We start from the raw sequence: 1,153,433 nt of genomic DNA, 5'->3' as shown, positions 1-1,153,433 counted from the left end.
CATTGTTCTTGGGCTTCTGCCTCTCAATATTTCTGTGAGCCTCCTGACAGCCCCCCCCCAAACTATTGTTTTCAATACTTAGTAGTATTGCCCTCATCATTCATTAACAATTTTTGATACCTTTTTAACAAATCCCTTTCCCGCCAGCACACATTCATCATTTGTTACTTATAGCTATCGTCCCCAAATGACACAGAAACCTGCCAACTAGGTGACCTCAGGCAAGACGCTGAACCTCTCTGGCCTTGGTTTCTTTATGCAACATCTACCTCATGAGTTTTGGGGACAGCGAATGAGGTAAGGTGTAAAGTTTGGAGACAGAGCTTGGCATCTAAAAGACACTTAGTGGGGTGCCTGGGTGGCTCAGTTAGCCGACCGACTTCGGCTCAGGTCATGATGTCACGGCTGTGAGGTCGAGCCCCGCGTCGGGCTCCGGCCGACAGCTTGGAGCCCCGAGCCTGCTTCGGATTCTGCGTCTCCCTCTCTCTCTGCCCCTCCCTGCTCATGCCCCCCCCTCAAAAATAAACATTAAAGAAATTATAACAAATAAAAAATACTTAATAAATGGGAGGGAAAGGAGGAGAATGGAAAAATTCCTATGTCCTGCATCGAGAAGTTAAGATCTCAGAATGGTCGAAGGCATTCAGAAGCAAATTGGCACACGGAAGCTGGAACACAGCATGTCATCTGTAAGTTTTTGTGCATTTTCAAAAGCACAAAGTGCCATTCAGAGGTTACATATAAGCCCACGCTCTAAAGACAATTGACTGAGACACAATTGTAAAGATAAGGCCGAATCAATTGAGACGTAATGGAAAAGGTCAAACCAACAGGTTATTATCATGTTCACAAAGAGTCTGCAGAAAGCGAGCCGGATTTCTGTCTCTTTGGGGACCGCAGAGCGGATAATCTAGAGGACTAGTCCCAAGGTAGGCACAACTTCCCACATACCTCCCTCACACGTGCCAGCACCATCTTGAAAGATAAATGGTTCACACCCTTGAAAGTGACTCAGATATGAGCTCTTGGCTCTGACCGATGCACACGGTCAAATAACGTGACGTCGGGAAGTCTCCTTTGAGATGGCCTCTTCTACGTTATATTATGTTATGTTATTTATTTTTTATTATTTTTAACACTTTTTATTTATTTTTGAGAGGCAGAGAGAGACAGAGCACGAGCAGGGGGTGGGGGACAGAGAGAAAGGGAGGCACAGAATCCGAAGCGGGCTCCAGGCTCCGAGCCATCAGCACAGAGCCCGACGTGGGGCTGGAAGCCACGAACCGCGAGATCATGACCCGAGCCGAGGTCGGACGCTCAACCGACGGAGCCACCCAGGCACCACCGAGATGGCATCTTCTCAAATGGCTGACTGGTAGAAGGAATTGGTTCCATTGGTTGATCACTCAACAGCACTGCCTCCTCTCCTCCAAGCACACAGCAAGGGTAGCGATATCTGCTGTAGCTAATGTTTATTGGGTAACTTCCCAGGTTCCAAGTCTGGACTCCAATCTTCACCCATATTGTCTTAATGGTGGTTCTTCTAGGCAGGCGCTGTTGGTGATAGGCAGTCTCTGGAAGCAGATGGTCCGAGGACGGAAGGGATGTAGGTTTACTGGGAGTAACATCCCTGAATGGGAAGGTGGAAGGAAGCTGGATTGGTCAGAGGGGAGCTGTTGGGCCAACGCAGAACTCGCCAAGTCTCTGCCAGCCCCGTGGGGAGTTTGAGAGCACAGACTGCCCTCTGGAGGAGTCTTTCATGAGGCGGAAATGACCTGGCCTGAGTCCCACTTCTCCATTCAGCCACCGGCCAGGGGACTCCTTGAGGCCCGTGTGACCACCACACCCTAAGCTGAGGCCTACCCCAAAGGCATTAAAACCTAGAGGTGTCGGCTAAACCTCTACATCCTTCACTGCTTCCCTGAGTCTGGCGGGTGAGGTCAGGGAAGCCTGGACCAGGAGAGACACTTGCCTGCAGTGTTCAGCCAGGAGGAACAGACCCCGAAGGTCGAACCCCCCGGGTCCCTAACCACCTGCTGTACAACGGAGGCCTCTCACGGAAATCTCCCAGAGACCTCACAGAGATTAAGTGCACTTGAAGGCAGTTGAAGTTTCTTTGAAAAGAATAAAGGTCCATAAATGTCCAAAGGATTTGACAAATGGGTATTAAAAAACAATAAGCAATATCCCATTTATTAATTTTCCTCAATTTTCCCTGCCTGCTGTTTGAGACATTTTGTTCCAGTTCCCAGAGAGGCATTAAGGAAGACTTTTCACAGCATATGAGAAGTATTAATAATTTGGGATGGTCTTAATTCATTTCATGATTCAGTTCTGCCAAATCTCCGGAGACCGCTTCTAGCCTAGTAATTATAAAAGGTGCTTCCAAATCAGTTCTGACTTGATCTCACGCTATTTGATCATTTTATTATTCCGTTTTACTTTATTATTCGGTTTGATTTGGTTCTGTTAAGAAACCTAAGGCTACATAAACTGTATATTTTATGTCGTTAAAAGTTCTGTTGAGATACATTCTTATATAAAAAGGCCCTAATGATAAATCGATGTCATCTATTTTTAAATCCTCGACACCGCTCACAGGCGCACGCACGGACACTGTGGGTACAGTGGGTATGACTCGATTTGAGCTGCTCTGTCTTCACGCTTTATTTTTTATTTTTATTTATTTATTTTATTTATTTATTTATTTTTATTTATTTTGGGGACAGAGAGAGACAGAGCACGAATGGGGGAGGGGCAGAGGGAGAGGGAGACACAGAATCGGAAACAGGCTCCAGGCTCTGAGCCACCAACCCAGAGCCCGACGCGGGACTCGAACTCACGGACCGCGAGATCGTGACCTGGCTGAAGTCGGGCGCTCAACCGACGGCGCCACCCAGGCGCCCCTGTCTTCACGCTTTAAACACGCAGGTTACTTTGTGCCCATGCCAGATACGCTACGATAGGATTTTATTTTACAGCTGGTGAGTTTGCTGTAATCGCAAAAGTCAAGAGGGGACTTCTAAGGTTCGTGAAGGCAGGGAGGGTGGCGGGTCTTATTCCTCTGCCTTCCGCATGGGGCTTTGCGCGTAGAAAACAGTCAACAAATAACTATGAAGTGAGCCAATGGAAAGCTATGGAATCATACAGGCCTAGGCTCAAACCCTCAGCATGGTGCTTTCTAGTTAGGACAACGATAAAACTCACGTTGAGTTCCACACTCCTTGGTTTGCCAGTAACCTGAGGTGAAGAATCTTTCCTTTCAGGGCTGTGGGGAGGACTGAAGACTGCACAGGAATGGAACCTTCCTTATCCTTCTGTTGCCAACGCCAGTGGCCCCATATCCATTAGTTGAAATCCTAACTCCCCCAAAACGAGGGTGTTAGGTGGGCCTTTGGGAAGTGCTTCGGCCGCGAGGGAGGAGCCCTCCTGAATGGGAGTATTCCTTAAAAAAGAGGTTCCAGAGAGATCCCTAGCCCCTTCCTGTGTGTGAAGACACGGGAAGAAGGTGCCGGCTGTGAACCTGGAAGAGGCCGTCACCTGACCATGCTGGTGCCTTGATCTTGGACTTCCAGCCTCCAAAACTCAAAGCAATCACTTCCTGTCATTTATAAGCCACCCGGTCTGTGGTATTTTGATGAAGACACCAGCACGTGGGAGCTTTCAACAAATGACACTGTGCACAATCCGACCCACCCCATTCTATCCTCCCTTTCCCTGTCCCTGTGGGATGAAAGGCTTTAGCAGAACTGACGGGTCGTGATCCCGACCTGAGTGAGTCTTCGTGGAACATCGGTTTGGTTTCTTTGGATGGGATGTACATCCTACCAATCACTCTGGTGCTTTGTCGAGATTCGACGGCTTGGGTTAGCATTAGCCGGGAGCATATCGTTTTACGTACACGCACACTTCGCGAGCATGCGTGCGATGCTGGGTTCTTGCTGCTGCCGGTACAGATGGGAGTCACACGGGGTGACCTGGTACCGGGGCTGTCCTAAGCTCCATCCTCTCCTGCCTTTGATGAGTAAAGATACCCCGAGAGGTGTTTTGTAGAAATTAAAGTCAAACCATTAGCCTGAAGGCTCAAATAACTTAAAAAAATTTTTTTTTCAACGTTTATTTATTTTTGAGACAGAGAGAGACAGAGCATGAACGGGGGAGGGGCAGAGAGAGAGGGAGACACAGAACCGGAAGCAGGCTCCAGGCTCTGAGCCATCAGCCCAGAGCCCGACGCGGGGCTCGAACTCACGGACCGCGAGATCGTGACCTGGCTGAAGTCGGACGCTTAACCGACTGCGCCACCCAGGCGCCCCTCAAATAACTTTTTTAAACCAATTCACGAAGTCATCCAGTTCTTTTATTTTTATTTTTATTTTTATTTTTATTTTAGAGAGAGAGAGAGAGAGAGAGAGAGAGAGAGAGAATCTTAAGGAGGCTCCATGCTCAGCACGGGCCCAATGCAGGCCTTGACCCCACGATCCGAGGATCGTGACCTGTGCGGAAATCAAGAGTCAGACGCTCAACTGACTGAGCCACCCCGGGTGCCACTGCATCGTCCAGTTCTATTGGAAGTGGGTAGACATAATTCTTTTTATTCTAAAGTAAGTAATACCTTTGGCTTGGAGGCTCGTGCACAGAACACACACACACACACACACACACACACGCATCATCATCATCAATCTTCATCGTCATAGGAGCCCAGGTAGCCCTGGTTCATCTGGGAGTTGCATGTGACCCATTCACTCCATCTGTCATGCGTTCATCCAACAAACAGGTCTTGAGTTTATCCAGTGCACAAAATATGATGCTAAGTACTGTAGGGCACAGAGGTAGGTAAGACCTGTTCCCTGTTTGTAAGGAGGTTATTAACAAACTAATAGGGGCGCCTGGATGGCCCAGTCGGTGGAGTGTCCTACTTCGGCTCAGGTCATGATCTCATGGTTTGTGGGTTCTAGCCCCACGTCGGGCTCTGGGCTGACAGCTCGGAGCCTGGAACCTGCTCCGGATTCTGTGTCTCCCTCTCTCTCTGTCCCTCCCCCCGCTCATGCTTTCTCTCTGTCTCAAAAATAAATAAACATTGAAAAAAATTAAAAAACAAACAAATAGATCACTCAATCAGTTTTACATTTTGATATCTTTCTTTCCCTCCAATCACGGTCTATCTCGTTTAGCATTTCACAGATGAAGTCCACTCAGTTCAAAACAGCAGGAGTCAGGTAGGCCCACTAGGGAAAGTCACCATTTGAATTACATAATTCTATTGAGTGACTTTAGACAAATGGCAGGTCAGTTAAAGTCCGATCGGTGACCAGGCTGGGTTGGTGCAGTCGAAGGCAGAGGGAACGGCAGAAAGGCTGATGTTTATGAAATGCTTGCGAAAGCTATTTGACAATGGGCACACTGGCTTTCTGATTGCTCTGGGTTTGAAGAAGCCTTTGTTCGGATAACAAAGGAAGTTCTGATATCGTGACGGGAAGAAAAGCTGCCTGTCCTGAGTTCTGTATTGCCCTGGATGTGTGTGGCTACTTGCTCAAGCACCTGTACTCCTGGGAATATACCACTAATATTTGATCATACACTGACAGTAAGGGTCCCTTTTTTTATGAATCAGCATTTTCTTTCTTTTTTAAAAAAAATTAATTTATTTATTCGGAGAGAGAGAGAGAGAGAATGAGAGTGCGAGCAAAGGAGGGGCAGAGAGACAGGGAGAGAGAGAATCCCCAGAAGGCATCCACACTGCCGGCGCAGCGCCCGGTGCAGGACTCGAACTTAAAAACCGTGAGATCGTGACCTGAGCCGGAGTCGGACGCACGACTGACTGAGCCACGCAGGTGCCCCCGGATCGCTGTTTTCATCTTCATAATCGAAGCACTACCGAATGGGATTCAGAGCAACTATCACCGCCCGTGTCCGGGGCAGAGGGCGCTAGCCAGCTTGGCACTCTTCTCCCGCGAATCTAGATGCATCCTTCAGAAGCCCTCTCAGCATGGGGGGCCAGGCAGCCCCTGAGCCAGGACGGCGCTGCGTCCCTGAGCCATTCCTGAAAGTGTTCAAGCAGAGGCTGGCCGCCCACCCGTCACTTAATGAGGGCATTTGCGCGTTGAATCAGAGGTTCAGGATATCAGTGGCTTGCAAGCATGCTTATACCACAGAACCTTCTGGTGGCCTTCAGACAGGTGTTCACTTGCTAATTTTTAGCTGAGACGGCTGAGGTCCAGCCAAGACCTGTTGAACCCCCGAGGCTGTGACCCCGGGAGGCCGTCATTCACACATTGTCCTGAGCTGATGAGGATGCTTGGGAACGGGATCACATGACCTCTAAGGTCACCTCTGAATTCGAAATCTGGATTTCATGACTTAGCCCAGCCCGGCGCTGGGGACTCGGTGCATCATGCGGACGGCATCAAGGGCGTGGAGTTTCTACATCACCCGGAACACAATTAGCCAGAACAGGTAAGACCACCAACTGGCCTGCCATCCTCGTATTAGGGCCAAATTAGACTCCCCACGTTAGCCGTGTTCTCAGCGATATTAGTGTTCCAAGCCCTAATGTATTGTATTTTATACTTTGGAGAGCTGGAAGAGAGTACTAATTACATGCAAGTTTCCCCAGATTTCAGCTGGGAGTATTTCACATGAAAGTTAATTGTTCTTTGGGGGTTTTACCACTGGTTTATCCAATTAACGCAGAGTTTGCCCATATATCATGGTTCTGCGTACAGAAGGGAAACCTTATTATTCACTTGGATAAAACGGGGCTTGTTCCGAGGGTGTCGTGGAGCCGGGCCGGACTGCTTCTGGAACATGCGCACAACTGTCTTCACCTGCTGTCTTCTGAGCTGGAATGAGGTCTGTTCTGTGGGAGAGCAGCAGACATTGCTGACGAAACCCAGTGATTTAAAAAAAAAAACCAGGGGCGCCTGGGTGGCGCAGTCGGTTAAGCGTCCGACTTCAGCCAGGTCACGATCTCGCGGTCCGTGAGTTCGAGCCCCGCGTCAGGCTCTGGGCTGATGGCTCAGAGCCTGGAGCCTGTTTCCGATTCTGTGTCTCCCTCTCTCTCTGCCCTTCCCCCGTTCATGCTCTGTCCCTCTCTGTCCCAAAAATAAATAAACGTTGAAAAAAAAAAAATTAAAAAAAAAAAAAACAAAAAACCAAAACAACCAAAAAGGCCAAGCAGGTTTGCTTCCAGGGCTTTCTGCTTACAGTCGTCCCCAGAAACTTGGAAATGGCCTTAGATCAAGGGCAGGAATCGTGCCAACCATCCTCCCGTTGGCATTATGCACAGGTGTGGGGTGATGAGGGACCGCAAGGCAAGTTCAGGGCGGAGCACAAGCTAGCACCACCCCCTCCCCAGGAGGGACGTGTGTGACCTTCCTCCAGCACACCTGGCCTCCCGCCCCCGAGGACAAAGGAAAGGACCAAAAACAAATGGTTAAACTGCTCCAGTCTCCATCGGTTTACAAATACCTTAGTAAATTACAAGAAAAAGGCAGTCCTATCAGTCGTCTAATCTCCAGAAACCTGTCGACTCAATTTCCTGGAGCCCCAACATCACCCTCCCTTCCATAGTGATGTGGGGAACAAAGGCCAGAGGAAATGGCAGATAAAATTGAATTTCTTTGTAACCTGCAGCCCATTGGCAAATACTCGGGGCTGGCAGGGTAGTTTCTCCGGGAAATCCCTACTGTCTTAATGTTAATGGCTTTGCCGGAGGAGGGAAAAAACCACCTTGGCTAGACCACCGCTAGGCCTCCAGTCATCTGTGAGCCCTTAGCATATGGAAGATCCCTTTAAGAAACTTCCTCTGGATTTTACCTCCCCAATGTCCTAGGATACAACCAGTCAGTCTGCACAACCCCAGGGTAGCTCTTTCCGCCCACGGGTCCTGTCCCTGTGCTTTAATAGCCTCACCTTTCTGCACCAAAGACGTCTTCGAGAATTCTCTCTTGGCTGTCAGCTCCGAACCCCACCATGGCCCCAAACACTCACCACGGGGTACTCGGTATTTCTCTCCGTCCTCGTAGATTTGGCCTATACTCTTTAGCTAACTCCAAACGGTGTCTGGTATTGTTTTCTGATGGGCCCTATTGTTTTCCAGAGAGAGTAATGGCCTTGAGGTTAAGCTTACCAGTCTCACCAATACCATTTCTGCCGAGCCCTGGTCAGAGCTCTGCTTCTGCCCCAGTTCCTTCCCTCCTTGGAAGCTCTTGAGATCAACATGGTGTTCACCAAGAGCTGTGGGCCTGCTCTCTCCAAAAAAAAAAAAAAAAGAGGGGCGCCTATGTGGCTCAGTGGGTTAAGCGTCCAACTTCAGCTCAGGTCATGAGCTCACAGTTCATGGGTTCGAACCCCGCCTTGGGCTCTGTGCTCACGGCTCGGAGCCCGGAGCCTGCTTCGGATTCTGTGTCTCCCTCTCTCTCTGCACCTCCCCAGCTCGTGCTCTGTCTCTCTTTCTCTCAAATATACATAAACATGAAAACAGTTAAAAAAGGGGCACCGGGGTGGCTCCGACGATTAAGTGTCCGACTTCTGCTCAGGTCATGATCGCACGGTTTGTGGGTTCGAGCCCCGTGTTGGGCTCCGTGATGACAGCTCAGAGCCTGGAGCCTGCTTCAGAGTCTGTGTCTCCCTCTCTTTCTGCCCCTGTCCTGCTCATGCTCTCTCTCTCTCTCTCTCAAAAATAAATAAACATTAAGAAGAAAAGAAAAGGAAAACAAAACAGGACAAGAAAGGGGAAACCCAGATATCACGAAAGGTTAATTTTTCTTTTGAAGATTGTTTTGTCCTTATTCGACGAAGAAAGGATCCGAACGGCTGGTGTTAGTTACTTCTAGAGTCTGGTTAATGGAGGACTCCAGGCAGAAGAGGACTGTTTGCTGTCATTTGCTATTTTAGAAGTCCCCACTAAGAACTTGGTGATTGCCAACAGGGGCCGGCTGTTCATTATCAGACTGACTGAAAGCCAACTCTCACTTTGTGACTGCCAGCGGGAGGGACAGACAGAGACAGCCAAAGAGAGGGGCAGAGGGAGAAAGGGGGCTTCCTCCTCCCTCCTCAGAGAGGTTTTCTTCGCTTTTTGCCAGGGGAAGGGCCTCAGGTGGGTGAGCCAGCCCTGGATACACTTTTTGTTGTGGCCGTGACTCATTCCTAACCTTGGAATGATTCTAACTCCCGACTCCAGGGAATTGCCTGGAAACTGCCAGCTACGGATGGAAGTTGGGCTCTTCTGTCCTTGCCCCAGCCAAGGCAGTCTGACCAGCGTGCTTCTTACAGATCCCCACTTGCCCTCACGAAACCAGTTCACTTCAAAGACCTCTGTTGAGCTCCCTTTCCGGTAGACGGGGATGCTTTGCAAGACAAAGTGGTTTCTCCAGCAGAAATGACCAACTGGGCTCCGTGGCATCTCTGCTCTCGCGTCGGCAAGATGCATCTCGGTGCTTTGAGGCACCTTCCAAAGAGGTGGGGCTCATGGTCACGTGATCTCAAGGTGGGGAGTTGGGTAGGGACACATAAAATCCAAATTAAAAAAAAAAATTAGTTTTGAGTGAGAGAGAGACAGAGCATGAGCAGGGGAGGGGCAGAGAGAGGGAGACACAGAATCTGAAACAGGTTCTAGGCTCTGAGCCATCAGCACAGAGCCTGAGGCAGGGCTCGAACCCACGAGCCGTGAGCTCATGACCTGAGCTGAAGTCGGCCGCTCAACCGACTGAGCCACCCGGGTGCCCTGGAAGCATACAATTTTAGAACAAGGGGAATGCTAATCTAGTCCCTTCACTAGGGAATGTGTGCTTAAATCTAGAAATGAAGGGGAGGGAGTGCTTCGAAGTGATAGCCATTATCATTATTCTTATTCTAAATCTAAAAAAACCACGGGACCTGGAATTAGCTGACATTTTAATAGCATGCATTGTTTCTTCTTATGATGAAAACCGTTTTCCATTGTTAGACATTTTGAGGACAAAGGAATGATTAAAACGTTCCCTGGAATTTTTATCGTGAAGAGATGCACACGTCCTTCTTTCCACTGTCAGGCCCTAACCTAAGGGGGAGGGGGCAATATCAGAATTTTACAGAGGGCTTGTGTGAGATCTCAAAGGGCAAGGACCTCCAGAGAGTAAATCGTGGGATGAAGGCAAGAAACCGGGTCTCCTGGGTCCCCGTCTGGTATTCTTTCTGCTCTGCCGTGCTGCGTAGAGGCTAGTTCAGACTGTCCCTCGAGGGGCGCCTGGGTGGCTCGGGCCGTTCAGCCTCCGACTCTTGGTGGCAGTTAAGGTCGTGATCTCAAGGTTTGTGAGTTCAAGCCCCACGTTGGGCTCCGTGCTGACGGTGCGGAGCCTGCTAGGGATTCGCTCTCTCTCCCTCTCTCTCTCTCTCTCTGTCCCTCCCCCCCTCTTTCTCTCTCTCTCTCTCTGTCAAGAATAAATAAGTAAACTTAAAAAAAAAAAAAAAGACCGTCCCTCAAAGCAACAGGCCTCAGGACCTGCAGGGTGGGCCTAGAAAAGGAGTTTCAAGGAGGCCCACATACCCTCGGGAGGATGCCAGCCCCGCAGGGTGACACAGCTTTGCAAACTTCTGTGAAGGTCAGCGTGCCCCCTCCCTTGCTGGTGCTTGTGCCTCGACGTTATTTCAGGCCCCGGGCCAGGCCCCCGGGGCGAGCTGGGCTCACAAACCAGACCCAGTTCCGCCATTTATAGAGCTAACGTTGAAGGGGGCAGAGCTCACGTAGAAGTGTGTGTGTGTGTGTGTGAGATGCCTGATTCTTCTGGCACCTTCCATTCCCTTTCTTGTGACCTACCTATGGCCTGCGTGCCTGAGAGAACACAGCAGGTTCAGGATCTTTCGTGAAGGGAGCCGGGTAGAGCGTTCGTGCGACGCCTTGGCCTTTTCTCTTCCATCCCTGGTTGCGATGATAAAAAGGAGCGTCCAGGGAAAGTTTGAAGCCACCGGGGTTGTTGGGATGATGATTCGGGTCAACGCCATTGTTTCACCCCCGGGAAAACCAAAGCCCACAGACCCGCCCCTAAGTGACTTACCTAGAGAGAGACCGGCAGCGAGGATGCTCCTAGAACGTGAGGCTTTCGGACTTTCTCGCAATGCTTTTAATCAAGGGAAGCAAATAGGTCACAACTGTGCCCTCCTCAGCGAGGTTGGCGAATAATAACAGATAGCGTGTATGGAGGGGGTCCTGGGCGGCAAACGCCGCTCTCAAGGTGTTCTATGAGATAATTCATTTAGTCACGATACGAGGTGGGTACACTACTGTCTTCATTTTGCAGACTTAGGACGCGGCGCATGGAGGGTTAAATCAGTCATACAGGTCAGGAGCGGGAGGGTCAGAGGTGGAGCCCAGGGACCTGTGCTCAACCAAGACAGGGGGCTGACTTTCTGAAGGACAGCTCCCTGGAAGCAGAGGGCAGTCTTGGAGCACTGCTTCTAGAGCAGATGGAACCTAGTTCCAGGGACCCTTGGCTTGCACCGTGGCTTTAATGCATCCTCCGCTTCTGGCTGGTGGCTGGGGACGGGGAGCCACGTGGGCAGGGAGGGACTCTCCCCCCACCCCCAAGGTCCCAGCGATATCACCATCCGATGGCTCCAGGTCACACGGACTCCTCCAGAATAATAAGAAAAAGACGGTTCAAAGGACAAATAGAGACTTCATCTGGAACTTTGTAAAAGGCCCCTTCATCCAAGGGGCCGGCAAACAGATGAAAAAGGCGCTCCCGCTTATCGGTAAGCAGAGAAATGCAAATTAGCACCATCATGTGATCTTACCACACATCCCCCGGAAAGGCGAAAATGTAGAGGCAACTACAAAATCCCATATGTTGCTGGCGGGGGGATGTACATTGGTTGAAGCATGTTGGGCGTCTGTTTGCCAGGGTTTACTGATCTGATGCCGGATATACGCGCACTTAGCCATTCAGACCTTCCGTGCCTCGGTATATACCCGGCGGAAATGCGTCCATATATTCACCTGTACACGAAAGAAAGCAGAGCCATGCCCCAAAGTCAAGCAGACGGGGAGGCGGGTGGTTTGCTGATGAACGGAGTCGCAGTGGGCATTTGAAAACAGTGGGGGAGAGCCAGACGTGAAGGCGTCCTATCGGAGCTAAGTGACAGGGTGCAGAGTCGGAAGATGAGGGCCTTGAGCAAGGGCTGGGGAAGTCAGCGGGGGAGGAGGGGAGCCTTGGCTCCCCCAGAGAAGGGGAGGAGGAAGGAGGAAGTAGGAAGGGAAAGCCATACCCTGTGGCGGGTCGTGGGCAGGCACAGGGGAGAAAGAAAGCCCGTTAACTGAAGACCAGGAAACTAAGAGGGAGACAGCCAAAGGGGCCAAATTGGTGCTCCTAACTCTCTCTTTGGAAGTACACTACACCCTTACGGCTGTTTCCTAGGTATGAAGCTAAAAGATGCGTGATAGAAGCCGGGCGAAGGGTTTGAAGAAAGGGAAGAGGACGGAGGCCAACAGCAGACTGGGTGAAAGAAAGGAGGAGGCCTTGCCAGTGACATGGAGACATTGCTCATGGCGGCGTCAGGCCTTCCGAAGGCATCATCTCTGGTTCTCAGGGTTAGCCTTCGGCCCTAGGAGAGAGACTAAAACAAACACCCCCCCCCCCCCTGACCCAGAAATTTTGGAAGTAACATTTACGTTTGGTTCCCCCCCCCCCCCCCCAAATAAGAAGGAACCGATATTGTTGAAAAGTAGAGCTTGTCCCGTCGAACATTTTAATTCATGCTTGGTAGACCAAGCTAATCATGGCGGTCGGCTCTTTCCCTGGTCGTCCGTCCCCAGTAAGACTTTGTCGTGTACCGGGGCGCCTGGGTGGCTCAGTCCGTTAAGCGTCCAACTCTTGGTTTCAGCTCAGGTCGCCATCTCCCGGTTTATGAGTTCGAGCCCCGCATCGGGCTCCTCGCCGAAGGCGCGGAGCCTGCTTGGGCTTCTCTCTCTTTTCCTTTCTCTCTGTCCCTCCTGTGTTCTCTCTCTCTCTCCTCTTTCTCTCAAAACAAAAAAATAAACTTAAAAAAAAAAGAAAGACTTTGTATACCTTGCTGCTAAGAGATCCCTGTGGCCTTTGGTCTCCAGCGGTGAGTGGAATTTGCAAGAACATGGTTAGCTCCTAGGCTCCGACCACAGAAGAGTGATAAGATGGCCGCGATTGCCATTGTGGGCTCAACAGTGAATATTTCATCCGAAAAGGAATAACTTGAATGTGCTCCTTGGGCACGTTAGCGCACTGGGCAATGAGACTGCTAGAATTAGGCTAAAATCTAAGAATTAGATGGAAGGCCTGTCTGTTTTTCTTCCACGACCTTCCACCCTGTGCCTCGCAACCGGAAGCAGCCCCAACCATAAGCGTGCGTTTGGCAACGTACAAATGTGCCCACGTGTGTGTGAGTCACAATGACCGGGTGGGGGGGGGGGCATCACTGACATTTCTTACGGGAGGCCAGAGATGCCAAATGATCCGCAATTCTCTGTAGAGTCCAGGAAAACAATTGTTTTGTCTCAAACGCCTGTTGAGAACGCCGGACACATACCCCAAGATGTAGATGTAACGCTGAAAGGAGGCACAGCCTCCATTCGTGCTTGCCTGAGAAGCCCGTAAGTCAGCGGACCGTGACTCAGGGGGCAGCGCTCCCAATTTTTTGCAATTTCTCTGCTGAAATCTACTTGGGGGCTGAGACCATGCCTCAGTTACCTTTGCGTATCCACAGGGCTTGGCGGAGTGTCTCCAACTCAGCAGGTGCTCCTTAAGTAGTTCCCAAAGCATCGGATAGATACATACGTTCGTCAAGGCATCTCCAGTCTGTCTGGACAGGAGGGCCAGAAGTTTGGTACGAGAACAGCTTTTAAAGACCGGATGAATCTGAACCACACAGAGGAGAAGTGGCAACCGTGAATAAGGTGCAAATGAATGGAAGGGACTTTGTGGTGTTTCTCTCAGAACCTTCAGGATTTCATGTCGTATTGGGCAAAAGAGTGGTTTTGATCCCAGGACGTGCATGTCCTAATCCCCGGAACCTGTGGATATGTTTCTACGCACGGCAAAAGGAACCTGTTGGTATGATTTGAGTTGGCCATTTTGAGGTGGGAGATTATCCGGGATTATTTAGGAGGGTCTGACGTAATCACGATCGTCCTTACAAGAGGGAGGAGGAGAGTCAGAATCAGAGAGAGCCTGAAGATGCCGTGCTATTGTTTTTGAAGATGGAGAAAGGGGCCGTCGGCCGAAGACAGAGAAGGAAGCAGATTGTCTCCTAGAAGCTCTGAAAGAACGCTGCCTTACCAATCCATTTCGACATCTGAGCTCTGGAACTGTAAGAGAATACATTTGCATTGTTTTAAGCCAGTACGTTGTGGTAATTTGTTACAGCAGCGATAGGGCTCTAATACATACCAAAAGAAAAAACCCCAAAAAACAGAAAACAAAAAAAAAAAGCAAAACAAAACAAACAAACAAAACAGGAGTTCAGGAGTAGATGTGTTGCTCAAGGTCACAGAAGGGGTTAATGCCCAAATCGGCCAAAACCCAGGTCTGCCGATCATGCCTGGAAGCTATCATTTCTCAGAGCTCTGCTCTCCCATCGGATGCTGTTATGTGAACTTGGAGTTGGGACATGGGTCACAGCCAACCAATGCCCAACCTGGGTGTGTGGGGGTATTTAAGCCGAGGTCTGGGGGAAAATACCTGCTTGTGTTATTTTGAGGCTCCTTTGGAGGGAGCCTCCAAAATTCCCTTGAATGAGGAAATTCCAGTTAAGTGCCTTCTCTCTACCTGAAATTTCTCGTTGTTTTCCCCAAACAGCAGCAGTGGCCATGAGCAGCGGATCCTGAGAGCTTGGTCCTTGGTAACATCAGCAAGCCAAACCCTTGGGACCGTGTGGCTCACCCCTGTAGCCATCAAACCATATCTGGACCTCAAAGGAACAGGAGTTTGGAGGGCGTCATAGCATTTAGCCCTGCCTGAGCCCTGTGGGCCACCGCTCAGGTCTGTAGGGAGGGTTCTTGGTAGAATTTGACTTTTAGAATAGTTTGTGTGTGTATGCACGGCCTGGGGGTGCAGAGAGAGAGATCTCTCAGAGGATAAAAGTGAAAGCATCTTCGTATGGCTCATCTGAACCTTCTCTGTTTCCCCATCTCTGGCCTCAAAAGCTTCATTGGGGTGATCCAATATGGAAGCAACAATGGCTTCCAATATGGAAGCAACAATGGCTTCATCACAAAGGAATCTGTTCCTTCCTTTTTCTCCCCCCAAGAAATGGAAGCAAGAAAGTAGACAGTCTTGGGGTAGCCGGGAGCTTATCACACCTCCGGGAACCTGGGTTCCTTCTTTGCTTCTTTCCTACCATCCTTAGGGCATGATTCCTATCTTCAAAATCATCTCAAGACCCCAGGAAGCATCTGGAGATCCAGCCACCCCCGGGCTGAGGCAGGAAGGAAAGCAGATGAACCAACATGGACCCCCACGGTCTGTCCTGATCTTAGCGACACCCCTGGGTATCCTGCTCGGTGGTTTCTATGTGCTTTTAGTGATCAGGGCTTAGCCAGGCCTCGCTGGAAGCCAAGCGGATATACTGGGGTCCTGTTACTCAGGAGAAAGAATCAGTATTGTCTAGGCCACCAGGATTCTGTCACCCCTTTTGTGACCACATCCGCGCCGTGTGCTTTTAGATCCCCAACTCTCCCAGAAGCTATATGGCTCCCACTCCCCCATATAGAGAAGGTTAAAGTCACCCTCTTTGCCCCTTTGTGTTCTGGAAAACGGCTCACTGCAGAGACCCACCCTTGCCCATATGCCTTAGAGAAGGACTCACAGATGCCTGCTTTGTTTACCCAGACACAGACCTTCCAGATTCCCATTCTTTGCCTCAGGAGTGATTAGCTGAACTGTTTAGTCCCCACCTGCCGGATTGGCGCAAAATACTTGTCACCCAAACTGGGGGTAAGTAAGCCTCTCTTTTTCCGCCCACGGCCCTGACCTCTGGCCCACCCCCTCCAGAGGGAGCCGTGGGGCCCCTTCGAGAATAGGCTGGCCTCAGGTTAGATGACATTCTCTAACTCACTACCCAGTCGTGCGGTCTCTTCATCTCCCTTCCCCACATCCGGTTCTTTCTTAGCTTGAAAAGAAAACCCCTTCCTGCCTAACCCTGGGTGGCTTTGTAGATTTTGTGATCAGAGAGTGTATTGCAATGGATAATCCTTTTGAATAACAGTCTCTGTCTCCTAAGTCCGGATTCGATTTTATTCGACAGCCCACAGTATTGGGGCACCGGGCGGGCACGAGGACACTTGTGGATGACAAGGCCGGGGCATGTTGGCAGGCAAATCTGAATCCCTGTTCTGCCATACCGCTTGTGTCCTCCTGTGCACCTGCTGTCCCTTGACGACTCGGAGGAGGGGGCGGGGAAGTCAGCCTAAGGGCCTTGGAAGAGCCTCTATAGTTACTAGTAGCTATAACCATACAGCAGGTAGTTCCACAGAGATGTTACTGCCTGGTATAAAGGGTAGGGAAGGTTCTATTGTCGAACAAATCCCGGGAGCTCCCGGGTTCAGCAGGATAAGCAGGTCCCCCCCCCCCCGGGAAAGGAGGGGGTGGCGGGGCGGGGGAGGGGTGGTTTCACAGCTACCTTGCAGAGCCTCTGGAGAATAAGGTCTAGTATACTTGGCTTCCCCCAATTATGTGACCATGAAATGCTTTCACGAACCAAACACCTAGGAACATCATGGGGGACAGTTTGGGAGATGCGTTTCAAAGCCTCCCCCACCTTCTTCCGCAGTCGCCTGATGCACCAGGCGGAAGACAAACTTCCCTTTGAGCTATTGTGGGGACAGGGGACTGATGTGCCGGTGGCCAGTGCCGCAGGCTGGCTGGCAGTTCCTTTCTTGAAGCAGGAGGTGGGGTTGGTAGCCTCTGTCCCGGGGAAAACGCGCTAAATGGGTCAGATTTCCCAACAGGAAGATGCTCTGTTCCAGACACACGTGATTTACGACAGCTTTTGCTGTGACCTTGGCCTTCCCGTTTGCGAGCAGTGTCACCAGGGTATCGGACTAATGCACGGTTGTGAATTTTTCATGGCAAGGCACGTATCTGTGCTATTGGCCTCCTGGGCAAGGGAAAGAATGCGTGGCATGTTGAGAGCAACATGAATTGTTAGGTAAATCTTTATTCCCCCCAGACCTCCCTGCAAAGACCCATTATTCGTGCCCCACTCAACCGTTCACTCATTTACAAACATTGATCGAGCAACTTCCATTTCTCAGTACTGTGGGGGCTACAAAGATGTACAAACCAGAGTGGGGACATAAGTGCTGGGGTGGCAGGTGTGAACGTGGAGAGGAGCGAAAAAAAGGCTTCAAGTGGGGTTCCCTCTTTAGAGGGAGTCTGTCGCAGCCTCAAGAGCCTGCAATAAACACGCTCATCTTGTAAACATAAGTGTTCCCCATCCTCTAGGGGCCCCCCGAGGGATCAAATACCAGGTGTCTTGTCAGGTTCAAATCCCAGCTCTGTGATCTTAAGCAAGTGTCGGACTGAATCCCCTTTTCTGTAAACGAGGGGATGGAAACATAGTTTTGAGGGTTTTTTTTGAAGTTTTATTTATTTTGAGAAAGAGAGCACGAGCAGGGGAGAGGCAGAGAGAGACAGAGAGAGAAGCTCAAGCAGGGTCCGTGCGGTGAGCGCAGAGCCCGACGCAGGGCTCGAAGTCACGACCCGTGAGATCATGACCCGAGCCGAAATTAAGAGTCAGAGAGATGCTTCACCGACTGAGCCACCCAGGCGCCCCGAGACAGTTCTTGAAGTTTTTCTTTTTCAGCCCCAAACAGGATAGAGATGAAAATACACACACATCAACACCAGAATGGACAGACGTGATAGAATGTTCACGCACGTCCGCACGCACACGTATATGCAAATACGCGCTACTCAAAATGGGCACAGTAGGGGCTAGATTGCCTTCAGCTCGATGTGAGGGGAGACGTGGGGTCTTTCTCTGTTACATGAGCTTTGAAAGAGGCCTGAGCGTCAGAGTTGGAGGGGTGGGAGCCCGGGGTGGCGCATTCACGGCGAAACGCCGGGTCCATTGCCCAGTCTGTTGCGGGAGATGTCAGGGCGCCTGGGGGGCTGGAGCCCAGTGTGGGTCGCCTGACTCTGGCTTCGGCCCCATCCCGTCTCTCCGGCGAGATGGCTGTGTATTTGCACCTGCTTTTCTCTGCCTGACTTGCTCTTCCCCACCTCCTTGGGCGCCTCCTCTGCAGGCTTCAGATTCCCCCCTCTCCCCGCCGGAGCTCCTCAGAGCCTGTCCGATGTCCCCCACTCGCCCTGTGTCTCATTATCCGGTTTATTTTCCTGCAGAGCGCTTCTTACCATTCACAGGAACATACCTACCGTGCTTGTCTCTCAGCCGTCCCTGGCCATAAACGTCGTTTGAATGAATGAATGAGCTGGAATTCATTGATGCAATGAAGTTCCGGGGAAACCTCGACTGTGTGTTTCTCAAGTGCACAGAGCCTGTATGAAAGTTCACGTCGTCCCCCGCCCTACCCAGTGGCCAACATACAGACATACGCATGGGCCACCCACAAACACGCCGAGATTTTTTAACCAAGTAAAGACGTCCGGTTCCCCTGCTTTCCGGGGTTTGGCAAAAACTTCCCTCGATGCCAGGAGTGGGGTGGGGGGTAAAGCTGCACAAACGCTGGGCTCTCATTCTCCCAGAGCCACGCCTTCGTCCCCAGGCCAGCAGGACCTCAGTGCCTATCTTGGCACTGTTCCCCCCGACGGCTGCCTTTGCTAAGACTACCCCCCAACGCTGCCCTCTGTGACTCTGGCCCCCCACTACCCGCCCAGTGCTTCCCACCCTGGCACTGTTCCTGCCCCCACTACCCTCTTTGGCCCTGCCTCCCCTCCCCACACCCCTGCCCCCCAAGGCTACCCTGTCCACCCCTACCCCCCCTCCCTGTATCCCTGCCCTGCTCTCCCTGCTGCTGCCTCTAGAGAGTCTCCCTCCCAAAGTTGGATACCGATTCTGGGCCCTGACAAGGCACCAAGGTCGCCTGGGAAATGGGGAGCTGCGATCTCCTGCCAGGAGCTGCTTTCCCTGCGGGGCCCATGACCCCCTTCCCTGCCTGCGCCTTCTTCTCTTTCTCCTTCTTCTAGGTTGCACCTAGTTAGCGGGTCACGGCCCTCAGGCCCTGCCCGGATCTGAGCTCAAGCAGCCTTTACCTTGACAGCTTCTGCCCGGGCAGCTGGTTCCCACTTTGTGCCAAAGCTCCGGAACTGGTTTCCAGAGAGGGCCGAGGCCCAGCTGAGAGTTTGCACAGGTGTCACCCAAATCCCCTAAACTACGAGGATCGGACTCAACCGAGTGAGACATGTCTTGCATCATTTAAGGATGAATGTTGGCCTCTTAAGTGAAGATTGTGGCAATAAGCAAACGAACAAAAACGAAGGCACAAAACGAAACAAAAAACAAACGAAACACGGTGGCCTGAGTTTGAGCACTTGAACTCTCAGCAGTAATTGGCAAAAGATACTCCTAAGCTAATAATAATAATAATAATAAAGAAAGAATAGAGTTGAATGATATTAATGTAAACCTTTAAGAGGTTATACAATACTTCCGTTTCTAGTAAGGTCTCTTCTGGATCCTGAGAGCAGGACTTCATCATCCCAGGATGTGGCCTGGAGGGTGGCTGGCCTGATGTGGTTCAGCCCGGGAGCAGCGAAGGGTGGAAGTCAGCCCACGACGTCCTCGAAATTCTCATGCGCTTAAAAACGTCTCTGCCTTCCTCTTCCGTGGGATCTCCTTGTGTGGGGAGGCTTGGGTGAGAGCCAGGTGGGGCTGAGAAGACCTGAGAAAAATCATCAGGTAGGACCTCTTGTCGGTTTTTCTAAGGAAGAAAAAGAAGGAAGTCCTGGGAGGGAGGAGGCAGAGCCCCACTTCTGCTGAGAGCAGGAGTGAACTCATCAGGGCCCTTCTTTAACGTCACTTAACCTCATCATCAGCGTCAGATGGAAATGACTTTGGGTGACATCCCGAGGCCCAGATCTTAACAGGGCCTTGAAGCCTCTGCTTTCGTGCTTTGGAATACTGAGATCATCCGGCTCTGAGAAAGCCCAGAGACTCCTGAAGGATGAGAGACCGGCAGGAGAAGGGAGGCAGCCCAGCCAAGAGCTAGCAGTAGCTGTGCGTGAGGCCATCTTGGATTTGTCGGCCGGCCATCCAGCCAGCGGAGCGCATCTGCGGGGCGGGAGAGGGGTCCAGGGGGGAGACCAGCCAAGGGACAGCATGACCAAGCTCGCTGTGATTCTGTGAAGTTCTGGGAAAAGAAGGAATTGTTGGCGTCTTAGGCTGCTAGGGTTGGGAAACCAGAACTGAGGCAGAAATGGAATGCGGCCAGAACCAGAACCTAAAATATGTGGGATCGACTTTGGGACCAGTGGGCGTCTGGAAGCCGCAGCCCGTGGAGGAGGCTATTAATGAGGCTGGGAGAAAGGGCAGCCCCTGGCACGTAGCCAGACTGAATCCTGAGGGATCTAGGGAGCTCGGAACTTGAGAACTTGGGATCCTGGCTGAGGCGATTTCCAACGGCGGTCTTGAAGCGGCCAAGTTGCTTCCATAACGTAATTTATTTTATCTGCCTGTAGGAAGAGATAGGAAGAGAGAGAGGAACCGAGGAAGGACCGCTTTTGTTTTATTTTATTTTCAGAGGAAATCGGGAAGGCCCAGCGCGCGCTGGGTTGAAACGAAACTTAGTGTCATCCGTGATGGGTCCCAGCCAAAGATTCTCCGAGTCAGAAGCGTCCTCAGACCAAATCAAGGGAGTGGCCGTGAGACCCTTAATTAATCGTTCAGATCGGGTGGCTCAGTCCGTTGAGCGTCTGACTCCGGCTCCGGTCATGATCTTGCAGTCCATGAGTTCAAGCCCCACATCGGGCCCGCTGCCGTCCCCTCAGAGCCCGCTGCAGCTCCTGTCTGCCCCTCCCCTGCTTGCACACGCTCAAAAATAAATAAGATATTAAAGAAGAGAAGAGTTGAGATTTGCAGCAGGTCCTGCTAGAACCTTTTGGTCTCACAAGGGCGCTTCTGAGACTCTGAAGGGCATGGCCTTGAAGCAGCCTCCCCTGTGGCCCAGAGGTGAGCAAAATAAGCTTGGATGTGGCTTGTGTCGCGGGGGGTCAACCGCCATCGGTTCGTGGGAACGACAGAGTTTTCCAGATAGCTGGCAGTGAATTGGGATGGGAAACAAGTTTTCTTCTATAAAACAGCTGTAAAAAAAAAAATAGCTAATATATACTAAGTGCTTGCCATATGCTGGGGCCTCACCACCGCATTGCTGGGAGACAGGGGCCGTTCGTTGTGCCTTCTCCTCGAGAGACAGTAGGTTCCGAGAGGTGATCTGCCCAAGCCCACGACACACAGCCAGGAATCCCCTGCGCTCTCTGCCTCCTATGCGACCAAGGTGATGACTTGGCTCGTTCACCCTGCCATTCGACTCCACCAACCACACATGGAGGAAGATTAAGATGTACTCCCTCCCCCACCATCAGTCAGCAGAGTGACAAGTGCCTGCTGGTCCCCCCCCTGTGCCATTGTCCCTGTCACCCTGGGGGAGGCTCTCCAACTCCCCAGAGGAATTTCAGAGGGATTTCTCTGCCGGCTTCTAGGCTGGGAAAGTAGAGTCTTGGCCGGGTTACAGCAAGCACCCCGTTCAGACCTGATAACCGTCTCCTGGCCCTAACCAGCCCCTGCCGATAATAGTTGGTGGGATCCCCGGGGGGTGAAAGACCCTCACACCCTGTTGTCCGAGAGGATAATCCCTCCCCGGGAAAACGGCACGCTCCCCGCCCCCACCCCTGTCCCAGGGTTTCTGCCTCAAACTGCGCGTCTCAAAACAAAATGTTTATTCTCTTTCCATACTGAGGCCCTGGTGCATGTGCTTGTTCTCCGCCCCCCCTTCCCTCAGGAACAGAAACTTGAATTGCTGGGTAGAGAAAACCAAATTATTGAAATATAGCAAAAAAAAAACCAAAAAAACGGTGGCCGGGGGGAGAGAGAGATCTTTCTTTTTCGACTCCTTCAGGATGAACACAGATGCACAGCTTGTGGTCTAATGCATCGATTTGAGTAGTAAATACAGAAAACAGAAATGATATTTGTAGAGAGGAAAGGAATGAAGATATCACATGACCGCAGAGAACAGCAAACGCGACGAAGGCGGGCTGGGTTATGAGACTGACAAGGGTGAAACCCCGGGACAAGGCCGGTCCTGCGCAGCGACGTGGCAGGTGGATTTCCACACGCTAGGAATGGCGACTGGATTTGCCTATGCCGTCAAGCACTCAGATGCTTCAGTGCATGGAATTCAGCTCTAGAAAAGTCACTTCTTTGGACAAGGGTGGCCACTTATTAAAAAAAAAAAAAAGCGAATAGCAGTACCTAAAGTTATCTAACACTTGTGACCTAAGGAATTTGCATGTATTTAATCTGGATTTTCATAGTTTTTTAAATTTTTATTTGAGAGAGAGAGAGAGAGAGAGAGAGTGAGCGTGAGTGGGAGAGAAGGGCAGAAAGAGAGTATCTGAAGCACGGCGGGGAGCCCGATGGGGGGCTTGATCCCACAACCCTGGGATCAGGACTTGAGCTGAGACCAAGAGTCAGACAACTGACTGAACCATTCAGGCAGCCCCTAATCTACTCTTTATAACAAACTTATGAATTGGGTACTCTTATTATCATCACTGTTTTATTGATGGAAAATGCAGAGAAGTCAAGTAACTTGTCTGAGGACACACAGCAAAGAAGGCCATAACCACAATGCTGTGTTGTCTCTCCTTATTTCTGGTGGCGGGGGGGCGGGGGGGGGGGAGTGTCATTCGGGTCTATCTCTGGCTTCTTTTGTTTCTTTCATTTTTTTTAACGTTTATTTATTTTTGAGAGACAGAGAGACAGAGCGTGAGTGGGGGAGGAGCAGAGAGAGGGAGACACAGAGTCCGAAGCGGGCTCCAGGCTCCGAGCTGTCAGCACAGAGCCTGACGTGGGGTTCGAACTCACGGACAGCAGATCGTGACCTGAGCTGAAGTCAGACTCCCAACCAACGGAGCCACCCGGGTGCCCCTCTCTCTGGCTTCTTACAGGCACGTGCTTAGGAGAGACAGGAGGGACATCTCCATGGGTGTTGGGGGTGCAGGGTCCCTGAATCCTACAGGAAAGTGATTATGAGAGCCACCGTGAACTCGCTTCTCCAAGTTTACCACATTGGCCAGGGTTGACTGGGTTTAGATACCAGGCCCAGGTAGAAGTTGATTTTTGAAGACACTTGGGAGGACCCACAGCTGATTTCCTAAATCACGGCGACGGAGGACCGCACCCCGACCACTGCGTGTCGGGGACTGACGGCCTCTGAGTAGGCAGGGATGTGTTGCCTTTTGAAGCCGGGTTCCCTGCTGGCCATGAAAGGAAGGGAAGAGCACTTCTGGGACTTCAGTGGGAATGCTTGTCCTTGGGTCTCGGGCTCTGGGAAGGAAAGGGCTACAAGTCCCTGTTGGCTGTAAGAACCTGTCATCGCACTCGGGGAACTTGCCTCGGCAGGAAGCCCCGGAGGGCAGGGGGCAGAGGCCGCCATCACCAGGTGGGTGGGCTTCTCCCGTGTTCTCGTGCTGACTCTCACCAGCTGCTGTATTCAGGAGCCTGTTGCCTTGACCTTCAAACGGCGGATTGCTCGAGCCCAGGGGGAAGGGGGACGACTCACCTCCTTCCCTCCCCGGATGGCGCCTCGTCGAGCTCCGTCCAGATGCCCCGTGCTGTCTTCCAGACCCTTCTCTCCCCACATGGAGCGAACTACTCTGTACCACGTGCCCTTGGGGGAATTGTGCCTGGGCTCTCCAAGCGGACACTCTCTAAACAAAACCAAAAACGGTCTCTGGTGAGAGAACAGGCCTCCGGATGACTCTACAGTGGCCTTCTGGACGCACCGTGGGCTTTGTCCAACATCTCGCGTGGATTAGGAGGAGTTTGGGGTCTTGGAGGAAGCGGGGGGGGGGTCCTCCGCCCAGCTACGCATCGCTCATGCACCTGCAGAGCGTCGATGCCGTGGTTAGCGGCTGAGTTTGGTCATCAGGTTTTGAACTCCTTGAAGGGGAAGAGTAGGTCTTCCGGTCTCTGCTGGGTAGAGGAAACACAGTGTCTTGCCCAGAGCACGTGTTCAATGAGATAATTTAATGTCAGTGTTTCATAAACGTGTAGAATATCAGCCAGCAATGAAAGGGCAGCAAGTCCACGGCTGGGCCCGGGGAAGCACGTGGCAACGTGTTCCCGAGGAAGGGGCCGGGCCACGCACAGCCCCGAAGGGGGAGGAGGAGCCAGGAAGGTCAAGGCACCGTGAAGGGCGGTGAGGGCTGAGCGGACCAGCTTGGCTGGAGCAGGAGTTTTCGAAGGGGAAATACGTTTAACCATATAGTTTGGGGCTAGATGTTTTTTTCATGTTTATTTATTTTGTGAGAGACAGAGAGAGAGAGAGAGAGCAAGCAGGGGAGGGGCAGAGAGAGGGGGAGACAGAGGATCCAAAGCCGGCTCTGCGCTGACAGCAGAGGTCCTGGGGTGGGGCTCACACTCGTGAACTGCGAGATCACGATCTGAGCCGACGTCAGACCCTTACCCGACCGACCGAGCCACCCAGGCGCCCCTGGGGCTGGATTTTTCAGGCCTTTTAGTTTAAGCTTGTCTTACAGACGATAAGTGCTTACAAATTCTAAGTACGGAAGTGATAGAAACAGTATTTTTTAGGAAGTCTGGAGGACACATGGATAAATAAACGGATAGCCTCTATTTTTTCCAGACCACAGCCTTCTCTTGAAAAATCGCCAGCCCACATGCCTCTCTGTCTCTGTCTGTCTGTCTCTGGAAAGGAAACTTCAACCCATACGGGGTGTATTGAACGAAACCAAGTGATAGAGCCGCGGCCCTTGGGGAATCTGAGCCCTCCGGGGGTCTGTCATCAGAAGCCTTCCCCTGGGAACCCCGTGAGGTTGCTTCTGAACTTGGTCCTTCACGGGTCATGTGATGCTGCTGGTCATCTGGGGTGATAACCCTGTAGCCTCCCACTTACCGAGGAAGACAATTTGATCCCGACTCCTCAGGAGACACAGACTTCCCATTTTTTTGGCGGGGGGGAAGGGGGGTCGCAGAGTCTGTAATCAGGAAGTGACACCTGCTGGGGCAGGCTGTCTGGTAACATCAGCCCAGGGAGACACCCAGCCTGGCCGTGGTTGCCCTCGGCCTTGACGGTATTGGGACAGGCAGCCGTTCCCACACGTGGCGTATCTATAGTTTGAAGCAAAAGTCAGGATGGCTATTCCGGAAGCCTCTTCGGCTTGAGAAATGAGCACCTGTTTCAGGTTGGGCCAGCCCAGGTTGGATGCTACGAGTCCTGTTGAGGAAACCCTTCCTGTCTCTTTTCTGAAATTCAGGTAACAATGAAATCCACCTGATTGGGGACGGGGGGTGGGTTAGGGTTAGGGTTAGGGAGGGTGAACCCATGGAAGGAAGGAATATATCTGAAGTTCTTACAGCAGTGCCTGGCACATAGTAAGTGTTCAATACACGTCAGTCGCTATCATGATCGTCGTTTCTATGGAGTCGACCGGCAAGAGGCCGACATCATTTTCAGCAACTCTGTGCTTTATTTTTGAAATAAAAAAAATAATAATATGTATATCGTTATTCTTTAAAATGCTGGTTTCATTTGTCACTGAGAAGAAAACCCGATCTGATTTTCGGTTTGACGTCGACCTTCCAGTGTGTTCTGGTGGCCCGGTGTTGTTGGCACCAGAGTCGCGTGGTGGGGTGACGCGCGGCGTTCGAAGAACCGAGAGCTGTGCACACGATGTCCCGTGTGACAGTTGGCCGCAAAACACCCGATATGCTATCCTGTGCATTTCTAGCCTGGGGGATACTGTGTTATATTATTACGCGCTGCGTATGTTATACTGTATACATGCTATGTTATATTACTGTATCATTCTAGGTGGTGACTGGGGCTCACAGGTAGTGAGGGCACAGGCCATGTGCTACACTTGCGGTGTGTCTTTTCATGCCTTCAACATCATCGGTATCGCACTATCACAGTGCAGCTGAGGAAACTGAGGCACGAGACGTTCAATAATTCCCCTAAGGTCACACAGCTGGCAGAGGGGCACATCCAAGTCTAAACGCCTTATTTGCTACACCACTGCTTTTAGGTCCCCATCCTTACAAATGACACATAAGAACTCATATCCTAAAAGGCAGCACGGGGCTCCCTTGCTCCCTTTCCATCCCTTCCCAGGGCTGGGGGTCGGGGGACGGCAGACCCAGGGCAGAGGGCGGGTCATTCTTTACTGCCTTAGACGTGCGCTCAGGCGTCCATCTTCCGGTCTGTACTCACGCTATTTTTGGGCCTGGACGCCCTGCCCCGATACCTGCGATGACCTGGCTTTGGAAGTCACCACCTCCATAGAGCCCTCCGTGATACCTCCCGAGTGAAATCACCCGCTGTCTCTTCTGGGATCTTCACCTTTCATTGATATTTTCATTATTCCCTCCGGTCACGCTCTGCGAGACCTCCAGCTTTGCGAGAGCACGGATGGCGTTTTAGACGAAGGACGGCCCTTTGACGTAGCTGATTTGACGCGGCGGTCTTGAGGCGTGTGCGTGGCTCTTCTCGTGTTAATCGGGCATGGACACCCCTAATGATAGTGAAATTTCTAAATCACGCGTGCATCCGGGCGATCGTCATCGCTTTATCTCGATTGAGTGCTTATCCTGTTCTAAGCACTGTGCTAAGCACCTCACGCGTAGGATCATGTTTATTTCTCCTGCTCTCGCATTGGGCCTGTTATCACCTTTACGGTGGGAACCGGGGCTCAGGACACAAGGCCGGCAAGTGGCAAAGCCTGGACTTGAACTCCGATCTCGCAGTGAAGCTGGGCCGTCCTAACTCCATCCAACCCTGACCACGACCACCCCTCACCCCCCCCTCGACTGTTCCTGTTCTTGACTCCCACTCAGCCCCTTGTCCCCCCTTCGTGACCCCCCCAGCGCATCCCTGAGTCTAGGACAGCCCTGGAGGGGCTGGTAAGTTCAAGTGTAGCGTGAAAGATACTGGCATGCACAGATCATAGAAAAAAAATAAATGAATCGTAAAACCCTTGCAGTGTTCATGACATCTGGTTCCCACGGCATCAGTCACCGAGGCATGATGGCAGAAGCAAAGCAGTGCCTCCGCGGTAGCTGAGGGCCTCATGGTGGAGGTGTCCGTGTGTGTGTGTGTGTGTGTGTGTAAGATGCTTAGGAACATGGGCCCAAGGAATTTCTGCTGCGTTCTTTTTCATTATGAAGTGATTTGATCCCTTTGTGCCCGAAGAGCTGCGGTTCTGTAATCGCTAAAGCATCAGTTAAAATAGAAACACGGGACTTGGAAGGGCCTTTACAATCCAACCAACTCGACCACCGCGTTTCACGGCTGAGGCTCAGAGAACAACAAACTGATGGTCTCGTCGGTCATGTGTGCGGAGCCCGGCTCTGGGGCCAGAAACCCCTTTTTTATCTGTGGGCTCGCCATCTGGCTGTCCCAATACGGTATGATTAATCTGAGCCGCCAGGGAGAAGAGAGAGGGCTCGAACCGCGGCAAGTGACAACAGGAGGACTGTCGCGTCACCCGTGCCAGTGATGTGACGATTCAGATGTGAATGAAGCCGTGCCCCGGGGCCCGCCGACAGAGGCATACCTATGCCCAGCCGGCCTTGGCATTCGGGCGCGATCCCAATTCGAGAACCCTTTGCTAGGGAAACCGCGGCTGGCTTTCGAAGCAGTCCTCGGGGTCTAAAGTGAGTCATTGCTTAAGAACTGAGAAATGAGGATGTCTTCTGAGCGTTAAACTTTCATCTGGATACATAATAGATCAGAGCGTTGCCCTGCAAAGTCACCTTAAAGAGACAGGAGGGATAGACGGCCACCTCATTACGGCTACTCACGTCCTCAAAGAGACACCTTGGCAATCAGGAGAGCCCCCGCAGGACAGGAAACGCAGGGGACCTCGGGGGCGGGGGCGCGGGACCCCGGGCAAAGGTCTTGAAGCAGTTGGGGCACACAGAATCCATGGCTAACCAGCCCCAACTGTTTGGGTCCCCTTGCTAAGGTCCACTCTGCTTGATTTTTGAGCCTCTCAGACGTCAGTCCAGCCAACATACTCTCATTCGAATCATGTGCTTCTCCAGCACTCTCGGTTTTTGTCTCTCTTACGTGGCAGCTGTCAGTGTTGTCACTATAAATCGGGAAACTGCTGCATCTCGTTATAGACATCAGGCCTGCAAGTTTGGTTACCATGAGTCTTCCGCTGAGCAAGGAATCTGCCGTAGGTGAGCCAGTAACGTCACACTTGTGGGCAGCGGGGAGCGAGGGCAGAGGCAAAGTCCTGGATGGTGGTATGTGAGCTAAGATCGGACGGGGCCACATCTGGAGGGCCCTTCGCGGAGGAGAACCATCCTGGCTTCCCGGGGCGTGGAACGTATTCCGATTTCATAACGTCGAGGCAAAGAACGAAACATCGTTTCCCTTTCAGGGCCGCGGCCTGATAGAAATATGCCCACAGATATTCCTTGAAGGGTCATCTGTGATGAAACGTGAATAAAAATGCTAAATAACACGGACCGATGTGCGGGCTTGAGTTAAGACGGCTCGGCGCAGGGCGCCTGGGTGGCTCAGTCGGTTAAGCGTCGGACTCTTGACTCTAGCTCAGGTTACGACCCCCCGGTTGGTGAGTTCGAGCCCTGAGTCGGGCTCCGCGCTGACAGCGTGGAGCCTGCTTGGGATTCTCTGTCTCCCTCTCTCTCTCTGCCCCTCCCTTGCTTGCTCTCTCTCAAGGGAGGGGGGGGCAAAAAAAGACCACTTGACACAGTCTGGGGGTGGATGAAGTCAGACTCAAGAAACAGGGTCCAGGCTGCAAACACAGAGAGAATTTTCATCCTGGACCCATGTATCAGTTCCTAGAGGCAGACAAGAGAGATCTAAAGGTAAAAATCGCCAAGCCTCAAATTCTTGGGCTCTGTGGTTCCATTCGGAGGCAAACGGGGAAAAGCCAATGCCAAACAATAATCCTTATCATCATTAATAATCGTATTCATTGCTGTACACTAGACCGGAATAAACGGGTCCTTTGTGTTACACTGTCGGCTCTCCCCACAACCTTCTGCGTGTTCAGCGGCCGCTTCGGCTCCCCAGGATCCCCACCATGGTTGCATGGAATCTTCAAGAACCAAGTATTTTTGCTTAGCTGTGTTTCGTATGGGATTGCCCTCTACGGTTTCGATACAGCCCTTGCGTGTCCCCTTCCCAACCTACTTTCCGGGCCGTGTTCCAAGTAGGAAAAAGGCAGACGGGTGCGAGGAGCTGCTGTGTTCCAGCTGAGCGAGCCCCTGGAACTTTCCAGAAAGTTCCATTCAACACTTACATCTCGTAAGCTGGCTGTGTGGCGTCACACGGTTACCTTTCTCTGCAACAAAGTCCGGGGAGGGTATTTCTTTCTTTACGGATGAACGCGACGTAGCTGGGTTTCTGACGGACGTGACGGAGGAGACAATGATGGAGAGGTGGTAGGTTGGCGACCGGCAGTCTCTGCCATGGCTACCAAGCCAGAGACCTGGGACCTCCCCCTGGACTCCTCCCTCACCGTCTAGGCCTCCAAAGATTTCTACCAACACACCAATATTTCACCGACTGGTCTCCCCTCCTATCCCTTCCTGCCGTACTTAACCTTCATTCAGGCGCCATTATGTTTCCATTGTAGTGTCAGAATTTCGACTGGCTCCCCTTCACTCAGACTCCTGTTCAGATGAGCACTCTTCTGCTCTAGGCTCCTCGGTGGCTCCCCATTGCCCTCACAGTGAAAAGCAAATGTCTCATGTCCAGGTTTCCTCATGCCCTGTATGTACTTTTTCTCTCCAGCTTCACATCCTTCCTTTCCTCTACTTTGCTACCGGTCTTTCCACAGCACCGAAGAAGATTGCGTGCTCGGGACCATCTTAGAGTTCTCGCTTTCTCTCACACCCCGTATCAGGTCCCTCCGTATGTTCTCCGCCTTCAAAACATTTGCAGAATAGCGGGGCGCCTGGGTGGCTCAGTCGGTTAAGCATCCGACTCTTGGTTTCGGCTCAGGTCGTGATCTTGCGGTTTCGTGAGTTCGAGCCCCTCATCGGGCTCTGTGCTGGCAGCTCAGAGCCTGCTTGGGATTTTCTCTCTCCCTCCCTCTGACCCTCCCCATTCACACTGTCTCTATTTCTCTCTCTCTCTCTCTCTCTCTCTCAAAAAAAAAAATATATATATATATATATGAATGGGATCCCTTCTTGGTAACAATTATTGAACAATGAGTGAGTAAATGCTCACAATAATGTTTTGGCAGACTGTTTTTTTCCTGTGGTTTGGTATTTTCTCTAGAAACAGCCAAAGCCTTGGCGAATACCAGAAGTTTAAGACTTGGAAAGGAGACGGGTGCCTGGGCGGCTCGGTTGGTTAAGGGCCTGACATGATCTTGCGGTTCTGCGAGTTTGAACCCCACATCGCACTCTATGCTGTCGACATAGAGCCTGCTTCGGATCCTCTGTCCCCTCTCTCTGCCCTTCTCTCCCTCACGTGTGGGCTCTCTTTCTCTCAAAAATAAATGAACATTAAAAACTTGTTTAAAAAAAGACTTGGAAAGGAGACAAGGGTAATTGTCTCCAATAAGGATAATGTCTGGATGCTTCTTTTGGGGTTATTTGTTTTGTTCCGGTCCCCGAAGGAGACAGGATAGCACAATAATTATGCCAGTGAAACACTGGAGCTGAGCTGTCAGGTTTCAGCTCCTGGTCCTAGTTTTGTGATGTTACACATCTGCCTTAGCTTTGTCTGTGCCTCAGTTTCCTCAAATGCAAGGCGATGGGGACAATAGTGCCTCTATCCTAGGGTGGCCGTGAGGGCAAAATTGTAAGTGCTTCAGAAACCCTTGGCAGTGGGGGTCCAGCAATCACTGGGTTCTGACAAGGTTTTTCTAGGTGATTCTGATGCACATTGATGTCTTAGAACCACTGAGCTGAGGTTTCATCATGCCAGACGTGGGTGCTCCATCATGACCCAGGAACTTGTTAAAAATGCAAAATCCCAGGGGCGCCTGGGTGGCTCAGTCGGTTGGGCGTCTGACTTCGGCTCAGGTCCTGATCTCGGGGTCCGTGAGTTCGAGCCCTGCGTCGGGCTCTATGCCGACAGCTCAGAGCCTGGAGCCTGCTTCGGATTCTGTGTCTCCCTCTCTCTCTGCCCCTCCCCCGCTCAATCTCTGTCTCTGTCTCTCTCAAAAATAAATACACATTTAAAAAAATTAACAAAACCAAATGCGAAATGCCAGGCTCTTTCCCAGACTGACTGAACGAGAAGTCCTCGTAAGTATCTGGAGCTGACTCATGGGGACATTCACGTTTGAAACCATCGATCTTGGGTGCTCGTTCTCAAACTTGGTTGAAACTTGGGATTGCCTGTAGAGCTTGGAAATATAGTGGCAGCTAGGACAATCGCTCCCAGAGTCTGGTGCATTGATCTGGGGACCAGCCTAGGTAATGGGATGTTTTTAACCTCCCCTCCCCCACGCCCCCATGGCATAACTCTAATATGTAGCAAAGTTTGACAACCCCTGATGTGGGGCAGAGTTCCCAAAGTGTGGTCCCTGGCCCAAGAGCACAAGTCCCACTGGGGAACTTGTGAGAAGTGTAAATTCCTGGGGACCGTGGGTGGCTCAGTCGGTTAAGCATTGGACTTCGGCTCAGGTCACGATCTAACGGTTCATGGCTTTGAGCCCTGCATCAGATCCTCTCTGCCCCCCACCCCTGTCCCTCCTCCACTGGTGCTCGTGCACACACTCTCTCTCAAAAATAAATAAACATTAAAAAAAAAAAAAGAGGGGCACCTGGGTGACTCAGTTGGTTACGTGTCCGACTCCAGCTCAGGTCATGATCTCGCCGTTCGTGAGTTTGAGCCCCGCGTCGGGCTCTGTGCTGACAGCTCAGAGCCTGGAGCCTGCTTCGGAGTCTGTGTCTCCCTCTCTCTCTGCCCCTCCCCTGCTCTTGCTCTCTCTCTCTCTCTCTTTCTCAAAATAAATGAACATTAAAAAAAAAAAAAGCAAAAGCAAATTCCTGAACCCCACCTCAGACCTATTGAATCAGAAACCAAAGGTCTGGAGCCTAGCACTCCGTGACTTAACAATGCCTCTACACGATGCAGGCTGAAGCCTTGGGAACCACGGATCTCGGGCCCCAAAATTCCGTCTACGGCTGGCCGGTGACCGTGGGGGTCACGAGGCTGATTAACCACTCCAATTTGCCAGGGACTGAAAGATTCCCCGGGACACAGGGCTAACCTCGGGACAGTCCTGGCCAAATCGGGGTGGTTGGTCAACCTAGATCAAGGAGGTTTCCATTTTTTATGGAGCCGCACGGAGTCCACTGTGCTGGCCCAAAGCGCCCACGGAGGCTGACAGATGTGGTCCGGCCGTGTGCCCACGAGCATGAGGAACGTATCTTGGTGACGAGCTGACTAGTCTCTGCCAGTTCTTGGATTGTGACATCGGCATCTGGTCTTAGCAGTTCAACAGGAAGGGGGGAAAAAAAAACACAAAAAAAACAAAAACCAAAGCTCCCCCGGCAAGCCTGTCCCGCGTTTACAGGAGGCTGCAGCTGGGATGTGATGGAGTGAGCATATGGCTTTAGGGAGGCCCATTTGGTTCACTTAGCAGAGTTCCATGGCCTGTGAATGTTCAACACATTTTAACATTGAAGTCGTCAGGCAGCTGGCCCCATTCCTGCCTCCCCGCGCTGCCTCTGAGGCCGGCTGTGCGGAAACAGAGGCGTGGGGGCAGATGATCTCCAGCGAGGCTGATGGAAGGGAACAGAGCAAGGGGCTTTCTGAATGCATCACCTGCTCCAGGGCGGCTCAATTCAGGCTTTATGCAAATGTCACGTCATCTGCCGAGGCTGGGAGGTTGTGTTCCTGTCAATAGGAGGACCGGCCCCCTTCGGTCAGGGGGCTTCTTTGAGGCAGAGAGAAATTAGGACACATGCCAGGCAAGCCTTGGCTGGCGATGAGGGGGGGGGAAAGACACGCTCTGGAATACGTTCCGAGCCGGATTTGCAAATGGGAATAAAGTGGGGGGCTCTCCGGTTGGCAAGGTTTTAGTCGGGGTCATTTTTTTTTCTCCCTGGACAGAGCCCGAGACACCCTGATCTTTCGGACCCGCAGACCGGGAGGCATCGCGTGTGGTGGACGGGGCACTGGAGGACGACCTAGAAGACGGACTGTAGCTTTGTCCCACCTGCAGCTCAGGGTTGTACCACGGAGGACCGGATCCTGCACGTGATGAGTTTACCGGGGCTCTGCCACTCTCTTTGGCCTCTTGGTGGCCACCTGGATGGACCCTTTCTAGTGGCGGCAACATCCCCTCGTGGCCATCGATGCCAGTCCTTTGCTTATTGGCTCTCGGCACCGTCACCAGCTTTCTCTGTAACGTGCAACGAAACTACAGTTCCCAGGCTCCTTTGCACCTGGCTGCTGGCTGGGCTCCGCCAGTAGGGGGAGCCCGCGGGCGATTGGAGGGCAGAGGAAGGAGCACCCTGGAAGCTACAATTGCCCTCCCATCGTCAGTCCCGCTCAGACCCACTGTGGTTCACGTTTCTGTGGGATGGACCTCACAGCTCCTCGGTGCTAGCCACCCCACCTCTTCCCTTTGTCTCCAGCCCCGGGTGGGGGTGACGGGTGGGGGTGGCAGCTTCCTGCTGGGCCAATATCTCAGTTACCTTACTCTTCCTTCTTTGATGTCCTCGTTCTTCTGTCCCCTTCGCCATCAATCCCCTCTCTATAAAAGGTCCTCTTTTTCGATGACCGGCAGTGGCTTCTGTTTTGCTGTCTGGACCCTGACTAAATCAAGGTCCACTCAGCTTCTAGGTTGTCTCTCCCGCGGACCCCTAGGTACCAGCCCGCAAGGTTTAGAACTGAACCCACGAGGCCACCCTTCTCATTTTGGAACACAAAATCATCCTTGTCCGTTTCCTCGGGCCGTTAATTTTCTCTGTAGATTTGGGGCAAAAAAAAAAAAAAATAGCTGTGTTTTTTTATACGAAGACACGGATGCATTGTAGTGGAGAAGATTTTAAGGAGACACGGAATCCGGAGTGGGCTCCTGGCTTCGAGCTGTCAGCACAGAGCCCGACGACGCAGGGCTCGAACTCACGGTGTGAGATCGTGACCTGGGTTGACGCTGGAGGCTTAACCGACTGAGCCACCCAGGTGCCACTCTTTTTGCATTTGTAAGCAGCCAGTGAACACCCTCTTCCTTTCAAAGTGCCTTAGAGAAAAGGTATTAAATGCACTGCCTTAGATCATGGATGGGTAAACTTTTTCTGTAAAGGGCCAGATCGTATTTTATGCCTTGCAAGCCGAGTGAAATCTGCTGTAACCGCTCAGCTTGGGCGCTGAAGCTAAAGCAGCCTTAGACCCTATGCCAAAGGATGACAAGAGCCACATGCCAATAAAACTTCATTACGGGGGCGCCCGGGTTTCTCGCTGCGCCAGTCACGAACTCCCAGCGGAGACCGTTTCGTTTTCTCCTCCTCGCCATGGACTTGGGGAGCCCTCGGGCCATGGTTACCCCATTCTCTTCCCCTTGGCTCCTGCAACGTTCGCCAGGACCGCCTCCCTCCGTCGCCTCATTGTGTCCTCTGGGACACTGCGTAGAGTCAAGCTGGGCCCTGAGCCAGTGACCTTCCTTCCGCTCACTTGATGGAGTGACTCAGGGCCTCTCCCTCCGTTTGCAAGGCCCGCCACATGCCGCACGCGGCATCCCCGAATGAATACAGCTAATCAGTATTTGCAAAGTGACTCCGGTGGCTGAGGCGAGAGCCACCCAGAGGGGCCAGGTATAATCACTGTTATATCTGTGGCTTACCTAATTCCTGGTCCACCCCGGGGTGATTTTTTTTTTTTTTAAGCGTTGGTAATTGGCGAATTACAATGTAGGTGCTGAAAGCCAGCTGTGGTTGTAAGTGGCGGGTACGTTTCTGTAGGTGGCACCGGGGCTGGGCAGACTGTTGACAGACGGGTTAGGGAAATTATAGCTCAGGTTCCCGTGCAGCTGCTTTGAGAGAACGTCGGACAACGGACATCCCTGAGCAGATGCGCCATTAGCAATCAGATGATTTGAAAGAGCCGTCTGATCGATATTTGTGGCTGGATGGAGAAAAGATGCTTATCGGACTTCTGCGATCTGAGAGAGAGCAGAATGCCAATCCGGACGGCCCATCATCTCTGGGGCTAGAAGCCAAAGAAAGGATCCAAGAGGAACAAACCAGAAGTCACATGCCTTGCACCTGGTAGGGGCCTTAATAAGAGTTTGTGAACGAATGCATGCATGCATGAATGAATGATACAACTCGGCCCCTATCTATTCCCAAGTTCTCTTATTTGCGAAAGAATGGGTCACTGAGGATTATTAGACACCAAGGAGGCTCCTTCACTGACCGGGTGCTCCCGGATTTCCTTCTGCAACAACCCGGTGCCAAGGTTGTTTTTACCGAGACTGGTTTTCCACCTCCGTCTTTCCCGGCCGGCCCTGAAGGTATCTGAGCTTGCACCTCCCATGCCATCGTTGGAGGACGGCTATCCTCATCCGCCCCTTTCTCCTGCTTCTCTGGGAGGCCCAAGTGTCCCAACGGCAGCACGAGCGGTGGGCAGGAGCCTCAACTGTCCACGCTCTGTACTTGCAAGAGAAAAATGATCGCCCCTCAAATTCAGTGGGGGCGGTGATCAATCCAGGGTGTCACAGGGGCCGCAGTGCCAAGATATCCGTGGATGCCAGAAAGAAATCCTTTGTCCGAGGAGGGCGGGCCAATCGAGGAGTGGACTGGAGAGGGGGGAGGTGGGGGCCAGGAACCCAACAGGGTGAGGGATGTTGATGGATGTGACGTGAAAAGAAAAGGAGAGGCAAGGTGCCAGACAGCTGGGGGGCCGACGGCGCGTCCGTCGCCCTCTCCGTCAGCCCTCTGCCAGCGCGGGGACGTGGGTCCCCTGAACTCTGACAGGTGCAGGGGAACTCTGACGTACCTCCCATGAATGAGGCAGGCTGACGCTTCTCAGGGCACCAAAGGCCATTCATGGGCTCGCGCTGTTTGAAAGGAGCCGTCAAGAGGAAGCAGAGGGTGATGGGAACAAGCGGGCAGTGTGACCGGCGTGTGATCTGGGCCTCTAGTCTCGTCCTCCCCCCCCAAAAGGGGGGCCCGGCCTGCCCGTTTACCTGCATCAGCCTAGAAGAAAGCCATTGTCGAGATAATCAGCTTTGTTCTCTATGCAGACATTCTGGCTTAGGGCTGAACAGGGACTAATGCCCCTGGCGGGGGCGGAACAATGATGACATTCATGAGTCAGCATTAGGTCAGTACTGCTGCTGTCACGGCTCATTATTTGTCGCTTTTAAGGGAGATGCTTTTTTGCCTGCAGCTAAGCCGCCGAACCGCCTCGGGCGAAGGGAAATGCATGTGACTCCGCCCTGGTGTGTGCGAATATTTACATCCAGACCAGGCCATCCGACGACCGGGGGAGGACCCCACCACAAAGCAGCCATCTGCAGGCGAGGTAGGTGCCGAGCCCTGCCTTGGTCTGTCGATTACACCTTCCCTGGTCTGTCGATTACACCTTCCAGTACACCTTCCCGTTCTCTCCCAGCCACGCGGAGGGGGCTGCTCCGACCTGGGGCAGGGAGCAACCGTGGCTCGGGGTCCACACGGCTCTTGGTGCTGAGAGGAGCCTTCGAGGAACCATCCAGCAGCACCAACAGGGAGAATCATTCTTGTCCGGGTCAAAGAGCGTTGTTATGGGTGTGGTGTCTCTAAATCGCCTCTGCGAAACGTGTCAGACGCGTCTACAGTGTCGGGACGGCTTGGATCGTTCCGTCTTAGGTCTCTGCAGCAGAACAAAGTCGAGCTCCTTCGGAGGAGTGATGGGGTGGGGAGCAGAGGCTGGATGAGACTCAGGGCCCTTCTGGGCAGATCCGTCCTCTTGCTTCCTACCACAGGCTGCTGTTGGTGGCTCAGCCAACCCTTGGACGGGGGTACAGGGCAAGGACTTCCTTTAGCAAATAACATTGTTACGGAACGAGGCTGGAACGCTGGCGGAAAAACCAAGCGGCACTCGGCACTCGGAGATCTTGGCGGATCGGAGATTTTTTTAACACCGGCGGGCTCACAGGAGAACTTTTCTCCAAAGATCTGAGCACCGAATGCAAGCGGGAAGGGTAATTTATAGTTGCTAGCCTCCCTATTTGGGGGGGGTTTCACGCCAAATCAGGGCAAGAAGAACCCAGAAGAGGGGTTTCTCAGCCAGAGACCAGACTTGTTTTAGTCCCGTCGGCCGTCTTATGGTGTAAAACTTCATTCATTTTCCTGACAATCTCAATAATCGTCCTCGTGGGGCTTCAAAGGGGAGTCTACCGGTTTGATTTTTATAAGCCTTCTTCCTGGTTAGGGACGACCTCTGGCATGAAACTCGCACGTCCGACGGATGGAGTAAGACACGTGTTCATCAAAACCGCTTTTTTTCCTTTTTCAGAATTCTGTCCCAGCTAGAAAAAAACCCCAAACCCACGGCCAAACTCAATATAGCTCATTCGGATTCCACGCATGACCCCCAAACAGCACGTTCATCGGGGAGTGTGCATACAGGCGGCTTTGTTCTCCAGCGTGTCCCTTTTGCAGAGCGAAACGCCGAGGCGGAAAAGTGCCTTTCCAGGGCAAGGAAAAGAACACCGGCCTCGCACTGAGGTCAAGGCCTCCTCGGCTCCGGCTCCTGGCAAACAGCTGTGTGTCAGGTCTTTACACGCCACGGGGTCTGGAGAAACGTGGGCAATTAAAAACAAAAGGCTTCTCTATCCGTCCATAGCATTACCCGAGCCTAGCTGGGTTTGCAGCTTGTAATGTGTTATTTATTTTTGGTTTTAATTGCAGGCAGTCCCAGAAACATTAGTGTTATATATAGTGCTAGGCTCAGCAGGAGTAATTAAAAGGCGGGGGCCCTCGTGGTCGGTAGTAAAATATACCAAGTGCTAGCTGTTTAAGAAAAATGTACCATTGATTTGCCATCAGCAGAACACAGGGTGTTAGGAAAGAACAGAGGAGAGACGCCAGGCAGAAAACACTCGCGGAACCGAAAAGGTTTATGCCCGGGGCCCATGCATGTGTGCTGAGTTCTAGAGACAAGACAACGGATTTGGATGAGCCTTTTGAAGAGTGCCATGTGACCCTTTCCAGGCTGGAATGGATGGATATTCTTCTCAGTCTTCATGACATACGGGGCAACACCGGAGTCTAGACGGTTCTACCTTGTTAAAAAAGAATATGGCGCGGTATTTTTCCTGGCCCTTTCTGGGAGCAGATCAGGGGCGCATTTTTTTTAAAATTTTTTTTTTTCTAACGTTTATTTATTTTTGAGACAGAGAGAGACAGAGCATGAACAGGGGAGGGTCAGAGAGAGAGAGGGAGATACAGAATCGGAAACAGGCTCCAGGCTCTGAGCAGTCAGCACAGAGCCCGAGGCGGGGCTCGAACTCACGAACCGCGAGATCATGACCTGAGTCGACGTCGGACGCTTAACCGACTGAGCCACCCAGGCGCCCCCAGGGGTGGATTTTTATTATGACCCGTTTTTGCTTTGATGCTTTGGGGACGGAGGGGCAGAGGGAAGGGAAGCAAGATGGTGAGGGTGACTGAGGAACAGGAGTTTGTGTAAAGATGTAGAAAGAAGAGGGGCACCTGGGTGGCTCCGTCGGTTACGGGCCTGACTCTTGACCTCCGGCTCAGGTCGTGATCTCACGGGTCGTGGGATCGAGCCCCGCGCGCGTCAGGCTCTGTGTTGACAGGGTGGAGCCTGCTGGGGATTCTCTCTCTCCCTCTCTCTGCCCCTCCCCTACCCCCTCTCTCTTTTTCTCTCAGAATAAAGAAATAAAACTTTAAAAAACCGATTTTAGAAAGAAGAAGGGGAGAAACTGGTAGGCTCACTAAATGTATCGTCCCATGTAACTATGGCTCCTTTGATAAATACGGAGCATAAGGCTCAGCGAGTTTAAAGAAAGCTTTCCATAAAGATCCCGTGTGGCTCAGCCGGTTAAGCATCTGACTCTTGATGTCGGCTCAGGTCAGGATCTCTCAGTTCAAGGGTTCCAGCCCTGCGTTGGGCTCTGAGCTGATAGCTTGGAACCTGCTTGGGATTCTCTCTCTCTCTCTCTCTCTCTCTCTCTCTCTCTGTGCCCCGTCCCCTCTCATGATGTCTCTCCATCTCTCTCTCTCAAAATAAATAAATAAAACCTTAAAAAAAAGAAGCTTCCCATAGCACATGAAATATGGTCGCATTTATGTGTTCGTAATACGTACATTAGCATACACACGGATGTCGGGGGCGTGTCCATGCGTGACTCCCCTCCCGGCGCTGGGGCAAAGTAGAAAGGGCAGACTTTCTTTTGAACAATTTTCAACCCCACGGCAATATTGAGGGCACAGAGGAGAGCAGTTTGGGCTGTAAGTATCTCTTATTACAAAACATCTTTCATTCGATAAACAAAATAATAGCGATAGTTAATGCTCGGCGCACTGACGGGTTCTCACTATTGCCTTCTAGGGGAGGTGGCGAGGCGCAAATGCTTAAGAAACGGGCTCAAGCTTCTGCAACCAAGAAAGGAAGGAGCACGAATCCCAACATAGACAGCTTGGCTACAGGGCAAGGTTCTTGACCACTGCACTGCATTGGTTCTGAACAATTATTAACAGTCTTTCCAGGAGCCTGAAGATTAGCATCTCAGGGGGCTGGAAGCAAGGCCCCATGAGGGGTTCGCTCCAGGGCGACGATGTTCTTTAGGGAGGTCCAGACAGGCATGCCCCAGGAAAGGCAATGGCCTACTGATGAGTAGAGGCCCGGGGTCCTTTTGGAGACCAGACGCATCCTGCCAATGGACTTCGCGGGAGAAAGCCCCAGGAAAGGGTTTAGGAAGGAGCCAAGAAGGGCAGCCATTCCCTGAAACAGGACCGCAGGTGATACCACAGTCGTGACCTGTATGAGGACGCTTGACTGAGGGGTGGGTAGAGCTGGGGTCCGGTACAGGTTTGCTTGCCAACACACGCACTTGTGTGTCTATCCCGAGGAAGTCCAAAGAGCCAGAGGCGGCCAAGCTGTGGACCTTTGGAACCCCCTCTGCCCCGAGAGGCACCAGTCTAATTTACAAGTGGAATTTTACAGGTTAGCCCTGAGCTCAGATGTACCAGAGTGGGGGGGGGGTGTCCCCCTGGAACCCACAGAGATGCCCAAGACACAGGAATTCTCTTTCCTTGATCTTGGCTCTTTGGCTCAGTCTATCTCTATGGGTGGCTTCAGCGGCTGTTCTGGGGCCGGTGATGGGTTCCTAACTACAGCTGTTGAAAAAAAAAAAAGGGAGACAGAGAGGAAAAAGAGACTTAAACTTTGCCTGGAATTTAAAAATCTCTCTCTAGCCTATGCTGGGTCTCTCTAGATGGTGATGACCTGTGGAAAAGCCCGTATGGCAAGTTCAGAGTCTACTCTGCCCAGGTTCAACTGATGCCAAGATATAGAAGGACGTGAGACACTGGCACCAACTTGTCACATGTGTGCAGGCTGTCACATGTCAGGGAACAGGCGTCCCTGAGAAGCTCTGGAAATACCTGGGGGTCCCTACTGATAGTCAGGGCAGGTGTAGGGGTGGAGGAGGGAGAATGAAGCCTCCAAGGTCAGAGTCCTGCGTCTCAAAGGCCAATCTTCCAAAGAACTTGGGAGAGCGGGAACCGGGTTTGAGAAGGCTCGGGGTACCACTTACCCCCGGCCCGGGAGTTCTGGGTCTGTTTCATTTCTGCGTCGTTTTCTCCTCTTCTTTCTCCAGCCGGTGGTTGGTACCGTGCCTGGCACAGACAGGCCCCTCTTGCCGTTTGCTGCCTGGGCCGCCTGTGGATTGTCGGTCTGGAGCAGCTCTGAAGGGTCCCGTTGTGCTTGGACCTTTCTGGTGCCAGCCCCAGCAGATGAGGCGATTGAACACAAAGGGCATTGGCCACAATTGAGTGTTTGAGGCTTGTCTATCTGGGGCCCTTAACAACCCAGTGGGGAAAAGCAAATGTAATTTCTTCTCTTGGTTTTGCCTCAAATGCATCACAAATTAGAATCACTTCATGTCCGAAGGCTCATTAGAAAATGTTCCTGAAAGGCAACGCAGCCCATTAAGGCTCATTCTGAAGAGTGATTTTTATGTTCTTCACATTTGTGTCTATATTTGTTAAAGATCAAGTTCAATTTTTGAAATTTCCAGATGTCTCGGCTCAGCTACAGATCTGAGTCAGAACTCTTGGGGGATACCCCACTTGGTAATAATAAAGTTTCCCACCCCTTCAAAAAGCCCAACGTTTTAGCCAAGGGAATCATTATTGCTGCTTAAAACCCAGAATTGCAGATTGAACTCGTTTCATGAAAGTCATTTTCTGGAAAAGGGCTGATCTCAAGTTTCCGTGCAGATAACTGATCTCAGCTGCCTCACTGGGTACCCACGGTAAAGGGCAACTTTCTGGATGTGGTCATTCTGGAGTCCTCACCTGCCTGCCTCTTCTTCATCACTCTGAGTCACTGGCATTGGAATCTGGAGTTGTCAACTTTAGAGATTTAATCTTTAAACCAAACGAACATGGTGTATCGTGATCTCCGCTTGTCTGCGAAGAAACAAATGCAAAGTTACGAAACGAGACCCAGGTCTTTTGATGTCAGGTGACTCCACACCTCTCTTGTAATGGGCCAGGTCGGATGCCAGGTGGTATCTTGGGGGATGAAGTTGGGGTAGGCGGGGGGCGGGGGGGGGGGTGCGGCTCCTTGGAGTGGCCAGAAGCAAATGAAGCTGAGAGGACAAGTGGAAATTGTATTCGAGAAGGCATCCCGAGGTCAGAAAGAGAGAACCTCGTGTATGCTCAGGGCCAATGGAAGGGCCTGGGGAGGGATTACTGAGCCAAGATATTCCAGAAAAAAAGCCCAGGAAGGAGGAGGGGTACTAAGAACGATGTTGCTGTCCGAGGGCAGATGTTGGGGTCCACTTGTAAGAGAGTGTTTCTGGCTCTTTCCTGAGTCCTGGCCCGGCCGACAGGCCTGCCTGGTTTAAATGCTCTTGCTAGATGGGGTGGCATCACCATTATATAGGTTTTATCATTAGAAACGGGACTTGTAGGCCCTTAGTTTTGGATCAGCCACAGGATACGTTAGGTATCACTTGTTCTCCAGTATTTCTTGGTTTCGGCTCAGGTCATGATCTCACAGTCCGTGGGATCAAGCCCCGAGTCGATTCTGTGCCGATGGCACTGAGCCTGCTTGGGATTCTCTTCTTTCTCTCCCAAAATCAATTAAAAAAGAATCTAAAAAAAATATACCTTAAAGAGGCTTCTGGGTGGCTCCGTTGGTTAAGGGTTGGACTTCGGCTCAGGTCACGATCTCACGGTTCGTGGGTTCGAGCCCACGTCGGACTCTGTGCTGACAGCTCAGAGCCTGGATCTGCCTCAGATTCTGTGTCTCCCTCTCTCTCTCTCTCTCTCTCTCTCTCTGCCCATCCTCTGCTCATGCTCTGTCTGTCTCTCTCTCTCTCAAAAATAAACATTAACAAAAAATATATCTTAAAAAAAGAAATAAACCAATAAACTTAAAGAAGAAGGCTCATCTACATCATTGCTCCCTTCTTTCAAGTTTTGATCTGGTGCTGAAATTCTCGCCTCACAGTTAACTAAAGCAGGAAGGGCACAGTGGTTAACGGTCTTGGGAGACAGCTATTTCCGGAACTGAAACGCGGCGGGCCTTTCGCTACGTACACGAACCGCGAGCAATTCTCTTAACCTTTCCGTCACTGCAAAACAAGGTAACCGTGTCCACATTTTAGGGGTTTGGGAGAGATTTCAATGTAAAACATGAAAGTCCTCAGCACCGTTTCTATATAAGAGTTTAGTTTAATGTAGTCCCTGTTCTTATTTGTTCACTGGGGAAATTTAAATTTAGTGAGGATCTCAAAAAATTGCCTCAAAGCGGTTTCCTGAAGACAAGGACACAGCAGCACCTCATTTGTTCATGACTTTTGCCGCCTGCCTAGCTTTACGCAGATTTCCTGTTCTGTCTGAAACTCCGCTTTCTCATCTGTGGAATAAGGAAGAAACTTCCCCCAGGTGTTGAAAAATTTCAGGAAAGTCAGTGCTTATCCTCTGGATATTCAAAAGTCCCCCTCCCTCTCCTGCCTCTTGAAACTCCTAAAATAACTCCCCAAGTGATTGGTTTTTTTCTTTATGGTCTTGAAAGATCCCCTCCAAGAAACTTGTCTTTCTCTCTCCCCCGTACACGAGTGACTCCAGGACGACCCCATTGGTTCGCCTCATGACCCTTTGCGTTCTGGGCAGGACTGGCTGGTTCTCTGGTCTGGTCCAGAAGGGAGAGGCCCTCAGAAAGTGTCGCCATCCCACCACTGAATGGGGTTTGGCTGTGGACCCTACGTAGAAGGCTGTCACACCACCAGCCTACTGGGCACATGGCACGTACAATCTCATGGAGCCTAGAAAGGGCATCTGGCTCTGCAGATGCTGTCTTGAAATTCTTGACAAGGGGCACCTGGGTGGCTCAGTTGGCTAATGGTCCAACTTCGGCTCAGGTCACGATCTCATGGTTCATGAGTTCGAACCCCGAGTTGGGCTCTGTGCTCACACCTCAGAGCCTGGAGCCTGCTTCCGATTCTGTGTCTTCCCCTCTCCCTGCCCCTCCCCACTTACGCTCTGTCTTTCTCTCTCTCAAAACCAAATAAACATTTTAAAGTTTTTTTTAAAAAAGAAAAGAAAAGGAATTCTTAACAATTTTCAATTTGTCTGAAACTCTTAGTACTTTTCAAGCAGGGGGCCCCACATTTTCGTGATGCGCTGGGCCCCTCAAGTTACTTAGCCAGTCCTGGTGGGGGTGAATCTATCGATCTCTCCTTGATTGAACGAGCCAAGCACAGGGAAGGGATTTGTTGGGGTGGGGGACACAGACTGGAGAGCCGGAATGCTCTGGAAACTCTAGTGGACACCACACCTTGGTAGCCATAGTGCGGAACACTTTAGGGCAGAGACTCATGAGATCAGAGTTCTTCTTAGAAAGGTTTGTGGAGAACAGGGAAGGAGGCAGATCCCCCAGTCCCCAGGACAGCCAGGTGTTTACAACACCCGATCCCCTGTTCTTTGGAACAATGTGAAAGATTTCCCTTAATACTTGAGTGAGCCCAAAGAGCTTCTTGGATTGGGGCCCCCACAGTCCTGAGCCTGGACGGGTTGCAGAGCTAACACTTATCACAGAAGCCAAGAGAGGTTGGCCATTTGAACAGGAGGGAGGCTCATTGATGCTGATGGGGCTCTAGAAGTCTCGGCATATCATGGCCCCTCATACTCCACGTTGCCATTGTTTATGGGTCTCTGTGAGCCTGGGAGGACTCCCTGGGCCCATTGGGCACATCAAGGACCATCGAGTAATCTCTGAGAGCCTGACTTTATTGAATACTCCCTGCTAGAATGGCCCAAGGAGACCACAGGCTCAACACGGCAGCTACTGGGAAGCAGTCCCTTCTTTCTCGAAGCGATGTGTATACCATCGATCTCAACAAACTGTCTGCGGTCAAACGATGCGTCTTTCCCTCCTGTTTAGGATTCTTGGTTTCTGGAACAGGCTGATGGTACCAGAGAGGCACTGTGGAGGTGGGTCTACATGTCTGAAAGCCTGGTGTACGTAAGTGCCCACAACTCTACCAAGCAGATGGATCTCTCAAGTCAGATTTGCTGGGGAGGGGCATGTGCGTGACAGAGGATGTTCACTTGACAGGTGGATTTTGTGAAATGTCTTTCTTGAGTTATTTTGCCGGGTGGATGTAAAATATAGTTTCGTTTGCAAGAAAAATGAATTTATATCCCCTTCCTTGAGAAACCTTGTGTTACTGCATGGGATAAAAGCTGCGTATAGCAGGGGCGCCTGGGTGGCTCGGTCGGTTGAGCGTCCGACTTCGGCTCAGGTCACGATCTCACGGTTCGTGAGTTCGAGCCCCGCGTCGGGGTCTGGGCTGACAGCTTGGAGCCTGGAGCCTGCCTCCGATTCTGTGTCTCCCTCTCTCTCTGCCCCTCGCCGCCCCTCGCCTGCTCACGCTCTGTCTCTGTCTTTCTCAAAAATAAACATAAAAAAAAAAACCTGTGTATAGCCAAATGCCAAGACAAAGGGGCCTTTCCCGGGATTTCTTACTGACTGGGCTTCAAAATGAGGTGGGAATGAAAAACATAATACTAATTATACAAGTAGGCCACAGACGGATTTTTTTGCGGGAAATCGTCAAACTACACGGAACGCACCGAGTGAAGCAGTTTGGACTGTATCCTTTTAGACCGTGGCCATGCATTTTCCCGTCTCGTGGGCATAAATCTAGCCACACGAAGTCAGATGTTCAAGAAATATCATGCTTTTCATTTTCCATAACTCACTGTGCTATCTGATTTCAACCCCTCGCTCTGTCAAGCTGACAGAAAATTTAACTGTAGACACGTTGGAGTTCTGCCATCGCATGGGTGCGGCCAAGTGGCGGGTCTTAGGCAGTGCTAAAGCCTGGAGGTGCCTGTGGGGATTTGGTCGCTGGTCCTCACAGGTTATTCCTCAGATGTCCCTTGTCCCCGCCCTAATGGTCTTCCTAAATTATGGCTCTCTGCTTCCCCTTACTGGGGAACAGTCCCCAAAGGCTGCAGACCCACAGCCTGAGGACGAGTCCACCCTCCTGCCTCTAGAAGTTTCTGCTGCATCCTTAGCAGGACAAGAGTGGCACCCGGTTCCCAATCTGGAAACCTCAGACTCCTCCTTCCTGCTCACGGGGAAGGTGTCCTTTCTCGAGCTCTCTGTCCCCAAGTGGCTTATCTTGTTCCCCTGCTCGAAGCGCCCACCCCATTCCCTCAGTGGAGTCTTTTACAGAAGAATTCTTGGGCTTGCAGTCTACTTGTTTCTGCCCTACTCAGATCCCCGGCTCTGGGAATGACCGAGCTTAGCTACCAGTCTGTGATGCAATTGGAGAAACGCATCTAAGTTATCCACACGCTGCGTTCTCGTTTTATATACCCATATTCTCCCCTAAACCTGTTCCTGCAGTAGCTTTTTCCAACTCCTTTAAATGGCCACCTCTTTCCTTCCTTCCTTCTTTCTTTCTTTCTTTCTTTCTTTCTTCCTTCTTTCTTTTTAAAAGTAAATACCATCCTGCCTTCTAATGGCATAGATTAGTTTTTCTTGTGTTTTTTTTTTTTAATGTTTATTTATTTTTGAGAGAGGAAAAGCAACCAAGAGCAGGGGAGGAGCAGAGAGAGAGGGAGACAGAGGATCCGCAGCAGGCTCCTCACTGACAGCAGAGAGCCTAATGTGGGGCTCGAACCCACCAACCGTGAGATCGTGACCTGAGACAAAGTTGGACGCTTCACGGACTGAGCCATCTGGGGGGGGGGGGTCCCTCTTTCTTTCATTTGCTTTGTCACGTTCGTTTGCTCCGCCGCTTCCACCTCCAAAACGCAACAGGAACTCGAGCGCTTCTCCCCAGTGTCCCCTGCTCTTCCTTTGGTCATCCTGGTCCAAGTCGCCAGCTTCTCCTCATCTCAGGAGCCTCCTAAATGACGCCCCTGCTTCTACTCCTGGCCCCTGGACCATCTCCTCTCAGCACAGCAGCCAGGGTGGCGCGGGCGACACAGAACTCGGGTGATGTCAGGGGCGTGTCCGAGACGCCATGTGGCTTGTGTCCCCTTCAGGGTAAAAGCTGGAGTCTTCAACATGGCCTCCGGAGCCCTCTATAAAGTGGCCCTTACTACCTCGCTAGTAATCCTGGTACCAAGCCCCCTTCCTTTACTCCTTCTGCCCCACCCTGGATGCTGGACTCTTGCACTGGCCCATCCCTTTGTCTGGAAAGCTCTGTCTCCACGTATTTACACCACACTCACCTCCTTCGGTCTCTGCTCTTTCTGTCACCCTATTCAAATAGGACAGTCCCCTCCCGGCACTCGCTCACGCTGCCTTATTTTTCTCCCTGCCACTCACTGTCATCTGATGCGTGGCATATGATACTTGCTTATCTGCTTCGTGTCCGTCTCAACCCGCCGGAGGAGGAACTTGGAAGCTCAAAGGAAGTTTGCTCTTTTGTTTTTCATCGCGGATTCTCTAACCACCAGGACACTGCCTGGCACATGATAGGACCCCAAAAGATAACTGTGGAGTGAGTGAATGAATGTATGAATGAATAATTGGATAGAGAAACAGTATTTTCTGCCTCCATGTTTTATATAAATGCATTCATATTATAGCGATGTTTCTACCCCGCTCTTGTTTTCCTTTTAATAATAGATTGTGATGGTCTTTCCGTGACAGTCCGTAAAGAAAAAACACACCGTTGTCTCTTAACGGCTGCAAAAACGGTGTGACTCTCTACTAAAATGTGCCCAACCGGCGTCCTACGGGTGGACTCGTTTGCAATTGCTCTCCATCACGAACGACCCTGACTCTTGGCGCATTCAGATTCCCGGAGGATAAACGTCCAGAAGGGGACGTACGCGGTGAAAAGGGTGAAGCCCATTTGGCCAACCTCGTGTGCGTTTCTGCTCTGTTTCCCCTCCTAGGTGAGCGTGTTTCCAAGCCGGTGTTTTCGTCCCCCTCCCTGATTTTCTTCCCGCTTACCCTTGCTGGGGAGAAGTTTTCAATGATTTGCCGGTGGTGGTACAATTGGAGAGCGCGTCCTATTTTCAGCTGCTGGGGACATGTGAGCCATGAGTTGGAGTTTCTGCAGATTCAGCTATGATGGATTTTCTCCTTCCCTCAACTCCTTTGGCATTGAAAATCTGTACTGCCCAAATTGGGGCTTGATTGTACATTCTCTCAAACCGTTTCGTGGAATTAATCTTACTCCTCAGCCAGACGATTAACTCTTTGATGGCGGAAGCAGTGTCTGTTCGTCCCGTGGATTTTTGCATTGCCCTCTGGATCCAACCTAGTGGTCGTCAGGCTGATCGTGTTCACTGGACACGTAAACCGTTGTGTGTTGAGTGCAAATAAATCGGTGCTTTATGGCATAGTGGGTGGTTTCAGAGTGATCACAGCGGTCGGGCAGAGCCTTGGGGGAACGGTTGGAGGTTTCCAGATAGACAAATCAGGGGAGAATGTTCCAGGCAGAAGAGAAAGAATACACATGGTGGACAGGCATGGGGGGGGGTGTTGAGGAACCCACAGTGATTCTCCATGATGAGAGTCCGGGGGGAAGATAAGGGACTGGTCTGAAACAAGCTGGGAAGATTAGACCAAGGCCACCTTCTGAAGAATCGTGCCACCGTGACGTATTAGTGAGGATACCCGTGATCCCGTGTGTCACCAGTGCCGTGTGCCCGGCTGCAGTGATCTGAAGTTACTTGCTCCTGTCATCTGGAATGGCTGGAGAATAACTGGGATCTGTGGATGCTGGGGGGTCCTCCAGGTGACCTAAGCCCTCTCTCCGTCTCATATCCATCTCTCAGCTTTATTATCATCAGATTAAACCCCTGCCTCTTCTCAGATTTGGGCACACGAATCCCTGGGCAAGAATTGACCTTGAAGGGCCTTGGGTGGCTCTGGTTTGACACCTAAGTCTTGATCTCATGGTGGTGAGATCAAGCCCTGGATTGGGCTCTGCACCAGGCATGAAGCCTACTCAAAAAAAAAAAAATGACCTTGGACTGCTCCCTTTGGCCATCGTCAGAGGATGGGGGTCATGAGGCTTTTATTTGAGTGCTGCATTTTGTTGGAGAAAGAAGTTCCTTAAGTTACAACCAACCAACCAAACAAACAAACAACGACAACAAAAACCCAACAAATAACGCAATCCACGTAGCACCCTGATTTTGCATTTGCTACGATTGATTAAAAGGTCTGGCTTTCCTTCAATGTTTGGAAATGAAAACGCAGAAGGTCCTGAGTTCTTATGGTTCCCTGGTGGGCCCAAACAGCCCTAGACACCAGTCGTTGGCAGCAATAAAGCAATTCATTAAAGACAAGCTCCTCACTTTCCAAATCACGAAAATTAAAACCCATTCCACGTGATTTTAGAATTATGGAGAACTCTCTCTGCCTCCAAGATGTGGCTTCCACGTTTTCTCCTTCACGAAGGTCCCGGAGCAACTCTCCTGCTCCAGAGCATGCCATTTCTTACGGAAAAGCGTGATAACTTTGTCTCCTGAGGAAGCTGCGTGACGGGCAGAATTTGTGCTCTTTATTTCTCTGGTCTCCTCTCTCTGGCACCTCGTTTTGTAAATGCGAGGATGATTGAATGCCTGTCTTTGTAAAAACATGGGACTGCTCCTGTGAAAGATGGCAGGGTGGCCTCATTCTTGATTGCTTGATGTTGAGATGTGAAAAACTAGTATGCTGACCAGGAATACTGAAATCACCCTTCAGTATTCAATATAATCTTGTAGGGTTGGCAAGAACATTATAGCGCGTGGAGATCTTTGAGTGCGGGAAGCCGAGAAGCTCCTGTCCACATTCCGTAGATAAGTTGGCACCTGAGAATGGTTTGTCACCTTGGAGATCATTTGGTTCCGTCGTTTCTCCTTTGCATCTGACCTGCTCCAAAGCTAACGAAATGCCCCCCAAATGTCACAGTTGCCTACTGGCAAAATCAGTGCAGGAACCCAGGTCCCTGCCCCCACATCCAGGGCATTGCCTCACAGAACACCACCTCCTTGCCGATGTCTTGAGAGCTGGAAGTCAATAGATAAGGGAAGACCCTGGGCTCTGGTGGCACAGAGGGACACAAAAGGGCAGGAGCGGGGGGTGAGGGGGAGGGAAGAAGTTTGCAACACAGCTGCCCGCCGCTGAGTTAGAATAAAAATCAAAGATGAAATAAGAGAAGTGACAGCGGAGAACATAATGCAGTATATAAACCTGGGTAAAGCGGGACAATGGGTAATAAAAAGTGAAATAGGGTGGAGGGGGTGAGTGGATGGCAATCACATCTATCACTGGTGCTTTGAGCGGAGGAGACAGCAAGGGAGGCCAGAGGAACAAGCGGCGACTTCTTGCCGTCCCCATTAAAGAAATTTCCAAGGGCTCTTGGAGGAAGCCCAACTCTGGCTTGGTATGTTGGCCTTTCTGCTGTTCTCACAAGGCTTTTGGTGCCCTCAGACCTGGGACTAACACCCGATTTCACACTAAGCGTTGCACAGATACGACTCCATGTCAAGGCTCCTGCCAACGTGTCTGAGCTCGCTGAGCCGCCCCCCGCGCGAACTTCATGGTGCCACCCACCCCAGGCCTGCCTGGAACCCCAGGCGTTTCCTGTGACCTTCATAATCACCAGCAACACCGGGTTTGAATTTCTTGGACGCTTCCAATTGGGTACCATGCAAAGTTCAACCGAAGGGCCATTTCTCAATAGTTATTTTTAAACGGTTTTTTGGGGGGAAATAATCTTTAACTGGGAGACAAAGAGCTTGCCCATAAATCTTCCTAAGCAAACCCGCGTAAAGTACTGATGCACTTTATAAGCTGTAAACTAGGCTTTTATTAGCCATTTATGAGCCATTTTTTATGATGCAAGTTTAATATTAAACTATAAAGTTCGCAATGCACTTATAAAGACAGATAGACTCATTCACTTTACAATTCTTGACTTGGATGCCTGGCAAAAGCCAACCGTATCATGTCATTTCAGCAAACTGGCCCAGTTGGGACGCTGGAAACTGGTGTGGGATTAGGTCTGGGAATTGACAGGCACTGGGGTATGTTGCAGGCAGGAGTGAGAGGGAACAATCCGCTGCAGCCATAAAAATAAATGCACAAGCTGGGAGGTTATTTTTCTTCTGACTTTTCTGGAGCGTGGGGTCTTTATAGCCATTTAGAAAAGGAGTATTCTCTAGAGTAGCAATTCTCTTTTAGAGCAGCAGCAATATATTGCCATTTGATTTTGTGCAACCTACCTTCTTCCTAATAGATCAGCGTGGCTGGTACTCTTTTATTCAGTGTGATGAAAATTAAGTTTGTTTTGAGAGCTCGAGGCCATGTAACTACAATAATAAGAGATAACTAGGAGAGGGATCAATTTAGGATGGCTGATTTGGTTTTTCCTAGGAAAGAAATCCTTGGCATATGGAAAGCGGCTGGCCCTTAGTGGACCTGATGCTGAATAAATGAATTGTCAGCGGAGGATTATTCTAATCACAAGCTGCACGCTGTGTGACACCTCAAGCTTTCTGTCTTTGAACCACACTTTTGAATGCTGGAAGTTTTTTTGGGTGTTTTGGAAGGATCAAAGACTCAATATAACACCAAATGAATCAAGAGTAGTCACAACCCTTTCACTGCTAGGTGAACCACCCTCTCCCCCTGGGCTGTACAAGCATCCACAGTTGCCCCACAGTACACTAGGTGGCCTGTCCCCACTGGGTGACTTTGTGACAAGGGTTTGCTCCTCCAACTTCTCTCTTGAGGCCAAGTACCCCCGTGATCTTTTCCACCCATTAATTTGTTCATTCTTACGCCGCTAATAAGTGCCTGACTCTTTTCTGGGCACTGGAGCTCTACTGAAGAGCTTCGATTTCGTCTTTGTCGCCATTTGCTAGAAGCCTTGACTCATATGAGGGTGTGCTCCACTCTGCCCAGTGTCCAACTGCACCATCGATTCCACTTTCCCTCTGAAAGATTCCTCTCATGGCTTCACACTTCCTGAAGAGTTCTCTGGAACCACATTCGAGTAGAGGCTGTGTTCTCCTGTATCCTGTGCAGGGCCAGTTGTGTCTCCCTTTCCCTGTGTTGCTACCCCCACACCATTTCTGCTGGGAAGCTTCTGAAATCTGATCAGACTGCTGCCAGCCAAGCTCTACTCACTATCTCCACCCTCCTTCCCTCTTGACCCATGATTCTTGATGATCTAATTCACTGTGCTCCCCTCACTCTTTTCCTTGACCTTGTTATTGGGGCCTCAATACACCCCTGGATGGAGGGTGGTCTAACTACTTGGAAACTTGCGATCTGAATATCTTACCCACAAGGACCCTTTCCCAACCACCATGGGGCCTCTCCCCCCGCCCCCCATATTTCTTCCCTTTTCAGTACTAACACACCACCTCTGAATCTCAATCCTTTGATCCTCACTTCCTATCTTCCATTTTATTTGCTTTACTCACTACAGTAACTATCGCATTGAGCATGCCGGTTCATGAGTTCTATAACTTGCTTTCCACTCACTCTCTGCTCCCTGGAATCTTTACTTCTCTACAGACCAAGCCTACATTCTATAATCTGGCAAATACCCTCACACATCTTACCTGGTTCTCTCTCTTGCTTGGGCTTAACTCATTGAACCCTATAGTTGGTTAAGCTCAATGATCTATATATATCCTCCTTATTTGCTCCTGAGAACTAGGTGGGGGGGAGGGGGGAATCACTCTCCAGCTCTCAAACCATTATTTTCTGCTCTCCTGCACAGTAAAACCTTCTAAAATATTATCTGTGTTGTATATCACCTCCTTAACTCACCTGCTCTCCTCATTCACTCCATTGAAACCACCATTGTCAAGGTTTCCATCAACACCCCCATTGCCAAGTCCAGGAGCCACACTTTTGTCCTCATATACTTAATTCCTCAGAAGCATTGATACTGATGACTGTTTCCTCCCCCTTGATGTGCCTTCCTCTCTTGGCTGGCTTGAGGTTTTCTTCCCATTTCTCTGGCCATTATTCACACTCTCCTAAATCTTAAATTACCCAAGGCTTTGCCCTAAGACCTTCACTAAATCCATACATAGAATTTTTATCATCTCATCAAATTCCATAGCTAAAGATATTATCTGCTGGCACATGACTGCATCCCATATTAGTTTATTCACCCTCAAGTTCTCCCATGAACTTCAGTCATGCCATTGTCTCACGTATCCACTAAGATATCAAATAAGGCCACTACAACCTGGCACACCCAATCTGTACTCTAGATTTGTCCCATTCACAGATGTGCCTTCGCTCTAGTCTTCCTTCATGCATGAAATGGTGCCACTCAGTTACTCAACTAAAACAAACAAAACAAATAAACAAAAACATGTAACTCCCAGACCATCTTTTTTTTTTTTTTTTTTTTTTTTGCTATTCCTTCAAAATAAATTCTGAATCTGGGCTGGCTTCTTCTCTGACCAATTGGTCTGATATACTTCTCAACGTTTATTTATTTTTGGGACAGGGAGAGACAGAGCATGAACGGGGGAGGGGCAGAGAGAGAGGGAGACACAGAATCGGAAACAGGCTCCAGGCTCTGAGCCATCAGCCCAGAGCCTGACGCGGGGCTCGAACTCACGGACGGCGAGATCGTGACCTGGCTGAAGTCGGAGGCTTAACCGACTGCGCCACCCAGGCGCCCCTGGTCTGATATACTTCTCAAAAGTCCATTGACTTTACCATTTTACTCCATTTAATTGTCCCTATGGATTTTATTATTATGAAATTGTTGGTTGGTATGTTGGGTGGTTGACTGATTGATCGAAACAGGTCTTTATCCTTCATGAGTATAAATTTTAAGAGGGTATGGACATTTCCTGATTCCTTCTCCGGTGTTTCTCCAGAACCCAACCCACTACTGGCACATGGTAGACTGTTTTTTGTTTTTGTTTTCAAATTACCCTTTCTACTCTAAAATAATTGTTGATTCACATAATAAAGAGTGATTCTACACACCTTTTACCTAGTTTTCCCCAATGGTAAAACCATGCTGAACGATCGTAGAACATCACAACCAGCAGATTCACATAGATACAATCCATTGCCTTTATTTAGATGCTCCAAGTTTTACTTGCTGGTGTGTGTGTGTGTGTGTGTGTGTGTGTGTGTGTACTGAGTTCTGTGTAGGTCTGTGTATCCACCACCAGAGTCAAGAGTAGCTGTATTATTTTACGTTCCCACAGCAACGTATGAAGGCTCCCATTTGTCTGAATCCTCATCAGCATTCGGTGTTGTCACTATTTTTATTTTATTTTAGCTATTATGATAGATGTACGTTGATCTCTACTAATGCTGTTGGTTTGCACTTCGCTGATGGATAATGATGTTGGGCTCCTTTCCATATGCTCCCTTGCCATCTTTGGTGAAATGTCTCTTTGTGTCTTTTGCCCGTTTTCAAATTGCACTGCTGGATTTTTTGGAGTTCTGAGAGTGCTTTAGCTTAACCCTTTGTCAGATATGTGGCTTGAAAGTATTTCCTCCCAGGCTGTAGCTTCTTCTTCTTTTTTTTTAATTTTTAAAAATCTTTATTTATTTTGAGAGAGAGAGAGACAGAGCATGAGCAGGGGAGGGGCAGAGAGAGAGGGAGACACAGAATCGGAAGCAGGCTCCAAGCTCCGAGCTGGCAGCACAGAGCCCGATGTGGGGCTCGAGCTCACGGACCGCGAGATCATGACCTGAGCGGAAGCCAGACTCTTAACCGACTGAGCCACCCAGGCGCCCCTGTAGCTTTTCGTTTTATCCTCTTACCAGGATCTTTTGCAGAGCAGAAAACTTTAATTTTACGATATTCAATTTATTATTATATTTTTCTTTTATTGCCTGTGCTCTGGTGTCGAGTCTGAGAATTCTTTGCCTACCTTTAGGTCCCTAATATTTTCCCATATGACTTTTCTGAAAACTTTATAGTTTTACATTTAAACCCATGATTCAATTTTAGTTAATTTTTGTATAATACAGCGTGGCTTTTGAGTAGCCTTTGTTGAATGAGTCATTAAATAAAACAATGATACACAGTACCCTGAGAACCATCATCTAATGAAACCAAACTTAGCAAGTTACACCCCAGCAATCGTGTCTTAATTTTTACATCAGTAATGAATCTTGAGTACAGCAGGGTGAATCAACCTTGAATTTTAACTTAAGACGTGATATAAGGCTGTATAAACTCTAGGCATTTGGGCTTGTGGGTCCCTCTTTGGTCGCGGAAGTTTCAGCGTGCAAATCTTTGTAATCGTGAAATCTGCCTCAAAGCCATGGTGACAAGTAGAGTCCCATTCATCATGGGGAAATACTCGAGGAGCCAGAAACCTGGGAGTCCCCAGGATCTCCGATTGCTCCTATGCTTCCAGCCTGAAAAGTATCATAGACATTGGATTATATTCTAGGAGGAAAAAAAATCAGACTTTGGGCTCAATTTTTACAATCAGCCTTTTTCTACCCTCCCTGTTTTGAGTGTCTGATTTCTCCCCAAACAGACAAGGTGGGGGAGAAAATATTAAGACCCAGAGATGGAGGGTGAACCCCTCCTGAAGCTGTCTGATAACTATTCCAGGGTCAGAGCCTCTGGTCACTCTGCCTGCATCTAGTAAGAATGTTAAGGCAACGTTCCCCCTCCGAGTGGGATCCTGCTGCAAAGCCGAGGCGCCACGATATGTTTGATATGAGTATCAGATAACACACCCACTCAGGGCTGGGTTCTTTAGATTCAGAGATTTGAGGGAGATGAATCAGACAAGATAACTACTTGCCAGGGCATCAGAGTTTACAAAGGACTCAGACATGTACTCCCGTTTCTGAAATACTAGGCAGATTCCAATGATCGTCACGATCGGGACGATAAAACCGTGCAGGATACCGGAGAAATGCGAGAAATTGATGTCAGATTCTTTATTGTCAATCAATTGTATCTAGGCTCCAAATGAGTCCAGTTAGATTCTGCTTGATTTTTTTTAAATTTTTTTTTTAACATTTATTTTTGAGACAGAGAGAGACAGAGCATGAACGGGGGAGGGGCAGAGAGAGAGGGAGACACAGAATCTGAAACAGGCTCCAGGCTCTGAGCAGTCAGCACAGAGCCCAACGCGGGGCTCGAACTCATGGACTGCGAGATCGTGACCTGAACTGAAGTCGGACGCCCCAATTCTGCTTGATTTTTAAAAACAGCTTTATGAAGATGTAATTCATGGACCATGCAATGCATTGTTTTCAAGTGTACAATCCAAAGGTTTCATTGGATTCAACGTTTCGTGCAACCATCACCAAAAATCCATTTTGGAACTTTTTAATCTTCTCCAGAAGAAATCCTAAACTCCTCTGCTGTCTCTCTCACTTCTACTCCAAGTCCCCCAGCCCCTGGCAACCACCAGTCTATTTTCTGGCTCTATGGATTTGCCTACTCCGGAAATTCTATGAATGCCATCATAAAATGCGTGGGTAGTTTTGCGATTGGTTTTGTCACTTAGCATAGTGTACTCAAGGTTCATCCATGTCGAAGCAGGGGCTAGTTCTTCACTCCTTGTTATGGCTGAATTATATTCCATCGTATGGATCTACCACAGTTAATATACCTGTTCATCAAATGATGGGCATTTGGGTTGTTCCCACTTTTTTAATTTTTTTGATTTTATTTAAAAAAAATTTTTTTAATGTTTTATTTATTTTTGACAGAGAGAGAGAGAGAGACAGAGCATGAGCGGGGGAGGGTCAGAGAGAGAGGGAGATACAGAATCCGAAGCAGGCTCCAGGCTCTGAGCCATCAGCACAGAGCCCGATGCGGGGCTTGAACTCACAGACCGCGAGATCGTGACCTGAGCCAAAGTCAGACGCTCAACCAACTGAGCCACTCAGGCGCCCCGGGTGTTTCCACTTTTTGACTTGTATTGTGAATAATGCTGGAACGCACATTCGTGCACATGTTTTTATATGGACGTATGTTCTTGTTTCTTTTGAGTGTGCACCTGGGAGTAGTCATATGGTAACACGATGCTTACACTTTGGAGAAACTACCAGACTGCTTCCCAGTGCCTGCATTTTTTTACATTCCCACCATCAACATTTCATCAAACACCAACTCCGATTTCACCGCATCCTCACCCACACTTGCTATTCTCTGTGTTTTTGATCATAGCCTGCCTAGTGGGTATGGACTGGTACCTCCCTGTGATTTTGATTTGCATTTCCTTGACGGTGAATGATCGTTACGTATCCCTTCATGCACCTATTGGCTGTTTTGCATCTGCTCTGAAGAAACGTTTCTGCAAGTTTTTGCCCATTTTTCATTTGGACTGTTTGCTTCATTAGTATTGAGTTGTGGGCGTTCTTTAGATATTCCAGGTACAAGTTCCTTATCAGACATACAATTTGCAAATATTTCTCACATTTACAGTTTGTTTTCACTTTCTTTTTAAATATAACTTACTGTCGAGTTAGCTAAAGTACGGTGTATACAGGTTGCTCTTGGCTTTGGGGGTAGATTCCCATGATTTGTCACTTACATATGACACCCAATGTTCATCCCAACGAGTGCCCTCCTCAATGCCCATCACCCATTTTCCCCTCCCCCGCCCTCTCCCATCAATCCTCAGTTTGTTCTCTGTATTTAAGAGGCTCTTACGGTTTGCCTCTCTCTCTGTTTGTAACTATTTTTTTCCCTTCCCTTCCTCCATGGTCTTTTGTTACGTTTCTCATATTCCACAAATGGGTGAACACATAAGAGCAAAGTCACAGGATATAAAATCAGTGTACAGAAATCGGTTGCATTTCTACACACCAATAATGAAGCAACAGAAAAAGATATTAAAGAATCGATCCCAGGTACAATTGCAAGAACCATAAAATACCAAGGAATAAACCTAACCAAAGAGGTAAAAGATTTGTCCTCACTCTCTTGATGGAATCCTTTGTAGCACATAAGGTTTACTTCTGATGATGTCCCCCTGGGTTGTGTTGTACAATCATTTTAGTACAACGTGAGAGGATTTTTGTCGAGGAGTTTCTTCTTTCCTATTCTACTTTTTGAAAGAGCCTGTGAGGGATTGGTATTAATTCTTCTTTAAATATTTGGTAGACTCCACCAGGGAATTTCGACTTTCTTTCTGGAAAGTTGGTTACTCAATTACCTTTACTTGTTCTAAGACTGTTAAGATTTTCTTTTATCCTTGAGAGTTTTGTTAGTTTGTGTCTTTCTAGACATTCCCCCTTGCCCCCACCATTTCATCTAGGATATCTCATTTTGGGGGCCACACACAAATTCACATTTTATTTCTGTAAAGTAAGTAGTTACGACTTCTCCTTCATTCCTCATTTCATTCTTCATTTTTGTCTGCTCATTTTTTTCTCGGTCACTCTTTAAAGACTTCAATTTTGTTGATCTTTTAAGAGTCAGTGTTTGGTTTTATTTCTTTCCTTTCTTCTGCTTGCATTGATTGGGTTTAGTTTAGTTTAGTTTAGTAGGTTTTTTTTTTTTTCGGTCCAGTGTCATATTTTAGATCTGGTTATTTATTTGAGAATTTTAGTCTTCTGCAATGTACACATTTATAGCTCTCCATCTCTTTCTAACTGAGCACTGCTTTGTCTTCATCCAATAAATATTGGTACATTGTGTCTTTATTTTCATTCATCTCAAAGTATTCTGTAATTTTTCTTATGATTTCTTCTTTGACCCATTTAGAGAGTGTTGTTTAATTCGCACATGTTTATAAACTCCTCCGATTTCTTAAGGTTGTTAATTTCTAATTCAATTTTGATTGGAGGACATACTTGAGACAATTTGAATCCTTCTAAATTGATTGAGGGCTTGATTTGTGGCCCAGCATATATGGTCTATCTTGGAGCATGTTCCATGTACACTGATAAAGAATGTGTATTCTTCGGTTGACAGATAGAATGTTCTACACGTCTGTTAGGTCTAGTTGGTTTATAGTGTTGCTCAAGTCTTTCTATTTTCTTGTTGGTCTTCTGCCTAGTTGTTGTAGCCAATACTGAAAATGGGACTATTGATGTATCCAACTATTAATGTTGAATTGTCTATCTCTCCCTTCAACTCTGTCAGCTTTACTTCAAGTATTTGGGGGCTCAGTCGTTTGGCGCATATGTATTTATAATCGTTATATCTTCCCGATGGGTTCACGTTTGTCTGCTATTCTAATAGCTCCTCCAGCTATCTATGACTGTTGTTCGAATGATGTATCTTTTATTCTGTACCTTAACTTGTAACCTTTTTGTATCTTTGAATCTAAAGCGTGTAGCCTATAGGCCGCATATTGTTGGATCTCATTTGTTTAGTCGCTCTGACAATCTCTGCATTTACATTGGGTTATTTAACTCAGTTATGTTTAGTGTTATTAATAATACAGTTTGATTTATGTCTTCCCCTGTAGCTTTTGCTTTCTATATGTCTTATGTTTCTTCTTCATTTATCTCTTCTTCAGGGCTTTCATTTCCATTAAGTGAATATTTCCTAGAGTTCCATTCAACTTCCTTTGATAATTTTTAAAATCTTTTTTAACGTTTTTTTTAATTTATTTATTTTTGAGACAGAGAGAGACAGAGCATGAAGGGGGGAGGGGCAGAGAGAGAAGGAGACACAGAATCGGAAGCAGGCTCCAGGCTCTGAGCCATCAGCCCAGAGCCCGACGTGGGGCTCGAACTCATGGACCGCGAGATCGTGACCTGAGCTGAAGTCGGACGCTTAACCGACTGCGCCACCCAGGCGCCCCCCCTTTGATAATTTTTAAATGACACTTGTTTAATGGCTGTTCAAAGTCCAGCAGTATACTTTTTAACTTATCAGAATGTGCTTCATATTTATATTAACAATTCCAGTGCTTTGTAGAAATGTTACGCCCCCGTAGCTCTATCTGCTCGTCTGTTTTTTTACTATGACAGTAAAAAGTCAAGATTTTCTCTTTGTTTTTGTCTTTCAGCATTTTTACTGTGATATGAGTGCAGATCACTTGGGTGTCATCCTACTTAGAGCTCACTGAGTTGTTTGTGTAGAATAATGGCTTCCTTCAAATGTTGTAAGTCTTCATCCATTACTTCTTTAAGTCTTTTTTCTATTTCTTTATTGATATTTTTGTTTGATGAGCTACTGTCATCATGCCTTCCTTTACCCATTTAAGCATGGTTTCCTTCAGTTCTTTGAACATATTTATAACAGCTGCTTTAAATCTTTGCCTGTTAACCCAATATCTGGGACCTCTCAAAGGCTAATTCTGTTACCTGCTTTCCCCACCCCCAATGTATGGGTCACGCTTTCCTTTTTCTTTGCAAGTCTCATAATGTTTTTTAATCAAAGCTGGATGCTTTAGATACCATATTATAGCCACAAATACAAATACAAATATCCTCACCTCCTTTTCAGGGTTCGCTAGTTTTGTTCTTTGTGTGTTTATTGTTTTTGTGACATGACCGGACTACTTTGGTGAAATCTAGTCCCTTCATGGCGTGCAACCTCTGATCTAGTCTCAGTTGCTAAAAATTTGTGAAATAAGTGAGTGCATAAACTGTGTTTTCCAATTTCCTACTTTTAACCACTTTTTAGAACGGACATCTCTTCTAGATTGTGTGGATTTTCTTTTTACCGAGTTGGAGAGGTTTTTTCGTGTGTCCTATGAATTAACTATTATTATTATTATTTTTTAATGTTTATTTATTTTTGAGACAGAGGGAGACAGAGCATGAATGGGGGGGCGGGGTCAGAGAGAGAAGGAGACACAGAATCTGAAACAGGCTTCGGGCTCTGAGCTGTCAGCCCAGAGCCCGACGCGGGGCTCGAACTCACGGACCGCGAGATCGTGACCTGAGCCGAAGTCAGACGTTCAACCGACTGAGCCACCCAGGCGCCCCAAATTAACTATTATTTTGAAGATACAGAGGCACTGTGGGAAAGCTAAGAGATGGAATAAATGACACCACTATGTCCTGCTCCCCTTCTAATAGCATCTGTCTTCCATTTAACATTAAGTTTTCATTAAGCATTTCCTTTCCTCAAGGTACACATGGTTCAGCTTTTTTCAAAGCATTATACCACCAGATGGAAAACCTGCTTTAAATGCTTTCTCTTGAATTCATAGTGTGCCTGGGGCACCCGTTGATTTATCAGCAACGCAGGCACAATAATATTTTCCCCTCTTGCCTTAAAAGAATTTTAGGTGTTAAAAATGATGGCATAAGTGTATCTGGAAAGTGTTACAAAGATGTTCCCGTGTAAGGGCCTGTTGCTGATGTTATTATTAATTAGGAAGGGTTAGATGCTAAAACGGGGGCAAACATGCTCTTGGATCCAAATGTAAACAAACATGCTTTGGAGGAAATATCTGTCAGGAAAGGTCATGACTTCCATCTGCAACTGGAATTCACGCCCATGCTTTTCCAGGACGCACACAAGCCATCCTTTAGGTATTAGTGTTTCCTCCGATAGTCACCTTTTGCAAGGTGACCCAGATGTGAGAAAGTGTAGTGGACGAACACCTGGGGTGAGATTAGTAATTTGAAACTGAGTCCTAATCCTGCCTATTTCTTCTGTCTAATCGTGCCCAGATCTGCTTATTCTCCAAGAATCTCAGTTTCATCCCCAGCTCAATGGGCATCTACCACGGTATCGCGGGAGGGGTTACGTGAAAAAAAAAAAAAAGACCATCATCACCATCCTGGGACATGGTCTGAGCTCAGTGTTAATAATAGTACTCATCTCCTGAGCATGGACCCTGGTCCTTCCTCATGAGATGATGCCTCCATTTCATTTTCAGGGTCTCCGGGGCTCCTGGCATAGTTTGAATAACAACAGTGGAGGAAGGACATGTGATCTCAGAGACTGGCTGGATTTTATGGCGTCCTCCTGATATCTTCCTGGTGTTTATCAGATTAACTAGCAGGGCACAGGACTTTAAGGATGTGGCACTCTAGAATGGTAAGTACCGAAGAGAGAAATGTATGCAGAGGCGGCAACAATCAGGTCTCCTCGGCCATTGGAAATGACCTGGCCACATCGGGCACTTAGAAATAAATTAGGGACCCACAAGAAGAATGGGGCCCTAAGGGAGCAAGATCAGGATACAGGGAAACTCTTTTGGAAACAAGAGAATTTTCTGATGTATTGTCCCGGCACGAAACGTGAGCACGGAGATCTGTACCAGCGGTCCATCAAGAACACTGTTTTGTGATTTTCCGCTGCAGAAATCATGTCTCGAAAACGTTTATCTCCCAAGAACAGTCCACTTAAGTAATTTATTAAGTAATTTATTTTCTCATTCTGACTCCTCCAAGATATATCCATCTGCCAAAGAGAATTTCTGCTTTTCAGGAGATAAAAAGCAAATGACTTCTCCCCAAATTCTCCCTTCTTTTCTCCCTCCCTCCTGTACCCGCCCCTCTCCTGGTTTTGAGACCCCCCCCCTTTAATTGATTCCCACCGAGGCCGTATTTACACACACGCAGGGCCAGTGCCAGGCATTAAATTCCATTTTATCCTACTTGTCTGCCATGGGTGAGTGTGGGGGGTCTGTATCCACAGCGCAGTCAATCAGCTGTGTTACTGTGCCCATGAGGCTTGCATTGTGCGTCAGGGGATTACTTCCTGTTGGCTTCTCAACGAAGGCGACGCGTTCTACCCGCATCAAATAATTATCGACGCTGCCATCCAAATGGCAATTTTGTGCTGTTCTGAGAAGAAAAATAGCGCATATGGGTTTGGAGAACGGCGCGTCTCCTTTCGTTATGTTGGAAGGTACAGCTCCTGTAAGTAGAAGTTGCAGTTTCTTCTCCAACCTTCCAAAGGAAGAGGAGGGAGAGAGAATCCCAAGCTCTGCATGGATCCTGACGCGGGACTCACTCCCACGACCGTGAGATCACGACCTGAGCTGAAATGGGGGGTCAGATGCTTAATTGACTGAGCCACCCGGATGCCCCCATCGCTGCATAATTCTTGTGATTCGGAGTAACAACGGTAATAGGCATCACAGAGCGATTAAATAATTCAGTGTGGTTCCTATGGGTAGGCAAAGGAAGGGCTGAAAGTAATCCAAAGTCGGCCTGATTTCAAAACCCATTTGCTACCTCTTCTACTCTATACCGTCTCCACTCTTCTCTCCTCGGCCTTAGTTTCCTGTCATTACAAGTGTCTCGAGCCTGCTGCCCTACCTCCTTGCCCGCTCAGCTGGGCCGTTAATGCTCAAAGTCACGGCTGGAAGTGCATCCCCACTCTTCCCTGGACCCGGATCGTGGCTGGCCTGGCTAGTAATTGCTTGTACACACACGGTGATAGCCATCCGTGGTTAACTGGATACCAACTCTATGCGGTGTAATACCAGGCATCCACTACCTGACCCCTTTTCTTTGGCAAAGCACTCCTTCTTCATTCCCTCGGGTCCCGGTAGACCAGTTGGCCGTGATCCTCCACTCGTGTGGCCAAGGGTTTGGCAAGGGGTCAGGTGAGGCCGGTCAGGTTCTCCTGGGACTAGACCTCGGGAGGTGGAGTGGTGTCTGGATATACCTGAATTGAAGCATTGCCATGGTATCACCCAGCATCGATAAGAGATCCCATCACGAAATCCCCCGAAACGCTATGATTCTGGCCTTTCCTCAGGCCCGGTTTATCTGCTGTTTGATTTTGCGACGCCCAACCACTCCAATTCTTCTCCCTGAATCCCTTTATCACCTACATTCACCAGAGTGGATTTGAGTCCATGATACCGTGGTTTCTTCACTAAGGGATCCAGAAGCAGGCCGCGGCTTTAGAAGTTTGGCTCGCGACAGGACTTGGCGAGGGTGGCCTGGCAGTCTTTGAGCCTGAGGAGACTGCCATCTTGGAGAAGATATTGAACGCCTCCCCCTTCCCGGGTGTGCAGCATCTTTTTGGCTGAGGTGTGAACAACATTTGCAAAGAGTTATTTTCACGTTCTGAACATGAGTCCCTGCACAGGAACCAGAGCGCATTTGTTTGCTTGTGGTTCTGGGTAGAGAATGAGAGGACCCAAGTGATCTGAAAATTCAAGAGCGTGAAGCTCAGAAATAAAAGCCTTCAAGGGTACAGGGTCTCCTCCTGGAGTGATGAAAATATTCTGGAACTCTGTGGCCATGATGATTCACAACAAGGAACCTACTAAATGCCACTGAGCTTTATACTTAAAATGCTCAGATGATAAAGGGGGGGGGGAAATGCCATTTTTTTAAATATATGAAATTTATTGTCAAATTGGTTTCCATACAACACCCAGTGCTCATCCCAAAAAGAAAATGCCGTTTTGAATCAAACCCTTTTTTAAGCCCTACTTTAGTCAGTTTCATTGGGAATTCATGTCATAGTAGAACACGTGTTCACGTTCTAGCGCCTGTAGACAATGACAGTAATCGCTCAGGACACTTGGGTAAACTGGAGGGATGTGAGGATGCCCATAGGTGGCTAAGAAAAAAAATTCATTTTATTTTCCTTACATTAAATGTGATTAAGAGAAAAAGGAGGAAATATTAGGGAAGATATTAACTATCAAATTTGTATGAAACTTTTAAACACAGTCTTGCCACATTTTTTCATGAGAAACTTGAGCAAGCTTCTGTCCACATAACTTCCCGCATCATCCCTGGCTTTATTGAGACGTAATTTATACACAGTAAAAGTCACCTATTTTGAATGAACAGGGATGCGTTTTAGCGATTGCCTACGCAACCAAAACAATCCAGGCGTCGAACGTTTCTTTCGGGTCCAAAAGCGTGGTACAGAGCTCTCCCATTCATTTGCGGTTGATTCCCTAATCTGACTCCTGGCACGAGTCAACCGCTGATGGGGTTTCTGTCACTAGAGTATTGTCTTTACCAGACTTCCGTGTAAATTGTATCATATAGTGGCATTTTGTCTTTTTCTTTTTTTTTAATTTTTTTGAAATTTTATTTAATTTTTCTTAGAGAGGGAGGGACAGAAGGAGAGAGAGAGAATCTTAAGCAGGCTTCAGGCTCACCATGGAGCCCAACGCAGGGCTTGATCCCATGACCCTGGCTCGGATCATGACCTGAGCCAAAATCAAGAGTCGGACGCTCAACTGACTGAGCCACCCAAGCACCCCAATTGTTTGACTTTCTCTTATAATGTTCTTAATATTGTTCCATGGCACTATGTATTTCACTCCTTTTTATCACTCAGTAGTATTCCATTGTACAGATAGGTAATAATTTGTTTATGTATCGTTGGTGACGTGTTGGGTGTTTCAAATAGCTGACTCTTATCAACAAAGCTGCGATGAACATCCACGTCAAGCCTTTGGGTGGACATTCTGGTTTTATTTATTTGAGTCGTCCTTCATTTTCCGGTGGTTTTGCTTAGAGATGGTAAGTTTATGTTCAGCTTTATATGAAGCCACTTGACTGTTGTCCAAAGTGGCTGCAGCATTTCACTTGCTTACCAGAACTGGAGGAAGATTCCAGTTACTCCACATTCTTACCAACTTTTAGCGTAGCTAATAGTTTTTAACATTAGCCATCTTAGTAGACGAGTAGTGGAATCTCCTATTAGTTTTAGTTGGCATTTCCCTAATGAGCGGTGATGGTGAGCATCTTTTCATGCATGACCTTTGTTGCTATTCGTATATTCTGTTTTGTAAAGAGTCTGTTTAAAAAATGTGAATGTTTTTTCTTGGACTTGATTAACTTGTAAGACTTATTTTTAATAATTTGGATATATGATCTTTGCCGTGTGTGTGTGTGTGTGTGTGTGTATTTTTATAAAGATGTATATGTATTAAAGATGTAGGGGAGACTGGGTGGCCCAGTCCATTGAGCGTCTGACTTCGGCTCAGGTCCTGATCTTGTGGGTTGTGAGTTCAAGCTCGCATCAGGCTCTGTGGTGACAGCTCAGAGCCTGGAGCCTACTTCAGATTCTGTGTCTCCCTCTGTCTCTACTCCTCCCCTGCTCACACTCTGTCTGTCTCTCTCTCAAAAATAAATCAATGTTAAAACCTTTTTAAGCTGTAGATATATAAAGATGTATATATAAAAATGTTTGTGTATATATATATGTATATATATATGCAGACATACACACACACATATATATGAGTAAGGATAGATAGATACAGAGATATGTCTTTGTCAGATATATTAAATCTCTGGTATGTTAGATATGGTAAATATGTATCTTTGTGCTTTTAACTGTGTCTTTTTAAAGAGCAAATGTTCTTAATTGTGATGGTGGCCATTTTATCAGTTTTCCCATGCTTTTGAATCTTTTTAAAGAGATTTTTGCTCAACCCAGTGTCATAAAAATTTCATATTGTGTTTTCCTCCTAGAAATTATTGTTTTGTGTCTAATGTTTTGGTTTGTGATCCAGTTTGAATCAAGTTATTTGTATGATGTGTGGTAGGTTCATTTTTTTAATGCTATTATCCAGTTATTCTAGCAACATTTATTGAAAATTCTAAATATTCCCCACTGAATGATCTTAGTACCTTCATTAGAAATCAACTGACCATATCCATGTGGGTCTTCTTGACTCCGCCCTATTGATCTTGAGGTCTACCCCCTTGCTAGTTCTCTACGCTTATGATGACAGTTGTAATAAGTATTAAAATTAGGAAATGTAAGTCAAATTCTTTTTTTTTAATGTGTTTGTTTATTTAGGTAATCTCACACCCAACACAAGGGTTCGAACTCATGACCCCAAGATCAAGAGTCACATGCTCTTTGAACTGAGCCAGCCAGGTGCCCCATGTAAGCCAAATTCTTTGGACAACTGCAAGCCTTTAGACCTCCCATATACATTTTTGAATCACCTTGTCAATTCTTCAAAAGAGTCTGTTATTTTGATGAAGATTATTTTGAATATACAGACTCATCTGGGAAGAATCGTGATATCAACAATGTTTGAACTCTTGAAGCCCTCCGTGTCATATGCTTTTCCATTATTTAGATTACTTAGGCTTTCTTTAATTCGCCTCAACAATTGTTTTGAACGTCTTAGTATAAATGTCTGCACACTTTCCGTAACATTTATTCATAAGTATCTGATTTATCGTTTGCCTCTCATTGTACATTGACTTTTATTTCACGTTTCAATCATTCATTGACGGTATATAGAAACACAATTTTTATATTTTTATCTTGGAAACTTTGTAAAGTCATGTATTCGTTCTTAGCGGCTTTTTGTCGATCGTTTTAAGATTTTTAAGGCACGTGGTCATGTCATGTCCCATACAGATTTGCTTCTTTCTTTCCAAGTTGAGTGCTTAACAAATGCTTTCCTGGCCAACCTCAGTGGTTCATTTAACACGATGCAGTATAGAAGTGATGGTAATGCGCATCCTTGCCTCGTTCCTGCTTTTTAAGTAGAAAGTGTTCGGTTCTTCACCAGAGGATGATGCTAGCTCTGAGTTTTTCATAGATGCCCTTTACCAGATGGAGGGAATTTCCACGTATTTCAAGCTTTCTCAAAGTTTTCGTTTCTTTTTTGAGCATTTTCTCTGCATCCATTGTGTCTTTTCCTCCTTTGTTCTACTGATAACTGATATTTTCAGCTGTCACGCCAACCTTACATTCTGGTATAAACCCTTCTTGGTCAACACTTATTATCCTTTCAGAGGTCCCCGGGTAGCTCAGTCGGTTGAGCGTACAACTCTTGATGTCAGCTCAGACCGTGATCCCACAGTTGTGGAATGGGGCCCCGTGTAGGGCTCCACACTGAGCATGGGGCTTCCCTGGAATTCTCTCTCTCTCCGTCTCTCTCTCTCTCTCTCTCTCTCTCTCTCCCTCCCTCTGCCCCTCTCCCCTGCTCACACGTTCCCTCTCTCCCTCTCTAATATAAACAAACAAATAAATACAATTTATTATCCTTTTATATATTGCTAGACCCTATGTGCTAAAATTTTGTGGGGTTTTTAGTGTTTTGACAGATGTATGTAGATGTATATTGTCTCCTTATGATATATTCGTCTGGTTTTGTTAGCGTAACACCGGCTCCCAAAATGAGTTGAGACGTAATGCCACTATTTTCTGAAAGATTTTGAATAGAATTGCAAACATTTCTTTGGTATATATTTGCTAGGGAACACGTTCCTCCGTGAACACATCTGGACCTGGAGGTTTCCTTGCCAAAAGCTCTTAGTTAGGAAGTACATTTCAAAAATATGTATAAAATGCTAGTCAAGTTCACAAACTCTTTCAGGGTCAGTTTTGGGAATTCGTATTTATCAAGGGATTTGTCTACTTTACCTAAGTTGTTGAATTCGTTGACACAAAGTTGTTCATAATGTTTATTTTTCTTTTTATGTTGCAGGATCTGTAGTGACATCTGTCTCGTTTACGACATTAATAATTTGTGTTCTCTCTCCATTTCTCTCTCTTTTAACAGTCAGGTAGAAGCTTTTCAATTTTATCAAAAAAATTTTTTAAAGGGTCAGCTTTGGCTTTCATCGATTTCTTTGTTGTTTGTCCCTTAAAAATGTTACTGATTTCTTCTTGCCCATCTTTATTAATTCTTTCCATCTACTTATCTGGGGTATTATTTTCTGGGGTTTTTTGGTCTGTTTTTGTTTTTGTTTTGTTTTTGTTTTACATTAGAAGCTTAGAGAACTGAATTTAGACCTTCTTCTCTACGAATTTGAAGTTACACAATTCCCCCTAAACACAACTTTACCTCTATCTCCCAAATTTTTCGTATGTTGAATTAGTATTTAGCTCCAAACACTTCTCTTTTCTTTTTAAGTTTTATGAGACATAGATTATTTAGGAGTATTTTGTTTGGTTTTTCTAATATTTGGAGCTCTCTAGATACTTTATTGTTATGACTTTAATTCCATTTTAATTAAACAACCTATCTGTATGATTTCAGCATTTTAAAATTTATTTTTTTAATGTTTGTTTATTTTTGAAAGACACACAAAGAGAGAGAGAGCATGGACAGAGGAGGGACAGAGAGAAAGGGAGACACAGAATCCAAAGCTGGCTCCAGGCTCTGAGCTGTCATCACAGAGCCCTACATGGGGCTTGAACTCAGAACAGTGAGATCATGACCTGAGGTGCCCCAAGGATTTCAACAGTTTAAAAGTTGTTTAGGCTTGTCTTGTGGCCCAGTGTGTGGTCTGGAAAGTGAGCCATATGCCTTGGAAAGACTTCTTTGTTGTTGTTGGGTATGGTGCCCTGTTAATCAAAGTCTGTTGATAGTCAACAAAGTCAAAAGTCAAAGTAACTGATGATGTTGACTTAATTATTGATATCCTTGGGTATGGGTTTGCCAATTTAGTTTCAGTTTTTTGTTTCCTTTGATTTTTTGTTTGTTTATTATTGCCTTCCTCTCTTTTGGGGGGAGGAGTATCACTTGGTTATTTTTAGAAATCCATTTTTTTTGGCTTCTAACTTTCCTTCTTGCATTACATTGCAGTGGTCCATTTAGAGGTCGCAATGTAAATTCTTAAGTTCTGCCATTTATTTATGGTTAATATTGTACCATTTCATGAAAAAATATATCAACGGTGCCACAGAGACTTTGAAAATTTCAGGTATTGTATTTGTTCATTTACAGACTTTCATCTTGACAGAATAAACTGAGGGTTGATGGGGGGGTGGTGGGAGGGAGGGGGCGGTGGGGGACGGACATTGAGGAGGGCACCTGTTGGGAGGAGCACCGGGTGCTGCGTGGAAACCAATTTGACAACCAATTTCATCTTCAAAGCAAATAATAAACGAATAAATAAATAAATAAATAAATAAATAAATAATAAAGACTTCCATTGTTTTCATCTCCGTGTTCTTTTTATTATTTCTATGTGTGTGCTGTCACCTCCTGTGTTTGTTGTTGTTGCTCACGACTGGCGTGGATCACTTCACCGAGCATAGTAGTTATAACGGCTCTTGTAAACTCCAGTTTTGCTGATCCTAACATCTGGGTTATGTTGGAACTGACGACAGTCCACTTTCTCTTGCGAGCGTCTTCCATCTTCCTGTTTCTTTGTATTTCAGATGCACTTGTTATTATGTCTTCAGCATTATGAATATGCAGATGCAGAGCTAGCGGATTTTTACATCTTTCTCTGATGAGTGTTGGTTTGGTTTGGCGGGCGATCCGCGTGGACGTGAACCTCCTGTTCATCGCTTTTTCTTGGTGGGTAACTCCCATTTCAATTCAGATCTTGGTGTTTTACTGAGTCGGTGTGATTCGTTTCCATGCCCTTCGTGGTGTAGAGGTTAGCCAGGGCTACGGAAGGACAGAATTTCCGGATGGCATCTCTGGTATTTTGCCCCTCTCTCTCCAGCGGCTACAGTTGACCCAGATTTAATTGGTCTCTTGGACAGAAAGCGACACCTAGATGGTTCCATGCTTCGCGCCAACTGTGTTTGGCCTCAGGCTAAAAATTGTGAAAATAAGGACTTCGTGTTACTCTCCTGGGGGAGGGGAGTCTCCAATGGGACGTGCCTGCTTCTGTCCACTGTCCAGGGCCTTCAGGTCACAATTTGTTTTGTGTGACAGCCACAGTTGATAGTTATTACCTGCAGGTGGGTTGGCCTGGTTGGCTCTTCCTCAGCTATGACCCTTCATGAACATAATCGTTCACATCAGGTTTATGCTTGACAAGTCTACCCTCACTTCCTGATACTGACCTTTGGAAGACGATCTTCTCAAATTTCTGAGACTCATCATTGGCAGGAACGTTTATTCACCCTGGTAGGTGGTAAAAAATTTAGAATCACTTTTACAGCTCTTCAAAATTTGCAGTTGTTCAAAGTGTAGTTAGAGGAGAAATTTTTTTGTGATAAGGCGAATGGGTTTCAGATCCAACAGAATGTTTTCATATCAAGTATCTCAAAATAAGGATGATGCGCTAATTAGTGGAAAATACATGCATTGTTAGAGCAGTCACCCTGCAGCTAGCCTGGTTGCCACTGAAAGGGCCTATTAGCTGCAAAAATGTGTGAAGGCAGAGGTTCAGAGCCCCCCGGAGCTTGTCTTCCAGGAACACCTGCTGATAACTCAGCCTCCACGATTCCAACACTTGTTCCTTCGCCTGCGCCCCTGACTGCTTAGGTATTTGGAACACAAACTACACTAGCAGGTCGGTGGGACTGTTGTTGACCGCGGCACCACACAGCTGGGGTTCAGGACATATGGAAACTCCCAGCAGCCCTTAGAGAATTGTGGCAAGTCATGGGTATTGTTTCCCGTGCCCCACGCTTGCTGAGGGATTAGGATCCACTGTCGGGCCCACCTCTGCTCAGCTCCCCTTCTTAGGAACCCTAGATGAAGCTATTCATGCTTCCGTGTGTGGGCTTTGGGTCTCCAAGCTCCAGTTGGATGCCAAGGAGGCGGAGAAGCTGGGGTCAAGACATAACTCACTTGTAACCCATTCACTTTCGTCCACTGCGAGACCCATCTTTACTTGGTAAGTACTTACAACGATTATTGTGGTTGAAAAATAACATACTTTCATCGGAGATGGTCCAAAGCCATGATTTTGCTCACCCAGCATTCTACCCCTACTCTGACTCCCCAGCTCCTCCCTGGGACCTTTCCTCACCTTCCTCCTTCTGCGTGATGATGACTCATACAATTTGAGTTGTTAAGGCCTGCAGCGTCTCTCAGCTTTGCTGTGCATTGTAATTCCTTGAAAGCTGGTTACAGGGCAGATTCTGATGGGGGGAGTTGGATGGAGGTAGGTGGAGAGCAGATTCGGCACTTTTACGAGCTCCTAGGAATGTTGCAACTGCTTGTCTGTGGGCCATACTGAGGAAGAGGGATGTATTTTGACTACCACCTCTGTATTATTATAGGGCATCAATGAGAAAGTTCTGTGGTTACGAGGGTGGGAAACGGGATTTGACTGCCCTAAGTTCAAATCTTAGCTCATCTGGTAACTAGCTTTGTAATACCCTGCAAGCTATGAAAACCCTCTGGGCCTCAGTATCTTCAGCAGTAAGTGAAGCTAAGGGAACATCTCTCCTAACGAGGTTGCTGCCATGTTTAATGGCACAATATGGGTAAGAGTTTAGAACAGTGCACACACCTAATAAGGTCTCAGTAAATATCAGCTACTGTTACTGTGTCTCCCCTCAAGTGGCTTACAAATTTATTGTAGCCAGACACACAATTTCCCAATCAAGGGAAAACACGAACATCTCATCTGAGAAGCTTAATCAAATCCCAAAGTGTCCAGTAGAGCAGATGTGTTTTATTGACGTCAGGAAATTTTCTTAAAAGAGGTAGCCCTTGAAAGTCAAATGGGATTTAGATGGAGGGGAGATTCGCCCACATGGCACAGAGCCTTCAATGTGGATGCTGTCCTTGAACTTGATCTAATAAATCATAAGCAGAGTCCATGGACTCCTAGGGAGGAGAGAAACGTGATTGTTCTAGTCATGGACGTGTTGGTGGTAGGAAAAATGGGGCTCACGCAAATTAACACAGGGATAGGAGGTGTATTTATAGGATCCTCCTGCAGGGAATCTTAGGAAAAGATGGAGAAATAATGTGGATTCAGGGAAGCACAGAAATAAAGGTCATTCTGGATGGAACGTTGTCTCATTTCCATTCATTTTCCTTGTTTCTTTGTTTCCCACTCTCCTTCCCGACGAGTTATTAGGTTGCTCGTATAATTAAATCGACTAATATCTGTGGACTTCCTGGCATATACTGGCCACTGTTCTAGACGTTGGCATTAGATATATCTGCAAACCAAAAAGATACCATCCCTTCCCTTGTGCGGCTTATATTTTAGCAAGGGAGAAAGATAATAAGCAGTGGCCATGATAAACAACTGCATTGTATAGCCCAGAGGCCCACGGCGGCAGATTGGAGTCAGAACTGGGAGAACGATGGAGAAAGAGGGCAGACGGGTGTGGTGATGCCTGTTAAGCAGACGCTGGAGGGACTTTGGCTCTTCTTCTCGTGAAATGGGAGCCACTGGGGAGTATGAATCCAAGTATGAACATGGTGGGCTAGACTTTTGAAAAGGATACTTCTAGCTCGGTTTGGAACATAAAATGAAGGGGCAAGGTTGGAAGCAGGGAGGCCAGTTACAATACAGAGACGATGATGTCTCAGACCAGGTGGTGAGAAAGGGTCAGATTCCAGACACAACGAAGAGGAAGATCCAGGGGGATCTGCAGATGGACTGGTGATGGGATGGGAGAAAAATCCAGTATGTGAATGCTATCAACTGATATGGGGAACACCTGCAGGCAGAGAAGTCGGAAGGCCCGAGTGAACACGTGAACACGTCCGAGTGGAAATGTTGGGTAACAGCGGCGTGTACACGTATGGAGTGCCGGGGAGAGGTTTAGTCTAGAGGTATGGACTTTGGAGTCGGCAGATGGATGGCAGTTAAAACTTTGAGGTCTGGAAGAACCGTAGGCGAAGGGACCGAGGCCTGAGACCCGGGCACTCCAATGATAAGAGTGTGGGGAAGAAGGGGAATCCAACAAAGGAAGCAGAAAGGCAAGCCATGAGGAAACCTAGAGAGTCTTGGTTTTTGGAAGCCAAGTGAAGAAAGTACATCTGATGGAGAGGAAGTGAGTAACCATTGGTAAGTGCTATGGGCTCGTGACGTATGATGTGGGCTAAGGATGCGCCACGGCATTCAGCAACATGGCGGCTGTGAATGACTCTGACGGGAGCAGTTCCTGCAGACCAGGAGAGGTGACCACTCAACCGAAGTAAACAGAAAGAAAGAACGGGGGGCTGGGAAGTTGGAGACAGGGAGTGTATTCAGCTTGTTAGAGGACAATCTGGGGGAGAGAGCTGTATGGTTGTGTGCATAAGCCTTGGGGGCCAGGAGGGGGTTGCTTCTCTCTCCCTGGCTTTCCTGGGTCACACCTGGCCCCCTGGGGCCAAGGTCTTGTAGCTGTTCCTGCTCTGGGATCTTGCTATCAATGCGGAATAGAAACCCTTCTGAAGAAGGAGGAGTCATACTACACAGAAGGAGGCTTGAAGAATTGTGATTGTTCAGACAGCAAGCACATAGCTGTCTAAGTAAATAGCAGCCTGCTGTGTAAATTTCTGCCCTGACCCCCTGTGGCCGACGGATCTTGGACAAACCCATTAGGAATCAGCGTTGATTCCACCACCCAATGTATCACCATCCTTCTGAAAACTATTTTATGTATTTGTTCCAGACAGCTTTTCAGAGAAACAAGTTTCATCTGTTTATTATTGACCATAAAAAAAAAAAAAAACTCGATTTTTGTTTTTTATCCTAAGATTATCTCGCTCACTTTCGAAAATGGGAAGAAGGAGTGGGGATAGCTGATTTTACACTCAAGTGAACGTCTGGGCACTGAACGCGGTGAAGCAGAGATACGGAGGTTGTGGGAAGCCCCCTGCTCTTTGTTCTAGGGTGCGTTGTTGTGGAAACTTTGCTTTCTTCCAAAAGAACACGCCTGCATCTTGGTCTGTCTGTTTCCACTCTGTCTTCGGAGACAGGTCACACAAGAACAGGGTCGCGAGACATCGGTTTTCCTGATACAACAAATGAGGTTCGTGACAAATGCCGCGATCTCAGTCGATTTGCTAGGATCGGTGCTTCTGGTTTTGTTCTTTCGCTTTCCATTGTGAGATGATGTCGTACCGACACCCATTCCCTGTGATGGCAAAGGAAACTGCCAAACAGCAGACCCGCTGATTTGGTCGTGGTGCCATCAGAGTTTGCAGTTGCCCTGGCTCTGTTCTTTGTATGTTTCTGAGTCCGGATACATTTTACGGGGATCACTGGTCGGTATTTCAGTCTTGCCTCTGCGCTCCCTCAGCTCAGGGCCACGGTTCCACTGAGGGCTGATGCTTCGTTCTGGGGTCTGTCTCCAATGTCGGTGAACTCTGGGAGGCCAAGGTCAAGGAGTTCATTTTTCCTTATGGTGTGCGGCACGTTGTCCCCACGAGGCTCAAGCCTTTCACCGTGCTGACAAATAAATGATAATAGCAGTGATTCCCTTATTAGGGACAGGTGAGAGACTTCTACAAGAATAAAATGAATGTCCAGATGGATATTCCAAGTGTTCGGTTTAGCACGATGTCATCTTTTGTATGCCACATGCTGTCCATGGATTCAGAATATTCATGGGGACTTTTGACAAGGTCTGTGTAGGGTTCATCTGAAAAAAAAAAAAAAGAGTTTCTGGGAGGAGGGTTGGGGATGCTGGTTGATTTGGGAGTTGCAGAGAGATGGTAAGGTATTGGGGAGGTCATCCGAAGGGGAGGGGGGAAGCCCAGCCAAAACTCCAGCTCTCACTGTGGGCAACGAAAGCTGAAGCCTGCAGGGAATCTTCAGGAAATGCTATAAAACACACACTTCAGAATGATCCGAACCAAGGAGCGAAGGAGCTGGGGTATTTATATTCCCATCGGTTAAGGGATGTGAACATCCTGGAAAGACGCAAATCCCCAGTTCCTTCTATCCCACCTTACACACAGGCTGAGTGGGTTCTGGCAGCCCAAGGCCGGCCAGCCAACAGCGATGCTGTTCCTGGCTCTTTCAGGTCTGACAGGTGGGCACAGACGTGGTAACGGAATCTGACGGGGTTTGGGCCCGGCCCAGACAGGGGCCTTCCACCCCGAAGTGCTAGTTAGTAAGCCGTAGTTTTCTTTGTTTCTCCCTTTTACCCCCAGGATCAATCTCTGTTAATGAAGGAAAATGCCTTTTAACGTAGACGATAACGCACGGGAAGGCACATCTTGGAATGCATTTTCTGAATGGTGACGTGTGGTCCGCGTGTCTCGTGATCCTTCTGGCAAAGCCGCTGTTGCCTCCAGCTTGATGGTAGTTATCAGCACCTGAGAGTGTTAGTAGACCGCATTTCTGAGAATCAAAGTGATGTGCGAAACTGCAACACAATTCCAGTTACGCGTAATCGATAATCGTCCAGACCAAGGCCCCGTGCCTTGCTTGAATAAATTCGGAAATGAAAGGAGAAAGATCATTCCGACAGCTGTTGATTATTTCTCTCCTGGGGAACAGCGGCCAGTGAGATCTTCACCAGGGGCTTATACATATATAAAATATTTTAAATGGTGTATGTTTGGGGAAGAGGCTGTTTGATCCGGGTCTGGCCTCTGGCTCTCTTACTTCTTTGATGTTAAAAGTGCCTGGTCCTGCCTTGATATTTAATCTTATTTGAACCCAACCACGGACTTCTGAGGCCACAGGGTTGGCTTCTACTTAATGTTTTATACGACTGCTGTCCAGGATCATGCCTTCTTTTTTTGTTTGTTTGTTTTGGCCCAGTCCCCCTTGAATCAGGCCATTCGGTTTGGATTCATTTATCTTTCATGTGTGACATTTAGTGACTTAAACAAGCCAGTATCCACCTCTGGAAAGTTCCACCTACACGGTGTCCCCAGAGCTACCACCCCGTTGCCCTCAACTTGTTCTCAGCTCTCCACTGGGAACTCCCGGAACGCCTTCCTGCTGGGGCTACCCGCCATGATGGTTCCTCCGGGTGTAGAAGAAATAAATGCAGGGTGAAAGAGAGGCAGGGGTGGGTATGGAAGCCATGTGGGTGACGGAATTATCAGGAGTCGTGACTGATTGGACGTGGATGTGAGGGGGAGGGGTCCCAGATGATGGATTACGTGAATGTTGGTGCCTTCCGTGGAGAAAGGACATACGAGAACAGAGCAGGCCTGACTAGAAAGGTCCATGGATATCGATAGATCTTCCTTCCCATTGAGTAAAATGCAGCCAACATCGGTTGTGGGTGAAGGCAAACCTTACTGTTAAACTGTTAAAGTTGATTAACAGCACAGTAAAGGACGAGACATGATTATTTTCTTCGTCATGTTGCTAATGATAGAGCTTAAATTTAGTAACATTCAAATAACGAACAGACTACATTTCCTGTCGATAACACGTCTAGAGTCTTAAGAGGCTTTCTCGTTTGGTGAGAGGCACGGGAGAACCTCTTTCTGGTTGTGAATCGATGCTATTTAATTAGAAATAATAAAACTTCATTGTACTTGACCGGGAAGTTACCCGGACGTGTAAGGTTGGGTGTAATCCAGTCTCATTTTCAGGAGTTGAGCCAGGAGACCTGGGGAAGGATGTCTGGGGGTGTAAACTTTCTGTACTAATGGGGCTGGCATTGCTGAGTCAATTAGATTTAATTTGGTTTCTTGTTTGATCTTCTGGCTGGCCCATAACTGAAAACCTGAGTATATTCTCCTATTACTATTGTCCTCAGACAAAGACCTCTCGAATTCACACAGCAATCTCTAATGTAGCTCTCTATTTTCATCTGCTCTGTGTGCAACCTTAACTGATAGCTATTCAGACATTTATTTCAGATAGCAGTGCCTGTCATGAACTGAGGGTCCTTTGAATCTGGGCTTTTGAGATCCAAATTGGTAGCCTTGGAAATTTCTTCTTCGACAAAGGTCTGCCGAGGGCTCTTCTCATCTGGGAGAAGAAGGAGAAGAAAAACAGAGAGGCTCACAAAACCTTCACCACCCTCTTTTATCTACAGAATTACCAAAAATATTCTTGGAAGAATGGTCCACGCAGACCTACCTGACGTCTCACGAGGATAAGTATTTCCTGATTATTTCTAGTTTCTCTGTTTGAATCTGGGTGTGATCCAACAGACCCATTTTCCACGGAGTGGATATGATGTGATTTCAAATGAGAGAACCAAAGGGGAAAATGAACACATCAGCTAAGTACTACAAGGAAGGACCAGTTCTCGGTTTTGGGGAATGCAGCCCAAGAGGAGAGCGCTGTCCGCGCTGGAGCCATCTGGAGATATAAATGGCCAGAAAACTTTATCCGTCAGAGCTTGGAGACTAATAGCAAGTGTTGAATATTCACAGAGGCATTAATTTGTGTCGGACACTGTCTTAAGCACCCTTTCTATATTGTACGTTTAACGATTTAGGTCCTAAATCGGACCTAAACGGTCCGGTCCAAAGTTCTAGAAAGTGAACTAGCTGGGCTTCTTCAGAGAAATGAAACTCATAGTTAGCACTCTCCAGGGAAACAAAACCTTACATATTATAAGGAACATAAAAAAGAAAATCCCAAGATCTACAGTCGGCAAGGCGGAGACTCAGGAGAGCTGATTGTCTGTGTCCAGTCTGAGTCTGAGTCCGAAGGCAGAAGACTGATGTCTCAGCTTGAAAACAGTCAGACGGAAGAGGGGTGAATTCTCCCTTCCTCAGCCTTTTTTTTCTATGCAGGGAAGCCTTCAACTGATTGGATGAGGCCCACCCAGATGGGGAAGGACCAGGTGCTTTACTCAGTCTACCAATTCAAACGTTAGTTTTATCCAGAAACATCCTGATTGATACACCCAGAATAATGTAATATCTGGCACTCCGTGGCCCAGCCACACTGACACATAAAATTGACCACTGCAGATAGGGAAACTGAGGCACAGGGAGATAAATAACTTGACTAAGGTCACACAGCAAGCACAGAACCAAGACTTTTGGCTGGAGGACCAGGTCTGTAACCGCTATGGGACATTGTCTCTCTATGCCGTGGTCTAGGACGCATGTCAGAGGTACATCACATGGTCCTGTCACCTTAACCTTGTAAAGGGAAGTCTCCTTGAATGCAGGGCATGGAATTGGATAAAAAAAGCATCTAGCAAAAATAAAGGGGGTTTTATTAATGCCACAAAAACGTGAAATGTAAACACAGGGAAAACTTAATCTGTTTTTAACCATGGTGAAGTGTTTAATCAATGTTGGTTGAAGTAATCAATAGTTTTTGAGTGAGTGGATTTAATTATTGGTCATTTGCTGAAGTTTATCGTGAACATGTCCAGCTTCCACAAATGGATGATAATGGACCCATGGGCCAGAAACGTATCTTGTACATGTCTCTATTTACCACAAGGTCTTACGTGGCTTGTGGGATCACGGGAGGCGCTTGATAAGTATTAGTTGATATGGTTTGATTGGTAACTAAAGATATAATTAATATACTTATTAGTATTAATAATTAATTATGAATAATTATATAATTATATTCGTAATGAATTATTAATATTCATTAATTAAATGAATTAATCATTACATATGCTGATAAGTATATGTACATATATAGTTGTACATATATATGTGCATATACATATACACATGTACCTATACAGTTGACCCTTGAACAATGTGGGTGTTAGGGACGCTGACTCCCTGTGGAGTTAAAACTCCATGTATAACTTTGGACTCCCCTCACCCTTAACTACCAATAGCCCAGTGTTGACCAGAAGCCTTACCAATAACACAGATACTCGATTAACACATATTTTGTATATTACATGCATTATATACTGTATTCTCACAATGCAGTAAGTTAGAGAAAAGAAAGTGTTTTTAAGAAAATCACAAGGAAGGGGTGCCTGGGTAGCTCAGCTGATTAAGCATCTGACTCTTGATTTTGGCTCAGGTCATGATCTCACTGTTTGCAGGTTTGAGTCCCGTGTTTGGCTCTGTGCTGATGGCGTAGAACCTGCTTGAGATTCTCTCCCTCCTCTCTCCCTCTCCCTCTCTCTCTCTCTCTCTCTCTCTCTCTGCCCCTCCTCCTGCTCTCCCTCTCAAAAACAAATAAATAAACATTAAATAAAAAGAAAACCATAAGGAAAATACATTTACAGTACGATACTGTATTTATTGAAAAAAATCTGTGCATAAGTGGACCCACACGGTTTAAGTCTGTGCTGTTCGAGGGTCAACTGCACATCCCTTTTCAAGAAGAGGAGAGTATAGAAAAGTTGTTCAATAAATACTGTGATTGAATCCAATTTAAATATTTTGCAGTGGGAAAAATTCTTCCTTTTTTTTTCCAGCAGAAAAATAAAGAGGAAAAGGAAAAGTTTTTGTTCAATTTCATCCTGACGACGGAGATGGGGGGTGGGCACAGCCAAAGCAGATTGTAATGAGCCGAATGACTTAAATAGTGGAATGGTCGGCTCTTGTCTACAGGTTTACAGAAATGAAATTAAACTTGGGCTTTCTATTGCAAAACAATAAGCAAATTGAAGGCCAATTATACCAGCTCATCAAAAAAGGCAGGCGGACTGGAGAGGATTTTGCATTTCTGAGTAGAGCGACTTTTCAGATGAAAGAATTTATTACAAGAAATTGAGAACATCTGGGCCATCAAAGACAGAATGCAGTGAATAATTGGACAATCATAGACTGGCATCCATTTGAATGAGATGCACTTCCTCGGTTCCCAGTAGGGAAAGTGTTCAAAACTCCTCATCTAGGGGGAAATGAAGCTCGGCATTTAAAACATGATTCTCCTACCTGGTTGTTATTTGGTTATGAAAGAAATCTAATTGGGGAACCTCAGTTCCGCAACGTGACGCTTGTGACCAAAACTAGGTATAAAATAGAGAAGTGGTTGGCTCTACCCTCTGTATTTTAAGCACTGGGTTAAGTCTTACCCGTGATTCGTTTCGGATCCCAGCAACCATTACATTCACACCCAGCCATAACGACTCTGCTTCTCCCCATCCTTTGCTTCTCTCTTCTTTGACGTCTCGAGAATGAGGGGCCACCCTGCTGACATCTTGCAGGTGCCAGACGGATGCTCATAGCCATTGAAGCCATTGAACCCGATGGGATGGGCCTTTGGGTGGTCCACGTGAGCAGGGCTGACCTAACCTCGTCTTCACTTCACTCAGGGCTGGGCATCCGCCTTGTCTGTGATCATGATCGTATCCAACATCATGCCCTACTTTAGGTTAAACACTGAGCCGGACAGTTTACACCCATACGTTATTTTCAGTCACTCCAGTAGTCCCTCTAGGTGGTAGTGATGACCCCGTTTCACAGTCAAGGACCCGAGGATCAGAGACGAGATGATCAGTCAGACGACGCAGCCCAGAGGACACTGCGTAATTAAGTCAATGCTCAGTGACTTAAAACCACAAACTTCTGATGAGTGATGTATGCAAGTGTTGAATCACTCTATTGTACACCCGAAACGAATATAATGCCGTATGTTAACTATACTGGAATTATAATTAAAAAAAAATAAAACCACAAACGTTCATTTCTCATTCAGGCTACACGTCTACCAGGGGTGGCATGAGGTTCTGCTCATTGTAGTCACCTGGGGGCGCAGCCGGACGGAGCGGCCGCCATCTTAAATTATGCCAGTCTCAGTGGTTGAGGGAAAGGAAAGTTCTGGAGGAGCGTCAACTTTAAAATATGGCCCTAGACTTTTTCCATCATCTTCCAGGGAGAGGTGAGGTCTGTGTTCTCTCCTCTTGAATCTGGATGGGCCCATGACTACTGTGACCCGTGCAGTACAATGGAGGTGACATTGTGTCCCCTCAATGCTAGACCAAGAAGCTTCTTTGCTGAAGCATTCCTCTTGGGTCCCTGAGCCACCACGGGCTCCCCTGAGGTCACCATGCTGTGAGGAAACCCAAGCACGTGAGAGGTCATATGTGGACCCCAACCTGTTGGGGTCATCCCAGACCAGGCACCTTCAGATATTAGTGAAGAGCCTCCAGATGATTCCAGCCTCCAGATGTCACCCCCAGCCACCTACGTCTTCCCACCTGAGGCCCTGGTCATCATGGAGGAGACACAAACCATTCCCACTATGCCTTGCTGTACTTACAGAATCCATGAGGCCCAGACAATGGTTATTTTATACTACTAGATTTCGGCATGGGCCATCATCGAGCAATAGAAAGCCGGAAACATGAGATGAGGGGAAAGAGAATCATAGGCAAACATCAGGATCTGTGCTAGACGTAAGCCTGGATATTTACTGGCTCCTAATGACACGCTTTCCTGGAGAAAATGGGTCCATTTAAAGGGCTTTGGATTTGCTCACCAGAATCGGGCTTGCATAGACAACGTGCTCTGATTTGCCGCCTCCCATCTTGCCAGCTTCCTTCATAGACCTGACCGTACCTATGCCCCTCTCTTCCTGCGGAGACCTGATTTTGACATCTTGCCCAGCTTCTGGTCACCCTCTGGTTTCAGCTTTTGGTGGTCTTACTGTGCTAACTTGACAGAGATAACTTAGCTGCTCTCTCCTCCTCCTCCTTCTCCTCCTCTCCCCTCTTCCATTTTCTTCTTAGTTTGGGGTTGGTCTGAGACTAGTGCTGGCCACTCACAAAGCACACACTGAGCTTTCTCAAAGATGCCTCCGTTTCTGACAGCTCAGATCCCTGTTGGAAAACTTACGGAAGCCTCCCTTTCAGGCTTACTCAAACCTGACCAGCAGAGAGGAGGGTCCTTCTCCTGCTGTCTGGAACCACGTCTCTTCTCCCACACCATCTGGAAGCCCCCTCTCCTGGCTCACGGACCAGGCACGTGTCCCAGAGGATGTGGGTAGCCCGCCACAGAGGCACGGCACTCTTCTCGCAAGTCCTTCTCGGAAAATAAAGGGCTACTTTTCTAACCCCCATTTTGCGGGAGGAAAAAGTCCGGATCTCAATGTCACAGCACTATGTTCTTTTCCTCCAACTGTCCCCCGGATGAGGTTTGGTTGTCGAAAGACTCGAGGCTTTTCCAAAAGCTGAGGTTTCCAAGGATGTGTCCATTTGAAACGGGCTTCTTGGTAAATTTACAATTTTACCACTAATTTCACCTCCCTTTTCTGGAAGCTTTCAAGTAACCTTGACTGTCTGGCATCCCCTGAGACACTCGGAAAGCCTGAAACTTGTATTCCGAGCACTGAAGTTTCGGCTGTCACTTTGGGGGGAGGTTGAAACAAGGGTGTGACATCAGTCTAGGTCTGTTTTCCAAGACTGATAGAAAAATGACCCGGGTGAGCACCCGGAATGTAGGTCAGGAGACACTTTCACATCCCCCTTCCTGTTGATGGGGCCCCTGTCAACCTTGTGAGAGGCTCCGGTTTAGGTAGTGTCACCAGATTTATCAGGGGCACGTTGGAGGCTCGTGGGAATCAGCAGTTTTGCTTCACTAGGATTTTCTAGAAGAGCTTGCTTTTGCCTCGTTTCATCTGAGTTCACCGGAACGGAATAATTTCAAGGAAACAGCAATTTAGACACTCGAGTTTCTCATGGCCCTCGGACTAAATCATAAATCAACTCCTGCTCACTCGGAATGGAGCCCCCGCCTGGATCTTCCAGAAACTTCCAAAGACGATCGTGGGCATTTCCGTTAGGCCTGTGGAAACTGCCAGACAGCCAGTTCGTTTTCTGCTTCTCTTTTCTCCTTCAATCCATGCTCGTCAGGGCTGAGAATAACAAGGCTTGTAATATATATTTGCATGTCAGAGATGGGGAAACTGAGGCTTAGGGAAATGAAATAACTCACTGAAAATTTAAAAAACCTGTTAGTGCAGTTGAGCGGACCACAACGCAGATGCCATTTCTATCCCAGGGCCTTGCCTTCGCACCTTGCTGTGTTTCCATTCTCCCAGTGAATATTTATTGTTGCAATTCCCGTAGGGATATAAGACCTTGACGTGGATTTCTACGGAAGGAGAAACTAGACTCTAAAAGTGCGCATAGAGATATGATTAAGTAATCCACATTGGATCAAATTGCAGAGTCAAAACCGGACGAACGATTTTCAAGTTGTCTGGTCAAGCCGGTTGTGTTTAGGCAATGGGGACTTCTGGAAGGAAGGCGGGAAGGAAATGGCGCTGCGGGGTCGATCGGGTGCGTACCAATGGCATAGCATGCATAATGGCTTTCGTGAGGAATGCTGACAATCTTAATGTCAGGGAATTATGATAATCTTAATGTTTCTTTCGGGGAAGGTGATAATCAGCCAGTGTGATTGATAGTTGCTGCCCTGACTAAGTGCCTTTCTGTTACTACGGTTCCTCCCCTGGATCACCTACAAGTTGCCTTGCCTCTAGCAGCGACGAGGTTAACGTCTGGCATGGGAGGAAACTTCCGGGGCCCCTTTCTGTGCTAAGCCCAGCATCTGATCTGAATATTATATTTTAGTTGATTATTTTAATATAGGTGTTTTTATGCTGTTTCCAGTCCCTTGCCAAATGGGGTTGTATATTAATAAATGAAGAAAAAAAATTCACTGTTTGTCCAATTATTTCAAAGAAATATATATTATATTCCTTAGTGTAAAATAAAGACACATTAAAGCCAATGATAACCATCATCATGTCAAAAGATGAAGAAAAAGATTCCCGTTACACCAGTTTGGCATTTAGTTACTGTTCCTTTACCAGCGACTGGTAATTGAACAGCTAATCACCCTACCTTCTGCCAGTTCCCTCATTTAACTAATACTAAGGACCCAAAGACTCAGAAATATTCATCGTGTAGATTAGACCCCAGATACCGTCTATGCATGAAAAGTAATGTGATTTCAGAAGAGAACATCAGAGGGCCACTTGGGTGGCTCAGTCAGTTAAACGTCTGACCCTTGACATCAGCTCAGCTCTTGATGTCTGGGTTGTGAGTTCAAGCCCCGCACTGGGCCCCACTTTGGGTGTGGAGTCTACTTAAAAAAAAGGAGGCGGAGGAGGAGAGGAAGAGGAAGAAGAAGAAGAAAAAACAGAAACTTTGCATCACAGAGTCCATGTATCCATTATCAAAGTCTTTGCACATTTTTTTCAGGGAACCTGCGACGTTTAAGAGGATAAAACCAACAGCTTACTTTGTGGCTCTCAGACTGGAGCGGGCGTCAGAATCACCCGGAGGGCTTGTTACAACCCGGGCTGGTGCTTTTCACCCCGAGGGTCTGATTCAGTAGGGCTGATTCGGAATTGCAGAAGCTGCTGGTCCTGGGAGCACACGCTGAGAACCACAGGCTCGCAGCTGTATGGGTGCCGGGCCAGTGCCTTGATGGGAAGTCTGAAGACCTTTGGGTCTTTGGGAAGAAAAGTATCGTGGGAGGGTCTGAAGATGTTTTTCCTGAGGTTGTGGCCGAAGAGCAAAGTTCAGAGAAGTGACAGGACCGGAGGATGTCAGGCCAATCTTGGGACAAGTGCAATGGACTTTAGCAAAGGGAACCCTGGAAATCCGAACGGCCCTCGGGGGTGACATTTGAGAAGTGGTTCTCTGTGCAGCTTGTCGGGATTGCAGACACTTAGCCCTCCCTGTTGACCACCACCACAATCTTCTGGTTCCTCCCATTACGCCTGGAACATTGCCTTCTCCGTCTTGTTTTGGAATTCACTCCTTTCTACCCCTCCCTTAAATGTGTTTCCATGGTTTAAATGGTCAGTCTCTCTGGGTCACCTTGTTTACGTCCGTGATTTCAATGATCATCTACCAGTAACCTCGTTCTGGAACTTTGGAACTGCCTTCTCTAAATTTTTCAGATACATATCCCACAGGCACCAAAAATGCAGCGTGGGGCGCCTGGGTGGCTCAGTCGGTGAAGCGTCCGACCGGCTCAGGTCACTGTCTTGTGGTTCATGAGTTCGAGCCTCGCGTCGGGCTCTGCGCTGACAGCTCGGAGCCTGGAGCCCGCTTCGGATTCTCTGTCTCCCCCTCTCTGCCCCTCCCCTGCTCATGCTCTGTCTCTGTCTCCAAAATAAATAAAAACATTTAAAAATTTGTTTTAAAATGCCGTGCAACCAATATTAAAAATGCTGGACCCACAAGGAACCCACAACGTGTCTTAGTTAATGGTGGTTTCCTACACCAAATCGCCCAAGCAAAAACCCTAGATAACCTTATGGATTCTCCTTTCTCCCTTCTGCCCCATCTACCAGTCCTGCAGACATTGACAACTCTACACCCCGACCGCCTCTTGCCTCTCTCTCCTCTTCTCCGTGTCCATAACCACATGTGGCACTGGGGTCCTCATTAGCACCTTCTGAGGTTATTGAACTTTTCAGCTTCCCGAGTCGCCCTGCCACTCCGCCTTCTGTAAGTGCCACACGCTTTCTACTCTGACCACAAAAACGTCACGGTAATTTTTCCAGCGCAAAAAATTTAAATCGTTCCGTATCTCCTTCACCATAAATCCCAAGGCATCTCGTGACATAAACCCAAACGACTTTAGCAGCCTTCTCTTCCTCTTCTGGCTCACGTGTCCCTACATTTCAATTCTGAGCTAACACTATTGCTGAACTTGCCATGTTCTTTAACTCTCTTGGCCTTGACTAGTTGCTTTTTCTGCATGGAATATGTTTCCTACCCTTATCTGCCCCATCAGTCTTAGTTTCCCTTTGATACCCTGCTGGCTTATCATTTCCTCTGTGAAGGCTTCCACAACTGGGTCATGTTGAGTTTGTTGTTCTTCCCTCCGTGGTTTCTTGGCAAATCGGAAGAGACCCGATGATAGCACACAACACATCGTAATCGTCGTTGTATGTCTGTGTCCTTCATGAATACCTCTAGGGCAGTGTCCACAGCTGCCCTGTCCCCGTCATCTAGCAAGCTATCTGGCACAAAGTGGATGTCAATACATGTTTGTTATACGAATGCTCTTGATTTCACGCCCCAAGAAATACGACCCAAAGGGACGTCAATACTATGCCATGGTACTTCTTTGTGTGAGTAGGAGACAATCCAATGTACAATTTTCACATTTTTCAATAGCATAAAATAAGCAATGTTTGGGCATTACCTAGGAAATGTATTCAATTTTCTTCTTGTCTGGATCGTTTCCAGCATGTATTCATGTCAACTAGTCCTCTTGTCTGTAATCCTTCTCTTGGAATGAGATGTTCATTTCATACTTTTATTGCCTTGCTTATCACGAGTTGTAACCGCTGTAAAAGAAGCTCCCTGCATTTATCATAAAACTGGAAGCTGTAATTAGGAAATGCACAAACGCACTGGGATTGACTCCAGACAAGTGACTACCACCGAGAGGCAAACTAAGAACCTGAGAGCCTTTTCATCTGAAAGGGACAAGGGTATTTGCCTCTTGCGGGTGGGGAGAGGGTAGATCCTAGCAAAGAAGGGTCACCACGAACAGCTGTGGGAACACCCGGTCTGGAACCTAGTGTTTCTGTACTCATCTATAGGTAGACTTCCCGCTTGGTGTATGACCTCTCACAAGGCAAAGACATTCTTCACACCATCCAAAAGTCGAACTCTCGCAGGCGTCAGAAGCCTGTTACCGAATACTTGAAAGGTGGTCAAGTAAAAGAGGGAGTGAAGTCATTTACGACCATCTGTTGACCCAGAAGTCAACGTTAGAACGGTGAATGGAATGTAGAGAGAGGCAAGATTTTGCATTAAATTAGGAAGTTGTTTTTTTTTTGAAAACGAAATCAGTTACCCTCTGCTTGGTGAGTAAAGGGACTCCCATGATAGAAAGACAGTCTGGATGGTGATTTGCCCTGGGTAATATAAAGATGACTTATGTTTGGGAAGGAAGTGGTCTGGGGGTGACCCGGGATTCTTTGAGGAAATCATTCCATAGAACCCTGATCTCCTTGCCTCCAGAGAAAATGTTGCTACCTGAAGAAACTGGATGGTTGATGGCCGTTCTTTGGATAACCGCCATCTTGAATCATGAGCCACGATATTAAGTCTTTCCCCAGTTCGCTCCCTTCTGCAAGGCTTTGAGTGGGTGTTAAAGGGATGAGCCTCCTGTAAGAATTCTCTAGGCAGAGATTGGAGGGAGGCGGATTCAAATGGCAGCAGAAATGCTCAGTTTTGTCCTGATTTTCATGGCTTGTTACACAGCCATTCACATGTTTCTTTGTATGAGCGATATAATCACAAGCTTTCAAAAGGACAGACAGCATAATGAATGGATTGTAAAACATGCTCATAAAAACAGTAGAGTGTGTCTAGAAGTGTGTGTTATCTGCTTTTGATTTACTGTGTACCCTGTTTTGCATTTGCCCGTCATTTGCAAGTTTTCTATTAAAAATAAGCACTTAATGGGCATGCAATTAATTTTAATTTTTCTTTTTTCCCCCCGCAAGGTGATAAAAAAAGTGTGGGGTGGGTGGGGGTGGGGGGCATTTTCCAGTCCTGACAGAACATTGATATTATAGCCATAGAGTTCATTACAGCGTAATTAATGCATGCTAAGTATCTTGTAAATATTATGTGGTGCAAGCTCTAAATAAATACACACTCCAGCTGGAAAGATCCGCTCCACCCCTGCTTGTTTGCTCCTAACCACTTCCGCACAGTCCCCAGGGACTCTCTCTTTCTACAAATGTGTTCCCATCCCAACGTGTCCACCTCTGACTCCTACGCTGTTCAAGGATGTCAGCATTTGCGGATGGGCTTAGCTGGATAGAGTGAGTTCTCAAAGGGGCTGGAAAAGTCTTCCTCTCCTACCTTTGAGACGATACCTCCCCTCAGCCTCTCATCTGCTATCTGTACTTCCTAAAGGAAACAACAACAACAACAACAAAACCCCCCAAGCCTTAACACCCTCAGTGAGAGAGGTGGTTCCAAACGCAAACCGCTGGGGTTGGGGTCCACCTCAGGTAAATGCTCATCTAGAATAGATCCTCTGGTTGGAATGGAACTGTCGTGGGATCACGAGGTCTTGAGACTCCTGGGAAGAAGAATACCTAGAAGAGGGGACAGGGTCCCACGAGTGTGGCCGAAGGGTCCGGAGAAAAACTTGACCCACTTCGAGTTAAGGAAGTCCAAGTGTATACTATGACACCTTGGTCCTAATGTTCACTTTCCTGGAGATACCAACAAGACAACGTGTGAACGTCCTGAGCACCGATATCAATAGGCAAACCAGCTGAGGGTCTTGAGCTCATGATGTCAATTGCACGCAGGGACTATTAAAAGTCTGGGTGCAGGGGAGCCTGAGGTGGCTCAGCTGGTTAAGCCTCTGACTCTTGGTTTTGGTTCAGGTCACGATCTCACGGTTCATGGCTTCTTGCCCCGTGTGGGGTTCTGCACCCCACAGGTGAGGAGCCTGCTTGGGAGTCTCTCCTCTCTTTCTGCCCCTCCCCTGCTCACTCTCCCTGCCCCCCTCTCTCAAAATAAATAAATAAACATTAAAAAAAAACCAACCCTGTTTGAACAAAAAAGGATGGGGCAGGGAGATAATCCTCGTAAAATACTAAGGGCAGAGGCTGGTGAGACGGAACCTTCAGCACATGCTGGTGTTGTTCATTGTTAAGGCACGTGGTCTCTTCTCCTGGCATGGTCGTGACGCTAGAGAAATTCAGGCCTCTAGTTCTGGTGGAGGTAGAAAGGGGACCTCATGGAGCTAGTTTACGGCTGATTTTTTAAAATTCTCATTCTCACGGCTGGGATGTACGAAAGGATACAAAGTGAAAGCAGCAAGGGGAAAAGGCACATGGGACAAACTCTGAAGGAAACCAGGCACCGGCTCCCAAGGCTTAAATCCTCTAAGCATGGGCTTGCAACAACATGGGTAAAATGTTGTCTACCCGGAAAGTTCCCTAGAGACTCAGGGCCCGTGGGCTTTAGTGGAAGCTGGTCACATAGGCACCCTTCCCTAGCGCGTGCCCCAATTCTGGGCCCCTGATGTCCAACATAAACTGCAGTGGACCTTTAAGCACCATGGGTTTGAACCGCGAGGGTCCACTTACACATAGACTCTTTGTTCGATTAAATATTGTGCAGCACCGGTAACGTATTTCCTAGTCCTTACGACTTTCTTTTTAACACTGTTTTGTTATTTAAGGAGAGTTGACGAACAACGCGAGATTAGTGGCAGGCGCACGACGTAGTGATTCGACAATTGTGTACGTGATGCTGTGCTCCTCGCAGTGAGTGCAGCTGCCGTCTGTCACCACGCAACGTTACGACAATATCGTTGACTGTATTCCCTACACTGTGCTTTTCATCGCCATGGTTTACTTATTTTATAACTGGAAGTTTGCCTCTCTCACTCCTAAGGGCCGATCTTCTTGAGTATCATTGAAGAAAACAATCATCCTGATGCCTATATAAAACATCAAGGAAGATTTTATTCAAAACTATTGCAAATACGAGAGAAAGATGGAACCCAATTCCAAATGTAATAGGGACAGATGAGAACGAACAGGTAATGGGCTGGGTGGGGACGTGGGTGGAACATTAAGTTGGTGGAGAGAATTTAATTGGCTGACAAGGGTGGAGGATTTTTTTTTTTTTTTTAGTATTTATGTAATTTTGAGAGAGAGACAGACAGACAGGCAGTGGGAGAGGGGCAGAGGAGGAGAGGGAGAGAATCCCAAGTAGGCAGCCCAGAGCCCAGTGTAGGGTTCGTACCCAAGACCCGTGAGATCATGACCTGAGCTGAAATCAAAAGCCAGATGCTCAACTGACTGAGCTACCCAGGTGTCCCAGGCGTGGAGGAAATTCTTGAAAAACTGGCTCAGCAGGCCAGGGACCGGGACTGACTAAACTTTAGTCAAGGAGAGAAGACAATCCCTTCTCTCCTTTAAGGAAAGAAGAGTCATTAGTCTTTCCTCTGGAAGATATAAGTCCCTTTCTTACTTGGTCATCTTTTGTTTGCAAAGAACCAGGTGAATCTTCTGTTGAGACTTAGTCCTAGAGGGTACTTCCTGGAGGGTGTGAGCCACCAAACATCTTAAGAGGACCTACTTTTTAAAAATACTTGGCTCCATTTTGTGAAGGTGGGAATTTGTTCTTAGAAGGACAATGGATTGACATCACACACACACACATACACACACACACACAAAGAGGGTATATCAATCGGGATTCAACCCGAGAAACTTAACCAGTAGGGTGGATATGTGTTCATGCATTTATTGCAAGGTTTATGTGACGGTGGGGGCTGGCTATGTCCAAAATCCATCAGGGTATAACACTGTGAAGGGTAGATCCCACACGGGCTGGAGCTGGGGGTTGCAGGAGGAATTTTTCCCCTCCCAGGGAAGTCCCAGCCCTGCTTTTAAGGTTTTCCGATGGATTGAATCAGGTCCACCCAAATTATCCAAAATAATCTCCCTTACTTAAAGTCAACTGATTAAGAACACCTAGGTGAGTATTTGATTGAATAAATGGGGACTGTAGATGAGCCAGTGCAGGGTGGGGCAGGGTGGGGGGCGAAGGGGGACACCACCACCACCAAAGCTAATGAAGCCTTGCTTTAAAAAATGCAAACCTGGGGCGCCTGGGTGGCGCAGTCGGTTAAGCGTCCGACTTCAGCCAGGTCACGATCTCGCGGTCCGTGAGTTCGAGCCCCGCGTCGGGCTCTGGGCTGATGGCTCGGAGCCTGGAGCCTGTTTCCCATTCTGTGTCTCCCTCTCTCTCTGCCCCTCCCCCATTCATGCTCTGTCTCTCTCTGTCCCAAAAATAAATAAACTTTGAAAAAAAAATTTAAAAAAAATGCAAACCTGGAAATAAGGCAAAAGAGATAATAGTGTGACCCTCTAATGCCACGTCAGAGCGTTTTCTCATATGTCCTCAAGAGGATCGTCGGACTCTTTCAGGACTATAACTGGGTTTGACCAACAACCGATTCGGACGCAAACATTTCACGGTCCTGTAAAGCTATGGACAAACGTGTGGAGAACTGGTGATGTGTGACGATGTTTTCTTTCCTTCTGCTTGGGAAAGAAATAACCCCGAAGGCTTTATTGCCCTGCAGGACCTCTCCCTGGTTTTGTATCTAACGTGGCGGTCTTACCTTCGCATTGGTCCATGCGTTATAGAAATCCTAGTGTCTCCTCCTCCAGAAAACCACTTCTGTCATTCTGCTGGCTTCCCCGGGAAAGACTTAAATGAAACTCTGACATGCAGTCATTATCTATTTGTTTGAAAATGATGTTTTTAACAATTTGACAATGACGCTCCGACAGGCCCGGAAGGGGGGTGTAGTCACGGATGGGTGGTTGGGTAGGAAAGAGACCTTGGAGAGAGAGAGAGAAGGGGGTAGCTGTTTGTGTATGAAGGGGTAAGTTTCAGTCCAAATGAGGTAGAACAGGTCTCACTGGCTGGCTGGAGACAGACCCGTGGGATTTAGTTCTTCAGAGGATAAGGACAGACTTTGCTAAGCATCTGAGGGGGCTGAACTAACCAGCAACAATTTTCCATAAGCATGCCCTTCCTTCCTACCAACCCCAAACCGGAGAGCGTGAGAGAACATTCTCACACAGCTTCTGTGTAAACCAAACAAGGAGCCCTCCACAGTGGTACCGTGACCGTGGTTGAATTGAAGGTCAAAGGCAAGCGATACTCGGGACGGTCTCATCCAGTGCCTTTTAGGTTCTGAAATTTCCACCACCGGTTGTTCCTTGGGCTTCAGGCTTTGACAGACGTGATTCAAAGCAAGGGGTTATCAATCCTTCCCAAAGGCTTCTTCTTAATTGCTTTTATCATGTAAATGGATCCCATATTAGGACATGGGGTGTAAAATACAGGTAACCAAATTTACTCTTGGAGCCATTTTAAAGTGTGTAATTCAGTGGCATTAGGTGCCTTTGCAGCGTGGTGCTACCCTTGCTGCTGACTAGTTCCCGAACATTTTCATTACCCCAGAAGGAAAGAAACCCTCTACCCATGAGAGAGTCCCTCCCCCCCTTTCCCCTTCTTGTAGCCCCTGGCGACGACTTGCTTTTTGTCTCTATGCCTTGTACACTGCTTTATTATGTTCCTCAACACTCACATGTTGAACCCTAACCCCCGGGGGGATTAGGAGGTGAGACCTTCGGCATGTGATTAAGTTTAGATGAGGTCATGAGGTTGGGACTCCATGATGGGATTAGGGTCCTTAGAGAGATTGGAGGGTCCTAGGAGAGATTGGAGCTCTCTGCCCTCTCTGCCGTGTGGGGACACAGCCAGAAGGCAGCTATCCACAAGCTAGGAAGTGGGTTCTCACCACGTGTTGAATCTGCAGACACCTTGACCTTGGACTTCCAGTCTCCAGAACTGTGGGAAGTAAGCGTCTACTGTTGTTAACAGCAGCCTGAACTAAGACTACGGATTTGCCTATTCTGGAGACCTCATACATCCATGGCCTTTTGTGCAGTATGAGTTTTTTTTACATTTTTTATTTATTTTAGAGAGAGAGAGAGAGAGAGAGAATCCCAAGCAGGTTCCATGCTCACCACTGAGCCCGATGTGGGGCTCCATCCCACAACCCTGGGATCATGAGCTGAAATCAAGAGTCGGGCACTCAGCTGACGGAGCCACCCACGCGCCCCCATGGTACAAGCATTTTTGATGAAAGGGAAGGGAATGACTGGAAAGCCCAAGTCCACAGAGGAGAAAGAACAGAGAGTGAGACTCGCGAGCATGGGATACGGTCAGAGGCCGCCTTAGAGCCCCTCTGCAGGTCAGGAAGGAGAGGCATGGTGGCAGAGTCCCCGTGAACTGCGTTGACTTCGTTGGCCCATCTCTGTACATGGCTTCCAAAACGAGTTACAAAGGGCCAGGGTGAGCGTCTTACGGTGCAGGTGTGACTTTTATGAAGACCAAATAAAAGTGGCCCTAGTCCCCGAGCCTCCTGGGAGAGCATCGTTCAGAGAGGTGGGCAGGCACCTGCCAGGGCGGGTCCGTACCCAGGCTCTGTGCTCTGTGACCCCACCTTCTCCCCCGCGAATCTCTCTTCCCTCTGTCTGGCCCACCCAACGGCAGCATGGCATTCCACAGGGTGAATTTGCACCCCCCACCCACAGCTACTCAAACCCACAGCGGAACTTCCGGGCAATCTGAAGCCCTGCTTGTTTGCCACCATCCAGGCAAAGCACATGGGAGCCCTTTCGGGATCCAAGCATGTTACAATCAAGCCACTCCAGGCGCGGGCCTCTAATAGTACAGTAATCAGTGGTAATCACCCCTACAGTTTATGTACAGGAGGGCCTAATAGGATGCATGCCTCTGTGGTGAATACATTTTCATTTATAGGACTAAACGCAGGCATACATTACCTGTTTAATTAAAAACAAAATTCTCCAGCCAACAATTTGCTCCCTCTCCTGGGTGCATGCTACATACATTAGCGATGTTTCCTTTAAATCTACTGATTACGTATTCCTCAAGTAACTTGTCATTGTGTGTGACCGCCTGCAGCGTCTGAAGGGAAACCCTTGCTCCTGGCTTCTCTGTGCTGAGAAATGAGGGTCCCCGCGTGTTGCTTGAGTGCAAATATGGGACCCAAGTGCAGATAGATAGATGGGTGACGGTCCCCATTAAGCAGGGTGCCAGAGGGCAGTGGCCGTCCGGTCCGGACAAGGGAAAAGCACTGGGAGCTCACTCTTTTTTTTAATGATTTTTCCAAATGTTCATTTATTATTTTGACGGGGGGAGGAGCAGAGAGAGAGAATCCCAAGCAGGCTCCGTGCTGTCAGCACAGAGCCCGACGCGGGGCTCGATCTCACAGACCATGTGATCATGACCTGAGCAGAAATCAGGGGTCAGACGCTTAAACAGCTGAGCCACCCAGGCGCCCCTGGCAGCTCACTACTTCCGGGAGTTTTAAATACTTCTCGCGTATTTGCCAGATTCTCTTCTCCTTGGCCCCTATCTTGGATGTAACCAGACGCCATGTGTGCAGGTTTGGGATGGTTTTCTCATTGAAGGAAAACAGGTGTCTCCAACACATAGATGACGTATTGACAGTCTTGCTGAGCCCCATGCGTGAAAAGTTGGACGGGGGTTGAAAGGACTGAAGAAGGTGGCATCGCCAGCTGTCGCCCAGCCTTGAAAACGTCCAGGTGCGCTCCTCCGTGGTGTCCGTGTTTTCGGATGCCCTGTGCTTCTGACCGCGAATCCTTCCCTTCCACAAATGCATGCATTTACAGAAAAACCATGGATTGCAAGTAACTTATTTGGCGAGTTTTCTGCAAGACGAGCAAACATTTCTAATACCTCTCGAGTCGATAAACAAGGGGTGTCTTGCAATACGAGTTGTACGTGATGCCGAACGTCACATGATCACAACTGAGCCAATGGTTCTCAAAATTCGCTGTGATATATGAGTTCTTTGGATTACAAGCATGTTTCTGGAATCAATCATGCTCACAGACCAAGGTTTTACCACGCTTACGTGATGAGCATGAAGAACAGAAGAGTTCCATCTTCAAAGAGCTCAAGGGTTGGGGTGGGAAGGAGAGGACTCAAAAGAATAGTCCAGTAACTTTGTGTCTTTTCCACCGCTGTTCACGAAACAAGAGTGGAGGTTATTTGAAAGAATGATTCAACGGGCTTCCATTTATGGAAAGACGAAGTCCTGGGGATGAAAGGCACAACATAGGGAATAAGGTCAATGGTGTGGCGATTGTGCTGTGTCATGACAGAGGGTAGCCACACTTTTGAGCACAGCATAATGTGCAGACTTGTCAAATCACTGTGCTGTATTCCTGAAGCTAATGTAACATTGTGTGTCAGCTGTACTCAAATGTGAAAAATAATACTGATAAAAATAACAAGGATAATAAAAGTTGAAAAATAAAAGGATGATTGAAGAACAAGATAATACCGTTAATGCAGGATGAAACAGGGGTATACGGGGTGGGGGGAGGGGTAAAAATGGCGGACTCAAAATGGAGGCAGGAAGGGAGAATATGAAGGAATATGGACTTTGGATTCACACAGGCCCAGATGGAAAACTAAGGTTCACGGCTTTATAGGCAGTTCTTGAACTTCTCCTAGCTTCTGTTTGCTTATCTATAGATAAGCAAGAGTAACCAAGAGTATATAAACCAAGAGTAACAAGTCTGGCAGGATAATATCTGGATGTGTTGACAGAAGCATATTCCCTGTCTTTCCTCCCTCCCGGCTCACCCCCTTCAATTTACTGCACTCCTGGCCCTTCCTCATGTAGTTGGTGTGCAGAAAAGAGTTAACATTATAGGCCTAAATGCTCAACTTGGAAAGACCTGCTTGGGAGGTGGACCCTTGGCTGTCATCTGGAAACTTGGATTCGACCTTGATTGTTGCTGTATTGAACGGGCATGAGGGAATGGAGAGGCTCCGGGTTCATTTTCTGAATTGTGATTCGAACGCTCAACCGCATGGGTGAGGTGGTTGTTGACGAGGATGGGAGACCTAGGATCTGGTGTGGGGGAAAGACAATGAGTTCAACAGCTGTGATACTGAGTTTCAGCAACCTCTGGGATGTGGTGAGGTCTGTATGTGGTCTGGAATTCAAGGGGGTGGTCCGGGATGGGAGATATAGAAATGGAAGTAGTCAGAGTATACCTGGAGAGTCAGTATTACCAATGGCTAAGAGCTGCCGGGTCCCTGAACCCACATTGACCAGAAGTGATTCTTGATTTACCACTTAACTCACTTCTTGGCCTTGGGCAAGGTATTAGCCTCTCTGTGTTTCAGCTTACTCACTTAGATCATGAGATATTGACGGTCCATACCTACTTCTCAGGCGGCTGTGAACATTACAAGTGTTAGTGCGCACAAAGCTCCTGGAAGAGTCCCTTGCATATCGGCAAACCTAAGGAAAGAAAGAGAAGAGAAAGATCCAATATGGAACCCTGCCATCCACTTGATCCTTAACATGTGGGTGAAGGAAGGGCCCAGCCTAGCTTGTGGGCAAGATGCCATCAATGTGATGGTGAGAACCTAGGAGAAGTTATCACAGAAGCTAAGGGGCGAGAGAGTAAGAAGTCACTAAAGGAAACAGAAACCAGCATCAGATGTCTCAGACGTCCAGTAAGTTAAAGACTGAATAAGCACTTGCTTATGTACTCACGTGACAAATATTTTTTTCATGTTTATTTATTTTTGATAGAGAGAGGGCGAGACAGAGAGAATGTGTGAGCCAGGGAGGGGTGGAGAGAGAGAGAGGAGGGGGACTGAGGATCTGAAGCGAGCTCCACACTGACAGCCGAGAGCCCGACGCGGGGCTCAAAACCATGAACACTGAGATCACGACCTGAGCCAGAGTCAGACGCTTAACCTCCAGAGCCCCCTGGGCAGCCCATCACTTGACAAATATTAACATGTTTGCTTGGACCCAAGCAACAAAAAATCCCAGCTCTCATGGAGCTCACATTCTCACCGGAGGATGCGGACGTGGTCAGAAAAGAGAAGTGAATTGCGTGTTTTGGCAGAAGTCCCATGGAGACAAATAAATCAAGGAAAAGACACGGGAATGCCCGGGAGGGGACGCATTGCTATTTTCTATTGGAGCAGGTCGGTATTGTAAATTGATGGATTTAGAGAAGGTCGCACAGAAAAGGGGGCATTTGAACAGACTATTAGTGACCTTAGGTTGTAGCTGTTTGTGGAGTAAATGAGAGATAAGGAAATGGAAGCAGAAAGCATGAAGTGCTATTTCAAAAACTGGACCTTGGAAAAAGAAGGAGTGATATCGGATATAGCTGGAGAGGGGCTCAAGGTCAAAGGAGAATGCGTATTTCAAAATGAAAAGACTTTGGCCTATTCATGATGACCCCCATTTTAGAGATGAACAAATTAGGGGGGAGAAGCAAAGCCTTGCTCAAATGTCCACCGCGCCGGAAAGTGACAGGGCCAGAATGCAAAGCCAGGGGGGCTAGGATGCCGAGAGCCCGCAGGATCCCGGTGTAGATGGCTTTCGCACACAGCCTCATCGACAGATGTCTAAGAACGTGCTGCCTGCCACCTCAGCCAAGGTGTGAATGTCATTCGACATCTTTCTCGGTGTCTGTCCAGCTATGTCCCTCATTCCCCACTGGGGATGGTCAACATCCGTACCTCTTTCTCTAAAACCACTTGTCTGCTGCTGGAACGCAGGCAGGCAGGGTTAAGGGATTAGAATATATTGTCAAGAAAGTGCTTAAGGTAAGGGGCCCTTGAGTTTGGGCGGGATAGAGACAGAATCATGCCCAGGAACATAGGGAGAGAGCCCAGGTCTCACATGCAATCAAGCTGATCAAGGGCCAGGAAGTGTAGGTGGGATGTTTCTGGAAGGTGATTAGACAGGCCTTTGCACTGGGGGAAAGCTTTAAGCAAAGGGTGCAGAGTTATTAAAACCTAAATTGCAGCTTAAACTATGTACAAAGCTATTCCCATAGTTTGCATTTCTTTGAAGTTTCTCTAAAGCTTTTAAATCTTCCATTCCTCATTTTGCTACACCTCCACCTTGGGCATCTTTTTGTTTTTAATTTTTTTTCTTTAACGTTTGTTCATTTTTGAGAGACAGAGAGAGACAGAATGCAAGCAGGGGAGGGGCAGAGAGAGAGAGGGAGACACAGAATCGGAAGCAGGCTCCAGGCTCCGGGCTGTCAGCACAGAGCCCGACGTGGGGCTCGAACTTACAAACCTTGTGATCATGACCTGAGCCAACGCCAGACGCTCAACCAACTGAGCCACGGAGGCGCCCCCGTCTTTGGCGTCTTTAATCTCTTTTTGATCCCCCACTGAAGACCTGAACCTTCTCTCCTACACCTCACCTAGCCCACAGCTTGACATGTGAGGGAATTTCTATTTCTGCCCTCCAGCTTTGGGCAGAACCAGTAAGAAGCGGTCTCAGAACTCTACTGGAATAGAAGACACAGTTGACCCTCCCTGTGTCCCTTGCATCACATATGCAGATATAACTTCTGTTCATCTAAATACATCTTCCTTTATCCTAAAAGGGAAATACCGGAAAAAAACAAAAAACAAAAAACAAAAAAAACCTTCATTAGTCTAACCTAAAAGGACTGGTATGGAATTTGTATTTTTTTTCCTTCATTATTATTTGTTTTAAATGAAAGTCTTCCTAATTTCTTCTATTTTTTTAATTTTAATTTAAGTTTTTATTTTAGAGACAGAGCGCGTGAGCAGGGGAGAGGGAGAAAGAGAGAGAATCTTTTTTTTTTAATTATTTTTTTTAACGTTTATTCATTTTTGAGAGACAGCATGAGCGGAGAAGGGGCAGAAAGAGGGAGACACAGAATCTGAAACAGGCTTCAGGCTCTGAGCTGTCAGCAAAGAGCCCGACGCGGGGCTCGAACTCACAAACCGTGAGATCCTGACCTGGGCTGAAGTTGGACGCTCACCCGACTGAGCCATCCAGGCGCCCCAAAAGAGAGAGAGTCTTTAGGAGGATCCATGCCCCTCACAGAGCCCAATGTGGGGCCCGATCCCACAACCCGGCGATCATGACCTGAGCCGAAATCAAGTCAGGCACTTAAGAGACTGAGCCACCCAGGTGCCCCAATGATACAAAATTCTAAGTTGTCATGGTTTATAACATTTTCAGATGTTTTATACTTGGTCCCATGGCAAATTGGATTCAGTGCTTCATTCTAGTATCGTGGCCAACCTTTCATCATGGTTCACTTCTTGGCTTAAGTTTATTCTTTGGTGGTTTATTTAAGAAAGGTTCATGGGGACGTTATTACGTAAGGCCTTGGAAGACCAAAGATGTTCGTGCTTTATACTTGAGTGACAGCTTGGCTGGGTACGAATTCCTTAAATTACACTCTGTTGATATTGCTCAAGTGGTTTTTGTCTTGTTTTGCTTTGGTTTTAGTAATGAACTTGGTATAGAACGATAGGAGCCCATTTGGGGTTTTCTTTCTCTCTATGTAGAAGAAATTTGCTATTTTTTGCTTGTCTTCGCTTTTGCCTTCTTTCTTTATCTTTGAAGCCTGTTAAGTCCACACAGGCACACTGAGTGTTAGCTACTGTTCTTTTTATCAATGCTGCGTGATTCCATATCAATCATTTCTTTTCTAATCCAGTGGTGAACACTTCAGACCTCAGTCCAAAGCTGGGGGTTAGTTAACAGGATGTCCGTTAACTTGGTGGCCCCTGAATTGGACCCTGATAGATTAATTCTTTTATTTTTTTTGTCCGATATGAATTGCTAAAAAGTTCTTTTTATATATGCTCCCCAAATATCCATCCTATAATTGTCAAACATCCTTTCCAGTTTCCAACCAATCAAAAAAGGTATTGGGTGTCTACTCTGGGCCTCTAGTTACGTTAAGTCCTGCTAAAAGATAAACTGAGGCATATTCAGATTTTCTAGAGTTTATGTGAGCAAAAAGGGATTCAACTTGAATCAAGCTGTATCCCATCTAGCGGGTAGGAAAGGTGTTCCAAGGAGCCATACAAAATGAAAAACTTTATAGGCGGGAGGGAGCTGGAGCAAGGAGAAAAGGCAGGGTGGTTATTGGGAGGTCATGTTCCTTTAGGGGATCATCTATTGGGCAGATTATCTTCATGGTGCTAATCAGGTGATTCCTGACAGACTGATCTAAGATTCCATTCCTGGGAGAACTGAAATTGTGGGTAAGTCGGTTTGGTGACATAGTACTTAGCATAAGTGACTCCATTTTGGACTGGTTGTCTTGTTTTTTGTTTTTTTTAACAGCATTAAAGGGGATAAATGTTATTTTTTTTTTAATGTTTATTTATTTATTTTCAAGAGAGAGAGAGCACAAATGGGGTAAGAGCAGAGGCAGGGAGACGCAGAATCCGAAGCAGGCTCCGGGCTCCGAGCTGTCAGCACAGAGTCTGACGTGGGGCTCGAACCCACGAACCAGGAGATCATGACCTACCTGAGCCAAAGTCGGGCGCTCAGCCAACTGAGCCGCCCAGGTGCCCCAAGGGGATAGATACTCTTAAGAGATCCGAAAACTTGTGGGGACATAGAAAGCAATTTTAAGTTTTATTTCAGATTTTGTTGCTACTTACTGTAATTACGAGAGCTTAGTTGAGGAGACAAAGGTGAGGCAGTTTTGTGCAAGCGGTAAATTTTGAATTGGAAGATGCGTGGGTAATATTTGGATGAGTGAATGCAGAGAGACAGGACATCCCAGGTAAGTCATGGTGAGGACAGTAAAAACACTTTTTATAGTAATTCAGAATCGGCACATAGTAAGGACACTAGCAGGAGACTGGGTTCGCTTCAGGAAGACCAAGGTATAAGACAGGAGGCTCCACATACTATGCAAACGAGGTGGGCCAATGGTGGCTGGTCTTTACTGGCAGACCCAGGGCGAGGCAAACCTTTTGGGGCATCGCAGACGACGGAAATAAATGATGGCGAGTTCCAGATGTTGAGTCAGTCCAGCAGGAGTGGTTCCTCACGTTGCTTCGGATCATGAACAAAAGGAAGGGAGAAGCATCCTGAGCACAGCACGGAAAAGTGAGCTTAGTGCTAAGTGCTGAGGCCAGGATGGAAGGGGATAGACAGCTCTTGTCATTTGAGGTCTGCGTTTGTAAGGATCGGGTTTTTGTTTTTTGTTTTTTGTTTTTTGTTTTGAGATGGGCAGCCTGAGATGATGACTTCACGTAATTGAGGCAATATTTCAAGTGATATACACATGTTCCTGCTGGATAGATCTTCTTCTCTAACTAGCCATCGTCCTATTTTATAATGTTATCATATTTTTAATTATAGTCTACATACTTGTTTATGGCTATTTGCCGTACATCCAGGGTGACATTATGATAAATTAGTTTTTAGCCATTGTCTCTGACTGCTCTTGGCTACAAACTGGGCCATAAATATGGCACCTGAGAACGCTTGTTCGGATTATTTATCACGCTGGTGGGTGACCTCCATAGCAATGGCCCGAGGCAGAATGGCCTGACTTACAGGAACCCTTGGAGGGGGAACGTCTGCATCCACACTACGAGGCTCTCACATTAAAACGTGTCTGGGAGCGGTGTCGACTGCTTGCGCGACCGAATATTTAGGGAAGGGTGTGGTACCGGGGCTCCTGCCTCTCCCCTGATGGCTGTGGCTGTTGGGCCACATAGAGTGAAAGGTGGTTGGTAAACCAAGAAGAAGGAAAGAGAAAAAGCACCTGGAACTGTGGCGTGTACATAGGAAGTTTCAGGAAATGATAGCGTCTCTTCTCCCTTCTGCCCGGGCAGAGGGAAACGGACCAGAAATGGACAACAGCAGCTTACTGAGAGGCCTCATGTTGGCTACCTCCGAGTGCAGCCAGAGTCCATACGAAACATCCAGCCGGGCAGGAGTCTCATGGTGTTTCTCTTACTTGTCCAGCTGTGGCTTGCCTGTGTTAGGAACGGGGCTCCTGCTCTGTTCCACTTGGGCCAAATCCCATTTACGGTATCGGTTGTAAGAGCTGCTTGAATTTGTTGAGCGTGTGTCATAATGTGCCAAGTGCTTTCTACGAACCGTATCACGGAATCCTCATATAGGCACATGAAGACGAGACACAGAAGCGTGGAGCCTTTTTGCTCGAGGTCACCGTGTAGGCAGGCCTGTGGAGCCTGGGTGAGAGTCCACGTTGGCACGACTCCAAATCCCATGCCTCTCACCATCTATTTCTCTTCCGGCTCTGGCTTTGTTCTCATGGAATAGAGTATCGGCCCCGGGAGCCCAGGTCCCCAGCGATCGGTTTTCCTATCCCTCTGCAACAGTATTTCATTTCTGTGTCATCAATATCTGTGGCTCCGCCCTCAACCCTTCCACTTGCTTTGCTTCCCGGGCCTCCACGAAATGTCACTCTATGGCTGCCATTTGGGAAAGAGACACAAGAAAAGAGGTGTCTTGGGCTTCAGTGGTGCCAACCGCCCACGTACGATGGAGAGACGTTTAGTGGCTACCTCGTGAGAGCCAGATGCACTGGGATGATACAACCAGGAAAAGGAAGAGGAACAGAGATTATAGCGATAATGGCATGGGTGTATGGAGGCCATCACCGGAGAAGTGCAGATACCAGTTCCTGTCTTGGAAGAAAAAGGCAGAACTAAGGGGCAAAGTTATGTCTAGCGAAGGATGCCGAAAGCCAAGTAAGTCCTTGCCGTCAATAGGGTCAGTAACTGGGAAGTCGGGGGACGTATCGGAAACAAATAAAGGGCAGCCTATCGACTACTGGTGGGTAATGAGCCTCTGGCTTGGGCTTCATTTATAGGATTAAGTGTCTTCCTACTTGCGAGCTTGGCAAGTTTAGGGACCCTCTTAGCAGTCGAAAATTACCTCCATAAGCACTTGAACTTACATAGCCAGAGATCTGGATTATTGCCTCTTCTTGTTCCAAAGCTTAAGAACAAGATTGATGCCCCATGGCCCACCACGGAGCTTGGAACCACCCTACTTGCATAGTCAGTGTTTAATAAATAACGCTGTTGACCTCTGTGGATAAAGAAAAGCACCAATTTCATGCCCTACCCCCCACGTCCCTCAGAGGAAAATTGTAATGTTGCACATGGGAGCAAAAAGGGCACCAAAGGGATGTTTGACATTTTAAGAGCCGATTTCAGATGCTCAGAGACACCTAGCGAGGCATTGCATTTCTGCCCTAGCAGCATCTATGATATATTCACAGCAGGCAGCATCCAACAAAACCCTGCCATCGCACGGGGTTAGCTATTTGAGGGAGGCAGGTCAGAATTCCAACAAAAGTTTTGGCAACAGAGAAGCGTGGGACACAGAATCCCTTGCTGACTGAACCAAATCCCTGGACACAGAGAGAGAACAACTGAAGGGAGGCTCTGATGAAATAAACCAGCAATCGCGCTCGGAGAGCCAGACGGCTGGAAAGAGCACTGCCCCCACCCTTACAAAACAAAGCAAGAAATCTAGACACGTTGAAAATGTATTGCTTTTCTTGAGTGCATCAAAAAACCCCAGCCAAGGTGGGAGAGAGATGGCAGGAGAGAGATGGGTGTTTGCAGGGAGGAATGGGATCTTAGCTTCGGGTTACCTGGGCCCGTGTCACTTGATGTCTCATAAATGGGTAAGCAGATTCGGCTGGGACTGTTTCCATATTGCCGAAACTTGTTAGTGCAGGCTGGTGTGCGAGTCGGGCATCCTTGGAAACTGCAGACATGGGCAAGTTCATGCTATAGCGCTCTCTGGAGGGGGGGGGGGGACTCAAAGCCAAGTGGGTGACCTCATGCTACATAGGAAAAATCATAGGGAAAAATAGGGATCATAGGGAAAAATCATGTGGCAGATTAACCCACATCCTATACACAGGAGGCTGCTAGAGGAATCCAAAACTCCCGACGTGCTGAGCATACCCAGAGCGAGGACCAAAACCCAGGCCAGCTGGGTTGGCATTCAGCTAACCCCCTCCTAACTAGGCGAACAAAAATCTCCACGCTAACAGCTTAGCAGATAGAAAGGCATCATCTCCAAGCACGAAAAATATTTCTCTCAGTACTGACGGTCCCACCTAACATACGTGGTCTTCCGCAGTTATGGGGCATATAAAAAGGGAAGAGAAAACACGGTCTGAAAATACGAAGCAACCCTCCAGAACCGGGCTCAGACACGAGGGTGCTGGAACTCCCAGACAGGGAATTTTCAACACCTGTGACTCGTATGTGAAAGATTCTGAAGGAGAAGAGGATTTTGAGGAAAGAAAAGAAATGGTTAGATTTATGTATAAAAGAACCACTCTGGTCATGATACCAAGACTAGATTATTAGCAGCGGGAGCAGGGAGATCAGTAAGGGGAAACCCCTCAGGCAGCCAGAGTCCCAGCGTGGGAGAAAGAGGCAGTAGCCTGGCTTTACCGTTAACTGGCTGAGTGATTTGGGGAAAATCATGGCATTTTTTGGTTTCACTTTTCTTACCTGCAGACACATCAAATACGGGAAGAGAGAAAAGTCACTGTCTTTCAAGTTGACAAATTACCAAAAGATAACTGTTAGTTGCTTGTCCTTTCCCATAAAAAGTGATGCAACTAATCACAGGGTTTTTAGGATTTCCAGGCTTGACAGGCTGAGCTGATCCAGAGAGGGAGAGTTAGGGCCAAAATTAGAGACCCAGACTTAGGCAGAGGTGGTCCCAAGCACACGTTGAACTGAAAGTCGGGGTAGAGCAGAAGCACAGAACCATGATTCCCCCAGGAGAAGATAATCAGAGATGTACACCCCCCCCCCAAAGCAGCTTTGTTGCCTTCTAGAAGAAAAAGATAAAATATGTTTATCTCAGTCACTTTTAAAATTAAGAACAGGGGGGGCGCCTGGGTGGCTCAGTCAGTTGAGCATCCGACTTCAGCTCAGGTCATGATGTCATGGTCCATGAGTTCGAGCCCCACGTCGGGCTCTGGGCTGATGGCTCAGAGCCTGGAGCCTGCTTCTGGTTCTGCGTCTCCCTCTCTCTCTGCCCCTCCCCCATTCATAAATAAATAAAACGTTAAAAAAAACACATTTAAAAAAAATTAAGAACAGGGGATTATTATCCCCTGGGGATTAAACTTCTGATCCTATTTTGTGACCAATTAACAGGGGATAGTGGTAGAAATAAAAAAGGAGAATGTGAGGGTTAATTTTATGTATCAACTTGACTGGGCCATGGGGTGCCCACAAAAAACATTTTCCTGGGTTTCTTTCTCTCTCTGTCTCTGTCTCTCTCTCTCTCTCTCCCTCCTATTGGTTCTGTTTCTCTGGAGATCCCTGAGTGATCTGGAAGGTCTGAGAAGGGGCTCAAAGAGTCTGGTGAAACTAGGGCAAAGGAGATGATGCGACCACAGAAGCAAAACAAGAAAGAGAAACAAAGATACAAGAGAAGTGTTAGAAGCCAGAAGGACAGGCAGGCACCTGTGGAAAGGGAGGGGGGAATGTGTTGAGGGAGGACACGAGGGACTCTTGGGAGGCTGGTAGTGATCTATTTCCAGATCTGGGTGCTGGTTTTTGCTTTGAGATGATGCCCTGAGTCGTGGGTTTATGTTTTGAGCATTTTTGCCTGTTTGTGTTTTATTTTACAAAAATAAAGTTCTCAAAGAAAAAAGAAAGAAGGAAAGAAACAAAGGGAATGAGAGAGAGAGAATGATAGATATGGAGACATGTGGACGGGGAAAGATATAACTCAGCAGGTTTTGAGGAAGCTTATCGAGGGTCCACTGACTTGTTCCTTAGGTTGAGGTATCCAGAGCATTCTCCCACGGCCCAGTACTCCCCCTGCACGACGGCAGCTTTCTGTCCTTCCAGCAGCCTGTCCTTCTCTCCCTCTCCACTTTCTTTTTTGCCTGCATGGAGACATTTCCTGATTGCATCTCCCAATGCCACTGATGCCAGCCCCGAGCCCCTGGAGCCCTTGCTTCTTTCTCTGACCAGCCTGGACCACGACATCCATCATGCCAATTCTCCTGCTTGACCTGCTCACTCCCAGGATCCTCTGTAAGACGAACGCCTTTCACCAACCTGCAATCTTTGATCCAACCTCCAGTCTTACCTCTCCTGTCCCTCCCACAGACACCACTTCCGCAGACATTTATCGAAGGCCTATTTTGCTGTGCTGTTCCTCCGAGCTGAGCCCACAATTCGGTTTCGTGCTTCTAAGTTCCCAAACAATGCAGGTCCTTCCTTTTCAATGATCTCTTTCTCCCTTGTCTGTCAAACTCCTGCTCGTCTCTTAAGACTATGTGGAGACGGTATATCCCTTCTTCACAAGCAACTGCTATCTTACCCTTCCAACTTCGGGCTATTATTACGGGTTGGATTGCACCCCCCAAAAGGATATGTTGAGGTATTATCTTCCAGCACTCTGAATGTGAACTTTTTTGGAAATAGTCTATTTATTTCGAGAGAGACACAGAGAGAGAGAGCAGAAGGGGAGGGGCAGAGAGAGGAAGACAGAGAATCCCGAGCAGGCTCTGAGCTGTCAGTGCAGAGCCCGACGTGAGGCTCGATCCCAGGAAGTATGAGATCATGACCTAAGCCGAAATCAAGAGTAGGATGCCTAACTGACTGAGCCACCCAGGCGCCCCTGGAAATAGTCTTTGTAGAAGTAAAGAAAATAAGATGCGGTGATTAGGGTGGACCCTAATCCAATATGACTTGTGTTCTTATCGGAAGAGAAGAGATGTGCACAGAAGAAAGAGACAGAGAATGGAGTTCTGCCATTAGAAGCCCAGGGACACCAAGGGTTGCTGGTAAACCAGGAGCTAAGAGAAAGCAGCAGATTCTCCCCTAGAGCCTCGAGAAAGCACGGCCCTGATTACCCCTGACCCCAGATTTCCGGCCTCCAGAACAGTGTGAGTTACAGTGCCTGGAAAATCGCCATTTTCAGAATAAAAACTTTCCTTAATGCATGGATAACGAAATGTCTTTGACTAGGGATACGTCGTGTATGCGCTTTGCCTATGTGGGACCTTTGTTTTGTCCCTGTATGCCTCAGAACCCCATTCATTGGCAGGGAATGGGCATTCAAAGAACATTGAGTTAGTCATTGTTTACAAGTCTTCAGCTGCTCTCATCTATGAACCTGTAAAGCAAACTTGTTCGGAGATGCGGGACCCGAGGCCCATTTCGCACCCTCAGCCACGCGTGCCTCGGGAATACTTGAGCAGAGTCTCAGTGGAATGTTCTGTCATGGTTACACAAAGCCGAGACCTTGAAGGGCACGAGAAACAACCGCATGATGCTTGATGGCTAGTTTACAGTTTTGCTCTGAGCTGTTAAGTTTCACTGATTTGGTAATTTTCACCGAACGGAAGGCTCTTCTGAGAGCCACTTTGCGACGAGTAGAAAAGCTGAAACCTTGCCAGAACTCTGGTAGGCTACAGGCCACATCTGGATCCGTATATGTTGTCCACACCAGACATTGACCTAGTAGGCTAGATTAACTTAAGGGCCCTTTTTGCTGGGGGACCATGATGCTCCTTTGTTCTTTTAACTTCTTGGTCTATGCTCCACACCCCTTGCCCACCGCACCACCTAGAGCTCTGACCCTCCTCCAGAAGGGAAGCTAAGTGGAGGGAGATGGGAGACTCTTCTGCCCCTTGGCATCTCTTTTTAGAATCCTGGCTTGTCCTTCCCCCTCACCACCGCCCTTCCTCTCCAGCTCCAGCTCCCGCACACTGTGCGGAACAAGTATATAACAAAAGTTTGTTGAATGAGTGTTAAACACCCACATAAGCCCACTGGCCCAGGCACACAGAGGCCACAGTTGCAAAGACTCTCCCGTCAATTGGTTTCGCCATACGGAAGTGCGTGTGCCGTTTGGCGGACGCGGCCAAGTGCCTGCGTGTGGTGAGCTTAGCGCTGCTGTGAAGGTTTGTTTATGTAGCACCCATTTTTACACATTATCTTATGCATAACTTCGCTATCAAAACGAATAAAGAGTTGGAACAGCTCCTCCCCCAAAGGAGAGGGGGTTTTTCCTTCTTCCTGCACATTCAGGAAGCATCTGAAATATCATCTTACCGTCAGGCTGACCCTCACCTGGAGTTAGTTGGCTTCTCGTTGCCCTGACAGACAGCCTCTGCCAGGTGAAAAGGCTCGGGCTCTTGGTCACTACTGGGCAATTGACGACACGGCAGTCTGAAGCTTTTGTCTCGCTTACCTGGGGACGGACGAGCCACCGCCGTCATTTAGCTCATGGACGTGGTGGCTCATCAGCGCTCAAGACTCAAAGTTGCCAGCGTTGCTTGAAATATTAACGTTGTAGGGCTGTTTCAGGAAGCCCCATCCCTGTTCCGAGCTTGCGACATTCTCTAGGAAGCCCACTTCTTTTTACCATTGAATGCTACACACCTTTCTTGTCGCAGTGACCATCCTCTTTAACATTGACGAACTATCCCAGTTGGAACCTTTCCTTGGGGACTGTGGGGCAACAGAAGCAGCAATATCTTCCTTACTGAGTAGCAGTGGCTGCTTTGAACTCTGCCTGAATCATACTCAAGCTTGGAGCTGGATCCATGGAAAGGAGAGGGGGGGCCAGCTACATTGAAAGAGCCACTGCATTGGACCCCTCATGCCTATGGCCAAAGACATAAGCGTGAATATGAGTGTGGCAGATGGCCCTCATGTCCATCTTCACCCTTCCCTCTATCCATGCCTTATGCCATGAGACTGTCCAGCTCCTCCCACGAAGAGGCAGAATCTATTCCTGGACCCGTGATTCCAGGTTTAGCCCTTTGAGCCTCGCTTTGGCCAATGGGATGGTAGCACACACAACACAAAACAGGAGGCCTTGCAAAATGCCTGCATGATTGTCCTTGGCCATGCCCCTGAGAAGGACATGCCTGGGCCAGTCTACTGGCCCCAGGATGAATGAGGTTCATGGGAGCAGAGCCAAGTTGCTCTATTTAAGCTTGACTAGTTTAGCCACACATGCACAGAAGCCTCAGACTATATAATGAGCCGACCCCCACAATGGCCAACAGATTAGTGAGAACAAAGGATTGTTTCAAGTCGCTCTGTTTTGGGGTAGTTGGCTACCTTAGCCTTATTGTGACTGGCTCTAGACTGAATGTTTCTGTCCCCCCAAAATTCACATGTGAAATCCTCATCCCCGATGTGATGATTTTCAAATGTGGGGACTCTGGGATGATTAGGTCTTGAGGGTAGAGCCCCCATGAGTGGGATTAGAGATCTTATGAAAGAGACCCCAGAGAACTCCCTGGACCCTTCCGCCATGTGAGGAAACAGTGAGAAGACGACCGTCCATGAGCCAGAAAGTGGACTCTCACCAGATTCCGAAGCTGATGGTGCCTCGACCTTGGACTTCCCGGCCTCCAGAACTGTGAGAAGTAAATGTTTGTGCTTCATGAGGCACCTGGTTTAGGGTATTGTGTTACAGCAGCCTGAATGGGCCACACATAGCCTAGTTAACTGATACTATGGGAAATTTCAGAGAAAATAAGTGGCCGGAATTGCTCTGGAATTGTAGTCTGAAGTCTGTGAATAGCCTTAGTTGTAGGCCTTTCCAAGATGCTCTCAGTCTGACTACTCTGCACCAGTTCCCGTCTCTATGCTGGTCCAAGCCACCATCATCCCTCACCTGGGTTTCTACAAGACCCTCCTACCAACTTAATTGCTTCCACACTTGCCCTCTTACGATATGCTTGCCACACAACTGCCTACATACACATTTAAAATCTAAAACAGATCATGAACCTTCTCTGTTTAAAAATGAATGAATGAAATCCAAACTCCTATATAAACTAGCCTCCTTCCCCTAATGTTCACGTACCCGGTTGGTTCCCTTTGTCCCCTCTGCTGCAGGTGCTTGGCTTTCTACTACTTCCCACCTCCTCTTCTCCCACACCCAAAGTTGATTCTTCTCCCGGGGGCTTGACCCCTGCTAGTCCCTCTCCTTGGAATACTCTTCCTCCTAGATTTCCGCATTGTCAACCCTCCTTCAACATCAGCAATAAGGTCTTTGCCTGTAAATGTGCTCCCCTAAACTCATCACATAATACCTTTCCAACAACTAGTTACTCACTATCTTCTATTCTGCTTTTCATGCTTCCTCTCAGTCATGACTCTCTGGAAGTCTTTCTACTTGCTTCTTATCTGTTTCTCCATCTGGACTATGTGCTCCTGGAAAGGAAGGATCTTGTCTAGCTTGTTTGTTGATGTATCTCCAGGGCCTGGAAGAGTAGGAGATGATCAAAATGTGTCAATTGAATGCATACATGAAGGAAGAAAGAAAAGGAACAAGAGAGCAGACTTAGAATTAGGTGTTGGTCTGTGGGTCTAACTATGGACATTGATGGATCAAACATCTTTGCCTGGGATTAAATCTGGACCTGTGTCCCCAGGTTAAACAAAAGTCAAAGTTGGAGTGGGACATAAAAGTTAGGTTAAAAACAGAATAAACTGAGGGTTGATGGGGGGTGGGAAGGAGGGGAGGGTGGGTGATGGGCATTGAGGAGGGCACCTGTTGGGATGGGCACTGGGTGTTGCATGGAAACCAATTTGACAATAAATTTCATATTTAAAAAAATGTTAGGTATTAACAAGCATTCCAAGCTCCCTGAAGAATTTGGACCATGGTGTGTGTGTGTGTGCATGTGTGTGTTTAAATTAAAGTATAACTTACCTAAAATATAATGCACGGGTCTTCAATGTTGAGTTGGGTTAAATTTGGCAATTGTCTGCCACCCCAAACAAGACGCATAACATTTTCATCATGACCGAAAGCTCATCCGAGCCCCGTTCTGGTCTGTTGCTTACCCCTCACCGTGCCCTTCCCCATATGCTGATTCCTATCAACAGATTTCTTTTTCCTGTTAAATAGACTTCACAGAAAGTCATAAATACACCGTAAAGACATCCTGTGTTCCTTTTAATACTCAGTATAACGAAGTCTAAATTCATCCAGGTTGTTGTTTGGATCAATTGTTCATTGTTTATGGCTGAGTAGTATTCCAAAATTTATCATTTAACTGCTGGTGGTGAGTACTTTTTTTTTTTTTTCCAGTTTGAAGCCATTACGAATAATGAGAAGGCTGCGAAGAGCATTGTGGCAGAAGTCCTTTTGTGGTCATATGTTTTCATTTCTTTTGGGTAAAAACCTAAGAGTGGGATTGCTTGAGTCACAGCTGATGAATGCACAACTTTTATATGAGAATCGGGCAAAGGGATTCTACTATTTTATGACAATTCCACCTCACATTTCCAGTTGCTTGATAGCTTCAGCAACACTGATATGGGCCATCATTTGAAATATTGTAGCCACTCTAGCAAGTGTGAGGGAGCTCTTGTCATTTCCCTAATGACAGATAGACTTCCTAGTCATTCATAGATCTTTCCTTATAAAGTATCGATTCTAGTTTCTGCCCATCTTGTATTGGATTGTTTTCCTGCTTTGTTGATTTGTATTCTAGACAGGAGTCCTTTGTCAGATATACATATTGCAAATATTTTCTCCCCATCAGTAGCTTGGTTTTTTTGTTTGTTTGTTTCTGTTTTTGTTTTTTACTTTCTTCACTTCTTTTGATGACCTTAATTTTTTTTTTAATTTTGGTAAACTCTAATTTATCAACATTTTCTATTGTATTGTTTTGTGATCCATCTAAGACATCTTTGCCCAGCTCATGAAGATTTTCTCATACCTTTTCTTCTTGTAATATTATGGTAGAGATCATTCTTATGTGTGGGTCTAAGAACCAGCTTGGATTAAGTTTTGTGTGTGGAGTGAGATAGGCTTTGAGATCTCATTTTTATTCACACGCCTCTCCAGTTTGGTCCAGCACGGTGTGTTAAAAAGATGTTCCTTTTCCCGTTGGATTGACGTGGTACTTTTGCTAGAAACTGATTGATTATTCAATTGACTATTCAAGTACCATTTGCTGAAAAGTTTATCTTTTCCCCATTCGGTTGCCTTAACACTTGTGTCAAAAATCGATTGGTCATATATGTGTGGGTACACGTCTGGGTTCTATTGTCTGTTCCGTTCATCTATACCCCAATACCACACTGTCTTCAGAGCTGTAATTGTATAGTAAGTCTTGAAATTAGGTCATATACATCCTCCAACTTGTTCTCCTTTTTCAGAACTGTTTTGGGTATTCTAAGCCATTCACGTTTCCATAGAAATTTTAGATTTGCTTTGTCAGTTTCTACACCATTCTGCTGATGTGTTGATTGGGATTGCACTGAATCTATGGATTAATTTGGAGAGAATTGATATCTTAATAATATTGAGTCTTCCAATCCATGAAAAAGATGTATCTCTCCATTTATTTGTCTTCTTTAATGTCTCAGAAATACTTACGGCATTAGTATATAGATCTAACACATACTTTGTTACATATTTCTACAAGTTTTGAGTTTGATTGCACATCATGGAGTTTTTTAAAAGTTTCATTTTCCAGCTGTTGCTAGCATATCGGAATATAACTTATTTTTTGTATATTTACTTTTTGGCTATAGTAGCCTTTGCGTATAATCTTCATGATTTTCTGCATACGCAGTCATGTCATCTGCAAATAAAAATAATTTTATTTCTTCCTTCCCAAACCGGATGCTTCTTTTATTTTATTTTTTCTTTTTATACTCCCGGATAGGACTTCCAGGGCAATGTTGAATAGAAGCAGTGGAAATGGGTATCCTTGCCTTGTTCCTGAGGGTAGTGAAGAAAGCATTAGCCACTCACCATTAAACATGATATTACTTTTAAGTTTTGCATAAATATCCTTTATCAGATTGAGAAAGCTCCCTTCTACTCCTACTCTGACGAGAGTTTTTACCATGAATGAATGTTGACTTTTCTCAAAGGATTTTTCTTCATCTTGAGATTATCATATAATCTTAACCAACTGAGCTCAGACAACTGAGCCACCCAGGCACCCCAACATTCACCATGCTAAAGCAAACAATGAAGTAGCATTTAGTGCATTCCATATGTTGTGCAACCATCACCTCTATTTAATTCCAAAACATTTTTATCACCCAAAGGAAACCCCGCACCCATTAAACAATTGTTCCCCCTTCTCTCCTGCCTACAAGTCTCTGGCAAACACCAATCTGCATTCTCTGTCTATGGATTTATCTATTCTGGATATTTCATGTCAGTGAATCGCTGACATCTCTTCAGAGTAGGAGATTCAGAAAGTATAGTCCACAGCCAACGGTGGATACAGATATATCTGTTTCCAGCAGCATGGCAGATTTTCTAGCCCTTCTTTTTATTTACTAATTTTTGAATATGAAATTTATTGTCAAATTGGTTTCCATATAACACCCAGTGCTCATCCCAACAGGTGCCCTCCTCAATACCCATCACGCACCCACCCCTCCCTCCTACCCCCCATCAACCCTCAGTTTGTCCTTAGTTTTTAAGAGTCTCTTATGATTTGGCTCCTTCCCTCTCTTTTTTTTTTTCCTTCCCCTCCACCATGGTCTTCTGTTAAGTTTCTCAGGATCCACATAAGAGTGAAAACATATGGTAAATGTCTTTCTCTGTAGGACTTATTTCACTTAGCGTAACACTCTCCAGTTCCATCCACGTTGCTACAAAAGGCCAGATTTCATTCTTTCTCATTGCCAAGTAGTATTCCATTGTGTATATAAACCACAATTTCTTTATCTATTCGTCAGTGGGTGGACATTTAGGCTCTTTCCATAATTTGGCTATTGTTGAAAGTGCTGCTGTCCACATTGGGGTACGAGTGCCCCTCTGCACCAGCATTCCTGGATCCTTTGGGAAAATTCCTAGCAGTGCTATTCCTGGGCCATAGGGTAGATCTATTTTTACTTTTTTGAGGAACCTCCACACTGTTTTCCAGAGCGGCTGCACCAATTTGCATTCCCACCAACAGTGCAAGAGGGTTCCCGTTTCTCCACATCCTCGCCAGCATCTATAGTCTCCTGATTTGTTCATTTTAGCCACTCTGACTGGCGTGAAGTGTGGTATAACCCTTCTTTTTAAAACAACTAAAAATATTTTGTTGAAAATATTGAGAAAAGCCTTTCTGAGCTGGCAAGAAATTAAGGAAATCTCAGGATTTAAGGGAATCTCAGTTTCATTCCAACAAAATGAAAGTTGGAATTTAAGGGCACCCGGGTGGCTCTGTCGGCTGAGCATCCGACTTTGGCTCAGATCAAGATCTTGGAGCTCGTGAGTTCGAGGCCCGCGTTAGGCTCAGTGTTGTCAGCGTGGAGCCTGCTTCGGATCCTCGCCCGCCCTCCACCCAATCACTCTCTCTTAAAAATAAATAAACACTTTTTAAGAAGAAGGTTGGACTTCAGAAGGGAAAAGAGCTTGGATGGTGGCTTTGGCCTTGGTAATACCACCAGAAATGGCTGATATCCCATTGGTGTCATTGGTTGGTGTCATTGAGTGGCTGATTCGATGGGGTGGCTAATAGGAGAACCCCACAAGGACGGTGACCTCTTAAGTCTCATTAAGACTTCAGTCTTAAGTATCATGGTACAAATAAATGAGACATATACTTTCTCCACATCTCTCTTTGTTCTGGGCCGATAAAACAGATACATCTGCCTTTGAATGTTCAATTACAAATTGGCCTTCATATAGGGTTGTAGCCCTGAATCATCCTACCTGGTTAGCCTGAAATACTTCAAGCTGAGAATTTATCGTAAAGCGATCCTATGTGGGTAGTGTCACCTAGACTTTCAGTGGAAACCCAAGCAATACGTGTTAGAACATATTGAGCCTTCAATAGATGTCGGCATCTTCAAAAGAGGCCCCAAAGAACATTCACAGATGGCATTTCATGGGAAGATGACTCATATTCAGTTTGTCATAAAGCACACAAAAGTGCCATCGTCTGAGCCAGCAGGGCCACAGACAAAAGAATCAGATGCCTCATTATTCAAATGCCAGGATTATCAAACACATAATGTTCAATGACTATGATTAATACCTTTGAGGAAATAAAAGAGAGATGGAGACTGTGGGTACAGAAATGCCCAAGTAGATCAGAAAAGTGAACAACCAGGACTTCTAGATGGCAGGGTGTCTCCTGGAGCAGACTGTGCCATGTTGCCCCATGACTGGGACCCCCCTCCCCCCTTTGAGGTGAAGCTGTGCCAGGAAAAAAAAAAAGACAGGTTTGCTCCCAAAGAAGGTTTGCTCCTAATTAGATCACTTCTTCACGTGTCATCTCCCCTCTATGACCTGCCTACTTTTGGTTACTTTACAGAATCTTTGGGAGTTCCTTTTCGTGTCTTCTCTAGAATTCAGAGTTGTAATTAGCTGGATGGGTGAGCCATAAGAGTATCTCACCATCATGGAACCCAAACCCTACCACAGTATAATGATTAAAAATACCAAATTAACAGGGGCGCCTGGGTGGCTCAGTCGGTTGGGTGTCCGACTTCGGCTCAGGTCATTATCTCGCGGTTTGTGAGTTCGAGCCCTGCGTCCGGCCCTGTGCCGACAGCTCGGAGCCTGGAGCCCGCTTCGGATTCTGTGTCTCTCCTTCTCTCTGCCCCTCCCATGCTCATGCTCTGTCTCTCTCTGTCTCTCAATAATAAATAAACGCTAAAAAATATACTAAATTAACATTGAAATATTAACCCATCCTTAGACTTCATTCAAATTTCTTCAGTGACCCAACTGATATCTTCTTTCTGGTCTAGGACCCAAACCGGGATCACACATTGAATTGAGTCACAACTCTCTAGCCTCTAACAATCTAGGACAGTGTCTTGGTCTTTCTTTGGCTCTGCGTTGGCTCATGGCTCCCTTTCATCTGGAAAGCTAATAATGGTGGGTTGCGTCTTTCCCATACCACATAGCCTGTCTTGGTTGCCATTTTCACATCTCTTTCTCTGATTTTAACTCTTCAGACCTCCTCTTTAACTTTTAAGGACTCTTGTGATTACATTGCTCCATCTGGACACTCCAAATCTAAATCCCCCTTTGCCCTGTGGCCTAATATATGTACAGGTTCCAGGGATTAGGGCGTGAACCTCCTTGGGAGGCCACCGTTCTGCCTACCATATGTGTGCTATAGTTGAAAATCATCTTCACCTTCTTTTCCAACTCTCATGTCAAAATGTCACCCACAGTCATGGTTCTCCTTTGTCTAGAGGGCTCTAGTACTTGGGGACTTCTGTCCTTCACCCTTAGCCAGCCCCTGGTGGTGCATTCCCTCACTTTTTTCTTTACTGGAGAGAGAGAGAACATGAGCAGGGGAGGGGCGGAGAGTGAGCAGGAGAGAGAGAATCTCAAGCAGACTCACCATGGAGCCCAAGGCGAGGCTGGATCCCATGACCTTGGGATCATGACCTGAGCTGAAATCAAGAGTTGGACACTCAACCGACTGAGCCATCCAGGTGCCCTGACTGTCATGCATTCTCTATTGGAAATATCCCTCAAGTGTCAAGGATCAAATTATTGACGCAATCTGTTGGTCCAATAGCCTGACACCGAGTGACACTCCCGCCTATTGCCCTGAAGTTGCTCCCTCTTAATCCCTGGAAGTAGAATGACATTTTACTTAGTGCTGACTATTCTGGATTTTGGAGCTTGCCTCTGGACTTGGTTTGTATCCCCCTCCCCTGTGTCCCTGGGGTTCCTCTTGGTGTCTGTCATCCGTGGGTCTCAGTTTCTTCCCCTACACTGGGGATTCCCTAACATGATTCAAAGAACAGTAGTATTCCAGGATGCACTCCACCATGTGTGTGCACAACACATTTCATAAAAGGAGTTGTCTGTCATGCTCCTCAGGGAATTCCTTTCAATGTCTGAGGGCTTATTCTGTAATAAATACTCTCAAAACCCATTCCGGTTGAAGCCACAGAGGATGAGAGACAACAAAGAGCCTCCTTGAAAAAAACACTAAGAATAACACAGTCAAGGTGCATAGTGGGTTGACTTGTGTCCCCCCCCCCCCAAATATATATCCAGTCCTAATCTGTGGTACCCAAATGTGACCTTATGTGGAAATGGGGTCTTTGCAAAGGTAGTCAAACTAAGATGAGATCATACTGGATCAGGACAAGCTGTAAATCCAATGACTTGTGTCTTTATAAGAAGAGGAGAGGACTCTCAGATGCAGAGAAACAGGGAGAGACAACTCCATAGATACTTTGGAGGGAGAGACTGTCGTTTTGAGTGCTGGAAGCTACCAGAAACTAAGAAGAAGCGAAGAAGGATTCTTCCCCACAAGCCTTCAGAAATAACATAGTCCTGTTGACACGTTGGTTTCAGACTTTCAGCTTCTAGAACTGTGAAAAAAATAAATGTCTGTTGGTTGAAGCCACTAAGTATGTGGTAATCTATTATGGCAACCCAAGGAAACTAATACAAGGTGGTACCTCTCAGAGAGCAGAACTAGAGCTGAAATCACAACTTCTATTATATACAAATTTGTACTTTAATTTTTTTTAATGTTTTATTTTTGAGAGAGAGACAGAGCATGAGCAGGGGAGGGGCAGAGAGAGAGGGAGACACAGACTCCGAAGCAGGTTCCAGGCTCCGAGCTGTCAGCACAGAGCCCGATGTGGGACTCAAACTCGGGAACAGTGAGATCATGACCTAACTGAAGTCAGATGCTCAACCAAGTAAGCCACCCACGTGCCCCTACACTCCCCTTATTTTTGATGACAGATGTTAGTATTATGAAAGAGAATAAAATGTGGCAAACTATAGTCCCTGAACCAAATCCAGCTGGCTGTCCAATTCTGTAAGGTCCTAAAGCTAAGAATAGTTTCTGTTTCTAAGGCTTTATAATTATTTAAACACACATATTTATATATAAATATAAATAGATATTTATAATATATTTAAATATAAGTAGTATATTTATATTATACAAATTATATAAATGTATATATTATATATATAATTATATAAATATATAAATACTATATTATATACAAATATTATATTTACTATAAACACTATATCATTATAAGTAATATATTTATATAAAATATACTTATATAATTATATATTATATAATTACTAGAGTATTATATAAATATAATTATAAGTAACATATTTATATATAAAATATATAATTATATATTATATATATTATATATTAATATTATTATATATTTATATATAATTATATATTTTATATATAAATATATTACTTATATTATATTTATTATATTATTATTTATTTTATTTTTTATTTTTATTATTTATTTATTTTTATTTATTATTATTTATTTATTGTATATTTATGATATTATATATTATTATATATAATATTTATTATATTATATAAATTTATTACTTATATTAATTATATATTTTATATATAAATATATTACTTATAATTATATAGTATTTATAGTAAATATAATATTTGTATATAATATAGTATTTATTTACATTTGCATTTGCATTTGTAGGTTTTTTAAAGAAAAACCTTTAAAGAAAATTTAAAGAAAAATTTTGCTTACTCCCAAGCAGAGGAAAGAGCACACACTCAGTAGGTACTGGGTTCTGTATGCACTGACTTAGGTTACTGTTGCCTCAGTTTCCCCATATGTAACATGAACTACAAAATCCCTGAGATCCCTTCAGTCCTAAGATTTTACATGAACGATACGAGATAGTCCTATTAAAATAGACTCATGCTGATGATATCAGGACCCTCACATCTGTGTAAACGATGGCAAGCAATCATTACAAAGATGAGATTTAAAAGGGCTCCTGTAACAGGTCCCCAGAGAAGCCACAATGTGAGCAGTAAGCTGGGAAGTGGGGGTGTCAGGGAGGCAACGGGTGCCTGGAGAGAACAATGGGCACTGGGTTCCTACCCTGCATTCATTAGCCCTGGTCTCTGCCTAAGGGAGCTTTGTGACTCAGATTACAAATTTCTCATCTACGACTAACTAGCAAAAAAAAAAAAAAAAGGAAAACACCCATGGGGTGTGTGTGTGTGTGTGTGTGTGCATGCAACATCTGATTTGACTACAGCAGCAAGAAATTGGTCTTTTGTGAATTGATGTGATTTAGAGACGCCTACAAAAATAAAAGTATGGTACTCCAGGAAGAGATGACTAAAATACCAGTGTTTTATTGGAAGGATGCTGTGCAGCTAAAAAATTGTGGCGTTCTGGAAATGGAGAAATTGCATCTTTCAGAGCGCCAGCATGCGAGAGTGCACGGGGAAGTGTGCTATTTGGCTGCACTTCAGCTACCATTAAGCATACCTGATATTTTCCTGCCTTCTCGGAGCTGCTGTGCTGACTTGGAAAGGTGGGTGGGGAACGTGTTCCCCAGTCGAGCACATTCTGTTCTCTCCTTGATGGGATTCCTAACCCGTGACTCCTGTCCTCTCTTCCAGGGAGGGGAAACTCAATCCGTTTTCATACTGGGTGAAAATGTTGAGTGGTGGCCGTGCTAGCACAGATCCTTTCCAACCAGCATTTTATGTGAAGAAAGTCTGCTTGGAAAGTTTCTGCGCCGAGTTTCGAAGGGAAGAAATGCTGCGTTTCTGGCGAGCGGAAGTTTTTCTTTGGGAGAAGGTGAATTAATATAGGGATCCTTAACGAGGCCAACGCGTGTTTCCTTTCCCTGAGTGTAGAGCTCAGAGTGAAAGTCTTCTCTTCTTTTTTTGGTATCTTACATGTGTACTCGAAATAACCAAAGTGTGGAGTTCCATATCAAGCCCGCGTGGCAACTAAACTTCTAGAGTAGAAATTCCTCACCTAAAGACTCAGTTTTTAGCAAAAGATCTCTTTTCTACCCAGCTGTCTAGCCCGGTCCATGTTCTGTCTCGTTCTGAAGGAATAACATGTCAGAGTTACCCAACTGATCCCGGAATTGTGTTAGTTTATGTGGCTAGAAGGTGAAGTCCTTCTAGTCCGGAATGATATTAATTAGTGGTCAGGAATCAGAACGTAGCTTTCTGCGATACACAATGGCAAGATATAATGATTGCTTGGGTTTACCTGACCTAGGATCTTTGCACAACTAAGCGACTGACGGGATGGACCAGCGTGAGGAATCCGAGAAATCCCATGTTTTCGGGGGCAGGATGGCCGCTTCTAACAATAGAGAATGACAAGCTCAAGTCCCCAAATCCTTGGCTCAGGGCATGATAAACAAAGACTCCCTAATGGCTGGTTTAAAGAAAAAGCAGAAACAACAACAACAACATAGTGAAACTCTAAATTTCTGCAGCTATAGATCTGAGGTAGCCAGAAATTACATAAAGAGATTAATTCTTTGGTTACCGAAGGTCAGTGACAGTCGAATCAATGTCTCGGTAGGTCTCTTATATGAAGGTTCAGGCATTGATCGAGAAAGACTGACATGCCAAAAGCTAGAACAGGTGTATGGGAAGATTCAGAGGACTCCGGGGATATGCAAACTCCAAACCCACCCTCAGTGTCCCCCACCAGCCACAGAGGAAGAAAAGCTCTTCTGATGCTCTTACTGAGAACTCTCAGTTCTTACTGAGATGTTCTTCCCCCAGTGTTTGAAGAGGTTGTTTATCCTTTATCGATGACTCTGTAATTCCTTCAAACTCTCAGTTTCCAGAACTAGCGTCAGATCCCGCCGTGCCCGAAGGTACTATGAGAATGGGGGCATGATGAAAGAACGACAGGAACTTGCTATTTTATAAGAGGAAAGGAAGTTGGGTAACGTATGTGCCAGTAGAACATAAGCAAGCTTGACCTAGGACCGTCGCCCACAATATTAGAGCCATCTGAATTTACTGACATGGGTAAACTCGTCAGAGATTCTGGATGCAATGTGCTACTCCGAAACGAGTTTTCCTTCTAATTTTTTGTTCTTGTTGTTGGTAGACTGAAACGGAGGCTGAGCGAGGTTCAGATATGAGAAACTACTTGATATAACATAAAGGTCTTCAGGGCAGAGGGATTTTGCAGTGGGTTTATCATAGGGCTTCCAACCACCTCCCTAATAGTATCAAAAGCCAGAGAAAGAGACATAGCCTTTCACAAAGGGACTTGTAACCATTTACAGGCATAAAGGTACTGGCTTTCTGGGTATGATTAAATAGTGGCTCTGAGTCAGTGCTAATTCTGGGGACCTAGAATGTCATTGTCGTTGAGCGGTTAGAGTGGGGTGTGAACCCAAACCCACCTCACAAGTGCCCGGTGGGCTCCTAAAACTTTCCTGAAGTTGGTTTTTCCAGTTCTTATGGGTTGGAATAATTATCTTGTGCCCTTGGAAGAACGGGCCGTACAGATGTCCTTGGAGTTCCTCTCACTTAACTAAAGAGCAAATCATTTCTGAAAAACCCCAAAGAATGGCATTGCTATCAGTAACACGGAAAGGTAGATGTTTGGTATATGTCAGCGGTGGCCAGGTTTCAGAGTTTGGGATGGATCATTGTATATCGAATCAGATGGTCATTCCGATTGGGGCTGCTGGCCCCGATATCATTTTCTTAGTGGATTGGTCCCTGGTCTGGCAAATTTTTTTTTTTTTGCCTCTGTCTCAGTAAGAACATCAGAAGCACTTTTCTTCCTCCCCATAGGGTCATCAGTGGCGATTACATCGGCGTAATCTTACTTCAGGTTTGAATCATTAATCTGAATCTATGCTCTACAATTTCTTCTTGCTCAGTTAAGACCGATAAAAGCAGAAGACTAAAACTTTCAACTCATGAAGGCAGTAAAAGAAAAGTCATGGGCAGGGGGTTCTAATATCTTTGAGATGCTTGATAGCGAGTGCTCCCTGGAGGCCAGGGTGGACGGTAGGGAAACAGGACTTCTCGGCATGAACAGGGATGATGGGATTGTGGGAAGATAGAAGGAGTTGGCATCAGAGGCAAGGCTGATATAATTGCCGTGATGGGCGGGAAGGCTAAAGCAGCAATTCAGGTGACATTTTCTGCAGGTATCTTTCATGATGGTTAATGGTGATGTTCCTAAAGGGGAAGCTGGGTCCCCGAAAGAGAAGGATCTGCAATATCGCTAAACATAAATGGATAGAGGAGAGAGAGAGAGAGAGAGGGAGAGAGAGAGAGATTTCCTCAAATCCTTCCTAAAATGAAGCTTTATCTTTTGGTCAGGGTAACTGAACCCTAGGAAAAGGAGGATGCCAAGAATTTTTGAGGTCTATTGGACACAAAGTGAAATTGATTCCAGGGAATCTGATAAAGCCAACCTTGTTCCATAGTTAGAGTCAGAGCTTAGGCTAAAAATCAACTACCCTAGGGGCGCCCGGGTGGCTCGGTCGAGCATCCGACTTGCGGCTCAGGTCATGATCTCGCGGTCCGTGAGTTCGAGCCCCGTGTCGGGCTCTGTGCTGACAGCTTGGAGCCTGGAGCCGGCTTCAGATTCTGTGTCTCCCTCTCTCTCTGCCCATCCCCCGCTTGTGCTCTGTCTCTCTCTCTCTGTCTCTCAAAAACAAATAAATAAATGTAAAAAAAATTAAGAAAAAAATCAACTAGCCTACAATCCATCAATTGCACCTAGGTGTTTACTCAAAGGATACACAAATGCTAAAACAAAGGGATACGTGCACCCCGGTGTTTATGGCAGCATTATCAACCATAGCCAAATTATGGCAGGAGCCCAAGTGCCCATCGACTGATCAATGGATCAAGAAGATGTGGTGATGTATGTATTTATAACGTATAAATATAAATACAAATGTATATACATAAACATATGTCTACACACACACAGTGGAATATTACTCAGCCATAAAGAGGATGAGATCTCGCCATTTGCAATGACATGGATGGAACTAGAGAATATGATGTTAAGTAAAATAAGTCAGGCAGAGAAAGACACATACCGTTTGATTTCACTCATGCATGGAGTTTAAGAAACAAAACAAGCGACCATAGCGGGGAGGGGGGAAAAGAGAGACAGAGAGAGGAACACCAAGAAACAGACTCTTAACTACAGGGAGCAAACTGATGGCTCCCGGAGGGGAGATGGGTGGGGGATGGGGCGAGATAGGGGATGGGGATCAAGGAGGGCACCTGTCACGATGAGCACCGGGTGCTGTTTGGAAGCCTTGAATCACCCTGTTGTATGCCTGAAACGACTATTACATTGTATGTTAAACGGAGTTTCAATAAAAACTTTTAGAAAGAGCTTATTGAGAGCAGTGAGGTTTGGGCCCAAATCAAATTGCTTTCATTAGGCCCTCAGATCTACACGTGGTTATTTCATCCGTTTCCCAACGTATAACTGCAACTGATGTGTTTAGCAAGTGGGAGATTTCTCAATTTTATCTTTTCACTGTAACGATCACGGCTCGTGATGTTAAGAAAAGCCAAACGGAGCCTCTGGGACTTACTCAGAACTGGTCATTCCCAGCGCCGATATCAAATGCTTGAATGATGCCAGGGTGGCCGTTCTAACCCCATCTCCTTTCGATGAGCCCTTCTGGTCTCTGCAAACACCAGGCGGGTCTTTCCAAATGACAATGAACTCTATAAACTTCACAAGGTGACAACCCCGAATACAGCTGTTGTGCCAAATGTGTTACATTTACCGGGCAATCAACACAGGCTCTGGACCTTGGTGTGTGGCGGTCAGTTCAGTGAATGCTGTCTGCTTGGGACTCATTAGTCCGAGACTCAAAAGCGGTAAGTATTTGCATAGCAAAGACAGCATTACCCCCTCTCCGTGGATCTTGGGGCCGCAAAAACCTGCCCGTTTCCCGTCAGAGTGCAAGCTAGGGATGTGGATCATCTTGAGATTCCGTAAGAGATTACCCTGGCCCGAGATACTTTTGACATCAATCCATATTAAACCGGGTTAGTGGTTAGTGGCAAGCACTAGAATATTCTGACAGGCATACGCATGCCCAATGAGGACATAATCCCCGTGAAGATGAAATGATATAGGTGTCGAAGTGCAGCTTTCTTCTAAGATAAGAGACAAGCCGCTGTACCTTGTACTTATCACTAAGAAAGAGACAAAAAGAAAGAGACATCACTAAGAAAAAGGTTTGGTGGGCCTCTGGAGTTTAGAGGCAGCATATGCCACATTGTAAATGGTGCTCCAACCCATTTATTTTGGGACCTAACACATTGCCAGTTTTGAGTGGGACGCAGAACAAGAGAAGGTCGCGATTGGAGTTCAACCTGACGTGCCCCTGGACCATTTTGATAGTCCTTGGATAAATAAGGATCACGCAGGGCACCTGGGTGGCTCAGTCGGTTAAGTGTCTGACTTCAGCTCAGGTCATGATCTCACCGTTCATGAGTTTGAACCCCACGTCAGGCTCTGTGCTGATGGCTCAGAGCCTGCTTTGGATTCTGTGTCTCCCCCTCTCTCTGCCCCTCCCCTGCTCGTGCTTTGTCTCTCAAAAATAAATAAACATTGAAAAAAGTTTTTTTTTTTTTTTAAATAAGGATCACGCAAGAAGCTTCTGGAAAGTCCCCAAAGGGAAGTTTTGTCACAGACCCTTAGAGTTCTAGGAGAAAACCATGACTTTCAGAGCCGAGAACCACCTTTATCTGGGTCGCCTCTTTAGATCCTCTTAATATCATATGGCCTTAGCCATTTGCTTGTCTGGAGCTGTCCCCACAGAGATGAACTTCAGTGGGCTCACAGATTCCTAGGACCCTGAACGGTGCCTCACTCTATGCGTCCTCCAGAAATCTCCCCAGAGACTAAAGCATCGGGCAGTATTTCTTACCATCCAATCTGGAAAATGATTTGTCAAGGAGATTTAGGACCCGATGAGGGCAAGACTAGAATATTTATGTCTAGGAGTTTAGGGGAAGTCGTGCCAATGGATTTCCCAGAATGGGCCCAGAATGTAAAAAATATTGGTACCCCGGTGAAAGCCCACAAAAGGTCTTTACTGAAAATCTCGCTGTAATTAGGAATATGCCAGTCAAGGTGCTTGCTTAATGAGTTCAGGAACTGAATGTTTACAGAGGCAGCAATACAGGTATACGTTGATTAGGAACTTGGATTTAACCTCTTCTGATCTGACCTGGCTTCTCATTAGTCAGCGACCAACACTGAGTCCCGGTATACCAATATACCTAGCGATGGACAGCAGCCAATAACATGCGGGTCTAGTGATCTCATTGGACTTTAATTCATCCCAGAGTGGGATACAATCTCTGTTCACTGAGGAGACCCTTATTTTGGATTATTTTTCCCCCTTGTCTTCTGTGCTTTTGCAAGTGTGCAAAAGTTTGCATGTGCGGGCCCCCTCGATGTCATCTACACTGACACGGCGGCTCAATCAACATGTGGTCCGCAGTGAAAGACGCATGATAATGGATTATACCAGTGGCGTTCTTCGGTCTTATCGTGCACTCCAAAGTAGCAAGTCGTATGGAACAGTGGAGTAGCGTCTCAAAGATTCATTTATGACACTATCTGGGAGACAGTTCTTTGCCATAATAAGGTGACGGAACCCAGTTCCCCGAGAACAATCGGGTTGTTGCTGGGGGCAGGGAGAAGCATGGATAAAACGTTGTGTGTTCTTCATACACCTACTGTCTCCTGCATCTCCACGTGGGCAGGATGACCAGGTGTCTTAGGACCGAGGCTTTAGATCCACCCACAGAGAAGAAAATTACAATTTTCCAGCTCCACTTGTTCTCCAAAAGTGATGAAAGTTCTGGGTGTCACAGTGACTGACAGCGATGATTTTGCCTGTAAAGGGCAACTTGACTTCGGATCTTCCATAACGAAGCTGGATGATGTAACTAGCAAGACTTTGGCTCCCCGCCGTTGGCGGGTATACGGTGCAGACGTGGACGTATGTGGAATACGTGAGACCTAGTTCCAGTGATTAGGCAGCACATCCGTTTGTAATGGATGCACGGTAAGAGGAAGAACTATAAATGCTATGGAGGTGTCATATGAACAAGACCGTGGCCCCTGCTATACCTCTGGTCATTCGTCGGCGAAGTTCTTCCTTTCAGGTTCTTCCTCACTCTGAAAATGCAGGGCGATAGATAGTCCCTCGCCCCAGTTTCCAGAAGGTAGGCTGTGGGCTCTACCCGAAGCTACGACAGTCAGATGATACACCCCACTGGTTTAAATCTTGAAGGCGTGAGGTAGACACATACACAGGAAAATGACAGAATTCTCCAGGTGCTGGCCAGAGGAAAGCTACAGGGACGGGTGTCCAGCATTGGAGACCCAACTCGCTCTAATCAGACCACTGGGTCGTGCCGTGTTCTCACCTCCTGTCTTCCCAGCTTGATGCCCCAAGTCATTCCCCTTCCTGCTGAAGCCATCCAGCGTTGGTGTCTGCTGGGACCAAGAACCCCGGCAGAGAGACAATTCCAAGTCTGCGTGAGTAAGGGGACATCACTTACGAAGTCAGGAGGAAACAGCCATTCTTACTGGTACAAAGAAGGAGGCTCCTCCTCGATCGTGATAGGTACGTTAGGACAATGGGAGAGTTACACACGAGGCTGAATTTGGAACCGCAGTCCCTGTGTGGTGATTTTATTCTTTAAAAGAATTTTTTTTTTACATTTGTATTTATCTTTGAGAGACAGAGAGAGACAGAGCGCGAGAGGGGAAGGGGCAGAGAGAGAGGGAGACACAGAATCCGAAGCGGGCTCCAGGCTCCGAGCTGTCAGCGCAGGGCCCGATGCGGGGCTCGAACCCACGGACCGTGAGATCATGCCCTGAGCATGAGGTCTGACGCTTAACCGACTGGGCCACCCAGGCACCCCTGGGGTGATTTTATTCTTAAGCCCCTGACCTGAAGCAATGGTTGGGGGAAGGGGAAAAATAGATTAGCTACATAGCTCTCATATGTATTTTTATTGAAATCCTAAGTGGCTGTTTGTGTATCGGGTTTATTTCAATAGGTTTTATGCAAAGCCTAAGCTTTAAGACGTGAAGATTTTTTTTTTTTTTTTTTGACTTAAAGGATTTGAAATGAAAGGCTGGCTCTTTTCTAACCATGGCTGAGACTTTTGTGATTTATGCTAATGGGTGGCAGATGATGTGTGCAAAGATGTTCATCACGGTGCTGTTTGGCGGAGAAAACTTGGATAGAGACTATTGTGTCAAACAATAGACGATGAGGAAAATACGGCAGAGTATACGAACTCACCAAGCCTCCTATTTACGGAGATTTTAATGATTTCACAAAATACTTGCGATCCAATATTTGGGATATGGTGTTCGCTGAGAAAAATAAAGTTGTGCACAGTATGATTACAAGCCTGCAAACACACTCATGCGTTCCTGCCCATAAAACCTTCTAAAGGGAAATACGTGATCGCATTTTATTCATTTTTCATTTTATTCATTCATTCATTCATTCATTCATTTGTTTATTTAAGTAGTCTCGACACCCAACCCGGGGCTCGAATTCAGGACCCTGCGTCACAGGGTCCTGACTGAGTCAGCCAGGTGCCCTGCCATTTTATATTTCAATACATTTTCATAGGGGCGCCTGGGTGGCTCAGTCGCTTAGGCGTCTGACTTCAGTTCAGGTCATGATCTCACGGTTTGTGAGTTTGAGCCCCGCATCAGGCTGTCTGCTGTCAGCACAGAGCCTGCTTGGGATCCTCTGTTCCCCTCGCTCTTGGCCCCTCCCATGCTTGCGCGCGCGCTCTCTCTCTCTCTCTCTCTCTCAATAAACTTTAAATAAGTAAATAAATAATTTTTTTGTGATTTTCCAGAGTTCTACAAAGGGCATGGACAGTTTCTACCATAAGATAAATATTATAGATGACAGTCATTTTAGTTACGAATGCCAGACTAGAACATAATGGTTGTAAAAGATATTAATGGGACAAAAGCAACATTTGAGTAATACTTATCGATAACACAGTAGTATCAGTATGCAGCAAGGGTAAATTCCCTGATTTTGATTACTATGCTGTGGCTACGCAAGCACATGTCCTTGTTCTTAGGGAAGGAACATGTGCCCTGTTGTATTTGGGAGTAAAGGGACACGATGTCCTACAAGTTATTTTCAAGCGAGAGGAGGTTGGCGGGGAGGGTGGGGGGGAAGGAGAGAGAGAAGAAAAGCAAGTGTGGTGAAGTGGTAAAAATCGGTCAATCTACGTGAAAAAGATGCGGTATTCACTCTCTGATTCTTCCAACTTTTCTCTAAGTTTGAAAATTTTTTTTTTTTTTTTAATTAAAGGCATGTGTCCTTCGATGGTATTATCACCCATTAGCTACCTGACTTCCTGGCCGGGGGCAGTTCCTTTTCTGTTCTAAGGCTGATCGTGTGTCCCAAAGATTGTGTAGGCTTTGGGGCGAGACACATCTGGCAAAATCCTGTTTTTTAGTGACTGCATGACCACTGGCAGTTTATTCACTCTCTAGAGACTCAGTGTCCTCATCCGGGAAAAGGGGGATATTAATATTCCCTTTGGGAAGATCCAAATGTGGGTGAATTGCCCAACATACCATTTCATCGCGGCTGTGCAAAAAATTGCAAATGGCTTTTATTTTATTTTTTTCAACGTTTATTTATTTATTTTTTTGGGACAGAGAGAGACAGAGCATGAACGGGGGAGGGGCAGAGAGAGAGGGAGACACAGAATCGGAAACAGGCTCCAGGCTCCGAGCCATCAGTCCAGAGCCCGACGCGGGGCTCGAACTCACGGACCGCGAGATCGTGACCTAGCTGAAGTCGGACGCTCAACCGACTGCGCCACCCAGGCGCCCCTGCAAAGGGCTTTTAGCCGGTAAGTCCTACCTTCTCCGAAAGCGCGAATCAGCATTGCCTCGATTATTTATGAAGCTCCGAATCTTTCATTCGTCTTCGCGCTTGGAATAGGCCGACCTCTGCGGGTCTCCCTCAAGCACAAAGCAGAGAGAAGGACTCTGAATATTTAGGCAATGAAAAAAAAAAAAAATCTATTTACCACTCCCTGATCATTTATAATTCTGGGCCAGGTACCGTACGAAGGGTTTTTTGTTTGCTTGCTCGCTTGTTTTTAAACGGACCATTCACTGAATCTTTACCACGAGGCTATGAGATAGGAGAGGTACCAAACCCTGTGAGAGTGATTTTAGGAAGGAGGGAGGCAGGAAGGGGCTCGGAAACTTGTCTCAGCTGGCGGTGTCACGTGTAAACTGAGATGCCTGCGCTCTTGAGCCCATGCTGGTCCTTCGCTGTCCTGCCCTCCGCTTCTCAAACTTCATATGAAGCTGAATTACCCGGAGATCTTGGTAAAAAATGCAGATTGGGATTCGGGTGTCGGTTAAAGTGGAGATCCGCGCGCTATGCGCTCCCACGGTTCTGACGAGCTTCTGGATGGTCTGGGTGGTGGTGGCCCGGGGGTGGGGGTGGGGTGGGGGGGGGTGGATCACACTGATGAGGGAGGGGATCTAGAAGATGAAACCCAGCTCGTATTTGTTGCCTGGGTTCGGGTGACCCAGGTTGGCTCCCCGCTTCCAAGCCTGCCGTTTCTTGTTACCCAGCACCCCATGTGGGTTGTAATCCACAACCAGTTCAGGCCGACGCGAGGCTGGGCTCTAGCCCGTCGCTGTTATGTACTCTCATGGGTCTATGCCTTTACTCTGCCCCTTCCGCATGAAAGGGTCTCCTTCCTCGGGATGTCACAGCGGTAAATGCTTTCCCGACCTTTTTCAATTCAGTGTCAGCTGTCGCTTCCTCTTAGAGTGCCATGAACACGCTCTCGTTTTCAGCCCTTAGGTTTAGGGCTGTACTTGGTCTGAACTTCTGGATCTCCCTCCAGACGGTGGGCTAGTCAAGGGCTATTGCGGTGCTCTGTTTGTCTGCATACCCTTAACACCCAGCAAGTGCTCGTCCCATACGGGGTCCTCAATCCGTGTTTGTAGAGCGATGGGTAAATGACAAGTGATTGGCGAGGGGCACCTGGGTGGCTCAGTCGGGTAGGCATCTGACTCTTGGTTTCGGCTCAGGTCGTGATCTCAGGGCTGGTGGGTTGGGGCCCCACCGGTACTGACAGGGAGGAGCCTGCCTAGGATTCTTTCTCTCTCCCTTTTTCCCTGCCCCTCCCCCATTCACACTCTAGAGCACTTTCTCTGTGTCAAAATAAATAAATAAACTAAAAAAAATAGGATGGGCTATAGGAGTGAACAGAGAAGGCAAAGATGCGAGGCCACGCTTTTTAGGCGATAACAGTAATCTGCAAACTCTTTGGATTTTTAGAAGGGGAGCTCCCTTGTAAACATTTGGGCATGAATCATACGCATACGTGTGTAACACATCTTATTATATCTTACATACACTTTATTTTATTTTATTGTGTTGTATTTTAAGTTTTTTTTTTTTTTAATTCATTTTGAGAAAAAGCTAGAGAGCATGAGCCGGGGAGGGACAGCGAGAAAGAGAGAGAGAATCCCAAGCAAGCGTCTTAATGTCCGCGCAGAGCTGACCCGGGGCTCAAACTCACGAATCGTGAGATCATGACCCGCGCCGAAATCGAGAGTAGGACCCTCAACCAACAGTGTCCCTTACGTACATTTTAAAACAAACATAGGGTCGCCTGGGTAGTTCAGGCCGGTTAAGCGTCCGACTTCGACTCAGGTCATGATCTCACAGTTCGTGGGTTTGAGCCCCGCGTCGGGCTCTTTGCTGACGGCTCAGAGCCTGGAGCCTGCTTTTGTTTCTGTGTGTGTGTGTGTGTGTGTGTGTGTGTGTGTGTGTTTCTCTCTCTGCCAATCCCCCACTCACGCTCTCTCACTCTCTCCCTCTCTCAAAAATAAATACACATTAAAAAGTTTTTTAAAAAATAAAACAAATATGTTAAGCCAGGATGATTTAAAAATAAAAGAAATAAAACGTTTAATAGTTTATTAGCGCCCAACAGTGGAAGAAGGTCTTGTAGGCTCTAGGGTAAGGAGTGTGCACCCACCTCAGAGACCCCCGCGGCCAGATGGTAAGTGAAGTCACTACATTTACTAAGGGGTAGAACGCACTTTAATGGTGCACCCATGAGTATGAATCAGATGAAATAAATCGGGAGAGAAGAAGCAGGTCCAGGTAAGTATAGGATCCCCAGGGCCCGGGCCTTTCCATTCCTCTGGAGACAGAGCCAAAAATTATACAGGGTGACCTCAAACCCAACCCAAGAAATCCCTGCGGTTTGATAACAACGTGCCTCCTCCGCTCTGGGCCGGTGACTGGATCGTGACACTAAAACTGGAGGGATGCGAGGCCCCGGGGGCCCAAGAGGATAATTCAAGACTCGCCCCCAATACACGCTGGCTGAAAATTAAAACACTTTATTTAGCATCAGATAATTTGAAACCGGAGTTTAATGGTCTTCGATAGGGAGAAAGAGGTCCCTTGCTCATTTCACTTTGTTACTGAAATTAAACATTTAAGCCTTCAAGGCACTCATGTCCTTGTTGGAGGAGGAGGAAAGCCTATCCAGGGCAAGGGGCCACCCAAGAGTAGAGGCGGGAGCATGTGATTAGGCTGCTGAGGATGCGAGGCCAGGGTGTGCGGACCCACGCCCTTTGCGCACAGCTCCTGCTGGGATGGTACCTACTTAACTCCCGGCAAGCCACAGCTCAGTCTGGCAAGGCTGTAACTCTCTGTGGAGGGTCTGTGGGTGTCGATGCCCTTGGAGGTTAACTATGGCCTCCGAGAAGCTCTATGATATAGACACCATACGTGGGACTCCAGCCTCCACATTTACACCTTGATTTGAATGTGGGTCACTGCAAGAATCTTCCCAGAGGTGCCCCAGGGGTTAGTCTCCACTCACTGCCCCTCCTGTACTGTGGTGTCATTGATCCTTAGCTCTCGCCTGATGAGAGCCTTCTGAAACAGATCAGAAGCTGCTAGAACTCTGGTGGTTCAGCCGTAAGAGTCCCTCTTGAACCCGCTCCACACCTTGTCCCCACTCACCTGGAAGAGCTGTGCCAGGCGGGTCTGAGGCTCAGGTATCATTTTCTCTGTCTCTCTTCTCTCTCACCAGCTATGTTGCAGACATTGGACACCGTCCTTCACGTTACCCCCTTTCTCTTCCCAACTCCTAACTGTCAATTAAAAAAAAAAATTTATATATATGTATATGTATATGTGTATATATATATATATAATATTGAAATATATATCATTGAGAAATCATTGAAAAAATTATATACTATTGTAAAATATATATATCATTGAGAACTATATACAAGATATGCCAATAGTTTATATATACATATATATATAATATTGAAATATATATCATTGAGAAATCATTGTAAAAATTATATACTATTGTAAAATATATACATTGAGAACTATATACGAGATATGCCAATAGTTTATATATACATATATATAATATTGAAATATATATCATTGAGAAATCATTGTAAAAATTGTATACTATTGTAAAATATATACATCATTGAGAACTATATACGAGATATGCCAATAGTTTATATATACATATATATATAATATTGAAATATATATCATTGAGAAATCATTGAAAAAATTGTATACTATTGTAAAATATATACATCATTGAGAACTATATACGAGATATGCCAATAGTTTATATATACATATATATAATATTGAAATATATATCATTGAGAAATCATTGTAAAAATTGTATACTATTGTAAAATATATACATCATTGAGAACTATATACGAGATATGCCAATAGTTTATATATACATATATATAATATTGAAATATATATCATTGAGAAATCATTGTAAAAATTATATACTATTGTAAAATATATACATCATTGAGAACTATATACGAGATATGCCAATAGTTTATATATACATATATATAATATTGAAATATATATCATTGAGAAATCATTGTAAAAATTATATACTATTGTAAAATATATACATCATTGAGAACTATATACGAGATATGCCAATAGTTTATATATACATATATATATAATATTGAAATATGTATCATTGAGAAATCATTGAAAAAATTATATACTATTGTAAAATATATATATCATGGAGAACTATATACGAGATATGCCAATAGTTTATATACATATGTATATATAATATCGTAATATATATCATTGAGAAATCATTGTAAAAATTATATACTATTGTAAAATATATATATCATGGAGAACTATATACGAGATATGCCAATAGTTTATATATACATATATATAATATTGAAATATATATCATTGAGAAATCATTGTAAAAATGATATATTATTGTAAAATATATATATCATTGAGAACTATATACGAGATATGCCAATAGTTTATATATATATATATATATATATATATACATACACGTATGTGTGTATATTTGTCAATGAGGATGTCTTCAGAACTCTACAAAGGAGGTTTTGAGTTGTAATTAGATATAGTTCATTGTGCCAGTTAACTCTTGCTGGTTTTCCCTTTCTCACTCAAGTTGACACCTCCTCTCTAGCTTAGATGCCCCACTTCTGAGCCCCAACAGTCCCTCCACAGACTGTGTTGCTACCAGCTGAGTGAGTGTTTGATTAAGATAAAGAAGCCTCATGCCAGATGGCGTGGGGCCAGATTCTGCCCAAGCTGTGCACCTTTGGGCGAACTACCTGACTGCCTCTTCTACTTTTGGCCTCAGTTTTTTTTTCATCTGTAAAATGGGGATAATAAAAATGTCTTCCTTCCAAAACTATTGCAAGGATCAAACTCGGTACGTATTTAAGGTGCTCAGAACAGTACCCGATAGGGCGTAAGCACTATAGGAAATGTTGGCTAATGTTATAATGATTGATTTGCTTTGTTGCCTCTCTGATCCGATCTGCCCGTCAGTTTTTAAGGTAGGGTCTGTATCTTATATATCTTTGTGTTTCCGGTTTGTGCTCAGCACTGGCATAGGAGAGATTTATGAGAAATGTTTGTGGAATGGATCAGTGAAACCACAGATGGTTTAGGAAAGGAGCCTGAAACAAAATCTTATTCTTTCCTTGTAGAGTGAAAGATACGCTATAAGTAAATTTGATGTACTTACCTGCCAGCCCCTTACACAATTCTGATGGGTAATCAATACTGCTCCCCCCTATATTTCTAACATCTATCTCATTACAGATTGTACAAGCTCACTTCGCTGATGAGGTGTCAATAAATCCCGTCTAAGCGGTAGAACGGTTTTTTTGAGAGAGGGCAGGGGGGAGGGGCCGAGGGAGAGGGAAAGAGAGAATCTTACGCAGGCTCCACGCCCCGCGCAGAGCTCGACGTGGGGCTCGACCTCACCACTGGGAGGTCCTGACAGCCGACATCAGGAGTCAGATACTTAACCGGCAGATCCACCCAGGCGCCCTCTGTAGAACATTTTAGATGGAACCCCCGTGAGTGATTCTTAAAGCAAAAGCGAAATGCCCGCCTTCCTGTCTCTACAGCATCCCCTTATTCGGACCCTCATCTGGTAGCTGGGTTCAATTCTTCAGATTCCTGCAGGCTCTTGTCCTGCTGTGGGGGGGGGGGGGGGGGGGAGGTTGGGAACACGTGGCTGTGCCACAGACCTGCTCGTCTACGTTTCCTTTCCGGCTTACTTGTTTTGCTTCCACTTTCCGTGTGTCTCTGTTATCCATGGCTGGTAATGTTTCCTCTAATGTCTTCACGCTTTCCCCACTTCTTATTTAAAACGAAAGGTGCCGAACAGCCTGGCCAAGTCTGTAAGCTAGAGAGCTGCCTGGGCCCCATTTTCCTGGAAGATTATACGTTTAGTGCCTCAGAGGCCGTAAAAGTCTACGACGGTGTGAGAAAAACCTTCGGTCTGCCAAGAGTCCCTCCCAAAGGAAAAAAAAAAAAAATTAACGCTTAGAGTTTATTTTTTATTGTAAAGTTTGGTGACAGTGATATTTTGTATCAATGAACTCCAAGTTAAATTACTTATGCACAATCTATCAAATGGAAAGGTTCATCGTCTGAGCGAAAAAGTCAGTTCATTGTGATTATCTAATTCTGCTTAAAGAACATGATTAGGTACATTTTAATAGCAGTATCCAGAGGCCTGACTATAAGCTTATATTTCTCATTAACAAAGCTTCATGCTTGGCTAGCAGGCCTTGCGCTGGGATCAGCTGCCGTAAGAAAACACTGCTTTTGGATCTGTTAAATCATCAAGACAGCACAATCTTAATTAGACATTTAAGCTAAAATGAGTGTTTGAACATTGAGGCTTCCTTTAACTCTTTCTTAATTTTTCCCCCCCCCATAAAACACAGACGTGTCATTTCCTGCCGGAGTCAACACAAAAAGGCTTTGAGACAGGAGCTGGGGGTGGGGTAATTTCACTCCTTCAACCTGCCTGCTATCTGCAAAACCACTGATCGAAAGCAACAGATTGAATCGACTATTAGCACCTGATGGCTCGCCGAGCAGGTTTCCATCTTGTCCATCCATCCACCGACCGTCTCTCTTTTCTGTCTGGTTCTACGGTTGTAGCCCACTGCTTAAGGCACCCTGGAAGATGGCCCAGGCACAGTTTTAAAGACAAAACAGACCCCACGGACTGCATGAAAGCCTCGCTCCTTTTCGTCCGTTCAGTAAATGTCCTAAGTCGTCACAGAACTCGTTGATCCAATAGCAAGCCATCTCTCCTTTTCATTTTGCTCTGATAGAGACAAGTGACACAAACATGGGGACATACTCCAAACCAGATTTCTTTTCTCAGTATTTCAGATGGGCTTTAACAGCTACACGGCATTCCCAAATCTAGAAAAATTTATGGATGCACGGCTTTGCCAAATGTCTCCAAGAAGAAGAGATATTCGATTTAACGACTATCTCAGCCAAATGCTTAAATAATGGGTCTCTACGAAACTGTATGCATGTGGGGGGGGAAATGGCAGAGGTTGGAAAGAGATACGTGGTTCTCTGATCACAATTGTACAAGATGTGAAAACAGTGAAGGTGGAGCTTACACTCTTTTTTTTTAATGTTTGTTTATTTATGTAGAGAGTGGAAGCAAAAGAGGGGCACGGAGGGAAAGAGGGAGAGAGAGAGAATCCCAAGCAGCCTTCCCGTTGTCAGCACAGAGCCCGACGCGGGGCTCAAACTCACGGACTGTGAGATCATGACCTGAGACTAGATCAAGAGTCAGGCGCCGAACCCACTGAGCCACCCAGGCACCCAAAAGCCTATATTCATGCCGAAGGGGACACTTGTGAGGATCAAGACAGAGACCTATAAAAGCAAGCCAATTATTTCTAATGTACCCCACGAAGGCTTGTAATTTGAAGTCACTAGGTGCCTTCTGCCCCCCCCCACCCACCCACCCACCCAGTGTGCTGGGAGAGAATCATCCTCCCCACACTGCAGACAGCAGAACCATATTCCCCGGAGAAACTAAGCTAGAGACGTTCCAGCATTGGAAGCATCTGTTACAGAGGCCAGCATCTGGAGAATTAAGTAAACCTCTTCAAATAAATCCAGTCGTTATCTTTCAACAGTCTTCAGGATGCTGGCAGCCAGGCATCCTGGCTCCACACGGCAGAATAGAAGCTCTTTCTCCAGAGAAATTTAATCTCCTCAGAGAAAAGATATACAAATACCAATATGGCAGTGGGGGGGCGTTTCCAGCAAAAGTATCAGCTGGCCACTCAATAGTAAAGTCGACCCGTCGAAAAGCCTCATCTGTGCTTGCAGAAATTCCGATTCACTCTCCAATGCCTCCTTAAATATGAACAGATGGTCAAGGAGCAATCGACTTTTAGGGGAAAGTTTCATATATGCAAAGGGGCGAACTTGAAAAAATAAAGCGTTGGGCGAAAAAAACGCAGGAAGCAGACGTGAACTCCAAAATGAGTATACCTGATATCACCTATGAGTGACTGAGCCACTCAGGTGCCCCGCGTGTCCCCTCTCTTAATGATCCCATGTGTGGCCAGTAAGAGTCCAGAGTCCAAGATAAGTACCCTTGAAACTATGTAATGATGATCTAAAAAGGAACCTTTAGACAATCGAGAATAAGCTCTTGGAAATTAAACATACAGATAAAGACTTGGGTGGGAAACAAAATATGAGAGAATGAGATAACCAGTTAGGAGAGAGAACATTCGAGGAGGTCAAGGAACATAGAACAAAGGAAAACGTGCCAAGGGAACGATCAAGGAAATAATGTAGAAACATTTCCAGACTGGAAGGACACATAAGGCAAATCATCATGAGAATTCAGGACAAAGGGACTCAAAGGAATCTTGTGAAAAGCTTTCCAGAAAGCAAATCAAAGGACCAAGAATAAACAAAGGCATCCAACTTCAAACGTGGAACACTGGAAATTCAAAGACAACGGCACTGTGCCTTCACAAACAGCATCGAAAAGTATATTCTAACCTAGAATTCTACATGCAGCCAAATTATTATCATTCAACTATGAATAACAAGGTCTTTAACACAAGAGAGCCCTAAAGGATTTCCAGGACAGCCAAGGTTAAGTCCATAAAGACAGTGGTACAGGAGGTCTAAAGAGAAGTCAGTTCAGCGTGGAGCTGGAGGGGGCTCCAGAGGGGCCATCCCCAGAAGACGAATGAAAACAGAGAGATCGTCAGATGGTAAAGACTTGTTTTGAGAGACATGTCTCAGAGGGGAGGCGTGGTAAGAGCTTAGGCTCCTGAGTTTGATCTCGCGGTTTGTGAGTTCGAGCCCCGCGTCGGGCTCTGTGCTGTCACCTCGGAGCCTGGAGCCCGCTTCGGATTCTGTGTCTCCCTCTCTCTCTGCCCCTCCCCTGCTCATGCTCTGTCTCTCTCTGTCTCTCAAAAATAAATAAATGTAAAAAAAAAAATTAGAAAATATAGGTCAAAGTGCTGGAAAACGGTTGCTTCCATGGGATGGGAGAGGGATCTGATATCTTTAAGGAAGGTCTTTTAGTTTTATGTGACTTTAAGGCCATGCATTATTTTTTTTTTAGAATATTTTGAAAATCTGAAAATAACAGCAAATGAGGGGTATATCTCATCGAATTTGGCAGGCCAAATTGGTGCTTCAAGAACATTGGCCACATTCACTCTGCAGTTTCAGCCTCCTGCCTCCCACGTGACCAGATACACTTGGGGTCTATGTACCCGAAATTAAGAAGCGTGGACTAGGCTTGGTCATGATGGGAAAAGATACAGTTTCCATTAGGTTTTCTCCACTCTCGTCTTCTGAGACCCTCCCTCCATGCTTAGATGGTTTCATGTCCCCAATCTCTCTCTCTCTCTCTCTTTTTTAAATGTTTGCTTATTTATTTTGAGACAGAGTACAGGCGGGGGAGGGGGAGAGAGAGAGAGAGAGAGAGAGAGAGAGAGAGAATCCCAAGCAGGCTCCACAATGTGGGGAGCCCGATGCGGGGCTCCCACTCACAAACCGCGAGATCGCGACCTGAGCCGAAGTCAAGAGTAGGACCCTCGGCCGCCTGAGCCCCTCATGTCCCCTCTCTTAATGATTCCACGTGTGGCCAGTAAGAGTCCAGAGGCCAGAGACCTTTGTCAGTACTGACCGTGAAAGCAAGGCTCAGGGACCGTCAGCGATTTGCTGATGTCCCACAGCAATGGTTTCGCGACGGTTTCCAAGCTGGCCATTTGGGCCGGTTGCTATGATGCTTTGTTATACTCCAAGCCGGAGAGAGGTAGGTCTATTTATATGTCCTTTCAATTTTTTCTCAGCTAGACGCTGAGCCCACGGAGAGGCTATTGAGCACCAGCTGTCTACGGTTTATATTGTTAATTCATTCCACTCCATGCCTTATCCTCTCCGGAAATCACCGCCATCCCGCTCACCGGCAAACAATAACTCTGGGGCGCTTGGTGCGGCGGTGGCTAACAATATCAATTACCCAGTTTTCTGCCAATTCCTATTAGACTTTTTCTAACTGGAAAATTTACACCGTGTTATTGATTTAAAAACAGCGGAAGGCTTTGGGGAATTTCAACTAATTAGCCGGCGTTTGTAAACCCCTTTGTTGAAGATAATTTGTTTACATGGCGGAGGCCAACCTTTTCACCATGGGGGTCTGCACGGGCCACGGAAGGTGCCACGGTGGCCACACTTGGCTGGGCACGGCGAGGCCAACGTGGCGAAACTCATTTTTCTTTGTGACGAGGTGGGATGCCCCAGCTCACTGGCACCTATCCTGGCATCTTAGCATGTTGATAATTACACGTGGGAGAAGCTTTGGGCTTCCCAGGCTCCCGGCTGTGCCTTTTTCCAAGCAATTTCTCATCCGTGTCAGCAGGGCAGCTCCGCATGACTATTTTACCGATTCTCCACCTTTTCGTAAGCTTGTCCCCGCCCCCCCCCCACCCCTCTTCCCCGCCGTTGACTCCTCTTAGACCTCTTTGTCTTTCAGAAGTCATGATCGGGTTTTTCAGCGCTAAGACACTCTACTGGTGATACCACGTATGGCCCATAATCGTTCATTATCCGACCTGTGGGTACTCGTCACGTTAATAACTGCACGGCTCCGGGGAAATACAGCTGAATTTGCCCTGGTAAAGGGGAATGGAGAAGACCGACGTCCCTTTTGGCGACAGCGGACCTGCTGGTGTGGTTCTCTCTAATGAAGACTGAGAAAGGAACTGGGTCAAAATGTAAATTGTGATCCTTTGTGGTCTTTTGACACAGGCCACTTAAATGCAGCTTTCTTGACGAGGGCGGTCGGCACACCGCGTATTTTCTAAGAGTGATGCGAAGAAATAATATCCGTTCTTGGGATAGCCGTACGTATTTTAACGAACTGAGTACTTTAGTTCAGATTTAAGGACCGGCTTGCCAAATAACCTCAGCAAGGGCAGAAAAGTGTAACCGGCACGAAGTTATTTCCTGAGCTGATGCCTGCTCAGATGTTTTAAATCCGAAAGAAAAGGTGGGTTGATAAATAATTGAATGTGTGGATGAAATTTTTAATCCCTTCTCCTTTCTAGGTCCGATGAGTAAATTGTCACCTTGGAGTTACAAATTAATATCCATGGCAAGTATTTTAATTTTTTTTTTTTTTTTTGAGAGACAGACAGACAGAGCGTGAGTGGAAGGGGCAGAGAGAGAGGGAGACAGAATCCAAAGCAGGCTCTGGTCTCTGAACGGTCAGCACAGAGCTCGACGCGGGGCTCGAACCCACGAACCGCGAGCTCGTGACCTGAGCCAAAGTCGGACACTTAACTGACTGAGCCACCCAGGCGCCTCGTGGCAAGTATTTTAAAGCACTGTGCTCATATTTACAGGTATGTTGTCGGGCATGCACTTAGAGGTTGCTCTTCGTATTACCTTCTAAGGCAGCATCTGAAGTAAAAGAGGCCATCCCTCCCTCATGGTATTTCTACCCCGCGTTCTTTGTTCTGTGCGGAAGGTAATTAAAGTCTCCCTTGGCCTTCTGTAAAATGGTGGGGCGGGCAGGACTTGGAGGTCTTTAGTTAAAATTCAAGGAAGGTTCTCACTTCCTCCTGATTGTGTCCAGTGAGGATATTTTTCACTTAATTTCCACGTATTTGTGCTGATGTGCAAAGAAGTGCTCTCACCGAGGCTCGCGTCGATGGCCTGCTTTCTAGGCATTACATCACGGAATTCTGCATCATCCCTAATGGGCAGTGCGGCAGGATTTCTTTCTGCTGAAAGGGACAAAACACAACTCGAAGTGATTGGAGTAAAAAGGCATTTATGGCTCCCAGAGTAGAAAAGTCTAGATTTGGCTTCATACTTGCTAGAATCAGGTGCTCAAAGGGATTTGCCTCACTGCAAATCTCAGCTGTACTTTCCTTGGTGTTGGCCGGATTTCACGTAGGATTTCCTCGAAGGGGCAAATAACCCACAGGCACACAGAACGTGGCCCGAATCCTCCCCTGAGCTGAGGTTTTGTCTGCGGTGTGTTTTGCAATCTCTTCAGAACTTGGGACCGTGCTTGGCACATAGTAGATACTCAAAAATACTTATTAAATGAATGAAAAATGGTCCTCCTTGGTTCTCATGCGCAATCTTAGAGACTGGGGTTGGAGTCAGCTCTAGCTGATTCATGTGGCTAAATGAGGAGCGGGTGGTTCAGTTGGTTGGCTCAGGTCATGATCTCACGGTTTGTGAGTTCGGGCCCCACATCGGGCTCTGTGCTGACAGCTTAGAGCTTGGAACCTGCATTGGATTCTGTGTCTCCCCGTCTCTCTGCCCCTCCCATGCTCATGCTCTGTCTCTCTCTGTCTCTCAATAATAAAAAAACGTTAAAAATTTTTTTAAAAAGGGGTGCTATAAGCTGAATGATGGTGTTTCCCCAAAATTCATATGTTGAAATGTATTCCTCCATTGTGATGGGATGTGAAGGTGGGGCCCTTGGGAGGTGACTAGTTTCATGAATTAATCTCAGGAGTGGGATTAGTGTCCTTATAAAGGAGGCCTCAGAGAGCTCCCTTCCACCATGTGAGGGGGGCTAACAGGCAAAAGGTGGCCATTTATGGACCAGGAAGCGGGTCCTCATCAGTCAGTGAATCTGCCAGCACCCTGACCCTGGACTTCCCAACCTCCAGAACCGCGAGAAATAGATGCCTGTCGTTCGTAAGCCACCTAGTCTATGGCCTTTTGTTAGAGCAGCCGTGTCACGTTGGCCAAAACTGGACTCACATCATGAGAGTGCATGTTTCCCCAGGAACTGTTGCCAGAATAGAGGAAAATAAATGCTGAACTGGAAAAACCTACTAGATGGCCACGTCACCGTGGCCAACAATAGCGTTCCATATGGAACGGTGAGAGAGTGATGTAATAACTGGTCGCATGGGATCCTGGGACTTCATTTGCTTTTGCATATACATTGCTAGGTAAAGGAGGGACGGTGCCTCACAGGATGCTTAAGATGCCGTTGCCAAAGAAAGTGGAAAAGAGACAGTGAGGCGAAACAACAACGCCACTCCAGAGAACATCACCAGGAGGGCCAATAGATTTAATTCAGGGGGCGCAGAGCTGAAGGGCGACCAAGTGATTGGGGCGGTAACTGGATGAAAAGCAATCTCTCCTCGTGAATCGGGAAAGTTGTGAGTATTTGGCAACGTGACAGGCGTCATCTTCGGTTCCTGTGCGGGGAGCACAACGCAATGAAGGCACAGGAGGAAGCACGAATGCCCACCCAGAGCCTCTGGGCGTGCCGCCACATTTCCTGGTCTTCCTTGCGATTGGACGGGTCACGTGACTCATTCTGGCCAACAGAATATGAGTGTGTGGTGCAAGGCCAAGATGGGTCCATGATTGGTCGGTCTTCTTTAAGCGCTCTGGTCTAATGTCGTCCCACCTGCCTATGGTAGGATGCCAGGGAGAACGTGGGGTCACAAAATAGAGCCACCAGGTGAAAACAACCGAGCGCCTAAATCAGTACTTCAGAGACCACCATATTCTTTTCGTGAGACCGAGATACGGGTGAGAAATAAAACGTGTTTGTGTTCGGCCACAGAGAATTTGGGGATCCTTCGAGTCAGCGGCTAGCCACAGGTCTTGAATAATCTGCGGCATAAAGGCAGAAGCAGCGAGACAGGGTTTGAGGAGCTTCTGCAATCACGCAGACTGGAGGCGAGGGTGGCTTGGAACAAGATGGCAGCAGACGCGATTGGAAGAATGGGTGGATTTTGAGTATGTTATGAAGACCGAGCACAAGGACTTGACGGAGGATTCGATGCGGGGGTGGGGGGAGTATAAGAGAAAGAGAAGCCTCGGTGATCACTTGAAGATTGTTAGCCTGAACAATACCAAGGATGGAGTTGACATTTACTTAACTGGAGAAAACTGTGAGGAAAGCAAGGCCATGGGAGGAAGGAAACAAAGACATCATGGGTTCTGTTGCAGACATCAAGTTTTGTGATATATTCAGCTGGGCATTGAAGTAGGGAGATCAAGGGGACAGATGGACAAACGTCTGGAGTTCGGAGATGTCTGGGCCGGAGATACTCATGAGTTGTCAGTGATTGGAGGTATTTTCTGCCCCAAGAGCAGATGAGATCACCACGGAAACGATCACACCTAGAGAAGGAAAGCAGGTATTAGGAATGAACTCTGACTGTGGACATGTGCAGATGGAGAAAAGTGAGGAGCAACAAGCATGGGGGACCTAGAAGTTGGAGCTAAAATGGGTAGAAGCTAACTAGACATTCTAGAATGTTCTAGAAGCATGCGTGACTGAGAAGTTGGAGCTAAAACCAGATAGAAACAGACTTGTGAGAGAACGTTCTCGAAGCATGAGCCACTCGGAAGTTGGAGCTACAACGGGTGGCAGCAGACTCATGAGAGAACGTTCTAGAAGCCAAAAGGAGGAAGTAAAGATTCATGTCAGATGCTGCTGATAGGTCAGGTGAGAAAGGGAATGAGCGCTGACCCCTGGACCCAGCAACTGTGGAGACCATGAATGTCCCAAACAAGAGCCGGTCCAGTGACAATGGGGGGGGTGGGGAGGGGACAAAAGCCTTGTGTTGACTGCATTAAAGAGAAAACGCTTGGGGAGGAGAGAATTCAGAAAGGATGTACATAAACAATTTTTCTCAAGGACTCAGCTGGCCAATGAAGTGCCCCCTGATTTTATTTGGTGGGAAGAGGCAATGATTCTTTCCTTTTGCTACGGACATCCCTGTCTACACCTCTGTTGTGTGTCTCTGGATGAGCACCTCTCCCCCACCCTGGGCCCCGTCCCAGCCCCTGCATCTCCTCCTTTATCCCTTCACCGTCTTCATTAGCGCCCATGCTAATTGCTCATTAATGACTCCATTCGGTCCTACACCACCGGCCTGCAGAGGACCTCTTACCTGTCAGACACCGTGCTGCATCCGGGCCCACCGTGGCAGGTGAAACAGCCTACAGACCAGAACAGGGTCCTTAAACCTTTCTGCTGGTGACTCCCCTGAGACAATTTTGGAAAAAAAAAAAAAAAAAAAAAACTGCGATGCCTCTTTCACCCAGACTTCAAATTTAAAACGAGATGTGTGTGTTCTCAGCGTCTTCCGGAGGAAGGAAGGAGAGAGGGGGCTCAGCAAACACCTTCTGGGGGACCACCATACCCCACGTCCAAATACATTAAACCCACAGGCTTTTTGTTACACACAAGGAGTTTGTCATGGTCCTCAGGGAGGAGGGGCCTTCCGGAACCAAAGCCAGGGACAGGAGACCTTGCAATAGGGCAGCACAGCCGGAGCGGACCAGCCTGGTGGTTCTGATTCAGCAAACTTCAAAAAGACCAGTTGAAAGGAATGCGGATTCGAAAACCTCCCCAGCGAGAGCCGCTTCGGATTAATCCGGGTGGGGAGACTTTCACTTTCTAAACTCTCTTCAATTATTGACCTGCCCTACTGACTTATTGTGGATAAGCTGTTTCTTTATCATCTTTGGCCCATGTTTAAATTCATATCTAAATATTTTCATCACGAGTATACCCGAGTGCAAAAGGCATTATTTCCAGTGAATGGTAAACATTTCATTTAGAAAATAAAACCATTACGGGGCACCTGGCCGCTTAGCCAGGGGAGCATGTGACTCTTGATCTCAGGGTCAGGCCCCACCCTGGGCATGGAGCCTACTTAAAAAAAATAATAATAAGTAAATAAAATACAACAACCACTACCTTCTTTTAAAAGTATCCAATAGATGGGATGCCCGGGTGGCTCCATCGGTGAAGCATCTGATTCTTGGTTTCTGCTCAGGTCATGATCTCACGGTTTGTGAGTTTGAGCCCTGCATCGGGCTCTGCACTGACAGTTCAGAGCCTGCTTGGGATTCCCTCCCTCTCCTTCTCTCTCTGCCTCTCTGTCTCTCTTTCCCAAAATAAATAAAGAAACTTAAAAAAATAAACATAGAATGAAAGTATCCAGTGGAATCTACATATCGTAACACTGAAACATGACATCATCTATTTTTTTTTTTTAATGTTTATTTTTGAGAGAGACAGAGACAGAGGCGGAACATGAACAGGGGAGGGGCAGAGAGAGAGAGGGAGGCACCGAATCCGAAGCAGGCTCCAGGCTCCGAGCTGTCAGCACACAGCCCGACGCAGGGCTCGAACCCACAGACCGTGAGATCATGACCTGAGACGAAGTCGGACGCTCAACCGACTTAAGCCGCCCAGGTGCCCCTGCATCATCTATTTTTAAAACGTGCAAACAAACCCTCCTTTAGCGGTGAGGACATTTAAGATTTCCCTTACTAAGCCTGTATTTCCAATCTGATCTCTATCCCCCACACAGGATTTTATCCTAATATAATAGTTTGGGCTTGAAAGACTTTTATTAGTTCTCTTACCATCTTTCACTGCAGCAAAAATTCGTACTGTAAAGGCCCTCCAGCCAAAGGCCAATCAGAACGTGCCTGTAATTGAACAAACCCGGTTTATTCATTGAAACGAGGGAGAGCACACACCACGGGGAACCATTGGACATCTGAGGACGAGGGTGCTTGATAGGGTTTATTACACGACTTGAACTTTAAGTAATTGGGGGAACGCTTAGGGTAGCTTGGCTTCACTCTGGATTGGATGCTCTCGGAAGTGGGGGCAATTTTATGATGGGTTATCTTAATTTTATGTGGATGGTGGTGTGCAGGGTAAAGGCTTCTAATGGTACGGAATCTTCTTACCTGGGACTTTGTGCTTTCTTGGCCCCTTCTTTTAGGCAAGGACAGAGGAAGTCAGACCGCAGGATATCAATTTACGACGTGAGATTCTGCTGCTCGCCGTCAAGAGGGTGTCTCCTGAACCTTGTCTGTAGTCAGACTAGGGTCAGTCCATTTTCTCTGTTGTAAAATGAGTTGTTGAACCCTCTGATGGGCCGGTGGCTGCCCAGGAACATTTAGGACTCTGGACCCGACACCTCGGCCAACTGTAACCCAGGCAGTTCCCGGAAAGCACGTGATTATTAGTCCTTGTAACAGGTCTCAAAGCAAGAGGCCTAGACCGTAAACCCCAGGCAAGGAAAACATATCCCAGCATCCAGCAGGGCCCATGTTTAGAGACTCAGGCGGTTTCTTCTTTTCGCCCGGTCTTGAAACTTGCCCTGTAGTATTTACACAGGAGCCTCAAGCTTCGAGGAAATCAGATGCTACGTGATTGTCCATGGTAGGTCTGGCTAATGAATTTAGACTCATTTATTGGGTACCCGGGGAAGATGCTGTGTTATTTACGACGTCTGCTGGGGTCCATGACAAGTTTCAGATCACTGTGGGAACTGCAATCAGGAGGGTCTGCATGAAGAGGGCATCAGTCTGGCCTCCCGGAGTGCCCTGTGTTTACCTCATGCTGGAGGTTCCTGAGAGGGGTGGTTGTTTTAAATATCTCGTAGTCTCCGGTAATTACCCCCAAACTCATAGGTACATGAGAGTGAAGCAGGCAGGTATGAGCCTGATAATTGCTTCCGAAGTACAGTCCCAGTGGGGCACCCACTCTTTTGGGAATATAAGTATCATTTATCACAACAGGAACGAATCAATTCGGTGTCCATTTCCCAAGGGTTCCCGTTGTGCTCAGGAAATCCTTGTGGGTTTTAAATCATTTAAGTCAAGGATTAACCCAAACCATTCACCTCTTATGATATGTGTATATACCATATATATATACATATATATGGTATATACCCCATATATATATTACATATATATATGGTGTATACACCATATAAATATATATATAGATGTATATATATATACATATATACATATATACACATATACACATATATACATATATGTATATATGTATATATATATATACACATATATATGTGTATACACCATATCAATATATATATATATATATTTGTTCTTTTATCATTTTCAAGTTAGTAGGTTTCACTAAGGGCAGTTAACATAGGCATCTACACTGATCTAATTTCTGTGTGAGGCCTAAATGTCAATGGCAAATTCAGCTCTGTAGAGCAGAATGTCTTGGCAATTTCTAGTTGTTGTTTTTTTTTAAAGCATGATCCATCAATAAATAGATATACATCAGAAACACAAAAAAGTCTCTAGAAGGTTCGAAAAAGGCATGAATACTTCCCCAAAGAGGTTTCCTTACTCCAGACAAAAGAGAAAACTAGAAAATCAGGAACTGTCTCTTTTTAAATAAACGAGCACTCCCATCACATCGTTTTAATAATTTTGGTTTTTTTTTTAATTTTTTTTAATGTTTATTTATTTTGGGGACAGAGAGAGACAGAGCATGAATGGGGGAGGGGCAGAGAGAGAGGGAGACACAGAATCGGAAGCAGGCTCCAGGCTCTGAGCCATCAGCCCAGAGCCTGACGTGGGGCTCGAACTCACGGACCACGAGATCGTGACCTGAGCTGATGTCAGACTCTCAACCGACTGGGCCACCCAGGCGCCCCTATAATTTTGATAACAAAAAATAAATGAATAAAGAAATGTAAATATATAATATCATCGAAAGGCAATTGCTATAAAACTGTTACAATTGCTCAACAAAAACAATTTGGTAATCTACTGTCATTTAAGAGGTCAGGATAAATCATGTTTAATGACCAGTGTTTTTGGGGGGGGCCTGGGTGGCTCAGTCGGTTGAGTGTCCCGCTTCCGCTCAGGTCACGATCTCACACTCGTGGGTTCGAGCCCCACATCGGGTTCTGTGCTGACAGCTCAGGGCCTGGACCCTGCTGCAGATTCTGTGTCTCCTTCTCTCTCTGCCCCTCCCCCGCTCGCGCTCTGTCTCTCAAAAATAAATAAAATATATAAAAGAAACCTTAATGACCAGTATTTTGTACTTGTTTCTTAATTAAAAACTGCCCTGGCATCCAAAGATTGTTAATTAATTCAAAGATTTGTCTAAAGTCTTAAAATTAGTTATGGTTCTGAAAAATATAACTTGGCTCATACACTAAGTCCTTATGATTTGTGGTATTGCGAGAGTTGCATAAAATTAAACCCTTTAAAGTCACATCCATCATCATCATTTCATTTTTACGAACGTAATTTGATGTGTATAAATTTTTAATTTTAAACAAGCTATGGAGACAGTGGTAACTGAAGTAACTCGTAAAACCAACGTAGGCAGTTTAGAAAGTTGAAATAGGAGACATTTAATTCTGTACTTACGCCAGTAAAATTTTGCGCTGGAAGGTATTTTTACAGGGTCAACTCATGTTTGAAGACTGACTCATGCCCCAAAGTCTTGTTTTATCTTAGAGCTAAAGCCATTTTTCCCCTAACCTCATAGCTGTAATAGTATATTTATATAAATATAAATATATATATAAATATATATATATATAAATATAAATATATAAATATAAATATATTATATAAATAGTATATTTATATAAATATACTTTGGGGGGGGTCCACAAAGAAAAACACCGCATAATCACTTCTTTCTTTTTAGACATTGTTGGGTGTTTATCTGGACTAGATATTCCTGGAGTGCTGACTTAGCAACTGAGCAGTGTTTTGTTTTAAATCTTTAACCTCTCTTTCCCCAAGAGAGAGAGGGAAAGAAAGAGAGAGAGAGAGAGAGAGAGAGAGAGAGACGTACAGTGAGAGAGAAAGAGAGACAGAGAGAGAGAGAAAGAGATAGAAACAGAGAGGGACAGAGACAAAGAGAGACAGAGAGACAGACACCAACAAGAGGAAGCAAGCTCCAGGCAAATACAAAGTTATCATTATAAAAGGCTAATCATGTCTTCTCTACAGAGGGAGGACAGTAAGTCTAGATGCAAAAGAAAACCCGGAGTTTGCCATGTGTGTTCAGAGAGGGTGGCATGCATCTGGGTTTGATGTAACTTCTGGGCACGGGACAGTTTTCTCAGCCCAAGCAATCAGCCAGTCGGCAGTCACGAAGTCCCAAGTGCTGAAATGGCGGAGGCATGACTTCTGGGTTAAACAAAACGCTCCCTGTTTTAGACAATCAAGACAGGTAATCCCCTCTCGAGGATTTCTTGTTCCAAGCTACCTTCCAAATGAATACTCTTCTTCCCGCCCAAAGCTCCCCAAAGTGGCCACTGCCATGTTGAGCGGTCCCTGGTGAAATGGCACAGTTAACGACAGAGCCACACAAGTTAGCGTTACAGCGAGAAAGCGAGAGGAAGTGGGTTTGGTCTGGGAGAGGCATGGTGTAGACTGGAGAGAGAGAGAGAGACACAGTGTGGATGGGAGGGAGGCACAGAATAGACAGGGGTGAGGCACAGTGGACAGAGAGGAGAGGTAACAGTGTAGATGGGAGAAAGACACAGTGTAGACAGAGCAGGGCGCCATGTAGACGCAAGGAGGCACAGTGTAGGTGGGAAAAAAACAGGGTGTAGATGGGAGAGAGACATAACATAGACAGTGGGGAAGCAGAGTGTAGATATAGGGGAGATAACAGTGTAAATGAGGTAGGGGTGCAGTGTAGATGGAGGAGAGCCTCAGAGCTTCTGGAATCCATCAGAAGGGGCTGATTTAGCTTTGTGGCTCTGGGTCCTGGCCAAAGGCAGTCCTCACCCAGCCATCATCAGGAAGCAGACCAAAACTCCTGATTCTCAGAAGATGAAAATAAACACAGTTCTCAGAAGCACCAACACAGACCTGAAGGAATGTCCTTATCTGGTTTGAGAATGGTGATCCAGATCAAAGTTGGTCTGAAACAAGATGCCAAGTGCCAGGGAACACAGTGAAGTCCTCAGTCCCCAGGCCCAGCCTGGGGACAGATTGATCAGCCCCCTTCCCAACTTTTGCCCGGGATGGCCAATGCCGTGCCTCAATCCGGCCAGGCCACAACCCAGTCTCTGGTTATTCGGTCGAACGTTAACCTGGATATTGCTATGAACAGGTTTTGTGGATACGATCCCAGCCCATAATCAGTCGTTTTAAGTGAAGGAGGTTATTCGCCATAATCTGAATGGGCCCGATTCAAGCCGTTGAAGAGTCTCAAAAACAGAGCTGAGGCTTCTCCGAAGAAGAATTTTCTGTGGATACAAGCTTCAGCATGTGCTGAGAGTTCCAGCCTGCTTCCTGATGGCCTGCACTCCGGACTTCGGACTTGCCTCACTGATTCATTGCCATAAATCTACTATAGACAGGTCCTACTTGTTCTATTTCTGGTCGAACCCTCACTAATACATCTCCCGGTAGCCATTTCCCGTTAGAGACAAACAAGACTCTCTAAGACTCTAGGCAAGCAGACAGACCAGGAGCAGGTGTTAGAAGACTGGAGAACAATTTCATCAAAGTGCAGGGTAAATATGATCAAATACACAAGCTAAACCCCGGAAAGCTGGGATATTTAACAAAATATCAGAGCTCGATGTGGCATGAACTTATCTCTCGGTCACGTACGCGGGGGCGGGGGGGGCACCTCAAACACGTTAGAGACGCAGCAGGTCTCGGATGTGAATGCCAGCACCGGGTCCACGGTTTCCATCCAGGACAGTGAGGACTGGGGCTGGATGTTGGGGGCACCTCCTTTTCTGTCAGTGCCCCCCCAGCCGAACACCACAGGGGTACGCTTATAGGTCTGGCTCGTTGCGACAAGGGAGAATGTACCCCATGGGGAAGCATTGGGTGCCTCCATAAGATGGTGGAAAGGATTTAATACGGGATTTGGACTCCGGTTAGGTAATGGGCGGGAGCTGTGCCAAGCAGACTTCCCTCTAGCTCAAATGCTGTCGGGAAGTGGGGCCAAGTCCGTGATTGGCCGTCTTCATAGTTCTTCTCTGGAAGTCTCCTTTTATGGAAACCTCACCTAGAAGAGAAGAGCGGGGCTAAAGTAATAATCAGAAAAGAGGCACCCGTCACTCCTATTAGCTGGGAGAGGGTGATGTGTGGTGTTATCATCGTGTCCACGATAACTTTGGGCTATCGACCCTGTCCCCCAAAAGTCTTAATTCCCAATGTGATGGTATGGGAAGGCGAGGTCTCTGGGAGGTGATTAGGTCGTGCGGGTGGAGCCCTCCTGAATGGGATCTGTGCCTTTCTAGAAGCGCCTCCACGGAGCTCCCTAGCCCCTTCTGCCACGTGAGGACAAGGTGAGAAGATAGTCCTCGCGGAGCCCGGAAGCGGGTCCCCACCAGACACTGGATCTGCCGGCGCCTTGATCTTGAGCTTACCAGAATCCAGAACTGTGAGATGGGAAAAGGATGTTTGCCATTTAAGCCACCCATTCTGCAGTATTTTCAGTCTAGTGGCTTGAACTAAGACACTTTGGTTTCGTCTGTGCTTAGATACGATTCCGAAATCTTTGTGTTTTGTTTGTTTGTTGTGGCTGTTTCGTCTCCCTGCGTCACAGTCACAGAGCACAGAGCATCAGACGCCAGTCGGATGCTGGCTGATGTCTGTGGATTGCTGATGTCCCCCAGGAGGACACCGTGGTCTGGCTGTGAGCTCCGGGACGGTCCTTGGACCGGTTCTCGCACAACGCCAAGGTCTGTTCCTAGACGAGGTCGGAAGCTTCCCTTTTCCTTTGGTGTACGAATGGAAATTGGTTTTGATTTTTCATGGTCCAAGATTTATCTTGTCTAATGTGAACTGAGCTACAAATAGTGTAATTATTATTATATCCTATTTACCCAGACAATAGAAATACATCGCATATTGTGATCATTTCCAAACATAAAGATTTTAATGGAAATCACATCTTGATGAGATAGAAAGGAAAGTTTCCATGTAGGTTGTGTATTTATGAATAAATATTGCTTATTCCTTCAACGAAAATAGTTTGATACATTATTTATTCACTTTCAATATTTATTTATTGAGATGCTGAGAAAACTCATGTCCTTAAATGAGTCCATGGGGGCAGAATTTTAAAAACAACAACAAAAAAGGACAACTCAATTTTTTCGGGTTCTCTGCAAAGCATGCATTTTGATATACTATCAAAAACTAATTTTAATGATCTGCCTGTTCACAATGTAATGGAGTCCTCAAATTGAAAGAAAAGAATCAGCAACTACAGAATTTGCAAACGGACTTGTTTTTCCGTTGTTAGAGCTTGTCCTTTTCCAACCTCGAGACCAACGTTTTAAATTCTCCTTTGTTCAAACCCCCAGAAGTTTCCCCACCCACCCGCCCCCCCCCCATGAAGAAATGCAATTTTGTGGGAAGGGTGATGGGTGAGACGTGTGTCTGTCTTTTGCACAATGTGAGCAAGGTGACTTTTTAGGGGAAAGTGAGGACAGAAACCACGTCACCTCCACTGCAGGTGAATTCCCAGTTAAAAGAGTTTGTTGTTGTTGTTGTTGTTGTTGTTTTAACAAAGAATATAAATGTATGATGAGAATCTGGATGTTGATTCTCTGAAGCTATGCGAGCTAAACACCCGTTGGCAAGTCTATCGCTGTCCTCAAGATGACCTGTGTTTGACTTTGAAGACTCATCAGTGACCCATACATTGCCTTCCTGGGAAGGTCTGCACCAATACGATAGGATTGTTATGGACCAGGGTCATTTTATTGTTTGGCAACGTTACCCTCATGCCTTGGATAGCCCCTAAAACACTGTCTCTACACATAGGAGTTTCTCTGCAAATATTAGCTATAGTGGAAGAATCCATTGTATTGTTTTAGGTGAGGAAACCCAATTAAAAATGGCGGCCATCGTATACCATGGAGTACCAGTCCTTTTCCAAGAGGTGGCCAACAATTATCAAGTGAATAATACCATTTATCATTCATGGAATACGTATACGGGCCTGGCACTTAACATACCTGTGTGTCCGGATACATGCACACATCACCTTACAAGATACATATCGTTATCTCCATTTAATAAGTGTCCCGAAAGAAGTTTCTCAAGCCATAGAACTAATAGATGGTCGTGCAAATGTTCTAATTCCGTTCCAAAGCGCCTGTTGTTTTCCTTACCTCTTCGTCATGCCTGGACTTACATCCTGGTTCTCCTGGAGAACACAACAATTTCTTTAACCAAAAAAAAAAAAAAAGCATCTCTGTTTCCTAACTTTGAAAAGGAGGAAGAAGGAGCACCTGGGTGGCTCAGTCAGATGAGCATCTGACTCTTGGTTTCCACTCGGGTCATGACCCCAGGGTCGAGGGATTGAGCCCCACATCAGGGACCCTGCTAAGCGTGAAGACTACTTAAGATTCTCTCTCTCCCCCCCCACCCCTCCCCCAGATATGTGCATGCGCGCACGCTCTCTCCCTCTCTCTCAAATAATAATAATAATAATAAATATTTTTTAAAAAAGGAGGAAGAGAAGGTCTCTCTTGCACTTGTGAGATGAATGTGCAAAATACCAACATGCATAGAACACTTGGCATATTTAATAAATGCTGCTCTCCTCTCCATCTGAAGGGAGATTTGGAAGGAAATAGAAATAAATCCGTCGAACTCAGAACTGATACATTTGGCTTTTGACTGGACTGGGTGACATTTTTTGGTGCACCAAAACATTTTCCAATTGACCAAGTCTCAACCCAACCTCACCAGCTACTTGGCTATTTGGAAAGCCCTTCTTAATGCAAGACTACTTTAACACAATTCATGAAAGATGGATTCAATCCAAGCTGCAAAGATTAGAAACACTCCACAATTTTCTATCATTTTAAGAAGGAGAACACAACCTGAAAATGGAATATAATTGGGGCTTAGAAGCATCTCTGGGCTGCCTGTTTTAGTCTCATTTCCTCGGGAAGTATTCATATTTGATCTCTCAGTGCACGAATGGGAATTAGAACCACTCACTTTGCCTTTGAAACAGGCAAAGGGTATCAGCGTGGATGTCGGGCACGCTGTTGAACCACATCAAACCACTGATCTGATCTTTAACAGCGAGCAGCCCCCGGTCTGTTTAAAGGCAGAGGAAATTCTGCAACATGAAGACAAAAACGAAGGCAAGCTGATTCCGTTCTCTGAAGAATTTCTTGCCTCCAGATTCAGTCCTCGTGGATCTGTTACTTTTATTTCCTCTTGTTGTACATTTGGTGAAACAGTATTGAAACTCTGGGAATTTATATATCCCAATGTATACAAACAGATCTTAAAGCAAAAGCGAACACAGGGAGGAAAAAAGGCAGCGGGGGGGGTGGGGGGGGTGGGGAAGGGGGGGACGGTGCCTGGGTGGTTCAGTCTGTTAAGCATCTGACTTTTGGCTCAGGTCACGATCTCATAGTTTGTGAGTTCGAGCCCCACATTGGGCTCTGCGCTGACCGTGCAGAGCCTGCCCGGGATGCTCTCTCTCTCTCTCTCTCTGCCTCTCTGTCTCTCTCTCTCATTCAAAATAAATTAAAAAAGAAAAAAAAAAAAGCAAACACAGGATCTCAGAGGCGGTAGGCATCCAATGAGGCAAGTTGGCGTTACATGGAAGTCTGGACCTCAGAAGGATTAGGGAAAAGTCTTTTCCCTTTTCCCTCCCTACCCAAGTGTTGAAAAGCTGTTAGGAGGCAGAGGGACAATCCCGGAGAACCTCCAAAGTCTTCTGTTAGCTTAGCCACCTGCAGGGTTTTGTTCTTTGCCAGGGTGTGGCAGAGTCCCCTCCCAAAGGAATTTGAAAAAAAAAGGAATGTCCCCTCCCTAAGGAATGTTAACACAAACAAACAAGCAAACAAACAGAACAAACCCTCAAGGCAACCTGGCTATAACCTTTGCTAGACATTGCTCAGGACCTTGTAACTTCAGACCCTTTCATCAGCCTGCATGTTTGTGTGTTACCCTATATGGGAGACAAAAAATATCTCTATATATCTGACGTGGTGTTCAGGTCTCAGTTCTTCAGGTAGGAACCCACCTGAACCGTGCCAGTGCCCCCAGGAATAAAGTTGCTTCCTGGAAAGAAAAGCCTCAGGGTCATGACCCTCTGTGCGAGAATCCTGCTACACTGGGAAGGGTTAAAAGACGCAGCAGTGGTGACAGGGGGGAAAAAAATAGAATAGGTATGTATTCCTCTTCTGGGTCTTGGCTGGCGTTCAATTCCAAGTTCCTCTTTGGAGGTTGCATACGGGCCCTGTGTGTCCTACAGGAGGGAAAGGTACCAGGAATGCAATGCCATGAGCAGCACAGACTTTCTGTTGTGGAAACACTTAGATGGCTTCCTGGATGGTGCCCCCACCGCACCGCAGGATTTTTGAGTCTCTTCCCATTGAACACCATTGTGGATGGAGCTGGCTTCCTCATGCTGTCATCAGGGCAGATGTCTTTCTGCCACGTGAAATCCCAACTCTAAATCCTCCTGATGACTCACAGACAACAAGTGACCAAAGCGTCGTGGCCATCAGCAGTCATGGGGCCTATATGCCATAATCGTTTCCTACCACTGCTCTAGCAAATTATCACAGATTATCTTAAGGCGTCTCCGGGCAGATTTATTCTCTTCCAGTTCTGGAAGCCAGAAAGTTAAAACGGGTCGGCAGGGCTGGTTCCTTCTGCAGACTTAAGAGGAGGAGAATGCATTTCTTTGCCATTCTCAGCTTCTAGAAACTAGCCACATTGCGCGGGCCAAGGAGGCAAAACGCAAGATCACTCCAACCAAATACCTAACCAATCGAACAGAAAGAAACAAAGATGGCATGTTACAAGGCCAATATTGAGTCAGTGCCGAAGGAGCTGCCAGGGGCCAGAGAGGCTATTGAATTAAAACTTAAAGTATAACAAACACCTAGAGTTCAGGCTAATGTAAATGCATAGAATGAGGAAGGAAGGAAGGAAGGAAGGAAGGAAGGAAGGAAGGGAAGGAGGGAGGGAGGGAGGGAGGAAGGAAGGAAGGAAGGAAGGGACAGGAAGGAAGGAAGAAAGGAAAGAAGGGAGGGAGGAAGGAAGGAAGGAAGGAAGGAAAGACGGAAGGAAGGAAGGAAGGAAGGAAGGAAGGGAAGGAAAGAAGGAAGGGAGGGAAGGAGGGAGGGAGGAAGGAAGGAAGGAAGGAAGGAAAGATGGAAGGAAGGAAGGAAGGAAGGAAGGAAGGAAGGGAAGGAAAGAAGGAAGGGAGGGAGGGAAGGAGGGAGGGAGGAAGGAAGGAAGGAAGGAAGGAAAGATGGAAGGAAGGAAGGAAAGAAGGAAGGAAGGGAAGGAAAGAAGGAAGGGAGGGAAGGAGGGAGGGAGGAAGGAAGGAAGGAAGGAAGGAAGGGACAGGAAGGAAGGAAGGAAGGAAGGAAGGAAGGGAGGGAGGGAAGGAGGGAGGGAGGAAGGAAGGAAGGAAGGAAGGAAGGAAAGACGGAAGGAAGGAAGGAAGGAAGGAAGGAAGGAAGGGAAGGAAAGAAGGGAGGGAGGGAAGGAGGGAGGGAGGAAGGAAGGAAGGAAGGAAGGAAGGGACAGGAAGGAAGGAAGGAAGGAAGGGAGGGAGGGAAGGAGGGAGGGAGGAAGGAAGGAAGGAAGGAAGGAAAGACGGAAGGAAGGAAGGAAGGAAGGAAGAGATAACTCTTCATTGCAGAATAATTCCAAATAACAAATGTGGAAGGAAATAGAATGAGGGAAATAGAAAATCACCATTAGAACACCTCAGTAATAATGACTCCAAGCAAAATTATTATAAATTGTAATTGCACTGTTTTTCCTCTGATAGTTTGGCATATGTACAGGATACGTATAGAACAACAACAAAATGACCCATGTTCATGGCAGCATTATTTACAATAGTCAAGAAGTGGAAACAACCTAAGTACCCATAGACAGATGAATGGATAAGGAAAATGTGAGATACATACATATCTCCAATATATGTATATGTATTTATATATATTGGAATAATACTCAGTCATAAAAAAAAAGAAACCCTGCCTTTTGCAATAACATGGGTGGACCCTGAGGGCACGATGCTAAGTGAAATAAGGCAGAGAAAGAGAAATACTGTATGATCCTGCTTATAGGTGGAAGCTAGAAAAGAAAAAAATAAATAACTCAGAGATACAGAGAACAGATTGGTGGTTGCTGGAGGCAGGGGGGTAGGAGTGGTTGGGTGTAATGGCTGAAAGGGGGTCACAAGGTGCAAATTTCCAGTTATAAAAATAAATGCGTCCTGATGATGTAAGGTACATGGTGACTATCATTTGCAATACCGTACTGCGTATTTAAAAGATGTTAAGAGAACAGATCCTAAAAATTCTCATCACAAGAAGCAAAGTAACTAGGTATGGTAACTAGCTAAACATATGGTGGTGATCATTGCACAATATATGCATATATCAAACCATTTTGTTGCACACCTAAAACCAATACAATGTCATATATCAATTCTATCTCAATTAAAAAAAAGATTCACTGAATGATGGGCGAAATCACTGGATGAAAGTGTAAGGAGAGACATGATATTTGCATAGTCTCAAAGTATGCATGATATTTGCACAGTCGTCCTCAAAAGTAGTGCTTATGGATTGGTAGGATCCATATTTCTGGAGAAATCCCTCAGGCAGCATCTTAAACAAGTGACCAAGCTGAGAACCGATTGCTATAAAATGCGGCAACATCAGGTACTCCTGGGTGTGATGCACCGAGAACTCAGAACACATCGCCTCGGTAAAATCCCTCCTGATAATTCACAACCTCAGTCCAATCACGGGAAAGCAGGCAAATCCAATCTGAAGTGCTGTCTATGAAATAACGGAGTCTCAAGGTCACGAAAGGCAGGAGAGGCTCATCACAGTTGGGAGGAGGCTAAGGAGACGTGAAAACCAAATGCCACGTGGGAGTCTGGATTAGAACCTGGGACAGAAAAAGGACATTGGTGCAAAACCTGGGGGAGTGCTGATTAAAGTTTGTAGCTTCGTTAGTAACATTGTGTTCATGTTAGTTTCTCAGTTTTGGTAGTTTCACGAAGGTTATGCAGAATGCTACCAGGGCCGGGGCCAGCCTCAGTCTAAACTTACCTTAAGATGAAAAGTCAAAGTGAAACCAGAGCAGGAGGTAGTGTTGGCAGCTTTCCGCGTGAATGCTTTCTTCTGGATGCTCACGTTGCTATTGTCCCACGGCTGAAGGCATGACCTGGTAAAGAGTAAGGAGTCCCTGCCTTTGCTTGGCAGTTAGAGTTCCGGGAATGTTTCACAATGGTTTTCCCACTTGAGCCTCTCAGCAATGTGCGTGATAGGTATAGAGTGATGCTCTTTGTGTGTGTGTGTATATATATGTGTGTGTGTGTGTGTGTGTGTGTGTGTATATGTATATATATGTATATATATATATCTATCTGTTTTCTGATATAGATAAGATATGTATATATATGTATATATATATATCTATCTGTTTTCTGATATAGATAAGATACATATATATATACCTATGATATATATTTAAGATATCTATGATATATATAAGATATACATATAAGATATATATGATATATAAGATTATATAAGATATATATGATTATATATAAGATATATATGTAAGATATATATAATATATATGAGATATATATGTTATATATACGTTATATATGAGATATATAAGATATATATATGAGATCTATCTCATATATAAGATATATATATGATATATATAAGATATACATATATAAGAGATATATATCCTATATATAAGATATATATCATATATATGATATATATAAGACATATATCATATATAGGATATATATAAGACATATATCACATATATGATATATATGTATCATATATATGAGATATATCAGATATATCTCATATATATGATATATATATAAGATATATCTCATATATATGACATATATATGTCTCATATATATGACATATTGACATATATAAGATATATCTCATATATATGACATATATAAGATATATCCTATATATATGTATATATATATATGATATATATAAGATATATATCTTATATATAGGATATATATATATATCACATATATATATGAAGATATAAGGCTATATATGAAATATTTTCTTTAGGGATAGTACAGGTCCTACTAGACACGTCTACAGAGTTTCTCTCCCTGATAACTTTTCAGTATTCAGAAAGGGTGAGGGTTGAAGCCTTTCCTTACTCTGATACTCTTTTAAAGAGCTCCCAACGATCTGCAAGTCTGACAGCCTCATTTGCATGTACCTACAAAGTTCTGGCTCGCTCTCGTGGCTCAACCTGATCATCTAACAGCCACCGCACGACAGAGTCGATTCAAGTTTTGAATTTATGGATGAGTCAGCGTTTCTAAATTTCAAAAGCACCTTTGAGGATGGCAGGATGGGTGAGCGCGGGATGTGGGCACTGGGAGTGATAAGAGTTTCCGTGGGCTGGAGCTCAGACACCCACTATTCACGCCGGTGTTTTGATGTGGTGATTTCACCTGTCACTACCCCCGGGGTGAATTTAGGGCCGGAAGCGAGTCTATTGGCAGTTGGGGTTAAAAACAAACGCAAATACATTCTGCCACGCTACAGAGCCCGTCCTTCCCTTTCACAAAGCACCCCTAAGCAATGGAGGAGGACGGCAACTGCCTCAGTCGGCTTGGGGCTGCCATAACAAAGTACCATAGATGTCGGGGTGACTTAAACAAAAGGCATCTATTTACTCACAAGGCTAGATAGAAATCTGAGCTCAGAGGTCAGCAGGGTTGTTTGTTTCCTGTTTCCCCTGAGGCTTCTCTCCTTGACGTCTAGGTAGCCAGCTGACTTCCCCTGCCCCGTGAGTGTCTACATCCACATTCCCTCTTCTTCTAAGGACTATAGGATCTAATCTATAGGCTTGGAAGACATCCTAATGATCTCATTTGAACTGAACTCTTGAAGGACGCTGTCTCCCAATGCAGTCACCTTCTGAGGTGCTGGGTAGATTAGGACCCCCACCTATGAATTTTAGGGGGACACCGTTCAGCCCAGAGCAACATCTTTGTTACAAACACGCGGGCTCCATAGTGATCGTCAGCCGTCCCCAGCTCAGTTCTGGCTCTTTATTCCACTTAGGGGGGCTTTCAGATTGCGGTAGCTACAACCACAACCTGGGTCCACCGTGAAACTGCCCAGACGGGGTCATCTTAGCGCCATCGAGTATCCTATAACATCCCTCTCATTTCTTCCCCATGCCGTAGCCTGATGGTTTCTTCAGCATATGGCCGTGAGGGAGATCGCACCCAAGACGTGTTTTCTCCCTCTCTTTCCTTGTGGTGCATCTGATGCCTCAGCCCGCTATTTATCTCAGGCTGTCAGTTTCTGAGAGGTCACAGTTTTCAGAGAAGGTCGTAGTACATTGTCCAGGGCTTGGACCAGAGGACAAGTGGCCATTTGAAAATGGAGGCTTTATGGGGCGCCTGGGTGGCTCGGTCGGTTGAGCTTCTGGCTTCGGCTCAGGTCATGATCTCGCGGTCCGTGGGTTCGAGCCCCGCGTCGGGCTCTGTGCTGACAGCTCGGAGCCTGGAACCTGCTTCGGATTCTGTGTCCGCCCCCTCCCCCTTTGCCCCTCCCCCGCTCATGCTTTGTCTCTGTCTCAGAAATAAACATTAAAAAAAATTAAAAAAAAAAAGGAAAATGGAGGCTTTATTATCATTCAGGTGTGTTGAAGCCGACACATCAGCAGACAGTTGCCAGTGAAAACTGTTTGTTTCTCACAGTTCCCAAGAGGGGACATGCCATCCCATGCAGGCCACATGGGGAAGCACCAGGGTCGGTCGGGAGCCACAGGGAGATACAGGCAAGAGCTTTTATGGTGGTTTCCATGGGAAGGTACATATGAGTTAGGGTCAGCGGGCTTAGGATTGGCTAGTGAGGATAATTTCTGCAGTCTCTGGGGTATAAGGGCTTTTATTTTTTTTTTTTAATTAATGTTTATTTTTCAGAGAGGGGGAGAGAGAGAGAGAGAGATAGTGGGTGAGGGGCAGAGAGAGAGGGAGACCCAGAGTCCGAAGCAGGCTCCAGGCTCCGAGCAGTCAACACAGAGCCCGACGCAACTCATGAACCCCGAGATCATGACCTGATCCGAAGTCGGTTATCGGATGCTTAACCAACTGTGGCACCCAGGCGTCCCTGGGGTGTAAGGACTGTTTTAAGTTGCCTTGTACCTGCCCCTGGGGTGATTAAGGCAGGCGACTATTGGCCTGGAGGACGAGAGCCCAACAGGGGAGGTGGTGGGGTGTAGGCTCTGAATTGGATGGTGTGCACGTGACAGATAGGGCCGTAGGACAGTCATTTACCATCTGTAAGAACTGGCTCCCCCTGAGAAGGGCAGTCTCCTTGGGGTCAGTAAGGCCCCAGATGCTGAACGTCAGAATACAGAGAAGTGCTTAATAGGGGCGCCTGGGTGATTCAGTCGGTTAAGTGTCCAACTCTTGGTTTCAGCTCAGGTCACGATCTCATGGTTCACGAGTTGAAGCTCCACATCGGGCTCCACGCTGTCAGTGCAGAACCAGCTTTGGATTCTCTCTCTCCCTCTCTCTCTGGCCCTCCCCTGCTTGCTCTCTCTCTCTCTCTCTCTCTCCCTCCCTCAAAATAAATACATAACCTTAAAAAAACAAACAAACAAAGATGTGCTTAATATAGTGGCCCCTACAATCGTCCCACTCCGGGAACCATTGGTTAATGTCCTGAACTGGGCTGAGACACCTGTACCCCACCTGCCCTCCGTTGACTCAGACCCTCTGTCCAGAGAGCAGGGGAGACAGGCCGTCAGGATGTGAGGCATCCAGCCTACTTTGCTTGGCCAATAGAAAACAGTAGCCCCTGTCAGAGTTCTTGGGTTCTGCCAGGTTGCTCTTCCGAAAGGTGGCCATGTGCCCTCGCTCGCTTCCCACTCTTGGGGAGCCCCACATTTGGCTGGCAGTCACTGCCACGTGGTGGTGCGTGTTGGCCAGAAGGAAAGGGAGCCGAAGCTTCCAGAGGAGGAGCCGTGACATTGGCAGAGACTTGGGGCGACGAAATCATCGTCCGAGCTGGACAGAGGGCAAGGAAGTGGCGAGACGGCAGGCAAGGCAGGGGTCGAAGCAATCCCATCCCACGTCTTGGCACGGGCGTGGCAAACATTGGACTTCTGGGTCCCCCACACACGGGGTAGCGAGGCAAGAGGACCGCGCTTCCTGGGAAGGGCCGAGTGGCAACCGAAGACGCGCTCTCTCATCCCGTCAACCCCCAAACTCATCTGAAAATTAGACGAAGCCGGTGCAGGGTGGGCGGTGAGGAGTCCGGGAACCCTGGGGCAAGGAGCTGGCCAGGAAAGGCCCCTGCTGATAAGGCCCTTAGGCAGGCTTCCTCTGGTGTGATACCCTGGGGTGGATGGAGAGAGTTGGGGACACAGTGAGCTGTGTGAAAGAGAGATAGCCTGGACACCACAGGAAGCATCCAGAGGTGTGGTTGCGAGGGTCGTCATGCCGTTGTTCCGTTGTAAATATCCGTGAACACTTACTATATCCTGGGTACTAGACCCTGGGATTATAGTGATGAGCCCACCACACGTGGTCCCTGCCTGGTGCTTAGATGGCTTTCACGGCCCAGCTCTGGTCTGCAGCCCTCCAGCAGAGAGCTTTCTAGCATCCTCAAATACCACCAGCTTGCAGGTGACCACTCTTTATGTCCTGACCACCTCTTTGGGTCTGGGAGCCCCATCTAGAACATTCCATCGCAATGCTCTACCCTTCGTGACTCCCAAGATACCTACCCCGAGCCAGTCACTGTACAGTAAAACCTTGGATTGCGGGTAACTTGTTCTGCAACGTTTCCGCAAGAGGGAGCAAATATTTCTAACAAATTTTAACTCCATAAAGGAGCGATGTCTTCCAGTAAGAGCGGTACACGATGCCGAATGCCACACGATCACCCCTGAGCCAACGGTTCCTGAAATTCGCTTTGATATACGAGTGCTTTGGATTGCAAGCATGCTTCTGGAACGAATTATGCTCACAAACCAAGGTTGTGCCGTGCCCTTTCTATGAGGTAAGATTATAATCCCTTCTTATGGATGTAGGCATTGGCTCAAGAATGGTGGGCCAAGTAGCCAAAGGCCACTCGGAAGAAAATCGATTGAAAGAAACCCAGCTCCCTCTGACTCTATAAAACCAGTGTTCTTTCCAAATCGTCAGGCGTAGATGAATCTGAATTGTTAGCCTGATTAAATCATCCCATTTGCTAATAGGTATTACATCTATTTCTAGGTGTGGGGATCCATGCTTCTTAGTAGCATTTTGATTCCTAGTTAATTAAGTGATATGGGTATACCCAAAAGATGAGTGGATAATTTACGGGTTATTTAAAAAATTTTTAATGAATAAATAACAACGCTTTCTTTGTTTATCTAGTTTAAAATGTTAATGAATAGCGACCCTTCTAATTGCAAAGCTGAGTATTTAAGGGAACCTGACACTTCATAAATATCAAACTGTGAGGTTTCATGTGTTGGTTTTATATAAACATAGGAATTGAGTAATTACCACCCTTGCTGTTCATTAAAATTCAAAATTAGATAAACAATAAGCAGGAATGTTTTTGTTCATTATTATTCATATCGAGTACTTTGCTTCAAATATCCCCCTGCTTCTTTTCATGATTTCTTTTGGGCACGGCCCTTTCTCTTTGAACACAAAAAAAGGACCCATTGGGTGGAAAACGCTGCTTTTCCTTTGGGCTGTCTTTTGGATTTTTTGTTTGTTTGTTTGTTTTTCTCCCCCCTCCCAACTAAGTCATCATTTCATTTGGAAAGAGTGGCAGCAACGGAGAGAGACAGGTCCAGGCTGAGGGTTGCATGATGCTCAGTGCTGGTCTTAGCTCTGTCTCTAACCTGTGGTGGGTTCCCCAAATCACACACTGACCACCACTGGGCTTGGGTTTCTTCATCTTCAGGATGAGGACACTGGATGGTCATTCATTCATTCATTTCCTTTCCCTTAAAGTATTTGTGTGTGTGTGTGTGTGTGTGTGTGTGTGTGTGTGTTCTAGAGGTGAAGAAGAAACAATTGAAGTTTCTTGCCCTGATGGAGCTTTATCAAATAAGGACACAAACGATTGATTCTAAGGGTCAGGTACAAGAGTCTGTCTTCACCCTAAGAGCGATGGTGGTGGTTGAATCGTGTTCCTTCGCAAGTGGTCTTGTCAGATGCAAGTTAGGTCTGTCTATTCTGTGTTTTGTTTTGTTTTGTTCTCCCTCCTCCTTTCCTTAGATCTTGCGAGCCTCCTGAGTGGTTTCGCTTGCAAAGCCCTCTTAGGGATGCGGGATCCGAGGACAGTTTGTGAGCTTATGGGGACGTACCAGGTCACAGGTGGGGGAGGATGGCAGACCTCAGGGCCAAGATGCTCGCACCCCTGTCCCTGGCCTGCTGCTACGGGATTTCTGCCTCTTTGCCGAAACACAGCCCCGCACAGTTAAGGAACCGTCCAAACCCACTCTTGGGAAAACAGCTTGATGAACCTCAGCTTTGAACTTCCACCCGAAACAGTCCTCCGGCTCTCGAATTTCACATCCGCTAATCTGATTCCCCCAGAAACTGACGAAGGTTCTAAGCACGCACAATTTCTTGCTTGTACGTACAACGATCTACGATTCCTATTGCAAGGGACTTTGCTTGCTATAATAATCTACTTGTGATTTTGGTTTTATTTGTTTAAAAGGAAAAAGAGACACGGCAGAGACACGGTCCCGGCAGGTTCCCCCGGGGGAAATACCGCTTCTATCTGGAAGAAGGCTGTGCCGCGAAGCTTCATACCAGCCTTGGACCACAGAGGCCACTTTTCGTACCCTGGGCCGCCGCGTGAGGGTTGGCTTAGTGCCAGGACCTGTGTTGAAGCTGGCCGCAGAAATCTCTCCAGACCCAAACGTTACTGGGGTCGGAGACAAAACCCAGGACTATGCTGGAAGCAATGCATGTCTGTGTGAAATGAGCTGAGCCGGGAGGGGACACAGCAGAATCTCCGGGAAGCCTTTTAAGAACCCAGATACACGCATCTCTGCCAGGAGACCTAAGGACCTGTGGAGAAATCAGACTGCTCATCACAACTGAGAGGCTGTCCCCACCCCCCTCCCAGAGCCCAGCCCTGTTTCTTCTTTAAAATACTTTGTTGTTGTTTTTTTTTTAGGAACCCCTGGGTGGCTCAGTCGGTTAAGCGTCCGACTTTGGCTCAGGTCGTGATCTCGCAGTTTGTGAGTTTGAGCCCCGCGTCGGGCTCTGCGCTGACCAGCACAGAGCCTGCTATTCTCTCTGTCTCTCTCTGCCCCTCTCTCTCTCGCTCAAAATAAATAAATACACTTTAAAATTTAATTTTCTTAAAAAATTCAGGTATAATGAACATACAGTGTGGTATTAGGTTCCGGGGTACAATGTAGTGATTCAACAATTCTATAGATTACTCAGTGCTCATCAAGGTAAGTGTATTCTTGATCCCTTTTATCTATTTCACCCATCCTCCCACCCACCAGTTTGTTCTTTGTATTTAAGAGTCTGTTTATTTTAGTTTGTCTCCTTTTTTCCTTTGGTCATTTTTGCTTTGTTTCTGAATTCCCACATATGAGTGAGATCATATGGTATTTGTCTTTCTCTGACTTAGTTCACATAGTGTTACAAAAGCTTCTAGATCCACCCATGTTGTTGCAAATGGCAAGGTTTCATTCTTTTATGTGGCTGAATAGTATCCCATATACGCACATGCACACACAACCCACCTCTTCTTTATCCATTCATCTATGGATGGACACTTGTTTACTATTTTTTTTTAAAGATTTTCCTATTTAAAAAAAAATTTAATGTTTATTTATTTTGAGAGAGAGAGAGAGAGAGAGAGAGAGACACAGAATCCGAAGCAGGCTTCCGGCTCCGAGCTGTCAGCACAGAGCCCGACGCGGGGCTCGAACCCACAAACTGTGAGATGATAACCTGAGCCGAAGTCCGACCGACGGAGCCACCCAGGCTGTGAGACCGTGACCTGGGTCGAAGTCAGACGCTCAACCGACTGAGCCACCCAGACGCCCCAGATTTTTTCTATTTTTAAGTAATCTCGACACCCAACATGGGGCTTGAACCCACAGCCCCGAGATCAAGAGTCACACACTCCACCGACTGAGCCAGTGGGCGCCTTGAGCCTAAACAACACTTCTAATCCCATCCAGAGAAAGTGGTGAATGGGCTGTCCCCCTGGGAGATGCTGTCCCCACATGACATGCCTCTGAGGGCAGCACTGGAACCTTCCATATCAGACCCACTTGTGCCAGATTCCATATTGGCCTCGTCCACCCCCATTATTTTGTTCTCAGCTTTATCGAGGTACGACTTACAAACGACAAAATGCACGCATACTGAGCCTACAGTTTGGTGAGTTCTGGCAAGTTCATGGCCTGTGAAACCACCACCACCGTCAGGATGGAGAACATTGCCACAGTCACCCCAGAAGTACCCTCGCGGCCCCTGACAGCCGCCCCTCATCCACACACAACCCCAGACCCATGCCGATCTGCTTTCTGTCACCATAGACGCGTTTGCTTTCTCTAGAACTTGATCTATACGGCACACTCAGTTCATATTCTTTTGTGTCTGGGTGTTTCCCCCCCCCCCCCTTTTTCACCGGATGTGTTTTCAAAATGCATCCACACTTTCTGTGCATGGGTATTGTGTTCTTTGCTGGGGCTGAATAGCTTTGGGCTCGATGGACGCCACACAATTGGCTTCTTCGTTCGCTTGTCGACGGATGCCTAGGTTCATTTCTGGCTCCAAAGCTGCTGTGAGCAGCTCAAGCACAAATCTTTGAGTGGACCTGTTTGTATTTCGTCGGGGTAACTAACCAAGAGTGGAATTCTGGGTCGCGTCGCAAGGATATGTCTCACTCTCAAAGACATGGCCCCAATGGCTTCCAGAATGGCTGGACCATTTTGCATCCCCACAGGCAACGCAGGAAAGCCCCATTTGCTTTGCCCCTTCACCAATACTTGGTATTGTCCACCTTTTTCTTTCTGCCACTCTTTTGGTTTACCTCTTTTTATTATTTTTATTTATTTGTTTTAGTTTTCTTTGCAACGATTATTTATTTTTGAGAGACTCAGAGAGACAGAGCATGGGGGGTGGGGGGAAGGGTGCAGAGAGAGAGGGAGACGCAGGATCCGAAGCAGGCTCCAAGCTCTGAGCTGTCGGCATAGAGCCCGACACGGGGCTCGAACCCACGGACTGTGAGATCATGACCTGAGCAGAAGTCGGACGCTTAACCGACTGAGCCACCCAGGCGCCCCGTTTCTGCCATTCTAAGTGGATATGGAGTGGTAGGAACAAATTGCTTTTTTTTTTTTTTTTTTTTAATTTTTTTTTTCAACGTTTATTTATTTTTGGGACAGAGAGAGACAGAGCATGAACGGGGGAGGGGCAGAGAGAGAGGGAGACACAGAATCGGAAACAGGCTCCAGGCTCTGAGCCATCAGCCCAGAGCCCGACGCGGGGGCTCGAACTCACGGACCGCGAGATCGTGACCTGGCTGAAGTCGGACGCTTAACCAACTGCGCCACCCAGGCGCCCCACAAATTGCTTTTTTTAAAAAAATTTTTAACGTTTATTTTTTATTTTTGAGAGAGAGAGAGAGAGAGAGAGAGCACAAGCCAAGGAAGGGCAGAGAGAGAAGGAGACACAGAATCCGAAGCAGGCTTCAGGCTCTGAGCTGTGAGCACAGAGCCCCATACGGGGCTCGAACCCACAAACTGTGAGATGATAACCTGAGCCGAAGTCCGATCCACGGAGCCACCCAGGCGCCCCTGAGCAAATCGCTTTGAATTTCCTTACACTCGCCTGCCCTCAGTCCTTCCAAAAGGAAATGCTTCCCGAAGAGCTTTTTTTATAGATGACACGAGAAAGCGTATCGTGGGTCGGGCCTGGCATACAATAGATGCTCAATAAATATCAGCCCCACTTCTCCTGGCCGCAGTTCGCAAGCCAGCTGCACATCCCCTCCACCGGGAGCTTTTAGAAGGTTTCACAGCCCATCAGCCAAATTAGAATCTCTGGGGAGGCCTGAGACGGGCCGCTGTGCGGGGAACAAAGCCTTGTCGGCCCCGGCACCGGGCCCGGCCTGGGTCCGGCCACTCGTAAGTAGCAGCTGGTGACCGCCGCGACCCCGAGTGTTTGGGGTTTGCATGTGTGCGAGCGAGTGAACTAGCGGTTGGAGCCTGCCCAGCCGCCGCAGTGGCCTTCGCAGGCAGGCTGGCCAGAGACAGGCATGTTTGCAATTTCCGAGGAATCTGCAGGGTGGAGAGGGAATGTGCTAGAAGAACGTCTCCAGCCCAGCAGGCCGTGGCAGCAGGCGGAGTGGGGATCACGGGCAATCAGGCACAGCCGCCTGGAGAGGCAGCCGTAACCCACTCTGTCGCTCCTTAGGCCGGCTTTGTGTGGTTTAACAAGGCTTTTCCAGTCTCTCCTCCGCAGCCAGCTGGCAAAGCCGTGGGATCAGCCAGAGGGTGCTGCCGAGGTGCCCTTGTGAGGACGGCAGGTATGCCCAGAGCCCCTCGGCTGTCCTGAGAGCGTGATGCACAGGGAGGGGGCAGCCTCCCCGGCCCCCTCCAAAATAAGAGACCTCTGCTTCCAACACGCCCCGAAAGCAGAAGAGGCCCCGGCCTCCCTGTGGCTGTAGTTTCTGGAAGGGCTTTCCTGTCTGTCATTCTCAACAGCTGAGTCATTTTCCAGAGAGTTAGAGCAGGGAGAAGGACTCTTCCCCAGACGGGAGGTCATACACAGTCTTTGTCTCAGCCTCGTCTTTCCTCCCACACCAGACCGCCTGTTTACTGGCTGCCGGGTGCCTGGTCGGTGACTAGAACTAGGCTGAAGCCAGAATTTCACACTCAGGGGCTGAACGGAGCCCACGGCACCAGAATACGGGGAGAGGACCCCCCTCCCTCCGTTCCAACGCACCACGGCTGTGAAGGCGACCACCCCGAATGCAGTGACGCAAAATCACAGCCTCTCACTGTGCTAACAGATTCCGTGGGGCGGGAATTTGGACAGATACGGCGAGGACGGCTTGTTTCTCTACTTCATGAGGTCTAGGACCGCAGCAGAGAAGTTGTCAATGGCTGAGGGGGGACTGCAGAGGTCGAGGACCGGAGTCTTCTAGAAGCTTCTATACTCATCAGGCTGGTGCCTGGGGTAGGACGACTCGGAAGCTGGGCCCAGTGGAGACCATCAACCAGAGCATACGGCCTACGGGTGGCCTCTCTATGTGACTTGGGTTCCCTTACACGTGGTGGCCTCGTGGCGGTCAGGCTTCTTACATGGAGTCAGAGTCCTAGGAGGAAGTCAAGAGCATCAGAAGACACGTCAGGTCACCTTTGTCATACGTTATGAGTCAAAGCAATCATTAGTCCTCGTAGATTCAAAGCGGAGGGACGTTTATCCCACCTGCCAACAGAAAGGAGCCTCATGTATTCTGTGTGAGAGTAATCTGTGCTTTGATTTGAAATATTTTTTTGATGTTTATTTATTTATTTATTTATTTATTTATTTTGAGAGAGAGAGAGAGAGAGAGGGCGTGAGCAAACAGGGAAGGGGCAGAGAGAAAGAATTCTAAGCAGGCTCTGAGCTGTCAGTCGAGAGCCTGATGTGGGGTTTGACCCTCGAACCGTGAGAACATGACCTGAGTTGAAATCAAGAGTCGGACGCTGGGGGCGCCGGGGTGGCTCCATCGGTTAAGCATCCGACTTCGGACCGAGTCATGATCTCATCGCTCATGAGTTCAAGCCCGTGTAGGGCTCCGTGCTGACAGCTCGGAGCCCGGAGCCTGCTTCGGATTCTGTGTCTCCCTCTCTCTCTGCCCCTCCCCTGCTCATGCTCCATCTCTGTCTCTCTCTGGGAAGCCGAGGAGGGCTGGGATGGAGAAGGAGCAACTCCAGGCTCCCGTGAGTCACTCTGATCCCTTCTGGACGCCTCCCCGGGATCCCTCACGGGCGGCTCCCACTTCCTGTGCTGCTGGATTTCAAGGGGAGGCAAACAGTTGGGCCTCAAATCCTACCCTGAAGGCTTTTCAGTTTGCTCCTCTCCTTGGCCCCTGGAAGGGCCTCACGGGGCCAGCTCTCAGGAGAACACTGTTCCAGGAGGATCAGAAAGGTGGCTGCGAGCTGGGTGGAAAGGAGAGGGGACCTGTGGGCGGGGCGACCCACGAGGCGATCCGGCTAAGGCTGCACAGAGGGGAGAGGAGGGCCATATCTCCGAGACCAACGAGCAAGATTTGGGAGGAAGGGGAGGGGGCCCTGGCCACTTTCCAGAAAGACATCCGCTAGATCAAACACACGGCCACGCTCCGCGTCAGGCTACTGAGTACGCGCAGATACGGTTCCTCCCCGCCGAATGGCTTTGAGTGACTCTAGCATCCCAGGCCCGTAGAAATCACATCAAAAACTGAGTCAGCTCTTCCGAGCTTCCTATTCCTCATGAGCCCCCCGAGTGTGGGTGCGGGTGTCGGGGGGATGGGGGTTCCTCGCCCCTCCGCCTTCGTTGCACAGGAAACGTATGAATTTTTAAACCTGCAGGGAGCACATTGTTTGTGATTACCCTAGACCTTGAAAAGGAAGCGCGACCATAAATTTTGAGATGAACGGCCGAGTGCTGGAAGCCTGCCTCTCTGCTTGACTTCAATAACTTATCTCAATGAATCCCCAGCAGAAAGCATCTTCTACACTTCAGTTCTCGAGAAGATGAGACGTGAGTGCTGGGGAATTATAAGACAGAGGGGCTTTATTGCAACAGTGAACAAGCTGAAAATTACAAGGTAATGGAATCTCAGTAGGAGGTCCCCGTACCCTGCCATTAGCTAACTCAGACAATGATTGCGGCAGAATAGGCGGAAGGGTCTAGAAGCCCCGCACGGGCTTCTGCACTTTGCAGCCCGGATGGAGTCGCGCTTGAAGGCCCAGAGGGTACACCTGGCTGCCGGGGGCTTTGACCCCGGCAAAGGTTTTGCTTTCAGTCCCCGGCGGGGAGAGCACACGGGGTCAAAGCTCCCTTCCGGTCTCCAGGATCACCTGCCTTGAGAAGCCTTCCTCCTGTCGGAGATGGGTTGGCTCGGAGCCCCGGGGATGCGCGGAGGCTTAAAGAGTGTTCGGAAGAGGTAAAGCTTCTGGGCCAGACCTAGAGGAGATACTGATCTCCGGGGACATAGCTCTCCAGGTGCTACCTCCCGCGCCTCTTGTGGGCTCACTGAACCACGGGACAGCCCGAGAAGGGACCCCGGTCCAGAGCCACGAAGGCTCCAAGGCTGTGACGGAAATACGGGGGCCAAGGTGTGTGCCCTGATGGTGGGGCGGTGAGAATGCGATCACACCGGATGGAATTTGTATACCAGGTGCCGGGCTGGTGTTCGACACACCTTTCCTCTGACCCTTGCCACGACCCCTCGGATCTTACCCCCATTCCACACGAGAGAGAGACGTTTGTCCTCTTAGCGCACCACAAATTTGGATAGCTTCATCCCAGGAAATACTGTTTACCAAAAGGTGGCTCTTTGGGGATCATCTTTATGACTTCAGCCCTATCCGTGTATTTCGGCTCAGTGTGCCCAGCTTGCCCACGCTTAGCTTAGGTGAATGCAGCAGAGGGGTGGGGCGCAGCCTGGGAAGAGCCAGGCACTGCAACAGGCCGCATCCCACTCGCCTGACCCAGCGAGGAAAAGTAGCAGGTGCAGTGGCGGGCCGCAGCTTCTGGAATCCAACAGGAGGCGGGAGAAGGCGGCAGACCTCACAGAAGGGGGAGGGAGGGAGGAGGGAGGGACACAGCCTGGGCAGTGGGGCATTCTGCGGGCGTCCTGCAGGGGGCTGGGGTGGGGAGGGGGGAGTAACCCACAGGAATTGACACCCTCGGCTGCGACGTGTCACTGGGGACTTCCGGTCCCTGGGAGGGGCTGCTGACCAGAGCCCAGCAAGGGCACGCTCAGGGAGTCCGGGCTGGTAGCACAGAGCGAGGGTTAGACTGTTTCTAGAGCTGAAACCGAGGCAGAGAAATGAGGCTGGAGCTCTCTACAAACGCCCCATGTGTGGGGGCTGGAGGGCAGGCTCCCGACTGCAGAGCCAGCATGCCTGCAGGCGGGCTGGAGGGACCGGTGGACGTCCGTCTGTCTGCCTGTCCGCCTGTCCGCAGCCCCAGCGGCAGGGAGAGGAAGGCCGGGGGGTGGGGGCTGCGCACCGCGCCTAGCGAGCCCCGCCCCCAGGGCAAGCAGCCGGTGCTTTATGTTAAGACGACAAAGGTTTGCTTTCAGTCCCAGCGGGGAAAGCACGCAGGTCAAGTGTCTGCACAAATGAGCCAACAGCGCCGCTGAACAGCCTCCGTTGAGCCCCACCTTTGTCTGAAACTCCTGAGTGCATGCTAATGAGAACCGTTTCCAGCTTGGGTTTGTAAGCGCCTGCAAACAAGGGCCCGGCTTGTCATCCCCAGTCAGAGGTAAAAATGCGGCTAATTATGTAAAATGAGATGGAGCGCTAAGCCTAGAACCACCGAAGGGGGAAGAGAGGAGGAGGGGGTGGCTTGACGTTGGGGAAGGCTCTCTGCAACTTGGGGCCTTTGGTGTTCCTTTTTCACTTTGTTCCGAGAAGGCTTTTGGCTGATGCCCCGGGTGTGGCATTCAGTTCAGTTCACCCACCGTTACCTAGGAGACGTGTACCTTGGAAGAAAACAAGAAGAAAGGAAGGAAGGAAGGAAGGAAAAGGGAGAGAGGGAGGAAGGATGGAAGGAAGGAAACATGGAAGGAAGGAAGGGAAGGAAAGAAGGAGGGAGGGGAGAAGGGAAGGAGGGAGGGAAGGAAGGAAGGAGGGAGGAGAGAAGGAAGGAAGGAAGGAGGGAGGGAAGGAAGGAAGGGAGGGAGGGAGGGAAGGAAGAAAGGAGGGAAGGAGGGAGAGAAGGAAGGAGGAAGGAAGGAAGGAAGGAAGGAAGGAGGGAGGGAAGGAGGGAGGGAGGGAGGGAAGGAAGGAGGAAGGAAGGAAGGAGGGAGGGAAGGAAGGAAGGGAGGGAGGGAAGGAAGGAAGGGACGGAGGGAGGGAAGGAAGAAAGGAGGGAAGGAGGGAGAGAAGGAAGGAGGAAGGAAGGAAGGAAGGAAGGAGGGAGGGAAGGAGGGAGGGAGGGAGGGAAGGAAGGAAGGAAGGAGGAGGGAGGGAAGGAAGGAAGGGAGGGAGGGAGGGAAGGAAGAAAGGAGGAAGGAGGGAGAGAAGGAAGGAGGGAAGGAAGGAAGGAAGGAAGGAGGGAGGGAAGGAGGGAGGGAGGGAGGGAAGGAAGGAAGGAAGGAAGGAAGGGACCCAAACAAGCAAACCCCCCAAACAGACATTCTCCTGCTAGTTTGGATATCATGCTCTGCACACACTTTGTTTTCTGAGTGTACCTGCCTAGTCACCAGGACGGAGTGACCTGTGTTCCAGTGTGTGCTGTGAGTGATCTAGAAAGAAGTGTCCCTCCTCCCATTAAAATAATAATAATAATAATAATAATAATGAAGACTGCCTATTCAGAGCCGGGAACTGTAACAGAGTTTGTCGTGTGTCACCTTGTTTGGCTCTGGAATCACACAGGAGGAGCTATGCCGGCCCTGCGGTCATTTCCAGAACTCACGGCAAGTGCACTTCCTGCTCAGATTACCCGCTCACTGCGTCCGCAGGTGCTTCTTGTGGGACCCATGCTGGCGGAACAGTCGCGATCTTGCCCGTCCCTGGTGGCCGTTCTAGATAGAAAGGAAGCTCTGGAGAGCCCACCCCAGCAAGAGGGCTCTTGTCTGAAAGCGAGGGACGCTCTGGTTCCGTTCGCAGCTCCTTCCATGGTGGTCGCACGGCCCCATCCTGCCCCAGGAGCACCGGGACGCACGATCCCACCTTGTGCCCAGAAGGCAGAGCGTGGGAGATTCTCGGTCAAAAGCACCAATGGACACCAGTGGCCCCACGGTGCTGAAATAATACCTGACTCACGGCATCGGCGGGATCATCCTTCATTCTATGGATGAGGTTTCCAAAGCTGGGACAGCTTGATTCGCTGAGCCAAAATCAAGGGTTTTCATGGCTTCCTATGGTTTTGCTTTAGTATCCGTGACTCTGTTGCCTGGAAAAAAGCCAACCTGTGGGTAGATCGACAAAACTGAGCGTCCCAACCTGAAAGCTGGTTGCCTTGTGGGGTCTTGCCCACGTGGCTGGCCACTTCACTGGCCTCTTTCCTGTGAATGTCTTTTTACGACGCCGTTCCAACCAGCATGAGTTTCCCAGACAAGGGTCCCATAGAATGTTAGTTCCGTTCGATACCAAAAAGCGTCCCACTGGGGCGCCTGGGTGGCTCGGTGACTAGCAAATGATATTTACCAATAGCTTGAAGGCAGAGCCCGTAGCTGTGTGAGTCTCTCCACCTGCCGTACCGAGAATATAGCACAAACTCGGTGTGTGATATAATGAATACCACCATCCCGGAATTTTCCTGTGCCAGAGCCACTGCGGGACAGGAGTTCATGGTCTGTATCTCTTAAAATGCAGTAAATATCAGTGCCACTCATTAACGTCTTGGTCCCGTGTGTCCCTGTTAAGATAGCATCCAGAAAACCAAAGCCAGTAGGTTTATGGCACGTCGTGTGCCTATCAAATGCCGTTTGGTAATCACAAGGAGATTTTGGAGAATCTGTTTTGGAGAATCACAAGGCCTGTTGGCAGATTCAAGCCTTGAATGGAATGCTTTTTTTTTTTTTGAGTTTATTTATTAATTTTGAGATAGAGACAGGGCGAGTGGGGGAGAGGCGGAGGGACAGAAAGAATCCCAAGCAGCCTTCAGGCTGCCGGAGCCCGACGCAGGGCTCAAACCCCTGAACGGTGAGATCATGACCTGAGCCGAAATCAAGAGGAAGACGCCTAACTCACTGAGCCCCCCAGGTGCCCAGGAAGGCAGTTTTTAAATCTCTATGCCAGTCTGACCAGATAGTTCTCATCTTCATTTTCTAGATAGCTTAGAGTCAGATTAGCCTGCCTGGTCAAGATCACAATGCCGGTACGAGACTGAGCCTGGATCCCCACCTGGGCTCTTTCAGTCCACTGCTTGGCTTCTCTCTGCAAGATGCCCTGCAGGGACCGAAATAGACCTCACAGGAGCATCATGGGCACAGGCTTGCAAAGCTCAGGGTAGCCATAGTTTCACTCTTTTTTTTTTTTCTTAACGTTTACTTATTTTGAGACAGAGAGAGACGCAGCATGAACGGGGGAGGGGCAGAGAGAGAGGGAGACACAGAATCGGAAGCAGGCTCCAGGTTCTGAGCCATCAGCCCAGAGCCCGGACCCGGGACTCGAACTCGCGGACCGCGAGATCGTGACCTGAGCTGAAGTCGGACGCTCAACCGACTGAGCCACCCAGGCGCCCCCATAGTTTCACTCTTAAATGGGGCTTCCACAGCTTTCTGTCCACGCGTTCTATGCACGGAGGTCAGTGGTGCCCAACCTTGACCGGACGGCAGCAACACCCGCAGAATGTCATAGAATGCCCCTGTCAGTCTGTGCCCCCACCCCAGTGAGATCAGAACTTCTGGGGTGGGTGCCCGGTATTCGGGTTTTTTCTTTGAAACCCCCCAGTGATTCCAATGTGGAGTCGAGATTCCGAACCAGCGGCATAGGGCACTTGCTTGGCCTGTGGGAAGGACCCGCTTCGCTCTGAGAAACTGTAGCCCTCACCTTCGCCTTGGAGCGTGAGATCACACCTTAAATATATGTATTTAAGGATTCAAATCCTTCGGCAGGGGCCAGAACTTTGGGTTTGGACTATCCAACGTTCTGCCCTTACGGCTGTCCAGCCTGGGGGACGACTGCATCTCTGGTCTGCAGTGTTGTTTGTTTTGCTTCGTTTTTTGTAATTGCGTCTATAATCATGCCCTCTGCACAGGCTGGTGCGCGGAGGAAGGGGAAGGAAATGGACACACCTCCCTTGTTCAGTACTTGCTGTATAGCAGGTACTCAAACACGACGCTGTCCCTTTCTCTTCCTTCACAGGTCCCTCTTCTCCCCTAGGCCTAATTTAAAATGAGTCAATAATCTTAAGAATATTACGAATTCCACGGCTGTGTTTAAAACTAAGGTTGGTGGAAATCCCGTGTTGGGACCAGGGAAGACCTAGAGTCAAGTGACGGCTTGTACCATTTTCCGTTGGCTCGGGCAACGTTATTACTGGTGGTACCATTACAATGGCCTTTGTTTAACTGGAGGAATCGGAGTCAAGTGTTCACTTAAATCAGTGAGGTTCAATGGAGACAAATATGTGTGTAGAGTCTCCATTCATAGATGTGCTAATTGCTGGCCCGACTCACTAAATTCTAATTAAAACCATCCCACCAGATGATTTTATTTTATTCCTTTCAACTTGCAATTAAAGCATTTGCTGGCCAACTATCCGGAAGAAATGAGGAAAATCTGCTTAGGTGTTTGCAGAAGAAAATGGGATGAAGGCCCCTGAGGTGGTGACGGGTGCCTTTGTAGTTGAACAAGATGGACTCCTCGTTGGTTGGGTACGACTCTGGGGGGGAGGAGTTGGCTGCGCTCTGGGATATCGAGTTAGCTGGATGCCAGCTTAGTTTGAGAATTTGGTTCTTCACGGATGTATTGACTGCGGGTCCGTGCCCGGGAGCAGAACCCTGATGTGAATCACCAGTCTCGGAACATGTGAATGGCAAACCCAAGCACGGGTGGGGACCCACACTCTCAGGATTTTCTCAGGATGCTGTACCGTGGCCTTTCCCCCTTTGCTCTCATTCTCCTGGTTGGGTTGGTTCCAATTTCCTTGTTGTGTTAATGATCCCCCACTTAATGACTGTAATCAAATGGGCACCCCCCCCCCCCCAGAATTCTCTCAGATTCTATTTGCCCCGCACTTAGTGGCCCTCTCTTGTATCCTCCTAGATACCTGGGGGTAGGACTTAGCCAGATACTCACCTAGCGCTAGGTTAGCTATTACACAGACTATGGAAGTCACCATCCTTAATGCAGAGACCGCAGTTACAAACCTATAAGAAGAACGCTGAGGCCCCAGTAGATAAACAAAGACATAAATCCTTAACAACATGAAAATACGAAAGTCTCAGAAACAAAACAAATGAACAGAATAAAGAAGAAACCGACCAAAACGCCAGACTCAAATACAAAGAACAAACTCCCAGTTCCCCCGAACGGGGGTGGGGGAGGGGAAGGGGATTAAGAATGAGGAGCGCTGAGTCGAGTATAGACCTGTTGAATTATGGTGTATTCATCGTATTATGTTGTATACCTGAAACTAATATAACATATCAACTCAACTGTACTTTAATTAAAAAAAAAAGCAAATGTCAACGATATGAATGACCAAACATGTTTAAAATACAGACGAAAACAAGCATGAGATACTATTTTTCACCTATTTAACAGCGGGATCATCATAGTTCAGAATGTTGGTGAATGGGCACGTTCAGATGGGCCGATAAGAGTAGATATGGATATCAGCCCTCCACCAACAAGCTCAGGGCCCAGAACAAGGGTCCAACTGGAGGCCCACATGTCATGTGTCTACACAGGTCAAAGTCACAAACAAAGCTAATGAACTATTAAATATTTTCAGTCTTTCCACCTTGACAAATAACGCCTTCCCAATGAGTTGGATGAACTTTAACTCCTGGATTCCCAAGACTTCTTTCAGGAACTTTGGATAGGAAGAGTGAGCCCTAGGCCCCCAGCCCTTGGCCTGTCCTCCATATTTTTCCCACCCCAGCTCCGTCTGCATTGTGAGGGGTTTTGTGCGTGTGTATGTGGACACCCTAAAAGCACCTTCAAGATCTTTCCAGGTGCCTACCCACCCCACAGACAGCAGGGCTAGGGGTATGGACATGGCAGTTGAGGTCTGCTCTTGAGAAAATGGCCCCAGGGAAGAGACGCTGGAGCCCTGGAAGCAGGCGTGAGAAACTGAGACAGGCATTTCTAGGACTCCTAGGAAGAGTCTAGGAGTCAAGGGTCATGATTCCCAATGCATTATCTCCTTGGCCCATGGAACCCTTAGTCAATGGGAAATACCATGACCCGAGGAAGGTCAAAGAAGGGCCCAGGAAAGTGTGGGACCAGGACAGGGACTCTTCTCGCCAGGGTCAATAGTGATGGTATTATCTCTCTAGGAAACAACTAAACAATATGCTTCCACAAATTAAAAATGTGAATAGTCTTTGATCCAGACACCCAATCTTTAATTAGAACTCTATACAGAACACTAAACAAAAAAGTGAATTAATACCTATATCTAAAATATTGTTTGGTAGTGTGATGTATCATTACCCCTCAGCCCCCAAAAGAACCCCACAGCCTAAATGTCTAACCATAAGTCGGTTACTAAGTTATTCATGGTACCATCCAAATAAGTCCGACGATGTTCAGTGTCAAAAATAACAATAAGTTATTTAATACATAATATCAGGTGACAGATTTAAGTGAAGTGTTTTTGTACGTAATGGAGAGCGGTAATTAAAAAAAAATAGATCGAGATGTGAAATTTTCCATATATCACTGGAGGTATAGAAAAAATACGTATTTTTTTAAGTTTATTTACTTTGAGAGAGAGAGTGAATGCACGTGAGCCAGCGGGGGAGGGCATAGAGAGAGGAGGAGAGAGAGAGAATCCCAAGCAGGCTCCGTGCTGTCAGCGCTTTGCCCAGTGTGGGGCTCAAACCCATGAACCCTGAGATCATGACCGGAGCTGAAATCAAGAGTCAGATGCTCAACTGACTGAGCCCCCCAGGCGCCCCCAAAAAACATTTAAATGTGAATTCGCCCGACTAGAATATTAACTGCTGTTGATGAAGTAGGTAAGGGTGAGGGAATGAATTATAGGTAATATTTTTCTCTTAATGTTGGCCTTTGTTTGGAGAATGTTCTAAATAACAGCTTATTAATTTTGCTCTCAAAAAAAAAGAATGTACAAATTATTTTCTATGTCTGGAAGTGGCGCTGAAAAACGCAAGAGAATCTAGATTTTGGCTTGGGGATGGGTTCATAGGTGCTTACGACATTGTTAAAAATAAATAAGTTAATCTACAAACAAAGTAAGCAAGGACTTACTTGCGGGGAGCAATGGTCAAGGTGTGTCGTAAGCCAGAATTATGATGAATCTATTCCTGGACAGCTGAGGTCCATGTAAATCCACACAAAATTTCATAAACTAAGGATAGAAATAGAAATGCAGGGCCAAAAACAAAGGAGAAGCGAAGATTCGCTGCCTAGAAGGTAAACGCCGTTGATCTGAGGTTGTTCTCCCGAGCCTACTGGCAGGCACAACAAGGAAAGGCCACAACGGGCACTTCTTTCTGTTTGTAGCCAGCACCTACTGAGGTATGTCACTTCGCACGATGCTGTGTTCGTCTGTCGCTTGCGGGCGCACTGCCTTTCTAGAAGGCGTCCTAGTCTCTCGATTTCTGGTTCGGTTTCTGAGAGTGGCACAATAAAAAACAGGTGGGACTGAGCTCTTTCTGACATTTACTGTACCTGCGTGTAAGCTGTTGAATCGAGACATTTCTCTGTCCTCCCAGGTCCCAGGGAGGCTCAGCGTTGCCCCGAACGGGCACTTTGCAGCAACCAGGGAGGAAAAAAATGTTTGTCCCTGCTCTGAAGGTGGGTACGGAGAATAACTGACGGGACAGCCTGAATGGCAAAAATCGAGAAGACGTAGGATATCTGTGGGGCAGTTCGTGGGAGGAAATTTTCTGAACACAGGGCAGGAGACAGCGCTGCGTTCATGAGTCCCCAAGATGGCCATTACTTGTGACCTGGAAGGCAAGTTCAGGGTCCCCCAAGTCCACCCTAAGATTTGACCATTTGCTAGAAGGACTCATAGAGTCACTGACAGTCGCTAGATGCGATGTTACAGTTTATTATGGTAAAAAGATGACGATTAAAATCAGCCCGAGTGGCGGAGCATTCCACACGTGGGGCTTCCGGTCATCACCTTCCGGTGGAATCCCAGCAGCACTGCCTTCTCCCAGTGACAATGTGTGACAATGCGCTTGGAGTATTGCCAACCAGGAAAGCTCACCCGAACCCTGAAGTCCAGAGTTTTCATCAGGGCTTCAGCACGTGGACATGTGTGACCACCCACGTGGCTTGACCACGGTCTGGGGCCCCTCTAGAGTTTGACCTCATGCTGCCTGGCCCAAGGCCCTGCCCGTGAATCACATACAGTGACAGTGTGGCTCAAGGCCCCCACGTAAACAAAGATGCAGGTCATTCTAAGGTTTTAGAGATTACCTCCCCTATAGGGATTAGAGAAAAGGCCAGATCTCTCTTTGGGTAAAGTTAATTCTTTTTTTTTTTTTAATGTGTATTTATTTTTGAGAGAGACAGAGTGCAAGTGAGGAAGGGGCAGAGAGAGAGAGAGGGAGACACAGAATCCAAAACAGGCTCCAGGCTCTGAGCCATCAGCACAGAGCCCGAGGCGGGACTTGAACTCACAAACCCAGAGATCGTGACCTGAGCGGAAGATGGGTGCTCAACCGACTGAGCCACCCAGGCATCCTGTTAATTCCTTTTTTTTTTTTTTACGTTTATTGACTTATTTTTTGAGCGAAAGAGAGAGGCAGAGAGGGAGAGAGAGAAATCCCAAGCGGGCAGAGCCTGACGCGGGGCTCAAACTCACGAACTGTGAGATCGTGACCTGAGCCGAAACCCAAGAGTCGGACGCTTAACCAGCTGAGCCCCCCGGGTGCCCCTGGGTGAAGTTAATTCTTGACTACACAGACAGACGTACTCAGATGCTCTACGTGCTGTCATTGGGTATGAAGGGATCGTTTGGACTGTTGCATATTCAGGGACTCTACACGGCTGTCCCCCTTTCCCACCCGAACAATCCAGACCCGAAAACAACACAGGCCTCGTGAAAGCAGCGTTTCGAAATAGTAGTGTTGCAAGCAGAGCTCCCCGGAGAGGAATTTCTGGAATGGAGTCAGATGTGCGCCATATTTATTAGGGGGTACCTGTGGGCAGGAGACTGTTAGCCCCACAAATGCCTACCTTAAGATCCCTGTAACCTGTGAATGTGTTACCTTGCACGGTAAAGGGGCTTCGCAGCTGTGAATAAGCCAGGGATCTTGAGATGGGGAGGTTAGCCTGGATTATCTGGACGCGTCCGATACAATCACAAGGGCTCACACAGCAGGGAGGGTCAGAAGTCAGGAGGGGTGGGAAAACAAGAAGGAAGTATAAGAGTAGAAGCAGAGGTCTTCAAGGGGGGGGGGGGTCTGAAGACGTTTGCGAAGTTGCCGGCTTTGAAGAGGAAGGAAGAAGCCAGGAGCCAACCAAGAAACCCGTCTCAAGAAGCCAGAAAAAGCATAGATTCTCCCATAGAGCCTTCGGAAGGCCCACAGCCCCGCCGGCATCTTAATTTTAGCCCAGGGAAGCTTCCAGAGCTATGTGTGCTGTTCGAAACCACCGCGTTGGTGGTCTTGGGCGACAACAGCCGTTGGAAACCAATGCAGTGCCCTGGGGAGGGCGAGGAAGCAGGTGTGGGGCGAGAGGCAAGTCCCGCAGTGATACTCAGGTCTCAAGGGCGGCCTTGACCGACTGTCCGGGGAACCCTGTAGTGAGCAAACCCTCCAGGGCTGTCTGTGATCAGGCCCGGCCTTCATACCCCTGTCTCCCCCAGCCAATGCTGCCTCAGGGGCAATGGCCCCCCGGTAAGGCCTGCCCGCCGGCTATGACCCCGGCTTACCGGAAGGGGCATCTGTGCGTTACAGCCCACAGGGCACTCAAGTTGGCATGAGAACCCCGTCCCACCCCCCGCTTGGGTCAGAAGGAACCGAAAGGAGACCTGTCCCCTTGTTCTCTTTTGGGGGCAAAAGCATGTTCGGGAAGGTTCCGGCAGACGTGAAGCCTTGCATTGGTGCAGACAGAGAAGAGGAAGGCTGTGGGGGAGGGCGGGGGGGGGGGGGCCTGTTGAAGCTTATGCCAAATTTGTGGCTCCTCGGTCTTTACATTTGCATAAAGGGGCTGGGGCGGTGCCAGGATACAACCCTCAGAACAAGTCAGGGCAGTGGCTACAAGATGCTAAAATGCGAATAGTCTAAAATGCGAATAGTCGAAGCCCCCACCTCGTTGTTGATTACCGAGACCCCTTCTGAGGCTTTAGGGTTTTGCCACCCGGAGGGTGGGCTGCCCTCTACGCCCCTTGGGAGCTCATCAGAAATGCGGACCCTCAGGCTTCACCCCAGACCCCCCCCAGGAAAGCCCATCTTAACGAGATCCCCAGGTACTTTACAAGCTCATTAAGGTTTGCAACGTACCGCCTTCCATATATTCACCCTTGACATTCTCACCGAAAGCCCTAGGAGGGAGGGGCCGTTGTTATTCCAGTTTTACAGATGATGACATTCGGGCACAGAGAGGTTACGTGATTTGTGGAAGGTCCCACAGCTGGGAGGGGGTGACCGGTTTTGTTGCAGCGTCTGAGCTCTTTTTTTTTTTTTAAGTTTATTTATCCATTCTGAGAGGGAGAGAGGAGATCCCAAGCAGGTTCCACACTGACACAGGGCTCAAGCTCCCGAACCGTGAGGTCATGACCTGAGCCGAAATCAAGAGGCAGATGCTTAAGTGACTGGGCCACCCAGGCACCCCCAGAATCTGAGCTTTTAAGCGTTCCTGCTCCTGAAAAAAAAAAAGTGACTTTGGAGCTGTGCAGAGCCGAGTTCATGTATCAGCTCCTTCTTCGTGGCTGTGTGCCTCCGGACAGGTTGAGGAACCTCTCTGAGCTGCTGTTCCCTCATCAGGAAAGGGGCTCAGGAATCGCACGTACTTCATAGAGCTTTTGTGGGCAGGATAAGAGAAGGCTTGTGAGGCATTTAGCAGTCAGGGTTCGTTTCTGTTCTGTCCCCATCTTGGCCACGAAGCCATCCTTGTTAATCATCACCCTCGTCATTGCCATCGTCGGCATCGGATTGCCAGGGTGAGGACCCAGGGTCACGGGGGACAGGACCTGCAGGAACTGAGCAGAAAGTCACCCGGGGTGGAGCGGCCACACAGGTGCTGACAGCCGCCTCGGGGCGCTGACCACAGAACCTGTTTCCTCAACCTCCCCTAAGCCCCGGCGAGGTTTGTGACTCGTGTTCTGGACCCTTTGCTGCCCACCCAGAGTTGCGAGCCCGGACTGAGTATCTTCCTGGGATGGTGAACTGGAAGGCGGTGTTCTCCCCAAGCGGCGGTTGCTGTGGCAACAGGTGCCCCCCGGGGACCAGGACAATGCTGGCAGAGGCTTGACTCCTCATCTCCTAGAAAATAACTGTCCACTTCTGCCTGGGCCTGTTATTCCCGGGGGACGTTTGCCAAAAAGGCACACGCCGTCTGGCCCGCATCCTCACCATCACCTCTTGGCTCTACGGCTGTCGGAAGGGGCGTGTCCTCTGGCTTGTATCTGTGTCCTTCCGGTCGGTGCTCGCGGGCTGGGTTACTAGCGGCGCGACTCTTTGAGGGTCGCTTTTTATCGATCTAGCCCTGCGCTTCCTCGCCGCTCCTTGCCAACACCCCCTTATTTTCTGGGCCTCCTCGAATGCGCACTGCCACCCTTATTTAAGAGAGAGCCAGAGCGTCCGAGGCTTTATTTAGCCCGGGAAGGAAACTCTCAGGGAAGGGAACAACGTGGGTCCAGATGGCTCTGTTTCCTGATGTTTGCCCTCCTTGCTGGTGGAGGGGTTCTGTTTGGATTCCTGCTGTTTCCACCACCCTTCCTTCCCGAGGGCGTTCGCATCTTTTTTTAATCCATTGATGTGCGTGTGTGTGCGCGTGTGTGCACACGCACAGGGAAACAACCTTCCCTTGTTTTCCTTAGCACAGCCAGAAAGGTTAAAAAGAACTTCACAAAACAGCGAGGAAAAGCAAAAGAGAAACAAAGAAAGTTATAGAAGCAGAGAACCCGTCCAGAGCTCCGGGACAGGTGCTTAACGCTCTCATCCCAGAGTTCTGGCTCCTTCTCTGGGTCCTTTCCCCCTTCAGGGTCAGGCTTCCTCCCTCTGCTATGACCTCATCGCAAGGAGCTGGTTTCCTGGGGAAGTCTTGATTGAGGCAGAGGCCAAGAGGAAGGGTTCTAACCCCGTTCTCCCCAGCCAACTCCCCCAAAAGAAAGAGACCATTCTGGAAGAGAGCAGGACATAAGAGGAAATGTAGTGTCCAAGCCATCCTGGACCCAGAGGCCCCCTCTGAAATACTTCTACAGATGGGACTGTGCTTTGTGGTGAGTTGAGGTGAGCCATTGTCATGTCGTCTGGAATTTCTCCTGCTTCGAAATTAGCCAGACTTCCCCCGTCCCTCTCTCTTTCCCTTTCTTCCTTCTTTGCTTCCATTTATCCGTACAATAAGTACTGAGTTTCAACTGTGTGTGAGGTGCCTTGGTACGGGGCCTTGATTGGAAAATGTCTGTTTAGGGGGCACCTGGGGGGGGGGGGTTCAGTAGATTAAGCATCTGACTCTTGATTTCGGCTCAGGCCACGATCTCACGTTTCGTGAGATCGAGCCCCGTATCGGGATTCCCCCCTGTTGTGGAGCCTGCTTGGAATTCTCGGTCTTCCTCGCTCTCTGCCCCTCCCCCACTCGCACGCCCGTTTTCTCTCTCTCTCTCTCTCTCTCTCTCTCTCTCTCAATAACCACAGAAACTGGAAAAAAACGTTTACTTACAACACGTTCCTTTTTGTTTAGGCTCAATAACACTGTACCTCGCACACACTGAAACATCTCTCCCTTTCTCGAGGACGTGACCTTCTGCAACTCCGCACACGGATGCAGTCTGTGTCTCGCGGTCTGTGCGCCTCCGCGGGCTTGTGTTTGGGGAGACACACGCGCCAGAGGGCGTGTGCACGCACGTGCCTGTGTTTGGAATCCACTTCTCTGTCCGCGTGCGCTTTAGGTCCACTGGCCCGCATGCTCTTTGGAGGCAGACTGGCCGAGCCTTCAGCAACTCAGTACCTGACCCACCCTGCCCGCTCGACACGCCCTGTGCCATCACCCTGCGGGGAAGCTTATACAGTTCTTAGGGGCCCCGGGAAAAGGATACCTCAGGAGGGTGGAGCACAGCTGTTTCTCACGATTCAAGTTCCAGAACAATCCGTGCACCGCGGGGAGCCCTCTCTCCACTAGGTAACCAGGGAGGGAGGTGGCAGATGGCATCTCTGTTTCTCCGCTGAACCCTCCCCCACACTAGAGCCCCACGTAGGCCAGCTTCTCATCTCCACTCACCGTTCTGGGGACTCTGTTCATATCAAACAAAGCTCTCCGCCGGGTTTCCCTTCCGAGCAGGCGGGGGCTCTCAATCAAGCAACCACCAGAAAACGGTCAGTCTGCTCTCTCCGTTCCCCAGCAGCCCACGTCGCCTCCCTGCATCCTTCTCCTTAACTGCTCTCCCAGGCGACATCCATCCCAGACATCTGCGACATCTACGGCACGAGCTGCCTGGATGCCAGGAGCGAAGAGCCCACGGGATAATGAGAACCATTTGCCTTTATGGAGTGCTTTTCTTTCGAGGATCTCCAAGTACCTTTCAGACACTTAAATGTTATCGTTGCAAATGGGGAAACTGAGGACTAAGTAAATTAAGCCTTTTCCTCCGAGACACATGGCTGAGGACGTGAAGAATCCAGCCCACCTGCTCCTCTCCTCGCAATCCTTCCGAAAGAATGCAATTTACAGGCTGGGAAGTGAGGCTATCACAAAACCCCGGAGCTCATTTTCTTCTTCTCTCCGTGACTGCCCTTCTTCCCGTACCAGCTTCTCCTCCTCCTCCCAAGGGTCTGCATGCACTGAGCGTCCAAGGGTCCTGCCCTCGTGCAATTCCGGCGGAGAGCTGGGCTCCAGGAAAACAGGGGCAGGAAGGTCATTGTAGAGGCCAGGCAGGAAATGGCCTCCCCGAGATTTGTTCCTACCTTAGCTTCATCCATCCATCTTGCGTGTGTGTGCATGCTTGTTGGGACACATGAAACATCTTCCGTGGGTCTGACCCTACGGATACCACAGAAGACAACACACACGTGGCTTCTGTCCCCTGGAGCTGGCAGCAAGTCCCATGCTAATACCGTGCCCACCTCCATCTGTATACTGACACGGCCAGAGGGGTCTCATTTTCTCTCTTGTAAACCAAAGCATTTAGTTACCACTTCCGCCCACAGGAAAGGTGCGAGCCAAAGGGCCAGTAAGTTCCTGGGATTATAAAGAGCATTCTGTTTATGAAAAATACCTTTTTTGGGACAAGAAAGACCATTACAATCTTGATACATTTTTTTCTAATAATGAGTCTACATAATAATAGTAATAAGTATTGAAGAAAATAGCCACTATTTTTATATATATGGGGTAAGTACTCAGTATTGAGCTACATTCTAAGCCCTGTATACACATGATCTCATTTACTCCTCATATCATTTTTCTGAGCCAGGACCTACTGTTATCCCCTTACATAGATGAGGAAACTGAGGCATGGAAGTGTTAAAAAGTTCTCCCGGGGAATTTCACCAGCTATGAGCTTAGGATTTTAAGTAATCTATCACAAATTCATTCTGCAACTCTGAGAGGTACTCAGCTTTCCATGATGAAAGGCAGGTTTAGGAAATTAAGCCCTTGTGAAGGCACACGGGTTGCGAGGAGACAACATAGGTGGAATCATGGCTGGCTGTCCCCACAGCTATGACTGTTAATACCAGTGTCCCCTCTGGACATCGAGAGGCCGCCTTTATGCTACAGTCCATGCAGTGCCTAGCATGGTGTTAACCCACAATACACATTCCATAAGCACCTGCTCATTTAAAAAAAATTTTGTTTAACATTTATTTATTTTAGAGAGACAGAGACGGAGCGTGAGTGGGGGAGGGGCAGAGAGAGAGGGGGAGACACAGAATCCAAAGCAGGCTCCAGACTCTGAGCTGTCAGCACAGAGCCCAACGCAGGGCCCGAACCCACAACCGTGAGATCATGACCTGAGCTGAAGTCCGATGCTCAACCGACTGAGCCACCCAGGGGCCCCCTCATTCTTTTTTATTGCGTTAGTAGATCCTAAATTAAATCCGGATTTCAAATTCCGTTATCCACATTCTTGGGAGTAATAACATGGGTAATTCAAAGGAGTGTATAGTTACTTAATCCTGGATGCCTTGCTTTAAAAATGCGTTTGTCGGGCGCCTGGGTGGCTCAGTTGGTTAAGCTTCCGACTTCGGCTCAGGTCATGATCTCATAGTTGGTGAGTTCGAGCCCCACGTCGGGCTCTGTGCTGACAGCTCAGAGCCTGGAGCCTGCTTTGGAGTCTGTGTCTCCCTCTCTCCTTTCTCCTCCCCCACTCATGTGTCTCTATCTATCCCCAAAATAAATAAACATCTAAAAAATGCATTTGTGTATTTATGTTTGAGTATGGATTTGTTATTTATGGGGTTCATGTCACTTCTTACAAAATAAGGAAGCTATTGCCTGATGGTCTGACTCAGGAGAAGCCGGGAGCAACTGTATCACTCCCTCCCCAGTGTCTTTCTGTTTCCAGCTCCCATGGGGGCACAAATGTCATCTCATACACTGAAGTCACAGATTGGCCATCCTGGCTGTCCTTAGCTTGTGAAGGGCTTCTGTTGACTTACAGGGTGAGTCTGCTAAGTGATTTTCTTCTTCCTTCCTTCCTTCCTTCCTCCCTCCCACCCTCCCCTCTGTCCTTCCCTCCCTTCCTCCCTTCTCTCCCTCCCTCCCTCCCTCCCTCCCTTTCTTTCTACGGCTTTCATTATCCTTGTCAACATTTCAAAAATGAGGAGATTATGTCTAGATGTCTGGTGTCTCCTGAAAAACTCTAATATCCGCCAACGTAAGCCCCACACTTGCACTTGGCGGTTAGCTGGAGCTAATTAGGGAACGGCTTCTCTCCTAGACGGGCCCGTGCCCTCCACGTGATCTCAATCTTCACCACACACTCTATCGCCTCCCCGACACCAAGGCTGAGTGTCAGTTACTACCCATCCTCACGTCTATGTGGTTGTTTTCCTGGCTCCTGGGCAGCGCCTCTCAGTCCTGTTATAGATCCAGCAGCAGAGGCGTCTGGGTGTGTGAGCCCCGTCTCCGATGATGCGGACCACCCAGGGCGGGAGGAAGAACGCGCGAGACGTCACTCCAGCCCACCCCCATGGTTCACCTGCCTTGTGCCTTCTCCCTGCCGGGGCACCAGTGAGCGCAGCATGAGATGGAAAGGCTCTGGGTCCCCTGTCAAGGCCATGGAACTTTCCAGCTTCTCTCAAGCAACCCAGGAAGAAGAAAAATATTAACCTTGAAAGTTAACTGCCACAGGAGTCCCCTGTATGTTGAAACTTCTCAGGGGCGCTTGGGTGGCTCGGCTGGTTAAACGTCTGACTTCAGCTCAGGTCATGATCTCACCGTTTCTGAGTTCGAGCCCTGCGTCGGGCTCTGTGCTGACCGCTCGGAGCCTGGAGCCTGCTTTGGATTCTGTGTCTCCCTCTGTCTCTGCCCCTCCCTTGCTCACGCTCTGTGTGTCTCTCTCTCCCTCAAAAATAAATAAACATTTAAGTTAGTAAGTAAATCACTCAATCAAACTTTTCAACTCAAATAACACCCTTTCTATTAAACCACTTAGGAGGGAGCCAGTAGTCCTCATCCAAATAATGTACTGAGCTTTTTTTTTTTTTTTTTTTTTTAACTCCGGTGTGCTTGCTAAGTGACTTATTCCTCTCCGCGAGAGCAGTGAGTGACGTTTGGTTGGAGAAGAGAAGAATCCCATGCCTTACTGCATGCCGATGGTGTGTAAATGGGGTCACTGGTACCACTGGTAAAGAACCGGAGATCGTTCTGTCTTGCCAAAGTGGCCACAAGTCAGCAGATCGGTCAAGTTGTGTCGAGACACCGACGGACGTTTCTGTCACGTTTGGCAGAAGTTGGCTGCTTGTGTGGGTTTTTTTTTTGTGTGGGAGGTTGAATTAGCCTTCCCAACTCTTCATTCTCAGAAGAGAATTTCTGTCTCCGTGCCTCTTTCCCTAGGACTTTGAAATACATTCCACTAGAGTCCGGGGAGTCTATGCCTCCAGCCAACTTTGGACTCGACCGTGCAATTCGCTTTCATAAGGTGCTAAGGGTTAAAGAAGTTAGCAAATTTCCACCAGCCCTACTGAGCATCTGCCCTCTGTAGCGAGCAAAATAGATAGACATAGACCCCCGGAAGCTGTTGGTCCTTCAGCCTGGGTCTCGGGATGAACGTGCGGGGAACAAGCTCGGATCTAAGGCAGCCCCACCGAGCCCAGCTAAGATCGGCCGAACCACAGCCAAACCTCAACCCCTAAGCTTGAAACAAATATCTGTTGCTGCGAGGCCCTGAGATTTGGTTGGTGGTTTACAACAGCTCACAGAAAAACAAAAACAAACACAAAACGAAACAAACAAAAAACCCCAAGAACACCTAGATAATACAGCTAGTAAATGGGGCGGGGGACGAGGTTACTGGTTCGACTCTGCAAATCATTGAGCATTTTGATTATGCCACACAGTGTGTGGCTACAATTTTATCATTTACTCCACAAGTGCACTTTTCCTAAGATTTTCTTTTGTTTTGTCCTGCCGTTTTCAGGATGTTGCTGTGATGGCACGTGCTCTTCACTGTGCGTTCCACTACACCGATACGTCTCCTGCGATAAGTGAAGGCGTCCTCCTCCGTGGAATCTCTTGACAGGAACCGCAAGTTTACCAGAAAGACGAGGAAGTGTGGCGGGACCCAGGAGAAAGAGTGGGTTGCGCAGGCATTTCGTAAGTTGTCCCGGGTAAGGTAAGCCCCTGATTTTTCTCACTAAGAGAACCCAAGGTGTTCCAATCCACCTAGCTTCACCAGCTCTGTTTTTCCGTCTACCTAATTCCGTCAGCCCCCATTATCTTCATTCCATGGGCAGCTTCGAGAACGAGTCTCTGTGGTCCTCTTATCTGTTCATTTACAGTCATCTTGTTGGGGTCACAGATAAGTACCCAACTCATTAGGCGCTGACCCCTACTGGAGTAATCACCATAAACCACCTCCCAGTTCAATTGATGTGTAAACTATTTAAGGACAAGATGAAATGGACAGGAAAGATTTTCTGGTTTAGTTTAATTGCTTCTCAGGTGGCCTCTCATTTACCAAGCTCCGCTACAAGTATGAACCAGAACTACCCTAGTGAAACTAATATAAAAGACCCAAGTACTTCGGGGAATACAGCTTGATTCAACACGGCCCGGGGAACCTGCCTTTGCCAGATTGAAAGAAGGACTTTTTCAGCCTCCTTGGTTATGCCGGTGGTGGTAATTCTCTCCTCCGCGCGGGCATGACACAAAATTGCATTCTCTTTGCATTTGATGAGCGGATTATGCTGCCCACAAATCCCTTGATCTTTCAACTATATATATAACACAAAAACAGATGGTGATGTTAAGCACGAGTCAGGTTGCCTCTTCTGGGATGTCTTCGCTGGGATGCAGTTGAGGCATCGAGGAAAAAATGATCTAAAAATATTGCCACGAGCAGGAAACAAGATTGGCAGAACTCTGATGGTTGCTGATGCAACATGGTGCTTCCGTGAATGGTTGCCTCTGCCTTTGTGTGTGTGTGTGTGTGTGTGTGTGTGAAGTTTTTCCTAATAAAGATGAAACGTTTGTAAGTCTGTGGTCATATCACCTCAGATTTGAACCCAATCTTATTTGGGGACTTACCCTGTGTCTCTTTGGGAGGCTTTTTTTTTGTTTTTTGTTTTTTTTTTCTTGAACGAAAGAATGGCTGTTAGGAGACACCGTTTCACAAAGAACATTGGACCCTGGTGTTCTTACACTTTTGCTACTTTGTCAAGCCGTGGAAACAACCGTTTCAGGGTGTGACTATCATGTATGGGCAAGTGAAATGCTCTTGCCTTTTAATCTTTGCTGTCGTCTTCCAATTGGTGGTTTTTTGTGGGGGAGGGGAGGCAGGATGGGTGCAGGGGGTCAAAAGGTACAAGCTTCCAGTTATAAAAGAAGTAAGTCGTGGGGCGCCTGGGTGGCTCAGTCCATTGAGCGTCCGACTTCAGCTCAGGTCATGATCTCACAGTTTGTGGGTTCGAGCCCCGCATCGGGCTCTGTGCCGATGGCTCAGAGCCTGGAGCCTGCTTCGGATTCTACCTCTGTCTCTCTGCCCCCACCCCTACTCTCTCTCTCTCTCTGCCTCTCTGTCTCTCTCTCAAATATAAAAAATAAAACATAAAATTTTTTTTAAATAAGTAAGTCATGAGGATGTAAGGTAGAGTGGGGTGATTACAGTTAATATTAATGGTATTGCCATGTTTAAAAGTTGCTAAGAGAGTAGATCTTGAAAGTCCTCATCAGAAGAAAAACAACAAAAAAAATCCTTTTGCAACTACGTTTGGTGACAGATGTTAAACAGACTTGTTATGGTGATCATTTTGCAACGCATACAAATATCCGATCATTATGTCGTGCACTTGAAACTAGTATACCTCAAAAATGAAAATTAAGTTTTAGAAGGTGAAAAGCAGGGATCACGATATCAACTTGGTAGGGTTGACATGAAGACTAGATCAATTATACGTAAAATGCATAACATGGTGAAACAGGTGAAGTGTGATGGGGCGCCTGGGTGGCTCAGTCGGTGGAGAGTCCGACTTCAGCTCAGGTCATGATCTCACGGTCCGTGAGTTCGAGCCCCGTGTCAGGCTCTGTGCTGACCGCTCAGAGCCTGGAGCCTGCTTCCGATTCTGTGTCTCCCTCTCTCTCTGCCCCTCCCCTGCTCATGCTCTCTCTCTCTCTCTGTCTCAAAAAAATAAATAAAAACATTAAAAAAATTTTAAAAATAGGTGAAGTGTGGAGTGATCCAAAGTGTTGATGGCCTCACACTGCCCAGGTGACCATCAACATGGAAGAAGGGTCCAGAGCCCAAGGGCCTTGCCCCCATCCATCATGGAAAGTGTCAAGGGCCATTTCCCCATGAGAAAATAGTCTAAGCTTTTGGATCGTTTTCAGGACAAGGTTGGGGGGGGTCCACTGAATCTGAAAATGCTATGCACGGTTTTGCCCGTGTGCCTCTGTGCATTTTTTCTGGAAAGATAGTCCATAGCTTTTATCAGATACTCAAATGAGTCTGTCTTCTTTCATTCATTCATTCACTCATTCATTCAACAAATACTCTGAGTGTTTATTCGGGTCTAGGTGTAAAAAGTATACTAGTGAATAAAACAAGACAAAACATCTGCCTTTGTGGAGTCGAATTTCCAGTGGACCTGAAAAATTTTAAGAATCACTGATCTAAGCAAACCAGAAAGCCCACAGAATGGGGTTTCAATTTGCTAATAGCTCTCTTTTGGATGCATTGAGTTACAGACTCGAAACACCTGTCCGACTGGGTCAGCTATGGTTTCCACAGCCATATATATTCAATATTGTGGACACCCCGGGAAAGAATTAATGAAAATTTACTGATTATATTTGAAGCCAGCAAGTTTCCTCTGAGTACCCCACTGTGGAACTACAGGAATAAAGGAAGGTATTAAATACGTCGTCAAGCAAAAAACAACAACACAAACAAATGAAAGATGTGGGTGTTTGGGGATCAGAGGAGCCCGTGTTCAGATCTTCAGCTCCGTAACTACGAAAGATTGGACAAGATACACAAATTCTTAGGGAAACGACATCCCCTTGAATCAGAAATATTAATCGTGCAGGGCTGTCGTGCATATGAAATAACAAGACTGGTAGTCAGTAAACATTAATTCTCTAAGTCTAAGGTAATGATTTCCATAACGTTGGAATCACTGGCCCATAAGTGAAACACACACACACACACACGCACGCACGTGCACGCATGCACATGTCTTTTAATGTTTATTTATTGTTGAGGGAGAAAGAGGGGCGGGCATGAGAAGGGGAGGGACAGAGGGAAAGGGGGACAGAAGATCCTAAGGTGGCTCTGTGTTGACAGCAGAGAGCCCGATGTGGGGCTCAAACTCACAAACCATGAAGTCATGAGATCAGGACCTGAAGCTTAACAGACTGAGCCACTCATGCAACCCCACATGTGCTTTTGATATTGACAAGCACGTGACAGACTTTTTTCCAAGTCAAAGGATTTATAAAACTCCAATGAAACCACATACGAACACACGGCTATCGATTACCTTCTTTAACTTAATCAAGGGATTTTAATGTTTATTTACTTTTGAGAGAGACAGAGACAGAATGCGAGTGGGTTAGGGGCAGAAAGAGAGGGAGACGTGGAATCCGAAGCAGGCTCCAGGCTCTGAGCCGTCAGCCCAGAGCCCGATGCGGGGCTCGAACACACAAGCCGTGAGATCATGACCTGAGCCAAAGTCGAACACTTAACCGACTAAGCCACCCAGGCGCCCTTTTAATCAAAGGATTTTAAAAACAAAACAGTAAAAAAGTTTTAGTGTCACCATAAAACTTCTTGAAATGGAATAAATTTTGCTTAAAAACATATATTAAAAACTCAATGTGTTAGAACTTACATAAATAAATGTATTACTTACAGAACAATATATAATCACAGGAACTTAGAGAGTTAAAAACTCAATATATTTTCTTTACTTTGCCAATTCTTTTTTTTATGTAATCTTTTAAAGTTTATTTATTCATTTAGAGAGAGAGGGAGAGAGCAAGCAGGGGGGAAGGCAGAGAGAGAGAGAATCCCAAGCAGGCTCTGCACAGTCAGCACAGAGCCCAGTGTGGGGCTCGAACTCACGACCCGTGAGATCATGACCGGAGTCGAGATCGGGAGTCAGACGCTTCACCGGCTGAGCCCCCCAGACGCCCCTTTATTTCCGCATTTAACTTGCTTCATCTCTGATGCTCACAGCCCTGGAAGAAGGGCAGGAAAGGGCTTTGGCTGCAATTTTCGGGAGCAGATCTGAGACTGGGAATGGGGCAGCGACCAGTCTCCTGTCCCTTTCCAGCCTTGCCACGGGTCCTGGAAAGCAGGGACCTGCAGTCATCACCCACTAATCCTGTTTCCTCTGGGTCAGCGGGAGAGAGGTTACAGCAGGCAGATCTTTGTAGACAGACAAAGCTGAGCCTCCCTGTGACTGCCGGAGCCTCGTAGCCGAAGCTGGATGGCCACCGGAGGGTATCTGCACCCCCTTTTCAAAAGCATCTCTGAAGACTTGAGGCTCAGACCTGCCAGCCCTTCCTTTTTCCCTGGAAAGAGATTGCCCAAGCCCTCCAGTTGGACTCACATTCCATGGTGAATCAGAAGAGAGGATGAGACTGATTGATTCATTCATTCATTCATTCATTCGTTCATTCATTTATCTTAAAAATTATTTTACTTAAAATGTAAATAGCAAATATTCTGTCACAATACATATAATTCTCCAAAAAAAATTATTTGACTTAAGTAATCTCTACCCCCAACGTGGGGCTCGAACTCACAACCCCAAGATCAGGCGTCTCATGCTCTTCCGACTGAGCCAGCCAGGCGCCCCTAGCGGTTGGAATTTCGAATCAGATAGTCCTGGATTCGAACCCCAGCTGAATCTACCTGTATATGAACATAGCGCTTACTCCCTCCCAGCCATCTGCATGTGAGAAATGGAGACAGTGATTAAAACCTCCGAGCGTGTTGAGCATTAAGGGGGGTAACATGGGTAAGTGAAGTTCCTGATGTCTTTCTCCCAGGGCTGCCGTGTACGGTTGTACAGGTTGGGCCTTGCTCAAAAAGGCTATTCCAGGGGGCCAAGTGGGGATGGAAATCCAGCCAGTGCCTGGATCCTGAGTCTCGTGCTCTGACGGGGGCTGCAGCCAGGGCCGGAGAAGCATCTCGCAGTAATTGGTACACTCAGAATGAACACCTCTTCCTGTCTTCGAAAGGCTCTGAACGCCGTAGGTGGGTCCTGCTTTCTTTTGCGTCCCCTCCTTTTGATTATTTCCCCCTTAATGAACACGGGGCATAAAATCTACTACTCTGAGCCACTGACAATGTTCCAGGGGCTGCTCCGCCCCCATGCACTGGACGGCACCTGCTTCTAAGCAAATGAGAGGAAGAAGATTTCTTGTTACCTCCAGGGCCCTGATCAGGATTGGTTCTGTCTCCAAATGAAATACCCTTTAAATGGCCCTTAAATTGCATTGCTTGTCTCCGTTAAGTGGAATCCTATGGACAATAAATCTGACTTGAGGGGCCTCAGTATAATTTGACTGAGATGCTACAAAGGGTTTACTAAAATGTAAAGCATTTGTCTGTGGAAAATCGATGATGGCCCCCAATCCAGCTCACTCCTCACTTTCGGATAGCACGCGTGCGCACGCGCACACACACACACACACACACACGCACTTCGGGTGCGGTGGCCAGGGTCTCGCGTTGCAAGGACTCCATGGGCGTTGGGTGTGGCTTTTGTTGACGAATGATAAGCAAGTTCTCAACCGCAGCGATGCTAGCATCTTTCACGCGCTGTTTCTAGAATGCCAGCTCCTTCCAAGCCAGCCGCTGACCTGGAGAAAAGAGCCAGGATTGTGCTCGAACCCGTGACCCTGAGATCAAGAGTCGCATGCTCTTCCCCTGGGGGAACTAAAGCTCTGAACGAACAGAAGGAAGCAAACCCGAGACCACGGCATGAATGGCCGGCTCGGAACATCCAATGGCCCGAAGGGCCAGTTGCCCCCTCACGTGGCTCCCTTCCTCTGGGGTCACAGCCTTGTTCCTCCAGGCAGGGAGACAGCAGGGGATCCTTAAGACAATAGAGAAGCAGAAGAAAAAGTCTGGAAGTAAATACTATAGATATCACTCGGTTCAAAGAAATCACTGGGAAACCAGAAGGTCCGAAGGGATGGTGGAGAGCCGGGAACGTGGCTCTGTCCTCCCAATGCCACCAGACAGCCAGGACTCAGGCTGCACAACACAGTCCAAGAACTAGCAGGGACCTATTTGACAGGGGACACAGGCGATGGCTCTTTCTATGTGGCTCAGGATCCTGTACTCCTGTAATCTCCCAAGCCCTCCACGTCCCCTCTTAAGAGCCCCCCACCCCCCCCCCCAGAGCCCCCCGGTACTCTGGAAAGATCAAAGGACAGAAATGAGGAGAGGGCAGTCCCCGCCGAGGCTGCGGGGAGGTTTGACTGCCATAGTGTTTGCCACATTAAAGGAGAGGGTTTTTAATGGCATGAAAATGTCTTTAATCACAGGAGCTAAACTGTGCTCAGTGCAGGTTCAAGGTGATAGAGATGTTCTTGTTCTACAACTGCATTTTCATCTCACTTAGATTAATTCATATTTTAATTGCTTCTCTCCCTGATTGAAGTGCGCAGAAAGGAGCCCTCTGATTCCTTTGATCTCACTGTTCTCCCTGCAAGGCCAAGGTCAGGCAGGGGCGCTGGAGCAGAGCAGGAGGATTTCCAAGAAGGGCTCCCAGAGGCGGGCGCCGCCTTGTGAGCAGGGGCACGCTCCAGGGGGAGAAAAGGCTGGTGGGGACGGGACAGGGGCAGGGCTGGCCCCACCAGGCTAAAGCCGGGAGCACTGCGGCTTTTTCAACCAGCGAGGGGCAGCGGGCAAGAACAAATATGGTGACTTTGCCAAACTGAACCGTTGCTCAACACATTGCCCTGAGCCCTGTGGTTTGGACCCCTGCTTTGGGTTTGTCTTCAGGCCACGACATTAATAAGAACGTAGCTCACGCTAAACATCACCTGGCAGGGTCCCCGGGTCTTCTGGTCCCAATGTGTCACCTTGCCCTCTAGTAGGAAAATGCAAAACACCCCACCTGCAAAAGCTCTGGGGTTCTGGAGGGGCTGCATGTCTGTGTCTTGTGGCCCCTCTTGTTCTGATGTCCTGTCCCTGCTCCCATCTCAGGGTGGTGGCAGTAAAAAAAACTTCCCAGGCCCTCCCCACCAGCAGGGACTGCCCAAAGGCCAGCAGCCCTCCTGGTTCCCCAGCCATGTGTGCCCCCGTCTGGGCAGATCATTTCCTGTCTTCCTGCCTTCTTTTCCTATGTTTGCCTCTCAGGGATGTTGGAACAAAGTGCCACGAACTGGGTGGCTTAAACAACAGAAATCTATTGTCTGTGCAAGTCCGAGATCAAACTGTTCGCAGGGCCATGTTCCCTCTAAAACCTGCAGGGGAGAATCCCTCCTTGCCTCTGTCTAGCTTCGGGGGTGGCCGTCCTTCTTTGGGGTCTCCTGGGCTTGTGGCTGCCACTCCAATCCAATGCCTCTGTCGTCACATGTCCACTGTGTGCCTCCTCCGGCTTCACATGCCCATCTTTCCTCTGTGTGTGTCTGTGCCCCCCAATTTCCTTTGTCTTCTCAGGACGCGAGTCATGGGACTAGTTCCCACCTTCATCCCACGTGACTTCATTTTGACTTGATTACATCTGCAAAGACCCCATTTCCAAATACGGGCACATCCATCTGTATTGGGGGTTCATACCCACACCTATTTTTTTTGAGGGTGCAACATTTCCTCTCTTCTGGAAGACTTTAAATCCTTCCTTCCTCATTGGGCCGAGAAGTTTAGTTTTGCATGTTTGTGCTCCAAGCCACTGGGGCCGAGTGGACTATGTGATGGGGGTTGGGGGGGGATTAAAGAAGGCAGGTGGCAGGACACGGGACACCCAAAAAAACCCTCCAGTATTTTCCCAAAGAAAATCTCTTCCCTCCCTAGGATGGGAATCTTGCTTAAAATAAGTTCAGTTTCCCACTTATCGATAGTCATTACTCTTTAATGAGCACCCACCATGGGTCTGTTTTCTTTTCTCTTTCTGACTCTCGTATTTGTCACCGCAATGCTGAAAATGGGACATTATCATTTTCTTTTTTTTTTTTCATTTTATTTTTTCTTAATGTTTATTTATTTTTGAGATGGAGAGAGAGAGAGAGAGAGAGAGAGAGAGAGCGTGCACAGAAGCCAGAGAGAGGCAGAGAGGCAGAGGGAGACACAGAATCCAAAGCAGGCTCTGGGGTCCAAGCTGTCAGCACAGAACCCGATGCAGGGCTCGAACCCTCAAGTGTGAAATCCTGACCCAAGCCAAAGTTGGACGCTCAACCGACTGAGCCACCCAGGCGCCCGGGACATTATTATTTTCAAAGCTCGGGGGCTAAGGCTCCGGGATGCCTAGCAATGAGCAGGTGGAAAGTGACAAAGCCAGGGTAGAACTCACTGCTGTTCAGTGCCAGGGCCAGTCCCTGTAAGGTGCGATTGATTCCGGCTCCCTCACCCACTGGCGGACCGTGCCGTCCATCTCCCCTTCCCCTTCCCCTTCCCCATCCCTGGGCCCTGCAGTGACCGCCTATGTTAGCTTCCTGTGGCTGCTGTACCAAATCACCATATACTGGGTGGTTTAAGGCAATGCACGTTTGTTCTCTCACCGTTCTGGGTGCCAAATTCCGAAATCAGTTTCACCGTGCCAAAGTCAAGATGTCGGGAGGGCTGTGCTCCCACTGGAGGCTCTAAGGAAGGATGGGTCCCTGGCTTCTTCCAGCTCCTAGTTGCCAAGGCTCCTTGGCTTGTGGTCACATCGTTCTAATATCTGCCTCTGTGGCTTTCCCTCTGTGTGTGTGTGTGTGTGTGTGTGTGTGTGCGCCCAGTATCTCTGCTTCCCTCTTATAAGGATACACATGATCACATTTAGGGCCCACCAAGATGATCCAAGAAAACTTCCCCATGTCTGCCTCCTTAGCTTAGCAAAGATCATTTTGTAGGAAACATTCATGGGTTCCGGGGATCAAGACGTAGACTGAGCTTCGGGGCCCATGATCTAGGGTACCCCCCTGTCCTTTACGGCTCTCTCCTGACTGCTTTGTGGCTTGTAGGCACTGGGTTTCTTGCCCTCCTGGCCCCTTCCAGCAGTGGGAGGTGGGGGACGGGGGTGGGGGGGAGGAAGGGAGAGGTTCTAGTGTGTGGCTTGCACCACAAAGAGGCATCAGGGAGCTCTCTCTGTCTGGGTTTTATAAAATGGTTGTAATAATGCTTGTTTGAAAAAGGGCCGGAGATCATGTCCTGAGGATGAACGTACAGGCTGTTTTGGACGGTAGATTGCTGCTTTGAGCCTCCAAGATCTCATAAAATGGGGGTCTCGCAGAGCCGAGACGAGGAAATTATTGTCCTGCTGGGGAAAAGCGTTCTTCGGAGTGAGAAGGGGGCCGGAAGATGCCTGCACGGGGACCAGTGACGAGGCTGATGGTGGCCGCTACCGGAGGACAGACAGGCGGCGCCTCCCCACTTGCCACCTTAAGGACGACAGCCATCGTTGCAGATTGGTCACCAGGGCTTGGGTTAAGAAATCCCCACACGTTCCTCCAGCTTTTCCGCAGGAATACCCGATGTGGCAACCTTTCTGTCACTTTTCTGTTTTAAACGTGTTTACCCTAAGCTGATGGCACATCCCCAGTGGTCTCAAAGCATAAAGCTTTTTTGGCTGGAGGTGTTTTGGGATGTTGTGGTGCCCTGAGGCTCGCAGCCCGGTGGCCAATGCCAGCTCTCTAAAGATGGGGCTCTGGATGAACGAATTTGGGGCCCTTGATTTGAGATAAATCAGTGGCTGTCTAACTGCTCGGCAGGTGCATCTCTTGGTCAAATGAGGCGGGCTGGGTGTGACTGGCTTCAGCTGAGAAAACAATAAAGAAAAAATGGGAAAGTGCCTTCACGGTAGAGACAGGATGTGCCCACTCTTCTGAGTCCCTGAGAACGTTGACTGGGAATGGGCGAACATATTATTTCTGATCCATGCTGTGGTGCTTTTGAAAGTAGAGGAGACGTTTCTCATAATTCAGTTGGAATCCCAGGCATCTGTCCAGACTGTCTCCATTTGCTGTCTGTGAGGAGCGTGCGCTTCTGCACAGCTGGCCTTGGGCAAAGCCGGGAGGTAGATTTGCTTACATTATTTTCTTGCCGCTCGCTCTGTTCTCCTCTGCCTGGTATTCCGAAAGCCATCCTTCTGGAACTTGACGGAAACCGTTTCTCACATCTCATTTTACAATCCAGGAGGCTAAGAACCCAGGAGATGGCGACTTGTGGTTCCACGGTTAACATGGAGGTGGGGTTAGGACTTGTCTCCTCAATCCGGAGGAGAAAACAGGTGCTCTTTCTGGCCGTGACCGGCCAGGGTCCGGCACTGCCTGCCCCGCGGAGCCCAGCTCAGTTCACTCGCTCGGCTTCGGTCCTCTGGCCTCCAAACTTTGGTGCTCAGGTGAGGTGACTGACGGGCAGCTGATGAATTAGCGCATGCTATTATGACATTGCCCTTTGGGGACGACAGCACATTTTCTCTAAAGGGCTTCCGTAGCGTGTCTCCGTGCAAAAGAATGTGGGCATTTCACCTCCTGGTGGCAGATTTAGCCAAGAGAACTTCAGATATGGGAGGATTTGGGGGGACGCACATACATAATTTCTGGTATTCGTGCGCAGAAGGAGACAGCAGGAGAGAGCCCAAGAGTGTATCCATGGTGGGGAGAAGGGAGGAAGGGTAGGGCGTGTGAGATCATGACCTGAGCCGAAGTCGGCCGTTCAACCGACTGAGCCACCCGGGCGCCCCCAGTTGCATTTTTGATCCTCCTTTGATACTGATTTCTTGCCCTCAGATTTCACTCAGATTTGTTATTCCTAGTTTAACTTCTTTCAGTTTCTATCCCACATGCCAAGTTGACCTGCTAAGACACCCTACGCTAGGCAGTAACTTCCCAGGATTCCTTTTGCCCTGACTCTATTCCTTATCCTCGCATGTATGGTCCCTCTTGCGTTCATGTTGACAGATACAGAATTCGGAATGCATTCCCGTGTCTTTCTTCTCCTTCTATGTCCCAAAGCCTGGCGCAAGTTCAATCAATATTCATCGAAATATACATATACACATATATTTGTATTATATATATACACACACACACACGTATACACATATATATGTATTATATATGTGTATGTATTATTTTGTATGTGTATATGCACACATATATGCACATATACGTGCATATACATATACATATATATGATTTATATATATACTATTTGCATATATTAGTGTGTGTATATACGTACATATATATGTATTATGTATATGTGTATGATTATATATATACACGCATACATATATACACATGTATGTATTATATATGTATGTATTATTTTGTATATGTATATGCACACATACATACACATTTACGCACATATACATATATACGATTTACATATATACTATTTGTATATATTAGTGTATATATATACATGCATATATATGTATTATGTATATGTGTATTATTATGTATACACATACATATATACACACATATATGTATTACATATGTATTAGTCTATGTGTATATGCACACGTATATACACATATACACACATATGTATTCACATACATATACATACACACATGTGTATTCACACACATACACATACACACACACATATATATAATATACATATACATATATACATATGTATATATACAATATACATATACATATATACAATATACATATACATATACACAATATACATATGAATACATATATATTCAACATACATATATGAATCAATGGATTTCAGAGGGTCCATTTGTGGTGACTCTATTGCTTTTAGGTGTGGTGACAAGGTTTGACAAGCCCCATGTCAACATGGACGTTCCGGTCAATAAAAGTGCTTTCATTGGGAAAACAAGGCATGATTCTTGACACGAGGACTGCCTCGTACACTGAGGATGCAGGACTATAATTTTAAAGATAATCTTTCCTGTCGTGACCCGCCCCCCACCTCACCCCACCCCAGCTTGTCCAGCTTTAGATACATTTGCACATCCTGCCTTGATTTGATTAGCGACAGATGCTATTATCTGAGGAAATCTAAATTGCCTCTTCCTGCGCTAATGAACTACTGTACCAAGTACGTGGGGGATTTGAGAACGAGATAGATTTATTAATGAGCACCTAATTAAAGGGACAGTTACAGAGTTCAGGTGGGGGGGGTCGGAGGTGTGGGGGGGGAGCGTTTCTATTTCTTATAAAGATTGGCACTTTCCATGGCAGAATTACAATGCTCTACACCTAGTTTAAGGTTTTCAGTGTCGCAACTTAGAAACCGAATGTAGAGTGAAGTTTAATTAAATGCGGTAGAACGTGACACCGTCCTTCTGGCTGGGGGTCAGGTCTATAGGACCTGGGAGCCTCTACACCTGCTACCGACCGTCCGCATCCCTGGGAGGCCTGCCATGGTGCCCATCGTAGGCCCGTGATGACAAAGTGGAACGGGCACTGCTTTTTGAGGCATCTGAGAGGGAAGCCAAAGCCCGGACAGGCTTGACCTCCATGAAGGTCACTAGAAGTTACTCCAGTGCCAAGAAGAAGGAGCACCACAGAAAGGTCGGTTAGCACGGGGCAGTGGGCTGCAGGAGAGAAGCAAAAGGCAAATGAGGCCGGAGAAAAAGCAGATGTCTTCAATGAAGATGATCCATCCATTTAAAAAAGTCATTCCCTGAATTATCTTTCATATCCCAGCTGCACGGAAAAGGGGTCCTGCGTTCTCTTCGCGCCTCCAGCCAGGAGGCAGACAGAGAGGCTGGGCGAGAGAAGCTAGTCCTTTAGTTCTGTTAACCAAAGATACTGTTTTTTGTTTTTTTTTTTTTAATTTTTTTTCTTTTCTTTTTTTTTTTTTTTTAATTTAATTTTTTTTTTTCAACGTTTATTTATTTTTTGGGACAGAGAGAAACAGAGCATGAACGGGGGAGGGGCAGAGAGAGAGGGAGACACAGAATCGGAAACAGGCTCCAGGCTCTGAGCCATCAGCCCAGAGCCTGACGCGGGGCTCGAACTCACGGACCGCGAGATCGTGACCTGGCTGAAGTCGGACGCTTAACCGACTGCGCCACCCAGGCGCCCCCAAAGATACTGTTTAAAAGGACTGGTTCACAGGGCGCCTGGGGGGCTCAGTTGGTCGAGCGTCCGACTTCGGCTCAGGTCATGATCTCACGGTTCATGGGTTCAAGCTCCGCATCGGGCCCTGTGCTGCCAGCTCGGAGCCTGGCGCCCGCTTCGGATTCTGTGTCTCCCTCTCTCTCTGCCCCTCTCCCGCTCATGCTCCGCCTCTCTGTGTCTCAAAAATAAATAACACATAAAAAAAAAAAAAACCTTAAAATGACTGGTTCACCTGCAGAGGCCCTAGAGTTCAATGTCCCTAGAAATATTTTCTTATTCTTCGAAGACTCACACAAGGATTTCTCAGAGAATGTTGTGGCTTGGGTTACGGTGTTTGTAACAGACGCAGAGAACAGGAGAGGCATGTTTTCCAGCCCTGTATGCATGAGAATAATCTCATCCATTTATATAATGAATAGTAGTCTATTCCACGAGATTTCCCCAGTCGGTCCGCTATGTCTTATTTTATGAAATAAATAGAGGTGCACGGTGAAATCATCAGCTCCTTCGTTGCAGAAGCCGGTGGAGGTTTAAAATTGGTCTCCCCTGGTAAGAAATCATGCCTTCTTACGCAGCTACAGCGGAGAAGTTACATAGCCGAGAGATGCCATATTTCTCCCGGGCTTACAAATAGCAACTACAACATCAGCATTCTGGGTTTAAAAAGAAGGGGAATAGATTGGCCCCAACCTAGCCAACAGGTTCCCCAGAGAGAGGGACCAACAGTCCACATGCGTGGTTTTAGCTCAGGCTCGTAAGAAACAGTGTCTGTTGTAGTTGGTGGGCCTTTGCGACAGGGTCCTCTGTGCCTGGCAGCTATTTGGGGTGATGTCACGCAAGAGGCAGCATCTGCTTTGGACCAATAGGCACGACCGGGGGTCCAGGAAATAGTCTCACACCTGCTGGGGAGAAGGCCTGGTTAGAGGTGCCAGAAAATTGGGGTTCAGATCTGGGCGCGTCACGGTGGGAGACGTCCGCAAAACCCTCCCGGAAAGAGGGAAACAGATGGGGACCAACTGCCCAGTGGACTAGAGTCTGGGAACCAAGCTTGGGGGGGTGAGAGTAGCTGGCCTGCCCATTCCACAGAGGGGTCAAGGGAGACTGAAAAGATAGTATCCGAAGGTGATTCTGGAGTTGAGATGCAACCAGACTAAACTGACCAAAGTCTTGGTTAGGGAGGAAAACCATTTCATGCAAGTCAATGGGAAAGCACAGATCCCTAACCTTCGGTGGGGTCAGTGCGGAGCCCTATCGTCAGAGGAGATAAACTCCGTCAAGCCTACTTTGAGAACCACTGCTCCAGGGATGTTTGTTCTGGGGAGGTCGGGGATACAAGTGTCCAAAGGTACTCTGGGGGATTTTGAGATGGCGTGGGATGGCTTCTCCAGAAAGAGCAGATTTCAGGCAGTCCTACGTGCCGACATCCCACAGATCCCCGACGTGCCAGGGCAGGACATACGACATCTCCTTGCCACCAAAGACACCGTGTCTCTACTAAGCTGCTGATTAGAGTTAAGAAACGCAAATCTCTCTTGGGGTGCTTAGGTGGCCCAGTTGGTTAGGCCTGATTTCAGCTCAGATCGTGATTCCAAGATCATGGGATCGAGCCCCATGTTGGGCTCCACACTGAGCGTGAAGCCTGCTGAAGATTCTCTCTCCCTCTGCCCCTCCCCCACTCTCTCCTCTCTGTCTCTCTCTCTCGCAAATTAAAAACAAATGCACTAAAAAAAGAAACGCAAACCTCTCTCCGTTCACGGAGGCGAAGAGTCAGATCTTAGAATTCAGGTCTGCCAGAGGACGAGGGCTTTTCAACTCCGCTCTTGCAAAAGGGAGACCAGAGAGAGAAACTTATTTTCCTGGGAGGACCCGGTAGTGAGTGGAGGACGTGGGTTCAAATTCAATCTCTTAACACCCTGACTCTCAGTGAAAAAAAATTTCTTAAGAGAAAGGGTGTACCATGTCATGGCACATCCATCAAGAGCTCTATACATTCGCCAAAGGAGGAAGGTGAAATAACAGGGTGGAATTTCCATGCCTGGATCCCGCGATCTGTCACTTCTCCACAGGATCCTAGATTTTCCTTTCTTTACGTCAAGATGAAATGACTGCCTTTCAACTTGGGCGTCCCAAGAAGGAGGCTTTCTGGTCTCACTCTTTTACCGGAAGCTGAGCACAGGGTCCTCTTCACGTCAAGCTGGAGTCAAGGTTCCAGGGCCAGCCCTTGAGTAACTGTCGCTTCCCTGTCATTGGAGGATGCATTGCCAGGAGAGGCAGAATCAAAGAAAACTATCGCTTCTTCCACAACCACCCTCTGTTGTCATACTCTGCTCCTGAGTCAGGAACATAAGAGGACAAGGACGTAAAAGAACAAATTCTAACAGAAATCCAGAGGACTGGGGGGACTAATAACACCCCACCAGCCCCCCCCCCCCGGCACACGGTACTACTTAAATCACGGATGGAATGATAAAATTCTAACAGGAAAAAATGGGTAGATATGTCTTCATATAGGTCCTCCCCAGTCTAGATGGAGAAGAGTTGTGTCTTAATAACTCATCTGAAAAGTGTTTTTTAAAATATTTTTTTTTCAACGTTTATTTATTTTTGGGACAGAGAGAGACAGAGCATGAACGGGGGACGGGCAGAGAGAGAGGGAGACACAGAATCGGAAACAGGCTCCAGGCTCTGAGCCATCAGCCCAGAGCCTGACGCGGGGCTCGAACTCACGGACCTGGCTGAAGTCGGACGCTTAACCGACTGCGCCACCCAGGCGCCCCCATCTGAAAAGTGTTTTATCAGGAAGGGGGAGGACAGGACTCTAGCTAGGGCCCCCAAACCTCACCTCACTGGACAGTTCCCCACTGCTCTTTTCTATGGTTGTCCTTTTTGCATGGGGAAGATCTGACTGGAAATGCTTCAGGAAGAGCATCTTTCACATGTAGGACCCAGGTCACTTCCGCCCCCATGGAGTGTGTTCTCCATGGACTGGACTCCACCCAACACATGGGCTTGGTAAAAAGAGTGGCCCCTTCCTGAACTAAAGTTCCGGGTTCTTATTTTATATGGCCAGATTGGCCAGAGTTTTAATGAACTGGGTGGAGGGATGTGATGGTGGTGGGTGTGGGTTGGAGGCTTGAATCAGATCATTACAAAGAAATGTCGTTATCACAGATTTTCAGCATCACCATTATGATGAAATTGATTAATCATTTAGACAGCTCGTATTTATTGAGCCATTGAGCTGACTACAAATATGGCTGGTCCCTACACTCTTGGACTATTACAGACTCCCTGGGAGACAGAGAAGAGACCAATATCATACTTAAATTGTGATGCACCGGGATGAGTGCCACACGGAAGAACGCCATGGTTCTCCAAGAGCATGGTGACGTGAAGCCAGCATATGGGTTGTCCAAGAGCATGGGTATGAATCCAGTCTATGCAGGAACCGGACAAGACTTTCTGCCTCACTGTTTTTCACTGCTCTTCTAAATGAGCTGATTACTCAACCCAAGCTTTGAACCCTAACAGTATTTTGGTTTTGCAGAGTATGTGTGCCTGGGATGGCATCACTTTTACCACATACTTGTCATTAGTGAAGGGATGGGGGTTCCAGTGACTGAGGGCAAGACCTTAGAGGTACAGTGTCTGCTTCTTCCCAGAGCAGGAGACTATAGTTAACGGTTAAGTTTAGTGCCATTCAACTGAGACCTGTATTAGGCAGGCTTTCCAGAAAAACAGAACCAATGGGATATATGTAATTATATAATTCCTTATATGATATTATAATATAGATATAATGATATATTAATATTATAATTATGTTATAAAATAAAATATTGTGTAATGTTGATAAATATTAATAGTTGAATATGTATTAATATACAGAGTTGTTAATTATAAATAATTATAATTAACAATAAGAAATATATTTATATATATAATATACAGAGAGACAGAGAGAGAGAAAGAGATTGATTTTAAAGAATTGGCTCATGCTATTATGGAGACTGGCAAGTCCAAAATCTGCAGGAGAGACCCAGGTAAGAGAAAACATTGTAGTTCAAGTCCAAAGACCACGTGCCTCGGAATTCCCTCTTGTTCGAGGGCAATCGGTCTTGGTTGTATTCAGACCTTCAACTGATTGGATGAGGCCCACCCACGTGAGGAAGGGCAATCTGCTTTCCAAAATCTGCTTTCCAAAGTTCACAGATTTAAATGTTAATCTCATCCAAAAAAACATCCTCACAGAAATATCCAGGGTAACGTTTGACCACATATCTGGGCACGGTGGCCCATCCAGGTGGACACATAAAATTAACGAACGCAACCCCCTTCAAATAAGCTCAAATATTGGGTGAAGAGGGAAAAGTCGAGGGGCTCTGTGGTGCTTGGAGAAGCTCTTGGAGGAGACGGGAGTGAAGCTGAGTGTCATTAGAACAGGAAGAATTAAGGAGGAAAGCAGTGAACACGGTGAAGACAGAATGCTCATTTTCCAGCGTTTCTTAAATCAAGAACATCTGGCACGGAGACTAAGACACAATCAACACGTTCACTACAAACCATAACCCTGGGGCAGGAGTGGGTGTGGGAGGGAATACAGGGCCCTGGAATATTCCTTACTGACCCCCTCCCACCTCCTGAACCTTCAAAGCTCTTTGCGAGTGGAATAAGGAACAGCGAAAAACACTGGTCGTGTCTCAGGGCTCTTATATGTCTGCCAGAATATAGGGAAAATCGTGACACTTCTCAGAATATAGTCCCAGTTTCTGTTCGCCTGTCTCATAACACACACATTAGTGGTTTAAACCCTCCTGGCCCCAAACCCTGCCTTACTTACCCCTGTGCTTCCAAAGCCCAGCACGGTCATGTCCTGGTTATGTGACAGATGGGCGTGTCCCCTCGGGAAGAAAAGAAGGGCTGAAAAAGTGGGTGGTCGTCCCCCCAAACTCACCCACTTAGGTTCCCCACGATCATTTCCCATTTCCCCAAGTCCAGCAGGAAAAGAATCCCTCACTTTCTCTCCCGTCCCCAGCCTCCCACCAGCTACTCCAGCGACGTGCAGATCAGTATTGAATTCCTACCATCCTGCGGAACCCTGCCGCGGAATTCTGCTTTATTTGATGTCATAAAACGCGGCAACCTTGCATTTCAGCGCGCCAACCGAAGAGACCCTTACGCAAATGGGTATGTTTCCACAGACCCCACACAATAGGCCTAATTGCGTGGGTTTGCGGTGTAAGTGGAGGTCGTTTGATTACTAGCTGTTTTGTACCAGGAAAGTGCACATTAATTATTTAAAAGATGGACTTATAATTATTGTGAGCCTTAAGTAATTACCTATAATTTTGGCAAGGGTTAGAAAAACGGAGAGTCTGGCAAATTCAGGTTTTAGTCGTTAGTACGATCATAATTACATTTAAATTGCAAAATGAAAATTATGCAATTTATCTCCCCAATAATGCATAAACATTACAGTGATTGTAGGTTTTAATGGACTATAAAAACTAGAGCAGCAATGGGCAGTCAGGGGCACTCTCAGACCCTTGTTACTATTTTATATTTTAACTGCTTCCTCCACACCCCTGCGCTGTCCTCTCCTTGGGTTAGCAGCATGGCGCTCCAGAATGTCTTTCGACACGAACGCAGGGAGCACTTTGCAGGAGACGAAGGACGCGAGGCTCTTTTTGATAAATCTGAAAAGAACACTGGAGTGATTGCACCAGAGCGAAGGAAAGGAGGAAACTACTTAGGGTCTATCCCAGAGCCACAAAATCCTTTCAAACTTGAATTTGCATTGGAATGGGCTTATCACACCTGTTTTGCAGGTGGGGCCACTCAGGCTCAGCGAGGGGAGGAGCCGAGCCATTCTGGCAGCTGTATGGCCTGGGACCAGAGCCTCAAATGTCATGTCGATGCGATGCGTTGTGGCTGGCTGTCACTCGCTCCTATGTGCCCTCTTCAGGGTCAGGACCCATTCAGTTGCACGTAAGGCATTAGATGGGCTGGTTTTGCTGGGCGAACACAGCCATGCTCTACTGAGGCATAAAATCATGACATTTTCGCCCGACACCCTTTGCCTGAAGTCTCTTCTCCGCTGGGCGGCCAGTGCACCTGCCAAACGAAGCTCAGATACCGCCTCCTGCGTGAAGCGTTTGCTGGAGCAGAAGCCCTCACCCCCTTGCTTTGTTCCCATATTGACCTGATCAATGTCGGCCTGATAAATGTCTCCGTCGCAATTCGCATTCATGAACGACAAGCTGCAGTACAATACGACCGTCTCCCTCGCTGCGCTGAGAGCCTTCAAGAAATCATCCTAGTTTGTGTATCGTTGGCAGCCAGCGGAAGCTGAGGAAACGTTTATTAACTGAGTCAATCAACTAATCAATCACGTATTATTTGTCCAGTCTGCTTATTGTCTTCCGTTCCAGGCAGTGCTGGTTTTCACGGAAGGGAATGACAGGATCTCGAGATACCGCAATCCAGCAAAGAGAAACAAACAGCGGATGACAGGCAAAACGACAATGCCGACATATTTATCGTCACTGAGCAAGCGGCGCTAGCGTTGGAAGTGTTTGCTTAGATCAGTTATCAATTTTTCCTCTGCCGGAAGGCCACAGGAGTTGCCCAGACACCTATCTGCCTTGCTTAATCAGGTTCAGTTTTACCTCGATGCAAGAAGGTAAATATTTCCCGTTGTCATCATCTAATTACGGGATGATACCAACAATAAATATTGACTGAGAACCTAATCTGTGCCAGGCTCCATGCTGGGAAGTAGGGCGCCAAAAAGAACGGGCTCCAGCCTGTGCGTTACTCGGGGAGACAGACTCGGGCAGCGCAAATGAAAAGCGAAACAGATGTATGCTTTTCATCAGTAAGCGCTACAAGAGTGGGGAGTGGGGGTACGTGGAGGGGTGGGTGAGGGTGAAATGCCCCAGGTGGTGGGGACAGAGAGAGAGAGCCTAAGGGAGACGTGGGTTTTGAGACCACCCCGAAAGATAGGAACGAGTTCAGTAGTCCAGGAAGAAGGATTGGAACGGTCATTCCAAGACTAGGTAACACGACAGCTCAAGGCGTGAGCTGCAGAGCTCCTGGGGGGGCTCAGTAAGTTAAGCATCTGAGTCTTGATTTCAGCTCAGGTCGTGATCTCATGGTCATGAGATCGAGCCCCGCATTGGGCTCTGTGCTGACAGAGCTCATAGCCTGCCTGGGAATCCCTCTCTCTCTCTCTCCCCCACTCTGGCTGACCCTCTCCCACACTCGCGGTCACGTGCTTTCTCTCTCTCACAATAAATAGACATTTAAAAAATAAAATTAAATTAAATTAAATAAATAAAAGCATGAGCTGTGTTCAAACTGCACCGCCGATGTTCCAAAGCTTGCAATCTTGATGAGCTCTTAGGGTAGCAACTCCTATAGATTCCTGATTCTCGTTTCCCTATCCTAGGCTGATCCTATGCTCTGATCCTGGCTCAAACTTTCCTGAGGGTTACTATTTGGACGGCCAACTGCCACCATCATCCCATCATCATAGTGGCTCAAAATGAAGGGAAGTCCCCTTAGGTAACGGTGCTTTGCGGAAATGGTATGTTTGCATGCCTGTTTTATTTTTTTTTAAGTTTATTTATTTTGAGAGAGACGGAGCCAGCGTGAGTTGGGGAGGAGCAGAGAGAGTGGGAGACAGAGAATCCTAAATAGGATCCACCCTGTCAGCATGGAGCCTGATATGGGGCTTGAACTCAGGCAACCGTGAGCTGGAGACCTGACCCGAAACCAAGAATCAGACGCCTCACCCACTGAGCCAGCCAGGCGCCCTTTCATATCTGTTTTGAGCAAAGAGAGTCTGTAGGTCAAGTGGTCTTGGGGTGGGCAAAGTTCTGGGAGCTTGAAACTCACGCTTAGAACACAGTGTTGTCGGAGGGAATTTGCTTGATTAGGAAATGCAACTGCTTCCAGAACTCGGCTCCCAGGCCCGGAAGAATCAGACGTAGATACGACTCAAAAAGAAAAGAAAAGAAAAGAAAAGAAAAGGAAAGAAAGCTAAGGGAGTATTTCTTCTCACGTGACTGTCCAGTGCTGAATATTATGAGGACTAGCAAACCAATGGTCACACAATCTCTGCCCTCAGGGAACTTTGCAACTAATGGAAGATAAGGGGGTGGGGGGGATCAGACAAGTACATACATGGCTTTATTATATGGGAGGTTATAATGGCCATGAAGATATGGTAAGTATAGTAGGGCAGGGAGAGTGTGGTTGCTTCAGCTGAGAATATCAGCTGCCATTTTTTAAATTTTTTTTTTCCAACGTTTATTTCTGGGACAGAGAGAGACAGAGCATGAACGGGGGAGGGGCAGAGAGAGAGGGAGACACAGAATTGGGAACAGGCTCCAGGCTCTGAGCCATCAGCCCAGAGCCCGACGCGGGGCTCGAACTCACGGACCGCGAGATCGTGACCTGGCTGAAGTCGGACGCTTAACCGACTGCGCCACCCAGGCGCCCCTCAGCTGCCATTTTTGATTAAGGTTTTGGCGTTTAAACTTGGTGTTGAAAGAAAGGTAGGCTTCTGTGTGTTAGAGATAAGGGAATGTGGATTCGCAGAGGAAGCAGCACCTACGGAGGCAGGCGGATGGGCGAAAAAGCACCTATCACCTGTGCTCGTTGGGATTATGTTGGGTGCAAGTGACTGAAAAATCCACTTGCCACAGCTCAGGTAAAATGGAGATTAACAGTGAGGCTCACAAAGTTGTGAGACTGGCAGGGGAATAGCTGGTCACAGGGGCAAATGGGACAAGGGGCCTGAAAATCACCAGGACTCACTGTGACCACCTCCGTCTGGGATTCTCTCAGCGTGTCATTTGTATTCTTCTAGACTCTCCGTCTCCTCCTGGTGGGAACCCTGGTGCCACTCTCCCGTTAGCATACCCACCGGATTCTGGTTCAAGCTCTAAAATCCTGTGAGAGAGGCCAGTTCAGGTTGAACGTCCACTCCCATACCAATCGTGAGGGCCGTGAAGGGGGTAAGGGGTCATATGAAAACACGGAATTTGTAAGAATAAGGATATCACTTCAGAATCTGCCTTCCGGACTTGGGAAAGAACATTTGTGCTAGGAAGCGGAGGGGTGGGGATAAAATATGAAGCCGATTTCCCAGAAGAAAATAAGAAAAGTGCGGACCTAGAAAGTAAGAGGTGCCTCAAAATACAAAATATGAGTACGGAAGTCATGGTTGGAAACGTTGGGCCAGAGACGGATCACAGCGCACGTTGAACGGTGGGCGTCGACGTACGATCTCTGGGCTTGAGACAATATTTAGCACTGGTGAGTTTTGAGTTGACGCTTTTTTATCATATCGTTTCACCTGGCTTTTCGCTAGCTCCCCATTAAATCAGGCCACTGATGGATTAGACTGAAAGGCAGCTTATCGGATAGAAAAAAAAGTTGAGATTTTATCACAAAGACTAGGCAGATAAACCAGGCAGGGTAGAGATAATAATATAAGGCGTCCATTTGAAAGCGTTTTATGTACAAGATAATGGCTAATTTTAATCGTGAGTGCCTGTGATGAGTGGGCATCCAGGAAGCTGAGATGGTCACGTCCCCTGGGGTCAGTTTCCCGGAACTATGCCCTGCTGGTCTCCTGACCCCACAGGGCTGGCTCATCAGACCCACCTCGGAGAACTGGAGCTTCCGAGCCTGTAGATCCACGCAGCTGACAGCCAACTTCTAGACCTCGTTTAATAGAATACACCCGCTGCGGAGAGTATGAAAGATGTTGACCCCGTGGGGACTTGAATTGTAGTTTTCTTTTGGAGAATGAACACAAGGTCTTCTTTCCAAAGACATGGGGCTTCCCCACGCATTAGGCTGGAGGGCCTTGTGGGATTTCTGAACCATCCTGGCCAAAGAGAAAGCGTTATTTAGACGATCTCCCACGGACTAAGTGTTCCTAAGCTCTGCCCTGCCCTTCTTCCATTAGTTTTATTTGAGCTGGACGTACTTACGAGGGAACCGGACGACTGTGTTTCTTCCATTGAAAAGTAGCTTCCTTTCTTGTGTGGGGTGGAGTTTTCTGCATTCGGGCAAGCAGTAACAAGGCCAGCGCTGAAACGCTAACTTCTCAAGAAACGATGGCAGGTGGACTGAGTGGGGAGTTTGACTGCAACAAATGAGTCAGTTATCCTTGCCGAAGGCTGGCTTCCGATGTCCCGGCCGGAGGGTGGATAGTCCCCATTCCAGGCACGGTGAAAGCTGTCTCCTTCTTGGGCAGGGATTAGGTCTGGGATTGCTTAGAAATGATCCCCCCACCCCCACCCCCCTGAAATCTTGGAGGGCTGGCTGCTCTGTGTTCATCCACGGAACAGGAGATCCATGGATTGTCCGTGCCTGGGGTCAATACCGAAGACCAGGCTGGATCAGATTGTGTGCCCATCGTCCTGCACACCCCTTACTCGTTCTCCCCAGATCTTGACACGTATCCGTAAAGATTCACGGGTGCACGCGGCATGCCTGGGATGGGGGGCCACGGAGGGTCAGGAGGGAAGAGGGGCGGCCAAGATTGATCACCAGGCCGCCCTCGGAAGTCACAGAGGCTGAGCCGACGTCAGAAGTGTGCCCCAGACGCTGTGACACGGTGTTTAAAGGCGATGGCGGGCTCAGCTGCGGTTGAGCCGGCATCTGTACGGGTAACACCTGTACCAGCTTCCGCGAGAGGGGGCATGATGTACACGGAAGGCCAGGTTCTTTTGTCCCAAGTGCCACTGGGCACTGAGACCGAGGCCGCTGAGGGGCATTCTGGCTCCATCAGACCCAGAGCTACCTTAGCTTCCCCTGCGGTGTCCCTCAGAACACCAGGTGGTTGGGGCTGAGGAACACCAGCACAGGGAGGTGACTGTGGGCCTGACCCTGTCATGGAGACATTTTCTAATTAGCTCCAGAAGGCTAGTAACGGCAAAAGACAATTCACCTGGCTCTGGCCTACTGGAGTTTCCTTTGGAAGGATCCTCATCTGTCACAGGTGCTACAAGAGGATTCTTGACGACCTAAAATGTCACTTCCAAGTCCAAGACTATCATTTCCTTATTCCATTCTACCAAAGGCCTTCGGTGTGTAGTTACAGTAGCTCCTTGTTTTGTCTTACGAATGTAATACACGCAGATCCATGGAACTTGTAGAAAAATGTTAATCAAAAAAAGCAACATTTTCGGAAGATGACTACAGTCTCGGAAGGATAAAGAGCTAAAATTGGCGAGTGAAGTAAGACCTTAAAACTCTCATGGTTATTTTTTCCCTGGGGTATTGGTGCCGTTTGGCCATCGCTTATGGATATGCAGAGGTGATCTTTCCATTAACGCATGCAAGACAGGCAAGCGAGGGCACAGAGGATACAAAATGGGAGAAGCCAAAAAAAACCTCTCCTTTTTGATTTTTACATGCATTTTCATGCTTCCATTTGAGCGGAGACTTGTCTGGTGTATTTGAAAATTCACTTCAAAGGAAATAATAAAATCTCGGTGTAAGAGAAATTGAGACGCTTTCCAATTTCCCGACTTCAATAAAATGCTCCCCAGCACGTCTCCGAAAGTCACTCTGCACAGGAAATTGACAACCATGGTTCATTTCCAAGGTGATGAGGGAGGGAACAGGGAGGACAGCACAGGGACAGGGAGACACTGGCCTCACCAGCCTTCGGTGCCAAGCTTTCAAGACTTCACCTGCAAAGAACATGGCCAGTGGTGGTCTAGGTGCAGTCTTGAAAGATCTGAGGAAGGGGTATGTGGCTGCTGAAGCTTATGGTGGGCGGTCAAAATGATAGACCCAGGAGAACCACTCCAGTGGAGACAATGGGGGTTTATTGTGTCTGGGCGCTTAAATGGATCCAGATTATCCATGTGACTCAGTATAGAGAGAACAAGACCAGCTGAGAGCAACACGTCCCTTCCCCCTCTGGCATGTATCTTCATTGCCCTCCCATGAGCCCATCGTCCTGCACACCCCTTACTCATTCTCCCTGGATCTTGAGTCCTTCGGCCATTCTTGGGCTTCTGCTACTGACCTCAGACTTACTTTGCTTTCATGAGAGTCTGGATTTCATAGCTGTCAGGATATTTGTCTGCCCAGCCTGACTCTTTCCAGGTATAAGCTTCGATTCCACGTCTCCATTCACTCTGATCCTTGGAGACCCTTCCAAGAATGCGAACCCCAATAAAGAACAACAATCAAGGTTTAATCCTCTGTTGGTTGGATGGAAAAGCTTTATTGGAATTAGGTCAAAAGGACAAGACCACAGCCAACAAGACTGGATTCAGGTCTGAGAGCTCTGTCCATTGGGAAAATGAAGGCTAAATCCATTCCAGAGAGAAAGGCAAGGCTCCACACACAGACCACAGTCGGTAGGTTGGACTCCTGCGAGAGCCCACCTGAATATTTTGTGGTCTGTGAAGTCGGTGGTTAATTTAACTACCACCCACCCAGCCTACATGCCATGTGAGGCAAACAAAAGAGGAAAGAGAAAGGAAATTGTTTAAAATACAAAAATGCATATATGACATCAGTCATGCACCTTATCTGTACGCACCGTATCGATCTCCAATTATAGGTTCTGTACGTCTGCCTTTCGGTGTCCAAAGTGACTCTTGATCTGTCCCCACAACCTGCACAATTTTTCTATTTTTGTGGGTCTGGCCAGAAGCCTTGGGGACATCCTTGACCTCCTCTTTTTCTCATTCTATATCACTCTGTCTGTAAGTCTCACTGGTTTTACTTTCAAAAATACATATGGAATCCGTGGGGCGCCTGGGTGGCTCAGTCGGTTAAGCGTCCAACTCTGGGTTTCGGCTCAGGTCATGATCTTGAGGTTCATGGGTTCGAGCCCCACATGGGCCTCCTTGAGATTCTCTCTCTCTCTCTCTCTCTCTCTCTCTCTGCCTCTCCCCTGCTCACAGTTTTTCTCTCCCTCAAAAATAAACAAATAAACTTTAAAAAATACATGTATGGAATCCAAGCACTCCACCTCCTTTCCCTGTTACAAAATCCTGTTTCAAACATCACCGGCTCTTGCTAGGTTTACTGCCACAGCCTCCTGACTAGCCTGCCTCTTCCTCTTCTTGCCCTGCTCTCGTCTATTCTTTTTTTTAAAATTTTTTTTTGTCAACGTTTATTTATTTTTGGGACAGAGAGAGACAGAGCATGAACGGGGGAGGGGCAGAGAGAGAGGGAGACACAGCATCGGAAGCAGGCTCCAGGCTCCGAGCCGTCAGCCCAGCGCCCGACACGGGGCTCGAACTCCCGGGCCGCGAGATCGTGACCTGGCTGAAGTCGGACGCCCAACCGACTGCGCCACCCAGGCGCCCCATCTCTCGTCTATTCTTAACACAGCGGCCAGGGTGAACTTGTTGAAAGGTTGTCAGATCAACATCCACCATCTTGCCCTAACGCCCGGTGGCCTCTAGTATGCTCCACAAGAAACCAGACTCCTCAGCATGCCTGAGGAGTCCATGATCTGGACATCCATGATCTGGACCCCATGACTCCCTGGCCTCGTGGCCCGATCCCTCACACTTACCCTATTCCAACCACCCTGGCCTCTTCAGTCCTCCCCCAATATGGCTGGCTCGTCCCCACCACAGCACGCGTGCACCTGGCAGCCCTCCTACTTGGAAATCTCCACACGCGGCTTGGTCATCTGCAAGCCCTTGGTGTCCTTACTCAAGTGTCACCTTTTCAGGGAGGCCGGCCCTGACCCCAAGGCCTACGTCCTCCTCCAAAGTGCGGTTCGGTTTCTCTGTGTCTATTTGCCTGTGTATTTCTTATCACCTTCTAGCATGATACACATTTCGTTTCTTTATGGGATTTGTCACCTACACGGACTCCATGAAGAAAGGGAATTTTGTCTGCTTCATTTGTTACTTTGCCCGTTGGCCCAGACAGTGCTCGGCACATAGGAGATGCTCAATAAACGCTTGTGGAATGAATGGATGAATGAACGAACGAACGAATGTTTGAACTGCTCATGGGGCAGTAGCTGATGTCCCGCCAATCTATAATGCCTCCCTCTTCTAGAACCCATTCTACTTTCCCTCCCCTTTTCCCAGGACCTCGGCCAACGGGGAGCCTTTGACAGGTTACAAAGACCCAACTCTGCGTCCTGACGGCTCTTAGCCTGTGGTGTATCTGCCTGTGCAGAGTTATTGCCATTTCCCGTGAACCTTTGCCCCAGGTCAGAGAGGTGTGACCGTCCCAGACAGAGCTACTTTGCCTCCTCGCCACTGGTACCAGCAGCCCCATTTCCCTTTACTACTCTAGTTGATCGTCCCCGCCAACGGGGTGACCACTTTCGTCCCAGTAAAATGAGCAGCAGGAAATAGCTGGGTGGGCAGTCTCTGCTTCCAATTCCACTCTCTGTCCTAAGAGAGTCAGAATCAAGGATATCGGAAGAAACACATTTACAGACGGGTCTTCAGGTACGTCTGGGCGGGGTGCTCTTGGCGCTTTCCCCTCCGCATTCCTGGGCTCGTGCGCTCTAGACGCCATGTTCTGGACCCTGCTGCCCGACCTGCGGAAAGACGGCCTCCCACTTAGAAGGTATTGTCTTCCAGCCGGCACTGTAATTGAGCCATCCGGGAGCCTTTCCACCAAGCTGTAAAGTCAGATGCTTCTGGGTGATAGGATTCATGATAAGAGTGGGTCGCATAGGCATCAGCTCATTGCCTTTCTTCTCTGCCCCGGGAGTACATTCTTTGGTCAGAAGCGATGTTGTGTGAGACAGTGAATAATGTATTCGGTGACTTGACAGATGACAGGGCTGGCAGAGGCCTGACAGGCCAGGAAGAAGAAACAAAATCAAACCCGGAATGAAAGTCCGTTCCATCAGGACAAATTGCAGAGGCCCCGGTGACAGGAGTGGCTCGGTGTAATTAACCTGCCACCAGGTAGCTGGATGACCTCCTCGAGGCATTTTATCATATTGATGTCCCTCATGTCTACGGTTGGTTACAAATATCAGCACCCCGGTCAGTCTAGAGTGGCAGCAGGTGACAAGAGAGCTCTGGTGAGAGGAAGTCCATACCGCTGAGCCTTTTCCTCCCCTCCATCCCTAGTCCCGTAGCTGCCACTTTGGCCACCGGCTTTTCTCATTGGTACTTGGCTATTTGCAGAGGAGGGGGATTGATACTGAGTCCATCGGTCCATCCTCAGTGAAAGGGGCTTTTCGGTGAGCGTTTACACTGGCTACAAATACTCTCAGGCCCGTGGGAAAGTCCCCCAACCGCTTTGTCCTCAATGCCCCGGTCCTTCCAAGGCTCCTTCCAAGCCCCTGTTCGTCGTAGCCACCCTAGCCTCCCGTCCTTGACTTCTTTGTACGCTTTATAGTGTCTGTATTAGCAGCCAGCCTGATTGGCCCACGGGGATTGTGAGATTCCAGATGATCGTGGACAACAGCATCATAAGCTGCTTTAGCTTATTGTTTATGGCGATTTGGAGGAAGGAGAGCTCCAAGAAGTGAAGGGAATATTGAAGAGTGAGGACCAAGGGCACTCGAGGGTCTAGGTAGCATGGATTTTGCCAGTCCCACCAGAGCCCAGCTGCTGGGGTAACCGAGCGGGTATCATCTTCACGCCCACCGTCACTGCTCAGGACTCACGTTCTATTGCGAAGCGTCTGATTGATCCGGCTCAGATGCGCGTCCCTGCTTCGTGGCCGTCTCGCGGGAGGGAAGCGGTTTCCCCAAAGGAAACCAAGACGCCATATCAAAAGAGCCCCAAACTCCACAAATGTCCGCTATGCCGGACTCCCTGGTCTAAAGATCTTCAAGAGGTTCGAGGGTCTTTTAGTGGCGATGGTTGTGGCAATCAGGCGGGGAGGGAGTGACCAGTATCCGTAAGCTGATTTGGAGAGCTGATGGGTGATACATGCTAGATTCTTCTTCCCACCCAAGTCTCTCTTTCCGCTGTTCATCCCCGAGCCGTCCCCCCCCCTTCCCCCCACCCCTGTCCACAGTCTAAACTCATGCTTTTCTTGTTAGATATATGATCACCAGCCACAATCATCTCAGAGATGACCTTTGCCCTGGTGACCTGTGTTCCATCTTTTTTTTTGTTTGAAGTTTATTTTATTTTGAGAGAGAGAGAGAGAGCACGAGTTGGGGAGGGGCAGAGAGAGAAAGAATCCCAAGCAGGCTCTGTCAGCACACAGCCCGACGTGGGGCTCGAACCCATAAACCTAGAGATCGTGACCTGAGCCAACATCAGTCGCTTAGCCCGCTGGGCCACCCAGGCGTCCCAGCGTGCTCTTTTTAAGGACCGCCCCAATCTCACGCAGGTACGTCAGACCGCACAGCCCACTGGTGGCTGCAGCCGCCCCGGCCTGCTGGCCCCAGCCTCCGCCCCTGGACTTTCCGGACATAGGATCCCATAAAAGGCTGCCACAAAGGAAAGAGAAAAGCAGCTCATGAGCGCCTGCGCTCAGCCTCACGACAGGTTTTCTTTAGCTCTCGATGACGTTTGGGCCAGCAGTCCCCGAGGACCCCCAGAAGAGGCACGCCATTCCTGCACTCAGGTGTCAGATCCAGAACGAAGGCTTGGGCTGGGGACGAGGAAGGACCGTGGGGAGAGCGGCGGAGGTGTTCTAGAGCGCTGCCCCCGTCCGACCCCCTCCCGGCGTGGTTCTCTGCCCAACCCCAACCTCCTGACAGGGCTCCCAGAGAAGGAACCCGGGCACCTCCAGGTCTGGCAGCCTGCGGGCGTTGTCGCTGGCGCATGTCCCCTCCGGGCCTCCGTTTCCCCTTTCCGGGGAGCGCGGGGAGGAACCGCGTCTGGATCAGCGTGGGCGCGCCCGCGCCTGTAGATTTCTCCCTCGCGCAAGCGCGCTGCACCCAGCGATGCATTTTCTCTCCGCGGTTTTCCTTCAGAGCCGCGTCTCGTCTTTGGGCTCGAATGCTACCAAACGGTATTGTCTCGACGAGAAAGCTGGCTCACGGAAGGAATTCATTTCGAGACGCTCTGGCATCAGAATCAGCCGGGCAAGATGAGACCCGAATACCTGCGCTGCCTCTCTACCTACGCGGTGAGCATCTGGGGCGGAGCGGCCACTCCATAATCATCGCTGCGCTGTTTGAGCATATGCTCCGTGTCCGGGCCCATGAGTGTAGACGGCTCCACGCACGCGGGCCTAGCTGCCATGAGCAATATTTCAGCAGTGCTAGCCGCCGAGAGCATTTTCATATGCTAATAGGAATTAATAATTCATGCTCCGTAATCTGCCCGCTGTTTTTTTTTTTTTTTTTTCCATCCTCGCGTCTCACCGGGGCGCCCAAAGCGGACCAGACACGATGCCTCCTGGAGAGAGGGCCAGGCTGTCTGCAGAGCGAGCTCCTTGGAGGGCGAGGTGGGCCTGGGTCTCTTCTGCTGACGGTAGGGAAATGACTGAGGAGGGGGGATTAGAGGAGAGGCCAGTCTTTCCTTTAGGGACCCCTTCGTGCTCCGTGCTGGCAGCCGGGGAGCCGCAGGGAGCGGCCTCCGCCTGCCCTGGGAATGCTCTCTGCTCCCGAGCATTGCTACATTTTCTGACTCTTGGCAGCGATCGCTTTAAATTAGGTGCCCTGTGACTTTCTGGACTTTGTGGAGCCCCAGTAAACCCTCCTTGGAAAGCAGGCCTAGCAGGCCACGAGGGCTTTTCCTATTTAGGCTAATGTCTGTGTCACCCTCAAGCTTGGAGGAATTTTCCAAGCCGCTAATTTGTACTTTGCCAGGAGACAAGAGTGATGAGTGGTATTATTTTAGGCTTTCTAAATTGGAGCAGCGCTTCTGGGTACTAGATGTTCTCAATTTCGTATTTCCTTCAACTCCGAGATCTGCCAGGTTTTGTTGTGTTCTTTCAAAGGGCAGTCAGGTTTTTCAGAGAAGTATTTCTGGCTCCTTTCCTCGGTGTGCTAAATGATCGCTTTTGGTTCTGCAATTGAATTCAACAAATATTTATCGTGTGCTTATTAGATGCCGGGCTCAGAGCTAAGTGCTACAGAGGGTGTAAAGATTGATGACCCCTGTGTTTAGTCGTGCATTTGTCGGGTCATTCATACAACGTTTTTGAGTATCTGCTATTGACCAGTTACTGGCAGGTGCAGAACTGGAGCTTTATGTCAATTAAGACTGGTTACTGGTTCCAGTAACAACAAACCTAACAAAAGTGCCTTGAATAAACAAGGGCTTTTTTTTTTTCCTTATATATCAAGAAGCCCGGAGTCAGATACTTACGGTATTAGCTAATAGGCTGTATGATGTTTGGGCTGATACGTCTGCTATCACTAAGCCTCTTCCTCACGCTCTCAAGGTGGCTGCTGCACTTCCAGCCATCACTTCTCCTTCAAGGCAGGAAGAAGGAAAGGCCAAGCGTTTCTTTTCCTCAAGAAAGCATAAACTTCCCCACGTCACTTTCTCTCAGCCAAATTCCCTTTATGTCTCATTGGCCAAGACATAAAGGGCCTGGTCGGGCCTGAAGGTACAAGGGGACCCGGACAGGGGACAGAGCTACCGTGATCGGCTCTGTCATGATACGTTGTGGAGCGCCCTCTTGGGCTTCTGTTCGTAAGGAAGAAAGATTGGATGCACAATGGTATTTGCAAAAGTCCTAAATGAAAGAGTCAGGGTACTTGCCTTCAGGAATTTGTCGTCTAGAGGCAGAGGCAGAGGGAGGGGGGTGGGGGGGACACTGGTGGAGGGAAACACCACGGTCGCAAAGCACCTCACGTGCAGGGGTTACGTTTGGTTCTTAATATAAACCTGTGATGTGGGCAGGACAGAAATCATTAGTCTCACTTTATAGATATCCCTGTCTATGACATAAAGACACCAAGGATGCTTTTGGGGGCCCCAGGGTAAGGTACCGTATTTCAGGGAACAAACTGTAGGTCTGCTGACTCTTATCGGTGCTCCCATCATATCCTTTTTTTTTAATTGTTTATGTCTTTATCTTTGGGGGGGGGGCGGAGAGAAAGAGGGTGTAAGCAGGGGAGGGGCAGAGAGAGAGAGAGGCAAACAGAGAATCCCAAGCAGGCTCCTCGCTGACCGTGGTGCAGATCTCGACGCGGGGCTCGATCCCAGGAACCGTGGGATCGTGACCTGAGCCGAAGTCGGACGCTCAGCCGACTGAGCCACCCAGGCGCCCCGGAAGTCAAATATTTTTAAAGGGAACACAAACCAGACGGCCACAGGCCGGTTCCAATCGCTTTTTCTTTATGCTCACACTCCTTTGGATGTCCTGCACAAATCCCACGGTGCTGGCTCTCCTATTCAGAAATGAAAGGTCTCAAGTTAACTTGCCCAAGAAAGCCAGCCGGATGGGGAAGCATAGTCCCCAAATGCCTGGCTGGGGCTAAACATTTCGCAGTTTACCCTAGAAGTGTCGCTATCTCCGTATAACAGATAAGGACCTTCCAGCCCAGAAAAGGTAAGCAACTTGGCCCAGGGTCACACAGCTAATATGAGCGGGACAGAGTCGCAATTTCAACTCAGGCTCGCCTGATTCCCAACATTTGCTCTTAAGCCCTGGACAAAATACAAATCTCGGCTGCGGTCCTCACTAGGACTTTCCAGCGGCCCTTTTTGTGACGGTGGGCATATTCTACGCCTGTGCCATCTCGTTCGGTAACCACCAGCCACTTAAAATGCAGCTGGGGCAGCGGAGGAAATGGATTTTTAATTTCATTACGTTTTGATTAATTTAAATAGCCACGCGAGGCCAGTGGCTACTCTGTTGGACAGCAAGGCTCTAGAACATTTGCAAAACCGAGGCCAGATGAAATGACTGATGTCCCCCCCCCCCCCCCCCCCCCCCCGTGGCAGACCTGAAGGGCTCCTGGCGCGCAACACAAGGGACTAAGTACTTAGGAATGAAAAGTGCACGGAAACGGTTGACCCCAAATTCGCTACTTGGAAATAAATGTGTACATTTCAGGCTTGCGGCTCGTTGGCGTTGGTCAGGCAATCAAAAAACTGCTGTCGGTATTTTAGGCAGGATGGCACTCAACTCAGGAAGTTCATCCGGAACCCCACCCCAGCCTCACCGCTAGAGTTGCCGATGAATTTGATATTGATAACGCCGACTCCGCCTTTTGTAAATGCGAGAGAATCGCGAGCAGACACGCTTTGGCGGGGGATGGGGGGGACGGGTAACGAAAAGATCATCTGGTGTGGGGTTACCGATTCTCCTCCGCGGCACATTGTAGGCAAGCGGTCACTGTTCATGTTCAATTCATGATTATTTAAGAGTCTAAGAATAGAGGAAGCAGAGGGTGGCAGAGAGCACTGAGAAGAGACGTTTTTGAGAAACAAAGGGGTCTCATTGCTGTCGCGTGAGCGGATAAGTAGGGAGAATTGGGGGCAGTCAGGCCAATGGGTCCTATCAAACTTGGGAGGGCGGGGCCAGGGCGGAGCTGAAGATACTGACACGCCAGGACCCTGGGGCGGGAGCCTGCAGTCACTTCCCTGGAAGCCTTCCAGGTTAGGCCAACCTTATTCCCTATGCTTCCGAAGTTAAAGCACCTAGGGGCACCTGGGTGGCTCAGTGGGTTGGGCGTCCGGCTTCGACTCAGGTCATGATCTCATGGCTCGTGGGTTGGAGCCCCGCATCAGGCTCTGTGCTGACAGCTCGGAGCCTGGAACCTGCTTCCGATTCTGTGCCTCCCTCTGTCCCTGCCCTTACACCACCCCCCCCCACACTCTGTGTCTCTCTCGCAAAAATAAATAAACATTAAAATCAAAAACAAAACAAGCTACCTAGACCCTCTTTTGCCTCAGCCGTTCTAGCTCCTTTCTCGTGTATGAATTCCCTGTAGACCCTGGGTTGACTTGCCCCAGAAACCCAAGGCTGGCATTGCTGAAGGAGAATGGATAGCGTTCTCTGCAGTCTTCCAGCCAGGAGGCAAGACATTAATCTGATGGAATCAGGGCGCCACCCTTACGACCTCATTCAACCTTAATTACTTCCTCAAAAGCCCCTTTTCCAAAAAAACAGCCTCACTGACGGCTTCAGCATATGAATGGAGGATCACAAACATTCAATCCTTAACAATAGGCTTCTCGTTCCTTCTAGGAAGGCAAGAGCTCAAAGCCTTATTCTCTATGTTTGCCATGAAAGATTGTAAGAGTCTCATAAAGGGACAGACCAGACAGCATACAGGCGGTGTTCGTGTCTATCCATGAAAATAGTCTTCCCCGCCACTTTGCGAGCACACGTACTTCAAGCACGGAGGTGGTCCTAAATGTTTATTACTAAATGAATATATGGCATTCAGCCCATAACATTGTCCGGATTGTCAAGGCACAAATGAGTGGTAAATAAACTCGGATTTTTTGGTGATACAACCCCAGAGCCTGGACAGAATTGACAGTCAATTGAGAAGTGTTTCGCATCACGCGCCTTATCAAGGTTTAGCCAGGGGAGACATTCTCCATACCCACCTGCACTTTGCACATTTGAAAAGGGGGCGATCGTTTTCTGACTAAACGAGGAAGGATGTGCAAGGCAGAGTAGTTGTCTCCAATTCATGTTGATTTTATAATCGTATCTGTGATTGAGAACATGGGTCCCTTGTCAGTAACTGTGAGCATCCGATTAAAATGTAAAATACACAAATTGTTCTTTCCTAACATCAAAACCTGACTTCTTCAATCCCCCCCATTATTAAAGACTAATAAGGGAATATGGATTCATCGAGAAGGATTCAGCTGTCCGAAGCAGCAGTGAGGTCATTGTGGGAAACTTTGTATTGAACCACCATTCCATCATTTGCTATTTTCACGACTCTGGCCAAGGAATTTAATTTCTATGAGACTCGTTTCGTAAAAGCTACTGCCCCGCTGGGTTGTGGTAAGGATCGAATCAGATCACATTTCTACAGTACTTAGCATCATGTCTGGGACTTCATAAGCAACCTGTAAATGTGTGCCTTATCTGAATATGTAATAACACACATCATTTGAACATGCTTTTCAAAACCTGACCGTCAACGTGGAGCAAATGGAAATGATAACAGAGGAATTTGCATCTCAGACGCTCAGTGGGAACATTTGTCCCCAAATGTCTTCTTTCCAAACAAATCAGTTAATGTCAGTCCAAGCGATATGGTCAGATATGATATGGGTGTGCTGGTGTGATTTTAGGCAGAGACACGGAAACCACTCCAGATATTGTCAGGAAGGGATTGAATGCAGGGAATTGGGTGCTGAAGAGTAAAAACGCAGTCCTTCCTCCTGCGTGTCCCTTTATTCTCATGTCACTGCCACACCTACGGCCCTTCTGACCCCAGATGTGCGGAGCTGTCCTCTACCGGGCAATTCTCTGAAACACCAGCTGGGTGTCCTTTGATTTCCCTCGACTCTGACACCATCTATCTGAAGGTAGTGTCGGATTCCTCATGTTAAGGGCTCCGTCCTCCAAGACCAGCCTCCCCTTCAGAAGTCAGTTTCATGTCCCGGTTGTTACCTGTCCTGACTGATGGGCTCTAGGTCACAGGTTCCCGGGACCCCCTCCTCAGATTCGATTCATTTGCTAGAGTGGCTCATGGAACTCATGAGAAGTTACTTATGTTTAGCCGTTCATTAAAGGAAATGAGGAGTGGCATAGGGCAGGCTCTGGGAGCGTCCCAAGCACAGGAGGGTCTGTCCCTACTGGCGTGGATGTGGTCGTTGACCTAGAAGCTCTCAGAACCCAGCACTATTGGGATTTTCACAGAGGCACGATCGATTATTAATTCCATTTCCAGCTCGTCTCCCCTCCCTGGAGAATGGAAGGTGGGGCTGAAAATTCCAAGCTTGGACCCCTGGCTTGGTCTTTCCGGGGACCAGCCCCCATCCCAGAGCTCACCCAGAGCCACCGCGTTAGAATGAAAGATGCCCCTCGCGTTCTTATCACTTAGGACTTGACCAAAGTTTTCAGGAGCTCTGTGTCAGGGATGAAATCAAATATATATTTTATTATAAATCACAATATCACAGGTGCTCCAGAGAACTTGCGGCGAAGCGGGAGCTACGCACATCAGGGGGAATCGTCAGTGGTGCCCATCAGCAGGATATCGGGCCGTTGGAGGAATTGTAAGCAACTGTCACCCAAGGCAGGTGATTCACAGGAAAATGGAACCACAGGAAATTGGCAAGCTTCATAAAACGTCACACAGCCTTCTGCTGAAACCCACACACCTGCCCACCTACGTCCAAGGATTATAACTGTCCCTGCTTCTCTCCCACCTTCCACATCCGATGCGAGTTCCTGCCTCTGGCGGAATCGAAATAATAATCCGGCGGACGAGGAAGCCTGCAAAATATCGTTCTCGGGCTCCTTACAGCCAACGGACAGAGGAAAGCTTAGAAGCAGGAAGGTGCCAGCGGTCCCACTGGTCCTCACGGACCGTGGATTCTGTATTTGCAAATTCACCCACTCACTCTCTAAAATGTATTTGTAACCCCCAGGGCAGTATTCAAAGTACATTCACGGTCACTTGCTGGTGTGTGCAGAGAAGCAAAAACGTTGGTTCCCCCAATGTACAGCTCAGGCTGTGTATTCACCCAGTGTCCCAGCTCCGGCTGAACAAGGGGACACTCCGCCTCCTTGTTTCAGACCTCAGGCCATTTTTCAGGGTCTGTTGAGTGCCATTTTTTTTTCATCGCGTTTTTGGTTTGTTTTTTTTTTGTTGGTGGTGGTGGTGGTAATTTTGTTACTTAAAATGGTTCCCGAGCACAGTGTCAGGGAGCCGTCTAGAAGAAGGTTGTGATGTGTTAGACAGCCTTGGTGAAGGCAGGAGTTATAGCACTGTTCAGTGGTAGTGAATAAACAATATAGACCAACCGAGGTGTCTTTAAACAGAAACACGCATAAAACAAACTTATGCATTGGTCAGTTGCTAGACCTGTATCCAGAGGCTCACAGAAACCTAACCGTGTGTATTCTAATATTTTTTTAACGTTTGTTTATTTTTGAGAGACAGAGACCGAGCATGAGCAGGGGAGGGGCAGAGGGAGAGGGAGACACAGAATCGGAAGCAGGCTCCAGGCTCTGAGCCATTAGCTCGAACTCACGAATTCACGAACTCACAAACCGTGAGATCATGACCTGAGCCGAAGTCGGACGCTTAACCGACTGAGCCACCCAGGCGCCCCAGACTCTGTATGTATTTTTTGTAGAAGCAGTGATCTAGGATTGGCTAATTCAGTGTTTACTGCCACTTAATGGCATGTAACTCCTTTGAATGGGGAGAATTAACTGTAACATTTAGTACAGGATCAGAGACGCTGCAAATGCATCTGTGATACGTTTCTTAGCTTCTGGTCCTCGTCCCTGAGAGGTGGGGACAAGAGGCTCATGCTTTGATATCTCGGGATCTCTGTGTGAGGATATCCACTAAAGAAGAGACGTGGTTCAGCACGCTCTGACATACTCAAGGTCACCCCCAAGGTCACAAGCAGGAGCCGGCTTTAAAATCGGGACTCTAGGAATTCCGGGTTTTCCGGAATTGGTTTTTCCAAGTCCGTGCATCTTCTTTTGTAGATTTGGTGTGTGTGTGCGTGCGTGTGTGTGTGTGTGTGTGTGTGTGTGAGAGAGAGAGAGAGAGAGAGATGATTTATAAGATAAGTAACCTCTGTTCTGAACCTCGAATGTTCTTCAAACTTTATAAGGAGGAACTTACAAGAATTCATGCTGTTACCTTGGTGAGGGAGGGGAGATTTCGGGTTGAGCCCACTGTCCTCAGGCAGTTTTCTCTTGTTTTACATATAAAACACCTGAAACCCACAAAGTTTAAGAGGTTAGCCTGAGGCCACCATGAGGTCAGAAAACCTGCCTCCGACTTGACTCTCCTTGCTTTTTTTGCTTGGTTGCATTCAGATGCAATCCGATTGCTTATAGAATGAGGAATTTGAACTAGCTGATCTCTGAGGTCCCTTGCAAATCCAAAGTCCCACGACTTTGGCGCCTGGGTGGCTCCGACTTCAGGCGTGGTCTCCAGGTTTGTGAGTTAGAGCCCCGCATCAGGTTCTGTGCTGACAGCTCAGAGCCTGGAGCCAGCTTCACGGTCTGTGTTTCCATCCCTCTCTGCCTCTCCGCCGCTCTCACGCCCTCTCTCTCTCAAACATAAATAAGACATTAAAATAAACAAATAAAATTCCATGCCTGTGACTCTCATTCATTGAAGGCTTAAGACCATATAGCACTATGCTGGAGGCTGGAGGTAGGCTGGTGAGGAAAGATACAAGAGAACACACTGAATATTCCACAGAGAGGTTATATGTGTGAAACAGATCACAGAGACGTAAAAATGTGTATAATGGTACATGGTACCCTTCGTGCCTTTGATCAAATGACACCTCCCTCGGGAAGCCAGCCTTGATTACGTGTGTAAGAGTATCACACTGTGGCTTTAATTTTCATTTCCCCGATGACTGGTATGTTGAACATATTTTCACATGCTTCCTTGCCAGCCTTACATATTCTTTGAAGTGTCTGTTCAGAACTTTTGCCAATTTTTTGTTTGTTTTCGTTTAATTGAATGTCAAGAGTTCTCTCCATATTCTGGATGCACGCACTTTATCGTGTCTGTGTTTGGCAAATATTTCCTCCCGGTCTGTGCCTTTTCTTAACAGCACCTTTTGACGAGCAGGACTTTTTAATTTTGATCAAAGCCAATGTATTTAATTTGTTCTTTTATAGGTGGTGCTTTTGGTATCATCCCCGAGAAGTCTTTGGGTAACCCGAGCTCATTGCAGTGAATTTCTCTGATGTTTTCGTCGAGATCTTACACAGTTTGGCGTTTAGTTGCACGATCCCCTTTGAGTTGTTTTTCTATACATTGAAAAGGATGGATAGACATCTGTGCATGTGCGTGTATGTGTGTGTGGTTATGAACTTGTTCCATCATCGTCTGTTGAAAAGACTGTCATTTTCCCACTGGATTGCTTGGCACCCTGTTGAAAACCACTTTTCCATATAAATGTGGGTCAGTTACTGGATTCTCGTGTACCATTGATCTAGTTGCCCGTTCTGACACAAATACCGTACTATCTTGATTACCGTAGCTTTCAAAGAAGTCTCGAAATCAAGTAATGCTTTCTAGTTCTTTTTCATCGTGGTTCTGCCGTTCTAGGCGCTTTGCTTTAACATACGAATTTCAGAATCTGTCAGTTTCTACACATGGCTCACGGAGGTTTCAATTGGGATCGTATTGAACGCACATAGATAGATCAGTTTGGGAACGGGCGTCTTAACCGTATGGAGTCTTCTGACCCACGAACACAGCAGTTCCTCCATGTATTTAATTCTGTGATGCTTCTCAGTGTTTTGTACTCTTGGTCTATGGGTCTTTTCTTTTGTCATATGTTCTCTGAGGACTTAGCATTTTTTTCATGCGTGGTAAAAGGTATTTTAATTTCAAGTTACCATTGCTCAATTACGGCACATAATATTACGATGATTTTTGTAAATTGATCTCGTATCCTGCCACCATGTGATCTCACTTATTAAGTTTTTGGAGATTTTATCCTCTTTTCTACATCATTCATTGTAGGGGAGGGAAAGGTTTTCCTCTACCTCCTTAGGTTCGGTACGCGGGGGCAGTGAATTAAACTGATAAAAGAAAGATTAATAGGGGAAAAAATGAATACAAATTTAATTACGTTGTTAATTCTGCATGCAAGGAGGATACACAGAAGAGAAGTAAAAACCCAAAGAGGCACTTGGACTCAAAAGCTTATGTACCGTTTTAACAAAATGTGATAAGTAGGTGGACAAAGCAAAGGGGAGTGTGGGCTTCCGGGGGCAGTGAATTGTGGGAAGGCAAACCTGTGGGGAAACTAAAGGAAGAGAAAGGTTACTTTAGTAAGGCTTGTTTGTACAGACTCATCGCAATGCCCATTTTGTGTCTTCTTCATGGCCATACACGTCTCCTGGAGAGGGGATTTCTAGCAGCTTCCTTTCTCAGAAGTTTCTGGTTTTAGTCAGACAAGGGAAGCTTCAGGAAGGCTCCTTTATGCATCTGTCGGTTCTAAGTTGCCTTCAGCTCAAAATAACCTGTACGCCAAAGTGACATACTTTTGGGTCGCCTACTCTGATCTCCTTTACTGTCACGTCATCTGTAATTAGGGCAATTTTACTTCATTCTTTCCAATCTGAATGTCTTCTCTCTCTCTGCTTTTTCCTTCCTTCCTTCCTTCCTTCCTTCCTTCCTTCTTCCTTCTTTCTTTCCTTCCTTCCTTCCTTGCTTCCTTCCTTCCTTCCTTTCTCCTTCCTTCCTTCCTTTCTTCTTTCTTTCTTTCTTTCTTTCTTTCTTTCTTTCTTGCTTCCTTTCTTTCTTCCTTTCTTTCTTCTCCCCCCAACACCCCCCCCCCCATCTCTTGCCAATCTCTTTCTTGTCCTGTCCCTAATCCCAGGGGGAGAATATTCAGCTTTTCACCATTCAGAATGATGATAGCTACAGGTTTTGCTTAAATGTCCTTACCAAGTTAAGGAAATTTCCCTCTATTCTTAAGTTGTTGAGAGTTTTTATCCACGGTGGATGTTGGGTTTTGCTAAACGCTTTCTCTGCATCTATTGGGATGTTTGTGTGGTTTCTCTTGTGGAGTTTGTTACTATGGTAAATACATCGATTGATTTGCTAGTGTTAGAGCCCAGGAAAGACTTCCCTCAAAAGTCCGTGTGTGTTACCAAGACAGGGAATCGTCTCTTCCTTCCATTTCCCGAGGAGGGAGGAGGAATGTGAATCAGAGCAAGTGTGGGTGGTCTGAAAGGTGAAAAACAGGCCCACTTCACCCGTCAGTCCTGAGACTGCACGGAGACAATTCAAAGAAGTTGATTTTTTTTTTTTTTAATTTTTTTTTTCAACATTTATTTATTTTGGGGACAGAGAGAGACAGAGCATGAACGGGGGAGGGGCAGAGAGAGAGGGAGACACAGAATCGGAAACAGGCTCCGGGCTCTGAGCCATCAGCCCAGAGCCCGACGCGGGGCTCGAACTCACGGAGCGCGAGATCGTGACCTGGCTGAAGTCGGACGCTTAACCGACTGCGCCACCCAGGCGCCCCCAAAGAAGTTGATTGATGGAGTTCGACTGGAGGGTACAAAGATCTCCGAGGAGAGCTTCGTGGCTTTTGGAGAAGACACAGGAGAAGCCTCTGAGCGATGGACAGAGGTGGGGCTCTGGGCACTTTAGTGACACTTTTCGCAGGCCATTGCCATTTCACTTATCGATGGAAGGGAAAATACAGCTGAAAAGTGAGAACTTCCCTCCTACTACAAGGATTCCACCGGCCCTTAGCACATGACACATCACCTCCTTTTAGCTCTTTGCTCCAACTGCTACCTGAGGGATTAGCTTAAATATCCAAATATGGCCATGTCTCTAACCGGACTATAAAACGTCTATCCCATTAGCATGACTTACAAGGCCCTTTACATTCTCCCCCCCGACCCCTGCCCCCCCATCCCCGACTTCTTCCACTGCCCTCCAGGCACACTCAATGCAGCAGAAGGGCCAACATTTCTGACATTCAGGAAGCAACACACTTCCTCTCTCCCAAGCCCCATCCCCTTTGTCCGAAATGCCTTTCCTCAATTTTCAGTCTGTTTCTGCCTCTCTCCTTTTATGGGATCAGGTTCAGAGGGATGTTAATCTCGGTTTTATTTTTGTTGTTTTTCTTTCAAAGTAAATAAATAAGGGCATGTATTTACTTTGACAGTGAAAGGGCGCGCGTTGGGGAGGGGCGGAGGGAGGGGGGAGAGAATCCCAAGCAGGCTCCGTGCTGTCAGCACACGGCTCACTTATCCCCGATCCCACGACCGTGAGATCGCGACCGGAGCCAAAGATCAAGAGTCGGACGCAACCGACTGAGCCACCCTGGTGCCCCTTCATCAGTCTTAGTTCCTTGCACACTATCATCTGTCCACGGGGTTACCTCTGACCCCCAGAACCCAAATAATGCCGCAGCGGAGTTGTATGAGAATTTCCCTGGGAGACAGACGCTCAGAAGTACAAGTCCTTGCTGGAGAGCATTCGCGTATCTAATTTCACTAAATATTGAGAGATTGTTCTGCAGAACGATCTACATCCTCTGAGGTTCAGGAACACTTGGCATCATCCAGCTTTCTAGATTTCGCTGATAGGAATTAATTACCATGCTTTTGAACATATCATCATGTTCTTGGCTTTGACATTGTGATCTGTCAATTTCCCATTTGTATCCTTTGCCCCCCTTTGCTGCTGCCTTTTGCTTCCTTCTTCACGTAAGAGTCCCTTCTATAGTCCTCGTGTGGGACCCAGTTCAAACACCACTACGTCTCTGAAATCTTTCCAGACAGATTTGAAATGTCCCCCTTCTGGGTGTCTATGGCACTTTGCTTATATCACGTACAGATGGTCCCCAACTTAGGATGCACATTTCAACTTACGAGTTTTTGACTTTACCATGGCGTGAAAGCCATATGCAGTCAGTAGAAACTCGATTTCCGATCTTGAATTTGGGGCTTTGTAGGGGCTGGTGACAATGCAATACAACCCTCTCTCGTGATGCCGGGCCCTGAGCAAGCCACAGCCCCCCCCCCCCCCCCCCGCCCCGTCAGCTACGCCATCATGGAGCTACATAACCAATACACTTAATAACCCTTCTGTACCCACACAACCATTCTGGTTTTTCGCGGCCAGTAAAGTTGTCACCACATTCCATGAGGCATTCAACACTGTAGCATAAAATGGGTTTTGTGGCAGATGGTGGTGCCCAAATGTAGGCCAATGGAAGCGCTCTGGGCACGTTTAAGAGTTGTTAGGCTAAGCGATTATGTTTGGTAGGTTAGATGTATTACATGCATTTGTGACTTACCATATTTTCAACCTACCATGGGTTTATTAGGATGTAACGGCACCCTAAGTAGAGGAAGATCTCTCTCTCTATATCGTAAGATGCTGTCAGCATTCACTTCCTGTTTTGTTTTCTCTACTAGAAAACGAAACAGACATAGATAATAACACTCTTTCTTTATCACCAGATGTAACACAGGGCTTGGCACAAAGCTGGATCCCAGTCACGTTTGACGAGACGAAAGGGAGAATTGCACATATTTTCCATGGGCAACAGGATTAAAAGTAGTCCTAGGAGGGGCGCCTGGGTGGCCCAGTCGGTTGAGCGTCCATCCTCAGCTCCGGTCACGATCTCATGGTCTGTGGGTTCGAGCCCCGCGTCGGGCTCCGTGCTGACAGCTCGGAGCCTGGAGCCTGCTTCGGATTCTGTGTCTCCCTCTCTCTCTGCCCCTCCTCTGCTCATGCTCACTCGCTCTCTCTCTCTCTGCCTCAAAAAGAAATAAACTTAAAAAAATTTTTTTTTCAATAGTCATAGGATAAGTCAATCTATGAAATCGAAGAGAACGCAACATAGAAATACAGGTTCTCCAACAGCATGACACACGTTGGAAAGAGGGCAGTTCCCTTCGGAGGACAATCCCATGTCTAATTCTTAATGCAAACATCCGTTTCTTTCAATCGACGTCTTAACAAGCTGGGCAAACTCACTGCTCTAACAACCACATGCATTCGCAGTGTTTTGTTGACACTGGGCCAAAAGGCATCACACTGAATTCAGATGATTGGAAGGACAGATGTGTTAACTCAGCCTCTCAAGACACTGCCAGGCACATTCACATCAATTTGCAAAGCTCCCGTCGCAGTTAGAGGCGTCATCTTGAGGGGTCGCACTCGGAGCCCCGGAACTGTTCAAAACGAAACGAACACGGGGCTTAAATGCCACGGGGTGGCAAAGGCAAGTGGGCTTTGGCTGGCAAAGAGGAAAGATGTTTCTATTCCCAACACCCAGTGAGTATGGTCGGGGTCGTCCGTCGAGCTGCATCAATAAGGATAAAACTAAGCTTCAGGGTTTGTAGGAGAGGAGTCCTAGTTTCTACGGTTGGACAGGCCTGCCCAGAAGACATAAATACGGTCTGCTGTTTCGCAACCCTGGGGTGGTGAGGGCTCTAGACCCTGAGATTGGCCAGGTCTTCCCAGGGTGATTCTGAGGCGTGGCCGCCACACCAGGGCTGGAGTGTGCAAGTTGGGGCATCCCTACCCCAGCTGCTGCCTAAGGTTTGAGGAGGTAGCATTTGAATGAGCAGATCACCACCGTTGAGCGGGCAGCCAGCAACTTCTGCTGACATGACGTTTGTTTAGGTTTGTCCGTGGGAGATGCCACGACGGTGACAAAAGGAGCAGAAATAGGGACGCAAGGGAGTCACTCACCCAGTGAGTATTAAGTACGGGTCTACTGTGTGACGATCCCTTTGAAGCCTTCGGAGATATGTCAGAGAATGGGACAAAATGGGTCCCTGAATGCTTCAAGTGCACACACCTAGTTATCAAAGCTCCTCTGTCGTTAGAGCCATGACGAAGTCCCTGAAAGAGAAAAGAACGACAGCCTGGGAGGGTATAGGACAGGGATTCCAGGCCAGGCCAGCAGAGGTAATGAGCTTGTCCTGGAAGGAATGGCCTCTCTGGGGAAGAAACGGTTCAGCTGAGATCAGATGAGCCAAGGCAGGTGGGGAGGTTTTGAAGAGCATTGAAGGCTGGGGGCACAGCATGTGCCAGGGCCCCGAGGGATAAGAACTCTGCACATTGAAAGAACGGAAGGGCTGGTGTTGTGGCTGCGTGTGTAGGACAGGGAGAGAGAGATCGCTGTCAGCCAGACCCCGCAAGGGCATGGAATCTGTACTGAGAATGTTCCGTTGGCCCTCCGGCCAACGGGAGGATGTTAAGGAACAATCGAGAAGGGGATGGCATTATCTAATCCGTGTTTATAAAAGCTCGCTCCGGAGAATGGGTGATGGCGGCCGGAGGCCATTGCAATGGTCCAGTTGAGAGATGTGCGTGGCTTGGATGGGGGTGAAGGTAGGAGTGATGGTCGCAAGCGAATACATTCCAGATGGGGCGGGACAAGGGACAAATAAAAAGACAAAGGGGAATGGACCCCCAAGAAGGTAAGAGCGGGTGTGTTTAGTCGTCTGCCTGCAGGGCGGTGCTCAGGAGTAAATGGTGGTCAAGGTGGGCAGGTCCTGGCATCTCCTGTGACTGTCACCTCCCCGTGGCTCGTCTTGTCACTCTTGCGACTGCTGCCATGGTGACTGGTAGATGGGTGCTCTGGGGATATCAGTGGGAGGCGACCAGCCAGAGAGACGGCCGGGAGCAGAGCAGACCTGGTTGGAGAATGGAGCTGCCAATCCAGATCTCTCTTCAGTGGTAGAACTTCATTTCGGGTCACCTCGTAAGGGGCAAACAACATATCCACTCCCCCGCCCCACCCCAGGCCGCCGTGGACAAGGCAGTGTTCTTTGGAGGAGAGAAGAGGAGAGGTAGAGAAGATCTACAGCCCCCATCGCCACCCAGGAGTAACGTCCACCTCTTCTCCCCGGGCTCGAATACCTCCATTTATTAAATCAAAAAGTAGAGAAGTATTTCTTTGTTTTAATTTTTGTAATGTTTCTATTTATTTTTGAGAAAGAGAGAGAGAGAGAGAGAGAGCGCAGGGGAGGAGCAGAGAGAGAGGGAGACATAGAATCCGAACCAGGCTCCAGGCTCTGAGCTGTCAGCCCAGAGCCCGACGCCGGGCTCGAACCCACGAACCGCGAGATCCTGACCTGAGCTGAAGTCGGGCGCTTAGCCGAGTGAGTCACCCAGGCGCCCCGAGAAGTATCTCTTTGGCTGCTACCGTGATAGCTACAGAAATCATCGTCATCCTTGTCCAGAGTGAGAGCAAGAGAAGCCATCAGGCAGTTATTCTTTGAAAAGTAGCAAAAACAGGAACGTGGGTGTGTTTAGGATTGCCCCGTTCCCAGGATCCTGTTTATTTCATTTTTCCAGGGATTCTGGGAGGAGTAGCGCTTGGAAGACAAGGGCACTGGGACTGGGGGTTTGTGTCACCTGCCTCAACGTCACTTCGAGGAGAAATGGTGGATCCAGGGTTTCCCTCCCGCTCTTCCAAATCAAGCAAGCTTCATGGTTGACTGTCCTCTCCAGCAAAAGTCCTTGAGGCTCAGAGTGTCAGCCCCATGATTCTGTGACTGCAGCATGTGGGGTCGGTGGGTCCGCAGCTGAGGGCACAGCCGGAGAGCTTTGTGCGTGTCTGGAGCCCCGGGCGCCCCAGCTCTCACCCCCTCGTGCTCCCAGGGAGAAGATTCTGGAAAGCGTCTTCTCTCCTTTAGAGGAACTGAAGCAACAGCCCCGCCACCCCGCTTCTGCCCCCCACACACTCACACACACGCGGGGAGGAAGACGGGGGACGTTTCCTCACTGCGTCCTTGTGCAGGAAGAAGGTCCTCTGAGCTGTTAATAGATCCTGTCTCACTGGGGCTCTAATGAGCCCAGCGGGGGACGGTGTGTGCTGCACGGGGCCCCCGGCTGTCCTCTCACCGGTTACCTGATGTCACCTGATGTTTCAGCTTCAGTATTCAGGAGTCCCTGAGGGCTCCGACTGTCCAGGCTGCTTCCCAGACACAGGGCGGAACCGCTGGGCAAGCACCCACCTGTCCGTGCCGGGGAGAGAGGATTGCAACGGGCTGGGGTCAGGTTTCTATTATGTGACAGACCCTTCCTACCATGTGACGCCCAGCTCTTGGTCCCTCCGGGACCTCAGAGCCTGCCTCGGCTTCCCTGACCTGCATTATCCGTGGGGCCCCGGACTGCAGCCTGCAGTCTCCCAGGCTTTATCTGGGTCCAGCCAGGGGGGTGGGGGCGGAATCGGTGCGAAGCTGAAGGCAGGGCGTTTGCAGAAACCGGAATACGGCTCTGCTCCCACCGGACCCCGGCTGCCTCTCTAACATCAGCTTCCTCCCCTGCTCTGGCCCTGGCTCTGGCTCTCCCTTCCCCTCTCCCCCTCTTTCTCACCCTTCCCCTTCTATTTATGGAAAACCTGACTATTTCACCCGCAGGGCCACCAACAAAATGTGGCCACTTCACAAGGCTTACTTTGCTTATTTGGCAAGCAAGCACGTTCCTGGTTTTGCCAGATCCCTTAGAGATCACTCTCTGTGTCATTCAAGGCTCTGTCCCATTTGGGGATGGTGTTGGCCTGTGCTGGGCCTTCTTAGTCAGACTAATTAATAACGTGCCATGCTTGGGGCGTTGGGCCGGCAAAGCAATGGTTTCCTTCGCAAACTCGGGGACGCTGGATATTCCAGCCTAACACCTCGCTGTGAAATGAGCCCAGGTTTTGAACCGACGGGCTTGTCCCGAGGGCCTTGCGATTCCTTCGGACTCCAGATGCAACCCCGAAGTACTCTCAGGAAGTGGGTTTTTATTGTTGTTGCTGTTCTGCTTGCCCGTTGGCTTGTTTTCCTTCCGGGACCCAACACTCGCGGACCTCCGCTCAAGATTGTCCGCTGATAATACCCACTGTGCTGTGACATCCACCTTGAACGCACGTGTACAACGGGGAGCTCCTTGTCCAGAAGCCATTTCTAGGGTCAAAAAGAAACCACAGAAAATCTACGTGCACGATTCAAAACCTGTAGGGAAGAAATGGAGTATTTATCCCTGAAAACGCTCTGATTTGGAAGAACGGGGTTTTGTGGCCAATGTGGGATTCCGTAGGACGCTCGATGGCTTGCTGCGCACCTGCTGGGCGTCCGTCAGCGTGGTGGGTGCTGGAATCCAGCCTTTCCTGAGCCTCAGCTTGTCCCTCAAGCGTGTCGCGACGGAGGGGGCCGGGGAAAGCAGTAGACACACAGTTGAAATACACGTGAAAGCTTTTGCTGCCGAATCACGAGCTCAGACTTAGCAAGCCGAGGAGGGGGGGCGTCACAGAAGGGAATGAGGCGGGAGACAGACCTGGCTCAAGGGACATCCTTGGCCATGGTCGTTGACTGAATACTATCACTCTGCTATTCAGACGTGGAACATTTTTTTTTTTATTTTGTTTTCACATCTATTCATTTTTGAGAGACAGAGTGACAGAGCATGAGCAGGGGAGTGGCAGAGAGAGAGGGAGACACAGAATCCGAAGCAGGTTCCGGGCTCCGAGCTGTCCGCACAGAGACTCGAACCCACGAACTCTGAGGTCGCTCAACCGACTGAGCCACCCAGGCGCCCCTGGAGCGTTTGATTCAACACCAGAAGCACCTTTCTTTCCTTCCTCCCTTCACTTGGCGCGAAGGCACTTACGGAAGGCGCCCCTGTGCCTTCTGCTGTCCTAGGCCCTGGATGTAAAATAGTTTGTACTCACCGAGAGCCAGTTCTCATGGGGGAGCCAGTAGAGGAAATCAACAGTTACGAAGAATGTGCTAAGAGCTGTCCCTGCATGAGGGCTCTGAGCACAGACTCTGCCCAGGATGTGAGGGCTAAGAAATTCCACAGGGAGGCGGGGGTCCTACGGAAGGTAAAATTCTCGCTCGCTTGTTACGTTCACAATTGAGAAAAAAGCGTGTGTGTGTGTGTGTGTGTGTGTGTGTGTGTGTTCTGCTAATAAGAGGTAGAATGAACAAAAAATACATTTCACCTATGGCTTTTGAAATCAACCCTGAGCCATGCTGCGCCCCCCTCCGAACCCGGAGACCCCAAAGATGTCAAAGTAACAGTAATATGGGAATTTCTTTGGGGGATGCTGTGGGAGGAGGAGAGGAAAGGTTAGTTCTGAAAACAGGTAGTGGAAGAATTTGACATGTGGCGAACACAGTAGAGCTGTTCCGTGGAGTGTGCGTATGCTTTTGTTCTAAAATATATCGCCTTTTCTTCGGCAGCGGCCTGAGGGATCAGAAGCAAGGGGTTGATTTGAAAATAAAGGTTATGAAAAATGGTAAGGCCCTGGAGGCCCTGGAGACACTTTACATGAATTTCCAAAGCCAAGAGATTGTCAGCTGGGGCCGTGGGGTCGGTATTGGCCTTCCAGGGAGAAACGTGCTCATTTTTTTGTTTTTTTTGTTTTTTTTGTTTTTGTGGGTTTTTTTTTTTTGGCCAAGTAGAACCGGGAGTTGCATTCTATTTCCTGAGATGAAGCAGTTCAAGTCACGGGTGAGATCTCATTTGCCCATCAAGTCCTGGTGGCCGGCTGTGAAAATGTGAAAACCAGAATAAAGACAGCTCTGTTTGTGGAGGGCCAAGGAACGGAGCCTGGCTTTCCTGCCAACTAAAATCCAAAAGTTCGCCGCGCTTCTGTGGACTGAGTTTCCTTTGTTGTCCCCAGATTTCAGATGTTGAAACCCTAACTCCCATTGTGGTGGTCTGTAGATGGGGCCTTTGGGGGGTAATTAGGGAGTCATGAGGGTAGAGCCATAATGGGATTCATACCCTTGAGCTTCCTGTCTGTCTCCTCCCCTCCGCCATTTACAAAGGAAAGGAAAAGCCGTGTGAGGACCCAGCAAGAGGGCAGATGTCTACAAGACAGAAGTCTCACCAGGAAACCAATCTGCCAGCTCCTTGATCGTGGACGTCCCAGCCTCCAGAACTATGAGAGATACATGTCTGTTGTTCAAGCTGCCTCGTCTCTGGCACTGTTGTTACCACAGGCTGAGCTGCCTCAGACACAACCTAAATGTTTCAAAACGTGCCCCAAACTCAGTGTGACCAGCTTGCTTCCTTTATCACCTCTCGTCCTCGTCTTTCTTCGGGGACAGAATCACCCACTTACTTGCCCAGCCTAGAGACCGCTGAGTTACACGTGGCCTTTCCTCATCAGACACGTTTCTCCGGGACCAGGTCCAAGAGACGTCGGCTCCATCCGGGCACCCCATGAGTGCAGCTTCCAACCAGGCTCATCCTCACTTTGGTTTTCCTCCCCAAGCCATTTTCCCATAGCACTTTATCACAGGGAGCCTTTAAAAACAACCTTGAACTTGAAGACTATTTGTTTCCTCTTTGTCTACGGTCACCAGTCAAAGATCCTCAGCACGGCCTAGAAGACCCTTCCCCATTTGGTTACAGCCCACACTTCTTGGCTTATCTTCTGCTCCCCTCCCCTCACCCTCCTACGTTCCTGAAAGGACTCACTTCTTTCTTCTTCTCTAGCTACACCTGCTTTCGTGTTCCTGGTCCTCGGAGCACGTTGCTCTGAAGGCTTAGAAGAGTTTATCCGTCCCTCTTTGCTTGTAATGTATGACCAGCACTCAAGGCCAGGACCAAGGCAAAGCAAGCGAGGCAGCTATGGCTCAACCACAAGGTTACGTGACTGTCGAGGTCACATAAATGTGTGAGAACAAGGGCCACCTTCTTTCTCTTCCCTAGACCTTCAGTCTCCTTCCCACTTGTCCCAGCCCCATCCATCTCCTCATTATGCTGGTGGGCTTTGCACCCAAGTCTGGTCCAACAGGTAGTCGATTGGATCCATTGGGCATTTACTGAGGATTTGCCATGTTGTATGAATAAACTCAGAACGCTTTGGCCATTTTGCTTTTACTCGTGAAACCTCCCGCTGCAGCTTCTTGGATCGAGTGCGGAGTGCTGATGAGTACGATACCCACATCGGTGTAGGTTTCTTAATCCAATGGCATCAGACTTGGTCTCTGCATCTGTGACAATCGCGTTGTAGAGGAAGAGCAAGATCCTGAAACACAGACAATACTAATTTTGCAAGTCCCTGAAAACTCATTCTTTCATCACCGGGTGAAGAGACACGAGAGAGTCAACTATTCAGAAGGTAATGTACGAAGATTTGGGGATAATCTCCCTTTCTAATCATACAAATTATTGGTTATGCCAAGTCCCCCGAAACATCAATGATAGGCAAGTAGGGAGCTCCTTGAAATGCGCCTGGCTCTAGGCTCCGTGTATGTAAATCGTGGGGGAAGAGGATTAATATTCCTATATGTCATCCCATAGCCATGGACATGGAATAAATAATCTGGAGGAAAAGGTAGAGAATTCTTCTAAGGGGAGCAGCTGAGAGGGAGCAGCGGACGGTTGAGAGCACACCCTCGGGGGCCTACTAACATGTCATGTGGAAATTAGAGGGCACAGTGTTTTCGTGAACAATATCCATCAATTGTGAAGAGTTGAAAGCAACTCTCTATATCATTTCTGGTGTATGAGTTTGCAAGGATTTTCATGGTTGAAGAAAATGGGTCAGAAATTAGAAACAAACTCATTTCGCAGATACATCTTATTTGAACCAATAGGGGGGATTATTTGGAAAACAAATTGGCTTGCTACTTAGGTTAATTAGGGCTCTTTTGGCTGAAAATAACTAACCAAAAAAGCGTTCTTTTTTTTTAAATTTTGCTTTATTTTTCTCTGAATGATTAAAAGGACAGAGTGTATATGGCTACAGGCATGTCTGAATCCAGATGGATAAAATAATGACATCAGAAACACATCTAGACCTTTCAGTTCTGCTTTTTCTGTGTTGCTCTCACCATTAAATAGGCAAGGATGGCCACTGGTAGACACAGGTGCACATTTTTTCACCTTCGAAACTTGTGAGAAAAGGGCTTCTCTTCTCCAGCATTCTAGCAAAAGTATTGTCTCTGACTCGTATTAGTAGAGTTTGGGTAATATGTTTCTTTTTTTTTATGTTTTTTATTTTTGAGACAGAGAGAGACAGAGCATGAGTGGGAGAGGGGCAGAGAGAGAGGGAGACACGGAATCCAAGGCAGGCTCCAGGCTCCGAGCTGTCCGCACAGAGCCTGACACGGGGCTCGAACTCACGGACCGTGAGATCATGACCTGAGCCGAAGTCAGGCACTTAAGCGACTGAGCCACCCAGGCGCCGCTGGGTAATATGTTTCTTAATCAGTCACTGTAGTGAGGGATAAACTGTGCTCTGACTGCCCATATTTGGGTAACGTGCCCCGTTTTGGAGCCAGAAGTGGGGTCATGCTCACCATCACACTGTGTGAACTGAAAATGGCGGATGGTAGTTCTTTAAATGGTTTCCAGTAAGGACAAAGTATTCACTAAGCCCATTGATCCATTTTTCTGAGATGGTTGGTTCATTCGTTTATTTGCTCATTCATCCTGTTTTTAAATCCTGTCCGATATTCATTAGTTATCAATCTGAGGATTTTGTTTATTTACATTTAGTGTATTCATTGATCTATGGTTATATTTAGGTCAGTTATGTCACTGTTTTATATTTGTCCCATCTGGTTTTAGTTCCCTCTCTCCTGACCTCTTTGAATTGACCAAATATTCTTGATATTCCATTTAAATTCACTAATAGCCTCTTAAGCTAGTTCTTTTTTCATATCAGTCTTCTAGTGGGTACTCTAAGGATTATAACATGCAACCTTATTATATTCTACTTAGATTTAATATTATATCACTTCACATAAAATGCAAGAACACGCCAACAGTACAATATCATTCTGTTCACTGTTTCCCTATGTACCGTATTTTACATCTACTTATTTTATAGAGCCACAAAACAGTATTAACATTCTTGCACTAAATAGTCATGTGTCTTTAAAGAAGCTAACAAGAAATGATTGATGACTCCACCCATATACAGCTGATACTCCATTATTCGTGGTAATATTCTGTCAAGCTGCTATCGAGTGAGTGAGTGAATACTGAGCTTTCGTTCCTACGGCAGATACGGGGTTAGGTTCCTGCGAGACTCTGGTCACAACATTTTCGTCCAGTCATCAATAGCTAACCTTGTTTTATGTGGGTTTATGTTTAAAGGCACCTTAGTTCATACATATTGTTGATTCGTGAACATTGACTATGGCCAACAGTGCTGTGACTCATGCCTGAACAGAGCTTACCCCCACACATATTTTCTCATGGCATAGCCCGCTTACACTTAGGAACACTGGACAGCTCTTGAGTGCTACGCTTAAGGGGCCATTTGAAATGGCAAAATCCCCGAGAAAAAGCAAAGACGTGAAAAACGTGGCGGTAAATAAAACGTTCAAAGATCGTTTGTTTGTACGTTGAGAGCTGAAACAAGAAAGCAGAGAGTCACCACAGCTGGGAACATGCATATCAGGCAACTCACACTTTCTGCCACTCTGCACATGTCCCTGAAGGACTGCAAAGGAGCCGCGAGGGTTTGTTTTTGGATCACATGTAAATTTTAGTGAATGGGTCAATTCACATGCATGAATTCTATGAATAGTAAGGACTGACTCGACTTACCATTTCTGGTGTTCTTTGTTCCTTTCTATACTATTTAGTTTCTATCTGGTTTCCCTTATTTTTCGGCTGAAGAAACTTCTTTAACATTCTTTTAAAATACAGCTGTTTTGACTAGGAATTCTCTCATATTTTGTTTACCTGAAATGTCTTTCTTTTGCCTTCACATTCAAAGGATATTTTTACTAGATGCAGAGTTCTAGGTAGACATTCCTTTGTCTCCTGATCCCTATTGTTCCAAAAGAGAAGTCATTTATAAATAGTATCATTGTTCCCCTGTATATCTTGTGTCACATCTCTCTGACTGCCTTGAAGACATTTTTTTTTTATTCTGTTTGGTTTCCAGAAGTGGAACTATGATGACCTACTTATGGTTTTCTTTTTTTTTTAATTTTTAATGTTTATTTATTTTTGAGAGAGACGCAGTGTGAGCACAGGAGAGGCAGAGAGAGAGGGAGACACAGAATCCGAGGCAGGCTCCAGGCTGTCAGCATAGAACCTGACGTGGGGCTTGAACTCACCAACTGTGAGATTGTGACCTGAGCTGAAGTTGGACATTTACCAACTGAACCACCCAGGTGCCCCTGGTTTTCTTTATATTTAGCCTACTAAAGGTTCATGGAGTTTCTTGGATGTGTAAGTTAATGGTTTTCACCAAAAATTATAAAGTCAACAATTACTTCATATATTTTTTCCAGTCCTTTTTTTAAAAATCCCCTTTAGGGGTGGCAATTACACGTATTTTCAAGTATTTTCTATTTTCCCATATGTTTCTGAGAACTTCTTGAGTTTTTCCCCAATTTTTTTTCTGTTTCAAGTTTCTAGCGACTTTCCTGTATGTTTCTAATCTGCTACTTAGTCCGTCCAGTAAGTTTTTCATTTCATAGGTTATTTTTAAAGTTCTAGAATTTAATTTTGGCTCTTTTCTTATGGTTCCTGTTTTTCCGTTGGTATTCCTCTTCCATTCACCAATTATAACTATCTTTTACTTTACATTCCTGACCATATATGTGATTACTGCTTCAAAGTCTGTGTTTGTTAATAACAACATAGTTATGTATGGTCTTAGTCTATTGATTGAGTTTTCTCCTGACTATGAATCACACTGCATTGCCCTTCCCCTGTCCAGTAATTGTTTATTGTGTACGGGACATTGTAGATGTTGCAGAAACTCTGGATTCTGGTATATTCCTTGGATGAGTTGATTTTTGCTCTACCAGGTGATCTAATTTCTTACTAATTTACTTGAACTTGTGGATGTTTTGTTTTATCCTTTGTTAGTGTGGGTCACTTTTAGTTTTTCTTTTAGTCTTTGGATGGAGCCTTAGTTCTGGGAAATCGTCGTTTAAAGCATTGCCCTTAGAAATCAGCAGAAATCTGAGATGTTTACCAATCCTCTGTAACTTGATGGGATTCAAACTCTGAACTCCACTGCTCCTCAGGTAGGTCACAGCTGAAATCTCTGCTCAAGTTTTTCAGGTTTCCATCCTTTGCTTTCTCTTGAGGGTCTTGGCAATACCACTCCCCCCTCACATGTACGTAATTCAGACGACATTAGGCTTTGGGGGGAGTTTACATGTAAATTGGGGCACTCCTCTTTCTGTAGATCCTTCCTTGTAAACATTCTCCTCTCCCTAAATTTGTAGCTACTCTGGAAGCCCCCAAATCCTTCCCTCTGATACTTCAGGCTGAAAGGCTGGATATTTTTGTTTGAGTTCTAGGCAACCTACATTGAGCATACTGGGGTAGTCCTCAGGGGAAAAACTATATAAACATAGCTCTCAACCAGCGCATTTTCTTTCATTCAAGGGTTGACTCCATTCCAATTTCTGCCTGCTTTTGATCATTCTCCGGTGCCAACAGAAACATCATCCGTTGCCTTTTCGTTTTGTTTTGTTCTGTTTGTCCCAGTTTCATCATTGTTTTCTGCGTGAAATTTAATCAGATAAAAGCCATTTCACAGTTCAAGAATTGAAACTTGCATCAATTCTGCCTTTAATCCATTTGTTTAATGAAAGACTTCCAACCTGTGGTCTGAGTCTGCCAACGTGGTATGGGCAGCCCCGTGGAGAAATGAGGGAGTGGAATGTTTGGAGACCCTCCATAGATGGCTGGAGAAGGCATTTTCTGAACAGGAATGCAAATTGAGTAGCAAATATTCAAGGAGAGAACCAAGATTTCCTCTTGGCAAAGTGCGCATGTGAAGTTGTTCCGTGAGACAGCAAAATGATTCTGCATAACTCTGGGGTGACCGGTGTGGGTCCTGGTGGGGTGTAAGTTTGATGAAAGTCTACAGATTGGTTTGTTTTCTCCCTCTCATCTTGGTTTTGAGCAGCGTTGGTGTGGAGAAAATGGGGGTTGGAATAACAAAATCAAGCTTACTTCAGTGGTTCGATGGTCTCTGAAACTCTTCCCATTCTATGTGTTGTTTCTCTCACCTGAGAAACTGACATCAAGTTATGTGCAATTTGAGCTATCTGCCGTCGCCCGGGTTCCCCCAGGAGCATACCTGGAGACGGGATTTGGATACGTACGGTTTGTTTGCAAGGTGATCCCAGGAAGCGGTGGTAAAGACAAGAAGTGGAAATACGAGGCGGGGAAGAGAGGGAAGGGAATATGGGCACACTCATGAGTTTTGAACTGGGCACAACTCACAGTGGTTAATCCCACTGGAGACCCTGGCGAGCCTCTCTGGAACATCCTAACCCAAGGGATGAGGAAGCTGGTGTCCTGACTCTCCAACTCCCATTTGTCATTTAGCTGTTGCCAGTGCTCTGCACTCTGGCCTACTGGGTGCTCAGATTCCCGTAGAGAATCACTGGAGACCACAGTAGAAAGTGGTAGGTCCCGACATGATGAGCGTCAAGATCCAGACAGAGCGCCAAAGCATCTGTTACTCTACCAACTACGAACTGGCTATTCACTGGCCCACCACCTTAGGGTATGCACAGCAACCATCTCCCATCAAGTTGGAGCGTTATGAAACAGCTCCGGGTTAAGCAGGTCCGAAAGGGAGGTAAGTTGAGTGAACAGGAGGCCCAGATTCCTGTGTCATCGATTCCCGCTGCAGAGACTACTTTCTCTCGATGTACATCTATGGCCTCCAAGATGACTGGTTTACTGAAAACAAAACAAAACAAAACAAAAATGTCTGGATCCAGGTCACAGATTTCTCTGCACAGTGTGCTGCCACCAATGTGAAATGAACGGCTGTGGTGTGCCAGCTGTGATCAGGAATGTTCTGGAAAGATACCCGATAAAGGCCAATCTTCCGCAACGGCAAAGCTTGAGGCAGTTGTCCGTCCGCTTTGATTGGACCGAGCGATCGGCAATTTGGATACATCCTGATTCACGTGCAGTAGAGAAGTGTCTGGCCGGCTGGTCAGGAATCAGAAGGTTTAGAATCGGAAGACTGGCAACAAAACGTCTGGGGAAAAGGTATTAGGTGAGTACAGTGTGGAAACATATTTTTGTTGCATGTGCCTGCAAAGCAAAGGCCGTGCACCGCAGGGAAGGCTCTCAATAATCCCGTGGGCAAGATGACACATTCTACAATGACAGTCAGATGTACAAAGTGCCCGTGAGGACACAGACAAAGGCTGTGTATTGGCTCATCAATATGGTCTGAGGACTTAAGCTTCCAACGGCAAAGGCCAATGTTGAGCCCTGCTTTGGTGCCTTTCTCCCGGGTGACCAGATAGCCACTTGGTGACAGACCATCTGCACTGATCTCCTTCCAGTAGGAAGAAGGCGGTGATTTGTCCACACTAGGATAGTTACACATGTGCCTTCTCTTCTGTCAATGCTTGTGCCAAAACCCATGGGCTTGTTAAATGCCTTATTCTCAGTCACTGTGTGCCACACAGCGTTGCTGCCGAAGGAAGAACCTATTTCACGGCAAGATAAGTGTGCCCATGGATTCACACCCGTGGAATTTATGAGTCTTACCATGTATCACATTACACGGAAGCCGTTGGTCAGATAGATGGGGAACTGGCTTGCTGAAGAGTTGATTATACCTCCAGTTGGGAGAGAGAACTCTGAAAACCTGACGTTAAAGACACTTTCAAGAAACGACCGATGTCTGGTGCCATTACTCTCATAGCCTGAATGCAGGGGTCTGTGAATTAACACCCCAGATGATCAACTTGCAGATATTTGTTTCCATCCTTGACACTTGATGCTTAATTCCCAGCAGAGGAATGCTTCCCACAAGGTGCACAGCTATGGTTCCGTTAAGTAGCAAGTTTAGTCCACCGCCTGGCCATTTGGGGCTCCTCATGCCATTGAATGAATGGACAACGAAGGCTGCTATTCTGTCCGCTGAAGTGACAGATCTTGATTTTTTTTAGGGTTGCAGCTACATAAAAGTGACATTCCAGGTCATGCTTCACCCTTGGGATTCTCTGGAGAAGCCACTTCTCAGTTTCACGCTCAGTAGAAAACTCTACCAATCGAATAAGGGCAGGGCCACTCCATATTCAGACCCTTCAGGAACAAAGGCTCACAGCATCACATGAGGTCGGTTTGGGATCTGACTGAAGACAGAGGGAGCGTGGAATGGTAGTGAAGAGGAAAGTTATAAACATCAACAGTGACTAGTTACAGAAATGTACCTGCTTTCCTGCCTGGACAGAAGTAATACATCCATGAAGAAACAGATATGGGCTTTTTAGCCATGTGTACGTTTTGCATAAACTTCTAACAATCTCTACCAGGCTTTCTAGGGACAATGGGTCTTATCTTCCTTAATGATCACGGTGGACGTGAATTTGAGCATGGCTCCTTCCAAAATCAGCATCGCTTGGCTTTAAGACATGTTTTGACGCCTACCACAGACCGAGGCACCTGCGACGTTCTGGGATTTCCTTTCCTCTCCAGATAGGGAGATATGGCTCCAGTGTCGCTAGAAACGTGTCTCAGCTTATGTTCTGCTCCCTGGTCAATAGCCATGCCTCTCCTGAAACCAGAGTACAAGCAATCTATGATTCTAAGTCCTTCAAAATGGCAACGAACATGGTCCCTACAGTCCCCAGCCATGCCCTCCCCCATTTTCTGAGAGCAACAACAAGAGTTGAAAACTTGGGTTTTGTGAAGTTTTCCAGCATTCTGTAGAATGCAGAGAGCTGGAAGTCGAGTGCCTGCGGAGGGACAGAGCAGAGTCCGGCAGAAGATAAGAAAGGACAGGGGACACCGCTGTCAGTAAGCTTAAAACCATGACTTACCACTTGAACCTGTAGTGGAATATGGAAGCTGCTGATTCAGGAGCAGCCACTGATGCATCACACCCAGGCCCCCGGCCATGGGATGTTTTTTGGGGGGGGAGGCAGTTATTATCTGTCGGGGAGATGATCTTACTTGGGGTGAACAAAAGACAACACGAAGGCACGGCGTGCCGCCCTGGGCTGGAGCCTCCGGGCTGAGCCATGCCGCTAAGAGCTGCAGCTAGATGGAGGTCACGGCTAAATCTTTGGGCCTGAAATGGCAAACCGTGGCCTTTTCTCTCCCTCTGAATGACCACCTTGAAGGCAAATCAACAGGAGTGACGGGGGGGGGGGGGGGGGGGGGGGGCGGAGGTGGGGGGGGGGAGAGAGAGCCCCGCAGCTGAGCTGTCCGCCCGCCAGAAGGGAGAATTCAATAGTGCTCCCCTCCGAACTGAGCCCCGAGTCAGCCCTTCTGAAATCCAAGTGACATTTCTGCCCGTGAGTGAATGGAAGCACACGCCTTTCATTCCGGAGTCGAGCGGTGGCGTTTTGTCTGCGGTCTCCTTGCTCTCCTGGCCTGATTGTTTGCTAAGGGGGGGAGGGGGGTGGTGGGGGGAAACAATTAAATCTTCCATTCAATTATGGCCTGTTTGGGTCTGAAGAGCTGTTTAAAACCAGAGAGCCTTATCATATTAATGAGCACTGCTGCATAGATGAATACCTGAGAAAGAGATTCCCTGGGGAACCAAGGAACAGCGCTGAGAATATTAGGATGTTATGATCTGCCCTTGATGGAAAACTACTGATAAAATGGCACATTACCCCCAGAGATAGAGACTTTTGTGTTAAATAGGCATGACAGTGAACATATACATTTCGCAGAGCCTGATAGACAGCACAAACTTGGATGAGACACACACACACACACACACACACACACACACACACAACTAATTATCTGCCTAATATCGTGGGGGACCTGGCGCTGGCGATGTCTATGGGGGAAGGGTCAGAATCGGGAAAGTGGGAGTAAGAGGGGCAGAGGGGTAAGCCGGCTCAGACTGGTCAAGGTCTGCTTGCGTCAAATTCAAGGGCAAAAGCAAAGTTCAAGCCCCCGAGTCAGGCTCTGTGCTGACAGCTCGGAGCCTGGAGCCCGCTTTGGATTCTGTGTCTCCCGCTCTCTCTGCCCCTCTCCCACGCATGCTCTGTCTGTCTGTCTGTCTCTCTCTCTCACAAATAGACATTTTTTAAAAACCCACTCATTAGCTCAAAATGGAATGTGGTCAGTGCTTCACAAGCATGGAATGACTGTGGAGAATGCAAGTTGATTGGTGTGATGTTTTAATTTGGGGGTATCTTGACCCGCGTTTCATCTGCCGTCATTCACTCGGTACAATTATTTTCATTTCTTCGTGACGGTGCCTTTATCAGTAGCTCGTTCCTGTTGATTGCTGCTTAGTACTTCACTGTAAGGACATAACTACCTTCTGTGTATCCGCTCACCTCTGAGTGCGCATTGGGGTTGTTTCCAGGGTTGAACTCTTACAAATGAGGCTGCTCGGAATATCCACGTGTACGTCTTTGAAAGGACACGGGCTCTTACTTCTTTGGGGGAAATACTTGGGAGAGGAATGACTGGCTCGTATGGCAAGTGTATGTTTGACTTTTAAAGAAACTGCCAAACTGGGGCGCCTGGGTGGCTCAGTCGTTTGGGCGTCCGACTTCGGCTCAGGTCGTTGATCTCACGGTTCGTGGGTTCGAGCCCTATGTCGGGCTCTGTGCTGACAGCTCAGAGCCTGGAGCCTGTTTCAGATTCTGTGTCTCCCTCTCTCTGCCCCTTCTCTGCTCATGCTCTGTCTCTGTCTCTCAAAGATGAATAAACGTTAAAAAAAATTTTTTTTTTTTTAAAGAAACTGCCAACTGCTTTCCAAAGCAGTTGTTCTGTTTCAGGTGCCTGCAAGCAGGGTATGCGAGTTCCAGGGGCTGAACATGTCCACTGGCATTGACATTGTCAGTATTTTTTATGTTCACCAATGTAATGAGCATCTCTTCATGGCTTAATTTATATTTTGTGAATGGCTAATGCTATTTAACACGTTTTCCTATTTATGCGTATTTCCGGTTTATCTTACATATATATCTGTTTTTATTATATTATATTGTATTATATTATATTATATATTATATACTATGTAATGATATTATATATTATAATTAATTATATATTATATATACTTATATATTTTGTTTATATTTAATTATATATTTATTATATATTATGTTATGTATTATATATTTTATTATTATAATCCACTATATATAATATATGTATTATATAATATATATTATATTAATTCAATATAAATTTATATTTATATACAAATAAATATACATGATATAAATATTACATATTTGGTTAGAAAAATATTTTCTCCTAGTTCATGGCTTGTTGATTTTATTTTCACTTTTTTCTTAATGTTTATTTATTTTTGAGAGGGAAAGAGACAGAGTGAGATCAAGGGAGGTGCAGAGAGTGAGGGAGGGAGGTATAGAGAGAAAGTAAAGGCACACAGAATCTGAAGCGGGCTCCAGGCTCTGAGCTGACAGCACAGAGCCCGAGGCAGAGCTCGAATGCACAGACGGCGAGATCATGACCTGAACCGAACCAACTGGGCCACCCAGGGGCCCCTTTCATTGGTGTCTTTTGAAGAGCAAAATGTTTCAGTTTGTATGAACTCCGATTTATCCATTTCCTTTTCTTTTAACGGACCATGCTTTTAGAGTCCTATCTAAGATATGGGGTGCAAAATTAAAAATATTTTATCTTACGTTTCGTTCTAAAAACTTAAGAGCTTTAAATTTTTTACGATATAACTTTCCATTTACCTATTTCTTTTTTAAATTCTCTTGGTGCTTCTCCGAGAAAACAGCAAATGGCAGATGATGCCAGTGGGCCCGGGGACCCTGGAATGGGAGGCCTCGGCAGCTTCCGCGGAGGCTTCCGTAGAGGCATCCTGGGCCGGGGCTGTGGCTGGGGTCAGGGCAGGGGCCGGGACCAGGGCCCGGGACCTCGAGGAGGCAAGGCCGAGGACAAAGAGTCGATGCCCAACACCAAGCTGGGCCGCCTGGTCGAGGACATGAATATCAAGTCCCTGGAGGAGATCGATCTCTTCTCCCTGCCCATCAAGGAATCTGAGATCATCGACTTTTTCCTGGGGGCGTCCCTCAAGGACGAGGTTTCGAAGATGATGCCTGTGCAAAACCAAACCCGCGCTGGCCAGCTGACCAGGTTCAAGGCATTTGCTGCCATTGGAGATGACAATGGGCATGTCGGTCTGGGTGTTAAGTGCTCCATGGAGGTAGCCACTGCCATCCGTGGGGCCGTGATCCTGGCCAAGCTTTCCGTCTTCCCCGTGCGGTGAGGCTACTGGGGGATCAAGATTGGCAAGACCCCATGCTGTCCCGTGCAAGGTAACCGGCCACTGTGGCTCTGTCCTGGTGTGCCTCATCCCTGCCCCCGGAGGCACTGGCATTGCCTGAACCCCTGTGCCTGAGAAGCTACTGATGTTGGCTGGTATTGACGATGTCTGCACCACAGCCAGGGGGGCTGTACTGCCCGCCCCCCCCCCCCCAGGGAAACTTCACCAAAGCCACTTTGATACTGTTTCCAAGACCTACAGCTCTCTCACCCCTGATCTTCAGAAAGAGACTGTTCACCAAGTCTCCCCATCGGGAAATCATACCAGAGTGTCCATGCAGAGGACCCAGGCTCCAGCTGTGGCCATCCCATAGGTTTGCACCGGAAAAATAAAGTGCATTAAAGCTTGTTTAAAAAAGATAGTAATACGTAAAAGAATAAAATAAAATAAATTCTCTGGGCAATATTTGGTGGCTGTCAATGTACAAGCCTCCCACACTTTTTGTCCTACGTTTTCCTAAATAATTCGTACTTTGATGCTATTTTATTTTTATTTATTTATTTATTTATTTATTTTAATTTTTTTTTTCAACATTTATTTATTTTTTGGGACAGAGAGAGACAGAGCATGAACGGGGGAGGGGCAGAGAGAGAGGGAGACACAGAATCGGAAACAGGCTCCAGGCTCTGAGCCATCAGCCCAGAGCCCGACGCGGGGCTCGAACTCCCGGACCGCGAGATCGTGACCTGGCTGAAGTCGGACGCTTAACCGACTGCGCCACCCAGGTGCCCCTGATGCTATTTTAAATGGTATTGCTTCTTTCATTTCAGTGTTATGATTGCTCATATAGAAATATGATGTATCGTCATATATCGACCTTAGATTCCGCAATTTTTCACTTTTTAGATCTAGAAGCATCTTTTGTAGATTCCATTGGATTTTCCACATAGGCTATCATGTGGTCGGAGAATAAATACTATCATACCTTCTTTCTTTACAATCTGGATGCATTTTAATTCTTTTTTTTTTTCTCCCTGATTGCACCTGCTACAACCCAAAAGCCAATGTGGTGTGGAAATGATGAGAGAAGTTACCTTTGTCTGTTCCTCCTCTTAGAAGCAAAGTTTTTAGCCTTTTACCAGCAAGTAAGGTGATATCTGCAGGGTTTTTTGGTACCTGTTTTTATTTGGTTGAGGAAGTTCCCTTCTATTCCTGTTGAGAGGTGTATTTTAAATGTAGAGTAGATACTGTTATTTTAATGCTTTTTTGCCTATTTAGATGTTCAGATGACTTTCTTTTTTTTTCTTTATTATACAGTGAATTGATCTTGATTGCCTTGCTAATGTTAAACCAAAATCGTACTATTGAGATCAACTTCACTTGCTCCTGAGGTCTTATTTTTATTTTTACATTTAATTTGCTAAAATTTGGCTTTGAATTTTTGCATCAGTGTTCACAACGGACATTGGTACGTACTTTTCCTTTCTGGCAATATCCGTATCTGGTTTTGAAGTAAGTATAATACGAGCCTCATTGAATGAGTCAGGAGGTAATCCCTCCTCCTCAATTTTCTAGAGGAGTTTGTGTTGCGTTGGAATTAGTTCCTCCTTAAATGTTTGGTAGAATTTCCACTGCAGTAATCTGGGCCTGGAGTTTTCTTTGCGGGGAGGACTTAAACTACAAATTCCATTTCTTTTTTTTTTTTTTATGTTTTATTTATTTTTGAGAGAGAGAGAGACAGAGCACGAGCAAGGGAGGGACAGAGAGAGGGAGACACAGAATCCAAAGCGGGCTCCAAGCTCCGAGCTGTCAGCACAGAGCCCGACGCGAGGCTCGAACCCAAAAACCGTGAGGTCATGACCTGAGGCGAAGTCGGACGCTCAACCGTCCGAGCCACCCAGGCACCCCTACAAATTTCGTGTCTATAATAGATACAGGACTCTTCAGATTATCTATTCTTGAGTACCTTTTGGAGAATTGGCCCTTGTTACTCACGTTGCTGAAACTATTGACCTACCCTTTTATTATCTGTAGAATCTGGAATGATATCACCTCTTTCATTCATGGCGTGGATAATTTGTCTTCTCTCTCTCTCTCTCTCTCTCTCTTCCCTTCTTTCTTCTTTCCTCTGCTCTCTTCATCCTTCCTTCCCTCTTTCTTTCTTTCTCTCTCTGTCTTTGTATCTCTCTGAGTCTGTCTAGAGGTTTATCAATTATATTGATCAATTATATTGATCCATCTTATTGTTTTGTTTATTTTCCCCATTGTTTTCCTGTTTTTTTTGTTCTTGTTTTTGTTTTTACTTTACCAATTTCCTCCTTGGTCTGTATTATTTCCTTTCTTGTGTGCAACGTAGGTTTAATTCGCTCCTCTTTTTCCAGTTTCTTAAGGTAGAAGTTAAGGGTATTGATGGCAGATCTTTCTCCTCTTCTAAAATAGAAGTTTAATGCTATTAAGTTCCCTGTGAGTACCGTTTTTTGTATCATCTTATATCTTCTGATATGTGTTTTTATTCTCATTCACTTCAATAATGCTTTGATTTCCTTTTTTTTCCCTTTTCTTTCCTTTTGTTGTTTCGTTTTGATTTTATTTGTTCGTTTATTTTTTGGAGTCCTAAGTAATTTAGAATGGTGTGGTTAGTTTCCAAATATTTGGGGAATTTTTTGAAGTTCTTTTAGCTGTGGATTTCTAACTTAATCTCACTGTGGTCAGAGAACATGGTTTGTATCACTTGACTCCTTCTAAATTTATTAAGACCTGCTTTGTGGCCCATAATATGGTCTATTTTGTTGACTGTATTGTGTGCACTTAAAAAGAATGTGTATTCTGCTGTTATTGGGTGAAGCCTTCTGTAAATGTTAATTAGGTCGAGATGTTTGACTGTACTGTTCACGTTTTCTATATCCTTACTGTTCTTAGTTGTTTGTTTCATCAATTATGGAGAGAAGGGAATTGAAATATCTGCCTATAATTGTGGATTTGTATATTTCTCCTTGCAACTAGGTCAGCTTTTGTAATCATGTACTTTGAAGGTGTACTATTAAGGGCAAAAATATTTGCCCTGTGTCTTCTCAATGAATTGACCTCATGTATCACTATTCAATAAGTTTCTTTATCCACGATAATATTTTTTGCTCGAAATTTACTACATAGGTAAATATAGCTATGTTAACTTTCTGTGTTTATTTTTTTAATGTTTATTATATTTATTTTTAATGTTTTTTTTAATTTTTGAGAGAGAGAGAGAGACAGAGCATGAGCTGGGAAGGGTTAGAGAGAGGGAGACACAGAATCTGAAGCAGGCTCCAGGCTCTGAGCTGTCAGCACAGAGCCTGACACGGGGCTTGAACTCATGGACCGTGAGATCGTGACCTGAACCAAAGCGAGACATTTACCTGACTGAGCCACCCAGGTGCCCCCTATTATATTTATTTTTGAAAGAGACAGAACAAGAGTGGGGGAGAGGCAGAGAGAGAGGGAGACAGAATCTGAAGCAGGCTCCAGGCTCCGAACTGTCAGCACAGAGCCTGATGTGGGGCTCGAACCTACAAACCACGAGATCATGGCCTGAGCCAAAATCAGACTCTTAACCAAGCAAGCCACCCAGGTGCCCCTAGCTATGGTAGCTTTCTTCTGATCAGCTTTCTCTTGATTTTACCATGTTATGTCACTTTTCCTTTTTATTTATGCCTTTTTTACTTAAAGTGAGTCTCTTGTAGGCAATTTACAGTTGGATCTGGCTCCCCCAAACCCAAATCTAATAATCTTTGTCTTTTAATCATATTTAGACCATTTACATTTAATGTGATCATTGGTAACTAGTTTAAACCCATCATGTCACCATTTTTTCTTTCTGTGTTTCCTATCTGTTCTTTACTTCCTTCTCCCTCTTTTTTTCTGTCGTCTTTGGGACAGAACTAAAATTTTTTTATGATTTGTTTTCATCTTCTTTGTTCACATTCTTTTCAAGTGAACATAGGACATTTGCCATGACAGACAATAGTCTGGACCACAAAATAAGTATCAATAAATTTACAAAGTGTCAAGTCATACAAGGTATGTTGCTAGAGTTTGATCTCTGATTATATTGGTATGTGTTTGTATAGTGCTATCTTAGAGCATCATAATTGGATTCCCATGGTCCATTCAATGCCATTAACATTTACGCATAGAGCAGATGCCTGGAGTCCCTTTGACCTAGATATAGAAATGGGAAACAACCAGAAGGCAGAGGGGATTAGGAAGGGTGACTGAAAGGAGACATTAGCAGATCTGGGTTTCTTTGATCCCCTGAAACACTAGTCCTGGAATGATTTTCTGCCAGTTAAGAATCAAGCTTTCAGGGAAGAATACAGAGCAGATTAGAACTAGATGGAAAAGCCAAAGGAAACCTCATGATTCAAGTCTACAAAATCCCCACGGACATGAGAAGGATTGCTTGGATTGCCCACCAGACCCCTGAAAACTAGAACTATTTCTGCACTCTGCCTGTCTTTTAAATATAAATACTGCAAAATAATAAGTTAGAACAAATAAGATGAGGCTTAGATTTCTATTTCACTCAGTATGAAGTTGCAGCTTTTTTGAATAAGTGGATGGATGGAAAGACGTCTTGCCAGGAAGAAATTCTAGCACAGATCCAAAGCCTAGACTCGACTATGGAGTGACTCATGAAGTTAAGGGTGATTAATATACACAGATTCTGAGCTGGATGTCCACTGATGTGACCTAATGAGACAGCCCTGATGGAAAGACAGACCATGTGATTCCGTGCATGATTTTGGAGCTCGTTCAGAAATCTTTGTGGCCAGTCTGCCTCAAGGGGAGGCGGATGTAACCCGTGAACACTTTTGATTTCAGTGACTAAATTAGGTTTAGTCGCTTAGTGGAAGCAAAGGAGATACAAATATCGCTCCTGGGAAGGTGGTAATACCACACGCCCCACTCCCTTGGCTTTATGTAGACGACACTACTTGAAATAGGTGGGTGACATAACTGCCAAGCACAGAGACATGCCCGCTCCTTTTGCCGGTGTCTTGGCTCTCTGTCCCAGCTCCTAAGAGGTCTAGAGCACGACGACAGGGAGGCAACCACCTTTTGTGTGGCTGACAGCAAGAGGACACTTCATACAAGTCCTACGAGTTTCAGTTCAGTGGGGACCTACTCTCAGTAGCTTTGGATTCTTTTCCATAGTTCATTGCTTTCTAATCAGTCACGCCCCTTGTCAGAAAGAGCTCCTCTTAGACTCCCAGAGTAGAACAAATCCATAAGTCAGACACAATGAAATGTTGTTATTGTTTTCTCTTTGGTTTTTTTTTTCTCCCCCCTCCTATCCGCACATCTCCGTTGGCTCAGAGAACAGACACGATGTAGTGTCCAGGATAGCACAAAACACATGTCTGGAAACATTTTTAACTACTGTTATGGACAAGCCTTGGGCCCAGAGAATTCTGCCCTTTCACTGCACTCCGTTATCTTATTTATTTTTGGGCAAACTCTCACGGATATTTTATCAACCAGGCCTTCGACCACACCGTAAAGCCAGGCATCAGAGGCCGGTTGCATAACATAGACATAGAAGCTATGGAACATAGGATTTCTGAGTCTGATACATGCAGCCTGTCTCCTCTCATTAGCATCCCTTTTTCCAGATGAAGCCGATTGGCCTACAAAAAAAAAAAAAGTGTTTCTCAGCAAATTAATTATATAAACACAAACCCCAGGAGAATGATTAAACTACTTAGGAAAAAACCCAACTCTTCGTGCTCTCCAGAAGTGCCTTCTTCTTCTCATTCCTGTTTTAAAGTCATGCTTATCACAGACGTGTTACCTACTCATTAAAGCAGGTCCCCGAAGGGTTTTTGTTGGACAATGTTGTGCTGACCCAACTTTAATTACTCTATGCATTTGGAAGAAACAAAATTACATTTATTTTGAGACAGTCTGTCATCCATAGGCCCAGAATACTGATTTTCTTGCGTTGGTTTCGACATTATAGCCTCAACTTTTATTGAGAGATGCTATTGAGAAATAGCTTTATTATTTCCCGTCAAGATTTTGTTCCAAGCATCATCTACTTATTTCTCATTGTCGCAGCGATGATCAATTTATTTTAGAATTAATTGATGGCAAAAACTTAGCTCCCCTAAGAGATTTATGTGAAATGTCCTTAGCGACAATGGAAGGTATATAGCTGGCACGCTTTCCTTTTTGCTCTGTTCACAGGTAATTTGAAAACCAATTTCACAGCTAAACTTTCTAGCTAAACAGGCCCTCCAGGTGATTCTGATTCATGCTAAAGTTTGAGAAAGCCGTGCTCCGCATTATTTCCAACGTATTGCTCTTCCTGGGGTAGTTTCTTTACTCCTCTTGGGGGAAATAACTTGGCAATTCAAATCTCGTGCACTCACGCCATTATTTTCCGATTCTCCATGCGATGGGATTGATGACTGTGACCCCCTACAACGTGTACGTTAAAACCCTAGCCCTGTGCGGGGGCCGTCTTTGGAGATGGGGCCTCTGAGGAAGTAACTAAGGTCCCCTGAGGTCCTAAGGCTGGAACCCCGATCTTGGAAGATTAGAATTAGTGTCATTTTTAGAACAGAACACAGAGAGCACACTGTCTTCTGCTCCCTTCCTCTGCCCTTCCCTCCCTCTCTCTGTCTTTCTCCCTTTCTCTCTGCGTATGCACAAAGAAGACATCACAGGACCACACTGTGAAATGGTGGTCACCGACCGGCTAAGAGAAGAAGCCTCAGGCTGCGACTTACCTCGAGGGCTCCTGGCTCTCGATCGCTCAACCTCCAGAACCGTAAGAAATACATTTCTGCTGCTTACGTCTCTCAGTCTGTGGGTTTTTCGGTCCCGGCGGCCCGAGCTGATGAATGGCAGTACAGTACTTTAACTCCATTCCACCCTGGACAGTAACAAGGTGAGTGTTAGCGTATGAGGATTTTCTTTTTAGTTCAATTACTACCTTGCTGTTTAACCTGAGACCCATTTTTCCACCTCACTCCCCACAGTGATTTGCACGATATCCGAATGAGACAATAACTTTAATGAGCCTCCTCTCTTTCGAGTCTGCGGATTCTTCAGGGTTGGAGGAGAGCTTAGTAATCATCCGGTGAGAAACGTTTTATTTTATAAATGAGAAAATGCAAGTCCAGAGAGCTCGTTGGTCTTAGGACCAAAATGAAAGCCAATATCCCTGGATCCTCAATTGTGTTGATTGTTTCCGGAGGCCAACACATGGCACCAACTCCAAGTTCCTGATTGCCTGTAAGCCAGCTGGTTGGAATACAGCTCTCTTGATCCCCATTTTGTCATTCAGCGTAACTTGTCTTACGGGGAAAGCTAGCCACAGTGAAATTACACTCTGATTTATATTTTTCAAAGACACTGGAAGCCACACAGACTTACGTTCAAATTTGGCATTGCCCCATGCTAACAGCGTGACCAGGGCAAGTGCCTAACTTCTAACGAAGCTCAGTTTCTGACCCGTAATGGAGAGAACACGACACCTTTGTCATGAGCCGCTCGTGGGAAGTCAGTGGATCGTTCATATGGAACACCCAGCATAGTGTCTGGAATGTGCCATAGATGTAGGTTCTCTGGACTTTGTATATTCTTCTCCCATACGATCGACCACTTGCAAGGGGTAAATTTTTACTTGAGATCCCAGCTGGCTTCCTTCTTTGCCATCAGTGTAGTTTTGAAGGCACTACCCGATAGGTCCCAGGAGAAGTAAAAGTTAAGACCGAGAATACAAGATGGCCCCGCCAATGACCGTAGCAGATAAGAATGGCCAGTAGGGGACAATCACAGGGAGCAGGAAGGAGGGGAATTGACAGGCAGAATGGGAAACTTCTGGGCAACATGAACTCATATGGTGTCTGAAGGTCGGCAGCTTACATGGAAAAAGAACAGTCACAGGAAGATGAATTTCTCTGAAGTGATGGATTCTAGGTACGCTTTATGAGTGAGATGAGACAGAGGGTTATTTGAGAAGCTATCTGCAGCGTGCCTTAGACCTTCAATGAAGACGTCTCCAGAAAAACACATGACTCATACATGCTAGGAGTAAAGCATGACAGTCACTGCTGCGTTTTTCCGAATTTACACAAATTCGAGCCACGTGCAAAATTTTAAGACTCACATTTGGTCGGAAGCACATCAATCTGTCATCTTGAGGAGATTCACAATTTCCCAGGAGAAAATGTAATTCTTGAACTTTTTTTTCATTTGCCAGGAGGATCTTTGAATTTTTTTTCATGCAGATTTTAATCACATTAGTAGATGCCTATGTAAAAAAAAATCAGAGGTCAAAAGTTCTTTAGCGAAAAAGTAACCGCCTTCTCCTTCTGATCCCCATTCTCAGCCACAGAAGCTAGAACTTTCGAGTCCTTCTGTTTTTCTCTCGCTTCCAGATAACATGCTTATGGCAGTGTTTCATAATTTATTGTTTGTAAAGCATATATACTGACTGATAACGTAAAAGAGGAACTTACCCTGCTCCCAGGGTCACGGTATTTACGCGACGTAGAATACAGCAAGAACCTCTTCAGTCCTGAATTTTTATATTCAGAATATTTTATATTCAGAATATTTATATGATTTGTATTTATATGATCTGAATTTTTATATTCAGAATATTTTATATTCAGAATATTTATATGATTTGGATTTTTTCCCCGCGGTGATGCTCACAGTTTTATTTTATTTTATTTTATTTTATTCTATTCTATTCTATTCTATTCTATTCTATCCTATTCTATTCTATTATTATTTTGAGAGAGAGGTCACAAGTGAGCGAAGGGCAGTGAGAGAGAGAGATGGGGAAAGAGAGAGAGAATCCCACAAGGGGCAGAGAGAGAGAAGCGGGGCTCACCCAAAGCGGGCCTGGTGCTCACCCGACGCAGGGTTTGAACTCACCCACCGTGAGATCATGACCTGAGCCGAAGTCTGATGCTTAACCGACTGAGCCATCCAGATGCCCCAATGCTTACCATTTTAAATAGTATATTTAAACTTCTGATGCTTCTTGAATAAACATTAGCAGATGCCTGACTTCACGCCATCGAAGTGGAGTCTTTTACTCATGTTGGCCTTTTCACCGCTTCCTCCCCTTCCCGCCTCCCTGCCTCCATTCTCCCACCTGTCAGCTTAACATCACTTGTATGAGATCGAGACTGAAAATGCAGTCATGGTGTTCCACAACCCAAATGAGGGCTTGTTAACTTTTCCTATAGATTCATTCTAAAACTTGAAAAAACAATTCACCCTAACGTAACTATGTGAAATTTTTGGTCTGCAGAGCCATGGTGGATACCAGGATTATCTTGTCTTCTTGGGAATAATACCCACTCCAGAGAAAAGATTTCTAACATGTAGATTGAGTAGAATTTCTCTCTCTCTTTTTTTGAATACTCTGTTAATGACTCAGAAACATTTCCATTTTATTTTGCTTTATATTTGGATCCTGAGTTTCTTTCCCCCAATTGGAGGTCCTTCCTTCCTTCTTCTCCTTCTTTCCTTCCTTCCTTCCTTCCTCTTCCTTCTTTCCTTCCTTCCTTCTTCTCCTTCCTTCCTACTTTCCTTTCCTTCCTTCCCCCATCCCCCTCTCCCTCCCTCCCTCCCTCCTTCCCTCTTGTCTGCTGATAAAACAATACTGTGTCTTCCCCACGTCCTCAAAACTTGCACAGTCTGTCCACGATTCCACTTATAAAAGCACCCGGTTTCTTTACTGCAAACACACTTCCTGGATCCTCCCAAACTGCCTTTTCTATCTCAATCCAGCTGCTTCTTGGCTTCTGTGCCAGGACATCTCGCAGTTCTCCGTTCCGTTCCATAAGGACGGGCGTCGAGGGAAGGGTTAACGGCCTAGCTGTTCTGAGGACAAACAACTGTTCAGTGAAGTTCTTTGCCTCTGCTCCCTCTGTTTCTGCCCGCCTCTATTCTCCCAGACCTCTGGTCTAGAGTCTGTCCCAAACTCTTCTCAGAAGACCAGCTTCTCCACCATTGTATCCCTTCCTTAGCCTATTCTGAGCTAAGGGCCTTCCCTTTTATCCATCAACACACCTTCATCGGGCTTTTGTCTTCTTTCAGTGTCTTGCAATCTCTCGACCACCAATGACAGTGACCCCCTCCCATGTTCCTTCCCTCTGTTTCAGCGGCCATTCTTTTTATTTCATTCGGATTCCTCTGGGGTTTCATGGGCAAGACTTGGTGATGGCCAGTTTGTTCCCCTGACGAGGAGAAAGCAGAAGCCTTTGGCTTGTGTGGAGCAGAAGTGAACGAGCCCAGCAGATGAGAATCTGGTAGCATCCTGCTTCTTCCATGGATTCCGAGTTCTCTTGCTGTTTCTGTCTTGTCCCCAGGCCCCCACTGGCCACTTTTCTACTCACTTGGTCACGAAGCGGATGGAACAGGAAGGGAGAAAAACTTGGGGAACCCCATCTTCCATGGTTGTTCTTATTCTGTCCTGTCTTCAAAGTTAACAGTCCACTGAAGACGGTGACTGATAAAAACCATGCCTGCCTTGCGAGAGTAGTTAAACATTTGTCATAATTTAGCCACTCAGAGACCCTTGAAAAAGCGGGTCTTTTTGTCACTTTGCATGGCAATGCATAGAGCGTGGGTTTAGAGACACCCAACAACAAGCGTCACCCAACGCTTGTTGATATCACCCAATAACAAGCGTCAATGTATATGAAGGTCATACACAGGAGGGAGAAGGGAGAGGTGGGCGGGCTGACCAGGGCTGCTTGGCTGTGCTGACTCCTGAGAATCCCACGGAAGATTTGCCTGTGGTGGAGACACCAAGAGAACCGTAAGGAAGAGGTCCATAGTGAGAAATACAGGCGTCCCAGGTAGGGGTTTGTGTGGCTCCCTCCCATGAGCCTATTCAAAAACATAGGAGTCCATGCACAACAATAAATTCCAAGGTCCTGGGGCCACTGACTAGGTTTTGTTCTTTGGTCCCTTCCTGCCTCACTATGCCTTGTATTCCCTCTTGACAAAGTAAGGAGGGAACATCTTACAGGGAACAGAATAATTCAGGCTTTGGACACTTGACCTTTGTTAGCTGCCTCCATCTTGGGCAACTTACATACATTCTCTGTGCCTCAGGTCCCTCCTCTGTGGCACAAGAGATAGGGAGGAAATGTTGACAAATGGGGGGCAGATGCTCACCATTAAAAATGGCAGCCGCCACTCAAGAAGTGTCTTGTTAGAGGGGCGCCCGGGCGGCTCAGTCAGCTGAGCGTCTTACTCTTCATTTTGGTTCAGGTCACAATCCCAGGGTCGTTGGATTGAGCCCCACGTCAAGCTCTGTGCTGAGCATGGAGCCTGATTAAGATTCTCTCCCTCTTTCTGTCTCTGTCTCTGCCTCTCTTCCCCACTCATGCTCTCTTTCTCTCTCTCTCTCTCTCTCTCTCAAATAAAATAAAATAAAGTAAAATAAAATAAAATAAAATAAAACAAAGTAAAAATTAAATTAAAACATTTAAAAAAAGGATTTTGTTAGAGTAGGGGAAGAAAAATAAAGAGAAAAGAAAAATACGGTCTACATTCAAAGGGGGAGAAAAACACTCCGCAAGTTGCTCCGCAGCTCAGTTTTTAAGAGTGACCTTCTTGTCACCTCTGGCCTGCCTTTCCCCACTTGGTTTGGGAATCCGTGAGGCCGGGTTGGCTGTAGGCAGTAGATCGGAACTTGCCCTCTGGAATTCTCTTCTTGAGCCATTAGCTAGCGTGAGACGGTCTTTGTTCAGCCCTACCTTCAGGACGATGGAGTCACATCATGCCGACCGCCGGCCTTTCTGTCTCTCCCTCACGTGGCCCTCAGCCGTGGGAGGCATACGGGGGACAAAGCATGAGGAGGCGCTCATTCAGAGAGTCCCACCCTAGTCCAGGTCCATGTGGCCCTACTGGGGTCCCCAGATCCCCTCCTCATCAGCACACGCAAATATGACCCAGGATACTGACGTCGAACATCAGTGCACGGCGCTCACAAACACGCAGAACTGCCTGTATTACGATCCCACCTCCCGTTTTATTTTTTTTAAGCTTATTTATTTGTCTTGAGACAGAGAGAGGCAGAAAGAGAGAGAGAGCACGCTCATGAGTGGTGGAGGGGCACAGAGGAAGAGAGAGAACCCCATGCTCGGAGCGGAGCCCCACGTGGGGCTCCATCCAACAGCTCTGAGATCATGACCTGAACCGAAACCAAGAACCAGACGCTCAACTGACTGAGCCACCCAGGTGCCCTCAACCTCCCATTTTAGAGCTAGGTTTTTAATCCGGACACGTACAATTAGCAGGTGACTTCCTGTGACCTCACGGAGAACAAACTGCACAGCAGAGGAGGGAGGGCAATGGCATTCTTGCCCAGACGCCGTGTCACACGGAGTATCTGGAGGCTTCCTTGCGCCATTTTGTTTCCTCCTCACAAGCGGTCAGCCTGACCCTTCTGATGAGGAGCTCAGGTTTTAAGAAGTGATCCGGACCTTCGAGACCTCAGTTCACAGAGCCAGAGGCACAGATGGCTGAGGAACCAGCCAGGGTCGCGAGGGCCTACCCATGTGTTTGGTTGTGCCGGCCGGACCGATTCCTGGGTCACATATTGGAAACTGGACCATTGAATGAGCCTGGGGAGCAGCAATTCTGGTTAGAGGGATGAGGGAAAATATCTCCCAACTTTGCCATTAAGGGACATCCGCTTTTGCAGACCATATGGTCCAGGATGGATGGCCTCTTTCCTACAGGACCGAGGCAAGCTCTACGTGCAAATCAGACATTTGTGTGCACAACTGTGTGTGCGTGTGTGTGTGTGTGTGTGAGAGAGAGAGAGGGGGGGAGGGAGGGAGGGAGGGACGGAGAGGTGAGTCATTAAAGAAGCAGTTCAGCTAAATAAAGGATCTCATTATGTGAGCTATTTTTATTCCTCGAATGTCTGCCTTCCTCTCCCCCCCTCCTTGAGGTTCCTACTGAAATCTGACAATCAGGGTTGAACTTCACTGTCAGCTTCCATTAGGCAAATCAAGCAGGAAAAAAGGGAGCGTGCGTCTGGCCTTGGCGGGGAGCTGAGTCAGCAGTGATAATCTGCTCGAGCTGGTGGGGGCCAGCTACCAAAGGCTTTAATTAGTCAGCCGAGGTGTTGTCGCCACCCCCCCGCCCGCCCCCCTTCCTGTCCCCTCACCCGCCAGGCTCTGAGATGAGTCCCTTCCCCTGCCTTCTCTGCCTCTAATTCCTGGGAACGCAGCTGGAACGGCGCATACCCAGGGCCGGGCCCCTTGAGCACGCTGCCCCTGTCAAGGGCATTTCCTCCCTGTCGAACTGATGTGCCCCGATGCACCTGCCCTGGCCGTGTCGCCCCCTCCCTCTCTTGGCTCACCCACTGTGAGCAAGCCTGGACCCCTCCTGGGAAAATGAGGCCAAAGCCTCATCGATTTCTTTCCCAGAGGACTCAAAAGCACCCCATCTCCCTCCCTGACCCAGCCTCCCTCTCGCCTTTATCACGCATGCAGCCATTCATTCAAAACAAGATCACCCTATGGGCTCAGGCTGGGTGGATTCGGAGAGGAGGTCTCTTGATCTAAAAAGAGATGTTCAATGTAAAGGGGACAGAGGGACACAAGACAGGTGGCTGTGGTCTAGAAAAATTAATTGGGGCAAATGGACCACAGCCAGCCAAAGTACAGGACGGAAGATATTATGCACAATAAGGTTAAGAGCTCTGGGAGCTCCAGGAGTTCAGAGGATGACCCATTTCTAGAAAAGAATGCTTCAGGGAGTGTCCTTGGAGCTGGGTTTTAAAGGTTGAATATGGTATAGGGACGCTGGGGTGGCGTCTGACTCTTTTTTTAAAAAACATTTTTCAATGTTTACTTATTTTTGAGAGAAAGACAGAGTATAAGCGGGGTAGGGGCAGAGAGAGAGGGAGACACAGAATCTGAAGCAGGTTCTGTGCTGTCAGCACAGAGCCTGACGCGGGGCTCGAACTTACGGACCGTGAGACCATGACCTGAGCTAAAGTTGGACGCTCGACCGACCGAGCCACCCAGGCGCCCCAAGTGTACTTACTCTTGATCTGGGCTCAGGTGGTTCATGAGTTCAAGCCCCACATCGGGCCCTGTGATGACACTGAGGAGCCTGCTTGGGATTCTGTCTCTCCCTCTCTCTGCCCCTTCCCCTCTAACACTCTCTCTCAATAAATAAATAAATCAGCTTTCTAAAAAAAAGTTTGAGTAAGATATAATCAAGTAAGAGAGGGGACCTGCTGGTCTCCAGTGGGTGGGGGTCCCTCGGGCATCATCTGAGAAGGCCCCCCACTCCATCCTGCTCTTCGGGACTCAGTCCTGCCTCCTGTTCCATGGACTGCTCCAGTGTCACAGCTGGACACTGCCATCATGGCTCTCGTCTCGCCACCCTTGCCCACGCTGAGTCACATGAGGGCTGCTACCACCACGGAGGCGAAACTGATGTCACTTCCGCATGCTTCTGGCAGCTTTTCCATGCCAACTGTCCACACTGGGGTTGAGTACGGCCCTCTCTACGGGGTTGAGTATGGGCCTCTCTATGGGGTTGAGTACGGGCCTCTCTGTGGAGTTGAGTATGGCCTCTCTGTGGGGTTGAGTATGGCCTCTCTGTGGAGTTGAGTATGGCCTCTCTGTGGGGTTGAGTATGGCCTCTCTGTGGGGTTGAGTATGGCCTCTCTATGGGGTTGAGTATGGGCCTCTCTGTGGAGTTGAGTATGGCCTCTCTGTGGGGTTGAGTATGGCCTCTCTGTGGAGCTGAGTATGGCCTCTCTGTGGGGTTGAGTACGGGCCTCTCTGTGGGGTTGAGTATGGCCTCTCTGTGGAGTTGAGTATGGCCTCTCTGTGGGGTTGAGTATGGCCTCTCTGTGGGGTTGAGTATGGCCTCTCTGTGGGGTTGAGTATGGCCTCTCTGTGGGGTTGAGTATGGCCTCTCTGTGGAGCTGAGTATGGCCTCTCTGTGGGGTTGAATATGGACTCTCTGTGGAGCTGAGTATGGCCTCTCTGTGGGGTTGAGTACGGGCCTCTCTGTGGGGTTGAGTATGGCCTCTCTGTGGAGTTGAGTATGGCCTCTCTGTGGGATTGAGTATGGCCTCTCTGTGGGGTTGAGTATGGCCTCTCTGTGGAGTTGAGTATGGCCTCTCTGTGGGGTTGAGTATGGCCTCTCTGTGGAGTTGAGTATGGCCTCTCTGTGGGGTTGAGTATGGCCTCTCTGTGGGGTTGAGTATGGCCTCTCTGTGGGGTTGAGTATGGCCTCTCTGTGGGGTTGAGTATGGCCTCTCTGTGGAGCTGAGTATGGCCTCTCTGTGGGGTTGAGTATGGCCTCTCTGTGGAGCTGAGTATGGCCTCTCTGTGGGGTTGAGTACGGGCCTCTCTGTGGGGTTGAGTATGGCCTCTCTGTGGAGTTGAGTATGGCCTCTCTGTGGGGTTGAGTATGGCCTCTCTGTGGGGTTGAGTATGGCCTCTCTGTGGGGTTGAGTATGGCCTCTCTGTGGGGTTGAGTATGGCCTCTCTGTGGAGCTGAGTATGGCCTCTCTGTGGGGTTGAATATGGACTCTCTGTGGAGCTGAGTATGGCCTCTCTGTGGGGTTGAGTACGGGCCTCTCTGTGGGGTTGAGTATGGCCTCTCTGTGGAGTTGAGTATGGCCTCTCTGTGGGATTGAGTATGGCCTCTCTGTGGGGTTGAGTATGGCCTCTCTGTGGAGTTGAGTATGGCCTCTCTGTGGGGTTGAGTATGGCCTCTCTGTGGGGTTGAGTACGGGCCTCTCTGTGGGGTTGAATATGGACTCTCTGTGGAGCTGAGTATGGCCTCTCTGTGGGGTTGAGTACGGGCCTCTCTGTGGGGTTGAGTATGGCCTCTCTGTGGAGTTGAGTATGGCCTCTCTGTGGGATTGAGTATGGCCTCTCTGTGGGGTTGAGTATGGCCTCTCTGTGGAGTTGAGTATGGCCTCTCTGTGGGGTTGAGTATGGCCTCTCTGTGGGGTTGAGTACGGGCCTCTCTGTGGGGTTGAATATGGACTCTCTGTGGGGTTGAGTATGGCCTCTCTGTGGGGTTGAGTATGGCCTCTCTGTGGGGTTGAGTATGGCCTCTCTGTGGGGTTGAGTGTGACCATGGCTAGGCCATGTCTCCTTTTAGCCATTGGCCCTTGATGGTTCTGTTTACTCAGTTTCTTGGAATACCAAGGTTTCCAGAGTCTGGCAGTCACTTTCTTTAGGATCTTGGATGGATTCCCTTAAGACGAGGCTCAAAGATGGTAAGTGTGGCACCAGCTTAAATGCTTCCACCTTGCTACCAACAACCGTCCACCCAGCTCTGTGCCCCATACCTAGTACCTTTATTATGTGGTCCAGGGGAGCAAGGGGGCCAAGGTGCTGCTCCCCAATGGGTTTGGGAATCTCAGTCTTGGGCGATCATCATTCCGTGGACTTTCCTCACACTGAGTCGATGACACCGTCAGACAAATAGCACCTTTGGTAGCCAGTCGCTTTGTCGGGCACTCTGGTTCTCACAATACGCCCTGATCAGGGCTCCTGTCTCTGTATTTAACTGAATCTAACTGAGCTAGAGGGTGACTCAATTCATCAGAGACCCATTCAGAGGCTGGATTGTCTTACTCCTCGTATGCTTTCTGGAAAACACACACACACACACACACACACACACACACACATGCACCCACACGTGCACGTAAAACAAGGCTGCTATTTCCCCCTCTTGGCAATATTCAGATTTTCAAAGGCAACAGTCATTGCTTTCCAGTTCTGCCTCCTCAATCCCAAGCCACACATTCGAATTCCTGCTGGGTGAAGTCATGAGCCCGTGCACGCAGGTGGGAGGGTGGGGTACCTCGACGCCCCTCCGTTCTTCCAGATCTCTTCCCTACGGAGCCACGCTGCTGGCTTGTTCTCTGCGGGGCTCAGTCCCTGTCTCCAGAAGCTGGGGATACTGACCTAGCCCTGCAGTTCTTCTAGTCGTGAGCATTGAGATATATCATGGAGAGTTCCGGAAACCCAAAACTCTAACACCCGTGAGGCTTTGGTGTCCCATTAGAAACTTGGCACTCTTCCGGAGGGAGGGTTCCTCCAAGAGATTTCGACCTCAGAAAACCAGGACCGTGCCTTTGAGTGGATTTTGACCCCGAGTTCGTCCTGTCACTAGCAATGCAGAGGGAAGAGCCTGGCCTTGGGCAGAATGCCATCCATGCCGCTGGCATCGATGTCCCTGTCCGTAAACTCGGGACAAGGGGACCACCTTCCAGGGTGCTTCGTGAGGCGCTTCAAGGAAGAGATGGGTGAACACGCCTGGCACAGAGCAATTGAGTGACTGCCAGGCTGTACTGGAGAATGAGCTCTGTTCTCAGCAGCCCGACGACGAAGGGGAGGGAGAGGACAAAACCCCACATACAGCCCTGCCCGTGCTCCCCGAGTGACCGCTGAACCCAGGGCGCCAATCAGGCGAGCAAGGCTCTGGTAGATCTTTCGTCTCAAATAAGAGGCTGAGACATAAGGATGCCGTTATCACGCGGTGTTTCGTGGGTAAATATAACAGATCTCGATGAGCGTGTCTCAGAGGAGGACGCCCCAGCAGCACAGGCAGTGTAGATGAGGCAGGAGAAGCGGGTCACTCGATGCAGCCGCCTGCACCTGGGCCGAGGCGGCCAGACCTTCCCATTTGCTTTCCCTGCACGAGCCCAGATTTGGGCCGCCCCGGGCAAGCGTGCAGGGCCGGGGACAGAGGGGCCAGATGGGCTAGCGGGAGCGGGGGACGTTTGTACCCTTCTGTCCCATCCTCTGCTCTGGCTGCACAAAATGAGGGTGCATTACGGAGGCCCGCTGAGCCTTTGATTTCCCCCAGCGGCCAGCCCGAAGGCCACTTTCCTGGAAATGGAGTGTAGGTTTCAGCTGTTGGCAGAGGGGAGAAGGGTTCCACGTTCACCGGGCGCCGTGCCGCCGGTGGTCCGTCCCGTTCTCCCCTACCCTGTCCCCAGTTTCCCCAGCAGCCCCTTCAAAGGCTGCCCACCTCCCTCCGCAGGAAACTGGCCAGGATCCGAAGCCTTCCAGTTAGAGATACTGCATCTCGCAGCACCTCGGTGGAAGAAAGCAGTCAGGGGGGAGGCTGTGTATTTGTCCCACAATACACCTGCTCTCCATCCTTCCTCCCCTTCCCTCTCTCCCTTCCTCCCCCCTCCCGCCCCTTTTTTGTTGCAAAATGAAACAAAACAAAAACACAACCCAACAAAATCAGAAGACTTCCCCCCCCCCCCCCCAACAAAGTGATCTCAAGAAAGCGACTCTTCTGGAATTGAAACGTGCGGAGGAAGCACCCGGGGGATCTCGGTGAAATGCAGATTCAGATTCAGTGTCTCTGGGGTCTGACCTCAGCTTCTCTGGCTCTTGCAAACGCTCAGGTAACACCGATGTTGCGTGAACCACCTGGTCCATGGACCAAACTTTGGAGTGGCAAGTGTCTAATGGCCAACACATCGGGTCACGCCCCCTCTCGAAACCTCAGGTGGCTCCCTGTTGCCTCTGCAGTAAACTTGAGACTCTGGAAATCACACAAGAACTTTCAGCTTCTGGTCATTCATCCATTCATTCCTTCAGTTCATCAGCAAATGTTCATCAAGTGCTTCCTAATGGCTAGAGCCCTACTGTTCCTTTCCAGATGCATCTCTTACCACCCCCTTCCACGGCAGCTCGGAGCCTGGAAGCTGCTTCGGATTCTGTGTCTCCCTCTCTCTCTCTCTCTGCCCCTCCTCCGCCCACACTCTGTCTCAGTTAGTTTTGTGACATCAACTTTTACTTTGGAAAAGTTGCAGATTTACAGAAAAGTTATAAAGATAGCACCAGAGCATTCCCAAGTTTTCCTATGTCCTCTAGAACTGTCATCCTATATTGGGATGGTACCTTGGTGGGAAGCCTGGGTGGCTCAGTCAGTTAAGCGACTGACTCTTGGTTTCAGCTCATGTCATTACCCCACGGATCATGAGATTGAGCCCCACATCGGGCTCTGCACTGGCAGCACAGAGCCTGCTTGGGATTCTCTCCCCTCCTCTCTCTCTGCCCCTCCCTGTGCTCTCTCTTTCTCTCTCAAAATAAATAAACTTAAGAAAAAAAGGATGCTAGTTTTTCCTAATTCATGAATGAATATTGCTACGTTGTGATGCCTTAAATTCTATGCTTTATTCAGATTTCCTTACTTTTTTTTTCATTTCTTTTCTTTAACATTTATTCATTCCTGAGAGTGAGAGAGACAGAGCATGAGCAGGGGAGGGGCAGAGAGAGAGGGAGACACAGAATCCGAAGCAGGCTCCAGGCTCTGAGCTGTCAGCCCAGAGCCCGACACGGGGCTCGAACTCACGGACTGAGAGATCATGACCTGAGCCGAAGTCAGACGCTCAACTGACTGAGCCACCCAGGCACCCCAAGATTTCCTTACTTTTTGCCTAACGCCCTTTTCTTTCTTTGTTGCTTCAGGATCCCATCGTAATGATCAACCTTGATCACCCGTAGTTGACTATTTGACGTCTTGGAGTCATGAGTCAGAATCCTTACCGCGCCCGGGGGTTGTAGGCACACAGAAGTCACATTTCACCCCTTCCAACCGCAGATCCCAACATCCGTGCTTTGCTTCCTGCCCCACAGGGAACGTCGGTGACTGAAAACTTGCCACCGCTCCAGAGGGAAGACTCCTGTCAGCGATTCCCTCTCACTCCGGCTCTGACCGACCCTGGTGCCTCCTCTTGTGGCCCCTGTGTGACGTGACGTCCCCCCTCCTCTTGTGAATGGTAAGTGGTAAACTCTTCTCTCAAGGCAGTCATCTCCGTGTCTGTCGTCTTATCATACCTGATGAGAGCAAACCCCAGGTACGTTTCAAAATGATTGGTGTGGCAAGCTGGGTGGCTCGGTGACGGACTGTGATGACGTGCCTCTCCACTGCTCTTGGCTTACTAATCGAATTCAAAGAATGCCATGCATGGCCTGGAAAGGCACCATGGGCTGTTGACCCGCTTACACTCAGCTGCCACTGCCTTCTGCTCAGCTCTACCTTGGTTTGCTGCCCTAAGTAATTGTGGGACCTGAAGGAGAAATCCCTACATAGCTTGGGGTAGCCATGTCTGGACGACAGTCCCCAGTTTACATATCCCACGGATGCTTAAGACATGTCTAGTGTCTGGGCAAAGGGCGCAGGAGACACCAAGGGTAATTGGCTAACTTATAAGGCTAAGGCTGGAAAGGCTTCCTAAAGGTTAAGGGGGGTGAATGTGACCTATAGTCTGAGCAGCACCTGGGCGCCCCCATGGAAATTCTAGAGGCTGGGCTTTGTGTCTACTCTTTTTCAAACTGTCTTAGGTTAGCGTCTCCCCTCCCCATCCTCCTTATTGGGGTTGCCTCACACATCTGTAATTTAGAGGGCTTTGGGGGGTCACATTCTGTGTTCCATCCTGGGATCCCCCAAATTCCCACCTGACTCCTTTTATTTGCCCGCATGAAGCTTCGCCCTTTGTGTTGTAAAGCTCTATGGCTTTTAACCAGTATCGAGCGTGTGTCATGTATCTGCCATCACAGGATCACACAGATTGCTTTGGCCACCTTCCAAAACCCCACGTGCCTCCTCTCTTCAGCCCCCACTCCCTTCCCTGAATCCCGTGGCAACCACTGATCTGTCTGCAATCTCTATAGTTTGGTCTATTCTAGAACATCATAGGGAGGGCATCGTTCATATGTAGCCCTTTCAGACTGGCTTCTTTCACCTAGCGATGTGTGTTTAAGATGCATCCGTGTCTTTTTGTGGCTTGCCCATTTGCTCCTGTTGATCGTTGCGTAGTATTTTCCTGTATGGACATACCACAGTTTATTTATTCACCTGTAGAAGAGCATCGCAGCTGCCTCCAGTTTTTAGTGATTACAAATAAAGCTGCCACGAACATTTGCATGTCGGGTTTTGCGTGCATGCAAGTTTTCCAATTCCTTGTATATCAGACTTAATGCTACCCAATGAACATTTAGCGGGGAAGGGATCAACATTTAAACAATTTCCTTGGAGCTGCTCTTAGGGGGTTGTGTAAGTGAACAGAATCCCAAATCACCTTGTCGCCACATCCCCCCAAGAGTGAAATGATAGATCCAACAGTTGTCCCAGGAGGGAGAACTCAGTTACATACGTTATGTGGGAGAGCTTGGTGTCGAAGGCCAAGGTGAACACTACAGTTTAATTCAGCAATCACCTATAATACGGCTCCTTGCTGCCTGTCTGATTTCCTCTACAGCCGGGCTTCTCCGCGTCCTGTGAATACAGCCCTCCCTTCCGAGTATTCGTCCACCTGCTGTGTATGCTCTTCTCTTCCCTCACAAATCCAAATCTGACTGAATCCTTTGGGATTCGGTCCCCACCCCCGACTTTCAGTCATCAAATCATCTTAGGCGGTCTTATTCCCAACGTCTCCACTTTACCTCCCGCCGAGGTTGGCCCTTCTGTCGAATAATTAATGGAATACTTAAACACGTATTCAGAATCCACTCTACCCCCGACTTTTTGCTCGGCTTTAGTTGATGGGGAATGTTTTCCAAAGGGGCCTGTGCTCACTTTCACTCTTCACCCCTGTTCCCTTGCACTTTAATCTTCTCCAATGAAATAATAGGATATTCCCACGGGTAAGGATGTCTTTTTCTCCTGCATCCTTAAAAATACCCCTAACGGGGGGTGCCTGGGTGGCGCAGTCGGTTAAGCGTCCGACTTCAGCCAGGTCACGATCTCGCGGTCCGTGAGTTCGAGCCCCGCGTCAGGCTCTGGGCTGATGGCTCGGAGCCTGGAGCCTGTTTCCGATTCTGTGTCTCCCTCTCCCTCTGCCCCTCCCCGATTCATGCTCTGTCTCTCTCTGTCCCAAAATAAATAAAAAACGTTGAAAAAAAATTAAAAAAAAAAAATACCCCTAACGGGAATGGGTGCGTTACAATAATGGCTACCGTTGACGAAGCGCTTACGAGGCGTTGACGTCGTTCTCAGTGCTTTGCTGATGGCCGTCCGGAGATGTCTTCATACCCTCTCGGGACTGGCTCCACAGGTTAGGAGCCTAAGGCAGACACAGTTAGGTTGTTTGGCCCAGCCATTAAATGGCATGACCAGGATTGGAGCTGCAGGAGGAGGACGCAGGGCATTTGCTGGCCCCCATTCCCACCCCCATCTGCACATACACAAACTGCTTTAACCACTGTGCCCTCCCGTCTCTCTAGTAAGCAAGTGCTCAAAGACTTGATGCTTTTTTAATTTACGCTTCTTCACGGAATGAGCCAGGCACCAGCCCCCTTGTGACTTGCACCCAACAACTCAAGAAAATAACATGCTCAAGAGACTGAGAAGACAAGCCACAGGCTGGAAGAAAATACTGGCAAAAGACACAACTGTGAAGAGCCTGGTACCCAAAATATACCAAGAACGCTGACAGGCCAACGGTAAAGAAAACAGCTCAATTAAAAAATAGGCTAGGGGCACCCGGGTGGCTCAGTCGGTTGAGTGGCTGGCTTCAGCGCAGGTCACGATCTCACAGTTGGTGAGTTCGAGCCCCGCGTCGGGCTCACTGCTGTCAGCTCAGAACCCGCTTCGGATCCTCTGTCCCCCTCTCTCTCTGCCCCTCTCCCGCTCATGCTCTCACTGTAAAAAAAAAAAATGAATAAACATTAAAAAAAAAAAAGTAGGCCAAAGACCTTAACAGACAGCTCACCAATGAAGATCCACATACGGCAAATGCACATATGGAAATATGCTCCACGTCATATGCCATCAGGAAGATGCAAGTCAAAACAGCTATGAGAAAGCCCCGCTCATCTATAAGAAGGGCCAAAATCCAACGCAATAACAACACCAAATGCTGGTGAGCATTGGAGAACAACGGGACGTCTCGTTCGCTGCTGGTGGGAATGCAAAAGGGAGCAGCCACTTTGGAAGACAGGCTGACAGTTTCTTAGCACATAATCTAACCATCGCACTCCGGTTTTTGAAAGGAGTTGAAAACCGTGTCCTCACAAGAGCCAGAACACGGGTGTTTATAGCCGCGGTACCCATAATCGTCAAAACTCGGACGCAACTAAGATGTCCTTCGGCAAGTGAATGGATAAACAAAACTGGCACATCCAGACGATGGAATATTATTCTGCGCTAAAAAGAAATGAGCTATCGAGCCGTGACAAGTCACGGAGGAAACTTAAATGCGTGTTACTGAGGGAAAGCAGCCTTTTGAAAGGGCTGCATGCTGTATGATTTCAACCATACGACAGTCTCGAGAAGGCAAACCTGCAGAGACAGGAAAACGATCGTGGGATGCCAGGGGTAGGAGGGGAGGATGGGATGAATACACAGAGCGCAGAGGGCAGTGAAATTTTTTCCCTGATACTCTAACGGTGGTTAGCCGTCTTTCATTCTTTTGTCACCCCCCCCCCCCGCCAGAATGTGCAACCCCAGGAGTGAACCCTAAAGGAAACTGTGGACTTTGGGCGACTGTGACGTGTCCACGTAGGCTTGTCAATTGCAACAAACGTAACGCTCCGGAGGTGGATGTCGGTAAATGGGGGGGAGGCTGTGCATGTGTGGGGACGGGGGGGGGGGGGGGAGGGGGTGGGGATTCTCTTACCTTCCTCTTAACTTTGCTGTAACCCTAAAACAGCTCTAAAACAGCCTCTTAAAAAATAAACAAGGTATCCATTGGATTTCAAAGTCTCCCCCCAACGGGTCCTACCTCCTCTCCTTGAGATGTGCTTGACTCTAGCACAGATGGGTGGGTGTCCCACTTTACCGTGCCCCCGGAAGGATTTTTTCTGCAGCTTTGGGGTAATTCTCAAGCCTTTCTTAGAACTTTCCCCCAGAGAATATTCCATGTCCAGGGTGCCGGAGTGGGCGGACACGCATGCCTTTATTTATCGATTCAAACATGCCCGATTTACTTAAGTTGTAGGGACTGTCCTGTGGCCTCGGGGAATGTGAGTAATTTTCAGAGGCCGTGTTGAAACCAAATCCAACTGACAAATGTATCTTTAAGTAACAACTTACAGATCTTATAGCCAAGGAAGGCTGCCCTGAACAGAGATGGCTGTACATCTATTATTCTAAGTATCCTTTGTCCTGACACAATTTTTCCCTAAAGCCTTTGAAATGTTAAATTTCTGGCAGGCAAGCCCACGTGAATTCCAACAACTGGCTTGATGGATTTTTTTTTTTTTTTCAGTTTTTTCCGTGAATCATGTCACATGCCAGAAATACCCTGTGACAAGCAGGCCGCTGATACGGTGAGCCTTGCTAAGCCAGGTAGCGCGAACCCCAGACTCTGAGGATAGCGTGAGGTCTAGCTTGATGTGGGACAGCCAAGGTTAGGCGGTGGGAGAGTCTAGTATGAGTATTGATAGGGGGTGGGGTGGGGTTATTGTGTTCTTCCGCTCAGAGGTGCCTACCTGTGGTACAAAAACATCTTTCGGAGCCTATGTAGGGAACAAGCCAGAAGAGCTGGTAGTTATATCAGAAGCGCTGTCCGGTTGTGGGCCATCACAATGCGGAGCTCAGCAAGGTCGTTAAGCGATTCTCCTGGCATTCACAGTTGAACCTCTCTCCTAGCAGGCCACAAGGGAAAATCAGGAACAGAGGTCAAAGACGTCACGATGGGGATGAGGTAGGGAGGCCATCAGCCTTCTTAATCTTGTCCAGAGCTGACACCAGGTTAGGGAGGGCTGGTCTAATGCCAGAAGCCAGCCAACCAGAGCGGGGGGTCTGTCTGTCTACACAGGCATTGTTCCAGCACGGATCCTGCAGGTGGAACGGAAGGGGAGGGCCTCAGCATCCAGAGGAGCAGCCAGAACTGGCAGAAATAAGCCACAGCTTTGGTTTCAAGGAGGTTTCAACTCATGCTCTCATGGAAGGAAAGGCATATGACAGAGATCTCTTGGAAATTCGTCTCTTAGTAGTCGGCATCTGAAGATTCACACCGAGAACTGGTATTCCCAGAAGATCAGAGGCTTCTTTGTGAGATTAGTTATTGGGATTTCCCAAACCCCACGTGTGAGCTGGGCTCAGTAAGGGCTGTTCCCCTGCTCTGAATAGTGTGGCATAGAAGAAGGCCACCACCTGGCCTCCAGTGCCCACTAGACAGTAAGAGCCAATGACTGCCATGTTTTACCCTCAGCTTTGCCCACCCTTCTTCACCCAACATGGCGGGGGGAGCTTTTCCCAAGTGGCGGTACCAGACGACTCTCCCACTAGCAGACTAGGAAAATTCTAGTGCTCCAAGTTCTCACCAGTGTGTGGCGTTGCCAGTTTTTTCCCTTGACTTTAACCATGCTCATTTTGTGTGTTTGTAATGGTATCTTATCGTTCTAATAGCAAAACCTTGGGTTGAGAGCACAGTTCATTCCGGAAACATGCTTCTAGTCCAAAGCACCGTATTACCAAGCGAATTTCGAGAATCGTTGGCTCGGTGGTGATCACGTGACGCTTGGTGTCACATCCTACTCATACCCCAAGACATCACTCGTTTATTAAGTGATTTATTAGATTAATAAAATTTATTAGAGAATTTTGACACCTTTACAGAACAAGTTACTCACACGCCAGGGTTTAACTGCATACATCTCCCCGTCAACCAGTAACGTTGAGCAACTTTTCATTTCTTTACTGGCCATTTGGGCATCCTCTTTTATAAAGTGCCATATCCAGACTTTTGCAATGGCAGTTGGTAGGGCATGTGACTCTTGATCACGGGGTCGTGAGTCTGAGCCCCACGTTAGGCCTCGAGATTACTTTTTAAAAAATTAACATTTGTATAAAAAAAAGAATTTTGCAATATCCCATTTGTCATATATCAAGCAACAAATGCGTGTGGTACTCCATCGATCTGGTTTGGGTCGAACCTTGGGCCCGAAACCAAGTGTATTCTTTAAGGGAGATACAATCGACATACAGTATTATATAAGTTTAAGATATACAAAGTATTGATTTGATACATTGATATGTTGTGATTTGATGACCATTATAGCTTTGGCCAGCACCTCTAACGCGTCACATAATTCTCATTTCCTTTTTTGTGGTGAGAACACTTGGGATCTGGTGGCTTAGCAACCTTGGAGCGTATAGTACAGTACTGCTGACTGTTATCACTATTTGCTGTGCATTAGATTTCTAGAACTTACTCATCTTCCCGGTGCCAGCCTCTCCCCTGTAATGACACATCCCCAGCTGTCCTCACCACTGGGAGCCACCCTTCTTCTCTCTTTCTCTACGAGATTTGGATTTTGCAGATTGAGAACTAGCACACAAAAAATTCAGTTTTCTGACATACCCTTTCCAGTATTCTTTTCTTAACACTTTGCTGCATAATTGTGCTTCTATACGGACCCATGTAATACCTGCTCACACAACTCTTTCTAGAAAAAAATGTCTTTAGTGAACATTTGCTGGGTACAAATTTTGTCAACCTTTGCTTGTCTGAAAATGTCTTTATATCACTTTTCCTATGAAAGAATATTCTCATTGAGTATATGATTCTTGCGTTAGAAATAATTTGGGGTGGCACTTTGGTAGGCACATTTTATCGTTTTCTGACTCACATAATTTCTGTAGGAAAATATATCTCTTACACTTTTAAAAATAATAATCGTTGTTGTTGTGCCTTTGAAGACAATGTGTCCTTTTTTTTTTTGATGACTTCTTTCAAGAGTTTCTGTATGGCTTTCGAGATTTTTATTATGATGTGCCTTTGTAGGACATTCTCTGTATTTAAGCGTTTTGAATGTGTGCCTTTGTGTACTTTATCAGTTTGGGGAATTTTTCAGCCCATGTCCTGAAAATAGTATTTCTGTCTCATTCCAGCTTTTCCTCCTTCTAGGAATCTAATTCTAAGTATGTTAGCCTCCTGACTATGCCTTAGATGTCCTACATGTTCTATTCTATAATTTTCCTTGTTATTTCTCTGTGCCCATTATATATATATATATATATATATATATATCCATTTATTATTGAGAGAGAGAGAGAGAGAGACAGAGCATGAGCATGAGAGGGAGAGAGAGAGAGGGAGACACAGAATCCAAAGCAGGCTCCGGGCTCTGAGCTGTCAGCACAGAGCCCAACGCGGGGCTCGAACTCACAAACCGGGAGATCGTGACCTGAGCCAAAGTCGGATGTTTGACCGACTGAGCCACCCAGGTGCCCCAATCACTCTGAATATTTTTGTATAAGCTACTTTCCAGTGTATGAATCCCTTTCTCTGCTATGTCTAAGCTACTATTAAACCATTAATTTTTCACTTTAGCCATTACTATTATTCTTTTGGTCTGGGATTTCCATTTGGTTATTTTTATAGACACTAATTCTTTGTTGAAATTTTCCACCTTAGCTACTTTCTTAAACATCTTAATCCTGGTTAAAGTTAATATGTGTATCACCTGCAGGTCTGTTTCTTTCTTCTGTTTTACTTTTTCTCTTGGCCTTTGGGCACTTACCCCCAACTCCTGGCATGCAGGGTAATTTTTTATTGAATGCCAGACATTTTGTATGAAAAGTGGTTGGGTAATGGATAATTTCATGTTCTTCCAGAGAAGACTTAAAGCTTTTCTGGCTCTCCGGTACATTCGTCATCTAATAAGGGGCTGAAATGATTGAGGACCAGATTTAAGGTTCCCCAGGGGCTTGTCTATTTTTTGGTCCATCCTTACTCCTGGCGCATAGCCCGTTACGGGTCTCAGTTAAACTCACCCATGAGTGCTTAACCAACTTCTTGGCTCTTTCTGAAGTTCAGTTTTGTTTCCTTAGCACCACAAGATGGCTAAAAGCTCTGATTATAGATTTTTCCCCCCACGTTGGCTATATTATGCTTTGCTTATCAGCTTTTTGTCCAGCTCAGCTATGGGTTCAGCAAATGCCATGAGGGAAAAAGTGGCAGGAGAATGTCTCTGCAGGCTCTTTTCTCCAGGATCTTGACTTCTCAAATCCTGGAAGCCTTTGAAGCCCTGAACTCTCATTTCTATCCCATCCCCACGGTAGTTCTGAAAACTGTAGTCTGACACTGTCTCTGATGGCCATCTAGGCTTTAGGCTGGGACTCAGCAAATGCCCGGAGGCAGGAAGGCACTGCTCACATGGCTTCCCAAGACTTGGTTGCCTTGGTTACGCCGTGATGACGTCAAACGACTTTCAAAATTTTCTTGTTTCTGTATTTCATCAAGAATTCGTCGTGGCTTTCAATGAGATGACAGTTCTAAGAGAAGATGCCCGTTATTACTAGAAGCAGAAGCCGTCGATGATTTAGATTTCAGCCACAGAAGTGAGGATCGGAAATAACTCTGTAGTGTGGAGGGTAGCTTAAGTTATAAGCAGTGGTATCCCGGCCAATACGTACCAAGAGGCTCTCACTTGCGGTGCTTGCCCATTGCGATGGTATGCGCCCTCTAGTGTGGGAAATTTCAGGCCACCAACCTGACGTCCTTTACACAGGGTTGGAAAAGACGTGCACAAGTGACTACTGGTAGCTGGTGTGACCGGGCTCTCGCATACCACTGCCAATAGGGCACTCTTCTTCAATGAGTCCAACGGCCCACTGTTGGCAACCCAACTACACTGGGCCCCCTGCATCCATGAAGGCCAGCAATTCATCCTTACAGGGCTATGTATCTGACCAGCAGTGAGTTTTGTGTATTTGTTTTCCCCCCACAGAGCCTACACATGCCTGATCCGTACCTACAGAATCTCATACAACGTAGCCTTCAGCCAAGGCCCACCTGATAGTACAATTTGAGCATGGGCATATCGTCCACCGCGGTCAAGTGATAACACTACGCCATCCGGAAATAAATGGCCCCCCAAATGCTTACGTAGCCTTCTAAATGTACAGCTGAACTATCATCTTGAAGGCGATACCCTGAAAGTATAGAATGACCTCCTTCAAGATGCAGCATATAGTTTAAATCAGAGACCTTTATCTGATACTGTGCCCATTATAGGAAGACCCCATATAGGGTCTTGGAACAGTGGGGTGAAGGCAGGTTCATCCCTAATTATCATCACAACCAATGAGCCCTACCCCCCCCCCCACCCCCACCCCGGGAGACTTTGTATTTTCTATTCCTGAAATCCTGGGTTCCATTGGTGGACCCCAAAGGGGATATGCTTACTAGAAGACACAACAGGGTCCCATCAAACTACAAGCTATAAGTGCTTCAAGACACTTTGACCTCTCCTTGTGTCCAGCATCAGCAGAGAAGTCAGGGAGTTACCAGCTTGGCTGCAGGTGAGAAGAGGGGTCTCTAACTTGGCACCAGAAATGGTCTGGAGTCCACATTGTATGGCTGATGAAAGATACCTCCCTGGATGCAGCCTCCTGGACGGAGCTCAGCACACAAGGAGATTATCAGGGAGTGCTCTCGGAAAAGAGGAAGCAGGGAGTGACAGTGGAAAGAAGGAGAGAAGCAACGCTGGGCAGAAGGAGACGTTGAAACTGTGATGCAGTCTTTGCAGAAACCTCGCCCAGCCTCTGGGGATGTCTCAAGAGGGCATGACCCTTCAGAGCTGCCCAAGTTGGGGTGAGAAGACCCAGATTTCACTCCCCCATGCCCATCCGTTACTGATGTGGGTCATTCCAGGAAGCGGCTGGGTGCTAGGGCTCTCTGATGTTAAAGCCATACCCAGAGGTAGCTGAGAGCTGCTGACGGTCTACGGACAGCACTCCCAGCAGCGGGGTCAAGAAGTACTCTGTTTGGGGATCGCAACATCCACTACAGATCTAAAACTCAGAGGAGACCCAAGAAAGTGGAGGGTCACTTCCTTCTCTGGATTCAAGAGGGACAGTGTTGTATTTAGTTACCAGAACTGGTTCCCTAGGAGGGGTCCAGGGTGATGTCCATAGGATCCTGGATGATCTTGAGAGCCTTGTTGAAGCAGAATGTCAATCGTCTCCTGAGAGTGGAGACTGGGACACAAGTGGGACATTGCCGCCCTGGGGACAACAGGCAGGGCTTCACATCGCACCCATAGCATCCTGATGACCCCCTAAACCAACCCACCCATTGTACAGATGAGGACACTTGAGCTCAAAGAAGTTGGATGAGTTGTCTCACCCAACATATGGCTAATCCCTGTAGGTCAAGAACCAGCATCAAAACTCCCCACTCGCTCCGGCGCTCTCCTGCTCTCTACAGCACCAGGGAACCTCTACGCTGTCCCATTCACCCTTTTAACCTTGCAGTCCAGAAGCCCAGAGTTTTAATACAAATCGCAACTGACTCACATGGAAACTGGTGAGTCATACGTCGTACAGCCCCTAATGAGTGTGAACCAATTAAAGTATTATGTTGAAATAATTTATGGGCTGTGTCAAGGCAAAAAAATGAGAAATTCGATTTGCTTACAGCACTATTGATTAGCATGCTGTATCATCACTCGGAACGCCATTCAGGATGGCGTTCAAGGAATCCTGAGATGAGAGAGAGAGACACACACACACGGTGCACAGAACGTCTCTATTTGTGAGCCAAGTAAACCGTATCACCAACCCCAGCTGCCTCGGTCACCCCTCCCTGTTCCCCCAGCACTACAGCACTGACAGATCTAAATACGAACAAGAAAAATGTCTCCGGCAGGCTGTTATTTTTCTGCCTGAATCGTGTCAGGGAAGTGTAAATATAATCACATTTTATCCGCCAATCTGAAATGGATTTCAGAGGAAGGGATCACAATGTTAGGAGAAATCTTTTTCGTTGGAGCACGCTTTGAGTGAAAATAACTCCCTTGTTACCATCAGTAATGTGTTCAAGGTAGAAGAAAGCAGTGCAGTTCATGACAGAATTACTAGGCAATTCAATCAAACCCCCATGCCTTGCTTTTCAGGTTATAAGGGAGACAGGTAAGCCCAAGATTTGCCTCAAGAGTACATCGATCGTTCCGAAAATCTTCACGGAAACATCTGTATCTCCAGTGGGTATACTGACGACCACTGTGGAAACACTGGCCTCTCCCAATGCGGCCATTCAGTCTGTTGGCTTGGCCAGTCCTGTGCCCATTCAGCAGACTCTGAATTCCAGAGCTGCGTGAACGGGCCCCTCTTGTTCCCCCCCGAGACCCTAACACACTGCATTTATAACCTGATCATGAATCACTTGGCTCTTACTTTTTTATCGAATGAATATATATATATATATATATATATACACACATGATTGCCAACGAGACCTTCTTTTCAACATTGGGTAGTCAGGAGGGGTGGAAATAACTCAATCCCCAAACAGAGGCAGCTGATATTTTTGTGGAGCCTTGAGTGTGTGTGTGTGTGTGTGTGTGTGTGTGTGTATACATGCATACACATATGTCCATTTAACTTTTAAAATATTTAGGGGCACCTGGGTAGCTCAGTCGGTTAAGCGGCCGACTTCGGCTCTGGTCCTGATCTCGCGGTTCGTGGGTTCGAGCCCCGCGTCAGGCTCTGTGCTGACAGCTCGGAGCCTGGAGCCTGCTTCGGATTCTGTGTCTCCCTCTCTCTCTGCCCCTCCCGGGCTCATGCTCTGTCTGTCTGTCTCTCTCTCTCTCTCCCTCTCTCTCTCTCAAAAATAAATGAGGATTAAAATTTTTTTAAATAAAATAAAATATTTAAAATCAGCCCTATGCACACCCACAGCCTCCCATGCCTTCTCTGTTGCTATGGCTCTTCGAGCATATAAACTAATCCCCCCCCCCGCAGCCCCCCGCTCCCAGAGAATAAGCACCCCTTGAAGGATGATAAAATGCATGAAGGACCTTTCAGACTGTCCTTGTGGCAGCCGGCTCCCAGAGATCAAGCAGTGTGTTCCAGACCACTCCCTGTTGTCACAGCACATGTAATGTTGCTTGAATTACTTTCAGGGAAAAGCAGCAAAGATCACCTTAGGCGTCTGCCAACAATGTGACTTGACATTTTAAGCGGGTCTCCCCTTACTTTTGCTTTTTTCCCTGAGAAATATCCACATGACACCTTCTCGAAATCGTCAAGGCACAAATGTAGCCCTAATCCTCCCCCCCCCCCCGCTCAGGCATTAGACCAGAAGGAAAACCAGGAGTATTCACCCCCGTCGCGTTCTCGGATAAAATTACTGATCTAATTTTAGAACTAGGCCAGGCTTTGAGGCTTGCCCTCCATTCGAGGTCCAACACGTGAATTTTCCAGGCTCGCTTGGAAGGGGGCGTTTAACCCAATTTGATCTCCGCTCGCTGCATCGGGAGCCGATTCTCTGCCGCTGGGAGAACCACACTGCCCGCCCTACACTCTCTCCACACTTTGAGAAGGATTCTTTTTGATGTCAGTGGGAGCTCCATTTCCAAAAAAGAAGCAATGACACAGGCACCTGCGTCTAGAAACGGAGAGCCAGGGACGCTGTCTCAGAAAATCTCTTTCCAAAATCGCCAGCCGGTAACACCCACCGTGTCCAGGGCCGTGCCTATCACATCGTACCCACGGCGCTGGGAGGCGGTTGGCAAGGTGAGGTTCTCTTATCACGAGAAAAGAAAGGTTGGGATATTCAGTCTATTTTAAGGCAAAGCCTCTTTCAACAAAGAACAATGAGCAAAACCATCACTTGAGGCCGGGTTGATTTTTCTACGATCTCAGCTACTACTCTGATGAAAAAAAGGACAACTCCCCGAAGCACACAGCCATGTATGTGGTCCATCCGTAGGAGAGAGTGAGTTGGAATCTCAAACATCTTCTCTCCCACCCTGGGCCATCCCCTCGGCCCAAACCACTCTTCTCTCCCCACTGTCAACACGGCCCTCCGTGAACCACTGATTGTCCTTGACAAGGTCATTGTTAAGCAACCCCCTCTCCCCCGGAACTCCATGTTTCCTTCCGCTGTGGGAAGTTGTACCGATTAGCTGTTGCTGCATTAAAAAGAAAAAAGCCTCTAAATTGGTGGCTTAAAATGCCATCATTTCTAGCTCACGTTGGGTGGGCAATTCGGGCCGAGCGTAGCCGGGCACTTGCCCTGCGGTTGTGGGTTGGGCTCACTACATGTTTGCGGTGAGCAGACGGGCAAAGCCTTCACCCACATGACGGGTGGTTGGCCGGCCATTGGCTAGAGGACCGAGTAACTGGGCCCCACACCCTCGTCATCCAGCAGGCTAACCCTGGCTGATTCACACCGTGGTGGTTGCAGGATGCCCAAGAACAGCAAGGTCTCGCGAAACCGGGGTCGGAATGTGAGCGGGGCCATTTCTACCACATTCGAGCAAGTCAGAAGGCCAGCCGGGATCTGAAAGGTGGATAAATGGGACTCAACTCTTTGATAGAGAAGCGGCAAAACACGGTGGCTGGCTTTGCAAGCTACCACCCAAGGTTTGCCGAGGTTATAGTTTTCATACTGCGCCCTGCAGCTTGGAGTGGCCCGTGGGCAGGGACCACGTTGAACTTGAGCTTCTGTCTCTGGGGGCTTACCTCGACCGGCAGAAAACAAAGGATTGAACAAGGGAATGATGTTGAATGAAAGCAAGTGGTGAGTTTTAAAATCTACATCTTTCTGGGGCACCTGGGTGGCTCAGTCGGTTGAGCGTCCGACTTCAGCTCGGCTCATGATCTCGCGGTCCGTGGGTTCGAGCCCCGCGTCGGGCTCTGCACCGACAGCCCAGAGCCTGGAGCCTGCTTCGGATTCTGTGTCTCCCTCTGTCTCTTTGCCCCCCCCCCCCCCCCGCTCGCACTCTGTCTCTCTCTCCCTCTCTCAAAAATAAATGAACATTAAAAAAATAAATGAATAAAATATAGATCTTTCCATAATGACCTAATGCCGGTAAAATAAACACAGGAAGTGACAAGAGATCAGATGAGATCAGGACAATCTCACTCACTCGGGCTGAGAGAGAGAGAGAGAGAGAGAGTCACTGGCCCTTATTGGGGTCCTTCTGTCCCCCCAGCTCTGCCTCCTATTTTTCCTCCATTCATTTTATGTCAAACTTTCTCATTTTTTGAGAATTTGTGGGAGTCTGCCCCCTCGAGTTTTTAGCTCTCGGCAAGGATAACATCGCGGTGATTTATGCCTTAATGGGTTTAGCTAACTGTGCCACCTTTTCAGAAGGATATGCGGTATTCCCATGTTAAATCTGATCTCTAATAGAAAATATAAGCCTTTATTGCCTGTGAAACAAAAGTACAGAATCGCTTTAGATAGTGTGAAGTATCTACAAAAGATATAAATTAGTTTGGGATGGAAAATGAACTGCACTTTAAAAAAAAAAAATGTGACGGGACGCCTGGGTGGCTCTGGTGGTTAAGCATCCAGCTCTTGACTTCGGCTCAGGTCACGATGTCTCATTTCGTGGGTTCAAGCCCCGCGTAGGGCTCTGCTCTGATGCCGTGGAGCCTGCTTGGGTCTCTCTCTGCCCCTCCCTGACTTGCACGCTCTCTCTCAAAATAAATAAATTAACTTGAAAAATAAAATAATTTTTGAAAAGCGGGAGTACAGAGAGTTAGGGGACCACTTGGAATGGGGATCTTTCTCTATCCTTCATCAAATTGAATGCTCTGGTCGATTGGTCATTTGCCTCTGACTGAGGTCATCCCGAGGGTTTGTGACCTTCCAAACTGACTCCTTGTCTAGCCCAAACTGCTCCTGTCCCTACATTCTTTTGTCCAGATCCCGAGCAGGAGTCTTGCAACATTTGCCTGTGGTTCCAAGGTGAGAGCCTTGGGCTCTTTCCAGAATCATCGTGTCCCCAAGGATTCCAGCCACCTCCCCCGGCTGTATTTGGGGCACTTTCTGAAGCCGAAACTCCTGCTGAGGTTGGGGGAACCCAGAGCCTTTACAGCCTGTCCCAGAGGGACGTTCAGTGACCACAGAGAGGACAACGGGAAGTCTTTGCGACGAAGACGGTATTAAGCCCACAAAGCCAACAGCCAAACCCACAGAAGCTCCTTCAGTTAAACTTAGGCCGGTGTCTTCACCGCCCCCTGTACGTGTGCCACGCTTTCTCTGCGTTTGTTATAGAAAGGAGGCCTGGCAGAAAGCTGCAAGGGATAGGCAAAGTGGACCGAGTCGCCATGGACGTTGCCCCCCCCTGCACCCATGGAAGGGCGTGATGCTTCTCCCAGTGAGGAAAACTCACTGTTCTGCTCTGTTCACAGGCTCAGAGTGAGCTAAGGGATGCAAGGCACCCTGGGCCGGCCTGACTCCACCATCCGGCCACTGCCCCCCGTTCGCCTCCTTGACAGGTTACAAAAATGCAGATGTTATGAAGGAGAGGAAATTAGCCCTGGAAAAGGGGTGGGCGCTATCTGGTTCAATTCCCTTGGTTTTAAAGGTTAACATAGCATCCCGGTGGGCAAATGGGCATGTTAGTTTCCTGCTGCTGCCGTAAAAAATTAAAGCCATAAACGCTTAGTGGCTGAAAACAGCGCAGAATTATTATGTTGTGGTTCTAGAGGCCATTAAGTCCAAAATAGGCTCAAATCAAGTGCCAGCGGGGATGTGTTCATTTCTGGAGGTCTTCGAGAAGGATCCGTCTTCTTGCCTTTGCCAGTTTCTGCATTCTGTGGCTCACGGCCCCCTTCCAGCTTCAAAGCCAGCAAAGGCTAGCTGACTCCTCCTCGGGTGACATTATTCTGACACTGATCTTCTCCCTCCTCTTTTCCCATTAAAACACTTTTATTTTTTAACAATTGGACCCCCACCCAACTTTTAACTTTGGGCCCCCTCCGAGGATTCAGTATGATCTACTTATCTCAAGGTCAACTGATTAGAAACCTTAATTTCATTTGCAACCTTAATTCCCTCTCTGCCACGTGATCTAACACGATTACAGGACCCCAACGCGATTAGAACACGGACGTCACGGAGGGGGCTGATTCTGTGTGCCACAGCTGGCCAGCTTGAGGTCACGCTGGCATGTAGGATAGCCAAAACCTAGATGATGCCTTCACCCATTCCCAGTGTTTCTCTATGAATGGAAAGCAAGATAATTTCTAAGTATCTAACAGCAGTCGGCTTCTCCCTGAGCCCAAAGCGCCCTCACATCTGAATTTCAAAAGGTCTGGGTCTCCCTGAGCCAAGATTGATTTCTTTCCTCTGATATCCCTAGTTGGCCCTAAATGTTAACACAGCCAAAGGGAAGTTTACAGTGCACATTGGGGAAGTTATAGAATCCTGCAAGATGAAGTAATCTTAGGTGGAGCCATCAATATATATCCAGAGGAAGGATAAGAGGAAGGACAGATAGACAGAAGAAAGAAAAGAAAGATGATAGAAGGAAGAAGGGAAGGGAAGGAAAGGAAAGGAAAGGAAAGGAAAGGAAAGGAAAGGAAAGGAGGAAGGAAGGAAGGGAGGGAGGGAGGATAGTAGGATACTAATACTCTGTTCCACATGGTGAGACAAGATTATTTATTTGTTTGTTTGTTTGTTTATGTAACAAATGTCTAATTGAACTCCTTTTTGACTAATACCATGTATCAGAGTCTAGGTTCTGGGGATACAGCCCTAAAGGAGGCATACAAAGAGGTATACATTCTTGCCCCTGAAGAGTAGTGGAGGAAAAAGGCAATAAGCAAATACGCAAACCCATAATGCCATACGGTGACAAATGCCATAAACGTATTAAGGAGGGCCGTGAGGTAGCAAGTGACGGAAGACAGATGACACTGCATCATTGCCCCCAGGACTCTGAAGGCAAATGTCCCTTTCACCAAGGCTCGGTGTGCTAGACAGGGGTAGGTGCCGTAAGAAGCGCTATATGATTCTAGCAACGCCTCTGAGCGCCGCACAGTCTTTTGTACGTGAAAATCCCTACACACGGTACGTCTGCCCCCACTGCCGGCCCACAGACAAATTCTGATGGCCTCAAAAGCAGGACAGCTTTACCTTGAATGTGCTGCCATTTCCAGTGAGCTCACGGAAGCCCGCCTCTCTGGTATTGTCATTGAAACTGAGGACATCTTCACGTGCAGGGACAGGGGCATGCAAATAAATGGGCTCGGGACCTTAAGTCACCCTCTGCTCGCATCCTGCTCGCATCCTGCTCGGCGCATCCTGTTTACATCTCCGGACTTACCAGATCTATTAGAGCCCTCTGGGGAGCCGGTTCGAAGAATCAATAGCAGCTCCCTCAAGGGACAGAAGGGCAGTCCATACAAAAGAATGCAGAGGTGGTTTAAGGCCACTGCAAAGGGGAAAGTCAGGCCATCTGTCATGGCTCTGAGTCTCCCCCGGAGTCATAAGGAAAATGAGTAGTCATAGCTCCTCAATGGGGAAAGACCACCAGGTTTCTCTGCTGCCCTCCAGCCAGCCTTCTTTTCCAGGTGTTTTGCAGCCCAGGGGTAATGGATAGTTCCTAATTCTTCACTCTCCTATCCACAGCCGTTGCCGCGTGAGTTACAGTCCCTCTTTGCTCCATTAGCGGTGGGGTGGGGTCTACTTCCTGTCTCAATGGTATTGGGCTTGACCACATAGAGTGCTCTGGCCAATGTGATTGTAGCAGACACATGCAAACAAAGGCCTGAAACATGCATGTGTAGCGCGGGACATTCTTCCTCTTGCATTTCTACCACTGCGACGAAAACAACCGGCTGGTCCAACAAAGGCGAAAAGTAGGTGTTGCCACAGGAGGAAATTTACAACCTGGAGCCAAGACCACCCAGGCTGAGTCCAGATCAGCTGAACCCCAGCCGAGTCCAGGCACTTGAAAGAGAATAAATAATCGTTGCTTTACGCCACAGAGTTTTGACGTGCTTTCTTACACAGCATCACTGTTGCAATTAGCTGACTGATACACAGGGGAGCAGAGCTTCCCCTGGTACGAATCTTGAGCACAGTAACAAATATTCAGATGAGAGCTTTGAAGACATGGAGGGAGTTTTTGTTGCCGCTGTTGTTGTTGTTTTTGAGAGCAGCAGCTGAACACAGAGCCAACTCAGCCCTGAAACATCAGCATAAGAACTGCGCCGAAGAAGTCTTATTAACTAGAAAACACCAGAGCTGACTCACTTGACGACGCCGAGGACCCGGGGTCATGCTTTTCCCAAAGCCGGCAGGTCTGCGCTGCGTTTGACCCCTGCTGGACTGAGTTATTTTGGATCCGTTCTTGTGACGCTGGGGCTTAAAATAGTCGCTGCTGAGCCATCTGTCTTGGGATCCATCTAACTTCTGAAACGTGTCGCAGCTGTGGCTGAATTGAAAGCAGCTCCTGTTAAGAAAGTGAACAATCTCTCGGCTTTTCTCCATCCTATGAGTGTGCCCTGGGGAGAAAATAAAATAGAGGGCATTTGGCTGCCAGAGAAGGATAAGAGCTTCAGAAGGGAACTGGGGAGATGCCGGGCAGATAGAAAACGAGAATTGGGACAGCTGCCAGAGGGCCTGGAAAGGAGCCAGGTTATATAAAGTTCAGACAAAGACGCTGCCAGCTGGGGGTGCAGGAGTAGAGCCCAATGGTGCAGAGTGTGGCTCTGGGAGAGGAAGAGCTACGAGGCGTGCCAGAAAGGGCACGGGGCCAGGGGCCAGAAACCCCAAGCCAGAGACCCCACTCCTCCACCAAAGTTGTCACCATGTGACAGGTCCCTGCATCTCCCAGCCTGAGCTTACCCACCCTTAAAATGGGGTTAATGATGCCTAGCTCAGGTTCCGAGGGTTGATCCGAATAATGTGGACAAGGACTAAACTATATAGACCTGAGCAGCACAGAGTCCATCACATAGAGGTCTAGATGGTCATTTCACCGAGGCAGGAACAGGGTCCGTCCTTTTCACTGTTTTTTTTTTTTTTTAAGTTTATCCATTTTGAGAGAGAGAGAGAGAGAGCATGGGAGCGAGCACAAGCTGGGGAGGGTCAGAGACAGAGGGAGAGAAAGAATCCCAAGCAGGCTCCACACCAGCTCCCTTGAGGGGCTTGAACTCACAAACCGTGAGATCATGACCTGAGCTGAGATCAAGAGTCGGACGCTTAACCGACCGAGCCACCCAGGTGCCCCTCTCTTCACTGTTGTACGGTGTATTTCCAGGACTTAGCTCAATGTCTCGTATATACACGGACACACACGCGCGCGCTCAGTAATGTCTGAGGTTCCTAAATGCCCTTAACACAGGGACTAAAATATATTACTCAAATTCCAGGCTAAGGAAGAAAAAGCTGTTGTCTGTAGCTTTCTGGAAGTTACATGCCAAGGCAGGACAGCCACGCAGGACAGCCACGTCAGAGCCCCAAGAGCCATCGTTACCCTGAGCAGTATTCCAGCCCACGTGGAGCTGGTGAGATCCTGGGGGTGGGGGGGCGGTGGGAGCTTGTAATAAGGAAGAAGGTGAAGGCTGCTGGGAAACGCCCCGTCTTCCACCTCACTCTTCCTAACGTGAACGTCGTCATCGTTTGCAGGGATTTCGGCGCAGAATTGACACGGGCACTGGACTCAGACGCACCCTGGGTTGCCACCCCCAACCTGTGTGATGTTTGGAAATTAATCTCTTCGCCAGGCTTCCTTTTCTCCATCGTAGAAGAAGTACTAATAACACACTCCGACGGGTTGTTTGGAGCGAGGGGAGGGCACGCTACAGCCCGCCGGCCAAGACTACCCTGCTGAATGTTTGTTTAAATAAAGTTTTATTGGGACCAAGCCAGGCCCGCTCACGGACATGTTGTTTATCACGTTTATGGGAACACAGCCAGGATCGTTTGTTTCCACGCTCTCTGTGGTTGTTTTCGGGCTTTGAGGATTGAGGGGCCGCCACAATGCTCCTAAAACCTAAACGAGTTCATACCTGGCTCTTTGCAGTTTGCTAACTTCCTGGCTTGAGGAGGGATCGAGGTGACAAATGGAAAAATACCGAGTCTGGGACGTGGAACAGTCATGGAATGTTGTTGGTACAAGGAGGATAAATAGAGCTGCTTTCAAGGGTTTGAAGAGAAGGGCTGTTGACAGAAACAAGTCGGGGTTGGGGCTTGGACCACAGGCTCCACAAGGAGTCAACGGACGCCCAAGGAAACCCCAGTCACGTTGACACAGGCTGGAGTCCGCATCAAAGGCAGAGAAGGGGGGGACGCTTGAGGCTCCAGGAGAGAGCGACCAAAGGCAAAAAAAAGGGGGGGCTCAAAAGCATGACACGGAGTTGAGAGATAGAGGCTGGCAGGTGCTTCCGCGAGGGTTTGCTCCCGAGTGAGAGCTCTTGGGAGAGGCGTTCAGCCATTACGGAAGAACATTTTCAAGGAACGGCAGGGGGAAAAGAGTGCTCTCCCAGTTGGAAAGCTTGATACTCTGCGGTGAAAGGGAATTCCACCGTGAAGTAAGCATTGCTAAAAGTCCCTCACAATAGGCTCAGGGGGAAACTGAGGAAGCTAGGCATAGGCACATCTCCCGTTTCAATGCTTGGAACACCACGGACTTTTGACTTCTGTCCGTTGCAACTCGTCAGTTGCCACACAGCCACCTCCTAGGACACATCCTGCTCCTCGGGGCTGAAAAAGAGATAGTGTGACATCTGTTAGCCCAAGAGCCAACGGTGTGGTAGGTGGTTTAACTCCCGTCAGCACCGAGCACGATTCTTTCCAAACAAGTCGTGTAACCTCTCTCGGGGTGTACTGCCTTCAGTCTCCGGGGACTCTCTGTCTCCTGGATTGCGCGCCCTAGGACCTCACGTAAACATTTTGGTTGCTTTACAGCCTCTTCTTGCTCGACACCTGAACAGCTGCTCACTCAACAGCAGCTTCGAAGACCCCTCAGGGGCCACCCTCCGTTTACACTCACGTATAATTTTCTCTCTCTCCCGCTCCACAACAATTTATCTTTTTAACACCCTCTGTTAGTAATGCCGGGCTGTGCCCGCTCCGGTGTTTCCAGCGTTGCCTTAAAAAATGTCAGTGGCTCACTCGACAAACCTTTTCAAAGGAACACAGAAAAAGAGAAGCAGAGGAATATTTAAGGAGGCTGGCGGCCAGGCGAGAGGGAGTGGAGCAGTAGAGGTGGAACCTTCAAGAATCTTTCTCCAGTTGTAGTGTCGATGAAAATCAGATCATGCAGGCATTCTGAAGTGAGCTGGGTATTAAGTTTTCTTACTCTAATTGCTACCAATTTTGTTTTAACTTCCTGGACTTCAAGTAGTTTGGGGATGAACTGCCCATCAACCCCCAACCACTGACTCCTATTCAAGAATTATTTTTCTTTGTGAGATAGGACATCTTAGTGGTGAACTTCCAGACTTACTCTCTTATTGCAGAAATAGACAACCTGTTGAAGTCGTGCTATGTGCCGAGCATTGTGCAAAAGGCTTTCACGTGTAAAGCATCATTTGAATCCTCAGAATGAGCCTCCAGGCTGTAGAGACAGCCACGCGGAGAAGCAGCACCCCTAGGGGATATGGTCAGTGCAGTCAGAATTCGAACCAAGTCTGTTGGATTCTAATCTCCGTGTTCTTCCACGTTCATGAGAGGCCACGTTCTAAAAGACAGCATCTGCAGAGTTGTCCAGAACTGAGCAAGAGCGAGTGGCTCTCCTCATGGAGTAGAGGCTTCCCAGAAGCGGCACTTAATTCTGGGGCATCGTAGCACGCCAGACTTGCCCGCCTACCCCGCCTTTCTGGAAGAGTAGCCCCCAGGAATGAGTCTGACCATGCCCTGCTTATCAGTAAAAACGGGCCTTGTCACTATGTTTCCAATCAATACCCCTGACCCCGTTTCCAGCTTAAGTCAAATCATCTCCCAAATGACGCTGTAGGTTGACATTATTTCATGGGTTAGCTCGGGGGCAAGGGGCGGAGGAGCAGACCTTTTAGAGAAAACAAACCAAAAGCACATTGCAATTTTGTACACTTAGCGGAGGCTCCTTGAAATCAATCTGCCTTGAGCCATGTTTTCCACGGGACTCGATTTAATAGTGTTTATGTATTTTCAACCGGCTTGCCCAGTGAAACTTACACTGTATAGGTAAATGTCCCCATAAGGCTATGTGGCCGCACCGAAAGTGTCCCATGCACCTGCTGTGCAATTCTCCAAAGTGAAACTCCACCCGCCTCCACTTTGGTGATTTCTGTAGGACTCCTACAGGAAAGTTCGATACAAGTGGTAATTCTACTTGAGGTTGTGGGGGGAGGTCATGGAGAAGACACGACCGCTGGCTGACCCGTGAGCAGGACCCAAGCCACGGGGGCCTCCCCACCCCCTGCCCTGTCCTGGGAATGTGCATTCTGCCTGCCTTTCCCACTCCCAGAGGCTGCTCCCAGGACACAGCCTTGAGATAGTGATGTGGTGTTGAGCCAGTGAACCCAGTTAAGGCTTCTATATGAACTCTTAAAAAACCTTTTACCTACTGGGGCACCTGGGTGGCCCGGTTGCTTAAGCGTCTGGCTCTTGATTTCGACTCAGGTCGTGATCACACAGTTCGTGAGTTCAAGTCCCGCGTGGGGCTCTGTGCTGACGGCACGGAGCCTGCTTGGGATTCTCTCTCTGTACCTCTCTCTCTACCCCAACCCCACTTATGATCTTGCTCACTCTCTCAAAAATAAATGAAGTTTTTTCGCTTTTAATTTTTATTTTTAATAGAAGTATAGCTGACATGTAATATTATATTAGTTTCTGATGTACAACATAGTGATTCAACAATTTATTACCAACTTCTCGCCACGGCAAAGGTAGTTACCACCTGTCACCGAACTATGTTATTAGGGTATTATTGACCTAGATATTCCCTAGGATCCATAGGCTGATGCAGAGACCTATTTGTCCTGTGGCCACCCAAGACAAGCCTGGTAGGTGAGGAGACCCCTGGGTCCTGAATGTCGCCTCATTCTTGGGATTCATGAACCCGTCCCTCCGGGGGCACTGCGATCTTCCAATCTCCTCTTCCAAGTTCTGGTCTAAGTGTGGACTTGAGTCCCTCCCCTTGATTTGCTTTTTAAAAAGAATCTGGAGAACAATATGAAATTCACAGAAGGCCATTCAAGAAGCACAGCTTATCACGTACGGGTTGCCGCTGACGTCTGCCTCCCGTTTCCTGTTGTAACTTGTACAGAGACGCATAGATTGTGATCACGCCACAACTTTGTTCTGTCTGTCATTGTGCCTTTAAACGTTAGCTCCCAGGGTCATTTTACACCCCGTGTGATGATTCTCCTAGCCTGCAAAGTCTTTGCTTTCTCTGCCCACTCTCAGCTAAGAGGACGTCTAGAAGTTGCGTGAGATCACAAACACACATTGGTTCAGAAACTTGAATGCTCACACCATAATTGAAATAGAGACTCTGGACTTGGCTGGAAGCCTGCAGTAAGAGAGGAGAAGAGGGGCCAGTGGTTTCCAACTTCCCTTCTTCGGAACCACCCCCCCGCACCCCCTGCCCCTACAGCATCAGCGTCTGGGGGCTGCACGGAGGAGGAGGAAAGGGCAGGAAAGTTGTTCCTTGAACTAGCTCTGTGTTTACCTGGATTTTTGTTCTCTGTGTCTGTTCACATTTTAAGGTTGTTGCTTCTTGGGGCACCTGGGTGACTCAGTCAGTTGAGCGTCCACCTTCAGCTCATGATCTCGCGGTTCGCGAGTTCGGGCCCCGCGTCAGGCTCCCTTCTGTCAGCCTGTCAGCGCAGAGCTGGCTTCAGCTTTGGGTCCTCTGTCCCCCTCTCCCTGCCCCTCCACCAACTGTGTTCTCCTTACCCCACCCCCCCAAAAGTTTTTGGTTTTTCCCTTTGGGTGCTTTAGAAGATTGTGTGGTTCCCTTGGCCTGGGGCCTGGGGTGATGTCTCTATTTCAGGTCACGACTTCCCATGTTTCTTCACCCCTGGGCACCCAGCCATGGTCCTCTGGCCTCTTTCTGCTGGGAGTCCTTGCTGCTCTGGGCAGCCTAGGGAACAAAGATGGCCCCACGGTTGCCTTGTCTGCAGTGTTGCCCAGGTCCGTACCACGGGAACACTCACATCCCCCATACCCCTGCAGACCCTTTGCTGGCCAGTCCCAATGCCAATGACTCCAGGCTCCGCCACCAAAGCAAGTGGCCAGCCATCCCCCCCACCTCCAGGTCTTTCGGGTTGGAAATCTGACCCAGTCTGTGACCCATGTTCCTGTTCTCAGGCATCAGTCTCCTGTGCCCCCTGAATGAAGGAACATATTTGGAAGCTCTTAATGGTGCTTTAAAGCCCCCTTCCCCTCGTGTCCTCTGGGGAGGAGACTCAGCCCCATAGCCCTTTGTCAGGCTACATCTCCAGAGTATCCCCTGTCACACCTCCCTCTGCCTCTTTGGGCACCCTGGCTCTGCAAAGCCTCAGGACACCTTCCTCTGGCTTCCTTTTAAATAGCTGCATAGGCAGATTCACCTCAGCTCAGTTCAGAATGGAAGGCTACCAACTGTTACAAAGTGGAAACTGAGGCAGGAACGTCGTTCCCTTATCCTGGGAAAGTTGCCACCTTGCCTTGCCCGATGAGGAGTCGTCTAGACACTCAGTCCTAGACACTGAAAGGAAGATTCTAGTCTAAGTCCTAGCCAGGCCCCTCCCCAGCAACACACTTTCTGATCCGTGCTGCAGATCGGAACCCCCTGTGACTCTGGGGGTTGGCGTCGCGGAAGCCCCCGTCTTTAGTGGAGATTCTGCCTCCTTGCCTCCACTGGGGGTAGACCGTATCATGGGGGTGGAATGCAGCGTGTAGTTTTAGGAGAGGTCCTGAAACAGTCTACAGATGGGAAAGCCGCAGAAGCTCGCTTGCCGGAAGGAGAAGGGCCGACAAAATGGCACAGAGGAAGGAGTCCGTTGGGAGAGTCCAACTGCACCATCGGGGTCTAGGGTTCCTGGGAAAGAATTGTTGCAGGGGAACATAGGACCCGGGATCTCCCAACAGTGCCACTCAACCGTGGGTCTTACCTACCCCACCTCTCTGCACGCCCAGCACCGAAATGAAGAAACAACAACAAAAAAGGAAACCTTTCCCGGCAAGCAAATGGGGAAAGTCCGTGTTGGAAATCTGGAGGTGGGTGGAGGTTAGGAGTTGGTGTCGCCACAGCCAGAAAATCCGGAGCTGAGGGGCAGATTGGTACCCCCTTGTCGATGGCCCAAATGGGGGTGGTGAGCCAGCTGGAGGTACAGGATGTGGCAGGAGTCCTGTATGAGGCAAATATCCCCTCTCTTCCCGTGGGTCCCAGAAGAATGCAAGAGGGAGTGATAAGGCCATATCCCTTGACAAGTGAGGCTTATTATTCCGGCAGACTTAGGGACAAACAATGAAAGTGAACTCAATTAGCATCCAGAAGCACGTAGGGCCGAGCACAATAAGTATGTTGCAACCCCAACACAACATCTACAAATGCATCATTCATTTGATGAGAAATATACACATAAAGTAATAAAGGGGTGGGGGCAGGGGGCAGGAATGGGAGCTAGCTCAGCTACTCAGTGGTTGAGGACCTTATTCAGTGGTTCTCAAATCTGAGAGCGACGTCCTGAAATAGAAATGTGCCCTGGGCCCCATTCCTGGAGTTCCGATTCACTGGTTTGGGATGAGTCCCGGGCAGAGGGAGGTGATATGACACGCATCCGCACCCCCCAGTTGAGAGCCACAGGATGAAGTCTCGGACGGGTTTACATTTACCTCTGTTTCTGTCTCATGTGTGACCATTTGATTTTCTTTTAACAAGTCAGTAAGAGAAGGCTGGGGAACAGAAGAAGCTAAAAGCGGCGGCTTACGCTTAGATTATTGTTAAGTGGTTCGGATGAAGTTTCAGTAGCCGAGCACACGGAGGTCAGTGATTCCAGACCTGGGTGTTGTGGGCGCATGTCCATAGTGCATTTACCAAATAGAACCACAAGTGTGACCCCATGACTGAAAAAATCAAAAAGGGTTGGGGCGCCTGGGTGGCTCAGTCGGTTGGGCGACCGACTTCGGCTCACGTCATGATCCCGTGGTTCGTGGGTTTGAGCCCTGCGTCGGGCTCTGTGCTGGCAGCTCGGAGCCTGGAGCCTGCTTAGGATTCTGTGTCTCCCTCTCTCTCTGTTCTTCCCCTACTCATGCTCTGTCTCTCTCTCTCTCCTTCAAAAATAAATTTAAAAAAACATTCAAAAATTTTTTTAAAAATCACAGAGGCAGAGGGGCGCCTGGGTGGCTCAGTCGGTTAAGTGTCCGACTTCGGCTCAGGTCACAATCTCACTGTCCGTGAGTTCGAGCCCCGCGTCGGGCTCTGTGCTGACTGCTCAGAGCCTGGAGCCTGTTTCAGATTCTGTGTCTCCCTCTCTCTCTGCCCCTCCCCTGCTCACGCTCTGTCTCTCTCTGTCTCAAAAATAAATAAACGTTAATAGAAATTTTAAAACACGTACAAAAAGAAAAAGTTAAAAAGGGTTGAATTAAAACAACCACACTATTCTGAAATGCCATTTGATGAATAATGAGTTGTTCAATTCTTCAGAAAGGAGGGGGTATGCAGACTCTTTCATCCTCCATCACATTTCTATACATAGAGATATTCCAGGAGTTTTCTCAAATTGGAGCGTGGGTAACGAGATTTGCATTTTGGTTTTGCAAGGTAGGGGTTGCTCAGGAAGCTGGGCCAGCAAGCCATTTTGGAAAAGCAGGCATAGACTTGGATTACGAGTACCATATCCACAAGGACATATCCACAAGTCCGGACAGCACTTGGCACTTGGCCTGGAAATCTGTGCCACATCAGAGTGACAAAGGCCCGCTGCTGGGTGTCACAAGGCACCTTGCCAACTGGCTTCTCCAGAGAGACCAAGCATTAGGCTCCGTGAAGACACGAGAAGCAAGCAGACCAAAGAGACAAATGGGATGCCCTGTGTTCCGTGTTCAGACAGACCGTGATTCACTTCCTTACACCTGGCTCACTGACTTAACCAAGAGCCTCAGTTTCCCTTGTGAGAAACCCGTTCACCAAACCTGCATGCTTCTCTGAGGCAGTTGGTTGCCCTCCCTCCATCCCATTCCCTTTGATTTCAGGCAGGACCGAGTGGCATGGTGGTCACGTCACTTCTGGACGGGAGCTACCGGCCAGGTTGCGATTCACCCCTTTCCTTCTCCGTGCCCCCTGAGACTGGCAAAGGTGGCCGCTCTGTTGTCTGGATCCGAGGGGGTGAGGAAATCTGGGAGCAAAACTGCCAGCTGAATGATTAGACATGCAGGGTGAGTGAGTAAGAAACCATTATAAGCCACTAAGACAGGAGGGATGCTTGTTACGGTAGCATAACCTAGCCAATCCTGACTGATACAGGGTCTGCTGGTTTTCGTGGGCATACAAAATTAAAAGAGGCAAAGCTGCTCGTGTGGTGTTGGGTATATAGCAGGTGATTCATTTATTTAATCTGAAAAATAAATAAATAAACCTAACAAAGAGCTAACATCACGTTGGAGTTGGGTGCATGGCCAGCTGTGCTGGCAGCTCGGAGCCTGGAGCCCGCTTCAGATTCTGTCTCTCCCCCCCCCCCCCCCCGTCTCTCCTCTACTCACACTCTCTCTCTCTCTCTCAAAAATCAATAAACATAAAACAACTTTTAAAAGAAAGAAAAGAAAAATAGGCTTGAGATTCAACAGTGACCTCTTGGACAAAAATGTTATCTCACACAGGTTGCCGTTAGTTTGGTGGGGTGTGTTTCCTGTGGGTGCTTTGCTCTTGTTGCTGGAACCCACCCCCTTGGCAGTCTTGGCAAACGGGTCTACGCGCAAAGGCCGAGGATGGCTCTGGATGTTGTGCTCGTCGGCCCTGGGGGAAAAACTTGGCCTTAGTCAAATTCCCTTGAGGCTGGCTGCCTAGATCACAACGGGGAAGGCGACTCTCTGAAGCCCTGGAGAGTTCAATAAAGCTGTCGCTGTTTCCAGCCGTTCTGCCTCCCGGGTGTCTGGAATGCCCCCATTCAAGAGCCCGGAGCCAGATGGATGCCAGGAGATGCTCCTGATGCCAAGAGATGTTTCCGATGCTATTTGGGCCACGGACAGGGGCTGTCAAAGCCTTGTCTCCTTGAGATCCTGTGTCCTCTGTACTGGGTGGCTTCATTCTGGGGGAAAGACAGCCACCAGCAGGTTTCTAGACACATAATTTTTTTTTCCCTCGCTTGACTGACAGGAGCGAGGTGACAGGAACAGTGGGCTTTCGCAGGAAACGATGCCTCTGCCTCCATGTTACTCCAACAGGAGAGCGCTGCACTCACAATAACTCATCATGTCCAAAACAGAGCTCATTATCTCTCCCCGCAAGCCGCCTCCTTCCCTCCCCACGCTCCCTCTCTCAGTTAATAGCATCACCCTACACTGAGTCACCCTGGCTGGAGAGCTAATAAGTAGGCAGGAAGGAGAGGAAAAGCCCTGGGATGATGTGGAATTAGAAGAACATTATTTAATCGGCAGTTTCAAGATGGAGGGACTTTGGGCAACTGACCTAACCCCTCGGAGCTTCAGTCGCCTCCTGCATGGGAGTTACGTGGTTGTAGTAATAATCTGGATGTGTAGGATCTCTCCTCTGCCCAGCCTTGCTTCGGGGTTTTTTTTTCCTGCTTCACCTGGTGATTTCTTTCACTGGAGTGGCCCATTTTGCCTCGCCAGGTCTGAGCCCTCCGGCCCCCTCAGTTGACCTGTCCTTAGCTATTAGTCTGGTGCACTTGAGAGGGACCGGCTGGTAGACCCAGCTCCTTAACTCACCTTTGTTCTTTCGTCCTGCTGCAGCCGTGTGAACCTTCTTTTTCTAGTACAATGCATTTCCGGATTATAGAGATAATGTATATTTCTGTTAAAAAAAAAACAACAACAAGACTACAGGAGAGTAGAAAAGAACAGAATAGGGGCGCCTGGGTGGCGCAGTCGGTTAAGCGTCCGCCTTCAGCCAGGTCACGATCTCGCGGTCCGTGAGTTCGAGCCCCGCGTCAGGCTCTGGGCTGTTGGCTCGGAGCCTGGAGCCTGTTTCCGATTCTGTGTCTCCCTCTCTCTCTGCCCCTCCCCCGTTCATGCTCTGTCTCTCTCTGTCCCAGAAATAAATAAAAACGTTGAAAAAAAAAAAAAAAAGAAAAGAACAGAATAAAAGCACCACACGGCACAGCACGTCGGAGAGAACCACAGATGCTATTTTGTTAGACTCCCTTTCTGGATATGCTCATGAGCACTTAAAAATTGTCAACACTGGCGCAGGTGTGCCCCAGGTGCAGGAAGTAGGCCAGGCGGTCAAGAGGAATTGTACCGAGAGCAGGCTTCCATCAGCTGAAGGCAGTTGGGGTCTGCTCACATGGGCACGGAGGAGCCCTGGACACTTCAGCAGGGAAAATTCCTTCGGACCTGAATAGTGGCCCCTGCCCTTCCCAACACAGATCCTTACACAGATGGTACCTCCAGGAAAACTGTACCAAGAAAGGGACCAAGATGGGAACTGTATGGACACGGAACAGGGAAATGAGAGGCGATAAGCAAGAGAAAATGGCCCGTGAGAAACCCCCAGAGGAAGAACACGGTCTTCGAACAGAAGAGTGTCACTGTAGTTTCGTTCACGGAGGAAGATTTCGAGGGAGCGTTTTGAGAAAATAAAGCTCGAGGCAGAAAGATAAGCACACAGAGAATATACGGCAAGATGACAGAATGAGATGAAACATAAGCTGGCAGAAAGAAGCGAACAAGGAGGAAGTAGAAGAGAATAATAAAAAACCGAAATTTACAAGCTACATTAGAGACAGGACAAAAAGGAATTCGTGTGTTTAAAAACACAGGGGTTATTATGGAGGAAGGAGTCGAGACCATCTGTATATCATCTGTCTATAACATTGTCCATATGTTATCTGTCCATCCATCCACCTACTATCTGTCTATCCATCCATCCATTCATCCATCTCTCAATCTGTCATCTGTCTATTATCTAACTCTGCATATCGATGTAGAGAACAAAGTCAAAAGAGTTCCAAGAGAAACCCAAGAGACTGAAATAATTAAACAAAAAAAAAATGCATCTTAAGATTTAGCATTTAAGAAAACTCTCTATGAAATAAAGATCAAACCTACATAATGAAACCACAACATGCTTTCCGGAAAACCTGACATGGGACCATTTGCACCAAGATGTATTATTCTAAGAAACAGTGAACATTTAGATAAGCGGTCCTTTTGGTGTTGGCTCTGAGGCTAAAAATCACTCATCAGACCTCAGCCTTCTCTATACTCAGTGCTGGAGTCAACTGAATTACACCCCAAAATCTTCAGAGTAAGAAATGATAACTCCAATCATTTTATTCCCAGCAGAACTTTTGTTCAAGTATAAAAGCCAAAGGAAATCATTTTCGTACTGGCATAAGGTAGACATATAGATCAATGGAATAGAATTGAGGAGCTAAAAATATGCCATCACATTTACATGCAATTGATTTTTTTTAATAAGAAATTTATTGTCAAATTGGTTTCCATACAGCACCCAGGATCATCCCAACAGGTGCCCTCCTCAATGCCCATCACCCACCCCCCCCTCCCTCCCACCCCCCATCAACCCTGTTTATTCTCACTTTTTAAGAGTCTCTTATAGTTTGGCTCCCTCCCTAACTTTTTTTTCCTTCCCCTCCCCCGTGGTCTTCTGTTAAGTTTCTCAGGATCCACATAAGAGTGAAAACATACGGTATCTGTCTTTCTCTGTAGGACTCATTTCACCTAGCGTAACACCCTCCAGTTCCATCCACGTTGCTACAAAAGGCCAGATTTCATTCTTTCTCATTGCCGCATAGTATTCCATTGTGTATATAAACCACAATTTCTTTATCCATTCATCGGTGGATGGACATTTCGGCTCTTTCCATCATTTGCCTATTGTTGAAAGCGCGGCTATAAACATGCAATTGATTTTTGACAAAGGCACCAAAACAATTAAATAGCAGAAAGAGTAGTCCTTTGAGCAAATGGTGTTGGGAAAACAGGATATTCGCACGCAAAAAAAAAAAAAAAAATGAATTAGGTCCCTACCCCATAGCATATATAACAATTAATTCAACACCATCAAACGCTTAAAAGTAATAGCTTTATAGATTATGAAACTTTTTTCAGAAAACATAGAAGTAAATCTTCATGATCTTGGACCGGGCAAGAATTTCTTAGATATGCCATCAAAAGGGCACACAACACAGAGAAACATGGCGAAATTGGGCTGTATCCAAAATAAAAAGTGCGTTGCTTCAAAGGGAGCAAAAAGACAACCTGCAAATGGGAGAAAATGTTTGCAAATCATGTATCTTACAAGGGAATTCTCACTAGAATATATAAAGAATGTTAGTGACACAACAATAAAATGACGCATGACCCAGTTTAAAAATAAGCAAAGGGTATGAGTAGAGATTTCTCCAAAGAAGAGATACGAATGGCCAATAAGCCCATGAAAAAGGACGCAACGTCGTCAGCCACCATTTGCCTAATGGTAAACACAGAGTTCCCATACGGCCCAGCAATTCCGCTCCTGCGTGGACCAAAGGTCCATGAAAATGTATGTCCACACAAAGACTACATGAACGTTCATAGCGGCATTTTTCAGAAGAACCGAAAGTGGAATTACTTGTTCCATGCCCGCCAGCAGATGAATGGATAAACAACATGTGGTGTTTCCATACCTTGGAATATTTTTCAGGGTAAAAGGAATGTACTGCAATGTGGAGGAACCTTGAAAACAGTATGCTGAGTAAAAGAAGGCCAGTCACAAAGGACCCCATATATTGTATGATTCAATTCAGGTGAGAAATGTCCCTTAAAGGTCAAGCTATATAGACAGAGAACACATTGGTTTTCGTCAAGCACCAGAGAGGATAGGGGGGAGAATGGAGGGTGGCTACCAGATTCCTTTTGAGAGTGATAAAAATGTTTTAAACTTAATTGTGGTAATAGTTACACAACTCTGTGGATATACTAAAAACCATTGAATTGTGCAAAGTGAATGAATTGCATGGTATATGAAATATAACTCAATAAAGCTGTTATGGGGGTAAAAAAATATTTTAGGGTTAGAGAATAGAAATCCCATAGGGTGTTGTTAAAGAAATTCTAGATGATAAACTTCAGCCAACCGAGAAATGCAACCTAGAAATGGTAAACAGATAGGCTGTAAACATTGAGTCCATCTAACTGTGTAAGACTCGGCTTAAAAAAAATCGTTATTTCAGAACAGCGTGTAAGTATCATGGATTATAATATAGTGTGGAAAATAAGAAGGTCTGGGTCCGTACCTAGGTACATAAACAAATGGAGAAGGCAGAACTCTACATTATAGTAAAATCAAACTAATAAGTAATAGGAATGTTAGAAATGGAAGGTCACCATCTGGCAGCCATCGTAGTGGTCGTTGGATATGGTGGACCTGTGGTCATTGATCCGGGCTGGAGTTGATTTGGGCGTGCAAAAGTAGGTGGGTGGCAGTTCGAGGATGTACATAATGACACGATCTCACACTATACCCCCGTGGAACGATAATGGGTTACAAGGAGGAAAATGATGCCATTACGGCAGAGAAACCTGGCACACACCAGCATGACCGGTTGATCAAGGTTAATATCAGCATTGGTAGGAAGAATGGGCTGACATCATGTATGTCTAGAGGTAACGTGCTGAGAAGGGCACGGCATCATTCCCGTGATGCCCCTATCAAGGACGCGTGATCTGGAGCTGGTCCCGGGGAGATCACCCTGAGGGGCATCTGACAGCGTGTGAGGCCAGTGCTCTAAAATGGTTGAGGACAGGAGAGGCAGGAAAGACAAAGAGTTGTTCTAGGTTGGAGGGGCATAGCATGCTTCACCACAAAATGCAGCCCAGGTTGCCGGGTGGCATGCTAGACCGTGTCGAACAAAGACACGCGGTTGGGACAACTGGCAAAATGGAAATGGGATCTATGGATGGGATGGTAGCATTGCAAAGATGTTGTCTTCCTGACTCGTAGGCTTGGAGAGTGGTTATCTCTGTTTTAGAGACTATATACTAGAATATTTACAAATGAAGGCATATCACGTCTACGGCTTGCTCGCAAATGGCGAAGGAAAAAGATGTGTGTGTGTGTGTGTGTGTGTGTGTGAGAGAGAGACAGAGACAGAGAGAGAAAGAGAGGAAAGGAAAGAGGGAGGGAGAGGGTGAGGGAGGGAAGATATGAAGTAAGGCAAGGAGACATTAGCAGCCGGGAAATATGGGTGAAAGAGAGATTTTTTAACTCTCCTTCATCGTCAACACTTCCATCCTTTCAACTCTTCCCTACGTTGGCGATTATTTCAAAATAAACTGGTTTTGAAAAGCAATAGCGGGGAGGGCCCCGGGTGGCCCAGTCGGGGAAGCGTCTGACTCTTGATTTCGGCTCAGGACGTGATCTCGCGGTTCCGTGGGTTCGAGCCCCACGTGGGGCTCTGTGCCGGCAGCGCGGACAGAGCCTGCTTGGGATTCTCCCTCTCCCTCTCCCTCTCTGCCCCTCCCCTGCTGGTGCTGCCCCTGCCTCTCTCGAAATAAATAAACTTAAAGATTCAGAAAAACATTACGAGTAGAATGTAAATGTCGCAAACCCTGAACGTGTGCAAGCCTTGTCAGTATCGAAACCAAAAAGTTGCTCTGAGTCTCTGAGCCTGTCATTCCCCTCCCCCTAGAATGCTGTCTCTCCACATTTTAAATTTATTATTTTTTTTAACGTTTATTTATTTTTGGGACAGAGAGAGACAGAGCATGAACGGGGGAGGGGCAGAGAGCGAGGGAGACACAGAATCGGAAGCAGGCTCCAGGCTCCGAGCCGTCAGCCCAGAGCCCGACACGGGGCTCGAACTCACGGACGGCGAGATCGTGACCTGAGCTGAAGTCGGACTGAGCCACCCAGGCGCCCCTCTCGCTCCACATTTTAAAACCCTTGGCTCTCTGGGGTCATTCGTGTCCCTGCCCAGCTATCTTCAACAGGGGACATCTCTGGCCACCGTCACCCCTGCTTTCTTTAGGGCCCTCGACACCAGCCGGCCTCCTCCTAGCTGCTTGGATATGCAGCCCTCGCTCTGATAGACTCACTGCTGTACTTTGCCTCCTTCTTCGTTTATGGCCCAGATGCTGCCGGGAACAGGCCTTGCATCTGGCTGTCGTGACTCCTTCATCTTCTTCCAATTTTGGCACCTAAAAAAAGTGTCTGGCATATGGGAGGTGCTCGTTAAATATCCTTTATTGTTGAAAAGCTGAGTGGGGACGGAGGAGAGGAGCCGGTAACCTTTAGAGAGCACACTGCTAAATGGACTGCGTCCTCTGTAGCCATTTGTGTACGAAAGGTCAAGAAATAGGAGGGGATCCCTGTACGTGTGGGCTGTGAAGGTTCAGTGCCTCTCCAGGATTATTTCTAACTGTAAAAGGCGGAGACGCTCCCTGTACCGCCCCCCACACTCTCTAGTATCAAAGAGACTGTCTTGGCTGGCCCCATCCAATTCGAGGGCAGAGAGTCGCAGTTGTGAAACTCCTAGGTCCCAGAATCGGCCCGCCTCGTTCAAATCCCGGCTCAGCCATTCGTTAGCCGAGCGATGCCAGGAAAATTTACCCAAGCCCGCTCTTGCTGGGTGTGTTCATCTGTGAAATGGGCGCCGTAGCAGAACCTGGCTCCTGAAGCGTGAAGAGTAAAGTAAAAATGTAACGTGCCTACTGGAGAACTTGGTGCGCCATAAGGGTTGGCTCTCGTTATTGTCAAAAGACTCAGATCTTGTGGTTAATCTCTGCTGATCGAACCGTGATGGGATCGGTGACTTCCAAATATTAGACAGAACCCCGTTATTTCCCCTGGCCAGGCAATCATCCCAAGATCTGCAAAAGAACCATGAGCCGCTGTCTGATGTGTCCTGCGACATCGGTCATTCAGAGACCACTGTATGCCCATTCTTTTTCTCCTGAGCCCATAGGGAGGGGTGAGTGGCTGCGTTCTGGACCATGGGATGCGCACAGAATGATGCACACTGCGCGATGCTCCGTGCGTCTTCCTGGCCCTCGTGTCTGGCCAGCTGCAGAATAGCCACTTGGAAAACTCTGGCCCCCAAAGGGCTGATAGCGTCCAGGTTTCAGAATGATCCCCAGCTGCCGTATCGGGCTGCAGTCTGAGAAAGGAATACCCTTTCAAGGGCTTAAGCCACGAAGTTTGAAAACTTGTTCGCTAGAGCCCTTAGCTGGCCTAGCTGAGCAATGCATATTTAGGCCAAGGAAGGAATTGAAGGAAGACAGTGGAAGGAAGGGGATTGGAGTTAGGAGGGTCAGCCTCGGACAAAGGAAGTTCAGACTGACTGAAACAGACCAGAGACCCAAGAGCCCAGGATAAAAGCTTTGCAATAGCTTAGTTCCGACAGCTGGGCTTGGGCAACTGGAGGTGAAAAGGAGGGGAGTATGTTCGTCTACGCCCGCAAATACTTATCGACCGCTTTCCGGGTGAGAGGCACGGCTCCAGGTACTTGGAGGACACAGAAAAAGCGTGAGAAGCATTTCTGGCGATGCTTGTGGGGCTCACACGGCAAGGACAATAGTTTGCATTTCTTATCAGGGAGGGGCCCTCTGGATCGTGCCCACCACAAGAGTGTGGGAGATTAGAACAGGCCGCTTTCACTGCTCGTTCGGAACTAAGCCTTCCCAGATGAATAGTTGGGAGGAGGTTGGAAATGGGCAGGCACCCCTGTCCCAATCTCTCTGGGACAGGTAACTATTTATTCATAGAAAAATGCAGGCTTCCCTTGGGATTTATTAATTCGCCGACAGGACGCCTGGGTGGCTCAGTCGCTTAAGCCTCCGACATCGGCTCAGGGTAGGATCTCCCGGTTTGTGAGTTCGAGCCCTGCGTGCAACTCTGAGCTGCCTGGAGCCTGTTTCAGATTCTGTGTCTCCCTCTCTCTCTGCGCGTGCACTCTCTCTCCCTCTCTCCCTCTTGCTCTCTCTCAAAAATACATAGCCATTAAAAAAAAAGAGGAACCACAGGCCTAAAACGGGGTCACTTCTGAGAGGACAAGTCTCCAAACTGGGGCCGAATGCCTAACCTCATTGAGGTTGCAGCCTTCCCCAGAAATGTTGTCTTCACGGGCCAGTCAGGAATTTTCTGGTCTGCACCCATGAGGTCATCTGTCACATGGGCTCTCTCCATCCCCTAAAGAAAGGTGAGGTGACCCACCTACTAAGACCCCCTGCCCTTCCCCTGTGACCCGTGCCAGAAACAATCCTTTCTTGTCTTTTGCCAGTAACGTCTTGTCCCACCCTCCTTTCTAGAAAAACCTTCCACTTGAGACAAGTCTTTGGAGCCGCCTTCTGTTGGCCAGGTGACCCCATGATCCGTGGATCGTTTCCTAAAGCCGGTTAGATCTTCAGATTTACTCAGTGGAACCTTTGTTCTTTAACATAAAGCGGGGAGAAAAAAGAGAACCAGGGTGAAGCGGGTAAAAATGCGTACAACCAGTAAAGGATCATTTAAATAGTGATAGAACAAGGCATGGAACAAAGTGGGCGGTTAATCGTATGAGGAAGTGAGGCTCTGCAGAGCTCTGCAGTGGAGTAGGAAATTGCAGTCCGAGCTTCCTGACAACCAACGGGAAAAGCAAAATGTGGCAAATTAAGCGTATTATGTGATTATGATGTATATATGTATATATATATACACACATAATATAATACACACATATACACATATAATATACATAATATAATATACACATATAATTAATGTATAATATACATGATATACATAATATAATATACACATATAATATACACATATAATATACATAATATACATAATATAATATACACATATAATTAATGTATAATATACATAATATACATAATATAATATACACATATAATATACACATATAATATACATAATATACATAATATAATATACACATATAATTAATGTATAATATACATAATATACATAATATAATATAGACATATAATATACACATATAATATACATAATATACATAATATAATATACACATATAATTAATGTATAATATACATAATATACATAATATAATATACATATATAATATACACATATAATATACATAATACACATAATATAATATACACATATAATTAATGTATAATATACATAATATACATAATATAATCTACATATATAATATACACATATAATATACATAATACACATAATATAATATACACATATAATTAATGTATAATATACATAATATACATAATATAATATACACATATAATATACACATATAATACACATAATATACATAATATAATATACACATATAATTAATGTATAATATACATAATATAATATACACATATAATATATACATATAATATACATAATATACATAATATAATATGCACATATAATTAATGTATAATATACATAATAAATATAATATACACATATAATATACATAATATAATATACACATATAATTAATGTATAATATACATAATATACATAATATAATATACACATATAATACACATAATATACATAATATAATATAGACATATAATATACACATATAATATACATAATATACATAATATAATATACACATATAATTAATGTATAATATACATAATATACATAATATAATATACACATATAATATACACATATAATATACATAATATACATAATATAATATACACATATAATTAATGTATAATATACATAATATAATATACATATATAATATACACATATAATATACATAATACACATAATATAATATACACATATAATTAATGTATAATATACATAATATAATATACACATATAATATACACATATAATACACATAATATACATAATATAATATACACATATAATTAATGTATAATATACATAATATAATATACACATATAATTAATGTATAATATACATAATATACATAATATAATATGCACATATAATTAATGTATAATATACATAATATACATAATATAATATACACATATAATATACATAATATACATAATAACACATATAATATACATAATATAATATACACATATAATTAATGTATAATATACATAGTATAATATACGTATATAATATACACATACAATATACATAATATAATATATATAATTTTTTTCAGATAAAATGTTTTTCCAGCACCAAACCCCAAAAGGAACTTATCTCAATAATCCTTTCCAATAGCTTAAGTTCAGAGACTGGAAAAGTCATTAACGTTCAGAATCGTAGGCCGAGAATTTATGGATGAGGTGGGACCGAAAGTGGTGACGTCCCTGGGGGACAGGTGGGGACTTCTCGCAGTGTTGACCCAGCCCCCGCCAGCCTCTCTCTCTGCCTCAGTGACCTCCCGCGATTTCCTCCCCTTCCTACTACGCAGGCTGTTAAGCCCTGTTGTGCTGCTTTGACATCTGGAACAAATCCTTTTGTCATACGCCATCAGACTTTAAACAAATAAGAGCTAATGAGTTATCCAGGCGCCACGATTTTGCCTCCACCAATAATTCCTTTGTTCACTCGAGGGTAGTAAGAAGGTAACCGGCAGGAAGATCTCTCCTCTCTCACCTCACATTAGGATCCATTTGCTTTGACAAATATCCGACTTGGCTGATGTGTACAGTGTAACATGTTCATTTTTCCAGGTCTGCCCTGCGTGTCATCCTGTCCGGAAGCTCCAACCGGAACGGCCTGGGAAGCGCTCCGTTGAAGCCCAGCCCAGGCGAGTCTCAGCCCCTGGCCTCTCGATCCCTGTGTGAGGGAACAAGGACGAGCCAGGGACCCTTTTGGGGCCTCAGTGTCCTCACCTACACACTGGAGGGAATAGCACGTACCCCGTAGGGTGGGATTACATGACAGCCCGACAGCATGTGTGAGACATAGTGGGGCATCCATAAACATTGGTTCCCATCCCATCCTCACACCGCTTGCAATCAGTGTGCCCTTTGAGGACATGGTCAATCGGTTTTTAAAAGCTAAGACGTACCTAGGTAAGTGCACCTTGAGGGCATTAGTTCTAGTCTAAAGACAATGAACGAGGGTGATCTTCTTCCCTCTGTGTGATGCCTCTCCAAAGTCTTCTGCCCCTAGGGCACATCAGGAGGACGTATTGGCAGCCTGGCATAGCGGAAAGTTGACAAAGTGGAGAAAGGACTATTGGGGATGACAGAGTGCGCACGCTGCCTCTCAGGCTGGCTCCCGGGGGGCCATGAGGTCAATGGATGATAGCTGAGCGTCCAGTCCCTGGGAGTAAAGAGCATGGGAAGGGTAAGACCATGGCTCCAGGAATTTCTGTAGATGACCCCCACTCCATCCAGCCAAGCGGGCCGACCACCAGCTGCAACAGCCACAGCTTCTGGAGGCTATTGGCACCCCTTTGAGAGGAAGTAAACCAAGGAGGAAGCACCCGGTTTGGGTGGGATGTCAGAACATTTCCTGTCCTCGGAAGGAAATCTGAGACCGAGATCTGGAGGTACTCAGTACAGAGTGGAGCGTGTAGGGAAGTCAGAGGTGATGGGGCCAGTGGGTGTCAGCACGAGCTGAAGCCAGCAAGAGAGAGACGTGGCATCTGTGACCAGTGCATGAACTGCCCGGACCAGCTGCCGTGGGCGATGGCTCAAGGGCTTTTTTTTTCAACTTGCTTTTAATAAATTCACTAAACGTACATTTTATATGGGAAACTACACGAAACGAATCTGCAGTAAAACCTTGGATTGCGAGTAACTTGCCCTACGAATGTTCCGCAAGACGAGCAAACATTTCTAATGCATCTTAACTTGATAAACGAGTGATGTCTGGCAATACAAGCAAGATGTGATGCCGAATGTCACATGATCACAACCGAGCCAATGGGTCTTGAAATTCGCTTTGATGCACGAGTGCTTTGGACCGCAAGCCTGTGTCTGGAACGAATTATGCTCACAGACCAAGGTTTTACTGTATGTAACAGTGATGCGTCAAAATGCAAAACCCTCAAAAACATGCTCAAAAACTTCTCTTGGGTCCTTGTGTAACTACTCCCCCCTCATTTCTCCGGGAAAGTAACCCATATCTTAACTAGGATGTCGAGTATCCTAAAAACTTTCTTGTTTTTCTTTATAGTCTTACTACGTAAGCAGGCATCCTCAAATATAATGGACCGGTTTGCCTATTTCTTGAACTTAATATAGTCATACATGTGTTTTTGGTATGTGGTTTGTTTTGCCCAACATGATGTATGTAAGATCCGTTCATGTAGTGACAGATCATTTATTTCAGTGCTGTGGAGAATTCCATTGTATGAATGTTCTGTGATGGACTTATTCATTCTAATTCTTTTTTCTTTTAATTTTTTAATGTTTATTTTTGAGAGAGAAAGAGAGAGAGAGAGAGAGAGAGAGAGTGCATAAGTGTGGGAGGGGCAGAGAAAGAGGGAGACACAGAATCGGAAACAGGCTCCAGGCTCTGAGCCGTCAGCCCAGGGCCCGACGCGGGGCTCAAACTCACGAACCGCGAGATCGTGATCTGAGCTGAAGCCCGACGCGTAACCGACGGAGCCACCCAAGTGCCCCTGGATTTACTCATTCTAATGCTGATAAACATTTAGATTGTTTACAGTTTGGGCTTACAGCCCCAAATGCAGCTATGAGCATTCTTACGTACATCTGTTGGTGCACGCGAACACATCTCTCTTGAGCACGCACATCAGCACACCCACGTGTGACGTCCCGTGGAATCTACCACTCTACCAAATACCCCTCCCCCAACCCCCAACCCGAGCCAACGTGAGGAAACAACAGAAAATGCAGGAAACAAAGGTTGTTCCCTCCACACCAAGCCCAGACAAGGCTTCTTTGGGTTCATTCGAGGTTTGCCTGTACAGCAGGTGGAGTTGTGTCCAACCCCCCAGACCAAACACTCAGGAGTTTGGAGCTACCCCTCCACCAGACGTGCTCTTGGCCCGCGACAAACAAGCCTGGGTCTGGGGCCAGTCTGGATAGCGGAGGTAGATTTTCCAGGCAGCCTCACAAAGCACTAGGACAACAGCAGTAAAAGGGAAGCTCCGTAATCAACGCCTAGGAAGAAAATGTAAGTGAGGCTGTGCAAGAAATCTGCATCATGAGAATTGAGGACAAAAGATATGAGGAGAGGAGGGAAACCTTTCTCGTGGATTTATTTATTTAATAAATTTATTTTGTCAAGTGGAAAAACTGGAACTAAATAACTGTTATTTTTCCTCAATTATGATCAGATGGATACTTATTAGGCAACGGCGAAAAAATAACCAGAAAATAACGAAAATGAAAACATCATATTAGGAATACATTGGCTGCAAACATTTAGGCAATGGACCTTTCCCAAGAGAAATGAGTACTTACAAATAAACATTATATTTCTGATTCAATTTCAGGGGATTCTGAGACTCTCAGAAACTTCCGTTTGGAACGTAAAATGGTTGAACCACTTTGGAAGGCAGCGTGGCAGTTTCTTCTTCTTCTTCTTTTTTTTTTTTCAAAGTTTATTCATTTATTTTGAGAGAGAGAGAGAGAGAGAACAGGAGAGGGGCAGAGAGAGAGGGAGAGAGAAAATCCCAAGCAGGCTCCAAGCTGCCAGCACAGAGCCCCATGTAGGGCTCGAACTCACGAACCGTTGAGATCATGACCTGAGCTGAAATCAAGAGTCGGACGCCTAACTGACTGAGCCACCCAGGAGCCCCAGCAGTATGGCAGTTTCTTTAAAAAGTGAGTACAAGGGCGCCTGGGTGGCTCAGTCGGTTAAGTGTCCGACTTCAGCTCAGGTCGTGATCTCACAGTTTGTGAGTTCAAGCCCCATGTCGGGATCCGTGCTGGCAGCTCAGAGCCAGGAGTCTGCTTCGGATTCTGTGTCTCCCTCTCTCTCTGCCCCTCCCCCGCTCGTGCTTTCTCTCTCTCTCTCAAAAAAATAAACATTAAGAAAAACATTTTTTTTAAGTGAGAGTACACACACCATATGACCCATGGATATTTCCCCAGGGGAAGTAAAACCACATGACTATAGGAAGATTTGTATGCAAATGCTCATACCTGCGTTATTTACAATAGCCCCAAACCTGAATCCCTCTAAGCATCGGACAACAGATGAATGGATAAACCAAGCTGTGGTTTATCCTTGTAATGGAATACTGCCTCGCGATTCAAGAGAATGAAATTGATACCTCTGGCAAATGCAAGAGTCTCAAAAGAATCATGCCGAGGGAGTGGTACTCTTTGCTTTCATTTATTTAAAGTTCCGAAAAATTCAGACGAATCCATAGTGGCAGAAACAGCGGTGGTTGCCTGGCAAAGGTCGGGACCTTGGGACGGAGGAATTACAGACTGGCACGGGACAACTGAGGGGTGATGGAGATGTTCACTGTCTCGTTTGGGGTGACGGTTTCATGGGTGCGTACACGTGTTAAACGTAATCAGGCTGTACCCTTGAACGCGTGCGGTTCGTTACATGCCACTTATTCCTCGGTATGGCGGTTCCAAGCATGATGCTTCGCCATACTGACCACCGGGGAATAAAATCTGCATAATCCTACACTTCCGATCGCGGGGCACAGATTTATCACCTGCATGGAAAGCAGTTTTGCAAGATGCATCCTAAATTGTTACTATTACTGTTGCTACAGTACAGACGAAATGTAGGATTGGCCCAAATAGGCAAGGAAGAGGCAGTTCAGTGGCAGGTGGCGTTAGTCCCTGAGTTGTCTTTTAGGGAAACGCGTGCTCGGAGACATTAGAGATCCCCCGATCAGAGAGCATCCGGCTCTGTGAGAGCAACATCTCATGTCAACCATTTGGCTAATGTTGATCCACAGCCACCAGATGGGTGCGGTGCGTCTGACCCTTTGTTCCTGGCGTTTGAAACAGAAGAGTGAAGTTCTTTAATTACTCCTTTAGGGACGGTTAATGCGTTCTAAGTGTTTACTAAGTCTGGGAAAGTGAGTGATTGTCTCTAGCTAATACTTTTATACTCAAGGTTAATTCTTGTTTTCGGATAATATTTTTAATTCATTAGCCTCCCTTAATGCAGCTGGTGACCACTGGTTGGTTAAGCGGATAAACCATTAATGCGAGAGAGCCAGTATTAACACGGGGTCAATCTACTAATTTCTTGGTCATAGGCAACACGAGCAGACCCTGTAAAATAGAAATGCTTGCTTTGAGTACCTTCTCCTTAACTAAACGATGTACTAAATGTATTTTCCACAGCCTGGAGCTTGCAATTTCAGCAAGGGTGAATAATTGTGAAGAAGGCAGGGCAAAGGAAGTGGGGGGACAGTGGAGATGGGGAATGGAGGGAAGCATAGCATAACCGGTTCCTCACTGAAGGGGAGGAATTAGGGACAGAAAATCCCAACCCCATGAGCCCACCTAGCCGGTGGGCGGTGGGGGCCAAGGGGAAAGGGGGGGGATATATCAGGAAGAAGAAAGAGAACCCAAACATTTCTGGCACTTCACAGACCATCTCTGAACCTTACGTTTTAATAAGTTATGTTTAAAAGATGATGTGCCCCTGATTACAGAAGGGAGACGAGAACATGCTCACTTCACGTCGAGTCTAGGCTGGCTCTCTGCTGATTGAATTCTCCAGACATCAATAGAGATGCATTTCAAAGTCTGGAGCAACTTCAGGGAGTCCTTCCAAAGACAAGCAGGGAACAGGTGCATCCTTTAAAGAGGGCTAAAAGGGGGCAGAGCAAAGCTCCCGAGAGTAAACTAAATCCAGGTATGCATTTCTGACATCATAACTCAGAGCAAGGCGTGTAATTGATAAAGATTGAAAATTACGCAGCCGCTAAGAACGGCAGAATTAGGAAGGCTCTGACAAACCGTTCCACATGGCTCCTTCCTGCCTCGCTTTAAGCAGTCAGTTATGAAACGCCAACAGTGATCACGGTGTGATGTTAGGTAGCAAAGTGTGGGAAGAGAGAGAAATAAATACTTGGCGGTCATTTTTCATCTCGTCACTGTCCTATTGGAAAAAAAATAGCTATTGGCCTTGTATTGCTTAAAACACAAAGACGAAAGGCCTTAGCAGGCATTAAAGTGCGTTGCTATTCTGTCCCCAGTTCACCCATTTCTCAACATATGCCCTTGCCCACCATCCAGTCAATGGGTGTGATGTGTCGGGCCATGCACGGTACATATATGTTTACCTAACACCAAGTATCAGGTAGCAATACCAAACATTAGGTTCCTTAATCTTGGTTGCTGTGACAAACACAAAAGCAAATCAAAAACAAGAAAACCAAAAGGCTCACCAATAGCGCAATGACTCAGTGTGAAAGCTCACCCAAGTACGGTTTCTTCACTCAGAGTCCAGTGAGGATATTCCTAGATGGCAGCTCACTGGACAGGAACCTTCTAAATAGCGACTCTGGCTCATGCCCCTTCCGTTTGGATTGCCCCCGGTCTCTTACAGCCTCCTTACAACCCTCTCCTCTCTGGGTTTATGGCCAAGCGAGAGCCAAGGGGGCGCTCTTGCAGAAGGTTTTAGGGGCCAGGCCTCGAACTGTCCATTGGTCAAAACCAACCACATGAGCCCACCTAGACGGGGAAGGGGGAGTGGATATATCAGTTATGTGTTGGTACATAGCAAACCACCCCAAAGCTTCGCTCGCAGTTCTGTGACTTGGCAATTTACTCTGGATTTCGCTGGGCTGACTCCTACATCTGTTGGTCAGATTCTGCCTCCGGTGGTTGACCGGCTGTGGGCTGGAACAAAGGACTTGGCCATGAATCTCTCGCCATCTACCAGGCTTGTTCCCGGCTTCTCAGATTTCTCAGAACTGTACAAGAGCAAGCCAGTTACAGCGTGCCGATGCTTTTCGGTACCTCTGCTGTGTTGCATTTGCTACTGGCTCATGGGCCAAAGCGACCGGATGGGTTGAGCGCTTTGGGGAAGGGTGCGTGTATTTTATACGTGGCATTTGACTCTTTGGAGGCTGGGGGGTACACTGTGACAGGCAGAATAATGGGCCCCCCTAAAGGTGTCCACATCTTAATTTCTGAAATGTGTTAAAAAAAAAAAAAAGGAATATTACACGGCAAGGGGGAACTAAGGGTGTTAATCGGCTGGCTTTAACGTAAGGAGACGACCGTGGCGTATCCGGGTGGGCCCCTGTAATCATGTAGGTCTTTAAATGAGAAAGAGAGAGGCAGGAGAGTTAGAAATGCAGGGATGACATCACGAGAAAGACCTGACCAGCCATTGATGGCTTTGCGGATGGAAGGGGATGGGAGCCAAGAGATCCAGACAAGCATCTAGACCCCGGAAAAGTCAAGGAAACAGATGATCCCCTAGAGACTCCAGACAGGAAGACAGCTGTGCCAACAGTTGGACCTCAGCCCACCGAGACCCGTTTTGGACTTCTGGCCTCCAGAACTGCAAGAGAATAAATTCACGTCGCCTTATGCCACTAACCTTGTGGTGATTTGTTATCGCCGCAACAAGAAGCCGACAGAGCAAGCCTCTGGGGCAAGCCCAGAGTCAGCGTGGGAGGCGCACCACAGACACCATCGGGCACGGATCGAGCAAGATGTGAACAAATAGGGCTGTTCCAACAATCGATCTGCCCCAGGTGGGTAGAAAATACGGTATTCCCGAGCGTCCCGGAACATAACGCGGTTTGGTAAAAAAAAAAAAAAAATAGCTTCGTCTCTGCAATGTGTGTTTTAATAAACAACCAGGGGACTTGGATAGGCAGTTGCTTTTGTGGACTGCTCGGTATGGAAACCCCATACCATTTCAGTCATTTCCAGTTACCCCCAGCCTGGCCCCCACCCCGCCCTGGAAGGGAAACAACACGTCCTGTGACGTTACGTCCCTGCCTAAGCCCTTCTGATGATTTCCCAGCATCCCACCGCATTTGTGATTAAACTACACGCCCTCAAGTTACTTCATCCAAATTTATCTGTCCATCCCCGTCTTTGCTCCTTTCAGAGCAAAATGGTCCTGCTTTCAGGTCCCCACATGTTATCCCCTGCTGGTGCTCTGGGCCTTTGCACGTGCTGTGTCCTCTCCGTGGGCCACGCCATGCTGTCCGCTTAGCGCACGTAAACTCCTTCCCCTCTGAGTTTTAGCTGAAGCCCTTAGCGAAGCTTTCCCTGACCTACTTCTCGTCTCGCCTGGACTTCTCTACCGTACTTTCTCAGAGCAGCTTGCATTTTTTATTCCCTACCATTTATCACCGTCTTAAACTATACACGTGTTTGTTTGATGGCTTGACTGAAGTTCTTCCTTTACTGATCTACAGCATTTGTAGACATAGGGATTGTGACCTTTTTGATTGAAGTATAATTAACATACAGTGTTACGTTAGTTTCAGGTATACAGTGTAATGATTCAGCAATTCTGTACGTTTTTCTGTACTCATCAAGGTAAGTGTGCTAGTGTTGAGAGAGAGCATGAGCAGGGGAGAGGGGCAGAAGGAGGGGAGGGAGGGAGACAGAGAGAGAGAGAGAGAGAGAGAGAGAATCTCAAGGAGGCTCCACACTCAGCACAGGGCTCCATGCGGGGCTCTCTGTCCTGTGACCTTGGGACCATGTCCTGAGCCCAAATCAAGGGTCAGAGGCTCAACCCACTGAGCCATCCAGGCGCCCCATACATTGATTGATGTAATAACATCTAATAGGAAGTTTAAAATCAAGATACCATATAATCCTAGCAATGTTACGAAAACCATCCCTACATCGAAGCGTTCCCTTAAAAAGCGGAGCACGAAACGCAAACGGATCTTCATGGTGCTTCCCTGTGGTGGGTGCAGCAGTAAATCTCTATTTTTGGTCTGGCCTTTGCTTTTCTTATTCTCAAAATATTTTTGAAGGAGGAGTTACTGCCTTGACGGTAAAAACTGAACATTAAGCAAATAAAGGCACGAAATGAAGTGTTCACTACGGGAGGAGCCATCAGCGGGGGGCTGGGTCTAAGCACATGTGATCCGTTTCAGGCTCGCCACCTTCCCGTGGGATGACGGCATTCCCGGTGGCCCCACCGGCCTCCACACTTAGAGACGCCTTCTCAGTGGTGGTGTCGCATTTCCTCCGGATCATGCGCGCTGCTCCTGTGACTCCTGTCTGTGGCTGGCTTGCTCTGGGAGGAGTGCACCTGTCTGAGCAGAGCGGCCCCTAAAACCCCTGTGCTAATTAGAACAAGGCACCCTTTGCGGGCAGATAACAGCCTGGAGCCAGGAGGTGCCCGTGGAGAGCAGCGCCAGGCTGGAATTTTCCCCTTTCCCAATCCTACCCGCCCAACGTGCACCTCCTCGCCAGCACCCACTCATCTGGGTGAAAAACTAGTGACGTTGAGGGATCATCAGCTCAGTTGGTGTTCAGCCAGCAAAGGGGAGATATTCATTCCCATATCGTCAACTCTGGGGGATTGCCCGCAAGACGTTACAGCACTTAGACACGAAGGTTCCACGAGGCAGGGGAGACTTGATCAGGAGCTCACCTCCCAGAAGCTCAGATCAGGGTACCGCACAAACGTGCCGGGTTCAAAAGCAAAATACTGCATAATTACCGCCTCTGCCAACAGGAACAAGGACTCAATTCATAGCATGGAAAAGTTAGAAGGAAAAATTTAAATAATTTGTAATGTTTATTTACTTTTGAAAGAGAGTGCAAGCGAGGGAAGGGCAGAGAGAGAGGGAGACACGGAATCGGAAGCAGGCTCCAGGCTCCGAGCTGTCAGCACAGAGCCCGACGTGGGGCTCGAACTTACGAACCTTGTGATCATGACCTGAGCCAACGCCAGACGCTCAGCCAACTGAGCCGCCCACGTGCCCCAGAAAAAACAAATTTAAACAATCTAGTCTATCTGATAATAAGGAAGCCTGAGGATTCCAGGAGAATATGATAGTGATAATAACAGTCGTAACAATAATAAAAGAGCCTAAATGATGGAATGAGAATAAGGGGACAGACACCTAAATAGAATGTGTGGCTCCACGTGGAGTTCTGGACCAGAAAAGGAACTCTTGGGAAAAGGTGAATAAGGTCCATAAATAGCTTTGTGTCGGGTGGACGTCCTGAATTTTGATAATTGTACTGTGGTTGTATTAGATGTAATATTTGGGGAATCTGCACCCAGGGGATTCAGGAATTCTTTTTACTTTCTTTGCATATTTTTTTAATTTGGAAAAAAAAAATAACACCATACACACACACACACACACACACAACCACACAAAGATACACACACAAGCTGGTCCCAGCATGCAATTTTAAATTTAAACAAATTGTTTTTAAACTTTAAACAAATTTAAAAAAAAGGGGGGCGCACCTGGGTGGCTCTGTTGGTTAAGCGTCCAACTTCGGCTGAGGTCGTGATCTCATGGTTTGTTTTGTGGGGCTGGGTTCTGAGCCACCCAGGTGCCCTGCTCCATGCGATTTTATAGGTGAGGACACTGAGAACGGAAGTCTCTGGCTCAGAGTCAGACAGTAAGTGGGAGGAGAGAAGGGTCTCCCCAGCCTCCATTTCCACCATCTGCCTCATATGAGCCCAAGTCAAGCCAACAAAACCCCATGGATGGGAGGAGTCTCTTGGGAAAAAATACCCCTGAGTTGTTCTCTTTCAGCATCCTTGGTCTGCTCGGTATGGTCAGGCTTGGTCTAAAGACCCCAGAAGCCCAGGAGGGAGGATGGAAGCCAATACTGTGCCCCGTCCAGTGCGTAGGCTCAAAGAGGTATCATATTCACCTCTCCGGGCCAGTTCCCTCCAGGCTCCAGTTTTTTCGGAAGTCCATAGTCTCCTGACACCCTTGCTTGAGAGTAGCCCTCCGAGACTGTGGGGGAGAAGGTCACTGCAAGGTGGTTGTTGGTTGCTCAGGGGTCACGACAGAGCTCAGCAGAGTGTCTATGGAGCTGGAGGCAAACCTGGGTTCCAGCGGGTGCTTTAAAGGACTTTGGTCCCAACTGGAGAGGAGGTCAATTCACGGCACAACATGGTAGCCCTTGCTCTCTCTCTCCAGAGAGAAGGGCTTGCGCTAGATAACTAACACACAGAGGACCCTGGGTTGGTTGCGTCTGTCTTTCTGACCGATGGACGAACAGGTTTCGCTCGGACCTTAGGGCATATGAAGGCCTTGTTCCGTCTGGACCAGGGGCCCCACATCCTGTATTTCTTGGGATAGGGAGAGTCACGTGTATTGTAATGGCTGTACCACACGCTCCCAACCGTCACCGTCCCGAGTCCTCCGCGGTCAAGGTGGTTTATGCTTAGGTGCTTCCCCATCTCCAGAAAACAAATGCTCCTTACTGTCAACAAATTTTGATATTTGGGGCCTCCTTCCCGTTTTTTCCACCCGATGCCTCCAATGCCTGGTCGTGCGTGTGTAGGTGTGTGTCTTTGTGAGGGTTGGCCGGTTTCCTGTTTGCAAGCCCGTTTGTAGGCTCTTACGATGTAGCTTTTCCCCCTTAGTAAATCCGTTGTTATTCCCACCAGGAATGTTCATCTTCAAAAAATTGTCATCCTTTGACCTCTCCTCCTTCCTCCTCTCCCAGATGGCCCTGGGGGTTTTGTAACCTTCAAAATAGGTCTTTATTGACTTTCTTTAGCTGGGGTTTGGGAGACGCAGAGATAAACGTGTAACTTCCATCCGTTTTGGTTTGACTGAATGTATAAAGGTAGAATTTTCAACCTCAAATCAGTGGGAGGGGTACCTAGCCACTGTGCACAGCCGCGTAGACCATCCATTCCCAAGCGCATCACGCACATACGACGTCGGCGCCCCGGAGGAAGGAGAATCAGAGCTCGGCTTTCAGACGTTAAGAGGCCAGCGTGCCCTCGAAGACCGGACACCCGAACCTGAGTGTTTGAAATGCTGCGTCATCTGCATATCTGAAAGCTTCAGGGTCAGGGTTAAGAGGCGTGAGGGTGACCCCGGGGTGCCTTACTTCCACGTCATTGAGTTTAGTCTCTATCTGTAAAATGGCAGTGCGCTGTAGATAAGGCTCTAACTTCTCCGCTAAGGCTGAAACTTCTTTGTGATCCTGTGAGGTCTACACCCGCTTGCGCTGAGCCACTCACCCGGCCCTGCCTGCCATCCATGGGGTGCAGGGGGCTCTCAGCGAGAGAGCGCACAGCGATTGGAAACACTCCGCAGCTGTGATGGAGTTTTCACTGGTTACGGGGCAAATGGAAAAATATGGCCACTGTGATATACCTGTTGGTGAAGCCTTGCTTAATGTTTTCTGTCGCAGGCACTGCTCTTTGTTCTGAGATAAGGTCTTTGCCTTCTTGTTTTTGTTGTTATAAAATCATTTATTTTGCAACTAAAGGGAAAAGATGAAGGTGAAATGAAAGAGAGCCAGCTTCAGTCCGCCATCCCTGGGGGATTGCCAAGATGGGCTGTCGAGCGTCCCGGCAAGATGCCGGCAGCGGGGTGAGGGAGAAGCCAAGGCCACGGTCAAGGTGGAAGGTGAGGCGTGCGGTCAGGATCATCTCCTCGACACCCACAGAGACCATCCGTACGTCAGACTGAAGCCCTGAGCTGATGGGAGTTGTAGCCAAGGAGAGGACTAGATGTCAATGCAGAGCAAAACGGGGCTCTTCAGCTGTCTGATCACCAAAGGTCTTGGGACTCAGAGACCCAGGCACGGCGTCCGCGATGGGTCGCTGTCTTCCTGAGCTACTCCCCCCGCCCTCCGCATGCACAGCCAAGGGGGTGGGGAGTGCCACCTCTCCGTCTGGATTGTTCAGTTCCGTGTCCTGCTTGGGTTGGTTGTGGGAGAACAGGTGCAGAGGTAACCGCTCGGATACACGGATGAGTCACTCAAGTCAGCTGAACACAGGTGGGACAGGGGGGTAACAGCCAGCAGAGGCGGGGGGGGGGGGGCTGCCGAACGGGCCGTCAGCTTCATGGGACACATCCGTTCGCGGCAAACTTGCTCGAGTGCGAAGATGGTGGGGGAGGCATTCAGTGATCACCTGCTCCACGCCTGGTCACCTGTGACCAGAAAGGTCCTTGGAAGGAGGCGAAGATGGGCCGGGGCCATCACCAGTGACCCGCAGGGCGCATAAGAGGACATTGGTGGTGGACGTTTGCCGAGGACCCCGCGGCCTCCCCCACCGTTGCTTTGAACATGGATGTTGTTCAGCCAGGCTCGCTGCTAGCAATGAGCGGCAACTGACAAACCACGCCGGAATCAGCCACTAACGGTTTACGGGGCACCCTGTGTGTGACGCCCCCAAGGACAGGACTACTTTCTCGTCTTCCTTGCCACCTTGAAGATATTTCCCTCGATGGTCGGTGACCCTGATTTTGACGGTAAGTGTGACCATAGCAGGCATTTATAGAGTGTTAGCTTAGCACCTGAGTTCTCGTATCACTGGCTCCGAGACGGGACGTGATCGTCACCCCATGCTTCCAACCCGACTGACTTAATTCGAACATGGTTATTGTTTACTCTGCGTCGAGCGGGGCTGATTTTCTCCCTCCAAAATATATATTAAACCCATTGCCTTCTTCTCCTTTGTTTCCCACGCCCGGGCCAGCCCTCACCTCCTCTCTCTCGTCATCAGGACACCGGTAAGGACGTGCTAACGTGCCAGGGTCACTCCGCCTCTGGTCTCTCCTCAAATCGCCACCCAGCCCGAAGCGTCTTCCAAAATGCCAGTCGGCGGCAGGGCGCCCACGGGTCACAATCTCTGTAGTGACTCCCCATCACCAACGGGATACAGTTCTGCTCATTTTCTGGGCTCGCAAGTGCTCCTCGAGGTGAGCCCGGCCCGAGACCCCAACCCCCCCTTAGCACCACCTACCCCCTGAGCACATTATGCTGCTTCCCTTCCGACTTCCGAACGGGGCAACCTTGCCGCTCTTCCTTCTGGTCACCCTGCTTCCCACCCTGCTCCAGCCCCGAGCTCCCGCAAAGCCCAAGGTTACCCTGCGCACACCTCTCTTGTAGCGCTTACCGCCGTGTTTTAGAATCACCTGTCAGCGCGTCCTCGCTAGACTCCGAACTGCTAAAGGCGGGTCTCGATCTTAATTATCTTTGGATCACTCTCTTTAGACGGGAGCTAAACACACACTCCGTACTTGATAAAAAGCCTCTTAGGTGGTATGTGACCGACACTGGTAAGCCCCTTACAAACACTTCTAGAGTCTCCGTGAAAAATGTGTGACTGAAATATGCCACAAGCCGTTGGACACGCACACACCTGCAACCTAGAGTGGTCTTTAAAAAAAAAATTTTTTTTTAACGTTGGTTTATTTTTGAGACAGAGAGAGAGAGAGCATGAACAGGGGAGGGGCAGAGAGAGAGGGAGACACAGACTCTGAAGCAGGCTCCAGGCTCTGAGCTGTCAGCACAGAGCCCGACGCGGGGCTCGAACCCACGGACCGTGAGATCGTGACCTGAGCCGAAGTCAGACGCTTAACCAACCGAGCCACCCAGGCGCCCCTAGAGTGGTCTGTTAAAAACGTAAACCAGATCACGCCTCTCTGTCCCCCCCCCCCCCCCCCACGACCCTTTCTCCTGCTCACTCCCTGTGCCTGGGCCCCACCCTGGGCGTCCTCCGTGTCCCGGAGGAAACACGCCAAGCTCTTTTCTACCCCCCGCGCCTGGCACATGCTGTTCCCTTGGCCTGGAACTCTCTGGCCTCAGAGCTTCAGCTGGCAGACTCCTCTTTCTCACGTAGGTGACAGCTCATTTGTCACATTCTCAGAGAGACCTTCTCCTGTCTGACACAGCCTCTTCCTTCCACCCTTGAGTCAGGAGTCCTGACCACATCAGCTCTTTCCATTTTTATCACCGCATTCGTCTTACCTTGGAGTCCATTTGTTCCTTCGTGTGAGCTCTGTAGTGCTGCCTCCTTCTGGACTGGGAAAGAAACACCATGGGGGCCGGGTCTCCTCTGTCCTCTTCTCCACCCCCCCCCCCCCCCCCCCGAGCTCAGTGTACTTCCTGGCACACAGATTCAATGAGTTTGTTGAGTATCTAATTTATTCCTCCTTGCAATCCCAGGAGCTAAATACTATTTTTATCCACATTTTACAGATGAGGTGGGGGGTGGGGAGGGGCTCCAAGAGGTCCATACAGTAGACCGGGCAGCTATTCAGCTGAGCAACCTGCTTGATTTTACAGCCGGCACTCTTTGACTACTACACTAGTCCAAGCCTTACCCATCTGAGACCGCCTTCCCGCCTGGTCTAAAGGCCCTCCATGTCTCACCCCTCTCCCCACCCATTCTCGAGCAGGAGGAAGGACTTCTATTTCTCTGCCCACCCCCATCCCTCATGTTTTCTCTTTCTCTTCTGAGGCTCAGCCTGGCTGCACACACTCAAGACTGCCTCAGGCCACTCCCACAGTTTGGTCAGACTCCGCGTCCGAGTCAGGAGACCTGGCCTGGATAGATAGTACCTCCCAGTTCCCAGTGCCTGGACCAGTGTGTCCCCTTCCAGTGCTCCCATTTCATAATGACTTGTGTTTTCCAATGCCCGTTCTACTCCTTTGAAATGAAGTGTGCGTGCGAGACAGCAAGGAACATTCTGGAATGTGAAGCTTTGGCATGCATTTAGGGTCATCAAGATGGCATGTTCCTTGGCCATCAACTTCCTTCTTGCCCAGAATGGCTTAAGGTCACAATATCAATCCCAAAGTCGGCCTCCATAGCCCAGACTCTAATTTTGTGTTCCTCTAGAGATGGGACCTCAGTTTTGACGATTTTTTTTTCTCCAGCTTTCTTTTTTTTTTTAATGTTTATTTATTTATTTTGAGAGAGAAAGAGAGAGCACGCCCGCAGGGGGGAGGCAGAGAGTGAGAAGGAGAAGGAACTACCTGTCAGTGCAGACCCTGACGTGGGGCTCGAGCTCACAAACGGTGAGATCACGACCTGAGCCGGAATCAAGAATCAAACACTTAACCGACTGAGCCACCCCGGCGCCCCCTCCAGGTTTCTTACCATAAAGAAGACGGCCTGAAATTCATTCATTCGTCCATGCATTCATTTCACACGCAATTCTGGCCCCAACAGGGTGTCCCAAGTGCTGTGGATGCTAAGTGCTGGGGCAACGCAGATGCCTAAGACATGGTCCTCCTCCCTGCCATGGTCACTAGGGCTGGGAAGTATATGACAGCCTCCTGAAGGGAGCAATAATTTTTACTTCCACCCTTGTACCCGATCCCTCGCTCCACCATCCCGACCTCTTAAATTCAAGACAGCTGCCCTCTGACCATGAAAAAGCACCCGAGGTTACACGAGAAAACATTAGCTGGTGCATAAAGCTGTCACACTCCTGGAGAGAACTGGCCCCAAGCAGACGCTTGGAAAGACAAAGATTGAGGAACCCACCGGAGATTAAAGGAAGCGTTTTTCACCTTCTAGTGTGGAAGGATGCCCGGTCACAAAGCCAGCAAAAGACCCAAGGAGGTCAATTGAGATGACCTAAACACCAAGTCAAAGTAAATTATGGAGGGGAAGCAAGAAGGAAGAAGAGAAAATAGGTCTAAAACACAATGCGTATAGCCAGAAGTGCTAACTGCGTTTCCCTTGGAGGCCTGCCAAAAGGAGCATATGTTTGGGGTCCTGGAGGGCAGGGAGCAGGGCTGTTGGGTGCATTCAGCTGACTTGGGGGCTACCGTTCCTGCCCCCGAAGCCTATGCCTTAATTCGCTTAGACAGGCTGCTTTCGACTCCGCTCGGACCAGCTGACTTGTACCGGAACCGAGGTCATACAAACTGTTACCACCAGGATGATTAAGCTTGGTCGCTTTAAAGACTTCTCTCTTTCAGCCTTTGCCAGCTTCAATTGATGTTTTCGCTCTACAAGGCAAGGATGGGAGAATGGGGGGTGGCCATGGAAGCCCCATGGAGTCACAGACCCCCCTACACGAATTCTGAGACCGTATTTCAAATGTTCGCTGACTTTCTGGGGTTGTTGTTTGCCTTAGATTCCCATCTGACTAGGGAAGGAAAAGGGAAGGAATCTGCCCTCTTTGGTGAGTAATTATTCTAGGATCCAGAATTTTTTTGTTGCTAGTAAGATCATCTCACTTACGTGCAAGTATATAAATTAATCCTATTTTTTTTAAAAATGTTATTTTGAGAAGGGAAGAGAGACCACATGACTGTGCATGAGTGGGGAAGGGGCAGAGAGAGAGAGAGACTCCCAAGCAGACTCTGTGCTGTCAGTGCAGAGGCCAATGTGGGGCTCGATCTCACGAACTGAGAGATCAGGACCTGAGCAGAAATCAAGAGCTGGATGCTTAACTGACTGAGCCACCCAGGCGCCCCTAACTCGATCCTATTTTGAGGAGGTAACTTTCACATTTGAAATGCACACTTTCGCATCGTGGTTTGGTTGAAGGCAGAACCATAGCAGGAGAGAAAGGGAAACAGAGGCAAATGTTCAATCCCCTTCTTCTGCGACAAGTTTCGAGAACAGCATCGCCATTAGGGATGTGAGCATAAAGGCTGTGTTTTTCCCCTTAAAGGGGCCGTTAGCAAGTGGCACTAGCTGAGGGCTGCGATTAGCCCTTCCCTTCTCGATGTCCTGTCCGTAATTGTCGCTAATGCAAATTCACTGGACATGTCAGCGGAGCCCAAAACCTATATCTTGATCTCTAGCTGAAAACATCTCTGAATTAGATCATGAAAATTAGAATAAAACTCATCCACCAGTGGCAATTAATGAGTCATGACTAACTGAGGAAGGAGGGGGAGGGTGGGAGAGAGTGGCTCTCCTTTCATTGCTGCTGAGGGTTACGTGGAAGGAAAAATTACACCGCACTTTGTGAGTTCACAACTCGCCATCACGCTTGGGAGACATCAGACATTGCGACCCAGCTCCGGGGATTTCTTTTCAACACCCTAGGGGAAGAAGATATCCAGAGAAATGTGGAAACAGGTGATCTGGCTTCCAGCCTTTGAGCTGCTAGCAATAAGCTTTGTCACCCTAGGCGGGTCACACGGCCACTTTGAGCGTCTTTAAGATGAAGGCACCTGTCCACGTGGTCCCCGCGAACACGTCCAACCCATGTGCCAAAGTCCAGGGGGTACCCACAGGACTTGCCCTATGCCTCCATAAATAGAGCCAATCAGGTTCAAGAACATCGCCCAAATCTTGGCTCTCTGTTCCACAAGAGAGGTAATAGAGACAGGGACTCTAGTTAACAGGCTTGGCATTGTACATTAAGAGACAGCCACGATTGCCTCCTTGTGGCATCACACCCAGGGCCGCTCGCCTTGTCTGAGAAACGGATGGCAAGCCATTTCAGCCGGCTTTGCTGCCGGGTCCCTGAGCTGAGAGCCTCTGGGGCACAGTGTGATTGAGCTGGGGATGCTGCACAGCCAGACTCTCCCGGGGGGGGATCCCTTTTTCATTTACATTTTCCAATTTCCAGACTTGTCAACACTCTCTGCCTCTCTTCTCCGAGAAGAATGGAAACTCAAAAACCAAGGGTAAAAAGTGCACGCGAGACTCAGCAGCTTTGGGCTGTGAGAGCCCCTATTTGCCAAGAGTGATGGCCTCCCTGTGCCCTCAGTCACAAGGGCCATCTTGGGGTGTGCTGCCCTTAGGGTGAAACCACAGGGAAAGGGGACGGCCCCCTCTCTCGGCTGTATCCTAGTCAAACTGCCTCCTCTTTCCAGTGGCCACCCAAAGCATCCTGGTCTGTGCCACTCGGCACAGTTGGAAGAGTTGGAAGAGTTCTTGATATATTCTGTGTACTCGACTTGTATCAGATATGTGATTTGAGTCCATTTGCTTCCATTCTGTAGATATCCCTTAACCTAAAGTACCTACGTCTTTAATGTTGATGAAGCCCAACTTTTTCTCTGCGAACCCAAGGTCATGAAGGTTCGCACCTGTATTTTCTTCGAAGAGTTTTACGGTTTTAGCTGCTGCACTTAGGCCTTTGAGCCATTTAGAGGTCATTTTTGTGTACGGCGTGAGGTAGGGGGTCCAACTTCGTTCTTCGGCATGTGAACATTCAGTTGGCCCAGGACCATTGGTTGCAGGGACAAATCTTACCCCATTGAATTCTTGTGCCAGTTCTTACAACTCTTAGTAAATCCTGCCTTCTGTGACTCGCCCCTCGCCATGGGTTTCTGCTCTCCCTGGCTACATGATCAGCCCCCTGAACGCAGGAAGTGGGAACAAACCTTTGGGTCCCCTATGAGGTTGCACACAGGGTTATTCACATTCTCTGAGTTTATTAAATCATTCTGGAAATGGCTGCAGTGACTCTTCCCTCCCGAGTAGTTTCCACCTAGTGGCCCTAAGTTTCCTGTATAGCTCATGCCGACGTTCATTTTAGTTTCATGACGGTTGATGACGTCAGATCCAGGAACAGGCATGGGGAGGAAGCCACCTTGGCCCCTCCGCCCACCCCACTGGCCTTCAGGCTTTGGCAAGCGCCCTTGGCCTGGGTGACTGATTAACCATGCCTTTCTTTGCACATCTGTGGGTCATGAATTCTTTCCTAAAAAAAGAACTGAGCCTTTCTGCACATCACCAGACCCTCTTGCACACGCCCCACTCTGCCCCGGGCACCAAGGAACCAGACCCTTGTGCAAAACCTACCGAGCACAGAGATAACGTCTGTAGCTGGTACCATTGAGTCTCCAAGTACTCAAGATCTATTAGGGACCACTGTACTCCGTTACTGATTAACTGCCTTAAACTCTTTTAAGAACCCATGGGCCAGGCAGAAAGCATCCAGTTGGCCTTTGGACAAGAGTCCGCCTCCTCCCCAGGGGGCCGGCCTCCTGACTAAGACTCATAAGCCTTTCCAATCAAAACTAGTCTCTTGGATATTGACTTTTCAAGCCACAGGCAGGCAAATTTAGGCTTCGGTAACAGGGGGAGTGGGGGACAGCATCTTCAGACGAATTTATGCTCCACGCCTGACAGGACAGCCTACGAGAGCTTCGTAGGGAGGCCCTGGCAATCGAGAAGCTTCACCATCACCCTCACCTGCTCAGAACGATCCAGGAACGCCAAGGAAGACAGGGGTTCCCCCTCAGCCCATGAGATCCAGGACGGAGGAGACACAGACAGGGAAGAGGAAGGTGGGGACCCGAAGCTGGAGAGCAGAGAGCTGGTCGCTGGTGAGATGCTCCTGGAGGGCAGGTCTCCAGACCGCCTACACAGACTAGAAGCGGCCCCGGGAAGCCCAATTCACCAAAAAAGGAAAACAAAAGCAGCCTTTGCCTATACTCCTGGCAACAAATTGTTAAAATAATGGGTTTATGTTTCCAAGGTTTCTTGCTCTGCTTTTGATCAATAAAATGTTCTTTGGATCGATACAAATGTAATTTCGCGGCTGGCGGCCGTTTAGAGCACACGGTGGAGAAGTCGCTGCCCAGCGAGCGCAGAGCTCTGCTGGCTGTGGGCTGTGCTTGGGACCAGCAAGGACAAACAGGCGAGGCTACCCGCCACTAAGCTCAGGGTCAGCACCGGTGTCCTGGTGCCCCCGTGGATCTCTGCAGCTGAAGGCTTTCGGCAGAAAGAATCTGAGAGCTCGCTTGGAAAACCAGAGAACCCAAAGAGTGGGGTGTGTCTTTAACTCTCCCCACGCGCCAGCAACTGTTTTAAGCGCCTTCTGTGCGTTAAGGCATCAGACCCGACGAAATCACCCCATTATCACCCTCATCGCATAAGGATACTGAGGCACCGAGAGCTCGAATAATGGGCCCCGGGCCGCACAGCTGATCCGCAGCGCAGCTGGGATTTGGAGCTGGGAAGTCTGATCGCAGGGGCTCCAAACTCTGCACTGGGTCCTGCCTGAGCATCCCCTTTCGTCTCTGACGTCTCTTTGCCAGATGCTCACCGTGAGCCAGGCCACCGTGCTCCGTACATTCGCGTGTTTTATGATCGTTAGTCCCTTAACCTTACTTTAGGGATGAGAAAGTGAGGCCTGGAGAAGATCGGTAACCTGGCCGGGATTCGGCTGCCAGGAAGCGGAAGGGCCGATTTTCAGACCCAGGTATTCCGAAGCCAGCACCGCTGTACTCTATTCTCCCGCTCGGGGACGCAGCCGGCTGGTGTGTATTTCCTTCTTCTGCAGCTGCCTGTGTGAAGGACGAAGGATGTGCGCCCAGGGAGCTCGAATGAGGAAAATCCCCTGAGGGGGGAAGAACGAGGAAACCAAAGACCCCCTAGGAGTGGGTGAGCAGCCAGCCAGCCAGGTAGGACTTCTCGGAGAGAAAGGCAGTCCAAGCTCAAATCCCCGCTCCTGCTATGGCTTTGCTCTGCACCTGCTGCAGGGCCCGCGCGTCCCCCTGGCTGAGGAACAGAAAGAGCTTAGCCTGAGTTCAGCGCTCTGGGAGGGTCATGGCTCAGGCGCGGGCAGGGCTCGGAGCGAATGTGACTCCAGGCGTCTGATGCACTTGCCAGGCCAAGCTTCACGAAGACGGGCAGGTAGTGAGTCAAGAGCCCTGGAGCGGGCACCAGAATCCCTGCGTTTCCGTGCCCTGCTCGGCAGCGTGTGCACGAACAAGTCCATTGCTTTCTCTGAGCCACATTTTCCTGTCTCTGAAACCGTGACGTGGGGGCCGCTTCATCTCTGAAGTCTCTCCTGGGTCAGGCTCTGTGGGCATCAGCGGAAAGGGAGAGGGTCAATGCCGCTGAGACCGGGATCAATCTCCCACTCACCCAGCAAAACGCCTCGAATGCGCATCACGTACCAGGCGTGGAATTCAACAACACGCGAGATGGACCGCTGCCTTCTTTGTCCTCGTGAAGCTTCAGACCTGGTGATTTATGAGAGGCCAGAGTCATCCATTCACTTGCCCAGTCGTTCGTTCAGTCATTCACTCATTCATTCCGACAAGGACCTACCGTGGTTCACGTGCCAAGGCGGGTACCGGGGTTTCAAGGATGAGACGGCGCCCTGGAGGCACTGAAGCGTCGACAGGAAAGTAAGCCATTGTCAACAGACGCGCCTCCATTTTGAGGTTGGAACCAAGGCCATGCTGACTCTGAATCTATCCCCTGGCTGTGCCTGAAAACCAAATGCGGGGCGTCCGTGTGGCTCAGTTAAGCATCTGGCTGTTGGTTTCAGCTCAGCTTACGACCTCATGGTTTGTGAGTTCGAGCCCCGTGTCAGATTCCGTGGTGACAGTGTGGAGCCTGCTTGGGATTCTCTGTCTCCCTCTCTCTCTGCCCCTCCCTGCTCATGGCCTCCCTCTCTCTCTCTCTCTCAAAAATAAAAAATAAAAAAAGAAAGAAAATCAAACGTGTTATTTCACTTAACCTTATACTCTCTAGGCCCAACCACGTTGTAGCAAATGGCAGGATCTCATCCTTTTTATGGGTGAGTAATATTCCATTCCACATCTCCTTTATCCATTCATCCATCGGTGGACACTTGGGTTGCTTCCACAATCTTGGCTGCTATAAATAATGCTGCAGTAAACATAGGGGATGCATGTATCTTCTCAAATTAGGGTTTTCATTTTCTTTGGGTAAATACCCACTAGTGGCATTATCGGATCGTCTGGTAATTCTATTTTTAACTTTTTTGAGGAACCTCCGCACTGTTTTCCACCGTGGCTGCACCAGTTTGCATTTCTACCAGCAGTGGAATTTAAGAAATAAAACGGATGAACAAGCAAGGGGAAAAAAAGAGACAAACAAAAAAACAAACTCTTAAATACAGAGAACGAGTGGGGGTGGGGTGGGGAGGGACGGGTGAAACAGATAAAGGGGTTGAAGAACGCACTTACCGCGGTGAGCACCGAGTGACGTCTAGAATCGTTGAATCTTTATATTGTACACCTGAAACTAATATAACACTACAAAAATTACACCTACACTTAAAAACTCAAATGCAGGGCGCCTGCGTGGCTCACTTGATGAAGAGTCCGACTTTGGCTCAGCTCACGATCTCACGGTCTGTGAGTTCGAGCCCCACATTGGGTGTTGCCGTCAGCGGGGAGCCCGCTTCAGATCCTCTGTCTCCCTCTCTCTGTCTCCCTCTCTCTCTGCCCCTCCCCTGCTCTCTCTCTCAAATATCAACAACGTTAAAAATTAAAAAAAAAAAATCAAACGCAGTAAATAAAAACTAATAAATGGTTAAGCATCATGGGTGGAGAGGTAGGAATAGTAATGAGACTATTTACACCAGAGCTATGAGAGAGAGAGATTTAGAACCATCATGTCATTTCTTTCCATTTGTAAATGAGGGGATACAGGCTCTGAGAAGCGATATATTTTGCTCAAGGACGCAGCTTACGCGAAGGTCCAGGGTCTCACGGAGAAGTCGGCTGGCTCTTTAAGCCATGGTTCCACGGAGCGCTAAAATCTCATCCATACGGTTGCTGGAAAAATACAAAGCGTGCTGTGCTCCTACCTTTAAATACAAGCCCGCTGCTTTCAGACCCAATTAGGAGCAGGTAATTACCTGTGGGAAGTGGGGAGTTGGGCGGTCTGCCGGATCGACCGGAGAGTACGTGAGCTAGTCTTTTCTAGTTACCAATAAAATGCTACAACAAAATCGTTATTTGGCAACGTGTTTATTTAATATTTCATCCCACAGGCCCGGGATGGAAGATAACCATGGTCACCCCTTTACGACGGCATTTTGGATGGGCATCTCTGGCTTTGCTGTCTGTGATCGGCAGACATACGCCCTGCTAGAGGATGACCTAATTTTTCCAGAATTCCATAAATAGGATGGTGTAATCTCATAGTCCTCAACCTCTCCCCACCTTCGCCTCCAGAGCCTCTGGTCCCTCCCCCTCGAGTCTCAGCCTTGATGGGCCCCCGAGAGGATCCTGAGCGAGGTAGGCAGAATATCCACTGCCTGAGCCCTGCGGCTGGAGGAGGGGGTCCGCCGAGGCCGGGTGCCTGGGGCCCTACAGGAAGTGCCTGGTATGTCGTTCTCACTGGATCTCACCGGACCAGGCAGGCACCTTAGCTTCTGGCTCAACTTCCCCGCCCGGCCCTACAGGTGCCTGCCAGGAAACGCATGCTCAGCCTGCATGAGATTGGCTCTGCGAGGGTCATTATACACCGTCCGTCCTCTTCCCCAGGGGACTGGATCCTGCTCCCAGCCCACCGGTGACAATCATGATCCTGCCACCTTCTGAGTATCGTCTGTCTCCTGGTCTCGGCCGCTTCCCTCCACTGCACCTGCTGACCACGTGAGGGCCAAGCAATAAAGGGTTCACTCAGTCCTGCCTTCCTTTGGCTACACCAGCCTGAGTCCCCAGGGCCCCAACAACGTTCCTGTAGGAGCCAGCGGGTTCCCGACGCCTCCCTACCGTGGCTTGGCCCGAATAGTGTGACTGCCTGCTTAAAGGACATTTGAAAGTCACTGAGTAAGCAAAAAAAAAAAAAAAAATGCTGCGTGGTCCTTTCTCCCCTCGGTGGGTGGGGAGGTCCTTCAACCTTGGCGACTTCCCCCCACTTGACTTGTTCCTTGAAACAGACACATAATTGCAGCATCCAGGAGACATCGACAGTGGTAACTGGCTCCACGATACCCCCTGATTACCGTCCTTTGCCCTGCCCCGTTTTCATTCCTCAGCCCCCTGTGGTGTTTCCCACCCTATTCTGCACTCAAATACTTGTCTGCGTGTCTACTTTTGGGGGAACCCGGCAGAAGACGCTGGAGCGAGGAGACTCTGATTGCTCAGACCCCGCGTGGAGATGCCTCGAGTGGTGGCTGCTTTTAGGTGTCAGCTTGACTGGATCACAGGGTAGCAAGACATTTGGCCAAACATCGTTTTTGGGTGTGTCTCTGAGCGTTTCTAGATGAAATTAGCCCTCCAGTCGGTAGACTCGGAGAAGCCATTTGCCGTCCCCAGGGTCGATGGGCATCATCCCGTCCTTTGGGAGCCTGGATGCGATGAAGAGGTGGAGAAAGGAGGCATTTGGCCCTTCCTGCCTGGCTGTTGAGCTGGGCTTCGAATTCTCTGCCTTTAGCTTTCCTTGATCCTAGGTGTGCTGACCCAGACCGGAATCTTCATGATCTGCGTCCTCGGTTCTCGGACCTTTCGACTCGGACCGAACTACACCACTGGCTATCCTTGGGTATCACCCTGTGGATGGCAGATCTTGGGATGTCTCAGTTTCCATAATTGCGTGAGCCAATTCGTTTTTTTTTTTTAAGTTTTTTTTTTTTTTTTTTTTTTTTTTTCCAGAGATACAGATAGAGCGTGAGCGGGGAAGGAGCAGAGAGAAAAGGAGAGAGAGAATCCTAAGGAGGCTCGGCACAGTCTGGTGCTGGGCCTGACGCAGGGTTCGAACTCACGAACCGCGACATCATGACCTGAGCTGAAACCAAGAGGTGGACGCTTAACCACCTGAGCCACCCAGGCGCCCCTGAGCCACTTCTTACAATAATTCTCTTTAAAATTGTTTTAATGTTTTCTTATTTTATTTTTGAGAGACAGAGAGAGAGAGAGATTGAGAGCACGAGCTGGGGAGAGGCAGAGAGAGAGAGAGGGAGACCCAGAATCCGAAGCAGGCTCCAGGCTCCGAGCGGTCGGCACAGAGCCCGACGCGGGGCTCGAACCCACGAACCGTGAGATCACGACCTGAGCCGAAGTCGGACGCTCCACCGACGGAGCCACCCAGGCCCCCCAATAATTCTCTTTACTTAGATGGATGATACAGGGGCGCCTGGGTGGCGCAGTCGGTTAAGCGTCCGACTTCAGCCAGGTCACGATCTCGCGGTCCGGGAGTTCGAGCCCCGCGTCAGGCTCTGGGCTGATGGCTCAGAGCCTGGAGCCTGTTTCCGATTCTGTGTCTCCCTCTCTCTGCCCCTCCCCCGCTCATGCTCTGTCTCTCTCTGTCCCAAAAATAAATAAACGTTGAAAAAAAAATATTAAAAAAAAAACACTGTGTTTAGATGGATGATACAGATACCGACGTGGATCCTGTTGGTTCTGTCTCTCTAGAGAACCCTGACGAATACGCCTTATATGCTTGGGGCCTTCAAGTGCCATGTTGCCATCCTGTCACCCAAGCATCTGAGACCATCCTCAGGGACTATAAGACAGGAATTCGCCCCGTGGTGGTAGATAAAGCAGTAGGAAAATGGTGGGCCTTGTCGCCTGGCTCCGTGCTCACATCACGCCGGGCCTGCGGGAATTCTCAAGCCAAGAATGTTTGCAAAGCTGCTTGTGTTCAGCCCTGAACATCGCTACAGAGGCGGGGAGGAGAAAATGGGAAAACATAAAGTTCTGCACAACAGGAAATCACGTTAGAAAGCTGTGAAAATCATGTATCCTTTTGAGGCGTAATGGTTTTAATTTTCTCAGGCTCTGATCTCCCTGGCAACAATTTAGAAGTGCATAAGCATTCATGAATCAAAGTTGGGCACGTCTGCATGTTTAATTATGTGTCATCGGATGGAAACCTTCCTTTTGATCTTAGCATTTAAAGGGATTTACGCTTTAACAATTACATTTTTTTTTTCTCCTCCCGAAGTCAATGTGGGTTATTGAATAGTATCAGCGTGGTTGGGGGGTGGGGGGGGGGGAGGATGCTGAGAAAGTCGAGGGAGATCTCTGTTCTGTCTGGGATGGGGAGCCGTGCTGCCCCCATGCTCCTGATCTTGAGAAAGAAGTGAGTGGGGCGGGGGGAGGGAGGACGTCCCACTCTACTGCAAGGGTACCAATCAACGAGCTTCGTCACTCATTCCAGAAGAGGCTGGGCCAGTAAAGACCAGAGCTTGGGTCTAAGACAGATTGGGGGTCTCCTTGCCCCATTTGAAAATGACCCCTGGTCAGCCTCCCGATCTCTCCAGTAACAGATTGATTCTAGACTGATTCTGCCTTAGTAGATTTTCGTGGTTGCCTTATTCGTGGTTGCCTTCTGGATATCCAAAATCAACAACAGGGATCAGACGGATACCAGAAACATAACGGAAGACTATCCTTGGAGCGCCTGGATGGCTCAGTCGGTTGAGCATCCACCTTCGGCTCAGGTCATGATCTCACGGTTCGTGGGTTCGAGCCCCGCCTCGGGCTCTGTGCTGATAGTGCGGAGTCTGCTTGGGATTCTGTCTCCCTCTCTCTCTGTCCCTCCCCACTTGCCCTCTCCGTCTCTCAAAATAAACAAACTTTTAAGAAAAGAGGAAGAAGAAGAAGACTATCCTCAATAGAGTTTGGATGGCTTTCCTTTCTTTTTCTAAACCTTCCCTTCCTTCACCTTCACCCCTGCCTTCCCCCCGCTACCCCTGGAATGTATTTCCGTGATTCTTCTGAGATGTCCATTGGGGCACAGGTGCAAGACTTTTCAGGAACCCTTAAGGTCTAGAGGTGGACATTCCTAACCCTTTCAGTTTGGCCCACAAGTAGCACACCACTGATGCCAGGGTCATTATCCTCTCCGTCCCCTCCTCGGAAGAAGTTATCTGGACTCCTTATTCAGCTATATATTCCTTCAGACACTCATCCGTCCACATAACACTACTTACTAAGTCAGTCTGCCAGCGCCACACATCTGTGAGGCCAGACTGTTTCTTCTGGACTCCGCCATGTGCAAATCACTCTCCCTTCCTGTGCCTCAGTTTCCTCATCTGTAACATGGGCGTGATACGCCTTCGCTGGGTTGAAATGAAAACGCGTGATAATTTACAATGTTTGGCTGAGTTCCTGGAGCTAATAAACCGCCCCCAAACTTAGTGACTTTGAAACAGGGTTCGCTAACGTTTTCCGTAAAGGGGCAGATGGTAAATATTTCAAGTGCTGCCGTACCGACCCAGGTCTGCTGCCACCATGTGAAAATAGCTATGGACAATACATAGGCACCTGCGGGAGGGGTGTTCCAGTACAACTGTATTTGCAAAAACAGGAGGCAGGCCACATTTGGCTGGTGGGCCACAGTTGGCCCACCCCCGGCTTCAAACAACCACCAGTGATCTGCTTCACGGTTCTGTGGGTTGACAACTTGAATGAGGAGCTGTTGAGTCATTGCCCTGGCCTTGGCTAGGCTTCCTCGTGTATCCGCAGACGGCTGCCAGGCCGGCTGGGGCTGGCCGGTCCAGAACGGCCTCAGCTGTGTTATGTGGTCTCTCGCCCTCCAGCAGGCTGGCCAGCGGAGACTCGGCCGAGCTCCAAGAGACTCAGCAGATCCGTGCAAGGCCTCTTGAGGCCCACCGTTTTTGCAAACAACCTCTACAATTAGCCCATCGTATGTGCCCCATCAATGTTCCCTATTAGCATGGACTTCTTCTGTATCGTGTTCAGGGGCAGAAATGGGAGAGACTATAAACCTGTGAAGGTCCAGCTTTGAGACGCTCCCGGTCCAAAATGTGAAATGACGTTTGCTTGCAAATAGCCGTAACAACGCATACAAATAAGAAAACACTCTCCAGCCTGGGTTTCAGAGCTCAAAAGACAGAAACAACGAAGATGCAGGGGATAAAAAAAGTTCTGGCAAGTTTATGTGCCCCTTAGGGACCGTATCTCAGAGCTCTTCGTGACAAAACAGTCTTCTGGAGTATTCTAGGCCCTAGACACCTGAATTGAGAGTAATCTAGCCTTCTATCTCATGATGGAAGGTTTCCCATCAGGTGGCCTTTCACGGTCACCCTCCTGATCTCCAGCAGGGGGAGAGAGCCCCAGCATTACTTAACCCATTGAGTGCTTTATGTCCACCACGCTAGCAGAAGGAATGCAAGGGAAGATACAAGAAATAGAAGAGATCTACTGAAACTGGGGATAGCATTTCGGAGAGAGAGAGAGAGAGAGAGAGAGAGACAAAGTGAGAGAGGTTGATGCCAAGGCCCTGAGATGGGAGCATGCCCAGTAGGTCTTAGGAAGAGTTAAGAGGGTGTGGCCGATCAGAGTAAGAAAGTCAGAGAGTGCTGAGAGATGAGGTTGAATGAGGTCGGAGGGTAGCAGTAGCCAGATCATTCTATAAGGGCATAGACTATGGGAAGACAAGAATCAAAGCAGGAAGGTCAGTTAAGAGAGGTGCTGGGATACTAAATATGTTTTGCATGTAAAGCAGGCAGGGTTTTCTAATATATTAGTCATACAGAGCAAGAGAGAGGAACCAAAGATAATCCTGAGGTTGTTGACCTGGGCCACATAGGGCTGGAGGGCCATTGCCTGAGATGGGGTGGACGGAGGCAGGGGTTCAGTCTGGGAACAAAAATCAAAACCTGATTTTTGGCATGAGACCCCTATTCATGTACATGGTAATATGGAGTGAACACATGGAGTTTAAGGGAGGGGTTGGGTTGAAGTCATGAGTTTAGAATCCACCAATGCATATATGGCATTTAAAGGCTTAGGATATAATACATCACATAAGGAATGAGGGTAGAGGACAAGGGAGGAGAGGACTGAGCCCCAGGCCCTGCAATGTTCTAAAGTCAGGAAAACAAGCAAAATCTAGCAAAAGTGGCTAAGGAACAAGCAGCCTCTGAGATAGGATGGTAGGAGAATAATCGAGAGAGGGAGAGAGAGAGAGAGAGAGGGAGAGAAAACTGTGTCCTGAAATCCAAGAGCTAGGAGTCAGAACACATTAGATTTACCCCCTTGATTTACCCCCTTTCTCTTGATGAGCCTCGGTTTTGGGGTGTGGATGTGTGGGTGTGTGCTACAGGAGAAAGAGTATGGTTTAGGTCATCTATAAGATCTGTTTCAACTTGGGTGATCTGTGACATGGTCCGTCTGACGCCTGTTTCATTTCTATATACTTCTTTTTTTTTTAATTTTTTTTAATGTTTATTTATTTTTGAGAGAGAAAGAGACAGAGAGTGAGCAGGGGAGGGGCAGAGAGATAGGGAGACACAGAACCCCAAGCAGGCTCCAGGCTCTGAGCCATCATCACAGAGCCCAATGCAGGGCTCAAAATCACGAACCGTGAGATCGTGACCTGAGCCAAAGTCAGACGCCCAACTGACTGAGCCACCCAGGCGCCCCTCTACATACTTCTTTACAGAATATCTCAGCATCTGGGAGCAGAAGGCTGGCTGACACTGTCTTTCCCATCTCCCCCACTTGAGCATTCAGCCATCACTGAATTTATGTGGGGCCCTGACAGCTCTCTCTCTACACTATTAGCAGACTCTGCAGCACTGAAGAGACCAAAACTCTAACATATCATCCGTGACTAACCTCCTGTCTTTATTCTCCATGCAAAAAGCATCTGGTGAGAAAGACTCATTCTATGGAGTTAACAGGTTGCTTAATCATATGAACTTGAATTTATTCATCTGGCTATTTATTCATTTATTTATCCCATCCGTCCACACATTCATCCGTCCATCACTCCATTGTTCCATCCATCCCTTTCTCATCCATTGATCCATCCATCAATCCATCCATCCATCCATCCTTCCTTCTATCTATTTATCCATCCATCTGTCCATCCATCATCAAATGAGATTAATAGAGCACTTTTCAAAGCCATGCCAAGTCTTGTGGAAGCATAAATGAAAAGTACATGTTCTCTGAAGGGTCTACATTTCATTTATTGTTCATTTTATTTAGGTTGGTAATAATATTATAATATATAATATAATATAACGTAATATAATACAATATCTAATACTTACAAAGTGCTTTCTATATGACAGGTGCTGTTCTAAGTGTTCTATATATATGAACTCCCTAAACACCCCTAAAAGGCAGGTGTTATTATTATTGTCATTTCATATGAGAAAACTATACTTAGAATCTGCCCCCAACTCAACTCATGTTTCAATATTATGACAACAGCCCCAGTTTGGGTTCCAGCCATGGATACTTGAAACGAACATGTGTAAGACAAAAAAAAAGATTTTTTTTTTCAGTAAACACATTTCTTCCAGAAAGCATTGTAGAGAGGAAAGAGAATCAGTCTAAAACTCAAGAATCCGGGTTCTGTGGTTAGCCGCGTGACTTTGGACGAACTCTTTCCCTTCTCTGGCACTTTCCGCCTCTCGAAGGGATCGTATCTCAGTACAAGGGGGTGGAAATTTAGCAGAATTGATGAATATGGTCACGGAAGTCGTACCCTGCACAACTCTTGGGGCCACTGTGTCTATAGGCTACATGTAATGGGGCCACCTGATGTTGTTGAACATGATGGTGGGTCTCTCAGGTGCCTTCTGCTTTTGTAATTTGGTGATAGTCTTCCTTCATTTAGAAATGAAACACTATTCTTCGTGCTGCAAAGGGGATCGTTTTCCTCCCCCAGTATTTTCTAGCCCGGTGACTTCGGGGTACAATCTAATTTCACTCAGAACTCTCCATGCAGAAAACAATCTTCTCCAAATTCCTTCAGCACCCTCTACTTCCCTTCAAAATTTCCCCGGAGAGATCTCTGTGTTGTGGAGGGGTTTGTGCATACTGAAACAGGCAGGCCGATTTGAAATTGTGTCTTCACGGTTGAATACTTTCAACCCAAGGCGGAAGTCCGTCAGTCGTGGGATAGGAGAGGACTCCATCCTGGAGGCATGGGATCAGCCTTCAACAAGAGCAGAGCGGCTGATCCCAATATGCCACAAGTTCCAAGGACCCAGAAAGGGGTAGGGACATGGCTACCACCTCCATTGGTTCATCTCCTGAACCCACTGACTGATGTCTAATTTTTTTTTTCATTGAGACTCAGCTTTTGAAGACTCCTGCTTCTCCTTCTACATACAGATGTACCATTCAGACTGAGTTTCCAGAAGCATTTTTTGAGAAATGTAGGTCTCTAATGGCGTTGATAAATACTAAGGATCTAAGAGTGGGTACAAATGTCTACTTTAAGAAAGTTTATGTCTTCTATCGCACACGTCTCATGTGCTCGTGGTAGAAAATTTAGAAAATAAAATTTTAACATGGTGTTTTTTGTTTTCCTTTGGATTTCCCATTTCTCTCTTAACTTTAAATTGTATACACTTTTGATTTTTACTTTAGTTGAATCTACTTGCCAGAATGGTGCTGCGCATAAATTTTACGACTATTTTAATTTTTTACAGCCTCTGGTTTACGTTGTAAACAATTTGTTGCATGCTATCACAGCCTCTTCGTAAACATAATTTTTAATTAAAAGTTTTGCTGAGATAATCATAGATCCACATACAGTTGTAAGAAAAAATACGCAGTCCTCAACCCCGTTTCCCCCAGTGGTAGGAGCTGGCAAAACCATAGTACAGTGTTAGCACCGGGTTGTTGACATTGACATAACCCACTGATCTTATTCAGACTTCTCCAGTTGTATTTATGGCTCATTTCTTTTGTGTGCGTGTGCCCCCGGGTGCTCAGCGCTCAGTCTTACACAATTTTGTCAGATGTGTAGATCCCTGTATCCATCACGATCGGGTCTGAATATTTCCATCCCCGCAAGGGTCCCCTGTGCTGTTCTGTGGGAACCACATCAACCCTCTCCTTCTTCCACCCTGTCCTTGACTCCTGCCATCCCCGGCTTTGTTCCCCATTTCTCTATTTCGTCATTCGAATGGAATCACACAGTACGTGACATTTTGACATTGACTTTCACTCTGCATAATTCCTGGAGATTCATGCACATTTTGGGATGCACCAATAATTTGTTCCTATGGAAAACAGTGTGGGGTTTCCCCAGGAAATTAAAAACAGCACTAGCCTATGAGCCACCAATTTTACTGCTGGATATCTGTTGAAAGGAAATGAAAAATCAGTATATTGAAGAAATATCTACATTCCTATGTTCACAGAAGCATTATTCACAACAACCAAGGTATGGAAACAACCTAAGTGTCTATCAATGACTGAATGGATGATGTTCCATATATATATGTATGTGTGTGTGTGTGTGTGTGTGTGTGTTTATAATATATATAATTGAACAATATTCAACAGATACATTATTCAGCCATGAGAAGGAAGGCAATCCTGCCATTTGAAACAACATGGAAGGAACTTGGTGGCATTATTCGAAGTTAAATAAGCTAGACAAAGAAAGATGAATACTGTGTGATCTCACTTGTACGTGAAATCTTTAAAAAAAATCAAACTCATGGAAACATAGAATAGAAGAGTAATTTCTAGGGGCTGGATGGTGGGTGGGATGGATGGTAGAAACAGGAAGAAGGTGGAAGGAGGTACTAACTTTCAGCTATAACGAAGGGGGGAAAATGGTTCTTTTTGTTGCTAGGCTGGGTCCCACGGTATGTATATGCTACACTTTGTTTCATCTTGCCCCTGTTGAAAAACAGCTGAGCTATTTCCCATTTGGGGCTATTCCTAATAAACCGGCTACACACAGGATATTTTTGTGGAACTAAGTTTTCATTTCTCTGCAATAAATGCCCAAGAACGCCATTGTGGGATCATGCAATATTTGTGCATTTAACTCAGTAAGAAAACACAAGGTTGTTTTCTAATTTTTTTAATGTTTATTTATTTTTGAGAAAGAGACAGAGAGAGAGAGAGAGAGAGAGAGCTCGTAGGGGAGGGGCAGAGAGAGAGGGAGACACAGAATCCGAAGCAGGCTCCGGGCTCCGAGCCATCAGCACAGAGCCCGACGCGAAGCTTGAACTCACGAATCTGAGCCGAAGACAGACGCTGAACCTACTGAGCCCCCCAGGCGCCCCTCAAAATTGTTTTCTAGAGTGGCTTTACCATTTTACATTCCCACCAACAACGAGTGGGTGACCCACTTTCTCCACACCCTTACCAGCATTCCGTATTGTCACTCTTCTGGTCATTCTGATAGACGCGTAGTGACCTCTCGTTGAGGTTTCATTTGGCGGAGCTCTTGAATCACAAGTTCAATTTCTTTAATGATCGTAAAGCTGGGGAGATGGTCTACTTCAGAGATTTCCCTGGCCTAGTACTTGTGGCGGAACACCTCCCTTCTCAGGGGGGTCCGAGAGTGCTTCCCCAGACCAGAGGCGGTTGTGGTAGAATCCCTTCCTGGTGTCATGTCTTCTCAGGGTCTCTGGGTGGTGACACAGAATCTCAGGTCTATGGGACAAAGAGCCTTGGGGTGGGGGGGAGGTTGTGTGTTGTAGCAGGTTTCTCTTGCCAGGTCCATGTCTCTGCCCCAACATCTCTCAGTGAGGGAGGGGAGTCTCTGACCCAACAGTAGGGGAAGGTGCTTCCCTTGGCCACTTACTCATCCTACTGAAGTTATGCCACTCTCCCCCCACCATTTGACCCAGGGGAAGATGATGCTGGGTTGAGGACTGGGCAATACTGGTCTTACTTGAGGACTGGGCAATACTGGGTTACCTTCTGTTGGGCGAGGGCGGACATCAGACACTCTGCTACTGCGTTTTTCCTCCAATGCCAGGGTCCCAAACCATTATGTCTTCTTCCCTTACCAACTTTCAGAGTTGTGGTTAGTTGACTCTTATTTGCAGAATGTATCATTGTGTTTGGCGGGGAATCACAGGGAGCTACGAGGATGTTATTTGTCTAGACTGGAAAGCCTCGACATGTTGACCGCTCCGTCGTGTTTCATTGAATTTCTTACCATCTCATTGTGTGACTTTGGGATAGTATCGCCGCCCAAGTGTGGCAGTAACAGGGAAATGGTTCCTCCCAATATGTTGCCGTTAAAAAATTGCTCTCTGCCTAAAAGTTGTTTCTGTTTCTAAGTCATAGGGCATGACCTGAAACGAATATGACACTGTACGTTAACTAACTGGAATTAAAATTAAAAAAAGATTCTAAGTCATAGGGCATGACCCGAAACGAATATGACACTGTACGTTAACTAACTGGAATTAAAATTAAAAAAAGAAAAACTTAAAACAAACCAAAACGAAAAAGCAAACACATAAATAAACACATAACATATATAAGCCAGAACGGAAATGGCGTTTCAGAGAGAATGAACATTCTAGAGTTTCCCTAGTTTGGCCATGTTCTGATCATCTACAGCTGTGTCACAAACCAGCCTAGACTTTGTGGCCTAAAGCAACGGCAATCGCATATTGGAATCTGTCGCACAACTGCATTTAGTTGGGTGGCTCTCTCTCGAGGCTCCTCCTGTGGCTGCAGTCAGACTATGAGTGGGCTGGGCTCATGTTGAAGCTTCCCCATTCACAGGCCCGGTGGTGGATGCCAGTTGTGAGCTGGGACCTCGGCCATGCTGTTGGCCGGAACACCTACGCAAGGTTTCCCTATGTGGCCTGGGATCCACCATGGTAGCTGGATTCCAAGAGCGAGTGTCCCAAGAGAGTGTCTGGGCCGTTGTGCTGTGTTACCTTTCATGACCCAGCCCTGGATGGCACAGACCATCCCTTCTGCCATATTCTGCTGTGAAAAGTGGCTCACCAAGCCCAGCTCATGTACAAGAGGAAGGCCATCAAACTTGATGGGTAGAGTGTCAACAGATTTGAAATCAGGTTTTAAAGCCGCCACATAGAGCAGGGAAGAGAGGAAGGAGGGGTTGACGGGGTAGGAGGGGCATATACCAGATACGGGTATTATAAGTTATCACGAGTGGGGGGGTGGGCACCTCGGTGGCTCAGTCCGGTTAAGCCTCCAACTCTTGATTTCAGCTCAGGTCATGACGTCGCAGCTCGTGAATTTGAGCCCCGCATCAGGCTCTGCCCTGAATCCCTCCGCTGCTTGGGATTCTCTCTCTCTCCCTCTTTCTCTTTTCCCCTCTCCTGCTCTTTCTCTCTCTCTCTCTCTCTCTCTCTCAAAATAAATAAATAACTTTAAAAAAAATCTTTACAAAACAAGTTATCACTGGCTAATTCTGTCTGCAAGAGAAGAAAAGGTAAGAGGAACCCCGTGCGTCACAGGAGAGAGTTCGGCAGGTGGGCTATGGGAGTAACTATCTGCCATCCGTAGAATGACACCCAGGAAGCACCAGATCTCTCGACATGAAAAAGTGGCTTCTTTCAAACCAATGGGGATGAAATTCCGCATTTCTTATCAAATAGGAAGACTAAGTTTCTGGAGGAATTCTCGGCAACAAGGAGACAAAATATGGCCGTGGTATGTTTTTGCACACACCGACGCTTTGAGAAGCTCTGTCCCGTGAAAGAACCTTATTATATTTCTTACAGAAATCAATGATAGGGGATTGAATGTAACACCATGAGCAGAACATTTCCAGGGGTGTTTGGCATTATGAGAGGATAATAGGGACATTATGAGATTCTGCCCAAGGTGGCCTAAATGTTCATGTAGAATTATTTCATCCACGCGACGACTCAGGAAGCAGGAGGGAGGCATAAGCTTGTGCTAAGAGTTTTTCTCGTATATAAAAGCTGCATGTCTTATGGCCCAATTATATGATTAATGTAGTTTCTTGATTGATGGTTTATATTTTATTTATTTCTTTGTTGATTCATGTATTTATGTATTTATTGTGCTAGTTAAGTTTTTCGTTTTATCGTTTTAGTTCAGTCTTTCAGCTTTTTAGGGCAATTTAGGGTAATCAGACATCCCCCAATCACGTTCAGGCCAAAAAAAAAAAAAGAGAGAGAGAGAGACATCATAACAAAGAATAACATTTTCTAAGTGTTTTTAAAAACTACAGACTAGTGGGGCGCCTGGGTGGCTCAGTTGGTTGACCGTCCAACTTCCGCTCAGGTCATGATCTCACGGTTCGTGGGTTCGAGCCCCGCGTCGGGCTCTGTGCTGACAGCTCAGAGCCCAGAGCCTGCTTCGGATTCTGTGTCTCCCTCTCTCTCTGACCCTCTCTTGCTTGTGCTCTCTCTCTGTCTCAAAGGTAAATAAACATTTAAAAAAAATTTAAAAACTACAGTCTAGAGTCGTATCTTAACTCTCATTCAGGGCACCTGGGTAGCTCAGTCAGTTAAATGTCTGACCCCTGATTTTGGCTCCAGTCATGATCTCATGGTCATGAGATTGAGCCCAGAGTCGGGCTCCACGCTGAGTGTGGAACCTGGTTGGGATTCTCTCTCTCTCTCTCTCTCGCTCTCGCTCTCGCTCTCGCTCTCACTTTCACTCTCTGCCCCTGACCCACTCTCTCTCTCTCTCTCTCTCAAAATAAAGAAATATTAAGCAAATAAATAAACTATCATTCCACTTAAAATTTCCTCCTTTCCCCAGATCAGCCCTGACAGGGGGACAGTAGATGGTCGCCTCTTTCCCTCTTGTTCAAAATCCACCACTTTCTGGCTGTACTTTGGGTCCCTCCAGGGTTGCAAAGGATTAAGGGGGAAAGACAAGGGGCAGGGACCTTCTTACTTGAAGGATACCTTTGCGATTGTGATTGGGCCTCCGGGGTGTGGCAGTTCTTTTTTTCACGGGAGGCCCTTGAGAGTTCTTTGGAGACCTTCCCCATCACCAGGAATACCTCGTGTCTGTGTGTCCCTTAATGGCGATGCCTCTTCCCCCTGGCTACTGACAGCTCCTTCATCCACTCTGTTGGGGTCACTTGTCCTTACTGTCCCCTTAGCAATTCTAACATCTCGCACACAGAGACCTCCCCAGGCTCCGCCCTGCCTGCTCTGGTCACAGACCATTCCGGTCCAGTCCTGTCTTCGCCTTGGGGGAGACGGTGTGAGCTCAAACCCATCCCATAGCCCCTCAGGCCCAAGTGGGTCAAGCATCTGGTTCCCCGTGTCCCCAACTCCAACCCCCCCCCTTTCCTGACCTGAGGCCCCCATGGGAGGGGAATCGGGACATACCAATGCCTTTCTCCAAATAAATTGTTCACATCGTCCTGAATCGATTCCTACAGAAGCAGCCTGTGTGGTGGGACCATCGCTGGCTGAAACAGTTTCACGATCTCTTAGCACGTCCTGCACTGGTCTGAGACCTAAATTAAGGAAGCTCATGTACTTGGCATCTTTCATGCTGTTCTCTGCCTTTGTAGCCTCTGCCAAAGAGTCTGGGCAACACGGTCACATCTATTTAAACACAATTTTTCTTTGACACTTCATTTCACTGGAGAGAGTGACTAGGAAGCAGGAAAAAGAGAATCCTGATAGAAAGGGACTTGGCCAGCTCCTCAAATGAAGGGCTGTTGAGGAAGCCTGACTCTTTGTTTCTAGCCTTGAACAAACCACTGCATGATAATCTTCTGATCTTTCGTTACGAATTATATTTATTTTATTATTAATAGAGCTAAACTTATTTTCAAATGTGATTACCCATTCTTATTTCCTTATACATTGCCCATTCATGACCCAAGCCCATTTTCTTGTTGGTTAATGAGTGCTCTTTGTATCTTGAGGACCTTAACCAACATTTTATTAGAGTCATTTGATTTATTTTCATTGTTTTAAAATTGAATTTTATTTCATGTGTACTGGGAAGCCATTGAAGGATTTTTATGGGCAGGAGGGATGTGATCTTATTTTGATTTAAAAGATTTTTAAATGTCAACTTTCTTGAGGTATAATTTACATACAGTTAAATACACTTACTTTAAATATACAGTTTGATGAGTTTTGACAAACGTATACATCTATGTAAACACCACCATGATAAAAATTTATAACGTTCCTATTGCCCCAGAACGTTCCCTCATGTTCCTTGACAGTCAACGTTCCCATCCCCACCCCGATCCCAGCCCTAGGTGAGAGTTTCTGGAGACCTTTCACCCTGACTCCCCTAATGTGATCATCTTATATAATCAATTCCACTGCAACAAGGCTGTGGGAAAATTAAATTAAAGTAATAAAACTAACTAAATGCAACCTTGAGCTGGATCCTGGAACAGAAAAAGGACATTAGTGAGAAATTTGGTGAAATTTGAGAAGTGTTTAATTTGGTTTGGTTAATAATTTCACATGAGGGGTGCCTGGTGGCTCCGTCGGTTAAGCGTCTGACTCTTGATTTCAGCTCAGGTCATGATATCATGGTCATGGGATCGAGCCCTGCACCGGGCTCTGTGTTGACAGTCCCTGCTTGGCACTCTCTCTCCCTCACTGCCCCTCCCTTGCTCTCTCTCTCTCTCTCTCTCTCTCTCAAAAGTATATAAATAAACTTAAAAAATAATAAATTAATGTGATAACCATAAACATCTAAGGACAGGGAACGGTCTTTGTTGGACATATCTGCCTCCTGGGGTCCAGTACGTTAGGTGACCAGCACGGATAGATTTTGGCGGCTCTCATTTGTAGTTGGGACCGGGGTAAGGCTCCACCCACATGCCTGTTGATTCTTAGTGCCGTCCCTTAGATTACAAATGGAAACACACTGTTTTACAAGGGTGCTTTAGGACTCTGCCTCCTGCTACATGGATCCTGGCTGGGAAAGGACTTGGCATTGATTGTCCAAGGGGGATAGCTGGAGCTTCAGAAAACCCCTGGAAGCTCTGCACTGGATATTATTCTTTATTTAATGCCGTAAGGAGTTCTTTTAGACCACAGTCTGGACGCTCGAGGTCCGACCCTCTGGTTGGCAACCAGCAAAGAGGCATTTAATCAAGTTGCAAAGAAAGTCAGAGCGTCAGCTGGCATCTGGCAGAGGTGTGGCGCCCTGGCCAGGCTCCCCTCTGGACGACCCTGCCCGACACCTTTCTCTCGGTGCAGGCAGGAGACCGAGAGCGGAACAGCGGTTGCCAGGAGAAGCACCGGGGTGAACAGAGCTTTGTCCCTTCCTGACATCTTTCCTCCAGACGCCGTTTCACATGCAGTGATGGATCCTAGATTGTTTTTCCCCTCTCTCTGCCAGAGCCAGCCACCTAGTTTAGACATTTCTATTAGATTAGGAGCCAGGAAATGAGAAAAACCCTGGCTCCAAGGGAGTTGTTCTCAGGTCACAGGCCTGCCTGGTAGAAATGCAGAGAAATACACAAGAACGCTTTGTTGGGGTGAATAATCACCTTTGTGATTTCTCTGGTCTCCCTGCCCCTTCTTGCTCCCTGCCCGCCCCCCCCCCCCCCATCCTCCTACCCACACCTCTCTTGCCAAGCCGGGTTTGCAGAGTCTTGGAACCCTGCAACTTTAGAAGCATCCTTCAGGATCACCGAAGCATGCAATCTTAAAATCACAGAATGTTCAATGCTCGGCGTCGTAGAAGCAACGTGTACTTGTGAATTGGGAGGAAGGGAGGGGCGAGTCCCGGTTTGCTGCCCATTAGCTGTGGGACTGCAGGAAAATCGCCTAGAACTAGCATCTGGAAGCCCTGATGTCCTTATTCATAAAATAAGGACAATGGCCACAACGGTCAAAGTGGGCAATTCGCATACCGCGCCTGCCAACAGTGCGCGTAATAGGAATTCAGCAAACCCAGCTCCCTTTAGATTTCCAGCACCTTGAAATCCTAGAATGGGAACAATTAAAATAGCCACTTTTTAATTCAACTGCTTATACTGTTTATGAATTTCCTCTAAACAATCTATACGTTGTCTGGGTGCCTGGGTTTTTTGTTTTGCTTTGTTTTGTGTTTTGCTTTTGTTTTTTTGTTTGTTTTTTGTTTTTGTTTTTGCTTTTGTTTTCTTTGAGAGAGAGAGAGACAGAGCACGAGCTGGGTAGGGGAAGAGAGAGAGGGAGAGAGAGAATCCGAAGCAGGCTCCACGCTGTCAGTGCAGAGCCCGACGCAGGGCTCGATCCCACGACGGTGAGGTCATGACCCGAGCCAAAATCAAGAGTTGGACGCTCAACCAACTGAGCCACCCGGGTGCCCCCGTGTTCATTTTAAAAAACATCATTCAAAACTGAAGTCGTCTGACCAGGGCAAAGCAAAGATGGTCTGTACACTATGGAGACATCAGAGTGATAGCCCTGTGAGCCCCTCCAAACCCCTGAATCTAGGAGGAGGCCCAAATTTGCTATTTGTGCAACCGTATTTGGGGCTTAAGTGGAGACACTTACATTTATTCCTGCTTCATTCCACCTCACTGGATGCGGCCAGTGATTTGAGCCCCAATCACGCCCCTCGTTCCCCGCCAGTCCCCACCCAGGGTGGAGGAAAGGCTCTAGATGAATCACATTCCAGGGCATTGACTGGCCCCATTTGTGGGTGATCCGTACAAACTTGTTCACGTGGCTATGACTTTCTCTCCGGCATTCTCCTCTACCAACTTCCTTCTATCTCTGCTCTGCAAATCTTAATCCTAGGAAGAAAGCCCTACCTCTGTTCTTCCACCCAAGCGAGTCTAGTTGAGAACAAGCCCAGGTGGTCCCACGTGCCCTGCTGTTCTAGGCGGAAGTCAGGTAAGGAAGGCCCTAGCAAATCTCGTGACCATGTCCTGTGACTGATTCTCCACGGAGACCGACTAGTGTAAGGGACCGGGCTCTACTTTGAAGACATTTTTGCCTAGCAACTTAGGATAAATGCTTTCTCGTGTGATCCAGGAGAACTTACCAGAGCTCTGTAGGCGGGGTCCAGGGTCCAAGCCCAGCTAATACTGATCACTTTCCTTTGCTCTGCGCTGGAGAGGACGTCTCCTTCCGGCACTCATCATCCTGAGTTACTAGGGTCAGCACCGTCAAAATCTCCTGATATGTCGAGTCAAGGATGATGGTCGAAGCTTCTACTGAAGATCATACAAGATGGAGTAACCTTAGGTCCTGTAGAAGGTGGCTGAAGACTGACTCTTTACTCCTTGCGATCATGGGAACTTAGTTCCCATGGGACGCTCACGATTTGGTAGAAATCTCCTCAGTACCCCCACTACTCTCTAAATTTGACTGTAACTAGAAAAAAGGGTTTGCATGCATTCCTATAATTAAGAGTGTCGGGCAGTGCCTGAGTTCAAAGCAGTAAGTTCACATTCAAACCACTCTCTGCTGTGTGGGAGGTGACTTTACTGCACCTAATAGATACACAATAAATATTTGCTTAATTAATAAACTCCATAGTGTGGCTTATGGCTCTGAAGGCGCAGTGGGTCATTTAAATATAACTGGCCAGTCTTGTCAGGAGACCTGAAAGACACACGAAGTCAGGCTGAGATCCGAGAAAAATGGTGTTTCGCTCCATTTGCTCACCATTTATGTACATTAACCCTCTCCTGCCAGACAATATGGAAGATGCGGGGGAAATGTCCTCTGGGGGCGCCTGGGCGGCTCGGTGTTGAGCATCCGACTCTTGATTTCGGTTCAGGTCGCCATCCCAGCGCCCTCCACATGGAGCGTGAAGCCTGCTTGGGAGTCTCTCTTTTCTCTCTCCCTCTGCCCCTCTCTCCCGCTCATGCTCTCCCTCCTCTAAAACAAATTTTTAAAACGCTGAAAGAGGAAATGTCCCTTGACCTCACGGATCCTAAATTCTCAAATAAGGCGAAGGGATGTGCACGGAGACACTGATTTTTCCCTCGTGACCGAGTTACAAAGAGCAATGTAGCCAGTGCCACGAGAGTGGGGAGCAGAGAAAAAACTGGGACACAGACAGGGCACCAACTGACACTGGGTGAGGTCGTCTTATCATTCGGGTTGAGGAGGTCGATAGCCACCCGGTGTTGAAATGAACGTAACCGGGCACACTCATCCGTTACCACGCGATCCCTGTCCTCAACTACCGGGGTACGCAATGGCTAAAACCACGAAGTGCTCTGACCCCCGGCTCCCGTTCCCCAAAGGCGTGAGCAGTTCAAGAGCGGACGGCTGCGGTCAGAAACCCGAACTTCATCTCTACTGGTCATCAGCGGACCCTGAACGCGGGGGTGCGGCGGGGGAATGAGATGTCACCAGCAAAGTCCCTGCCCCAGAGACCACGGAGTCGGGTCCCGGAGACTGATGTGGAATTAAATGTGCCACTCTCAGAGGAACAAAACCCCAAATGATAACATAATCGCGCTTTTTTTTTTGCCCCCCTGCGTTGTACCTTTGCTTGTACGAAAAGTCTGTGATGAGAACTGTTTATCACCTCCCCTATAGATAATTCTCATTCTTTGTTTTTCTTTTTCTTTTTTATTAAAAAAAATTTTTAATGTTTATTTTTGAGAGAGAGGGAGAGAGACAGGCCGAGTGTGAGTAGGGGACGGGCAGAGAGAGAGGGAGACACAGAATCCGAGGCAGGCTCCAGGCTCCGAGCTGTCGGCACAGAGCCCGACGCGGGGCTCGAACCCACGAACTGTGAGATCGTGACCTGAGCTGAAGTCGGACGCTTAACCCACTGAGCCACCAGGCGCCCCATTCACTCTTTTTTTTTTTCTTTTTCTTAATCAAACCTCCGTTTTGAGTGCCCATAACAGCACTGCGCCCTTGGAACTCAAGGAGGAAAGTCCCTCAGCCAGAACAAGGGAGGGGTCACCATTTGTCTAAACCAGGCACGGTGGATGATAACAGAAGCAAACAGCAACCCGAATCCATTCTGCCCGTCTACTTCTGCAGCTGGGGCCGCCCCCAAGGCCAGCTTGGGAATGTGTTTTCCAGCTCCGTTTGCTGTGGTGCCCACATGTGACTATGCTCCTGCCAGTTCGTATAACTCAGGCTTGGGTTCCATATGCCACTTGCTGAAGAAGGAATCTGAGGACCAGAACTTCCGGGCTTTCCACCTTCCCCCTGGCAGGACGGGTGATGCGTGGAACGACTTTGGAAGCCATCGGCCTGGATTCCTGAGTCAGTGTGTGGAACAAAGCCGCCTGGCATCCTGAAACACTCAACGGGGAGCTTGTGCTTGCGAAAGAAGAAAACGTTTATATTTGTTGAGTTGGGGGAACTATGGGACTTTTTAGATCACTTTATTTTGGAGTCCTTTTCAGCACCGGCCAGCTAGGATCTATGGGATTCCCTTTCTCTTTGCTAGATTTTAATCTGATTTAGAAGGGGGGGAAGAAGAGTAGAAAAGAAATTGCCGAAGAAAATTCACTTTTGGTTTTGACACTTTCTTTCTCCGTCAGATCCCTGCGTGTGGTCCCGATGCCTGGAACAGCAGCAGCCATCTTGTGGCCATGAGGAAAAGCCAAGAGAATCCGGAGGTGTCGGCCCAGCACCCTGACACCACTGAGCCAATGAACCAGCCCTGGAAGCACCTGTCTTTTGCATGTAGATAAAGAACAGGCGTGCCCCCTTTTAGTATTCATACATACCGAGGTTAAAGGGGATGGAATTGGATATTATCGGAAAATCTCAGCTCGCTCAGTTCCTTGCTTTTTTAGACTGGATTCATTCAGTCATTGCCGAAAACGACTGGAAATACCACATTTCCACGAGAGTGGAGGTATATGAGGAAATATAGTTGGGTATGAGACTGTCCTGAAGTGTCTACGGGGCACATGGCCGATCACAACTGGAATGTGTCTATTCCGCATTATGTGTACGATTGCATAGCTCACGCACAAAGATGTCAGAGCTCCCACGTCAGTGGCTGTTCGTGAATAGTTCAAATGCCTCCAGCCCGTTTGGGATGGTCTCTCCCTCTCTCTCTGCCCCTGCTCTGCTCATGCACACCCTCTCTCTCTCTCTCTCTCTCTCTCAAAATAAATAAACTTTAAAAAAAAAGAGCACTGAGAAGTTTAAAGAGGAGTCTTGTAGACATTGTAGGGCCCGTTTAATGTCACCTCTTTAAATACCCTAAAGATACATAAAGGGAATTTAACATCAAAAAACCCTTCAGGCAAGACAGTGACTAATAGATTTCCTATTACTTTGCGTCCCTAAGACAACTTATTTCCTGAAAACAAAACAAAAAAAAGGGTATCTTGGATTCATTATGTTGCCTTCAGTGTGCCATTGACTCACCACAGTTGGAAAGTGTTCACGTTTCCCCCTAAGAGCTGGTTCTTCCTACTGTTTTTTAATATGACAGTCCTTTGACTTATGGCAGTGCAGAAAAGGGACTTAAAATTTGTCCTCTCCAATGGAAAATGCCTGTCCAGGAATCAAGTGCATTCTTGCCACCTGAAAACCATTTCAGGCACAGCAAAGGATTCTCCAGTGAACAACTTCTGTCGCATGTATAATCCACCCTGGCGGGGAAAGGCCAGAGTAACCCTTTGGAAGACGTGGCTGCTGACTTGGGAAATGTTGCAGTTCCTCGGGGTCAGGCGGGGAGAGGCGTCTGGGTCAGGCTGAGTGCTCCTGCTGGCTGGAAGAAGTCAAAAATCTCTGGCAGGGATGTCCTGGTGTGCTGGAGAGCAGGTCAGCAGGACAGAGCGGACGGGCGCGCAGTGGGATCCAGGAAGGCACCAGAAGCCAGAAGACAGGACAATGTCAACAGGGAAAGGGCCACGGACTGCTGGGGCTGGGTCCCGGCCCCAAAGCTCAGCCAAGAGGCCAACTCCTTGAGGCAAGGTTTTCCGGGGCGCCCCATGGGGGTGCAGTCAGAGGGTGACGCCTGGCACGGGATCAGAGAGATGGGGAGACAGGTTGGAGGCAGGAGATGAGCAGACAGCTCAACGGTGGAGCAGGAATGGGAGAATTTCATTATAAAACCCAAGGCCGAGAGTATCTGGCCAGGCGGGAATGGGTGGGCACCGAGACCCCAGTTAGAGGTGGGGCCAGAACCCACAGGTGCAGCTTCCGGAGGCCCGAATCCAAGTGTGAACATGGCCGCCGGAGGGATCTGGAGTGCAAGGTCAAGTAGACAGAATGGGTCACAGAAAGACAGCTCAGCCCGGGAAGGATTCCTTGGCCAGTGGCGGCCTTGCCACGCCACTCTTTAGCCCACAAAATCCTGCTTTCTACCAGCTTACCTTTTTCTTATTTTCCCTCAATCTTCTCAACTGGTGGGATAGCCTCTCTACCTTGAACAAAAACACCCCGAAAGTTAGGGACTCGGAACAATTAAGCTTCGGTGCCTTAGGTGAGGAGGTTACTTTGCGGGCTTCTGACACATTCGTGTGGCTGTGATTTATGGAAGGGCCCATAGCATGGGATGGTCCGCGCTGGCCTCACTCACAGGCCGGAAGGTAGGGTTGGCTGTCGGCTGGGCGTTTTGAACCCCCCAGGGAGACCCGCGCCCATGGGGGTCCTCCGAATGGATGCCAAGTCGGGATGTGACATCTAAGAGGTTTATCGGGGAAACTTCGGTGAGGGGAAAATGAGAAGGGAGGCAGAGAAACCCCAGGAGCCATCAGATCATGATGCGGTCAATGCCCAGGGGAGACAACAGAGAAAGGGGAGGTAGGGCAGGACCGGACTTAGAGCAAGGGTCTGGGGAAGCTTCCATGAAGCTGATGGGAAGCCCTGTCAGAGGACCCGGCCCCAGGACCCTGCTACCCGGGAGCAGCTGAGGAAGCATGACCTCTGTGCTACCCATGGCGGTATGCTCCAGAACATGGCGGGTGGGGCCACCGGTCACTTGGCACCCTGTGGGCCAAATGCAACTTCCCATGGCCATCCGTGGTTGGCAGAATAATGGCCCCCTGAAGACATCCCTACCTCATCCCCAGAACCTGGGAACATGTGACCTTCCATGGCAGAAAGGATCTTGCAGGTAGGGTTGAGAGATAGGGAGATTATCCTGGATTATCCAGGTGGACCCAAAGTGATCATAAGGGTCCTTCTAAAGGGGCAAGCCGGAAGGTCAGGGTCAGAAAAGAACATACACATGATGCTAGAAGCATAGGGTGGGGTGCAGTGGGGCCCTGAGCCAAGGAATGAGGCAGCCTCTGAAATCTGGAAAAATCAAAGACAGTGTTCTTTCCTAGAGCTTCCAGAAGGAATGCGGGTCTGTTAACACCTTGACTTTAAACTAAGGAGACTAGGGGGCGCCTGGGGGGCTCAGTCGGTTAAGCATCTGGTTCTTGATTTCGGCTCAGGTCGTGATCTTGCGGTTCGTGGGTTCGAGCCCCGCGTTGGGCTCTGTGCTGACAGCTCAGAGCCCGGGGCCCGCTTCGGATTCTGTGTCTCCCTGTCTGTCTTCCCCTCCCCCGCCTGCTCACTCGCTCTCTCTCTCTCTCTCTCTCTCTCTCAAAAATGAATAAACATTAAAAAAAATTAAACCAAGGAGATTGATTTGGGGAATCTGGGCTCCCATAACTGTACATTAATAAATCTGTGTGGTTTTAAGACACACAGTTGGTGGTCATTTGTTACAGCATCCATGGGATGCCCATGAGCTTCCTTCCCAGAAGCCTCGACTGGCTTCCTACCTGGGGGTCTCCTACCTAGCGTCCCAAGAGGCAAAGGTTCAAGCCCTCTGCAACCTGAGGCTTGGGGGCTGTCACCAAATCACTTCTGCCATGTTTTACGAGCCGACGCTAGTCCCCAGGCCCACCCGTATTCAAGGAGGAACTGTCTCCCCCCCGGGTGGAAGGGCCAACAGCTCACATTGAGAAGGGGCAGGTTCTGCGGTCCCCAAGCAATCCACGACAGGTGGCTTCGGGCAGGCAATGGAGCAGGTGTCACCCACCAGGGCTCAGGAAGATAAAGTTCCAGCCTAAAGGTTTGCAGTAATGATGGTCAGGCCTGGCTGCGTGACAGAATCCTCTGGGACACCGGCCAGGGTTCTGCGAGAAAACAAACCGCTGCACATGCTCCACGGCTACAACGAAATGAGGGACGTAACCACGGCGAGGGAGGCAGGATCCACAGGTGATTAGGAAAACTGCTTCAGGAGATTTGCCAGCAGGGGGGCAGCCACCAATGACCTTGGGGGCTGGGAACCCCGCCGTAGGTGGCTCTTAGGGAGACACCAGAGACCCTCAGGCAAAACCCTGGCAGAACAGGAGGCCTCCTGGCAAGGAATCTAGGAACGGGTCCAAGGATCTTTTAAAGGGCGGCCGTGATGCGGAATGCCGATGAACAATATCATTCTGGGGAGTTTTACGGAAAGCGCCAGGGCCCCGCCCAGGCCAACTCAGCCAGCACTTCTGGGGATGGAACCTCAGCCCCAGGACTGTTTAAGTGACTCCTGGAGACCTCCACGTGCAAGGTTGAGAACCACAGCTTAATACCTCCCGGTATTAAGTGCACCCTGCTGGTGCACGTGACACCTGCTACTTGTCCATTTCCCCTACCAAGAAATCTGTCAGAGAGGAAGTGACTTTCCCGAGGTCGCGTGGAAGGCCTGGCTTTTGCTCCCTTAAAACAAATGGACTCAGGGGCGCCTGGGTGGCTCGGTCGGCGAAGCGCCCGGTTCTTGATTTTGGCTCCGGTCGTGACCTCATGGTTCGGGAGTTCGAGCCCCGCGTCAGGCTCTGTGCCATCAGCCTGGGATTCTCTCTCTCCCTCTCTCTCTCTGTCTCTCCTCTGCACATGCTCGCTCTCTCAAAATACATAAATGGACTTTTAAAAAAGGAAAAATGAATAAAATACACGGGCACGGTTGCATGCCTGTGACGGCCCCCCAGCCTCCCGGCCATTGCTGAAGAGGTGTCTTGGATCCCGAGTATCGGCCCCACCTTGGACTCCACATCGTGACTCACGTCCGATGCCTCTGCTCCTGGCCTCACACTGCATCTCCCAGCGATGACAGGCTAAGACCAGGACCCCTGCTCTTGCTGACTGACCCTCCCCCACGGGCCACCTTTGCTTCTAGGTTCTCAAGAAATGAACGAGCAAGCATTGCAGCGAGATTCACTGCAATCCTTCTGGGACCACCTGCCCGGGGGCCTCTCTGATTGTGTCTCTGCTTCGGTCTTCGCCTCGCCCCCTGTACATGTGACCCTATGCTCATCGAATTAGCCAGAGTGACTCCTGGACCTCTCTGTTCAAAATCCCTCAATGGCCCCTCACTTTAACAGCAGAAGCAAATTTATCCAGGGGTCCCGTAAGACCCTACAGAATGTGCTGGACTCTGGTCCCCATAACTTCTCTGCCTCATCTCTTCATCCCTCCCCATGCTTCCTCCAGCTGCACTGCCTTCTTTGCTGTTCCTCACCATGCCAGATATGCTCCTACCACAGGGCCTTTGCACTGGCCATTCCCTCTGCCTCTGACTTCCTGCTTTTAAGTCTTCGCTCGAATTTCATACCCTCATAAGGGCCATCCTGATTTCAAATTGTGATTCCCTCCCCCCCCAGAAATCCCTCACCTCTACTCCCCCGTTTATTGTTTATTGACTGTTAAAATGTAAGCCTTACAAGGTGGGGGCTCTCACTGAGCGTTGTTCACGGACATGTCCCAAGAGCCTGGACCAGTGCCCCATACCACAGACATAAAACGCATATCGGTCGGAATGCCATAACCCAAGGTGACTGACCCCTTGGAGTCTACCCTGAACTTGCTTATTGAAGCAATCACCCAGCGGGAGTTACATCTGACCGGTGGTAATTAGAAGAGTATGACCCTGACTCCTAGACCTTTCCTTTCCGTGTGGTCTCTGAGAAGACAATATTACCGCGAGGCAGGGGAAGCGATGGGCCGCCCAGCCACCGGCAGCATGCAGAAAGATGTCCAAGAGGGCAGGCAATCGGCCTGAGGTAGTTCTGGCTGGTAGTTCCCTCAGCTTTGGGGGCCAAGGCAGGACTACCTCCTCTGGTGAGGCCCTGGACTCATAAACAAAGCAAGACCATTGCTTCCGAGGGGCCAAAGTCTTCCTTAAGAGATAGAGTAGGGGCGCCTGGGTGGCGCAGTCGGTTAAGTGTCCGACTTCAGCCAGGTCATGATCTTGCGGTCTGTGAGTTCGAGCCCCGCGTCAGGCTCTGGGCTGACAGCTCAGAGCCTGGAGCCTGTTTCCGATTCTGTGTCTCCCTCTCTCTCTGCCCTTCCCCCGTTCATGCTCTGTCTCTCTCTGTCCCAAAAATAAATAAACGTTGAAAAAAAAATTAAAAAAAAAAAAAGAGATAGAGTATACGTCCAATGGGTCTCAACAACAACGACAAGAACAAGCCAGAAGGTTCTTCCCTCATTTCCATGCATCAAGAGTCTGTGATGAGCCTCCAGTTTCTCCCTATCCTCTGCCGAGCTCAGTTTGACTCCTTTAGCTTTCCAGAAAGAACAAAAAAAAAAACATGCATGGTCCCCAGCCAACCTTTCCAGTTGACCTGCCAAGATAAAGGCCCTTGGTTCCCCCAGAATTTCAATCTTCTCCCACAGCCGTGCTCTGTCCCCCTGGCCGGGACACCTGCTCTAGAGTCCCATGGAGAACCCCTTCTCCCTCTTCTCTCCCTCGCTAAGGTGAGTACGCATGACTACCCCCTGCCACTGTCAGCAATGTCTATGCTCCATTTCCCTTGTCACCAATCCAAACCTGCTTGTCTGCCCCTTTGCTCCCCAGGACCCTGGGGAGACGGGAGGACATAAATGACCCAAACCCCAAGGTCTTTTGCCTCTGTCTCAGACAAGAAGTTGGTTCCTTTCGGGGCGCCTGGCAGACTCAGTCAGGAGAACATGTGACTCTTGATCTCGAGGTTGTGCGTTCCAGCCCGACATGGGGTGTAGAGATTACTTACATAAATAAAAAACTTCAATAATAAAAAAGAATTTGGTTCCTTTTAACCTACGTCCATCCGTTGTCTGTTTTCTTCACCGAAAAGTCCCCCTTTAGTTGGTCTTTCCCCTGGGAACCCACTGCTCTATGAGGACATCCGGAGCCTTCCCCAGGCCAACTTTGGCCTGTGAAGAATGTCCCCAGTGTCTCCTGTGTGCACATATTGCAGAGGCTCTCTGGGGGGTGACGTTGGGTGCAACTTGGTCTCATTCGTCATCGAACACTGGGCTGGCAGCGGTGGCCGCCTCGATGGTCTCAACACCAATAGGCACCATGGTCCGTGTGGGCCCAAGATGGCGGAGGGGGGTGCTGTCCCACAGGACTGACTGCCGTCAGGTACTGGGGAAATGAGGCAGATACACGAGGCCATCTCTAGGTCATTCCAACCTTGCCTCACACGTTGCTGAACGGTCCCATCACATTTCTGCTTCCTTCTTCCTTACATTTGGGAAGCTCGAAGAGGAAGCAGGTGGCTAGCCTCCGAGTGGGTTCACAGAAGAGGCAACGGCAGAGCGACCTGCCTAAGGCACCCAGCCAGGCCGCGGTCTCAGCACAAAATCCCTCCCTGGGCTGGAGAAAGGAAGGAGCTCACGAAGGGCATGGAGCTCATGTCTCCCCGGAGCGAGAGGTTCCAGAATTTCTACACAGGAAGGGCATCCGGCCTGAATATGCATGAGGTGGTCGAAGCCGAGTTTCCAGAGCTCTACCCACACGCCCTAGACCACGCGAGAGGCCTGTTTCAGAGACCGGAGGACGGGGCTTCCCCCGGCGAGGACGGCTGTTTGCTGCCCTTTCTGTGCAGCGTCTGATACGCTTCCTATCAGTACCACGTCGTCCTTGGACCTCAGGTCCAACGTCAAGCGAGCCGTCTTACTTCCCTGGGCCTGAGGCCACTTCTCCGCTCCCTTAGCCGTGCGTCCTGACATCCTGAAATCAGGCCTTGCCCGATTCCCCCCACTCAGACAGATTCTGTGTCCCTGGCCAAGTTCCGCACGGAAGAGGTTTCGGATGGGTACCCGGTTTCCTGCCTCGACCTCACCAATCCCTGCGGTCTTGGAATCTGTGTCCGTCCCTCCATCCATCCTTGAAGCATTCAACGAACACCTACAGTGTGCTAGGAATCGGGAACCCAGGTGGGACCTCCCACCCGACATCTGCGATGACATCCTCTCTACGAGCGCTTCCCCGATGGCACGTTTCAAATGTCAAACCCCTCTCCCCCAGCCCCACACTCCCTGACCTGTTCCCCGCCGTATCCCTCTCCATGGCAACCATCCCTGTGGCACATTCTATGGCTCCGACTTGCTACTTGCTGTTCTGCTGGAACGTCAGTCCCACGAGAATGGGGTTCCGGGTGTTTCATTTGGTGCCGTGTCCCTGCCAGGCTGGCCGAGGAGGCGCTCAGAGAACCGTTATGGACTAAAGCACGAAAGAAAGTCCACAGTCTGTTATGCATGGCCCCCCGGGCACTCTGTGTCTGTTATTTTGTTCCACTTTTTTCTCCACCCCGTCGTGGTCCTTCGTGAGAGGCAGTGCGGTCCTCTACTGTGTGTGAGGTCACTTTGCTCTCGAGCGACGGCCCAGATGTGAGCCCAGGCCCACCTCCTCCTGATTTGCTGTAGTCCTGGGGACCACGTGGGGCCTCGTCATGAAGACAGAGAGGGAAGAGGAGAGGGCGACAGGCAGGAAGACACGGGAGCACCCACACGGATTCTGGCGTCTCCGGGTAGAACGTTCTGCGTTCTAGGACTAGAAAAGCATCGTGGCTGTTTGTGTCGTTTGATTTGTCCAGCCGACCCGACCGACATTTTAGCACAGCCCTCCTGTGATGTGGCCGCATCACGGGGCCACGAGGGGAAGCTTCGAGGATTGGAGTGATTCCCCCCTGGGGGCCACACGTCACCAGCATCCCCATGTGGGGGCTTCTCGGAGCCGTCAATAGACAAGAGATGAGTAAGACACAGCGATTGCTAGTCCACCCGAGGGCAGGAGGAGAAAGCTACCCAGCAGATCGGCCCCCCTGAAGATCCTTCTTACAAGGAAATGCGTGATTTATGAGGCATTTAGGACACAGCACGGAGGCCCCGTGTGTTCCCCTCCAGGGAAGCGGCTGTGGTCGGCAGCCGAGACGCGGGGCCTCGAATGGCCCTTCTTGTTTCTAAAAGAGGGACGGAAAGCCAATCTTAGGGTGAAAGAGGGCCTGGAAAACGCAGGAAGTGCAGTGTAACCCTCCTGTCGCAGAAGTGGATGCCTCCAATTTGATGTTTGAGAGCCACCCCGACACGTAAACCTTAGGACCACGCGCTCCTTGCGTGGCGTTAAAAGTGAAGCGTCAGCAAGTGAAGGACTTTTTGAGTCCACGGACCAGAGACATCACGTCGACCGCTCCTGCGGACCCACTGTGCGCCACTTTGGAATGCAACTCATCTCGGGATGACAGAGCTCCCTCCTCCCCCCGGAGAGGCTCAGCGAGACCGTCCCGTGTGGGACTGCATGGAGGATGGCCTGTTTATAGTCCTTCTGCGCGTCTGTTAAGCCGCCATGCGGCCTGAGGGACATCCCTCACCCTAATTCTCTTGGGTTTCCCCTCTGTACAGTTACAGGGCCCGGCAAGTTAAATTCTCAGGACCGTTCAGCGGAAACATTCCTTATGCGCATGACGCTGCGGCTAAAATAGTACAGTTTTGGGGCGCCTGGGTGGCTCAGTGGGTTAAGCGTCCGACTTCGGCTCAGGTCGTGATCTCGCGGTCCGTGAGTTCGAGCCCCGCGTCGGGCTCTGTGCTGACAGCTCAGAGCCTGGAGCCTGTTTCAGATTCTGTGTCTCCCTCTCTCTCTGACCCTCCCCCGTTCATGCTCTGTCTCTCTCTGTCTCAAAAATAAATAAACGTTAAAAAAAATTTAAATAAAATAGTACAGTTTTGAACTTCGCAGTAATCCCGAGTGGGAGTCGTCTACCTTACCCAAGAGGTGAGCTTGGCTGATTTTTCGATACGTCCGAGGGGGACGGATATCGTGCATGCGGGGATGGAGGCAAAGCCACTTGCTGAATTTCCACACTTGTTCCTAGGACCTCTCTAGGTCTCGGGGGCCAGTAAGGCTTGGTCACTTGCAGGAGAGAAAGCAACTCTGTGGGAGCATGGGGACCAGCACAAATACTTAGGACACCGCTAAGGACCAGCGTTCTGTTTCTGGGGGTGCAGATGTGGCAAAAGCCAAGGTCCAAGTTCCGAGGTATCAGAAGCGAACCGCATCTGGGACCGAGGGGGCGCGTTGGGCGGGTTGGCAGGTTGAGCTGCACGGGGAGCCCCACGGTCATTTGTTTTTCCGTGTCCTTCCTCGGAACAAGAAACTCGGCTGCGGGAGCCCTGCTGCTGGTGTGCCTATTACCAGCGAGCTAATTGAGTTTGGCGGCCTTGAAGATCCATCAGGGGAGGTAATGTGATGATGTAATGCTGTGTTCCTTGTCCCCTGGATTCCCTTCCTGCCATTACCGAGGCCTTATTTATGAGACCGGAAACGAACAAACAAAACAAAACAGGAAACAGGATGGCCTTTGGATGTGGCTTGGACGAGGCTGGAGCAGAGCACGGCTTAGCTGCCCTTTGACTTCTCGTGCATTCGAGATATGGGGGTTCAAGTCAAGCCCCAGTAGGCGGGTGGCCATACGCCCCCCCAGACGCCATTCACCCCGGAAGACGGAGGCTCCAGCTTTGCTAAGCTGCTTTTTTTTTTTTAATTTTTAACGTCTTGTATTTATTTTTGAGAGAGAGAGACAGAGCGCGAGCAGGGGAGGGGCAGAGGGAGAGGGAGACACGGAATCCGTAGCAGGCTCCAGGCTGTCAGTGCAGAGCCAGACCTGGGGCTTGAACCCACAACCCGTGAGATCACGACCTGAGCTGAAGTCGGGCGCTCAACCGACGGGGCCACCCAGGCGCCCCTTCGCCAAGCTGCTTTAACAACGGCATCCGGGCCGGGTGGCCTTCAGATGCCCAGGCATCCGCTGCAGGTAGCAGAGAAGGGCTTAAGGACTAGGAAGAAACTCCCAGAAGAGTTCCAATATGGGAAACATCAGTCACTTACTGCCGTATAATCCGGACCGGCCTGACAACCCACGTGTCCCCTCCAGCCATTCTCCTATGCTGCCAAGGGACTCGAGATTGAGATCAAACTCCGGCACTTAGGAGCTGTGCAGCTTTTTGAAAGTCACTCGACTGCTGGGCAGTTCGGTTCCTCATACCCTCCTAAGGGCTACCTGAAGACACAGGAGAAAACGTGTGCAGCACCTGCTAGATACAGGGGCTCCGAGAAGCTACGACTGTTATTTCAGTCTGCTGGTGTCGGAAACCCTTCTTCTTTTTTTTAAGTTTATTTATTTATTGTTGGGAGGGGGGAGGGGCAGAGAGAGGGAGAGAGGGAGAATCCCAAGCAGGCTCCATGCTGTCAGCACAGAGCCCGACTCGGGGCTCGAACTCACGGACCGTGAGATCATGACCCGAGCCGAAGTCGGACGCTTAACTGGCTGAGCCCCCCGGGCGCCCCCATCCGAAACCCTTCTGATGAAATGGACAATGAAGTATAAACGTTTGTTACGAATTTTATCCTTCGCTCTCCGGATGCAGAGACCAGAGCCTCTGTGCTCGTCCCTTGGGACATCTCTTATCTTCCTGTTTTGCCCCTTAACGCCTGCACCCTAATCACCCTCTTTTTTCGTGGCCTCTCCTCTAGCGGGACACTCAGTGCGACTGCTTTTTTGCGTCGCAGCTCCTGGAGGTCCTCGTACATGTAAACCAGCCCGGAGATGCTCGGAAGTGTTTCCTGAGCGAATAAATGATGGTGGTATCCCTAGCCTCACGCGCACACACACACACACACACACACTATGGGATTATTGCAATACTTTTCCAAACCCACTGCACAGCAATATTGTCTGCATTGTCTGAACCCCTCCTCGACAAAACGGGGGAGGAAAACTCATTGAATTGGACGGTGAGAGCTGAGCATCAACACGTGGAAGATGAAAGTCCTGTTTGTGGAGAGCCGGGAAAGGAGGAGAGCTCGCCTCCGCGGCTAATGGAAGAGAAATTTCTGCGAAAGGAAAAAATATAAAAGGCAGCGTGGAACAAAAGGAAGATGAATCGCTTCCACCCTGAAAGGAACACGGTGAAACAATGGTGCTAAATGAGATACAATTCCTGACAAAGATCTTCTCTGTTCTCCCAGGGCTTTTCTTGTGCTGCGTGCACCAGGAGTTATGTTTTATCTTCCCCCAAAAAAGAGTCAGTGTACTTTATTTTAAGCGTGCTACCTCTCTCTGCCTCACCTCCCCGCTTGCTGAGATTTAAGTCCCCTATTGTCGAGCTCTATCTCTGATCAGCCGCAAAGATCTGAAAAGATCTGAGTTTGCAAGAATAAAAAAAAAAAAAAAAGCCTTTGGGTTTGACAGTGATAGATCCTGCCTGTCCCCTCGGGATGACATTCCCCACACTCTGAAGACCACAGATCCTCCTGATAACAAGCCATAGCTTCTGGCTGCCTGATGCCTTTGTGAGGAGGTCAGGCACCTGCGGGGGGGGCGGGAAGGAATTGCCCGGCAAGCTGGAGCTACTTTTAGGGAGCACCGCGGGGGGCAGCGCCCTATCAGATGCAACAAGTTTGGGGTGAAGGGAATCTGGACATACGGTCCTTGGACTCAGGGATGCCGTAAGGGACAACAGGGTCCGAAAGGCAAAAACGGTCCTTTACACTTGAACCTCCATCCCTGCTCAGCTAGCTTCAAGAAGTGCAGCGTTGCCTCCCTAAACCTCGGTGTCCCCGTCTCTAAAATGGGATGGCGGGTGGGGCTCCCGGGTGGCTCAGTCAGTTAAGCCTCCGACTCGGGCTCAGGTCATGATCTCAGGGTTCTTGGGTTGGAGCCCCGTGTCCGGCTCAGCGCTGACAGGGGGGAGCCCGCGTGGGATTCTCTCTCTCTATCTCCCTCTCGGCCCCTCCCCAACTTGTGGCTTCTCTTTCTCCCAACAACTAAAAAATAAATGAATAATTAAATAAACAAACGCCTTCCAGATGGGTAGGCGAGTGTCCCTTGCAAAAAAACCTCTTTGTTGGGAGTGAGGTCACGCATGCGGGGGCCCTCAGGTGCCACCCCGCACGCGTCGCTGTCGCGAAGGTCTGGAAAGGCACCACGTGTGGTGATGATTTTCACAGACTGCGAGATTTGTTTTTTATACCCTTAGCGTTACTTGGCACACTTCGTGATTAATGCCTTTTGATCTTTAATGAATGAACAATTAGAACACAATTAGGCAAAGGGAATTCCATTACTCTTCTGATTAAAAACCCAGTACCCAAAGGATGAAGTCCAAACTTAACAGTGGCTCCCTGTCTGGCCCCGGGGCAAGCTCTGAGGAACCCCCCCCCACCCCCCCCCAAGCCCCCACCCAGGTTACGCATGCCTGCTGCTCCCCGCACCTGAACTTGCTTTGCATCTGTAAGGCTCGATGGTGTGGGTGGGTTGGAGGCCTCCCGTTCACTCTTCGCGGCCAAGTCAAGTGCTCCGTCTGTCCCCAGCGAAGGCTTCCCTGAGCTGCCCCAAAGGACTGAGCTTCTGCCTCCTCTGGGCTCATGCCGTGTTTCACAGCTGTGGTTCTCAAAGTGTGTTCCCTGGACCGGCAGCATTTGCATCGGCAGGGACCTTGCTAGAGACACAAATTCTTAGGCTACTGAATCTGAAACTCTTGGAGGGGGGGAGCCCAGCTTCCTGTGTTTGAATGAACCTTCCCGGAGCTTCTGACACAAGCTCAAATCGAAGAGCTATCGCTCTGAGCAAACCCGACTGTAACACGTCTCAGACTGGGTTACGGTCACTTGCCTAAACCGTCCTCCAAGAGTTAGCACTTAGCCAAACTTTTTTTTTTTTCCTGTGTCCTAATTTTCCTCATCTGTAAAAGGATTCTTTGCAGGAAGGCTTAAAAATTAGAAATAACAAATGTCCGGGGCGCCTGGGTGGCTCCGTCGGTTGAGCGTCCGACTTCGGCTCGGGTCATGATCTCGCGGTTCGTGGGCTCGAGCCCCGCATTAGGCTCTGTGCTGACAGCTCGGAGCCTGGAGCCTGCTTCGGATTCTGTGTCTCCCTCTCTCTCTGCCCCTCCCCTGCTCATGATCTCTCTCTCTCTCTCTCTCTCAAAAATAAATAAACATTAAAAAAAATTAAAAAACAAAACAGGAATAATGAATGTCCGCTGTGACATATAGTCTACATAACACGACTCTCCTCCTGACCCCTCCACCCCCAACTCCCAAATGTTTGTTTGTGATGGCCTAGCATGTGGGTCGTTATTGAAAATGCCCCCCTGCCTTGCGAACCATGAACATTTTTGCAATAAATGAGTGAGTGGGGCACATTCGAAATGGAGTCAAGGGACCAGGCCAACTGACACAGGGCTGTGTTGGCAAAGCCAGAAGATGATGAGGTAGGGAGGGGGCTAATCCTAGAAGGGTTTGAAAGTTTTGCTGGAAAATCTGGACTCGACTCCACAGCCTGTAGGGAATCGTGAGTCCCTAGAAAACCAGACGTGTGTCTCATTACCTGAACACATTTACTGAGCACGCGGACTGATCCAGACATCAAACAAAGCTAAATTCAGAGAGCATGCGTGCATCTAAGGACATCAGCGTTGGGGAGGGGACAGGAGTTGGCCGTGTACGTAAAGCAGAGATGACACGGGACAAGAGTGATGAGTGCCACGCGGGAGAAGCAGGCATCCAGGCCAAAAGGAGTGCGAAGAGATTACAACTTTTCACTGGGGAAAACAGGAGTACCTTAGGGAGCCCAGTGTCACAGCCGGATATGGGCGGACAGTGTAGGGACGGCCGACGTGGAATTGGGGAGGCAGAGAGAGACTGGCTGGGTCAGTGTGGTCACTCATTTTTGCCTCCCCCACAATGCTGAGCGGAATGCGTCTCACGGCTGGCGTTTAACGAACATAATCTGTTGTGTGATTACTGGACATCCTTAAGCAGGGGAATGACCGGGCAAACCACAGATATTTAATACGCAAATTTCTCACCAACCCAAAATGCTACTCAGTCTACAGGGAGTGCTATAGGTTGGCCCACCAAGTGGCCAAAGAAAGAATGGTCGGCGTGTGGGGTGTGAGTAGTTTATCGTGGCCAGAGAGTAAGTAAAGGAGCCATAAAATAGGCGAATCCAGCCCATGCATGAGTCTACACCACGTCAAGGATTTCATCCGAGAAGCATCCTAGAAGGGAGCCTTGGGAGAGTGTTACACCAGGGGCGTGTGATCAGACCTGCGTTTTAGGAACATCACGTGCCTGGCTTGTAAAGAGGGGGATCCGCAGTGTGGGGTCCCCTTCCTCTTTGTTCCCATAGTAACTACATATCACTCCTTCCGTCACCACAAGCTTCTCGGGGGGTGGGGAGGTTGTGATGATTTGCAGATTGCCCCTTGAGGTCACGGAGTCGATCTCACTCATTCATAGGTCCAAGCGGTGGCCAACTAGAAAGCACTCGTTATGACAGTAGTTAGCATAACCTCCCCTCTTGTAGGGAGGAGAAAGAAAGACACAATTTCTGTGATTCAGGCAAGAATTAACAACGGCCTGAGCGAGGATGGCATTTGGAAAGGATGGGCCATGGGCGACATGTCAAATTCACCAAAGTGGTGGCTTTGTGACGACAGATGAAGGGCGAAGGGGAGGAAGGATCGGGATTCGGGATGACTTAGGCAAAGCAGCCAGTGACACGTGGCCCTTTGGAAACAGAGGAGGAGAATTTTTGAGAAGCACCGCCCCAGTCCTGCTTTCGACGTGTTGTGTTGAATAAACCAATGGGATTTTGAAGTCAAGATGTCTAAAAATGGGTTGGGCTTGGAAGGCTCAGCTAAGTTATCTACTGAGTCCCAAATCCACAGTGACACATGGAGACGAGGAAAGACACGAAATCACCCACATTGTGTCTAACATTAGGCATCATCTACTTTCCCGATTTGTGACATCTGGATGATTAGCGAGTGGTATCACAATGGTGTTCTAATTTTCATTTATTGGATCGCTGGTGAGTTTGAGCAATCATTTCATATGCTCGATGCTCACCAGGACTTCCTCCTCTGTGAATTGTCTCGGGATACCTGTGGCCCAGTTTTCTCTTGGTTTTCCTTATCTTTGTGTGTCGGTATGATGGATCCCTTTGTATATTCCAGAAATTATTCCCTTGGCTCTTTTAGGCTTTGGAAGTATCTTCCCCCAGTCTTAAAGGGGAAGAGACACATTAACCGGGCCCCAGAAATACCGTGGAAGAAGCATAGTTTCGAAGTAAGATGGTGAGTTGGATACTGGACAGGGGGAGTGAGGAGGGAAGGATTTGGATGGGCTGACCTGGAGGGGGAGACGTGCCCCTAGGCACGCCCAAGAGGGCACATTCTCAGCAAAGCCCGGGCGTGGTGGTGGTGGGTGGGGTGAGGGTCACGTGGGAGCAGGAGGTGAATAAGGAAATGAATAAGATATTTGTGGTAACAAAAAGCTAGGAGTGGGGGAGGGGGTTGATCATTCCAGATCCCACAGGGCAGCAAATGCCGCCTGTCCAAGGACTTGGCCTTCATCCAGCGGTGGCTGACATCAGGGACAGATGCCTTCATTTATTTCTTTAATTTTTTTTTAATGTTTCTATTTATTTTTGAGACAGAGAGAGACAGAGCATGAGCAGGGGAGGGGCAGAGGGAGAGGGAGACACAGAATCCGAAGCAGGCTCCGGGCTCCGAGCGGTCAGCACAGAGCCCGACGCGGGGCTCGAACTCACGAACGTTGAGATCGTGACCTGAGCCAAGGTCGGACGCTTAGCCGACTGGGCCACCCAGGCGCCCCAAGCCTCCAACTCTTGATTTCGGCTTAAGTCGTGATCTCACAGTTCATGGGATCAAGCCCCATGTCAGGCCCTGTGCTGACAGTGCAGAGCTTGCTTGGGATTCCCTCTCTGTCTCCGTCTCCCTCTCCCTCTCTCTGCCCTCCCCCCTGCTTGTTCAACACTCTCTCAAAATAAATAAGTAAGCATTAAAAAAATGGTGAAGACGGTACATTTATTTTATGTTTTTCACCTAAATTTGCCAAAAAAAAAAAAAAAAAAAAAAAAAGCAAACCGGGGTCTGAGGAGGTTAAATAACTCAACGTGACATCATCAATCAGCAGATAGGTTCAGATCAGCATCTGTGTCCCCTGAGGGCCGGCCCAGCGTTCTTCCCATGATGTAGGCTATGCAATTTACACGTGAGAACTTTCCACCTCTTTTGCCTGGGGCAGTGTAAATTTGGAGGAATCGAGAGCTGGCTTTGAGATAACAAATATTCACGTCGATTCCAAACATTTCTGTTTTTAATCCTTCCTGCACCGCACTGACGTTTCTAATCAATCGTGAAAACACATCTCGAGGATTTGCTGGATTATTTGTGCAAGGCAGCCGGGTGTGTTTCCACTTATCAGTAAGCAAGGAGGGAGAGGAGGCCCCCGGGCCTGGCCTCCGTCCACGCCTGCGATTTCGAATGACAAACCAATGACACGTGGGAATTAAGTAGCTGGGGGAGCTCTGCGCTCCCTCCATCAGAGCAGAAGATACGAATGCGGCAGACCCACCAGCACAAAGTACGCTCAGCGAGTACATCGGGCCCACGCGGGAGACCTCCAGACTGGAAAACTCCAGGTTGCTGCTACCCGGGAGGCAAGGGCTCCGAAGAGGCTGCCTCCCAGCTGTTCTGTCTGCTACCCTTAGCCGAGTCGGCAAGTCCTGAGCATCCTTGGAGAAGCAGGTCCCTCATTTGGTGCCTTTGAAAGGTCTTATCATTTCAATTAGCTTTCTCCCGGGATCAGATAAGAAAACCTTCACTGAGGACATCCCACCGACAGAGAGAGAGAAGACCTTAGGAGACTCATTGCGTCAGGGCTATCGTGACAGAAATCCTGTAAACTGGGGGGCTTACGCAACAGAGGGATGCATCTCGGAGTTCTGGAGGCTGGAAGTCCAAGATCAAGGGGCTGGCGGGTTTGGTTTCCCCCGAGGCCCCTGGCTTGCGGGTGGCCAGTCTCCTCCCTGAATCTTCACATGGCTTTTCCTTTGCGCACACACGGGGAGAAAGCACACTGGCTTCCATTCCCCTTCTTATAAGGAAAGGAAAGCAGTCCTGTTGGATTAGGGCTCCCCCCCTCATGACCTCATTGAACCCTAATTACCTCCTTAAAGGCCCCTTTCCAGCTACAGTCACACTGGGGGCTAGAGCTCCAACATCTAAATCTTGTGGGAACAGAATTCCGTCCACAACACTCACTTTGGGGCCCTTCTTCCCTACCGTTCGCTGTATATGCCTCACAGGCATACACGAGGCAGCTATATTGCCCTGAACCAATTAGACCACATCACAGGGTTCATGCCTTCCGATCACGGGGCCTAGGGGTGCGGAACGTCAGATCTACGTCAGATCTACGTCAGATCAAACAGCAGGTTCAGGACAGCTATAAGCCCAGCAGAATTTGCAGTAGCTCTGAACCCCTAGAGAGGAGGGTCGTCCAGAGCCGCCGCTGGAGATGCCGGGCCACGAACGAGCCGTCAACTCAGAGCGCTTATCTACAGCGCTCACCTCCAGGGAAAAGTACGCAGAGGGATCTTTTGGCCTCTTTGGTGACCCGTAGGCCCCGATGTTCCAATGATGAGAGGATACATCATCATTGTAGTACGTATACATACTACATAGAATATAGGCATCAAGGTCAACAGTGTATAGAGACGGCTCCCAAATGTTTGAAAGGACAGAAAAAATTGTAGTCAGGGAGACCGAGGGCAGGACATTCAAAACCTTTACCGTCACCAGATGAATCAAGCCCTTACCGTCACCAGATGAATCAAAACCTTTACCGCCACCAGATGAGTCCAACTCGGCGAAATCCGAGTATCTTCCTTCCCACGAATCAAGCCATCCCCTCCTCTGCCAGCTTTGGGTCTGATTGACTGGTGTCGCGGGAGATTGATGGTGGCCCTGAACGGTTGGTAGAGAGCGTTGATCAGGGTACACACACAGTGCTTCTTCCTAAGGGCCGTGGAGGAACTTTGGTTACCTGTCGGCCAGCCTCTCCCCTTGCACACACACATCGACACGCACACAGATGCACACGCGCACCCAAGTGCACGCGCTTCCTCCCCTAGGCGTGCTAGAACCTGAGGCGGTAGGACCATCGACCGGAACGGATCCCCCATGACCGCCCCCCCCCCCTCCCCGCTGCCTTGTCCTTGAAAGCGCTTTGGGACTGTTATTCGGAATCATGCCTGAAACGAAACCTCAAGACTTATGTCTGAAACTTTGGAGTTTGGGGCTTTAATGGGCTCCACATATCCGCACGGTAACTCGCTGCCCCGTTCAACCAATAGTTACCAAATGCTGGCACTGGGGACGCAGAGATGAATAAGGCAGAGTCCTCACTCCTGGCTCGTGGTCAAGTGCAGGATACAGTCGCGCAAACACACAACAGGAAATGCCGAGAGACCCGGATGTTGAGGGCAAGGAGGGGATGAGCTGGGTCTTGGGCGAGGAACAGGATTTTTTCGGGGGGAGGGGGGAGGCCATTAAGACAAGGAGCAGAATGTACGCAAAGGCACCGAGCGTGGGGAAGGTGGGGAGGGTGTGAGGGCTGGGTGCCTGGGTCTGCAGAGGGGAGTCAGGGAACAGAGCTGGAGGGTGGAGGGAGGGTCCAGATCACAAGACCCTGCCGGTGGCCCTGCTGTGGCATCCAGGTCCTGACTCACAGGCAGTGGGAAGGCAGGGGAAGTCATCCAGCAGAGAATAATCCATGGGGGGGGGGGGGGTCGATCTTGATCTAGAGCTAGATTTTAAACATTACCTCTGCTTCCGTTAAGAGGAATGGAAAACACTCGGGGGTGATTGCAAGAGCCCAGCTGGATCAGGATGAGGGTCTGGACAGAGACAATACCAGAGAGAAAGAGAAAACCAGCATGATTCTAGAGATTTCACAGGCAGACACTATAGGACGTGGGGACTGAGTAGGGAAGCTGGGATGGCAAAAGGGGCTTGACTCTGCAGTAGGACCCACGGACACGGGCAGGAGGGCGTGGGAGATGCCCGGCGACACATCCAGCCGATGTGGACTTATACAAAATGTCAGTTTCACATGGTTCGACCTAATCATAAAAAAGCAAGGCCATTCCAACATATGCCCTTCTGGAAAAGGCAAAGCTATGGAAGCGATAAAAAGATCAGCGGTGCCCAGGGGTCAGGGAGGAGTTAGGGGTGAACTGTCAGAGCAGAGAGGATTTTTAGGGCAGTGAAACTACTCCATATGTTTCTCTGATGATGGATACATGACATTACCCATTTGTCCAAACCCATACAACGCATAACCCCGAGTGAACCCTCCAGCCAGCTATGGACTTGGGGTGATAATGATGTGTCAATGTAGGTTCATCGATTAAGACAAATGTACCAACTCTAGTGTGGGGGGCGGGAGGGGTGCAGATGTCAGCGGGGCAGGGAGCTGTCCATGCGTGTGCACAGAGCATACATGGGGAATCGCCGTCCCTTTGGCCCAATCTTGCTGTGAACTGAAAACTGCTGTGAAAAAAAAAATATATTAATAAAAAAAAAAAAAAAAAGAAGTAAGACCGAGACTCGAGTCCAACTCGGCGAAATCCTTGCTCAAGACTGAACATCTTCCAAAGCACTTCCAACATCGGGAAACCAGTCTGCTAGCTCTCTTTCAATAGTCACTTGAGACGTTAGCCCTCAACAGGTGTATCTTGGAAAGAACAATGCAGTGAGGGGAGGGAAGCCTCGCTGAGAGAAACAAAACAAAAAGGACCAGAAGCCAGTCTCAGTTGACAAACTCCACAACGATGCAAACGTAGAATCCGGGCGCAGAATCACCGGACCTTCCTCGTGCGTCCCTCCGCCCATCCTCCCGTTGGTTCCCCGGTATGGTTTCCTCCCCAGCCTCAGCTTCAACCTGACCTTGCCTTTTCTAGACTCGCCCGTGCTTCGTGAGCTCACGCCCTGACCCATCACCACACACACAGAATTCAGGGGGTCACCTCTACCCAAGACACAACCAAGCCACTTACAGATACGATGGGGGGGGAGGGTGAACGGTACCCACAGCGACCAAAAGACGGAAGCCTGAAATAGGGACGGGAAGGAGAAAGCAATGAGCCAGGGGCAGAGCCCTGATCCTTTATTCTTTACCCTTTTGCTTCCTTGAAACGATCCCCACAGACACCCTCAGTTTCTGCCTACACTTGACTTCGTTCGGTCTTCCACCTGTGCTGTGATTCTGTTTCCAAAGCTTCTATCCCCAGCGACACCTGGACAGGCACGACGACGCTTTTACAGGGACGCCACCTGGGGCGGGGGTGGGGGAGGATTCTCCCCTGCTGATCTGCAGACTGGCTTCCCATCCCTCCGTTTCCGCCCCCCTGAGCCAACAGACCACTCCCAACACGGCTGTCTGTGTCCCCAGCCCCAGCAGTCCCCTCCGTGATGTGGGAGGCACAAGGGGCTGCGTGGAGTCTGTGTCTCCTCTTTCCCTCGGGGACGGGAAAGGAGCCCAGCCACGGCCGGAGCAGGAGTCACTGGGCAGGCCGACAGGCTCACGGCCACCAGCTCCAGCCCTAGGGTCTGCCAATGAGCAGGAAGCAAAAGGGAGGGAGTCCACAGATGGCCAAGTCTCTTGACCCCCACTTGGGGGGAGGAGCGCTCAGGCTCGACCCAGACTTGAACCTGAGCCACGGCGGCCATCCGGTCTGCCCTGGAGGCATTGGGTGCGTGCTGTGGGGCCTCGTGCCGGTCAGAACGCGTACACAGGTGTGATGGCGCGGCTAGACCTTGCCCTTGAGTGAAGGATGTAATGACTCAGCTCAATAAATAAATAAAAAAAAAAAGCAGTAGTTTTGGAAGCTATGTCGTTCTTACTGACTAGAACACAGTTTGGGGGCATTGTTTGCTAGTTTTGTCCTCACAGCCCAGAACGGGAGGAGAAACTCACCTGTTTAGAAAAGGAGAAGAAAGTCAGGCCAAGGACCAGCGCAGGTGTTGAAGGGACCTTGGGTCCCAGTCTGACACCTGAATGTGTCAACGGCTCCGTGGGACCCGTGCCAGCTCCCTCCGTCTCTCGGTTTCTTCCTCTGATAATTCCTGTCCTTTCCATCTCCGGAGGGTGCGAGAAAGACCCAGGGCCAGCATGGACGTGCAAACGTTTCAAAAAGGCGAGGTCCTACCCGAGGGCGTGGCGTTCAGCTCCCCCAACGACCTCACCCCGGGGGCCTTGGAGGCCGAACGACGAGGTAAGGGGCGCAGAAAGCCCTTGCAAATTCGAAACCACAAACTAGATGGAGAAGTATAGAAGCGAGGCCTGATTATCTGTGGGGTTCCGATAACAACACCATTTTGCCACCTGCTGCCCGGACATTTCTGTCACCGCATGACTTTGCGAGGACGTGAACTTGGCATGCTGGGGTTTGCCCAGCTGTAAAATGAGATACCTCCGGGAATGGCAAACACCACCGGCTCGCGTGGGTCCACGGGGATGTTTAGCTTGGAGATGAGATGTTCAGGGGCAGGGTCACGGGCTTCGGGGAGGATGTGAAGACAGTTGGCTCGGAGGATGGACGCCGGTCTGGGGCAGGTCTTAAAGGACGCAGATTGGGCTGAGGGCGACACTTCCCAACACCCAGGGACCTCCGGAAACGCCTCTGCCTTTGACTACGTCGCCACCTTCGACCTCTGCCCGCCAGCCTGCGAGATCAGTTTTCCTATTACGCCCATTTCACAGACGAGGAAACAGAGTCTTAGGGGCTTACGTCCAAGGTCACACGGCTTTGAACGCGAAGCAAGCAGGATTTATTGGCACGTCAATCTGCCACCACCACAGAGCCCACGCTTTTATGGGGATGTCCAGATCGGCGATCTACGTAACACCAGAGCCGAGGTTGTTGAAGACGTTCCCCTCCGGGGTCACAAACTGGACCTGCAAGCCGGAGCCAGAGCAGCCCTGTGAGGGGGACACTGCAGAAGTGTGCAGGGGGATGCCACGTTAAGACCACTGGCGGAGAGCGCAGATCAGACCCCAGGCCCTGTTCTGGAGCTGAGGCTCAGCAGATCCAGGGACGGGCTGTGGACCAGCATTTCTGGAACCTGTCCCCAGGAACTGGCCGGCACCTCGCTGAGAACCACGAGCCCCAAGGCCACGCCCAGAGCCCGCCTGACGCGGAATGCGCAATCCCGCTCATCATTTCCGCCTGGTGGGACAGGTTGGCCGTGGTTCAGTTCGGAGGGACCCCTGCTCTTTAAAGATGTGGCCAGTCTCGTATCTTCCTCGTCTCCGTCAGATCGGCCTTGGAGTCTTGTCCTGAGGAAAGCGGGAGAATGTCAGGCAGTGAGAGGAGGAGGCACCGAGGTGTGGTTTCGAGAAGGCTAAGGAGAGAGAGAGAGAGAGAGAGAGAGGGAGAGAGAGGGAGCGCATGCTGGAACATGGGGTCTTTCCAGCGCTTTGACCTCTTGGAAGAGAAATGAGTTTCTTCGAAATGATTCTTGATGGTGGGAGCCGTGTGGGTCCGAATGATGCGGACGATGGCTTTAGCCTCCTATGCAGCTTTATAAACCTCCGGTCCCAGGCGCTCAGGCCTTAAGCGACACCTGGACAGGCACTGACGGCTGCTTACTTAGCACGACCAGAGACAAAACACCTAAAATTGGGGCGCCCGGGTGGCTCCGTCGGTTAAGCATCCGACTCTTGATTTCGGCTTCGGTCATGATCTCACGGTCCGTGGCATCGAGCCCCGCGTCAGTCTCGGCGCCGACAGTCGGGAGCTTGCTTGGGATTCTGTGTCTCTCTCTCTCTCTCTCTCTCTCTCTCTCTCTCCTTCTCTCTGCCCCTCCCCCACTCAAGCTGTCTGCCCCTGTCTCAAAATAAAGACACATGAAAGAGAAACCTAAAATAACTCCAGAAGGCACAAAGGTCATCTTCAACCGGCCTTCAGACCAGCCAGGGTCCAGCTCGAAGCCGCCTGGCCCCACCCCAGAGGCTAACGCCCGAACCCCACCCCCTGCCCATGGCAGCAGGCTTCATCTTCAGATGTGTCCCTGCCTTCTCCTGTCCTTACTACAATTTTTTTTAATGTTTATTTATTTTTGAGAGACAGAGAGAGACAGAGCACAAGCAGGGGAGAGGCAGAGAGAGAGGGAGACGCAGAATCCAAAGCAGGCTCTGGGCTCCGAGCTGTCAGCACAGAGCCCGACAGGGGACTCGAACTCACAAACCAAGAGATCATGACCTGAGACAAAGTTGGATGCTCAACCGACTGGGCCACCCAGGCGCCCCTCCTGTCCTTACTATTCGGAGCCAGGCATGGCTTGTGGCCCGACCCCCGCAAAGCCTTCCCCCATCTGTCTCGCTACGGGAAATTTCTCCACTGGGCTCCCCGTCTGCCCCACCGCTAATCGTGGGCTGCGAGAACACAAGCCAGGACTGTGTCTGGAAGCCTCACCTTGTCTTCCCGGTTATGTTTTAAGACCCTTAAAGCCCAGGACGAAGAAGCAGCTTTTGCTGCCGCCATACCTCCCAGACCTAGGGGGATCACAGGAATTACCTGGGACTTTGGAAACAGATGCACGGTCCCCAGCCCAGAACTGCTGTGTCAGAATCCCAGGGGTAGAATCCAGGAGTCTATTTTTAAAAAAGTTCCCTGGGTGATTCTGCTGAATAGTCATCAAAGGGAACCACTACGGCCCTCCAGCATCTCTTTAGCACAATGCGGGACACCTGGACTGTTCTTAGACTATTTGTTGTCTAACGATTGATGGATCAATCCAAGCAGCAACACGCATTTCCCCGGGCCGGTCACACCTGCCTTGGATTTGGAAACGCAGTGCTGTCTGGCAAGGCTCTGGAAGCCCAGGAGAGCTGGCCCATGCTGTGAACGACCCCCCAGGCCCTCCGTCCAAACCCTGAGCAGCGTGCTTAGTGCACATGGGCTGTCCCACATGAGCTTCTGCTCGCCCGTTCTCTTGGTGGCCTTGGCTGGGGGCGGGGGGGGGGGGGGGGGGGCGTCTTCCCCAGATTATTCCCATCAATGGCTGGGCGACAGCCTGCTCACCGTGGGGCTCCCACTGCCACTCCAGGACCAGCCCGCATGACTCAGCACCCGGGGTTGCTGTTGGACGGGCCTGCCACTCGCTCTCAGCAGCCATCCCGGCAAAGTCAGCTCCGGCTTTCTCTGCCTTGCATGCTAAGTCAAGGGTATCTGCTCCATATGGCAATGCATAATTTACAACGCAATTTACTTCCTGCTTATATAGCCTATTCTGTACAAAGCTTCCATTTGCATATTTATTAATTTACAAAATTAATGCCATTTTCTTAGTCCCTTACAGGATGTGTGGCTGGTCCCTGTCTTTGAATTAATTTTAATCTAAGGTGGAAACATTTGTTAAGGGAGTTGGCTCAGGCCAAAGTAATCAAATGCACGGTAATCAAATGTTGGTAAGACCAAAAGAGAGGGCAAACATTTACCGAGAGCCTACCTCTTGCTCGGCTCCAAGAAATTAATGGCGCAGAATGTAAGTCTCCAGAAACATTCCTGTAATGACGTATTGTCGCTGTTTCATAAACAAGGAAACTGAGAGAGAGAGTAAGTTGCTGGCCCGCCTAAGTGGCGGAGGCTTAGACACCCACGAAAGTCGAGAAGCAGGGTTTCCATCTGAGAAGGGCCCTCCCTCTGAAAAATTAACACCCCCCCCAGAGGGTCCTCGACAATGCGAATATGTCAACACTCACAGGCAGTCCTGCCACATAACCTGACCTTTGAGACGAACAGGGGTGGAAGGTACCCATTAAGAATCTTACCCTACCATTGTTGCCAGCCTTGGAGCAGATCAACTCAAGAAAACAAATGCTTTGGTCAACGTTCTCACTTGGTGGCACTGGAAGGCTTCAACAGGAAGCCAAGCTACTACGCACGAACCAAAAAAATCCCTACCCTAACCCTTCCCGTCACCCGAGTCACCAACGCAGACCTTCGCCTCTCCATCACCTGTCTGAAGATACGGTTCTCCGATGTTCCTGTCCTCCTCTCTTCCTCCTTGCTCCCTCGGGCTGTGCCAATATGGTCTTCGCCCCCCTCCTTCGCCACAACAATGGCGGGCTCTATCTCACCTACCTTGGTGTATTGTGCCATATACCTATTCCTCACAGCTCGGGAATTGTGTCTCCTATTCCTTCAACCCTCAGCATCAACATTCAACGGGTTATAAAATAGTATCAGTTCCTTCCAAATACGCTTCTGAAATCTACCTCTGAAAAAACTTCCAAAATTTCCCCTGGTTTTATCCCTCCCCGTCTGCCCCAAGTAAGTCCTCTGCAGTCTCTTAGGGAAGGGAAACTCTTTTGTCTCCAGTCCTTCATTTACTCTCCATGCCAACATCAGTAATGTTTCTGAGACACAGCTCTGATCCCATGGACCATTTTGCTTACCATTTTCTCTGACGGCTCCCCAGTACCCTTGGATGGATGCCATCACCTCTGGATTGTGGAGTGGAATTCACACTCCCTGAAGGCAAGGAGTGAGTCTGCTGTTCCCAGGTCTATAGCCACCCCCAGAGCAGTGTTTATAGCTGATGCTCCAAAAATACGTGCTGAGAAAATGAATAGGAGCCCCGCCATTTTGTGAAAGCCATCTAATTCTTGCTTTGTCTTCCAAAGCTCCTGCCTTAGACCTCGAGATTCAACCGTCTCTAACACCAACACATCATGGCTTGGTCCTTGTCACAACTCCCAACTTTTGTACATGCTGTTCCCACGTGGTTGGATGTATTTCCCCTACAATCCACTTGGCACACTCCTCCTTCACACTCAAAACTCGATTCTGACTTTACCACCTGCGAGAAAGTTTCCTTCGTGCCCTCATGACAATGAGCGAATCTTTCCTCCATGGAACCATCCTCCTGTTCGCTTCCAGGATAAAGAGAGAAAAAAAAAACATATTAGCAAACTAAGAATCAGTATCGAAAACACGCAACCGTGAAGCATGGCGTTAAGTCTTAGGCATCAGCAAAGCCACGAGGAAAACTACATCCGTGTCTCTGTCACTGGATGTTTCTGCCCCCAAACAAAGACCCAAGGCTCAATGACCACTTTGGTCTCCTGCCTCTAGAATTCCAATTCTGGCTCTCAAAACATGCTGAGCTTCCTTGACTAACTCTATGGCAATACTTTTTTGCCTTTGACCCAAGCCAAGGATGATGAGGTCTTGAGCTCCCCCTAGAGGCCAGTAGTGGTAGCGAGGAAGGGAAAGCAGCGAGACTCTGCAGGCCGATATAAAGGACACTTATGACATCATTCCTTGGCAGGAGGAAAGCTGAGATGCCTGAGGAACCCGAGAAGTGAAGGAAGTGCTCCCAGGAGCACCAGCCCAACAGGCCTGTTCACAGCTCATTCTGTAGGCACAAGGCTGTCATAGAGAGATCTAGCAAAGCAAGCCTCTAGAGCTGGGAACTGTGGATTTCATCCTCAGGAGGCACTGGAGAAACAGAGCAAGGAAACTGCCCTACTCCTGCCATCACGTGCAGCACATTTTTAACCCATAAATCTTAATTTAAACACTTGCTGCCTTTAACCCCCACAATAAACCTGAAGGCCAGGCGTTCCTCTTCTCATGTGGCAGGGACGAAAATCAAAGCCCCCAGTTCATATTAAAACTAAGGGTGATCTTGGGGCGCCTGGGTGGCTCCGTCGGTTAAGCGTCCAGCTTCGGCTCAGGTCATGATCTCACGGTTCGTGGGTTCGAGCCCCGCGTCGGGCTCTGTGCTGACGGCTCGGAGCCTGGAGCCTGCTTCGGATTCGGTGTTCCCCTCCCCCCTCTCTGCCCCTCCCCTGCTCACATGCTATTTCTCTCTCTCTCAAAGATAAATAAACATTTTTAAAAATTAAAAAAGAAAATAAGGGTGATCTTGAAATTGTTTAACTCCAAAAGCCTACACTGTTTGAATTTGCCACGCTGCCTTCGAGGGAAGAGAAGTCTGGGGGGCAGTTTCCGCTGAGCGTGGTCTGGTGTCCGTTTGATGGCCCGACATGAACGCTCTCATTGCCTTCCCTGCCAAGTTGGCATCTATGTGCCAAGGGCTTCGTATGTATTCCTCGGCCTTCACAATAAAGCTGTGAAGGGGCTATTACTTGTTATCCCCTTTCAGGGATGTTGAAGGTCATAGCTGGGAAATGGCAGAGACAGATTTCAACACAAGCGCTTACCTAGAGCAGGGCTCGGCAAAGATTTTCTTTGAAGAGCTTTGAGTTACCCTGGGAAAGCAGCCGTGGACTGTCCATAAACAACAGGCATGCTCGCATTCCAATAAACCTTTATTTATAAAAACAGATGGAGGGCAGAATTCGGCCGACTGACTGTAGTGTGCCAACCTCTGTCCTAGACTCTTTGTTTGGCTAAGAGATGGCATATGGGAGAGGGTCTCACAAGGGGTGGGCTCAGGCATTCCAGGCACAGTCACCGGTTGTGCCAGAACATGACGTGTTTGGAAATGACAAATGTCAGGTAGAGGTAGGCTTGCCTGGGACAAGTGGACCGCGTGGCTGGAGAAGGGACAAAAACTCAAGGCAACGGAAGCAGATTTTAAAGAGGGGGTGACGCCGGCCATCTTGGAAAGAGCCTTCCACTGGCAGAGGTGAGTCTAAGGAATCCTGAATTGAGATCATCACACCCGTGCAGAGAAAAGTTAACAGTTCTGTCAAGCGTCCATCAAAGGATGAATGGGTAAAGAAAAGGTGACATATACATTCAATGGAATATGCTTCAGTCTCAAAGGGAAGGAAATCCTGTCACCTGCCCCAACATGGCCGAACCTCGAGGACATTATGTTCAGTGAAATAAGCCGGCCACCAAAGGGCAAATACTGTGTGATTCCACTTGTGTGAGGTCCCTAAGAGAGGCGAACCCAGAGACCCAGAAAGTAGAATTAACGGTTGCCAGGGGCCGGGGGAGGGGGAATGGGGAGTTGTTTAATTGGTATCGCGTTCCAGGTTTGCAAGGTGAAGGTTCTGGACACTGGCTGCACGACAATAGGGACATACTTAACACCGCTGAACTGGGAATCTAAAAATGGTGAAGTTAGTATGGAAACCAATTTGACAATAAACTTCATATATGGAAAGAAAAAAGAAAAAATTAAAAAAGAAAAATGGTGAAGATAGTACTATTGTGTGTGTGTTTCTACTATGTGTGTGTGTGTGTTGTGGTTTTTTTTTTCTTTTTTTTGCCACAGTTAAACATAAAATAGAAGAGCTGACGAGGTTGCTTTTCAACCAAGGCTGCACCAGAGGGGAAGGTGAAGAAAGGCAGGAGAGAAAGACAGTCTGGCGGCCATGACAGGCCCACGCCGTCCTGCAGACACAGCACTCGGCCACCTGCCCGGTCTTTCAGCCTCATTATTCCTGCCTGGTGGCGTCATTAGGCTGCCATAACTGTGAACGGGGTCCTGGCGCTCTGGCCTGGGCCGTCAGCCGCGAGGCTGGGCTGCTCCGGACGAGTCCACTCGCTGTGTCGTCTCCCGCCGTATGTTGGGCCACCCTGTTCATTCATCATGCCTCCTGAAAAGTCTCTTAATTACATTATGTTCACAATCCATAAAACATAATTAAAATATGTAAATCCATTATGTTCTTTAATGAGCACATTGAGACCTCAAATTTTTAAATTAGATACAAAATCGATGTGGACCTACTACTATGGATTACGTGTGGTAATAAATCAGCTTCAATCTGGATTGAGAGGACTTCCCTCCTCCCCTCGGCTTGTGCGTGCACGCGTGTGTGTGTGTGTGTGTGTGTGTGTGTGTGTGTGTGTTGTTTCTTGGACTTTGGTTTGTTTTTTGTTTTTTTTAGCATTTCCTATGACTATTCAAAGTTGCCTGCTATCGGGGCGCCTGGGTGGCTCAGTGGGTTGAGCGGCCGACTCTCGATTTCGGCTCAGGTCATGATCTTGTAGTTCGTGAGTTCGGGCCCCGTGTCGGCTCCGCACTGAGCACAGAGCCTGCTTGGCATTCTCTCTCTCTCTTTCTCAGAATAAATACGTGAACATTAAAATAAATAAATAAGATTACCCTCTATCTTTGAAGGACAGCCATGCCTGGCTTGCTCTTCCCTGACCATGCCAGCAGCAAAAGCATCATCACCCGACGTTTGAGTCGGTGCTCCGGAGCTTACGGAGGGCTCGCGCAAAACATCTCGTTTCTCTTGTCGCGATATTTTCGTTTGCATTTCAGTATGGATACGCCAAGTTTTCATTATCCTGGAAAGTATCAGAGGTATCGCTAGGCTTCGTCCCTCTCTGTCCCCACCTGCTACCCACCCCTTAGCCACATCTCCTACTCACACTCAGAGAAGTCAGTTACGATTTTCCAGACGCACCGTGTGGCTGTCTGTCTCCCCAGCTCTGTGCAGGCTGGTCTGTCTCTGCAGTGAATGTCCTTCTGTAATCTGTCCGTAGGGGATGTGCACACATTTTCAAGCAGTGAGTAGAGGAGGAGCAGAGAGAGAGAGAGAGAGAGAGAGGGGGGGGTGAGAGGGAGACAGAATCCCAAGCAGGCTCTGCACTGTCAGCACAAAGCCTGGAATGGGGCTCGAACTCATGAATCCACAAAGTCATGACCTGAGCCAAAACCAAGAGTCAGATGCTTAACCAACTGAGCCACCCGGGTGCCACCCACACCCCCCTGGAGTTGTTGAGTCTGTAGATCTGGGGTGGGACCCGGAAGTCTGCATTCCTTACATGTTCTGGGGCGATGTTGCTGCTGTCGAGCCAGGGACCTCACACCAACGTCCTGCTTCTGTCATCGGTGGCAGAGAGCCAGACGGAAGGACCGTGGATCCCCAAGTCGCTGCATGGAAGACGCCCACCAAGCGCCCACCCTGGACCATGAGTGGTAAACCTCTGAGAGTCACGGCTTATCTGTCACAGAAGCCACACTTACCTAACAGACTAAAAGGTACTTGTTTCCGTGAAGAAGAGGAAGGGACAGTGAGTTCAGGCCTCTGAGTTTTACTCCTCGCCTCAAAATACAAGAGTTGCGTTCCCTAACCTTCTTCCTCCAAGTCTCCCCTCGCCCCCCCACTGCCATCTTCTCTCAATTCTAGGTCCACCGTGTTGTCAGAGGTGTATGAAGGAAAGAGGCCAAGAGTGAGGTCAACTCAACTGGCCGAAGGATAGCGTTGGGAAAGTTCGTGTATAAAATCAGAACCTAGGGGCGCCCGGGTGGCTCAGGCAGTTAAGCTTCAGACTCGGTTTCAGCTCAGGTCACGGCATGACCTCACAGTTTGCGAGTTCTAGCCCCGTGCTGGGTTCTGTGCTGATAGTGCGGAGCCTGCTTGGGATTCTCTCTCTCCCTCTCCTCTCTCTCTCTCTCTCTCTCTCACTCTCTCAAAAATAAATAAATACTAAAAAACAAATCAGTATATAATGAGGGGCGCCTGGGTAGCTCAGTCAGTTAATCGTCTGACTCTTGGTTTTGGCTCAGGTCACGATCTCATGGTTCACGAGTTCAAGCCCTGCATTGAGCTCTGTGCTGGCAGCATGGAGCCTGCTTAGGATTCTCTCTCTCTCTCTCTCTCTCTCTCTCTCTCTCTCTGTCCTTACCCCATTCACACTGTCTCTGTCTCTCTCAAAATAACGAAATCAAATTAAATTTTTTTAAATTATAACATGTTTAAAAAAATAAAAAAATCAGTATACAGTGAACTCCGTAACTCATTCATATTTTGAAAGATCTTTGCTGCGTGCCCATTGTAGGCAGGTACCGTTCTAAGAAGTGTAGAGCCGGTGATGAACAAGACAGCTGAAGTCTCAGAGGAAACACACAAAAGGTCGTCTTCAGGGTCCTTACCGGCTGGCTTCCCCGGTGGAAGCAAGATATAACCATAATCTAAAGGAATGGGTTAAAAACCTCAAAAAACTGGGATTCTGTTTCAACTAGAAGGGGCCGTTGTGTGTTAGTATGGCAAAGAGTCAGGGAGGCATCCTTTGGCCTTGGTGACATCCCTGTCCAGGAAAGAGCCGACACTAGGACCCTTTGCCTTGTCCTGCTAGGGAGGAGTGTTCCTCAAGCTGTCTCAGCTGAGAATCCATGGTCTGTGAACCTACGTACAGAGGCACAAAGTGCTGATATGTTATCCTGTTAATTAGGTTTGTCAATGGCAAGTGACACAGGTTTTCTGGTTAGATATCAGTCTACCAAGAGTTGAGCTAACGTGAGTCTGTCTAAAGACTGAATCCCCTCACGGTTCACCGATAAAAATCGAGTTTCTTGGCTTGTTTGCCTGGAGCCTGCTTTGGATTCTGTGTCTCCCTCTCTCTCTCTCTGCGCCTTCCCTGCTCATGCTCTGTCTTTCTCTCTCTCTCAAAAATAAACATTAAAAAATACTAAAAAATTTAAAAAGATCCAAAATGAAACAATTTAGCGCAAACACTTTATGCCCCTGACTCTAGCTTTCTCCCTGCCTTAACTGGTATCATCTGCTCTCCCTGTCTGTTCCGCAGAGCAGATTTCCGCTGAGTTATTCCCGAAAAGATGCTCCTTCTGATCCCTTCTGGGGACTTGTCCGACCACACAATATTAATTCCATGCAACTTAAATGCCCCAGCCATTTAGCTTATCTCTCTCATTTACGCTACAGTAAGATTCCAAGATGTGCTTGCTTAAGAGGCAGAAGGAGGCAGCCTCTAATTCATACATGATTTCTTCTCAAATGCACGCTCTCTCTCTTATGGCAAATGGTTCACAGGCTCATCCTGTGAATGTTATGATACTTAGAGCATAAGACGACTCTAGTGGGGGAGGAAGGAAAAGTGAAGATGAGATCAAAGACAATTACCATTTGTTTATGCTTCAAATCCTACTTAAAGAGTCGTGGCTCAAGACGGGAGGGTGGGAACCAGGTGCAGAGGAAGCCGGTTCCATTCGAGATAAAACCTAGAGGCGGAGAAGACGTAATAACCTGACCACAGAGATATGACTTTCATCAAGGTCCAGACTTGGTTTCTTCTAATCTGCTTATTCAAGTATTCGGGCTTTTCTAGGGAGATCTCTGTTTCTTGCGTGAAAATTGCAGGTAACTAAAATTACTATCAAAATTTTTATAACAGGGGCTCCTGGGTGGCTTAGTCGGTTGGGCGTCCGACTTCAGTTCAGGTCATGAACTCATGGTTTGTGAGTTCGAGCCCCGCATCAGGCTCTGTGCTGACGGCTCAGAGCCTGGAGCCTGTTTCGGATTCTGTGTCTCCCTCTCTCTCTCTGCCCCTCCCCTGCTCGTGCTCTGTGTCTCTCTGTCTCTCGAAAATAAATACAAATGTTAAAAAATTTTTTTTTTGTTAGGGGGTGCCTGGGTGGCTCAGTCGGTTGAACATCTGACTTTGGCTCAGGTCATGATCTTATGGTTCGTGGGTTCTCTCCCCACGTAGGGCTCTGTGCCATTTGTGCTTTGTCTCTCTCTCTCTCTCTCTCTCTCTCTCTCTCTCTCAAAAATAAGCATTACAAAATTAAACAAAAATAATTCAATGTGGGAGTGGGAGAGAAAGTTTTTACAAAAAGGTGTTTATCACATCATTAATAGGGTAAAATCAGGAGCAAATTAAATACTTCTTAAATCTGGAAGTGTCGTTTCGTCCCAGTAAAATTTTATAACAAAATATCCTGTGTCTTTCACCCATGACCTTTGTTTACATCCACAGGGAGAATAAGTAGCCGTGTAAATTTTCTTCTAGTTTTTTGTATTCCCGTTTCTTCCATTAAACCCTTTATTCTCTGCGGGATGTATTTCAACATGAGATGTGAGGAGACAGAGGATATGGTCCCATCTGTATGTAACACCAGATGGGATACTTTGGGCAAATAGCTTCATCTCTCTGGGTCTTAGTTAACTGGTCCACCGAAAGTGAAAAAAAAAAATCACACTTACCTTACAGTTGGGTTGAGAATCTGAAGTGAGTTTGCACACATGGAATCAGGAGCGTGGCTTCAACTGGCAACAGGCTTGGAGGTGAGGGTCTGATGGTCCATCTGTCAGGAGTCAGAGAGATCAGTAACCGGAACAGCCGGAGAAGCGTGTCTAGGAAAAAAAAGCAACTCTGAATCAAGCATTACAAGTAAGGAGAGGAGCACCTGGGTGGCTCAGTTGGTTAAGCTCTTGGTTTTGACTCAGGTCATGATCTCACAGTTCCATAAGTTCAAGCCCTGCATCGGGGTCTGTACTGAATAGATGTGTCTGTCCAGCAGTCGTAAGTTGAAAAGACTGACATGCGGACCAAAGTATGCTAGACTAAAGCTCATTCTAGACTTGCCTCAGAAGGTGTACAACTCAAAAGTTACAAATAACCCCAGGTAACGTAATTTTGTCCCAGACCAAAGCACAAAATATTTAAAGAGATCACCTGGGAATACAAAGACTTGTTCCACATTCAAATGCTCGTAAATGTAGCCTGACATGGCAACAGAAAAACATTAAAAGAAAACACTACATACTCATATAAATTATAAAAATCATTTGATCATTCAGCATTCATTAATGTTAATAAAAACGTTCAGCAAAGTAGACTTAGAAGGGAACTTTCTCAACCTGATCAAGAGCTTCTGGAAAAACAATATGCTTTTACCCCGAGGCTGGGAAAAGGCAAGGCAAGAGTCAGTCTCACCAGCCATGCAACATAGAATTACAAGTCCTAACCCAGCGAGGGAAGACAGTGAAATAAAGGCAGATAGATTGCAATGGAAGCAATAAAACTGTCTCTATTTACAAATCGCGCGATTATCTATGTACAAAATCCCAAGAAATATGGAAAAAAAAAGTTCTAGGACTGAGTGTAGCAAATTTGTAGGAAATGAGTATGATGCTTAAAAATCAATTATACTTCCGTAACTAGCAATGAACAATTGGAAACACCATTTTAAAGGAATGCAATTTACAATAGCAGTAAGAAAAGAGACGCGTTCAGGTCGACATCTAACCGAACGTAGATGGTTTCTGAAAACTATGAAACACTAATGAAATAATCAAAGAAAGCCTAAATAAATGTAGAGATATAGCTTTTTCGTGGACTGGATGGCCCAGTATTGTTAAGATGTCAGTGCTCCTCACACCGATCTATGGATTTAATGCCAATCAAATTCCCAGCAGGATGTTAGAGGCGGGTTCAAAAATGTATGTGTAAAGGCAAAGAATCTAAGCATGGCCCACAAAACTTTGTGGGGTGACTGGGTGGCTCAGTCGGCTGTTAAGCGTCTGACTTCAGCGCAGGTCATGATCTCACAGTTCGTGGGTTCCAGCCCCGCGACGGGTTCTGTGTGGACAGCTCAGAGTCTAGAGCCTGCTTTGGCTTCTATGTCTCCCTCTCTCTCTGCCCCTCCCCTTCTCGTGTTCTCTCTCTCTCTCTCTCTCTCTCAAAAATAAATAAACATTGAAAAAACACTGCAATAGAAGAGAAACACTGAAGAATCTCATACCTGATTTTGACACTTGTTGTAAAGCTAGAGTAAATAAGACAGATATCGGCCTATAGAGAGACACATAGATTAATGGGTCGGAATACGGTGTCCACGTACCCGACCAATTTATTTTCAACAAAGGTGTCAAGACAACTTAACACGTTTCCGAAACCGTTACATAGACAGGTGCACACACGCACAAGTTGAATCTCAACCATCACCCCCCACCACATAGAGAAATGAACTCAAAATCAATTATAGACCTATGGAAGAGAAAACATGTAGATCTTAATGACCTTGAATTGGTAGATATCTTGAAAAAAAATTTTTTTTAATTTTTTAGAGAGAAAGAGAGAGAGAGAGAGTGTGCACAAGCAGGGAAGAGAGGCAGAGGGACAGAGAAAGAGAGTCCCAAGTGGGCTCCACGCTGAAGCCTGCTACAGGGCTCCATCCTGTGACCTCAGATAAAATCAAAGGTTGGCCTCTCAATGAAATGAGCCACCCGGGCACCCTGGTCAAAGATTTCCTTCTAGGAGACAAAATGCATGCATTAAATGCATTAAAATGCATTAATACATAAACTCCAAACAACAACAACAACAACATAAACTGCATTAAAGAGAAAACACAAAAAGTTGGGATTTCATCAAGCTTACGCTCTGGGTCTTTGAAAGATACTCTTCTATGGGTATATAAGAGTTTAGCCTTAGAGGAAGTGTGGAGAAAGCTGTACAAAACTCTCAGTACCCTCTTTGTAATTTTTGTATAAGTTGAACTGTTTTAAAATAGAAAGTTAGGATAAACATCCTGTCAGCAAAAATTAAAGGTGAGCCACCAGCTAGAACAAATATTTTAAAAATAGGTATCTTACAAAGGACTTGTATCCAGACTCTATAAATATATTTATATTTACATATATAAATATATATAAATTATATGGTTTTCACCCCTGCATACTATCTAAGAGAAATGAAAACATAGGTTCCCATAAAGCCCAGTGCAGAGAAGAGTTATTTATGACAGCAAAAAACTGGAACCAACCCAAATAACGCCCATGACCCGGCAAAGAGTTGCACAAGTCATGGTCTATCCATCTGAGACACGTGACGAACGGAAACAGACTCACTGAAACACACAGTCGCACGGATAGATTTCCAAAGCTTTACGCTAAATTGAAGAAGCTGGACACGGAAGGCTAGGTGCTTTAGTGGGATGTCTTCAGCCTGCGTCCAGCCCCATGTCTCCTGGTTCTCAGCATTAGTAGTTAGATACGTGGAAACAAAAAGAAACTCTACTCTTTCATGCACGACACCAGGCTTTGCCGTAGGAAGCTCCCCTCTTGAGTCTGGATTTATATCAGTCTTCATTCATAATGCTCTACGTCTCCGGGGAACATAACTGTGCTTCTAGATTACAGTATGGTCTGGCTGCAAAACCACATTCCAGACTGCATACGGCACAGCCAAATATGGAAAGACTCCTTAAAGAGCAAGGCTGTTGGGCTGGATTTGCTAACTCAAAGGAAGAGTTGAGTCTAAGGAAGAGAGACTCTAAGGAAGATAGTAAGTATCTTGAAAGCCTTGGTAAACTCATCTAGAACAGGGGACCAGTAGGGTCGAGTTGAGGATTAAATGAGGTATTTTAATGGACCTCCGTGGCTGTCAGGCGGTTCGATACCTTTGGGCTCCAGTATGTTACCAACAACCTTGCTATGACTTGTGGGGCTTCTGAGCTATCATTTCTCAGATGACAGGAGCCACTTACGTGACTCAGTTGAGATGGGCGAATTAGTTCAAACGTTCCTAACCAAGAATAGTTAGAAAGCTCAACACATGTGAATTCAGGCAAGGAAAAGTTGCTGTGTCTTCTCCCCACAGGGAATTCAGAAGGGTTCCATAGGGACAATTCTAAAGGAAATTCTAAATTCTTCCCATGCCCTCCTCTGTAACTGCCTGTTCCTTCTCTATTTTTCCACATAGATATTCCCCCCCTAGCGAATCTTCTCATAAATAAATAAATAAATAAACCAACCAACCAACCAACTTGCCTACTTACCTACCGACCTTTTGGTTCTCTTAATCACCAAAAGTCAAGGAACCTTAACTGTGCCCAAAAGCTCAATATGGCAGTGAAAGTCATTATCCTTGGTGACCGAGACCCTACCTTCACCCCAGGTGAACTGAAACTAGCAACCAAAGATACAGAAAAACCAAGTATAGCGACCAAGTGTATTTCCTGCCGGAAGTATGGGATACTTTTTACGATAAGAAAACCGTAATACTCAACAGCCTGTGCGAAGAATCTCATCTCAGCCATAGCTAAATCCAGGGCTAGTTTAACCCTCATGGAGGCACCTTCTGTTCTGAAACTTGAACCGCTGAAACACACATCACATTTTCCGTCTCTTTCCTCCTTCTATTTGAGTCCAGTCCAATGATGTCTGCAATCCGACGTGGCTATCAAACTCGGAGGCCCTCTCAGAAGAACATTCAGTCAAACCTAAGCTCTTTTCATTATCTCGGCCACTTTTCCACTTGACGTTTTCTCTGAACGTCCCTCCACTGCAGTGTGGAGCTAACTCTGAAGACTCAAAGGGGCTCCCTCCCCTCCGTTACTGCCGCTGCTGCTCAGAGGCTGGTGTGCGGGGATGACAAGGGAAGAGAGACACATGTAGCTCCTAGGCTGGCAGAACCCTCTCCTCTGAACTCAGCTGTCATCTCTCATGGTTCCCAGAGAGGCAGACGACCAGATAATTCTGCTCCCGACACAGCGGCAGACTGGCCTCCCACGCAAAGAACCGGGCCCCTTTTGACTTGTCATGGGAGTTAGTATAGCAACACATTCTCAAAATCCGGCTGTTCCAGCTGTAATTCCTTCAATATCCCATGATTGAGGGGGACGGGAAAGAATCTTCTATCCTCAGGAGATGCATATTTTTGTATTTTAATGACCTTCAACCTGTTAGTTTCAGGGTAACTTCTTGTTCTAAAAACTCCGCAGGCCAAACTTCCAAGTGTCATTGCCTGTCTGTCTTCTATTTCTTGCCTATTTTTACCGAAGACATCTCAAGGTCTCCAAAGGTGAAGGAGACACTTTTCAAGGGATTTTTCATTGAGCGAATTCATTAGGGGACTACAGAGACATATGCCCAGGTTCAAAGAATTCTTTGGCCATCCATACTCTCTGGTAACTTCTACAATCACATCCCATTTAGAGGAGCCCTCTCTTTCATCGATATAGTAACATGAAATCACTTGTGAAATCACCTTGACACTTACCCATGCAATTAAAATTGATCTAAACCTCACTAACATCGTTGTTATCAATTTCAATTAATTTCATAGTAAGCTGTAATACACATCAAGACACGACTGTAGACCTGATGCCTTTAAATACACTGGAAATGGAACAGAAGACACCAGAATAGGAGTCCTCCTTCTCAAATTCAGTTTAAATCTTGTATGTCGAGGGCACACAGAAGAGGCAAGCAGATACTTTGTCTACAAACTTACCGGATAGGCAGATTAAGGCACACATGAAGGACATCAGCAGAGGAACATCAGACCCCAAGAACAGTCCACCCTCGAAGAATCTCATTCAAAGCACTTACTCAAAATATTTAGAATGAAAAATCAGACAATGTCAAGTGCATCTGTGGCTGTAGAACAAGACAAACTGCTAATGGCGATGTAGGTTGGTGCAACCATTTTGGAGGCCGGTTTGGTCCTCCAAATTGTGGAGAGGCACACACCCTACAATCCAGTGGTTTCTCTTTGGGGATTTGCCCTCCTGAGTCTCTTGCACAGGTGCACACGTGCACAAGGAATGCTCAGAGCAGCACTGGTCGTAATAGCAAATCTTGGGAAACAAACTCCACCCATCAATAACGGACGAGATGAATCGGCCGCGGTATATTCACATAAGCCTAGGGAAGTGGTCAAGCGGCATCTTTGGGGGATGGGGCCTGGTGTTTCCACTGCTTTATGAAATAACATTCGGTGTCAGTGAGCTAGGGTGTTCACAGATTATTGACACTGTGGTCTGGAGGGGTAGGTTGACTTGTCGAAGGTAAACCAGTTGGTAAAATGGGCCAGAACCAGGTTCTCTTGCCCCCTGGTCCAGAGCTTTCTCTAGTAGATCACATCACCTTCCTACAGGTCAAAAGAAGATAATGTACTTAAACGAACCCAGTACTCCAGCAGGAGTGTTAAACTACCTGTGTTGACTTTGACTTAAGGAGAGCACATCATCCTTCTTGTCTATCCCTTGGGATCTGCTGCCTCTGCTGACTAGTCTGAGCTTGTGGTCTGTCCATCCTAACTAGAGAGCCTGAATTTGAAGGAACCTGGAGACAGAGATGATGGAGATAGACACACGGGATACACACGGGAGTCAGAACTCTTGTGTTAAACCCAACCTTTCCTTGGAATGCCAGTGCCTCGTTAAGCCCCTTCTGCTTGGCTGTCACATGGGTAACACCATACTTCCCCAACCTACCTCCTTTCCCAGGGCTTAATTTTAGACCTGGCCTTGGCCTCTCGCAGGATTATGGGCTGGTTGCCTGGGGCTCCTGCTCATTCACTAGAATGTTGACCCGCTTCTAGTACCTCAGGGGGTGCCATGGACTGTAGGAAGTGCCGGGTGAAATCAGAATTGCCGTGAAGCGGGTATCCCTACAGGAAGGACAGACGGAAATGTGGAAGTCCCAGTCATCAGTGGAGAAGAGAGATTGCCTGGCGTGAGGGGCAGGCGTGGAGCTCTTCATGTGCATTTGTGCATTCTTTGGTTGCTTCAATGACTGTTCATTCATCCCATAAACACTTATTGTGTCCCTCCTTGCTATGCCGAGGATACAGCCGCGGATAAATGAGACAGGACCTTCCCGAATGCATGGCGTCAACGGGAGAATAGACAACTATGTAAACGGTTACAATCAAGTGAGATGGAAAGAAGAAGGAGCTGTGGGTAAAGAAGGGGGTCTGTACCAGCTTCAGTAGGGAGGGAGAGCTTCCTAGGGGAACTGGCATTTAAGCTGACACCTGCCAGTGGCACCTGGGTGGCTCAGTCGGTTAAGCTTCGGACTTCAGCTCAGGTCGTGATTTCGGTCTGTGAGTTCAGGTGAGCTGGAGCCCCGCCTCAGGTGAGCCCACCTCCTCTCTCTCTCTCTCTCTCTGCCCGTCATGGGATTCTCTCTCTCTCTCTCTCAAAAAAAATTTAAAAAAAAAATAAATAAACTGACACCTGTCAAACGAGATCTGGATCAGGTAAGGGCACAGAGCACATCCAAAGCCTCAGAAGCTTTGGAGGAATCACGGCACCAACCAATAGCTGAAATCAACTATAGCTGAGCCTGGACCACGAGGGGGCAGGTGGCAGGAAGTGAGACCAGAAAGGTGGCAAGAGTCAGATGAAGTGAGTTATATGGTTATGGATCCTATACAGGAAATTGGCTGCCACGTGGAAGACAGCAGAGGCTCTGTCCCTCGTCTTTCGGATCATGACCTTTTTCCACTATTAGACTTAATGACATCCTGGACGGGATGTTTCTCATGCCTGTGCATTTCTTTATGCTGTGCATGTGTTTATTTATTTATACATATATAATTTAGTATCATTTATATATAATTATATAGGGGAATTATATACAATATAATATAAAAATAAAATATAATAACATTATAATATAGTTATTAATCATACAAGTATTAATGTTATTATATGCTGTAATTAGTATATAACAACACGATAATGTTAAAAACAGAGCGTATATAATAATTATGGATGACTTATATCGCTGTCTCACATTTTCCCCCTTCGTATAAATGGTGGTACCCTGTAATAATTCTTCTGCAACTTACTTTTTCACTCATTATGGTTTGGGGTTCCATCCTGTGAATACACCACCTGATTCTTTTTTTTTTTTTTTAATTTTCTGCATTTTTTTCCAGGCTTTATGACCTTCCTCATGAGGAAAAGCAGTATTCGACTGTGAACAAAAGTCATCAGAAATGTTTAGTTTGCAGGGGCTTAGATTATGACTATACCTACTGGCTTTTCTTTATGATGTCATTTATGAACTTTTATCTATCACTTCTCACTTAATGAGTCACCAACTGAGGAGAAAAAGCTGAGAACTTGAACTACATGGGGCTTCTTAGACTTCTTTCTCATTTCCAACGCTTTTCATTTTGTTAAATCTTTGCTATGCTTTACCGTGAATACTCCGTTTCAATCTGACGGAACATATTAAACATAATATCCGACTTGGTTTTAATATTGCTGACCCTGAACTTCCCATTTCCATTCATGTAATTGACCCCAGGTTGCAATTCCAGTGGTCTCGTCCCATTTTGTTTTAGTATTTCTCTTAAAAGTAACCAATACGTGAAGGAAAAAAAATTAAATCTGAGACTTATCACCCTTTTAAAAATGAGAATGTATGTTGCTTATATTTTTTTTAATTTCTGGGTTTTTTTTAATTGAAGAACAGTTTACGCACGATGTTATGTTAGTGTCAGGTGTATCCCTAGTGATTCAGCAATTACGTCCGTTATTTAGTGGCCACGACGATAAGTGGGCTCACCCATCATCTGTCACCATACAGTGTTACTACAATATTATTGACTAAATGCCCGGTGCTGTACTCTTCACTTCTGGATTATAATTTTTGTTCTTGCTATGAAATCTTCACTCCTATTTTAAATTATCTATTTTATGCTCCTTTATTATGCCTATGTTGTCTTCCAGCGAATGAACCACCTCATTCATTCACTCAACAGACATTTACTGAGCACTTACTACATACACAGCTATTTGCCTTAAAATGCTACTAAGATGGGAACAGTAGAACAATAGACTATTTACACTTCTGCCAACATCATCTCCTCACATGTCATTTCTCACAATTCATAGGTACCTAATCAATATCATGTCAAACCAATATAAACCAATTTTTTTATCATGGTAAAAACCAGAAAATTTTCTCCTAGGCATTTTTTACATGTACCACATAGTCGTGTTAACTATGTGCGTATTGTTGTGTAACAGATTGCTGGGATGTTTTCCTCTTGCAAAACTGAAATTCTACGTCATGCGAACAACTCCTCCCTTCCTCCCTCCCGCCCCCCACCCCACCCCTGACAATGACTCTCTTACCGTCTAAGAATTTGACTACACTACATACTTTATTTTTTTTTTTAATTTTTTTTTCCTTTTTCAATGTTTATTTATTTTCGGGACAGAGAGAGACAGAGCATGAACGGGGGAGGGGCAGAGAGAGAGGGAGACACAGAATCGGAAACAGGCTCCAGGCTCTGAGCCATCAGCCCAGAGCCTGACGCGGGGCTCGAACTCCCGGACCGCGAGATCGTGACCTGGCTGAAGTCGGACGCTTAACCGACTGCGCCACCCAGGCGCCCCGCTACATACTTTACTAAGCGGAATATGTGGTATCTGTCCTTTTGTGACCGGCTTATTTCACCTAGCATATTGTCCTCAAAGTTAGTCCATGTTGTCACATATTGTGGAATTTAGTTCCTTTATCAACAGTTTATTCTGCCGCACAAAAGTTCTAAAATTTGACAGAGCTCCACAGGTTCTGTTTTTGCTTTTGTTGCATGGGACTTCGGCGTCGCGTACAAGAAATCATCGTCAAATCTCATGGCCTGAAGCTTTTTCCCTATGTTTTCTTCTCAGTAGTTTCAAGTTTTATGTGTAGCCTTTGATTTGTTTTGAGTTGACTTTTGTGTACGGTGTAAGGGAAGGGTTCAAATTCATTCTCTCGCATGTGGATATCCAGTTTTCCCGACATCATTTGTTGAACAGACTATTCTTTTCCCTTGTCACCCTTGTGGAAGATCATTTGACCACACGCACAACAGTTTATCTCTGTTCTGTCCCATTGGTTCATATGTCCATCATTAGGCCAGTACCATACTGTTTTGTTCACTGTTGTTTTGTAATATGTTTTGAAATCAGGAAGCATGAGTCCTCTAGCTTTGCTTTTCTTAAAATGTTTTTAATGTTTATTCTTGAGACAGAGGGAGAGAAACAAAGCATGAGTGGGGGAGAGGCGGAGAGAGAGGGAGACACAGAAACCGAAGCAGCTCCAGGCGCTGAGCTGTCAGCACAAGAGCTGGACGTGGGCTTAAACTCACAGACTGTGAGATCATGACCTGAGCTGCAGTCGGATGCCCAACCGACTGAGCCACCCAGGTGCCCCTAGCTTTGTTTTTCTTTATCAAGGTTATTTTGGTCAGTCAGGATCCTTTGAGATTTCATATGCATTTTAGCATATTTTTTTTCTATTTCTAAAAAAAAAAAAAAACGTCATCAGATTGATGACTGATAGGGATTACAAGTACAGATATTTTAAGAATATTAAGTTTTCCAATCCAAGAATCCAGGACCACTTTCCATTTATTTGTGTCTTCTTTAATTTCTTTCAGCAATATTTTGTAGTTTTCATTGTAAAAGTCTTTCACCTCCTTTGTTAAGTGTATTCCTAAGGATTTTTTTTTTTTGATGTTACTGTCAATGGGGTTATTTTCTTAATTCTCCGTTCCACATAATAACTGTAACGGTCAATCACCAGTTGTTCTTTAAAAAGTACAATCTCTGCATTGTTCAAAATATTTTCCAGTTTTATTTAGTTATTTATTTATTTCCCCCAAAGGCCTTTGGGGCAACATATATCTGAGACTCTGCAGACCTGAGAATACCTTTCTGGGCCTGAGATGTGACATATGCTAACCAACTAGGTGTTGAGGTATCGATAATGACAGAAAGAAAACCTGAAACTAACTTGGTTTTAACTCCTCTGAAAGTAAATTGTTCCCCTTCCTGAAGGTCATGGGATTATCTTTTTATCCTTCAAATTTAAAAATCTTCCTAAGGGATTTGTCTTGTTTATTTGAATATATTTTGTCCTCTTGATTTCCAATCTTTGGATTTTTCCATACTAGTTTTGAAGATAACATTTTGAATTGGTTGCCTTATTTTTAGAGGGGTGGTGATTACTTTCCGTGGGAGGGACTCTCTTTATTGACAGATTCCATCTTTCTATTCTGACCGCCATGTTGATCAGCTTTCTTGTTAAAGTAAAAACCAATAGTAACCAAACTACTGAATTTTTATAATATTTTAATATCTCATTCTGCACATTCTTTTCCATTATTTTTTCTCTGCTATATCGTGGTGAAAACTCTCAAATAGAAATCTGAGAATCTGCCTGACGGCTGATTCTGCAAACTCTTTGCTTTGTTTCTATCTGCTCTCTTTCTTTATATTTGAGTGCCTGGGCTGTTTCAGGGATAGTGTGCATCCTTCTTTTATTCTCTAATGGAATAGAAAATCCCTAATTTCAAGGTTTGCTCTCATCCATGAATTAAGCTCTAATTTGGGGAAGAAGATGGGATATCTATGGTAATCTCTGTGTGCGCGTGTGCAGACTTTCATAATAATCTCAGCGTGTACCTCGTCCACCATCTTCCATTGTTGACCCAAAGGACCCAAGTGAAAAACATTATGAATATTCAACTTTGTTTGGTCTGTGTTTCCCTAGTACAATAAAGCAGGTGGCAGTCATATACCATGAACAGATCTCGCAAGCCGTACTGGCATAGAGCTCTATTGTTTCGTTAGCGAAACACAGAACTTGACATTATTTCCGTGGCTGTACAGGGAGCTGGAAGAACTCAGTCTACTCTCCACGCTGCTAGGTCCTTGGCCTTACTCGTTGAGGCCACACTGGACGTAGTTTACTGTGGTGGAAGGTCCTTGTGTTTTGGCTTGGAAGCTGTTATGCCAGACTTTCTCATGGGGGGATTTACTCCATGTCTATACCTATGTCATGGTAATTTCAGTAACATGTCAGTATACTCTGAAAGCCCCTCCGATGCCTGTTAATTTCATAAGGGGGGGTGAAGCATTCATTTTACAAGGGAGGGAGCGTTGTTATGATCCCTCCACTGCCACCATATTTTCCTACGTTCTTGTCATCAACTTTCCTTTTTCCCGCTGTGCTAATTTCCTGTGGTTACCATGACGAATTAAAAACTTGGTGACTTGAAACAATGCAAATGGACTCTCTCGCAGTTCTGGAGGCAAAACATCCAAAAGTAGTGTCTGAGCCAAAATCGTGGTGTTGGGCAGACCACTCTCCTTGTGGAGGCTCAGGAAGGGGGTGGGATCTGTTCCTTGCCTCTTTCAGCTTCCGTTGGTTGCTGGCCTTCTTTGGCCTGTGGTCACGGCCCTCCAGCCTTCAAGGCCAGCACGTTCAAATCTCTCTGCTCTGTCTGCACATGGCCTGCTCCCCTGTTTGTGTTTATCCCCCTCTGCCTTTTCCTTATAAGGATGCTCATGTTGGCATTTAGAGCCCATTGGGTAATCCAGGATAGTTTCTTCATCTCACAATTTTTAATTTGATTACACAGGCACCCCCCTCCCCCTACACACACACACACACACACACACACACACACACACACAAACAAACAAAAGACCTTTCCCTAAATCAGGTCACATTTGCAGGTTCTTTCTAATGCAAATCGCCAACTGGTTTCAGAAAAGATGTGGGTCCAGGGAAACGACTCCTCCCAAGAACTAAAGCACAGGATCTAATGAATGGATAAGCCACAATTCCATCTTCATGAGAATTATTTTATCAGTATTTCTTATGTGCATTGAGCTGGTGAGTGTAAATGCTTATTTTTTCTCGTTTAATTTTCCCAGTGACCTTACGAAGTTGGCACTGTTCTTGTGCAACTGTTACAAACCCTGAGACACAGACAGCTTAATCAGCCTTCCTAAAATGATAGAGTCAGAACTTGAATCTAGATTTAAGACGTGTTTTAAGAAGTCACAAAAACTGTCAGGTTTCAACGTCTCCTTCCAGTAAGGAGTCGGGGTGGGGCGTCAATGTGTTTCTAAAGACCAGTGGCAGGAGACCGATCCGGAAGGAAGAGGAAGGCTGGAGAGCGGAGCATGACAAGGAAGACACAATTGGCCAAACCAAAGCAGGAGAAACTTCTCCAAGATCGGGAGGAGAACTGCTACCGTCCTACCTGGCAACTTGGAGGACTTGAGAGATGAATGAGATAGAGTCACGGGTAGGTCATGGGGCCCAGGCATTGGGACTCCTAGACTCATCAAGGAGCCTGTTGGAGGTATAACACATGCCGGTGGACACGCCCTCATGCAGGGACTCTCTGTGCCTAGAAAATGTCCATGTCGGGGCGCCTGGGTGGCTCAATCGGTTAAGCATCCAGCTCTTGACTTCAGCTCCGGTCATGATCTCACAGTTCAATGAGATCAAGCCGCGCGTCAGGCTCTGTGCTCAAATATAAAGAATAAATAAATAAATAAAACTTAGAGTTCTGGTGGTGACGGAGATCTAATGTCTCAACCTCGTGCCTGCCAAAGAGCTCAGGGTAAGACGGATTCGGGGAGAGTAAAGGCACTTCTCCGCTTCTCACATTCAAATGTGACAGTGGGAAAATTGCGGTCCCCTCAGCCTGAAGCTCGGCTCTTCACAGTCGGCCACAGGGCTGGATGTCAAGATGGGGACATTTGAGACAGGCCAGAGCCTGTGTTATTACGGCCATTGTCAGTGAGGGCGGACTTAGGCTTGGATTCACCTAGAAGAATGGAACTTAGTGGAGACCATCTGTGCAGTTCACATATATATATATATATATATATATATATATAAAATATATATTATAATATATATTATAATATAATTAATTATTGGAATAATTAATATGCCAATAAGGGCAATTATTATATTAATATATTATATTATATATTATATTATAATAATATAATATAATAATATAATTAATTATTGGCATAATTAATATGCCAATAATGGCAATTAATGTATTATTTATTCCTGGCAAGGAAATATGCACCAGGTTATTTTCTGCATCTCTGAAAACAATAATGTTTGCACTTTAAAAAATTCAAACAATTATCACTTGTTTGCTGGCTTTTTTTTTTTTTATTCGTGTGGTCCTGTGATCCTCATGGCCATTGTGAGTGACACATTTTCCTGAAACTCGAGGCTGTCGTGGGGGATAAATTCTCTTATCTCTACAGAACTTCAACTGCTTCTCATATGTCTAGTAATTCCAGGACTTATTATATTTTTGGTCTTCAGACCCCAGTAGCCATTTAAGTTCTAGAGCAACAAGAGATAAAACCTTTTTTTACCAATAAAATACTTTACAATGAACCCATGGTCACTACCGTTATATTCACTGCTGCTCTGCCCTTTCTGCCTACTCCTGAGAGTCGTCCTATAAAAATCCCGGGTCTGAAAGAAACATCTAGAAAACTCGATTATGCCCAAACAAAAGAAGCCATCATTTTTAAGGCCGCTAAAGTGTATTTGGCATTTCCAAATGAACCTCCTTTATCTCAATAAGCAACAATTACTCCAAGTTCTTATTTGAATTCCGCAGCTACTTTAGAGGCAGCCGAAAGACTGCCTCTAAAGCTGGAAATAAGTTGCCCATGTTGAGGTCTCTATGAAATATTTCCTCCTTAGCTTCAATAGCCTATTTTCTGAGACAGAGATTGAGTGACAGCTTAAAAGAGTGCGGATTATAAACCCATTTAAGAGTGTTGCATTTTTTAAATTTGTCACAAATGGAAGGAAAAACCAGGGCGACACAGGCAAGGCTCAAGTGCCAACATGTGTCTTTCTGTTTATTCATTATTCAAGGGTCAGACCCTCAACCAGGGCCAGAGAGAAATGACAAAAATAAATACATATCTGTGCAACAATCTGCAATTTAAAATAATGGAAAGCAAGATTCCTATTCATTTTTATGGCACAAACCTGACATCACTTCACTCCAATTTTCTATAATGGAACCAGCTGGGCTCTGGGAGGGAACTAGTAATAGGTTTTAATGGATAAAATCTGCCATTGAAACTGGCCATTTTCTAGAACGATCTCAGTGCTTGGCACCCGGCCCATCATACAGCATCATGCCTTCTGCAGCACTGGGCCAGCTCACGGAACCGGAGGGGTGTGCGTGCAGGGCTGCTGAACTTGGAGAAGCCTCTCGTCTCTCCATTAAGGGAGCGTTCCAAGCCCCGGCTCGGGTTCCATTGACCCAGCTGGACAGACCACTGGGGAAGAATCAGGGAAATGTCATTGTCTTCGATCAAGGCTTGCAAAAGCCATAGCAACAAGGTTAGGGGAAGAGGCAGAGGGGCCCAGACCGGGTGAAGGCAGTACATTCCCCATTTCAAGGCCAAGCCCTTGAACGGCTGGCTGGTTCCGTTTGGTTCCAGTAGGCACAACTGGGTTTTACTGGCTCTGGGTTAATAACAAGTGTTTTTCCCTCTCGCCTCCCCTCTCATTCCGTTAAACCATTCCTTCTCTCCTCCTATTCAGCTCTCAAGCTGCTGTTAACATATGAAAATAGCATGCAAAGAATGGAATGGGCCGCCTGCCACGGAGATAAAAATGGGATGTTCATTCTAATTTATTTCATGGCATCACGCCTCTTCGCTGCCTCTGTTTTCTTTGCTAGGCAGCTTGATTGCCTCTTTGAGAGTATGACTGGTCTGGCCCTCAGCCTTGTATTTGAGCCATGGTGGAGGTTAAACAGGTAACCAGCCTTTGGAGGTCTGACACAAATCTGAATAGCCACCTGGCCAGGTTTCTGTGGGCACAGGAGAATTAGGCGCGCTCTCTCTCTCTCTCTCTCTCTCTCTCTCTCTTTTAACTAGTAGCAGATTTTCGGCTATATGATCTCTAATGTTCATTTTGGTGAAATGCTGCCGGCTCTAAAAATAAATGATGTTTTCAAATAATGTCTACTCACTTTGCCTAAAGCATGTTCCACAACTTCTGTTCTGACTGCCTCGTGGCAATGGTCCCGAAGCACGGGTACACGATTTACAAGCAAATTTGCAATGCCTGTCAGAGTACCAGGCGTGACCCGATCAGAAAATGGAGATGCACTCAGTATGCTCGCTTCCTCAGCACTCACGTGTCTTTGTTGACATTCCCTGACTTTGTGACCACATGCCTTTTTCACGCACTGCCTCCCTGAGATGGCTGTGCTCTCGCCACCAAGGTGTGTGACCATACAGAACAACAGCAGAGAGGAAACTCGGTTGAGTAGACATTATCTTGACTGGGGGGGCGCCTGGGTGGCTCAGTCAGTTAAGTGTCCAACGTCCACTCAGGTTATCATCTCAAGGTCTGTGGGTTCGAGTCCCGCGTTGGGCTCTGTGCTGACAGCTCAGAGCCTGGAGCCTGCTTCCAGTTCTCCCTCCCTCTCTGACCCTCCCCCACTTTCTTTCTTTCTCTCTCTCTCTCTCTCTTTCTCTTTCAAAAATAAGTGAACGTTTAAAAAAAATGTTTTTAATCATTATCTTGACCACTAAATAGGAAAGTCTAAATTCTGATCCAGGGTCAACGGCCTCTGATCTGCAGTTGGCCCAGAACACGACTGCCATTTTTTTCCTTCCGAAGCTTTCTTGTCCAACTCAAAGTGCAGCGTGTCTCCAGCCTCCCCAGAACCTCCCTTCCCATCACTGCCCATCACGCACACTGCATCCCAACCCCGTCCGACTACTGACCTTGTCTGTTCTTCCAGGTCTTCTTCCAGTTACCAACTCCTAGTGAATTTCTGCTCTTTCTTCAAGGTGTTGTTCACCTGCTCCCAGCAGGGCTGCTTTCTTGGTTCTACTACGTGCTTATACTTCCAACCATCAACTGTCCACACTCCCACCTCGTGAGCACCTCAAAGGCCAATCTCCAACGCGGAGAATAGAGTCGGACGTGTCGAAGGTGTTTCGAAGGCGTTTGTTATATGACTTGGGGGAAAACTCATGGAAAGTAAAAGATCCCTAAAACCCCAAAAGGAAGGGCATTTTCTTTTTCCTCCAGATGTTCCAGAAACACAGGAACCGCGGCTTCCTTTCCAACTCTGCACTGATTGTTGTTCTCTGACTTTAGATCTTTCTAGCACAGTCAGCTCTGCCGAACATAATCAAGGGGGATAACAATGACATGAATAAGGATAAAAAAGATGCTTCAAAGATCATTTATCTCTGATATTCCGAACAACGTATTTTAAAGCCGTGTTCCTTTCCAACATCACGTAGGGGAGAGATGTTGCAGAAAGCACTCTGAACTTTAATAGAAGAGAGAAAATGGCTCCTTCTTGCTTTGTTAACCATTTGGTTTATTATTGTGGCCAAGTCCTTCTCTTTCAGCCTTAGTTTCTTACCCTCAAGGTGGGTTCCTTTCCATGTGCAACTAGCGTTGTTCCCAGTAAGAGTGTGAACATGTCCCCCCTTTGAATCGGGAGTGCAAGAACTCCAGGACCTCTGGAAGATTTAAGGTAGTGATTGCTGGTGGATCTTCTCAGCCAGACAACAGGGTCTCTGAGAATCTTGCTGTCCCATAACAACCCGAGAAGCCCAAAGTAGGGAGAAGCTTGTGTCAAAGAGAATCATGGATGGGGCTTCGGCGACCAAAGCAGGATTCATAGAAAACACACAAGGTTTAGGGGCGCGTGGGTGGCTCTGTTAGTTAAGAGTCTGACTCTTGATCTCGGCTCAGGTCACGAGCTCACAGTTTCGTGAGTTCGAGCCCCATGTCAGGCTCTGTGCTGACAGCATGGAGCCCGCCTGGGCTTCTCTCTCGCCTCTGTCTCTGCCCCTCCCCGACTTGCGCTGTGTGTCTCTCTGAAAATAAATACATAAAAATTAAAAAATTTGGAAAAAAAGAAAAGAAAAGAAAACCCACAAGGTTTAATAATGATTGTACTAGCGAAAGACTCCTGAACTGGACTCAAATAAAAAGTGCAGAGTAGGGGCACCTGGGTGGCTCAGTCGGTTGAGCATCTGACTTGGGCTCAGGTCATGATCTCACAGCTCATGGGTTCGTGCCCCACGTCGGGTTCTGTGCTGCCAGCTCAGAGCCTCCTGGAACCTGCTTCGGATTCTGTGTCTCCCTCTCTCTCTACCCCTTCCCCACTCATGCTCTGTCTCTCTCTCTCTCTCTCCTTCAAAAATAAATTAAAAAACAGTAAAAAAAATTTTTTTTTAAGTGCAAAGTAGCAAGAGTCCTCTGGGTGCCCAACCCTACATATTGGCCTAAAATAGGATGAGAAAGCTACTTAGCTGTAAGCGTGAGCCCTTTATTTATGCAAAAGACAGAATGACCCTGAGCATAGAGCCCAGAGCGGAGGAAAGTTGTGGAGTAGGGAACCACTCTCAGACGCAGAACTGGACCCTAACCAAGGGGCATTTCCCATCCCCAGGGCTGGGGAGCTCACTATATGTGCCTGACTTCACGAACAGGTGTGTCTGTTATGGTTATTCTGTTCTTGTCTCGCTGTTTACGTTGGGCGTATTTGTGTGAGGCGAGGCACTTGGCTGGGCTTGTTTTTGGTGGTGGTGTTAGTGTTTTGGTTTCCAAAGCAAGAGGAAACTTACCTGAGTAGTTTCATCCACATCTAGCCACAGCCAGACCCGGCTTTAAATCCTGGCTTTGGGTCTCAGCCTGAGGCACTGTTGGAATGACACTGAAGATCTTTGGGTTGGGCAGATAATATTTGCACATGGGAGGCACATAAATCGCTGTGGCTACAGGGCAGGCTGGGAGGTTGTCTCCAAATATGGTCACAAATGACTCTTCTTATGTTCCACTTTTGTATGCACATGGAACTCTTCCCGTTGACAGGTGGATTCTGCCTCTTGAAGCTTGGCTAGGCTTTGATTTGTTTTAATCAGCAGAAGGCAGCGGAAGTAACGCTCTGGCAATTCTGACTCGAACTCTTAAGAGTTTTGGTAGCTTCATCTTTCACTTTTTTGAACCACCTCGTAAGGTCCCAGCCACCCTGATGGAGAGAGAGGGCCCGCTGACCTCCAGACATTGCAGTCTTCCTACGTGACCTACCTACATGAGCTCTGAGACCCCTATCAACTCCTACATGAGCATGTGAATGAGGTTACTATGGACATTCTAGCCCCAGTCAATCTCTTAAATTAATGCAAATGAATATGTGACTTCAGCCAGCAGTGCATGGGGCAGGTGAAATGTCCAGCTGAGCCACTAAATTGTGGGAAATAATAAAGCATTGTTGGTTCAGGCCATTGAACGCGGGGGCCCTTTGTTACACAGCAACGCACACACTCTTAACAACTGGTCATCCATAATTAAAAATATATCGTCTGCTCAGATTCACCACAACTGGTTTAGGTGAGCAGTCCAGAAGTAGAAAGGATGCAGGGTTCCTGCTCAGTACTAAACACAAGTTGTAGATATTTTCCCATGAATGAGTAAGAGTTAACTGTAGTTTATTTTTGACCCTTACTTATCTCTGTCCTATTCTGTATTTATGTTCAGCCAGGACATCTAACTGGAAGTGGGAACACCGAGCCCATTACCTGCTACTCAACCTGTGTGGAGCAAAATACTAATCCGAGGAGTCTTAGAGCCCAGGAACAATCAAAAGAGGGCTCCTCAAGAGGAGAAGAAGGTCCAGAGAGAAGCAGAGAGAAGTCCGTGTTTGCCGAGCAAGCTAGTGGCATTTGAGACAGACTGAATGAGCGACAAGATGTTTTCATCCCAGCAACTTGGCGGAAATGAGAGAGTACCTTAGTTCTCGTGCCTATGAAAGGCACCTGGAAAAAACAAAACAAAACAAAACAACACATTACTTCTTTCACATTTGGTGGACCCCTTACTCTGTTCATGTGAAATACCAGGAAACCTCATAATGAACTAGATTTGAAACAGTGCCGTATTTATCACGAAGTAGACCCCATCTGAACATGAATTCCACGCAAGAAGGTTTGGTTACGAAATTTTTCTGAGATTTTTGTTATAACACGCTCTCACCTGGGTAGTACTACCAAAATTCCTGAATTCAGGAGACGGTAAACAGGTAAAGAGGAAGCATTATTGCATCAAATGAGATTCAAAAGACATATCGTATACAATATACAATATGGCGTATCTCAATGACCAAACGACAACTTACGTGTATCTATAATATATAAATATATATATTTATAAAATATATAAATATAAATATATATATAAATATATAAATATAAAATATAAAAATATAAATATATTTATTCTATGTTTATGTATGTTTATATAGGTAAGACGATTTTATATATAACATACAACATATATTATATATTATATATGTATACATATATATATGTATATATGGAGCCCTTTCTCCCCTCTCCTGAGGTGTAACTCTAGCCTTTTGACAAAGTTTATAACCGAGCTCTTGCTGTTGAGACGCATTTGAGAAATCGCTCCACTTCTGGGTTTCCGTGGAGACCACTTCCCAACTTGTGACTGAAGGTAACCCCTGTCCACCGTGGTTGGGGGTAGTTATCAAGCTGTCGCTGGCAATTTTCCCCCTCATTTACTAGAAGCAACATTCCAGAGAGGAAACAGCAGGATGACATGGTGAGAACACGGTCTCACGTAGAGGCCACTATCGGGGGAAGACTTCTACCGCGGGCTGTAAGCTCCTGGTCCCAGCGGAGTTTGGCTGGGGGTACAGAGAGTGGGGAAAATAGGTCTGGGCTTGCGGGCAAAGATTTCGGCCCCTTACCTGCCGGCTGGAAGAACTTGGGTAAGAGGCGCGTCTGTTCCCTTCTTCCTTTCTTATGAATACAGAATAACTGATTTTGCCCTGCCTACTTTGAAAGATTCTTACAACAATCAAATGAGATAATAGAGACAAATGCGCCTTGTAAACTGGGAAGGGCTATATGGATACGAGGCTTAAGAGAGCTAGGGGATAAAAAAAAATGACAGGGTGATTCATGGTGTTTTCCAGGTCAAAATTCAGGGATGCCCACACGGAGTCTAGTAACTGACGTGAGTGAACTTGCTAGAAGTTGCTTCCGTCCACAGAGAGAAATTGCTGTAATAGTTTAAACTGTGCAAAGGACAGATCTAACTTATATATATTTTATGGAAACACGGGCACTGCCTGTATTTTATTTTATTTTTTTATGAATGTAATGTGTTGTCACATGGGCTTCTATACCACACCCAGTGCTCATCCCAACAAGTGTCCTCCTCAATGCCCATCACCCATTTACAGCTAAAATTTGGCAAGTGATCTAGGAGACACAATCTTCCAACTGAATAAGGTCTTGTTTTGAAAACAGAGGCTTTGTACTTTTAATGGCTTTCCATTCTCACACTCTGTGGGCCAGAAGAACTGGATATCGGACTTACAGACAGCTTACAGCTGCTTTTTTCTTGTTTTCTTTTTTTGTAAATTCAGCAAGCTCACTCCATCCCCAAGCCCTTTTCTATTGCCAAGAAAATGAGATGTGTCAGTGTTTCACTTAAAACCGATTCCAAAGGATAACCCCTGAATCGGGAAAAATAAAAGTCGAACAGCGAATGGTTTTGTTTACATAAGGTCAATTAAATAATTCAACGACATCTAATTAAACAGACACCCATGAGGTGACCATTCTACCCCAGATAATGTGAGAGGTGCTGGAGAAACCAACCAACCCCCCGACAAATTAAGTCATGAATTTGTTTCCAAGAAACCCGACAGTTTGGTAAGTAATTACAATTTAGTGTTATTAGCACAGTAACATAACCACCACATACAGGAGGTAAAAATAACTAAAGAACTCGTTGGTTTTCTGGCTTGGGCAAGAAAGAGTCCTTGGTGGAATACATTTCAGGTTTGTATTAAAGGATCGTAAAGAATATGGCAATTGTGCAAGGTCAGGAAAGATAGACACATAGAATAAGGCCAAGGGAATAGCTTGTTCACAGTCATAGCCTCATTGTCTCACAAAGCACAGTTGGAGAGCTACAGGGTGTCTGATCTCGCTAGTGAACAGGAAAGGCATGGAACACTTGTGGCTGGGACTGGAGAAGTAGTGAGGAAGCGAATGATGGAGGCCCTTGTATGCCATGCTAAGCCACTTGGACTTCATCTCCTAGATCTGTACCATCCAGTATGGACAACCCAAGCCAAATATGGCTATCTCAAATTCAATTTAACTTAGTTAAAATGTTTACAAATTAATTCAGTTTCCCATTCTTACCAGCCACTCTTGATGGGCTCAATAGCTCCACATGGCTAGTGGGTGCCATATTGAAAAGCTCATTTACAGAACACTTTCATCATCGTTGTTTATGGCATGGTGCTCTCATAGATAGTTGGGAGACTTCGAAGTGATTTACATGGGAGCGTGCTATGTTAATATTTGCATTTTAGAGAAATAGCTTTGACAGGAAGATAACTTGGGGAGGAAGAAGAAAAAATAATATGCTGGGACATGTGGGTGGCTCAGTCAGTTAAGTCTCCAATTCTTAATTTCCACTCAGGTCATGATCTCACGGTCCTTGAGTTTGAGCCCTGTGTTGGGCTCTGTGCTGACAGTGCAGAGCCTCCCTGGGATTCTCTCTCTCCTTCTCTCTCTCTGCCCCTCCCCACTTGAGCTCGCTATCAAAATAAATAAATAAACTTACAAAAAGAAAAGAAAAGGGAAGTGGTGTGCCAGTCTACACAAGATTCCACAAAACTACAGAGGCAGTGAGCATGGGAACTGTAGAGTTGGAGCAGACAAAGCTTTATCATTGTGTTGATTGTTGTATGACTAAACCGATCAGGGATGTCAATCAGGATGGTTACTGAATAGGGGTGCCTGGGTGGCTCAGTCCGTTAAGCATCCAACTCTTGATTTCCAATCAGATCCTGATTTCGCGGTTCGTGAGCTCGAGTCCCACCTCAGGCTCTGTGCTAACAGCGTGGAGCCTGCTTGGGATTCTCTCTCTCCCTCTCTATCTCTGTCCCTCCCCTGCTTGCACTCTCTCTCTCCCGCTCTCAAAATAAAGAAAGAAATTTTAAAGCCATTCAGATGGCTGCTGAATAAATAAATATGTGTGTGTGATGAAGGGCTCAGCTAACTTTGTTTATATATGGAAAGTGGATTGGGTTTGCTGAAAATAATAGGATAAGAACCAACCAAACTGGTTCCATGGCCCCATGTAGACCATGAAGTTGACAGCCTGAAATTTTCATTTTCAAGCAATATCTTTGACATTTCCGAAACCACAGGTATATTTATCTTCACATCAAAGCACTAAATCATCTTTATAAATCTTTAAGAGGCTGAGAGGCAAGTTTAGAAAATGAGGTCTCGTGAAAATCTTACGAGGAAGCGTGGCTCGACATTTCCAGTGTTCTGATCTTTCAGCAATGTCTGCCAGTGTTATGGAAATAAGTCCAAGTCTAACATTTTCCCACTGTGCCTTCTGATTGAACAGATCAGCTACAGTCCATTTGATGAGCAGTCCAGTTAGTTAAAGGGATAGTTGCGGTTTCTGTCAATTGAACCACAGATGGAGGTTAGGTCACTCTGTTGAAAACCAGGGTCAGAAGGGGGACGTGGTGAAGAAGCTAAATGAGTAAAATTGGAGAGAGAGTAGCTTTAGTAATTTTCTTCCTGGCAAACTTGTAAAGTTGGGATATGAAGTCTCCTAACGAACCCCCCCGGCCCCCTCCTCTCAACATTTTTCTTCTCTTATTTTTTTCCAAACATCCCCACTATTAACTACATACACAACTACTAAGAATGATCATGGCTATCATCTGTTGACACATATGATGTCCCATCCGTGTGTTACATTCTTCTGAACATTATTTCTCTCTGTCACTTCGGCTAGGAGTGACAGATTCAGGTCTCAGACCAAGCTCTGACCCCAAAACTGTGGATCTAACTGTTCCGTGTTTCCCCTTCTCTGGAGAATGATGTGGGACCCATTGGGTCCTCCATTAAGGAAATACTGGCAGAGCTTGGCACTCAGCTGTCATTTCCATAGTCATAGAAATGGCTGTCTCCCCCCCTCAATGAGTCCTACAAGAAACAGAAAAACTGGCCTGCAGTGGTGAAGAGAAGAGATGCTAATTTGGCTCTTGCAACTCTGAGAGAGCTTTTCCTGTCCTTCCACCAGGAGTAAGTGGATTCAGTAGGACAAGACCAATCCAGGAAAGTGGTTATAATATAATATAATTATATTATATAACATATAATATTATAATAATATAATAATAATATATAATATATATAATTATATATAATGTATATATATTATATATAATATAATTATAACATATAATATAATATAATATAATATAATATAATATAATATAATATAATATAATACATATAATATATTATATATAATATAATAATATAATTATATATATAATTATATATTATTATATATTATTATATATATTATATATTATTATATATATTATATATTATATATTATATTATATATATTATATAATATAACAATAATTAATTATTATTATATTATTATATATTAATTATAATTAATTAATTATTTATAATATATAATATATATTATATATAATATATATTATATACATTATATATAATATATAGTATATATAGTATATATATAATATATATTATATATAGTATATATAGTATATATATAATAATATATTATATATAATATAATATAATAATTAATTAATTAATTAATTAAAATATGTCAATCCAGAATGAGGCACAGAGTTCAGTCCAAGGCTTTGGAGGTCAAGAAGGAAGCTGGAAACCCACAAATTCAATAGTACCAAGATAGGGAGTTTCAACTACCTCAGTCTTCAGGACATTAATGGTCATTCAAGACAATGGTCTCACTCCACCCCACCCCCAAAAATCTACGAGCAATAGATCGTAAACATCTACTAAACGTGAAACACATGCAAACCCACAAGATATTAACAACATACTATGTTATGCCGTCCAAAGTAGCTAGAATGATTTCGGAAAAACAAAAGTTTAACGGGGGTATGCCGACGTGGGCAATTGCATACATTACTGATGGGGGGTAACTATGAATCATCTGCTAGGAAAGCACTTTGGAAATGTTTGAAAAGGTTAATGTGATTTTTTTCACCCATAATGCTTTCTCAAGAAATATATTCTAAAGGATGCATTCAAATACAAATAGACAGAAAGCGAAATGAACATCAGGAGAGAGATGGAGAAGGACATTCTAGAGTGTTCATAACATTGAAATTTTTTTGCAGTCAGTAAAAACAGAGTCCACCAATATAAAAGTGTGCATTAATAAAGATTGCAGGGTAAAAACAAGAGGAGGAAGGAACTGGTTGCCTCAGTCTTCGTCTCAGGGTTGTGAGTTCAAGCCCCATGTTGGGCATAAAATTACTTAAAAAATTAAATAAGGTTAAAAAGTTTTTAAAAATATAGAGACTGCAGGAGAATATAATAAAATGCCATTTGTGGATGGCTCTAGGTGGTGAGACTGCAAATGCTTTATTCCTCTTGTATTTTCTATAATTCCTCAGTTTTTGGCAAAAGACTATACTTAAACTGGCATAGACTAAAGCACTAGTTTGATATGGTGGAAAGATCGCTGGGCTTTGGAGTCAGACTTCCTAAGTTCAGATACTAGCTCCATACTCATTAACTATGTGACTTTGAGCCATTTGCTTAACCTTTCTGTGTATAAGCTCTCCCATCTATAAAATGGGATGCCCATACATACCTCACGGCGGTTGAGTCAATACCTATAAAATGCATCTTGAACAATGCCTGGCATGTGGGAGAATTACATAGCACTAGTAATTATTGTTGTCCATATTAATATTGTGGTGAAGGAAGAATGTCAGTCACATTACATATATACGTTAGTTGTAGGACGTTCATTTCAGCCAGCTATCGATTCTTGCCGAAACTCAAGTTTTTCATTTGTAGAATGAGTATAATAATGCCAATATTGTATTTTTATGAAGATTAATGATTGTGTATAATATCCCTATATAATATACATAGTATTATAATATAATATAATGCTATCTATTATAATATATATTATATATAATACTATAATATATAATATGTTACTATATATTATATATAACATATATAATACATTAGAGTATTATACTATATATATTATACAATCTATATTATGTTATACATAGTGTATATGTACAAAATAGTATAATATAGTATATTATATATAGTATACTATAGTATATTATAATATAGTATAATATAGTATAATATAGTATAGTATATATTATACTATATACTATATATACTGTCATACTATATATAGTATATATTATACTATATACTATTATATATATTATAGTATATAGTATTATAGTATAGTATAGTATAATATAGATTGTATATTGTAATATATAGTAATTGTAAATATAATTGTAACATAGATTGCATATATATATACACACACATACTATGTATACTATAGTATATACTATATATAGTATACTAGTATACTAGTATACTATATATAGTGTGTATATATATATACTATATACATAGTACTATATATATAGTATATATATATATGCTACATATATACATATACACTATACATAATATAATACTATATTATATTAATACTATAATATATATAAATGGTTGTTTGCAAAGATGAATCATTATATATAGCCATATATAATGTGCATAAACTTAGTGAATATATACATATTTTAAATACATATCATATGTACTTAGTAGAAGCAAAATATAGAGATGTTTATGTATATAATATAAGCTAAATAAATAATATCTGCTATTAAGTTGAAAAGCGGAAGAGCATGTTGTACATCTGAAAAGCATGCCTGTAGGGAATGTTCGAGGGTCATCATTCGGTTGTAATATCTCATTTGTGTTCTGTAGTGTTTTCTAACGAACAGACTTCTTTACGTAATTCTGTGCTAAGAGTGCACAGGACATTGTGGAGGAGAGGAAACTCTACCTGCTTCAATATCACACTAATGTCCAATATATAAGTCCCATGGAGTAATGACAAAAGTCCCAGTGTCTCCCTCTGAGGCAGAATCAGCTCAGAGATGAGTCCTTTGAAGGTGCAGTCTGATGATAAACAGGTAAGGGATTAATGATGTCAGGATATCTGTAGTTTAAGGAGGGCTGTTTCAGAGCTGCCGAGAAAGGTGGTGAGCAAGGTAGGTCCCTGGGGAGTGGAAGAGAGGGGTGTGTGTGTGTGTGTGTGTGTCTGTGTGTGTGTGTGTGTGTGTGTGTGTGTGTGTGTGTTGGGGGAGCCTTCCCTAACACCATCTCCTTCCAAATCTCATGGTCTGTGCTCTGGTCTTCTGGATCCTTACCTGACTTCTCTCAGTGGAGGCCCCTTGGAATCACATCTCACAGAGAAGATCCGAGAAGCGCTTATGGCTGTCCCCAAGGGGCCTCAGCTCAACTGTGACTTCCCAGGTAGACTGTTCAGGGCTGTCCAGGGCAGGGCGCTCACCCTTGTCTCTTCTGACCTGAATGGCAGTGACTGCATTAGCATCAGGTCTCTGCAGCCTAGGTGTTCAGGTCTAAGCCACTGGCGCAGATTAGATACAAATTGTCCTCCTGAATGAAAGAGTTCCATACTCAGATGGAAGCTGTTGATTTCCAATCTACTCTCCAGATGACCCTATCGTTAGGGCACATTAAGTAATTTCCTTCAATTTTGACTTTTGGATTTGGGCCTGAGTTTCTATGGTCAGGCCATACCATTAAGAGTTGTTTAATTAGAAGAAAGAAAGAAAGAAAGAAAGAAAGAAAGAAAGAAAGAAAGAAAGAAAGAAAGGAAGGAAGGAAGGAAGAAAGAAAGAAAGAAAGAAAGAAAGAAAGAAAGAAAGAAAGAAAAAAAGAGTTACTATAAACTAGGGCATTTATTCAAGATTCTAAGATCACCTTGCTTCTCCTGTCCCCTACAAGCTCTTATCAAGAATGTGTTAAGGAATTTAACATCTGATTCTTACTGGTGAGTCAGGAAAATCATTAACAGTCAACTGTAACCACCGCCTCCAGTCTGGAAATACCACCGAGGCTCCTCTTGAGAATTTATTATACTCTGAAAAGATGTCCTGTATCAGCCTCTGCCTTAAAAATACCATTTCTCCCCCAAATGTGTAGCACATCATAGACAAGGGATGTTTCCTAAATACACAGTGAGCCTTTATGAATCAACATAAACAGGGGCACCTGGGTGGATCCATCAGTTAAGACTCTGACTTCGGCTCAGGTCATGATGTCACTGTTCCTGGGTTCAAGCCCCACATCAGGCTCTGTGCCAACAGCTCAGAGCCTGGAGCCTGCTTCTGATTCTGTGTGTGTGTGTGTGTGTCTCTCTCTCTCTGCCCCTCTCCTGCTCATTCTCTTGCTCTCCCTCGCTTGCTCTCTCAAAAATAAACAAAACATTAAATTTTTTTTAAATAAATAAATTGTGCTCCTGGGTGGCTCAGTCGGTTGAGCATCCAACTTCAGCCCTAGTCATGATCTCACGGTTTGTAAGTTTGAGCCCTGCATCGGGCTCTGTGCTGATAGCTCAGAGCCTGGAGCCTGCTTCCAATTTTGTGTCTCCTTCTCTCTCTGCCCCTCCCCCGCTCTCTCTCTCTCTCTCTCTCTCTCTCTCTCTTTCAAAAATAAATATTAAAAATTTTTTAAATAAAGAAAGAAATCAACACCAGCAAAAATCAGTCAACAGTTTCAGTTGGCAAGGGCAAAAATCTTGTTCGTTTTGGTAACCAGCGCCCTCCTGCTTCCCAGAGAACATGCCTGGCATGGTGCTCGAGGACATCTAAAGGAAAAAATGGGTAAACAACATGAATAAGACAAAAGACATACAAATGTGCTTAATCTCACTAATAAATAAAGACACACAAATTGGAATACAATACAACTTTGACCTTGACACAAAAATGAAAAAGGCTAATAACACCCTGTGCTGGTGGAGGGGCACAGATAACAGGCACTTTAAAACGTCGTCGGCCGGGGGTTTAAAATGATGAAATTCTTAGGGAGAAATCTGCGTAAAATTTCTACTGAATACTGAAGCGTCCTACCTTTGACCCAGCAATGCCACTTCTCTGATTTCAGTCCACAGACAAACCATTCTCACACGACGATGTGTGCGTAAGGACGGTCATTTCGGGAATATTGGTAAGAGTGAAATATGGGAGAACACACTGGCAAGCATTTTTATAGCCACAGACAATAGCGGCTGAGCACTTCCTTCGTGTTCATCTCCTTAGCATGGGTTTCAAAGGTAGTATCTCATCTAATCTGCTCAATACATTTAGGAAATTGATTCTACTAATATTCTTTAGGCTCGGATCAAAACAGACTCAAAGGCAGATGTGGAACCAGGAAAAGCGTAGGGCTCTATTTTTCTTCCTCTTCTCTCTTTTAATACCTAGTGCAACATGATGTTCTAGAGGCTTTACTCCTTTGACAAATTTTTTTTAACTTATATTTATTTTTGACGGGGGGGGGGCGGGGCAGAGCATGAATGGGGGAGGAGCAAAGAGAGGGGGAGACACAGAATCCGAAGCAGGTTCCGGGCTCCAAGTTGTCAGCACAGAGCCTGATTCAGGGCTCAAACCCACAAAGTGTGAGATCATGACCTGAGCCGAAGTCGGACGCTTAACCGACTGAGCCACCCAGACGCCCCTCGATGCTTTACTCCTTTAAACGCATTTAACATAATTTAGGGTAGACCTCTAATCTTCATCTCGTTTTACAGTTGAGGCCCCTGACAGTTAATAGAGGCTAAGTAACTTGCCCAAGATCCCACACATAGCAAGTGGCAAATCAGGTACTATTAACCACTGTGCTCCGTGCCTTCCTTAGTAAGGACGGAATACTTAGCTTCGTATCCTTTTTCTGACCCAATTAAATGTTCTAAGCCTCCACTTTACGTATGAGATGGGAATAACAACGTTATCTTACAAAATTTTGTGAGTTCACCTATCTACATCAAATTGTACCAGGCTTGACGTAAAACTACAGCTAAAATAGCATTCCGTTAAGAAAAGAAAAGCCAAGTATATTTGGTCTGTAACAAATGCACTTAAAACGCAAAGCCTCAAGTAGGTTAAAAGTTAAGTGGAGTTAAGTAATCAAAAGAGAGCTGGAGTCACTATATTCAGACAAAGCAGACATCAGAACAAGAGAAATTATCAGGGATAATGAGGGGCATTACATAATAATAAATCACTCAATTCTCCAAAAGATGCAATTCTAAATGTATATGCACCTAACAACAGGGCATCAAAATAGGTAAGGCAAAAATTGACAGAATTATGAGAAGAAAAAGAAAAATCCAAGAGTATAGTTGAAAACTTCAACACACCCCTTCAGTAATTGATAGATCAGATAGGCAGAAAAGCCAAAAGGATTTAGTTGCCCCGAACTATCAATCAACTCATCTAGTTGACATTTAGAGACCCCTCCACCCAAAAAGAGCAAAATGCACACATCTTTGTAGCTAATATGAAACATTCCCCAAGACTGACCATATTCTAGGCCATAAAACACACCAACAAACTTTTAAAAATATAACTCCTATAAAGTATATTCTCACACCGCAATGAAATTAAACTGGAATTCAACGAGAGAGGGCGGGAAAATCTCCAAATATTCAAAACTCAATAATGCGCTTGTAAATAGCACGTGGGTCATAGAAGAAGTCTCAAGACAAATCTAAAAATGTTTTAAGATAAATGAAAATAAAAATAAAAATAAGTAAAAGTTGTGGGTTGGAGCAAAAGCAGTGCTTTAAAGGGAAATTTATGGCATTGTATGTATGCATCAGAAAATAAGAAAGCTCTAAAATTAATAACCTAAGTCTTCCACTTTAGTAAACTAGAGAAAGAAGGGCAATGTAAGCCTAAAGCAAGCAGAAGAAAAGAAATTTAAAAATTAGAGCAGAAATCGAAGAAATTGATGGGGCACCTGGGTAGCTCAGTTGGTTAAACATCCAACTTCAGCTCAGGTCATGATCTCACCATTCATGGGTTCAAGCCCTGCATCAGGCTCTGCGCTGACAGCTCAGAGCCTGGAGCCTGCTTCAGATTCTGTGTCTCCCTCTCTATCTCTACCCCTTCCCCGCTCATGCTCTGTCTCTCTCTGTCTCTCTCAAAAATAAATAAACATTAAAAAAAAAAAGAAATCAAAGAAAATGAAAACAGGAAAGCAATAGAGAAAATCAATAAAATAAAAAACTTTCAAATAATTTGAAAAAGTCAATAAGATTTGAAAAGTCGGGCTGATCAAGAAGAAAAGAGAGCAGACACAAATTAGCAGCATGAGAAATGAAGAAGGGTCATCATTTCTGGTCCTCCAGATGCTAAAAGGGCAATAAAAGAATACTATGAACAATAATATGCCCACAGATTGATAACATAGATAAACTAACGCCTTGAAAGATGCCAGCTACCAAAACTCATATAAGAAGAAGTAAATAGTCTCAGTAGGATAATATCTGTGAAATAAATTGAGTCAATATTAAAGGCCTTCCAAAAAAAAGAAATCACCGGGTCCAGATGGTTTCACCAATAAATTCTCACAAACATTTAAAGAAGGAATGAAACCAATATTACAATCTCTTGGAGATTTAGGAGAGGAAGTATTTATTAATTCATTCTGTGAGACGTGCATTCCCCTAATAATCATACAAGATAATAACATTACCAGAAAGGTAAACCTCAGACCTGCATCTCGATTGAGCGTAGATGTAAAACTATCCCACAAAATATTAGCAAATCTAATAATGTATAAAAGGAATTATACCCATGATCAAGTGGGTTTTATCCCGGGTACACAAGGCTGGTTGAATATTTGAAAATCAATGTAACAGACCACATCCATAGGTTAGAGAAGAAAAATCATGATCATATCGATGGACTCAGAAAAGCTTTGAGATATTTTTGACAAAATATAACACACATTTATGATTAAAAACTCTTACCATACTAGAGGTACGGAGGGAATTTCAATTTGATAAAGAACGTCTACAAAGAACCTCTGGTTGACATCGTAGTTAATCGTGACAACTGGATGCTTTCTCCCCATGATTTGGAACAAGACAAGATTGTCCTTTCTCACCACTCCTGGTTAACATTGTACTGGAAGTTCTAGCCAATGCAATAAAGCAAGAACAGGAATATATATAATACTTGTATATGTATTGTATATTTTTATATTACTGCATATGTTAAAACATATATAATAACATAATATATACAAATTATAGATCCCGAAAGAGATAGATTAGACAGGAAGAAATAAAACTGCCTTTATTCACAGATGATATGATTGTTTATGTATAAAATACAAAAGAATCCACAAAAACCTCCTGAAACTCGTGAGTGTTGCAAGGTTTCAGGGTACATACACAAAAGTCAATTGCGTTTCTGTTTTCCAGCAGGAACAGTAGGAATTTACAATAAAATGACTATTTACAGTAGCTCCCCCAGAAGTGAAAGATTCAGGCACAGTACCAGGCATAAATCTAACAAAATATGCACAAATTATATGTGCATGTCCTTGAATAGGTGAATGGATAAGTAAACTGTTATAGCCATACCACGCAATATTTTTCAGTGATAAAAAGAAATCATCTATCAAAACCCAAAGGGACGTGGATGGATATTAACTGCATATTGCTAAGTGAAAGAAGCGAGTCCGTTAAAATTACATAATGTGGGGGGCGCCTGGGTGGCGCAGTCGGTTAAGCGTCCGACTTCAGCCAGGTCACGATCTCGCGGTCTGTGAGTTTGAGCCCCGCGTCAGGCTCTGGGCTGATGGCTTGGAGCCTGGAGCCTATTTCCGATTCTGTGTCTCCCTCTCTCTCTGCCCCTCCCCCGTTCATGCTCTGTCTCTCTCTGTCCCAAAAATAAATTAAAAAACGTTGAAAAAAAGAAAAAAATTTTTTAAAAAATAAAAAATAAAAAAATAAAATTACATAATGTGGGATTCCAAATGCATGACATTCTGAAAAAGGCAAAACTACAAAGATTAGAAACAGAACAGTGGTCACAGGGACAGGGCTTCCAGGGGAGAGAGAGGAGGGTTGACTCAGCATAGGGAATTCAAACATGGGGGATTTTTTTTAGGGTTATCAAAACATTCAGTATGACACTGTAATGGCGGAGGTGGACACTAGGTGTTTTTCAAACCCTGTCGAACTTTACAGCACAAAATATGAACCTTGAAGTACGTGCATTAAAAAGTAGTTTAGGAGGACAGAGGATCCCAGATAGAATGCACAGTGTATGTATTATAAATGTATAAAACAACCTAGCTGAAGTGGGGGGAGAGAAAATGTGCCGATCCAAATAACCTTGGAAATGAGTGAAGTCTGTAAAATTAAAGGTGAAAAAAACTGTGCAGAAGCCCTATATTCTAGATGATAACTGTATATCCACATATGTGTACTATAGAGAGATGAGTTAACAGTTCTGACCCTGGTATCCATTGATATTTGAGATGAACAATGAAGCAAATGGATGGAGGATGGTGTGAGTCAGGTTTTCACTGTTGGAGTAGAAATTTACAGATTGGCAAAGGGAGGAGGCTAGAATAATCAATGTGGTAATGAATTAGAGTTGGGGATATCGGTAAGAACAGTTTACCTTAATATAGAGATGGTTACATGTAGAACTGTGTCATAATATGTATATATGCATCAGTTACTATACACACATGTATCTCCTTGCTCTGTCAGCACAAAGGTCAGGAAGAAGGTCAAGAAGCAAGCACACCCCAGTAGCAATGAGCACACCTATGATCCAAATCTTGGTTTTTAATACCATTCTCCAATAAAAGGAACGAGGGTTTTTGGAAAAGGGGCTGATTCTAGGACGGGGCAGGAAATATGGAAGATGAGCCTGGAGCATCTTGTAATGACATATAGGAAGGAAATACCACCTCCCTAAAACAAGCAAACAAACAAACAAGCAAAAGCAACCAAAAATATTCAATGGTGAGGATATTTCAGAAACACACAGGATCAACTAAACTCCCAAAAGCTCACGGACAATCTGAGCAGCAAAATCGATAAAATAGTATTCTCAGATATTGTTCCCAGAAGAATAACCCAAAGTATAAAATCAATATCCATGAGCCCAAGCTAATACAAATAACTGAATAAACAATAAATGGGGGCGAACAGATAAATTTTCCATGCAGAAAAATTCCAAATAATTTAGGTAACTACCCCGCCTTCAAGGAGGTGGGGCATAACCCCCCCCCCCCAACCACCACCACCACTCCGTAAGCATGGGCTGTACATAGTGACCTCTTCCCAAAGAGCACAGCATGGAAAGGGAGAAAAAAAGAAAAGTAACTTTATAGTAGAGAAACCTGACAAACGGCACCTTGGCCAGGCGGTCGTGGCCATCATGAACAGCCATAAATCATGTGGACAGCATGTCCCCTTGATATCAAGTGAAGAAAATGACACTCCACCTCTGTGATTTTCCTCCCCAAAACTCATAACCCCAGTGTACTCATCAGAAGACCATCAGACAGATTGCAATAAAGGGCCATCCTGCACTATATTTTATAGGATGTTTCAAAGCATCAAGGTCATCAAAGACAAGCAAAGTCTGAGAAAGTGCCATAGCCATCAGGAGACTAAGGAGACATGACAATTAAACGTGATTTGGCACCTTGGATGGTATCCTGGAACGGAGGAAGGACATTAGGACATAGTTCCATAAACTGGAAATTTGAACAAAGCATGGACTTTAGTTAGTAATGTATCGATATTGGTTCACTAATCATATCAAAGGTATCACACTAATGTCATGTTAATAGTAGGGGAAAATGAGGAAGAGGTCATGAGAACTCTATCTTAACGCTTCTGTAAATACAAAACCCTTTTAGGTAAAACTTAAAAAAAAACCCAATATTCGCATAAAAATATTGTTCTGGCTCAACTCCCACCTTTTCTGGGAGAAATCCAGCCCTGTCCAGCTGCCCACAGAATGTCTGGGAATTCTCCAGAAAGTCTCTTCGTTGACTATTAGGACGCTTCTCATGGTGGCCCATGACAAGGTCCCAAACAGGACCATTTGCAAACTTCACCTTGAAGCTCTCACATGTTCCAAAAGAGAAGGGCACTATTATCACAATTAATGGCCACCGCCAGTGGTCACCATTATTTTATGTGTGGTTTGGGGGTGGGCTTCTTAGAACTCTGAAGGGAGCAGAAAGGGCTATTTTGTGGAGGAACCTGCCCTTCCTTTTCCAGCAACCAAAGTGTCTGTGAAAGGGGCACGGGAACCTCTGACATGAGCTTTTGTCTTGACTAAAGGTCCAGTAAACTTGTTCCTTGTGCCCTTTTAATGAATAATTTCTGACTATCAGGTACCAGGTGTTCCTTTTAGGATATCAAGAAATAAGAAGTGACAGAGTGCTTGTAGGAAGCCATCCAGACCAAGCAAATGTCTTTAGTTGGTGTCTTAATGTCACTCCATTTTCTGCTTCCACAACCTTGCCTGGGTTTCTTTGTCCCTGACCTGTGGTTCGTGCTCAGGATTATCTCTTTGAAAATCTGCCCCTGCCTGAACATTGTCTTGTTTTCCATATTCCTGGCTGTGTTTTCAGAATCTTGGTCCTTATAATTTGGCTGCCTGGCCTGACCATGGCCCTGGGATCATTGGCTGAACTCCCCACCCTCCTACTTACTGGTTGGGGAGACTAATTTCTTAATTTCTGGACTCTCTCTGATTTCCAGCCCCATATCACACCAGTACCCAGACAACTATAATAATAACATCAGGCATTTGTTGGCCATGCACTATATATCATCAAAAGCACAGAGTTCAACTGCCTGAACTCTCCCAAGGTAGGGACCTTGGGTAAGTGTGATTATTATAAAAAGCTGTGGGCTGGAGTTAGGAAGTTGCTCCCAGAAAATTAACGACAGTGAGGATGCACTTGATTCCACAGAAGTAGAAGGAAGAGGAGAGGGTGACTCTGATCCAATTTCTCATCTAGCTATTTAAGTAAAACCATGGATGTAAAACTCTACCAGAAAACCCAAGCATCAGGAGTGGTGATAGGAACACATTAGAGTCAGGGTAAGAGGATCTGTTAGGAACAAACCCGTGGAAGCTTAGCTCACTTTTTTAGTAACTGGCTGGTAACATATCTTTGGTCCCTAGGATGGGGATGGCTGGAACTCATCCTTTTCTCCCAATGGACACCATCTAGCAACTTGGCAAGACGGTTTCCCAATGGGCTGCCTACGCCGACATGGATGCTGAGTTTGCATGGTGACTCGAGTCTGTGAAAAAAGGAATAGAATAGAATATGTGGATATATAGGGTATATATGGATATGGATATATCCATATATATATATATATATATATATATATGCATATATATCCATATATATATATGCAGTTGACCCTTGAACAACACGGGGTTGAACTGTGGGGGTCCACTTACATGTATACATACATAAATAAATGTATACATAAATAAGTACAGTGTTTTACATGTATTTTCTTTTCCTTATAATTGTCTTAATAACATTTTCTTTTCTCTAGCCTACTTTGTTGTAAGAATATGGTATGTAATACATATACGAAATACGTGCTCATTGTCTGTTTAGGGTATCAGTAACGCTTCTGGTAAACAGTAAGCTATGAGTGGTTAAGTTGGGGGGATCAAAAGTTATACGCAGATTTTCAACTGTGCAGGGGGAGTCAGTGCCCTTGTGTTGTTCAAGGGTCAGTTGTGTGTATTCTGTTCCTTTGGAGAAGTCTGACTGATGACGGATACATCAGTGAGCAAACCCGACACAGTGAACAAAATAACGGTAATAAATGAGCAAAGGTGTTTTGTTGCCTTAGGTTTCACTTTAATGGAAAAATAATAGTAATAGTAGAAAGAAGTAGAAGAATTAGAATGAGAAGGAGAAGGAGAAGGGGAAGGGGAAAGGGAAGGGGTAGAAAAGGAAGGAGGAGAAGGAGAAGGAGAAGAGGGGGAAGGAGGAAGGAGGAATAAGGAAGGAGTAAGGAGGAAGGACTGTCCTCATAGCAACAATCATCTCTATAGCTCACTGTTAAAAATAAGAAAAGCTCCCCCATTGCCTTTCCAGGATTGATCACGGAGAGACCTGAAAATGAAATTCTTTCACCTACTTTGACTAGTGTCCAACATCTGGAGAAAGAACTTAATGTTTCTGGAAGTCAGGCTATGGAGGCATGATTGATTCAACCCCAGGGCTACATTTGTTCAGCTGTCACAGGAGAGCCTTTATGGTGGCAACCACGGCCACTTGTGGGTCCATGGTGACATCAGACCCAGAGTGCCCTAGAGGGGTTTTAGATAGTTGAAGGATTGCCATGCAGAGGAAAGCAACACTCTTTTTGTTTGTTTGTTTCTAAAGGCAAAAATCAATGGGTGAAAGTGACAGGAAAACTTCGAAAAATTTCACCTGGCTGGGGGAAGAGTCTGGCTGCCTTCTGAGGGTGACCACTGTCATCCATGGATGAGTGGAGTATCTGGGAAGATAATGTGGTTGGTTCTCTAGTGTGGTACACACACACACACACACACACACATACACACACACACACACATACACACAAACACACAATGTGGGCTTTAAAGAAAGTTTCATGTTCACTTTCTTCGCTCCATCATTCAGCCACTGAGTAGCTATAGGTACGTCACATAATCTCCAATCCTTAGTGTTTTATCTGTGAAAGTCCAATGACAGTACTTAAGTCGCAAACATGAACATGAGAGAAAACAAAAGGAAAGGGGTCGATACTTTGTTCAGTAAAAGTGATCGTGATCCTTCACTGGATGAAGTGAACTCCAAATTACCTCATGGATGCAGCGAGGTATAAATCTCTGAATCTGAGCTGTGGCGGGAGAAGGTATTGGTGTATCAGTGAGGACAAAGATCACCTAACCACGAATGGGTTTGACTTGTGGTACTGGTGGCAAATGGGTGGTTTTCTTTGAGATCCTCCTTAGGTTCAGTTCACCACTAGAGAAATTTCTGCTTTACCATAGACATGGTAAAAGGTGGTTGGCTATTTTTCCCTGGGGGTTGGGACAGGTCTCCTGGATTTGAGGGAGAAGTAGAGTAGACTTTTCCAAGATTTCTGAGACTCCTTTCCAGTGGCTCAGCACCCAACAGAGAATCTATCTATCTATCTGTCTATCTATCTATCATTGATGTATGAATCTATCATCGATCTATTGACTGATGTGTCCATCCATCTATTGATATAACTATCTATCTTATGTTGAATTAAAATGAAAGTAAGTTATTAGACTTCTCACACTAACTGGCCCTCTGTAATGGAAAACAGTCAACTCTTTTAGAAATGATTAATTAAATCTTAAAGAATGAACATTTTGGTTTCTAGGCATGTTAGAGAATACCTTTTGGTTACAGGGCAATCGTTTCAGAAAATGTACTTTTTAATTCAGATTTCAATTGATCCCATTATTTCATTTGCTTTGCTTTCCACTTATTTTAGAATTCCCAGATTTTGTTTTGTTTCATTTTGTTGTTTACATAATGCACTTTTTGCTAAATTTGCTGGTAGGTGAATCAGCATATTTAAATGTAGATTTCTCTATTTAATGATGAGTTCAAACTTGTGCTTTAAAAAAGTTGAAATTTTGCAATTAAGTAGTGACATAATTGTTTGTTTGCAGGTTTTTTTAATTCATATTTTGCCAGGCCCTTTGATATATAATTTCCTTTAATTAAATGTTAACAAATATGCCCTCATTTAAAGAACATTTATTTTATTTTATTTTTTTTATTTATTTATTTTATTTTTGAGAGAGAGAGAGACCGAGCGGAATGGGGGAGGGGCAGAGAGAGAGGGAGACACAGAATCCGAAGCAGGTTCCAGGCTCCGAGCTGTCAGCACAGAGCCAGATGCAGGGCTCGAACCCACAAACTGTGAGATCATGACCTGAGCCAAAGTCAGACGCTCGACCTACTGAGCCACCCAGGCGCCCCTGATTTAAAGAACATTTAAATAGTATTCAGTGTTTTATTCTTTTATTATTGGGGAAGTATCTACTATTAAAAAGTGGCTCAGTTGGTTAAGCGTCCAACTTTGGCTCAGGTTACGATCTCACAGTTTGTGAGTTCGAGCCCCGCATCGTGCTCTGTGCTGACAGCTGGGAGCCTGGAGCTGGCTTCGGATTCTGTGTCTCCCTCTCTCTCTGCCCCTCCCCACTCATGCTCTGTCCCTCTGTCTTAAAAATAAATAAAACATTAAACAAATTCTTTTAGGTAAATGTTTCTTGTAAAGTTTCATTTCCTCCATCAATCCAAAACAGAGTTCTTAAGGCTTAAATAACCCGTGCCGCACTGATCATGTAGAAATGCCCCAAGCCGGTATAGCCAAGGGGATGCTTTAAAGGTGACTAGCAGAAATGTGAGGGCATTTATATTTTTGCCCAGGACAGGTCCATTTAGAGTTTGGACTACCAGAAGGATACTATTCTTCTGCCAAAAGGGGCTTAAGATGTCTATTCCCTATTTGCACACAAGGAGGAAAATGGCAGACTCCGCCCAACGTACAGATCTTGTGATGAGGTTAATGACACACTGGAAAAACCACATGGCTGTATTTGCTAGAATTCTGCCAGCGTTTTGCAGAGCCTATTGAAGGCCAGGAAGCCTCCACGGGATCTAAGAGCGATGGGTGCATGGACGCTGATTGCATTATTAAGACGCACTAATTGACAAATAAATAATTAAACAAGAGGCCTGGGCAATGACGGAGGGTGAGTGTGCCATGTGAATCCGGGATTATGATTCATCCATTCTTTGCAGCTGAGCTCCCTTCAACCCGAAACAAAGCAGAAACCTGGGTGGTTACAGACAGCAAGCTCTGTATAAGCCATCGCTAGAACCTTCTGAGATGCAAAGGACAGGGTCTGGAGCTGATGTGCAGTGTGGATGAGTATACGACTGCTGGACCTGTGAACCCGTGAGCTCTGAACAAAAATGAGAGCTTCAGCCGTGCTGGTTGGGTCTTATGGGAAATGAACTGGAGCTCCATGGTCCTTCCTTTGCGATTCATTCTCTGTGGTTCATTATACGAACCACAGACAAAAATATATGAGGTTCACCCTACCAAGTACATGTTTAGTAATTCTCAAAACACTGTTTTGACGTTGATTTCTTATGGACCTGAATTAGGATCTTCTTTGCGGTCTGTTCTCAGTTTCAAAATGCATGGGGCAAACCCCAGCTGATGATTATTGCCTTGATCTTCAGACCACAGAGGTGGCAAATCCTGGTCACTTTTATTACAAGGAAAGAGAGCCAGAATTCTTATAAAATACACAACATGTAAATCAGAATTCCCTTGAGAAAAGACGAGGCACTGTAGGCATGCCAAGTAGAAAAGGCTCTAACAGAGGGCATTAAAAGCCTACATAATCATTGGAAGTCGTGCAAAAACGATTGATGGCGAAGTTTTGAGAAGGAGGTAATTAACAAGAGCTCTCCAGGAACCCACCACAAATCTCAGGAAACTCAAAGGGTTAGCTGCCTACGATATCGAGACAGGTAAGCTTTAGGACCTCGCCTAGAAGGCACTAGGAACTTTATACTGGACATCTGCTCATGTGACTACGGGCAACTGCCATCAATAATAATAATAATAATAAATAATGGCTTCTCTTTTCTGCCTTCCAAATTTCACTTGTTTGCACTGCCTTTGGGAGTCTCTAACCTGAAACCACATAAAGATAGACATCCTGAGAAATGTTATCTCCGTGTTTTTCCCTCGTTATGCAAAAAAAAAAAAAAAATAATAAGACTAGAAGAGGTCGGCGAGGTGACACTGAGTTAAAAACAGATAATCCAGCGTAACGAGAAAACCCAGGAAAACTCGGGAGAAGGCAAGAATCATTACAAAACTCTGCTTTGTAACACGGTGGTCGGACTGAATTACCGCTCAGCAAATATTCATTCTCCCTTTCCCTCCAGCCCTGTGGGAGAAATTAATTTTCCCTCCCCGCCCATGTGGACTTGGGCATACGGTCTTGCTTTGGCCAAAGGAATATAGGCAGAAACGACCGTGTGGAGGTTCCAAGGAGGGGCTTCAAGAGGCATTGCACATTTCTCCCAGGATTCTTGGGATTCGGCACTCGAGAATCACTGTCCCTTCAGCCCTGGAGATGCCAGATTAAAACAACAACAAGACAACACGGTGCCCGGCCAACAGAGCCACAGACAACCTCCAGACCTCTGACACACACTCACCCTTATAAGCCGTGAGATGTGGGGGGTTGCTTGGAACCTCAACAAAACATCCGGTCTCTGAACCTGTCCTTTATTTATTGCCTCTTTCCTATGGGGATAGTTGTATTATACAGAGGAATTAGCCCAGATTTTGGAGTTCTGGCTCTATCCGATCCTAATCGCTCTGCCGGCAGGTACATTTGCTCTTTCTGAGGCTCCATTTCCTCACATACAAGAGGATGAATTAATAGAAGCTCTCCACACTCACAATGTACTTTGCCCTCAGCGTATTGAGCCCTTATGTTGATTGCCTTTCATAGTTTCAATAGAGCGATGGCCTAGGAATTTATTAGTCACACATTATTAGGAGACTGAGGCCTCTATAAATAGACTTTTTTTTATCCATAACCACACAAGGTTAAGAATAACCCAGGCCAAAATCTATCCTCTAGAGCCCAAGCTCTTACTGTAGGGAGGAACTAGAATTATGACGGGGTACGGTAAGCCCAGTGCCCACTGCTACCTTCCCTTCCTTCCCCCAAACTCTCCTCTTCAGGCTTCGTAGAACCTATCATTCCACGTTCCCCTTGAACTTCCCATCACTTTGCTGGATCTCCTAAACCGGTGTATCCAACGAGGTTAGGGCGCTGAAAGGTATTTGTAAGATAGACTTCACCCAGGAGAGCAGGGTTGACGAAGCTCTAGGAAGACAAGAGTCAGGGAAACGTCAGGGAAGTCCACGACCAGATCTCAAGGTTACCACTAGCTTTGCGGGAAGCTGACCGCCCACGTCAGGAGAACACAGGCCCCCAAACTGACGTCCACACTTGTCTGTGCCGCAGGGGCAGGTGAGTCCTAAGAGCCTGTCCAGACGTTGGCGTAAAGCTTTGTGCCATGTGTACCAAAGCCCAAACATCGGCTCGCTACTGTCCAAGGAACAGGAGTGGCCTTCTGCTTCACTTCTGTCTTTAAAGCTGCCTTTAGTGGAGTGTAAACCAGGTGCTGACCAGGGATCCTGGGAGGGGCCCTTCCTGGTTTCCTCACCTGTTCTATAGGGAGAGCACAGGAGGGAGCCAGAACGGTGCAGAATTCCGGTGCGGCAACATCTGGCACGGTCTTGTCCCTTTGACGCCTTACCTGTACATACATTTCCAATATTTAACTTCCAGGCACAAGGAAGGCAAGAATCTAACACGAGAGAGCTCCACGCGGTGCAAACAAAGACCTACTCCCTCTCTGCTCCAAAGGGAAGGCTCTGGCCCCACCGGACGCTGTATCCACCCTCTGGCTGATGTTGGTTCTTCTTCTCATTCTTCAGCAACTTGTACCCTAGAGAGTATCTATTTCACATAATTACCACCAGTGTGCCTTACATAAGGTGGTAAGATAAGAGGATGAGTTACAAGGCAATTATAAGCAAATATTTAACCAGAAAAACCTGGAGGAACTTGCACGTGTGCTTTACGTGTGTTGGTTTGCTTGTTGACAAACAGCCTCGGATGTGACACTTGGTGTCCAGAACTTCCGTCTTCACCCATGTGCTCTCTGATCCCTTCGTAGCCATGGTTCTCTCTCTGATGGGGTGACGGACTTGCCCTCCCACAAGGTGGTCCCGCCTCTATTTATCCTTGTCACCCACTCGCATAGAGCATTTAGAAGGGAATTTACCAGGAGTCTCCTCCCCAAAGAAAAATGCTCCCAGGTTTCAGATAGATACTCTCCAGATCTACGCTTCTCAGGCTCCCACCCCCACTCCTATTCCTTGGGCTTCTACCAATGCTAACAAAATATCGTTATTAGTTTTGGTGTGTAAACTGGCTCCGCCCAGGTGAGAACCTGTAGAGATCTCTCTGGGTGATGCTGGGATCTCACCCAGTTATGGGTCTGGAGGCGATGAGGGGGTAGCCAGGGGGTAGCCATTCTTGAGAATGGCTCTCGTCAAGGTAAAGTCATTGCAAGGTCTTTAAACGGGGCGGAGGGGGGCGGCATGGGGTTACTTCTGCCTTCAGTGGAATTAGGTGGGCAACGGGGGGGCCAAGGGAGTTGTGTTTATCAGAATCTCCAAAACTCAATGTGCCCCAAGCAACACTATCACGCACTAAAGGAGAAAAGGCACAATAGACCGTTTCCACCTGTAAGGTCCACCATCCCCTTCCGAAGAGAAAGCGTAGTACCAACTATCTCTTAGGTCAGGACCCACAGCTGCTGCCAGGCTCCTGGAGGGACCACCAACAGGTGTTACTGTGAGAGATTGCTTGTCACCTAAACCCGCGGTCGTACCCACCGCTGTGAAAATGGCTTCCGCTTCTCTTCCTTCTTCCAAATCTTGCAGGAAAGCTCTGGGAACACAATGTAAGCCAGAATCCTGCTGGCGAGGAACTGGAGGAAACAGGTGCCCAGCTCTCGGCACCTGCCGTACCCAGGAGAGCATGGAAGGCGTTGACAGACAGACACTGCCGACAGACAAGTGTCCGGCCCATCGGGGTTACACGTTCTCCTCCACAGTTCTCCTCTCAGCACTTTCCACGTGGTGCTGGAATGTTCTTTAAGCTTTTCTATCATTGCTTTAACCTCTCTACCTGGCCTAACATAGCCGTGGCTTAGTGATCCTTGAACGTGTGAGGATTATCACCCGGGTCCATGACTATGAAGGTCAAGCTCTCCCATTGCACTCCAGTCTTTATTAGAAAAAAAAGGAACCCATCCAATCAGGAAAGACAGAAACTGCTTTTAATAATACTCCTTTGTTACTTGGAAAATCAACCCCATCATGTGGCCCAGTCAACTCCCATGAAATCCAACCCCACAGTTTCTCAAATGCCGTTTACCTCACTTCAGGAAGGAGAAACCTTTACAAAGTATGTATGCAGGGAAGCCAACTTTAGCTGTCGATATAACTTCTCCGGGTTTCTTTTTTTTTTTAATTTTTTTTTTGTGTGTGTATTTATTTTTGACAGAGAGAGAGAGACAGAGCATGAGCGGGGGAGGGGCAGAGAAAGAGGGAGACACAGAATCCGAAACAGGCTTCAGGCTCTGAGCCGTCAGCACAGAGCCCGACGTGGGGCTCGAACTCACAGACCGTGAGATCGTGACCTGAGCCGAAGTGGGACGCCCAAACCGACTGAGCCACCCAGGTGCCCCCACTTCCCCGGGTTTCTTAAAGCCTCATTAAAGAGATGGGAGCCATGATGCCACAGGGATCCCTACACTCATCAGCGAAATGCCAGGGAAGGAGATAACAGAGGCCGAGGACTATTAGCCGAGTTATCACGGAACCCACACTGTATTTAGCTGTAAGCACTGTACCTCGTGGCTTAATTAGGAACCCTGGTTAACCCAGAGTCAGACTGACAGTTTATCGTTCGGTCACACTTCTGAATTATTCCTTATGTGGAATATGTGGTGGTTTCCCAGAAAGTCAACCCTGACATTTCATGCGTGGACCCCAAAGAAGGCAGGAAATACTTGGAAATAGGCGTGAGAGACAGATGGGAGCAACCATAGGCACTTGCTTATTTATTTAACAAGGGTGTTCGTTCATTTAACAAGCAGGCATCGGGGGCGCCTGGGGGGCTCCGTCAGTTGAGCGTCCAACTTCGGCTCAGGTCTAGATCTCACGGTTCGTGGGTTCGAGCCCCACATCGGGCTCTGTGCTGACAGCTCAGAGCCTGGAGCCTGCTTTGGATTCTGTGTCTCCCTCTCTCTCTGCCCCTCCCCCACTCATTCTCTCTCTCTCTCTCTCTCTCTCTCTCTCTCTCTCTCTCTCTCCTTCTCTCTCAAAAATAAATGAACACTAAAAAAAAATTAATAAGCAGGTATTGTGCTAAGCACTCCGGAGAAGATAGTTACAAGAGATGTGGTCCTAGGGTTCTAGTAGGTTAGACTCTAGGGAGGAAAATGGAGTGAGCTGTGTAGGTTCTCTGGATCTCAAAGTCTCTTCTGGAAGGTGTTGGGAGTGATGTTGGGAGCAGTAAGGAAAAAAAGTCACAGAGGCTAGCTGTAAAGAATAAGTTAGACAGACAGATATGTGATACCTACATATATGTGTATACATGTGTTCATATACACATACGTACGTGCATATACTTGTGTGTGTATAAGCTCTCCATGCCGTCCTGGGGGACTGAGGCTCAGTGAGCCTGGCAGAAAGCACAAGCCGAGGAAGATACGAAAATTGCTTGATTTTTTAAAAATGTTTTACTTATTTATTTTGAGAGAGAGAGAGAGAGAAAGAGAGCCAGAGCAGGGGAGTGGCAGAGAGAGAGGGAGAGGGAGAGAGAATCCGAAGCAGGCTCCATGCTGCCAGCATAGAGCCCAACCCGGGGCTTGATCCCACGAACTGTGAGATCCTGACCTGAGCAAGGACAAGTCAAGAGCAGGACACTTCACCAACTGAGCCCCCCAAGCAACCTGAAAACTGCCTGAATTTTTAACAAACTTCTCCACCCGCCCAGATCCACAGCCCATCCTGAGTCATTTGTCACTTTGGAAGTATGTTGAAGCATGTGTGGCATATGGGGGGGGGGGGCATAGATCTGTGTGGGAAACCTTGAGACCTTAGTATTGATCATACATTTTCATAGAAGTGATTTTCCTGCTTATCACGGCCAACAGGTTATGCCTTAAATGCTTCTGTTACTGTCCCTCCCACCGGCAGTCACCTTCCCTGTTTCGATTAAGATTACTGTTCTCGACTTTGTTTTTTAGACTCGGGAAGTCATTTCTCTTGAGGCATATGTTTCAAGCACAGCAATCCTTTAAACAAATATATTCCCCTAGTCTGAGACTCTTGTCTGTTTGGCGGTGGAATTTACACTGTTAGTTTTGTGTTTGCTGTAACAGCTTCACTTTACCCAACCTCTGTCCCCCTTTTTAACGTGTTCTCTTTATGCTCTCTTGGTGAGCCCTTTCTAATGTTGCCCTCTGATGTGTGGGGAATGCTGGTTTTTGTCTTTGTCAGTGATTTGGAAGAAAAACATGCAGCGTTTAAATTCTACTGGGAATTTCTTTAACTACTCTCTTTTATTTTTCCTTTTTATTCAAGTATTTGGAAGCCACCTAGGTAGATAGATAGATAGATAGATGATCGAGAAGATGTGGTATATATACATATATACACCTCAACTATTTTTTTTTATTTAGAGGGAGGGAGAGCGTGAGAGGGGGGAGAGTGGCAGAGGGAGAGAGAGAGACAGAATCTTAAGCAGACCGCATACTCAGCACGGAGCCCGACACGGGGTTCAATCCCACAATCGCGACCGCAGCTGAAATCGAGAGTCGGCTGCTCAACTGACTGAGCCACCCAGGTGACCCAACACTTCAGCTGTTCTGAATGCCAAAAGGACAGACTGCTGTCCTCAACCCTTTTCATTTCATTTCCAACCGCCCCCCCCCCCACCAAAAAGTCTTTTTTGATCTCTTGCAAAGGGCTCTATTTTCAGTACAGCTCAGATGTTGGCAGACGGACGTCATCAACAATCGAATTATAAATGGGGTCCCACGGACAACCGTGTTATCGAGAAACTGCCCTTTGTTCCCCAACCTGCACCTAAAAGATTACATCTCCCTTTTCCGCTGTTATTCTATCTTACGTGGAAAAAGGGGTTTTGCTGATGTGCTTCTGGTTAAGGACCTTAAGATGGGGAGGGTACTCTGGATTTCTCCAGATGACTCAGCCTAACCACCTTTAAAGAAATGTTCCCAGCTCGAGTCAGAGTCAGAAACGGAGGTGTGGCTACGAGAGAATGTTCAGCGGGGGTACAACATGGCTGGCTCTGAGGACGGAGGACGAGGGCCATGAGCCGGGACACGCGGTGGCCTCCAGAAGCTGGAAAAGGCGAGGAAACAGAGTCTCTCCTGAAGCCCTCACAAAGGAACATGGCCCAGTTGACACCCTGTTTTTTTAAATTTTATTTATTTTGAGAGAGACAGACACAGCGCGAGTCGGGGAGGGATGGGGGGGTGCGTGGAGAAAGAGAGAGAATCCCAAGCAGGCTCCGTGCTGTCAGCACAGAGCCCGATGAGGGACTCGAACCCATGAACTGTGAGATCATGACCTGAGCCGACACTGAGACACTTAACCAACTGAACCACCCAGGCTCTCCGACACCTCGATTTTAGCCTGTGTCAGACTTCTGACTCTCACCGAATGACAAAATTATACATTCGAATGACCTTAAGCCACGAAATTTGTGGTATTTGTTACGCAGCAATAGGAATCTACTGCAGTCTTTGCTCACGGGGGGGGGGGGGGGGGGGGGGGAGGGGCGTCCTGGCACACCTTACCGGCCACCTCCGAGCCACGGGCGGGATAGTTTGCTCTGGCTTTCCAAGTCTAGTCAGCCTTGGCTTCTCGGAAAGCCACTGGGACGACTTTGACATTGCTGGGATATAGCGAAGAGACACAAGCACCCAGGGACTGGATCCCCAGGGAAGTAGGGCCCCAGACTTGGCGTTATTGTCCAGATCAAATGCGTTCATATAGTCAACATGCTTTCAACAGTTGCCTGGTGAAGAAGGCTGGGTTTCAGCAAATATATATATATATACATTTTTGGTACTACAGATAAAGACAGTTGAGTTGATCAAACTCCATATATCCTCACCATTGACCTGTCCATCTCTTGTATTCATTCACTCATTCATTCACTCATTCATTCATTCCCTTTAAGAGCCACAACCCCCTCCCATTATTCCTCCTTACACTGTCATTGTCATAGTATTCATTCATCTTTCTTTTGTTTCGTTATTTTATTTTATTTTATTCTATTTTATTTTAGAAAGAGAGAGAGAGCACGAGTGAGAGCACGAGTGGAGGAGAGGGGCAGAAGGAGAGAGAGAGAGAGAGAGAGAGATCATCTTAAGCAGGCTCCACACTCTGGTGGAGCCCGACATGGGGCTTGGTCCCACGATCCTGATATCATGACCTGAGCCAAAGTCAAGAGTCGGACCCTCAGCTGACTGGAGCCACCCGGGTGCCCCTCATCTTGCTTTTGAATGTGTCCTTACAAGGTATGTATTTCAGTCTTGCATATGTGTCATTTTTAATTTACATAAATGCAACTGACATTTTGCACAAGAGCTAGTTTTTTATTCCTTTGGGGGTTTTATTTTGTTTTCATTTTTTTTAATAATTTATTATCAAGTTAGTTAACATACAGTGTATACAGTATAGTCTTGGCTGCGGGAATAGATTCCCACGACTCATCACTTCCATACAATACCTAGTGCTCATCCCAACAATTGCCCTCCTCAATGCCCATCACCCATCTTCCCCTCACCCCCAACTCCCCCATCAACCTTCAGTTTGTTCTCTGTATTTAAGAGTCTTTTATGGTTTGCCTTCCTTGTTTTCATTTTTAACTTTTTTTAAGACACAAGCTTCTCTCCACATCCATTGCTTCCAACTGCTAACATTCCATGGGGTCAACCCACCTCATCTGATCCGTCCAAAAGGTTAACGTCCAAAATATTTAACCTTGTACAACACAAAGCCCAATCAGGAAGCTGCCTCAGTGCTTGAACTGGGTCCTACAAGTCCCCAAAGTGCAGGACTTTAATCTTTCGTTGCTGCATAGACAAGGACTGTGTAGGTCTCAAAAGGAGATACAGAGACTCTGAGTGGGTTAGGGGACGCAGCCAGTTATCAACCCGCACTGTTTCCCTATTTCAACAACCAGCATGGCTGTACTATGTCTCTCAGCCTGTATCACCTCTCCCTGTCCCCTCTTCAAGTGATGAATGCCCAGCTTGCCCCCAACTTCCTCAACATAAACTATGACGTACCAGACTTTCTTGCTCATGTCCCGTGATGGACCCCGAGAATTTTTCCCTGGTTTGGACACCAGGCAAAGAACTGCTGGGTCAGCATCATGCACATGCGTAATTTGCACGGAGGGTGCCATGTGGTTCTGCCCTAACGGCAACACCAGTCCACCCTCCCCGACAGCAGAGCGCCTGCACCCCTCCCCCCGAGGCTCCACATCCCGCCAATGCCGGTGCCACCTCACTCTGATTTTCACCCATTTGTAGGCATGAAGGAGTAACCCCTGTCGTTTGAAATGGCGTTTGACGGATTCCTAATTGCCCATGGGCTTGGGCTCTCGTCTTACGCTTGAAACTTTGGTGCCTTCCCTTTCTCCGAACGTCCTTCTCACGGCTCCTCTCACTGTCCTGTTGGGCTTTCTGTCTTTTTATCACCCATATGCAGGAGCTGCCTGTGTGAGAATGTCAGTGTGTGTATCAGCAGTGCTAACTCCTCACGCTTCCCAGGACCACACATCCTCCGAGTGCCGGCCACGTGCTGCATCCTGAGTCAAGGCAGGGAGGCTGATTCTCCGACGACCGCCTCGTGGTCTGCCACCTGCACCCTAGAGTTAGCGGTGCCTGTGCCCCGAGTCTGAAATCTCTTCACGAAACACCTGTTAGGGCCGCTGTCCTCACACCCTGGCTGAACAGTAGGGTTGCAAGCCAATCTTGCTGAGTGGCGGAACGGGAGGGGGAGAGATTTCTGTCGTCTAAAGCAAACCATAGCTCAGCCAACCAAAGTGTCCTTAAATGGTATCAGTCACTTAGATTTACCAGCTGAAACGCTTCCTCACTGGTAGTCGTAGGGGTTGGGTGCCCCCATCAAGGTCAGTGATTTTCACCGATTTTTCTTTCTTGGGCCACAAATGTCCCACCCGTGGCAAGATTCTTGGACTCTGCAGTCTCAGATTTCATAATAGCCATCTGGTAAAGAAAGAGCTGAATGCTTGGGACGCCTGGGTGGCTCAGTCGGTGAAGCATCTGACTTTTGATTTCGGCTTGGGTCGTGATCTCGCGGGTCGTGAGTCTGAGCCCCACATCGGGCTCTGTGCTGACACCGTGGAGCCTCCTTGGAATATTCTGTCTCTCCCGCTCTCCTCTCTCTCTCAAAACAAATAAATAAACTTAAAAAAACAAAGAGCGAGCTCAGTGCTCGGATACGATAGAGAGATCTAGGTTAAGTAACCACCTATTTTTTTTTTTTTTAATGAAGAGTTTCTCATTACGTGCATCGTGGATTTCAAAAAGGTATACGTAATATCAAGCAGGAGCAGAACCGGAGCAAGCATTGCTGTGGCAAAATGAGACTATTCTAGAAGGCGAGTCCTCTCATCTCGTCTCCGCTGCATATAACGTTGCAGCTTGATGTGACAGCTCATCGAAGCCCCAGTTTCTGAATCTGTACTATGAGGACAAGAATACAGTTCCTGCATAAAGACAGGAAGCTTGACGCCAGGAGTTTGACTGGGTTTCTGCTTCCGCCTAGAACTTAGTCATGTCCAAACCCCTCACGCCTTGACCCACAAACCTCTGCCCACCCAGCCCTTGTGGGAAATACCCCACGGGACAGCCAAGATACCTCGGCAGCCGTGGGTAGTGACCCTTGAAGCAAAACCTTTTGTTGATTTCGTTGGGCTTCTGTAAACCTGGAGTGGAGGGCTGTTGGAAGCCCAGTAGTAATTATGCATCTGGGCGCCCCATCTCCTGCTCCAACAGGCTGTCCCTGGCAGAGACACATGCTCCCTGGCACAGACCATGTTTCCAATCACAGCTTATCCGAGCAGTGTTCAAAGTCCAAAGCTATTATTTACGGCTCCGTTGAGGAGACAACAGAGAATCAGGAACTGTGAATGAGACCCAGCTGCAAAAACCACTGTCACAGGGAGTGACAGGGTTTGAGACGCATGAGGAGAGGGGAGAAGGGGTTTTAGGATCTCTTAAAGCCTCAGAAATCTGCTTCCTCCCCTTCCCCAGAAGCCTACATTGGTCACCTCCTTCCCTAACCCATTGCATTAGTCGGGGTCACTGGAGAACCTCCAGAAAAACTGAACCAGGAGATCTATGAACTCTGACACACTCTCTCTCTCTCTCTATCCATCCATCCGTTGTCTATTAGAACCCTGACCCAAGCATTGATTGATTGATTGATTGATTGATTGTGAGGAATTTGCTCACATGATTATAGCGGCTGTGAAGTCCCACCATCTGCCATCTGCAAGACAGACACCCAGGGAAACCCATGGTATAGTGCAACCCAAGTCCAAAAGCCTGAGAACCAGGGGAGCCAATGGTACAAACCCCAGTCCAAGGGCAAGGGATGGCATGGAATGTTCCAGATCAACAGTGAGGCAGAATAAAAGGTGGTTGAATTCCTCCCTTCCTCTGCCTTTTGTTCTATTCAGGCCCTCAGCCGGGTGGATGAGGGCCACTCACTGGGGATGGCCATCTGCTTTGCTGAGTTCACCGATTCTCATGCTAATGGTCCCCGGAAACACCCTCACAGACACCGCCCCCCTTCATAATGGTTAATAACCTGGGCACCCCTTGGCCAGCCAAGCTGATACAGGGAAGGAACCATCACACTAACCCTATTCCACACTAGAGTGACCAACTCCTCCCCCTTTTCCTGGGGCTTATCCCAGTTTTCTAACTGAAAGTCCAGTGTCCTCGGAAACCACTCCAATATCTGGCAAAGCAAGACAGTTGTCACTCTCCCTGTACTATCTCATTAAGCATCTGTCACTTGATTATGTTTGGTTTAAGAATTTGGTCACATTAGCAACACTTATCAGGTGTCTATTGAGTGCACTGTGCTAATCTTTGAGGTCAGACTGTTCTAATCTGGTTCGTGTGTGTGTGTGTGTGTGTGTGTGTGTGTGTGTGCGTGTGTGTGTGTTTTGCCTCTTTATTTTTCCACAACACTTTACAAAGTGCTCATTCCATACCCGGTACTCAGATCTGTTACCCATATAGCGTTGTCCAAGATAAGGAACCAGAGATCTTCGAAGAAATGGTTCATTTCAGGACTGGGGGAGGGAAAATAAGATGAGCCCAAAATAATTTGTGATTCCAGGAGGTACGAAAGCGGACATATTGCAGGAATATCTCAGAGGAGAACAGGACATAGCCTGAAGAAGCCCCTAATGACCAAATCTAGGAAAATTTAAGCAACAAGATAATTAATAATAATCGATTCTAACCATCGGAATAGTGCTTTGTCTTGACAAAGTCTTGGCAAACCCAAAGGGGAGCCCCAGAGCAAGCTTTGTCCGTAGAGGGGGCACCCCATCTCCTAACACACCTGCCGTGAGCCCAGAAGAGCTTAGCTCCACTTCAGTTATTTATTGATTAGAATTTTGCTATAAGAATATATCTCCATTATTCTGTTTATTTGATTGGATTCATTCATTCATCCATCCATGTGGATTCATGGACATTTACTTGATTTCAAAGGATTGTCTGCCCACAGACAATCTCAGCTGCAACTAGCCCTTTGCTTTCTGGGAGGTTTCTCAAATTTTATTCTTATGTTTTATTTTCTTTTATTTTTTAGACAGAAGGCGAGTGGGGAGAGGGGCAGAGAGAGAGAGAGAGGGAGACCCAGAATCCAAAGCAGGCTCCAGGCTCTGAGCTGTCAGCACAGAGCCTGATGCGGGCTCAAACCCTCGAACCGTGAGATCACAACCTGAGCCAAAGTCGAATGCTTAACTGGCTGAGCCACCCAGGCGCCCCCGAGAGGTTTCTAATAGATGGTTTTCTCCCATCTTAATATTTTCCTCTCATGGAGCCACTAAGTCATTTTGGGCAGAGGGAACCAGGCTGATTTGGCCAGGAGACCACTTTCCAACTCTGATGTAAATAACTGAGGATTTTGGAAAGGATAAATCATGAGCAATGAGGAGGAAGTGAATGTGTTTGAGCAGGGGAGAGCCACGATTCACACACGTTACACCATCCATTGGTCCGAATTCTTGGGTGGTTCAAAACGAGACACCACACTCAACATCCTAATGTAAATCCTGGTTCCACTTCTTAGTAACTTGAGATTCAGGGCAAATTACTTGGTCACTCTAATTCTTGACGTTCACTAACTATACCCCACCGACAGGTCTAAATAGGACAGAGCCCTCAGAATAGCACCCACCTCATGGTAAGTGCTCCAAGACTTGAGTTCTTATCAGAGCCCAACTGGGGTTTTCTTTAAAAATAACCTTAAGAAAGCGGTCCTAATGAGAGAGAAGAGTTATCTAGAAGCTGGAAGACCATTCCAAAGGTACCGGAAGCCAAGAACCTGTCACTGACCGTAGTTCTCTCTCTTTCCCTCTTTTCTTTTCTCTCTCCTTTCCCCATAAGGTTGCTGGAGTTCGATAGTGGCTTCGTGCACATTCTTGATTTGTGATGCCGAAAGTGTACAATGGCAATATTTTTTAGTTTCAGAGAGAAAAATTTCTTTGCTCCTTTCTGGGAACAACTGCAAAATAATATTCTAGAAGTAGACTAAAAGGCAACATTACCATGTATGTTATGTGTGTGTGTATATATATATATATATATATATATATATATATACATACAGTGTTTATATATATTTATATATATACACACATAACATACTATATAAACATATATAAACACTGTATATATATATACACACACACATAACATACATATATATAGTGTTTAATGTTTATTTATATATATACACATATATATGTTTATTTATATATATATACACACACACACACACACACACAACATACATATATATATATATATAGTGTTTAATGTTTATTTAGTTTTGAGAGAGACAGACAGAAAGAATGCGAGCAGAGGAGGGGAGGGGCAGAGAGAGAGAAAGAGACACGGAATCCGAAGCAGGGTCCAGGCTCCCAGCTGTCAGCACAGAGCCCGACACGGGGCTCGAACCCAGGAACTGTGAGACCATGACCTGAGCCGAGGTCGGATGCTTAACCCACTGAGCCACCCAGGCGCCCCCCAGAAAACCATATTTTATCTTCTTCTCTGTCAGTGGTCATTTTCAGGGGTCAGTTCCTCTCCAAACTTACTCTTTATCATTTTGTTTGCTTTGCCATCAAACCCATCATTTCCCACGACCTTCCAGAGGTACCGTTTCTGCCCGGTCAGCAACCCCAGGGGCCGTGGCCGGCGTCTACGTCATGACGAGGCAAATGCAAACTGCTTGGCACAGGGTCTGGGGTGAGGGACTGAAAGGAGAAATCAATGCACTAACAGAATCCTTCCAAACGCGCGGGTCACTTCCCCACCTCGCGGTTGGATGCGTGCCATTCTGTGCCAAGGGCAGGCGGTATCGGCTGACATTCAGGGACCACCCGCCCCGACCGTGTACCAAACGCTGTTGGAAGGAATAAGTCAGCTCATTTTATACTCCTAGATGATGAGAGACTCTTAGAACAACCAGTTCACTGAAGGGAGAAGGAGAAGGAAGCAGATACAAAGTTCCTTGCCTGGTCCCATAAGCCGGTGGCAGGGACACTACTGAACATTATCACATTGGCGCTGTGAGCCTGAGCCGAGCGAGTACCGCCGGGGCAACACGGGGAATTAAGTGGCAGGTGGTTACTTTCAGCCTCGCTCTTTTATTCCGTGCAATGCCCTCTTTAATTAAACCCATGGTAGGTCTCCTTCTTTTCAAGGGAGAAGAAATCATCCGCCTCCACCCTGCAGAGGGAAAAGGGTAATGCTCTGTGTCAATTTTCTTTTCATTGCTATTTTTATTATGGAAACACAAATGTTCAGTGATTCCAAAATGAAAACAGGGAAAGTTAATTTTGTCATCCTTACCTAATAAAATTCTTAATGGGTTTCTCACCCATTATCATAAATACTTTTATTGTTTCTAATGTTTTTTGCCCACCGCACAGTAGTATATCTTGCTTTCAAAAAAAACAAAAAATAAGAAATTTAAGAAGAGACGGGTTCCTTCGGTGTTTTTAAGAAGAGACATGTTCCTTCGGTGTTTAGATCTCTTAAGTACCATTTGCTACTTGGGATTTAGCTCTGTTTCCGCAATTTGGATCAGATAATAAGCATCCTAAGGTAGACTTCGCATGTTTGGGGCCAATTTTATGTAGTGAAGGGAGGGGACGCGAGAACTCTTTAAAAGGAAGGGATTCTTGGGGCGCCTGGGTGGCACAGTCGGTTAAGCGTCCCGACTTCAGCCAGGTCACGATCTCGCGGTCCGTGAGTTCGAGCCCCGCGTCGGGCTCTGGGCTGATGGCTCAGAGCCTGGAGCCTGTTTCCGATTCTGTGTCTCCCTCTCTCTCTGCCCCTCCCCCGTTCATGCTCTGTCTCTCTCTGTCCCAAAAATAAATAAACGTTGAAAAAAAAAATTTAAAAAAATAAAAAAATAAAAAGGAAGGGATGCTTGAAGTTATTGTAAAAACCGTTGCGTGAACTCTGTTCAATACCGAAATCATCTTCCGATAGGCAACATTATCGCGCATTCATTGTATGTTAAATTCCGCATTCAATGTTCAATAGATGAGAGACAAACAAACTGGACACACCCATCCCCACTGTCAATAAACATTTGTCAAGCACTTGGTAGGTGCAGGGCATTGCGCTAAGATGGGCAAAGATCATATATGTATTTCTCCTTGAGCTTCAAATAATTGTTTGGGGGAATATGAAAATAAGTAAAAAACCAAGGTAGGCTCTATGATCTCTAGACACCTTACGGCTCCTGGCATTCATCACGTGTCCTGAGGTTAAATATTCAAGTCTTTAACCAGTCCATAATATTCTCGTCTATTACCTCTCTGGACACTGAAACTCACCAACTCATTCTGTTCCCTTTTCCCGTAACACCAGCTACACAGACGGGTCCTTTACTTCTCTTCTTTCTTTCCTCCTTCTCATAGTTTCCTCCTCTTTTCTCTGTGCTGATTTCATGGTAGCATTTCAGATCTACCTTCAAGATAATTCTGTCATTAGCTGCATCAAGCTGCTCTCCAACTTGCCCACGTTTTTTCAATGTTAATGTCCTCAAATTTTTTGGTTTTTTGAGATCTTTAGGAAATCTTCCTGAATATTCGTACATACTCCCTTGTTCCTTCATCATTTTTGATCCATTTTATCCATTTAAATGTATGAAACACGGGCGCCTGGGTGGCTCAGTCGGTTGAGCGTCCGACTTCGGCTCAGGTCATGATCTCCCGGTTCTCGGGTTTGAGCCCCGCGTCGGGCTCTGTGCTGACAGCTCGGAGCCTGGAGCCTGCTTCGGATTCTGTGTCTCCCTCTCTCTCCGCCCCTCTGCCACTCGTGCTCGGTCTTTCTCAGAAACTAAATAAACATAAAAAAATAATAAATGTATGAAACATACTCTGTTTCCATAGGGTTGTCAGTGACTCTGCTCTGCGTAGCTTTTGAGGGTCTGATCCTACAGTTTGTTGTTTCTGTCAGCTCTTGGTCCAGTGGCCCCTTCTTCCCTCCAGACACCGTGCTCTCTCTTATTTCCAGTCCTAGGAAGCTCAACTGTGTGAATGTGCCCTAACCTAAGATGGTGAACTGGGTTTCTCCAGGAAAGGTACGTGGGATGAATTCTGGCCCAAATCTTCACTATATATTCCCAATTAGGGATTCTCAAGAGACTTTTTCTTTTTGTCAATATCTCACCCAATGCTGAGAATGATGCTAGCAATTTTGTCAACATCTTTCTTCTCCAGAAGAGGAATCTTATTGACTGTATCTCCTGAGGGCATCATGTATCTAGGGCCCTGACTCCCCCACAGGGTTTGCGACCCATCCATACACCACGGGGACTCTCGATTTTGATGTCTCGCTAGAACCCTTCACAGACGAACATTTGCCCTCAGGCAAAAAGCCAGCTTCAAAAATGAATTACTTTTCCTAAATCGTGCTTCATTTCTGTTTCTCACCTCCAACTTGCTTTTGAGCTCTGCAGACTTGAAATATATAAAATGTGTTCTTCAGCATGTTTAGGTTCCTTGATTGTATATATATATATATATATATATATATATATATATATATACATATATATAGTGCATATATATGTATATATATGTATACATATATATATTTATATATATATATATATATATATATATATATATATATATATATATATATTTTCCTGAATGGCTTTACGTTAAAGTCATCTCATGAATCTTAATTTTCCTCAAAATCACTAAAATGATCCTAATACATGCACCGAATATTAATAACAATTTGATTTTTTGGTGCTTTCTGCTGTTATTATTATTTTTCCTTAAAGCTCACTTCTATTTTTTTTTTTAATTTTCTTTTTTCTTTTTTAAATTTTTTTTCAACGTTTATTTATTTTTGGGACAGAGAGAGACAGAGCATGAACGGGCGAGGGGCAGAAAGAGAGGGAGACACAGAATCGGAAACAGGCTCCAGGCTCTGAGCCATCAGCCCAGAGCCCGACGCGGGGCTCGAACTCCCGGACCGCGAGATCGTGACCTGGCTGAAGTCGGACGCTTAACCGACTGCGCCACCCAGGCGCCCCATAAAGCTCACTTCTATTTTAAGGATGTAAAACAAGGGGCATTTCTTATTTTTGTGATTAGGACAAAAAAGGTTATGAAATAAATATTGTAGTGAATAATTACATTATGGAATGGCACTGAAATGTGAAATCCCACCAACTTAGCTGTGGGTTTTCTATTTTTTTTTCCCCCTCCTCGTCTTCTAGCCTGGACCCAAAGGTAGTTCTAAATTCAGAACTGCACTCAAGATACAGATAGGAAAAGTTTCAAGACAGTGGCCTTTATTTCTGATAAATTTATTTATGTATTGAATCATTTATACTAGAATGGACTTGTGGATATTTATTTTATCATTTGGATTATAATCCAATACATGTCATTTATTACTATAGTTCTCAAATGGCCCCATATTTCAGTCATCTCTGTGCCCTTTTGACATATGCACCCCTCCTTTGTTTTTTCAGACCTTCCTTAATTTCGGGGTACCACACGGTGCTCTAGACTTATCTGGTATATTCCCTGTTCCAGACCGGAGCCAACCATTTCTCCGAGAAGCCCCGATCCCTTTTGTTTTGTTTGTTTTTGCGCTTTTTGACGACAGTCCCCAGGCAGTCCTACAATGTCACTGGCAGCATTGCGATAACTGCTACTTGGCAACGAGACAGAGTGAAATCTGGCCATTTGCAGCAAGGTGGATGGAACCGGAAGGTGTTATGCTAAGTGAAATAAGTCAGGCAGAGAAAGACCGATACCACCTGTTTCGACCCATAGGTGGGTCTTGAGAAACTTAACAGAAGACCAGGGGCGAGGGGAAGGGTGGAAAAAAAAAAAGTTACAGAGAGGGAGGGAGGCGAACCATAAGAGACTCTTGGACGCTGAGAACAAACTGAGGGTGGATGGAGGGTGGGGGAGAGGGAAAGGTGGGTGATGGGCACAGAGGAGGGCACCTGTTCGCATGAGCACTGGGTGTTGTATGGAAACCAATCTGACAATAAATTATATTGAAAAGAAAAGAAATTAGTGCATGGGGAGACTGAAACTCTGAAAGAGGGCTACCTTGCCCTCTGACCAGAACTTCTGTGCCAAAACTGAGGTGGGAGAATGGGGTCTCCATGGTTCTTTTTCTCTGAATATGCTCTTACAGCTTAGATCCAGAAGCAGACACAAGTGTGTGGTGCAGTGGGGAAAATCAAGGTCCAGAGTTCTAGCCAGAGAATCAGAGAGGGAGCCGCTGGGGGGGCCAGAACGGAGATCATAGAGAGGAGGGAGTCCAAGGAAACAAGACAGTTAGAAGACACTAACAATGAAGTTACGTGGATGTTGAGATTATCGGGCAAAGACCCTGCCTCAGGCTCTGTGCCGACAGCACGGAGCCTGGAGCCTGCTTCCGATTCTGTGTCTCCCTCTCTCTCTGCCCCTCTTCCCCCTCTCAAAAATAAACATTAACAAAATTTTTTTTTACCTTATTCAAAAAGAACCATATGGAAATTGTATATAATAACCACAATTTAAAAAAATCATTGGATAAACTCAGAAGCATAATGGAGAAAACAGAGAAAAAAAAAAACAATGAATATGGAGAAAGACCATGAGATTATCCGATCTCAACAACGGAGGAAATAAAGGTAATTGGGGGGAAAAAATTAACAGAGCCTCAAGAGCCCATGGAACAATACCAAAAGATCTAACATTTGTGTCCATAGAGTCCCAGAGGAAGACAAAGCGTCATCGAAAATTTTTTGAAAAAAATAACGGATGATGTAAGTAAAATGAACAAATACCTGGAACAAAGTCTTGAAAAATCTTTCGCAACAAGAAATATAAAACCAGGGGCGCCTGGGTGGCGCAGTCGGTTAAGCGTCCGACTTCAGCCAGGTCACCATCTCGCGGTCCGTGAGTTCGAGCCCCGCGTCGGGCTCTGGGCTGACGGCTCAGAGCTTGGAGCCTGTTTCCGATTCTGTGTCTCCCTCTCTCTCTGCCCCTCCCCTGTTCATTCTCTGTCTCTCTCTGTCCCAGAAATAAATAAACGTTGAAAAAAAATATATATAAAACCAAAGCGATCCTATAACAATTCAAATAAACGGAAATTACGGTTTAAAGTCTTTCACAAAGGTAGCACTAGACTCAGAAAGTTTTACTGATGAGCTTTACAAAATATTCAGGGAAGAAAGAATTCTAATCTTATGCAAATTAGCTTGGAGAATAAGAAAAAAATAAGCATGCTACAATTCATTTGTGAAGGTAACATAGCCTTAACAATGCAATAATTAAATAAGAAAAGAATTTATTAACATAAATGCAAAAATTTCAATCAGAACGTTAGGAAAGCGATACCAACAACGCCTTTAAAAGACTGTACGTCATGATCAAGTCAGGTTTATTTCATAAACCCAGTCAATAATAAAAATCCCATTAGCGAAATTTATAATAATCATAATAACAGATAGAAGGAGAAAAAGAGAAGCAAAAAGTGCATTAAAATTAAAATTATTAAAATATAACTGAATCTTTTAGCAGATTAGGAAGAAGAGAGCACCTCTTTAACTGGAAAGTGCACACATACATCCACAGCAAAACGGATCCCATGCGAAGTATTCTCTTTAAAATCAGGAACAAAACAGGGATGCCTGTTAGCACTAATTTAGTCAACTTCAAATTAAGCATCCAAGGCAATGCATTTAGATGCAAGAAAAATACATAAACATTCAAAAAGATACACAATACTCAGTGGTCACAATGTATAAAATTATCTACATGGAAAACGCTAAAGAATTCACAAACAAATTATTAGTTTCAAGTAGGTAATTGAGCACTGTTTGCATATGTAAACATTACAGAGGTCCCCTGAATTCCTAAATACTAGCGAGAAACAATTAGAGAACGAAGTTGAACGAAGATACCATTTACAATAGTGACACAGATTGCGCACTCAGAATAAAACTAACTAGCAAGACTTAAAAGCTTTGCAGGAGGCACAAGTAGGGGCGGCTGGGTGGCTCAGTCAGTTAAGCATTCGACTTCAGCTCAGGTCAGAGCCTCACTGTTCCCGGGTTTGAGCCCCGCCTCCCGCTCTGTGCTGACAGCTCAGATCCTGGAGCCTGGAGCCTGGAGCCTGCTTTGGATTCTGTGCCTCCCTCTCTCTCTCTCTCTCTCTCTCTCTCAAAAATAAAGATTAAAAAAATTAAAGAGACACAAGTAAATGGAGGCATTCACCGTGTCAGGGAGGGGAGGACTGGATATTGCAAAGATTTTAATTCTCCCCCAAACGGATCCATATGTTTAATGCAACACCAATATTTGTGACTTGATAAGCAGTTCCAAAAATGTAATTAGAAGAGGAAAGGATATGGACTCAAAAAGGTAATGGAAAGCCCAGGAAAGGACCCAGACATGTACGGAAAAACTTACATATCAGGGCTAGAATTACAGCTTTCTGAAGTAACAGTGGACTGTTCGTTCATTAAGTGAAGCAGAGACAATTGGACTAAAAATTGAATTTGATCGCTAGCACATACCATGTAAAAATATAGAAAGATAGATGATAGAGAGACAAATAGGTAGCTAGATCAATAGATAGATAATGCATCAAAAACTTGTACACAACAAGGCAAGCCCTTAAAACTTTTAGGAGAAAATATATAGGAGACTGTGTGGATGATCTCAGAATGGCGAATCATTTTTCAAGACACAACTGCACAAATGATAAAGTAAAAAAGTCGCCAAACTGGGCAGTCTTACATTTGAGCTCTTCACCCCAACACAAGAGAAATAGAACGTAAAGCAAAAACACAAACTAGGAGATGTTATCTGCTACTCATATAACCGGAAAAAAAAAAAATTAGTATTCAGTGTGAATGCAGAATCAATCAATCAAACCCTTTAGGTAAGAGGAAAAAACTCAAAAGCAAAAGGCCCTTTGCGGTTAGGGTCCCCCTGAGAAACAGACTCTGTTATGTGGGTGACTCGAGGTCCGTTATAGAATGGGTTTCAGGGGCTGGGTCACAGAAGAGCGGACAGACGTTTGAAGTTGAGCGATATCGACCATTGGCAAGGATGCACTGTGTCAGGCATTTCCAAGGGCTACTTGTGAGCATCTAAATGGTCACAGTTGCTTTGGAAAACACTTGGCTTGACCTTATTTGGCAGACCCCCCCCCCCCCCCCCCCCGCAGATGTCCTCCAAAATTCATTCGCCCTCGCGTAAGTATTGGATTGCCCCTGAGCCGTGCCGGATGAACCTGGTGGCGTATTTCTTTGCCCCTTTGCAGGTCGGTGCTGCCGGGAAGTTAACCGTGGAGTATGGACAGAAGCTGTCGGGTCATTTGCAGGCATTTAAAAAGTGGCTGAGTCTCTTTCACATTTCCTGCCTCTCCCCACTGCTCAAGCTGGATGAGAGGGACAGCAGCCCTAAAATGGGAGAGGTCCGAGTCCCGGAATTACCTTCTGGGGGTGACCTTCCACTAATCCGGAATGCATTTGGGCCACTACGGAATACGAGTGTAGAGTAATCTGGGTTTAAGCACAGACGGACTTTTGTTTCTAGTTGTTACTCTAGCCTAGACTAACGTAACTAATGTGTCCAGAAGAGAAGAAGTGTGGGCACATCCTAAGACCCGCTGTGTCCACTTGTAACCATTTGCCCCAGAGAAAATCCTGCTCGGTTTTCCCAGAAGTCCCGTACAGTAATAATCGTAAGAGCAAAACATAAACTTCACACAACAGAAATGTGCATTAATAGTGGAGCAGGCCCATAAATCGCAGGCTGACAAAACAAATGAAAACTTTCGAGCAGGAATAATGGATCACCCAGAGCTGCACAGAGTCAACATGTCTGAACATCAGAAACATAAGCAGGAACAAGAAAGAGTAAATCACGGTAGTACATGCTATATGATGCCATTTGTAAAAAGTTCAAAACCAGACGAAAGAAGAAAGAAAGAAACAAAGAAAGAAAGAAAGAAAGAAAGAAAGAAAGAAAGAAAAGAAAGGAAGGAGGGAAGGAAGGAGGGAGGGAGGGAAGAATGGAGGAAAGAAAGAAAGAAAGAAAGAAAGAAAGAAAGAAAAAAGAAAAGAAGGAAAGAAGGAAGGAAGAAAGGATGGAGGAAGGAAGGAAGGAAGGAAGGAAGGAAGGAAGGAGAAAGAAAGAAAGAAAGAAAGAAAGAAAGAAAGAAAGAAAGACAAGAAAGAAAGGAGGGGGAGGGAAGGAAGGAGGGAGGGAAGGAAGAATGGAGGAAAGAAAGAAAGAAAGAAAGAAAGAAAGAAAGAAAGAAAGAAAAGACAGAAAGAGGGAAGGAAAGGAAGAAAGAAAGAAAGAAAGAAAGAAGAAAGAAAAGAAGGAAAGAAGGAAGGAAGAAAGGATGGAGGAAGGAAGGAAGGAAGGAAGGAAGGAAGGAAGGAGAAAGAAAGAAAGGAAGAAAGAAAGGAGGGGGAGGGAAGGAAGGAGGGAGGGAAGGAAGAATGGAGGAAAGAAAGAAAGAAAGAAAGAAAAGAAAGAAAGAGGGAAGGAAAGAAAGAAAGGAAGAAAGAAAGAAAGAAAGAAACAAACAAACAAAGAAACAAAGAAGGAAAGAAACAAAGAAAGAAAGAAACAAAGAAACAAAGAAACAAAGAAGGAAAGAAATGCCTTGTCTCAGCCTGTGCCATAAGCTCGGTGGCTTATAAGCAAAGGAAATTTCATGCTCACAGTCCTGGAGGCTGGGAAGTCCAAGATCAAGGTGCCAGCACAGTTGTATTCTGGCAAAGGCTGTCTTCCTGCTTCATAGCAGGAGGGCCCTAACGGGGTCCTCACATGGTAGGAGGGACAAGGGATCTCTCTAGAGCTTTCTTGGAACCGGCACTAATCCCACTCATGAGGGCCCCGCTCTCACGCCTTAAACACATCTCAAAGGCTCTGCTTCCTAATACCATCATCTTTAGAAGTTAAGATTCCAGCGCAGGCATTTTGGGGGAGACATAAACATTCAGACCCTAGCAGCACGCATTATTTAAGGGTACATACTTCTAGGTGAAAGAACAAAGAGAAAATCAAAGATTTAAACATATACCTGAAACTGTAAAACTCCAAGAATGTATAGGAGCAAAGCTTCAAGACGTTGTTCTGGGCAATTATTTCTTGCGTACGAAATACGGACCAAAAGCACAGGCAACAAAAGCAAAAGTAGACAGATGGGATCTCATGAAACCACAAACCTCCTGCGCAGCAAAGGAAGCAATCGAAAGAGTGGAAAGGCAAGCTACGGAATGGGAAAAAATATTTGCAAAGCACATGTCTGGTAAGGGCTTACTATGCGAAACATATAAGGAGCTTTTGCAACTCAGTAGCCACGACGAAACAAAACAGAACGAGAAAACTCCGAGATATCTGAATTTAAACATGGGCAAGGTGCTTCGGTAGTTTTCCAAAGACATTCCCACGGCCGGCGGGTACATGAAAAGATACTCAGCGTCACGAACCCTCAGAGGAATGCAGATCCAAACCTTGTGCGCTGGGACTGGGAGTGTCAAATGGTGTAGCTGGTCTGGAGAGAAGTATGAAAGTCCCTCGAAAAGTCCAAACAGAATGACCCTATCATCCAGTAGTCCCACTTCTGAGTAGTTATTCGAAGGAATTGAAATCGGTATCTCAAGGAGTTATTTGAACCCCCATGTTCATTGAGCCATCACTTTCAATAGCCAAGCTTGTGGAAGCGAAATTATATAGAGAGCTATATATGTTTAACGTATATAAATATATATAATTATAATATACGCATGATATAAGATGTAAATAAATACTGATTAATGTAAGCCTTTGTATTTATATTTAAAATAAATAACATGCGTAGATTAATTAGATACTTCTGTTGTGTTACAGCCTAAGCTGGGAGGTGCACGCTCCAAACTTGGGTTTGTTTATTGGTATTGTTCACACAGTGCACATAGGGTAGCTACTCTTTCCTCTGTGATCTATTTCACGCACAACCAATTTACGATCGAAATGACATAGGACACACAAAGAATATAGCGCAGGACCGAAAATGTGTTAAGTTTCACAGTAACAGTTGAATAACCACTTGCTCGTCATTTTTATTTCTTTCTATGGTATATAGATGTATATTATACATCATGTTTACATCATGTATACATGCTACGTATACGTATACATATGTATAAGTATACATCATGTATACAAGCTATGTATAAGTATATATTGGATGTGTAAATTTCAGTGTGTGTATGTAACATATTATATATCACATCGTATACATAAGGTATATGATACAAGTCATGTAATACATATAAGGTGGGTTCATCCCCGACAGAACTTTGTTTCCTGCTTTTTGCACCTAACACTCAATAGTGAGTAGAAAAGAAGCCATATTAAATTCCCTTCCTAAGCATGGCATTCAATGACTCCATAACGTGCACGTCTATGGATGTGCTGTAATGGACACAATCATTCCTCTGGTGATGGGTGTGCCCTTCGCAGAAACCGTATACTGCACCAAAATGTTTGACTGCCCCGGCATTCCCCACTTTAGACTGTGAAGGCTTTGAGGGGACAGGCTGTGGAGGGGCCAGGACCCAAGGCCCCGCAGTCACCTGGTGACGGTCTGCGGGACGTGAGTGGACCCCATTTCCTTCTGATTCCCTGCGCCCCCTCCCCAACACACGCCTGGGGGGTTCATTTCTTGGAAGAAGCCCGATAGGGAGCCTTTCCTACAAGGGCGGCGAATTTTCCTCCTGACGGTCGGACCACAATGGAAAGAATTCTACGGTATCTGGAGACCGAAAATAGAAAAAGAACAGTAATTGCCTATCCTGGCACTTACACACGGAATCCAAGGACCCCATTGCACGGGTTCCTTGGAACAAATAACACTTGCCTTCGGTAACTGTCTGACGTTCAATACCTTTCTGCGAAGGCTGTTATTATTCTCGTGCGTTTATCTAAGACTCAGAACTCGGAGGAACCTCCTCACATCTACAAATTAACAGAGGGGTGATATCATGGGTTTTGGCTACCTTGTAAAAATAACTTGAGCTGAAAGCAAAGCTCACATTTGGGAAGAGATTCTGGTCCGCTTCCCAGAGAGTCAGGTAATAAACTCGCGCTGATGGACACGTGATTTGCCGGCTCATTGCCTTTTCCAAAATGCGTCTTCAAGGCTTTCTGTTGGAGGGACGATTTGGGCTTAATTGATTGCGTTTGATAAAGATCATAGAATTTTATAGCTGGGAAGAGCCTTTGTTTGACACAGGGGAATAGAAGCCCAGGGTCCCACGGCCAGGTGGGCACAGGTGAGTAGATCGGGACAGAGAACTAACTCCCTGCTCAGGATGTGTACTAGGTGCCCGGACGGTGTGTGTTTGACCATCAAGAAGCCGCTGGGGTAATCCCACGCCTTAGAGGCAGGCCACTGTATTATTTGGATTCTTCTTCTTTTTTTAATGTTTATTTTCGAGAGCGACAGCGAGAGAGAGCGAGAGCGGTGGGGGACAGAGGATCCGAAGCGGGCTCTGTGCTAACAGGAGGCAGCCCGACATGGGGCTCGAACTCATGGACCGTGAGATCATGAGCAGAACCGAAGATGGATGCTTAACCGACTGAGCCCCCCCGGGGGTCCCTCATTGGAATTCTTTAATTGTGAGCGTCACACAATCACTAGCCACCTGAAGAGAGAAAGGGGATGATGGTTTTTTTTAATGTTTATTTATTTTTGACAGACAGAGAGACAGAGCGTGAGTAGGGGAGGGACAGAGAGAAAGAGGGAAACAGAATCCAAAGCAGGCGTCCAGGCTCCGAGCTGTCAGCACAGAGCCCGACGCGGGGCTCGAACCCACGAACCATGGGATCATGACGTGAGCCGAAGTTGGATGTTCAACCGACTGAGCCACCCAGGCGCCCCGGGGGTGATGTTTTGAAGGCAGAGCTGCCTCACTCTGTGGGGTCCCTCTCTCCCTGCTGTGCCCCGTGGTCCCTTCTGTTGGCCCTGCTGAGACCTCCCCATGACAGCCGCCGTGGCCACCACAGTGAGATGTCACCTATAAGCCGGGGAAGGACTCCGGCCACCAGATGCCAGGAGGGAAGCCTGGGACACATCCTCCCTCGCAGCCCTCGGTGGAACCACCCCTAACGACCCCCGGACTTCAGACTTCCGGCCTCCATCCCTGTTGTCTAAGCTGCCCCGTGCGTGGTCTCTGTTGGGCGGCCGTGGGAGACACACAGGAGGCATCCCTCTGCCTCATGACCTCTCGCTGTCGAGCGTTCCCCGCCAACAACCCTTTTTCACGTCTGTTTCTCACTTCAGATGCTTTAGAGAAAGCTGTAGTTCTTTTTTCCAGAGTCCACATCTCGGGTTAGGGCCCCACGCCTGGTTGGATCGGCTCTGATGCAAACAGAGCGGGTCCCTCCAGCTGAGAGCGGGTTTCAGGCCATGCCCGTGGCTCAGGGAGAGGGCCAGGCCCGTACACAGGAGATTGACACATGTCCTTTCCATCGTAAGGAAAACCGCACGTCGTGTATAACGTACAAACCTCTGCGAAGCCCTCCTGGCAAGGACGGAGACTCTCCAAGTCAAAACGGTAGGACAGAGGCCCTGAAATTAAATATGGCTGCTGCGCGAAGACCTTGGTAGTCTAGCCAATTGTAATAAAACATTTGAAGAAATATATATACGTCTACAAAGGGAAGATATCAAGAAAGAGTCTAGTAAGACAAAAGCAATGAGCACAACATAACAATTCTTCCTTAGCTGCGTTTATTTATTGGTTTGTTGGTTTTTTAAGTTTGAGAGAGGAGGGGGGGGCATAAGTGTATGTGCAGGTTGGCGGGGGGCGGGGGGGAGACAGGGGGAGAGAGAGAGAATCTTAAGCAGCCTCCACATTCAGCACAGAGCCCAACATGGGGCTCGATCCCATGACCCTGGGATCATGACCTGTGTCAAAGTCAAGAGTCAGACACTTAACTGAATGAGCCACCTAGGTGTCCCCCCCCACCCCCCCGGCCATGTTTAAAGAAGAGAGACCCTGGAACATTCCCATCCCATGAGAGGAGGCCAAGAGAGTCCTCCACGAGTTGTGTATGGGGTCCTTCGAAACTACCCCCCCCCATCAGTAACTATGGTTCTGATTCTATCCTTACCAAACAGCCTTCTGCTCAGTACTCCAGGAAGACGATGCCCCGGAAGATGGACATGGAAATTCTGGTCATTCCCTTGCAAGGGATTGTCATTCAGATTTATACATCAGTCTCTTGTGAGTTTAGTCAATATGAATCCATTCCCCCTGAGACTCACATACCCTTCTGTGACCTGAAACAATCAGGCAGCCAAACCAAAGCTCAGAACTAGATCCTGAACAGTAACCACAACAAACGCTTCTGTTGACCGGACCTTTCTGAACAATGCTGTGCCTTTCCTTTCTGTCCCCTTTTGTGCCTATTTGCCAGTAGGAATCCAAGTGACTATTAAAACCGGAGGCAGTCCCACCCACACGAAAGAGGATTGAACTTGGACTCTGGCAGATACGACTTAAGTTCTGTCTTGCCACTTTCTCTGCTCGCAGTTCTGAGCCAGTGGCTTGACCCCCGTTTTCTCAACTTGAGAATGGGAATATTAAAATCTATCTTACGGGGCGGGGAGAAAAAAGGCACCGTGCACAGAGCATAGCACAGAACGTGTACATAACAGGTGACAGCTCCTTGCCCCTGCTTGTGGATTGCTCCGGCGTCGGGTGACTTTATTAATCTTCTCAGTTATATCCTCTTACCAGTAGCTGATGGCTGTTCAGGGAACAAAAATTAATTTTTACATTAGCCCAAGCAAAACATAATTAGGAAGTCGACTCTGTTGCCGTAGCAGCCAGCACTGTAAAAAATAGGAATGCGCCTCAGAGCTAATGGCGTATTTAGCAACCGGGAGCGTCCTTGCACGCCCGTCCCTCGTACACATGGCGGAATTTATGGGGATTTCACGGCACGAAGCAAAGGGCACTGGGCACGGAATCGAGAATCCTTCATTCGAGTCCTGCTTCTGTCATCTTGGGGAAGACCTTGGGCATTTCACCTCTCTGTGCTTCCTCATCTTAATGGGACAGTGTTCCCAGCTCCCCCTCAAGACGTGCTTGTCCTTGAACTCAGGGAAGCCTGGAACAAGGGGACTGGTGAGTGGATATCCTTAGGGTCTGCTGGCATAAAGGGACAGGGGCTGTGCAGCCGTGGGGGGTAGGCCACTCAGATCTCCCTTCGAGGGAACCTTCCATGAGGAGGGCAGGCAGTGGCCAGCCCCCAGCGGTTCGACCTTCCCCGTCTTCCACGGACCCTCCATGGGTTCTCCAGAACGAATGTTCGCGGGGAACGCAATTCGCAGGGAAGTCACACTTCCCTCCCTGCTGCTCCCGTCGAAAGGCTGGGCATAACAAGGGTTCTAGAGCCAGGCTATTTCTGCCCAACATGGGCTCCTCTAACAGATAATCACGGCTGGTGGGGTGTGGTAGCCAGTCTCCAAGATAGCCCCCTTGAGCCCACAAGGAACGCTGGGTATTCCCACCCTGGGCCGACCCCTCCCAACAATGGGCTGATCTTGCGACCAGTTGGAGACCACAGAACTGATAGTGTGTGGCTTCCCAGAATGATAAAAGATGTCATAGCTTCCATCTCGTTATAGTCTCTAGGACCGTCCACTCTGGGGGAAGGAGCTCTTTGTTGATGTCCAAGTGGCAGGGAATAGTCTCCTGCTCAGCCAGCCACGCGAGCGAGCCACCTTCGGACTACATCGTCCTGCCCAAATTGGGTCTTCAAATGACCACAGCCAGCATCTTGCCTGCAACCTCATGAGAGACTGAGCTAGGACCATCCAGCTAAGCGCCTCTAGAAATTCTAACCCACAGAAACCCTGAGATAAGGGGAGTACATCGTTTTAAGGCATTAAGTGTTGAGTTAACTGCTTCAGGCACTCCCTATGACCTGGCCAAGACTCTCGGAGCCACGCCGCAGTTCAACCTTCTTCCTACCTGGTGCCCTTTCCTTCCCTCTCTCCTTACACTGGTGTCCCCTTACATATGGCGTCACTGCATAGTGACCTGAAGGCTCTCTCTACCAGCTCTGCTCCTTCTTCCCTTCATCCTTCAGAAAAATTCCCAATAGATTCTTCCAATAAATCTTGTCTGTCTCCACCTCCTCGACTTCTGTTTCTCCAGAGATTTGAACTGATACGGGGGAAACACAAAGAGAATGGAGGTGCCCAAGTCTGGTTCAAGAATGGCCATTGTGTGTGGATGGTGTAGTTCCAAGGAGAGCAAAGCATGTGCTCCTCAGCTTGTGACTCAGTTTCTGCAACTGAGCACCAGGATGAAGATATTGTAGAACGAAACAAGCAATAGGGCCCTTCTCTATAATCTCTACAGGCATGGAAATGGTTGGTAGAATCACATCGGCCACCATCTTGGCAGCCAAAACGTGTAGTGTTGGTGCCTAATGGATGGAACCAACCATGGAGGCACCACAGGGCGTGCTGCTGACGCTGGCAGTGATGCGCTGGTAACGAGTTGGGGCAACAGTATGTGCCATTGACAGTGGCCACTGGTGACACAGCAGCCTTCATATGCCGCTGACAGGAGCGAAAATGCCTTGGCAGTGTGCCAGCTTTGGACAAGAGCAAGCAAAGAGAAAAATGCCAACCCCACAAGGTTGCTAAGAGCCTGCTTCTCGAGACACACGGGACACAGCCCTTGAGAGTCCCGAAACCAAGCCTGGGAGGGACAGGAGGAGGTAACCGTTTTCAGCTAAAAGGGTTAAGGGTTGATATACAGCCAGAGAAAGTCTCATCAAGGGTAGGGGTGGTCATCACCTTGTCTCTAAATGCCAGATCAGTTGGGGAACGACACATTAAATGTAAAAATTGGGAGCCTGATTGTGTTTCCCCAGGACCTTACGTTTGACATTGGCACATCACTGCCAATGTCAACACCCCTCTGGATGCACTGCGGTGCCTCCGCCAACCCTCTCGGCTGCCAATATGGCAGCTGACATGTTTCTACCAATGATCTCCACACCTGTGGAGATTATAGAGAACTCCCCCTCCACTGGAGGGGGAGAACATTGAAGACGAACTTCAAAAACGAACAAAATCGAGACTGTCGCTTCTCTTTCCTTCCTCTCTCCCCTGTGCACATGGCCCAAACCAGTTCTCTCTGATGACAGGCCAGAACTTTCTCACCACTCAAGGCTTCTTTGATTTTGTCTCTCTCTTTCTTACCAACCTAGAAAGCAGGCATTGATACGATGCGCAGCCCATCAGCAGCAGACATTGCCTGGACCCCCTCCCACTGGGCTGGTTCCCTAAGTGTTGAGGCAACTCCTTCTTTTTCAGGGTCAGTTCTGCTTCCTTCTGATGCCACAGAGGGGGCTGAGCCTCCTTGGCCTGGTCCTGAATTTGAGGTGATTGTCAGGTAAGCCACCTAGTCAGAGATTCTCCATCCACTTAAGGCCAAGCCGTGCCCCCTAACGGAACTCATCAGCCTTATGGGTGGATGTGCAAGGGGGTCTACTGTGGTTTGGAGCCAGCTCTCTCTCTCTCTCTCTCTCTCTCTCTCTGATAAATGTACATTCATATGTACATTGAAGGGACATACCGTCATGTGCCAGAGGTGGTAGAAAAGCTATAAACCCAGACACCAGAGTGAGGATGACCACTGCTCTGCACCTCCACTGATATCACTCAAGGCCAAGCGTCTGACAACTCTTGTCTAGGCTGCCATATTTATTTCCTATCCCTCCATTCTTGCCCTCATCCACCACCTTCTCCTCACAGCACAGAGTGAGCCTTTAAAAAGGCAGCCCCATTCTTATCTCTCCACCCCTTCCAATGCTGTTGCTTGTGGGCCAAGTCCCAGTGGCCCTCTGTGACATGGCCAGTGTCCATCTTTGTTCACGTTGTACTCATATCCCTATAAAGTCCTCATCCATGCTTTCCCCCCATGCCTGGTAAATTCGTCCTACATGAATCTCTTCTTACTCGTTCCTCCTCCCCCTCCAATTCTCAGCTGAGTGTCACTGCCCTGGGAAAGTCTTCCATAACACCCTCTCTGGTCATGGACTTCACAGCATGAGTCACACATGTGATTAAATAAGCGTGTGTGGAATTACCTGCCTCATGTGTTTCATTCCCAGAAGACAGGTATGTCATAGGCACTCAGAAACATTTGCTAGATGAATAAATGGTTGGATGGATGGATGGATGGATGGGTGGATGGCCATGTCAACTGTCTGGGTGGTCTCCCCTAACTTTGCTTCCTTAAGACAAGCTTTGACTCTGACATCATAAACTTGACATCTAATGAATGAGAGCTACAGAAACCATGATGCTATCTAATGAACTGCCCTAGGACCCTTCTTCATTCCTTCTTCATTCTTTTTTGGATTCCCACATTTTACCCCTTGATTCCTCATCACCAGCTTCCTCTTGTTAGCAGACAGGTTCTCTTCCTCCTTTGCTTGCTGTCCCTATGCTGTACCTCCCTTTCATCTTCCAGTATCTGTAAGAAATGAGACCTACCCCCTCAGTCAATACCCTATTTGAGCTGTTGTTTCTTTGAGACCCAACTCCTATCCCTTGGCCATTTGGTCAACACTTAGTCCTGCTTTCCCAGGCATCAGTGCCTTCCTCTGAGCACACAAAGCACAGACTCACAACTGTCTTGGGTATCTGTGGGCCCAGCTTGAAGTTTGTCGAGTCATAGATGGCACTTGGCATTTTCACAGAGGAATCTTTGGCGGGAGCATTTTCCCGACACACAGTAGGCACCTGGTAGTTACTACTGAACACACGAATGAATGAATTCTCCGGATGAAGGTGGGTGGGGGAAAAGCAACAATTATTTTAGCTGAGGAGACAGGGGCCGGCCCAGCTTGCTGTCCCCAAGTGCTTTCGATATCTGGAGGGCTGAAGATAATTAAATGGAAACCATCCATTCAACTGCTCACCATGACAACTATCCTTGATTGATGAGCCCTGAGGAATAGCCTCGAAAGATTTCAATCTATCTGAGAGGATCCCCACCAACCAGGGATTTTTCTGAGCTGATTTTTCTAAGATCTGCAGATAATGTTGTCACTAAGTTTGACGGAATGACAATTTTCAATTCATTCCTCTAGTACCTCACGGTGTTATCTGGCAGCCAGCACGCTGGCTAAACGGTATTTTAGTGTTAATGCAACGGCGTCGCGATCCTGTGTGTCTCCTTCCTCTCGTCTGGTTTAAGGACATCTCTTCAAGGGAACAAAAAATAAGAAAGCGTCAGGTCCTCCCATGATACTATTTGTGATCAAGAACTGCATAATGGCAGAGTGTTATGAAAAACCCAGTCACGCATTTGAGGACTTGTGTCTTACTACACACACTTGAATACCATCCACGAGACCGTATTCTACTAGGTTCATTTACTGGCAGTGCTCGGTCTCCAGGTGGTAAGAGATGTCTGGACTCGTTGCTCTAATTGTGAGCACAGCTCTACCCCGGCTCTGTCCCCCCACGCCGGTGGTTTGTGGGCCACAGGTTAGGAATTATTGCTCTCATTCATCTTTCTGAAGTTCAGGGTTCAAAACTGAGAGTGCTTCTTGGGTGCGGCCCGAGGGGTCCCGGGGTATTAAGCACCCCACCAGTGAGGGCATGCATGTTCCAGATGGGGTGGAAGGATGCTTCCCTCCCAAGTGGAGAATGGGAACCTCGGGGTGAACCAGACTTTACACTTGACCTCAGGCTGACTGTATCCACCAGTGACTCCTAACCATTTTCCCATCCCAAAGCCTCTGCCATCTCCCTGCAGCGTGATACAGCTCCCTGCCTCAACATGCCCATCCCTACCCCATCCCTAGCTCCAGGTGCGTCCCCAGAGGCCCCACTGAACTAGGATGTCCCAAATTGCTCAGATCACTCTTGTAAGCGAAAGATTCCACGGCTGCCCTTGGTCCCAAGAGCAACTTCATCCCAATGCTTAACATGCCTGAAGGATGTCGACTCCAAACTCCAAACTGCCTATAGAGTTGGACCTTCCCCGGCCCATCGGTACCCGCTGCGGGACGCAAAGGCAGCGGGCAGGTGGATTCTTCTCTGCTTCCGGGTCACGTGCGGCTGTCCTCCCTCTGATTGGCGGGAAGCCTTTGGCGGCTCCTACTTGGGAGGAGGAGTCAGACACGAAGAGCGGGAAGGGGCAGGACTGGTCAGGTTGGTCTCGTCTGCCCACCGGTAGCGATTTATTGGCTCCTCTCACGTAGGGGTCGTTTTGTGGGTCCTTTGGGGCTCCCTTAGCAGGGGGCCCTCCAAGCAGGCTGTCACAGTCACACGTCCTCTGGCTTCCCACTGTTCCGGGGTAACGTGCATCTTTGTCCTGAAAATCCGAGCAGCTATTCCGGCTCCCAATGTGCTCACTGTTCTTCCCACTCAGCTGATCTGAGACGCTGCATTCCAGGAGGCCTCACAGGAGCATCCCGGGTGGCCTCCTTGAAGGCCCTTGAGACCGGGGCCAAGAGACAGCCACCAACTCGTCCTGGACTCTCCCACTTCTTCCTGTGGGTATTGAGCTAAGAGGCACAGAGCCTGCTGTCTGCCACCTTCGGGACGCTAGGGGGCGGTGATGCAGACACCTGATCACACCCAAAAGAGGGGGGAGGGTGACGGGGAAGAAGGAGACTCTGAGAGCACTGGGGGAGTCCCTTCTGTGCTCTCGCAGGAGGAGAGGGGCCGGCGTGGCACAGCTGACGAACCCCTTCCCACATTCTCTGTGCGGGACTGGGCTGCTCCCAGAGAGGGGTCCTTTCTAACAAGGTGCCCCTGGGCCCCGCCCCACCGCACCCCTCCCTGGGAGCCCCAAGCTTCCCGGAATATAATGGATCATTGTCCAATTGACCAGGGTCTTAGAGATTACACCACTAATCCCATCAAAGACCATCTGCTTACAGTGTGCCTCCTGAGCCCAAAGAAACAGATCTTCTGTGCCCTCCACTTCAACCCCTCTGGGGTTATTGTAGCAGGAGAAAATTTCCGTCATCCTCCAATTCCACTCCTGGGCTATACTCCAAAGAAATGTGCACAGATTCCCCCCAAAACACACAGAACGTGTGCACCCGCACAGTTCGTGACAGTTCCACACTAGAAAACTGGCCAGGTGAACAAAAGCGGAAGGAAAGCGTGTCGGGGTTAACCCGCGGGAGTACGACGCAGCAGACAATATGGACAAACCTCAGGCACGCGCAAGATGGATGGAGCTAACAACGTAGTGTTTAACAAAAAGGAAGGCTCAGAAGAGGACCCACGGCGAGATTCCACGTCTGTAAAGTCCCAGAACAGGAAGCACTAACATATTAGCAATCAGAGCAAAGGTAGTGACCGAGCAAAGATACGGCAGACCTTCTGGAGTGTGGGCAAGACTCCGTTCTGATCGGGGAGCTTGGTGCGTGTTCGCTTTGTGAGACCACCTCCCACCGCGCATGCATGAGGGGTGTGCCTCTCTCTACACACGCAAGGCTTCGGTAGACAGATTCCTTAAGGGAATGAATCAGACACAGGCAGAGCATGTGACCAGGCACTGTGGCACTCGAAAAATGAATGATCATAGCCAAGGCTGAGCAAGGGCGTGGCCGGCCAGCCGGAGCCTTTGCTGGGTGGGCTCTGTGCCCCGGCAGCCTTGAACCCCGGGCTCCTGCAGAGCCCCGCTGGCTTCCGACGCTCATTTTCCCCTCTCCCGTTTCCCCATCACGGTGTCGGGTCGGGTCACAAGTGTCTTGTCTTCATCTGACCTCTTCAATGGCAGTCGGTTCGCTTCTTCTGTCTGGTGATAACGAGGAAAAGGCATGAGATTTTTTTTCCCCAAGGTTTTTGTTTTGTTTTGTTTTCCAGAGCAGTTTTAGGTTCACAGCAAAACTGAGAGGAAGATACAGAGACGTCCCATATATCCCTGGTCCTTACGCAGGTGGAGCCTTCCCCACATGGACATCCCCCACCAGAGTGATACATCGTAATCACCCCAAACCCATGGTTTACATTGCAGTTGGCTGTTGGAGTTGTACATTCTGTGGATTTGGACAGATGTGTATCCACCATGATCGTATGGTACAAACTATATTCGCTGCCCTAAAAGTCCTCAGTGTTCTGCCTATTTATCCCTCCTGCCCTGCTAATGCCCTGCTAACCCTAACCCTAATCCTAACCACTGACCTTTTTACCCTCTCCATTGTTTTGACTTTTCCAGAATGTCACATAGTTGCAATAGACAGTATGTAGCCTTTAGAGCCTGGCGTCTTTCACTTAGTAATAAGCTTTTAAGATTCCTCTCTGTCTCTCTGTGGCTCGATGGCTCACTTGTTTTTAGCGCTGAGTAATATGCCGTGGCTGCCTGTGCCGCGGTTTGCTGATCCATTCACCTGCTGTGGAACTGGTTGCTTTCAAGGCTGAGCAAAACTACGACAAAGCTGCTGTAAACACGTCTGCACAGGGTTTGGAGGGGGGCGGGGAACAGGGGATTTTGAAACAGTATCTCGCTTTGCAGCCCAGGTTCCCCACCCGCTGGCTTGGCTTTTTGAGCAACTTGTGGATGGCTCTCAGCCTCAGTTTCTTTCTCTGTGAAATGGGAATAGTACCGCATCTTTCCTGGGAGATTCACAGAATGAACGGCTCGGAGGGCGCTCTGTGGCAGTACAAGGTGATGGACACGTTGTAGTTCACAGTTACTAGTCTTTGCTTTTAGTTGGGGAGTTGGCCCAGGACCCAGTCACCTGGCAAGCGGACGGAGGCCTCTGGTCACCGATCGCTGCCTGCAGTGGCAGAGAGGGATTGAAAGCCGCTCTCTATCAGTCAGTCTCTATCATCGTCTCAGGCTCCTTCAGACTGTCTTCACTCCAGAGCGGCTCAGTCCCTCCTCTTCTCTACCCTCCAAGAGGGATAGAGCCACACGGAGAAATCTATTGCCAACGCCTGCCGCTGCAGACGGGAAGAAAGTCGCAGCTGCTCTCTCTCTTTGCACTGGTGATTAATCGAGTTCACTCCAGGCGCAGACAAGCCCATGGAACAGTAGATAAATAACAGGCCGAGTTTAAGAAGATGCATGTTCTTTGAGTTAATAATTTTAACAGCCGGAGAAATGCTGCCGTGGTTCTCATGGTAACAGAGACCTGCGATTCGGTCTCTAATTTGAGAGCCTCAGACTAATATGTACAGAGAGCTACCCTACAGGAACTTCATTCTTTCCCTTAATTGGAGCCTTTCAACGAAGCATGGCTTCAATGAAGCAATGATATGATGCCATTTGGAGAAACAATGCAGAATATTACTCGTTTGCTCTAAACGTGCCCAGGAAATGCATACCGGCCAACATTTTCTGGGCTGATGCGGAGGGTCTGTGACATCTGCTTTGGTGTGAACCTCTGCTCCCTGAAGAGTCTCCTGAGGCGACATCGGCTGTTCGCTCCTGATTGACCAGACGTTTCAAGGGACTGCGGTCCTCTTTTGCGATAAGGATTTAGGGCGCTCCTTGGCTGTCGCTAGCGTCGTGTCTTGGATGGGATTTGGAGGGAGGCAAGGCAAGGAACACCGTGAGTCTAGAAGCCGGGATGCCGAAGTCTGTTCCTGAACCAGTCTTGCTGATCTGGATGCGAACTAAGCCAGACAAGACCTTGAGAGTTGGAACGCTAGGGAGAGCTGACTTTTGGGACTGGTCAGATGGGCCACTCTGTCCCGACTCTTTTGTAAGCTGCTTCCTCCTCCGAGGCTTCTGGATTGTGAGGAGATGCCTCCTCACTGGGGGGTTTCCCTGTATTCGCACCCTCACTTTCCTCCAAACATTCACAGCGTGCCAGCCACTTTCCTTCCTGAAGCGATTCAAACTGCCCGTCGATCGTGCTGAAAACATCTTCCTCTGGTGTCTTGGTGCCCCTCTTCTTAGGCGCTTGGAAGCGTGACAGCGCCTTCCCCGAGCCTGTGACTCGGCTCAGGGCTGTGGAAAGCTGTCTTCAATCACGCACACGTCTGTGCATCACATTTCCCCCCTCCCGCTGGCCGCGGCGTGCCACTGGTTTCGGTGGCTGCACCGGTCACACCCACGACTGGGGCTGTCGACACGAGTTCCGTGCAAGAAAGGCTGTAAATGGCAGAGGTCACAAGTCAAGCCCTGACACCCGGTGATTCTTTTTAGGCTGAGGTTCCCCTTGGCCCGGTGGATCTCTTGCATGTTACCGCCGACGGCACCGTGCTTGGAAAGCGAGGAGGGGGAGGAATCTCCCAGAACACAAAATCCAACCCCACACGCAGAGTCCCCGTTAGTGATCATTCATGGCCCAGCTGTGGGCCAGACCTGAACCATGTGTACAAGGCTTCAGGAGAGGTGTTAAATCACAAGCGAGGAAGAGAGCAGAATCACAGGAGGCTCAAAGCCTGCTTTGTGGTAAGAGAGAGATCACAAGAGATCCTTCTGCGTTCTTGGAAAATCCCAGAAAGAGGGTAAGGTCAAGAAGGTTCTTGCCCTCCTGTCTTCCTCCTTCCCCTTCTCTTTGGTTCTCATCATCCTGTCTGGAGGGGAAGCCCTACGTCCGAGGGTCATTGTATATACCTATCCTGGGGTACCATCTCTGGTCTTTGGACTAGCGAAACAGTGATCCTAACCATGACCACTGGGCAAGCTACTATGCAAATCTCTAGTCGTACTTGAACCCTGAAAAAAGGGGCGCCTGGCTGGCCCGGTCGGTAGAGCACAGGAGTCTTGATCTCAGGGCCGGGAGTTCGAGCCCCACGTGGGGCGTGGAGATGACTGAAAAATAAAATTTACAAAATAATCGCGCGGCCCATGGTCACGGATGCTACAAGCGTTTTCTAGCCGGGGGCAAAAAATCCAAACGCTGCTCCAGGCAAATCTTTTGCTTTCTCAAGGTGTGCATCTCCCCTCTCTGTTCTCCAAGCTAAAAAACGGCCCTCCCTCCCCCTGCCCCACACTCCTCACCCCCCCCCCCCACCCTGCTAGATTCTCCGGAATATTTGGCACATCAGGCCGTTAGCCCCTGACAGACTCTGGCTCTTTGAAAGTTCTGTCAAATCTTTTCGTAGATGTAATTGGTTATAGTTTCCATGTCCTTAGAGCTGCTAAGCTAGCAGTTTAATTTATCCTAATTCAGAACCTAATTGTCTTTCACTGCTGGCTAATTAAATGTTCAAAGAAGTGATAAATTAGGCAGGTTGATCATTACAGCACAAGTAATTAGCCAGTTGATCTGAAGCCAGCCAGGTTTTTAGGACAGGGCTTGGAAGGGGGGAGCCATGCAGAGCGATAAGGCCCTTCTATCACACGGGCTCGTAAGGATAAGGCGGGTGGGTTGAAAAGCCTCGGACCTGCTACCGCGACGTTACCACAACCGTAGGTGGGAGTCTTGCCTTTCAGGGCTAAGAGTTGGCCCAAGTCTCGGGGAGGCCCAAGTTCACGTCAGGCCACACTGGCCACCCAGAGTTCCCTGTGGACGTGTCGGCATCCATTGAGATACGGAATGGAGCGGGGCAGGGACCCGGTCACTGGAGGGTCCGCACAGCTGAGCCAGGTGGGGATCGACCTTGAAGACTAGAAGCAGGTTCCTGGACAGGGAACGGCACGACTACCATTGAGTGGGGCTGAGCCGAAGATCCCAGGCTGGGCCGCGCAGCGGTCAGGGTGAGACAGGCTTGAAGGGGCAGAGGTGACCTCTGGGATGATTCCGTAGCCGAACCAGCCTAAGTTTGCTTCCTGGGGAGTCAGAAACTGTACCAGCTGAGTTGTCGCACGAAGAAAACTTTCACTGGGGTGCCTGGGCCGCTCGATCGGTTAAGCATCCGACTTCAGCTCGGGTCGTGATCTCACGGTTCAAGCCCCGCGTGGGGCTCTCTGCTGATAGACAGCTCGGAGCCCGGAGCCTGCTTCGGATTCTGTGTCTCCCTCTCTCTCTGCCCCTCCCCCACTCGTGCTCTGTTTCTCAAAAATGAATAAACATTAAAAGAAATTAAACAGAATAGTGCTGATATCAATAATAATAATGATGATCACAAAGTAAAATGGCCATCTCCAACTGGTATGGCTACCGATTCTCTTCCTATCTCCACCCCTGACGATCCTCCTGAAATGCACCCTGCCTCTGAGGGTCCCCTCGGGCGTCCGTCAGGCCACAGTCTGCAAGCCGTGTCTCAGAACACATACATCTTTTCCCATCTAAAAATACGGAGAGGGGCGCCTGGGTGGCTCAGTCGGTTAAGCGTCCGACTTCAGCTCAGGTCACGATCTCACAGTCTGTGAGTTCGAGCCCTGCGTCGGGCTCTGGCCTGATGGCTCAGAGCCTGGAGCCTGCTTCCGATTCTGTGTCTCCCTCTCTCTCTGCCCCTCCCCCGTTCATGCTCTGTCTCTCTCTGTCTCAAAAATAAAAAATAAACGTTCAAAAAAAAATACGGAGAAACTCGGCTACCGCAGTATATCTTAGGAAGAATCCTATTTCTTAAGTGGAAAGAATGTCTTAATAAGCCCACGTGGGGTAAAAGTTAGGACCCCCCAGAAGGGCAGGAATGCAAACCAGTGCCCAGATTTCAGGAAAAGAGGGAAAACTGTTCCACCCGAGACCAGGAGAGATTTCCCCCTTGCTCTCGCTGCATCGAGCCCGGAAGCCGTCAGGAGCCCATGTGCTATAGGATGAGACCCTTCCTTCTGAGCACAGATATCCGGCAAACCTACGAACCCCAAAGAAGATTTGGTGGGAGCGGGTTTGTGACTAAGAAAAGCAGAAGTGTTACACGAGATGAATTAAACAGACAGGCGCAGTCTGACGGGAGCCCACGAGAAGGGTGGCAGAGAGACCTTAACTGTCAATGCTAGAGCAACCCAGAAGTTCTGCCCTGCACGCTCACCAGCCACAGGTGGCTCACGGCTGTGCTCGGGGTGGCCCAGTGTGTCCAGGGGCAGAGCTGATGTGATTCCAGTGACCGGACCCTGGCCTGCGACTCAATCAATCTCTTCCGCAGCCAGAAGCACCCCCCCACCCCAGCCCCAACGCCTGCCCGGCTCAGCCTCTTTGCATTCGGATGCTCTCTGTCCCCGGCACCCCTCCGTCTCCCTCCCCAAATCCCCTTGTCATCAGCTCCTCACAGACCTCACCTGCCCCCAGAAAACCCATCTCTAAAGAACACCATTCAACGGACACACCGCCCTTCACGTTCTTGGAACAGATGATGTTTAGGAAACACCAGGTTGGGCACATTAAAAAAAACAAAACAAAACAACTGCAGAGTTCTGCCGATCCGGCCACAGAACTGTCACTTGGGGAGCTCACTCAACATCAGGATGCCAGGAGCGTCCCCCCCCCCCCCCCCGCATATAGATACTCTGACAAACAGCCCATATTTGCAACGTAGGAAGGGATCCCCCTCCTTGGCTATGTTTGCCGCACGAGTGGCCCGGCTACGTTCGAAGAGGCAAGTTCCCTGCAAACTCCCAAGCGATCCTAGGGCCAGGGATCTTCGGTGACACCCCCACCAGCAGGCGGAGACTTCTTCCCCCACCACCTCGGCTGCTGAGCCTCCCTTTGATTGGCACAGGAGCTGGAAGGTTCAAAGATGGCTCACTTGCAGTGCGAGACGGCCTCAACACCCAGCAGCTGGCTCTTTCAAGGCCATCGCTTTGGAGATCATTTTCCCGGCCAGTCTGCCCCGTGCCGCAACTCCCTACCCCCCCCCCCATCCCCCACGGAAAGGTGTTTTTAGCGATTTCTGGCTTCTGGCACTGTAGCAAGTGGATCACGCAACAGCTTCCGAGGAGGCTGGATCTGACTCCTAAGCCCTGTAATGAGCCGGGTGTTGGAGCAGTTGTTGTAGCCTTGACCTCACAGCACCTGCGGGGGGAGCGGGGGGCCAAGGAGCTGCTGTGCGGCCCCTTCTGGAGGCTCACGAGCCGCAGGAGGAAGTAGGGGATGATCTCCAGCGGCCACACAGCAACACGGGACCCGACAGGGCTGAAAAAATCACATGCGCTTGAGGCCGCGCTTCTCTCCCGCCCTTGTGGCTTTCCCAGAACCCACGGAGCACAGAGCCACACCCTAGAGCATTCTTCTGTGCCCCTGCAGAACACTGCTGTACCGACTGGGCCTGTGGTCCGGGCTGGGGTGTCCACGTGACTCAGGGGCCCGTGGGTCCCATTCTACATCCCCAGGTCTCGGCCAGGAGATATCCTTCCTTCACCGGGATGCTGATGAGTTTCAGAGAACCCTGAAAATAATGCTTAGGACGCGCCGACCGGCTGTGTTCATTCCCCGGGGCCACCGTAACAAAGCACCAAGAACCGGGTGGCTTTAAACAACACAGATTTGTGCTCTCGCAGTGCTGTGGGCTGGATGTCCAAAATCAAAGTGTCATCAGGGCCGGGCTCCCGCCGCAGGCTCTAGGGGAGACCCCCTTCCCCAGACGGTGCTCGGCTTGTGAAGGCATCACTCCAGTCTCGGCACGTACCTTCACGTGGTCTCCTCCACGTGTCTCTCGAACATCACTGTCCCTCTTCTGTAAGGACACCGGTCATGGGATCGATGGCCACCGACGGCAGTATGACCTCATCCTAACTAAGTACAGCTGCAATGACCATATTTCCAAATAAGGTCACATTCTGAGGTGCCGGGCGTTAAGACACCATCACTATAAATTTGCTCAGACCCCTGGGGAGAGTTTTCATAAAAGAGCAGTGAAGCCTTACTCAGTGTAGCTCTCTAGAGGGACGAGGGCCCATGGGGGAGGTGGAGAGAGCTGGCCTTGGTTGACCCAGAAGGGGAACCCCAGGACCAGGGACGTAGCAAAGCCACTGAATGGACTATCTTGTGCGTAGAGTTTCTATTTACCCCAGAGCGGCATCGTTTCATCACATGTATGGGTCCTTTTCATCTCCGTGACACCTTACCCTGTATTTATTATTTCCCACTTTCTACTAAGAAGGCACCTGACGCACAGAGGGGTTAAGTAATTCGCCCAGGATCACACAGCTAGTAGGTGACAGAACCGGGTTGTGAACCCAGCATATGTGACCTCCAGTGCCCATCCCCAGGGGTTTCAGCATTTTTATTCGAGCAACTCCATTAGGTCAAGCACTGTCCTAAGCAAAGAAGAACGCACTCTGTTGTTCCATAGCCTTGGGATACGTTGAGTTTCGAATATTTCCATCACTGGGGATATGTTTCCACACGCGTGGGTGCTGCCTCAGGTCACTGTCAACGTTAGGAGATGTTCTGACAGTTTACCGAACATGTTACACACACCATCTCTTATGCGACTCACAAAAAAAAAAAATGTCTGATGAGAGGTAACACCACCACTGGCGTCTTACAGATACACTGAGTCGGGAAAGCAACAGCGCGATTCGGTTATCCCGGTGTTTGTCGGTGGCAGAATCCAGATGTTTCCGTTATCTCTTGCTGCGTAACAAATGGCCCCAAATCTTAGCCAAACAAAACAATGACAATCAGTTTAGTCTTGCCTCGCGTGGTTCTGGGGATTGACTGGGCTCAGCTGGCTGGTTCTCACTCAGGGGGTTGTGATGAGACCGTGGCCAGGCTGGGTCTTCTGAAGGCGGCCCCACTCATGTGTCTGGTGCCCAAGCTTGGGAAGATTCAGAGTTGGGACAAATACGGAGTTCCTGGTCTCTTTCTCTCTCTGTCTCTCCCCCTGCCCCCTCATCATTTTGCATGGGCCCTCCAGCCCGGAAGCTTCTGAGAAGCCCAGCCCTTGCCTAACAGCTCAGGACTTCAAAGCAAATTGCCCCAGAGGTTAGGGCAGAAGATGCCCGACCTTGGCCTTCTCTAACCCAGCCTTTTAAACCAAGCAGCCCCACCTCTGCCACATTCTGTCCAGAGACGATCACAAAAGCCTGCCCAGTTTCAAGGGGGGGGGGGGTGGGCACACAAACTCCCCCTCTCGATTGGGGGCCCGTCACAGAATTCACAGACACATCTTCGAACCACCACACCCGGGCTGTTGATCCCGCATATCAAGAGGTTCTACCGGGTTATCTCCTCTAAGAGTGAATGCCAGACAGAGGTTCAAGTTGATGCTCTGCCGGACCCTTGTTATTCCCTTAGCCAAGTCCTTACTAGCGCGGCTCTCTCTCCTGGGGGCCAACAAGAGACAGGTTGAGGGCAGCGTGGAACAAGGAAGCAATGCAACCGGCAGGCACTGGGGTTGGGGGTGGGGGGTGGAAAATGAGAGCGGCGACCGAAGGAGGATTGATGGGGGCCCAAGAGGAAATGGCAAATGCCCCTTTCCCCTCCCCCTCCACTCTTCCTTCTCTCTGCCCCAACATCCCCCACTGGCCGAAGCGTGAGGAGGGCAGGATTCTGCAGCTACGCACGTCTCTCCCGTGCACCCCCGGCTCCTGGGCAGCCCCGCTCAGAGCTTTGTCTTTGCTTAGACAGGTTGCATCGTCAGTGCAATCGATGCCTCTGGGAGTTTCCAAGTTCATGTATGCCTGGGAGACTGGGCTCTGAGCACTTTGCTTATTCCTAGTAATAAAGTTTTCATCAAACCATCTTTTCTTTGCAATTAAGCCAATCATTTCACTCCTGTCCTCCGGGCTGAGTCACGCTAGCTATAACCTGACCGTGGCTACCTGAACAAACAGGGAAGAGGGATGCCACAGCAGGAAGGGCAACAGAATTAGCATGGGAGGGCCGGGTTCCTGCCCCGTTGCCTACCTGCTGGGTGTCTCGGAGCTAGCCGCTCAACCTCTCTGAACTGCTTTCATTTTATGTAAAACGGGGAAGATGCCCTCCTTGCGTCCAGTGAACGCCAGAAAAGAGTCCCTAGCACAGAGGCTGGAATGCAGGAAGCAGTTTCCCTCTAATTTTCTCTACTCGTTTATTAATGACGCCGAAATGCGAACAGCCCGATTCATACATCTTTGCCCACCTCTCCGATCATTTCCTCAAGACAGATCCCTCCGTACCGAATCACTGTGTCAAGGGTATACACATTTTAAAAGATCATCGAATGTATTGGCAGAAAGGGCTTTCAGAATCGGTATCAGTTTATATTCCCATCAGCTGTTTGGAGGATTTCGAGCTCACCATGCACGGCCCAGCATTATTATCTGGAATTTATTTCTTCGTCCATTTGCTAGGCAAAAGAACGATCTCTCGCGTTGCCTTATTTTTTTCCTCTCTTCATTCATTTTGTTGTTTTACTTTGAAATACTTGTAGATTCACATGCAGCTGTGAGAACCAATACAGAGACCTCTCTCGTCCCCTTGTCCCCCCTGCTGCCCGGTGGTAACATCTCATAAAATTAGAGTTCGATATCACCATTGCGAATGATACCGTCAAAATACAGAACATTTTCTCACCACAGAGATCCCTAACGTTGCCCTTTTGTTACTACCCTCACTCCTCACTCCTCCCATCTCCGTGTCCTTGACCCCTGACAATTACTAACATGTTCTCCATTTTGTGAATTTTGTCACGTCGAGAGTTCTACGTGAGTGGAACATACAGTATGTAACCTTTGGGGGATTGCCTTTCTCCACTCAGCCTAATTCTCTAGACGTTTACCCAGATTGTCGTGGGTAACAAGAGGCTGTTCCTTTTTGCGTTTATTTATTTATTTTTTTTTAGGACAGAGAGAGACAGAGCATGAACGGGGGAGGGGCAGAGAGAGAGGGAGACACAGAATCGGAAACAGGCTCCAGGCTCCGAGCTGTCAGCACAGAGCCTGACGCGGGGCTCAAACCCACAAACTGCGAGATCATGACCTGAGCTGAAGTTGGAAGCTTAACCGACCGAGCCACCCAGGTGTCCCGAACATTTTTTATTTTTTGATGTCTATTGATATCCTTTTTTTTTTTTTTTACAGTTCTCCATTGAGATGCTCTGTTTCTTATCAATTCAAAAGATCTTTTCCAATAAAGTCATAATTAATAGTCATTTCCCCTTACATTTCTTTGCTTGTTTGCTGTCATGATTGACAATGTTTTGGATGAATAGCAGTTTGATGTATTTATGATGTAACCCATAGATTGTTACGATTAGAAAGTCTTTTCCTATCCATCAATCAATGTACTATGAGCTTGTTTTCTTCCTGGACACTTTAATAATCTGGAATTTATTTTGAACCGGAGTTGAGTCATGAGCCCTCCCTTCTGACTGCGGCCCTTCATCACACATTCTAGCCCCTGATTCTTTGTTATGTTTTCCGTTTCGTGTTGGCTCACAACTCCTAACATATTTTCATTACATAGCTTTGCGGTTATGCTCCTTATGTGTCAGGGCGAATCACATCACACCATTCTCCTTATTTTAATTTTGTGATTTCCGTGAATCCCTCAATTCTTCATGATTCTTACCCCTTTTTCTTCCTGATTGTTTTAAAACTTTTCATGTGACATAACTGTAGGCTCCTAGGAAGTTACAAAACACAGTACATGGAGTCCCGGGTCCCCTTTACCCATCATTCCCCACTGGTAACACTCTACGTAACTATTGTACAATGTCGAGACCAGAACATTGACATCTGTAGCTCTCGTACTGTTAACTAGACTATCAACATTACTACATCATGGATGCGCCATTTTTTTTCCCAAACAATTTTTTTAATGTTTAGTTTTGAGAGAGAGAGACAGAGCATGAGTGGGGAAGGGGCAGAAGGAGAGAAAGAGAGACAGAGGGAGACACAGAATCCGAAGCAGGCTCCAGGCTCTGAGCCGTCAGCACAGAGACCGACCCAAGACTCCAGCTCACAAACGGTGGGATCATGACCCGAGCCGAAGTCGTGCATTTAACCGACTGAGCCATCCAGGCGCCCCATGAATGCACCCTTTTTATATACAACACACAGTTTTGATTTTCTCCCATGCACGGATTTGTGCAAACACTAACACGGCCAAGACACAGGCTGCTCTGTCACCACAGGGGGCTCCTGCATGAGACCCCCGCCCTCTTTACTTCTCTTTCTTTCTAATTGCATCCCTGTCCCCAGCAACCACCAATCTTTCCTCCATCTCTGTAGTTCTGACATTTGAAGAATGTGATGTAAATGGAAGCATACAGTATATAACCTTTTAAGACTGGCGTATTTTCACTAAGCATAAAGCCCTTGAGATCCATCCAGGATTTTGTGTATATCAACAATTCATTCTTTTTATTATTATTATTATTATTATTATTATTATTATTGGGGTTTTTTTTTCTGAGTAGTATTTCATTGGCCAGGACTCATTCACCCACTCACCCATTGAAGGACATTTGGATTCTTTCCAGTTTGGGGTTGCTGCAAAGAAAGGTGCTGCGAACATTTGTGTTCAAATTTTTGGGTGAACGTAAGTTTTCATTTATCTGGGATAGAGCCGCAGGGTGTCATTGCTGGGTCCTATGGTCAGCGTACATCAAATTTTCTTTAAAAATTGCCAGTTTCCCGTCATGGCTGTTCCACTTTCCATAACCACCAGCGATGTATGAGAACCCCCCGTGTCTCTGCAGTAACTAGGATTATGTTTTGTTTTCGCCTTTCTAATAGGTGTACAGAGATCTTTCACTGTGGCATTTTTTTTTAAGTTTATTTACTTATTTTTCAGAGACAGAGAGAGAGAACACAAATGGGGAAGGGGCAGAGAGAGAGGGAGACACAGAATCCGAAGCCGGTTCCAGGCTCTGACCTGTTAGCACAGAGCCCGTTACGGGGGCTCGAACTCATGAACCGTGAGATCATGACCTGAGCTAAAGTCAGATGCTTAACCTACTGAGCCACCCAGGTGTCCCTCCTTCACTGTAGTTTTAATTTGTATTTCATAAAGTTGAATACTTTTTATTTTTCCAGATGAACTTTAATTTCTAGTTTTTTTAATTTTTGAATTTCATTTAAATCCAAGTTAGCTAAAATTAATGTAATAATGACTTCAGGAGTAGAATTGAATGAGTCGTCACTTACATATAAACCCAGGGCTCATCCCAACAAGTGGCCTCCTTAGTGCCCATCACCCACTTAGCCCCTCCCCCTCCCCACCTCCCCTCCAGCAACCCCTCAGTTTTGCTCTCTGTATTTAAGAGTCTCTTATGGTTTGCCTCCCTCTCTCTTTTTATCTTGTTTTTCCTTCCCTTCCCCTATGTTCCAGATGAACTTTAAAATCATGATTCAAAGGTGTCCCCCGCCAAAAACTTCCATTAATATTTTTCTTAGATTAGGCCGAAATATACCTTAAGTTGACAGTAATTTACATTCTTAAATATTCAGTCTTTCCAATCAAGGGATATAGTATCTCTCTCCATTATTCATTAATATTTTTCCCAGTGAAATTGTGTATTTCCCTTCAGATAAGTCTTGCACATTTTTTATCATATTTGGTATCAGTCTTTGCTTTGCTCTATCTCTTCTGTTTTTATTTTGCAACGTTCCCAGATAGGATTTTCTCACTATATTTTTAAGCATGTTGATAGACTATAGTAAATATATTTATTTTTATTTGCCTTTTATTCAGTCGCTTTTCTGAACTCTATTACGAAGAGAGGAATAGCTTTACAGTTTTTCTCGCTACATAAATATACGCAGTAAAATAAAAGAGTCTAATAGTTAATATTTATTGAGCATTTGGAAGGTACCAGCAAGAAACCGCGCTCCAGAAGCATTATTTCACTTAAATCCATTTGTCATCTTAAGAAAGACTCATTGGCTAGGTGTACCTCTTTGCTAGAATCAACTGTGCCTCGAATTGGGGTCTGCTGTGAAATGTACTCATAGGTTGTTCTAGAACATGAGTGCGCATGCCCTGGGCAGCTAGTCAGATCACAAGCCCCCGCTGAACAATCACACCGGCATGTCACTTGCAAATGTGTGCAGGGGGCGGGGGGGGGGGGGGGGGGGAGGGGAGGGGGGACAAAAGGTAGAAAGTTCCAGATAAACAAAGAAGAGAGAGGGAAAGCAATGGTTCTGTTGGGCCAACATAAAGGACAGGAGCTTTTATGTAAATGATTTGAGGTCCCCCACCGCACCCCTGACTCCCATCTGTTGTGGACATCACAGGCCAATTACAGAAAGCAGGTGACTCATAGCTCAGCCCGCCCCCTTTCCTTCTCTCCCCACTCCACCCCCTCACAAGCCTCCTTGCCCAGAGCGGTGCGTCTGATTTCTTGGCTCGGCCATTTGAACATCTCTTGAGTGGGAACACGAGTTGGTTTATTTTGATCCTTCCTGGTTTGAAAATTGAAGTATGTGCAGGGCGTCTGGGTGGCTCAGTCGGCTGAGCGTCTGACTTCGGCTCAGGTCACGATCTCACGATCCGTGAGTTCGAGCCCCGCGGCGGGCTCTGTGCTGACAGCTCAGAGCCTGGAGCCTGCTTCCGATTCTGTGTCTGGCTCTCTCGCTGTCCCTCCCCTGCTCACGCTCTGTCTCTCTCTCTCTCCCAAAAATGAATAAAACAGTAAAAAAAAAATTTTTTTTTAATTTAAGTATGTGCAAGGGCACATTTATCTCTCAATTCCACTTTAACCGCCTTCCGTCAGAGTTGATAGGCATTATTCCGTCTTCTTTATTTTTTGAATGGCCTATGATTATGGTTGTGGTTTCCTCTTTGACTCAGCAACTTATTATAGTTTTTGTTTTAATTTCCAAGTAAGTGGGTATTTTAAGCATTTACAATTATCATTATTCTTATTTGCATTGTGATCGGAAAATATGAACCCTGCAATTTCTGCCTTTTGAAATTTATTAAGTTTTCCTCAAGACCTGCTATATGGCCAATTCTCTCATAAATGCTTAATAGGGAGGCAGAGTCTCTGTAGATTAAAGAGGTTTATAGATACATAGAGATGTGATCAAAGTAGATAGACAAATAGATATTAATGAATCCACTCATATTTTTCTGTTCAAATGTTTCATCATTAAAACACACAGCTACTTAAGGATTTGTGTTTTCTCTCACATGTATTGTTTCCTGTTTTTTTCCCTATTTTTATTTCTATTTTATTTCTATTCTATTTCTATTTATTTCTATTTTATATTTCCTACTTCTATTATTTCTATTTCTATTTTTATTTCTATTTTTCTGTTTTTTTCTATTTCTGATAGCTGTCTTTTATATACCTCTTGGTACCCTTGAATGTTACACCCATCACCAGAACGGAATGTCCCTTTATGTTAATGTGTTTTGCCTTGAACGCTACAGTTTCCGGGGCCTTTTTACTTTGAGTTCTGCTATGTCAAATTACTTTGCTCAAGCTTGTTGTTTCTGTCTGCATTTGAGCCGTAATGCCCACTGTATCTTTGCTCATCCTTGACGCAAAGTGTGGTGATGCAAGTTAGTCTCACCACCCAGGTGCATAGTCAGAAAACCCCATTCTAGAGCATTCCCTTGTCCTCTGGCTGGACTACCTTTCAGGCACAGATGTGACTAATGTGTCCTTCAATATTTTGTGGAAAATGAGAAAGGAGAGTCACACTTTTTCTTAAGACCTAAGTCAATGCGTCAGGGCGTGTGCCTTTCTGTGGTTTTTACGAACACAGACGATGACCGGTTTTCACGTTAGCCCCAAGTCTGTGGTTAGCCAATGTCAGCTGGGTGGCCAAGAAGAAAGAAGGCAGGGTTCAGTGAGGACGGGCTGCCTAATCCTGATTTGTATTTCAAGGTCTTCTCGCCCTCTGAAGGAGGCCGCTCAGACCCTTGACTTGGCTGGACGCGGCTGCGCTTTGAAGGAGAATCAAGGCAAGGCTTTCAAACATCAAGGACATGAATTCATTTTACTGGCATGTATTTCTGGTCTAGCCAATCAAAGCTGAACAGGTAGCGGGGTGACAGTAATTTATACATGAGAAGAGGAACAATTTAGAATTTCTAGAAATGTAACTATGGCAACAAATTAAGAAAGTTAGCTACAATTTGTCATTCCTTAAAGTCATGCATATTACATTATCCTAATAATTTACGTAGTAATTACTTAACAAGCTCAAATGAGAGGAATAAGTAATCATGTGAGCCCACGGCGGAGATTTATGTGTGGTTTAAGAGTGGATGGCCTTGTCTTTTTCATTAAACCTTCCTATTTTCTACGCATTAGGTATTCGGAAAAATGGATGACCTCTGCTTTCACAAATGTCAGGGCTGTAAAAGCAAAAATTGTCCCCACGAAGACAGTCACAGAAAGTCAGCACTACATACTCAGCTCTTACAAGTACACGGTCAACGGTGGAATGTTTGGGTTAAATAGTCGTATTCTGGAGTGTCTTCGGTTCCAGTCTTTAACAGAATTATACATTGGCCACGAGGGGAGGACAGATTTTATCCACTTCCTCATCAGTCGTTTGAGGTACGGGTGGCCAAGTTCTTTGGTGCAAACAACCCTTCGAAAGGGCGAATCTAGAGCCAAGTTGTTGATTTTCCGGAGGGTGACATTCTACGGGGCCCAGAGTCGGTCAGGATCCAGGAGTGTTTAGGTAACCCGGCCTCAGGTCTATGCCAAAGGAATTATTAAATTCCACCAACATGGCAAAACACACTTTTCCAACGTTTCTCCTAAAGTCAGCCCGTGACCTGGTCCCTTTGGCCCTTGGGACACAGTATTTCCTCTGGCCATTCTAGGCTTACTGGTAGAAACAAGGACAAAGCAAAAGCAAAACAATTATTCCACAGCTTCTTTCCACGTAGAGAATGGTTGGGAGAGCCATCCTTTGCAAACTCCTCCCTGTCCTCACGTTGGCCCCCAGCTTCCAGGTCATTTTCCACGTCAATTCCACAGTGTTTAGTGAACACCTACCATGTGAGAGATGTTGAGAAACCATCGTGACCCAGGCCCGTCTCACAACATACGGTGACGGCCTCATGCTGGTATGGAGTATCCTTCTCCCCTTCCACCCGCCTCCTCCTCAGTTATTCACTCATCCTCCTCTCCTTAAGAGGAGTAAACCCCCTCCTCCCAGTCATCAGGTGGCCTCCCTTTCCCTGGTGGCAGCTCTCAACTCCCGTCCTTCGACAAATCTCAAAACACAGCACGTTAAAGCCTAGGCCCGTAGTTCACCTGCTCCCGTTTGCGTGTTTGTTCATTTCGCTACAATTAGATGCCATACAAGTGCTTTCAGAGGGCAGAGAGCCCTTTGTACAAACAGACTTGCATCTGCAGCCAGCGCCTTGGTATAACAAACAGCTGTAAGCATTTTTAGAGGGGGATAAATTAAATCTTATTTTAAAGGTAGCTAGGGGAGTTGGTTATTTAAAACGATCACGTGTTCGATCTTTTGTGAAATAAATAAGCTCCTCTTTTTCCTGCTTTTCTAGACCATTAATCTATTTTTTTTTTTAAAGATATGTTCAGGGGCACCTGGGTGGCCCAGTCGGTTAAGCACCTGACTTCGGCTCAGGTCACGATCTCGCGGTTCGTGGGTTCGAGCCCGGCGTCGGGCTCTGTGCTGACAGCTTAGAGCCTGGAGCCTGCTTCTGATTCTGTGTCTCCTTCTCTCTCTGCCCCTCCCCTGCTCTCGCTCTCTCAAAAAAATGAATAAATGTTAAAAAAAATTTAAAAAAAGATATGTTTATATACCCAAGCACACACACAGACCCATACTGTGTGTCTGTGTATGCATGTGTGTTTGTGCTTGTGTGCGTATCTGATTTCGCCTAATGTAAGGGCATCTGTAAAGTGCCTAACAGAGTGCTATGGGTGATTAGCTTCTATTTAAAGGGCTTTTTTCCCCATCTACTGATGATGGCAAGAGGGCAGGGAAAATGATTAACAGGTTAGAAGCAGACTGTGAGGGAAGACTAAAGGATTTATGGATATTTGCCTGGAGCCAGAAGGCTGATATGTAGTTAATTACAGTCTTCAAGTTAATGAAGCAATATTTTATGGGTGATAGCTAGCAACTGTGTTTTTTATTCCAAGAACAAGAAGACCTTATGTCGCAACAAGACAGATTGAGTTTAAAGTAAGAATTTTGAATGTCGAAGTTTGAGGATGAGCAAATCAGCACCTAGGCAGATCTTGGGATTACTCTCTGGATTTTTCTCTTCCGGGGAGAGAGCGCGAGCGAGGGTGGGGCAGAAGGAGAGGGAGAGAGAATCTTAAGGAGGCTCTGCCCTCAGCACGCAGCCTGACGTGGGGTTTGATCTCCCGACCCTGAGATCATGAGCTGAGCCCAAATCAAGAGTCGGATACTCAGCCAACGGAGCCCCTCGGGCGCCCCCCTCTCTGGATTTTTAGTAGTCGATAAACCCCTTCTTATGAAGCTTCATGTTACTCAACTGTAGCTCTAGCCCCACAGCAAACACTTAAGTAACGTTAGTCTCCGTGCCTTCCCTCCCACCGTCCTCCTAGTCACAATTCCCTCCGTCTTCCATCTATACGTCGACACCCTTCTTATCTTTCAATGATTATTATAAAGCTTCTCTCTCTACTCCAGAGCTCTCGCTTCTTGGCTTGCCCACGTATTGTTTTGTCAGAGTGCATTAGTTAGGATGAGCTCGTCTTCGCCGCAAAACCCAGCAAACCTCCAAATCCCGGTGGCTTAAAGGGAAGGCTTCGCTTCTTTGTTTGGATTGTTATTTAGGCCGTCAACTTTAAACAGTGACTCAGAGATCCTGGCTCTTTCCTTCTGGTGGCCTTGCCGCCTCAGGACCTCTATGAGAGATGTGGCCCGGACAGAGTCGGAGGGATAGTCATGTGCTAACTCTTCAACACTGTGGCGTGGGTATGGCAGCATCGCTTCGACTCACGGCGCATCTCCCGAAACCAGTTCTGCACAAATCCCCCTGCCTGCGAGGACAAAGGAAAAATGCAGGGGGCACTGGAGGTCCTTATGGGCATGTAGGCAACTGTATTATAGTTCTTTACTGTGTGGAATCATCTAACTATTGAAGGTTCAGTGGCCTATGTCGTTCTGACCTGGCACTTTGAAATTGGTACATGTCTATTGATCATAATGATGGCGTCAGTTGTCCCACTTAAGAATGCCGGTTTTAGGGGCGCCTGGGCGGTTCAGTTAGTTGAGTGCCTCTTGATTTTGGCTCAGGTCGTGATCTCATGGTCATGGGATTGACGCTCTCCAACATTTGACCTGATTTTTTTGTTTGTCTGCTGAAGAACGTTAGAGTCCTACACATCTGAGGTCAAACCTTCTTTGTGAAACGCAGAGAACAGGTCAGGGGAGAGGATCCTGCCTTTGTGGATTATTGTGAAGAGGAAAAGGAATCAAGTATGAAGCCATTCGGCTAAGTGCCCAAGATATAGGAAGGGCTCAGTAAATGCTACCCACGGTTATTATTCAATTATTGAAACAGCAAGTTTGAAGTATGTAAGGGTGAGTTTATGGATATCGTGGTTTACTTTTACTATATGAAAAAAATATTGTAGAACGAGGGACAAATGAATTGACACGAAGGTCATGAAGAAAACAGCCAAATGCTAACAGTAGACTATAGCTGGTGGGCATACGACTGTTCACTGTACAAAAGCTTTCCATTGAGCTGCATTTGGAATGGTATTGTAATAAAACATCGGGGGGAATCAGTAAATTTAGATATTTTTCCCCTCCCTCCCCCCGCCCCGACATACAGAAGACTGAAACCTAGCACTTGCCTTGGACGGGTTCCTAATAAGAATTCAGGAATCTGGTTGATGCCCCCTCTTAACTTCTATGTGATGTTTAGAGGGCTGTCTGCCTGGCAACTAGGGCACAGTGGGACAGGGGAGGAAGGAAGCAGGTGTCTGAAGCACCAGGAACCAGGATGCGGAATTTGCTGCCGGGTGTTTGTAGAGGGTCCGCATCAAATACGAGCCTCTTTTGTCTTGCACGTTATCCACTGGGGAAAATCAGGGCTAAATACTACTGCAGTGGGCCGTGTGTATTCCGAGAGGAAACAATTCTAATTCGATGCGGAGTACCTGATAGATTGTATATACTACCAAGACAGCAGGAGGTTCAGGGAAATACAAGAAATTCTGAGCAAGTAGAGGGCAGTACAACTCAGCAAGCCATGCTCAGAAGGTGCCACCTCCAGGGGCCCCTGGGGGGCTCAGTCGGTTAAGTATCTGACTCTTGACTTGGGCTCAGGTCATGATCACACGGTGTGTGAGATCAAGGCCCATCAAGCTACCAGCTCAGAGCCTGCTTGGGCTTCTCTCTCTCTCTCAAAATAAATAAAGTAAACTTAAAAAAAAGAAAAAAGAAAGGCCACCTCAAGACCACAGTTACAATCATTGAAACTGACGCTGCGTAACGTCCGCTCCATTCTTGCGTTTTAAATGCGGAAGAAAGAGAAGCCTGAGACCCAATGAAGACAGACCGAGGGTGCTGACAATTTTGGTTTCAAACACAGCCCTCCTCTCTTCTAGTGAAGGCGCGACAGAGTACCTCGGGGTGCTTTCTACCCTCCTGTCTATTTCCATCGGTGTCCCCGGCACTCACCCAACTGCTGGAAAGGGACAAACACAGTCTGAGGTGGAGCTCTGGGCTGCCTTCGCAAACCCTTTTCCAGCGAAGTCTCCCAGCCCTCTCCTCGGAGCTGACTTCCAGCCCCAGGCGCCCCCTCTGTGGGGAGTCTGCAGCTTCCTTTGTGTCCCTCGACCACAGCCTTAATGGAAGCCCTCATGACTCCCGACCTGGACTTCGTCAATTGCTTCTTGACCACTTTCACAACACTCAACATACCCCCGCCCCCCAATATGTCTTTCAAGTGCTGCAGAATTACCTTTCTCACCACACGGTTGCGGGCACATCACTGCTCCCCTTGGGTGTTTAGGGCCATTCCCCACCTCCCCCTCTTGGGATCAAACGTCACCCAGGGACTCCTCACTCCCTAGAGTCCATTGGATTCCACCAACCCTGGCACGCCCAGGCAGTTCAGGCTATCAGTGGGCTCCGGGGGGGGACCCCTGCTTTGTGGATACAGTCTGGAAACCTGTAGCCATGATCCAAGCCCCTGCCTGTGTAATTCTTCCCTTTCAACTCCCAGAGCAAATACTGGCGCCCCCATGAAGGGGTCTCTATTGAGGCACCGATAGCCCCCCTTTCCTTTAATCTCCCCTAACGCAACATTCGGCCTTCCAGTATGGGATTTCCCATATTTCGTCTTATGCCACAGCTTGATTTTTAGTCTCCTTGCTAGATTGGAATCTTCTTGAAGCTCCAGGAGAGGAAAAGCCAGGCTATTACTAAGCGCTTACTCTGTGCCCAATTTCCTTGTCATCTGTTTAAACCTCACCCTGACGAGGTGGTGGGCAGTCATTATGCACCGTTCACAGCTGAGCGAGACAGGATGGAGACCCCAAGTGCCTTACCCTTTACACGATCTCAACAAATACCTGAGGAATGAATTAACCGGATCATCGCCAAAGGTTTGGGACTGTTTATTCAGATATGGCTTCTCCAAGTTCCCAAAGGACTCAAAGACAAAGAAAAATGTTTGGTGTTGCGTTTTCTGCTGACCTTTATTGATGATGCTTTCTTATATATGCATCGAAGGGCCTCTAATACCCCCATTCTCAAACAGATGTTTAGGACGGAGTTATGAGTCTTAAGAGTTAAGATTCTTAAGGAGAGGTCAACACAGGAATGTGAAATGCTGGCTGAGAAGCAGTTGACCTCCTTCCTCCAAGAAAGGGGAAAGTCAAGTGGCAGATGCTTGCTCTTTTCTAGAAGACCAGACCAGGCCTAAGCTTGGGTGTGCTTGTCTTGGGATAGGGACACGATGAGAATGCACCACCCTCAGAATCTTCAGGGAACAGCTAGCTTAAGAAGGGGGACAGTATCTTTCACTCACTCAACCACATTTCGGCCTTTTGCGGGGGCGTTAAGAAAAGGAGGTGGTGTTGAGGGGGTCGAAGGATCCAGATGGAATCCTTCTGGATGGCGTGCTCACGCGCCTTATCATTCTGCCCAGGAGAAGCCCCGTACAACTTCCTTTCGTGCTTTCAGTGCCCAGATGGTGCCTGGATCCGTTGCCGGAAGGAGAAATACGCTCAAACCATAAATCCATTTGGACACTTTCCTGAGAGTCTCCAGTTTTGTGGCCTGAGTAATTTCATGATAAACGAGATGAGCAGATAGTCTTTCATTCGTCTAATCAGGATTAACTGAGAATCCAGACACTGTGCTTTAGGTTGGTGGAGTGAACACATCGTGTGAGACGGAGCGGACTTCACACCTGTGTTGAGTTAGGAGAAGCTTTATCTCTTGGGAGAGCAGCTTGGTAATGGCCTGGGCCCACACGTAAGGGGATCATGCAAAGCTCCTGGGGATCTGCACCCCACTCTTTTCTGAAAATCACCACAATTCAACTTCAAAGTTTCTATCTTTGCGGTGCCGGCGAAGATACACGATGGTGCTGTTATCTTGAGCCGTTCCCACACTGTTCGAACCAAATCCCATAACCCGTTCATGCTCGGTCTTCGCAGTTGTAACTTCAGATGATGCCTGGTCTCCTGTATTCGCGTTGTTGACCCCCAGCCTCAAGTTAGGATGGGATCAGGCTCAGTCGGTTAAGCGTCTGACTTCACCTCAGGTCATGATCTCACGGTCCATGAGCTCGAGCCCCACGTCGGGCTCTGTGCTGATGGCTCGGAGCCTGGAGCCTGCTTTGGATTCTGTGCCCCCACCCCCCTTCTCTTCTCCTCCACTCGTGCTCCGTCTCTGTACCTCAAAAATAAATAAATGTTAAAAAAAATTTTTTTAAGTTAGGATGGGATCCAAGTCCTTGAATATATGGAACAATTATTTGAAATGTCCAGGGATAAGAAAACCTAGGGCAAAAGACACCTGTTTCTCAGAGAGACAAAATGGAGAAAACTAAATCCGCCCTCAAGGTCAAGGGTTGGGGTGACTAGGACATGGGCGATGGGATGAGTATCAAAAGGTAAGACAAAAAAGCACAGAGAAGCTGGAAATGAAACAGTGAGGGTCTGAGGAAACTTCTAGGAAGAAGGATAAAGGGTCAGAAGCTTTAGGTTAAAATGCATACGTAGATGGATTGGTCTCAGGTGACACAGGGCAAGGAAGGACAACTGTGTGTCTGGGTATGGCCCGTGATAGAGGCAGTCATGGCTACAGAAACGACATCGGAGAGTTTCCATGGGGAACGAACTCTGACATCACCCTGGAATTTCAAATCGTTCCAATGCAATCACGCTCCCTTCGGGGGGTGGGGGTGGGGGTGGGGAATCTATTTAACAGTGCTTCAGAGAATTTGTATTTCTACAAGTTACAAAACCTTTGAAGTTGCACTGAAGTTACACCTCAATGTGCTATATTTGCATCCTATTCATTCATTCACTTGGGTTGTTCTTCCTAATCTCTACATCACAGCACAAATCCCTTTCATGCTCCATTTCCCACACACCGAAACCTCCCATTTTGTAGGTAATGTTCTTTTCTTCCATTATGGTTACAAACGACTGGGAGAAAAACACACAGGCCTCAACCAGCCCTGGGTAATAACCTGCCTACCTCCACAATGTGAGTTCCTGCTAACTTCTTGTTTATTACACCTTCTCCACGTACGATGGTTCCCTGTCAGAGATTTTTCTAATGACAGAGGCTCTTGGGAGAGCAAAAGTGGATTGAGAGATGGGACGTGACTTTAGACTTCTTGACGGCGACTTGGGCTCAACCTGTTTCTCCCAAATTGTTATTATTTTTTTTTTTCACTTTAATTGTACCTAAGGTGTTTTTTTTTCTTCAAACCTTTTGTTAAAGAACAACATTGTAGCGGGGTGCTTTTTTTTTTTTTCTTCAAAATTTGCCATACCTAGATATCCGGTCCAGATACTCTTTCGGAACATTGCCTTTCCCCATCTAGAGACGGGGTCTATTTTTCCTCACCTGAATATTGGACGAGCCTTTGTGGCTGCTTTGATGAACAAAATGCAGGGTGAGTGACATTACGAGGTCAGAAAAGGCAATATGGCTTCCCCCTGACTCTGCTCACCCTTGGAACACAGTCGCCATGTTGTGAGAAGCCCAGGCCACATACAGAGGCTCCCTGTGGGGGTTGCAGCCAAGTCCCAGCTAAAGTTTCACTTGACAGCTCGCATGAGTTGTAAGACATGGGAGTTGAGTGAGCCTTCAGATGGTCCTAGTGCCCGGCCTCTGATCTGCCCCAGCTATTGCCAACTGGGGCAAAGATACAATTATCCCTGTCAAGCCCTGCCAAATTACAGATTTGTAAGAAAAAATAATTCTGCTCTTTGCTTTAAACCACCGTGTTTGGGGTGGTTTGTTACACAGCACTAGCTACCTGGAACTAACAGACACAGAGAAGAAATACACACACAATGCCATAAGTAGGCCGGCCAATGAATTTTCACAATCCAAACACAGCCATGCCACCAGCACCCAGATCGTGAAATACCTTCTCGGGGGGCACCTGGGTGGCTCAGTGGGTTGAGCGTCTGACTTCGGCTCGTGTCATGATCTTGCAGTTCGTGGGTTCAAGTCCCGCATTGGGCCCTGAGCTGACAACTCAGAGCGCACTTCGGATCCTCTCTCTCCCTCTCTCTCTGCTCCTCCCCCTGGCACTCTCTTTCTCAAAAATAAATAAACAAAAAAAAAAGGGGAAGGGGGGCTCCTGGTGGTTTAGTCAGTTGAGCATCCGATCTCAGCCGGGTCACGATCTCACTGTTCATGAGTTCAAGCCCTGTGCTGGGCTCTGTGCTGACAGCTCAGAGCCTGGAGCCTGCTTCAGATTCTGTGTCTCCCTCTCTCTCTGCTCCTCTTTTGCTCTGTCTCTCTCAAAAATAATAAACATTAAAAAAGAAAGAAACACCTTCTCAGAAGCCCTCTTCACTCCTTCTTCTGGTCACTAATTGCCAAACATAACCACTAGCCCAACAGCTTGGGTTAATTTTGCCCGTTTTTGTATTGGTCAAATTTCACTTGGCTTTTGTGCCCCATCAGAAGTAAATGAGGCCGGACATGGATTGAGATCCCAGGAAAGGGAAATCCAGTAACCAGAAGCATTTCCAGTTACATGGGGACCCGCTGAGTGTGAGGGACTGAATCGTGTCCTGCCCCCAACCTCCAGTCCATGCCAAATTCATATGTTGAAGCTTTAACCCCTGGAGTGACTATATTTGGAGCTAGGACCTTAAGGGTAGTCAAGGCTAAAGGAGGTCATGGGCGTGGGGGTGCCTAATCCCATAGGGCTGGGGTTCTGATAAGAAGAGGAAGAGATACCAAGAGAACATTCACGGAGGGAAGGCCATGTGGAGATACAGTGACAAGACAGCCATCTACGAGGCAGGAAGAGAGCTCTCACCAGAAACCACCCCTGCTGGCATGTTGATCTTAGACTTCTAGCCTTCAGAACTATGATAAAATAAATTAATGTTGGTTGAGTCACCAAGTCTGTGACACGGAATAGTTGATGGAACTGAGGTCTATGACGGTAGAGCCCTTGAGTGAAAACAAAAACACTGAGGCAGATGTCCCCTCAAATCTAGAAGGTGTCGCTAAAGAGCTATGGTGTAGAGTCAACGATGAGTAGACATCCTTCAAGTTCAGAGTTTCCGCCCAGAGGGTGCCCTTGATGATCCACAGCCATTGATGATGGAGAAAGCCTAAGGGCATTGGCTACCAGAGTTGGACACACTCGCCTGACCATAGCTGACTGGAAGAGAGGTGAGAACCTAGTCAAAGTTGAGCCCATTGGATTTACTCTCTCTCTCTTAAGCACCGAACCTAGAGGCAAACCAAACAGCAGCAGATGCTGGGGTTCCAAGGTCATCTCGTCTCAGGAGTAGTAGCTGATTTAACTTATGCATCATGGCAAATAAGCTAAAACAAAACAGCAACAACAACAAAAGTAAGCCAAAGAAAACAGAAGAACGAAGTAGACACGCAAAGAGCAGCCCATACCACAGCCTGAAATGGAGACAGAGAGACAGCAGAGGCACAGAGACAAAATCTGGGGATACTTCCTGCAGGAAGGGCTCAGAGATTCCCTTCTTTGTTCTTAACATTTCCTTGCACTCGGGCCATTTAAAGTGATGCCAAAAGGGGCGCCTGGGTGGCTCAGTCGGTTAAGCGTCTGACTTGGGCTCAGATCGTGATCTCACGGTTGGTGAGTCTGAGCCCGCGTCAGGCTCTGTGCTGATGGCTCGGAGTCTGGAGCTGCTTTGGATTCTGCGTCTCCCTCTCTCTTTTCCCTTCCTCCATGTGCGCTCTGTCTCTCTCTCTCTCTCTCAAAACTAAATAAACATTAAAAAAATAAATAAAGTAACACCAAAGGTGGGTACTGAGGCATACGGAACACTGGGCCCATGTTGACAGGAGCGATTCCAGGCTATAACTCCTTTGGATTTAAAATAGTGAATCTACCCACCGCCCCACTGACGACTGCTTCTGGACTCGGGCAGGGTTGAGGCTGAAAGTTGAGGGATGGTCTGATCCACAGGGGGACCCGCATAGAGGACATGGCCTCCACCTGTTCCTCCACATCCCAGGAGTAGCTAGGGACTCTTAGCATTTTGTCCATGTCCCTTAGCATTGAGGAAAAGCCTCAGTGTCGTTCTTATATCGTGTTGTCTCATGAATTGTTCACGGACGATCAAGAACCTCTTGAAAACAAGCAGTGTGCCCCACTCACCTCTGTATTCCATTGGGTTCAAGTCCAAGGACACACTGCACATGAAGTGTTCAATGTCTGCAGAATAAATGCATCATCGAGTGGAAAAAAAAAAAAAAAAGAAGAAAAACCTGCCTTCCCATCCATTCTGTGACTAACTAGTTGTGTCACCTCAGGCAAATCAATGAACCTCTCTGGGCTTCGGTTTTCTGATAAAGAAAGATGAAATTAGGCTCTCGAGTCTTTTAGCCTCCTTCAAGCCGTCTCAATGTAGTTCTATTTATATTCTGCAAACCTATGAACCGCTCATAGAAGAGAAACCAAAACCCCAGTGACCGTCATCTCAAACAAGCATCTAAACGAGGCTGCGATCTGTCCATCTGTTTACTTGGAAGATCAGTCGCGTTCCCGTTTCAGAGCACTGATCCTGAGCGCCGTCTCTTCCCCTCCGAGGCTGCCCTGGGTCCCGTCCCGGTCTTGTCTTGTGTAGCAGGCTGACGTTTGATCTTGGGTTCACATTTGTTCCTGCTCTTACCACTCCTGGGAGGCTGTATTACCCTCTTCTAATGCCGTCAAAGGCTACCTTTCAGTGTATTGTGTTGTCATCTTGTAGACGCTGCCGAATGTTAGCGTCGCGTCGCCCAGGGACCCCGCGGGACCGGTGAATGACAAATGAGCAACGCACTGAAATTTCTCTCTTTCAGCTGGTCTCCACATAAAACTTGCAAACCGTAAGGTTGTCTGCCCTCATGGCTAAGGGATTTCTGAATGTAATTTCTTTGCATCCCTGCCCCCCGGACCAACGGCTGGCAGGTGTGACGGGAAGGACGCGTAGCTACGAGCAGAGAATCCTATTCCAGGCTGTTGTGCCACCAACTAGCTTAAGTCAAGAGTAATACACTCAATGTCCTGTACTCTAGGTCCTACATGTAGATTTTCTTAGCTTACCTTATAGAAACTGTGGCTGAACTGCTATTTTCTTTTATCTTATCTTCTTTTATCTTATCTTCAAAATAAATAAATATGCTTTAAAAAAAAGTGCCCAGTTGTGTAAACTCACGTGGTATCATGGTGTTCTATTATAAGCTCTGGGGGAGGAAATGTGGTAAGATCCCGTGGCTTCCAACGGTGATTGTTCGTCGCTAAAGCTCCAGTCTCTGAGATGGCTTTCCCAGAGTGGGTTGGTCCCCTGGGACACCAGATTCACAGGCGGGTCCTCCCAAGCAAAGCTCTGCGGTGTCATCCGTGCTGTCGTGAGCTGCCTGAATGCCCCCACGTCAAAGCAGGGCTCTGGGATGTAGTGGACGCTACTGGGAGCTGCCCAGATGCCCCACTCATGAACTTCTCCCCTCCAAGAACTTGCTCTCAGCTGAAGAGGGATGCCTCGCTCAGAGCTATCCTCCCATTCAAGGAAGTCTGCGTCTTCTAATGCTCAATACCAGGGCTCTGGGGCGTGGCAGTGGTGTTAATAAAGCCCCAGATGCCTTGGCCCACCCTGGGACAGACGCGAAAGGCCTTCCCAACCCCGGAGCTCCCTGGCAGATCGGCCAAGTTCAATTTCTTCACCGGCCAGTCTTGTTTTCTTCCACAGGTTGTTGATCCTAGGAACCCACCCTAATGAATTTCCGTACACACATCTCAGAGCATCAGGGCCCGCCTCGAGAAGGGCCTTACGTATATTCACGTATCAGAAGGGCGTTTACCAAGCCCATGCGCTCCGGCAACAAATGGAGCTCGCTTTGAACCTGGACCGTAACACCTGCTAGCTGTGCCTCTTTGGGCAAGTTTCTGGGCATATCCAAACTTGAGTTTTCTCATCGGAAAACCCCTGGTATTTATAGTAGGCAGTTCCTACAGCAGGCTAGACGTGCAAATGTGCTCACTGCCGTCAGGCAAGGTGCCTGGCTCTGAATTGTTACCAGCTTTGAGAAGGCCTTCAGCCAAGGGATCTGCATGACCTGGTTCAAACCAGTGGGTTCCAGGCTCTCTGGGACCCCTGAGACTTACGGGGCGGGGGAGGGACCTTTGGAAACTTCCCCTCTCTGCAGCGTAAAGTGGAGGGGGGCGAGGCGAGAAGTCTCGCCTGTAGAGAAGTCTCCTCTGAGGTCTGCCTTGTTTGGACGGTGGGTCCCTTTCGTGGCTGTCTCTCTTGAAACTCACTTGTTCCAATTGTTCAAGGGCAAGGGGTGGCCTTTTGTTTGAGCGGCTGGAGTGGTTCTTGGCTTGGAAGGCTCAGCAGGGCCCGGGCCAGGCTCTGGGGCAAAGACCAAGAATGGAGGGGACGATGAAGGTTTTGACCGGCTGCTGTCAGCTTCAGGCCAAAATGCCTGTGCTTTGGTCCTACTTCCTGTGACTATTGTCACCGCTACAATGGTCAAATCCTGACCGATTCTGGAGCAGTGGTTTCACACCAATTACATATTGTACAGACTCTAATAATTGCACTTGAAAAAAGGAGGGGGGCGGCGCTTGGGGGGGGGTCAGTCGGTTAAGCGTCCGTCTTCAGCTCAGGTCATGATCTCGCAGTCGGTGAGTTCGAGCCCCGCGTGGGGCTCTGTGCTGACAGCTCAGAGCCTGGAGCCTGCTTCGGATTCTATGTCTCCCTCTCTCTGCCCCTCCCCTGCTTGCGCTCTGTCTCTCTCTCACAAAATAAATATACACTAAAAAAATTTTTTTTAAATGGGTGGGGGGTAGTCACCATGACCATGAGAGGGGTCCCCTGGTGGTTAGTGGTTAGAGACCAGGGGCAAAGCCCCACCCAGTGTGTGCAACACTCTCATCCCAAGAAAAAATGCCCCCACCCTATATTTGAATAGTACCCCCACTGATTCACACACAGAGGACACGCATTAAAGAGCCTTACTCAGCCTGATTGTAGTCAGGTGCTCAAGCAGCGCAGATTCGAGGAAGCCTCTGACCCCACCAGCATGCCTCATCAGAGCGTGAGGCCGTGGCATTGTGGCCGGAGCGAGAGGGCCCCGTGTCAGTGTCCTTCCTGGAAATCTGCTGAGTAGGAAGTCCGGTCTCTGAATGCTGGTCACCTCTCCACTCTTTCAATCAGAGGAAAGAACCACCATTGGGAACCCCTTAGATTTCTGGTCCCGTTGATGTCCCTTATGCTATGTACCAAACCTGTGCATTACAAGGGCATTTTAAAATTTTTTATTTATTCATTTATTTATTTAGAGAGCACGAGCAGGGGAGGGACAGAAAGAGAGAGATACAAAACCCGAAGCAGGCTCCAGGCTCTGAGCTGTCCGCACAAGAGCCCAACGTGGGGCTCGAACTCGCGAGCCGTGAGATCACGACCTGAGCCGAAGTCAGACGCCTAACTGACTGAGCCGCCCCGGCGCCCCTAGAAAGGTATTTTCTTTTTTAAGAAAGAGAGGCTATAGCTGTCATGAGAATTTCAGCACGGTCTCCCCCACACTGCAACCACTACATTCCGTGCATCTGAAAACAAATTCATCTGCTAATTAACTTTTAACGGGCTCACCCTTGCTCATGATCTTGCCCAGACCTTTCTGCTGGTGTGTGTGTGTGTGTGTGTGTGTGTGTGTGTGTGTGTGTGTGTGTGTGAATTTTCCTTTGAAGCATGCCATACTCCTAATGCAATTCTCTCTACCCCCCTGATGTTTGAAATACCTGGTTTCTCCTTCCCCTTCTCTGTGCATCTCCCTCCTAATCCGGGCACATCTATTTGCCCGGCTACATGGCACTTTGAGTTCAGAGTGGTGATCCCGGCCTGCCTTTCCCATCTGTTATTTCCATCCACCTGACGTCTTCGTAGTAGCCTTCCGGAAAATAACAAGACCCTCCTTTACAAGCCATCCTTCTCTCTCCAAACACTTGATGTCCAAACTGTGGGGGCACCGGAGGCACTGATCGGGGCAAAGGAGTTCTAAGGCGCTGACCGTACAGCTGCAACAGCCTGGGAGTCAGAGTTTCAAGCCAATGCCTGGCAGCGACTGGAGACAAAGCCTTAAAAACTCTAGGGCGAATGGAGAGAAGAGAACCAGGTGAATTGCCCCGGGCTCCGAGCACGCATGAGTTTCTGAGGGACTGGTGAGACCCAGACCTCACCGTGGGGAGCAGCTTGGGGAGGGGGGGGGCAGGGAGGAGGCAGCTCTGTGGGCCTGTGGGGGCCAAGCGCCAGCCCAGGAGAAACAGTCAGGCCTGAGCTGCTAGCAAAGGGCTCAAAGCCACCCCGCCACAGGAACCGGCAGCTGGCCTGGGCCCCTGGGACACCGGGCGCCCACAGAGCAGAGAGCTCCTACCCGGGGCCCTGAGCTGATGACGGCCATGGCATAATCCAGTCATCGCCTCTGCCTTTGGCACCGAGAACGTAAGAGAAGTGGCCTCAGAAGCGTGGTCCGTGGGCCACGGGTCTCTGCGAGGTCGAGCTGCACCTGTGGGCTCTGCCCGGGGCCTCGCAGAGCTCAGCTCCTCCTGGGCGCCCTTTGTGAGATCAGTTCCAGACCTTGCCCTTGGCCGGTTGCCCACTAATCCCCTCAGCCGGTGAGGGTCCAGGATGGCACCTTTTCCAGGGAACCGTGCTTCTTAAGAGACCATCCTTAGACCCTGAGAAGCCTTTAGGGGCCAAAGGAATCGAGCTCTAGAGGTGATCTCTCAGGCAGGAGGTAGGGCACCAGCGTGCAGAAATGTCCCCCCTGGGTCATCGCTGCCACGCAGGACACAGGCCGGCTTTCCCCGGCTGGGACCAGAGCCGAATTTTCTACGAGAGGCACCACGCCTTCCTATATATAGCCTTGCTGACATCTGGTGAAAGGGGAGATCATCACGGAGGAAACACCACCAGACGGCCGCATGTAGTAGCACAGGGCAGGGTTCTCTTTTACAGCTTGGGACGGAATCAAACGACAGCGCACGGTCCAGTCGGTGCACCGGAACCTTCTAGAGCCTGCGTGTCATTTATGTCATGTGAGTCTCATAGCGATTGACCACAAAACCAGTGGCTCAAAAAAGAGCCTGGTTTTAGAGCCGGAAAAGGAGACAGTCTGGAGAAGCTGGATTCCCCTCGGCCCCTGTGCCTGGGGAGAAGGAGCCTCAAGTGATTACATCCGGGCGCCGATGGCTCAGTCGGTTGGACGTCCAACTTCGGCTCAGGTCATGATCTCACAGTTCGTGAGTTCGAGTCTCACGTTAGGTGAGTTGGAACCCCGCTTCGGGGGAGTCTAAACCCCGCTTCGGGTGAGCACAAGTCCCGCTTTGGGTAAAAAATTCGAGCCCTGCTTCGAGTGAGCCCCCTTTCCCTCTCTCTCTCTCCCTCTTTCCTTCCCGCCCCCCCCAGCCCCTTGCTCACTGACGCCCTCTCTCTCTAAAAAAATAAAATATAAAAAATAAAACCCTCTGATGCAACAAAAAAATTAAAGTGTGCTTACCAAAAATGAACAAAGGGATGAATGAATGAACACAAATCAAACCTCTAATCACGTACAGTTATACAAACAGTGCGGTCCTAGTTTAATCTTTAAATCTCACAGAAAGGGAATTTAACTGGAAGGTTAGTTTGGGGGTTGAATTGAGTTGGGATATAGCTCAGTAAGGAATATTCAGAGAGGAAAGAAAAAAATCAGAATACCTCGAGTTAAATTCTTCTGTACTGTTGGATTCAATGCTCAGGGCAGATTCACACTGGTTCCTGAAACCCACAGGTTCTGAGAATATTCCAAACGAGAACAACACCTAGACGTACTCAGCAAACACAGCACATACAAGGTGCCATTCGCAGAAAGCATGGAATAGAGCTGCGGGCCTGGAAATATTTCTGCCTTTGTATTCCTAACATTTTTTAATGTTTATTTATTTTTGAGAGAGAGACGGACAAACAGAACGCAAGCGGGGGAGGGCAGAGAGAGAGGGAGACAGAATCGGAAGCAGGCTCCAGGCTCCTAGCCATCAGCACAGAGCGCGACGTGGGGAACCCACGAACCGTGAGATCGTGACCTGAGCCAAAGTCGGGACGCTCAACCAACCGAGGCTCAACCAGAAATACCACCTACGATCTAAGTCCCCAGCTGCCCCCACTGTGTTTGGTGTTGAGTTCAATCTCTCTCCCCTATTGCAATAGTCTTGAATAAAGTCTTCCTTGCCTACTTAACTCTGTCCAGGATAATTTTTCTCAGATGCAACCCAGCGTATCGGACAGAACATTGGTCAGGAAGTCCTATGTGTTCAGTGTCAGCGTGGGCCCCTCGACCACTCGCCAGCACAAGAGAGTGACCAGCTTCAGGTGCAGGATGGTATCTCAGCTAAGAGATGAGCTAAGGCCTCGGAGACCTACAAACGGGCATCTGACTCCTTGCTACGGTCTGAACGTTGTATCTCCCCCAAGTTCATATGTTGAAATCCTAATTCCCAGTGTGATCGTGTTTGGAGGTGGGGACCTCAGAAGGTGATGGGATTAGCTCCCTGATAAAAGAGACCCCGGGGAGAGCTCCCTTGACCCTTTTGCCAATGAGAAGACAGCCATCTACAAACCAGGAAACGGGTTCTCACCCGACACTGAATCTGTGGGTGCCTTGATCTTGGACCTCCGGCCTCCAGAACTGTGAGAAGTAGATTTCCCTTGTTTATAAGCCCCCCAGACGACGGGATTTTGTGAGGGCAGCCCAGGTGGACGGATATCTTGCTTCCCATTAGTCCCCCTCTGGCCTTTGGCTGGCTACTTAGCTCTCTGGGTTTCTGTTTTCTTACCTATAAAACGAGACAATGATAGCACCTCCTTAGGGTTTTCGTGAGGAGTAAAAAATGAGGTAATGTTTGTCGAGAAGGAAGGAGAGAAGGAAGGAAGGGAGGGAGGGAGGGCAAAACACAATCTGCACGTCAATCCTCAGCTGCTCTTATGAAGACATATTACTTTCCACCTGCCCTTTCGACCAGAGAGGGATTTGGTCCCATCTGAATGGAAGTTCCAGCCCTTAAATGAATTTGGCAAATGTCTGAATGATAGTGCCTGGTCTTACTCTTCATAAATCAAAGCCGGGGACTAATTCCAACGATGCATAAACAGAAAATATGAAAATTAATGCTTGCAGGAACCTTATTTAATTTTGCTGTAAACGGATTTCCGTGACATGTATGCTGTTTGTGTTGTGCAATTGTGTGGGGTTTTTTTTTTACCCCCCTTTTTATATTTTGTTTTGTGTTTTCTTTTTCCTCTTGGCTCTGTTTCATGGAGCCTAGTTATCTGCACATTTATCTCTAAAATGACCTTCCTTTCTTGCAACGCATGTCCTTCTGTTTGTAATAAAAGGTCGTAAACTTGTCGGGCCCATCAAAGCCATTACTATGGCAATACACTACAGGATTGCAATTATTAACCTCTGGATAAACAGGCAGTCAGGGAAGATGGATGGAGAGGGATAAGGCTTGTGTTTATACACATTTATCTTTAGTAATTAGCCATCTGGGGGAAACCGCAAATACAGGCAACAGAAATTGATTTATCTTCAAATAATAAGTTTTGCTTTACAACAAGGTCTAAAAGTGGATCCTCTCAAGTGCTAATTTTGCGTGTCACTTGCATGCTTTAAGGATGAAAGTAGTAATTACCAGGGCTTTCATATGCAAAAGTAAGGTGCTGGGGATTGGGATGGCTTCATCTGGGAGAAAAAAAAGAGATGAACCCCACCCCCCACCCCCCCCCCCCCACCCCGGAAGCATGCCAGTTTCCAGAGGCTCCTCAAGGCTGGGCACTAGAGGGCTGTATCTCCCTGGAGGTGCAGGGCCATCCATGCGGGATCAGCAGCAGATTCACACGGTCGGGAGCTGGACGGTCTCTGGCTCCATGAGGGCATCCCTGACCACGGGCTAACCTTTCCCCAAGGATGCTAAGGTTCACGGCCAGGAGAGGAACCACGTCAACGCGGGCGCCAAGCGAGACAGGGTTCTCTGGCAGACCGCAGCCGGGATGGACGGATCAAGACGCCGTGTGTCTCATTTCCACTGCTGGCTCAGTATCTTAGGGCTTCCTATCCCCATTTGCACCCTGGCCACATGCCCTTCTGTTCCAGGAAGTAACAGCCCAGACCAGAGGGCAATTGGCCCGGGTGATTTCACTTTCCTTCCTCATTAACCCTCAGGGAAGCGCCTGCTTTTAATTAGCTGTGGTTCAAAACCATCCATCCAGGCTCGCACGTGGCACCCTCCGAGTCTGTTCAAAGACAAAGGAAAACAAGGCGGGACACCCCGGAGGGGCCCGGCGACATCCGACTGCTACAGCTGCGCATCCTCCCATTAAACCCTTCGCATAAACAGCCCCGGATCCCGCAGTCTTCCACCAAATGTTCTTTGAACTGTTGTTATTAATAACAAATCGGAATTAGCTGCTGTCTGAAATTGGCCCTGCAGGCCGCCACCTGTGAACCCCTTCGGGGAGAGGTGGGGCCACCTTACACGTGGCACCTGTCGGCACGCTGCGTGCGCTGCGGGGCGACACCCGCAAGCCCCGTGCCCGCTGGTGGGTGACCACGATGGAGGTGACCCCAGGGGTAGTAAGAGAAGGTGGGCTGAAGCCCTGAGAGCCAAGCGCGGACCCCTCCTCTGCCACTTGATCTTACTTCGCTAGCGTCAATTGGAGATGATGCCAGTTCCCATCCCATGGGGCCGTTGTAGGCGGTGAAGGTCAATCGCGCAGGACTTCTCTACCCACCGCCAAGTGTATAACCCGGGCCTACGCAGGCTCTGCCCGCTGAACTCAGCAATGTTGTCACTGTGAGATACGAGGCAGGACCATTCTTCTGAGCCCCGATGATGACAATAAGAATGTGATTTTTTTTTTATTAAAGTGTAATTGACATACAATATTCTATTAGCTTCAGGTGTATATCACAGTGACACCATATTTTTCTACATTACAAAATGAGCCCCGCAATAAGTCTGCTTACCATCTGTCACCGTGCAAAGTTATTACAATATCATTGACTGTATTCCCTATGCTATAATTACTTTTTAATGAAAAATAAATAAAATACTTATAGAAAGCTCTCAGCCCGTGAGTTGCACATATGAGGCGATGAATAAATGATGGCTTTTAAAGAAGTTTTGTGGGGCACCTGGGTGGCTCCGTCGGTTGGGCGTCCGACTTCGGCTCAGGTCGTGATCTCCCGGTTGGTGAGTTCGAGCCCCGCGTCGGGCTCGCCGCCATCAGCCCGTCCAATCCTCTGCCTCCCTCTCTATGCCCCTCCCCCGCTTGTGCATTCCCAAAAATAAATAAATATTTTTAAAAGAGAAGTTTTGTGATTGGCATCTATGCTTACGTGAATACACTCTCACTACAGGTAGACACACGATTTATGAATAAATAGAGGTCTGCCCACGGTCGCTCCTGACCTTATCAGCTGTAACATATCCTAAGCAGGACCAGCAGAACTGAACGGGAACTTACTTGGGCCCCCCAGCGCATCCTCCATTTCCTCTTTTGGGAAATAGAAACCCAACGTTATAACGGGCTGCCCAGCTACAGACCACATTTCCCAGCTGTTTCTCAATCACCGCCAACGAAATGGGACCACAAGTGTCACCTCACCACCCGAAAAAGGGAGCGTTGTCCTTCCCAGACTCGCCCCTTCCAGGGACTGGAACACGATGACCCAACTTTGGTCATTCTGGCAGGCACCGCGTTGTAGGGCATCACCGAGCACAAGAGAGTTAAGACTCGGTACGACCTCACGAAGCAAAGCTCCTGGCTGTCTCCCATCCGCTTCCCTGGGGACCGTTGTCTGGGCAAAAAAAAATACATGCATTTCTCTCCTCTTTACGTCATCGCTGTTGTGGGCTTCTTCGTCACTACTGCTTGGTCCCTATTCTAATACGTGGGCAAGGAGGGTCAGCAGAGGTAACGGTCTGTGGGACCCCACCCTTCCACCCCCCCTTGACTATTCCCAGATGAACTGTGCCTCCCTGACTTTCTTCTCTTCCGATCACCCGGCTGTCCTCACGTTTCGCAGGCTTGCTTTATGGCATCAGATCAGTTGATCTCAGTCCAAAATATGTTCTCTTTAGGCACAAATGTTTCTTATTTGCCCTCTTCTTTCTTCTTTCCTTCATTGCTAGCCCTGACTTCAGGCTTGAGGTCAATTTCTCTGGCCCCTACGCTGTTTCTTTCTTTGTCTTTCTACATCTCATTCCTACTGACTGCCTTGCCCCTTTCCAGCCTAGTAGCTCCTTTTCTCTCTGACAAAACCAGAGGCAATTAAAGCCAATAAGAATACGAGGGCACGTTGGCAACGCACCCGTGACAAGAAAACAAGGAACTGTGTACTAGACGCATCAATGGTTCACAGACTCGTACTGGCAGAAGGCCACCGGAAGACCCCTGATGATAATTGTCATCAGTGGCCGTAGGGAGATGACACCAGGCCACGGGATGGGAACAGGCTACACAAGTAACAACTGGAATTAAGATGCAGGCCCTTTGGGGCACCTGGGTGGCTCAGTCGGTGGAGCGTCCGACTTCAGCTCAGGTCGTGATCTCGCGGTCGGTGAGTTCGAGCCCCGCATCGGGCTCTGTGCTGGCAGCTCAGAGTTTAGAGCCTGCTTCGGATTCTGTGTCTTCCTCTGTCTCTGCCCCTCCCCTGCTCATGCTCTGTCTGTCTCTCTCTCTCTCTCTCTCCGTCAAAAATAAACATTGAAAAAAAATTTTCTAAGAAAAATTTAAAAAATTGCAAACAACAAACAAACAAACCGCAGGCCCTCTGACTTCTGGTCAAGCCCAGGATCCCCCAGTTTGTACCACGCCTCCACTGACACGGCTCAAAGAAGCACGCACGGCCCCTTTCCATTGCACGTTCTCTTCCGTGGAAACTCACTTCCGCTCCAGACAGAGCTCCCTAACAATGTGTTCTATACTGTGCTATACCAGGTTTCAAAACCATGCCAAGGGCGGGGGGCATCATAAAGTGGGCAGGGACTTCCCTGCTGGTCAGAACATCCACTCACTCACCTCTTTACAAGCCCAGCCCTGACCGAGTCCCTGGCTGGTGGGAGTTCCTTGAAGACTTCTTAACACTTGGTTCAGCACCGTGCTGAGAAAACAGTAGAAACTCAATAAAGACTTATCAATTGATTTTCAATTCCTACAGAGAGCTTTCCGTGGCTGGTTTTTATAACCTCCCTTGCACCTGCCCTCTCTCCCCTCTTCCAAGGCCCTTAGAAGTCCCACTTCCTGCTGACTACATGGTTAACAAGCTCTCTTTCCTCCTGACTCATGAACTGCCCCTTTCCATCCATACCGCACGACTCAGCACTTACTCATTCAGTCAAGGATCATTGTTGGCTTCTATTGTACTTGGCCAGCTTCTCCCACTAGACCCTAAGCTGCTGCCCTTCGTGAACGATTTGGTCAGACACGTCTCTGAGCTGGAACACTAACATGACTCGCCAACTGCTCTTAGACGTGAGGGACCATTTCCCCAGGGTAGTGTTCCTCCCCCGGCCCCTGTCTGAGGCCTGCTTCACCTTCTCCATGCAGGACTACACTCCAGCCAGCGGTCAACTACAAGAGTTCCTACCCAACATCTCTGCCCTGGAGGGCTGAGCTGAGGACTCTTCAGTACCCTGAATCCCATGGAGGTCTACTGTATGGGTGTCATATCTGTGGCCAGAAATTTTCCTTCCTGACGCTAATCCTGTATGGAATATCCTCAAAGAACATCTGAAAGGCGGGTTTTCATACCCACAGGAATGCTCTTTATGACATTTTTACCTCCAAACAATTGTCAGCCTAAAGCTACACATGGTCTTTGATGAGCACTATTTTTAATTTGCTTTGTTAAGTTAGTGAAATGGAAATGTAGAGGGTATAAAGAAGAAAGTAGGCAGACAGATAGATAGATGGATAGATGCAGTGTATAGGCAGTCACATGGGCAGGTAGACAGGATGGTAAATAGAAGACAGATGCATAGAGACACAAGCAGACACATGATAGAGAGATAGATGATAGATGAATAGATTGATGGATAGATTAATGGATAGATAGATAATAGATAGATAGATAGATGATAGATAAATGAGTGGATGGATGGGTGGATGGATGGATGGATGGATGGATAGATGGATAGACTGATGGATAGATGACTGGATAGATAGATAATAGATGGATCAGTAAATGGGTGGATGGATGGATGGATGGATGGATAGATGAATAGGTAGATAGATGATAGATGGATAATAGATAGATAGATGAATGGATAGATAGATAGATAGATAGATAGATAGATAGATAGATATAGATGATAGATAGGTAAATGGGTGGATGGATGTGGATGGATGGATGGATGGATGGATAAATAGATGAATAGATAGATAATAGATAGATAGGCAGATAGATGATAGATAGGTAAATGGGCAGATAGATGGATGGATGGATAGATAGATATAGAAATAGATAGATGACAGATATATAGAAACACCAAGCATTCTAGGCCATTAGCCCATGTCTGCAGTGTAGAGAAAACGTCTCACTCTCAGGGAGATGATGTTCCTGCCTTAGTGACTTAGCTGGCTCACGACAGAGCCCTGAGCATCACCTTGCTTAACCGTATGAGAAACCGTTTCCACAAATCTGAGAACTTACTGTGAATGCCACAGAGGCCAGGGCAGATACTGCATCTCTTTCCAGAACAGAAATATGAGCTTTACTGTGACGCTCACCCACCGCCCCCCCAAGTCCGTACTACCCACGTAATAAACCCCTGCAGCCCCATCTCAGCGGCAGCTGCCTAACTGGGGCTTACCGCTGTATCATCACGATCCGGTCAGGAGGGGGAACCATGCCAGTCATCGGACCGCGAGATCTGAATATGAGCCTTTAACTGGGCCACCGAAAGAACAAGGAGAACATTACGGGGTTTGGCAAGTGTCACCACCAGCGCAGGCTGGGATCACAAAGGAGGGGGTTGGAATTATTCAAACTTAGAATCTCGATGGAAGGGCCTGTGGCGTCAAGGCTCAGCCCCCAGAATGAGTACAGTGCTCCGCTGGGTGCGGGTCTCTTGGTGGCCGGGGGCTGGGCGGCTGGGTGGCTGAGTGGTTGTGTGGACGGCGGAGGAGAGGGATAAAACTGGTGCCACAAACGTTGGGCACACGCGATCCAGCCACTGCTCTGGATAGGAATCGCTGCTGCCAGGGGGGAGAAGGTCTGTTGGAGCCACAGAACAGGAAGGAAGGAAGGAAGCCAATGGGACACAAGTGAATCGCAGCTACTTCCTCCTTCCTCCTCCCACAGCCTGACATTCTCTCTCTAGTGCCCCTCATGAGCGGTGCGTAACGGGGAGCCAGCTTGAGAACCAGCGGGGCTTGCAGAGTCCGATTCCAAGCCTCACCAAGCAGAGTCTCAAAGGCACAGCTTATGGCTGAGACACGTAATAATCGGCACATCTGGCAGGCAGGGAGTCCCCACACCTGGTGGCTGTCTTGGCGTGGGTGAGGGGGGGCTCCTCCCAGTTCTTCGTGATAAGAAAGCCAAGAAGGTCATCTACCCGCAGGGAACACAAATGGGGAACCCGGAGATGACGAACTTGCCACGTCGAGCAGATGAGCAGAGGGAACCGGTGGAGGTCAAAGAACATACAGATTCTTCCTTGGGCGGGAACAGAGCTTGCGCGCAAGACCGCGGCCATGAGTAGGCTGCGGGGAGTCGGTTGGGGCTGGGGCTCCCCATTCCTGGCGAGTAGACCCCTGAACTGAGTCGGGCAGAGGGGTCAGAACCCACACCTTTGACTAATTCCTTGGACCATATCCACCCTGGGCCCCAGTTCCTTCCTCCACCAAACGAAGACGTTAGTCCTTTCAACGCCAACATTCTGTAACTCCTTCCCTTTGTCCTCCGGCACCTGCCCTAGAAAGTAACTGGCAGGTCTGTACGTTTCTCGGAAGTTTCAATTCTTTCTTCCAGGACGTATAAATATTCCATGAAACCTCTCTACATGCAGGAAGCAGAAGGGACCCCTCTCCGCAGGGCCCAGATCCGATATCAAAAGGTGGACCGTTCGGGGAAACAAAGTGGATTCCTTTGCATGACAACATGGAGGCTCCCAGAGATTTCAGGGCTTCGGAAGGGAAAATGGCTTGATCTTTAGGGGAAGGAGGCGGTCAGGGGGTGTGAAGAGAGGAACTCACATGGCTTTGTTGAATTATCTTATCACATATCCAAGAGAGCAGCATCTCTAGAGTACCCCCCTCCCGCCCCCGTGCTCCCCAGGCAAGGGGGTCCAGGACACAATTTCTGATCTTAAGGGCATTACTATTTAGCTCATTGGCTCATGCAGCCAATGTTTGTCGAACCCTTGCCTGTAGGAACTGATTTAGGCTGAGAGAGTGCAAGCAGGACTGACCGTGTCCTGTCTTCCTGGAGCTTCGGACTAATGGGAAAGACACGGCGGAATACACGGCAAGGAGATACATACACAAAGAAATGAATCAATAATGGGAAATTCTGAGAAGTGGTAATCAGAAAACAAAGAGAGGGCTAAGGTAGGGCTGAGGGTGACGGGTTGCTTTGGGTAAAACCCACGGGGGAAATCTTGCTGGGCAGAGCTTGAACACCAGTCAGGAAAAGGGTGGGAAGGGGGGAAAGGAGGCCTTTCCAGGCAGAGCAAGCAACACACACAAGAGGATGAAGGGTGCAAAAGAATCCACCTGTCTGGGTCCCTAAAACAGGCTGCGTGTCCAGGACGAGAGAGGGGAATGAGGGCCAGCTGCGGAGGAAGGTAGGCCCCAGATCGATCTGTTGGGCTTTCCGTGTTAAGGAGGCTATACTCTGGCTGCTGGAGGGGAACAGACGGGAGAGGCAGGGCCATCAGCAAGGAGACTGGGCCATAAAAGAGATTTAGAGGCTTGGAGGACAGTGGAGGTGAAGACAAATGCATGAATTCGAGATCTAGCTTGAAACAACCAAACTTGCCCCCGGGTGCCATGCAGGGAGTGAGAAATCAAAGTGAGTTCTAGGATTCTTCGAGGGCGAGCTGTCAGCACAGAGTCTGATGCGGGGCTCGAACTCACAGACTGCGAGATCATGACCTGAGCTGAAGTTGGACATTCAACCGACCGAGCCACCCAGGCGCCCCAGAAAAATAATTTTTAAAAAACCACTTGTAAGGGGCGCCTGGGTGGCTCAGTCGGTTGAACGTCTGATCCTTGGTCTCAGCTCACGTCATGATCCCAGGTTTGTGGGATCGGGCCCCACGTCAGGCTCTGTGCTGAGCAAGGAGACTGCTTAGGATTTTCTCTCTCTCCCTCTGCCTTCCCCTGCTGGTGATCTCTCTCTCTCTCTCTCTCTCTCTCTCTCTCAAAAATAAAAAAAAAGAAATAATAAAAACCACCTGTAGATTCAGAAACATTAAAGATCATATGTATTATATTATAATATTTAATAATAAAAGGTTAAAAATAAAATAGAAGAGTGACTATCGATAGAATGAGAGAAAAACAGACTGGGAAGGGATGCAAGGAACCGTTCTGGGCGTTGGATGTACCCTAAATCCGGATTTGAATGGTGAATGATTTGGTGTTAGTGTAGATTATACATGGCCACGAATGCTTTGCGCTTCCTCCCGTGGAAAGACTGGCCTCGTGATCTTCTTGCACACTGGAATTAGATGGAAACTGACATTCTGGGACTTTTGAGGTCTTGCAACTTCCGCCTGGTTTGCTGGGGGTGTCCATCATGGAGCAAACCAATGCCTACAACATTCTGATTATCTGAGGCTACCATGTTGGGAAGGAGCCCAAGCTTGCCACATGGAGAACTCCAAACGAGAGAGAGAGAGAGAGAGAGAGAGAGAGAGAGAGAGAGAGAGAGAGGTAACAGTGCCTGCTTGTTCCACCATCCCAACCCAGGTGTGAGACGTGTAAGCAAAGAAGCCTCCAGAAGCCTCCAGCCCTAGCCATTATCTGATGGTAACTGAGTGAGGGAGAACCACTTGGCTGTGTCCAGTCAACCGGCAGAACCGGAGGAGAAACTATGAACTTGTTTTAAAACCACTAGGTTTTGAGGTCGCTTATGACTTAGCAATAGAACCAGATCACCAGAACAGGTATATTACACATATGTATATTGGACCCTTTATAAATGTATATTATACTTCAATTAAAAACAAGTAGAGGGGCGCCTGGGGGGCTCAGCTGGTTAAGCATCCAACTCTTGATTTCGGCTCAGGTCACCATCTCATGGTTGGGAGATCGAGCCACTCAGGGGTGAGGAGGTAACGAATACTTGCCTTTTCCTTCCTCTTTCCTCTTGCTCTTCCTTGGCAAAACCACTTTCTGCTTTCCTTTCCCATCCAGCGGGAACTTCCCTTATATCCTTCCCTCCCCCTCTTTTTCTCTGGCCTTATGGTCTAGTGTCAATGGCGTAAAGTTGAAAAGGATGAAACCAGATTTACCAAGAAAGTATTTCAAAACATATCATCCCATGACGGTGGTATCTCAGGCTAGCTGTCTACACGGATGCCATTGGAAAGAATGGGGGAATGGGGGCGGGGGCAGCAGGCTGTAGGTTCAGGAAACAAGCTAGGAATGGGGGACCAGGATAGGCCTGAGGCCAGGCTGAGGCACTGGTGCCTGGGGAGTGGGACAGGGTGCAGGGTGGGTTATATGTCAATTCTCAGGTGAAGACAGAAAGGCACAAGGAGCACGTTCAAGCAAGAACTAATTCCAGGATGCAAAGACACTAACTAGGCAGCGGGAACCCCGAGAACGGTGTGCCTATAACACGCACTTGGCCTTGAACCTGTCTCTCTCTGGTTGCATCACCCTCCTCCGGCGTGCCCGTATTTACCCAATAACAATCCTGGGGTCCAGACACACAGGACGATGGCGTTGATGTGACATACCCCTCCCACTGGGAGAACAGAGCAGAAATCGGGGCATTCATGCGCCCGGAGCTGCCTGGGTTCTGTCTGTGAGCACTGTTGGGGTCATGGCCCGACCTCCAGCTGAGCCACTGGGCCATCCTGCTGTTCTCCCTTCTATTGCTGTGCTTTGCGATCGCTGTGCCCATCAGTCCATGCTCCTCCCAGGGTTTCTCTGCCCGTACTCAGGCTTTGGCTTGGCTCAGGCAACTACCCTGACCTGGAACCCCCACCTCCAATCTAAGTCTTCTCTACATAGATGGTCCGTTATAGCACCAGATGTCCAACCCAGAGTCATCGATAAAAGAAAGACAGAAGTCGAATCGCACCTGGCAAACTCCATCGAAGAATATAGAGGAAATGGGTAACACATTTTAGGAAGATTCGTATTTAAAATTACTTTCTTCGGGGCGCCTGGGTGGCTCCGTCGGTTAAGCGTCCGACTTCGGGTCAGGTCATGATCTCACGGTTCGTGGGTTCGAGCCCCGCGTCGGGTTCTGTGCTGATGGCTCAGAGCCTGGAGCCTGCTTCGGATTCTGTGTCTCCCTGTCTCTCTGCCCCTCCCCCGCTCGCACTCTGTCTCTGTCTCTCTCAAAAATAAATAAAATGTTTAAAAAAATGTAATTACTTTCTTCTTTCTTAAGGTGTATTTCTTTATTTTGAGGGAGAGAGCATGCTCAGGAGCGGGATGAGGGGCAGAGAGAAAGGGAGAGAGAGAATCCCAAACAGGCTCCAAGCTGTCAGCACGGAGCCCGACGGAGGGCTCGATATCATGATGATGAGATCATGAAGAGCCAAAATCAAGAGTTGAACGTTTAACCAACTGAGCCACCCAGGCACCCCATAAAAATGATTTTCTTTTTTCTTTTAAAAAAATTGTTAATGTTTATTTATTTTTGAGAGGGAGAGAGACAGAGCATGAGCGGGGGAGGACCAAAGAGAGAGAGACACAGAATCGGAAGCAGGCTCCAGGCTCTGAGCTGTCGGCACAGAGCCCATCACAGGGCTGAAATCCACGCACGGTGAGATCATGACCTGAGTCCAAGTCGGGCGCTTAACCGACTGAGCCACTTAGGAGCCCTCCTTTTCTTTTTTAATTCAGACTTTAGTCATCTAATTCAGCTGCATGGAATAATACCTCTTTCCATGGCCACGTGAAATAAATGAGGTGTTTCTGTGGCTGGAAAAAAATGTACACAGACACCAAAGATTTAAATAAATTGTAAAGTTGCTGGCTTTGCCCCACACGGAGGACATTTATTTTTTCCAGGCATTTCTGCTGAGTTTATCCCAAGTCCAAAGAATGACCTAATTTGTAACTTAAAAAAAGGTAAACATTGGTATCAAAAAGAACTCTCCATGTAGCAAAAATCACATTCTCTTAAGGATATTAACATACCCCCTCCAGAGAGGCTCTAAAATTTTTAGAGGCATCTTCTGATTGCTGTCAGATACTTATTAACCAGACTTTTCTTTTAAGGGCTATTCTTCGATATAATTTTGTCCAATTATTTTGAGAAGAGTATTAGATTTGCCTCTCGGTACTTTTTTCCCTGAGCGGAGATTAGGAACTGTATTGGGAAATAATATTGATTTATCCAAATGGATTTGTTTTACAAGGTTTGAAAATAATCCTGTAATATCGCTATGTAAATATGGATGAGAAATTGACCAGATAATTAGCTACCCATCTTTTTTGCTGCATCCGGTTTGTTACTAAAATGTGTCTTCTGGTAAATCCTCATTATAACTCCGGGCGTCGTACCATAGGCAAGTTCTCAGGATACGCCTTTTGCATTTCCTTCAAAATCAGAAAGTCGTCAGCAAAGGACTAGAGTGGAAAAGAGCATCTGCACATCCAAGGAGCCACTCCTCTGTGGCATGATTCAGTCTATGTGGATGCTCCTTCTCTGCTGGGCATTTCAGTGACTTCTGCCTTGTTCCATTTGTCTATCCTGCCCGACCACCTCCTCTCTGCTGATTCATAGCACCAGTTATGGACCCACATCAGCCTGTAGACCCAGGACGTGGGAGACATAACAAGGGCTTTGAAATCAGATCTGAATTTAAAGCTCATACTACTAGCTGTATGAACTTTGGCAAGTATAAGTGTCCCCCAAAGCAGGAACACTAGTTCCCCTGACGGATTTGTGCCTTCTAATCCACTGGTAAGGTCAGTTTGTCCCTTTATTACTCATATTAACTTTGTGCGTTTGGCTTAAGGTGGTGCCCATAACACATCCATGTAAAGGGATTCGTGGAGACTTTGTAAATATCTCGTTTCTCACGTCAAACTTCCAGCTTACTTTTAGCATCCGCTGTCAATGTTTAACTAAATCGGTTATTATTCCGATGACTTTCTACTTCATTCTCCCCGCATTTATTAGTTGGCTCTGTCCCATAGCAACGAGCTTTGTCTTCTTTTTTTCATGATCATTGTGGGTTTGTAAATTCTGATTTTGTTCACTTCAGGGCTCATACTGCCCCAGAGTTGGCCAGGGGGACTTCCTTCTGGCTGGCACCTGTGTCCTCTTACGTGTCCTCATCACTCTCTGAGGACGTTCTGATTCCCTTTGCTCATGTTGTGAGTTCCTCCTGCACGTTTCTTGCCCCAGCTCCGGAATCCGCTCGGTCGGTGAAGCACCCGACTGTTGGTTTCGGCTCAGGTCATGATCTCGCAGTTCGTGAGTTTGAGCCCCGCGTCAGTGGGAGCCTGACAGTGTGGGGCTTGCTTGGGACTCTCTCTCTCCCTCCCTCTCTGCCCCTGCCCGCTCTCTCTAAATAAATAAATAAATAAATAAACTTTAAAAAAATAAATCAAAGGGTTTGACAATTTCAGTACACACTGTCAGTAAGGAATGCCTTGAAGTCAAGATACAAGACGTGTTTCTTGGCTGCAGACTTCCAGTCTCTGGTCACCACCAGTCCAGCCATTTACAAACCCTTTTGTGTATTCGCTACACCAGATATTTGCTGATATGGGAGGTCAGCCAACGTTGACAAATGTGCCAGATAAAGCATGCAGGGGTCAACGACGACACTCCCTCTTTGTCATTTGCTGTCTGATGCTCCGTGACAAACTCAACTCTAGGCAAGATCCAGATTTCCCGCTCAAGGATACTGGCGTGTTTACACCCCCACCAGAGCACCCCAACTTTTCGGCTAATGAAAGATAAGGTATATGGGGACTAAGGAGGGCACTTGTCCTGATGAGCACCGGGCGACGCACGGAAGGCCGAATCTTTGTATTATACACCTGACATTAATAGAGCACTCTATGTTCACGACACTGGAATTAAAATAAAAAACTTAAAAACAAAGATAAGGTATAACAAGCTTCCCGCTGAGGCTGCAACCAGAAAAAACAACACCTACTCTCGGTGACCAGCTGAACCTCATGTCTCTCTACCTCATTTCATTTCACCTTTGTTATCCGGAGCGCAGGAAGTATATATTTTCTCTGGAAAAGGAAATGGGGTTGACGGTAGAGAAGGGATGCGTCCCCCGTCACCTATTCAGCAAGTAGAACTTGAACCATGTCCGACTCTGACGCTGTTGAAGTTTTCTAATTGTTAGAAATTTTGGGGGGAACGCCTGGGTGGCTCAGCCGGTTGTGCGTCTGGCTTCGGCTCGGGTCATGATCTCACAGTTGGCGAGTTTGAGCCCCACGTCGGGCTCTGTGCTGACAGCGTGGAGCCTGCTTGGGATTCTCTCTCTCTTTCCCTCTGTCTACCCCATACACCTGCTCTCTCTAAATAAATAAATAAATAGATAAATAAATAAATAAAATCAGCTGCCTTGCCTTCGCTTGGATTCAAAAGGTGTCTCTCTCATCTTTGCGTTATTTTGACATTAAAATGCCTCTAGGTACCTCTAAGCAGGCAGCTAATAACGAGGCCTGTCTCCAGCGCCTTCCGTGACACAGAATCGCCCCAAAGAGCAGTATTCTGCTTCCCTGTCTGGTTTCCCCTTCCTGTTCTGGTTCGTTTGTTTGTCTGTCTGTTTGTTTGTTTTACCCCATCACTGGCTATGGAGACGGAGGGACACGTTGTGGCCGCACAAGGTACCTGTGGGTTGAGACCGTAGGCCACACACTTGGCGTTTTGAGCCCACATGGCTCTTCAAACCCAAACAATTGCCAAATCAGTGCTGGGAGAAAGCATTCCTTTTTTTGAGAGAGAGAGAGAGAGAGAGAATGGGAGCAGGGGAGGGTCAGAGAGAGAAAGGGAGAGAGAGAATCCCAAGCAGGTTCCACACTGTCAGCACAGAGCCCTACTTGGGGCTTGAAACCACAAACCACGAGATCATAACCCGAGCTGAAACCAAGAGTCAGGTGCTTAACTGACGGAGCCCCCCAGGAGCCCCAGAAAGCATTTCTGATTCCAGCCAAATTCCTGCTTTCTGTCAGCCAGCTCTCCCCTGCTCACTGTTGTGGTTCCTGCCACCCTTCCTTTTAGGGACATGCTCGGCCTCCCCTTTCTGACTTATCTACTCATTTAGATCTTTGGCTAGATGTCACTTGCTCCACTTGACTTCTAAATAGCACTTAATTATTTAACAAGCAGACTGCTGATAACGTGCTGTCGGTGTGTGGGGTACCTGTTCCATTAATAATTTGCTTCCGCTGGAAAGGTCTTCAGAAACCCTTTCAGGAAAGTTGATTTCCTCCAGGGACCTGACAAGTCTACGTCCTCCCGGGGAATCTGGGATCCTAAATCCTTTGTCCCAGGAGCACTGCCTTAATCAGCCTGTGCTGCAGACTGACCCAGTTTGAACAACAGTGTTTATTCCTCACAGTTCCGGAGACTGAGAAGTCCAAGATCAAGTTGTCAGCAGATGGGACCCTCTTCTGCACATGGTGGAGAGATCATCACTCTCCTGTCCTCTCTTTCTCTTTATTTTTAAAAAATTTTTTAATGTTTTTATTTACTTTTGAAGGAGAGAGAGAGACAGAGCATGAGGGGGGGAGGAGCAGAGAGAGAGGGAGACACAGAATCTGAAGCAGGCTCCAGGCTCTGAGCTGTCAGCACAGAGCCTGACGAGGGGCTCAAATTCACAAACTTCGAGATCATGACCTGAGCCTAAGTCGGACACTTAACCGGCTGAGCCACCCAGGCGCCCCTCCTGTCCTCTCTCTTAAGGGCACTGATCCCACTCAGGAGGGCCCCACACTGTGACCTAATCACCTCCCAAAGGCCCCACCCCCATATACATCCCACTGGGGGCTGGGGTTTCAGCATACGAATTGGGGAGGGACAGGAATATTCAGTCCCTGGCTGGCACGTTCACACTCATCAGTATACACACTGATCAGTAAGTACATGAGGCTCCATTTTCTGGTTCCAAAACTTACTTGTATGGCAGCGGGGTATTTGATCCCAAACGAGGGCAAAAAATATTTTTGTCCAGGGATTTCATTTCAAATACATGGCTTAATTCAATTTTTAAAATAAACTACTTTTTAAAAACGATTTGTTTTCTAACAGAGCTTCCTAGAGATTCTAAGATTCTCTTCCGCCCTGTGTTAAGAATGCCCACCTAGGTGGATGCCTGGGTAGCTCAGTCGGTTAATAATGTGTCTGACTCTCGATTTCAGCTCGGGTCGTGATCTCACCGTTCATGGGTTCGAGCCCCGCAACTGGCTCTGTGCTGACAGTGCACACACAAGCACGCGCTCTCTCTCAAAATAAATAAATAAACATTTAAAACATTAAAAAAAATAAATAAATAAGAATGCCCACGCTGATGAGTCAGGGACTTCGAACAGAAGCTGTGAGTCCTCCGCTATGTCACCTGCAGGAAGCCTTGACATCCGTCCACATGGTGACTAAGGCTCGCGGTGTTCCAAACACGGGCAGGAGAGCAGTGGCCAGCTTTCCTTTACCGACATGGGGCAGTGTCTTCCCAGGGTGGTATGTTAGAAAGAGCCCACTGGGAGCCGGGTAGGGTCGGGGTCAAACCCTGTACCCCCCCTTACACAAGTGTCCCTTCGTTTCGTAATCTGCAAAATGGGCATATTTGCTGTGTGAGGGTGCTTTCCAGATCTGAAGCGGTCAAGTTCTCGGCACGCAGTAAATATACAACAAATGAAGCTAGGGTGATTCTCATCCGACGAGGAACAAATGTCTTTGAGAAAGAAAGCTCTACCCTTTTACACTGATCTACTCAAAATGCCGTTGTATCTATACATGATAAAATGATCTAGAAAATGAGCAGCTAAGTATTCTAGCAGCAGCAAAACATGGAGGTCTTCGTTCCAGAAAACAGTTTTCTCGACCCCGATATTCTGATGAACAAGCCCAGGTCAGGCAAAGCGCCCCCCACCGCCCGATCTTTGCCTTTTGGCTTTTTTAAATCACCACTGCAGATCGTTTTGTTTCCTCACTGAGGTGTTCTGGAGTTGGCATGGGAAGAAAAAAAAAGCATAATAAAATAATTCTTTGAGACAAGTTTAGAGAGGAGCTTTCCCAGAAGACAGGATCCTGGCTTTGAGTCACATAAAGTGTGTGCTTTGTCAATAACACAAGGAACAAAGGCATGAATGAATTTTATTTTGTTGGACAAGCAGTTTGGAATACAGATAAGGCCAGGCAAGCCACTAAACTCTTAAATAAATGTTTTAGCACTATCTAGAAAGAAAGACTGCAATTGATTCCAATCTTTTGTGACAGAAAATCAGTTCTTTTAAAACTCCCCGGGCAGCAAATAGTAACAAAAATGTCCTGTTTCTAATAAGAGTCCGGGGAAAGGGTTGCAAAATAAAACATTGTCTCTGGAAACCTACAAGCTGCAATTAACATGCACGAAATTTCCCCAGGTGCCTTCCTTCCCTTTCCCTTTTGTCTCAAAGGAAAAAAAAAAAAAAACAAAAACAAGCTTACTGTGATTTGTAATTTTGTAAAACGATATATTCTAATTATCCGTAGGGTCTTTCAATATTTCCAAAGACACAGGAACAGATATTTTAATACCAAACAAGTCCAAGTGTGGAATGCACGGATAGCACTAACACCCCGGCCGCGACTGCTACTGAGTTTTTAGCGTGTGGAGGGATTTTCTTTTATTTCAACAATGTAACAGTTGCTAAGATCTGCCCATACCCAACATCTGCGGGGCTTACAGACATTCACCTAGCAGAGGGGTTCTCTGACTTGGGCCGCCAAGCATCGGAACACCTGGAAAAGGGGTCGAATTGCGGATCTCCAGGCCCCACCCCCAGAGTATCTGATTCAGTAGGTCTGTGTGGGGTCTCGGAAGCTGCACCTCTTACAAGTTCCCAGATGCCCCTGAGGCTGCTGCTCTAGGGAACTCGCTTTCAGAACTACCACATCAACATTAAGAATCACAGACCACTTTCACGGAAAAGGATAAGAATTTACCACCAGAAACAATCATGTGAAAGGCAGGATGATGTTGAATTACTAACATTGTCCTTTTTTTCTTCCTTAGGATAGTTTTAACAGCCTCATGGAATGTCCTACAAGTCCATTTATTGGTTTTCTACCAGCCTCTGCATCTGGTCCCTGTATTCTTTGGTTTCCTGGGACCACCCGCGTGCCGCTGACATCCAGCTCTAACCATGCCTCTGCTCAAACACCCTCAGTGGCTGGGCATTGCCTGTGGAACAAGATGAAGTCTCCCAGGCGTGACACTCAAAGCTGTCCTCCATCATGACTTGCCACCTTGCCGGGCTCACTTCCCGTCTGACCTTGCCACCAACCTACAGTATTTGCCATGCCCTTGCTAGACCTAGGGTCAACATGTCCCCGGCGAGTGCTTAACATCTCCCAGCCTGAGTATCTGAGTACATAGGTGAATGGAACTGTACCAAAGCCAAACCATGGTGTCCATCACAAATGATCCCAACTTAAACTCGTTGAACACCTGCTCGCTCATATCTGTATGTTCCAGAATAGAGCCGCGGGCGGTAAATCGGTGTGGGCTTATGGGTTCCCAGAGATGGTTGGCTGTCCCTTCCTAAGCATCCCGCTCTGAGGAACCTCATCCCCACCATGTTCTGACTCTCTTTGCTTTGGAAAGTGACCAGTCAAGCTTTGTCCACTGCAGGGACATTCGAGGTTGTCTTTGGCTATTGGCCAACAACAGTAGGTAGGGTTCTTCTTGCTCAGATGGAATAACATGAATCAGAGAGAGACGTGATTGTCACAATGGGACGGTGATGGGACTGACTAGGGGTCCACTGACGCCATCGGTTACACATTTAAAGTTTCTTTAGTGACAAAAATACGGGGATACACAAAGATATGCACACCCCTTGTTCCGGATGGAGGTACAGCGTCTCACACCCCAGCACTCCCATGGGAATCAGACCTGTGGATCATACCACTTGCTCTGAGCGAGGATTCCCAGATGAGAAGAACTTTCTATGCCTTGGGCACAAGGTTATACCCTCCTGGACTCCTTCCCATCGGATCACCTCATGACGGCAGTTAGATACCTACTGGCCTGCCTATCAACCATGTTCAGGTGACTGAAACACAGCAATCTTCCCTTCCCCTGGTCCTGAGTAATTATGGAGGGTGAGGGAACCAGAAGCCAGTTTCCCCGGGCATAGCCTCTCCCAGCATACCCCAGCTCCGGAGCTATGTGAGATCCGTCCCTGTAATACACCAGACCCTTAGCACCATGGCTAGCAGGCAGTAGGAGCTCCATGAAAGTTTGCTCTCCCTCCTCATCCGAAAATCCCACCATCCTTTAAAAGCCACTCCATTGGCATCTCACGGAATGAAACCTCCGTTCCCACCGCAAAAGCACACGGGAAACTCTCCCTTCTTGAGAAGCCCAGCGCACCCCGAGTGGGTGGCTCCCATGCTCCATCCCACTCTCTGGGGACCTGACCTCGCCCATGACCGCTAATCCCTTGACTCGAGAGCCCGCATCACCCATGTTTGCACGTCACCTTGTGCCTAACATGGACCCTGCATCTCAGAGAGTCTAGCCATTTTATGACGGACACGATTGTTAATTTTAGAGCCAAAATGCAATACCTTGCGCCGTTGACCTATTTTTATCCCAGCTGGCCTGCAGGAAAGCCAACAAGAACGGATTTCATAAAATCAGAAGTAGGACCTCGGAAAACAGGTTTCCCAAACACTCACAGTTGTGTCAGCTTGTTGTACCTTTTCTTCTTCTTTTTTTTTTCCAAGTAGAAACAAACCAGCGGGTTCCTCGAGCCTTGAGAATAAATTCGATGAAGGCTTAAATCCACTGACCCTAATAAATTCCTTTTCTTCAAGGGGTGGCATTCACGGTGGAGATAATTGCTGGTAACCCTAAGTGATCCACTTGCGTACAACGTCTGAAAGGTGGTGGTGTGTGATATTTCGGCGTTCGCAAGCCCGCTACGCAGATCGCAGAACGGGTTTTTGTTTTTGTTTTTGTTTTTTTTTAAGTGCTCTTCTGTGTCAAGCCCTGGGTCAGATGCCACCTTCTGGCACACTCTGCATAAAATTTAAATCGCGGCGTTAGTTATCGTGACAGGATGCAGATGTTAATTTTCCGAAACGTTTTCAGGCCTTAGCCTCACAAAGTTCGGAGCGGTGTCGGGGTATGGCAGTCGGCAGCAGTGAAAGCACAGAGAAGTGACTTATTTTCTGGACCTCCAAAATAGCGGGGGTGGTCATGGGCACCTCACATGGTTCTCATTGGAATGAAATACCCCGAGAGCGCTGGGTACGTTGAGGAGTGCTTCAGAAATGTGAGTTACCACCGAATCTATTCGCAGAGACATCATATGTCACAGCAGGAGAGGTGCTCAGAGACCCTCTCATCCCTCATTGAGCCCAGAGTGGCTCTTACTTGTTTGAGAGTCCAAGGGTCAAAAGACTACCCCTGTCTCCACAACAGAGCCGAGCACAAAGCTAACATAGCAGAAGCCAAATTTTCTGTTAACTCATACGTTACGAATATTTCTAAACCGGGAACCAGTAGGGGTTCAAAGCTGTCTCCTCAAGAAAGATATGTTGGAGTCCTTAACCCCAGTGCCTTAGGATGTGATGTTCCCCCGGAGATGGGGTCTTTATAGAAGTGATCAAGTTACGATGAGGTCATTAGGGTGGGCCCTAATCTCAAGGACTGTTATCCTTATAAAAATGGAAAGCTGGCCACAGAGACAGGCACACACACACACAGAGAAGGCCATGTGAACGTGAGATGGGGTGATGCGTCAGCCAGCTGAGGAACTCCAAACGCCCAAGATTGTCAGCAAAAACCTCCAGGAGATAGGAGAGAATCATGGAACAGATTCTTCCTCGCTGCCCTCAGGAAAAAAACAAACAAAAACAAAACAAAAGCAAACAAACCAAAAAACACACACAAAAGACCCCTCAGACTTCCTGCCTCCAGAACTGGGACACCAGACATGTCTGTTTTCGCAGCCACTCAGTGGGTGGCACTTTGTGACAGCAGCCTTTGCAAACTAACACAAGCATCGTGTTCTTTAATCCATGAACTTGACGGAACTGTTGATTGCACTTGGGCCGTTTGCAAAAGGAGGTTTATCTCCAAAACAAATTTCAATACCTTCTCTCATTTTATCTTCCCAAGATGCCTCTGAGGGAAATAGGCATTTCAGTTTTATAGATGTTTTTCATATGAATCATTTATATACCGTCGCACACGGAAACTATTTGGAGGGGACGAAATAAAGGTTTTAATACTAAAAGCAAAATGATTCTTAAATTACAAAATAAAGGGGCGCCTGGGTGGCGCAGTCGGTTAAGCGTCCGACTTCAGCCAGGTCACGATCTCGCGGTCCGTGAGTTCGAGCCCCGCGTCAGGCTCTGGGCCGATGGCTCGGAGCCTGGAGCCTGTTTCCGATTCTGTGTCTCCCTCTCTCTCTGCCCCTCCCCCGTTCATGCTCTGTCTCTCTCTGTCCCAAAAATAAATAAAAAACGTTGAAAAAAAAATTACAAAATAAAGAAAAGCCTGACGTGACAAAAGCAATGGGGGCAGGGTTTAAACAAATCACGAGCACGGATATACAGTGTCTGAAAAATCACAAGAACAGATCGACAGATTTAAGTTTCTCAACGATTAAGGCCAAAAAGTAAAGAACAGTGTGTTATAATAACGAGAACCCCAAGTAGTATTTCAGTTCTTTTTGGATTATCTTATTTGCTTCTTACAAAAGATCTTTGTACCACATGTTATTAAGATCTCCATTTTACAGATGTGGAAACTGACAACTAGATTATATAATCTGCCCAAGACCACAGAACTAATTCCTAGATTAGTCGGGATAACTACAGTTTAATGGCAGGGCTGTCCTCTCACCTCATGCCATTGGGTGAGACAAGATTCTCCTAACTCAACCCTGAGGGGGCGCCTGGGTGGCTCAGTCGGTCAAGCACCCAACTTCGGCTCAGGTCGCGATCTCACAGTTTGGGGGTTCGACTCCCGTGATGGGCGTCGGGCTCTGGGCTGACGGCTCGGTGCCTGGAGCCTGCTTCGGATTCTGGGTCTCCCTCTCTCTCTCTCTCTCTCTCAAAAATAAATAAATAAACATTTAAAACAAAATAACGATTGGACCCTGAGATAAACGGGCCATGACTCCCTATAGAAGGGACATGGAACACCACCAAAACGAAGCCAATCACAGTTCTGCCTAAAAGGCCCAGAGATTTTACCTTAATTTACCTGCAGCGAACAATAGCCAAATACTTGCCATGCATTTGATGCGCTGTGGGTATTCAATCAGTCTGTCAAATGTAAAGGGCAGAATGATCACGAGGCTGCCCAACACTGGCTGTCAGGAAGGAAAGGGATGTCTCTTTCCTAACAGAGTAAGAAAGAAAGACACGAAGGAAATCATTTGGCCGCCGCGGGCTGAGCGCCCTCGTAAACGCGTGTGCTACCGACCGTGGTTATCGCAGAGGAGAGGATGATCCCTTCCAGCCACCGAAGAAGGCTGAGCTTGGAAAAGAAGCAGCAGCAAAGGAGGCGGGATCTACCGAGAAGGGTTTTCTATCATAAACAGCAACAGAAACGTTGCTGTGGATGATTTTCCTTGAATTCTCTGGGGAAAATTCAAGAAGCGGCAGGATTCAGTTTTCCTGCTGATTACCTTCCTGTCGCTGCTCTAACAAACCATCGCCAACTTGGTGGCTTACAACAATAGCCATTCATTATCATACCAGTCTTTTTGTTTTTCAATGTTTATTCTTTAGAAGTAGAGAGCGACAGAACGCGAACAGGGAAGGGGCAGAGAGAGAGGAAGAGAGTCGGAATCCCAAGCAGGCTCCGCACTGTCAGCACAGAGCCTAACGCGGGGCTCAAACCCATGAACCTTGAGATCATGACCTGAGCTGAAGTTGGATGCTTAACCGACTGAGCCACCCCGGCGCCCCATTACCTTACCAGTCTTGAGCTCAGGAGTCCAACATGGGTCTCCCCAGTTATAATCAAGGTGTCGTCAGGATTACATTCCTTTCTGGAGGCTTTGGGGGGAGAATCCATTCCCGTTCTAGAGGCTGTTCAGATTCTTTGGCCTTATAGCCCCTGCTCCCATCATCAAAGAAGGCAACCTTGGAGCACCTGGCTGACTTAGTCAGTGAAGCATCCAACTCTTGATTTCAACTCAGGTCATGATCTCGCGGTTCATGAGATCGAGCCCCGTGTCAGGCTCTGTGCTGACAGTGCAAAGCCTGCTTGGGATTCTCTCTCTCACCCTCTTTCTCTGCCCCTCCCCCACTCACATGCACGCTCTCTCTCTCTCCCTCTCTCAAAAATAAATGAACATTTAAAAAAAAAAAAAAAAAAGGCAACCTCAGGCCAAGTCCGGCTCATGTTTTCACCTCTTTGGTTCCCTTGCTCTGCTTCCCTTTTCCACGTTTAAGGACCCTTGTGATGACATTGGACCCACCCAGATAACCCAAGAGAATCTCGCACTTGAAAGTCAGCTGATAAGCATCCTTAATGCCATCTGTACCCTTTGCCGTGCAACCGAACGTAGTCACAGGTGCCGGGGCTTTGGGTGTAGACACCTTTGGAGGGGACATTACTCTGCACACTGCACCTGCGGTACCTCAGAAAAGGAAGTTTAGTCTCTCTGGGTCATGTTCCTAGGGAGATCCCAGCTCTAGGGAAATCAAGCCATTTCGCCTTTCGTAGGGCACAAGCTTTGTCTCTAAAGTTGTTAGTTGGCCAATTACTGCCAAGGTCTTAAAAAAATCTGCAAGGCAGTGTGCCTTTTGGGGAAGAGTCCTTAGAAGGACTAGTTTCGCTATACAATATACAATTCAATATACAAAGCCCATCCCAAACATCAGCCATCTGTAACTCCAAAGAGATGTAGGTTTACGGGTCTCGATTTTGATCCGCTCGCCAAGGTCGATTTTCTGTAGCCAAGGCAGACGCACGGAGCAAACGGCCTCCCCAAGCTTCTTGCTTATCAGCAAGTTAAGATTGGATTAGAAGATTCCCTTCCAGTCCCAAACAACACTGCATCTTACCCATTGAATTATTTCCTTTTTGACTTGCTATCTTTTAACAGTCTCAGGGAATTCTAGGAGATGAATCTGTAATTTATTCTTTACTAAGATACCCAGAAAACGTGTTACTGATACAAATATTGGAAGGTGCAGGGAGATCGTGTGATGATGGAAAAAGAAAAAGGACCTCAGGAGGATGGAAATGAATCTCTGATTACCTTGGATTCAGGTTTAGTTAAAATTCGACTTCAAATCAGAAGCCATGAGGATTTGGGGGGCAAACATTTTAATGAAATTTAATAAGCTTTGGAATGTGAGCACTTTTGAGAAATCAAAGCATTGAATTAATAACCTGTTACGTATTTTACAGAGGTTTGGTGCCTATTGACAGAAGTCACCATAAAGTTTACCTTAAATCTCTACCTATTGTCTATCTTGTCACCGTAAAGGTGAGTATTTAAATTCATTGGTTAAGAAGACTAGGATTTTCCTGGAATATTAAAATGTTGGTTTTAATATTCCCAAAGACGGTTGATTTATGGCCTTTATCCGCTATGAATGTTTATCGTAGGAGACTCTATTTGTCTAGATAACCGTTGATTCTGTCAAAGTCATAAACTGTATTTACCGCAAGGGGTCAACCTGCTCACCAACCTTGTGATAATTAATTTGCCAACCATGACCTCACTGGACCAGCTCTAATTAGCTCTACCAGTAAGAACAACGGTGCAAATTTTCTAAAAATTAGAGAATGGCGAAAGGCCATTGTCCTTGCAAACAATTATTTTCCACATAAAATAAGGTGACCCTAGCATGGTGCTTCTCAGACTCTGTCACATACTAAAATCATCTGGGCAGTATTGAAGAAAACAAAGTCCAGGTCGCAGTGCAGAGCAAATTAATCAGAATCTTCAGGTGGGGGTTCAGGTAGCTTGTGGTAAAGCTCCCCACCAAATGTGAGTGGTTATGCGAAACTTAGTATCACCTGGGCGCATGTTCGATCCAGAATCCTGGGCCACAGCTCAATTCTACCGCCTCAAAACCCACATTTAACCACATCCCCAGGTGGTTCTCAAGAACATTCAAGCGTGAGGAGCCCTGAACTTTGCCCAGTGCAGGATCCTGACTGAGCAAGAAGGCCTGAAACCCAGCAATGAACCTGACACCAATCAAGTAGGCAGGTGTGACCGATTCATTTACCTTCCTCGAGCCTCGGTTCCCCACGTGTTAAACGATGCTATTGAGCAAGATCATATCTAATGTCTTACGCACCCCTGAAATTCTAGGATCTTATTAAATTACTCGACTACTCTGTATTCTGTGTGCCTATAGATGTTCTACCATTTTCGATTCAGGGCGTTCAGATGTACCAGCCAATTCACCCATTGGCACACAGGCTGGTTGAGAGGCATTTACTTCTAATTGTAGATGGGCATACGCTATTTACTTCTCGTGGAGTCACAGGTGACTTTTTGGAAGAAGACCATGGAATTTTCAACATAATGCGCTTTATTTGTGGGCATACGTTCAAAGAAAAGTGCTAACATCAAATATTATGGCTTGATTAAGGAGATGGCAACGTCCACAGAGTCGCTTTATATGATCTCTCTCCGGCCTTATCAGTTCAGTCTCGCAATTTCACAAGGTGCCTCCTGGAAGCATCACTACTGTGTCTTCTTGGTGACACAGCCTTCAGAAGATGCCCTCTGTGAGTCCGCCCCTTCCCCGTGTGCCCTTGACAGTAAACAGTGCAAGAAAATGAGACTCGAGAGAGCCAGATTTTTGTCTTGGATTTGCCATTGTCCAGCTCTGTGACCTTGAGAGGCTGACTGACAAAATCTGTACCTGTTTTCCCCTCTATAATCAGATTATAGAAGAAAGAGTCCATGTCTAATACGTTGAATCTGTGCTTATTCCCTGTGTTCCTTATTCCCTAATATTCCCTTATTCGCCCTGTTTAGTGTGTATAATTCCATTCGATTCCCGTTTTCAGAATGGGCAGAGGACCCGGTTGATTTTCTAGGTAGTATCTAGACTCCTTGGGTTTTGTCTGTGGTTTGCACAACCTCCTACCTCCCACCAACATTTGAAGAAGGTGAGTGGATCTTGGGTGTAGGACACAGGCTAACTTGAGCCGTAAAGGAGTTCATTGGAAAGCTATTGGGTGCTCCCACAACAAAGACCCCCATGAAGCCACCACAGGTGTGGGAGTGGGGAGCTGGCAGTGTGACAGGAGCAGGTGTGCCAGGAGTGTGAACTACATGCTCATGCAACTGACCTTTGCCTTGAGGACCCACTTGGCTTGGTCTTAACTACCACTGGATGATGAAGGCTCTTTGTTGGCCAGGAGAGTCAGTGCTAGCTGCTATTGTAAACAGCCCCCAGATCTTAGTAGTATTTTATGCAGTAAACATGTATGTCTTACCCACATTCCAGTCTGAAGCGGGTTCAGAGGTCTCTCTTGCAAGTAACGTCACAGTCATCCGGGTACCTTCCATCTGCGGGGAGCCATGTTGGGTTCCTTGACGTCCAGCCCCATGGACGGGGGGAAAGACACACATGGAAGGTGACATGTTGCTTCTTACTGCGCACATGGCTTCAACCCACCACATGGCTCCAACCTAACTGAAAAAAGGCTGTCGAATATAATCTACTTGATGCTAAAAAGAAAAAAAAATGCGGGAGAGGGAAGCATCTGGGCAGGCTTGTCACAGCTCTCCTGCACATGCCTAATTTGTGGCTAAGTGGATTAGCTAATACCTAGTTCATTATGGGCAATTGAGGTCACATTATCACTCAGAGCCTCATGGGCGAGAATTCGGTGTCCACTCAAGAACCATTAACAAGTTAAGAGCTGGTTTCTCAAAATGTTAATTGATGGAAAGGACACAGCCTCCTCTGGTTTCTCTTATCTAATTGCCACAGACTGTATGAGGACCTTCAAGGTTATAAGGGAACAAAGGCGTTTGCACTTCATCCAAGAAAACGTTCTCTTGTTCTGAGTTCCGTTTTAAACCTTGTAATTTTGGGGACGGGGTGGCAAGGGACTCAAATATAGCTTAGCTCACTGCATTCTCTCCCCCTCTTAGCAGTACCCCAAACGTCTTGCAGGTGGCAAGCTCCAACATTTTCCAGAGATTCATCTCACATCCTGTGAAATACGTGTCTCAACCAAGACACGATCATTTATTGTGTTCTGTGTGCCGGACCCCGTCCTGACTACGTACGTTAACTCCTTTGAGCCGCACGAAAGCCTTACGAGGACCTGGCTCTGGTTACTGCCATTTTACAGATGAGGAAACTGAGGCTCGGGAAGTTTAAAGCAATTTGCCAAGCTCCCACCCCGAGCTCCAAGCGCGGGCGGTGGAATTCTAACCGAGCACACACCCTACTATCCTCTTTCCCTAGAGTAGCTGGTGTATTTCCTATTTCCTAGGCCCTGGTCCCATTCCTCAACATAATGGAACAGCATGGTTTTGTTTGGGGACGTTTTCTTGTTTGTTCGCTTCTTCTTATTTTTGGTCTTGTACAACTAGAATGATAAGGTTGCCATTAACTGAGATGGAAAAGGTGAGAAGATCAAAGGCTTACTTTTGAACGTATGAAACTTGAGGTCCCCGTGAGACATCCAACTGGAGCTACCAAGGGGACAATTGGATATGCCGGTCTGGATTTGGGGGAGAACGCTCAGTTAGATTTGGGGTGGTTAGCATGTAGATCGCACCTGAAATCATGAGACTCAATGTTGACCCACCTGTCGAGGTTAAGGGCGAAAGTGTACCGCCGTTACGGCCAAAGTAATGCAAATTCTGCCCTTATTAGAAAAAAATCATCAAATATGTTTGATATCAAATATCAAATACACATTCGTATCGCTTTCCGGGAGCTATATTCGTTTGCTCCAGGAAAGGAACTGTATCTAAATGAGCAGCTTTCATGGGAGTTGCACTGATCCCACCTCTGACAGTGTAGTGTCACTCTCTACGAGTCCTCACCAAGAGCCAACCTCGAGCGGAGAATTAAATAAACACATAAAAGAAAGTATTTTCCTCGCATTTTACAGACTTTTCCTAGTGGCACCAATCTCTGTGGTATTCACAGCAGTGTTTTGTTCTACACTCTTTCAGCAGGGAGAGTGAGATTTGGGGACTTCTACACGGACCTTCCTACTCACGAACGTCTTTCCGTCAGAGACCCACGAGACAATGATGGAATGCTGATAACTCTCGAGCCTCTGTTCCAACTACTCATCCAGAAACTGGGAAACCAACCATGGAATGAGTTTGGGAGCCCAAAGATTTCATCTGTGGAGTACCTTTGGGTCGCATCTCCACTGATGACACAATGCTGGTGAACTGACATGGTATTCTGAGTCCTCGGAAAGTGCCCAGGAAGCCCCCCCAAAGAGGGATGCATTCATTTCCTTAGGTCACCGTTGCCTTGGGAATAACCATTAATCACCTTGCAAAAAGCTAGAATACAGACTCACGGTATTTATTTGTTATGTTAGCACGAGGGCTTCAAGGACATCGGCTCCCGTCTCAAGGAACTCCGCCCCTCTGAACTGACTCCTGTGTGAGAAGTTAGTAGATTTTATTGTCACTCCATTGTGGTGACATAACTCAAGTTTCTGCTCAAGAAATCTGGAGGAGTCTTTTTTTGGTCTTTTGACTAATAGAAATTAAGTCCCTTGGGTGATTTTGTCTTAAGTCGCCCGCGACAAAGTGCTCCGCCATCAGACCTTTCTGAATACTGCAAAGCCCTGTTGTCTAGTGTGATAACTGCCGCCATTTTGCCCCTGGAAGTTAAGTGCTGTTGCTCATCTACCCCAGCCCTAGATCCTCTATGCCCCCATTCCCTAGTTAGTCAGAAAGTTCATTTTAATGGTAACACCTCACCCCAACGTCCTCAGCCTACCGAACTGCTTTTCAAAAATTGTTAGGATTCCCCTCACCAACATATGTCAAAAGATCTTAGTGCCGAGGCTTTACTGAGGGTCTCCTGAAAGAATATGGCTGGACATTAAAGACTAAATCTCATAGCATAAATACCTCCCAGCATGTATCTCTCCCGAAGAAATATATTTCTGCACTGTACCAAGTCACTCCCGGTACCTATCTAGGATAGGCTAAATCTGGATTTAGGTAAGCAAAGTACTAGACTTACTCCCAGATGCTCAAGTTGGGACACTGACTATCGAATCGCTAAGGACACTTACATAAACTCGACCTAATCTGAAAATATGACCCCACCTTGGTTGATGGCCCTCAGAGTTCACATGTTTTCCCTATTTTGCCACTGTTAACTAGCAAAGTTCTATCTGATGTGTAAGCCTTGTCCTGATATTGATTTTGTAATGGACTCCTAGAGGCTCTCTGGGAACCTGCCTTCCTGTGATGCGTAATCCCCGGAAATGTCTACTGCGCCTGACAGAACCCACGTGAGCATCCTGGCGAGGGCAGACATTTAGGACCAAGCACTGGGGGCAGTTTTCTGAGAGTCTAACCCGATGGCTGCAGAAGATAAGAGATTCTTGGAGCATGATAATCACAAAAACCGGGTTTTCAGCCCACAGCTGGCATAGAGAACTCAGGAACCTGATATTGTTATCTTTTCTTTATTTTGTGATATTAGATGCAGCCCCTCCCGTGCGATCTCTGCATCCCTCAGGCTTCCTATATCACATTTGAACAATTCACTGCCCCCTCAAATCCTGTCTCTTGATGGACACTTGATTTCAGGTGGCCACGCGCAATAATTCTTACCAGATTCACTGATGTATAGTAAACATATGACAACCTGCACATATCCAAAGTGTGCAATGTGATAAGTTTTGATATATGATCGAAACCATCACTACCATCCAGATAATGAATATATCCATTATCCCCAAAAGTTTTAAATAAATGTTTAAATTTGGGGGCGCCTGCGTGGCTCAGTCAGTTAAGCGTCCGACTTCGGCTCAGGTCACAATCTCACAGTCCGTGAGTTCGAGCCCCGCATCGGACTCTCTGCTGACGGCTCAGAGCCTGGAGCTTGCTTCAGATTCATTGCCTCCCTCTCTCTGTCTCTGTCTTTCCCCAGCTCGTGCTCTCTCTTTCTCTCTCTCTGTCTCTCCCCAGCTCGTGCTCGCTCGCTCTCTCTCTCTCTCTCTCTCTCTCTCAAAAATAAATAAATAAACTTAAAAATTTTTAAATTTGTAAGGAACTACCTACCTACTTTCCATTTTACCTTCCTCACCCCCACTCTGCCAAGCAGAATGTGAATGTTCCAAGCCTTCTACTTCCTGCCATCAAAGAATTGAACAATTAACAACTCAAGGGGCGCCTGGGTGGCTCAGTCGGTTGGGCAGCCGACTTCAGCTCAGGTCACGATCTCCTGGTTCCTGGGATCGAGTCCCATGTCAGGCTCTGTGCTGACAGTGCGGAGCCTGGAGCCTGCTTCGGATTCTGCGTCTCTCTCTCTTTCTCTCTGTCCCTCCCTGACTCGCACTCTCTCTCTCCCTCCCAAAAATAAATACACATTAAAAACAAGTTAAAGAAATAATTAACAGCTTGAGATAAATATAGCTCCAGTCCTCCACCCACTAAGACTAGAAAATACAACTAATCCCCAGTCATACAATTTATTACTATTATTATTATTATTATTATCATTATCATTATTATTATTTTAGAAAAGGGGACAGAACAGGGACTAGGTTTATGAAGAAAGGAAAGGAGGTGGTAAAAATCTTTTTGGGGCCTCACTTTACCATAATCTCCTTCAAACTGGGTCAGTTTCCCAGAGTTCGTATTCTGAATACCCAAGTAGGCAAAGATTTCTCCTGAAAAGGCCAGTTACCACTCTATATTTCAACATACCTCGGAGAACGGTCCTTATGTTTGCTTCTACTTTCCCAGACCCTGCCACTGACAATATCCCAGGCTTCTCGCAAGCTTTCAAAATTGGTGTTGGCGACCATATCACCAGATCTCCATGAAAATGGCTTTCTTCTCCCGGTTTACATTCAAAACCTCTTGATTTCAACCTCTTTGCTGAGACTTGCCCTCCAAGCAACTCAGTACTGCGATTAGCATACGCTTTGTCTAGTGGTTTCTCAGAGCAGGAGTTGTTTCTCTGTCCCGTGCTCCCCTAGCCATTGTCACTGCCTCTTGACGTGGAATTGTCTGGAACAAATAAACCTGCGGCTTCAGAAACGTCTGCCCTGTTCCCACATTTCTTAGCTACGAAATCCCTCTCAGTGGTCTTTGAACTTAAAGGGAAGTCCATACCGCTAGGGGCCCAGTGAGTGCTATTTCTCCTTACTGGAATCTTTAAGAGAGAGGAAGGAAAGGGAAGGGGAGGGAAGGGGAGGGGAGGGAGTGGAAAGAAGGGGAGGGGAGGGGAGAAAAAAAAAACGAACATCCTAGGCCTCGAGTACTATTTCTTTGTCTTGTAAAAAATCTAGAGATTTTTTTTTTCACCTGCTCTCATTAACCCTTAGAAGACTCAGCTGATTTTCTAGCAATTTCACCCGTTTCTCAAGTTTGCTTCCTCTCCCTCTAACGTGCATAAGGTGAGTTTGGATTAATGACCCCAAATGCCTTTTGCATTTCTTCTCTACCTTTGCACTTTATCCCGGACATGTGTGCTTGTATGTTTTAATTTAATATACAGTGAAACTGACGTCGTGTAGCAAAAAGCATTCAGTGCTATGAGTTTTTTCCACGTACGTGTTTCTGTGACCACTACCACATCCAGGCTATGGAACAGTTCCGATAACCCAAAAAAGTAGGGTTCACCTGCACGCTGCCCCTTCGTAATCACACCTACCCACCACCCTTACCCCCCAGTGATCGCTCCGTTCTCTGTTGCTATAGTCAGCCTTTTCTAGGCGCTCATTTCAATGAAATCATACAGTATGCAACATTTGAGACTGGCTTCTTTGGGTGAGCGGAACGCCTCTGTGATTTATCTGCATTGTTGCATTTATCGATCGTTCATTACTTTTTATTACCGAGTAATACTCCGGTGTATGGATATGTCACTGTTTGTTTCTCCATAAACCCACTGAAGCTTATCTGCGTTGTTTCTGGTGATTTGGAAGATGGCTGCCATAAACATCAGAGTACAGGTTTTTGTGCAAACACACACTTGGATTCCTCCAGGGTCAATACCTGGGAGTTGGGACGGCTGTGTCATATAGGGGGTGTATGTCGCTATTTCCTTAGACCTCCTTTGATGTCTTGGATGGTAAATATCTCGTGATGAGATCAGTGCCCTCGTAGGAAGAGGAAGAGACACCAAGGTCCTTTCTCTCTTCACTACGTGAGGACACAAAAGGAAGGCAGCAATCCAGAAGCAGGAGGAAACTCTCACCAGAAGGGACCACGCTGGCACCCTGGTCTTGGGCTTCCTGCCTCCAGACAGTGAGAAATACATTTTTGTTATGGAAACCACTCGGTCAGTGGTATTTTATTACAGCAGCTTCGAGCAGAGTGATGCACAGAGATTAGCCCTTCTGCAGTGAGAATTCCCTCTTGGCCTCAAATGCCACTCAGAATACCTAGAAGAGACCGGAATTTGGTACAGGTGCTAGAATGCAGCCCGCTAAGTCACAACGCAAGCAACAGTTTACAGTCCTGTCTGATTGGAGCACCTGGGTGGCTCCATCAGTTAAGCATCCGATTTCGGCTCGGGTCATGATCTCACGGTTCGTGAGTTCGAGCCCCGAGTCGGGCTCCGTGCTGACAGCTCAGAGCCTGGAGCCTGCTTCCAATTCTGTGTCTCCCTCTCTCTCTGACCCTCCCCCGCCCATGCTCTGTCTCTCAAAAATGAATGAATGTTAAAAAATAATTCAAGTCCTGTCTGAGGAAACATAATGGCCACCAGATATTTTCAACCTACCAACTTCGAAAATGATCCAACCCCCACCTCAGCTTTGTCTGCAGTAGGTCAGAATTGAAGTACAATAATGTGTATATAATGGCCTGCATGGACCAGATTTGTTAAGGTCTTAAGAGGTCTGCATTTAAAAAAAATTTTTTTTAACATTTATTCATTTTTGAGAGATAGAGACAGAGCATGAGCAGGGGAGGGTTCACCTACGGTTTTATGCGTTTCAGGATAGAGTGAAGGTTTCTGAACATGGTCACAAGAGAAACCTCTACAGCGCTTTTTTAAAAATATTTTTTAATGATTTATTTATTTGTTAGGGTTTTTTTTTATGAATTTGTATTTATTTTTGAAAGAGAGAGAGAGAGACAGAGTGTGAGCAGTGGACAGGCAGAGAGAGAGGGAGACACAGAATGTGAAGCAGGCTCCAGGCTCTGAGTTGTCAGCACAGAGCCCGACGCGGGGCTCGAACTCACGACACCATGAGCCAAAACCAAGGGTCAGACGCTTAACTGACTGAGCCACCCAGGTGCCCCTCTACAGCGCTTTTGCTACTAGGTTCATGTGACAAGAAGAGAATTAAACTTATCTTATTTTCACTAAGAAAACTCTGTGAAAGTCTCTCCCTCTGACTTAGGCTTGAACTAGAGGTTGTCTGACTTCCCATAACTAAAGCCAAGATTCGGAAGGCCAATGGGCTTTGTCTTAAAGGTCCGGGAATACTTGGGGGTTCTTGACGAGACTGATTATGATGTCCTAGTTCCTTGCCTCTCACCCTGGACATCGTGTTCCCTGGGCTGCCTTCCACACCTGGTTCAAAGAGAGTGGGTTCGCACATTTGCAGGGCCACATTATGATTAGAATAGTACCGCTATCAGGAATGGTAGACCAACTTATTGCTAAGGGTTCCCATGTGTCCATGGTTTCAAAACAACAAATAAAAATATAATAAGCCCTTTAAATTGGCTTTTAAGCCCAGTTCATTTCATCCTTTATACAGAACAGAGCATCTGTTTAATGAACACCAAGCATAAGGCAGGAAATATGGTATACAAGATGAAAAAGGAAGTTTGCCCATAAATCATGTTAGTAGAACCAGTTTTTTAAACAATGCATAAGGGGCAAATAATGTTTATAGTCATTCTGGAATCACAGATTTGGGAAAATTGCCTGGTAAAAGCACTGAAAAATCTCAGTTCTCCTATCACAAAATAAGGGGCCCTCTGAGTGATTGTGTGTGATTCCTACTAGGCCGATTTATTAGCACCATCACTAAAGTCCGTTATATATTTGATATGAATGTTTACATTTCTGTTTCAGTAGCCCAGGTCTACAAACACACTACCCCAAAACTTAGTGGCTAAAAGCCTTAACCATCGCTTAATATCTTTCAAAGGAGATGCTTCTGTTGGTCTGGCTCGTACCCTCTTATGTGATTGTAGTCAGATGGTCACTGGGCCTGGAATCATCTGGAGGCTTGACTGGGAGAGACTCTTCTCTCCATGGGGCCACTCCTAAATGTCCAAGCTCTTCCTGGGTAGCTGAACTTCAACATGGCGGTTCAGAGATTACCAAAATCACAGCTACAGAAGTTGCCTGAGCTCAGATGTCACAGAACATGACTCCTACTGCCTTCAGTTGGTGAAACAAGCCAAGGACAGTGTCGATTCAATACGGGAGGGGACCGCACAAGGGTGTGACCACCAGGAGCTGCCATCTTTGGAGACTGGGTGCCACAGGCTCCCTCTGGATATTTTGTGTAAGTTACTTCTCTGAGCTTGGACATGGCAATAGCCTTCTGGCTGGCCTCCCTGCCGCTATACTTGCCCCTTCTTCCATCTATTCTCCTCTGCAGCGACAAAGGTCCCATCGGAAGACGGTGGTTTTTTATAACAATTTCATTAAGATGCAATTCGCATAATGTAATATCCGTCTTCTTAAAGTATGCAAGCAGGTATAAGGGTTCCAATTTGTCCACATCCTGCCCAACATGTGTTACTTTCTGGTTCTTGAAATTCTTAGTACATTGGGACACCGGGGTGGCTCAGTCGGCTAAGTGTCCAACTCTTGATTTAGCCCTGTTGGAGCCCTGTGTGGGGTTCTGCGCCGACAGCTCAGAGCCTGCTTGGGTTTCTCTGTCTTCCTCTCTCTCTCTCTCAAAAATAAATAAATGAATTTTTAAAAAACTAAAATTATTAGTACAGCCATCTCACTGTTCTGATTTTCCTTTCTCAAATGACTCGTGACGTTGAGCATCTTTTCATGGGCTTATTGGCCAGTGTATATCTTCTTTGGAGAAATGTCCGTTCAAGTTCTTTGCCCATATTTTAATTGGGTTATTTGTCTTTATTGTGGAAATGTAAGGTTTCTTTATTTCGAATATAAATCTTTTATCAGATATATAATTTGCCATTATTTTTCCATTGCGTGGCTATCTTTTCACTTTCCTGATGGTGTCTTTTGAAGCACCGATGTTATAATTTTGATGAAGTTGAGTTTTTCTATCTTTTCTTTTGTTGTTTTTTGGTGTCATATCTCAGAAACCATTGCCTTATCCAACGTCACAAAGATTTAGTCCCATGTTTTCTTTGAGAGTTTTTAGTGTAATCTCTTATATTTAAGGCTATATTCCCTCTGACTAATTTTTGTACACGGTGTGAAGTAGGCATCCAACTTCATGATTTTGTAAGTGGATATCCAACTTTCTCAGCACCATTTGTCGAAAAGACTACTTAAGTCTACTTTAAGACTATTTCTCCTGTTGAATGGTCTTGGCACCCTCGTAAAACTCCGCTGACCAGAGACACATGGGTTTGTTTCTGAATATTCAATTCGATTCCATTAATCTGTATGTCTATTCTTATGTTTTTATGCCAGTACTGCGTCTCTTAATGATATACATTTGTAGAAGTTTTGACATAAGGAAGTGAAGTGAGTCCTCCACCTTGGATCTTTGTCTTGGAGTTTTGTTTTGTTCCTAATTTATGCAGAAATGGAAGCTGGAATTTTAATGGGGGTTACACTGAATCTGGATCAGATGGGGGAGTATCAACATCTTAACAACATCACATCTTTCAATCCATGGACATGGGACTTCTTTCTATTTATTCGGGTCTCTTTTCTTGTAAGTTTATTTATTTATTTTGAGGAAGGAGAGTGAGCAGGGGAGGGACAAAGAGAGAGGGAGAGAGAATCCCAAGCGGGGCCCCGCATGGCCAGCACCAAGCTCAACACGGGGCTCGAACCACGAACCATGAGATCGTGACCTGTGCTGAAATCAAGAATCAGAGGCTTAACCAGCTGAGCCACCTGGGACCCCTTCTATTTATTTAGGTCTTTTAAAATTTCCTCCAGGGGTGCCTGGGTGGCTCAGTCGGTTAAGCGTCCGACTTTAGCTCGGGTCATGATCTCGCGGTCTGCGAGTTTGAGCCCCACGTCGGGCTCTGGGCTGATGGCTCAGAACCTGGAGCCTGCTTCCGATTCTGTGTTTCCCTCTCTCTCTGCCCCTCCCCCGTTCGTGCTGTGTCTCTCTCTGTCTCAAAAATAAATAAAATGTTAAAAAAAAATTAAAAAAAAAATTTCCTCCAGCTATGTTCTATTGTTTTCGGTGAACAAGTCTTACACCTCTGTGATAAAGAATCTGACTCCATTTTTTTTTTTTTTATGTTTGACGACCGTGGACAGTCACTTCTGATCAAGCTGATGCCCATATCTCATCAAGCTGGTGAGAAAGCCTGTATGTTCCCCTTGGTGCTGGTGGAAAGCTCAAACTATGTACGGGAGTACTCACCGTCGATCCACCCCAACCACCATGAAAACTCCACCTGGTCTTCCTTCCCATTTTCAGACCAGCCTGGGTAACCTGTTTCGCTCTTCCCAGAAAGCTTCATTATGTGAGTAATAAACCGTTGCGTCATCTCTGGTATCCATGTGGCATCATCAGTCTTAACATCTGAACTGAATATTGGATGGGGGGGGGGGTCCCTCCACTCTGCAGAGTGCTCACACCTTCATTGGTCCAGTTTCTTCCTAAATATATTGTATGCCATTATAAATGCAATTGTTTTCTAATTTCATTTTCAGAGGTCACACTGCTAGTGTCAAAAAAATAAAACCGACTTCTGCAACCGTGCCTCAGTCATCAGTTGTCGTAGTTTTTGAGTGGATTCTCTATATAAAAGATGATGTCGTCTGCAAAGAGAGATAGTTTTGTCCTGTGATGTCCTGTGTTGTTGAGTAAAATGTCCTTGTCTTTTCCTGATTCTCGAGGGAAAGCATCCAATCTTTCTCTTTTAGGGAGAGTGTTACCTTTGGGGTGTTTACAGATGTCCTTTATCAGGGGGGGCAAGTTCTCTTTCATTCCTGGTTTGGTGAATGTTTTTAATGATAAAAGGATGGTCAAATGCCTTTGCTGCATCTACTGAGGTGATCATACAGTTTTTTATTTTATCTTAAAGATATGGTATATTGCACTGTATCACATATTACGCTATATGGTGCATTACACAATTTTGGAAATTAAACCAACTTTGGCTACTCAGATAAATCCCACCTGGTCATGAGGTATAATTATTTATATATATATATGGATTCAGTTTGCTAATTTTTTTTAATGTTTATTTATTTTTGAGAGAGAGAGACAGAGTGTAGGCAGAGGAGGGGCAGAGAGAGAGGGAGACCCAATCTAAAGCAGGCTCCAGGCTCTGAGCTGTCAGCACAGAACCTGAAAAGGGGCTCGAACTCACAAACCATGAGATCATGACCTGAGCCGCAGTCGGATGCTTAACCGACTGAGCCACCCAGGCACCCCCAGTTTGCTAATGTCTTTTAGGATTTTTGCATCTATATTCATAAAAGATATTGGTCTGCAGTTTTCTTTTCTTGTGATACCTTCGTCTGGTTTTGCTGTTAGGGGAATACTGGCCTCACAGAATGAGTTGGGAAGAGAGCCCTCTTCTTCTATTCTTTGGAAGAGTTTATGGGAGATTGGTGTGTTTTTTGTTTTTACTTGTTATAGTTCTATTCAAATTTCCTAATTTTCAGGGCGCCTGGGTGGCTCAGTTGGTTAAACAACTGACTGTTGGTTTAGGCTCAGGTCACGATCTCACAGTCGTGAGTTCAAGCCCCACATCTGGCTTCAGGCTGACAGTGCGGAGCCTTTTTGGAATTCTCTCCCTCTCTCTTTGCCCCTCTCTGGTTCATTTACTCTGTCTCTCTCTCAAAATAAATAAAAACATGAAAAAATCTTTTTAAAAAATTTCTTAATTTTCGATTTCTTCTTGAGTCAGTTTTGGTGTGTCTTTCTAGGAATTTGTCCATTTCATTCAGATCATCGAATTGATTAGCATACAATTGTTTATCATATTCCCTTATAAACCCTTTTTATTTCTGTCAGTTTGGTAGTGATATCCTTTTCTCATTACTGATTTTAGTAACTTGAGCGTTCTCATTTTTTCTCTTAGTCAATCCAGCTAAATGTCTGTCCATTTCGTTGATCTTTACAAAGAACCAACTTTTGATTTGGTTGATTTTTTTCTATTCTTTATTTCATTTACTTCTGTTGGAGATTATTGATTTCATATCTGTATTGGCCTTTTACATAAGCATTTACAGCTATAAATTTTCCTCTAGTCAATGCTTTTGGTGCAAGCTACAAGTTCAGATACATTTTACTGTCCTTTTTTTTTTCAACGTTTATTTATTTTTGGGACAGAGAGAGACAGAGCAGCATGAACGGGGGAGGGGCAGAGAGAGAGGGAGACACAGAATCGGAAATAGGCTCCAGGCTTTGAGCCATCAGCCCAGAGCCCGACGCGGGGCTCGAACTCACGGACCGCGAGATCGTGACCTGGCTGAAGTCGGACGCTTAACCGACTGCGCCACCCAGGCGCCCCTTACTGTCCTTTTCATTTACATCAGAGTATCTTTTGATTTCCCTTGTGATTCCTTCTTTAATCCATTTGATTACTTATTTAATTTCAACATATTTGTGAATTTCTCAAATTTTCTTCCATTATTTATTTCTAATTTCATTCTATTGTGGTTGAAGAACATACTTTGCATGATTTCAACCCTTTAAAAATTGCTTAGACTTGTTTTATGCCCCAACATATGGCCTATCCTGAGAATGTTCTATATGCATTTAAGAAGAGTATGTATTCTGGGGGCGCCTGGGTGGCTCAGTAGGTTGAGCGTCCGACTTCGGCTCAGGTCATGATCTCGCGGTCCGTGAGTTCGAGCCCCACATCGGGCTCTGGGCTGGCAGTTCGGAGCCTGGAGCCTGCTTCGGGTTCTGTGTCTCCCTCTCTCTCTGCTCCTCCCCTGCTCACGCTCTGTCTCTCTCTCTCAAAAATAAATAAACATTAAAAAATTAAAAAAAAAAAAGAAGAGTATGTATTCTGGTGTCATTAGGTAGAAAGTTCTAGATGGCTTAGATGGTCGTTCCACTTTTCCATCTCTTTCTTGATCTTCTGTCTACTTGTTTTATCTGTTACTAAAAGTGGGGTATTCAACTCTCCCATTCTTATTGTTAAAGTATTTTTCCCTCTAATTCTCTCAGTTTTTGCTTCATGTATTTTGGGATTCTACTGTTAGGTGCATAAGCGTTTGTAAGTGCTATATGTTCTTAATGGGTTGAGACTTTTAATCACTACAAAACGTCCTTCTTTGTCTCTAGTAGCAATTTTTGTCTTAAAGTCTATCTTATCTCATACCAGTATAGCTATCCTAGCCCTCTTTGGTTACTATTTGCACGGTTTATCTTTTCCCATACTTTTGCTTTCAACCTATTTGTGTCTTTGACTCTGAAATGTGTTTCTTGAGAGTAGATAAGTGGCTACCAGGGGCTGGAGAGGGAGAGAAATAAGGGGATATTGGTAAAAAACAGAAACAAACAAAAAAAAACCCATAAGATGAATCAGGTGTGAAGGTCTAATGTAAAACATGATGATTACTGTTGATAACACTGTATTATATAACTGAAATTTGCTAAGAGGGTAGGGTTTAAGTGCTCTGAAAGAACGAAAGAAGGAGAGAAAGAAAGAAAGAAGAAAGAAATTTTCTTTCTTTTAATTTAAAAAAAATTTTTTTAATGTTTTATTTATTTTTAAGACAGAGAGACAGAGCATGAGTGGGGAGGGGCAGAGAGAGAGGGAGACGCAGAATCCGAAGCAGGCTCCAGGCTCTGAGCTGTCAGCCCAGAGCCCGACGTGGGGCTCGAACTCACGAACCGTGAGATCGTGTTCCGAGCCGAAGTCGGACGCTTAACCAACTGAGCCACCCAGGCGCCCCCCTTTTAATTTTTTTTAATTAACTAGAGGAGGAGAATCATTTCACAAAGTGTAGGCAAATAAAATTGCCACCATGTACAGTTTAAATAGCTCACAATTTTATTTATCAATTATAACTCGGTAAAGCTGAAATTTAAACATAATAGCATGCAGCGGGATCATGTTTTTAATCCTTTCAGGGCAGTGACTTTTGTCTGTTTTTTACTGTATCTACAGGACCTTCAAGAGTATCAGGCACGTACTAGGTGCTCAGTGGATCTCTGGCGAGTGAATGAATGAGTCTTTATGTGTGAAATGAGGTGACCTCTACCTTTGTCGTCGCTGTACGGTCAGGTGGGTCATCAAATGCAATCACTTGAAAATCTTAACACGGTTTATAAATTTAAGCGAACGGAGAAACGCTCTTCAACCCTAAGCCGGAAGCCAAGTTCGAGAACTCCGTTTAGCAGGCAGACTTGCTTTGTGTAAAATCTAACAGATTACAGAAGTTACTCCGGGACTTGCCCCTCCCTCCCTGACACCCCCAGATAAACTCAGTCACCCACCTTTCTTCTGCCCTCAGGCATACTTCCTCTGGTTTTTCTTCCACGAGGGCAGGTTCGGAGTTACTACAAGGATATGTCCTTAAGAGGCCTCCAAGCCAGCCCCCAACAAGGTCATTCTGATTCTTATTCTTAGACCCACTGCGGTGTGTGTCCTTAGCCTGAAGGTTAGAATCAGGACCGAGGTGCTAGGAGCCACCCTGCTTGGGTCTTGATCCAAAAATCACACGTGGCAGCTTTGTTTTCCAGAAGTTCTCTCAAAGGGTGTTGATCATGACTCCACCAAGAAGGAAGTTTTAGAGGCCTTGCCCCCCCTTACCGGCTCTCCTAACCTCCTCTCGGGTCTGTGAACAATCACCTCATTAAACGCTCTTTAGAATGTAGAGGGTATTCCTGCCCGGACCTTGGCCAAAAGAGCCCTGGCTCCAAATCTCACTAGACTTTCTCCTGTTGCCCCTCAGGTCTGGGCAAATGCTGTCTCCTCGCCGTTGCTACTTTCTGAGTGTCTCATCGGCACTTGTCGCTCTCTTAATCTTGTTCAGAGTCCTTGGTTTATGTCACCTCATCCCCTTATGACTTTCCCACACTCACCCTGACACCTGGATCCTCACAGAGGCAATCCATGCCAGGTTTTCCCCGCTGCTCGAAATCTGGCCAAGAGATGACTTCTGCTACCATTCCTTACCCAATAGTTGTTGGAAAAACAAATGTACCAATGTTCCTCTTAGAGCAAGAGACCTGGAAACAGCAGTCCCTACTCAATCTGCAACTTTTCTCATTCTAAACCCTGCCTCCCAACGAGGTGTTCACTCCCACCGTCTCACAGACCCCAACATCCCCAGTGACCTCCATGTTACTAACCACCTGGACCAATGTTCAGTCATCTTCTGACTTGACCATCAGCAGGATTAAACAGAATTGGCCACTCCCTCCTCCTTGAAACACTTTTCTGTGTATAGCTTCCGAACGTTGGAAAGCCCCGGCACGCAGTCCTTAAACACCGTTTCTTCTCCAATTACACTTACTCCCTCAGTGGTCTTTGCCAGTCTCGTGGTATAAATACCATCTGTGCGCTGATACAGAATTTCCAGCTCCAGCCTGGACCTCTCCCTGGAATTCAAGCTGCCTGTATCTACCTTCTCGACATTTCCATTTGGGTCTCTAATTGACATCTCAAGCCAAAAGCCTCCTTTTCCCTATTTCAGTAAATGGCAAATCCATTTCAGATGCTTGGACTAAAAATCCATGACATCATCTTTGGCTCTGCTCTCTCTCTTACCCCAAAATGAATCCATCAGTAGATCTCATATCTACCATCGAGATATATACAGGATCCGACCACTTCCCACTACTCTGGTGCAAGTGGTTAGCATACAAAAATGCTCTTGCAAAAAAAGACAGAAGAAAGTCCCTTTACACAGTGTCCCTCAGGCTAACACGGTTAGCTTGGCCTCATCATTTTGGTCTCAGATCTCTTTAGAGAAATCTTCACTGGCCCACCCATTACCAACTTCTCCTCCAAATTCCTCTGGCCGTGACAACATTTTATTGCCTTCATATTCCTTATCGCTATGTAAAAAATTGTATTTCATGTGTTTATGTGTTTGTTCTCTTCTTCATTTCTCTAAATGTATGTGCACCTTCTAGACTCTGAAGGGCCCAGAGACCATCGGAAGGCCCACCACATTGTGGTCGTCAAAAAATGTTACTGACTTATCAAAGGAATGATCTTTAAGGCCCTCCTGTGCCCAAGAATGCTATCATTTTCCTAATAATGTGTACTTGGTGATTTTCTTAAACCTTCTGGTGTTGTCATGGGAAGGACATGATATAATATCACGCGAAAAAGTGCATTTTAAGCTATGAAGCATTCTGAATATAAGAAGACGTTCTTATTAATAAACATTGAAGGTTTCCTAAAATGATGTCTTCCCTTGAAGAAGCAGGACCCTGGTTTGTAGCATTTCCCTGGCCGAGGCAATCTCACAAAGTGACGGGAGCACATGTGGGCACCCAAGAGTAGGGGCAAAACTTACATCGCACGCGTATGTCCTGCTGCTCTGTAATGGTCGCTTTGGCTTTATTGTGTGAGTTACAAATGTCGAAGGATGCGGCAGTCCCTACCCAATGGAACTGTTAGCTTCCTCTGCTTTGACGCTGGTCCCCAAAGTGTTCTGAGCAACTTCCCAGAGGCCCTATAACCACACATTCCGATGTCAAACGCATGGAGAAATTGTCTTAATTCCAACCTTTTTTTTTCACCTGGGCGTCCAGGGCTCGGGCTTTTGTGTGCGTCTTGGGTAAAAGAGAAAATACATGTGCATAGTATAAAGCGTGACTGTATGCGGCTTTTTCCTTCTGTTTCTAATTTTAAGAAAGGCTCCACTTTTATAGGCTGAGTCGGGGGTAGGGTTGAGGCAACATTAAAAGGGAGAAATGCTTTCTTTTGTTGTAAAATCTTACTCTGCTTGACCTGCGAGTGTTCCAGGCCTTTCCAGTAAACCGGGGTACCCAGTTGGATATACTGGATGTGGTTTTGTCATATCCCGTGGGCCCCGTCCAGCCAGCCACCTGCCCACATCCCCTTTCCTGGCCCCATGACCGCACTCCATACACCAAGCATCTCGGTAGCCTCCGTGTACCTTTCTCTCTCCACTCCAACAAAACTGGCAAAGGAAAGCGAGAGGACGTGATCACCTTGACAAGGCGCATCGTTGGTGTTATGTCTCTTGACTCAGGGACTAACGCGGTGCACAGTTCTATGGTTCTATGGGTTGACTGGGCTGAGTAGGGGACTCTCACTCAGTTTTCTCAATGGGAGGCTGTAGTCATCTGAAAGCTCGACTGGGATGAATATCCAAGATGGCGCTCACATGGCTAGTAATCATGCGGGCCATTGGCTGGCAGTTCAACTAGAGCTAGTTGCCAGAGTGCCTACACGTGCCCACTCCATATGGCTCAGGCTCACTACAGAATTGTAAGGCAGTCCCAAAAGAAGCTTCTTCAGAGCAAATTTTCCAGGAGACTCAGGTGAAACCTCCAAGCCTTTGAAGTCCTAGAATGCCATATTGGTTGCATTCTATTGGTCAAGCAAGTCACTATAACCAGCCTAAACTTAAGGGGAGAAGAATTAGACTCCATCTATTGTTGAAGACATGGCAAAGCCACATTATAAAAGAACAAGAAAGGAAATATTGTGGTTGCTATTTTTGGAAAATGTCATCTATCATATAGGTATTTGAAAACATTCCCAATTTTTCCTATTAGCTTCGTGAGAATAGAGACCTTTGCTTCTTTAAAAAATCATCTGTAGGCACCCCCTCCCTTCCTTTCATTCACTATCTACCCTGATCCATTCTCTGTCAAGAAGAATGTCTTGCATGTGCCAGGAAGTCCATGGATTTTGTTTGTCAGTGGATTTTATTTCTTTCACGAGAACAAAGAGCAAATGCGTCTTCACAAAATTATTTTAGGGGTGTGGACAAACCCTTATCTCAATATTTGAACTTGTACCTACAGGTCAAGTCCTATAATTTTGTTCCCTCTACCTGGTATAATCCTCTTTATATACACATCTGCCATCGGAAATCTGCCCCCCTCATCAATGTCTTGACATAACAGCGACTGTTTATTAGTATTTAGAATGTGCCAGGAAGTGTGCAAAATTTTTTACCTATATTACGTCTTTGGAGCTATTGGATGCCTCCCCAAAAGATTACATTCTCACTGAGGACCAGAACTCATCTGATTTTTACTGTATTCACTGCTACAGCCAGCACAGGGCCTGATACATGGCAGTAACTTGGTATTTGTGTGTTGGTTTGAATAATATTATTGGGGGAGGAGGGAGTGAAGATCATTTAATGCAACTTTCAGACCTCTTGATGTTCTTCCAGGTTGTGTCAGTGAATATTTGCTTGTTATCTTGTGAGCGACGCCAACACACTATCTTTGGTTCTGTTTTTCCATTTGGAAAAGCACACACTGCTATTTATGGTGACCAGATATTAAGATGGACCCAGACAACCTGCCCACTAGTATTTGCGCCCTTGGTGTGATCTCCCCTACGTTGAATCGTAGTTTGTGTGATCAGTAGGGTGTGGAAGAAGGACAGCGTGTGACTTCTGAGGCTAGGTCATGAGAGGCACTATCGCCTCTTACCTGGTCTATTGGACCACTCGCTCCAGGGAAAGCCAAGCCACCATGTCGCAAGGAGAGTCACGTAGCCCTACGGAGAAGCCCACATGGAAAAGAATCGAGCCCACCTGCCAATGGCCATCACTAACTCGCCAGTCAGGTGAGTGAGGTGCCTTGAAAGTAGACCCCTCAACCCCAGTCATGCCCGGGGGAGTCTTCAAAACTACCCAGGCTGAGCCACACCCAGAAGACTCTGAGCATCCCAGGAGGTCTGACCCGTTGTAAGAAGTGGGGCCATCTCAGAGAGAGACCATGTGAGTATATCATGAGAACTGGAGCCGGAGAGATGTACTTGATGCCCTAGGGAGCGTGGCCTGATTCAGGAGGGGGTCCAGTGCTAGAGGTTCTTGAATAAATTCTTTCCAAGAAAGAAGCAGAGTTCAGGCAACCACTCTATGGAGAGCACCAGTAACACAATCATTAAGACTATTCGTTCTCCTACTCCCACATGGTAGTCTAAAAATGCACCCGCCCTCGAAATCTGTCTGCCTCCCAATCTCTGGAACCTGTGAATGCTACTGAATTTGGGGAAAGCATCTTTGTAGATGTGGTTAAGGTCAGGATTTTGAGATGGGAGAGTATCCCGGGTGAGGCACCTGGCCAATGCCATCACACATGTCCCTATAAGAAGGGGATGGGGACAGAGGGGCCATTACACCCAGCAGAGGCAAAGCAACATGGCCACAGAGACAGAAATCAGAGCGATGCAGCCAGAAGCCAAGAACACAGCCTGCAGCCCCAGAAGCTGAAAGAGACAAGGAACAGATTCCACCCTAGACCCTTTGCAGGGAATGTGGCCCTGCTGACACTTTGATTCCAGACTTCAGGTCCCCAGAACTGTGAGAGAATGAATACGTGTTGTTTTAAACCACTAAGGCTATAGCCTTTTGTTACAGTGGCTGCGGGAAACTAATACACTCCCCTTGGCCAACGCTGGAGAGCCATAATTTTTCACAATGTCGAGATGACAGAGTCACAGTAGAATGGGGGGGGGGGGCAGCAAGACACAAGCCGCCTCTACATCACCACCCCCTGCCACCTCTCAAGCCTAGCTCAGGCCTGCGCTGGGGGAGAGAGAGACCGTTTCGTGACCCTCCCGCCATGGAGATTTGAAATCTGACCTCCTAAAGTTTTTACTTGGAACAGGCTAGACGTTTTAGGTGCTTAAAAGTAAGGCCGAAACAAGCAAGTGCAAAATCGATGAAACCAGCCGCCAATATTATCCACGGAAAGGCAGGGGGAAGCAGGTATGAAGACTGGTGGTTAAAAAAATAATATAGACGATAGATAGATAAATCCATGCCAAGCCCCTGAATGGAAGAAGGACAGAGACGTGGCCGGGGGGTGGGGGGAGGAGGATGGCAACGCGGAGTGGAGGCCAACGCACCTGCACTGCGCCCAGGGTGACTTCCTCTGTCCCCCAGCTGCATCCGTTGGACTCACCGCGGAAAGAAAGGATGACAACAGCTTCCCTTTGGGCACCTCACCCACACCAGTGCTACCGTTGTGTCTAACCTCTGCAATCACCACGCAAGGTGGGCATTTCATCCTATTTTACAGATGCAGAAACAGTGGGCATATTGTTTAACTGCCCTGGGGTTGCACGGCAGGTGAGGGACACCAAGCCACGCAGCCCCGTGTCCATTCTAGACTCTCACCCCCTGCGCCTCCAGGCCTGGTGTCGACTTTATCATCTCTACGATAATATTAATATGGTAGGAGCCAGCGCTCAAGAATGAGAAACCTGCCCTATGGAGTGTGCCCTTAATTAGGCCCGCAGCTGCTATCTATTGATGCGGCTTGTTTCTTAGAGCTATGCATGAGTTCAGGAAAGCATCTTTGCAAACAGTCTCTGAAATAGACTGATTGCTGCTAATTAGGTTCTCATAACATGAAAGAAGGAAATGACTGGCTTCTCCCGAGTTCTGAGAAAGCCCGGTGCTGGTTACAATATGTGCGGTGACGCACAAAATTGGTTGGGTGTTCCAGGTTTGCCGGAGACGCGGCGTAAGATCTGGGCCACTCGGATTCTGGTGAGAACTCTCTTCCTGGCTTAAAGACAGCCACCTTCTGGCTCTGTCCCGATGTGTCTCTTCTTAAGAGGGCACTAATCCCATCATGGGGCCCCACCATCATGATCTCATCTAACCCTAGTATCTCTCAAAGCTCCCAGGTCCAAATACCACTACATTAGAGACCAGGGCTTTAACATGAACTTGGGCGCAGGGTGGGGGACACGATTCGGTTCATAATAGCTTATGACACTGTTGATGTCTGGATCCCATATCCAGAGAATATGATTCATTATGTCTGATGTGGCTCAGGGACCCACATTTTAGCGAGTATCCTATGATATTCAGAAGCATGAGGTCTACAGACAAGAGTCTTAAGAAAAACCACATTTCAGCTTTTCACCTGGGCTGACTGTCTACAATCACCCTGGAGCTTTTAAAAATCATCAGTGCCGGACCCTGCTCCAGATCAATTAAATAAGGGTCTCTGGGTGTGGGATTGGGACATCAGCATTTCTTCAAAGGTCTCCCCGAGTGATTTCAGGGGGAAAAGCATCATTCTGGTCCAGACTTCACAAAGAATGAGATCGCCAAGTCAACCCATTGTGTCCTCACGCTGTCTTAACACACTTCAATGACGCCCCATCGCTGAGAGCAGTGGTTTTCAAATGGTGGGTCGTGACTTAACAGTGAGTCTCCAAATCACAGTGGGTTGCCAGCAGGTTTTTTTTTTTAATGGAAGAATATAACGGAAAATTTTCCTTTAAATTTGAGTGCCTAGAGTCGAGCAACAGTAACTTATTTTGTGACACGTGCCGTCACTTTATCATTAGATCATTTCACCTGCTATGCCTTCTTCCTCCTGTCCTCCTGATATTCATCCTTCAGAGCCCAACCGAGGCGTCTCATCCCTGCCAAGCTTTTCCCCTCCCCTGCACTCAGTTACCATTCCCTCCATGTTTATAGGGTGTCTTCTCAGGCCACTAGAACATACACTTCTCGTCATAACTACTTGTGGGTGTGGCTGGCTGTTTCTTCCCTGGGGACATCTCCTTCAAAGGTAGGAACTGGGTCCTGTACATTTTTATGTGCTCAACCCAGAGCTCATCACCTAACACTGATCAGTTAATGCTTGTGGTGGTAGTTAAGTTCTCCAGAGACACAGAACCAATAGGAGATTACAATAGGAGATAATGAATCTATTGAAAAATATTGACTAGATAGATAGATAGAAGGATATAAGTAGATCTCTAACTGGTTCTGTCTCTCTAGAGAATTCCAGAAACATATAGATATAAAGATATAAATATAGAGTCCCTGGGTGGCTCAGTTGGTTGAGCATCCAACTTTTGATTTCGGCTCGGGTCATGATCCCAGGGTCATGGGATAAAGCATGAGCACAGAACCTGCTTGAGTTTCTCTCTCTCTCTCTCTCTCTCTCTCTCTCTCTCTCTCTCTGCCCCTCTCCCTGCCTCAAGCTCTCTTTCTAAAATAAAAGAAAAAAATTTTTAATTAAAGAAGAGATATAAATACACACGCTTCTTACTGGTTCTGCTACTCTAGAGAACTCTCACTCATACAACAAGGTATATTTGTTTTGTTCACCAATATCCCCAGTGGCACCTCATAATGCGATCAATAAACGTGTTAAAGGAATCCATGCATTAAGAGAATTTAATTTCTACCCATTGCAATCTTGGACAGCTCATTAAAGGTCTCTGAGCCTCTGTCTCCTGAACTGTAAATGACTTTACTGCTTCCTATTGAGGACTAAAGCAGATGATGCATGTTAAGTATGGTGCCCAACACACGCAAGAGTGATGAGTTTTATGGTTGACGTTTCTGTCACTGTTAATCTATCCAGTGGCCGGTCTTAATTTCCCAGCCCAGGTACCATGATGGGTCCTTCTTTTTCAGCCCCTCTCCCTTAGTAACTAATCAAAAAGAAACAATACTTAATGATGTAAATGTAATTCACCTAATGATTGCTTTATATAAGACTCTGTACCGTTTGACTTGAAAGCCATACTTCCAAATATAGACTCTAATTCACCGAAATGATACAGAGAGTCACTGAAATGATACAGAGAGAAGCCCTGAAAGGCTCAAAGGGACACATTTACTTGATCGTGCATTTTCCCACCTCAACCTCTACGATCCTAACCTCTGCGGCTGAACAGGAATTATTCTATTAACTTTTTGAAGAGCGGACATCGACAAAACGCAGAGACGGGAGGTATGAAACCAGAATGTCAATTCACTAATTCTTAGAGAGGAAATAGTGAGCCTCACGTTATCATCAGTCTACCTCAAACATTCTCTCCGAAAGAAAAACTGTTGATTTGCTTTAGAGTCTTGGGTCTTTAATAATTACTGTAGGGAGCTAGACTTAGCAACCCAGCTCCTTCTATGGGCACACAAACACTCCTCTTTTCAACCACCATTCTTGCCTCCTCCAACACTCACTCCCTTGGTAGTTTGAGCGACTCACCCCTCTAATGGTTAGTCGGTTGTGCTTGCTGTCACATGTACTTTTCAAAAGTAACGTTCCTTTTCAAGCGTGTTCACTTCTGTCTAGTCGATGGTGTTCTGAATTATGCCCTCCGGGCCTTTCAACAGAAAGGGCTCATGGTGAAAAAATGCTAGAGTTTTTAGATCTAAGCATGTCTGTGTGCAACTTTCACAAACGAATGACAGCTTGAGTGGATACAGCAGTCGGGGGGTCAGACCCCGATCCCGTGAGAATACTCAAGATGTCAACCTGGTGACTTTTGCAATTGACTGGAGTGGAGAACTTACTTCTTCCCCTTCTCCTGCTTGGAAACTTGTTCCCCAAGAAATGTAATGGTTTCCACTTATTAACTTTAACTACAAAAAAGTAATCTTTTAAAGACTTTCCAAGCTTGTTTCTTTCTTTAATCTCTGAGAAGCTTTATTTGTATACACCATCGATTACCGTAAATTCTACATGATTTCAATTAACTTGCCCACAAGGTAATTTTGGGAAACTTAGCAAGTACATTCTAAAGTCAATCTGGAGAAGTGAATGATAAAGGAAAGCTCAAAGATGGAAAATAGTCAAGACCAGAATTTTCCTTCTAGCGATCAACATAGCCGAAAAGCTGCATAGAGTAGAGGGTAGTGTTTTAAGAATAGACAAATGGGGCAGTGAACTGGGATAAAGAGACCCATATGTACGGAAATGTATTTTTCTAGGTAACCATTAAAAATCCTCTAGGAAAGACCCCCACCACTCAAGGGACAGAGAAGGCATACCGCTAGCGTATAATACACGAACGATTAACAGTCATAGCATTGTATATCTTGACTATAGTCACATTGGGGGAAGGAAAGGCAGATAAACTTAGGAGTTGAATCTACTATCTTGATATAAAAATCTGGTTAAAACTGTTTATGAGGTCCTCAAGGAAGGAGAGGACTTGGGTTGGGAAAACTGGGCTGTACTCGTAAGGATCTCTGGGCAACCACTGACCCTCGTCTCCACCACTGAAGTATTCTGACGCTCCCAAGTAGTCCAGCTTTATGAGACCTCAGCTCAGTGGGATTTACCACCGTGGATGCTGCCTAGGTTCACGCTCTAAGACCCAAGTTCCAGAAGAAGATATTAAGATGAGTTTCTATTTTCTCAACCTCACCCTTTTTAATCTAGCCTCATTCCTAAGTAGATATACCTCCCCTCCAACCTCTATCCACTCCAGACTATTAAAGGCACAAGGGGAGAACTTAAAATTAAATTTCAGACTAAAATCGAGTTTGAGGTTGAAGTTTTCAAATAGACTGGATGTTTCATAATCAAAACTGACTAAGGATTTATTGGATTTGCCTGAGCTGCCCTTGAAGGACGAGAATGGGTGATCTGACCGCTCATGGTTGATTAGAAACAGTTTGATCTTTATACCCCCACTGAAGCATACCCCTGCCACAATGAAATAAACTTCAATCTCTTTTTTTAATTAAAAGAAGAGAGCTAACAAACTACATCTTGGTGGTGGGGTCTGCTTATTCATTTTACCTAGAGTTGAGTAACTGTTTTTAATCTCTCTCCTTTTTTTTTTTTTTCTTTTTAGTTTTGGAATGTTCTTTGCTTACATTCTTAAGACGATTAATTCTGCCCCATTTGCTTTGTCTTCTTCTCTTTTCATAATTATCTCCGCGACAGATCGGAGTTCCCTGTTCTATCTGCTACCCCATCGCTTTCCATTCTTTTTCTGTTAATTTTTTATAGAAGGTCTTTTTCTTGCCCCTGACTTTTATATGGCTAATATGATTTTCTGCCACATCAGTTCAGTCTTTTACTGCTTCAATAATGATCTGATTTGGGTTATTGCACTTTTCCATCATAGATTGGTCCTGTATATTAATGCAACACCTCTGGTACCTTCCCGAACATTTAAAGCACTTCTTGAATGATAAGTGAGAGGTCTATTCTACAGGTTAGGATGACTTGGATTTGAAGCCTCACTCTGTCACTTACAGAGCACGTGACCTTATAAACACAGGGAAAGGATAAACCAGGTTAGTCGCAGATTCGGTAGAATGTGTCCCATAATAGCAGGAAGACACTGGCAGGTGGCGTCTAAAGGGAAGAGAGGGGGGAGGGGAAGCATATACAGGTTCAATGTGATGGATGTGGGGGAGGGGCTGGGTCTGAGTCCTAAGATGTGAGGTCAGGAAGGGATTAGATCATTAACAGAGTTGTGTGCTTGAATCGGGTATCCAGGATTTTATCCTGTACACATGTTCTTCTTCTTCTTCTTTTTTTTTAACGTTTATTCATTTTTGAGAGACAGAGAGTGAGAGACAGAGTGGTGGAGGAGGGGCAGAGAGAGGGGGAGACAGAATCCGCAGCAGGCTCCAGGCTCCGAGCTGGCAGCACAGAGCCTGACGCAGGGCTCGAACCCACGAACCATGAGATCACGACCTGAGCTGAAGTCAGACCTTTAACCCACGGAGCCACCCAGGCATCCCCAAAATCAAGTTTTAAGGTAATCTGGAATCTCTACAAGTGTATGTGACCTTTAGCGGCCCCTCTAGTCTTACACGCCATTTGGGACGGCAGCGAGGAAAAGCCACCTGCCCCCCACCCCCCACAGCCTCTAAGAGCAGACCCCACTGGCTGGAAACAAGAGCCTTGAGGGGCCACACATCCCCTCCAAGCAAGGATAGGTGCTCTGATTAGGTGGTTTAACTGTAAAAACACCGCAGCCCTTCAGAAGCCACTGTCCGAAACGGAGATAAACTAAAGACAGTGCTCCCCACTAATACTGATGTACTTTCAATTTATGCAATCCAGAGTGCAGTGGCCTGCACTGTCCCCTGCCTCCAGTGATTAATGGCCTGGCCCCAGCTAGGGTCCAAAAAGAAAGAGCCGAAGGAAGCAGATGCAGTGGGTTTTATATTATCATGACTGCAACAAACTCATTCTGTGGTGTCAGCGCTGACTGCAGGGTTCTGATTATGAAATATGATGCATGTTGAATTTAATGACTTTCTGTGCCCTTCTGGTGAGTTCACTGCTTTCCAATGTCATTTTCTGTTCTCATCTGAGTGGTAATAAAAGGAATATCATTGACTGTGGTAGCTTGTAACCACTGTGTGTTTTACAATAAATTGCATTTCGGGACCTTTCTCCCCAGGAGAGAAGTGCATGGCCAGACGGATTATTCCGAGGCAGGCTCTGGGATCCCCGTGTGCAGGACAATGGGGGATGAGGTGGAGTTGCCCTTTTTCGGGAATCATCCCCCAAGAGCATTCATTTTTCAAGCAGTTGTACATCAAAGGTCAGTTCGGACCAGAGGGAAAGATGACAAAACACAGACCCCAAAGTAAAAATGACTGTCGCCCGACCAGAATCAATGCCGAATGGACAGGTCTACCTACTCTCTTAATAAGTTCAGGAAAGAGGGCTGGGGAGAGTGCAAGTTCAGAACTGGGAAGAACTGGGAAGACAGCCCCCAAAGCCCTGTTCTTCCTCCGTGTGTTCAAGCTGACCTCTTGTCAATATCCCATAGGAAGGTCATCTCCATGTCGGAACAAGAAGGAGAAGAAAAGGAGTATCCAATGGGAGACAGCTGCATACCAGACCTGTGCCAGGCACTCTACGGCTCACTGCCGCCTACTGTCCCCTCCTGTCACGGTGCTCTTGCAAACCAGGTCTTATTACACCCAATTTGTAAATAAAGAAATTTAGGTGAGACAGAATCTTCTAGGTCACAGAGCCAGGGTCCAGCTCCTCTGATTCCCAGAAGTGTGTCCCATGGACCAGAAGCACTGGCTAGAGACGCAGAACCTCGGATTCCCACCCAGTCGTGCACATGGAAGTGCGTAAAACATGCCATGGGCGCCAGGCAATGGAGCTGGACAGAGGACGTGAAGTTTCCTGACACTCGGGCCAACCAGGACAGGCTTCTGTCTTCACCGTTCGGAGGGTCTCCTGTGCGATGTTGCCTTAACCATCAGGATCTCAGTTCCGTTGCTTGACCATCTGGGAGCGGTGTCCCTGGGGACAGTAGTCCTCAAACTCCAGAATGCCTGCCAATTGCCTGGGCACCTGGTGAAGGTACAGACCCCTTGGTTCTGCATTGTGTTAGCCACGCTTCTCCCCAGACACACAGAACCAATGGGCTGTGCGCATATGTAGAAAGAGATTTATTTTAAATGAGTAAGCTCATGCAATTATGGAAGCAGGTAAGTCCCAAATCTCCAGGGTGGGCCACAAGGGCTGGAAACCAGGGAAGAGCAGGTGTTGCCGGTCAAGTTCAAAGGCCGCCTGCTGGCGGAATCCCCTCCGACTCAGGGGAGGTCAGTCTTTGTTCTAGTAAAGGCTTCACTTGATTGGAAGATGCCCACCCACATCAGGGAGGCCACTCTGCTTCACTCAAAGTCCACTGATTTAGTCTCATGCAAAAGCACCCTTGGAAACATCCAGAAGAACGTTTGACCATGTATCTGGGCAGTTTGACCCTAACAAGTTGACACATAAAATTAACTATAACGTATATTGCAACGGTGGTGATACAAATCTGCAAGCGTGAAAAGGTGACACAGGACTATCTACATACATTGTGCAAACATTTGGTTTTGATACTCCAGTATCATTATTGATTTAGTAATGTAAATTAGCAATGTAAATTTAGTAATGTAAATTATTTACATATTAAATGATTCCTTAAGGGGCACCTGGGTGGCTCAGTCGGTTAAGCACCAACTTCAGCTCAGGTCATGATCTCATGGTTCATGGGTTCAAGCCCCGCGTTGGGGTCTGTGCTGATGGCTCAGAGCCCGGAGCCTGCTTCCGATTCTGTGCCTCCCTCTCTCTCTGCTCCTCCTCCACTAGCACTCTGTCTCTCTTTCTCAATAATAAATAAACATTTTTTAAAAATTAAATGATTACTTAATAACTATTACAATTATTAAGATAGAGGTATCAGGGGATCCTAGCGAAAGGGACATGAGACCACGCTGTACTATCTTTGCAACTTCCTGTGCGTCTAAAGTTATTTCCAAAACACTTTTAAATAATTTTTTTTTAAACAGTACAGATCCCTGGTCATTTGCACCTTCTCTTTGCCCTTCCTTTTCTCCTAGGATTCTGGTCCACTTGATCTGTTTTCAATTTGGATGTAGGGAGGCTTCTGTTGACCACAGTGTGAGAATGGTCCCCAGGGGTGACATGATTTTCTGGGCGCTGTGGTTCAATCTACGTGACAAGGAGCTACATTATAGCACTTTTCCACCTTAGAGAAAAATGGTGAGAATAGCAGATTAGGAAGGAATTTGGTACCAAAATCAAAGCAATGATCCTGCATGATTTCTGGTTTATAGCATCATTCAGTGTTAAATAATGAAGGGGCAGGAGGGGTCATTGATCTGTTCCAGATACCTCATTGCACAGGTGAAGAAAAGACCCAGCATTTTCTGCCACCCCCAGCCCCTCACATCGATAGTAGTAAAGTCTGGATGGGAAGCACAACTCTAGGATTCTCAGGGCCCAGCCCACCCGAGCCGTGGAAATGCCAGGAAAATATAGATCTCACCTAGTTCTTCTTTTTGTTTTTTATGTTTATTTCCAAGAGAGACAAGGCATGAGCAGGGGAGGGGCAGAGAGAAAGAGAGGGAAACACAGACTCTGAAACAGGCTCCAGGCTCTGAGCTGTCAGCACAGAGCCCGATGCGGGGCTCGAGCTCATGAACCGCGAGATCATGACCTGAGCCAAAGTTGGATTCTTAACCAGCTGAGCCACCCAGGTGCCCCTAGATCTCTAGTTTTAATTCCACGTCCAAAACACTGCCACAGTGATTTTGCTCAAGTGTAAATCCGACCCTATCACTCCCATACTTAAACTCACTCAGCCCTTCAAAAGGAAATCAAAATTCTCTAGCTAGAATTCCAGGACGTCCTTGGACTGACATCTCCAGCCTCCTTGCTCTGGTTAACTCCTGGTTATCCCTTTAAACCTGGCATTCAGCCTGCTGGGAAGACGTTATGTTCCCCCTGAGACTGATTTTGTAAGCTTGTACTGCATTCCCATGGCATCTCGTAGATCCCATTGGCATCTGTGCCTCCCTCTGTCCTCCAGGTGGTGAGTTCTCTGGGGGAGGTCCTTCATTCCCACGTTACCAGAGTCAAGTACACTGTGTTGGCTAGGCCAGCTATCCCATCATGAGAAGACGGAATGTCCTGACACGGAAATCGCCAGGGCATTTAGACGAGAACGTGATCAGGGAAGCAGGCGTTGACCATGTATTCATGAGTCTCCCCTCTACGTCAACCTTCCTGCAAGTGGTAACACCACCACCTCTGACAAATTCCTGCCCAAGCTCCAACTTGAATCACATCAAGCCTCAGAAATAGCGTACCTGTTTGCAAGACATTGAGAATACAACCCCGTCGGGATGCGATCAGCAAAGCCTAGAATGTAGGAAACTCTAGAGGGCAAATGGCTTGGTTTGCCTATAAAGTAAATTGCAAAGGGAACCATTTCATAAAGAGAAAAACAGGGAATCTATTGATGAAAAAAAAAAAAAACGCTCTCAAGACATATCAACCACACAGCGTCTGGCCCTTAAGTAGATTTCATTCAACAAGCCAACTGCGTAAAAGATACTTGTGGGAAAATTGGAGGAATGTATTCATTGAAATGGTATTTGATAACCTTAAAAAACAATGGTTAATTCCATAAGATGCAACATTGGCATTATGGTTATGTGTTTTTTTCTTTTTTCTTTTCTTTTTTTTTTTTTTTTTTGTTTTTTATTTATTTTTGGGACAGAGAAAGACAGAGCATGAACGGGGGAGGGGCAGAGAGAGAGGGAGACACAGAATCGGAAACAGGCTCCAGGCTCCGAGCCATCAGCCCAGAGCCTGATGCGGGGACTCACGTACCGCGAGATCGTGACCTGGCTGAAGTCGGACGCTTAACTGACTGCGCCACCCAGGCGCCCCTCTTTTATTTTCTTAAAGTAATTTTTATGTTTATTTATTTTTGAGATAGAAACAGAACATGAATGGGGGAGGGGCAGGGAGAGAGAGAGAGAGGGAGACACAGAATCTGAAACAGGCTCCAGGCTCTGAGCTGTCAGCACAGAGCCCGACGTGGGGCTCGAACCCACCAACCATGAGACCATGACCTGAGATGAAGTCGGACGCTTAACCGACCGAGCCACCCAGGCGCCCCTATTTTTTTAAATATACTGACACATTGATAGGCATCTGGGAAGGTCAGTATAGATGAAAAACGATTGGCTATAAACTAATGATGGTCGAAGTTAGGTGATGGGTATTTGAGGTTCGCTGGTATTCTTTCTCCTCCCGTGTATGTTTGAGTTTTTGCAGAACAAGTTAAAAATGGTGAACACAAAAGATGCCCCTGTTAGCCCGTTATTTACAATTACAATAGCAGACGCTAGTAAATAATTACAAATGAGTTATTTACAGTTGGGATGAGGCCAGAGGTACTCACGACCCACGATGTATTAGTATTGAATTCCATTTAAGAGCTATAAGAAATGCTTTCTCAACATTCTGTTTTGCGAAGATCAGCAGTTTGTAGGGGTCAGGGCTAAAACTCTTCCCATTCATTGTCAAAATCCATGTAGGCATGTCCATAAAGATTTGGTCTTCTTTCTAAGGTTTGGAGGAAAATCTAGGGTCGGCAACTGCCAGGACCCCAGGCATAATATAGGTCCCGATGCCTGTGCTTGGACAGGATTCAGCTACTTATAAAACAACTGATTGCAGCACATCTCAATTATTATTGCTTGTGTGATATTTTCTAAGCAAATTCTTACTCAGCCTACCTAACTACTGAGATTTCAGGGTGGTTTGACTTTATACATTAGAGGGAATTCATAACAGCATTCCCAGTGCTTGCATTTCTGTTGGTCCCCATAGTGGGTCACAAGAAGCAGGGAGGGGCTTCAACTAATTTGCTGGATTTGTTTAAACCTCCCGTCGTCCCCGATTTATCTCTGCCACTGCCCCTTGTCATCCTTGTACTTAAATGGCAGCTATGGCAATCACAGGCTGTTGTCATGCCAACGGGTTGTGATTTCATAGGTATTTCCTTTTCTCGTTCACTCTACCGGAGGGTAAAATGTTTTTTAATTTTTTTAATGTTTATTTTATTTTTGAGAGAGAGAGAGAGAGAGAGAGAGAGAGAGAGACAGTGTGAGAGGGGAAGGGGCAGAGAGAGAGAGAGAGAGAGGGAGACAAAGAATCCAAAGCAGGCTCCAGGCTCTGAGCTGTTAGCACAGAGCCCGACGCGGGGCTCAAACTCACAAGCCGTGAGATCATGACCTGAGCCGAAGTCAGATGCTCAACTGACTGAGCCACTCCGGTGCCCCTAAGGTATAGCATTTAGGAGCATTAAAGAGAATAGCAGAGAAAAGTTGGAGGCATTTCCAGGACAAAAAAAGCACAACCATAGACGCCCCCGTGGTAGTTTGCAAGGAGACACAGAGCTGGTGGGAAGGACTCAGGTGGGAGAAAATCAGACCAAAGAAGCCAGAAAAGCTTCCATTGACCAGGTGGGGCTAAAGAATGTCTGAACGAAGAGAGATCTTGAAGTTCTTTGGGCAAATCTGTCATGATCTTTGGTCTGGAAAGATAACTAGGATGTGGTTCACTCAATCCCCACTCTGACCCCTAGAAGGTCTTTCCAAACTCTAAAGGCTGGAAAATAGAGATCACATTTCTCAGACTCTCATACACCTAGGTTTCTTCATGGGATCCAGACTCGACTGAGTGGATATGCAGACAAGACACCCGAAGAAGGACCTGAACATTATAACCAAGAGAAGTTGTTATATGAGAATTGGTGCTCTGGGGACCAACAGTAACCGCTGTAGCTTCTTGGTCATGGCAACAATGGGTCTAGGGTTGACCATGTCATGGGCCAGGGGCTGGCAGTGGGGAGCATGGGCTTACTAACCTGGCGGCTTCCCACCGCAGCAAAGGATGTGGGATCTGGGACCCAGGCTGGCAACAGCTCCCCCAGCAGGCCAGCTCTGTGGTGGGCTTCCAGGAGCCGTCCCTAGAAACTCGACTCAGAGTGTCGCTCCAATTTTATCTGGTCTCTGTGAACTATTTAATACCCTTGACTCCCCTCTTTCCTGCTCAAAATGGCCAGAGTGGATTCTGCTGACTTCAGCTGAGGAATCTGACCCATTCGAGAAGAGAGGAAACTGGTCCTTTTACATGATATCTACATGAGTATTTACACAAATATTTACATGAATATTAGGAGCAGCCATGACTAGAAAATCTTGGGACATAATTTTGGGAGTATCTGAAATTTCTTCCTTTAAATCTATTTCCTCTTGACTACTAACAGTGAAACCCCACAAGAAACACTAAGAGGGGTCATGTGTCCTTTAGAGATAATCTAAAGTATGTGCCTGCACCAATAACATTTGGGGGAGGAAAATGTCAAAGATTAAAAAAAAAAAAACAGTGCTTTCAGTAGAGGAGACCAGACTCAGTCCATCCATAGGCTCCAGAGTGAATGAAGAAATGTGCCAATTAAATGTCTGTAAATAAACTAATCATGTTGGACCTGTCCGTCAGTGACCATCTATCAAATAACAGCTACAGTACTCAACATGGGTGAAACCAAAGAAGGAAGGAAACAAGATCGACTCTTGTCTCGAAGAATATATCATTAGTTATTGCAAGAAGAGAAATATGTAGCAAACACCAGAAAATAATCTAAGGGACTATGGAACTAGGTGGAAAAGGCTGTTAGTAAAGACACCTGTCGCTGTGGGTAGGGGCCATTGGAAATGGCCCCATAGAAGTCATGCCGACTACCCTAAATCTGGGTAGAAGAGCAAACTCTGGAAAAGCAGAGAAAAGTTGGAGGCATTTCCAGGACAAGAAATGCACTTGGTAGTTTCCAGGGAGACACAGAGCTGGTGGGAAGGATTCAGGTGGGAGGAAATCAGACCAAAGAAGCCGGAAGAGCTTCCATTGACCAGATGGGGTCACAGAATGTCTGGATGAGGAGACATCTTGAAGTTCACCTGCCCCAACACTTGAATCCTTTCCACAACTTCATCTCTTCTCATCTCACTAATTTTAGAAGGTGGGCAAAAGAAAAAGGGTAGATGTGAGTTTTAAAACTCTAGAGAAAGCCTCAGTAGAAAGATCTCCTGGCTAAATCCACGATACCAATAGCTTCAGGGAAACAAACTGTGAATTAAATTTAGGAATCACGGCTTCCAACACCTTAATTTTACAAGTGAGCAGACCTTCCGAAGGACTCCCAAAGGCCACAACAGCTCCTGGCCCCTGGTCTCCCCACACCCAGCCCAGGTCTCTCCCTCGACCAAGACTTTCCTGGCTCTGTTCTGAGAATACTCCATTTCTCTTACTATGCATGAAAAATGCTAATAACCTTCTCTCTCCAAACAGCCTTTCCCCAAGGAATAATAGATCTTGGGAAGAGAGAGGTTTGCCATCATGGAGGGACATTATCATTTTTATACAAATGCTAAAACAGTTCTGAGCTCTCAGCCTGAACTAAGCTACCTTAATCTTACCTATGTCTCACACCTGGGGGAACTTGGTTTGGGGGGGCGGGGAGGGGAAAGGCAAAAAAACCCGTGGAATCCATTTCAAGTGTTCTATCTTAAGCCTCTCAGTTTGCACTCAATTTGTTTTATCACATAGTGATAGGAATTAAAGGCCTTCACTACAGTTTAGGCAGCTTGCCAATACCTATTTTATAGCAATAAAATATGTACAAATTAAGGAATCTCATGTGGAAAATTTATTCAACAGCCTCAAAAGCCAAATGAATGGTAATTACCTTGAACACAATGTGGCAGCAATCAAGCACGATTGGATCATGCTTTTAAATGTACGTCTACATTTTAAGAACTAAGATAATTATGAATTATGAAAATAACTAACAGAGACAATGGCGTAGCAAAGCTGTTGTTTATGAAACATGAAAGGGACATTTTGAGAGGAGTAGGGGAAATGACTCGTTTTCTGCACCTGCCAGGGAATATTGAATATGACACAGTTAAAAGTACAGGGCTGGGATAGGCTTCTCTTCCCAGCCACTTCACGTGGGGATCGCTTCCGTTGAGCTCCAGTGTTTGCGGAGGAGGAAAAGGGAGGGAGGAGACACGGAAGTTTCCAGGTCTGCTTCCCACACAGTGCAAGATTAAATACCCATCCATCATTGTACGCATCCCAGTTTTAATAACCCCCTGTTATGCCTAGAAACATGGATGAAAACGTTCTCTGGCTGATCAGTTGCCAAATCTCTTTCTCTCAACACGGTTATTCTGAGAAACATCTCTTAGAATGGAGACACGCGAAACAAGGTTCTTTTGCTCGTCTCCTTGCTTACGTCAAATCCTAAGGAGGTCATTCAGCCTCTCTGTGTTCCTCAGTTTTCCCAACTTGAAAGTTACGGGGCTGGCCAACCGACCTCCAACATGGCATGCGTCTGTGCTATGACGTAGATGGTATGCCCTGGTGGCCATGGGGAGTGAGCGACGGGGACATCTCGGGGCAGAATATTCCAGAAGGGGATAAGGAGCAAGGCCACAAGACATCGGCATGTCTGCTGCACTTGAGGAAGAGGAGGAGGCCAGAGTGGCTGGAGCGCGTGAGACGAAGAACGAGAAATGAGATCAGAGAGAAATCAAGACCGGATCACGTTGGGCCTCGAAAGCGATTGCGTGTTGGTGTTCACCCCGAGCAAAACGGAAATTCCGACTGCATGGTGAGCAGCGGAATTGCGCGATCTGACTTAGCGCTTTACCAGGACCCATCTGACTTGTGGGGCGAGAATACGTGGAAGGGGAGTAAAAGTAGAGATAGGAGATGAGTGTCTGATTACATAATTGGGCACCGTCACCCAGCCCAGGGGGCACATAAGACTAACAATCACAGAGGCTATGGCAGAATATTTGCAAAATTCTTCTCCACGGTTTCCCTCCCCATATCTGCGTGCTTCTACAATGTGACTTTGTGGCTCCCCCTCACCAAGAGATAGATTAGGCTTCCCCATCCCTTGAATCTGGACTAACCTTGTGATGTTTCTTGGCCAACAGAATGTGTGAGAAGGGACACCATACCAGTTCCAGCCTAGGCATCGACAGGTTTTGGACGTTTCCCGGTGTTCTCTCTGGGACTCTGTATCCTCCGTGTGAAGAAGCCCAGGCTAGCCTGCTGGAGGACCAAAAAACCACAATGACATCCCGGCAAAGGCCACTCTAGAATACCCCTGATGTGTGAGCAAGCCCAGCTGAGATCAGCCCAGCCTGGCCCGGTGAAGCAGAACTACCCAAACTGACACGTTGATTTATAAAGCCAAATGAATGTTTGTTTGTTTGTTTTGTATCTTAAATTAGCAAAGTTTGGAATGGCTTGTTATATGGCAGAAGCTAACGGATACAAAAGGAAAGTCAAGACAAGGGTGAATTATCAAGCCAGCCACTGCGATAGGAAATTGGAGGTCAACCCTACTGGAATTCTCTGAGGAATTATGCAGAATGACCTTCGGGACTGTTTATCTGACAGTAGAGGAGAGCATTGGACCCAGTAGCGCCCAATGCTTCCATTATTATGATCTGCTCAAGCTCACCGTGAAGTCTGACACAGAGTCGTTCAAGGTGGTGAATGGCTGGCAGCAATCTCCACAAAACACACCTTGTAGCAGGTTCATGGACTAAACTAAAATCTTTGCTACCACAATTGGTCTCGAGGGTAGAACAGATCCTCGTATCTCTTACTTATTGCTCTTCTGGACCTTCTTGGCTTTGGCCGACACTTTGGCAAGTCCAGGGTACTTACTAAATGGGTGACCCAGCTCTTCTTCTGGGTCTGGGTTTTTATATTGGCTTTGCCTTTCCTGAACTGTGTGGCTGTTGTTGTCCCTTTCCAGCTGTTCTGGGGCTCCTTCGGGGAGGACAGCGTTATGGATGACTTTCTGCTGTGACTGTGTCGCCACACCCCTAATTCCTCGTGGTGGTCAGGGAAATGATCTCTTCTAAAATAAGTCCTTTCTTTGCCTACTGGGTTACACAAACGAGGAGCCCACTATGACCAGGTGGTGGAGGTCACAGGTCCATGTTCGGTGGAGTTCTTACCGTGTCCCCTCGTGGCAGACGTTCCTCCTTGGAGAGCGGGACCTCTATTCCAGCAGAACCTAAGGTTTCAGAGATAAGAAGAATATCTTTTTTAGATGCGTTACTACCTGTGACGGTGACAGAAACCAAACCTACTTCCCCTGCTTTGTTCCTGACCAAGAACTGCATCGTATTGTAGTTAATATGACACATTGGCTGTCGGTTCAATGCATACAATGCATCCTGGAGGGAGGACGAGTGCCCCACCCCCACAGGATTTTTGCCCACTCGAGCTGGCACAATTGCCAAGACTTTGACAGACCATTCTTCTATTGTATCGTGGCCGTTGGGGGTCAATGTGGTCTATGATAGGACCAGTAGATCCTGTGGCCATGCACTCGCGGTCACACCTCCTCGGTCCTAAAATAGGTCCCTTGGTTTGAAGCCAGTTTGGGGATAATCCGGGTCAGTAAATCAGGTGCTATTATGGTGGCATTGGCAGAGGAACCAAACACAGGGAAGACAGACCATATCTGGAAGAAGTGGCAATTCAAATGAAGACAAAAAGCTGTCAGCTCTAGGATGAAGACCAACTTATCAACCTGCCACCGAATGGCTGGTCGGTCGCCTCATGGATGGCACCATGATGACCGCTCACAGTCGATCTCCACTGCCAGCAAGTTGGGTATTCAGCAATGGCGGCAGCTAGATCAGCCTTAGGCCAATGTGTAACCTCCATCCCTTCTCCCATGACCACCCTTACAGCCCATTGTACAGGCACCAAAGTGGCCTGGGAGAGAGAATGGCTAGCCTCCGCCAATGAACCATCCTATCCATCAGGTCACTGAGGGACCGCCGTGAGGAGTACGCTCTCTGCTGAGCATGAAAATGAGACACACAGTTTAACCCACTTTGTGTTCCTTCCGATGCATTTATCCACCTGCCTCTGTCTTAAACATCCTCCTCTCCGGTCTTTCAGTCTTTTCCCCTTTCATGATACCAGTACAAGTACGGTGACAAAGTACAAAGTACTAGTCATAGCTCTGTCCCTTGGAAACATCTGCTTTACATTCTGTCCTTCGGGGATAATCTGGTGTGTAACGGTACATTTCCATGAGGATGAATGTATTCAATATTATCATCTATATGTTAATATGTGATATTAATATCTGTACACGTTCATCTAATATACGTATCTCTGTGTAACCCTGGAATTATCATAATTATACTCATAGGAACCCATCCCTGAACCATGGCTGAATGTCCCTTCTGTCAGAGGATCAGTTGGAACACCACAAAGCCCTAAGTGTAAGTTCAAGGAGAGGCATTCGTCCCAGAGAGGTACTTAACATGGAAGTCTAGACCATCTGTTCTTGTTTCTCATCTGTGCCCTTGGGAATTGTTCAGATCCAGTTCTAAATGTCCCATTTCCATCACACAATCAGCTGTTGCTCCGCCCACTCCCTCTTGTGACTCAAGCACATTTGCAGACACCTCGCTAATGGCGGGCAACTTTGTCCTCCTAGTCCCACGATGGCCCATGGTCATGCAGTCTCTCCTAAAGCACGACATGCCTGGAGGGGATGTTCCAACAGCAGGCAGGCCTCTGCCACGGAAGGCACGGCCTTGCTTCAGAATGCTCTGGACTCCAAGGGGTCGGCACTCGGACGCGCTGATTGACATGGATGGGTGTCCGTAGCAGGGTCAAACCTGCTGGGGGATATGGCCTGAGCAGCAAGATATCTGTCCACACCACCTCCTCGTGTTGCAGAATTCACTTCTCCTTTGGCCCAGCTCCTCCCATGATTTTTCCCAGCGCATATTTGCGAAGTCTGGCAATTCTTGCAACGGTGACTATGCCATGTCCTTCCAGAGCAAGAGTGGCTGTGCTCTTGCGTGGCCTGACCCTCGTGATCGTTCTGGGGTCAATGCAGGGATGCAGGGGTGAGTCATAAGGTGAGCAAGCATCATCTTGCCAGTTGACTTCTTCAGACCTCAGGGCAAGGGGAGATGGTTCTTCTCTATTCAAGGGAGAGAACAGTTTCTGAACCCAGCCCTGAGCTTCTCAGGCTACCAACAAAAATCCCCATCCCTGTTCTCGGGGTGCCAGTGTTCCTTATTAAGGCCCTTATTTGATGTGGGAGACCTAGTAAAGCTATGCATCCAGTCTTTTTTTCGATCTCTGTGCTGAAAATTAGATCCCGGGTCTAATTTTCGGCCCAGATTGTCCTTTAGCTAAAGGACACGCAGAGCTCTCTAAACGCTTCCACAGAGACTTTCTGACACCCACAGTGTGCCCTGAGTACATGGCTGACGGGTCTGAGCCTTTCCTTCTGTTTCTCCAAGGCCGTTAACCAGGGGCAGTGAACTCCAAAGGCTCTGCCCTGACCATTGTCCCCATACCTGTCAAAGTCCCCTGTTCGAGGCAAGCCAGCACTCTCTATCTGCCATCACTGAGGAACTCGGTCACTGTGAGACTCTATGGGCCAGGGGTCAGCAACACCCCCCTTCCCCTGAAGTGGGGCCCGCTGAGGTCCGGTTTCCAAATCCCATCCTAAGGGTCTGCTTTCTAGGGATGTTTCCGGTATCGATTGTTTTGCCTGTCTTCCTCCAGAGAGCACAACCTCACATGACCACTGTCCAGGTAGGGCTTGGTTTGGTGTGGGTGAGAAGGGACTCAGAAGCAGAGGACTGGAGAATTACTCAAGAAAGGAGGGAGAGCGGTTAGGGATGTCCACTCGTGAGGTGGTCACTTCCAAGGGCTCCCGGGCCTTGGTCCTTCTGGGCTGTCTTAGTCCCATAGCATATCCACCAGTTAGTTGGGCAGAAGAGGGGAGTATTCACCCATCGGTAAATGGGTGTCTGTCTCCTGTCCACAGGGGTTGGCCCAGAGGACGATAGTTCCCCCACATTTGGAAAGTGAGCATGTTAGATGCTAAGAAGATTCCCACCGGTGTTCAGTCCACGGCCTCTGAGAAAATCTGAAGCAGAAAGAGCGTGATTCACGGTTCAGACGACACAAGGAGCTGTCAGACCACCTGCGTGAAGCTGAACTTGGGCGGCAATGGCTGAGGTAAAAGGGGGCCAAAAGGGGCGAGGTGAGACACATTCACTCTGTGTGAATGGAGTGTTAGAAGAATGACCAACAATCTTCTCAAAACCTCTGCTTTCACATATGCCAAGTGGGGCTGTGAATCAACAGCTTCCGACTGTAGGCAGCTGGGCTCAATCCCAGGGGAGCCCTTTGGAAAGCCGTGTGGGTCCCCCTCGTAACTGTCCCACCGAGCGCTGTGGAAGCTGGGCTGTTTATTCGCCAATGTCCATCACTCATAGGTTGAGGGTTGCTCCCAGGGACTCCGGACGTTTCCAACACCGACAGGTGACCTCCGGCATAGGCCAAGGACTGGCCACCAGCAATGTTTCTACGAGTATCTCGGCCTCTTCAAACACTGGCAGGCAGGGGCGCCTGGGTGACTCAGTCACTTACGTGTCTGCCTCTTGGTTTGGGTCAGGTCATGATCTTATGGTGTGTGGGACTGAGCCCCATGTCAGGCTCTGTGCTGACAGTGCGGAGCCTGCTTGGGCTCTCCCTCTCTCTCCCTCTCCCTCTGCCCCTCCCCCACTTGCTCTGTCTCTCTCTCTAAATAAATAAATAAACTTAAAAATGAAAAAAAAATATCACTGTTGGGCAGGGGAAGGGGCCAGGTCAACTGGGACGGTCGGTTCTCAGAAATTACCACGTCATCCGAATACTTCAGTCATCCCCCAACATCGGGGAGGATCTTCCCATAAAGGCGTAAAGACACCGCGAAGCACCCTTTGAATGCGGCACCGTTTTGTTTTCGGACCAATGCACGGCCTGTTCATTCCCAGGCCAGCAGAGGTTTTAAAATGGTGCAAGACTACCGCCCTAAGCCTTTGTGGAGGAAGCTGCAAAGTAAATGCTCGGGTTGCCGGGAAGGAACAGACACGCTGTGCAGACGTTATCTTAGAGCTACTACAAAAGACCTCTTCCCACTTTATTAAAAGTGGCAGACAAGCCGGAGCGCTGGAGCGCCAGGCCAAGGAGCCTGCAAGGGCGATCCGCGCTCCGTGCGGTGCTAATAGGCGACAAGTTCTGATATTCCCAGAATTTCTAATTTGTGCCTGCTTCCACGTTCCCAGAGCAGATACCCAAATTGATTCTGCCTCCTTCAGGCTCGACGTGTGAAAACGCTGACTGACAGAAACACCTAAGGGTAATACGTCTGCCAAGTGATTGGTTAAACAGCTATTCATTTTGAAATATATCTTCGAGAAGCAGAATAACAGAGGGCCACTGTCGTGTGCGGCCCATTAATTATACAGGTGACAAGAAAATTACCCTGCAGATCAACATTAGTGAGACTTGGCTGGAGGGGGGCCGGGGGCGGGGAGGGAGAACAACATTCAACAGGGTTACCTGCACAGACCGCTGCGTTTCCCCCTGTCCCCCCCTGTACTGGGGAGGAGTGAGTCAGTGCGCATAGAGCATCAGTGCGAGTCCTGTCTGTGTGATGTAGGGGAACTTCCTGAACCTTCTGAAGCCTCGTGGTCCTTATCCATACAACAGGGATGACCAGAGCAGTGTCAAGGGCAGCTACAGAGAGCGAATGAGAATAAGGCTAAAGCACCTGACCCGTGATGACGCTTTGCTCATTGTACATCTGTTTCCATCTTCTGTACGACAGCTACCTGGGCACCTGCTTGTAAGGAAACCCGGGAGCCCAGCTGGCTGTGGCACCTGCTCTGTCAACCCTACTTCGCAGGATGCCCCGAGCCATGGGGGTCTAGCTCAAGGGTGTGTTAGGAGTACATGCCCCTCTAGAAAGTGGGGTCTGGACACAGTCTGTCGCTCCCCAGCCTAGGTGTGAATTTCTGGAGGGAACTGAGCATCTGGTGCCCAAGTGCCAGGCCGGCCGATTCTCCTGTGAGTTCTTGGCTGCCTCCTGGACCTACCTCCCCTCCGGGACTGTTCCCGAGCGTGAAACCCAGTTTACCCACAGGGGGGCTCGGGATCTAGATGGCACATTCAACCTAGGAAATTGGAGGGAAGTTTAGTGAGAGGAGCCATTGATAAGAGTACTAGCTGTCACTGCCCTGGGGCGGCAGGGACAGGAAGAGGGTGGGATTCCCAGAGCCCAGAAAGAGAGGGAGAGGGGACTGATTGATGAGGCCGGGGCATTTCAGGCAGGGATGCAGCCAGGTCACGGGAACCTCAAAGGAAGGAAGCTGGGAGATTAAACCCCTGAGCCTCCTGCCCCTCCTGCCCTGGGTTGAACTCAACCAGAAGCCAGAGGGGGAGACAGCTTCTGGGACACAGAGACGGCAGGGCAGAGGAGGAAGGAACAGTAACTGGAAAGCAGCCAACACTCAGTCCCAAGCCACCCCCAGTTGGGAACTGTATTCATAAAGCTACCTTACAAGGCGTGGATTCCGATTCTGAGTTCCAACCTGCTGGGGCCGGGGACCTGCCATCTTCACCCATATGACTTTGTCTCCTGCTCGAGATTTGAGGCTCCCAAACCGGGTGACCAGAACTCCCTAAATGCCCCACTCAATCCAGTCTGTGATAACTGGCAACCAGGCAGGAAGCAGGGGACAGAGTCACACTGGAAAATCTTGAGTTGCGTAAAGGATTTACTTGCAGAGGTGCAAGCTCTTCTGGTCCCGAGATCTGGCGGTCAGGCTCCATCTTCCATGATGGCCGCCAACTCCATCACTCATCCTCGAGTTTGTTTTCCAACCTTCTCCATGAGCCCCTCGCTCTTATTTCATGCCATCATTGCCCAGATAAACTACCCGCACTCAAGCCTTTATCGGCATGGGAAAGACAAAGGCAAGAATGGGTCCAGGCTTCCTTCTTCCTTGGGCAGCTGGGTGGATGGGGCGCCATTTTGTGAGGCCGTAGCCTATGAGAGAATTTCCTAGCTAGAAGGTTCTAGTAATTCCAGTCATCCTAGATTTTCTCCCTGCCAAATGTTCACCTCTTTATATATCCTCTACATATATGCAGCCAGGATCCTTCCAAGGATTTGGTTATAGAACTCTATTTATAGGCTAAAATGTCTTCTCTTTCAGTTGAACTAACCCAAGTTAGAATTTTAAAAATCCAACTTTGCCAAGAAACCTGTACCACACCAACTTATAACAAAGACTTGGAGGAGTTACAGTGTCGCTTGCCTGGAAGTTTTCTAGGCACGAAGTTCCTTACGTTCACTTCTGGGCACTGCAAAGGACTTAATCATTCAACCACGGGTGGTACCCACACCCAGACCTGTCACGACAGCCAGAGCCTGAGAGGGAGGACGGTCAATCTGAATGCCTTAGACTACACATCCCAGGACTGCTCATGGGGAAAGCTCATGGCAAAGGGAACAAAGACAAAATCCTGGATAATCACTGCAAATGAGGGTGAAGCAAAAATGGAAGCAGCCCGTGCGGCTGGAAAAACCACCTTCTAAAGCTGATGAGCGGACAGCTTGGGAAACCAGAGGGGGGAAGGCAGGTGTCCAAGAATGGACCGGATGGTGATGGGAAGGATCATTTTGGGGATAGATGTCAGGCTGCAGTAGCAAATGTCTTTTCTATGCAACACGCTGGAAAAGACCGTGAGCTCATCTTGTTCAAGGCGAATGAAACCTTTCAAAATCAGCAGGAGAGAGAGGCTTGTTTCCCGAGTGTTGACTATAGGCCAGGCACGGAGCAAGACTCTGGACTGGTACATTTTATTCAATCTTCATCAACCTTAAAGTAAAGACTGTGTCCCCCACGTATCAAAAGAGGAAATTAGGGCTTGAAAAAATCAAATTAGTTGCTGGTCAATCTGGGATTTAGGTTTCCTGGTTTCTAAAGTCCCTGTGAGTTAAAAAAAAAAAAATTTTTTTTAACATTTATTTATTTTCGAGAGACAGAGGGAGACAGAGCACAAGCACGAGCAGGGGAGGGGCAGAGAGAGAGGGAGACATAGAATCCGAAGCAGGCTCCAGGCCCTGAGCTGTCAGCCCAGAGCCCGACGCGGGGTTCGAACGCACGAACCATGAGATCATGACCTGAGCTGAAGTCGGACACTTAACGACTGAGCCACCGAGGCGCCCCAGTCCCTGTGATTTTTACTAGCATATTCTAATTTCTCTAAATGTGGTTTGCTTCTCTCTACCTCCTGTAAGGCTGAAGTGCTATTTACGTCACACTGTTGCTTGTCCCGAGCATGAGACATACGGTGTCTGAAGAACATGAACAAGTGACAGTGACGAAGCTGGGACTGAACGGGACAAAGGCTGAGCCCGGACCCACCTGTGACTCCTGTGGGGTCCAGGGTAAGAGAAGGCCATGCAGAAAAAAATATTAACAAGTTATAAGTCAAGCTAACAGACAGCCCGATAAAATGGGTTCTATTCCATATCTCCTCTTTGACAAGTAGACTTTCACAACAGCCCAAAGAGCCAAACCACAGTGGAGAATTCTTGGCCTTCCTCTACGTTCTGTGACGAATGTGGCCTTGTGGAGCCCCTCGCCCCTAACTCCCGCCTGACTCATTCCTCCCCTTTCAAGTTGTGTCCTGCTGGGCAAGAGGCCTTACACACTCACGCATGTCCGAACTCTGCCCACACCCCACGCGAAGAGCTACCTTTCGGCTGAGCCCCAAGCCCAGAGCTGTGCATAAAATGGCGGCCCACAAGGGAGAACCCGACAAAGGCCCTGAAAACAGGATCATAGCTGATGAGGCAAAGGGTTCTTGCATCTCAAGTATCTGGACAAGGTCTAGAAGGAGAAGGTGTGGGCTCTAGCCCTTTGACCAGGTGGCTTCCTGCCCCTAGGGGAACCCCTGGCTGGAGGATAGCCCTGGTGGGAGTCCACAGACTTTGTGAGCAGGACAAAGGCCACTTGCCCGGGTCTAAGGCCAATATGTCAGATTATCCAAGCCACACGGCAGCACAGAGAGATCGATGCGCTACAGGGTGGTTCAGGCAAGAGGTCCACAAAGCCGTTCAAACAAGCAGGCTGGTCAGGTTTCTGAACAAGCACAAAAGGCAGTCTCCCTCCTGACAGTGGGAGCCATCTGGGATCTGGGAACGAGAGGGAGGAGGCTTCAGCCCCCGCAGGAGGTGGCGGTCGAAAGCCAGGGAGGACAGACTTGAGAGCTCCAGCCCCATGGCGGACTGCAGGGTTCCTGGAGAAAGGCAGGACTCTCACTTATTTCTGAATAACTCCAGGCCCTTGTCCCTCTGGCGGGGCTGAGGTTGCCGGCCAGCTTTTGCACCGGTCAGGGCTGGCTCAGGAACACACTGAGTCTGGTCCCCGGGGCGGAAGGCACCCGTGATTCTAATCGGGAGAGACAGGGGAAGGCAGGAGCTGATCATTTCCCCATTAGGATTGACAGCATGCACTGGGAGAAGGACAGAGACACAGGCTTCGGCCGCCTGCTGATGGGGGGACTCCCCCAAAGTCAGTTTAAACTGAGGGAAGAGGAGTGTGCCGCCCACAGCCAGTACAGAGATCTACCAGGGAAGCTTCAAGATGCCCTATTGGGTCTGAGGTCACGGACTGGGGTGGTGGGGTGGGGGGGCGCGGGCAGGGAGAGTAAGGGGTCAGTAGGTTTGTTTAAAGGACGGTCTTTGTCGTTAATGTGTTAGGGTCCCACAGCCTCTGGTGCTCCCGCTGCATACACGTGTTCATTTTTTAATAGAAAATGTCATTTATGTTTCCATTTCATTCCATACGTTTCTGCGTTTGGCTGTTTCTTTGGGATAAGAAAGCCCGTCTTTGGATCTTGGCACAAATTAAAACTGGGATAACATCCGCTGCTTTGGTTTTCCTCAGACCCGGGATTCAAGTATCGTCAGAGAAAGAGCCTGCGATTCAGACTCGAGGGAGGTTGGTGATAGCTCTGGCTTTACCATCAAACCTCACCATAGGTTCCTAAATGTTATTTAACGTTTTTGGCCTCAGCTTCCTCGTTTGTCGAGGAAGCAATAGTCAAAGCATCAGGACTTATCCAACTCAAAGGAAGTTTGAGGCTCCCGTGAGATAAAGTGGAAACAAAGAACGTTCAAGGGAACGGGAGGCCATGCAAAGGGAGTTACTTCAGAATGAGACAGACCAGAGTGTGAGTTTTGGGTCTGCCTTTTACTAGCGTGTCATCTTGGGCAAGGCTCCTGAGAAACTTGGCTTTCAGTTGTTTCATCTGTAAAATAATAGCCACGATACTTATTTCAAAGGGTCTCAGAAAGATTTTGGTGAAATAATTGTGGAAGAAACTAACGCAGTCCTTTCTGTATAGTCGATCCTTTAAAATATTCATTTCTGTTTTTTTATATAGAATAAAGCACTATGAGGGTCTGATTAGACCTGAATAATTGACCCAGAATATTTGTCTTTCTAATCCCTCAGAGAGGAGAGGAGAGGAGAGGAGAGGAGAGGAGAGGAGAGGAGAGGAAAAGAAAGGGAAGGGAGGGGAGGAGAAGGGAGGGGAGGGGAGGGGAGGGGAGGGGAGGGGAGGGGAAGGGAAGGGAAGGGAAGGGAAGGGAAGGGAAGGGAAGGAAAGGTCATAAAATCCAAGGATGCTATAATAATAGGAAAAGACCTCCAGATCCCACTTTTTTTTTTTTTAAACGTTTATTTATTTTTGAGACAGAGCATGAACGGGGAAGGGGCAGAGAGAGAGGGAGACACAGAATCGGAAGCAGGCTCCAGGCTCTGAGCCATCAGCCCAGAGCCCGACGCGGGGCTCGAACTCACGGACCGTGAGATCGTGACCTGAGCCGAAGTCGGACACTTAACCGACTGAGCCACCCAGGCGCCCCCAGATCCCACTTTCAATAATGGATGGAACGCCACAACAAGAGAAGACTTGAACCCCACGATAACCCCACCAGACCCAACAGGCATCTACAGACCATTCTTCCCACCACCAGCAGAATGTAATTCTTCTCAAGGGCACATGGAGCATTCTCCAGGAAGGACCATGTGTCAGGCACAGAACAAGTCTCAATAAACTAAGAAAGACTGAGAGCATACAAAGCATCTTCTCTGAACACAATGAAATGAGACTAGAAATTAACAACAGAAGGGAAATGAAAATTCACAAACATGTAAACTAAAACAACACACTTTTTTTTTTTAATTTTTTAATGTTTATTTTTGAGAGAGACAGAGCGTGAGCAGGGGAGGGGCAGAGAGAGAGGGAGACACAGAATCTGAAGCGGGCACCAGGCTCCGAGCTGTCAGCACGGAGCCTGACATGGGGCTCGAAGCCACGAACCGTGAGGTGATGACCTGAGCCGAAGTCGGCCACTTAACTGACTGAGCCACCCAGGTGCCCCACAAACCACACACTCTTAAACATGGGTCTGAAAGGAAATCACGGGGGAAATTCATAAGGACAAACTTGCGAGGATAGGCAAATTCATGAGGAATTATGGCTTAAGGGGTACAGAGTTTTTCTTTGGGCTGATGAAAAACTCGGGGAATGGAGGGTGGTAACAGTTACACGACATCGTAGAGGCAATCGATGATCCTGAACCGTACAATTAGCATGGCTAAGATGGCAAGCTTCAGGTGGTGTAGATCTCATCCCAATAAAAAATTAAGAAGGTAAAAAAAATAAAACAGGACAAGAGGCACTTAGAGAAAATGTGGAGACCGGAGAGCTCAGCAGGTTTCTGGAAGAGTAGAAGTGGATGAAGTAATGACTGAAATGCCAAAATGAGATAAACTCGGGATCCTGCTAAGGCGAATACTGGGCAAAGTAAGCTTCTTGATCGTCCCTTGGAGCTCTGAGCGAGCTCAGCAGTCGGGGCAAGAGAAGGCAGCTACCAGGTGTGGGGCTGACGATAAGTAGGTGGGTTGAAATTCAGGGGACAGAACAGGAATCTCCCCAAACTTACTGCGGGTAAGTAGGTATTTTGCCAAACAGAAAACAGGAAGTTTATTCTCCGGAGGAACCAAAATAGAGTAATTCCAAATGTAGGACCATCACACAGGGTGGAGAACACAAGTGAAAAATGTTGGACTACAAGTGAGAAATTAATTGGGGCGCCTGGGTGGCTCAGTCGGCTGGGCGTCTGACTTCAGCTCAGGTCATGATCTCACCGTTTGTGGGTTCTAGCCCCGCATCGGGCTCTGTGCTGACAGCCCAGAGCCTGGTGCCTGCTTCGGATCCTGTGTCTCCCTCTCTCTCTGCCCCAACCCTGCTTGCGCTCTGTCTCTGTTTCTCAAAGATAAATAAAAAAAAAATTTTTAATGGGAAATTAAGTGAAAGCCTACAAAATAGATATTAGTCACCAAGTTTCTATTTCCTGGTCTGCTCACTGCACCCCTACAACTAGCCAGTGCTACTCGGGACAGAAGATTGGAGGACTTCTTCTTTTGAGACACAGAATAGCCTCAGAGATAAGAAGTCAAGATGTTAACATTTGAGAGAGTCATCGCTGCTTGATCACCCTGTTTAGAATCCCCCAACTACAGGATTTCATTCAGCTTTTTTAAATCACTTTTAAAAATTTATTTGATATTTTTTTTATTTTTGAGAGAGAGAGAGAGAGAGAGAGAGCATGTGTACAAGCAGGGGAGGGGCAAAGAGAGAGGGGGACAGATGATCTGCACCAGGAGGCTGACAGCAGCCAGCCCAGTTCGGGGCTGGAACTCACAAACCCTGAGGTCGTGACCTTTATGGAAGTCAGATGCTTAACCAACTGAGTCACCCAGGTGCCCCTTAAATCACTTTTAAATATGAATGGGATTCTAAGGCTCTCCAAAGTCTTAGGGGAAAGTTCCAACACAAAAGAGGGATACCAAAGCCCACAGGAAGATGAAAAAGGAACCCAGAGGAATTGAGAATAAAGCAGGATACCAAAATTCGTCCCCACAACGCGTTTCCTATCTTCAGAGAGATAAGACACAGCAATCGTGAAACAAGTACAGGAAACTATGAAAGAGGAACAAGCAAGAAGCAAGAAAGATCTCTCACAAAGTGTGTTTCTTAAAACATTAACATTCTACAAGGAATTTCACTTTTTTGCTTACTGACCTTGAAGATGACTACCCTTGAGTCACTTGGAGTCCTTACATCAAAGGGACTAGTAAACAAAGAGTAGTTCTATATGAAGAAGTAATTAACCCTGAGTACCACGAGGATCTAGGTTAGAGAGAAGGAGAGGATATCTGGAACTCAAGGCATTCACTGGGACATTCCTAACTGACGTCGTGCTCGGTGAACTTGGTGAATTGACGAGGGCACGTTGAGTGATAAGCAACAGAGCCAAGAAAGGCAAAGCAACTCAGGGCTCAGACCCCTCAGGAATAACGGTCTAGGTCACCCCAACAGCGATCAACCTGAACCAAGTGAGATTTTGGCTAATGGTGAGGGAAATCTAGAAAAGCTGACGTAAGAAAGGGATGATAGATGTTACATCTGATCCTTGGATTACATGAAGCAGTAGAACCTGTGGGTTGTTATAGAAATAAAGAAAATATTTGTCTTATGTCTTTTCAGAACCAGCCACCTGCCACCTGCCACCTGCCACCTTATAAAGGGGATCACGTGATGGACTGAACTTAATCTGGATGGTGCAAGAGTAGGCTGTATCCAACACCTCCGTGCACACTGCCAACCTTTCTGCCCCAACTCTTGCCCTAGCTGCTACTGTGGCAACCGCTTCTACACAGTGCACCTGGGTAGCCCCTCACCCCAACTTCACACGACTTAACCCCGTGCTTCCTATCCTCGGGCTTCTCTGACGTCGTGGCATAACATGGTGACGGGAACCATGGTGGTCACGTATGCATAACCAGCAACTCAAGAGGAAAGGGGTGGAGAGAGGGAAGGGAGGGTGGGAAGGAGGAAGGAAGGAAATAAGGAAGGAGGGAAGAGGGGAAGGAAGGAAGGAAGGAAGGAAGGAAGGAAGGAAGGAAGGAAGGGAGGGAGGAAGGAAGGGAGGAGGAAGGAAGGGAGGAGGGAGGGAAGAAAGGAGGGAGGGAGGGAAAGAAAAGGAAGGCTGGGGATCTGGAAACACTAAACCCAGTGCAGCACGCTGACCAAGGGAATTTCCGGGAAAAACCGTGCAGCCGATTCGGAGAGCAGACACCGAAGACAAGCATCTGGAGAGATTGGATAGGCCTGATGGCACCCAGAAAACAAGACATGGCCACACAGAACTACATTTTACCTAAACAGGTAGATGGATCCGTAGGCTAGGGAAGAAAAGGCGTGCGTGCAGGGAAGAAGCATGGAAAGGACTAATTCATCATTTGCCACGAGAATAAAACAACAACAACATGAGAACATATTTAAACTGATCCATCAACAAGCAACAGTAAAAAACAGAGGCATTCAGTTAACGCACCTGCCAGCCGCTGGGAGTGCTCTCAGTCCAAGGTGAGGGGATAAACGCACAATGGTTTTATTTATCTCCCGTGATCTCTGCCTTCCGCTGTGCTATACTGAATTTCATCTTCCCTGTGCTTAGTAACCTCTGGGCCGGGGCCCCGAGCTCTCTGATCGTTTTAAGAAAGGCGTGAAATGTCCAATCCACCTTCCTTCATTTTAAAACCGCAGTCTTCGATCCTGCTGAACGCCCTCCTTCTCTCCCATCCCAGGCTAGCCTCTGCCAAAGGGCCCCAAGCGGAGAGGAGACGTGTTGGGAATTTCAGCCTCCTCCGGGGGGTTCTGGAAGTGGGGGTCAGAGTAAAGGGGCAAACATCCTTCTGTTGACCTGATATCTCCTGGTTAACACTGACTGGCTGGTCTTAGATTTCGACTGCGTGGCAAGAGTCTTGGCCCCCGATTCGCTCCTCGGGCATCCGGGTGAGTTTCTGGAAGGTCCCTCGGGAGTCTTCCCCCCCCCCCTCCCGCCACGTTTACCTCTTCTGACTCCACCTAATCACACATCCTGGCATCTCGCTGTGCCTTCCAGCGGAGTGCCCACAAAATGACCCGAGCTTGGCTAATCCTTGCCGCGATTTGACTAAGGCGAGATCCTTTGAGAGTTTCTCATGCTCTGCTCATTCTGGCTACAGGGGAAGGGTAAGAACCAGGCCAGCAAGAGGCAGTGCCATTTGACGGTCAAGAGCCAGGCCACCGCAGACAGAAACCTCTTTCTGCCGTCGGTCAGAATGACTTAACCTGTCTAATCCTGAGTGACCTCATCTGGAAAACAGAAGGACTTCCTAAGGTCACGACAATAGTGAAAGGAGTCGGTGAACTGCAGGAGTTTAGAACAGGACCTGGCACAGGTGTTAGCTGTTTTTATTTCTGCCACGTCTTAGGAAGACCTTGGGAGATTAGTCACCTTGTCCATTCTCTTTAGACTGCGGGAGTTCTCAGCACCGATTATTTTCAGCTCTGAGGCTATAGCTACGATTCTGTGATGAAAGCAAACATCTATTTATTGTCCTTAGGGGCTCCTGGGTGGCTCAGTCAGTTGAGCGTCCGACTCTTGATTTCGGCTCAGGTCATGATCCCAGGGTCGTGGGATGGAGCCCCGCGTCAGGCTCTTCACATTGAGCATAAAGCCTGCTTGAGATTCTCCCTCTCTCTCTCCCTCTGCCTCTCTACCCCACGTGCTTTTTCTCTCCCTTAAATAAAAAAAAAAATTAATCGATTTGTTGTCCCACTACACATATTATTCAGAAATATGGAGATAAATACTGGAAAAATAGCTAAAATAATAGCCAGTGATTGTCTCTAGAGGGCAAGATGGTGGCTGATAAAGCCCTGTGGGGGACCGCGGTGCCTTATTCTAAGCCCTTCGGGTACTATTTGATATTTGAAAACCTAGATGCGTGCATTAGCTTTGATAAATATTAACTCTTAGGGGTCTTTTTTAATTTTTTTAATGTTCTATTTATTTTTAAGAGATAGAGAGAGAGAGAGTGCAAGCAGGGGAGGGGCAGAGAGGGAGGGAGACACAGAATCCGAAGCAGGCTCTGAGCCATCAGCACAGAGCCCGACGCGAAACTCACGAACCGCGAGATCATAACCGAACGAAGAGACCCAACGAAGTCAGACACTTAGCCGACTGAGCCACCCAGGTACCCCCACTCCTAGTTTTTTAAAGAAGAAAATACTCTAAGAAGGTAAAAAAGAAGCCCGTGTGTTAATGAGCGTCTATTTTGTTTTGCTCCCATTTTAAGGGTGTCATGACAGACTTAGAAAAATAATAGCTATCGGCCAAGGTTATCACCAAATTGGCATAGGAAATTTTGTGTGTGAACAGTGCAAAATAACCCCCTCCCCCCAAAAAACCCTTAAGTACCTCTTTAACTCCTTTTTTTTCTTTCATAAGTAAGAGGAAAACATGCCCTCCTTTTTATTAAACACAACACTCTAAATTTTCAGTAGTGTTGATTTTCTTTTAGGGAGTTTATTGCTTCATGAGTTACGTATCACCTCCCTCGTGCATGATGGTGTATTCCATGTATTTGATCGGGGGCCTATGGGAAACCGGGTGGGTTTACCCCATGGCAGCGAGGGCCTCAATGACTTTCGTAAATGAATGAACGAATCACTAACATTTTAGTAAACATCCAAAGCACGTGTGCAAAATTAAGGGTTCACAAATGCATGGAACCTGAGAGGCTCACACGCCCTCCTTATCCTCAAGGCCAGCACAAGTCAGCTGGAAGAACAATCAGGCTAAATCTGGACCATGTCGCTGGAGCAGTCAGAGCAAAAAGGATCGAGAAGTATCCATCGTGGCCAAATGACCACAGGCTTCTTTCATAAAAACTACCAGGGGCGCCTAGGTGACTCCGTCGGTTAAGCGTCCGACTTCAGCTCGGGTCATGATCTCCTGTCTTGTGGGTTCGAGCCCCGTGTTGTGCTCTGTGCTGACAGCTCGGAGCCTGGAGCCTGCTTTGGATTCCTTCTCTCTCTCTCTCTCTTTCTCAAAAATAAATTAACATTTTAAAATTTCTTTTAAAAGAAGAGCAACGACTTTGTGGCTTCCAAATACTTCCTAAACCTCGCCGCCCTGTCATAACAAGCCTGTGGGGTCGGTACTATTACCTCCATCTTATGTACAAAGCATCCTACTTGTACAAGACGAAGCAAGTCAAGGGGCATGAAGTCATGGGGTCCAGGATGTGGGGGCAGAAAGCGGCTAAGACAAAGCGGGGCCAGATCCCTGCCTCGTTGCCCAGAACTTTCCCCTTCCGTGCAATCCCTTAGCTGTTCAGGATATAACTACAGATTGATTCCAAGTAACCCACCTGACCGAGTGGGGTGACAGATTTCATGGTATAACTTCAAGACATGTGCCGTTGAGTTCAGAAGGCGTGGCCCCACATCTAGCACTAACTTGTCCTCTGACTTTGGGCCAGTCGTTTCCCGTACGTCAGATCCTACATCTAAAACCAAGGCTTCAGCCAGCAGCATCGGGGAGGTGCGTTGCAGCACAGAGGATTAGAATCCCGTAGAACTTGATAACTGAGAGGCAGCATTTTTGAAGATTCCAGAAGCTGGGAGACCTAGCATGGATTTCTGGCCCTACCACTTTCTGTGGGTACAGTTGTGAACAACTCAAAGGTATTTTTTTTTATTTTTTTAATGTTTATTTTTAATTTTGAGAGAGAGAGAGAGCACGTGAGTAGGGGAGGGGTAGAGAGAGAGGGAGACACAGAACCTGAAGCCGGCTCCAGGCTCCGAGCTGTCAGCACACAGCCTGACGCGGGGCTCGAACTCACCAACTGTGGGATCATGACCTGAGCCAAAGTTGGATGCTTAACCGACTGAGCTGCCCAGGAGCCCCTCACAGGTATTCTCATTTGTAAAACATAGTGTATGAAAAGCTATATGTTAAGTGTCTGGCTTTTTGAAGAGTGATCCCTCCTTCTCCACCCCCAACCTTTTAGAGTTCATTTTCTGCTCAAGTCTCTTGTGGCTTAACTCAAAGGAATGGCTCTCTAATGGTGGAACCTGACTGAGGCGCAGTTAGAGGCAAAAGGGGGACGCTGTGGGACAGATTCCTTCTGATGATCTCCCAACCATGTGACTCAAGGTAAGTCTTTGTATCACCCCGCTATGGACTGAAGTCATAACTTCCTTCCAGACCCCACCCTGGCAGGCAATCCAGACAGAATTGGCTAGGACACAGCCACCCCCCCTCCCCACCTGTCCCAGTAGGGCTCCTTATGCTCTGGTTTTGTGCAACCGGCTACACATCGGAGGATGTGACACGTCCAATGCCTCACAGCTGCCGGCAGAATCCAGTTGGGGGGTGATCACAATGGGAGATGCCCCAGGATGGGGGGGTGCCTGTCGGTGCCGTGTGGGGGCCCACCTGAGTGGGCATGTTAGAAGGAGCAGCGGGCCCTTCACTGTTCTGTCGGTCCCTGCAGTCTCCACATCAGAGCGATTCTTTCTGCTTGTCTGGGATCAGAGATGGAAGTTTGCAATCTGCCTCGGGATCTAGGAACGTGGCAGAGAATGGCGACACCCGTCAAGCACTTCACGGTTTGTTTTTTATTTTAAATTTTTTTTTAATTTTTTTTTCAACGTTTATTTATTTTTGGGACAGAGAGAGACAGAGCATGAACGGGGGAGGGGCAGAGAGAGAGGGAGACACAGAATCGGAAGCAGGCTCCAGGCTCCGAGCCATCAGCCCAGAGCCCGACGCAGGGCTCGAACTCCCGGACCGCGAGATCATGACCTGGCTGAAGTCGGACGCTCAACCCACTGCGCCACCCAGGCGCCCCAACGGTTTGTTTTTGAAAACGATAGGCAATTTCAACCCATGGAAGAGTACAGAACGTAATAGACCCAGCCCTGTGCTCCCTGCAGAACTTTAACGGATGTTAACATTTTGCCATGTTGGATTCTAGTTGTTGTTGCTTTGTTTTGTTTTGGCTAAGGAAATAAGCATGGCATTAACATCTGAAAATCACAAACCCTCCTTTACCTCTGGGAAGTAGCAAATGCCTCAGGTCCCCTGTGAAGTGTTAATTTCTTTACAGCTACTTTTACTACATGGTCGAAAATTGGAAACAGCCCAGATGTCCATCCTCAATAGAACCAATCAACTCCTTTTGTTATATTCATGGAAAGGATTATTATAAAGCAAATCAAAGTGAACGCAGGGCAGCTATACGCATAATCATGGAAAAATACTCCTAATATAATGTTGAGCAAGAAAAGCAAGGCTGGAAAGAATACATATAGTTTAATTTCATTTAAATAAAGTTCAGAAGCAAGCAAAAATGAACGTTTCTTCCTTAGGGTGAAATACACAGAAAGACAGGCTAAGGGTTATCTGTACAGGGACGGAAGGGGCTGGATTGTACCAGAAGGGGATACACAGGGGCTTCTGGGATGCCGGCTATGTCGTTTCACGGTGGTTCACTTTATAACAATTGAACTACATATAGATAAGCATTTTGTGTGGTTTTTTTTTTCAATGTAGTGTTCGCAATCAAAGAATCCAAAATACGCGAGTTTTGCAAGATTTAAAACTGTACCATCGTGGTGTTAGAGAATACAAGGACTGCTGCCGTCCATTCTTATTCAGATTTATAATGTTAGGCTTTATCTGGTTTGACCCATGTCAATCTAATTCATCTCTTTTTTTTTTTTTTTAAATTTTTTTTTTTCAACGTTTATTTATTTTTGGGACAGAGAGAGACAGAGCATGAACGGGCGAGGGGCAGAGAGAGAGGGAGACACAGAATCGGAAACAGGCTCCAGGCTCTGAGCCATCAGCCCAGAGCCCGACGCGGGGCTCGAACTCACGGACCGCGAGATCGTGACCTGGCTGAAGTCGGACGCTTAACCGACTGCGCCACCCAGGCGCCCCTAATTCATCTCTTTTAATGGCTGTCCAGCGTTAATGTGTGTCGGCCACAATTAGCTTGTCTGTTCCCCGCCTGAGCAAGAGTTATGTCTAGAGAAAACGTGGCACTTTCTTCCCTATGCACAAAGTGTAAGGGTTTCTATGAGAGTCGAATGGACTTGTCTTTTTCTAATTGATACTTAGGAGTTCTTTATATATTGTGAGTACTAATCCTTCAATGCTTTTATGAATTGCAAAGACTTTCTCTTGGTCTGTGGCATATCGTTTTTACTTTATTACAAATAACATGGCAAGAAGCCACTTAGTTAAGAGGGGCACGTTTGAGAGTCAAATCACCTGGTCCCTTCACTTGGTCTGGCCACTTATAAACTAGCCACTTGGCATTGGGAAAATTAGTTGGTTTCTCTGTGCTTCAGTATCCTCATCTTTAGAATGGAGATAATAATACACTTTTATGTTGTTGGGTTTTTTTTTAATGTTTTAAATGTTTATTTATTTTTGAGAAAGAGAGACAGACAGTCAGAGTGTGAGCTGGGGAGGGGCAGAGAGAGGAAGACAGAGGGTCTGAAGCAGGCTCTGTGGCGACAGCAGAGCGCTTGATGCAGGGCTCAAACTCATGAACCGCAAGATCGTGACCGCAGTTGAAGTCGGATGCTCGATGGACGGAGCCACCCAGGTGCCCCTATGTTATTGTTATTAGAATTAAATGAGATAATATGTGCAAAACACTTGGAACAGAGACCATTCCAAAAAAAAAAAACAGTAGTTATTTTTATGCTGTCTGTTATCACAGACGTTTAAAGTGTTGATGAAGCCGATTTTAGCATTGTCTCCTTTTATGATGTTTTCCTTTTCCATCCTATTTAAGATATCCTTCCCTACTCCAAGGTCATAGATTCTCCCAGATGTTCCTCTAAGTGTTTTACGGTTTTTGTTTTATTTTGTTTTGTTTTTTGACGTGTAGGACTTTAATCCACGTAGACTTTATTGGAGGTATTTATGTGTTGTGGAACCAATACGATGTTTCCTTTAGGGATGGCCATTGGCTCCGGGAAAACTTATTGAATGGCTGGGTCTGGCGAAGGGACGATAGAGACACATGTGGTTTAGGGTCAATGGGACATATATACATGGTTTGCAGTCACATTTTCTAGCCATCCTGGCTTTCAAGAGCCCACTGCACATAGCCAGCTCCCCCAGATCCTGACACAGCACCAGAAGCATATTGGTGGCGGAGCAGGAATGAGGCGTGGAACACAGGTGCACAGGGTTTTTCTTACATCAGACAGGTAACCAACAGTACGTGGAACGTTGGGTTCTCATCGATGGCCAGTCAAAAACGGAAATGCTCTCGTGTTAGGAATTCATCCAGTGATACAGTGCCTACAATTTACACACCCCCTCCTTCTGTTTTCTGATGAGAGTCATGCCACATAGAATCTATTAGAATCCGTGTGTTTGTGGGTCACAAGACCTGGCGTGAGACCACAAACAGCCAAGTACAGCCGTGGGAATCATGCGTTTCCTGTGGTCCGATTATCAATAATTAAAAACAAGTTTCCATCTGACAGGGTGAATTACCTTTCCAACCTCCCTTTGGAAAAGACAACGAAAGCACCTATGAAGAGGTGATCAAAAGGTATGCAGCCAAATAAGACAGGAAAAAAACGTATAAGGATTTGTCAAGCCGTTTATTAATTATAATATTTGGATATTTTTTCGGGGTTTTGTGATTTTTGTCATTTTTCAGGGCTTGGCAATGTGTGATCTGTCAGATCCCTTGGTTCCTTAGAGACTTTTACTTTCACACCCAATTCTGTATTATTTTCCAAGAGCCCACACGCCCCCAGCCGGGCCCCACATTTCAGCTTCAGGGCTTTCAAAAGCTGAATCTGTCCTTGCTGGCACATCAACGATTTCAAAGAGATTAGATTATTGCAGAGCGTTCTCTTTCTCGGTGGCTTGCCAGGTGATAAAACAGAAAACCAGAGAGGTCAATCCGTCTGCCTCGGGTCACACAGCAAGTTAGTGGTGGGGCCGGGACCAGAACCCGTGCCTCTGAGACGGATTGTCTGCTTTCTGTCACGAGAGGTCTCCTGTGTGCCACGCTGTCCCCATCACCTCGCTGGCCTGGGGACCACTGCGCGACACACAGCTTTCTGGCCAGGTGCTCATGCGCGTTCTCGTGGGGTCACTCTGAGCGTGGTTTACAACGCCACCCCTTATCTCAGCCCCAGGAGCCCTCCCCTCCTCATCCCTTCTCCCTCCCAGGGGAAAGGTTGACCATTTCCCTGGGGTGTTTCTCTGCCCCCTTTCGGGAAGCATTCTGTTATTTCTGCCCTCTGCCCAGCTGGCCTTTCTGCTCCAGTGGGTCACAAAATACCATGTTCTCTCTCTCCCGTGCAAGTGTCATTGGCTTGTCATTCGCTGCCTAAAATACTCCTAAGGCCCCCTGCAGCCATAGAATGAAGTCAGAACTCTCTGGAGTGAGAGGGGCCAGCCGGATCTGTGAGCACTCCTCATTCATTCTTTCTTTCATCCACCTGTCAGTACGTCGTATCTGTGTCTTGTCCTGAATCCTCACCAACGTTCCCAAAACACGTCTGCTTCGTCTTCCGTCTGCAGATGGGGACACGGAGTCGCAGAGAAATCGGGCGACTTGCTCAAGGGCAGTGAGCACTGCCGATGTGTTACGCGGCACTGATTCCGCCTTTTCTTCCTTCCCAGTGAAATCGTGATCTTGTTCAAGTACCTAGCCCTCGTCCACGCAGACCCCGCTTCCAGCTCCAGGCCTGCATGGAGGGCGGGTAGTCCAAGCAAAGGTCGACAAAGTCCTTCTGTAAAGAACCAGATGGTGGGGGCGCCTGGGTGGCGCAGTTGGTTAAGCGTCCGACTTCAGCCAGGTCACGATCTCGCGGTCCGGGAGTTCGAGCCCCGCGTCGGGCTCTGGGCTGATGGCTCAGAGCCTGGAGCCTGTTTCCAATTCTGTGTCTCCCTCTCTCTCTGCCCCTCCCCCGTTCATGCTCTGTCTCTCTCTGTCCCAAAAATAAATAAACATTGAAAAAAAAATTTAAAAAAAAAAAAAAAGAACCAGATGGTGAATGTTTCAGGCTCGCGGGCCAGGTAGCATCTGTCCAAGTACTCAGCTCCGCCGCAGCGGCAAGAAAGTTGCAACCAGGGGCGCCTGGGTGGCTCAGTCGGTTAAGTGTCTGACTTCGGCTCAGGTCATGACCTCACGGTTTGTGGGTTCGAGCCCCGCGTCGGGCTCTGTGCTGACGGCTCAGAGCCTGGAGCCTGCTTCGGATTCTGTGTCTCCCTCTCTCTCTGCTCCTCCCCTGTTCACACACTCTCTCTCTCTTTCAAAAATAAATAAACATTTAAAAAAATTTAAAAAAAACAGACGGTGAGCTGGATTTCATCCTACGGGCTCTGGTTTACCAACCCCTAATGTATGGCGTTTGCCCAGCAATGCTAAGGGTGGCCCTTCACCCAAGGGGACCCAGTTACAGCGAAAGGATCTTATGGGATGAATAACCTTATAGAACTAAGCTTCCATAGAATTCCAGAGATGGGGATTGTGGGAAGGTTAGAAGCAGGTGCCTCTGTTGGTGCGGTTCGGCCCCCCATCCACTAACGTCACAGACCTGAGATCCTCTCCTGATTCCAGTCTGTCACCAGAGTTCTTTTGTTTTGTCAATGTTTATTATTTATTTTTGAGAGACAGAGAGAGAGCGCAAGCAAGGGAGAGGCAGAGAGAGAGAGGGAGAGAGAGAAAATCCCAAGCAGGCTCCGGGCTGTCGGTGCAGAGCCCGACGTGGGGCTCGAATTCACGAGTTGTGAGATCCTGACCTGAGCCGAAAGCAAGAGTCAGATGCTTAACTGACAGAGCCCCCCAGGCCCTCCCATCACCAGAGTTCTTGCCCTGCCCCCCCCCACCTCGCTACAATTGACACAGGGGCAAGGTGGCACTCCGGTTTTGCACTACATCTCTGGAAGTTTCATTCTGAGACCTGGTGGAGTCCTCTAGGATTTCAGGATTGATGTCCCTCTGCAGGGACCAAGAGCGATCTGACCCGCTCCCTCCCCCGTGGCCCCCCAGGAGGGGCGCCCACCCCGGGACACGTGGCCCGAGACTCAGGCTGACGTGACCCAAATCTTAACAGAAGACAGATCTAGACGTGCTTCTGATATGCTCTACGGTTTTCAATATTGATTTGGATCCCACGAGACCAATTAAAATCATCTACTCCAATCGGTCGCCACACTTACCTGTTCGGTAACGTGTCTAAATTCGTTAACCGTCTTGTTTCAACAATATTTCATTTTAAAGTTTAATTTTATCTACAAATAACAGCTTTATGACTATAGTAGCAATCACTCATTACCATCCTTTGCAAAGCCAGGAAGGAATTCGCCACTTTGGAGAGTATCCAGCACTTTCATCGGAGAGTGTGTGCAAAAGCTGCAGTGACAAAATCATTTGCAGTCACAAATCAAGTGACAGGTGTTCACTGTGGCACAGAGGCTCTACTCAGGGAAAGGCCCCCCTCTGGAAGGTGTCCCTCCACCCTTCCCAGAGCTGAGCTCAGGCATACAAAGGCCCGGTGGCCAAAGGAAATATTTCCTGGGACACTGGGGCTCACCACTGACATTTCGTCTTAGTCAAGTTAAGATGGTTAGTGGCTCCGAAGGAATGTTCGGGATACATTAAATATTGAACATCTCCGAGCGGGGTCCAGTGCACTTAACATGGCAGATTGCCTTCCGAGATCAAGACAGTTTTCTGGTACTTTTTCAAGGGTTAGTCACTGAAAAGCTAGTCTGCGTCTCTCCCCACCCAGCGGGATAATCCAGAATGTTCTCAGGGAGGGCGGTCGTGGGGAAAGACACCACCACAGGGCCGAAAGGACCAGCCCAAATGCCAGAATTGGGAATAACAGCTGGAGGGTCTCAGCCGCATGTAGAAAAGACGGGAACTCACACGAGAGCCCTTGAGAATGTGCCCAGTGCTGTTTCAAGTGCTCTGCCTGCTGGGTCTCAGGTGAATCGCACGGTGAGACTATAAGCCAGGCAGCGTCGCTCCTGGCCTGTAAGATGAGAAAATTAAGACTCGAGGAAGGAATGATTGCGATGGGTTACAGACCAGGTCGACAAACACGCGACGTACTGGCACCTGGGATTGAATTAGTCCCCACAAAGAACTCTGAGATGGGTATGACCCCAATTCACAGATAAGAAAACAGAGGCTCCGAGCCCCGGCTCACATCCTCAGAAGTCTCAGCTAACAGAGCTGGATCTGTCTGGCTTCCCAAGCCCTGTGCGCCCCCACGTTGGGGCCCGGCCCAGTGTGTAGTAACTGTGCAGGGGACACAAAGGATGGAAGAAACGGGGCGTACAGCCGGAGGGGACAGCCAGTCAGGAGCGTCAGGAGCCCTGACAAGAGCCGTCAAGGCGCCCTTGCAAATTGAAAGCACTCTGCGGGTCAGAGTTCCTTTCCTGCTTCTCTTTTCTACTGTTTCTTTTTGGTGCGTAATTAACAAAACCGTAAACTATTTAAAGTGTGTGTGATATGATCCCCGTAAACACTGTGGAGGGATTCCCCCACTGAGTTCATTAACATGGGCACCACCTTCTATATTTATCTATTTACTTGTGTGTGTGTGTGTGTGTGTGAGAGAGAGAGAGAGAGAGGGAGAGAGAGAGAGAGAGAGAGAGAGAGAGAGAGAGAGATCAAAGCTGTAGTCTCTTAGCCCAGGTCAGATTTTCAGAGTCTGCAAAAGAACAGCAACCAGAAAGACCACTGGACGGCAATTTCTTCTCCTGCATTCTCTTTTGCCACCTGCCCCTCATAATGTCCCTGGCATTAATCTGCAGGTGACAGCCAGTTCAGCCCACACTGCCTGTGAGTCGAGTCTCCTGATCGGCTTGACAGCGTGGAGCGGGTCACATATACAGCCCCCCTTACACGCACACGGGTTGCACACACACATGTCCACACGCGATGGCTCCCGTGCAGAGAGCTCTGGACTAAGAGAGTTGGGATCTCATTTCGCCCACCTCTGCGGCTGTGAGTTTGGACACATCTCCTTCCCGTTCCCTCTCTGCTTCTTCACCCCGAGGCAGCCTGGTTTGGAGACGTGCGACGAGACGCCGGGTGGCCCCCACGACCTGGGGGGAGGGGAAGAGGAGCCCTAAGGATATTTACCGGGCCAAGGACGCTTAGGAAGGATGGCCCTGCCCCTTCCAAGCTAACGGTGTCTACGTTGGAAAATCCGTGGCTGCGGGACCCTGAGGTCCTCCATGCATGGGAGACAAAGCCAAGTTCAATGCTTGCGTGTTCCTCCCCAGGGCTGGGGCACAGGACCCTTTGCCAGGAAATGGCAGAGGGTCCAACCAGGTGCACGGTGTCACGGGACAAGCCCCTGGTGCCGTCTGCTGGGCCCCTCCCAACCTGGCCTTCGGAGCAAATGCTTCACATCTTCCCTGGCCTGGCATCTGTGGGGGGCTCCCAGAGCCAGACAAACGCCACCTGGACCGGCTCCCTCTGTCCCCCTGACAAGGCCTGGGGATTTCATAGGGCACGCGCCTTCTTTGAAATTCCCTGACCATGCACACGTCGTCTATATAAGCACCTTTGTTGCCGACGCCCCAACGACCACAGCAGGATGTTCTGGAAGAGTTCAGAAGGGTGACTGGAAGTCCCTGCCCGTGAGACTTCCATATGATCACTTAAAAGCCTTTCTCCCTCCCCGTCGTCACCCGTCAGGTATCTGAAGGCAAGACTCGAGGGCAGGGGTGGCAAGATTTGACTACCGAGCCGAGGCCCCTCTGTCAGCAGTGGACGCAGAGAAGTGTGTGGTGAAAAGGGCCCCGAGGTCATACCCAGGCTGGGCAGGATGACATTCTCCGCTCGATTAATGTGACAGTTCGTGGAACACATGATGTGTCTGTCATTCCTGCCCTAGGGGTCCAGTCCTTTCTGACCTCAAAAGCGATGTCCAGGGGATGTGTGGCCTAAAGCAGGGAGAAAGTCACGAGGCGGCCTGGCAGGCGATGGTGACAGGGCCCCCCTCGTGTGGGGAGGACAAGCAGAGAAGCAGGGCAAGGGCGAAGGGCACCCACACGGTCATGGTCGTCTGCCTTCGGGACAAGCAAGTTGTCTAGAACCGGGCTGGTGAGCTACTCGAGCCGAGGTTCTCCCTGACCAGACCCCACTCTGTTCAGGCACAAAACGCAGCCTGAGAACGGCCACCAGGGCTCACAGGGTCGAGGCTGGGGGGCTCTGCGGCCGGGAGCACCGTCCACCTAGCATTCTAGAACTGATCCCTCCACCTACAAACCACCCCCGCACCGCGGGGCCGGGGACCCCAATCCCGGGCCCTATTCAGCCGCCTCTGAATGCCGCACACCCTCCCCCACCCCCACCACGAATCAATTCTGCAAAGAGCCTCCTTCCTCGGGTCACCGCCTACTCAATTGATCGCGGGCAGTCACATCTGGTCAGCATCACCGCGCCCTAGTTGGGAGGGAGCCTGGAAAAAAGAAATCCCAGCTTCTGTCTTGGGAGGCCAGACTCCAAAGCTTGGAAAGGTCCTGACACAACAAGGGTGCTCAAAAGATGCCCGGGCGGCCCGGGACGCACGTCGGCCCCGGGGGGGACCCCTGCGGACCATGTGGAGGGCACAGCGCAGTTGCAACACAGGGTCGGGTTGAGCGGCTTCCTATTCCCTTCGCTCGACGGGGCCTGTTCAACGCCATGGCCGCTTGAGGCAGACTGGTCTCTGGTCCCCCCGCTCATCCCCCACCGGCCTGCGCTCACTTCTGCTTCCTTTCAAGGAAGCACGGCCACTGCCCACTCCCTGGAGGCAAGCCGCGTCGGATGGCACCGGGTCCATGAGGCCACCCTTCTCAACGTGGCTCTCATCTTCCAAGGATAAGAGGGCCGTCTTCTTAGGCTTAAACCGAGGCGGAATTCACATAACAGAAGACAAACCATTTGAAGCGCGTGACTCGTTGATCCCGTAACACATGCACAGAACATTTGCATCCCCGTCCCCCTCCAAAGGAGACCCCCAATCACTCCTCTCCCCCACCGTCTCCCAGCCTCTGGCAACCACTAATCAGTTTCCGGTCCCTATGGATTGAGCTCCCCCGGGGTATTTCATAGAAATGGAATCACACCACAGCTGCCCCTTAGTACCCGGTGTCTTTCACTCAGCATCATGTTTTCGAGGTTCATCCATGCTGTAGCAGCCATTTGTGTTGTGACAACATTATATTCGTTTAGGAGGGCTGCCATGACAAAGCACTACATGGGGCGCTTGGGTGGCTCGGTCGGTTAAGCGTCCGACTTCGGCTCAGGTCGTGAGCTCGCCGTTTGTTGAGTCCGAGCCCCACGTCGGGCTCTGTGCTGACCGCTTGGAGCCCGGAGCCTGCTTCGGATTCTGTGTCTCTGTCTCTCTCTGCCCCTCCCTCGCTCACTCTATGTCCCTCTCAAAAATAAATACATAAACTTTAAAAAAAAAAAAAAAAAACCACTACGACGGCCGGGGGCGGGGCTCCAGCAGCAGAAACGTATGGTTTCAACATTCTGGAAGCCGGAAGCCTGAGGTCAAGGTGTGGGGCGGGAGTGGTTCCTTCTGAGGGCTGGGAGGAGAATCTGTTCCAGGCCTCCCTTCTCGGTTGGTGAACGGCCCCCTCTCCCTGGGTCTCTACATCAGCCCCCTCTATGTGTGTCTTTCTCTGTGTCCAAATTTCCCCCTCTTAATTTTTTTCTAATGTTTATTTATTCTTGAGAAACAGAGAGACAGAGCATGAGTGGGGGAGGGGCAGAGAGAGAGGGAGACACAGAATCCGAAGCAGGATCCGGGCTCTGAGCCGTCAGCACAGAGCCCGACGTGGGGTTCAAACTCACATACCGTGAGATCACGACCTGAGCTGAAGTCGGTCGCTCAACCCACTGAACCACCCAGGTACCCCTCCCCCTCTTTATAAGGACACCAGTGGGCCCACCCTGATGACCTCGTTTTAAGTTGGTTCTCCCTTTAAAGATGCTGTCTCCAAATACAGCCACATTCTGAAGTTCTGGGGGTTAGGATGCGAACATATGAATTTGGGGAGGACGTCATTCAATGCATAACACACACTTTTTTCGCTGAAGATTAAGGATAACTAACAAGGACTCTCCAAATATTGTCAGCACAGAGAAGTCTGGTAGATTTTCAAGACGGCTTGAAGTTGGCTTTGGGTGGTCATCAGAAGCCTAACACTTTCTCCTTTGTGCCATGTTCTAGAGGTTGGTCAACCATCCACGTCTTGTAGTTTCTTTTCGGACCACAAAAGGTGAAGGAGTTCATGAAAGTCTCATTCTTCTGGCTCTTGGGAGCTCACCCTCTTGCACACAAAGAAAACACGTGTATATATCAAGGGCCTTCAGACACCTGCTAAGGCAGGATGCCCACTTCAGCCCCCGCCCGCCCCAGGACCCTTGCATATGCCCCAGCTCTTGACTTTCTTCCCCTCTCTCCGAATCTTCAGGGAGAGAGGGAGAGATCTGCCACCAAGTTATAATGTGGGTTAACAGGTTTATTCCAATCAAGTAATCCTTTATGCTGGGTGGCCCTTCCGAGAGAACTGAAGTCTTTGCCCTGATAAAATGCTTGTAAGGAACACGATAATGCCGGGGATCCTGAGGCTTGGAGGGAGGGGTAGCCCAAGCCCCGGCAGCTGGATTCCCCTGTGCTGGGATAATGAGATGGCCACATCTCTTTCTTCCCCTTTCACTTCTGCAATCACTGGAACCAGTCTTGCTGATTGCCAAGGGACCTCAGTCCAGTGGCAAAGACCAGGGGCCCTTCCCCGGAAGACACGACCAACAGTTAAATGGTCAGCACTTGTGTTTTGCATCTTTTTTTTTTTTACCTAGGATTGGAAATTTGGAACTTGACACGTGGCATAAAAATCAGTATATTTTGCTGTTCGATATGCTCTGGTACAAAGGAATCCGAAATGCATCATCACGATAAAGCTTGACATCTCTCTTTTAAAAAATGGCGTGTGAGTGGCTGGCCGCGTTCCGCTCCCTGGCCTCAGTCTACCCATTTGCCAAAAGGGGCTAATTGCACCCATCCTACTTACCCTGCCAGGCGCTTAGGATAATGAATGAGAAATCGCTCGAGACATAAAAGGCAATGCAAACACGAAGGATTTTTTTCCGCTGCTGTTGGTTCATTTAGCACGGCGGTCCAGTATAGTTTCACACAGGGGTGGAGCCCCGGGGAATGTTCTCCGAGCTCGCCAGCCTTTTCTGACCTCGTCCAAACAATTTTTCTCGGTTTCGTGGGAGAAAATCCAACGCTTCATTTAGTGAATTAACCTCAGATGTTAGAAATGATTTCTTCATAGCTATAGGGAGGCTGTCCGGGTTATGTCAGAGTCGAGCCAGCAAGGGAGGCCAAAAGCCAATCTATTGGAAAAGCAATCTGGATTTATCTGAAAAAGAGATTTATCCTTCAGAGAGCAGGGAACAGAGCAAGGGATTGGTGAGCGCTCCCGGATCAATTCTCTTTTAACCTTTGAACTGTGAGCCTGTGCTATGTCGTCCCGCGTTCAGACGGGTTGAGGCCCCTTCCATGCAAAACAATGATCGTCTCGTACACAGTGAAACAGATGAAGTAGAAGAAATCTGTTCACCAGCGCTGCGGCGGGCAATTGCCTGTGTTCTCGAGACACGCAAACCCTGTTTCCACACACTTCCATATGCTACATTAACTTTGCCTCCAAGTAAGATTTTGGCTCAGACGTGAAATAATTGCTCCTCTGACAACGTGTGACAACAGGGGAATTGCCCGGTATTGATACTGACGTGTTCTAATCCATCCTAATGTGTAAAGGGAGTGATCCCTGAATGGTACGGCCGATCCTCAAGGGGCCATCCCTCCCCCAGTCCGAGGCCCGATCTCATCTGTGTTAAAAAATTAGTGTTCTGATGCTGGAGAGATCGTTTACGCTTCCCTGCATGTACGAGCTCTGTGCACTTGCAATTATATTTATCGCGCTGACTACGAGAGAGAGGGAAGGTGCTCGGGGGTTTGCAGAGGCGGAGAACCGTTCTGGCGACTGTCCCCTATCCCTTCCTGCCGCAAACTTTCCATCTGGTTAGACTGGAGCGTATCCCACTTGGCTCTTCCGGAAACGCACGTTGCCAGCGGACAGAACTCTCTGGTGAGTGCATCCGCAGTCCGGTCAGGATTTGGGGATGCCGCTGGTGCAGCCAGGACATCTGAAGTCGTCCACGAGAAGCTAATAGTTTCAGGATGTCTCCCAGGGGGCCAGGGAGTTTCCCATCCGGGCCCTTCCGACAGACAAGGTTCCAACCTGTGCAAACAGCAGGATCCCTGAAGGGCCAGTGACCACGGGTTCCCGGGGCCCCGCTCTGAGATGTTCTGATTCAGCAGCACCTGGTGGGACCTGAGAGGCTGCGTCTGTGACAAGCTCCCAGACGATGCTGCAGCTGCTGTGGGGTGACAAGCTTCAGAGGAGTTACGATCCCCATTTGATGCACGCACAGGACCCCGTCCCAAGCCTCGAAACCCGCACCCCCCGCTCCAATCCTGGCATGCTGTCTCTCCCTCAGAGAACGCGACTTTGAGTCCAAAATTGCCCTTCGGGACGGAGGAAGCAGAAATCAAATGGGGGCCCCATATCTGCCTCTCTCCCACCCACCTTCAGTGCTGCATCAGAGCCAGCAGGGGTCTTGGCCGGCACATCTGACCATGCATCTGCTCCAGTTATAATCTAAAAACCCCTCTTGCATTTCCCTCTGCTTTGGGGGGCAGCTCCCAACAGGCGGGGCTTTGCTTTTCCTGACGTTTCTCCTGCAGATCCTCCCCGGGCCATGTGCCCTCACCTCCTTCTTCCCAAAGTGCTGTTTTCATACCTGAGCGCGGCAGACGGGTTTCTTAACGAATGTTCTCCTTCCCTCCTCTCCGGGGCTTGGCGACATCGTGCGTTCAGGGCTCCGGCGCCTCGCTAAAGCCATTCTACCTCCTGCCGTGGTACCGACCGCCGTCCCCACTGATCCTCAGGACTCCACTCTTGAACTTCACCTACTAAGTCTACTCTGTTGGTTGAGGTTGAACCCAGAGGGGTAGTTTTCTCTGGTTGCCTTTTCTAGCCTCTGGGACACGATGTTGGGAGACCAGTGAAAACATGTCAGATCCTTTGGATTTTATCTAAGGGGACTTCCCGGTTGACGTCACCATGGGTCTGGATATGTTTTCCTGTCACTCCTGCATTTTGACTCTGGGCCATTTGGGGGGATTCCTAATACTCATGCAGGCCCTCCCCTGAGCCAAATGCCTCTGATCTCCTCCCCCGGATGCCTTCCAGACAGCTTCCACCCACCGAAGAGTACGTTCAACCAGAGAGAGGTTTCCTGGGTGCATAGAGTCTCTCCAATTTGACCCCAATAGAGTTAATACCTTTGCATTCACACACACACACACACACACACACACACACACACGCACACACACCTCCAATCTAAGCAGGCTTACTGTCTGTTTCACAGACTCGGCTTTTAGTACATTTGTTTTGGAAGAAAAGATTTTATACAATTCCATTACTTCATCTCACAGGTACAGAAAGTGGGGGCTCCAAAATCGCTGGCACAAAAATCACCACGCTAACCCGTGTCGCAGCCAGGGATACCCTGCTGACCTCTGTTCTCTTCCCTTTTCTGCTTCTCTTCCTCCCCCCTCCTTCATAGTCTCCTTTTTGGCATCCTTTGACCATACCTTACCGCTTCATGAACCACCTTTTCCGAAAGCAGTTGTTATCAGATGGAAAAGAGTGATGAAAAAAGTCACCTGGTGGAATTGAAATTTTTGATTCTGAGAAATTAAATACCACCGGTGCTTTGCTCTAGTGCACTGAGCTGTAGAGTTTCTCCCTGGTGAGTCTCGTAAAAGACAACCTCCCACTAGATACCCGGGAGCCATTTTTCCCTTCCAAGGGTCTGTTGTCTACCTAACAGAATCTACTCCACAGCGCTCAGGACCAAAAGCTCTTATGCTATCGGTTTTTTTTTTTCTGATTACACTAACTTAGGTTTTGGACACTCCTGGCAAAATTGCTTAGATATAGATGTCAGCATTTGCAAGGCCCCTGCTGTTCCATACGGTTATACTGGAGTTGTGACCGCCCTGGGGTGGACAGGAGGTCAAGCCCTCCATACATTCTTGGACGTGCTCTGGTCCACGGCGGTTGCCTCCGAGACTCAAAGAACACACCAGCGTGCCAGCCTTTGCAGGTCCTTCTTTTGGGTGCCTGTGACCTTGGTGTTTGAGATCAGCCCCCAAGCATCCCATCTCTGGTGGTCTTTCCCATCCTGGAGTGCCACATTGGAGCACCTCCTCTATATCCCCCACTGATCTCATCAACCACTCCGTTCCTGACTTCAGATATCCTTGCTCTTCAGACTCCACACTTTTGTGACAACCCGGCTGTGTTCTTCTATGAGCCAAAATACAGAAGACTCTTCTTTTGTCCTTGGAGTAAGCCCACAGCATCAAGGCAACTTAGCCTCTCAAGAGGGAAAGTGGGGGTGGGGAGTGCTCTTCTTCTTCCATGATGACCTCCCCTCCCTAAAATGAGGCAGCATCACTGTCTCATTCTGTGTGTCAGGCTCCAAGGCTTCTGCCTAAAATCCCTCCACCACCTTCCGGCCAGCTCCCTGGTGACATCCATGCAGAGAGAAAGGGATATCATGCCATGCCGATGTTCAGCGTCTCTGGCCATGGCTGGGGGCACGCATATTACACGCTGGGCTCTGGGACAGAGGTCTTGCCCTTTCTAGCCTTCCACTGAGGGGGTCTCTTCCCCCTACCTCACACCCCCTCGACCCGGGGCAGCCATCTGTAGGGCTAAGAGGTGGCTGAATAGCTAGTCTTATCTGACCCAACCCACACCCAGATTCTCTGTCTTCTCAATACATCCATCCAGCGGTCCAGGACTGCAGCCGATTCCAATTCCCTCCTTAGGCCTTGGTTCTGGCGTTATTCGTATTCATCCCTTGTGAAAATTAATAAAAGAAACTCTTGTTTCGAATGGAGTTGGGAGGCAAGCAGGAGAAGTCCCCGTGCATTACCACTCACGGTCAACTGCAACGCCAACAGAAGAGGCTACTGGCAAGACGCCGCGACTTCACTACCCCAGCAGGAGGAGGGAAGGCTTTCCTCCTCCTCCCGCAACAGCCCAGCCAATGAGAGACTGTCACCACTCAGCCAATGAGAAGCCACTACACTCCGAGCTCCCAGTTTCCTCCAATGGGCTTATTTGTAACAGTCGCTCACCTGACCCCCTCCTTTTCTATAAAAGACCGTTTGTTCTTCGTTGTTGGGTGGGCTTGCCTGTGGGGTTTTTTTTTTGTTGTTGGTTTGGGGTATTTTTGGTTTTTATGTTTTGTTTTGTTTTGTTTTGTTTTGTTTTGTTTTGTTTTGTTTGTTTTGTTTTGTTTTGCCATAGCTTGCTTGTCCCGGATTGCAATTCTCCACTATTCCCGAATAGGGGCAGAGTTTCGGTTTTCCAAGAACAAAAAGAGGTCTGGAGATGGACGACGGTGAAGGCTGTACAACAGCCTGAATGCACTCAGGACCCCTGAACAGCACACTTAAAATGGTTAACACGGTGAGCTTTATGTTAGGTACATTTTAGCGCAATAAAATGAACAAACAAGGCTCTGGAAGGAATTCTCAGCACGACAACACAGCCCTGCTCCCAGTCGCGGGGGCTGGGGACAAGAGATCCTCAGTTGCGACACGTTTTAATAAAGAATGCTAAATTTTATGTGGGTGGCATTAATAGCAACAGGCTCATAGAACATGGGATCTAATGGCTCGTAAATGAGATGCAAGTTCATTTTTTACAGACCCAGTACAATAAACTAATTATTTTGGAACTCTCCAATTATGCATTTTTTTTTCAAAAAGCTGAATTGCCTTAAAAACATGTTATGGCTTTATGGATCTTGTCTGTAGGGAGAGGAGGCGATTCATTTGCTCCACCAGTGCCCAGGGAGAGAGAGACAGGCAGAGACAGAAAGAGAGAGAGAGAGAGAGAGAGACGGTGACAGGCCAAGGATAAAGAATAAGCCAGCCGCCTAATGACAAATGTAGTGAAGGGACACACGGGGCTGTCAGTTTCCTCATCAATTATGGCCGGTCGCTAACCCGCGAGAGAGCAAATTGCCGCAGCCATCAGAGGTGGCTTGGTTAAAATTATGGAGTTTGAGATCTCCACTGATTTATTCAGTGCCTGGGGTACAGAAGGGTGTCTGTTGCTTCGGGATGAAGATATCTCTGCTCAAAGCCATCCAGAAGCTCAGGATAGCCTGTCGATGTCAGAAACACTCGGCTCTGTATGCCCAGGTAGGAGCAGGTGTGTGACGACGGGCTGGCCGGCCAAACACCCCAGAGACCCAAGGTAGAGCTTCCGGGGAGGATGCTGGGAGGGAGCTGACGTGCCACACACTCTCAGGTCATGAAAGGGAGGGCCTCTAAGGGATCAAATGTTTGCACGCATTTCTGAAGGGCCCACACACCCCCCTGGTTACCTGCATGGCCAAACTGGGCTTAAACCCCACCTCTGCTGTGCAGATTCCACGGGACAGCCCCCCAATTTGCTTAACTATTGGGGCGGGAGGTGGGGTGGTTTGAGGCTTCTTGTTGTTGTTGTTTTTTATATGAAACATTCTACACTCTTCTTAGAATAATGGGTATGACCGCTTCACAACCATAGGACGCCCAAGGTTGGTCTCGTCGCCTTGATTTTTCCAGTGAATAACGGAACCGCTTCGCGTCTAACTGGCGGGACACCTAGTTTTTCCTCGTGAGGCTTTTCTTCTCCCCACATTGTCCAAAACGGGAGAATTTTATTTCTGCACTCAAGAGGCATTGGTACTGGAGCCTCTGCCTTGGCTACTACTCTCCTTGCCTGTGTTGGGGCTGGTGGCCCCTGCCTGGTGCCCGATTGATGGGAAAGTCATGTTTCCACGAACTCCACCAAAATGTTAAGCAACCTTCTCTATTTCACCAGGAAGAGGTTTCTTTCTGTGGCCAGGAGCCCTGAACGCGGACACCCGGGGACACAGACTCCACTGCTCCCTTCTCTGGTTCCCACTCAGCCCTGCTCTCAGGGTGCCTCAGCCCCAGGGATGCAGGTTGGCCCTATAAGTCCCGGAAACGTTGACTGTCTTTTATCCCCGGGGACTCAGCGCTGGTGAACCCAGGGTTGTCCTTCTCCACCCTTGAAACCCATGTTGGATTCTCTAGTATTTCTCCCGCTCCTCAGGAAGAAGCCCCCTTCATGGAGTCAAAGGGGATCTTTCTAAGAGAGAATCTTTAAGTGAAACCAAGGGACACCCAGAATCTTCTGGAGAAACAGGAGGTGCGGGCGATTTGTGGACATCACACTCTAGGGGAGGGGAAAACCCCATGGATTTCGTGTCTGTCGGACAAAACACACCCGACCCACCCACACAGAACCAACCAACATTCTGCCAAGCCTCCTTCTTTGCCTGTTCTCTGCGCCCTATGTAGAGCTGTGTGCCCAAACCATGTTTCTCCTACTCCAAAATAACCATTTTTTTTGTTTTCAGAAGATGTTAACATTTCTAAAATTCAGATGAGCTTGTTGAATTGATCCGTACGTACATTCTTTAAAAGTGTTACCATATCCGTGTATTGTTATCATTAGAGGAATTTTGGGAATAGATCAAATAAATATTTTCGAACATACAAATAAATATTTACTTCACCTCACCAAATTGAGATCATAACACATATATACTTTGTATCATGAGCATATCTATTATCATTAAATATTCTTCAAACTCGTGATATCACAACTTTTACTCAAAATAAACTATTTCACAGATATGTCTCCATTGAATTATCCACTTGCCTGTTGTGGGACACTAAAACTTATTTTTCTTGGGACGCCTGGGTGGCTCAGTTGGTTAAGCGTCTGACAATTGGTTTCACCTCGTGCTTTGTGAGTTCAAGCCCCGTGTCAGGCTTGTGCTGGCAGCTCAGAGCCTGCTTGGGATTCTCTGACCTCACCTCTGCCCCTCCCCCAACTCACGCTGTCTGTGTCTCTCTCAAAATAAATAAATAAACCTTAAAAAAAACTCATTTTTTTCAGGAGAATATAGTCATGAATATTCTTATGCGTGTCTCTGCCTGCATCTTTGATGATTTCCTTTGCATAAGTTTCTAGAAGTATAATTACTGTCAAACAACACGGACATTTTAAAGACTCTCGGTAAATATTGTCAAAACATTGCCCAAAGACCTTTTATTTATCTTCAGGCACATGACATTACTTCTCTCTCTACATCTGCGATAGCCTTGTGTGTTATCATTTAATTCTGATCATTTCAGAGCCTGGAACTAGCTCATTTTTAATTTTCACTGCAATTGTCATTAGCGAGATTGAGAGTGGCATACTATTTTTAACCAAACCTACTTCCTCCTTTGTAAGTTGCTAGTTCTCATCCTTCGTCCCTTACGATCGATATCCTAGTGCTTTTCTTAATCACAGGTACAAATGTGCACGGAGAAGCCCCGTCCCCCCACCACCATCGTAGGTGAACAAACCGACAGTCAGAAGCAAGAATGATGATTTCTATCTCCCGCTTCACGGTGGCCCTTGGCACGCTGACATTTGATCCCCAGATCTCTAGCAGCCGGCCCAATAAACGTTGAATGAATTGATTAATTACAAGTAACAACAGCACTCTTTTGATGCCATGTTTGCGGCAAGGGTTTCCCACTTTATCTGCCTTGAAATATCTTCCTGCTCTTTTGGATCGCTCCTTTTGTGGCTCCTTGTACTGCTTCCGAACCATGGACGTCTGCCCCATCCAAGAGGGTGTTATATGGTCAACTCTATTTTCTTCTCGTTTTCCTACTGTTTACTGTTTTACATTTATTTCTGTAAGTGTGTTTGTTTGTTTGTTTAGGGGGGGGGGGGCAGAGAGAGAATCCCAAGCAGGCTCCGTGCTGTCCGTGCAGAACCCCACGAGGGGCTCGATCCCACGAACCACAAGGTCACGACCTGAGCCCAAATCAAGAGTCCCCGACTCAACCGACTGAGCCACTCAGGTGCCACGTGTTTTTACATTTCATTTTATTTGTCATGTTCTGAACGGACACCAAGGAGCCGGACGGGACCCAGCGATGGCTCTTTAGAACAAAACGGTTTGGGTAAACGGTCCCCTCCAGCAAGAAGGGCACCCAAGGAGGCGGCTTATTGGGCTGCAGGCTTTCTCCTAGAGAGAATAATTTTTACCAGCAGGCTGAGCTCCCTCTGCCCAGAAGGCTGTCATAAACGCCACCCCTCTGCTCACGGTGTGGGGCTTCACATGAAATCATTTTTCTCCCCTCCGCATCTGAGAAGCGGGCCGAACAGGGGCTTTATTTACAAAGGTTAAACGTTCCTTTAATTGGATTGCTGGCATCTAAGCCCAGAGCCCCCTCCCCTGCCTCTCGGTCCCTCTCATCCTTACCTGGAGAAGCCCCTAAGAGAAATACCAAGGGGAAATTTCATTTTAACAAAGAAGAAATGAGACGGGTCCCTTTGGAGACTTGCATTACACCTTGGAGCCGCCACAAACTAATGAACTGAATCACAGAAGGTCCCCAGCCACTTGGTGGTGAAGTGGAAGAAACGTGAGAACACTCTGAACGGGAGAGATTCTAGCAAGATTTGGAACATTCTAGTAGGATCTGGAACAGGTGTGGCCTGTTCGCCACGAGGCGCAGTTTCAAGCACTGAGAACAAAATTCTTTTCCAACGCACGCGCATCGTCTACCATCCAAAAGCAGTCACGAGGTCGTATGTGGACACAGAGAACACGGGCAAGAGACAGAACTAAATTTCAATCCATGCTTGGGCACTGGATAGCGCGTGAGAGCAGGCATGTCGCACCCTCACCCGTCCTCAAGCTTCTGGGTGTGAAAAGGTCCTATGTCTCTCCTCCCATCTCTGACACTCTCTGTCCCTCCTGTCTGCCTGTCTCAACAATGCTAGTAGTGTCCCTAGAGCGTCAGGGATGATATGGACAGAGGAAGGGCACAAGATAAATCCAGAGCTATGCACACTTACATACTTCCTCTATGAGACTCTTACTTCACCTCAAAGGTCAAAAGTCTAAATTTCTTGTATACTTGGTAAAACTAAGAAGTGCAACCATTGGGGCCCCTGGGTGGCTCAGTCGGCTGAGCGTTTGACTCTTGAGTTTGGTTCAGGTCATGATCCCAGGGTCATGGGATCGAGCCCCACATGGGGCTCCTTGCTGAGTGTCGAGACTGCTTAAGATTCTCCCTCTCTTTCCCTCTGCCCTTCTCCCCTGATTGCACTATCTCTCTTTCTCTCAAAAGAAAGAAAGAGAAGAGAGAAAGAAAGAAAGAAAGAAAGAAAGAAAGAAAGAACAACGCTTTCACGTTTTCCCCAAAAGAAAATGAAAACAAACCAAAATAACAAATAGCCACAGAAGGAATGCATGCTTGTTAAGCACCAGATTGGGTTATGCACGTACATATACATAAAACTGCCCACTTTCTACAGATGTAGAAACCATACGTAGAGTCCCGATGGACTATATGCTTCATGAAGGATAGACGTCTTCTGTCATTGAGTTAAAACAAACTCCCTACACCCATCAGGATCCTGACAAGGAGAGAAGGCGAAATCTGCTGGGGTCTTGAAGAGACTTTAGTGAAGAGCCTCTACATAGAGGTTTGGGCACCAGCGAGGGATGTTGAGGCAACACTGGTTGGCCTGAAGAAGCAAGAGGAAGAAGAGTAGTGTTATGTGAGGCTAGCAGAGGTCTCGAGTCAGTCACAGAAGAGAAGCCGGAGAGGAAAAGAGAGCAGGGAGGAAGGCCTGCCCACCTCACTGCCCACACCTGCGTTCTCCGCCAATGCCTTCCGCCCACCAAATACGACTGGCGGCCCCAGGGCCCAGGAGACCAGGCGAGAGAGAGCTCATCCCACCTTCCAGAGGGATCAGAATTCTGGGACACAGAGATGAGCAAATCCAGGAAGGGGGAGAAAAAAAAAACTTTGGAGGCAACGTGAGAATCATCAGTGCAATTCAACCTCAACCCTGTACTCCCAAGGCCACTTAAGAGCAGCAAAGGCAATGGAAGATGGTAGACCAGAACTGACCACCCCAGCACCGGTTTCACAACTCATTCAGTGTCTAAATTGTATCCCACTATTTCAAGAGTCGTCTTAGAGCCTTGGCGTTTAGGAGCTCGTTGGCAACATGCCTCAGGGCTGACTTTAAAGAGATAAAATCGTTAACCTAAAAGACCTAGCCCCTTTTTTCTGTGTGTTTCCCATCTGCAGAATTTCCAGCACCTTCTCTTGGCTCATCTCCTTGTCCCTTCAGGTTTTCAATGGCCTGGCAGAAACTTGGCCGGCCAGATCCCATCCTCCAAGGCGACATGGGCAAATACCATTAAATAGCCTTATCCGTGCCCATATTTGTGTATCTTTCCACTTTCCCTTCAAGCCAATTGGCTTCAAGATCCACAATTCTACTCTCTCTCTCTCCATCACCTCCTGTGCATCCCCACACCCGTTCCTGTTTTCCCAGTATAGATCTTGAAGGTTAAGGAGAAGGCAATCTGACTCACACCATGACCTCAGAACTATAAAAATTCACAAGGCCATCTCGCCTAATTGCCCATCTGAAACTTGGGTCTCCCGTGCAAGAATCATCCATTGCTTGAGCTCCAGGGGTTCTGCACCGTGATTTCCCTATTGGGGTTTGTCAGAGGTACGATACCCCATCCCTATGTGCCTCAGATAATTAGAATATCAAGGGCTGACAAAGTTGGAAGGTCCAAGCGTCCGACCATTACAGTCTAGACCACCTGCAAAGCCGTCTTCTGGTTGGGGCCCCACGTGAAACTGGCAATCCATTGGACTACCCAGTGAATGGGTCAGAACAGCACCCTCAAGTGTGGATTAGATCATCTCCAAAAGCCACAGAGGCCCGTGAAGCATTGCATCTCTTTCTTTATGGTGAAGCAACACAAAATGCAGCAAGTCACCTCTCACGTGAAAATATATATACACCAACCCCTCTCGGACCACTTGAAACCTAGAGACTGCCCGTGGCAGATCCCTGAATTTTCGTAGGATTGATCTTGGATCTTCTGGAGTACATGTGTGACACTAAGGCAGTGGCTGCCACACGTTAGCATGCACTAAGATCACCGAGAGTGTGTCGTAACACCCAGATGGCAACATCTAGTCCAAGAGTTTCTGATTAAATAGTTCAGGGATGTATTCTGATAGGTGGCTCTTCTAACCAATTTGCAGGTGCTGCTGCTGGCCAAGGACCACACTTCGAAAGCCACATACTAACTCACGGAAAGTGCCTGTGGATTCGTAGTCACCGGATCCCGTTAGCACAACCTCACCAATGTAGAGCACAGATGTGCTGTTTTTGTGGTGTACCAAACAATCAAAGGGGCCCCTGGGTGGCTCAGTCGGTTAAGCGTCCAACTTTGGTTCAGGTCATGATCTCGCGGTTCGTGAGTTCGAGCCCCGCGTCAGGCTCTGTGCTGACGGCTCGGAGCCGGGAGCCTGCTTCGGATTCTGGGTCTCCCTCTCTCTCTGCCCCTCCCCCGCTCATGTTCTGTCTCTCTCTGTCTCTCAAAAAATACACACTAAAAAAAAAAAAAAAAAAAAGACAATCAAGATTCATCCAGGCTGTTACATCAGTGAACAGAGGACTCACCACAGGTAAAACTAGAAGCGTGTGCTGCTACCTCTGCCGTGTGAAGGTAATTAACTTACTATTTTTAGAGAGGAGGATAGAACGATAAAGCTTTTATAGGTCAATAGCTACATTATCAGGTGCAGGGCGGAAGAGAAAGGGCAATACGTTGGTTTCCTCCAGCAAAGCCACCGTATCTGGAACACCAGCTTTGATTGGAACATCCACGTTGTTATGTCTGTGATAGACCCCAATCATTCTCCGACAGCCACACATCTTCTGCACCGGCCAAAAGAAGAATTAAGTGAAGATGTCACTGTCCTGCACTTGTCAGGCCTCTTATGATGGAAGTAACCTCCGCTGTTCCCCCAGGGTTACAATGTTACATACATTTAGCAATATATAGATGTTATATATATTATATACATATATAATATATGTATTACTTTATGATATAAACAGACATATACATTACATATATATGCATATATATTAAATTATATATTACAATGATTATTTGTATATACATGTATCTGTATATATATTATATATATACATATATATCATATATGTGTTATCATATCATACATATATCATATATTATCATTCTGTGCCTGGCTTCTTTTCAACATAGTAGTAATATTGTTCCGATAGATATATATGTATATTTTTATATATACACATATATAATAGTTATTATATATATAATATATAGTTATACATAATAGTTATTGTATATAATAGTTATACGTATAGTTATATATACACATATACAATTCATTCTTTTTATTGCTAAATATTATATGAATAAACCATAAATTTTCCTATAGATGACCATTTGGGTTATTATAAATTTTGGCCATTATGAAAACCTGCCATGAATATTCTAGAATTATATATATATATATATATATATATATATATATATATATCCAATTGAATTATTATTATATTCATTATATTATATATATATTGCCAATTTCGTATATATATATATGTATATATATCCCTATGGCAATAAAAACCAGAGCAGTGGCTTGCCTCTAGGATTTGGAGATTGACAGGAAGGAGGCATAAGAAACTTTTCTGGAGATGACAGCACTGTTCTATATCATGAAACCCATTAAACTGTGTTCTCAATATTCGTGCATTGCGCTCTATATAAATTTTACTTGAATTTTTCAAATATAAAAATAAAAAGGATTCGAAATGGATTCATTTGTTATATTTGCATGAGTTAGATGAAGTGTTCCCTCTGGGAAGATGTAAGCCTGTGGGCATATGGCTTAGCTATGAGCGAACAGTGCCTTTGTGCAAATTCGCGAAAAAGATCCCTTCCTTCAGGGAGTGGCTGAGTGTGGCTTAGACTCCCGCTCCCCGCTCGCTCCCTCAGCCACATGCCCCAAGAAGGATAGGACCTGCACGCCTGGATACAGCAGCCCTAGGTCAGAGAGTGGTAAATGCATGTGACAGGCAGCCCATAATTTCTGCACGAGGACATCGATAACAGGGCTCAAACACCTTCTCAACTCACAGCGGTCATCTGGTTGGGTGGCCGTAGACGGGTACCCTTCTGTCATCCTCTCTTAAAGCCCACTTCCGGTACCCTGGACCATTCAGGTTGTTAACGACTCTCATCTTCAGGCTTATGGATAATATTAGCATGTAGCAAATATCTAGACATCATTTGGCCCTAAAATTTATAGAAACGAAGGGTAGAAGAATAGACCTTTTGATTCGTCTCTGTGTCTTTATCCTAGAGTCTTATTATTTCTATTTTTTTAATTTTTTTTTTTGCATTTATTTATTTATTTATTTATTTTTTAAATTTTTTTTCAACGTTTTTTATTTTATTTTTGGGACAGAGAGAGACAGAGCATGAACGGGGGAGGGGCAGAGAGAGAGGGAGACACAGAATCGGAAACAGGCTCCAGGCTCTGAGCCATCAGCCCAGAGCCTGACGCGGGGCTCGAACTCACGGACCGCGAGATCGTGACCTGGCTGAAGTCGGACGCTTTAACCGACTGCGCCACCCAGGCGCCCCCTGCATTTATTTATTTTTGAGAGACAGAGAAAGAGCACAAGCTAGGGAGGGGGCGGAGAGAGAAGACACAGAATCCGAAGCAGGCTCCAGGCTCTGAGCAAGCATTCAGCACAGAGCCCGATGCAGGGCTCGAACCCACGAACTGTGACATCATGACCTGAGCCGAAGTCGGTCGCTTAACCGACTGAGCCACCCAGGCGCCCCAATTATTTCTATTTTTTAAAAAAGAGTTTTAGCCCACAATCCAGCTCAACAAGGAGAAACAGCCCATCAGTTGGTACATACTAACATTCACAGCACACATTTCAACCCACAAAAGTAGAGTGTTTTGTTTTATTTTATTTTACGGGACAAAAAATATCTCTCCTTAATTTGATCCAATGTATGCACCTCTCAAACCACACCCAAGCTTACAAAAGTCCTACTTAGTTTGCTTGTGGCAAGGGGCTTTCAGCGTCTGAGGCCTATGATGTTCAAGGTGGCCAAGAAGGCAAATTCTTCAAAAAAAAATTTTTTTTAATGTTTATTTATTTTTGACGGAGAGACAGAGCACCAGCGGGGAAGGGGCGGAGAGAGAGGGAGACACAGAATCCGAAGCAGGCTCCAGGCTCTGAGCTGTCAGCACAGAGCCCGACGGGGGGCTCGAACCCACGAACCGTGAGATCGAGACCTGAGCTGAAGTCGGACGCTCAACTGACGGAGCCGCCCAGGCGCGCCAGGGAGGAAAATTCTTCAAAATGGAAACCCTAAGCCTAAGGCATACACCCCGACATATGGTTGAGGATGTAATGGTGGGAACAGTAGACAGTTCATGAATCAGGAACTTGATTTCACTTCTGCCCCACCCACCGCCTCATGGGACCCTTTAAGTGTCCACCTTCTGGTCTCCTGTGAGTTGCCCCACTTCCAGGAAAAGTAATACAATGGAGCCACATGTAGGCAAGTGCGTTGCCTCGGTGGGCGTGAGTTTCTTCATCAGTACACAAGGTGGGAAAGTGGGCCCCTCACTGCTTCCTCTCTGACAAAATTTCAGCGAATCCAACATTTATCTCTCAGACCCAATCTTGAGTAGACTCAACTCTTTATTTTTTTTAATTTTTTTTTTTAACGTTTATTTATTTTTGAGACAGAGAGAGACAGAGCATGAACGGGGGAGGGTCAGAGAGAGAGGGAGACACAGAATCGGAAACAGGCTCCAGGCTCTGAGCTGTCAGCACAGAGCCCGACGCGGGGCTTGAACTCACGAACCGCGAGATCATGACCTGAGCCAAAGTCGGACGCTTAACCGACTGAGCCACCCAGGCTCCCGACTCAACTCTTATTTATAAAACTTATTCATCTCAAATGTATAATCAATGCATGCTCACTTCAGGAAAAAAAAAAAAAAAGAAAATTCTAAGAAGAAAAATAAACACAATTTTTAAATCACCCACTACCCCAAATTAATTCCTGTTAATCATTTTGTATAGTTTTCTTTCAGAAACATAAAACCTATTTTACCGAGTCCTTCTATAAATATCGTTTTGATGTCTTTCAATTCCTAATTAATATGTTCTGAATATCTTTGCTGCCTGCAAATGTTTCTTTTCTTTAAAAACAATTTTTAACGTTTGTTTATTATTGAGAGACAGAGAGAAACAGAGAACAAGCATGGGAGGGGCAGAGAGAGGGGGAGACACAGAATCCGAAGCGGGCTCCAGGCTCCGAGCCGTCAGCACAGAGCCCGACGCGGGACTCGAACCCACGAACCACAAGATCATGACCTGAACGGAAGTCGGACGCTCAACCGACTGAGCCACCCGGGCGCCCCTACAAATGTTTCTTAAGTCATTATTTACTTACACTGTCCAATCGTATAAATAGAACTTACTTAATCAATCTGTATTATGGGATATTCACTTGCTCTCACTCTTTGGGTAATATAAATAACGCTGAAATGTATATGCCTATAATAAATGCGCAAAAATCTAGAAATGGAATTCTGGATGCGCATCTGAGTATATTCTTAAGAGTTTTAAGTATCTTATCAAATTATCGTCTAGAAATATTACACTCCCATTCCTGTGTTGAACTGCCCGGATACATCCAGTCTCACAAGCTTAGGGTCGTAGCACGGAAATCTTGAAATCCTTGCCAAATCAATTAAAGGAAAAGAGCACCTCACTGCTTTGCCTTGCAGTCCTCTGATTGTAAGTTATATGGAGCATTTTTTCTCAGAGGTTGATTTGAGAGCTTTGTTTAGTGAAGCCTAATTACCTATTTTGCTTTATTGTTCCTTTTAATAAACAGTTCTATTCCCCAAGCTACTATAAAACACCTTCCCCCTCCCCCTTTGTGATAAGTGTTTTATTTTCATACCCTTCATTAAGGAAGAGCCAGAAACAAGACATGAATCACTTTGGTTCTCACAGGCAAACGACGCCACCCGTGTGTGTGGTTTCAGTTCCGTGGGAGTCACTTGCCAGAAGGCTGGTGGCCTCCGGAAGGGGCGCTGGCCCGAGAACCTTCCCAGGCCATCTTGATTCCTCAACTCCGCCCACAACTGTTCTTCCACAAGCCCACCGCGACCTCTTGTCAAATTAGTTCCTCTCCATGGTTCTCCATGACACTTCCTTCTCTTGGCTTCTCTGCGACTGATCGCCCCGGGTTTTCCTGAAAGTGCCTCCAAAACTCCTTCCCCGCCTGCTTCGCCAGCTCCTCTGGGCGTTCATTCTACACTTGCCTCCTCCCTGACTCAACGTCTGTATTCATTTCCTAGGGCTGCTGTGACAAAGTACCAGGAACCAGGTGGCTGTCTCGCACTTCCTGGAGGCGGGAAGTTCAAAATCAAGCGGTTGGCGTGGCCACACTCCATCCGACGGCTCTGGGAAGAATCCTTCCTTGCCTATTGTAGTTTCTGGGGTTTGCCAGAACTCCTGGGTATTTTTGGCGTGTAGCTTCACCCCTACAGTCACGTAACCGTCTTCTCCTGTGACATTACATCATCTTCCTTGCGTGTGTGTCCATCTCTGTGCCCAGATGTCCCCTTTCTCTAAGGATGCATTGGATTTGAAATAAATATGTGCTTATGGAAATTAAATAATGCCTAAAACTCTCCGAATTGGAGAAACTAACCCAAATGCTTTTCAGATTCCCATAATTTGGGTAAATCTTTGATAAAGAACAGTCATTTAATATTATTGGTTTGATAAGACAGCTGTGTTTTCTGAGTTACCATGTGTATGAAGCTGATGTGTGGAATAAAAGTGTTGTTTTTTAATGTTTATTTATTATTTTAAAAGAAAGAGAGACAGAATGCAAATGGGGGAGGGGCAAAAAGAGGGGGAGACACAGAATCCGAAGCAGGCCCCGGGCTCCGAGCCGTCAGCACAGAGCCCAATGCAGGGCTTGAACCCATGAACCGTCAGATCGTGACCCGAGCCAAAGTCGGACGCTTAACCGACTGAGCCACCATTCACCCCTGTCTGCTCTTAATAAAGGATTGCAAGAGGTTTTTCTCTGCCTTTTGAATATCTGCCTTGGAAACAAAGATTCTGGGTCTCATCAGAATAATCTCCTGTGCTGGGGTGCCTGGGTGGCTGTAATGTAAGTATTTCAGAAACTGTATAAAGTTCCCCAAAATTTGCCAGTGCCCTCGTTCTCTATTTGTCTTGATTTTGCTTTGGCTGGTATTAGAGAAAATTATGATATAATAGAATCAATCATAAATCCGGTTATTATTGTAGACCATGGCACGTGACAGAAATAACCAAGTTTCCTTGTCAATTGCGTCATTTTTATGATGAGCCCTCGTCAGATCTTGAATCATGGACAAGTCAAGTCTTTTGTCATCCACAGATAGTTTCGCGTTTTACTCTGATTCTTCTTCCAAGAGCATCTGCCATCAGCCAAAGGCCAGAGTGCTTCACAAGTTCATCAAAGAGCAGCTAGCAGCCAGCTCTGAGACCCATGGAAGGGACTGTGAGATACTCTGGGGTCCAGGCATCGCTGGAAAAACGGAGATTATCCCACTTGATCATGTAAGGATTTCCAGAACTCTGGTGGACAAGTGCAAGTGGTTCATAAAACGTCTAACCTGAGATCGAGCAGTAAAAGAATTAATTACGTGGGACTGAATGAACTGATAAAGCATGATTATGATTTTTAACGGCTTCACTGATTTCATTTTTTTTTTTTTGCTCCTTTAATGTTCTACTTTGTGATTATAAGGAACCTCTTTCCCTTTTCTCTGGAACTATCTAAAACTCACAGCAATTTAGCTGATTATTGTTTTGTAAACAGAAATGAAACATTTATCCTTTTCTCTTTGCCTGGTCTCTCCAGAATTCAGAAACTCTTATGGTATATTCCTATATTCATGGGGATACAATTATTTATATGAGTTCAACAAGAATCTGTGTTCCTTGTAACTGAACATGACTGGAAACATTGGTTTTGTAACCAAGGCTTTGACTGCAGTGTTATATTTGAGAATGATGTGTATAGAATCAGATAGGACCGGACAGTTTTAAAGAACTAAGATTGACTTCAAAATTCAGCCAATGCTTACAAAGCTCTTCTGGGAAAACCAGCCAGGTAGTTGAGCTTACAGGGTTCCCAGCCTTACACGTGAGTAAGGAAGGCCACTTCCGGCCAGCTTAAGAAATTTAGGTTATTTTGAGACGTTGGTAAAATAAATGAACCCAAATCCATAGATCCTGCAAGTGAGGTCTGGTGTTGAGTTCTTAACTTGGCTTTCTAACTTCAAGAGGCTTTTGAAAGTCTAATCTGAAATTTCTTATGGAAAAATCCAGCAAATCAGGGGCGCCTGGGCGGCTTAGTCAGTTAAGACTAAGACTTAGGCTTCGGCTCGGGTCACGATCTCACGGTTCGGGAGTTCGAGCCCCGCGTCGGGCTCTGTGCTGACAACTCAGAGCCTGAAGCCTGCTTTGGATTCTGTGTCTCCCTCTCTCTCTGCCCTTCCCATGCTCGTGCTCTGTCTCTCTCTGTCTCTCAAAAATAAATAAACTTTAAATTTAAAAAAAAAAAAAACGAAAGAAAGTTCCAGCAAAGCAAACTTGAAAATATCTATGCAGTCAATTACCATTCTCGTTGCACTGAGGTAAATCATCAAGCCAAATCATCTGATTCATTCTGTCAACAAGAATAAGCTTGTCTTGGTTACCTTTAATCAAAAGGGGGGTAACCATAAAGAGAAATATTATGTTTCAGCGGAAAATTGTAGCACGCCCTCGTGGGTTATTAGAGTCTGGATCTCCAATTCTGATGGCTGGCCCCTCATGGCAGAAGCAGGTGAGCTACAAAAGTCTATTGTCTCTGTCCCCTCCACCATGCAGCCCACACTGATTGAACAAAGCATCAACCTTGGTCCTTTGCAAAATCTGGACCCGTCTTTATCTTGTCCATGTTGTGCCTCTCTTACTTCTTTGTCCTTTTATTTGCCTAGTCCCACCTTCTGGAGTTACGTCTATGTTATGTCTGGGCCAATACATGTCTCTTGACATGATGAAAACTTGACATCTTCTGACCCACGCACATGTGCACTAAGGGAGCCCCCACCAGCTTATATGAGTTCTCTTATTTATTTTGAAAAAATTACAAGTCACTAAGTTCTTCCAGAAGAGACAGACAGAAAGGATGCATTGTGCGCCCATCAGAAAGTCACCTCATCCGAGATGACATTTAGCAGAGATGCTGGAATGTGTTCCGTTTCCTCAGGATGTTGTGTAGAATCAGCCGGATGACACATGCTTTTTGGTGAGTATTTTGTTCCCTTCTGAAAATAGATGCTGGCTTTGGAGAAGCCCCAGAGTGCTTCTTCTTGGCTCCAACCCCAGCACCCCCCCACACTTTCCACCTGCCTACTGTAACTGTCCCCTTTAGGCTTAATAAAAAGAAACCTAAGGCATAAGGACCCATTCCCGGTCTTCACCGTTAGAGATTAAGTGGTTCACATACGGTCTCAAACTCCAGAGCGTTCGCAAGCATCCCTGAAAAGATGAGAAGGTGCACACTGATTTTTAAACATAAACAAGGTTGGGGGGGTGGAAAAAAAAAACTCTTTCCAGAGTTATCACAGATGTGTCCACCCCAGAATCGTGCGACCGGCAAGAACCATGAACCTCTTTTATGTTGTCACGGTGGGTGAGGTTCCCCAGCACTGGCTGGGAGTTACAGAATATTTCTCACGCTGGATTGGACCCCGCCCCACAGTGCACATTCTGCTCAACACTTCACTCTGGAGACAATGGAAACGGTGCACACCCTCAGCTGTAGGGAAGAACAATTTCATGCATCGATGAAGATTAAGTTGCGTGCATATCCAGGACTCAAGAAACACCGCGTGGGAGCACGCCGTTCGAAAACCTTGCCTTCATGGCAGGAGTCACTGGTCAGATTCTAGAGTAGATGTTAGCCCCACCACAAGGCTAGCCCGGTTGAAATGGAGGAGGTGACTAGGAGCCACGCACGGGCCAGAGGGAGCTAGGGTGTAAGGCGAGTCAGGATGTGGGCCATACAGTCATCCAGGCATCGGCCAGAGATGGGCAAAGCCAAAAAGGTGAGCCTGTTTGGTGCCCAATCATACAACCAGCTGGAAGGAAGTGGGCCCAATGGCCAGGGCAGGAGATGTCAAGAGGTGGGACCCTACCGTTGATTAAGTTCTGTCCCGCTACCGGAGAAAAAGACAGTTGAAGTCTTGACTCCTTATACCTCAGAATGTGACCCGATGTAAAGATATGGTTTTCACAGAGGTAATCAAGTTAAAATGAGGTCAGGCTATGTGGAGGCAGAAAAATATCACATATGCGTAACATACATACGTAGGTAAACATACGGACGGGCACAAGTAGAGACCTTGTAAGTCTCAACGAGTCGAGCAAACACAATAACATGAAACTCACTGTTTCATATAAAAGAGTTGGCTGTCATCTTTGCCCACCTCCTATTTTTACCCAAATTGTGTTTCTGACAGATGGGACAAGTTAAGCCTACCTGCTTGCTGTGACTGTTCAAGTTTTTTTTGGTTTTTTTGGGTTTTTTTTTACCAATTATTTGTAGGGGAGGCTTTTAGGATTTTCATTTGCCCTGCTCTGTAGTTGCTTTCAGTCTCATGAGCCTGAATTACACTTCTTTCTAATTTCCAGTCCTTTGAGAGCCCCAGTGGGGGAAGGGGGCCTAAAGCTCCAGGGGGCTGTAGGGCTGGAGTGGGCAGAGAAAGTTCTAGCAGGGTGGAGAGAGAGGTGGAAGAGGTTTGAAGGGGGCACCAGGGAACTGGTAGGAAGGTTGAAGGTGGTCAAAGAAAGAGGTCTTAGAGGAACCAATTTGGGAAGATCTTAAGTTTTTCCAAAGAGAAAAATGAACTCCCAAATTACTCTTGGTAAAGCCGTTAGCAACGAGGAGTGAAGGAGACAGAAAGTGCCATCATGGTGGCGTATCCAGCCATCAGAGGTTCACAAAGAGGGATTTCAGTCAAATGAGAGGCTCAGTGCAAAAGCCTGAGACTCTAATCCAGTCCTAGTGCGGGGCACCTGGGTGGCTCTGTCGGTTAAGCATCCGGCTTCGGCTCAGGTCATGATCTCACAGTTCGTGGGGTCGAGCCCGATGTCGGGCTCTGTGCTGACAGCTCAGAGCCTGGAACCTGCTTCTAATTCTGTGTCTCCCTCTCTCTCTGCCCCTCCCCAGCTTCCTCTCTCTCTCTCTCTCTCTCTCTCTCTTTCTCTCAAAAATAAATAAACATTAATTTTTTTTTTTAATCCAGCCCCAGTGTCTTATGAACAGAGATGCCAGGGACTCTAACTCAGCCTCTACTTGCCTAGGATTCAAATCCAGCTTCTAGAGTATACTCAGAATCTTAAGCATCAAAATCTGAGCAACCTATTGGGTCAAGAGTCAGACTCACAAATGGATCCCTGATCCATCATCTGTGAAGACAAAGGCTTGAGGTGTGCACCCGGGGTCCTGGATGAAAGGCCAGGGGGTCCAATGATGAATCTGATCCTGTCCAAGTCACAGGCACCATAACTGTTCAATAAGAAATTATTCCGACACTCGTTAAAACCGGAAGACTTTATTCAAAGCTACTGCGATAATGAGGACAGGCCACGCTCGACTCTGACCTCAAAGGAGCCTAAGCGATGTCTGGTCCGAGAGAGATTTTGTCAAAAGTCTTGTGCCAAAGAGACTTGTGCCAAAATACCACAAACTTGGTGGCTTAAAATAATGGAATTTTATTTCCTCACAGTGCTGTGAGGCCAGAATTCTGAAATCAAAGAGTCAGCAGTGGTATTTTCCCTCCAAAGGGTCTAGGGAAAGCCTCTTCCAGCTCCCAGTGGCTGCCAACATTTGTTGGCTTGTGGCCACCTTGCTCTAATCTCTGCCTCTGTCTTCACACCATCCTCCCCTCTGTCTGTGTAGTTTTGGATCTTCCTCTGCCTGTGTCCTCTGTAGAGAGTGGTGATGGTCTTTCAGGACGGGGTTAGGTATGGAGGGTCCGAAGGAGGTGACAGAGTGAATATCACAGGTGGGGGGAGGGGGATAGGGCGCTTAGCTGTGTATCAAGGTTCAGGGGACTCTTGCTAAAATTGCCCTCAGCAGGCCAAAGGCCAGGCCTAGTCCAAGATCGAGCTCAGAGGAGCCTGACCAAAGTTAGGTCAAGGAGGGTGTCCTCGTCACTATAATGCTAAGTAACACCGAAGTCCACACGTGAATTCTCTGCCTATACCCAAAGGTGAGAGCTCATTATCTGAATGGTCTGACACACAAGGCTCGTCTTTACGAGAGAATAACAGAGGGAAGCCTGTCATCTGCACTAATTACCAATTTCATAGGCACTAAATTCAGGCTGGAGAGTCCCGCCCCCCCCCCCCCTACCGCCCCTCCAGGGAAGAAGGAAAGGGGAAAATGTGTTCCGGGAGAATTTTGAAAAGCTTCAACAACTATCCCTTGGCTTTTCAGCTGTATAGTGGGTACGTGGGTGTGTACTGAATTCTGGTCTGTGCCTCGTACGTTGGGCACATCTCATCACTTTAAAACTTGGGATGGCACAATGTTGCTTACAGGGCAAGCATAAGCGGTAAGCACAAGATGATGTAAACCAGTGAAGCCTGGAAACCAGGAAATGCTCCAGAGAAGTGACAGTAATCTCGCTGCAGCTGGATGGACACGTCGGAGTTGATTAGATGGAGAAAGGAGAAGATACCCCGGCCCTGTGAGTGGCCAGAGTATGTGTAGAACAAAGTTTGCGAAGGATCCACGAATAGCAGGAGAAGCTCCAAAAACCTTGTGCAGATAGACAGATGCCGTAGGTCCATCTCCTTGACAAGCGTGCTTGGAGCACCTGCCTTGCAGCGCGTTCCGTGAAAGCAGGCTTCCACCGTCAGAGATGTCTGGGCCTGCCACCTGCCTCGCACACCTCTTGAACATCCTTACTCCTGCTCACGAAGCACGTTCATTCCGTCATTGGAGGATCCGTCACCGCCCCGGCGAGGCTCTGTCTACTTCTGGCCCATTACCGGCCCCCTGAGCCCTCTAACGAGAGACTGACTTATCCTATGGGGGCTCTGTTAGGGACGGAATTGTGTCTCCCCCAAATTCATGTGTTGAAACCCTACCCCCCGATGGGACTGTATCTGCAGATGGGGTCATTAAGGAAGTAATTAAGGTTAATTGCAGTCATTAGAGTTTGGGCCCGATCCAAGGGACCCGGAGTCCTTATAGGAAAAGGAGGAAACACCAAAGATGCACGTGCACAGAGGAAAGGTCATGTGCAAAATAGCAAGGGACAGCCACCTGCATCCAACTCCAGGAGAGATGCCGTGGAAGAAACCCGCCCTGCTAACCCCTGGACCTTGGACGTCCAGCCCCCAGAGCTGCGAAGAAATAAGTTTCTGTCGTTTTAGCCCCTTGCTCTGTGGCATTTCATTATCGCAGCCCCAGCAGTGTGACAAGAGCAAGGTCCCAACGTTTGGCTGGTGCGGAACCTAATCTTAGCCTTGCAAGAGTGTCAAAAAAAAAAACTCCGCTGTGAGTCTCTTTCGGATTTTAGTGTCCCGCCCTGCAAAGGCCCGGTATCTGATGAATTTTCTCAGAGGAAAACTGGCAGAGTACCTGAATCCTGCAAATTCCCCTCCGAAGCTGGGTTGGTGTTTCTGCCTGTCAGCCCTGCTCTGAAAGGGCCCACTTCCGCGATTTGTAAGTCACATATGCTAAACAGAGTCCCCACCAAATACAAGTGTAGAAATCCTAACCTCCAGGACCTCCATTTGTGACCGGATTCGGACACAGGTCTTCAAAGAGGTAAGTTGAAATGAGGTCGGTAGCATGGGCCCTACTCCGAAAGGACAGATGCCCTTATCAAAAGAGATGAGGGGGCCCCTGGGTGGCTCAGTCTGTTGAGCATCCGACAAACCAACATAGCATGGGTTCTGCACTGGGTTCCGCCCCGGCTCGTGCCCCGAAGGGCAAGCCCCCCAAGCCACAGGCCAGCGCCACGCCCAGCCCAAACTTTTTCTCTCTTCCATCCTCTAATTCTCTCTAGAGAGTTCTCTGCTGCCTTCAAACACATGACCTCTGCATTTCACCCGCCTTTTCCAGGTGTCCCAGGCAGGACTCAGGCTGGGTTCCAGCTAATCCATCCGCCTGGAAGCGGAAGTCTTTGATATAAATTTCTTGTGATTATCCTTCTCCCCCTCCTCCTCCTTCTTCACAGCTCTCTAAAATAGAACCGTACACTTTTAGAGGGAAGGGACCGTTCTTTATCCCTCTGTACCTCTTTGTAGCACCTAGCCCAATGTCTGTGCAACGCTTTTGATTGTAGAATTTAGCATGGAGCTAAATCTATTGTTGCTACTCAACAGACCAATCCATTGACTCAAAACAACGCACGTCATTGGGAATCTGGGATACGGCCAGGAAATCACAGAGCCAGAAACCATAATACACAGGGGCCACCTTGCCAAATCCCTCCTTTTCCAGATGAAGAACATGACTATGAGGTTCACGGGTCCTCCTAAAGGTACAGCTCATGTCGGAGGCACAGCCAGGCTGGGACTAAAGCTGCAGATTCACGTCATGTGTTTTTTTTCCCCCTAAACTTCCCGCCCCAGTCTCCCTTGACTTCGTGTGACCAAGATGAAGTCAGTTAAGGGTTTTGTCCCAAATGCCAGAGCTGGAAATGATAATTCCGAGAAGGTCTCGTGAGCCTGAATTATACTTCTTTCTAATGTGAAGGGGGCCAGGAAGGGGACCCTGTTGTCAAGGAGTCCCATCCAGAGCCCAGGGGGAGGGTGTGGCCTGATCTGCTGTCCTTTCTGCGAACATCCCAGTATCTGTTCTACCTCTCAGAACAGAGCCCAACTCCCCCATTCTTGTTCCTCTGTCTGTATAACACCGAAAATTACAACGTACCAGATTCGGTGAACTGCTTACCAGATTCCCTTAAAAGTATATAACATTGTCAAAACCATTGTTTTTTTTTAAAAAAACTACTTTAATGGAAAGAGCCCAAATGTCCATCGATGGATGCATGGGTAAAGAAGATGTGGTCTAGATATATGTACAATGGAGTATTACTCGGCAATCAAAAAAGAATGAAATCTTGCCATTTGCAACTACGTGGACGGAACTGGAGGGTATTATGCTAAGTGAAATTAGTCAGAGAAAGACAAAAATCATAGGACTTGACTCCTATGAGGACTTTAAGAGACAAAACAGATGAACATAAGGGAAGGGAAACAAAAATAATATAAAAACAGGGAGGGGAACAAAACAGAAGAGACTCATAAATATGGAGAACAAACTGAGGGTTGCTGGAGGGGTTGGGGGAGGGGGGATGGGCTAAATGGGGAAGGGGAATTAAGGAATCTACTCCTGAAATCATTGTGTCACTATATGCTAATCTGGATGTAAATGTTAAAAAATAAAAAATAAAATTCAAAAAATAAACAATTTAAAAAAATAAAAAAACTACTTTAAAACATGACATTCTTTACCCCTTATATTAAGATAAACTATAAAGTCATCACCAATATAGCTGTTACCCTTTGATTTAAAATTCCAACTTGAGTAGACTAGGCGAGGAACCTTAAAAAGCAGAGAGGATTTTAGGACCCGCGGGTAACGCTAGAATTTGTGGCACGTTCAACACCAGCAGAGCATATTTGAGCCAGTCCTGGCTAATCACATTTGGGGCCCAATTAAACCTTTCCCGACTTGCTCTGGTTTCTACCTGGGCCCCAGTGAAGGGAGAACAGCAGGTGAAATTGCCATAGGCGGAAGGAAATTGCAGCTGGGGCTGGCAAGGCCAACCTTACTGTTCATTAACCAGGCTTCTTCCAGATTCTGAAGGACAAGCGAGAGCCAAGCCAGAGTGAAGCCCATGGTGGGAACCTTAAGCCCCCAAGAGCTGCTCTGCGTTCTGTCTTCCTGTGAACAGAACATCACCTCCCACTAAGCAAATGGCAAGGGTCCTCCACTTCGAGGGGCAGACAAGTTCTATGGGGTCAATGAGTTAGGACAAGGCGAGATTATGCCATCCTTCTGCGATCTTTATTAAGCCGGGTGGCCACAGGTGTGTGGTGATCTGAGCCATCTTTTCAATAGATGAATGGACACACGTGAGCACATACACACACACACACACACACACACACACACACACACACACACACACACACAAAGGAACATTAATCAGCCACAGAAAAGAATGGCATCTTGCCATTTGCAACAACATGGACGGATCTGGAAGGTATTATGCCAAGTGAAATAAATCAGAGATGGACAAATACCACATGATCTCAGTCCTGTGTGGAATTTGGGAAACAGAACAAATAGACACACAAGAAGACACATACAAAAGCAGACTCTAAAATACAGACAGGGCGCCTGGGTATCTCAGTCGGTTAAGGGTCCGACTCCTCGTTTGGGCTCAGGTCATGATGTCGTGGTTTGGTGAGTTCAAGCCCCGTGTCAGGCTCTGCACCGGCAGCATGGAGCCTACTTGAGATTCTCTCTCTCTCCCTCTCTCTCTGCCCCTTCCCCCCTCGTGCTAGCTCTGTCTCTCTCAAAATAAACAAATAATCTTTAAAAAATAATAAAATCAAATTAAATTAAATTAAATTAAATTAAATTAAATTTAATTTAAATTTAATTTAATTTAATTTAAAAATACAGAGAGAAAATGTGGTTGCCAGGGGAGGGAATGTGAGACACAGATAAAAGGGATTCAAGAATACATTTACCGCGCCTGGGTGGCGTAGTCGGTTAAGCGTCCGACTTCAGCCAGGTCACGATCTCGCGTTCTGGAAGTTCGAGCCCCGAGTCAGGCTCTGGGCTGATGGCTCAGAGCCTGGAGCCTGTTTCCGATTCTGTGTCTCCCTCTCTCTCTGCCCCTCCCCCGTTCATGCTCTGTCTCTCTGTCCCAAAAATAAATAAACGTTGAAAAAAAAAAATTTAAAAAAAAAAGAACACATTTACCATCGTGAGCACTGAGAATGTATAGAATCATTGAATCACTATATTGTATACCTGAAACTCATATAACACTGTATGTTAATTATATTTGAATAAAAACTTTTTCAATTAAATAAATAATTTCTTAATTAAAAAAAAACAACTACGTCCCCTTTTTCTTTCAAACTTATTGAGAAGGGCATCCAGAATAATTTCCCTCGGTCTCCTTTGGAGTGACTATCTGAGGTTCCTGCACTCAACAGAGTCTGGGGAAGACTTGCTTAATGCTCCTTCCCTTGGAGGAAGTGATCCCTTTGGTCAACCTGATGTATGTTTAGGGTGTTTGGGTTTAGGGGAGGGGAAGAGGGGATGCCTTCAGGGGTGACGGAAGAAAGATCGAACAGATCTGGGAGCAAGAGAACCATTCTCAAGAGGTATTTTTCTCTACTCTGCCCTGAGCTCAGAGCCGGAGGCGCCCCCTCAAGAAAGAAACAGAGCACAGAAGAGTGGAACCATCTGCCCCCAGGTTGTCCACCAGAGTCGGTGCAAAGCATAGGAGCTCCAGGGAAAATGGAACCGGTTGCCCTGAGCGGAGCCGCTGGTGACCGCATGGCTGCCCCACTCTCCTCTCCCCCGGTTCTCAGGTCCATTCAAACTTACGCAGGAAGGAATCATCAGCCATCAGGTCCCCCTGCTCCCACCAGGATGAAACAACTTCCCACGGCACCTGCAGCACCCCACTCCGTGTCTGACACCTATCCATTCTCACTGGGTGACTTAGATGGCTGCCTTCTCTTCCTTCACCCCTTCAACAAATCTTTATTGAGCCCCTGCTGTATGCCACAGCCTCGTACAAAGCCCTGGGGCTATGAAATACCCTCACTCTCAAGGACTGTATATTCTGGTTGGGGTGGGAGCCGGACCATACGCAGATAAACATGCATCCCCAGGTAGCAACAGCTACGAGAGAGAGAGAAACATGGCGGCACGAGGGGGAACAACTGAGGGAGGGTTGGCCCTCTTTATGGTGGAAATCAGGGCAAGCCACACGGGGGAAGGAATATCTGAGCTGAGAACTGGGGCATGGAAAAAGCAGCAGTCACGTGACAAACTAGGGTCAAGACAGGAGGCAAAGAGAGCCACAGATTCAGCTATGCACGCGCGGCAAAGTGTGAGGGCAACACGCAAAGGAGGCTGGGAAGCTGGAGCAAAGAGAGCAAGGGCAAAGGTGGAAGGAGGCGGCTAGGCATTTGTGGGGTGCGGCCAGAGGTGGAAGGTGTGGGTGGTCTTCCTGCGCGGAGGTCCTCCTCTGGGCAGGATGCGTTTGAGACGTCTCAGGCATGCAACTGGGAGGAGGCAGCTGGATGTCCATCTAGAGCTCGGGGAGACGTCTAACTCTGCTCCCTGTCTCCTTCGAAGGAGACAGAAAGCTGTCACGAAAAGGACCTCAGCCTGGCAACAGAGAGACGGGGATTCAAATCTCCTCTCGTGCGCTTGAGCGCTGAGTGACTTCGGGCCCGTCTCTCAGGCCACAATAGGCACACGACACACGTTAGCTTCTTTTTCTTCCTTCTTCCTGCCCACCCCACACTCCCCCACCCCCATCCCTGATCACCTGCAGTTACTACCCGGGTCTGGGGGCTTTCTGGTTCCAGTGAGTTTCCAAAGAAGCTGGAGTTTTGTCCTGAAACAGGAAGTCATTTACCAGATATTGACCAATCATGGACACCTTCACTTAGAGTCACATGTTGGCAGAAGGCAGTCCCCCTTAGAGTCTCAGGAGCTTCTTCGCTTTGAGTGCTACAGCCGAGATAGGGCCCCAGCCCCTGACCCTCCCAAATGGAGGTGGCTCCTGCGAGGTCTGGTCCTTCCCTGTTCTGCCCTGTATTCTTAGCCTGAATGACCGACCTTGCCTTACTCCTCTCGAGATATTACAAGAGGTTGCTGGCTCATCTCCCTGTCTGTGCTCTCCACCAGATGCATTTATCAAGAAACAGAGCCCCATCTATGTCATTTCCTTGCACAGGAACATCCAGTGCCTCCATTCTGCTCACAAAAATAAACACAGGGTCACCTTGGCATCTCAAGCAATGGGCAATGTGTCCCTGGCCTACCTTTCTCAACCTTTCTTGGTCTCCTTCTCTACATATAATCCGTATTTTCACTGAGACATTCTCGAACTTTTTGCCCTAGGACCCCTTGGCACTTTTAAAAGTAATTGAGGACTGGTGCCTAGGTCGTTCAGTCATTAAGCATCTGACCTTGGCTCAGGTCGTGATCTCACGGTTTGTGAGTTCGAGTCCCACCCACATCGGGTGAGCCAGAGCCCCGCTTTGAGTGAGCCCCGCTTCTCTGTCTCTCTCTCTCTCTCTCTCTCTCTCTCTCTCTGCCCCTCGCTCACTTTGCACCCTCTTTCTCTCTTGAAAAAAAATTATTGAGGACCCCAAGACGCTTTTGTTGATGTGAGCTATAACTCGCGTAACTACATTCTATATATATGCTACATTACGGATCAAACCTGAGAAATTATTTACTTGTTAATTAAACTCAATGACAATGAGTTCATCGTGTGAAAACACAAATGATGCGTTTTTACAAAACCTACTGTATTTTTCACACGGTGCGACCGGGACATTGACATTTTTGCAAATTTCTAACGCCTGGCTTAACGAAAGACTGCTAGATCCCCACATCCGCTTCTTCATTAGAATGTCATTTCGGTTAAATTATATGTAGAAAAGCTCAGCTTCACGCAAACATCCAGGTGGCAAAGAGGGGCCCTCAGGGCTCTCCGAAAAGGGTCTTGGGGACCCACAGGAGTAAGGGCACCCACCTTGAGAGCCAACATTCTGCTTAAAGCAGGCTCTTCCTAATTCTCTGAATGAGCCCCTGAATTCCCTGCACCCACGCCGGGCTCTTCCTTATTAACCTGTCAAAACCTTAGTCTAAGACCCAGGTCAGAGGCTTTTACAACAGACTAAAGAAGCCACAAGGCCCACGAGGAACCAGAAGGACCACGTTAAGCAGGAACCGGCACTTGGGATGATGCCCCAGGAGCGTTCCCCCAGAGGGCTGACGTTCTCTCCGCACGCCCGCCCCGCCAGCTCCCCCTGCCAGAGCCACGCTGTCAGCAGCTGTCCCTGAGGGCTTCTAGCATATTGTCTCAGCCCGCTAGAGCAGCCAAAACAAAATGCCACAGACTGGCTCGTTTCAACAACAGACGTTTATATTCTCACAGTCCTGGAGGCTGCCGGTCTGAGACCAAGGGCTGGTTGCCTCTGACGCCCATCTCCTTGGCTTGTAGGCGTCCACCTTCTTGCTGGGTCCTCACTCGGCCTTTTCTCCGGATGTGCACAGCCCTGGTGTCTCTTCCCCTTCTTATAAGGACACCAGCCCTACGGGACTAGGACCCCATCCCCATGACCTCATTTGACCTGATTACCTCTCTAAAAGCCCCATCTTCAAACACAGTCACACTGGGGGCTAGGACTTCAGCCCATGAACTTGGGGCAGAGACAGAATCCATTGCGCTCAAGGCGGCCGTTTCTGTGCCATCGCCCTCCTCTGTCTCTCCAAGTTGCTTTCAAAATTTTTTTTTCAACGTTTTTTATTTATTTTTGGGACAGAGAGAGACAGAGCATGAACGGGGGAGGGGCAGAGAGAGAGGGAGACACAGGATCGGAAACAGGCTCCAGGCTCCGAGCCATCGGCCCGGAGCCCGACGCAGGGCTCGAACTCACGGACCGCGAGATCGTGACCTGGCTGAAGTCGGACGCTTAACCGACTGCGCCACCCAGGAGCCCCTCCAAGTTGCTTTCAGCAAGAATTTAAACAACGAATAAGAATAAGGTCCAGAAAAGAAATTCTGGGCGGTAACAATTTTCTTTCAGTGAACCTTGTATATCGAATCATAACAGTGAAAAGCATGAAACATATCCCATTACAAAAAGGGGGGATAATTACAAAATTAATCCCATTAATTAAAAACTAATGTGTTTTAATTCTATGAGGGCATTTTATTTTTCGCTAAAAAGCGGGGGGGGGGGGGGGGGGGAGCTGGAGAACTTCTTCCAAAAGAGTCAGCACCACTAGATCCAGAGAATGGATCGCACACGGACTGGCAGGACTGAAGCAATAAGTCTGTTTCCTCAATGTTACAATCACCATAGCACCTTTTCGTGCGAATCATTAGGTGTAAACAACTTAAATAATTCTCTTCATTCCTTTTTCTTTTCTTTTACTTCCAGCCTCGTTAACATACAGTGTAATATTAGTTTCAGGTGTACAATACAGCGAGTCAACACTCCCATATGACACCCGGTGTTCATCACGACAGGTGCACCCCTTAATCCCCATCACCTGTTTCCCCGCCCCCCCCCCCAACCTCCCTCTGGTACCCATCAGTTTGTCCTCTATAATTAAGACTCGGCTTCTTGCTTTGTCTCTCTCTCTTTTTTCCCTTTGCTCATTTGTTTTGGTTCTTAAATTCCACATGGGTGAAATCATACGGTATTTGCCGTTCTCTGACTGACTCCTTTCCCTTAGCGTAATGCACCCTAGCTCCACCCACGTCATGGCAAATGACACGATTTCATTTTTTTTTCTGGATGACTAATAAATAATTCCTATTTCTAATCATTTTTATTTAAATCCTTTGATTGAAATGATTTAAACACTGCCTGTTGAGGGGCGCCTGGGGGGGGGGGGGGGCTCCGTCGGTTAAGCATCCGACTTTGGCTCAGGTCATGATCTCGCTGTTTTTGAGTTCAAGCCCCGCGTCGGGCTGTGTGCTGACAGCTCGGAGCCTGGAGCCTGCTTCGAATTCTGTGTCTCCCTCTCTCTCTGCCCCTCCCCTGCAGGCACTCTGTCTCTCTCTGTCTCAAAAATAAAAACAAACATTAAAAAAAAGTTAAACCATCCCTGTTGAAACACAGGAATATGTAAGGTAGAGGTATGAACTTCACCCACAGCAAGTTCAAATGATCACAAACCACAAGGACGTCGCTCTCAGGGGCAATGTGTGCTCACATTGAGTTGAGTTCACGCATTTTGAGACCAACTGTAAAACTAGCTGTTCTCAGGGCGCCTGGGTGGCTCCGTTGGTTGAGCATCCGACTCTTGATTTCAGCTCGGTTCATGAGATTGAGCCCCACATCTGGCTCTGCACTGCCCACGCGGAGCCTGCTTGGGATTCTCTTTCTCCCTCTCTCTCTGCCCCTCACCCATTCTCTCTCTCTCTCTCTCTCTGTCTCTTTCTCAAAATAAAGAAACTTCAAAAAACCTGGCTGTTCTCTGATGTGACTTCCACGTAGAAGACAATCTTTCATGGAAGATGAGTGATAATAATATGCTGATTTGCAGCGTACCTCCATATTATACGGTACACTGTTAAAGTTCAGAAGTTACTGAACCAGTGGGTTTGAACTTGGACCCTACAAAAGATTTTCGGGGAGCGGGGAGCACTTTGTCAGGGACATGATTTAGACTTGCTGGTGCGTGGCAACAGTAGGAGGCTGACCCACTTTTCGTCTGTTTTACTACCGTTGTTAAATTACCAAGTTTTACCCCGTTTTATTACTGTTGTTAAATTCTCTACGGACAATAAGCTTTCTGATCGCTTTCCCTCAGGGTGGACCTCCCACTGCCCTGCCCCTGATGCACCACCAGCTATAAGCCTCCATCTGGCCCTTAGTTCATCCCAAGTGTAAGCAGAGGTCCCCCTGTGCCCACAGGGGCCTCAGACAGGGGCGTGGCTGGGTGCACGCACGGGGGGGGTGTCGGCAAGGTGGGAGGCAGGGGTCCCTTCGCGCAGATGGGCAGCGCTTGGAAGGGAGGCACGCCAACAGGCTGTTGTCTGTCCTTCCTGGCCGGATGCACACACTAAGGTCCGAGCCCGAGGCAGAGGGACCGCGGACCGAAGCTTAGGCGGTTACTCCTCGGGGGACTCGGCCAAACACAAGAGCTCAGTCCTCTGGCTACCGCGGTCCCAGCTGAGAAGTGGAGCCCAGGGGAGACACCGCTTGGCCCACAGCCCCCCACTGCGGCGCACTTCCAGGTGGTTTTGGCTTTGGCGGGGCCCGGACGCAGCAGCCTCTGCGCGCAAAGGGCATCCCTCAGGGACTGCCAGCATCGGCAGCATGGAAGGGGGGCCATTCGCAGGGGCCCCCTCCCAGGCTCCCCTGGTCAGTTTTGCTGCAAACTTAGGGAAGACGCAAGGGAGATTCGGATGGCCTCATTTCTGCATCGGGTGTCGTTTTTGGCTTTTCCCAGGGTCGGCTTCATGGTTTTCCTCCAGATCCGGCGGCTCAGTACAAGGCATCACAGGGAGCGTGATGTTCCCAACGGCTGAAGGCCACGCGCAGCCCCAGAGCGCAAGCGCTTAGCTCACGGAGCGCGGTGTAGACGGCAAGGTCTCCGGAGCTGCCGGGATCGCCAGGGCCGGTCCTGCCCTTCCCCGCAGGGCCATCTGTTTGTCCCTTCTGCCCTGAGACCCCTCCCTGCCGGGAGGAGGAGCTGCCCACATTCACTCCTGCTCTGAAACCCTTCTGCTGCCTCAGGGACCACCCTGCCCACACCGCACCCCCACCCCCAGCCTTGCTGCTGCTCTCATTTCACCTCTGGGTCAATTCTACCCCAGCCCCGCTTCTCAACCCAGTGTTTCCTGCTAGAAATCCACAAATCCTTCTGTCCTGATGCACCAGGTCGGAGCTGCGAATAGCCCAACTAGCTAGGGTAACCTCACCAGAAAAACTCTTCCCTACCTTGCCAGGAGAGAAAGGCTTTTTCTGTGAGGTCCCCAAACTGCCTTTGGGTCCTCTGGCTCCTTTCTTACAGTTCTGTCCCATTCCTGGAGCATAGCTGGCAGACCACGGGGCTTGGAGAGGACGATCCTGGCATCTTCTCCCCGGGGAGAAGCCTTCAGCAAACTGGTAGGAGCCTCAATTTCCTCCCATTGATAACTGTGATGACCCTGTCCTCCCCACATGTCTGCAAGGCGGGTCGACAGGACTGTGTCCATCCAGGGCCCGGCTCAGGGCTGCCGTGCCCAGGCACTCGGTGTCCCCCCGCCCCGGGCCCACACTCACCGGCAGGACCACACTGGCCCTAGCTTTCCTTTCTGCCCAGCAGGTCTCTGGGCTCCTGTTCAAAGTGCCCATCTGGATCTTGGACTCCCGCGGTCGTAATTCCCTTAACCGGTCCGGGAAAGATCGGCTGGGCCCCTGCCACGAGCCCAGGCACCAGTGTCCCAGAAACAAGCGACACACAGTCCCAATGCTCAGAAAGCTTACCCTCTGGCGGCTGGAGACAGATGTGGAACCAGAACAAGGGGCTAGAATAGAGGCAGGTGTCCGCAGTCCCCATCCCTCCCGGCAGACTTTCCGAGTCTGACCTCACTCTGCCAAGCTCTGGGCCTGGGCGTGCACAAGAACCTCCTGGGTCTCAGTTTACCCATATCTAAAGCAGGGGTCCTCGCAACGCACTAAGTCACGCGAGTTCCTGCCACCAGCCCTCAGGGAGGATTGAATCTAGCTCTCATCTGTTCCCAAACACTTCTCGGCTCCAAGCAACCAGCTAAAATATCTGAAAGAACAACTTCCCCTCGAACAAAACACAGCACAACAGAAGGCACATGCCTGACGGGGTGGGGGCTGGGCAGCCCTCTTAGCATTTGTTCAGCAAATGTGCCTAGCATTTGCTAGAGAGGCACCCTCAGCTCCCCAGCTCCCTCCCTGGCCGTGGGCCTCCTCGGAGGAGGGGACAGCTCGGATCCTTTGTTGACCCAGCATCCACCAGCCAGCTCAGGGCTGTGCGCTGAGAACAAATGGTTCCCTTTGAAGCCAGTGACTCCGCCCCAGCATCCTGATGAGGTGAGTTTCCAAAGCTCTCCGCTGGTTCTGGGTGGGGAGCAGGAAGGAGGCAGAAGGAATAAAATCACCTCTAAAAGCGATTACAGATTCCCAGGGCTTCTTCGGGCAGCTTCAACGTGCAGGGAAACATGAAGGGAAGTCTCCGGGTGCCTCTGCCCCGAGGGCGGGGGGAGGGGGGGTTGGCCATGCCCCTGCAGAGCGGAGCAAGTAAAGGGACACTTGAGGAGGTGGGAAATACTAAGGAGGGGAAGAAGGGGGGCCTCCCTGAGTGCCTTTCTACACCTAAGCAGCCAAGCCCTTCCAACCCGTCTCACTTAAAATTCACCATATCCCAGGGGTGCCTTGGGTGGCTCAGTGGGTTACGCATCTGACTCTTGGTTTCGGCTCAGGTCAGGATCTCATGGTTCATGGGATCAAGCCCCGCACCAGGTTCCATGCTGACAGCGCAGAGCCTGCTTGGGATTCTCTCTTTCTCCCTCTCTCTCTCCCTCTCTCTCTGCTCCTCCCCTGCTCACTCCCTCTCTCGAAATAAATAAAATAAACTTTAAAAAAATTCACAGTATCCCAGAAGGTGAGTTTTACGTCCTCTACTTACTATGCAGGTTGTCCCAAGTGACATAGATAGGAGTCAAGGAACAGGATTCCAAACCCGAAGCCTTGATTTCCACCCCAGTCCTCACTGTCTCCTGGTGGGTCTCCGAGAGGTGAGGGGGACATCTCATGACGCCTTGGGAGTCACAGAGCACTGGTTACTCTGGGATATCGCTTCAAACTCCCGAGTGGCTGTGGTCAACCCTTTATTTAACTCAGCGAGGCCACCAACCTAGCACATCAGGCCTGGGGGTCGTCACCTTTGGTCCCCTCCATTTATGACAGGAAATGCCATCTCCATTCACCGGAAACTGTCCATCCCCACCCGCCTCTGCACACAGCCTTACACCCCCTTCCCGGGCTCTAAAGTAATCAGATGTATTTATTAATTAGTCATCATTATTGACTTGACATCCTGCTGTCATTTAAATAAACTCAGTGAAATTAATGAGGCCCCTACTAATAGGCAGTCTTCTTGTGCTAATTATTTTTTGGTGAACAAATTCATTGTGAACATAAATAGCAATATTAATCACGCCAGAGATCAATATTTGCGCGGGGAAGTGAGCGCTGGAGCCCCAGAGAAAGGACACGGCGGCGTGTGGACGTTGGCAGAGTTTTGAGACTTACTGGAGGAGAAGGTGGGCTCGTCTAAGGGAGGCGCTGGCGATGGGTGGGGGTGAGGCGAATGGTCCCCAAAGGCAGAAAGGAGTCGGCGGGACCTGGAGGTGACAGGAGCTGTGGCTCTCTCGCAGGCTTCTGCGGTCCAAGGGCTAACGCAAATTCGGAGACACCGAAAAGCCTGCATTTTCCTCACCGCCCCCTGCTTCCGCCGCAGGCACCGATCTTGTCCCCATGGACCCCACCATCTAGTAAAGCCGTCTCGACGAATACCTTCTCTCCACACCCCTCCTCCAGCTCTCATCGTGGTTATGCTCCGTTTACGCTCCCCTCATCCCGAGGGGTCTCTCCCCTCCATCCAATTTCAGCCCCCCCCACCCCAATCCAGCCTCGACACCAGAGATCAGACCATCCTTTTCCCCCGTGAAGGAGTTTTCCAGTGGTCGCCACCAGCCAGAGCATAGTCCAAGTTCTTTCTGGAATGCCAGCTCCTTTCATGGAGTTCAAGCCTTCCAAATCGTAATTGGCATTATCCCCCTAACCTCCGTCTCACGTGCTCCCCACCGTAGGAACTCTGTCTCCACCCAGCATTTAACTCAGCGAGGCCACCAACCTAGCACATCAGACCTGGGGGTCGTCACCTTTGGTCTGCTCCATTTGTGACAGGAAATGCCATCTCCATTCACCGGAAACTGTCCACTCTCCACCCTTAAAAGCTCACTTCTCCTGGGGATCCTTCCTGTACCCTGTTCCGAGCCCCTCCTCTGCTCCGTGACTCCAGAGGCTCCCGCCTCACAGGTCCATCATACCGATTATAACTTTTAGTTTATGTGTCTTTCTCATTCCCCCGACTCCGAACGTCTCGAGGGCATGGCATTTGTGTGATTCATTTTAGGCTCCACGAAGCCCAGCGGCCCATAAATGTTTGATGAAGGAGAAGGAACTGTTTGACGTGGGAGAGACTGAGGGATCAGCGGGCGGGTGAGCGGGGACAGAATCTCACAGATCGAAGGCTCGGGTGAGGGGGGCACAGGGGGCTGCCCGTGAGGGTCTTGGAGGCTTTGGTAAACGGACTGTGAGCTAAGGATGCTGAAAGGAAGTGGTCAAGAGAAACCAGCAAGAGGAGACGCCCCCATATTCGGATGCAGCAAGCACCCCGGATGGGGCTTGCGGGAATACGGAAAAACTACCAACCGTGTTTAACTCATGTTTTCAAGCCCTGCCTGAAAGGGGAATCCAAAAGCGTTAACCTAAGCACACCTGAACTGTGTGCGGGAGACCGACTTCTGGACGTCTCAATGGGCAAGCCATGGCAATTGCCAATGAGGGAAAGAGAACCAGGTTCCCCGCAACCCCACAAAGGAGCCTTGCTGAAAGCTTAGCCTCTTCTGCTCAGAGGGATGCTGGGACTATCATGGAGGGGGGCATCTTCCTGCCGAGCGAACGACGTGCGCTTGGATTGCCAGGTCTCCGAGGAAATCTGAAGCTCTCTCCATGCACCCTGGGAGACGAGGCTCGCAGCACAGAAGAACCCTGGAGACCGTAAGGGCCCCCCAGGAGGCAGAGAGGTGGGGGATCCCACTGCCCAGCACCGAGCGAGCTCTGAAACCACATGCACATCAGCACTTCCCGGAGATTCACCGGAAGGCGCCTGGCCTGGTAACCATGGGATACCACTCCCTTCACATCCAAAGACACTCTCCTGAGCCCCTGCCATGTACCAGGCACTGAGCTAGGGGCCACCTACCCCTTGAAAAGCCCTTCCTACTCTTATGAGTTTCTAAAACGTATTAGCTCACCTTTGATGAGATCTCGGGAAGCGTGACCTGAGAAAGAACCACACAGATGTTGTGCTGGGCTGGGATTTTCTCTCCTAAGAAACCGGAAGCCCCTCTTTGCTTCGACAGGTAGCGGGCTAAGAGGAGACCAGCGGTTCTTTTCCAGCATAAAAAGAGGGGGGGGGGGGGAAGATTGTACGTGTGAACTACGCTTCAGTTGCGTTGAGAATCCAAAATCTCATGGCACAACTTCATCCTCCATAAATCTAACGTGAAATGGAATGCTTTTGGTATGTTGCTGTACCAAGACGTGGTACTTCGAGCCCGAGGTGGTGTTTTAATGCAATGGAAACATGCATGGTCCGTGAATAATGTATGTTACGGGGCCATGTATAATGGTCTGGGACCATCGTATCATGTAGAAGACAAGTCCTTCGGTTGAAATATCATTGACTCAGAATTCTTTAGGGGGCGCTATCCCTCTGGTGTGGGTCACTGCGAATCTTCTCAGGCCTCGTGTGCCTGTTAAAGTGTGCAAGCCTTGCCCCTCGTCTCCACCAGAGTCTAACCTGTGAATTGTGAGACACAAGGTGTTGAGAATGGGCTGCGATCAGCTTCCTCAACATGCTCAGTCACCACCAAAGCTCAAGGCAAAGTCGAACTGGAGACACAGCTTTGATAGGATAGGTCATCCTATCACTGCCTGTCTTAGCAGGGATGGTGAAGAAAGGAGAAAAACTCATACGCGGGTGCATCACTGAAGTCACTGCCATGTGCATCTGGGGCTCGGCCCCATGGGCATCTTACTGAGGAGCAGGTAGAACGCTGGGCAGAATTGTCCACTCCAGTTCAACCTGGAAGTATGTTATCTATTGGCTCTGGGACCCATTGGGTGGGAGTTGCTCCCCGCCCCCCCCACCCAGGCTGGGGATATGTACTTGACGAGTGAGGTCCCCCTGACGTCACAGGTGTCAGACAAACACTAGAGACAAAATTGAAAGACCATCCTGGGCGCTTTCGGGAAGGTGCCCTCAGTCCAAGTTTGAAGTTTGAAGTCCAGTTCCAAGTTTGAAGTCCAGCCAGGAACTCTCTCTGTAGCTGTGGCTCAAAATTCAAGGTGTGCCTTCCCACCCACCTTGTTTATTGGCTGAAGGAAGAAAGGTCAGATAGGCAGATGGCTTTGACACCTGCCGTTTGTCCTAAGCAAACTGCGGACAGCTTTCCTGTACCTTAGATGTAGCGTGTCCAGCCATGAGGTTCACCCCATAGAATGTTTGAGATCCGGGTAACCACCGTAATAGCAAACAGATGGGCTTGCAAAGGCCGCCACAGGAAGGTACCACAGAACCGGTCTAAACAGTGGTTTAAACAGAGTCGGTTAAACAGAAATTTATTGTCTCACAGTTCTAGAGGCCAGAAGCCTGAGATCAAGGCACTGATGGGGCCATGCTCCCTCTGAAGGCACACGGAAGGATCTGTTCCAGGCCTCTCTCTGACTTTCTGGTAGTCTCAGACGCTCCTTGGCTTATGGCAACCTAATTCTCGTGTTCACATGGCTTTCTTCCTGCGTGTGTCTGTTTCAGAATTCCCCCTTTTTATGAGGGCACTAGTCACATTCTTCCTGGGCCCACCCTACCCTAGTGTGACTTCATCTTAATGAATTACATCTGCCACGACCTTATTTCCAAAATAAGGTCACAGTTTTTAGGACTAACATGGCAGCTGGGGTCGGGGGAGGGGGACACGATTCAAACCATAACACCAAGAAATGGATTTCCATACAAGTATGCACCAAGTCCGTGAAGAATTCAAAGAGAAGGAAAGTATTTCCTCTGTGCGGGAAGGGTTCCCGATCCCCTTGGAAAGGCAAATTGTAGAATATTTAAAACAGGGGCGCCTGGGTGACTTAAGTCGGTTGAGGGTCCGACTCTTGATTTTGGCTCAGGTTCTGATCTCGTGGTTCTTGAGTTTGAGCCTGATCTGGTTCTGCGCTGACGGGGGAGAGCCTGCTGGGGATTCTCTCTCTCTCTCTCTTTCTCTTCCCCTCTCCCACTCTTGCTCTTTCTCTCAAAGTAAATAAACTTAGAAAGAGAAAAGAAAGGAAAAGAACAGAAAGGAAAGGAAAAGAAAGGAAAGGAAAAGAAAAGAAAAGAAAAGAAAAGAAAAGAAAAGAAAAGAAAAGAAAAGAAATTCTACAGACCGGGTGACTTACACTATGGGAATTTATTTCCTCGCAATTCTAGGGGCTGGAAATCTGAGATCAAGATTTCCGCAGGGCTGGTTCCTTCTGAGGCCTCTCTCTGTGGCCTGCAGGTAGCTGCCTTCTCTCTGTGTCCTTCTGTGGCCTTTCCTCTGCGAGCACACATCCCCGGTATCCCTCTGTGTTTCCAAGTTTCTCCTTCTTACAAGGGAATCAGCCAGATTGGATTAGGGCCTCGTTTTAACGTAATCACCTTTTAAATGCCCTGTCTCCGAATACAGTCAAATTCTGAGGTGCTGGGCATTAGGACTCCAACATAGAAATTTTGAGAGGACACAGTTCAGCCCATAATATGATGGCGGCAGTGAGCGGGGGGGGGGGTGGGGGGGGGGTGGGGGGGGGTGGGGGGGGGGTGGTCCATTACCACACAAAGCTAGAAGTAATCCACCGCTCTGGGCTTCACACACAGTCAATGGCCTCAGGATGGCTTCTATCTGCCACCCATAAGAACTAAGGTCTCCTTCCCTTCCTGACATGAAATCTCCACCAGATTCATCAGTTACTCATTCATCCAACATTTACTGAGCACTTACTATATTCCAGGGCCTATGGAGTAAATTTTAGAGGAAAGTAATGCCAGGCACGGTTGTAAGAATTTGACATACATAGTCTCATGTTATTCTCACGACGGACTTGAAAAGTAGGCACCGTTCTTGTCCCCAGCTTATACTTCAGAAAACTGAGGCACAGGAAGAATAAACAGCTCGTCTAATTCTTATAAATTAACAAAAGGTTAAGAAGTGAAGCCAGGCCTAAGTGGTCAAGTTCTGAGAGAATTCTAGAGGTGGCAATGACTGATGTGACTGGTCCTTCATAAGGTTTCTGGACACAGGATGTGTGGGGGCAATCGCCATTTGAAGGGGCAGAGAGAGAGAGAGTCAACTCACCCTTTTGAATAGGCATCTCAACATGAGAAAGTGGCACTCAGAATTCTGGTGAGACCTTGGCCCTTGGGCTCCAGCGAGGTCCTTGGACTCCTGAGAGCCATGATCTGGGAGCTCAGGATGAGAAACACTCTGCACAGGTGACCTGATGATCTTTCAGATTTCAGGTGTTGGAGTCAATGTCTAGCCTCCTGGTTCAGAGAGATCTCAAGAGTAGGATCCCCCCAGTGTACGGACATACCGCCCTGAACGCGCCCGATGTCGTCTTATCTCAGAAGAGTAGGATCCCCCTATCCAGGTTCCCATTAAAATGCCCACTGAAATGGAGATTTGTTGGTTTGCTGACCCACATTCTAGATTTGAGGCAAGAATCTCTCTGGTTGGGAATCCTTATTGCTTCTGCAGTCAAATGTGAAGGTCAAGCCTTATTTCTAAAGACATGGCATATTCTCCTTACTATTTTCTCCTGGGCTGTGTTTTAGACAAAGCATTTTCTGCAATTAGGTAACTATACCTGTATCCTAGCTCCTTTGCCATTCATCTTTTGTAAACTGTGAAATTAACAAGCCTCACCACGACCAACTGAGAACCACCCCCCCATCTCTCACTACCATTTACTGAAAATCTTTGCTTGGACATGCTTTACTGATAGCACTTGAGCAATTTTGATGAATGTTTCTTGCCTGCTAATCTTCTGATATCTCTCTGTGTGCACATTCATTAAAGGACTCCCAGCTCTCCACGTTGTGGCAGAGGTGAAACTCAGCCCCGTGTTTGCCGATGTTACACTGGTCCGCTCGCCCGGCATTATCTGATGATGTGGTATTAAAGAATTAGGTCAAATAATCTGGATAAACCTTCAGGATTAAAGGATCTGCGGTTGTCTCGCTGACCAATATTTTGAAAATCTAGTTATCATCAGGCACACACAGTGGACTCATTGTTCATTCATTCCACAAATTGTGACGGGCGCTTGCTAAAGCGTGTTCGGGAACTCTTCTAGGCACCGAAGAAACAGAGAGGCCCGGCTTTCCAGGAACTGGCGACAGAGGAAGGAAGATAAGAAGCAAAACACATAAATAACAATACCGCGGGGTAAGTGACATGGCACCCAGGGGAGGGAGCGACAAACTCCGCCCACCACCAGGATGATTTGACATACAAGGGGACATTTGAGCTCATCTTGAAAGATGGGAAAGAGTTCGTTGGGTGCAACCCAGTGTGGGTCCGAGGAGGCCTTAAAGGTAAAGGAAACAGTGCATACAAAAGGGCAGAGCCTTGGTGTGCTTGGCACTCGACCCAGAGTGAGTGGCAGAGACCGTGCTGGAGAGGCCCCCGGGGGCCGGGTCCTGCTTGACTTGGACGCCAGACCAAAGAGTTGGTCCTGATATTGTAGACCACTCGCTTCAAACTGTGTCCCGTGGGGCCAAAGTCTCCCTTAGCCACTTCGGGGAGCAACAACGAGCAGGAAGAGAAGTAAGGAGAAGGTGAGTTCTTCACCCCGCCACCCCAACTTCAGCCAAAGCAGTTCGGCTCAAATGAGGGCAGCGGACATGGTTATGGGGATAGGAAAGAGAGCAGACTCAAGAAGCATTTGCAACGCAGATGCACGAGTCAAGATGCTCCAGAGAAACAGAACCGACAGGATATCTACGTAAAGAATTGTATTATAAGGAATTAAAGGGATTGGCTCCCGCAATTACGGAAGCTGAGAAGTTCCAAGATCAGCAGTTGGCTAGCTGGAGACCCAAGAAAGTTGATGCTATAGTTCCGGCCCGACAGCTGGCCCACTCAGGATCCAAGAGGTGAGGGTGTTTCGGTTCCAGTCCCAAGACAGGAGGACACCAGTGCCTCAGTTCAAGCAGTCAAGCGAGAGGTGTGCCCTCTTAAAGCTTTTGGTTCTTTCCAGGCCTTCTACAGATTGGCTGAAATCTACCTACATTAGGGAGACCAACTTGCTTTATTCAGCCAACCCCACCGAACGTTAGTCTCATCCAAAAACACCCTCATAGATGCACCCAAGAATCATGTTTGACCAGCTACCTGGGCATCCAATGATCCAGTCAAGTTGATGCGTAAAATTAACCACCGTGTAGAATTAACAAAACTTGAAATTAAAGCAAAAGTTTTGGAGGTCAAAGACTTTGCGTTAGTACAGCCTGTAGCAATAGAACAAGGGAGAACGCTGGAGGGAATAACCATCCCCTCTTGCTCTCTTTAGGGGCCAGGGCTAGCCTCCACAGATCTTACCAACACCCCCCTACCAGCCACTTCTGAAGGAACTTCAGTAAGTGTCCTTTTTTTTTTCCTTTCGAGCAAAAGAACCCGGCCAGAAACCATCCTGACTCCACCCACCAAGAGATCCAGAAACGTGTTTAATAAGGCTCCTGCCTCAACTGTTGACTGATGCAGACCCGTAGATACCTGTGCATGCACTCTGAGACCTGAGTCACTGTGTATGCCCATCAGGGAATTAGGAGCCTCCTGAAGCCCATTGTCCAACCTGAGTTGGGTACCGATGCCCCTTCTCTTCCTGACAAAGGTACCAAGGTACTTTTGGGAGGGAGACACAGTCTGCCCAGCTCCCCCGAGTCAAGCACACAGGCCTGTCTCTTGGCTAAGTTTATGGTGCCTTTCACTGCAGGACAGCTCTCAGTAGATGGGGACATAATAAGCATGTTGAATTGGCAAACTTTTTCAAGTGTGCAAAGGGCTTCCGGTCCAGTCATTGCCCCTGGTTCATAGTCTTCCCTTTCTGGAATGTCCCCAGAATCTCTAGGGCTCTCAGTGTATCTGTCTCATCCTCCAAAAGGGATCTCAGCAAGCTTCCCAGCCCCTTGGACCCCCAACCCCCATGGCTGACCCTCCGTTACTGAGATGTCTTATTCTGGAATAAGGCGGAGAGGCGGGCATGTGTGAACTAGGGTCATCGGGGGGCCCTTTCCAACTAGAGTATTTGTTCTTCAGTGACTCCTCATTCTGGGCCTCCGCCCTGCCCAACAATGCGCCTGAAGATGCACCTTGGGATATAGCCTCTTTATGCCCATCCCAGGATGTTTCTGGGGTTTACATGACTGGAATCAAAACGCTAACCTCTGCGTAGGTAACTAACGACTCCTTAGCTCCAGTTCTGCACAATTTACTTAGGATGAAATCTGATGCTCCAAATCCACACTGTGCTGTTTTCCTTCTTTGGCCTCACAGTGAATTTGTTCAGCAAGAAATCACTCTTTAAGATGCGCTGATGTCTCTCCCCTGCCTTCTGATTCTGGACTGCGAGTCTGCAGAATTCCTGGAAGGCGGAGCTTTCCTCTTGAGTCCAAAGGCTGCCACAGTAATAGAGCATCCACTGGGAACTCTTGAAGGCCTGTCGACATCCTTCCTCCTTTGAGCACCGTACGGCACAAAGAGAATTGCCCTTGGAGTCACAAACCCTCGGCCATTGACTTATGTGACAAATATTTATTAAGTGTCAACCACGTGGCCGGGCACTGTCCCGAGTGTTGGGCATACATTCGTGAACAAGATAAGCATCCCTGCTGCCATTATGGAACATACGGTACAGATCCTTTCTGTCTTTTAGCTGTGTGACCTTGATCAATGTGCTTCACCTCTCTGAGCCTGACTCCTCTTCTGGTATCTGAGGATAATGACGCTAGCTTCCATGAGACGGTGTCTGGAACACCGTCTAGGCATTCGTTGACATGCAGAGATTTTCCGTCTTGACCTCAAATTTCTGGGAACACCCTCAAGCTGATGGGAACAGCTTTATGGCACGATCAGATTCAAACTGGGGGTGGGGGGTTTGTGAGCCAGCCTGAAAACACTCGAAGTATAAAAATTCACAACCGGTGTCAGAAAAGCAAATACAAACTTCTTTACGTGGTTCCCCGCTTAATTTATTTTCGACTTTGTCTTAAGTGATATTTCTCGCCGACGTAGACGAAACGGAAAATATCCAACTAGAGTTGAAACTCCCGGTGAATGCTCCAGATTCATAAATCAGCTCCCGTGGGTGCTCTGGAGCGGGTCGGTGGCGTGCTACTGCCCCCGTGTGTAGCAAGCTTTGCTAGCAAGGACCTGGGAGCTGAGCAGACATTAGGCTGGGGGCTTGGGGGGGGGGTTCTTTTGTTATTGTCATTATTTTTTTTAACAAGAACAGTTAAGAAGGAGAAAACGGACTCTGAAAAATCCTCTTTATCCACGATCCAATAGAGTAACACCCAACGAAGTCAGAGCAGCTGGCAGCCGTTTAACAAACCCCAAGAGTACGCCCTTCATCCTTCCCCTGGCATGCAATGGACACCAGGCTCCGTTCGCGGGGAATAGATCCATCCAGTCGAGAAATAGAGAAAACTCCCCGAATAGCACTCAGAGTTCAAACACGCCCTGAGCGGCAAACTGGTGTGGGGAGTCCTTCAAGATTTGTAGTCTGCCCGGCAGAATCTCTGGGGCAGTTCAGGTGGTCTGGCTTCTTTTCTCCACCCACGAAGCACCTGCCGTGTCCACCTGCCAGGAGTCAGCACAATGGATCTGTGTGCTCTCTATTTCCAGAAACGTTCACTAAACTATGGCTCATAACCCTGCCAGAAGCCCAAGATCTAAGGAACACATAATCTAAAGGGAGAAACCGAGGGACAAAGTGACAGAGTGCGCCAGAACTGGACAGAAGGAAGCAAGGCTACCGGCAGGACCACCCCCAGTGGAAGCGGGAAATGCCTCCAGGGAGATGACTACGCCGTACCTTCCCCCGAAGAGATGAGTTGTCCAGCGAAGAAGCAGGTAAACGGAACTGCAGGCAGAACTTACGTATTACGTGAAGAGTGTCCGGGCGTGAAAGTGCCTAATGCTCTGGGGAAACCGAATGTAATCCAGCCTGATGGGAACACAGGGGTCATGTCGGCGAATGGGAATGCTACAGAGGTGATCGTGGAGCCACTTCACGCCAGACTAGAGACATGGACGAAAAGGCTGGACCACAAAGGGTTACAGAGGACAGCAGGGAAGCCCTACTGTCACCAGGGCGACAAGGGACAGGTGAGTGAAGGAAGGAGGTCAGGACGCAGAAGCAGCCCATGAGAAGGCTGTGACAACAGCCTCTAGACAAAATAAAAAGTCCCAGTTTAAATGAACTCTCAGAAGGCATGATCAGAGCATTATCCCAAAGAAAATCAAGTAGGTCTTGGGAGTTGTATTAGCCAACCCCCACGGTCTTCGCTAACAGCCTCGATGGGGACAGATGAGGAACTAACTCCCTGTTTTCACTCTGGCCTGGTCTGGTTCCCAGTCGCCACAGGAACTGTTCCTGATGCTACCCTGTTCCACTTCTCACATCCCAGGCCAGGTTCCCAAGGCCACCTCTGCCCGTCCCTTTGACCACATGCACCTCTGCCAGGAAGGGGTCATGGCGAAGATTTCACCAGCTCGAGATCTGCTGGGCAGCTCAAAGGAGGGGATCGTGATTGCACTGTGACTCTGGGGATTCTGAAGGCTTCTAGCATGACAGCAGCTAGCTTAACCTGGGATTGGACCCAGACGCCTGCCTCTCCTCTGGGTTTTATCAGCTGATGACTCTATTGACTATTCAAGCCTCGTACCTAAGAGTTCCTGGGTTTTGTCAGCTCTGTGTCATAAGGCATATGCTCAGAGGAGTCATCTACAGAGACACAAAATGAGGACACGGGACGAGTTAAATCCTAGTGCCCTGTGCAATCTGGACAAGCCGCTTAATCTCTCAGAGCCTCAGTCCTATCGACCTATCCCATGGGATGACCGATGGTTTTTTCAGGGGACGATTGCGAGGACAGGATGAGGTCATAGAAGTAAGTGCCAGGGCAAAGCACAGAACAGGTGGCTGTGATAGTTTTCAGCCACGTGGAGGTACGTGGAGACCACTACAGGGAGCCCTGGCCCTCCCCCCACACGAACACACTTCTGAGTATCAAATGACTGCAGTGCGTAAGACCGCATCCAGGAGGCATGGGGTTTGTGTTTGGGTGTCACAGCAGGTCCCTGGTACTTGAACCAATAAATAACAATTGAGAACACCCCGGTATCTTTCCTCGTGTTTCCTAACCGTAGAGTTTGTACAACCAAGAAAATGGTAGCTTTCAGATATTGAAGTGCATAGATGCACTGAAGAATATTAGCCACTGGGTATCAACAAGCAATAAAAAGTAAGGGATTTTTTTTTTTCTCATAGCTTTGAAATTTTCGCGGTTCAAGTGGTTTCAAAACTGAGTCACTTATAGTTAGTCTCCACAACGTGGATGGATCCCATATGCCTAAGTTTGAGTGAAAGAGGGTAGATACCAGACTACATAGCTATGGTTCTATTACGTAACAGTATGATGGTTCTGGAAGATAAAGCACTAACACGGGCAAAGGTAATCTATGCTGTTAGGAATCAGGACAGTGGTTACCCTGGGAATAAGGGTAAAGACTGAAAGGGCCGATGAAAGGGGTTCATCTGGGGAGACTGGGACCCACTGGAGATGGGTATGTTCACTTTCTGAAAATATATAGACCTAGGCATTTACATATGCTTGTGTACGATTATATACTTTATGCATATTATACTTCAATGGGGAGACTCTGGGGTTTCTACGTACATTCTTAGCCACTATAAGAAAACAGAAGTCTTTGCCCGCTATCGCCATCTTAAGTCAACACCAAGGGTCTTCAAATGATAGTGCTAACATCTTATCCATCACTTTGTCTCTACTGCTGTCCCTTTGCCTGACCACTGATAAATCACAGCTCTGTGCAATTTCTCTTAGATTACAGTGTGAATCAAAGGTAGCCGAAAAAGTCAAGGTAAGTGGCAGCCCTGGGAAGAAGAGTCTACTTTGAGCAGGCCAAAGGATCCCAGCTGGAAGGAAGAGAGAAACATGGTTTATGGAGAGGCCAAGGCCATGGCCATAAAGTTGGTGTTAAGCCTAAAGCCTCAGGGAAAGGGCAAAGCCAAACTGGGGAAGTGAATGTCGAAATCAGAAGTCAGGAGGATAGACGACCGTGGGCAGAATGGAAGCCAATGTCAGCAATGGAGACATGGGCAGTTCAGAACCAAGAGTCTGAAATAGAAGGAGCTGGAGACTCACTCTCTTAAGTGATGCCTTGTGTGGCAGGGGGTAAATCTAAAAATTAATAAAAAAAATGGAATAGGACATTGAGAGACCAGGTCATCTAGACTTGTAACTCTGAAAATAAGTGTCCCAAGCAAATGTTGCCATCAAGTGTTTTTTTTTCTTTCTCTGTTCCTCTGAAACAAATCAATCCCCAAGTAATGTGGGGTCACCAATGATGCGCCTGGCTTTGCGGGAGACATGGGGCCTCCCTCACTGACAGAAGATCATTCTGAGAAACACTACAAGTGTCACAGGATCCAGGCAAAGGGTGCCCATTTAGGGAAGGCCTCCAACAGTCTGAGGAACTTGAACTGGTCCATGAACTGGGGACTCTAGTGACCCTACTCGGATAGGCACAACACCAGCCAGAGAACACGAACACTGGCAGCACCTGGGGCCCTACGCTATCATTAGCTCGATGATGTAAGTGCTTCCAAAAGCACTTGGATGGAATCTCAAATGCAAGTCACATATTTCCCGGAAGATGATATCTCTTGAGTGATGTACTCAAGGGCGATACCTGAGTGCAATTGACCATAAAGGCTAGAGACTGGGGAGCTAGTCAGAAGATCACCCATCCAGCAGAGCAAACGCTGGCCCAGTCAGAATGGATGTCAGCACACGTGTACTCGACATAAATATATACACAAGAAAAGCGCCATGACGGAATTCTAGGACATCAGAGCTGGAAACTATCATAAAGACCTTCTTACCCCTTCACCCAAGTCCCCCCATGAGGGGCTCTCATTTCCCAGGTTTAATCTGCCACATGCATTGGGTTTGCCCAGGAGCTCAGCTCATCAGGTTTCCTTTGGTACAACTGGAAGATTTTTGTGTTTTGCCCACAGGCGGCGAGTAATATAATTAGGAAACATAATTATACAGAAGCATCTTGGTTTAAATTCTATTTATTGAAAGCAAGCTGATCCACATCTCCTTCCAAGGATAAATCATGGTGCCAGACATGGACACTTAGCATATCCCTATGGGATGGGAAGGCTGCCTAAGCATCGTGTGCCTGGGACCTAAGGCTCTGTCGGAGACCATCTCCAGACAGACAGTCACCGGGGTCCCCGTGCTGGAGTTGGAGGTTGAGATGTTGGGTTTCCACGAAAACAATCTAGCGACAGAATCTAATATTAACCTGGCTGGACAATCAGAACACGAAAAGGCACAAGAGGAACAGGGACGGAAGTCTGGACTCAGAAAGCTGTTATTACCTCCAGCGTGCCACAGAGACTGGCACCAGGAGGGAGAATTGTGACTGACGGCACATTCCAAATCCTGGCCACAGAGGAGTATGAATCCAGCCATGGCTCCAGATATCAAAGGCGAAAAGACACACGGCGTGGGATCCCAGGCCTCAAACCTGGGGAACTGCGCATCTCAGGGTAGGGCTCTGAAGCAGTGCCCAGAGAGCAGGCTCGGGGTCATGGTTCCTTGCTATGAAGATCGAGGCTCTGCCCTCTTCTGTCCTGGTCACCTCTGCCTGGCGGTGGCCAAGTCTCCAAGTCGGTCTGACCACATACCAGACAAAGACGTTTGTTCAAAGACTCCTGCTGCCCGTTCAAGACGAATTAAGTCTGATGCTCATTATCCCTGGATGTGCCGCTTAGTGTAGGAACCCAGAAGGCAGTCAAGAGGGCCCCTGCTCCCAAGGAGCTTATGGTGTGGTCGGAGGAAGAGGACACACACCGTGGAGGGCCAGGTGACAAAGCCAGGCTGTGAAGAAGTGAGTCGTGGGCCGTGAGGTCAAGGAAGACCCATAGATCTGACCGGCAACATACTGATACCAAAGCCGTTTTATTGTTGATCGATGGCATCTATGAAGGATCATGTAGCTTGGCACGGAGGAAACACAGTAACAGAAGGAGCGAAAGCATAAAGGTCTGAAAGCAGGAAGTCCTGGATCTACTCATGGCACTTTGACCTCCTGACTATGTGACTACGGGCAATCATTTCCCATCTGTGAGCTTCAGCCTCATCAGTACATGAGACACAAAACCCTCCGACCCCCGGATTCCACTGATCGTTAAATGAGATCACAGACCCAGACGACCTAGCACCGTTCCTGGAAAATCGCCTCGACAAACATTCATCCTTAAGAAACCTATTTCTCAACAGAGAAAGGATATCTGAGCAAACAATTGCTTTTCAGAATGAGAGCGCTGAAAAAAAAAAGGAGCAAAATGAACAAATGTGACAACCCCCAGATTTAACCCGGGTAAGTAGATTTACCGAGTGATTTGGTAGTAACTCAAACCACAAAACTGAAATAGTCACACTTACCCTGTTCAGACCCTAAATGAATACCAATGTATTATTCATTACACCCGAGCCAAAGCCAGACTATATACACTAAGCCAAATTTAATGTTTGCTCTGGTGGCGTTCCTGGCATTCAGGTCAATGGAGACGTGAACATCATGGCAGCCTGTTGGAGCCCAGGGCAGATTCCTTTGATCTGGAAGCCGCTTCAAGTGCAGGAATCTGATTTTCTCCCATGTGGGAGAAGTTTAAGGATCTCACTCCCTGTCTCACACCAGCAGGGAACTTCCTAAATAGTTCCCTTCTGAATGCAGCACAGTCTTTAAAAGGACCTTCTCTGAAGCCCAGATTCTCAATGAACTAGGAGGGTTCCAGGCTTTGCTTTCAGAGACTGGTATTAGGTCTCAATAATGGCCGGGTTTTCAGTGAACAGTCAAGGGCTTTTCTTTGAAGAAGAGTTGGCTGGTTAGTATTGTGCCTCTCCGTCTTGCCTTGAACTACACCCACGATTGGGGCGACCATATATTTTATAATGGAAACTGCAGCAGTCAAAGGGGCACTGTTAATAATTCGGGAGGGCCACCCCAAACACTAAGCTGGTCACGCTGTAATATGGTCATCGGATCTTTTCTGTGGCTATCAGTTCATCTCTCTGAGCCACTGCAGAAGGGATCTGGGAAGAACCCTACACCCTTCCCCAACCTTTCCCGGTGACCACACCCAGCCTAATTTGACAGCCACATTTTTAACTTCTTGTCTACACTGAGACTCTCTCAAATGTTCAATTTGCTTTTCATATACCCCCTTTCTTCCTTTTTGTGCTTATACTGCATTAGTTTATATAATAATCAAATTGTGTAATCACAGTAGCAGGTGCAGCTGGTGTACATGTGACTAACTGTGGATGGACGTTCAACTCAGTTGGGGGCGGCCGTGCACGTCACAGCAGACAGCAGCTGAGTGGCTGTAAGAGGTCATGATAACACGAGTTAGTGTGTCTCCCAGAGGTGAGAGGCAGTAAGCAAGCGGCTGAGTTCCAGCCCCAGCTTTGCCCCGTATTAGCTGGACGAACTTGAGCAAGCACTTAAACCTCTCTGTGCCTCAGTTTCCCCATCTACAGGACAGAGTTGCAGTGGTATCTACCTCATATTGTTGTAAAGACCAAATCACTTAACAAGAAGTATTGAGAATATTCTTGCAATGGAGCAAGTACTAAGTCTTTGCTGTTATCATTTGGTTGGTCAAGTAGAGTGTGGTTGAAGGAGTTTTGCTCTATGTGGAAGAAGGAAGGAAGGAAGGAAGGAAGGAAGGAAGGAAGGAAGGAAAAGAAAGAAAGAAAGAAAGAAAGAAAGAAAGAAAGAAAGAAAGAGAAAGAGAGAAAGAAAGAAAGAAAGAAAGAAAAAGAAAGAAAGAGAAAGAGAGAAAGAAAGAGAAAGAAAGAAAGAAAGAAAGAAAAAGAAAGGAGGAAGGAAGGAAGGAAGGAAGAAGGAAGGAAGGAAGGAAGGAAGGAAAAGAAAGAAAGAAAGAAAGAGAGAAAGAAAGAAAGAGAAAGAAAGAAAGAAAAAAGAAAGAAAGAAAGAAAGAGAAAGAAAGAAAGAAAGAAAGAGAAAGAGAGAAAGAAAGAGAAAGAAAGAAAGAAAGAAAGAAAGAAAGAAAGAAAGAAAGGAAAAGAAAGGAGGAAGGAAGGAAGGAAGAAGGAAGGAAGGAAGGAAGGAAGGAAGGAAGGAAGGAAGGAAAAAAAGGTCTCTATTGTCTGAAGAAGACAGTCAGCCTTGAATTCAGAGCTAAGTAATTCTATCACTTGGGAGAGGTCAGGACATCCAGAAATGGCTCTCTAATTGGTGACCCCATTAAGAATTTTGGGAACTATCAAAAGAACGGTACGCTAGCCCAAGGGTTCAGCTCGTACTAAGACAGAGGGACTCGAGACGAGGCTGTCTTCAAATATGGTTGGAGGTGTGTTGGGAGGAAAGGAGAATAAGGTTGGGAGTTATACAAGTGAGGCCAGAAGGGCAAGGGATCAGGCTCATTTCCTGAAGGAAATGAGGGCAGATGCGGGAGAAAGCCTGGAGCATCTCTGGTTATGGGCAGGAGGCACCCAGGAGGCCCACTTAGCAAGGAGGGTGGGTCATGGCCACACAGACACTCAGGGTAGAAATCGGCAAAACCACCCCAGCTCAAAACCCAAACAACACATTTGAATCCAAATGTACAACGGGTCCAGGTCTCTGTGCAAGCTGTCCATCACATCTGGTTGTTAGCATGTTTACAGCAGGATGCAAACTGATGTTCAATTACCCACAGAACTTTATCATTAAAACAGAACTTTAAAATATGCATGTAGAATTTTTTTAAGAAATAGCTTGCGCTAACGAAACCGATTCTTAAAAGTCTGAAACAGGGCTTTGCCAGGTTTTCAAAGCCATCTGTTTTCAAAGCCTACCTTCTACCTTGTTTACTGCAGTCTGTCTGCTGTTTTAACAACCTCCAGTGGGATTTCACATGCCTCATTATGCAAAATCACTGCTTATGCATTCACTCTGCCACTTGCCTAACTAAGCTCAACTCATAACACCTTTCTGAGGAAGATCCCCAGTCTGGAGTTCTCCTGCAGGGCTGTACATCAAGAAGGGTGGTAGGAAATACTGAGGCAAGACAAAACGCATCCTCCCGTGTATTACTGTTACGAGGCAGGCTTGATCTGAGACCCTACTTGAGGAGAGATGCCCAAAAAAAAAAAAAAAAAAAAAAGCACTCATGATTATAACATAAATTCGAACCTCTCTATTCAAAACATAAAAAAGCAGGGTGAGGGGAACGTCTTGCACCGGGTGCCAGTTAGAAAGGCAAGTATCATTTGCTTCTCAGCCACCGCGCCCCTCCTGTAAATTACCTAGTCAAATGTTTCCCATTCCTTCCTCGGGGCCTGTCCTCTCTCGGTTCTGAACACGCAGGGGCCGAGGTTCAAATCCTAGCACCTTCAGGGGTCTAACAACTGAACGGGGCTCCCCAAACCAGGTGCACATGGGGCCAAGTAATGAGTGATGTCTAAGGGAACGACATTGATTCTCGGTCCGGGGTGGGGATTCTCAACCCTGGCCGCATGTTAAACATCGCCTGGAGAGCTGAAAGTCACCAGGACCTCCTCTGATGTTCCCATTCAGTGCAGGGTGAGGACCAAGGGCCAGCATTTGTTTTGGGAAAAAAACATTGTCATATTAAAGAATAGCAAATCGATTTGCTATGTGTACATGACACAAATCTTCCACGTACGGCCCCACAAAATGTTTCAGAAAGCGAACTTCCCCTTGGAGTCACTGCCTAAGAGAAGATCTAGAACACAGCCAGCCTTCCAAAGGCTCGCCTCCTGCATTTTCCCACTCTTTGATCCCCACCCCCCAGGTGACCACTATGTTGACTTCCGTCCCCACAAAATTGCCCGCTGTCCAACTTTGTACAAATGGAGATACTTTTCTCTTGGATGTATAACCAGGACTGAAATTGCTGGGTCATGGCATATATGTGGGTTCATCTCCAGTAGTAAATGCCAGTTTTCCAAAGGAATTAAGCCAACTCCTTCCCCCCAAACGGTGCATGACGATCCAGCCGTCCCACATCCACACGGCCTTATAAATGTTGGTGTAGAGCAGGACTACATTTGGGGTTTAATTCGCCTTTTCCCGATGACATAATGGGGAACGCGCTTCATGTGCTTGTTGGCATTGGGATATATTAGTTTGTGAGGTTCCTCTTTTGCCCAACCTTTAAATTGGGGTTCAGGGTTTTGTATAGATTTGTCGTTCAATAAATACTTGCTATATGGGCCCATGGGGATATATTTACGGCATACGTCTTCCCTCGCTCTGAAGTCTGCCTTTTTGCTTCCTTAGTTCATGTCTCCTGATGAACAGAACCTCCTAATTGTAGTGAACTCTAATTGATACATCCTTTTCCTTGTGACAAGCGTTTTTTGAGACTTGCATAATTTTTGGCTGCCCCAAAGCCATGAAAATGTTCCCGTATTGCCTGCTATACGCTGTGCATTTCTTCTTTTGTATTCAACTCTACGATCCAGCTGGAATGGACTTGGGGATATTGTGTGAGGCAAGGGTCAAGGTTCATTTTGCTGCGAGAGATACCTGATTGATCCGGTTTTGGAAAAGACCAGCCTTGTCCGCCCCGTGACAGTGGCAATGAGTATTTCTTTAAGCATTCGTGGTGGGAAAGCTGATTTTAATGTGCTTCCAGGGGGGAGGCTGGCTGCTCTAGATCTTAGGTTGACGTAGCCCTCTGGAAAAAACTGCCAATATCTTTGAGTGTAGGTTTAGGGGAAACTGACACTTCTTGGTTGAGTTGGGAAATCGAAACATCCGCACATCACAGCACCAGCCACACCCCCAAAACAACTGAACTCAGAGCCCAGCCCTGACTCCTTCGAGATTCCTCGCCAAGAGTCCGTAGGAAAATGGTGTCCACAGCGCCAGTTCCAGGCCCAGAAGATGCTCCGTGGGAAGCAGGTGAATGCTTTTTGACAGACCGCACCCCGGAACAGCAAGGCGGCCTAGCAAAAGGAGAAGGGGGTGCCTCCCTACCCACAAACCCTGTTCCCGCCGATCGTGCGTTCTTATGAACTCAATGAGCCACCAGCATCCTGTGCACGAGCCAGAACCACAGTGGGTCACAGGGAAAACAAAGCCCCAATGGTGGCCATGTCTCCAACCCTTCAGAACCAAGCCTCCATTCTTGGAGGAACGACTTTCCTTTCCAAGGCTCGCTGGACGGACTTTCGTAATTAATTACTAGTGGCAAACTGGTAAATTGGAGTTAATCATCTGGACAGATCTAATTGCAGCTACAACTTCGAAATTAGATAAAACCACCACTTTAAAGTGCACAAAGCCTTTCAAAGGCATTGCTTGAGGGCATCCGAACATGTCCAGCAGAGACAGGGAGCTCGTTGGGGTGCGGTGGTTGGAGAACGGGTCTTTAACACCCCAGTCCTTGGCGTACTGCCCTCCTGACTCATCCACCCTCCGGGAAGGAAGCTCCCCCTTTTCTGCCTCTGTCCCATGGGATATCTGACCCAAGCCCAAAGGGCTGGCAGAGTCTGGTGGGTTCCTCCCTGTCGCTCCCGTTTCTATCCCCACCTTGAACATAACCTTGTTATGGTTGTTGGCTCTCATTCCCATACAGCCTCTTCAAGAGGGCACGTGCCTCAACAGCCTTAGCAACTCAGGGACACACAGTGTCCAGGAGGGCAAGCTGAGTCTGGCTGGGGCCTGGAGGAAGAATAGGGACGAGCCAGATAAAGGATATAAAGGTACCCCCAAGAGGAGGAAGAAAAGGGACACGCAAAGTGCTGAAGGCAAAAACTCTGGAACCCGTGACAATCTAGGACTCATTCAGTGTGGCTGCAGGTGAACGAGCCATGAACCCGAGTCTCAGCCATGAGACTGGAGAGTCTGCCTAGGAAGAGGGGGACAATGTCCAGGCCATCATGGAGAGCTGAGGCCTCACCCCAAAGAACCTTCTAACTCGAAGAATGTATTGAAACGGGCCAAGATTGGAGGACCTCTCACAGGAAGAGAAGGTTGTGTAGCTGTTGACATTCTTGTGGAGAATCAGGGCACCTAGTTCTCGTCCCCCATTGGCCAAAGGCCAGCTGTGTAATTTCTCTACTTCCTACTTTCCTCATCTGTAAAATGGGACTGAACGCTCGTCTACCTTCCCTCTTAGGGGAACACTGAGGAACACTGACACTTCATGGTCGCGAAGAGAACTGCAGACATCCACAAAACAAAGCAGAGTTGAATGACTGTCCCAACACCCAAGAATAGAGCGCGGAGCCTGGCCCCGATTCTCCCCAGATTCCTCTTCAAGGGCCCCCATGAAAATGGCAACTATGGCACCAGCTCCAGTCCCCGGAGATGCTCCGTGGTCAAGCAGGTGAATACTTTTCAGCAGCACCCAAAAATCATATCTAAGGTGAGATCATGCACATACACCTTTAACCTAGACATCTAAGACTTGGAAATAGCTCGTATTTGGAGACACAGACCTCCCCTTCAGATCCTGCTTTCCTGACCATATCCCTGGACGTTACCATCCCCATAACGCACAAGCCCTCCAACCCCAAAGCCCATCCCAGCAAAGCATGGAGGCCATTACACCCTTGGTTTCCACCTTCTCTCAGGTGTGGGGTCACTCTACTGATGGATCTATCCAGGTAATTGAGGGGGTCCAATCCTACCCATCTTTCTCCCTGCCCCCACTCCACTGAGTTGGCCCACACCAGGTAACCTCTGGGTTCCCTCTGGGTTCCCTTTCTGTTTAAAACTCTGCTTTACCACTGAGGTTGTAGCCTACTGAAGCTAGGCCCATTGGTCTGGCATCATTTCTAGCTGCGTCTGTCCCAGCCCTTGAGAAGGAAGCCAAAACCTGCCACCAAGTTGGCCAAGCCAACAGTATTGCCCTTGGTCAAGATGGAACCAGATCTGACCTCTCCCCAGTGACCCAGAGCCCTGCAAGGGTCAGTTCAGCCTGTGTGGTGACAGGTGCCAAATTCAGATGAGCAGTGAGGCAGAGAGGTTGGGAGGGAGAGCCCAGCGGGAGGGGAAGGATTCCCCCTTCAACAGCTGTGCGACACTTACTGCGTCTGAGCTCCTATTTCCTGTCCTTCTGAAAGACCTTTGTGGGCTTAAAATCCCCTGGACACAATGAATAGTTTGGAGATGTTCACACAAGGAGGACAAAGATGTGGGACAGAGCAAAGAGAATCCCTAGGGTCCAGACTTACCTCTTATCACTCTGCAATGAGGAGGTCTCGTGTGGACAAGCAGCAGTGGGGACCCGGTCCCGGGGGCTGACAAAGCCAGGGAGATACACAGCTGACAGCTCTCTCCCAGTGGCACTGTGGCCACCACCATCTCTGAGCGCCTCCTGTCCAAAATGCCAGCAGGGCATGGGGACAACAAAAGAACTCCGGCCCGGACCCCGGCGACCCTAGGTTCTGTTCCCCCGCCACGCTGCCTTTGCGATTTCGTAAAACTCTTCCTTTCTGTGACGGTCGGTTGTCTTCATCACACACATAGGGATCCTAACGGGATCCAGCTCTGGCATGCTATGAATCAATGCCACAGTGAAAAGCGACAATGACAACACTCATAATTATGACAGCTAACTTTGAGGGCTTACTCTGTTCCAGACGCTGAGCACACGACACAGATTATCTTACTCAGTCCTACATGACCCACACGGGTGGGCACTGGGTTTACGCCGTTCTAGAAATGGGCACCTGCCACGTTCCCACAGCAGCGGGTGCTGGCCTCCCCACCCATGAGCCTTACCCTTGACCCCCACCCTGCCTTAGGTCTTGGTTCCCAAACTCTGTTCCCTTGAGGGGAACCGCCCAGTGGGTGTTTTCCTGAAGCCTGGCATCAGCAGAGGACCCACCGTATTCGAACACCAGCTGGGAAGTATGACGTGGCCTTGAAATTGGACAGGCTTCAGAGAGGTACTTTAGACCAGGAAAAAGACACCCCCTGGGGAAACTGCCTGTGGTTAGCGAGAAGTCAGAAAGCTGGATTGGCAAATCCCAAGCAGCCCTTTGGGACTGGGAGAAGAATTGGAGTGAATCAATCCCAGCCTCAGAACATAATAAGACGCAGGAGGGGAAGATCAGCCAGGAGCGAGAGCTGCCCCAGCTTGTCTGTGAGTCACTGGGGAGGGCGGGCATCCTAGAGGAGGCCCCGCCTGGCCAGGGGGTCCTTCCTTCCTGCCTGCACCAGCGGGAGCCTCTGCTCCCCGGGAGCCAACAGTCTACCAGATGAAGTCTGGCCCAGGTCGTCCTGCCCAAAGCGCAGGGAGAAAAGTCAATGCTAACCAAAGGAGCAGGGGCCTGACCATGCCCCCCAGAAGGACGCATTGGTCTGCCCTCCAAGGTCCGGAAGTGATTTCTGAGCCCCCAGTAGGAGTGCAGAAGGCAATAGAGACCATTTCAAGCAGAAAAGAAAGGAATGAAGTTGCAAAGATGCGAAGCAGGCGTCCGGGAAGGGGGAGGCTGGGGCTGGCAGTGCGTGGGAGGTTCCAGGGCAGGGAGGCTCAGGAGGCCAGAAAAGGAGGCTCCCGCAGGAGGTGTGGACGCTCCTGCAGCCTCGAAAGGTCACAAGCCGGGAAGCTGCATGGAGAACAGCCAGCTGGACAGCAGAGAGTGGGACGGAGGATGGACTGGGGCTCCAGTGACTCGGGGCGGGGAGACGCCTGGCCGGGGCGGGAGGGGAGAGGAGGCCACAGATCCAAAAGGCAGCTCAGAGGCAGGGAGGTCCCGCTGGTGGAGTCGGGTGGGGGACGGAAGAGCCGAACTCAGAGGCTTTGCGCTGCCCCCCCTGCCCTGCAGAGGCAGCGGCGATGGGGGTGAGGCAGCCCTGCCAGCCTGGAACCGGAACTCGGAGGGAGGCGGCTGTTCCCTTAGCTTCCCCCCCGGGGGCTCACTGTTGCCATTCAAGGCAGCTCAGCCTGTCACTCAAAGATCTGGCAACCGGCTACCTAGCAACCCGGCTTCTCGGCACCGAACCTGCCACACTCGTGCACGCAGTCACACACTCGCCGGTGCACACGCACACGGGCGTGCACGGGCAGCACACACACGTCCGCGCTGTTGCACACTTGAACGCACGCATGTGCACACCGGCGTGCAGGCTTGCACACACACATGCGCTTGTGTCCACGTGCACGGTTGTGTACACAGGCAAGGGCACACGCACACACACACACACACGAGGCAAGCTCATCCCCCACCTTTGCCCACCCACGGCTCTTCCCTCATCCTTCCTGCAAAGCCCCTGCCCCACCCTGATCGGTCCTAAGCTCCCTTCTCCAGGAAGCCTTCCTGATTGCCCCACGCAAAGCCCTCTCATGGTTGGGGCTGTGTGATTACATCTTTCTTCCAGAACCCCTTGCGACGTCATTTTGGACAATATAACAGGAGCCATGAAGAGGCGCACACACTGAGGGGTCCAAGGAGGGATCTTAAATGCTGACTGGGGCCGGGAGTGAGAGAGATGATTAAATGTGGAGTCATGGACACAGACAGGGATGAGGCTCTGAAATAGGGCAGGGGATGCCCTGGGAGCTCAGGGACAGGGGAGGGGTGTGAGGAAGGCCTCCAAGAGCAGAGGAAAAGGACAGAATCCTGGCCCAGCTTTGGGGGGACCCTTCCCTTAGATTCTCAGAACCAGGTCAGAAGCATGTTCCAGACAGCATCCTGGGCTCAGCCTGATGCAGGGCACCCCCCAGACAGCACGACCGGGGGCCCCGGGGTAAGACCACCTCCCAGGCTCTGCTCTCGGATACCCAGGGTGGCGTCGGGCACCTGAACGGAGAGAAAAGCACAGGGGTGGCGACGTCCAGGTCTCAAAAAGCAGTGCCGAGAACACCCGTGGCCACCATAGAGGGGGCCGAGTGGGCAGGGTGACCGCTTGGGAACCCACGGGAGGTGGAAGGGGCTGGTGGAGGGGACCCGGGCTCTGTGATTAAGCTGGCGGGCCTCGAGGCGACCCGTCTTGCTTTGCGGCTGTCGCTGCCACCCTTCCCACGTGACCGGATCCCCAGAATGAATCCACGCTTCCCAGGACGGCTCCCGCTGAGCCCCTAACATGCCTGCCTCACCCCCCCGCCGACACTCAGCCTCTGCCCAGAGAGCTGACAGGCACCATAAGGCCGAGAAGGTCGGAGGCCGTGGCAAAGCCAAGAGCGATTTTGCGGGCTGGTTTAATTTGTCCTTGATGCTTGCAAGTCTGAGGCCTCCTGGATTAAAGACATGGGGTCACTTGTTTCATTCAGTCTGCCCGATCCTGGGGTCACTGGAATCAGCCCAGGTGGCCCCTGAACCCTCTGTGACAGCAGCCGATTCCTACATCCCAGAGCCCCTGCCATTTCTAGGGAATATTACACCATTCCAGGAGCTCTCCCTTAAGAGAGGAACAAGCTGCACTTGCCTGACTTCAGCTCCAGCTCTGCCATGTAGACATCACCCAGAGCCCTACCTTCGGAAACGGGAAAGTGGGAGAAACTGTACAGAAACCACAAGGCCAAGGTAGGCACTCCATGTAAGGGACCTAACACCGGGCTTGGGGCACAGCAGCGGTCAGAGATCGGACCTTGCTGGGTGGAGACGACAGTGGCCGTGAGAGGGGGCCCTTCCCAGGCCAAGAGTGACGGGATTCTTTCTTGCAAGAGCCGAGGCAGGTCTGACCGGGAGCTCTCTCCGTTCTGCGCTCAGGGTGACCCAGAAACGAGTCCAGTGTCTGCCGTGAGTCGCTTGACCCAGATTTCCCCTGCCCCCCTCCACAGGTCCTAGTAAAAGCACAGCCCCACGACACTGCTAACGTTAACAATGAAATGGTTAAGATACAAGATTCCCGACGGACGGCTCTGGACTGCCTCCACTAGAAGGCCGCAGACAAGATTAATCCCTGCAACTTGCAGCCTGTGAAATGTCTCCAATAGCCACCGTTCGGGGAGTCCTCCCGCCAGATACTGCGCAAGGCAGACTGGGTACAAACATGGCTGCTGGTTGCAACACGACTTTGCACTTCTCCTGTCAAGAGGTGGAATCTATTCCTCCACCCGTCGAATGACTCACTTTGGCCCAGAGAATGTGGTACAAATGGCGGGATGCCAGTTCCAGAAGCCAGGCACGCCTCTACTGCTTTTTTGGGCGCCTGCCATGTGAATAAGCCCACGTCAGCCCGCTGGCGGCTGACAGACAGAGGTCCAGTAACTCCAGCCGCCCACCAGCCACCTGCCAGACATGCCTGCGAGGTTACCTGAGATGGCCAGTCCTTAGGCCCTCCACCAGGTCAACACAGACACGTGAGCCAGCCACGGCAGGCCCAAAGAGCAGAATTCTCGGCTGAGGCACAGACTTGTGAGTGGTAATGAATGCCTTTTTTTTTTTTTTTAGCCTTCCGAGTTTGGGGTACTTTGTTACATAGCAGTAGCTTACTGATACACCATGTTAAGTCGTTTGATGACGTCACTTTATCTTTATAAGAACAACTCCGTGAGCTAGGGATCCCTATGCCAATGGTACCATAGAGGAAACTAGGCCTTAAAAGGCTTCAGCCACTTACGCAGGTTGTCACGGGTAGAAATTGGTAGAGCCGTGAAGACACCTCTCCTCTGCTTGACCTAACAGGCTGTGTTCTTTTCACTAGGGCAACTTCTCTCTTTCCCCCTGGTAAGACTAACAGTGGTTATTGACACAAGGGGGGTTGGAGAAGCCCAAGCAAGGGCGATTGCTCTCATGACGGGGCACATCATACCGTGCAGCTCACGTTCCCGGCCCTCGTTAAAAAGCCTCGTGCAACTTGGGGGCAGTTGTTTTTTATCTTTCAATGTGACTTCCCATCGAGACTCTCCGTCCTTTCCCGCACGTCTAAGAGCTGCAGCTTTGACCTTCTCTTGCTCGTTAATTGGGGGATTGGAGGGAAAACAGAGAAACCATGTGTATGGGCAGAAGGAGAGTTTTCAAAAACAAGTGCTCCTTAGGAGCACTCGACTGAAAAATTTCATTAATTCATTAATTAAGATATACAGCATGAGAATTCCAGGGAAAACAACAAATACCATCTGTACTGTGTAGAGGCCAAATTTTTCTTGTAGCCTCTAAGACCCAGTAACGAGCACATGCTCTGAATTATTCTCCAAATTGACTGCTTTGTGGGAGAAGCGAGGTATTGGCAATCCAATTATGTGTCAAACGGCGTTCAGAAAGCTGTATCTGTGAGGCTTGGGAGTGATCTTCTTGGACCGAAGTTATAGGGAGGCAGGTTATGTATAATAGCCGAACCTAAGAAGCCTCTTTCCAAAAAGTAGGTCCCAATAGTGTCCCAGTAGTGTCTTGGGATGGAATGATCTGCCTCGTAAGGTGGTGAGCCCACCGGCACCAGGGGTATGCAAGCAGAGCCTGAATCTGGCTGCCGGAATTGCTATCTTCTGTGGGAAGCTGGGGGCTAGATGAAATGCCTTCTCTGGCCACTTCTAACTGCGAGATTCTATTTCATGATTTCTGAAAGGTGAGCCCTTTGCCTACACAGGATTATCTCCTTGACTGTGTCATTAGAATGTTCGTGGAGGCATCGTCTCTGAACATCTTCTGTGGTCACAGCAGCATGCTGATATCAGACACTCTAGATGACTTTCCAGCAGGATGCCAGGTTCCACGAATCATTAAAATTCGAAGCATTTTCCCACTTGGTTTAAAATTTCCAGCTTTGATAGCTCAAATTGGGGGCCTCGCAGGAGACATTTCAAAAGCAAATTGTGACTGATGATGTTATTTTGGCCTCCGTCGGACTGGCACGTTGGGTGACCATGAGACATCAGGCGAGAAACCTCTTTTGACACCTTACAAAATGTTTAGATTAATCAAATTTTAAGGCCGGCTCCTGGGTGGGGAGGCTGGAGTTTCCAGGAGTGGCTGGAACATTTTACCATATCTGGGCTGATCACAGAGCCTGATGCATCTGATTTTCTAGAAATTACAAACATTGAGTCAGACAAGTACTGCCTCGGTATGTTTAATTGGTAAAAATACTCTAATTAGATTTTTAATAGATGCCTTCTGACAGCAGAAACAACAAAGATGATTGATTTTTCTCATGAAGTCTTTGGAGGGAAAAATCTCCCACTTTCAAATTTGTTTAGAAGCCATTTCTCTGAAGCCCCTTCAGTTAACATTTGGGCTCTAGCAAGCCTCTCGAGCACTGAGTGTGTTTCAAATATTAATGGGGGTCTAAATCTGTGTTCTTTCTCAGCTCAACCTTTTGCGCTCAAAATTCATGAGTGTATATTGATTTAGGCAGCCTTCCCAGGACCCTTGTACCACTGGGTTCTTCTGTTCAATGTTAATATGCCCCAACTTATCAATTATTCACTTGCTAAGTGAGAGCAATATAAATCTAACATTCTGAGCAAAAAGAACGGTTCTTCCCACTCCCTAAAAATACGACGGCAGCAGAAGCTGGTGACTTGGCCAAACGAATGCTTGATTTAGTGGGTAACGATGCCTGTGGGTCCTCCTGTGTTTTCTTCTCTTCTGTCGGAGGTGCAAGAGGCAGTAAAACCAAAATTAACAAACACATACCCTCTGGAACAAGTTTTTCACGTTATACTTGGAGGGAAAAAAAAGAACGAACGAAAGAAAGAAAGAACAGGGAAATAAGATCAGCATCGGAGGTTTCACAGGAAGGGAAAATCGGAGATCATCCGAAAATGGAGGTTTCTCTGCTGCATCTTTAACACCGTCCACCTCTGCTCCCCTAACATGACCGTGACCCCGGGCCATGTTGATGATACCCAACACGGCTACAATTCACGCGGGACCCCCCTCTGGCCGCCAGCAACTCTGCACAAGGCAGGCGGTGTGGTACATTTCTTCGGATGACAAAGTTGAGCTATGAAAAAGGAACGTGGTTGGCTAGAGATCACACAACCCAGGAAAAGGAGGAAGAACTTGAATCCAGTGCGGTTTACTCAGGTCATGTAATTGCCTTGATTGTGCTCAGTCAAGGTCAGCTCAGTCAAGGTCACACAGCTAGCTGGGGTCAGGATCAGGGGCTGACCTATTCCGAAACCCCTGCTCGATCCGCTTCTAACATTGACGTCCCGTCGATATTCTCAGATGTCTCTGACACTCATCCGTGTTCTTAACCAGCAGAGCAACGTCCAGTAACGTTGAAGATGCTTCTCAATTCTGTTCTGTGTCAAAGGGGCCAGTCACGTTGGCCTCCTTCCGTAGTCACAAGGATGAAAGCAGATAATGCTGTTTATGTAACCTACCACACAGATAGTAGACCTTCCATAAGAACTGATTTCATTTCCCTTCTCCCTTGACTCTTTCCCCTTCCCAACCCTGGCAGGACAGAGAACTTGGGTACGCTGGAGTGTTCTCGGTATGACTTAGAACGACAAAGGGTTTCTGGTTCATTAACTCTCAGTTAATCAGATAATTCAATTAACCACAGCACTTCCATTCCCCTGAGAAATTGGTTAATTGAAGTTTTATTGTATACCAAGCATTACAGGGTGCCATCCAGTAACACTTCCCCCATGAGAGATGGAGGCAAACGACGGGAGGATCTTTGAGTCGACCTCCTCCGCCAACTTCAGACACAAAACCAATAGGTTATAGTTAGTTATATTGAAAGGGAAAGTTTCTATGCAACTGGCTAATGTGGTTCTAGATGAGACGTCCCATCTGCTGTCTGCTAGCTGGAGGTCCAGGAAGGCTGGGGGTGTGGTTCTGGTCCAAACCCAAGGGGCTGCGAACCGGGATCACCGATGGTCAAGGGCAGAAGGTAGGCGTGACGGCTCAGACAGAGAGCAAGTTCACCCTTCCTCTGCCTTTTCTCTTGTAATCAGGCCCTCAGTGGTTCACGTGATGCCCACTTGCACTGAGTGGAGGTGGTCTTCTCACTCACTCTACCAATTCAGACGCTAATCCTCCTGAAACACCCTTCACCCAGAAAAAATGTTCTACGGGCTCTCCGGGCATGCCTCAGCCCAGCCAACCGGCTACATACAACTGACCATCACAACTCCCCTCTTCATCTTCTTGACTTAATACCCAGCCATGGCCCTTCCACATCTCCTCCCACCTAAAAACTCCTCTCTCTCAAGAGCCATCTTGGAAAGGGGAGGATGCATCCAACGTAAGGAACCCTATCATTGACTCGCCATCCATCCATGACTTGCCACTCATAGTCCCGATGGACACCTCTGGCCCCAGCATTATCAATATTACAGCTCCCCTACTTTCACTGTCTACGGGGTCAGAGAATTTTCTTTGTTCTTTAAATGTGCCTTCTCTACCTGTACTCAAAACCACATCCATCCTATCCTATTTTGATCCATTCTTCCTTAATTATTTCCTTTTTCAGCATCTTGAAACGGACACATTTGCTGAGAATTTCTGAGCATCAGATAACTCAACAAGGACCCTTCCTTTCAACAAGGATCCTCTTCTGCTTTCCAATATGATCAATTCTGCCACTTTCGAGGCAGGTCACATTAATTAAGACCTACTGTGTGCCAGCCATGGCAAAAGAGGCCTCCGTAGACATTATCTCGTGGGGACTTCAGAAAAATCTCCTCTCTCTTGACTCTTCCCATTTCTGGTTCTTAGCCAATCACCTTCCTCACTCATTAAAAAATATTTCTGACATGTTGCCTACCTCTTTGTCTTTTCTTTCTATCCTCTTCCTAATTCCCAATAATAAGAGGCCTTCGACCCAAACACTCTTTCACTCTTGGTTGTTCAAACCAAGAGTTGGTTGGTTCAAACACTCTTGGTTGTTCTTTTCAAGGCAACCAAGGACACCTTGCAAAATCCAAATGACCTCACTAATTCCGAACCTACTGGGCCTCCGTAACATTTGTCACTTTGAGCATTTGGCTCAGTCATGAAAATCAGCATGTTACTTAACCACTGGGAATGTTACTTGAGTTACCTAATGCTCAAGTGCCCTCAGAAAATGTATCTTCTTCTAAGAGAAGGACAATGATGGAGGATCCAGGAAGGATCCGGGAAGGATCCATGAGGAAGACTTAAGCCAGTGTGAAGCACGTGCCCAATGCCCCCCAGGTGTCACCCATCGGTATTGCTAACAGGAGTAGAGGACAGGTGCCTCAGATGCCTCGGGTGCCAGCAGATGGGCACGTGCAATCTTCATTTTCAAAAACTAGAAGGCAGACTGTCCGAGCTCTAAAAAAGAAAAGTCTAGCTTATAACGGATCCCCGGAAGAATTCTAACAAATGTTCCCAAAAAAGGCACAAGTGACGGCTCGTGGGAACGTAGAAAGCAAGCAACAATCCTGAGGAACGAGAGGAGACTCTTTAAAGATGAATCATGTTGGATTTTCTGCATTTCCCTTTTAACTACATTACCCAACCGGTTAATGAGGGAAATGCTGTAGCGAAGGGTCTTGATTGGAGGAAGTCTGTGGACAATGGCTCTCATAATTCTATTGTTAATGATTTGGGCAAGAGGCAGCTTTCCTGTGACTTCGCCAGAAAGCTTTAAAGCAACCAGTGTCTGCATTCATGAGCTTTGCATTGGGTAAAATTTGCATCTACATTTGCGGACGCCGTGAGGAGGAGAGATCCAGAATGAGGTCAACGCACTGGAACTAGAAAGGTCTGAAGAGACCGGAAATAGAAATGAATCACAATGCGAGGAAATTGAGAAGGAATGAACGTTAACTCCTGTGCTGGAATCCAAAACCCGACGCCGCAAATGTAGAGCAGACGTGGCCGAGCCTAGAAGCGGTGTGTGTGGAAAAGTCTCGGGTCGTAGCTGTAAAGACACTACAGCCTGGAGCTCCCATTATGTCTGTCACCAAGCAAAGAGACCCCACCTGAAAACAGAGCTCACCTGGAAGAAGCAGAAAGATGGTGATGAGAGAGACATCCCAGCCAGAGCCAGAGTCCAGCTGTCCCTGAGGCAGACACAGTCCCTGGCCCGTCAAGGAAGCCAGTGCATTTTCTCTATTTTTTTCCCTCAAACTATTATGAGTGGAGTCTCTGAAAACCTTGCTGCTGGAAGACCCCTGATTAAAGTAATTGTCAACATTCATTGATAGTCTGTTTGTGCTGCTTCTTGACCTCCCAACTTTGTTAGCCTGGGCAATCAGATCACTCCTTCTTGTATAAAATGGGAATATATTAGGGCACCTGGGCGGCTCAGGGGTTAAGCGTCCGATTCTGCTCAGGTCATGATCTCGTGGTTCTTGGGTTCGAGCCCCACGTCGGGCTCTGTGCTGACGGCTTGGAGCCTGGAACCTGCTTCGGATTCTGTGGCTCCTGCTCTTTCTGTCCCTCTTCACCGCTCTCGCTCTCTCTCAAATGAATAAACATCAAAAACATTTTTTAAATAAATAAAATAAAATGGGAATATACTCATGCTCTATGGCTGTGGCACAAATTACCACACGTTTACGGATTTAACACAGCAACACAGCATCTATCATTGATTCACGGTTCTGTAGGTCCAGGCACAGCATGGCTGGACTCTCTCTCTTAAGGATCTACAACCAAGCCAAAATCAAGGGGTCGGAGGCTGCGTTCTCATCTGAAGCTCCGAGTTCACTGCCAAGCTCATTCACGTGCTTGGCCAATCCTGTCCCTTGCTGCTCTGTGACTGAGGTTCCGGTCTGCCTCCCAGCCGGGGTCACTCTTGGCCACCAGAGGACATGTTCAGATTCTTGCCACAAAGTTCAAACCAGCAGGAGCCCTTTCCTCACACTGCCTCCCCTCCTGCTCTAGATCTCTGAATTCCTGTCTCTGACCTCTGGAGCCAGATTTCTTCCTTTAATTTTTCATGTGCCCCTGAGGTCACATCAGTCCCACCCTGATCACCTCTCTTTTGTAAAGCCTACTGTGCCAGATAACATATCTAATCAAGGGAATGAAATCCATCATATTCACAGTCCCGAGGATTATGCAAGGAGTCTACACCCTGGAGACACATCTTGGGAGCCCTCTGAGAGCTCTGCCTATGCCGGGGATCATAATAACACTTACTCTGCGGGATTATCGTGAGAATTGAGATAAATTGAGCACAGTGCCAATCACACAGCAAGCGTTTGAGGCATTCGGTGTCCCTTCTCTTGGCTGACGTGGGAGCCCAAGATGAGTTGAGCCCGGGAATTCCTCTCGAGAGACAATCTCGGCTGGTCCCTCCAGCTGAAATCCACCCTCTCCAACATCAGAGCTCGGCTTTCCACCCACCACCCTCCAACCCCAGTCTGCCATGTTCCAGTCACGGATGCCCACGGAGCTCCCGTGGATCGAATACCCACTTTAAAACCACACGAGGGTGTTTCTGCTGTAACGCCAAGACAGCGATTCCTGCTGGCGTCCCCTGAAATCAGCCCGAGGCTCGTGGTGAGGAATAGATTGATAGATCAGTATCTGCCCCTAATGGCTTCAGAAACACATTGTGAATACTGGGGCTGTCGATGTTAATAACGCACTCCAATCCTGTCCTTGAAAAACAAAACTGGCTTCTAAAGGAGGATAAAGAGAATCTAATTGAAAACATCGTGTGCAATCCTCTCTAAGTAGCAGCTATAGCATCAATATTTAGTAACAAAATTCTGTTTTGTTTCATACCCCTCCCCCTAAATTATTTATAGGAGAAACATCAAAATGCCTGCTGCTTCCAGCCTGATGAGCTTTTTTTTATATATATATATATAAACGCTGGACTGGGAATCAAGGAGTCTAGATGTTATTTCTGGCTTTGCAGCCAACTCTCAAAGTGACCTCAAGCAGCTCTCCTTCTCTCTGGACCTCAGGCTCTTCCTCTGGGGGGGTGAGGCAGTAGAGACCAGTGACCCCTGAGGATCCCGAAGCCCTAGAATCACGGGAAATAAGCCCGGAAGACTCCTGTCTACACCCTTCCCTTTCTGAGTCATCGCGGTACCTGTAGCTCAGAGCATAGCATGCAGTGTTACGTGGCCATGTCTCTCCAGGCACGTGATGTCTCCCCCGGTGCATGATGCCCCCCCAGGTGCGTCATATTCCCCCAGGTGCGGGGGGGACTCTCTCCAGGTGGACTCTGAGGTCCTGCAAGCCACTGGCTGTTGTACCCAACCTGTTGTACGAACACCTTTCCTTCCCGGATACTCATTGTGCGCCGACTCTGGGTCACACGTTGTGCTGGGCCCAGAGGATACAGTGATGGATGAGACACGGTCTCCGCCCACAAGGATGCCACAGTCCAATAAAAACCTGGCTGTGAGCGTGTGATTGCAATCCAGCTTCGGACACGAGTTGTAGAGGGCAATACCAGGCACAGGGCTCGGGGACAAGGCACGAGGGATGGTAAAGAAAGGAGGAGGAGAAGACATGGGGCCCCAAGGGACAGAGGGAAGGTAGCAGATGCACCTTGGAGAACAAATGCAGCCTGGAGAACATTCCAGGCTGTTGGCGTCTGGAATGCAAAGACCTGGGGACAATTGAAAGACACAGCTCAAGGAAGCAGGCAGCGTGGCAAACAATGGAGAGGGAGGCAAGAGCCGGGTCTGGGAAGCTTTGCGTTGTAAGAATCTCAGGGTGAGTCTCACAGACGTGGGGGAGCCTTTGTAAGGACTTAAGCTGAAGGACTAACGAGGGAACACGGGTATTTTAGAACAACTGGTCTGTCGGACAATACCCACTGCACTGCAGGACTCCAGGGAGCACCTTTCACATTGCATCCTCAGTCAGTGGTGCTCCCCAGAACTCCATAGCATGTAATGCCGGGAGGACCCCCGGAGTCGGGGAGCTCTGCATCTCTGCAGACAGCAGTGACAGGTGCGGCCTGGAGGAGACAAGACTGAAGCAGAGAGAAGTCCGGGGGCCGCTGCCATGGCCGAAGAGAGAGAGAACGAGTTCAGAACCGACGCAACAACAGCAGGCTACCTGTTCCCCGACCCGAAGCACCCCTTGGTCGGAGTACCCAAGTGCACCAAAAACAAAGCAACCATTGCCCAAGTTGTGCGCTTAGCAGTGAAGGTACCAGCTAGCTGGTCAGAAATGTAGCCTTCTCGCCTCGGTTCTGCAGGCCCCAGGAAGCCCATGTGTCCCTGCAAAGGGCCCGTGAGTAGGTCTGGAAGTTCTCACGGGGCCTGCAGCCCTGGAGCACCCGGGACCAAAGATCAGACCTCCCTCAATCCACAGTCCCTCCTTCTCCCACTGAGCTGGCAGAGGCACGAGCTGGGAAGAAGGTGGGGTGCCTGTGGATCCAGCCGAGGGAGGGGAACCCCACCAGGCTGCGGGACGGGGGACCGGCCCTGCCCAAGCACCCTCCCCCAGGCTTGCTGAGCGCCACAGCCCCCGTCACCCGGAAAGCTCTTGGTTTGGGTGGAGGAAGAACCACAGCCAAAGGCCTGGCCTGAACCATATAAATCAGAACCAGGTTTCCTTTGAGGTTCATTGACTCTCAAAGGAGGTGAATCGAGAGGAATATGAGAGCCTGGAAGGATAGTGTGACAATATCACACACACACACACACACACACACACACACACGCCCACACAAATTCAATCAGGAAGCCAGCCCAGAAAGCCTCATCTTTAAAGATCTCTCAAACAAATGGCATCATGCCCATTTTCCATTATGACCCAGCACTGCACGGTAATTGAAAGGATACCCACCAAGCAACGGCCGTAAAGCACCGACCCCTCTCTCCTGGTAATTACGTGATCAAATTATGAAGGCCTCTGAGCCAACGTCTCAGCTTTTATGATGCAGTGGAAGACCCGTTGATCCCTACTGGAGGGAGGAAGAAAGGGAGCCTGGAAAGTGTCTCTCGCTCCCATCTGAAAGGGATGAACTTCTTCCTTCTCTGTGTTCCCTTTGAATTATCAGAGGCAGACGATTCTCTCTGACAGGTAGAGTGTGGGCATTTTCCAGATTTGCATTGCTAGTTGTTTTGCAACAGCCTTAGAGAGATGAGCCCACGCAGGGGGAGAGCAACACAGAGAGAGCCCTGAGCTATAGGTTCAGATTTTTATGTTCATGTGATCAACGTTGATAATATAGGGTGCGTCCCATCCTGGGGTGATTTCTTTCACATCCGTGGATACAGTTAGATCTCCAAAATCTGTGAATGCGAATTGAGGTCACGTTTCTGTTGATGTCCAAATACTAATGATGTGGAGCCCCACTGGCCTATGCAGGTTTTAGGAGCCCCTCACGTGTGTGCACCCTGAGTGTTTTAAGGAGACCCGGGGTGCAACCTTTGATGCTGGGAGGGAGTCTGTTCTGGTTCCTGTGCCGGATGTCTGCGTGAGCCCTTCTGTCCATTGTGCCTACTGAGGAAGCCCTTCTTGAGAGGGCCCCATGGCACCAGCTCTGGTCCTCCCAGAGTATAGGATGTGGAAGAACCATCACCCCAACAACCTACAGCCTTACTTTGGGTTCTGAAGCAGCACAGGGCTCCGAGAGTCTCACACAGTTCCTCCTGAGAGCTGGCCTTAATTTCTGAATAGAATGGGGATGGAAGGGGGCTCTATCCTGTGGATAGAACCTCTATCTTCCCAAGGACAGAGCCTCTATCATCCCATGGATAGTTTCTATCATCCATGGATGGATCCTCTATCATCCGATGGATAGAGCCTCTATCATCCCATGGATAGTTTCTATCATCCATGGATGAACCCTCTATCATCCCATGGATAAAACCTCTATCATCCGATGGATAGAGCCTCTATCATCCCATGGATAAAACCTCTATCATCTCATGGATAGAGCCTCTATCATCCCATGGATTGAGTTTCTATCATCCCATGGATAGAGCCTTTATCATCCCATGATGTTTTGAAAACATTTACAATCTGGCCCTTTACACAAAATGTTCGGTGAGCCCTACCCCTTGTCCCAAGTGACCATCAGAATTCCCTCCTTCCATTATACAATTCTGATCATGTCATTCCTCTCATTTAAAGTCCTCAATGGTATTCCCATTCGTTAGAGGATAAACTCTATAAACACCTCAGGACAGCAGAGCTCCTACCGACAGTAGAAACTCATCTTTATCTCTACTTGAGTAATAGGGGTACCAGAGAATCTGGAGGGTTCCCACCGAGATGAACCCAGTAAGGAGAAAGAACAAAGCCTCTTGCATATCAAGCACAGGCCCCCTTGGGGACAATCAGATAATCAAGAGCTATTGTCCAAGAAGGAGGCAAGAAATAGTTTTGATTTAAAATTCAAAACTGAGAAGCTGCCCTCTGGGTACGTCCCTTCCTCCAAAGATAGTGTGTGCAAACAGGCCTTTGGGTTTTGAAGGTCAGGTGGCCTATCAGAGGCAATCAAGCTCTTCAGTTTGATGAAGAACGTGAGATGAGTCCTCTTTATGTTCAAGGAAAGTGGTTGGCAGGGGAAAAGGATGGTGGATAGGACTTAGAAGGTGCCAGATCCTGCCTGGTATCATCTGTCAGTAGCCTAGGAAAAGGGGGCGCCTACGTTTAGAGGAGAAAATAGTTTATGAAGTAGCATCATGCTCGTGCCCGGAACAGAAGTCGGAAACTAAGAGCCAACCCAATACCATGCTTACGGACATGGCTTGTGTGCGTGGACACCCACGCTTCCATCTGGGTTAGAAGGACGTAGCCCAGGAAGCTCCCTGGCCACCACGTGAGTCAGCATTTCGGCCAGCCGTGCACTTCAGAGACACGGTGCACCGACTTCCCCAGTTGCTCTTGAATTGGGTGCTGAGCCTCAAGCTCCGTGCCCTGAGAATGTTCTAGAATGGGCTGGTAAACACAGCTAGAAGATAGCAATGACACCGCTGACACGTGAACGTGACGTAGCAAACGTTTTCACTACGGGTCCCGTCACTGCCTTACAGCCAGACCTACTGCTACCCTCTGGCTTTGCTCCAGCCACACACACCTCCTCATTGTGCCCAGACCACCCACACACTTCCACTGAGTGGTATTATATTTCCTCCAAGAGCCAGCCTAGATGCCACCTCCTCTGTGGCATGCCCCACATAGACTGAGCTCACCTAAAGGGCACTGGCCAGATGTGTCCATTTACAGAAAGGAAGGTAATGGCGATGCAGGAGACAGGACAGTGACAGAGGGGTGTGCCACTTAGGCAGAAGAGGATGAACCAGGACGGAGGTACAGTCAGCGTCTCCTTGGAAGAAGCTTTTCAAGGATTATTCTAGAGAGATTACCACGAGAACAACACTTTGCTAACTCCCTGTCCCTGGGAGACTCGGAAGCCATGACATCAGGTGCCCTTAAATCATGGCGCCCAAAACAGGTCGATGTTTTCAGTCTCCCTTTCCCCCAACACACCTGTTCTGTTGAACTGGCTGCTCTTGAACTTCCCGCCAACGGGATGCGTCCACTTCAGGCGCGGCGTGACCCTCCATGTGCCAACCTTCCTCAAGCCTCCGGAGGCCTGTGCCATTCCCTCATAGTCTGGCTACTGTTCATCTCACCTTGACCTTGCCGGCTGCGTGTGTTCTTCGTACCTCGACTTGCCTTCCAGCTACAGTTTGGTGGGTCGGGGTTTACTTGATTATTCTCTCTCCTCCTTGGCCCAAAATACGTGTGGATAGCTTTCTTTTACGCTTTCTTTTTTTATTGGGGTACACTGAAACACAGAACGTGAACTTCACGTTTCAATCATCTGAAAATGTACGATTCAGTGGCGCTAAGTAGACCTGCAGTGTCGGGCTGCCATCACTGCTTCTAGTTCCGGAAGCTTCCATCACCTCAGATGCAAACCTGGGGCCTCTTAAGCAATTACTCTCATTTCAAAAAGGAGTACTTCGCTCCTGTTCATGACTAGATAATATTCCATCGTGCGGACAGATCACATTTGGTGTATCCATTCATTCACTGAGGGATATTTGGGTTGTCTCCATCCCCGGGCTCCTGGGAAGAGGGCCACACTGCACATTCTAGTACAGGTTTTCACTTAACATCCATTTTCAATTCTTTTAGGTATAGGCCCAGAAGCAGAACTGCTAGGTCACGTGGTGCCCGGAATTCAGTCGCACGATCTCAAGCTACCCCACAAGGAAGGAGAGAGAGTGTTCCCTTCCTGCATTTGGTGGAAGAGGAAAATGAATCAGGGTGTGGTGAAGACAGCCATGTTTCTCCAGAAAGGCCTGGAGGCATTCGTGGTGTGGGCCGTGGAGTGCCGCAGAAGAGCAGCAGGAGGCCTGGAAGGAGGGTCAGGAAAATGGATCGGGGGGGGGGGGGGGGTTGCAGAAATGAATGGTGGTCACTCCTAGCGACCTGGAGGCAGGAGAGGGGCTCGCCCCACGCCCCCAGAGCACCCCTTCTGAGACGGGTCCATCCTGAGAGTGATTTCACAGGGTTGCAGAGCTGGCCAGAGCCAGAAAGAGCCAGAAAGAGCCAGAAAGAGCCGGAGCTCATCTTATCCAATCCTGTCATTTTACAGAAGAGGGCACAGAAGCACAGCATGAGGGAGTGACTTGAGACCACGCGAAGGCTCAGACAACACAGGCCACTGGCCAGCCATCTTGTTGAGCAGAATTGCATTCCGGCCAGGAATAAGCAGCTAAAGTTCTCCCCCAAAAAGAGAGAGAGAGAGAGAGAGAGAGAGATTGATGTACAGAGCAGGAGCTACTCCGAGCCACCTCAGCTCAGAGACATACTCCTGACACCTCAGGGACACGCAGGAAAAGCAATCACTCTCATGGTGGCATCTGAACCTCGGTGCTGTCCTGGGAGACCACGCCCCCGTGTACCTTGCTTCGTCTCAGGATCATCGCCCCCACTCACTTCAATCGGGTTGACCGCCTGTCTCTGACGGGGCCCTGACGAGTCCACAGGGGAAAGGCATCAAGTGCAAGAAAACTGACCTGACAGGTTAAAATAAAACAAGATGAACGGAACAATTGCCCAAGCCCCGTGAATATTTTGAAGAAGTTCAATAGTGCAAAATACCTCTCTTTTCTTTTTTTAAGTTTAGATGTATTTTTTGAGAGAGACAGAAGTGGCATGAGTGGGCAAGGGACTGAGAGAGATGGAGAGACAGAGAATCCCAAGCAGGCTCCGTGTCCAGAGCAGAGCCCAATGTGGGTCTTGATCTCACCGCCCTGAGATCATGACCTGAGCCAAAACCAAGAGTGAGACGCTTAACTGACTGAGCCACGCGGGACCCGCCATAATACCATCCTCAATCACAAGAGGCCATAGCATGTGATTATTACGATATGACAAAAACCAGCTGCCAATGCTGAGTCGGATGCCACAAATAGCCAGAGAGGCGAGACGCACTTGATTCCACAGTGTGTCTGACTTGCTCGTCCCAAATCCCTCAAACTCCTCATGAGGTGTGCGTTTTGGTGGATGTGCCTTTCGGCTCAGAGTCACCTTAATGGGGTTAATTAACAGAACATTTTTTAAAGTCCCCCTGTAATTTTTTCTTTGATTACTGTTATAAAAGACACCATAGTAACCTTTCCCGCTCTTGTAATTACTGGTTTGTGAAATTCCAATTATTTCCTCTTTATGAGCAATCACCTTTAAAGGAAGTTTCCCTGGTCATTGTTATGTGGCTTTTGGTTTGATAACAGAAATTACAAACTGCCACAGCCCACTGTGACGGGCCATAAAATCCATGTCATGTAATGTTGCGTGTAATTACATACTGCCTTAAAGTGTTCATCCCTCCATTGTCAGCCTGCATTGCGATGATCTGTTTACGTGTCTGTTTCCTCCACTAGGTTCTGAAAAGCTCAAGGGCAGGCACCTGCAATACGTAATCCATCTCTGAGGCCCTAGCATCTAGCAGAGGTCCGCCCACCCCCCCAGATTCTTCTTTCTTGAGTAGATGTGTGGATGATGGGAATCAGATATACCATTCAGAAGCCTTCACTTCTTTCGCTCCATCAGAAAACACTCCCTCCTTCAACTATTTGTTCTATGCATAATATTAGTTTGATTTCCTTTTCTTTCAACCCCGTCTGAGGGCAATGATCCTAAATGTTAAAGATCCTTGTCTCTGAATAGCAAGGCAAGTAGTGGTTTTTATTTGCTTCTTCGTATCATTTTGCATTTTCTAAATCCTTTCCAACGAATACAGAGTTCTTTCCAATCTGAACATATTTAATGAAGGTAAGCTCTAAGTTTTAATTACATAAATGTGCCAAGCTCAGTGAATGGAACCTTAGGGTAGACCACCCTCTAGGCAGGAGGGGGCATTCACATAATCAATGTCACTATCATAACTAACTGCCTGGACCACGTTGAACCCGCCATGACAGGGCTCTGACCCTATTTTCTCATCTACACAATTAGGGCGGTGAATGCCAGGCTCTCTGAAGTTCCCTCCAGACCCCCAATTTTATGGCACAAATAACTAATTTTCCATAAGAAGTGACCCACAGCATTCGTGAGACACGGATACAATTATCTGAGAATGCCAGGGATGGCCACATCACCTCTAGTCAGGAGATGGGGATGAGTTTTACGGAGAAAGCGGTTATAGGGCTAGATTTGGAAGCGTGGGTGGGATGTCACTGTGCGATGAGGACGGTGGACGGGCTTCGGGGAGGAAGCTGCTGGAGGAGAGTGGGAGAGGGGAGAGGCAAGGGGCAGAAGGGAAAATGGAGCTGGACACAAATGGAGACGCTCTGGATGTGAGGCTGCCCAGGCGGTCTCTGAACCGTGTGCTGGACAGGCAGTGAGCCCGAAAAATGGCAGAGCTCAGGTTACAGTGGACTCTTGAGCAACGTGGGTTTGAACTGCATGGGTCCATCTACACATGGATTGTTTACTCGAAGGGTATTCTCTCTTCCCTTTGATGTTCTCGATGATGTCTTCTTCTCTAGCATTACTTTATTGTAAGAAGGCGATACAGGATACAGACTACATACAAAAGGCGTGTTCACCCACTATTTCTGTTATTGCTACGGCTTCCAGTCAACAGTAGACATTAGGAGTTAAGTTTTAGGGGAACCAGAACTTACGCATGGATTTTCTGCGGCACAAGGGGTCACCGCCCCAACCCCCCCCCACATCGTTCAACGGTCAACCATCGATGACTGAATCTTTGCCTCAAGTAAAGCCATAGCATGGCCATAGTGGCTGGGTGGCTCAGGTCACTATAGAAGCCACCTAGCCCCCAACACTGGCACCGATGGCCCAGCATCACCACAAAGTGGGTTAGAGTATGGAATCACAACGGATAACAGAAGCACGCCTGCAATATCACATTTTGACTTAAAAATGTATAAATGTACATCCCTTCCTTGGGGATCCACTTGACTTCCAAGTCGCCATTTTATATACTACAAGTGCAACAAGAACTTCAGAGACAGTCCCAGGCAACAGAACCCAGAATCCTTCCCAATGGATACGTTCTCCCCCCCCCCCACCATTTTATCGTTGCTTGGCCTGCACTCAATTCGATAGCAATTTTTTCAGCAATCTGCCATTAGTAAGTCTCTCCCAAGCATGCGACTTAATTTCCATGGCAATGACAGCTCTGTTTCTTTCATACTCACACTCCATCAGTAGGGCAATATTGACCTAATTCCATAATTGCTATAACAAATATATTTTGCATGAACAGGTTGGGGACAAGTGTAATCGACTCTTGATGAGCACACAATTTCCCTGTATGGAAGGGCTGTGAGCCCCGGGGTGGATGAGGGCACTGGACCGTGGGTGTTACGGAGGGAAAGCGCAGCAAGACGGGGAAGTGGAGGCCAGTTGGGAACACCGTGTGCCAACAAATGTCTCACACCTGGCTGTGGGAGGGCAGCTGATTAGTGGTGGTTGCAGATTTCTGGTGGGAAGAAACACGCACAACCAGCCCTCGTGACCTACAAACACCGGCTCCAAGACGCACTGGCTGAGAGCATGCCTTCGGCCACGGTGATGACACATCTCCCCAAGGGGACCACGAAGTGAGCAAAGAGGCTGTCAAGAATTTCCAAGGCAGGGCCTCTCAGATAGATTGCATTGTAGTAGCACGCAAATGCGTTCGCAAAATAACTTTTCAGCGATGGCACTTGGTTTCTCCCTGGCTGTGTCTGTGCCTTTCTCTGCTGCCCCGTCACCATGCTGACACCTGTGACACGTGCTGGACAGCCTCCTGAGTCACCCGCATCGTTCATGTGACCCCAGGCTCAGAACAGATCTCCAGGAAGTGGGGGAAAGGAAACCCTGGGCAGGCTGGACCGCATCCTGATGTGCGAAGGGGGACAGCTGGAGAAAAGGAGTTGGGAAGGAAGGAAAGGAGAGTCTGCCAGAGACTGAAATGGTTGCATCCCCCCACCAAATTCATCTATTGAAACTTGCTCCCCCCAATATGAGAGTGTTAGAAGGTGGGGTCTTCAGGAGGCGATTAGTTCATGAAGGTGGAGCTCTCATAAGTGGGATTAGTGCCCTGATTAGTAAGGACTTAGAGCTCCCTCGACCCACCCACCACATGAGGACATGGCCAGAAGACAGCCGTGCGTGAACCAGGAAGCGGGCTCTCACCAGACACTGCCTTGATCTTGGACTTCCCAGAGGCCAGAAGGGTGAGAAGTAAATGTTTGTTGTCGAAATCACCCAGTTTATGGTACTCTTCGGACGGGGGCTTGAAAGAGTAAAACAGAGTCGGATGCCTAAGGAGAGAGGAGCCATGGGGTCTCTGCCACACAAGCCCGGGAGCTGGGTGCTCAGGTCCCTTTGTGACAGTCCACGTGTCCCTAAGCCTCATGGACACAGCCCCCTGAAGATAGCTGGGATTTGTCAAAGGCATTATTCTGCACTGGAAGTCAGCAGTCCAGGGCTCCGTCCTACAGTGTAAGCAAACCTGAGTGCTCACCTAACTGAGTCAGGCATTCACCCCTGCAAGGACATGGTCCCCAGCTCTGCAGTCCCCACCCTGCTCAAGCGGTGAGTGGGAAGATGGAGATTCTTAAGTGGAACTCCACATCTCCCACGTTACATGCCCCCTACTATTCCATCAAAGAACCTGGGTCTCCAATCAAGTGAAACCCCAAACCCACATTTTTCTGAGGAGGAAATTAATGTGTTTACAAATATTCTATGGGAGCTGTCATTCACGGAGCTGAGGACTCCAACGGCACACTACTGCTGTTGACGCTTTACAGCACGAGTGAACAAAGCAGCAATTCTATTAGTAATCAGTGATTGTTACAAATCTGGTGAGCATAAATGTTATTATTATGGCAATGATTGTAAAGCACGTGAGTTAAGAAGAAATTGTCAGAGACGTGGAGGTAGGGACTGCTGAAGGTACGAGAATTCTTAGAAATCTTCAGGAAGACCCTGTGATGCTTCCTGGCGTCTGTTCTCCACCTGCTACCCATGGTGAGCACCTGCTTGATAACGACCAAGGACTGGATAGCCTCAGGGACCCTTCTCGTTCATCTTGGCCATTTCTACAGATTCCGATTCTCTAAGAGCTTGACCTGCCAGCATGTAACCAGCTTTCCCTGGCAGTTCCCCACCCCTTTCCCTCCTCGGGGGACCTCCCTCTGCAGGAGGGTGGCTGAGGGTCTGAGCAGGTGTCCTGCCACAAACCGGGGTTGGCACCTGTCCTACCGGAGACTGCCTGGTGAGGCTGTCTGGTGAGGCTGTCCCTGGCAGGAACACAGCCCTTTCTAGTCCGAGGCTCCAAAGCAGGCCCTCTTGGCAATCTCAGAGCCCCACTGGGACCCAGACAACTGCCACTGGAGCCCCCTTCCAGCCCTGCGCCCCTTCCCTTTGGTCCCAGGGGGGTTGCTCTCATGCTTTTTCCATTTCCCTAAAGAAGTCCCAGGAAACTGGATTCTATCTGTCCCTGCTACTCAGATCCTCTTCCTGCCCAAAGCATGGGGACCAGCATCCCCAGATGCTGTGGGAGAACAGAAGGGGCTCAAGGAAATATGATACCGGGGGAGCAGCAGTTATTACTTCCAAAATGCTATGCCACCATACTTTGAGATGTCACTGGGGCCAAAGTGCGTGATAAAACCCCCAAACATGCTCAAACAGGCCATAACCCGCCTCTGAAGGACAAGGGTCGTCTCTGCCTCCGGCCTTCATGAGGCTGAGCAGATATGGACAGGGCATCCGCAGCAGGGGAGCAAACCTCGGCGAGGCCTCTGGCCCCAGTGTCCCACGCTTCAGAAACTAGCACGGACACCTTTTTGTTTTGAGAACAATACCAATTAATCTTCACAGCAGGGAAAGTGCCATCCGGTTCCAGCCTGAGAAGAAAGGGGCTCTAAGCATCTATAGGAGGAACCACAGGAGGTAAGCGAGAGCCCTCAGCACAGGCCCACGGGATTCCACGATGAGGAAGTCAGTGGGGGAGATAGAGGGTACTGGCCCACTGCCTTGACTGTCTGAGGCCTGGCCCACCTCCCTGAAATCCCTGCGATCTCCCATATTCTCCCGTATTCTCTCTCCCTCCCTCCCTCCCTCCCTCCAAGCTGCTGTAACAAAATACCACCCTGGGTGGCTAATAAAGGACAGACTTATCTCTCACAGTCCTGGAAGCTGGAAGTCTGAGATCAGGGTGCCACGTGGTAGAGGGGGAGGGAACTCTGTGGGGTCTCTTCTATAAGGGCACTAATCACCGCCCGAAGGCCCTGCCTCCTAGTGCCATCACATGTAGGGGTTAGAATTTCAACACGAATTTTGAGGGCAGAAAACATTCAGACCAGACCATTCCACCACCCAAAGTCACATCCTTCTCACATGAAAGCTGCATTCCTTTGATCCCAACATCCCCAGAAGTGGTAACTCAGTTGAGCATCAACTTAAAAAAGTCCCAAGTCCAAAGTCTCATGAAATATCATCAAATCAAGTGTGGGTTGAGACTCGGGGTTGAGATTCATTCTGAAGCAAAATTGCCCTCCAGCTGGGAACCTGTGAAATCAAGTAAGTTTTGTATTTCCATAGTACAGTAAGCGGAGGAGGCCTAGGACAGACATTGTCATCCCGAAAGAAATAGGAGAGAAGGAAGGGGGTGACAGACCCGAAGAAGTCCAAAAGCCAACATGGTAAACATTAAATCTTAAGGCTTGAGAGTAATCTTCTCTAGCGCAATGCTCTGCCCTCTGGGGCGAGGGTCCTGCCTTCCAGACACACTGGATCATTCTTGCCTACCCAACCCCTCCCCCGCCCCAACAAATGGCTTTATTGGGCACGGCCCACACAGTAGTTCATCCAGATGGGAATAGCACACTGGTGACTCTACCCATCTGGGGTCACTTGAGTGGCCCTGCCCCCCGCAGCTCCACTGGGCAGGGATCTGGTCCCCAAGGCTTTGGGGGACATCGTCCCCATGGCTTTGGGTGGGGCACCGTCTGGTTTGTTAGAACCTACGTGCTGTTCCCTCTTTTTGAAACCAAGGAGGCAGCCCTGACGATCTCTGAAATGTCTTTGGGGTCCTTCTTCCCTTGTCTGGAAGAATATCACATGATCACAGGGGATGAGCTCTAGTGTCCTGTCTGTAAAATCTAAGTAGGACAACCTTCCTTCATCCCTCCCTGTCTCCTCCTTCAAGTCCAACTTGGCTGTTTGCCTGGGGTCATCGGTTATGTCTGTGCTTCACACCCACAGTAATGTCCTTATCCGAAGGTCCTTGGCCACACCCTAAGCATCCTCTTAAGAACATGGTGTCTCGTTTTTTGCAAACGAGAAGGCTGAGAATCGTCCAAATTTTTCATTTCTGCTTCCCTTTGGATGAACGATTCCATCCTTAAGTCGATACGCATCCAAGGGAAGCCGAGCTGCACCTCCAACATGCTGCTTAGAGAAAGACTCAGCCAAATATCCAATTCCATCGCCCACAAGTTTTACCTTCCAGAAAACACTAGGATGTGAACACAATTCCGCCAAGTTCTTTGCCACTTCATGATAAGAATGGCCTTTCTCTTCGGGATCCAAGAGCACGTTCCCCACTCCCAACGGAGACCTCACCAGAATGGCCGTTACTGCCCATACTTCTAGGAACATTCTGTGGAGGGCCACTTCGGTATTCTCTGAGAAGACTGAGGCTCTCTCTATAGCTCTCCTGCCCCCCTTCCGAGCTCACACCAGAATTGCTTTTGATAATCCGTTCGTGGCGATGTGCACGTTTTCTAGCACATACCTCCAAGCCTCTTCACCCTCTGCTCATGACCCCATTCCAAAGCCGCTTCCAGATTTATAGGTGTTTGTTACAGCAGCGACCCACTTCTGGTACCAATTTCTGCCTTAACCCGTTCAGGTTGCTATAGCACAATACCCCAGACTGAGGGGCTTATCAACAACAGAAACCTATTTCTTACAGTTCTGGAGGCTGGAAGTCCAAGATCAGGGTGCCGGCATGGTCGGGTAAAAGCCCTCTTCCAGGATCCAGACTCCTCCTTGTCTTCTCACGTGCCAGAATGAATTTGACATCATTCTGGAGCCTCTCTTATGATGCGTGAATCCCAGTGTAGCTCAATAATTGTTGGTGTTGTTTTTTATACGTATACATATACATATACATATACACATATATGTGTGTGTATATATATTACACAGTATATATATATATATATATATATATACACACAGTGTATATATATTTACACAGTAAAACCTTGGTTTGTGAGCACAATTCATCCCAGAAACATGCTTATAATCCAAAACACTCATACATCAAAGAGAATTTCAAGAGCCATTGGCTCAGCTGTGATCATGTGACGTCCAGCGTCATGTACTACTTGGATTGCAAGATGTCACTCATTTATCAAGTTAAAATTTATTAGAATTATTTGCTTGTCTTGTGGAACACTCGCAGAACAAGTTACTTGCAATACAAGGTTTTACTGGTGTATATATATATATATATACACACACACGCACTGTGTGTGTGTGTGTGTGTGTGTGTGTGTGTGTGTGTGTGTATAATCTGGGTCTCGGTGTTTTGATTGATTAGTGTGAAGAAATAACATTTTAATGAAAGTCGAGTTTGACATGTTTGTTTTTAAGTAGTATTGGGGGAGTTGTTGGGGGTTTTTGCATCTACGGCACTGGTTACTTTGAACAAATAAAAGCTTTCTAAGGGCGCCTGGGTGGCTCAGGTTGGGCAGCCAACTTCGGCTCAGGTCATGATCTCACAGTCTGTGAATTCGAGCCCCACGTCAGGCTCTGTGCTGTCAGCTCGGAGCCCGGAGCCTGCTTCAGATTCTGTGTCTCCGTCTCTCTCTCCCCCTCCCCCACTCGTGCTCTGTCTCGCTCTGTCTCTCAAATATAAATGTTTAAAAAAATTATTTTAAAGCTTTCTGTAATTGCTTCCTTTATCAGAAAAGGATATTTGCAACCATGGGATATTATCCCCCTGCATTGGAGAACACCTTTTCTAAATGTTGGGGGAAATCTTCATAGTGGTTACTCAATCAGAATGTGTGTTTAACTCCTATATGCCTAAGGACTATGCTGGGGTTTTTGTTTATTTGGGTTTGTGTTTGTGCATACTTAAAATACAGACATAAATGGTTTTCTTTTCTTTCTTTTTTTTTTTTAACATTCCCCAAAATAAAAACAGCATTTTATACCCGTGGCTAAGTGGGTATGTGTTTCTGGATGCCATCATTTTCAGCAACCTAAGACATAAATCACTTAAATTGACATTTTTCTGGAAGCCTTAACCTCTCAAATTTTGTAACTAATTGGACAATTTAAGTGTAATGTAAGCAATTTAAATTGGACAATAGGAAAGCAGCCTATCAGAATCCATATCTACAGTCATACAAATGCAAGTTCATGTGCAAGATCCCTGAGAGGAAAACTTTATCACTCCCAACCACCTTCCCACCCACAAGTCCTGGTGTGCTTTAACTAGGTAAGCAAAACTTAAATGGACATTTAGAGCTTCCTTCTAGTGAACCGTTCTTTTTCAAGAAGCTGAAATCCCCGTACTGTACTGACCAAAAGGTCTAAGACGTGGCTGATAGAAACCTAATCATAATCGGAGGGTTAGAGACGTGGGTGATTTAGCACCTGCTGCAATAAATGGGGGCACAAACCCCTATAATCGAAACTCTTGATCTGCACGTTTTTCCTTTACCCCAACTCATTCCTTACATGTAACCTCCCTCTTCTCAGCATTTGAGTTACTGGTTTAGCAGCAACCAGGAGAAACAATCACTTTGTAGTCAAACTGTACATTGTTTGCTTTGTTGTAAATACTGGTAAACAGTGGCCAGTAAACAGCCTTCTATTCTTTTTAAAAATATTGTGAGTTATTTTTCTTTGGTTTTGATTTGTTTTTCTATTTTCTATATGACCTATAGTAAGTATGGTATAGTATAGGGGCTTAATACAGATATTGCACCAAAGGAGAAAAAAAATACAGGAAGCAATAGAATTCTTTGTATGTCCGTGAATGGAGGTAATTTTGTGTCCTGAGGACCATGGTGTCTAAGCATATTGGAACCTCAGTCAAAAGGGCTCTTATGAATCCCTAGGTCCATGAATCCCTAAGTCCATGTCTGAATCTCCTCTTTATGAGACAAAAGTTGAATTAGATTTTCCTATGAGGAGTAGTAGGGTGGGAAGGCCTCTGCCTTGTCCAATGGGGCAACCAAAGGCCTTGGCCTGGACATTGATCCATAAAGATTAAGACAGAGCTCTCTCTGCACTTGGACCTTCACTGGGTGGGCTCAGGTCCAGTTGTCCCCATATTCCCAGATGTGCCAGGCACGTAACAGGTGCTCAATAAATACTGCCCGTGGAATGAGTCACGTTAAAGAGACCAAGGCTGATTCAGGGCAGGAGCAGAGTTAGCGGTGACTGACTATGTAGGGATGTCCCCCAAGTATGGCGGCCAGTCCATGCCCCACAGCATCCAAAGGGATGTGACAACCAGTGGCTAATAGCCTAGTACAGGGAGCAAACCCCAGGTACCTGAAGGAAACAGGTCTTGTAGGTTCAAATGAAGTGGAAACACAGTTCCTTGGTGTGGGTCAAAAAGGGGTGGGAGATATGAAAAGCGTCTTCACGGCCACTTCCCCGCCCTGTCGGGATCACCTCAATGTCAACCCCCTGTTGACTGTAACTGAGCTGACGAGAGGCGAGGCAGTGCTGATCACAGGAGTTCGCTCGAGTCCCATGTGCTTGTGACCAAATCAAGGAAGGTCTTGTCCAATGAAGTGTGAGTAGCTTTGGCACCACAAGGCAGGGGCTCAGACTCTGTCTTTGGTGGCTTCTCATCTCCCGTCACTTCCTGGCTATGCCTCTTTCTGCACTTGGACCCCATTCTTCTCCTGCAGACGGTCTTCTCCCATGCTGTGGGGAAGATGGTTCCTGGCCACCAAAGAGTCACGTCCTTCTAACCCTCTGCTCCCAAGGGCCAAAGGCGCTCCTCCCAGCTACACCCAGCAGAAAAGTCCCGGGAAGCAACTCTGATTGGCCCAACTAGAGAATCACACGTTCATGCCTGAACCCATCACCGTGGCCAGAGGGCGGGAGGCTTCCAAATAGCCAGACCCAGTCAGGTGCTCTCTCCTCAAGCAGGGGATGAGATCACGGCTGGTTCTGCACTTGCCACCCCATCCAGAACCGTTCGGAACTGAGCGGTGGGAGGCAGTTCCTGGAAGCAAAGGGGAGGGGCCCTGCAGCCCTAACCAACACGTATCTTTGACAAATCCTAACTGCTCTTCCTGCGTCCATCTCCCCTGCCACCGCATCAGCCCCCCATTTTGCATACGAATTATGTAAATCTTCCGCATCCTCCATTGCTCCCGAGTTTCAATCACGGGCCTGTTAATTAGGCCTGTTCCTCACCGTGCTTCAGTGCCTTTGGTTCTGTGACACGGGGGCTACAGGGAGAAGCGGCTAAAGAGGACTAATTAAGACTCGAAGTGCTTTCAATAACGTACATGGAAATGAACAAATTAACTGATGACGCCAAAAAGGCAATACTGCCCCAGTGGGGATTCCGCACGCGGAGATAACATTAAGGAGGGCAACAGTCATCGAGAGGAAACCATGAATGATGAGTGGTGTCCAGGGCCATTGCCTCGGAGGTGTCCGATTATGGCAGGAAAGCGTCATCAGATGTTAGGAGACAAAACGAACTGAGGCTGAGAACGCCCTCGTCGGGGAAGCAGAAGGACCGAAACGGTGAGAGGCTGAGTTGGAGACGTTTGGCTTGCACTTGGGGGGTGAGTCCCAGAGAAAATGGCCTGTTCTTGCTGACCAGTCTTTGCAAACACGTGGCATCTTCCTTTTGGTGAGTGAAGACTCCTTTTCCATCTGTTTGGCATAGGTAACACTGAGGAAGGCAGGTCTACACACTCAAGGAGGAGCCAAAGGGATCCCATGGGGGTACATTTAAGACACTGGCCTTCAAAATGGTGCCCCAGGACCATCAGCGTTAGAACCACCTGGAAGTTTCTTAGGAACGCAAATTCTCTAGGCCCCATTCCAAACCCACTCTGGGGTGGGGGCCCAGCCAAGTGATTCTAATTCAGGCTAAAGTTCGAGAACCACTGGTCTCAGCATTAGGAGCCAGTGGGGGCTGGGGGGGTGGGGTCTGGTCCAAGCTGTGCCAATTACAGGCTGACTTGAACCCCTTTGATGCTTCCATTGACAAACCTATCACCAGGTTCCTATGAGAATCCAATGAGACCGCTGAACCGCTGACAAAGTGGAGAGGGGCCCAAATGCAATCAATCATAATGATTATTTCAGGTACAGATGGCTCAGCGAAACCTGAGGATCCCGATTTGGAGGTGCCAGGGGAGATGGTACGAAGGTGAATAGAGGGTGTGGCGTGAAACCTGGGTTTCTGGAAAGCATGGCGAGTTTTACTTCGCAAACAAAGGGTCTTAAAAAAGGTTTCCTGGCTCTCAAACCCATCTCCCTAGACAGTTTTCTGATGAGTTAAGTGTAAAGGTATAAGAAGCAGCTGGTTCTCATTTCCCTTTAAATTCACAGGAGCGTAAAGATGAAAGGCACCGGGGCTGCAGAGAGTGCTTTGCCGAAGCCCCTCGGCAACTGAAATGACTCCAGGTGTTCAGCCCTGGGACATGTGGCTGGACTGTTCATCCAGGCAAAGGCCAAATCCCCAGAGAGCCAACCACAGCGGAAGATAAGGCCATACTGTGCCTGCCAAGATGGTGGCCCTGGGACTCCTGGAGAAGGGAGAGGTGGGTCTGGACAGATGTAAATTATGTGCTCTCCCCCACCCCAGGATAAGTGACTAATGAGAGGGAAGATGAATATTAAAACCATCCACGAAGGGGAAAAAAACCCTCAACGGTAGATGTGCAGCTTGGCGGTAAAAGGGAAGAAGGTGTGGGCAGAATCTCACTTTCCTTGGATGTTGTTGTGTAGGCGTCAGAGATTTCCTTTTTTAATGTTTATTTGCTTATTTTTGAGAGAGAGAGAGAGAGAGAAGGGGAGGGGCTCATAGAGAGAGGGGGAGACAGAGAATCCCAAGCAGGCTTCATGCTGTCGACGCAGAGCTCGATACGGGGCTCGAAGCCAGGAACTGTGAGACCATGACCTAAGCTGAAATCAAAAGTTGGGACAATTAACTGACTGAGCCACCCAGGCGCCCCAAGCTTCAGAGATTTCCTCATTGAAGGTCTCCTCATAGGATGTTGGAGGCTGAGAGGATTCTGGGATCTCCAAACCCACTATACCCCTTCCTTTCAGATGAGAAACTGACTCTACAAAGAAAGGCTCAGCTCAGATGCTGGTCCTGGCAGCTTTAGGATTTGAACTCAGGTTTTCAAGCCCCTGGCTGAACAATCTGGATGAGAACCCCAAAGGCCAGGGTCTAAGGCACTTTCTGCCTTACCTTTTCCCTAGGGGTCAGCTCTGATGGGGGAAGAGCTCAAAGTAAATACTTGTGGGTTAATACCAAGCATTGTGACTGATATGGCCAAGAGCAAGGATGCTGATTTCACTGCAGTATCACATTGTAAACCAGTATCTCCAGGATGCATGGAGGACACGTCCAGCCCAGAAGCATAACAGAGGGTCCCGGCGGTGACTTGAATAAGCTTTATGGCTTCCTCACTTCGCACTCACTTGTTCTGGTTATTAACAAACGTGGCTTTCAGATGTATTGGGGTGGGAAAAACCTGGGTCACCAGAAGAACCAACGTAATGAGAGACCTCACTGGCATCACCCAGTCTTGGTTGCCTCGTATTGGCTTAAGAAATAAAGATTTAGATAAAATTTTAAAGTACATAGTGCCTTTCCCCTCTCCTTTAAGACCTGATCCGGTCTCAATCTCTCCACACCCCCACTTCCTTCCAAATGGCGGCTCGCCTTACATTTCCAATATACTGCTCCTGCTGAGGGGTGGGCGGCTCGCAAAAGCCCCGCTTTGGAACAAGGGCAAAGGGGGTGGGCACTTCCAAGTCCAAGGTCTGTGCTTGAAGTATGGTGACAAGCTACACGGAGCTGCATGGGATCACCAGCATGCAAAAGAGATGACCCCAGAGGCCACCTTGGATGAGGAAAGAGATTTGTTTGAACAGCCTGCCCCAGAAAGCCCTGTGATCGTCAAGTGATTTACCAAAGCTGAACGCGTGTAAGAGAATTTCTGGCTGCCTTTGTTTGAAGGAGGTGATTAGTTTTCCAGACTAATTGCCAGTCTCGGCAATGACACACAAACATATACACACGTACTGAGCGGTGTCTTAACAAAGGCTTGGCCCATCCATCAGAGAGCTGAGCCTGCTCTTGGAGAGCTAATTGACCGCGCATAGATTTCCTATTGAAAGTTACGACAAAATTTAAAAAATGTAGAAGGGGAGACGTTGTTTTTGCGACGAATGATTAAACCAACCGATGCTTCTTTGAGGGAAGGTACGGGCGGGAGGAAGAGCTTCAGCTGCTAATATTTCCAGTATTTGTGGAACGTAAATGCAGAGATACGGATTCAGAAATGCTCCCGACTGACATTCAAGGCTCTCCCAAATGCTGCCTCGTAATGGCTTCCCAACAAGATGCGAACCCTTACGATCCAGCCAAACCAGGGGTGTTCTATTCCTAGAACATACTTCCTTCCTCTCTACCTTTGAGTATGATGTGCCTTGGATTCCTCTTTGGCCATTACCTCTGTTTGCTGAAACACAACCAACTTTTGAAGGCACGAGACTCTCCCTCAGTCATCTCATTGTAAATTCATCCCTTTTCGGGGCGCCTGGGTGGCACAGTCAGTTAAGCGTCCGACTTCAGCCAGGTCACGATCTCGCAGTCTGTGAGTTCGAGCCCCGCATCGGGCTCTGGGCTGATGGCTCGGCGCCTGGAGCCTGTTTCCGATTCTGTGTCTCCCTCTCTCTCTGCCCCTCCCCCGTTCAGGCTCTGTCTCTCTCTGTCCCAAAAATAAATAAACGTTGAAAAAAAATTAAAAAATAAATAAATAAATAAATTCATCCCTTTTCTTCTTTGTGCTCCAATCAGTCCGTGAGCTTGAGGTTTATTTTTTATTGCAGCTAGAGTGCACATCCCCCACCACATCTGGCTATAAACCACTGGAAGATGGGAACCGTCACTGGCATCTTATTCAGCGTCTTCAGGTCAAGTTTTCTCTGTAAGGATTCCACAAATGCCACCTAATTTCTCTGAATGTCTACGACATTCTTCTATACTTGATTAAATGCAATTGCATAAACCGGATCAATGAATCCTGGCTCTTCTCGGTGGCTGACTCGTTCCTTCACTTACTCAAAAAGTATTCATCAGATGCTGAATCCCTTCCTCGCGCCATGCTGAGCACTGGGAAGTGAGTAAGATATGTGTATTAGTCTCCTAGGGACTGCCGTAACAAAGTACCATAGACTGGGTGTCTTAAACCACAAAACTGTATGGACTCACAGTTCTGGAGGCTGGGAGTCCAAAATCAAAGTGTCTCAGGGTTGGTTCCTTTTGAGAGCTGTGAGACAAGGATCTGCTCTTCTTGGCCTGTAGATGGCCGTCCTCTTCTTATGTCTTCCCACTATCTTCCCCAGTACGTCTGGGTCCAATTTTCCTCTTATAATAAGGACACCAGCCATATTGGATTAGAGCCCTCTGTAACAATCTCATTTTAATTTCATTACCTTTTGGAAGCCCCTGCTACCAACTATGGTCACATTCTGGAGTGTTGGGGGGTTAGGGCTTCAACATATGAATCTTTGAGGGGGGCACAATGCAGCCCATAACAGTACGATTACTGCCTTGACAGATGTTATAGTGTGCAGGAGGATAGAGACAAGGAAACAGTCAATTATAATGTAGTGTGATGAATGCACAATAATAGAAGAGATAAAGGAGAGTATGGATGGATGGACATTTAATCCAGACTTGGGGCTTGGATGGGGAAAGCCACCCAGAGAAAGTGATGGTTAAGCTGAGACCACTGTCCTCCGAAGAAATTACAGAAAGTGGGCTCTTCAGTTGCCAAAGTGGATGGCATGGAGGTTGCCCCAGATTCAATCTAAGTGGTATCCACCCACCTCTTCCCCCCTAAAAGGAGTAAGAAACACTGGAGGAGGCCAATATCTGCTCCAAGGACTCTGGCCGTCATGTCCAGAACAGTGGGAAGCATTAACATGTAGCAAAGCCTTGTCCACAGTGGAAAATGTAAGGGGTGATGCAAGCAGATAAAGTCTTCTGGGTCTTACAAGAAGAAAAGATGGCGCCATGCGTGAGAAACAATGGAGAGGAAGGAAAGCAAGCAGATTGGAGAGATAATTAGGAGATCAAAGAGACAGCACTTGGCAATCGTCTGGATGTGGAACGGAACGGGAAAGAAGTGAGGAGGACACCTTGTTTCTGGCATCCAAGTGGGAAGCACATGGCCGGGGTTTCTATTTCCTGTATCATTCTGGGAAAGAATATGGTGAGTTCAGCTTTGAATACAACAGATGTAAGTACACATACAATAGATCCGTGCTGCTGGCGGTTGGATATGTAGATTCGAATCTGAGGAGAGCGATCTGGGGCCAAGACGTGGGAATGATCAGCATACGGATGTTTTGAAGGGGTAAACGAGGGACAGCATGCAGCATTGGATATACGGACCAGATGACAACATTTAAGGACATAGCCGTAAAAGAGAAGAACACAAAGGAAATAATAACCATGAACAATTATTTAGCGACGTACTTTGTGCCAGGCATTGTTCCAAGTGTTGTACGTGTTTTAACTAATTAAATTCTCATGACAGCCCTCTAAATCAGAGGCGCAGAGAGTCTATGGAACTTGCACAAAAGCACCCTGCTAATAAAGGCTGGATCCGGGATGAGGACCCAAGCAGACACGCTCTAAAGCCTGAGCTCTTCACTACACTACCAGGGCCATGAACCTGAAACATGCAAAAACGGTTATTTCAAGTAAGAGGGAGTAGTCCGATCAGTGCCAAGTGCTTCTCCTCTAGAAAGACAAGACCAAGAAGGGCCCCTCAGATTTAGCAGGAGGCCAGCCACTGGTGATGTTGGCTACTGCAGTTTTGCTGGAGGGATGAGGTGAAAGCCAAGGCTTCGAGGAAGAAAGGAGAAAGGATGCGTGAGCACAAACGGTTCTTTCAAGCAATTTGACAGGGAACAGAAAGAAGTATGGGAAATAGAGCAGGAAAGTGAAATGGGCTCAAAGAAAGAGTTTCATGTGTGTTACGGGAGAGACTTGGGCACGCGTAACTGAGGTTGGGCAGCAGAGAAGGAGAGAGTAAGAGAGAAGGTTCTGCCTGAGCAAGGGCTCCAGGCTGGCGGAAAAGAGGGGATCCAGAGTGGAGATATTCATCTTGGCCTGGAAGAGGGACACCCTGTCCAAAGGACGAGAGAACAAGAAAGGCTCAGATGGAAATGAGGCTATGAGCTTGCAGAGTGCAATGTGAAAATGTTTGTGTCTGATGATCTGTATTGCCTCCCTGAGACCTCAAATGAGCACACCTGCTGAGCAGATGGGTGGGGTGATGGGTACAGATGTTTGAGGAATGTCTGGGTGTTTCTTCCCTCCTGGAGGGCGAAAACATGGACGATCTGCGCCCCTAGTGCCTAGAGCGATCATGAGACAGTGCACACGCTGAGTACGTGTTTGTGAGTTACAGGTTGTACCCGCATGGGGTTGGAATTCCTGAGGATGCCAAGATGGGATCCCAGTGGAAGGAGTCTGATGAGTCTAGAATGGCCCATCCTTGTCACAACCAAGTTTTCCCTGACGTAAAAGCGAGCCTGGACAATTGAGTCTGGACCACCAGGTGGCCAAAGCATCTCCTTCCAGCGGGGATCCAAGAGCAGGATGAGGAAGGTTAATCCTTCTCATGGTAATGGGGTCTCCAGAGGGTAGCTGGATGAGGGCCCCCCATCACGAAGCAGGAGAGCCGGGGTAGCAAGCCTCTCAAGGGTGAACAACAGCTGCCAGGGTTGCCCAGGATCCATGTCGTCCTCCCAAATTAGGTACTTCATTGCGGACACTCATTCAGTGCTCAGTCAACCCTCGGCAACACTCTTGCTCAAACATCTGGTTTATTGTCCGAGGACAGCCCCTCAGTATGACCCAACTGAAGTTGATCCAATCCTCATAAATGAAAAGCACACCCTCCACAAAATTAATGGCGCGTGGTCTCCTGGGGCCCCTCCTCTGAAATATTAACCCAACAAATCACAAGACGGGGCCCTCAGCCCAACTTCTTCATCAGGAGCAGATCTTAGGTGAAACAGTGGTATTACTGGTCTTTGATCTATGTTATTTCTTCCTCTTGACAATTTGGCTAAGCAAATTTTAAGAGCTGAGCACCCTAAAGAGATCCCTCACGAAACCAGCATTTTATTTCATGAACCAGAGCCACTGATGGCTCAGACTGTGTAGACGCTACAAAGGTCTGGTATTACCACTGCCCTGCTCGGCGTGAACCACAGCATCCCTGGAATCCGGTGGTGTGGAATGGAGCCTCGAGAAGAAATGGACTGGCGCTGGGCTCTCTTTTGGACTCAGATACAAATATCTGGCTCTGCTTTAGTGACTGGGATACAGGCTCTCCCAGCAGAGCAAAGGAAGGATGCACTTCCTCGTCTCTGTTAAGCGCATGGCATTATCTCTGTAGACACAAGGGCCATCCAGAAACCACTGCAATCAGAAAATCAGCATCTGAAGCCCAGCTAATGGGAACTCTACAAAGCAAAATGGATGGGCCCAAATAACGCTGACCAAGAAACCAAGTCACTTGGTTGTCACAGAATCCAGTGTGCCCCTCGGCCCTTCTCGGGTCCCGACCGGAAGACACACAACCACACAGTTGGCAGAAGTCAGTGTTCTTTTGTGACACAGGTGACTGATGCCTGCTCTGAATTGTTCCTGGCCAAGGCCATTCTGTAAGACTCTCAGACATCAGCAATGCACTTGTCCGGGCTCTACGACAGATACAAACTTCTCGGAAAGGGAAAATAAACATTTGCACCATCCACCGGTGTTGCTAAGGAATAACATGGCTGTCCTCAAGATGACAGCAGAGTCAGGCTGCTTCTGTAAATGAACAGCCATTATATGGCCTTCATGTCCAATATTTACTATAGCGATGTCAGATCTAATTTGACCTGTTTAAAAAGTTGGGGTGGGGGCGCCTGGGTGGCGCAGTCGGTTAAGTGTCCGGCTTCAGCCAGGTCACGATCTCGCGGTCCGTGAGTTCGAGCCCCGCGTCGGGCTCTGGGCTGATGGCTCAGAGCCTGGAGCCTGTTTCCGATTCTGTGACTCCCTCTCTCTCTGCCCCTCCCCCGTTCATGCTCTGTCTCTCTCTGTCCCAAAAATAAATAAACGTTGAAAAAAAAAATTTTTTTTAAAAGTTGGGGTGGGGGAATCCATGGGCCAAGGGGTGCCTGGGTGGCTCAGTCAGTTAAGCATCCACATCTTGATTTTGGCTCAGGTCATGATGTCACGGTTCACGAGCTAGAGCCCAGCATGGGACCCTGCACTGACAGCATGGAGCCTGCTTGGGACTCTCTCTCTCCCCCCCGCCTCTCTCTCTCTGCCCATTCCTCACTTCTGTTCTCTCTCTCTCTCTCTCTCTCTCTCTCTCTCTCTCTCTCTCAAAAATAAATAAACTTAAGGGGCACCTGAGTGGCTCAGTCGGTTAAGCATCCAACTTCGGCTCAGGTCATGATCTCGTGGTCCGGAGTTCGAACCCCCCGTTCGGCTCTGTGCTGACAGTTCAGAGCCTGGAGCCTGCTTCGGATTCTGTGCCTCCCTCTCTGTCTGCTCCTCCCCCGTTCATGCTCTGTCAGTCTCTCTTTCAAAAATAAAGAAACATTAAAAAAATTTTTTAATTAAAAAAAATAGTTAAATGTGTAACTTCATAGTTCTAGTTGGATTATCTCATTTTCTATATGGTTTCTTTCTGTTCTCGAAGACTTCATTAAAAATATTTTTTAGGGGCTCCTAGCTGGCTCAATCAGAACGGCATGCAACTCTTAATCTTGGGGTTGTGAGTTTGAGCCCCACATTGGATGTAGAGATTACTAAAAAATAAAATCTTTAAAAATGTTTTAAATATTTATTAAAAATAAAATAAAAAGTATTAATTATTAAAATTATTTCTTTACCTATCCATATTTTTGAAGCTTTTTTCCCAGTTGGAAAGTGAGCATACTTAATACAGAAATTTAGGAAAACAAAAGAAAGCAAAATGAAGAAATATTTGTAACATCACCTCTCCCCCCCAACAAAAAATGACTTCAATAACATTTCCATATATTCCTTCCAATGTTATATTTGTATCTATTTACATGTAAACACGTAATAGATACATTTGATTCATTATTTATATTTGTATTTTTATTTATTTTTTGAGAGAGAGAGAGCACGAGCGAGGGAGGCAAGAGAAAGCGGCAGAAAGAGAGAGAATCTTAAGTTCCACACTCAGCGCAGAGCCCAACTCAGAGCTTGATCTCACGACATTGGGATCATGACCTGACCCGAAATCAAGAGGCAGATATTCAACTGACTGAGCCCCTCAGATGCCCCAATATTTTTATATTTAAATATATATTTTTAAAAAATCAATAAATAAGTGTATATTTAATGAAGAGAATAAAATCACCCCCATTTCTCTTTTCCTCCAAATTCTCCAAGAGATTGGGGGCCATTATGCTCCTAGGACCTAAGTGTAACTGAGTCTTTTCCAAACGGCAATTTTAAAGACTTCACTGGCTATTTGTGTGGCTGAGGAAGTAGCCACTCAGAACTACGGTGAGGCTGTTTTTATGTGCTTTTGAGTTATTCGGTCTTGACATAATGTTTTATAAATTAATAGAGTCTCACTTTATGCTCGACACTATAAATAATACTAGGTCACCAAACGGAAACAAAACAAAAAAAGGAAAAGAAAAAAAACAGCACAAAACCGTGTCAGCAAGAATTGTTCAAGTTCAAAGCCGGTGGGTTGGGAAGAGAGTGACTGCGCGCACCTGTTGCTTGGAGGACGTGGGCTTGGAAACAGTGACACGCCCCTCCTCCCCATCCCCACCCCCGGGGCTGTGGGCCTGGGTACCCTGTCACCCTGTGTCTCCATGAGAATTTCTCTGGGTAGTCTGACGGCTCTCAGATTACGATTCCAACATTTACTCGTGTTACGATTTAAAATGCCTTTTTATGCCCTGTAACAACGTCACTCAAGCATTCGTACCTCAGCGTACAAGCGCCAGGGCAAAAATCCACATCCCCAGACCGATAACTCAGCAGGGCAAGTTTAAGGTGATAGAGCAGTACGGTGCATCGTGCTGTGGATTTAGGAGACGCGCAGCAGAAAAGCAGGCACGAGTGCACCACAAGTCGGGGGCAGCAGCACTGTTTGTGAAAGCCAAACGTTGGACAGAGCCCGAACGTCACGTCCCCCCGCAGCCGGGCGGTAACCCCAGGCCGGCGCCCTCCCACCTTGGCGCTCTGCGCAGCCTACAAGGAAAGGACCCCAAAGCGCCAGCACAGCAAAAGCTCGAGCAAAAGAAGCCGGGCCTGCCGTCAAATGCATACTCCACGAATTCCGTTAGGTCAAGTTCGAGAAAGGGGGCAAGATCAAACCAGCGCACTTGGGAAGGCGTGTTGGGGTGCTGCAAACACGCACAAAAGCGAGCGATGCCTAATAAAAATCAGGGTGGTGGTTCTGTGAGGGGGGAGGGTGGGAACGTTCTGGTTGCCCGGGTGTCTGCCTTGTGAGGAGGCTTTAAGTTGCATATCTCTGTGCGTTGTGTTGTCCCTGTGTTACATTTCTTTTTTTTTTTTAATTTTTTTAATGTTTATTTTTAAGAGACAGAGAGAGACAGAGTGAGCAGGGGAGGGGCAGAGAAACACAGGGACACAGAATCGGAAGCGGGCTCCAGGCTCCCGAGCCGTCAGCACAAGAGCCCGACACGGGGCTCGAACCCACAAACCGTGAGATCATGACCTGAGCCGAAGTCAGGTGCTTCACCGACTGAGTCACCCAGGCGCCCCATCCCTGCATTATATTCTGCCATATAAGAGGTTATGGAAACCGCGTGGCAGGGTTATATCCAAAATTGTGAATGCTTTTGTTCCCTGTGAATATCCTTGCCTCCCTTCTCTCACTTGCCCCCCAGGGGCCCCCTCCACCGCCTACCGCAAAGTGAGAACATAGATTCAAGGTGCCAGAGAAAGAAGACTGATTTTCAGGGCCAGTCTCCCGGCTGCCGGAGGTGAGGAGCTGGGGGTGGGCGGGGGCGGGAGTATCCGGGATCAGGTGGAGGTGGAGGAGGGACCTCCTTAAGCAGAGGTCCCAGAGGGAGGACAGGGGGATCCAGACTGCCCTTGAAGAGTGGTCTTCGCTGCACACAGACCCACCGCCCACAGAAACTCTCCTGCCCCGGCAGCGGTCCAGCTCTTGTGGGCAGACTCAGCGCAGGGTAGCAGTGGGGAGGACACGCGCGACTGGAGACGGAGGCAAGGGGGAGACTGGCCGAGGTGGACCCACCTGGAAGCAATGGGCCACCTCACTGTTACATTTTGCCCCTTGAAAACTCACAGAATGTGAGATCATGACCTGATTGACTTTCTTAACCAACTGAGCCACGCAGGCGCCCCTCCGCCTGGCTTATTTGTAACGTTGTGTCTTTCCCGAACTAAGGAGGGCATTCTGCTTTCAAAACATTTGCAACAGTGATTGAAACTTCCCTCTGTGTTTAAATGACTCTAGTGCTGCCTGTCCTGTTCCTCGTGCCCACTTTGGCAATTTGTGGAATCTTGATCATGATACATGCTGGGCGTGGCCGGCACGCATCTTTGATAGCTTTCTGAGCACATGTCGCTGGGCCGTGGTATCTCTGAGTCATTGCCCGTCTGGGGACGCCTCCCTCGTGACCTCACCCATGAATATAATTGCAACCATGACTCTGTTTTCCATCAGAACTGTATCAGCGATTTGCCCTTGTCTCCAACTTAAGGCTGCAAAAGCAAGCTTGATTTTTTATTCTTTTGTGGTTAGCTTGCTGTTTCCAGAGAATGCATGGGTGACTATTTGTCCAGAGTTCAATTTCACCTTGACTATTTCTAGGTGTTGGTCTATTTTCCTCCTGGGGCTTGAGAGTGTTCTGATCTGCAAATATAGATAGGGGTTTCTCCAGCTCAGAACTGCTTTCTCCTGTAATTTCTTTGGATGCCACTGCTACCCCTGTGTTCCGTTCTCTCACTCAGTGACGTGGGTTTTCAGAACGCTGAGGTTCCACGGTCTGTCCCCCGAGCTGTCCTCACTTTGGTGAGCTGTGTATTTTCTTCTATTTTTGTCAGAGGGAAGTTCCAGCCACCTGGCACCACACAAGGGGAGAGGTGTTACTTTCAGCCCCAAGTATAGACTGTTACAATATGAGCAACTCATGAATCAGCCGGGAGCACAGCAAAACCTCTGGGCTGATTGTCAGAGACTCCTGAACAGCCTGTGTTCTAACATTCTTTCTTCCATATTCATTGTACATCTGGCATCTGACCTCCAGAGCACAGCCTGGGGCGGGGGCGGGTGGGGAATCAGAATCAGAAGCTGGTCCTCTGCTGGAGAATTATCATCCGAATGCCCACAATTACCACTGGCTTCTTTGCAGGGGGGCTAAGATCGGGAAGACCCCAACTAATTACTTACTGGCCATCCAAAGCGAGTGATGTATAGAACTGCTTCTCCAATTCCCGCAAGTAAGAAATGAATAGGAAAGTCAGCTTTGGCCGGATTTTAGGATTGACCTCCAAATCATGTGCATTGAGTCATCCCAGGGAATCGTAATCGTGTCTATCATTCCAAAGACAAGAGAGGGTTAGGGGCAAATGCATTCTTACTTTTGATCATTTTCCGAGATACCTTACAAAGACCTCTTATCTCTTTAAGGGTCCCCTGGTTGCAGAGTTCTGATCATTAAAAAGTTCTGTCACCCAACGCCCTCGGCACAGCAAACACCAGGGTTCAAGGGCGGTGGCGCTGGTTGTAAGCTTCTGAAATTTACATGATTTTCCAACTGTCCTCTTTATCCATAGAGGCATCTCATATCCTCTCCGGGAAAGGATATGGTATGAATTATAAAGATCTCTGCAACCGAATGCCTTGGTTTCACAAGCTTGTCAATACAAATGTCTTCACATTAATGCTCCCACTTAATTCTCGGTACTTAAATCTTGATAGATGTAATCAGTTCTCACCGATTCATGTGGCAACTCTCGTTCTCTTGATGAATTAAGCACCTGTCTTGGCCTGTGCTCTGCCAAAAGGCAGAGCCTGAGGCAAGGGCTTACGTGCAGGTGTTTACATGCATGGCTTACATGCAGGTATTTATCCCAAGGAATAGGGGTACAATCCAGAGGGAGTCAGCCAAGCCAAACCCCGGCTGGGATTTTAAGCTGGTCAACCACCGCAAGCCTCGTAGAATGCACCTCAGGGCTGTTTCTCCCAGGAGGGAAAGGGGTCACCTTTACATGCCGCCTCCTCTGCCCCAGTTGTCAAGTGCTGCCCCAAGGGAGGGTTCCCCACACACTTCCAGGATCGCCCGGGTGCGCGTGAGAATAGCTACCTGGCTTCTCCAGGCATCTGGAGAGAGAAAGGCTTTGGGCAAGAAGGTGAGAGATGCCTGGTACAACCCAGGAGAGGTGCTACCAAGTTACCCCTACAGGCAGCTGGTTACCACGGCGACGGCCGGACTAAAATGCGGGCAGAGAGGACGTGAAGGAAAGCACAGGGCGGGTCCTCCACGCTGAGCATTTGCAAGGTGTGGGGCTCCCGAGGTTGACCCTTCGGTGTTTACTCTTGCACAGCGTGCTTGTACAGCCAGTGCGTGTAGCCACTGGCTGCAAAGAGGGCCCGCCACCTGTAGGTTGGCCAAGAGGCGGAGGAGAGATAGAAAAAGAGAGATGGAGACGGGTGCTCTCGTTAATAAAGTCCGATGAATGGAACATTTTTCAAAAACAAATATAAATTCAATGCAAAGATACAAGTGCTCTTCTGGACACTTTTGCCCTTACAAACTCTTTTAAAACTCTGGCTAAAAACATGGGGAGTGGGTACCATCGCCATTCCACAGGTGAGGAAGGCAAGTTTCAGAGAAGTGACGCTCCCAGGCTCAACCACTTGAGGGAAGCCAAGTAAGGTTCAGATTCAGGAACATCCGACGTTAAACCAACTGCGCGATATAGTACTCAAGATCCTTGGTGTCTCGGATTTTAACTTGCGCCAAATCGACCAATTTAATCATTTCAACCAGCAAACCGGCTTGAATATTTTTTTCTTCTTTGGTTGGTTGGTTTTATTTTCACTCTCGTGAGAGCTTCGGGCTTTCTTTCCAATTAACGGGTGATTGAGGCTTCGTTGCTAATATGCAAATGACAATACACACACGGGGCGCGACTGAGGGGCTCCGCCTGCTGCCCAGCCGACTCTTGATTTCCGCTCAGGTCATGATCTCACAGTTTGTGGGTTTGAGCCCTGCGTCGGGATTCTCCTTTTCTCCCGCTCTCTCTCTGCCCCTCCCCGGCTCTCACTCTTTCTCTCAAAATAAACAGACAAACTTAAAAAAAAAAAAAGAAGAAGAGAGAGAAGAGAAGAGAAGAGAAGAGAGAAAAGAAAAGAAAAGAAAAGAAAAGAAAAGAAAAGAAAAGAAAAGAAACACATGGAAGGAATGGCTTTTGGTAATTTGCAGGCTAAGCTGATACAGGCTAGCCCCACCCTTGCCAAAACCAATAGACATCTGCATACAATAGAAGTATAAAAATGCAATGCAGAGGTGGGTTCAAAACTAAGATTGTGAAATCCTCAACTGTCAAATTGAAGAAGAAAAATTAACAACACAATGGAAAACCAAGCTGACTCCACGGGGAACCTCTTGGTTTCTTCCCCAGATGATAGGTCCCAGTGGTTTCGATTCTACCTCCTACCCGGGAACAGGGAATATGTGTTCAGGGCTGAGAAAAAATTGGAGAATTAAAACCGAGCTACGTGCGTGAAGCCCAGAGATTCAAAAAACTGCCTCATCCTTAAATAGGAAATCGTTGAAGTCCATCTACCTTCCTAGGGAGGCTACAGGGAGTTTACTGTCTATGGAAGCTTTTGGAGAGAAAGTTACCTATAAACTATCCAAACCTGAGACCAGTTTCAACACAACATTGTGAAATTAAGTTACATTATCTGAAAGACGGAGGCATTGCAAGCCAAATGTTTAACACACAAAATTTGCCGGTCAGGGGGCCCGCCCCCCAAATGTCATCCAAAGGAAAACATATATATAACTGCCCAAAGGGGAAAAGTTTGCAACCCCCAGCACAAAGACTTCCCATAGAAATAAGTCATCCCTGATTGGTATAAATTGACAATACAGCATTGCCGAAATATGAGAAAAATGAAGCACACGGAGGATGAGTCAGGAGATCTGTCTTTCGGGAGACCTGGGTCCCAAGAACTGCAGAGAATGGAAGAAGAAGAAGAAAGAAAATGTGAAATAGGCAGATTTAAAATGATCTAAGAGTTAATAGTTTCAAGAGAAAGTATAATGAAGAACAGACCAGTATAAAAAAGGGGAGAGGCGGGTTTGGAAAGGAGATAATAAAACTTCTAGCAAAGAAACATGAAAAGCCAAAATCATAAATATTTAAAGCCCGGTGGACGGGTTACACAACAGAATTGGGGGGAAAAGTTGTGGCGATGATTGGTAAACTGGAAGACAGGAAAAACAGAATGCACTAAACAACAGAGGGATGGAAAATAGGAAATGGAGATAAAGAGCCACGGAGAATAACATACAAGAATTAACAATGAACGAACACGTATCTGGAGGCAGATACGTATTCCAGAAGGGCAGGAATGAGAAGGAAAGGCAATACTCCAAGAATTTGCGACTGAAAATTTTCTAGAATTGATGTGTTGTTAGGGTTTTTTTATTTTTTACTTTTTTTAGGTAAATCCTAATGTGAGTTTGTAGGCTGAAGTTCCAACATCCAGATTGACCTCTCAAAAGAGAAGAATTGGGAAAAAAAAAGAAAACTCTCTAAAGCTGAATGATAAACAGCACAGTCTTCTCATCGGCAACAGCAGATGCCAAAAGAAGGTCACAGAATAACAGTTTTAAAGAACTGAGCGAAAATAAGGGTGAGTGGAGGATTCTGCAGCCAGATGAGCCATTTTTAAGGAAGAAGGGCATGGAATGATAAAACTGAAAACTAAGAATGAGGGGAACAGGAAAACATTTGCAGATAAAGCCAGAGAAATATGCCCGTTCACATGCGCTCTACGAAAGAACAGCTAAAAATGAAATTTAGTAAGAATGAAACTGATCCCAGAAGGAAGATACGGAGTCCAAGAACCAGCATTGAGCATCCCCCGAAAAAGGCAGAGATGCTCGTGTCCAATAAGCATTTATAGTAAAAAAAAAAATAAGAGTACAGTTTTAGTTAGGTTAAAGCAACATGGAACTAGAATACTCAATAACAATTAAATAGAAATTAGGATGAGGGCGACTGTAGTTAAAGCAGTCTAACGCCCGTGTGCTTTTCAAAAGAAAACACAAGTCATTATCAACTTGAAACTTCATCGGACACACACGGTAAGAATTTTTGGAGTAAATGCTTACAGATGAGGAGGCAAGTACAAGCTCCAAAGCAGTAGCCGGAGAAGAGGTGCCTCGTAGACATGAATGAACATAATACTAAACCGAGATCAGCTCCAAGAAGATAAACAGGAGTCCCATTCTCAGTCAGTGGATAGAAAGTGAACGGGCAAGTTGCAAGTAAGTGTGACTAGAGAAGGGAAGAGATCTCAAGAGGGAGCCCTGGGGCTCTGAAGCAGGAAGGGGTTGGGCAACGGAATGCTGTCCTACCCTGGAAACAGGACAACCATTGAGGAAGAGGAACCAAGGAGAGCTGCTGAGTCCTGGAATCCAAGAGAGGCGGTGACCAACTGTGACGTGTGTTCCCAGTAGGTCAAGAAGGAGCATGATGGGATTGGCCACTAGATCTCACAATGCAGAGGTCTTGGTCAAACTACTGGAAATTTTTTTCTTGAAGTATTTATTAGGACATACATGTGGCACCTGGGTGGCTCAGTGGGTTAAACATCTGACTCTTGATCTCAGCTCAGGTCTTGATCTCATGGTTGTGAGCTCAAGCCCCACACTGGGCTCCTCACTGGGCATGATGCCTCCCCTACTTACTAAAAGCATTTATTAGGTCATACATAAAACCCCAATGCATAAACAGGCCACCAGAGAGCCCGTGAACACACCTCTGCATGAAAGGGACCTTGGTACGAGACACGGGTTGCATTACAAAACAATAATGGGGAAAACTACTCTATCAATTGTAGCAGGACACTGGGTTATCCATAGGGAGGTGAGATTTTTTAAATAAAAAAAAGTAACGGGCACCTATGTGGCTCAGTCGGTTAAGCGTCCGATTTCGGCTCAGGTCATGATCTCATGGTTCATGAGTTCAAGCCCTACATTGGGCTCTCTGCTGTCAGCACAGAGCCTGCTTTGGATCCTCTGTCCTCCCTCTCTCTCTCTCTGCTTCTCTCTCTCTCTCTCTCTCTCTCTCTCTCTCTCTCAAAAACAATTATTTTTTTAATTAAAAATAAACAAATAACTCTATCCTTAATTGGGCAAGAATGTCTTCCTCAGTCCCAAAAGGCAAAATCGAAACAGAAATATTTGATAATTTTGACCTCATTAATGTTTCAAAATTCCTTCCAGGCTACCATAAACAAAGCAAAAAGCTACCCAGCAAAGCAGAAGAAGTTAGCAACCTACATGCAAAAGACTATCCCCCTCAGGGCACCTAGGTGGCTCAGTCGGTTAAGCGTCCAACTTGGTTTTGGCTCAGGTCATGATCTCATGGTTCATGGGTTCAAGCCCTAAATCAGGCTCTGTGCTGGCAGTGTGGAGCCTGCTTGGGATTCTCTCTCTCTCTCTCTCTCTCTCTCTCTCTCTCTCTCTCTCTCTCCTCCCCTCCCCCACTCATGCTGCCTCTGTCTCTCGAAAGAAAGGGAGGGAGGGAAGGAGGAAGGAAGGAAGGAAGGAAGGAAGGAAGGAAGGAAGGAAAAGACTGTCCACCAGATTTTGCAAATGATTTCCAAAAATCAATAGAAAAATACAAGCAACGTAACAGAACAGGTGGCAAGAACTTGAATGGATAATTCACAGAAGAGGGAAAACCACATTTTTTAATATAAAAAAAAAATTAAAACACTTACACCTGCTAGTAATCAGGGAAGTACAAGTGTAACAATGATAGGCTATGTACGACTTCATACCTGGTGATCCGACAAAAATGATAACAGGGCAATGGAGAAGTCCAGAACCGCCATCCCTGCTGATGGGAATATTAACTGGTACAACCACCTTGGTGGTCAATTTCCATTGACGTTTAAGCTCTGCAACTCTTTCAATGCAACACCACCACCCCTCAGTGCATTTCTCAGAGGAGCTCTGATGTCCCTACATAATGACATTGAAGTCTGCTCGTGTCAACTTATATACAAGTGAGATATTAGAAACAACCTAAACATTCACCAATAGGGAAATGGGAAAAATAACTGAAATGCGATTCTACAATGGAGTATGGCACAGCAGTCAACACCTAAACTATGAAATTATACAAATGGATGCGGAAAAATCTCAAAAACTTAACGCTGAACGAAGAAAACACAAATTGCCAGAGGATGATATGTTATGAGAACATCGGTATAAAACTTATCATGCAAAAGCAGTGCTAACGTTTCTTATAGAAACTAACATAAGAACACGGACGGGAAGGAAAAACACTGGTTTCAGAATAGCGCGTTCTTTGGTGACGGAGCAAGAGAAACGAGATCAGAAGAGTCCGGGGGCGCCTGGGTGGCTCCGTCGGTTAAGCATCCGACTTCGGATCGGGTCATGATCTCACGGTCTGTGAGTTCGAGCCCCGCGTCGGGCTCTGTGCTGACAGCATGGAGCCAGGACCCCGCTTGGGATTCTGTGTCTCTCTCTGTCTCTGCCCCTCCCCTGCTCATGCTGTCTCTCTCAAAAATAAATAAACATTAAAAAGAAGAAGAAGAGTACAAAGAAGGTTTGGACGGTTATCTATAATGCAAGCCCTTGGTGGGACAGAGGTGCGTGCTTGCAAATTGGGAGAGATAAAAAGAGGGGAGTAGGCACGGAGCATGAGTAACCCCTTCAGTGGACAGACAAAAGGAAGAGAAACGGATGCTGTGGGAGCGTAAGATTGTATTTGGACAAGAGAAAAACCTCTCCGAACCACAGAGGAAAGAAAGAAAAAAAAAAAAAAAAACAGAGGGAGCCAGTTTTTCTAACTTGCAAACAGCCTTAGTAGTCAAGATCCAGGATTGGCCTGACTTTCTCTGGACCGCAGATGCCCTGGGGGGGAGTGGGAGCCAGACCCGGGCTCAATAGTGAGCTCAGAGGCTCATTGGGAGAGCAGTCCCCTCCCTCTGGTGCTGTGGGAAGAAGGCGTATTGTCGCTCCAAGGACAAAAGACCCTGCAGGTGCCAGTCGGAGACCCTTTGTCCTCTGGGTGGTGGCACTACCCAAGAACCGGGGAATGCAGAGCAGGATCCTTTAAGACATCAGGGTTTGAATCCCAGCTGAGTGCCTGGGACGCATGGGAGACTATGGGGCCGGACAAACCGCCCCACTCAAGTGGGGCTGTGAGGACGGCCCGAACAGTGGGGTTTGGGACACCCGGTCCAGAGAGGAGAGACTGGGGTGTCGCCTTTTTTCTCCCCATCACCAACACAGCGGGGCTTCAGGGAATAGGAGAGCGGGCCCCTGATGGAGGCAGGACCCGCTTATACCAAATCCCACCCCCCAGCCTAGTAACTGCTTACCTACCTGAGCGAGATTGACACTGACCGAACCAGACAGCCCTTTCTCCAGGCCAGCACAGCCACCGGTCCCAAGTCACCATCAGACACCTGTCAGGCGGTTTTGCATTTTCTGATTTGAATTTTGGTCAATTCTTATTATTTCTCTTTCTTTCTTTCTTTCTTTCTTTCTTTCTTTCTTTCTTTTCTTCTTTTTTCTTCCCTTCTCTATTCTGGTTGTGGGTTTGTTTGTTTTTAATGTTTATTTATTTTTGAGACAGAGAGAGACAGAGCATGAACAGGAGAGGGTCAGAGAGAGAGGGAGACACAGAATCGGAAGTGGGCTCCAGGCTCTGAGCGGTCAGCCCAGAGCCCGACGCGGGACTCGAAACCACAGACCGAGAGATCATGACCCGAGCCGAAGTCGGACGCCCAACCAACTGAGCCACCCAGGCGCCCAAGTTGTTGGTGTGTTTAAGCAGGCATTTTTTTATCTATTCTTTTTGCACCTCTCCTGTATCGCCTTCTTTATTTCTCTCTCTCTCTGGATTAAGCCATATAGTGTCTTTGATTCTCTGCCTGGTCAATTTCCCCCCCTTCCCTGTCATTTCTCTCTTTGTATGGGATAAGGTTTCTCCCACCACCACCCCTCATTTTTTATTTTTTCCAGGGCTACTTAGTGAACAGATCAAAGCACACCTGGTGAAGGTCAAAACCACCACCACAAGTAGGGGGATAAGGCAACTGGAGTCACCACAACACAGAGCACACAACATGCTCCAAAAACACCTCCTGAAGGGCCAGGCCCTGGACAGTGCATGACCCCTTTTTAATATAGTAGTACTCACAGGGGCAGGACACATGACAAGCTATTAAAACACACGGGGGGGGGGGGGGGGGCGCCTGGGTGGCGCAGTCGGTTAAGCGTCCGACTTCAGCCAGGTCATGATCTCACGGTCCTGAGTTCGAGCCCAGCGTCAGGCTCTGGGCTGATGGTTCAGAGCCTGGAGCCTGTTTCCGATTCTGTGTCTCCCTCTCTCTCTGCCCCTCCCCCGTTCATGCTCTGTCTCTCTCTGTCCCCAAAATAAATAAACGTTGAAAAAAAAATTAAAAAAAAAAACAAACACACAGGGGCGCCTGGGTGGCTCAGTCAGTTAAGCATCTGACTTCAGCTCAGGTCACGATCTTGCGGTCCGTGAGTTCGAGCCCCACGTCAGGCTCTGGGCTGATGGCTGGGAGCCTGGAGCCTGCTTCAGATTCTGTGTCTCCCTCTCTCTGACCCTCCCCCGTTCATGCTCTGTCTCTCTCTGTCCCAAAAATAAATAAACGTAAAAAAAATTTTTTTAATAATAATAACAATAATAATAATAAAAATAAAAAAACACACAAAAGACAGAAAACTAGCCAAAATGATGAAACGGAAGAATTCTCCTCAAAAGAAATTCCAGGAAGAAATGACAGCCAAAGAATTGCTCAAAACATATATAAACAATGTATCTGAACAAGAATTTAGAATAACCGTCATACAATTCATAGCTGGGCTTGAAAAAAGCATAGAAAACAGCAGAGAATCTAGTGCTGCAGAGATCAAGGACCTAAGAAATTGTCGCAATGAATTAAGAAATGTAAATGAGGTGCAAAATACATTAGATGCAGTGACAGCAACAATGATGGAAGCAGAGGGGAGAATAAGGGAAATAGAAAATAAAATTATGGAAAATGAGGAAGCCAGAAAAAAGACAGGTAAGAAAATACTAGACCACGAGGGGAGAATTAGAGACCTAAGTGATTCAGTGAAACGTAATAATATCCGCATCATAGGAGTTCCAGAGGAAGAAGAGACAGAGAACGGGGCAGAAGGTTGATTTGAACAAATTATATATTCCCTATTTTGGGGACGGAAGCAGACATCCAAGTCCAGGAGACACAGAGAACTCCCTTCAGAATCAACAAGAACAGGTCAACTCCACAGCATATCGTACGGAAACTGGCAAAATACAAAGACAAAGAGAGAATTCTGAAAGCAGCGAGGGACAAACGGGCCTTAACCGACAAGGGTTGACATGTAAGGGTAGTAGCAGACCTGTCCACTGAAATTTGGCAGGCCAGAAGGGAGTGGCAGGAAATATTCAATGTGCTGAATAAGAAAAATACGCAGCCAAGAATCCTAGACGGAGAGAAAAAGGCTTTCCCAGACAAACAAAAACTGAAGGAATTCATCACCACTAAACCAGCCCTACAAGAGATCCTAAGGGGGATTTTTTGAGTGAAATGTTGCAAGGACCACAAGGTACCAGAGACATCATTACAAGCATGAAACCTACAGACATCACAATGACTCTAAACCCCTATCTTTCTATAATAACACTGAACATTAATGGACTAAATGCTCCAACCAAAAGACATAGGGTATCAGAGTGGATTAAAAAAAAAAAACAAGATCCATCTATATGCTGTCTACAAGAGACTCATTTTAGACCTGAGGACACCTTCAGATGGAAAGTGAGGGGATGGAGAACTACCTATCATGCTACTGGAAGTCAAGAGAAAGCTGGAGTAGCCATACTTCTATCAGACAAACTAGATTTTAAACTAAAGACTGTAACAAAAGATGAAGAAGGGCATTCTATCATAATTAAGGGATCTCTCCATCAAGGAGACCTAACGATTGTGAATGTTTATGCCCCCAACTTGGAACAATCAAATATACAAATCAATTAATCACAAACACAAGCAATCTTATTGATAACAATACAATAATTGTAGGTGACTTTAATGCTCCACTTACAACAATGGACAGATCAACTAAGCATAAAATCAATAAAGAAACAATGGCCCTGAATGATACATTGGACCAGATGGACTTGACAGATATATTCAGAACTTTTCACCCAAAAGCAGCAGAATACACATTCTTCTCGAGTGCACCTGGAACATTCTCCAAAACAGACTACATACTGGGTCACAAACAGCCCTCAATGAATATAAAAGGATTGCAATCATACCATGTATATTTTCTGATCACAATGCTATGAAACTTGAAATCAACCACAGGAAAAAATTTAGAAAGCCTCCAAATGCATGGAGGTTAAAGAACATCCTTTAAAGAATGAGTATGTCATCCAGGCAATTAAAGAAGAAATTTAAAAATATATGGAAGCAAGTGAAAATGAAAACACGACAGTTCAACCCTTTGGGATGCAGCAAAGAGAGTCCTAAGAGGAAAATACATTGCAATCCAGGTCTATCTCAAAAAATAGGAAAAAACCCAAAGACAGAACCTAACCTCACACCTAAAGGAACTAGAAGCAGAGCAGCAAAGAAACCCCAAAGCCAGCAGAAGAAAAGAGATAATAAAGATTAGAGCAGAAATAAACAATATAGAATAAAAAAAGCAGCAGAACAGATCAATGAATCTAACAGCTGGTATTTTGAAAGGATAAACAAAATTCATAACCCCCCTAGCCAGACTACTCAAAAAGAAAGGAGAGAGAACCCAAATAAATAAAATCATGAATGAAAGAGGAGAGATCACAACCAACACCACAGAAATACAAACAACTATTAGAGAATATTATGGGGGCGCCTGGGTGGCTCAGTCGGTTGGACGTCCGACTTCGGCTCAGGTCATGATCTCGCAGTCGGTGAGTTCGAGCCCCGCGCTGGGCTCTTTGCTGACAGCTCAGAGCCTGGAGCCTGTTTCAGATTCTGTGTCTCCCTCTCTCTCTGACCTTCCCCCATTCATGCTCTGTCTCTGTCTCAAAAATGAATAAACGTTAAAAAAAATTTTAACAAAGAGAATACTCTGAAAAATTATATGTCAACACACTGGACAATCTGGAAGAAATGGAAAAATTCCTAGACACCCACACACTATCAAAACTCAAACATGAAGAAACAGAAAATTTGAACAGACCCATTTTCAGTGAAGAAATTGAATCAGTTATCAAATACCTCCCAACAAATAAGAGTTCTGGGCCAGATGGCTTCCCAGGGGAATTCTACCAGCCTTCTACATTTTTTTAATATTTATTCAATTTTTGAGAGACAGAAAGAGACAGCACAAGGAGAGGCAGAGAGAGAGGGAGACACAGAATCCGAAGCAGACTCCAGCTCTGAGCTGTCAGCACAGAGCCCGACACGGGGCTCAAGCCCACAAACTGTGAGATCATGACCTGAGCCGAAGTCGGACACTTAATCGACTGAGCCACCCAGCCTCCCCAATACCAGACATTTAAAGCAGAGTTCATACCTATTCTTCTCAAGCTTTCCCAAAAAATAGAAACGGAAGGAAGGCTTCTGGACTCATTGTAAGAAGCCAGCATTACCGTGATTCCCAAACCACCAAACCCCACTAAAAAAGAGAATTACAGGTCAATATCCCTGATGAACATGGATGCAAAAATTCTCAAAAAGATACTAGCAAATCAAATTCAACAGTATATTAAAAAAAATCATTCACCATGATCAAGTGGGATTCATTCCTGGTCTTCAGGGCTGGTTCAATATCACAAACCACTATAATACATCACATCAATAGAAGCAAGGATAATAATCACATGATCCTGTCAATAGATACAGAAAAAGCATTTGACAAAAATCCTCATCCTTTCTTTTTTTTTTATTTTTTTTATTTTTTATTTTTAAAAAAAAATTTTTTTTTCAACGTTTATTTATTTTTTGGGGACAGAGAGAGACAGAGCATGAACGGGGGAGGGGCAGAGAGAGAGGGAGACACAGAATCGGAAACAGGCTCCAGGCTCTGAGCCATCAGCCCAGAGACCGACGCGGGGCTCACGGGGCTCACGGGGCTCGAACTCCCGGACCGCGAGATCGTGCCCTGGCTGAAGTCGGACGCTCAACCGACTGCGCCACCCAGGCGCCCCACTCATCCTTTCTTAAAAAAAAAAGAAAAGAAAACCCAAGAAAGGCGGGATAGAAGGAACATACTGTAACATCATAAAAGCCGTACATGAAAGGCCCATAGCTAATACCATCCTCAATGGGGCAAAGCTGAGAGCTTTCCCCCTGAGATCAGAAACGCGACAGGGATGTCCACTCTTACCACTGTTGTTTAACATAGTGTGGGAAGTCCTAGCCTCAGCAATCAGACAACAAAAGGAAACAAAAGGCATCCAAATTGGCAAAGAAGTCAAACTTTCCCTTTTTGAAGATGATGTGATGTGACGGAAATCCCCAAAGACTCCATCAAAAAATGGCTAGAACTGATACATGAATTCAGCAAAGTTGCAAGAATATAAAATCAATGTACAGGAATCAGCTGCATTTCTATACACCAATAATGAAGCAACAGAAAATCGAGGAATCGATCCCATTTACAATTGCACCAAGAGCCATAAAATACCTAGGAATAAACCTAACCAAAGAGGTAAAAGATCTATATGCTAAAAAACTATAGAAAATTTATGAAAAAATTGAAGAAGACACAAAGAAATGGAAAAACATTCCATGCTCCTTGATAGGAAGAACAAATATTGTTAAAATGTCAATACTACCCAAAGCAATCTACACATTCAATGAAATCCCAATCCAAATTGCACCAACACTCTTCTCAGAACTAGACCAAACAATCCTAAAATTTGTATGGAACCACAAAAGACCCCGAATAGCCAAAGTAATATTGAAAAAGAAAACCAAATCGGGAAACATCACAATCCTAGACTTTAGCCTCTACTACAAAGCTGTAATCATCAAGACAGTATGGTATTGGCACAAAAAAGACACACAGACCAATGGAATAGAATAGAGAACCCAGAATTGGACCCACAAATGTATGGCTAACTAATCTTTGACAAAGCAAGGAAGTGTATCCAATAGAAAAAAGACAGTCTCTTTAGCAAATGGTGCTGGGAGAACTGGACAGCAACATGCAGAAAAATGAAACTGGACCACTTTCTTACACCATACACAAAAATACACTCAAAATAGATGAAAGACCTAAATGTGAGACAGGAGACCATCAAAACTCTACAGGAGAAAACAGGCAACAACCTCTTTGACATCAGCCACAGCAACTTCTTACTCAGTACATCTCCAAAGGCAAGGGATATAAAAACAAAATTGAACGATTGGGACCTCATCAAGATAAAAACCTTCTGCACAGCAAAGGAAACAATCAACAAAACTAAAAGGCAACCAACAGAATGGGTTGCAAATGACATCAGATAAAGGGCTAGTATCCAAAATCTGTAAATAACTTACCAAACTCCACACCCGAAAAACAAATAATCCAGGGAAGAAATGGGCAGAAGACATGAATAGACACTTTTCCAAAGAAGACATCCGAATGACTATTTAATAGACACATGAAAAGGTCCTCAACATCCTCATCATCAGGGAAATATAAATCAAAATCACACTGAGATACCACCTCACGCTGGCTAAAATGAACAAATCAGGAGATTATAGATGCTGGCAAGGACGTGGAGAAATGGGAACCCTCTTGCACTGTTGGTGGCAGTGCATACTGGGGCAGCCTCTCTGGAAAACATTGTGGAGATTCATCAAAAAATGAAAAACAGAATTATCCTACGACCCAGCAATAGCACTACTAGGGATTTATTCAAAGCATCAGGAAAGAGCCCAAATGTCCATCCACTGATGAACGGATAAAGAAGATGTGGTTTATATATACGAGGGAATACTACTTGGCAATGAGAAAGAATGAAATCTTGCCATTTGCAACAACATGGGTGGAACTGGAGGCTATTATGCTAAGTTGCTAAGTAAAATAAGTCACTCGGAGACACACAGAGATCATATGTTTTCACTCATGTGGAACTTGAGAAACTTAACAGAAGACCATGGGGGATGGGGAAGGGGAAAAATAGGTACAAAGGGAGAGGGAGGGAGGCAAGAGACTGTTAAATACAGAGAACAAACTGAAGGCTGATGGGGGGGGGGCAGAAGGAAAGGAAAATGGGTGATGGGCACTGAGGAGGGCACATGTTGGGATGAGCACTGGGTGTTGCATGCAAGCAATGAATCATGGGAATCTACTCCCGAAGCCAAGGGCACCTGTGTGTTAGCTAACTTGATAATAAATTACATTTAAACAATAGACAGATAGATAGATAGATAGATAAATAAATAAATAAATAATCAATCCAATGAAGGAATGGGCAGAAGACATGAATAGGCATAAATACTTTTTAAAAATAAATATTTAAAAAAAAATAAATATTTTTTAAAAAGAAAGTCGTTTCAGATGCGCAGTAAAGTTGGCTAAGTGCTAATCTGTGTCATCATGGAAATGGCTACTTTCCCTGTATATCTGAAATTCTTTTATGATAAAAACAAGTAAGCGTGGTGGGAAGTGTAGGAAGGGAGAGATTACAGTGACTCACGAATGAGGAATATTGATGAGAGTGACCCGTATTGATTACTGTCTCACAATTAATGGTCAACAGCCTCCTGGTGGGCCATAGCATTCTCTCAAGGCTCTCCCAAAGCAGATCCCCAAATGACAAGTCCTCCCTGTGGTTTATGTTGAAAAACAGCTTTCAACTTCACAGACATTCATTTTCACGTACGTATGAAACCTAGTTTCTAGATTGTGATCCCTGAAGAGAATTTCTCTGGTTGATACAAGTAAGTTGTGAACCAAAATTCTGGGTGTTTCCCAAGGAGTCTAAGTCAGAACGCTATTAGGTCAATTTGTTTGCTGTCCAAACGGGGTCCACACCACACAGCTCCTGATATGCATGTTCCAAACCACCCAAAGGCATAGCAGCTTAAAGCAATGACACTTATTTTGCTCATAACTCTGTAACCAGGCAGGACTAACTGGGAATAGCTTTTCTCTCTCCACTCAGTGTCAGCCGGGGGCTTGAAGACTGGGAGCTGGAATCATCCGAAGGTTCATTCACTGGTGGCTAATAGTTGAGAATAGCCATCAGTTAAGGCTTCAGCTGAGAGTCTGGGCTGAAACGTTTACATACGGCCTCTCCTTGCTGCCTGGGCTTCCTTATAACATGGTGGCTGGGTCCACTGATAAGAATCTCAAAAGAGCTCAGGCCCACATTGCCTTTGATGACCTAGTTTTTGAAGTCCCGTTACAACTTTCTCCCCATGATCTGTTGGTCAAGGTAGTTACAAAGATCCACGGACCAGAAATATTGCAGTGTCTATATTTAGAAAATACCACACGGACAGACATACAGAGTGGTGATCCATACAACCCTCTACAACTTAACAATTTTATGAAAGGACATCTGTGGGTCCTTTTGCACGTGTGTGTGTGTCCTCAAGGCTGTCCAGAGTTTTAAGCACGGTTTTCCGTTGCTGTTATATTTTTCTTTTTTATTTTAAATTAAAATTTTACAACTAGTCCATAATTATCCACTTAGTTGCTGTAGGTTATTTGCTTCACTTACATTAATCATGCATATTTATATCAATGTTTTGGTATACAGTTTATAATAATTAGAAATTAAGATGTGTGTGTTGTACTTTCAGTCTGAAGCATCAATAACGGAATGGATAATCACCCCAAATATACTCCACAATGAATTACGTGCTGCCCATGAATTCACGCTCTTTAAATAACCCGCATTATATCGTCGACTGTAATGAAAGGACTTTTAAGTTCTTTAATATAATAAGCATTTTGTAAAGTAAATGTGTAAGCTCATCCTGAAACTTATTTATTTAGCTGTTCATACAATCATCAGGGTGAATTAGTTTCTTATTTGAAAGTGGGAATGGGAGGGAGCGGGACAACAGTATTTTTCCTGCACGAAGATCTCGACAAGGTGCATTGAACTAATCTGAAGTTGTGTAACTCATCCCCTCATTGGCTCACTCATTCATTCATTCAAGACAGCGATGCATTGAGGAAGGTGAAAGAGAGAGGGAAATCAAGGATGTCCTCAGGGTTTCAGACGTGGGCAGCTGCGTGAACAGTTGTGTCTTTCCTAAAACAGGGAAGACAGCAGGAGGTCAGGTATTGACCTCCCCAGGACCGTGAGCACACATGTGTAATGGGAATTACCTGTGTGTCCTATCAGTCCTCCGAGCAGGGTGTGATTTGAATCTCAGTGTCTGTCTCCACTGATGAGGTGCCAACACTTAGAGGTTAGACGTGTCTGTCTCTCTACACTGGCCTTGGGTTGTCAACAGCTAAGAGACTCCCTTCACCAATCAGTGGTACAACCAGGGAATCATAAAGACAGCCTGGAGAAAGCCACTGAGTCTCCATTTAATCCAACAAGCATAACACATTTAAAAGCACTAAAGTCATGACAGCAGGATTTCGTGGATAGGATGCGTGATCTTTATTTTGCAATAGTAAGAAAGGGATTCACTGATCCAACCCCTTATCCACCAGTTCACCAGAAGGATGTACATATCATAAAACAGAGAAGGAAAGGGAGTGGCTGACAGCACTGGACCTTGGCCTTGGGCTCCTAAGTACCTACCTCCGACCTTCAAAACAGATCACTGAGAAATGAGTTCAGTTTCCATACAAACGTGTGCTTTCCTGACCACTAGATTCCCACCTGCTTATCTTAGGACCTCAGTCCACCAGTTCCATTAATTCTATCAAATCCATTGATCCTACCATTTTTTGAATATCTGTCATCGTTCTCGGGTCCTCACTTTCCTCTTTACCCGGTTTAGGCTCTGTATGTCCCTCGCCCTAACGGCCCCCTTTACAAACACCTCCGCTGCTCACCCCCTACTGCAAAATGCTCAACTGGCAGATCCCCTCCCTTGTTGAAGCCAGCCACTCACCTCCTCTGGGCCCCCACTCAGGAAGCTGAACCCCACTGGAAGAGAAATCCCACAATCATGCTAACTGGTCTCCCTTTAAATCCGTGAGCACCTTTCTCAAACCAGTGACCACTGGCCAACAACCATGCCCTATTACCCTCACAATGTCACCTTCTCACTTTCTGAGATGCTATCACAACTGCTTGCTTGTCAAACCTCCAAGACACCTCCCTTCCAGCTGGGCTGACAGCATCATCTTGTGTTTCTTTGAGAAAATAGGAATGGTCGGATGAGCATGATTTCCCTCTCCCGTTATCAAATCCAGCTGTCCCCTGGCATTCATGCCCAAATACCTTGCCTTTAATCCAGTTACAGGGGATGAATTGTCCCTGAGCCTGTCAAAGGCCACTTGAGCTCTCTATTCTCTCCCCGTTCACCCACTCAGGGACTTTATTCCTACAATTATCCCTATCTTTCCATAACTTCAATTGATTCCTCTATCCCAAAACACAGAAGCATGTCCAATTATGTTCCATTTTAAATCATTTATTTTTTAATGTTTATTTATTTTCAAGGGAGAGAGACAGAGCAAAAGTGGGGGAGGGACACAGAGAGAGGGAGACACAGAATCTGAAGCAGGCTCCGGGCTCTGAGCTGTCAGCACAGAGCCCAACATGGGGCTCGAACTCATCAACTGCGAGATCATGATCTGAGCCAAAGTCAAGATGCTTAACCAACTGAGCCACCCAGGTACCGCTATTTTCCATTTTAAAGATACCCTATCCTGGTGCCACCTTGCCCTCCAATTACTGGAGGGCCTCTTCTCAGCTCTCCTTCATGGTAAAATTGATCAAAAATATTTTCCAAACTTACCGATCTTCTTCCTCGTCTCTCATTCTCCCTTAAGTCCGCCAAAAGGATCTTCATGTAATTTCGTCCCACCCAAATTTTTAGGCGAGGAAACTGAGACCCATCCCTGTATAAGATTCCCACAGCTCACCCGTGGCAAAGTCAAGACCCAAACTATTGCCTCCGAACTTCTGTTCCTTCCGGGATGTTCCCGCACACACCCCTTTGATCTCACACCCCCTTTGCCTTTGACTTTATTTCATTCAAAATGACGTTGGAAGAGTTTTCCAGCTCAAATTTCCCTGAAACAGACCCAGGTGAGCCAATCTCTCGTCTTCCGCTTTTCCCCGGTGCAGGCCAAGGTTGGGTCTCCCCATTGCCTCTGCAAGGGTTCCACAGGTATCTGTGCACTCGAGAGAGGCACAAATGTGAGTGTGCCAATCACATTATCTTCAACATCCCTTGTTTCCCCAAGCTCAAACTGAGTAAATCATATCAGCAATTTAACTCTTAATCAAGAGGCCCTTGAGTCTGACTTCAGAGACTTACTTTTATGGCTCCTCGTGTGTCAGGTATGAAAATGAGGAATGCCTTACTCGCTCCGCGGTGATGCTCACACACAGTAAATCACAGAGGCATGGCAATGAGATGAGACTATATTTCAGGAAGCCCAATGCAAAGGGAGGGCTACGGCATTGACAAGGCAGGGAAAGAGGAGGGAGCAGAAGGCAAAGCCCAAAAGCTCAAGGGGCTGGGCAGCAGGCATTCTGAAATCCCGGCTGACACGGAGCAAAGAGGAAATGGCCCGCTCTGGTGGTTTCACAGGACCATCCCTGAAGGAATGGAGAACAGCTTTCACAGCCCAACTGAAGAAGAGAGGCTTCAACTCCACAAACCAGAGAGAGGAATCCATTCAACTCCTGCCTTTCCAATCTGCTAGGCCCCCCATCTGTTGGGTACAGTTGGGATTACCTTGCCCAATGAGACACCTGTTCCAGGTGTTCCCCAGGATGATGTCACCCCTTGTCCTCTTCGTCCCTCTGCTTTCTGGCTAGTTTGCATTAACAGCCTCTGGCCTCATCTCATTTTGGGTACCAGGATAAGTGACCTTCTTTCTGATGACTGGATTCAGGTTCAACCCGGAAAGCCTTTCTGATCTGATTGACCAACAACAACAACCAAAAAATACTCTCTCTTTTCTACTTCCTCAGTTTCCCCTTGACTTTCTCAGAATTGGTGGGGAGCGGGAGGTAGAGAAGAGTTCCTACAGAAGGGAGGATCCAGGCATTTTAGTCCTACAAGACAACAACCTTTTTCTGTATAGGGTCAGGTAGTCATAATTTCAGGCTTTGTGAGCCATATGGCCTCTATCTCAACTGCTCAATTCCGCCACCATAGCACCAAGGCAGCCATAGACAATATGTAAATGAACATGGATGGCCACGTTCCAATAAGACTTTACTTATCACATTGGATTTTCTTCCACTTCAGTGGAAGGGGTCAGTTCACTGACCCCTAACGTAAATGCTTACTTAGCACATTGCTCAGCCCAGAGTAGGAAACTATTGTCTGTCTGTATCTTTCTACCTCTGTAGCCCTATCTTTAACCAAATGATTGTACAGGCACATAACCCTTAGACATGTGTCCTGAAGGCTCAAGTGACTGTCGACTTATATCCTCTCTGAAGCACATGCTCACTAGGAACCTGCACGGAGAGTGGCCACGTGGAAGTCACACACAAGTGATCCATGTGAAAATGTAATAAAAATCATGAAAAAAATATACAGCTGAGTGTTTCACACAGATAGATAAAGCGCACATAGAAATCTAGAAATTGGGGGAACCGAAAGTTAATTCAAGCAGAGTTGATAATACAAAAGGTAAGGGCACCTGAGTGGCTCAATCAGGTAAGCAGCTGACTCTCAGTTTTGGCTCAGGTCACGATCTCACAGTCACGGGATCGAGCCCTACGTCAGGCTCCATGGGGTGAGTGCAAAGCCCTGCTTGGGATTCTCTCTCTCCCTCTCTCTGCCCCTCCCATCCATGCACCCTTTCTCTCTCTCTCTCTCTCTCTCTCTCTCTCTCTCTCTCTCTCTCTCTCAAATAATAAATAATTTTTTAAAGGTAAAAATGTAGAACAATTAAAATACAAGAGACATGGTGGCCAGGGGAGTATTAATCATGGCAACAGGGGGATATTCATCATGGTCTATAAGCATTTGAAGAAAGAAAGGAGAGCCCGTCTCCAACAGGATGCTCAGAAAAGACCAGCAGTTACCAGATCTGGCCCTGAGCCCACCTGGCAAGCAGATCTTATGGAACAATGCAGAAAAGAGGTGGCACAGGGAGGCAAACACAGCCACGACTGCCTGCATTTTCCACTGTGGTTCAGGTGAGTCCCCAGGAGACCTGAGTGACCTCCAAGACCAAAGACCCAGAAGGCGTGGCTACTCTCTGCTCCATTTTGTCAGACCCCCTTGTGCCTTCTCTATCATGGTACGCAGCTCACCAAACTACAACTGTCATCTACACACCCAGTCTCAGTATCCATTTCTCTGATCCTTGAGTCCTCAGAGGTCATCCTGGCCTGAGGAACCTGCTATCCCCGAACACATCCAACAATGATCAACAGCTGCCTTTCCCTTGTGCGTTCAGACTCTTGAATCGATGTCATCCCCGAAAAGCCTTCACTGACTGCTGACCCCCAGTAATCTCCAATCTGTTCCTGATTCGTTTCCATCAAATTACTCACTCCTAGCTCATATTTTCCCGTTGTTTGGTCAGATACTTGACTGATTTGCTTCGCTAATTAGAAACGTACGTCTCAGAAGAGCCCAGATGGTCTGAGCTTCGTTCACCAACACTGGCACAGTGTTTGGCACTTGGCACGCACTCAGTAAATATTTGTCGGACGAAAGATTGTCTCTCGAAGGGCAGCGAACGCTTTGAAGTTAAAGGCTATGTTTCAATCGCTTCAAGAAAGGAAGAAGGAGAAAGAAAACATGAAATGGTGGCACCACTGGGACATTTCCATTTATGTCCCATTAGTCAGACTGTGTCGTGTGTCCCCCCCCCCCCACCTTAACGGTAAGGGAGGCTAAGGAACTGTGCCTGACTAGGAACAATGCCACCCTGAACAGTTGGGGTTCATATATCAGGGAAAGTCGAAGAGAACATTCGGCAGGCAGTCAACGGTGCCCACCGTGGTGGTTTTCCCGAACCGGTTTGGCTTAATACTCATGGCAGAAATCGTCTTGAGAGCTTTGCCTGTCTCCTGATGCCACCAAGAAGGGAAATCTCACCCATTATATGATATACAGAGAAAGGGTAGTCAACACTTACAAAATTCACGATGGGCCATTAGTCTGTCAGTAGCAGTGGAGAGAACAGGATGGAGCGATATGGAGGCACAGAAAGGAAAAGAGAAGAGAAAGAAAGTGTCTCTTGTGGATTCTACACTCCTCCTCAGCATCTCAAAAGTTCCCCGTCCCTTCTCCACGGCCCTTTACTCCGATGCCCCAACCCAGTCCTCAAGAGCCTACTACTACCCTGCCCGTAACTACACACTTCTTGCTTCCTATGCTGCCAACAACCCCTCTGAGATTTCCGGGCACCATTGTCTTCCCGGCACGGCTGCCTGTTAGCATCCCTGTGTCCTCAGGAGTGGGGGCGTTGCCCCTCCCACTTTGCCACTTGCTCCAGCACCGGGGATAGGCTCTCGCCACGTTCTCTATCCTGGATACTTTCTCCCTCGAATCTAAAGCCTGTGATTGAAGGTGGGACCGTCTAGTCCCTTCAGAGGGAGCTCAATCTCCATCCATGGGAGAATGGTCAGACCCTAAGGCCCTGTGGAGACACACAGACCACAGCGTGGTACCATTCGGTCCTGCGGGTCGAAGACATGCATTCCAAGCGCGGACAGCGACAGGAGGCTCTGTCTTCTTTCCTTTCAAGTGGTCTTCATTAAGGTTTCAGAAAGGCTTGGGGCTCCTCCAGTCTTGCCCACTGTTTACCCCCTTACCTTTGCTCCCTTATCTCCATTTTCAGACCCCCCCATCCCTGTTGGCCAATATGCCCTAGTCCAGAGCCTCACAACTTCAATGCTGTAGAACCTCTGTCCCCACCGACAGTTTTCACCCCGCCCTGTGACAGCCAGGAGACACGGAAATGCTTGGCATCTGTTAAGTGTTTAATGTGCAGCCTCTGTGAACAAGACGATTTGAACGTGAGGATTAAGAATCAACCAAAAGTATGAGGGAAAACGTGCATCGCCCAAGGGGGTCCAGAGAGTAACCAGAGAGAAGGGGCAGTTAGCAAATGCAGCATCTTTTGTGTTCCAGGCTGCAGTTTCCTACAAGTCAAAGGTACCAGCTCACAAAGAGACGACAAGAAGGCAAAAGGAGACAGAGCACCCTGCCTTCCAGCAGCCACACTACTGACTGGAGACTCCTCCTGAGAGATCATCAGAATTCCCCGTGGATAAAGCAAAACCAGGTTTCTTAACCTATTGTAGTCAGAGACAACATTACCTTGACAAAGCCTTAGAAGCAGAGCAGAAGGAAGAAGTTAGAGGCAGATATTCATAAGATTTGGGGGCTTGGTTCAAGGGAGTTGTGGCGGGTCTTTCAACGCAGGGATCTGATTGGCACTGTGCAAAATTTACGTTGTCACAGTGTAGGATTGATGGACAAAGCAAAGTGAGGGTCTTGAAGCAAGTCTGGGGAAGCATACAGTTGTTTGATCATTGAGCTCCTTGCCCAGAGGAGCAAACTGTTGCCTGAATAAATTGGTTTTGAGAAACTTTCTCATCCAAGCAGTGAAGTTATTTACTGGTTTACAGTCTTATCTTTCTGGGCAAGAGGTTCCTGGAACAAATTAATAAAGTCATACTGACACACAGATAGTCTCAGTTCCCAGTCCTGATAGTTGAGCTCTGTGTATACAGGTGATCTCAGTCCTCCACAAGGAACCAGAGCACAGCCCCGCCCCCGTGGTGGCTAGGAGCCCACATGTGTCCTAAGGACATAGGACCGGCACTATTGCCTCTACACTCACTAGGCTTTGAACAAACCAAGCTCATAGACGTACAGAGAACACAGTGAAGCTCTCTCAGGAACAACCTTCCTCCATCTGCCCAAGACACAAGCCCAGCATCCTGAAGACAAGGGCTACTCTCGAGTGCCCTGCAACAGCCCCAGCCTTGATGCAGGCCTTGCAGAATATGTCCTTGGACATTGGAAAGGCAGCCTGTACTAAATTCTTTCAAGATACATGCCTTCAGACACCATCATGAAGCGAAGCCAGGTAATACTGGGCAACAGAACTCGCGTAAGCCCTAACACTCGACACTAGGGTGGGTGGAACCTTGGGATTTCCATTCAGGGTGTCTCTTTGCTTGCCTCTGGCCCCAGCTCTTAAATGGTCACGCCTGAATACGAAAGTTTAACCACGAATGTGTCTGGAAGACATGCAGCTATGTATGCATACTTAGTGAAGAGTCCGTAAGATAATAAATCATAACTCTGCCACTTGACCTTTAAACTGGCTCTCCCTTCTTGGTCTTGTTATGATTTCCTCATGCCTTAGTCTCCCTTTTGAAGGTTAGCAGGCAGAAGTGAGATGAGGAGGAAGATCCGACCTATCTAAGCCCACATCGAGGGCAAGCTAAGGTGCTCTCGACACCTCAAATCCTGACTGCATTTTTTCTCCCCAGAATACGACTCATGATAGGGTTAGGACTACTGACAGTTGTTGGAACCCTTGGGGAAATCCAAGGATAGGATACGAATTAATATTTTTCTTTTCTCGGGTGTGATAATGGTACCATGGTTATGTAAGAGAATGTAATTACTCCTAGGGAATAGATGTTAATTTACCGACTGGTTACGTTGCAGGATTCCTACTACTTAGTATCTCAAGGTTCGGCAAAACAAACAAAAAGAAATGTTTTATCCATAAATATGAAGCAAAGGCAATACGGTATTAATCGTTGGATTTAGGTGAAGAGTAGAGCACATAAGTGGTTGCTGAACTATTCTTCCAACTCTTCTGTAAATCTAAGATGTCCCAAATACACCGTTGGGAAAAAAATAATGGCTATAGCCATGGCTGAGGGGAGAAGGGGGGTCTGCTGCGAGTGGGCCCTCTTTCAACCTACCAAGAAGCTAGACCTAAGGTTACGCACTAAGAGTTAAGCTATGGAATCATCCAGAGTGTATCAGAGAGGAGCTTTACAAAAATCACACGAAAACAGAGGGAGTCCAAGGCCCAAGTAAGGCCAGATTGAAGATATTGACAAATTTCAACAAAGAATGGGGTCATCTATGGACGCGTAGAAAAGAAAAGGAAAAAAAAAACAGAAAAACAAATGCTGTCAGGGACCACCCAAGCTCTGTCCAGAGGACAGGACACCTTGTCAAATGGGCTTTGAATGTGACAGTCCCACTGGCAAGGAAGTCTGCTATTACAGACACGGACTCAGCAAGCTGACAGGCCCTGAGGCCATTAAACTTTCAAAATCACATAATTAAAAACCCCTTTTGCTTATATTCCATGCTCAGTAGGATGCCTCCTGACTACTAGGTGCCTTCGCACAGAGCTTGCCTCCAGGGAAAGACTGTACTGCAGGAGGTAAGTGTCCTTCCCTCGACGGTTGTATTTCTCATGATAAATTTTAAAACTGGCATCCTGATTTTACACATCGGTCTGCGCTATCTGAATGGGTCCCTTCCTGAGAGGTGGATTCACGAATGAGGTGCAGATAAATTACATTTCTGAACTTGCAAGACCGAAAGTAGATTCCTTCTACTGCAGTGTAATTGGCGTATCATATTACGTTAGTTTCATGGGTACAACATAGTGACTCGGCATTTGTATACGTTGCAAACTGATCACCATCTACTCTGGTTACCATCTGTCACCATATCTACTGCAAGGTTATTATTCAGAATACAAGAGATAAAAGGTTATTATTCAGAATGCCAGATCAGTAAAAGCTAACAGAGTTCATCAACATTAAACCAGTCTTACAAAGAAAAAAAAATCTTTTTTTTTATTTTTTATTTTTCTTTAAATTTTTTTTTATGTTTTATTTTATTTTTGAGACAGACAGAGGCAGAGCATGAGTGGGGGAGGGTTAGAGAGAGAGGGAGACACAGAATCCGAAGCAGGCTCCAGGCTCCGAGCTGTCAGCACAGAGCCCGACGCGGGGCTTGAACTCACAGACGGTGAGATCGTGACCTGGGTCGAAGTCGGAAGCTCAACCAACTGAGCCACCCAGGCGCCCCCCAAAAAAAAAAAACTCAAAGGGACTTCTTTAAGCTGTAAAGAAATGACATCAATTAATGACAAGAAAACATATGAAAGTAAAACTCTCAAAGCAAAAGGTAAATATACAGCAATGATAGTGCATGAATCACTTACAAAGATAGTTTGAGGGCCAAAAGATAAAAGTAATAAAATTAACTAAAACTAAAATAATCAGCTAAAGGACATATAAAATAAAAAGATGTAAAATGCGACCTCAGAAACAGAAAAGAGGGCAGTAAAAATGTAGAGTTTTGGAATGTATTCAGATTTAAGTTGCTATCAACTTAAAACAGACTATTACATACATAGGATGTTATATGTAACCATATACATATGTAACCAAGTAACTGTGGTTACTTCACAGTAACCACAAAGTAAAAGCTTACAATAAGTAAATACACAAAAGAGAATCAGAAGGGAATCTAAATATAATACTAAAGAAAGTTAACCACAGGGAAAAGCACAAGAGAAGAAGAAAGGAACAGAGAAGAACTACGAAAATAGCCAGAAAACAATGAACAAAATGGCAATAATTACATACCTGTCAATAATTAAATGTAAATGGACTAAATTCTCCAATCAAAAGACACAGAGTGGCTGAATGGATTAAAAAAACAGACTCCTCCAAACACTGCAAAGACTCACTTCAGAAATAAGGACACACAGACTGAAAGCAAATTGATGGAAAAAGATATTCCACGCAAATAGAAACAAAAAACTGGTGTAGCTATACTCGTATTAGATGAAATAGACTTTAAAACAAATGCTATAGTAAAAGACAAAGACCTAATAATAAAGAGGTCAATCCAACAAGAAGATATAACAATTGTAAATATTTATGCACCCAATATAAAGCACCTAAATATATAAAGCAAACATTAACAGACCAAAGGGTAAAAATGACAGCATTCCAATAAAAGTAGGGGTCTTTAACACCCCACTTACATCAATGGATAGATCACCCAGGCAGAAAATCGATAAGGAAACATCAGCCATAAAGGACACATTAGACCAGATGAACTTAATACATATAAACAGAACTTTCCATCCAAAAGCAGGAGACTATATATTCTTCTCAAGTGCACACAAAACACTCTCCAGAACAGATCATACATTAGACCACAAAACAAGTCTCAACTGATTCAAGAAGACTGAAATCACACCAAGCAACTTTTCTGACCACAATCATATGAAACTAGAAATCAATTATGAGAAGAAAACTGGAAAAACCATAAACATGTGGAGATTAAACGACATGATACTGCACAACCAATGGGTCATCAAAGGAATCAAAGGAGAAATTGAAAAAAAAAAAAAAAACTAGAGACAAATGAAAACAGAAATACCAAGATCTACGTGATGTAGCAAAAGACATTATAAGAGGGAAACTCATAGCAATACAGGCCTACCTTAAGAAACAAGAAAAACCTCAAGTAAACTATATGACTTTATATTTAAAGGAACTAGGAAAAGAACAAAGGAGGGGTGCCTGGGTGGCCCAGTCGGTTAAACATCTGACTTCAGCTCGGGTCATGACCTCACGGTTCGTGGGTTCGAGCCCCGCATCGGGCTCTGTGCTGACAGCTCAGAGCCTGGAGCCTCCTTCGGATTCTGGGTCTCCCTCTCTCCCTGCCCCTCCCCTGCAGACACTCTGTCTCCCTCTCCTTCAAAAACAAATAAACATTTTTTAAAAATGGACAAAAAGAAAAAGAACAGATGAAACCCAAAGTTAGTAGAAGGAGAGAAATTAAAAAGATCAGAGAAGAAGTCAATTAGATAGAGACTAAGATTAAAATGACACACACCAACAAATTGGGCAACCTGAAGAAATGGATAAATTCCTACAAACATGCAATCTTCCAAGAAAGCCAGATTTATAATGGGGGAGAATCCACACTGAGACAGCTACGCGGACTTCTAATGAAACCCAAACCTTGTAGCTCGCCTGTCCTAAGCAGCGAAGCTTGCACTCTGGTTTATCTAATTGCCATCTCACTTTGTTTTTCTGGGAAAATTATTTTCTGACTCCAAAATTACTAACTCGCAAATAATATTTTGAGCACAACCCATGCGTAATTTGGAAGCCGCCAATAAACAAGGAGAGATTCCAGGTCAAGACGGCAGAGTTTGCTCTCGTTCTGTTCTGTTCCCCCTGTCGAAAACACAAAGAAATACTACTCAATGTATATGGTTTTTTTTAACCTTCAAAATATACATCCAAGCTCTAACACAAAAATGAGGAACTCCGGGGTGCCAGAAACACTGCAACGCGTATAAGGTGAAACTATATGGCCATAGGAGTAACCACACTAGATACGTATGTACTTTGTACAACAAGATTTTAAAGGTTTCGTGGAGGCTACAATTGAGGCCAAGGGTCTACAGTTTGGCACAGGAGCTGGATGTGAGTCCCTTATCAGGAGCCAGGTATCAGGAATCAGGCAATGTTTTTCCCGTCCTTCAAAGTAGAATTAGAACATTTTTACTCACTGGCCCAAGACCTTGACTCTTAAGAAATAAAATCCTGATTTGTTCAGGAGACTATAGATGCTGGAGAGGACGTGGAGAAACGGGAACCCTCTTGCACTGTTGGTGGGAATGCAAACTGGTGCAGCCGCTCTGGAAAGCAGTGTGGAGGTTCCTCAGAAAATTAAAAATAGACCTACCCTATGACCCAGCAATAGCACTGCTAGGAATTTATCCAAGGGATACAGGAGTACTGATGCATAGGGCCACTTGTACCCCAATGTTCATAGCAGCACTCTCAACAATAGCCAAATTATGGAAAGAGCCTAACTGTCTATCAACTGATGAATGGATAAAGAAATTGTGGTTTATATACACAGTGGAGTACTATGTGGCAGTGAGAAAGAATGAAAAATGGCCCTTTGTAGCAACGTGGATGGAACTGGAGAGTGTGATTTTAAGTGAAATAAGCCATACAGAGAAAGACAGACACCATATGGTTTCACTCTTACGTGGATCCTGAGAAATTCAACAGAAGACCATGGGGGAGGAGAAGGAAAAAAAAGTTAGGGAGGGAGCCAAACCATAAGAGACTCTTAAAAACTGAGAATAGGGGCACCTGGGTGGCTCAGTTCGTTAAGCATCCGACTTCGGCTCAGGTCATGATCTCGTGGTCTGTGGGTTCGAGCCCCACGTCAGGCTCTGTGCTGACAGCTCAGAACCTGGAGCCTGCTTCAGATTCTGTGTCTCCCTCTCTCTCTGGCCCTCCCCTGTTCATGCTCTGTCTCTCTCTGTCTCAAAAATAAATAAACGTTAAAAAAAATTTAAAAAAAAACTGAGAATAAACTGAGGGTTGATGGCGGGGGGAGGTAGGGGAGGGGAGGTGATGGGCATTGAGGAGGGCACCTGTTGGGATGAGCACTGGGTGTTTCATGGAAATCAATTCGACAATAAATTTCATAATAAAAAGAAAAAGAAAGAAAGAAAGAAAGAAAGAAAGAAAGAAAGAAAGAAAGAAAGAAAATTCTCAGGGCGCCTGGGTGGCTCAGTTGGTTAAGGGTCCCACTTCGGCTCAGGTCATGATCTCATAGTTTGTGAGTCCGAGCCCCGTGTTGGGCCCTGTGCTGACAGCTCAGATCCTGGAGCCTGCTTCAGATTCTGTGTCTTCCTCTCTCTCTGCCCCTCCCCTTCTTGTACTCTCTCTCTCTCTCTCTCTCTCAAAAATAAATAAACTTTTTTAAAAAAATTTTTAAAAAGAAACAAAATCCCCCAAACTGCATTTCCAGGGAGTATGCGATCAGGATTCTTAAACTGCCAATATGATGCAACATCCTAGAGCCAAAATGTAAATGTAAAAATTTTGTCCTCATCCTTTGTGACCCCAACAGAAGCAAATATAAAAATTCCCAAAAGAAAAATTCTGCAAGGCAAAACATGCACCACCAATGTGAAAAATATTTCAAGCTGAAGACATGGTCCAGACAACTCTTGGAGAACTCCAGCGCTCTAATACATCAACCGCAAACACAATAAATAAAATTCCCAAGGAATCATAAACAACAGATCAATATGAATGGGACTTTAAAATAATATTAATTGCCATGTACATGTATAAAGGAAGGAATAAATCTATCAGGCATGAAAAGGATATAATAGCAATCAAAAGAGGGAGATCTGAAAAAGAAACAAATAAAAATTATAGAAATAAAAAATACAGTAATAGGGGGAAAACACTCCACTAAAAAGGTAAATAAGAGACTCGAGCTGGACAAAGAGAGAGTTGATGAAATGGATGATAGAGCTGAAGCGATCTCTCAGAATGAAGCAAAGAAAAAGAAAAATAGAGAAGAACAAAAAATTACGAGCTCCAAAATACATGTGAAGGGAGCTTTAGGAGTGAGTAGAGAAAATAAATGCAGTGATTAGGCTACATGTTATAGAAAGTCCAGCCAATTGTGACTTAAACAAGAGGGCCATTTGTCTGTCACAGCAAGACGTCTGGGGAAGAAGCTGTCCAGGGCTAGAATAGAAGTTTACACCATGCCAAAACAAATTAACAAATTAGATGATAGACGGATAGATCGACAGATCGACTATAGATAGATAGACGATAGACAATAGATAGATGGATAGATAGATGGATACATAGATAGATAGAAGATACGTAGATAGATTGATTTAGGTAGATTAAGGATATAAACATAAGAAGTAATTTTTAAGATCATCAGAAGAAAATACTGGGACCTAATTTTATCACCTACGGTAAAGAAATCTTTCTAAAACCATTTTCTTAACAGAAAACAATCATAGGTTAAAGAGATCAAAGTTTAAATTTCCTGAATGATAGAGGATACTTTGGGCAAAAACTCAACGCAACAGATTGGGAGAAAATGTTTGCAGTCCAAATAACCAATGAAAATTACTGTCCGGAGTTTCTACAAATCATTAAGAAAAAAAAATTAACAGGGGCACCTGGCTGGCGCAGTTGGTGAGGTGTCCAACTCTTGATCTCAGGGTCGTGAGTTAGAGCCCCACGTGGGGTGTAGAGATTACTTAAATAAATAAAACTTAAAAAAAAAGATAAAGATAAACAAAAAGCAAATACCAACAAGAAAAAGGCAAAGCATAAGAAAATGCACAAAGGGGGAATGACCCTCAACGAGTAGCCAATGAACGCACGAAGCAGTCCTCATCCCCGTCCTCACTAGCAACCAGGGAAACGCAAATGAAAGCAGAGACAAAATTACACAGTGTCACACGTTGGGGACAGGGTGGTGAGATGGTTAAGCGGAAACTTTAGCCCTGGCTGTAGCGGCGGTGACACAACACAGTCTCTTGGGAGAGCAATTTGGCCAAGTCGAGTGAAATGCAAACCTAGTACTTTACGTCTAGGATTACACTACAGAAATGTTCTCATGAACCCTCCAGGATTCTTTTTCACAACCTTGTTAATAACAGCAGTAAGTCAGAAACAATCGCATGCTCACCAGAAATGGAATGTCTAGATAAATCTTGGCATATCATTGGCAGTAACATATTACTGCTAAAACTGCTCCCACGAATGAATGATCTAAACTGACGTACGTCAATATGGACAACTGCCAAACCCAAAGAATAAATGAATGAGTAGGGATAGCTCCCAAAAACCCGACTATGAGTGAAAAAGGGTTGCAGAAGATACACAATGTGTACATTTTATGTATGTATGTATGTATGTATGTGTGTATGTATAATGTTTATTTACTTATTTATGGAGAGAGAGAGAGAGACGGAGAGTCTGCACAAGCAGGGAAGGGGCAGAAACAGAGGGAGAGAGAATCCCAAGCAGGCTCCTAGCTGTCAGTGCAGAGCCCGAATAAGGGCTCAAACTCACGAACGGTGAGATCATGACCTGAGCCGAAACCAAGAGTCTGACGCTTAACCGACTGAGCCCCCCGGGTGCCCCAACACAATGTGTACCTTTTAATAACATTTACATAAATTTTAAAACATGCGGAATCAATCCCTATACAGTTTATGGATAGACACAAAGTAAGGGTATACCCTCCAAGGTATGATAATGTTTGCTTCTGACAGAAGAGAGATATTATATCAGGGAGGGGTACAGATGGGACTTCAGATTTCCCTTTTCTCTTTTAAAACATCAAAAACAATTATGATCCAGCCTGCCCGTGTTCACTGGGGATAGTAAGTGCATTGTTGTTACTGGTTAAATGGCTTTCTATATTTTCTTAATCTTTATTCCTTCTAATTAAAAAAAAAAAAGCAGAAGGGAACTTTTCAAGGCACGCTTGGCTATTTTTTAAAGTATTTTTTTAGGGGTGACTGGGTGGCTCAGTTGGTTGAGCGTCTGACTTCGGCTAAGGTCATGATCTCACAGTTTGTGAGTTCGAGCCCCGCGTCGGGCTCTGTGCCGACAGCTCAGAGCCTGGAGCCTGCTTCGGATTCTGTGTCTCCCTCTCTGTCTGCCCCTCCCCTGCTCATGCTCTCTCTCTCTCAAAAATAAATAAAGATTAAAACTTTTTTTGAAGTAATTTTTAAAAGATTTGCCTTTTAAGCTTTACCAACATAGAATAAGTACAAAGATGCCAAATCAACAAAGTCCTCCTTTACCCACCAGACGATCTGTTCGGCTTTATCAAAATAAATCCCGTGGCTCGACCTTCTTGTCGGGAATTCAGAACATTGCTTGAGAAAACCTGCCTTCTCCCTCCCCTCCCCCAAAAGAGCGATGTATTTCATTAAAGCGAACACAGGACGTGTGAAAGGAGCCAGAATGGGGACGCAGGAATGACACGCGAAGATGTCCTGATGAATTGTGTTTCATCTCAGCCGGCTCACTTGACTCTTGCCTTGTGTTAGAAATGGGGTCCCAGTAAATTACTCAGCATAAAGCTTCTCTGCTTTCCAAAAAGGGCTGCATGTTGGATCCAGTCTCACACGTAATCATACATAGTCTCACGCGGGTACCATTGCAGCCAGCGTCTAGCTGGTGCCTTGACCAGGTCTGGGGCAAAATTTGTTTAAATGCAATCGATATTCACGAGGAAAGAAAACAAGGGTTGCACAGAGCCGAAAAGGCAAGATATAGATTTCCACTTACAAGTCGACACAGAGCTAAGGATTCACCCCAGATCAGCCTGTGCGGGAGCCTGGACTTCTCACCAAACGCCCTGTCCGCCCCTCTCACCCCACCTTACCTCTCCCCCTCCCCCACTGCACCCTGTCTCCCATGCTCCCCTAAAGGGAAACAGGCCAGGGAAAAAAAAGATTTGTGAGGGGGTGAGAGGATGTGGTCGATTCGCGTAGGCCCAGAATAGAAAGAGCCTGTCAATGTTGAACCCAAACAAAAAAGTCTTTTTTAAAAAGTCAATGCTCGGAGAGAAGGATTGCTCTCCTCTCTGTCTCTCCCCGCAAATAGTCAACAGTGAAGTCTTCGTGGCATTTTCAAACCCTCAGAATCTTAGGTAAGATTGACATGATGTGGCAGAAACCCTGTAACTTCTCTGGCAGTGGCTTAGGATTTAAGATACCTGAATTCCAGCCCCAGCTTTGCCCAGGAGGCCCCTCACCTGGGGCATCTCTCTGGGACTCGGCCTTTCGACCTGTAAAACAGGATGCCAATGACCACCGTACCTTCTCTAGCGTGCTTTGGGGATCTTTTAGTCAATGCACGTACTGGAAGGCCTTTCAAAAATCTGAAACAAATACAGTGCTATAAGAATTTAAAAAGAAATGCCAATTCAACATGTTCTCCCTGCTTTAAAAGTCTGGAGGGTGAAAGTCAAAGCAAAGACACAAAAATGTTTTCTAAAAAATAAAAACAACAACAAACTTTTAAATATAAGCCACCTGACTAGCCAACCCCTAGATCTGTGGCCAAGTGCTTTGATCAAGGAAGAAATCAGGGTGACTCGGGAGTTAGCACGACTGACTTGAAAACAAATAGGATGTCTTTGAGCTTGGTTTTTGACAGGTTGCGATCTTTGAAGGTAACTAAATAAGTCCAAGCTGTTACAACGGAGTACAAAAATGAACGTGATGCCCATTTTAAAATAAAATGGAATTAATAAGTAAAGAGAATTAATCAATAGAATCAAAATAATAAATAGAATTGCTGAAACATGTAACTGGCTGGACTGCTATAATAGATGCTCAATAAATATCGGTCACATGAATGAATGCTATAATTCAGGAATGCCTACTGATGCCCAGAATGCCCTTAAAGATGACAGAGGGTGTCAGAACCTCCAATGAACCACAGAGGACCACTGTCCTCGCCAGATCTGAAACCACACAAAATACACACTCCAAATACTATATGCAGAGTTTAAGTCATTAACTCGGTCGTGTTCCCCACCTCCAGCCCCCTTTAACTTCACGTTTCTATTCTGCCATCAAGATCAGAGACCTCCCTTCCATAGTGGGTTGAAGGATGGCCCCAAAAAAGATATACCCATACCCTAATCCCCAGGACTTGTGAATAATATTATTGATATGGCAACAAAAGGGTGAATATTATCTCTTTTTTTAATGTTTATTTATTTTGAGAGAGAGTGAGTGTAAGCGAGCAACAGAGGGGCAGAGAGAGAGAGGCAAAGAGAGACTCTGAACCAAACTCCTCCCTGTCAGTGCAGAACCCACTGTGGGGACTCTTCGCAAACCTTGAAAACGAACCTGAGCCGAAATCAAGAATCAGACGCTTAACCCACTGAGCCACCTGGGCGCCCCCAAAGTGAATATCACCTTAAGTATCAAAGGACGTAATTAAGTTAAGGATCTAAAGAGGAAGCATTTATCTTGGATTATCTGGGTGGGCCTTTAAAGCAATTGCACATATCCTTTAAAAAACAAGAGGCAGGGGGAGTGTCGAGTCAGACACAGAACATAAGGAGGCCTTGTGACTATGGGCACAGAGACAGGAATGATGTGCCTCCAACCCCAGGATGGCCTGGAGCCACCAGAAGCTGGAAGAGGCCAGGAAAGACTCTGCCCCAGAGCCTTCGGAGGGAGTATAGCTGTGCTGATGACTTCTTGCCTCCAGAACTGTGAGAGAATAAACACTGGTTATTGAAGCTACCCCCTCACTGGATATTTGTTTTAGCAGCTAGCAGAAACTAATACACTCTCCTTTCACTAACCTGCTTTCATCCGCCTTTCTCTGTGCTCATGAGAAAGCCCCCCGCCCCCACCGCCGCCCCAGCTGCAAAGATCTTCAGTCTTATCCACGGCTCAGAGACGGCTGTCCCGAGGCTGGCACTCCCTGGGCACAGCTCCATCCCTGAGCCTCTGGCTGCCTCCACCCGGGTCACACCTAGAAGCCGAGTAAGGCAAACAGCCTGAAAGGGTGACGTCTGCCTGTCATTCCTCTACAGCTGCTTTGGGGACTCCAGGTACCAGTATTTCTGCCATTTGGAACTCTGTGGACAAGAGTGTTGGCTCTGGCTGGCTGGCAGTGTGTCCGTCTGTCTATCGTTCTCAGCCTGTCCTATCTCAAGCAGAGTGTAAAACTCAGGCATCCCCAAGACGACAGACACACACAAGTGCTCCAAGCAGGACAGCTTGGCGACGGCTGTCCCCGAAAATGGATGCCCGCCGGGAGATGCTCATGGACCCTGCATGATGGTGACTCGAATGGCAGTTCCAGTCACGGCCAGGGAAACAGCTTCACAAATCCCAAACTGGAGTTCATCACAGGTCTCAGGCAAATGGGGCTGAGGGTCCTGGCTTCTGCGCCCCAAACGGTAGAGCCATTCTCTGCGTACGTGCTGATTGTGCGTAGATGTTACCCATCTTGCAAGGAACAAACCCACAGTTTGGTTAACTTCACAGCTACAGAAACAGATATGAAATATCAGCTATGGGGGGCTGCTTATCTATTTATTATTTCTGCCCACCCTTTTTCTCGGTAGTCTATAAAAGCATCTTAAAGGAATAGAAAACTTCGGAAACTTGGAGCACGCAACTCGCAATCTCAGGGTCGTGAGTTCAAGCCCCACACTGGGCATTTTTTTTTTCTTAAAAAAAAATAGAATAGAAAAATAATGCCGGGGGGGGAGGGGAATGGCGGAAAGTAATAAATACAAAAGACGGGTACAGCATGTATGAGGTTGAAAACATCAAAATGGCCGCCACACTTATGGTGATAAGCCAATGAGTGTCGTAAATCATGTGGACAGGGAGGCTTCAGCAGTCAGCAGTGTCCTGAAGATGAAAAAAACAAGTACTCAGGGAAAAGATCATTTTTTTGTAGTAACGTGGAGTGGACACAGTCTCGTATGATGGAGACATCCTCAGGAGCATCTCCACAATGGCCGCCATGACGAGTGCCATGGGCACTTCCTGGTCCTGATGGTCCCCACAGGCCCTCGGGATCCCCTCCCTGCCAGAAGAACAGACAGAGACGACAGGCCTGTGCTCTTGGCTGAGACCCTTTAAGGAAATTGCCGGGTCAACGTTTCATCAATGAGGGTCACAGCCTTGCCGGCCACCACAGAAACTATCTGATGACTCTGTCCACAAGACAGCCATGCCTGATGTCACTGGCTAGCGGGTGCAGGTGTGAACAGCAGAGCTCCCTGGTCTCCTAACCAGCCACCCTCCACGAGCCTCCCTACCTTTGGCCCAACATCTGTATCCTCCTCTTCCATCCATTGTGTGGCTTCCTAGCCAAGCTCAAAACCCTTTCCAACCTGACCTCAGCCTCTTACCTCCCATTACCCTCTGTGTCTCCTCCCTTCCACCAGCCACATCAACCCGATCTCCATTCCACAGACGTACCCTACTCTTATGTCTCACGGCCTCACGCTGTTCCTTCTGCCTGAAATTCCCTTCCCTTTGACCGACCTCAAGACCAAATCCACACAGCATCCCGTGCACGTCCTGCCCTCTGGGTTCCCAGGTTATGTCATTCACGCTCCGGCACGACACTTATCACAATATGCTACAAATTAATTTTTTGTCAAGGATGAGAGTATGTCTCGCTCCCGGTTTCCATAGGGAATCCCAGCACGTGGGTTAGTACCAACGCAGTCAACAAGTACTTTTGAGCGAACCAGAATTTGAAGAGTACTTTATCACTTAGCCCCTAATGGGGCTGTATATGGCACCTAGCGCACTCTTCCTGTCTTGAGACTGTTGCTTTCAGATTTCGGTGAAGTTTAGAGGGGCCCGAATCATCCCACCGATGACTGCTGGGTCTGCTTGGTCTTGCTACATGTTTGCAACTAAGATGATTCACGCGGGAGATTCAAAAGCAAGAACTTGCTTAAAAAGATGTGCATTCTGGGACTCACATATGCAAAACAGTGACAGAAAGGTACTTGGCCAATCACTTGAGTTAAAAAGGGTAGGAGCAGGGCTTTGAAAATTTCAAGTCCTGATACAGCAGCGGGTTGTGAAATCAATGTGCACCATTTTCAAGTCATGACTAAAATTTAGAAATAAAACGGAATGGGGTGTGATCAAATAGGACAGATAGGACGGATGCATTGCACTGCATAGACTAGATAATACCAGACCGGGTGCATCAGAGGTAGTAAGAGTTGAGTATTCCAAAAGTATTTTGAGTCACAGTATAATAAGTATTTCTAACTGGGGGCCATGACCAAAACGTTGGAAATCCACTGTCTTTGAACCTGGAGATCAGCAGGAAATCAGGCAAGGAGGGGGCTGGCCGAAGTGCCTTGTTAAGAAATTTGCTCCCAGAGGAGCACCTGGGTGGCTCAGTCGGTTAAGCGTCCAACTTCAGCTCAGGTCATGATCTCACAGTCCGTGAGTTCAAGCCCCGCCGTAGGGCTCTGCGCTGACAGCTCGGAGCCTGGAGCCTGCTTTGGATTCTGTGTCTCCCTCTCTCTCTCTCTCTCTCTCTGCCCCTTCCCCGCTCATGGTCTGTCTCTCTCTGTCTCAAAAACAAATTAAAAACATTAAAAAAAATTTTTTTTTAATTTTTTTTTAACGTTTTATTTATTTTTGAGACAGAGAGAGAGACAGAGCATGAACGGGGGAGGAGCAGAGAGAGAAGGAGACACAGAATCGGAAGCAGGCTCCAGGCTCTGAGCCATCAGCCCAGAGCCTGACGTGGGGCTCGAACTCACTGACCGCGAGATCACGAGATCGCGACCTGAGCTGAAGTCGGACGCCTAACCGACTGAGCCACCCAGGCGCCCCTAAAAATTTTTTTTTAAAAAAAAGGAAATTTGCTCCCAGAAAGAATGAAGAAGAGAGGGGAAAAAGGGCAAAATAGGGAGTGATGTATGATCAAAGGTTAGACGAAGTTCCCTTGCGATGAGCTGTCAAAAGACATTTCAGGAATGAGAGATGCCTGATGTTCAATTAGAGGTTGTTTTGCAGAAAGAAGAAAGACTTCTGAAATCTACTAACACATGCTTGGCCCTTCCTTCACCAAAATACACACACAAACTCATTCTGCAAAGAGAAGGTGATCTCTGTTTAAACAACCATTGGTTCAGGCTAATTACATGTAGAACAGAGATAGCAACACAGCCAACAAGGTGGTCCAACCACTACGTCAAGGGAGAGGGCCTCACAGCCCAAGAAGGGCATGACAGTGCAAGCCCTCTGGGAATTTGCATGGGTCTTACCAAGGATGTCATACAGCCATGGGGGACAAATGGGGATCTGGGCCTCTTCTCTAAGACACCAGGGGCTGGCTGGAGACCCCAGCTCAACGTCTGAGTCTTCTGTGAACGTTCACACTGCCTGGTGGTGAGGGGTGCCGCCATCACGTTACCAGGTGAGATAGCTAAATGAGATGTCACTCGATCCAGCTAGATGCCCCTCTATCCCCTCCTCCAGAAGCCATCCCGAGGCTGCCACATACATCTGCAGAGATGGAGGTGATGCTGTTCCCTGTGCTACCCTTTCCCCCCTATCAGAGCCCCGAAGACACACAGAACAGGTCTCGTGTTATATGCCTTCCGACTCCCAAGCATACACTCTCGGCCCCTTGCCCTTGGTCTTCTCTTCTGACCTGACAGCCACAAGTTCCCCAAGCTTCCCTTGGAGGATGTGGCTCCTGCTCCCCCTCACCAGATGGTCCCCTCAACCAAACACGCTTCACCGGACCCCTTCTTCCTCTACATTGCTCTAGTCGTGGGTGACCGCGGGCAGCATCCAGAAACCTCAGCCATGATTGCAGATGCTACATTTGTCTGAAGGCAGTCTGAGTTGTGGTTGTTGGCAATCATTCGGTTGGTCTAATTAAGCTTGGAGGAAGTAGGAAATTTATGCGCGTCTTGTCCAGCTGCCCCATGGCTTTCAAAGCCCGAGTTATTCTTGCTAATTCAATATAGAGTCGGTGTTTCCTCGACAGATCCTGACAACAGAAAATGCGATTTCCTGCAGCTTATTCATATAACAAAGTTCCACCACAACAAAACAATTCAATGTTCCTGTGGCATAATAGTGTTGTTGCTATTTTCACCCAATAACCAGTCTCGTGGAACCTTCTCCTTGGTCTGCATTTTCGAAATCGTGGTATCGATTGCCGTTCGGCTTTGCAGAACAGAAGGAGAACGGGGTAGGAGTGCAGCTGCCTGGGCCCAACGCCTGGCTCCATCATTCACCAGCTCTGTGAACTTTGCGAGTAACTTGTCCTTACCCCTGACCTCTCGGTGCCTCAGCTTGATCAACTGTAAGGACAGCGGGAGAAACCATTGACTGTTTTGACGGTTGTAGGGCCACAGTGCGCGTGAAGTTCGGGTCCTGGCCCCAGGCGCGTGGCCCATAAGCAGAGTGGAAATTTAATCTATTGCCCAGATTGGGGTAATCTGGAGAGTGAAGAATACCATTAAAAGTTATGTGGAGACACGGTATCCCGGGGACACAAGACATATCTGTCAACATGCATCCGACATGACGGCAATGATGACGTTCTCCGTACCTGAGCCCTCATCTCTCAGTCTACTAAAGAGCGATCGTTGATATCTGTGTTTTCGGATCATCAAGGGGATTTTTAAAAACCTACATTAAGTGCCTCGCACAGAGTAGTCGATCGATAACCAGTAACTTTCTAAATATTATTTTTATGGCTACAGCCCCAAATCCATTTCCTTCATGATGTGCCCCTTCTGACGTCCTGTGCTCCATGGCTTGATATCCAAGTATAAACAGTTAATGACTGAAGAGAACGGTTGTGCAGTATGAGTCAATCTGACTCCTTTCTTGGCTCCGGCTGATGAATATAAATGATTCGAAAATTAAAAAGCCATTAGGCTATTAAAAATAGCTTCTAAGAACAATCTCTCAATAAATTATTTTCATGCTTAAAAACCCAACTGGAAAGAATATAAATGGTAATACAGGCCATCTGAAAAGTCAATAACCAGACATAATGGTCAATTTCTCTAATATTATTGTCTAATTAAGCAATTTTGCTTTAGTCAAGATTGCATTTCACTGAGTCACTGTCGTCTAAAAGTGATGGAGAACCGATTTCTTTCAAGCTAAGGAGAAAAAAAAATAATAAAACTTGAGTACGAGGAGGAACAGATTCTGATTTACGTTCTGTGCTCAACTGGCTGCCTTTCCAAACAAAGTACAATGCAAGAACTAAAAGGGAACGTGTCAAAGGGGCCAGGTGCTCAGCTGGAGACTCAAATACCTAGACCCCAGGAGCTGGCAGTGCCCTGCAGGTGATGGGAGATGCCGTGGACATGGCCTCTTGCCCACAGAAGGAAGAGGCTCTGAGTGGTTCTCTCTCAGGCTTTGGACAGCTTTTAAAAATCCCATTGCCCAAACCACTCCCCAGACCAATCATTTTAGAATCACTAGGAATAGGACATGAGCTGCAGTATTCTTTAAAGCTCTCCAGGAGATTCCAATGTGCACTCAAGCTGGAGCACCCCTCTTCTGGATGGTTCCAGAAGCATCCAAAAACACTAGCCAGGTGGTCTAAGATTCCTTAGAAACATGACCTTTCCAGTTCAGGGCCTCAGTGCCTTGAAGGTGGGCCTACAGCTTCTCCCCATATCTGCACGGACACCTCTGAGATCCTGGGAGAAACCACAGCAGGAAAGATGAATATTCCTGGTGCTGACAGCAAAATTCACTTGGGTGAGTAAGATGACTGATTTGGGGCATCAACTTGACTGGGCCACAGGGTACAAAGCTCTTTTGCTGAATGTTATTCTGGGTGTTTCTGAGAGGGTGTTTGGGGATGAGATTAACATTGAAATCACTGGACTGAGTTTAGCAGATCGCTCTTCCTAATGTGGGTGGGCCTCGTCCAATCAGTTGAAGGCCTCCCTAGACCAGTAAGGCTGACCTGCCCCCAAGAGAAAAGCATTTCCCCTGCCTGAGTGCCTTTGAACTGGGACATTGGCTTCTTCCTGATTTTGAACTTGAATGGAACAAGTATCAACCCCACTTGGGACCCGAGCCTGCCACCCTTCAGACTAGAATCATACCACCGGCCCTCCTGGGGTTTTGGTTCACCTACTAACCCTGCAGATGTTGGGACACGTCAGCCTCCCTAATGACCTGAGCCAATTCCTTAGAACGAACCTCTTTATGGAGTTAGAGATACATACAAACATACATACATGCATTAGGGTCTGTTTCCCTGGGGAGCCCTGACTAGTACAGTGAAGCTGCTCCTTACTGCTGTTCCCCCAGGTAGTCACCTCTCTAAATACTGCAGCCTGCCCATGACAGAACTAACAGCAATGTAACTCGCAATGCAGGTGTGAAAAGCAGCTTCCAACATGGCCCTCAATGACCCCTAACTCCTGATGGTCATGATTTTGGACAGTTCCCGCCCACACCGTATCAGGACCGGTTTGTGTGACACAACAGCGTGTCACTTCCTAGGCCAGGTCCTAAAAGGCACTGTGGCTTCAGCTTTGCTCTCTCTTGGAACTGGCCGCTGTGGAAGACGTCAGCGGCCATGTCACGAGGACACGGAAGCAGCTGTGCGAGAGATGCACGTGGCTAGGAATCGAGGCCTCTGTTCAACAGACGGCAAGGCGCTGAGGTCCCCTGCTAAGAGCCAGTTAAACCTTCAGATGACCTGGGCAAATGGCATCGGCCCCTCCCCGGCTCTCCAAGCTCACCTCCTCCAGCAGCAAACACCGTCATCTCTCTCCTGACAAGGTGTCTTGAGTTCATCCGTGTCTCTCCTCCCCCAGTCATGCCCTGGTTGTGTTTTACTGGGTCTACATCCAACTCACCCCACTGCCTCCGCTTTTATGCCCTTCTCGGCTGTTCTCCACATGGTAGCCAGAGGGAATTTTCTAGAACAGAGGCTCTATGAAAGGCTCCCAAACGTTCTCAGTTCATGTCCATCTCCGTGACCTCGTAATTGTTTCGACAGCATCCCTAGTCCAAAAGGAATACCCGAGAGTCCCGTTTGGTTAAGCCCAAATAACTTATTAAGTATTTATGTCCTAACAATTTAGTAGCCACCTGAAAAAGAAATAAGACATATAATTTGAAAGAAAAAATTGATATTTTTACATCTTTCTTAAATAAACCACAGTAACTCCCTCCCGGTATGTGTGCACCTGTTGGGCACTGCACAAATCCTCAGACCTCAGAATCAGATCAGACCCGGCCACGTTCATTTCCTGTTTCAGGTTGATTTGGGCTTTTTATCAACTGCAAATGTTGCCCGTGAGTTCCCAGTTTTTGTAATCAGCCTGCAGTCCAAGCCTAGAAGACTTTTCTGTGGTTTCAGAAGGGGATGTAGGTCTTATACACCCACGAATGCTGAAGTGATGTGAGGGGGAATGAAGGACAGGGCAGCAATATCAACCATCTACATGTATGGATCAAAAATTCTTGCAGAGTATTTCATTCAGGCTGATGGTGGAAACCAACAGAAAAACGAGAAGCTGCAGTCGGGTCGGAGGTCTGAGCCTAAAGAACGGAGGTGGGAAAGATGTTCACTTTTCATTTCTGTACACTCTTCCTTTTACAGCCTCCGAAACCACTTTTTCAACCACACGAATGTCACTTTTATGAGGAGAACAAAGTACTGTCTTTCTTTCCATCCAGTTGGGGTTATAATACCTCCATTCTACAAGTCTGCCTTCCCCCCATCCTTCCGCCTGACAAGCCAGCTTAGCATGACTTTTTGCTTCTGGGTCAGGCATGATGTTCAGTCTCAAGGTGTCACTCATGTCCCGTAGGACGTAACTTGTTGTCTTCAGGTGCATTTCCAGATGGTTTCTCCCTCCAACACTCCGTAAAGTGCAGAGTCCCACCCCCTCATCCAACCCTTTAGCTCCTAGGAAACAGACTACGTCTTCGGTCTTATTTATATGTCTCTGTACACAGGTTAGGGCCACCCAAGGAAGACATTCTGTAAACAGCTGTTTTCCAACCCCAAGTCCATTTGGCTACAAATGGCTGAACATTAGCCTCAAGAGAATGGGACATGTACTTGCCTTCTTCAGTGGCCTGGATTCTCCTTGAGGACAGTGCTTGATTTTTATACATTCTCGAGTTATTAGAGACAGATAGACGCCAGCAGAAAAGGCTACCCGGTGCTCGAGTGTGTAATGAACGAAATGGAGGCATGAACAAAGACAACAAGTTGGAGGGAGAGTCCTCTAGAATCAAAATCCTTGCTCCTGCAGAAATGATGGTAACGTTCTTCCTTTGAATTCCATTTTGCATTAACCTTTGATATAAAACAATGATTCTGGCTGTATCTACCTGGGTTCCAAACCTATAGTATTTAAAAGAGATGTGTGCTAGAGATCTTGGCACATTTATCAACATTCCTCATTTGGATCTGAGTTTGTCTAGGAAAGAAGAAAGCTCTAGACTTCTTTTTGTTGTTGTTTTTATTTCAATTTGCCTCAGTAACACCCAAACTTTTAGGAACAGCCAGGATCTCTCTCTCTCTCTCTCTCTCTCTCTCTCTCTCTCTCTCTCTCTCTCACACACACACACACACACACACACACACACCCCACGATATTCATCTTTCAGCCTCTTGAATCCCATTGAAAGCCCAGAGGATCTGTGAGACTTTATGAAAGATTCCCTTTGTGTGACACATCTTCAAGAACTTCTCTGAGATGGCCCCAAACCCTTGAAATACTTCAGACTGAAAGCTATTACCTGCGTTAAGTGGAGCACTGCCTACCTCTCAAAGGCCTTTTAACTTGCCAAGGAGTGTTCACATTGCCTTGGGAGCTAAGAAAACCTCCAATTCCTGGTAAATGCTATTAGAATATGACAGTGAAAATACACCAGTGGCTATTGCTGTATTATCCCAAATATATTTCCTCTGCCAGGCCCAAGGCTCGCCACAACATCCCATCCTGTATCTGTCGGATATTGATGGCCCTTCATTGCCTCAGCAAAGGAACCGGTCGGAAGGTCACTAGCCATTATCCGTCAAACATCTATTCTGTGTCAGGAACCGTACTCCACATATACAAAGAACCTAAGACAGTGATCAGACAGTAAATGTCACCCAAGGACCGGCGATCACCCCCTTGGAGAATCCACTGTCAGATGGCATTACCGTCAGATGGCCGGGTGCTCTGTGGAAGCTCTGTCCGTCTCATCTTCCAGAGTGGAAGAATCAGGTGTCTGATGTCCAACATCTATTGATGATCCGGGCTGGAGGGCGGGATCGGGAGGGGGCGTGGGGAGGGAGCCTCCCTCAGCCAGGCAAACACACATGCGTGCACTTGGTAGAAAGATCAATGAGGTTCATCTACAGCGACGGCATCCAACTCATGCGGAGTCCGTGTGCCGCGAGGGACTGGAGCTCCCCACTCCAGTTAACTCGTCCCCAGGCCCCATCCTCTGCACAAAAGAGACCACACTCCTACGTGCAAGGTGCAAGGTGCTTCAGATGGCCACAACTTGACCAGCAGAGAGGACCCTCCGTGCCTGGCAGTCCCCATGCCCTTTCCACCTTCGCTGTTCTTCCCCCGGTTTCCCATGTCCTCATCTGCTGTGGACGCCATCATTTCTGCTCTGCTTGATAGCAAGAGAACACTTGAGCCTCGGGAGAAGGGAAAAGAGAGGCAGGGAAAAACCTCAGAGAAAAGGTTTCTTTTGGGTGAGTATCTTTTAAAAAAAAAAAAAAGACTCAGGCAGATAAGCTGTCCTGTAAAGATGTGCCCTTTGCGAACATATCCTTGGATGGGGCAATCCAGGGAGACGGCGGGCAGAGAAATCCCACCCAGAACGTACATGCACAGTGGCTGTTGTGGTTGCGTGCCCTACGTGTATTATCTCATTCCATCCACAAAACAACCCATTTCAACCACAAAACAACCCACAAAACAACATCCCCATCACAACAACAACAACCCTGTGTTGTGACCTCTACCTTACAGAGTTGGAAATCATACTCAGGGAGTTTGCTGGATCGTTCTGTCGTCAACCGCGTGGATTCTGTTTTCCATAAGTCCCTTCCCTACAGGGCTCTGAGTTAGAGATGGCCACGAGGGGAAATTGTGCCAGACTGACAGGGACAGAACCTAAGCGATGAAGGAGTTCAAGGGCAGGTATGGCGACACACAGAAACAGAGGTGCCCGACGGGTTCTAGCTTGTTCTTCCTTTCCTCCATCCCAGCAGGAACTGAATTCCACCTCTCCTGCCACCGCGCTGACCCTGCTGGCCAACAGTGGCCCTGCCCGCCACCGGATGTTTGGCTGCAGACCCACGGAGGTAGCAGCTTCCTGTAAGCCTCCGTACGAGCTCCCCTCGTCCCGTTTCGGGAGCTGGCTTTGCCTGGCCTCCTCATCACCGGGGCTTCAGAAAGCCAGCTAGTGACTTCGCCGATCTTGCAGCACACCTGCAAGATCTAAAGTCTAATTCCTCTATTATACCCCTTCGTCCAAATGTATCTAGTTCTGCTTCCCAGACTGAACTCCGGTCAGTAAAGAGACGTGAAATGACATTCAAAGGCCACCGACATAGGAAGGAGTGGAACGAGAAGCCAGGTAGGTATGAAACCAGGGGGCAGCATGGAGGGTGGGACCCGAAGTGGCAAAGGTCATCTAGCCCGAGAGGCTGGTCCCAAGGGAGCCCCTGGGGCTTCAGGCATGGTGTCCAAGTCAATGATAAGCTTCAGCTCGGGCACCCAAAGTCTCGGGTACTAGAGCATCCCATCCAGTGGGGGCATGGTCCCATCTAGTGTCCAGTGCCACTGGGTGAGACCCTCAGTCTTGTGGGTACTCGTCCTGTCCGTCAGGAGACCCCTTCAACGTCCAGGTAATAAGATACCTCCTTCCTCTCACCTCTTTTCCAGGAAAGAAGGGATCTCAGTGATCGGAATCCAGCAGGCAGCTACGAGAAGGCCCCAACTCTTTCTGGAACTAGAATATGAGGCACAGAAGCGGGACTTTAGGGAAAGGAAGCGACTGAACACCACGTCTGCTTTCCGAGTCCCACCTCGGGGCCGGCTGTGGCTGTTAGTGACCTGACTGCCTTGGTGAAGCTCGTCCCAGGAACCGAGGAGCCTCAGTGACACCCTCTGGAAGAGCTGGAAGAAAAGGTGGCGTGGGATGGACAGACACCCTTGGATTCTCCTGAAGGAGCCTACAGAGTGGCACAGCCTTATAGCTGAGAGCTCGGACCACAGAGACAGAGCAGGGGTACCAAAACCCTCCTGCACGAGTGGGGAAGGGCTCTAAGTCTGTTGTAGCCAGCACCCTCTGTTCCATATCGGACCACAAAGCAGAAGTGAAACAGGTGTCTACAAAGAAAGTCTACGCAAGCTGCCTGGCTTTGTAGATGACACCTGTGAACGCCTCGGTGCTTCTGCCCTGATCACGCCCACCTAGAAAGCAGGGTCCTCTCACCTGTCCTGCCTCCACTCGACACCCAGGATCAACCCATCGGGCTGGTGGACCAAAGCATGGAACTCTTGCCTCACACTTCCTCTCGAGCGAGCCCATTTCCGTAAGATGGGGATAGAAGCCACATCTAGCTCGGAGCTGACCCGAGGATTAGGCGACTTCATCGTGGAAACCGGCTAAGAATACACAGGGTTTCCCGTAAGGGCTTAATAAATGCTAGTGCTTATTAAACACTTACTGCTTCCCAAGCAAAGCTGCAACAAAGCCTCGACCCCACCAAGGGCTGGTGGGGACGTAATAGGCGAAGCATCCTCCCAGCCAGCGGTGCTGACAACGGGCAGTCACGGCCAGACTCCGCTACGGATGGAAGCGTGTCCCCCACACACGCAAGCGACGCCAGAGTCCTAACTGCCAGCGCCCCCGGATGTGGCCTTTTTTAGAAATCAGACCTTCACAAAGGTCATCAAGTTAAAATGAAGTCACTGGGGGGCGGGGGTCCTAATCCATTAGGACCGGTGTGTCCTTATGAAAGCAGGCCACAGTCACACACAGGGAAAGATGGCCGTGTGACTGGTGGGTGCGGATGCACGTCGAGAGGACTGCCCGTGAACACCAGGAGTTGGGAGAGGCAAGGAAGGATCCTCCCTAAAGCCTTCAGAGAGAGCACGGCCCTGCCGACACCTTCATCTGGGGCTTCCAGCCTCCGGAACCGTAAGACAATACATTTCTGTTGTTTTAAGCCACCGATGTTTGGCCCTTTGTTCTAGCAGCCCTAGGGAACCAGAGCTGCCTGGACCCTGGAGCAGGGAAGGCCCACCTCCCACTGGTCAAGGGGATCGAGGGCAAGAGAAGCCAGTGAGCAAAGAGAGCAAGAAGAAGAATCTAGAGACGCTAAAAAGCAAGACGTAGGGAAAGCTGATTTTGATCGCTCTCTGATTCTCTGGGCGGTCTTTTCTCGAGGGCTGATTCCTTCTCTGAACTCGGAGAGCACCTATGTCCCTACAAGAAACTCTCCTTGAGGTCTTAATCTAGCTCAAGCGGGTGCTTACTATTGGCGGCCACAGGGACCTTAAAAATGCAACAGCCACCGATTCGGCGTCATAAAAGTCACCTCCAAGACGTGGCGGACAGAGCGTGGGTAACAAGAACGTGCAGAGGATGGGGGGGGGGGGGGTCCCACCACGCGACAGCAGAGGGAGGCTTTCCGGAGAGGTGACCATTCTCCTGGACTTCACGGGATGCCGAAGAGGTGACACGCAGGTCAGGCAGCATGACCCCCTGTTAGATCCCCATGCTTCTCAGGATTAACACCGAGCTGGTTGACATTGGGAAGGTTTTCATCAACCCTGAGCTGAAAAACAACGCGACTAGAAATAAAACCTCTGCCCAGTTACCACGTTCAATTGAGCCATGCGTTGACAGCTGTCCAGCAGCCTCCAGTGTTCAGAAGGAAGCCCCCAGTTCTCTGCCAACTGAGACCACATCTATCCATCCCGGAGCAAATTAACTCCCCTGCCCGCGTATCGCAATTCAGATGCAGACGCTGAACGGTGTTACCTTCTAATCACAAGAGCAGCATTCGGCCTCCACAAATATTTGCTTTGTTCCTCAACACTCTCCCAATTAAGCCCCAGGTAGAGAGGAAGATCACATTACAGCAGGCTGAACGGACAAAAGGTTGCAGTTAGGGATAGGGATACAGGTCTCATGGTCAAACAATAAATTCCTCCTTCTCACCCCGGGATAGGATAATGTGGGACGTTTCTTTTTTCTGTTTTCTGTTTGTTTGGGGTTTTTCTGAGAGAGAGAGACGGAGAAAGTGCGAGCAGGGGAGGGGAAGAGAAAGAGGGAGAATCCCAAGCAGGTTCCACACTGGTCCACGCAGAGCCCATGCGGGGCTCGAACTCACAAAATGGCGAGATCCCAACCTGAGCCGAAATCAAGAGTCTGACGCTCAACCGACCGAGCCACCGAGGCGCCCCAGGACGTTTCTTTAAAGTCAACGTGTACTGTGGTCCAATGGGCCCTTGGGACCAGTTCCCTGCCATAAATAAGCAAGCTGTTCATGTCCCGGCCCAGAATCTCAATGACCCACTGTGCCCTGCTCTCACGTTCTTCCTCTGCCTTCTTTGCTTTGCTTCCCATTCTTCCTTCCCTACTTTTCTGTTCTGTTTTGCTGTGGGTCCATCTTCGGCGGGGGGTCTGGTGGGAACGCAGCCTCCTGGCCAGAAGAGAGGAAAAGGAAATGATGAAAGTGTTCTCTATCTTCTGGTGACGTCAGGGGAAGAAAAGGTGAAACAGAAAAGCACGTGACTTCATCCCATCCCAGGACGGTCCCGTGGGGCCCCGGCCTGGGCCCCCTGCATCCTCGCCGGGCTGAGCCTGGTGTAACGGGGAGAGGAGGGGCCCCGGCCTGGAGCAGAGCTTCTCAGGCCGTCTGGCGGCCCTCATTAGACTCAGACTGCAGGAAAATGATCCAGGCCACCCGCGCGCACAGCCAGGAATCTCAATAAACCCCACGCCGGAGGGAAAGGAAGGGGAAACCATTTGGGAAATTCCTGCTGCCTGTGATCAGGAGCTCCTTGACGGGCACCATCGGAGCTCTCTGCTGGTGGCCCGGTGGTCTCCACAGAGTCACTGACGTGCGCTCTGGGCCGGACCCGAGAGCTGGGTGGAGAGAAGACGCTCACTGGGCCTTGGGGAAGCCTCAAGTCTGGGAATAGCCCTGCAGACAGTGCCCCCCCACGCCGCTCCCCGGCTTGGGGATGCATCAGGTGGGCAGAACATACCGGGCCACAACAGAGCTAGGCCGGAAGGCACACGGGAGTGAAGCAGGCGAGGGAGGAGAACGGGATTCTGGCAGGAAAGAACAGCATGAGAAGTAAGGAAGCCTGACGATATGCAGTAAGGCAGTAAGAGACTCGGAGCTCATCCTGTGGCCTCAGGCCCCAATTACTGGGCCTGACACAGACCAGCCTGGCAGAGAACGAAGCCAGACCTGTGTCCTGATGCCTTGTCCCCTGGGGCTTAAACTGTCTCTCACTGTGAATGCTTTTGTGGCAAGACAGACATCACATAAAACGTTACTATGGGGGCGCCCGGGGGGGCTCAGTCGGTCAGGCGTCCAACTCTCGCTGTCAGCTCAGGTCATGATCTCGCGGTCCGTGTGATCGAGCCCCGTGTCAGGCTCTGCGCTGACAACACGGGGCCTGCTTGGGATTCTCGATCCCTCCCTCTCTCTCTCTACCCGCTGCACACATGTGAGCACGCGCTCTCTCAAAATGAACAAGACTTTTTAAAACGTGCCATCTGAACCGTTTCTAAGCACGCAGGTCGGCGGCACTAAGGACGTTCACATTGTTGTGCAGCCCCACACACCGTCCGCGTCCAGAACTTTGTCTCTGCCCCAGCTGAAGCTCGTCCCCGCGAAACACCGTCCCCCCCCTTCGCCCCCACTCCACCAGGCCTTGGCAGTCACCCTTCTGCTTCCCCGTGTCTGTGAACCTGACCCCTCTGGGTCCCTCACGTAGGTGGGATCACGGAGCATTCGTCCTTCTGCGAATGAGTTATTTCACTTCACATAATGTCCTCTCTTTCTTCAGACCGAATAATATTTGCAAAGAGCGTTTCTACCGTGAGCACGCAACTTTTGCACCGGCAACACACTGAACTACCTAAAATAGGCAGGAATGTGGCAAAAACATTAAAATTAAAAAAAAAACAAACAACCCAACCTTTTGTTTCCCCATGACAGAAGATCCAGCTCAAACCGACTGAGGCAGAGAGAGAGGCTTCGTGGGCTCACTGACTAGGGAGTCCAGGGCAGGGACGGTTGGATGCCAGGACTCAGAGGTGTCATCACGACCTGGCCCGGCAGGGGCCAAGCGCTGTGCCAGGGACTGGGCATAGAGGAGGGATTAAAACCAGTATAATTCCAGCCCTAAAAGAGCTTGCGTTCCTCTTGTCGCCTCTCCCCACGACTGAGCCCACGGCAGACATCTCTAATTGGCCCTCGTACCGGATCGGCTGAGCTTGGCTGGGCCTTCTTCACGTAAAAGATCTGTCTTTACGTAACGCTGCAGAAAAGTGCCACTTACGGGTTGGAATTGTCTCGTGAGATAAAACCACCCATCATTATGCCCCTAGAGCACAGTGATGATAACTACAGCTCACGCTTACTCATGGCTCACTCTGCGTACGGGGCTGTCCACCACACTAACCCATCTAATCCCCAGAATAGCCCTGAGAAGCAGGGACCCTTCACCTACCCCATTTTACAGATGTGGAAACAGAGGCACGGAGAGATTAAGTGACCTGTCCAAGGATTCGAGCGCATTGGTGAACCCAGATCTGAACCCAGGCTAGCTGGCTGCCCTCTGGGGTGTCACCTGGGGAACCACCCCCCCCACCACCACCACCACCACTGAGCCCTCACCCCTACCTTCAAACCACCACAGAAATGTGGAACACAATGACAGGATTCTAGAGGGAATGACAGCATTTTCTAAAGTGCTCTGGCTTTCTATCCAACCTCAAAGAGAGGCGTGAAAACGACTTAAATTATAATTGGACAATACGGGTTTCTGAATTGTAATTGGGGTAATTAATTTACCATCAATATAATGCAAGGAGTTAAAAATAACGGATTGAAAATGGTTGAAAACCCATTGAAAATGTAGTATGTACAAGTGAAATACTCATCTTACATGGAAAGTGCTTAACCAAATATGACACAGTCTAATAAATCTCTCTCTTAGTCATTACGGCCGCATATGTTACAGTTCACAGTCAAGCTTATCAGTGGAGCATAAGAGCTCGTACAATTCCTCTCTAATCCCTCTCAAGACCCCCTTTTGGCATCAGAATAAATTTCATAACAGCACATTCTTTGAGAATTTCTGCTTCTCGTGCTTGGATGCTCATTCTCACAGGAGGGCTCAGTTCAGGGCCCCACTGCAACGGAATCAGAGCATCACAGGCTCTGGAAACGTCGGCAGGGCAGCTACGTAGGGAGTCAGCGTACTGACTCGGGCAGAGCTGGGCACAAATCTCAGCTCTGCCGCCCATAGCTGGGGGTCTCGTAGCCTCTCTAAACCTTAGTTTGTTATTTTTTTTTTTTGAGAGAGAGAGAGAGAGAGAGAGAGAGAGAGAGAAAGTTGGGGAGAGGGGAAGAGGGAGACAGAGAGAAATAGAGAATCTTAAGCAGGCTCCACATTCGGTACAGAGCCCAACGCGGGTCTTGATCTCACGACCTTGAGATCACGACCTGAGCCGAAATCAAGAGTTGGATGCTTAACTGACTGAGCCACCCAGGTGCCCCAATTTTTTTAATGGATAAGCAAATTACCTTCTCAAAGGGTTATGGCAAGGGTTTAGAGAGAAATATGAGTGAAGCCTGAGCACGGCGCTTTGCACATAGGAAACGCTATGATTTGTTTCTAAAAAAAATAATAGCATCAGGGGCTCCTGGGTGGCGTTGGACCTCGGCTCAGGTCACGATCTCGTGGTCCATGAGTTCGAGCCCCGCGTCGGGCTCTGTGCTGACAGCTCCGAGCCTGGAGCCTGCCTCTGATTCTGTGTCTCCCTCTCTCTCTGACCCTCCCCCACTCGCACTGTGTGTCTCTCTCTATCTCTGAAAAATGAATAAACCTTAAAAAAATTAAAAAAAAAAAATCTTAGTATCATAATCTACATAGACAGATACTAGAACTAGAAAATGAATTTTCTGAATGAGTCCTGGCTCCCCCCCCACCCCCCGCCCCACCAGAGGCCACCGTTCAAGTGCCAGTATATGAATGGAGTTGGGAATATGGACTTCACAGCATTGGTGCAGGGATCATCCAGTATTCACTGGTGCCCTTCCCGGTGCCAGGAACTGTCCTGGGACCCGCAGAAGCCCTGAACGAGATGAGCTGCTTGCCTTTAGGGAGCTCACGGAAGAGCACAAGTGGATAATTGACAGCTTGCATGGACCACGGTGAGGGGCATCTCTGTGGCAGTGTTCTCTGGAAAACCCTGAGCCTTTCGACCACTCAGGGGCCCCCCGCCTCATGCCTCCCCAGGGACGTCCTGTGTCCGACATTCCGGTCCAGTGAGACCACGGGACGCAGCGGGAGTGTAGAAAGCAAAGCAGGGCTTCAGAGGAACCACTGAGCAGGCTGGGAGGTATAGAACCTGCTGGAACACTGGGGGTGGGCGGGGCGGCACCCTGCGCAAGCTGAAGTCCGCGTCTGGTGGGAAAAGGCAAGTCAGAGCTGGAAGAGGAAGCCATTCCTGATTTCCAGGCGCCCCAAACACAAGGCGGATGGCGGGCAAACTATGCCGCCCGCCCCACCTGCCAGTACGTTGGATATAAGGCTCAAATACCAACGGCTAAATCCCCCAAATGGAGATCACACCAAGAGACACTCTGTGCCGCCAGTGCCCCACGATAAACCTACCCCCCGCCCCCCAGATTGGAACTTCAGATGCAGAAGCCCAGTTCTGTGCTTTCCTTCAAAAGGGAGGGAGGGAGGTGAACTTCAGGGCCATTTCCGGAGCCTGTGAGGACCACGTGCCCAGGGGGCTGGCTGGGCGGACGGCAGCATTGGAGAGTGACGGCCACTGCTTTTGATTTTCGTTTTACCACCAGTCAGGGAGATCCTGCTTCGCTCGGAATAAATCCGCATTAAGATGAGAGAGATGGCTAGACACATTTAATCCAGAAAAATCCCTCTTTGTGGGAGAGCGCACATTGTGGCGTGGGATGGAAAACTAAGGGCCACGGTGTGACGTGTCTGTCATGTGTGGTAGAGTCAATAAACACAGGGCACAACGTGGCAGGGTTGTGTTGGAGGGCAGAGGAGATGGGGGAGGGCCCAGGGAAGAAAGTGTTGCGCTTGTCTCAAAGGATGAGCTTGAGCCTTCTGGTAGACCAGATGGCCACTGGCATTCCAGGCGGAGAAAGGAGAAGGGCGGGTCGCAAGACATGGCTAAAGCAGTGGAAGGAGGGCAGCAGAAGGGGAAGGGCGGGCCCAGACCCAGTGAGGAGGGTCTCACACGCTCAACTACGGAGTCCACGCTTTCCTTCCCCAATGCGATGCTTCTAGCTCTGTCTTGCCCTGTTGGAAAAGGCTTTGAGGGAGCCAAGTGTGAACTCTATCCAAAGGTCAATGAAGAGTAATACTGAAGCGACATGATCAGTCATAAAGTTTGTGGAAATGCCTGCCATTAACAAGTGCTTGACACACCCCAGTTTCCTTCTAGGCACTGAGACAAGAATCCTTTCATTTTCTGGATGTTTCTGTCTTCTGAGTGCGCATCTAGTGCGGTAATGCCTCAACATCATCTGTAGGGGTCAAGGATAGAGCGGTCATGTCACAGATGATTGCTGGGTTTAAGCTGGAGTGGAGGCATTGCCTTAGGCGATGCTGTGGCTTCGAGAACACAGAAGGGCATCTGTCTCTTACGGGGCAGTCCAGGAAGAGTAGGCAGGATCAGCTTCATAAGGTCAGCAAGGACCCCGGTCTTTATCTCCATTCTCAGCTTTGAGGTTGCTGCATTTCCACACCTGCATTTAGCCACAGGACAGGAAACTGGGGACATCCCAGGCAAACTACTTCAGCCTGGAGGGACTCCCGCTCACAAATGTAAGACTTGAGTTCAAAGGAGGCCCTGGTCTTCCCTCACGATCCTGTGTTGGCTAATAAAGGCCCCTCGTCAAATAATAATAAGACAGCCCGGGGTTACAATCACTGTTCGGTGGCTTAAGGCTCCAAGACCTTCCACAAGTCATATGCACTTAACCTCCCTGAAATTATTTCCTGATCTGTAAAAGCAGCTTGCGATGGGTGGCTCAGTCGGTTAAGCGTCTAACTCTTGATTTCAGCTCAGGTCATGATCTCACAGTTCGTAGGTTCAAGCCCTGCATCTGGCTCTGGGCCGACAGTGCAGAGCCTGCTTGAGATTCTCTCTCTCCCTCTCCCTCTGACCTCCCCCTCCCCACCCGGACTCTCAAAAATAAATATTTTTTTTAAAACATAGCTTGTGATGATGATAGGAATATAAATAAAATATGCAAAATGTCTGGCTCGTGGTAAATCTCATCAATGCTGCCCTCCCTTCCTTGTGAACAGAGGTGATCGAGCCGAAGCTTCTGAGGGAGATCAGGGTTCATTGAAATGGCTTGGGGGTTCTCTAGAATCTTTCCATCAGGGGGAACTTCACTGAAGCTGAAGGTTGCAGTAGGAGGACAAAATCACAAGCAGACAGACGTCACAGAAGCAAATAAGACATTCTGTCTTTCAACCAGCATGCCTGAACGCCAGCACAGCCCTAGACCTGGGCTCAGCTAAGAAGACAGTGTGGTGAGAGGGAAAAGGGCCAGCGCTGGCGGTGAGACTGGAGCCTGCTCGCTGTCCCCTTCCCCCCGCCATGTGAGGACATAGTGAGAAGGTGGCCATCTGCTAGCCGGGAAGAGAGCCCTCACCAAGGACCAAACCTGCCTGCACCTTCACCTTGGATTCGCAACCTCCAGAAGTGTGAGAAATACATGTCTGTTGGTGAAGCCATCCAGTCCATGGTACTCTGTCTTAGCAGTCCAAGCAAAGACACCTACCTCACTGGACAGGTTGCAGAAAAGGTGAGTAAGGTGCCTGAGTCAGAGCTGGCACATGGTAGGTGCTTGATATAGAGTAATGTGGATTATAGCGTCCCAATTATTTCCATCACCATCGTTATCATGCAACCCCTGCCCTCAAGGACCTCACCGTCTGGTAGGGGAAACAGATACATGAAACAGTGTTCGGGGAGCCCGAGTACTTTGGCTGCCCTGGGTCTCAAGAAATAAGGAGATCTTCCCCTGGGAAGAAAGCTGAACTCACACCCAGAGCCACATACAGTCTGCTGCTGCACCGGGAGCCCCAGGTTGAGCTCCAGCCTCAAGGCTGACTCTGGAGATGCCCCCACCACCACCACCACCCAGGCAGGCGGTGGATCCACAGACTATATCCTGCTCCTCCGCTCTGGCGCCTAGCTGAGTACAGCTCCTGGCAAACACAGCAGGCATGGAAACGCATGCCGCCTCCCGAGTTGTGATACACATTGGCATCCTTCTGGGTGCGCAAGCTGTCCCCGCTGCCGATGCCAGAAACATTGCCGTGGCAATGTCACACGGAGATGCGTTTGCCCCTCCCCCACCCCCACGCCTGGCAAAAAGTTAACTGTGCCTTATTTCACTTCGGGTCCATATGCCACCTCAATTTCTGATCAGAGGTATTACAAATTACAGTCTGTCTCTACAGAACATTAAAGTAGGCTCATTTCTCTCCCTGTGTCAACAAATTAGTCTCAATTGTTTGAGAAAACATGCTAGATGGCGTTCTCTCCATGCACAGATAATTTCTTTTCTCCGCTCCCCAGGGACAGGACCCCTGGTTAAGATGTTCGCCTCGCCTCCCTACCTCATGCCCCCCACATGATTTAATCTGCCCCGGGGCAGGCAGGTGGTTTGGCAATCAAAGTGTGCGATTTAACAATTGGAAGAGAGATTAATTAAGGAAGAAAGGATTTTCTCCCTTTCTTTCTTGTGGGTTCAAAAGCTCCTTTAATAAGAGGAATCAACAGTTATCAAAATCACAGAGTGGAAACTAGGTCCCGTGATCCCTCCTGCTCCCCCCACCTCCCAGGTCTCTTCAATCTGGCCCTGAGGCCCGGGGGTATGGGCTGTCTTACCCCAGCAGCCCCCCCCACCCCACCCCCGGCAGATGCCCTCGCAGAAATCAATCAGGCGCCCGTGCGGGGACGAGATGGACAGAAGGAAATTTAAACAGGATTTTGATAAATTTCGTCAATACCAGCACAAAACAGAAGCAGGACAGCTTTATTGATTTAAACATTAGAATAACATGCGCTTTCTCTGCATTTTCCCAGAAGTGATAATGTTGCTTATTTTTAATCTAGATTGAAATCTCCAAGAGTTTCCACAAGCCCCTTGTGGTGATTACCAAAGATTAGTAATAACATGTCTAATTAGTGTAGAAAGACATAAAAATCAATGGCAGTGGGAAATGTTATCCTGCCTGCCGGTGCTCAGAGGTGAGCCTGCGTGTGTCTCCAGGGACAGGCAGTGCCTGGCGGGCCCACCCCCACCCCACGCAGCCCCAGCCCCAGGGGTTGGCTTACACCCATCCCCAAGGAAGCCCGGGGCTTTGCAGGGGCTTCCTGAGTTCCCAGATAGCCTTGCTTCCAGCTTCTGATGTCTTTGTTGAAGGAAATAATAAAAAAGAGAGCATGGTTCCCAGGCAGGTGGAGTGAGCCAACCCAGCCAGTGCCCAGATTCTCAGTTCTGCCTTTTAGGGCAATTCAACCATAGTTAGCAAGCACTCCCAGCAAACAAAGGGAGGAAAGACCCAGCCCCTGGTGGCCTACACGCCCTGACCCCTGAGAGAGAGAGGGTCCTGTGGGTGGTGGGGCCTCATGTGCCCGCCTCTCAAACTGGGGATTCAAGAGGCATGTTTGGTTCCATCCGGGCAGGAGGTGAGGGTTCCCTTTCCATCCCATACAAGGCCGCCATGCCTCCACCCACCGTCTAGCTCGTCCTCCAAGGTCCCTTCCCTTCTGCTCTGATGGTCTCCCTCCCTCCCTTCTCCCAGGCCCAGGGTGACCCAGGTTCTGCAGACTCTCGGGAAAGACCTCCTTCCACACTCCAGAAAGCATTTCCTCAGAGCCTCGGTTTCTGCGTCGCCATACAGGGGGGTGGGGGGTGGCCCTAGAGGTCAGAGAGACAAAAAAAAGGAAAGACAGCAGGACACCCAGATATAAATGGATGCTTAGAGATTATACATAGGTACAGATCACCATTGAAGTCCTGCTAACAAATAACAACACAATATCCTAAGAGGTATAATGAAGTGCCCAAGACATGGGTGAAGGAGAGGTTAATTCTGCTTCCCAGGTGAGATACGGAAAAGAGGAGGGCTTGGAGAGGGTCTGGAAGGAAACAGAGGTGGCAAATGGAGGTAGGCTTGTTAGAACAAGCCCACGGACAGCAGCCGAAGCATCGAAGTAGAGGGCGAGGACAAGGAGAGATCCATGTGGTTGGGGCAGTGACTGCCTTCCATCCCCTTACACTCCACCCCACCACCACCTTCTGCCAACCCACCCCTCCACCAGGACTGCCAAAGGCCAACCCACCCCTCCCCCAGGACCGCCGAAGGCCAACCCACCCCTCCCCCAGGACCGCGGAAGGCCAACCCAATGGGCAGCGTCCAGTCTTTATCTGTTTGCCTCATGTTGCTGCATTTGACCCTGTGGACCAGTCTCTTCTAGAAACATCTTCTTCCTCGATTTCTGTAACTCTGTGACCTCTTGGACTCCTCTGTCCCTCTGTCTCCTTGTCCGGGTCTTTCTCTCCTCTCTTGAGAATCCCTGTGGCTCCATTCAGAGTGCCCAACATCCTCTGCCTTCTCCCTTTGGATGGCGTCACTCAGACGCACGACCTTAGCATCTTTATCCTGCTAAGCCCCCAGTCTCCCTCACCAGCCCACGCTCCCCTGCTCATCCCCTGACCCACATGCCCAACGCTTTGCCTAACATTTCATCCGGGATGTCCCATGGACAGATACCACCCAAGCACTTATCCCTCCAACTCCTTCCCCAGCATCTGCCACACACTCTTGTCTTCAAGGCCATATGAGCCTTGGTTCGGGACCTCTTCGCTCTTTGCCCAAACCCCAACAAGAGCCCCTTACAGATCTCACTGCCCCTCCCACCGTCCCCTCCCGGGCGGCCCACACCCTGGCCCTAGAACACAAATGCAATTACGTTATTTTTCCTTTTGACATGTTCTGAGGCTCCCTGTTGCCTTGGAGACAAAGTAAAACCTCCTCCGCTTAGCACACAAGGTCCTAGGTCACCCATTTTTTGCAATTACTTGCCTAACATCGTCATTTGGCCAAACGTCGTCATTCCAGCAAGATAGAACCACGACTTGTGTTGCCACCGATGCGCGAAGCTGAGTCATCGCTTCACCATTTTTGTAAACTGAGAGCCTCCCACATCCCAGGCGCTGGGAGCACAGTCGACATGGCAGACAGGTCCTCAGTCTCCCGGAGCTCACGCGTGGAGCCCGGCATGGAAATGCAGATGAACGAAATGGAAATAATATGTAGGGAGGTAAACCAATGGAGGTGCTGGGAGCCAGGGGTGGACACACAGGGTGCTCAAATTCATCCTTGGAGTCTTCGAGCTTGCTGCTCCCTCTGAGCCTAACGTCCTCCCTCCCCTCACACACCAGCCATACCTTTTATCTTCCACGACTCAACTCAAGCCCCTTCCTCTGCAGTTGACTCCGTCCACGACCTCTTCCTTCCGTGCTCCCATGACACCCCGTGCTTACCCCTCATCTCTCTCGATCTGCGTCACAACCTCTGTGTCTAGAACTGTTGTCTTTTTTTTGTTTTTTAGAAATCTCTAGAACCCAGCACAGAGCCCAGCACAAGCAGGCACTCGATACCTATTTGTTGAGAAAAGGGAATAAATGAAGTATCACAGAGATCAATGTTTTCTCGTGTTTAAGGGGGGGAGGGTCAGAAAATCGTACTGTAATTGCTAGCCGCTCCCAGACAGTATGAGAGGCAGACATCTTGGAACTCCTTGGCAAGTCCCCTTTAGATGCTTCACCCTGACAGTCTCCCCTTGGAGGAGGAAAGAGGATGAGGAACCCCCCCCCCCACCGCTGCCTGGTGGGTTTTGAAAATGGAGATCCATAGAGAGAAGGCAGAGGGGTCCATGAGCCGTGAGATGCTGGCACCAGTCCGAAACCAGTATTCCCAGGATGAGATGGGTTCTAGAATGGGGCTGTGGATGTGAGGTGAGCTTTAATGAAGGACAACCTCGGGGAGCCAAGCCTGGAGTGCCTTCGGCCAAACGGTGGGATGGAGACAAAACTCATCTCAGAAATTCCCAGAAGTCTCTGCCAAGATTTGGACGGACCCAGCCTGGGCGATTATGCAGGAGAGAGTGCCAACAGCGACACCATGTGGCCACGGGAAGCAACAGCAGGCCCCGCATGGCTCCTGAAGGTAGCTGTGGCGTGAAACCAACCTCACTTTGGATCGTTGTAATGCTTGAAAAAGCCAAGATTGGGACAGGCTTCAAGAGAGAGAGAGAGAGATGCTCACTTCCTGGGAATAAGGCCCGCTGGCTCGTAAGCCATCGCTTGGAAAAAATAAGACCTAAGTTTTCATTTGCACTTAAAGATTGGGGAACTATTCAGGCTGGTTAGCAGAGGGTTAGGGGTGTGGTGCCTGGAAGGCAGCCGGGGCCAACAAAGGGCAGCCAGTGCCACTGTGTCATGTTTAACTCCTAAATGTGAATTTATTTTTGAACCTTGAGCTTTGAAATAAATTCGGACTTATTAAAAAATAAAAAGCTGCACCCGCGGGTACGAGTGATTCCCATCTACCTTTATCCGCCTGCCCTGAATGTTAACGTCTTACGCAACCACAGCACAAGGATCTAAATTAGGCAATCGAAATTGACACGAGACTCTGAATTAATCTACAGACCTTATTCGAGCTTCTCCAACTGTTTCCAGAATCTTCTCTACGGCCCCGGAGTGCATTCAGCTGTGAGGTCTCCTTTGTCTTCTCCAGTCTCGGGGAGTCCTGTCGTTGTCCTCCGTGATTTTGACATTGTTAGAGAGTCCTGGCCAGTTAGTTTGTAAAATGTTCCCAGGTTTGGGTTTTTCTGAGGTCCCCTCATGTCTACGCTCAGCACTTCAGGCAGGAAAATCACAGAAGCGACGTTGTGCCCTCGGGTCAGTACCTCAGATCAGGAAGCACCTGATGTCACGAAGCATCTCATCGCCCGTTCGCTTTACCGTCCTTTGGTGGGTTTGGCCTCGAACGGTCATCAGTATGGTGTTAAATCGTTCCGCCCACGTTCAAAAATGAGAATCCGACTGTAAGGAAACACTTTCTCTTCAGCCTAATTACTTATTTACTCCCGTAGGCCAGCGTGGATTCCTGGTTAGTGATTTTGTTTTACGTACCACCCATGACTATGGTTAGTTCGTTGCTCATCCTCAGATTCGGTCACCAGGAGCTCCTACCTCCTCTGGACACGGTCCTGTCATTTTTTTTGTCGTTGTTTTTTTCAAGCAACCTTTACTTGTTGGCGACAAGACGTCCCGGGCTCATCTTGTGCCGTCCCCACCCCAGCCCTGGAACTGATGTCGTCACACGCACTAACGCAGCCATCGAGACTGGTGTGAGAGCACCCTGTTGAATCTATCATTGCTTCCTCCGACTCAGCCTGGACGCGGTACCTGATGGTTTCCTTGCTCGGCAAATTACCGCTTACTGAGTAAAAGAGAACGCGTGGCCTCTGCCCATCGGTTCGGCGAGAAAGCACCAACCACTTACCACACACCGGGCCCCGTGCCAGCGGCTGAAGACAGAGGGTAGCCAAGCCTCAGCTCCCCCTCCAAGAGCTCAGAGGCAAGTAGGTAGACGGAACAGCCAGCAGAGTCCGGGAACGGCACTGAAACACAGGCGCCCGAGACGACGGATATCACACGCCGGAGGAGACCCAACACACACACAGGGTGTGCCAAAGAGCTGTGTGAATTTTAGGAGTTGATAGCTCCAACCTCCCCCATACCAAGGGTTGCGGGTTGAAGATTAGGGAAGATTCTTGAAGACCGCTACTTTGGAGAAAGCGGGGCTCAGCCCCAACTCCAACCCGGCCCCCACGGGGAAGGGACAGTCTCCTAATCCGAGCCCAGAGTCCGAGAGTTCAAGGAAAGGCAATTAAGAAGAGGTGGAGAGCCGGCTGTTGACGTGAGAACCCCACCCCCTGCCAAGCTCGGAGAGGGGGTCATGTGGTTTCAATAGCAACCCCCAAAGTACTCGGTACATAAGGGGCTGGTGTCTGTTTCCTACATGGGAAATATACAGCATGAGAGACGAGTCGGTGAGGGGCTGAGAGGGGCATTCCGGTCCGTCCTCGCCCGGTGGGTCGGGACAAAGCACCCACGCATGTCTCCCATGAGCCAGGTGTAGACCCTGCCCTATGGGGCCACTTGGAGGCCCAGTGGACCTCAGCAAACAGAAGCTAGAGACGCTCCTGGAAGCATGGGGGTCAGCGAGGAGTAAGCAACAGGTCCCAGGAAAATGCATCACGGGGCACCTGCACAGCTCAGTTGGTTACGTGTCTGACTCTTGATTCTGGCTCAGGTCATGATCTCACGGTTTGTGAGATCGAGCCCCACATCGGGCTCTGCACCGGGAGTGCAGATCCTGCTTGGGATTCTCTCTCCCTGTCGTTCTGTCCCTCCTGTGCTCTTTCTCTCTCTCTCAAAATATGTAAAACAAACTTCAAAAAAATTTTTACTTTAAATACATCGCTTACATCAAGGGAACCACTGATGAGCTGTCCTCAGGAACGGGGTGAGGGTATCTGAAGAAGTCAAACTCCACAAAAGTCACCCCAAGAGAAAAGCCCCTCAATCCCCTCAAGGGCGGAGAACATGACATCCTGCCCTCAAGGATGTGGTGTTCCCCTGACCCCCTCTCCCTCCTCGGACCCCAGGTCTGCAGGGGTCAGAGGCTGGTGGTAGGAACACCAGGAGAAGCAGGAGAAGAAGCAAGAAGGGGAACAGAGGGGCCGGTGGCAGCCGTGTCCCAGGCTCCCCACAGGAGTGTGGGATTCAACACGACCAATCACCTGTGACTTTCCGCTATCACACAGGGCTGGGATGCTCTTCTCAGACTCAGAGTGACCATGAGAGTGTTTCTTCCAGAGCGGCCCGGCCCGGTGGTCACGGAGGGGCCAGTGAAGGATTAGCCCCACGGAGCAGACGTAAGGGGACAATGCAAAACCCCTTCAGGATTACAGTCCCTGATTTGTGTGACATAAATAAACCCTGTGGCGGGCGCATGAGCAAAAACCCTGCAAAAGCCCAAAAGGAGAACTTGAAAGAAAGCTGTCGTTATCGGGCACATTGCTGTCCTTGTGCAAGAGGAGAAATAGAAAGACAGAGAGAAAGAGAGAGGGAGAGAGGGAGGGAGGAAGAAAGAGAGAGAAAGAGAGGGAGGAAGGAAGGGAGGAAGGAAGGGAGGAAGGGGGAGGGAGAAAGAGAGAGAGACAGGGAGGGAGGAAGGAAGGAAGGGAGAGGAAGAAAGAAAAAAGGAAAGAAAGAAAGAAAGAAAGAAAGAAAGAAAGAAAGAAAGAAAGAAAGAAAGAAAGAAAAATGAGGGAGGGAGGAAGGGAAGGAGGACGGAGAGAAAGAAGGAGGGAAGGAAGGAGGGAGCAGAGAGGGAGGGAGGGAGGGAGGAAGGGAGGGAGAACAGTTAGGATCCGGCCGTCCTGAGGAGGGGTATGCTTGGACGGTGTCCCCGCCCTCCGGGCGAGACCCCGCACCTAGGCTGTCTTATTTAATCTGGGCCTCGACATTGAGGACTGTGGCCCGATGCCAGATAAAGCTGGCTAAAAGAAAACCGTTTGTCTCAGCGGATGCTTGCACACCAGAAATCTTCATTTGTCGCCCGGCGGACAGGGAAGGAAGAACAAAAGAATCCGAGCCCCTGGATTCAATCAGCTTTTCTTTCTTTATTATTTTTTTTTTCTTTGGGAGCACTTTTCACCACCTGGCAATATTTCTCTTTTTAAGCCGGGCTTTGTGCTTGTAAAGCTTTATGAAATGTGCGGCTCAGGCTTCGTTCTCCTGGCAGGCGGACTATTCCCAGGGCCCACCGTCCCCTGTAGCAGTTTTCTCGGGCTGATGTCACCAGGCGGGGAGGCGGCACCATCGCCTGTCCCCGGAACGCATCTCCCTGCAAACCCCGCCAGCAAAAGACTCCCAAGGAGCAGATGTTTCTGTTTAAGGCTGAAGGCGGCTGCAGGGACCGTTTTCCTCCCCATCCATTTTCAAGTGCGAGAGGCAGCTGTTTGCCAGGAACACAGACCCGGCTCCTAATGAGGTTCGTGGCCGAGCCGGGCCTTGGAGAGGGAGGCCTGACCAACACCAGGACGAGGTGATGAGCCGACCCCGGGAGGGAGCTGGCCGCGGGCCATTTCGAAATCATCTGGAGGAGAAATGTCTGGTTTTCTAGGACGCGGTTGGCGGTTTTCAAAAGCATAATCAATGGGAATTGTTGATTTCGTCTGATTTCTGCCAGGGGTTGTGGCTCAGCTTAAAGAAAGAGCGGCCAAGTTTTTCAGCATATCAGGGACGCTCTGACCAAGCGTTTCCCAAACTCGGTCTGTCCACAGAATCAGCATTGGCTTTGCGGCCGCCCTGGGACATTCAGCTAACGGAATGCGACTTGGCTAATTCAGATTCGAGTCCTTGCAAGTTTCAGCTAAGATGGGTGGCAGGAGACCAATGTTTAGGAACGAGTTTCCGACGTGGCTTTGGAGTGGAAAGATTACAATGGAGAAAATCCAAGGCATTGACTTCGGTGTTGCTACAAACCGGGAGACGGCTGCAATTATTGTTTAAATAGGAAGTTATAGAAACAAACCTTGCATTTCACAGTGAAAACCTACAGACGTAGGATCAAACCCATCTGGGGGGAGGGGGAGGAGACGTTAATTCAAAATTCACTGTTAAGTAGCTTACTATTACAACCTATCTTACGTGCACGTTTTCATAAGGCAGAGAATGTAACCAGAGAAAATAAAGGGCAAGGCATTTATTGAGTTATCCATATGGATTGGGGCCCTCATACATATCCCATTTCCTCTACACTGCAATTCAAAGTTGATTTTTTTTTAATGTTTATTTATTTATTTTGAGAGAGAGAGAAAGAGAGAATCCCAAGCAGGCTCCACGCTGTCAGCACAGAGCCTGACGCGGGGCTCGATCTCATGAACCGTGAGATCACGACCTGAGCCGAAATCAAGGGTCAGACGCTCAACCGATTGAGCCACCCAGGCGCCCCCTTTTTTCCCTTTTTTTTAATTAAGTTTTTGTTTCTAAATATGCATACGTGACTGATAGCCATAGGTGAAAACCAGAGGTTACCCCAATATACTACCTATGTTCCTCTGTATACACGTGTGTGCACACAGTCATGTCCCCATTTAAAAGTCAGTCATACCATACACACGATTGTGCACCTGCTTTTTCGTTGTATGGGTCCTAATTGTGACTCCCTAACTTCCACGCTATCTTTCCTTGTCCCATAATACTCTGCTGCATCGCTGTACAAAATTATATTTAACCATTCCTCAGGACACCCCGGGGGGCTCAGGTGGTTGAGTGTCTGACTTTGGCTCAGATCATGATCTCACGGTCCGTGGGTTCAAGCCCCGCGTCGGGCTCTGTGCTGACAGCTCAGAGCCTGGAGCCTGCCTCGGATTCTGTGTCTCCCTCTCTCTCTATGCCCGCCCTCACTTGCGTGCACACGCGCTCTCTCTCTCTCTCTCTCTCTCTCTCTCTCTCAAAAAAGTAAACATTAACCATTCCTCTGCTGTACAATTAGACTATGGCTATTTCTTCCTATTATAAACAATGTTGGAATAAACATCCTTGTAAATACACCTTTGTCTGTATCCAAGATTGCTCTTTCTTTTTCTTTTTCTTTCTCTTTCTTTCTTCCTTTTTCTTTCTTTCTTTCTACTTTTTTCTTTTTCTTTCTTTCTTTCTCTCTTTCTCTCTTTCTTTCTACTTTTTCTTTTTCTTTCTTTCTTTCTTTCTTTCTTTCTTTTTTCTTTGTTAGAAAGGGGGTGCAAGTGAGCAGGGGACAGAGAGAAAGAGAGAATCCCACAAGGAGCACAGAGAGGGAGAAGTAGGGCTCACCCCGGGCTCATGTTCACCCGAAGCAGGACTCGAGCTCACCTGATGTGGGACTGAGACTTATGAACTGTGAGGTCATGACCTGAGCCAAAGTCAGATGCTTACGGAGGGAGCCACCCTGGCATCCCAGGATTGCTCTTTAGGGTAAATTCCTCCAAATGGAATTTTCTGAGGTCAAACAATAAGCACATTTTTATACATATTGTGAAATCACACTCCAAAAAAGGGTCCCCCAGGTTAAATCAGTGTAGTCAAGCACCCCGTTCCCTCAAATTCTAAAGCTAGCACTGTCTTTTTCAAAAATGCCAATTTTTTGGCCGAAAAAAATGACATGTTGTTTAAATGTTTCTTTAATTTTTTTAATATTTATTTATTTTTAAGGGGGGTGAGGGGCAGAGAGAGAGGGAGACACAGAATCCGAAGCAGGCTCCAGGCTCTGAGCTGTCAGCACAAAGCCCGACACAGGGCTCGAACCCACAAACTGTGAGGTCACGACCTGAGCCAAAGTCAGACACTCAACCGACTGAGCCACCCAGGCGCCTCCAAATGCTTCTCCAATTTGGAAAGATACTGCACTGACTTCATGTTTCTTGGCCATTTGCCTTTTCTCTCTTGTGAATTGCTATTTATGTCTTTTGCCCAATTTATAACCAAGGCATTTATCCTTTATTTTATTGATTGGTAAACACTCTTGACATAAGAGTATCACACTTTTTTCCTGCATTCTATGTTGCAAATAAATGCCCCAGCTCATGTCACACTATTTTTTCTAGTTTATGGTAGTAATTGGCCACACTAAAATTTTAAATGTTTAGGTGGTCAATTGCACCAATCTTTAAAATTCTTTCTTTGACTGGAATATAAAAATCAACATACGTATTATTCTCTAGCTCTGATGGGTTTTTTTTAATCTTTTAACGCGCCCTGAAGTTTAATGTCCAAACTGTTAGTAACTCATTGACTAAAATCATTCCCCTCGCTTTATCGTACACTGAATAGTTATGTAAACTCGGGCCTCTCTGTGCATTTTATTGCTTTGATTTGCTTGGCTCTGAGCCACGGCCACTTGCTTGAATCATTGCGGGTTTAAAGTGGCTTTTCAAGTCCGGTCCTCGGAAGCTACTTTCCGACCACAGAACCTGTGTTTCTCCGAAAATACCCCGTCTGGAGGCTCAGGGAGAGGACTGGCCCCCTGTCGGGGTTGGGAAGCAAAGCTCTTACACAAACACATCACCACTGTCCCGCTGTGGCCGGACGTGGTCTTGCTGAGGAACACAAAATGCACAGAAGATTCAGGGCAGTGCAGATATCGAATTAAGGCTGGAAGAGTCAGAGGACTCATCCCATCTTCGAACCACAAATGGAGGCTAACGTGTGCTGAGAATTATGCTAGGCTCTGGGGACACTGAGAGGAATAAAACACAATCCCTGGTCACGGAGCCGTGACGTGTAGAGGAAATCAGGTCGGATGCCCTGACCTCACCTCGTGTCTCTGGCTCTCCCCAGCCTCTCTCAGCTGGGAACCCCAGCCCTGAGCTCAGGATCAGCTCTGCCTTGGCTTTTGATGAGGCTGGAGTTACCTAAGCAGCACACCTTCCCTCCCTCCGATGTGTTTGCTGCTAAATCAGTTCCCTACTTTCCGCTAAGTGCTACAAGATTTTAGTTTTGAATCCTAATTGTTAACATGGATCAAACACAGCAAATAGAAACACAACTGCAATACCAAAAAAAAATGTTTTTTAATTAAAATTAGGGGTGCCTGGGTGGCTCAGTCGGTTAAGCATCCGACTTAGGCTCAGGTCATAATCTCACAGTTCATGAGTTCGAGCCCTGCATCAGGCTCTGTGCCGACAGCTCAGAGTCTGGAGCCTACTTTGGATTCTGTGTCTCCCTCTCTTTCTGACTCTCCCCTGCTCATTCTCTCTCTCTCTCACTCTCTCTCTCTCTTTCTCAAAAATAAATAAACATTAAAAGTTTTTTAAATTAAAGTTTAAAGAATAAATAAATCAAGTTCCCTATGAGCCTTCCCCAAGGAAAAACGGTGTGCCCTCTTCCTAAAGGTTGCGGCCGTAAACAGTGCTGGGGTCAAAATTCACCAGTGCTGACCCTGCCATGCCAAGTCATTCCATGTAGTTCAATCTCCAGACTTCTTCCCTCCTCATATAGGTACCTTTTTCCAAGTACCTTCTTTGATAAATCTATGGGTGATCATATGAACTAATATGATGAATTGTTGATGAGGGAGGCTTCAGGAAAGCTTATTTAAAATATCTGACTCAGCTAGAATGCCCTTTGACTTTTTGCAACTTCTTCTCGTTCCTGCATGGAACATGGATTCAGTGGCCAGGACTGCAGCAGCCATCTTGGGATTATGAGGCAATAAGAATGAATACAAAAGCCTACACACTAAGAATAATGGAGCAGAGGAATGATGGCTTGGGTCCCTAACGTTATTGCTGAGCCAACCATGGCATCCCTGGGCCACCTACCCCAGGCTTCTGAGTGAGAAATAAAAAACCCTCATTGATTTCATTTATTGTTAATACAACTTCTGTTATTTGTATCCCCCACCCCATTCTTAATGTGACCCTCATGCTGGATTCTTGTTCTAGGAACATGACTGGTTTCTCTGTGTGTCTGCCCACTCCACAGGGCAGACTGATGTCTGGCCTAATTTTTTTTTTTTTTTTTGAGATCAAATTCCCATGAAATAAAATTAACCATTTTTAAAGGGCATCATTTTAAAGAGTATAATTCAGTGTCATTGGGAAGCCTGGGTGGCTCCATCGGTTAAGCGTCTGACTTCGGCTCAGATCATCATCTCGAGGTTCCTGAGTTCGAGCCCCGCATCGGGCTCTGTGCCGACAGCTCAGAGCCCAGAGCCTGCTTCGGATTCTGTGTCTCCCTCTCTCTCTGCCCCTCCCCTGCTCACACTCTGTGTGTCTCTCTCTCAAAAACAAATAAAACATTTTTAGAAATAATAATTCAGTGTCACTGAGTACCTTCACAATGTTGTATGATCATCATTTTTGTCTTGTTTTAAGACAAAAAGAAACTCCACACACATCAGAAGTCACTGCTCCTGCCACGCCTGGCCACACCTAGCCTGTTTTCTGGCTCTACGGATGTCCCCATTCTGGACATTTCCTATAAATAAAATCCTATAATACGTGTCCTTCTGTGTCCGGCCCCTTCCACTTAGCACCCTGCTTTGAGGGTTCATCCAGGCTTTAGCATACGTCAGTCTGCCGTTCCTTTTCATGGGCAAATAATACTCCCTTGCATGGAGACACCGCACTGTTCATCCGTTCGTCAGTTAATGAACATCTGGGCTTTTTCAGTCTGTGGCTATGGCGGAAAATGCTGCGACTCATGTGCCCGTTTTTGTGTGAACATCTGTTTTCAGTTACTTTTGGTGCGCAGGGAGGGGTAGAATTGCCGAGTCACGTGCTAACTCGTTGTCTGACTTTGTGAGGGATAGTAGCCTAACTTGGAAACGCGTTTCCTTACAGCCTTGGAGGACACTCCCTGGGTACGAAACCAGGGGCTGGAACACGGCTGTCCGGGACCGGGCTGGCCAGGGCCACACACGCTGTCCAGCGGAGACATTCCTCCCACCGCGCTCCCCGCACAAGTGGCCCAGACAGTGCTGCGGCCTCAAGGCGGGGCCGACCGACCACAGGCCATTGTCTTGACCAGTGGTCCTGCTCCTCTGGGCTAGACTGTCTACCCCACCCCAGGCACTGGAGAGAGAGCATTCAGGCGTGAGAGAAAAATCGAAGGGGAGGGATGCAGAGTTCCGGCTCTCCTGGGAAAGTGAGTTCCGACGGAGGTTTTCAGGGTGAGAATGAGGCCGGAGGGGGACGGTCTGGCACCATGTGGGGCCAACAGAGACAAAGGATGAGGTCCAGGGAAATGCCAAGAGGGCCAACGTCGTAGGAGCCGACCCAGAGGCGGGAGGCCATGAGGAGGCACAGGGGAGAACTAGGCCTCAGACACTGAGCAGACTCCCTCAATGCCAGGACATTTTAGAGTGTCTGAGAGTCCCGAGAGTGGGGTGTGCCGCTCAAGGCTCTGTACCCCTCGGACAGCAAGCCTTTGTCACCCCCCAAAATGAGCCTCAGCCTAAAAAAAAATGCTTCAGTCCCCACCGGCACACGGGCCTGACTGAACCGCATCGGACACTCTAAGAACGCCCAAATCCCCGTCGATCTTTTCAACGAAAGGTGCACATAAAAGCAGTAATACATTTGGGCTGTGGGTGGATATACCAGCACATTTTTCATATTACAGACACAAGAGTTGCGGGCCTCGATCTTTGCTTTTATGTAATTTATGAGCGCTAGGAAAGCGTGGGGATTTCTAAAAGGTTGCACACATTTACGTATTAACCCAAAGTGGTGAAAAATGAAACACCCGAAGTCTGATCTTCTCTTTGTTTCCAAGGAGACCGGCAGATTCGTCTCATGGTGTCCCGTTGGCCTTTAAGTAAGAGAAACAGAGGCACACACGCCTCCCCTCCCCCCACAGAGAAATAAAGCTCATTATTCACCCAGCAGAGGAGTGGGTGAGTCGGGAGGGTGGCCTGAGCAAAATCGGGTGATGGGTTGTTCAAGGCCGTAGGCAGGTTGCCGTTGAGTGAGGACAAGAGCTCGGGTCTTTCTCCATCATGCCGCCTCCCTTCCTGCCGCCCAGGATGGGACTCCAAAGACAGGAAGTGATCACTGCCCATCAGTAAACCGAAGGCTCTTGCTCTGGTCTGTGTTCCCAACACACCTGTCAGAACTGTTTGAGAGCTCCCTACACAGAGTTCAAGTCCCAAGTCAGGTCTTCCGTCCCATGAGAGCTCTGATTTTCTTCTTCCCAAGGTTATTACCCATCTTATTCAAAGAGGTCCGACCATGAGTGCTCGTGAGGGTGGGGGTCTGGCCACCCTAAGGAGTCTGAGACTCCAGGCAGATGGGTTAAGTCTTCAATAAAAATAGTACAAAGGAGGGGCGCCTGGGTGGCTCAGTCGGTTGAGCTTCCGACTTCGGCTCAGGTCATGATCTCGAGGTTTGTGAGTTCGAGCCCCGCGTCGGGCTCTGTGCTGACAGCTCGGAGCCTGGAGCCTGCTTCCGATTCTGTGTCTCCCTCGCTCTCTGCCCTGCCCCCACTCGCACTCTGTCTGTCTCTCTCTCTCTCAAATAAACATGAAAAAAAAAATCACATTTAAACACATTATCTGGCTTCTAGGTCATGTTAGTTGATTCTAAACTAAGATGCTTTGCTGGCTCTTCGATTAAAAAGCATGCATGGCTCTTGAAGAGAGTAAAAATCCTTGTGCCCTGACGTCAATGGACTCATCAGAGGGAGTTTGCTCAAGAGCTCTCAGAAAACGTACAAAATCCCAACCGGGTATTTCCGCTGCGCAAACAATGAGCGATGTGCGCAGAGGTTGTGCATAGGCCACTAGAGGATGGTGCCCGGTGACCCATTTCTGGGAATAAAGAAGGAAGGAAAGGGCCAGGGAAAGGAAAAGACGGGGCATTGCCTAAAACAGCTAAATGTCTAATAAAGATGGGTTGAATCATTACACATAAACATCTTTATATTCATATATGTCATATAGTTATAGTCACCTTATGTCTGTGTGTATGATGTAATAAAAGCAGAATGCAAACGCGGTGTGAATTTTGTTTTCAGGAACGTCTGTGTGTGTGTGTGTGTGTGTGTGTGTGTGTGTGTGTGCGCGCGCGCGCATTCATGGGCTCAGCCGCAGGACCGGAGCCTCGTGCCGTGGTCATTTCTGGGTTCCTTCCTCATACTTCCGTGTTCCCAAAGTTTCTGCCAAAGACACACTGCTTCTACCGTCAGAAAACCCACAAAAATGCACTTTGAAAGAGCACTGTTTGGACTACTCCAAAAAATATCAACAAAAGTTAAATTAATGTTTTGGGGCACCCATCCATGGGCTAGGCACCACGGTGTGTGCGGGGACACAGGAAGGAGTCCGATATGGCTCTTAACATGTCAAATTCAGAGACCAGCGGTGGAGACAAACTTAGATGAACGCGACACAACATGAGTAGGTATCGCATAGGATGATAAGTAACAGGGCTGCGGAAATGCAGAGGGAAGAGCATTCACTCCGCCGGGGGAAGGTGAGCGAAAGCATCACGAAGGGGATATTTGCGCCGGGCTGTGACGACAGAAGAGGAGTTCGTCGGGAGGCCAGGGTCAAATCAGGGCATTCTCCATAACCCGAGCAGCACGGACAAGGGGAGAACAGTGGGGCAGGATCGGTGTTGGGGACCAAGGAGGGACAGCACGAAGGGAAAGTCTTCGATGGCCGATCACAATTCTGGATTCCATCCGGTAACAAATGAGGAGCCCAGAGAAGATGTGGGGAAAGATGACTCCAGCGAGACCATTGAGGGGCGGCCTCATGCAAACTCGGGGAGAAAAGCTTACTTAGCCAAATCATTGTTTAACAATTAGTTGCCTTTCATAATTTTTCCCTTTAGGATGGTGAGCGTTGGGTCATTTCCTTTTTTTCTACTTTCCCCTTTTTGCATATGCCATCTTGTTCCTAAATTCATTTCATAATTTAAAATACGGGGGGAGTGGAGGGGGGGAATAAGTCTACAGTGAACCAAAATTTTCATTTCAGATGCTGTCTCTTCTCAGGATTGAATGGTATAAATCAGGTTGGAAATACCCCAGCAAAACTGTCCCATCAACCAGACCATTAAAAACTTATTCCCCACGGGGCACCTGGGTGGTCAGTTGGTTGAGCAGCTAACTCTTGATTTCGACTGAGGTCATGATCTCCTGGATCGTGAGATCGAGCCTCCCCGCTGTGAATATGGAGCCTGCTTGGGATTCTCTCTCTCTCTCTCTCTCTCTCTCTCTCTCTCTCTCTCTCTCAAAATAAGTAAGTAAACTTAACAACAACAAAGAACTTACTCCCCAGAGGAAAGCCTTGCCTCCTCTCAACTGGCTTCCCGATGTCTGGCCATGCACCTTCCCCCAAGGTGTGGACACCCCGCGTGTACGGATCTGGAGCCTGCTTTTTTCACTTCCCCTAAACGCTCCCCCGTGTTGTCATCTGTTCCCTGAAGCACTGCCTTCAAATGGCTCCTTAATCGTCCAGGAGCAGATGCTTCGTGGCTTACTTAAATATTCCCACCGTTGGACTTGCAGCTTGCCTCGGCTGCACTAAAATAAGGCTTCCGTGAAGCTCGTTCTATGTCAACCGATTTCCTGGGAATCTGTTACTAGAAATGAGTATCTGTGCTAAGGGTGAATCGAATCAATCCCAAAGGGGGTGGAGAATGCGAACATTTCTAAGACTCTTCATACACATTGCCAAATTGCTTTCGTGCGTGGGGTGATTCGATTCACACTCCGAGCGGAATACGGTGTTTAGCCGTTGCTCTTTTTTGCGGCAAATGGCCCGGATCTTAGCGCTCTATCTGCCAAGCAGGGGCCAGCCGGGTCTGGCCCGCCGTTGGTTCAACGCAGGGAGGGGTTTTACAGTTACCACGTCGGTTTCTGTTCTCTAGGATTAATAAGTTTGGAATTAAAAGAGTATGTGCTGTTATTCTGAGCTATTGCCCTTGAAAACAGCATCTCTTTTCGGCCGCCCCTCGTTGGCTCCATTTTTTTCCGAGGTGAAATGGGGCATGAGACGACCCTGTGCCTTTCTCCCACGCACCCACCCACACATCTCATTTTCTGCCAGATTTAAAATGCAATCGTTACCGAGTGGCGCCTATTATCCGACTCAACACGATGCCCATACCCGGAAGTCTGGTCACCGTCGTATATAATTTATGAACCCAACCCAGAAACCAGGCAGAGAGAAAATGAACACGGGCTCTAAGCGTCTGTGGTAATGAAATCACTTTTCGGTCTCGCGTAACTACGCCTCTCTGTGCTCATTTTCATGTCTCGATCTCTTCCCAAATTTGTTACCCCCGTGACTGACGCTCCAATTACGACTTCCTTCCCTCACTCGCTCACACGTTATCCAATAAATGCCACGGCCTTTCGCCGCGCCGTGAACCTTATTTCCCAATTACTGTGGGTAAACAGGGATGAAGCCTTGAAATCATCTGATTTGGTCCTGAGCCCAACGGCAGAGACTGAGACATATACATCAAGGCCACGGTCTCCAGAAATCACAGGCGGTGGGAGAAGCCTCCGGAACGGGCCCTCTTTGGCAAAGAGCGGTGTCCACGGGGACATCTCGGCCCCAGAGTGATTTCGCGGTCCAAAAAGGCGCGTTTCCAAGTCCATCGGAGGGACGCCCTCATTTGCGTCCGTTCTGAGCTAGTACTCGTCAGCCTCTTCAATCTCCATTAGCAGGTTAGAAATTTATTTAGAAAGCCGACAGGTACTATTTGGGGGATTAATGACCACTGATTTATGAATATTGAGCAGCATTTCAATAATCGGAGACAGACTAATCACTGGTGGCTGCAGTCAGCTCTCCTTGTCACTGCCGTCTACAGCAATCACTCAAAGCCAGTTAAATGCTTCTGATTTATGACCTTAACCTTCAGGGTCCACTCCATTTGCTCTCTCGGTGTGTAAATTCTAAAAATGCAATTCCCTCCACCTCCAGAGAGCCAATTTAAGTCAACATTATGCATGATCCGAGAAGGCGGGAATTCTCGGATCTCTTATTTCACTTCATTAAATTTGCACCGAACATCTTGCAATTAAAATTTCATATAGATTTCTCCTTATGATTGACAATTGGCCTTGATGAAATGAGTTCACATTTGGTCTCTCGGAAGACTCAGAAGGAGAGAGATGGGTCCGGACATTGTTTCGAGAGACGTAACGACGGGGCGCTCACACTTGGATTAGCACTTGGAACAGACGCATCGGTGAAAGGGTCCGCCTTTATCACACAGCGAAACCAAGCCAGGGATGAGAAGCAAACCAGTCCGCTTTGAAAACACAGCGCATGTTGTCTGGCAATGATAAAACAAGAGAGTCACAGGCCCTTAGAGCAGGAACGAGCCTTGCAGGGCTCGTGGGCCAAAGCTTCCACGTTTCACACACAGAACCGGGTCTCCAGAGGGGGAAAGATTCCCCAGCACGGCAGAGATGTGGGTGTTCCCGAATCTCTTGTCTGTGGGCCTCCCTGATGACCGTGAACCCCGTGACCATGGGACCAATGGAATATTAAAGAAAGTGGCGCCTGGGGCACCTGGGTGGCTCAGTCGGTTAGGCGTCCAACTTCCGCTCAGGTCGTGATCTCACGGTTTGTGGGTTCAAGCCCCGCATCGGGCTCTGTGCTGACGGCTCAGAGCCTGGAGCCTGCTTCGGATTCTGTGTCTCCTTCTCTCTCTGCCCCTCCCCCACTTGTGCTCTGTCTCTCTCTGTCTCTCAAAAATAAATAAATGTAAAAAAAAAAAAATTAAAAAAAAAGAAAAAAGAAAGTGGTGCCTGAAATATTAAAGAAAGTGCTGACTGCCACCTCCAGGCTGGCCCATAAAATTCCACCCACAATGGATCCTCAGTCTCCCCATCTTTCTGAATAGACAGTGGTGTGAGTGAGGAAGAGATATATGGAATTAAGCCACACAGGTTGAGGGGTTGCTTTCACAGTTAAAACACCTCCAACGCAGACGGTGGATAAGTCCTTGCCTGAGACACCCAAGGGCACAAAGTTAGTGAGGAGTAAAAGCCAGAGCCCTGGCTTCCAGGCGGAGGGTTCCGCGCCCTTCTACTCCATTCAGAGTGCCTTGGGGTTTCATTTGAGAAGTTAGAATTTAGAATGTATACATCTAGTGGCTCGGTAGGTTGAGCGTCCGACTCTTGATTTCGGCTCAGGTCATGATCTCGCGGTTCGTGGGATCGAGCCCCCGCCTCGGGCTCTACGCTGACAGCACGGAGCCTGCTTGGGATTCTCTCTCCCTCCCTCTCTCTCTCTGCTCTCCACCCTCCTCAAAATAAATAAATAAACTTAAAATTTTTTTTTAATCAAAAAAAGAAAAAGGAATGTACGCATCTAAGGAGGTAGGATTTGGAAAAGTGACTCCGGTCCCCCATGCGTCTATTTAGACAGATATATGTGCCCCAGGTAATTTGTTTCGTTTTGTTTTGTTTCGTTTTGTTTTGTTTTGTTTTGGGGGGATGTGTGCCTGTTTTACTTCAGGCACAGGTGTTTTTCACAGAAGGACAACGGGGTTTATTGCAGGTCTGGGGGTTTGTCTTTTGTTTTTGCAAGGATGGAGCCTGAGGGAGACAGAAAGGAAAGTGAGAAGGCCCGTCTCCGCCTACAAGGTGACAAACAGCAGGGCCCTGAAGGGGCCGGTAGATGGAAGGTGACAAAAAACTCAGGCGGCCCACTGTAGCTTCCAGGACACTAGAGCAGCAGGGACAGTGACGCGTAAATGTTCACGGGCTGACGGACCCTCGGGATACAACGTTTGCCAATTTCCATGGTGGACACGCTCCCCCGTGGCCAATCCCAAGCCACCCCCGTGATGTCATGCTCGACCTCGGAGGTGGCAAGAGACGCACACAGTAGGCCCTCACAAGCCGGGAGGAGCCAGGCCCTGCTGCACCACGGGCTGGCTTCTTCAGCACCTGTAAGTTTGACGGGGCCTCAGCGAGGAGGGACGGAGCCCAGCTGGAGAGACCCCCAGGGGGTGGAGGGCGGGTACCAGCCACAGAGGCGGCAGAGGCCCCTTTCCTAGATCACATACTCGCAGCAGATCGCAGACCAGAGGGAAAAGGTGGCAGAACACACACGGGTGCGTCCTAGGTGCGGGGACTGCGTCGGGGGAGTGGGTCCGAGGCCGGGGACCTGGTGTTTCACAGCTGGAGAAAGAAGGCGGCGTATTTTGCGCGTCGTCTTTCTCTTTGCCCCCCGGCTGCTGAGCGCTGGGTCGTTTTGGACACCCGAGAAAGACAACGCTGACGTTTGGAACAAGAGGTTTACCCAGGCTGGAAGTCACTGACGTCAGCGGGGAGGGGAGGGGGGATCATAAGGGAAAACCACATTGCCTGGCAGAACGTGAACAGGAACGGAAGTGAGGATATCCGAGTCGGGGCTCAATCCCTGCCACTTTACGTCTCAAACTTCGTTCCTTCACCTGTAAAAGAGGGCGGAGGCTCCCTGTCGGAGTGCGATGAGACAGGACGAGTGAAACACCTCCCACCCGGGGCCGCATCACAATCCCAGGAGAGGACGGGAGGGCGGCCCGGCTCAGATGGACCAAGGACGTGGCCTGTGGCATCCTCTGAGCCGAGCTGGAGGCAGAACAGCGTCTGACTTCCTTCCCCACCTTCTCTGCACCGCAGACCCAAGCCCGAGCCCAGAGCCAGCTCTCAGGAGGCCGCCAATCGGCTGCACGGATTCAGGCCAACTGTGGTTCACCCCGTCACCTCCAAACGCCAGGCAGAGCCGCACGGAGGACATGGGCAGAGTTTCAACACACAGGGGCCCATCGGGCGGAAAAACGTGTTAGAAGGAATGACCGCCCGCCCGGGGGGAGCCCCGCTCCCCAGGAAGCGTGCCCGCCTGGCACAGGAGAGGAAAGTGCATCCGTCCCGCGGCCAGGCCACCCGGGAAGGGAGCAGTGCCTTCCCATGGAGCATGTCTTCTCCAAGACTGGTGGCCCCGTCGGGGTGACACTGTCCTCTCCCTCACCAAGCTAATGTGGGCACCATAACGGGGTAGAGGAAGGGTGGTAACTATAAGACAGGGCACGGCACTCAGCACATATCCCTAATTCTTTTCCTTCATTGGCTCATCAGCGAGTGGGTGGTGCTGTGTCTCAGGGCCCAGGCTGGGAACTGAGGGCACAGGTTGTGGGACGCAGGGTCCCTGCCCGCTAGCCTCTCAGTCTGGGAGGAGCAGAGGGGCCGGGAGACACGTCTGTGAACAGATCACAGCCAACAAGCGACTATGGATACCGATCCCGTCTTATCCGGATGGGGCCTGGTGGAACGAGGGGCCAGGACCCAGGATGGGCAGCAGTCAGCCTAGCCTGAAACCTGTGTCCCTTAAGTGGAAGTTCCCAAAACAGTCCGGAGGGAGGCAGTGCCTAAGGCAGAGGATGCTGTAAGTCAAGGCACCGATTTGGAGAATGGCATGGCAGTTCGGGGCTCTGCCGATAATCCAGTTAAACCGGAGGGTTCCAGCAAAAGGAGAGGTAACACCGGGGTGGGGGGGGGGAGGGCAGACTGGGGCCTGACCCTGACCCCACGTTCCTCTGACCAGCATGACCGTCGGTCCTTCCTCCCTAACTAAAGAGAAGTGTATGTACGGGGCTCGGGACACAGGGGCAGCGTGCGTGCTTGTGGACAGAGGGCGCCATGCAAAGATACCCTGTACCCTCCCTGTACCCTCACCGGCAGACAAGGTGCAGATACGCACACAGTCCCGGGAGCCTGTCAATCCGGGCCGTGCTGCTGACCGGCAACATGATGTGAGAGGCAAAAATGAGCCCAGCTCCTGGGACGCACCGACGGGGCACACTGGATATCGGCTCTCGGGGAAATCGTTGATTATGACCACCTATGAGCTCCCATCAACACTTGTCTGCGACATCAGGCGTCTTGTGACTTGTCTGCCTGGCGTTACCCCACTGGGTGAGACTCAGCAGTGCCTCTAAAATGCCGCCCTCGCATCCCGTAACCCCAGCCGAGCTGCACGGAGCTAAGGCATGCCATCGTCCCACTGAGAAGTAGATCGGATGAGGGCAACAATCAGTCTCAAGTGCATTCCTACTACAGCTTAGGGTCCTGGCGAACTTTTGCGCACACTGCCTCGGTCGATCCGGCGCCTAGGCGGGCAGCTCACGCATGCTCAAATCAGACTCCTTGCAGTCAGGTCGTGGGGCTCCCGTATCCGGCTCTCCGTCCCTTACAGACTTGTCTCCGCCCCACACTGGCTTAGTGCTTGGCTATGGGGCATGGTGCCACTTCATAGACGGGTGTTACTCGAACAGTAACCATTGGGGCAAACATATCCAGTGTTGATGGACATTAAAGGGGTCGGCATTAGCTTTCCCATTTTACAGAAGAGGAGCCTGAGGCTAAGAGGCAGTTCACTTAAGGCTCAGGGCCAGCCAGTGTGAGAGCTGAGCTTGAGCTGGTTTTGTCAAACGCTGTCGTCTAATAAACAGGCACGTAAGTGATCACCGCTGTGTCGTGAGCCTGAGATGGAAGCAGCGCACAGCAGCACCCCCGAGGCTGCCTGCAAGAGGTCCCCATCAACCCGTGCCCCGGGTGGGCGAACCTGGAGGGAGGAACACATGACCTCCGTGAGCGGCTTCGGGCGGAGGTGGGCGTAAGCCATCGAAACAGCCTTTGTCAAAGTGCAGTCATCTTTCCTCTCTGAGGCTCTTTACGGACTCGCAGGAGCAGCGAGGGTGTGTGTGCACGCGCGGGTGCGTGTAAGTGACAGAAAGAGACGCAGAGAGCTCTGGACTGATCGAGACAGAAGGCACGCCCATTTGAAAGCAACATTCGGGACCGATTCTTAAAAACTGCAACACGCCTCCTTCAGTCGGGGTAGATACGCTGAGCTCTGAGCGGCCGATATGGGGGCGTCTGGGAAGCAACCGTGAGTGGTCTCCCCACCAGGGGGGGGCTCCCCGCTCCGGTCCCCACAGCGCTGCTCAGTTCGATAGCTGGCACCACAGCCTACTACGTCCGACTGCCTGTGCAGATCAGGAAAGTAGGAGGATTCCAAGCGTGTTCCCTAAGGGCAGGACTTCTACTTTGTAGGTCCCCTCCCCACGGCGCCCAGCAGAGAGCCAAACACATGGCAGATGCTCAGCAAACCTTTGGGGACTGAAAAGCCCACATTCTAGAAGGGGACCCCAGCCTGCAAACCAACAGGTTTTGCTATGGGACAGTGTCACCGCCGTGGGAGACACAGCGACCACGCACAAGACAGACGCCTACACGCCCATGTTCATGGCAGCATTATTCGCGAGAGCCAAAAGGGCCATCGACGGATGAGCGAATAAGGAAAACGGGGTCGATCCACACGAGGGACTATTACTCAGCCACTAAAAGGAAGGAAATTCTGACACCTGCTACAACATGCGTGAATCTTGAGGCTGTGATGCTAAAGGAAAGAAGCCAGACACAAAAGGATAAATATTGTATGATTCCTTTTTCTTTTTTTAACGTTTATTTACTGATGAGAGAGAAAGAGACAGAGCATGAGCAGGGGAGGGGCAGAGAGTGAGGGAGACACAGAATCGGAAACAGGCTCCAGGCTCTGAGCTGTCAGCCCAGCACCCGACGCGGGGCTCGAACTCACAGACCGCGAGATCGTGACCTGAGCTGAAGTTGGACGCTTAACCGACTGAGCCACCCGGGCGTCCCTTGTAGGATTCCCCTTACGTGAAATACCTAGAAAAGGCAGACTCATCGAGACAGAAAGCGGATGCAAAGTTACCAAGGGCTGGCGGAAAGGGAGGGACTCCACTCTCCACTCCCGCCACCCTCTCAGAATCTGCGAGCCTCCCCTCCCCTTCCACCTCCTCCTCCACGAAGCCCCCCTCCTTGGCCCAGCCTGCACCAGCTCTCCCTGTTCCACACATTCTGAGAACGTAATTACACACCGCTTTGTATGGCTTCCTAATTCCGGGTCCCCAAAGCCATTCTGGGCTTTCCGAATCCCCCCCACCCTGAAGTGCTCTGTGAACAAGAGTTTCCACGATCAGATAACGTAGGGAAGTGTAGCAACCCCTCCCTTTGGACAGCACAACGCGCACGAGCGCTTCAAAGAGCGAGAGGCCCGGCACCGTGTCACTTGGTCTTGTCCAGCGCACTTTGCACCGTCATTCGTCCGCGCAAGGCTCTTTTCTCCCGAACGCTGGTTATGATCTTTGGGGCCCTTGTGCTCCTTGGGACCTCGTTAGGGAAACTCGGCCCCGAGAGAGAGATTCGCCCACCAAAACCCCTTGTCTTCCCAAGAAGAATGTAGGCTCGTGGAGGGTAGGATCTCCACGAGCACTTCCTTTCCTCCCGTCCCCTCCCGGTGCCAAGCTCATCACCTCATGGTGCCTCCCGAAGGATCCCGTTGCCTTGACGACCAGCGCGAAGTTGCTATTTCAGGACTTTTCTCTCCATCTCTGGAGCCCCAGGAAGGCAGCAAATGCCATAAGGCATTAGTCGGACTGTGCAGCGTTTCCGGCAAAGTGGCGTTAATAATGTTCCGCGCGTCTCATCAGCCAGGGCTCCCCGAGACAGGCGGGACAAGACGCTGCCGGTGACATATCACCCCAGCTGCCGCCTCGAGAGCCTGCTGCGAACGGTATTTTTATTTTTCCAGCTAATTTGGAAGGTGGGAAGCGGGGCCGGCTGCCTCGTTTCTGCCTCGTTCCTGGAGGTAATACGACCCCTCCGGTGAGTTCCCCCCATCTCCGAGGCACCATCTGCTTTTCGCCAACAGCTCCCCTGTGCTCACGGAGCACTTTTACGGGGCTGCTGAGGCCCAGGGGTGTCCTTTGTGCCTCTAATTATGAGGAGAGGGCGACTGCCACCTGGTTCCAGAGAAGGAGGCACAGGCGAGGCTCCCTCCCTCCTCGGCTAAGTACCAGCAGCAGCTCCCCCTGTCTGGACCCTCCGCTGATTCCCCCTGCCAGTCCACGGTGAGCCCGGGGCTCCGTCTGGCAGGGACGGCAGCCTCAAGCTCTTTCCTGGTGGCACCACTCGGCCAGCAGAGCTCAAAGAAACAGACTTGACCCGAGTGAAGGAGTTATCCGTGGCCCATTGGCTGGAAACGGTCAAATACCTGCACAAGCAATGTCGCGATAGGCTTTGGTCGTAGGTTATGTTTATTGCTTCCAAGACCTTCCCGGTGCCCAGCACACCACCGGGGCCCCGCAGCTGGTCCAGTCGTCTGTGGCCTCGTAACAAGCTGTCCCAAGACTCAACGACTTCAACAACGATCATCAAATTGGCTCGAAAGTCTTCCGTTCGGGCAGGGCTCTGAGGGGCAGCTCATCACCGCTCCATGTGGCATAAACCGGGGCGGCTCATGGGGATCAGAGGCCCCAACTCCAAGATGGCGCACTCATGGGCTGGCAGGTTGCTGGTGGCTCAGCTGGGGCTTTCATTTCGGGTCCTTGCTTCCTTTCCACACGGTCTTCCTTGTCTCTCCAGGAGGCTCCGTGGGCGTCCTCACAGCACGGAAGCTCAGGGCGACTCCACGTTTTCCAGTCTCTTAAGATCTGGTCCTGGACACTGCCACAGGATCACTGCCACCATATTCTAGGTGGTCAAGCAGCAATGGAGACCTCCCAGATATAAGGGGAGGCGCCTAAGCCCCATTTCTCAACGGGAAGAATTTCAAAGAATATGTGGGCGTGCGTCCCTTAGATAAGATGCCAGCAAAGCTTACCCAAACCCCGCTCCTTTTGGAATGAATCGACCAATCCTGCCTTAGCCTGGGAACCCCAAAGCACCCCACCCAGGGACCCTAATAAAGGCTATCTCTCCCTGTGCCTGCACCCTGCCTTGAACTCCCCGTACTGTGGCCCCTCAAGGCGTGTCACTACCTCCTCCGGGACCTGGGGGAAAGAGACTCTTCTATTTAATTCTCCCTGGTCTTTTGTTGAACCAACTTCCACCATCCAACACCCTGGGGCTCTCCTTAACAAGTGTTAATTGAACACACTCACAACACCAGCTCAGAAGGAAGAAGGAAGGAAGGACTGGCATCTATGAAGAACCGAATTACTCTGGCAGTAGCGATTTCTCCCTTGTTTGACAGACAAGGACCCTGAATCACACAGCTACGGGTGGCGTTGGGATTTGAACCCAGACCCGCTTTGTTTCCAAGGCTCTGCTTGCCCTACCTTGTCCGGGGAAGCCAGAAGTCTTCCCTGAGCCAGACTACCTTCTTCCTCACCTTGGGGGTCTCCACTCAGGACCCCTGAGAGCCTTTGAGAGAGGTGGCTTGGTCCATGTTACAGATGTCAGGGTCACGCCATGGCCCGTCCCCTACCTTCACCCCTGCCATCCATCGTCCTGAGATACCTGTGGGGAGCGTGGCGCCGTGTCCTGGAATCCAGCAAGCCTGGGGCAGGGATGCCATGGTCTCAGCCGCCACCCCTCCCCAGGGCCCGGCACCAGGCCTGGCTTTTGCTTTGGGACCCACACTTAGCACTCAAGCTCCGCCTCTCTGGCTGGAGCCCCGCCCTTGAACTCTAGGCTTCCTGGAGACCCTGAGACCCTGGGACCCCATCCAGCCCATTGAGTGGGACCCCTGATGCACGCTGCCACCCCCACCGCCACCCCACTCTTCACCTGGGCCTCCAGCGGGCCTGGTGGCCTCTCTCTTTGCTCCGCGTGTCGACCTCCTTCACTCCGGCCTTCTCTGTCCCCTGGCTGTCACTCATTTTGCTCAGACTTGTGACAAAGACAGCAGCCCGCCCCAGGAAGCCTTCCCTGGGCAGGCAGGCTGTCTGCACTTCCTCTGCCCTGGCTGGGTCGTGCTGGGATGTCACCTGTTCAGATAGGCATCTCTGCCCGAGACTGAGATGCCCGAGGGCAGAAGCAGGCAAGTGCCCAGCGGCGCACTTGCAGACAGGGAAAGAGGCGACAGCCCAGGGAACCACGCGCTCACCCCGCGGTGCGACGGGGCGCTTGCCACGGAGGCCCAGCCGCGGGCAGACGTCGCCAGTGTCCCTTCCAATTCCAGTAACCTGGTGCTGGTTCCCCTGGCTTCTACTTTTGTCGCATTTCCCAGACGCCCTTGTCGCAGGAGCCTGTTGAACCTCCCTGTCCTCTGCGGGAGGGCGCTGTCACTCCTAGTTTGGGTCGGTTTGCTCTGCTTCACGGACCTGGGGCCGCAGCCCAGAAGGGGAGCCGAGGGCAGATCAGTGATACTCCTATACTCCTGTCTCCCTCCCTCTCTCTCTCTCTCTCTCTCTCTCTCTCTCTCTCTCCCCTCTCTCTTTATCTCTTTCCCCTTCTCTCTCTGTCCCTCTCTCCTCTCTCTCCCCTCCTGTCCCCACCACAAACGGGAACCACAAATTCCCTTCCAGTCTATCACAGGCCCAGTTGGAGGCAGGAAGCAGCGTGTACTGTGGGCCTCCCGGAACAGGTGCCGGATCGGGTGCTGTCCATCCGTGACGCGCTTACCTTCACAGGATCCCCAACACGCAGGGACCCAGAGTCTCTCGTGCCATCGAGGTGGATTTCACGGAGGTCACCCCACTGGTTCGAGTCACGGGGTTAATGGGCGGGAGTGCAGAAGCCTGGGTTAGTTTGTTTCCAGAGCCCACACATTCCCGTTGCCCTCTGAGTCCCTCGTGTCCCTGAACCAACCCGGGCTTCTTCAGCCTGAGTTTGATGAAGTCACGTTAATATTGATGCCAGATTAGGGGCGCCTGGGAGGCTCAGTAGGTTGAGCGTCCGACTCTTGGCTTTGGCTTCAGGTCACCATCTCACTGTTCGCGCGATCGAGCCCCACGTTGGGCTTTGCACCGACAAAACGGAGCCTGCCTGGGAGTCTCTCCCTCTCTCTCTGCCTCTCCCCTGCTTGCACTCTCTTTCTCTCTCTCTCAAAATAAATAAGCAAACTTTAAAAAAATAATTCTCTCTCGCTCTCTCCCACTCCCTCTGCCCTTCACCCACTCGCACACGCGTGCTCTCTCTCTCTCTCAAAGTAAATTATATATCTTATAGTATATAGGGTACAGTATATATATAGAAATTACTAACACCCTTCATCTCCACTGGCTTACTTGGGGTCCCACGTTTAACACCCTAACAGTCTTTCCAAAATAATCCTGAAGTTTCCCAGGGATGCTAGAAGAAGATCGCCCCCAATAAATATCCAAACACTGGGCGCCTGGGTGGCTCAGGCGGTTGAGCGTCCGAGTTCGGCTCAGGTCATGATCTCTCGGTCCGTGAGTTCGAGCCCTGCGTCGGGCTCTGGGCTGACAGCTCAGAGCCTGGAGCCTGCTTCCGATTCTGGGTCTCCCTCTCTCTCTGCCCCTCCCCTGCTCATGTTCTGTCTCTCCCTGTCTCTCAAAAATAAACGTCGAAAAAAATTTAAAAAAAAAAAAAATATATATATATATATATATATATACACATCCAAATACATCAGATGCTGCCACACCCAACTGCTTAAATGGGACACCATAACACTATATTCCAAAGTGGACCCTGGACAACCTTCCAAATCTGGGACGTTGTGGGGTGGTATTGAAGGAAACCAGACAGGCATCTGAGTTCCAACTCGTGTTCTCTGGTCCAAATCACAGCCCACTTGGGGCGCCTGGGTGGCTCAGTCGGTTAAGCGTCCAACTTCGGCTCAGGTCATGATCTCCCCATTTGTGAGTTCGAGCCCCACATTGGGCTCCCTGCTGTCAGCCTGTCAGCACAGAGCCTGCCTCAGATCTTCTGTCCCCCTCTTTCTCTGCCTTTCCCCTGCTTTCTCTCTCTCTCTCTCTCTCTCTCTCTCTCTCAAAAAGTAAATAAATATTTAAAAATATATATGTATGCTATCAGCAGTCACTCTACTATTTATTTCTTTTTTTTTAAGTTTATTTATTTTGAGAGACAGAGAACAAGAAGAGGGGAGGGAGACAGAGAACCCCAAATGGGCCCCAAGCCGTCAGCGCGGAGCCCGACTCAGGGCTCAAACTCATGAACCGTGAGATCCAGACCTGAGCCAAAATCAAGAGTCCGACACTTAACCGACGGAGCCCCCGGGAGTCCCAGTCAGTCTACTGCTAAAGCATCATGTCTCCCTGCCTTACAAATGTCTGGTCCTCCTCTGAACCCTCCACTAGAATCCAAAAATCCCCCCCGAGGTGTCATAATCTGACCCTTTCTCGGCTGACTGCAGTCACACCCAGTTGAGTGAGGGCCTCAACTCATCAGCATGGAAACGTAAAACGGATTTTATTTTTTCTCATTAGTGCAACAATGGTGCCACCAAGCCCGCCCTCCTCCTGGGCTGTCGGCTTCTCTTTCAGACGACATGGAATTCCATTTCGGGATTTCTGATTCAGCTCCATTTAATAAACTCGCCGTGCTCCTGTTAAGGTGGTCCCATCCCCTGTCCCACGTGACTCCTGTATTTCCGCTTCGTTCTCTCTCCTCCCTTCCCCGGGGCCAGCTGGGGCTGGACACTCCAGAGGCTTGGGGTGGGGGGGCTTCTGTTCTCTTGCTGCTGGGTCCGCTTGTCAGCAGGTGGCCGTGGGGCACAGGTGACCTTGATGGCTTCCGTGCAGACGCGCACTTGACCCCGGGGGAGCACACCACCGCCAAGCCCAACAGCAGGACAGCCTCTGCCCTCCCCACCCCGCCTCCAGGGTGCCTTCTCCCCCCTCCTCTCCCCCCCTCCATCTCCCCCTGCACCAATCTCCCAGGCATATTCCCACAGCCTCTGGCATGATGGGAAGTACTTCAAACAGCCCAGCACACGGGAAGGCACAGTGAGGGCCAGAAAATTTCGCAACATAGTCTCACGGGGAGTGATGACTTCTTCCCACAAACTCCCAGTTCTCCCAAAAGGCTGTCTGGATATAGCCCTCCTGCACAGCATCTTGGGGGGCTGGAGGTAGGGCGAGGACGTGGGCTGGTCTGTGCGTGGGCAGGGCCCAAGGGCAGGCTCCGTGGCCACGGGTTTGCTGAGCTCAGAATTTGGGATCCTAACTAAGCACCTTTTGTTCTCTTTTGTCGCTTTTTTTCTTTTAATATTTATTTCTTTTTGAGAGAGAGAGAGAGAGAGAGAGAGAAGGGGAGGGGCAGAGAGAGAGAGAGGGAGAGAGAGAATCCCAAGCAGATGTGGGGCTCCAACTCACAAACCGTGACATCACAACCTGAACCGAAATCAAGAGTCGGACGCTTAACCGACTGAACCCCCCAGGCACCCCTCATCTGTGGCTTTAATAAGCAATTCAGGAAACAGGAATAACGGCTGCCCGTGGACCTCATTTGGGGGGTGACGGTGGGGCCATGTGCTGGAGGTGGGGGAAACCAAGAGACAACAAAGGCAGCGTCTCCGAGCAGGCTGGTGGCTGGGCCAAAGGTGAGCATCACCCGCGCCCCGATATCTCGGGGTCTCTAAAGTGAGCTGGTGACTGTGACCGAGGCCTGCGGGCGTGTTTCCACCCTCTGCGAGTTAGCGCCCTCGGACTTGCCTCTAGAGACCATTTATGCGGTGACATGGGGGGAGAGAAAGGCAGCCCTAAAACCTGAGCCTGAGGACCTTCTGGTCACACCCTCCCAGCTTGCCCTCAGTGCTCTGGGCTCAGTTTTGTATCCCCCAAATCCAGATGTGGAAGCCCAAACCCTCAGAGCCTCAGAATGTGAGTAATTTGGGGGGCGCCTGGGTGGCTCAGTCGGTTAAGCATCCGACTCTTGATTTCGGCTCAGGTCGGGAGCTCAGGGTTCGTGAGTTCAAACCCCACATCAGGCTCCGCGCTGACAGAGTGGAGCCTGCTTGGGATTGTCTCTTTCTTTCTCTCTCTCTCTCTCTCTCTCTCTCTCTCTCTGCCCCTCCCTTGCTCATTCCCTCACCCCCCCCCCAAATTCATAAATAAACATTTTTTTAAAAGGCTAAGGTGGCTTCTCCAGGATTCAGCCTGCCACACAGCAATAGAGACGGGAGAACAAAGCCTCTCCTGGGGAACCACCACCCCCCTGCCCCCCCCCGCCCCATCCCAACAGGCCCTGGCACTGGGTCTCCTGGCCAGTGCAGCCATGAATGTGTCCATTGGAGAAACTGAAATTCTCTCCAACTAACACATCACCACCCTGCTGTGACAAAGGCAGAGAGAAGACTGACCTTTCTCTTAACAGCACAGAGTGTTCAGTAAGAGAAAACCCAGACGCAACTCTTCTAAAGTATGATATTATATTACGTCACGTTCGGTAACACTGTCTCATAGTATAGGGTGGGACGGGACGGGACGGGACGGGACGGGACGGTATAATATGGCATAGTATGCAGTGGTCCAGTATAGCATAATACAGTATAATATAGGATGGGAAGAGACGATACAGTATAGTATAGTCTAGTGTATTTCACAAGAATCCCGTGTCCCATTAGCACCGAATAGCTCTCCGTTCCCTCACTTGCCCAGAGAGGCGGTTTTAGTCAAAATAAATAGCCAAAAATCTACACATGTTCTTTACTCTTACAATGTTCCTTTTATGATTGGGTCGAAAACTATAAAATACCTATGGATGTGTTTATGAAGAAAGGCACAAAGTGCCTATGAGGAAAACAATAAATGTTTACTAGAATACATGAATTCTTTTCTTAATGGGTATTTATTTTAAGGGGGGCGGGGGCAGAGAGAGAGGGAGAGAGAGGCTCCCAAGCAGGTTCTGTGCTGTCAGGGCAGAGCCCCGACGCGGGACCCGATCCCACAAACCACGAGACCACGACCTGAGACAAAACGGAGAGTCGGATGCTCAACCCATTGAGCCACCCAAGTGTCCCTAAAATGCATAAATCCTGAGCAAATGGGGAAAATATATGTTCGATGTTCCCGAAATGTTAATATATAACTTGAATGCAATTCCGTATAAAATCCCGACAAGCCATTTTTGTTTATATGTGTGTTTGTTCGGAGTTTGGGAATTGTGCGACTGTCTTAAAGAATAATCAGTCGATTTAGTTTTGGTCAAGGCATGGATAAGTCAGTGGCACACTGTAGAGAACCCAGAATCAGATGCCATTGTATTATAAGTTCACTTATCACAAGGATGGCAGTTTAATTCAAAGGGAAGCGAATGGACTATTTATAAAGTGCGCTGGCAAACTCATTGTCAATCGGAGGGAAGAGCAAAAACAGTCCATATTCTCTCTTGTACAAAAAAATGCTAATAAAAGGCACAGCATAAGGAATAGAGTCAACGCGACAGTAACGGTGAGGTGTAGGGATCCACCCTTGTTCACCTGCGGTGAGAATAGCATAATGTATAAACTTGTCAAATCACTGCATTATACACCTGAAATAATGTGTCAGCTGCACTCAAAGAAAAAACATTAATTAACTCAAACAACAACAATAACAACAACTTACGGGTGTGTAAAAAAACATAAATATGAAAACGAAAACCGGGCGGGGGGGGGGGGGCCGGCTGGCTCAGTCCATTAAGCGTCCGACTCCTGGTTTTGGCTCAGGTCACGATCTCGTGGATTGTGAGTTCGAGCCCCACGTCGGGCTCTGTGCGGTAGGTGCAGAATCTGCTTGGGATTCTCTCTCTCTCCCTCTCTGTCTGCCCCTCCCCTGCTCGCACTCTCCCTCAAAATAAATAAATAAATTTTCTAACGGTAAGTTACTTAATAATTAGAATTATATTTAAAATATCTCTTCTCTGCCGGATCTTGACTCCCCCCCCCCATGACAACACGGGCTGCGTGTTTCCGGATCTACTTTTGCATCCTCTGTAGCCCAGCATGGTTTTGTGAGCACAAAGTAAGCAGCTCACACGTAATTATCCTGCGAACGGGAAAAATCTAAAATAAGGTTTTTCCCTCCATCACTCAAAGCGGGAAGAGACACAGAGGAACCCGAGAGGCTCCTTACGCAATAATTCTTCTCTCTTGGCAAAGCTCTTCAATTCTAACAAATTAACTTCATAATGAAAATGTCTTTAATGGGGGCAATATGGCAAAAAGTAATTAACTCCCTAATTGAAATCTAGAACTTTAAAAGTAATTAATGGGAGGGCCAAATTGTCCTTCGTAGCAAGAGTGCAGGGGCAAAACCAGCCGGCGGAGGGACTCCGGGAAAGTGTCGTCTGAGCGAACCATGTCTGCCCGACGAGTGTCCCCCTTCATCAGCGTGGAGATGCCATCAACCAGGGCTGGCTGGTGCCACTTTGCTCCATAAGAAAGAACTTCTCTTTTTTTTTTTTTTAACGAGCAGAGATTTTCATCAGCCTGGCCCCTTCTCTCCGACTCGATGGGAGTCAAGGGCCACAGAATTCGGGGATCCCGGTGCCCTTCTTCCATCATCTCGGAGGCTCTGGCGTTCGTTCGACCTGACTGTGGGGTTTTCTGTGGCTTCTCACTGGCTTCCTGCAGCCTCCCCTCCCCGCCTGTAAGGAAGCGGCTGCTAAGTGGGGGATCAGTGATAACATATTGCACAACGGCAGATGGTATCTATATTTAGAGGCCCTTCAGAGGAAGGATTAATGCCATTTAGAACACACCACAGGCCAAGAAAACGAGAGTTGAGTGTTCCAAATGAATCCTTAAAAAACCTCCATTTGTCCCGTTACCGGCTGAGTTGTACCCGCCCCCCAACTCATATGTTGCAATCTCAACCCCCAGAACCTCACAATAACAGCATTTGGACCTTGAGTCTTTAAAGAGGTGATTCCGCTAAAAGGAGGTCGTTGGGGTGGACCCTAATCCGACAGGAAATTATGAGAACAAGAAATTAGGACACAGGGAGAAGACAGCCATCCACAAGCCAAAAAGAGGGGCCTCAGAAGAAACCAACCGACCCACACCTTGATCTGGGACTCCCAGCCTCCGGGACCGGGAGAAAATACATTCCTGTTGTTTAAGGCGCCCGGTCTGTGGTGCTTTGTTATGGCAGCCGGAGCTGACCAATTCCCCCCCACCCCTGCTCCCCATGCACATAGGACACGGCACTATCTCCTTAGCTTGGTAAGCTGGCCCCACCCACCCTCCTGAGTCTCTCTGCCCCTTCCCAGGCCTCCCCTCCCCCAGGCACATGAGCCCTCACCCTGTTACCCCACACACACCACACACGACCTTTCATGCCACCGGGCCTTAGCACATGACCTTCCCTGTATGATCACTCTCCTCGCCCTCCTCTTGGAAAGTCCAACACACCTTCCAGACTCCATTGAAATGCCCCCTCCCCAGAGAGGACCACCCCAAACCGCTCACCCCCACTGGCAAGAGAATCAGCAGGTTCCTGCTCTGCCTTCTTCTTACTCCCTCTGCATGCCTGTGGTCTGGTCAAGGCTCCATGGGGAGCCAGACAGTGTCTTTGTCAACTTCGAGCTCCCGCTCTGAGCCACACCTGGGATGAGGGAACTCAGTGGTTCGGGCCGCATCGTCTGAAGGACTCATGGCATGAGAAAGGGGAACCGGGAAGTGGCCAGCCAGTCTTTGCTGCCTGAAAACAGCCCCACAGATGTAACAAACAAACACAAACAGAACACTCGTGGTAATGACAGAAGCCACGTAGAAGCAGAATTAGGAATGCCGTAACGCTGTGTTCTGGGCCGACTTTTCTGGCACTAACTTGCCACAACTTGCCATATGACCCTGACCTCTCCCTCCATCCAAACTTGGACTTGTTCATCCCTAGCTCTGAAAACAATCTAAGTGTTCGTGACTCCAGCGCCTTGGAAAAATAAAATAAAAAGACTGTCACTCTTCCACCCCCATATTTATTCATGCATTTGTTTATGGTGCATGTATTTTTTAATGTTTATTTAATAATTTAGAGAGAGAGAGAGCGCAGAAGCGGGGGAGGGACAGAGAGAAGGAGAGACAGACTCCCAAGCAGGTTCCGCACCATCAGTGCGAAGAGCAAAGCGGGGCTCGAACTCATGATCCGTGAGATCATGACCTGAGCCGAGATCAAGGGTCAGCTTGACCAACTGAGCCACCAAGGCGCTCCTACTGCGCATGTACTGAGCATGGATAACCTGCCGTGAGAGTTGGAAGTTGCCAGGGGAAGCAACATTTGAGCAGGATCTTGCAGAAGGAGACTTAGAAGTGAAAACTAAATAGCATTTCCATAGAAATTAAATTTCCCAACTTCAAAGAATCCTTCCAACTCTGAACAATGTTATGCTTTTCCATTCCAAGCACAGAACAGTGCGTCTCCTAAGCATGAGTGGGTGAGAGGAAGAGGGAAATAAGACATTTCTGGCGGCGGGGGTGGGGGGGGAGGGTGGGGGGGCAGGGATCAAGGCAGACAGAGTCAGAGGTGGGAGAGCAAAGCACACAGTGGGGTGTGTGAGAGTCACGTTCTGGAAGAATGAGGCACCTGCGGGGCAGTGGGGAAGAGGTCACACTTTGGTTGGGGACGCACTTTGAAGGGGCTCCAAAGTGACCCCTCTGGGCAGCCCAGGAAGGCTTCCGAGCTGCAGCATGAGCTAAGCGGATTTGTGTGTTGGAAAGAACTTGCTGGAAGGTGCTCGAAAGTGGGGTGGAGAGGCTGGTGCTGGAAGCAAGAACCAAGGGGATGGCTCGGGAGACATGTGACGGGTCCTGGGGCAGGCCGGGGGCTGGGCGGGAGGGGGCGGCACGGGTTCACCAGGGTTGCTCAGCCCTGTCTGTGTCTGCAATGATGGCGGGCCGACCCCAGCAGGACGGCTGATCATCTCATTAGATCCCAAATCCCCAGCAGAAATGAAAGAGCTTTAAATTCAATCATCGGTTGGAAGGCATCTCTTCTCATCAGCCGCAATCCATGGCCACCGCCATGCGCATGCGGGCGCGCGGGCCCAGCCTTTGTCTTTCCGTGGGAGGCCAGAGAGTTATGTAGCCTATTATTTAGTTTAGAGAAGATCCATGTGATTTAAATCGGAGGCTTCGGACAAATTGCATTTGAAATTGAAAGGGGGTGAAGTACCCAGATGCTGTCATCAATTTAGGAAGATAACTAGGGTATTGGGGGGCCACGATGGCCTGTTTTACTCCAACTGTTACTTAAAATAAAAGACCCCAAGCTGAGTAACTCTAAATTTCTCGATCTGGGCCTTTGACAGGACGCTGAAGGATTCATCTGTAGCCGTCTTTATTTTTTGGTAAGACCTGGGGCCTTTTTCTTCCCCCAATGAATGAAGACGACGCCTCTGAATAACAAGCTGAGCCTCATTCTCTTCCTCCCCTCCCCCACAGAGTCCATGTGGAAAACAGGCTAATTCATTCAGTCTGGATGGAAGCAAAGCGGAGGGCCAGAAGTCTGAGAACAGCACAAGAGTTCCAGCAGATGCCCTGCCTAAAGAAAGAAAAATAGAGTGTCTGTGAGGTCTAGGAAAGCAAAGAACAGCCTCGTAATGTCCTGTAATGTCAGCAAGAGCATCCCGGAAATGGCCAGTTTGCATATGTAAGTATTACCTTCATGTATATATTTTTTTAATTTTTTAATGTTTATTTTTGAGAGAGACAGATAGAGTGTGAGCGGGGGAAGGGCAGAGAGACAGAGGAAGAGGCAGGCTCCAGGCTCCGAGCCATCAGCACAGAGCCCGATGCGGGGCTCGACCTCACAAACCAAGAGATCGTGACCTGAGCCGAAGATGGAGACTTAACCAACTGAGCCACCCAGGCGCGCCCCCCCCCCCCCCATCATATATACCACTATGGTAAGATTTATCAGGAAGGGATCCCTTAGAATAACGGGATCCTAAATTTACCCAGAAGCAGGAAAAAAAAAAATCAGCATCACCATTTAAACACGTACTTCTAACAGGACATGAATTTTAGGTCTCTACATATGTTTCATGTCAGAGCCTGAGCTGTCCGTCCACCCAGACCACACTGGGTTCGAACCCAGGTTCAAACGCTTTGAGACTGTGGCATTGAGCTGGTGAAGTAACCTTTCTGAGATTTGGGTTCCTCATTTGCAGATCAGAGTAATGAAGGCACTTATATCCTCACACAGCTGTTCTGAGAGTTCAGTGAGATCATGCACGTAAAAACACGTCTTTGGTAAAATGTTGACTACAGGGCCCCAGCTCGCGGTGAGGGCTCAACACATGAGAGCGATTCCTATAGTTACTGTTTCCTTTTATTGGGTTTGTACAAAAAAGCAACTCGTAATCTCACCCTCCTCTCTAAAAAAAGCTAGAGTTAGTCCTGCTCTCGGGTCTGAGTGTTTAAAAATATTTCGAACGAAAGGCAGACTGGCTGGTGGGGGTGGGAGGCCTGAGGTATTTGGGAAGGGAAGACATCACAGATGGCCCATCAGGAACTTCACAGAGTGTCACATCCAGAGGTACCTGCCAGCTCAACCAGGGATGAATCTTCTATGAGGACCAGATGCTACTAATTGGCGAGGAATCCTGTGGCTGCCACCCAAAGAAGGGAACAAATTCTTTGCCACCACATGGCTCCTTTTTCCCTTCCAAGTGCAGCGTGTTAACTCTTTCCAATAGTCGTACAAGCTTCGGTCTCCGAAAGCCCATGCCCACAAGTAGGAAATTCCTAAGGAAGATACTGGAGCGTTGATTTCATTGATTCTGATTCTCTGCTCAACAGGCGAGCCTGCATCCTGCATGATCTTTGGGAGAACCATTGATAGGACCCTCTGGATGAGGTGTCAGCTTAGGGTTCCAGTGTGGGACTCAGAAGTTCGATGCTCCCACTCTTCGCCTATTCCTGTCCTTATGCCATCTTTCTCCATGCCTCTCTCCCCCTTCCAAATTATCACCTCTTCCAAAGACAGGGATTGCTCTTCGTGCCCTCCACCGGGGGCTCCCAGAGCCTATCAATGGACCTGCCACATGGGATTGCTTTGCTCAACAGGTAGATAAATACGACTGGGGCCCCAATTACATTTTTAGCATTTCCCGCTGCCTCAAATTAACACCATCTGCTCCCGTCTCGTCAAATTATTCTCCATGCACTCCCACACATCCAGGCCTTCCTGCACACTGGTGTTTCCATCTAGAGTCCTCTGCATGGGACGGGCCAAACCCCATAAAAGGAGAACATGACAGAGCAGAGGTTATCAAAACCATAGCCTGTAACTCCCACCCACTTCCTGTGTCTGTCAGTGATGTTTCTCTGGAATATAGCCACGCCTATTTGTTGACACAGCGTCTGTGGCTGCTTCTGTGCTACAAGGGCAGGGTTGAGTAGTTGTTCTAGAGCTTCTGTGGCTCGGCAAGATTCAGGTATTCACTTTCTGGCCCTCCCGCTGGAAAGTTGCTAAGCGTCATTTTAGAGGCAAAAGCGTGGGCTGCATAGCAGCAGACTTGAGCTCAAATGCTGATGTGTCCATCAACAGTAGCTGTGTTATTTCCTCTCTAAACAGGAGACAATAAACCTATTTGGCAAGATGATTATAAAGGCAAAATAAAATAATAGTGTGGTAGCCAGCAAATGGGCACACAGTTAATAACTATTTCCCTTTCTCTCTCTCTCTCTCTCTCTCTCTCTCTCTCTCTCTCTTTCCTCTTTCTTCCATGTATCAGTGAGCTCAGGCTGCGTAACAAAATATCACACCCTGGGAGGCTTCAACCACAAGAAGCTTATTTTCTCACAGTTCTGGAGGCTGGAAGGCCAGGATCGAGGCATCTGTCTCCTCCACCTGCAGATGGCCACCTTCTCACTGTGCTCTCCTGTGACCTCTCCTTTGTGTCCAGAGAGAGCTCTCTGGTGTCTCTTCCTCTTCTTACAAGGACTCAAGCCCTATAGGATTAGGGTCCCACTCTTATGACCTCATTCAGTTTTAATTATCTTCTTAAAGCCCTATCTCCGAATACAGTCACATTGGAGGTTGGGGCTTTACCATATGAATTGGGTGTGGGGAGCACGCCATTCATCCCCTTACACTCTAGTTGACTCATTTTCCTTCTCCTCTAACTTCGTGGGAATCTACCCAGGTTAGATTGTAGTATTGGCCCCATTCTTCACCCCTCCTAATTTGTATCTACACCCTATGCCATGTTCTTTTACATTTCCTCTGGCTAAAAAGGCAGAGTGTAATTCCCTACCCTTTGACTTTGGGCTCAACCATGTGACTTGCATTGGCCAACAGAATGAGGTCGTGTGAGACTCTGGGCTGTCTGTTAACAACAATTTTGTGTTATCAGCTAACTGATGCACCACCAATCCATCGGTCTTGAAGACACGACCACAATTCTATCTTGTTTGGGTTCAAACCCTAGCTCCCCCATTTACTAGCCATGTTGTCTGGGGCAGGTGGATCAGACTCCATTTCTTTCTCTCTAACACCAAGATAAGAGCACCACGCCATAGTTTCTGTGAGACTGAGGTGCAATTATTAGGTAGGATGACACATGGTGGACGCTAAAATAACTATTGGTTTTCGTTCCCCTTCCTTGCTACTCCAAGAAGCTTTCCAAGAAATGCTGGGATAGAAGCAGTCATTTCTCACACTAAGTTTTTTTTTACCTCCCTCTGTGCATATTACTTGTCACTTGGCCTGCTTCCCTTGCTAGTTTATACAGGGGTTCCCACACCGCAGCAGCCATCAGGATCACCTGGGGACAATTTCAAACACACCAGTGAATGATCTCCACTTTAGTCCCGCTAAATATTTATGTTCAGGAATGGATACATAAATTCCCAAACCTTATGTATATTCTCCCCTGGCTAAGAAGCAAGGAGCAGGAGACTCAGGGAAGCAGAAACCGTATCTCAGAATCACTGAATCCCCGGGTTCCCCATCTGACCCAACACAGAGAAGATGCTCAGCGTACATCTTTTGAATGAATGAACTTTTTAGAGTGCACGCCTTTATGGAGAATCACAGCATTTTAAGAGCTGACATGAAGCCTCGTTATCCCAATGCAAAAGCAGAGGTCCAGTCTTAAGATTACAAAGGTGTCTCTTAAGGTGCTCCTCCCAGACAGAACGGGCTGACTTCCGAGAAGGCGGGAAACCTCTCATTGCCAAAGCTGCCCTTTCTTGAACATGTTGCACTTGCCCCCTTTGAGACCCTCAGCCCCTCAGTGGAAGTCCAGGCTGTGGTAGGTGGACAGTCCTGCATTTGGGTCCAGGAAAAGGAGGTCATCTGCAGTCTTACCCAAAGACTACTAGAGACCCCACTAGGGCTGGAGGGCACAAGGCAAGGTGGACCCTCTTTATGAGCAACAATGTGTTTATAACCGTGGACTCTGAAATACGATATGATCCCATAATTCCGCTGCTGCATATTTACCCAAAGGAAGTGAAAACACTAACTCAAAAAGACATATGCGTTCCTATGTTTATTGCAGCATTATTTACAATAGTCAAGATATGGAAGCAACCCCAGTGTCCCTCACTAGATGAATGGATAAAGAAGATGTGGAATATTACGCAGCCATAAAAAATGAGACCGTGCCATTGGCAGGGACATGGATGGACCTACAGGGTGTAATGCTGAGTGAGATAAGTCAGACAGAGAAAGATAAATTCCATACGTATTCACTTATATGTGGAACCCAAAAGACAAAAACAAACGAATGCACAACCAAAAAGCAGAATCAAGCCTGTAAATACAAAGAACAGCCTAATGGTTTCCAAAGAAGAGGACGTAGGGGGGACGGGCAAAGGGGGTGAAGGGGAGTGGGAGGTACAAGTCTCCAGTTATGGAATGACTAAGTCACAGGGATGCAAGGAGAGTACGGGGAGTATAGTTGACCGTATTCTAATAGTGACGGATGGTGATGGATGTTAGCTATGCTTGGGGTGAGCACAGTATAAGGTATAGAGTTGTTGAATCACCATTCTGTACCCCTGAAACTAATGTAACATTGTGTGTCAACTATACTCAAATTTTTAAAAATTGAGGGGCTCAGTCGGTTAAACGCCCAGCTCCTGGTTTCGGCTTCGGTCTTGATCTCACAGCTTCGTGGGTTTGAGCCCTGCCCTGGGCTCTGTGCTGGCAGTATGGAGCCTGCTTGGGACCCTCTCTCCCCTCTCTCTCTGCCCCTCCCCGACTTGCGCTCTCTCTCAAAATAAACAAATGTTTAAAAAATTAAAATTTAAGTTAAAAAAATTTTTTAATAAAAATTAAGTAAGAAAAAACAAATAAATTAGAATCTCCAATCCTGTTTGAACTCATGGGTTCACTAGCCAAAGGAGAACCTAAAAGCAAAGCCTCTGGTTGGCCTCCTTACACTCCAGCAAGGTTGGTAACATCCACAGGCAAGTGGTAGCCGACATTCGGATCAAAAACGATACACACGATTAAGCGATTCTTAATTATAAACTTAATCTAATAGCTTTGGGGACAGCAATGTTGTAGCTCTTTTTCCATCTTGGCAAAGCTTGCCGGTGCTCCCCAAATACTCACCTACATTCTGCTCAGCCCCAGAATGTCTGTGGAGCCATGTGACCATTTCTGGCCAATGGGATACGAGCAAAAGTGATTATCACCGCGACACAAGTCCTGTCCAGTCTTGGAACTTGAAAACGTTGCATGGCATGGCCCGCCTGCCACAGTGACCATGGAGACCCCACATTCCAACTGGCATAGCTTCAAGATGGAAGAAACCTAGATTCCCCAAGCAGGCAGAGATGCCCTGAAGACCCGCGAGACCCACATCTGACAATGTCAAGAACAGAAATAAGTTCATTCTGCTTGCACCACTGAGATCTCAGGGCATATTTTCTACTGCAGCATAGCATAGCCTCTCCTAGTACAAAGAAACCCAGAGATTCCCATTTATCTTTTTTTTTTGAAGGGGCGGCAGGGGCCCCGGGGAAGGGTGAGCGGGAAAGGGACAAACAAAGAGGGAGAAAGAATCCCAAGCAGGCTCCACACTCAATGTGGAGCCAGACAAGGGGCTTGATCCCATGACTGTGAGATCATGACCTGAGCCGAAATCAAGAGTTGGACGCTCAACCGACTGAGCCACCCACGTGCCCCCCATTTATCTTCTAAGTTCTCCATCCCCGAACGTGGTGACGGTAAGTCATGGCGATGGGCACATGGGCCACACCAAAAGCCAGCAACCCAATGAAAGGGAAAAGCAAAGCAAACAGCTATAACAGCAAATGAAATACGTGTCCTAAGAGAGAGACGAAAGTACTCTTGGCAGCCTTCTGGCGGTGGCGTGAACGAGAAAGACTGAGAAATCCAGCCACTACAAGACACCCAAAAAATGCTGGACTGAAAAAGAAAAAAAGTCTTCTTAAATACACAAGCCAGTAGTCTAGAGGCAAAGAAATCCCTCAAAGCCCTTCCCTCTCCCAAAAAAGGAGAAGAAATGGGAGCAGAAATCCAGGAGTATAGTAGAATGCTGAATCTAGAAGCTTCCCTTGGGCTATCTTTCAATTCTCTCCCCGGGATTCTGCACTTTCACCTCATGGCCGTGCAGAGAAAGGAGGACAGACAGCCTGGGATCCACACAAGGTCGGGATAATATCAGACCGTTCTGGTACAGCGCCAGGTTCTCTGGGGGCCACACTTCCAAGGAGGCAAAAACTAGGAAGAAAAAAAAAAAACTTTCCCCACGTAGGGAGAAGATGAAGACGACCCGTCTGCCAAGCCTTCCTTAGAAGGAAGGAGGTAGGGATTACTTCCTAACCTCTCCTGAGAATTCCCAACCGCAGATGTGCCACTCGCGGGGCTTTGGGAGCTGAATTTATACCATTTGATTTGTTTTAAAGCACAATCGGAGAATTTAAAGTGGTCCTGCGGTGGCGGCAGTGCCTCTGAGCGGCTGGCAAATGTCCCCGAGCAAACGGAAGCAAGTGTACGTTCTCCGAACATGCCCTCAAAGAATTATCGCAGGTATGAATTTCAATAAGTATGAGCTTACCACCAAGAATCACAAAACTCAGGAAGAAAAAACATGGCAATCAGCGACAGCAGCAACAACAACAAACAAGCAGGATAAAAGGCACAAAGGATGGCTTTCTACACCTGCAGAAGGTCCTCCGGGGATATCGCAGGCACAGCAGTCCCAGGGGACAGTGAGCAGCCCCAGACCAAGAACTAAGTGTGAGTGTTGACATTGGCCAGGGGTCCAGACTGGTGTCCCTGCCACGAAAGAAAATCAGACAATCAGCTGGCCAGGGAGACAGCCACCGTCCTCGACCACTGCCATGGGTCTAATCCACAGCGGTGTGGGCTTCTCCAGCGGACACCGGCCTGTTCTACCCTCCCCTGTGTCCATACAAATAGACGGGACCACGAAATGCAGGCCATCAGCAAATGCTAACAAACCCGGTGTCTTTCTTCGGGCTGCCATAGCCAAGCACTATAGACTGGGTGGCTTGGAACAACAGAAATGTATTTCCCAAAGCTCTGGAGGCTGGGAGTCCAAGGTCAGGATGCCAGTATGGCCAGGTTCTGGAGAGATCGCTCTCCCGGGTTGCAGACTACCGACTCCTTGCTGTACCCCCACCTGGCGAAATGCGGGAGAGAGTGATCTCTGAGGTCCCTTTCCTAAGGGCACCAATCCCACTCGTGAGGGCTCCACCCTCATGACCGAACACCCCCCACCCCCGCCGCCAAAGTCTCCACCCTCAAATACCATCACATTGGGGTTGGGGATTTCAACCTCTGAATTTGGGGGAGACGCAAGCATTCTGTCAATAGCATTGTTTTATTCGGCTTTGGGTAGACCATAAACTCGGGAACGTGAAAGAAGTGAATTTTATGAACGACGGAGACGAATTAGCCAAACTCTTTTGAAATGAAAAGACAGAGAGAGAGAGAGAGAGACAAAGAGACGTCTGAGCTCAGCAGTGGCTAAGATCCAGAGTAAATAGTGAGCTTCACAAAATTACCCCTTTCAGTTTCGATCTTTTATACTTTAATCATCTCCGGCCACGGACACGGTTCTTGCCATGAAGACAAGGGCTCAGAATGAACGCAAGGATAATGAAGGTGAAATGCTATTATATTTAATACCATAATATCATTAATGCAACTCCAGTCAGAGATCAAGGACGTCCCAAATTAATTATTTCTTGTTCCAACACACACCATGAAATGGGCTTTCTAAATCAGAATGACACATCCCAACCTTTTCTTTATTAAGATAATTCTATTTTATTTCTTGGATCCTTGCAGCTGAGGCAAGTTTTATAAATATTTAAGAGAAGAATTAGACGAGAAAACGCTGGATAATGCATGAATAGCAACCAGTTGGCTGAGACAGGGGCACGCAGAGAACTCACTTTGGAATCGTCCTGCTTTCGGTACACAAATTCTGCAAAATCTAGACAGTCTTTTCCCTTTGCGGAAAGATCAGCAGTCTCTGTAAAGGACACTGAGAACTTGCACGCCCTTCCAGATTTGCATTTTCCATTTTATTGCCAGAGTGAGGAGAGAAAGTCACTGCTTGAAATACACTCATTAAGGCTGAACTGAGTCTTCGCGGTCAGCAGTAAAAATTAGGCAAAATACGGATGACTTGCCTATTCACGGTCTCTCCTCGGTGGGTCTCTAATGGCTTGAATGATTGATCAGTTTGCAGAAAGTACTTTCCCCCCTCATTGGGGTCTCCAAAGAAATCTCAGCGTAGACAAAGACCTTGATCCTTGGAGATAGTTGAGGATCTTGTGACTTGTCCGCACAGAGCGACTTGCGTGGTGTGGCAGAGGGTCCCGTCCATTGTGAGGGGACAGCCGCCTTTTGTGGCTGGCAGAGCATTTTTATGAGCCCGTGTGCTGATTTCCAGGAAGGCACCATCAACCGCCCCAAACCGAGGTATCGCTTCTCTCCGTGCGGTTGGACAGCTTCTTCAAAGAAAACGCTTTCTGCAAAATGCCTCCCCAGTTGACGCTTCACAGTTGGCTAATTGCCAGGGTAATCGGTTCTAACCATTTCCCTTCTAAAAGCATCACTCTTGACTTGATCATTTAATTCTCAAAACGCCTTCGACTGACGGGAAAGTATGCTATTTTACTTGCAAAGCTGATTGCAAATTATTTTCTGATTGCAGATTTATTTTGTTTGTGACAAAATGTTTCCCGCTAATTGCTAAAATCATCTTGTAGGAACTTGCGTTTGAACACCTCATCTATTAACCCACTGTAGTTTCTCCCTAATCCCTGTTTTCATCCTTTTATTTATTTTAAACACCTATTTACAGGATCATTAATCCTCATCAATATTGTCTGGAATCCTTCAGCAACTACCAGGACTGTCTCTGCAAAGAAAGCCTTACAGTCAGTGAAACTCGACACTCAACAGTCTGCCTTGCTCATCAACCTTTCCTTCCTGGGGTGGATGAGAGATGAAGAGAAAAGCCCTCTCGGCTTGATCCACGATGGGGAATGGAAAACAAGAGACACGAATCTGGTTGGTCAAGAGAGAAATATCTTTTTTTTTTTTTTTTAATTCAAGTTAGTTAACACACAGTGTAGCCTTGGCTTCAGGAGCCAAGTGATGAACCCAGTGATTCATCTCTTAACATCTGCAGCTCTGTTACTTGGGTTTAGTTTCTATCCTCCAGATTTTTTCTGTTATTTTGCATTTGAGATGGAAGGAAATAGTATTGCACATAAATGTTCATTTCTTGAGGGGCTTCTGCACAGTGACAGAAGAGAACTGATTTTTCCTAAATACCACGGGGATGACAGATTTATAAACCCAAAGACCAATCTTGGGAGACTCTCGTGTAGGGAGGGGTCTTGACAAACGTCAGCCCGTGCCAGACCGGAGGTCCTTCTCAACACTGCCCCCTCCCCTCGAAGGCCAGCAGAGAGAAGGAACTCAGGTTTGGGGCCAAATAAACGAGCACTTGACAACTTCTCTGGGCTCTGTGAGGACGCAGCAATTGTCAAGAAAGAACTTTTATCTGACTCTAATTTTCCCCAGCTCTGCTTGGCCAAAGTTCATGTCGAGTTGACCTTAATTCATTTAGCGTCTTGGATATGCTTCAAGCTTAGCTATATTAACTCTTCCTTCCTAGTGGGCTCCCGTGCTCACTGCAAACCCCTTTCCTGGATCTGGCAGAGAATTGCCTATAATTATCCTTAATGTACTCCTGGAGCAAAGATATGCGTGTTAAGAGCCAAAATAGAAGGTTAACTACAAACTGCACAGTAATGCAATTACCTCCCAATTATCCCTTTCAATGCTTAGCGAATGAATAGGAGACATTAAGCTCAATTCTGCAGTAGAATCTCTGGATATTGGAGGTGGGGGTGGAGGTAGGGAGAAGCAGAAGGAAGGAGCAAATTAAGGCTGCTGTGGGTAATGGATGCCAGGGAATACTGGTGCCGTCTCACTGGAATAATTCCTCTCGGTATTGGATTTCTTTCAAATTCTTCCGGTTGCTGTATCCTGCAGAAGGTGCATTGGGTTAACAGAGTGTCCCATCTCTATTTGATTTAGACCGTACTCAGCAATGACCTTGTGCAAACGTCTCTGTATAGGGGGCAGGTGCGTTACCCCCCCGGAAGTGCGTGTCCGGAGGTTATCAGATACAAGCGGTCCATCAGACGTAAGCCAGTCAGGAATGTTCGGCTGGGGATGAACAGGGTATATACCCTGCCCAGGTTGGGCTATACCACAAAAGAGGGGCTCCACAAAACAGAGGAGACCTGAAAAGGGAGTTTAACCAAGGCAGCCTAATTGTAAAGCCAAGAGGAAGGACCCTAGTGCAAAGAGTGATGGGGACAGACTTTGCAAAGCCAAGTCCCTCCAGAGAATGTTGAGATTCCTCTCTGGCTGGAGCATGGCACCAGACGTGGAGATGACTTATAGGAACCCTAAGAGTTGGGGAATTAAAGGCACTCATGTGCCAGCTTTACCGGCACCTACATCCCCCCCGGTGTCACACACGAGGGCAGCTACTCGTTATCAACCTGGACTTTGTCGTTGGTCAGCTGCAGCAAGCGACCCAGTATTCAAGACATAACCCTTACTTCTTTGTTGTTTTAAGTTCATTTCTTTAAATTCAAGTTAGTTAACCTACAGTGCGGTATCGGTTTCCAGAGCAGAACGCAGTGATTCATCACTTACACCCAGCGCTCGTCCCAACAAGCGCCCTCCTGGATGCCTGTCATTCGTTTAGCCCATCCCCCCTCCAGGAACCCTCAGTTTGTTCTCTGGATTTAAGAGTTTCTTATGGATTGCCTCCTTCTCTGTTTTTATCTGATTTTTCTTTCCCTTCCTCTGTCATCTGTTGGGTTTCTTAAATTCCACATACGAGTTAAATCCTATGATATTTGTCTTTCTCTGCCTGACTTATTTCGCTTCACTTAGCACCCTCCAGTTCCATCCACGTTGTTGCAAATGGCAAGGTTTCATTCCTTTTGATCGCCGAGTAGTATCCCATTGTATATGTATATAGACCACATCTTCTTCATCCATTCAGCGGTCAACGGACATTTGGGCTCTGTCCATACTTGGGCTATTGTTGATAGTGCTGTTATAAGCATTGGGGTGCACCTGCCCCTTTGAATCAGCATTTTTGTATCCTACTTCTTAAATGGCTCTTGTCCATTTTCATCCACTTAACAGAGATTTTTTTTTATTTTTTTAAAGTTTATTTATTTTTGAGGGAGACAGAGACAGAGCATGAGCAGGGAGGGGTGGAGAGAGAGGGAGACACAGAATCCGAAGCGGGCTCCAGGCTCCGAGCTGGCAGCACAGAGCCCGACGCGGGGCTCGAACCCACGAACCGTGAGATCATGACCTGAGCCGAAGTTGCGTGCTTAACCGACTGAGCCACCCAGGCGCCCCTTGACAGACATTATTATTCATCTAAGTTATAATCTTTGTGATTATATTGGCTGCTATGGTCATATACTGTGGTGTAATAAATCATCCCAGAACTTAGTGGTTTCAAACAGCAGTATCATGTATGTCATGATCCTAAAGGTGGACTGAGGTCAAGGCAGCTGGGTCTGTCTCAAGGTGTCTCGTGTGGAGGCAGCTGGGAACGTGCTCATCTGAAAGCTCACCTGGTTCCATGTCTAAGGTGGCTCGTTCATGTACGAGGCAGTTGCCACTGGTTATTTACTTAGGAGCTTAGCTGAGACTGTTGACTGGGGTACCTACATGTGGTCTTTTCTTTTTAGCTTCGGCTTATCCCAGCTTGGCAGCCAAGTTCTGAGAGAGAATGCCCCAAAGATAAGCATTCCAAAAGACCCAGGCAAGAGCCACCAGGCTTCTGATGACCTACCCGCAGAAATCCTAGAACGTATCTTTATCGTACTCCACTGGTCAAATGAGTCACTAAGGCCAGCTGGGATTCAAGGCTCCAGCTCCTGATGTGAGAAACACCACATACTTATAGGGAGGGAAAGAATGGGTGGTGGCCATCTTCGGAGACAACCCACCACAGGAGCAAGAATCCCAAATTTCCATCATATGAAAATTGATATTCTTCCTTCAGTGCCATCATTGAGAAGAACAGTGATAATGCAGGACTGAGGGGAAAGGCCAATGGCACATTGCTAGCGTCTTCCTTCCAGGTTAAGGTCTCTCAAATTATTTCTGACCCTGTATTCGATGGAATTAGGTTTATCTATGAGTCACTGGAAAAAAAAAAAATGACTTTTGTGGCCTTAACACCACAGAAGTTGATCACTCATATAAAATCTGTCCAATGGCAGAAAGTTCTGGGCTGTTTTTATAGACTCTGTTCCACAAACTCTTCAAGGACATGGGTCCTTCTAGTTCAACACTCAGCCATCCTGAGAGCACAGCCCTCCTCAAGGTCCAAGATTGCTTGGCATTGGCCAAGTGGCAAGATGGAAACACGGATGAAGACGAGGAGCTGAGAGCTGACGCTAGCTGCTCGTCAAGCAAGTTCTAGAATCCTCCATGCAATACTTCTGCTTACGCCCAACTGGCCAGAACCCAGTCACACAGTCAGACCAGCTACAAAGGGACCCGCAACCTTTGTTTTGGGTCACCATCTTCCTGTTGAAAATTCATGGGTTTAGATTCTTTTTTTTAAAATGTTTATTTATTACTTAGAGAGGAGAGAGAGAGAGAGAGAAAGAGGTGGGGAGGGAGGGACAGGAGAGAGGGAGACCCAGAATCCGAAGCAGGCTCCAGGCTCTGAGCTGTCAGAACAGAGCCCGACGCGGGGTTTGAACTCACGAACTGTGAGATAATGACCTGAGCTGAAGTCAGACGCCAACTGACGGAGCCACCCTGGTGCCCCCATGGGTTCAGATTCTAAAGGAAGCCTGAAATATTGGTTATAAGGGGATCCACCAGTGCTCTCTGGGTAAACCCACCCCCTTCTGCCCTTGCGAGTAATCACACTCTTGACACTCCTATCACGATGCTGGAAGGATTTGCTCCTCCCCTTTGAAAATCTCTGTTCTTTCCGTATCCCGTATCCAAGATGTTTTGGTGAAACTGTATCATCCTTAATTTCCATTAAGAAAATAACAGGCATTTTTGAGTTTCCAATCATGAAGTTATATTATAATATTCAATGTGCCCTTTCAAATATTCTTCCTCTCTCAGATATTCTCATTAACCTGGTCACTATTCCCAATACACACACTGTCCTGATCGAGAGTCATTCCTTCAGGACAGACAGAGCCACAGACTTCATTTGGAGTGCCAGCTCGGATCGGAAGTGGTAACCTGGAGAACTGCATCTGGGCACCTGAGACTCGTGTGTAGAGCCCAGGTTCTCCCTGGTCTCCACACTGAACCCCAGTAAGGGGTATGGGCTACTTTGCACTGTCTGCCTCTCCCCTGGCCTCGTATCAACCCAAGTTGACCAAGTACCATTGACATCATACGTCGGACTTCTGACCACTTCCTCTGGGGGTCAGCCCCACACCCAAGCCAGGCTCCCAGCCTCCATGCTGCCGGATCCCCAGCCTGCTTCCTCTCCATTTCCTCCTGAGGGGTGAAGTCCCAGCACGCCTCGCTACTCAAAGCCCCAGGGTGATGGCGTCACAAGGGCTGGGTCCTATGGAAATGACAATGAGGGCAACGGAAATCCTGAAAGGGGAGTTATCCGCATGGCTGAGACCTCTCCACTCCCATCGGCAGGGAAGGGAGCAGAATGATCACCCAAGGAGGCCAGCAACTGACAGACAGGAAGTGAGCACAGAGAATCCTAGAAAAATCCCATCGATCATCAGGGGCCAGAAACCAGGGGACAAGCCTATAAGCGAAGAACCAGGTGGTGCCAGACTGAGCGGGTGGTAAGACTCGGAGGCGGGAACAAAGAAAAGAATCAAGGACACCCGATGCGAACAAGGCCAGGTGCCCAAAATGCCATCTCACTGGGCACGGAACACACCACAAGAGGACAGTCAGCCTGGCCAAGGGGTCCGGGGTCAGGATGGGCACCGCAATCAGAAGAGAAACTGGCTCACCCGGGACTTAGCTTGGAAGGTGGGGGGAAGAGCCTATTCCAAGCAGGCAGGTCTGGCTTAGAAGAGCTGAGACAGCCAGCAGCCACTTCAGATGGAAAGCTGCCCGCGCTTCATCGAGTGCTTTTCCAAAGGCGGCCCTGGGAAGCCGCGGCTGCGGCTGTAACAAAGCCAGCCGAGCCCCAGACAAGCCTTTTGTAAGGCCGGTTGCTCCATTTTGTTTCACATAATTTATTGCTCAGTACATATCGATAATACGATTGTCAGCCCCGCAGACATTTTCCATTTTAATAGTTCACATGAGATACCGCATTATTGATCCTACACCACTAAATAAAAAACTCGTTTGTCAAGGGAGCACAGAATGGCTTTTAATGGCCACAGCCAAACACCTGCTACTAGTTAGGGAAGAAAAATAACCATCCTGCCGCAAGGACATTTGGAAGCGGCCTCGAGATGCTCTTTTTTAGGGATTCGCAGGGCTCTCGGAAAACAGGGGTGCTTTCTCCAAACGTCCGAAGGCTGACTTTCCCATTGATGGTAGGAAATAGCTGTCATTCCCAAAGCATCTACCATGTCCCAGGCATTTTTACTTCCGGTGCCTCATCTTACGTGGCCTTCGCGGGGATCTAGCAAAGGCACATATTGGTACATTTCACAGGACGCTCTGGCAAGTGAGGCACAGCAAGCAGCAGCAAGCGGAACGAGGTGTCTGTTTCTCATTTAGGGAGTCTGATGGCCGATGCTTAGGTGCCGACTGATTCCAGGGCTCTGTCATCCTCAGCTTTTCCCACACGGCCACGGGGCAGATGCCAGGCAAGCAACCAACGACGTCTGCCACCTTCAGATGAGGGACCCTGGGTGACCTCAGCGACTCAGCCCATGTTCCGTGACTAAGAAGGAGCAAAGACGCCAGAATCTTTGTCTGCAGGGTTCCAAATGAGTTTTCTTGCCATGGATGATACCAACACTTTACCAACCACACCGTGGTATGGACTGAGCTGTGTCTCCCACAGCCAAAATTCATATGTTGGCGTCCTAACTCCCAGTGCCTCAAAAATGACTGTATATGGAGATGGGGTCTTTAATTTTTTTCAATGTTTACTTATTTTTGAGAGAGACAGAGCATAAATGAGGGAGGGGCAGAGAGAGAGGGAGACACAGAATCCGAAGCAGGCTCCGGGCTCTGAGCTGTCAGCACAGAGCCCGACGCGGGACTCGAACTCACAAACCACGAGATCGTGGTCAGGCCTTGAGATCGTGGTCAGACCTGAGCCGAAGTCAGACCTTCAACCGACTGAGCCACCCAGGCGCCCCAAGATGGGGTCTTTAAAGAGGTAATTAAGTTAAAATAACATCATTAAGATGGGCCCTAATCCAACCTGACTGGTGTCCTTATAAGAGGTTAGGACAGAGACATGCACAGAGGGAAGACCATGTGAGGACACAAGGAGAAGGCGACCATCTGCACACCAAGGAGAGGCCTCAAAAGAAACCAACCCTACCAACACCTTGATCTTGAACTTGCAGCCTCCAAAATGGTGAGAAAATGAATTTCCAGTCATCTGCTAACTCTCTCCTTTCGTCAGGAATTTCCCCCTTCCAGTTAACGTGTGTTTTTTCCCCAAGGACCAACTAATATTTCACAGTGTTATAGAGCTGTAATTTATATACAATAAGGTGCATTATTTTTAGAGAGAGAGCATGAGTGGGGGGAGAGGGGCAGAAGTGGGGAGAGAGAGAGAGACTATCTTAAGCAGGCTCCGCACTCAGCATGGAGCCCGACTTGGGGCTCGATTCCACCACCCTGGGATCATGACCTGGGCTGAAATCAAGAGTCAGACGCTCAGTTGGTTGAGGCACCCCAAGGTGCACATATTTGATAGGCTTTGAGATATGGATACACTCGTGAAAAAATCACCATATTCAAAACAACGTACACATCATCGCCCCCGAAATTTTCTTTGTGCCCCTTGGTAATTCCTCTTCTCTGCCCCCACCCCACCCCTGGCCACCACTGACCTGCTTTCTGTCCCCATCAGTCAGTTTGTGTCTTCCAGAGTTTTATATAAATGGAACCATGCAGTAAGTGTTCTTTTGTCTGACTTCCTTGACTCAACGTAATTATTTTGAGATTCAGCCATGCCACGTGTCTCACCGGCTTATTCCTTTTTATTGTTGAGTACCGTTGCATTGTATGGATATACCACAGTATGTTTCCCCAATCACCTGTTGAAGGCTGTTTGTGTTCTACCTAGTTAGTGTTCGCCGTGAACATTCACATGTAAGTCACTGCATGGAAAAATGTTCCCTTTTGTCTTCAGTGAACATCTAGACATGGACTGGCCGGATCCTATAGGGAGTGAATGTTTAATTTAACTTGTGAAGAAATTGATTCCCTTTTTTCCAAAGTGGCTGTCCCAGCCGTCGGGGATGGCAATCAGTTCTTCTGCTTCATCCTCAACACTTGATCGATCTTTTCCTATTTTAGCCATTCTAATAGGTGTGCAGGGATAGGCTCACTGTGGTTTTAATTTGCATTTCCTTAATGATGGATGATGCTGGCCGTCTTTTTATGTACTTAGGGCTTATGTACATCCTCTTTGTTAAAGTGTCTACTCTGGACACTAATCTGTCAGCCTATGCGTTGCCTCCAGTCTGTGGCTTATCTTTTTCTTCTCTTTTTTGTCAACCGAAGTCTAGTTGACATACACTGCTACCCTTTGTTCCAGGTATACAACATAGTGATTCGACATCTTTTTATTCTCTTAGTGTTTGGGGCAGACGAGAAGTTTTTAATTTCAAATTAAGGTCGGCTTAGCACATTTTTTTTCTCTGAAAAATCGCACTTAGAGTATTGTCTCCCGGCTCTTGGCATAGACCGCGTAAGATATGACCCAAATAAGCCCTCCCTTCACTGTCCTTCACTATCTTACAAGCCTGTGTCTTCCCAAACTCCAGGCATGAGGGTTTGCCTTATAAACGGAGATGAACACGATGTTGGAATCACACTCTTTATTTAGTCTTCAGTAATGACCTTCTTCACCCCAAGACATGGGCACCATCCGGAGCAGGCAACCACTAAGGTCGAGCCAGGAAAAGCTTTTAGCGAAAATATCTGCTTTTCTCCCACACGACCGGAGAGGGTCCGGCTGAGTGGGATCCATCTTGCCCCGCACACGTCCTTGCCTAGACAGTCACCCTTCTCTCTTACAGCTTCTCATTTGGGGAAAAGCGGGGTGAATGTATGAAAACTAGAGTTACCCGAAGAATATCATTCTCTGTGTGTCCGAACCATGTGGCATTTGTATTATTAATATTAATTTTAATAATCCTGAAATCTTAATAGGATCATACAATTCTAATAATAACCATTAGCCACGGGGCACCACATAGTGTTAGGTAATTTACATACTTCATTCGTTCATGAATTCTTCCCATACTTTCATGCTTCCGTATCTTACTTTTAGACCTTTGATCCATTTGGAATTTATCCTGATGTAGACATGAGGCATGGACCCGGCTTTTCCCCCCCCTCCAGTTTATACAGCCCGATTTATGGATGAATCCATTTTTTCTCCACTGATTTGAAATTCCTCCTGTATCATCTACAAACCTCTTTCATATATTTCCATCTGCTTCTGAACTTTCTATTCTTTTCCATTGATCCGCTTGACCAAGCGCCTTACTGTTTTTATTACTGAGGCTTTATGATGTGTTTTAAAATCTGCCAACGGTCTCTCCCACCCTCTTTTTTCCCCCAAAGGTTTTTGGTATAATCATTATTATTTAAATCTCCATTCAATCTACCCAGTTCCAAATCAGGAATCGTGTAAATGCTACAGATTTTTCATACTCCGCCCCAGCCCTCCCACACGGGAGTCTTCATGAAAGGAGTCGGGACTGTGTGTTTTTAACAACTGCACCAAACACCATCAGCCACCCAGCATGTGGGAACCGCGGCTTGGAAAAGCGGATCCTGAAAACAGCCAAGAGGCGTTGCGATGCACCAGGTGACAGCCTGACAGGTACACGTGGCGTCGGATGACCGCAGGAACCGTGGATCTCTGGGAACTTGCCCTAGGCCTGGCCTGGCAACGGTAACACTCAATGCATCTGTGCTCGGTAAGTTAACAGACGAAAGAACGGACACAGACAGAGGACAGGCACATATCATGGAAAGGGCCGCGGGAGGGCTTGCTGGGAAACCCCTTCCTGCTCAGACACCACGACGGAGAGACTGGCCAAGCAGAGAGAAGTGGAAGGAGGGACGCCTTCCCTGAAGGCACCAGCAGAGTCAGGAGCGGGGGAGGCCAAGAAGGTGGAGAATGAGACAAGTAACTGACACGCAGGCCTAGAGATGGGTCTCATACCTTTCTGTGCTCTTGCGTTTATCCAGGTGATTGAGGCACATGCCACAGCTTCAGGTGTGGGTGGAGGAAGTGAAGGAAAGAGTTTGGAGGAGCTACGTGAAGTGAACAGTCCCCGCAAGACCCAGTATGGCCAGGACCGGGCTCCGGAAGAAAAAAGCCCAGGAGCAGAGGGTGGTCAGTCTCTGTGGGACGAGATGGCCGGAAAGAAGCATTTGCCCCGACAGTGCAGAGTCAGAGGCTTCTTGAGGCAGCTGGCCTGGGGAAGGATCCTCAGAAGAAGGGGATCTATCTATCTATCCTTTACCATCTTCCCCCCACCGTGGTCCTACCCCTGGCCCACAGAGAAAATAAAATCCCCGCCCAGCTTCTTACCTGCCCCAAAGAATGCAGGATGCGAGGGAACATCTGCCCCCCTCCCTACTCCTTCCTTAGCTCCTCCCCACAGAACGTTCTGATCATCCCAAAGCAGATTTTCCCGGGGAAGGTGTCAACGTGGAGACCTAGGCAGGAGAGACCCGGAACCCAAAGACATTTCAGGCGCTGGCAAAGGGCCAGGTTGGACCAACTGAGGCATGAAGTTCACCTTCAGTCCACTCACGTCACAAGAACGTGCCGGCATTGCTTTTATCCATTTTTTATAGCTGAGCAGGCGGGCGCTTGGCCAGAGTCACCAAAACGTGTGCGTGTGGGAGGTGTGCCAAGACGGTCCAGAAACCTCTCCGAGCCTCTCTGGCGAGGCAAGCTTCTCGCGCCTCGTAAAATCTTCATACCACGCAGAAGGAATCGGCAACAGCTGCACATCTTCGTGGAGGCCGGAGAGGGCCGGGAAGCCCAAGCCACTATCTGGGAGTGTGCAACGTTATCTTCTGCTGCAAGGAACTATCTTCCTAAGTTCTCTTGGCCCTTGCCAGGAAAGAAATAGTACATCCGCTGACTGCGTCTGTTGGCATCTTTCCATTGATCATGTCACCGCTGCACTGTGACAATGACACAGTGACAGAGAGGGCACCAATGTCTCGTCTTGGTCCTTCTCACATGCGACTCACTAATCGACATTGATCACAAGCCCTGGATACCTCTCCGTCAGAGGCACCATTAATTCATACAAACAAGGCCTTGGTTCATCGGGGCAAATCCACTTGTAAAAGTAGGGACTGGTCCATGAAATTATCCACTGGCCTGGAGGCCACTGTGGTCTTGATCACACGGATTCTCAAACGGTGCTCCCCAAGGCAGCAGCGTCGGGATTACGTGGGAACTTATAAGCAATGCAGATTCTCAGGTAACACCCCCCCCCCACCCAGAACAACTGAATGGGAAACTCTGGGGGCGGAGCTTGGCAGTCAGTGTTTACCCCACTGGTAAAACCCCACTCTCCAGTGTGTGAACCACTGGTCTGCACAATGTACTAGAAGCCTGTCCTGAAGTTCCCCGTAAGGCTTCAGAAAAAAATCCTTATCCTTTGTGTGGGGGAGAGCCAGGACAGATGGTCCAACCAGATCCACCCTCTGTCGGCTGTGAAGGTCCCCACTGGTGAAGGCCATACTGCCTTCTGCACAGCCTTCCCCGCGAGAGCCCAATATGGGGCTGTGAGCAAGACAATCCTGCCACTATGGAGTCATTACTATTCAAGTCAGAGTCCCTGGAGCTCCCGTTGGCCCATCAGAACCTCTATGAGGCCTTTCCAGAATTGACCTACAGACGCAAATCATTCTATTCTAGCACTAAGGTCACATACCCAAAATTCAAAGTCACAATGGGCCACCAACCCTCATTCCTCGCTGGAGTCTGGACCTCTCAACTTCCTGGGCAGCCAGCACATCGGGAGAGCTGAGCGGTGTCTGGGGAGCAGGAGAGTCACCCACCAGCCTTGAATTTTTGCAGCTGGAGAAAATTCAATGGGAAGGACCAGAGGCTGCTTCGAAAGGGAAGACGTGAGCAGCCATTCATAGCTTATCCAGACACAGTAAGAGCTAACAGCTACTGAGGGCTCACAGTGTGAGCACTGAGCCTCCCACACTTGTCCTGGTGTCCCCACGACAGCTAAAAACCCTGTGGGGCTTCAACATCATTATGCCCACCATACGGATAGAGTGACTGAGGCTCAGCCAGGCTGAAGGATTTGTCCAAAACCACGCAAAGAGAGAACGTTGAAATCAAAATTTGACCTGAAGTATGGTCTGACAGCAGCAACTGCAACTCTCATGGCCCTCTTTAAAAAAGGGAAAAGAAAAGAAAAGAAAGACAAGAAAAGAAAAGAAAAGAAAAGAAAAGAAAAGAAAAGAAAAGAATTTCTATAGGGGCACCCGGGTGGCTCAGTCAGTTAAGCAGCCGACTCTTGATTTTGACTCGTGAGATCGAGCCCTGTGTTGGGCTCTGCTCGGACAGCGTGGAGTCTACTTGGGATTCTCTCTCTCTCAGCCCCTCCCCTGCTCCTTCTCTCTCTCTCCCTCCTTTCTCTCTCTCAATAAGTCAGTAAGTATTTTTTTAAAAGAATTTATATATACAGTTGACCCTTGAACAACACAGGTTTGAACTCTATGGGGCCGCTTGTATGTGGATCTTTCTTGATAAATGTGATAACAGTATTTTCTCTCTTTCTTATGACTTTCTTAACGGCATTTCCTTTTCCCTAGCTTACTTGATTACACAAATACAGTATATAACACGTGTAACACACAAAAATATGTGTTCATTGACTGTTCACGTTATCAAGAAGGCTTCCGGTCATCAGTAGGCTGTTAGTAAAAGTTTTGGGGGCATCAAAAGTTAGATGTGGATTTTGAACTGTGCAGGGGGTCGGCGCCTCTAACTCCTGCACGTTCAAGGGTCAATTGTACAGATTTGGGTGAGCGTGTGTGTATGTAGGGAGGGGGTTATAGATCACAGTTCCTCACAAATAATCCTTTGGGTTGCCTCTTGATAATCTTGGGATAAGCACTCATCAGGGGAGTGTAAGGAAGCAATAAGGGAGACATTGCTACCCCTAATCAGGAATGCAGAATCATGGGCTCAGACCAGGTCGACCAGCTGACTAGTGCAGGGCGCTGGGCCAGCAGGGTCGGGGCCTGTTTGGATGAGACAGTCAGCAACCCGTACATACATACTAAGCATGCACAGCACAGAGATGAGCCCCGGCAAAGGAGGACACCCACCTCCTTTATTAAGTCACTTCAAGTATAATTCCATTCAGCATGTAACTGGAGAAGAAAGTGCTGTCCCTCCGTGCAATTCTGGGCTCTTGACAGTAATGAAATGTGCAACCTGTGAGCAATTATTTAAATATTCAGCACTTTGCATGCATGACTGGATCAGCCCTGTAATCAGAATCCTGGGAACATGGAATTTTGGAATGGAACAGACCTTAGGGGCCATATAATTCAACCCCTTGATTTTCACAGATGCGGAAATGGAGGTCCAGAGAGGTCCTGTCATTCTCCTAAGGTCCCTGGGATAGGAACCCACCCCAGATTCCTGGTCTTGTACCCTTTTAGAAAACAGGGCTGGGAGAGCTAAAACCCTGCTGCTGCATCATTGTTGGATCTGACACAGTCATCTTATAACTGAACGCAAGCACGGGTTTGCCAAATGCCCAAGTCACAAGTTATGCCGCTACGATTCTATTCTCAAGGATTTATAAAATACCCCAGTGATGGAATCCTATACACGGAGCCACATAACATTTAATTTTTTACAGAACACATATAGATGGGAACAAGGACGCTCAATTTTTACAAAATCTTAGCTACCTGGAATACGGAACAAAATATAAACAGCGTTCATACCTTTTTATTTCACACACGCAAAAAACTGCTGCTTCCCACTTCTGTCTACCTCTATTCTTGCAACCTCACGTGTATTTGAGTGCTAGCTGACATCCCGCGGATACGACCACAACAAAAAAGAAGAGAAAAATGAGAGCTGATCATTTCTCAATGTTTCCTGGCTCATAAACCCAAAATTTTCCTTGGCGGGGGAGGGCAGGGGCGAGCGGGATGGGGGGCGGGGGGCTGGGGGGGGGGGGGAAGGTGTATGTACATTCAAAAACAGACATGTCAACTTGTTAATTAAGTGATGCAAGACAAGAAGGCTGACCTATTTCAGCAGATGTGTATCAACTCTGCCTCAAAAGCGCCACAAAGATTTCTAAAAATAACAACGCGCTACGCTCTTCAAGGTGTGGTCACATGGAAGGGCTCACATACTGCTACCGGAAGTATAAGGTGGCATAGTCACAACACACTTATCACTGAAGTGCCATTAATCAAGGAAGACGCGTTGGAAGAGTTGAGCTTTAAGCCAAGTCTCAAAGAAGGTTACGCAGGTGGAGGAGAGGAGAAGAGCGAAGGGTCAAGATGGAGGAACTCTGACCTCTGCCCACTCCTCCCTGTTCCTTCTTTAAGGACCGCCATGATTACATTAGGCCCACTTGTGAGATCCACAGTAACCTCCCCATCTCAAGATCCTAAACGTAATCACGTCCACAAAGTCCCTTTGCCATGAGAGGTAACATTCACAGGTCTGGGGCACTGAGACCGTGGATGTCTTTGGGGGCCATTACTCTGTCCCCCGCAGTTCTTAACCTACCGTGCCTCTATTTCCCTCATCTGTGACATGGGTTTAGTAATACGGTATCCACTTCCTAGGGTCATTGTGGGGATTAAATGGCTTAGTACTTCTCAAGTGCCCAGAACAGTGGCAGGCACTAGTGAAAACTCAGAAGCATGTTTTCTATTTCGATCTGCCCATCTGAACGCATGAGTGGAACTTGCTCCTTCACCCCTGAGCTCCTTAGGACAGTGGTTTTCAAATCTTCTTGACCATGACTCACAATAAAAATACACTTTACACCGTGACTCAGTACACCCAAAGATTTATGTACTCACCCAGCTAAAATCAACGTTTCACAAACAAAATTAACCCCATTATGAGTAATGGATTCCGATATATTCCACTTCATTTTCCTGCAAGGACATAAGCCCAGAGGAGCCTCGTTAAGACTTCCACCCTGGCATCCAAACTCAGCATCGTTTCTTTTTTTCCACCTGGTGGGACCAACAACCAGCAGAAGCTGTGTGAGGCTGCAGACCCCTCGCTGCTGCTTCAGGAACTCCCGCTTTCCCCCTGGAAAAACTGAAAGGAGAGAACAGGAAGATCGGGGCCATCACTCCCATTGCAGACTTCGGCTTTCGTATGTCAGCATTCAAACTCTTGTGATCATTGAGCGGCTTTAAGGAAGTTGACAAGCTTTAATTTGTCAACCTTCTTGGCGTCGATGCCGGAGAGCACCTAATTGCCCTGTCCTCCTTATTCATGCCGTGTGACCGGGGTGAGTTGCCACTGGCTCATCACGTCGACAAGGTTTCCGTGACAGCTTCTCTTGTCCACGCATAACCAAATCTGGAGAGGCTGTCATTCGATTTGACAAAGTGACAAGACAGCACTGTCAATCTCCCAGATGGGTGCGGGAACGCGGTGACTGACAAAAATCTAAGGGTCATGACAAATCCGATCGTTACTGTGTCCAGAGGCTGACAGCTGAGGAAGCATTCCTCCGATGGTTCGAAGCCTGCACATTTTTCACCTCAACTGGCCTGAGAAATATGTAAAGGTGACCGGCATGCGTATGTATTTCGCTCGGGACGTGACAGTCTGCCAAGGCTCTTCAAGAGTCTTCCTGCTGCCACCGACCAATGTGGCCACCCCTCAACTTTGCCTCTGGCTCCCCGGGTCACTGGACAAGACTGTGAGCTTCCCTGATTCACAGGTGCCTGGGATATGACATCTGAGGGGGCCTCAGACACCCAACCCAGCTCCACAAAGGCACGTAATACGCAAAGACACTCAAGAGAAGAGACCTGCGTGTGGACAGATATGACTGTTAGTAATCACGGGTATGGGTCTTGCAGGTAAGTAACATCAACATCCATACGACACGCAGGTAGAGTCAGTCATTCCCAACCCTGGCTGCCAACTAGAATCCTCTAGGAGCTTTGAAGAAGCATCCATGTCTGGGTCCAACCTCCACCTTCTGATTTTATTGATCTGGGGCGTGTTCTGGCATGCAATTGAATGCTCAGTATCTTATAATGGCTCCAGAGGACTGGATTGCACGGCCAGGGTTAGGAAACCCCTTGAGCTTGGCTGCCTGGGTTCAAATCCACGTGTTCCCAGCTACTAGCTGTGTAACCTGGGGCAGGCGATTGAATTTTTCTGGGCCCATTTCCTCATCTGTAAAAATGGGAGTGAGGATAATAACACTTCATTCCTAGAGTTGTTTCTAGGCTTAAATGAGCTGTTAGATAGAAAGTCCTTACTACGTCGGCTGAGAGAGAGCACATGATAAATAGATGTCAGCTATTCCTGTTATTTAAGGATTTCCTATATTTAAAAAAAAAAAAAGGCCCAAAAAGAAGGATTGAGCAAATCATGCAGCACTGACCTTCTCTTCATGGCCTTCTCTAAGACGGAATGTTGAGAGAGAGAAGGGAAGAGTAACTCTAATGCTCTTGGCCTGAGCAAGTGGAAGAATGTTTCGTTCAGCTTCATTTTGTCTGGTTCGATCCTTGTACCATTCCCATTATACAGAAGAAAACAACTGAGGCTCAGAGAGGTTAAAGAGCTGGCACAAGATCAGAAGGTCCTGGAGAACAGTCAACCCAAGAGTCTGACTCTGATATTTCTAGCTCAAAAGTCCACGATTTCTTCCCGCTCCCTCATACTGCGTCCCCAGGTGGATGTGCGTCTGGTCTTTAAAAAGGTGACGCATGTGGGCGGGAGGCCATGAAAGAAAGAAAGTCCAGTTGGATACGAGTCATGAAGGAGAGATGGACTCAAAGCCCTTTGTGTCTTAACAGTCTGTGATTTTGAGACAGAGACAATGCTCGACCCGCAGACAAGCGGGCTGGCATTGTCCTTCCCTGGAGGGAAGGACCCTCAAGCAGAGAGGAGCGTGAGCCCAGCTGGAGAACACAGCAGTGAGGGGCCCGATGGTTGCAGACCTGGGAGTCTGCACGGTAGCCTGCAGGGCCACAAAGGTGCCGCTCTGTTGAAAATCCTTATTAAATTGTTTAAATGCGTTACGTTAAATCATGCAAGCTACAAAAAAAAAAAAAAAATCACAATGTGAGAAATTATACCGCACGGATGATCCATTGTCTTCAACAAATAGATGGCAAGAAAAACACAAAAAAGGGGAGAGACGGTGAAGATTAGAATGCCAAATGTAATGGCGGGTTTTGACAGAATGCCGATGCAAACAACGGAAACACACGCGCAGGCACGCACGCACACGCACAAGGAAATGGGGGTGCTGGCTGGATATTTGAGGAGCTAATGAATCCTTCCTTTGAGTACATTACAGACCAGCGAGCACGTATAAAGAGGGAAGTCATACATCTGAGTTTCGTGAGACAGGGTAAGGGGTGCTACAAGTTCCAGAGAGAAAATCCGTAAAATGCCCTGATGGGTCTGAGGAAGGAGTTTAGTGTCAGAACAAGGAAGAGGGGAGCTCCCACTGGTTGAGCATCATCGGAACACAATCTGAGCCAGGCCCTTCCTCGCCGCCTTTTATAACCAGCAGTGGCTTTCAAACTATGCTCGGCCGAATCCAGGGGGCTCCCTGAGAGCCCCACCCAAGGCCATGTTGGTGGCTGAGGTGCAAGTGTTATCGTGGGCTCCTTCAACCAGGATAGCTCAGCTCTGGGAGTCTCCTGGAGAGAATTCAGTTGGAGAAAATGCATAACTGAAAAGAACCCCCTGAGCTATGGGTTTCCTAGTTGCCTCCACCCCCGGCAAGCTGCCCTTAGCTCTTCCCGATGGTCAGGTTCACCGTGAAGGGCTTTGCTGAGAGGGGAAGCAAGCCAGCAAGAGCAGAGACCCCAGCCAACTGCAGTTCGGCCGACTCAAGTCATACACAGCGCATTAAATTAGAAGTGCACGATCTACTTCGCCTTATTAAAAAGGACGCCGGAGCGGATAAATTTTATTGCAATAAATCTCATCGTGGACAAACGGCAGCCATATATCTGCACGGTAAAATCTGATGATTATATACGGTTTCTACGATTTATTGGGCCAATGAGAAGGGCGTGATTCAGAGCTGAGCGCTGCGTCCAGACATGTGGATCCCAGAATGAAGGTCCTGGCATCCTCCTCCAAATGCAAAACACCTGCCAAGGACACCGGACTTTTGCAGACACAGAAAGGTCCCTCTGGGTTGGGCCTCTAGAGCAACGACATGGCAAGGCAGGTGGCTGGTGGCAGAAAGCTCTACCCTGACACCAGCAGTGCAAACCCCTGCTTCGGAGACACGGAGCCTAAGCCACTGGTCAGAAACCGAGGCAGTGAGTCCCTCTCTAATGTGACATCTGCTTCCCCAGCCAGCCAGAGCCCCTCCGTGTCCCCTTACCCACCCCATGACCCCCCCAACTCTTTCTGTGACCTCTAAAACATCACCTCCTCACAACACTCATTTCCAAGATGCTCCTTCAAAATAAATATCTGCAGCCAAATATCTCTGGGGGAAAGTTGCATATAATGCGCCTCCTTTCAGAGGTCTATATCATCTTTACTCTGTACAACCGACACGCCGCTTTGTCGCTCCGGTTTCCTTGGCTCTTCTGGAAAGTGCCCTTCCCCATCTCTGCCCTTCATGTATGTACTCAGGGAGCGCGCGTTCTGCTCAATGTGATGGGGGCAATCTTGGCTGCAGCTGATTGGTCTAAGAATAAGCATCTTCCCTAAGCTTGGCCAATCACAAAATTCTTTTCCCAGACTCCACCTCCTAGCCACATTTGATTGGTCCCAGGATGGGTAATTGAGTCACATGAGGCCAGGGAATGAGGTCCTGGGAATTTGGGACCGAAACTGTCAGGACTTTTCTCCTGCTTGAAGCCGTAAGCTAGAAAGCTCTGAAACCAGCCATCACTACATTTCCCACCATGATGAACTACAGAGCGGGAAGAGGTTTGGATGTGAGGGGTGGGGGGCTGGAGAGTGAAAAAGAGGCTCTGGAAGGAGCATGGATGGGAGACAGGAGTCTGAGTGGATCTTGGGTCCAGCCGGAGGCACTTCTGGAAGCCCCCTGTATGGTCGGCCTGAGCGCTGTGAGATAAGATATCCCACGTTCTGGTGAGCAGTTTTCCTTTTCACCAGTTTGGCTTCTCCACTTCAATCAAAAGATTCCAGCACAGGGGTGCCTGGGTGGCCCAGTACCGTTAAGCTCCCGACTCTTGATTTAGGCTCAGGACATGATCTCAAGGTACATGGGTTTGAGCCCTGCCTCAGGGTCTGTGCGGACAGGGCGGAGCCTGCTGGAGATTCTCTCTCTCTCTCTCTCTCTCTCTCTCTCTCTCTCTCTCTCTGAATAAATAAATAAACATTTTTAAAAATTCCAGCACGACTTACTGCAGTGAAGAAGCCCGTTTACCCTGTAAGAGCCCAACATTTCCAAATATATTTGCCCACTCTACCTTTTTTTCATGTTAATGAGTTATCTAGTTAATGGAATTATCTCTTTTATCGTCTCCCCTTAAACTCTCCATCCCCTTCCGTGAAATGCTCTTTTGGGAAATGCTGCCTTAGAGAGAAACTCCTCAAAATATAACATGGCCCCAAATGAGACGTGTCTGTAAAAGTTTATTTCACGGACGTGAACGGGGAGCCACAGACCCTGTGGACTAGAAATCTTCCAAGGTTACTTGTAGCAGAAGAATTATGGACTTTGCCAATTACCCGGAAATACCTTCACTTCCTCTAAGGGACCAGATGATGAGAGCAAGAAAGAACTCTGTTGTGAAAAAATGCTTGTTGTTCTCCAGAAACGTGGCCATGGGCTGTGTGCATCCATTAACCTCCAGCCTAAGATCCCAAAAAGGGATTCTGGCAGAACCCAGGCAGCCTGTGAAGGGGATAAAAGAGACCATATACCCTGTCTGTTAGCAAACACTGACCTGGGGGAAGAAGTCTCTTGGCTCAAAGATACACACACACACACACACACACACACACACACACACACGGTAAAGTGGCTCTGTAAAAAGCATAATAGGCACATGAAACTTAAAGTATACACGTCGTGTTGGGGTGCCTGGGTGGCTCAGTCGGTTAGGCGTTGGCCTTCGGCTCAGGTCATGATCTCGCGGTTCGTGGGTTCGAGCCCCGCGTCGGGCTCTGTGCTGACAGCTCAGAGCCTGGAGCCTGCTTCGGATTCTGTGTCTTCCTCTCTCTCTGCCCCTCCCCCACTCACACTCTCTCTCTCTCTCTCTCTCAAAAAAATAAACATTAAAAAAATTTTTTTAACTAAAAAAAACTCTCAAATAACCACTTATATATTATATAATATATATGTATGTCCCCAGTATTTATTAACAAACACTTATAAATATTCAGATATCAAAAATAGAATGGGGCAGCTTGTATATAATGTACACATGCAAAATGTATTTTAAACACCCTGTGAGTTTCCCATCTTTATGGCTGCCGAGCTCTTTGCTAACCTCCGACCCTCAAACTCCTTTTCCAAGTACCCAACAGCCTGAAGGCAGGTGATGTCACGTTACAGGCTTTCAACATCACATCACTGTAGGAAACCAGCATCCACAGGGCTCCTCTGCCTGAAATCTGGAAATTGGAAGGGAATACTTTAATGTAGTGATTCTAGCCGCTCGTGCCTGGGGGTAAAACCATCAAGCAACTTAGTGGGAGAAGAGAGACACAGCAGGATCTCTTCTCCAAATTTCGGTGGAGTTAACAGCACCCCCCCGCCCCCGAATCGCCCTTTGGAGGTCTGTCAGCTGTCAGTCTCCCAGTGTGCAAACCTCGCACACAGCTCTCACTAAGCGTTAATAATCCTTCTGCACGAATCTATTACCATCAGACATTCCCCGAAAAGTATACCTATATTTTTAGCTTGAACTCCATAAAAAAAAAAAAAAGGAAAGATTCATAAATATTTCAGGTGGAGGCTGAAAAAAAAAAAGATGAAAGAATTAAGAGGACAAATGGTTGCTGTCCTTGGGATGCTGTGTCATCAGTGGGGCTCCTGGCATCCAAAAGTGAGAAAATGCAGACGAAACACCAGGCGGTGTGCAAACACACTTGTCAAATTCACAGAGCCGGGGGGGGGGGGGGGGGGCGGGGAGGGGGGAGCTATTCCAGCAGTTTATCTGCCCCAAGTGGATTAGCTACTAGCAGAGATTGCGGAGATTTTTGCTGAGTTTACAATTTTCATTGTTAAATCTGAAAAAAAAAAAAAAAAGGAGAAACATGGGGGAAATAAAATGCAGAGGAAACAGAATGTCAGAGCTGGTAAAGAGCCAAGAGGGTTAGTCCGGCTCCACCTCTGACAGGTGAGGAGGCTGAAGCCCATATAAGTAACCTGACTCACCCGAAGTCAAAGGAAGGAAGGAAGGGAGGGAGGAAGGAAGGAGGAAAGGAAGGAAGGAAGAGAGAGAGAGAGGAGAAAGAGAGAGAAAGAGGGAGGAAGGAAGGAAGGGAAGAAGGAAGATAAAGAGAGAGAAGAAACAGAGAGAGAGGGAGGGGGGAGGAAGAAGGAAAGGAAGGAAGGAAGGGAGGGAGGGAGGAAGGAAGGGAGAGAGAGAGGGAGGAAAGAGGAAAGGAAGGAAGAGAGGAAGGGAAAGAAGGAAGGAAGGAAGGAAGGGAAAGACAGAAAGAGAAAGAAAGATGAAAGAAAGAAAGAAAGAAAGAAAGAAAGAAAGAAAGAAAGAGGAAAGAAAGTCACATGGATTTTATTAATGACAGGCACTGGGAAAGGAAAATGGGGAAAATGACCAAAATCCAACCTCACGGCTGTCTCTCCCCAGCTGCATTGTAGGCCCCGGGGAGGGGGGGGGGGGGTGTGAAATAGGGGGCGGAGCTTTATTCCCAAATGCATCTCTCCCCCTTAATCTGCCAACGATATATACTCCCTTACCCTCTTCTGACTTCTGTTTCCTTTACTGTTGCTATGTAACAACCCACCCCAAAGTGCAGGGGCTTAAAACAACAACAATCCTCTGTTTTGCTGGTGGACCCACAATCCAGGCAGGACTCGGTGAAGAGACCCCTCATCTCTGCGCCACGATGTCTGGGGCACGGCCGGCAAACCTCTCCGTTGCTGGGGGCCCTCAGGGGTTGGTGCTTCTGTTAGCTAGAACCTCAGCTTGACAAACTGTTGGCTGGGGCACCCACACGTGGTCTCTCCTGGTGGCGGGGATTCCTGGCCGTCTGGTGGCTGGGCTCCAAGGACCAAAGTCCCAAGAACACCAGGCGGGAACTGTACTGCTTCAGGACCTAGCTTCAAGGGCACATGGTGCCCCTTCTCCCATACTCGCTGGTGACCCAGAGTCCCTTGGAGGGGAAACAGACTTCACCTCTCGGGGAGACAACTTGTTACCTTGTTAAGTTGTGAAAAGAACACTGCAGAATGGGAAATGTTATTGGCGCCATTTTGGAAAATATATTCTGCCACAACTTGAGACAGGAATCTTCCACGAAAGGTTGGGTCGGGAGAGAAAACTGTACTTTTGAAGGCAACTGTGGGGGTGTAGGGACTGGGACAAGGGGGAGGAAAGGGAGGTGTTGAAAACACATAATCAAATGTTGTAATTCGTATTTGGAAAACGCAAAAATGTTTTCACAACAGACTTCAGAAAATAAAGCTTAACAAGATCTCCTTGACTGGTAGGAATACACAGACAATACCGTGACTCTCAGGTTGCTGTATCAGGGTGGAAAAGCTCAGACTTTTATGTTTCAATAGAAGAGAGAGCATGGGTTTAAAAAGTCTGAAATTTATTAGCTGAAGATTTCTGTCTTGCGATAAAGGTTGAATCTCCTAGGAAGGCTGGTACAGTTAGTCTGCCTCGTTATATACACTTCATTAAAAAGTAAGCTTGTTGTATCCTTTTATAAAAAAAAAAAAAAAAGAGGTTTCAGTAAGGGTGATAAAACATTCCAGGGCCCTAAAGTTGTGGATGGGGAGACACTGCTGAAGAGAGAAGCTGGAATAATAGGGAGAAAAAAAAAAAAGAACTCTCATGATTTTTCCCAGGGTCAGCTCAGCTTACAAGGGTCATGGTCCTAGTTTGGCTTGTGCTGCTACTTCTTGGGCTATTACCTAGTCCTTCCAGAATGTTCTGAGAAGGGTTCACAGTGCCAGAGACCAACAGAGCTAGACAGAGGGGCCTTTATGGTTGATACACATGTCACTATGTCCCTTTCAGGTCACAGCAAACATTCCTAGCTGATCAATACACCCTTCCTGCTGATTTCGGGCAACTCAGGACCCTTCTGAACCATCCTCCCGTCCTCCTGGCCCCCAATATTCAGTGATCTGATCCAATGAGGAGTTCTCAAACTTTGGCTTCAGAACTCCTCTGCATTCTTAAAACGACAAAGGACCCTATGCTGGGAAGAATAACCATGGAGCCATCAGCCCGGACGGCAGAGCCACAAACCAGGGAATTATTTCCAAGCCTTGAAACCTTATGGGGTTTGCCCATCTCAATTTCAAAATTGGTGAGGACTTACGATTCCTTTCTTTTCCTTCCATTTTCTCCCTCTTGGAACCAGAATGTCTATAACTGTTACCCAACGCCTGTCCCACTATCGTATTCCAGAAGCAGATAACCTGTTTTCTAGTTCACATGGAGTGAGGAATTGTGCCCCTGGATCATACCCAGAGTCTCAATGGATCACCATTTGGGGGCCAGATGGTAAAAGAAGATAGGCAGGATAATGACCCCTCAAAGATGTCCACACCCTTATCCCTGAACCTATAAATATATTACTTTGTATTTGCAATATAAATACGTTATTTGCAAATGTGATTAAAGGAAAGGATCTTTAAATGGTGAGATTACCAGGGTGCCTGGGTGGCTCAGTCGGTTGAGCATCCGAGTCTTGATTCTGGCTCAGGCCATGATCCCAGGGTCCTGGGATCAAGTGTGGTTGGAGCCTGCTTAGGATTCTCCCTCCTTCTCCCTCTTCCCTTTCCCCAGCTTGCAATCTTTCTCTCTCTAAAAAATTTTTTAAAATTGTTTTAATATTTATTTTTGAGAGAGAAAGAAGGACAGAGTGTGAGCAGGGGAAGGGCAGAGAGAGAGGGAGACACAGAATCCGAAGCAGGCTCCAGGCTCAGAGCTGTCAGCACAGAGCCCCACGCGGGGCTTGAACCCATGAACTGTGAGGTCATGACCTGAGCCAAAGTCGGATGCTTAACCAACTGAGCCACCCAGGTGCCCCTCTCTCTAAAAAAATTTTTAAAATAAAACTTAAATTTCAAAAACTGAGGAGATTACCCATGTGGGTCCAATCTAATCACATGAGTCATGAAAAGTGGAGAACCGTTCCTAGTTGGGGTCAGAGAGGAAGCTAGAACTATATAGCCTTTATAGATAATTGTGTGTATTCTTTTTGGGCACTACATCAAAATGCAGCAAGCAGTTAGTTGCTGGCAGATTGGATGCAATGTGGAATCGGTACCATATAAATGAACTTTTCATTCTCTGTTACTTCCAAACTCATTGACCCACCTTGCGTTTTTAATGGGTCTTTTACTGGAACGTCAGTTTGGGACATCGCGCCTGGAAAGACGCGAGCTCATGGAGTCAGGCGGGTCTTCCGAATGGTGGAACGCTTTCTCGTACAAAATCAAAAATCCAATTAGTGAGGATCCCACCAATCTCATCAGAAAAGTGTGACCTATAGTATGGGGACGCCATCAAGCTCAGGGCAGGGGCAGACAGGAGTCTCTCAAAGTTCTAAAATCCACTTGAAAGCTTTTGAGTTTTATCATCGGTAACAAGTACCGTGAGCTGTTTTCCTCCAAGCGACAGGCTCACCGTGTTCATTTTCAAGGAAAGGGGTGCCGTGACTTCTCTGTCAACTGTTCTTTCGGGTAAAAATGTTCTTCCTTGAGAAAAGCAGCTAGTTCACCTTGAACACATGTGTGCTTCCTTTCAAGGCACCCACCGTGCTTGCATATGTCTATGGCGTGCGTGGTCACCCGGAAGAGTAGAAAGAAGTGTTGTCAAGGGTCAAAATTTAATACAATCAGTAATTTTTACTGCTTTGGGGGCATCTGGGTGGCTCCATTGGTTAAGCATCCGACTTTGGCTCAGGTCATGATCTCGTGGTCCGTGAGTTCGAGCCCCCCGCGTCGGGCTCTGTGCTGACAGCTTGGAGCCTGGAGCCTGCTTTCGATTCTGTCTTCCTCTCTCTCTGCCCCTCCCCTGCTTGTGCTCTGTCTCTCTCTCTCTCCTCTCTCTCTCAAAAATAAATAAGCATTAGGGGCGCCTGGGTAGCTCAGTCATTTGAGCATCCGAGTTTGGCTCAGGTCACAATCTCGCGGTCCGTGAGTTCGAGCTCCGCGTCGGGCTCTGTGCCGACAGCTCGGAGCCTGCTTCAGATTCTGTGTCTCCCTCTCTCTCTGCACGTGCTCTCTCTCAAAAATAAACATTAAAAAAAAGAATAATTTTTACTGCTTCCAGGACATTCTTAGGTGACGCTGGATTTTTCTTTAAGTGCCCGTGCTCACTGGTAAGACTTGGCGATGACGTCAGCATGGCTCGATGTCACCACTAAGGCGCCACTGGTTTGGCGCCTTCCGTGCAAGCGGCAATTCAGCGAAAATGGCAAATAAATACCGGCAATAATATGGTGAGAACAGCTCTGTCCTCACGGACATCTTGAAAGTGTCTTGGGCACCCCGAAGTGCCGCGGAGCACTCTTCGAGAACCTCTATTCCAGTGAGCCATTTTCGTCTTGCAGATGAAGAAACCGAGGTCCCCAGAGGAACCGACCCTTGGCCTCAGCCTTTTCTCCCTGCATATCACAGGTTGGGTCTGGCAGAAAGCAGACTCCCAGATGGAATTCAGCCTGCAGGGTATTTTTAAGGGAGGCCTCCCTCCCACACCTGGGAAGGGGGGGAAGTGGGGGAGGGGGGGAAAGGAAGAAAGGGGGGTGGCTGGGGAGAATTCCAGCCGCCCTCAGACCCAGCCCCCCCGCCTGCCGGTCACTTTGCCTGGGCCCCGTATCCTCACTAAGGAGACGGAGAAAAGGTTCTGTGCGTTCCAGGCAGGCTGACGATTCAAGACGTCTCGCTGAAAAGTTTCTTTGCTCCGGAAATATTCTGCCCTCGAAATAAACAGCCAATGACTTATGAAGGGATCTGTGGACACAGAGGCTTAAGGATTTCATTCGACTCCACTTCAAAGGCATCTCTCTTGCTTCCAAGGTGTCCCCAGGTTCCCTGGGACCTGGATAAATACTCTATTTGCTTACACAAAAGCCTCGGAGAATGACTCATTACTCCACACAATAGGTGACTTAATCTGCAGGTCATGGTTAAGTGACTGCACCACTTGGCGACACAGGCAGAGGCCGCATAATCTCCCAGGACCCTCGAATCAGACAAGAGAGGCTGAGGCTCCAGCGCTCGAGCAAATGCAGACCTTTCCTGTCCCTGCTCCCCAGCCCAGCTCTCAATCCATCTTGCAACAGCTCAACCTTGTAAGATGCCCCCAGGAGGCCGGTCCGCCTCCGGTAATCCCCTGCACCGAGTTCAAACTCCTGCCCCTCTCTCAAGGCCGCCTGTCCCCTTCTAACCTCTAACACATGCATCGTGCGTCAAAGAAACTGGCCCCTCTGCTCCCTCCCTCGGGCCCCCACCACTGCTCACGGGGCTCCCGCACCTGAAAACCATCCCAATTTCCCAAGGACCTTTGCAGAACAGATCCCTTCTCCCAGGCCGAGTTCAGATCGCCTCCGCCTGACCGGTCAGCCCTGCCATCTGGACTCCTCCTGTTCACGTTACGAGCACCATACCGCTCTGGACTTAATGATCCACCCTCAAACACCATCCCGGATGTTCACCTTTGTCTCATGTCGTGCTCGACCCACAGCTAGTCACCGAGCCCTTACTGTCTCCCAGGGCCTGAGCTGAACAAGGGGTGCAGAGAGGAGCCACACGGGACTCTTGTCTCGGAGGAGCTGACTTTGGAAACCCACGCCTCACAGCCACGCTCTGAAACGGGCCGTCGCTCCCTTCAGAGAGATGCCCTCACACCTGCCCCCAAGGAGGCAGCACCCAACAGACACCCAGCCAATCCAGGGTAAGCTCGAGCCCCTCCACCTGCCGGCTTCCCACTCCTCACTGTCCAGCAGCCTGAAGGTCTGGACACCCTCCTGTCTTAGCACCAAAAAAAAGGTCAGGCAGCTCCTGTATATATGGATAAACTCACAGCTGGACACAGAGGTAAATAACAACGAGACTGTGTGCCAGGCACTGATGCTGAGCACATTAGATGGATTAACAGACTTTCTTTTTTTTCTTTGTTTTCATGTTTATTTATTTATTCTGAGAGAGAGCGAAAGAGAGCGTGAGCGGGATAGGGGCCAAGAGAGATGGAAATAGAGAAATCCCAAGCAGCCTCCTTGGGAGTCTCTATCCCTCTCTCTCTGTCCCTCCCCTGCTCATGCACTCACTCCCTCGCTCTCAAAAATAAAATAAGCACTTAAAAATTAATTAATTTGATTAAATAAATAAGCCATAGAGACGAAAAATACAGCCTAGGGAATATACTCAACAATACTGTCATAACCTTGTGTGAAAATGGGTAAGAAGAACCCTCACTAAGTGGACCAGGGATTCGAGAAGGGGAGGCTGTTGGGGGGGGGGGGAACCATACCACTCCCTGTCAATTACAGGAAGAATTGTTAATTACAGACCCCACATAGAAAGACATCCACCACCCCTGCAACTCAGTCAATGGGAAACCCTCATCACCCTCAGCTCTTGCTTCTCTCCAGTAGACTTTTGTTCCAAACAACCCCAGGGAGTGCCTGGGTGGCTCGGTTGAGCCTCCAATTTAAGCTCAGGGCATGATTTCTGGGTTTGTGGGTCTGAGCCCCGCATTGGGATCTGTGCTGACATCTCGGAGCCTGGAGCCTGCTTCAGATTCTGTGTCTCCCTCTCTCTCTCTCTCTCTCTCTGTCCCTCTCCCACTCACGTTCTGTCTCTCTCAAAAATGAGTAAATATTTTTAAAAATTTAAAAAAAAAAACCTCCCAACTTCCTCCTCCTTCTCCATTAAATAATGGTCCTTTCTTTTGTTTCTTGGGCTTGCCTACAGTTTGGTGGGAGCCTGATCGTCCCAGATGGCAATTCTCTACTATTCCCGAATAAGCCCACTTTTGCTGGTGAAATAACGGGCAGTGTTATTTTTAAGGGTGACAGTTATATGGTGATAGAAGGTGCCTACGCTTACCAGGGTGAGCACTGAGTGCTGTATGTAAGTGTCGAGTCACGATGCTGTATTCCTGAAGCTAATACAACACTGTATGTCAACTATACCTCAGTAATAAAGTGATTAAATAATAAAGTAAATCAATTAGACGGGGGGTAAAAAGAGAGATCCTGCAGATCTCCCTAGCCCCCTCCACTGCATAAGGACATAAGAAGAAGTCTGTGACTCAGAAAACAGCCCTCTCCCGACCATGCTGGCCCCCGGATCTCTGACTCCTGGCTCCTGAAATAAATTTCTGTTGTCGATAAGCCACCCTGTCTGGGATATTTTGTTACAGCAGCCAGAACAGACTAAGACACCCTGGCTGGGGATATGCAGGCTGCCCCACACCTGTCCCCGCCCCCCATCCACTCCGCAAGACCTCAGGGCAAGACGCTAGGGAATCAGACTTCGGGGTTAGGCAAGCCTAGGCTTGTGGTTCCTCTCCAGAGGGAAGTTCTGTCTTGAGAGTCTGGAGACCTTGGGCGAACCCCTTCCCTGTCTGGCCCTGTAGCCCTCCGTCACTAAAGTGAGGGTTAAGTGACATGCCAAGGGCTTGTTCATTCCACAAACTCAAGAAACGGTAGCTATGATTAGTCACGATCGTTATCACTCTGTGCCAGGCCGCCTGGAGAGTTCTCTCAGTTTCCTCTGGGGTCCAGGGGACTGACATCAGGAAGGACCTGGATGCATCCAGTTCCTTCCATCCAAGTTCCTTCCTTCGCTGCCCTCTCTTTTGTTACTGGCGTTTACCTTCAGACTAAATTTCCATCTAGAAAGAGAGCTTGGATTCAGCCCTCCCCTCCCTCCCATCCCTGGGGTGGGCTTTGAGGATCTCGTCCGGACGTAATCAACGTGCTAAGTGGACACAGAGACTAATGCTCTGTTACAATTTCTCTGTGCACCTCATTTATCCTAATGGAGAGCTAATACGATATTCAAAAAGTGAATATTGTCATATGTATCTCAATTAGCTTGCCGCGGCCCCTCTTAGCAGAGGCAGCGGGCTGGGTGAAAGCAGGCTGCAGGGCCCGCGTCAAGGGACGGGGTGTGCTGGGCCAAGAAGGGAGCCCGGCTCTGGCATCGGGTGCTGATAAGAGCTACTCCGGAACATTCTCACGTAAAGACCTCCTCCCCCAGGCTTCCACTGTGTTGATGGCGTGGCCTCAAGGTCCTTCCATCCTTAGGAAACATGCATTTCTCAGCAAATTATCCTACAGCCAGTATCTCTCAAAACCTCATTTTCGTAGGAGGCCCATCCGAGCAGGGCAGAGAATGCGGCCACGCACGTTCAGGGTCAGTGGCGGGTTCCCGGAGCGTTTCTGGGTTTGCATCAGGTGGATGGGGAAGGGGCATCAGGTGGAGAGGAGGGGGCCCCGGGGGGGTATTTCTCTCCTCTTTAAATGTGCCCGTGTATCATTGCCTTTTCCCTCCATCATCACCATCGAAGCAAAGCCTCATTACTTAAAAAAAAAAAAAAAAAAACTAAGATATTCTTAACAATAGTCCATAATTACTTTGCAAATGGTTCTGTGGAGTAATTACACCATTAGTCCAAGTGCTTCTACTTCAAAGGTTTCCCTGTCGCCTCGGAGCCATCCGTTGGAGTCAGGGAATGAGAAGCTCCTGGGAGCCTGTGTGAGAGGGACCCGGGCTGTATGCACGGGCTGCAGAGGCGCCCTTCTTGGCCTGTCTCCTGTCAAACCAACCATCCCTGCAAAGGACTCCTTCCCTGCGGGAAGGCAGGGCGCCAGGCCCCAAGTTTCCAAGGAAAAGAGATTAACAATCGGCCTTGGGAGACAGCGCATTCAGGCAGCCGCCTCTGGGGATTTCTGGCCACACTAGATAGAGAAAGTGGGCTCGGAGCCCCCCTTAACCGGTTGGGTATGACAGGCCCCAGCCACGTGAAGGTTGCCCCTCCCACAGCTAACATATCCAGTGGGGAAACCTTTTGTGTTTCCCGTAAACCTGGATGAGAGAGCCAAAAGCTACAGGCCGCCTTGGCTTGAGTGCCCCCTCCAGGTCAGGTCAGCTCCTGTACTGGCTCCCCCCCCCCCCCCTCCCCCCGCCAAATGCTCACAGGGAACAGGCACAGGGTAAGGTGTTCGTAGCCACTGAAAACTGTTTCTGGCTGATCTGCCAGTCAAAGAAATAACAGCGGTTTGACAAGATTGAGATTTCCTTTTTCCCTGATAAAATAAGTCTGAAGGAAGGCAGGCAGTCCAAGGCCATTGTGGAAAACCCATCAGAAAATCATTAATGTCCAGCCTTCTCCAATGTTTCTATCCCAGCATCCTTAGTGGCTTTTATCCTCATGGACACCCCATAGTCAGAAATAGCTGCAGGAGCGCCAGCCGTCACATCCACGTTTCAGACAGGAAGAAAGAGGATACGGGGTAGGGGGAGAGGCAACAGGGCCCTTTAAAGATCTTTTCCAAATCTTCACCCAGTGATTTCTGCTTCAATCCCATTGGCCACCCCTTTGCTAAGGAGATGGAGAAACAGAGCATTTGGCCAAGCAAAAACTGAGTTTAAAAATATAAGGTGCTAGGGCGCCTGGGTGGCTCAGTCGGTCGAACGTCTGACTCTTGATTTTGGCTCAGGTCATGACCCCAGGGTCGTGGGATTGAGCCTCGCATCGGGCTCCATGCTGAGTCCAGTGGAGCCTGCTTAGGATTCTCTCCCTCTCCCTCTACCCCTTTCCCCCACTCGCTCTCACTCTCTTTCTCTAAAATAAAAAATACATGGTAACTAACTAGGCTTCCTGGGGGAATCATTTCGTAATGTGCAAAAATATCGAATCGCTATGACATACTCCTGAAAGTCATAGGATATTATACACCAATTATACTCCAATTACATCTACGTGCACCCAGTACAGAGTTCCGTTACTAAGAAAGGAGAGATTGGACAGTGCGTAAGCAAGCCACAGTCACCATCCTTGCCCTTGACGCACATTATTTCATGTGAACACCCACAGCTGACCCTGCAAGGCGAGTACCGTTAACGCCCATTTTGTAGAGGAGGCTCAGAAAGTGCCAGGTCCCCCGCCTGGCACAGGACGTTGAGTAAGTGGGTCTGACCCCCAAAGGGAGGGGCTTCACCACTGAGCTCGCCGGCACAGGCCTGGCAGCAAGGACAGGGCAGGGGCACCACCGAGGGATGGGGCGTGTATCACTGGTGGGGAGGCATCCGACCCTGCCGAGCGAGACGGGAGGGCCGAGAGCTGGGGGAAAAGGGCGAGCACTGCGCCTCCCCCCCCCCCCCCCCCCCCCCCCGGCTCGGGTGTGGAGGAAGCCGCCGGAGCTGAGCCGCCCGCGGTGCTGGAGCCCCAGGCGCTGCCGCCCAGAAGAGACCAATGTCCGTCTGCGTCGCTGTTCCAGCCCTGGTGCCCACGGAGCGTCCCGCCGTATCGTCAGGTCAGTGAACGGATGAGCAAACCAGCAATTGAAATAATAAGATGACTCGCAGCCTGCTTGCTGCCTTCTTCAGATGTCACTTCCTTTTGAAAAGGGGGGGGGGGTGTGCCTGGGGGGCGCAGTCGGTTAAGCACCTGACTCCTGGTCTCGGCTCAGGTCATGATCTCATGGTTTGTGAGTTGGAACCCCGTATCAGGCTCTGCGCTGATGGCACTGTGGAGCCTGCTTGGGATTCTGTGTCTCCTTCTCTCTGCCCCTTCCTCGCTTGTCCTCTCTCTCTCTCTCTCTGTCTCGTAAAGTAAAAATATTTTTTTAAAAAATAGACCATTCTGACTCAAATTCTGGTTGTCCCAGATCAGGGACCACAAGTGCTGATAAAACAGAGGGGGCGCCTGGGTGGCTCAGTCAGTTGAGCGTCCGACTTCGGCTCAGGTCACGGTCTCCCAGTTCATGAGTTCAAGACCCGTGTCGGGCTCTGGGCTGACAGCTCGGACCCTGGAGCCTGCTTTGGATTCTGTGTCTCCCTTCCCTCTGCCCCTCCCCTGCTCACACTCTGTCTCTGTCTCAAAAATAAATACACATTAAAAAAAATTTTTTTTTTGAAAAAAGCATAGAGGCACACAGCAGATCTATGGCCTCTGGATGACTAGAGGTGCATTTTATAATTTTGGCAACTATTTAAATCTGCATGTTGCAGTCCATAATTTTTTATCCATCTGCAGCTGTCAATGTATTTGGTCCATATAAGTAAGATAAGGAGTCTCCATGTTGCTAAGGCAAGTGTTGCATTATGATTGATTGATTGATTGATTGATTGACTGATGGCTGGTTGTCCTCCCAGATTCCAGCAGGTGGGTAGGAGGTACTCAGCCACCAACAGGAAAGATGCCCCAAGTCTCCCCAAATCCTTGACCCTGGTTCAAGATATTCTACTGCATTACTCCCTCAAACCACTACCATTTTTTTAAAGGCACCAGTTAACAACTCCTCTGGAACAGACAGCCTGGGAAGTCCAGCCCTTCAGCTCTGTGACATCCCCCTCAAAAGGGAAAGAATCCCTCGGACCCCCAGGTCCCCCTCCATCTCGTGATAAGCGACTGCACTGAGGCTCTGGGCGTTCCGAGGGGGGCAGGAGGGGTGACTTTGGAGCCTGCAGCTCTGAAAGGGGACCCAAGGTAACTGGTGGGCCACACCTGGAACAGAGGGCAGCTGAGGGGTCTGGACAGAAAGGCAGTAAAGCTTCTAGAAGCAGAGCGGGGGCCACAACAACCCTGCTGCCCTCTGCAGCCGCTGAGAAGCCTGAAGAATGTGGCATCCCTGAAGGGGGCCCACGATGCTTTGCTTCCGGTTTTCCTACTTATCTGCACTTTTGTCTCAAATTGCGGGGTTAAAGACACATATGCTAATCAGTTCATTAACATTCCGATTTCTGTTACTCACCTCCCTGGAGATTCTGATGCACTGAGTCCCAGGGGCCCTGGAACGGGCATTTTCAACAAGATGAGGTGGTGATTTTGTTGCAATGAGAAACACCGCCTTACCCTCTCCGTCAACTCATTACGACTTGTCAGTTGTGCTTTTCTGCCTTTGCACGACCTCTAAGACCCAGCCCCGGGTGGGGAGGCCGGCCTGGAGCACGTCCCCAGGGAGCACGGAGGAGGAGGCAGCCACACGCTGCGGACAGAGGTGCAGTTAAATCCGGAAGAGGCGGGGTGGCTGCACGGAACTGTGAACCGGAAGCACGCAGAGAGTTCTGAAGTCGAGGGCAGGCCCGATGGGTCGTGGGTGACCCCGCCCCATCTGTTCCCATTTCCAGCTGCTCTTGGGTTGAGCCGATGCCTACCTCTCTATAAGCCCTTCTGACAGGGGCCAGCTCCGTCCAGTTTTCTTCCAGGGGCTGGCTCTCCAACCCCATCCCAGTTGCCACCCAGTCTGACCTCTCTGCTCCCCTGAGGCTGGGAGCACGGACACAGAAACCCTCCCAGCCCTGAGGACTGTGGCCCTTGGGGGCCGCTGCACCTGCCGGCACTGATGGAGCCTCCTGTCCTCCCTGGAATGTCCCGAAATCCATCAGAGTGCAGCCTCAGCCACTACAGCACGAAGACCGTGCGTTAGCCCGTCTGGCTGGGGTGGGGGGCGTGGGGGGCTCTGCTCCCGTCCTCCTACTCTTACACCTTGACACACGAGCATCCTGCCCCGGACATGTGGCCACATCCATGCCCACGCCCCAGCGTCTGTTTCCGTGCCTGGCTCACTATGGTATTTCCAGCCTCTCCGGGTGCCTGCACCTGACCGACCTGCAGCACGCAGGATCGCTCCCCACGTCTCAAAACTCTTAAGCTGACTCCCCCTGCCCCAGGTCCCTCTCACCTCACCGGAAGGTCTCCCTCCCTGCTCCGCGTATCTGCTGCAGGCTCAGTCAACTGTCCTGCCTCAGTATGATCATCCTCAATCCCCTCTACAGTCACAGGGACCACACACGTGGACTACGATGTATCGACGTTGTAAACTAGAGCGTAAACTCCAGGAGGGCAGGGACCTGCTCCAAGCAGGCCACTTCTGCCACCCCAGCATCCCCCAAGTGCCCCGCCACAGACACTTAGTAAATATTTGTTGGATGTGAAATAAATTCTTTAAAGGCCTCTCCAAAAATTAACTTAATCCTCACAGGAACCCCGTTGTGGTCATTTACTTTTGAGAGGGAGAAAGAGCACGAGCGGGAGAGGGCCAGCGAGAGGGGGACAGAGGGTCTGAAGAGGGCTCCAGGCTCTGTGCTAAAAGCAGCGAGCCCGATGCGGGGCTCGAAATCACAAACCGCAAGATCATGACCTGAGCCAAAGTCAGACACTCAACCAACTGAGCCACCCAGGTGTCCCATTCTTTTTTGTATGGAGGAAAAAAAACAAAGTTAGGTAACTTGTAGACACAGCACAGCAAGTGAACAGCAGAGCTGGGATTCCAACCCCAGACAGCCAGAGGTCAGAGCCCAAGCTTCTTTAACCAAACTGCCTCTTCACAAGGCCAAGACAGGGTCACCTGCACTGCCCTGAGGCCCAGGACAGTGTCTAGTCTATTTTACAGATTGTATCAGCGAGCTATGGCTGCGTAACAAATTTCTCCGAAGCTTAACAGCTGAAAACAAACATTGATCATCTCAGGTTCTGTGGGTCAAGAATCCTAGCACAGCTCAGCTGGTTCCTGTGGCTCAGGGTCTCTCAGAAGACTGTGACCAAGCTGTCAGCAGGGGTAGAATTCACTTCCAAGCTCTCTCCCATGGTTGCGGGCAAGAGGCAATTCCTCAAAGACTGTTGGTCAGAGGGCCTCAGTTTCTCCCTGGCTGTTGCCCAGAGGACACCTGTGATTCCTTCCTACATGCGCCTCCCATGGGGCAGCTCCCAACGTGGCAGCTGGCTTCACCAGAGCAACTGAGAAGAACCAGAGAAAGTGGGAATGGGGCAGAAATCACAGACTGTCTGTAACCATATTTGCCTGCTAGGGCCGCCGTTGCAAATACCACAGAAACGCATCGTCGCGGTTCCGGAGGCTGACAGCTCCAGATCAAGGTGTGAGCCGGGCTGGTTTCTTCCAAGGGCTGCGAGGAGAATCTGTTCCATGCCCCCCCACTGGCTTCTGGTGCTTTGCTGGCAATCTTTGGGGTTCCTTACCTCATCGACCCATCACCTCACCTCTTCCTTCATGTTCACCTCGGGCTCCCCTGTGAGTATGTCTGCCTCTGTGTCCATAGTCCTCATTTGTATAAGGACACCAGTCCTACTGGATTAGAGCCCACCCTAACGACCTTCTCTTTACCTGACCTTGTGTGCAAAGACCCTATTTCCAAAGAAAGACACTACGTTCTGTGGAACCTGGGGGTAAGCCTTCATCATACCTTTATGTTTCTGGGGGGAGGGGGGCACAGGGGGACACAAATGAACCCCTAAGAGTACCCCAATCTTGGCAGTGACACCCCAGAGTCTATTTATTAGAAGAGAGTCACGAGGTCCGGCCCGCACCCCGTGGCTCCAGTGATCGCCATTTTCTGACACAGCCACACGTGTCCGTAAACATTACATGAACGAGTAATCCACCTACTGTGCTTCGGCTGGAATTGTTTGCGTATTTACTTCTCTCCCCGCCCCAGCCTGTGGGCTTCCGGGAAGCAAGAACCATGCCAGATTCATCACTAGAACATTCTAATACCTAATACGAGACGTGATAGGTACCCAGTCAATATTTATTGAATACATAAATAAACAAGTGAATGAATGCGAAGCAGATAATGTTTCTCTTTGTCAAAGGGAGCAATTACTTCTAAACTCTGTATCAGGAGAGCATCACAACAAGCCATTGCCATTATGTCTGGGATTAAATGGATTCTCCTCCAGCTTGCCCAATCTTAAGTATCGATCAGAAAACTAAACACTTGTTTATCTAAGGGGAAAAAAAGCAACATCGTCTGCATACAAAGAATTCGCGGGACCAGTCAGATGTCTGATGAGCAGTTTTCCCTGCCATTTAATAAGACTCGCGAGGTACATCTGTTTCAATCACTTTGATCAGAACTGAAAACAACCTCAAACATTCTGCCTAACGCAGCACCTACCTGACAGGTGTGCAGGGAGCGATTATATTGTCTCGTTCCTCCTCCGAAGCATTAATGAGAGACGACGACGACGACGTGACTGGCAGCCTTCGATGCGGTGCCTCAAAGGGCGTGGGGGAGGGAGCAGATCCAGCAAACAGATCCCCACAGAGAAGCCGCTGGATGGTGGGGGCAGAGCCCACGTGGCGGTCCTGACTCGGAGGAGAAATGGGGGCCAAGGCCAGGATCTCAGTTGGGACCTCTTCCGGTCACAGGCCAGGTTCTCAGAACGGGAATCAGGCGCTTGGGTCTGTCTGCAAGAGAGTCAATTTGTCAGATTAAAATAATGACCTACAGGGGGCGCCTGGGGGGCTCACTCGGTTAAGCGTCGGACTCTTGATTTCAGCTCACGTCATGATCTCATAGTTTAGGAGTTTGAGCCCCATGTCGGGCTCTGTGCTGATGGTGCAGAGCCTGCTTGGGATATTCTCTCTCTCTCTCTCTCTCTCTCTGTGTCTCTGCCCTTTCTCAATCTCTCCCTCAAAATAAATACATAAACTTTAAAAAAATAGAATAAAATAAAATAAAATAAAATAAAATAAAATAAAATAAAAATGACCAACAGCACACACATGGGAAGCACCTGTATTATTCTGGGAGGAAGTGTTGTGCCGCGAGGCATGTGTTTGAATCCTGTCCTTGTCCCTTGCTAGTTCTATGATCCAGAGACGTCTGCCTGAGCCTCAGTCTCTCCAACGGTAAAACAGGGACATGGTCCTCACAGTAAAGTGTTGTGGATGTCAGCCCGTTATAACATCCGCGAAGGAGCCCAGCACAGCCCCCGGCTCACAGGCGGGTCTCAGAATACGCTGGGTCAGTCAGCTTCCTTGCTGCGTCGGTCAAGCTGAGCATCGGCTTGGAAAGTAGCTCAACAGTGATTTCTAAATAACTATTTTCTGGGCCAAATGACTAGAGAGAAATCGGCGTGTCTGTTCCATAGAGCTGTGTCTTAACCTTGCTGCTGTGGTTTCTCAAGCTACGTCCTTTGGGCATATGTGTGTGTGTGTGTGTGTGTGTGTGTGTGTGTGTGTGTGCGTTTGCATGAACATGGATATGCGTGCATGCATGCGTGTCCATGCGTACTCACATTTGCACACACACGTGTGTGTGCTCAGTTCCCAGAACTCCAGTGATTACCTGTGATGTCAGAGACTTTGATAAAGTATTTATAAAAGCAGGGCAATTGGGGGCACCTGGGTAGCTCATTGGGTCAAGTGTACGATTCTTGATCTCACCCCAGGTCTTGATCTCAGGGTCACGAGTTCAAGCCCTGTGTTGGGCTCCATGCTGGGCGTGAAACCTCCTTAAAAAACAACAAAAAATAAAAAAGCAAGGCGATCAGGAGTCTCTAGGGGTTCCATTCAACCCACTAGATAGAAAAAATCATCTGCTTTATCCATCGTTCGTGAAGCATATAGTGCAGCGCTTAAGAGCACGCACTGTTTCCCAAGGGCCCGAGTTTAAATCTCTGCTCTGCCACTCTGTTTGTGGGACCGCTCCTCTGTGACTTGCTTTCCACATCTGCAAGCTAGAAATAGCAACAGGCCGCCTCCTAGGGTCTCCGTGAGGACTCGGTGAATTAGGCTTTAGCAGAGGCATCCTGGTCCCCACGTAGCCGTGTCCCGCTCTGCGTGGAGGAGTCGGGGCAGAGCACTGTCTGTGTCCCTTCAACGTGCGTTTGGGGAGAGCCATTTCCGTGGCACCCAGGGCACAAGCAGGGCAGGTTTGGCAGATGAAAATGAACCGATGAGTAAATGCAAAGAATTGCACCTGCTGTTAACAGAGTCCACGGAGAAAGGGAAAGACCAGTCTAGGTGTTAGCTCTTAATAGACGGACGCTAAGTATTTGGAAAGGGGGAAACTATTGGAAAGTGATCCCCTCTGTCTTTCGGCTGGGCCTTCGGATGTTCTCACGCTGAGCAGGGATGAATGTTTACGGAGACGGGGAAAGAGCTGTCCCCGGCAGCGCACTAGAAGCCCGAGCGCCAGCCGGCTTCCCCGTCGTGCCCGAGACGTGTCTGCTCCCCACAGGACGCCCACAGGGCCCAAGACCCAGGGGCAGCTGTGCCCTTCTGACCGCCCCCAGTGCAAAACTCCCTGCAAATGCCTCCTTCCTCATCTTGTCAAAATCCACCTCCTGCGTGACTGGGAAGCTGTCAGTGTGATCTATAACCCCCAGGCAGGCCTGGAATATGAGCTAAATTGCCTGAGTCACTAGCAATGATAGAGTCATTCTGCAGGAAATTGGAAATCAATTCTTGTCATCACTGTACAGAGCTCCTTTATCAAGAGATCCAGCTCACCACGGAATGTAACCAAGAAGGACTTAAAGGCTGATAGGGCAACAACAACGGGAAAGGGGTGTGTGTGTGTGTGTGTGTGTGTGTGCGTGTGTGTGCGTGTGTGTGTGTGCGTGTTTATCCAAAAACGTATCAACATCCAAGGACAGTGCCAAGACCCCTCCGGCCGGCAGAAGAGCTCGAACTTGGCGTCCAGTGGATGGAGACGTTGCATCCTACATGCGCACCTGCTCTAAAGTCACTCGAAAATGAAGTGCTGTTTCTGGAGCCCGTGGCAGGCCCTCTTCCACAGCGGACCACGGGCCACCGCCTGCGCGGTGCTGGTGCAAAACAAAGCACCTGATAACAACGCTGCCTCTTTTGCAGGGTGCTCGGGGACACCCCGACGGAATTCCCAGCACGCTGTCCCAACGGACGGCACCGAGGGTTGTGGCGTGCTTTTGATTTCCGGTGGGCTTGGCTTGCACCGTGCGGTTGTTCTGTACTTTGAGAGGCGACAGGGTCTGAAAAATTATCCAAAAGACCTGAATCCAGGTTCTGCCTTTTCTATATATATGTGTATATATATATATATATATATATATATATATATACACACTCACATATATAATAGAGAAAGAGGCGACAGATTTCTCCGAATCTCATTTTTCTGTATTGTTTATAAAATACGGAGCATAGCACACTGGAGAGTGAGCACACACGGTGAGTTTACATAGGGAGAAGCACCACGTAAATTTACAAGGCTACGCAATGAGCGGCTCTCACACTGACGCAGACAGACAGCCTTCAGACCAACGTGCGAACTGTGAGCCCCACGGAGGTGAAACGACTTGCCTAAAACTAGTTGGTGTCGAAAACTAAAAGCAATAGCTAACGTTGAGTTCAGGTGAGAGAACACTTGCTCATCCAGAACAAGCAGAGGGAAGCAGGGTGGGGGGACGGACAAAACGGCGGAAGGAGGCAGGGAGATGCCGGCTTCTGTTCTAGAAGGAGCAGGGTCACGGGGATGGAAGACTGCACAGGGAATGCAGTCGATGGCATCGTGATAGCGTTGTGTGGTGACAGACCGCAGCTACATTTGTGGAGAGGATAGTATAATGTAGAAACTTGTCGAATTGGGGCGCCTGGGTGGCTCGGTTGGCTGAGCGCCTGACCCTTGGTTTTGGCTCAGGTCGTGATCCCAAGGTTGTGGGATCGAGTCCCATTTTGGGCTTTCTGCTGAGCGTGGAACTCGCTTAAAATTCTTTTGCTCTCTCTCGCTCTCTCTCTCTCTCTCTCTCCCTCTGCCCCTCTCCCCAGCTAGTGCACTCTCTCTAAAAATTAAAAACAAAAAAGTTGTGGAACCTGAAACTAATGTTAACGTTGTGTGTCAGCTACACGTGACTTAAAAAATAAAATAAAATAAAAATGTTTACTCATCCACAATGGATTTTTGGAACAAGGATCCAAAAAGTCCTCATGGCGCGCCTGGGTGGCTCAGTCGGTTAAGCGTCTGACCCTTGATGTCTGCTCAGGTCACGATCTCATGGGTTCAGGAGATCGAGCCCCACATTGAGCTCTGTGCTCGCAATGTGGAGCCTGCCTGGGATTCTCTCTCTCCCTCTCTCTCTCTCTGTCCCTCCCCCACTCATGCATGCTCCCTCTAAATAAATAAATAACTTTAAAAAATAATAAAAATCAAAAGTTTCCTCCTTCTAAGGAAGGCATGTGGGGAGCATTAGGTAAGAACTCACAAATTAGGGAGTCGTGACCTGGCACTCTTCTGCACTGGGACTTACTCCTGGTTTGCAGAGACCTCTGGGTGCCCAATCTGACTGGGAGTCCTTTCAGGAAGGAGGCGACACCCATATTCTTGAGCGTCCGCGTGCTATGCTATGGATTAGGACCATCGAGGGATGCCCAAGAAATCTTGGAGGAGGAGGAGGAGGAGGCGAATGGTAACGCAGTGTTTCAATTCCTCATTAAATGCAAATACTTGTAGGTCTAGTGGAGAGGCCAGGGCTAAAGGTCTCAAATTCGGCAGACGGCATGGCCTGACTGCGGTCAGTCACGTAGGTACCAACCCCAAAAGCTGTGACCACATGGTTGTGCATGATGCCGGGGTCTCAGCCATGCAGCTGGAAGAAAAAGAGACCAGTCCGCCCTGGGAGGGTTAACCGAGGCCCAGGGGACAAGGTCCAGGGCTGTGGTGAACTGCAAAGTGCTTCAGGAGAGCACAGAGATCCAAGGGAACCCATCCAGGGGGCAGGACCCTGCTGAACGAGGCCGAGCAGAGGTGACACTCAGAGTCTGGAGGCAGCGTCTTCCTCATCCCCAGCGTTACCACTCCCAGCCCACAGCCCAGGTCCGTGAGGGAAGCCCAAGGGCGAGGGCAGTGGTAATAAAGAATGCGGTTCAAGGCGCCCGGGTGGCTCAGTCGGCTCAGCGTCCGACTTCGGCTCAGGTCATGCTCTCGCGGTCGGTGAGTTCGAGCCCCGCGTCGGGCTCTGTGCTGACAGCTCGGAGCCTAGAGCCTGCTTCCGATTCTGTGTCTCCCTCTCTCTGCCTCTCCCCTGCTCTTTCTCTCTCTCTCTCTCTCTCTCTCTCTCTGTCTCTCAAATAAATAAACACTTAAAAAAAAAAAAAAAGAACCTGGTTCCATTTTTGATGTTACACTCACGTTCCTCTTCCTGCTTCTGCCCCGCATCGGGGCACTGGGATGAGAATGCCCGGGTCCTCCCCGCTCCGGCACAGGTGGGAAGATCAACCCACAGACGCACAGGAGTTCTCACTCCGTCCCACCCCCTGACCGCCTTGCGGGGGACTGAATCGAGTCCCTCCCAAAATTCATAACCCCCCAGGGTGATGCTATTTGGAGGGGAGGTCTTTGGGAGGTGATGCGGTCAGGAAGGTGGAGCCCCCCGTGAATGGGATTCACGACCTTGTAAAAGAGACCCCACAGAGCTCCCTCGCCCCTTCCGCCCCGTGAGGACACCCCCAGGAGATGATTGTCCCCGAGCCAGGAAGCAGGGTCTCACTCCCAGCACCTCGGTCTTGGACCTCCCAGCCTCCAGAGCTGTGCGAGGAAATTTCTGTCGTTCGAGCCACCCAGTGTGTGACGTCCTGTACCCGACTGTCACCACCCAGGCTGGCCAGGACACCACCATAAAACCCCTGAGCCGGTCGTCTCACATGCCATTGCCAGAGCAGATACTGCCCCCAGAAGGCCTCATGAGGGGATCGGTAAGTCCTTTTACATTCTCTTAGTACACCCATGGCACCCTCAGTCTCAAAATCGGAGCCAAATCTGGGGAGCGGATGGGTCCATCCCACCTTTGCGGAGTGGCTACAAGGTGAAAAGTCCCAGCGACGATGCCTGACCCCCATAGTCCAACAAGCTAGGACGTATGGCCCGGAAACTTGAATTCAAGTCAGAGATTTCTAGCCAGACTGACAGGGAGCAGAGGGCAGGAAAGACTAACCTCGAAATGCTACGTAAAAAACCCTCAGCTCCCACAAGACCAATGCCTGCCCCCACCCTCTGGTGCTCCAGGGCTGATTCAGGCATCTGCAGGGCTGGGTCTACAAGAAGAAGGATGCATGCCTCCCCCAGAAGGGGCCAAGGAAAGCAGGGGCTGATTCAGCACAGCGTGTTCATTTAAAGAAACTCCCCCTCGAGGGAAAACCTGGGCTCTGCAATGCAGTCATGCTGTAAGCTGAGCAGAAACCGTAGGTTGGCTTCCCCTGACTATTCCCGGTCCTGGGTTTCTTCCCTCCCTCTATTTCAGAAAGCTAAACTGTTTTCCATCTTGAGTCTCCACTTCAGCTAAGAATGACGCAGTGACATAGCTCTGGACAAGGAGACAGACACAGAAATTTTCTAGGGACGCCGGCTCCTCCAGGTCCAAAGGAGGAAGCCCACCAAGAAGAAATCCCTTCCTCCTTCTTTCCGCCTGGAATGCAGGTGCAGAGCGGTGAAGTGCAGCAGCCACATTGTGACCACGAGGACGGAAGACGTGTGCCAGGGATGATGCAGCAGAATGATGGAAGGACCTGAATCCTCCCCGGATTGCTCTGTGAGCTCCTGATTACGTGGGGGAAATACACGCTGGGCTTGGTTAAGCCACTCCGGTTGATTTTCTCTTACTCACAGGCACGCTTGAGTAAAACTTCTGGCACATCAGCAAAGCTGGAGGAGAAATCCACTGATGGTCAAGGGCGGAGGCTTAAGCATCAGCCCTGACAGACCTGAGCCTGTGCCCCATCTCTGACTTCTTACCAGCTGGGGGGGCTTGGGCAGGCTCTTATCTCTCTACCCTTCGTTTCTTCCTCGGAAAAGTGGATGTGATAAGAGTGCCCTTGTCAGATAAATACAAACTTAAAGGCAGAGAGGGCAGGCCCAGGGCTTGGCACAGAGTAAGGCCGCAGTAAATGTGGATTAATCCAGTAGAACTGGTTGTTTGAACACGGTCAGTGCCCCATCTTTCTTGGAGGAACAATTACAGATAAACTAACTGTACCATTTCTCTCTTCTACTTTTCAGCCATTCCGGGGCTGCTGTCACGTGCTGCTGTGATTTTCCTGTTCAGAGGCCAATGGGTCACATAAATGGATCTCAAAAGATTCGCTGAGAGAGAGACTGAAACTGTCAGCTGTGACTCCTTCCTTAAAACTAACAGCAGAGACAGGTCTTTAAAAGGACTTTAAGTGTGTCCCAAGAGGAGTGTCAGGATCAAGCCCCTGTGTTCTTAGAGATGCTGGACTGGGCCGGTTTTCCACTTAGGAAACAGAGAGGGAAATCTGAGGGGCAAAATATCAGAGAATCCTTCCCCGGAACTCTCTTGATAAATCTTTCTAGCCGATAATTGAGGCTTGCCTTCTGTAATGAGCACTGAGCTTTAAATGCAAATCCACTGGAGACAGAAGATACATGAAGTTCAATTCTCTTTAAACTATAGATGACTGGCATCCGGGTATTTCCAGAAAGCAGGGCTTCAATGCATCGGGGCCTTTCCAGAAAGAAGTGGCAGAAAAGACTAAACGTGAGTGCAGAAAGAGGAGGCCAGGGGCCCAATAATATACTTGGTAATGTTCACAATTTCGCCAGGAGCCAGTCCTCCATATGGATGCCATAACGAACCCCGAATAATGCCTTCTGTCCCCATAGGGGACAAGCCTGAGACTCACTCCTTCCTTCTCACCCAGAGATCACCAGCCAGTTGGGCTCCAAAAGAGCCACTGGAAAATGAACAAGTCAGGAGACAACAGATGCTGGCGAGGATGTGGAGAAACGGGAACCCTCTTGCCCTGTTGGTGGGAATGCAAACTGGTGCAGCCGCTCTGGAAAACAGTGTGGAGGTTCCTCAAAACATTAAAAATAGACCTACCCTACGACCCAGCAATAGCACTGCTAGGAATTTACCCAAGGGATACGGGAGTACTGATGCGTAGGGGCACTTGTACCCCAATGTTTATAGCAGCACTCTCAACAATAGCCAAATGATGGAAGGAGCCTAAACGTCCATCCACTGACGAACGGATAAAGAAGTTGTGGTTTATCTACACAACGGAGTACTACGTGGCAATGAGAAAGAATGAAATATGCCTTTTGTAGCAACGTGGATGGAACTGGAGAGTGTGATGCTAAGTGAAATAAGTCATACAAAGAAAGACAGATACCATATGGTTTCACTCTTATGTGGATCCTGAGAAACTTAACACTAGACCATGGGGGAAGGGTTGGGGGCGGGGGGGGGGGGAGTTACAAACAGACAGGGAGGGAGGCAAACCGTAAGAGACTCTTAAAGACAGAGAACAAACTGAGGGTTGATGGGAGTGGGGGGGAGGGGAAAGCGGGTGAAGGGCATGGAGGAGGGCACCTGTTGGGATGAGCACGGGGTGTTGTATGGAAGCCAATTTGACAATAGATTATATTAAAAAAAAAAAAAAAAAAAAAGAGCCATTGGATTCCCACCAGGAAAGTGCCCAGTCACCTCCAAAACACAAGGCGCAGTGAGGTCCACCTTGGGACCCTCACAGTAGAGCTGGCCCATGGGTGTGTTGTGGGCCGCGGACCCCACATCCAAGGCCATCCACAGCTGGCTGCATGATGAGGTCCCCCGAGGCCATGTGGCTCTGTCGGTTGGGCAGGTGGGGCTGGAATGCTGGAGCATTCATGGACCCTCTGGTAAACCCCAATCCGGGCCTCCAAGCTCTGGCCCATGAGGCAAGCCTCTCCCCTCCCGAGGGAAGGAATGAAAACACAGAAAAGCAGAAATCCTCTCTCTAAAGCCGGGATGTGGGTGCACGCCCTTCCCCCCCGCTACACACACAAATGAAACATGACTTCATTGGACCTTTTCAAGTATGAAACCGTCTGGGCAGATATCATCATCCCAATTAACAGGTGATCAAACTGAGGCTCAGCAGGTTCAAACGTGCCAAGCCCACTAGTAAACGCGGGCCCAAGGCTCTCGGGAACGTCCACTCTGTCTCTCTACGTAACTGCCCTAAATAGCTCCCACATGCTCCTCACGGGAGATCATGAGGCCACCTGGCCCCTCAACAACAGCCAGGAGGAGGCTTTACATTTTTAGTTAAGGGCGGAGATGCCTTCAATGGTTCCTGAAAGCCCTTCTCTGGATGAAAAAGAATCTGGTTGGCGAGCCTGCCCTACAGATGGCCGCGGCTAAATGGCTAACAGCTTCGGTCCCGCGTCTGATGGGAAGCCGTGTAGAAAAACAAAGAGATCTTTCCACTTTGAAGGCACCGGCCCGGCTTCGGCACATTCTTTTGCGCCGCTACTCAGGATGTGTGCGATGCCCCCCCCTCGATAATTTTTAGTTGTGTTGTCCTCCGGGATCTTTGAAGTTTCTCTTATGGAGAAAACATTGTCTTCGGTTGTGGGCTTTAAAAGGAATAAATAAATAAGGCGCAATATGGGAGCCTTATGATCTTAAGTCTCGCAGCTCGTAAATACTTGTGCAGAAGTGCTAGCCAGGCCTGTAAGGACTTTGCCTTGTTGTCCGGGAGAAATTAAAGCCCCTCGCGGCATGACCCGGCTACCACGGCTCCTTTGCCAGGAGAAGGAAGCATTCACTGCCCTTGCCAAGGCCTCCAGGACTCTCCTGGAAGGAAGCCGGGGCGGGGGGGGGGGGGGAGTGGGCAGGAAAGAAAGAGGCTGAGGTCAAGGCCACTTCCCCATCAGCTGGAAGGTCCAGACTCATCTGAGAATCAAGGCAGCGCATAGCATCTCCGCCCCCCCATTTCCTCCCAAACACCACCCTCCTCCGGCTTCTCTGAAATCCTATCTTGCATCCAGTTGCAAAAGTTACCTTTTTCAGATGCCACTCCTGAATCAGCACCCCCTTTCCAGGAAGCTTGCCAGCCTCTCAATGGCCCATTGTGTCCACTGGAAACCCTCGGAGCCCAGACCGGAGTGCCTTGTCACTTGCCTCCGTGCAGAACCGACCCACTGTGGCTGCCTTGTGAGGGGCCAGCCTCCCCCGGCCTCTGTCACACGTCACGCCCTGCCACTGAGTTTCCAGTACCCTCCTTGTCCCAGAATCTTCAAGGGCTTCTTCCACCGCTGCGTTTACAAAAATGGTGCCTTTGGCTTGGGGGGGGGGGGGGGGGTGGCGGGGGGGAGCGGTCAGGGAGACCTGAGTTCAAATCCCGTCCCTGACACTCCATGACGGCTCACGCCTTTGGCATGGAGTGATTTACGAGAACTAAAACCAATATATAGCACACGTAGAACTTCACACCTGACACAGAGGAAGCACTATGACGCCATGTCTGGGTGTAGAGGCAAAGCGTTAGTTGAATGTGTATCTGTTGGCTGTTCCTTTTGGTAACGGTGCTTAAATGCACACAATATACATATTTTGAAGATGCGCAAGCAACCCCTTTCCCCACAAGCACCCTGTCCCCACTCACCTGACATCCCTCCCGTGCCTTTTTCCTTTCTTCCCAAGAAGGCTGCCAAATCAGGTGGTGGCTGTCCTTGCTAGCCTGTCTTTACTCCTTTGTTCTGCGTCCCCCATGCGTGCTAACCATCCCTGCCCTACATCGGGGCACTTTAACGGCAAGGCACGCAGAATCGATGCCACACTCATCACAGGGCAGAAAGAGGAGTGTGGGAGCGTGGTGGGTATTAGGTCCGGGAACTTCATCCCAGGAGCTAGGACCCAAGAGATCATCACGAAGCCTGGCTTGTCCCCCAGGGGGGACATGCCAGCTGGCAGGCTGATAGGGCCTGCCAATAATCAGTGCTTGGGAAAATAAAGAAATGAAGGAACAAAGAAATGGATCGCCAAAATCTGGATCTTGCAGATCACAATGGCCACGTTCGACTTCTGAGCAACCCAGAGACATGTTCAGCCGACCAGATATTATCCAGGTACCTTGAAAGGTGAAGGTCAGGTTCCTTCAGGGAACTTCTCCCTGATAATGTCTGGCGGGAGGTTTGCTCACAGGGGATAGTGGGGGCTCGGGAGGACTGCCACCAAGGAGAGGTCAAGGAGAAGCCATGAAACCAGGAGGTTAGGACACACACCTCTGCCCTCCCCCCCCCCCCCCCAGAGCCAGCAATCCAGGTGACCAGGTCTATGGGGTGTGGTAAGACTCTAGAAGGCGAGGCTCGTGTTGCCATCCGGAGGACGTACGATGCAGTTCGGAGGTTAAATGGAGCTGAGGTTCCAATAACCACCCAGAATTAGCACCACACCTGGAGGAACCCAATTCCAGGCCATTCTATTGGCAGAGAAAGTGCCTTCCATTCACCGTGTAGACCAGCTTAGCAGATGCTAGAACTCATAGAGGGCTTTTTAATGTTTTCTTCCAGGAACAGAATATATCCTACTTACAAAGAAACGCTCAGATGGGACCGATCCCAGCCCCACCTTCTGGAGTAGTTACGAGACTCAGGTCTGCCTAGCCGCCTCCGTGCCCCTGGCTGCAGTGATTGGTGGGTGGAAGGCCACATGACCTGAGCTGAACCAATGGGAGTCATCCTTGGGACTTTGGCTGCAGTTGTGGATGGGTGAGGTTGCTTTCTTTTCCCGAGGATTCCCCAGCTTTACGGACGATGTAAATCCACAGCTGTTGGAGGCCAGCACATGGGGAGAGGCTGCCTGAGAAAGGAACCCACCTGGGGAAAAGTAACCGGGAAATGAAGAAGAGAGAGACTCCCAATGATTCATGGATTGAAACCCTGGATCCAACCATACCTGTAGACCGCATTCATCTCCCTTGAACTTCCCTGGGACACAAGCCAGCAACGTGTCTTTTTTCTTTTAATTTCGGTTTCTGTAACTTATAACTAAAACCATTCAGACTAAAGCACCTGGCTCCCTGGCTCAGGGCCAGGCCGAGGGTTCATTCTTCAAATGTCTTCATTCTTGGACGTTAAGCAGGATTGGGGCAGGCAGGGTGTACATCTGGAGGACGACACCGCACAGAAGAGCCAGCCCCCAAAAGCAGGACAGCGGGAGGGGGCTCACAGCACCTTCCTGTTTACATCCCATTGGCACAGTGAGAAAGATCCAGAATTTAGCAGCAGGCAGACTGTATTCAAGTCTCCATCCTTCCATTTACCAGCCGTGCGACCCGGGCTGCTTACTTAATCACCCTAGACCTTCATTTTCCTATCTAAAAAATGGTAACAATAACATCTACCTCGTAGGCTTTTTGTGAAGTTTTAATGAGATCAGGAATATAAAGGACTTGATCCTGTGTCTGGCTCACAGCGGGAGTTTGATAGATGACAGCAATTTTGTCACCGTGGTGTATCTGTCCTCACGCGTTCAGCACTGGGAACAGAACACCATAGATTATTGAAATACGTGCATAAGGTCCTCAGAATTGCATTGCCACTAGTGATTTCAATGTTCCCCTGTTCTCTTCTTTTTTTTTTTTTTTTTCTTTTGTAACCACAGCTGCTAAATTGCCAAGCAACCAAATCTCCCAGAGGGATAGCAAAGGAGGGGAGAAATCACAGTGCTGTAGCCTCTGGGTGGTGAATCCTGGACCCAGGGAGGGCACCCAGAGCTGCCTCCTCTTTTTGGCCGGAGAGTTCAGCACCAAGGGCCCTGCCTCATCCCCGAAGAGAGTTCCTGTTCTCTGCAAGTGACACCTGCAAAGTCCATGCCCAGCTCGGGCACAGAGGCAGTGCGGCATAGAGGCATCCGCGCTGGGTTAGGATTCTGGACACCTGGGTCCTAATGCTGGGTTCACGGTCAACTGTGCTTGGCTGGGCCTCAGTTTCCCCATTTGTAAACTGCGAGTACAAATCAGATCATCTCTAAGGTCCCTCCCGGCTAGGTGCCTCTGAGTTCATGGAGGGCAGCCTTAATTCGGGATCCCTCTATCTGTTTCTAAACCATGCTCCCACCTCAACCTCCCACAAGATATCCCTTGATGGATTCCACTAGGGGTAAGTTTGGATCGAATCTAACACTGACGAGGCACAGAGCTTCTTGGCCTGCAGGGGTGTTCAGATGGCGTGGTTCTCAGAATGCCATCCCCAAACCCACAGCATCAGCGAAGTCACCCGGGAGCCTGTTAGAGATGCAAATCCTCGGGGCCCAATCCGGACCTCCTGGGGGTAGAGCCCAGCAATCTGTGTTTTAACAAGGCCTCGGGGAATTAGCATACACACCACGGCACAGACTGTACAAGACCTATCTTGTCCAACACGATAGCCACTAATCGTGCGATTTTCGCTAATCAGTGAAAATCAAATAAAACTGGACAGTCAACTCCTCGTTCACACCAGTTACATATCAAGTGCTCAGGGGCCACTCGTGGCTGGTGGCTGCCATACTGAACGGTGCAGAAATAGAATATCGCCAACACTGCGGAAGGTTCTGTTGGGTAGTGCTGGTCTAGGCAAGCCTTGCTTCTCGGGTGGGGTCCACAGAACCGGGAGCACTGGTCCCACTGGGAGGTCGTTACAGATGTAGACTCTCCGCCCTACACCAGATCTGCTGGATCAGAACCTAAAGCTTCACAAGACCCCCCCGAGGAATCGCAATGTGTCACAAAGTCTGAGAAGCACAGGTTGAACTATTCAGAACAGAGCAAAGGGGGGCGACCGCCCTAACACTGCCAGCACAGAGTGGAACAGCACAGAGCCCACCAGCATTAGGACAGGACAAATCAGAGCCTCCGTGAAGCCAACGTTGGGATAACCACACATCCCGACAACACAATGGCTTCCAGATGGCTCAGCATTACGATCAGTGCGAATCGCGGGCATCATGGCCTCCTCAATGACAACCACGTTGCTATTTCGATACAAACAAGGTCAAAGCTACATACAGCACACCACAACTGCCGACAGAGGTTACATTACTGCTCTCTGTATCAAAGTCTCCTAGACAGAGGTTACATTATTGCTCTCTGTATCAAAGTCTCCTCCTGACCGCTACTGCCTCCACCTGGGGGGTCCAAACCGGACTTGAAAAAGGGACTTCTCTAGGAACCCATACTCTGAGGAGCAGACACCCTTCAGGACTTACAGCCACGAAGCTCTCGGTGGCTGTGGGGCTTGCCAAGTCTGCCTGCGGTATCTGATGCCCACCAGGACTGAAAGTCACAGCCAACATCACGCTTCTGTGGTTGCCATGGAAAGTCTCCTTGTCAACGTCCCCTGAGCCCAGATGGAGACATCGCTGCTCATCTCGGAGAAGGGCAGCCCACCAGCTTGTTATGCAGAGCCGCTGGGAGGCTGCGGCCCTACCACCAGGAAGGGCTGGCCGTCCCCGAATCCAGCTCTGATGGCACATCCACTGACAAGCCCGTCTCCAGGCTGCCATGCCTCAAGATTACTAATTGGTCTAAGAGAGGTTCCCCAAAGGGGTGCCAATGGCCAAGACGAATGGGTAGCGGCCGTGTCTTCATAGCAACTCTGTGGCTGGTGGCTTTTTCCTGCTCCCGTGGCCTCTCGGCTGCACCCTCCAATATGGCACCTGGTGCCGACAGCACTGGAGTCATGAATCTTCACAAGCCAGCTGATGGCAGGTTGGCAGGGATGGGCGGGCAGCTTTCAGGGGGTCCCAGAGCAGGCCGGGGCTCCTAAGGCCACTGAGCCTCAGACCAGTCGTTGTGAGTCGCCCTGGACCAGAAAGCCCAGATTCCAAGTACCCCCCTCGTTCTCTAGACCCCAGACGGACCCCAGAACCCACATTCCTGCCTTCTTCGCTGATGTACGAACAAGGCCAAAGGCTTTTCCCTCAGCCTCAAGTGACCCTGAACTGAACCTGCGTCTTCAGCTCCAGCCTGCCGTGACAGGTGACGGCAGGAAAAGTGCTTTGGAAGGCGCAGCAGGCCGGGAGTCCAGAGCAGGGTCCGAGTGCCCGCCTGACTGCTGGTGAGGCCTCTGCTCACTCACCAGGGAAGGGGAGGTGGGGAACAAAGTGTCCCGTTACCAGGGCTCTGCGGCCAATCACCCGCAGGGCGTAGCGGTGAGAAACTGCCACTTCTTGTGTTCTCGAACCCTTGGGTCAGATACGAGGACAGAGCACAACAGGACGCCTCATCTCTGCCTCAGCTGGCAGGTTGGGGCTGGAACAGAGGGGCTCCTCCCAGGGCTCTCTCCCCGTGACCTCTTGCGCATACAGGCTCCGGGGTCACCGGATGTCTTACGTGTCAGCTCGGGGTTCCCAGGACACGAGTCGAGAGGCTCCCTGCCTGGGGACCTGCTTTTCCTGCCTTGATGACCCAGTCTCAGGAGTCACCCTGCATCGCTTTCTTGGCATTCGTTGACCGGGCAATGAAGGACACAGTCTGCCCAGCTGCAAGGGGAGGGAAACCACCTCTCAATGGAGAACTGTCAAGGTCACATCCCCAGAACATACATACTGGTGTGGCCATCTTGGGAAAATAGAACCTGCCCCAAGAATCTCTCCCTTAAAGAGGAAATGCAAGGACTGAGAGTCATGATGACTGTAGTCCCTTGGAGAAGACGGCTGCACTCGTGCCCATGCCTTCCACAGGCATCGACCAAGCTCTTTCTTTGTCCTGCACACCACGGGACGCTCTCAAATATCCCCATCCCGCTGGGAGAGGGGCATGTCCCCGAATGCTTCTAATTCCGGGGAGGATGTGACAGGGACAAACAGAGGCATAAACAAGGAGTGGGGTGGCCCATGGACGGACAGGCAGACGGACAAAATAACACGAGCAAAAGCCCTTTGCGAACCATCAAGAGCCAGGATTTGGTGGTAACAGTAACAATGGCAAAAATCCCAGGAAGATGAGAAGACCCTTGAAAATACTCTTTTTTCTCTCTCTCTCTCTCTCTTTTCTCTTTTCACTATTCTTTCCCCAAACCCAAGATCCACTCATTCAATCAGTCAGGCATCTGTCTGACAACGGTTCAGGGAGCCTCTGTTCCACGCTGGACATTATGGGAAACCGCAAGATGAACAAAACAGTCTGGCCCTCGAGCGGGGTAGGGGAGGGGGGGCTGAAACCGCACTTTAAATAACTGACCCAACTGGGGCACAGAAGGAGGAAAGCAGGAAACACCTGCAGGATCATCCCTACCCCCCGCCGGTTTGGGGAAACCAACTCCCACCCCCCGGGGTTGCTGATCTGCCCTTGAAAGCCCCGGGGTAAGCAGAGACCCAGCCTCCTCCTCCGGGAAGGACAGGACGCCAGCCCCCAGAAGCACAGTCACTCCTTTTTGGCCCCTCTCCTGGCTCCCGCCTTCCTGCGGGCCTGGCCTCCACAGCGAAGATGCCCACGCCTGCCCCCAACCCTGCCTCCCCACCGCGCGGGGGTTAGCGTTTCCTAACGCTCCCTGCAGGGTCTCAAATGCCACTGTGAGTACCATTTGGAAATTGCTTTCTCAAACTGAGCCGCCCGCCGCCTCTTAGAAACGACCACAGTGCCATCGTGTGGCCAGAGTCCGATTCCACTCACTGCAAGGTTCCCTCTTGGGCTCCAGGCTGCTTTTAAAGGACTCCTGGGGGAGTCCTTCAGGAAAACACCCCCACCTCACATGGGACCTCACTACCCTCACGTAGCCGGAGCCCTGGAAGGGGAGTTCTGGAAATCGAGAGCAAGTTACCTGGAAAGCTGGACCCTCATCTAAAATAAAAAGAGAAAACAAATTGGTGAAGCTAGGGAATTAACCCCCGCGGCCACCCTTGTGGTGGGCAGGAAACATCCGGTGAAATGAGAGGGGTGCGGGCTGGAGCCTCTAACTCAGACACGGCTTCCCAGGCCGGGGTTCCATACTCGGAGGGGCAGAAGTTTGCATGGCCGGGTGTCTGCATTCAAACTCAACAGTTTGTATCCAAGCTTCCTGCCAGGGCGGGGAGGCCGGGGAAAGAAGGAAGGAATCCACAGATGTTTACCCGTAAACATGATGCGTATGTTTTTGAGTCTGGAATTTTCTCAACAAACGGCTTTTCCAGGAGAGTTACGACTTTCTAGATTCATATATTCGTCTTTCTATGTTCGTTCATTTGTTTGTCTGATGCAGTGCCAGGCACTAGTTGTAGGTGCTGAGAATACAAACGAGACAAAACCTTCTGCCTTCATGGAGCTTGCTTTCTGCTAGGAGGGGACCAACAATACACAAAATGCAAGTAAAATGCATAATAGTACGGGGCACCTGGGGGGCTCAGTCAGTGAAGCGTCCATGTTCGGCTCAGGGCATGATCTCCCAGTTTGTGAGTTCCAGCCCCGCATTGGGCTCTGTGCTGACAGCTCAGAGACTGGAACCTGCTTCGGATTCTGTCTCCCTCTCTCTCTGCCTCTCCCCCGCTCGTACTGTCTCTCTCTCTCTCTCTCCCTCTCCCTCTCTCTCTCTCAAAAATAAATAAACATTAAAAAGTCTTAATGCATAACAGCATGGACGATGCTACAGAAAATAATTAGAGCAAAGAAAGACAATAAGGATGGGGGTGAAGTCATTGCACATCGGGGTTCAGGGAAGGCCCAAAGGTGATGCTTAAAGAACGACCCAACAATGGTGGAAATACACCATCGGCTTCTGGAGGAAAAGAATTCCAGGCAGAGGGAACAGAAAATGCGAAGGCCTTGAGATAACAGTTTGCCTGCCATGTTTGAAGAGCACTGAAAAGCCAATATGGTGGGAAGAGGGTGAGTGAGGACCCCAGACGGAGGAGAAGCAGAGAGAGAACGGGGCCCAGATTCTGTAGGAACCTGAAAGCCAGTGCAAAGGGGGGTCTGAGGCTGTGGCCTGACTTGCTTGTGGACCTCTGAGCACGCTCTGGTTGCTCCCTTAGGGTAGAAGGAAGGGGGACAATGGCAGAGACAGCTGGAGTAGTTAGAACCCAAGCACAAGAAGAACACGGATCAGACCAGGGTCATCGCAGTGGGACCCTGAGAAGTGACCAGATTCAGGATATGTTGCGACGGTGCGGCCAAGTGCTGGTATCACTGAGAGCGTGGATACGGTGTGAAAAGGGAAAGAGAGTGACTAAGGAGGACTCCAAGGGTCTTAGACTGAGCAACGGCAAGGCCCAAGCCAGGAACTCAAATTCTCCCTCCCAAAAATTGGGAATAAGAGTTAGAGACTTATGACAGTCAGTGGCAGGGGCTGGAGCAGAGAGGAGGTGAAGTAGAGAGAGAGCCTGATGGGCAACCGTGTAGAGCCACGCGCAAGAGGAGTAAAAAGAGGGGCGCCTGGGTGGCGCAGTCGGTTAAGCGTCCGACTTCAGCCAGGTCACGATCTTGCGGTCCGTGAGTTCGAGCCCCGCGTCGGGCTCTGGGCTGATGGCTCGGAGCCTGGAGCCTGTTTCCGATTCTGTGTCTCCCTCTCTCTCTGCCCCTCCCCCGTTCATGCTCTGTCTCTCTCTGTCCCAAAAATAAATAAAAAACTTTGAAAAAAAAAATTAAAAAAAAACAAAAAGAGGAGTAAAAAGAAGATGGATGAGAGAGAGGAACAAGGCAGATACCCAAAGATGAGCACAAATTAAAGGAATCACCTCAAACCTGATAGACGGAGAAAGATGCCCCAGTCCCTGGCTCTCCAGATCTGCTCCAATGCAGGGCCACCATGTCACACAACTCTGGAGGTCACCTTGCACATCACAGTCCATGCAGTGGTGCCTCTGGACCTGTGCAGTGCACAGCTTGCGCAACCGAACATGGCAGTCCTGTCCCTGGCTATATTTTACTTCTATAGCGAGACGTCCCTGGCATTGTCTGCTGTATCTTCATCATAACCCTTTCCCTTGACCTAGCACAACAGGTTTCTGGTTTCTTCCAAAGAGTTTTGCCCAAAAACAGAGGCTCAGGAGTCAAAGACTACTACGTTGGGCCCCACTCCCTTGATTGACTGACTGACTCCCAGACCACCAATATGTCTGTGCTGCACATCTACAGGGAACATGATCCATCTAGGGACACTGAACCTATCTGTTTGAGGCACCTGAAATATAAGTGCCCGTTCCGTGCTATTGTGGGGGGTAGGGGGGTCCTCTTGAGCGGGCGGTCCTCTTCTTTGATGGAATTCACAATCATGGCTTCTGTATGTCTGTAGTGTTTGTGCTTGATAGATCTGTGAAAGACAGTACCCTGAGGCTCTCACTAGACGACTGGGAAACTGGTTTGGTGTGGGGCTGAGTTTCCCCTGGGGCCGGGGATTTTCATCCAGGGCCAAGCGGCTGGTGGGTCCCACATCAAGTGGGATGATATAAATCCCGCATAGACTGTACATCCCTTTAAAGCAAACTCATCTGCGTACATATCACCCTCTTTTCTCTGGTGCCCGGCATCTTTGCCTGAAAGAGACGTAAAAGAAAAATCTATTGCCCGACTGTGACCCACGACTAACACCCAAACGGGGAGAGGCCGCTGATCAAGGATATTTAGAAATCATTTCCCTCTTCCCGTCCTCCTCCCTCTCCAGCTGCCTAGAGCCTGGGGTCCCCCACATTTAAATCTCCAATTTATCCATGTGGCAGCTCATGAAAAGGAATTTTTTACCAGCGATCTTATATTTATTCACATTTCACATGCCATCTACATTTTGAATAAAGTATATTCCCCCAAAGAAATTCCTCCATTTATTCCAAGCACATTGGAAAGCTCACTGTTTGCATGCTCATTGGTTTCCTGAATATCAGAGCGTCTTCTTCCTCTCCGGGCTGCCACGAATGCATCAAGTAATTTAATGCTGTTTTTAATAAAGGGAAAGATCAGAGCGCAATTCAAATGCTGTGGCATTAAGGCATTTGTGTGATGGAGGTAACATTTTCCACAACAAGATACATCTCTGCTTCCTACGGTCGTTATTAAAACCAGAAATTGAGTTGTGCATTGTTGGAAGCAAATGGCAGGCTGTACACATTGTGGAATCTAGAAACAAAGGAGCGGCGGCTGGTCTCAGAGGCAACGTGAGTGTTACCTGGCATCTGGGACGTGAAGTCCCGAGCAGCGATTCTCAGAGCGGTCCCAGACCCGCCACGGCAGCATTGCCCAGGAACTTGTGGGAAACGAACATTCTCGACCCCCACTCCACGCCTACTGAGTCAAACACTGAGATCTGTTTCCTCCAGCCCTCCAAGTGAGTCTGATGAGTGCTCAGCTTTGAGAGCCAAAGAGTTCTAGATGTCGGAACTCTGTAACAAGTAAGTTATTGCTTCAGGAAGGCACATCGAGTTGAGTTGTTTTTTTTTAATCTATAGTCACGGTCTCTAAAGACAAGTGGATGCCCCCCAGAGGGGTACCTGAGAGCAAGAAAATCCTAACCATATTGTGCTTTGGAAGGGTCTTTTACTTAAAAACACTGGGGAATTGGGTGGCTCAGTCAGTTAAGTGTCTGATACTTGATTTCAGCCCAGGTTATGATCTCAGTGTTTGAGGGTTCAAGCCCCATGTAGGGCTCTGCGCTAACTTGGGATTCTCTCTCTCCCCCTCTCTCTCTCTCTCCCTCAAAATAAATAAATAAACATTAAAAGCACCAGTGAGGTTCCTACACTGTGCCAGGAGGTAGGGATTTGGGGCAAGTAAGCGATGGTCCCTGTGTCTGTAGGAGAGAGTTTTGCAGGCGAGAGCCAGAAAGTCCCAGGGAATAGTTAGATGACCTAATCGTTAACTCAGAGATGTGGGCTGACCATGGAATGAGGAAGGAGGGAGGCCTCACTCCGGCTGGGACAATTTGCTCCACAGGGGAGCAAATTCTTGAACTCAGCCTCAAAGGAGGGGAAGGAACTGTAAAAGATGACACAACAAGAACTACCCGTGGAAAGGGACCTGAGGGGCTCAGGGGGCACGGAGAAGAACGTGGCAGGCCTGGCTGCTCTAAAACCATGCTCTAGCCTCAGGGAAGGGCACCACTGTGTGCGGAAGAGGAAGAGGCGTGCTAGGGAGCTCAGAATGACACCCGGAACGGCCCCACACCCCAGAACCAGCACTCGGCAGCCCGGGGAAGATCTTAAAGGATCACCCGCTGCTTCTCCGGCACTCGCGTTTTCTTTCTTAAGATTCCTGGTAGTGTTACACTTCTGCTTTCAGAAGGCCAGCTACATGCTGAGCAAGGCCACCCCCAGAGGGAGACAGGGACACCGTCATGAGGGAAAGACTGAAGATCAGGGACTAGAAGGTCCGCATCCTGAACCGTCAGGAAGCCTTCCTAGCACACCCACCAGATGGCCATCCAGCTCCACCATCTGGCTGAGAGAAGTTGGGGGCCGGCTACGTGATCTCTCTATGCCTCACTTTCTTCATCTGTAAAATAGGAATAGGAATCATCTCTACTGGGTTATTAAGAGGATTGCAAGATTTCATATAGAGAAAACACAGAGGACAGTGCCTGCAAAGAGTAAACGTTGCCCAGGTGTTGGCCATTATCACCATCATCATCATCACCACCATCATCATCAGCACCATCACCATCCAGTCTCCTTAATCCCAGAGCCTGATCATCGGAGTCGGGAATGCCAGGCCAATGGTATGATCCCAGTGAACGGACAAATACGATAAATGTATTTCCTTCATCTCAATCCAATCCCATTCCTCAGTGGGAGCTTGCTCTCCGCCACATCTCTACAAAGCATTTTCTCACCCATGGTTCAATTCTCTCCCTGGTGGGAAGCAGACTCCCTTCCCAGGAAGCTCATCCAGCTCCTAGGTCCAGCAGTTTGACTCTAGACCTTTAATATTTCTGCAATTCCGGGAACATCCTTGCTGACCTCCTGTGGAATTACTTCTGTTGCCTCAATAAAATTGGAAAATGGGCCATGATCGTGCCATTTCCACTGTTTTATGCCAAGACACCTTTTTTTGTTCCTTTTCCCATTGAGCGCTGGAGTCTAATTCCTCTCCCTTTGGGTCTGTCCTTAGTGACTTACTTGATCAGTAAATATAGCAGAAGTGGCTTCCACCCAGGTCTCTTGAAATACTCTCAGAACCCAGCCACCACCTTGTGAGAAAGCACAAGAAGTCCCATGGAAATGCCCACGTGAAGAGGAACTGAGGCCCCAGCCAACAGCAGCAGTAGAGCTCCATCTGGCAGCCAGCACCAACCCACCCGCCCTGTGAGTGTGCCATCTTGGAAGTGAATCCTGTAGCTGGTCCGCCCAGCCCATCCCCCCAACTGATGACGCGTGAAGCAGACGTAGCTGTCTCCATCGAGTCCTGATCCCGTCTCACATCCATGAGCAAAGCAGACAATTGTCCTTCGAAGCTTCTAAATGTAGAGGTGATCAGTTAACCTCCAATAAATAACCGAAATATCCTCAAATCACTGAAATCTCTTACCCCTTATCTGAGAAGCCCCCTTAAGCTCCTCCAAATCAAAGCATGGAAGGAAGCCGCTAATAGCTGATCTGAGTTGGCGCTGGAAGTTCCATATCATCCTCGCATTGGTTAGATGATTCTTCTTTAGGATGAGGACAACCTTGCTCTCCTTAACTTTATTCGTCCATTCAACAAACACTTATAAGTACCTGCCACACGCCAGGCACCATGCCGGAGACTGTGGAAGACAAAAACAAACCGGCCAGTGTCTCAAGGAGTTTATGCTCTAATGGAGGAGATCTGAGCCCTCCCACACAGGGCAATGTGTTAAGTGAGAAGTATTGTGCAGTTCCAAGAAAACTCAGAGAAGGGAGGACGGCGTTCCCCATGGTGGGGGATGACAGTGAACTGACTCCACAGGCTGAAAAGGTGGATTTCACAGATGGAGAGGAGGAGGAAGGTGATGGCGTAGCGGGAATGAAGGTCCACCAAAGAAAGGACCTGGCACCTTTAGGGATCCGTTAGGAGGCTGACAACGGAGGGAGCAAAGGGCATGAAGCAAAACACAGAGAGACGAGGTTGTGAAATTAAGTTTGGGTCGGATAAAGAAGGGCTTCGTAAACTGAGTCTGGACACTACCCTGAACACAATAAAGTACTACGGAGGGGGTTTAGGCAAGGGCATAGCAGGAGCAGACTGGCATTTCCCAAAGAACCATCTGGCTGTAGTGACAGAATCAAATAGAAAGGGGAGCAAGCAAGGGGATCTTGTCAACAGCCTGGTCAGGAGATGAGGGGGTCCTGAAACAGGGCAGTGGAGATGGCAGAAGACATTTATTCAGGGGCGCTTGGGTGGCTCAGTCGGTTAAGCGTCTGACTTCGGCTCAGGTCATGATCTCACAGTTCATGAGTTCGAGCCCCGTGTCGGGCTCTATGCTGACACCTCGGAGCCTGGAGCCTGTTTTGGATTCTGTGTCTCCCTCTCTCTCTCTGCCCACCACCACCCCCCCCCCCCCACACTCTGTCTCAAAACTAAAGAAACATTAACAATTTTTAAAAAAAAAAGAAGAAGAAGACATTTACTCAGGAAGTTCACAAGTTCTAGCTGGAGATCAATTGAGTGGGGCAGAAGAAAATCCATCAAGGAAGAAGAAAACCCATCAAGGAAGAAGAAAACCCATCAAGGAAGAAGAAAACCCATCAAGGAAGAAGAAAACCCATCAAGGAAGAAGAAAACCCATCAAGGAAGAAGAAAATCCATCAAGGAAGACTCCGGACTTCTGGCTGGGGCAGTGTCACCCAACCAACCATCAAAGACAACAGGCAAAGATATGAAAGGGGGCAGACAGAAGCTCCCTTTGGTCCTTTTTGGACAGGTCCAACCTGGCCCCTGGGGACATCCCAAGCCCTGATTCCATTCCAAATGTTCGAAGACTGTCGTAACATCTCCAGCTTCTTGCGGGGGTATTTGCTTGGGTCCCATCATTCCCGTGGTCTTGTTTCTTCATTCCCAAGAGAATCGGAACACACATCTGACTAATGGGGAAAGTCTGTTCTCCTAAACCCCACGCCAAGAAAATCAGACCCTGCGAAGGTTTTTATTATCCTTCTAAACGTCATTTTTAAGGATTACAACATCAGCATATGGTGTTGAAAATATTTTTACATACATAAAAGTACAAAGAATTATACAAAAATCACCCACAATCCCATTCTCAAGAGATTGCTAATATTTGGGGGGTATTCCCTTTCAATGTTTCCTCCGTTCATATATATTTGCTTTATCTGATTAATACTGTAGAATGAGTATTTTTCCAGGTCTCTCGTATTTCCTGGGAAATATGTATTTTAAATGGCTGTGCAGAGTCCAACAGGGATGGACCTAAATTAAATTAATCCCTCTAATTGGACATTCAGCTGTGTGTGTGTGTGTGTGTTGCGTTTTGTATTTTTGCTGTTACAAAACCTTATGTCAAGCATGTTTGTGGATAAGTCTTGGGTGTTCTTTTCTAATTATTTCTCTAAGACAGATTTCCTGGAATGGTCCAAGGATGAAAAGATTTGAGCACGTTGAAGTTTCCTTGGCACTTCTGACAGAGGTCCTCCCGAAATAGCAAATGATGGTTTTGTTGGGTTCTCCCCCTCTCTAGCCTTCCCCAGTCGACTGTGGAGGAAAACACGTGGTCACGCTTTTTGGAACCTGAAGTTTCTGGAAAACATTTACTGACTGACTCTTTCTTGGTGGAAATTTGAAACTCGGTCCCCCCCCCCCCTCCCCTCCTGGGATGGCCCTACCCTGTGATTTACTACTGGCCTGAGCCGGCTTAGTTGCCACAACACTGTCATCACATGCCGTCCACCAAATGGAATAAAACTCCAAGGTCATCCACCCTCTGAGCAAACACCAGGGAACAGTGGCTGCTCTTTCCTGCTTCCAAAGGCACATGCTGCTTTAATAACACCCGAGAATGCTTTTGTGAAGTCCTTCTGCTCCCCAGAACTTTCCCATCCGGCCCAGAGTTATTCTCTGGCAGCTTATTCTCTGGGCCTGTCTTTCCTGAAATGTCATGGCCAGCTAACCAAGTCCCTGGCCACCTCCACTGCCAGGCTCCCAAGCCCTGCGCGAAGACCCTGGGGCATGCTGACAGACCGGTGTCCAAGGTGCATGAACAGCGTGCCTTGACCCAGACTTGGAATCTCCATCCAAGGACTGGCCGAGCTTCAGCGGGCTGTGTCCAAAACCACCCCCTCCAGTCCTTTCTGCAAGGTACACAGAGCATCTCCCTGAAACCAGACTCGTTGCTTAGGAGGAGGAGTAGGAGGATTTTTCTCCCAAGCAAGTGTGGATCCACTTGCTTGGATCCACAGCTGAGTCCAGACCAAGAGAGGAGAGCTCTTCTCCAGGCATGCTCAGAATCTGCACCAGGGGCTCAGACACCAGGGGAAGGAGCTGGAATGGGGAGGGGTCACAAAGTCTCTGAACAGGAGCACCCCCTTTTTTTAGAGGTAACCCAGCAAGGGGGGCTGGTGGACAATGGCAGAACTAAGTAGAAACAGGCAATGCATTGGTAGGGAGGGGCCACGTGGCCGTGATCAGGATAAGAGGCCAAAGACAAGGGCAAGCACCTGCGTCTCAAACTTCAGTCAAAGCTGAACAGACATAGTAGTGTCTCACTTTAGGAAGATTGCTCAGCACATCGAGAAGACCTGCTGAAGGCAAGACTCGAAGCTGTAGGATGTTATGAAGATGCTACAGTTCCCAAAGAGAGAGATGCTGAAGACCGAATCGAAGCTGGACGAGGGGATGGAGGGAAGGAGAACTCACGAGACATCAAAGTGCAGAACCGATAGAACTTGAGGACTGTGGGACCTTCGGGTGGGAACGGCTGATGGCAATGTCGTAATGGTACCTGCTGTGAAGGGAGTTTTTGGATCAGGTCAAGTGCATGTGCACGGTGCTTAGGACAGTGTCTGCCTTAGTCAAACTCATTAAGAATTGGGTCCTAAAAGAAGTTATGATTCAAACAACATCATTTATATAAGCCTGCAGGTCACGGCGGAACACAAGTCTACACGTGGATGGCAAGTCAAGGCACAGGAAAGGACAGGCGTGCCCAAGACCCGTGGGCACAGCATGGAGACAGAGGGACAGGATGGAAATGTGGGGGCACCGATGCCAAGGAGTTGCTTGGGAGGCATCCGCGGAAAAGGAGAGTGGTGAAGAGCAGCTCAAGCTGGACCAGGAGAGAATGTGCCAGAAAAATAAGGAAAAGCATTTGGAGGAGAGGAAGGTAGCCGGTGCGTCTGGTAGGTCAAGTAAGACAAGTTGGATCGGGGTCCATTGGATTTCGCCACACAGAGGTCACAGGGCAGGATGTTTTCCATGGCGAAGGTGAGATGGCAGGAAATGAATGCTCATCTCCACATTACAGGTCATGGAAACAAAGGGACACAACCTAGGTGCCCAACCGTATGTCATGGTACAACCATACTGTACTTTTTTTCACTGCGTTATATAATAATTATTCTAAGACACCGTTATGACGCAGCAGAGTTAGAAAACAGAGGCGGATTAACAGCGAACAAAGGAAACCCAAAGACACAGGTGTCAACGTAATGTGGGATACATGTTTTTAAGGGCTTGTGATGACATAAAGGAAAAACGGGAATGCAGAAAATGACCACTACATGCCTTCGCTGGAGAGATTTGTGGAGACCAGAGGGTTCAAGACTGGCCAAGATGACTCAGGGACTAGCAAATACAACGGAAAACAAGCAAGTGTGGAATATGGTCTGAAGCATTATGTGGAATGCAGGTTTATGACTGTATCAAGGGTAATGGGAAGACCTAGCAAATGTGAATTCTCATGAGGACCCTATACCATAAATGTGTGCAGTTCTCCACGTGCCAGAAAGTTCCATGAGGACTGGGGGCCTCGCTCTCTTGTTCTCTTTGGGATTCCCAGTGCCCAGCACACTGTCTTGTAGACACAAAGAAGAGGGGGGAGAAAACACAGAAGACTATTATGACGATACGAAGTGAAAAAAAAAAACAAGATACGTAAATATAGCATGTAAATTAGAATTGAGACTATTTAAACGTGCGCACAGGGCCGGGTGGGGGGAGGCAGGACATAAAAATTTTAAGAGTGTGTTAGGGTCTGGGATCGTGTATGTGGACTTTTTTTTTTTTTCCCTTGATTTTCCATCCTGGGTTTATACCACTTTTATAGTGTTAAAACATATGCCACAGACCAAGCCTCAGCTGGGAGTTAACAGCTGGCAATCTCCCTTATCTTTTGTTTGGCTTTATTTTAAAAACCAGCTTCTCATCTGACCTTGCCCCCCTGGCAGAACGGGTAAAAATAGTCAGGGGAACAAGGCACGGGGATGTTCGTGTATGATATCATGCTATGCCCTCCGGTCTTTGAACGAATGTTTTCAAAACACACGATGTCCATTTACTTGGTCACTAAACCTTCGAAATCACTGTGCGAGGTACGTACCATCCCCGTTGTTTGGACGAGGAAGGTGAAACCCCAGGGGAGAAGTGTGTTGTCCAAAGGCACATGGCAAAGGGGCATCGAGAACTATTTTCCAACACAAAGCCCAGTGTTTCTCCCCCACAGCACATTCTTCCGCAGGACCTGACGCTCCAACTCAGTGCGGTTGGCCACACAGCACAGATCTCATGACAGTGACAGGTCAGTAACTGCAGACCCTAAGAGGGGCCAAAGTGAGCAAACACTTTCAGAACAAAGAGGCTGAGAATCTATGGAAGAAGAATTGAGGGACGGTCACCTTCAGAGCAGGACAGGGTCCCATCAGGTGTGTGTCTCCCACACTGCCCCTGCTGTCCCCTCTGTACACTCTTGGATGGCCTCATTCTCCAATAACGACCCCTCTTTACTAAATGCACCATCTGGAAGCTCCTCCCCCCTCCTGCCCACCCCCCCACACACCTAAATGGAAAGATTCATGTTGAGGTCCTATGGCATGAAAATGGCTCCAAGGCCCTACTTCTCATGTTTGCATTGTGCCTGGGGACTCCAAAGGATGCCGTGTTAGCACAAAAGCAGAGCCTGAGACAAGGAGTTGGGTGCAGGGAGTTTACTTGGGAGGTGATCCCAGGAAGCAAGAAAAAGGCAGCATGCAGAGGGAAGACAGAAGGAAGGACAAATTGATAAAGGATGAGTTATCAAGGTCACCAGTATTTTGAGGATAACAATTAACGTGTGTTCTGCTGTCTCTTAGAGAGCTCAGAGATGAAACACAGCCAGCATCACACTTTCCCGCACAGCCGAAACAGTCTCCGTGATCCAGACGGACTCTGTCTAGACACTTGGCCTCTGAGAAACATCTGAAGTGCCTTCAGAATTATCCCTCAGAAGTACAGGAAGCTAGGATGTTTATCCACAAGTCCCCACCCCCATATATAACGTAACCTAACCAAGAGAATGGCATCCTGTTATTTTTGCCACATGCTATTGGTTAGAAGCAAGTCACAGGTTTCACCTGCACTCAAGGGTGGAGGTTATGCAAGGGCATGGCTCACTGGGGGTCACCTTAGGGTGTTTCTACTACACACACACCGTTCTCAAACTGGCTGCACAACACAATCACCTGGGAAGTGTTTGCCAAAAAACCCAGCGCCTGGGCCATGCTCCAGAGATCCTGATTTAATTGTCCTGGCATGTGCCTGGCCATCAGCATTTCTAAAAGCTCCCAGGTGATTCTAGTGTGCAGCCAGGGTTGAGAACTACAGGCATGAGAAAAGGGGGAGGAACCAGAGTCCTCAGAATAGAGAAGTCTCAGCCCAGTTCATGAGTCGCAGCCAAAGCAAAGCAGTCTCGGGCCAAAAGCAATCTCTATTTTTCATCCCCAGCAAAACTAGCCACCGCCAACTTACTGCACAAAGTCCCTGCTTCTGCCTGCAGGCAGAGGGCTCCTGCTCCTCGCTTTTGGCCCTCCCAGTCCTTTCCCCTGCCCACACCTTTCTGTGGCTCCCCATCACTATGGCTGCACGCTCTCTTCTACCATTATTCTCATTCCTGTCACTTTCTCACTCTCTTTCCCATTCACTTCCTGTATCAGGAGAAGCAGAGATCAGAGAATGAGACCCACCAGATGTGTACCTAGGGACCTGGCCTTGGGAACCTGTGGGAGCTGGTCACGTGGGCCACGAGAGGGTGTTGCTTCTGTGTCTGGTGCAGAAGCCTGAAGTCCACAGGGCAGATGGTCAGGAAGGGATGATGGATATGAAGTCAGGAAGAGAAAAGACATCCTGCAACCTGTGAGGATGGGCCGGAACTCACCCTGGTCTTTTATTTTCTCGGAATCTCCACCTTCAATGGTGGGGCTGATCTCCGGGAGACACTGCTCTACATCACATGCCTGACCCAGGAATCAGAGAGGCGGGAGCCAAGCAGGCGAGCCGAAGACCAGCAGACAGGGGCCCTGTCTTCCACATACCAGGTAGGACGTCCTTTGTGGGACTAAGCTGAGAAGGGGATTCCAACTCTGCTAAGTCAACGTGGCCCGAATCCACCTACTCCTCCCCTCGCCCCTCCCCTTGCTTGTCTTTTGTCCCTGCAATATAAAAAGGCCTTGTCTTTTTATTCTTTTTTTAAGTTTTTATTTATTTTTGAGACAGAGACAGAGTGCGAGCTGGGGAGGTGCAGAGAGAGAGGGAGACACAGAATCGGAAGCAGGCTCCAGGCTCCGAGCTGACAGCGCAGAGCCCGACGCGGGGCTCGAACCCCGAAACCGTGAGATCGTGACCCGAGCCGAAGTCGGACGCTCAACCGACTGAGCCACCCAGGCGCCCCCAAAAAGGCCTTTTCAGTCCCGATGGTTCTCCCTACGTGAATCTAAATATTTAATGACGACTTCTGGGTGTTCAACTCTGTGCTAAGGACTATTGTCCAGGGGAAGCTGTCTGGTAAAGTGGGGGGGACAAACCCCCAACCACCTTCACCTTCTCGCCCAGGCCAGAGGTGATGCAGGGGTCCACATGGACCTACCCCCGTCAGCTGCCTCCCTGGGCCTCCCCAGACCCTTTTGTCAGGGCCGGGACCGCTCACTACCTGTCACTACATCTAGGCCGAACTGCGACATTGCCCCTGACCTGGGGATCGATGATATTTGCCGCTACTGTGTTTCTTTATGCCCATACCTTTTGCCAACACCGGCAGCAGGCCAAGAGAGCAGAGAGAGAGACGCACACTCTTCTCTGAGAAAACTGCGAATGAGGTACTCAGTGAGCATCAGATCTTGAAAGGACGCACGCTTCCCAAGTCACAAATGAGGCAACCGAGGCCCTGGAGAGGGAAGTGACTTGTCCGAGGTCACTTGGCCAGGAAGCAGCAGACCCACGTTTGCCGTGGAAGTGTCCTGACTTCTGGCCACGGACCTTTCTCCCCTGCAGAGCTCCCCTGTGAAGTCAAGACTCAGGAAGCAACGCGGTTCAGGCCCCGGAGGGCGGGCCGAGCAAGACAGCCCTGCTCCAGATCTAGGGCAGACGTTTCTTTGAAGTGAGGGTAACACCTCGCAATGCAAATCCGGCTGCTCAGAAGGGGTCGTTTGGAATTTGGGGCCCCCTTGAAGAATCCGCTAGCTTCCTCGCTCGAGCAGCTGCCATGTGCTGCGCTGTCCCCGAGAGAGCTCCAAGAGGGAACACAGCCGGCCGCCACACTTCCCAGCACAGCTGAAAACAGCCGGCAGGGGCCTGTCTGGAGCAGCTCAGTCTCGCTGGAGTGAAAAATAGTAGATGTCGGAGTTCGCGAGCGGCCCCAGGAAACCCGAGCCCCGCTGCCCCCAGCGCTGCCCTCACAAATCATCCTTGTACAAATCACTCACTCGTGCAAGGCAGCCTCTTGGCTCCTGGCTTCCCTTCCGCCCCGGAGGCCCATCTGTGGCTGCCAAACAGGTTGGCAAGTTGGAAAGGAACCCTCGCATCTCCTCAGGGCCTCCAGGAGGTTTCCCGGCTCCAAGTCAGAGATTCCTAGACTCGTGGGACAGTCCAGCTTGCGTGGACCCTTGGGGTTCTCTGGTCCAACGCCGCCATCCCACGGATCAGGGGACTGAGGCCCTGACGCAGCAAGTCGGCTCTGAGGCTTTGACAGTGACCCCCGCCGAAGCCAGGCTGGAAAAGCTCAGACCTCCGTGAGGTTTGTGCCTACCTTAAATACCTTCTGTAGCAGCCAGGAATGAGTGGATGGATGGATGGATGGATGGATAGAAAGATGGACAGATGGACGGACAGAGAGGGAAAGAGAGAGAGGGAGAGAGGGAGAGAGAGAGAGAGAGAGAGAGAGAGAGGTAAACAGAGATGAGAAGGAAGGAAAGGAGAACGAGCAGGACAGAGAAAGGAAAGGGGGGAAGAACAAACCAGGGCCCTCACCTGCTTCTCTCTGACCCCCAGGGAGTAACAGCAACTCCTACGTGGCCTCCACAGGGGCTCTTTTCACCTTGCCCCCGGGCCAAAGGTGTCACAGGGGCCTGGGCTGGCCTATCCCCAGTGGTCACCTCCCTGAGCTACCACTGTCAGGGCCCAGCACCCTCGCCACCACATTCTATGCCTAGGGATCTCGCCATGGCAAAGGCCCGCACCTGAAGGAGCTTTCCTTTCGAGTTCCCCCTTGTCTTTGGAATTTGCCAGAGCTTGCTTTCCGCCCAGACCCACCCTTCCTCGCTTATTCTCCAGACAAATGACGCCCACCTGACCACGTCAGTGGAGGCCGGGCCCCTCTGAAGTTCCTCCCCTACCCACCCCTGCACCGGCAGCATGCCAGAGCACAGCTTATCAGGAGGGGCGCGCCCCCCGCGCAGGTTAGACCGGCAGATCGGCATCGGGGGTAGGTGCGCGAGATCCCACCCCGACAGACTCTCTTAGTCGCCAGCCGGGTAACTTTGGGGGAATCCCGCGATCCTCACCTGTCAACGGGGATATAATACCCAGTGTTGCTGGGAGGACGGCCTGAGATTAAGCGCTTAGCGCAGCGCTGTGCACATGCACGAGGGCTTGACGAACAGAAGAGCACCCAGCGTGAAGCCCATCCGAGCAGATCCGTGGCAGCTGTGAGTATTACGGGCTGTACTAGCAAAGCATGTGGCCTCGGTGGCCGCAGCCACGTCCGGCACGGAGCAAACCCTCCCTGATGGACGGGCTAGTGGCGGAGGCATGCGCTGTTTTCTCCAGCAAAAGCACCAGCTAAGGAAAGGAAGAACTGGCTTCGATTGCCTTGCGGCAAAACGGCCAACCTGGCAAAGCCCGTGGGGTAGAGACGTCTCCAGGAGAACGTGGTTTCGGTGTCGCGTCCAAGCCCCTGCAAACCACTATGCACTCCCCACACTCCACCGCCTGCCACTGTTTGGCACGGCTCCAAAAGCACGACGTGGAGCCGAAGCAGCCGCGTGTCTCGTGCGGGTGGCTGGGCCTCTGCACCGGCGGCTAGAGGAGGTGGGAAGGGGCACTCGGTCAGAATTGTACCGAAGGCGGGGGGGTGGCTTGTGTCCAAGACTTATTACTCCATCTTTAAACTGGAGCTTTAAGGGGGTGCTCAGTCAGCGAAGCGTCCGACTTCGGCTCAGGTCGTGACCTCGCGGTCCGTGAGTTCGAGCCCCAGGTCAGGCTGGGCTCTTATGCTGACAGCTCGGAGCCTGGAGCCTGTTTCGGATTCTCTGCCTCCCTCTCTCTAACCCCTCCCCTGCTCACGCTCTGTCTCTCTCTCTCTCTCCTTTAGAATAAATAAACATTAAAAAAAAATTTTTTTTAACTGGAGCTTTAAGGAAGTGTTTGGGGGTGGGGGGGATACTTGAGAAGAAAGCTGGAGAACGTCAAGTGGGAACAAATATCGATTAAGCACCTACCGCGTGCCGGGCCCTGTGACACCCCAGAGAAGTCCACGGTCTACACGCCTCACAGATACAGACACACACAGACCTCTCTGGCCAGTTCTGAGAAAGGGGGCAGGAAAGGAAAGGGACGGAGGTCACCAGTGTAGCCTGGGATTTGGGTCCCTAAACTAGGCACCTGGGCTGATGTGGAACAGGGAAACACCAAGCTCATCCCCAGGAGGAGCCAAGTCTTGCCACCAAAGTTTCCGCCCGGATCCCGGTTCCCGACTCCCTGGCAACATCTTTTCCTCGGGCTCCCTGGGCCACCAGGACCAGCACTTTCCAGAGGCCGTCGTGCCCCCGGACTCCCCAGACTCCCCCGTTCCCTTGCGCTCACTGTCTGATGTGACTGCGGCCTCCTCTCACGGGACCTGTTTCTGCCTCTGCATTTTCACGTCCCGGCTCTGCTTCACGCTGCTGAGTGGGAGGCTGTCCTTGGTCAGAAAGCCCAGCTTTCCTTTTCCACGGGTGCCCTTGGCAGTGGGACGCCCCCGTTATCTACCGCTGACCTCGCTGCCCTGCGCTCCGGTCACGTGGAATCCACCTCTCAAAGCTACACGCTTTCTCTTTGGCCACCTGCCTTAAAGGCGAAATCTCAGAAAGACACCACCCAGACCCCAGTAGGGGTCTCCCTGATCGCACCTGCACGTAGACCCCCTCCAGTTACGCTAGCCAGCGGCTGCCAAGGCCATTCTGGTTCGTGGTCAGGCCTGGGCTCACCCCGGCTGTCACGCCTCTCTGATTCCCTCACCTCCGAGGTCTTCAGCAGGTTGGCCTCCAGGAATTTTATCTAGAGCCTTCCGTGGCTCCCTTCGTACAGAAACACTTTACCAGCTCCTCTGCTGCCCCAGGCACGTGAGGACTCTCCCCGCCTCCTTCCCCTTCTCCTTCTGCAAGGGCTGACTTCTGATGCTCCACTGAGACGAGGACCTCAGTGGACGAACATACCAGATGATCACCATCCCTTACCCTTCTTGCTACCTGCCTGCCCCCTGCTACCCCTGGTCAGTTTCAGGCAGGTCGAGCCTGCAGGGGGGACGCAGGGAGCACCAGAGGTGGGGGTGGTACCGCCCGAGGGACAGAAAGACGCAGGGATTAACTTGTTCAAGAGTCCCTGACTGAGCGCCTGTGCTGCACTGGGGACACCAGACTAGACGCTGCGGACTCCCAGTAAAACAGAACACGTGGGTTCTCTGTCATGGGAAACATTTCGCTTCAGTAGAGAGAAACAAAGATAACTTGATAGAATATAATTTCAGAGCACAACGAGGTTCATGAAGAAGAAGCAGGAGAGCTGGCTAGAAAGTGACCGGGGAGGGGCGCCTGGCGGGGGGGGATCGGTCGCGTAAGCGTCAGACTCTTGATTTCGGCTCAGGTCATGATCTCACAGTTTGTGACATCGAGCCCCTGTGCTGTCAGTGCAGAGCCTGCTTGGGATTCTCTCTCTCCCTCTCTCTCTCTCTCTCTCTCTCTCCCTCCCCCAATCACTCACACAGTTGCACATGCTCTCTCTCTCTCTAACTAACTAAACATTTTTTAAAAATGAAAGCGATGGGGGGAGGAAGCTGTGGAACAAAGTGACAAGGCCTGGGTGGTGAGAAGTTGGTGACTGGCTGAAGATCGGAGGGCAGAGATTTTTTCTGGGGGAGGGGACAGCATGTGCAAAGGCCCTGGGGTGAGGGGGTAGGGGCGTGAGAGACGAGGTTCGTGTGTAGGAGGAACAGAAATGGGGTCAGCGAGCAGCAGCTAGAGAAGTGTGACGTAGGGGAAATGGGGAAGAGGCTGGGGCGGGAGCGTAAGGGTCTCAAAGGGACTGGAGAACGGCCGCCCGTGTTCACGCTTCACGGCTGCTTCAGGCTCGAAGACCGGGTCCTCACCATGGGACACGGTGTGCATGCCTTCTTGCGGCCCTAATGGCTGAGAGGTCAGTCCTGCAACCGTAAGGTCTTCTCAGTCACCAAGGCGCCAGCCGAGCGTTGACTCCAAAAGCATCCCCTCCCAGGAGCCAGAGGACTCTCAGCCGTGGCCCGAGACAAAAACAAAAAGCCTGCCAAGGCCCTGGGCATCTTGACACAGATCTGGACGTAGAGTTTGTCCCGCAGAACCCCAGCCGAGAGCGAAGGAGGGCGGTCTGCAGAGGCCTTCCCCCGCCAAACACCTGCACCCACAATCACCTGCACCCAGGCCAGCGTGATTCATGCGTCTCCCTCGGGGGAACATTCTCCATTCCCATCCTCAGCAGAATCGTAGCTCAGTTTGCCTTATGAAATGTTTTTGTTTCCGATTGCACACCTAATACGTAGCCAGCCTCGAATATTCGGAAAAATCTGAGAACGTAACAAAAAAGATGGCGTCGGCGGGGTCTCCTGAAACTCTCTCTGGATGGTTCCAGGCGCTTCTGGTCGGCTGTCCGCGCAGGGGGTCCCGTGGCTCTTAGCATCCAGGGAAGCCCAGCTCCTGCCAGCGACAAGGGCCCCTGGTCGTTCTCGCCCTGTCACCCCCTGCTTCCCTGTCCACCGGCCACTTACTCTGGCCATCACCATCACCAATGAGGCGTCTGCAACCTGTCAGGTACCTGAGGACTGTCCCAGGGTCTGCCCAAGCCCCACCACAGTTGGCCAAGGGAGGACTGTGACCCACAGCGAGGGCCCGGTCCTCAGGGTCAGCCTTGAGTCATTTTGCCCCCCACCCTCCAAAAAATAGCCGGCGGGGTGGGAGGGGAGAGGAGTCCGTTTTGTCCAGGAACATCTGAAAACTAAGGCTCCGTCTAGGCCCCCCGCTGCAGAATGAGGAGCCCCGAGTGAGGGCCACCACACTGAGCCAGATCAACCCCAGTGCCAGGAGAGGAGACAGTAAAACATCCGCCGTGTTTGGGGTCATTTGTTCGACACCTTCTGCCCCGAGAGAGAGAAAGAGGAACCCGGCACGACTTCCAGGTTGGTTTTCTCAAATATCGGTGCCATTTGTCAAGGGGACACGGGAGGATGTCCAGGCTCGAGGGGTGCAGAGAGAACATCCGTGCAGAGAGAACAGCAAGACTCTCTTTTCTGCCTTTTCTCTGACCCCTCCCTCAGGTCTGCTTCTGGTTTCCCCACCCCCCAGTTCCAACGGTCCGCGGCCCTGCTCGCAGCCCCCCACTCTAGGGGCCAGCCCAGCCCACAGCCTGCGTGAGGGTTCGCTGCCTGTGGCTTCACATGCACCTGCTCCATTTAGAGAGTCAAGGGGCCCATGAGGTTTCCAGCAACCCTCCCCCGCCCCAGCTTTCAGAGCAGCCGGAAACCGCTTACAGAGCAGGAGTGTGGGACCCAGGCAGCTCAGGGACAGCAGCCACCCCAGCTTCTTCCACTTGTACCTCACCCCACGAGAGGCGGGCCAGGGGTCTGCATTTTAACCTGGAAGCCCCAGGACAGGCAGAGGAAGATAAAGGCAGGGGCTCCCCAACAACAGGTGCATGAGCATCACCGGAGGGCTCCTTGACACAGGTCCCTGGGTCCCCACCCCCAGAGTTCCAGACTCCGTAAGCGTGCGGGGGGCCGGAGCCCGAGGATCTGCATTTCTAGCAAATTCCAGCGGTGGCTCCGGCACTTACAGGATGAGGGAGAGAAAGCATGGTTGCAGCGGGTGGGGGATGGGGAGGAGACCTCGGGCACTGCTGTCCCCCCAGCGCACAGGACACATAGTGAGTCCTCCTTGAACCACTTACTGAATTGGCCACCCTAAATCGGAAAACAGTGACCCAAAAGCCCAGAATAAACGTCCTCCCTTGCGGGTGGCAGGAGGCAGCTTTGAGACAGAGGGTCAGTCCCATCAGGTCCCATCCGGTCCCAAGCCTCAGCTCCTGTCGCCGGGGTTCAGCTCAAAGAATAGAACTCATCCCCGCCCACCCTCTCTCCTTCCTTCCCCCCTGAGCTGGGAGCTGCCTCATTCACATGCAGCCCACACAGCTGCAGGGCTCACTTCTGGATCACTGAGAAATGGGTCCGATTTGAAAATGTCAGGATCTCGTTAGCAATTCCAATGGCCACAGCAGTAATTACGCCTTTTCATGTTCCAGCATGTTCCACCGCATCAAAGCTGACACAGACGCCTGGTTTTATAATATCACGGCCTGGAAATAAGTGTCCAAAATGATATGAAAATGTACTAGGAAGAGATTAATAACTGTTCTTCCAGGAAGAAAGATAGCCCTTTTCAACCAGTATATTATATATTTTTTCCTCTTAAAAAAGCCTCTCTGATAGCATCTCTCCTTGAGGGGAACTGAATTATATTATCACTCACAGGCAGTAATCACTTCTGTCAGCTGCAGGGACGAGCTGCTGGAAGGAAGAGGGCTGGAGGCTTTGGAGGGAGGCCGTTCCGAGGGGCGGCCCCGGAAGGGACAGCCCACCCCCACCCCCACCGCATCCCACGGCCAGCCCAGAGTTTTTCTGCCCAGAATAGACGGAGCCTGGATCTGCTGATTCATGGACACCTTATTACCAAGCAGGAAGGCTGGATGGGGGCAAAGTGACATCTGTTTTCCCAATGGTGTGTTTTCCAGTTCCAGCAGGGACTGTCTCTCTCTCTCTCTCTCTCTCTCTTTTTTTTTTTAATGTTTATTTATCTTGAGAAAGAGAGAGAGAGCGGGGAAGGGGCAGGGAGAGAGAGGGAGGGAGAGAGAGAAGCACAAGCAGGCCAGATGCGGAGCTCAATCTCATGAACAGCGAGATCATGACCGGAGCCAAAATCAGGAGTCAGACGCTCAACCGACTGAGCCGCCCGGGCGCCCCAAGGACCGTCTCTTTTAAACTCGGTCCAGGGGGCACCCGGGTGGCTCATTCGGTTGAGCATCGGACCCTTGATTGCAGCTCGGGTCACTATCTCACAGTTCCATGGGTTCAAGCCCCGCTTCGGGCTCCAGGCTGACAGCACAGAGCCTGCTTGAGATTCTTACTCTCCCTCTCGGCCTCTACCCTGCTCACACACTCTCTCTCTCTCTCTCTCAAAATTAATAAATAAACTTTATAAATAAATAAATAAACAAACTCCATCCAGACACAGGGCCCAAAGAAGGGACCAAACGGCGACCATCTCTGGATGGAGTCACCTGCTTTCAAGGTCTCACAGTCCAACTGGGTCACACAGAAAGAGGGCCCGCCATGTGCCGGGGTGGGGGGCGGGGCTGGGCACTTCATATGCATTACGTCTCTGAATGATCTCCCCAGGCCCCAGGAGGTTGGCACGATCTTCCCATCATATTGATTAGGAAACTGAGGCACAGTGATACAGGAGTCACTTTCCCAAGGCCACGCAGTAGAAGAGTTGCAGGGTATGGAATCTGAGTGGGTCTTTCTGACTGCAAAGGCCTCTCTCTCTTTCCCAGGACTCAGGATTACTTCCAAGGTAGCAAATGCTAAAGGCCACATGGCGGCCCAGACAGGAAGCAGATGTCTGAGCCGGAGGCGGCAAATCTCAAGGAGGCGTCACAGCCAGTGCAGGGCTGGCTGAAAGATCCAGATTAACATAAAATGGCGGTGGGTAGGAGGTGTGTGTGGTTGGAAAAGGACCACACAAGGAATCCTTCTGGTGATGGAACGGTTCTGTCTGCATCTTGACCGTGGTGATAGATACTCGAACTTTCGCGTGATAAAATTGCGTAGAAGTAAACACACGTAAGTACGTGTAAAGCTGGGAACCGCTGAATGAGGTCAACGTCAGTTTCCTGGTGGTGAGACTGTTCTGTGGTCTGCAGGACGTTACCATTGGGGTAAACGTGGAAAAGGGTATACCAGATGGCCAAATGATTACTTTCACTTGTGTGTACATCTCCAATAATCTCTGAATAAAAGATTTAATTCTTGGGGCGTCTGGGTGGCTCAGTCGGTTAAGCATCTGACTTCGGCTCAGGTCACCATCTCACTGTCCATGGGTTCGAGCCCCGTGTCGGGCTCTGTGCTGACTGCTCAGAGCCTGGAGCCTGCTTCCGATTCTGTGTCTCTGACCCTCCCCCGTTCATGCTCTGTCTCTCTCTGTCTCAAAAATAAATAAATGTTAAAAAATTTTTTAAAAAAAGAGTTAATTCTTTAAAATAGCTAAAAGGGGGAAAGCATTCCATGCAAGGGGTGCCCTATGACCAAAAGGGCATAGGCTAGAGGTTGACAATGGGCTTAGTCCAGGTTCGGCACTATTTTCCGATGAAAACAGAAACTTCACGTGGTAACAGGTGATGGGATTGACCATTCTCAAAGGCAGGGGCCATGCGTCCTCTTGGAAACCCTCCCGGTACAGTGACTGGCAGTGTGCTTCTTTGTGGCCCACCTCCTGGTACATATTGGTGCCAAGCAAGCCATTGGCTTGGCAGATGGTATGACATCATGGAAAGGTAAAGATCTGGGCACACAAACCTGGATTCAATTCTTGCCTTTGGTGAGCCTGGGTGGCTCAGTCAGTCAAGCATCTGACCCTTGATTTGGGCTCAGGTCATGATCTTACAGTTCGTGGGATTCAGCCCTGTGTCAGGCTCCATGAAGACAGCACAGAGCCTGCTTGGGATTCTCTCTCTCCCTCTCTCTCTCTCTATCCCTCCCTCTCTCTCTCTCTCAAAATGAATAAATGAACTTTACAAAAAAGAAAAGGAAAACAATTCTTGCCTCTGTCACTTACCCTTGTTGGCCTACAGGTAAAATGTGTAACCTGCACATTTATTTGCTCATCTGCAGAATGGAACTCCCCCTTACCCACCATCGATCTGAGGGATTCAAGGAGAAAATATGTGTAGAGTAGGATGGCCAGCACATGGCAAATGGAGTAGTACCACTGACATTCACCTGGCTGCAGGTGAGGGACACTGAAATGAGCTTCTCATGCCTTATAGGAGAATGAGGCCCGATACTGTGAGAAGAAGACATCTGATGTGTGTGTGGAAGAGGAAAGAGACCTCCCTGTGTCGTGCAACCATTAGTGGGGGTTTGTCTGGAGCCCGCCAGGAGCTGTCAAGGTAGAACATCAAGAACTCAGTTTGCGTGAAGGTCTCTCAACGTCTTGAGTGAGAAAAGATCTGAGACGAGGAGTTAAGACCATCGGATGTCAGAGGGGATGAAGGCGGACCCAACCCCTGCCAGGAGTGCAGGGAGCTGAGCCTGGTTTGAGGTCCAGAAGGAGGGCTCCGCACGTGCTGACGACCAACGTCAAAGGTGAGCCCAGCCCCCAGGGAACTCACTCTAAAGGTCCTGGCTCTCCTTACACCCTTGGCTTGCTTGCTCTCGGTGCGTCCATCAGGCACACAGGGAAGGAGCTCCAACGTTCACTCACTCTTCCCAGCCCTGGTTCCGTTCTCAGCTCTGTACGAACACACACGTACACACGTGCACAACACACACACACATTCACACACACACACGCACACACACACATGCAACACTTACCCACACACACGTACACACTCACATATGCATACGTGTATATACACGCATACCCATATACATATCATACACACACACACACACACGTACACATATGTATATACACACACATATACACACATATACACACACTCCATCCTGCTCCCAGAATCCTTGCTCACACCCCACTTCCAGCCTTAACTTGTCCCATGGGCTGGGCACTCAGTACCACAGGCCCAGCCATGACCTTAGCCCCCCTCATTTATATACAGATGACCCTTGAACAACGCAGGGTTTAGGGACACCAACCCCCTGCACAATCGTAAATCCACATACAACTTTTAACACCCTAAAAACTTAACTACTAATAGCCTACAGTTGACTGGAAGCCTCACCAATACCATACAGTCAATGAACACACATTCCGTATGTTATATATATTACACACTGTATTTTTACAGTAAAATAAGCTAGAGAGAAGAAAACATTATCAAGAAAATCGTAAGGAAGAGAAAATACATTTATGGTGCTACACTGTATCAGAAAAGCCTGTGTGCAAGCAGACCCCTGCAGTTCAAACTTGTGTTGTCCAAGGGTCCCCTGTACGGATTCCTCACCCTCTTCTCTACGTTGCCGCAGCCTACCCTTGATAAACACTATTTGGGGGTGCCTGGGTGGTTTATTCGGTTAAGCGTCTGACTCTTGATTTCGACTCAGGTCACAATCTCACAGCTCGTGAGTTCCAGCCCCACATCGGGCTCTGTGCTGACAGTGCAGAGCCTGCTTGGGATTCTCTCCCCCTCTCTCTCTTTCTGCCTCATCCCCACTCGCTCTCTCAAAATAAATAAGTAAACTTTAAAAATAAATACACAGGGGCGCCTGGGTGGCTCAGTCGGTTAAGTGTCCAACTTGGTTCAGGTCATAATCTTGTGGTTCGTGAGTTCGAGCCCCGCGTCAGGCTCTGTGCTGACAGCTCAGAGCCTAGAACCTGTTTCAGATTCTGTGTCTCCCTCTCTCTCCGCCCCTCCCCTACTCGTGCTCTGTCTCTCTCTGTCTCAAAAATAAATACAAACATTAAACAAAATTAAAAATAAATAGTAAATATAAATTTTAAAAATGAATGTTATCCAAGTCTTCCTGGTTCAGAACTTGCTACCTTAGCGTCTGAACTCCATGGGTGCCCCCGCTGGCCCCACTACCAAAGACTATCTAAAAAAGAAGACAGGATTGACAAGGCTTGGCCATATCCTTGGAGCCCATGTGGGAGGGGGACACTGGACAGCTGGGAATCCCAGTTGCAAGACACGGCAGAGTGAGGTGGATGGATGCCCAAGATTCAATATTTAAGTGACTGTGACCGCAGGACCTTGGCCCAAGGGAGCCAAGACGAACCAAGGCAGAGCTGGGTGATGCCCTGTGCCCTGTCTTCACGCACGTGACCTCACAGCGGGGCCTCCTGACCTCTCCCAGGAAGGGGCACCTCCCCCCACCCCAGACCTGGGAAGAGATGACAGGCCCCAGGGGGTGTTGACAGGCCCCCAGGGGCTCGGCCACATATTCACCATTAACGCTGAGCCGGGCATTGAGAGGTGGGAAGCTGGCTCCGAACAGAGCATCGTTTCTAAAGCAAACCAGCAATCTTCAAAAGATGGGAATCAGCAAGATTAATGAGGCCGATTACTGCCAGCTGCTTAAAGGAACTTGAAGGCTTTCGATGTCAGTACATTTATGATGACAGAGTAATTAGAGCTAATTAAGAAAAAATGAAGCCGAGAACAGTGCAGTTGGCTCATGCTGGCTGAGTGTCGAGATGTCTCGGACCCTCTCTGGAGTCCCCAGAAGCGCTCTCGGGGGATCAGCCTGTGGCTGCCAGCCCCCTCCGTTTGGACTCTAGAAATACAGGATCATCTGAGCAAGGACAGAGCTGTGGATGAGACGCAGTGAGGACGGGGCGGGGAGCGGGGGAGGTCCAATTTCATCCAAAATCAGAACGCTTTCGTCCAGAGGAGAACCTGTAACCGTTGCAAAGAATTTCTCTCTCAAGCAGGTGGGGGGGGGGGGGAGGGGGGTTGCACAAGGTTAGCTAAGAGGAAGAACTGTTGGTCAGACGTGTCCTACAAAGACTGACCCAAAAAAGCGGCATCCTTGCTGGACAGAGATGCCTCCCAAGGCACAAGCTGATACAGCAGGTGACACTGGATTGGGTTCACACGACAAGCAGCTTTCCTGATGGGTGGACGGGCGGCCCCGAACCATCCACACTCCTTCACTGCAGCCACCATTTCCAAGTGGAGGCACGGGTTTGCAGGGAGGCCAGCCAGGATTGGGGAGAGTTCTAGAAGAGAAAGGGGTAAGCGCTCTACCCTGAAATTCAAGATGGCGGAAAGCAGATGGATTGACAGCTCTGGTTCATCTGGCGTGTTCTTCCCAGGCTTGGTCGAGAAAGCTGTTCCCCAGGCCTTATTCGCAGGCTGACACAGGGAACAGGGGCATAAGAAGATTGGGAGAGCCCTGGAGACCTCCCAGCCTGCCCGGCCCACCTTCTGATCCCTGAAACTTGCTAACAGAGAATCAAACCCTTTACCCCACCAGGGGAACCCCAGCCTAAAACACCAACACCCCCAGGCACGGAGCACGAGACACAAAATTCTCACTTGAAAGTAAATGGCTGCCGCTCCCCCATTCAGCCAACATGCAGGAAACCCAGCCCCGGGTCCTGCCATTGCCCTCGTCTTCCCGCCGCCTCGCAGGACCAGGGCAGGCCAGGGGCAGGGGCCGGTTCTACAGGGCTGAAAGTGGGGCAGGTTTTCATCACCATCTTAAAAAAGAAAAAAACAAACAAAGAATCCATTCTGAGGGCCATGCTTGAAACACACCCCACCAGATGGAAATAATAGGCGCCTCCCGACTGCTTAGTTACGGTCCGCCTTTGAGCACAGAGATCTTTACGGCAGGAGTGGAGTCAGCTCATAAACGCAAGAGTCTGCTTCTTCTTCTTCAACGGGCTGAGAAAACCGAAACGTATGTACCAATGCCACTGCTGACCCTTACCAGCTGCTTCCACGGGCGGGTCCCCCGGCCTCTGTGGGCCACCTCCCTCGTCTGTAAAGCACCAAGGCGGCCTTAGACTCCTGCTCACCGACATGCGTCGGAAGTCCTGCGCACATCTCCGATTCCCCAGCACTTTGGCTTAAGTGGAATCACAGGAGGGGAGGAAAAAACCACCCTACAAGAACCAACGGATCTATTTCTTGGCTAACAGGCCCCATTTATTCTGGAAAATGAACTGCATCCCTGATAGGGCCATTAAATCAAGCAGCATCCTGAAAGCACATGTTCAGGGCCACGGGAGACATGTGAGTCCAATTAAAATATTTAAGCTCGTTTTCTTTCTTCAGAAAATCACAAAGTCTAACCAGACACACATTTCTGGCATTTTCTGGGGCTTTGTGATGAGGTTTTTGCATGAGTTGTTTTGCGTTGGAGTATTACCGGATCAATACCAGGTGCGGGTTGTATGATGAAAAAAACTGAAAACGAAAAAAACCTGGTGTGCTATTCTTTATGTTTTTTTTTTTATGCCTCCTTTTTATTTCTTTAGCCATTCCAAGCATACGGGGCTCATGCTGTAGTTTCTTCCAGCCTTACTGCTCTGCTACAAGCGTTCTTGGCACGATCCGAGTTCGAGATCCTCGCTGGGGGTCAAGGCGATGACTTGTCTTCACGGTATCAGCACAGGCGACCAGGAATGCTACTGGTTGAGGGGGTGCTGGACTGTCTAGGAGAAATCCTGGGGAGGAACCAGCCTGAGTATGAGACTCCCTTCAGATATTGATGGAAAGTCTCCTTCTATTTCTGAGGCACGTCCCATAAGAAGACCAAGATGATGCGTAAGAGAGGTATCTTCTCTTCTGAATCCTCTGCCGGCTAAGGAGTCCATCAGCGGCAGGAGCATAGCTGTGAAGGGAGAGTCTGAGCTGCGGGGACAGGAAGACCCAAAACGCAACGCCTCACCAAGTTGGAATCACATTTGTCGCTCACGGAACAATCCAGAGAAGCCATCCCAGAACGAGGAGGGCAGCTCGGCCACCCTCAACATGGCGGCTTCCCAATCTGGGTCCAAAGTGGCTGCTCCAGCTCCTGCCATTATAGCCACCTCTTAACCAGGGGGGGTAGGGGAGAGAACAAGGCAAGAGCATCTTCCTTTTTTTTTTTGAGATTATGTTATGAAGACTGCTGACCATCCACCAAAATCTGTTGCAAGGGTTACTACACTCGCCGGTCTCCTCGCCGCTGGTCATGGCCGTGGAAACAGAAATGAAAGATGAGGCAAGAGGATCTTATGGGCCATGTATGGACACGCCTTCACTCTGCCCCATTTCACTGGCTGGAGCTCAGTCACATGGCCCCACCTACATGCAAGGGAACCTGGGAAATGTAGTCTACTTGTGTGCACGGCCCCAGATTCCCTCTGCCTCCATCACTCAGATGTCCCTACAGAAAAGAAAGGGTGGTCCACGCACCATGAATCAGTAGCTGTGTTAGGTCCTTGGTAGATATCAACCTAGTTAATTAGAGAATGATTAATTTCTATTTTGTAAATGAGGCTCAGAGATCTTAAGAAATTTGCCCAAAGCCACACAGCTAAGCAGCATTGTGATATAGACACTGAACTTTCCTCCACACCAGGAAGACATGTCTGGGTTCTTCCCAAGCAAAGCAGCTTTGTCTGCCCCTTGAAGGGGCTGCTTTGCCCCCTTCACACTGACTCACACACTGTCCCTGTCTGATTAGGACCTGGGCCAATGCTGACAACAAAGGTGCTCTCCCTTGGAGATATCTGCTCTCCCGATGAAGGCAGGAAAGCGATCCAGGAGGGGGTCCAGGGCTTTCTGAGTCGCCCCCCGCAGGAGACACAGGCCCGGCACCCTTCAGGAGACCGTGAACCTTGGCCATCATGACAAAGGCCTGGAACAGAGGGGGTCAGAGGAGAGGGGTATTTACAGCAGCAGGATGGTGAAGGTGAGGGTCATGATGGAACCTGGCCACACCCAAAGATGCCTGAAACAACCCCTTCCTCACATACCAGACAGCCCCCAACCTCTCCTGCCCGGCTCTGGGGCTACCATGGTCCAGTTCCAAGGAGACCATGGGGAGCTTCTGACCACATGAATGGGCCACCTCCCTGATGCAGAGAAGTGTGAGATTCATCTGGGCGTCGCTCTTCGCATGTGAGCCACGACAGTCCTCCCCGCAGCCCAGCCGAGAGAGCCTGAAATGGAATCGCTCATCAGTCATCTTGTTCAGAGGCAGAATAGCACAGATTCTGGAGGCAGACTGCGTTATTACACGTGTGACCTTGGGCAAACCAATGACCCTCACTGGGCCCCAATTTCCTTATCTGTAAAATGGGAATAAGAGTCTCTACTGGCTCCAGGAGCCACTTGGAAAATCCTGCATCTCGGGCTTTGGGGATTTTTGGCACATGACACGTCTGCTTTCCCCTGGGAAAGACAGGAACTTATGACTCCTCCAATGTTCCCCATCACAGTACCCACAGCCTTGGAAGTGTCGCTCCAGAAATCATTTATCCTTATTACTCTAACAGGAGGAAATGAAACTATAAAGTGCTTTGCATAACTCCTTTATCTTGTTCTTTAGCTTGAAAAAGTGGGCATGCTTGTTACTCCATTATTTTCTTTTTTTCTTTTTTACTGTTTATTTACTTTGAGGGAGAGCAAGAGAGAGAGAGACAGCAAAAGTGCAGGAGCAAGAAAGGCAGAGAGAGAGGGGGAGAGAACAGATCCCACCTGGGTTCTGAGCTATCAGCAAAGAGCGTGATGTGGGGTTCGATCCCACAAACTGTGAGATCGTGACCTGAGCTGAAATCGAGAGTTGGATGCTTAACCGACTGAGCCACCCAGGCGCCCCTGTTAACTTATTAGAGAATAGATGAAGCCGTTTTCCCCGGGTCCCAAATGAGCAAGGGAAAGCTGTGACTGGCTGCGGCCATGGTAATCCTTTCCGATCTAAAGGCCTTCCCACAGGAAGGCCAGGTCAGGCCCCCAGAGCTTGCCCATCGATGACAAAACTCTCTTTGTCATCATCCCTCTCCACTATTCAGACTTTTGGCGGTGGGGTGGGGGGACTCATCCAATTAAGGGCTGATAAACCAGGAAGAATTTATCTCATTTGATGATATTATCTTGAGTAGAAAATAAAAGGGATCCTGTTTAAAATCCCTCGGGGGCCATGTCTATGTCTTAGATCAGCCTCTTTTGCTCACTGGGGTATAAAAAGAACGAAGACACCAAGCAGAGCTTGACAAAGTGATGTGGCTTCCCTGATCTCTGGCCAGAATGTCCCCAAGGTCACCCCGGGTGTGGATATAAGAACTAGATGCCGTGTGGTCCACATGTGCCTGGAAGAGGCCTCGGCGGTCAGGTTCTTGAGGAAGGGCAGCAAACATGTCATTCAGAAAGGACACGTTGACTACTGGTCCCTGCCCATAGGAGGTCACAGTCAACATACCCCAAGGGGCCGGGGCCGTGGGAAGGGAATCAGACCACGTTCCCCAGGGTCGAGCCCCTGAGGAGGTGTTGGAACAAGTCAGGCAGCAGGATGCCAGGGCAGAGCACTCAGGGCAGACCCGGATGCCACTGAGCACTTGGGGAAGGCAGGTGCCCCCAAAGAGCTGGAGCAGAGGGTGGGCGCGGAAGTAAGAAGCAGGGAATGGGTCTGAGATGAGGTCCCCCAGCAACAAAGGAGAAAGAAAGGGAGCTTTTCAAGAAAACGAAAGGGGAGGAATGTTGGTAAAGGGGGAGGTGGGATTGGAAGAGAGGAAGACAAAGGAGTAGAAGTGGAGGCATTTTCTTAGTTCCCTCCAAGCTGAGGTGGGGTGAGGCCAAATAGAGCACCCAGTACGTCCCACTCTGTTCCACTGGGCTCAGAGCATAGTAGCAACCTTGACCATCAGTTTTCACAAATAAAAGAGGCCTGGGGTTTAACAGTGCTAGACTGGGTACAGTGTGGTTCAACCATGCCATCAAAGACACAGCCTCTTTGGTCCCCTTGCTTTGCCATCCCCAGGATGTCAGCTCTCTGTCCTTGAACTTGTCACTCATGGTCACAAAAGGGCTGCTGAAGCACTACTCAACCACATTCAAAGCAGGAAGATGAGAAAGGGCACTAGCATCCTCTTTTATCAGAGAAAAACCTCTTTTCCAGAAGGCCCCAGGAACTTGTCTCGTGTCTTCTTGGCCAGAACAGGTCTCACACCCACCCCCAGACCAATCACTCACAAAGAGGAAGTGGATTATCATGGCCGATCTAGGGAACCCGGGGTTCGTTCTCTGGGTCAGGGGCAGTTTTACCTTCCCTGAGCATATTGCTGCCTGCCTGAAAAAGGTGCAAAATGAAGAACTGTTAGCACAGAAGGAGGTAGGAATGAATGGCTGTTGAGTGGGTCACGTCCTGTCATGGACTGCTCTTGCCTGCAACTAATGCCCCAATTCCCTGGGCATTGAGGGGATCAGAGGAGCCTTCCCCAGGGAACCAGGAAGTGTCCCCTCAGACACAGAGGGCCACAGCAAGAACAGTTATCCATCCAGAGCCTGGCAGACAACGCCCAGCCAGCTCAGCCTCCCAGGACCCCATTTCCTTTGGGGGTTGCTTTTTTTTAATTGCGGTAAAATCTACATAACATAAAATGTACCTTCTTCCCCATTTTTAAGCATACAGTTCAGTAGAATCCGTACATTCTGGTTGCGCAACCAATCTCCAGAATTCTTTTCATCTTGCAAGACCGAAACCCTCCCCCAGCCCCTGGCAACCACCTCTGTCCATTAGGCTTCTGAGAGTTTGACTCCTTGGGATCCTTCATACAAGTAGAATCATACAGTCTTTGTCCTTTTGTGACTGGCTTACTCCACTTGGCTTAATGTCCTCAGGGTCCATCCATGTGGCAGCAAGCAGCAGGCTTCCCTTCCTTTTTTAGGCTGGATAATATTCCCTTGTACGTACCTACCGTATTTCGTTCATCCATTCATCTGTCGGTGGACGCCTTTTAGCTCTTGTGAATAACACGGCTACGAACACGGCTGTCCAAACATCTCTTTGAGATCCTCATTTCAATTCTTTTGGAAAGGTCCCCAGAAGTGGGATTTCTGGATCACACGGTAATCCTAACTCTTCATTTTTGGGGGGAACTGCCATACTGCTTTGCACAGTGGATGCGCCATTTTACATTCCCAGCCACAGTGCAGGAGGGTCCCAACTGGTCCACTCACTCACTAACGCTTTATTATTTTCCGGGGCTTTTTAGTAATAGCCATCCTGAGGGCTTGAGGTAGGATCTCATAGTGGTTTCGAGTTGCGTTTTCCTAATAATGAATGATGGTCAACATCTTTCCGTACGCTTGGTGGCCATTTGTATGTCCTCTTTGGAAAAATGCCTATCCAAGCCCTTTGCCCTTTGTCGTTCAGTTTTAAGAGCTCTCGCATTTGTCTTTCAGTAACTTTGGAATGCAAACTTGGACGTGGCCTCTTCTCCAGCTGCCCTCACAACAGCGGTTACGTGGAACCTGCCTTCTGCATTGGGACTCCAGCTCAGCCCAGAATTGCCCTGAGCCTGCTCCCCCGGCTCACCTGCTGCCGGGGTCAGGACAGTGCCCACTAGCCCCGAGGCTAGACCCTGGCCAGACAATGGGCATTTCACCCTGTGCATGGAAAACTCTGCCAGCTCCTGTCTCCTCTGCAGGACCGTCCGGCAGCTGGGAGCCCAGTGCAGAGCACTACACGAGGAGAAACTAAACAGCCAGATGATGGCCAGCTCGAAAATAAAAATAGAACTCTCACTCACCATCTGCAGCAACCAGTCCAGGAAGCCAAACTATGACTTCTGTGGCTACCAGCTCAAAAGAGTTGGGGCTTAGGGCACCTGGGTGGCTCAGCTGGTTAAGTGTTCAACTCTTGATTTCATCTGAGGTCACGATCTCAAGGTTCATGAGTTCGATACCCACATTGGGCTCTGTGCTGACAGTGCGGAGCCTGCTTGGGATTCTCGCTCCCCCTCTCTTTCTCCCCCTCCCTCCCCCTCCCCGTCGTGCTCACTCACTCTTTCTCTCTCTCTCTCTCTCTCAAAATAAATAAACATTAAAAAAAAAAAAAAGCTGGGCTTAATCAATAACTGATGGCTTCCCAAACTTCTGTCCTCACTTCCAACTTAGGACCAATCAAGGGAAGCCAATCGCATAGGACATACCCTTTCCAGTTAGCCTGCCAACAGCTTCCCCATGCCAACAGCCATCAGTGTCACCTCCTATATGATCCCCTGGGAGCCTTGTGCTGGGGATCATTGGCCTCGACTGACAAATGAAGAAACTGAGGCCCTGAATGAGAGGGGTCAGTTAAGCATCCAACTTCGACTCAGGACATGATCTCACAGTTTGTGAGTTTGAGCCCCATGTAGGGCTCTGTGCTGACAGCTCGGAGCCTGGGGCCTGCTTCAGATTCTGTCTCCGTCTCTCTCTGCCCCTCCCCCACTCATGCTCTGTCTCTCTCCTCAAAAATAAATAAATATTTTTTTTAAAAATACTCAAACTGGGGCATTTTTACCATATCACAATTTCTTCTCCTGCCAGAGGTCTTCGATTTGGAATAACACATTCATAGTAACATCTCTAATAGGGTGGTGTCTCAGTCTGCTCGATATGCTGCAGACAGGGCAGCTTACGCAACAGAAGTTCATTTTCTCAACCAAAGTGGGAGGCATCACAATCCCAGACTTTAGCCTCTACTACAAAGCTGTAATCATCAAGACAGCATGGTATTGGCACAAAAACAGACACATAGACCAAACAGTCTCTTGAATAGAGACTCCAGAATTGGACCCACAAAAGTATGGCCAACTAATCTTTGACAAAGCAAGAAGGAATATCCAATGGAAAAAAGACAGTCTCTTTAACAGACGGTGCTGGGAGAACTGGACAGCAACATGCAGAAGAATGAATCTAGACCACTTTCTTACACCATTGACAAAAATAAACTCAAAATGGATGAAGGACCTGAATGTGAGACAGGAAACCACCAAAACCCTAGAGGAGAAAGCAGGAAAAAACCTCTCTGACCTCAGCCGCAGCAATTTCTTACTCGACACATCTCCAAAGGCAAGGGAATTAAAAGCAAAAATGAACTATTGGGACCTCACCAAGATAAAAATCTTCTGCACAGCAAAGGAAACAATCAAGTAAACTAAAAGGCAACCAATAGAATGGGAAAAGATATTTGCAAACGACATATCGGACCAAGGGCTAGTATCCACAATCTATAAAGGACTCACCAAACTCGACACTCGAAAAACAAATAACCCAGAGAAGAAATGGGGAGAAAACACGAATAGACACTTCTCTAAAGAAGACATCCAGATGGCCAACAGGCACATGAAAAGATGTTCAGCGTCGCTCCTTATCAGGGAAATACAAATCAAAACCACACTCAGATATCACCTCACGCCAGTCAGAGTGGCCAAAATGAACAAATCAGGAGACTATAGATGCTGGAGAGGATGTGGAGAAACGGGAACCCTCTTGCACCGTTGGTGGGAATGCAAACGGGTACAGCCGCTCTGGAAAACAGTGTAGAGGTTCCTCAAAAAATTAAAAATAGACCTACCCTATGACCCAGCAATAGCACTGCTACGAATTTACCCAGGGGATACAGGAGTGCTGATGCATAGGGGCACTTGTACCCCAATGTTTATAGCAGCACTTTCAACAATAGCCAAATGCTGGAAAGAGCCTAAATGTCCACCCACTGACGAATGGATAAAGAAATTGTGGTTTATATACACAATGGAATACTACTTGGCAATGAGAAAGAATGAAATATGCCTTTTGTAGCAACGTGGATGGAACTGGAGAGTGTGATGCTAAGTGAAATAAGTCATACAAAGAAAGACAGATACCATATGTTTTCACTCTTATGTGGATCCTGAGAAACTTAACAGAAGACCATGGGGGAGGGGAAGGGGGGGGTTACAGAGAGGGAGGGAGGCAAACCGTAAGAGACTCTTGGATACTGAGAACAAACTGAGGGTGGATGGGGGGTGGGGGAGAGGGGAAAGTGGGTGATGGGTATTGAGGAGGGCACCTGTTGGGATGAGCGCTGGGTGTTGCATGGAAACCAATTTGACCATAAATTATATTTAATATTAAAAAGAGAAATTCATTTTCTCACAGTTCTGGGGGCTAGAAGTCCAAGATCAAGGTGTGCACAACGTTGGTTCTTTCTGAGGCCTCTCTCCTTGGCGTGCAGACAGCCGTCTTCTCCCCGTGTCCTCACGTGGTCTTCCCTGTGTGTGTGTGTGTCCAAATCTTCTCTTCTTATAAGGGCTCCAGTCACACTGCATTACCGCCCACCCCAAGGACCTCATTTTAACCGAATTCTCTCTTTCCACACTTTATCTCTGAATATTGTTACATTCTGACGTGCTAAGGTTAGGACTTCAACACGCGAATTTGCAGGGGGCACACGTGCTAAGAAGACAGATGTGGGGCCCAGCTGCTTGGGTACTGGCCCCAACCCTCCCACTTTACCAGCTGAGGGACCTCTGGCAGGTCACTTAACCAGTCTATGCCCCGATTGCCCCACGAGTAAAATGTGTTTAATAGTAACAACCGCCTCGTCGTGTTGTGCTCAAACCGAATGAGTTAGGTAATACCATCCTTAGAACAAGAGGAAGCACTGTATAAATATTATTATTTATTATTATTAGTTACAACTACACCATGTCGGAGTTTATTTTTATGGAATCACCTTTTCCAAGCTGAAACTGCGTTAAATGATCATAATGGAAAAAATAAACGAAGACACTAAAATGATGAGAGTAAGCCATAATATATTGCCACAGGTGACGGTCCTAAGAAGCAATTTCTTTTTTTCTTAATTCTTTTTTGACATTTATCTATTTTCTGAGAGACATAGAGAGACAGAGCACAGGGTGGGGAGGGGCAGAGGCAGGAGACACAGAATCCGAAGCGGGCTCCGGGCTCCGAGCTGACGCAGGGCTTGAACCCACAAACCGTGAGATCGTGACCTGAGCCGAAGTTGGACGCTCCACCGACTGAGCCACCCAGGTGCCCCCTAAGAAGCAATTTCAAGAGATGCTATGGTCTCAAAATGGTCTCAGTTTTCAACAGGCCAAACAGGGGCCATCTGGGTGGCTCAGTCGATTAAGCATCTATCTGACTTTGGCTCAGGTCGTGATGAAACAGTTTGTGAGTTTGAGACCCGTGTTGGGCTCCACGCTGACAACAAAGAGCCGGCTGGGGATTCCCACTCTCTCCTCTCTCTCTGCCCCCCCTCCGCTCATGCTTTCTCTCTCTCAAAATAAATAAACTCTTTGAAAAATAGATAAATAAACAATAAAAGGCCACAAGGATTTTCTGGCAGGTCCCAGCTAGACAGGTAAGGAAAATGGTAGACAAAATCAAAATGAAATGCTGCTGCTAGATCATACCAAAGATCGGTGCCGATCGTGGTCTTAGGGTTGGTGTTAATTATTTGGAAGGGGATGGCATGGTGTGGAGGTCAGAGCATGGCCTGGGGACAGACACCGAAAGGCATCATAAGTCCTGCGGCCTGTCAGCTGCCCACAGCAGGGCCAGGGACAGAGACACATTCTGAAGACAATGTCATTCTTGCCGTAGACATGAAGCGGACCATGCACAGCCAGGCCCCTCAAGATGCACATCGTGTTCACCAGCTGACGGTAATACACAACACCCACATTCACGCCCCCAGGTTCCTAACGGGGTGAGGCCCGCCATTCATGCCCTGGGGTGTTCCGAAGACAAAAACCATTCTCCCTGAGACGGTTACTCTGGAGTGGGCCCTTAAAGTAACTACTTGTTTTCTCACACCACTTCCATGCAATGGCAGCAAAGTAGCATCCTCTGAGCTGAGCACACAGTAGGCAGACAAGAGAGATCCGGGGTCCGGGAAAGGAGAAAGGCCCAGGCAGGGAAATAGAGCACAAAAGGCCTCTGTCATCATCCCTCCCACGGCCCCCCCCCACCCCCACCAACCTCCCACCAGCCCAGCTAAGGCGAACAGTCTTACAGCTTCAGAAAGAGAAATCTTTAACCCAATTATGTCAAACCCCACTGGATGCATTTGATCCGGGAAAAATATCATCTCTGGCAATCGTAAAGAATATTAAGGTATTAGCAGGCAGTCATATTAGAATTGCATTGGAAGGGGAGCCGGAAATAATTGCACATCAGTTGCTCAAAAATCAGCAGTAAAAGAAATTTACATTAGTGTATAAATTACCCTCCCAGCAATATAAATTAGGATTTTATACCTCCTAATGACAACAGTCCAGGCCCTGGCTGTGCTAAGCAGAGATTTCTTGGAGGAAGGGGGGGCCTGTGCTCTGAATCCAGCAGGCACCTGGGCCCGAGTGCTGAGCTGGAGAGCAGAAGTGATTTGAATCTGACTGTCACCCGCCTGGAAGCCGGCCCTGCTGGAAGATTCTCCAACTCAGCAGAGCACCGGGGAGGCACGCAAACCCAGCACAGACTCTGCGGAGAACAAAAGTAATTTGCCTCCATTGCCCCGCACATGCAGCCCTCCCCGTCCCCCCCTTAGAAGGCTCTGGATTTATTGGAAAGCTGTGTTATCAACACTTTTGTTGCAAACATTTGGGGGCTTGCGCCGCTGGCCTACAAGCTCTGCGCTTTGTGGCAGGGCAGCCTACGCAGCTCAGAGTCATAGACCATCTTTGCTGGAAGGGCCAGCAGAAAACACCCAGAAACCCTTGGGAGTCTGGAGACCAAGCCCAGGGCAGGGAGGGTGAGCCCATGGGGTGGGGTGGGAGGGACTCTTCCTGTGGCAGTGACAGAAGCCCCAGGCAACTTCACTTCATAGAGCAATTGGCTAGAGCATGACAGCTCCCTCTGGCTTCAGGGATAGAGGCTCCATGAGCTCAAATAATGGAGCCAGAACTCCATTGATCCATCTACCCATCTACCTGTTTGTCTCTCCTTCTATCTATCCATCCATCTATCAGTCAACCTGTCTATCCTTCCATCTATATCCATCCATCAATCTACTTACCTATCCATCTATCTGTCTGACCTCTCTATTCATCTATTCATCTCTCTACCCATCTATCTATCCAGCTATCCATTTCTCTATCCACCTATCTACCCATCTATCTATCCAGCTATCTACTTACCTATCTATCCATCTATCCATCTATCCATCTATCTATCTACCTATCCATCTACCCATCTATATAGCCATCTATCCATCTCTCTATCCATCTATCTACCCACCTACCCATATATCTATCCATCTACCCATCTATCTACCCAGCTACCTATCTATTTACCCGTCTATCTATCTTTCATGTCTGTATGACTCAATGCGTTGCCTTCTTCTCTGACTACACAGGCTGACTTTTCCCATTGAGCCAAGGAAGATGATTGCCCCCCCCCCAAAAAAGTGAAAATATCAGCTGTTTCTTCTCACTCTGAAGGAGGGACTCTGATAGGCTCTTCTTGGTTTCATGGCTACCCCCTGGGCCAATCACTTTTCAGAGGGGATGGAATATTTCCATTGGCTAGGCTTGGGTCACAGGTTGGCCACTGTCATTGGGTGGGCAGCGATGCTGGTGGTAACGATGTGTTTACAATCCCACCGTGGAAAAAGGGAGAAGAGCAGGTCTCCCTGGTGAACTAGAGGGATGGATCTTGCCTCCAGTGGTTTGTTCAAAGGGCTCCAAGAAATCAGTGACGGAGCCCAGTACCTCCAGTCTCTCTCTGTGGTCCTGAACACTTTCTCTGGGCAGTGCACCCAGCTTGGGGGCAGGGGCTGGTCTGCATCTCTCCACCACTTAGAGAAAACAGTCCAAGTACTACTTTGTGAGAGAGAACAGGGAACCCTATGGGCCACGAAATACATCCCCGGGCTTGGGCGGGCCTGTGCATCTGTGATTTGAAACAGCTCCCCCAGCAATCCTGATGCCAGCCAGCACTTAAGGCTCTGGGCTTAGGCTCTGGAGTCTCCTGTTCAAATTGCCAGTGGAGTGTGGAGTGAAGGCACATAATGACAGGTCAGTGCCACACCACACAAGCAGGTGCCACGAATGTCTCTGGACATTTGGAGTTCTGTCAAGGGGTTCCTGGTGGGATCTGTAGTACTAATGAGTCAAGTGAATCCCCAGAATCACAGATTCGCAGCCTCTCCCGGGAAGAGGATACTCTGTGGGAAACCCTGTTTCAGAGGCTCTGAGGCTGGGGCAAGGGGTCAGCCAAGGCCATGCTAAGGTCATAGCTGAGGTAGGACTAGAACCCATCTGTCCAGGCTTCCTTCCCAGTGTCTTTCCAGCCACAAAAGAGAAAGGGGGGGCAACGTGGCATCTGACCCAGGACTCTGCCCTCATCTCTTCCCTGGTTTTATTTATTTTTAAGTTGATTTACTTATTTTGAGAGACACAGAGACAGCGCGAGTTGGGGAGGGGCAGAGAGAGAGGGAGACAGAGAATCCCAAGCGGGCTCCGCCCTGTCAGTGCAAGAGCCCCACGCGGGGATCAAACTCACAAAACCCGAAACCAAGGGTCAGACGCTTAACTGACTGAGCCACCCAGGCACTCCTCTTTCCTGGTTTTAACAGGCTTCCCTCCCCTTCCCCTGTGGGGCCCCAGAAACCTGGTGCTTGGTGAGCGAGGGTCCCCCGATTCCGGGAATTGGGGCCAGTAATAACCTGGATCCATGCCTGCGTGTTTCTGCTGTGTGGGGGACTTATGTCCCCAAGTGGATGGGAAACCCTTAAGGAACCCAGGATGACCGTGAGGTCATGGGGGAACGTGCCCTCTGGGAAGCAAGAAGAAGCTGGCTTTGCGGTTTACGGGCTGCGTGAGAGCATCCTAATTCCCGAGGATTCCGGAACCTCAGTCTTCTCCGCAAAATGGGGACACTGGCACCTACCTCCCAGGGCAGAGGGGAGGAGCAAGAGGATCCCTGGGAGGCCTCCTGCCTCTCCCAGAGGCCAAGCCCCACCCCCTCTGTGTCCCCCACCTGCAGGAACCGGGCCCCCTCTGCCTGGCTGATTAATTAATGTGGAGACCAGGTCTCCACAAAGATGTTTTCTGATGATAAAAAAAAAAAAATCCCTGGAGAATGAAATGTTACATGTCACTTGTCAACAAAGCCCAGTACTTTTCAGTGAAATAAGCATCTGATTCTGGAAAAACTTAATTAAAGCTGCTGTTGGCACTGAAGTGATTTATACCATCATTCCCAGCCTGCGCCTGGTGGTTCCCTGGGGAGACACCAATTATCTCCTGGGGATGTTGTGAAATTCTCCAAATACTCCAGGAAACAACATGAATTTTTAATTCATTTTAACTTAACAAGAAGGAAGGAAGGAAGGAAGGAAGGAAGGAAGGAAGGAAGGAAGGAAGAAAGAAGAAGAAGGAGAGAAAGAGAGAGATAAGGAAGGAAGGAAAAAGAGGCAAGGAGAGAGAGAGGAAGGAAGGAAGGAAGGAAGGAAAGAAGGAAAACAGAGAGAGACAGGAAGGGAGGGAGGGAGGGAGGGAGGAAGGAAGGAAGGAAGGAAGGGAGACAAAGAGAGAGAGAAAGAGAGGGAGGAAGGGAGGAGAGAGGGAGGAAGGGAAACCAAATCATGCAGCCTTGTTCCAGAAACAGCTACAAAGATTGGAGCAAAGTGGAACTCAAAGAAATGGGGGACAGGGTGGAGGGCTCTTTCTTGCAAACAGGCCCGCGAGGCATGGATTCAAACTCCTGTTGAAAGTCCTCTGTGTGCTAGTCACTGGGCAAATCCTAGGCTCTCTCTTTTCCCCCTGACTTGAGAGGAAGTGGACTTTGTGCACAGAAGGTGGCCAGGCTCTTGGTTTCTCAGCTTCCAGCAGCAAAGCCTGGGTTAGCAGCTTCTTGCACGAACCCAAGAACTGGCAAATGCCCGCAGGGGAAAAGTGGCTGCAAATCTTTAGTTCACCTGTCGTCTCTACCCTCCAGAGTCCCTGCCTCTCTGCTCCTGGTTGCTTCCATAGTTCCCTTTAAACAACAGTTTTGTGTTTCTCCTAACTTTTCTTGTTGTTCTTAGCAATATTGTTCACCTGCCACAATCTACTCCATTCTCCCCAGAAGTGCACATTCAAAATTACATGTTTGTGCCCATGAAATACAGTCCTGAGTTTATATGGAATAAATTCATTCATTCGTTCGTTCAACAAGCATTTATCATGTGATAGTTGATGTCTCTGGGCTCATCACTTTGTGGGAAACAGGATGAGTCCCCATCAGAGAGTGAACATTACCCTGACTTGTTACAAAAGGCTGAGCCTCCACCCCTCCTTGCTGCTGTAGAACTAGCCACCTTCTTTCAGCTGTTCGGGTAGCATTTTGCCCTTTATGACCCTATTTCTTTTCCAACCTGCCTTCAAGGCTCTTTGTGACCTGGCCTCATCCAGATAAATAAACTGTTGTGTAGGAACGGCAAATAACTGGCATATATATACCATCTCACCCATTTCTGTGCCCATGACAGACATTGCTAATCAATCTTGGGAATTTTCCCTCGGAGCTAAGCTATGGCCTCATCGTCACATTCGGCAGCCACTGTAAATCGATCACAGAAAGCAAGCAAGATGAAACACGTTTGCCAGCCCTGGGTGAAAGAAATTCCAAATTCCACACCTGCCCCTGGCTCCTGGCGCCGGTCCTTGAGCCTCTGTCTCTGGCTCAGACCTTATTTTCTCTGACCTTCCCCAAGCTTTAACCAACAGCTGAAGACAGCCCCAGGATTCCAAGCCTTCAGCTGGCTTCGGTCACTCACGTCCCAGTCTTAGACCAGGTTCACCCTACTGTACTCCCAGCCAGCCTCCGTGCCAACTCCTTGCCCTGGATCCAGAGCCCCTCCCACCTCTTCCCAACAGTCAGGGACCCCTCAACTCACTGCAGTGACTTAAAGACGACATTGTAACCCAGTGCTTCCAACTGGCCATGTCTGAACCACGGGTCAGGGGGCCACACTACTAGTCCCAGCTTTGCCTCTAGCTGTGTGACCTCAGACGAGCACTCTCCCTTTCCAGGCCTGTTTACCTTTATGGGCAATTGGAACGGTTTAAACTACGTTCGGGAGGCCAGATTCCTGGTGGGCATGCCACCCTTTCTTGGCCCTGAGTCCATGGCAGACATCACTAATCAATCGCAGAGCTCCAGGAACCTGAACGACTGATGCCGACGACACACAGGATTAAATGTCCTTGCCATCCCTGCGCTGGTAACGTCCCAGTTATTTGTCCCACAGCAGCTTTTTGAAACTGCTTCCAGACTAAAACTCTCAGCACTGCCCATTCCCACCTGCGGGAGGCAGAATATGGCCCCACGAAGACATCCATATGCATCCCCAGGGTTTATGAATACGTTACCTTACATGGCAAAAGGGACTTTGCAGCTGCGATTAAATTAAGGATCTGGCAATGAGGTGAATAATCCTTGATAATCCGCATGGGTCTAATGTAATCACAGGGTCTTTATAAGAGGGCAGCAGAAAGAGCAGCATCAGAGAGAGAGAAGGCATGAGGACAGAGCAGAGATCCGAAAGGAGAGAAAATGCTTTCTGGCTGTGAATCTGGAAGAAGAGGTCACAAGCCAGGGAACATAGGTGGCCTCTAGGAGGTAGGAGAGGCAAAGAAATTTCGCAGGAGACACTGGCAATCCCACCACCACTCCTCACCTCCAGCCCTCTGTGCCGTGAACTCTCCCCCTTCCCTGCACCGGGCGCCCGATGCACCTGTCTCCAGAGCAGGTGTTCTCCCACCTGGTTCCAGTTACCCCACTGCTGTGACCACCAGCAGACCATAAACCCCCAGGGGAAAGTGCTGTGCCTTGAACCTGGTGTGTCCGTGGCACCCAACAGCCAGAAGAAACCCATTGAGACCTTTGGCTTTGTGCATATCTGGGTTTGAGCCTCAGCTCTGTCCCTTGCTAACTGTGTCTCTTTGGAGATTCTGCTTCCTCATCTGTAAAATGGGCAGAGGAACAGTACACGTAGGGATACTGCCAGGGGTTAATGAAGTGTTGACCAGGAGTGTCAAGGGTCTGGGCCACAGGAAACGTAATTTTCCCGAGATATTGATTTGAATCAGTCATACCAGAGGCCCAGTGAGCCACCCAGCACTGGCTCACAGGCGGACTACCCTGTCTTGCTACTTTTTCATTCTTGATTCTCATAGCAAGCCTGTAAGCCAGCAATCCCACTTCACAGGTGTGAAAATAGAAGAAGTTACTCATGACTGTGAGTACAGCATCTTGGGACTATATAAGGATCTCACACATGAAAGCCAGGCCTTCTGGGTTCAAATCCCAGCTTCACTCCTTCTTCATTATATAACTTTGGGCAAAGTATTTAAAGGTTTTGGGTCTTAGTTTTCTCTTCTATAAAAGAAAAACAGTAATGATAATAATAATATTCACCTCCTGGGCACCTGGGTGGCTCAGTCGGTTAAGCATTCGACTTCAGCTCAGGTCATGATCTCACAGTCTGTGGGTTCGAGCCCCACGTCAGGCTCTGTGCCGACAGCTCAGAGCCTGGAGCCTGCTTCGGATTCTGTGTCTCCCTCTCTCTCTGCCCCTCCCCTGCTCATGCTCTCTGTGTCAAAAATAAATTTAAAAATTTTTTAAATTTTTTAATAATATTCACCTCCTAGGTCGTTGTGAGAATTCAGCATCAATGACAGACAGGCAGCCCCCTTCCCTTCTCCCCTCCAAGGTCAGCCGGCATCTCCAGATCTTTCTCAGCCCTAAATCCTGGGGTTCTGACCTGTTTAATGCCCAGCTACGTTCTCACAGTGATGAACTCAGGGCTAATGAAGGTCCACAGATCCGTCAAGGTTCCCTCTGGACCTCAGCTTCAAGAAAGAGGAACAGCCTATGTCTCCCCTCTCTGTCCCCACCTGCCTCAGGCCCCAGCTGCTGTTCTCATCTGCTGAGCCACGTTCCCCACATTGCTCAAAATGCCATCTTGGTGTCAGGCTGCCATCTCCAGAAAGCTGACACAATCCCCCCTGGGGTGTAGTGGTGTCTTTGCAGAGAGCCCCTGAGCCAAGGCCACGGAAGCTCTCCCACCACAGATCTCAGCACTGACCTCAGGGAGCTCCAGCTGCTCCTTGTCTGACTTCTTTGGAGCCTGGGATCACTGGAGGCCAGAACAAACCTTTCCCACAGCTGCTTCCTATGATGTCTGAGAGCTCAGGGACCCTTCTGCTCCTCCTCGTGTCACCACAGACAGAGGTCCAGCTGTGCACAAGGAGCTCAAAAAATGCTGGATGGATGGATGGATGGATGGATGGATGGATGGATGGATGAATGGATGGGCAGATGGACAGATGGACAGATGCATGGATGATGGATGGATGCATGGATGCATGGACAGATGGAAGGGCAGATGGCTAAATGGGTGGATGGATGGATGGATGGATGGATAGATAGATGGGTGGATGGATGGATGGATGGATGGATGGATGGATGGATGGATGGGCAGATGGTTGGATGGGCAGATGGCTAGATGGGTGGATGGATGGATAGATGGATGGATGGATGGATGGATGGATGGATGGACAGATGGTTGCATGGGTGGATGGATGGATGGATGGATGGATGGATGGATGGATGGATGGGCGGGCAGATGGTTGCATGGGTGGATGGATGGGCAGATGGATGGATGGGTGGATGGATGGATGGGTGGATGGATGGATGGGTGAGTTAGTAAGTAATTGAGAACATAAATGAGGGAATGGATGGAACATCTTCTTCCAGACAATTGTCTTTAAGTATGAATGGGTTTCCTTCCCTCTTTCAGCTGACTTCCTAGGGAATAAGACATTTTATCCCAGATAAAAGGAATCTGAGGCTCCAAGGAATAGGTATGTGTTATTTGGATTGGAAGACCACATGAAAGAAAAGGGCCCCAAACCCCCAAACCACATCATGAGACCCATGCCGTCTCTGAGGGTGGCAAAAGCACTGAGTCTAACCCTGCCCAGCTCTTCACTTCATCAGAGATCTCATGGCTGCCACCCAGACCCTCAAGGAAGCAGGTCTGGGTCCCCAGAAGCAGGAGCATCAAAGCCACGACATACTCAGAATCCTGGGTCGGCCCAAGACTGTGGCTTTCTCATCCACCAAAACAACTTGAAGAGCCAAGAACGCTCTGTCTCCTGCTTGAAGAGACATTCTAGGATGTGTCTCCAGCCCTGCTTTGTCCACAGTTCAATCATCTCTGTGGGATTACAGATGTGAATTCAGGGAAACTTATGTACGGTATCCCTTTTAAAAGCTCCAGTCACCTTTGAAAGAAAAAGATAGGAAGTGGGATATACAGAAATGAAGAAGTAAGGCTCCTGACTCAAAATGACATGACCTAGCCCCCCTTTTCGCTGGCTTTATGACCTCGGAAAGTCACTAAACTGTACCTCCGTCTCCCTGACTACAAAATGAGTGTAATTCCCTTCGCATGAGACCATTTTGCTGATTAAATGGCACAGTGTCTGGAAAGCCCCACATGGAAGCACTTGCCCAGAGTGGGTCTCCAACAGGCTGCAGTGACAGCGTGGCTCCTGGAGGGGACAATCAAGGCTGACTCCAAATCACCATGATCCCAGAGATAACATGGCGCATGACTGCGGCATAACGGAAAAGTTCTTTGTTCTTGGTTCCCGGCCTTCAGAAACTCAGGAATTCTTGAGTGATAGGAGCGCCTTTTATTATTTATGACAAGACCCTTTCCACTCACGGTGGAGGGGCCCCTCGACAGCTTCAGGATGGAGAGTGGGCTGCAGAAAAACCAATCGCAGTAAAGGTCTGGAACTTTCAGCCCCACCCCTGACCCCTGGGGAGGTGGAGCAGCTGGAGGTTAGGTTTAGTCAGGTGGCCAGTGATTCCATCGATCGTGCCCATGTGAGGAAACCCCAGATAAAAACCCTGAACCAATAAGGTTGAAGGATCATCCGGGCGGGTGGACATATCCATGGGCTGGGAGGGTGGCTCGTCCCGAGAGGGCACAGAGGCTCTCCTCCCCTCCCATCCTTTGCCCCCTAAATCTTTTCTGCTTCGCTGTTCAAGGGGCTGTAGCCTTCTAACAGAACTGTAATCATAAGTATAGTGCTTTCCTGAATTCTCAGAGTTGTTCTCGCAAATTATCAAGCCGGGTGGTGGGGAGAGGGTGTTGGCAATGCCCCTGAATCTACAGTCAGCCAGGCAGAAGCATCGGCTGCTTGGGAGTACCCTAGAAGTCTGATGTGGGCGGGGGGGGGAGGCAGTTTTGTGGGTTGAACCCTTAATTGGTGGGGTCTGCAGGGTGGGTAGTGTCAGAACTGAACTGAATTGTAAGACACCCAGTTGGTCTGGGAGAGCTGTGGCAGAGCCGAATCATATAAACAGGGAGCGGACAAGGAGCTTGGGGGGGGTGGGGGTAGAGGACAGACCCAGAGGAGGGAGAAGGGAAAGAGACTTTCTAGCTGAGCATGTTGAAACCCTCCTCCCTCCCCTCCTTCCCCCTGCTTCTCCCCTCCAGCCTCCCCCACCCCACCTTTGCTGGGTCCCAGGAAACAAAAGACTTCTACGGGGAGAGGAGACGCAGCTGGGGCCAGGAGGATGGGAGAGAAAGAACCTCAGACACCCTGTGTCCATCCCAAGTTGAGGACAAGCCCCACCCCCACCCCGCCCACCACCCTGCCGTAGATTCCCGCATGGTCCGCACCCAGTCCCTTCAATCCACAGGCTAGCGACGCCCTGAGGCCAGGGTAGGGGGCTCCGACAGATGTGGAGAGCTCGGCCCCGGGAAGACAGGTGCCCAGAGGAGGGACTCTCACGCTATCAGCAACGTGACAGCACTCAGGAAGAAGATCTCTCCCAAGCAAGGTCTGTTCCATGACAAATTCCCCCCCAGAGTAAAACTCCCTTTAAGTGTTAATAGCAGAATCCATAAGAAAAAAAGGTTCCTGTGAACAGAGCATATTCCTGAGGGGCCGCTTTGCTTCTCGCTGTGTAGTTACGGCCCTCCAAGGAAGGCTGTCTTGCCATCCATTGCTTGTCTCCAGAGAGCAGAGGGCCAGAGTTTGACAGAACAGGACAAACATCTCTCAGCCAGAGGGGCAGCAGGGAAAGGGGGTGGGGAGCGGGGGTGCGGGGAACCCCAGCCAAAATGATGCGGTGGAAAGTAGGTCTGGGGGCCCTACTTTTAAAACACTCTACCAATTGTGACCCTATCCAGGCCAGCCCTTCTCTTGGCCTTGGTCGCCTCAGTCACCCACTGGGGCTATCTTTGCCTGTGCATAAGGCTGTTAGAGCAAAAACAAGGCGACGCATATAAAGATCGCTGGCCCGGAGGACATGGTCAGTCATGCATGTTGACCCCACACAGCATCCAGCTCAGGGCTGTTCCAATCAACCCCTACGTCAGAAACACTGGGAAACAACGAAAATAGAGACATCCGGGCCCCAGGATCGCAGATTCAGAGACAGGGCCCGAGGATCTGTATTTTTAAGGGTAAGCACTGAGCCCACTGATGAGCTGAGCCACAGTGTCAGGATACTGCTGGAAGATGCCCAAAATGAGGAGCTGGAAGCAGGCAGAAGGGGCGGGAAGGGACGTCTCTCTGTATCGTTATTTCTCTCGGTATCCTAGAGCCATCGTGTCGTCCTTACCAAGCCGGCTACCATATCTGTCTCCATTCTCAAAACGCTTCCCCCATATTCTCAGACGTTGCAAAGTTCTAGGCTGGTTCTCAAACTGGGGCACATATCAACATGGCCTGGAGAGGAGAGGGGAGGGGAGCTTATGAAAACACAGGTCAGCAGGGGGGGCCCCACCGCAGAATGTCTGACACAGCAGGATTTGCCCAGGTGGTCCCCATGCTGAGGGGCCAGATACAGCACTGTTCTAGGCTGAAAATCTGTTTGGGTGGCAATCTAAATATTCGGAAGGAGTGTGGGGCCCCCAAACCGACTCTCTGCTCCTTTTTGGCTGGCTCTTCTTGTGGGGGAGGGAGCTCTTCTTCTGCTGCCACTTGAGTAGTATCTCTCAGATGCCCCTTGTATTGGCCCGCTTTGGGGGAACAGGCTGGGAAATCTGATTACAGGAGCAGAGGGAGGCTGGGAGTGTCTCTCCTACTCCTGCCCTGCTTCCCAGCAATGTCTCTGGCATCCCTACCCCCCAGCATCCAGGAACCCCATCCTATCCCTGCCCTTTCAGACCTAGAGGTGGTAAGAGCTTCCAGAAAGTAGGGGCGCCTGGGTGGCTCAGTCGGTTGAGCGACCGCCTTCAGCTCAGGTCCTGATCTCACAGTTCGTGAGTTCGAGCCCCACATCGGGCTCTGTGTTGACAGCTCGGAGCCTGGAGCCCGCTTCGGATTCTGTGTCTCCCTCTCTCTCTGCCCCTAACCCACTCGCATTCTGTCTCTATCAAAAATAAATAAGCATTGAAAATTTTTTCTTAAATAAAAATTTTAAAAAGAGCTTCCAGAAAGTGCCCCGAGTGCCTCCCATCCCTTGTGGCCTCCCTTGACTCTGCCCACTGCTCTGAAGTGGTCCCTGCACTAAATGACAGTATTGTGAATCATCTGCGGAGACCCTGGTCGATAATGTACATCTCTGTGTGAATTAGTTCTTGCATTCTCAAAGTTTGGCTGCACGTTAGAAACATCTGAGGGTTTGTAAAACAATATGAGTGTCTAGGTCCCACCCTCAGAGATTCAGATTTAGTTATTCTGAAAGATACCCTGCATATCAGGATTTTTTAAAGCTCTCTGAGTACTTCTCCCTTCAAATAAAGAGTACATTCCTATTAAATACAGCTACAAAATGCATAAAAAAAGAAAACTACAGATCAATATTCCTCAGGATTATAGATGCAAAATCCATAACAAAAATCAGCAAGCAGAATTCAGCAATATACATTTTGGAATACACACATATATTGAATCATCAGGTCGTACACCTAAACTAAGACAATGCGAATATATCAGTTATGTCTCAATTGAAAATTAATTCAGCAATATATAAAAATCATTATACACCACAACCAAGTTGCATTTATTCCAGAGATACAAGGCCGGTTAGATATTTAAAAATCAGTAAGTCTACTGTGTTAGTAGGCTAAAGAAGAAAAACTATATGATGATATCAATAGATGCAGAAAACCATTTGCCAAAATCTGACACTCATTCATGATAAAGACCCTCAGTAAACTAGCAATATAAAAGAACTTCCTCGACTTGATGAAGAGTATCTACAAAAAAAACCTACAACATACAGTACACTTAACGGTAAAAGACTGAATGTTCTCTCTCTAAAATCAAGAACAAAGTAAGGATGGCTTCTCTCACTGCCCTTATTCAATATAATACTGGAAGTCCTAGCCAATGCAATAAGGCAAGAAAAACAAATAAAAGGCATGCAGTTCAAGAAGGAAGAAATACAACTGTTCCTATGTACAGATGACATGATTGTCTGTAAAAAAAAATGTCTTTAAGCTCGCAGAATTAATAACTGACATTACATAGGACACAAGCTACCAAATCAACATGCAGTTATATATGCTAACAACACATGGAAACTGAAATTAAACATACAATACCATTTACAAGTGCTCCCCCAAAATGATATACCTAAGTATAAGTCTAAAACGAGATACATAGAACATAAATATTAATGGAAGAAATCAAAGAAGATATAAATAAAAGGAAAGGTATGTTGTGTTCATGGATTGAAGACTCAGCAAGATGTCAATTCCCCTGCAAATTGATCTAGTAGTTCAATATAATTCTTATCAGCATCTGGCAAGATTTTTGCAGATATAAACAAAATCATTCTGGGGCACTTGGGTGGCCCAGTCAGCTAAGCGTCAGTCTTTGGCTCGGGTCATGATCTCACGGTTCATGGGTTCAAGCCCCACGTCGGGCTCTGTGCTGACCGCTCAGAGCCTGGAGCCTGCTTTGGATTCTGTGTCTCCTCCTTTCTTTGTCTCCTCCTCTCTCTGCCCCTCCCATGCTCATGCTCTGTCTCTCTCTGTCTCTCAATAATAAATAAACGTCAAAAAAAAATTTTTTTTTTAATCTTAACACCAGGGCACCTGGGTGGCTCAGTCGGCTGGGCGTCCGACTTCAGCTCGGGTCATGATCTTACGGTTTGTCAGTTTGAGCCCCGCATCGGACTCTGTGCGGACAACTTGGAGCCTGGAGCCTCCTTCAGATTCTGTGTCTCCCTCTCTCTCTCTGCCCCTTTCCCACTGACACTCTGTCTCTCTCTTTCAAAAAGAAAAACAAATGTTAAACAAACTTACTCTAAAGTATGTGCGGAAGGGCAAAGGAATTAGAATAGACCAAACAATTTTGAAGACGAAATAGAAAATGAAAGGAATCCATCCAACTGATCTCCAGACTTACTCTACAGCGATCGTGACCAAGACTGTGTGGCATTGGTGGAGGGACAGACGCATAGCTCACTGGAACAGAACAGACAATCCAGAAACGGGCCCACACAACCACAGCCAGAGGATTTTTGACAAAAGGTGTAAAAAAACAGTGGAGGAAGGATAAACTTTCCAACAAATGGTATTGAAACAACTGGACCTCCAGAGGCAAAAAAATAAAACCCCACCAAGCTTCGCATCTGATACAAAAAATAACTCAAAGAAAAAAAATCACAGGGCTAAATGTAAAAAAAAAAAAAAAAAAATTCTAAAATTCTGAAGAAGACAACATAGGAGAAAACCTTTGGGACCTGGGGCTTGGTGAGGCGCTCTTGGGTAAGACACAAAAGCATGATCCATAATAGGAAAAAATTGATAAATTGAACCTCACCAAAACTAAACCTATTGGCTCCATGAGAGATCCTGTCAAGAGGGTGAAAACCCAAGCTATGGACTGGGACCCATGGAGAGCGGGGAGGCTTCGGTGGGTCAGAGGACAGAGGCAGGACCAGGAACGGAGCAGAGGGAGGCAGCCGGGAGGTAACAAGAGAGCCCTGAAGACAAAGCTGTTGCCGTAGCTTTGCGAGGCACGAGCCCTGTCCCCTAACACATTTTATGGTCAAGAAACTGGCTTCTGCCCCACCTGTCATCTTTGCTACAAGTGTTGGAAAGCTTTGATGTTTGTTGAGGGTGTCTCGCGGGAGCACCTGCCACGTGTAAAAAATGCACCTGCGAAAGACGCTTGCGGTCTGTCAAGAGGCACGAATACTCCTATAAATATCTGGATTGATGGGCAAATCGCAGGGCAGGGTCTGGAGCCCAGAATCCCAGCTCTGCTCCCCTGCTGGGGGTGGGGTGGGGTCTGCAGTGAATCCATGAGCCTGGGTGAGTCTCAGTTCCACCCAAGGAAAGACGGAGGTCGCTATATCTCCCACCAAGCGATGGGGACCCAGGGACTTCAGAGATGCTGGCGTTGAGGGGACTGTACAAACACGTCATTATCGTCCCCAGGAGCAGAATGAAAACCACAGCATTCGGGCAGCGCTCACTATGTGCCAGGCGCTTCTCCGATGCGTGCCACACGTGTGAACTCACTGAATTTGCCCAAGCAAGCCGCGACTATCCTGAAGTCCATTTCACAGACGAGAAGGTGGAAGCAGGGAAGCTAAGTACCTCGCCAAGTTCACACCGGTCAGAAGTGGCGAGACCAGGATTGGACCCCAGGTAATCTGGCTCCAGAAGCCAGTCAGCTTTCAAAGCCACAGACCCAAGGCTGCTCCTGATATGGCTGAACCCAGACCCCCAGACACACGTAAAGGGTGTGTGTCAAAGTTACTTTTCCATCTCGACCACCTACAGGGGGCGAGGCAGCAAAGCAGTGGCCTCTGACCTTACCTCCGTCGCTCCCTGATGTGCAGGGTCGCCATGTGCAGCTGCACAGGTTGTTTACTGCACAGAGTTGCCCATCCCACTGGGCCAGTAGGGGCTGAGATCTAGTTTGCACTCTGCTCACCAACCCTTGCCCCCTGGCACGAGGCTGTGTCTGTCTGGAGGGAGTGTCTTTCTCTATCCTCATAGACTGACTAAACCCATCCTATTTAAATCAGCTTCTCTTTCTCGCTTCGTCTGCTTCCCCCACCCGCGACACGACAGTGGGCTATTGAGATGACCTCCAGGCCCCTGACAGCTCTGAAATTCCCGGACTCGACAATGAATCACTTTGTGGGCTCACCAAAGGGCCGCCCCAAGCCCTCTCGGCCACAGGCTGCTTTTAAAAGCATTCGAGCTGGCTTTCTTGAACTAAATCCCCAGTGATCTGCTCCCTCTCGCTCCTGAGAGCCCTGACTGAAGCTGAGGATTCTGACGGTCGTTTCTTCTCGGCTCTCATTATCGAGCTCATTGCCACAGACGTGCACCGAGGAAAAGCACACAAAAGCTCCCACTGGCACGGAAAACAGAAACATCTGCCCGCGTCCGCGGGCAGCTGGCTGCGGGAGTCTAGTGGGGGACACGTCTGCGCGGCCGCTCAGATCTGCACACGGCCCTGCAAGCCATAAACCCTCCGGACGGGACGGCTGCACGCAGTCGGGGGTTTACCGGCTGGGCTTCAAAGGACGCGGTGCAAAGTGCCGGGGAGACGGCGGGGGTGGGGACGCCCCGGCAGCCTGACTCGGCCCTTCATCCTCTGATCAGTGCCCAGCAGCTCCGGTTTCTGGCTAGCACCGCACAGCTCGCTCCAGCCTTTCTTGCTTCCCTTCTGCTCCTCCACGAACCTTTGCCCAGCCCCTCTGCCGCCCCGTGCCAGGCCCTGTGTCGCATCCGTCCGGCCAGGAATCCGGGTCCCCTTCTAGAGGCGTCCACGCGCTAGTGGGGGGGAGAAATACGCAAGCACATGGCTGCCATCCGATGGGAGGGTGGGCGCTCTCTGAGCAATCACCGAGTGGTACCATTGCTGAGCACGGTCCCTGGGAGGGTGGTCTGCAAAGCAGGGCTGGGGGGAGGGGGGGGAGTGTGCGTTATGGAATCCAGCAACACTGGCTCCAGAGACCCCCCCCCCCCACCGCCCACCGCGAGCACGTCTCATTTCGAAAGCCGAGATGCTAACGGCACGTCACACACCCTGGGCTGTCCTGGCTCCTTGCACCCACCGGCTGGTTCCACCACCGGCTGAGAACGGCCACACCTAGCTGTCCTCGCCCTCTAGCCACTTGTCACCAGGCTTATCTGCAGAGCCAGACCAACATCACTGGCCACTCAAAAGACCACCCGGTGCCTCCCACTGGGCTGCGGGAACAAAACAGCGTCAGGGATACTTTCCAAAGTCTGCAGCCCCAGCGGACCCCACCATTCTTCATGTCTTTGTCATCCTCGACCACTGTCCTCTGCCAGGAGCCCCTCCTGCTCCTTGGGGTCCTCATGACGAGGAAACCCCCTCCCCTCAACCCTCACTGACTTCGCAGCACACTCCATTTGTATCTTGCCTTAACTCATCCTGATCATGGGACAGCATTTCAGTAACAGAGTGGCCAGTGACATCAAGTGGCCCCAGAGACCCCCGAAGGGCAGAGAAGTGTATACCTGGGATTTAGCGGCAAGGCCACCGAAGAGCTCGGTGGAGCCGGTTTTAGGGGAGTGATGTCAGAGAAACTGGATTGTAGTGGGTTGCGTTGTGGATGGGAGCTGAGAAACAGAGGAGGTAGTGTAGACAAAGACTTCCCGGGAGAGAGAGAGAAAGAGAGAGAGACAACGCAAGTGGGAGAGGGGCAGACAGAGAACCCGAAGCAGGTCCCCTGCTCAGTGCAGAGCCTGACACGGGCTGAGCCAATATAAACAGTTGGACGCTCGACCGACTGAGCCACCCAGGCGCCCCAAGACTTCCAGAAGGTTTGATGAGAAGGAAAGGGGAGAGAGGGTGACAGCTGGTGGGAATCAGGGGGCCCAGCAGAGGACGCAGAGGGAGCCACCCTCAAGAGAACTCTGTGCCTTGACGAATGTTCTCTCCGACCCCGTGATCCTTTAGTCCATTAGTGCCCAGACTGGCACATGCTGTGCGTCACAGCTTGAACCGACCTTATATGCTCAGCCCAGCATGCTGGTTTCCACAGGTGAGGATACCCAAGACCAGAGAGGTCAAGTGTCCTGCCCAACGGCACCCAGCAACCAAGGGACGAAACCAGGATGGAGTCCCCCCCCCCTTCTCATCCTCTGAACCTGGTTATGCTCCTAATGCCATGCAAATCAAGTTACCCGAAATAAAATCCATCGAGTGAGTCTGGGGGTGTCATAAACACGGGCAGCTGCACCAGAAGCCTGTTTGCCCAGAGACCGAGAGAGGGGTGAGCCCAGGACAATGGGCCCGTCCTCAGATGGCCGTGTGGCGTGGCAGCATGGTCAGGCACGCCCACCCCCAGCCGGTCCCACTAACGCACAGCCAAGTCCCCCGAAGGCAAAGGAGTTCTCAACAAACCCCCACTTCGTGTTTTATAAAATCCCGCTGTGACCTTGGAGCACAAGTCACACCTAGGAGGGGCCCCTCTAGCTGAGGGTCACGCAGAAACGAGGGGGCCTTCTCCACCCCGCTGCCATCCCACGTGTCCCCAAGGGCACCCACCGCTCTGGGACTTGAAGGCAGGAGAGCCAGGTGGGGCCCGGCGGGGGGCGGCAGGGCTAGGAGTTGATGGCAAAGCCACGGAGCCCCGGGAGTCCCAGCCGCACCCAGCAAGGGACGGTGGGGCCGTGGCCAGGCCGGCTAGGGCCGGGCACAGACGTGAGCCATGTGAGATACCCCGGAGGGCTCCAGAAACACGCGGGAGGGGCTCTGCAGGGACCCTGAGGTCCTACAGCAGCAGGTCCTGGACCAGCCGGAGCCGGAGAGGTCGGGAGGAACACGAGGCCTGTGCACACTCACTTTCCAAGAAGCCGATGGAAAACCTGCCCGTGTGTAACTTGCACGGTGTCCAAGGCTCGCCTCACACGGCCCCCTGGCACATCCCTCTCCTCTCCTACGTGCCCACGTCCCTCTCACGGCCAAGGCCAAGTCAGGCCCCTCCCAAGAACTTCTGCCCGCTGCCCTGTCCTCCCTCTGAAGGCTCAGATCACACAGGGGAGCCTTCATTTGGGCTCTTGCTTTGATGGTGTGTCCCCTCCCCCTGCCAGGGACAGAGGACAAGAGGGCAGGCCTGGCACCACGCTCCCCCGTGAGCCTGTGCAGATCCAGCCCCGACCATCGGGCCACACACAGGGGACAATTAGGAAGGAGCTACGAGTCCCCACGGAGGCCTTCACTTCCCCTCGGGCTGCGCAGGGAGGCCTGGTGTCCCACAGCCACCAAGTGGGATGTCAGACTCCGGTCCACACTCTGCTGGGACAAGAAGCAGGGGCTTTTGTTAAATTTTCAGGGGCTCTGTGATGTCTCGTGCTCTCTCTCCCAGCCTGGCTGTCAACAGCTGAACTGTGTGTGCCTTCCCCCCACCCCAAAATATGCATCTAGTGAGGTCCTAACCCCAGTAGCTCAGAATGGTACTATATTTGGAAAGAGGGTCTTTAAAGAGGGAATTGCATTAAAATGATGTCCTTAGGGTGGGCCCTTATCCAATAGGACCAGTATCCTCTTAAGAGGAAATTTGGGGGCGCCTGGGTGGCTCGGCTGGTTAAGCGTCTGACTCTTGATTTCAGCTCAGGTCATCACCTCATAGTTTGTGAGTTCAAGCCCTGTGTTGGGCTCTGTGCTGGCAGCATGGAGCCTGCTTAGGATTCTCTCTCTCTCTCTCTCTCTCTCTCTCTCTCTCTCTCTCTCCCTCTGTGACTTGTGCTGTCTCTCTCTCAAATGAACAAATAAACTTTAAGTAGAAGGAGAAGGAGAAGGGGTGGGGGGGAGGAGGAGGAGGAGGAGGAGGAGGTGGAGGAGGAGGAGGAGAAGTCTGGGCCTAAACAGGCACAAAGAAACGGCCACGTGAGGACACAGGCAGGGAGCATCACCTGAAGGCCAAGATCGGCCTCCGGAAAACCAACCCCAAAAACACCTTGATCTCAGATTTCCGGCCTCCAGAAGTGTGAGAAAGCAAATTTGTGTGGCTTCATGCATGGCAAGCCCTAGCGGACTAGCCCGCCAGCAGTGCCATCTACATGTGGCTGCATGTGGCTTTTCCACTCCAGGCCATAAATGGAAACCACTGTTTGCAAAGAGAGGGGCCTCTATTCCCTGCCCGGCACAGGGGCATTGACTTCCCTGTTGGTATTTTCACTCTTGGAGGGCTACGATGCCCTCGGCCTCTCTGAATACCAGGTCTGGGGAAAGATGCTCGGGGACAAGGGACCAGGGGCCGGGAACAGGTGGGTCCTTCTAAAGTCTGCATACCTTCCCCACCCCACAGCCAGCCGGCCCGTCCACCTGCTGTGGCCTCCACCTGGGCCAGGTCACCAAATCTCCAAGCTCCCTCCTCCAAGCTTCTTTCTCGCCGGCTGCGGCTCCTAGCCTCCCTCTGTCGCGTTCTGAATTCTCCCGGGGCGCCTAAGAACACACACTCGGCAGAAGGATCGAGGGTCATTGTGCGGGAAATCTACAAGAGGCCCTCTAAATGCTGATGAAGCTATGGCTCATCCACAGTGTTGAACTCTGATTTATCATCGTTTTAATATCTTAGCAAGTGAAGGGCACCCTCGTAAAGCATTATTGCAGTCTGTAAATGGAGAGAAATCGTTTCCCCGCTACCAGGGCAATGAAACTCCGCTCTCGTGATCCGCAGTCCAAGAGGAAGCCCTCCGCAGAGGTTAAGAACATTAATACCAATTGAGCAAGGCTTTTTCATATCCTACTGAGCAAACCACTTCAGAGCCGTTAACGTGCCGATATTTAAACAAACTCACATTCTATTACGAAGGTGGCCGGAGGGAGCAGCAGGTGCGTGGAGGGGATGGAGAAAGGAGGTGGCAGCCTCCAGATCCCACGTCTGGGGACCCCTTGCTGCCCAGCCCGGAGGAGCACACAGCCGTTAGCCACCCGGTCCTCCCAGGCCTGCTGGGGACCGAGGCCCCCCATCCCCGGTGACCAAGAGAGGCAGAGATACAAAGGCCCAGCCATTGGGGCCCAACACGGGACAACTCCAAAGCCCCGCGCTTTCTCCGGGCCCCGCCCCCAGGGTGTCCCGGCCTTCACTGGGTCTGCACCTCCCACTCGACTTCTCTGCCCAAGGCCGCACCCCCCATTCCATCCCAGCACCTGCGTCTGCAGCACGAGACAGGTTAAGAAGGCCAAAAGGGAGCTCAGGGCCACACCTGGCCCTGCCCGGCCCAGGCCCCGGTACAGGGGAGCGTGCGGGGAGTGTGGCGAGCCTGACATGCCCCGGAGGGGCTCCACCAACTTGCCCAAACTCGCACGACACTGAGAAATGCCCAAGACGCACAGGCCACACCAGGGGAACAGAGAGGCAGTCTGGACGTCAGGCACCCCTGGCCATCCACCATCGGACGTGAGAAGGAGAAGGACATACCGGGCTGGCGAGAAGAAGGGCTGGGTGGGGGGAGAAAGGAAGCAATTTTGCTTCTGACTATATTGGTTGGAGTGGGACCCGGAGTTGGGGGTGAGAAGAGGGAGGAGCAAAAGTCTAGGGGCGCCTGGGTGGCTCAGTCAGTTGAGCGTCGGACTCTTGATTTCGGCTCAGGTCACGATCCCAGGGTCGTGGGATCGAGCCCCATGTCGGGCTCCTCCCTTAACATGGACCCTGCTTGGGATTCTCTCTCTCTCTCTCTCTCTCTCTCTCTCTCTCTCTCCCCTCTACCCCTCCCCCATCCATTCTCTCTCTCTCTCTCTCTCTCTCAAATAAAATAAATTTTTTTTAATATCAAAATAAAAGGTCTAGAAGGTGGGGCTTAAAGGGGCCCGGGGCTCTGAGCAGCAACCGTCCTGTCCTGGAGATACGGATCAGAGAGGCGTTCGCTGTTGGGTGATGCAGCCAGGAGCCAAGAACACAGGAGCCCGCCGGGGAGCGCACAGGGTGCCAGAAGCGGCGGCATCAAGAATAGGGCTAGACGGGTCCCAACCGCGAGGCTACAGGAATCCACAGAAGAGGTTCCTGTGGGCGGCGGTGGTCAGCCAAGAGTCCCCCCAAAGACCCGGAGGGACAGGTAGGAGAAGACCCCGTGCAGCCCACAACGGAGGCCGTGTGGCCAAGAGTGAGCATGAGAGGTCCGGGGATGGTAGCCCGTGGCGGACCTTTCCGTGTCACCAAACTGCACGCTTTAGAATGGTTACGATGGGGGCGCCGGGGAGGCTCCGTCAGTTAAATGTCCAACTCGTGATCTCAGCTCAGGTCTTGATCTCAGGGTCATGAGTGGAAGCCCTGCCCTGGGATCTGCACGAGGCGTGAGGCCAAAAAAAAAAAAAAAGGGGATGGTTATGATGATCAATTTTGCATTTGTGTACTTGTGCCCCAAGAAAAACATTGGGAAAAAATAATTGACGATACACGGCATGATGCAATGAGACAAACACGGGTTGGCTGAGATCTGGGATCTCAGAGGGGAATGCCAGGAGCCTAAGAAAAACATTAAATATCGAAGCATCTTTTTTTTTAATGTCTATTTATTTTTGAGAGAGAGAGAGAGAGAGAGAGAGAGAGAGAGAGAGAGAGGCAGAGAGAGAGGGAGATACAGAATCCGAAGCAGGCTCCAGGCTCTGAGCTGTCAGCACAGAGCCCAACGCGGGGCTCGAACTCACGGACCGTGAGATCATGACCTGAGCTGAAGTCGGACGCTCAACCGACTGAGCCACCCAGGCGCCCCTATCATAGCATCTTTTTAAATTAACAATGTTGGGGTGCCTGAGTAGCTCACTCAGTTGATTAAGCATCAGACTCCTGATTTTGGCTCAGGTCATGATCTCACGGTTTGTGAGTTCGAGCCCCATGTCAGGCTCTGAGCTGACAGTACAGAGCCTACTTGGGATTCTCTCTTTCCCTCTCTCTGCCCCTCCTCTGCTCAGCTCTCTCTCTGTTTCAAAATAAACAAACTTTTAAAAAATAAATTGTAATTAGTTAAGAAGGCTCTAGAACTGCAAGATGCCCTTACGACCTTCGTTCACAGTAACAACGATGAGCTAAGAAATACAGAGCAAATCGTTTCAAAACGGAGATTCGAGAACCCCAGTCCTTAAGTGGATTCCACTTTTCCCAAATCAAAGACGTGAACAGAATTCCAAGCCTATCACAAGAATCTGCAGTATTTGGCACTCGTTAAAAAATCCTAGGGGGGCACCTGGGTGGCTCAGTCAGTTAAGCGTCTGACTTCAGCTCCGGTCATGATCTCGCGGTCTGTGAGTTCAAGCCCCACGTCGGGCTCTGTGCTGACAGCTCAGAGCCTGGAGCCTGCTTTGGATTCTGTGTCTCCCTCTCTCTCTCTTTCTTTCTCTCTCTCTCTCTCTCTCTCTCTCTCTCTGTCCCTCCCCTGCTCACTCTCTCTCTCTTTTGCTCTCAAAAATAAATAATTTTTTTTTAAATCTTAAGACTTCTGTTTCCTATAACAACAACGAGGCAGAAAATGTCCTCTCCCCTTTAAACAAAAATGCTGAACAATATTTAACATTTAAGTGACCTTCTTTAAGGTGTTCCGGTTAAGGAACAAAGTGTTGTACCCTATTAAGCGCTGGGGATTTGTGGTGGCATCGGCTCACTGCTCTGTGTCCTTGGGCCCCACGTCCCCAAGGCTCTCTCTTCATCCATAAAATAGAGCCACGATACCTTCCTTGCAAATTGTAATAAGGATTCCAGAGGACGCGAGAAAAGTGCTTGACACGGTCCCTGCCAAGCGGTAGGTCCTAAACAAGTCGTAACTGTTTTTATGACTGGGGACATCTCACATTTTAATATTCAGCAGCAGATACAGTGGCTCCCTTTGAAAATCATTCTCCAGAACTATTACTCGCCACATCGGCGGAAAGCTATTGGGCTGGCGATCCATCAAATGCACTCGAGAAAGTTTGAGGGACGGTGATTTGATCCACGGGACGTGCGGACAGATGTACTGACCAATGCTGGCACGCCGGGGGTCGGCACACGATGTCGGCTTCCCAGAGGGAGCCCGCCGTCTCAGGAGGCGGGATGTGACTGCAGTGGCGTGGAACAGCACGGGGTGGCCGAGGTCTCGCTTTTGTATTTCATTTTGTCCTCGAGACGAACTTGCTGAGCAACGGCCGTCACCTTCACTCTCACCGCGCACCGCGGAGGAAATTAAAGCTCAGAGGCACCGAGAGCCTCGCCTGAGGTCACGCAGCAGTAAGCCGTGGGGAGCAGGATTTGAACCCACCCATCTGAAGCTGGGGTCCTGAGCGTTCCGCCCCGGGACAAGCCATCTTCTTTCCGCTGGTCTTGCAGTGACCTCCTTGCCCTGTATCCCTTTCCCCATGCTCGCTTGCTTTCCTTTCCAGAGACGACGTCTCCATCGCATCCCTCCTCCACGAAGCAACCCTGGTGAGCCCTCAGCTTGAGCCCAGCCCCCCCGGCGGGGGTGTCCGTCTCGCTTCCACCTTCCGGCCCCAGCCCAGCCCTCCCGCCTCATCCCACCTTCTGCTCCACTTAAACACCATCCAGTCGGGCCCCTGCCTTCGCTGTCCCCCAGCCGGGCTCCCGTCCCCAGCCCTGCTGGATGCCACCATGCTGTCCAGGCCTGGCCTCTCCAGCCCCACCTCTACCGGTTGAGGAGACCCAGGCCACCCCCTGCGGGTGCTGTAATCACCTTCCACCGACTTCGTGCCTTAAAACGACAAACGTGCTCTCGGACCTTCTGGAGGCCCGCATTCCTTGGCTCGTGGCCCTCCGCCGTCTTCTAGGGCAGCGATCACGTGGTTCCCACGACTGCCTCCGTTGTCACATCTCCTTCTGTCCCCTCTGCTACACCTTGTCACATCATCTCTGACTCTCACCCTCCTTTCACCCCCTTGTAAGGACCCTGGTGATTGCATCGGGCCTAATCTACGCAATCCAGGACGGGGGCGGCTGGGTGACTTGGTCAGGTAGGCATCCGACTCTTGATTTCAGCTCAGGTCAGGGTCTCACGGTCCACGGGGTCGAGCCCCGAGTCAGGCTCCGGAACAGAGCCTGATTGGGATTCTCTCTCTCCCTCTCTCTCTGCCCCTCCCCCCACTAGCTCACCTGCACTCTCTCTCTCTCAAAAATAAACACTAAAAACATAAATAATCCAGGAATATATAATAAATATATACAATAAAATGTATGCAAAATAATCTCTTCGTCTCAAAACCCTTGACATAATCGCATCTGCAAAGTCCCTTTACCATGTAAGCAACGTATTAGCAGTTTCTGGGGATGCAGACGGGAACACCTTCTGGTGGGGGGAGTGGAGCTTACTGTGCCTGGCACATTGTTAAACTGCCTTTAGGTGACAGGTGCGAATTGTACGTTCCCAGCTCAGCGCCGTCCATCTTCCTACCAGAACTCGGATTCCTTCTTGAGTGATTTCTGTTCCGTAGCAGAACGTGGGATCTTTGGTGCTTCCAGATAATCTGGCCACTTGGGAGTTAAGCCAAGCCTTTGGGGCATGACTCTTCAAACAAAGGCAAAGACCGGCATCTTAGACACTGTTTGCTTTCTTCTCCCAGCTTCCGAGGAAGGGACTTGAGTAGGAGAGGAATGAATGAGTGGGGAGGGGTAGGGACGCAGGCTCTTAGGACAGGCAAATGTCAGCCTGGCCACCCTGCCAGGAGCCCCCCCGGCACACCTGCGTGTTGGGGACTGCCTCCCACGCCCAACGTGGGAAGGGGGGGCTCTTGATAAGACGCAGATTCCGAGGAGGTAGGTGGCGAGCGGGCCCGAGGCTCCACGTTCTAACAAGCCCCTGGGTGATGCCAATGCTGAGGGTCCACGGGTCGCAAGGGGAGTATCACGGTGCTGCCCCCGGTCAGCCGCGAGGACGAGCCTCCACACACAACACAAATACTTGCTGCCCGACGCCTGCCCCCTAGATTGCCACCTTCGGCCCCAGACACCCACAGCACTTGGGCTCACTCCTTCCCGTGTGCAGACATCAGACAGACGCCCGGTGCCAGCTGTGAGCAGCAGAAACGAAACACGAGTTCCACCATCAGATCCCCAACCCTGCACCGCGGCTCATCCACTCCTTCCCCCAGTGTGGCAGAGGGAGCGCTCGAACCCACTGAAACACGCCCATGCACACACCCACACACACGCACGTGTGCTCGTGCACATACACCCACACGCGTGCACGATCACACACGCACACGTGCACATATACATACACCCACAGGCGTGCTTTGCATACACGCATGCACCCACATGGGCACGTGCACGTGCATGCACACTTGTCACATTTGCTGCACACGAGGTCAGCCTCGCTCTTGGCCTTCAGTCAACTCACGAGTCGCCCGCCTGGGCTCACGCTCCTCTCCGGCCTGCTCTGAGGCCCCACGGCCCCTCCGTGCCAGTCGGGGTCCTCGGGCCTGACCGGACAATGCCAGGCGTGGACTCACAGGGCAGCAGCAAGGATGACCGTGACAAAGGCAGGGCCGCGGCTAGCCTGTAAGTTGCCTTTGTGCAAATGAGGAAAAAGTGCCTCTGGAGGCAGGCGTGCTCCCTATTAGGGCACGTGGCACTCAGGCTCCAGTGCCCCCACCCTCTGGCTGGGACCGGCACTGGCGAATGAGGGACAACAGAGGTTCATCAGTCCCCCTTCTAGCCAGAGGCCCCAGAATGCCCTCTCCCGGGGGAAAAAAAAATGTAAGGTTTCGAGGAGGAGGTGAATCAAGCTTCAAATCCTAAAGCTCCAGACAGTCAAGGCAGCAAAACTAGAAGCATATTCATCCGCACCAGAAAAAGAATTGCTTCCTCCAAGCCTCAATCAGCAAGGAAGACAGAGCAAGAGACAGAGGAGAGCCCACAACAGCCGTGAGCACTGTACAAATCCCCAGATAGGAGCTGGCCACTTGGAAGGGTAAGAATCATTTATTGCCGAAGAATGAGAAAAACTCTCCCACTTTGGGAGGCCAGCTTCTCCCTGGAACATCCTGATGGTGGGAACTCGGGGCAGCGGGGTTCCCAGCTCAGTCAGGCCCACCTACAGCTTTCTCATAACGGTTGGCAACTCAAAGAACCCTCCCCCATCCCTGTCTCTCCAGAACCCATGTCCTGTTGGCCCATTTCCTGTGGCACCCCCAGCACCACACTTCGTGATTACTGAGCGGACCAGGGTGCACTGCACTGAAGGAAGAGTGTGGACACTCAACTCTCTTCTGCAGAAGAACACATCCTTCCCAAGGTCCTGGCATGGAGAGCGTATTGGTCAGCACAGGGCAGGTGATACTGCGTAACAAATGACCTCAAAGTCTCAGTGACACAAAACAACCAATGTTTGTTCTCTTTCTTGCCATGTGTCCGGTGTAAGTCAGCTGGGGGACTGGCTCCGTGTCATACTCATTCTGGGGTCCAGGCTGCTGGGGCAGCCAGGGTGTCTCAAGCATTGCTGGTCACTGTGGTTGGGGGAAAGAAGCAGATAGCACAGGTATTGGCTTTGGAGCTTTTTTCACGCATTCTCCACCGGCCACAGCAAGTGATGCAGACAAAACTCACTTCAGATGGGAGAGGAAATGCAGGCCTAGCAGGTTCCCAGAGGAGAGAGCTGGAATGTGGTGGGATGGAAGAAGAAGAAGAAGAAGGAGAAGAAGAAGAAGAAGAAGGGTGAGGGACGGAGAGAGGGGACGGAGGAGACCGTCCTGCTAGAGGAGAGGAGGGGTTATCCATTTGCCCCAGGCAAAGATGTCCCCCCCAAAAAAACTCCTGGATAATTGAGAATATGCTCGGTTACTTTGCTCTCAGGGAGAAATCTGAACATTTTCACTTTTGTTCTGGCTCTGTTGGAAGGTGCTAAGACCCAGGGCCCCCAAGAAGAATCTGTACCTCCCCATCTAGAGGAGGGGGGTCGGCCACCACAGGCCGCCGCCCAGATCATTCTGATTCACCTTGCCCGTCTCCTCCTTCACTCCCCAGAGGCCGCTTTAGCCCACTGAAAGTCTTTCTGGGAAATCTCATTTCGCACCCTGGCAGCGTGCTCAATTCCTCCTGTCACATCCTGGTGGCAGTCCTATAAATAAAGCCCGAATTCTTTATTGCTGGAGTCAGCAGAAGGCTTGTACACAGGATGTCCTTACTCACACTGTAGGCACATTTTCATAAAACCTGTGCATAGAGCTTCCTATAAAGAGGGACATAGCAGGGAGGTGGGGAAACGGGCCCCGCTGTGCAGCCAGAGCCCCTCTCCCTTTGGGAAGTTCTCAGACTGGCACAGAAGCCTGGAAATAGAAAAGAGTGCCAGTGACCTTGTCCACTTTCAGACAGAAGGTGTGTTGGCTGATGACCCAACAGAGCCTGCCTCGTCTCCTGGATGAGCCAGGCCCTGCAGCAGTGTCCTTGTATAAGCCAGGCAACTGAGGTCTAGACCCAGCCAAATGCATTCTCAACTCCCCACCTGCCCTGGTCCTAGACCATCTTCCCACCTACTTCCGAAGAGGCAAGCAAGGTGCCAGTGAATTCTTCATACGCTCAAAGTCAAGGTCTCAGGAGAACAAGAGTCCAGTCCTCCAGACTCTACTCATGGAGCAGGAGTGGGCTTCACAGACCAAGCAGAGCACAGAGCAGGAAGACGCACGTGTGTGTGCAGGTGACGGCAGGTGGCGAGGGTGGGAGGGATGTCTGTGAGCTGGAGGCAAGTTATCTTCAAGGTTGGAAGTCTGTGGAGACATTGCTGGCATTCGCCAGTTCACCACTGCTCCTCCCTTCCAAGCATATAGATCATTGGACTCGTCAGTCCCCTGGAAGCAGAGCAGGGCCATGTTCTAGAGACTGGGAATAGCCAGTGAGTTGGGGAAAAGGTGACAGCTGCTGCTTTCAGGCCAAACCATAGAAAACCGGAACAGTTGCTGCGACCCTCCATTTATCTCCCCTCCCATCACTGGATCATAAAAGAGGGCTCCTATTGACATGGGGCCACCAGATCAAAGGAGCCTGGCTCGCTGAATCACCGCATGGAGGAGGGTTGACTTGAAGAGTTACAAACCCTTCAGGGAACGTGATGGGAGGGTGAAGCCACTGAGCTGTTGGGGTTGTTTGTTACCATGGAACATAACCCACTCGAACCTTGACTAACATGGTCCTTCCATGTCTCACTGGGCCTCTTTCATGAGTTGGGCAGCCAGGGGTCAAGCCACCCACCTTCCAATAGAGAACTGGAGCCAGCTCTGGATCTCATCTTTAGGATCAGAGACCAAGGCTGAACGTGAAGAAAACTCCTGGCCAAAGAGACTTCACTGTGTCTTCTTGTGAACCTGAGTCTGCACGTTAACCGACAGTCCTTCTGGACATTTGGACATCTACTGTGGTATCTGAGATTCGGTCTGGCTGTTAAGCAGATATATAACAAAGTAGGGACAAACCAAAGTTGTAGAATCTGGTCATCATTTCTGTACTCTTCCTGCAGAGAAGCTACGCCTCTACTCGTCCCACCAGAGAAAATTTTAAACTTCAGGTCATGATCCACTTACGGGTCAAATTATCAACTTAGCGGTTACATCCACCATTTTATGAGGTGGAGGGGAGTGGAATGAATAGGCCAGGATAAATATTCATGATTTTTTTTTCCGTTTCATATGTGTTTACACATACATACGTGTGAGCACGTATATGTAAATGCAAATTCTATTTCTTACACTTTGGATCATGGTCCAAATGGTTCCAGGAAACAACCCACATGTCCGTGGACAGGTGAGCAGATGCACAAAATGTGGCCTAATCATTCAGTGGAAGGCTACCGGGCAGCAGAAAAGGAATCACCCACTGATATTCTTAGTAACATGAATCCTTCTCGAAAACGGCACATTGAGCAAAAGAACTCAAAAGAGCATATTCTATATGATCCCATTTATACGAAGCTGTGAAACAGGAAAAACTAACTTACGGTGACAGAAAGCCAATCGGTGATTTCCTGGGGTGGAGGTGGGGTGTTGGCTACAGCACGAGCTGAGCCTCGTCCCCCCCAAATGTGTACGTTGACGTCCTGACAGCAAATACCTCAGAACGTGACCTCGTTTGGAGACGGTCGTCATGGAGGTAATCAAGTGCAAATGAGGGCATGAGATCGCTCTTCCGGTATGAATGGGAGCTTTATAGAAAGGGGAACTATGGACACGAGACACACATAGCAGGAAGACAATGTGAGGACACCGTTCCCAAGCCAAGGAGAGGGGCCCAGGACAGACCCTCCGAAGGAACCAAGCTTGCCGAGCCTTGATCCTGACTTCCAGCCTCCAGAGCCAACAGACGGTAAACGTCTGTTGTTGAAGCCACTCAGTTTGTGGGACTCGTCACCGCAGCTCTTGCAGACTCATACAGACAATAAAGAGGCACGGGGGAGGGGCGCCTGGGTGGCTCAGTCGGTTAAGCGGCCGACTTCGGCTCAGGTCATGGTCTCGCGGTCCATGAGTTTGAGCCCCAGGTCAGGCTCTGTGCCGACAGCTCAGAGCCTGGAGCCTGTTTCCGATTCTGTGTCTCCCTCTCTCTGACCCTCCCCCGTTCATGCTCTGTCTCTCTCTGTCTCAAAAATAAATAAATGTCAAAAAAAATTAAAAAAATAAAAAGAGGCATGGGTGGACCTTTGGAGGCAGTAAAAGTGTTCTGCACCCTGGTCAGCATAGCAGTTACATGAGTGCACTTACCGAAGCTCGCCACGCTGCGTCCCTAAAATAGATGCATTTTATTAGGACATCCATTATTACCTCAATACAGCTGATTTTTTTTTCTAATTTAATGAAGGACTCAGGGCCCCTGACTCAGGTCACATGGAGAAGCAGGCAGAACTCTCCCCGCAAACCACTAGCTGTGTGCCTCAGACACATCATCCCCTGTCACCTTCCCAGTGGCCCTCCGACAGGGGGGCTGGCTTTCTCGTCTAGAGAGGCTCAGAAAGGTCACTTGCCCCAGATCGCTCCAGCTGAGAGGAGCACATCTGTCATTTGGACCCAGTCTGGCTGACTTTCCGCCGCCTTCGGGCCAACCCGGCGCTCAGGTGTCACCCAGTTCCATGCAATTTTATTTCTTCCCCAATATCATGGACATTCTCGGGATCCTATAAATAAGGACGGCTCCTAGGCCTCCAGCTCCCGCAGATAAGCAGACTTCTGACAGCCTCGCTTTCACCTTGATAAAGGACTTGATGAACCAGGAATAAAAGTCCCTGGAAGAGAACCACTACCTGCCTGCGGGATGCAGTTATGATTCAGAGGAAAATGCCTCCATCCGCTCTTGAACCCCCCTGTGTACAAGAGGTGGCCCCGCAGGAAAATAAGCCGGAGACACTACACTGAAGCATCGAGACAGCACGAAAGGAAGATGAAGGAAGGAAAAGAAAGTGTAAGAAAAGGCCCCCAGGAAGCCGATCGGCATGTTAGGTAAGGGTTATTATGTTTGGTCTAGTTCAGGGATTTCCCAAAAGGACGTGTGTCCCCAGGCGGACTGGACGATTCCCTCAGTTCTGGCCTGTGTTGTCGAATTCGTTTCAGCCCTGTCCGTCTTGTATCAGGAGACATTTGCTGGCTCAAGGACGGTTTGGGGACCAGCCTCCTGGGTGCGGTCTAGAATGCCTGGACAGCGTGCATAGCACTGGCTGTACCCAGCTTGCAGGAGTGGTGGCTCAGGGGTCGCACAGAGGGAGGGGACCCCAAGGCCTGAGCCCAGCTCCAAGGAGTGTGGATCGGGGCGGGGGCTTGGAATCGGAAAGAAACTCCAAACTGCCGTTCTCTTAGTTTGGGTCCCCCGAAGCAGAGCCTGAGACAAGGATTGAGATGTAAGAGGCCTATTAGGGAGGTGACCCTAGGGAGCTCTGGCCAGAGACAGCGAATGGAAGGCAGACGATAAAGGGTGAGTTATCAAGCAGGGTAGTAGTGTGGGCAGTGGAACCGGACCCTGTAGGGACTTCTGGGACACCACGTAGAATACGCATCTTAGAGTTTTCCCATCTGAGGGATGAGGCGTCTGGACGGTTTTCCTTCCAACTCCCACCGCCATTGGTAAGGGCTGCTGGAGGGCTGGGGGTAATTCTCCAGCACTGAGGGCCTACTGGGCCTGCCCAGAGAAAGCCTGCAGGAGAAGGAACAGCACTGGCTTCCAGGAGTCTGGTAGGGCCAAGAATAAGGCAAGTGCCCAGGAGGCACCGGGGGGGGGGGGGGGGGGTGCTGTATTCATCAGCCAGAGTTGCCATACCCATTACGCCTACAGCACCCATTCCCTCACAGTTCTGGAGGCAGAAGTCATATCCAGGTTTTGGCAGAGTTGGGACCTCCTGAGACCTCTGTCTGTGGCTTGTGAATGGTCCTCTTCTCCCAGTGTCCTCTCATGGTCGTCCCTCTGTCCTTGTCTGTGTCCTAATCTCGCCCTCTTAAGGACACCAGTCAGATTAGACTAGAGCCCACGCTAAGGACCTCATTTCAACTTAATCCCCTCTTTAAAGAACCTGTCTCCAAATACAGTCACGTTCTGAGATTCTGGGGGTTAAGGCTGCAATATACGACTTTTAAGGGGACACAATTCAGCCTATACCAGGGGCCACCAACTTCTGCTACAACACTCAGCAAGAGGTGCTAACAGAGGTCATAATTTAGAAAGTCAGGGTGAATATTCATAGACTAAATCATTGTGCTATCTGTGCTGATAGCTCAGAGCCTGGAGCCTGCTTCAGATTCTGTGTCTCCCTGTCTCTCTGCCCCTCCCCTGCTCATGCTCGCTCGCTCTCTCTCTCTCTCTCTCTCTCAAAAATGAATAAACACTAAAAAAAATTTTTTTTACTAAGAAAAGAAAAGAAAGCGAGCGGCCATCGCAGAGAAGTCATGCCTCAAGTCGTAATCCCAAGGGCACTTGAGGACCCATGTCCGTTAGGAACAGTGCCGTGAAGGATGCCATAGTGTTGGAGGCTTGCTCTGTGGGGTGCTGGCTGTGTGCTGGTGGGGTGATCGGCATCTGTCAGTTCCCCGGGCTTCCAACACTGCAACTGGTGGGTCCCGGGCTCCTATGGTCCCCCGCACAGGCTTACCAGCTGGCGATCGGACAGGCCACCCGTGCTGGCGGGCCAACGGCATAGGAGGGTCCACAGAGCACCGGCCCTAGGTTTCCTCTCCGCCGTCGGCTTGCTGGGGGACATCAGCCACCTCCCTTCACCACCTCGGCCTCTGTCCCCTGATGTGCAAAATGAGAGGAACGAAGCCTTCAGTGACCACAGCCCGGTCCCCAGCATACACTCAGCATCGATTCACACGCACTCCATCTCACACACACCCTATGGGAAGAAAAAAATGGTTGGACCCCTTTGCAAACCTACCGGACAGCACCCGCTACAGCTAAAAACACTCCTACCCTACGTCCCAGCACCTCCGCTCCTAGGTACGAACCCAACGGACATGACTGCACGTATCCACAAAAAAGTTATACACCAACTGTAGTCACCGTGACCGGCGAAATGGGTGTCCCGCATCTATCTGCTGGAGAACAGGTGCCCAAAGCACGATACATTCCTCCACCAGAATGCAACTACCCACGGCAGCGTGGGCAAATAGCACCGACAGCTCGTTGCACAAACACGGACATCCCTGGAGAGGATGCAGATTTTAAGTCTGGGGTCCAGGCGTTGTTCACCCCTGTATCTGGCACCCTGTGCGGAACAAGTGCCCGGTAAATGGCTTTCTGAAGCAACAAATGCCTTTGTGCATGTGTCCGTGCGTGCGTGTGTGTGTGTGTGTGTGTGTGTGTGTGTGTGACTACCTCCACAGCCTTCTGGTAATGAAGCAAGCTGACTGCCAGCTGCCGCCGTGGCCGGGGTCCTGGAAAGGACCACAAGCTGGCTCTGCAGCCGGATGAGCCAACATGAGGAGTTTTTAATAAGCTCACCCCACGCAGCCAGCCCGCGGCAGCTGGCCAAGCCCCATCAACCCCGCACACTGCTGCGACTAAAGGGCCCCAGAGGGGCGCTTCTGCAGGGTGGGGGCGAGAAGGCTCCGTGCCCCTCCACCTCTCCGTTAGGTTCATGGCTCTCCTGGCTCTAATTCACCCACCAGTCGCTGGAGGCTGAACTGGCTCGTAACAGATATGTTCACGGATCAGAGTCATCATGACTGAGCATCTGGAGGCTGACCCCGAGCGCGGTGTGTGGGGCTCTAAGTCTGCACTCGGGCTACGTCCGGGACAGATGGATTAGCCGGGGGGGGGGGGGGGGGGGGGGGGGGGGGGCGCACCTGAGAAAGCCCGGTGACCCGCTCGCCCCCACACCGCCAGAGCACTGTGCGGGGACCTGTCCTCAGGCCCCCTTCCCGCCGGGCCCCGGATTGTGATGTGGCGGGGCAGGACTTACGGACAGGTGGGATGTCCTCAACCTCCTCCCATCTCACCGCCTCTCCCCCATCCTGCTTTAAAAAAAGAAAAAAAAAATCTTTGTCAGCTGGTTCTGGGATACGTGTGATGCCAAGCGAAAAGAAGCTAAATGGATCCACGTAATGAAAAGCCGCGAGAGGGAAGAGGGGCGGCGTGGGGACGCAAACACCAGCCCCAGGGAAGGGAGAGCCGGGAGCCGGCAGGTGATGGTTCTCGAAGCGCCACCGGAAAATGAAAATAAGGGCCGGAAGGTGGTTCTACGGTGCGGCTGAGGCGGCTCTTTGCGCCCACGGGTCCTGTCCCCCTGCTTAATCAAATCGCCTTTTTGCACCAATCAATAAAGAAATAATGAAAATAAATAAATAAAGCGTGGCTGAGGATTGTAGATTGGGACCTCGCTGGTGTCATTTGTGACACCTAAACTGGAAGTTCTTTCCATTGCCGCCTAAGGGACCAGATGCTGCACAAAAGCCCTAGTCATGCGAGCCCCTGCCTCTACTTCCCTTAGGAGGTCATCGGTGCCAAAGACCATGCCACCCAATGGTGAAACAAGTCCCACCCGCTAGGTGCCTGAGGGCAGGCCAGGCGAGGATGCTGTGCGCCCAGACCTGAGTTCAGGGGCAGCGCTCTAGGCCTCCCCGACCGCTAGTACAGGTCTACGTGTCACGTGGGAATCAGCAGAAGGACAGAGGAGCCCATCCTGGTCCGTCCCCCTAACAGGAGCCCACGGGGCTCCCGTAGCATCGTCAAATCAAAACAAATCCGGACTCAGCATAGAAAACTTTCATGCAAAAGGGTTATTGCGGGGAGAGGGGAAGGATGGTCCCAATAGGAGGAGAGGGGCATTTGCGAAAGGGGAGAATGCTCTGACCATAAGGTCTGCAAGCTTCCCAAGAGTTGAGCGGGGAGAGTTTTCCTTTCAGAGGAAAGTTCGAAAGAACCCCGCGGGGGGAAGGGGGGTGAGGCGATCGGATGGCAGACCGGAGAATGTTGGACTCCAAAGCCAGCCTACTCTCAGGAGGGGCCGTCTGCTACCAAGGTTCAGGAGCCTGGGAGGGGAGAAGGTTCACCAAAAGCACTTTGTTCTCATCGGTTCGTGGGGACAGCATTTCAGCTAATCACTTATGAGGGACAAAAATGGCAATGTGGGAAGGTCTGGGTGTGCCCTTGTCACGGGTAAACAACGAGGGCGTCTGTGCGTCTTCTCCAAGGCATGCGGAGAAGGGCGGTTCTCTGCCCGCCTGGAGGTCTCCTGCAGCAGACCATACAACAATGTGAGTGCGTATCACACGACCAGACTGGACACGTAAACGTTAGTAAGGTGGCGAGTTTCATGTATATGTTTTGTACGTCAAGGAGAAATTTTTTCATTAATTACCCGTGTTCCGGCCCTGAACGGACAGAATGGTAGGCCAGAGCCCTGAAAACTAGTTTGATGGGCCATTTTCTAAGATGGTCCCGAAGCTGCCTCGGAAGAAGAGTGTTGCTGGTGTCTCAAGGGAGCAGGTGCATCATCCGGGCCTCGGGGTGTGGGCCATCTACCCTCATCTTGCAGAATCAAGGTTTGGGGCCCGTATGCCAAGACCCTGCCAACCTATACCACGGCCTTCTGCAAACTGCAGAAGAGTGCTCCTTCTCAGGAGACCCAGTCCCATCTACACATAGCCTGGGAAGTGAAGGAAACTTGGTACGAAGAAAACGTTACCCCCGTCCTCTGAGTCGAAGCAGGCCTGCATCATGGTGCGTGACTCAGTGGGCAAAATGCACACTGGAATTCAGCCCTCGCCCACCCTTCTCCCAGCTGCCTTTGTTTCAGTGCACAAAACCACATAACCGTAGCCGGCGGCCTGCCCATGCCCTCTCCCAAGCGGCATCTCCGGAGTCTGACCTGCCTCCCCAGGGCCTGTCCACCGAACAAGTAATTTCCTGTGTGCCTTTCCTGGGTCTCTGCTGACCCTCAGCTGGGACTTCCTCAATTTCTGGAATTTCCTCCTGCTAAATCCATTGGTTAAAACTGGCCCCCTAGGAGGCACACAACCCCAAGCCCCATCAACGCCCATCACTGCCATCCAAACTTAGCTTGTAATGTATGAAACAATCATCCGGTATGTGTACGTTTCAGCCTAACCCACAGAAGTTCAAGTAACATTTGCTTTTGTATCCAGGCCTGCTCTGTGTTCAGGGCTTTTCCTCCTTGGGGAATACCCGGGAATGGATGAGGTCGTTTCCCTCCTCCCGGCGGCCCTCCCTCCACACAGTCACCCCGGGCTTGTTGGAAAACACCTCATTCCCTAGGGCTCGGAAATTACTTCTTATGTCCTATGACGTACCTGATTATCACAGCAACTGAGACCCATTTCCCAGCATGCAACAGGGGAGGGCAATTCTGGCTGGAGTTTATTGCACAGGGATGAAGTCCCCACTCTGGCTGATTCCCCTGACCCGGGATCAGTCTGCTCTTTCAATATCCCATCTCAGTGGAAACATCATTTTCACGGAGGAGAAGAAAGCCTTGCCCCATTGTTTTTTAAAGAAGGGGAACAGAAAAAACAAAAGAAAAGAACTTCTAGCATCTGACCTGCTGATGGTTTTGTGGCTCCTCCCCAAAGCGTCTTACAGAAGTTGGCTTGTCCTTTCTGGCTCTTAAAGATTAAACTAGACTTAGTCTGGTAAGAAACGCTGCAGCCCTGTCGTGAAAGGGGAGCCACCTCCAAGCCCCAAGGCCCCTGTCCCTGCTCTCACAGGAAGAAGACCGTGTCACTGCCAGGGGTGGGAGATGTCATCGGTGCTCGCAGGTACCGCCGTGGGCTCGGCAGAAAGACAGCTGCCCCACCGAGAGCATCGGCTGCTGTGTCGCATGCTCCCAGGCGGGATGTCACAGAGAACAGAAGGAGACGACAGGGGAGAGCCCCAACCAGAGAGGACTGTCCACATGGAGAATCATCTGAGCCCGTCCCTCCGCCTGTGCCCTCCCGTTTACGACAGAGACACCCGCAACACCCCTTCACTTACTCCCTCAGCACACAAAAATGAACATCTACACCTCCTCTGACACACTTCATTCATTCCATTCGTTCGTTCGTTCACTCTTTATGAAGTCCTACTGTGATGGGCTGAATTATGTTCCCGCCCTCGGATTTACAGATTGGATCTCTAACTCCCAGCACCTCAGGGCGTGACCGTATTTGGGGACAGACTCTTCGCAGAGGTGATTCAGTTAAAATGAGGCCCTCAGGGGGATGCCCTAGGTCAATCTGACTGGTGTCTTTATAAGAAGAGGAAATCCGGGCACACAAAGGGACACCAGGGAGGCACGGACACGGAAGAAAGACCACACACAAGGACACAGGAAGGAGGTGGCCATCTGAAAGCCAAGGGAGAGACCTCAAGAGAAACCAACTGCCACTCCAGCCTCAGAACTGTGGAAAAATAGTTTCTGTTGTTTAAGCCGCCCAGTCTGCGGCGCTCTCTCCTGGCGGCCCGAGCACATTAATGCGTCTACTATGCACGCCCCAGGCACCGTGCGGGGTGCTGAGGAGGAGCGATTCCTGCTTCAGGGACTGTCCTGAGGACAGCCGCAAGAGTAAGCGGCCCCTGCCTACCCCCGCCCCGCCCCGCCCCTGCTGGGGGCTGCCACACCAAGTACCGGGCGCCTACAGTCCCCACACTCAGGAGGCCAGTTCACCTCTGTGGCTCCCAGTCCCGCCCTGCCCGACACGCCCCTCCTGCCCCCTTTACCAGGCTGAGCCCTGCCTTACTTAGGGGCCCCTCCCTGATCTCGTCCCCACCACGCAGGGTGAGCTCTTGCCTCTCCCCTCTGTTCCTATCGTCATTTCTCTACCATTGCATTCACAATGCTGTATTACGATTATCTCTTTGTGAGCTTGTCTTTTCCACAAAACTGTAGGTTCCTCTGGAACAGGCGTTATGTTGCATTTATAACATGTTCTCAAAATCTAACAGAGTAAATATGTAATAAATAGTGGAGGCAGAGGGATGGATGGATGAATGGACTGACAGACAGACGGATGGATGGATAGCATCACTGATGAGATAGCACCATATACTGTCAAGACATTAAATGCCACTCCTCACTCCATAGACTTTGCAAATATTTACACTCTTTGAAAAGTAAAACAAAGCTGGACTGTCTGCATTTTTATTCTTAGAACAGAAGAAATAACCATTGCTTGGAGAGTGGATCAGTTTGACTGCTATTGCTTCCAAGGGAAAAAAACCTGCCCCCAGTGTCCTTAAACAAGAAGGAGAAGTGATTGCAATAGCTTAAATATCCAAAGTTAAGATGGGCTTTAGAAATAGTTAATCATGGCTTAACTATTAACTATTAGCAGATCTTTCTCTATGCTTCTCTTGGTGTTGTTTTCCTCTGAGTGTCTGTCTTCAGGTTGGCTTCCCTCATGGGTGCAAAGTAGCTGCAACAGTCCCAGACCTCACATCTGTACACCACACCAAAGTAAGAGAGTGTCTTTGTCTCAACATTCCCAGAGAGAATCCCAAGATTCCTTCTGATTTGTCCAGCTTAAGTCCTGTGCCAAGACACCCAGAGTCAATTGCAGTGGTCAGAAAGATGGGATTGGCCGGATTGGCTTGGACTGGCTTGGCTCAGGTCATGGGTTCCCCCCGCCGGCACCTGGGAGTGAAGCCAGTTTCCTCAAAATCACATGCACCCCCAAACAGAAATTGGGGCACACTGCATGTTCACTACAGCCAGGACCAGGAGAGGGATGCTGGAGAGGAGATCCCAGAATGGCTAAACGTTGTCCCTCCTAAAAGTAGCACAGTTTGAATACAACAGTTAAGGAGGAGGAGAAAGAGAAGAAGGAGAAGAGGAGGAGAAGGAGGGGGGAGGAGGCGGGGGAGGAGGAGGAGGAGGGGGAGGAGGAGGAGGGGGAGGAGGAGGAGGAAGGGGAGGAGGAGAGGAAAGGGAATGGGAAAAGCAATCAGTATGGAAAACAGTACGGAGGGTCCTCAAAAAAATTAAAAATAGGGCAATCCAATGATCCAGAAATCCCATTTATGGGGAATTGATCCAAAAGAACTGAAATCAGAATCTCAAAGAGCTGTCTGCGCGCCCATGTTCATTTCAGCATAGTTCACAATGGTCAAGACGTGGGAACGACCTAAGAGCCCGGCAGATGAATGAATTTTAAAGAGCGGGATATACGAACAACAGAATTATCGTGCAGCCTGGAGACAGAACAGAGACCTGCAGCGCGTGACCACATGGATGGACCCGGAGGACATTCAGCACTCACAGAAGGACGAATACCGCGTGACTGCACTCATGTGAGGCATCTAAGATAATCAGAGGGGCCTGGTGGTTGCCATGGTCTTGGGGGGACTGGGCCACAGGGAGCTCTAGGGATCTGCCAGACCACATCGGGCCTGTACGTACGAGACAGTATTGGACACTTAAAACCTGCTGAGGCTAGATCTCATGTCAAGTGTTCTTAGCAAAACAAAATAAAACTGGATGGCTCAGTCGGTTGAGCGTCTGACTTTGGCTCAGGTCACGATCTCACGGTTCGTGGGTTCAAGCCCCGCGTCAGGCTCTGTGCTGACAGCTCGGAGCCTGGAGCCTGCTTCGGATTCTGTGTCTCCCTCTCTCTGCCCCTCCCCTGCTCGTGCTCTCTCTCTGGCAAAAAGAAGTAAAACATTAAAAAAAGATTATTTTAATTTAAAAACAGAAAGAAAACCACCAGTTCAGAGCTGGTCTCCGCGGCAGTGACAACAGAAGCACCCCAGGCAGAGGAGACAGCAAAGCGGAGGCACGGAGGCCGGGAGGAGCAGGTGCATCTGGGGATGGTGAGTTTGGGGAGTCCGACTCCGGCGGCCCTAGCTCCAGGCACTCGGGGTGAATTTCAGGGTTGGTGCTCTGCTGCACAGACGGGACAGTCCTGAAGTCTTCTGCTGGGGTCTGGTCGTGGGAAGCCGAGGGAGGCAGCAGGACCCCTTCCCCCAGTAGCTGCCCCCCAGTTTGAGCCTGGGGTCAGGACCCTCAGATGACATAAGGGTGAGCACTGGTAGTACCCATCCCTTCTGAGGGACCCCCACGTGACACGGATGAACCTTGGAGGCAAAAGCTATGTGCCACGTACTGTAGGCTCCTATTTAAACGAAATGTCTGGGGCCCACCGGGGTGGCTCAGTGGGTTAAGCGTCTGACTTCGGCTCAGGTCACGATCTCGCGGGTCACCCGATCTAACCGGCACTTGCCACAGGTATGAGACCCACAGCCAGCTGGAAGTGACTTGCCCACAGGCGCACAGCAGGGTAGCGGAGAACCAGAGCCACCGTGTGCCTATGCCAGACCGTCCCAGCCAGGACCCCAGGCTTCAGGGAATGAGTGGCTTGTGAAGGGCACCTGGACCCCATCCTGGTTCTGACTGGTTCCTGGATGCCTGAGGGAGCGCGTGCATCAGACCACAATCGCCAGTAAAAACCCGACCCCAGGGGCGCCTGGGTGGCTCAGTCGGTTAAGCGTCCGACTTCGGCTCAGGTCACGATCTCACGGTCCTGTCCGTAAGTTCGAGCCCCGCGTCGGGCTCTGGGCTGACGGCTCAGAGCCTGGAGCCTGCTTCCGATTCTGTGTCTCCCTCTCTCTCTGCCCCTCCCCCGTTCATGCTCCGTCTCTCTCTGTCCCAAAAATAAATAAATGTTAAAAAAAAAATTAAAAAATAAATAAATAAATAAACGTTAAGAAAAACAGATTAAAAAAAAAAAGACCCGACCGCAGGCAAGGACGAGACGCATGCTTCTTTCCGTTTCCAAGTCTGCTGGACGCTCAGTCCACACGTGCTCCCTCTACACCTTCCGCGAGCCCCGCTTTCACCTCCTGCGGGCTCCCGTTTGATTTCCAGCCTTTTGGCTGGTCCTGGGGGAGCCCCTCTGGGTGCCCAGACCTGGCCTGCCGGCATCAGAAGAGCCACCGGAATCCCTTTGATCAGATCAGAGCGTTAAATGTATGCCTGATATGGGAAAACCCACTTCTCTGTCCGTGCCCTTGGAAGTCAGCCAGCACGATGTGCCTGTGACACGGGGCGAGGACCAGGGAGAAGACGCTGTTGGTCAAGATCCCCGCCCCCGCCCCCGCCTCTGGCCATCCAAGACCTCTAACGGGACCTGACAAGCTGGTGTGTAGGGGACGGTGCCGTGACACTGGCATCTGCCCATCCATATCCAGCAAGACTGCCCTGAGCACACCCCCAACAGTACCACGGCGTCTTACAAGCACAGAGTATTTGCAAGGCGCTTCGTCGGCGCTCTGCCCGAAACAGAGTGGAGACTCCCAACCTTTTATCATTGGGAAGGGGCGGGGGGGGGGGGGGGGGGGGGGGAGATGTGTAACTGGCGACTGTTTGTAACGTGCTTATTTTGCGCAGAGTTCTGCCCTCCAAGAAGCCGGTAAGGATAGGACTTTCCACAATCACTCAGAATGTAAGGCAGATGTGTGATCGAGTGACACTTGTCATTAGGGCAGGAAGGAGGCTGCAAGGTGGAAGAGACAGGAAGCCTGGGTCTCTGAGCAGGGGCCTAACCCTCCCCATCCATCAGTGTCTAAAGGTGCCACGACTCGATGAGCCGGAAGTCTCATGCCGATGACCTTCGGACTGCTGGTCTCCTGGGAGGTGTTATAGATCTGAACCCTGATCCCAGGGAACAGTAGGACAGGATCCCCCTGTCCTGTGGCCTGAGTCAGAGAGGGGGATGGAAAGGCACTGCAGTCAGGGAACAGCCTGCCTTCCAACCCTTCCAACTCCCTCCCCAACTGGGAAACGGGACTTGGGAAAGCGTGTGGGGCTCCAGCTCCTGGGACAGGTACGCACACACCCTGGGCCGGTGAGGGGAAGGCCCCCCTAGCCCGTGGGGTGAACGCTGAGCTTCCCCGGGAATTTGGGCAGGAATGAGTCACGACAGCAACACGGGCAGGGAGCCCAAGGCTGCTGGGCGCACAGTGGGTACTCAGAAAAGGCTGGCTGTCCCTCGGGGTGTCTGTTATTCCACAGTGAGCGGAAGCCATGAATTTGTGATTTATAATAAGAAATCTTCGTGTACTTGGTTTCATCCCCAGTTCTGGCACAGAGCTTCTAAAACCCTTGCAATTTTCTGTGATGAGAGCAATACAGGTATCTTTTGCCGTGTTAATTAGGTGGCTCTGGGACCACACCTAAGGGTGTGGGCTGGCGGCCCGGCCAGTGGAGCCGACCTTGCGACTAGAGTTGGAGATTTCAGTCCCCACCCCACCACCCCGCAGTGGAGAGGGGCTGGAAGTTGAATCAATCGTTAATGGCCAATGATTTTTTTTTAATATAATTTATTGTCCACCTGGCTAACATACGGAGAGTGCACTGTGCTGTTGGTTTTGGGGGTAGATTCCCATGGTTCATCGCTTCCATACAACACCCAGTGCTCATCCCAACAGGCGCCCTCCTCAATGCCCGCCACGCATTTTTCCCCTCTCCCCCACCCCCCCATCAACCCTCAGTTTGTTCTCTGTATTTAACAGTCTCTTACGGTTTGCTCCCTCCCTCTCCCTTTGTACCTATTTTTCCCCTTCCCCTCCCCCATGGCCTTCTGTTAAGTTTCTCAAGTTCTACCTATGAGTGAAAACATACGTTATCTTTCTCTGCCTGACATTTCACTTAGCATAACACCCTCCAGTTCCATCCACGTTGCTGCAAACGGCCAGATTTCATTCGTTCTCATTGCCAAGTAGTATTCCGTTGTATATATAAACCACGTCTTCTTTATCCATTCGTCAGTGGATGGACATTTAGGCTCTTTCCAGCATCTGGCTATTGTTGAGAGTGCTGCTATAAACATTGGAGTACCAGTGCCCCCATGCATCAGCACTCCTGTATCCCTTGGGTAAATTCCTAGCAGTGCTATTGCTGGGTCGTAGGGTAGTTCTATTTTTAATAGTTAATGGCCAATGACTTAAAAAAAATCAATCAATCCTCTGCAGCGAAGCCTCCATAAATACCCCAAAGGACAACATTCAGCGCTTCAAGGCTGGTGAGCAAGCACAGATTCAGAGAGGGTGGTGTGCCCGGAGAGGGCGCGGAAGCTTCGAGCTCTTCCTGCGTCCGTCTGGCTGTTTCCGAGTTACATCTTTTTATGATGAACCGGCAATATAGTAAGTACAATGCTTCTCTGAGCTCTGGGAGCCGCTCTGGAGAGTTAATGGAACCCAAGGAGGGGCTCGTTCGAATCCGCAACCTACAGCCACAGCTCAGAAGCCCGGGTGACAGATCTGGGACTTGTAACCGGCATCTCCAAGGGGAGAATGTGGCAGTCTTATAGGACTGAGCCCTTAACCTGTGGGATCTGCAGGGAGATGGTGTTGGAATTGAGCCGAATCGTAGGACATCCAGCTAGTCTCTGAGAATTGCTTGCTGGGGGAGGGAGGGGAGGCAGGGGGGAGAACCACTCACTGGAATTAGGTGCAGAATCTTAGAAGGCCCTTCACTCCACCACTGCTTACGAGGCAGACCAGGCATCTCCACTCCAGGTGCCCACTCAAGGTTGGCCTCTGTGTGGCCATCTGAGAAGTGGACCTCCACTCCCTGTGAGCTGCCACTGGGTGCCAACTGGGGCCCTGCTGTCACAGTGTGGGTTCTTCAGAGAAGCAGAATCAAGAGGATCTATAGATACGTAGAAAAGGGCTCATTGCGAGGGACCGACTCACGCACTCATGCAGGCTGAGCGGTCCCGCGATCTGCCACCTGCAAGCCAGAGGCCCCGGACGGCCAGTGATTAGGCTGCGGCCCAAACTCATAGGCGTGAGAGCCAGGAGCGCCGATGTCCAAGGGCAGGAAGCAAAGAGCAAAGTCACCCTTCCTCCTCCTCTTTGTTCTATTTGGGTCTTCCACAGAGTGGAGATGCCCGCCTGCCCTGGGCACCAGCTTCTTCGCTCAGTCTACCAAGTCAAATGCTAATCTCCTCTGGAAACGCCTTCACAGATGCGCCCAGAAATAAGGTTTTACCAGCTACGTGGGCAGGCCTTTGCCCAGCCAAGTCCACGCATAAAATTAACCTTCACACCTGGGATGGAGGTTGCCCCCTGACCAGCATGGGCCACCCCCTCCCCAGCCCCCTTTTTCACATTCCCCCAACCCCTTCCAGCTCCCGTTCCAACCCCTGTTCGTCTCTCTGCCTCCCGCCATCTCTGTCTCTCTCCCTCAATCCGTGTGTGTGTGTGTGTGTGTGTGTGTGTGTGTGTGTGTGTGTTTTACCACCTCTCTCCTTATGCCACTCTTTAACCATCACCCCCCCCCCCCTTTTACACTTGGGGGTTGGATCCAGCCTGCTGCTTCCTGGGGGCCAGTGACTTCATCTCTCCGCTCCCTCACCTGTAAGGGAGACCAAGCACTACCCCCTGACCCTGAGACCGACTCCATCATCGTTCCCCAGACAGACCCAGCATGTTCCCACCTGCCTCTTCCTCCTTCACTGCTGGGAACACCTTGCCTGGAGTAGCACCTCAAGCATCCGTCACGCTCCAAGCCCCCCTGCTTCCTTTTCCTTGCTAAGACTAACTCTCCACCTGAGAGGACACCATACATCTGTTCATCCCTCTGCTGTCTGTCACCCGCCGAGAAGGTGAACTTTTTACCACGAGGCCTTTGACTGCCCCGTCCCTTGCTGTATCTCTAGCCCTCCGAACAGTGCCAGGCACACAGCGGGCACCCTACCAATCCCTGTGCGATGGTTGAGTCATGTCTGCAAACGCCCATCGGCAGGTGCTCAGTGAAGACAGAGACAGTGGTGACAACAGCAGTGATGAAAATTCAGTGAAAACTCAAGGGCCTGGGGTGGGGGATGTCCCCAGATGACAGCACCTTCCCCGCAAGTGGGTAAGGAGGAAATCTTCAACTCCCTCCCTAGAGCTGGCCCGACTGGGGCCGCAGAGGGAATCATCCCAAAGGCTTGGTGTTCCAAAGCCCAAGACCAGAGAGCGACATTTGGGAACAAACTGAGTCCTGAGAAGTAGAATCAGTGGGGAACACATACTGGGTTTGCTACATCTCAGGGTGACAAAGTGCCAGGCTGGAACCATTTGAGGACTCCCCCGGCCGGCCTCCTTGGTCCCCTGGGGCTAGGCCTCCAACACTTCCGGCTCAATACCCCACCCTGTGATGGCCCCAGCTCGGCCTGTGCAGCTGACCCGCGGGGAGGTCACAGAGACTAGTGGAAAGGACTCAATCTTGAAACGGAGAGTCCAGGGGCCCGGCTCTCACCCTGCCTCTGCCAAGCGTCCTTACACGGACTCTCAAGTCCAGCCAATCACCAGCCACAGGTCCCTGTGATGTTTCCTTCTTGCTTCGGCCTCTGCGACATTCATAAATGGGTTTTTTAATTTATTTATTTTGAGAGAGAGAGAGAGAACAAGAGAGCATGAGCAGGGGAGGGGCAGAGAGAGGGAGAGAGAGAATCTCAAGCAGCCTGGAGCTCAAACGCACAAACCGTGAGATCATGACCTGAGCCGAAAACCAAGAGTCCGACGCTTAACCGACTGAGCCGCGCAGGCGCCCCTGACCTCTGTGACATCCAGATCCGACGTGCAACCCCTTCTCCCTGCCCCCTCCCCCTGGTAAAGCTACGGGACTTCATAGCCCGGATCCCTGCATGCTGCCCTCATCCTTCTCTTCTATTTTTAGTTTGCCTTTTGCCTGATTCACCCCTCTCTTATTCTTTATTTTGGTGGGTGGTTTCTATCTTGTAAGCTGCCTGAGCTACTTGGGGAATGAGACGGGGAACAAGCAAACCAGCGAACAAGGAGAGCTCACAGTAATAGCCGGCATTCACCAGCCGTCTGCTGCGGGATTGACACGACACTAAGCCCGTTCTCCTGCGATCATTTGCCTAATCTTCCCAAGCCAAAGCCCGTTACAGCAAACCTAACAGAAGACCTACGATCAAATCCATTTTTTGTAGATGGAGAAACTGTAGAACAGCATGACCACAGAGTTTAACCTTGATCGGCCACCCATGGCCCCCCGGGTGAGAACATTAGCACACTGCACTTCAGGTCTGCAGAAAACGAATCTGGCTGTGTCCCGTCCTCCACACTGTCCTGTTTGCATGATCTGAGTTGCACGCTAGGGCCCTGCCCAGTCTCACCGACGCCGGGCCCTCTGAGGTACAGCACCCTGTGCGTGCGTGGCCTCCTATCTCCATACACCGCACCCGCCAGGGCCTCGGAGCTGTCAGAGCAGGTGCCGGACACGGATGGGGACCACTGAGCAGGAGCCGGGGCCCAGGCCTCCCGTACTTCCCACTGGAAGCAAGGTGATCACGGTCCACTCGCCCCAGACACAGAAAAGCTCCTAAGCCCCTACGAAAGCGTCAAGTGCCTTCACGTGTCTGATTTCAAGGGCCAACCTCCATTTTTCCCACAGCACCAGCTTCCCTTCCACGCGGACTGAAGGTCCGTCCGTACGGCAGGTAATCGAATCTGCGTGGGGACTGTGTTTGTGGGTGCCCCGGGCTCCCCACACCCTCCCAGGAGGCCCACCCCCCCCATCTTGCATGCATCCACGCTCACGCACGCGGACACACGCAGACAGCACACGTGAACGCACACACTTACACACACACTTGCACACACACCACCCACATACGCGTCCCCCCTTTGACTCCCTCCCTGGAGCTGAACCATCGGGCCACAAAGACTGGGGCGCGTACAAGCTTCTAACTGGTCTGCCAAAACTCGCACGGGGAGCTCAGGCCGTATGGAAATCAGATCGAGTCCTGGAACACACGTGGGGAGAAAACACACACAGGTCATGTCTAAGCGGTACCAGAAACCGCTCTCAGTGGTACATGGAATTCTTAGCTGGAAACCCGTCAGAAAATACGCAATGCTGGGCAGAACATTCCAGATACGCTCAAATCCCTGCCGGCTGGTGTGCAGATGTGAGTAGCAGACAAGTCAGCAGGAAGGTGGGCTTTTTTTACTCGGGTGTGGACTGGGGCTGGAGCAGAGACTGAATCAGATCTGGGGGGCGGATCTCCAGACAACTGGCCCCTGTTACAGATGAGGATACTGACTCACAGAGGCCCACTGTGAGCCCACCGTCTGCCAGCTTGAGGAAGGCAGGTCAGTCTGGAGCCTCCCCAGAACCCAGGATCCCCATACCTCTGAGGACTTCTGGAATTTTCCTTCAGGCTGAGAGACCCCAGGTGCCCTCCTCACTCTTTTCCTTCCCAGGCTAATTGAGCCTGACACCCACATAAGAGCAGAGAAGAGGCACCCTCTCCGGAGAAGAGACCTGGGCTGGGAGATCTGCTCCCATCTCGGGCCCTTGGTTTCCCACCTGTAAAATGGGAGGGTTGGACAAGGTTCCCTTCCAGCTCTGCTGCCCCCTGACCCTACTCCACCCCACGGGGCCAGCACGGCTGTGACACTCACGAAGTCTGCCCTCTGTTGCCTTTATGTGCCCCCTTCTGAGAAATTGTTTCTCTGTCTTGCTCCCGTCCCACAGAAAAGCCCGTAGTTCTAGCACTATCCCAGCCTCTTGGTCTTGGGGAAAAGACCGTTAGGAAAAATTGCTCACAAACTCTAAGAAACCAGAGCCCCGGAGCGCCTGGGTGGTTCAGTCAGTTAAGCGTCTGATTTCGGCTCAGGTCATTTCATGGTCTCGTGAGTTCGAGCCCCCCCTCGGGCTCTGTGCACTGACCGCACGGGAGCCTGCTTGGGATCCTCTCTTTCTCTCTCCCTTTCTCTCTCTCACTGCCCCTCCCCTGCTTGCACTCTCTCTAAGTAAGTAAGTAAATACATAAATAAGAAACCAGGGCCCAAAGAGGCCCCACATGCTGAGCCCAACAGAGCGACAGGAAACGGTTAAGTCCAACCCCCAAACCCCGTCATCTGACTCCCAGCTCAGCACCCTCCCCGAGTCACCTCCGCTGCCTCTGGGGCAGATCCTCGCAGGGCTGAGATGAGCCCACACTCAGCCTGTCCTCATCCCAGCCCCCTGGGACCACGGGACTGGCACACGCACCTGTTCCCGAATGTTCGCCAAATGAAGAAAACGAGCCCTGTGTGGGAGACACCCCCGTGCACTGACTTGGCCAAGTCTCGGCCAGCCCTCGGCGCCATGCCTGCCCCGGTGGGACCCACGCCTCATGAACTCAGTCCACCCTCCGGGGACACCATCCAGGGCCTCAGCTCACGGCACCACACCCCTCTCCACTCCCGACGGGGGCTACCCTGTCACCATGGGGCACAAGACACTCCAGCCCCACACCCTGGTTACCCGTCCTGAGCTTCTCACCCCATCCCTTCTCCCCGCTGCCCCACCACCCTGAGCCGTTGCCCTCACCACCGGGCCTTTGCACAGGCTGCACTCTCTGCAGGGAATGTCCTCTCCCCTCCTCTAGAAAGCCCCCAACCCCCAGTGTGAGTTCATTGCTCTTCCCCCATGAGCTCCGGGAGCACTTTGCACTGGGCTCTGAGAGAAAGCATCTTTCAGCAGGTTGTTTGTCAGCCACTGGTTCCTCTGGGTCCCTGCAGGACCATGGGCTCCCCTCCTGAGGTCAGTGAGACACCCAGCCTCGGTCCCCACAGCAGTCCCTCCAACATGCCTCTCTAACTCACTGCTTTTTTCTCAGTGTTTCCCACTCCACTCTGAGACCCCGAGCGAGAGGAACCCGCTCCCCAGTGTCCAGAACAGAGCCTGGCCACGAGGTGCCCATCAACACTGTCCACTATTTTTATTAGAATCGTTATTTTCCTATCCGGAAAAGAAAGGAGAGGGACCAGGTGCTTCCTTTTCTAGCCGAACACGTTTAACTCATTTTTCTCCGGTCCATCTCTAGGCTAAGGGAAGGCATTTCCAAACCCGCCCCCAGGGATAAAGGAAAGGTTGTGACCTCAGAAAGAAAGTCAAATGTTCTATAAGAGGAGAGAAGCAAATCAGGTTATCACCCACACGGGGACAAAAACCAGAAACAGGGACTGTGCTGAGCAAGTCTGCGCCCAAGGCCATCCCCACCCCAAAAGCAGCTGAGGGGGTGCCTGGGTGGCTCAGTCAATTAAGCGTCCCACTCGACTTCAGCTCAGGTCACGATCTCGCAGTTTGTGAGTTCAAGCCCCGCATCGGGCTCTGTGCTGACAACTACTTGGAACCTGCTTGGGATTCTCTGTCTCCTCTCTCTCTGCCCCTCCCTGATTCATGTTTTCTCTCTCTCTCTCTCTCTCTCTCTCTCTCTCTCCCAACAGTAAATAAACTTTAAAGAAAAAAAAGGCAGCTGAGAAGGCAGGTCCCCCACTCGTGGACGTGCCTGTCACCCAAAGCCAGACCGGCCATCAGGGCCCTCCCTTTGGTGGAAACGAAACAGACCCCGGGCAATGTTCTCCCAGTGTGGCCAAGCCACAGCCCAAAAGGGATGGCTCCCACCCACGGAGTCGCTCTCTGGACAAAAAGCGAGACTACACCGGGGCACGGAGAACTCCCCGGCGAAGCTAAAGGATTTCCAGGGAGCCGGATGTCTTCTCCAGACGCTGCTTGGGGGTCGGGCAGGCATGAGCAAGCCTGCTGCTCTGCAGGCAGGGATCTCAGCCCCAGAACCCTGCCAGCCCAGAGCCCTGGCGTCCTCGGGCTGGAACGGGGGCCCTGCTGGCCCTGCGGGGTCCTGCCTGGAACATCTGTTCCGACACAGTGTGAGGCGTGTGACCACGAGACCCCTATTAGCGCGAACAGTCAGCAGGAATGTGCCGTCACCTTCCTATCGCAGCCAAGAGCAGGAGCGCCAGGCCACTGAAAGTCATCGCCAAATACGCTGCCACATTCGCCCGAGCGCGTGCGCCTGGAAGGGAGGTAATTAACGCCCAGTGGGGCAAAAGTGGGCACCTGCTTCCCCTTCCTCTCCCAAGGACTGTCCTCGGAAGCAACAGCTGACAGCCGCTGGGACGCCTGTCCCCTCCGCCCAGCCCTCCCACCCCACATCAAGAACAGGCCTCCACAGGGGCACCTGGGTGGCGCAGTCGGTTAGCGCCCAACTCTTGCTTTCAGCTCAGGTCACGATCTTCCAGGTTCGTGGGTTCGAGCCCCGCATCGGGCTCCGTGCTGACAGCGCGGAGCCTGCTCAGGATTCTCTGTCTCCCTCGCTCTCTCTGCCCCTCCCCCACTCGCGCTGTCTCCGTCTCCCTCAAAATAAATAAGTAAACTTAAAAAAGAACAGGGGTCAGCCATGCTGCACCCCCAGCAGCGGCCACCACAGCCGCCTCCACAAGCAGGCCCTGCCCTCCCGGCTCCCTCTATGCCTTGTCCCTCTCTTGCTCCCTGGGACCCCACTTTCCACTAAAAAGGAGACCCCTGCTCTCCCGAGCAGGCTCTGCACTCACGGGACATTGACTGAGCCCCTGTTGCACACCAGGCGCTATGCCGGGCACCGTGAGGGCCAGGAGCCACAGCATCCAGCCCCCCTCCTCTCTAGGGGCTGGTGGACCCAGGGGAGAGCAGACACGCAGAGAAATGGTGATAAGGAGGCTGGTTACACCAAGTTCATCCTTTCCTGCTAGATTTTCCATCTGGGTAACAAAGCCCGTTGAACGTACGCGGCTGGAGCTGAGAGGCTTCTCCAGACCCAGGGTCGGCCTCCCTGCCCGCCCCGTGTGGCTCCCCCCAGGGGCTGCGATTTAGGGCCCAGAAAGGCCCATGGCATCACCCGATCACCCATTCAGACCCCTCTTCCCAAGGACAATGACATCATTTTGTAGAAATGTCTTTGGGATAAGGAACAGCTAGGGGAGCAGGAACAGAGACTCTGCCTCAGTTTCTCCATCTACGAAATGGGTAGATGGTAGCTAATAATCATAACTTCCTGCCCCAAGTTAAAAATGAGATCACGCATGACATATTTAGCCCAGGACCTAGTACACAGCAAGTGCTCAATAAATATTTATCGTCATCATCTGCCTGTTTGTTCCCCGAGCACACACATGTGCAAACACACACATACACAAGTGAATCAGATTGTTCATCCCCGTGAGAATCAAGTCTCCACTCTCTCACAGGCCCTGCATAAGCTGGGCCCTGCCATCTCTCTGACTTCATGAGGGGCCACTCCCCCATCAACGGTGCTCCAGCCATGCTGGCCTTCTCACACGCCAGGCTCCCCTCCACCCCAGGACCTTTGCACTTGCTGTTCCGTGTGCTTCCCCCAGATGGCCGGCCAGCTTCTCCTCCATCAGGTCACAGCCAGCAGAGACTATCTTCCCGCCCACTTGCTTCTCCTCTTCCCTCTCCAGGGCCCCATCCTCATTTTATTCATTGTATTCATTTTATTCATTTTATTCCCCCTTGGAACAGCCCCACCATCTGAAACATGCTGGTTCATTTACTGGTCTACTTGTCTCGTGCTGCCTCCCCACTTGGCTACCAACCCTTCGGGAGCTGACCCAGTGTCCATCTACACAGCAGGCCCTCCGTAAACGTGGCTGTCTACGCAGACGGACAGGGTGCCGCTGGGCTGCTCTGTCTGGATTAGCAGGGCAGACAGTGAGCCCTTCCAGAACAGAGAGAAACAGGCACCACCTCCCCATCCTGCCCCTCTGGGCTGAGCTGCTGGAGAGGCGGTGGCGAAGGGGAGGGAGGCGTGAGGGGAAATGGGAGGCCTGGGTCTCACACACACAGACACACACACACACACACACACACACACACACACTCTCGCTCTGAGAGCCCTGCAATCAGGCGCCTGGGAGCGGAGCCCTTCACGACCAGGTCAGGCAGTGGGCAGAAGGGCTCTGGAGGGGCCATCTCAGCCCCAAGGAGGAGGGTTAAGCCAAAAAAACCACTGCCTCTCCCACTGCCCAGCTGCACAGGGACGCCCCTATCCAGTCCATCACTTATTCTTTCGACCGCGGAAGTGCCAGAAAGATCTTCGCCTTCCAAGGCTCCTGTTCCCAGCCGAGGCCCGACGGGTCACTCCGGCCCACCAAAGCTTTGGGGGTCCCGAACGATCATCGCTCCACGATGAACTACACCTTGGGCTGTGCCTGCGCCGTGCCCCACGGTCTGCACCTGCAGCCACGTTTAACGCTGCCCCACATCCTGCTGGTGGGGACAGAAGCAAGGGCTGCAGGGACGGGGATGTGGCCGACAGCTGCTGCCCGGCTCAGGGACAGCAGACCCTCGCTCCCGCCCCACCGTGGGACACGGCAGGCCCGCAGGCCGGGGTCTTCCCGGGAGCCGAGCACAGGGAGCCTGCAGACCTTTTCCACGAATCAAGAGAGACACCTGGTGGCTGTCAGGAGCGCCCCCGGTATCTGCTCGGCCTGCTGATGACTCAGCCTGGCCTTCTGGTCCTCGGCCCTGGCCCAGCTGCCTCCAGTCCCCAGCCTGCCACCCCCGCCCCTTCCCAGGGGCCAGCTGTCTTCCCGAACGACTTCAGAAGTCCTGCCACGCTGGCGGGATCTCAGCTCTGGGACCCCAAACCCCGTGGAGCCCTGGTGTCCTCAAGTGAAAACGGTGGTCCTGCCACAGAGCTAGAGAATGAGGTCAATAAATCTCCTTCTTTTTTTGAAGCTTATTTCTTTCTTTTGAGCGAGTGAGAGAGAGAGAGAGAGGAAGAACCCCAAGCAGGCTCCGAACTGTCAGTGCAGAGCCAGAGGCGGGGCTCGAACTCACCAACTGTGACATCACGACCTGAACCAAAATCAAGAATCAGATACGCTTAACCAACTGAGCCACCCAGGTGCCCCTAAATAAATATCCTACTAGTAGAATTTCCCCTGCCAGGAACCCCTCAGAAGCCTGGCCCTGAGTCCAGGAGGCCCTGCCCACCCCCGTGACCCCAGGAGGGTCACCTCCCCAGCTCCCTCCCCCAGAAATGCAGCTCCCTCTCATGAAACTCCAGGTTGGGACAGGGCAGGTCCTTGGTTCTTCATGTCTGACTGGACTGGAACATTCTTGACATTTCTCCCAGCATGGCCTGACACCATGAATTAATTTTTTTTTTTTTTTAAGAGAATGAAGACTTTTAGTGCATGGACACAAATGCTGGGTCCCGCAGACACTTTTTATTGTCTTAGATACAGGGTGGGGTTGTTATGTTTATTTATTTATTTTGAGAGAGAGAGAGAGCGTGCACAAGCGGGCCCCACACTGTCAGTGCAGAGGCCAGCTCGGGGCTCGATCTCAGGAACCATGAGATCATGACCTGAGCCGAAATCAAGAGTCGGACACTTAACCCGCTAAGCCATCCAGGCGCCCCAGGCTGGTTTTTTCAATCGTGGCAAAATACACATAACATAAAATGTAGCACCTTAACCATCTTCCAGTGCCTAGTTCAGTGGCATTAATCCATTCGCGCTGTTGTGCCCCCGTAAACACCCTCCATCCCCAGGACTTTTTCGTCTTCGCAAACAGAAACCCTGTCCGTATTCACCGTTCACCCCCCACCCTCTCTCCTGGTCCCCCCACCCCCACCACTCTGCTTTCTGTCTCCAAGAATTTGACTACTGAAACCGTGAATTAAGTTGCACGCATTTTATGTTCATTCTCCCTGCCCCTCCGATGGGAATGGGATTTCTCCAGTCCCTCCACCCGGTCACATTCTGTCCCCAGCACCCAGCACTGCCCGCCCGGGGGGAACGGTGCACACAACCGGAGGCCCAGTTGTCCCTGCATCTCCCAACCGTTCTCGGAGGCTCTGCAGAGTCAGCTGATGACACATCTGGGGAGAACACAGCCGCGCCCTCTCGGAGCCGAGTCTGGAACCAGTGAGGAAACCGCTCACCAGTCATGACGCAAAACGTTTACACACTTCCACGATCGTGATGTTGCTGTTCAAAAACATTTGGGGAGCTAGGAGGGCAGGGGTATTTATTTAGTTGGGGAAATGAAGGAGGCTTCCCCGAGGAAGTTTCTTGTGGACTGAACCCTCTGGAAAGAGGAAGAGGGTCAGAAGACGGAGGCAGAACAGAGGAACCAAGAGGTATTGGCCTCTCGTTACTGCTGTAACAAGTTCCTACCGGGGCAATGGCTGAAAACTGTGGGGACCTGTCCCTCCTCCGGTTCTGGAGGTCAGAGGTCCTAAAATTGAGAGGTTAGCAGGGCTGGCTCCTTCTGGAGGCTCTAGGGGAGAACACATTTCCTCGGCATGGCCAGCTTCTAGAGGCTACCTCCACTCCTTGGCTCATGGCGCCTCCTGTGTCTTGAAAGCCAGTTCAGTGTAGCTTCTCAATCTCTCTCTCTCTCTCTCTCTCTACCCCCCCACCCCCACCCCATCATCACATCTCTTACTGTCTCCAATAATCCTGTTTCCTTCCTTCCTTATAAAGGACCCCTGTGGCTACTTTGAGCCCACGTGAATGACCCAAGATGGTATCTCCATCTCAAGGCCCTCACCACGATCACCTGCAAAGTCCCCCCCGCTGCCATGCAAACTACCGTATCTGCAGGTTCTGGGTCAGGACACGGACATCTAGGTGGACCGTTATCCTGCCTCCCACAGGAGGTGATGGAACCAGTTAGACGCCTCCTTTACCAAGGGGAAAACAGATTTTTATGGATGGCTTCTGTGCCCCCAGGGAATGTGACAGCCACCACGGTGTGGCGAGGTCGCATTTAATCCTCCTGTGACCTTAGAAAGTGAGCCGTGCAGTGGTCACCCTGCTTCTCACGTGGACAGAGCACAGGAAGCGGGCACTCAGCGCCATGCCTGCCCCGTGGTGAGACCTCAGCAGACGGCGGCGGGGAGGGTGATGCGGCAGCAAAGGCGGTCCCCCGTTATAGGTGTGCCCCCCTCCTTCCATCCACTAGGCCCCTCCCCAACAGCAGGTGGACGGGCCATCCCCACCCCGACCACTCGCCAGATTCCTCCCGCCCCACAGCCCACCTCTCTCCTGAGCCTCCAGCTTCCAGATTCCAAGCCCATCATCCCGAAGCGGCACCAGCTTCCACTGGAATGTACGGAAACCCAACGAATTCGTGATGCCCCCCGACCCACTGAATCAGAAACACGGGGGGGTGGAGCCACACTCCAGGTTTTGGCAGGCTCTCTGGGCAGTTCTGATGCTGCTCAAATAAGAAGCTGCTTCCTCTTCGGGCCCCTTCTTACCCTCCCGACCCAGAGCTCAGCTGGGCTCCTTCAGGGCCAACCTCTTGTGTCTCCACTCGTCCACGGTCAGACTCCTCCCCCTACTGGGCCTCGAGGAAGGCCCTCACCACTGCACCCCACAGGGCCTTTGCACAGACCTCGTAGAGGCAGGCGATGTCCTCCAGCTTCTCTCTGGCCTGGGAGCAGGAGCAAGACCTTGGCCTAGCTAGCACTCTCCCCAGCACTCTGTGCGTGTGTGCATGCGAGCGAGTGTGCACGTGTGTGCGTGTGGGAGGGCGTGCACGTGAGCATGGATGCGTGTGTGCCTGTATACGTGTGTGTGGTGTGTGCACGTGTGTGCATGCATGTGCACGCATCCCCCCCCCCACACACACTCCAGGCTGCAAACTGCTCCGGGGCAGGGAGCGAGTCCCAGCAGCGGACCCAAGCAGCGAACAGAGAACGGATGCTAGTCGGCCAGACGTTAAGCACAGGCGACGCGAACGAGGCGACCTGGATGTCACCGACCCACTCGTGCGGGATTCCGGGCACGCTCTAGGGATGGAGAAGGGGCACTCACCTTCCTCACCACCGCGGTGGCCCCTTCTTGGGTGGCTTTGGCGGCCACGGCACGGCTGATGGGCGAAGAGGAGGACGGGCTCCGTCAGTCCTCGGCGCTGGGACGCGGCGGCCACGGGCGCCATCCCGCGCCGGAGCCACGACGCTGCCGCCTGCGAGAGCTGCCTGAGCAGCGAGCGGGCCGGGCTTCTTCGGCTGCGCTCCACCCGTGCTCCACGCGGCCGCGTGTCCGCGGAAGGGCGGGGCGGGGCGGGGCCCCAGAGAGGGTGGCCTCCAAGCGCCCACCCGCCGGGCCTTGCGTCCTCCACAGCATCCCTGCGTGTCCCGGGAACCGGTTCCAGAGCCGGAAGGGGCGCCCCACCGAGCAGGGGCAGCAAGGGCGAAGCCGCCGCGGGTGCTGCCCGGGCCACGCTCCGTGGACTCCCCTCCCCACCCCACCCCTGCAGGGGCTTCTCGGAGGGCCCCCATCACGTTCCAGGTGCTTCCGGTTATTGCAGGCCAGTCCAGGCACCGCTCGTCTTCTCCTCTTCCCGCCAAGGGCCTCGAGGCGGGGCCCGAGGGCGCTCTTCTGGTTGCTTCCACGGCCCTGGCCCCTCTGCCGTGTTTGGGGTGCCGAGAAGGAGCGGTTGCCTTGGTAACGAGCAAGCAGCCCCCCGCCGGCGGGTCCCGCTCGGAGGTGGTCTTCGTCCTTCGTGGCGGTCCCTGCAAAGGCGGCGCAGGTGTCGGTCAGGACGAGGAACGGCCGCCGCCGCCACCAGGCCCCTCAGCGGCGTCCCCCACCCCCTCCCCCACCACCACCACGCCACAGGCTGGCGCGCATGCGCCGTGAGCACGCGCCGTCCTCCGCCTGTCCGGGTGCGGCTCCCGCAGAAGCCAAGAGACGGAGCAGGCGCAGCCGCCGGGCATTGCCTCGGCCCACAAGTGACTCAGTCACCTGGCCGGAAGTAGTCAATGGCCCCAAATGAACTTGAGGGAACGCTAGAAGCGGCTCCTAGACTGCGGAGCGAGCGTTGTGTTTACCCAGGGTGCGCGGCGGTGTAAGTAAAGCTGCACGCAGCCTGCTCCATGCTGGGGGCAGCCGCAGAGAGACGGACAGCCAGCGAGCGATGCTCCCAGCCCCTCGCACACCCAGGCTCGAGTCCCCCTCCACCTTCTCCCCGTGGAGCTAGCCACGGAATCCCTGGGGTCTCCTCCCAGAGCCGCAGAGAACTGGGCCGGGGGGGGGGGGCGGGGGGGGGGGGGGGAGGATTGTCTCGCCCCTGCAGAATTCCCTACAGCGGAACCCTACAGCGGAAGGTCCGCAGCCACGTCAATTTTTCCCAATAAACCCTCCAACCCATTGCAGGCCAGTCTGATGGCAGGGCCAGAGCCCACGAGCTGACTCACAGCTTAGCAAGGGCAGGAGCAGGGAGGGCGCCCCCCGCCCCACCGCTCCAGCGAGCCTTTCCTGCTCTCTCACTTGCTCCGGGGACAGGGGAGGGAAATGCCACAGGGAGGCCCTGGAGAAAGCCCTTTACCTCACTTTATGCCCCTTCCCTTCCCCTCCACCGTCAGATGCCATAGACCCAAGGAGGGGCGGGAAGCAAAGACTGCCTACCTTGGAGATACTGCAGGTTTGGGTGCAGACCATTATGGTAAAGCGACTATGGCAATAAAACAGGGCAAGTGGCTTTTTTGCCTTCCCAGTGCGTGTAAAAGTTATGTTTACACTAAACTGTAGCCTATTAAGTCTGCAATAGCATTATGTCTAGAAAAACAATGGACAGATCTTAATTTAAAAAAATACTTTGTAGGGCGCCTGAGTGGCTCAGCCAGCTAAGCATCCAACCCTTGGTTTCGGCTCAGGTCATGATCTCACCCTCACGAGTTTGAGCCCCACATTGGGCTCCGCGCTGACAGCTCAGAGTCCGCTTGGGATTCTCTCTCCCCCTTCACACTCTCTCTCTCAAAATAAATAAATAACTTTAAAAAGTTTTTCAATACTTTATTGGTAAAAACTGCTAACCATCATCTGAGATGAGAGGGAGTCATAATCACTGGTCACAGATCGCGATAACAAATACACTAACGAAAAAGATGAGCAATGTTGCCAGAATGACCAAAATGTGACCCCGACGCACGAAACGAGCAAATGCTGTTGGAAACGTGGCACCGAACGACTTGCCCGACACAGGGCTGCCACAAGCCATCAAGCTGTAAAAAAACACAGCATCCGCAATCCGCACCAGAGGGAAGCACGCTGAACCGGTGTTCTTGTACCGTCTGTCTCCAAGGGGGTGGGTGGCCCCAAAAATCTGCAGCTCTCCGTGCAGTGTGAGGGGCGCGGTAGCTTCTTTCCCCAGCCAGAGCAACAGAAAAAAAAATCCTGGCTAGCCTGTTCCACCATATCCGCCTTCCGTGTGAGAGCTTACCAGAGCGACACGTTCTGTAATTAGCAGAAAAGGGTCACACAACCCGGTGAATGCAGTAAAAACCACTGAGCTGTACGCTCTCAAGGGGCGCACTTATGGTATGTGAATTGTATCTCAACGTTTTGAGAGTGGGTGGGAAAAGATGTCACCAGAAGACAGGATTCCAAGGCTGGAAAGAGCTGAAAGCCACCAGACTGGCTGCTGGGGGGGGGGGGGGGGGGGGGGGGGCAGCCACCTGCGCTGCGCACGCGCTGCGGCGGCTGGGGCTCCCTGGGTTATTAATGGGGGACCACTGCCACCTAGTGTTCACATGGATGAACAGCAAGAAAAGGAGGAGACAGGTGGAGGGGAAGCGGCGGGAGGGGGGGTGGAGAGGAAGGCGGAGAAGGGGCCCAAGCAGTCCACACCCCCGAAAACGTTCACACCTTCCCTCCTCCCGGAACTACACACCAACAGGATGCAGTGGCTCAAAATAGCCAATGCCTGATTCTTGGGTAGCTGTGTAAACAAAACTTGGTGAGTAAGATCCAAACCCACTTCTCTGTGATTATACTCACAAAATGGGGGCGGCTCCAGGCCCGGAGGGCTCCTGCACCTGCTGTGAGCCTATGGGGCTCCTACTCCTTCTAGAAGCTTCTATGGTTGTCTTAACCGAAAATGGCGGGCCCATCAGGAATTGCACACTTAGTGCCCACCTGGCCAGGTGGGCTCACCCAGAGGAGGGGAGCAGGCCAGGTGAGGAGCTGGTACCCTAGTGCCCCTGCCCCGTCTACAGACCACCTGACCGGCTCCAGCAGGACCCCAGGCTCGGGGAAGGGTGGCGGGGGGGGGGGGGGGGGGAGGGCGCGGAACAGAGCTATTAGTTCACAAGAAGACCCAGAGAGTGAGACAAAATGTAAAATCTTTCAGAGTTTTATTTGCCACCAGCTTCATTTTTTTCATGCATCTCCTATTATTCCTGCCAGAAAGGCGTAACTTGCTTGGAAAGCATCAGACCAACCCAACCTGGGGGCCATTCCACAAAATAGGACTATAGGGGGGCCATTCCACAAAATAGGAGACTCCACAAAATAGCTTCTCAAACGTACCAAGATGAAAAGAAGACAAAGAGAGTTGAACTAGTGCAGGTGAAAGGAAAACAGACACAGGACAAGTAAACGCAGTGTACCGTCTTGGATTAAATGCTAGATCAGGTGAGGGAGAAAAAGATCGCCAGGAAGGACCGTCTGGGGAGAAAATGCCAAAATGTAAATATGTCTGTAGAGTAGACAATGGTATTGTACCAAAGTCGAATTGGACGACTGCATTTTGACGGAGAACATGTTTACTCTTATGATACACCCACTGACATATTTAAGGGTCAGAGGCATGAGGTCTAAAACTAACCCTCAACTGGTGAAGGAAAAAAAAGTCATGTACGTGCTAGAAGCAAAATGTGGCAAAATGTTAATCGTCGGTCTTTATACTATTGTTGCAACAGGAAGTTGGAAATTATTTCAATTTTTTTTTTGAAGATAGCAAGATCCAGCCCGGGGGTCCCCAGTTCCCATTCCCAGGGTCAGGCACCCTCCGAGGGGCTTGTGGCTCAGACGCGGTGTGGAACAGGCCAGGCTGGCAAACCCAGGCTGCAGGAGAGTCTCCGGCCTCTGGCTCGCCTCACCTCTTTCTCTGCTCCTTGCTGTCCCTCTGTCCCTCTGTCAGTGGGAGGGTGACCTCCTCCTGTCCTTCCCTGATTCACAGGCCGGTCCTAGATGCTGTGCCTCACAGGGACAGTCCCAGCCCATGATTAGGTGCCTCCCAGTTCCCAGGTGACCTTGGGTAAGTAATTCCACCCCCCTCGAGTCCTGCTATCTCTACCAGTAAGACAGGGCAGCAGCTAAGACGAGGTGCCATCCAGGGCTGGGGGCTGGGGTGGGGCCTGGGCAGAGAAGCCCTAGGAGGGTCCCATGGCCCTCAGAGTCACCTGTGGCGGGCAGGGGTGCAGGGAGGGGCGGGAGGAAGGAAGGCACACATCTCTCCCTCCATCACATCAGAGTCTGTACTTGTGTTTCAGCCGCTTTGCACCCTGTAAGGTGGGAGATGGGGAGTAAGAGCTAATAAATCCTGACCATGGGCTGGCAATGCCAGTAGGGAAGAGGGGAGACAGGTGCCTCGGCCACCCCCTCCGAGTGCGCCAGCTCCAAAGAGAAAGCTGATTTTTTTTTTTTAATTTTTTTTCAACGTTTATTTATTTTTGGGACAGAGAGAGACAGAGCATGAACGGGGGTGGGTCAGAGAGAGAGGGAGACACAGAATCGGAAACAGGCTCCAGGCTCCGAGCCATCAGCCCAGAGCCCGACGCGGGGCTCGAACTCACGGACCGCGAGATCGTGACCTGGCTGAAGTCGGACGCTTAACCGACTGCGCCACCCAGGCGCCCCAAGAGAAAGCTGATTTTAAGCATCCTTCCTGCCTCCCCGGTCATCTCAATACGGGCGGTCACCCCAAACCTCCTTGGCTTCCAGGTCCCAACCAATCCGCAGGCTCAACTCCACGGGCTTTCTCTGGCCACACGGAGGAGTTTCCAAGGCATCTGAACTTGACCGGGTCTTCACGTGTTGCGCCCAGCCACCGACTCGCGCTTCCTGCCGGGGCCGAGGCCACTGGAGTCGAGGGTCCGTGTGCTTTAGGTTTTAGTGCCCCAAGCTAGAAACCCGGTCAGCCCAAGCACCTCTCCGATCCGCTCGCCCCACATCCGATCCGTCTCTCAAATTGGTCCGCAACCCAGAGCTCTCCTGCATCCCGGATGCAAGGTCCTCGGGCACATCTCCTGCGGCAACTTCGGCATCACCCGTCTGCTCCCTGGTCTTGCCTCCGAGCTGCATTCATACTGTGGCACCATCCACCTAAACACACGCGTCTGAACCTGTCCCTCTTCCTTTTAGAAATGTTCAGCAGTGCTCAGGCCCCACCCCACCTCGGCATGCTTCATACAAGGGAAGAATATCCCAGAAACTGTTTACAGGTATTTTATATCTCGTTCCTTGTTCACTGCCTCGGGAGGTGTTTTATGTTTCGGATCCGCACATATCACTTAAAATTCCAAATACACGTATACGGGGGCAGCCAGCCTGCTCAAGTCTTTTCCCCATGGTGGGGCACAGTCTGAAAATTGATCACCGCCTCAGGCTGAAGACAGACTGCTTTGCCCAAAGCCATCCAGTGATGGAGCCAGGTGTCAAGCTTCCAGACTGTCCGACTCCAAAATCAGCACATCCTCCCGGCTACCAGGCTTTCCTGGAAAAGGCAGAAAAGTCAGGAACAAAGTGAGCTGTTAGTGGGTGCAGAGAACACCCACTGTGAATGGAGGGACCCTAGCCGTGAGGAGGGGTCAGGGCTCAGCCTCGGCCCCTCCCTGACCTCCCCGTGGAGGACAGAGGGAAAACGGACTGGACTGTTTCTCAGATCAGGACAATTTGCTTTGCTTTGCTTTTCCTTTTTCAAGTGTATTTATTTATTTTGAGAGAGACAGAGACAGTGCAAATGGGGAAGGGGCAGAGAGAGAGAGAGAGAAAGAGAATCCCAAGCAGGCTCCATGCGCCCGGTGCAGAGCCTGACGTGGGGCTCGAACCCACAAAACTGCAACATCATGACCTGAGCCGAAATCAAGAGTCGGATGCTCAACCGACTGGGCCACCCAGACGGCCCCAGGACAGTTTTATTTTCAAGTGAGCCCATCTGTTTCTCCCAGGGAAAGAATCTTAAAAAGTTATAATCATAAAATCCATGAAGCTGTGTGTTACCATCTACTACTCTTTGTGGAAAGAATAAAGCTATACAAAATTTGGCCCTCCTGGAAAATTCTGGATTTGCCCACCAGCTTCAGCCTCTAGACAAGTATAAATCCCATGGACTGCTCAGTTCCAACCACCCCCAAAAATGTCAGAAATTGAAACCACCTGAGAGGACTCCGGTCTGGGTAGGCACCGTGGTGAATGCACTGGGGGTACTTTTGTTTGTTTGTTTTTATTTTTGAGAGAGAGACAGAGTGTGAGCAGGGGAGGGGCAGAGAGAGAGGGAGACACAGAATCCGAAGCAGGCTCCAGGCTCCGAGCTGTCAGCACAGAGCCCGATACGGGGCTCGAACTCATGAACCACGAGATCATGACCCGAGCCAGTCAGACACCCAACCCACTGAGCCACCCAGGTGCCCCAGCACTGGGGGGTACTTTTTAAAGTTGCTCTGAACTCACCGCGGAAAGTAATTTATGATGTAGACCACAGTCCCCAGTGGCCACTCATGCAAGCTGACGCTGACATGCAAACCATCATTTCCATCAGGCTTCAGTTTTGCACCTTAACTGGAAGCGGGCCACATGAAAGATAAACAAAAAATGTGATTATTTAAAATTTTAATTTAAAATGATTTGGGGGGGGGGGGTGCCTGGGTGGCCCAGTCGGTCAAACGCTGACTCTTGATTTCGGCTCAGGTCCTGATCTCACAGTTCGTAAGTTCGAGCCCCGTGTCGGGCGTGGAGCCTGCTTGGGATTCTCTACCTCCCCCCTCTCTGCCTCCCCCACTCGTGCTCTCTCTCTGTCTCCCAAAATAAATAAGTTAACTTTAAAATGAGTTTTAATTTGTTTTCCCAGAGACTACGTACAAATACAGCTTGGTTCACAACCCCAGCTCGGGGCCACCCTGCTGTTACCTGAAGGGACACGTGGTGGCTGTCATTATAGGCTCTCGCTCACATCCCCTGGCTTCCTCCGCTCAGACTCCAGCCTGGGGGCTTCTGTGCCCTGTTTGCCAAGTGGGCAGACTGGGGCTGGGGGCCTGGACCAGCATAAAAGCCTCTGTCAAGTCTCCTTTCTCCTCGGCATAAAGTGTGGCCACTACCCCCTGGGTCTGTGAGGTTTCTGACCGTGAGCGTTCTGCCCGGCGGATTGGGACTTTAGGGGATAAGACCCAGTGACTCTGGGTGGACCTCTCTGGACAGAAAGGACAAGGCCCTGCCCTCTCACAGCCCCATCAGCTCTGTGGCCAACCTGGGGAGAACCACGGGAGCAGGAAGGGTCCGTTTGCCCCCACAGACGAGCACTCAGACTCCTGAGACAAAAGGACAGACAGATGCATACAGACACAGACAACTTCCCAGCAAAGGTCCGCTGTAGGTGGGGGTATTATTTATTCCCATCTTACAGATGAGGAAAGTGAGGGCACAGAGAGGTTGAGTCACTGGCCCAAGGTCACACAGGCAGGAGTAGAAGGGCCATCTCAACAAGCCTGCTTATCAACTCCCAGCTGAGCCCCCTCCACAGGCAGGATGCCACTAACCCCTGCCACCCCCTCCCTCACTTGGGTCAAAGATCAGGGACAGCCGCCTCCTTCCCGGGAGGGGGCAATGTGGTGGGATGGTCCCCGAAGATTTCACAAGGTATTTTTGGCCGAATGTCCCCCACCTCACCTGGGACACAGTGTTTGCACCCGAAACCTGAGCCCCTGATTTCTAGAGCCAAGTGGAAAAATACCTCCCAATCCAGCTCAGAAGTCATCTCTGCCCAGGAAAGAGAGCAAGACAGGCCAGCCCAGTGCCTGCCGAGTCCCAACCCCGGCCCAACCCAGCCCAGACCAGACCAGGAGCCCAGCTCATCCAAAGACATGTAGGACCAGTCCACCTGGTCCTGCCAGGCCAGAGGCCGGGCCCATCAAGCCGCCCATCCCAGCAACTAAAAATGTCTGGTGTGGAACCTTCCAGAGCCCGGCCCTGTCCTTAGCACAGCCCAAGATACATTCAACCAAAGTCAGAGCCAACACCAGCCCAGCCCAGCATAAAACCTGACTTACTCAGCTCCAACCCCCCTACGGCCAGCAGCAGGTTCACCCCACCGCTTCGGAGGAGCCAAAGGAGCTCAAAGCTTCACCGGGCCCCCCGCCGTGCAGCCCAGGCCAGGCCCCAGCCCAGGGGGCCCCACCCAAACAGCCTACGAAACAGCCCAGCCCGAGCCAGCTCCCCTCTGCCTAGCCCAGCCTGGCAGATGCAGAGGGGGAACCTTCCAGAAGGGATGAGCAGGAGGTCTGGGCCTTCGTAGAGAGAGCTGGCTGAGCAGACCTCCTCCGGGCTTCCAACCACAGCCCCCAGCAGGCGGAGCCGCCTCGGGGCCACACTCCCATCGAGGTAGAGAGGGTGGTGTCCCTTCTTCCCCAGGTCTGTGCAGGCTCCCGGGAAGGAGCTAAGAGTATCGAGAAGAACAAATCCAATACTCTGGACTTCCAAGGTTTTCTGAGCAAGAACTGGGCATCCGCTGGCTTCTCTGGGTGGGAGCCACCAGAGATGGGGGGAGGGGTGGGGAGGGAGGACCCTGCATCTCAGAAACACAGCAGGGATCCTGCTTCAGGGACCCTCAGATCCTCCCTGCTCTAACTGGAGCTGTGAGACCCCAAAGTCCAGAACAACCCAAGGTGGCTGAAAGCCCAGCCAAGCGGCCTCAGGAAACATCACGAGTGATTACGCTGTTGCCTTTCTCCTCCGGAGTCTGGGTGATGGATGGTTCACAGGACTGCCTCTGGAGCCAGATGATCTGAAATTTGAGTCCTGGCCCTTGTCTCCTACCTGTGTGACCTTGGGCCAGTGTCCCAACCTCTCTCTGGGCCCCTACTTCCCTTGGCTCTAAGGCAAGAAGGAATAAACAGCATCTCCCTCCAAGGGTGCGGTTCGAGGTATTTAACTGCCAGTGTCAGGCAGCCACCAACCATGCAGGACAAACCCGTGCCGGGACTCTGAAGGGCCGGGAGTTGACCATTCCGATGGGCCTCAGAAAGGTCCAGTGGCCAGGGTACCTGGGGCCACGTGACGGCTGTGTGGACGGAGCCACAGGATACAGCTGGTTAGCTGTTACTACTCTATACCAAGGAGTTTACAAAATCCAACTCCTGTCCGAAAGTCTTTCGTGTTGAGTGCTTACAAGTCACGCCATAAATTTATATTTTCTGATGCTTATTTATTTATTTATTTTTTTATTTTTAAAAAAATTTTTTTTTTCAACGTTTATTTTTGGGACAGAGACAGAGCATGAACGGGGGAGGGGCAGAGAGAGAGGGAGACACAGAATCGGAAACAGGCTCCAGGCTCTGAGCCATCAGCCCAGAGCCTGACACGGGGCTCGAACTCACGGACCGCGAGATCATGACCTGGCTGAAGTCGGACGCTTAACCGACTGCGCCACCCAGGCGCCTCTGATGTTTATTTATTTTTGAGAGAGAGAGAGAGAGAGAGAGAGAGAGAGAGACAGAGCTTGAGCAGGGGAGGGGCAGGGAGAGGGGGAGACACAGAATCTGAAGCAGGCTCCAGGCTCTGAGCTGCCAGCACAGAGCCCGACGTGGGGCTCAAACTCACAGACTGAGAGATCATGACCTGAGCCAAAGTCGGACGCTTAACCGACTGAGCCACTCAGGCTCCCCATCACGCCATAAATATTAATTAAGCATCTACTATGCGCTAAGTGTCATGCTAGGACAATTACCAAAAATTATAAGAGGTCAGTGATAGAATATTCTATTACCTATTTTAGAGTTTTCCTCCCTCCATTTTGGATATTTTTGATATCCAGCATAAATGTGTACATGATGTTTTTCCAAATTGCTAAGAAGTTCTTTAATACTATAAATTAAGTAATCGGGGTGCCTGGGTGGCTCAGTTGGTTGAGCATCCGACTTCGGCTCAGGTCATGATCTCACAGTTCATGAGTTCGAGCCCCAGCATCGGGCTCTGTGTGGACAGCTGAGAGCCTGGAGCCTGCTTCGAATTCTGTGTCTCCTCTCTCTGTCCCTCTCCTCTCAAAAATAAATGAACATTTTAAAAATAAATAAATAAATACGCATAAAAGATTGGGGCACTGGGTGGCTCAGTTGATTAAGCATGGGACTCTTAACCTTAGCTCAGATCTTGATCTCAGGGTTATGAGTTCAAGCCCCCTGGTGGGCTTACACACACACACACACACACACACACACACACACAATCTGACAGTAGTACAATTAAAATGAAAAGGGACCTGCTGGTGTGAATAATTGTTGCAAAGTTTATCAACAAAGTGCTCATTTCAAAGTCTTAAAATGACACTACCATGAGTCTGGCCGTGGAAACCCATCAGAATAAGCCATTTCCTCCAAAGAGGAAACTCACTTCACACAAAAGGGAATGCCTGCTTTTGAATGGTTTAACCTTGAGGCGACCCAAAGAAATGCAAGTTAAAACTACCATTGGGGCGCCTGGGGCGCTCCCAGTTAAGCCTCCGACTTCAGCTCAGATCATGATCTCGCGGTTCGCGGGTTCCAGCCCCGCGTCGGGCTCCGTGCTGACAGCTCAGAGCTTGGAGCCTGCTTCGGATTCTGTGTCTCCCTCTCTCTGCCCCTCCCCTGCTTGCACTCTGTCTCTCTCTGTCTCTCAAAAATGAATAAGCATTAAAAAATAAAAATTTTTTAAAAAGGAAAGCTTTGTTGTCCAAGGCACTGGGATGCGAGGCTCCTTTGCAAAAGCAGCCGACAATGGTTACCCTGCCCGTGCAACTACACACAAGTTTTCTACTTACTTGCAAATATCTCTTGGCAGCCTCCACAGCCCCCGGCAGGAATATTCCAGTAAATGACCAGTCGCTCCTACACGCTTTGGAACGGCTCCGAGAAAGTCCCTCCGAACGCTCAACATCAGCAATTTCGGAGCCGCCTCCCTGCCTAGGGACCGCCCCCCAGATGTCAGCTGTCGCCCGAAGCCAAGCGACTGGCCACCCGTTCAGTCCCTGAGACGGCACCAAATGAACATTTTATGGACCTGTTCAATTGCAAAGCGATGCAGGCAATTAACTTCCATGGCGGTTTTATGGTGGAAAGATGTTGCAAGTGCGGGCCCCCGGAAGCAGGGCCTTGCGTCAGTTCAGGAAACGCGGCTGCCAAAGCCCGGTGGGGTCCATCATCAGAGCAGGTGTGGAGCTCGGATCGGCTGCTTGTGGCCAATGCGGCTGCACCCAATCTTGCCCGCGGTCACCTGGCACTGAGCCTGGGGCTCCATTCTCCCAGCAGAGGTCCTGGAAAATGCTGGACTGAACCAGCACCCCCCACCTGCCTCCCGCATAGCATGGGGTGATGTTGAATTCACCCCCAGAGGGATGGATGGGTCATAAAAATCTGGTATGTTCAGCCTTGCTGGCCTAATCCTGTGCCCACAGCAGACCCACTAGACTGCTGTGCAATTTCACATCAGACATCTGTGGGGTAGCATCTATTAGTGGATGAGAAAGAGAGAGAGAGGAGACAGGATTTGGGCCACTGAGAGGTGGGGGGGGGGGCGGGCAGGAGAGGAGGGCGGGCAGGCTGGCACCCCCTCCCCAGTCCAGAGGAATTGGCATGAGCAGTGTTTCCCCAGCAACAGCCTCTGATTGGTCCCCGTCTGTCCACCAGCTGATTTGGGTCCTGCACAGCCTGTCCTCAGTCCCCCTGTGGGGCAGAAACGTGTAAAAGAGGCCGGGAGACCCCGCTCAGGCCCCCTCCCCAGGGCTGGAATGGATCTTGAGAAGGACTAAGCATTGAAGATGGTGATTCCCCACTCATGCCCCAGCCCATCTCTCTACCATTCACAGCAAAGTGGTATTTTTCAGAATGACACTCAACTTTATTTTTTTTAATTTTTTTAACGTTTATTTATTTTTGAGACAGAGAGAGACAAAGTATGAATGGGGTGGGTGGGGGGGGCAGAGAGAGAGGGAGACACAGAATCAGAAGCAGGCTCCAGGCTCCGAGCTGTCAGCACAGAGCCCGACGCGGGGCTCGAACTCACGGACCGGGAGATCATGACCTGAGCCGAAGTCGGATGCTTAACCGACGGAGCCACCCAGGCGCCCCGACACTCAACTTTGTTAATGCTAGAATTGCAAGGGCCTCTTTCTCGATTCTCTGATTGCAAAATTCTGGGTGAGCTTGTCAAAAGCAAGCTCTCTTCTGGCTCTACGTGTGTATGTGTGCATTTTTGTGTGAGTGTAAGAATGTGCGTGTGCGTGTGTGTGTGTGTGTGCTTCCCAAAGTCACTCCCTCTGTGGAGGGCCTCAGACAGGCTCTGTGTCCTCAGGGAAACCAGGGAAAGCCATCTGGTCTGGGGAAGTGGCCAGAAGGCTAGGAATACCTGCAGGGCAGAGGGGGCAAGGGGTGGGGCCTGGAGGCAGGATGCTGGACACGAGGAGGGCGGTCCTGAGGCCTGTCAAGGCCATCCCTGGATGCCGGGCCAACCACATCAGGTCCCAGCAGAAGAGCAGACTAAGACCAAAGACCAGGAGCCACCAGCAGCGGTCACAGCACACTGTCACAACTGAGCTCCGTTAGGCGATACGCTGTCCTCTTAATCTGCACAACCATCCCCATGCGCCTTTGTCCGCAGCCTTCCAGATGAGGCCTAGAAGTTCCGAGAGGTCAAGCGACTTTCCCAGAGTCACACAGCTAGTAAACGGGAGAGCCAGAATTCAAAGCCAGCCGGCCTCACTACACAGGCCGTTCTCTTTTCTCTGTGCTACCTCGGGGGAGTGACAAAGCAGGTCTCAGAAGTGGCGGGACGGAGCGGAGGCCGGTGACGAGGAAGTCACGTGGGCAGGCAAGGAGGGTGCAGGGAATGAGAAAAGTCCATGATAAAAGGCCCTAACGGCTCTTCCCGGCCAAGGAGCGTCTTGGATGGGGGAATCCCAGGAGTCGGGCCAGAGACCCCCACCCCTGGGCTGCCCCCCATCTCCTGTCGAAACAAAAACGCCAAAGTGCCAGCAAAACAGATTCCTGCTTCCTCAGCAGCTGACAGTCCGACCCTTTACGATCTCGAGTCCCCGGCTGCAAACTGGCAGCGATGGTCAATCGGCTCCCAAGGCCGACCGCTGCAGCAACAAAGTAACACATTTCTGAAAGTCAGCGGAGTCCTCGAGGCCTCGAGGGGTGCCCTGAAACTACAGCCGCTGCGATGGCCGGAGAGGCCGCGGGACTGGTTGTATTTCCTGGGAGAAACCGGCTACACGGCAGGATGGATGTTCAGTTCGCCGTGGGGGGGTCGTCCCTTCGGTGGCTCATCCTTAGCAAACCTTGGGTTCGTTCTCTTTCGCTAACGGTTTGTCCTCATTCTGCCTAATGACTTCTCGTGCCAGCATTTGGTGTTCCTCTCCCCTCTGCGTGTGTCCCCCCACCCCGGCCTGGGAATTCAGACGCTCCTCTCCCTCCGGGAAGGGTCTGAAGAGGCAGCTCGGCCCCAGCCCAGCCTTGGCCCACCCCCCCACCCCGGAGGGAAGGACGGTTGTTCTGGGCTCTTCTGCCCCACAGGGCACGAGTCACTTAGGCGGGCTGCAGGGTGGACAATCCTCCCACCAGAGACGTGCTACCTCTGGAAAGCAGGGAACCGTCTAGTCGCAAAGAGCATCTAGGGAAGGACAAATTGCCCTCCCCGTCCAGGGTCAGGCCTCACGCTGCGGCTACGTCTGGGGTGTGAAGGGACCACACTCCGCACCTGTTTTAGGTGTAGGATTTAACTGCTTTTGACACATGTAGGCGCGCATGAACCCGTCACCCATCAAGGTAGTGAATTCAGGGGCGCCTGGGCGGCTCCGTTGCGTAAGCATCTGACTTTGGCTCAGGCTGTGATCTCGCGGCTCATGGGTTCAAGCCCCGTGTCGGGCTCTGTGCTGTCAGCGCAGAGCCTCTTTCAGATCCTCTGTCCCCTTCTCTCTCTGCCCCTCGCCCCTGTCAAAAATAAACAAACATTCCAAAAACAAAAAAAAAAAAAAGATAGGGAATTTATTGCTTATGCTCAGCGGTTTCCTCCTGTTCTTTGCAATCCTGCCTCCCATCCCTCCCCACCTTCCATCCTTGTCCCCAGACAGCTGCTAACCTGCTTTCTAATACTACAGATGTGCTTTCATTTTCTAGAGTTTTCTATAAACGGACTCCTGCTGTATCGCTCTCCTTCATCTGACTTCTTTCGCTCAACATGATCATCTGAAGATCCTTCCGTGTCGTTACATGTGCCACTAGCATATTCCTTGTTATTGATCGGTAGAATCCCATCACCCAATTAAACTACAATGTGTTTATCAATTCACCCGTTGAAAAACGTCAGCATTGTTTCCAGTTGTAGGTATTAATTATAGCAGTCCTAGGAAACTGAGACCGTCCCCAAGATGCACCCGATGCCATCCCATCTCCCTGAGTATGTATCATGGTTCACTTTAAGAAAGAGAGATCCTGGGTGGGCCTGACCTAATCAGGCACGATGGCTAATTTGACAGGCCAATGCCCAGATATCGGGTCATGCATTATTTCCGAGTATGTCTGTGAGGATGCTTCTGGGAGACCTTAGCATTTGAGTTGGTAGGCTGAGTAAGGAAGATGACCGTCGCCCAAGTGGCCCATCGCCCAAGACGACCGTCGCCCAAGAACCGTCAAAAGGCAGAGGATAGAGAAATTCTATTTCTCTCTGCTTGACCACTCAAGCTGGGACCCTGGTCTTCTGCCCTCAGACGGGACTTGTGTCATCAGGGTTTCTGGTTCTCAGGCCTCTGGATTCAGGCTGGAATTTATACCAGTGGCTTTCCTGCATTCTCATGGGACTTCTCAGTTCCATAATGCGATTAGACAATCCTTATAAATAAATCTTAATTTGGATATATATATCCAAATATGTGTATATTATACATATCCAAATATGTGTATATTAAGATTTATATATAAATCTTAATTTGGATATATATATATATCCAAATATGTGTATAGATATATCTATAGATATAGATTTTCGAGGATATTCTAAAATATCTAGATATTTAGAATATCCTAGAATATCTATATCCTATTTGGATATTATAAATATCCAAATATGTGTATATTAGGATTTATATATAAATCTTAATTTGGATATATATATCCAAATATGTGTATAGATATATCTATAGATATAGATTTTCTAGGATATTCTAAAATATCTAGATATTTAGAATATCCTAGAAAATCTATATCCTATATCTATATCCTAGAATATCTATATAGATATTCTATATAGATATATTAGGATATCTAGATAGATAGATAGATATTCTACTTTTCCGGAGAACCCTAAGTATTATGCCCAGTACTGCCCACCTGTGCCCATGATAATGAGCCATCTGAATGAAACCTGTCACCACCTGCATTTGAGGCCAGTTGTGCAGAAGGGCTGGGGAGAAAAGGTGGACAGCTAATGAGTGGCTGACCAAACAGGGACCTTCTCTGGGAGCAGAAAGCAGAAGCAGACAAATGATGTGGTTCAAATCACAGACGCAGGGCAAATCCAGAGGTCAGGACCACACGGCTAAGAGAGTAACCAAGAAAAGCCAGGTCGCTAAGGAAAAGTTCCTCCCCAGCGTGGCGGTCTCCACGACTCAACTCAAGGATGTCCTCAGGGCTGTGCTGTACAATGACCCTCCCCGCGCCACCTCTGTGACCTCTTCAGGGGCCAGGAAACGCTCTGACCGGCAAGACCGCATTTTTAGACATTGCACAAATGAAAGAAGCCGCTTCCCGCCATGTGGGTAGATCAAGTTCACCGGCAGTCGGCAGAAAACGATGTCCTCCAAGGAAAACCGGCAGCTAGCAGCCTGACCACGACCCTCCTCAGGTTGCCGGTGTCTCACTGGTGACCTTCGTGTCTCACTTGCAAATTTCAATTCCACGGGTCCTGGAAAAAGCAACAAGGCAAACCTGGGAGGGAGGCTGCTTGAAATCCAAGATGGTCAAGTCCAGGAATTGTCGCAACAGCTCACCTCACCTGCCACACAGGTGAGCCCGGGCACCCTCCTCTCCGTGCAAGACACAGGCTCACAGATCTCTGAAAAGACGTCTCCGAATTTCACGACACCATCAAGACACCTGCTTCGTGCTTCTCTTTGCCCTGGGGCAGCTCTGAGTGTAAGCGTGTGAATGTCAAACACCTTCCCATTGGGTTTTCTTTCTAAGTCTTCAGCCAAATTTATTTTAATCCCCAGAATAAAAAGTCCAAAACAGGAAGACCCCTCAGAGATGTCCTTGTCCCAGCCGTTCTTAGAGGAGATGAGAAAACTGAGGTCTGGAGAGCCCAGGAAATTTGTCCAGGGCTCATGAAAATTAGGCGATGGGGTGATGAACCCTATGTATCTGATATCATTTTTTTAAGTTTATTTATTTCTTTTGAGAGAGAGAAAGAAAGAGAGCACGAGTGGGGGAGAGGCAAGAGAGAAGAAGAGAGAGAAAGAATCCCAAGCAGGCTCTGCACTGTCAGCACAGAGCCTGATGCAGGGCTCGAACTCACCATGAGACCATTTCCTGAGTTGAAGTCAGATGCTTAACCAACTGAGCCACCCAGGTGCCCCCCCCACACCGCATTTTTTAGAGACAGAGAGAGCACGAGCAGGGGAGAGGGACAGAGGGAGACAGAGAGAGAATCCCAAGCAGGTTCCATGCTCAGCACAGAGCCTGACACGGGGCTCGGTCTCACAACCCTGGGATCAGGACGTGAGCTGAAATCCAGAGTCAGAAGCTGAACCAACAGAGCCACCCAGGTGCCCCAGTGATATCTTTTTGAGACCTGAAATGCAAACTGTTGCAAAGATATTAGATAATGTCCTATTTCTTGAGTTGAGTTGTAGGTTTAGAGATGGTTTATAATTATGCTTTGTAAGGTACACACGTAAATATACTCTTTGGTGTGAGTGATTTTAAAGAATTCAAACATTCAGCTCTTTTTTTAATGTTTATTTAGAGAAAGAGAGTGTGTGTGTGTGTATGTGTGTGAGCAGAGGAGGGGCAGAGAGAGGTGCGGAGAGAGAGAATCCCAAGCAGGCTCCACACTGTCGGTGCCACAGCCCAGCTCAGGGCTCCAACTCACGGACCGTGAGATCATGACCTGAACTGAGATCAAGAGTCGGACACTTAACCGACTGAGATACCCAGCTGCCCCAACATTCAGCCCTTTGAATTTCTGAGTGCGGAAGCACTTTCTAAGAGACGGACCCCATCCATCTGGGCACAGGCCCAAGGTGGCCACCGTACCTTCAGTTGGTGGTAGAAATGGCCAATGTACTGGGCCCTAATGGGAGTTTCGTTTGTACCCACGGACGTTCACGACTCGAGAATTTGTCAGTCGAGACATGTCCCCATCACGCAGCTCCCTCCATGTCTGAGTCTTACCCTACGGCCAACCCCGATCTCCAGGCTGGGGATGGAGAGGGCTCAGGAATGGGATGAAATTCGAGGAGCAGGTGTGGAATGTGGTAGGATTTGGGAATAAAGTAGCGTGGCAGGGAGGGCTGTGAGTGGAAAAGAGGAAGGGGTGGCTCGTACCTAGCAGTCAAGAAGGAGCGATTTCACATTGTCGCCACTCCATTTTGCTATGGCCACATTCAATATGCCCGTATCAAAACCTTCATTAAGGCATGGCAGCTCCATACAACGACAGGTCGGATCCCGGACCAGAGAAAAGACATGAGTGGGAACCCCAGTGAAATTTGAACGAGACCCGTATTCTAGTTCATTGGATCCTACCAATGTCAATGCTCTGGTTTTGATCATTCAACCTTGGTCATATAGGATGCTAACATTAGGGAAGCTGGGCGAGGGGTCTACAGGAGCTCTCTTTACTACTTTTGCAACTTCCATGGGAGGTGAGAATAATTTTTTTTGTCAAGAATTATTTTAAAACAGAGTCTTTTTACACATGAAAAATGCTCAACTTCATTCGTCACCAGGGAAATGCAAATCAAAACTATCATGAGATGTCACCTTACACCCATCAGAATGGCTGAACTCAAAAACACAAGAGGGGCGCCTGGGTGGCTCAGTCGGTTGTAATGATGGGGCGCCCCTAGAGGGGGCGCGGTCCCACCAACCCCTGGGCCTCCAGCACCGTAAGGTGACAAGGTTATGTTGTTCTAAGTCACCATGTTTGTGGTGTTGGGTTACAGCAGCCATAGGAAGCTAACACACTCAGGGATCAAGATAAATAATACTGCAACGTTTCTCAAAAATCCAAATGAACACGAAAAATCCACACTGAACAAAACATAATTCTTTTTAATTATTTTATTTAATTTTTTGAGAAAAAGCGCTCCAGCGGAGGAGGGACGGAGAGAGAGGGGGACAGAAGATCTGAGGCGGGCTCCCCACTGACAGCAACACCCAATGTGGCGCTCGAACTCACAAACCGTGAGATCATGACCTGAGCCCAAGTCGGATGCTCAACCAGTGAGCCACTCAGGCACCCCCAAAATATAATTTCATTTTTTTAATTAAAAAAAATTGTTTTATGTTTACTTATTTGGAGAGAGAGAGAAACAGAGTGCCAGCAGGGGAGGGGCAGAGAGAGAGTGAAACACAGAATCCAAAGGAGGCTCCAGGCTCCGAGCCGTCAGCACAGCGCCCGACGCAGGGCTCGAACTCACAAACTGTGAGATCATGACCTGAGCTGAAGTCGGACGCTCAACCGACCGAGCCACCCAGGTGCCCCCAAAATATAACTTTAAATAAAGCCTCAGTCTTACTGACTCCTTTTTGGCCTCTGGCGTGGTGCTGTGACTGAGGCTGCCAAACTCTTCCCGCTCAGCTGTGGTCCCCAGCCCAGCCCCTGCTGGCGGTGCCCTCCCCTTGGCTCCCCCCACCCCAAGCTGCCCAGCCCTGGGGGTGCCAATAACCCAGGCCTCCCCTGAGGCACAGCTTACTGCCCCCCACATCTCCCTTCCCTGGCCTCCGACATAGGAACGAGCAGCCCCAGCTCGTGCAGCCGGTCCCCGACGGTGACCGCATTGCCACAGGATCAGCAGGTGATCATGACACGAGCCTCAGCAAACGTGAGCCCTGTGGTTTCCAGGACAGTCCTCTGGGGACCTTTGTCCTGCTTCGAGCCCCGTTTGTTTGTTATTATCTTTGTTAGAGCTCAAGGGATGCCTGGCTGGTTTGCTCAGTAGAGCATGTGACTCTTGATCTCAGGGTTGTGAGTTCAAGCCCCACATAGGGTGTAGAGATTACTTAAGAAAGAAAAAGAAAGAAGAAAGAAGAAAGAAAGAAAGAGAGAGAGAGAGAGAAGGAAGGAAGGAAGGAAAGAAGAAAGAAAGAAAGAAAGAAAGAGAAAGAAAGAAAGAGAAAGAAAGAAAGAAAGAAGAAGAAGGAAGGAAGGAAGGAAAGAGAGAGAGAAAAAGAAAGAAAGAAAGAAAGAAAGAAAGAAAGAAAGAAAGAAAGAAAAATCTTTAAAAAAATAGAATTTGGGGCACCTGGGTGGCTCAGCCGGTTAAGCTTTCAACTCTTGATTTCAGCTTGGGTCATGATATCATGGTCTATGAGTTCGAGCCCCGCATCGGGCTCTGTGCTGTCAGTGCAGAGCCTGCTTAGGATTCTCTCTCTCTCTCTCTCTCTCTCTCTCTGCCACTCCCCTGCTTGCTCCCGCTCTCTCTCAAAAATAAATAAATAAACATAAACTTTAAAAAATAACAATAAAAATAGAGCTTGGAGTAGCTATTCTAGTACTCTATGCAAAAATGCCATCTCTTCGGGAGCCACCAAGGGATATTTGAGGGCTCAGGAAGCAGACCTCTCCAAGCGAAGTTACCGGAAGACATATCCTGGCCGTCGAGAGCACAAAACAACGTGACGTGGAAGGAAAGAGAAACCAATGGAAAGCCTGACATCAGTAGAACTTGGAGGTAAGTCCAGACAGCCTCGTTGATGTGGGGCTAAGACAATGCAAATTTCCAAATCCTTGAATAAAAATATATGCAATGTGAATAATTTAATGGTTGGTTTTTTTTTTGTTTTTTTCATTTTAAAGCCCTGGTTAGATGCCAGCCGGGCAATAAGGAAGAGAAAGGAAAGGAAAGCTTGCTGCATTTTCATTAATGCTGAGACGAATCAGCAGACAGTGTTTCCCTTATCGTTTGGAAGGATAAAGAAACATTGGTCCCATCGCTGGGGAGTCAGCTAGTCGACTTCCAGCAGGAAATCTGTCTTAGGATGTCAGCATAAAAGCAAGGAAAGCAGAAACTCTATGGAAAGAGAGTAAAGCCGGGAAAATCACAAGGAAGCCCCAACTTCGAAAGACGATAAAGCAAGAAGAGTATAAAAATCTCTTCTTCACACATGGCTGAGAAAACAGGTTACACGGGACAAAGTTTATAGCGCGTTTCAAATCTGGTTAATATTTGAGAGAGATTTGGGACAGAAACACCCAGAAGTATACACCTTAAAACGTGAATGTCGACAGCGGGAGCTCGGGGCCTGTGGTGGGTTTATGGGTCACTTTTATCTTTTTATATATGTATATTTTTTTTTCTGCTTTGCTGAAACGTCTGGAGGCGAATGGGAGAATTCTACATTTGCTGCTGGGGGATAAAAACCGTCAAAACTACAATCAAATGCAGCAGGGGGTAGACAAGATGGGGTCCTGTCCACGAACATTGGCTGTGCGTGCCAGGCTTCGTGCTGGGGGTGGCTTTGGGATGACGGAGACAGAGCCCCTGCGGAGGGCCCCAGGGTGCTGAGGGGCAGCTATTTGAGAAAGGACAGCACAGTGTGTCGTGTAGGGAACAGACTGGCACTGCAGGCCCAAGGAAGGGCATGGAGGGCTTCATGGAGGAGGAGGCGCTGTGGGCAGCACCCTAAGATCCCCTGTGAGGCCAAGGAGAGGAAGAGTGGGTGCAGAGGCGTCTGGGCATCACCAGGGGCCCAGGACAGGGCAGAGTCCCTCACGTGTGGGACCTGGGACACGGGAAGGGAGAAACAGTGACCATTGTCTCTTGAATAACGAGATGATTTGGGAGGCAAGGGTGACTGCCCCCAGGGGGTAGCAGCAGGTCTGATCAACCCTCCCCATAGTATGGAGATGTGGTCAAGTGCCCTAGAGGTCCCCCCAGGACCCACAGCCTGGGTTCAAATCCAGACTCAACCTTCTTAGTACTGAGTGAAGCCACCTAACTTCTTTGTGCTTTAGTTTCTTTGTCTGTAAAGTGGGGATAATACCAGGATTTACCTCCCAAACTTGCTTCAGTGATTAAATGAGATATATCTGTGGGGCACCTGGGTGGCTCAGTCAATGAAGCTTCCGGCTTCGGTTCAGGTCATGATCTCGAGGTTCACAAGTTCGAGCCCCACATCGGATCCCCACACGGATCCTCTGTCCCCCTCTCTCTCTGCCCCCCTCCCACTTGGGTGCACACACGCTCCCTGTCTCTCTGAAAAATAAACATGAAAAAAAATAAGACATATCTATAATATATCTATTCCTTCAAGTGAGATTAAATTAAACGTAATGAAATGGCTACATATTTTAGTAACAGCGCCAGGTACAGAGTAAGCAAGAGCTCAGTAGAAGTGAGTCATCAGTACTTCAGTGAGCACCAGGCCGAGCACTGACATGCTTCACTTCATTTAATCCTTGTCATAACCCTATGAGAGGATCGCCACTATTATCCCCATTTCAATGAAGGTAAACTGAGGCACAGAGAAGTTTGGTGCTTTTGCCCAATGTCGCACAGCTAGCAGGTGGAGGGGAGAGGTCTCCCCTGGGGAACCTGCTTCCGACTGCATGGCTAGCCCCGTTGTCATTCCACCTGTCACCGAGCAGCAGTCAAGACCAGAGAGCCCTGGGCTTGTCCCACATCACACACACAGGAGGCCGACGCCTCTCCTCCAGGAGCCGTGTCTGGACAGACACAACTCATAAATCCGCCAAGCATCGGAGCTAGAAGGAGCTCAGACACCATCCGCTCTAGAAGCTTTGAGAAAGAGGGTTGGGGACACTTTAGCCGGATCTGGACAGATGAGTCTGCGTTTTCTGGTCGGACAAGGTGGAGCAACAGTCCAAACAGAGTGACTCTCGGGTGCAAAGGTTCAGGATGTTGAATCCATCAGGAAGAGTTGGCTGTGAGGTGCAGAATCCCCAGTTTACATGTAGGCAACAGAGACAGAATCTAAGACGTCTAGAGGTAGGTGATCAGACTGCGCTGAGCCCAACGACATCGATGGCCCAGGATCTTTCTGTCTGTGCTCTCAGATTGGGGCTTTTTTGTCTTTCCCCCCCTTTGGCCTCATGGTTCCAAGACGGCTGCCACAGCGCCAAACATCATGTCCTCACATAGCTTTTTTAGAAGCTGGATGCAGGAGGCAGCCAGAGCCTAATCAAGCACTCCTCACATGGCTTTCTCCTTTTATTTAGGAAAGAAAGCACTTTTCCAGAAGCCCCAGCAGACTTTCTTTGACATTGGCCAACATCATATCAAAAGCCCAGTCTTGGACTTTGGCAATCACTGACAAAGAAGAATGGGTTACCAAGGCTGATTTTGTTTTTGTAATGTTTATTTTTGAGAGAGAGAGAGGGAGAGAGCATGAGCAGGGGAAGATCAGAGAGGGAGACAGAGAATCTGAAGCAGGCTTCACGCTATCAAAGTCCAACGTGGGGCTTGAACTCAGGAGCCGTGATATCATGACGAGCCAAAGTCAGATGTGCAACCAACTGAGCCACCCAGGCGCCCTGCCATGGCTGATTTAGATCAGTCACGAATATCTCTTGGAGCTAGTGGAGGGTCCCAAGCTCCCTGAGGGTCTTTTGGCCCATCTTACGTGGGAAGAAGGGACACCCAGCCAATCTGGGGAACTTCAGGGGCTTCACGGATGTGGAAACTGAGGCACAGGGACAGGAAATGGACTTTTTGCCGTAGCTTTCAAACATGGCTGCAAAGCCTTTTGACTCTGGGGCAACCTTAGTAATTGGATGGTCCGTGAGGAGGGCAGAAGTGATGCTAACTCTCCAGAACATTTTCACTGCAGCCCCGAGCTGCCCTGTGGACAGTCTGATTGCCCTGAAGCGACCATACTTTGAGGAGAGTCCCAAGCTGACCCTGCAGACGTGCCCAGGTGGCAAGCCATCGCCAGCCAGCCTTCAGTCACCCCATCCCACTAATGCTGCCCCTCCCACCTGTCATCCCCCACCCCCCGAAGCCCCCAACCTTCCTGAAACAGCAGGAAAGACCCCTCATGCCCAGAACCGCCCGGCCAGGCACTGTGCTTCCAGAATCCCTGACCCAGAGAAATCATGACAGGCACTAAACGCGGGGTGATCCAGTTTAGGCCACCACATTTTGGGGCTTCTTCGGGTTTGTACGAGCAGCAGTGGGTATCAGAACACACGTCAAGGTCACACGGTGGCCAAGGTGTGACCTGCACCTGATTTCAGGCTGCCTCTTGGATTCCCAAGCAGGGGAGGAGAAATCGCTCTTGAAAATGCCAGAAAAAAAAAAATTTTTTTTTTAGTTTTTTTAACGTTTATTTATTTTTCAGACAGAGAGAGACAGAGCATGAACGGGGGAGGGTCAGAGAGAGAGGGAGACACAGAATCTGAAACAGGCTCCAGGCTCTGAGCTGTCAGCACACAGCCCGACACGGGGCTCAAACTCACGAGCCGTGAGATCATGACCTGAGCCGAAGTCGGCCGCTTAACCGACTAAGCCACCCAGGCGCCCCCAGAAAAAAATTTTTTTAATCATTATGGGTGGTGAAGTCATGTGCGCCAGAGAAAGAAAAAGCCTGTCGGGCAAGGAGGGTCGGGAAGGGCCGGGGAACACCACAGCGTGGACACGGGATGCTCGGTGCGCTGTGGGGGGGACGGGTTCCTCAGGACGAAACGCCACGAATGGCTGTGGGGCTCTGGAATCGAACGTAGGTTAATAACGCTGATAAATGCGACGCAGCTCTGAACGCATCACCCCGCGAAGGACGTGGCTGCTCTAATGAGAGAAGCTGGGGCAGAGGCAGAAGGGAGCCAGAGCTCTGGTCAGGCCCCGAGCTCTGGGTCAGCGTCAACACCTTTGCCGACAACCGTGGCAGGGTCAAGGTCTTTGACCCGTGTGTCGATAATCCGTGCCTTCTGGTGGGACAGGGGTCGCATGCTGCCGGCTCAACAGCAGGTCGGTGGCAGGCTTAATTGGGAGGAGGGGGACAGCCTGTGCGGCGACAGAAGACACACGGATCACTCTCCAGCCACAAAGGAGAGCCCCGTGGGGCTAAAACCTTCTGATAGCTGAGGAGTTCATGAGATCCCCTTTAAGCCCGCCCCGTGGAGGGCAAGAGCAGGATGAGGGGGGCCAGAAGGGGCTCAGCATGTCGCAGCCTGCCGCCCCCAGCTCACCCTTGGCCTCGGCTTTCTCACTATTTCTTTGGGTCTCAGGCTCAGCCTTTCTGCTGGGAGGGTTGGGGGGGTGGGAGGGGGCTGGGGGCTGGCCAGCTGGAATGATATTCTCTGCAAGCCGGAACCGGCGAAGACAGTTCCAAACAAGCAAGTACCCGTGGACCCAGCGCCACCCTCGAGTCTTGGACTCACTCCTGGGAGACTCTTTGTGGTTGGTTTAGTGTCTGTATTAGTTTGCTGTTGCTGCTGTAACAAATTATCACAAACCTGATGACTTATAACAACAGATACTGTAACTGAAAACAGATAAGAAGGTGGGCATCTGTTTGGCTCAGGCAGTTAAGTATCAGACTCTTGATCTCAGCTCAGGTCTTGATCTCAGGGTCATGAGTTCAAGCCCCGTGTTGGGCGTGAAACCTACTTATAAAACAAAATAAAATAGGGGCGCCTGGGTGGCTCATCACTTAGGCGTCAGACTTCGGCTCAGGTCATGATCTCTCACAGTTTGTGAGTTCAAGCCCCACATCGGGCTCTGGGCTGACAGCTTAGAGCCTGGAGCCTGCTTCAGATTCTGCCTCTCCCTCTCTCTCTGCCCTTCCTCTGCTCATGCTCTGTCTCTTTCTCTCCCAAAAATAAATAAACATTAAAAAATTAAAATAAAGGGGCACCTGGGTGGCTCGTCAGTTAGGCGTCAGACTTCGGCTCAGGTCATGATCTCACAGTTCGTGGGTTCGAGCCCCACATCAGGCTCTGTGCTGACAGCTGGGAGCCTGGACCTGCTTCGAATTCTGTGTCTCGCTTTCTCTCTGCCCCTCCCCTGCTCACACTCTGTCTCTCGCTCTCAAAAAACAAATAAAACATTTAAAATTTTTTTAATTAAAATTAAATAAAATGATAAAATAAAATAATTGGAAACAGATAAATAAATGCTTGTTCCCTGATGTTCACAGCACTATTTACAATAGTCAAAAGGTGGAAACACCCCAGATGGCTATCAACTGATGACTGGGTCAACAAAATGTGGTACCTCCGTACAAGGGAATATTACTCAGCCACTAAAAGGAGCAAAGTACAGTTGACCCTCAAACAATACGGGGCTTAAGGGAATGGACCCCCCCCCCCGCCACAGAAAGCCCACCTATAACTTTTGACTCCCCAAAAACTTAACTGCTAATAGCCCACGGTGAACCGGAAGCCTTAGCAATAACAGAAAACAGTTACTTGACATGTAGTTTGTATGTTATATGTATACTTACAGGAGAGTAAGCTAGAGGAAAGAAAACGCCCTGAGAAAGTCATGAGAGGGGCTCCTGGGTGGCTCAGTCTGTTAGACTTCAGCTAAGCTCATGATCTCACAGTCCGTGGGTTCAAGCCCTGCGTCCGGCTCTGTGCCGACAGCTCGGAGCCCGGAGCTTGCTTCGGATTCTGTGTCTCCCTCTCTCTGCCCCTCCCCTGCTCATGCTCTGTCTCTCTCTGTCTCAAAAATAAATAAAAACATTTAAAAAAATTTTTTTTAAATAAGAAAGTCATGAGAAAAAGAAAAAACACTTATAGTACCGGGCTGTATTTACCAAAAATAAAAAAATAAAAAATAAAAATCCGTATATAAGTGGGCCTGCGCTGTTCAAAGCAACTGTGTTCAAAGGTCAACTGTACTGATTTGCTACAATGTAGATGAACCTCGAAAACATTATGCTCCCTCAAAGAAGCCAGACAGAAAAAAGCCACAGACTGTATGATTCCTTTTGTGTGAAGGGTCACGAATAGGTAAATCCACAGAGACAGACAGCAGATTCGTGGTCGACCAGGGGCGGAGACCTGGGGGGCCGGGGAAGTAGGGGGGGTGAGACGTGAAGGTTTCAGATGATGAAAACATTTTGGAACCAGACAGGGGTGGGGTTTGCACAACGCTGTGATGGACTAAAGTGCCACCACATTGTACCCTTTAACACGCTCAATTCACGCTCCGTGATTTTTACCTCCGTATTTATTAAATAAATAAATGAATGAATAAATGAATAAATCGTTCTTAATCGCAGAGTTCTGGAGGCCAGGAGTCCAGAATCACTGGACAGAGCCTGAGGGCGCGGTGCTGAGCGAAATAAGCCAGATGGAGACAAATACAGCCTGCTATCACTTATATCTGAGGAATTTTTTTTTTCAAGGCAAAGTCACAGAAACAGAGCAGAAAACCAGTTGCCAAGAGCCGGAGGTGGAGGAAATCGGGAGAAGCTGGTCAAAAGACACAAACTTTCGGGTACAGGATGAGCAAGGTCTTAGGACCTAATATATGTCATGGTGACTGTAGTTAACACAGTAGAAAGAAAAAGAAAAAGGGAAAGGGATAGGAAAAGAAAAGGAGAGAGAAAGAGATCTAGAAAGAGAAAGAGATAGAGATAAAGAGAAAGAGAAAAAGGAAAAGGTAAAGAAAAAGGAAAGAGATATAGAAAGAGAAAGATATAAAGAGAAAGAGAAAGAGAAAAAGGAAAAAAGACAGACAAAGACAAAAAGAAGAGGCACTTCAGTGGCTCCGTCAGCTAAACATCCGACTCTTGATGTCGGCTCAGGTCACGACCTCGTGTTGTGAGTTCGAGCCCCGCATCCAGCTCTGTATTGACAGCACAGAGCCTGCTTGGGATTCTCTGTCTCCCTCTCTCTCTCTGCACCTCCCTGGCTCTTGCGTGCATGCTCTCTCACACTCTCTCAAAAATCAATGAACGTTGAAAAAAGAAAGAAAAACAGGAAGGTAAATATGTAGGGTGGGGCTTCGCTTATTAGTCCGGTGGTGGGAATCTTGTTACAATGTATACACGTATCAAATCATCACCATGCACCCTAACGGTGTTACAACTTTATTTGCCTCGATGAAACTACAGGAAAAAAAAAAAAAACCTTCTGTTGCTTCTACCCCTGTCTGGCTCAGAAGCGGGTTCTGGGGACCATTTGCTGCTCCCTGTGTCCCCAGCCCGTCCCCAGGAGACTCCCGGTGGCCTGCAGGGCATTTGCTGTAGAGGCTGCAGACTGAGGAGGTCTGGCCAGCAGCGTAGGGTCTCAGAGCCCTGCTCACCAAGGCCACTGCTCTCCTGTGTGCTGGCCCTTGGTCACAGGTGCCAGAAAGACACTTCCCCTGCCTCCACCTTCCGCAGGGGACCCTTTCCGTCCCCTTCTGTGAGGCTGAGCCCCTCTCCTGCCACCTTTCAAGCAGCTGGTCACAGTCTGGGAATAGACCCAGCCACTAAAGCGCTTCCTGAGCCTCAGAGAGCCCCAGAGAGCCCCGAAGGAACCCTCGAGTCAAACACTGAGACCCAATCAGACCTAAGGCCAAAGGCTCAACAGGTCAAGTGGAACCCTCTGTTGCCAAGGCCATACGTCCTCAAGCCAACCTGGAGACAGATTGGGGGAGGCGGGGGGGGGGGGGGAAGGCTGATTGGATTCTAGCACAAGGACATTAGGAAGAATCAGCAAATATCCTTAAATCCACCCTGCGTGGTATTTCGTCCCTAAAAATTAAAAAGTCAACAACAGATACTCCATTGGACTTTATAAAAAGCTAGAGAGCTTGAGAATTTCTTTGGTTTTTATTTAGAATCTGCTGTAGACACTTTTTTTTTTTTTTAGTTTATTTATTTATTTTGAGAAAGAGAGAGAGATCAGGGGAGGGGCAGAGAGAGAATCCCAAGCAGGCTCTGCACTGTCGGCAGAGAGCCCAAGGCGGGGCTTGAACTCACAAACAGGGAGATGGTGACTTGAGCCAAAAGCAAGAGTCAGACACTCAACCGACAGAGCCACCCAGGCGCCCCTGCTTTGGACACTTCAAAATTTGTGTGGTCCTAGGCAAGTGGTTTACTTGCCTCTGTCTGCTCAGCTGTAAAATGGAGGGGGGGGGTCCCCCACCCCCGGATATGCGTGAGGATTACATAAAATTGAATGGGAAGGACGTACTTCGCACCCACTGCCCTTGGCAACTGTCAGCCCTAAGCAGAGTAGCGACACGGTTCCTAAGGCCCTGAGCGGCCGATATGAGGCCACCCTCCCACCGCTCCCCTGCCCAACCGCCCCTCTCCTACCCCTCTTTTTTCCAGCCTCACCAGCCTCCTTCGGGGCTCCGAAATTGCCAAGCTCCGCCCTACCTCAAAGCCTCTACGCTTCTCTGTCTGGCTTCTTCGAATCATTCAGGTTGATCCCAACCAGCCAGGCCTTCCCAGACCCCATCTCAATCAGCCCTTCTGCTGCGGTCACCCCCTGCGTGTGGCTGGCGAGTCTGGTGTGGCCTCAAGGTGACCAGCCTCATAACTGATCAGGTAGGCTCTTTGTGCACTACTGGGGGCAGTCTTCATGGCCAAGGCCCAAGGGGTCAGGGGGCTGGATCACACCAGGGGCTGGCGAACTCTTCTTGTAAAAGGCAGAATGGTTTCTTTAGGCTTTACGGCCCTACGGCAGCATCTGTCACAACTACTCAGCTCTGCTACTCAGCAAGTGCAATATGCAAGCAAATCAGCCACTTTTCTATTTACAAAAACAGGCAGCAGGCTTGGCTCGGCCCGTGGGCCACAGTCTGCCAAGTACCGGCTTCTCAAGACCCAGGTACGTGGAGAAATGATGGAAAAAGAGAAAGACGGTGGGAGAAGGGACATACAGGTCAGAAAACTGACGGAACCATCTAGATGTGCTTAATGTATGCGTTCAGTGGCGTGGCGTGGGCCTGCTCACAAGCATTTCTACTTAGTTTACTGGGCAATTCCTTTGAGGCAACCTACGTCTTCCTTTGGAATCATGTGGAAATTTAACAGGAAGGTACGAATCCATGTACAGAAACTTGTTTTACAGTCGACTCTGTTAAGAGCCATCATAGCATTGGGTTTCCGAGCACCTTCAACATCAATCAGGGCTTGAATTCCTCCTATATAATTCTGGTTAACTAATCGCTCTGACTGTGCTGGAATATTTAGTGATAGGAAGCTTGTGTCCTCACAAAGAGGTCCAGCCTGCAGTCGGATGCTTACGCAGGGGCAAAGTTTTCCCTTTCGATGAACTGTCTCCCTGCATCTCTCTCTCTCTCGTACTCTTATCCTCAGCAAGAAGTTTGTATTGGCCTGTAAATTACTCACGTACTACTGTGTAACAAAGCTACCCCCAAACCTGGAGGCTGTACCAATAAGAAACATAGTTTCTTCAGGACAAGAATTTGGCCTCCAAATAACACATAAGTCAAAAAGGAAGCCTCAAAAGGAATTTTTAAGTATTGGGAACCAAATGAAAATAACGATAAAACTGTAAAAACGTTTAGGATTCAGCAAAAGCAGTGCTTAGAAGGGAATTTATAGCCTTGAACGCATATATTAGAAAAAAAGGAAAATCTGAAATCAATAATCTACACTTTCACTTCAGGAAACTAGAAAAAGAAGAAATTAAACTCAAAGAAAGCAGAAGAGAAGAAACCTAAAAACTGATGGCAGAACCCTATGAAATTGAAAATAAGGAACCCACAGAGAAAGTCAATAAAACCAAAAGTTGGTTCTTTGAAATGATCAATAAAACTTACAAACCCCTAGCCAAGTTAACTGAATGAAACAGACAGAAGCACAAATTACTAACATCAGAAATGGAAAAGGAGCCATCACTACTGATCCAATAAGCAATAAAAGGATAATAAAAAGATCTTAGGAACAGATCGATGCCCACAAATCTAATAACTTAGATGAAATGGACCAATGCCTTGAAAGACACAACTTGGGGCGCCTGGGTGGCTCAGTCGGTTAGGCGGCCGACTTCGGCTCGGGTCATGATCTCACGGTCCGTGAGTTCGAGCCCCGTGTCGGGCTCTGTGCTGACAGCTCAGAGCCTGGAGCCTGTTTCGGATTCTGTGTCTCCCTCTCTCTGACCCTCCCCCGTTCATGCTCTGTCTCTCTCTGTCTCAAAAATAAATAAACGTTTAAAAAATTTAAAAAAAAAAAAAAAAAGAAAGAAAGACACAACAAACTCACACAAGGAGAAACAGGTATTCTGAATAGGCCTGTATCTATTACATAAATTGAATCAATAATTAACCTTCCAAAACAGAAAGCACAAGATCCAGAAGGGCTCACTGATGAATTCAATATCCTTATACAGGCCAACAGTACCCTAATACCAAAAATCAGGCAAAGACATCACAAAAGAGAAAAGCTGCAGACCAAGTATTAAACATAAATGCAAAAATGCTCAACAAAATATTAGCAACACAACTCCAACAACATATAAAAAAAGCCAGACATCATGACCAAGAGTAATTTATCCCCAGTCTGCAAAGCTGGTTCTACCTTTGAAAATCAATTACTATAATCCATCACATTAACAGGTGGAAGAGGAAAAATCATATGATCATATCAATAGATGCAAAAAAAAAAAAAAGCGCTTGACAAAATCCAACATCCATTCATGATAAAACCCTCAGCAAACTAGAAACAGGGAGAACTGCATCAACTCAACAAAGGACATCTACCAAAAAAACTACAGCTACCACCATATCAATGGTAAGAAAGTAGATGATTTCCCACTAAGATCAGGAACAAGGCAAAAATGTCTGCTCTCGCCACTCTTATTCAACATTGTACTGAAAGGTGTACAATGCAATAAGACACAAAAAGGAAATAAAAAATAAGTTGTGAAGGAAGAAACAAAGCTGTTTTCATTCACAGGTGACATTGATTGTCTATGTAGAAAATCTCAAAGAATCAACAAAAACCTTCTGGAACTAATAAGCTACTAGAGCAAATGTGCAGGATACAAAGTTAATATACAAAACTCAATTGGTTGTTTTCAAAGCAGCAATGACCGATGGAACTCAAATTATTTTAGCTGAAATTGAAAACAATACTATTTACATTAGTACCGTGACAGAGGTCCCCAGGTATAAATCCAGCAAAATACATACGAGATCTGTTAATAGTAAAACCGCAAAACTCTAATGAAAGAAATCGAAGAAGATCTAAATAAATGAAGAGACATCACATGTTCATGAATAGGAAGATTCAACATTCCCAAGATGTCAGTTCTTTCCAAATTAACTTACAGATTCAACGAGATACCCATCAGAATTCTGGCGAGTTCTTTTGTAGAAATCAACAAATCGATTTCAAAGTTGATATAGAAAAGCAAATGACCCAGAAAAGCCAACAGAATGTTAAAGGGGAAAAACAAAGTTGAACGACTTCAAGTCTTAATAAAGTAGGTAAATAAGTAAGTAATTAGTTTACTAGAGCCAAAGTAATCAAGTCACAGATGCTATCGATAAAAGGATAGATGATTAGATCCACAGAATGGAAAAGAACACCCAGAAACAGACCTACCCAATATAGAGTCAACTAATCTATGACAAAGAATCAAAGGCAATTTAATGGAAAAAGTATAGTTTTTTTTGACAAGAGGCGCTAGAACCACTGAACATGCACAGGCCAAAAAAAAAAAAAAAATTTAATTTCGACACAGACCTTGCATCTTTCAAAAAAAATTAACTCAAAATGGCTCATTGACATAAATATAAAAGGTGAAACTATAAAACTTCTAGAAGATAGATAGCATAAGAGAAAATCTAAGTGACCTTGAGTTTGGTGAAGACTTTCTAGATAAAATAAAGACATGGGGTGCCTGGGTGGCTCAGTCGGTTAAGCGTCCGACTTCAGCTCAGGTCATGATCTCACAGTCTGTGAGTTCAAGCCCCGCGTCGGGCTCTGTGTTGACAGCTCGGAGCCTGGAGCCTGGAGCCTTCTTCCGATTCTGTGTCTTTCTCTCTGTGTCTCTCCCCCACTCATGCTCTGTCTCTCTCTCTCAAAAATAAATATTTAAAAGATTTTTTAAAAATAAAGACACATGTCACATGATCTTTCTTATATGTAGAATCTTAAAAAAACAAAACAATGGGGCGCCTGGGTGGCGCAGTCGGTTAAGCGTCCGACTTCAGCCAGGTCACGATCTCGCGGTCCGTGAGTTCGAGCCCCGCGTCAGGCTCTGGGCTGATGGCTCGGAGCCTGGAGCCTGTTTCCGATTCTGTGTCTCCCTCTCTCTCTGCCCCTCCCCCATTCATGCTCTGTCTCTCTCTGTCCCAAAAATAAATAAACGTTGAAAAACAAAACAAAACAAAACAAAAAACTCATAGATACAGAGAACAGACTGGTGATTGCCAGAGACCGGGGGTGGGGGGGATGGCGAGATGAATACGAGAAATCAGTGAATGGTTGATGTTTTAGCTTAAATAAGTTGAATGAATGAATACACAAATAAATAAATAGGACATTTTTATCCCTGAATTTTTGTCTGCATTTCTGCTTCATTCCTGGAATTCATAGTAATTCCAGGAAATAAGCTATGAATATCTTTTGGTTATAGATCCACGAGGTCAGACGGCTTCCCAGAGAGTCGAAACCAATTTGTAGTCCTGTGAGCAATGTATGAAGTCCTGTCTAATCTCACTTCTGCCAGCGTTGAATGTTTTCATTTTTATAGCAAGGGAGTGCAGGGGGCTATGTGACCCAGAGCTGGGCCGGAGAAGAATCTCTCTTCCTGCTAACACCCGCAGGGAGGGAGTCCAACACGCTCAGACCCTCGAGGCTACTGCGACTCAAGGTGAGGCTCAAGTCTCTGCTCAGGGCTTGGTCGCCATCCAAGGAACGAAGGCCAGATGGCAGATCTGGGGCTGGAAGGGGCTCCCGTCAAAGAGCTCCAGGGTATCGAACTTGGAGGCGGCCGGTTCCTTTTGGCCCCATCTCCCGACTGTGGCTTTTTTCCTTTACTACTGAGATTCAAATTCCTGGTTCCACAGAGATCTCTGTTCATCCCGCCTCTCCACGTGGAAGGCTGTATAATTCCATTTTTGTTAAAATGCAAAAGCAAAAATAACCTGGATCTACAGAGAAGAAGGGCGGGGGCGCGGGGGGGAAGCCAGACTGTGGACTCAGACGGTTGTGGTGTCTGTCCAAACCCACCGAGGACAGGCTGTGTGATCTTCAGCAAGTCTCCTAACCTCTCTGAGCCTCAGTTGCCTCTTCTCTACCACAGAAGACTATAACCCCCACCAGCCTGGGCCGCCATCAAGAACAAGGGCGGTCATCACATCCGCCCAGAAGCTGGCAGAGTACCCGGCACACGGAGACCCATGACAGGTGCACATCTTCCTTTCCTTGTGTCTCAAGCCCTCCAAACACAATCCATTTCTCCACGTGGTCCTGGGGTCACTACCATGGATGGCAAGGGGCGGTGAGTTCTGTCCTTCCAAATGCTGCTGGAGGAGCGTGGGCCTCCGGGTCCCGGGGGGGCGGCCTCTGTGCTCTGCTTGGGGCTCGCTCCCTGCACAGGATGCCTCCTCGTGTGCACAGTGCATGGTCCAGACCGGGACATTATCCACGCGGCAAACAAGGGTCAGACAGTCTAGCTCTCTCGGCCCCCTCATCCTCTGTCCCCGCTGGGAAGCCCAGAAGGCCTGTGCAGAGAAGCCCTCCCTGTGGGCGGCATGGCTGGGAGTCACCTCTAGAACCACTGAGAAACCAGGCAGGCTACCCGGCCGGTGCACGGGGGTGGATTCTGGGGCTTCTTTTTTTTTTTCTTTTTGGAGCGTACTTAACATTAACTGGGAATTTTGCCTTAATTTAATGTAGTTTCATCTTTTTAAAAAAATTAAGATCCTCGTGAGTTCCCAAAAAACTGTTTCAGAGCATTTCAAAATGGGCCACAAACCCCCAGCCTCGTGTCTGTCCGAGCAGCATCAGCCTGACAGAGAAGGACATCCTGTTCGGAGGGAGGAGGCAGGTCAGAACCTTGACCTCCCGTCGGGGCCCTGTGGTCTGTAGAGTCACATGACCGCTTGGGATAAGTAGGGGCAAACTGCAGAGGCTGGGGCTGGACCTGGTCAAACCACCTACTTTAATGGTGTGATTTTTTTTTTTTTTTTTTTTTTTTGCTTCCGGTAGCATAACAGCCAACCTTAACATTCAAGGCCTGTTATTCCCATTAACAAGAAGCTCAAAGTAGGGTGGGTTCTTGAGTTATTTCCATGGCTTAATGAGATTATCAGGGACCCAGGCATTTTCTGTCTTTTCTCTCTGCCATACGGCTGTCCTCATGGTCACCAGATGGCTGCCACTGCTCCAAACATCACACATGAACACAACCATGCCCACTGAAAAAGGAGGAAAGGCCTTGCTTCTTGCACGTGTCTTTTTTTTTCCTCCCTCCCCATCACTGTGCCCCTCCTCAATCACCCCCCTCATCCTCCCCCTGGGCCATCATCACCATCCTGTCTTTATGATACTCTTTTCCTCACTTTTCTTGACCATTTCACCCCCTATGCCATCTATGTACCCATTCTTGGACTATATCATTTCGCCCGGCCTGCTTTCAACTTCCTAAGCGTGGAATCGTACCGTCTTACTTCTGGTCTCGCTCTTGTTTGTAGAATTCGCACGCGGTGCTGCACGTAGGGGCGGCTTCGTTCTTTTTCATTCCCTGGGAAGAGTTTGCCAGGATGCCTTTGCCCCCCCTCCTGCTGGTGGACGCCTGGGTCCTTCTGGGGCCACCAACGTCGTCCGTGCTGTTGCTGCGAACAACCTTCTGCCCCATGCGTGGATTTCTTTAGCACGCGCGCCAGGAGCAGAGCTTTTGGGTCGTAGGGTCCCTGCAAGGTCACAGCTAGTCCTGGTTTCCCAGCGTTTGTGCAACATCCGTTCTGTCCGGCACAGAGGAGGGGCCTTCGCTCCGCATCTCTGCCCGCACAGTTCTGGCAAGGCTGATCTTGCGGAAAATGGGAACCGGAGCGTGTCATTCTTTTGCTTCAGATCCATTTTACTTGCAATAAGATCCACACACTTTATCTTGTTCGTCGGGGCCCCCCGCGCCCCCCCACCCCCCGCTGCCACCTGTCGCCACCAGAGAGGAGCCCTCCAGCTGCCACGTTCCTGCCACACGGGTCATGTTCCTGTTCCCCCGAATCTCTACGCTCACATCAGCACATGGGTAGCAATGGGAATCGTTGAGGCTGGAGGAGGGGGCTGGGCCAGGCTGGGGAGCCGTGCCAGGAACTCACCCCAACGTCTACTGTACAAGACACGTCCATGGACCGGCCATCCCCTCAGGGGATCACAGGCTCCTAGGCCCTACACCTAAGTCAACCGGGTCACCGGGAGCAGAGACCGGTTCCAGCCCCGACGCTGGGGGAAAATCTGCTGCTTGGAGAAGACAAGAGTGACGGGGAATAATTGAGCATATTGACGAAGCCAGGGTGAAATGAATGAACCAGCGAGGACATTCGAAGGTGGAGTCCAAGCACAACAAAGTCTACCAGCCGTCCTTCCAGAACATGTCAGAATCGATCGCTCAAATCCCACATTTCCGGGAACCAACATTTGTCAGCCCTCTGTGAGGTCTGCGTTGCCTGGGGAGGAAGGTGAAGAGGTCTCCATTTTTGCTGTTGTGGTCATTGTTGCTCCTGCAGCTGAAGTGACAAATGTTCGACGGGGTTACCAAGCATTTTCTCTTTCTGACCGTCTTGACTTGGAAAGGAGAGTCCTCTCCGCAGGTTGTGTCTTGCTAAAAACGGGGGCCATCCTCAACGTCAACTGAAAGGAGCGGAAAATCTGGAAGGAACGTGGCCAAACATGCAGTGCGGGGCTGGGAGGGCCAGCAGGAAGAAGCAGCCTGAGGCCGGCCTTGCCTCGTGCCCTAACTGTGACGTAGCAGGTGCACACGAGTTAGGGCAGGCCTCAGGCTGGTCCAGAAGGTGTGACAGATTGCATTTCCCAAAGACGGCCGCGGCGATCTCTCCCACCCCATACAGCCTTCCTCAAGGTGGCCATGTCACTCCTCCATCGACAGGTGGGGTCCGGGGCCCTCCCTTAAATCTCGGCAGGCTTGCGATCTCTCCCACCAATATGGTGGTAGTGGTAGGCTCTCCAAGGCCTCATCAGAGAAAGTTGTACGGCTCCCACTTAGCTTTCTCGGGTTGCTCACCCTGGAAGAAACTAGCTACGAGGTCAGAAGTCAACCTCCCAGAAACGGCCACGCTGGAGAGCCCACAGGCAGTCAGCATCGACTGCCAGCCAAGTGAGCACACCGTCTTGGACGGCCAGCCCAGTCCTGCCTTCAGATGACTGCGTTCCCAGCCCACCACGACCTCGGCCAAGTGAGAGCTGGCCCTCTGAGCCCTTTCCCAATTCCTGTCCCACAAAATAGCGAGCAAAATAAAATAGTTACGTTAAGCTGTTCCACGTGGGGGTCCTTGCTATGCAGCAGTAATAACCCAAACCAGAAGGAGAGGAGGGGAAAATGGAGTTGGCGGGGAAGAGACAAGGGAGGGAATGCTGGCCACGGCGGCTCGGAGGACACTGAAGAAGGAGACGACGCTGGAGGTAAAGGAGATGGAGACGATGAGGACGTGGAAGAGCGAGAGAAAGCACTGGCTGAGTCCCACCTTCCTTTTCTGATTGGTTTTGCTCATCTTCTCCGGGCCCCGGCTGCAAGGGGGGTGTCTGTTCTTTTCTTTTATGTCGCCGGGCTCTCTCCTGAAGTCTCTCTTCTGCCCTCTTTACACCTTGATATGCAATTTATTTGGGATGGGGTGGGAGTTCCGTTCCAAGTTCCAAGTTCCTTTCTATTCCTTGCTTTCTCAACAGAGCTTTTACGGAATGCACACACCATTGTGCTCCCCTGGCCCGGCTGGCCGCCAGAGCCTGCCAGAAATCTACGGGGAGGCGGGCAGACGCCCAGTGTTCTTTCCCTGCACCTGTAGCCATGCGAGTATGGACAGCAAGCAAACAACAACATGTATATGTCTACTCTCCGTATAAAACAACAAATGAGGGGCGCCTGGGTGGCTCAGTCCGTTGAGCATCCGAATTGGGCTCAGGTCATGATCTCACAGGTCCGTGAGTTCGAGCCCCGCGTCGGGCTCTGTGCTGACAGCTCAGAGCCTACAGCCTGCTTTGGATTCTGTGTCTCCCTCTGTCTCTGTCCCTCCTGTGCTCGTGTTCTGCCCCCCTCTCTCTCTCTCTCTCTCTCTCTCTCTCGTAAATAAACATTAGAAAAACTTGTTTTTTAATTTCTTAAACTGGCCATACCATTGAAGTGCTCAGAGGGCATGGGCCACACGTGGATGGATGGCTGGCATATTGGACATCACAGACATAGAACATTTCCCTCACAGCAGAAAGTTCTACTGGGCAGCACTGACATCAAGGATCCCAATGTGGTGGGGGTGGGGGGGTGGGGGGGTGCGGGTCACGGCAGCAGAATCTGCCAGAGGCGGGGAGGGGGCAGGGAGGTGGGAAGCACTGTTATAAACACCAGGAAGGATCACGGCCCCCTCTCCCTGCCCATCTGCTCTATGGTGAGGACTGGCTCAGCTGTGTTAGTGACACCGTCCCTTCCGACGGCCGTGCAGGGCAGCTGCTGTCACCACAGTTAACGATACGGAAACTGAGTCTGCAGTGACACAGGCAGCGGCCGAAGAAAAGGCACTTCCGGTTCAGGGGCTGGCTGGAGGAGGAGAGGGGCACCAGGGGCCCAGCCAAGCTGGCCAGATCTCAGGGATGAACAACAGCCCCAGCGGAGAGCTACAGCATGAGATGGGAGACTGAGGCAGGAGCCTGCACTCTGTAGTCGGGGGTACCTCACAAGGGAAGGGGACCACGTGGAAATGGGCCCACAGGTGTCCAGGGCTCGGCGACCCACTGGGTCCAGGCCCGAGGCCGTGAGACCAATGCCATCCCCAATGCCAGACGAGCGGAAGCTGTCGGTCCGCGCTCTGCCCTGGCCGGGACCGGGCCCAGAGCCCTGACCCCACAGGATGAGTCCTCGGTGACCTCAGCGACCTCAGTGGCCTCAGTCTTCAAAGGGCTAAGGAACGCTAGAGATAACGGAATGGCCAAAGCGCCAGGGCACCCTTGAGATCCCAGGGCAGCAATGGCTGGGCCGTTGTTGGCCACGCTTCATGGTTGGTTTGCCAAGTCCTGGAGCAGGCAGCCTCCGGGAGGCAGAGCAGGGAGGGCACGGAGTGGAGGGCAAGGTCATCGGATGGTGCAGCCGTCCAGCTCTGGAGAGGAAGCCCCGCCTCCCGGGCACACCCTGGGTGTTCACCCAAAGTAGCCAAGGGGCTGCGGCGGCACAGAATGAAACCACCACCCAAGGACGCGTCGGCCTTCAGCGCTATCAGCAGCTGGAGTTCCAAGACAGACGGAGCTCGGACTCCAGGCACCCCCCTTCCCAGCGGGGTGGGTGGTGGTCGGGCCTCCCCTGGGCCGGATCCTTCTCCCCTTCTCCCCAGGGCCCCCGGGAAGCCGGGCCGAGAAGCAGAGGCCCTTTATGTGCCAGACAGGACTGCCGTGAAGAGACTGCAAATCTGCTGGAGGTGACACATGTCTGTTTTTAGAACAAGAATGTCACATCAGCAGGAACCAGTGGCCGGAGATGGAGGGAGGGGGGGCGGGGAGCGGCAAAGCAAAGGGGATTAGCGTCTGTCTTCGAGTTTTGGGTCCGCTGCCCACGCACCTGGGGCGCATTTGCCCAGCGCGGAAGGGCCACCCACCTGCCTCAGCTTTGTGCAGGAGGACCTCGGCCTGTGTTAAGTCAGTCACAGCATGCTCTCCACAAAGTGGCAGGCAGGTGGCATTGTTCTTGCTTTGCAACTGGTGAAACAGGATCTCGGGCCGCTGGGGTTGGGCTGACAGGGCGCCCCAGGCTCCCCTATCCCAGGGCCCAGGAGCCAGCATCGGGGGCACTTTCCTGAGAGCTTGTCTTATCTCTGAGTCTGTTCTGCCCCAGCGGGGCCAGGACAGGCACTACTGGGGAGGACTGGGGGGGCTCACCAGTGACAGATGGGACTTGTTACCTAAACAGCACAGCGACCTCACTCGACAGCTCCGAGAGGCCCCCGCGGGGTTCACCTCGGCTGCCATCATGGTGAGTTGCTCGGGGATGTCCCTCTGTTAGCTACTTTCCTGTCCCTGTCTCACTTCTCCATGCCCCTCCCTGGGCTTCTGAGACATCTTGTATTTGAATCCCTGTCTCAGGGCCTGCTTGCGAGGTGACTCCAAGCAAGCAGAGAACAGAGGAGAAAGCCAGCCGCTCGGGCACCGCTTCATTGTACAGCCTGGAGGGAGGAGGTCCAGGCATGGGGCTCAGGCAGGCTGGCCACCAGGAGGTGTGGCCCTGTGACAGAGTCTCCAGGGAGGGAGCCGCTCAGCCTAGTGCTGGCATGGGATTCTAACGTGGACAGCCTGTGCGGATCACAGCAGGACCTGAGACACAGAAAAGGCGAGCGGCCAGGCCTGGGCAGCTGGGCCAAAGCCCAGGACTGAGGCGTAACCACAGTGTTCAGCCCAGCCGAGGCAGACATCCAGAAGGGTCGACTCAACACACCCAGGGGGCCAGACGAGAGGCCGGTGCTGGGTAGAGATAGGATTCTTGGTCTGGGGCCCACGGGACAACTGACCTACTGGAGACTGCCATCCCCAGGAGTCAGTCCCGGTTGGTTCGGGCAAAGAGCGGGTGAGTTCTGTGCAGGAAGGTCTCACCCGGAAAAGGATAAGCAAGACAAGGGCTTGGACCCAAACCTCTGTGTCGTCCCCCCCCCTTCCCAACAGCCGCTGACCACATGTGGCTTGGGTCCTCAATATGTCTCCCTTTGTCCTCTCTCTCTGTCCCCACTGCCACCTCACCCAGGCCGGTCTCCTCTCTCCCGCCCTTGTGCTTCTCCTGTCCTCTGCCCCCACAGAGTTGCCAGAAGGAACTGTCCATGGGCCAAGTCTTTTCTTGGCCTAAAGCCTTCGGTGGCTTCCGATTTCCAGTGCTCCTTGTATCCTGCCTCTTCTCATGCTGCTCCCTCCGCTTGGATGGTTCCCTACTACCCCGCAGTCCCTTGCCCCTAAGTGACATCCTTCCACCTTTCAGATCTCAACTCAGACATCACTTTCTAAGAGAAACCTTCCACGAAGCCCCCTTCACAGAACCATTCCATTACTGATGGTGTCCTGACCACCATGGGGGCACCAAGAGCCAAAGGGAGTAAATGCCCAAGGGAGCAGTTAAGAAATCTGGAGGACCGATGGAGAGGCCTTGACATTCATCTCAGAGAAGTTCCAGAAAAAGAAAAGGAGGAAACGGTGGAGAAGACATGTGCAGTGGGACAACTGACGAGAATTTTCAAGAGCTAATTTGAGACCTCGAATCAAAAATACACTCCAGGGAGCCTCGGTGGCTCAGTCAGCTGAGCGTCCAACTCTTGACTGGGGCTCAGGTTATGATCCCAGGGTCACGGGATCAAGCCCCATGTCAGGCTCTGCGCTGAGCAGCAACTTGCTTAAGATTCTCTCTCTCTCTCCCTCTGCCCCTCTCCCTGGCTCACATGTGCTCTCTCTGAAAGAAAGAAAGAAAGAAAGAAAGAAAGAAAGAAAAGAAAAGGAAAAATCTATTCCAAGAACAGACAACATAAATTAAGAGAAATTCATATGTGGCTCTATGATAATTAAACTACAAAAATATCAAGGATAAAGAGGAAATCTTAAAAATCATTGAAAATTAAGTGTAGCCATCAAAACGAAAAAGAAACATAATCTAAACCTTCCAAACCAGCAAAGTTTTAAGTGTCCTTCAGAATACGCAGGTACGCACGTGTGTGTACGTGTGTCACCAACAGAAGACAGAGAAGACAGAAGAAGAAAGTAAGTTCAAAAAAAACATGCAGTGAGTCCAAATATATTCTCAATCACATGTCATTTGAGCAATGAATAAATTTAATCAGATGTCTACATGTATCCGTGTGTGTGTGTGTGTGTGTGTGTGTGTGTGTGTAATGTGGCACTCAACGAATTGAGAATACCTGTAATTTTCACACACACTCACATAAACACTAATCATGTATTAGGTCATAGAGTTTTGACAAATTTCAAAAAAAAATAAAAATGTAGAGGGGCGCCTGGGTGGCTCAGTCGATTGAGCGTCCGACTTCGGCTCAGGTCACGATCTCGCAGTTCGTGGGTTCGAGCCCCGCGTCGGGCTCTGTGCTGACCGCTCAGAGCCTGGAGCCTGTTTCAGACTCTGTGTCTCCCTCTCTCTCTGCCCCTCCCCCACCCACATTCTCTCTCTCTCTCTCTCTCTCTCTCTCTCTCTCTCTAAGATAAAACATTAAAAAAAAATTTTTTTTTTAATTTAGAGCCTATGGACTACATCTTGAAAGTAAATTTTTAAACTTTGGAAACCTAAAAATTCCTGGGTAAACAGGAAATTGTACTTAAAATGACAAATGCTTGGTAACTCATGACATTAGAGTTAACACTTGTGAAATGCAAGTAAATTGCTGTCAGAGGGAAAGGTTTATTTAGCCTTACAGTCATGTATTAAAAAATCAAGAAAGATTAAAAATGTACTCTTTTTAAAAAAAATAATGTAGGGGCGCCTGGGTGGCGCAGTCGGTTAAGCGTCCGACTTCAGCCAGGTCATGATCTCGCGGTCCGTGAGTTCGAGCCCCGCGTCAGGCTCTGGGCTGATGGCTCAGAGCCTGGAGCCTGTTTCCGATTCTGTGTCTCCCTCTCTCTCTGCCCCTCCCCCGTTCATGCTCTGTCTCTCTCTGTCCCAAAAATAAATAAACGTTGAAAAAAAAAATTTAAAAAAAAAAAAAAAAAATAATGTAAGGTTTTATTTATTTTAGGGAGAGAGAGAGAGCACATGTAGGGGCAGACAGAAAGGGGGACAAAGGATCCAAAGTGCACTCTGTGCTGAGAGCACAGAGCCCAATGTGGGGCTCAAACACACACACAGTGAGATCACGACCTGAGCCGAAGTTGGACGCTTAACCGACTGAGCCCCGCAGTCCCCCCAAAATGTAATCCTTTTAAAATTTTTTTAACTAATCTCTACCCCCAACATGGGGCTGGAACTCACAACCCCAAGATCAAGAGTCACATCCTCTACTGACTGAGCCAGCCGGGCACCTCAAGAGAGATCCAACATAAATGATCAAAAAAAGGAGCCAGGGTAAGGACGCCAGAGCAAAGCTAGAGAAAGTACAAAGACAGAAATAACAAAAATAGATCAGAAATAATGGGGTGGAAAATAAAGAATAGAAAGGAATTTTAAAAAGAAACCTAAGGCGGAGACTGGTCTCCCCCCGACCCATTCTCTATTACCTACAAAGTAGTGGAAGCTTTAGGACGTGTATGGCCACCCAGCAGCCTTTGTGGCTACATGTGACACCTGGGCACAGCCCTGCTTGCAGGCTCTGGGCCGCCCTTTCCTTCTGTCTCTCTCCCGGATGGCTGAAACGCCGGCCTGATGGCAGATCACGTTGAGGACGACAGAAAAACAAAACAGAAAGAGCCTGGGTCTCCAATGACCTCCGTAACATCTGGACTTGCGTATGAAATCTGGAGCCATTTGCTAGGACTGCCGTAACAAATACATCGACGGCACCCATGGGTGTCAGAAATTAACTTCCTCGAGGTTCTAGAGGCCGGAAGTCCAAGATCAAGGTATCGGCCGGGCTGGTTTCTTTTGAGGCCTCTCCCCTCGGCTTGTCGATGGCCACCCTCTTGATGTGTCTTCACGTGGTCTTTCCTCTGGGCCCACATATGTCTGGTGTCTCTGTGTGTCCGGATTTCCTCTTATAAGGACACCGGTCACTCTGGATGAGGGCCCAACCATCATAATGACCTCATTTTTTATTTAATTGCTTCTCACAAGACCCCATCTCCAGGGGCGCCTGGGTGGCTCAGTCGGTTGAGCATCCGACTACCTCTTGCGTCGTGATCTCACAGTTCATGAGTTCGAGCCCCGCGTCGGGCTCACTACCGTCAGTGTGGAACCCACTTTGCATCTTCTGTCTCCCTCTCTCTGCCCATAAAAATAATAATAAAAAATAAAGGCCCCATCTCCAAATGCATTCTGAGGTACTGGGAGTTAGAACTTCAATATATGGGGGCACCTGACTGGCTCAGGCGGAGAAGTGTGTGATTCTCAATCTCTGGGTCATGAGTTCAAGCCCCACATTGGGTGTGGAGCCTTCTTAAAATAAAAATGTAAAAAAGAAGGTAGAACTTCAACATGTGAATCTGAATGGGGTAGGACACAATTCAGCTCACAGCAGGTAATGATAAATGCATGACCTTTTTAGGTCATTAATAATTCCAGGTGTCAGGGCACCTGGGTGGCTCAGTCGGTTAAGCATCCGACTTCAGCTCAGGTCATGCTCTCACAGCTTGTGGCTTTGAGCCCCGCGTCAGGCTCTGTGCTGACGGCTCAGAGCCTGGAGCCTGCTTCCAATTCTGTGTCTCCCTGTCTCTCTGCCCCTTCCCCATTTGCACTCTGTCTCTCTCTCTCTCTCTCAAAATAAACAAACATTTTTTTTAAAAAAGTAAAAATAAGATGTAATCTAGAAATAGAATATAATGTTCCTAATGTGAAGAGTATTTGTTGAAAACTTGCTGCAAATATTATTTTTAAGGGTAGAATATTAGAGACAGTCCAATTAAACTCAGAACAATGAAAGATATACTCTATCACTGCTTCCTCTCGGTATTACAGCAAAGTACCTAGCCAATGAAAGAAGACAAGTGAAAGAAATAAAAGACATGAAGTAAAAAAGAAAAGTGTACCTGGAGAAAGTATGACGTAAACTTGGAGTCAGCAAGATTGCTGTATATAAGATTGACATATAAAAATCGATAACATTTCTATGTACTACTAGTCACTAGAATATATATTTTTATTTTTTAAGTTTATTTATTTAGTTTTGAGAGAGCATGAGCATGAGCAGGGGAGGAGCAAAGAGAGAGGGAGAGAGAGAGAATCCCAAGCAGGCTCTACAATGCCAGCAGGAAGCCCCATGCACAGCCAGAACCCACAAACCATGAGATCATGACCCGAGCTGAAATCAGGAGTTGGGTGCTCAATTGACTGAGCCATCCAGGCACCCTTAGAATGTATTACTTTTCAAATGACATTTATCACAGCAAGAAATAAAAAACTAAATTAACAACTACCAGGCACCTAAAATAAATCCAGCAAAGGTTTTGCAAGACCTTTATGGCGCAAGTTACAAAACATTATTGAAAGACTCAACAAGAATATCTGAGTGAATAAAGAAATGTATACCATATTCATGGATGGGAAGATTCAATATCATAAAGGTGCACATTCTGCCCAAATGTATCTATAAATTAAATAGAATTTCAAAAAAAAAAAAATCCAAAAGCCTCTTCGGAAATTTGTCAAGGTGCTTCTTTTTTGTTGTTTTTTTTTAAATATAATTTATTGTCAAGTTAGCCAACATACAGTGTGCTCTTGGCTTCAGGAGTCGATTCCCATGATTCATCGCTTCCCCATGCAACACCCAATGCTCATCCCAGCAAGTGCCCTCCTCAGTGCCCATCACCCAATGTCCTCTCTCCCCCACCCCCATCAACCCTCAGTTTGTTCTCTGTATTTAAGAGTCTCTTATGGTTTTCCTCCCTCTCTCTTTGAAACTATTTCTTTCCCTTCCCTTCCCACATGGTCTTCTGTTAAGTTTCTCAAATTCCGCATATGAGTGAAAACATACGATATCTGTCTTTCTCTGACTGACTTATTTCACTTAGCATTATATATATAGAGAGAGAGAGAGAGACGGGGTGGGGGGGGGAGAGAGAGAGAGAGAGAGGGAAGAACAAAGGGCCAAAAATAGCCCTAGACAGATTTATTGTAGAATTAAGGTGGTGCATAGATACAAGGACAGAAAAGTAGACCAATTGAATTGAATGGAGTGCCCAAAGCATGTCTAAATCAGCGGGAAAAGGGTGGACTCTTCAGTAAATGGTGTAGGGTCATGCATACGGAAAAATTAAAATTAGATCCCTACATCATACAAAAAGATCAATTCCAGGTGAAGTAAAGACTTAGATGTGAAAGGCAAAACTTTCAAAAGTTTACAGGAAAAATATCCTTCGTGACCTTGACAGAGAGAAGGATTTCTTAGATAAGACACAAAAAGCACGAACCATAAAGAAAAAAGACAAAAAAAAAAAAAACCTCAATCATATTAAAATTACAAACTTCTATCGATAAACAATGCTATTAACATTGTTAAAAGACAATCTGTGGACTGAGAAGGTATCTGCTACCCATACAGGGGATTGTAATCCAGAGGGGGATGGGGAAAAAAATCTTCATACAAAGCAAGAAGAAAAAGACATCTAAAACCATCGAAAGGGAAAAAAGAAACAAAGAATATAGAAAGGCAAGTCACAGAAGAAAAAACCCAAATGACCGACGAACCTATTCATCGGTCTCACTCGTAATCAGGGAAACTGCAAAATAGAACAACAAGATACCATTTTACATGCAGACATTAAAGCAGACGTTACAGTCTGATAACACACTTGCTCACGGAGATGGAGAAAACATGAAACACACACGGGTAATAAAGTGTCCGTTGGTCTAAGCTTTTGGAAACCAAAGTGAAGATGTTCACACCGGGTGCCCCATCTATTCCATATCCCAAGTAAGTATCCTGGAGAGAAATCTCAGCACCTGTTCTCCAGAATATACATAGTGTCAATTTATATAAATCTCAAAAATCCTTAATGGCAAGCAACAAAGTTGCAGAATATACATACAGTAGCATTCGACGTACATAAAATGTTTCTATTTTTTTTTCACTTTTTTTTTAAGTTTATTTTTGACAGAGAGAGACAGAGACAGAGCATGAGTGGGGGAGGGGCAGAGAGAGGGAGACACAGAATCTGAAACAGGCTTCAGGCTCTGAGCTGTCAGCACAGAGCCTCACATACGGCTCGAACCCATGAACCGAGGGATCACAACCTGAGCCGAAGTCGGACGCTTAACCAACTGAGCCACCCAGACGCCCTTTACTTTTATTTATTTAAGGAATCTCTACACCCAACGTGGCCTTCGAACTCACGACCCCAACATCAAGAGTCACGTGCTCTTCTGACTGAGCCAGCCAGATGCCCCCATAAAATGCTTTTATTTTTTAACGTTTATTTTTGAGAGAGAGACAGAGTGGGAGCAGAGGAGGGGCAGAGAGAGAGAGAGGGAGACACAGAATCTGACCTGTCCATACGGATCCCGACGTGGGGCTCGAACTCAGAAATGGTGAGATCATGACCCGAGCCGCAGTCAGACGCTTAACCGACTGAGCCACGCAGGCATCCCCATGAAATGCTTTTAGGTGCAATAGTTTTAGCCTAGTTTACTGAGATATAATTTACATACAGTAAAATTTACTCTTCTTGGTGTATAATTCTGTAGGTTGTAACAGATGCATACGTTGTGCGGTCACCATCGCAGTCAAGATATAAAACAGCTCCAACACCTCCTAAAATTCCTCGGTGCTCGTCTGTAGGCACCGAATCCTGTCCCTCCACCCACAACCCCTGTAAGCAGACCGTATGTAACCTTTGGCGCCTGGCTTTATCCACTTACCAAGTGTTTGAGACGCATCCAAGTTATCGCGTATATCCACAGTTTTTATTGCTAAATGGTATTCCATCACCCGAACGTCCCAATTTATTTATCTATCCACTGGTTACAGCGCAATTGGGTTGTTTCCAGGTTATAGGCAATTGTGGAGAACCCTTCTGTAAACATCGGTGGACTGGTTTCTGTGCAAATATGAAGTTTTCATTTCTCCTGGATAAACAACCAGAAGCAGAGGTGCTGGGTCATCGGGTGAGTGTATATTCAGTTTTACAACCAGCTGCCAAACCAGTTTCCAACTTTCCTGCACAGTTTCGGGTAAGAATTCTAGTGCATGGTTGCCAGCATTTGGTGTCGTCAACTTTGTTTTCTAAGTCATTCTAAGGTGCCTAGGGGTCGCGCATTGTGTTGCTAATTGCATTTCTCTACTAGCTGAGCGCCATTCCATGTATTCGTTTAGCATCCATATACCTTCTTGGCTACACGGTTTGCTCAAGTCTCTTGACCACTTTTAATTGGGTTGTTTCCTTATCGTTGAGTTTCAAGGATCCTGTATATTCTGGATACAAGTTCTTTATCACATGAGTTTTGCAAATATTTTTTCTCCTAGTCTGGAGCTTGCCTTCCCGTTTTCTTAAATGTCTTTTGAAAATCGGATGCTTTGGGGGCACCGGGCTGGCTCAGTCAGAAGAACATGTGACTCTTGATCTCAGGGTCATGAATTCAAGCCACGCATTGGGTGTAAAGATTAATTTAAAAAAAAAAAAAAAAAGCTTTAAAAGAAAGAAAATCAGGGGCACCTGGGTGGCTCAGTCAGTTGCGCGTCCGACTTTGGCTCAGGTCATGATATCATGGTTCCTGGGTTCGAGCCCTGCATCAGGCTCTGTGCTGACAGCTCAGAGACCAGAGCCTGTTTCAGATTGTGTCTCCCTCTCTCCCTGCCTCTCCCCTCCTCCACTCTGTCTCTGTCTTTGTCTCTCTCTCTCTCTCTCTCTCCCTCTGCCCCTCTCCCCCACATGTGCTCTCTCTTTCTAAAATAATAAATAAATAAATAAATAAATAAATAAATAAATAAACAAACAAATAAATAATAAAAAAGAAAAGAAAAGCAGGTACTCTTAATTTTGATGAGGTCTAATTTAGCATATTTTTCTTTAATACCCCGTGGATATAAAAAACTGTATCTAAGGGGCGCCTGGATGGCTCGGTCAGTGGAGCACACGATTCTTGATCTCGGGGTTGTGGGTTTGAGCCCCAAGGTGGGTGCAGAGATCACGGAAAAATAAAATTTAAAAAATACGCCTGTAAGAATTTTTGCCTAACCGAAAATCACAAAGATTTTTCCCCTTTGTTTCCTTCCAGGAGTATTTTAATTTTAGGTTTTGCATTTAGGTCTGTGATCCATTTTGAGTGAATTTCCATGTAAGTCGTGAGATAGAGAGAATTTTTTTTTTTTTTTTTTTTTACATGGGTGTCTAGTTGGCCCAACAGCATTTGTGGAAATGATGCCCGTTTCTCTATTGGATCGCCTTTGCTCCTTTGTCAAAAATCAACTGACCGTACATGTGCCCGTCTGGTTCTGGTTTACAAAGTTTCAAAACGAGAAAAACAGGATCGGGCTTTACCCCTTGGGGAGAACAAGTAAGGAATTTCGATAGATACAATTCTGTAAATTTTTTTCAAAATATTTTAGCCATTCTAGGGGAGCTGGACCACACGGAGTGAGGCCACAAATTCATGGGAGGTGGTCTGAACAACACGCCTTTGCAGGTAATCATAGTGGGGGGGTGGGGGTGGGGGGGGGAGTTGGCATCTCCCTGCTAATCCTGAGGCTGAGCCCTTTTTCAAATGCTTATTGAGTATTTGCTTGTACAGTCTGCAAGCAGGTGACAAAGTGGCTTGGGGCCTTACACAGACACAGGAGGACGCTCCCCAATGTCCCCCCCCCCCAGCATCAGCCTCTGCATATGGCCCTGGGAAGCCATCCGGAGAGAAGGGGGCAGGGCAGTCTCAGTCTTTGATTTCCTAGGAAATAAGAGAGGAGGAGAAGGGGTCCTGCTTTAATCTACACCCTGGTCCTCCAGACTCCAGAGCTTCCCAGGAAGAGACGTCCCCTGCAGGAAGAGAAATGTCAGACCCAAATGGATGGTGCTAGATCGGTCCCTCTGGTCGACCCCGGGCTCAGCCCCAGGGATCCCGGGTCTGGGTCCCAGGGAACGAGAACGCAGGAGAACGCTGGGCGACCTCGTATCCGGTATCTACTGCCGTGAAGCCAAACTATGTGGCTTCAAGCAACAAAACGTTGTTGTTGTTGATTTATTTAGTCTGAGAGAGAAAAAGTGCATGTGCCAGCGGGGGAGGGGCAGGGAGAGAGGGAGACAGAGAATCCCCAGGAGGCTCAGCGCAGAGCCCGATGCGGGGCTCGATCCGTGAGAGCATGACCTGAGCCGAGATCACGAGCCGGACGCTTAACAGCGCCAAGCAACAAAACATTGATTTTACTTACGAACCTGGAGTTCTCGCAAAGCTCCGTGGGGACGGCTCATCTCTGCTGCAGGTGCCATCGGCTGGTGAAGATTCCCCAGGGCCAGCAGCAAACACGGTTTCCTCCCAGAGCAACTTCCCTACCCGATGACAATTTCCGATGATGGATCAGCTTCCAGCGCCCGGCGCTATCCCTAATCCTCACCACCACCTTGCCATGGCCGTGTTGTCATCCCCAGAGCCCGCGATCTGCTTGGAGATACGCACGAAGGATGCTGCAAGGCCGGGGCTCACCGAGGCTTCCTGGGGACCCCACGCCACCTGCCACCGGGAGCTGGGCATCCCAGCAGAGGAGCTCAGGGCGACGCGCCGGGGGCACTCGGCCTCCCGAGCCTTCTGTCGCTGCGGGCCTGGGGCAGGGACGGTGCCTGACCCGCTCACTCTGTTTGGGAGTCGACCAGTAAATTAAAGGGCTTCATTATCTCATTTGAGAGTGGCATAAAACACTTTGGAAAGGCTGGCGCGTTGACTGCAATCATGTTCTGAAAGGCCCCGGATCCCTGGGAGGGACGTCCCCTGATAAATTGCTCTTTTCACCGAGATGCGGCTGATACGTCGCCAGCTGTTCCCGCGGTGTCTGCTGCAGACAGGCTTTGCATCGTCGCAAAGGATTTTAAGGAGACCAGATTCCCTCCCGAGGGAGAAAATCCTCCTTGCAATGCCCAGAAGGAGGGCCCGGACACCGCTCCCAACCTGCCGAGGAGGAACTCGGGCTGCTGTGCATCCGGGGGCCCTCGGGAGCCCCAGGACGCCCCCTCCCTCCACCCCCCTACCCCCCCACCCCCTCCCCTGAGTTGCCAGTCGTTCCACAAGCCTTGAATGAACGTCACTGCAGGGAAAGCCACCCGCCGTCCGGACCCTGCCCTCCTGACTTCAGGATCCAAACTTGGCCGCGTGGGGGTTCCACGGGACTCAGTTACGACTTTGCCGACAGCGATCTCAACGCCTTCCTGGGCCGGGCAGCCATCCAGACACCTGCATTTTGGTGATCATGAAATGAGGCACAATTTGCCCCAAATCACACCCTCTGAGAGTCTCAGGCCGTAGCCCTTTCCAGAATTAGTTCCCAGGACACTGAAGAGCTGGAGTAAGGCCGGCCTTGGGAATCGGCAAAGTAACAAAAATAACAATAATAACAACTGACAGCTGTCGGGCACTTCCCACGGGTCAGGCCTGGACCCAGCACCTGCCCACACCACCCCCGAATCCTTACAGCAACTTCTATTGACAGATGAGGAAACTGAGGCACGGGAGTGTCAGTGGTAGGGAGGCCCCTCAGTCTCCACCACAGTGTCAACCTTTTGGTTCTTAGAGGCTTTGCAGGCTGTCCTCAGCCACAGACTATGACAGAAGAAGACTTGGTGGCCCCCTGTCCTGCCCCGGCCCTGCCCAGTGATGGCACAAGAAAGAGGATGACATTCCCACTGTGACCATGGTGACTGAGGCTCCCTCGTGGATTCGATCAAGGAGGGTTCCTTAAGTCTGAGCTCAGTCCTGGCGAAGGCTCTCGGGAACCCCAAGGAAAGCTGTATCCACAGCTTCCCCTACTCCTAACCTTCCCCAGCCTCTGTCTTCCCATCTGCAGAATGGGCATACGGATCCCTACCTACCTCCGATGCAACCACATACACGTAGGCACCAACCATAAGCACACGGATTTCTTTCCTTTCTTCCTGCACGGAGGGGAATCACCAGCTGGGAAGGAATAGAGACTACGGGCCCCAGAGGGGGCCCATCCTTAAGGCCAGGGTGTCAAAGGACAGCTCCTCAATGCTCTCCTGCTTTCATTCACTGGGCAAATATTTACTGGCCACCTACTATGCGCCAGAAACAGTGCTGGGAGCTTTCCTAAAGACATTCTTTCATTTAAGCACCCCCCCAACACGTGCACACACCAGCCGTTTTGAAATCCTTCCTGATTTTCGAACAAGGGCCCTGCCTTTTCATTTCCCGTTGGGTCCCACAAATTATGCAGCCAGTCCCAAACTGGCACAGGAGGAAATGGGGCACAGGGAGGTCAGTGATCTGACCTGAGGTCCACACGGCTTGCGAGCGAGAGAGCCGGGAGGGAAGCCGAGGCCCAACCGGCCGCAGATGCCAAGGCCTCACGTCGAACGTGGTGCCGCCATGTTGCCACGGAAATTGATCCCTTCGGACACGCAGTTCTTACTGTCTGGGAGAAATCTTCATTTTTGTAATGTTTATTTTTTTTTTTCATTTCTTAAAATATGTATTCAGTTTTGAGAGCATGACAGAGATACAGCATGAGCAGGGGAGGGGCAGAGAGAGAGGGAGACACAGAATCCGAAGCGGGCTCCAGGCTCCAAGCTGTCAGCACAGAGCCCAACACGGGGTTCGAACTCACGAGCCACAAGATCACAACCTGAGCCAGAGTTGGATGCCCAATCGATTGAGCCACCCAGGTGCCCCAATGTTTATTTATTTCTGAGAGAGAGAGAGAGAGAGAGAACAGGGGAGGGGCAGAGAGAGAGGGAGACACAGAATCCGAAGCAGGCTCCAGGCTCTGAGCTGTCAGCCCAGAGCCCCACGCGGGGCGCGAACTCAAGAGCCGTGAGATCATGACCTGAGCCGATGTCAGATGCTCAACCGACTGAGCCACCCAGGCGCCCCAGGAGGTGTTCTTGATGGAGGATAAAGGACGAGGTTGTGAGTGCTGGCAGATGGGGTCACAAGCCACGTGCAGCACTTCCTGCAAAGAACAGAGTCCACTCTGGTCACATACAAAAGGAATTTATTTTTAAATATTGAGTAAACCAGGGTGCCTGTGTGGCTAAGTCGGTGAAGCATCATGATCCTGACCTGAGCGTTCGTGGGTTCGAGCCCCGCGTCCGGCTCTGTGCTGATACCTGGGAGCCTGCAGCCTGCTTCGGATTCTGTGTCTCCCTCTCTCTCTGCCCTCCCCTGCTCATGCTCTGTCTCTCTCTTTATCTCTCTCTCTCTATCAAAAATAAAAATAAATATCAAAAAAATTTTTTTAATATTGAGTAAACTGCCACAGCCAAGAAGAACCTAAGGAGACATTTGACATGGCAACTAAATGTAATGTGGTTTTGGTGATGGAATCTTGGGAAAGTAAAAGGATATCAGGTAAAAAACTAGGGAAATCTGGGGGCACCTGGCTGGCTCAGTGGGTAGAGCGTGCAACTCTTGATCTCGGGGTCATGAGTTCAAACTCCACCTCGGGTGGAGAGATCACTTAAAAATAAAACCTTTTAAAAAAGAAACTAGGGAAATCTGAACAAAGCGTGGGCTTCAGTTAATGCTAATGTGTCAGTATTGGTTCACCAATTGTAACAAATTGGTTCACCATACAAAGAAAGATGTTAACAATAGGGAAACCGGGTGAGGATACAGAGGAACCTCTGTAGTATCCTTGAAAGTTTCCTGTTATTTCAAAACTATTCTAAAATGAGTATGATTTTATTTTTATTAAAAATTTTTTTTTCATCTTTATTTTTGAGAGAGAGAGCGTGAGTGAGGGAGGAGCAGAGAGACAGGGAGACACAGAATCCGAAGCAGGCTCCAGGCTCCCAGCTGTCAGCACAGAGCCCGACGCGGGGCTCGAACCCACGAGCCATTAGACCTGAGCCGAAGTTGGACACTTAACCAACTGAGCCACCGAGGTGCCCCTTATTTTTAAGCTTTTATTTTTTAAGGAAACCCAATATAGGGCTCGAACTCACGACCCTGAGGTCAAGAGTTGCACACTCTACCATGAAGAGTGTGATTTTAAATTGGATGAGGGGGCTCCAAAGGTACAAACTTCCAATTATAAGATAAATACCTGCTAGGAACGTAAAACCACAGTTACCACTGCTGTGTGATACGTAGGGAAGTTGAGAGTAAATCCTAGGAGTTCTGATCACAAGGGGGAAAAAAAAAAAAAAACCATGCCTTTTCATTCTTTTTATCTATATGAGATGATGCATCTTAAGTGATTGTGGCAATCATGTCATAATATATTTAAGTCCAGGGGCACCTGGGTGGCTCAGGAGGTCAAGCGTCCGACTTCAGCTCAGGTCATGATCTCTCAGTTCGTGGGTTCGAGCCCCGCACCAGGCTGTCTGCTGTCAGCACAGAACCGGCTTTGGATCCTCTGCCCCCTACCCATGCCCTGCTCACACACTCTGTCTCTGTCTCAAAAGTAAATGAACATTAAAAATAATTTTGAAAAAAAAATGTAAGTCGAATTATTATGCTGTCCACCTTAAACGATATACCTCTGCACATCAACTATCTCTCAGTAAAACAAGGGTGGAAAAGAGTGCGTTTTTAAACTATTGAGTCAATTGCAGAAAACTAAACACACACGTTTACATGTAAAACTGTGGAAATCTGAATAAGCTCAGTGCATTGTATCAGCGTCAACTCCCTGGGTGTGAGAGTATGATATATTATTTCGGTTTTTTGTTTGTTTGTTTTGCTTTGTTTTTTTTTTTTAAGATCTCTCTCTCTTTTTTTTAATGTTTATGTATTTTTGAGAGAGAGAGAGAGCGTGAGCAGGGGAGAGGCAGAGAGAGAGGGAGACACAGAATCCGAAGCAGGCTCCAGGCTCCGGGCTGTAAGCACAGAGCCCCACATAGGGCTCGATCTCATGAACCATGAGATCATGACCTGAGCCGAAATCAAGAGTTGGACGCTCAACCAACTGAGCCACGCAGGCGCCCTGAAATTTACTGTAGTTTTTACAAGATTCTACCATTGGTGGAAACTGGGTAGGGGGTCTAGGGGACCTCCCGGATTATTTCTTACAACTGCACGCGAATCTATAATTCTTTCAAGATTAAAAAAAATAAATCTCAATTTAAAGAGATTGAGAACAGACTCTTTGGAAGAGCTGGAGAAACAGGGTCTAGGCTGAACTTCTGGACCCTTCTCTGCATCATGGGGCCGGACCTCCACCAGCCACACCTTCTCCTAGGGACCTCACCTTTACTCAGGCAGCAGGTGTCCCCTAAAATGGCACCACTAAGAATTCCAGATGACTCACTCTTCAAGGTGACGTTGTCATTCCTCCATCTCGAGGTGGACCCCTCCTCTTGACTCAAGACCGGCTTGGGCCTGTTTGGACCGAGAGAACACCACGAAAGTGATGGCATGTGACCTCTGAGGTTTCAAAAGGTTTCGACCTGACTCTCTTGGAACACAGCCTCTGGAGGTGCTTCCTCTGGGAATCTAGCCTCCCTGCCGTGAGAAGCCCAAGTCACACTTCTGTGTGAGGAGGGCTCCCGCTGACAGTCCCAGCTCAGCCCATCCAGGCGCTGGACGTGCGAGTGAAGAAACTTCCAGATGATTCCAGCCCCCAGCCTTTCAAGTCACTCCCAGGATCCAAGCCTTCCAAGGTGAAGTCCAGCCAGGTACGTGGGAGCAAAGCCTAACTGTCCCCACACGCCCTGTCTCAGTTTCCAACCTACGGAATTTGCGGGTTCATAAAATAATAGTCGTTTTACTCTACGAAGTGTGGGCTGTGCGTTACGCGGCAATAGTCACCGGGACAAATCCTATTGTCGTCCCTGAAAGCCTGATTCCTCTCAGCGGCACGTGCACCTGTCGTGCCTCTGGGCCGCTCTCGCGCTGGTCTGATACGCCCGCCTCGCAGCCATGAGGGAGGGCGTGGAAGCTTCTACGTTGTGAACACAGGACTCATAACAAGGGAAATCATCAAAATATACACTGGGCGGCCACCACGGACAGACGAGCACGAGGTCAAGGCAAGGAGGTTAGGCTCCCTGCGTGGGCTAAGAGTATGACCAGGGACAGAAATGACCTCACCCCTCCCCCGTAATTTCTACATGACTCCAGACCCCGCCACACTGCTCCCGTGCTGACTTCCCTCTTCCGTTAAGGCAGTGGCTCTCCGACTCAGGATTATGTCAGCATCTCCCGGAGGGCTCCGTGAAACAGATACCTGAGGCCCCCACCCCCGGAGTTTCTGACCGAGCATTTCTAACAAGCACCCAGGTTAACGCTGTTGCTGCGGCTGCGGCTCAGATGCAATTTGAGAGCTGGGCGTTGAGGCTTCGGGGTGGTGGTTTTCCACCCCGGCTGCACATGTGCAACCGCCAGGGAATGTGGGAAGGAGAAAAAAAATGCCTGATCCCACCCCAGATCAATGGAATCAATATCAACCCGAGTGAGCACTTCTCGACCCGTGGAGAGGGGCCAGAACCTTCTTGGAAGGGGGTAGACATTACAGGTGCTTATCTTCCGGAGAGAAAGTGGGCTCTTAAGCTAGGAACTCACGGTAAAGGCCACGCTGGGCCCCGGCCAGGCAGAGCGAGAAGTCCTATCCATCTCTGGGCATTGCTTTCTTGCGTCCAGAAACTCTAGACTTGCGTGGAGAAGTTGCTGGTGTCCACACTCCCACACCCCACTCCCCCCCACCACACCCCCAGCGGAGGGATTGAGGCCTGGGGGGTCCAGGCTCATCGAAGCAGGAGAGGGCCTGGGGCTGGGTATTTCTGCCTCCAGGGATTCTGACACCAACCACAGTTTAAGAACAACTGTTCTGGAAAAGTGCTGTCCAAGAAAATACAATGCAAGCCACGTGTCATTTGGAATTTTTAAAAAGTGAAAAGAAACAGGGGTACCTGGGTAGCTCAGTCTATTAAGCAACCGACTTAGGCTCAGGTCATGATCTCACAGTTCATGAGTTCAAGCTCTGCATCGGGCTGTATGCTGACAGCTCAGAGCCTGGAGCCTGCTTCGGATTCTGTGTCTCCCTCTCCCTCCGACCCTCCCTCCCCTCCTCCCTCCTTCTCTCTCTCTCTCTCTCTGAAAAATAAGTAAACGTTAAAAAAAAAAATTAAAGGGCACCTGAGTGGCTCATTTGGTTGAGCGTTCGACTTTGGCTCAGGTCATGATCTCATAGTTCATGAGTTCAAGCCCCACATCAAGCTCCCTGTTGTTCGCACAGAGCCCGCTTCAGATCCTCTGTCCCCCTCTCTCTGCCCCTCCCCTGCTTGCACTCTCTCAAAAATAAATAAAACATTTTTTAAAAATTAAAAAAAGTGAAAAGAAACAGATGAAGTTAATTTTAATAATATATTTTATTTAACCCGATAGCTAAAGTATTTATCATTTTGACATGTAATCAATATAAAAAATTACTGAGATATTTTGCATTTTTTTCTATACCACGTCTCTGAGAGCCACAGAGTATTTTACATTTATTGCACATCTGTGTTTAGATTTCAGAGATTTTCATAACCAAGTGGTTCCACGGTAGTGTGACCGACGTGTCCCGATTTACCCCGGTCCTGGGTTTAAAACTGAAAGCCCCAAGTCCCCAAATCCCCCACAGGCCCAGAAAAACCAGGACAGTTAATCACACTACTCCAAACACACGTGAATGTTTTCTAATAACAGAATTGAGTGGCAGTTTTTAAATGTAAATAAAACGACGTAGAGGCCCCTGGGTGGCTCAGTCACTGAAGCATCTGACTTTGGCTCAGATCATGATCTCAGTTCGTGAGTTTGAGCCCCGCATCGGGCTCTGTGCTGACGGCTCAGAGCCCGGAACCTACTTTGGATTCTGTGTCTCCCTCTCTCTCTGCCCCTCCCTGCCCAAACTCTCTCAGAAATAAATAAACCTGAAAAATAAAATAAAAAAGAAGAGGCGATTAGGATGCAGATACAAACACACAGGGAGACCTTGTGAGGACACGGGGAGAAGACAAGACATCTACATGCCAAGGAGAGAAGCCTCAGAAGGAACCAATCGTGCCCACGCCCTGATCTCGGACTTCCAGCCTTCGGATTTGTGAGACAACACACATCTGCTGGGTGAGCCCCCCCCCCCCCCCCCCGTCTGTGGCAGTTTCTTACGCAGCCCTGACAAACCAAGACAAGAGGCTTCCTGTGGGCTGTGTGGCCCATGCTTCCTCATAGCATGGCAGAATGGCTCCAAGATCAAGAGTCCCTGGAGGACCAGGGGCACAGGGTATCACCCGTCACAGGGAGTCATGTCCTCTGTAGTCACAGACCTGCTCCAATTCGAGGGGAGGGAACCTAGACTCACCTCCTCATGGGATGATGGGGACGTTGCGGGAAGCAGCATGGAGAATGGGCGGCCATCTTGGAAAACACAACGTGCCAGACCAGGTGGGTAAGTTGAGGAAATGGGGTGGCGTCGTTAACCGAGACGGGGATCACAGGAGGCAGGGGAGAAGGTCCGTGGTGGGTTAGATGATGAGGGAAGGTTTGAGAAGGTTGGGTTGGCAGAGGCTGTCAAACTTTCCGTGGAGGTAGCCAACCCCTAGGAAGTTAGGTATGTGAACCGGGGCCTTGGGAATATGTTTGGACCTGGAATTGCCCATTTGAGGACCATCAACCTATTAGAAGCCAGAGACTGAGTATACCCATAGAGTCAGAGAAGGTGAGGGTTGAGTTATCTATTGCTACATAATATACCAGGCCAAGTAGGCAAACCCTAAGACACTCTTTTTTTTTTAATGTTTATTTATTTATTTTGAGAGAGAGAGAGAGAACGTGAGCAGGGGAGGGGCAGAGAGAGAGGGAAAGAGTGAGAATCCCAAGCAGGTTCTACGCTGTCAGCGCAGAGCCCAACGCGGGGCTCGAACTCACGAACCGTGAGATCGTGATCCGAGCTGAAATCAAGAGTCGGATGCTGAACCAACTGAGCCACCCAGGTGCCCCCGTAAGAGACTTTTAAAGACAGAGAACAAACTGAGGGCCGCTGGAGGGGAGGCAGGTGGGGAGATGGGCTAAATGGGTGATGGGCATTAAGGAGGGCACTTGCTGGGATGAGCACTGGGTGTTCTACACAAGGAATGCGTCACTGGGTTCTACTCTGGAAACCAATACTGTGCTGTATGTTCACTAATTTGAATTTCAATAAATACGTTAAAAAAAATAATAAACCACACCAAATCAAAACCACGCCAAAAAATAATAAACCACGCCAAATTAACAACTATTTAATATTTTTCTATAGGCGGGCTGGGTAGTTCCTCTTCTGGCTTCACCTGGCTCGCTCACGGGGCTGCGTTCAACCAGACAGGAAGCTGGAAGATCCAAGAGGGTCCCACTCACATGTCAGGTAGTTGGACGCCAGGGATGCCAACCATTGTTCCAGCTGGGCCGCCTGGGTTTCTATTTTCCCGTGGTCTCTCACCGGGCATCTTCACAGCATCACGGTCTCAGGGCAGTGTTCTAAGTGGGCGGGTCCCAGGGTACAGGACTTATCAAGTACATTTGCTAACACCGCACTGGCCAAAAAAGTTCCATAGCCAAAGCCAAAGTCGATGTGGGGAGGCATGATTCACTGGCAGTCATTACTGTAAAAATACACATACAGGGGGGAGCCTGGGTGGCTCAGTCGGTTGGGCGGCCGACTTCGGCTCAGGTCATGATCTCGAGGCCCGTGAGTTCGAGCCCCGCGTCGGGCTCTGTGCTGACAGCTCAGAGCCCGGAGCCTGTTTCGGATTCTGTGTCTCCCTCTCTCTGCCCCTCCCCCGTTCATGCTCTGTCTCTCTCTGTCTCAAAAATAAATACACGTTAAAAAAAAAAATACACGTACAGGAAGGAACACCAGGTGGGCCTGCATTCATTTTAGGGCAGGGCAGAGAAGAAACCACAGACGGAAAGCTGGAAAAACCAGAGCAGGACCAGAAGGGGGCAGGGCTAAGGAATCAAGAGAGAGAGAGAGAGAGAGAGAGAGAGAGGTGAATTCTACTGGGAAAGCGCCACACCAGAACTAGCATGACCTTGACAGTGGGTGTCTCCTCGTAGTCCCAGCCTGAAACCATCCTCTGGATTGGGCAACCCGAAGGTCAGCATCTTTAACAGCTCAGCATGGATTCCTGTAGTTGTGTCACAAAAATCGTCAGCCCCAAACACGGCTCAGTGAGAGCGATTCTCCCAGGCAAACCGATGCCATCTCCATTGGCAAACTTTATGGTGGTCTGGCTTGACCAACGAGAAAACTCCTGGTGTCGCCGAACACTTTCGGCCAAGACCACAGTAAGAAATAACCTTTGCATCAAGATCCAGCACGCGGGGGCGCCTGGGTGGCTCAGTCCTTTAAGCGCCCAACTCTTGGTTTCGACTCAGGTCGCAATCTCACGGTTTGTGAGTTCGAGCCCCACTTCGGGCTCTGTGCTGATGGTGCGGAGCCTGCTTGGGATTCTCTCTCTCCCTCTTTCTATGCTCCTCCCCCACTTGTGCATGTACTCTCTCTCAAAATAAAGAAATAAACTTAACAACAAAAAGATTCAGCACACACACGCGTGCGTGCACACACACATGCACACACACCTGAATGCACATATGGACCCACATGCCAAAATTAAAGTTTCCTGCAACTTAGAAAAGATGATATACTAACTGCCCTTGCTCCGTGCAAAACTCTGGCATTTTCTTTTTTTTTTAAACACCAGTCAGGTCCTGCTAAACTAATTTCACATTCCACTCATGGGTCATGGCCTACAGATCAGAAAATACTGACTTATGGAACACCTGGGTGGCTCAGTCGGTTAAGCATCTGACTTTGGCTCAGGTCATGAGCTCATGGTTCGTGGGTTCAAGCCCCGTGTCGGGCTCTGTGCTGACAGCTCGGAGCCTGGAGCCTACTTCCATTTCTGTGTCTCCCTCTCTCTCTGTCCCTCCCCTGCTCATGTTCTGTCTCTCTCTCTCTCTCAAAGATAAATAAACACTAAAAAAAAAAAAAAAAAAGAAAGAAAGAAAATACTGACTTAGGCCATCCAGCGCAGAAGTCAGAAAAGTGACTGAATCCTATCTTTAGCCTTGTCTGTTTGGTTTCACCAGTTGCTTTGTTGTTGTTTTCTTTAACTGAATGTGACACCTTCCGACAGGCCTCCCTTGTCCCATTCCACTTATGACTGTCTGATGCCGAACTGGTTCACACACCTATGTTACTCACCTGGGCCCTGAATGCATTTCTGTTTGGGCCTTCTAGATCCCTAGATTCTGAAAGTGTCGCGTTTGCATGTATGCCCTCACCTGCCAGTCACATTGCAGGCCAAAATCACCGCCTTCGTGGACGTGAGATTCTAGCAGACGAAGACAGACCCACCAATCAACCAACCAACAAAACATAAACATATTCTTTATTAGAGGGTGATAAATTCTTTCGTGGAAACAAAGCGGGAGGGGAGGGGATCAGCCAGCTCTAAGAGCTACCAGATTGCAAGCTCCAGACCCCTGTGTGTAAACGAGGGGGCCTCGGAATGCTCCGACCTGACCTCACAGACGAGGAGGGCTGAGAGAGAGAATATGGGAGGGCAGAGCCGGAGTCTTCCTCAGAAAGAGCCTTCCCAGACTGCCCCAGCAGGTAAACCTGACCCATCACGTCCCCAAATTACTCTGCCAAAGAGCAAAGCGCCAGCAACTTTAACCTAGACGGTTTCACACCAGTCAGCCAGTAAGGGGAAGCGTCCCAGGCCACGGTCACTGGCACACTGCCTCTGCGGTGGGAAGCCCTTCGGATCATTTCAGACTTTTCGCTAATTCGGCCTTCGCAGCCCCCATCACCCTCCCTCGCGCGGGCTAAACGGCCACCTCATTAGATCTGCATACATGACCCCTCTCGACCGGACTCCTGGTGACTGCCTTATCTCTCGCCTCTCCTCCCTCACATTTTCCGCTCCAGCAAAGCCAAACACAGCCCAGTGGGGGCTTTCACGCTTCTGTGCTTTGGACACGCTGTTCCTTCTGCCTGGAAGGCCTCGGGCCTCCGGCCCCGCCCCCCTCCTCGGCGAGCTCCCATGCATCCTTCAGAACCCAGCCCGGATGACCCCTTCCCCCGGGAAGCCTCCGCTGGACCCCTCGGCCCCACCTCTGCCGCAGCACCCATCTCTGGTTTGCTTCTCCGCACCCTAACCAGAGGTTTCTAGCAATCTCCCACCCCCCGCCCCCAGACCCGGGCCTCCTCCCGCGCCGGGGCTGTGCGGGCTGCTCGCTCGCACCCCGGGGCGCCAGGTCCCGAGCTCGGGCTCGGAGTGAGAGCTCGCAGCTAGGCCCAGGCTGGCCCGAGCGGCCCCCGGCCTGCTCCGCACCACCCCCCCCCAACCCCCCCCAACCCCCACTCCTACCCCGCCTCCCCTGCGTCCCGGCGGGCGCCCGCGCTGCTGCCTTCCGCGGGCGCCGGGCCGGCCCCTCGCGCGGCCGCCCAGCCCCCGACAGCCCCTGCCGGCGGCGCCCCGGCCGCGCGCGACTACAAGTCCCGGCACGCCCCGCCGCGGCCGCGCATGCCCAGCGGGCCGGCGTTTGAGTGGCAAGTTGTTTGTTACAGCGAACACCAGCTGCTCTCCGCGCCGGGCGCCGCGCGCCGCCGCTCCGCCAGCGCTGCCGCCCTCGCCCGCCGCCCGCCCGCCGCCCGCCCGCCGCCCGCGGCCCCTCGCGGCTCGGCGGGCCTCCCCTTTGTCCGCCCCGGGCCGCCCGGCGCCGAGCTCCCGGTCCCCGGGCCGGCCGCCCGCGGCGCTCGGTGCCGGCAGGGCGCGCAGGGGGCGGGGGCCGCGGCTCGCCCCCCGCCGATGAGCCGCCGCGGAGCGCGGGCGGACGATGGAACTCCACATCCTGGAGCACCGGCTGCAAGTTGCCAGCGTCGCCAAGGAGAGCATCCCGCTCTTCACCTACGGCCTGATCAAACTTGCCTTCCTGTCCTCCAAGACCAGGTGAGCGCGCGGGGACGCGGCGCCGGCCGGGGAGAGACAAAGAGGCGCACCCGGGCGGCTGTCCTCGCCGCCGCGGCTCGGAAAACAACTTCGAGCCCCGGGGAGCGCCCCCGCCCCGCCGCCCGCCTTGTTTTCGACGAAGCCGCCCGATCTGCCCTCGAGCGGGGTCCTTCCACCCCGAGCCCCGCCTCGATGCACCCCCGCCGCCGTCTCCCGCCCCCCCCCACCCCCCGCCGCATCTCGGCCCGCTCCCTCCCATCCCCTCCCCGAGATCCGAAGGGCCGGGGAAGCTGCAGTGACGAATCCGTGAATGAATGAACGAACGAATGAATGAATGAAAAACAGGTGTGGGGACGCGGCAGTGGAAAAAACAAACTAACACCCCCATCCCCCAATCCCTCGGCTGGGCCGGCCCCCGTAGCCAGGGCCGGGGGAGGGATTCTGCTGAGCGCGGCTACCCAGAGAGCAGAAAATCATAAAATCATTAGTGGGTGTTTATCTCAAGGTGTCTGTGAGGGCTGCGGACGGCGCGGGAGGCCGGGGGGAGGGCCCGAGGAGGGGCTGCGGGTGAGGGTCGCGGTGCTTCTGTCTCCTCCAGGTCCAGGAAGGTTGGGGGGGGGGGGGGGTGTTGCCGAACCGTGGAAGGGGGAGGAGCAGGCGTGTTTATGGCTCAGCCTCGAGGCTGGGCTTGGATGCTGCAGGGGGAAAAATAGTTGAAGGCCTTGGGAGGTTGGGGAAGAAACAAACAAACAAAAAAAACCAAGTTGGATTTTCTCCTGCCCGGGTCAGGATCTGACTGTGTGAGCCCCCCGTGGGTGCTTGGTTTGGGGTGTGTTTTTTATGGTGCCGGAGCCCCGTGGAGTGTGAGCGAGAGCTGGCCGCTGTAACTTAAGTCCCTTGTTTGTCCACCATTGTGACTGTTCAAAGCCATGAAGTTGTTGCTGGTTGGGTCTTTCGGGGTTGGGGCCAAGGCGGTTCCCCCTGGCTGCAAAATGAATGAGTACATTACAGGTCAAGGTTAAGGTTAAAATGACAGGCCCCTAAGGCTGCCCCCTTGGGCGCTGAGCCCAGGGAAGCTGTGGGGATGCAGGGAAAATAATTCCATCCGAGCCTCTTATCTGCCTGTTAAAGTTCTTGCCTGGAAATCTCACTTTGATGTGTGTGTCTGAGCGGGCAGTTTAGTCCCGCCATTGTTTGCCAGATGGAGCGAGCCGGATCCGCCGGTGGGATCTTGTATACTTTCTTCTCCCGGCCGGGCTGCTTGGTGGGGTATGGAGGGTTGAAAACCTCTCCTTTGCTGGGCCCTGGGCTCCTTTGATGGCAAAGGTAATTATTAAACAGGTCATTTGAAAACAAAAGCCAACAGCTGAAATTCTGAACCTTCCCCCCCCCCCTCGGCCCCCCTCTGGCTCTTGACCCCCCCTCCCCCCCAGCCCTCCTCTACCTGCCCTCTGCCCCCCACTCCCTAGCCTGTCTTGTGCTTCCGAGGCTGGAGGTGAGAGAAACCGGCCTTGTTTTTCCAACCCTTGGCCCTCAGCCCCAGGCAGCCCCCTGGCTGATGTGCCGGCTACCATTCAAACCAGGATGATGACTCAGGCTGTGGCTGTGTGGGGCCTGGGTGGGTGCTGGGAGGAGGGGGCATTTGGGGGCTTCTTAGAAGGGCAGCAAAGAGCCCCTCCCTCTGCCCCTCGCCTTCTGTGTAGGGACTGGCCCTCTTCAGCCCCCACCGCAGGGTCCAGTCTAGAGGACTCACAGACATGCTGGGAGGGGGGAGCGGGAGGGGGGAAAGGAGGTGGGAGGAGCAGTGAGCCCCTGCTGACCTGTCGGACCACAGAATTGAGTCCTGAGTCCCCCTTCTCTGTCCCCTGCTGGAGGCAGCTGGTCTGTGGCCCAGGTGACCAGTCCAGGCTCCAGATGACTCAGAGGTCAAAGGTCATCCCCCGTCTCCAGGGTCTGGCTCCAGAAGGTGCTTGCCTCTTCTGCACTCTGGGCCGGAACACTGCCTTCAGGTTGCCCCTAGCCCCTCACTGCCTGAGTGACCGTGACCGTGACCATGGCAGGGTCCCTTTCCTCCTCTGGCTCTCCCTCTGTCTGTAATGGAGACAGCACCATCTGGCCCCCTGCTTCTCCCAGGGCTGCCGTGTGCAGCATGGAATGATTGTGGCCATTGGCTTTTTAGCAAGTAGAAGGGGTGTTGGGTGTGGATGTGTGATCGAAGCTATTTTCAATAAAAAGTCCCCCAGGGCAAACTTTTGCTCCTTTTTGATTCTTCCACCAGCCCCTGCCCCCAAGTGGTGGCCCATAGCCCTGTCGTTTGCCCCACCCCTCCCCCAACCTAACTTTAGCCCAAACTAGTGCAGTATAGACGCATACAGCCCCCTCCCCCAGCGTCTCTGTTAACAGATTCTCCACCGCTTCCTGTAGGGTCATATCCTTGGCATGGCCTTTGGGATCTAGATCCAGAATCCTCGATCTTTACCCATTCTGGCCAATACTCTGGTCACCCACAGTTTCCTTTTCCTTCCCTTCACACCTCTGTGCTTTCGTCGTTCCGATTCTGTCCGGAAACATGCCCCTCTGCCGGTAAACTTCTGTTCACCCCTCAAGAGGTAGTGATACCACCCTGAGCCTTTCCTGATATCCCCCGCCCCCACTTCTCTTTATCCCCAGCAGACTTAATCACTTTTTCCCTCTACTTTCCACCTGGGTGGAGGGTTGGGGAAAGACGTCGCATCGGCAGGGACCCCACTCTGGGTGGGGGTGCCGCTGGATCTAAGAGATGCCGAGGTACCCTGCCCCTCCCTCTTCCGAGCCCAGAGCCTGATGGGAGAGAAGGAAGACACAGTTACAATAGACCAAGGTGGAGTCAGGGAAGGGGGTCAGGTGGGGTAGCAGACAGGCCTGAGGGAAGCCTGGGAGGCTCCCTGCAGGAGGCGGCATGGGACCTTAGGGCTTTCAAATAGGAGTTAGCCAGGGGGGAAGGGGATCCTAGTCCAAGTTCCTGCACACGCCGGTCCACCGCTCCGCGAATTGGGTTTTTACACCTCCTCTGCGAAGAAGGAGTCTGAGGCTCAGAGGTCAGGTGGCTTGCTCAAGGTCACGCGGGTGAAGTGGCAGAGGCAGGATTCGAAGCCGCAGCTTTCTGGCTGAAGCCCAGGGACTTGCTATTCCAGGTTCAACAGTTAGGTCCAGCTCTCCCGTGGGCCGCACGCTGTTCCAGAGCCTTTGGGAGCACAGAGCCCAAGCCCTAGGCTTCCTGTGTCCCTTCCGCCCTGCCCCTGTGGGCCTTTTCTCTCCCAGGAATGCTCACCGCTCGGCTCGGCTCGCCGCTGGTCACCTGCCACCTCCACTTGGCACTTCCACACCGCCCCGTTCAGGTGCTCCCTCCCTGTTCAGCCGTCCTGCACAGCACAGCGTATTGTTGGCTTCTTTCTCTCCCACCCAGACGCCAGCCTTACCCTCAGGATGTTTTTTGAGAGTCATTTTACTCACTACTTCCCTCCACCCCCACCCAGTACCAGAGATACTGGAGCAAACCTTTGATTTCACCCTCCCTTACCAAGAGGTACAGATGCCGGGTTTGGAGAAGGAAGGCGGCTTGCTCAAGGTCACACAGCTGGGAAGAGACAGAATTGGGATTTGAACCAGGTCCTTTCTCCGCTGTGCTCAGCACACTGCTTTGTAGGCACTTAGTAGCTGCCTGTTTGATGGATGTCCGACTCCTGCACAGAGTGACCCAGATTTCAGCCAGTCCCGTCGGAGTGCCCTGGGGGCTGGAAGAGGCACCTGGAGAAGCGAGACCCAGCGCCCCCTGCCCCCTGCCGAGGTGTAGGGCAGCATCTGGGTATGGCTGGATCCCGCCCACGGCACCGCGCGGGAGGGCGAGACCCTGAGTGAATAAAATCAAGGCCATCCACGGAACTTCTCTGCCTTCGGGGTAACCTGGGGCTCTGCAGCCCGGCTGAGGGCTCACTGCAGCCCTGCCTGCCCCTCCCCAGCCTCACCTGTCCCGGCCTCAGCCACAGAGATTATTTCTCTTGCGTGCACGCGCGTGTGCACGCACACACGCCCTATGGCCCAAAGCCTCAGACCTTTGTTCTGTCTGCCCGGGACGTTATTCTTTACCCTTCCCCCTTCCTCCGCCGGCTCATTCTTTTTAGATTCCATTTTCACCTCACCTCCTCCAAGAAGTCTTCCCTGAGTGCACAAGCCGAGCTTAGACCCTTCCTTCGCGACGATGGGCTTGATCTCAAGAAGGTCCCAGCCGCGAGATATCAGCAGGCTGCTTTGGGCTGCAGATAACAAAAAGCCTTGACTTCTCTGGCCTAAATAAGAAGTGTGTGTGATAAGAGGTTGGGAGTCAGGGCTGCTCTAAGGTTAATAACTTAAAGGCTTGATGATGTCCTCAAGGACCCAGGTCTCCCCGTCTTTGTCTTTGGCCATCCTTGGCATGACGGTGTGGCTCCCTCTGGAATGGCCGGGGCAGCTGCAGGCTTTATTGGCAGCTCAGGAGGAAACCGAAGGGAGGGAAAGGCCCCTTGCCTCCAGAATGTCTCTGAGAAACCTCTCCAGGAACACTCCCCAGCCCCGCTCTGCTCCTGCACCGACTCCTGGAGCAGAACTGGGTCACATGAACAGGCCTGCACCAGTCACTGCGCAGGGGATGAGACCATCGCAGACCAATCAGGATCCATCACTGCAGGAGGGGCCCGCCGCCTGGGGGCTCAGGGCCAGGGGGAGGTGGAAGCCCACCAGTGTCCTGTAGGACTCAGATTTGCTCTCCGCGGCCCTATAAGGCAGAGCTGGGGTCCACTGATGAGTATATAGGGAAAACTGTGACCGCTCCAAGTCGGAGTTGGAATATTCCCATTCTACAGATGAGGAAAGCAAGGAACACACAGAAGGGGCAGGGCTGGGATTTGAACCCAAGAAGTAAGGCGGTAAAAGCTGTCCTGATGACCAGGCAGCCAGGCCTAAGGGCCCGCCGGCTTGGATGCCCCGTCCCCAGGGGCCACTTAGCAGAGGTACCGCTGAGAGGTCATAGCAGCAGAGGGAGGACAGGGGCAAGGTCATCATCCTGAGATGCATTCAGGTGGCAGGAAGCTGTAAGACCCCCTCCACCCCCCCCCTTTTTTTTTTTTTGCCCATAAAATGCTCTTATCTTTAAATTCCACCCAAGGAAGTGCATCTCATTCGACTGGCAGAAAAAGCGCCCAGGTGAGTATGTGGTAAGCAGGTGCCCACAAAAACCCACACCGCCCACCTGGGCCAGACCCACAGCCTGCAGGTGTTGGGTGCGTTCTGACCTGTGTGCGCCCATTCGTGTTGCTGCCTGTGGGAAATCTTGCCAACAAGCCATAGTGAGCGCTGAAGATTTAAGAGGCATTTCTAGGAGGGGTGCCTGGGTGGCTCAGTCGATGAGCATCTGACTCCTAATATCGGCTCAGGTCGTGATCTCACAGTCGTGGCATTGTGGCATGTAGATAGATAGATAGATAGATAGATAGATAGATAGATAGATAGATAGGCAGGCATATAGGCATATAGTTAGATAAATAGATAGACAGATAGATAAATTTTAAAAGGAGGCATCTCTAAGAGAAAAGCTCAAAATTGCAAAAAGTCCATCCAAAGCCCTCATCGTTTTCCTGAGTGCCTTGGGCTGAGGCCACCACTTGCTTGCAGCTTAGGGAAAGGTGGGCTAGCAGCGGTGTCCGGGCCTGGGACCGGGCACCTCGGGTGGCATCCCAGCACTGCTGCCTCCTGGCTGTGTGACCTTGGGCAAGTTGCTTGATGTCTCTGTGCTGTCAGTTTCTTACCTCTCAAACGGGGATCATGATCATGCCTACTGTCTAGGCCGCCGTGAGGACTTAACAAGACATGACAAGCGCTTCAGCGGAGTCTGGTCCACTATAAGCTCCGATAAGCGTTAGCTGAGAGAAAATGCCCTGGTTAAGCTGGCGAGTGCCAGGGCGGAGGTGGAAAAGCCCAGGGCTAGGAGACTTTTTACGGCTCGGCACACGCATATACTCTGATTCTAGCAAGTGGAGATTCTGTCACTGCTCTCCAGGAACCTGCCTGAGGACCTAGGTCGCTTAGCCTCGGCAAGGGGCAGCCAAAATGCTATAGGACCCCAGAGCTGCAAGCGGGTAAAGCTTCCTGGAGGAGACGGCACCATTTGAGCTGAGCCGGGGCAGAATGGGAGGACGGCAGGGGGTGGAGGTGTGGAGGATGAGGGAAGACAGGCAGCTGGAGGGGGTGGGCACCGGTGGGTGGGGAGGGTATGCGTGGAGAGCACGGGGTGGCCCCAGCTGCCGGGCGCCAGGTATGGAAGGCACAGCATTGTCCTTGGCCTGCCCCACATCCAGCTGTTTGGCGTGATCTACCTGTCCTCGCCCGTGCCCACTGCTCCCGCCATGGCCCGTCCTTCTCATCTCTCCCCTGATTTAGCCAGACGGCTTTCCCCTGGGTCCCTCCGCCTCCAGGGCTGTGCAAGTGGCGAGCACAGCCAGAGCACTCCGGGCAGGGGACACAGCACGAGCAGAGGCCTGGAGCCTGGAAGGAGAGATGTGTGCAGAGTGCAGGCTGTGACTTGTGGTCGGTGGGACGACAACTTGTGCTTGGTGCACGTGGCCGTTTCGTTCATGCAGAAACCCGGCAGCGTGCACCTGCTGTGTGCAGGGCCCAGCGGGAAACACAAACGGAGCTTCTGTCCAGTGGGGAGAAAAGGTGCATTCTCCACCCGAGATCAAGGGTGAGAAACCCAGAGGAAGGGGGCAGTGGGTCAGGTAGGGGCTGAGCGGAGGCCGTGTGGCCCCACTGGAGTCTGGTGCTGGGGCAGATGTCACGGTTCACTCTGCTTTGCTCAAAAGCCCTTCTCAGACCATCCCCTGCTTCCCCCCCTGGCATCGTGAATGCTCAGTCTGATTTCCTCTGTCCCGTCTGGCTCTGTCCCGTCTCTGCAGCACACACGCCCTATTTTAGAAGCGGTAGTTGTTAAACATCCGAAATTCTTCGACGCTTTTCCCTTCCGAAGCCAGGGCTCCCCTTCATTGAAGCGGGGCCTGGATTAGCGACTTTCTTCGAACAAGCAGAAGGTGGCAGAAATGACGGTGTAAGCCTCCGAGCCTCGGACGTAAACGGATAGCTTCTGCCTGGCCGAGTCTCTCAGTCTCTGTCTCCCTGTCTCCCTCGGGTCCCTTGCTCCGTGGGGGCAGCTGCCATGTCGCAAGGACAGCGAAGGAGCCCCGTGGAGGGGGGACTGAGGCCTCCCACCGACAGCCGGGCACCTTGAAAACAGACCCTGCTGCCCCAGGCAAGCCTTCCAGTGAGCACAGCCTTGGCCAGCACTTGACTGCAGCCTCCTAAGAGGTCCTCTGCAAGTGCCCACTTTCCTAACCCCTAGGACCTGCGAGAGACATAGAAGTTGGACATACTTTCAGGCCACTGAGTTTTTGGGTAATTTGTTACGCAACAAGTAACTCACACAGTGACCGCAATTTATCACCCGCACGGGGACACTTTGGAGAATGACAGGGCGCACTAAAAATAATTACCCTGGACAACACGGCAAACCAGAATGTGTGGTCACTACAGCTTTAGTCCAGCCCGACAGCCCTCACCGGTCCTCAGACTGAACACGGATGACCCCGGGGGTTGGCTCCTGCCTCACCTCCTCCAGGAAGCCACCCTGAGGCTGGGTGAGTGGTGTCCTGGGATCACTGGCACCTCGGGGTGCAGAGTAGGAGGACTGATCCCCTCTGTCCTCACTCCAGGTGCACGTCCAGGCCTTAGGACCAGCGCTCTATGGCACCGATTCATTTCTGCCCGGAGCCTGTGGGGTTTTTTCTTACGACGACCTCTGGGGGTACAAGGAACCAGCCCCGGATGGACCCGCCCGGTCCCGCCAGTGCTTGGGGCCCATTCTGATCGTCCAGCAACCAGACAGGCCCACCGAGATGTATGGCAGCTGACCGTGCACAGTTTGTTGTGAGTGCGTTCGATGAAAACGTTTAAGGGGAGGGGCGCCTGGATGGCTCAGTTGTTCGAGCGTCCGGCTCTTGATTTCGGCTCAGGTCACCATCTTGCGATTTGTGGGTTTGAGACCCGCCTAGGGCTGTGTGCTGATGGTGTGGAGCCTGCTCCGAATTCTCTCTCTCTCTCTCTCTCTCTCTCTCTTTCTCTCTCTCTCTCTCTCTCTGCCCCTCCCCTACTTGCTCTCACTGTCTCTCTCAAAATAAATAAACTTAAAGAACTTACAAGGGGAAACTCACCTCTAGATGCCTTACATCATCCTTGCCTTAAATGCAATATATTGGACATACCCCGACCTCTGAGCTCTATGCTTAAGATCTATGCTTAAACCCATGTTTATGGGCTGCAGTATTCATAATATAGCCCAGAGGCAAAAGCAGCTTTGTGTCCGTCCACGGGTCACGTGTGGTGCATGCGTTCAATGGAATACCCGTCAGCCTTAAAAAGGAAGGAGGTTCTGACACCTGCTACACCGTGGATGAACCCGGGGGGCGTTACACCGAGTGGAATAAGCCATTCACAAAAGGACATATAGAGTACTGCCTGATGCCACTCACATGACGTACTTAGAGCGGCCGGATGTGTAGACACAGACAGTAGGACGACGGCCGCCAGGGCCTGGGGAGCGGGGGGGTCGGCTGGGGAGGTTGTCGTTCAGCGCGTGCTGAGTTTCTGTTTTGCAAAATGAAGAGAGTTCCGGGGAGATGTCGCACAGCGACGTGATGCACATAACGCTACCGACCTGCGCACTTAGAAACGGTTCAGGTGGCGAGTTTTATATCACGTATGCTTTGCAAAAATTTCATGAAAAGAGAAAAAAAGCCCCAGGAGCCTGGAGAGCATGTGGAAGCCGAAGGGCTGGATGACGGATTCAGGCAGAGGGAAGGAGCTGACATCCGGCAAGACAGCTGCTCAGAACGTGTTCTCTGTTAGCTCGCTTGGTCCTCACTGTGGCCCTTATCACGTAGGTACGGTCACTGGCCCCATTTCCCAGAGGAGGAAACTGAGGCATCGCACGGATCAGTTCCTTGCCCCAGATCACAGAGGCCAATAAGGGAAGAGTAGGGGGTGTTTTATTTTGTTTTTCAAAGTTTATTTATTGTGAAAGAGAGAGAGAGAGAGACAAGCAGGGGAGGGGCAGAGAGGATCCGCAGCGGACTCTGTGCTGACAGCAGGGAGCCCAACGCGGGGCTCGAACTCACGAACCGTGAGATGGTGACCTGAGCCAAGGTCGGACGCTCAACCGACTGAGCCACTCAGGCGCCTCAGAGTAGGGTTTTTTGGTTTTTTTTTAATAACCGCTTTACTGAGATCTAATTCGCATACCATGCAGTTCTCTGTCTTCGAGTTTACAACTTGGTGGCATCCACTGTGCTCACGGAGTTGTGCAACCATCACACCTGTCTAATTCCAACACATTCTCGTCACCCGCAAGAAACCACACCCGTTAAGCAGTGCCCGCCCTCCCCCCACCCTTCCCCAGCCCCCGGCAACACCCGTCTACCTTCCGTCTGTCTCTGCATTTGCCTCTTCCGGACATTTCTTTTTTTTTTTTTTTTTTTAAATTTTTTTTTTTTCGACGTTTTTTATTTATTTTGGGGACAGAGAGAGACAGAGCATGAACGGGGGAGGGGCAGAGAGAGAGGGAGACACAGAATCGGAAACAGGCTCCAGGCTCTGAGCCATCAGCCCAGAGCCCGACGTGGGGCTCGAACTCACGGACCGCGAGATCGTGACCTGGCTGAAGTCGGACGCTTAACCGACTGCGCCACCCAGGCGCCCCAGTGGACATTTCTTTTCAAGGCAGTCGCACCACATGGTTCTTTGCGACCGGCTTCCTTCACTTGGCGTTCTGTTTTCCAGGCTCCCTCACGCTGTGGCTTGTGTCGGGATGCCGTTCCTTTTCACGACTGAATAATACTCCACTGTATGGCCGTGCCGCCTTTGTTTATTCGCCCACGGATGGCCATGTGGAATGGCATGGTTTGGCCGTCATGACTAACACTGCTGTGGACACCTGTGTGCACTTGTTGGCGTCGACCTGTGTTTCCGTCGCTCTCGGGTGTTTGTGTACCTGGGAATGGGCGTAGACATCATACGCCATCGCACGGTGACTCTGCGCTTGACATTTTTGGACACGATTTCTCTAGAGTTTCTTTCCTTATTTTGAGAGACAGAGAGCAGGGGAGGGGCAGAGAGGGAGAGAGAGTCCCAAGCAGGCTCCACACTGCCAGCACAGAGCCCGAGGCGGGGCTCGAAGCCACCAACAGTGAGATCGTGACCTGAGCCCAGATCAAGAGCCGGGTGCTCAACCGACCGAGCCCCCCCCAGGCGCCCCTGTGCACTGAACATTTTGAGGAAACACCGGGCTGTTTTCCACACCAGCTGTACCTTGTAACATACCTGACGTGTGGGGATTGGAACCTGGGGCCGCTGGCTGTGGAGTCACCGACTACCACATGAGCTCAGTGTGGGGAGGAGCCTGGAGGCCCTTACTGGGTGACAACGGCCGGGGCTGCCGAACCTCAGAGCCACTCTGTTGCTTTGTGGGCAAACAGGATTCTGGGGAAATGATAGCCTGCGTAAATGCCTAGCCTGCGGCCGGCCCGTCCCATAGTCCTTCTGGTCCCGAGCTGGCGGGAAGTTGGGGTCACCTGCGTGGTCACACCCGTGAGTGGAGGTGAGGACGTGTCCTATATGGGTTCCGGTGCCTCCTGGGGCCCTCAGAGACTGCTCTGGTTGTCACCGGTCTTGAACAGGTGTTTGCTGGAGGGGTGAGCTTCTGGAGGGTACATCGGCCCTGGGGTGGCCACACCTGGTGGGGAGGGCCCCGGTGAGGTGTCCGTGGAGGAGAGCGGCCCCCTCTCTGACCCAGCCTAGGCTGTAGCCACCTGATCTGAGCTGGGGGCTGCCAGGAGATGAGCAGGGAGGGAGGGAGCCAAGGAGGGAGGGCGAGTGAGGTCAGCCCTCCCTCTGCACTGGCCGAGCCCTGGGCTGTAACCAGGTGCTGATTTTCAAGGTAGGGTTAATTTTCCCTCAAAGGCTGGCTCTCCCCTGAAACCAGGCCGGGCCTCCTGGACGCTCCCCTGGACTTTCCCCTCCACTGTCAGGGCCTCAGCCTTCCTTTAGATCCCTTCCCCACCCCATGGTTGACTCCCTTTCCTGAGCAGCAGAGGCAGCGGGTGGAAATTTGTTCTCAAAGTTCAGTGTTTTTCCTTCAGAGCTCAAAAGTCACCAGTGCCGTGACCGATCTGGGGAATTTACAGCAGACAAAGCTTAACCTCTGCGATCTTTCTGAAGCGCCTACTATGTACCGGGGCTTTGCGCCATTCACCCCCGCCACGGCTCCGTGGGCAGGAGAGGGGCCCACCCCAGTAACCCGCCCCAGGTCACACAGCAGACACGTAGCAGATCAGGGTTCGGGCGGGCTCCCCTGCTCCCAGCCCTTCCCTGCCTGGGCCCCGCTTCGCTCATGCCCGCTCTTAACTCCGCACGGAAGATCTTACTCGAGTGGCCGCTTCTCTGGGACGTGCCTGCCACGGTCAAGAAAACGGGTTTTCACTCCTGGGTCTGTCGCTTGATCAGCGGTGTGACCGCAGGCAGGTTGTCAGGAGCCGCCCCCTGGGGCTCAGTGGCCTCACCTTTAAAATGGGCAGCATGGTAATCAACCTCTTTGGGTTGCGGCGACGAAATTTTAGGTCGAGGGCTCGGGCGTCCAGCACGTGGCAAGCTGGTTATCCGTAGGAATTCAGCAGATGTTTATTGAGGACCCTGAAGGGGGCAGCTGCACGGAAATCTCATCCCTTCCCGCACACGTGTCGCCTGCTCTGGGGCTGAGTGTGGCCCTGCCACCTGAGTCCCGGGCCCTGGCCCTGCCCCAGGGTCCTCGTCTAGAACACGGGTCAGCTGGTGGCACAAGGCAGCCTGGGGAGGTTCTGCCCAGGTGAAGGCAAGCGTCACAAAAGGCCCAGTCTGACAAGGGCAGGGGCTGTGTTTGCAATCACAGGTGGCCTTGAGCATAGGGACTTTTCCGTGCCCATCCCCCCTGGGGGTCCCTGCACGGCCTTGACCCCTCTCCGTCGTCTTCAGGATGCAGACAGAGTCCTGCGTGTCCACACTGCGTGGTTTGTGGGCGAGTCTAAACGTGGCGTCAGAGGCCTCGGGGTGGGTCCAGAGCTGTCACCCTGGCGGTGTGAGCCGTGACAGCAGGGAGGAACCCCACTGACTCCCGTTCTTCTCAAGGGTCAGAATTTGGAGACTGCAGGAGAATCTGGAACACTGCCATGGAGCTGTGGGGCGGGAGAAGGTTTCAGAAGGCTCCTAGGACCCTTGCCTCCCTTAACCGCCTCAGGGGTGAGACTGGGTCGGGGTGAGACTGGGTCAGGGCACTGAGGGACGGGAGATGGCCCCGGCCCTCCCATCCGGGAGCTGGGACCTGTCCCTGATTCTTGTCTCCCCGTCCCATGGCTCGGCCCCAGGCAGGTGCAGCTCTGAGGTGGGGGGAGGGCTCCATGGTGAACTGTCTGGGAGAACTCGTTTGCACCCACCACGGCTGGATGCCCTCCCCCCCCCCCCCCTCAGCTCAGCAATCCTTTGGGGACAGGTTGCCCACCCAGAATGTCACAGATGGGAGCGAGGGGACCAGAGGGGTTGCAGGGGTCACCTGTAAATGACAGGCTGCCGTATCAGCTCCCGGAGCCGGGCCTCCGCAGGCCCCCGGTGGGTGGCCCAGATGTCAGGAGGACCCGCGCTTGAAGGCAGTGAAGCCACGTTTCTTTTTTTATCTGTTCTTTCTAAATACTCTTCAGAGTAGCTCTATTCAGAGTGATCTTCCCCCCCCCACCCCCCCTCAGCTTCCCTCTGGCCATTTGCCTCCCCCAGCCCTTCAGTCCAAATTAGCCTGGTTTAACCGCCTGTAGTCAGGTTCCCCTGGAAAACAGAGAAGGTGCTAGCGTCCGCATCACAGGGCTGTTCGCAGGGTTAGTGCGGTCACACAGATCAAGGGCTCAGTGGGTGCCTGGTCCGGAGCCCAGCGCGGTCAGGGTCACAGGACCTGGAGGCGGTGGCATTTGTAAGATCCCACGTGTCCCCCTGTGCCGTGGGCCTGCTTTGCATTTGTGCTGCTAGAATGTCCCAGAAAAGTCAAAGCATTGGGAAAACACCCTGTGTTAACGCCCCAAGGAGTGCTTGTTCCCAAAAGCCGGGACCCCTGAATCCTCCCATAGAGTAAAGGTTCTCGCATCACCCCCACCCCCGCCCCACAAAGAGCCGTCTGTCCCTGTGAGGGCAGGTTTCCTCCACACTTCGCCCCTGCTCCCGCAAAGGAGGGCCCTGTGGGAGCAGCTCAGGTGAGCATGTCTCTGGGAAGCCTGTTCTCCAGCCTCCCGAGGGCTCATCTGTCACCCTGAGGGGCATCAGGCCCTTTGGACGGTGGCTGGGGAAGGCAGGGCCTGCACAGGGGGAAAGGTTCTCCCTTTCTGTTTGTGACTTCCTTATACCTGGCCCTTGAGGCTTCCTCCTTCCTCACCAGCTCACAAGTGGGTCTGGATGCCAAGCCTATGCTGAGTGCTGGTTCCACGGGGGCTTGGACCTCAGCCCCGGAGTTGGGGACAGCCAGGTGGGAGTAGACAGCTCTGTTAACCCTTAATCACACACACCGTAGTCTGGAGAGAAGGACGTGCTCGGGCACAGGGAAGGAACAGCATGTGCAAAAGCACGGAGGCCTGGGCGGTGCAGCCCATCGTGTGCTGGGGCAGCATGGGGGCTGGAGGGAATGGCCAAGGGTGAGGGTATGAGGGGAAGACAGGGTGGCCACGGGAGCTGAGGGGGTCTGCCCAGGCTCTTTGGTTGGGATCCGTTTGTCGGCCTAATCCCAGGGCCAAAGAAAGCTACCAGGGCGGGAGGGCAGACAAGGAAGAGGACGGCTGGGGGCAGGGCCCGGTAGGAAAGGAAGTGAGAGAGAATAAGGTGTGGAAAATAGACACTAGCAAAATCAGGATTTCGAACTGTGGCTCAGGCCATGATCTCTCAGTTCATGAGTTCAAGCCCTACATCCGGCTCGCTGCTGTCAGCACAGAGCCCTCTTTGGATCCTCTGTCCCCCTCCTTGGCCGTCTATACCCAGGAGAGTTGAAAGCAGGATTTCGAAGAACTCTTTGTACACCCGTGCTCCTAGCAGGCTGTTCACAGCAGCTGAAATATGGAAGCAACCACGGCTCCACGAAGGGATAAGCAGAATGTAGTCTGTGCACACGATGGAATATTACACAGCCTTCAACAGGAAGGGGACACTTCCTTCCTGCCCCAGCACATGAACTCCGGGACATTATGCTCAGTGCGATATGTCAGTCACAGAAGGACAAACACCACACGATTCCACTCACGTGAGGTGCTTAGAGTGGCCAGATTCATACAGACAGAAAGCTGGGTCCTGGGTGCCAGGGACTGGGGGAGCGGGAACGGGGAGATCCTGCTTTAGGGGTACAGAGTTTGAGTTGCTCCCATGGACTCTTGGGATGGTCGGAGGTGATGGCCACACAACAATGCGAGTATGTGTGTTACCGCGGAGCTTAAAAATGGTTAATAGGGCAAACTTTGTGTTCTGTGCATTTTAATACGATAACGCATACAGAATTGCAATGCAGAAATGCACATGGGGGGCGCCTGGGTGGCTCAGACGGTTGAGCGTCCAACTGTGGCTCAGGCCATGATCTCTCAGTTCATGAGTTCGAGCCCTACATCCGGCTCGCTGCTGTCAGCCTGTCAGCCTGTCAGCACAGAGCCCTCTTTGGATCCTCTGTCCCCCTCTCTCTGCCCCTCCCCTGCTTGTGCTCTCTCAAAAATAAATAAACATCTAAAAAATGCATACAGAGTAACAGCAGCAACCAATCCATGTTAGCGAGAATAAGAAGAAAATCGAGGCGCAGGGGATGGGGGTGGCTGGAGGGAGAGGACTGTCCTGGGGTCGAGACAGATGTGAGTCTGAATCTCCTCTGTGCCGCCCGTATCCGTCTGCTTGGGCTGCAGTAACAAATACCACAGACCAGGCAGGCGGAAGAACAGACTGATTTCTCACACTTCTGGGGTCTGGAAGTCCATGATCAAGGTGCCCGCCTCTGCTGGTCCCCGTGAAGCCTTACAGATGGCCGCCTTCTCCCTGTGTCCTCACGCGGCCCTTCCTCGGCAAGTGAGATCTTTCTCTTTCTTTTATGAGGATGCTAATTGCACCCTAGGGGTCCCACCCTCGTGACCTCACGTAAACCCAATCATCTCCCAAAGGGCCGTCTACATTGAGGGGTCAGGGCTTCAACGTAGGAACTCACAGGGAGACACGGGCATTCAGTCCATAGCACCCCTGGAGAATTCTTTCGCTTAAGTAAATCACTGTTTTCTTTTCTGGAAGGTGGGGGTGCTGCTGCTGCCCGCCCCCAGGGTATTGTGGGAAACCCGTTGTTCGTGTGCGTCCATTGCCCAGACACCCAGCAGGTGTCTCAGCAGACCTCAAGCGTCGCATGCCGTCTGGAGATCTTGGGATACCTCCCTCATTTGTGGTTCACCCGGGCTCACCCAGCAGCTCTACTGGGAGCCCTGCAGGGAGAGAAGGCAGAATGCACCAGGGTCAGCTTTAGGATAATGGGTCATTTGGCCTGTTAGGTGGGTCAGGGTCAGAGTCCCCTGGACCAGAGGGTTACAGATGGGAAAGAGGTGGTGCACCCGTCTGGGAGAGGCAAGGAGCCCCATCCATTCTCCTGGCATCAGGTCATGGCCAGGATGTCCCTGGGCTCCAGGTGGGAAATGACTGCCGGGGTCACGGTGCAGGTACACGGCGGGCTCCTGACGCCATGCCCCTAACCGCTGAGCCCCTCCCTCCCGTACCCTCTCGGCGCACCCCAACGTTACGCCCCTGCCTTTGCAACTCACCCCGGTCCTACCTCCTCCTGCAGGAAGGCCTCCTCACCTCACTGCTTTGTTTTCTCATTTGTAATTTTGGGGTAGATAACAAAGTCACAACTTGTCATTCCAAAGAGACACAAAGGTGCCCGGCGATAGCTCCCTCCCTCGCTCCCCTGTTCTTCAGCCACGTGGCTCCTGCCCCACCGACGACGACAGGGTTCGTGGGGACTCTTGGGGAGATAAACATACGTAAACTTGCGTCTGTGGTATTTTCCCTCGTTTTTCTTTGCTTTCGTAACATAAATTGGTATTAAGCCACGCTCACCGCCCCCCGTTCCGCACTGGGTCTTTCAGCTGACCCTCCCCTTAGCAGAGATTTCTGCCCAAGTCCCGTCCCTCCTTTTAACTCTTATGCCATCAGCCACAGAACAGGTGACTGGCATGTCTTCAACCTGTCCCCCGCTGGTGGACACTCGTTCCCAGCCCTCTTTGTTGTTGTTGTTGTTGTTGACAGTTAATGCCATAACATACCATTCGGGACACGGACCTCATCTTGCCTGGGACTGCGTTTGCAGGCAAAGGTCTAGAAGCTAAGCCGTGGGTCAGAGCCTCTGTGTGCGGGGGAGGTCCTCACGCGGCCCCTCCAGAGAGAGGTTCTAGTTCAGACTCGCGTCACGGTGTCGCGGGCCTGCCCTCACTGTCTTGGTGCCCATCGAGCCTTCAGACAGCCTGCTGGTTGAAAGTGCCCCCTTTACGTCCCCTTCCATTCTGGGGGTGCCTGAGTGTGCGTGCACATGCGTGTGGGCCCTGAGGTGCCTGGTCGCCTTCTTGTTGGGGGCTCTTTGCCACCGTTCACCTTAACCGCCCCCCCCGGCTTGCAGGACCCCGTGGGCTGCAAGAACCTTGGAGTCTTCCCCACCCTATCCCACCCCCAGCCGCTGCGCACCCAGCCGGAAGTCAGTCCGCAGAGTGAAAGCCCCGATTTTATTTGCTCCTGTTGTGTGGGTATTGGCTTATCTGGATGGCCAGCTCTCCCTCTGTCCCCCCGACGTGCAGGTGAAGGCAGCTGTCTGTCCACCAGGCCCTGCGGCCCAGGCAGTGAGACCCACACTCAGCCATCCCCAGTGTACCCAGCCCTCAGAGCTGGGTCCCTCCACCCAGGGAACACCCCCTTCCCGGATCCTGGGCTCGCTCTCTCCTCCACAACCGTTGGAGACTGTCCCAGGTACCAGGACCCCAGCCGTCCCACCCTCTGGCTGAACTTAACTGATTGAGAGGCTTCAGGCTCTGGGACCGGCTGGGCCCGAACAGTACCCTGCCCGGGGCCTGCATGGAGTGAAAGCTGTCCCCAGAGGTGACGGGTGCCACACCCCCACAGAAGCACCTTCCCACCCCAGGGCGGTGAGTAGGCAGCTTCTGGCCCCTTTCACCCTCAGGGGGCTCACTCCTGCCAAAGATGATCAGCCCTGGGGTCACCCACCTCCTGCGCAGTTAGAGAAGACGATGCCACGGAGGGTCTGACCTCTGGGGCCCAGAGGGTCTACTGACAGCCCCCACAGACCACTTACCTGTCACGTGTGGCACATTCTATCCACTTACCAGCTCATAGCCTTTGGCAGGGCGTTGACCTCTCCGAGCCTCGGTTTCTTCATCTGCAAGATGGGACGAAAACGCCGACTCGGCCGGCTTGGCCATTTTTACGCCGCTTTCTAGACTTTCTCTCCTTTTTTCTGTCACCACTGTCTCCCTCACTTTCTCTGTCTCGGTGACTTCGGCAAATTGAACGCGGCCCCGGGGATGTTGGCCATAGCCAAGTGAGAATTCTAATAAAAGTGAGCGATTTGTCCCAAAGCCCGTGGAAAGCCCTCAGGGCCTAGACCTCCTCCCCAGGGGGCAGGGCCGGTTGGCCGCTGGACTGTCACCAAGTGCTCAGGGCATCTCCGAGAGGCGATGACAGGCATAAACCGGGCACAACCAGATGCAGTGTCCTTGGGGAGGCAGTGCTGGGGAGGGTTAGGCTGTAAGGGGGGACCTGGCTCCGGGGCGGGGGGGTTTGCATGTGTCAGTTTTAGGCCCCAGTCTTGACTCGAAGCCAGTATGCAGTTAGCTAGAGTGCGGGGGGCCGTGAGGCAGCTGGGGCGTGGGGCTTGTAGGTGGGTTTCAGCTCAAGTTTGACCCCCAGGCCAGGTGCCTGAACATTCTAGAAAGCTCAGGGGCCAGTGACCTCAGTCCACGTGGTAAACGAAGCCTCGCTCTGGCTGGGCCCACCTGGGGAGAGCAGACTGGCAGGGAGGCTGGAGACAAGGTGTCACATCCGCCCCTCTCCTGTCCCCACCCACAGGCCTTGCCCCCATCATTTGGGTAAGTGCTGTCTTCCTGGGGGAGAAGGATAGCACGTTGAGTCCCTAGTTGTTGGCTGCTCTGGGCAGGACCAAGCTTCGCATCGCGGGCTCCACTTTTATTTCATGGATTTGGAACTGAACCCCAAAAAGAAAGGACTGGCCATGGTGCACGGTGGTCACACCAGTCCCCCAGGGTATGGAGCAGGCCCCGGCCCCAGGGCCCTGCGGGTGGTGTCTACTAAGAGATGTCAGGACGGCTGTTGCAGCTAAGACACGGGGGTGGCGAGGAGGGAGCGGGGCACGGCCTCAGCTCCTTCTCCCTCCGTGTGATCACGTGTTCCAGCTTCACACACTGTGCTGGGCCCTTCCCGGGGACCCCCTTTCTGCCCTCTTGTCCTTGAGGGTGCAGCATAGAGACCCCATGGGCGGGGTCCCCTCTGGGAAGCTCCCCCAGCTTTGTTCGCCCTTGACGTGGCTCCCCCCCATTCATGGCTGTGGGCTGAATGCCCGCGTCCCCTAAGACTCATGTGCTGACACCCTAATCCCAAATGGGGACAGTATTTGGAGATCAGGCCTTTAGGAGGTAGTTAAGGTCAAATGAGGTCAGAAGGGTGGGGCCCTGACCCAGAAGGATTAGTGTTCTTATAAGAGGTGACACCAGGGAGTTCGCAGTCTGCCTCCAGCCTCCAGAACTGGGCGAGATCAGTTTCTGTGTTTTAAGCCGCCCAGTGGCTGGTGCTGTGTTAGGGAACTCTGTGCCCTCTGTGTCCCCCACGCCACCCCTGCCCTCCCAGGCCCCGGCAGTGAGCACCAGTGGAAGGAGCCCAGGCTCTGGGCTTGTTCAGACCCTCTTCCTTCGCTGTGTCCTGAGCCTCAGTGTGCCCACCTTGGTAATGGGAGGGGGAAGAGCGAAGCAGGAGGTCAGGCCCCAGAGGCACAGCAAACAGTTTTCCTGCCCTTTCTTCGTGGCTCAAGGCTGAGCTCCTTGGGGGCACCTGGGCGGTTAAGCGTCCGACCCTTGATTCCGGCTCAGGTCATGATCTCGCGGTTCATGAGATCGAGCCCTGTGTCAGGCTCTGTGCTGACAGTGCAGAGCCTGCTTGGGATTCTCTGTCTCCCTCGTTCTCTCTCTCTGCCCCTCCCCTGCTCTCTCAGAATATTTATTCTCTCAGAACAAATAAATAAACTTAAAAATTGTTTAATAAAAAAGAAAAGCTGGGCTCATTTCAAGTGCTCAGGGTCAATGTCTGTCGTCTTCTCCCAGGAGCTCAGCAAACATCAGAAGGACTTTCTGGGGACACTAGTGAGTGCTGTGTCCCTGAGGGCCTTGCTGACATCACGGAGCCAGGATGGAACCCAAGCCTGGAATGGTCCCAGTGCTGACTGGGGGGGGGGGGGGGGGGGGGGGGGGGTGTTAACCACAGGGGAAGATCAGGGACCGGGGTGGAGGCTGCTGGCGTTCAAGCGAGTGGGGGACCGAAAAGTCCCAGAACTGCACCATCCACATTGGTAGCCTCTAGCCACATGTGGCTGCACAAACGCAAATTAATTAAAATCAAATCAAATCACGGCTTCCTCAACCGCACCAGCCACATCTCAAAGGGCTCAGTGGCCACATGTGGCCAGTGGCTATCGAACTGGACGGCGTGGGTGCAGGACGTTTCCGCTCTCCAGGAAGCTCTCCCAGGCAGCGCGGTTCTAGATCTGCTTGGACTGAGGTTCGTCTGCTTCCCGCTCGGGCACCACCACCTCCAGGATGCCCTCCCCGAGCTCCCGACACCCCAGCGTCTACCTGTTACCTGTCTCTGCTTATTCCCTGAATCCCGTCCCCCTCCCCCCCCCCCCCCCCCCCCGCCTTATATAAACACATCGTCACCCACAGCAAACAGCACTGGGCCCGTGGAACCGTGGTGGACAGGCCACGCGTTCTGACTCGAGGAGTGCCAAGGTACAGCCCAAAGCTCAGAGAGGCACAGGACATACCTGGGGTCACCCAGCTTGCTGAGAGCGGGGCCGGGAGTCAGAGCTCGTGCTCCTTCCTGACTCCCAACTGAAGACCCTTGCAGGGGGGTGACAGGCGAGGAGACCCTGAGCTGTGCCTTCCCAGGCTCTGGGCTTGGGCACCGGCGAACTGCAGAGGGAGGCAGGCCGCTCAGAGCAGCGGGCTGCCGAGACTCCCACTTAGTGTCCAGGGTTGGCACATTGGAGCAGGCCGCTTGCTTTGATCTGGGTTACATTTTTGCTCCACCTGCTCCTGACCCCAACCTCAGAGGCCGCCCGGGGAGCTCTGAGCCCCCTCGGTGCTCCAGGCGCAGACCCCACGAGCGATCACATACACGGGCACCCCTTGCCATCCAGGAACTTGACTCCCCCCCTCCCCCACCCAAACCCAAGACCCTTGAGAACTTTTAGGGGTCTGGGAAAGAAAAGGCGGTATTTGTAAGCCAGACGTGTTTTCTTCGGCCCACCCGGTGTGTTTTCAAAACATTTTAAACGCGGAGAGAGATCACAAAACTCCGGATTTCCGTCTTCTCTGGAAAATTTGGAAGACCTGTGACCCAGGACCCACAGGGTAATAGGTTATCAGAGCTGAGTGGCGGCTGACTCCCCTTTCAGCAGGGAAGGAGCCCCCCCACCGCCCAAGGCAGCCTCGATCCTTTCTGCTTCCTGCCCCCCACCCCCGCCCCCAGCCAGACCAGGTGCTGGACCCATTTGTCACCGTGTTATCACCGACCAGTTTCTTGGGTCCAGAAAAACACGTCTCTGTTCTTCTTTCCCAAAAGGGCAAGGAAGGAAACAGGCTGAGAAGGAAAACCTGCTTCTTGGTGCAACCCGCGGACGTTCCTGGGTGTTTGACATGCAAAGCAGGTCTTAACCCTGGTTCCCTTCACCCGATGAGCTCAGCCGCCTGCCCCTTGCGGGCCTTTGAGTGTAACCTCTGTTCTAGACATTTCCAAGCTCCTCCTTGACCGAGATCCACCCCCACCCCCGTCCTCCTCCTCCATCCCACCCCCGCTTTGTTTCCTGGCCCTGGGACCCCTACAGGTGCATCTGTGTGCAGCTCCTGATCTTGGGGGGCCCTCGGGCAGATACTGCTGACTTGGTCCAGACAGTGGTGGCTGGCTGGGCACAGCTCCTCGGGGCTCCCGACTGGAGGGGCACGGGAGGTGGAGGTCCGCCTAGGTGCCTGTCTGACATGGCCAAACTCACGGGCTTCCTTTCCTGGGTCCTGCGTCCCAGAATCCCCCGGGGTCCCCGCTGTGGGCTGCGACGGATGGAGCCTGAGCCCAGTTCCCCCCACCTGAGGGAAGACGGGACCCGAGCAGGAGCAGAAACCGCACAGGGACATTGCGGGGGACATGCAGGAATGACTCTCCATGCCACCAAAGTGGGCTGCTTAAAACAGACCCAATCTGTTGCCGTCACCACCCCCCCAACCCCGCCTCAGAGGTTTCAAAGCTTTTTTTTTTCTTTAATTTGATCATGCTGAATGGTTTTCATTAATTCATTTAATCAAAACTTTACCACCTCGTCTGTGCCAAGTGCTGGGCTAAGGTTTTTTTTTTTTACTTTTTTTTTTCTTTAATTTAAATCCAAGTTAGTTACCATATAGTGTAATAATCACTTCAGGAATAGAATTTAGTGATTCATCACTTACAGACAACACTCAGTGCTCATCACAAGTGGCCTCCTTAATGCCCATCACCCATCTAGCCCAACCCCCAACAAACACCCCACCAGCAACCCTCAGTTTGTTCTCTGTATTTAAGAGTCTCTTAGGGTTTGTCTCCTCTGTTTCAAAGCTTTAAAATTTTTTTTTTTAACGTTTGTTTATTTTTGAGACAGAGAGAGACAGAATATGAATGGGGGAGGGGCAGAGAGAGCAGGAGACACAGAATCAGAAGCAGGCTCCAGGCTCTGAGCTGTCAGCCCAGAGCCCGACGACGCGGGGCTCGAACTCATGAGCGGTGAGATCATGACCTGATCTGAAGTCGGATGCTCAACCTAACTGAGCCACCCAGGCGCCCCTGGTCTGTGATACATATTGATCCCACTTTAATTTTACGTTTGTTTATTGTTTGAAGAACAGCACCCCCGTTACTGCGACCACGGCGTTGACGGTAACTGCCTCCTACCCACGCTTACCTTTCCCTTGACTTCTAGTTTGGTCCCATGTATGTATCTGAAAAAGGCCATCTGGCTGCGGGTCATCTTCTGGGCCTTGCTTTTGTTCCCACTCAGCGTTGTGTTACAAAGTGTAGAAGATGTTCCACCTTTCCATGAGTGTAGACAGTTCAACCACATCACCGTAAGACTATTTCCCTTCCTTGAGTTAGGGTCTCTCCATGCAGGATCCCTCTGTGTGCTGCGTCCCCTGCCTAGATCTCTTCCTCCAGGCCTCGGCTTCTGTGTCCCTCCTCTAGCCCATCCGAGGCACCCCACCCATGGGGCGGGGTGGGGCTTAGGCAGGTTGGGGGGGGTTGTCAGAATGTGCAAAGAGAGTTCTTGGGGAGAGCCTGAGCTGCTTTTGTGGAATTATGGGAATTTGGGGCCTAGGAAGCCAGCCAGGAGATTTGTTGTTATTGTTTTTAAATACGGAGGTTCATAGTGTCTTTATCCATAGTAGCCAAAAACCGAAAACAACCAAACGTCATCAACAAGAGAAAGGGCTAAATAAAAATATGTAATCAATACATATAAACATATTTTTTAGCAATAAAAATAACTATAGACTCGACAGAGAAATGGGTCGATCTCAAAATACATTAAAAAAATTTTTTTAAATTTTTTTTTAATGTTTATTTTATTTTTGACAGAGAGAGACAGAGCATGAGTGGGGGAGGGGCAGAGAGAGAGGGAGACACAGAGCCCAATGCGGGGCTCGAGCTCAGAGATTGCCAGATCATGACCTGAGTCGAAGGTGGACGCTCAACCGACTGAACCACCCAGGCGCCCCTAAAAAAATTTGTTTAATGTTTTATTTATTTTTGAGAGAGACAGAGTGAGAGCAGGGGAGAGGCAGAGGGAGACACAGAATCCAGAGCAGGCTCCAGGCTCTAGGCTCTGAGCTGTCAGTACGGAGCCTGATGTGGGGCTCAAACTCCCAAAGAGATCATGACCTGAGCCGAAGTCGGATGCTCAACCAGCTGAGCCACCCAGGCGCCCTGATCTCAAAATACGTGGAACAAAACAAGCCAGACACAAAATGGTACCCACTGTGTGATTTCCTGGTGGTGAAACACACAACGCACACTGATGCATGCAGTTAGGACCTGGAGCAGGGGTTTCCTGTCGTGGGTCGTAGGGGCTGACAGCGAGGGACAGAGACTCTGCGGTGCTGGGGACATTCATAAGTTATTGGGACAGAGCTACATGGGATTATACATCTGCAGAAACTCATCTACCTGTACACCTGAAATGTGTATGTTTCATTATGGTAAATCATGCCACTGTTTTTAAGAAGTTTGGGGTAAAAAGGGGCGCCTGGGTGGCTCCGTTAAGCGTCTGACTCTTGGTCTTGGCTCAGGTCCTGATCTCATGGTTCAATCCATGAGATCAAACCCTGCATCGGGCTCTGAGCTGACAGTGTGGAGCCTGCTTCAGATTCTCTCTCTCTGCTCCTCTCCTGCTCCTGTACTCCCCCACCCCTCTCTCTCTCTCTCCCTCCCTCTCTCTCTCTCTCTCTCTCTCTGTCTTTCAAAAATAAACATTTAAAAAAATTTTTTGTAAGTTTGGGGTTAAGAAAAAAAAGAAGATCTAAAAAATTATGATCCAAGCCCAGCTTTGATCTCATTAAAAACATTTCTTGGGTCACCTGGGTGGCTCAGTCAGTTAAAGCATCTGTCTTTGCCTCAGGTCATGATCTCGCTGTTTGTGGGTTTGGGCCCCACATCGGGCCCTGTGTTGGAGACCACATCGATAGAGCCTTCTAGAAATAAGCCACCCCTGGATGGAATGAATCGCCTCAAAAAGGAGTGAGCTTCCCTAACCTAGGGGCATGCAAGCAGAAGCTGGGTCACCCTCTATCCAGGATCCCATTGCTGAAAGAGGTCGCACACCGTGGCCTTCCTGGCTTGACGTTGTGGTTTTTGTTTAACGGGGAACCTGTCGTAAGCTTTCCGCAAATTAAATAAACCCTCACCGCTCCTTTCCGTCTGCTCACTGGTCTGGCTCATAGATCTGAGCTCTCAGGGTGGCTCTGCTAGGCCGCGGCCCCGCCCCCACCACCCTTGCCTCCTGTTGAAGGTCCATTGCCTGAACAGGACTCCCAACTGGCCGGGGCTTGTCGCATGCCTGAGGGGAGGCCCGTGTGAGGGCCTCGCTCTGCTGGGCTAGGAATCCAAGAGTAAACAGATCGAGTTGCCAGTGTCAGCTGGGCCTTCCGTAACAGACGCCACAGCAGTGGAAAACGAGAATGTTCTCTGAGATGACTCAACCTCCCGGCCCCCAGGTGGGGGCAGCCCCGGGCCTCGGCTCTGCCCTGGTGACTGGCTGTGGGCCAAGCCCAAGGGGGTGGCCGTGGGTTTTTAGGGCTGAGGACTGGGGTGCCTGTCAGGGTGAAGGGCACACACGTGTGGCCATCTTGGCTCTCTGACAGGTTCCTGTCCTCGGTTTCCTCATCTGTGAAATGGGATCAACACTCTCTCTCCCCGAGGGGCAGGTGTGTGAAGTGAGTCCAAAGCAACGTAGGCAAAGTGCACGTTGGAAGCTTGGGACCACCGCCGCTGGGACCCTGGGAGTGACAAGGGGGCCCCCTCAAGGTCCACCTGCATCGGGGAGAAGAAGTTACCACAGGAAACCAAAGAGGAGTGTCACTGTCAGAAGCTGGTAGATTCCAGGGTCCAGGGGAGGGCCTTGGCCAGCTGTGTGGGGTCCAGCCGATCAAGGGCAAGGACGGGAGGGCGGGATGGAAGAGGCTGCGGAGTGGCTGGGGGAGGTCATTGCTGAGCGGAGCAGCACTGTCCCGGCCGGTGGCAATAGCCAGAGGGTTGGCGTGACCGGCTGGGGGAGGGGAGGGGAGGGAAGAAGGTGGCGGCCCGAGGAGGAGATGAGGATCAGGGAGGCTTTTTTTAGGATGTTGGAAACTTGAGCCTGTTGGTCGTTAAGACCAGGAAGCCAAGAATGAGATGGAGTCCCGAGAGGGAGGCACCTGTGGGAGGGGAGAAAGGGAGAGAAGGTTGCCTTGGGACTGGTTTTCTCTGGCCAGAGACAAGGCATAAGATGGGTGAGAAAACCGAGCTGCTTTGAGAGGGGGCGCTCCCCAGCTGGCCTGAATCTTAGGAAACTGGGGGTGCAGCTTGGGGTGCGGAGGGGGAGGGAGGGCCGAGCTGATCCCGAGAGGGGGGATGGGTAGGAGCCAGGCCCTGGAGAGGGGGCATTTCCGGCTGGAGGCCATTGCTGAGAAGGACGGTGCTGGACAGGGGTCATCTAAGGATGGGGTCAGCCAAGGAGGCCGCCCAGGACACCCTGCCCCAGGCACAGCATCGGAGCGGCCACAGGAGCACTGGGGTGACCCAGCAGCCGGGGGCACTCATGGAGTCGCCAGGCAGCAAGACAGCAACCCCAGGCAGTGCCCCTGCTTGGCTGTAAAGTTCTGCGATAGCAAGCCATCTAGGGACTCTTGTTTCTAATTAACAGTGTCAGGGACTTGGGGAGGGGGGTGGCCAGGACTACGATTGCTTCGGCGTCCGGTATTTTGGTTCTTGTTTTCAGCATCCTGGCGCAAAGCCGTTTGCATCCTTGGAAGGGCAGGTGGGCAGGCTGTGTGTGTGTGTGTGTGTGTGTGTGTGTGTGTGTGTCCTCAGCGGCTGTGTGAGGGTGCCGACCTCTCACCCTGGCCCTGGCGATCAGGGGCGGGGTGGAGGGACCCCTCTTGATGGCTGGAGAGACAGGCTCAGGGGCCGTGGAAGTGTCTAAGGCCACAGTGCCGATGCCGTCACTGGGACTCGAACCCAGGCCCCCTGACTCCAAAAGCAGTGCTCTTTGCCGAGCGTGAGCTCGTGGCCCACAGCACCATCGGAGCGTCACACAGAGCCTGGACCGTGGGGACCGAGTTGGGGAGTGAAGCTCTCTCCGTGGAGCCAAGGTGAACCCCCAAATCACTGGCCAGCCATGGCCCAAGTGGGTGAACTGGACCAGGGAAGGGGGGGTGCTGTAGTCCTGGGGCCAGTCCTGTCCATCCCGTCCTGGGGCTCTTGTGGATTCTGGCGCCTGGACCCGTCTCCGGCCACCTCTTCCGGGTGGCTCTCGAGCCGCGTTCCCACACGGTCTGCCCTGAGGCCGTGCCTGCGGCCCCTCACGTTCGCCCCAGAGGACCTCTGCCCAAGCCTGTCACTGTGACCCTCCGTGCGTCCTTGCAAGCCCGCCTTAATCACTTACCTGACCGACTCGCGTTAGAAGGTGCAAAGCCAGAGCAAAAGAAAGGTCTGGACGATAACCTGTGTTTGACCAGAGGCCCCCCCCACCCCCTCCACCCCCAGGTAATCCGCACCCTTCACCCCCTGGCTTCTTTTTTTTATGTAGTTAGGTTGCAACTACACGTGGTCTTAAAGGTGGTGTTTTGGGTTTTTTTTTTATTTTTACATGATAGCTCCCAATTCCGCCAAAATATACGACGCTGTGCATGATGTTTGGGGGCTTCCTTTTCCTTCTGCTGTCGTACGGCTGAGACGCATTCATATTCTTGCAAGTCACTGTGGACCGTTCATTTTGGTGGCTGGGTAATCGTCTTCTGTCATTGTCCTTCTCGTCGCCCAGTGACGGGCGTCTGGGTTGTAGCCAGGTTTTTGTTCCTGAGAACAGGCCGTTAGGAACTTTCTAGCCGGTGTCTCCCGTGACGTGTGTGTTTCAGAGGGCGGGCGCCTCCGAGGGGAAGAGCTGCGTCGCAGAGATGATGCTGCGGGGCCACACCTGCCTCCCAGCTGTCCCGCCTTCGAGACCAGCATAGTGGACCCGAGGCAGTAACAGCCTTAACCTAACTGAGCGTCAGTTTTCCTGCCGGAGAAGTGGGAACAAGTAGTTATGCCACACGTGCATTCAGTTGGCGCCGCTGATGCCCAGACCGTGGCACATCCTGTGCCAGGCGCGGGGGGACCTGGGTAAGAAAGGCTCGGCCCACCGCCCTGATGGGGACGGAACAGATGGATGGCTGAGCCAAGTCAGATCTGGAAGTGAATGATCTCTGACATTGTCATCACGGGGGAGGTGGTGGACCGGGGCTGTGACCTGCCAAGGGGTGTTGGGCTGGGCTTTTCGGCTGGGGCCCCTTTGTGCGACTGACCCTTCTCGGCGAGGGTTGCGGTGGGGGCCACAAGGAAGGGGGAGATCTGGAATTCGGCAGAGATCACTTAACACCAGAGAAGCCACGAGCCTGTACGCAGAAGGCATTGTCCGATTTGCGAGGCCTGCGCGCTCCCCGAGAATGCTGCTGGGGGGGGGGGGTCCAGTTCTGCCTGGGGTCCCCGGGCCAGCTCCTTGACTCAAGGCATCGCGTGACCACACGTGCTTAAGCAGGATCTTTTTTTTTTTTTTTAATGTTTACTTATTTATGTATTTTGAGAGAGAGAGAGAAAGAGAATCCCAAGCAGGCTCCACGCTGTTAGCACAGAACGGGGCTTGAACTCACACTCACGAACCGTGAGATCATGACCTGAGTTGAAATCAAGAGTCAGCACTTAACTGAGCCACCAGGGCGCCCCATGCAGGATCTTGAGCACTGCTTTGTGTGCTTAGGGCCTCCTTAAATCCTACCCTACTCTGCAAGGGAGTTATTTCCAAACCTCTTTCAGAGATAAGAAAGCCGCTCCAACCTTGTCTTGGGTGGGTGGCTGTAAAGCCAAGGTCCACACTTAGGCCTTTTCCATCTCAGATCCCCCAAGGAAGAAAGAGAACCACCAGTCAGCTCAGATGTGCTCCGCACTTGGGTATGTGTTCATGAAGCAAGAGGCTGGACTTAACCCAGACTGTGTTTCCACCCTGGCACAACCTGTTCCGTCCTGCCGGGCTGCCCCAGGCCATTGGGACATGCGTAAGGAAACAATAAGGAAGCCACTCTCGGAAGCTTGTGGCCTTGGCCCTCAGGGCAGGGCTTGGCCAGCCCTTTGCCCCAGGTTTCTCACCTTCCCCTGGTGTCCCTGGAGGAAAGAAGTGAGGGGTCAGTGGAGGCCGGAGTCAGAGGTGAGGACAGTCAGTCTGCTGACCTCCCTTCTGGTGCCTCCGGCCTGTGCGCTGGCTGTGGAAGACCACCGTTCCCTGCCATGGCCTTGTGTTTTTCACCGACCTTATCTCCTCAGCTTGTGGAATCTTGTTTCCTGGCCTCATAGGGACCCACACCCACCGCCGCCAGCCTGGTCCAGCCCCCCCTACCCCGCCCTCCCCTCCCCCAGCTCCTGTCAGCCTCCTTGAAGAGAGTAGCCTCCTAGCTGGTCTTAGGGCCCCCACCTACTCCTTACCCTTGGCCACAAGGTACTCCCCTCCCCTAGGACCCTTCTATGGGTCTTATGGGGACCTTCCCTGTACCTGCTCAATTTTCTTTTTTATTGTGGTCAAATATACATAACAAAATGTACCATTTTAACCTTTTTTTTTTTTTTTAATGTTTATTTATTCTTGAGAAAGCGAACACACATGAGCAGGAGAGGGGCAGAGAGCGGGATGGGGTGGGGACAGAGGATCTGAAGCAGGCTCTGTGCTGACAGCAGAGAGCCCGATGCGGGGCTCGAACTCGTGGACCGTGGAAGATCATGACCTGAGCAGAAGTCTGATGCTCACCCGACTGAGCCCGCCAGGCGCCCTTAACCATTCTTGGGTGCACGAGTCAGTGGCATTAGGTATATTCACCCTGCTGTGCAACCGTCACCCCCATCCATCTCCAGAACTTTTCTATCGGCTCGAACTGAAACTCTGTTTCCATTAAATGACTGCTCCCCGTATCCCCCTCCCCACAGCCCCTGGCAACCGCCCCCTGCTCGGTTTTAGGTTGCAAACCCCTGTTCTGCCAGACCTCTGCCCCTTCTCCACGTTTTTGATTTGCTCCGTGGCACAAGCATCTCATGCACTATGTCATGTGTCCCACCCCTCCACAGTAAATCCTAATTGTCCAGTTATTTAAGGCGGGGCCCCAGCACCCGAAACAGTGCGTGACACATAAAGGTGCTTAGTGATTTGTTTGTTGAATGACTGAATGATCTAGCCGCCGGGGTTAGGCTGCTGCCTGGGTGCGGGAGCTTTCTCCAGACCCCAGTGATTCCTTGTGCTCTCCCCGCCCCCCTTTTTGCAATCCTGCCCGTGTGTGTCACCCTGGAAGCTGCCAGCGCCGTCCCCCACACTGTGATTGTCCTGGCCGCCCGTGACACAAGCACGCGGGTTTTGCCTGTGTTGACAGAAGAAGAAGCCCCTTTTCAAGATCGTCCTTCAAGTCCAGAACTAAAGCTTGAAACAGCAGCCTCCAGTTGCCAAAGACAGCAGAAATGAAACGGAAGCAACACAAGAGACCTATCGAAGACCCAGGAAAACCATAAAAAAGGCTGGTTGAGAGAACAAAGCCAGACCCACGCCATCCGCCTGGCTTTCCTTTGGGAAGGACCTCGCTGGACAGACCCCGGAGCGCTTCTGTCGCTCGCGGTGTGCGGTTGCAGAAAAGCATCAGCTGGGGCCCGCGGGGTCTCGGGAGCAGGTCGGACCCCAGCCCCTCCCCCTCCTCACTGGACATGCTGCACAGAGAGAGATGTGGCTGAACTTCCCCCGCTCCGGACCGAACCGGCCGCCCTTTGCAGGAAACACTCCCGGCTTCCCAGACGGAATTTCAGAATGGGCTGGTGGGCATTCAGAGACCCCAGCGGAACGAAGGAACAAGAATGTTTGGAAGCAGGTCCCTGGAACGTGCTAGATGCCTGTTCTGGGCCCCGTTTGCACGGCCCATCCCGTGGGCATGAAGAACGTGGGCTCATGTTAAAGCTCGGCCGGCCAGGCTGTCGTCACAAAGGCTTGCACTTACTCTGTGATGAGCCGGCAGGTGACCTCAGCGGGGTCTGGCCGACACAGGGCATCATGACCCCGCAGGAAGCAGGCTCCGGTCCCAGACGGGGTCTGGCTCCCAAAGCCAGCTCGGGCCTCCCCCTAGATTCAGGTCTTCGGCTCAGGATTCCGCACACAGGGAACCCTTGCTGATCCCTGACCGCGTGGAGGGGACGTCGTGGTGTCTGGGAAGGGAGGGCCGGGGAGTGCGACAGCCTGGCAGGGCCATCAGTCAGCCAGCAGGTGAGTGGAGAAGGTGACAGAGAGGCCCCTAGGGGCCCCGGCCTGATGGCGATGAGGCAGGCCACCTCCCCGGCTCCCCCCCACGCGGACGGTCCATGTGCTCAGACACGGCGGACGTCCGTGAAGATACCCAGGCCTCTGCGTGGCCTGTCGGGATGCTGGGGTGACGTCAGGCCCGGCCTCTTCCCTCGGAAACCGTCATCCTGGCTGTCTGCTGGGGGCCGGGATGCTGGTGAGGCGGACGGAGACTTTTCAGCCAAAGCTTGTTGCTTTGGAGGGTCAGGTGTGCGAGAGCTGGGACTGCATGGGACCCTGGAGGTGGCTGAATTCATCCTCCCCTTGGAGACCTCGTGCCCCCTGCAGCCCGCTGGTCTGTGTGGCCTCGCTGGTTTGTTTGTTTGTTTGTTTTCCCATGTTTCTTTATTTTGAGAGAGAGAGGTGGGGGTGGAGAGCACAAGCTGGAGAGGGAGAGAGAATCCCAAGCAGCGCAGAGCCCCGTGCGGGGCTTGAACTCACCAACTGTGAGGCCACGACCTGAGCCGAGATCAAGAGTCAGACGCTTAACGGACTGCACCCCCCGGGCACCCCGCCAAACTGGCTTCCGAGCTTCTCTTTACTTGGAGCACCAGCTGGCCTCCGTGTGGCCTCCCCGCCAGCTACCTCTGCCTTCCAAGAAGAATAAATAGCCAACGAGTTAACTGCTAACTAGGGTTACAACGGGTCTTCACTCATTAGTGCTCCTTTGACAACAACCCTGTGAAGTAGATGCTATTCTTATCCCCATCATACGCACGAGGAGACTGAGGCACAGAGAGGTTAAACTTAAGGTCACACAGCCATAAGCAGCAGCATTGCCTTCAACCCATGGTGTGCGACAGCCAGGTGGTGGCTGGAATCTTCCTCCAGGCCAAAAGGCATGGTCTGGGCCCTAGAACCCCTATTCTGTTCAACAGAGCCCAGCGATGCACGGGCTCCCCCGAGATGGGGGACTTGCACAATTCTTGGGGTATGTCCCGAACCACAAGCTGCTGTCCCCCCATCTCTCTCATTCGTTGCTTGGGGCTGTAGAATTTTACATCCTGTCTACCTGACGGCTCCGGCAGAACCTGCCCGGTGACAGTCATACACAGTTGCAAGGGTTGTGCACTGCTCAACTCCGAGAGCGCTCTTTCACAGAGACTATGAGGTGAACGAGCCCCACCCCCAGAGTTGTGATACACCACCTGCCCAGCTGTCTGGGCAGCAGATCGGTCCTGGGTTCTTCTCACAGCTGGATGGGATTTTGCCCGCCCTTAAAAGGTGTTCTCCAGATGCACTCCATGGTTCTAGAATCATCTTTCTGTGCCTTCTTGGCCAGGCCCCTTGAGGTCACCCTGCTGTGGAGCTGGCGGGGTTCCACGTGGCCCGAGGTGGAGCCAGATGGGAGCCAGGCCACCTTGAGCCTGCCCCTCACTGTACAGAGGAAGGAAGCAGCCCAGGGCTCAGCACCCCCGGGTGCCAAGTTGGGACCAGAACCCAGGTCTCATCTCCAAGACCACGGTCTTCACTCTTTCCCCGGGCTGCTTTGTTTTCCCGTGTTGTTTCATCCCGTTCCTGAGTACTATGAGGGCACGTAGAGGGCACCCCGCTCTCTTCCTCCTTGGGTTTCCCACCAGCAGTTAGCAGAGGCTGGGTAATTGCTGGGTTTGGGTCCTCTCTCCAGACCTTCAGAGACAAAGTACAGAGAGGCCACAAATGCCGGGGGCTCAAGCATCTGGAGGATGCTTAGCCATGACTCATTAGAAGGCTGGGACTGGAGACTTTAGTGCCTCCCAAAGGAAGGGTAAGTCAAGGCAGCATCCCACAAAATACAGGCAGTTTGTCCGATCAGGGCTTCTGTGGCTTGGGGGTGGGTCGGTGGCCATGGTTCACTTTTTGGGAACAATGAGTGTTGGTTCTATTCCTAGCCTGTGTCAGGCGTATGCACGGAGAATCCACAGTCCTTGCCAGTGAGAGCTCACGGTCTTCTGGGGGAAACGAGCGTTATTTGTGATAGGTTGTGGAAAGCACCCACGACCATCATGCACAGTTGCACAGATTGTGCACTGCTCAGCTCTCAGGGCATACTTCACATAAACCGAGATGAGCGAGTTGTGACGCGCAACCGTCTACAGTGGCTGTCGTGTCCTCTCGTGGACACAGTGCCGGGCTTCAGGTTGTCAAGGGAGGACAGGCTCTTTAGACTGGTGGCAGGCGAGGGAGGGGGATCGGTGCCAATGTGAGAAGGCTCTCCCCCGAAGAAGATGCTGACACCGGGTCGTGGAGGATAAGCAGCAAGGCTCCAGCCAAAGAAGAGGGAAGGCTGTGCCGGGCAGTAGAAAGAACATTTGTCAACCTTTGGAGGCTGCGGAGGGAGGCCGAGAGTGAGGGAGCGGGATGAGGTGGGAGGTCACGTGGAGGGGAGTGGTAGACAGAGGAGCCTGAGAGGCAAGACAGGTGGGGCTGAGCGCCACGGAGCAGGGGAACGGGGAGCAGGAAGACCCAGGGGCCTGTCGGTCCCTCCGGCTGATCCGCACTCCCGGAGGCCTGCCCACCCCAAGGAGCGCATTTCGAGATAGGCGTCCGGTAGCTGGACCTCAGAGGCCCTCGACCCCAGGAGACGGGTCACATCAGCAACATATTTATACCCCGTTTACACAGAGGCTGAAGCGACCGTCTGCTGGTGTTTATGCCTTTCCGGGACGGCTTCCATGGTCTATTTCTGGAGCATCCCTCACGGCCAGGAGGGCACAGGGAGCGAGTGCCGTATCTCCTTGCCTTCGCAGACAGCTGGGGGGGCTGCCGGGGCTCCGTCTGAGTGCACGGGGGTCCCCAGGAAGGAGCCAGGCCGGGCCGGGGTTGCCACTTCCGGAGGTGGTCGTCTGCCGTTGTCCCCGAGCAGTTGCAGATGTTCTTTGTCCAAGCAACATTGCCAGTGGGATGGGGGACAGAGATGTGACGTGGAAACCGAAGAGCCGGATGGAGCTTGAGGAGTGTGTGCGGCCGGTTGAGCAGAGCGTCAGCGGGGAGGAGAGTGACACCTTGCTCACGACTCTGGCACAAGAAATTTCTTTAGAGTCAGATGCGTCTGGGGCGCCTGGGTGGCTCCGTCGGTTAAGCGTCCGACTTCGGCTCGCGTCACGATCTCGTGGTCCGTGAGTTCGAGCCCCGCGTCGGGCTCTGGGCTGACGGCTTGGAGCCTGGAGCCTGCTTCCGATTCTGTGTCTCCCTCTCTCTCTGCCCCTCCCCCATTCATGCTCTGTCTCTCTGTGTCTCAAAAATAAATAAACGTTAAAAAAAATAATAATAAAAAAAATAAAGTCCGATTCGTTGAGGTATGCCGCATTTGCATACGGTAGAACCCACCCCTTTTAGGGTATAATCCTTTGCGTTTTGACAAATGCGTGTGGTCTTGTAACCACCGCCGCACTCCCGTCAACCAAAAATTTCCTTGATGCTGTTCTACTTCTGTCTTTAATTTGGTTTTAACGTGTATTTAGTTTTGACAGGGAGAGGGAGAGCACAAGCAGGGCAGGGGCAGGGAGAGAGGGAGAGAGAGGATCCAAAGCGGGCGCCTCGCCGACAGTGAGCCCGACGCGGGGCTCGAACTCACAAATCTCGAGTTCGTGACCCGAGCCAAAGTCGGACGCTCAACCGACGGAGCCACCCAGGCGCCCCTCTTTCCCGTTTTAACCCCTGTGGGAGGGATAGTTGGGCCCTTGCTGGGGTTACTCGTCAGGCCTCTCACTGCCGGGGCTCCCCGCGATGGATGGGTTTCGCACGCTGGGCACCGAGCCCGGGCCAGGCCTCCTTGCACTTGAGAGCCACAGATAACCACAGGCCGTTTCCGGCTGCTGCTGCTTGTGTCGTTCTGGGGGCCCTTGCAGCTGGATGAGGGACAGGGAGGCAGGCACCAAGGGGCAGTGAGTGCCACACCCTGGCCTGGAGGAGTTGAGGGTCTCGTCTGGGGACAGAAATGAGCAATGCACACCCGAGGCCGATCCGTATTACCAAAGGTGGCGGGTGACAGTTGGGGGATCCGGGTCCCCCAAAGGGCACAGACGGCCGCATCTCTTTCTCATGCAAGGAAGAAAAGTACCCTAAAGGCTGGGCTGTCGGTTGGGTGATGTGACTTGGGTGTGGGACGACTGTGGGAACTCCCGAGTTGGTGGGGGGTTGGGGGTGGGGGGTTGGGGGGGACAGCGGTGGAGGCTTAGATGTCAGAACGTGGGGGGGCCTACAGAAGGCAGTTCACCCACCTGCTCCCTGCCAGAGCCCCCCTTCGGCTTCTTCCCCTGGGAAAAAGTGGGATCTAAGCCCCTTCAGCTGTAGTAGGCCTAGAGGCTGGCTCGGGGTCCCCAAAGATTGGGAGGTGAGAGGGGACCACCAGCCTCTCCAGGCCCCCCTGAGGCCTCGGGAGTCGAAAATGGAGGGACTTGGCGGGGGCGACTAACACCGTGTCCTCTGTCTGTCTGTCCGTCCGCCATCCAGGTGCAAGTTCTTCAGTCTGACCGAGACGCCCGAGGATTACACCATCATTGTTGACGAGGAGGGCTTCTTAGGTGAGTGCTTCCACCACTGGCGCTCGGCCGGACAGTGGCCTGCACTCAGTGCTGGCTGCCCGCCGCCTTATTTCTGCCCCTCCACCTCCTTACTTTTTGCCCGCCGCCTTATTTCTGCCTGCACCCGCCGCCTTATTTCTGCCTCCCCTCCGCCTTCCTAGCGGTGGGTTAGAAAGTCAGCAGGGGGTCTATTTTCTTCTCTCCCTGTGCCCTGGCTGATCCCCCCTCCGTTTCGGCTTGTGAGACTCCCCCGGGAAAGGCGACGGCAGAGCCAAAAGGGTCAATAAGACGGTGCTTACCCAGCTGGGAACTGAAGCTACCAAGAAGGCACCCAGGGCTTGTTTTCTTGAGCCCCTGCTGTTGGGCGAGGGGCTTTAAGATGTCCTCAGTCCTCGTTCCCTTTGGAGGAAGCCCTGATTATCTTCCTTTTGTGATTTTCCTTTCCGTTGTTCCGTTTTTCAGATTGAGATATCATTCACGTATCACAAAGTCCACCATTTTACTTTAGTTTTTAATTTTTTTAATGTTTATTGATTTTTGAGAGACAGACAGAGTGGAGATGGATGGGCGGAGAGGGAGACACAGAATCCGGAGCAGGCCCCAGGCTCTGAGCTGTCAGCACGGAGCCTGACGTGGGGCTTGAACTCACAAACTGTGAGATCATGATCTGAGCCGAAGTCGGTCGCTTAACCGACTGAGCCACCCACACTCCCCATAAAGTCCACCATTTGAAAGTGTCCAGTTCTGTGGTTTTTGAAATGCACGGGGTTGTGCAGAACATTCCAGAACATTTTCATCACCCCAAAAAGAAACCTCGTACCTGTTAGTATCACTCCCCCTTCTCCCCTTCCCCCGTGTCCTTTTGGTTTCATCAGTAAGGTTTTTACTATGTTTGTCCTGCTCTTAAGCTCGAAGCTCCTGGAGCAGAGGGGACGTCACGGGCCCAGGCTCACCAGCCACCAGCTGGGCTCCCCCCAGAGCAGATGTTCCTTCCAAGCCCCTCAGTTCCGTTCCTCAAAGCATGCAGAGAATGCAGCAAATTCAGAGTTTTTATAAAAACCCTATTCCGCCCCAAAGACAACTCCTGGTCACTTTTTTTTTTTTTAACGTTTATTTATTTTTGAGACAGAGAGAGACAGAGCATGAACAGGGGAGGGGCAGAGAGAGAGGGAGACAGAGAATCCGAAACAGGCTCCAGGCTCTGAGCTGTCAGCAGAGAGCGCCATGTGGGACTCGAACCCACAGACCACGAGATCATGACCTGACCCAAAGTAAGGTAGCATTTCCTGTGATACCCCAGCCTCTCACCATGCACGTCGTGGTGGACGGGGCCTGCCTCCTCACCGGGTCCCAGCGGTTAGAATCCAAGTTGTTTCCTTGTTCTCTAGTGATAAATTTGTGAACTCCTGGAATGTGTAACATACATTCTTATCCGGGCTGGCTCCGAAAATGAGGTCTGAGACGTGGTGTTTGTGGGGTCAGAAGTCAGCCATCTGTGTGGTTCTCAATGCAAGCTGAAGGGCGGCCGAATGAGACCGTCCTCACTGGTGAGCACGTGAAACCCTGGGGGAACGGATACGGCCCCTACCCCCTCTGTCATCCTTACACGCCCCTGCCCTGGGCACCTAGCCAAGGTTGGGGGGCTGCACCCAGCCCCCCCCCATATCTAAAGGCGCACGGTTTCCCTCCCTCCGAAGGGACAGCTGCCCGGCCACAGCAGGGACAAGACAGGCCCTACGGGAGGCCCTGCCCCATCATCAAAGTTATCTAGCTAGTCATTCATTCATTCATTCATTCATCCGTTGACTCACTCATTCACTCAGCAGATATTTTCTGAGCCTGCAGGCCGCAAACGAGAACTTTTGCCTTAACCACAAAGCGCGGTCCCATGAAGAGTGCGTGCCTGGGCAACCCGAGGCCATCTGCATTTTTGCGTGGGGACGCGTGCCCTTGTGCGGGAGCACCGAGGAGCGCCCCGGACTATCTCTTCTCTAGGATCAGATGCTCTGTCTGGTCCATCTCCCCGGACGAGACTGACTCTCTCCTTCGTGAGGCAGCAAAGGAGGCATCGCGGGGAGCCGGGGAGCCGGGTTTTGCAGGCCCTGGGAGCCCGCGTGTGCAGGAATTGTCAGTAACTGGGGCGGGAGGTGTCCCGCAGCTAAAGGGCCGCCTGCTCGGAGCCCCCCCCGGCCCCCTCCTCTGGGTTGCAGGAGGCAGCATTTACTGAGCACCTGCTGTGTGCCGCATCTCGCTGGGCCCTGGAGGGGTAGCCGGGGGTGGGAAACACCACCTCTGACCCCGTGAGCCTCAGGGCCTGCCAGCTAATGGCACCGTTCTCGCGGTCGGTGCCGTGCAGGGAGGTTGTGGGTGCCGTAACGGCATGTCGCAGAACATACCCTGCTGTGCAGGAGACCCCCCGGGAGGGGCCCTCGAAATAGGAAGCAAGATAAGCCGAGAGCGGATACATGCGCTCCCTGAATCAACATATACTGCCTTATTTCACTGCCCCGCCGGGGCTGCTATCTGTTGACGCTGTGCCTAATAAGCCCTGAGAAGGACTCTTTTTTTTTTCTTTTTTTTTCACGCGAGGCTTGGAACGGGATGTAGCATCTTAAAAAATTTTTTCAAGTTTATTTATTTTGAGAGAGAGACAGAGAGAGCAGGGGAGGGGCAGAGAGAGAGGGAGAGACAGAACATCCCAAGCTCTGTCAGCGCAAAACCTGATGCGGGGCTCGAACCCACAAACTGCGAGATCATGACCTAAGCTGAAGTCAGGAGTCGGATGCTAAACCGACTGAGCCACCCAGGCGCCCCGGGAAAGACTTTTCTTACCTTTGTTTTATAGATGAGGAAAGTGAAACACAGAAATGTGTGTAACCTGCCCAAGATCTCACCGTTGGTGTCACCTCTGGATGCTTCCAGCGGCCAGGCCCTGGGCAGGGGAGGTCAGAAGCGCAGGAATCCAGCCTTTGCCCCTCAGGTCTTGGGAGGACAGAAACACAGGAACCAGAGTTACAGCATCAGTGGAGAGTGGCGCTCAGCTTAGCGGGCAGAAGTGCAGTCCAAGAGGACTTCCTTGAGGAGGCAGGGCCTGAGGCAGACCCAAGGAAATGAGTAAAGAGCTACCCAGTGGAACCTATGCAGTTGGGGTTGGGGACACTTCCAGAGTGGAGGGTTGCTTGGCACTCTCAGGGAACTGAGGTCACTGGGCACATGAACAGGGGAAGGAGGCAGGACGAGTGAGACCAGGAGAGGCAGGAGCAAGGGGGAGCCAGTGAAGGGTGTTGCCTGAACTCGAAGGGCTTGCCCGCAGAGAACCGAGTGGGGAGGCTGGCACAGTGAGGACAGAGCAGGAATCCAGAAAGATTCCAGATCAGAATTTACCTGGGACTTTCCTGAGCTCCACTGCCGACCGGCACAGAGCCTCACGTTTTGGGTCTGGAAGAAGTAGTGAGTCTTCTTCAGCATGTCCCTTTCTTGGGGGAGCGGGGGGCTCCGAAGAGGAGACTTTGGGGGAGCTCGTGTAGTCAGGGAAGGCTTCCTGGAGGAGGCAATTTTTTGCTGCCCTTGATGAGCTGAGGAGGGAGAGAGCATGTCCGGTAGGCGTCTCTGAGTAAGTACAGGAGAAGAAGCAGAGACCAGGTCCAGTTCTAAAACAGAGGTGAGCAAGGTAAATTTGCACCTTATTCCGCAGACAGTAGGGAGCCATTGAAGATTGTTGAGCTGGAAGAGAGTCATCACTGAGGCTGGATTCAGGTAGAGGCAGCTGGGTGAGTGTACAGGAGGGGAGTGTGAGGTGGGGGCCTCCCTGGGAAGTGTATAAGCAGGCTTTGTCCAAATTGAGGTCTTGAGACCCTAAGTGGCCCAGGGAGGGGATCACCCACCACCCTGAAGCCCTGAGGTTCCCCGGAGCCAGTAACAATCGCCTGGCTTCTCCCCCAAACCTTTTCCAGTGGCAGGGAAGTAACCATAGCAAAGGGCTCATCTGCTCAGTCTTCAAGTCAGGGGAAGGTGGGACCTGGGACAGGTTTGAATTATTCACCCAGCAGGGGCTGGGAGGAGGGGCCCAGCCTCTGGCCACCCTTAACTCTGTGACTTCCAGGTAGGGGGTCTTGCTTCCAGGCTGCAGTTCCTGGCCAGCAAACCAGGCTTCTTGGTCCTCCGTTATCGCCCAAGAAAAATCTAGAAACATCGTGTGCCTCTAATGAAGTGTGCTGTCTCCTGCACTCATGTTCTAGAGCTCTGGGGGGGGGGGGGGGGGGAGCAGGCAGTGGGGGAAGGCTCTTAGAGGCAGGATCTGGGGGAGGGGAGGGGTGGGAGGAGCCCCACGGTTCCACCTTCTTGCCCAAGCTCTGGGAGGCTTCTCTTCAGAAAGGGAGTTTTGTCTGTGGCCACCTCCGTGGGACACCTGGCTGTGCCAGCTGTGCAAACACTGCTTGTCCCCCAGAGGCCTCCCGTGGCCTCTGTTAACATCAGCCAGGGAGCCTTGGTGACTGTTCACTGGCGTGGAACTTCCACGGTTAGGAACCGGCCGCCGTTTGCAGTTCACTTGCACGCAAGATGAAGAATCTTGGAGGGGGTGGGGACAGGACGTCAACCAGACAGCTCTTCGTTTAATGTGGAAATTAAGTTTCTTGGCTCAACTGGATGGTGTCCGTCGGGGTGGCAAACAGAAGCAGGAAGCGTGTGTGGGTTTCGATCTTTCCCATATTTAATGAGCACTTACTATGTGCGGTGCAAGGTGTTCTTGGGGACCCAAGATGACAGTCCCTGCCCTGACTTCTGGGTAGTGGGCAGAATCTTAGGTTTGCAGTTTCAGAGGGGCCCGGGGGTAATTGGGCTCCTCCTCACGGGCCCCCACAAAGTCCCCGTATCTGAACGTGTGATCCGTCACACAGTGGGGAGGGGCAAGCTCAGGGGCTGCCATCGGTCCAAAGGTGGAGCAGGAAAGTCGTTGAAAAGCGACTCCTGGCCTCACCCTGGGCTGAGACGGGAAGACCCAGGTTCGGGTCCAGCTCTGCCACTTTCACTGCTTATGATTCTGGACGAGCTGCTTCATCCCAAACCCAGGATCACCCTTCCCTTCCAGAAGGCGCGCACATGGCCATACTATGCACCCGTGCTCCATAGGCATCAGGGAGTCGCCGTGTCTACCTTGCACGTCCACAGGGGCAAAGAGGGCTGTGCCCACCAGAGCTCTGAGCCCCTAGCTTGTCATTTACCATTTCAGTAAGCGGACGACAAAGCGGTGCCCCCAGCGGGGGTCGCCTCTCCAGGAAGTCCAAGCTCCCAGCTCAGTCTGTCCGGTTCCTATTGTTCCCCTAAAGCTGATCCTCCCAGGGAGCTGTGGGGGGACAGTGCCCATCTGCATGTGTAGTGGCCTCCTACTCACCCCCCCTCCGCCCCTGCCTCGCGTGAAGTAACACCCCGGAGCTGAGATTGCATTTGCCAGGATGGGGAGAGAGGCAGGGAGAGCAATGAGGGACGGGGAGGGGTGGGCCTTGGAGTGCCTGCCCCCTGCAGGGTCCTGGCCATTCCCGTGACACCCCAGTTCCCACCCACCCTCCGACCTCCCTCCAGGGCCGCCTTGTGGCAGATCTCTTCCTGCGAGAGCTCCACGGTCTACACCCCCGTGCTGGCCCGCAGTGGCTATGCTTCCTGTCTTTTTATTCCACCCAGTATAGTCTCCTGCTCATTCCCCGATACCCACTAGCCTTCCAAGGCATGCCTCCCTTCTCTTTACGTTCTGGCAGTTTTCAGACCCGCACCGCAGCTGAGAGCCCACTACGGTAACCGCCCCCGTACCCTCCCCCTGGAAGGGGGGCTCCCCACCTGTTAACCTTTGAAGACCATTGGCCTCTCCCTCCTTCCGGTAAACACACGCGCACGCATTTATCGTTTGCTGAACCATCCGAAGGACAGCTCACCCCTAACCACCTGAGCACCTGTCAGCTGATACTAAGAGCCCCGTCCTGTTCATCGCGCCCGCGGGATGAGACACTCCTTCTGTCTCTAACATCAGTTCTCATTTAGACAGCTACCCAAAGATACGTTGTGTAGCTGGAAAATGTGCTTTTTAGCCGGACGTGCAGCGTTCTGTGGCCGATGAGCCGTGGTCCGTCCGCCTGGGTCTTCATTTGAAATCCCTTTGGGTTGAAGCCTCACCCGTGAGTCTGTTGTCGCCCCGCGTGTCAACTGCTCCCTCCCAGGGAAGCCGCACAGTGAGAGCACTCTCGTTATGTTTTACCCGACTCCCGTCCAGAAACCATCGAAACTACCACCAGCAACGTACTAACAAAGTTTCTGGCATGTGGTGAGGGCTCGGATGCCAGACGCTTAGCTAAGCGCTTGATGGGGATTATCTCATTTAATCCTCGAAGCATCTTCTGGACCTGATCCTGATTTCATCATTCTGTGTTTGAAAACTTAAGAAACCGAGGGGGCGTTGACTTTGTGCCCAGAGTCGTATCGGCAGGATTAAACCCGCCCGTCTGACCCCAGGACTCTTGACCCTGCTGCAGGCAGGGTACGAGAAGCCTGAGGCACACAGGCTGTGTGGGGAGGTAGCAGCTGTGTAGCACGGGGGACCGCGGGTCCCACAGCCGGAACAGGGGAGTCCTGGGGACGTGGGGGTATGGTGAACAGCGCAGGGGGCACTCTACCCAGCAACAGAGCCGCCCCACTTTGCGGCTGGGGGTGACAAGACCAGTTAACCTCCTCCACCACAGAGCGTGTTCAGCTCTGAGTGGCTATTTTTAGGGTCTGGTACTATGTGCAGTGACAGAAATAATCCATTTCGGTCTTGGAATGGGTCCACTTTTCCTCTAGGGAAGGGCAAGCTTCCTGCCTCCTGGTCAGCCTCCTGGAAGCTCATCCCCACGGCCCCAGAATGCCAGCTCGGGCACCCTGAAGCTTGGCCCCGGGGTGAGGCTGGGGCCCGGACAGGCCTGCCTTCCCTCTCCCCTAGAATGCCAGGGCAGTGCTCTGAGGTCCCGGGGGCGGGAAGCCGCAAACAACTGTGGTTTCCAGATGCTTCTGCTCCCCTGGCAAAGCTCGCCCTTTTGGAAGTATGGTGACCACCGGTCTGAAACTGACCACCGTCAGTGGGTTCTGTCCGGGGCCGAGAGCCAGGAGCGGGGGCCCTGAGGCTGGGAGCAGGGCGGGCAGACCCAGACTGGCCAACGGTTGGATTGGCCTGAAATCCTGTGTTCCCACCCCCACCCCCACGCCCCCGTTTGCAGCCTCAGGCCTGGGCTTCTCTCCCCGGGACTCCTCCAAACCTGCCGAGAAAGACTCCCCAGAGCAGAGCCTTGGCCGCACCAGCACCCCTTAGCCATGCACACGCCCAGCGGTTCACCGACGACGCGCCTTCCCCGCTGTATCTGCAGCAGCTCCCTGGCAACCTCCCCTGGGCAGGGTGGAGCCAGGGTTTGGGGTTTGTCACTGTCCGAGAGCCCGAAGCCTGTGTCCTCTGCCCTCCTCCCACATGCTCTCGGGAGACCCCCCCCCCCCACCTTGCCCCGCTGGAATGCGGAACTCAGGTCCGAGGGGCAGAGGAGCTCCCACCTGCACGGTGAAGGCCTCGCGGGGTCCACTGAGACCACTTGAAGGCGACGCCTGGGTGTGAGATTCATGGTGTCCCAATTGGAGCCCCTGCTGGCCCAATGCCTCTGCTTTACAGTCCTGGAGCTAAGCCTTGCGGGCGGGGGGGGGCGGGGGCGGGGGGGGCTTCCCTGCGTGGGCTGGTGGCCAAGGTGGGTCTGGAAGGCATTCCACGGTGCCAGAATGAGATTGCCCTGCCATTTACTACCCAGTGAACTTGGGGTCCGTCAGCTTCCCTCTCTGGGCCTCAGTTTCCGACCCTGTGAAATGGGAGCAGGGCTGACTTTTCAGCCTATTGTGCGTCCATAAGTAGATGAACAGCGTTCAGACAGCATCCCTGATTCGCCGATGTCTGGGCCCCTCTTCAGAGCCCCCTCCCTTATTGGGGACCTGGTCCTTCTTCCTGGTCAGTGCCCAGAGCAGAGCATGAGGTCTGTTTCCTAGTCGGACCTGGGTTTGAATCCTGGCTCTTACGCGTCCGGTGCGTCCACAAGCAGATGGGCATCGGTCCCCACTGGTGGATTGTAAATTCAGAGAAGTTGGCCGGCTCTGGGAATGGTCTCTGTGGGAGTGGCATCGGCTGCCCTGGGGCCTTTGCCCCATCCTGGGAAGGTGGATACAAGCAAGGGATGATGTTGGGGGCCACCCCCGACCTCGGGTCTGGCAGGGTGACGGAGCACTGACCAAGGTGGGCGGAAGTTGGGGGATGAGAGGCGGGGAACAGGGGAGGTCGGGGGGTGGGAACCGTGCGGCCCGGACAGAGTAGAGCTGCCACCGTCCCTCATCCACTCATCTCACACCTCCGCGGGCCGGGCGCTGAGCCTGGCGGAGAATGAAGCCGACCGGGGCCAGCGCCCCGGTGAGGGTGACGCCCCGGGGACTCATACCCCCTGCCCGGGATGGTAACCACTCACCGTGTGCAGCCATCAGAATTGAAATGCACCAAAATTAAATAAAACTCACAGTCTGTTTTCTTCGCTTGCACCAGCCGTATCTCTTCTGGTGGGAATGGCGACCGTCTGGGGGCAGCGCAGGTGTAGCCCCCCTCCGTCCCTGCACAGAGCTCCCCCGGACAGCGCTCACTGAGGAGAGGACTTTGGCTTTTCTTCGAAGGATGTGGGAAGCCGCTGGGTGCTTTCGGGTTGTGAGCAGCTTAGAATGGGCAGGCAGAGGGTGGATATGCCAAAGCTGACACGGCCTCGTGTTAGCATGCGGCGACATGAGTGAGCCTTCCGGAATTTTCTGAAGAAGGCTTCAGGGGTTCTGCCCTAATGGAAAGGGACACTTAAGATTTTCGTCGCCAAATATATTACAGTGGTGCCTGAGATGGCTGGCCACCGTCGGGGCCCCGCGACTCACGGGGTGGACTGTCGGGACACCCCAGCCCCGGGGGGCTCTCAGTGCTGCCCCTTAGAATTTCAGAACTGAGCTCCTGGTTCTGGGGAGCGTGTTTCCTCTGGAGGTCTGTCCTGGGGCTCTCTCTTCTGACCCCCCACGTAACAGACTAAAAGTGTCTCCCGACTCGTGATTTCAGCTCAGGTCATGATCTCAAAACTCGTGAGTTCGAGCCCCGCGTCGGGCTCTCTGCTGTCAGCACAGAGCTTGCTTCGGATCCTCTGTCTCCCTCTCTCTCTCCGCCCCTGCCCCTACCCCAAGATAAAACCTTTTAAAAAGCCTTTCCCCCTGCTCTTCTTCCCAGACTTTCCCCTTTTGTGGGAAGCCGCCTCCCTCTCCAGCCAGCCTGGCCTGATCGCCCTTTCTCAGCAGCAGGACCAATGGGCTCACTAGCCTGTGGTTACCATGGCAACCGGAGCTGGGCAGGTGGGAGTCCAGGTGGGGCCTCACTCGGTTTCCCCTCCTTGGAAGCCGTCTTGCCTGAGGCCAGCCCAGCCTTCCTAGGGCAGCACGGTCCTCCTCACTGTCGTCCAGACAGCCTCCCTGATTCCCCAGTGGCTGAGCCCCTCTTCCGGTCTCCCGCCCTGACTGAGGACCTGGCCCTTCTTCCGGGTCAGTGCCCAGAACAGAGCGTGAGGTTTGTTTCCTAGTCGGACCTGGGTTTGAATCCTGGCTCTCACTCGCTAAGGGATCTCGGGCGGTCGCCAGCCCCCTCAGCGCTCTGGTGCGCCACACCTACAGTGGGAATGACAGTCCTGGTACAGGGTGTGTCTGAGCAGACGCCTGTGATGCGCAGAGAGCCCCGTGTGCAGCCCGCGTTGCACTCTGTAGCTGTGCGTTGGAGACACGTGCACCTGCGTGTACCCGCGTCCTGTGGGCCAGGCTCCAGTCCTGAGTCTCAGAGTGCTCTTCTGCGGGACCGGCTAGGACAGGTGAACATTTGGATTCTGGGGGTTTGTGAGCTGGTCAGGGAGCCTCGGTGATTACTGCCACTCTGACCCTCCCGGTGCTCACCCCCAGGATCCCTGGGCTGTCTGGAGGGAGTCGGGTGGCATCCTTAGGAACCCTCCTGGAGCTCTGTGTTCTTCCAAGACGCAAGTCTGATAGAAACAGGGAGAGAAATCCTGGGGGCCCCCCCACCCCCCGCCCTGGCGCTGGCCCCCTGTCTACCTCCGGCCCCCTAGGAGTGTCCCAGGAACCCAGTATGAAAACCACAGGGCCCATTCCACCAGTATGAGGGTGGTGATGGCAGCCCGACTCTGGAGCGAGAACTGGAAATAACAAAGTCACTACTGACTGCTGGATACCATCATTGATATGAATATCATGGCGGAGGACATGGAGCCCCAGCCCCATAAGGCACTTGTCACCGAGGTTCCTGCCCTGCTGAGCTGCCTGATGCATGTCTGCTCGGTGCTCCTGGCCCGGGACCCCGGATCCCATCCACCTTTGACAGACGAGGGCACCGAGGCCCAGAGGGCGGGGCTGGCCGGGGTCACACAGCCACCCCTGTCCCTGCAGCCCTGCCCCGCCCCCCACACACACACCCCGCAGGACCTGGGACCCAGCAGTCACAGGCCTGCCTTCCGTGTCCTCCCCTCCCTCCCCCAGAGCTGCCCTCCTCGGAGCACCTGAGCGTGGCAGGCGCCACCTGGCTGGCCCTGAACGTGGTGTCGGGCGGGGGTGGCTTCTCCGGCTCACAGCCCATCGGCGTGACCAAGATTGCCAAGTCAGTCATCGCCCCGCTGGCCGACCAGAACATCTCCGTGTTCATGCTGTCTACCTACCAGACAGACTTCATCCTGGTGAGCCGGGGCCCCGCCCGCCGGGGCCGTGGGTGGGGTGGTCCACAGTGGTCCCTGGCCCCGTCCCGTGATCCGCTCACGGAGACGTCAGGGGTGTCTGGGGGTCATCGGTCAGGGGTCAGCACCACCCAGGTGGGGCTTCGGGGCCCTGCCCGGCCCCACACACCGCCTGCCTTTCGCAAGCCATGCTTGCTTTGACCCGGGGGCCAGGAAGTAAGGGGCACAGACCTGCACCTCCCGGCCCTCCGTGCGGTGTCCTCTGCCCTGCATCCTCCCAGCTGCCCCTGGGGAGGCGCACACACCCGGTTCCAGGCTCCCATCCGCCCCCCCCCCCCTCCAGGGTTGCAGGAGGGTCAGGGGCCACGGGCCACTCACATCCTTGACTCCCCGCCCCCAGGTGCGTGAACGGGACCTGCCCTTCGTCACGCACACCTTGTCGTCAGAGTTCACCATCCTGCGGGTCGTCAATGGTGAGACGGTAGCAGCCGAGAACCTCGGCATCACCAATGGCTTCGTGAAACCCAAGATGGGTGAGTTGGGGCGGGGGGGTGCCCTACAGGGGAGACCCCGAGAAGTGACCAGGTCCCACCCCAGAGCGGCCCCAGAGCGGAGCGTGCATTAAGCACCAGCGTAACATAGCGTAACAATCCTGGCCAGACGTTGCTGTCAAGGGTTAGCAAGGAGGGGAGACACGGACACAGCCGGCGATGGCCAGAGGCCACTCCCCACCCACCCAGGGTATCAGGGTATCAGGGCAGACCTCCCAGAGGCAGTGACTCTCGAACTGAAGCTTGGGGCACAAGTAGGAGCTCAGCCAAGTGGTGGAGGTTGGAAAGGGCATTCCAGGCAGACAGCAGGGCATGTGCAAAGGCCCGGGGGTCTGGAGGTGAGCCTGGAGAATCAGGAGAGCTATGGGTGATATTGGAGGCTACAGGAGGGACAAGGGCCAGGTCTCCTCCACCTTCCCGGGCCCTCCTGCCCGATGCTGCTCTTCCCTGAGCACCTGATGTCTTTGCTGAGCCCTGAGCATCAGGCCTGAGCACCTGATGTCTTTGCTCTCCCAGTCCAGAGGCCTGTCATCCACCCTCTGTCCAGCCCAAGCAACAGGTTCTGTGTCACCAGCCTGGACCCTGACACGCTGCCTGCGGTCGCCACACTCCTCATGGACGTCATGTTCTACTCCAACGGGTACGGCCCCCTTGGGCATGAGAGGCTACAGGGGTATCAGGGGGATGGACATGACTCTGCCCAGGAGCCCCAGTCCGAGGAGGGAGACACAGACCTGCCCTGAAAGCTGGTCTGGTGGCGGAGGGGGGTGGAGGGGGTGCATCACGGCTCTACCCAAAAGGCCCGCTCCAAGAGGGGAGACATTCTTCCTGGAGAACCCCGAAACTGGGGGAAGCCCCGAGTGCACATGTACATGTGATGAACACCCCACTGTCATCCCCTGAGGTCCAAGGGCAAGAGCCCAGTCAGTCGAGGAGCCAGGACCTTGGGATTTTTCGTTCGGCAGACAATAGGCTTTGCATTTTTCCTCAGAGCGGATTTTAAGTTTAGGCCAACGCTGAGTGGGGTGGGACCAGGGGCCAGTGAGCTGGCCGTGACCACAGCCTGTGCCCTGAGACTGGGATCGGTGCAGGGACAGAGGACGCTGCTGAGGAAGGGACACGTGTAGTCTGCACTCGGGGCCTTCCGGGTCTCCGGCTCTGCGAAGTGTGGTGCACGCCTCGGTGAACGCCGTGGGCTCATCTGTATCTCACCAATGACGAGACTGCGGGGGGCGGGGGGCACAGGTTCAGGGTCACCCAGCAGGGCGGGGTCAGGGCCAAGTCCTGGGGCTTTCCCGGGCTTCCCAGCACTGTGTGCCGAGGCCCGTGAGCGGGCAGGCGGGCCGGGTGGGGTTCCGGGTGCAGTGGGGGCCCACTGCCCCCCCTCACCAGCGCCCCCTCCCCGGCCCCCCAGAGTGAAGGACCCCATGGCCGCCGGTGAGGACTGCGGCCACATCCGCTTCTTCTCCTTCTCCCTCATTGAGGGCTACATCTCCCTGGTGATGGACGTGCAGACCCAGCAGAGGTGAGTCGGGCCCAGGGTGGGCTGGCTCCGTGGTGGGCACGTCACCTACTTCGTACCTAGTGGGTGCTCAGCACAGCCCTGCCTCGTGGGTGAGCTGCGCCCATCTTTCAGATGACAGCAGCTCAGAGAGACGAAGGCCTGGGGCCGTCCGGGCGCTCCCCGTCTCTGGGGCCGGGGCTGGCGATGGCATCCCTCGTGCAAATTGGCTAAGGGGGGCATTTGTTCCAAAGCCCGCTCCCAGCCTTGCCCTCCCCTTCTGCCCAGATGAGGAGAGCACAGAGAGGGGGTCCTTGACACCTGGAGCTCCCGAGCCCCCTCGCTGTGGCCCCGCATCAGTGCCCCGAGGGCCGGCCAAGGGACCACGACCAACATTAGACTCTTGGTTTTTCTCTCTTTGTTAAGGTTCCCTAGTAATTTGTTGTTCACAAGTGCGTCCGGAGAGCTCTGGAAGATGGTGCGGATCGGAGGACAGCCCCTGGGATTTGGTGAGTCCCGTGGGGCTCCACACCGGTGGGTGGGGGGCCTAGCATCGCCGACCTCCGTCTAGGGTCCCTCACCCTGCGGTGCGGATGGGGAGGCTGAGGCTTGCCGAGCCGAGGTCCCCACCGCCACGGGCCCTTGACCGGCGAGCGACAGGAGGCACGGGCCTGCAGAGGACGGGAGGAGCTCCTTCAACCCAAGCGCCCTTGTTTTTAAGTCACTCGTTAGCCCCATCTGCTCACAGGCGGTGGCTGCTGTTGTTTTGATGAGTTTCCCTCGTGTAGATCAATACAGTTGCCGAACAGTCTCCCAGTAAGACTCCAGACACCCCCGCACTCACCCCTGAATATCTCACCCTTCCTGTTCTCTCCTCCGTAACCACGACAAACCGATCCCATGGGAAGAAATCCCCAGTGATTCCCCACGACTCCGTCCAGACTCGGTTTCCACAACTGCCCAAACAGTGTCTTTGGGCAGATAGTGTTTTCCTTGAGCATTTTACAAGGGGCCACAGGGCTCAGGGCCCTCGGTAGGTAGCAGGGCCACGTGGCACCGATCCGCCCGGTACTGGGTGGGGGCTGCTGGCCCCGTCACCAGGGATGCAGCCATCAGAAAGGATTTCTTTAGGCTGGACTCGCCAGATGCCAGAGCTCGAACCCGAGAGAGGCTGTCAGTAAGTTACAGGGCAGTCGTTTCTGGGAGCATCCTCGGCCAGCCCTGAGCACTGATTTCCCACAGATGGAGTGAAGAATGTTCCAGATAAAGCTCAGACTGCTCCGGGGGCCATCGTGTCAGCCCTGGGCGCTCAGTTCCTGGGACAGGAGATGGAGGTGGCAGGGCATTTTGACCTGAGGGCGAAGGGTCAGAGAGGGAGCCATGTCCTGCCTCCTGCCTCACCGCCTCTGGATGAGCCTGCAGGTGGACAGTAACTAGCGGGACGGGACAGGTCCCCCCACCCCCACCTCCCACCCCAGCTCTGCTCACATCAAGGCCACAGCCAGAGCCATGCTGGGGGCAGGACAGTAGGCTGTTCTCTGGAGTGCTGGGAAATGTACACTGATGGCTCCTGGTCCAACCCTGGGACCCACAGCCTGCCTCTCAGGACCTCCTCCTCCACAAACCCCAGCCCTTCTCCCGCCTACTTGTGCAGGGTCATGGGGATGTGGAGATGAGCCCTGGGCTGGAAGAAAGCGGCGAGACCGCAGGCAGGCTGCTTAACCTCTGAGCCTCAGTTTCCTACCATGTAAGATAAGGGTGACCGTAGATGCTGCGTCCGGGTGGCGAGCACGCATGTCTGTTACCCTAGGTGCTCAGCAGGCTGCATGTGCTGTCACCATCACATGGAAGGACCGGGTGATTGGAGAAGGGTCAGGAAGGGAGGGCTTCCCGGTGAAGGTGACTGGTGGATATTCACCTGGCCGCGGGGAGGAGAGGGCAGTAGCAGAGGTATGACGTGACACCCAGGTGGCTCCCGGCGGCCGTGCCCAGGGTGCAGAGTCCAAAGGTAGAGAGGGTGAGCTGGTCAGGTCACCACAGGCAGCGCGGCCAAGGCCAGACCGAAGGGCCTGTCACTATTTCTTCCTGAAGGTGGAGGCGTCCGGCAGAGCTCGGGCGGGCAAAGCGGGGGCCGCCGGGGGGTCACCAGGAGACTCAGGCCAGAAGCAGGAGGACACGCGTGTCGGCTCGCCTTTCAGCCCCCAGCTCTGGTTCCGAGTTGATCGAAATAGACCGCGTAGAATACAAAAACAGACAGTCCAAATAAAGAAGAGATACAGAGGGGATGGGTGGGTGAAACCCAAAACATCTCTCCATCGGCAAACGTCTGCGCGTCGCCGTGAGGCTGTTTTTGTCTGCGCGGCCCCGCGGGCGGGCAGCCAGGGGAAAGGGTGTGTGTAAGAATCGGCCGCGGAAGCTGGGTCTGCCTGCCTTCCCGGGACGCCGCGGGGTTCGAAGCCATGCTTCCCGCTATAAATAGCCCCGCAAGAAAAATAGCTTCCCGAGAATCCAAAGGATTCTAGACCGGCAGATCCCATATGTTTTCGAGCGTGGTTTGGAGTAAACACGTTTTCTAATCCTCACCCCGCGTGCGCACACGCACACAGCCCAGATTGCGTTTGCACAAAACCGTAGTCGCTCCAGCTCTGCGCTGCGCCGTTTGGTCTTTTCCTCTGCCGTCGCATCATTTTGTAAAATGCTGGCCACCGGCCTTCTAGGTGGGTGTCAGGATGGGTCCCAGCCCACAGTTGGAAAGGCGTCGTTCTAGACTCTAATCTCCCGCCTCCGTCTCTATCGGGATTGTTGCGTCTGGAGCTAAAGGGTCTAGGATACAACCAGTCTCCACCGCTTGGTGGCAGAGGGTCACCAGATGTGCAGGCCCCAGGCCTGTACGGCCACCGAAAGGGCCTTCGGATCCAGCCAGGAGCCCCCCGGCGGGCCAAGCGAAAAGCAGGAGTTTGAGAAGCCTAGCGAGTCGCCACACGGGTCCAGGGCTGGGCTGACAAGATCAGGAGCCGGGGCCAGGGAGTGAGGGGGCAGAGGGGAGGCTGGATGGGGTGATAATGGGGTGTTGCAGTGGTGCAGCCGGGGCTGTTTCCCGGGCTTCAGCCTCAGAGTCACGGGGGGACCTGGTGACCCGATCTGGCCTCTCCCACCCAGTCGGGGACAGTGTTGGGAAAAATGTACCATTGTCAAAATCCGAACAGTGGCTTTGGGAGAAGCCACCTGAAAACTTTTGAGTGGGTTGTGTTCGTGACTCAGAGTGGTCCTCGCACCCTGGAGGTCTTCCTGTAGGAGGAAGCCTTGAATGGTGCCTTCAAAACAGGATGCTGGAGGCGAGGGACTTTGCAGAAGTCCCGTTCGGGCCCCAAACAAATGCCTGGCACCGCCCTTAGGACAGGCAGAGGTCACTCATTACCCGGTGGGGACTCCTACGGGGAAGCTTACGCTCAGAGAGAGGAAGTGACTGGACCACTCTGGCTAGAAGAGAGTCAGACGGCGACAGGAGAGAGGGCGTGAACCCATGTCCTCCCGTCGGCCACAGCTCCATCTCGGAGAACTCGAGAGGTGGCGGGGAAGGAGGCCTGGAAACAGGACTGAAGCCGGACAGAGCTGGGCCGTGAGGAGCCCCACAGAGGGGAGCTCGTTGCTGGCCAGGGACATCCGAGAAGGCTCCCGGACGGAGGCGCCTTGCGCTAAGGTTTCAGGGCGCGAGGGGCAGGAGCGCTTAGACACTGCGGGTGCATGGCAGGCGCTGTCAGCAGAGCAGGGTGGAAGGCTGGCCGAGGAGGCTGAGCGTGGTCCCCACCTCTGTCCCCAGATGAGTGTGGCATCGTGGCCCAGATCTCCGAGCCCCTGGCTGCCGCAGACATCCCCGCCTACTACATCAGTACTTTCAAGTTCGACCACGCGCTGGTGAGTGTCGAGGGCGAGGGGGCGAGGGATGCCAGTCCGGGGCTCATGGCTACTTGCCCCCTCTTCCTGCCCCCTGCAGGTACCAGAAGAAAACATCAACGCCGTCATCGGCGCCCTGAAAGTCAGCCAAGCAGAGAAGCATTAGGAGGGCCTCTTCCACTCCTCCCTGTCTGCCCCCCCAGGCCTGGGCCAGGCCCCTCCCCCGAAGATTCTTCTCACAGTATTTCTCACGGACTGGAAAATCGGCCCCGGGGGCCCCCAAGACAGGGCCTCAGGGAGACACCCCCTGATTGCTCAGCCTGCCGGGCCTGGGGCCCAAGCCAAGGCCTCCCCATGCCCTCCTGCCTTCCTGGAGCCCCCAGACCCTCCAGAGAACCCCCCCTCCCCCCAGCCGCTCCTCCTCCCCACCACCCCTACTCCAGAAAATGATGTCTGAGGCCCAGGGAGTTTGCGAGCCAACTGGCCTTCCCCTCTGGCCTGGCCCACGGCGGGGGGCAGGGGGGTGGGGGGCAGATGCCGAAGGAAGCAGGCCCCTCCTACGAGACAATGGGGTTCTGACTCTCGCGTCATCCTGGGGAGCCGGCCGAGCGGAGCCGAGTTCACGGAGACCGGGGAGACCCCCGTGAGGACCTGAGGCTGGATGTTGTGGCCGCTGGTCTCCCGTTCCGTCAGCTCCGGGCTGGTTCCCGCAGAGTGGAGGCCAGTGGGCGGCCCTCGGGTCACGCGCTGGGGAGGCTCCGACAAGCAGGGGTGGGGCCCTGATCTGGGGAGGACCCAGGCCACCCAGAATTTCACCTGCCATCCACAGGGCCCGCGCCCCGACTCCCAGCAAGACTGCCAAGGGGGCCCTGTCCACACCCTCCCCGCCATAAGCACTCACTCCTGGGGGTGGTTCCCAGGAGACCCACCAGCCTGGGGCATGAGCTCCTGTCCCCGCTGCTTTCCCTGGACCCTCCTTGGGCAGGCGGAGCCTTGGTTTCCCCGAAGCGGGGGGCATCCCCAGCATTTTGGACCTGGGGTTTCTTGGGTCACCCCCACTCCCCAGCAGTTGACTAGACCAGCACAGGGCTCCCCGTTATCCTGCCCCCTCCCCTGCCCCACTTTTGGGGGGATGTGGAAGGCCTCTGCCCCCAACTCACCTGCCTGCCCGCCCCTCAGCTGGGGCCTGTGGCATTCATGAGTACTTGACCTGGGGGGGGCAGCTTATCTGAGCCTTAATAGAGAAAACCATACAGTACGTTTTAGTTTCTTATTTAATGTATTCGCGCCCAGGCTGTGGTCGGCGGCAGTTTCAGGGGACAAGGGACGACGCCTGCTGAGTTCTGTTGGGGGACCCAGAGGCTCAGGGTCCTTTGGCCGACGCCCTGTGGCTCCAGGGACAAGCGTGGGAGTCTGTAGGCGTCACAGAGGTGTTAGCCCTTTCTCTGGAGCAGGAAGCCGGCAGCAGAGGTGTGTGGCGAGATATAGGGGTTCCCGCGGGGTGCCCAGAGGCCACGGGGCAGGGGACAGCCAGGTGGCAGGCCGACCAGGGCGAATGGGGGTGAGCCCCAAGGCGGCCCCTCCCTCCCTGGTGCTCCTTCTCAGGCGACAGCTGCCTTGCGCTGTCCCTGAGAGGCTCAGAGGAGAAAGGAGGGTCTCTCTGGTGAAGGGCTTGTGTGAGCCCCACTGCCCTGTTCTCCCAGCGTCGGGGGACCCTCTGAGCCCGGGATACCCACCAGATCCTTAAGGATGCTCGGGGCCCAAGCACTGATGAGGAACCCACTTTTTTTTTTTTTTAAGTTCATTCATGTTGCACAAAACTCTTAAAACAACCAAAACGTGTCCATCTGTTTGCTGGCTCCAAAACGGGGTGGGGGGTGGCCGAGCGGGCAGGAAAGCACCTGAGACCCCGAGTCCCCTTTCTCTCCTTGGAAGGCCTTGATTCTCCGTGGCGCGCCTCTCCAGACTCCTTCCCTGTCGGGTCCCCTGATGATGTCACTCCTCCACGCTCCCCACCCCCACCCCCACCCCGCCGAGCAAATGTGTCGGCCCCGTGACCCCGGAAACGTGTGCTCCCCAGGCCCACCCCCCCCCAGGACGTATCTATTGTACACACTTATAAATACCTGTGTTTTATGTTGATATAGATATATACTGTAAATAGCATATATACTTGAGCAATATATATGTTAATATATACTGTGTGAGCACACACGCGTGTGTGCACAGTACGTGGATCACAGACCCCGCTGTGTGTGCACGTGTGTGGGCGTGGGGGCCTCCTGCCGCCGCGTCTGCCGTGCACGCGGGCACGTTTTGAGCCACCATATATTTTTAATTCAAGTATATAGGCAATACATTATTCGAGAAGCCCTGACTTGAGAGGGAAGAAAAAAACCAGCAGCCCAGGAGCGGAGCCCCAAGACTCCCTCCCCCAGTCTCCCTTGGAAGCTGGATTCAGCCCCTGCCTGCACCCCCGTTTCCATGGTCAAGGCCCCCGGGCACCCTTGTTTTATCTGGGGGATGGTGGTATGGAGGGAGGAGTGTTGGAATTTCTCGCTCTTGAGCAGAAAGGCCCTGTGACCGTTGCTCTTTGCCCAAAGACCTGGGCAGGTAGGTGGTCCCTCCCTGCTTTCCAGCCTGGGCCCCCCTCCCCTCCCCTCCCCTCCCCTCCCCTCCCCTCCCCTTCCCTTCCCCCTGGCTGACTGCTTACCTGGTCCTTTTCACTGGCAAGCTGAGAAACTTCGGCCTCTTTTCTCAGGCCTCTTCCTGGACACTGGCCCCGTCTAGTCAACAAAAGGACCGAGGCCCTTGACCTTGTGTCCAGGGGGGGCTGGGGCGAGGGCTGGGCTCTCCAGCCGCTTGGGTGTGTTGGCGGCCGTCTGGGCCTGGGCCCCGAGCTGCCGTCTGGATCTTCCCGTTCCCTGGGCTTCCCTCTTGCTGTGCCCGTGACGAGCATAGTCAGGGATTTGGTCTCCATGGCAGTTTGGGAGGGAAGAGTGCCCCACGTTTGCTGGGTGCGGGGGGCTCTCCAGACCCACCAGAGTGGCCTGAGGGATGTGCCATCGGGGCGGGGGGTATCTTGGCTCTGGCCGGTGGGGCACATGGCAGGGGCAGGAAAACGGGGCTCCTGAGTGAGGCTGCCGAAAGGTAGGGGTGAGTGGTGGCCCCAACCTGCCTCCTGGGCTCCAGATGTGCATGTCTTTGCCTCTGTGCCACTCCGCGGTAAGAAAAGCTTGCACCAGCTTAAGGCCACCCTCACCCCTCACCTGCCCCATCCCTGCACACTAAAGAGAGGAGGTGGGGAGACGGGAGGCTCGACCACCCCCTTCTCCCTCACCCCCGGTTACAAAAGTCTCTGTGGCTCAACCCTCAGCATGGGCTCCTCTGGTTTCCAAGAAACACCTTCCCCCCTCTGCACCCCTTCCTCCGTGGTGGGCTCCAGAGCCCAGGGCACGCATCCAAGCTGGAGAGGTGTGCAGACTTCCCCTCCCCAGGATTTGGGGGGTCCAGAGCGTCCCGAGCACCAGCATCCTCCCCCTGCCACCCACCCCAGGCCACAGGCCCCTGGTGGGCAGGAAAGGAGCCAGGTGACCCAGAGCTGCCCGCCATGGCCTCCCCCATCAGACAGCGTGGCCCTGGTGACCAGCGTGGTGTCCAGAAGAAGATGCGTGGTCTGGTGAAGCTTGTCCCCTGTGAGATGATAGAGGGCGGCAGAGAAGGTTCTGGGTTGATGGGTAGGGTGAGGCCCCTCTCCCAAGCCAAGGGCACCATTTGCCTGATAGTCAAAGATGAGGCTGTTAGAGGAGTCTTGTGGCCACCCTAGGCTGCCTTTGTGGGCCTCTGGACTGGACTTGGGGACAACTTGGGTTCCCAGCCAGGGTTAAGAGGGACCTTGAGGACCTCTCAAATGATAGCCAAGCACTCCTGTGCTCTGTGACCTAGAAATGTTTGGTACCACTTCCTGAGTGAACACTGAGTAGGGGGTAGGAAGAAACCCCCCAATATGTCCATGCCCTCCTGTGAGCCAGGAGCAGCCTGTCACGGCTGTCACAGATGCTGGGAAATGGACCTGTTGTGTGGCTGGCTTGGTGAGCAGAGCTTGAGGGGCAAGGATAATGGAGTCTCCCCCCTCAACCCCAAAGACCAGAGCTTTGGCTTCTCAGGTTTCCCAGACGCTATGCTGAGGGAGGTGCTGGGCCTGGAGGGGGCGGTAGCCCTCCCTACAAAGAGGCCGCCAGAGGGGAGCCAACCAAGATGGCCGCTTGGTGGTCAACCCAGCAGAGGGCGGGCTTGGGGAGAGAGGCCCGGGGGGAGGGCAGTTGACTCCTACCCTTTTCCTGTATCTCAGCCCATCCCAGCTCTTTTTCTTTCTTTCATTTTCAAAGTAGAGGTAACAAAAGGGCAAGCTTAACTGTCTCTTACTCCTTAGACCCTGGGGAGAAAGCCACAGCGGGGGCCGTGGCCTTCAGCTTTGACATCCACGACCTCCTATGAAGCCTGCTCTCTTGAGAAGGCGAAGGCAAGGCGGGAGCTGTTGGCTGAGGCAGCCTGCCATCCTTGGGGCCGATGGTGCCAGGAGTGGCCCGGGTCAGAGGGAGAAAGAAGCCTGTGGCCTGGACCGCGGCATCCGTGGTGGGGAGGGCGTTTGAGGCTCTCGGAACAAGGTGGGGAAAGGCTGGGAAGACAGTGTCGTGAGTTCGGCCGCGTGTGTGTGTACATACACGTGGGAGTGTGCACGTGTCCTACACATCGGCGTGTGTGCAAAGCCCACATCCGAGCCAAGGGCCTGGCTCGTTCAGTATTTTGAGGCCTCAAGGGCATTCTTACCCAGGGGCTGCCTGTAGAGTTGATAGGGTGTGGGGGACAGGGATGTCCCCAGCAGGGGCTCTGCTGTGCCCCACAGACACCTGGCGGCCCACGCAGCCCATGCAGCCAGCCCCAAGGGGCTAGACCTGCCGGGCCAGCTCTTCAGGAGCGCCCAGCCCTGAAGACAGTATTCACGGGGAGACGGGTAGGGTGCCGGTGCCCCTTGCCTACCGGGGGCTCGTCTGCAAAGAGCATCCAGTGAAGTCGGGGACCAGGGTGGGGAGTGCGGTTGGTGGTGGATGAAAAACGGGCCAAATTCGTGTCCCAAGACCGAGGTCAAGCCCAGTGCGTTTTCCCGTCCTCTGCCTCAGTTTACCTATTCAGAAAATGGTCCAGGGAGAACTGAGCAGGGTTGGCTCCAAAACTGGGCGGGGTGGAGGTGGGGAGAGGGCAGGGGGCTGACAACAAACAAAATCCCAAGTCCTTCTCTTGCTCTATGCCAAAATTATTTCCGTTATCCTGAGATGGGGGTGAGTGGATGTTGGGTGCATGATGGGGCTCCGAGGGGCCTCTGCCCTGCCCAGGGCCTCGCCTCGGGGGGTCCGGCCCTCACCTGGCAATGCCCCGGGTCACCAGCAGCAGCAGTGGCACTTAGATCTGTCCCGGGGCCTGGGCGAGGGGGGAGCACCGGGTGACCCTACGCCCCGGGGGCCCTCATGCTTACTCTTTTTTCTTGAAGAAACACAAAACCCTCGAGATTCATGTACTGTATGACGGAGAGAAAAAAAGTACCTAATGTTCCCCCCCAAAAAAGACAGTATATTTTGTACTTTGTAAAGTGTTAATTAAAATGGACAAAAAAACGGGTGGTGGCTGACGGCTGTGTGATTTGGGGCTGACCCGGGACCACGTCTGCTGTCTTTCCCTTCTCTGCCACGGTCGGGAGCGGGGGTGGGTGGAGGACAGGCCGGGGGTGCTGGGAGGAGGGAGAACAAGGCTTCCAGCCCAACAGCCAGAGTCTGAGAGAGGAAACGTGCCCCAGAGCGAGAGGGGCCGAGTCAGTTGCCTGGTGCTGCGTAACGAGTGGCCCCCAAACTTAGCAGCTTGGAAAATCTGTTTGCGCCTGGCGGTTTCTGTGGGTTAGGAATCCGGGAGCAGTCTGAGCAGTTCTGGCCCAGAGCCCCTCGCGAGGCTGCAGTCGTCTGAAGTCTTGGCCGAGGGACCCGAGGATCTGCTTCCAGGGCGGTTTGTTCACACAGCCGGCAGGTTGGGCCCGGCTGCTGGCAGGAAGCCTCTTCCTCTCCGCGTGGGCCCCCCCTCGGGGTTGCTCGAGTCTCCTCGCGGTAGGGTGCCTGGCCTCCCCCAGAGCAAGGGATTCGAGGGCCAAGGGAGAAGCCAGAATGGTTTTTTTCTTCCCAGGCCTCAGAATTCACACACCACCGCTGAGCGCCATGCCATCATACAGCCCAGCTCGGATTGGACACAGGCCGAGGCCGCTCGGGGGTGTGAGAGCCGGCAGGTCGGGGGCTCGGGGGCCATCCTGGAGACGGGCCACTACACCCTCCATTCCTTCCCAGACCTCTGGCAGAGGTGGGGCCGGGGGGTGGGGGGCGGGGGGGTCATGGAGGACAGGGCTTCTTCCCCAAGCCTGGAGCCCTGCTGTGGACGTCACACCCCCGGGAAGGGTTGCTCGGACAAGATACCCTGGAGGCAAGAGGGAGGGCACCTGCCCAGCGCCCCTCCCATGAGCCTCAGGGAGGCTCCTTGCTGCCTTGGTAGGTGGGCATCGGGGCCGCCTGGGCACAGAAGAGATCCTGGAATCTCTGGCATTTTCCGTGGAAGGCAGGTGTGAGCAGGGCGGGGCTGAAGGCCTAGGTCTGCGCTTGGCCCCACCCACCGACGCCCACGCCCACCCCACCTCACCCCTGCCCCTGGAGATGGAAGGGTTTGGCGCAGGGGGGCTGGAGCACTCTTACCACCCTGAGCTCCAGAAAGTTCTGCTGCCCTGAAGGCTTTTCCCTCTGGGGTCTGCAGGCCGAGCGCCCTCTCAGGCCTTCAGATGACGCATCAGAGCCAGGACATCCACGGGGACCCAACTGCCCAGCGCTGGGAGGGTCAGGAACGAGGGGACGGAAGCGGAGAGCCTGGCACAGAAGACGACTGTGGAGAGGGCCTGGCGTGTGGCTGACGCAATCCGACCAGCCAGGCAGACCAAGCCCGACCGAGGGCGTCCCTTACAAGTGCCTCGGTCGCGGTATCCAAGATGGAGGTAGTCACCAGATCCGAATCTGGGGTGGGAGGCTCCAAACCACTCGACGGACCCTGCTCAGCACCATCACTTCCTGCCCCTGACCACCACCGGGGGGGGACCCCCCGCATGACCGTGGCCTTCTGGGACACTCCCCCTCTGTAAACCGGCTGGTGCTTTAAGATCCGTAGTTCAGGGAGGACAGATTTCTGTCCTTCACCCTGGGGCAACACGGTACACGGCCCCACCATGAGTTTGGGGAAGGAAGGTGACAAAGCATTTTCAATTTGTCTCTCAAGTTTATGGGAAACCTTTGCTGTAAAGCTTAAGAACTGGTTCTCCACAGAGAAGAGGAGGTACGCATGAGCCCGACAGGGGCCCCGGGGCCGCTCCCCCCCGATGCAACCTGGCTGGTTCCTGCAGCCTCTGGCCACACACAGCAAGGACTCCTGCTTAAAGAAGTGACCATTCCACGTTTTTTTTTTTTTTTTTTAAGACTATTTTTGCAGCGCCTGGGTCAGCTGAACGTCCGACTCTTGATCTTGACTCAGGTCAGGATCCCAGGGTCGGGCTCCATGCTGGGCTTGAATTCTTTCTCTCTCCCTCTGCCCCTCTCCCCCACTCTCTTTCCAAGATAAAAAATATATATATATATATATTTTTTTTTTAAACGTTTATTTTTGAGAGAGACAGAGACAGAGCGTGAGTGGCGGAGGGGCAGAGAGAGAGGGAGACAGAGAATCCGAAGCAGGTTCCAGGCTCTGAGCTGTCAGTACAGAGCCTGATGTGGGTCTCGAACTCACAAACCACAAGATCATGACCTGAGCCGAAGCTGGACGCTTAACCGACGGAGCCACCCAGGCGCCCCCATAAAGATTTTATTTTTAAGTAATCTCTACACCCAATGTGGAGCTCGAACCTACAACCCAAAGATCGAGAATCTCCCGCTCCGCGGCCCGAACCAGCCAGGCACCCCAACCTTTCCACTTTAGACCACAAAGCGCCCCACATCGCCAGCCCCCTTCCCCTGCTTTTTCTCCACAGCCCGCATAACCATCTTACCGTATTTTCCATTTTGCCTGTTTATGGTGTTCCGCCTCCTAGAAGTCAGCTTCATGACACCTGCTCGCGGGGCTCTTGGCCCCAAGTGACCCAGTGTGCTACACGAGCCTGGCATACAGGGGCTGACAGGAAGTATTTGTTGAGTGAATGGACAAAAGGAAGGGGGTGCAGCCACTGAGCTCCCCGGGCTGTGGCACGATTATCAATTATTTTAGATTTCGTCATTTTCTCCCAACTGAACTGTGGGAGGACACCCTGTTCAGAAAAATTGCCTTCAGGCAGGACTGTCCCCTAAAGTTATTTGTCACTGGCTTCTAGCTGTCTCTTTGTCCAAAGTCCGGCTTTTGAAAGCTAATCTCTAACTGATCAGGTAAAGTAAAAATAAAAGACTTCTTCAGTGCTCAAAAATAAAAAGGCAGAAAATAGGCTTTATTGCAAAAGAGAGTTCTGAAAGAAGTTTTAAGCAAGAGGACAGGTTATGTTACTCCTCAAATGTTTTCCACACTTTCTGAGCCTCTTCCCCGGGGCCGGCCCTCCAGCCAGGCTTCCGCGGGGCGTGTTCAGTGCCCCAAGAATCGGGCCTCACTCTTCCTCCTGCGGGGGCTCCTCGGCTTTCCCCAGCCAGGCGGGGAGAATGGTTAGGAGGCTCCTGACGGCCGTGGGCCGTGCGTGCTGCCCGGGGCCCACCGGTACTCTCAAGGGACTGCAGCTCGTGTCCCAGCGCGAGCCGGCCGTGGGGCAGCAGAGTCGGGTGACTGGCCGAAGCCACAGCCCGACTCCCTCGGTCAGGCCGGGGCTCGCGCTGGGGTCCACGCGCCAACCGTGAGCTCGGCCGTGGTCAGAGGGTCACAGAAGCCCTCCCAGGGCCCAGATCCCCCTTTACGATCAAACATGCCGTGGAGCTAAGCTTTCCTCGGACCCGCCTCTCCAGCCAGAGATGACCCCGGGAGCCGTCGTGTGTTCCCCGGAAAGAGCGGAGACGTGTAGATTACCCTCGCCCTGCCAGGGCCACGTGGCCTGGGACTCGTCTCACTGGAGCTCAGCCTGGTGAATGTGGCAGGTCTCACCCGCAGCCAGAGGGACTGAATCGTGGGACTTCTTCCAGTACGTTCCTGCTAAGGGCACCGGGAGAGCGTGTCACCCTTCACGAAGGGCCCCGATCCCCTCTGACCCCCTGCTGAGCAGTCCAAGTGGCTCTGAGGCCGGGTCTGGGCTCGAGCCGGTCAAGAAGCAGCATCAGATGAACGACTTGGCCAGAGTCACCATGTGATCCACACCACACGCCACATCCACGGGCTCCCCGGGCATCGTCACCTGCAAAACAGGACCCAGCACACCGTGAGGGGACAGGGCTGGCTGGGAGGCAGACGGGCTTGGAGGAGGCCCAACCTGGGCCTGACCCCTGGCTCTGCCTCTTGGTAGGTGACTTACCCTCCCGGAGCCTCGGCTCCCCACCCTGCAAATGGGGGTGCTTCTACCTAGCCGGCAGGCGTGTTAAGACGAATAAACGCGATCACCGTGGAAAGAGCCATCCCGACGTCCCACCTGGCCGATGGCAGATGTGACTCTTCATGCCCACCCGTCGGAGAGGCTGCTAGAACATGCCTACTCCCCCAAGTATGACCCTGCCAGAGGTCAACACCTGCTCTCACGCCAGGTGCTTGCTGGCCATCCCTAGGGGTCACCACCACGGGTCACTGGGGCAGCTCAAGAAACCCCTTCTCCTGCAGCCAGGGTCCGCTTTGGGAAGGAGGCTCCCGGGCCGGCGTCTTCACCCGAGTTAGCCGCCAGCCTCAGTCCCAGGTCGGCCGTTTCCCAGATGACAGGCACCCTCGAGGGGCGTCCCCCGTGTCTCAGACGGTGCCAGAGGCCTCGCCGGCAGTCCCATCGGCACCGCCCACCTGCGCTGACACTTCACTGCACGCAGTCCAACCGGCGAGGTGACATCAGGCTGCTGTGGAGGCTCTGGCCTGCTCGCCTTCAAAAGACCTCTCACTGGGGGCGCCTGGGCGGCTCAGTCGGGTAAGCGCCCGACTCAGGATTTCGGCTCAGGTCATGATCTCGCGGTTCGTGAGCTCGAGCCCCGCGTCGGGCTCTGTGCTGACAGCGTGGAGCCTGCTTGGGATCCTCTCTCTCTCTCTCTCTCTCTCTCTCTCTCTCTCTGCCCCTCCCGTGCTTGTACTGTGTTGGTCTCTCTCAGGATAAATACACTTAGAAAGAATTTTAAAAATAAAACAAAATGACTCTCATTGTTCTACAGGCCTTGGAAGTGACCACCCCAACCAGCTCTGGGTGGGCCCACAACTCAAGGACTGGCACGTCCCCATAGCCAAGCCCGTTCTCCAGAGGAGGGGCGCTTTTCTTCCTCCTGTGACAATATTATTATCATTATTTTCAAGAGGTGAGCCACTCTCTGGCTCCCCCATAGAATGACATTCAGTGAAAAAGAATGAAAAGGCATTAGATACCTTTTTTTCCCCCGATTTTATTTTTAAGTAATCGCTACACCCAGTGTGGGGGTTGAACTCACAACCCTAAACTCAAGAGTCGCACGCTCTTCCTACTGAGCCAGCCAGGCACCCTGGTATTAAATACCTTTCGGAAGTTTATCAAATGTTCATTTATTTTGAGAGGGAGGGAGGGGGAGAGAGAGAGAGAGAGAGAGAGAGCATGTGCATGTGGGGGAGGGGCAGAGAGAGAGGGAGAGAGAGGATCCCAAGCAGGCTCCACACTGTCAGCAAAGAGCCTGACGCGGGACTCGAACTCACAAACCGCGAGATCACGACCTGAGCCGAAATCAAGAGTCGGATGCTTCACCGACTGAGCCTCCCAGGCGCCCCTAAATATGTCTCAGTCCCACCCTGTCAGCATCTGCCCCTTTATTCCCACCTTCCCTCGGAACTGGATTTTTAACTGATTCCATGGCCTTCCAGACAGGATGCTGCTGCCTCCGACCCGATCCAAATGCTGCCACCCTCCCCTGGTGGCAAGCGCTCCGCCAGGCAGCGTGACAGCTGGAAAGGGGGTCCGTAGCAGCCTGTGGAGTTTACTGAGCATAAGAGAAGGAAAGGGCTCCCCCAGATGGCCTGGCCTAAAAGCCCAGAGGCAGCGGAGCCTGCTGCCTTCCGTGTGGGGTGGCAAGTCCATTAGGGGCTCCTGGCCGGCAGGCAAATGGATGTGAGTGACTGAGTCCTGCTACCTGCCCCTCCCTCCCCAAACAAACGTCTTCGGCGACACCCATCACAGAAATCACTGAGCACACCGAGCAGCGCCCCCGGCTCATCACAAAGGCACAGGGGTGCAGAAAGCGGGCCAGGCTGGCCACAGAGGCAGAAGAAAACAGGTTGCCTCTGGGGTGACTGGGCCCAGACGAACTCCTAGCAACCTTCCTGGGCCATTAGAGCGCATTTTGTTGACCTTTCCCGGGGAGGGTGCCGCCCTCGGCACTAATGTGTCCCCAGGCTGCGGCACGCAAGCACCTGTGTTCTTGCTCCCCGAGCGCTCTGGCCATTAGGGCCCCCGAGCAGAGTAAACCACCTGGCCCTGGTCTACCGGCTCGGAGGCTGGTCGGGGCTAGGGCTGGCCTCTGAGCCCCTTCTGCCTTCTGGGGAGCAGCGGGGTTCCTGTGGTTCCCGCTCCCCCTGGCACGTGGGGGCTCAGTCTCTCACGGTCTCTGAACAGCGTCCGAGAGGAGATTGCCCCCGGCCGTGTGTTCCGTGTCTTCAACGAGGTTGAAGTTCCTAGTCTAAATCACTTTATGCTCACGACAGAATTACTGCAAAAAAAACTGAACCTACATCTGACCTGAAGGACTCTTAAAGGTTTGAGCAGAATCCTTCAGGAACGTTCCTCTTCACGACAAGGTGGTAAGACAAACATCCACGGGACAAAGGCAGGGGACTCAGAGGGAACACGGAGCTGGGCTCCCGGCTGCTGCCCGACTTGGCTGCGTCTGCCAGGTCGTTTGTGGCACCAAGAGGTCAGCTCCCCCAGACACCGTCCTGGGGCCCAGGGCCCATCTGCCAGCCTGTGCGCCCCAACCCAACCCGGTCCTGACCCGAGGGGCACAGGGCGAGGGGCGGCACTGCCTGCACACAGAGCCCCAAGTTCGGGTCGCAGCCCCTGCTTCTGAGTGGCCATGAGACGGGGCAGCCCCCTTGACCCCTGAAGTCAGTGAGCCCGGCTGCAGGCTGGGGGGGGGGGGGGGCTTCAGGGGGTCCTGAGGCCGAGGGAGAACAGCAAGGTGCCCAGCACGCCGGAGAGCTGTCCCCCCAGGCAGGCAGCGACGCTGGCCCGGAAGGCCACACTGCCGGGTGGGTGGGGCGCGTGCCCCAGTGGCCTGTTCCCACGCCCACGGTGCCGCCATACAGGTCAGAGGGTCCCGTAAAGACCTGGACCCCGCCTCTCCCCACCGCCGGGGACCTCCAGCTCCAGCCCCGGGCCCTCCCAGAGGGCGGCACGGAGAAGAGACCACCGTCTCCAAGTCAGACACATCGGAGTCTGAATCCGGGCCCTGCTGCTTCCTGGATGAGCGGCCCTGAAGACGTCACTGACCCTCCCTGAGCTCTGAGTGTCAGTGGGCGGCAGGAAAACCTCCTGGAAAGCTTCCGGAGGAGAGGGTTTTGAATCAGGTGGCTCTGCAGTCACTCCCTGGGCCTTCGCACTGTCGGAGGCCAGGCTCTGGGAGCCTAACAGCAACAGACTCAGTGCCATTGTAGGAGCTACAAATAAGGCTTTACTGGTTTTCCTCCCTTCGTGGAATGCTTTTATTTTTTTTTTAATATGTTTATTTATTTTGAAAGAGAGAGCACGAGCAGAGGAGGGGCAGAGAGAGAGGGAGACAGAGAATCCCAAGCAGGCTCCGTGCTGTCGACACAGAGCCCGATGCAGGGCTCGATCTCACGAACCATGAGATCATGACCTGAGCTGAAATCAAGAGTCGGACGCTTAACCAACGGAGGCACCCAGACGCCCCCACCTTCTTGGAATACTTTTAAAATGATAGAACAGTCCCCCCCCCCCACCCCCGAAGATTAGTAAGAAAACACAGTTTTTAAAATAAAAGTCGCCTGTAATTTAAAAGACAGTGAATGCTGGGGTGCCTGGCTGACTGTACAGAGCCTGCTTGGGATTCTCTGTCTCTCCTCTCTGCCCTTTCCTCACACACACACACACACACACACACTCTCTCTCAAAAATAAATAAACATTAGGGGCGCCTGGGTGGCGCAGTCGGTTAAGCGTCCGACTTCAGCCAGGTCACGATCTCGTGGTCCGTGAGTTCGAGCCCTGCGTCGGGCTCTGGGCTGACGGCTCAGAGCCTGGAGCCTGTTTCCGATTCTGTGTCTCCCTCTCTCTCTGCCCCTCCCCCGTTCATGCTCTGTCTCTCTCTGTCCCAGAAATAAATAAACGTTGAAAAAAAAAAAATTTTTTTTTTAAATAAATAAACATTAAAAAAAAAAAAAAAAAAAAGCGAGTGCAACTGAACAGACTAGAGTGAGGTCCGACTGCCAATAAGAGGCTGATCTGATCTTGAAGGAATCCAGCCCCGCTGACCCCAAACCTGGCTCCTGCCACGGCCCTCCCCAGAGCCCAGCCCGACACAGAGCACGGGAGGGGCCAGGCCCCCAGCACCACCCTCCACAGTGCTCTCCTTCACCGGCCCCCCCGAACCTGCAAACACGCAGGGCTCGGAACACGTGCCAGGGGAGGACGACGGTCTGGCAGCCATCAGGCGGACAGCCCGGGACGTCCCCTCCCCAACCACACGGGTGCCCCACTTGCTGAGTAGGGAGTCCGCGGAGGCGGCTCCGGTCTGAACAGCAGGTGGCCCCAGGCCCCGGAAGCCTGCCGATTCCAGCTCCCCAACGGATGCCAGAGCCCAGCCATTTTTCGCTGGTACGGCGATCAGATTTGCAGTCTCCTCTCGTGGCTGACCATCACTCCGATGCGGAGGACAGGAGGGCAGGTGGGGAGTCACGCCGGTCAGTCATCCAACACCCAGCTGCTCTACCGCGTCCCCAGCTTCCCCTCGGAGTGAAGGCAAGCGGGGCCTCTACCTTATCGATGCTCGCATCACCTGGCCTGCCACCCACTGGCCACAACCGGCTGTCCACTCCTCCCACGTCACGGGAATCCCAGGCTCAGGCGAACAGGCGCGTGAGCAGTGGGCAGCCTGCAGACAGCTCTGGTGCACAACCATTTGTTCCCAACCAACATCAAGCCTCAATCCTGCCCTGTGTTCTTAGAGACTGCATACATGGTTTTTATAAAGGGGTCAGGGCCTGCCAAGGTCACAGGGGGCCAGGACGGCGGGCAGCCAAGGGAAAGAGCCCCTAAAATGCTCAAGTGCCTCCAAACGTTTTGCAGGGGGGTTTGGATGGGCAAATCCTCATTATTTGACCTAAGTTAGAAATTGCTTTTGCATTTTTACATGTCGTTTCAAAAAATGCTTTACACAATTTCAAAATGTATTTTTTTTTAATTTTTAAAAAATGCTTATTTTTGAGAGAGAGAAAGCATGAGCAGAAGAGGGGCAGAGAGAGAGAATCTTAAGCAGGTTCCACACCCACTGTGGAGCCCGACATGGGGCTCGATCCCATGACCCTGGGATCATGACCTGAGCTGAAATCAAGAGTCGGACGCTCAGCTGACTGAGCCACCCGGGCGCCCCTCACATGATTAAAATCCAACGTTCACAGAAAATACTTTAAGCCGTGCACGCACACACACACACGTGCATATGCACACGCTTTCTATGCAGAGCCTGCTGACTGTTTCCGGAAGGGAACATTAAGAAACCAGTGCCAGCGGCTGCCTCCGTTATAAGAGATGGGGGGGGGGGGGGGGGGGGGTGTCTCATATTTATAATACCTCTTGCAGCACGTACGTTTGTGCTGTTCTCAAAAATACCAACAGCTTTTTCGGTTTTCAGGAGAACTTAGTAAACAACACTGAGATAAACTACAATTTAAGAGAGAACCTTTCTCCCCTTTAATTTTGAAACAAGCCTTTTTTGTCTAATTGCATCCTCCCCCTAAGAAAAACTTATTTTTTTCACTCTGCCGGCTGTGGTTAAGGCACTCTGACTATGAAACAGCCCGCTTTCCTCCGAATTCGCTGTCAAACTTTCCTCTGCACAGGCCTCTGGGGACGGCCCCTGGCACAGCACCTTCTTCGTCTCGAATCTCCCCCTCGCGGGGGGGGGGGGGGGGGGCCCAGCCTGCGCCCACTTCTCTCCCAGGCACTGGCGCGTCGTCTCCCTGCTCCGCGTGCCCACGGCCAGCCTCTCACGAGGCTTCTCCCAGGGCACCGCGGGACCGGAAGCCTCGGCCGGGCGGGCCGCTCACTCGACGGGCCCCAGGACGGAGCCAAGGGCAGCGAGAAGCTGGAGCCGGGCACCCGCTCGGGCTCCTCACCACAGCGCGGCCTCCCCTGAAGCCACGGGGCGGTGGGGAGCGGGTCCCCGCACCACCACCCGGGGGGGGGGGGGGGGGGCCCTTCCTGTGGGTGTGGCCTGAGCCCACCCATGCAGCCTTACCCTCCACGGGAAATACTGGTCTTCCAGGCGACCGATGCCCAGGCACCCTCGGATGTTCTTGCCCCACACAAACAGCTCTCCTCTGTCTGCAAAGAAAGGAAAACGGTAGCTCGGTTGGGGCCAGGCCAAGGGCAAGTCTCCAACAGGGGGAAGGGTCATGAGAACAGGCTTTCTAGGCACCCACAGGGCCCGACGTGAACTCTCAATTTCTCCCAGGCGTTCACACTTTCCTCTGAAGGGAACAGTTTACCGCCACCAGAACACAGCCAAGCCCAGACCCGCGCCGTGTCCGTCACGTGGGAGGCTGGCACACGCGTGGGGCTCTGGCCACAAGCCCACTCTTACGCACACCCCGCTTCAAATCTCGAAAGCTGAGCACCCTCAATCCCCGGTCATGCCCTGGCGGCGTGAGGAGTAGGGCGATGTATTCCTTGCCTGGGTTTCTCTCTCTCTCGGGAGCATCTGGTCGAGAGCTACAAAGTGACCAGAGCCTCTCTGGGCCAGGTCTTCGTCTGTGTGCTGGGAGCTGGGACACAGCAGTGACCGAACACACACACAGTCCCTGTCCTCATGGGGCTGGAGCTAGAGCAAATGAGCAGAACTCACTGTAAAAATGCAGGTTTACAAACTGTAAAACATGCCGTGAAGGAGGACAGACAGGGTGCCGTGGAGGACGGCCGGGAGACAGAACCCAGACGGGAGCTCTGGGAATGCCAACCTGCCCGACGGAGCCCCAGCCCTAGCAGGGCACCGCCCAGAACCCAGCGCTCGCTTTAGACTTCCGTACACACCAGTTTGGGGTGCTCTGTGACACAGAGAAAAGGCTTTGGTCACGGGGACTAGAAGAAAGGCCGCGGAGAAGCCGGGACGACAATAATCTGGTCTGATTAAATAAAGAATCCTTTTGTTCCGAGCTGGCAGATCCCCCTGATCCGACCATCCTCCTTGGTCCTCCGCCCTCAGATGCGATGTGTTCAACAGACCCAGTCAGTCTGGGCCCCCAAAATGTTAGCAGACCTCAGGGTAAACCCAACGCCGGCTCCCAGCTGGGCCCGGGGGCAGGGCAGAAACCCAAACTCCGATGCCCCCCCCCCCCCCCCCCGCTAGGGACGGTGACCCCCACATGGAGAGTGGCCAGGTCTTGGGGGAAATCTAGACGGGGAATTCACTTCAAGGAGACCCACAATGGCCACACGGCACGACCACAAACAGAAAACAGCCGCCCCCAGGCTCACACTCCATATGGATTTCCGGGCAGGTAACTCTGCACACAGACACAGAGGCCTGAAAACATCCTGCGAGACACATCTGCACTGCCTCCAGAATCCGTCCACACCGATGCTTACTTGCTAAAAGCAAAATGAGCTTCAAAAAACTCACGAGACTCAAGACGACCCAAACTCACCGTCCCAGCCCAGATGCTTAAAGAAAAAAAGAACACAAACCAGCCAACTCCTAACCGCGAAATGAGAAAAAGGGCTTCTAATTGCAAAGAAACCGCGAGTCTGCTTGAGAATCACAACACGAAACTCAGTTCAGTCTTCCTATTTGACTAACGTGGGCAAAGTGAACCAGCAGTCGCTGTGGTTCAAGAGAAGCACGAAAGCTAGAGGGCTACAGAGGAACCGGATGCTTCGCGGCCTCGTAGTCTGGCAAGCCTGTGCGCAAACCCCGTCTCGCCTCCCCTCGGTCACGCTCCTGCCAGCCCTCTGGGGCACTCGGGCAGACTCACCTCCACAAAACCACAGGAGGGCCGACAGATCTGCCTCTTGCCACCCCACACGACCGGTTCCTAATTACCCGCCGTGGGCTCGCCAAACCTCCGCCGGTTTCCGCCGGCATCCCCAACACGCTCGACGGTCCCTCTCCCACCACCGCCTGGGATCCTCTTGAGAGAACCCACTTTAACGTTAACCCGACCACAAACCAAATGAACCAAAAACACAACTTTGGGATGAAGAGAAGGTACACATCATACGTCCCCAAGCCAAGCAAATCTGGATTAGCCGCTCTCTTTAATTATCCATGCGGAAACATCACCCCACTGCCTGGGGAGACAGCTAAGCTCCGCCCGTCTTTGGGGCCACACGGGCCCGGTCACTTACTGGTAAGGGCGGCAAAGTGGCTGAGGCCGCATCGGATGAGGGAGACTTGGACTTCTGGGTTGAACTCCGCCAGGCCAAAGAGGGTGGGTGGAATCATTTCTGGAAGTGCAGTTTCCACGAGGTTTGGTCCTTTCCCAAGAATTCCGTAGCCCCAGACAAAAACATGTCCTTCTCCTACATCACAGCACAAACAACGGTCAGTAAGGCAAATCAAGTGCAGCCCGCCCTCGCTAGAAATTCGGACTGTACCACCAAGACGCATTATGTCCACATGGATTTTTTTTCCCCCTCCTTGCTTGGCAAGAACATACGGACGGATACTTAAAATAATGTTTCTTTTCTCCTCTTTCTAATTCTTGCTTGTGGCGAATGTCTAGCCGGCTAGCCCACCTCAGGATACAAATTTCCCACATCTTGAGGGTCACCTGGATGGGCCCAGTTCATCAATCCCGCAGAAGCCCCACCATGAGCACAGGGGAGGCCCAGAAGGATGGTTTTCCCCACACTGACACTCTACGTTTCAAACGGATCGGGAGACCAAGCCAAGTACACAAAGAACCTCTGGCCCGATTTCTGCAAGTCTTAGAAATGATTCTTTTCGTCATAGAAGTTTTTAATGCTCATCAGCGACCCTAGACACTTAATCCCAGGGGCACAGGCCTCGGTATCCAGACCCTACGGCCCTTCTCCTATCTGCCTTTGTCTCCTGGCACAGCCTCGCTGGGAAGGCAGGGCTGAGTCTCTGGCCGAGGCTACGGGAGCGGGAGACACAGCTCGGCCCCTCCGGAGGTCTGCTGTAACGGGCCAGAGTGACTGTGCCCTGTCGCTGTCGATCTGTCCACATCTGAATCACGACTATTACCTCCTGCCAACAAGTCAAGCTGTCCCTCTAGTAACTGGGCCCAGTCTAGCTGGACCTTCCCAGGGCCACGCTGCCCTCCCTCCCTCCGGCTAAGGTCTGTGGCTGTGACGCCAACGGACACTGACCCTTCTCCCGCCCAACCCACTGGCCATAGGAGGGTCTCACCATTTAACACCGCACAGCCTGTGCCACCGCACGCGGCCTGCTTCACCCTGCCCACTCCTGAGAAGGGCAAGCACCGGGGCACGTTCACCTGAAGCAGAGCAAGAACCACGCTGTTAGGAAGGCAAACTCGGGAATGTTCCGTCTTGTGGACAAAGCACGGAAGTCCCGGTTTGTTCATCCCATCTACAAATATTTCCTGAACGTCCAGGATAAACTAAACATCTAACTGGGCACTGGGAATTCGACAGGGAACAGGAGACTCGGGCCCTCTCTCAGAACGGAGTCTGGTGGAGAAAGCAGAAGCTGGTCAAAATTAACATGAAATTAATCTGCGCTGAGGAGAGTCCAGGGTCTCTGAACGTCGGGGAACCTGATCTAGTTTGGGGGTAGGAGCGGTCAGGGAAGGACCAGGAAGGCTTCATTCGATCCTGTGACCTGAAGGATGAGCAGAGCTAACCAGGCAAGGGGAGAGAGGACATCCCAAGGAGTGGAGATGGCACGTGCACAGGACACCTTCGGGGAGTCTGAACAAGGTCGCAGTGGCTGAGCAGACGGGGGAGGGGGGATACGGAGCATGAGCTGGTGAGGAAGGAGGCCAGATCGGCAGGCCCGTAGGCCACAGTAAGGAGCTGGTCTCTATCCTGAGCACAATGGGGAGCCAGCAAGCATTCTGGGTAGAGAGGCAATGTCAGGGGACATGGGAGCCAGTGGAGGACCAGGATGTGGGGGATGTGCCTGCATTCTTTGGTGGATGTACCCAACTCACAGCGCCCAGGGACGGCCGAGTGGAAATGGCAGGTGACGCTCACAGATGCGTGACCCTGAAGAACAGTGTGGGCCCAACGTGTGAGCTGGGGAGTCACTGGCACACAGCCGGTAACTGCAGCCACGGGTGCGGGTGAGACCTCTGAAGGGACCAGACAAAAGGGAAGGACCTCCAACATGTAAAGCCCGGCACAGGAGGAGCACCAGAAAACGAGGCCAAGAAGAAACGACGAGGGAGTCGGGAGGGTACTTAGGAGTCATTAGTGGGGCCCAGGGAGGAGTGTTTTGTTTGTTTTTTTTTTCAACGTTTATTTATTTTTGGGACAGAGAGACAGAGCATGAACGGGGGAGGGACAGAGAGAGAGGGAGACACAGAATCGGAAACAGGCTCCAGGCTCTGAGCCATCAGCCCAGAGCCCGACGCGGGGCTCGAACTCACGGACCACGAGATCGTGACCTGGCTGAAGTCGGACGCTTAACCGACTGCGCCACCCAGGCGCCCCAAGGGAGGAGTGTTTTAACAGTCAACAGCTCATGATCAGGGTCAAATGCTGCTGCGAGGTCAAGATGGATAAAGGCTGGGATATGTTCTCCAGAGTCTTGGCTATTATGTGAGCAACATGAAGGCCCTGGTAGCCCAGTGAGAGGCTCTCTGCCAAGTGAGAAGGGTGGAAGCCAAGTGGAATGGACTGAGGAGTGAGGAGAGGGAGACAAGAAGTGAATGTGGCTCTGAGAGTTGGCCCTAGAAGTGGAGGCAAGGGTGGGTGGAGATAAGGGGTGGGGGGTGGGGGGGAGTAAAGATGGGGGAAGGGGCAGGGTGGGTAGAGATGGAGGAGGAGTGGGGGTGGGACAGGGGTGGGTAGATATGGGAGAGTGGAGGGGGAGACGGCGGGGGGCGGGTGGAGATGGGGGAGGGGGCAGGACTGGGTGGACACCAGGAAACCCACACAGGGCTTCTACAGACAAAGGCCACAGGGGGTCAGGTGTAAGGACGGCTGGGGAGGGACCAGTGGAAAAGGGGAGGTTGAAGCTATGGGGAAGAAGGCCCAGTAGATGGAGCAAAGCTCCTGAGAAGGCGGGAGGAGACAGGACCCGGGGCCCAGGGCGGGAGGTGCCTTCCCCCAGCCCCGCCCCCTGCTACAGAAGGGGTGGGCCTGGCTGGAGTGTAAAGGGCTTGGCGTGGGAAACTGGGGGCACTCCCATCTGACAACACGTGTTTTCTCTACTAATCGGGGGCCAGACACGACACGAGGGTCGGGGGTTTAGAGGATGAGGTGCTGCCCACTTAGCTCTCCAGCAGGACTTGGTGTTGGTGCCTCCACCGAGGCCGAACCCCGGAAAGACAGACCTGAAGTGCTTCAGTGGCGGCCACGAATCTTTTCGGAGGTACTTTCAGATGCGGACAGCTGGAGGCTGACAGCCCCTCAGCTGACTCAGAAGGAACAGGCGGCCTCACTGATCCAGAAAGCGCCTGCCTGGACGAGGCGAGGCGGTCAGAGGGTCTCTACCTGCCCGTGCTCTGGCACGACGCACTCGGCACACACCGAGGAACACGCCAGCACAGGGCCTCCGGGAACACCCCGCTGCCGTCACCGACAGGACGAGGCTCGGGCCACGGTTAGAGTTGGGGCCGCGGTGGGCTGCTTCCAAGACCCGCGCCCCCCGCCCCCGCCACGCACACCCGAGTGTAACCCTGGCCTCGTGTGGGGCTGGACCCCCCGACTGGCTTCCGACGAGCAGAGTACCGGGGAAAGCAAGGCGAGGCCACTGCCAAGACTAAATTACGAAACGCTGGCTTCTGTCTCACTGGCACTCTCTCGCCCTCTCCTTTGCCTGCTCTGATGAAGGCAGCTGCCATGTTGGGAGCTGCTACACGGAGAAGCCAGGGACCAAGGGAGCTTTAGCCAACAGTTAGTGGCTGGCTAGCCACCAGCAAGCAACTGGGGCCCCAGTCCAACAGCCCACGAGGATCCGCATCCTGCCGACAAGCACCGGGGTGGTCCTGGAAGCGGGGCTTTCGCCCGCGGAACCCTACGATGCCTGCAGCCTTTGGGGGACCAGGGCCAGAAGACCCGGCTAAGCCACCCCTGGATTCCTGACCCACAGAAACTGTGAGGTAATGAATGCGTGTTGCTTTAAACCCCTAAGTCTGGGGTTTAAACTAAGTTGGGGTTTAAACATATCGCTGATATGCAGCGATAACAATGCCACGACACCGGACGTGTCCCCCACAGGAAGGCCACGGGAGCCATTTTTCTCAGCACCGGTAACAGGAAGTGCAACACTCTTCCCGAAAACAGCATTTGTTTGTCTTATAGAAACAAAGAATCATTTACATGGGTACGTTTTCTTCTCTGCTTTGGCTACTAGGAGGCTCAGAACCAAACTTGCAACTGCTTCTAGCCGCTGTGTCGGACCCCAGGGAACGCGTTCTCCTCATCTTCTTCACTGGCTTTTAGTTTCTCTCCGTGATGATCTCTTTATCAATATACATTTAAAACCCTCTGTACCTTGTCAGCAATTTGGTGATATTAAGGAATAAAGTATGTTTTTTAAATAGTCCTTATCTTTTTTTTTTTTCAGTTTACTTATTTATTTTGAGAGATAGACAGTAAGGCACAGGCAGAGAGGGAAAGAGAGAATCCCAAGCAGGATCCACGCCCAGCATGGAGCCTGACGCGGCACTCGACCTCACGACCTCGAGATCATGATCTGAGCCGAAATCGAGAGTCAGACGCTTAACGGGCTAAGCCACTCAGGCACCCCAGTCCTTATCTTTTAGAAATATGTATGGAGACTTTTATGGATAAAATATGATGTCTGACCTGAGCCTAGGTGGCTCAGTCAGTTAAGCGTCCAACCCTTGGTTTCGCCTCAGTTCACGATCTCATGGTTTGTGGAGTTGGAGCCCCGCCTCGGGCTCTGGGCTGACGGTGCAGAGCCTGCTTGGGATTCTCGGTCTCCCTCTGCCGCACTCGCTCTCAAAAATAAATAAGTAAACTTAAAATATATACACAGACCTGGGATTTACTCAGAATAATCCAGGGCAGAGGAGCAGATGGCAACAAATACTGGCCATTAGGGCATGGGGCTTTTTTTGGTGGGGGGAGGGAGTGCGGCAGGTAATGAAACTGTTCTGGGATTAGCCCACTGCACAACCTGGGACTCCGCTAAAACCCACCAAATTCTACACTTGAAAATGGTGAATTATATCTGTTTTCTTCTTTTTAAATGGACCATTAGTTGGTAATCGTTGAACACGGGTGAGAGATACATAGAGATTAATCATGCAGGGAGCTCTACTTTTGGTTTTTATTTGCAATTTCCCTTAACGTTTAAAATCCTGCCGTACTGTACGGACTGCGGGTGACTCCCTTCAGTGAGGAGGAGGGCGCGGTGACCGGAGAGGCCACGGGCAGTGGCTTCTGAAGTACTATGAGTGTCCCACTGCTTGCGGCGAGGGGGCGGGGGACACAGGCGTCCTCATCCAGGTGCACACTCAGGATCTGCACCCTTCTGGGGCACACATGTTACACTGCAATAAAAAAGCACAGGGCGACCCCACGGGAATGACATGAACAGCCTCGTACCCCTCGTGAGACGGGGTACACGGCCACACCTATCAGCCTGCTCTAGACCAGGACTATCGCATCAAAGGGTTGGTAACGATGGCTTTGAACCGATGCTTTCTTTCCGGACTCCAACGAGATGGCCAAGAAGAGGCGGTCTTACAGGTGGCCAGGCCTTCACAGCCTGAAGGCCACACTTTGCTGAAGAACTTCTTATAAACACCCTTAACGCTTCGTCGTCTCCAAATCCCCCAGCCCGGCCGTAAGCGACCGCATACCTGCGTGGAGTCCGTGACAGAGGCCAGCTGCAGGTACTCGGAGTTTCCCCAGCCGAAGAGGCCACCCTCAGCAGACACGGCCAGGCAGCAGTCACCGTAGGTGGCAAGCTGGACGACGTGCACCCCGGCCAGGTCTCCGCCCAACTTGGTGGGTACGCTGGTGATATTGTAGTGACCCAGACCTAATACAGTGGGGAAGCGTTACTCTCGATTACCGACTCTTGGGACACTTTCGCAGACTTACTGCGCGCCAAGCACAGTTTTGAACGCTTAACAAACATCAGCTCGGAAATGAGAATCTGCCTCTGCACTGTCTGCAACCTCCTTCCCCGGGCTCACTCAGTGCAGGATAAACACGTAACAGTCATTGTTTATTCGTAAAACCCTTGAGACGGAGTCTGATTCATGCGAGAAACCTCTGTGAGACAGAATACCACTACAGTGAGACCAGAAGACCCTATGACAACACACACAAAGAATTCTCAACCAGCAATCTCTAATGTACTGCTGGACTTGTGAGAAGATAAAGGACGTCTCCGAGAGGGTATCCCACCTCAACCCCCCAACATCGCCCCCCGAAATAACAGCAAACCGAAACTGGCAAACTGGCATGGCAGAGGAAAAGACAGGGCTGGCCAGAGGGTATCAGGACGCATATCACTGCCAGCACTGTGATGGCGTTAAGCCCTGGGCAGACCAAGGCAAAATGCACAGCACAGACTCCCGCTTTAAACCAGCCTTCTGTAAATAAACATTTTTTAAAAACAAAACAAAAACAAAAACACAGGGGTGCCCGGGTAGTTCAGTCCACTGAGCGTCCGACTTCGGCTCAGGTCATGATCTCACGGTTTGTGGGTTCCAGCCCCGCTCTGGGCTCTGCGGTGACACCTGTGAGCCTGGAGCCTGCTTCGGATTCTGTGTCTCCCTCTCTCTCTGTCCTTCACCCACTTGTCCCCCCCTCCTCTCTCTCTCAAAAATAAACATTTTTTAAAATAAAAATAAGCCAGGCTTCCGCAAAGGGACCCAGAGCAGCATCAGAATGGCAGCACCCTTTAGCAACAGGTAAAAGCAAATCCGAATCCTCTCTGGAGGAAAGCATCTCCAGTTAAGGCCCTGAGAATTTCCACCAATTCAATTCAATGAAATATGAGCCCACAGTCAAAACTTACTAAACACATAAGGAAGGATGCCCCTATGAGTCAGAGAGTAAACTGAACCAACAAACTACCAATTGACGGCCTCCGGGTTTCAGACCCTGGGATTATGATATACAAAATAAAAATAACTCTGTGTGCAATGTTTACGCAAATAAAAGCAGGAATACGAGGCTATTGAAAATGGCCAGGTACATCTGAAAAGGAAGCAATAAGAAATGAAAAAAAAGACAGTTAAAATTCAAAATCCAAACAGATGGACAAAAAGGCAAGCCACCGTCTGGGAGAAAACACATACAACACTAGAACTGCAAAGAATACAGATGAGGATAAAGAATTCCTAAAAATCAATAAGCAAAAGACACATAAGTCAACAAATAAGCAAAGAACACCATGTACATTTCAGAGAAGAGAAAGTAAGACTGGCTTATAAACGTGTAAAACGGTGGTCACTCTCAAGCAGTTTTTCGGAAAACGAAATTGAAACCTCAATGAAATACTATGTCACACCCACAAGACAGGGAAAAACTTCAAAGTGGACGATACCAAGCCCTGACGAGGCAGTGAAACACCACCCTGTGGCTGGGGGTGACTTATTACAACTATTTTGGAAAACAACCATTTGAAAACAGCTCTAACCCACGGCCACTCAAGGCATCTTCACGAGAGCGATGAGAGCTGTGGAACACGTGACCAAGGAGACAGACAGACGGCCCCGGACGCACTGCTTGACATGTAACAAAAAGTTGTAAACCATCCAAACATCCATCAACACGAAACTGAATAAATGGAGGTATATTCCGTGGTAGGATGTCATCCAGCTATAAAAATGGACTGCATTCAGCAAAGAAGCAGAATACAAAATCAACACAAAGAAATCAACTGCCTTTCTCTACACTAACAATGAGCAATCCAAAAAACAAAATTAAGGGGCGCCTGGGTGGGTCAGTTGGTTACGCCTCTGACTCTTGATTTCGGCTCAGGTCATGATCCTGGGGTCACAGGATTGAGCCGCACAGTCAGCACCTGGGATTCTCTCTCTCCTCTCTCTGCCCCTCTCCCACTTGTGCACGTGCACACATGTGCATTCTCGTTCTCTCTCTCAAACAAATATTTTTTAAAAAAAGAAAAAATAATTAAAGAAGACAATTCTATTTACAGTAGCATCCAGAAGAATAAATACTCAGGAATTAACTCAACCAGCAATGTCAAAGACGTGTACAAGGAAAACTATGAAATACTGCTGACAGAAATTAAAGAAGGCATAAATATGTGAAAAGACATCTTATGGGGGAGCCTGGGTGGCTCAGTCGGTTAAGTGGCCGAATTCGGCTCAGGTCACGATCTCGCAGTCCGTGAGTTCGAGCCCCGCATCGGGCTCTGTGCTGACAGCTCAGAGCCTGGAGCCTGTTTCAGATTCTGTGTCTCCCTCTCTCTGACCCTCCCCCGTTCATGCTGTGTCTCTCTCTGTCTCAAAAATAAATACACGTTAAAAAAAAAAAGACATCTTATGTTCATGGGCTAACAGATCTAATATTGTTAGGACGTCATTACTATTCAAAGTGATCTATAGACTCAGTGCAATCTCTAACAAAATCCCAATAATGCTTTTTACAGAAATATTTATCCTATTATTCATACGAAATCTCAAAGGACCCTAAATAGCCAAGTGATCTTGGGACGACTCACACTTCCTGATGTCAAAGCTGCAACAGTCCAAACAGGGTGGCAGTGGCATAAAAGACAGACGTATAAACCAACGGAATAGAACAGATAGCCCAGGAATAAGCCTTTGCCTTTATGATCATGTGATTTTTGACAAGAGTCCCAAGACCGATGGGGAAAGGGTAGTCTTTTCAGCAAATGGTGCTAGGAAAACTGGATATCCACCTGCACAGGAATGAAGTTGGGCGCCTACCTAACACCACGTACAAAAGTTAACTCCAAATGGATCAAAGACCTACACACAAGAGCGAAAACCATAAAGCTCTTAGGAGAAACACAAAGAGCGAGAGCTTAACGACACCGAGTTTGACAACGACTTCTTGGAAATGACCCCAAAGGGACAGGCAACAAAAAACAGACAAACCGGACTCACTATCAACAGGGTAAGAAGGCAACCCACGGAATGGCAGAAAACATTTGCAAATCATATATCTGATAAGGGATCAATATCCAGAACATAGAGAGAACTCCTAAAACTCTACACCACCACCAACAAACAAACAAAGAAAACAAAACCCAAAACCCCAAACAACCCAATTAAAAACTGGGCAAAAGGACTGGAACACACGTTTCTCCAAAGAAGACATCGAAATGGCTGATAAGCCCAGAAAATGATGATCAACATCACTGAACACTAAGGAAATGCAGATCAGAACCATGAGTTATCAATTCACATCCATTAGGACAGCTTCCATCAAACAAAACAAAAATTAAAAGTGGCCACCTAGGGCGCGCGGCTGGCTCAGTCAGTGGAGCGTGTGACTCTTGATCTCAGGGTTGTGAGCTCGAGCCCCACGCTGGGTGTGGGGATTACTTAAAAATAAAAATCTTTCTTTTTTTCATTCTTTTTTTTTTTAAGTTTAGCTTATTCATTTTGAGAGACAGTGAGCGAGCCAGGGAGGGGCAGAAAGAGAGGGAGAGAGAGAGAATCCCATGCAGGCTCTGCACTGCCAGCACAGAGCCCGATGCAGGGCTCGAACCCATTAACCATGAAAGCATGACCTGAGCTGAGATCAAGAGTCGGACGCTTACCCGACTGAGCCACCCAGGCGCCCCTGAAATAGGTCTCAAAAGTCTACGTCTTTAATTGGGTAGTACTCTCACAAGTGTTGATTTTATTATCACATTTTATAATTTACATTTATGTTGCTTATCGCTATTTTATTTTTTGTATTTTTTTAAAGATTTTTAAGTAATCTCTACACCCGACAGGAGGCTCGAACTCACAACCCTGAAGCCAGAAGTCGTATGTTCCACCGAGCCAGCCAGACGCCCCACCTGTTGTTTTTTATTGAGATAAGGTTCACATGACACAAATTCACCACTTCCACTCTTCTGAAGTGTACAATTCAGTAGTTTTTAGTACATTCACGATGTTGTGCCACCGTCACCTTTAATGAATTTAAGGACATTTTCGTCACCCAGAAAGAAATCCCCTCCCCGTTAAGCAGTCATTCCTCACTTCCCACCTCACCCTCAGCCCTGGAAGCCACTATACTTTCTGTCTCCATGGATTTGCCCCTTCTGGGCACTTCATATCAATGGAATCCCATAACATGTGAGCTTCTGTGTCTCCTTCTTGCACTTAACAGCATGTTTTCAAGGTTCATCCACGTTGTAGCGTGCATTAGGGCTTCGTTCCTTTTTAGGGCTGAATGATATTCCATTGTATGGATATACTGCATTTCGGGGCTTGGTTGGGTTAGCTTGACTTTGGTTTGGTCTGGTCTGGAAAAGGCCCAACGCAATTCGTCTCCAATCCTTCCCTGCACCGTCCCCGGGATTCCCCGTGCAGCTGAGCGGGTGAGCGGCGTGTGTGAATCCGGGTTTAGGGGGATCTTAAGTCCAAGTGTGCGACTCTGAGTTCGATGCCTTGGAAGTGCTTCCACAGGGCGCTAGGCAGTCTGTATAGCACACGACTGGCAAGGGTATTTGTGTAAATGACACCTGCTATGGGACGGACGTGAGGAGAGCAGGCATTCGGGGTTGGGCCGTGGACAGAGATAAATGAGGCTGTGCTTACTTCTTCCACTGCTGGAATTTTTCCCTGGTGTGTTGGCTTTTTTTTTTTTTTTATTTGTTTATCTTTTGACCCCCCCCCCCCCCTTTAAATAAAATGAATGTGTGCCATTTATCCATTCAACAGCTGATGGACATTTGGGCTGTTTCTACTTTTTGGCTGTCATAAGGAATGTTGCTGTGAACATTTGTGCACAAGTTTTTGTGTAGACAAATGTTTTCATTTCCCGTGGGTCCCCGGCTAGGGGTGGGACTGCTGGGTCAGATGGTAATTCTATGCTCAACTCTCTGAGCACCAGCCAAACTGTTTTCCACTGCAGCTGCACCATTTGACAATCCCCCCAACAATGTCTGAGGGTGCCAATTTCTCCTAAGCCTTGCCAACGCTTGTTATTTTCTGGGTTTTTTAAATAGTAACCATCCTAATAGATGTGAAGTGGTATCTCATTGTGATACCAATTTGCATTCCCCTAACGACTAATTAATGAGGATCTGTTCCACATGTTTATTGGCCATTTGTAGATCTTTGGAGAAATGCCTTCACAAAACTTTTGCCACTTTTTTTTTTATTTATGTATTTTTGGGAAAGAGCAGGGGGGAGGCAGAGAGAGAGGAAGACAGAATCCCAAGCAGGCTCTTGCACTCGACACGGGGCTCAAACCCACAAACCATGAGACCACAACCTGAGCCGAAATCAAGGGCCAGACGCTTAACCAACTGAGCCACCCAGGTACACTATCTTTTGCCATTTTTGAATTAGGTTGTTTTATCTTGCTATTGGGTTGTAAGAGCTCTTTATATATTCTGGTCCTAGACCCTTATCAAATATACAACTTACGAATATTCCTTCCCATTCCGTGGGTTATTTTTTCACTTTCTTGGTAGCATCCTTTGATGCATAGAACTTTTTCATTTTTGTAAGCCCAATTTACCTATTTTTCCTTTTTTGGTTATGCTTCCGGGGTCATATTTAAGAAACTGCTGCCTAATCTGAGGTCACAAAGATTATACCCGCGTTTTCTTCTAAAAGTTTTACAGTGTTAGCTCTTAAGTGGACTTTGATCCATTTTGAGTTCAAGTTTATTTATTTATTGTCTTGAGAGAGCACACATGCGTGCACACATGAGTGGGGGAGGGGCAGAGAGAGAGGGAGAGAAAGGGAGAGAGAGGGAGAGAGAGGACCCCAAGCAAGTTCCACACTGTCAGCACAGAGCCCGATGCAGGGCTCGAATTCACAAACCACAAGATCATGACCTGAACCAAAGTCAGATGCTTAACCGACTGAGCCACCCAGGTGCCCCATTTTGAGTTCATTTTTATAGATGGTGTAAGGCAGAGGTTCAGGTTCATTCTTTGGCATGTATGTAACCAGTTGTCCCAGCACCGTTTGTGAAAGACTTTTCTTTCCCTCACTGAATGGTCGTAGCATTCTTGTGAAAAATAATGGATCACGTAAAGAAACTACGGTATACAGGTACAATGGAATATTACTCAGCCAGAAAAAATAATGAAATCTTGCCATTTGAAACAACGTGGATGGACTCTGACAGCATTATCCTAAGTGAAATAAGTCAAACAGAGAAAGACAAATACTGTATGGTCTCATATATATGTGGAATGAATGAATGAAAGAGAAAGAAATGGTGAAGGAAAGGCAGACAAACAAGCTCATAGATCCAAGAGAACAGACTGGTGGTTGCCAGAGGTGGGGGTGGGGTGTGAGCAAAGTGGGTAAAGGTAGAAACTTCCAGTTATAAAATAAGTAAGTCCTGGGGATGTAATGTACAGCATGACAACTACAGTTAATAATACTGTACTGCAGGGTGCCTGGGAGGTCTGACTCCTGATTTTGGCTCAGGTCATGATCCCAGAGTCATGGGATTGAGTCCCACATTGGGGCTCAGCATGGAACCTGCTTAAGATTCTCTCTCCCTCTGCCCCTCCCCCACTCGTGCTCAAGTGAGCGCTCTCTCTCTCTCTCTCTCCCTCAAAAAATAAAAATAAAAAAGGGCACCTGGGTGGCTCAGTCGGTTGGGCATCTGACTTCAGCTCGGGTCATAATCTCACGGTTCGTGGGTTTGGGCCCCGCGCTGGGCTCTGTGCTGACGGCTCGGAGCCTGGAGCCTGCTTCCGATTCTGTGTCTCCCTCTCTCTCTGCCCCTCCCCTGCTCACGCTCTGTCTCTCTCTCCGTCTCTCAAAAATAAATAAACATTAAAAAAAAATTTAAATAAGACGAGCACATAAAATCACACCTACGGTATTATTATGATATAAGAGATGTACATGCGTGAACAATAACTGGAAGAAAACACAAAACAGTGAACAAAGGTGATGTGACGCAGTGGTAGGACGATGGAGGATTTACACAACAGCGAGGTCTTAAATTTGAAAAACGAAGCGCACACAAAAAAGAAATAACTCTCAAATGTGAAGGCCCTCCCTTCAGACAAATACCAAAACAAGAAAAGGATTAGATAAGCAGGGTTAATACCTCCCGCCCTTAATCACATTCTCCTCAAAACAGTTAAAACCGAGCTCCCTTTAGATGGCATCTGTGCAGCTGTTTGTTGAGCAGCGGCCGTAACCCCGTCCCCAACCCTTCATGGGTTGTTCGCCGTGGGAGCCGGGGGTGAGGGGAAGGAGACAGGAGAGTCTAAGGAAGGGGGGTTCTGGCCCGCGAGAGCCCTACAGCCCACAGCCCCCGGGGCGCCACCCCGGGGTGGGGGTAGGTCACCCACCTGTTTGCCCGTCGGCACCCCAGCCACACGAGTACACCTCTCCTTTATCTGTTAGGAACAGGCTGTGGTCCTGGCCACAGACGACCTACCGGACAAACAGAGAGGAGGCTGACGAGAAGAAATCCACGGAGGCGCGGGATCCCGGGGGACGGACCCACAGCTCGCCACGTGCCCTACAGCAGCGAGCGAGACGGCCGGGTCCGGCAGGCTGCCCCGCTCGGCCTCCGCACCTTGCTCATCCCCAGTCCGCCTCAGCCTGGCGTTTGCGTCCCGCTCCCCGAAACTGCTCCTGCTACAGCCAAGTGCCGGACGTGCCGAGGAGACCCTCCCCTCCGCCCCACCCCCGGGGAACCTCTCCCTTCTCCGTAAGCCTTTCTTTCCCCCTTCCGCTCCTCTGCCTCTCTCTTTGGCTCTAGCTCACCATCTGCCCTTCCGAGCCCTCAGGCTGCACCTCCTTCTGCCATGAAACCTTTCCTACCACCCAGCCCCGGTCTATCTGATAAACCTGCTCTCCCTCCCACTCCACCCCTGGCAGACTTAACAGACCTCCTGCGCTCAGAGCCCTTCGTGTACGCACCCGCTTATGTATCTAAGGATTTTTCACAAGTACTTACCACGTGCCAGGCACTGCACCAGGGATGGAAATAAAATGGTGGGCCAGATGCAGCCAGCCTGGGACACACACACACAGCGCTGTGGGACACTGTGACACAGCTAGCCTCACTTGTCTCTGCCCCCTAGAGGGTTACCCCCAAACCTTATTACACTCTGTACCCCCATAACCTAGTGTAAATCAACACTCTCCTGACCTACAGGAGGCAGCCAAGACTTTTTACTGGAACAATTCACCAATTCAGAAAACTGCCCTAACCGAGTTGCCGTCACCCCACCCAGCTTTCACCCCTGCAAAAGCACCTCCGGGGGCTGGCTGAGTGGCTCTCAGCACGTGTCCCTTACCTGAACCACCTGACCTTCGAAGTCCTGCAGTCTAGTGACTCTGTGACTTTCGCTGCAGCCAGAAGCAATTTGGGGAGAAACAAGAGATATGGTCACGGCAAGCACTGTGTGGTCCTGCCCCCTCTCGTCACCCCTGATGGCAGCCCCCCACAGGCACACAGTAACTATTAGGGAAGTTCTCAAGGTCAAATATAAGGCAGGGGTAGGCCTAAGCATGAAAGTAAAACAAAACAAAACAACATCCCTTCGGTGATTTTTTTTTTTTTTTAAGTAGGCTCCACACCCAATGTGGGCCTGGAACTCACGACCCTGTGATCAAGAGTCACACAGTCTACTGACTGAGCCAGCCAGGGGTCCCCCCTTTGGCAATTTTAATACGATGTCAGAGATGAGACTGCTATTTAGACCCAACAGTATAATGTGAGGAAGGAGAGGGGAATTCTTTTAAAGACTAAAACAAACAAGGGGCTCCTGGGTGGCTCAGTTGGTTGAGCGTCCGACTTCGGCTCAGGTCATGATCTCACAGTTCGTGGGTCTGAGACCACACTGGGCTTGCTGCCGTCAGCGGGGAGCCCACTCTGAATCCTCGGTTGCCCTGTCTCTCTCTGCCTCTACTCTGCTCATGCTCTCTAAAAAATAAGCAACATTTTAAAAAGTTTATGTGTTATATGTATATTACATATATTATATATATTTTATATTTTATATATATTTTATATATTACATACATATTTTATATATTATATATATGTTATATATATAAACACATAAAGAATGGAACAGAAATTAATTAATTAATTTGGTAAAAATAAAAAACTAATTGGAGGGGCACCTGGGAGGCTCAGTCAGTTGAGCATCCGGCTCTTGATTTTGGCTCAGGTCATGATCTCACGGTTTGTGAGTTCAAGCCCCACATCAGGCTCCGCACGGAGTGTAGAGGCTGCTTGGGATTGTCTCTCTCCCTCTACCCTTCTCCCCTACTTGTCACTCTCTCTCTCTCAAAATAAATAAATAAACTGGGGCGCCTGGGTGGCTCAGTTGAGCATCCAACTTCAGCTCAGGTCATGATCTCAGGGTTCGTGGGTGTGAGCCCCGCGTTGGGCTCTGTGCTGACCACTCAGAGCCTGGAGCCTGCTTTCGGATCCTGTGGCTCCCTCTCTCTCTGCCCCTCCCCCACTCATACTGTCTCTCTCTCTCTCTCTCTCTCTCTCTCTCTCAAATTGAAAAAATTAAAAAAAAAATTTTTTTTTTCAACGTTTATTTATTTTTGGGACAGAGAGAAACAGAGCATGAACGGGGGAGGGGCAGAGAGAGAGGGAGACACAGAATCGGAAACAGGCTCCAGGCTCTGAGCCATCAGCCCAGAGCCCAACGCGGGGCTCAAACTCACGGACCGGGAGATCGTGACCTGGCTGAAGTCGGACGCTTAACCGACTGCGCCACCCAGGCGCCCCGAAAAAATTTTTTAATAAAATTGAAAAAAAATTTTTTTAATAAATAAACTTAAAAAAAAACCTAACTGGAAATAAGTTCTACACACCATAATCAACGCTAGTCCGCCCTCCCTTCCACCAAACTAATGTACGGAGCTCAACCCACAACGGAACAATGGCACAGCTTTCCAGTGACTTCTCACTGCCCCTCTCAGGCATCAGGAAGCCTGCAGTTCCCTGCTCCATGGGTCCATCACTTAGTAACCACACGAGAAACGTTAAATGCTTAATGCAACTTGGGGAAGGAGAGTCCTTTGGGGAACTCACCTGTAAATTTCATCTTCGACCACGTTTCTTCCACACTGCCCGTAAGAATTGTTTCCCATGCTGAAGACTGAAGAATACCACCACCGATTAAAACCATTCTGCAGGTTCACGGGATCCCTGCACGTCAGGACTGCAAGGCGGTCTCGGAAGTGGTCTTAGTCCAACCGCTCATCCTCACCGCCTCCTGACCTCCTTCTCTGACAACCCCAGCCTGGCAGGCACACCCACAGGCGTGCTGGAGTCTAGCCCCGCACCGACAGCCTGGGCCACCGTGACTGCTCCTTCTGCCTTCCCCCCCCCAGGCCCTCGTCCCACCTCTCGAGAACTCCACGTTTTGAGGCCAGCCCATCCTGGGGAAGGCCCCAACACCCCCACTCCCTGGACCTGTCACTAGGTTGCCCTCCACGTCAAAGCTACTCTTGAAAGAGTTCCTGAACGCCACCGTTGCCTTTTCCCGCAAAGCATGCTTAGCCAGAAAATGAAATTGGAAAAATCTAGTCCAGTTGGCCTTCCCGTAGACACCACCGGTCTTCTGGAGAAAGTCACTGTTATCTGGACTCCGGAAGCCCACCAAATGAAACAAGTATTAGCAAACGCGCTTCTCTCAGTACAAGAGAAAGAGCTGTCTCCACACACGCACACGCACACGCGCACACACGCCCACACAGCCCAGCTCGGGGACTTCACGGCAAAGCGAGCAGGAGGCCTTGCTGCGGTATGCGCGGTCACATTTCCAAATCCCTAAGGTTCTCGAAGAATCGCAGAGAGGAGAGAACACAAAAGAGCCAGCAGAGTCTGCCCAACGTGGTAACCCTGAGCCACCCACCGATTCGCTGGGGAAGTGCCAACAGCCTCACTGATGAGGCGCGGTTCAAGCCAACGAGCCGCTGCGGACCCAAGGGCAACCGCGCGGCTCCCCCACTCCCCCGGGAACCCGGAGCAGGCCCGTTCACCTCCTTCGCGGTCTGTGAGGATGAGGGAATGGGCTCTGCCGCACGAGACCTGCAGCACCTGCGTGTCCTGGGGTCTGTCCAGAGGCAGCGGCACAGGCGAGGGCTCCAGCACATACTCGTATCCCCTGGCTGAAACGAGGACGGCCAGCGTCACAGCACGTCACACTGGCGGGGAGGCACAGCGCTTCGGCCGTTAGACATCACCCCCCACACCACACTGCCCCGCGGCCAGAGATCAGGGCGGCTACTCAAGGCACGCAGGCGAGGGGCAGAGCGAAGCCCAGAGGCCCAGTCCCCATTTCTGGACCCACGACACCCTCCAGGACGCATCGGGCGGCTGAAAATCAGAGTCTAATTAGCCTTCCCGCGTCAGCGAGCACCGTTTGCGCCCCAAGAAAGGAAAGCATTTTGCTCCTGTCATACCCACTACCATTTCTCAGGAAGGAAAACAGCAGCATATACTGGATGATACCGCTTATGTTAAAGCTGCTTACGCTAGAAGGAGGCGGAAAGAGCGCGTAGAGGCATCCGCGCGCCTATACGCTAAATCCCTCTAGAAGGAGACGCTGGAAGCTGTGGACACAGGTTGTCTTCCCGGGGGAAAAACCGCGTGGCTAGGAGGGCCGAGGCAGAGAGCAGCCTTTTCACCATACATTCTACCCACTGTTGGGATTCTAAAGGTATACGAATACGCTCTCTAGTCAAAAAAAAATTTTTTTTAGGGGCAGCTGGCCGGGTCAATCGGTAGTGCGTGCGACTTGATCTCAGGGATTGTGAGTTCGAGCCCCATGTTGGGTGTAGGGCTTTAGTTAATTAATTAATTAATTAGGAATTTATCATTTAATTTAATTTTATTATTTATTATCTTTTTTTTTAGGAAAATATGAATTTTAAATAAGCAAGTAAGGGAGAACGTTTTTTAGAAGTCACTCTACAGAAGAACCCTAATGTTCTTTACAATCCTGCAGAAGCCAGAATGGCCTACGTGGAGAATTCCCCTTACAGGTTTTAAACAAAGAGCTTTTCATTTTAACATCTGTAATGTTGACTGAGGTTAAGGTCTGCGAGTACCAGTTCTCAACTTGTCACTAACAACTCCCGTGGTTTCTCCTATGGAGCCCGTGTTTAAAAAGACTCTACCAAAAAAACGGCACTGTTACGGTCACAAGAGCACACTTGCTCATTTGTATTCATCAGCGACTGATAGAATATTCAGAGAGACCTTTCGATCAGCATGGAGTAACTGGTTTATCACTATGAGATGATGTCATTCGAGGCAAAATCAAAAGAAACTGGGCAATGCTGTCAGCAGACGCAGCCTTATTAGCTGAAAATATGTGGTGCTTCCAAATACTAAAGAGTGACTCACATACCCCATTACTATCTGCATAGAGCCCGAAGGGCCTGGGAAGCAGTAATTACCTAACATTTAAAAGGAATCTGGCTCTAAAAAAGAGGGGAGGGAGGGAAGGAAGGAAGGAAAGAGGGAAGGGTTGGAGGGTCAGTGGGTGGGTCCGGCTCTAAATGCAGCCATCAATTGACAGGAAATACAGAGGACAGAGGATCGTGTTAAAAGGCACCACAGGGATACATTCAGCAAACTCCAGACTGGAGAATTCTATAGGGTAACCAATGTGATTTCTCTTCTTTTTGTTTTTATTTTTTAAAGATTTTATTTTTACATAGTCTCTGCTCAACCGACTGAGCCAGCCAGGCGCCCCTCGTTTCTTTGTTTCACAAATAAAGCTGGATGACTTCGTTGCCAAAGTCATTTCTTCGGCCAATAAGCTTCAAGGAAAAAAAGATTAAAATAGACTTAAAAGAAGTCTTATCAACGGGGGGCGCCTGGCTGGCTGAGTCGGGACAGCCTGTGACTCTTGGTGTCCCCTGAGTTCCAGCCCCACGCTGGTGTGGAGTCTACTTAAATAAATAAATCTGTACATACATACGTACATTGGTCTTATCAACTGATTGCAGTGCCAGGACCTTCTCTGGATACTGATTCAAACAAATGTTTAAAAACTGAAATAAAAATCTACCGACATTGATGAGACAACTGACCGCTTGAACACTGACTGGATATTTGGTAATATGAAGGGATTGTGTTGTTCATTATTTTTATGCACTTGCTGTTTTTTAAGGGTCTTTTATTTATTTATTTTTTAGATACATACTGAAATGTTTACTAATGAAATTAACAATGTTGGGATTTGCTTCAAAACAAATCAGGATTGAGTTGGAAACTGAAGCTGGCCACAGGACATGGCATGCTTTACAGGACTCGGCCCATGTCTGTGCGTGCCTCTAGGTGCTCCCAGTAAAGGGCACAGCAAATGGAATGTGGCATCTCACAGCCGAGACTTCAGGACTGACTTATAAAAGACTCTCGATATAAAACTAAGTGGGAAAAGGCAGAAAACATACAGTGATCCACATTGTGCAAAAAAAAAGGCACATGACTAAGAGAACAAGGAAACAACAAAAAGGTTTATCCAGGCAGTAAAGGTACAGCCGGCCCCCCCTTAACCGTGTGGGATACATTCCAAGACCCCCAGTGGATGCCTGAAACCTCAGATAGGACCAAACCCCATATATACTGTTTTTTCCTGTACGCACATATCCATGGTAAAGGATAAGTTATAAACTAGACTCAAAAAGAGGAATATCCTTGCTTATCAGCAAATGCTCTTTAGCCTAAAGGTTCAGTGTTCTTCCCAATGAGGCTGATAATCTAGTCCAGATGGTCTCAAATAACATCTGTTTAAGACGCTATCTTTTCTGTTGTCCCAGTCTGGCTTATGTAATCATGTTCTGGAAAACAAAAGGGAGCTCTCTCAGACCAATCACGGCACAGGGAAGCCAAGGTGAGAACACTCACTAGTATCCTTGCGGCTCCTGTGAAATCCAAGCTGGGAATCTTTGTTGAGTCCCATGCCCCAGACTTTCGTAACATCCTTGGTTTTAGAGGACAGCAATGTGAATCCGTAGCCACAGGCAGCAGATGAAATCTGAAAAAGAGTTCCATGAAACACTGATTTGTGATAATCGAGTATTCTCAGCAATAAATGAAGGTTCTTTACCCAAAGAACACGTGCTATTAACGTAGCGAGTTAACATTTTTCTTTAAGATTTCCTTTTTAATTAATCTCTACACCCAACATGGGGCTCGAACTACAATCCCTGAAATCAAGGGTCCCATATTCTACCAGCTGAGCCAGCCAGGTACCCCAAGTATAGCGACTAACATTTGCCGAACATTTATTGTGTTGATATGTAGAATCTCACTTAATCTTCGTAAACACCCGAGAACGAGTTATTGTCATCAACCCCATTCACCACGACAGGGTCTTACATGGTAGTAAAGTGAAAACTGCCTTTGTTTGAATCTCAGGTCTACCCCTTACCAGCTCTGTGACCTGAGACAGATCACCTCTCTGTAAAACAGAAATAGTAATAGTGTCTCTCGTACTGGGTTGTTGTAAGGACTAAATGAGTTAATAAAGCTGAAGCCTTATGATAAATAGTATGTGACTTCACCTAGAGCTCTACAATGTCCTGGTAATTATTATTGTTGTAGTAATAACAGTACTCTGCAGATGGGAAAACTGAGGTTCCTAGAGATTAACTACAGGCTATTGCTTCCAGAGAGCATGCTCTTAACCCTTATGTGGCACTGTGACATTCTCAAACCAGTGCCTAAAGAAGAATTCGTATCACAGCTACGGTGAATTTATTTATTATTTTTTTAAGATTTTTTTTTTTTAATGTTTTAATTTATTTTTGAGACAGAGAGAGACAGAGCATGAGCAGGGGAGGGGCAGAGAGAGAGGGAGACACAGAATCGGAAGCAGGCTCCAGGCTCCGAGCTGTCAGCACAGAGCCCGATGCGGGGCTCGAACTCACGGATCCCGAGATCGTGACCTGAGCCGAAGTCGGATGCTCAACCGACTGAGCCACCCAGGCGCCCCAACATTTTTTTTTTTAAAGTCATCTCTGTACCCAACACAGGGCTCAAACTCACAACCCTGCGATCAAGAGTCGTGTGCTCCTCCGACTGAGCCAGCCAGGCGCCCCCAAAATATTTTTTTTTAATTTTTTTTTCAACGTTTATTTATTTTTGGGACAGAGAGACAGAGCATGAACGGGGGAGGGGCAGAGAGAGAGGGAGACACAGAATCAGAAACAGGCTCCAGTCTCTGAGCCATCAGCCCAGAGCCTGACGCAGGGCTCGAACTCACGGACTGCGAGATCGTGACCTGGCTGAAGTCGGACGCTTAACCGACTGCGCCCCCCAGGCGCCCCTAAAATATTTCTTTTAAATGTGGTTTGCTTTTGCCTTGTTTTGTTGTCACCCACATGTGATTTTCCCCTCCTGTTGCCTTGTGATATTTTCTCCCACAATTTTCGTATGGAACTTACACACATGCAGCCATGTTCAAAAAACCTCAGTTCTCTGGCCTTCTGCAGCCCCTACACTTCTGGAATGGCTCCAACTCCACAGAAATGACCCAGTGAGGAAGCAGGAGACACAGAAAAGGAATAAATCCTAAGGTGATACCCGGCACACTACAACTATTCTCTTTGCTTGTGATCATCTGTTTATTCAACAGTCAACAAGTATCTCCTAAGTACCTACTTTAATATTAAATCTACTAACAGGCGAAAGGACTTTGAATGATACCTACACACAGTCAGCATTACATAATTTTTGTGGTAACGTGCCCTCGGGGGACTTCCAACTATGGCGGTATGAAGAGGTTAGCAAATCTCTCCCCCCCAAAAAAGTACAGAATTGGACAAAATTGTGAAACAACAACAACCAAAAACAAACAAACAAACAAAAAAACCTCAACCATTTCAGGGATGGAGAAATCAAAGGCAAATAGACTGAGAAATGTTTACTTGTGAAGCGCTGGGGTAGCTCAGCTGGTTAAGCATCCAACTAACTCTTGATTTCAGCTCAGGTCATGATCTTACGGTTTGTGAGTTCGAGCCCCGTGTCAGGTTGACAGTGTAGAGCCTGCTTGGGATTCTCTCCTTCCCTCTCTCTCTGCCCCTCCCCTGCGTGCATGCTCTCTCTTTCTGAAAATAAATAAATAAACATTAAAAAAAAGAGGAGGAAATGTTTATTTGTGAAAGACTGCTAGAACTTCAGGTAACAAGAGCGGGAGTCTGCAGATTTCCCGTCTTGGGCTGTACCATCTACTCCAGCTCAGTGCACAAGTTTGAAAAGGCCAGGGTTGATCACCTTTGTGGCCAGGAAGGAAAGACTTACTTTAGGATGTAAGGTGAAACCTCATGCCTGGTAGTGAACTCAGCGGGAAACAAACAAGGAAAGCAAACCCACAACTCAGCCAGTCTGTGGTTGCGATCCTGACCGGGGCAAGGGGAGAGGAAGACCAGCCAGAAGGGTAATGGAACGATCCTAGAAATGAAGCTGTCACAGAAGGCTCTCCACACATCCATGGCTGACAGGCAAACTCCACGAGGGGACATGGGAGACCTGAGCACCCAGGGCCACATAAAGCTGAGGCAGACATGAGAACAGCCTGATCGCTGAACGTGGTCTCCAAACCTACACTCAGAATCAAAGGTAGAAGGTAGAAACCTTAGAAGCCCAAAGCGTTTGAGCACAACCTCTGCCCAAGTCATCGGCTGACCGCAAAAGTACACGGATGGGGGCGACACTCAAGAAGCCAGGCTATGGGGCGCCTGGGTGGCGCAGTCGGTTAAGCGTCCGACTTCAGCCAGGTCACGATCTCGCGCTCCGTGAGTTCGAGCCCCGCGTCGGGCTCTGGGCTGACGGCTCGGAGCCTGGAGCCTGTTTCCGATTCTGTGTCTCCCTCTCTCTCTGCCCCTCCCCCGTTCATGCTCTGTCTCTCTCTGTCCCAAAAATAAATAAACGTTGAAAAAAAAAAAAAAAAAGAAGCCAGGCTAAAAAAAGGAGGGGGAGGGAGACAAATCAAAAACCTGAACAAAGACATCAGTGGCCGTTCCCCGCAGGGGAGATGGATTCTACAGATGAAGTACATACAAGTTACTTAAAAAAACAAAAAACAAACAAACAAACAAAAACCTCAAGGGAAAAATATGAGAATCCAAAGTCATTATAAAGTATCACCCAGAAGTCCAGGTTTTAAGCAAAAAGTAAAAGAATTACAAAGAAACAAGAAAGTGTGAACTATACAGAAGGGACAAAAGCAGCTGACAGAAACCAACACTAAGGGGACACATGCTGGATTTATCAAAGACTTCCACAAACCACTGTTCAAAGAATATTTTAAAACCGTGTTTAAAGAACGAAAGGAAAACATGATGACAATGACTTCACAGCTATGGAATCTGAATGTAAAAATAAAAACATTAGCAAGTTAAATGGGGGAGGGGGGGAGGGACACCTGGCTGACTCAATGGGTACAGCATCTGACTCTTGATCCCAGTGTCATGAGTTCAAGCCCCACGGCGGATACGGAGCCTACTTTAAAAAGTTAAACGGAATTTCTAGGGTTGTAAAGTACAGTAACAAAGAGAAAGAATTCTCCAACAGGCTCAGCAGCTGATGTGAGATGGCAGAAGAACGAAGCAGTTCACTTGAAGAAATATCAAGTGAAATTATTCATTCCGAAGAACAGGGCGTAAAAAGGAGAAAAAAGAACAGTTGACTCAGAGACCTATGACCTAGGACACAACATCAAGTGTGCCAACATCTATGTAATTAGAGTCCCAGGAGGGCAAGAGAGAAAGGGTAGGAGGAGGAAAAAAAAAAAAAACAAAAAAAAAACAAAAAACTTTAAAAAATGGCAGAAAACTTACAAATTTTGTGAAAACATAAACCTGCGGATCAAAGCTACTCAATAAATCACAGTTAAACTGTTGACAGGCAAAGAGAAAAATCCTGAAGGCATCAAAAGAAAATGGATTCAGCAAGGACAAGGGAACAATAAGTTTAACAGCTAAGTTCTTATCAGAAACAAGGGAGACCAGAAACCAGAATGATATATTCAAAGTGCTGAAAAGATAAAAAACTGTCCACCAAGAATGAATTCTGATAGCAGGAAAGGCCCAAACAAAGACTGAGCGAATTCAGTAGACCTGCCTTAACAAGTCCTGAAGGGGGGCCTTCAGGCTGAAATGAAATGACAGAGCACCCGTTAGCGGAATTATAAGGGTAACTATAAAGCACTGCATGAATAAATCTCTTCTCTTGTTGTCCCTTAAATGATTTAAAAGACAATTGCATAAAATAATAATGGTAAAATTGTATTCCTGGGCTTAAAATGTATGAAGATGTAATGTGTATCACAATAACCACATAAAGGGGAGAGGAAGAAATGGAGCTTTGCTCGAACAAAGTTGCTCTAGTTTTTTCAGAATTAGGTCACTATTAACCTAAAGTAGACTATGATAAGTTAAGACAGATGTTATAACCTCAAGAAAGACCTCCTCAAATGTACAGCAAAACAGCCAACAAAGAGATTTAAAAGGTACACTAGAAAAATACCTATTTAACACAAAATACCTATTAACACAAAAGAAGGGAGCAAAGGACGAACAGAGAAACAAGAAAGACATAGCAAAATGGCACATGTGATCCAACCACCTCGGTAATTACATTAAAAGGACATGGACCGAGTGACATCAGTGAAAATGGAAGCGCAACAAAGAACTGGCAAGCGTCAGAACCAATTTTTTCAGAACTCTGAAAATTACCCAAAGACTTTAAGCAATCTAGGGAATGTTTACTCAAGAAAAGCAGCTGCGTTTCAGTAAGAAACCGCAAGCTCTGCAGCATTTTAACTTGACCTACTCCCATCCACCTCTGCTCAGCTCTGCAGTGGCTCTGAAAACCAACAGCTCACAATTACAGCGCAAGCCAGCGGTCTTGCAGCCACTGGAGGGGACAGAAAGGGACTGAAGCAACTTCAAAGCTCCACTCCCGGAGCATTCCCATCCATCTGTCTGGTGGATCCCCGGAAGACTCCATTCACAAGGCTCCATTGATTTGACCTGACCCAGATATCACTCGGTGCGAACAGCCTTTACCCCCAGGGATATTTGTTGAAAACAATCAGCGGCTAACGACGAACACTGCAGCTGCCTGAGCAAATAATATTTTAGCCGAGAAGTTACCGACTAACTTGACCTGACATCAACTCCGCCAACAGCCGAACACACATCCCTTTTCAGGCACACGTGGAACATTCTCTAGGGTAGACCGTACGCTAGGCTACGAAACAAAGTCTCGATACATTTAAGAGGGCTGAAAGTAAAGAAGGTATATTCTGTAGCCACAACGAAATTAAACTGTAACTGATCACAACCCAGACTCCGGGGGTGACATGCGAAGGACGCCAGTCGGGCACAAAACGGGCACGTTTCGGCCAACTGATAAACGTGAGCAGCGCCCTAACGCCTTCCCCTGCCGGGCCTGCAGCCCGCTCGAGGGTCCTCCTCCCTGACGTCGGACCACCCGGCTTCCCAACTTCTCGCAAAGGGCCTCGGGGAGCAGCGGCAGAGGCCGGAGGGCGCGACCGAGGGAGGGAGACGCGACCGAGGGAGGGAGGCGCGGCCCGCACCTTCTGGTCCAGCTCCAGGCGGTAGGGCACAGGTTGGATCCTGCGTCGCGGCCGCGAGCCGGCGCGAGGCTCGGGCCCGGCGCCGGGCAGCACGAAGGTGGGCACGCCCAGCGCCCCCGAGAAGCTGAAGCCCCACACGAAGATGCGGTCGGCACGGGCCGCGCGCTCGCCCACATATTGGAACACGGGCGTGTCTGCCTCGCGCGGGCTCCGCGAGCGCCCGGCTGCCGTCCAATGCCCTCGCCCCGGCCTCAGCTCCCGTCCCGACCCGCTCAGCCGCCACCCCAGCCGAGCCCTGGCGGCCAGCGCCCCCAGCCCCATCCTCAGCTCCACGCCTCAGCGCCTCCTGGGCGCCGCCATCTTGCGTGACCCTTGGCCCCACTCCGTGACGTCAGAGTCCGAGGCCACGTCGACTACTGGCTGAAGGCAAAGGCGCCGAGGGCTGCCATTGGCTGAAGGGAGGCGGGGGGCGGGGCGGGGCGGAACCGGGGAGCGGCGGGCCTAAGTGGGCGGAGTGCCGGGCTGGAGGTTCGGTCACTGATCTGCGCTCCTGAGCGCGGCCGGTCTCCGAGCTGCGCAGCCGGCCCTACGCCTCGTTATTGAGCTCCGGCAGGAGCGGAAGGCCTTTGTTGCTTGTCGATTAGCAGAGGTGAAACTTAGGGGTGGCCCGCTCTGCGCGACTCCCTTGTGGTGGTCTCCCCTTGTCCCTGTTTTCCTGCCTTGTCGCAGCCTTCCCGTCCGCTTCCAGGACAACCAGTCGTACTCCAGCCAGAGCGCGCTAGAGTGCAGCTCTTACGGGCGCGGGCGCTGACCCTGACCCTGCAGCCTTCCAGAGTGCTTCCTCTTCCCCAGCTCAACTCGCCCCACAGCCCCGCACGCCACTGGAGTCAGGTAGCTTTACTTGTAATTTCCGAATCCCAGGGCCACTTCAGGCCTCCCTGCTTTTGCACAGAGTGCCTCGAATGCCCTCTTCCCTGCAGATGTCTGGCAGACTCCTGCTAAGATCCGGCACCTCCTCAGAAGTTCCGTGAAGGAACCTGGGGACCTGGGTCTAGTCCTGGCTCTGCTACTGACTTGATAGGTATCTTTAGCAAGTTGTGTCCTTTCTCTGGATCACACCTCTATAGGAAGGTTTAAAAAAAAAAAATCAAAACGTGAAATGAATTTTGTTAAGTGAATGAGATATCTAGACTTGACCTCTTACAGCCCGTTATGATCCATGATAGATGTTCCCAAATACTAGTCCCTAATGCAGAGGACAGACTGTCCCGAAACGGGGGCCCCAGAAGATGGTAGCGTTCCAGAACAGCAGAGCCAGGTAGCTGGACTTCGTCGTCACAGGTAAGGTAGGTAGACTTGGTAGATAAAGGGAGGACAGGGTGGCAACCGCAGTGGCCATGACACCAGCGATCTATGCCGTTGGCTCTCTGACCATGATATTCCAAAGGATGAGGTATAAGGGCCGACAGCTACACTGCTGCCTTGACTTGAGGAACCAGAAAAAATCTGACCCAGTTCTCAGACCAGAGTCCAGCAATTGTAAGGGAGGTAGAATCCACTAGAGGAAGGACCCCATAGAGCCAGCACAAGTAGAGGCAATACTCTAATCGTTCCCCAAAGGCATTTGTGGTTATTTACCAGAGTTATACACTGGAGAAATGTGTGCAGTGACCCCAGAGAACCTGAAACGCTAGCAAGGACCCCAGTTAGAGTGGGAGCTTATGGGGCCAGGCAGAGGCATGTCTCTCAGTGGGTCAGGGTGTGCATGGACCCACCCTGTGGAAATTTCCTTGGTTCTGAGCACACAGTTGGGACAGACATACTCAGCAGGAGGTTCCCTCCTCCTGTCTTGACTCAGCCAGCATTAAATCAGAAGCCATACTGCAACCCCGGGTGGAATTGTAGACCTGAGTGCCATCCTCAAAGATGAGGATTCAGGGGTGGTAGTTCCCCGTCTTAACCCCATTCAGTTCACTTGTTTGGCTCCTGCAAAAACCAGATGGAGCATGGCAGGCAATGGTAATGAACTACATAAATTTAGCCAAGGGCATATAGCCCAATCATCACTGCTGTGCCAAGGGTAGCGTTTTACTGGGCCAGATCAACACAGCTTCTGGAACTTAACTATGGGATACTGATCTGGTGGATGGGTTTTTCAATTCCAATGGTAAAGACGCTCAAAGGCAGTTTGCCTGTATGTAAGAAGGACAGTATTGGGGCGCCTGGGTGGCTCAGTCGATTAATCATCTGACTTCGGCTCAGGTCATGATCTTACAGCTTGTGGGTTCGAGCTCCACATTGGGCTCTGTGCTGATAGCTCAGAGCCTGGAGCCTGTTTCAGATTCTGCGTCTCCCTCTCTCTGCCCCTTCCCTGCTCACTCTCTGTCTCTGCCTCTCTCTCTCTCTCTCTTGCTCTCTCTCAAAAATAAATAAACATTTAAGAAAAAAAAAAGGACAGTATTATACATTAACTTTCCCTGCCCTTTCACTCTTGGTACCTCCCAAATTAAGTATCTGTGTACAAGATCTTGTCTCCAGCTCTGCTTTTATTTATCAATCTGAGACATATATTGATAAAGAAGAATTATGTAAATGTTATCACATTGGTGAGGGTTCTCCAGAGAAACAGAACCAGTAGAAACAGGAGTCCCATGATCCACCTGCAAGCTGGACACTCAGGAGAGCCAAAGGTATAGTTCCCAGTCTGGGTACAAAGGTCTGAGACCCAGGCACCGTGGTGTAAGTCCCAGGTCAAGGTCAGGAGACTGACTCTCCAGCTCAAACAGCCAGGCAGAGAGAGAATTCAACCTTCCTCTGCCTTTTTTGCTCCCTTCCGGCCCTCAGTGGGTTGGACCCTCAGTGGGTTGGGTGTGGCCCACACATTGGAGAAGGCGATCGTTATCTGGTCTGCCAGTTCAAATGCTAATAATGTCTTCCAGAAACATCTTCACAGACACACTCAGAAATAATGTTTAACCGTCAGTCTGGGCATCCCATAGCCCAGTCAAGTTGATGTATTTAATAGCATAATTAACCATCTCAATTATTAACATAGTTATAGAATGCTTATTCATGAAATGTGTATCCGGTTTTCAACTGTTCTTGCACAAACAGGACCATCCTTTTATCTGAGTTCATGGCCTCAAGTATCTGTTCTTTTACTGGCCATGATGATAGATTCTGCTTTTAAAACATCCTTGTCAGAATTTAAAAATTGATAACCCAGGGGCGCCTGGGTGGCTCAGTCAGTTAAGCTTCCGACTTCAGCTCAGGTCATGATCTCGGTGCTTTCGGCTCTGTGCTGACAGCTCAGAGCCTGGAGCCTGCTTCGGATTCTGTCTGTCTCTCTCTCTCTCTCTCTCTCCCCCTCTCCCCCTCCCGTGCTCACACTCTGTCTCACTATCTCTCAAAAATAAATAAGCATGAAAAAAATGTTTTTTAATTGATAGCCCTACGTAGGTCCCTTAAATTTATGGTAAAGATTTATTTATTTTTATTTTTTATTATTAAAGATTTATTTTTTTTTATTTATTTTTTTTTTAATTTTTTTTTCAACGTTTATTTATTTTTGGGACAGAGAGAGACAGAGCATGAATGGGGGAGGGGCAGAGAGAGAGGGAGACACAGAATCGGAAACAGGCTCCAGGCTCTGAGCCATCAGCCCAGAGCCTGACGCGGGGCTCGAACTCACGGACCGCGAGATCGTGACCTGGCCGAAGTCGGACGCTCAACCGACTGCGCCACCCAGGCGCCCCTAAAGATTTATTTTTTATTTAAAGATTATTTTTTAAAGATTTTATTTTTATTTTTTAAAGATTTTATTTTTTTAGGGGTGCCTGGGTGGCTCAGTCGGTTAAGCATCCGACTCTTGATTTTGACTCGGGTCTTCATCTCATGGTCCGTGGATTTGAGCCCCATGTCGGTCTCCACACTGACAGCGCAGAGCCTGCTTGGGATTGGTTCTCTCCCCCTACCCCTCTCAAAAATAAATAAATAAAATTTAAAATTAAAAAAAAAAAACATTTTTTAAGTAATCTCTACACCCAACATGGGGCCCGAGATCAAGAGTCATGTACTCCATCAACTGAGCCAGCCAGCTGCCACTGGTCTCTTGAATTTATAGAACATTTGACTGTTAAGGTATATCCAAAAGATAGAAGCATTAGTTTGAGATTAAGGGGACAAGAGGCACAGTGATGAATTCTGCAATGTGAGCCACAGCCACTAGGTGGCAATGCTTGCCCATCAATTTTGTGTCTCTCGTTCACCAAGAAATGGGATAAAATCGACTAAAAGCCGGTTTTGCCAATGAAGAGCTGGGTTTGTAGTGACAACTGGGCCTTTATATTTTACTATCAAAACCTGGTTTTATATACTGGCTGTATGCTAATTCTTGCGTTTCTGTCCATATTGTTGCTGGGGAAAATGATGGTCCTACAGTGAAATATCAGCTCCCCTGGAGTATTAAAATACCTACTAGTGTTAACCAAGCTCAGTTTTTCCCCCCACCTATGATGACGTTTTCCTGTAGACGTTCTCATTTCTTTGTTACATTGGGATAGCTGAAATTCTCTGGTCTGGGAAAGAGTGAACCTACCGAGCCATATATACTTTAATTATTGTTATTAACTTTTAATTATGCAATTAATATATGATGAAGTCTCTTTGTAAAAGAATTACTTAAGTGATTTATAGCGATAAAGGTAAAGGCTCCTTTTTTTCCCCCCGCCAGTGTTTATTTTTGAGAGACAGAGAGTGAGCAGGGGAGGAGCAGAAAGGGAGAGGGAGACACAGAATCCAAAGCAAACTCCAGGCTCCAAGCTGTCAGCACAGAGCCCAACGCGGGGCTTGAACTCACAAACTGTGAGATCATGACCTGAGCCGAAGTCGGACGCTTAACCAACTGAGCCACCCCGGACGCCCCTAAAGGGTAAGGGTTTCTTTAACCATAGCCCCACATGTATCCGTTGCCACAGAAAAAATATTTTTAAGTTGTTCTTGCATGTGTGTTTAAAGAAAATGATGTACTATGTACCTCATTCTGCACCCTTGTCTTTTCACTCAAAACTATGTTGGAGATAATTTATTCTTTTTTTAGTTTATTCATTTTATTTTGAGAGAGAGGGAGAGCATGAGCAGGGCAGGGGCAGAGAGTGAGGGAGAGAGAAAGAGAGAGAATCCCAAGCAGGCAGCGTGAAGCCCACACTCACAAACTATGAGATCATGACCTGAACCAAAATCAAGAGTCAGACACTTAACCAACTGAGCCCCCCAGGAGCCTCTATTGGAGATACTTTCATAACAATTTCTTTTCACTTAGCCCATTCTTTTTCACTCTTGCATATAAGTATGAATAAGTCTTAGTTAACCATTCTTTTGGTGGATATTTGGGTTATTTCCTTTTTTTTTTTTTTTTTTTTTTTTTTGCTATTACAATATTACAATGAATGTTCTGGTACATGTTTCCACTTGCACCTGTGTGAGGGTGTCTCTTGGGTAGATTCTGGCAGAACTGCCAGGTCATAGAAAATGCTCATTTTAACTTTTTCCCTTTTTTTTTTTTTTTTAAGTAGGTTCCACACCCAATGTGGGGCTTGAACTCATGACGCTGAGATCAAGAGTCCCACGTTCTGCTGACTGAGCCGCTCAGGTGCCCCTGGGAAATGCTCACTTTAAAATTTTTGATAGCTATTTTCAATTCGTTCTCTAAAAGTTGTGCTTCAATAGTATGAGTTGATTCATTTTTTTCTGTATACCCAGCACCTGATAGAAACTTTTTTAAATGTTTGTCAGCCCGATACCTAAAGCATAGCTCTCATTGATTTTTTTTTTTTTTTCCCATTTCTATAATCTCTAGGAAGGTCGAATACCTTGTGGTTACTGGCATGTTTCCTGTACCAAGAATTGTTTGGCCATTCGTATCCTTGGGCACATTTCTGTTGAATTGTCTCGTATTAATTTTTGGGAGTACTTGATATAATCTACATGAAACTTTTTGTTCTGAGTTGCAATATTCTCTCCCGTCTTTTTGCTTAATTTGTGGTGTCCTTCTTTCTACAAAATTTTATTTTCATGTAGTCAGTGCTAATCTTATCTGCTAGAGCTTTTCTTTTTATTGCTTGCTTAGTTAGACTACCGATTATAATATAATTATGTTGTATAATATTTGTAAAACACCTAATCTGGTACTGCACTTTTATTTTTTATATTTAGATATGGAGTTAACTTTTGTGAATGGTATGATTGTATATTTATTAATATTTTATCTGATATATGATTGTCCCCAAATAATCAACTGGCTCTAACAGACTTTAAAGATTTAAAATGTCATTTATTTATAGGGGCCCCTGGGTGGCTCTGTCAGTTAAATGTCTCACTGTTGATCTCAGCTCAGGTCTTGATCTCAGGGGCATGAATCCTACTTTAAAAAAAATTTTTTTAACGTTTAATTATTTTACAGAGAGAGAGACAGAGTGTGAGCAGGGGAGGGGCAGAGAGAGAGGGAGACACAGAATCCGAAGCAGGCTCCAGGCTCTGAGCTGTCAGCACAGAGCCCGATGTGGGGCTTGAACCCATGAACCGTGAGATCATGACCTGAGCCGAAGTCCGACACTTAACCGACTGAGCCACCCGGGTGCCCAGGCATGAATCCTACTTTAAACAAACAAATAAACAAAATGTCATTTATAACATGATGCATTTCTATATACAGGGGTCAATTTTTGGAGTCTGTTCCTTCTGATCTTTTCTTGAACTAACATACAAGGGTTCCACGGCTACAGCTTCACACTATGCTTTGAGTTTTATTCAATCAAGTCCTCTTTGTTCTTTTACAAAATTGCCTTTGCTACTCATAATACTGCCATAAATTTTAAAATCATCTTGTCAATTGCATGAAAGATCCCCCTGGGACTTTTGTCGGAACTAGATTAAATTCATGACCTAATTGCGATAAAATCACGAACAAATGACGTTTAACAATCTTGAGTCTTCCCATATCACATAAGTGTGTGTACTCTCTGCTTGAATGAATTCAACCCTGTGCTTATAGATAAGTTCGTCTATCAGTTTTCTGAGAGCAGAATCTTCCAAAGTTTTAGGGCAATAATCTCCAAATTACTTTGATTATATATCCATATGGGTAAAATTTGTGAGCATGAAAAAACACATATGAATTATATACACACATGACTGTCCTCCTATGTACTTTAGGAAACATACGAAGATACTATGTAAATAGTGTGATAAAGATTAAACAATATTTTTTTTAGTAAACAATTTTTAAATGAATATCCTACTTTTTTTGATTTTTAAAGTTTATTTATTTATTTTGGAAGAGAGCGAGAGCATGCACCCGTGTGTGAGCACACAAGCAGGGGAGGCACAAAGAGAGACAAAGAGAGAGAATCCCAAGCAGCTCCACACTCCATGCTTCGCCCGACGTGGGGCTCCATCTCACAACCATGAGATCGTGACCTGAGCCGAAATCAAGAGTAGGATGCTCAACCCAACTGAGCCACCCAGGCACCCCGTCCTGTTTTGTTTTCTAAACCATTTACTCTCATTAAAAATAGTACTGGTAAAAAAAAAAAAAAAAAAATAGGAATGGTAGGAAGCTAGCAGTCGTAAGATGACGTGAGAAGAACAGTGTGACTGCGTGTGCTTAACTTCATGATACAGAAATGTCAACGGCTGAGTCATCAGTATCGGGGTAAATTTATGTATAATAAACTGCATTCATTTAAACCGTACAGTCTGATGAATTTTGAAAACTCACTTGTGCGAGCACCACGACAGTTGAGGTGCAGCACAGTTCCATCCCCCTAAAAGCATCTTCTTGTCCTTTGTGGTCAGTCCCTTTTTCCACCGCCGGTGCTAGGAAATTGCTGTTTCCCCACACTGTGCGATACAGTTGATCTTTGAACAGTGGAGGGGTTGGGGTGCCCAGCCCCCATGCAGTCTAAAATCTGAGTGTAACTTCAGACTCCCCCCAAAAACTTATGTAGTAATAGCCTACAGTTGACTGGAAACCTTACTGACAACACAGTCAATTAGCATACATTGTGTGTTGTATGCACTATATATACTGAATTCTTCCAGTAAAGTAAGCCAGGGAAAAGAAACAGTCAAGAAAATCATTAGGAAAATACATTTACAGGGGCGCCTGGGTGGCTGAGTCATTTGAGTGTCAGGCTCTTGATTTCAGTTCAGGTCATGATCCCAGGGTCATGGAATTGAGCCCCACATTGGGCTCCATGCTGAGGGCGGAGCCTGCTTGAGACTCTGTCGCCATCTCTCTCTCTCTCCCTCTCCCTCTCTCCCTCTCTCTCTCTCTCTCTCTCTCTCTCTCCCTCTTCCTCTCTCTCTCTCTCTCTCTCTCTCTCTCTCCCTCCTCTGCCACTGTCTCCCACTTGTGCATGCTCTCTCTTTATAAAATAAAATAAAATAAAATAAAATAAAATAAAATAAAATAAAATAAAAGGGCGCCTGGGTGGCTCAGTCAGTTGAGTGTCTGACTGTTGATTTTGGCTCAGGTCATGATTTCGTTTAGTGAGTTCGAGCCCTGCATCAGGCTCTGTGCTGGGCATGTGGAGTCGGCTTGGGATTCTCTCTCTCTCCCTCTCTGCCCCTCCCCTGCTCGTGCTCTCTCTCTCTCTCTCTCTCTCTCTGTCAAAAATGAATAAGCTTTTTAAAAAGATTAAAAATAATAAAAAGGAAAATACATTTACTGTACTTTTTGTTATTTATTGAAAAAAACCCACATAGAAGTGGGCCCGTGCAGTTCAAATCTTTTTATTCAAGAGTCAACTATAGTTTGCACTTTCTAGAATTTTATAAATGTACAGTCATAAAATATGGATTCTTTTATGCCTGGCTTCTTTGACTAAGCATGATGAATTTGGAGATTACATGTACCCATAATTCATTTCATTTTCATTTTTTTTTTTTTTTTTTTTTTTAAGTAATTGCTACACCAAAATGGGGCTCTGGCTCATAACCGTGAGACCCAGAGTCACGTGTTCTACCAACTGAGCCAGTCAGGTGCCCCAATTCATTCATTTTTAATTCTGAGTACTGTTCCATTACATGGGGTACCACAATTTGTTTCTTGATTCACCGGCTGATTGACATTTGACTTGTTTTCTGCATTCAGATATCATGAATAAAGCTGCTGTGAACACTGGCATTCTTGTATTCTCATATATTCCTTTTATCTTGGGGGTAAATTCTTGTGAGTGGCATGGCTACGTCATGTGGAGGGAAATTCTCACCTTTAAAGTGTTTGCGGTAAAATATACATAACATAAAATGCATCATCTTAACAATTTTTAAAGCTACAATTCAGTGCAATAAGTTGAATTCACAATGTTGGGCAACCATCACCACTTCTATTTACAAAACTTTTTCCTGACCTCCAACATTGTTACAATAAAGCCAGCTTTTATCAATGCCCATACACTTCCTTTTGTTGAGGTCTTTATTTCTCTGTATGGCTTCAAGTCACCGTCCAAGACCTTTTCATTTCAGCTTATAGAACTCATCTGAACGTTTCCTGCAGGGCAGTGGTAACAAACCCTCTCCTTTTGCTTATATTCAGCAAGGGTGTCAGGGCCATTCAGTAGGGAAAGGACAGCCTTTTGTAACTTTGGTTTGTAACTCCATGCCTTCTTTTCTGCAGGTTTTAAGAGAGTAATGCATTTAAAAAGAATTATTAGTTTGTGTTTCTGGGCACACAAGTGTATAAAGATGTAATTTTTGTGACATCGGCGATCAAAAGGGCGGGGTTGGAGCTATTAAAGAGCCGGATTTTCATACGTCGTTGAAGTTAAGCAAGTGTAAATTTAGAGTGTTACAACTTTAGGATGTTAAATGCAATCCGCACAGTAACCCCAAAGAAGATAGCCATAGAATATGCACAAAAGGAAACAAGAAAAGAATTCAAACATTTCACTATAAAACTCAACTAAGCACAAAAGAAGACTGTAATACAGGAAATGAGGGACCAAAAAAAGCTGTAAGGCACCTAGAAAGTAGTGCAATGACAGAAGTAAGCCCCTCCTTATCAGTAAGCGCTTTACTTTTTAAGTAATCTCTACACCCAACAAGGGGCTCAAACTTACAACCCCAAGATCAAGAGTCACACTCTACTGACTGAGCCAGCCAGGTGCCCCAGTAGTTACTTGAAATGTAAATGGATTAGGGGTGCCTGGGTGGCTCAGTCGGTTAAGCGTCCGACTTCGGCTCAGGTCATGATCTTGCGGTTCGTGAGTTCAAGCCCTGCGTCTGGCTCTGTGCTGACAGCTCGGAGCCTGGAGCCTGTTTCGGATTCTGTGTCTCCCTCTCTCTGACCCTCCCCCGTTCATGCTCTCTCTCGGTCTCAAAAATAAATAAACGTTAAAAAAAAATAATTAAAAAAAAGTAAATGTAAATGGATTAAACTCTCCCATCAAAAGACAGAGATTGGCCAAAAGATAAAGACACAAGATCCAAATGTTTGCCATGTAAGAGGCTCACTTTGCATCAAAGACACAAACATTGAAAGTGAAAAAATGGGGGGCTCCTGGGTGGCTCATTTGGTTAAGCATCCAATCTTGCTTTCGGCTTAGGTTGTGATCTCATGGTTCATAAGATTGAGCCCTGAGTTGGGCTCAGCACAGAGCGTTGGAGCCTGGTTGGAAGTTTTCATTTATTTGTATTTAATTTTTTTAATGTTTATTTCTGAGAGAGAGAGAGACAGAGTGTGAGTGGGGAAGGGCAGAGAGAAAGAGGGAGACCCAAAATCCAAAGCAGACTCCAGGCTCCAAGCTGTCCACACAGAGCCCGATGCAGGGCTCAAACTCCTGAACCTCAAGATCATGCGTGACCAGAGCTGAAGGCGGACCCTTAACCGACTGAACCACCCAGGTGCCCCAACACGGAGCATTAGAGCCCACTTGGGATTCTCTCTCAAAATAAATAAACTTGAAAAAATAAAAACTAAAAAGAAGGTGAAAAAAATGGAAAAAGATATTCCATACAAATAGGAACGAAAGATCAGGAATGGCTATACTGATATCACACCAAATAGACTTGAAAACAATTCCAAGAGACAAGGAAGGACGTTATATATTAACAAAATATAGCAAGATACAATAAACATTCACCCACCTAATGATACACCATCAAAATATATGAAGCAAAAACTGACAGACTTGCAGGGAGAAACAGACGGCTCTGTGATAATAATTAGAGACTTCAGTACTCACATTCATAACAACGGATCGGGCAACCAGGCAGAAGGGGATAAATAAGGAAATGGAGGCATCACATAAGGCAATAAACCACCTAGACTTAACAGACATATACAAAATACACTTACAGGAATAAGCTGGCTCTAAAAAGGCAAATGCTGTGTGACTGCACTTATAAGGCACTTTAGTAGGCAAAGTCACAGACAGAAAGTGGAATGATAGTTGGGCAGACGGAGAATGAGGAATCCTACTGAATGGATATGGATGGAGCGTCAGTTTCACAAGAGGACAAGAATGACAGAGATAGATGGTGGCGATTGCACATTATGAAGGCATTTAATACCACTGAACTGTAACTTGAAAAATGATTAGGATGGGGGGTGCCCGGGTGGCTCATTTGGTTAAGCATCCGACTCTTGATTTCGGCTCAGGTCACGATCTCCTGACTAATGAGGCTGAGCCCCACATCTGGCTCTCTAAATAAGTAAATAAATAAACATTAAAATTATTTTTTAGGGGCACCTGGGTGGCTCAGTCGGTTGGGCATCCTACTTCAGCTCAGGTCATGATCTCGCGGTCCGTGAGTTCGAGCCCCGCATCGGGCTGTGTGCCGACAGCTCAGAGCCTGGAGCCTGTTTCAGATTCTATGTCTCCCTCTCTCTGACCCTCCCCTGTTCATGCTCTGTCTCTCTCTGTCTCAAATAAATAAAAACATTTTTTAAAATGTTTTTAATAATAAATAAACAAACAATTTTTTAAAACGGTTAGGATGGTAAATCGTATGTTGTGTGTATTTTACCACAATTTTTTTAATTGGGGGGAAAAGCTTACTGGGAATTTTTATATCTGTGTTCATGAGAGACATTGGTCTTATTAGTGCTTTTCTTGTGATGTCTTTGGTTTTGGTATCATGGCAATGCTGGCTTCCTAGAATGAGTTAGAAAGTATTTCCTCCTCTTTGGTCTTTGAGAAGAGTTTGTGTCGATTTTTTTTTTAATGTTTATTTATTTTTTATAGAACACAAGCGGGGAGAAGAGAGAGAGGGAGACACAGAATCGGAAGCAGGCTCCAGGCTCTGAGCTGTCAGCACAAAGCCCGACACGGGGCTTGAACCCACAGACCATGAGATCACAACCTGAGTTGAAGGTGGTTGCCCAACGGACTGAGCCACCCAGGTGCTCCCTTGTAGATTACTTTTTACCTTAAAGTTTTGGTAGATACCATCAGTGAAATCATCTGGGCCTGGGATTTTTCTTCATGGGAAGGTTTTTAATTTAACTTTCAATTTTTTAAATAGATACAGAGTTATTCAAGTCACCTAGTTTTCTTTTTTTTTTTAATTTTTTTAAGTTTATTATTTTGAGGCAGGGGGAGGGGCAGAGAGAGGGAGACACAGAATCCAGAGCAGGCTCCAGGCTCTGAGCTGTCAGCACAGAGCCAGATGCGGGGCTCGAACTCTCGGACCACAAGATCATGACCTGAGCTGAAGTCGGATGCTCAACCGATTGAAGCACCCAGGCGCCCCAGATCACCTAGTTTTCTTGAATGAGCTTTGGTAACTTGTGTCTTTTAAGGAATTTGTCCATTGCACTCAAATTGGCAAATTTAGTGCCCAGACTTGCTCGTAATTTTCCCTTATTATTGCATTTTTTAAGGTTTTATTTATTTATTTTCAGAGAGAGAGAGGGAGCTCAAGTGGAGGAGGGGTAGAGAAAGAGGGAGAGAGCGGGGAAGGGAGAGAGAGGATCCCAACCAGGTTCTGTGCTGCCAGCGCAGAGCCCCATATGGGACTAGAACTCACAAACAGCGAGATCATGACCAGAGCCGAAATCGAGTAGGTTGCTTAACTGACTGAGCCACCCAGGCGCCCCTATTAATGCATTTTTTTATTCTAGTGTTTGTCTTTTAGTTGTTTCAGGCGAGAAGGTAAATCCAATCCTGGTGACCTCACCTTGGCCGGAAGCATAACTCAGGACCTTTTACTTTTTTTTTTTTTTTTTACTTTTTTTTTTTTCAACGTTTATTTATTTTTGGGACAGAGAGAGACAGAGCATGAACGGGGGAGGGGCAGAGAGAGAGGGAGACACAGAATCAGAAACAGGCTCCAGGCTCTGAGCCATCAGCCCAGAGCTTGACGCGGGGCTCGAACTCACAGACCGTGAGATCGTGACCTGGCTGAAGTCGGACGCTTAACCGACTGTGCCACCCAGGCGCCCCTGGACCTTTTACTTTTGTTCTGAGATGGAAAAGTTACAGGACAATTGTGAGCAGAGGAGTGAAACGAGTTACGGGTCCCAGAATTTTTCCAGTTGCTGTGTTAAGAAGGGTCTGAAGAGAGTTAAGGGCAGGATCAGGGAGACAAATTAGGAGTCTGTTGCAGGAGACGATGGCGGCTTGGACCAGTGTGGTGGTAGTCGTGGTCAGAGGGTACTTAGGAAATCGGAGCTGACTGGCTTGTCTGAAGGATGAGCAGTGGGAATGGGAGAAGCGAAGTCACTGGAAGAATGGCGCTCCAGTAACTGAGATGAGAAAGAACTACATGAGAATCCCCAGAGAGGGTGGGACGCGTCTGGCTTGAGCTGCCTCTTCCTCCTCCCCGAGAAGTGTCAAAGTAGCCAGTCGGTTGTACAAACCAAGCTGGAGGTGAGCAGGCGGGGCTGAAGAGATGTACTTGGGAGGCATCACCATATGGAAGGTTTGTAAAGACCGGAGATTGGACACAGTCATCTAAGGAGTGAGAGCAGGCAGCGAAGAGATCCAGGACAGCCCCCGGGAATGGTCATGTCAAGTGCTGACAGATCAAGCGACTCACAAACTGAAAAATGGCGAACAATGCGGGGGTCACTCGTGACCTTGGAGTGAACAGTTTTAGTGGAGTGGGGGGGGGTGCTAACTGGAGTGGGCTCAAGGGAGAACAAGAGGAGAGAAATCAGACTCTTGTTGATGTCAGCTGCTCTTTCAAACCACTGGCGTGTTTTGACATTTTAAACAAATGGTTCGAAACGTTGAAACTCTTCGTGTGCAAGATTTTAAAAAGCGGATTAGAAAACTGTTTCCAGGTTCAGTTGTCAAGTAGGAGTTTTAGGCGGCTCCTTGTTTTTGGCAACAAAACAGAACCAATCCTCCTTACTCATCAATTTCATGTTTGTGAATTCACCTACCCACTCGTGCTTTCTTGGTCATCCTCAGACACGCGCCCAGTGGCAAGAAAACAACTGGGCATTGCCTGATGCCCGCTTCCCAGCCGAGGTGGGCACACTTGTGTCAGCTCTCGCGCTGTAAACAAGTGTCCTTTCCCTGGTCTTTTTTTTTTTTTTTTTTTTAATGTTTATTTTTGAGACAGAGCATGAGCGAGAGGGGCAGAGAAAGCGGTAGACACAGAATCTGACACAGGCTCCAGACTCCGAGCTGTCAGCACAGAGCCTGATGCGGGGCTCGAACTCCCCAATTGCGATAGCGTGACCTGAGCCGAAGTCAGACACTTAACCGACGGAACCACCCATGCACCCTTCCCTGGTCTTTTTAATACTACGTTTTCCACATTTTGTGCTTCCTTGTTGGTGATTTTGCTGCTTAAAGTGGCTCTCAGACATAGTGCTCAACTGTTGTCTGGTGCCCCTAAGCACAAGAAGGCTGTGATGTGCCTTAAGTAGAAAATACCCGTGTTAGGTAAGGTTCCCTCAGGCATGAGCTGTAGATAGTGCTGTTGGCCATCAGTTCAACTAATGAATTGACAATGCATGTTACATAAGGTGTCTTTGAACAGACACACACATAAAACAGGGTTACGTATTGACAGGTTCACAAAAATGTCATGACCAGAGGGCTGGCAGAAACCTAACCTTGTATTACCCCGCGGAGTAGTGGTTCAGTCTTGCTCATTGTTTGCCTAACTTCATAGAACACAACTCTTTGGAATGAGGAGAATCAACTGTAACATAATGGGAATATTTTCCAACATCTCTTTTAAAAATAACCTCAAGGGGCACCTGGGTGGCTCAGTCGGTTGAGCGTCCGACTGCAGTTCAGGTCATGATCTCATGGTTGGCGAGTTCAAGGCCCACATCAGGCTTTGTGCTGACAGCTCAGAGCCTGCTTCGGATTCTCTGCCTCCTCTCTCTCTCTCTGCCCCTCCTCTGCTCTCTCTCTCTCTCTCAAAAATAAATAAACATTAAAAAATAATAAAAATTTTAAAAATTAAAATAATGTCAAAAAAGCAGGCACTTTGAAAAAAAAATTTAATGCTTATTTTTGAGAGGGAGAGACAGGGACACAGAATCTGAAGCAGGCTGCAGGCTCCAAGCTGTCAGCACAGAGCCCAACACGGGGCTTGGACCCATGAACTGCGAGATCATGACACAAGCCGAAGTTGGATGCTCAACAGTCTGAGCCACCCAGGCGCCCCTGAAGCAGGGACTTTCCTAATTAAGTTTTTTTTTTTTAATCCCAGTATCGTCAATATACACTGTTATATTAGTTTCAGGTATATAATACCGTGATTCAACACTGCTATACATCACTGAGCACTCGTCATGGTAAGTGTATTCTCTTTAATCCCCACCCCCCTCCCCTCTAAGTAACCAGCTTGTTATCTATAGTCAAGAATCTGTTTCTTGGTTTGTGATACTTTCAAAATTACTTGTTGAATTGTTAGCTTTACTTTGAAAGGATACGGTTTTTTTCATGTTTATTTATTTAGAGAGAGAGAGAAAGCAAGCATGGGCAGGTGAGGGACAGAGACAGAGAGAGAGAGAGAGAGAGAGAGAGAGAGAGAGAGAGAGAGAATCCCAAGCAGGCTTCACGCTGACAGTGCAGAGCCCGACTAGGGACTGGATCTCATGGAGTGTGAGATCTTGATCTGAGGTGAGATCAAGAGTCAGATGTTAAACCACTGAGCCACCCAGGTGCCCTGAAAGGACAGGTGTTTTTGTTTTTTTTTAACAGCATCTGCTAGGAAGCATATCTTTGATAGACACTTACAGAAAGAAAGTCTCAGCAAATTTGAGACACTTGTCTTTTTGCAAAATAAATGTGTATTAGTGGGGCACCTGGGTGACTCTGCTGGTTCCCGGGCTCTGATCACAGCTCAGGTCTTGATCTCAGGGTTGAGTTCTGCCCCGTGCTGAGCTCTGTGCTGGGAGTGGAGCCTACTTAGAAGGACAGACAGACAGAAAGAAAACGTGTACTAGAACATATAAACTGCGAGACAGTAATTACCTGTGGGGAAGAGAAGGGAACAAGAACAGTGCCTTCGGTTGTGTCTCTGTAGTATTTCTTAAAACTGTGAAATAAATATGGCACACTAGGTTACATCTGAGCGATGGGTAGGTAAATGGTTTCTGTTCTTTTCTCCTTTTGGCACAAAAATACACGTAAAGCGTAACTAAGAAGAAATAACACTACTGTAATACTGGGCTGTTTGCTGGAGCGCCACCACCAACGGATGAAAGGCTCAAGATTGGTTGGCGATGGCACTGACCCTACCAAAAGGTCGGGACACGCCGTTACAGTTCCTGACAAATAACTCGATGGCTTCAAGACAGAGTCTCGGGTCCGTCGAGTTGCAACCTCACCGCTTTAAAGCCACAAGCTACAGGCGTGCAAAATACCATATTAAACAACTGCATGAAAGGAGGCCCACGTCTGGGGGCGGTGTGCAGGGGTGAGGCGGGACACGTGCCAGCCACTCATCAAAGGCTGGGGACCGAGGCGCACGCCTGGCCTTCTGCGGACCGCGGCTGAGCCTGCAAACAAATCCGGCGTGCAGCTCCCCTGGATTCCACAGCACCGGAAACGGCAACGCCCACTGGGGGCGCTGCGGACACACGAGTGGAGGCTGCCTTCCAGGAAGCCAAAAAAAAAAAAAAAAACACAACGGGGGTGGGGGGGGTGAAGAAAGAAAGAGAAAAAGGAGGGATAGTGAAGAGCCGGGCCCCGGCCGCCGCCCCCACGCCGCGCCCCGCCTCTTCGCCGCCAGGGCCGCCGCCGCTCCCCACGGCCGCTCCCCGGCGGTCCAGCCCTCAGACCCCTCTGCCGACCCGGCGCTGCCCGCCGCCGGGGACCTCAGGTGCGTACCCGGCCCCCGCCGCGGCCGCCATTAAGAGCGGGTGCTTCTCCTGGAACTTTCTACGCTCGCGGGGCTGGCCAGTGGGAAGACTGGGGCGGGGGAGGCAGGCCGGCCGTCCAGGCGCACGGCGGGAGGCGCCCCTGTCGCCGCCCCGGCGGCCCCAGAACCCCGTTCCCCGCGGGCCGGGCTCAGGAGTGGGGGTGGGGCAGGGAAACCCCGCCGCGGGGACAACGGTCGCGCGCACGGACGCGCAGCCCTGTCCTCTCTGATTGGCTGGGCGGGGGCGGCGGGGGCGGGCGTCTGCAGGCTCTGGGCTCTCTGGGCCCAGTGCGCGTGAGGTCACGCTCGGCCTGGCGTACGTGGGGCTCTCCCGCTGCGTGCGGACGTGCTTGATTGGGTAGGTGAGGGGCGGGGCCGCGGCTGTTGCCTGGTAACTGCCGGGGCGACACAGGCGAAGGCGTGGGACTCCGCCCCCCGCGTCGCGCGTGGCGAAGGGTCCCCCGCGTGGGTTCTCGCGTGGATTGTGGCAGCGAGCGGACTGGGGCGCCCTGTCTGTTAGAAGAGGAGCCACCGACCCCGTGCTGCGGTCCGTCTCGGTGATGGCTTAGAGTTCAAGGGCGGAAGGGCATTCTCCGCCGGTCAGACCCAAGCTTAGCTGTTTTAGTAACGGCTTTATTGAGATCGGTCGTCAAGTGCGCCTTTTATAGTGTATGATCCATGGTTTTGGGTCCACTCAGAGAGCCGTGCAGTCACCACTGTCGTATCTCAGCACTTTTCCGTCCCCCAAAAAGAAGCCCCCTTCCCCTTCCCAGCCCCCTGCAACCGCCAGTGTCCTTGTCTACCTAGGTGGTTCTGCCTGTTCTGGACGTTTCCCGGTAGATGGGATCATCCTTAGGAGTCTGTGTCTGTAACTTCTTTTTTATGGCTGAGTAGTGATCCATTGTATAGTATAGATATGCCATGTTTCCCCTTCCCCGCCAATGGATATTTGGGTTGTTTCTACTTCTTGGCTGCAATGAGTAAAGCTGTACGATGGACATTCGTGCACATGTTTTTGTGAGGACCTGTTTTTTACTCTTCGGTATATACCAAGGAGTGGAATTGCTGAGCCCAAATTTGCCTTTCGAGGGGAAAAGTTTTCATGTTTTGGTGGCCTGCTGGTAATGGTTTGTGTGACTGGCACAGGGGGCCTTCAGTACCCACAGGACTCGGTGTCAGGCTGCAACAGGTGTTAACCTGCAGCGCTGATGTGGACTGGTTCTCAGTTCTACCTGCCTGCCTGCCGGTGACTTCCTGAAGTGGGCTGCCTGAGCTCTGGGTCTTTACCAGGACCTTTACCCGGAATGCCTGGACATTCTCTTCCTCACTCTCAAGCTGCCCAACTTGGAAATCATGCTGGCGTGCCTTCATCATCTTATCCCTTTCGGTTACTCTGTTTCCATATGCCCTGGACCATTTCAGGGGTGGTCTGGCTTTCATTTAGCCTTTATTACCTGTTATTCCGCCCGGTCTATGGAGGTCTGTCTCACTCAAGAGCAGTGGAGGTGGAATTTATTCACCTTTCTTTCTTGGTGCCCTTCCTGTGAGCAGTGTATGCCGGGTGCTCAAAATGTGTTTTTAAGTTTGTTTGTTTTTTTTTCAACGTTTATTTATTTTTCGGACAGAGAGAGACAGAGCATGAACGGGGGAGGGGCAGAGAGAGAGGGAGTCACAGAATCAGAAACAGGCTCCAGGCTCCGAGCCATCAGCCCAGAGCCCGACGCGGGGCTCGAACTCCCGGACCGCGAGATCGTGACCTGGCTGAAGTCGGACGCTTAACCCATTGCGCCACCCAGGCGCCCCTAAGTTTTTATTAGTTAATTTTGGCTAAGCTAAAGTTCTTGACTAGTTGTTAATATTTAAACTTGACTAATTTTATTCTGTGACCTTGAAAATACGTATTATTTCTTGTTCTCTTCCATATTCCTTGCTAATTGCAGAATAGAATACCTTGTTGTCTTGAAATTTATTGATATTTATTTATTTAAAATTTTTTTAATCTTTATTTTTGAGAGAGACTGCCCAAGCGGGGGAGGGGCAAAGAGGGAGGGAGACACAGAATCCAAAGCAGGCTCCAGGCTCCCAGCTGTCAGCACAGAGCCTGACGCGGGGCTCAAACTCATGAACTGCGAGTTCATGACATGAGCCAAAGTCAGAAGCTCGACCGACTGAGCCACCCAGGCGCCCCTATTTATGTATTTTTTAATTTAATGTTTCTTTCATTTTTGAAAGGAAGAGAGCACACCAGTGGGGAGCGCAGAGAGAGAGGGGGACAGAGAATCCAAGGCAGGCCCTGCAATGACAGTAGAGAGCCTGATGTGGGGCTCAAACTCACAAACCCCATGCGGGGCTCCAGTCCATGAACCGTGAGATCATGACCTGAGCTGATGTCAGAAATGTAATGGACTGAGCCACCCAGGTGCCCCTGTTGTTATTTTTTTAATGTTTATTTATTTGTTTTGAGACAGAGAGAGAGAAATCATGTGCATGAGCCAGGGAGGGGCAGAGAAAGAAGGAGAGAGAGAATCACAAGCAGGCTCCATGCTGCCAGCACAAAGCCTGATACGGGGCTCAGTCTCACGAATTCTGAGATAATGGCCTGAGCCAAAATCAAGAGTCGGACACTCAACTGACTCAGCCACTCCGGCACCCCTGTTGTTACTTTCTTTTAAGTTTTTATCTGGCTTTATTGAGATATTATCGGCATGTAACATTGTGTTAGTTTTAGATGTACAGTGTAGTGATTTGCTATATGTATTTATTGCAATATGATCACAACTAGTTTAAGCAACATCACCTCATGTAAGTTACAAATTTTGTTTTTTAATGTTTATTTATTTTTAGAGAGAGAGAGAGCACAGACAAGGGGCAGAGAGGGGCAGAGAGAGAATCCCAAGCAGGCTCCGCACCGTCAGCACAGAGCCGGACAAGGGGCTCAATCTCATGAACCATGAGATCATGACCTGAGGTGAGGTCAAGAATTGGATGCTTTACCGACTGAACCACCAGGCGCCCCACGCATTGTTGTTTTCTTGTAATGAGAACTTCTAACATTCATCCTCTTAGCAACTTTCAAACATACAGTACAGTGTTGTTAACTCTAGTTGCCACCCTGTGCGTTATAGCCCCAGGACTTCCTATTTTATGACTGGAAGTTTGTACCTTTAACCCCCTCCATACATTTGTGTTGAATGTTGAATAGGTCCTCTTGAGTTTATAGTTCCCATTTACTGCGGCCCGAACTTTGGAGAAGGTGACAACTCAGGAACTTAATTAAAATCAAGGTCTCCAAGGGGCGCCCAGATGGCTCGGTGGGTTGAGTGTCCCGACTTGGGCTCAGGTCACGATCTCACAGTTTGCGCATTCGAGTCCCGCATTGGGCTCTGTGCTGACAGCTCGGAGCCTGGAGCCCGCTTTGGATTCTGTGTCTCCCTCTCTGCCCCTCCCCTGCTCATGCTCTCTCTCGCTCTCAAAAATAAATAAACAAAAAAAAAATGTTTTTTAATAATAAAGGCCTCAGAGACCTGAAAAATTCACCTTGGGAAAGGAAAACCCAGAAACAGTCTGAAAAATAAACTGGGCCACTATTTCAAGATGTGAGGGGTTTGCTAAATGGAGCAGATGACATTCTAAATGATGAACAGTATAGGTGATAGAAGTGAATGCTAGATCAGGGATGGGCAAACTTCTTCTGTGAAAGGCCAGATAATAAGTATTTTCGGTCTCTGTCACATGCATGCAACCCTGTCTTTGCAGGAAAGCAGCTACAGCTGAGATGGAAACATCTGTGTTTCAGTAAAACTTTATTTACAAAAAGACGTGGCAGTCTGTATTTGACCCACAGGCTGCAGATTGGTGACTCCTGTTCTAGATGTTTGCTTTTCATTAGCAAAATATTGCATTGAACAGGAGAGACCCACAGCCCTCAAGGATTGCTGGGAAAATATGTGATATTTGAGGGTTTTTTGTTTTGTTTACATCTCCAGTCTTAGAAAAAAATTGGGGCCCCTGGCTGGCTCAGTCAGAAGAGCCTGTGACTCACTCGATCTCGAGGTCAGGAGTTCGAGCCCTACATTGGGTATAGATTGCTCAAATAAATATACTTTTTAAAACCCAATAAATACAAGAGCAAAAGGTTACGCACTGTGTAAAATCTCTGATCTAAAGGAACATTGCTTATTCTTTAGATTTGAATAGAAAAGAATTAATCACCAGGTAAGCTTTGGGAGATTTCACTCTGTGGTACAAGCTCTCACCGTTAAGGAGTTTTAGCTTTGTTAGAATGAAACATGGGGACCCCTGGGTGGCTCAGTCAGTTGAGCGTCCAGCTCTGGATTTCGGCTCAGGTCATGGTCTCATGGTTTGTGAATTCAAGCCCTGCATCAGACCCTGTACTGACAGCCTGGAGCCTGCTTGGTATTCTTTCTCTCTGTCTGTCTGTCTGTCTGTCTCTCTCTCTCTCAAAATAATAAACTTTTTAAAAAAGGGGGGGGGCAGAATGCAGTGATTTTTTTCCTGGAAAATGTTCTCAGGGTGGGAGACCCCAGATCAGCTCCTAATCATGTTTCATTGCATTGTTTTAAGTCATCGCTACACTCAGCACAGGGCTTAAACTCACGACCCCAGGATCAAGAGTCACATGCTCCAGCGACTCAGCCAGGCAGGCGCCCCCGGCTTTCATGATTTCTGATGCTCCATTACTGGATGGGGGGTTCTAAGTCACAAAATTGAAAAGACAAGGTTCCTGCCTGCATTCGTTGCTAGGTGAAGGATGCAACAAAACGATAATTATGCAACACTCGCTTTTTTGTCATTGCGGGTAGTGCAGTCGATACCAAGTGATCATATCCTTTTCAGTTCCACCTCGCTTGATTTTGCCTATCATTTATTCTCTTGTAAAAACCAGAGTTTTGACATCACAGTCCTCTTAGGGATTACTTTGGTGTAATTAGCAGAAATGATACCTGTACCACGGGCACTAACAGATGTCAATCAAGCAACTCACTCTTGGGTTTTTCAGGAAGGCTTTGCTAGAACCGTCTCCATGCAAAACATCGTGCAAAAGAATAGATAACCACGGTGCTTGCTTCAGCAGCGCGTAGGCTAAAGTTGGAACAACACGGAGAATAGTAGCACGGCCCCTGCACGTGGATGACACACAAAATTAAATAGATACAGTGGTGTCCATACCTGCACTTAACTTAGGACCTGAGTTCAGCCATGGTCGAACTGCAACAGTGAAAAGAGGAAAATCACTATTTAAATATTTTAGGCACCTTCTGTCATTCAGTGGCATTCAGTGTCTGTTCAGTCAGTGGAGGAACATCTGACTTAGGAGCACTCAGGACACAGGAGCCTGGAATATTCCAGTCCCTTAAAGGGTCTCAGTTCTCAGGGGCCTCTCAACAGGAGCATCTCAAAGCACCATATGGGATTCCAGCGTTTTAAAATGTGTTTTTTGGGGCACCTGGGGTGGCTCTGTCAGTTAAGCGTTTGGCTCTTGGTTTCGGCTCAGGTCATGATCTCGTGGTTCGTGGGTTTGAGCCCCACATCGGGGCCTGTGCCGACAGTGTGGAGCCTGTTGGGCTCTCGTTCTGTCTCTCTCTCTCTCTCTCAAAAATAAGTAAATATATTTTTTAATGTGTTTTTTTCCGGTCACCTGGCTGGCCTGGTCGGTGGGACGTGTGTGACTCTTGATTTCAGGGTTGTGAGTTCAAGCCCCAAGTTTGGTGTGGAGATTGATTAAAAATAAAATCTCGGGGCGCCTGGGTGGCGCAGTCGGTTAAGCGTCCGACTTCAGCCAGGTCACGATCTCGCGGTCCGTGAGTTCGCGCCCCGCGTCGGGCTCTGGGCTGATGGCTCGGAGCCTGGAGCCTGTTTCCGATTCTGTGTCTCCCTCTCTCTCTGCCCCTCCCCCGTTCATGCTCTGTCTCTCTCTGTCCCAAAAAAAATAAAAATAAACGTTGAAAAAAAAAAAATTAGGAAAAAAAAAATAAACAAACATTTAAAAACAATTTCTTTTATGGGGCGCCTGGGTGGCGCAGTCGGTTAAGCGTCCGACTTCAGCCAGGTCACGATCTCGCGGTCCGTGAGTTCGCGCCCCGCGTCGGGCTCTGGGCTGATGGCTCAGAGCCTGGATCCTGTTTCCGATTCTGTGTCTCCCTCTCTCTCTGCCCCTCCCCCGTTCATGCTCTGTCTCTCTCTGTCTCAAAAATAAATAAACGTTAAAAAAAATTTAAAAAATAAAAAAATAAAAAAAAAATAAAATCTCTAAAAAAATGTGTGTTTTTCATACATCGTGGCCCCTAAACTAGTTCACTGGATGATTAATGGAAGAAACCACGTCCACACTGCAGGGAAAACTGGCTGGCGGGACTCCATGAAGGGTTACGATCAGAGACATGGTCACAGTGAATGTAGTATTCCTGCCATCAACATATGAGTCATCAAACAGTGGCATTTCGTGTTCCAGTAGCTGCTTGGTGACCAGCCAAATAGGTGATAAGATTTTAGAGAGATGGAAAGTATTAAAATTACGGCTGAGAGACATGAACTCTGAAGACATGGCCATTGATGGCAAAACTCGGAAAGAAAAGGGAACCCTCCCCCGACCCAAGAAGAATGGCCTTCTGATACGCAGCTCAAAGTCACTCTGAGTGGTTGACATGTTTCAGGACCACTGACTTGAAAAAATGTGCGTCGTGTTGGCAAAGTTGCATCGGGTGATAAAGAGCTAGAAGTCAGCTCCCCAAACAATTAACTCATAGAAGGAAAATGTTCCCTCTGGGACAGATAATTTATTGCTTCCTAAGATAATTTTGACCATGGGTGAATTTGCCTTTAGACGTACCTACTTCCATTATAAGATGGGACTCTGTTGTAGGAAAAGTTTTGGTTTTTTTTAATGTTTATTTATTTATTTATTTATTTATTTTGAGAGAGAGAGAGAGAGAGCACATTCAGGAGCAGGAGAGGGGCAGAGAGAGGGAGAGAGAATCCCAAGCAGGCTCCTTGCCATCAGTGCAGAGCCCAATGTGAGGCTCTACCTCATGAACCGTGAGATCATGACCTGAGTTGAAATCAAGAGTCAGATGCTTAACTGCCTGACCCCCGCCCCCACCCCCCTACAGCTTTTTGTTTTGTTCTGTTTTGTTTTTTTAGCTGACAACACTCTGTCAGATGGGATACAGAGCACTTGGAATTCTTGTGTATTAGCAATAGGAACACAAAATAGTACAGCCACTTTGGGAAACAGTTTAGTCCTTTCCTATGAAGCTTAAAAAGCCTACTTCTCTTGGGGCGCCTGGGTGGCTCAGCCAGTTAAGCATTTGACTTCAGCTCAGGTCGTGATCTCACAGTTCATGAGCTTGAACCCCGCATCCAGCTCTCTGCTGACAGCATGGAACCTGCCTTGGATCCTCCCTCTCCCTCTCTCTCTGCCTCTCCCCTGCATGTGTGTACATGCGCCCTGTCTCTCTCAAAAAGAAATTACAGATCTTACACTACAAAGAATGAGCTTTACATAAATTATACCTTAATTAAAAATTTTTTTAAATGACACGAACAGGTCTTTCTTCTTTAATAACCAAAGATGTGAAATGTAATCCTACTAAGGATCTAGTATGCAGCGATTATAAATAATTTGAAAATAAAAACTTTCCTTTATTTAAAAGGAAACTGTGAGTGATCCATTTTTTTGACCATTTTTTTCCCTTGCTAAATAAAATCTGCAGACATAAACAATGTTTGAGTTCAGAGATGAGTGCCCCACTTTGATTGCTTTATGCTCTGCTTCATTGAGAGACCTCTGTACTTGGAGGCTATTTTAAGCACATGGAACACCATGTCCTTTTTCATTTTACAAACCACCCACACCTAAACAGTTTATAACTACAGACTTCTACTTGTTCTCAAAAATGGGTGTGATAACAAGAAGACAGTCAAAGGTTTTAGGATCATTATTTAAAAGCTTCAAATTGGGGGTGCCTGGCTGGCTCAGTCGGTTGACTTGGGCTCAGGTCATGATCTCACGGTTCATGAGTTCAAGCCCTGTGTCAGGCACTGTGCTGACACCTCAGAGCCTGGAGCCTCCTTCGGATTCTGTGTTTCGTTCTCTCTCTCTGCCCCTCCCCTGCTGTGCTCTCTCTCTCTTTCTCAAAAATAAATAACATTTTTAAAAAATACAAAAAAAAAATACAAGCCTCAAGTTGAAGTGTGTATATTTCCTCAGTCGCTCGTGGCCAGGTCATACCTGGTATGAAGTCACATTCTATTTCATAATAGGGAGACTGATTTATAAAAAGTTTTAACCAAAAACATTTGTATTCTAATGGTTCTGCTAGTCTATCGTCTGTCTCAGGAAGAACATAAATCTAATTAAGGCATCCTCAAGTGTCTTCAGAGAATTTATTTATTATTATTTTCTTAATGTTTATTTTTGAGAGAGAGAGACAGAGCGTGAGCAGGGGAGGGGCAGAGAGAGAGAGGGAGACACAGAATCCGAAGCAGGCTCCAGGCTCTGAGCTGTCAGCACAGAACCCGACGCGGGGCTCGAACTCACAAACTGCGAGATCGTGACCTGAACCAAAGTTAGACGCTTAACCAACTGAGCCACACAGGCACCCCTATTTTAATTTATTTTATTTTATTTTATTTTATTTTATTTTATATTTTATTTTATTTTATATTTTTTATTCCATTCCATTCTATTCTATTCTATTCTGTTTTATTTTATTTTTAGTGTATTTAGTTTGAGATAGAGAGCACAGGTGGGAAGAGGGGCAGAGAGCGAGGAGAGAAAGAATCCCAAGCAGGCTTCATGCTGTCAGCATGGAGCCTGAAGCGGGGCTCGATCTTATGAACCATGAGAGCGTGACCAGAGCCAAAATCAAGAGTTGGACTCTTCACCGACTCAGCCCCCCAGGCGCCCCGGTTTCTTCACCCATAAAGGGAGGTTGGAGCTAGGTCATCTGTGAGAACCGTCCCAGCTCTAGGTGCGTACTTAGAGGTCACTGTGGATTTCTACCACTCACTGTCTTGTTACTTCTCTTGGACAGGGATCATGGCCCAGGTGGCGGTGTCTGCCCTGCCCATGGAGAACGAGGAGGCCTCAGAGAGCAGGATGGTGGTGACGTTCCTCGTGTCCGCTCTGGAGTCCATGGTGAGGCGGTCTGCGGTTCTGTACAATGTCCCCTAGTTGGACCACTGTCGAAATCCTAGAGCTGGGCCACACTCTGACGCTCGGCCGCAGTTCTATACCCTGTCTGTGTAACCGTACCCCTCTGTGTAGAGGTCACGGGCTTGGCAGGTGATTTTAAAGCCGCTTCTTACATGGTGCAAGTAATTCTGTCAACGTGAACTTTCCGGATCTGAAAATTTAATGAAGGCACCTCTCTTCCCTTGTTTGAGAACGTTTCTGCTCTAAATTCAAAAGCAAACCAATAGGCTATTTCTGCACGTCTATTTAGGTCCGATGTGCAAAATGTACCTCGTGGGTAAAAACATGGTGAGAAACGTGTATAACCTCAAAGTGTCCGATTGCAAGATACTTACCGATTAGAAAGGGAAAATCAGCACCTTAATAAAAGTGGAGAAACCTGAGAAACACCCCCTTTAATCAAGCGATCAGAGTGGACATCAGCAGTAATGGGACAGACGGACATCCCATGCCTCCCGACGTGACGCTCCAGGCGGGGGCTTCACCATTTCTGTGCCATTCCTGCCCAAAACGCATGCCGAATCTAATGGGGAAATAGCAGGCAAGCCAAACTGAGGGACATTCTACAAAATGACCGGGCTGGACTTTTAGTAAACGTCAATGTCATGAAAGACAAAGACTGGAGAACCATTTCAGATCGAAGGACAACTGAAGAGCCAGGACGTCATGTAGAAACTGTGACCCTGGGCTGGATCCTTGACTGGAAAAAAATAAATAGATTTATTCTTTTTCTATAAAGAACACTACGTTTTAAAAAATTTTTTAATGTTTATTTTTGAGAGACAGAGACAGAGAATGAGTAGGGGAGGGGCAGAGAGACAGGGAAACACAGAATCCAGAGCAGGCTCCAGGCTCTGAGCTGTCAGCACAGAGCCAGACATGGGGCTCGAACTCACGAACTGTGAGATCATGACCTGAGCCAATGTCAGACGCTTAAGAGACTGAGCCACCCAAGTGCCCCTCTATAAGGAACGTTATTGGGTCTGGGCCCCTGGCTGGCTCAGTCTCAGGAGTATGCGACTCTTGATCTGGAGGTCGCAAGTTCAAGCCCCACATTGGGTGCAGAGATTACCTAAAAGTAAATAAACCTTTAGAGAAAGGATATTACGGGGTCAGCTGGCAAAATACCAAACACACACGAAGCTCCCTCTCATGCACACGTACATGTGCACACACACACGCGCTCACACCCCTAGAACCATCATATTTGAACTAGAAAACCAAATGTAAAGAGAAATTTTGAAAGTAACCCAAAGTAAACTGAATAATGGCCCCCAAGATGTCTGTGTCCTCACCCCCAGTGCCTGTGAATGTTCTTACTTGGCAAAAGGAACCTTACAGATGTGATTAAGTTAAGGATCTTGAGATAGGGACATTATCTTAGGTTATCTGAGGGTAGATAGATAAAACTTACTTGGAATAAATTTTAAAAGAAAGCATCAGTATCTGTTTGAAGAACAAACTAGAAATGTTTTACTCAAGAACTGACCATCTTCCTTCCCTTGACAAATGTTCATAAAGTGCCTTCCACGTCTGGGCCCTTTTTAGGCACTGGGGCCACAAGCTTTTTGAAAAGACCGAGAAGGTCCTCCTCAGATGATCCCATGTCCTATTTGGGGAGACAGATGATAAACAAATTCCATGTGGATGTTTATATTGGTAAAGATAACAAATAACAAAAACAGAGGGTCAGGAAACACTTGGAGCGAGAACAAGTGGTTATGGCGGGGTGATCTGGGGGAGATTCTGTGGGCAGTTGCCTTTTATGCAAAGACGTGGATGAAGTGAAGAAGTAGGCCAGGCCAGTATCCAGCGGCAGAGTGCTCGGTGAGAACAGCTTGTGCAAAGGCCCCGAGGTGGAAACAGGTGTGGTATTTTGGAGGAGCATCAAGAAGTCCAGTAACGCTGCAGCAGGGGGAGGAAAGGAGAGGTGGCCAGAGGTAAGATTAACAAGGCACCAGGTGGCCAGATCATGTAGAGCTCTGGCCTTCTCTCCTCAGTGCTCTGGGAAGCCACTGGAATGTTCTGAGTGAAGGAATCGTTTGAGGGAGTGGTTCCAACGGGAGTGGACTAGGCTGGAAATGGTGGAGGTGGGGAGAAGTGATGGCTCCAGAAGGGTCTGTGGAGTTGACAGGACTTAGCGATGGGTTGGATGTGAGCCGTGAGGTTTTCTTGGGGAAAAAGAAAATCAAGAGTATTTTTCATATTGTGATAAGGTATATAAAGATCACAAAATTTACTGGTTTCACCACTTTTAAGCGCACAGTTCAAGGGCATGAAATGCAACCGCGTTGATGTGCTGCTGTGGTCACTGTCCCTCTCCAGAGTTTTCCGTCTTCCTCAATTGAAACTCTGTCCTCATTAAACAAAATTACTCCCCACCCATCCTTCCCCTAACCCTATGGAAATCAAGGAGAGTTGTGTTGTTGTTGTTGTTGTTGTTGTTGTTGTTGTTAAGATTTTATTTTTAAGGGGCGCCTGGGTGGCTCAGTTGGATGAACCTCTGACTCTTGATTTCGGCTCACGTCATGATCTCACGTTTCATGAGTTTGAACTCCACCTTGGGCTCTGTGCTGACAGTGTGGAGCCTGCTTGGGCTCCTTCTCTCTCTGTCCCTCCCATGTGTGCTCGCTCTCTCGCTCTCTCTCTCTCTCGCTCGCTCTCTCTCTCTCAAAATAAGTAAAATAAACTTTAAAAAAATTATTTTAAAAGATTTTATTCTTGGGGCGCCTGGGTGGCTCAGTCGGTTAAGCGTCTGACTTCAGCTCAGGTCACAATCTTGCAGTCCGTGAGTTCGAGCCCCGCATCGGGCTCTGGGCTGATGGCTCAGAGCCTGGAGCCTGCTTCCGATTCTGTGTCTCCCTCTCTCTCTGCCCCTCCCCCGTTCATGCTCTGTCTCTCTCTGTCTCAAAAATAAATAAACATTAGGGGCGCCTGGGTGGCGCAGTCGGTTAAGCGTCCGACTTCAGCCAGGTCACGATCTCGCGGTCCGTGAGCTCGAGCCCCGCGTCCGGCTCTGGGCTCATGGCTCAGAGCCTGGAGCCTGTTTCCGATTCTGTGTCTCCCTCTCTCTCTGTCCCTCCCCCGTTCATGCTCTGTCTCTCTCTGTCCCAAAAATAAATTTTAAAAATGTTGGGAAAAAAAAATTAAAAAAAAAAATAAATAAACATTAAAAAAATTTTTAAAAAAAAGATTTTATTTTTAGACAATCTCTACCGCCAATGTGAGGCTCGAACTCACAACTCTGAGATCCAAGAGTCACATGCTCCACCAACTGAGCCAGTCAGGTGCCCCTGATTTTTTATATAATACACTTTTATTTAGGAATACTTCGTTTTTATTTTTATTTTGAGAGAGAGCGTGCACGTGCAAGCAGGGATAAGGGGCAGAGGGAGAGAGAATCCCAAGTAGGCTCAGACCAGAGCCCGACGCGGGGCTTAATCTCACGACCCTGGGAAATGACCTAAGCCGAACTCAAAAGTCAGACGCTCAACCGACTGAGCCACCCAGGTACCCCTGTTTAGAAATACTTTAAAGATGTACGGAAAAGTTGCAGAGTGAGAGATCTCCCACGTGCCCCTCACCTATCACTTACCTAACTACGGCACATTTGTCCAGATTGATAGATCAGTATTGGTACGTCACTACTAGCCAGCTCCATACTTTCCTCGATTTTCATCAGCATTGTTTTGTTTTGTTTTTTTTAACATGTTGTTGTTTATTAATTTTTTTTAACATTTATTTATTTTTTGGGAGACAGAGAGGGATAGAGTGTGAGTGGGAATGGGACAGAGAGAGGGGGAGACGCAGAATCCAAAGCAGGCTCCAGGCTCCGAGCTGTCAGCACAGAGCCCGATGTGGGGCTCGAACTCACAAACTGCGAGATCAGGACCTGAGCCGAAGTCAGATGCTTAACCGACTGAGTCCCCCAGGCGCCCCAAGATTTTACTATTTTTAAGCAATCTCTATACACAGTTTGGGGCTCAAACTCACAACCTTGAGATCAAGACTCACACGCGCGTCCTTTCTCTGTCCAAAGGTCCACTGGTGGCACCACATTCCTTCCGGTCATCAGGTCTCCTTAGGCGACTCTCATCTGTGACAGCTTCCCAGTCTTCCCTTGTGTTCCATGACCTTGACAGTTTAGAAGAGGACTGGTCAGGCCTTATATCGAGTCTCTGTCAATCTGGGTTTCTCTGAGGTTTCACCTCCTGTTTGGACGGGGTTTTGGAAAGAAGACCACAGAGGTGAGATCCACCCCCCAACCCCATCACATCGTATCGGGGCGCACGACATCACCGTGACCCGTCGCTGGTGGGGCTCACCTCGGTCTCTTGGTCAAGGCGGTGTGATGGTTAACTTTATGTGTCGACCTGACCGGGCCACGGAATGCCCATTATTTCTGGGGGTGTCCGTGAGGGTGTTTCAGGAAGAGATTAGCACTTGAATTGCCGGGCAGAGCAAAGCAGGTGGCCCTCCCCACCATGGGTGGGCGTCACCCAGCCCGTGGAGAGCCCGAATAGAACAGAAACTCAGAGGAATGGTCCAGTCCCCTCTCTGTCCGACTGCTCAAGCGGGGACATCCATCTTCTGCCCTTGCCCTTCTGGCTCTCGGGCCTTTGGACTCAGAGTTGAATCTATACCGTCAGCTCTTGGGCTCTCAGAACTTAGAACTGCCCCTCTTGCATCTGCAGCTTGTGGACGGCCTGTCATGGGACTTCTCGGCCTCCGTAATCACATGAGCCAATTCCTTATGAGGACCCGCACATTAGCGAAAGAGAGAGACAGAAAGAGAGATCGATTATCTCCTATTAGGTCTCTCGAGAGAATCCTAACACAAGTAGCGTCTGCTGTGTCTCTTCATCATACAGTCACTGTATTTCCCCCTCCATGTCTGGTTCTTGGGAAGCAGGTCACAAAGTCCAGCCCACGACTGATGATCCTCATAATGGGAAGGTGTCATGGCCTCTGTCACGGTGCTGGTGGGAGTATGAGCCCCGCTTTAAGAGCAGATCTTCTGATTATGATAGATCCTGTAAGTGGTGATGGTTCTGTTGCTGCAGACACAGCAGTCTGCCCCTGTCACTGTCCACCCCGGAGGGGGCTTGCTAATTCCGAGTGGCATGTACCTCCCCTCTGAGCTTCACTCTCCCTAGCCTCCCTGGGGGGTGGGATAGGAGACCATCCTCTTCCTCCTGACCTTAGCCGCTCATCGAGACATTGCAGAGCCCGAAGCACTCCCTGGCCACTCCTAGGAGACAGACCCTCTGATGATGAAATAAACCAGAGATTTCAAAGCCAAAAAAAAAAAAAAAAATGTTACCTGTAATATGTTTGAAGAAGCTGACACGAACTGGGGGGCGCTGGGGTGGCTCAGTCGGTTGGGCCTCTGACTTCTGCTCAGGTCATGATCCCAAGGTCGTGGAATCGAGCCCTACATCAGGCTTGGCATTGAGTGTGGAGCCCACTTGGAATTCTCTCTCTCTTTCCCTCTCTCTCTCTCTCTCTCTCTCTCTCTCTCTGCCCCTCCCCCCCCCCACACACACACAGACTCTATGTGTAAATGAGTGACTCTAGGGGCGCCTGGGTGGCTCAGTCGGTTAAGCATCCCACTTCTACTCAGGTCATGATCTCGCGGCCCGTGAGTTCGAGCCCCGCGTCGGGCTCTGTGCTGACAGCTCAGAGCCTGGAGCCTGTTTCAGATTCTGTGTCTCCCTCTCTCTCTGCCCCTCCTCTGCTTACCCTCTGTCTTTCAAAAATAAATATTAAAAAAAAATTTGGGGGGGCGCCTAGGTGGCTGAGTCAGTTAAGCATCTGACTTCAGCTCAGGTCGTGATCTCACGGTTTGTGAGTTTGAGCCCCGCGTCAAGCTCTGTGCTGACAGCTCAGAGCCTGGAACCTGCTTCGGATTCTGTGTCTCCCCCTCTCTCTGCCCCTCCCCTGCTCGTGCTGTGTCTCTCTCTGTCTCTCAATAATATATAAACATTTTAAAAAATTGTTTTTTAATGAACAACTCTACTGCATACCAGGTTCTCTATTTCAGATAGATTAAATGCCGAATGTCAGGTTCATTCGACACAAACATAGAGAGATTTGCCATGAAGCTAACAGAGCTTAAGCTTCCTGCCCTCCTCTTGCAGTGGCCCCTCCCGTGGCTGTGGGAGAGCCCCAGCAATATGTGCATGTATGCATTTGCACAGATTTTTAGGTGAGATATTTTCTTTTTTTTTTTAATTTTTTTTTTTAACATTTATTTATTTTTGAGACAGAGAGAGACAGAGCGTGAACAGGGGAGGGTCAGAGAGAGGGAGACACAGAATCGGAAACAGGCTCCAGGCTCTGAGCTGTCAGCACAGAGCCCGACGTGGGGCTCGAACTCACGGGCCTCGAGATCATGACCTGAGCCGAAGTCGGTCGCTTAACCGACTGAGCCACCCAGGTGCCCCTCTAGGTAAGATATTTTAACCACAACAGCTAAAACCACATCACTGTCTCCTGCTCTCACTTCTTGCTGCCACAACCCCTGTATCCGTTTCCCGTTGCTGCTGTCATTAAGTCCCACAAACGTAGTGCCTTTATTTTTTTTTTTAATTTTTTTTTTCAACGTTTATTTATTTTTGGGACAGAGAGAGACAGAGCATGAACGGGGGAGGGGCAGAGAGAGAGGGAGACACAGAATCGGAAACAGGCTCCAGGCTCCGAGCCATCAGCCCAGAGCCTGACACGGGGCTTGAACTCACCGTCCGCAAGATCGTGACCTGGCTGAAGTCGGACGCTTAACCGACTGCGCCACCCAGGCGCCCCATGTAGTGCCTTTAAACAACATGCGCTTACTTCGGGGCGCCTGGGTGGCTCAGTCGGCCCAGGTCACGATCTCACAGTGTGAGTTCGAGCCCCGCGTCCGGCTCTGTGCTGACAGCTCGGAGCCTGGAGCCTGCTTAGGATTCTGTGACTCCCTCTCTCTCTGCCCCTAACCCACTGGCATTCTGTCTCTGTCTCTCTCAAAACTAAATAAACATTTTAAAAGAATTTAAAAAACAACAACAACATACACTTACTGTAAGACAGTTCTAGAGGTCCGGAGGCAGGAAACGGGGTTTTATGGGGCTCGGATCAAAGGATCACTGGGCCTCCATTCCTCCTGGAGGCTTCCAAGGAGAATACGTGGCTTGCCTTTTCCAACTTTTGAAGGCTGCCTGCATTTCTTGACTCATGCTCCCTTCCAGCAAGGGTCCACTCTGCCCTCTGCTTCCCTTGTCACCTCTTCTTCTTCCTCCTGCCTCTGGCCCTTATCAAGAACGTGGTGACTGCATTCGGTCCACCTGCATAGTCCAAGATAACCTTCCCCAAAACAATCACATCTGCAAAGTCCCTGTTGCCACAGGAGGGAATATGTTCACAGGCTCTGGGGATTAGGATATGGACATTTTTGGGGGGGTGTTATTGTGCCTCCCAGGATCCCCTGTGGCAGGAGATACTGGAGTGGACACAGGCACCTTCGGGGTCTCAAAAGGGGAAGCTCAGTTGCATATACGTTTGGTTTTAGTTTAGCTTTTTAGGTGACTTGCTGTCATTTCTGTGTCGAGGTGAGCTATTGCTAGGGACCCCAGCATGGGAACGGTTTCCAGGAATATTCTTACAATCCAGTGCGTCCACTCACCCAATGATGGGACATCAAGGGGTATGTTACGACCTGAGGTCACCCTGTGGTGTGAATATGTGCTCAACCCCAGAAGGATGTGGGGAGCAGAGGAAAACAGGTCTTAAATGTGCAGAGCCAGAGGGGCCTGGGTGGCTCAGATGGTCGAACGTCTGACTCTTCATTTTGATTCAGGTCATGATTCCAGGGTCATGGGATCGAGCCACGCATCGGTCTCCGCACTGAGCGTGGAGCCTGATTAAGATTCTCTCCCTCCGCCCCTCTCCCCTGCTCATGCGTGTGCTCTCTCTCTCTCTCTCTCTCTTTCAAATGAATGGAAGAGTGAATGAGTGAGTGAATCAATGAATGAATGAATGAAGCCAGAAGCTAGTCCTGGAAAATCCTTCCAGTCGTTAAATGGGTAAATTGTAAATAGGGGACTTGTTTCTCACTGATGCCTTCTCAAAACAGAACTCCTCTCTGGTCAAGAACAGACCGTCCACTGTAGCATCTGCAGTCATAAATACACCACACGTTCTTTTAAATCTTTGGAAGGAATCGCACAAAGTAGAATTTTTCAGAATTCTTGTCTGTAGGGCATATAGCCTGTAGCACTGTGATGATAGCCGGCGTGTCTTACATAGGAATTTTCATGTTTTATGCATCCCTACCGTCAATAATAAAAATGCAATCAACCATGTTGGAGGAAATATTAAGTTATCTGTCTGTTCTCTCCATAGAAAATATTACGAAATTATTGTCACGGGAAGAGGCAATCAAAGAGTCTGTAGCCAAAAATGTAGGGGAAGAGGGCATGTTGGAAAGGCATGTCACTGGTAAAAATACTGCACCCAATTTCAACAAGCAACAAGCAATTCTCTGGCCCCAGTGTCCTGCAGTTCAACCCAGTTCTGACTCTTATCTCTGTGGAGAGAGTGTCAGATCCCACAGGTTAAGGGCTCAACCCTCCGAGGCCGCCCGTCACTTCAGACACTAACATCAAATCCAGGTTGCCAGCTGGGCTTCTGACCGATGGCTATAGATCGGAAGTTCCACAGCCCCCCACGTTGGGTTTGCTTGATGGGCTAGAGCAGCTCACAGAACCCAGAAGCATTTTACTTACTGGATTACTGGCTGATTACAAAAGGATGCAACTTAGGAACAGCCAGAAACAAGAGATGCAGAGGGCAAGGTAGGGGGAAGGGTGCGAAGCTGCCGTGTCCTCGCCCAGCTAGCCACTCTCCCTAAGTCACCAAGTGTTTACCCACCCGGGAGCTCCGACTCTGTCCTTTCGGGTTTTTATGGAAGCTTCATAATATAGGCACAATTGATTACAACACTGGCCGCTAGAGATTGAAATTAACCCCTATCCCTCCTCTCCTTCCCAGAGGCCAGGGAAGCCACTCCTCCAATCACACGGTCGGTTCCCCTGGCCACCAGCCCCATCAGGTGCCCACCTAGAGTTACCTCATCAACCTTGACCAAAGACACTTATTGCTGTCAGGAAATTCCAAGACTTTCAGGAGCTCTGTGCCAGAAACAGAATGGATGAAGACCAAATATGTATTGTTTAGGTGGCTAATAAAAATATGGCCTTCTCTGGGTTGTATGATGTTTATAGTATTTGCTTAGTGGATGCGTTTCATTTTTCTTTCCTGGGGGACTTTTCTTATTTAAAAAAATTTTTTTTTACCTTTATTTATTTATTGTTTTTTGAGAGACAGAGAAAGAGCACCAGTGGGGAGGGGTAGAGAGAGAGAGACACACACACACACACACACACACACAATCCAAAGCAGGCTCCAGGCTCTGAGCTGTCAGCACAGAGCCAGACACAGGACTTGAACCCACGAACCATGAGATCATGACCTGAACCAAAATCGGACACTTAACCGACTGAGCCACCCAGGCGCCCCTGTATTTTTTTTTTTTAATTGAGTAATTTCTATGCCTAACATGGGGCTCAAACTTACAACCCTGAGATCAAGAGTCTCATGCTTGAGGCACCTGGGCGGCTCAGTCAGTTGGGAGTCTAACTTGATTTTGGCTCAGGTCATGATCCCAGGGTCATGGAATCGAGCCTTGTGTTGGGCTCCGTGCTGTCAGTGCAGATCCTGCTTGGGATTCTCTCTCTCCGTCTCTCTCTGCCCCTCCTCTGCTTGCATTCTCTCTGTCTCTCAAAATAAACAAACATTAAAAAAAAAAAAAAGTTGATGGCTTCAAAAAGGAAAGTTAAAAGAGTCTCATGCTCTACCAACTGAGTCAGCCTGGCACTCCTATATTTTCTGCTTAAAGCAGACCTCTGAGGCTCCGCAAAATCTGGTATATAATACTTCATTCTTTGTTTCTATTTCAGTGTAAAGAATTGGCCAAGTCCAAGGCAGAAGTGGCCTGCATCGCAATGTATGAGACAGACGTGTTTGTCGTTGGAACCGAGAAAGGACGCGCTTTTGTCAACGCCAGGACGGATTTACAGAAGGATTTCGCAAAATACTGTGGGTGTTAACAGTTTTATCCTTTGTATTCATGACTTAAAATACTTGCAGGGAAGACTTATGTAATGTTTTCTTTTACAACAGTCTCAGCAGGGGCACCTTGGTGGCTGTTGGGTGGTTAAGTGTCTGACTTCGGCTCAGGTCACCATCTTACGGCTTGTGGGTTCGAGCCCCGCATTGGGCTCGACAGCTCGGAGCCTGGAGCCTGCTTCAGAATCTGTGTCTGCCTCTCTCTCTGCCCCTGCCCTGCTCGTGCTCTGTCTCTGTCTCTCTCTCTCTCTCTCTCAAAAATAAATATTAAAAAAACCTTTTTTAAGAATAGCCTACACGTTATCCTGAAAATGGTTCTGATACGTCTCTTGACTTGGCATACCAGCGAATATCTGCTTAACACTGATAGGTCCAAGAAACACGGTCAGTGTATTTCGTACTTTGTCCTCAGAGGCACCCTGGTTTTATAAAATCAGTTTGAGGAACATAGAGTAAATTGTCTTTGATTCCTAAAATAAACCCACATTAAAATAAATTCTTATTTTACTTGTTCCCAGAGGAAAGGGAATAAAAAAAACCCTGGGCTCGTCAGGTGGTCCCGTGAGTTAATAACCATTTTCTCTTTTTTCGCTATGGGACCTTCAGAGCCTTTTGTCTTTTCTTTAACGTTTGTTTATTTTTGAGAGAGAGAGAGACAGAGTGCAAAGCGGGAGGGATGGAGAGAGAGACACACACAGACTCGGAAGCAGGCTTCAGGCTCTGAGCTCTCACTACAGAGCCCCGTGTGGGGCTCGAACTCACGCACTGTGAGATCACGACCTGGGCTGCAGTCAGACGCTTGACTGACTGAGCCAACCAGGTGCCCCTTTAGAGCTTTTAATGTGTTACAAGCGTCCAGCAGCTCTAGTGAGTGGATGTGGCCACGTGCAACAGAAACTAGTCTAGGATGTTAAAACCTACACCTTGTATAGCAACGGTCTCTACCACGGTAAGTCATCCACCTAGCACCTTAGTATTTTCTGGAACCAAGAAAGGAAAAAAAAAACCCACCAAAGTTATGAGAGGATGTAATGTCATTAGGACTGTGGAGAGAGACAGCGGATGAATATAGCTGTAGATGTTTCCAAGGGTCGTCAGAGGGAATGGGAACATGAATAAATATTTACATATGTCCAGATCATTGGTATGTATGTGAGGGAGAGAGGGATTGATTGATTCAGATTGGTTTCTAAGACCAAAATTATAGTCTCCACAATCAGGAAGATAGATTCAAATATGAAGCAATCTTTAAATGATACAGTAAGTGTATAATGGATGAACAGGAAGGGTGTCCTCAACTCATTAATGTCAGTTGCCAGATGGATGTCTAATCGTTGAGATTTAATTACAGACCTTTTTCAAGTTTCCTAGTTGCATACTCATTTTTCAGATATAGGGCTATTCATATTTTCTATTTCTTCGGTGCCCATTTCAGTAAACCTTATTTTCAACTTTATTATTTTTTTTTTTAATTTTTAATGTCTATTTATTTTTGAGAGGGAGAGACACAGAGTACAAGCGGGGGAGAGGCAGAGAGAGAGAGAGGGAGACACAGAATCCGAAGCAGGCTCCAGGCTCTGAGCTGTCAACACAGAGCCCGACGCGGAGCTCGAGCTCATGAACTGTAAGATCACGACCTAAGCCGAAGTCAGGTGCTTAATACACTGAGCCACCTAGACGCCCCTCAACTTTATTTTTAACTTGTTCATTTCATGTATGTTGTCGAATCTGTTGGGGAAAAAATGGTTTATAGTATTTGCTTTGTAATTTTAATGTCTGTGTTGATGTCTCTACTTTTGTGACGGTGAAGGTCCTCCTATGGTCACTTTCAGACCGTATAGCAAATAACATTTTTGTTATCATTTCTTTTGAACTACTACTATTTCCTCTGTGTTGAATTATTTATAGTTCTTTATCAACAGATTCATTTCAGAGGTGACCACCATGTTATACTATCCTGTTCATCATAAATACCCTTTCTTGGGGCGTTTGGGTGGCTCGGTCAGTTGAACGTCCCAGCGTCAGCTCAGGTCATGATCTCACGGTCTGTGAGTTCGAGCCCCACGTCGGGCTCTGTGCTGACAGCTCAGAGCCTGGAGCCTGCTTCAGATTCTGTGTCTGCCTCTCTCTCTACCCCTCCCCCACTCATGCTCTGTCTCTCTCTCTCTCTCTCTCTCTTAAAAATAAATAAACATTAAAATTTTTTTTTAATGTTTATTAAAAAATCTTGTTTTGGGGCACCTGGGTGGCGCAGTCGGTTAAGCGTCCGACTTCAGCTCAGGTCACGATCTCACGGTCCATGAGTTCGAGCCCCGCATCGGGCTCTGGGCTGATGGCTCGGAGCCTGGAGCCTGTTTCCGATTCTGTGTCTCCCTCTCTCTCTGCCCCTCCCCCGTTCATGCTCTGTCTCTCTCTGTCCCCAAAAAAATAAATAAACGTTGGAAAAAAAAATTAAAAAAAAAAAAAAAAATCTTGTTTTAGGGGCACCTGGCTGGCTTAGTCAGTAGGACATGTGAGTCTTGATCTTGGGGGTCATGTGTTTGAGTCCCATGTTGGGGGTAGTTTACTTATAAAAAAAGATCTTGTTTTATGTTTATCCATTTCCCCCTCTTTCCGGTATAATACCAGAAGCATAGACATTGAGGGAATGTTCAGAACAAGCGCTTGAAGACTGACTGTGCCTGTTGCTTGTTTACAGGCATTGCCGAAGGGGTGCGTGAGGCCAGATCCCCATGTCCTGCGAACGGGATGCAGATCGATTCAGGAGAAACAGAAATACTCAGAAAAGCAGTTGAGGACTATTTCTGCTTTTGTTACGGTAAAGTTCACGTCACCCATTAGGATCGGCATAGGTCACTAAGGAGCTGGAGTGTTACAGATCACTTTATTGGTGTGACTGTTTAGATGCCGCTAACATTTAAAACTCTACATTCTCCTTAAGCCAAGAGCCAGGTCTTCAGGACCAGAGGGCGCCTTGCAGAAGACAGCTTGATCTCTGCTGGTCCACAGAAACCTCTGATTGATCAGCCTTCATTCTTCATTCTTTGCTTCCATTTGAGGGAGCCCCCACTGCAAGGCCAACGCAATTGTACCTGACCCTTGAACCATGCAGGGGTTGGGACACCCACCCCCACTGCAGTCGAAAATCCATATCTAATCTTTGACTCCCCCAAAACTCAGCTAATAATAGCCTACTGTTGACTGGAAGCCTTACTGGTAACAAAAATAGTCCATTATTACCTCTTTCGTATGTCATACGTATTACACAGTGTATTTCTGCAATACAGTAAGCTAGAGGAAAGAGTTATTAAGAAAATTGTCAGGAAGAAGGGCATCTGGCTGGCTCAGTCGGTGGAGCGCGTGACTCTTGATCTGGGCGTTGTAAGTTCGAGCCCCACAACGGGCGTAGAGATTACTTGAAAAAACAAATTCTTAAAAAAAAAAAAAGAAACAGAAAATCATAAGGAAGAGAAAATACATGTGTAGTATCATGATGTGTTTATTGAAAAAAGTCTATGTATACGTGGACTTGAGCAGCTCAAACTTGTGTTGTTCAAGGCTGAACTATATTAAAGACATTCGCTGCTGGTTCAGGCACCAACCTCAACCTCATCAGTCTCTCCATGTACTCATGTCTTTTTTTTTCTTTTTAATGTTTATTTATTTATGAGAGAGAGAGAGAGAGAGAGAGAGAGAGAGCACGTGAACAGGGGAAGGACAGAGAGAGAGGGAGACACAGAATCCAAGGCAGGCTCCAGGCTCCGAGCTGTCAGCACAGAACCCGACATGGGGCTCGAACCCACGAACTGTGAGATCATGACCTGAGCTGAAGTTGGACACTTACCCGATGGAGCCAGCCAGGCGTCCCTCCATCTACTCATGTCTTCCACAGGCATTAAGAGGGATTTTTCTTAAGTTTATTTATTTAATATAATCTCTACACCCAATGTGGGGCTCAAACTCATGACCCCAAGATCAGGGGTCACATGCTCCATCGAGTGAGCCAGCCAGGCACCCCAAGATAAGGATTTTTTAATGCCTATGCAGAATTTTATCTCCTTTTGTTATTAAACAAATTTTTTTTAACATGTATTTATTTTTGAGAGACCAAGAGAGACAGAGCACAAGTCGGGGAGGGGCAGAGAGAGAAGGGGACACAGAATCTGAAACAGGCTCCAGGCTCTGAGCTGTCAGCACAGAGCCCGATGCGGGCTCGAACCCACGAACCGTGAGATCATAACCAGAGCCAAAGTCACACACTTAACTCACTGAGCCACCCAGGTGTCCCCTATTATTTTTTTTATTTGAGAGAGAGAGAGAGAGAGAGAGAGAGAGAGAACATGTGCATACACAGGGACAAAGGCCAGAGGGGTAAAGAGAAAGAGAGAGAGACAGAGAGATTGAGAGATAGAATCCCAAGCAGGCTGTACATTCAGCACAAAGCCTGACAAGGGGCTCCACCCCTCAACCCTGGGATCGTGACCTAAACTGAAATCAAGAGTCAGATGCTTAACCGACTGAGCCACCCAGGCGCTCCCTGGGTGGCTCAGTCGGTTAAGCATCTGACTCTTGATCTAGACTCAGGTCACAGTCTCACAGTTCATGGGATTGAGCCCCAAGTTGGGCTGTGTGTTGACAGTGTGGAGCCTGCTTGGGATTCTCTCTCTCAATCTCCCTGTCTCTCTCTCTGCCCCCTCCCCCTGCTCTCGTGTGCCTGTTCTCTCTCTCAACACAAATAAATAAACGTTAAAAAATGAAATAAAATCTTAAAAAAGAAAAGCTGGGTAACTCAATAACCATACAGGCGTTGGGCTTAGTTGTGACACAAGCGCCTGCCTTAGCCTCTCAGAGTCCTGTCACTTTTAGAGAGCGTCACACGTTTATGGGACCTGCAGGTCCCTGTGAGCATTTGACTGCGGGGGACCTCGAGCCTAGGGGATCTCAGAGTCTCAGGCTACGCTTCTGAGAGAAATGGGGCTCCTGCACCTGGGGGCTGGCCAGCCAGCGCAGCACGGCTGACCTGGCCCCAAGATGGTGACCCGAGGCCACGTTGACTCCGTAACTTCTCCACAGGCAAGTTGGCCTGAGTTGTGCAGAGCCACATAGGGTCCTTGTGGACCTTCGGGTGGGGACTCTCATCCTCTTTGGGCACTGAGTAACCGTGGGGCGCCCTCTGCTGCCCTGGGTGCACCACCTACAACCGAATGGAGAAGACCTGTTATTTCCTCTTTGTTATGTGAAGATGTAAAGTAAAACATCTCATAAGCTTTTCCTGTGGCCCTTTGGGAATTTTATTAACGGGTTATAGAGGACTAGGATGCTTCAGCTCTTACTGTGGCTTCAAAGCCAGGCATTGCCACCTGTGTTTCTTTCTTTTTTTGTTTGTTTTAAAGTGTATTCATTTATTTTGAGACGGAGGGGGGAGGGGCAGAGAGAAAGGGAGAGGGACCCCCCCAGCAGGCTCCGAGCTGTCAACACAGAGCCCGACGTGGGGCTCGATCTCACGAACTGCAAATCATGACCTGAGCTGAAACCAAAAGTCAGATGTTCAACCGACTGAGCTACCCAGGCGCCCCAGCACCTGTGTTTCTTTATTGCACTGAATGCAGCTGACGGGTAGGGTTTATGTTCGTACCATCTAACGATATCTCCCCTCTTCTAGGCAAAGCCTTGGGGACCACAGCGATGGTGCCTGTTCCATATGAGAAGATTCTGAGGGACCCAGCGGCCGTGGTTGTGGAGGGGCTTCCAGAAGGAGTGGCCTTTCAGCACCCTGAGAACTATGGTCTCACCACCCTGAAATGGATTTTGGAGAACAAAGCGGGGATTTCATTCATCATAAACAGGTGGCAGGCTCTATCCCCCTCATAAAGCCTAGTTCATTTGAGGATAAATTGACAGCTTAATTTCAATTCGTTTGTTAATTATGTCCTCTTACACTTAGAAGTTGGTTATTCAAATGTTTAATCTGTCTTTCATGTCGGGTAATAGTATCGGTTTTCTTGCAGACCTTTCCTAGGTCCAGCGAATCAGCTCGGTAAGTGACAGCTTCTCATAATCGGTGACTGCCCTTGGCTACTAAGCCAGTCCTGCTTTTCTTTAAAAAAAATTTTTTTTGTTTTAATGTTTCCTTTATTTTTGAGAGACTGAGAGAGACAGAGTGCAAGCAGGGGAGGGGCAGAGAGAGAGGGGGAGACACAGAATCCAAAGCAAGCTCCAGGCTCTGAGCTGTCCGCACAGAGCCCGACGTGGGGCTCAAACCCACGAGCTGTGAGTTCATGACCTGAGCTAAAGTCAGATGCTTAACCGACTGAGCCACCCAGGCACCCCTCCAGCCCTGCTCTTCTTACTTGAAATGCAAGTCTGGTACATTCTAAAGCTTGTGTGTCTCTTGCCTGCTCACCATGGAGGAAGTAACTTCTGGCACCCCGGGGTGGGGGGGGCCGTGCCTCTTGTGGGGTGCTCAGCTCAGGGAAGGACACACCCCGACAAGAGCTGAAGGGATTCTGCTCCCAGGTCTCACGCCGGCAAGCTCCCACGGCCAAGCTCCTAGGTCTCAGGCCGGCAAGCTCCTACTGCCCACAGAGGACAGTAGGCCTATCTTGTCCTCGAGTCCAGGGTCATGAGGATGCTGGGTCACTTGATAGTCCTTTGACCCCCACCACAGGCCGGGCATTGTTGGGTTCGGGAGTGGATGGAGGAGGTATGGCCATTTCTCGTGCTTCTGAGACTCACCGTCTAGAAGGAGCAAGTCTGTCCAACAGAGGACCAGGGGTGACCCGAGGTCTCCCCAGGATGCCCGGCGGAAATCCCCGGGAGTCCTGGGGAGGGTTTAGAGTTGTATGATCAAAGGGGCTTTGTGGAGCCACCAGGTGGCTCTCAAGCCGAGCAGGGTCTCAACACGTTGCTTCTGCCAGGAGGCCCATCCACGTGCCCAGGCAGAAAGCAACGTGGATGGGTGTTTGAGGCCGAGTTTGAGAACCCGGGGCCCTTCGTAATCTCCTCAATTTACGACGACGAACGGACCAAAAGAGTAGCAATTTTTCCAGAAGCGTTTAGAGATCCACCTCTGCCCACTTCTTATTTTCCCAGATTATTAATCTGGAACATAGCTGGAAACTGTGGGCCGTACCTGTCCTGGAGAGACCAGGTCTGTCTAAGAGGGTGCTGTGCTGAGACTACCTAGGTACAGAGACAGAATGTCCAGAGAGGGGTGGGCACAGTTCACGAGGCGCACGCGGGAGCGCACAGGGCTTGGGCTGCTCACAGAGTCAAGTCCGTTTCCAGAGCAATGGAACGTTCCCAGAATTCCCTAGCTTATGTTGAAGGGGAGACCCGGCATGGTTCTGCGTTCTTTGCACGTTTTAATTGGTCCTCACCCAACCACCCTTTTCAGATGAGGAAACTGAGGCCCAGGAAGGTTTAGTGGCTTGCTGGAGGTCGCTGCGGCCCCTGTCTACTCCTCAGCCCCCACTCTGCCCACACACACAGCGCGAGGACACGGGGCCGCTTTGAATTGGTTGGTCTCTCCCCACTACTATTCTGTAAAGGCCTGGAGCTGGAGTTCTGTTCTCTCTGTATTTACTTTCACGTTACGTGCCTTCGAATGGTGTCATTTTCAAGGTGCAGAAAGGGGCTAGTGTGTGTCTTTTTACTCCTGCACAGGTGGGTCTTTGGTGGTCACGGATGCTAAGAGATCGGTGACGTCACCAAGTGAAAGGTAAGGGAAATAAAAAAATCCACATCTAACCCCAGAGTGTTAGTTTTTAGACCATGGAAAGTTTCCCTTGTTTTGTTATATATTCTTTATTCAAAAGGATGTTTGAGGTTTAAGACTATGTTCAATGGACTCCTTTAATGGTATAACAGATTATTAAGAACATTAATGTTACATGAACGACTTAGTTTTGTGTTGAGCTGGATGGCGGGCAGGGGAGGTAGGACGGTGTGGAAATCTGGAGGTTGGGGGGTTTGAGTACAGTGCGTCCGGATCCCAATGGTCACGTCTCACCCCAGCCGGCTTGTCTTGACAAGGGTTCCCTTCTCCTTGCAGCTGTGGCCCCATCAGTGTGAAAACTGAACCCATGGAAGATTCAGGTACGTACACGGATGCTTATAGAATCGAGTATTTGGCAGATTATCATTTGACCCCTTTCTTTTGTTTTACTTCTAAAACATGGACTTGCAGTAAACTAAGAATGGGGGGGCAGGGCGCTTCCTCAACTTGGTTTTAAAAATCTACAAAAAGCCGAGTGAGAAGCTAGAACCTTTCCCACTGAGGTCAAGAACGAGGAAGGATGTCCCCTCTTGAACTTCCTTCCAGTGTTGTACTGAAAGTCCTTGCTAATGCAATAAGACAAGAAAAGGAAATATAGGGCACACAGATTGGTAATGATGAAACATAACTGCCTTTGTTCACAGATGACATGGTCATCTATAGAGAAAATCCTGGGGAGCCTGGGTGGTGCAGTCAGTTGAGTGGCCGGCTCTTGATTTTGGCTCAGGTCGTGATCTCATGGTTGTGGGATCGAGCCCCGCATCGGGTTCTGTGCTGAACGTGGAGCCTGCTTGAGCTTCTGTCTCTGTCCCTCCCCCTGATCACTCTCTCTCTCTCAAATAAAAATAAATGTTAAGAAAACCCCAAAGAATTGACCAGTGAAAGGGGTGGTGGTGACTAGGGCACTAAATAACCTCAATAGGGGCCTTATCCCTGCCTTCCCCCACTCCTTAAAGAAAGAAAAATGGCATTGATTAGAGGGGAAATGTTAAAAGGTCAAAAAAATGTTTTAGATGCAAATGCTTGAGGGATGGGAAAATCTTTGAAAGCATTAAAGGCGCAAAGGTTAGAAAACTTAAGGTAACCAAGTACATAAAACCAAAACTCAAAATTCAAGTTAATAAGAATGAAAACAAGCTGGGGCACCTGGCTGGCTCAGTCGGAGGAGTGTGTGACTCTTGATCTCAGGGTTGTGTGTTTGAGCCCCATGTTGGGCGTCGAGCTTACTTAAAAAAAAAAAAAAAAAGCCGTGCAGTCAGTTAGGTGTCTGACTCTTGATTTCAGCTCAGGTCATGATTTCACGGTTCATGAGATGCAGCCCCCCGTCAGGCTGTGTGCTGACAGCACGGAGCCCCCTTGGGATTCTCTCTCTCCCTGCCCCTCCCCTGCTGGTGCTCACTGTCTTTCTGTCTCTCTCTCTCTCTCTCTCTCTCTCTCTCAAAATAAATAAACTTAAGGGGCGCCTGGGTGGCGCAGTCGGTTAAGCGTCCGACTTCAGCCAGGTCACGATCTCGCGGTCCGTGAGTTCGAGCCCCGCGTCGGGCTCTGGGCTGATGGCTCAGAGCCTGGAGCCTGTTTCCGATTCTGTGTCTCCCTCTCTCTGCCCCTCCCCCGTTCATGCTCTGTCTCTCTCTGTCCCAAAAAAAAAAAAAAAAAGTGGAAAAAAAATAAATAAACTTAAAAAAAAAATAGGTCTCTTTTTGTCTTTAAGCTCTAAACTGAACCCGGGGCTTGAACTCACAACCCCGAGATCAAGAGCTGCACACTCTTCCGACTGAGCCAGCCAGGCGCCACGAGGCCTCTTTTGTTGATGCTTCCTTTTGGAGATGTGGTTCAGTTTAGACAAAAATGTGCTCCCTACTAACATGACTCTCTACCTTGGATTTCATGATGCCATTCAACTCGCTTCCAGCTGCCGGACGGCCCCTGAGAGCCTCATTTCTTGTGATATTTCTGCACCTCTTGCTACACAGAACAAGTGTCAAAATGGTTTTGAGTTTCAAATTTCTCTCTTTCTCTCTCTTTCTCCCCAAAACAAAGTGGCTTCAAACAATGATTAGTCTTTTTTTTTTTTAATGTTTATTTATTAAATAAACAGAGCATGAGTAGGGGAGAGGCAGAGAGAGGGAGACACAGAATCCGAAGCAGGCTCTAGGCTCTAAGCTGTCAGCACAGAGCCCGACGCGGGGCTTGAACCCACGAACTGTGAGATCATGACCTGAGCCAAAGTCAGATGGATGCTTAACTGACTGAGCCACCCAAGCACCCCCAAACAATGATTAGTCTTTCTGGCAATTCCACACATTGGCCGGCCAGCTGTCTGCTCCCAGGTGACCTCGCTCCTGGGTCCAAGGCCGCTGGGAGAGCCTGGCCTCTGTCTGCTTGGTCTCACGTCCCCTGGGAGCCGGGACACGTTCACATGGCCACTCAGTTCCAAAGCAGCAGCTCGGACGCACCTGCACTCTTCAGGCCTCAGCTTGCGTCCTGTTAGCCAACATCCCATTGGCCAAAGTGAGCCATGAGACGAGGCCCAGCTTTACAGGATGGAGAAGTAGCCTCCACTTCTAGAAAAGAGCAAGAGAGACATTGCAGACAGGCGTGCACACCGGGGTGGGAGGAACCTGTGGCTCACTTTGCAGGCTACCACACCTTTCCCTGATGACGGGTTTTGGTTTTACTAACGGTTCCCCCAGGTTTTGAAATTTTGAAATTCATGTCATTGTCGTAGGTAAGATTACACGTAGCCACCGAGTGATGTATGGAAGGCTTGAATCACTGTATTATACCCCGGAAACTGATACTACACTGTGTGTTAATTAACTGGAATTTAAATACAAGCTTTACAAAAAAGGGGGGCGCCTGGGTGACTCAGTCGCTTAAGTGTCTGACTTCGGCTCAGGCCATGATCTCGCGGTTCGTGAGTTCGAGCCCCATGTCGGGCTCTGTGCTGACAGCTTAGAGCCTGGAGCCTGTTTCAGATTCTGTGTCTCCCCCTCTCTGCCCCTCCCCGCTCACACTCTGTCTCTGTCTCTCAAAAATGAGTAAATGTCAAAAAAATTAAGAAAAAAAAAAACCTTAAAAAGGTGACATGTGCAAATGCACATCGCATTGGAGAAGAATATTTTACCGTATTTTGCATAAACGCACGTATGTACGAAGCCTCCTTGAAAAGGAAAATGTTCCCAAACTGGGAACCAGACCTTCTTCTTCCCTTCTTTCCCTCCCTCCCTCCTTCTGTTCCTTTCTACATCCTTCTCTCCTTCCTTCCCTCTTTCCTTTTATATTGATTGTATAGTGTTTTGGTTCTGTTACTTGTATTGTTATACGGGAAAGCCGACTGTTCAGTGTGTGAGCCCCATGTTGTTTTGCTGGCGATCACGTTGCCCTGTTCATTGAGGCAGAGCCTGGAACCGTCCCAGCCGGTCCTAGTTCTCTGTGGCCTAACACACGATTTTATGATTTTCATTGCTTCCAAAGGCACGGCACTGAGAGCGACGGCGGTGTCAGTCAAGAAGGAGTCAGAAGATCCTAATTACTACCCGTATAATACGCAAGGTAATCCCATTTTATTTTCATTTCCTTCCCCAAATGTTGCTTGTGACAGGAAGTTTTTTTGTCGTATTTTTAAAAATTAATTTGTCGCGAGAGAGAGGGAGATAGAGAATCCCAAGCCGACGCCACACTGTCCGCGCAGAGCCGGACGCGGGGCTTGACCTCGCAAACCACGAGATTGCGACCTGAGCCGAAATCGAAGAGTCGGACGCTCCACCGGCTGAGCCACGTAGGCGCCCCCAAGATGAGAAATTTTAATTAGCCCCCATCTGGAAAACAGGCCGAAGCAATACGTTTACGGGGATGTAGCATACTGCCATTTAAAGTAAAGCATTTTACGGTTAGGAAATAGATCCGTGTTCAGCCTAAATCCACATGCTTCGAGGCAAACGTGAAGACAGAGGTATCCTGGTGCGTTGTACTTGAGCTTGTCTGTTAAGTATTCTTATTTTGCATGTTCTAACGTATGTCCCCCTAATCCTTTGCTGTCCTGTCTGTCCCCTAAGTTACTAAGAAAATATCGAAAGATCAAGACATTCAGGTACCCCGTTCTTAATAATATTTGCTTCATTGACGTCATACAAGTTAAACGGCGGAACAGCAGACACTGATTAGCTGCTAGGCGGTCTATGCACTCGCCTGGCTTGGTCCTGTCCCCAGAGACCGGATCCCTGCCGGACCCCGGCGCGGTACCAGTTTGACGACCTGGTGTTGTGCAGGGACGGTTCTAAATCCTCGACCGCGACCAGGTTTGAAGCACTTCCTACAAAATCTTAATTTTGAAGTTTTCCTGCAGCATTACAGAGCTCTGTAACTTAGACACTTTTTTCAGAATACCTGGGTGGCTCAGTCAATTGAGCCACCCCCTCCTGGTTTTGGCTCAGGTCATGATCTCAACGGTGCATGAGTTCGAGCCCCGCGTTGGGCTCTGCGCGGACAGAGTGGAGCCTGCTTGGGATTCTCTCTCTCTTTTTCTTTCTCTCTCTCTCTCTCTCTCTCTCTCTCGCTCTCTCAAAATAAACAAACCGCTTTTTTCAAAAACTCTGAAGACCAGTGAAAAAGTGTCCATTGTCGCGGCACCTGGGTGGCTCAGTCGGTTGAGCGTCCAACTTCGGCTCAGGTCACGATCTCACTGCTTGTGGGTTCAGGCCCCACATCGGGCTCTGTGCTGACAGCTCAGAGCCTGGAGCCTGCTTCCGATTCTGTGTCTCCTTCTCTCTCTGCCACTCCCCCACTCACACTCTGTCCCTCTCTTTCTCAAAAATAAATAAACATTAAAAAATATTGTTTTTAAATACTTAAGGGGCGCCTGGGTGGCTCAGTCAGTTAAGCAGCCAACTTTGGCTCAAGTCATGATCTCATAGTTTGTGGGTTCGAGCCCCGTGTCGGGCTCTTTGCTGACAGCCCAGAGCCTGGAGGAGCCTGCTTCAGATTCTCTGTCTCCCTCTCTCTCTGCCCCTCCCCCACTTGCGTGCTGTCTCTCAAAAATAAATAAACATTAAAAAAATTTTAATACTTAAGAAAAAAATTAACCAAAGAACTGCAAGACTTGTACACTGAAAACTATAAAACGTTGTTTAAAAAATTAAAGGAGATCTAAATAAACGGAAAGATATTCTGTGTTCATGGACTGGAAGACTTCCTTAAGATTGTTACGGAAATTCAGGGAACCCGGAATAGCCAAAACAATCTTGAAAAAGAACCGAGTCAGAAGACCCACATTTCCTGATTTCAAAACCTACTGCAAAAGCTACAGTTATCGACTGTGGTCCTGGCATAAGGTTAGACAGTGGATATTCAGTGGAATAGATTTGAGAGTGCAGAAATAAACCCCTATCTTTATAGCTACTTGGTTTTCAACAAGGGTGCCAAAACAATTCACTGGGGAAAGAATAGTCTTTTCAAAAAAATGGTACTAGAATAACTGGATTTCTACACACAGAAAGATCCACTCGGACCTCTACCTCACACCGTATACGAAAACTAACTCAAAATGGATCAAAGACCTAAACGTAAGAGTTAAAAATTCTCATGCACTTAGAACTCCTAGACGCAGATGGTTGTGACCTTGGATTAGATAATGGTTTCTTAGCTAGAGCAGCCAAAGGAAAAAAATAAATTAAACTTCATTAAAATTAAAAACTTGTACTTCAAAGAACTCTATCAAAAAAGGAAAAAGGCCACCAATGGAATTAGAGGAAATGTTTGCAAGTTATATATCAGATGAGGATATCATATCCAGAATAAGAACTGTTTTAACTGAATGACGAAAATGCAAATTATGCTCTTTAAAATGGAAAACGGGGTGCTGGCTGGCTCAGTCAGTGGAGCATGTGACTCTTGATCACGGGCTTGTGAGTTCAAGCCTCACACTGGGTGTAGAGATTACTTAAAAATAAAATCTTTAGGGGTGCCTAGTTGGCTCAGTCAGTTAAGCGTCTGACTTCGGCTCAGGTCACGATCTCGTGGTGCGTGAATTCGAGCCCCACGTGGGGCTCAGACCCTGGAGCCTGCTTCAGATTCTGTGCCTCCCTCTCTCCCTGCCCCTCCCCCGCTCATGCTCTGTCTCGCTCTCAAAACCATAAATATTTAAAAAAAAAAAGAAAAAAGGCTCTGAAGATCCCGTAGTGAAAAGAGGGGGCACAGAAAAACAGGATATGGAGTTGGTGACTATTGGCACCAGGGAAGGGCACATGGTATTTTGTACCATCTCTGCTTCTGTAGGTTTGAAACTTCTCCAGAGTGCAGGTAAGACCACAAAAGACATAGAGAAAGGGTCATTTGTGTGAATTTTATTTCAAGGAGTTGAAGTGTTTTTCATGTGCATTCCTGCGTGGGTCTCAAACCGTTTGGATGGTTTTAAATGGATTCTTGTTTAGGGAAACCTGGGTGGCTCAGTAGGTTAAGCGTTCAGCTCTTGGTTTCGGCTCAGGTCATGATCTCACAGTTCATGGGTTCCAGCCCCGTGTCGGGCTCTGTGCTGACAGTGCAGAGCCTGCTTGGGATTCTGTCTCCTCCTGTCTGCCCGTTACTCTTGCTGTCTCTGTGTCTCTCAAAATAAATAAATAAACTTAAAAAAATTCTTTTAAATAAAAACCGTACATGGATTCTAGTTTACATTTTGCATTTTGCCCTTTTTAAATCTCTGTATCATTTGCTTCCCTTCCAGACAGCCATCATCCTTCTGGGAGCAGCGACGTAATAGACATGGAATTATCCCTGGAAGGTTAGAAAAGCCACTTTATGCTTTTTTCTTTTTTCTTTTTTTCTTTTTTTTTGGTTTTGTTTTAGTCTACAGTGTTTTGCAAAGAACACAGTCTTTGAAACGCCCATGACGCATGTTTGAAACGAAGGCAGCTTCCTGGCATGCCTTCTTAGAAAACCAGATGAGTCTTGGCCCTAGAATGTGGCTCTGGGAATCTGTCAGTCTCTTCCTTCTCCGACCTGTAAGAGATTCTACATAAAGCACCTGGAGTAGAGGCCGCGTGGCGAGAAAACTTCACATCTGTGTCATTCGTTGCTTTATTCCATTTTCTCTTCTTCAATGGGTATACCAGAATTCTTTTTTTATTAATGTTTATTTATTTTTTGAGAGACAGAGCACGAGCAGGGGAGAGCAGAGAGAGAGGGAGACGCAGAATACGAAGCAGGCTGCAGGCTCTGAACTGTCAGCACAGAGCCCGACGCGGGGCTCCAACTCACGGACTGTGAGATCACGACCTGAGCCGAAGTCGGACGCTCAATTGACTGAGCCACCCAGGCACCCCAGTGTTGTTGTTGTTTTAATGTTTATTTATCTATTTTTGAGAAAGCACAAGCAGGGAGGGTGCAGAGGGGGAGGGAGACAGAGAATCCGAAGCAGGCTGTCCACTGTCAGCACAGAGCCTGATGTGGGGCTTGAACTCACTAACCGTGAGAACGTGACCTGAGCCAAAGTTGGACACTTAACCGACTGAGCCACCCAGGCATCCTTGTGTGGTCTTTTGTTTTTGTTTGTTTATTTTATTTTATTTTATTTTATTTTATTTTTAACATTTATTTATCTTTGAGAGACAGAGAACAAGCAGGGGACGGGCAGAGAGCGGGGGAGACAGAATCCGAAGCAGGCTCTGGGCTCAGAGCTGTCAGCACAGAGCCCGACGTGGGGCTCGAACCCACAAACTGTGAGATCATGACAGATCCTTAACCAACTGAGCCACCCAGGCGCCCCTATTTATTTATTTTCGATGAGGGTCGTACAGAAAGGGAGAGGGAGAATCCCAAGCAGGCGCGGGGCTGGAATCCATGAACCGCAACATTGTGACCTGAGCTGAAATCAAGAGTCGGACACCTTCTGGACTGAGCCACCCAAGCGCCCCTGTGTCATTTTTAATAGCTTCTCTGAGGGGCACCTGGGTGGCTCAGTCAGTTGAGCGTCCGACTTCAGCCCAGGTCATGATCTCACGGTTCGTGAGTTCGAGCCCTGCGTCGGGCTCTGTGCTGACAGCTCAGAGCCTGGAGCCTGCTTCGAATTCTGTGTGTGTGTCTCTCTCTGTCTCTCAAAAAAACACGAATAAACGTTAAAAAATTTTTTTGTAAAAAAAGATAGAGGAAGGCCTACATGGGAATCTGGGTAGAACTAGTATGGAGTGAGAATCAGAGAGATGTCACTGGATGTTGGCCTTTGAAATACTTTGTTTCTGAAGATAACTTTTTTTTAAGTATTTTTTTTTTAGTAATCTCCCCACCCAGCATGGGATTCGAACCCACAACCCCAAGATCAAAAGTTGCATGCTCTACTGCCTGAACCAACCCACACCCCCAAGAGGTTTTTTATTATTATAGTACAGCAGGAAACCCATTTATGACAGACCTGAATTGGTTTGATTTGGGATTTTTTTTTTACCTTTTTAACTGAAGATTCACAGAAAGCTGCAAGAACAGTCAGAGAGGTCTGGTGGGCCTTCACCCGTTTCCCCCCAAGCATTACGCGTTCCATTACCATAGTCCAATATCCAAACAGCTGATTTGTTTTACGTCTTTCTCCTTTCATGAACAATTAATGGAAAGTATTTTTTTTTTAGTGTTTATTTATTTTTTATTATTTTTTTTTTTAATTTTTTTTTTTCAACGTTTATTTATTTTTGGGACAGAGAGAGACAGAGCATGAACGGGGGAGGGGCAGAGAGAGAGGGAGACACAGAATCGGAAACAGGCTCCAGGCTCTGAGCCATCAGCCCAGAGCCTGATGCGGGGCTCGAACTCACGGACCGCGAGATCGTGACCTGGCTGAAGTCGGACGCTTAACCGACTGCGCCACCCAGGCGCCCCAAGTGTTTATTTATTTTTGAGAGAGAGACAAGAGTGCTTTCTTTGATCCCTGTGATTCCTGACAACAAGGAAACGCTATGGCCACAGGAATTCCATTACATGGCCATTCTGCGTCCACTGACGTGGGTAACCGGGTATTGTGTTATAAGATCTGAGAGTTTCTTCTCTCCCCTTAACCCTTATAAGGTTGTCCTTTCTTACCCTGTGATCCCTTTGAAAGTTAAAATTACAGGGGTGCCTGAGTGGCTCAGTCCGTTGAGCGTCCGACTTGGGCTCAGGTCATGATCTCACAGTTCGTGAGTTCGAGCCCCACGTCGGGCTGTGTTCTGACAGCTTGGAGCCTGGAGCCTGCTTCAGATTCTGTCTCTCTGTCTCTCTCTCTCTCTCTCTGGGCCCCTCCCCCGCTCATGCTCTGTCTCTCTCTGTCTCAAAAAAAAAAAAATAAACATTAAAAGAAAATTTTTTTTATTTTAATTAAAAAAATTTTTTTAATCTTTTAGTAAAATAAAAGTAAAGTTAAAATTACCTTCAGGGGTGCCTGGGTGGCTCAGTTAAGCATCCGAGTCTTGATTTTGGCTCAGGTCAGGACCTCATGGTTCATGAGTTCAAGCCCTGCGTCAGGCTCTGCACTGGCAGCACGGAGCCTGCTTGGGATTTTCTCTCTCGCCCTCTCTCTTCCCCGCCCCCACTCGTGCTCTCTCTCTGTCTCTCTTGAAATAAATAAACTTTAAAAATGCTTTCAGGTTTAGGGGCGCCCAGCTGGCTCAGTTGGAAGAGCGTGCGGCCCTTGATCTTGGGGTTGTAAGTTCGAGCCCCACGGTGGATGTAGAGATTACTAAAAAAATAAAAATAAACAAATAAAATTGTTTACAGAAATTACCTTCACGTTTATACCTCTGTGTGTACTAAGTATGACACATGCCTAAAATGCCAGGATAAGCTCCTCTTGGAAGGCGAGATTACATAATAACAGATGTCATTTTAGAAATTTTTTTTTTTTCAAGATTCCACTCTGCTTGTCCCATCAGAAGCGTGTGAGGACCCCGAAGCCGAGGTGAAAATTGAAGGTCAGTTGCCTAAAGCCTTGTCAGAGTGACACATGGCTGAGTGTGGCGTTCATCCATTCCTAAAGGGGTTATTGTGGGGGGGGGGATGGATGGAATATGTGGGGGCGGGGTGTGTATGTGGGGGGTGGAGGTGTGTGTGTGTGTGTGTGTATTTTACGCCATGCACATCAGCACCAGACTGTCCGCCGTCCCCAGTGAGGGAAGAAGGAAGGGGGATGGGCAGGGAGGGGAAGAGGGAAGGGGGATGGGCAGGGAGGGCTGCATTTCCCTCAGAAAACACCCCCACTTCCGTTAGATGGATGAAGAGTTTACAGATAACAACTGATCGGGCCTAGAAGCAGTAAACTCCGTTCAACGGCAAGTATCTCACGGAAGTCAAGTTCGAAGTGTGGTTTTAAACAGATTTATTTTTAAGATCCACCACGTAAGATAATTTTCGTTAAAAGACTTACAAACTGACGTGTAATCTGTTTGGGTTTTGTTCAGATGTCTGTTTCAAAACCACATCCAAGGGGCGCCTGGGCGGCTCAGTCAGTTCAGCATCTGACTCTTGGTTTTGGCTCAGGTCATGATCTCACAGTTTGTGGGTTTGAGCCGCTCTCTCTCTCTCTCTCTCTTTTTCCTTTGCTTGTTTGTTTTGTTTCTTATATTCCACATATGCGTGAGATCATATGGTTTTGTCTTTCTCTGATTGACTTATTTGCTTAGCATTATACTTTCCACATCCATCCATGTTGTGGCAAATGGCAAGGTTTTTTGTTGTTTTTTTTTTTAATTTTTTTATTTTGGGGAGAGCACACGTGGTGGAGGGGCAGAGAGAGGGGGACAGAGGATCTGAAGCAGGCCCTGTGCTGACGGGCTGACGACAGTGAGCCCGATGTGGGGCTCGAACTCCCGAACCACGAGATCATGACCTGAGCCGAAGTCAAGCGCTCAACCGACTGAACCATCCAGGTGCCCCAAGATTTGATTCTTTTCTTTATGGCTGAATAATGTTCCATTGGATATATATATATATATACATCCCTTCGTCTGTGGATAGACACGGGCTGCTCCCATAATTTGGCTATTATAAATAATGCTGCGATAAACATCGGGGTGCACGTATCCCTTTGAATTCGTGTTTTTATGTTTTGGGGGTAAATACCCACTAGTATGATTACTGGATCGTAGGGTAGATCTATTTTTCATTTTTTAAGGACCCTCCACACTGTTTTCCAGAGCGGCCACGCCAGTTTGCACTCCCACCAACAGGGCAAGAGGGTTCCCCTTTCTCCGCATCCTCGCCAACACCCGTTGTTGCTCGTGTTGTTGATTTTAGCCATTCTGACAGGTGTGACGTGTCATCTCGTTGTGGCTTTGATTTGCATTTCCCTGTTGCTGAGTGACACTGAGCATTTTCATGTGTCTGTTGGCCATCCTGATGTCTTCTTTGGAGAAGCGTCTGTCCACGTCTTCTCCCCATTTTTTAATTGGATTATTTGGTTTTTGGGTGTAGAGTTGTATCAGTTCCTTATATATTTTGCATACTTAACGCTTTATTGGATCTGTCATTTGCAAATATCTTCTCCCGTTCAGTAGTTTGCGTTTTAGTTCTGTCGATGATTTCCTTTGCTGTGTAGAAGCTTTTTGTTTTGATGTCGTCCCAACGGTTTACTTTTGCTTAAAAGCAAGATTTCCCTCGCCTCGGGGGACATTTCTAGAGAAATGTTGCTACAGCCGATGTCGGAGAAATTACTACCTTGCTCTCTTCAAGGATTTTTATGGTTTCAGGTCTCACATTTAGGTCTTTAATCCATTTTGAGTTTATTTTTGTGTATGGCGCGAGGCGACCCGGTTTCATTCTTTTGCATGTGGCTGTCCAGTTTTCCCATCACCATTTGTTGGAGAGACTGTCTTTTTCCCCCTCATATATTCTTTCCTCCTTTGTCGGAGATTAATTGACCATATAATTGGGGGTTTAATTCTGAGTTTTCTGTTCTAGTCCATTGATCTATGCGTCTGTTTTAATGCCAGTCCCATACTGTTTTAATTACTACCACTTTGGTTTTTTGTTGTTGTTTTGTTTTTTTTAATTTTTTTTTTAACGTTTATTTATTTTTGAGACAGAGACAGAGCATGCATGGGGGAGGGGCAGAGAGAGAGGGAGACACAGAATCGGAAGCAGGCTCCAGGCTCTGAGCTGTCAGCACAGAGCCCGACGCGGGGCTCGAACTCACGGACCGTGAGATCATGACCTGAACCGAAGTCGGACGCTCAACCGACTGAGCCACCCAGGCGCCCCTAATTACTACCGCTTTGTAATAGAACTTGAAATCTGGAATTGGGATGCCTCCAGCTTTGTTTTTGTTTTTCAAGATTGCTGTCCGAGGTCTTTGGTGGTTCCATACAAATCTTAGGATTGTTTGTTCTAGTTCAGTGAAACATGCTCTTGGTATTTTGGTAGGGATCGCATGGAGTCTGTAGATGGCTGTGGGGAGTATGGCTATTTTAACAATATTTGTTCGTCCAGCCCATAAGCATGGAATGTCTTTCCATTTCTTTGTGTCGTCCTGAATTTCTTTCACTGGTACTTTTTTTTTTTTTTAATTTTTTTTTTTTTTTTTTTACATTTTATTTATTTTTGAGAAACAGAGTGAGACAAAGCGTGAGCAGGGGAGGGGCAGAGAGGGAAGGAGACACAGAATCTGAAGCAGGCTCCAGGCTCTGAGCAAGCAGTCAGCACAGAGCCCGATGCGGGGCTTGAACCCACAAACTGTGAGATCATGACCTGAGCCGAAGTTGGACGCTCAACCGACTGAGCCACCCAGGCGCCCCTTTTCACTGGTACTTTTAATTTTCAGAGTACAGGTCTTTTCACTTCTATAGTTAAGTTTATTCCTAGACATTTTATTGTTTTTGGTGCAGTTGTAAGTGAAATTGTTTTCTTAATTTCACTTTCTGCTGCTCCATTATTAATGCACAGAAATGCAACAGGTTTCTGTATATTGGTTTTGTATCCCGCAACCTTAGTGAATTCCTTCATCCATTCTGGTAGTTTTTTGGTGGAGTCTGTGGGATTTTCTATATATAGTATCATGTCATCTGCAAATAGCGAGAGCTTTATTTCTTCCTTACCAATTTGGATGCCTTGTATTTCTTTACATTATCAAATTGCTTACGTTATCAAATTCTTTACATTATCAAAAAGGGAGTCCTTTTTAATTTAGAGATAATATTACTTCTCATGAAACACCACACGGTCTGGATTGATTTTGCCGCGATTAGGGGAATTTTGAGAGTAAATGAATGTTCCCATCTGGACTTGATTCTTCCATTTGTACTTCATATATTTGAATTCTAAAAATGGTGTCATCGGGTTCATTGTTTTAGGGGGAAAATCCCTCTCATCACTATTTTTTTTTTAAGTTTATTTATTTTATTTTGAGAGAGAGTGTGCGTGCATGAGCGGGGGAAGGGCAGAAAGAGACGGGGTTAGAGAATCCCAAGCAGGCTCCGTGCTGTCAGCTCGAAGCCCAACGCGGGGCTCGATCTCATGAACTGTGAGATCACGACCTGAGCTGAAATCGGGCCCCTTAACCAGCTGAGCCACCCAGGCACCCCTCATCGCTGTTTATAACAGAGAAAAAGCAGGTGTGGCGTAAGTGCCCAGCAGTTAGCGAAAGGGTCGTGGCCATCCGCTGGGGAAAATGCTCATGGGCATTCCGTGAAAGTCAGCTGTCTGGCTCAAGACAAGTTAGAAACAAAACAGAGGGACACTCGAGTCATAATTTACAGTAGGATCTCAATTTTGTTTAGAAAGAAATTTCATATAGAAAGAGAAAACTTAGGCGAAAATACAAAAAGAAAGAAAAAAGAAGCCACGGCCACCAGTATTAGAATTAACGTGATTTTACTTTTCTTCCTTTTGCCTTTACCGTTCCCCCGCCCCGCTCCACCGGAAGCATAGATTCGTTAAGTATTAGGGGGAAAAGTCAGGTCCTGATGGGTTCTGTGTGAAGGGACCACTTCTCTGCAGGGTGTTAACCCTGAAAGCTTTATTGGGAATTGTGTGGTGATGCCGTCAGGATAATTAGACTCGGAGGAGGTGCTTTCCTGTCTGGGGACGATGTCCCTGACCCCCCAGCCAGCAGGGGTAGATGGATTTTCCCTTAGACGGGTAGATGTGTGCGGATTCACTCACACCTGAAGTCAGGGGGGCCTCAGTGGGTTTAAACGTGATATTTACATTGCCCAATTTCAGAGCCATCGTAAGGCCTACGGTACCTCTCATTCTGAGCCATACGGTGTGGGGCTTTTTCCCCTTAAAACCCCACAAAAGGAAACCCTTAAATTACCTTAAATGCTTTTTATTGTGGTGAAACTCACATCACATAAAATTAACCATTTTAGAATAAATGATTCCGTAGCATGTAGTACATTCATGGTGTTGGGCAACCACCACCTCTATCGCGTTCCAGAACATCTCTGTCTCCCCAGAAGGAAACCCTGTACCCATTACCATCCCCCCCCCATTCTCTCCTCCCCCCCGTCACGGTCATCCACCAATCTACTCTCTGTCTCTGGATTTACTTGTTCTACATAGTTCCTACCGGTGGGATTGCACCATGTGTGACCCTTGGGGCCTGGCTTCTTTCACTTAAAATCTCCAAAGTTCAGGGCTGGGTGGCTCCGTTGGTTGAGCATCCAACTTCAGCTCATGTCATGATCTCATGGTCCATGGGTTCAAGCCCCGCATCAGGCTCTGTGCTGACAGCTCTGAGCCCGGAGCCTGCTTCGGATTCTGTGTCTCCCTTCTCTCTGCCCCTCCCCCGCTCATGCTCTGCCTCTCTCTGTCTCAAAAATAAATATTAAAAGCAAATTTTTTTTCAATCATGGTTTATCTGTTCTTCCATTGATGGATGTTTGGGTTGTTGCCTCCCAGTACTTCTAAGAATATAACAGGGATGCCTGGGTGGCTCAGTGGTTAAGCATCTGGCTCTTGATTTCAACTCAGGTCATGATCTCATGGCTCATGAGTTCAAGCCCCATATTGGGCTCTGTGCTGTCAGTATGGAGCCTGCTTGGGATTCTCTCTCCGCCTCTTCCCCGCTCGTTGTCTCTCTCCCTCTCTCCCTTTCTCTCTCAAACATTTAAAAAAAAATATAGCGGAACATGTCAACTCACTATGTCGTACCCCCGAAGCTATTGCGACGTTGTATGTCACATCTCCTTCAATTGAAAAAGGAAACGGGGGGGGGGGGGGGGGTCGCCTGGGTGGCTCAGTTGGTTGAGTGTCCGACTTCAGCTCAGGTCACGATCTCGCGGTCCGTGAGTTCAAGCCCCGCGTCGGGCTCTGGGCTGATGGCTCGGAGCCTGGAGCCTGCTTCCGATTCTGTGTCTCCCTCTCTCTCTGCCCCTCCCCCGTTCATGCTCTGTTTCTCTCTGTCCCAAAAATAAATAAATGTTAAAAAAAATTAATAAAAAAAATAAAAATAAATTTAAAAAAAATAAGAAGAAGAAAAAGGAAACGGGGGAGCCTGGCTGGCTCAGTTGAAAGAGTGTGTAACTCTTGATCTCAGGTTCATGAGTTTGAGCCCCACATTGGGTATAGAGATTTTTTTTAAAGAAATAGCTTTTTTAATTTTTATTTCTTTTCAATGTTTATTTTTGAGGGAGAGAGAAAGAGCGAGCAGGGGAGGGGCAGAGAGAGAGGAAGATACAGACTCTGAAGCAGGCTCCAGGCTCCAAGCTGTCAGCACAGAGCCCAACACAGGGCTCGAACCCACGAACTGAACCATGAGATCATGACCTGAGCTGAAGTTGGACACTTAACCGACTGAGCCACCCAGGCGCCCCTGGGTGAGCACCTTTAAACTAACTTACAGTTGAGCAGTTAACTAAGAAAGACTCGTTTATGTACAGAGATAGTTTTAGGAGAGTTAAGGTTTACACCCATTCGTGAAAATACCATCCATTTATTTGAAATGTGCGGGGCCATCAAAATGGGTTAACTGCCAATTTATGCATTAATTACAATCGGATTTTGATTAGTTTGCAAATCGTGCTTGGTATGTTTTATGACAGATTTTACACGTTGAAGAGTCAGTTTTATCTTTATTTTTAAGTTTATTTGGGTTTTTTAAGTAATCTCCACACCCAGCATGGGGCTCAAACCCATGACCCCAAGATCAAGAATCACACCCCTCCTCTGACAGCCAGCCAGGTGCCCTTGGAGGAGTCAGGTTTAAGGATAAAACATTAGTACTTTATCAGATCATAATGCCTTATCTTCTGACACTGTTTCTTAATTGAGTCTGGTGACCCAAATTAGTTCTGGGCTTTTTGGAGGCTCGACGGCGTAAAGTGCCCTGAAAGATTTTTTGTTTGTGTGTTTGCTTTTTAATTTGAGAGGCGGTGGGGAGGAGGGGGGAGGTGGAGGTGGGGGGCGGGGAGAGGGAGACAGAGAGAGAGAGAAAGAGAGAGAGGGAATCCCAAGCAGGCTCCACATTCAGCATGGAGCCCGACGCAGGGCTCGATCCCACAACCCCGGGATCACGACCTGAGCTGAAATCAAGACTCAGCCGCTCAACTGACTAAGCCACCCAGGCGCCCCGGGAAGGTTTTTCTTACTTCAAGTTGATGATGGAAACTGACAGTAGTTTCAGTAAACTCTTAATGTTCAACCAGGTTGTTAAGGATCGGGCTTTCCAGGACCTACTAGATTTACCAGAAAAATGAGTCATTTTGGGGTCAAGACTTGCAAACTTTGCCACATTTCCTCCCCAAATTCTGTGTTTGAAGCAGCCCTGGAACACTGCAGGACAACCTAATGGCTTTTGTTGACAATGTGGCTTGTGTCCCTTTGAGGTCTTGCTCTTTAGATGCAGAAAACGGTGGGGCGCCTGGTGGCTCAGTTGGTTGAGCGTCTGACTTCAGCTCAGGTCACGATCTCACGGTTCGTGAGTTCAAGCCCCGCATTGGGCTCTATGCTGACAGCTCAGAGCCTGGAGCCTGGTTTGGATTTCGGATTCTGTGTCTCCCTGTCTCTCTTCCTCCCCAGCTTGCTCTCTCTCTCTCTCTCTCTCTCTCTCAAAAAATAACAGTAAAAAAATTAAAATTAAAAAAAAAAAAGCAGAAAGCCAGACGCCAGATGATGGATCGTTCGCAGAACACATGGATCGAGCTTTAAGTTCTCAAGGGACTAGAAAGTTCCTTTACATTTCCCACATGTAACTTCACTTGTGTTTGTCGTTTGACCAGAAAACGTGATAATGTCCACTCTGCTTTTGTTTTTTAACCCTGTCTGAGCCTTTCCTTGACTGCCTGTTAAATCGTTTTTCAGAGGACGTGTGCTTCTTAAATGTCCTCTTGGCCATTTATGTTCTATTTCCCCTCCCTCTCCCCCTCCTTTAAACTGAGTAACAACAAAGAAAATACACGTTTAAACATCCCTTTGAAGTCAAATTATACCAACTGATGCATTAGAGGCTATGAACTAAATAAAAAGTTAGGCTCTTTCCCCTGTGACCTTGACACTGAACTGCAGAGACCCAACTATCAGTTATGCTGTGGCGCCTTGTTATCCTGCAGCTAATTGTTCTCCAGAGCTTTAAAAATCGAATCTGTGCTTCTGACCGAAGTAGCACCTTGGCATTTTTAGAGGAGAATTGACCTAATTTTCTTCGAGTTCTAAATTTCAGTTTCTACTTTTAGGAAGGACAACTGCCTCGGGTATTACACGTTCCGCGGTGGGTGTTGAAGATCTTAACATCGTTCAGGTGACAATTCCAGGTATGGAAGCTTATCTGGCTTTATCATTATTTATTTTCTATGTTTCCTTTTGTTCTATTCTTTTAAATTTTGTTTTGTTTTGTTTTTGAGAGACAGAGACACAGCATGAGCGGGGAAGGGGCAGAGAGAGAGAGGGAGACACAGAATCCAAAGCAGGCTCCAGGCTCTGAGCTGTCAGCACAGAGTCCGACGCAGGGGCTCAAACCCACGAGCTACGAGATCATGACCTGAGCCCAAGTCAGATGCTTAACTGACTGAGCCACTCAGGCACCCTCCTTTTGTTCTGTTTTAACCATTTTGTGACATGGGTTAGTCCCTCAGAGCTGGTACTTATCTATTGATTTATTTATTTATTATATTTTGCTTCACCCTGTCAGCTAAGCAATGACAATTCAGGAATTAAAAATACACTACAGATTGTCACACACTGCATATCTCGCTCATATCAGACATCATCAGGTCTGTTTCTTTTCACAGCCATGCCCTGGAATTACCTGGAAAATACCTGCCAGGGCAGGCAACTCCAACCACCAGCTACCGTTAAATTGGAATTGGCCATAGAGGTGAAATTTATCTGCTGCCTGCCAAGCAATCTCTTCTGAATACATATATGTAAGGTCTATCTGGAGAGATGCGAAAGAATCGAATAACCTAGTTTCTCCAAGGAAAGAAACAGACTGAAGAGAGGGATGGGAGAGAGATGTTTCATTGTACACTATTCTGTGTCTCATGAATTTTGAACCATGTAATTTCTTTCTAATCCTACTACATCTTCTTCCTTTTACTTGTCATATTGCATTGGCTAGGATTGCTAATGTTGAAGAGTAGAGGTGAAAGTGGACATCCCTGTCTTGCACGATGTTGAAAATGTTCTGAACCTAAAGTAGTATGGAGTGTGTTTACATGGAGTTATAATTTGGCAAATTCTCTATCATCTGTAGCATTTCCAAAATGTTTCATTATTGCTAAAACTAAATTGAATGATAAGCCAGGTAAAGTGTTTTTTATCATGTGCCATCAGGCACTTCCTCCAACAGCTTTCATGGGGGTGAATAAATACATCAGTAACCCTTGTTTGCTTGATTGTCTAATTATTTTTAGATAATGAGAAGGACCGATTATCCAGCATTGAAAAGATAAAACAACTAAGAGAACAAGTCAATGACCTCTTTAGTCGAAAATTTGGTAAGTTTTTATATTGTTACGTATCCAAAATGTGTATTTTGAAGTATTTCTTTTTAATTGAATACTTTATCCAAGAAATTGATCTTTCTGGGGGCACCTAGCTGGCTCAGTCATAAGAGCGTGTGACTCTTGATCTGAGGGTCATGAGTTTGAGCCCCATGTGGGGTGTAGAGATTATTAAAAAAAATTTTTTAATAAAATTAAAAAAAATTTTTTTAATATTTTTGAGAGAGAGAGAGAGATAGTGGTTGGCGGAGGGCAGAGAGAGAGGGAGGCACAGAATCTGAAGCAGGCTCCAGGCTCCCAGCTGTCCGCGCAGAGCCCAACGCGGGGCGCTCCAACTCACAAGCCACGAGATCATGACCTGAGCCGAAGTTGGACGCTCAACCGACTGAACCACCCAGGCGCCCCAATATTTTTCCAAAAAGAAATTGATCTTTCTACGAAGGGGTTATGATCAAGATGCGTGTGTATTTTTTCCCAAAGAGCTTTTACACGCACACACGAGTTACGATGATAATAGCTATTTTTGATTTCCTTAGTTCTTACCGTGGCTGAACATTGCTTTTAGCACTCACCTGTGATTAATCACGTACCCTTCACAAACCTTTACTCTCTTTCGGGTGGATGCTATGATTGTGTCTCTTTAACGGAGAGAGGAACCGGATCTGCTTTACGGCCTGTTGCCAGTTTCCCAGTCAGTAAGATTATTCAAGAAGTAGTAATGGCTGATCGCCCGTGTTGGTCACTTGGCGAGAAGGATTTTAACCTCTTGGCAGTAACCCCACGGTCTGGGCAAAAGTAAGTGACCCACTCAAGTAGGCCTTTCGTTGTCTGTCTCATCCCAGGGGAAGCAATTGGGGTAGATTTCCCCGTGAAAGTTCCGTACAGGAAAATCACGTTCAACCCCGGCTGTGTGGTCATCGATGGCATGCCCCCGGGGGTGGTCTTCAAAGCCCCCGGTTACCTGGAAATCAGCTCCATGAGAAGGATCTTGGACGCTGCGGAATTTATCAAGTTCACAGTCATCAGGTGAGTGAGAGCTCCCTGCTTGGCCACGAGAACCAACGTGCGGCTCGCCGTGTGCACAAGGTGGGCCTTTTTCTTTTTACCCCAGGAGGTGGGCGGTGGGTCCCTGAAGCCAAGCTTCTGCGCCAAGCCGCCTCCCCCACTGAGTTTACCGTACTCTGCTCCTGGGAGCCGTGTGTCCATGTCCCTGGTGACGGCGGCGGCCTCCCCCACTGCACCTAGCGTAGTGTTGATGCTCGCCGAAGCCCGTCAACCAGAACTGACCGGGCAAGAGGGGACGGATGACCTCTGTTGCATTCACCGTGTCTCTTTCTCTTCAGACCGCTTCCGGGCCTCGAGCTTAGCAACGGTGAGTATCCCGGGTGGCGAGCAGGGCGTTCCGGCACCCAGCGTGCGGTGCGACGCGTCTCGGCGGGCACTCCTTGGTTCTTGAGACTTGAGCCTTAGAGCAAAGCGTGGTGCTCTCTAGATGCAGTTTCTTTTTTCCCCACTGGCGACCAGGTCCTTTAATTCTGCTGCTCAGCCAGGCATTTCTTCTCCCGCGATGGTTTGGTGCGGCTCACTGGTGCGCCCTCATCCGGGAGCCCTCCAGGGGCTGGTAGGTCGATGCCGAACTAGCCCATCCTAGCCGGTAAATAGGGCCTGCCTGGCCACTACAGCTCCACCCGCCCCGTGATCCCCCACCCAGATCTCCCCACAGTTCAGACCCGAAAGGGGTACCGCCTGGCACAGACAGGGGCTCCCAGGGCCCCCTCAACCTGTTCTGACAGAGCAATGCCCCAGCCACTGTGCGTGGCAAATATCTCCCGTGGAGTCCTTGCACGCAACTTAACACCCTGGAGGGTGAGTAAAGCAGGTGGCGAGCTGTTCTCAAGAGTGCGAGTCACGAGGGAGCCTCCTCGTTTACAGTTTGAAAACAATGAAAACACTCTTGACAAACGCCCGACTGTTATTCCTAAACTCACCTTGTTGCCAAATGAATTTTTTTTTTTTTGGTACGTTTTTGTACCCAGGTTTACGGGGGCATGGTTTACGTGCCGTAAAACTCGCTCGTGTGGAGTGTGCACACGTCAGTGATTTTTAGTAAATTTACAGAGTTGTGCAACCGTCACCACAATCTAACATTAGGACATTCCTGTCACCCCAAAACATTCCTTCTACCCACGTCCCGTCATTTCCCGTTCCCGCCCCCAGCCCCAGGCAACCGCCGAATTGACTTTCTTTCTGTCTCTGCCTTCATTTTCTTAAAGTGAATTTTTAGGCCTGTGTTTTCTCCCAAGTAGAGCTCACCTGCATCGTGGCCAGATTTCTTTAAATTTCAAACAAGTAAGTTCTGTGCGGTCCCGTGGCTATCTATGACCATGGTCTTTTGTGACTCACAGCAGGTAAATCACGCGCCTTCTGTGGCCATCCATGTCTCTGTTATTTCAAAGTTCTCTGGAGACCCAAATGAAAAAAATAGGCATTAAAATGCAAACATACTGCCAGATCCTTCTTGCTTAAACCAGATGTGGCAAACAGGTCCTTGCTGAACTTTACAAAAGATGCCTTTCTTTTGGCTCATGTACCTTTTTTTTTTAACTTTTTTTAAAAGTTTATTTATTTATGAGAGACAGAGAGACAGAGTGTGAGGGGGGAGGGGCAGAGAGAGAGGGAGACACAGAATCCGAAGCAGGCTCCAGGCTGTGAGCTGTCAGCATAGAGCCCAAGCCCAACTTGGGGCTTGAACCCATGAACCATGAGATCATGACCTGAGCCGAGGTCAGACGCTTACTGCGTAAGCCACCCAGGCGCCCCTGGCTCATGGACCTTTTAAAAATGGGAACATGTGGCCAACATTGAAAAGCCGGGGACTTTTGCCAAAAAAAAAAAAAGAAAAGGAAAAAGAAAGCCACAGACTTTTTCATAAAAGTCTATTTCTGGGGGTGGGGGGCACCTGGCTGGCTCAGTGGATGGAGCACGTGACTTACTCTTGGGGTCGTGAGTTCGAGCCTCACCTGTGGTGTAGTTTACTTAGAAATTAAAAAAAAAAAAGTCAATTTCCAAAGTTTCTTTTTTTTTTTTTTTTTTTAAACGTTTATTCATTTTTGAAAGACAGAGACAGAGCATGAGCGGGGAAGGGGCAGAGAGAGGGAGACACAGAACCCAAGGCAGGCTCCAGGCTCCGGGCCATCAGCACAGAGCCCGACGCGGGGCTCAAACTCACAAACTGCAAGATCATGACCTGAGCCGAAGTTGGTCACTTGACTGAGCCACCCAGGCGCCCCGTTTTTTTTTTTTAATTTTTTTTAATGTTTATTTATTTTTGAAATAGAGACAGAGCATGAACAGGGGAGGGTCAGAGAGAGAGGGAGACACAGAATCTGAAGCAGGCTCCAGGCTCTGAGCGGTCAGTACAGAGCCCAACACGGGGCTCGAGCTCACGGACCTTGAGATCATGACCTGAGCCAAAGTCGGAAGCTCAACCGACTGAGCCACCCAGGAGCCCCTCCAAGGTTTCTTTAGAAATCTGAAGATCTGGCCACCGTGGGCCCACGTTCCCTCCAGCGGCAATTCGCTGGAGCGGAGGGTCTGGCCGTCCCTCTCGGCAGGGGTGGGTTAACCATGCCCATCCCCCAGCCACTTTACCCCTGACATTTATCATCATGCTTTTGCAACCATTTTTCATAAAGAGAAAAAGTGAACTATTTCTTGTCTCCGTGTCTCTATCAAAAGTGGGAAAGAGAAAGATAGACCAGGAGGGCCGCGTATTTCAAGAAAAGTGGGAGAGAGCGTATTTCTTCGTGGAAGTGCAGAACATTCCTACGTGTTTAATATGCAAACAGAGCATGTCGGTGTCCAAAGAATACAACCTCCGACGTCACTATCAGACGAACCACAGTAAGCACTACGACCAGTACACGGAGAAGCTGCGTGATGAGAAGCTCCACGAGCTGAAGAAAGGACTCAGGAAGTACCTCCTGGGGTCCTCAGAAATCGCGGGTCCCGAGCAGAAACAGGTGTTTGCGAACGCGAGTCCCGACGAAAACGCTGCCGCGCAGCCCGTAGAAGACGTGGCTGGGAAATTATGGGAGAAGTTACGTGAAAAAATCAAGTCGTTTGTGGCTTATTCCATTGCAATCGACGAGATCACGGACATAAACAACACCACCCAGCTGGCCATATTCATCCGTGGCGTGGACGAGAATTTCGACGCGTCGGAGGAGCTTTTGGATACGGTGCCCATGACGGGTACAAAATCCGGCCACGAGATGTTTCTGCGGGTCGAGAGAAGTCTTAAGAAGTTTCACATAGACTGGTCAAAACTGGTAAGCGTGGCCTCGACCGGCACCCCCGCGATGGTAGACGTGAACGATGGACTGGTCACAAAACTCAAGTCCAAGGTGGCAATGGTTTGCAAGGACTCAGACCTGAAGTCTGTGTGCTGCATCATCCACCCGGAGTCCCTCTGTGCGCAAAAGCTGAAGATGGACCACGTGATGAGCGTGGTGGTGAGCTCCGTGCACTGGATCTGCTCCCGTGGCCTGAACCACAGCGAGTTCACGACTTTGCTGTATGAACTGGAGAGCCAGTACGGCAGCCTGCTGTATTACACCGAGATTAAGTGGCTCAGCCGCGGGCTGGTGCTCAAGAGGTTCTTCGAGTCGCTGGAGGAAATCGATCACTTCATGTCATCCAGAGGGAAGCCCCTACCTCAGCTGAGCTCTCAGGACTGGATCCGAGACTTGGCCTTCTTGGTCGATATGACAACGCATCTGAACACCCTGAACATGTCCCTGCAAGGGCACTCGCAGGTCGTGACGCAGATGTACGACTTGATCCGGGCGTTCCTCGCCAAACTGTGCCTTTGGGAAACTCACCTGGCGAGGAACAACCTGGCCCACTTCCCCACGCTGAGGTCGGTTTCCAGAAACGAGAGCGACGGCCTGAACTACATTCCCAAGATCGTGGAACTAAAGACTGAATTCCAGAAAAGGTTGTCCGACTTCAAACTCTACGAAAGCGAACTGGCCCTGTTCAGCTCCCCCTTCTCGGTGAAGATCGAGAGCGTGCACGAAGCGCTCCAGATGGAGGTCATTGACCTGCAGTGCAACACGGTGCTCAAGACGAAATACGACAAGGTCGGGGTCCCGGAGTTCTGCAAGTACCTGTGGAGCACCTACCCCAAGTACAGGGTCCACTGCGCCAAGATTCTGTCCATGTTCGGGAGCACCTACATTTGCGAACAGCTCTTTTCCATCATGAAACTGAGCAAAACCAAATACTGCTCCCAGCTGAAGGGCCCGCAGTGGGATTCCGTGCTCCACATCGCGACGTGACTTTGAACGCGTCCCCGGCCGCGCGAGCCTGAAATCCCCTCAGCCCAGGGGATCGTGAGGTGAGAACGGAGTTATGAAAGGTCACCGTTTCCTGTTTTTCCCCCACTTTGACTCGGAAATGGAACTTGCCGTATCCCTGTTTGTATGACATTTTATGCTTCACCCATAGTCCAGTAAAAAATCAATACCATTTTCTTGTATTTCTCTGGCGGTCCCCTTCTCTTAACGCCTGGCGGGTTTCACTCGTTCACCAACGCGCCCGACCCCCGCCGGCGTTGAGGCGTTAACGCCGAAGGTTAAATCAGTCAACAGAGAAACAGAGAGAGAGGTGTAGATCATGGAGGGGTATATTTGCACACACATCTGTCTCCCCGCTTGTTACACGGTGCCCCATGTGCTCTAACGGGTTTGCAAGCTTGGGGACAGTCCCCTGGAGACACATTCACATACTCCTGTATGACCTGTCCCTGCCTCCACACCAACCCACAAAGGTAGGACTTACCAATGGAAAACCCCAGAAAACAAATAACACGGGCTTTCAAAGGCTAAGTTATTGGCCAAGCCTAGGCTTGAAAGTTGTCTCTTTTTTTTTTTTTTTTTTGGTAAACTTTATTTGGAGGGGCACCTACCTGGCTGGCTCAGTCATGAGAGCACCCGACTCTTGATCTCCAGGTGGTAAGTCCGAGCCTCGCGTTGGGTGCGAAGATGGCTTTAAAAATAAATAAATACACTTTATTTTGAAATAATTTCTTTTTAAAAAAATTTTTTTTATTTTGGGGGCGCCTGGGTGGCTCAGTCGGTTGAGTGTTTGACTTCGGCTCAGGTCACGATCTTACAGTTTGTGAGTTCGAGACCCGCGTCGGGCTCTGGGCTGACAGCTCAGAGCCTTGGAACCTGCTTCGGATTCTGTGTCTCCCTCTCTCTCTGCCCTTCCCCTGCTAGTGCTCTCTCTCCTTTAAAAAAATAAAAACATTTAAAAATTTTTTTA

General features: G+C 49.0%; 3 protein-coding genes, 3 long non-coding RNA genes, 1 other non-coding gene and 1 pseudogene across 11 annotated transcripts; 4 read left to right on the top strand and 4 right to left on the bottom strand.

The window, feature by feature from the left end:
• The first annotated feature begins 250,325 nt into the window (after positions 1-250,325).
• On the top strand, positions 250,326-251,184 carry LOC125154674 (40S ribosomal protein S2-like; annotated as a pseudogene).
• Positions 251,185-368,820: 117,636 nt separating this feature from the next.
• Positions 368,821-379,614, bottom strand: LOC125154358 (uncharacterized). Its single transcript, XR_007147775.1, has 3 exons — positions 377,332-379,614; positions 373,796-375,157; positions 368,821-370,833 (listed from the first exon to the last, which is right to left on the bottom strand). It is a non-coding gene; the product is annotated as an uncharacterized LOC125154358 (long non-coding RNA).
• A 69-nt stretch (positions 379,615-379,683) lies between these two features.
• Positions 379,684-402,907, bottom strand: LOC125154356 (uncharacterized). Of its 2 annotated transcripts, XR_007147772.1 has the most exons (6): positions 401,893-402,907; positions 398,352-398,617; positions 385,766-385,915; positions 384,683-384,780; positions 382,188-382,291; positions 379,684-382,103 (listed from the first exon to the last, which is right to left on the bottom strand). It is a non-coding gene; the product is annotated as an uncharacterized LOC125154356 (long non-coding RNA). The 2 variants fall into 2 exon arrangements; XR_007147771.1 differs by lacking the exon at positions 398,352-398,617.
• Positions 402,908-402,949: 42 nt separating this feature from the next.
• Positions 402,950-927,101, bottom strand: LOC125154357 (uncharacterized). Of its 2 annotated transcripts, none has more exons than XR_007147773.1 (6): positions 926,346-927,101; positions 818,446-818,738; positions 555,140-555,198; positions 554,078-554,219; positions 403,759-404,949; positions 402,950-403,005 (listed from the first exon to the last, which is right to left on the bottom strand). It is a non-coding gene; the product is annotated as an uncharacterized LOC125154357 (long non-coding RNA). The 2 variants fall into 2 exon arrangements; XR_007147774.1 differs by having other exon boundaries at positions 554,078-554,216.
• A 61,272-nt stretch (positions 927,102-988,373) lies between these two features.
• On the top strand, positions 988,374-1,042,674 carry CASTOR2 (cytosolic arginine sensor for mTORC1 subunit 2). The gene is made up of 9 exons (XM_047837940.1): positions 988,374-988,579; positions 1,023,615-1,023,685; positions 1,034,294-1,034,487; positions 1,034,885-1,035,017; positions 1,035,552-1,035,675; positions 1,036,450-1,036,560; positions 1,036,963-1,037,045; positions 1,040,357-1,040,451; positions 1,040,531-1,042,674. The coding sequence occupies exons 1-9, from the start codon at positions 988,467-988,469 to the stop codon at positions 1,040,594-1,040,596; spliced, it is 990 nt and encodes a 329-aa protein (XP_047693896.1). The 5' UTR covers positions 988,374-988,466; the 3' UTR covers positions 1,040,597-1,042,674.
• A 6,283-nt stretch (positions 1,042,675-1,048,957) lies between these two features.
• On the bottom strand, positions 1,048,958-1,084,084 carry RCC1L (RCC1 like). Of its 2 annotated transcripts, XM_047837939.1 has the most exons (11): positions 1,083,716-1,084,084; positions 1,078,018-1,078,147; positions 1,075,140-1,075,268; positions 1,074,187-1,074,253; positions 1,072,427-1,072,478; positions 1,071,470-1,071,554; positions 1,063,833-1,064,014; positions 1,059,221-1,059,308; positions 1,058,194-1,058,367; positions 1,056,089-1,056,174; positions 1,048,958-1,049,863 (listed from the first exon to the last, which is right to left on the bottom strand). In XM_047837939.1, exons 1-11 carry the CDS (start codon positions 1,084,034-1,084,036, stop codon positions 1,049,786-1,049,788), a joined length of 1,392 nt encoding a protein of 463 aa, XP_047693895.1. In that variant the 5' UTR covers positions 1,084,037-1,084,084; the 3' UTR covers positions 1,048,958-1,049,785. The 2 variants fall into 2 exon arrangements, with proteins under 2 accessions (XP_047693895.1, XP_047693894.1); XM_047837938.1 differs by lacking the exon at positions 1,056,089-1,056,174.
• Positions 1,084,085-1,100,367: 16,283 nt separating this feature from the next.
• On the top strand, positions 1,100,368-1,152,635 carry GTF2IRD2B (GTF2I repeat domain containing 2B). Of its 2 annotated transcripts, XM_047838836.1 has the most exons (16): positions 1,100,643-1,101,013; positions 1,110,109-1,110,212; positions 1,120,265-1,120,403; positions 1,123,132-1,123,251; positions 1,126,096-1,126,279; positions 1,126,442-1,126,470; positions 1,128,099-1,128,153; positions 1,128,487-1,128,530; positions 1,131,688-1,131,765; positions 1,134,932-1,134,988; positions 1,138,077-1,138,139; positions 1,145,835-1,145,912; positions 1,147,014-1,147,097; positions 1,147,946-1,148,129; positions 1,148,447-1,148,475; positions 1,150,842-1,152,635. In XM_047838836.1, the coding sequence occupies exons 2-16, from the start codon at positions 1,110,114-1,110,116 to the stop codon at positions 1,152,443-1,152,445; spliced, it is 2,847 nt and encodes a 948-aa protein (XP_047694792.1). In that variant the 5' UTR covers positions 1,100,643-1,101,013; positions 1,110,109-1,110,113; the 3' UTR covers positions 1,152,446-1,152,635. The 2 variants fall into 2 exon arrangements, with proteins under 2 accessions (XP_047694793.1, XP_047694792.1); XM_047838837.1 differs by lacking the exon at positions 1,150,842-1,152,635 and having other exon boundaries at positions 1,100,368-1,101,013; positions 1,148,215-1,149,804.
• On the top strand, positions 1,106,132-1,106,239 carry LOC125154870 (U6 spliceosomal RNA). The gene has a single exon (XR_007147963.1). It is a non-coding gene; the product is annotated as a U6 spliceosomal RNA (small nuclear RNA).
• Positions 1,152,636-1,153,433: the final 798 nt, after the last annotated feature.

This window comes from Prionailurus viverrinus, chromosome E3 (assembly GCF_022837055.1).
Source record: "Prionailurus viverrinus isolate Anna chromosome E3, UM_Priviv_1.0, whole genome shotgun sequence".
Taxonomy (NCBI): Eukaryota; Metazoa; Chordata; class Mammalia; order Carnivora; family Felidae; genus Prionailurus; species Prionailurus viverrinus.
The sequence above is the reverse complement of the archived record's forward strand: the minus strand, read 5'-3'. Positions and strand labels throughout refer to the sequence as shown.

What these genes read in the sequence shown, in the direction of transcription:
- GTF2IRD2B (XM_047838836.1), top strand. Translation starts at nt 1,110,114, where the DNA reads ATGGCCCAGGTGGCGGTGTCTGCCCTGCCCATGGAGAACGAGGAGGCC. An exon ending in GAAGGATTTCGCAAAATACT is followed by an intron (nt 1,120,404 to 1,123,131) that starts GTGGGTGTTAAC and finishes GCTTGTTTACAG; the next exon opens with GCATTGCCGAAGGGGTGCGT. An exon ending in CTACCCGTATAATACGCAAG is followed by an intron (nt 1,131,766 to 1,134,931) that starts GTAATCCCATTT and finishes CTTCCCTTCCAG; the next exon opens with ACAGCCATCATCCTTCTGGG.
- RCC1L (XM_047837938.1), bottom strand. Translation starts at nt 1,084,036, where the DNA reads ATGGGGCTGGGGGCGCTGGCCGCCAGGGCTCGGCTGGGGTGGCGGCTG. An exon ending in GCCTGGAGCTGGACCAGAAG is followed by an intron (nt 1,078,148 to 1,083,715) that starts GTGCGGGCCGCG and finishes ACTCTTTTTCAG; the next exon opens with ATTTCATCTGCTGCCTGTGG. An exon ending in CCACTTTGCCGCCCTTACCA is followed by an intron (nt 1,049,864 to 1,058,193) that starts GTAAGTGACCGG and finishes CCTGTTTTGCAG; the next exon opens with GTGACGATGCCCGGGGAGCC.
- CASTOR2 (XM_047837940.1), top strand. Translation starts at nt 988,467, where the DNA reads ATGGAACTCCACATCCTGGAGCACCGGCTGCAAGTTGCCAGCGTCGCC. An exon ending in CTTCGTGAAACCCAAGATGG is followed by an intron (nt 1,035,018 to 1,035,551) that starts GTGAGTTGGGGC and finishes TTGCTCTCCCAG; the next exon opens with TCCAGAGGCCTGTCATCCAC. An exon ending in GACGTGCAGACCCAGCAGAG is followed by an intron (nt 1,036,561 to 1,036,962) that starts GTGAGTCGGGCC and finishes CTCTTTGTTAAG; the next exon opens with GTTCCCTAGTAATTTGTTGT.